This window comes from Schistocerca americana, chromosome 1 (assembly GCF_021461395.2).
Source record: "Schistocerca americana isolate TAMUIC-IGC-003095 chromosome 1, iqSchAmer2.1, whole genome shotgun sequence".
NCBI lineage: Eukaryota > Metazoa > Arthropoda > Insecta > Orthoptera > Acrididae > Schistocerca > Schistocerca americana.
The window spans coordinates 619,385,614-620,539,046 of NC_060119.1; the positions used below are offsets into that span (position 1 = coordinate 619,385,614).

At 42.7% G+C, this 1,153,433-nt stretch overlaps 1 protein-coding gene across 1 annotated transcript; it reads left to right on the forward strand.

Annotated features, from left to right (window-relative positions):
- Positions 1–23,912: 23,912 nt before the first annotated feature.
- LOC124625460 (nephrin-like) lies at positions 23,913–572,272 on the forward strand. The gene is made up of 13 exons (XM_047149172.1): positions 23,913–25,165; positions 284,851–284,980; positions 313,098–313,306; positions 326,217–326,327; positions 385,363–385,566; positions 421,291–421,436; positions 435,324–435,468; positions 480,038–480,168; positions 494,954–495,113; positions 498,997–499,290; positions 501,293–501,583; positions 517,146–517,255; positions 571,614–572,272. The coding sequence occupies exons 1-13, from the start codon at positions 24,949–24,951 to the stop codon at positions 571,680–571,682; spliced, it is 2,217 nt and encodes a 738-aa protein (XP_047005128.1). The 5' UTR covers positions 23,913–24,948; the 3' UTR covers positions 571,683–572,272.
- Positions 572,273–1,153,433: the final 581,161 nt, after the last annotated feature.

Below are 1,153,433 nucleotides of genomic sequence, written 5' to 3' on the forward strand. Positions count from 1 at the left end.
ACTCTCATTTTGCCGGCTTTAAAGTTTGATCCAAACGACAGAGGTACTACCACTCCGGACGACAGACAGACACTAACTGCCGCACAAATGCGAACGAAAGACAGACCAGCAACTGGTGACGAGTGACTGACCCAGGATCACTCTGACTGTCCAACTGCCACTGGCGAGCGTATAGCTCCCTTAAATGCACGTGAACAGGCAACCTTTCCCCTTTTCCACCAGAGGGAGACACCAAAGCTGCGAGTGCCACAGTGGCACCACCGCCAGAAACGGAGGGCGACTGCTTCACACAACGCGCTGCGGCGCGCTCTTCAAAACAGCAATTTTCCACGGCTCAGACATAATTACGCGTCACAAGATAATGAGGGAGAGCGCGGGGAGAAAATTTTAAATTCTTAGATTCTTGTGCTCTACTTCTATCAAAATTATGAAGGAAATAGTACTTTCTTCTTTTCATAGAGTGATACACCCGCAAGTTAAATCTCGGTCATCTTGTGACGAAAGAGCATCGGTATGGAATATTAAACATGCCACAAATGACCACATTCAAGTAACAAAAGTTTTGTAGCCCATCTAAATAGGTCTACCCTTATGTTAAGTGGAAGATAGCTGAAACGAATAACATCTAACGTATCCCAGTATTAATCAAATATTACGCTCACACAGATTATAATGATTGCTGGTCTTGTCCATACACTTAAACGAGGACATAGTCTTGCTCAGAAAACCAGAGTATGAAGAGTACTGATACTTGAATGAAACCAAAACTTCACACACATTCCAAAATCAAGACTTACGACTAACGAAGTACTTCACCAGTGTGAACACAATGGGTATATGCGATTGGGTTCTTCTAGTATCATATCGCTGTCTTATTTACTTTGATCAGTATTCATATTAAGGCAAAGCAAATGATTTGAAACTGACGGATGAAAACTGTGTGATGAACAGGAAGTCGAAAATTTGACCTTTGCCTCTCGAAAGCATCAGCACTACCGACTCAAGTGTTCGGGCATAACTCAAGAACCACCCTCACAATTCTTCTTCCGCAAGTACCTCATTTCCTATCCCTGGATAAAAATGTTCTGGTTGCTTTTATGACGCGTTTCGCCTTTTTAGGGCATCATCACATCACGTACTAAAAAATGAAAGGAGACAAATAGTTAAATATGGTCCTATCATGCCCACCAATAATAAAATATCTAACGAAATATTTACGAACCATAGACTGAGAGGCATTCATAGAAACATTACGTTATGCTATAAGCATATGTCCTGTTCGAGTTAACTGATAACCGCTGCATTTGCCTGGGCAGTGGACAATATTTGATAAACAAAACCTTAAAAAGAAAAAAATAGAGGGAGGTAGCATGTCTACCTTTACGAGGTCTTTCATTATGAATATAACTGTGTTGATTTTATCATCAAGCAGTTGAAGATTAACCGCGGAAGCACGCTTGACAATTTCCAGTTCTTCCAGAAGGTCACGTTTCTTGCTTTTTTGGGCACTATTCAAAATCCAGAAATCATCCAGAAAAGCCGCTTATCTGGCCGTTTTCGGCCAACAGGTGTTCGTTGATTCTGGTCTTAAGCCTGTTACGGTATGGCCTGTGTAAAACTTTGGTAAACATTACACTCTACATTATAGACTCCAGAGGTAGTACATCTATCCTTATGAGGTCGTTCATTGTGAATGTAACTGTGCTGAGTTCTATTTCGGCCTATAAAATTTTTTTAGTAATTTAACCAAAACGTTTGCTAATTTTTCGAAGAACGTAATTTTAACATATTTCTAATATTCGTGCATGATAAGACCATACCTACCTTATTATTTTCCGCTTATACTTTTTGCAGATAATCTGATATTGCCCACAGAAAGCGAAACGCGTCATTGCAGCAATATTTTCGCAATGAAGAATGTTTTATTCAAGATTAGTCTTTACACGGTTGTTGTTGTTGCAGTCGGCCAGGGGAAGGGGAGATGTTCCTTCATTTCCTACCTTCCAAACTTCAATCCTGGAGGAAAGTGCATTGTGGAGACACTGCTTAGCTACAGGTAGGTAGATTGGTCCCAAAATGATTCTCACCCCGCTGCGGAGTGTGTGATATCCGCCACACAGTTTTAATGGGTCAGGTAGTTACAAATCAGCGCACAATCCACTGCAGAATGACTGTGGTAAGCCGTATCTCCACAATATCGCTTCTGCCTGGAGTACTAGCCCAGCCAGTTACGTGGAAGAACTATGAAAGATAGGAAATCAGGTAGTGGCGGAAGCAAAGCTGTGCGCAGCGGTCGGCAGCAGTGGTTCGATATCTCGGCCAACAGATCACGAGCCACAGGAAGGTACAGCTCCCAGATTCGAGTCCACGTCCAACACGTAATTTCAATCTGGCAGTTGGTTACAAACCAGCGCATACTCCGCTACAGGCTGAGGTTTCGATCTGAAACCTAATTGGTTTTAGACTGTGTAGGCAACAAGATTTTAATGACAATGTGTAACTACATGGTCATATATCTCATCTACCCCGGTCAATTCGAGTGAAACACATTACGGCTGTGTGTAGCAACATTACGAACCATCGCAGTGAGCTGACATCCGTACATTTGTTTTGGAGCACTTCGCTGTTTTTATTACTTACTTTATTCGCAATAGCTTTCGAAGCTATTCTTCACCACTGCTTTATCCGCATTTATATAAGTGAAATATATCCGTAAGCACATATTATTCCCATACCACTCGATATCCTAATTTTGTAAAATCAAGATTTTCAAAAAGACCCAGAATTAAATGAAAATAAAGTAACATCAAAGCAGGTGAGTGTAGATTGGTACTGAAACCACCTGTGTGCTGCAAAACCAGATAATTTGCAGCTGAATTTCTCTTATCGAGCGACATGCTAACAATACGATATTTCCAATTAGAACAACGGTTTCGGCAACGATTACAGTTCTAAATATTTCATAGCATAGAAGCGACTCTTTCTGTACATCATTTACAAACCGGAAACACGTAACACGGCATCAAGGGTTTAGTTTTAGTTAGGTCTGTAAGAAACATGTTGTCATATCCTTTGCTAAACAAATGTTAGTAGTTACTAAGTGTTGTTAAAGGCAGCAGAACACACTCTTTATTCTATGTCAGTACCATTCACTCGAACGAAACATTTCATTCTACATAAAGAGAAAATAGTATATTTCGTGATTAGGGCAGCAGTCATGTAAACTTTCCCTTACGCGTCCTGAGTATGCAGCTTGGAAGTTCAAAGAGAGAAGATATCTCCCGGAAATTAACGCATGACAACGTAACAGTGAAGTCAGTTGTGTACCAGGCACACACTATCCTACTAACGTTGATACGAACGCAAGCACTTGGATCAACAAAATTTCTAATAGATGAGTAAGACATATATAATGATGGCAGATGTCTAATAAAGGGATATCAATAATATAAAAACCATCTTCGGGCTTTTTATCTTAATATCATGAGAAATGTCTCTATGGAGCAGTTAAAACCTTAGGTGAGGACCGTAGCCCATTTTAAACAATTGTTTGGTATTTCTTTTCTGTTAAAATGCCTTAGAAAGGATCACAACATACACACATCAAAAACAGTTTTTCATCACCTCTGTTCCGAGATTTCCGGAACCAGTACAGAAAATTTGATTAGAGGTCAACATAAACATCATTTCCCTCATTTTTATTGCTCATAAAAACCACCCATTGCATGTTGTAAAACATACAGCGAGATATTCAGAGGTGATCCAGATTGCTGTACACACTAGTGCCTCTAATACCCAGTAGCACGTCCTCTTGCACTGATACATGCCTCTTTTCGTCTTGGCATATTATCCACAAGTTCATCCAGGCACTGTTGGTCCAGATTGTCACACTCGTCAACGGCCAATCGAGTTAGATTCCTCAGAGTGGTTGTTGGGTCACGTCGATCATAAACATCCCTCTTCAGTCCATCCCAGGCATGTTCAATAGGGTACATGTCTGGAGAACATGCTGGCCACTCTAGTCGAGCGATGTCGTTGTCCTGAAGGAAGTAATTCACAAGATGTGCACGACTCGGGTGCGAATTGTCGGCCATGAAGACGAATGCCTCGCCAGTATACTGCCGATATGCTTGCACTATCGGTCAGAAGGCGGCTTTCATGTATCGTACACCTGCTACGGCGCCATCCATGACAACCAGCGGCGTACGTCAGCCCCACATAATGCCACGCCAAAACAGCAGCGAAACTCCACCCTGCTGCAATCACTGGACAATTCGTCTAAGGCTTTCAGCCTGACCGCCGGCCGGGGTGGCCAAGCGGTTCTAGGCGTTACAGTCTGGAACCGCGCGATCGCTACGGTCGCAGGTTCGAATCCTGCCTCGGGCATGGATTTGTGTGATGTCCTTAGGTTAGTTAGGTTTAAGTAGTTCTAAGTTCTAGGGGACTGATGACCTTAGAAGTTAAGTCCCATAGTGCTTAGAGCAATTTGAACCATTTTTCAGCCTGACCGAGTTGGCTCCAAACACGTCTCCGACGGTTGTCTGGTTGAAGGCATATGCGACACTCATCGGTGAAGAGACCGTGATGCCAGTCCTGAGCGGTCCATTCGGCACGGTTTTGGGCCCATCTGTAGTGTGCTGCACGGTGTCGTGGTTGCAAAGATGGACCTCGCGATGGACGTCGGGAGTTAAGTTTCCCTGAGACATTTCTGTTTTTATTATTTACGATAGTGATCGAAGCAGACGAAATGAATTGAAATCTGTGCTGCGGCCGGGACTCGAACCAGGGTCTTCTTGCTTGCTAGGCAGAAATTCTAACCAATAAAGCACAACAGTACGATGGTCAACGTTTAATTATAAGATCATCAACGGTACAAAGACGTCACATTACGTCCAATGCTGGGGTGCTTGCCAATATCGGAGAGCCCTGGCGGTAGTGTCAATATGAAAGGGAAAAATTAATTGAAGTTTTTGTTGGGGAGGGCACTTAGCTTAGGTATTTCATGCAGCAATATCGAACATCGTACTACGGTGGTGTAATGGTTAACATGTCTGCCTAGCAACGAAGAAGACGCGGCAACGAGTCCGGGCCGCAGCACAAATTTCAATTCATTTCGTCTGTTTCGATCATAATTGTAGATAATAAAAACAGACTTAATTATAACAAAGCAATGTTGTTTGGTTCATTCAGAGACGCCTGGACACTTCCCTTGTTGAGAACTCTTCCTGGCACAAAGTGACAATGCAGAAGCGATCGAGCCGCGGTACTGACCGTTTAAGCATGGTTGAACTACAGACAACACGAGCTGTCTACCTCCTTCCCGGTGGAATGACTGGAACTGATTGCCTGTCGGACCCCCGCCGTCTAATAGGCTCTGCTCATGCATGGTTGTTTCCATATTTGGGCGGGTTTACTGACATCTATGCACAGTCAAAGGAGCTGTGTCTGTGATACAATATCCACAGTCAACGTCTATCTTCAGGATTTCTGGGAATCGGGGTTAGGCAGAGCTTTTTTTGATGTCTGTATTACACACCCACTCCTGCCTGATAATTGTCAAAAATGTCATTACGAATTTATAAAATAAGATATCGCGATCTAACAGAGGTTTTCTATAATCCTGGCTTCTTATTTTTGACAAGTTTATCGGCGATTCTCTTCTGCTCCGCATGTCACACCATTTCACCGTCAGCGATTTTTGTCAGTTCCAGCGAGCCACATATCCTCTCACACTTTAAAGACCTGATTTCAGTAACAGAAGCTCTAAAAAGACGATGTACCCAGCGAACTTTGACTGCATCTAGACTGACGTGGAAGTTGACAGTATTGAGGAAGGACGTAAGTTGAAAGTGAGTTAATGGCTGCGTTGTGGAGGACACATACAAAGATGTCTTCTTGCGCAGAAAGCAGGTGTAAGAGTATGAGAGTCTAGCGCATGTCTGCGACTGCATAGTGGTCAAGAAACTTGTGGGACCCGTCAGATATCGAGAAGGAGCGTTTTCTGACGACAGTTTTAGCGCTGTCTGGATAAACGATTTAAAGGGAGAGAGGTTTTAGATGTCACTAAACCCGCCCAAAGATGCAAACAACCATGCATGAGCAGCGCCTATTAGACGGCGGGGGTTGGACATCAGATCAGTTCTAGTCATTCCACCTGGAGGGCGATCCACTGCTCTTCTTGTCTGTAGTTCAATCATGCCTAGACGTTCAATACCACGGTTCGATCGTGTCCGCATTGTTACTTTGTGCCGGGAAGGGCTCTCAACAAGGGCAGTGTACAGGCGTATCAGAGTGAACCAAAGCGATGTTGTTCGGACGTGGAGAAGATACAGAGAGACAGGAACTGTCGATGACATGCCTCGCTCGGACCGGCCAAGGGCTACTACCGCAGTCTACCGCAGTGGATGACCGCTACATACGGATTATGACTCGGAGGAACGCTGACAGGAACCCCCTTCATGTTGAATAATGCCTTTCGTGCTGCCACGCCTCAAACTGTGCGCAATAGGCTTCATGATGCGCAACTTCACTCACGACGTCCATCGCGAGGTCCATCTTTGCAACCACGACGCCTTACAGTGCGGTAAAAATGGGCCCAACAACATGCTGAATGGACCGCTGAGGACTGGCATCACGTTCTCTTCACCGATGAGAGTCGCATATGCCTTCAACCAGACCATCGTCGGAGATGTGTCTGGAGGCAACTCTGTCAGGCTGAACGCCTTAGACACACTGTCCAGCGAGTGGAGCAAGATGGAAATTCCTTGTTGTTTTGGAGTGGCATTATGTGGGGTCGACGTTCGCTGCTGGTGGTCATGGAAAACGCCTTGACGGCTGTACGATGCATGAAAGGTATCCTCCGACCGACAGTGCAACCATATCGGCAGCATATTGATGTGGAATTCGTCTTTGTGGACGACAATTTGCGCCCCAGTCGTGCTCATAATGTGAATGACTTCCTTCAGAATAACGATATCGTTCGACTAGAGTGGCCAGCATGTTCTCCAGACATGAACCTTATCGAACATGCCTGGGGTGGATTGAAAAGGGAAGTTTATGGAGTACATCGCCCAATAACCTCTCTGAGGGGTCTACGCCGAATGGCCGTTGACGAGTGGGACAATCTGGACCAACAGTGCCTTGATGAACTTGTGGATAATATGCCACGACGAATACAGGCATTCATCAACGCAAGAGGACGCACAACTGGGTATTACAGGCACCGGTGTGTACAGTAATGTGGACCACCACCTCTGAAGGTATCGCTGTATCGTGGTACAACATGCTATGTATGGTTTCCATGAACAATAAAATGGGCGCATATGATGTTTATGTTGATCTCTATTCCAATTTTCTGTACAGGTTCCGGAACTCTAGGAACCGAGGTGATGAAAAACATTTTTCATGTGTATTTCAATTTTTCGTATGCTGCATGTGTTATTCCGACGATAATTTCTTTTTCTATTTCTTCACATTTTTATTGCAGCCATTTCGCTTAAACTTCTTTGGAATTAAATTATTGTATTAATTTTTTACTGAGTATTATTGGATTTACATCGGTCGTTCATCACGTGGAATATCTCTTTCGTTATGTGTTATTCCTTCGTAGTTACCTTTCTTTTTTTATTTTTGTGTGCAGAATTTTATGATTACTTTTTTGGAAATCATTCCTTCTCAGGTCAACTGCCTGCTGTGATAATCACAGTATCAATACCGTACTCCCGAGGTCATGTTCTTTTTCTTTGGTCCATTTCCTTATTCATTACAACTGAGCTTATGTTGTCTTGTTGGTCTTGTGGTCTTCGACCCATAGTCTAGTTTGATGCAGCCCTACAAGCTAGTTTGACTCATGCAGTCCTTTTCATCTCTGCATGACTGCTGTAAACTAATCCCTCCCTTAATTCCTTTTCTGAACATTTCCGTTTTATCAAATTCGATTCAGTACCTCCTCATTAGTTATACCTCGTACACGTTTAATTTTCAACATTCTTCTGTAACATGTCATCGATTCAGTACCTCCTCATTAGTTATACCTCGTACACGTTTAATTTTCAACATTCTTCTGTAACATGTCATGTTATGAGCTTCTATCATGTTTTTGTATGAATTGTTAATCATCTATGTTTCAGTTTCGTACACGGCTACTCTCCAGATACTTTCAGAAAGGACCTCGTAACACTTAAATTCGATGTTTAAAAATTCTTTTTTTTCTGAAATGCTTTTTTTACTGTTGTCAGTTTTCTTTTAGTTTCTGCTCAAGTTCAGCACTCATCAGTTTCTTTCGCACCCAAAATTCGACTACTACTTTTAGATTCTGTTTTCCTAATGTAATTGCTTCGGTATCGCTTGATTTAATTAGGTTGAACTTATTTCCACTACTTTTACTTTTGTTCTTCATCGGGTAATCTGTTTTCAACACGCTATCCTTTCTGTTCAACAGCTCGTCGAAGTCCTTTGCACTCTACGAAGGAAATGCCATACTATTGACAAACCTTAAAGATTCTGTTTCCAAACGTCTCCTCTGTTTCCTTTACAGCTTGGTTAGAGTACAGACAGAATATTGCCGGAGACTGGCTGCAAACCTGTCTCTTTCCCTTTTCATACGCTGCTTTCCTTTGGACTCTTATAACGAATTCCTGGTTTCTTCTGTGCCATTTGAGGATATCGATTTAACCTATCGCACCCTGTACTTTTAGAACAACAAACACCGTGTTCCTGTCGACACTGTCTAGAAATGCTATAAACATAAGTTTACCCTTATTCACTGTCATATTATTTCTGTGACCAGTTTTGCTTCGCGTCGTCCTTACTTCTGCAGCACCCAAACTTATCTTCTACGAGTTAGAATCCTCCCAATTTTCCTCCCTTCTGTAACTAATTCGTCAGTATTTTGCAACAGTGGAATATTACATATCAGAATAAAATGAATGTTGACACCTGTTAGCACTTGTCATCTAAGGAATTGCGGTTATCACACTTACCTTGAAGGTACGAGTTATTTCATCTATCTCAAATAGCTGGTACATTAGATGCAATCGTGTTCTTTGGCTGGCTCTCCCGAGGACCCTAATAATTTGGAAGTAATGTGTCTACTCCGGAGAACTTGATCCGAGTATCAGTAACCCGTCAAATATCTATTTCCTTTGTTTTGCCCTTCTATATGTTCCTTCTACACTTCAGTTTTCCCTGTCTTTGCGTACCACTGGGTTGACATTCTAAAAGCTGGTTTTATGTACTCCAGGTGTCTTTAATTTTATGATAGACGATATCTCTGTTTCCCCTCATCACACACACTCTTACAACTCTGCGCGTGCTCTCTACCCACAACTGCATAGCCATTTTGTATTTTCTGTGAGTCTTATTTTTAGACGTCTGTACTCTACTTTGCTTCTACCATCAACTGCATTTTTATTTTCTCCCCTTTCGTTAACTCAGTTCAACATTTAGTGTTGTGTTCTCCAGCGATTTCTGTTGCAGGTTTTTGTTTCGGCTGTTGGATCCTCTTGCGACTTCACTATTTCTTCACTCAGACCTAGGCGTTGTTCTTATTTTGTATCCTTCTCCCTATTTCAGTCAATTGTTGTCTAACTTTCTCTTTGAAATTCCCAATAATCTTCTGGTTTTTCAGTTAACGCAACTCCCTTTTCTTCCATTTCCACTCATTGTGCAGTTTCTTCAGTGTTACTCTCTGATTCATAATCAGTAAGTTGTGCTCATTTCACATCTACTTTTAGAACTGTTTTGCACTTTAAAGCCTGATTAAGAAATGAGTGAATGTGAAACCTTCCGGTGTCTCCAGGTCACTTCTACGTAGACAAACTTCTGTTATGATTCTTTAACGAAGTGTTAGTAATTATTAAATTCTGCTCTGTTCAGAATTTAACCGGGCGGCTTCCCCTGTAGCTCCCCCCCCCCCCCCCCCCCACCTATCAAGCCCATATTATTCTACTATGTTTCCGTCTCTTCCTTTACTTGCAGTCGAAATTCAGTGCCCCATTACCAGTAAATTTCCGTCTCTCTTATCTATTTGAACAATTTACTTTATCTCACCACAATATATTTAATACCCTCAATATGTGCGAAATTTGATTTCATATAAACTTGCGCTATTTTTCTATTGTGTTGTCTTCTAGTTTTGTGTCTATTATTGGTTACAATAATGTGTTCACTATGCATTTATCATCAGCATATTCGTATTCTTATTTTCTCATCAGTTATTACACCTGCTCCTCATTGCCGCTAAATGATTTCGTACTTATAATCCTAAACTCACAATACGAGAGAGATCCAGTCCATCCTGCCACCGAACTTCACTAATTACTTTTGTTCCAAGATCGGATGCTCAGATTTTCTCTGAGGTGTATAAGTATCATATCAGTGCACGTGTGTTAAATGCTTTTCGAGATAGTTCTTACGTATCTCCAAGCAACAAGTTTCCATTCAGGGGCAAGGATCAGGGAGTCGATGTGCATCACATCGGTAAGAACATCATCTGAACATGAAGAAACTGCTCAACCATTCCCCTGTAGGTACGAAAACAACTAAACTGAAATATAGTTTGGCGTACCAGTTGAGATGTTTTCGATCCTTGAGATGGAAGGGAGAAAAGGGAGAAACTCAGTAGAGTACTTGTGTCAAATTACCTTCCTAAAAATTTATTTCAGATTTGCCACTCTTAATCACTTTTTTTAAGTTACGTAATGTGTAGTTAAATTTCACAGAAATAACAGAATTCATTGATGTCGCTTATCGGTAACTGCTTCGTCACTCTTCTCCAAAAGTACGCTGTACAGGGAACGAAGAGATTTGAAAAATTAAGTTACACATTTCTATTGCAGGATAACTTTAAGTGTCTTTCTTTGAGTTCTGCGCTACACATGAAAGTGACATAGATGGTTGTTGTGGTCTTCAGTCCGAAGACTGCTTTGATGCTGCTCTCCATCCTACTCCACCCTTTGTAAGCATCTTCATCTCAGAGTAACTACTGTAACCCTCTTTTTTCTGAATTTGCTTACTGTATCATCTCATGGTCTCCCTCCACGACCTTTAACCTCTCCCCCACACTTCCGTAACTGAACTGGTGATCCGTCGATGTCTCAAAATGTACCCTATCAGAAAATCCGTTCTTCTAGTGAGGCTGTACCACATATTTCTTTTCTCTCCGATTCTATTCAGCATCTTCTCACTATTTACATGACCTACTTACCTAATCTTCAGCATTCTTCAGCAGCATCAAACTTCAAAATCTTGTGTTCTGTCACTGTCCCAGCTTATTACCGTGCATGTTTCACTTGCTTACATGGCTACACACCAGACAAATGCTTTCATAAAACACATCCTAACACTTAAACCTATATTCGATATTGGCAAATGTCTTATCTTCAGAGACACTTTTTTTGCCAGTGTACATTAAAATCCTCCCTACTTCGACCATCGTCTGTCATTTTGTTGCCCAAATAACAAAACGTATCTACTAATTTAACTCGACTACATTTATTATCCTTGTTTTGCTTTTGTTGATGTTCATGGTACACCATCCTTTCAAGACACTGATCTTCGAAGACCTTTGCTCTCTGACAGAATTAGAATGTCATCGGCTAACCTCCTAGTTTTTCCTTTTGTTCCTTTTACTGCTTGCTCAGTATACAGAATGAATAACTTCAGCGATAGCCTGCAACCTTGTCTCGCTCCCTTCTCAACCACCCTTTCATGCCCCTCCACGCTTATAACAGCCCTCTGGTTGCTGTGCAAGCTGTGTAAAGGCCTTTGCACCCTGAGTTTTACCCCTGCTAAGTTCACAATTTCCAACAGAGTATAGAATGTACATTACGCCATTTATCAACATAATCACCAACAACAGTCTGAACGTTCTACCAATCGCTCGGTTTCTCGACGACAGAAATCCTCCCCTTGATCGTGGAGCCATTGGAGAACTGGTGTATAATTTTTCTCATTGTTGGAAATCTTGTTCCGCCCCCAGATGTTGTTTCAGCTCATCTAAAAGATGGTAACGGCATAGTTAAGAATTCTCAATCACCATCAGTTACGTTGCTGAAACCCCTTAACTGCCGGCTAGTCTGGATGTTGCACTTGGTCCAGATACCACCAAGTTGCTATGCTAAATACTGACACAGTTATTTGTGGACTGTTATACAGTTATTAAACTTAATAGTTTTCAGCGGTGTTTTGTGCTGTTTGTGACGAAATAACGATTTAATGAAATTTAGGAAACGTTCGCTCGCTGTGTTCTTTGGAGTTTTCTGTGTATTGAAGTCGTTTAGTAAATTTCGTGCTTTAGGTTTCAGCTGACGTTTCGTATTCTTTCTAGTGAAATATTTCAGTAAAACTTCATTCAGTGTTTTACCTCCGTTGAATATTCCAGTGGCCGCTTGGATTTTTGGTTTTAGCTAACAATTTTGTGAAGTTTTGTTGGTATTGGTATTAGCTGTGGTATAGTAGTATTAATACAAGTAGCTGCTGTTTTAGTTGAGAGAGAATTTCGAGACCCGCTATTGCTAGTTTTATAAATAGCTTTACTGGTGTCACTGAACATAGGTAACGTAGGCATATAATTTTTTTTTCAGTAACTGTAAAATTTTACCATGAGTGATAAGTGTGGGCTCTGTCGTAACTTTGTGAGTAGTGGGGTACGGTGTGGGATTTGTTCAAAGCATTTTCATTGGGGGGAATGCAGTGGGCTTTCTAACGAGATCCTCTCTTTGGAATGCAGAATTAGTAGTAGATATAGGTAGATAGAGGAGCGGGAGCGTAAGATCTGTGCCCTTCAGGTGCAGTTACAATGCGCTAAGGAGGAACTAGATAGGTTGAGGAGGGTGAAGGGTGGTGGGGAATGGGAACTGGCAGTTGGCAAGAAGGCAGCTAGGAGAAGGAGGTATTCAGACAGTTATTCTTTGCGTGTATGCAATAGATTTGACCACCTGTCAGACTTGAGTGAGGAGGAGCCGCTTGTAACTGTAGATATGGGGAACATGCAGCAGCCCTCACCAGTTAGGAGGCCTGGGTCAGTTGTAAAGAAGGTTCCGCTGCTACGTACTTCGCACAGTAGAGGTGTAGGCCAGCAGTTGCAGGATGTGTTGGGGAGTGAGTACCAGGTCACCAGCATTGTGAAGCCTACAGCAAGGTTGGCGCAGGTGACTGACAGCATAGGGGAGTTATATAGGATTTTTGCGAAGGAGGATCAGGTATTGACAGTGGGTGGAGCAGGAAACAGTCGTGATAGGGACGGAGAACATGATGTAGGTGATAACCTGGTGGCACTAATGTGCATTTCATGCAACTGTTTCAGCGTCATGATCGGCCTCATGTTAATGCAGCTGTTACGCGCGTTAACATCGGGCTGCAGAGGGCGATGGTGGCAGACGGCATGGGTCAGTGGTACCAGTTGGATCTATCAGTAGATCGGGTTTCACTAGGCATGGCCTGCACCTCAATAGGTATGGGAAGGGCAAGCAGGCAAAGCTTATACGTAACAGTGGTGATGCGATCACTCATGAAAAGTTTCTGTAGTACTTAATGTCAGAGTTGCAACTTTTTTTAGATTGAAGTCAGCTGATAGGTATACCTGCTTAAAGAAAGTCTCTCTAACTAAGGGCTCAGCTTCAGAGGACGTCATGTTTCCAAGTAGAGAAGGAATTAGCATATTTCAACAAAATAAAAGAGGTATTAGAGATAAAGTTAATTAAATGCTTATAGATGTTGACTCTGAAATTAATGGTATATCGGAGGACTACTTAAATAATTTGACAATTCAGCGGCTTCCTTTACCAGGATACAGTTTGGCTGGCTGTTTCTCAAGGAGTTCCTTCCAGGCTGGGGGAGTGGCTATGTACATAAAAAACAGTATTCCATTTGAGTCCATAGACGTATCAAAGCACTGCACTGTCCAGATGTTTGAATGTTGTGCAGAGGAAGTTGAATTTAGTGAAAGTAAACTTCTAAATGTTGTTGTTTATAGGCCCCTAACTCTGACTTCAGAGCATTCCTACTAAACCTAGAGAGGTTTCTTGATTCATTTGGTAGGAAGTACCAGAAATTAGTTATATATTTTGACTTCAACATAAATTTATTGTATGATGGTGCAAGAAAAATCAAGCTACAGTAGCCCATTACAAACAGTATTGTGATCTGCTCAAAAATGTTATTAGGAAGACAAAGAGTATATGGTATGCAAATAGAAGAGCTAATTCACAGGATAAAATTAAAACCATGTGGTCAATTCTGAAGGAAGTGTCTGGTGAGCAGCACAAGGTCGACAGTATGAAGTCAGCGTAGTAAAAATATTTCTGATACTGATAAATCAGATATTTAACAATCATTTTGTGAGCATTGCTCGTGAATTAAATAAAAATTTAGTTTCTACAGGGAATCATATAACTTTCTTGGCAAATGCTTTGCGAGATTTATGTGTGAAATACTCATATATGATACAGAGATGGGGGAAATTCAGCTAATAATTTAATCACTGAAGACTAAGAACTCTCATGGATATGATGGAGTGCCTAGGAGAATATTATAGTACTGTGCTGTGCTTGTTAGCCCTGTATTTAGCCATAGGTCTATATATAATTTTTCCTTTAGGAATGGTCGGTTTCCTGAACTATTTAAGTACTCAGTAGTAAAGCCGCTTTATAAAAGCGGAGAAAAGGACAATGCAGACGATTTTAGACCTATTTCTATGCCATCAGTGTTTGCTAAAGTTATTGAAATGTTGTGTATGTAAGGATAATTGATCATTTTATATCACACGATTTGCTATCAATTGTACAGTTCGTCTTTAGAAGTAATTTAACAACTGCTAAATTTTCTTTGCTCTGAGAGGTACTGAATGGGTTGAACAAAAGGTTTCGAAAGCTAGGCATATTTTTTATTAACTAAGGCGTTTGATTGTGTTGATCACAAAATATTGCTCCAGGAGTTGGACCATTACGGAACATGGGGAGTAGCTCACAATTGTTTCACCTCTTACTTTAGCAACAGACAGCAAAATGTCATTATTCACAATGCTGAGAATGGGTGTGATGTTTGTTCTGAGAGAGGTACAGTACAGTGGCGGGTGGCCCAGGGATGATTGTTGGGGCCACTCTTGTTCCTTATTTATATAAATGATATGCCCTCTAGTATTACGGGTAACTCTAAAATATTTCTGTTTGCTGACGACACTAACTTGATAGTAAAGGATGTTGTGTGCAACACTGACCCGGTTTCAAGAAGTTCAGTTCTTCACCTAAGTTCATCGCTTGTAGAAAATAAACTAACTCTAAATCACTGGAAGACTCAGTTTTTACAGTTTCTGATCCATAATTCCACAAAACCTGACGTTTTAATTCCACAGAATGGGCATATGATTAGTGAAACTGAAGAGTTCAAATTTCTAGGTGTTCATATGGAAAGTATACGGCCGTTGAAAGCCTACGTTCAGGATCTTGTTCAAAGACTTAATGTTGCTATTTTTATCATTCGAACGGTATCTGACGTGAGTGATCGTTCGAAACGAAAATTATTTTTCTTTGGTCATTTTCATTCGCTTATCTCATATGGAATTATATTCTGGGGCATCTCTTCCCATTCTAAAAGAATATTTTTGGCACAGAAACGGGCGGTTCGGGCGATGAGTGGTGTAAGTTCCCGAACGTCTTGTCGACCCCTGTTCACGAGTCTGGTTATTTTGACATTGGCCTCTCAATATATTGCATACGAGAATTTTACTGTCCCCCGTATTTTAACTTTAGAGTATGATTCCAGTTATCACACCAATTCACTCGCACACTGTGATTCATCTGTTATCCGTACAGCGGCAGAACTGTCTCTTCAAGAATCCATGAACATTTACTCTCTTCTGACAATGTTCTACTCTTGTGCAATGATCTTAGCGTGGTGAAATGTGCAGCTTACTTTGTAAGGTACCAAGATAACAGCCAAGGAATTGAACATGCAGCACTTCTTGAAACGTTTGATTGTGGAATCTGGTGAAATTGTGCAGCATGAAGAGAGCATCCATAAACACATAAGGCTGATTGATAAATTTTAATTTTACAGGGTGCCGTTCTAAATGATAGTCGAAATAATGTGTGCTGCGATAGTCTTGAACTGCTTACCAATACTTCAACTACTTGTAGTTCTCGAGTCGTACATCCACGTATAAAGGGTAGGAATGCCTTCAGTACAGAAAATTTATTCTTTACTTCAGGTGAGAGTGATCATTAAAGCCATTCATCTCTAGCATAGCTCTTTTACCGAGCAACATACTAGGTCTCCGATTGCAAACGCTAATTAGCCAGTCCAACATGAATTCTTTCGTCACTGATATTTTTTATTGGCAGCATACCCAGTACAAGATGATGGACAGTTAACAATTGAGAATCGTTGCACTGCAAGTTGTGATCTTCCTAACATTTAAATTCCGTAAAGCTATGGAATTACACTCATGTGAAGAGGAAATGACGAGATCGTTTTATACGAGACGGTAAATAGTACTCTCTCTCTCACGCACATAAGTTGCAGAAACAACTCCGAATCATACTTCTCTGCTATTTAAAGCACTGGGTACAGAGTGAACCAGGGGCAGGAATGAACATCCAGTAATGCTATTGTTGACCCTACCATTATCTAAGAGGTAAGATTACCGCAATCGTATCCTAGGTCTGAATGAGACGTGTGAGCGACAGAACGAGACATAACATTTCACAAATTACTAAATACTGAGTTTCAGAGAACCGCGGACGACTTCATCAACTCGCAGCGTAAAGCACACTTCCCATAGGCATCAGCCGCTGTATTCCATCCGCCAGCTCGGCGCTCAGTAGCTGTTGCATCCTCCACATACTAGATAACTCTTGGTCCACCAGAGAAGCATCCTTGCAAGTCAAGTCTTTCGGTAGTCCTTAGGCGTGGGGGAATGCAAAATTCGTTAAATTTGAAAGTGAAAAGTTATAATGTTTCTCGCATGAAGTAAAATATTCTTTCCTCGTCTCAATATGTACCTAGCTCTCTCGTTCGACATCCCCATGCTTCCGCGAGTGTTTCTTTCGCTTCAAAAGGAAAAGGGCCAAACACTTTATGTTCTGAAACGTCCAATCAGTACAAGGCTTACCACTCGGCGTCTCTCTGTCTCTCTCACACATCGCATTTCCGTCTTTACGACGGGCAGGAGAAGACCGTTGGATTTGAGTACACTATTCGAAGGCAGCACAGGAGTTGAGTTTTTCTGTCTCTTTCCAGTCCATCAGCCGGGCGGAGTGGCCGAGTGGTTCTAGGCGCTACAGTTTGAAACCGCGCTACTGCTGCGGTCGCAGGTTCGAATCCTGCCTCGGGCATGGATGTGTGTGATCTCCATAGGTTATTGAGGTTTAAGTAGTTCTAAGTTCTGGGGGACTGATGACCTCAGAAGTTAAGTCCCACAGTGCTCAGAGCCATTTCAACCATTTGAACCAGTCCAGCATTTATTTCTCAAGTAAATAACTGGCCCAATCAACAAGAGATGGGCAGGAATTTTCAAAAGGATTCGAATACGGCAATAGTTCTCTCCTTGGGAGTTCCGCATCCAAAGGCGTTTCTCACTCCCAAAGTAACTCAGATGGAAAGGAGAGGTTTTAGTTAACGTCTGTCATCACTTTCACGCAAGGGTGGTCTGACTCTGCCACGATGGAAGTAACATAAGATTTGTGATGGGAAACGTTTCAGTTTTCTTTTGAGAATGAAACCACCGCTCCTTCTCTTACCGCATTTCTCCTTCTTCTGCCACCACGATCCATCTAACTACTTGAAATTTCGCGTTTCGCGACACAGATAAACAATATTTAGGGTATAAAATTTAATTGAACTAAGAACGCATGATTTGGAAAAGAGTGCAGTAATAAGAGTAACAAAATAGAAAATAACTGTGAATCACAATGAGGTCAGAATGGCGATAAGTGTCGTGGGCACTGGTCGGAGACAAAGTTCACTGAGAAAACACCGGCGCAGAGCTCCGTACGTAACTAATACTCTCGAGCGAAGTCGGGAATGAGCGCTTGCTGGACGCTAACTCTGGAAATGATCACTAGCTAGGTGCTAAGTACGTGGCCTGAAAGTCTGAGACCCTGGATGGCGACTGTCCTGATCTACATGTATTCGCAGTTGCGATTATGGACAAGTATTCAAATGAAACCCGGTCACTAGAGTAAAGTAACGGTAACGATTTTACTAACTCAAAAATAGTCGCCAAAACTGTTGGCACATTTATCCCACTGCGACATTAGCAGGTCTGCTCCATCCTTGAAGAAGTTAGTGTGCTGCTGTCGGATTCAGGCCTGGACCCAGTCACACACTTCGTCGTCCATTGTGAATCGATATCGGCAAATGGCTTAGAGGTCCAAACACATGAAAGTACACGGTGAAAGGTCGCAACTGTACGGTGGATGCTCCAGCGTTTCGCACCGAAACTGCTGCAATGTCGTCTTCACCGCACTGGACGTGTGTGGGCGGGCATTATCATCCAGGAGGTGGTGAAGTCGAATGTTTCCTCTGCTTGCTCTGACGCTTGCTTTCCTTCATCCACCGATAATTTTCACGGCCTCCAACTCTCTCCGCCGCCAAAAATCGAATCACTCCTCGTTGTGCCGGCTTACTCGCCTACATGTTCGGTAGCGGACGATAACTTGTCTGACCATCTTCTCTCCAGCATGAAACCACACTGGCGCTAAAGCTAAAAGACTCCGTCCGAACAGGCTTTGGAAGGCCAACGGTACCGACTGGCCGCCGTGTCATCCTCAGCCCACAGGCGTCACTGGATCCAGATATGGAGGGGCATGTGGTCAGTACACCGCTCTCGCGGCCATATATCAGTTTTCGAGACCGGTGCGGCTGCTTGTCAATCAAGTAGCTCCTCAGTTTGCCTTATAAAGGCTGAGTGCACCCCGCTTGCCAACAACGGTCGTCAGACCGGGTGGTTACCCATCCTAGCGTTAGCCCATTCCGACAGCGCTTAAGTTCGGTTATCTGACGGAAGTACACTGGCGCAATGCTATATCAAACGGTGCTTACGCGTCAGTCTCGGTGCCATAGATGGCGCCAACATACCCGCAGTTACGTAGTGCCACGTTACGTGTACGGCAAAGGTAGACGCACTTACAAGGTTTCATTTGAATGAACCTCATGTAATGGAATGACGGGACTGGAATCCATATTTCTCGCTTCTTGCAAGCATTTTCAATGTCGTCATTCCGTCATACATCTGAACGTTGTCCATATTCGCAACTGTGATCGTATTTCATGTGTGTCATAACAGCTGTAGTCGCCGCAGTGCTTGTTCCCTCGGACATGCATGCACTATAGAATCGTGTTCTGGTTCATTTTCACTAAGAAAGCATTAAGAGTTTGGGGCCGAAGGATGGAATATCCATTTCGGAATAACGTCACTAACGATGAACACACTGTGCTACTACAGAAGTAAACGCCCCTAGACATCAGCAAGTGTGAAAATCCGGAAGAAGAATTGACGATGACTTCTGACATCGATGTTTATCCCAACAATGGACTTCGAGAGCAATCTTGTTTGATGGGGTGACTAGCCTGTTCCAGAAGAGGCTCTCTAAGCCTGACTGAATCGTGCTCTCCTGTCGCTGGCTAATATAGTTGCCTGCGGCGGAGTGCTACTGGAATTATCCCCTGTCACGTGCCACCCGGACGCTAGTAGGTTCCGTGTTGTCGGCGCCCTCTGCAGGCGCCGGCTTCGCTTCCTGGTGGTCGGCCGGCCGGAGGTGGCCGAGCGATTCTAGGCGCTACAGTCTGGAACCGCGCGACCGCTACGGTCGCAGGTTCGACTTCTGCCACGGGCATGGATGTTTGTGATGTCCTTAGGTTAGTTAGGTTTAAGTAGTTCTAAGTTCTAGGGGAGTGATGACCTCAGATGTTAAGTCCCTTAGTGCTCAGAGCCATTTGAACCAACCTGGTGGCCGATCTAGACGGCGTCGTGTCATAGCTTGCAATGCAGGGGTGTGCAGGGGCAGTGTTGGCTGCCCATCTGATGGAGCTGTTCAGAGGGTTGCCGATGTAGTAGGCGAGAGCCTACTTGGCACTACCCACACAATAATCCAACTACAGCCTTGTGGAGCGAGGAATGAAGGACCTTTTTTTTCAGTTCTTTCAATTGTTTGATGAAGCCCGCTACGAATTCCTCTCCCTACCAAACTTTTCATCTTAGTCGCCAATTTCTTGTTGGATTTATCCCAATCTCTGTCTTCCTCTACAGTTTTTATTGGTGTCTGCGGCTTCCTGTGGTATCATGGAAGATATTCCCTGATGTCATCCTATCCCTCCTTCTTGTCAGTGTTTTCCATATATACCTTTCTTCGCCAACTCTGCGGAGAATATCCTCATTCCTTACCTTATCAGTCCCTAATTTTTAACATTCTTTTGTAGTACCACATCTAAAATCCTTCTGTTCTCCTCTGTTCAAGTAGTCTTCTCTTGGTTTTAAGTCCTCCTTTCACCGTCGGTTACCGGATATTTTGCCACCTAGGTAGCAGAATCCCTAACTTCCGCTACTTTGTGCTCACCAGTTCTGATGTTAAGTTTCTCACTGTTCTCGTTTCTGTTACTTCTCATTACTTTCGTCTTTCTCCGATTTACTGTCAACCCATATTTTGTATTCAGTAGACCACTCATTCTGTTCACGGATAATGTAGTTTATTTTCAATTTCACTGTCATCAGCGATTCTTAACAGCGATATCTTTCGCATTGAATTTTAATTCCACTGTTGAACCTTTTTTATGTCAGTGACTGCTTCTTTAACGTACAGATTGAACAGTAGGAGCGAAGAACTACACTTCTGTCTTACACCCTTTTCAATCTGTGCACTTCATTATCTGAAATGAAAAACGTCCACGCTCCGTCTTCCTCCCAGAAACCTTCCAGTACATCTCTTCAGCGTAAAAGTAGCGTGGAATAGTCTACACAGCGACACCAGTGTGGCGAACAGGTTATACACTTAGTTTATAAATGTGAAGTGACTAACCCTTACTGATGTGTCTTGCATTGCAACGAATGACTATAATGGTCGCCGTGGCCCGCCCTACTGGCAATGTGAAGGGATTTTTGTACAGACGTTGACAATCTCAGGTGTAGCAAGAACAGGGAGCATTATCTGTCTGCATCCAATATGGATCTCTGTCAGCAATGACATTTTAACTTTTACCACGCAGGCATAATGTTACTGAAACTGTAACGAAACTGAAGTTCAGTACTTACATGCATATCTAAAAGAACTGTTGACAATCCATAGGTGTATGAATGACTTACGAAATTAGTTCTGAATGCGAATTCCTCTGCATCAGCTTTATCAGGTATCGATCTACTACCCAACCGTGACATGCCAAAATTTTCGTATGTCACCATTTAGTAATAGATCTATAGCCAATACAGCCGATGTCAATGAATTTGCTATCAGCGAATTAAGTTCGAAAATCAAGTCCAATACGAAACGTACTATGACGTGACTAAAATATTGTTTGTGATCACCAGTGATTGGCGCATCATTGGGTAGAGATTTAATTATCCTGAGCTTTAGCGAACGTTTCAAGGTTAGTAGTTCGCACTGCGTGAAACTTTGCATTCAGTAAGTAAAGCAGCACATTTTATTCTCTGCCAGTACTGGATGAAAAGTACGGGATTTGTTGTGCGACATCTACACTACTGGCCATTAAAACTGCTACACCAAGTAGAAATGCAGGTTATAAATGGGTATTCATTGGACAAATATATTATACTAGAACTGACATGTGATTACATTTTCACGCAATTTGGACGCATAGACCCTGAGAAATCAGCACCCAGCACAACCACCTCTCCCCGTAATAACGGCCTTGATAAGCCTCGGCATTGGGTCAAACAGAGCTTGGATGGCGTGTACAGGTACAGCTGCCCATGCAGCTTCAACAAGATACCACAGTTCATCAAGAGTAGTGACTGGCGTATTGTGACGAGCCAGTTGCTCGGCCACCATTGACCAGACGTTTTCAGTTGGTGAGAGATCTGGGGAATGTACTGGACAGGGCAGCAGTCGTTCTGCTTCCAGAAAGGCCCGTACAGGACATGCAACATGCGGTCGTGCATTATCCTGCTGAAATGTATGGTTTCGCAGGGATCGAATGAAGGGTAGAGCCACGGGTCGTAACACATCTGAAATGTAACGTCCACTGGTTAAAGTGCCGTCAATGCGAACAAGAGGTGACCGAGACGTGTAAACAGTGGCCCCCCATACCATCACGCTAGGTGATACGCATCCAGTGTGCGTTCACCGCGATGTCACCAAACACGGATGCGACCATAATGATGCTGTAAACAGAACCTGGATTTATCCGAAAAAATTACGTTTTGCCATTCGTGCACCCAGGTTCGTCGTTGAGTACACCATCGCAGGTGCTCCTGTCTGTGATGCAGCGTCAAGGGTAACCACAGCCAAGGTCTCCGAGCTGATAGTCCATGCTGCTGCAAACGTCGTCGAACTGTTCGTGCAGATGGTTGTTGTCTTGCAAATGTCCCCGTCTGCTGACTCAGGGATCGAGATGTGGCAGCACGATCCGTTACAGCCATGCGGATAAGATGCCTGTCATGTCGACTGCTAGTGATACGAGGCCGTTGGGATCGAGCACGGCGTCCCGTATTACCCTCCTGAACCCACCGATTCCATATTCTGCTAACAGTCATTGGATCTCGACCAACGCGAGCAACAATGTCACCATACAATAAACCCCAATCGCGATAGGCTACAATTCGACCTTTATCAATCTCGTAAACGTGATGGAACGCATTTCTCCTCCTTACACGAGGCATCACAACAACGTTTCACCAGGCAACGCCGGTCAACTGCTGTTTGTGTATGAGAAATTGGTTGGTAACTTTCGTCATGGCAGCCCGTAGTAGGTGTCGCCACCGGCGCCAGCCTTGTGTGAATGCTCTGAAAAGCTAATGATTTGCATATCACAGCATCTTCTTACTGTCGGTTAAATTTCGCTTGTGTAGCACGTCATCTTCTTGATGCAGCAAGTTTAACTGGCAGTATTGTAGAATATTCCCGTTTCAGCTCGTATAGTTCATGAAGGTCCGATGGATGGCCGCGTCATACCTGGCTACAAAATGGCGTCTGTGAAGGAGGTTCGTTCCTAGCAGCAAGGTATTATTGTTTCTTTTGTGGTAAACTAGAGTGTCGTACGGGCGCTAGCAGAATGTCTACCGAGACTTGTCAGTGAACAGTGAGATGATGCTCGAGGCGTCTGTCATCAGTCCCTGAAGTTGCTGTGGAACGTGCGGACACTCTCTATCAAGATGATCGACGGATCACAATCCAACAACTCGCTGCACAACTGGATGTCTCTGCCGTTAGTACGTTACACTAGTTGGGGTACGCAAAGGTGTAAAGTGCATCCATCTGTTAGGCCTAATGAAGGATGCATTCCACAGTGGACATGGGTGTGGGGGTGGGGGAGGGTGTTATCGATGCAGCAAGACGTTGGCTCCAAGGTCGACCAGTAGAGTGGAACCATGCAGGCATGAAGACCCTCGTAGTGGCATGGCGTAAGAGCGTCACACTGATCGGAGATTATGTTGAAAAATAGGGATTTGTAGCCGATAAAGTAAGGAATAGTATGGTGTATTGGAATTCTGAATGAAACCTAGCTGCTTTCAGAATAGCGTTATTTATTGAACGTCCTCGTAGGACGTGAGGCACCCTTGTGCTGTGAGTCAGTATGCTGACACTGGTGGCGGTCGCCTTACAGAGGTTAGGTAGCCACCGCCACTGCTGCCGCCGCCGCATCCACTTTGCGCCACCTTGGCGCGGCGCCAGCGCGGGCGGCGGCGGCCCAGCGGAAGCTCGCTGCCCCGCTGCCTCGCGCTCAGTTGCGGCGCGACCGCCAATCGGGTAAGACCGCCGCTGCCGCTGCCGCCTCAGCACTCGACGGCCCGCGACCGCCGACGGCTCCGAGCCACAGCGCGCACTTTCGTCACGGAGTGCTCCGAGTTGCACAGCTACCGCTCCTCTGTGACAAAAGGATTCAGTTTACTTTTCCGGACACTGCTGCTTTTGTGGACAGTGGTAGCTCACTTAGCGGACTTGAATTCCTTACGTGATCTGCGATGTGACGAGTTCTGATCACCCCATATCTCTACGACAGTAACATCTCTACATCCGAAACAGTTCATTTCGGTAATTCTTACACTTCGTCTAGGAACAGAGGGGTTGACATACTGTGCTTTCGTTAATTATTACTACTTTGGAGACGTCTGGTGAACTGTATGATGTTGGATAACATATGACGAAAGTAGGCACCAAAATTTTCCATTACTATTATCGGTCTTAATAGGCGATTCTAATGATGTACCTCCGATCGTATTAAGATGCTATTTGAAATTTCCTCGCTGTCTTCTTCAAGCATGGCAAATTGCTGCCTACACGGAAATATGGAATGCATTTGAAATACTCCACATGAAATTTGATCACGTTTCTTCGTTCGTTGAAAGCCGATAAATATTATTTCTTTTATTGTAAGTAAGTGCACTGCACCCAGTTAAACTTCAGTAGTTAATACTTACTGATTCTCCTTAGCTATTAATTTCTTAGATAGTAGTACGGCTCACTTTCTTCAAAGGAGTGAATATCTAACTACAATGGTCAGGACACTCAACGGTTTCACTGAGTCTCATACGAACAGCTCTGTGTAAAAACATTTTTTTTATATATTGCAACTTGCGTTAAGTTCTTCCAAAAATTTTCGTAATTTTTTTTTTATTTTAAAAGGGGAATGCAGTAACTGTCTTAACACGGGTGCGTTTTAACACGCGTTCATGTATTATTGAGTAAGCAGAAGTCTGACACGAGATGAATCATTCACCGTGTCCTTTCTGAGTGTCTACGCGGTTGCAAACGCAGTAGTTAGCCATCCCTTAGTAAAATGCCGCCGCAAGCTCACGCCGGAACGTTTCGAACGCTCGCGGCGCCTCATCGTCGGGTGCCCGGAGGCTGCTTGTCGTGCGTGGTGGAGGCGGCGAGCAGAGCGCTGCCGCTCACCTTCGCCCTGGCCTTCCTTCTCGCCGCCGTGTGCGCCGCCGGCCACAGCCAGCCACACCCCCTCAGGCACGTCCGCCACAGGAATATCAAAAACATCACAAGTAAGTCACAGTGTTTAGTGCAACGCTGATTTCATTAATCTAATGAAGCAATTTTTTGTGGTACTACACCACAGATTCAGTAATTTCAGACACAAACCTTAACCCATTCTCTGCGAAACTGTATGTAACCTCAATAGAAGATGAAAACCCAAAAGTAAAATGTGCTGACGCTTTTTCTGGAGGCACGGCTCTGGCTATGGTTAACACTAATTTTTTTTTTCTGTTACTGAACGTAACCGATTCAAAATGTAAATTTTGGACTTAATTTCGTTCCCGTGCTTCTTTCCCTTCTAGAACTCATGAAATGAATACATTAATTTTACGTTTCGATGCAGATCATTGACATTATTTGATAATGATAGAAGCTCCTTGAACCGGAACTGGTAATACATGTTGCGTGTTGTAGCATTCGAGGGTGGCTGTGATGAAATGTACTGCTATTCCGATTGAGACAGAAAAAATTGTAGAACTCTCTTTTTTAAGTTTATTACACGTGTGACCCGAAGTCTTATGCCCCAAACTACTTCTAGCACATTTTGTATTGAATGAAATTCAAGTGAGACACGAATCGTCGGATATTTTCACTTTTATCATATTTTACAGGTCTGATGGAAGCTTATTAAGAACAAAACCTATAGAAATGGGCACATCTTTCTTCTTAACTGTTGAGGAAGTTTTATTGAATTGAAAATCGTTTTCCTTTCTAACGCACACTGGGTGGATGCAGCAGTTTATCTTATCAGCAGGAGCACATCGTTTGCGTCAGGGGATGCATGAATGACGGTCTACCAGTAGTCCATAGACTGACTCTGAAAATAGTTCCGAATGCTTTTTTTGAGGCACACATTTCTTTTTGAACAGATTGAATAGCCCCAAAACATTATATATTATAAGATAGCTCTTAAAGAATCCTTGGTGGTAATATCTTCATACACTCACTCCCACTGTTTCATTCGTTATTCTGATGTACGACACCATCAGCTCTAGTGGATGTAAATTAATTAAAGCTAAACGAGTGTTTGCAGTTATATTTTCTGCTGATTTACTACTTCCGCGTTGATCACTCAGTCGTCTTAAGGTGGGCGCTGCTCTTCGCATGACCAACATGCGAAATTGGGGCATTCTTCCAGATGATGGAGATACATCCTGCGACTGCCCACCTGCTGATTTGTCCTCAACTTGAACGGCCCTGCACAACACAGGACCTGATCGAGGGAAACAACATCGGAGTTGCTACCTTCTGGAAATGCTGACCGGACACGGCAATGAATGAATGATAGAGTGCTGCTGAATTACCTATTATACCTGACACAAAACATTGCTTCCTTTTCACTTAATGTCAGTGGTCCGACTGTACTGTTTATTTCATGGATTTACGATTCCTCACGACTTAGTGGATGGACATTCAGTACTGTCAAATAAGTGAAATTTTTTAGCAGCCGTAATTAGCATAGAACTTTTCTTTACTTTGTATCTTTCACTCAGACGCTTTCATCTTCATAAATTTGCGGGCCATCGGTCGCACGTCAAATATATCTGGCTGTCTAAGGCGCTGACGTCAGACATAAGGTAGTTTACTTACTTGGTCATCTTTAGCGTCTGATCACCATGTTTGCCTTTCATTTGGTTTTCTCACCTACGGCTCAACATTACACGCTATTATCAGAATATTTAATAATGTGGCCTCCTATCAACCCCTTACAAAATTTCAAAACATCGAAAGCGCTGAACTTTAAAATTGTTTCCCAGAGTGTGGCATTACTAAAGTAACTTTTCAGCACTGAAAAAGCTCAGAATTTCACGTCCATAATTTCCAATCGCGTGGGTAGATCACATAACGAATGAGGAATTACTGAATAGAGTTGAGGAGAAGAGGAATTTGTGGCACAATTTGACTAGAAGAAGGGATCGGTTGGTAGGACATGTTCTGAGGCATCAAGAGATCACCAATTTAGTATTGGAGGTCAGCGTGGAGGGTAAAAATCATAGAGTAAGTCCAAGAGATGAATACACTAAGAAGATGCAGAAGGATGTAGGTTGCAGTAGTTATTTGGAGATGAAGAAGCTTGCACAGGATAGAGCAGCATGAAGAGCTGCATCAATCCAGTTTCGGGACTGAAGACCACAACAGCAACAACAATTTCAAATCTGATTCACTTTGGCGTTTAATCTTTTTTATTATATCACCAGTTCACTGCTAAATTCAGTCTCAAGTATTTTACCCGCCGAGAAAATTGTGCAACTCCCAGAATAAGTATGTAAATATTACTTAAATTTAGTTTACCAAAATTCAGTAATGTATCTAAAATATTTCACTATTCTGTAACAGCAGAAGGGAGTGTATTATTGAGAACTCAGTATATAGTGTGAAACACATGGATGAATCACATATAATGGAGACCTGTAGACCTATTACTGTTGAATCGCTAGGCACATTTGAATAGTTAACTTTTACCATATAGTAACATATTCTTTATCGTTTTCATCTTGAAATAAAATAAAAAGCCGTGCTCTTAAATTAGTCCTAAATTCTACATTAAAACATAACGGACGCTTTCAGACCTATCGTACTTGACCGTACTTGTACGTAAATAGTCAAACAAAGCGTCAAATCTGATCATGCTTCACTTTTAGACGATGTTGCGTGAAGGTGTTATGAGTAACGGACTTTGCATAAACCGTAATTCCTACTGAATCAGTTGTTTGGAGATAGACCTAAAGTATTTGCTGTCCTACTTCGAATTAGACATTTCGGCGGGCAGTACGACGTAATCCGGTCCAACTACACTTGATGAAGCGTGGGGGACTGACAGAGAAACTTGCTATCAGATAGACTGAATTTTTCAGTGCAAAACTACCTTTGTGAGCTGTCATGTTAAATGCTGGGGGTGCTAAGATACTGGAAAGATGGACATTTGAAATGGGAGCTTCGGTAGGATCAATCGTTTAGCTCAATTTTTGTTCATTTTCCATGAAATAAGTATCAATTGTTCTCATTCATGACCACGTTGTAACTGACTTACTTAGATGTTTCACACCTACAGCTACCCCGTCGGAGGCTACCAAAGATAAATTGATGATTTGTAAATTATGCCATAAGAGTTTCCATATGCTATAAAGGTCCTAACTATGTTCAAAACCCCTGGTTGCCAATAATTCCGATCTTGTGATCATTTGCTTCTAATGTTCGTACTTTGATTGATATAACTGAGAGTAGATTCAGTTTTTTAAAAAATATATATTCTGCATCTTATCACCTATTCCGATTATTTCCTCCTTTCGTATTCCCTTTCCAGTGTTACCACAACTATGAAATCATCATTAAAAATTAGAAATGTGATTTACTACCTTATGTATAAGGTTATTATATGCTGGTGTCACTACTTAACCGAAGATAATTTCTCAAATACGTTTTTTAAGTTAAATAAAATTTCAAGCTGACAACAGTAGGCTTAAAACGACAAATTTGTATAGGTAAGTTTTGCTTCACAATTCTTCTTTTTGAAGTGATTGTTTTTATACTCGATGATACGCGCAAATGACTTTGAATATTCGGAATTATTATACAATTATCTCCAGCAATAGTTGAAGCAGTTCATCCGTTTCAAAAATTAGGTTCCTTTCTTTAATGACATCCATTGCAGAGATCTGATTACTATTTACATTTTCGACAGTCATAAGTTGCAAATGAAAAGTCTTTCATAACTGATAATAAGAACTAGAGGACTGAGGGTAAGAAGTACAACGTAGCATATGAATACTCTTCCTGCACAAAAGTTTGAGATTAAGGAAGTAATTCTGACAACGAATTAATGTGTTAGATATTTAACAAATAATATACATAGCCCCGTCTTTCGAAAAGGTTACGAGGCTCGAGTGACAGAAAACACGGAAACACTAAGATGGTGGTTTTAATGCTTCAGATTTTGTGCAAATTCTCACCCTACTTGCGAGCAATGGACAGAAAGTTCATACAACCATGCGAAACTGTTATAAAAATTCCTTGTTTGGGATATTGTTCAACTCGCGCGTTACATTTGCATGTTATCCGACTTTGTCAAATGTATAGGACGGATTTTGTTTGTACACATTTTTCTCTTCTAAACGTTCTGGAGAATGAACTGAACACTGAACAGTTGATCCAGTGTAGACACACTATAGTCACTTGTCAGTTTCCTAACACTGCCTTCATGTCTCTTGTTTACAGTTGTTAGTTCAAGTTGCCACCATAGCTACTTCGCTGACGTCGTTTTAAAGGCAGGAATAAAATCATTCTCAGGACAACTTTGACGGACGGTGCGCATATGAATTCTCTAGAAAGTGTCCCAAGCAAACACTGTAGTTGTATGTGCTTAACATGTCATGGCAGTGTCTTATAACAATAGCAGATCATTTTCTGAGATAATTAACTGATGTGTATGTCTATAATGACCCAGTGTGTTGTTTTTGCGATCTCAGTCAGAATACGGGGGTATGTATATAGTCCATGCCATTGAAGCATTTTCGTCTCTGCATAACTACAGGAACATACATTCATCTGAGCCTGTTTCCTGTATTTAAACCTTGTTCTCACAGTACAATTTTTATCACTGCCACCACTCCTTCCCATAACAAATTCAGGACTCGCTGATGCCTCAGGACGTGTCCTATCAACCGATCCCTTCTTTTAGTCAATTTACGACACAAGTTTATTTTTCCCCACTTCAGTTCAGTACCTCCTCGTCAGTTATTCGATCTACCCATATAATTTACACCGTTCTGCTGCAGCACCACATTTCAAGAAATTTTATTTTTGTATAAATTGCGTTTCAGTTCCGCACAAGGCTACGCTCTGATCAACTGCCTTCACAAAATGCTTCTTAATACCCAACTTTCTATTCACTGTTAACAATTTTCGGTGTTTCGGAAATTTTTTTCTTAGTACTGTCAGTCTGCACTTTAATCGATTATATTTTGACCATTGTCAATTATTTTTATGTCCGCACAGCCAATCACCAACATTGCTTATAGCGTCTTATTCCATAATCTAATTCTATTAGTTTGCCTGATTTAATTCGTTTACCTTCCATTACCCTTTTTATACTTTCTTTCTTGTTCATCTATAAGCCGGCCGCTGTGGTCGATCGTCTCTAGGCGCTTCAGTCCGGATCCACGCGGCTACTACGGTCGCAGGTTGGAATCCTGCCTCGGGCATTGATGTGTGTGTTGTCCTGAGGTTAGTTAGATTTAAATAGTTCTAAGTCTAGGGGACTGATGACCTCAGATGTTAAGTCCCATAGTGCTTAGAGCCATTTTAATCATTTTTTAATTCATCTATAACCTCTAGCCACGACACTATCAATTTTTTTCAATTTCTCAGTTTCTCTTTCTAAACATGTTATTTTCACGTGGTGCTATTTTCTTCAGATCTGTTCTACACCAGGACATGCTGTAAAACTGAACTGAAGATGGTCTGTACTGACTGAAACCGGTCATCGTCGAAGGACTTTATACTGTGATCAAAGACTGGAACAAAAAACATTTGACAGTACTTGGATCACTGTGTGTATTCGCGACTATATCGCAGCTTGTGCGAAAGGAAACTGGCTTGCCTCTTACCCACTAAAAACATACAAATGTTCTAATAATGCTTATTTCTGAAGGTAATAATATAATACGTTATACAAATATATGGAAATTCTTTCGACACCGGATAGTCTTTATAAAAGGAGGCACAGAAGAATGTTTCTGGACTTTTGTGGATCTAATTTCTGATATACCGTGGACAGTAGAATCAGTGATTTACGCAAAAAGTATTGATGCCGTACGCTGTTCAAACTTCACAACAGCTGTCGCGGAAACTTTTTTTTTTTTTTTTTTTTTTTTTTTTTGCACGGGTGACTAGTGTAGAAGTGCACGTTTAGTTTTTTGTTAACGGAAAAATAAATGAGACACATTAAGAAATTCTGCAAAGTACCGTCTTCGATAATCTATCGAAACTTAGCAGTCGTCGATAAAATTTTAACAGGGTGCGCCAGCTGTTTTGGATGTTCTTGCGTTTTATACTACGTTCTGTGACGGGTTCGAGAGACGTTTATTTATGGAAGGTCGTTTTGAGAAGTGTACTTGGTATTGAAGCATACCGTAGCACAGTGAGGTATTTAGTTTCTTGATGAGGTAAGACGCCTTCTTTTAAATGTTTACTTGCTATTACATCATTATAAAGTTTTTACTTATAGCATCTATACAACATAGCTAATAAGCGAATTTATATGTCATAGCAGCTCATCATTCAAATTCACATTTCCACTCTTTATTTCACTCAACAGTTCCTTCTATGTATACCCCAGGGGCAATTCTTCTACCGTTTATTTATTTACCATGTGTAGGTCACGTGCAGAATATGGTTCTTTGAATACTTTCGCTGCGTCATTTTTGTTTTCCTTTTACCTTTTAATCATAATTTTAAATTGTTGTAAAGATCGCTAACCAGTTATCGAAAGTTTGCAATAAGTGAATTTAGACTTCTCGGGTTATAACCCGAGAAGGCGTCGCATTGACTCGGCTGTTAACCGAAGAAGAATTCAATCACCAAGTTAGCAATAAGTTCTTCACAAGAGATAATATGACCATTGAACCGCTTATTCATTCTTTAGACTAGGAATACGTATTACAAAGGTATTCAGTTCATAAGAGAGAAATGCTCTCCATAAGTGCAGTGATTTAGTTTTCTCATTGAACAGTACTGAGAAAAGTAGCTTATCATCAAAGGCAAGATTCTGTCGGTGCAATTCTCATATTCTTGTCAGACAGCTTACATTTAAATTGTTATTTTTTATCCCTCAACTGTCCATGTGAATATTTGACCGATTATTTGAACAATATAACAGTCACGTACTTCCACCATGATACAGGTACTCTGTATTCCTTGACGTTGTTCCTAATGAAACTTTATTCGGTAGTATTCCTTTCTACCTTCCACCATCGCTGCCGATATCCTAAACTAAGTTCGTCATACGGCCATTCATCTTTCTATTGCTTATAAGCAATTCTATCTTTCACTGCTCATATATCCCACTTACCTGAGAATAGTGGATCAAACTATAACTTCTTTTAGGAATAAATTAGTAATTATTTTGGTCTAAGTTTTGGTGTAAGCTTTCCGTTGATTGGCAATAATATTTGTCAGTGTACACAGAAATACTCTTAAAATGTTCAACAATCAGTAACCAATTTTTCTCTCTTTTAGTAGTAATATGGCAATTATTTATTGTGAAGAGATATACTGCAAGTGTTCTTCCATCATCAGCTACTGGTATCTGTTGCCTTTTTAACTCGAATCACGAGTCCAACTAGCATATTGTACCACTGCCACATGTATGAGGCTAAATTTGCGCCTGTGAATTTGAAGTAAAGTAACGTATTTCAAGAAACGTTTTAAGCAAATTTACACAATTACATACACTTACAGGACCCATCTACATTTCTTTACAATTTCTCTGAAGTGCCGTAGTTGTAGGACTCAATTAATAGGTAACAGTGAAAGCGTAGAAATGCCACGATCATCAGATGTGTATCATGATGAAAACTTTTCTGGGAGTTGTTTGCTGGTAGTGTCAGTTTCTTTTATGTCTTAGTCAATTTATTTTATTCGAAAAGATCATTGTTTTCAGTTTGAAGTATATTTAGGTATCATTAGTAAAGTTTACGTACGTTTTGGGATACGATTTTAGTGAATAACTTCTCGACATTCAATCATAACACTTCTGTAGCTGATCTGTAGAGAATATGACCGCTTCTCCTTTTGGAAAGTTGCGATTTGAAGAAGACACTAATTTATAATTTCACGGTAGGTTTACTCTCTATGTTCATAGAGAATAAAAATTTGACGTCGTGACATTATTTGAACAGGAAGTTTTCTGTTTACGCCAATGGCAATGAGTATTCGCACCAACAGCATTTTTTATTTTTTTAAATTTTTTTGTGGCTTCAAAGTTGTGCATTTTTTTAAGGGCGTCATGCGTCTGCATAGGCTGTTTTATTTGAAATAATCACTTTATTTCATGATTTAGCGATAAACTAACTACAGCCCCTTGGGTATTATCAAACTTGACAATGCTAAGGGGACCATATTAGCCAGTTGCTAAATCATAAAAGGAGCCTTTATTTCAAAATAACACGGTATATGTAGCAAAACGACTTCCCTCCAAAATAGTTGCATGTTTCAGCCAGCTAGTACATACTTCCAAGGCCTGTGCAATTGCCGAAGAATTTAGGGTAGCAGGACATCTGGATATTGTCAGAATCCTTACAGAATGTTTTCGCATCTCGGCGGTATTGTTCACAACGACAGCGTTGTTCGTTATTCTCGCTGTGAGCCGAACTCGTTTTTGCAACTTTTCCTTTTTTTTCTTTTGTCTGTCAAGTTAGGCATTAGCTTGTTTTAGGTGATAGGTGCACACCAGGCTGTAAGGTTTCTGTTTTCCAACACAAATAACAGCTATAGTTGTACCGCACTGCATTTCGATTCACAAACACCCATCTTTAGATGTAACCTACGCTGATTATGCTTTAACGTCACGCCAACGACGTTCACAACATATCTTTGGTAGTTAACAAAGACTTAAGTCATCGGGAGGTCTTTGTGATATTTTTCAGAGCTTTAAGGATAAACCTGGATGCTTTTACGAAAATTTGAACCACCGGTCTCTCGAATGCTTATACAGTATCTCTAACACTTCGCCACATCGCTCTTTGTCCGTATTTGTTCGATTAGCCTACCACCAGGTCATACGTTAAAATATATACATTTTGTACACTGTAGGAACAGAGTAACCTGTACACCCGTGCTACACTCCATTACAAAGCTAATGCAATGGACAGGAACATCTATTATATTTTTCAGAGGGAGGATGATGGATGATGTACGTATTTCCTTACTGAACTGCATCGCACCGCAACGGCACGGTTAAACTCTCGCTAAACGAGAAATTCTCGTAGCTCCAGAAGAGAGGGAAAAAGAAAGACAAACAGAAACACAGAGAGTGAAACCACTCATAACACATTTTGTAACACCTCGATCGCGGTAGCAGTGCGCGGTGTGTTTAAAATATTGCTACGCTGACTGTAGACTCATGACTTATTTCTTTACCAGATATTGGATTCACTTTCATGAGGACTCCGTGGCAGAAATCTAGTCAATTTCATAATATTTAACAATAATAAAAGTTTTCTTGAGGAAATTGACAACTAAGAGACGATATAATTTTTCGCTGTAACAAAGATGCTATATAAACTTCTCGATGGTGACCGTTAGACACAGAAACTAAGTGTAGAAGGAAACTAAGTTCCAGCTGATGCGCTTCGTTCCCATGATTGTTACTCTTCTTAGATTTATTTGAATGAGAAGTATAGGATCGAATTTCGTGAAGCTGACCAACAACACAAAGAAGACCGCGGTGTTGATCACGTGCGTCTACACACCACATCCAAATGATACTGTTATCACACGGTGGTGAGGCAGTAGGTTAGCATCATGTAGTGGTAAACGTCTGCTCGCGAAGGTAGTTTTCAGAATATTTGTTAGTGGTGATGTCGTGTTTGAGGAATAAAAATGAACAGAAGTTTTGTTTTAACTTTTAAACAAATTTGTGCTAATAAACCTCAAAATATCATGTTTTCCTTCGAGCTATATGTACAACATTGTGCACTCAGTCTTTTGTTAATGCTAGAGGTAAAAATATGTATTTGGGCATGAGAAATTTGTGAATGTCCCATTTCAGTAGAAAATGAAACTACACTGCTGGCCACCGTAAATGCAACACCCTGAAGGAAGCATCCGAATCAAGTGAAATTTACACCATGGGTTTGCAGCGATGAGATATGCAACTGATTAGAATTTCAGCGCAGACGCACATCACGCGCGCCTGTGGCGCCACCTCATAGCGCCATTTAAGGCTTGGCGATTTCGACAAGTGTACGTTCGGCACGTGTGTTTACCTCGTGGTTGTTTCACAAGACGATCAGTTATGCCTCGTAGACAACAGCGAACATCTTTTGATCAAGTATCCGAGTTCGACAGACGAAGAATAGTGGCTTACCGAGATGTGGATTATCATACAGAGAAATCGCTAGTCGTGTTGGACGAAACCAAACAACTGTAATGCGGATATGTGACCGTTGGATGCAGGAGGGTACGACGGACCGACGTGGTCGATCGCATTCACCTCGGTGCACCACTGCACGTGCTGATAGGCAAATTGTGCGCATGGCAGTGACGGATCGCTCAGTGACATCCCGAACCACAGCACAGCACATTGCGTCTGTAACGCATCATCCAGTGTCTGCGCGTACCATTCTACGCCGTTTACAGCAGAGTGGTCTGTACGCAAGACGTCCATTGCTTCGTCTACCATTGACGCAGAACCACAGACGTCTCCGTCGCCAATGGTGTGATGACAGACGGATGTAGACGGCAGAATGGAATGACGTTGTCTTTACTGACGAGGCACGCTTCTGTCTGCAGCACCACGATGGTCGGATTCGAGTGTGGAGACACCGTGGAGAGAGGATGCTGGAGAGCTGCATTATGCACCGCCACACTGGTCTTGCACCGGGTATTATGGTATGGGGCGGTATTGGATATTACTCTCGCACGCCTCTAGTACGCATTGCCGGTACTTTAAATAGCCGGCGCTACATATCCGAGGTGCTGGAGCCAGTTGTCCTTCCTTACCTTCAGGGCTCGGCCACAGCTATATTTCAACAGGATAATGCGCGACCACACGTGGCACGCATTGTCCAAAGGTTCTTCGTCAATAACCAGATTGAATTGCTTCCCTGGCCGGCTCGCTCTCCGGATCTTTCGCCGATATAAAACATGTGGTCCGTGGTTGCTCAACGAGTGACCCAGATTACATCCCCAGCTGCCACACCAGATGATCTTTAGCAACGTGTGGAAGCTGCTTGGGCTGCTGTACCCCAGGAACACATCCAACGTCTCTTTGACTCAATGCCGAGACGTGTGGCAGCGGTGATCTCCAACAATGGCGGCTACTCTGGCTACTGATTCTGGCAGGAACCACATGTCCCAGACGTCTGTAAACGTAATCATTTGATACTTGGTCAACATGTTATCTACAAAATTAATCTTGTTGTGCTACCTCTTGTCTTTCTTGGTGTTGCATTTACGGTGGCCAGCAGTGTAAATAGGTGTAAGTTGTAGAAATGTACAAGAAATAAATCATTTTGTACGATGCACTTTTTTCAACTAGAGAAACAAGATTCAGATTGGCACATAAAAAAATACAAATACAAACTCACAAATAATATAACAAATACTTTCAAGTAATAAGGCATAAATACCTAGTTGAACAGACAGTTCACTCGAAACGCACATTCCAAAAATAACAAAAGACGCAGGCATGTACCAGACGACAAAAATATCTCAAGTACTATGCGAGACATGTGGTGGAGAAGTTCGTACGACAAATCATCAGAACATTCGACATCCAGTACAAAGAACGTATTACAGCCTAGAAAAATGGGGCAAGCCACTCAACAGTCGTAGAATGTTTAAGAGAAATGAATCACAAGCCAACTACAAGAGAGAAAGACATGAAAACAGAATGTACAACGGAAGACTGACTTTGCAAGAAAATTATCACATACAGAATACAAAGGCAGAAAAAAACAGCTATTTAAATGACGAACTGAATGTAACTATTTATTGTTTACACAGATTGAGTATATAATTAACAAATATCGTAATAGATGAGCCACAAATCTCATTTCCCACCTAAGCAGGGCCTAAAAATATGTTGGATAGCCACACACGTACTGCAGCTACAACGCGCCACTCACTCCCCGACTTAAGCACGCGCGCCCGTGCACGCTCGCGCTCACGCACACACACACGCACACACACACGCACACACACACACACACACACACGCACACACACATGCACAGAGAGAGAGAGAGAAGTTTACAACGAACATACAGTTCGACGGAAATCAAGTGAAAGGAAAAGTTGAGAATCTCCCAACAATCACAAAAGCTAATAAGAGTAGACAGCGAAAATGGGAATTAGAGTGTTGTTTTATAAAATTACAGTGACTAAACGGAAAGTCGAGGTTGTCAGCCGGTATTCTACATGAGGGAAAGCTGAATAGTTCTGAAAGAAGGAATTTCATTGCAGAAAGAGTCAATGACTGTTTTAAGCTTGTAACCTACATATGTCAACATAATAAAATACCGTAATTTTCCAGAGCACCCTTTGAAGATGCGTTGTTAAAAAGGCGAAAGGTGTCTGCGTTCATATATAAAATTAAAAAAATGTCTTTGGTGCAAAAGACGTCTTTCTTGTAATCTATTGCAATTCGTATACAGCTTCTCCGAAAAACGCCACAGCAAACTTGTTGCATATATTTATTTTACTGAGAACTTCTCAAATGTTTGCATTTCAGCATATAAATGTATGCTCATGAAGAAAGAGATCATAAAAATGGCTAATAGCACACCCAAAGAATAGAAGAAATGAGAATGAAGAGCATGATGTGTTGTAAACAGATTTAAATAGTAACAGTATTCAGGGAGTTCCTGCAAAATAGTGTGTCTGCAAAGTTTTGTTAACTGGATACTTTATTTCTTATGGAATTGCACTGGATCGAAAGAAACATTTCGTTACTTGAAGAAATTATTATTGAAATCTGTTAGATGTATATGAACTACGACATAACTCACTCCCTTAGCATAGCATCTACGCTTTTGAACTTCGACGCTGGAATGTTTGTATATGAGTTTCATTATTACAGCTACATTCAGAAACGGAGGATGAAAGTGAATTGTCATACATAAGCTAAGCACTGTAGTTAATTATGATGCACAGCAGGGATGAGAAATATGTAATATAAATTTGAATCACATGCGGTCATGATGGGACTGCAAACTCTTAAATTCTTTGCATTCTGCAATCAAAGTACGCTGCCCGACGAAAAAGTGAAATGTCAAAGGGGAGGAGGAAACGAAACGAGACTTCTCAATTTTGGAAGGTATTTGACGTTATTTCAACGATTGCAGATCGAATCAAATTTAGAAAGAACTTGGCAGCATGAACCTACTTGTCATATCGTTTCAGCCTCCCTGGCCTGAATGTATGCGCTCATTCGGGTGGGAAGGGAGTCATGAAGCCGTTCTCTCCTCTCCTGAGGCATGGTGGATCTCAAATATTGTAACTGGTCCTTTACATTCTGAACTTCGTCTTGGGAAGGAGTTGATTTCCGAGCTCGTCTGAGACATGTTCCATCGCCGACAGACCTGGGGATCTTGCTGGCCACGGATGTTCCTGAGGTCACACCGCCAGCTCAGACAAACACGTACCGTGAGAGGACAGATATTGTAATCTTGATAAATGTCACCACAATACTGTCGCACGAGAGATAGCACATGACGACGTAGGATATTCGTGACGTATTGAAGTGCTGTCGTATTTCCCTCAAACACTATCAGTCATAGCTGCTGGTAAATCTTTTTGGATGTGAGGTCGTAGTCCCAAAAACTCTTCTGTTCGTCACGTTTCGTCCAGGCCTACGCTGGATATCCTCAGAAGCGCTCATCCACTGTCTTCCCGACTGACTAGTCAGATGACCGAGAGCGACATAAATACTGTAGGGAAGGGGGAGTGGTCAAAGTAACACGTGATGAGCAGAGATAACCCTTGTCAGAGATAAAATTTAAGTATTGATTGTCGTCTTGTCAAAGATGAAACTGTCTAGCGATTCTGCAGAGCTACTGTCCATATGCCGCTAAGTGTCATTGTCTCCTCATCCTCCTTATAAATTTTAGTACCTTCTCGTCGTGGACAATAATTTGACGTTGTAGATAAAATTTCTGTTCCAGAAAATGTCACCTCGTGGCTTCCTGACTGAAGAGCATGCTCTGCTACGGCTGATATCTTTATTTTTTTCAGACTTTTGTGCTCTTTTAGCCGTATATTTACGCTCCTCTTGGTAGTCCCAATATAAACTTTACCACACGTACACGGAATTTTGGATACATCACAGCTCGACAGTGAATTTTCTGAAACAGAAATTTTATCTAAACCGTCAAATTACTATCCACGATTATGTAGAGAAGCCATTGAAATTTTGAAGCATCAGGAAAATTTTAATAGGAAAGAAAAGGCAATGAAATTTAGCCACATATGGACAGTAGCACTGCAGAATCGCTAGAAAGTTTCATCTTTGGCAAGACGACAATCGATAGTTAAGTTTTGACCACGCTCCGTGTCGTATAGTATTTATGTCGCTCTCGTACATCCGACCAGTCAGTCGGCAAGACTCAGCGGAGGAGCGCCTCTGAGGATGTCCAGTCCAGTCTTGGACGAAACGTCACGAGCAGAAAAGTTTCTGGGACTACGACCTCACATCCCAAAAGGTTTACCATCAGCTGTGTCATCCGGTCGCGAAAGCCTTCATTCTATTGCCAGCCATACCCGATGGCTTCCCACATCAGGAGGCCACAAGTAACATGTCGCACCTCTCCAAAACAATGGAAGAACTGGAACCTAGGCCAGATAGTCGCAAAACTAAACGACGGGATAGTGCGAAACCGCGATACGTGTCTAAACACGAAGCGACGCCATTCAACGACAGTCCTTGTTTCCCGGCTACTGCCCCACACCAGATACAGCCATCTGCGTCGTCGTGTTAACGGCAACATACCTATTGGACGATAATTCCCTAGGTCGGCTACTGCTAGTCTTCGACCAATGGTGCGGGGTTGTTACAGAATGCTGCAGGGAGTCCGTCATTTGTTCTCTCAGGGCAAGTGCTGATGAAAAGGAGCTGAGAAGCGTTTATTGTGCTGGTCAGACGTGGTAAACTGGAACCTTGACAACGAGGACCCCTGCCCCCACGTTCCCACGCTGTCCAACATCGGGCCGCTGTCGCATCCGAATGCCTCACAAATATGTGTATGGGACTATTGGCCCAGCATTCCAAATGCACACCCACGACGATGCCCTTTTCAAACTCTGTCGAATTCTGATACGGCAGTCTTATACGAGTACGCGACATTTCCACGTTTTCCGCTGTGAGCTCAGAAGAGAATTTATATTTTTACACCTCTGTAGATAACCGCTATTTGCCTCTGAAATGGTTCAAGTGGCTCTGAGCACTATGGGACTTAACTTCTGTGGTCATCAGTCCCCTAGAACTGAGAACTACTTAAACCTAACTAACCTAAGGACATCACACACATCCATGCCCGTGGCAGGATTCGAACCTGCGACCGCAGCGGTTGCGCGGTTCCAGACTGTATCGCCTCTCAGATGGTAAAGCATCACGAATTAGCTGAACCGAGATACGCACCTAAGCTAAAAAAATTTGTTGTTCAAAAGTAATTATGATGTCCTTTAACATCGTTGTTAGCTACTTGACAGTAATTTCTTTCGTAAAACTCTAGTGACTGTGTTTACAATAGCTACTATTTTATCAGACCAAACAGGAAATCAACTAATGCTCAGTCTGTACCTATACTTTTCATCACGCTTTCACCTATAAATAAAGCGAATAAATGTTCTCTCACAGTCACTCATCCATACACACAACCGAATGCAAAGACAGAACTATAAAATATGATAATTTGAGTACTCTGATTAGTGAGACGGGTTGCATTTTAATTCAAGTAAAAATTTCCACGTACTGGTGTTGCTAATGAAAGTCCTATAAATACTTGCTGTGTTACGAATCTGCTGAATCTTCACCATATAACCTGAGCGCCATCAATCGTATTTTGAACTGAGACTATATGCGAAAAAACCTGTGAGTCACAGCATGGGTTTTTCTATTACACAATTACATATGTGTCAGGTGCAGTCTTCCATTACTATATCAATATAGTGACACTATCGAGCAAACCTTAAACAAAGTTGTGTTATTAAGGTAACAAATTTAGAATGAGTTAGTGTTTCTGTTTCAATGACTACAGCTTACATACCTCAGTTTATATAGGAATACAGTGAAACCGGCTGTGAGTAAAAATTTGACTTTCGCTTTATTGTAGCTGCTCACTGTTTTTAAAGCTTTTTTTTTCGTCCACACATGTTTCATTAATTTCACCCACATATGCTCACCTGATTTTATATGAAAATGTGTTCTCCAGAGATGTAAACTCTTTCACCTGAGACGGTAAGAATAGAGGCAGCAAAAGGTTATCAATGATGTCTGGCGTGGAACATGTTTTTACTTGGACGAGGCAGCTGATTATATGGCTGTCTGTATCAGTTCAAGCTCTGAAAGATGTAAATAAATAAATAATTAGATGACGTAAAAGTATGAAATCACTTCATACAAGATGTCTAAATGATGATTCTCTAGGTTGTAGCATTGTATTGCACGTCCTGTTGTTAGTGGTAGAAGGCTATTCCTAAATTTGGCACTGTATATGTACTGAAATCTATCCATAGCAAATGAACTGATAAAGCTAAGAGACTGTTGAATTTTCTTGATTTTAACGGTTTTGATATGACAGTTACTGCAGCTTTTGAATATTTGGGATTGTTTTAATGAAATGGCTCATTACTAAAACGCAGACGTTTACTGTTATTTACGGCCATTTCCCCTCCAATATTCAAAACAACTTATTAATCTAGTACTCAAGGTTTCTGATGAAAGAACAATAACGTCTTTAAAGGTCTTTGCTTCTAGGAACACGGACATCTCAGAGTAAAAACATATAGCATCTTCCATTTAACTCACTTCTGAGGGTTGGACACTATGAATGTAAAAGTTACACATGAAGCCAAAATATTCAACAATCACTACAGGCAGCCTATTAGGCTAAATAGTTCCTTACCAAGCGAATTTTTAAGGGAAGTGTTATTATTGGCTGAAAGAATTGGAAGCAGTGTGGTCGTAGCACCCCCCCCCCCCCCCCCCCCCGTCCCCTGTCCGCATTTATTGTCTTGATTATCTGAACATTACAAAGCAGATTACATATTAATTGAAGTAATTTAAAAGAAAATCACCTCTAGCTATTGCTGGGTAAGTTTTATAACAACAATCTTGAAGGTAGATTAAGTTGTTACTGCAATTCATTGGGCCCAAATTACAATGTAAGTTATGCCCAAACATTTGAGAATGAAAAAATTTTTAAATCAAAAGGTATGATGCTGCTTAATTCTTTTGAATAAAAAAGTAATCCTATGAACTTAGCTACATCGTTCTGGAACATATAATGAATGTACTGACGTTGACAAAAATTCTGTGGTGTTATGAGAAAATTTTAAAATATCAAAGATATTGGATATCCTACCTGTACTGGTGTATGTTTCTCTCTATGATGTAAAAATGAATTTTCTCTTAAAATGTTTGAGATTTGCACTTCTTGGGTATAATCTGATACAGAAGTAGAACTGTTCATCCCAAATGACTTTATACCAGAAATATCCATGAAAAGTCTGACAGTTCGCACTAATAATGATGTAATAACATCTCCTGCTCGTTTCATGTTGAAATGTATGTTGGACGTGTGTTCAGGCAGTTAAATTGATAGAAATTCTTGGGTATAATCTGATACGAAAGTTGAACTGTTCATCGCAAATGACTTTATACCAGAAATGTCCATGAAAAGTTTGACAGTTCGCACTAATAATGATGTGGTAACATCTCCTGCTCGTTTCATGTTGAAATGTATGTTGGACGTGTGTTCAGGCAGTTAAATTGATAGCTTTAATTCAATTTCCGTTTTCCACAAAATGTGTAGTCTATATCTGAATAATTCTGATCTTGTTGAGGGTCATTTAAGTGATGTTTGCAAATGCCAGAGAATTATGAGGATCATATCGCATATCAGAAATTTTGAATCATACTGGGTAATGATAAATATATGACCAAGAATGTCAATGACACAGTCACGAGCAAACGAAGTGGCAGGCAGTTGAAACAACTGAGTACTACATGGAACATGTTTATGGAATTTTCAGTAAATAAATAAGTAAATGCCATAATAGTTCTTGAATATTGGAATGTAATTTTCAGTAACTTAATGTATCTGTGCCATATTTTCTTGAGTAATTTTCTCCCAATTTTCCCTTATGGACTCTGAAGTTTGAATAACCTTGCAAAGAAAAGAGAAAATTTTAGTGTTAATTTGTGTGAAGATATTCATTTTAGATGTTGCCATGGACTCTTCAGTCTCTCTTCTCTATCTCTCTCTCTCTCTCTCTCTCTCTCTCTCTCTCTCTGTGTGTGTGTGTGTGTGTGTGTGTGTGTGTGTGTGTGAGTGTCACGGCTAATATAGATACTTCAAAGCTGAAGCAAATAATCAATGTGCCGTTTGCTTCAGGAGTGAACCCACAAACTGCTGTTTCATTTATACTTCACTTCGCTCAGTATGAAAGACAAATAAGTAATATAGTTAACAGCCTAGCCCACGAACCGCTAGTCATAGCACAGCTCTGCTGACTGCAACAGAGTCCGCCCTGGCCAGTTCCCCAGCAGGCCGTGAGTCCATAACATCGCTGAACTCCATAAAATTCTCTTGTCTCGTCATTGTGTGTGACGTCGCTTCCTTTTGTGCATCCAATGCTCTCTTTAAAGCCTGTTCCACAAACCTTTCTATTGCACGTGACATCTGGCCTTCGTCACAGCCGCTTCCCTTACTGGCTGCTCCACTCCTGCTTCGATACTGCACCTCTCACGACTTGTGCTGCCCTCCACCTCATTGCGCGTGACTTCACTTATGTTTGTGTATTTATTACTCCCTTCGTCGATTGCTTCGTGTCTTGATATAGATGGTCTAATAGAATTTTCCGAATAATCTTCAGAATAATTTCTGTAATTTTTATTCTGATATTGACTTCCCACTGACTCATAACAGTTGTACGTCCTTCTCCTCCTTCTCTAAGTTTCCGTCCCTGATTGTTATCGTCCATGTGGCCGGACCTCCATACATGCTCGCCCTCACTTTCTGTATTATTCTACTAATAATTTATTCTCCAATATATTGTTCTGAAATTCTTTCTAGAACTTAGAACTACTTAAACCTAACTAACCTAAGGACATCACACACATCCATGTCCGAGGCAGGATTCGAACCTGCGACCGTAGCAGTAGCGCGGTTCCGGACTGAGCGCCTAGAACCGCTATATATGCTCGACTGGAGACAGATCTGTTAATCTAAGAGGCCAAAGCAATAAGTCGACATATTGAACAGCATGCTGGGTTACCAAAGTCGTATGTTGGCGAGCATTATCCTGTTGGAGAAACCCACCTGGAACGTTGTTCTTGAATGGCAACACAGCAGGTATAATCACCAGATTGACGTGCAAATTAGCATACAGTGCGTGGAATAACCGCGATAGTACTTCTGCTGTCATACAACATTGCACCCCATTCCATAAGTTCAGGTGTAGGTCCAGTGTGTCTAGCACGAAGGCAGGTTTGTTGTAGGCCCGCAAATGGCTTCATTCTATCGAAAATACTGCCATCAATGGCACCGAAGTAGAACCAACTTTCACTAGAAAACGAAAGAGACCTCTATCCTGCTCTCCACTGAGCTGTCGCTGGACACCACAGAAGGCAGGAGTAGAAGTATTTTGGAGTCAGTGAAATGCCTATAACAGGGAGTCTGTTCGTAGTTTTCCTTGAGGTAACCGATTTGTAAGACATCATTGTGTCCCTGTGGTGCCAACTGCTGCTCATATTGCTGCTGTAGATCCAATACGCTACACCACATCCACACGCCGAACTCGATGGTATTGCCTCACGAAAGTGCCACATGGCCACCTAGAGTCTGATGTTGTTGCGTCTGTACTTTCTCGTGACCACCGTTGCTAGCAATATATACAGCAGCTACATTCCTACCAAGTACTTCTGCAGTATCATAGAAGGTACAGTCTTAGACATAAAAACTACAAGCAGGCAGATACAAACTCAATAAGGGAATCGTAAGACAACGCTCGAGCAAAATTCGTCTTGCTACTTTCAGTAGCCCTTAATGTCAGAGCGAAAACCTTACGGTACTGCCAAATTCACAACGCCACTTTAGTTTTCTGCCGACATAATTTTGTTGTTGTGAATACATAATTTTATCTATGAAATGCCACATTTTCATAATACTTGCGAATGATACAGGAAATGATGTAAATACAGATCTTTTCGAAGTCGGTAATATCCTACTAATTCGCGTTAAAATAGACTCAATCGTCTTACAGACACTTAATGCTTTATTAAGATAGACTGTCGTCGTGATGTTTCTGTAGTAAGCTGAATGTAATGTGTATTGGTACAGTGAATATTTTAATTGCATTTTCCATTAGTTTACTAAACGCAGTTTAAATCTCATTTTGTTCCCTCTCGTTCGTTGCATCTGCTCGGGGTGGACGCCGTAAGACACCGTTTTAGTTCGTTGTTGATCGGTGAACTCAGTTTTCTTCATTACAGAGGGCAGGTAACCCTCTGACCGAACACGCTGAGCTACCGTGCCGGCATCTTATCTATCAATCTCCTGGATAGTCTTGTTTCTCAAATCAACAGAGTGCGTTATCATGCAGTAGCATAGGTGATGTAGTTTAGTTGTTCGATTTTCTTACACTGCGACCGAAAGGTGTCTCTGTTGTTGGCAACAGATTCCAGCTGTGTTGCACACAACCCATGGGGCAGAATTCGTAGCCCTAAACACACTATTGGATCCATCAGATGTAAAATATTACGTTCACACTACTCTTTGCTCGAGTTTACGTCTTTTGGTGGAGCTCAGCCTTTCTTTTCTTCTTAGGAAGTTAACGATAAAGGTATCGTAGCACGTCACCAGTAACAGTACTGCATAGGAATGCTCAATGAGCGACCTGATGGAGTTCAATAATAGCCACTCCGTTGATTTTTGTTGTTTCGAATTAGAGCATGCAATACTCCTACACCAGACCTCTGAACTTTGCCTGTTGGATGCAAATGTCGCATGATGGTAAAATGGTAATCTATCACATATATCAGTAGTCGAGACTTCCTAAATGTGGAAAATCATTGATGCCAGAACGATCTTTGTTGAAACAAGAATATCTTTTTCTGTCGTATTTTTCCCAAAAGCACTCGCTCCACACACAGTTTAAATCTTTCTGGCTGCCTCCTCTGCATTCACCCCTCTGTTATACCAAAAGTAAACGTTGTGTTGCAAATGTTACACCTTTTTCTACTTGCGACTCAATTTTACAATAATTAACTGTAGTTCATGATTTTCAAGTATGCAAAATCCAATGCTTAACTGCAAGATGATAACTAGAACTTCAAATTCGAAAATGACGGTTGATACATACACTGACAGCGTTGCGACGCGTTCACCTGTGCGGCGCCGCATTTCAGGCAGCGAGTGGCGTCTGGCCGGTGGCCGGTAGCCGCTGCAGTGCGAGGAAACGCTCGAGCGTTAAGCTGTTACGATCGCGACGCAGCTACGAGCTGTCGTGCGGAATTGTTTCTGGAATACTTGTTACTGCTGGTGGGTAGAATGTTAAGCGAATTATCTTCGATGTTCAATCAGACTCGTAACTTTAGACCGTAATGTGGTTAAAAAAAATAGAGTTGGACGCGAACAGGCGACTGTAAGTTTAGAATGCACGACGATTACCACTAGACCACGGGCTCACACAATCTGAGAACATCTCGGAAGTAGACAACACTTCCTCCTAACACTTCCGCATCTTACTGTGTTGCCAGATTGTGCAGATTGCCGGACTTAGAGTTGTCAGGGGCGGTCAGTTTTATTGGCCACCTTAAGTGAACGACTCAGACTTGGTCTCTGTGGCGGCCGGCTGGCAGTCAGTTTTTATGTCTAAGACTGTACATCCGCATACTCGTAGCCCTATTACACGACCTCGTTTCGTTGCCTTAAAGGTGTTCCCGACTATTATCGGCTAACGGCGTCCAATATCAGAGGTAACCAAGTTCACGTCAGTTGCAGTGTATATTTAAAGCAGAACAGATGTGTATCCTCATAGTGGTTGGACTCTTATGCGACTGGCACGAAATTCCAAAAGACATTGTCTTTCAGATGCAGAAATACGCCAACCAATTTTCGATTATTTTGCACTACTCTTTCTTGGTGTTGCAATTTTTGCTGTTAGTTTATTTTCTTCGTTTCACTCTGATATGGTGATATATTCTTTCGTAAGCACTGCGCAAATTTCTTTGTGTGAACAACCTCTCGTCTTCTCCGTAATAAATTCACAAATTTAGCTTTTCCATAGTACCATTCAACATTTTTATGTTGTACTCCACAAATGATAACGTTCGATGAAATCTTTTGTAATTGCTGTTAAATTCTGTCTGTATATTGTTCTGCTGCTGTGTGTTTTTTATTAATGACTTCTTCAACTTAATCAGGGCATCCTGGCCAAAGATTGTTGGGCTGATCTAAACTGTTACGTTTTTATGACGATAAAAGCGTCCTGTAACAGTTGCTAAATAAAATTGTTATTACGACTGCGAGTAACACTGTTCTTAAATGCCTTACTTTAATTTCTCAACTGAAACTGAAATGACAGTCTCCACGCTTGGTACTGTTCTGTCACAAAAAATGCCCAATCTGTGTTCATTTGTTGCACTGTGTCAAGCATCCGCTTTCGTGTTCTCATACACTCATTAATTCATAGAATGATAAAATTATAGAATACAAAAATGGTAAGTACTGAAGTCATTGAGTTGAGCTACAGTTGAATTAAAGTTGACTTTACATATAGGTGCTATTAATGCAAACATTTTTTGAAAAACTTTTGCTGTATTAATGAATCTGTTGAGTCTTTACAAAATAACGGAAGTGTAATTATTCGTATTTCGAATTCAAACTGTATGTGAAGTAACTGCAACTGTTTGTGTTTTGATGTACACGCGATTATGTATATGCAAATGCATTCTTTCATTAGAATATCAATGTAGTATCACTCTCGAGCAAAACCTTAGTGAAGTTATGGTACTGAGTTTTAAAGCGCCTCTTTCACGAACAGGAAGTTTACCTACTTGAGTTTATACAGGAATGCAATTTCACTGGCTGTGACCAATAACGTATCTAGCGCTGTAATGCTCAACAATGTACCTTTTCCTACATTACTGACTTTCCTCTGTATTTTGACTTAATTAGTACAGTTCTGGTGTTCTTTATCATTAACTGCATCGAAATATCCGGAATATCGTATTACTAAGTTCACAAATACACACTTGGCTGTTTTGTTGCGAAAGTGACTGTTCCAGAGGTTTTAAGTCATTCTACTCACCTGTGTCGTGGCAGATATTTTCACAGGACCAGATGTCAGAAAATATGACGATATATCGTAAACTCAACCACTGATAGCTAAAAGAAATATTGTCCTGATAACTGCTTCAAAACATAAGATGGTGATCGTGTGTGTGCGCGTGTTTGGATCTTCTGTGAGCTTAAAGGCGAGGTAATCAGCGGCCTTACATTTATTAAAACAAACGAATATGGAGATGAACGAAAATTGTGCTACACTCTTGCACCCGAAATGACCACGTAGTCACTCTATCTCACGTGCATTTCACATGCGCTAAAACTAGTTAGGAGGGAAGATGGCTAATCAAGAAACTAAACCACAAAGGAAACAAAACAGAAGAGCCAAAAGAAAAGAACACGGAAATTTGACGGGCTGACTACTTAACAAAAAACTTGGTTCAGCCATTCAACCAGTTGACACTTTAAAAAGCCTCTCCTTAAACTCTTGATAATAATGTTGAACAATTCACAAAACATTAAAACTTGAACCACATTCCTTTGAATATTGCTTAAAATAGAGGGCAGACCCGCCGGCAAATCTGCCACAGTACGCTGATCGGAAAGTAAAATTCGGTCCAATAAAATGTGGCGGACCGTGATCTGGACGCCACAAGCACCACACATTGGAGGATGCTCTCACCGGAGTAAGCATCCATGCGTCATAGGACTGTGACTTGCGCGAAGACGAGTAAGAATGACATCGTCCCGTCGACGTGTCTGGAAGGAAGTACTCGACGGCCGAGTCGTGGGCTTTACGACACGGAGCATCGAGCCATTCGTCTTCCTATCGACACATGATTTTGTACCTCAAAAGTGAGTTGATAGCATGCAAGGAGATAGCACACCGCAATACTTGAGGGTCACGACACGCCTCCTTGGTCTTGATGACTGGCTGTTGTGTGATGTCCTTAGGTTAGTTAGGTTTAAGTAGTTTTAAGTTATAGGGGACTGATGACCATAGATGTTAAGTCCTATAGTGCTCAGAGCCATTTGAACCACGCCTCCTTGGCTGCTCGATCAGCCCTTTCGTTCCTCGCAATTCCAATGTGCCCAGGTACCCATCAGAAAGAAACCTCCTTCCCCAGTCGCTGTAGTTGCAGGAGGGTGTTCTGGATATTCTGGATGACTTTGTCGGTTGGGCACAAACGTTTCAAAGAGAGAAGGGCACTCAGACAATAGGAACAGACAAAAAAATTTTACATTTGAATATGGTTTCATCAGCTCCACTGACCCGCAAGGTTGCATACAATTCTGCATCAAAGACAGTAAAGGCTTGAGGCAGTCGGAACTTGAGTTCACGATCCGGGAAAGCAAATGAGCAACAAATATGAGCCCCCACATTGCACCCATGCGAAAAAATAGCGACAGAGTCGTGGTGCTCAGATAAAATATCAAAAAATGTCTGATTAAAAATGGTAGCAGGAGTGCTATCTCTCGTGTACCACACCAAATCGAAAATCACTCTAAGCCTCTCCAATAACCATGGCGGCAGATGATTAAAACAATGGATCTGGGGTCGTACTGGCTCCACACTGAGTGACTCCAGCGCACCATGCATGTGGATCCCAAATGGCATCGTGGCTCATTGACGGTGGAAAAAAGGTGCTCCAGAGGTGGACGAGCAACAGTGTGGTGCGTGTGTGAAGTCAGAGCTGCGAGGAACTTACACGCCTGGCGCACCATGGTTAGCTGGCGCTGGGTGGTAAGTGGTGGCTCCCCCACCACAGCACAGAGGCTGGGTATGGGACTGGTCTGATAAGTACCCTTGGTCAGCCGAATCCCCCGATGGTGGACAGCATCAATGGTCCGCAAATAAAAGGGCTCTGCTGACCAATAAACCATGCACCTCAGCCGTGAAAGCATGAAAGCCCTATAAGACTGGAGCAGACGCACCCTGTCTGCTCCCCAAGACTGTGGCTAAGAAACTTGATGAAGTTTAGGGCCTTCAGGTTTCTGGCTTTCCGATCTCTCAAGTATGGCAACCACGGCAATCTGGAGACTTAAATGAAGCCCAGAAACATCATTGGAGTCTCTGAAATGAAGGACAGTGTCCCCCATATACAAGGCAGGTAAATTGAAAATATGACAAGAACGATTAAAATGAACACACACACAGACAGACACACACATGTGCACACACACACACACACACGCACACAAATACATACATACACACACACACATACACACACAAACACACACACTTACCTCACTTACCTGCAGAGAACTGGAAACCCGTCTTTGCAGCACTCTCCTCTATCTGCCGCATCTGGCGGCTCGCTGTCGAAACTCTGAAGGAGAAACAGAAACCGGCAATATCATCCACAAATAAGGATCATTGTACAGGACCCCTTACCGTAGACGTGATACTGTTAGTGGATATGGCAAAAGAAAATAACACTTAAAACACTGCCTTGAGGGACACAATTCTCGTGTTTAAATCGATCTGACAGAGAGGCACCAATGTGGATCCCAAAAAACCGGTGAGACAGATAAGACTGTATGAAGATGGGAAGCTGTCCACAAATTCCCCATTGAGGCGGCTGTGCGAGAATGCAGTGTCTCAAAGTGGTATCATATGCCTTACTGATATGAAAAAGTATATCCATACAGTGATGTTCATTCGTTCTCGGATGTTCGGGAAGAATGTGTGTACTTTGCGTCCTTTTTCTGTTGTGTCCATTTCAGTTTGCCAAGTATCATTTCGCCATTCATTAAGTTGCTTTTTGTCAGTTATTTGTTTTCCTGTAATTTCCTGTACTTTAACCTTTCTTCCCTTTTCCATCCAGTACGCTGCAGCTCTGAAACGTACTGTAATGTCTATTGGATAGAAACCCAAAACGACGCATAATATCTCTGTAGATGTTGTCCCAAACGCTCTTGACATTCTGAACAGGTTGCTTCTCTGTCCGCGTCATACAGTGGTTTTGCGTGATGTGAGGCAGACATGATGGGCCAATGTGCTGGCTGCAAAGCTCAGAATGGACCCAAACAAGGCTATTTGGTAGGTTCGTATAATCTGTTGTGGTAGCCTAAACTGTGAAGTGTTAAGTGTGGCTAGTTTATGTATCACTTTCGTCGCTTTGCCAGTCGCAAGTTTTGCTTGGTCCTTGAATGAAAGTTTTCCGTCAACATATACTACGAGGTATCTTGTCGTAAGGTTTCGTTGTATGGTGGTATTGTCAAGTCTGATTGCTGGGTTTCTTTATAATGTTCCTCACATATTTATTTTATCTACAGTTCGATTCAACAACTGTTCATTAGTTACATGATCTACCCATCTAATCTTCAGCATAATTCTGTAGAACCACATTTCCAAATCTTCTATTCTCTTCTTGTCTGAACTATCTATCTTCCACGTTCCACATGTCATACAAATATCATCATCATCATCGTGAACGCCATCATCTCCTTCCACGCATCAGAGGTTGCAGTCACGTATTCCGGTCTCTATCTTCCATCCACCCATCTCATACGAGGTGATTGCAGGTATAAGTGGGAGCTGTTCAGATTGCTGAGTAGCCGCCTCTAGCAGGATCAGGTTGTTGACTGTGGAAGTCACACTGAGGGTGACTAAGGAGCTGTCTGGTCTCTAACAGACCATACGACTCTTAACCGTTCGCTCCAGGGTCTTCCCTTTATAGCGCCACTCCTGTAACTATTGGGAGACGTACAGTCCTTTCCTGGTTTCAGGAGAGATATCAGAACCACCTCCCTCCAAGAGTTCGGGAAGTTGCCTGTCTGCCATACAAGATGAAAACATTTGAGGAGGATTTCTTGTGACGCCGCTGGCAAATGGCGAAGCATGCAGTACCGGATTTTGTTGTGACCGGGTGCAGTATCATGAGTCTCAGACATTTCCTATTCGAGCTCCCACAATGAGAAAGGTGACTTGCAGGCCTCAGAACAGTTTGATCTGACGTCTTACTTGCCCCCTCGCCGGTAGCGACTAAATGCCGAGTCCTGGTTTTGCATCGGCTGTAGTATTTGCAAAATGTTCGGCCAGCATCTGAGCGATGTCTCCCGGCGTTGTTTGGAGACACTCTTGTTTCAGCATTGCTGCTATCGGTAAACGATTGTGTTTACAAGATAACGTCTATCAAATGGTTCAAATGGCTCTGAGCTCTATGGGACTTAACATCTGAGGTCATCAGTCCCCTATAACTTAGAACTACTTAAACCTAACTAACCTAAGGACATCACACACATACAAGCCCGAGGCAAGATTCGAACCTGCGAGCGTAACGGTCGCGCGGTTCCACACTGAAGCGCCTAGAACCGCTCGGCCACACCGCCCGGCTATCCTCTATTCTCCGGATGGCCTCCCATATTTTTGTAAAACAAGTGGAACTGTTGGTGGATTCCAGGAACTCTTACCATGACCGTTTCTTGCTCTCTTTAATGACGCGGAAAGCCTTGGCTCTTGCGATGAGAAGGGTTGTGAGGTTGTCCACTGTCGAGCGACATTTAAACGGTCGAGGAGTCGCATGCCTGTACCAGGTGGCCGAATGGCACTCTTCTGTCCCCCAAGGTACAGTTCGCCTCCTACAGGGACCGAAAGGCTTTAGTATGGATAGGTCAGTGGCGTGATGGAAACATGCTTGATGTGGCCCACCCATTCCTGGACGCTGTCACGGTGTTCAACGACAGTCAACCACCTGAACTGCTCCCAGTTAGCTCTGTCAATCGTCCATGTTGGGGCTTCTGTTCCAGAATCCACCCTAGTGCAGTAGGTGAATGCAGACTGGCAAATGGTCATTGGAATGAAGGTCATCAGTGACGTTACAGTGAACAGTGTCAGCGAGGGCTGGAGAGTAAAGAGATAGGTCGATGGCCGAGAATGACCCAGTGGCAGCATAGAAATGATTTGGAGTAGCAGTGTTGGTCACACAGCTCGTATTAGGCTCTCCAAAACTCGACCCCAAGGGTAAGCAAGGGTCGAGTCCCACAGGAGATGATGGACATTGAAGTCTCCCAGGAGGAGAAATATTTGTATTTGTATTTGTATTTCTTTATTGGTCCTGTAAATCGTGTTTAGGTACATATTTTGCACAAACGATGTAGGACAAGTCAGGTTGGTACAGTATATACATCATACACATTGTTATTTTGAAAGGATAAATAATTAAAAATTATTCAATACATGATGAATATTGATGACAATTCAGTATAATAAAATGTTAGACTTATTAAGAATATTTGAGCAATTACACTACACTTTTCTGGTACTCTAAAAACTCGGAAACAGAACAGAAGCAGTGGTCAAGCAAGTGCTCTTTCAGTTTCACTTTAAACTTTTCTAAATTTTGTATCTGTTTCAAATAGGGTGGCAATTGATTGTTCAGCATTATGCCAGTATGATACACTCCTCTCTTAGAAATGTTTGTACTTACTGTATTGACATGCAAATAATGCTTCTACCTAGTATCATGAGGGTGGTAATCACAGTTATGCTTTAAGATATTTCCATCTTTTAAAACACTTCCTTTTGTAACATTTAATATTTCATACATATATAAGCAAGTAAGAGGCAGTATACTGAGATTTTTAAATACTGGACTACAGGAGACTATGTACTTAGCATGGTTTATTATTCTAACAATATTTTTCTGAAGACTAAATGTTTTGTTTGTACCTACACAGTTCCCCCAAAACGTAATGCCATACATCAGCAGTGACTGAATACTGTCATGGTACATTGTGATCACAGATGCACGGCTTGTATTTTGTGCAAGGATTCTTACTGCATACGTAAGTGTGTTTAGCTTTTTATTTACATGGTTAAGATATGTCTCCCATTTTAGGCTTTGTTGAATATGTATACCTAAAAATTTTGTGTCGCTCACAGATGAGACAGTTTTTTCATCAATTTTAAAAATTGGTCTTGCAGGATGTAGTTTCTGCGAATTGTGGAAATTGACTGTCACTGTTTTTTCATTATTTATTATTAGCTTGTTGGTTCTGAACCATTGTGTAACATTTTGTATTATACCTATAACTGTTTTTTGTAGGCTTTCCTCATCACGTGATTTGATTAGGATATTTGTGTCATCTGTAAAATGTACTGTTGTCCCTTTAGTTATTTATTCTGACAAATCATTAACATAAAGAATGAAAAGAATTGGCCCAAGGACTGACCCTTGAGGAACTCCATAACCAATGTTTTGTGCATTACTGTAAAAATTACAAATTTTTAGTGTTTTTTTGAGTGACCTGTGACGGTCATGAAGGTGGGAATGTATTCACTTGTTTGGCAGGCCTCGTATTCCATTATTATCTAGCTTCTGTAACAGAGTATTATGATCAATTACATCGAAGGCTTTACTAAGGTCAATAAATATGCCAGACACATGTTGCATATTATCTACTGCAGTTAGAATTTCATTTAAGAAGGTATAAATAGCTGACTGTGTTTATCTTCCAGTTCGGAATCCATGTTTCGCATCACTTATTATGTTTTCTTTATTTAGAATGGCTGTCAGCCTTCTAAGAAATAGTTTTTCAAGAATTTTACCAAAGCCTGACAATACAGGTCTATAGTTTGCAGCTTCATGTTTGTCCTCTTTCTTGTACAGTGGTGGCACTTTTGCCATTTTCAGATTTTTTGGGAATATATCACTCATTAATGATGAATTGAAAATATCCATTAATGGTTCTACAATAGATGTACACTTGCTTTGATGATCATATCTGGTATTTCATCAGTACCTGCTGAATACTAATTGGGTAACCTTTTTATAATGACAGATAATTTCTCAGGTGTTGTTGGAAACATGAATAGGGTTCTTGTAAGAATTTTTGTATCTGACTGGAGTGTATTGCTGTCTGGTTGTGAGTTGTAATGTTTGGTAATCAGGTGGTGTGCTACATTAGGAAAGTAGTTGTTAAATTTATTAGCCACCACTGTGGGGTTGATTATTTTATTTTTGTTTTCGTGAAGTTCTGTATTTTTGTGGGATAATGATGTAGTACCTGTTTCTCTTTTTAAGATACTCCACGTTGCTTTAGTCTTATTCCTGGAAATTTTTATTTGTTTGTCGTTTTCCATTTTCTTTGCTTTTGTTTATATTGTTTAAAGTACTTGATAAATACAGGATTTGTGGTTTGCTTTGAGTATACATATAAGTTCCTTTTATTATGGCATGATATTTTTATTCCTGTTGTGATCCCTTTATTTGGTTTGTGCACAGAATTTATAAGTGACGTTTGTTTAGGAAAGGCTATTTCAAATAAATGTTTGTATGTGGCCATAAATTTATCAAACTTGTCATCTGTGCTGTTTGAACTATAAACATCAGTCCAGATTTCTCTTCTCAAGAGAGAACAAAAGTAATCTATGTTTTAATTATTAAACTTCCTCACAATTGTTCTAGTTTTCTGAGCTTTCGTGTTTCCTGGAATCGCTATTGTTAGTATTTGGGCATTGTGATCACTAAAGCCAGTGTTTGCAGTCTGTGTGTTGCAGATATATTTATCTGTATTTACAAAAACCTGATCTGTGGTTGTTGCAGAACTAGTGGTTATACGAGTTGGGTTAGTTATAGTCGGTTTTAGGTTAAAGGACTTTAGTAAGTCTTTGATTTCATCTTTAAATTTACAGGCTTTGGAGAAATCAACATTGAAATCTCCACATATGATAATATATTTTTAAGGGTGTTGAAGTCCTCTAACGTCTCTTGCATCTGATTATAAAAAACTTTTTTGTGGCCTCTGGTGACCTATATACACAGGTGATTACAGAATTTCTAATTGCCAGTTCTACTATTGAGTGTTCTATACCTCTTTCTTTAGATAAGCTGTCAAGTTTGGTTGTGTTAATGAAGTCTATATCTTCTCGAACATATATGTAGCTACCACCATGCCTGAGTACTTCTCTACAAAATGTGGCAGCTTATGTAAAAAGAGGTAGGTATGCTAGTTCTATCATGTCTTTATAGGTGAAGAGGTTGTTCCATCAGATCTTTGAGAGTCCACTGTATTCAGTGGAGGTAAATAGAGAGAGCAAACTGTAATCCTCTGACATACATGAATTTCAACTGCAACTGCTTGCAGGTCAGTATCCAGGGGGAGAGAAGAGTAGTGGTGCCCATTATTGACAAACACGGAATAGCCTCCTTTGGCCCTTTCCCATGTCAGGTCATTCTTGCGATATAGCTTATAGCCCCATAGTAGAAGGGCATCAGATGCTTTTAAATGTGTTTCCTGTAAACACAATCACAGGCAGCGTTGCTGTGGTAGGAGTTTCAGTTCCTCCGCATGTGTCCTGAATCCTTTCATGTTCCACTGTGTAATGGGAGCCATCTGTCATGGAGGTAGTACCTTCATCCTGACTTTCTGCCAGGGAGGGAAGTCCACAATGAGTGCAGGCTCAGTGTTCGGCTAGACGATTGCTCCATCGCCTCTGAAGAACATTCGGCAGAGACATCAGAGACATCAGATAGGATTATCATCGCACTGTGTACCTCCTGCCCCTTCAGTGGACGATTCTACTCCTTCCATTTTTTGGTCAAAGGCGGCTTGGGAGCCAACACCTCAGAAGTGGTAGTGGCTGTAGCAGCGCTGGGTGGTACACAATACTTGACATGTGGAGAGGCAGGAAGCTCCACGGTATCAGCAACCACGGCCTTTTCAGTAGTTGAGGGGGGATGGGGTAGACTTCATAGGAACTGCTGCAGCGCAAGTGCAGTGACAAACGCAGGTGCTAGTGCTGACAGTAGCAACCTCCGTTTGTGCAGCGGCATCAGTTTTCAGGACCAGCTCTTTCAGAATGGAAGAAAAAGAGGAAGCTAATGTGGGTAGTTGCATGGACTTGTATAACTTCTGGGTTTTACCATATAGGATGCACATTGTCATTCCGATCTCCTGGATCTTCCGTTCCTCAAGGAAACCACCCAAAAATAGTGTGCCCAAAGTGCTGGCAATTAAATTACCTCATCGGATTTGGGTAATAATGTAATACATTTAGATGTAGGAAACCTGCCTTGACATGCTCTGGTAGTTTGATGCTGTTAGAAGTAATGATAAAAGAGTCTGATTTGATAATATAGCCATCCATTCATTTCACAATGTTGCGCACGTCGACAATGCCTTCCTGGGACCATTCGGCTTTCATTTTTTCTCAGGGAATGTCAACTAGATCGCTGCAAGTCACAACACCTTTTCTGTAGTTAAAGATGTTGCGCAATTCAGATTCTATCGCATACTCCCCGAGGCACTGAGCTTTCTGAAGGTTCTTGAGGGATCCCACTCGTCTAGCGCTTAACAGATTCTATGGTAACATCAATGCCTTCTAAGTATTTCTGTACGTAAAATGTCGAAACTTTTTCAAAACTGATACACCTGTCTAATATCGTGTACGGCCCCTGCGAGCACACAGAAGTGCCGCAACACGAGGTGACATGGACTCGACTACTGTCTGAAATAATGCTGGAGGCTACTGATACCCTGAATCCTGCAGCGCTCTCCATAAATCCGGGGAAGGGGGGGGGGGGTGGAGATCTTTTAACTGTAAGAAACACAGTCTGCGAAACAGTATGCATTCTTTTATTATTGACAGAATCAGTAGGATGGGCTACATGAGCCCTCCATTTATGTTGGGTTTTGATCCCTCCACGGGCCCACCCTATATGCTGGGAGGGGCTAAGAAAATTGCGTAGGATCCATTTTGGTCCCACGAGCAGCTAGGGAATTGGCCATTCAGACAAAGCCGCACACACCTGAGTAAGCCTTATACAACTGAGGTGGGTCAAGTTCTCCAGAGGTTACTCGCTAACGACTGTCCCACCTCAACAGCCATGCATCCCACCAGCACGCAGCTCACCTTAAGATTGGGGGGTTATTTTTATCGCGATCCAGGTGGTCAAGCCAAGATCAAAATTCCCTGAGACACACAACGATCCAGCGCCACACCGCATGATTGTCGCCTAAGCTTACGGTGACAGGGGACTGGTGGGGCTTACCAGTCTCCAGCTCATGAACCCCGGGGTCGCCAAGCCCGTGTCCAGCAAATGAACGCCGAGCCCCACACGGCAGCACGGTCACTGAAGAGTATGGAATCACTTCTGTTGAGGATGTTCAGGTTATTTCAAAATCACACACTTTGAATCTCAACAGTGGATGCTGGTGTTAATTTATTTCAGTATTTTCGGTTCCAAGGTAATCAGTGCTAGCCCCTCAGAAAAAATGAATCTCACATCTGCACCATTCCTAGTTCGTCTTCTCAAGCACAGAAGTTCACGTAATTGTTACTTTTTGTTTATACCGTCCACTTCTACATTGTAGTTCACGAACTCTTCACTGCTCTCACTCAAAGTACATGACTGTCCATTGTCTGCTATTGTTCCGCAGGCTCACACTTCCTAGACGAAAATAAGCACAATTGTTGTTCTTCCACTGACTTGACCTATTCATTCTTCTTCATCTTGCGCTTTGAGTTTCTTCATGAATCTTCTCCGTCCATAAATATTAGTTCAATCTTCTGTTCTCCTCATCTCTCTCGTCGAACCCTTTTCGCTGTTAAAACGTTCAGTAGATCGAATTTACGTCGTAATATTCAATGACTTGATATCATGACGAAGCTGTGGCGACATCTTCATTACAAGACCTGCTTCTCGCTCTCTCAATACTTCAGCTCTTCACACGATACCATCAGACTATTATCGCAGAAGAAACAATTTCTCTTCTACAAAACACAACTCACTTCTCCACTTTCAAGCTGTCATATTCTCTCTGTCCGTCTCTCTTTGATTCCCGCTGTCAGCTGGCTCCCTCTTCGATAAAATTTACAGAGATAAACTTCAACCTCAATTATGCCGTAATACATTCTATTCATAGCTGTTGCGTAGAAATCATATTTGAATTTACACGAATCACAACACAATTACTTACAGATTGCCTTAGATTCATTTATAAATAGGCTGAATCTTGGAATTAGTCTCTATACATGAAAAATAATTGAGATACAAATTACATTAAATCTGAGTTGAATTAAGTTTCCGTGAAGTAAAACACACTATATTACACTGAAGAGCCAAAGAAACTGACACACCAGTCTGATGTCGTGTAGGGTCCCCGCGACCACGCAGAAGTGCCGCAACACGACGTGGCATGGATTCGACTAACGTCTGAAGTAATGCTGGAGGGAAATGACACCATGAATCCTTCAGGGCTCTCCATAAATCTGTAAGAGTACAGGGGGTTGGGAGATCTCTTCTGAACTGTAAGTTGCAAGGCATCCCAGATACGCTCAATAAATTAATAATGTTCTTCTCTGGGGAGTCTTGTGGCCAGAGTTTAAACTCAGAAGAGTGCTTCTGGAGGGAGCTACTCTGTAGCAATTCTGCACTTGTGGGGTGTCACATTGTACCGCTGGAATTGCCCAAGTCTGTTGGAACGCACAATGAATGTGAATGGATGCAGGTGATGAGATAGGATGCTTACGTACGTGTCACCTGTCAGAGTCGTATGTAGACGTATCAGGTGTTCCATATCACTCCAGCTGCACACGCACTACGCCATTACAGAGTCTCCACCAGCTCCAACAAGGCCCTCGGATTTATGACATTATTTCCATACTCGTACGCCTTCATTCCCTCCATACAATTTGAAACGAGACTCGTCCGACCAGTCATCATTTTTCTATTCATCAGCAGTCTAATGTCGATGTTGAAAGGTCCAGGTGAGGAATAAAGCTTTGTGTTGTGCAGTCATCAAGGGTACACGAGTGGGCCTTTGGCTCCGAAAGCCCATATCGACGATGTTTCGTTGAATGGTTCGCACGCTGACACTTGTTGATGGCCCAGTATTGAAATCTGCAGCAATTTGAGGAATGGGTTGCACTTCCGTCGCGTTGAACGGTTCTCTTCAGTCGTCCAGTTCTTTCAGGATTTTTTTCCAGCAGCAGCGATGTCAAAGAGTTGATGTTTTACTAGATCCTTGATACTCACGGTGCGCTCGTGAAATGCTCGTACTGGAAAATCCCCACTTCATTGCTACTCGGAGAGGCTGTGTCTCATCGTTCGGGCACCGACTATAACACCACGTTCAGGCTCACTTAAATCTACATACCCTGCCATTGTAGGAGCAGTAACTGATCGAACAACTGTTGCCGACCGCAGCGCCGCATTACGCCTGTTTACTTATCTCTATATTTGAATATGCTTGCCTATAACTGTTTCTTTGGCGCTCTTCAGTCAGGTCACACGAAACGCACTCCAACCGTTATATATATAGAAGAGCATGGAATGCATGCTCCTTGAGATTTCCCGCCAGTCGAACGATTGACAAGTATTTCAATGAGCCGAGAGGTGTTGGTGAGAAGATGTTTCGCCAAGGAGAGAGCAGCCAATGGCGCTGGTATCAGTAAATGTAAACAGTACCTAATTCGATGCAAAAATTTTCACGAGATTTACTAACAGATGAGAAGTTCAGGGAGATTTTTACTGGGGGATGTCATCTATATACAGAAAGATGTCTGACCAGAGTATATGTTGCGGAACTAATTGATAAAAAATTTATGTAAGAGAAGAAAAGGAAATATATGAATCTTATTTACATGAACTTCACCCAGGCACACAAAATTAACTGAAGTGCAGCTGGTGATCTTGAGGTTGGTCCTGATGTAGAGGAGAGTGCGTGTTGAAATTTCACCGTAAGAATAACTATACTGACTCTGTGTTATATTTCGTTTGGGTAGGGTAAGTTTTCTGGCAGAGTAAATGTTGTACTGAAAAGGAAGGAGAGTTATAGTTAACGTCACTTAGAAGGAAATGTCGTTAGCGATTTTGTTGTACTGAAATCAAGGTGATCCAGAATGCCAGACTGAGATTCACTGAAAGAATCTCCAGCGTACTCGTAGTCCTTCAACATAGGAAGTAGCTTACATAAACTCGTTCGTCCAACACTTGAATACTGCTCGTCAGTATGATATCAATACTGGATAGGACTGATAGAAGACACGCTGCAAGAGGGGCGTTCTGTATCAGGTTGTGGTCTACCGTTAAAGTTTCGAGAGCGTATATTCCTAGAACAGTCAACCACGTATATTTCGCGCAAAGACCATGAAAATGAAATTGCAGAGATTCGAGACCACACGGAGGCTTACCAGCAATCATGCATCCCGCGAACCATACGCAACCGGGACATGAAAAGAATGAAGCGACACTGGTACACAAATTATCCTCCGCCACACGCTCTAAAGTGGCTTGCGGAGTATAGATGTAGATGTAAAAAGAATTATGACCTTTATATAGAGATATAATAGGGGAATCAGTCATTGTGAAAAAAAATTATACACTACTAGAACTATTGAATTACTGGTAGTCGTATATCTTTCTTCTTTGTCCTGGCTTCATACCGGGAAGTCATTTGGTCTGAATGATAATCTGGATTTAGCGCTGTTAGTGGTTGAAGGTGGCTAGATGCGCTTCCTGTCTCCACCCCATCTCCATGGCAACGAATTTTAAGTAACCCATCTGTCTGCGTCCAGGGTTTTCCCATGTGAAAATGTGAACACGTGTTGAAACTGTTTGCAAATCTTGTAACTGAGATGGGAGGTGGGTACTAGCCCAGCAGTCACCTTGTCGGAAGTGGAAAACTGTCTAAAACGCACATCCAACTGTCTTCGTTAATCTGCATGGTGGATTCGACTGGGGCCTGCGCATCTACCTGATATCCGGAAATGGCTATCCAGTTTCGTCTCGGAAATACCAAATTCAGTAATCGTGTATAATGGCAATCAGGTAACTTAGCGCAGCCAAAATTCAGCAATTACTTTTATTTATCTATAAGTTGAATAGTGTATAAAAATCTAGATATTCTTAAATTAAGCAAAATTTACACTCATTTTGGAGTGAAATACTTTGTACTCTACAATGGGTGTCTAGTAAGGCCTTTGTCAGCTTAATTTTCTTCCAGAAGGTGAAGAACTTCACACACTCTTCATGTACTAGTACAAATGTACGAGTGCACATTTCTAATAGGTACTTGCTGACAGCGACCTACCACATCGACGCGAAACAGCACAGTCATAGTGATCCAACAAATACAGCTAAGGTATTTGAACTAACAACTACATTGCTTGAAGATGTTTCCGTATCAAGGATGCAGTGATTAGTGAAACTGAAGGGAAAAGCAGGAAGAGGATATAATAAAATAAAGAAAGACGTGAATATATTTAAACATACATTATTTCAGACTTGTAGTTATAAAAAGATGTATATCTGTCATCACGTGACACCAGATGTAGGAAGCGAAATAGACGTCATAAGAAGCTACACGGCCTAACAAGTGGCTCTAGAAGACTGTTCTTAATACATTTCATATCCATCATCGTATATCATATTATCATAAACGGACATACGAGTATAGAACTTAGTGACAGTTTTTATGAACTTATTCTTGTAAAATTAACAGCAGAAGTGGTTGTGTGATCACATTAAATGTAAAGTTGATTCCTAGGTAAATACACATTTAAACACTGCAAAATCTCTGGTTGTTTGTCATTACTACACATAGCTGCGCCAAGCAAGATTAAACCTCAGAAATATTCAGCACGAGTTTCCATTGTATATTAGGGAAGATATTACTGTTTATTATGATCTTTGAACGTCAACACCGAAGCTGAGTTTTCTTTTCCCATCTAAAGTGAAAATATCAGCTTTGATTTGCAATCTGTTATCTATTTTTAAAAGGCAGGCACGAAAATTCAGACAACGTACCCAATCTCTAACTCACACTTACCTACGGGCCACACACACACACACACACACACACACACACACACACACACACTCACATGCAAAATCTATGCTTCATTCATTGGAAAAGCTCATATTCGTAACTCCGTAGTAGTAGATAGCGCGACTGGAGTCTATAACGTGGTGGCTCGTGAAATGAAACCAAGAATAATTTAAAGGACTGCATTCCCGTGGGCTTTTATTACGTGTCTCACCGGTATCTCTAAAGCTTTTAAACACACGAAGTTTAATTATTCAGGTTCTCTTTGAGTGTGTTCAGCTGTGTTTCGACTTTTTGTCGTTACAATTTTACGCGTCCGATAATTACTGACCATTCACTGCCGAAGTCATTGCCTTTTTTTCCCCTTCCTTTCGTTTCTTTTATTCTCGCTCCACTGCTGTCGCTAATATTGGAAATCTGTGCGCGCAGTGTGAATGCTAGATATGACCCTGTTGAACCCTTGTGTCACCTGCAGATGAACAAGTACTGTAAAACTGTAATGTAAATTGCATGGTGCTATTTTGCATCAAGTGAATCGCGAATTTCGTCTAATTTTCCAGATCTCCATTGTGCTGGTAACATAGGGTTTTATGATCATTTTTCACCTGTTACAGCTAGCGTTGGAAGTCCGGTTACAGCTCTATTTTTTGTGAAGAAGTATGTACTTTACTTTCACAGAGTTCAAACACAAGCAAAATTTCTTCATTTGAGCTTACTGTCAACCTGTATTCACCAGCGTAACCTCTGGTTACATTTGAATTTTTTTGATTATCTGAGAGCTTTTACGTCTATATAAACATAAAGCGAATGTCTTATTCACATTTAAGAGTAAAGGCACCCTTATTACTAGGATGTTCATCTAATTCGCTTTCAGTCTTCAGGAACTGCCAGCTGAATTATCGACAGAGAATCTTTTCAACAAATGGAGAACTATTTCGAGTGAGTTCCTCAACGAAAACTAAGGAAAATAAAATTCAAAAATAGCACAAAGCGCTTCGTTATTTACTTTGAACCAACGCATGTGAAAAACTGAGACATACTAAGTGCACCGCAGTTAAAAAGAAAAATCACGCGGAATGTGCCTGATGGTCCTACAGAATCTTCTATTCTCATTTTTCGACAAGCAATTTCTGATGTCCTTCATGGCAGATAAGTGGATGTGTTGCTGATGAGGTATTGTACCTTTAATTGTGTAGAATTAATCTTGTACCTGTGGCAACTGGAGCACAGTAACAGATTACATTAATCACAGCTAATTATGAAAAGCAATTTTGATTAGTGCGGAATTTACTGTATATACTGTGTATTTCAAAACTCTCTTAGTGATACGCTGCTTGTTATGAAAGTGTCGCCGACTTTTGCTGCACCAGTAGCTTCCTTTTTACTCACCCTTCACATTTTGAATTTCGACAAGACAAGAAAATCGCCCTTGAACTTACAGCACATCCGTCTTACAAGCGGTTTACCGTCGGCCGTAATGGCGATATAAATTCTGAGATCAGTCTGGGCCAAGCAGCTAGCGTGCGCATGCTACCAACTCGTTGCTTAGGTTCGCGTAGTGCATGATATATGAAAGCACGTTGTTCACAGGAGCCAGTGGCGCATATTAAAAGCAATAAATTTTCCCAACTTCTCCATTTGTCTCACGATGTTACGAGGTAACCAGCAAAATGATCGCCGACGTGTATTGCGCCTGCTTCTCGGCATCCGAGACGGGCAAAAACACTTGCCTTGGGGGAAGTGCCCAGAAATGACGTTTCTTGACAAATAGGAATTGGCCGGAAGAGCACAAAAGGGTGCAGGCTGACACTGCAGGCGTTTGCTCTGGAAAATAAATATGAGCTTAACTGTGCAGAGCAGACCGCTTGCCGTGGCAATTATTATTCTCTCTTTCGTTTCCACTGTTTCATTTTCTGTAACAAATTTTTCGATGTGAGTTTTCACGCAGTGAACGTCAGAGCTTAATGTATCGACACTGAAGGTTTAACACCATTTTATAATTGTCAGTACACCTTAATTCCACGTGGAGTGAGGTGGTGGAGTGCTTAAGATACCGGGTTTGTATTCGGGAGGACGTTGGTTCAAATTCCTCTCTGATCATGCAGATTCCCTCATGCGCCTAAGGGGGCACGTACAAGGAATTACACTAATATAATTATTACTGTGTTACAGATAATGTAACCAAATTTTACACATGTTGTCATTATGTTATTGACTATAATCTGTATCCTTTCTTAAATTATTTTTATCAAGTAATTTCATCATGACGTTCCCGGATACTTTCGGAACACTTATTATCACGCGAGGAACATTTTCTGAAGGGTTTCTACACTTATCACCTTCAAAATGTGGTTGCTTTTTCTTAGTTAATTAGATAAGCAAATCTGCATGCCGGCTTTTTAATATCAGTCTTAGAATACTCGCAAAACTTTTTCAATTGATGTGTATAAAAAATAGTAAATCTTATATCAGAAAAACCGAAATAAATCGACAATAACGAATATCGAAAAACTTTTTACTACAGGAATTTTTGTTATAGTATTACAATGTCTGTAGCGGATTTCACCTTTTTATATGCAATCGCTCAGATGAAAATGTTCCTTATACTTCGAAAAATGAAAGTGGGAGGAAATGCAGAAAAAGGTTTTATTAGCTTCTAAGCCAGAAACAAGTATCTTAACTTTGGCCATATTCATACATTTGGGTTTTTGGTCTTCTTGTAGCTCTTTTCTTCTAGTCTGACCCTTCTGATGTGCACTTTTGACAATATCCTTCACAGAAATCTCAGAACATGGAATACGAACATCAGTCTTCTTCAATAGGTTTTCAGTGAAGTAATGTACATCAATTAATAGTCATGTAAGGGTCCTGATTATTCGAGTGCTGCCATCATTGAACTCCAAACGGGCGTCATAACTGCAAATTTTAACAGTAGTAGGTGCACAGAAATGTGGTGTTTGGGCGTCTGTTCTATATGAGATGTTAAGTCTTCAGTTCAGGTCTTGTGTTACACCATATGTGCATTTCCGTAATCGTAATTTCTTTAATTGTAATTAATCGCATCTTAAGTGCTGTCACAGCCTTCTGTACTCCACAGATGTCTTCTCTGAAGGCAGAAAATAATAAAAATAGGCAAACAAAGACAGAATTGTTTACAAAAGGGGCTTGTCAGTGCACGTTGTTTGAAGCAGCACGGCTCTTATATCACTATAGCACGAACTGAACTCTGAAAATTGAAGAAATATTTCAACTACCTGATGGGAACATTTTCAACATTTTGGGCCAATTTTACATACATCATCCCTTAAACAAAAAAGGACACTACCCATTCCGACCTTGTGCTCCGTCTCCAATGACAGAGACACCGATGGAATGTTATACGACAAACATCTTCTACTCATTTGTAAGTAATACAGTAGAATGTTTATTATATTCTTTTATCTCTCCCCGCATTTGAATTTTGAATAAAAGCCAACAGCATGTTTGATTTTAGGTACGAGTCCTTTATCTCTTATTTCTACTAACATCACAATCTGTTAGAATTTTAATTTGAGGTGCGATACTTTTTTTTCCGAAGGATTAATGATTTGGTACAGACGTCTGTATTTCGATCGTTGAGAAATCGCTCCACCTCTTCGTCAATTTAGAAGTGCCTATGCAAGAGGAAGAACTTCCATGTCAGGAGAATACTGGGACGAGCAAATTTTAAAAGCAACATGTGTGTTTGTGTCCTGCGCAGAATGATTTGATTCTTTGTTGTGTTGCAGAAAACACCCCCGTAAGATAGTTTTCAGCGATGCTTCGATTCATCAGTCTCCCTCAACCTCGTCAGCAGTTCTCAAGAGTATGCCTATGTGAAGGTTTGAGTGATATGAGCAGATTCCGTTAGCAAAAAAATGGTTCAAATGGCTCTGAGCACTATGGGATTTTACATCTATGGTCATCAGTCCCCTAGAACTTGGAACTACTTAAACCTAACTAACCTAAGGACAGCACACAACACCCAGTCATCACGAGGCAGAGAAAATCCCTGACCCCGCCGGGAATCGAACCCGGCAACCCGGGCGCGGGAAGCGAGAATGCTACCGCACGACCACGAGCTGCGTACTTCCGTTAGCACCACACCGCTGTAACACCTTATAAATGCTGATGGTCACCTTGGTCGACGACAGTTGGGTGTTGGCCTTTTTCGGCAGTAGTTAATACGCCTCTTTTCACTGGTACGAGTGCTTTGCCCCTCTGTCTCGGCTCCACACTGGTAAGTTCAGCACTCGTCCACATTGATTAGGTGGCTAATGAAGTCATCTGGACTTATCTGACTCAGCTACATTTCCTCTGCAACCTGCATTCAGCTATACTTTTTTCCACTATCGCCTCGATCGTTATAGGTGTAGCCCTTCGCCTTTTTTTTAATGTCCTTTTGTCTGCATTTTGCATCTTCATTAGCGGTCAGCCATAAAATTATACCCAAAAAGAGGCTACGATTACTTGAACAAGCAAATCCCGTAGTACGTATCCTTAACCGACATTCAATAAACACTTTCTGAAACTACGTTGGGAGAGAGCGTTCTATCCAAGGGAGAATCAGAAAGAGGAATACTATAGAAGAAGCAACTAACATCATTTCAAATGTCGTCTAGGGTCAAGTGAACAGCGATGTGGGAATGTAATCCGAAAAGTTTGTTGGGCCTGTCAGAGTGGGTCCTGGCTAAGATAGATCGGGGTGTGCACATCTAAAGGGGTTTTTGGTTATACGAAAGAGTTTTTTAAGTTCTATTTAGTATGTCTTGTACATGGAATACATTTATGCACTCTAGAGTCGGAAAAAGAGGCTATAAGCCGCCGAAGGACATCGTGGAAAGATATAGTCTTGGTATAGAAGGAAGTCCGAAAAATAAGGAGATTGAGGAGATGGCTCAAGACATAGCTACCTCTAATCCGGGCCAGGGAAAGTGTCTCATAGGGATCGAAGGCTCCAGGGCAAGGCCAGCAGCCAACACGTGATTTCTATCCACACTCCTTATTTTTCTGTTCGTAAGCGGTGTATAGTGACTCGTTTGACAGTGCGCTTTAGTCGAACAAACAGCTTCAGCTGAAGCGACGGTCCAACATGGCGCTTAGGCCAAATCAAATTACATTCGAACGTTGCAGACGAAAGTTTAATTCAATCAAAATTTTAACGTAACAATAAAAGGGGCTAGGTGACTGGCACGTTGACAATAAGGAAAGTCTAATGCAAATTATTCGGAATACGAAGATAATTTGGTGACACATATATTAAAAAATTCAGGAGCAGGTACGAAATGATGAACACTGGCGTAGAGGACAATTAATATAGCACGAATGAAGTCAGACAGAAATTGTAACTGGCCTTGAAACATAACTTGTTTTGATAGCATCGTGTTGACGATATACTTTCTTTGACTGTATTTATTTCATAATGTTACGCCTACTTAGTGCAGGCTTACCTGCAATACGTGTGTCATCACTGTTACACCTGAATATGTCGGTACTTTTGACGTACGCTGTATTGGAACATCCAGCAAACAAAGATGAACATGACACGTAATTGAATGGTTTTCCCACTGACCTCATCATTTTGATACTTCACTGGACTCTTACGACAATAATTAATGCACCAAGAAATCATTAACACGTTTAGGCAACGAAATTATACTGCAGTCATTACAACTGGGATATAATTAATGATAGAAAATAACGAAATGTTACTTATTATTTGTTTGCGCTATAGTAGGAAGGATAAAGGTTTATGTTTGTGGATGATTTTGGTGTACAACGGCGATAAATTTAATATGTATATAGGTGATAAATTTAGTACGTGCAGCTCCCACGTTTCGCAGCATCAATGGTGTATCGTTGCTCGGCTCCCAATCGAAATGAGTTTTGATGAGAGAGACAGCCACAGCTTTCACGTTGCCCTTGATAACGAAAGCAAGAGTGAAAAAAATAAACACACCTTCATCGGACATGTCGAATTACAAAAATCGTTCGACATTGTGAAAAGGTGAAAGATGTTCAAAATTTTGAGAAACATTGAAGTAAACAATAGAGAAAGATGCTACAAAAACTTATATAAAACAATAATATAGCAAGACCAAGACCGGTTTAAAATAACTAAGACATGGATGCAGCCTTTAACACCGATTGTTCAGTTTATACGAAGGCGTGCTGAAAAATAATCCCTCCAATTATTTTATTCTGTTCACAATATCGGTTGAAGAAGTACAAGTCATGCATTCGGTCGACTTTCCTACTTCGCTTACGCAAGTTGTAACACTCTGCCGTTAGAGGTCTCCGAATTGTAGCGTATGACACGGCAAAGCGTAGCGTACTTATGTCGCTGCATGAGAAACACCTTGCTGTAATCGAGTTTCTAACCGCAGAAAGGGATCGTCGACACATGGAACATCCTCTCCTTCACCGTGACAATGCCGTACTGCACAAGAGACCTCCGACTTCTGCAGCAATCCGGCGTTTCGGGTTCACTGTCATCGATCACCCTCCACACAGTTCCGATGCTGTCTCATTCGCTTTTCATCTGTTTCCAAACCAAAGGACACCATCGATTACTTCACTTAGATAGTGATGAAGCGATACAAGCAGAGGTGAGGATGTGACTGCGTCAACAAATCCATACATTCAGACAGTGATGGGATCAACTGACTGATCTCTCGTTAGAATAAATGTGTTCGTCACCGGCGTCGCTATGTTGAGAAATATTCATGAATGAGAAAGATGCAGAATATTAATAGTTTTGGTTTTATTTAAAAATCTGTAAGAAATTTCGCGTAAGAAATTCGGAGGCACGCCCTGGTACATCGAAGAAGCAATGATGGAAGTAAAATGAAGGTTAAAAATGGGAATAAAATTGATGGTGAAAAGATATCAATGATAAAATTCGCTGGTGACATTGCTATGCTCAGTAAACATGAAGATGAATTACAAGATATGTTGAACGTAGTAGTAAAGTATATGGACTGAAAATAACTTGTAAACAGACAATAGTAATGAATGAGCATAGCAACAAGCATATCAAAACTGATGATCACGAATGAGCCGTAGTTAGGAAATTCTGCTACCGTGGAAGCAAAGTAGCCCATGAAGGGCGAAGCAAGGAGGACGTAAAAAAGCAGACCCGCACAGGCAAAGAGGGCGTTGCCAATCAAGAGAATTTCACTGGCATGAGAAATTTCGAAATATATACGTTTGGAGTACAGTATTTTAAGGTCGTTATTTATGGACTACGGTAATACTGGAACAAATGAGATTCGAAGTATCACATCTCAAGTTGAACGTTGAAAATCAGGTGGACTGATAAGCTAAGGAATGAAGTGGAAAGAAACATATGCTAAACACTGACTAGGAGAAGGAACAACATGAGAAGACATGTGTTAAGGCACGATGGAATAAGGTCCTTGGAACTAGAAGAGCAGTAAAGGGTAAAAACTGGAGACAGAATCTGAAATATATCCAATTAGTAACAGAGGTCGTAGGGTGTAAGGGCTACCATGAGGTGAAGACTTGAGCACAGGAGGGTAATATGTGGCGGGCAGCGTTAAACGGGTAAGAAGGTTAGTGACTAAAAAAATTAATAAATAGAATAAAAAAACTGTTCATTCCAAGTAGTTTCAGCTCCTTGCTACAGTTTAGTACACTTGAGCACAGGAGGGTAATATGTGGCGGGCAGCGTTAAACGGGTAAGAAGGTTAGTAACTAAAAAAATTAATAAATAGAATAAAAAAACTGTTCATTCCAAGCAGTTTCAACTCTGTGCTACAGTTTATTAGCAACAGTGGCTGACAGCGTGAATGTCGGCAACCAATGATCAGATGTTTTCTTTGGGTGTCAGGGCACTGACCAGGAACACAGTCGAACTTTTTCTGCACACAGATAGATGGGGACACCACGAGGAATAAATGGTCTTGAAATATTTTGTTGAAAGATTCGCTCATGAAGACTTTGAACAGGTCCTCTGCCCTCAAGACACACAGAGCGTAGGTAGCGTTACTTTAAAAATTAGATCTTCTTTGTGTCTTTGCGCTAAGGTATTATTCAGTTACTTATCGAAATGCCAACTTTACGTTTGTTGAATGCTTCCCTTATGGACTGATTTTTTATGGCCAGCAGTATATTAGGCAACGTTAAAGGGCAAGGTAAGTAATGATACATTAGGATGCAGGAATACAACAAAAACGTAGATAAACATTGATAAGTTTCATTGTTTAAACCTGCGTTCACACTGCTTTTACAGAGTGTTGTGGGTTACATGTTTAACTACGGTGGGTACTTCTGAGGAGTATAGACAATAATAATTGTGCTGAAATAAATGAAATTTTTAAACAGAAGGAGGGATCTTGGAGAAATTAAAAAGAAAGAAAGAAAGAAATATTATTAGGAAAATACTAGACCCCAAAATTACTGATAAAGGAGTCTACAGGCTGAGATGTAATAGGGAAATAGAAGAATACGCAGACATACATGGTGATATGAGAAAAAGAAGACTTAAATTTTTTGGGGATATTAAATGAATTGGAACCACTAGGTTGACAAGACAAATAGTAGAATTCTACGAAAACAAAAGGAAGGCCAAAACTGAGACAATTCATCTACATATACATCTACATCTATATTTAAACGCCACAAGCCACCCAACAGTGTGTGGCCACTTTACGTGCCACTGTCATTACATCCATTTCCTGTTCCAGGCGCGTGTGGTTCGCGGGAAGAACGACTGCCGGAAAGCCTCCGTGCGAGCTCGAATCTCTCTAATTTTACATTCGTGATCTCCTCGGGAAGTATAAGTAGGGTGAAGCAATATATTCGATTCCTCATCCAGAATCGCCCCCCCCGATGAACCATGGACCTTGTCGTTGGTGGGGAGGCTTGCGTGCCTCAGCGATACAGATGGCCGTACCGTAGGTGCAACCACAACGGAGGGGTATCTGTTGAGAGGCCAGACAAACATGTGGTTCCTGAAGAGGGGCAGCAGCCTTTTCAGTTGTTGCAGGGGCAACAGTCTGGATGATTGACTGATCTGGCCTTGTAACATTAACCAAAACGGCCTTGCTGTGCTGGTACTGCGAACGGCTGAAAGCAAGGGGAAACTACAGCCGTAATTTCTCCCGAGGACATGCAGCTTTACTGTATGATAAAATGATGATGGCGTCCTCTTGGGTAAAATATTCTGGAGGTAAAATAGTCCCCCATTCGGATCTCCGGGCGGGGACTTCTCAAGAGGACATCGTTATCAGGAGAAAGAAAACTGACATTCTACGGATTGGAGCGTGGAATGTCAGATCCCTTAATCGGGCAGGTAGGTTAGAAAATTTAAAAAGGGAAATGGATAGGTTAAAGTTACATATAGTGGGAATTAGTGAAGTTCGGTGGCAGGAGGAACCAGACTTTTGGTCAGGTGATTACAGGGTTATAAATACAAAATCAAATAAGGGTAATGCAAGAGTAGGTTTAATAATGAATAAAAAACATAGGAGTGTGGGTTAGCTACTACAAACAGCATAGTGAACGCATTATTGTGGCCAAGATAGACACAAAGCCCATGCCTACTACGGTAGTACAAGTTTAAATGCCAACTAGCTCTGCAGATGATGAAGAAAATGATGAAATGTATGACGAGATAAAAGAAATTATTCAGGTAGTGAAGGGAGAAGAAAGTTTAATAGTCATGGGTGACTGGAATTCGTCAGTAGGAAAAGGGAGAGAAGGAAACATAGTAGGTGAATATGGATTGGGGGGAAGAAATGCAAGAGGAAGCCACTTTGTAGAATAATGCACAGAGCATAACTTAATCATAGCCACCACCTGGTTCAAGAATCATGAAAGAAGGTTATATACCTGGAAGAATCCTGGAGATACTAAAAGGTATCAGATAGATAACATAATGGTAAGACACAGATTTAGGAACCAGGTTTTAAATTGTAAGACATTTCCAGGGGCAAATGTGGATTCTGACCACAATCTATTGGTTATGAACTACAGATTGAAACTGAAGAAACTGCAAAAAGGCGGGAATTTAAGGAGATGGGACCTGGATAAACTGAAAGAACCAGAGGTTGTAGAGAGTTTCAGGGAGAGCATAAGGGAACAATTGACAGGAATGGGGGAAAGAAATACAGTAGAAGAAGAATGGGTAGCTCTGAGGGATGAAGTAGTGAAGGCAGCAGAGGATCAAGTAGGAAAAAAGACAAGGGCTAATAGAAATCCTTGGGTAACATAAGAAATATTGAATTTAATTCATGAAAGGAGAAAATATAAAAATGCAGTAAATGAAGCAGGCAAAACGGAATACAAACGTCTCAAAAATGAGATCGACAGGAAGTGCAAAATGGCTAAGCAGGGATAGCTAGAGGACAAATGTAAGGATGTAGAGGATTGTCTCACTAGGGGTAAGATAGATACTGCCTACAGGAAAATTAAAGAGACCTTTGGAGAGAAGAGAACCACTTGTATGAATAACAAGAGCTCAGATGGCAACCCAGTTCTAAGCAAAGAAGGGAAGGCAGAAAGGTGGAAGGAGTATATAGAGGGTTTATACAAGGGCGATGTACTTGAGGACAATATTATGGAAGTGGAAGAGGATGTAGATGAAGATGAAATGGGAGATAAGATACTGCATGAAGAGTTTGACAGATACCTGAGTCGAAACAAGGCCCCGGGAGTAGGCAACATTCCATTAGAACTACTGATGGCCTTGGGAGAGCCAATCATGATAAAACTCTACCATCTGGTGAGCAAGATGTATGAGACAGGCGAAATACCCACAGACTTCAAGAAGAATATAATAATTCCAATCGCAAAGAAAGCAGGTGTTGACAGATGTGAAAATTACCGAACTATCAGTTTAATAATACTAACGCGAATTCTTTACAGACGAATGGAAAAACTGGTAGAAGCGGACCTCGGGGAAGATCAGTTTGAATTCCGTAGAAATGTTGGAACACGTGAGGCAATACTAACCTTACGACTTATCTTAGAAGAAAGATTAAGAAAAGGCAAACCTACGTTTCTAGCATTTGTAGACTTAGAGAAAGCTTTTGACAACGTTAACTGGAATACTCTCTTTCAAATTCTGAAGGTGGCAGGGGTAAAATACAGGGAGCGAAAGGCTGTTTACAATTTGTACAAAAACCAGATGGCAGTTATAAGAGTCGAGGGGCATGAAAGGGAAGCAGTGGTTGGGAAAGGAGTGAGACAGGGTTGTAGCCTCTCCCCGATGTTATTCAATATGTATATTGAGCAAGCAGTAAAGGAAACAAAAGAAAAATTCGGAGTAGGTATTAAAATTCATGGAGAAGAAGTAAAAACTTTGAGGTTCGCCGATGACATTGTAATTCTGTCAGAGACAGCAAAGGACTTGGAAGAGCAGTTGAATGGAATGGACAGTGTCTTGAAAGGAGGATATAAGATGAACATCAACAAAAGCAAAACGACGATAATGGAATGTAGTCAAATTAAATCGGGTGATGCTGAGGGGATTACATTAGGAAATGAGACACTTAAAGTAGTAAAGGAGTTTTGCTATTTAGGGAGTAAAATAACTGATGATTGTCGAAGTATAGAGGATATAAAATGTAGACTGGCTATGGCAAAGAAATCGTATCTGAAGAAGAGAAATTTGTTAACATCGACTATAGATTTAAGTGTCAGGAAGTCGTTTCTGAAAGTATTTGTATGGAGTGTAGCCATGTATGGAAGTGAAACATGGACGATAACCAATTTGGACAAGAAGAGAATAGAACCTTTTGAAATGTGGTGCTACAGAAGAATGCTGAAGATAAGGTGGGTAGATCACGTAACTAATGAGGAGGTATTGAATAGGATTGGGGAGAAGAGAAGTTTGTGGCACAACTTGACTAGAAGTAGGGATCGGTTGGTAGGACATCTTTTGAGGCATCAAGGGATCACAAATTTAGCATTGGAGGGCAGCGTGGAGGGTAAAAATCGTAGAGGGAGACCAAGAGATGAATACAGTAAGCAGATTCAGAAGGATGTAGGTTGCAGTAGGTACTGGGAGCTGAAGAAGCTTGCACAGGATAGAGTAGCGTGGAGAGCTGCATCAAACCAGTCTCAGGACTGAAGACCACAACAACAACAACAATCCAGAATCGCACCCTCTTGAAACCTGGGCAGCAAGCTACACCGCGATGCAGAGCGCCTCTCTTGCAGAGTCTGCCACTTGAGCTTGCTAAACATCTCCGTAGCGTTATCACGCTTACCAAATAACCCTGTGACGAAACGCGCCGCTCTTCTTTGGATCTTCTCTATCTCCTCTGCCAACCCAACCTGGTACCGATCCCACACTGAAGAGCAACACTCAAGTACAGGTCGAACGACCGTTTTGTAAGCCACCTCCTTTGTTGATGGACTACATTTTCTAAGGACTCTCCCTAGAACCCGCCTTACCAACAATTAATTTTATATGATCATTCCACTTCAAATCGTTCCGTGCGTATACTCCCAGATATTTTACAGAAGTAACTGCTACCAGTGTTTGTTCCGCTATCATATAATAATACAATAAAGGATCCTTCTTTCTATGTATTCGCAATACATTACATTTGTCTATGTTAATGGCCAGTTGCCACTCCCTGCACCAAGTGCCTATCCGCTGCAGATTTTCCTGCATTTCGGTGCAATTTTCTAATGCTGCAACTTCTCTGTATACTACAGCATCATCCGTGAAAAGCCGCATGGAACTTCCGACACTATCTACTAGGTCATTTATATAATTTAAATGGATCGTTGGAATTAAGGAGCCGGTATAACAGAGACAGACGTTACAGTTAGAAAAACATTCAGAAAAAAAAATGTGATGGGAAAGGTGGTCAGAGAAAAATGAGAAAACAAACTGGAACACCGTGGTCGGATGAGAGAAAGAGATTTCATTCTGAAAGGATGAAACAAATTTGGAGATTGGAATATATCCAACAAATAACAGAGTTTGGAAGGCGAACCATCAAAAGCGACATTGAGTGATTGTACCTCATGTGGTGCAATTTGGCCCATACATGAACAATAATAAATGAAAATGTTTGTGTTCCTGATCACTGAACTTTCATATTACTTCACGGAGAACTTACATTTTCCTGATTTTGATATGGTTAGGTAAATAGCAAAGCCCATGTCGAATAACTTAGAGTTTCGAGGTTTACAAATTTCTTAGATGTATCAGGCCTGTATCTGAGTGCAGCAATAATAGCGGCAGTAATAACACTACAGACAAAGTCATCAGAAACTGTATAGGTATATCTATATCACTACCTCCATCCGGTGCCCATTACCTCTGTTTAGAGGGCTATGTAAGGAGCACGAAGTAAGCCGCCTTAGCGCGTTCAGGGAGCCGTCAAGGGCTTCAGTGACCCCGGAGTTGACGTGCGACTCGCACCTCGCACCCACGCGACCGCTGTCGGGCTGCGTAATTAAACAGTGCCTCTTGGCCGGTGGCGGCCGCGAAGCCCCTGACATGTAGGCGGCGCCGCGCTACATGTCTCTGCCGGTAAACACGTGTGCGTGGGTGCCGCGCGTCGTCGGCAGGCAGGCCAAAGTGCTCGCTCGAGAGTAAAATACCCTTAAAGGCAACACCCTCAAAGTCACAATAAACTGTGTTCTCTCAAACAACAACCACAAACAGTCGTCAATCGTTGGCAAACTTTCGACATTTTGTTTAGATCGTCAAAATTCCCTCAAACCTTTTTGTAGTTGAAAATATGCAAACAACTTATTATGTACCTTTTTGTGTAATACTGGGCTGCAGCTTTAGCTATCACCTCGAAAAAATAAAGCAATATAGTAATTTTTCCTTATCTTCAAGTGTCTCTCCGCAGTCTTGCTGTCTATAGAAATCTCGCCCCTGTGCACCGCCAAAGAGCCAAAACAAAACGGAGATCCCCATCTCCGTTATAACTGCGCCATGCGCCATTTTGTGTTGATTCCTCTAACAGAATAACTCTACTTTAAAACTCTATGACTAACCCCTGCAGTTATTGCTTTTAGTCAGAGTTGTTCACATAGTATAACAATCTAGCTTGCTCAACATTGTTATATAAAACAATTGCATCCACACGCCGTGTTATCAGTCATGGGTCTAAAACACCACGCAGTCTGAGCGTGATTGTTAGTAGGTTTGTCGTACGTATCTGTGTCAACTTCGGCCATGTTTCCTCTTCGCCACCTACGAAACATCAAACAGATAAAATAACCACAGATGTCGAAGAAAGTTCACTCGTTGTACGTTAACATAGCAGCACGTTAGTTTTCATTTATAACTACAAGATGGGATCCAGTCACATGATGGAAAATTAAACTAATAGCTATTACCTCACTCACTAATGCTAGCTTTCAGTTTTCTGGCCACAGTTTGTGTACTGTCTTATCGAAAGTAGCCGTGCGCCCCTACGTTATACGGAGCTGACCACTAGATGTCACAACCTGCGAACGAGAGTACTGTGTTGTCAACAGAGACGGCAGTAACAGCAGAACGGTTCGATAGAAAGAGTTTAGTGTTTCGAACTTGTCATTGTATTTCACCTGAGGAATAAAAAACCATCAGGGTCATTTCAACTTTTCCAGACTGCCCAAGTCGACTATCGGTGAAACCATTGTGGTCTATAAACGCTCAGGAACCATCACAATTAAATCAAGACTGCATCCCTCATGTACTCCCGCACTCTCGAACATTGCGAAAGGTATTATAATAAAATCGGATGCAATCAGCGGAAGGAATCACTCGTGAGTCTTGAAATACTGCCAGTGCGTATGGAGAATGGAATACAATGGCCGAGCCGATTCGGATCATATTTGGCACATTACTTGTGTACAAACTAAAACTGAAAGCCTCCAAGACAATTTAGCTCAACAGCCCGGTCTTCCTCTAGTGCAACCTAAACCTGAAAGACACAAAGATATTTTAGCTCAACTCATCCCTCCCCCTAGTTCTTGAAAAACACTCCTAAAATTTCATGATGCACAAACAACTCAAAACTGTGGGGATGGATAAAAGCTAAGCATTTTTCTTCATTATATATGGCATCAGAAACGCATATTTTCCGAGAAATCGAGGAAACAAACGCTTTTAATTGACTCTTATACAGTCATAAGGTAAATTCTGAGCAACGAAAGCGCTACTATCGCAGCACCCAAGGTATTTGCCTGGGAACCAGTGGAACAGTGTTCAGTTCCCATTTGCAATATTTTTCATTTATATTTTTCTCCGTTTCGAAATTGACAGAAATAGTAGGTTTAATAAGGTAAGTAAATCAATAAGTAGTATAACAAGGTACGCAAATAAATTTCTCTAACGAAGTGGGTTAGTACAAAATTAAAAATATAATCCGATCACAGTCTGTTATATGTCCTCCATTTCTTTCGAACAGCTAGATAAATGGAGTCATATGAAATCCTTCGAAGCAAATACACTCTTGGCACAAGAACATCCATTGAACGCAATCATCTCGCAGTCACGTCGTTCCTTTCGAAGATTAGTAGGGGAAACATACTTGATTTACATTTAAATATTTTCTTGAGTTAATTTTGATGCCTACTACGCATACGATAATATGGCGTGAAAAATCGGTGATGAAGGCTGATCATGAATTATGCTGTGAATCGCTACTGTATTTTCGATTTTGAAGCCTCTAAACAAGGATTTTAACCTGGCGATAAAAATAAGCATCACACGGCTGGCACTCAGATGTGTATTTTAGTGGTATTACTTGTACCACGCAAGTCGGTTTACCATCTATAAACATGCCATCTTACGTGACGGTATTAGTTTATCCACCCCAGGAATCCAATGACAGGCTAAACTTCTCACCAGTAAAGTATAATTTTTAAATGTTGAAAACACATTTCTTAAATTTAATTTCACAATTTACCAGATTTGGAGTAAATTAAATAAACTTTTTTTAACGGAATGGTTTAACGATTGACTTCCTGTACACCCCAGGGGCAAGTTAATCATTGGTTCCTTATAAGCACAGGAAAACTTCATGCAACAGTTTTTCTGGGGCTGTGTTGGAATCTATTGTGCAGTGTACAAATGCGTTATTTTATTTATACTAGCAACTGCGACAAGGGTTCCTTTTTTCTCTATTATGCGACATCATGCGCCAAATGTTCGTCTTCGCAGGACTCTCGTTCGGAAATTTTTTCATAAAATGAGGCTTAAAATTTTAATTCTTAAGTAATCCAAGTCGTTTCAGCAATTTACATGTCTTCTATGTTATTATGCCTTGTTATAACTCACCTTATTAACCCTCCCATTTCTGTCAATTTAGAAATGTTAAAAATACAATAAAAATAAAGATTACATTTAGAAACCGAACACAGGTTCTCAGCTCCCCAGCCAGACGCCGTGGCCGATACGACAGGGCCGGTTCGTTGCAAAGCGTTTAGCTTATGGGAACATAAGCAACAATAAAAAAAGTTTATTTTCTCGATATCTTGGCAAATGTGCGTTTGCATATTACATACATGATAGTGAAAAATTCTCTGTTTTCAATTATCTAGAACCTCTCAAATACAGACTTTCATAGGCTTGCGCGGCCGGGGTCATGATAATTAATTTTCTTCTCGGTGTTGTACCGCCTCATTGAATAAAATACCTTAGTTGTAGACTATAAAACCATATAGTTTACGATTAAAGTATTTTGGGCAAGACGCGGTACAACACATAGAAGAATGTTAATCATCACTACTAATACGTTTGATAGATTGCTAATTACGATCCTGAAACTATGATTAGTTTTGATGTGATTCAAATTTCGTATAAATAAACCTTAATATGGGAAAGTGATGTGCGTTAAATCGTGCAGGTTTACAGAAAATGACATTTAACGTGCATGAATGGGCTAAGACGAAGTTTCTCCTGTCATTCTGTTACCTTCGCTCCAAAATTTCCGGGAAGCACTTTTACTCATTCATAATTTTCGCTAACGAACTGTTGCGAACCAACGTATTTTTTATTCCACGATCTTCAGTTCGGTGTTCGGGCGCTTCTGCCACACTCTGTGATGCTGGGAGTTATGTTCTGAGGATTTGCGTGTTTTTGATGTTAATTTTAGTGAAAGGAAAAGAAGAGGGATGAATCTGTCCCATCAAGTATCTTAAAACTTTCGAACAGCCTCAAGGGTGTCAAGGGTGTCGTAACCATATACTGGTGATGAAAAACTTCCCCACCTCCTGAGAGAAGATCGCCACCGTACAAGCATATCCTGTTTACGTAGATTAAAGAATCCGCACTAAAACGGGAAACAAAAATGAAGTGATAACGTCACGTCCAGAATAAAACGCAGGATATGACGTACAAATTCCGCGGGATGACGAAATTGGCTATTGTTTGTTCATGCCCTGAAAACTCGTTTTATGAGAGAATGGATTAATTTTGATAGTTCTGGCAGAAGTAAAGCTGTGAGTACCGGACGTGAGTCGTGCTTCGGTAGCTCAGTTGGTAAGTCTGCGTTCGGCAGGGCAGCAGTGCGCACCGCGCTCGGCCGTCCACGCCGCTGCGCGCGCGGAGTGTTTTGTTTACTTCCTCGTCACAGCGCTTCTCAGTCGAACAAGCTGTAATGGCCAACTCTTACAGGAAGAACACTCTTAAGTTCACCTTCTCAAACGAATACGCACGACCCAAAGCACTGGCCGTCGAACGCTTCCAACGCGAAGACGTGAAGATCCCGCGTGACGAACTCATCGGCATACACCTATCGATCATTAGCAGCGTCGTTTATGTTAAGATGACTTCCGACGCTGCCTGCAACGATATCATTCAAAGGACGCGACATGGACTAAAATTTCGGCACTCCGACGGAAACGTCGGGCCTGTGGATGTCGACCATGCAGGACTTGGCCTACGGACGATCCGTGTATTCGAACTGCCTTTCGAGGTGGCTGAAGATGAAGTCATCGCGGCGCTAAGTCCGTTCGGAAAAGTCCAGAGCCACGTAGCCGAGACATGGGCACAGTTTACGACGTATCCGGTGCTTAATGGTGTGAGACAAGTCCGAATCGATCTCAAACGGCACGTTCCATCGTACATTTCTATCGGCGGCTGCCGTGATGTGGTCATTTACGACGGACAACCTCGAACATGTTCCGGTTGTGGCCAAGAAGGCCACGTCCGTAATGAATGCCTGCAACGCCGCATCACACAACTAAGGCCCGACGATACGAACACCGACAGAACCGTGACCACCCTTCCAGTCACCTATGCGGCGACACTGCACGTCCAGCCCTCACAAGGCGCCGTTCACGAGCGTCTCTCTGGTCCGATACACCCGGGGGCGTCCCAGCACCTTGACACCGGCGATGCCGCCCGTGAACATGTCCAACAGCCGGACACACCCACGCTAGAAGATCACAAGGATACCAATGAGAGTGTTCTGGAGAATGAAGACCGCATCATAGCACCCGCGGCTTTTGTACCGGAACGACGTGAATCTCTTCCTTCCTCAGACACCGAAACTCATTGCCGAAAGCAGAAGTCGCCCAAACGACGAAAAAAACGCCGCAAGACATCAGAATCGACCGTTGAGCCCCCTCCGCAGGACGAAGAAATGCCACATCACTCCGACGGAGAACACGATAACACTTTCTCCTCTGCCACGGAGACCCGTCATCAACAAGACGGTGAACCGTCCGACAGAGATCGTGCGCGAGCCCCGCGCCCAGAAGCCATGGAACATAGCACGCCTGTTGTCACCGACGCCATTGAGCCGACTCAGCCAGCGCTGCCACCTCTCGCCGATGTCAAACCTGTCGGACACCTGTCATGGGCGGATGACACAGATTTCCCACCTCCATCTGATGCGGAAATGAGATCTGTTTCTCCGTTAGACCAAAACTAAAATGGGGGAAGTTTCTACGGCGAATCCTGCGACTTCTATGGACTTCCAGCATCCACAACAACAATCTTCACCAGCTACGACCCTATGAACAGCACGGATCTCCCATCAGGCGTACCGAATAGCTACTATCAATACTAATAATATCGGCTCCCATGCTAAACTTCAACTGCTCCGTGACACGCTAAGAGCAGCGGACATCGACATCGCCCTGTAACAAGAACTGAGGACAGCGACTTGGACTGGGTGTTATGGATATGAGACGTACGCCGCCCCTGCAGCTATGGAACACACAGGCGCAGCCATCCTCCTCCGAGAAGGAATTGCAGTTTCCGATGTCGCATATCTCCCAACAGCGCGAGGGGTGGCCATAACAGTTGAAGGACTCAAAATCATAAATCTCTACGCCCCATCGGGCACTGATAAACGGAGGGATCGCTCCCAGTTCTACGCAGAAGATATCACGCCTTTATTCCTCGGTCGATGCGATCATCTCATCGTAGGTGGAGATTTCAACTGTGTTCTCGAGCGCACAGACCAATACCCCCATTTCACCACATGTCCCGAACTTCGCTTCCTCGTCCGCCGCCTTCGTCTCCTCGACACTTGGCGAGTGATACACGGCGACCGCCCGGGGTATACACACATCACGAGCCACTCCGCCAGCCGACTTGATAGAATATACATCTCTAACGCTCTAAAATCAGTACTCCTCGACGCGGAACGTTGGCCGTCTGCCTTTTCGGATCATGACATTTATATCTGTACCATGAACCTACGTCGACAATCTATATGGCGCAGTGCAGGACCCTGGAAACTCAATGTCGCGCTACTGCGGGACCCTGAATGTCGACAACAGGTCACCGACACGTGGCACACCTGTGTTCAACGCATTATGCGCTACGAGACCACACTGCAGTGGTGGTTGCTGTGCGCCAAACCGGCCATCCGATGCACATTGACACACTATGGCAGAGCAAAAGCCAGGTGGAATCACCATACAACTGATTTCTACTATAGCGCTCTACGTGAACTCATGGATCATCCTCCATCCCCGGATCGCCTCAAAGAAGCTCAACGCATCAAGGCAAAGATTCTATCCTTGACCAGATGCCGTCTAGAGGGAGCCATTGTACGAGCCCGCAGCCAAGACAGGATTAATGGTGAAGAACCCTCTATGCATCATATTGTTCAAAATGTTCGTCGACGCCGACAGGCTTTAATGACAACTTTAGACTTACCTGATGGACGACGGCTGACTTCGCAAGCTACCATTGCGGATGCATTCACAACGCACTATAGACTTTTCTATCAAGAAGTACCTGCCGGTGCAGAGGCCATTGCTGAGGTTGCCCATGAGACACTTCGTACTCTAAACGCAGCAGCTGCAACCCTCCTGACTGCTGAAGTGACCACCGACGACGTCCAAGGCGCTGTGGCCAAGGGGTCTCTGAATCGATCTCCCGGCCCGGACGGTTTACCTCTCGAATTTTACAGAACCTTCCGAGATTTGATGATGCCACGATGGAGGGACATGTACTGGGAACTTTTGTCCGGCGCGGCGAACCCGCCACCAATGTTCATGGAAGGCTTACTTGTACCAGTCCCGAAACCCGCAGGAGGAACACGACTCGACAGTTATCGGCCGATCACGTTACTCAATTCGGACTTCAAGATTTTCACACGCCTTCTGGCAGTACGACTCAAACATGTATTACGGGACATTGTCTCCCACGAACAAACATCCTTAGGCGGCGATCGTAATATACAGACGGCCCTCAGTGACTATCGAGATGTGATCGCTGTGGCAACACACTCGCGACTGCCAGGCGCTTTCATCTCCATCGACTTCAAACAAGCGTTTGACCGCGTCAATCATGCATTCCTCAACGCAGTGATGGACCGAATGGCAATTCCCCCGACGTTCACGCACGTGATTATGCGGCTCCTTCGTGGATCAACGTCCAGACTTCTCGTCAACGGCAGACTTACAGAACCTATACGGATTGAACGCTCAGTACGGCAGGGTTGCCCTTTGTCGACGGTACTTTATGCCATTGCGATGGAACCACTCATTTGCGGATTACGGCGACGTTTGACAGGTATTCCACTCCGGGATCATATGTTCCGCTGCCGAGCTTACGCGGACGACTTGGCCCTCGTCGTACGTTCAGCGGCTGAACTACAAGCTGCGATGCAGTGGATTACCCGTTACAGTGCAGGGGCAGGGAGCGCTATGAACGTGGCAAAATCATGCGCCATGAAGATCGGCCGCGGCCTTCCCGCAGACAGCGTAGTTCCATTTCAACTGGTAGACACCATTCGTTGTCTCGGATTGGTGTACACGCGAGACATTCGCCGCACCTCGGCGATCAATTTTCGTGCGCTGCTGCAACGCATCCGGGCCAACATACAAAATCACATACTACGCCCGCTGAATATGTGCCAGAGAGTCACCTTCGTCAATACCCATCTGGCAGCTCGGACACCCCATATAGCGCAGATTCTGCCCATCACTGCGACAATGGCGGCCAGGTTACAGGCGGCATTCGGCTATTTCATTTGTTCTGGACACATCTTCAAAGTCCAGTATGAAGCTCTCACCTTACCGAAGCGGGACGGTGGCCTCGATCTGGTTAATGTGAGAGCCAGGACAACGGCACTTTACACCAGTACTATGCTCCGGTTATGGAAAAGCCAAAATGCTAGTTTTACTGGAATGTTGGACACCGAGCTCGCGCCTGTTTCGAGACGCCCACCGACGTCTTTGGCACACATCCCACCTCCGATGTCACATATCGGCCGTTTCCTTTTGGAGTACAGCTACATATGCACCGAGCTCCCCAGGACCAGGAAGACGACCACCCGCGACATCTACCGCCTTCTCCGAAAGTCTCCACCCCGCAACCCCGTCGAAACACTTCACCCCCAGGTTTCATGGCCTACAGTTTGGAAAACGATCCACCAACCATATCACACCACTGACACCACCTCTATGTCGTACCTTCTCGTCAACGGCAAGTATACTACAAGACAGAAACTACATCGCATCGCACTGGTGGACTCACCCCTGTGCCTCAAGTGCAATGTCGAAGATACAGATTTACATCGTTTTGAGTGTGGGCCAGCAGCAGCTGTCTGGACCCTCGTACAGAAGATTGTGGCTTTCTACCTCCGAGTACCACCACATCACGTTTCTCCCACTAGGATGATATATCCCGACACGACCTACTTTCCATCGGCTAAGTGGCACGCCATCACATGGATCAGTGGCATGGCTGTCGACTACCTCTTCCGAGACGACATCGTCGATCCGGCGGACTTTTGGACACGCCTCCAAGTGTATCACCACACCCTTCGCCGGCATCGACACTATCGGGCCACTTTCGCGAACTATTTACAGAGCATTTTCACCAACCCGCCTCAAAGCTGGAATCTCAACGATCCGTGCCAGCCAAGGCTGGACGATCCCACGTTCCCCTTCAATGGTCAATGATAGAATGCATTTTGTTCTGCTGGCGCGCCAAAGTGGAGCATGGCACGGAAAGTATTCCTATTTTATTTCAGTTCTCTTTTCTCCTCCTCTTCTAAGTTTTTTTTTCTCCTTACACATGTTTATCCCTTTCATACATAGCTCTCTATCTGCAGCCTATTTGTTTTCTTTCTCTTGTGCTCCAAAAAAAAAAAAAAAAAAAATGCTGCTGATGGTGAGACTGTACGCTCATTTATGTTACCAAAAAAACATACAAATACAAAAGAAGGCCGTTGCGGAAATATAGCTACCTTTTATGTTTTACATTTTAAAAGGATATTGTGTTATTTATGAAGAACGTCGTCTTTTATTTTCATACCCAAGAGGTTTTTATTTGTTTTCTTTAAAAAAAAAAAAAAAAAGTTGGTAGAGCACTTGCCCGCGAAAGGCAAAGGTCCCGAGTTCGAGTCTCGGTTGGGCACACAGTTTTAATCTGCCAGGAAGTTTCATATCAGCGCACACTCCGCTGCAGAGTGAAAATCTCATTCTTGATAGTTCTTTTTGCCGATTAAATTTGATGTTTAGTAATAAATCAAACATGCTGACACGTTTGGCGTCTCCATCACAGTTTGAAACAGTTAATTTTAGCTACCACAGCCATACGTTTTGTAAAATACATAGAGCGCTATTCGGTTATCATCGCTAGTACAGGCATGACGCCTTGCGACCTACTTCGATCTCCAAATCTTATGCGTTACTTAAATCGGTTCTGTTCTAGTCCACTGCGCTGAAGTCATTTCGCATGAAATCCCCGTTTCTGAGAGTAGTATATAATTATAAACCGTATGGTTTGATCGATTCCTGAACGGGGCACTGGCCATGACAATTTTCGAATGCTAAATTGTATGTGATTGTAGAGAAACACTTATTTGTGTGTGAATGACGGTAAAACACCCTAACAGGTGAACACCCGTAACTCTCTGCATATGTGGTAGGCTGCAGGAAATGTCAGCCGTGCTATATTGTCGAGGCTGCATCGCTTGTCTGGCACCTAAATGGTCGATCATTAGTAACTTCATTATCTATGGCTGAAACAGGTTCGTAATGAGTATTCCGACGACAGGTATTACAAGTGGAAAAGTATAGCTACTCGCTATCAGAATGTAATCCAATATGCTCTATTGATCTCTGTGCTCCATAAAGCGTCTTGCAAAGTGCTTACAAAAACGAGTATTCGTGTTTCTAATGGTGATATTATAGCAAGAGGGCCTTGGTATTGACTCCATACGTATTTGCTACAACCGTCTAGAGCGCTTAGCTACCTTCATACGTAACAAACATTTCCTTCCTATAAATTCTAAGACCAAATGACAGAGTAAATAACTGATGAGTTTCTGTCTGTCAGAGCACACCTTAACAGACAGGAACAGTTGATGGCTCATTGAACAATATTAGAAATTTTGAATCTAAATGCCGGCCGCGGTGGTCTAGCGGTTCTAGGCGCTCAGTCCGGAACCGCGCGAATGCTACAGTCGCAGGTTCAAATCCTGCCTCTGGCATGGATGTGTGTGATGTCCGTACGTTAGTTAGGTTTAAGTAGTTCTAATTTCTAGGGAACTGACGACCACAGATGTTAAGTCCCATAGTGCTCAGAGCCATTTGAACCATTAGATTTTTTTAAAATTTAAATGCCATCATCTTACTCATGTATGATACCTTCAAACATGTTCTATAATTCTTTTAATTAATGTTTCTTTATTATCAGTTCATTCAGTTTTCTGTATCCCTCTGGAACACCATATCTCTATAGCTTCAATAACTTATAGCTGCAAAAACAAATATTCTGAGGAACAAGGATTGCGTTGTCGTTTATGCTGCTATAGTTTAGGTGGTGTTTAAATTTGGATGCTATGGAACCGACGTGAAACGACTTGGTTCTACAGCGTCTACAGGAGACATTCAGAATCACCAGTCTACATCTACATAAATACTTTGCAAGTCACTGTACGAGCAAAGTGTATGACAGACAGTACAGCGTGTCGACATTATCGACTTCCGGTCCTGCACCATACACGTACTGAGTGAGGGAAAACAGTCTATATACCTATGTATTTCCTCTAACCTCTTATGAACGCTGTTAGAAATATTCGACCTTCGTGCCATAATGGTCTTATTCAAATACACGATCTCTAAACTTACACAGCGATAATATTTGCATTTTCTTTTTGAGTGGATTTTACATTGAATTTCGCCGAGCATTTCTGTTGCGCTTTCGTGTGGGCTGTTATGCCTGGTTGATGAGGACTCTAACCAGTGGAACAATGCAGTTGATCCCATTGGTGTCATGTAAGCAGTTTCCTTTACAGATTTATTGCATTTTCCGAGAAAGCAATCAACAAGCAAACATATGTCTCTCAGTCACCTTCGCTAATAATGAATTTACGAGATCGTCCTATGTCATAACGATTTCTAGTATCACCCCTAAATTTCGCCATTTGACGTGGTCAAGATGTGCGTCACAAATCTGTTAATCAGATACTATTATATCAAGTTTCTTTGTTAAAATCATTACGTTCCATTTGTTCCATTTTAAGAGAACTGCCATCAGTGGCGTAGATACGGGGTGATAGGTTGCGGGGGCGGAGTGAGGGGGGGGGGGGAGGGGAAGGCGAAGACGTACAAACCCGTTCCTGAAGAGTTTTCTTTATTTATTTTTCTAAACGGTTTAAAATAATACACGTTTTACTTGTGTCAGTTATTTGATAAACAAGCAATTAAATTTTGTCTGCTGGAAACTTACGACTGTTGCATTGAAAAGTTTGGCAGCACCAGAAGTGGCACGATGTCCATATTGGCACAACTCGTGTCACCTGTCTTATGTTTACGACAGCTGCCAACAGCTGTAGCATTATAGTAGCTCGGCGAATTGTTTCGTGGGTCGATTGCAAAATAAATAGCGTAACGAGTGTATACGAACATGAGCAATCTTATGACGTCCTTTCACATAGCCTGGTTACTTCCACGTTTAATTTATAACACAGCTGTTGGTCATATGCGTGCTTGCACATCGGAAGCATCATAATTGTGCGGCGGATAGATAGATAGATCACTTTCCTCCTCTTACGTCCCACCTCAACGAGGTTACAATGTTTCCCTTCTTGTTTCCTCTGTACCTCACACTCCACTGAGACAGAAGCTTAACTTAGCACCGGCAGTTTTGTCGACTGATATCGGCATCTACTATCTACATACTGAAAAACTACGATGATGTCCTTCTCTGAATGTGTCCCTGTTTTGGAGTATTACTAAGGTCAATGTGCCAAATTTTTAGTCATTCCACTCCATTTAATTTCCGAGTTTTCGGATTACTTAGTAGAAAACATATATTATAGAAAACCACATTACTTATACTACTTTCATTCGTTTACTTTAACACTTAGTACCTCTGATTATTTTAAACACGCAAGGTCACAACATTTCAGTACGGTACATTTCACATTTTTATTGCTCTTTCTGGGAACTATCATGGAGCTATTCGCTAAAGAAAGACCTTTGCAAGCTTCCTTCAAATCATTTTCTCGTAGTAACATGGCTAAACTGGAATCACCCAATGACAACCTTAAAAAAGTGGTGAAGATATGTTAGAAAGACAGCAAGCTGTAGTTCACTTCATGTTCTTGGACTGATGTAGTCAGATCAGCAGACAGGCGCAACTGTGTTAACGTTTCTCCATTTCCAATTCCATCTGTAAAAATGGCATTTCTTCGTTTGTTGATTTGCGTAGCTTAAGTGATGCTGGCAGATTTGAAACATTTTGCAATATGTGGGTCCCAGTAGAAACTATATCTTTCTAGTTTCAAAACATTATGAAGAAAAGGTGCAAAATGTCAGATTTCATCGGGTATGTCTAAATGGAAGTGGATAGCAGGAGACCCGTAATCGTGTGTGTGTGTGTGTGTGTGTGTGTGTGTGTGTGTGTGTGTTTACCTGAGGCTGCAGTAGTTATTCATTGCCTGTCGTGTCAGTAATTAAATAGCTACATATATTCCTGACTTCTTTGTGCGCACATATTTTGTCATAAGTACACTCGGAGTGCTGAAAGGATTTCACTTATGTAATGGAGAAAAATGCACTGAGCCTCAGAAAGAAGACGACCAAGTATTCATTTTAGATTACTTCGGTAGTTTCCACTGCGGGACGCTTGTGGTTATATGTTATACGGCCACTATACTTTACTGACAATGATATTTCCAACAGAAAAGAACTGATGGTGTATCCATGTTGTGTGAACATTAATTTGAATATAATGGGTTCAAATATATACTACTAAGTGTTTGCGACAAAAAGAAGTCCTAATTGTAAGCGACAATAAGTTCTTAGGACATGACGTACTCAAAAATATTTTATTACGAAAAGCCACATATACTGATAATTATACAATCTTTTTAAATGTGACGTAGAGAAATTGGAGATCGATATTGCTGAGACATTTCAAAATATTTACGCTGAGGTGACAAAAGTCATGGGATACCGAAATGCACATATACAGATGGCCGCAGTATCGCGTATTCAAGGCAGTGTTCTGTCGAGCTGTCATTTGTACTTAGGCGATTCAAGTGAAAAAGTTTCTGACTTTATTATGGCTGCACGACGGAAATTAACCGTCTTTGAACGCAGAGTGGCAGCTGGAGCTAGAAACATGGAACATTCCAGCCCGAAAATCGTTAGGAAATTGAATATTACGAGACCCACAGCGTAAGAAGTGTGTTGAGAATGCCATATTTCAGTCATTACCTCTCACCAAGGACAAAGCTGTGGGCAACGGCCTTCACTTAAAAGTTGACAGCAGCGGTGCCTGTGTAGAGTGTCAGTGTTAACAGAGAAGCAACGCTGCATGAAGTAACAGCAGAAACCAATGTGGGACGTACGACGAACGAATCCGATGGCACATTGCGGCTAAATCAGGCGTTATTGGGGTATGGAAGCAGACTACCTCCTTGAGTGCTACGTCACCATCAGTGTCTCTCCTGGGCTCGTGTCCGTATCGGTTGGATCCTAGACGACTGGAAAACCGTCGCCAGCTCAGATGAGTCCCAATTTCAATTGGTAATAGCTGATGGTAGGGTTCGAGTGTGGCGCAGACCCCACGATGGTATTGATTCAAGTTTTCAAGAAGGCACTGTGCAAGCTGGTGGTGGCCCCATAATGGTGTAGGCTGTGTTTACATGGAATGGACTGGGTCCTCTGGTCCAAATGAATCGATCACTGACTGGAAGTGGCCATGCTCGTGTTTTTGAGACTATTTGCAGCCTTTTGTGAACTTCATTTTTATGGAGGACAATGTGCCACGTCACTGCGCCAAAATTTTGGCAATTCGTTTGGAGAACATTCTGGACTCTTCGAGCATATGATTTGACCACCCACATCGTCTGACAAGTATCCCATCGAACAATTATGGGATATAATCGAGAGGTCAGCTTGTGCACAAAATCCTTCACATGTAACACTTTCCCGATTTTGAACGACTATAGAGGCAGTATTGCTCATCCTTCTGCAGATTACATGGTGAGTCGACGCCACGTCGAGTTGCTGCACCACGGCAGGCTAAAGGAGGTCCGACACGGTATTAGCAGGTATCCTATGACATTTGTCACCGCAGTCTATGTTGTCTTAACGGGATACTGCAGATGAAATGGAAGCAATCACTAGAAGAAATGCTCTCTTTACACATTTAGTAGTTACTAGACACGACCTACTAGATACTTCCACAGAATAAAATAACGCAGTAGGCCATGGGTTGCCTCTCCGTACATCTCTCTCAAATTCGGAACTAAGCGATGACACTCGTAAGTTACGTCCTCACTCATCTAAAAACACGCATCGTTTCCATTTTAGAGTGGGGCTGAGGAAAATATCGCAATGGTTAAAAAGGTAGATATCTGTTGTTACGTTGTCTGCAGGCTTAATATGGCGCCGAAAGTGACTGTATGTGACTGCTTAGACAGGCCTATCGAAACTCATCAATTTTCCGAGTGACATGGAATCTGGCGCGATGTTCACTTATGAGCTTGATGCCTCCAAAGATCTTCCATCTCACAAGCTAAATCACGTTATGGAGAATGTACTACATACATGTGAGATGCGTGACAAACATTTGCAAAGTTTTGAGCAGTTATAAACACTACTAATCAATTTGTTGTTTATACTTTGAAGAACATGTGCGTTTCATACCAGTTCTAAACAACGCACTAGTTGTGCTATTTCTGAAGCTCCTGAAGGAAGGTTCCAAGAATTTTGCGGTTTTGTCGTTTAGAAAGTGAACTAAAGGTTTTCTTGCTACTCTCTTGGAAGTCCTCAGTGGAGAAATGACCTATGAAATTGAATATTTAAAGTTCATTGCTATATTTTGTTTAAAACTTTTTTGCCATTAACCTGCAGACGAACTCCGGGAGTAAACAGTTACCGGTATACTAAAATGCCGAGGAATATCGGGAAATCACTGCAGTATTGGTTATACACTTTCACCCATACGCTCGGAGGAGGCATGATTTATGCTGTTTACGTCGCGATTACGGATTGATTATTGCAGACAAACGTTTAGGTGGTGAAACCACACCACCCTCACTCCCAGTCTTGGTGCTGACCGTAAGACACACTGCTTATCTCCTCAAGTAGTGCGGATGTGACGGGAAGTTTTGGAAGAGTTCTTGATTGATTTTGAAATTACTTGTTCCCTGATTCCCTGTGTATGACCTAGCAACTGATAAGCTTTTTTTTTAAAACAGATATCATCAACAATTGCTTGAGATTTTAGTGATTTCCAATTATATGTTGATTCGAATTCTTTCGTTGACCTCAGTATTTGGCCTGCAGGACGGATAAGATCAGTACATTTGCACCAGTTTCAAACAATGTCACGACAAACTTGTTTTTACTGAAATAAATTAAAAATCATCTGTCAGTGGTAATTGGTTTCGATCATTCACTATGTCATTTTAAAGAATACGAACCCCCCACCCCCACCCCCACCCAAAGAAAAGTCCGCTTTTCATATTAGGTGCATTATACTGCCACCTACTGCCAGATACACCATATCAGCGACCTCAATGGTCATTAGACTTCGTGAGAGAGCATAACGGGGCGCTTCGCGGAACTCATGGACATCGCACCTGGTCAGGTGATTGGGTGTCACTTCTGCCATACGTCTGTATACGAGATTTACACACTCCTAAACCACCCTAGGTCCACTGTATCCGATGTGATAGTGAAGTGGAAACGTGAAGGGACATGTACATCACATAAGCGTATCGCCCAACCTCGTCTGTTGACAGGCAGGGACAGCTGACAGTTGAAGAGGGTCGTAATGTGTAATAGGCAGACATCCATCCAGACCAACACACAGGAATTCGAAACTGAACGGGATCCACTGTAAGTACTATGACAGTTAGGCGGAAGTTGAGAAAACTTGGATTTCATGGTCGAGTGGCTGCTAGTAAGCCACACATCACGCCGGTAATTGCCAAACGACCCTTCCCTTGGTGTAAAGAGCGTAAGCATTGGTCGACCGAACAGTGTGGAATGACGAATCACGGTACGTAATGTGGCGATCTGATGGCAGGGTGTGGGTATGGCTAATTCCCGGTGAACGTCATCTGTCAGCGCGTGTAGTAAACTTCGGAAGCAGTGGTGTTATATGTGGTTGGGTTTTTCATGGAGGGGGCTTGCAACCCTTGCTGATTTGCTTGGCACTATCACAGCACAGGTGTACATTGATGTTTTAAGCACCTTCTTGCTTCCCACTGTTGAAGAGCAGTTCGGGGATCTTTGCATCTTTCAACACGTTCGAACACCTGTTCATAATGCACCGTCAGTGGTGTAGTGGTTACACGCTAATGATATTCCTGTAATGGACAGACTTGCACAGAGTTCTGACTTAAATGCTATAGAACACTTCTAGAATGTTTTGGAACGCCGACTTCGTGCCAGGCCCCACCGACCGCCATCGATACCTCTCTTCAGTGCAGCACTCCGTGAAGAATGGTCTGCCATTCCGCAAGAAACCTTCCAGCACCTAAGTAAACGTATTCATGCGAGAGTGGAAGCTGTCATCAAGGCTAAGGATGAGCAAACACCATACTGAAATCCAGCATTACCGATGGACGGTGCCACGAACTTGTAAGTCATTTTCAGCTAGGTGTCCGGATACTTTTGATCACAAGGTGTATGTAGATAATCATCACACCATACCTCATTAGAGCATACACTTATGTGTCAAATTTAAAGGTGATTATTCAAAGTCCGAAAACTACTGTTCAGCCAATGGAATCGTTTTACGTAGTAGGAAGTTTCATTAAAATTGCTACACCTAACAGAAGTGCAGACGATATACGGGTATTCATTGGACAGATAAATTATACTAGAACTGACATGTGATTACATTTTCACGCAATTTGGGTGCATAGATTCTGAGAAATCAGCACCCAGACCAACAACCTCTGGCAGTAATAACGACGTTCATACGCATAGGCATTGAGTTAAACAGAGCTTGGATGGTGTCTACAGGTAAAGCTGCCCATGCAGCTTCAACACGATACCACAGTTCATCATTGACCATACGTTTTCAATAGGTGAGAGATCTGGAGAATGTGCTGGCCAGGGCAGCAGTCGAACTTTTACTATATCCAGAAAGGCCAGTACAGTACCTGCAGCATGCACTCGTGCATTATCCTGCTGAAATGTAGGGTTTCGCAGGATCGAATGAAGGGTAGAACCACGGGTTGTAACGCATCTGAAATGTAACGTCCACTGCTCAAAGTGCCGTCATGCGAACAAGTGGTGACAGAGACGAGTAACCATTGGCACCGCATACCATCATGCCAGGTGATCCGCCAGTATGGCGGGGACGAATACACGCTTCCAATGTGCGTTCACCGCGATGTCGCCAAACACGGATGCGACCATCATCATGCTGTACACAGAACCTGGATTCATCCGAAAAAATGATGTTTTGCCATTCGTGCACCCAGGTTCGTCGTTGAGTACACCATCGCGGACGCTCCTGTCTGTGATGCAGCGTCTAGGGTAACCGCAGCCATGGTATCCGAGCTTATAGTCTATGCTGCCGCATACGTCGTCGAACTGCTCGTGCAGATGGTTGTTGTCGTGCAAACGTCCCCATCTGTTGATGGCTGCACGATCTATCATAGCCATGCGGATAAGATACCTGTCATCTCGACTGCTAGTGATACGAGGCCGTTGGGATCCAGCACGGCGTTCCGTATTACCCTCCTGAACCCACCGATTCCATATTCTGCTAACAGTCATTGGATCTCGACCAACGTGAGTAGCAATGTCGCGATACGAAAAACCGCAATCGCGATAGGCTACAATCCGACCTTTATCAATGTCGGAAAGGTGATGGTACGCATTTCTTCTCCTTACACAAGGTATCACAACAACGTTTCACCAGGCAACTGCTGTTTGTTTATGAGACGTCGGTTGGAAACTTCCCTCATGTCAGCACGTAGTAGGTGTCGCCACCGGCGCCAACCTTGTGCGAATGCTATGAAAAACTAATCATTTGCATATCACAGCATATTCTTCCTGACGGTTAAATTTCGCGTCTGTAGCACGTCATCTTCGTGGCGTAGCAATTTTAATGTCGAGTAGAGTGTATTTTCATGGTTTCCTAAGAATATTCCAGGTAAATCCCAGAACAGTACACCCAAAAAATTAACAGCCGATTGCTTCACTCCCACTCCATCGCTATGGTGCCTCTTCGTTCATCATATAATCCCAGAAATAGAGGCGATAGTTTATAACCCTACGTCATTCTTCCCTATCATCCTGACACAGAAAGTTTGATGTCACTCTATCGTGTGCAAATAAGATAGCACTGCCGACAATAATGCGGTCGTAGAATGCAGGCATATCGGCACAAAGGCGTGGAAGTGCCAGATACCTCGCGTGGCTTAGCGAGGCGCGTCGCCTGAATTTAATTGTCTGCCTGCTAGCTCACACGTCCCGGCAGACGTTTGGACTGGGCGACTGCTAACTGCCTGGTGTCACAACCGTAATTAAACGACAGCGCTCGCCATTAACAGCGTATTATTTCGACAGTGTGGTATCAAAGCAGAAAGGTATGGCAACTCTCTGAGGTACATTATTATTCACGATCTGTAAATGTTATGTACATACTGTTCCCTGCAAAGCAAAGCTATCTTAGTCTGAAATGACGCGTTTCCTGGTGCGTATTACACTGTAAAATCATAGCACGTATTCCGCTGTCGTTGTTAATGCAGTATTAAGCATTATTTAGTGTCTCGAAATATTTAGCGATAAATCACACAGATGACAGAGAAACCTGAGTTAGGTACTATGTGATAATAAACTGATGGTCGATAGTGAATATTTAATAATTAACTGGGAACAGTCTCAATCTCTGTAGATTAGTGAGTGGTTGCTACGAGGAGGACTCGAGTTCTATTCTTGGTTCTGCAAGGGATTATCCCTTCATGGAAGGACAGGCACGGTCCACACAGCCTTATGGTGTCAACTGAGAAGCTTTTCCACTGAGATATAGTGGCTCAGAGGTCAATAAATTCAGCTACTAGTGAGAGAGTAGAGTACTGACCACATGACCCTTTAAACGGTTTCTAAATGTCACCACTGGTAGACGATGACACTGCTGTCGGTCAGTCCAGATTGGTCTGCCTGGGTCAGAACGCGGAGCTTTGCAAATTTTCAACTCAGATTAATAAACTGCAACTAATAGCAAAAACGTAATATAGGCTCTTAGCGACAGATAATTTCAGTGACAAAGTATGCAACATAACTAAGAACAAAATTGCATCATTCCGTTTTGAATGACGGTGTTGTCTGCTGCATAATGAGGTAGTTTAGTTTTTAATGGGATTTCATAAGCTGTTGTTGTGGTCTTCAGTTCGAAAAGTGATCTGATGCAGCTCTACATGTTACTCCAACCTATGGAAGCCTCCTCAGCTTCGAGTAACTACTACAACTTACATCCTTCTGAATCTGCTTACTGTATTCGGCTCTTGGTTTCCCTCTACGATATTTGCTCCCCACGGTTCCGTCCAGCACTAGACTCACTCTTGATGTCTCAGAATGTGTCCTATCAACCTATCCTTTCTTCTAGGCACATTGTACAACAAACTTTTTTTCTCTCCTTTTTCAATACCTCCCCACTATAGTTCAATTCTTTTATCTTGGCGGCTCGCGCGTGCCCGCCCAGACGCGGGAGATTGCTGCGTTGCCAGTTGCACACGACGCACGCGCCAATAGAAGCAGCGCCACAGTATAGCATAGTTCGCAAGCTTACGTGTAGCGGGGAGCGCGCACTTCATGAAGTAAAGCCACCACGGACGCATTAACTCTTTCGCTGCTACTAACAAGGGGAGGCCGCCAATTGTGAAATTCAGATTCGATTCATACTGCGCATAATAAAAGCTCATGGCCAGAGGTGTAATGTGGCAAAGCACCAAGATGCACTTCTCAGCCGTTGTCGAGAAAATCGACAGTTAAAAGAAACCGTTGCGGTGAAATACTCTCTACGATTAATAATTTTCTACAGCGTCGTGGCGCAGCGGTTAACGCTCGGGTTCGTAATTCGAAGGTCGCCAGTTCGAATCTCGCGCCATGCAATTTTTTTATTAGTTTTTGTAATTCAAATATATGTATATATAAACTATTAATGAATTGCTTATGCATGTTGGTGAAGGCGGATCGCTCTCCAATTGCACCGCCTCCATTTTTCCGTTTGTTTAACAGGGTGTACCAAACCTCTCCCGTCCGCACAGATTTTCGACGATGTTATAAGTTGCGCTAGGGACCGCATCTACCTACCTTCGAAGTTATCAGGCAACTACGCTGTTATGCGGCGGCTCGTTTCGGCCCATTCGACATCTGTCCTGCAAGTGTAACGAGCGAGTAACGGAGTTTATATTTCACACCTGCCACAGCAAGTTAGTGTTCGTGGGGTCTGAATTACAAAAAACAAATACTAAAAAAAAAAATGTTGCAATTCGCGAGACTCGATCCGGCGACTTTCGGATTACGAATCCGACCGCTTACCGCTGCACCACGACGGTGTAGAAAATTAGTAATTTCACCGCAACGGTTTATTTTAACTGTCAATTTTCTCGACAACGGCTGAGAAGTGCATCTTGGTGCTTTGCCACATTATACCTCTGGCCATGAGCTTTTATTATGCGCAGTATGAATCGAATCTGAATTTCACAATTGGCGGCCTTCCCTTGTAAGACGTGCTCCCTGCATTCCGCGCTGTGCACGATTTTGTCACTGCACTGCTCGCCTGTGCAGACACATCGTGTCCCGACTGCTTTGACACTCTTATCAATCGATTCCACAAAAACTATTTGGCCCAAAAATTAGATTTTTACACATCTTGTTGACTGATACCTTCCCGCCATAAATGACTTAATTTTGTTTCGATGTTCAACGCAGTTATTATGCAGCATTAAATATAGTAAACCATTGCACGAAATTTTGAAGAGTTTGCAGAGGTAAAAGTCCATAGAGTATACTTTCCGTATGGTCGATTTTAGTTGCCACAATGTTGGGAATGAAATGTGGACAAGATACCAAAATGTCATATAAAATTTACTGTATAACAATAGCTCATTTAAGTACCACATAGGTGTCGTATGTAATTTCGCGACTGTAACAAAAGTTTTATTTACACTGAGCACGTTTGGCTTTATTTTAAAGCACTTCAATCAATCAAAAGGAATTAGACAAAATACATTAAACAAAACTGTGGACTTACAAGAACATTAGGACTTGAATATACCGTCAATCAGGGAAGTGCTCTGAGCTATGTTAAATATAATTTTTGTGTGTGGCACACACAAACATCATTTATTTGCTAAAACACTGATCAGCCAACACAAACGTTGAATATTGTGTTACCGCAGCACAAAACTACGAAAGGTGACTTGGCAATGGAGGAGACAAAATACTGTCCACTGAAGATGCTTCAAAAGAGAGAAACACGTCTGGTCTAAATAAGCCCCGTATTGCAGTTGCAGAAGAGGAATATATTTCAGTACCATTGGTAAAACTGCGACTGTGGAACAAAAACAAGAAAGAGAAAATGAGTACCATTGTGTATGTGCCATACCTTTCATTGATTGGAGTGCTTTAAAATAAAGACAAACGCGTCCGGTGTAACTAATACTTTTATTACAGTCGCGAAAGACGGAATATTTCTCAATATTACATACGACACCTATGTCGTACTTAAATTAAAAGAGATATTGTTATACAGTAAATTTTATATGAAATTTAGGTATCTTGTCCACATTTCATTCTCAAAAATGTGGCAACTAAAATCGACCATACGGAAAGTATACGCTATGGACTTCTACCTCTGCAAACTCTTCAAGATTTCGTGCAATGGTTTACTACATTTAATGCTGCATAATAACTGCGTTGAACATCGAAACAAAGTTGAGTCATTTATGGGGGGAAGGTATCAGTCAAGAAGACGTGTAAAAATCAAATTTTTGGGCCAAATAGTTTTTGTGAAATCGAATGATAAGTGTGTCAAAGCAGTGGGAACACCATGTGTCTGCACAGGCGAGCAGTGCAGTGATGACAAAATCGCGCACAGTGCGGAATGCGGCGAGCATGTGTCTGCAGCAGCGAAAGGGTTAATGAAGAGAGAAAGCAATAGAAATTTCAAAATATTGCATTCAAACGAATATAATTCGTGAAGTAAGGCACTTCGATATTGTTTTTAAATAATGAAAATATTAAGCACCTCACGAAGTTTGAACTCATAACCTTTTGCACAGCAGTCCAACACCTTAACCATTACGCTAACGCACCTCCCCTTACTACGTAACGCCATGAGGAGCATAAGAGCAAAATACTGACAAACACTGTTGGTATGAATATGAATTACTCACACTTCATCGAAGTACAATAGGAAATAAACAATTACCGCTGTTCTTTATTGCGAAAAAGCAGTTCGTGAGAGTGATACAAACACCTTTCCTTGCTATTGCCTGAATTAGGAGTCTTATTGCTTGTTTGGTTTAATTAATTAATAGAATATGAAGCAACTGGTATAAAGAATGCTTTTTCCAAACTTTCTATAAACGAATGTCTGCTATCAAGACATTGCTTTTGTTCTATTACTTTATTTATGACTGAACGTTCCTAAAACTGAAGACACTCGTCCATGCTCTGCACTGCAGTCGAGATGTGGCAACGTCGTTCTCTGTTCATTGGCTGACTGTGTTTTGTGACGTCAGATGCGCAGAACGAACCTAAACTCGGCAGCCAACATAAATGACGCGCACTTTAGTCATGTGTACTACCCAACTAATCTTCAGCATTCTTATGTAGCATAACATTTCAAAAGCTTCTATTCTCTTCTTGTCTAAACGGTTCATCGTCCGCGTTTCATCCCCATACATGGTTAGAAGCCATAGAAATATTATCAGAAAAGACTTCCTGACACTTAAATGTGTACTCAATGTTAACAAATTTTCTCTTGTTCAGAAACGTTGTTCTTGCCATTGCCAGTCTAAATTTTGTACCCTCTCTGTTTCGACTATCATCAGTTATTTTGCTACCCAAATAGTAAAAATCATTTACTGCTTTAAATATCTGAGATTCTAGTCTAAATCCTTCAGCATCACCTGATTTTATGCTGATGATTTTATGCTGATGTTCATTCAAGACACTGTGTATCCCATTCAACAGCTCTTCAAGTCCTTTGCCGTCTCTGGCAGAATTACAATGTCATCGGCAAACCTGAAGGTTTTTATTTCTTCTCCCTGGACTTTAATTTCTACTCCAAATTTTTGTTTTGTTGGTTTTACTGCCTGCTCAGTATACAGATTGAATAACATGGGGGATAGGCTACAAACCTCTCTCATTCCCTTCTCAACAAGCTCTTCCCTTTAACTCTCCTCGACTCTTGTAACTGCTATTTAGCTTCAATACAAATTGTAAATACGCTTCCGCTACCTGTACTTCACCCCTACTACCTTTAGAATTTAAAAGAGAGTATTCCAATCAACACTGTCAAAAGCTTTCTCTAAGTCTAAAAAAGCTATAAAAATAGGTTTGCCTATCCTTACCGTTTATTCCACGAGAAGTCGTAGACTCAGTATTGCCTCGCGTGTTGCTACATTTCTCCGAAATCCAAACTGACCTTCCACCAGTTTTCCATTGTTCTCTGAAGAATTCGTGTTAGTCTTTTGCAGCCTTTACTTATTAAATTAATAGTAACTATCACCCCCCCCCCCCCCTGAACCATGGACATTGCCGTTGGTGGGGAGGCTTGCGTGCCTCAGCGATACAGATGGCCGTACCGTACGTGCAACCACAACGGAGGGGTATCTGTTGAAAGGCCAGACAAACATGTGGTTCCTGAAGAGAGGCAGCAGCCTTTTCAGTAGTTGCAGGGGCAACAGTCTGGATGATTGACTGATCTGGCCTTGTAACATTAACCAAAACGGCCTTGCTGTGCTGGTACTGCGAACGGCTGAAAGCAAGGGGAAACTGCAGCCGCAATTTTTCCCAAGGACATGCAGCTTTACTGTATGATTAAATGATGATGGCGTCCTCTTGGGTAAAATATTCCGGAGGTAAAATAGTCCCCCATTCGGATCTCCGGGCGGGGACTACTAAAGAGGACGTCGTTATCAGGAGAAAGAAAACTGGCATTCTACGGATTGGAGTGTGGAATGTCAGATCCCTTAATCAGGCAGGTAGGTTAGAAAATTTAAAAAGGGAAATGGATAGGTTAAAGTTAGATATAGTGGGAATTAGTGAAGTTCGGTGGCAGGAGGAACAAGACCTTTGGTTAGGTGATTACAGGGTTATAAATACAAAATCAAATAAGGGTAATGCAGGAGTAGGTTTAATGATGAATAAAAAAATATGAGTGAGGGTTAGCTACTACAAACAGCATAGTGAACGCATTATTGTGGCCAAGATAGACACAAAGCCCATGCCTACTACAGTAGTACAAGTATATATGCCAACTAGCTCTGCAGATGATGAAAAAATTGATGAAATGTATGACGAGATAAAAGAAATTATTCAGGTAGTGAAGGGAGACGAAAATTTAATAGTCATGGGTGACTGGAACTCGCCAGTAGGAAAAGGGAGAGAAGGAAACATAGTAGGTGAATATGGATTGGGGGGGAAGAAATGAAAGAGGAAGCCGCCTTGTAGAATTTTGCACAGAGCGTAACTTAATCATAGCTAACACTTGGTTCAAGAATCTTGAAAGAAGCTTGTATACCTGGAAGAATCCGGGAAATACTAAAAGGTATCAGATAGATTACATAATGGTAAGACAGAGATTTAGGAACCAGGTTTTAAAATGTAAGACATTTCCAGGGGCAGATGTGGATTCTGACCACAATCTATTGGTTATGAACTGCAGATTGAAACTGAAGAAACTGCAAAAAGGCGGGAATTTAAGGAGATGGGACTTGAATAAACTGAAAGAACCAGAGGTTGTAGAGAGTTTCAGGGAGAGCATAAGGGAACAATTGAAAGGAATGGGGGAAAGAAATACAGTAGAAGAAGAATGGGTAGCTCTGAGGGATGAAGTAGTGAAGGCAGCAGAGGATCAAGTAGGTAAAAAGACGAGGGCTAATAGAAATCCTTGGGTAACAGAAGAAATATTGAATTTTATTGATGAAAGGAGAAAATATAAAAATGCAGTAAATGAAGCAGGCAAAAAGGAATACACACGTCTCAAAAATGAGATTGACAGGAAGTGCAAAATGGCTAAGCAGGGATGGCTAGAGTACAAATGTAAGGATGTAGAGGCTTGTCTCACTAGGGGTAAGATAGATACTGCCTACAGGAAAATTAAAGAGACCTTTGGAGAGAAGAGAACCACTTGTATGAATATCAAGAGCTCAGATGGCAACCCAGTTCTAAGCAAAGAAAGGAAGGCAGAAAGGTGGAAGGAGTATATAGAGGGTTTATACAAGGGCGATGAACTTGAGGACAATATTATGGAAATGGAAGAGGATGTAGATGAAGATGAAATGGGAGATAAGATACTGCGTGAAGAGTTTGACAGAGCACTGAAAGACCTGAGTCGAAACAAGGCACCGGGAGTAGACAACATTCCATTAGAACTACTGATGGCCTTGGGAGAGCCAGTCATGACAAAACTCTACCATCTGGTGAGCAAGATGTATGAGACAGGCGAAATACCCGCAGACTTCAAGAAGAATATAATAATTTCAGTCCCAAAGAAAGCAGGTGTTGACAGATGTGAAAATTACAGAACTATCAGTTTAATAAGTCGCAGCTGCAAAATACTAACGCGAATTCTTTACAGACGAATGGAAAAACTGGTAGAAGCGGACCTCGGGGAAGATCAGTTTGGATTCCGTAGAAATGTTGGAACACGTGAGGCAATACTAACCTTACGACTTATCTTAGAAGAAAGATTAAGAAAAGGCAAACCTACATTTCCAGCATTTGTAGACTTAGAGAAAGCTTTTGACAACGTTAACTGGAATACTCTCTTTCAAATTCTGAAGGTGGCAGGGGTAAAATACAGGGAGCGAAAGGCTATTTACAATTTGTACAGAAACCAGATGGCAGTTATAAGAGTCGAGGGGCATGAAAGGGAAGCAGTGGTTGGGAAAGGAGTAAGACAGGTGTGTAGCCTCTCCCCGATGTTATTCAATCTGTATATTGAGCAAGCAGTAAAGGAAACAAAAGAAAAATTCGGAGTAGGTATTAAAATTCATGGAGAAGAAGTAAAAACTTTGAGGTTCGCCGATGACATTGTAATTCTGTCAGAGACAGCAAAGGACTTGGAAGAGCAGTTGAACGCAATGGACAGTGTCTTGAAAGGAGGCTATAAGATGAACATCAACAAAAGCAAAACGAGGATAATGGAATGTAGTCAAATTAAATCGGGTGATGCTGAGGGGATTAGATTAGGAAATGAGACACTTAAAGTAGTAAAGGAGTTTTGCTATTTAGGGAGTAAAATAACTGATGATGGTCGAAGTAGAGAGGAAATAAAATGTAGACTGGCAATGGCAAGGAAATCGTTTCTGAAGAAGAGAAATTTGTTAACATCGAGTATAGATTTAAGTGTCAGGAAGCCGTTTCTAAAAGTAGTTGTATGGAGTGTAGCCATGTATGGAAGTGAAACATGGACGATAACCAGTTTGGACAAGAAGAGAATAGAAGCTTTCGAAATGTGGTGCTACAGAAGAATGCTGAAGATAAGTTGGGTAGATCACGTAACTAATGAAGAGGTATTGAATAGGATTGGGGAGAAGGGACGTTTGTGGCACAACTTGACTAGAAGAAGGGATCGGTTGGTAGGACATTTTTTGAGGCGTCAAGGGATCACAAATTTAGCATTGGAGGGCAGCGTGGAGGGTAAAAATCGTAGAGGGAGACCAAGAGATCAATACACTAAGCAGATTCAGAAGGATGCAGGTTGGAGTAGGTCCTGGGAGATGAAGAAGCTTGCACAGGATAGAGTAGCATGGAGAGCTGCATCAAACCAGTCTCAGGACTGAAGACCACAACAACAACAACTATCACACCTGTCAGCACCGACTTTCTTTGGAATTCGAATTATTACATTCATTTTGAAGTCTGAGGGTATTTCTCAAGTTCATACATCTTGCACACTAGATGGAAGAATGTTGTCATGCTTGACTCTCCCGAAGCTATAAATATTTCTAACAGAATATTGTCTACTCCTTGTTTCGACTTAGGTCTTTGAGTGTTCTGTCAAATTCTTTACGTAGTATCACATCTGCCATCTCATCTCCATCTATGTACTCTCCCATTCCCATTATATTGCTTTCAAGTACTCTATAGTCTCCTTCCACCCTTCTGCTTTCTCTTCTTTGCGTTGGTTTCATTTTCCACCTGACCTCTTGATATTCGTACAGGTGGTTCTTTTTTCTCCAATACTCTCTTTAATATTCCCGCAGTCAGCATCCTTCTTTCCCCTAGTGTGATATGCTTCTATATTTGTCATATAGCCATTCTAGCTTAATCTCTCGCCCGCTTCATTTACTGGATTTTTATATTTTCTCCCTTCGTCATTTAAAGTCAATATCTATTGTGTTAGCCAAGGATTTCTAGTAACCCTCGTTTTCTAATCTACTTGATTTTCTGTTGCCTTCACTATTTCATATCTATAGATACCATTTCTTCTTCTTGTGTATTCCTTTCCCCTGTTCTTGTCAATCTTTCCTAATTCTTCCTCTGAAATTGTGTACAACCTCTGGTTTCTTCAGTTGATCCAGATCCCATCTCCTTGAGTTCCTAACTTTTAGCAGTTTCTTCACTTTTAATCTACAATTCATTACCAATAAATTATTGTCAGAGTCCACCTCGAAACGTCTTACAATTTAAAAACTACTTCCGAAATCTCTGTCTAACCATTATTTAATCAGTCTGAAATGTTCTGGTGTCTCCAGGTCTCCTCTAAATATACAACTGTCTTTCATTGTTCTTAAACCGAGAGTTAGCTAAGATTTTCAAAATTTTACCAAGCGCCTTCCCCTTTCATTCATTGCCCCCAGTCCATACACACCTTTCTATTTTTCCTTCTTCTCATTTTCCTCCAATCGAATTCCAGTCCCCAATGACTATTACAGTTTCGTCTCCCTTAGCTGTCTGAATAATTTCTTTTATCTCGTCGTACATTTCTCCAATTTCTTCAGCATCTGCAGAGCTAGTTGGCTTATGAACTTGTACTAATGAGGTGGATGTGAGCTTTGTGTCTATCTTGGCTACAATAATGCGTTCGCTATGTTGTTCGTACTAGCTTATCCACTTCCTTATTATTTTATTCATTATTAAATCTAATCCTGCATTACCCCTATTCATTTTGCATTCATAGTCCTGTATTCACCTGACGAGAAGTCCTTTCTCCTTATGCCTCCAAACTTCACTGTCTCCCACTACATTTAACTTTAACCTATCCATTTCGCTTTTTACATTTTCTAACTTACTTACCTGGCATTCCACGCTCCGATACCTAGAACGCCAGTTTTGTATTTTTGTTTCTCCTGAGAACGACATCCTCCTGAGTAGTGCCCGACCGCAGATACGAATGGGGGACTGTTTTTCGTCCGGAATATTTTACCCAAGAGGATGCCATCAGTATTTAACCATACCGTAGAGCTGCATGCCCTCGGTAAAAGTTATATCTGTAGTTTCCCCTCGCTTTCAGCAGTTCGCAGTACCAGCACAGCAAGGCAGTCTTGATTGATATTATAAGGATAGATCAGTCGATCATTCTGACTTCTGCCCCTGCAACTTCTGAAAAAGCTGCTACTTCTCTTCAGGAACCACCCTTTTGTCTGTCCTCTCAACAGATAACCTCTGTTTCAGTTGCACCTAAGGTACGGCTGTCTGTATCGGTGAGATACGCAGGCCTCCCCACCATCAACTAGGTACAGTCGTGGACAAAACGAGCGAGACCCCTCGCCTTTTCATTATGCTGATCTGCACAGCTTTAAAGTCTGCTACACAGCATAACAGGCAAGGCGACCAAGTGCTACCAACATACTATGCACGCGCGTGAAATTGAAAAACTATCCCAACTTTGTCAGATTGTTCTCAATCATGTGTAAGACTATATTAACGCTGAATAGTGTGTTAACCACAACACGTAAATATAAAATATAAATGAAAGAAGAAACGCTAATTAGTATGAACTGTACTAATAAAAATTAATTTCAGCTTATCGAGATAAGATAACTGTTTTAGTAAGACAAAGTACCCCAGATCGTTACGAATTTAGCAAAATATTATGCGCATTCGGCCGCGAAACGGTTTGTGTCAACGTTCAGACCAATCATACTGGATTACCGTTGCTGACCTACCATGAAAGTGTGCAAATTTAGCAGTGCGTGAAGATTTATAACGAAATTCAGTTAAAAATCGTTCAGTGCCACACTTAAGTCAATTCAGTTATTGACAGAAGCGGAAAAAGTTGGCAGTAACAAGTTTGAAATTCGACAAGAGTTTCATATTGACATCCACAGGGCGCTAGTACAGAATAAAGGTAGCAATAGAGCGTATTGGGGGCGCGAGAATTTCTTAAAATAGCTTTACTGATAGTCTATCAACCTCCATCGAGATTAGAACCGAAAACAGACCAGACCTCCCTTGCAGCAGCAGACACCTTTCACTACGCTAGCAGACAACCCAGGCAAACAGCCCTCAATTATTACCCCAGACATGTATACGCCAGCAATATCGCAATGAAAATGGCAAAATGATCTGTAGTTTCTGTTGTATACCGCTTTCTAGACTGAAAAACATGTATTTTCTACCTTTATGTCAGTACTTACGTGACAATCATTCTAAATAAGAAATTACTATTTTTAGCGAGTAAATTTAGTACGATAAATCTGCACCACTCCAGGAAATAAAAGGCGACATAGCTGCCAAACGTATTCTATAATGTTTCGAATTCTCCATTAGACTCGCCACAGCCAGAAAACGTTCATTAGCCGAAGTGTTTTTGAGCTAGCTAGCAATGGGAATGCTCGCACTTCTAAAACGAGGTGGCATGGATACTGGGATCCGAATTACCACGTGTATAGGCAAATGGATTTTGTTTGCATTCCTGTAAACGTGATTTGGATCGAAGGCGTAGCTACGATTAATATGCTGATGTATCGACTGCAACTACAACATTTCGAATAAAGAGTAGGGGGAATTATTTATTCGGCCCTCATCTTCAGTAACTGTCGTAGTAGCTATTTTCGTTGTTAGTATTTCGTCACCTAAATCGGTAAAAATGAAACCCTACTAGTCTCACTTTCTTGACCGTCTAGGTGTCTATCCAAACCTTAAAACCTGTTTACCTCGAGTATGGGTAGACATAATAAGCGGAAATGTATCGCACTTCCTGCGGTATACGGTCCCTTGGTGGTGTAAAAATTGAGCTTCTATGTCAACGCAATCTAAAGATAAGGCAGTTTATGTAAAGAAAATTTACACGATAGGTTAAAAAATGGCTCTAAGAACTATGCAACCAAACTGCTTAGGTCATCAGTCGCCTAGACTTAGAACTACTTAAACCTACATCACACACATTCGTGCCCGAGGTAGGATTCCAACCTGCGACTGAAGCAGCCGCGTGGTTCGTGACTGAGGCGCCTAGAACCGCTCGGCCACCGCATCCGCCGAATCCCTTTCCACCGCACGTATAATGACAATATATACTGTCTAGTGAGGATACACTGTATTCGCCAGCAACTCAGATCGGTTTGATCACGGAAGAATTTCATACTTGTTACTGCCTGCTTTTTCCGCTTCTGTCAATAACTGAATTGACTTAAGTGTGGTACTGAACGATTTTTAACTGAATTTCGTTATGAATCTTCACGCATTGCTAAAATTGCACACTGTCATGGTAGGTCAGCAACGGTAATCGAGTATGACTGGTCTGAACGTTGACACAAAAAGTTTCGCGGCCGAATGCGCCTAATATTTAGCTAATTCGTAACGATCTGGGGTACTTTGTCTTACTAAAACAGTTATGTTATCTCGATATGCTGAAATTAATTTTTATTAATACAGTTCATACTAATTAGCGTTTCTTCTTTAATTTACATCTTATATTTACGTGTTGTGATTAACACACTAATCAGCATTAATATAGTCTTACACATGATTCAAAATAGTCTGACAAAGTTGGGATAGTTTTTCAATTTCACGCGTGTGCATAGTATATTGGTAGCACTTGGTAGCCTTGCCTCTTATGCTGTGTAGCAGACTTTAAAGCTGTGCAGATCAGCATGACGAAAAGGCGAGGGGTCTCGCTCGTTTTGTCCACGACTGTACATAGTTCATTGGGCGGGGAGGAGGGGTTCACATAAGTCTACGTAAATCCATAGAAGTGGAGTCGAACTAGAGCGCATGCTATGGAAGCGGATCGCTACTGTTATGCAATATTGGGCTTCGACTCCTTCCTATATTATTACAGTAGTCCTATCTTATACATTCTACAACCTTTATAGATTATTGTGTTTTGATCAATAAAGTAATTTTCCACTAAAAACTTTAGAATCTGTCTCAACACATTGCTATCCTGCCAACCAGTCCAATAAGAGGATGCTTGGTGCTCAGGTGCTCACTGGCATTAATATCAAAATCAGTTGCGACACTGTCATACCGCATTCACATCGTTTCACAGATGGTAAAGAGGTACACTTTCCCACAACTCTGACAGTGCCACTCGAATGAACACCATGCAGGCCGGGCAAATCGAGAGAAGTATACAACTGGATCGGTATAGCAACACACGAAGTGGTGTTTTTTGGTCTTGTAAAATCTTAACCATATGTTGACAGAGGATTTTTGCTGTTCATATGAACCGAGTATAGCGAGTGGACGTTCGTTACTCCATACATGTTTACTGCGGCAATTAAAAACACTATCACGGGCTAAGGAGCCCTCGTGCATAAAGAACGGAAACTGTTGTTCTGCCCTGTAAAAGGCGACTAAATTCTGCAATAAAAATCATTTAACACCACAGCTACTACATGTTGTTTATGACAAGGTTGTAATTGAATCTCTAACAATATTTTCCACACTGTTACATTGGGTATGCATTTTTCGGGCCAGTTGACAGGTGTCTGTTGATCAGTCTACTCCTCTACAATCCAACACAATCTCGTAAAACTCTACTGGGCGAACAATGAATTTGCAAAGAACTTGGGCCGGCCGTTGTGGCCGAGCGGCTCAAGGCGCTTCAGTCAGTAACCGCACCACTGCTGCGGTCGCAGGTTCGAATCCTGCCTCGGGCATGGATGTGTGTGATGTCCTTAGGTTACTTAGGTTTAAGTAGTTATAAGTTCTATGGGACTGAGGACCTCAGATGTTATGTCCCACAGCGCTCAGAGCCATTTGAACCATCAAAGAAATTGGCCGAATTTCTCCATCTTGAAAGATCTAACTTGTCATAATTTTCTGTGGAAAGCGACACATTTTTCCCAATTAGGATGATAGCTGTTGACAATACGAAATCTACACAGTCTCTCATGTATGTATGCGAAGGTTACATGACAACCGTGAAAAATATTAAAAGCCATCTGTTAGTATCCAGCAGTGAAATCTTTGCTGTTCTCAAACTCCTGTATACGATACAGTGTTCGCTAGTTTTTGTTTCCTACTTTAAACACCACTAGAAAAAAAGCACTGTGCGATCGAGAATGGTGCAGCATAACTGTTTTACAAGAGAGGTCAATCCAATATATTTATCTCATATATTCACTTATTTTACAACTCGTTCAGCAAGGGATCTGACACTTCGGATCAGATGACTATATTCTAACAACAACATAATCAAAGGGTCGACTTAAGGGTCTTGGTATTGTTATGAATAGAAAGATATCTAACAAAGAGAGGTATTGCGACATATTGTGTGACCTTACATTGTAAGCTGGTTACGAGAATCTTGAAACAGTACATGAGTAACATGATGAAGCGATAAATTGTGAGCTTTAAAACAAAACATGGTTAACCGTGAGCCACAGGAAGCAATCATTCATTAGAAAATTGGAAAAACAATGGGAAATATGAAATGAAATATCCAAACATAGGTGTGAAATAACAGTGTGTTGAGATAGAATCTGAGCTTTTAGTGAAATATTACTTTATTGGTCACAACGAAAGAATGTAAAGAGGCAATAGAATGTATAACATTTGACTGCTGCAATCAGTAGAAAGACATAGAAGCCAGATATTGTATAACAGTAGGGTTGATGTAAAATGATTTCGTAACCTAGAAAGTATCTTGGTCAATATTCAAAAGAATAAGATACATCAACTGAAGTGTATTATACGGAGCTCACAAAACAAAGAGCTGAAATAACAGGACGCCGCTGCCACATGGTGCAGACAATGGATTCTGGTCGATTTAGCTGAAGATCCATTGTTATCAAGAAGGCAATAATTACGTCTTAAAAGGCTACCTTGAGTACGAAAACAGAATTAAACTGTAGCAGAACACATGGACTAACGCGTAACGGGAAAGAATGAAAACACAGTTGTAGGAGTGAAGCGTGTAATGACATTATAAATGCGATAGAAACTGGGAAAGCAAAGGACGCGTAAACGAAAATTAAAAATAATTACAAAAGTTAGGTTGTTAATTTACAAGATGTAAATGAAGTCCTTGGGAAATAATAAAGAAGAAGCAGATAGCTTATAAGTATACATGAAGAAGCTCTGTACAACGATCAGTTCAACTTCAAAACATACATCAGTTTCAGTACTAAGACTGATCATGGAAATCAGAATTACCTCAAACACACTTACACTCAAAATTCTCCACAAAATATTTTCCAAACTGGGTAGGGATATTCAGGATTCAGAACAAATGGGCTGTTACTTAGGGAGGCGACCAATTTGTGACATGTAAAGTAACACAGTGCATACAGTAAAAAGAGAAAGGTATGAACAGCCGTTCTTAGAAAGAATGTATCCCATTGTAGAAGACGTCTACTGTCTCACAAGTTAGGTAAGACGGATTGACAGAATTGAATGAAGACTTCAAAGCAGCAACAGAAGTTCATTGAAGTCATTGACAGGTATCCCTGACGAATTCCTTGTGATTGATGATAAGGAATGTCTAATTGTGCAACGAAATACTCAGGCGATTTTCCCTGGACTGTTCCAACCATCTATGTATGACTGGTTACGGCTCGTCAGTTAAACGGGTGACGATCTGCTCGAGTTCGGCCCCACATCGACTCCGTTCGATCAGGTAGTCGCTCCATGTCTCTTGTCCGGACCCTGGACATGCAAATAACCATGCATGGTATGTCCCTGCTGCTTCTCACCATGCATGGCGCTAATGGCAAATCCAACGTCCCTCTCCTTCTTCCCCTCTCCATCCCTATCCCTCACTCCCTCTCTCTCTCTTTCCCTCTCTCTCCCCCCCTCCCTCTCTCTCTCTCTCTCTCTCTCTTTCTCTCTCTCTCTCTCTCTCTCTCTCTCTCTCTCTCTCTCTCTCTCTCTCTCTCACACACACACACACACACACACATACACACGCACTGACGCAAACACACACATACACTCACAAATATGCAACGCTTCCAAAAGCACTTAAATGACACACTTCACAGAGCACGCGGAAAATAATTTGATATGTCAGCGCAATAACAGAGAAAAGATAAAATTTGCTTCTAAACAGAAGCTATATTCTGCCTGCCAGTAATGGGAAACTACAGTTACATTAAATGAATATTACCCATGAAATTCAGCACATGAGTGTCCTTTTTCAAGAATATTGTATATTTGCAACTGTAACTTTTCACATTTTCATTTGTTTGGAAAAGAAGAGTATTTACAGTTGCTGTGGATCGGCAATAGACCACGCATGCGTTCTGGATTAAATTGGCTGCGGTATGTAGTTGACAACTCTCCAGCTTTACTAAAGCACTGTTTAGTAGGCAAGAGTGTGGCTAGGATACACAAGATACACAACGTGATCAAAAGTATCCGGACACCACCAAAAACATACGTTTTTCATATTAGGTGCATTGTCCTGCCACCTACAGCCAGGTACTCCGTATCATCGATCTCAGTAGTCATCAGACATCGTGAGAGAGCAGAATGGGGCGATCTGCCTAACTCAAGGACTTCGTACGGGGTCAGGTGATTGGGTCCCACTTGTGTCATACGACTCTACGTGATGTTTACACACTCCTAAACATCTCTTGGTGCACTGTTTCCGATGTGAAAGTGAAGTGGAAACTTGAAGGGACGCGTACAGCACAGAAGTGTACAGGCCGACCTCGTCTGTTGATTGACAGAGACCGCCGACAGTTGCAGAGAGTTGTAATGTGTAATAAGGAGACAACTATCCAGAGCATCACACAAGAATTCTAATCTGCATCAGGATCCACTGCAAGTACTATGACACTTAGACGGGAGGTGAGAAAGCTTGGGTTCCACGGTCGAGCGGCTGCTCATAAACCACGCATCACGGCGGTAATGCCAAACGATGCTTCGCTTGGTGTAAGGAGCCGAAACACTGGACGATTGAACAGTGCAAAAAAGTAGTGTGGAGTGACGAATCAAGGTACATATTGTGGCGATCCGACGGCAGGATGTGGGGATGGCGAATGCCCGGTGAACGTCACCTGCCAGCGTGTGCAGTGCCAAGCCAACAGTAAAATTCGGAGGCGGTGGTGTAATAGTGAGGTTGTGTTTTTCAAGAATGGGGCTTGTGACCTCTGTGTTTTGTTTGGCACTTTCACAGCACAGCCTACATTGATGTTTTAAGCACATTCTTGCTTCCCACTGTTGAAGAGCGGTTCGGGGATGGCCATTGCATCTTTCAACACCATCGAACTCCTGTTCATAATGCACGGTCTGTGGCGCAGTGGTTACACGACAATAGTATCCCTGTAATGGACTGGCCTGCACAGAGTCCTGACCTGAATCCTATAGAACACTTTTGGGATGTTTTGGAACGCCGACTCGTACCACGCCTCACCGATCGGCATCGATACCTCTCCTCAATGCAGCACTCTGTGAGAAATGGGCTGCCATTCCCCAAGAAACCTTCTAGCACCTGATTGAACACGTTACCGATGGAGGGCGCAACGAACTTGTAAGTTATTTTCAGCCAGGTATCCAGATACTTCTGATCGCATAGTGTACGTATTAAAACTGCAAACCACTCATAGTAGGTCCATTCCAGCTTTTCTCTGCCACTTTAAAGATGTCATCACAATTGTTGGGTAACATTAAATATAGAGATCTAGTTAATCTGCGACATAAGATTTGTTATTCTTTGACTCTTTGAAACTCTGTTTCTTTCTGGATGAACTTGAAGCCACTATGTTAATTAACGAAAGTGGGAAGTAACACAGAACTGATACGGAAAGCGTGAAGATATCCCCGCAAAAAATATTTTTATGTAATGGAATATTAAACAAATTGTGTACTTCCTCATGATAATCACGCACTATTCACTACCTATTACCTTGAAGATTGTATTTTATACCCGAATAACTTACACACATCTGTCGCACACAGCTAAGAATTTCCTGCTATTCAGATATGTCAGGCATATAAGGAGACGGATAGGCGGCCAAAGGAACGTAGCAATTTTATGTTTTGAAGTGATTACAACCCTCCCACACAGAAAAGTCAGAGCTCGATATTTAATCCCTTGTATCTCCAGTTAAAACGTTAAACCCCCCCCCCCCCCATGAACCATGGACCCTGCCGTTGATCGGGGGGCTTGCGTGCCCCAGCGATACAGATAGCCGTACCGTAGGTGCAACCACAACGGAGGGGTATCTGTTGAAAGGCCAGACAAACGTGTGGTTCCTGAAGAGGAGCAGCAGCCTTTTCAGTAGTTGCAGGGGCTACATTCTGCATGATTGACTGATCTGGTCTTGTAACACTAACCAAAACGGCCTTGCTGTGCTGGTACTGCGAACGGCTGAAAGCAAGGGGAAACTACAGCCGTAATTTTTCCCGAGGGCATGCGGCTTTAGTATATGGTTAAATGATGATGGCGTCCTCTTGGGTAAAATATTCTGGAGGTAAAGTAGTCCCCCATTTCGATCTCCGGGCGGGGACTACTCAAGGGGACGTCGTTATCAGGAGAAAGAAAACTGGCATTCTACGGATCGGAGTGTGGAATGTCAGATCCCTTAATCGTGCAGGTGGGTTACAAAATTTAAAAAGGTAAATGCATAGGTTTATGTTAGATATAGTGGGAATTAGCGAAGTTCGGTGGCAGGAGGAACAAGACTTTTGGTCAGATTTAAAATAAAAAGTCAAATAGAGGTAGTGCAAGAGTAGGTTTAACAATGAATAAAAAAATAGGAGTGCAGGTAAGCTACTACAAACATCATAGTGAACGCCTTATTGTGGCCAAGATAGACACGAAGTCCACGCCTACTACAGTAGTACAAGTTTATATGCCAACTAGCTCTGCAGATGACGAAGAAATTGAAGATCTGTATGATGAGATGAAAGAAATTGTTCATATGCTGAAGGGAGACGAAAATTTAATAGTCATGGGTGACTGGAATTCGATAGTAGGAAAAGGATGAGGAGGAGACGTAGTAGGTGAATATGGATTGGGAGTAAGAAATGAAAGAGGAAGCCGCCTGGTAGAATTTTGCACAGAGCATAACTTAATATAGCTAACACTTGGTTCAAGAATCATAAAGGAAGGATGTATACATGGAAGAGGCCTGGAGATACTGACTGGTTTCAGATAGATTATATAATGGTAAGACAGAGATTTAGGAACCAGGTTAAAAATTGTAAGATGTTTCCAGGGGCAGATGTGGCCTCTGACCACAATCGATTGGTTATGAACTGTAGATTAAAACTGAAGAAACTCCAAAAAGGTGGGAATTTGAGGAGAGGGGACCTGGATAAACTGAAATAACCAGAGGTTGTAGAGAGCTTCAGGGAGAGCATTAGGAAACGATTGACAAGAATGGGGAAAGAAATACATTAGAAGAAGAATGCGTAGCTCTGAGAGACGAAATAGTGAAGGTAGCAGAGGTTCAAATAGGTAAATAGACGAGGGCTAATAGAAATCCTTGGGTAACAGAAGGGATATTGAATTTAATTGATGAAAGGAGAATATATAAAAATGCAGTAAATGAAGCAGGCAAAAAGGAATACAAACGTCTGAAAAATGAGGTCGACAGGAAGTGCTAAATGGATAAGCAGGGATGGCTAGAGCACAAACGTAAGGATGTAGAGACTTATCTCACTAGGTGTAAGATAGATACTGCCTACAGGAAAATTAAAGACACCTTTGGATAAAAGAGAACCACTTGCATAAATATCAAGAGCTCGGATGGAAACCCAGTTCTAAGCAAAGAAGGGAAAGCAGAACGGTGGAAGGAGTATATAGAGGGTCTATATAAGAGCGATGTTCTTGAGGACAAAAAGAGAATGTAGATGAAGATGAAATAGGAGATAGGATACTGCGTGAAGAGTATGACAGGGTACTGAAAGACCTAAGTCGAAACAAGGCCCCGGGAGTAGACAACATTCCATTAGAACTTCTGACAGCCTCGGGAGAGCCAGGCGTAACAAAACTCTACCATCTGGTGAGCAAGATGTATGAGATAGGTGAAATACCCTCAGACTTCAAGAAGAATATAATAATTCCAATTCCAAAGAAAGCTGGTGTTGACAGATGTGAAAATTACCTAACTATCAGTTTAATAGGCCACGGCTGCTAAATACTAAAACGAATTCTTTACAGACGAATGGAAAAGCTGGTAAAAGCCGATCTCGGGGAATATCAGTTTGGATTGCGTAGATATGTTGGAACACGTGAGGCGATACTGGCCCTACGACTTATCTTAGAAAATAGACTAAGGAAAGGCAAACCTACGTTTCTAGCATTTGTAGACTTAGAGAAAGCTTATGACAATGTTGACTGGAAAACTCTCTTTCAAATTTGAAGGTGACAGGGGTAAAATACTGGGAGCGAAAGGCTATTTACAATTTGTACAGCAACCAGATGGCAGTTATAAGAGTCGAGGGGCATGAAAGGGAAGCAGTGGTTGGGAAGGGAAGGAGACTGGGTTGTAGCCTCTCCCCGATATTATTCAATCTGTATATTGAGCAAGCAGTAAAGGAAACAAAAGAAAAATTCGGAGTAGGAATTAAAATCAATGGAGAGTAAATAAAAACTTTGAGGTTCGCCGACGACATTGTAATTCTGTCAGAGACAGCAAAGGACCTGGAAGAGCAGCTGAATGGAATGGACAGTGTCTTGAAAGGAGGATATAAGATTATCATCAACAAAAACAAAACGAGGATAATGGAATGCAGTCGAATTAAATCGGGATATGCTGCGGGAGTTAGATTAGGAAATGAGAGGCTTAAAGTAGTTAATGAGCTTTGCTATTTGGGAAGCAAAATAACTGATGATGGTCGAAGTAGGGAGGATATAAAATGTTGACTGGCAAAGGCAAGGAAAGTGTTTCTGAAGAAGAGAAATTTGTTAACTTCGAGTATAGATTTGAGTGTCAGGAAGTGGTCTCTCAGAGTATTTGTATGGATGTGAAACGTGGACGATAAATAGTTTACGCAAGTAGAGAATAGATGCTTTCGAAATGTGGTGCTACAGAAGAATTCCAAAGATTAGATGGGTAGATCACATAACTAATGCTGAGGTATTGAATAGAATTGGAGAGAAGAGAAATTTGTGGCACAACTTGACTAGAAGAAGGGATCGGTTGGTAGGGCATATTCTTAGGCATCAAGGGATCACCAATTTAGCATTGGAGGACAGCGTGGAAAATAAAAATCTTAGAGGGAGACCAAGAGATAAATACACTAAGCAGATTCAGAAGGATGTAGGTTGCAGTAGGTACTGGAAGATGAAGAAGCTAGCACAGGATAGAGTAGCACGGAGAGCTGCATCAAACCAGTCTCTGGACTGAAGTCCACAACAACAATAACTCCTTCCATTGAATGTTCTGGAATTGTGTTTCTCATTCTCCCGCTCATTTATTCGCATTACGATATATTTGTTTTATGTTGATGGTCAACCGCCAGCCAGTGCAACAAGCGACGATGCTCTAAAGGTGCTCTTGCATTTAGGGACGATTTCCTAACGTTGTGTTTCTTGTTGCGAGGTAGTGATTTCATATACACTGTGACATGTCGATTCATAACTTCTTTGTTCGTCTGTCTGTGACAGAATCTATGGGTCGCGTCAGCTCCATGTCGTTTTCCACAAGGCCACTTCCGCGCTCTGATTAACCTAGCTTTAAGCAAGGCGCCGATCATACGGGGTTATCGGAGGGCACCGTCTTACCACTGCTGTCAACCCCGGACAAAATTAATGAGCTGTTGTTTTTTTTTTTCTGTCTTGCAGGAGTCGAAAGCTCGAGGCTGTACGTACTGACGCAAGATAATCAATGCCAATCCAGTCCTGACTTCTCACTTGCCCTTCCTAGGTAGTCATTACTCTGTTCGCCTAAAACCTCACAGTCACTGCAGACAAAGTAGTCATTACTCTTCGCCCAGCACCTCTCAGTCACTACAAGCAATACAAATGACTGTCTCGGGCGTAAGAGGTGTCAAATCATTTATTGCATCAAATCAATTTCAGTCGTTATGTGATCATCTTCAGTATTAAAAAAACATAAAACATATCTGACGCGAAAATCATATTAAGACACGAAGGAATTAAAGACATTGTCAGCCAATCACCATTGATTTATAACAATGTGGATAGCTGCAAATTTATGTCAGACTGGGATTCGAACCTTGGTGTCCTGCTTACTAGGCAGCTACGCCATATGGATACAGAAGTCACCACTCCCACACACAGCATCCTATCACGTATCCCGTCAGACTCAATTTGTCAAATTATACCACACACTGCTGATGCAGTGCCCTGCTCATTAACCTCATTACTCGCAACTTCTCGCCTATTGCAGTAACAGTTCGAGCTTGGCATGCATCTGCAATGGACGGATCATTGCCCATCACTGCCATAATGATATATCTGCTGTCTGTTCTTTCGTACATGTCAGAAAGAATAAACACCATTTTTATGGTGCAGCTACTGCGAATCAAGAAATAAAGTGACTGAAGGCATTAACTGCTTCTTCGTTGTAACCCATATACACATGATTCTAGAAAAAAAGTAATTTTACGTATATTATTTATTAGTAGATGACTCATTCTCTCTTCAATCGGAAATGAGACAACTAATCTAAACTATCCTGGCACTCATAGTAGCATAGTTTTCTTGAGTCATCAGTTTTTGGTTGGTTTAGTGCGGCCCACCACGAATTACCCTCCTGTGCCATCCGTTTCACCTCAGAGTAGCAACTGGCAACTGCACCTTAAGTCCTCAATTATTTGTTGAATGTATTTCATTCTCTGTTTCCCTTACAGTTTTTACCCTCTACAGCTCCTTCAAGTACCGAGAAAGTTATGCTCTGATGCTGTAGCGGATCTCCTATCATCCTGTCCCTTCCTCTTGTCATTATATTGATTCTGCTGAGAATTTCCTCGTTCCTTACCTTATCAGTCCACCGAATTTTCAACATTCTTCTGTAGCACCACATCTCAAAGGCTTTGGTTCTCTTCAGTTCTGCTTTCGCTACACTACATGTCTCACTACCACACAACACTGTACGCTAAACTTACATTCCTAGACATTTCTTCCTCTCAGTAAGACCTATGTTCTATACTAGCAGTCTGCTCTGGGCAGGAATGTCCTTTTTTCAATGCTAGTCTGCATTTTATGTCCTCCTTGCACTATCCGTCATATGTTATTTTGCTTCCTAGGTAGCAGAATTCCTTACTTCGTAATCCCCGATTGTGATCTTAAGTTTCTCGCTGTTCTCATTTCTACTACTTATTATTACCTTGCTCTTTTCTCGATTAGTTCTCAATCCATATTGTGTACTTGCTCGTATTAGACTGTTCACTCCATTCTACACATTCTGCAGTTTTTATTAACATTCACTCAGTATCTCAATGTCATCAGTGAATCTTACCACCGATATCGTTCCGTCCTGAATTCTAATCCTACTCTTGAAACTTTCTTTTATTTTCCTCGATGATTTTTCGATGTACAGATTGAGCAGCAGTGGCGAAAGACTGCATCACTATCTTACTCCTTTATTAATCCGAGCTCTTCGTTCTTGGTTTTCCAATCATTTCGTTTCCTTTTTTCTTGTACGAATTGTATATTATTCGCTTTCTCAATAGCTGGCCTCCACTTTTCTCAGAATTTCGAACATATTTCACCATTTAAAATTGCCAAATGCTTTTTTCAGTTCGACGATTCCAATGAACTTGTCTTGATTTTTCTTCAATTGCAACGCTAGGGCTACCTCCGTTGCCTTTGCCTTCCCTAAAGCCAAAATCATCGTCATATAAGAGATCCTCAATGTTCTTTTCCATTCTTCTGTATATTATTCTTGTCAGCAACTTGGATGCTTGAGCTGTTAAGCTGATAGTACGGTAATTCTCAGACTTCCCGTTTCTCTCTATCTTCGCAACCTTTCGCAGTTTTCCGAGAGCCTGATGGTATTCCGCCAGTCTCATACACTGAACAAATCAACGTCAACAGTCGTTCTGTTGCCACTTCCCCAACGATTTTAGAAGTACTGATCGAATGTTATCCATCCCTTCTGCCTTATTTAATCTTTAGTCTCCCGAAGTTCTTTTCAATTCTGATTCTAATACTGGATCCCCTAGCTCTTCATGTCGACTCCTTTTCTTCTTCTGTCTAGTCATTAGGTAAGTCCTCCTCCTCCTCTAGGAGGCAGTTAATTTACTCTTTCCATATATCCACTCTCTTCTCTACATTTGTGAAATTATCACTGAACTCGTAATGTTGCCACACTTGCTTTTATTTTAACCAAAGGTTGTTTTGACTTTCCTATGTGCAGAATCCGTCCTTCCGACAATCATTTATTTTTCGGTGTCCCCACACTTTACAGGCAACCATCTTATCATACCTTCCCTGCACTTACTGTTTACTTCGTTACTAAGTTACTTGTATTTCAGTATTCCGGAATTTCCCTGAACATTTTTGTACGTACTTTCTTCTTTCGTCGATGAGCTGAAGTATCTCATCTGTTACTCATGGTTTATTTGAGTTGCCTTCCTTGCACCTACGATTCTGTGACTGCCCTCTTTAGAGATGTCCATTCTTATTCAACTCTACGGCGTTCTACGCTACTCATTATCGCAATATCTATAGCCTCAGAGAATCTCAAGCGTATCGCTTCAAACCTTAGTGCTTCCGCATTCCACTTCTTTGCGCACTTATTCTTCTGACTTGTCTCTTAAACTTCAGCCTATTCTTCATCACTAATGTATTGTGATTTGTTTATATATCTCTCCTGAATACGCCTTACAATCCAATACCTGATTTCGGAATCTCTGCCTGCCCATGATGTAATCTAAGTCAAATCTTCCCATACGCCCGGCAGTTTCCAAGGATACCTGGTCTTCTTGTGATTCTTGAACAGAGTATTCACTATTACTAACTCATATTTAGTGCAGAACTCAATTAGTCTTTCTCCTTTCGTTTATCCTGCTAACCACACATTTTCCTGTAATCGCTTCTTCTACTCCATCACCTACAACCGCAATCCAATCCCCCATGACTATTAGAGTTTCATTTCCCTTTCAGTACTGAATTACTCGTTCAGTGTCAGCATGTATAGCTGAAGTATTGTTGTCAGTGTTGGTCTGCTATCACTAACCAGACACAGTAACTCTCTCTCTGTGCTACCTGCCTATTCATAACGAATCCTACTCCATTTTCTTATACTGTTGATGTTACCCAACACTCGTGTGACCGGAAATTCTTGTCTTCCTTCCATTTCACTTCATTAACCCTCACTAAACCTAGACTGATCGTTAGCATTTCCCTTCTCAGATTTTCTAGTTCCCTACCACGTTCAAGCTTCTGACAATCCACGGCACGACTCGCAGAACGTTATCATTTGTTGGTTACTCAGTCTTTCAGTCTTTTTCTCATGATCACCTCTTCCTAGGTAATTCCCTCCCTGGGATCCGAACGGGGGACTACAGCGGAATTCTTTTGTCAATGGAGAGATCATCAGGACACTCTTTCAATTACAGGCAATATGTAATTTGGACAGAGATTATGTCTTTAATGCAGAGATTTCTATTGCCTTCTGAATCCTCATGATCATTTCTGATTCCTCCGCCTTTAGGGGTAGTTTCACACCCCGCTCCTCTGACCTCTTTGACAGGGCTGTTAGCTGAATGAGGGTGACTTCTTATGCCGGAAGTCTTCATTCGACATGAGCGATGATTTCACAGGGCAAAGAAAATTTTTTTTGAAAAACTTTTTTTACTTTGCTAGCTGATCTTTATAGATTTCTATGAGCTGAACCCAAATCTAGCCTTAGTTTTTTTGTATCACCCATAGTATTCGAACGATATGCTTTTTGCCATATTGTATAAAAATCCTGTACTATACGGTAAACGGGGAAATTAATGAAACGCTTTGTTACAACATAAGTATGGTTTGTATTTACAGTAAGCTACCTAAAACAATGATATGTGTTAATAGAGGTTTCACTTGTCAGCTGGAATTGGTTTGTATTTTCTTCCTCTTTTTTCTTTTAAACATCTTGAGTAGCTTTTTCTACGATGACTCGCTTCTGAAATTCTCAGTGAAGTGACCAACCGTAGTCCTCCATCATGTTGGTGTTCCAGCGACCTTGGTAGCGTTTTTACATCACTAGTTCTGGATGAATCAATAAACATCCACCAGTCAATACGAAACTCATTCACCAGACCGGGAATGTCTGAGCGGTACACTAAATCACCTCTTTATTGAAAAAACTTGGGAAATTCTTGCTCTCTCTTTCTATACATGTATATGCTGGTTCTAACTTTTAATCTAGAGCCAAGAAATTCAGTTATTTCTTTCGGTAAGCCCAGATCCCTAACCAAATCGTTAAGCTCGGTCTGAATAAACAATTTGGGCTCTAGACTCTCTGTATTTCATTGGAAATCATCACCATCTGGTTCATCTAAATGAGATTGTACATCAGAAAATACTTCTGTTGGAACAGATTTTAAATCATGTGGTGGGTCAGGAACCAGCAAATCTACACCATGCCCTACTGTTCGGATGGCGGACGGAAGGTTATGATAGCTTATTACCTTCTTGTTTTTCGAATTATGACCAGTAATATTAACGCTGCAAAAGTAGTTATCATCGGAATCATTTCTTGGCTCCCCCCATATCATAGGAACAGGTAATCTAAAGGCTTTTTTCTCCTTTTTGTACCATTTTTTCAGATCTTGAACACACACATAACATACCTTATCTGGCGCTCAAGGTTTATCTTGATTACCAAGTTTAGATCCAAAGTATGATAGATAAACCTTTTCCACAATGTCTGTGATGTTTCTTTGGTGTTTTTTAATCACAATTTCACCAAAAATATAACAAAAACTTTCAGAAGAGTTTTTACAACGACGAGTAGACATTGTACTGAGGACATGTACAGGAAACGGGAAAGTGAGGTTAGGTTTACAGTAACAAAACACCATCTGTTAACAGAAAAATATAATCGACCGTTTTTGCCAGAAAATGTTTTTCAGCAGTGCTACCAACGCCATCTACATTCATTACACCTTCTTTTAAAATTATTTTAACTATATAAAAGCTGTTAAATTCTTTAAAAAATCGCTTAATTTTATAAATTTAGCTGTAAAATGTGAAGAAATGGTGGGTGAAACAGTTTTTTAAGTATTATATTTGGATTTCCCACCCTAGACAACATAAGAGTAAGGTATTTTCAGCGAAAGAGTTTTTCCATCGTTGGCCTGCGCTTTTATTCAAAATTTAATCACTGGAAGGTATAAAACTGAGGACGTAGTATCTTTTGACTATGAAGCAAAGAGGCTACCCCTAAACAACGGGGGGTAACCAGTAATTTATTATTGCAGTCTAACAAATTCGTTACACTGTCCTTCATAAATCTTAAGATTCTTAGCTAACCTATTTTACTGTAAATATTCATCACATATCCATCGAAATAATCGCACATCTAATAAGTGTAGCCACTAGGAAACACTTTTGAGTCGAAGCAGTCTACATTTGGCAACTAATGACTGAGAAACAACCATTAAGAATACCTCGCTGAACACGTCGGCTGTCGTCAGATCACTGAAGTTCAGTAAAGTCGGCCGTGGCCAATGGGTGGGCTACCACCTCGGTACACCACATGCTGTGGGCCATTTTTTCTTAACGGCAGAGGAGAGGAAGAATGATGGCGTAAGGTTCTGGATCACTACACTTTGTGCTAATCTCCTGGCTTAAATTTCAGATCTCTCTGCAGTGTATCACTAAGTGAAGGCATGTGACACTATTGGTGATCATGAGGACGTCGATATCGGAGGTTCCGTTGGAGCTACTGCAGACGGGTTGGCTAAATGGCGCTACTGGGTTTTGCCCTCTCCTTTTTCCCATCATCAGACCACGCTAACACATCAGCACACTACATTACAGTGACATCTTTTACCGACTGGGAAAACGATGGACAATGTTCGTAGATCTAGCAGGGAACATTCGGAAAATTAATTTACCTTCAGCCTTAAAAAATAGACTTTCTACACCAAGCCACGAAAATTGAGCTTTTTCCCTCAGCGAGGAGACGCAGCGGTAAGTGGACACGTGTGCTACACGTAGAGGGACATGGCTGTTGAGCGCATCGCGTGCCTGGCGGCCGTTACCGCTGGCCAACGTGTTTATTAACGACGGCGCGGCCCGCCTATCTGCGCGCCGCTGAGTTATGTCTCCCTCCCCACCCCCCTGTCCAGGGCTCACAGCGGCTCCTCTCTCCTCCTCATCTCTCCTTCCCCCGCCCCCTCCTTGAGCAAACTCCCCTCCTGACGCTGATAAGGGCCGCGGCGCCGGCAGTGTATCACTGCGCCGCGCCGCCGCGCGCTCCTCAGGACTGTAACAAGCTAACGAGCTGCTGCCCGGGGCTATTTGTTACCCGCCACCGCGCTGCCGCCGCCGGGGCCCGGCCGAAAGCGACGGCACACCCACCTGCCGCCGACAGCGCAGATACACTACGTCATTCCCGTCCAACACTTGTTCCGGCATTTCCTTTCATTCCTTCTGTTCTTCCTCTCTCCTGTAAACGTCTCTGTTGCTTGGTCTCCAGCTAATTTCACTCTCTCTGCTCCATCTCTTTCCCTCTCTCTCACACTTTGTCCCCTTCTCTATGTCTTCCTCTCTTTCTTCCTCCTTCTCTCTCACTTTCTCTCGCTCCCACTCTCTCACGTACTTAAACACGCACCCACACTAACACACAAAATAACAGGATAATTTGATGAGTTAGATTTGCCAGCCAAGACTTTCTTCCTCAGATAATCTAAATTCGTTTCTTCGTTAAGGTTCAAGTACGACAGATGCTGATTATATGTGACAAGGCAGAACAGGTATTCTTAAGCTAAAATCGTAATGTGGTATCTACTCATACTAACTTCATATTTAATACAACTCGCATCACAGAACCAGAATATTAAACTCAATTTTTGCCGATAACGGAGTGCTAGAAGTTTGCTCCACCTCTGTAGCAGATGGCCCCATTACCGAAGCACTGCCGGGAAAGGCATTGCAACAAAAATTTCTAACAGTGCTTGAATACAGACAAATAATTTCATATTCAGCGGGGCACAGGTATGTACCTATTGTAAGAGAGCATACTGCCGACAGAACTGCTCTTCGACACTGTGTCTAAACCCACAGATCAGTGCAAAAAAGCATCGAGGGCAGAATGCTCGGTTATCTCAACATAGAGTTTTACTGTAAAATACACTACAACAGAGAGTTCCATATTTAAAAGAGAACCCTTGATAATCTCTGACTGATTAGGAAAGTATGCCTAATCGAGACTCGAACCCGCAATCCTGTGACTGCATGCCTTAGTCGGTAAGAGCATTGCCTACAATTCTATAAAATTGTGAGTGAATTCATTCAACCTGTCATGATACATACTTTATATTACATGCACAATATAATGATAATCATATCATACCTAATTTAGAAATCAAAATTCGCACTGGTACAGGTTAAGGATTATTTATATAAAATTTTTGATGTAATGTTTTTATATACTATTATAAAGTACAAAATAATTTCTTCTAGTCCCATTCAGATTCCCTGTCCCACACAAAAATTTCTGGAAACTTGAGATTGTGAATTTTTGATAGAAGTGAAAATAATTCTGAGATTTATAATGAAAAACGTTCCGCGCATGAAACAGATAATACACTCCTGGAAATTGAAATAAGAACACCGTGAATTCATTGTCCCAGGAAGGGGAAACTTTATTGACACATTCCTGGGGTCAGATACATCACATGATCACACTGACAGAACCACAGGCATATAGACACAGGCAACAGAGCATGCACAATGTCGGCACTAGTACAGTGTATATCCACCTTTCGCAGCAATGCAGGCTGCTATTCTCCCATGGAGACGATCGTAGAGATGCTGGATGTAGTCCTGTGGAACGGCGTGCCATGCCATTTCCACCTGGCGCCTCAGTTGGACCAGCGTTCGTGCTGGACGTGCAGACCGCGTGAGACGACGCTTCATCCAGTCCCAAACATGCTCAATGGGGGACAGATCCGGAGATCTTGCTGGCCAGGGTAGTTGACTTACACCTTCTAGAGCACGTTGGGTGGCACGGGATACATGCGGACGTGCATTGTCCTGTTGGAACAGCAAGTTCCCTTGCCGGTCTAGGAATGGTAGAACGATGGGTTCGATGACGGTTTGGATGTACCGTGCACTATTCAGTGTCCCCTCGACGATCACCAGTGGTGTATGGCCAGTGTACGAGATCGCTCCCCACACCATGATGCCGGGTGTTGGCCCTGTGTGCCTCGGTCGTATGCAGTCCTGATTGTGGCGCTCACCTGCACGGCGCCAAACACTCATACGACCATCATTGGCACCAAGGCAGAAGCGACTCTCATCGCTGAAGACGACGCGTCTCCATTCGTCCCTCCATTCACGCCTGTCGCGACACCACTGGAGGCGGGCTGCACGATGTTGGGGCGTGAGCGGAAGACGGCCTAACGGTGTATGGGACCGTAGCCCAGCTTCATGGAGACGGTTGCGAATGGTCCTCGCCGATACCCCAGGAGCAACAGTGTCCCTAATTTGCTGGGAAGTGGCGGTGCGGTCCCCTACGGCACTGCATAGGATCCTACGGTCTTGGCGTGCATCCGTGCGTCGCTGCGGTCCGGTCCCAGGTCGACGGGCACGTGCACCTTCCGCCGACCACTGGCGACAACATCGATGTACTGTGGAGACCTCACGCCCCACGTGTTGAGCAATTCGGCGGTTCGTCCACCCGGCCTCCCGCATGCCCACTATACGCCCTCGCTCAAAGTCCGTCAACTGCACATACGGTTTACGTCCACGCTGTCGCGGCATGCTACCAGTGTTAAAGACTGCGATGGAGCTCCGTATGCCACGGCAAACTGGCTGACACTGACGGCGGCGGTGCACAAATGCTGCGCAGCTAGCGCCATTCGACGGCCAACACCGCGGTTCCTGGTGTGTCCGCTGTGGCGTGCGTGTGATCATTGCTTGTACAGCCCTCTCGCAGTGTCCGGAGCAAGTATGGTGGGTCTGACACACCGGTGTCAATGTGTTCCTTTTTCCATTTCCAGGAGTGTAGAAAGTGAATTATTGTTGCATCAGTTATGTATTGCATGCACCCCAAGTTTTTCTTTATAAGTCTTACATGTATTTTTACAGCCATTACACATTCACAATAACAAATTTTTAGAACCATCTGTACAGGGTTAGGAACCTGTATGAGGCGAAGAGAACTTATTTTAAGCCTCTTAATCTGATTTAAAAATATGATGTAGTAAAACTTTATTTTGATTTAAATAATTGCTTTCTCCGTTTTGGCCGTGAGTGTGTGAAATTTTTCAATCGATTTCACAAATTATGATGAAATTAAAAAAGAATCATTTGGTGAACTTCCGATGTATTTCAGTCCCTCTTTATCTGAATATGTCAATATTTTTCCTCGTTATACGTATATCTCGCAGAAAGATCGTGGAGACAAAAATTAGATAGAAGTTTCTAATGACCTCTAGTTGTTCCAGCAGCATTGCATTACTGTCAACCAGAACATTATGACCACCTACCTAATAGCCGATATGTTCCCTTTGGTTCGAATAACAGAGGCGGCACGTATGGCATGGAAGCAATGAGGTCTTGGTAGGATCACTGGAGGGAGTTGGTATCACATCTGCACATACAAGTCCCCTAATTTCCCCTAATTTCTGTATATTCCGGGGAGGAAGATGATGAGCTCTGACGTCACGATCAATCAAATCTGAGATGTATTCGATCGGGTTCATATCTGGCAAGTTCGGAAACTGGAACATTAATTGGAACTCATCACTGTGTTTCTCGAACCACTCTAGCGCACTCCTGGCCTTGTAACATGGTGCATTGTCTAGTTGAAAAAGGCTCCCGCTGTAGGAAATATGGTCGTCATGAAGGGGTGTACGTGTTCTGCAACCAGCGTAAGCTACTCATTGGTAGTCATGTTGCCTTACACGAGCTCCACTGGACCTATGGATGCATACATGAGTGTTCCCCAGAGCATAATGGAGCCGCCGCCTGGTTGTCGCCGTCCAGCATTAAATGTGTTAAAGAGACCCTGGAATACGACGGATTCGCGCTCTCGAATCGGCACGATGAAGAAGGTATTGAGATTCATCAGACCAAGTAACGCTCTGCCACTGCACCAACGTCCAGTGCTGATGGTCACTCGCCCATTTCAATCATAGTTGCCAACGTCGTGGCGTTAGTTTTGCCACATGCATGGGTCGTCAGCTCCGGAGGCCCTTCGTTAGGAGAGTTCGGTGCACTGTTAATTCAGACACATTTGTACTTTGCCCAGCATTAAAGTCTAATTTTAGTTCAGCCATAGTTTGTCGTCAGTCTGCACAGTCCACGATGTCCGACATCTGAAATGAGTTGTGCCCGCCCCAACCCCACGACGCCTGGACGTGGTTTCACCTTGGTTTTGCCATGTGTTAAGACATTCACCACAACACTCCTCGAACACCCGGCAAGTCGTGCAGTTTCCGAAATGCTCGTGCCGAGCCTCCGGGCCATCAGACTCCGCCATCGGCCAAACTCAGATAGATTCAGCTCCTTCCCCATTCTACACACGGGCAGCCCGCACACAGATACTACATGCACGATGCTTGTGTCTGACAAGCAGTCGTTCCTCGCCAGGTGGTGCTCCTATGCCTGGACGAGATTATATCGATGGTAGGGCAATGGTTATAAAGTTCTGGCTGATCAGTGTAAATTCAGCCGAAATTTTTTCGAAGGACTAGGTGAAATACAGTTGGCGGTGGCGTTTGTCTTGCTATTAGAGGTAGTTTATCTTGTGCGAAATTGAAGTAGATAGTTCCCATGAGTTAGTTGGTGCAGAAGTAATTCATAGCAACCAGAATAAAATAATAATTTAATCCTTTTGGCAGGGTCCCAACTCAAATGATACAGTTACTGAAAGGTTGAAAGACAACTTGAATCTAATTTCAAACACTTATCCGACTCGCAGAACTATAGTCAGTGGTGAATTCAATGTAACGTCGGCATGTTTGCGAAAATACGTGTTAAAACCCAGAGGTAAGCATAAAATATCATCTGAAATGGTGCTAAACCATGAAAGTTTTTTCGAGCAATAAGTTCGTGAACCTACTCGAATAGTAAACGATTGCGAAAACACGTTTTACCTCTTAATAGCTAATAATTCAGAGCTAATAAGGAGCGTAAAAACGGCTACAGCAATTAGTGAACACAGGATTGTCGTAGCGGGACTGAATACCGTAACTCCCAATGCGCCAAAATTAACGAAAAATATATCTATTGAAAAAGGTTCAGGAAAATTCGCTTGGCGTCTTGCGGGGAGACATTCTCCCACCTAAATTAATATAAGTGTAGACGACATGTGGCATGAATTCACAGAAAGAGTATCGACATCAATTCAGAGATTTATACCAAATACGTTGACAAAAGACGCAGCTGATCCCCCTTGGTGCACAAAACAGGTCATTGCAATGTTGCAGAACCATCGAAAAAAGTATGCAAAATTGAAACGAACGCAAAATTCTGTCTTTTGCAGAAGCTCGAAATTTAGCGCGGACTTCAATGACAGATGATTATAAGTTTCCACAACGAATCATTGTCTCGAAACCTGGCAGGAAATATAAAAAGATTCTGTTCGTGTGTAAAGTATGATAGCGGCAAGACACATTCACTGTCAGATAGCAATGGAAATACTGTAGGTGACGGTTCTGCTAGATCATAGGTGCTAAATACAATTTTCAGAAAATCCTTCACCAAAGAAGACGAAGTAAATTTTCCAGAATTAGAACCAAGAACGGTTGCCAACATGATTAACTTAGATGTAGATATCCTTGGATCAGTGAAGGAACGTAAATAACTTAATAAAACCAAGTCTTCCGGACCAGATTTTATACCAGCTAGGTTCCTTTAAGAATATGCTGATATAATAGTTTCATTCTTGACAGTCACACACAGTCGCTCGCTCGACGAAAGATCCGTATCCAAACACTGGAAAGCTATATGGGTCACATTAGTATTGAAGTAAGGCAATAGACGCAATGCACAAAATTACCGGTACTTATAATTAACATCGATATGCAGTAGGATTTTGGAACATATATTACGTTCGAACTGTGTAAATTACCTCTAAGGGAACAGTCTAGTAACACATAGTCAGAACTGATTTAGAAAAAAAAAATAACGATCACGTAAGACAGAACTAGCTCTTTACTCACACCAAGTGTTGAGTGCTATCGACGATAGATTTCAAATTGATTCTGCATTTCTTGATTTCCAGAAGATTTTTGGCACCTTGCCTTAAAAGCGGCTTCTAATCAAATAGCACGCTTATGGAATATCGTCTGAGATATGTGACTTGATTCGTGAGGTCACAGTAATTGACGGAAAGTCATCGAGCAAAACAGGAATGATTTCTTGCGTTCCCGAAGGTGGTGTTATAGGCCCTCTGCTGGTCCTCATCTGTATAAACGGTTTAGGAGACAATCTGAGCAGTCGTATTAGGTTGTTTGCAGATGATTCTGTCGTTTATCGTCTGGTAAAGTCATGAGAAGATCAAAATAAATTGCAAAACTATTTAGAAAAGGTATATGCATGGTGCGAAAATGGGCAATTGACCTTAATGAAAAGTGTGAGGTCATCCCAATGGTTGCTGAAATGAGTCCGTTAAACTTCGGTTACACGATAGGTCAATCAACTCTTAAGACCATAACTTCAGCTAAGTACCGAAAACATAAACTGAAAAGAACACACAGTGAATGTTGTGGGGAAGATGAACCAAAGACAGCGTTTTATTGGCAGAAAATTTAAAACATGAAACAGATCTACTAAGGAGACTGCCTGTACCAAGTTTGTCCGTCCTCTTTTGGAGTACTGCTGTGCGATCTGAAATCTTTACCGGATAGGATTAGCGGAGTACATCGACAATCTTTTCACGAAATTTGAGTCACTAACGTTCTACTTCGAAAGTGAAAACTTTCTTGACGTCGACCCCCTCTCAGGGAGAAACGATCATCGTAATAAAGTAAGGGCTATCTCTGACCACGTTCGTGGACTTAAGGTGGGCTCTGTTCGTGTCACGCTTTCGTATGTATCAGTTGCACAACTATGGGGACTCACGGTATCCAGTTTCATCGCGCTATACGATAAGCTCGTTGATTCTAAAAAAGCGTGTGGTGCCTGAAGATGGCAAAATGAATTGCCGAAACTGGTTGAGTTCAAAATAAAATAAAAGGACCTGAAATATACAGCTGTTTGTAAAGTTTAGTGAACTGAGATGTTCCCTGCCCATAATGGACCGACAGAGACAGGAAATAGGAATCCTCAAACTACAATCTCCTAAATATTGGAATGGCAATCGTATGTTCAAAGAAAGAACGGTCCACTGATACAAACGAAGAACTTCTTCAAATCATCCTGACAACTGTACAGTATTGGAATTTAATTTTGCAACAATTAGTATTCAATAATGCACAATATTCTTACTGTAAGCTACTGAAATGAGCGCAGTGGACAAAGATAAATTTATTTTTCAATGTAATTAAGTTCAAAATTTGTATGCGCATAATAAAGCTATGTACAAATTTCAGATGTGTGCAGCGGAAAGTCTTGAAATGAAGAAATGGTGTCAATGACAATTTCTTGTCTGGTGTGAGGAAGAGGGTGATCCGTATATCACTGCCATTTCCCCATTTTCCTGTTCCAGTAGTGGGTGGTTTGTGAAAAGAACGACATCCAGTAAGACTCCGTCTGAGCTCTAATTTCTCTATACCTGCAAGGTCTTTACGCGAATATAGTTAGGAACTAAGCAAATCTTGATTGGCGCAAGAGAGGGGAAAGTGAAATAAAATTGAAAGTTATCGTATGGCTCAAATGGCTCTCAGCACTATGGGACATAACATCTTTGGTCATCAGTCCCCTAGAACTTAGAACTACTTAAACCTAACTAACCTAAGGACATCACACACATCCATGCCCGAGGCAGGATTCGAACCTGCGACCGTAGCGGTTGCGCGGCTCCGGACTGAGCGCCTTGAACAGCGAGACCACCGCGGCCGGCATTTATCATATGCCTCTGTTTCTAACTCATTGAAATGTTTGAAGTCGTTTAAAAAATTTTACGCAAATCAGCCTAAAACGAAAAAAATTATTTAAATAAAATGAATTTTTAATATAACATGTTTTTAAATCGGATTGAGAAGTACAAAATACTATCTCCTAACCCCATACAGTTTCCTAGCCCCTACTGGAAGTACTGAAAATGTGTGATTGTAGATTTTTGAAAGATCGTATGATTTAAAACGAGAAAAATTTGGTGCATGCAATACATAACTGACACAGGAATAGTTCACCTCCTTTCGATTACACTACTTACTAAGTGAGAGTAATAGTTCACCTCCTTATTATTTTCTATTTCTTTGCTTTAAATCTTACGAGTATTTTCATAGCTATAAAAAATCACAATCATAAGTTTTCAGATTTATCTGTATGGAGTAGGAGAAATTATTTTATACCTTTATGTCCGAGACAAAGGGTGGTATAACGAAAATTTATTTTTTTTATTTTCAAATCAGCAACCTGTTATTTCTCCCCTCCACGTCTTGAATAATGTCTGTTTGAATAGTGGTCAAGGAGGTTTTATTGCCTCAGTGTATAGCGGTACGAACGTCTCTGGGTTCTTTCCATAGATAGCCAGCAACATATTGCGCTGCAGACTCAGTGCTAACCCATTTTTGGTTCCTTCTGTTGCCTAGTTCCATGTAGCGAACCTCTCTCCCACCATACAAAAACGACAGGTCCCGGCTCCAGCGGATTTGGGTGGGCTGGTTTTCTGGGACACTCTCGTTGCAGCCATCAACTCGTGTGTATCTCTGTTCTCCAGCATTTTTTTCGATGTAGATCCAGAATGCTTTTTGTAGTTTAGAGTAGGGATTCCGATGAGGAAACCGACACACTTCTATCGGTTTCAGATTGTGATGAAGATCACATTTCTTGATTCCAGTAAAATTTGCGTATAACGGAAGTACATTATATGATCAAAAGGTGTCCGGACACCCTCAAAAACATACGTTTTTGATATTAGGTGCATTGTGATGCAACTGCTGCCAGATATTCTGTATCAGCGACCCCAGTAGTCATTAGGCATCGTGAAAGACCCGAAAAGGGCGCTCCGCGGAATTCACGGACTTTGCAAGTGGTCAGGTGATTAGGTATAACTTGTGTCATACGTGTGTACGCGAAATTTCCACACTCCTAAACATGCATAGTCCATTGTTTCCGATGTGATAGCGAAGTGGAAACGTGAAAGACACTTACAGCACAAAAGCCGACCTCGTCTGTTAACTGACAGAGACCACCGACAATTGAAGAGGGTCGTAATGTGTAATCTGGAGACATATATACAGGCCGTCACACAGGAATTCCAAACTGCATCAGGATCCACTGTAAGTACTATGACAGTTACGTGGGAGGTGAGAAAACTTGAATATCATGGTCGAGTTGCTGCTCGTAAGCCACACACCACGCAGGTAAATGCCAAACGACGCTTCGCTTGGTGCAAGGAGCGTAACCATTGAATGACTGAACAGCGGAAAAACGTTGTGTGGAATGACGCAACACGGTACATAATGTGGCGATCCGATGGGAAGGTGCGGGTATGGCGAATGCCCGGTGAACGTCATCTGGCAGCGTGTATAGTGCCAACAGTAAAATTCGGAGGTGGTGGTGTTATAGTGTGGTCGTGATATTCTGAAGGGGCTTGCAACCCTTATTGTTTTGCTTGGCACTATCACAGCACAGGGTTACACTGATGTTTTAAGCACCTTCCTGCTTCCCACTGTTGAAGAGCAGTTCGGGGGTTTTTACATCTTTCAACACGATCAAACACCTGTTCATAATGCTCGGTCTGTGGTGGAGAGGTTACACGACAATAACATCCCTGCAATGGACTGGCCTGCACAGAGTCCTGACCTGAATCCTACAGAACACCTTTGGGATGTTTTGGAAAGTCGGCTTCGTGCCAGGCCTCACTGACCGATGGAAGGCGCCACAAACTTGAAAGTTATTTTCAGCCAGGTGTCCGGATATTTTTGATCACATGGTGTAATGTGTGCAGTGGAAGATTAGAAGTGAAGTAACAGTGCCAATTGAAATTCCTTGTCTGGTGTGAGGAGGAGGGTGATGTGTGTACCACTGTCATTTCCTTATTTTCCTGTTCCCGTTGCAAATGGTTTATGAAAAGGACGTCTCCTAGTAAGACTCCGTTTGAGTTCGAATCTCTCTAATTTTTACCTTCAACGTCGTATGCCGGATCAGGCAAGAATCTCAGTAAGTCCATTTACATTAAGTTCAACGTACTCAGCCGTCCCTAGTAATTAATGCATACTAGTGCACAGAGTGCATCCTTCGCCGTAATGAGTAATGTGAATGACATTTCTCTTATGTTCCATGTTGCACTGGTTCTTTGCGGTACCGACCAAAAGATGTAACCGAATACAATCTTTGCTCTTAGGGATGATTCCTATTGGATTCTGCTACATTAAATGAATGAAATGGACTCCTATATGTATGCTAACATTCACATGAAACGAGTTTTATTGAAATTATTGGGTTTTTACTGGTTGGATCTGATCTCGAGTCCTGACTTCAATCTTCACCGCTTGCGTGGTACTAACTTTGTTTCCAAATATAATATAGTGCTTTCATATATTGACGTTCATCAAAATTTGTCCTTCATTTGTTGGATATAATAGATTTCGATTTCTTTCATTTGTAATTTAATGCGGTTAGTAATCTTACCCGCATCTGTACAGTGTGTAGTAATCCCCATAGCTCCCTGCTGTGTGAGTGATCACTGAAAGTGCGGTACATAATTATTCATTCCTCAACAAATCCTAGGACTAGTACCGCAATCCCATGGTGAGGTGCCTATGCTGACGATTATATTAAGGAATGTTGTTAATATTTTCCCATCTGCGTATGTAAGGGACCGTGTAGAATATATATTTTAAACCACAATGTACCCATTCTGTTTTGTGCAGTTGTAGAGCAGGTTTACAACAAACGTTTATTTATCATCTGATCCAGCGTTGGACGTAGTCTCTCTCACACTCCACATTCCCTTGTAATTTACTGCAAATCCAGTAACCACAGCCACCAAGATCCGAAATGATTTTCTTGTTTCATAAAGGTCAGAGAGGTCCGGTTTGCTCTGCTATGTATCATACACCCAAATGAATCTATCTTCATTCAGTAGTTGCGTCGAAGCTACAGCGTTTCCTAATCCGCACCTTAAATGTTAGACTGTCAGTTCTTCACGACCTAACAAGTAATTTTACTGCGGCTTCGTGCGATACATAACGCACAAATATCCGAGGAGCCGGCAACGCCGTGTTTTGAGGGGAAAGAGGTAAAGGATAACAGTCGATATACAGAAAGAATGGGATTCACGCCTTACTTTACCGATCGCCCCATCAAAATACAACCACTAAACGAATGTTAAGGACCTCGCTTACCTTCTCCGAAACAGCTTTTCTAAACTCAACTTTTTTGTCAAGCTACATCGTGGTCCTTGAAGCCGAAAATTTGCTGGTAATTTAATTTGAGTGACGGTACTTCCACAACAACATGACGTAATACTTCACTTACGTTGATTAAATCCCAATAAACTAGAACCAACCAGTCGCTGCAAGTATTGTCGGCATTTGTAGGCAGTGCAGAGTTTGCCTGTTATGTTTACGTAACATTATTGAACATCTGACAAAATATGTTGTATTATCGCTGAAACAGTAGAGTTCCCTGGGGAATGTGAAGTTCTAATTAATTAATGTTGAAGTTAGTGTCTTTCGACATCGAAGCTCATCTGTGTCTGCTGTACGCGCATTTGAGTTTTTGCATGTGTGTGCGTATCTGTATGTGGACGGGCCTGTGTCACCCGTGACAATTACTACTCTGAGAGGAACGCAGGGGATACTGTCAACCAGTTTGGCAGCTTGAAATTGCAACTTTTACTTATATGTCAGCCATATATAGGAAAGGAAAAATATCCGAATAGTCTTTTGCTTTCACACTGATTAAGGCAAAGAAGCTTCACGAAACAAATTTTAGTTATTAAATGTGTTCCGAAGTCTGAATGAGGAGCCTTGCAGGGATGGGAAACTAAATATAGGAACACCTACAGTTGAAGGGATGGGTTTGTATGTGACGTATTCTCACCGGTGACGTCATTGATCATGGAACGGGAGTTTGGGTCAGAGAAAAATGAGTAAGACCAGAGACCTATCGATCGTACTCTTCTCAGAGCGACCATTCCAGCCAGGATATCGAATGAAGTGATTTTATGGAAATCACAAAATACGTTAATGTAGATGGCCGATATGGGGTTTGTACTCTTTCGGAATTCGAGGAAAGTGCGTCGATCGGTAACACAAAAAAGAAATAAGAGGTTACTACCAAAATGAAAGAGTAAGAGAAAGAAATATCAGTAAGAAATGACGTTCTGTATGGTTTTCCTTCATTGGTTACAGTACGGTACCTTCCTACATTTTATTTGCATATGGTGCACATACTATTAATTTATCACTTAATAATCAAAGGTTTATTACATTGCAGCAGTCCTTTTAGAGCCTTGGACTTCTGTAGAAAATTACTGAATTAGTGACTAGCTTCTCCAATTATGAATTCCAATTATCTTTCTGTTTCCTCTGGCAACTTAACACTGATCTTCAAACCCTTATGGTTACTTGAGGCACTTAAACATTTTATCATTAGCTCTTAGTACGTATCCTGCCCATTACAGCACTTTAATGTTAATACCATCGCCTTCACTTAAGTATAGCACTATAACCTGACCTCCCACGTGATGGTACCGAACGTGTAGGTGGGAATACCCTCCACTCTATGTGTAGATTACAATGTCTTAAAAAGCTTATCTTTCTTCTGTAAATTGTGTTTTCTGATGAGAGAATGGTTTTGATACCAGTGGGATGTTCGTGGTGAACGAAAATAAAAAAGAATTAAGACGCAAGAAATAAGGATATCTGCAAATAGTGCAGAAACAAACTAAAAAAAGAATTGCTGAAGGAGTAGAAAAATTACTCAGGAATGTCGTAAAAAGTCGTATGAGACAAGTGATAAAAATTATTTAATTTATTAAATAAACACAATGGTGACCGAATTTAGGTTGTTAATTTTTATTTTTTAGACGACAGGTTTCTATCTTATATGAGATCATCATCAGATCTACATTGATTGATGATAGTAGGAATCACTGACGAGGAGCGGGTCCCTCCATGCAGGCGTTGACAACACTGCTTTGCCTTGGGCAGTCTATAGAAATACCAAAGTATCCACATCAAACTAGAACGAAGGAAACTGATAATCAGATACGAACTCCTGCAAAAAGAGTGCCGGAAAGAGACGGCGGTGTGAAAAGAGAGCAAAGCGACACCACAAACCTCGATTGCTGTGAACATGTTCAGATAGGACGTGTCATCAGACAACACTACCGAGTGCGTGTTGCGAAGGTCACGTGCAAAGACAAACAAGCAATCTTCGTTTCTCTCTTATTAAGTCGCCTCTATAACTTCTCTACTACGACTTTTTACGTAACGATCATAATTTTTATATTCTCCAGAATTTCGCTTTATTTTCCTCGACCATGATTAATCACCGCTTAGAACCATCAAAGTAGCAATATCACCTTCGTTATAGATTATTATTTCCACAAATTCTTTTCACTCGCCCGTATTTAACAGTGAACGTTATGATTTGTCCTTCAAGAACTGTGTTTGTTAATTTGTTCAACAACTAAATCCTCCAATGAGCATATCGTTTGCACAGCGCAATAACGAAAGCTTTCAGCAGTTACTAAATTCTGCTAAGCCGAAGACAGCTCAAAAAGAAACTATTCCTGCGAACCACGTATGAAAATATCACTAGGTATAATGACACAAATTATGTAACGGTATTTTTCTACTTAAAGTTCATTTCAAGCCTACGGTTCCGTACAGTAGGTTTCTTCTTTATGTACAAGGCAGTCCCGCTACTGAAGTTTCCTTCAGTAACGAGATGAGCTTTGACGGCGAAAGACAGCGGCACGTTACTTGAAATTTGTATGATGTCTGTGTGCTCCCACTCTGGCACTTTTTACGTAACTCCGAAAAACAACATTGTAGTTGTATACAAAACACTTGCTGATTGCTCATAGAATAATAAACCAAATAAAACAAAAGTTGTTCCAGTCATTACCTTGTTTTGTCTTCCTTTATTTTTCTTCTAATAAATTATCCCTAACGCAAAAAGTTTAGAGTTGGGGTCATATATCATTTTATATGCGTTCATTGTTCTTTGTTGCAGTGATTTGGTTTTAGTGATATGTGTGTTAGTGTAATGATAAACATACTGTTCTTCAGTCCAAACGACTCTATATTTAATGTTCCTCTCGTTTAGCTTCTCGTCCATGGCTGTATGTTTCACCTCTCGATCCACTCTAAAGCAGTACCAAAGTGCTATTCTAATTATCAGTTAACAGATTCGGCTCCAGTACACCACGAGCAATAGAGGGTGAAACTTTGACAATGCCAGTGACTTGTGCTGGCGAAACATCAGAAAAATCATCAGACGAACGTCGGCCGAAGAATCCGAGACAGAAGCCAACAAAACACTATGTTAACAAGTGGCCACGAAAGACTTAACAATTTTGTAGAATCCATATACTTTTCAAGGTCTCTACATAGCTGTTGTAGTTTATGTATAGTCTGAATTACACAGTTACGCATTCTGAGATAAAAGAAAAACGATACAAAACATTTTAAAAAATAATGTTTCGTAAACGAATTTTGCATTGTAAATCTGTACGGCGAGAAGAGGAAGAAAATGTGCAAAGGATTTTAGCTGTTTTTTTCTGTGCCGAATAATAGATGCCTAAAAGACTGTAGAGGATCTTAGGACCTCTTAAATCGCCATATACGTGCCATCGAGCCGAAAGTCAAATTTAGCTACTGGGCAGACTGCAGAAGTTACAAGAATCCAGGTAATAACCTGTTTTGAATTTCATCTTTCAACGAGGCACAACGTTACTACAACAATAAACAGCGAGTACTTAAGTGATAGGTACCGCTATGTGAAGTGATAAAAACACATTATGTACGGGCACGGTAGACTCAGTAGCCTGAACTTAAGTGTTGGCACAGAGTTTTGTTACCTCCATGGACAAGTGTCGTTCTGTTCCCGTAGTTCACGAACATCTGCCTTGCTTGGAATCCATAGCATACCTACCCGCTGCGTTTACCTCAAACCAATCTTTGCATTGGACCCATAAGTGCAGACTGTGGCGTTTTCATACAAAAACGTAGTATGACAATTCATAGCGCCGCATGTGGAGATTGCTTGGTTCTACAATTTTCGCGTGTGTCGTATAGTTTTTGAAGGCGGTCAGTGTACAACCTGGACTAATAATGATTGCTATCATAAGGCGTGACTTTGTCTAAAATAAGACCGAACTCAACCACTTTCATCCACAAACAGAATGTCATTTACTCAAACTTTGTTTTTATGTGTAGGTATGAAGTGTCTATCAGTTGCAGCTGTCCTTATTGACTGATAAATCTCACAACTATGTTTCAGTTGAAATCATCACATGCGATAATATATTGGACTCGTTCACAAACGTTTTCCTGTCATTCATGAATGTCCTTAGTATAGGGTTTTTTGCTGCCAACCAGGACTTATTCTTGAAATTACTTAAAAGTCTTAAAATTTTATTGAAATATTAAACTTCATTAATTCAAATTGTAATTTTCATCAGGTATGATTTTTTTTCAGGAATGATTTGTGTACAACGTGGGCTGAATGTCCAACTTCTAAAACAAATCTACTAAAGTCATTTTGAACTTTTATGAACACATTTTCATTCCCCATTCTTTTCACACTACCAAAGTTACTGTTAGTGTTACCAACAGCATAATAAACAAACCAACCTTTCTTCATGTTTGTATTTTTTCATACACTGCAAAAGATATTAAATCAAAATTTGAGCAGTTTCTCCTGACAGTTGGTAGAAATTTAAAAGTTTAACTCGAATTCCATTCCTATGTACCGAATGACCTTATATAAGTAGGAACAAGTTTTACTTCAATTCTGTTTCAGCTATCCATTTTTATTGTTAAATAATTAATGTTTTCCAAAGAACTCAACACGTTATCAATTTTAAATGGTGAAATAAGAGTAACAGTTGCTGCATCTGGTTTGATTCTAGCAGATGAAAATTTAGGGTCATATAAATTTTTAACCGTTTTGCGAGAGCTGTCCAGAAAGTAACAGACTTTGGAAACAATAAATTAAAAATATTAAAAAACCAAATTTTCATAGCCGAAATTGAAATTGAGACATTTATTACGTGGCACAAATTTTTCAGTACCGTCTCCGTAGAAATCTACCGTCTGCCAGTACCAGTACTGGTTTACACCCGCCTGCAGTTCGGCAGCGATATCAAAGTGCTGTGTAGCGAGCCATGTCTTCATTGCTTGGAAGAGGTGGTAGTCGTTCAGCATCAGATCCTGGCTATATGGTGAATGATCACACTTCTCCCACCCAAAACCCAGAAGGATCCCTAAGACACGATTGGCAGCATGTGGACGTGCTTTGTCGTGATAAAACAAACTTTTGCCCTGTGTTTCCCACGACGCTTATTTGTACCGCCTGTCTTAACTTTGGCAGTGTCTGACAATACCTCTACGAGTTAATTGTTGTGCCACGTTCAAGGATATCAACGACAATCAGTCCCTCAGCGTTCCAATATACATCCCTCAAGATCTATCGTGCTGACAGCTTTTGAAAACACTTCCTTTGTCTCTTGGGAGAATTTGTGTGCCCCCATTCCATCGGCTGCCTTTTTGTTTCATAATTGGCATGCTTCATGCTAGTCTCTTCCGCTACTGCGGTACGAGCAATAACTTCGCTATCCTTTTTTCCTTTTTCTCGAAATCTTCGAGGAAGATCAGTGCTCCAGCCATTCCGTTTTCAGTGGTCTCCCATTAGAATTTTGGGAACCCCACTAGCACAATATATGTGGTAACCATCCTTCTCCGCCACTATTAAATGCGCCAAACTCGGTGAAATTTGGTGAAAATGTCGCGAAAGTTCCGCAATCGTGAAACGACGATTTTCACAAATTTTGGTTTTCATCACTAGTTCGTCTGACACAAGGATAGACCTACCCCTGCTGTCCTCATCATGAACATTGGTACACCCATTTTTAAAATCAATACACCACTGTCTCACTCAGCTTTACCTTTTCCGTGCACATCGAAAAGGTCGCGATAAATTTAAATTAGTTTTTAATTCTTTGCAGCCAAAACCCAATCACAGAACGCACCTCACAAGTGGCAGGATTTTCAGCTGCACCGCACACTTTAACTCTCCGCAGAAAGTGGATTAGCAGAGATACAGACCGAACGCTACCACTAATGGATGCGTACTGAGTGCACGAATGTTCTGGCATCAAGATGGCGGTTGTAGCCTCGCCCACGGCTGCGGTAGACCAAAACATCTATTACTAACTGGAGAGCCCTCGTAGACTTACATTCTGACGTTTTGAAACTGAGTTTGTGTCTAGCTAGTAGCACACTCCACGTCACAATTCCCAGCTTTTGCTTCACCGAAATCTCTTATATTTGGTAAAACAGTTACCTAACAGCACTGCTATGTTTACACGTTTTTAGACGTTCTGCAGTATCACACTTTACTATGTGTGCAAGAGAATACTTTTAAGATTACTCTCATTGTACAGTTTCAAAAATTTGCATTCCTCTTGTAGGTTGACATCAAACACAGTCTTTCTTCGCCCATTTGTAAACAATGAGACAAAAAACTAATAGAGACTAAATGATCAAAAATATGTTGACGAGTTACTTGACTTACAAGAACAACATAAAAAAACGGTTGTGTTGGCAAATGATTGACGTAAGTGAACCGGTAGCGATGCCTACCCGTCAACGTCAGCGTTTGCTCGAAGACTGAGACAGGGACATGAAAGAATGTTTAAAAACGCGATGTTGAACATATACGTCTCAAATTATTTTAAAAAATCCTCGCCAATCATAAAATTCTCAAACCCCGGACATTTTTCGAACCCAGATATTATCCCGGACCGCACTAAAAAACCAGGGCTGTCCGGGCTATTCCACACAGAATAAAAGTAGAACTCCTGAATGTAATCCTGCCTTCAGCGGGTAATGTTTACATTATTTAAAGTATTAAATGTGGCTCTTCACCCATCTAGATACAGTTCATTCTTCCATGCTAATCTGATAATGACATTAGCACTGATTTCGTAGAGAGCGACAGTGAACAGGAAAGCATTTGACGACTTAAGGTAGTGATACTCAAATACGCCTGAAATAATTCAAAGAGCATCTATGTCAAGGTGGCTGCATCCGCAACGGAACCGGGCTCTCAAGAAACACTGCTGCGATATTATACAATGCCTCAGTGGGAGAGACGTGGCCTCAGCCACTGGCGCCAGTGGGTCAGGCGCTCACTTGGCACTCACCACGCCCTCGGCCTCGGCCCTGCCTTTGCGCCGGCTTGAGCCGGCGGTGTAAGTGGCGCGTGGCGAGCCCCGCTTCCTGCTGACTGGCGATGGATTTCTCTGTCGCTGCCCCCTTTGTGCAGCACAAGTGTGTTTGCTACTGCGAACCGTATCGATCGCTCTGAGGTAATGGCGGCCACTGGGCTGTCGCTCGCTAACAACAGCTGCGCCGCTGGGTTCGTCTGAAACGCTGCCGACATACGGCAGTATTACGAGTCACTACTGAGGCTCTTGTTCTTCGCAGCTGCACTGAGCTGTTTTATCCGGTTTAGTAGCCTCTTCTGATCGAACGTTCTCCGTTCATACTCGGCGAGCCACTGTAGGTTCATTCTGGCGCGATGAAATGGAGAGGGAGTACGATATTTTCCCTATATATCAGCGATTTTCCGTCCCATAAAGTAAATTCAGATTTCAAAAAATGACTCTCTATCTACCTCATTACGCACTGGATTGTCTGTTATTGATCCCTACACGACATTCAATGGATGCAACGAAAGTGTCGCACGTTTATTCTCACATACAGACACTCTACATTTCTGCATTATTATTTTCTTGAGGAAGACTTCACTTTTCTTTCAAGGATTTGTATTCAAGTTCCCTTAGGTCCCATCGTGTGGGCAACAACCACCAGCTAAAATGCTAAAACTCCACTTTGACTTCTTTCGACATCTTCTGTTATACCTTGCTAAAGCCTGCACGTGCCTGACAGTTCTCTAGAACTAAGCGCACCACTGTACTTACACAGTACGCTTCAACTAATCTAAGGATTCAAGTCGTTTTCTTACTAATAAATTTACGTCACTTCTTCTTTTACCGTAAAATTTTCATCGGTTCGATGATTTCCAGAGTTTCATCAAGAGATTCGTTTCCCTTTTGCTGTTCACGTATTCCTGTTTTTATTCATATTCACATATTTTATTCGTATTTAAACATTATCGGTCCCGTTACGCTTCGTAGAGGCAGAGCCAGTGTTACTTTTGTGTATGTGGCAACCACATTCTCTTGTAACTGTTGTTCAAAATTTGTGAGGGTCAACAGATATCCACCAGAACACTCCAAATGACTGTTTTACGATTGTTTGTCGACAACGTGGTAATTTTAACGTCTTTTGGAACGCACCCTCTTCTGTCAAGATGTCATGCATCTAATATGATTAGTTTCATGATCTCATGCTGATTATCTCTGAGAAGCAGGGTAAATGGACAGAGTCCATCTTACTGGAATACTACCGACCACTGGTGCCCTCTGGGCTAGACCCATAGGGAGTCTCTTACCGAAGCTGGGATCTTCCCTGATCAGTTCCAACGATATCAACTCTCGCCTCATTAAGGTAATCACCATCTAACAATTTTCTGATCGTGAAACTTATTGAATTCTTTCTCGCCCTGTGACATCACTCTCGAGTGGGACTACGAACAGGAATGTACTAGATCTTAGAATTTACTCACCATATTTTCCCGCAACCCCTCCCCCACCCCGCACCCCGCCATTGGTTTATAGCAACATCATGAACTACGACCGATCTACTTCAAGGACCTGAAGTTTTCTGTCGCCCTGTGACTTTCCTCTTCTAATCCTCTCAGTCCTTTAGTAACATCAGGGTGTTGCCGCCATTCATACTGACAGCACTGACAGCTTTAAAGCAAAGGATACCATGGAATATGATTTTACACTTCCCACCGGCTAGCATTTGATAGAGCCATAGGTTTTATTTAACAGAATCACCTCGACGGTGTTTTAATTTGTAGTGACTCAAAACTCAGTCCCCATCCTACAGATCGATGATACTTTTATCACCCTGTGAAAGGATACTGTTTATGACCTTCTGTGTGACCAATGCCAGACCTTTGTCGTACTTCGTACTCAGTTGTCGTTTTCTCTATCCCAAGTCTTATGGTATCCCTGGGAATGAGCTGGCAGACTGTTTGACTAGAGAAGCGAGTCGTCGCCCAGCTTTCACTATTACGATTTTAGATGCGTATTTGTGGGTGCAAATAAAACCTGTCCTCACACGAGGATCGACATCTAGTGTGCTAATGCCCTCTGTAATAAACTCCACAGTATCACGTTCACGGCTGCAGCATTGCATTCCTCATTCCATTACTCTCGGAAGCAATTCAGGGTCCTGCATCGCTTCCGCATCCCTCATAGAAGATAATCTCATAAATTTACCTTATGAAATGAGCCACGTCCATGTTATAATGCTGAGCCTTGCAGACAGTAGCTCACATCCTATTGAACACCACCTCCTTCTGGCTCCTCATGCTAAAGATGGTTTTACGAATTCTTTGCTAATATTGGCGGACGACTCACGGACTGAGATTTCTCCGTGAAACTAGTTTCTGTTCTCAGAGATGTTTTAATCTACTTAGGGTTAGGGGCAATGTGGTTAGAACAAGGATGTCTCTTGCCACATTCTGAATGTGGGAACTGTTATCCCAATCTTCTCTGGTAGCTTCTTTGTTCATCCCGCGTTAACTCTGTTTAAATTGCTTTTTGATAACGTTACCTCCATTTTCTTCCACACCATATATTCTGTTTTCTCTTCTCGGATGAATAGTGTGTGCTGTTTCCTATTTCAAACTTTGGCCTTAACGGGTGGGGCGGCTATGGGTGGGATGGTGCCTGTCGTAGCAGAGCGCTGGGAGAAAATTACCTGGCTCCAACCACTTACTGATCTGTTTATTTCTGTCACTCTGTTTTATTATTGTAGACCCAACTGATGTCTGTTTCCGTCAAAGCCTTCACACTTTCACTGTTACGAATCTCCCAGCTAGAACGCATTCTTTTCTATCTATCTTCACCCTTGATTCAGTCGGTGTAGACTTGGACGCGAGTGACGTTTCTCTCGCCACATATGATTCCCCGTATGTTCAGACATAGGAACCGGCCCGATCGATGTACTTCTCTTTCAGTTATTTCCTTACACTTTCACCACTATTGCTTTCAAGACCTTGATTTCACTACTCCTACATACTTTCGTAATACAATGAATTTCTTGGCTGACATCACTAACTCCAAATGAAACATCTCTTAATCGAGGGATTGACGATCTGGTTGTTTAGCCCCTTCGTTCTCAACCAACCAAGCAATCATTGAGATCCTTTATTTCCTCCAGGTGCATAATTGTAACTTTGATTTCCTCCAGGAGCATAATTGGAACTTAGATTGCTACAATGGTCGAACTTCAGAGATACTGGTCTCTAATTCTGAGCATCTTCCTCTTACTCTGTGAATAGGTGTGATCTATGCTGTTCTATAATCGCGTGGTTCTGCTCATTGGGCTGGATTGTCTTCATACTTTAGTCATATTCTACGAAAGAGGCCAATTCAGTAGCGCATGCAACGTACATCTTAATACGGACTCCCCAGCCTGTTGTGTCTTGTTCGTCTCGGGTAGTCCCAATTTTCGATTCTGGGGCCGCTTGATTAAATATCCCTTGCAGGAGTTAATTGCGCAATTTATATTTCGGTTCAGTGTTTACTGTCTTCAGATTCAGCACTGTACTGATCAACGAGGGAGTTGCTGTTTCGTTTGGGTCTCTTCATTCTTACGTACTGCCATAAATTACTAGGATATTCTGATTGAACTTTCTCCAAGATATAACTTGTGGAAATGAGGTGTAAAAGTTGTCATTACGTTTTCTCCTATATGGTTAGAGTGTAGCAGTCTTGGTTTCCGCTAATTTCTTCGAATAGTATGTTTAATCTACGATGCATATTTTACGATGTGCCACTCTGAGTGGTAGATATTTAACAGATCGCGGCTTAGGGATTGTGTGCGCTTTAACAGTGAATCTTCTTTGTTTGCTAGATTTGAACTAATTCTTCTTTCTTCGCCTTTTAATTAGGTTGTCAAAGATCGTTCTTCAGGTCTTGACGTAATGAACTTTGCTTAATTTTATCAGTAGTGGAGCCTTGATTGTGTTACACTCGTGAACCATAAAGTAAAATTATCCACCTTTAACAAAACTCGTGGTCTTTATTAGGAAACACAATGCATTTCGAACCCGAAATACAGCGTACATTTAAATAAAAGCTCCAATTTGTTATTCCTTGAGAATGATTTTTCTTTACATTTAATAGTTTTACATGTTTATGTATTTCTTTTAATTGCAAATATTTCGGCTGGATTTATGTCGCCCTCCGTCTATTTTTTCATTATATTCACATATGTCAAAATAGACAGTCTGCCCAGTATTCTCTCTAAATATATTTCTTCTAATTTTTGTCTTTCTCTTCTTTTTGTCACACCGTATCTACTCGTAGATCAAAGTTAGTAATCTTATAATTCTGAAAAAGATTTTCGTGAACATTCTTTCAGTACTATTCTTCCAGGTACTTCTTCTTTTCGTTTTTTATCTGTCCATTTCCATCACGTCTCCATCATTACATTTCACGTGCCTTCTATTTCATCTTCCCGTATTATGTCATGAGCCTCAGTTCAGTACATACTGTGTTCCTGTCCCACAAGCATATTCCCCAAATCGATAATGGTGGAGAAATTCGCCAGCACCAGTCTGCTTGAGATTCTGTCATGTTGTTCATTCTTCTTTCCTATTTACCAGAATGCTTTCACATTCTACATCTTATTCAGTTACGAAGTGAAACATATGGATGCTGTCGATTTGTTTCATTGTATCGTTCTCCTCATAGTTTTGTTTGTACTTAATCAAAATTGCGCATTAAGAGTTCCGTTAAATTCGCTTCGCTACCTTGGTTCAGCAAGCTTTCAACGAGGAAGATTGTGTTCATTGTGTCATATATCGTTGTTTATTGTTCCTCTAACAGTCTCATCTCGTATTATACTCCGAAGATACAGCCTTCCACATTTAATTATTATTACTCCTACTCAGTTTACTCGTCTTGTTTGCAAAATACCGAAAACAGCCTTCTCTAGGTGTAGATCACTACAGAAGGTCGCTATGCAAAAATCTGGTATGCCATTGACGTAAAATGCAGTGGCTTGAGCTCTTCCTGTGAAGGAAAACCGATGGAAAAAGTTTTTTGTTAAAATTCAGTCCTTCAGGAAACAAATTAAAGTTATCCCCCAAACCAGTCAGTCGTCACCCATTGATAAATTATTAGTCCCCCCAGTGGTAAACAGCATCTTTAAGTGTGGAACCAACGGAGTACAGTGGTGATGAAGAACTATACCGAAATAAGATACTTACCGATTTCTTTATCCCGAATTTTCGGGTTGTACATTGACCGCAAAGAGGTAACAAAGGCTAAATCCCATGAATGATAATTCCTGATCTCCTTTAGATTACTTTTCTGGGTTTCCCACTTTTTTTTTAAAAAAAATTGTGCATTTATCATTCTTATGACTCGCGTTTTTGTAATGTGTCGCAACCTAACGTAGGCAAGTCCCTCAGTTAAGGCCATCTGAATTACAGCTGCTTGAATAACAGAAAACATCATCTTGTTTGACTAATGCAGAAATTATATTGGAAATTATAGTATTTTATCACGTTACCTGCAAGTGGGCGGATTAAAATATTCTATTATTTGGTTTCCATTACCGCAGAATTAGGACTGTGAAACGATTCTCAGGTGCCTGCATCGTTTAGGGGTCCTGAAATTTCATCAAACCATATGACATTGTAAGTGCGTGAGATTCACCAAGTATCGTACTATACACATGAAGTCATAACACGATCCTGAACAGCAATAATCTAGGGTATAAAGTACGATTCTGGACCATATATATAGAGACAACCAACTGCACACCTGTCTGACAAACTTAATTTCCGGTTGCAACATTTTCAAAATTAGTTCAGGTCATTGCCAGAAAGGCCTTTGCTCCATTGTTGTAAACCAAGCGAGGCGGAGCAGTGGTTAGCGCACATAACGCAATGCGTAGTTAAGCAAATGCGTGCATTACTTCTTATTTAAGACACAGACTGGAGAAAGTTACTCCAGGCTGTTAGGGCAATTCAACGAAGGACACATCATCATCTGCAAGGGCAGAAACTGCAATGCGAATCCTACAGGGTTCGATCGTTGACTCACTACTGTTGTTGATTCATGTTAATGATCTGCCACCTAATTTCAGTCAGGAGGCAGACTTATTGCAGTTTCCAGACGACACAATTGTTGTGAAGCCGAGCATAGGAATACCAACAGAGAAAATGGAAAGGACGTTTTATGTGAAAGCTCTTGAATGGATTTGCACAAATGGACTAACTTTAAACACCTTCTACTATCCCAATATCAACAACAAGAAATAATAAACAAGTTAGAAAATTGCAAGCTCTTACGTGGGCATATTGATGAAATGATAAACTGTAAAAACATGTAGTAGATCCACTAAAACGTTGAAATTCGGCTAGGGATAAATCAGTTAATACACTTTGCATATTTTCTTTCGTTTTTGTCTTACGGAAAGATATGCTGGGGTAACTCCTTACTGACACAAAAAGTCTTCATTGCACAAAAGAAAGTAATTGTAATTAAGTGTTAAGTTAACAAACGCGAATCTTGCAAGTATCTTTTTAAACCTCAGGGTGCATTTAGTTACTCATGAAATCTGCTATCAAGTATCCATCTATGTTTGAGAGTTACGGAGACTTTCACAAGTAAAGACTAAAAGGAAAAATGATCTGCATTACTATTTAATGAATCTTTGACATAGAAGGGCGTGAAATATGCTGCCATAAAACTGTTTGCCAATCTGTTCGTAGAAGTTAAACCCTTTGACAGATAACAGAAGTGTTTTCAGATGTAGATTAATGCTTTTTCTTCTTAACAAATCTCCCCACGCCAAGAAAAATTTATGAGCAAAGACAATTTTTAATGTAAGGAACCCTGTAAATAGACAGGGCGTGACTCTATACTGTTTTCCTTTATTTTGTTAGTTGAATACGAGAGTTCAGTGTTTTCTCTGTTTACACTTTCCATATCATAAGGGTAACCGTGAATTTGATACATGGAAGAAGCAACTAAAACTGGACTTCCATTCGGGAGAATAACGGATCGAGCTCCAGGTGGCCATCCAAATTTAGATTCTCCATGAATTTCCTAATTCGCTTGAGGCAAATTCCGGGATCGTTCCTTTGAAGGGGCCCGGACGAATTTCCTTCCTCATTCTCCCGTAATCCGAGCTCGTGTTCCGTCTGTAATGACCCGTTTGACGACGGGACGTTACACTGTAATCATCCCCCCCTTATTCTTTATAAAGCTTAATTAGTACACTCATATTAATATCGATTTCATAGAAACATTGACACATTGGGTGGAACGATGTTACGATTAAGCAAAAGAAACGACTGCTAAGTAATTTCAACAATTACAAATTAATATCTGTATAGAAAACTTTCATCTGCAAGTAATATTGTAAGTTTGTCACGAACGAAGCTATTGTGATTCAGTATATATAACGAATCCTTGTTTCATTTTCACTTTTGAAATACTGTCTATTTGCGAGTAGGACTCGCGCACTGAACTTCTGTACAAACTTAATTACACTCCTGGAAATGGAAAAAAGAACACATTGACACCAGTGTGTCAGACCCACCATACTTGCTCCGGACACTGCGAGAGGGCTGTACAAGCAATGATCACACGCACGGCACAGCGGACACACCAGGAACCGCGGTGTTGGCCGTCGAATGGCGCTAGCTGCGCAGCATTTGTGCACCGCCGCCGTCAGTGTCAGCCAGTTTGCCGTGGCATACGGAGCTCCATCGCAGTCTTTAACACTGGTAGCATGCCGCGACAGCGTGGACGTGAACCGTATGTGCAGTTGACGGACTTTGAGCGAGGGCGTATAGTGGGCATGCGGGAGGCCGGGTGGACGTACCGCCGAATTGCTCAACACGTGGGGCGTGAGGTCTCCACAGTACATCGATGTTGTCGCCAGTGGTCGGCGGAAGGTGCACGTGCCCGTCGACCTGGGACCGGACCGCAGCGACGCACGGATGCACACCAAGACCGTAGGATCCTACGCAGTGCCGTAGGGGACCGCACCGCCACTTCCCAGCAACTAAGGGACACTGTTGCTCCTGGGGTATCGGCGAGGACCATTCGCAACCGTCTCCATGAAGCTGGGCTACGGTCCCGCACACCGTTAGGCCGTCTTCCGCTCACGCCCCAACATCGTGCAGCCCGCCTCCAGTGGTGTCGCGACAGGCGTGAATGGAGGGACGAATGGAGACGTGTCGTCTTCAGCGATGAGAGTCGCTTCTGCCTTGGTGCCAGTGATGGTCGTATGCGTGTTTGGCGCCGTGCAGGTGAGAGCCACAATCAGGACTGCATACGACCGAGGCACACAGGGCCAACACCCGGCATCATGGTGTGGGGAGCGATCTCCTACACTGGCCGTACACCACTGGTGATCGTCGAGGGGACACTGAATAGTGCACGGTACATCCAAACCGTCATCGAACCCATCGTTCTACCATTCCTAGACCGGCAAGGGAACTTGCTGTTCCAACAGGACAATGCACGTCCGCATGTATCCCGTGCCACCCAACGTGCTCTAGAAGGTGTAAGTCAACTACCCTGGCCAGCAAGATCTCCGGATATGTCCCCCATTGAGCATGTTTGGGACTGGATGAAGCGTCGTCTCACGCGGTCTGCACGTCCAGCACGAACGCTGGTCCAACTGAGGCGCCAGGTGGAAATGGCATGGCAAGCCGTTCCACAGGACTACATCCAGCATCTCTACGATCGTCTCCATGGGAGAATAGCAGCCTGCATTGCTGCGAAAGGTGGACATACACTGTACTAGTGCCGACCTTGTGCATGCTCTGTTGCCTGTGTCTATGTGCCTGTGGTTCTGTCAGTGTGATCATGTGATGTATCTGACCCCAGGAATGTGTCAATAAAGTTTCCCCTTCCTGGGACAACGAATTCACGGTGTTCTTATTTCAATTTCCAGGAGTGTATGTATATAGCCATTCCATCAATTCCATAAATCAAGAATGTGGAACATTTTTGTCTTATATCGACGTTGATACTGGATAAATATCGGTCCTAGAAATTCCAAGGTTTTGAAACTTCCCCTTTGAACAATTATACATGACTGTGCTTAAACTGACACACAATATTTTGTTAGCGCAACGCAATCTGACTTTCAAAATTCCCTACAAAAGAATGGCCCTGACTAACATTAAACTATACCTTTCACAAATCACTTACCTCACAAAAATCTTCGCTGCTCAAGCTACTGCAATACAGCGAGCGCCACTACTGCCAGCTAAATAAAAGATTCAAATTATGGAAGGCACTAACTACTGATAGGGATAGTTAGCAAATGAAAGATATTAATAGAGAACAAACAATGTATTTACCTTGATATCATCATATATAAATATAGCAGTTCATGACAAATTTCAAAACTCCGCCATCTCTCTCCCCACATCCACCACTGCTGGCGGCTCACCTCCAACTGCGCAACGCTACGCGCTGTTCACATCCAGCTGCCGCTGCCCAACACAATGGCGAGTATTACAACAATGCAAAGCAGACACAGACTGCCCACAGTACAGCCAGTCATTTTCATACAGAGGTGGCGTTACCAATAAAAAAACCTAAACAGCCTACTTACAGTTTTTCCAGAGTTTTTTGGAGAATGTGTTACAATAATATAAATGTAACATACTGGAATAATATTGGTCCCAGAAATTCCAAGGTGTCTCCAGAGTGTTTTCTAGAATGTGTTTCAATGACATAAATGTAATATAGACTCATGCAGGGGACAGGCGCCAATTATTATAATAATCAATAATTCTCCACTCAGGTTGACTGGGATGCACTTTCAAAAATTAAGCATCAGGTAAATGGTTCAAATGGCTCTGAGCACTATGGGACTTAACATCGTAGGTCATCAGTCCCCTAGAACTTAGAACTACTTAAACCTAACTAACCTAAGGGCATCACACACATCCATGCCCGAGGCAGGATTCGAACATGCGACCGTAGCAGTCCCGAACTGTAGCGCCTAGAACCGCACGGCCACCGCGGTCGACAAGCATCAGGTAAGAAATGGCTTTATTGCTCAAATCATACGTTTCGGAATTTATCCATCATCAGGTATCTAGGAGCGATTATTGCACGTAGTTACGGCGTTTCAGGTTGTAACAAACTTCCGCGGACTAGTTTCATATGACGATGGATACATTCCAAAACGCATCATATGAGTATTTCTCTTGATGTTTGACTTTTGCCGTTGCGACCCAGCCAGCCTGAATGCAAACTACTAATTTTTTTAACATCACTTTTGACGTCGGGCAACAAATGACAAAAGAAATATTTTTTTCGTGTGAGCTCATCAGAAATTAAAGGTTTCTGTATTTTTTGCTTTACTTTTTTTGTGAAACCATGCTTGTTTCCATATCTCCTGATTCTGTATCTTCGAGAAGTATCCTACAGGTTTTGATGAGTGAGTTGGCGAATATTACGATATGTTACCTAAGTGGCCGTATTTCTTGATTGAATTGGCTTGGAAGTTTCAGTGTCTTTCACCGTTAAGGGATCGCGGACCTCAGTGTGTAACATAAATTACAACTACATACGTCTACACTTTTCTGAAAGAAAGGGTTTTTAACAGTTAGACGGACAACAAATTTATCTTATAAGGATTCCATTTTTACCTACTGAGGTGCGGAGCACCGTAAACGCCACGGAATCTATTGATTGTATAACTGACGCAATGTCGTATGAAACCATGACCTATGTTGTTGTAATAAATAAACAAACACCATCTGGATCACTTCTTTTTCTACCGACTATCGGATTCAGTTTGCGCTGCAGGTCTAGTGCCACAGGTTATCAACTGCATTTCGCGGCGTCAGACCTGCAGCGAAGACTGAATCCGGTAGTCGGTAGTAAAAGATCTGATCCAGACGGTGTTTCCTTATTTATTATAAATGGATTGAATGGATTAAAAACGACAAGACTAGACACAAATTGTATGGGTACCAAGGCAAGAAATAACTACCTCTGGCCAATAATGCAAGGATACACGTTTAATTCGAGGCAGCAAATTTAAAGCGAATAACTAAGTAAATATAGGATTTGGAGAAATCAATGTGAATACCCTGGCCTTCATACATCATTTCCCTCCAAGATTTCATTTCAGGTTGATCAGTAGGCATTTTTACGTAGGTCTGTTGTCGCTGCGGGCGACGATACATTGAGCTACGGCGGTGATGGGGTTGCCTACTACTGTGCAGGTGTGCTTCAGCATGTAAATTGCTCTAATAAAATTCTCCCTTCCATAACCGAAATCAATAGAGCATTACACGAACATTCAACGTTGCAGTAAGCTGGTTATGCGTCCATTCGAGGCTTATTGCCAGATAATTTAACCTCGCTTCCTCTCCAAGGTGTCGACAGCCTAAGGGCCAGCGATCATCAGATAGGCTGCTCCTCTCTTGGTGCGCCAACTACGTGCCCTTACGCCTTTTCTTTGACACGATAGTCACCTACTACACACAGTTCTTCCTGCTCTAACTATGGATCCCTATGCATGGTTCAAATGGCTCAAATGGCTCTGAGCACTGTACGACTTAACTTCTTAGGTCATAAGTGGCCTAAAACTTAGAACTAATTAAACCTAACTAACCTAAGGACATCACACACATCCATGCCCGAGGCAGGATTCGAACCTGCAACCGTAGCGGTTGCGCGGTTCCAGACTGAAGCGCCTAGAACCGCTCGGCCACTCGGGCCGGCCCCTATGCATGAATCTGAATCAGGGTCAACGGTTTTTCATTCATAAACTGCTGAAGGAAGTATTCACTTCTACAATTAGGTCTAAAATACATACATTTATGAACAGACAATAACAATAATAAAGCGATAGTCATAATAATGGCACAAAGTGTTGCTGTAACGACCTACGTGATATTGTTGTGTCAAGGATTAGTAACACTTCGCCACCGAATGCATACAATTAAAAATAATTTATGGGTTACCACAGCACTCACAGTTATCACCAAATACGAGTTGATATCGAAAGATCCGAGTGGAACAGTTTAAAGACAAATAAATTTGTAAATAATAGTGTGCCGGCAATTGGGATTACCTGCGATTAATACTAACGGAGAATATCAAGGAGTTTCTGGAACGTCGATTTCGCATCACATGACAACGAGCCGCACAGCTACGAATGCAGCATCTGTAGATGAAGAGTGTACAGTCATGAAGTCCACCCTGCGTCATTCCAAATGAAGATCACTAAATAAAGAATTTTTATTTCGTTTGTAGGATGCCGCTTACCTAACAGATGAGAATACCGAATACCGACATGGAAATAGCAAATAACGAACAAAAACAATCAAGAAGTAACCTGCATTTGTATGAGAATCACTGTTTTTCTGGTACTGTTTCATCCGATTAATATTTATTTAAGATCGCAATCAGCACTGAGACCGTAATACTTTTTCAAGTGGTCATCAGCTAAATACTAGATCCTGATCGCCACAGAACAGTTATTTTTATTTGTGTAAATGATGCCTTATGGTGTATCACCATTTCAAAATGAGTTTAGATGTCTAAATCGGTTCTTCAGTTAAAAACCAATTTGTGTTTGAGTTCAGGTAATTTTAATACAAGATGGTTATGCAGAATAATATGCTATTTTCGTCATAGCAAATACCTTTCCTTACTCCTCTGTTCTTTCCATCTTCTGGCACCTTAATACCAAGTACGTAGTGACTGCGTCAAGGCATAGATTAATATTTCGCTCCGACTCCAAAACAAAAAAAAAAAAAAAATAAATAAATAAATAAATAAATTCCGCTAATAAGTATCTTTCAACTATGCCCTATTTTAATCCATGCGCATTTCGTCCTGTTAACCTTTGTTCGATGTTCCAATAAATGCTTTTACTTTACATACATTACAGGCTAAAAAATGTGCTTATTGGCTATTACCTCTAAAAATTGTGAAAATGACATCCTCTAACATCTTTAGGTGCTATCCAATTTATTCTTTGTTGTGGGGTCGGTTTAGGTCAAAGACTACGTTCTCAAGGATGATCTGGTTGTCGTTTTATTACCGCCCTTCTAGGTGGCACGAAATGTCAACTGCTGAAGGTAGCAAATGATATGGAGGATGTTCCATAATCAGACACGTGTAATTGAAGGTATAGGCTGCGAGCTAATCGTGCTATGAAAGGCACATGTGACAATGGTAGTTGAAATGGAATGGTCGTATGTCGTTTGTGGCCGGAATGCCCCATCTGAGGCATTCTGCCGCCTGCTGCAATCCTTTCATCTGACTTCACTTCGGTGACCTGCGCGTTCGATGATGATAATGAAATGATGATGAGGACAACACAGCACGCAGTCCCCGAGCGAATTAAATCTCCGACCCGGCCGGGGATAGAATCTAGGCCCAGTCCATGGCAGTCCGCCGCGCTGACCACTCAGCTACGGAGGCAGCCAAAACACTGCTCCCATCTTACACCATTACCTCAGAAACACTTGAGAAGGCAGCTAGCATCTGAAAAAGCTTCAGAATCTAAACTTTATACTCAAAAGGAAAGAACTCTTCTTTGTGAAGTGGCCAACGGTAAATAATATTGACCTTCAAACAAGCAAAAGTTAAATTTTGTGTAGAGATTTTACTGAAACAAGAAATCATGGCTCATGTTGTTACTGGGTATTTCCATCACTCTCATTTATATTTCGCTTGGTTTCGGCCAGTGAACATCAGTGGAAAATTTACGTTTGAATCTGTAGAGTGTGATGAATGGACCCAGTGATCTAATTTTCTTTACTATAGTAGTGGATACTCCGACCTCCAACATTTCGCCAAAATGGCAGCTCTCCTTTTATTCAAACTTTCCAGTGCATTATCTTCGCAGAGTTCAAGATTGTGTACCAAGACTGAGATTTCACTGTCAGGAAATATTATTTCACTCACTGAAACTGGTCTTATGCTCCGATCCATGAAGGACAGATCGAGAAACGCATGAAGACTGCGTTGTTGCCGATTGCAAGAAACAATTGCGGTACGTGCTTTACGGTTGATACAAGCGTGTATTCTGCAAATTATGTCTCTCATTTGCTTGTTGAGAAACTGTCGCTTACTACCACCATCACCCGCGACCGCCGGCCGGAGAAGCCGTGCGGTTCTAGGCGCTACAGTAAGGAGCCGAGCAACCACTACGGTCGCAGATTCAAATCCTGCCTAGGGCATGGATGTGCGTGGTGTCCTTAGGTTAGTTAGGTTTAAGTAGTTCTAAGTTCTAGGCGACTGATGACCTCAGAAGTTAAGTCGCATATTGCTCAGAGCCATTCACCCGTGACAGCTCGCAACATATCGAATAAAAATTCATTAAATAGCTCGATACGATCACGTTTAATACCTGCATTGGGTACGACGTTACAGCAGTCTGCTCAGAACATTACTGAAGTCTCATTGGCTGTCGGAGATTGCGTGACGTAGGTGCGCATAACTAGCCTAAATTCGACCGCCATCGTTCATGCCTCCAACTATACGACAAAAGCATTTACTTATCAATTTTCCAAGACACGAAAATTGTTTCCTGAATGAGATTTTCACTCTGCAGCGGAGTGTGCTGATGTGAAAGATCCTGACAGACTAAAACTGTATGCCAGACCGAGACTCAAACTCGGCGGCTTTGCCTTTCGCGGGCAAGTGTTCTACCAACCGAAGCACGGCTCACGACCCGTCCACTCAGATTCAGTTATGTCAGTACCCCGTCACCTACCTTCCAAACATGACAGAAGCTCTTTGCCAACCTTTCAGAAGTAACACTCCTGGAAGAAAGGATATTGTGGAGACATGGCTTAGCTACAGCCTAGAGCGATGTTTCCAGAATGAGATTTTCACTTTGCAGCGGAGTGTGCACTGATATGAAACGTTCTGGAAGACTAAACATGTGCGGAAGGTATAAGACGAGGTACTGGGAGAACTGAAGCCGTGAGGACGATTTGTGAGCCGTGCTTGGATAGCTCAGTTGGTGGAGCACTTGCCCGCGAATGGTAGAGGTCCCGTCTTCGAGTCTCGGTCCGGCAAACGCTTGCAGTCTGCCAGGAACATTTAATCAGCGAATGAGTGTTTTTCATTTCTTGTGTGGAGCGTCTTAGCCGTTTATCTGAACATTGGAGTGACCTCAATTCAGTCGGTGCTCTCGCAGACCTTCAGTGAGGTCGGAAAGCAGGCAAAGTTAACGTGTTGTATAAATAATTCCATGTGAGATTATTAATTCTTCCATGCAGACAAACGCTATTTTGGATCGATCGCAGGGCGAACAACAGCGAAACATTGAACAACAACAAGCTGGGAGTTAACTCGATATAAAACCATGAAGAACGAATGGAACAAGCTTTCTGTATCGATAAGTTCTCTGATTGAGATGAATTCAAATAACGGAGTTCATTCATTCGTTTCATGAGATGTGGCTTCTCTTATCCCCCATTACAACCGGATTCTCGTGTTTTAAACTTTTAAGTAAAAAATTCGAGGGGCAGTCACGTAGATTTAAGTACCACAAAGAACATTGTTACATAAATAAATTTTTGTTTATTTGCAGGTGTATGTACGCCGTCATGGCATGCAAAGAGAATGACACCCCACCTCAGTGTAGCACGTTGAATATAGAGCCAAAAAAGTACACAAATAAATAAATAACACAAAAAATGAAAAAATTACAAATAACTAAATAAGTAAACAACCTGCACTAAGTGCTAATAACTTCAAAAAGTCTTTTCATCCTATTGCCAGTCTTCATTTTATATCCTCTCTACTTCGTTCATCGCCAGGAACCTTTCATTGTCATATCGAATATATGAAATTACATTATTAACTTAATAATTGTTTGCAGGTCGTATCTGCAGTCTTGAAATCACCGAGTAGCATGACGCAGGTGGTGCTAGAACCAAGTAGCGCAGCTCAGTGTGACGGTGAAGGCCGGCTGAGCCTTTTTACATAAAAAATGGGATGAAAAGACTTTTTGAAGTTATTAGCACTTAATGTAGGTTTTAATGCTGGGAAGCGAAACATTTCAGAAAAGACGAAAACGGAAACTTTAAAAGGATGATGGTATAGAAGAATGAGTAGATCGCGTAACTAATGAGGAGGTACTGAATATAACGGGAGAAAAACATTATGGCACATCTTGACTAAACGAGAACGCATCTTGAAGCGTCAACGGATAGTTTGCTGATATGGAGAGAAGTGTGGTGGTAAAGACCTTGACTAAGGAGCTAAGTTTCGGTACTTCGTGACGTTACCCTTATTTGCAAGGGGTGTTGCAGGACACTTGGATATAACTGCTGTCTGTTCCAGACTCCAGTTTTTTAACACTTCCGTAATGTTAAAATTCTGGCTCAAGTGCAAAGCCCATCAATATGTGTCTAATACTCAAATTCTCAACAATATGCAGGAGGTATTTTATCAACTTTGTGTTTATGGCCTCGTCCTCCTTAGTAGCTGTGCTTAGCACGGCTGACTGCCATGAGGATGAACCGGGTTCGTTTCCCAATAATGTCAGGGGTTTTTCCTTGGTGGTATGCGACCCGAGGAGCCGGTGAAAGGATTGACAGCGGCTTCAGGCCACGAAAACTGACAACGGCACGGAGAGCGCTGCCGCCACTCCCCTCCACACTGCATACAATGACGCCAATGGGAGATAGTGGCCGGTCGGTTTCGATAGGACAGCCAGGTCCTGCGGAGGAAGAAGAGTATTTGTGGCCCCGATGTGAAGCTTATTATCACGTAAAGATTTTACAGTCAAAGAAATTTTGTGTTTCAATGGGCTACTTTCATGTAGTACTCTCGAATACAATAAAAATTTTGTATTGCGTGCAATAAATTGATAATCAGTATAGTTACAATTTGTCGTGATACGGATGAAGAACGACTTGATGATGTAGTAAATATTACAAGCAGAGTGTCAGGTAATTCCACAGCTGGAAATTGGAAATTTGTGGTAAGGTCTTATGGGACCAAACTGCTGAGGTCATCGGTCCCTAAGCTTACGCACTACATAATCTAACTTAAACTAACTTACGCTAAGGACAACAAACACACCAATGCCCGAGGGAGGACTCGAACCTCCAACGGGGGAGCCGCGCTATTCCCCAGCTAACTCTTACATATTTCAGTCAACATTAACAGTAATTCAGTGAAATTGTCTGTCCTGGAACAACAAAGTTTTTACGTTAGTTGCATACATGCATAAATTAATGACAGTCGTTTTGCAGTTTTTATACATTTACTTTCAAATCTTCAATGAACACAGATTGTCTCCGGACGCTCCATTCTCAGAGAGACGTGGATAAGCTGCCGACAACGCACACGCTACAAAGGCCGGGTACTTTCGCCTTCAGAGACTCAGAGATTCGAATTATTGCGTTGCCTACGGTCGCAGGTTCGAATCCTCTCTCGGGCATGGATGTGTGTGATGTCCTTAGGTTAGTTAGGTTTAAGTAGTTCTAAGTTCTAGGGGACTGATGACCTCAGATGTTTAAGTCCCATAGTGCTCAGAGCCATTTTTATTGCGTGGGGGCGTGTTATTTTACTAGAATGTTTGTTAAAAATATTAGTAAATGCTTTATTTGCACTTTTAGCTTAACTCTGTCACGAACATATTTCACGTAACCCTAGCCTTGATACTGTGAGATAAACGTGGATGGATGCAGGTATGTGCGGATAGTCACAAGTTATGTAGAGAATAAGAAGCTTGCGCAGGATAGACTAGCGTGAAGAACTGAATATCTTGACAACACAACAACAATTAAAATGATGTAGGAACAATTCTGTTTGCTAATTCAACAATTATCAATGGCTTTGTAACACATTTGTATTAGGTTGCTTTCTTTTCTATCTGTTTAGTATAATTTTTCCGACTGATTTTAAACCAACTATCCGATGTGGAAGATACCCGAAGTTTTAAACATACCTCACAGCGCATTATTAACTCGCTATCTTGTCGGTCTGTTAGATGTGGCTGAGGATGGAGGTGAAACTGGCTGGTAATACCTGACATCTCGGCTGTCCTGTAGGAACAGAGTGTTGTATAGGTAGTTTCAGAATACATTGCAGGTGGTGTGAATGCTGATGGGCGTTGCCTGGCAGAGGAAAACAGAGAGCGAATAGGAGATGGACAGAGAGAAGGCGAAAACATTGAAATTTGTGGTAAGTTCCTGTGGGACCAAACTGCTGAGTTCATCAGTCCCTAGTCTCACACACTACCCATTGTAACTGAAACTAACTTACACAAAGGAACAAACGCAGATGCCCGAGGGAGGACTCGTAGCCCCAACGGGGGGAGGCGCGCGAACTTTGTCAAAGAGCCTAAGACCGCGCAGCTACCGCGCGTGGCTGAGAGAAGGTGAAGAGGAGATGTGTGCAATATATGTGACACTAGCATACCTGGATGAAACCACAGCATATGTAAAAAGGTAGTGTGCGCATACTATAGCAAAAAGCAGGAAATAAATAATTATCTGTGATTCTTCAATTTCTCCAGGCGTATTTTATGACGAAATAAATCACGGTTGAACAGCGTGGTATGAGTGTGCATAGGACACAATATTTCGGTAATCGACCACGTTGACATCATCAGGGGAACTGATGTACTGACCGGCGGTGGGACAGCGCCATGTATATATGGGACAATCCCCCTCCCGCTCCTCCCTCAGGCGCTTCCTATGAGTCGGTGCGGTCCGATTAAAAACAAATTTTTGATTATCATGCTTCTGAATCAGACTAAAAAGTATGAAGTAAATAGCGGCAGCCCCATAAGTATTCTTAAGCATATACAGATAGACCTGAAAATTTGTGCTTCTGTATTTTTAACAGCTATGACAATAATGAAAAATGTGTGGTGCATGGGGTAGACAACAGCTAGGAAATGAAGTATTTATGCATTAAAATTCTTACAAGTACAGTTGTAGCTATTGAAAATTAACTCACACATATTTTCAGGTTAGTGTGTGTGTGGTTAGGAATCTGTAAGAATGGTGGAGAAATTATTTGAAACTTTTTAGTACGATTTAAAAACGTGTGATATTGAGATTTATTTTCTTTAACTAATTATTTTAGTTTATCTCTCACAATGTATCATCTTGAAACCTGGAGTTTATTATTTCCATGTTAGGAACCACAGTGGTCAAGATCACAGAGAAGGAGGAGTTACGCCTGTTTCTCGGGCAGACGATGAAAGGCGCCAGACAGTGCCCGGGCGGCGGCGGCGGGCTATTCCCTCCACCGCACTACCGTGGGAGGGGCCACCCCCGTCTCGGCCTGCGCGGTGCGGCCCGGGCCGAGCTGGAAATACCGCCGCGGCCCGGATAAATCTCCCGCCAAATAACACAGCCCGCCCCCCGGCTGCCCCGCCCGCTCCTTACGCTGTAATTCGCTGACGTCAGAGGCCGCCGCGGCGTTTTATTTCCCATAATCTGCGGCGGCGCCGGCGGCGATAGCATCTCATCCCGTGCTGTCCCGCACCCCGCGCAGCGGCCAGATCCGCCGCTAATGGTTTCTCGCATACCCCGCTGGCAGCCGCGGGCGGAAAAGAAAAGCGTCAAGAAGGGGCGCTTTCCCTCCGTACGCGGCGTCGGCGTCGGCGTCGTTCTATTAGGAGACGCGATATTCGGCGCTGCGGGACCTCGATCGGGAGGCGGGGCGCAGGGAGACCGCTGCCTCGGCCGTCACGCGAACTGACCGGCCGGCCCGACACGAAAGTCTGCCCGCGGCGCGCACGCAACCCGTGCCGGCGATTCGCGACGCGGTCAGTAAAATTTAACGGCGCCTGGCTCGCCGGCTCTTGTGCGGCCGTGTCACTCTAACTGGGGGAGCACACGAAGGCCGCGGGGAGATTGAAACACTATTATCCATAAAGTGTGCATTGAAATCGTGCATAAAACACAGCTGCAGTGTAACAGATACGAGACGCACGTCTTGCGGGTAGTTCACGGCGTGGTTGGGTAAAACTTAATAGCCTTTTCGCCTTTCCCCTTTGCGCTGTTACAACCGTGTAACTGGAGCTACGCACGCAACAGACGACGGTAAGAAAATGCTTCCGTAATGAAATAACCATTGAAGAAATTGCCACAGCGGATGAAATATTTTCAGGAGTCTTAAGTGATTTACTGCGCAGATTATATTTTCGCCCCGAGTCATGCAATCCTAACATATTGATTCCCGTACAGATGTCGCTTTACCAGTCGAGGACAGAATTAAAAATCTGAATATAATAGTTACGAAACTGACACGCTTTGATAGGGAGATAGCAAGTAATTTACACTTCTGCTGGAGACGATGAGATAAATTGTTATCCAGGCATCTATTTTTGCTATTCTGCCCTGTGATTTAACACCTACTATATTTCGGTTTATGGAAAACAGAGCATGTATTCAAAGTAGAGAACGACGGGAAGAGAAACCAACCGCGACCCTTTAAAACAAAGCATTGTAGCATCATTCTCGATTGATGTACCTAAACGATGGAAGACGAAAGTCAGAGTGCATGAGCAGCAATATTAAACCTGTTAATAGGAGATATAACTTCTCTGTCTTCACTCTCCCGTTGACCTCTATGAAATATCAGTAGCCAGTGTTACATGACGTTCCTCTGTTGTTTGTAAATGTATGACTATCTTACGTGTGTACGTAATGATGTCTTAACTACAATGCATTTGTCTGTACTACCTACATACCTACAGTTCTAAAATATCAACTCGACCATTGTGCACGGTGGGGCAAATAAAACTGGCTCGGAGAACGGAGCTCCAGGGTACAAAGAAATACAGCAGAGGAAAGGAAATACAGTACTAACCTGACAATAAGCCCGCCCGGTTAGCCGTGCGCACGGCTTTCCGGACTGGGAAGGAGCGCCTGGTCCCCGGCACGAATCAACCCGGTGGACTTATTTCGAGTTCCGGTGAGTTGGCCAGTCTGTGGATGGGTTTTAGGCGGTTTTCCATCTGTTTCGGCGAATGCAGGCTGGTTCCTCTTATTCCGCCTCAGCTATACTATGTCGGCGATTGCTTCGCAACCAACTTTTCCACGTATGTGTACACCACCACATAGGGGTTACACTCGTCTGAAGTGAGACGTTCCATGGGGGCGTCCACCAGGGGCAGAACCGCACAATAGCCCTGAAAGAGTGGTAGGGTGTGGGGTGGCGGAGGGGTGAAGTGGACTGCGGTAGTCGTTGTGGAACACTGCGGCTGCGGCGGGGACGGATGCTCTCCATCGTTTCTAGGCCCCCGGTTAACATACAATACAATACAATACAACCTGACAATAACAGACGCTGGAGGCGACTACCAGTCATCTATTGGCACTTTTGGGCCCTGTTCAGCAATTTGCTGAATGCGGATCGAAGCTGGACTGCGGGAATCGCTGCAGTATCGTCCAAAACGTTCTGCTGTAATTCTTAAAGACTTTGAGGGTTAGACTTAAGGGCTCCCCACACAAAGTAACCGCACACGGACAGATCAGGTGACCTGGATGACCAGGTATGTCCACGACCAGACTGTTCTCTGCTAGCAAATCTGTCAGGCGTGAAGATTTTGTAAATGTGCTCCCAGGTTCGGCCGGTTCTATGGGCAGTTGCTCCGTCCTGTTGGAATTAACCATGCGTTTTTTCCTCTTCTGTTAGAAATGCCACTCCTCAGGGCCATTTTTATTTGCTCCACCCTGTATCTTTTTGTTATTTCAAGAGATTTAAATCTGCCTAGAATAAAAGGGGATTCGAACAATTGATCCATTTACTCACAACATGTTGTGTAACGACTGTTACGCAAGGTGTCATGGAAAACGGCGTGTATGCGTACTGTAATACTGGTGATGTATCATTCCATGCACTGGTCGATTAAATATCGTCACGACTATTACTGCCGATATCTGTCTTCAAAACATTACATCATCTTGCTCTCTTCCATGTAATAAGAACTAGAAGCAAAAAGAATATCCACCACTGACACGCGTTCTATATAAAGTATTTCTGTATGGTATCACATCGTAATGAACTATTCGCGTAGTCAGTGACCTTTTTAATTCTATAGGTCATTAGAAATCCATAATAATGTCTCTTGCGGATTACTAAGTGTATTTAACGTCAGTCTCAATTATCCGGTGACATCACGTATGACTTACCTATATTTCATTATGAAAAGGCTCCCAACAAAATTTTATTACTCCATTACATTTTATCAGATTTACTGACAATCCATATGAAACTCAGTAGAAGACAGGGAAGATGATGTGAACGACAACTGGAGAACTCCGTCTACAGATTCTTGACTCGCGTTCCCGTGTGTCAACTTGACGTGACTGTCCTGCAGTTTCCGTAAATCATTTATGGTCAGTAGCATTGTACCATCATCAGATTAGATTACACTCAGTTTTCGTCCCACTGACCGCCTCTCCCACCCCCCCGCCAAAAAAAAGTTTGATGATTCTCGTGGGTGTCGAAAAGTCAGAAAGAATAACATAAAAACAGAAAACATTTGAATATAATATTCACTAACCTGTTCATTTGACAGGAGATTGTCAAAATAGGTGCATACATTATAGTAAATAGGAACTGCTAGTATTTTCGGAAATAATGCACTGTCAGAATGAAACATAGTTATGCACTTTTAGTAAATTTGTCATCCACAAAGTACTAACTTGACTGTTGTGACTATGTGCTGTCAAAACTGATATCTAACACACGTTTTCACTTATGCTGGTCTAACAGTCCTTGTTAATATACCCATCTATAGAGTAGAAGGAGCTGCCTAAGAAAAGTCTTTCAAACTCTGTTTAAACTGTGCTTTATCGAAAATCAAGTTTTTAACGGCTGCTGGCAATGTATTGAAAATGTGTGTCCCTGAATATTGGACTCCTTTTTGGACCAAGGTAAGTGGCTTTCTTTATGTAGATTGCTCTTAATCTTAGTGTTGATGCTACGTATTGAGCTATTGGTTGGAAACAGAGATATATTGCTTAAAATAAAATTCATTAAGGAATAAATATGCTGAGAGGCAGTGGTTAGAACACAAAGTTCCTTGAACAAGTTTCTAAATGATATTCTTCAGTTTGCTCCACAGGTGAGCCTTATTACACGCTTTTGCACGCTAAAAACTTTTGCTCGCTTTGACGAGATACCCTAGAATATCACCCCATATGGCATAGTAGAATGAAAGTATTCAAAATGCGCAACGTTTTTTTGTGTTTGTATCTCCTACAAATGACATAATTCTCACTGCAAATGTAGATTGGTTTAGGAGCTTCCGAAATTCAACGATGTGCCCTCCCCAACTGAATTTACTGTCGAGTTCTAATCCCAGAAATTTGGCACTGTCAGCGTCTTCGATCTGCGTAAGTTATACGCTTGTTGGAAGGAAATCGCTTACAGGTTCTGAACTGAATGGCAGTGAGTTAGCTTTAAACCATTAATTAATGTCCGTGAAAATTTGATCAGCAGTGATTTCTAAATCTGTATTTGACTTACTACTTATTGCAACGTTTAATCATCTGCAAAAAAAAAAAAAAACCATACTTAGGGTCTGGCAACATAAGAGGCAAGGGGTAATTAATGCACACCAGAAAAAGCAAGAGACCGCACATAGAACGTTGAGGAACACGAAATGTAATTAATTCGCAATCAGATGAAGACTGATTGCTTATTGCACAGGTTTGTCGCAGCTACACCTTTTGTGTCCTCTCAGTTAGGTAAGACTGTAATCATTTCGCAGCACTGCCGATGACACAATAATATTATAACTTACTTAAAGGAATTTTGTGATTCACACAGTCAAAGGCTTTTGATAGATGACAGAGAATACCAGTAGCCTCTAATTTGTTATGCAATGAATTTAGTACATTCTCACTGTACGTGCAAATAGCTTTGTCTGTATTGGAATTCTTAAGGAACTCGAACTGTGACTTGGACAATAATTTATTTGCAGTTAGATGCCTAAGAAGACGCTTGAACACAACCTTTTCGAATACTTTTGAAAAAGCCAGCAAGAGTGAAATTGGTTGGTAGTTTGTCCGTACCTCTTTATGCCCCTTCTTGTACAGAGGCTTAACTTCAGCATATTTTAACCAGCCTGTAAACGTTCCCTGATAAGAGATTAATTACACAAATGACTTAAGACAGTCGCCTGAATAAGTTCACAATAGACTCATTCAACCTACCCTAGTGGATATAAATCAGTATACACTATGTAGGTGCTTCAGTGAAAACAAGAACTTCAATTCCAGCCATATGGTGAACACTGATCTAATCCAAGAATTACTGAACATATCTGATAATCCTACGTTCTCCTCTCCAAGATGTTATTTGATGCCTTTTTGCACTAATTTCCAACGTTATTCCTGCTCAAAGGACGAAACGCATTGAAAATTTCACGGTAATTCTTTGCAGTTGATAACTTCCACGAAGTTATCGAACTGTTTGAATGTCCATAGTTTCTGTCTCTGCTACTGGACAGCCTGTGCATATATTGTGGCTATGTTACTTTCACTTGGCACTTGAGATTCATGTAATTTGTTCTCTTAATATTTTACTGCTACTCATTACTGATTACTGCTCTCGCACTCCTTAATCCTACAAGCGATCACATCCAATACCAACATTCAGATTTTTAATACATATATCGTCAGCCGTGATATCCCTCGTGTTTACACGGCTCTCAAAAGCTTTCCGCTGTCTAATATTTGTAGATATCGCGCCATGACGAGGTCTCTGTGGTCATCAAGGGGAAGGTATCTCTTATGCAATTACTCTTATCACTTGTATTTCTGCGGTAGAGTCTTCTATACAATCCCCTATATTCTTAATGGAGTGATAAGTATCTCATCTCAGTTATCTAAAGTCACAAGTCTCTTTTCAGACATTATGAAGACATTAGTTACAACTCGCTCTCTTTGTGTTTACCGGTAATGGTGAGCAGGAACTGCTCCCAAAAACACACTTCACTGTTACAATCATTGTCAGTGACTGCATCCCATCGAAATTTTCTTATTGCAAAATAGGTTCATGTGTGAGGTTGTGATCTGCTATCGTTTGATATACGTGACATCTTACGCATCACTTATGGTCATACGTTGAATTGTATAGAGACATAGGCAAGTAGTTTTCTCCCTTGTACAAATCAGGTGCCGGCCGCGGTGCCGTGCGGTTCTAGGCGCTTCAGTCCGGAACCGCGTGGCTGCTACGGTCGCAGGTTCGAATCCTGCCTCGGGCATGGATGTGTGTGATGTGTTTACGTTAGTTAGGTTTAAGTAGTTCTAAGTTCTAGGGGACTGATGACCTACGATGTTAAGTTCCATAGTGCTCAGAGCCATTTGAACCATTTGAACAAATCAGGTACATAAGATATGCCATTATTTTACTTGAGTTACATTTTGTTTATTAATGCTAGACTGTGGACGAAACGAAACACATGACTCTACCAAGTCGTTCTTCAGAATACAGCTTAATCTTGTAGAACTGCCTCGTGATGACTGGGTGTTGTGTGATGTCCTTAGGTTAGTTAGGTTTAAGTAGTTCTAAGTTCTAGGGGACTGATGACCATAGATGTTAAGTCCCATTTGAACCATTTTTTTTTTTTGTAGAACTCTTGAGAAGCATCCAAACAACGTTATTGTTTGAATGATAAGATCTTACATTTACAGGTTTGTCAGTTATAGAATCGGTATTTTAGTCTTGATTTCAGCATCATGCTTCTAATTCTTACCAATGTTAGCCTTAAAATCTGTACACGTAATGAATCGTGAAATCTCATCGGCAACAGATTAGTGTCTCTTTTAAATGGCAGTTATAACAGAGGATTGCTACTGTGAGTGGCGTACTGGAACACTTTCTGATTCATTATTTTCCCGATATAGCCCTTTCATTGTTTATGGGCAACTTAAGTCCCACTCAGTTAATACGAAGTTTTGAACGCTGGTTATTAATATCCTATTTTCTGTCAAATACTATCACATAGTGAGAAGCTTGCCGAACTCGAAGAAAGCTGCTACAGCACATAGAATTCTGTGAGTTATCAGATGAGACGATGTGTGTTTATACCTGGAACAAGCTTCGGGTCCACAAACATCAGATTAAATCGTCATCATATCCGTTCTAAGACTGTCTGCCGTAACTAACTGTGATTTCTCATACGTCTTTGGAAATTTTTTCAAAGATTACTACGCCCGTGTGTACTTCTGATAGTTTGCACACAATTTCTATTTTGTGAGACATTATAAAACCATCTACAAAAGACTTTGAAAATCCTACGTTGACATGAAAACATGGACCTATTTCGTTCTTGTGAGACATCTGTACCACCTCACCTGTTTTCCTAGTTAAAGTGTCTACTGATGTCAGAGGAAGACCGTTTCTGACTTAGTTTTCAAACATATGTACAATAAATTTAGGTGCCAAACGATATGTAACAGGGTTAACAGAGACTGACTAGTCACAGTTCGCACACAGTTTCGTTACGGTTATTTCAAAAGTATATTTCAAAAGTGGTAGAGGACCACATCCGTCTAAATCGATTAATGTAGAAGTTTATGGTAGGTATGAAGGAATGTTTCATAATTTGGGTGGTAGGAAAAACACTCGACGTCAATGACAGTTTGCAATACACACTTCTGAAAATTCAAAATGTAAAGCAATTACAGTGTAATAAATAATTTTTCCTACCAAAACCAAAGTTATGCATTGATTTTTTTAACGTTGTATCTATGTGAACAGATATACAGGTACGAAACGGTAGGTTGTGAACAACTAATTTAACAAGATCAGTTATTTTAGTATCAGGTCGATGAGTAATGTAAAATATTTCAAAACGTTTGTTGCTTGGGACCCACAGTGCTAAATATATCGCTTACAAATTTAAACACTGTCCTTATTATGTATGAAACTGTACTCTATCAGTTTTTTTCTTGGTATTAACGTGCTAGGACCTAATGTACTTTTTCTGTCGTTTAACTTAGTTTACCTTGGTTAACACTGCCTGAAGCATAAACATTAATGTTGTCATAACAGTATCCTAATTATAACACAATATTGGCTGATGCAGCATTCTGATAATTTGATTGCAACAATAGGAAATTATTTACTTTTCTGAAACTCTTTGCTGTGGCAGATGCAAAACTGGCAGTTAACACAACGTGGCCCTACGTTCGCGTTTATACAGGAGGCCGGTATCAGAAAGGAAGGCAGTCTTTGATTGAGTTTGATTCTCCGAGAGACAGAACTTACACTGGGCTCGGTGACTGCTCTAACATATCCGATTGGCTTTGTGGAAGCCTATGTGATAAACAAATGAAAAGCTTGAAGCCGCAGTAAATGCTAAATCCTGTGATAATTGTAGTATTCAAAGCCACACTGACAGTGCAGCATAAAAAACAAGTAGAAATTGGAGGGTTTTGTATATAAGAAAACTATGTCGAAAATGTCAGAAAACGATGTGTTTAAACAAGTATTGACACTGTAGGTCGCAACTAATCTTACGGTGTTTTTATTAAACAGACCGTCTATTATGGAACTGTCTATTATGAAACCGAAACAAGCAATTTCCTTCTTGTTTTTCGAGCAGAACTAAATAAAAATTTTGATATTCAACTTATTCCGTTGTGATAATTAGCAGCCTGACTTTTTACAACTTTTTGTAATTAGTCCACATTCTCTCCTCAATACTTATTCACGTAAACATGGCTTCATTAAAACAGTAACTTCGGCGGCTTTCTCCAAACAAATTCTACAACGATTGCGATTCCTGTTTCCCGAGGCGTCACAACTAGGTGAGAAAACATCCGTTGGTATTTTGAGTTCTTGACAAGATATCGCTCTCTGTAGGGTTTATGTGGGCAGCGTTATTCCCAACTTCAACCACAAGAAAATTAAGTAATGGAGTGTTTACGAGTAATCAACGACTTTCTCTACTGTACACAACATATCGCTGAATGAATTGCAGTACTGTACAGCAAACACTATCTGCTCAAACTTATCCTCACACCTGTTATTGCAAATTGATATGGAATGTGTCTATTCTTCGCCCTTATGGCGGCTTGAAATGTGAATGGATACTTTCACTGACATGTCTGAATGTCTCCTGAGGAATGGCAGCCACTCTTCCTCAACAGCCGAAATCAGAGAAGGTAGAGATATTAGTCGCTAGATTCTGGAATGACGTCGAAATTCCGACTCATCCCCACGGTATTCCATTCGGTTCAGGTCGGAAGTCTGGGCATTCCGGACTGTTTAAGGTACGTTACTGACCACAAGCCATTGCTTCACATATTCTGCTTTGTGACAAGGTGCATCGTCATGCAATACAAGCTTTCATCGCTTCTTAACTGTTCCTCTAGTGCACGCAATACACAAATGGTTCAAATGGCTCTGAGAACTATGCGACTTAACTTCTGAGGTCATCAGTCGCCTAGAACTCAGAACTAATTTAACCTAACTAACCTAAGGACATCACACTCATCCATCCTCGAGCCAGGATTCGAACCTGCGACCGTAGCGGTCGCTCGGTTCCAGACTGCAGCGCCTAGAACCGCACGGCCACTTCGGCCGGCCGCAATACACACTGAAGTAAAGTGTGTTCATAGCCTTCCACATTTAGCATTTTCCTATTATCAGTAAGGTTACCGCACCATAACCAAGAAGTACACGCACATACTGTAAAATGACCTCTTCCGAACGTGACTGTTGGTACTACACATGTTAGTAGGCAGCGTTCTCCAGGGATTTGTTAAAGCCAAACACATCCAGTGGATTGCCCAACGTTATAACATGAAGCATCACACCAAATCACTTGCTTCCAGTCATCCACTGCCTAATGTCGTCTTCTTTACACCACCTCGAACGTCTCTTAGCACTTGCTACAGATATGTGTGCATTAAGAAGAGCTCCTCGACCATTGTACCATTAATTGCCTACGAATGTTCACTGTGCTGTTGGTAGCAATATGGATCTCACAAGTGTTTCCTTCCACTGATTTCATGCGACAGTCCCTGCCCGTTAGTGCCTAAGGTATGCCTTGTCTCGGTTTAGCTCTTGTTGTTCCTTCGCGTTCAGGCTTCACAGTCCCATCAACAACAATAGACTTGGGGTAGCTTTTGAAGGACTGAAATGGATTTGTAGCTCACGTGGTATCCAATGGCTAGTCCACTTTCGAGCTAATTGAGCTCTCTTGACTGACCTATTCCGCCATTATTGCTTCCCTACCGTCAATACAATATTCACCGCCTCATTTTATACAGATGGTTCTCCCTGTCCTGCCATTTATTGGCCAGTTCCCCGTTACATACGAATGTCCGTATACCGGATACTTTTTATCTGTGTGCACGACATATTTTAAGAAAGAATACATAATCGTCATTACGGTTTTTACAACTTTACATACTCTGTAGATGAGTAGCGTTCGTGTCACCTTCTCTTTGGTAGTTTCACACAATCATTCAACCGTAAACGTAAAACTGAATGACTGACGTGATTTTCCTTGTGTTTCCATTTGTTTATTGTTAACTCCGGCACATGGACGAGCTACATTACCCCTAGAACCTGCACTACGTGGCAGTACAGGTGAGGCAAAGTCAGTTATGTATTGTGTTTACCAGAAATTATTGTCTACCTGAATGATACACTGTGATAGGATTTAGAACGGATCTAGGAGAGAAAGTGGGTTACCGAATAGAAAATAAAGGTTATTCTTTAAGAAAGACATACTGCTGTCCGCATCTTCGTAACTAATAAAGTTACAAGAGGGTCAATCATGCAGCTTAATGTCCATGTGGCCGCTAAACAACATTTGTTTGAAAAACTTTTTATTTTGGTTTGAACAAAAAGTTAATAAGGGATGTCAAGATAATGGGACACTCTGTAAGACATAGAATCTAGAAAACTACTTACACAACATATTAGAGTCTCTAGAGGACATAAAATGAAATATCTCTTATTAAAAAAATGTCATAGGTACACCGTATCCCCAGTAGGGATCCCAGAATGGTTTAGCGTGGATATTCCCTAAGGCCAATGTTAATAGGTGTTTTGACTGCTTCGTGTGCCACATGTTGACACTTGAATCCGGTTTGGAACACAATTACACCTTACAGCTAAGAACACTAAGATTTCAATGCTGCTAGGAATGTCAACGCCTGTGGATAAACAATTATCTTATTACTGTCTTAGTAATGTTGTGTATGCATGAAAACTTCTGCTAATGTTTCTGATGGGTGATTATACTCTATCCGAATTGTTTGACATGCATTTCAGCGTCTGCCTATTGTCCCAGAAAATGACACTACCTTCTTGACTTATATTACGTGGTAAAGAATACCCTTACAGATTATGGGATTTGCAATTTCTTTATTATTTTTACTTCTCTCTTGTAAGTGCTTACAAATTCTGCTGTACGGCAGTCATGAGACAGCATTACAAAGTGACTTTGCAACAAGTCTTTGATTATAGCTTTATAAAAAAATATACATTATATACACTCCTGGAAATTGAAATAAGAACACCGTGAATTCATTGTCCCAGGAAGGGGAAACTTTATTGACACATTCCTGGGGTCAGATACATCACATGATCACACTGACAGAACCACGGGCACATAGACACAGGCAACAGAGCATGCACAATGTCGGCACTATTACAGTGTATATCCACCTTTCGCAGCAATGCAGGCTGCTATTCTCCCATGGAGACGATCGTAGAGATGCTGGATGTAGTCCTGTGGAACGGCTTGCCATGCCATTTCCACCTGGCGCCTCAGTTGGACCAGCGTTCGTGCTGGACGTGCAGACCGCGTGAGACGACGCTTCATCCAGTCCCAAACATGCTCAATGGGGGACAGACACGGAGATCTTGCTGGCCAGGGTAGTTGACTTACACCTTCTAGACGTTGGGTGGCACGGGATACATGCGGACGTGCATTGTCCTGTTGGAACAGCAAGTTCCCTTTCCGGTCTAGGAATGGTAGAACGATGGGTTCGATGACGGTTTGGATGTACCGTGCACTATTCAGTGTCCCCTCGACGATCACCAGTGGTGTACGGCCAGTGTAGGAGATCGCTCCCCACACCATGATGCCGGATGTTGGCCATTTGTGCCTCGGTCGTATGCAGTCCTGATTGTGGCGCTCACCTGCACGGCTCCAAACACGCATACGACCATCATTGGCACCAAGGCAGAAGCGACTCTCATCGCTGAAGACGACACGTCTCCATTCGTCCCTCCATTCACGCCTGTCGCGACACCACTGGAGGCGGGCTGCACGATGTTGGGGCGTGAGCGGAAGACGGCCTAACGGTGTGCGGGACCGTAGCCCAGCTTCATGGAGACGGTTGCGAATGGTCCTCGCCAATACCCCAGGAGCAACAGTGTCCCTAATTTGCTGGGAAGTGGCGGTGCGGTCCCCTACGGCACTGCGTAGGATCCTACGGTCTTGGCGTGCATCCGTGCGTCGCGGCGGTCCGATCCCAGGTCGACGGGCACGTGCACTTTCCGCCGACCACTGGCAACAACATCGATGTACTGTGGAGACCTCACGCCCCACGTGTTGAGCAATTCGGCGGTACGTCCACCCGGCCTCCCGCATGCCCACTATACGCCCTCGCTCAAAGTCCGTCAACTGCACATACGGTTCCCGTCCACGCTGTCGCGGCATGCTACCAGTGTTAAAGACTGCGATGGAGCTCCGTATGCCACGGCAAACTGGCTGACACTGACGGCGGCGGTGCACAAATGCTGCGCAGCAAGCGCCATTCGACGGCCAACACTGCGGTTCCTGGTGTGTCCGCTGTGCCGTGCGTGTGATCATTGCTTGTACAGCCCTCTGGCAGTGCCCGGAGCAAGTAATGGTGGGTCTGACACACCGGTGTCAATGTGTTCTTTTTTCCATTTCCAGGAGTGTATATAAGTACATTACACAGTTCAATTGTGTAGCATTTATTTCGTCAGAACTAAGGCAAACAGTTATTTTTAACGAAACTGATAACATTAACACCTAATTTTGACTTTGTAAGGTATAGTAAAGTTTCATAAAACTGGTTCATAACAGGTTTTCTTACAAAATGTTGGTTACACACTAAGTAATGTCTAAACCTGTCCGCTACTAAAAGAAAAAGAGTAATTAAATGTGTGTGTAGCACCAGGGTCTTTTCTTGTTCTACTGATTAACTACTCCCAAAGAAATTTCTCAACATTCGATTCGTCTTTCCTGTGTCCTTTTTACTGAGCTCTAATTAGTTTATATCTTGCTGCTGGAGGAGCTTACTTGTTCTTGAAAATCCATACACTTCGATACCTCGATGACGTTTCTTACAATTTCGTAATAAACTCTGATCCCACTAACGTACCGTGTCCTCTTAGCTTTAACTGATATTCTTATGCTGTTTGGAGCCAAGTGTTTAGCTACGTTTAATCTACTTTCACAAGTTAATTTTATATACAGTTCAAAGTAGACCATCATTACGCAACAGTATACACTCCTGGAAATGGAAAAAAGAACACATTGACACCTGTGTGTCAGACCCACCATACTTGCTACGGACACTGCGAGAGGGCTGTACAAGCAATGATCACACGCACGGCACAGCGGACACACCAGGAACCGCGGTGTTGGCCGTCGAATGGCGCTAGCTGCGCAGCATTTGTGCACCGCCGCCGTCAGTGTCAGCCAGTTTGCCGTGGCATACGGAGCTCCATCGCAGTCTTTAACACTGGTAGCATGCCGCGACAGCGTGGACGTGAACCGTATGTGCAGTTGACGGACTTTGAGCGAGGGCGTATAGTGGGCATGCGGGAGGCCGGGTGGACGTACCGCCGAATTGCTCAACGCGTGGGGCGTGAGGTCTCCACAGTACATCGATGTTGTCGCCAGTGGTCGGCGGAAGGTGCACGTGCCCGTCGACCTGGGACCGGACCGCAGCGACGCACGGATGCACGCCAAGACCGTAGGATCCTACGCAGTGCCGTAGGGGACCGCACCGCCACTTCCCAGCAAATTAGGGACACTGTTGCTCCTGGGGTATCGGCGAGGACCATTCGCAACCGTCTCCATGAAGCTGGGCTACGGTCCCGCACACCGTTAGGCCGCCTTCCGCTCACGCCCCAACATCGTGCAGCCCGCCTCCAGTGGTGTCGCGACAGGCGTGAATGGAGGGACGAATGGAGACGTGTCGTCTTCAGCGATGAGAGTCGCTTCTGCCTTGGTGCAAATGATGGTCGTATGCGTGTTTGGCGCCGTGCAGGTGAGCGCCACAATCAGGACTGCATACGACCGAGGCACACAGGGCCAACACCCGGCATCATGGCGTGGGGAGCGATCTCCTACACTGGCCGTACACCACTGGTGATCGTCGAGGGGACACTGAATAGTGCACGGTACATCCAAACCGTCATCGAACCCATCGTTCTACCATTCCTAGACCGGCAAGGGAACTTGCTGTTCCTACAGGACAATGCACGTCCGCGTGTATCCCGTGCCACCCAACGTGCTCTAGAAGGTGTAAGTCAACTACCCTGGCCAGCAAGTTCTCCTGATCTGTCCCCCATTGAGCATGTTTGGGACTGGATGAAGCGTCGTCTCACGCGGTCTGCACGTCCAGCACGAACGCTGGTCCAACTGAGGCGCCAGGTGGAAATTGCATGGCAAGCCGTTCCACAGGACTACATCCGGCATCTCTACGATCGTCTCCACGGGAGAATAGCAGCCTGCATTGCTGCGAAAGGTGGATATACACTGTACTAGTGCCGGCATTGTGCATGCTCTGTTGCCTGTGTCTATGTGCCTGTGGTTCTGTCAGTGTGATCATGTGATGTATCTGACCCCAGGAATGTGTCAATAAAGTTTCCCCTTCCTGGGACAATGAATTCACGGTGTTCTTATTTCAATTTCCAGGAGTGTACGTTAAATATTTTAATTGTAGCAGGTGTACATATTTCCTGTCCATCTCCCAAGGATACTTCTTGAATTTCTCAATTCTCCATTCTTTAATCATTCTTGTGGTTTCCGACGTTTTATATCTTCTTAGTGAAAAAATATCATCTGTCCACACGTTTTGTTCCTGTCAGAGGATCAGACTTGGTTTTCTTTGATTGATGAGATATTAAATAAAAACGTAATTTGGTGACAATAGTACAAACGCAGGTCAAATATTAAATACAGCTATAATCCATTGTTCTCGCATTCAGCTTTCTCCTGGTAAGTTTGTTTCGGTAAACAGTTTATTCCACAATGCGATACAAATAGTTTTCTGCAGTCAGTGTCAGAAGGTGAATTGCAAGTCAATCAAAGCATACTTGCCTTCCAGTATTTGATTTTATGGTAATATTGACATTTTTAGTAAAGGTTTTCACTTCGTTATTTGTGATGTCGGCACAGACAGTTAGAAAAGATTTCCCACACAAGCGACATGTCATTTGTCGCCCTTCGCACTCCTTCCGTCCCTCATACATTAACTGTGCTCTTGGTAAGATATTTAAAAATAAAATTAAATAGAGTGAGCGTGGAAATCGATTTTCGCCCTTAATTCTGATACATCTTGTGTACAAATTTTTCACTTGAGAGCCTCTAACGACTTTCCTAAATTGGCTACCCAAGCTTCCGTCGCTTGGACCTTAAACCGGCCCTGCATATAGTGCAGGCGTGACATTGGTGTCAACTAGAAAAATATTAGCATCGACAGTGCTTTTATTATTTCTCCCTGAGGGGAAGTGAAGGGGAGAGGGGGAGGGAGAGACCCATCTCACCGTATCACGATCAACCAACATTATAGACATATATCCTATCAATCTGTTCTTCCTTCTAACTACTATTTCTCGCAATGCAGAGAACCATCTCATTTCCCCTACCTATTCACTCAATTCCTAGCATGTATTTTTATATTTTTGTCATCAAAACGTTCCAAGTCTTATTTTGATTGTACACTGTGCCTTAATATCTACGCCCGCATACGAGCACTGTAGGTTTGGTCACAAATATGAAACAAGTACGAGCGTAGTTTATGGTTAGCATGTTTGACCATTAATTTAAGGCTTCAGAGACAGGTTTGATCGCAGCCACTTCACTAGATGACCGATGACTTCCAGAGTGAGGAATTGCTATCATTCTTCCAACGCCTTTGTCAGAGTAGAATGGAAAAGTTGCTGCAAGTCCAAGACACACCTAAATATGAAAATAACGATTACTGATGGTCACCTATTGACTCAAATAGGTCCGAAATGCTTATTTGACGATTATTAGTTCCCATTTTATACTGGAATTTAGAAAAAGGTTTGGTAGTAGGCGGTTCACTACTTAAAGCATCATGTCAACATCCGATGTACAGTGAAAACATGTGCCTTGTAGCTGTCGGTTATTTATTCATCCAGGGCAAGAGACCATGAACGCGAACAGTAACTACATTAGATGACCAGAATTTTCCGACGTGGACCGTGGAATTATAACATTTTTGTGAAAAATACTATAGTTTTAGTAACTACATGTTTCAAATAAGTAGCAAGAAGGAAATAAAGAGAACAACCCATTACACTGATTTAGATTTAATATGATTCTGCAGTAAAATTTATTATGAAGTAACACTCAACTCCAGAAATAAATTCTTCAGAAATAAGGGATTATGAACCTGGGAGTGTAAGACACATGATATGGTAGCGTGAATGGGAATACTTGCACAAACGTCCAGTAAACACACATTTAATCATAAAATTACTTTCCAGCATCACGTAAAAGAAGAAATACTTATCTTGAAGAAAATTCAAAAACACTTTTCTGTACGAAATCGTATGTCGTTCTCACATGTTGGCGGCTGTTAAACAGCGCTGGCTAACGTCATCAGCGTTTGTGCTTACAGCTGTATTCGCCATCCTAAAGCGGCCACTTTTACATCGATTGCAGCGATGTGCACTATAATTAGCCGCCTTCACTGTTGATATAGAAAGGTAACTGTGACAAATAACTATAATTCGCACTGCATGCTCGATTTTTACAGGCTCCACTGCTCTCAATTCGATTGGCAATTCCCTTACAAATAGTACTAGGTATCTCACACGATATATTGCTACATGCTATTGGATACTTTCACTCTCAATTTCGACAGAACGTGTTTCAACACTACACACTTGGGTGTTCTGCTGTCTACTTCTGTAAACAGACCCTAACTACCACTTATGGGTACATGTACCTTTTATCCCCTTCCTCATGCAGAGTTTAAATGTTTTCACCTTTCACATTTTTCAACGCGATGTTGTATGTCACCTGGCGACACTGCGGGCACGTGACGCGGTAGCTAAAGTATATAAGCGGAGCAGACAAGAGCAGGGAATCTCCATTGCGAAAATATGGGCTACAAATAGGGAAATCTAATGAGATAACGACTTTGTCGAAAGACAGATTACTATTATTCAGGACCTGTGAACGACAGTCTCGAAAACAGCGAAGCTAGTCGAATGTTCACGATCTACGGTCGAGAGCATCTACGGTAAGAGACAGAAGGACAGGGAAACTACTATTAGGCGTTAAATCGTCGGACCTCCGCGACTCTTCAGATACCTTGTGGTTCGGAGGCTAGTCTGCTCTGTAAAGTAGGATAGATGATGATCTGTGACGTCTCTGCCCGAAAGAGCACAAAGCTAGTATACGCACATGTATTTTGAGCACAGCGTTCATCGTAGATTGTTGAAAATGAAGCTTCGCACCACACCACACCTAAGCGTTCACATGTTGACCCAGGCAAATTAAAACAAAGGCATTTTTAGTTGCGGTGGAATCTTCTCAAGAAATTTCATTCACCAACTTTCTCCTCCTAATGCGAAAATAGCTTGTTGACGCAGACTTACATAGGGAGACGTGATCGTCATGATAAAATAAGGGAAATCAGAGCTCTCACGATAAGCTATAGGTGTTCGTTTTTTCCGCGCGCTGCTCGAGAGTGAATAACAGAGAATTATTGTGAAGGTGGTTCGATGAACCCTCTGCCAGGCATTCGATCGTCAATCAATGGCATGATGTCGGCTCTTCACGAGAATCACATTTGAGCTACACTAGGTCGATGGTCGTCTCCACAAACGCCGTCATGGAGGTGAAAGACGGCTTGAAACCTGCAGCGCTCCATGGACGGAGGTTAGTGGGAACAGTATTTTGCTGTCAGAGACATTCTCCTGCGCTTGCTTGGGACCTGTGGTAGTAATCGAAGACACGTTTACAGCTGCGAACCACATGCATCACTTAATGCTTGATGTCTTCCCCGTAGGCGATGTCATCTTTCAGCAGTATGACAGTTAGAGCCAGATCATTTCTACAGTTGTTTGAGGAGCATTATAGCGAACTCACTTTGATGTCTCGGCATCAAAATTCACTTGATGTAAATCCTACTGAACCCATATAGGTCGCTATCGGGCGCCCACCGCGTACACAAATAAGAGGCCCAGTATTTAAGCGAGTTACATGATCCTACCAACATACTGTCGGATCCCTGACGCGCAGAATAAGTGATGTTTTTCATTCCAAAGAAGGCCAAACAAGCTATTACGCAGATAGTCATAATGTTTTGGCTCATCAGTGCGCATATTAAATAATTATTTATGAGGACATTTCTCGTGGTGATCAACGGTTCTTCCTAGTACTTTAAAATCAATACAAACAGTCTCGACCGAAGGAAATCTTCATTTTCTTGTTTACCAGTTTCGCTGACCATATTCAGACCTCATACCATGATGGTAGGCGACGGCGTGAACGGACGGGGCGTTACGAGCTTGACGAACGTCAACAGCAGTTGATAATTCGTGACAGTATTTTGAAACCGAGACGTATTACGTTTATGGTTAGCGAATATCCTAATTTGTGATTTTGGTATCGGAATTATTGCATTCTTCATGAAACCGTAGAGCATTTAACACCTCTCATGGATCCTACATACGATATGGGCCAGTTTGACTTTGCTGTTTACACCAAATGTTTTAATGAATCTGTGGGGGTTTTGTCCATTTTAGATGCACTGTTTCGACTTACTTCCTTGCACTGACAGTCGTTTAGCTGACAGCAATCGCGTGTCTCAGTGCATTAAGAGCTGCCGCGTACGTCAGGGCCGCAGTAGTAACGGTTGCAGCCCGTGAGGCCTCGCCTGAAGACAACTGGGCCACGCGCATCTGTAAACACCTTTCTATCAAGTGGCCTATTGAGGCGGATCGTCATTTGAAACTAAGGATCGGTACCGGCACATGTTTATGTAGGGTGGGATGTGCGTCTGTAGATCGATTTTAAGTTGTTGAACGCCGTTCAAAACTTGGAACGTGTGGGAACTGGGCCATAGCTCCGTAATATTACTTACGACTTCCCCATACGTGAATACTACTGCATTAATTCTATCGGCTGACACTTGAAAGAGTAATTCGAAAGTTCTGACTACCCTAATACCGAAACCGGCATGGATGACTATGAAGTAACAAATTATTTCCTTCACTATGCTCGAACTTCAGGGTTCCCCACAGGATTCATCCACCTTATTGCACAAATCAGCCGTTTCGAGCTTAAAAAATACGACACTGAACACAACTGACATGAGGATTCCAACAATATCTTCAGAACTCATTTGGGCTACTTCTTCTAGAAACATTTCCACGCCAAAAGATGTCTGTTTTGCGGAATTCTGTCAAACGTAATCATCAACGTATCGACTCTTTCAGGTCCCGACGTTACTTTCTCATCTCCCTCTTGACCTCAGTAGAAACCTGAAGGTACAGCTACAACCTACAATAGTGCGCAGACTCGCCAAGTGCGAGCAGAATCAGCCGCAGTAGGCATATGCGTAGAGCTGCAGCCCCTGGTGGAAGCGATGCCAGCCGCTGCCTCCAGTTGTTCCAAGGACGTTTGAGACGCCAATTTGCACAAATTAAACTTAAAACTAATAATCATTTATCTGAATTTCTAATACTTTTGCACCTATCCGTATTAACAACGTTGTTTGTGTTTCTTGGCAAAGATCAACATGACTATGGGTGCTTACTTTCTTTGATACGTTAGGTTTTATCCGTTAACCAAGGTATTTGATACATTAGGCTGTATCCATTCACCTAGGCATTTAAACTAGCTGACTGTTTAATTTTTCCTAGTCCGACCTCGAGTTCTCTTTGTACTTTTTTATGTTTGCCATACCGTACGTCTTTTCAGAGGAGATTTCATGCGCTGCCTTCGCTGCCTGTTTCTCACTTGGTGAAGCTGTTTTCCTGCCATATATGTGGGGTCAGTAGATATTCGGCCAAGGCTTCACTGTGGATTGTAAGACTCATTTATTTGTAGCCTAGCCTTACCCCAGAATTGTTCATTTGTTCCCGCCATTCTCGGATAATATTTCCTAAAACACAGCTCAAGAGCAGAGACCACTCCCGGTGTATTTAAAAGGCACCAAACATCTCTCACCTGGGCTTCACTTTGGTCACTGATTTCTGGATAATAACAATTGCAATTATTTGTGACATTTTACTTGTAACTATTGACGATGTTGTGGTCCCACTGTAAGGATGATGTTGTGCTGATCACATTTCACAGCTGTGATATTGCTATTTTTCTTACGTTTGTATATCAGTTGACGTGGGAATACTTTCTCTAATGTTTTTACCTTCGTGATATCGATATCCTGATAACGGTTTAGTGAAAAAAGAGGTCGTCTGCTGAATGATAAATGGAAACCAAGTACAGCTCTTGCATTTAGCTTAAATTACAAGTTTAATTTGATCATTTCAGCTACTGAATATTGATCCCCAGGCCTGAAATACGATAAAGGACGAGTGCCACATGTGTAACAAAACCGTATCCACGCACCTGCTCGTCTCAGATAGAGTAATATTGGAAAAGCGACGCTGAACTAGATACATGGCAGTTATCCGGCCATGCCTTACGTGCATGCGCAAGTGTGCCATTTTTTTGTATAATGTTAGTAATGTACACCAACTATCTCCAACTATGAATCTCATCTCGTAGACATTTGCCTTGTTTTCATTCACAGTGTGTTCGCAAGAGGTCGATTTCATTCGACAGCTTTTCCGAAACCTTATGGAGAAAATAGTTCTCATCCTAAAGGTTGATGCTATTACCACATGGCTTTACTAGGAATGCTCCAATATGGAATGATACGCCCTTGACATCCATTAGTGTAACGTAGCCATGGAGTTACTGGAATTTTAGCGTTCACTCTCAACTCCAGTTCAAGTTCTCATTTTTCACATATACACATAATATCACATAATACACATAATACACATTAGCAGAATATTGCTTCCTTGTAAGTAAGCAAGATGTAAACAGTCAGTGAACCATAATATTATGGGTGACTAAAATCCACACATTTGCACTTGTAAGGACTAACTGGAGTAATCTGTCCTATCTTGTAGAAAACTATGTTTCCCATTGCATTTTGTATTGTCCCTGCTAAATGTACGTATGACGACTAGTTACTATGTATGCCGATTTTTGAAGGGTATGGACATGAAACTAGAGATAAGCTCGCAGACATTGGTGGAAAGTCGTATACGCGCAGCAGCAGAATTACAGAAGGTAGATATAAAGGCTGAACAAAAAAAATCCCAATTCAAGACAAAAATGTGTTTCGCAAAACCTGGTCCAACGAATAGTATTAATAGAAATGCGATTTAAAACAACGAGACTCTGGCTACGCTATAACTGCTAGCCGCGTGGCCAAGAACAGTCAGCATTAACTCTGCGCTGTGCCGGACCCGTTCCACTAGCTCTGTCAGCCTGCCTTCGGCGATGCTCGGACACGGGCATCTGTTTACGTCCTAGCCGCGGAAGTTTGCATACGCGCGCACTGTTGTTTACCTATCCAGCGAAATGGTAAGTTTTTATGCAGTTCATACAGAATGGTACATACACTACTGGCCATTAAAACTGCTACACCAAGAAGAAATGCAGATGATAAACGGGTATTCATTGGACAAATATATTATACTAGAACTGACATGTGATTACATTTCCACGCAATTCGGGTGCATACAGCCTGAGAAATCAGTACCCAGAACAACCACCTGTGACCGTAAAAACGGCCATGATACGCCTTGAGTCAAACAGAACTTGGGTAGCGTGTACAGGTACAGCTGCCCATGCAGCTTCAACACGATGCCACAGTTCATCAAGAGTAGTGACTGCCGTATTGTGACGAGCCAGTTGCTCGGCCACCATTGACCAGACGTTTTCAATTGGTGAGAGATCTGGAGAATGTGCTGGCCAGGTTATCAGACGAACATTTTCTGTGTCCAGAAAGGCCCGTACTGGACCTACAACATGCGATCGTGCATTATCCAGCTGAGACGTAGGGTTTCGCAGGGATCGAGTGAAGGGTAGAGCCACGGGTCGTAACACATCTGAAACGTATCGTCCACTGTTCAAAGTGTCGTCAATGCGAACAAGAGGTGACCGAGACGTGTAACCAATGGCACCCCATATCCATCACGCCGGGTGATACGCCAGTATGGCGATAACGAATACACGCTTCCAATGTGCGTTCACCGCAATGTCACCAAACGCGGACGCGACCATCATGATGCTGTAAACAGAACCTGGATTCGTCCGATAAAAATGACGTTTTGCCATTCGTACACCCAGGTTCGTCGTTGAGTACACCATCGCAGTCGCTCCTGTCTTTGATGCAGCGTCAAGGGTAACGACAGCCATGGTCTCCGAACTGATAGTCCATCCTGCTGCAAACGTCGTCGAACTGTTCGTTCAGATGGTTGTTGTCATGCAAACGTCCCCATCTGTTGACTCAGGGATCGAGACGCGGTACGCATTTCTCCTCCTTACATGAGGCATCACAACAACGTTTCACCAGGCAACGCCGGTCAACTGCTGTTTGTGTATCAAAAATCGGCTGGAAACTTTCCACATGTCAGCACGTTGTAGGTGTCGCCACCGGCGCCAACCTCGTGTGAATGCACTGAAAAGCATACAAGAGTATCTTCTTCCTGTCGGTTAAATTTCGCGTCTGTAGCACGTCATCGTCATTGTGTAGCAATTTTAAAGGCCAGTAGTGTATATACTGAAAGTCGACTGAGAAGATTTGGTTTTCAAATGAATATGTGCGATTTAACGCCTTTGAAATTGAGTGGTTCCTTCGATATGAAAATTGATTACATTGAACTTTCTGTAATACGTCTTTCCATATAGTGACCAGTGTCGTCAAGGTAAAACTAATTAGTGGTTCAGCGTGTAAAAAATTATTCAGGATACAAAATATGGTCTCAAACTTAGTCACTCTGACGGACATGTCGGGGTTACGAAGCACAAGCACCTTCTAACTTCTCTTAAAGGTTCCGTCTGACTTGGACAGTGGAAGAGTGGAAGAGTGCTTAGCGATACGAAGGAAAAATGGTCGAATTTCACGATCTACCCCGTTCTCAATAGGGTGAGACAGGTCTGAATAGAACTGCCACAAAATGTAACCTCCTACCCGTTTATCAGAGGAGGCAGAGCAATAGTCATCTACGATGGTCAACCGAAAACACGCTCTGAATGTATAAGAGGAGGCGCCGTCTATTCAGAATGCATGCAGTGGAGGATTGTGCAAATTCCAACTGGCCAACTTGTGACTACGTGCACGCCGACGGGACGCCATTCCGAAGAATGACCAGTTCCACCTTCCTGCCACGCGGGACTAGCCGAGCGGTCTGGGGCGCTGCAGCTGTGAAGCTGGTCCAGGAGGGTGTTCGAGTCCTCCCTCCGCCATGGGTGTGTGTGTGTTTGTCCTTAGGATAATTTAGGTTAAGTAGTGTGCAAGCTTAGGGACTGATGACCTTAGCAGTTAAGTCCCACAAGATTTGACACACATTTTCCACCTTCTTAACAGCACGTGGCAACCTCCCGCAGCAGAGATCGCCACCCCAGAAGAACGATTTACACTGCGGCGGGCGCGAAGTCGTTGAATAATGGGGAGGGATCGGCAGGAGGAATGGAAATTGATCTCATGGTAGCGCCGACAGCCGATTTAGTCCCTGACCTCCGGGTGTCACTTCTGCACTCAGACACCGACACCGAGGCGCACACGCTCAACAACGATCTCCGAGGCGCCGTAATTAACGAATTCCGCTGCAGACGGATTTGGTAGAATGACGACACAGTGAATCCTATTGCGCAACGGGAGGTTCTTCCTCTCTCACAGCAGTATGAAGCGAATCACACAAGACAAGGGCTGAGTGCGAAACTACCAGACGGAGATGCGCCGGCCTGTCCATCTCAGCAGCGCCATTGCCTTTGATCTGCCAGGTGGGAGAAATAAACCGATAGATGGACATTCAGCAAGGGATCTTGGCCGATGAACGTGATACTGATCCTCAGATCACCCACGCGATGTTACGCATGCAGAAGATGCAGACTGTCCAGCGGACACCAAGTCGCCAGGCAACGCCACACAAGTTAACATTAGCCTTCATATGCGCTTAGCATACTGAGTTGGCAGCGGTGGGCATATCCGACAGGTTCCGTTGATTTTAATACATTAAGAACGCCGGTCAAGTTGTAATTACTACGCGACATGGTACATCCTTTTGCAGGAGGTACGTTGTCGAGAGCTTTCCCTATCGATATGGGTACGATACACATATTACATCCCCTTCAGACGGTGGCAGCGGAACAGCGGTACTTCTACGCGAAGACGGAGTAGCCGACGGAATGACGGGAGCCGACTTCAGCTACGTGCTCGCAACAGAAGTTCGATATCTACGTCATAATTTATGCAGGAGCTGCAGCAACTGGTATAGGGCATGAACCTAACTGATACGTGGGAGACGATACTTTGCGACAGACTCGGCTATACCTATGTTACAAGTCATTCTGCAAATCGCATCGATCGGACTTACGTCTCATGTAGTTTCTAATTTGCCATCCTCAATACGGGTTAATTGCTAGTCGCCTTCTCAAATCACAAAGCGCAAATACGCATGTTCTTCCTACGTCATCAGCGGGTGTGGAGGAGTCACTTCGCTTGGAAATTGAATACAGCACACCTCAGGGAATGTGAGTGCCGACGCTTAATCGAAGACACTTGGCACGCCCCCTGACATATCCGTCGGTGCTACGATGGTGGCTGGAATGGTTTATGCCTGTATTGCGCCCATCCTTGACTGCATACGAAAGGGAGCAAATGATGTGGGGGGCACCACACGATGGAATTTTATTTCACGAAGCTCCAATAATTTTCTGTAGGAGCCCCTTCACAAGATCGGAGTGCTGGCACACAACGGGCGCAGACCCAAATAATTTTCATAACGCGACGTCATTTGGAGGGAGTCCCAGTCCGCGCAAGGGCTTTGAACAAGTTCGTGGAGAAAAGCTGTGTACGTATCACTTTATCAGAGAGAAACAACATATCCACAGAGCCTTAATACGGCCGTATAGTCGCCGTAGGATATCGCAAAAGCAAACTGCCTACGCCTTTGCGAAACATTACAGCCACCTCTATGACGAAGTGGATCACGTCGAGGCAGCCTTCCTTGATGTCCCACGGATGCTATCCCCGTGCCTCGACCCCGAAAGCTGAGCGAGTGTTAAAGTAATGGAGGAACTTCAGCGAGTATAGAACATCCGTTAGAATTTTATCGGACATTTAAAGATCTCATGACTCTGCAATGGACTTCCATGTATCGGGATTTGATGTCCCGCAACGTGCCACTCACCCGCCTTTCTGGAAAGAATGATCATCCCTAAACACAAGCCATGCAGCGGCACAGAGATAAAGGTCTTTCGGCCAATGACCCTTCTTACCTGCAACTACAAGATCTACATCAGGGTGCTAGCAGCACGTTTCAAATGCGTACTGCGCAAAGTGATTTCACTCGACGAAACCCATGTAGGAGGGGATAACAATACACAAACTGCATTCACCGACTAACGCAAAGTGATCGCACTGGCTACAACTCGTCGACTCCGGGATGTACTTGTGTCAATAGATCTTGACAGCGCCGTTGACAGTGTGAAGAAACTCTACCTTGTGGAAGTGATGACAGACTTCAGGTTTCCACAGAGCTCTGTCACCGCCGAGATGCGAATACTCCGGGTCAGGGATTTTCTCTGCCTCGTGATGGCTGGGTGTTGTGTGCTGTCCTTCGGTTAGTTAGGTTTAAGTAGTTCTAAGTTCTAGCGGACTGATGAACATCGATGTTAAGTCCCATAGTGCTCAGAGCCATTTGATTTTTTTTTTTTTTTGCGAATACTCCGCTTCCTCCAAAGTGCTCATCATGCGTGGTGGAGGCGCTTCCCCTTCTCATGATCGGTTAGACAAGGGTGTCCGCTGTCGACGATATGTCATGCCACTGCTCTCGAGAAATTGCTCTGCGGATGCGGAGCCGACTCCCAGGTATGGCGATAAGGCAGAACGTAAGTTAATGACATAGTGTTTTTCGAACTGCCAGTCGACGAGGCTAGATTGACTTTCCATTGGATTAATTTGTGTAACGCCTACCGGTAGTCGCATCAACTTGGCAAAGTCGGGAGTGATGAAGAGAGACGACTCCCAACAGTGAGTGTGGCACCATAACGAACGATAGATAAGACGATAGGCTTGGGAATCATCTCCACCAAAGAAATTTGCCGATCGGAGACACAATCGGTTTCTCCAGTCGATTTCTTCAAATGGTTCTTAACATCTGAGATCATCAGTCCCCTAGACTTAGAAGAACTTAACCTAAGTGACCCAAGGATATCACACACATCCATGCCCGAGGCATGATTCGAACCTGCGACCGTAGCAGCAGTGCGGTTCCAGCCTGAAGCGTCTAGAACCGCTCGGCCACAGCGGCCGGATAATCAATTTGTCCAAGCGTTCTAAGTCACGCGTTAAGGGCACTATACATAATCCGACAGAGCCAGCTGGTGTGGCCGAGCGGTTCTAGGCACTTCATTCTGGAACCGCGTAACCGCTATGGTCGTAGGTTCGAAACCTGCCTCGGGATGGATGTGTGTGATGTCCTTAGGTTAGTTAGGTTTAAATAGCTCTAAGTTCTAGTGGACTGATGACCTCAGATGTTGTCCCATAGTGCTCAGTGCCATTTGACCCACCAGAACACCATTGCGGACCCTTGTCTAGCTTCTCGCATCGCCCACCTGGTCCAAGTCCTTCCAATGCAGGTAGCCTTGGTTGCCGAATCTTGGCGGCGTTAAGATACTTCGTAAGCTGCTTTTTAAATTCAGATATGAAACCCCCACCCTTCCCAGTAGGCGGCGGCCTTGGGCTGTTCTACTTCTGCGAACGAGCAGTGGCGATCTATTTAAGCACGATAATGAAAATGTGGTCACGATACCAGACACGTGTGAGTAGCATCTTGGTAGAGGAACTGGCACCATCCTCTCACCTGGTGGCGGTGGCTCACATCTCTTCGTCGCTTGCCGGGATACAAATATTTTTTGTACAAACGGAACTGCCAAGTACCAGGCGACAATGGCACCCGACTGACTCGAGGACGGCCAAGTGATGCGGCTAGAGGCGACAACCAACACTGACATGGCCAGTGGAATGGCGTACAGTGCGTCACCTCTACACTGTTACGGAGACGCGCGCACTGTGGTATCAGGCTGTAAGTGGGAAATATGTAACACGTTCCAGGTTACATACAGTTCATATGGCGGATACGCGACTCTACCCGCAGTGCAATGTCACAGACACGCATAAACATCGTCTTAAATGCTGGCCTTAGGCGGCGATGTGATGTTTGGTCCACAAAATGATCGCTTTCCTCCTTCGGGTGGTGTCCCAAACAGTTGAAAAATAGGCACTACTTCTTCAGAATATGAAATACCTTTCCCGCACAAAGACCTATGCAGAGACTAGGGTTCTGGTCTGCCTGCACTTTACGTTTTCCGAGAGGGCCGCAAGAATGTGCTAGACTTTTGGGCCTTACTACAAGAGCGCCACATTGATTTGGCAAATCGAAAATATGGAACATATTACACATACTTTTTTGGCAGTGTCTTGCTTGACCCTGCACCCAGTTGCAATGTACCGGGTAGGAGACTGAAAGTAGTACGTATGATATCTCTGAACGTGAGAAGACCGGGACAGTGAAGAGGATCCACTATCACATCCGTACATGAATCCATCTTCAACACGAGATACAACGGGATGCGTGAAGTCGTCCGTTATTTGTTGATTGGTTGGTTTGGAGAAGGGGACCGGATGGCGTGGTCATCGGTCCCATCAGATTAGGGAAGAATGGGATATGAAATGGGCCGTGCACATTCAAAGGAACCATCCCAGCATTTGCCCGAAGCGATTTAGCGAAATCACGGGAAACCCAAATGAGGACCCATGGACGCGGGTTTGAACCGTCGTCCTCCTGAATTTGAGTCCAGTGTGATAACCACTGCGCCACCTCGCTGTGTGTCCGTAATTGTTTTGTACTGAAAGAAGCAGGTTATGACTACCATCTGTCACACAATTTATGTAAAAAATGTGGACTTATTTTCGTTTTCAAGGCGTATTTTATAAAGAACATCGTCTTTTATTTTCAAACAATAGAGATTTTTGTTTGAGCGAAATGGATATGCTGACTCGCCAATGTTTGAGTCGCTTTCACGCGTTCACACTAAACATATATTTTTCCTTTTCCTTTTCTCTACTAGGGACCGTCAGTCTACAAAATAAAATAGTGACCTGACGGGGATTCAAGCCACAGCTCCATAGTGGCTGTAGCCTTGATGTCCCAGCCCTCAGGGGCTCAGCATTAGTTTTCCGGGTAAGGGCTTGGCGACCCCGAGGTTCCTGAGCTGGAAACTCGAAAGCACCACCAGTCTCCGCCACCATAAGCTCTGGGCATGCTTCAACGAACACCGCGCGGCGTGGCGTGGAACGTTGTGTGTCTCAGTGAATGGGCATCGCTTGGCCGCCCAGATCACGAGGAAGGTACAAAAATCTATAAAAAATACCTCAATCTCAAGGTGTGCTGCGTATTCTGTCTTCCAGAGATGCCGGACTATATTGCAGCAGGATTTCTTCGCCTTATGGTAAGACCGTACGTTCCAAATCCAGTGCGCTGCTTCAAGTGCCAACGCTTCGTCACGCCGCTATAGGTTGTAATGATCGGGCTACATGCGTGTGGCACACGGACAGGGTTTCCAGTGCACTGCTCCCAGGACCATTCAGTTCCGTGCAGGAATTGCCGTATGTACGCTAAAGAAAAGAATATTCACGAAATTAAAGTCACCCAACGTATCTCGTACTCTGATGCAAAGAAGGAATTTAAGCCCACTCAACACCCAATTTTCGTCAAGCGTTGTCGTAGTCTGTCCGGAACGTCAGTGTTAGCACCCAGACTATGTTGAGCACATCTACCTGCAACTGTAAATGCAGTTTTCAGCTTGCGCTGAAGGTTGCTATTGCTGAAGCATTCAGTGTTGCCGAACATAACGTCAGTGTAGCCAGCAAACTCTCGCAGCAGACATTCCATGAGTCATACCAACGTCCCCAGAACCCAAGGTGGAGACGAAAGCCAAACGGCCGAAGCGATCCGCTCTGAATCCACTGGACCATGTGACCTTGTTGTTATCTGATGGCGCTGACGAAGATAGTACCATCACTGGTATGGACGTCAAAGTTTGCTAGGGGGTACCAGTGAGTCCCTCGAGTGAATCCCCTTCCCCCATCCCCACACCCCCTCCCCCTGGTCTGTTGCCATATCACCACCACAGCGGATCGAGAAGGGGAAAGAAAGAGTAAACCGTCATCATTAAAATAGCTAGCGTACTGCAGTGGAACATCGTTGGGTTCAGGATTCAGGTGGAGGAACTAAAACTCCTAGCACAGTCGCGCCCCTTGTGCCTATGTTTACAAGAAACTCATTTTAAAAATACAGACGTACGTCTGTGTGCTACAGAGTATACACTATACCGCAGGTCTGAGCTGTCGGGGGAAGAGCCAAGGAAGGGGTTGCCGTGTTCATCCATAATGTGCACCTTTCCTCTGCTCTCCCATGGCTACTGATCTGCAAGCAGCTGCAGCTGAAATTCATATCTAACAGAATGTTACAGTTTGCTTGCTGTATTTACCTCCACTAGATGCGGTAGCCTCTGAGGCTCTCACATTCCTTGTGGAACAACTGCCCGCCCATTTCCCCTCCTGGGAAACTTCAATGCCCATAATGTCTCGTGGGGCTCGACTTCTACTCGCCCTCGAGGTCGGAGAGCCTCATGACGTCTCACGAGGTGACCACGATGACTGAACTGCACTCATCTGTCACCAAGGTGCAAGTCGCCTCCTAAGATGACCCGAGCACTTCGTAATGGATGGGCAGTGGCATAATGGACCACTCATCTGATGTGGTCCATCCTTTCTTGGACGTTTTCGCGGTGTTTGAAAACAGTCAGCTGGCTAAAGAGCATCCAGTTATCCCTGCTGACCATCCATTTAGGTGACTTCAGTGCAGCTGGTGCTCCATGCAGTAGGGGAACGTGGCTTGGGAAGTGGTCATTCGAATGAAGGTCATCAGTAACCCCCCACTGAACAGAGTCTGCGAGGCTGGGAGAGCAGAAAGAGAGGTCGATGGCTGAGAATGACCCAATAGCAGTACAGAAATGAGTGGAAGTGCAACCATCCGGGGGCCACAATGCCATTTGGAATCCGCACGCAGAGCGTGCTAGGGTTAGTCGGTGTGGAGACAGTACGACCCCAAATGCAGGGTTTTAACCATTTGCCGCCCTGGTTACTGGATAGGCCCACAGTGATTTTGGATTTGGTGCGGTACAGGAGAGATAGCACTTCCGCTTCTGTTTTTAATGCAACCAAGCATGCCGATCGCCAAGTGTGGCATTATTTCTTCTTCCTGCGCGTGAAAAGGAGACTACACCGTCGCCGGCCGTTGTGACCAGAGGTTCTAGGCGCTTCAGTCTGGAACCGCACGACCGCTACGGTCGCAGGTTCGAGTCCTGCCTCGGGCATGGATGTGTGTGATGTCCTTAGGTTAGTTAGGTTTAAGTTGTTTTAAGTTCTAGGGGACTGATGATCTCAGATGTTAAGTCCCATAGTCCTCAGAGCCATTTGAACTTTTTTTTTACTACGCCGTCAAATATCTACCTTGAAACTTCCTGGCAGATTAAAACTGTGTGCCAGACCGAGACTCGAACTCGGGATCTTTGCCTTTCGCGGACAAGTGCTCTACCGACTGAGCTACCCAAGCACGACTCACTCCCCGTCCTCACAGCTTTACTTCTGCTAATACCTCGTCTTCTACCTTCCAAACTTCACAGAAGCTCTCCTGCGAACCTTACAGAACTAGCACTCTTGGAAAAAAGGAAATTGCGCAGACATGGCTTAGCCACAGCCTGCGGGATGTTTGAAATTTTCACTCTACAGCGGAGTGTGCGCTGATATGAAACTTCCTGCCAGAGTAGAGCACTTGCTTGCGAAAAGCAAAGGTCCCGAGTTCGAGTCTCGGTCCGGCACGCATATCTACCTTGATTGCGTGTGACACAGTTAAAAACATGTGTAGCATTTGAATTTTAATATTTATCCCTGCTTTTTTTCGAGCGAAATGCTATAAATTTCGGGCCGCCATAACGCAATTTTAACTCGTCAAGCGCAAAGCTGGATATACGCTGTGCAGAGAAAGAGAACTCCTTACGAAAGGACCAAATTGTTTGGTTTAGCCGATGAGACGAAATAAACATTAATCATAGCATCATAACCTAAAATAATACGCCCATCTTACATTCAGATTACAGACAGAAAACGGGGATAAATGACAGAATTTTCTGTGACCATGACTGTGAGAATCACTTCACGTAATTCCGGAAATAAAACGGACCTTTAAGCGGAATAATAGGACGAACATGAATACAGGAATCTACCTGTACATATAATGGTTACTCTTCAAATCACATTTGAGTGCCTGGCTGAGGGTTCATCGAACCGCCGTCACAATAATTCTCTATTATTCCAAACAATCCTGTTGGAAGAACGCCGGCAACTGAGCTAAGGTTGAAAATACCGCTGCAGTTGTAAATTATTTTCACACGACCGGTTTTGGACTGTTATAAGCCCTTCCTCAGGTGTTTTAGCTGTGCTCTGGTCGCCGAGCGCCGCGTGAACGAGGCGGCATGTGCTATCTTGTACAGCACGCGGAAAAAGCGAAAACCTATATCTTTTTGTGCGCGCTGTAATTTCCCTTATTTTATTTTGATTATTGTTTCTCCCTTTATAGGTAGGCGTCAACAAACTATTTTCGGAGTCGGTGATTTAAATTTCGTGGGACGATTCCACCGCAACGAAACGGAAAACCGCTTTGTTTTAATGATATCGACCCAAAAGTCTGTATTATTTCAGTGACACTGTCTCCCCCATTTCTCGATAATGTTTCTTTGAAGTTTCTCGATGTCTCCCGTCAATTCTGTCTGGTAAGGATCTCAAACCACGCACCAGTATTCTAATAGAGACAAACAAGTGTAGCGTAAGCACTCTTTTTAGTAGCTCTGTTACATTTTCTAAGTGTCCTGTCAATAAAAAGCAGTCTTTGGTTAGCCTTCCCCACAACATTTTCTGAGTGTTCCTTACGATTTAAATTGTTCGTAATTGTAATTACTGATTTTGCGGTCCTTAGATTTGACTGATTTATTGTATGACCGAAGTATAACGGACTCCTTTTAGCACTCATTTGGATGACCTTACACGTTTCGTTATTTAAGGTCAATTTCCTATTTTTGCACCTTACAGATATGTTTTATAAATCGTTTTGGTATCTGTTTTGATCTTCTGATGACTTTCCTACTCGATAAACGACAGAATCATCTGCAAACAACCTGAGACTGCTGCCCGATTGTCTCCTATATCATTTACATAGGTGAGAAACATCAAGGGGCCTATAACACTTCTTTGGGGAACGCCAGATGATGATGTTTGGTATGTGGGAAGCTCAACTGCATGTAATTATCGCCCATAAAAAGTCCTAATTTTTACACAGTCCAATTTTTACAGAGTCCAATCTAGCCACTGCCACGAATGATGACAGAGAAAGTCTCCAAGCCGGCCGGGAATCTAACCCGGGATCCCGCGATCCAGAGGCAGCAACGCTAGCCACTAGACCACGAGCTGCGAATTGGGGACGCCAGAAATCACTTAAGTTTCAAACGATGAATTTCCGTCAATTACTACGAACTGTGGCCTTCCTGCCATGAAATCACGAATCCGTTTACGTAACTGAAGCGATATTCCATAAGCACGCAATTTCACTACAAGTCACTTGTGTGGTACAGAGTCAAAATCCTTCTGAAAAACTAGAAATACGGAACCTGAAGACTTGCTTTTCTTAAGTGATTTAAGTTGCTTCACTACTTCGAGGATGTCTACTTCTACATTACTCATGCTGGTAGATGTTTTTGATTCGAATTCTGGAATATTTACTCAGTCTTCTTTAGTGAAGGAACTTCTGAAGACTGTGTTTAGTAACTTTGCTTTGGCAGCTCTGTCGTCGACAGTATTTCCATTACTATTACGCGGAGAAGACAATGATTGTGCCTTGCCGCTATCATACTTCACCTACGACCAGAATCTCTTTGGAATTTCTGCCACGTTTCGAGACAAAGTTTTATTGTATAAACTATCACAAGCATCTTGCATTGAAGTCAGCACTAAATTTTGAACTTCTCTTAAAGATTTCCGTTCTTGGAGATATTCCATCAGTTAAAATTTGGCATATTTTTTTCGTTGTTCCTGCAACACCGTTCTGACCCGATTTGTTTTCCAGGGAGTATCAGCTTCGTCGTTCCTAATTTATGTAGTATAAATCTCTCAATTGCTGACGACACTTTTTCTTTAAACTCAAGCCACATATGCTTTACACGCACATTGTTAATTTGGAAGCAGTGGAGATTGTCTCTCAGGAAGGCGTCAAGTGAATTTTTATCCGATTTTTTTGTGTGGCTGTTTTTAGTTAGTTCTGGACGTTTTGGTGATTACAATATCCAATCTTGCTACGACAATCCTGTGTTCACTTATCCCTGTATCCGTTTTGATGCTCGTTATTAGCTCAGAAAATTATTCCATTGATGAGAAAATTCGCACAGTTTAGCACAGCTTTAAATAAAAACATTTCTTCTATAGGTATTTCATCTAGGGCCTGGTTCGCTGCGCATTAAGTTGTCAGATTCCGTTTGCAGCTGTAGCTTTTTTGTTTATGGCATTTTGAACGACGGAGATCATTCCTGAACTATAATGGCAACCCGAATTCAATAAAAGTCACAGCTGCAATTATTCTATGGAGTTCCTGCTGTGATCATGAATTCCAGTACTCGATGTATCACAAAAAAATTAATTTAGCTACTGATCTTGCATTTAATAAAAACAAGTTTATGTGTTAGAGAACCTGAAGGTCGATAGCTCAAATCCATGTATTTTACGCATATAGACGAGGAATTTCTCCTGAGAAATGTCGACGGTGAGTTGGGCTTGCAGGATTAATCTATTCTACAGACAACCGAAAATTTACAGTTGCCATGCATGTTTGACAAATTTTTACACGAATTGCATAATTCGCTGACATATCAGTTGAAAATGTGAATGTAATGTTTAATTGGAATACCAATGTCCCGCAGTATTGGTGGAAGAAAAAATTTACACTCTGAAACACCTAACTATCCGCTTCAATGTAAGGCCTAATGTTACGCTAAGCGAAATATATTGTACATACTTTTCATTGATGACATGCGTATACTTAATAAATTGTGACATAAGTTGATTATTTGCATTCGTTGCATTTCAAATTATGGAATTAATGCGTTCTAATTTAGTTTCTAAGCAGTCTCTAGCGAGGCGTAAATGCTGCCACCAAGAGATAAGAAGGGAAATTTTCGGTAATTACGGGCACCGTTTATTACAGTCCTTATCGCGTCTCAGCCTTCCTAGAACAAGTTAATATTGTTTCCTCCGCAAGCGAAACTTTTCAACTTAGGGCGAGAATATTTCTGCGCCTACCCAAGAATTCCTTATCTTTTCATGTTATCTGGACGCTGGTAGAAAGAAAATCACAGAATTGCTGGTGAGAATAAGTTTGTTTCGCTTTGCACGGAGTCGTAATGTAGAAATGGTTTGCCTCACGCAGAAGGTTTCTTTATAGTAGTTAAACGTCAAGAACCTACATCCCTTTCATTGCGCTGATACGCAAACATAGTGTCTTGTAACTTTAATAGCAGTGAACTGCAATTGAAATCAGGTGATTTATACAAAAAGGTGGATGTAACAGTCTGCAGGGATATGAAATGGATTGACGACTTAGGTGGAGTCATAGGTAAAGCAAGAGGTTGATTTCGGTTCGGCAGGATACTGTGAAAATGAGAGTGTACATAGGGCATTGCTCGAAAATACTTGTCTGTACCATCCTGAAAAACTGCCGAAGTGATTTTAGTCAGTACCCGAACCTATAGCAGTAAAGGAATCACGAATGGTCACCGCTTTGCAGCACGACAGAGTGTCACTCTGGGGTTGAAAAAACTGGAAGGCGCATGAAAGTAGGGGAAAGTGTATTTGCAAAGTAGCGTAAATCATTATTAAAAGATGGAAGATTATATTGGTTTTACGTATCGCTCGTTTGGGGCCCGTGAACATAAGATCAGACTAATTACAGAGCACACACAGACTTGTGAGCAATCATTCTAGAGCGTTATACACCAGTAGAACAAGAAAATATTTCAACGTATGGTACAATGGAACGATATGTTCTGTGTGTGTGCTGGTTGTTATCAGTTAATTGTTTTATTTCGAGGTATTTCGTAATGTTTAAACACATTTTATGTACCGGTCTTTAAAAATAGTGCTACATATAGGTGTCAATGGCATGGGTCTATAATTCTGCGGATTATTTCTGCTTTTTTCCTTGTGTATAGGTGTGTCCTGTGCAAACTTCTTGTGTATCTATCTGTATTTAGCCTACCTAGTGGTCGTAAAAGATCGATAAAATAGAGTTGTTTAATCTGAACATTCCGAAAGGGATCTAGTTGGTGTATAATTTGGACCGGCTCATTATCCATTACTAAGCGACTTACGTTGCTTCGCTACACCATGGGTAGCTAATATAAGCAGCTGTTTGTGATTCGAATACTGAATCCTACGTAGTGAAATAATTACGGAAACTCCACTTCAGTAGAGCTGTTGTCGGTAACATTAGCGCTGCAATAACTCAGTGAAGATATTGGTTGTGTTTTACCATTAGAGTACTTAACATTGCACCGGAACATCTTTGGATATTCTGCCAGATTTAGTAGAGACAGAGATTAATTGTGCACCTCGGCTTCAAATCCGCACTTAGTTTCCAGTATAAACAAACCTCAGTCTGAGATTTTACGTTCTTTTTAATCTGGCATACTTTTTTTGTTACTTCTGCAACTGTGTCCCGACATGTTCTGGTACCATGGAGGATCTGTTCCGTGAGTTATTGACTTACTTCGTAACAAAAAAAAAACTCTTATTTGCAAATCAACATTACTTCTTAGTATCTGACCCACGTTTTTCCGACGTTTACAAAGTACAGAAACAATGGAGACAATCCCTAAGGAGCAAATCAACTAAATTTTTATCAGAATTTGTAAACAGGTACGTTTTGTATTTATGTTTCGGAGATTTGCTTTTTACAGTTTTCTCTCTCGCTACGGCGAACATGTGGCCACTAATTCTTGTTTCCTTACTGACACTATTTGCACGTGATTTTTTGTTGTTAAATGAGGATTGACACATTGTTGGATGAACCATTCGCAGAAGTGTACCCGTGGAGGCCAATCAGCTACTGATAGTGCCTGCACACGCTGTACATGGTGCGGAAACAACTGGTTCTCCCGTAGCACTCTCCATACAGTGACGTGGTTAATGTTACCTTGTACATCAGCAACTTCTCTGACACTGACAATAGGGTTATCGTCATCTGCACGAAGAATTTCCTCGTCCATTGCAGGTGTCCTCGTCGTTCTAGGTCTTCCCCAGTCGCGAGGCATAGGCTGGAATGTTCCGTGCTCCCTAAGACGCCGATCAATTGCTTCGAACGTCTTCCTTTCAGGACACCTTCGTTCTGGAAATCTGTCTCGATACAAACGTACCGCGCCACGGCTATTGCCCCGTGCTAATCCATACATCAAATGGGCATCTGCAAACTCCGCATTTGTAAACATTGCACTGACTGGAAAACCACGTTCGTTATGAACACTAACCTGTTGATGCTACGTACTGATGTGCTTGATGCTAGTACTGTAGAGCAATGAGTCGCATGTCAACACAAGCACCGAAGTCACCATTACCTCCCTTCAATTGGGTCAACTGGCGGTGAATCGAAGAAGTACATTACATACTGACGAAACTAAGATGAGCTCTAACATGGAAATGAAGCGTTTCCGGACACATGTCCACATAACATCTTTTCTTTATTTGTGTGTGAGGAATGTGTCCTGAAAGTTTGGCCGTACCTTTTTGTAACACCCTGTATATGTGCTGTCTGTTCTTTCTGACATGCCCGAAAGAAGCAGAAGAAACATGTTTGTGTAATAAAGGCTAAACGGCCAATGATCTCTTCAGCGCTGATACACACCATGCTCTAACTTTTATGGGAATCGGTGAACTGCTGCCAGTAATGACGACTACCGGCAAGGGGTACTTCGTTAGTTGCGAGTGGATGAATATTTGTGTCTGACGGCGTTCTAGGATAGTCCGCGCATTTGCAGTGACCACAGTGTCCAGATGATTCAGTGGTCAGAGCATCTGCCCAATAAGCAGAGGACGTGGGCTCGACTCGCGGTCCTGCACAAATTATCGACATTGTCCATTGATTTCAATCAATGACCGCTTACAGCCAATGTCTGTAATTTCTTTTTGTCTTAATTCTTATAGGCTGCTGAATCAACAACAGTGTCTGTTCTTTTGGAAATGTGCGAAGGAACAGAAACCAAATATACATAAATTTTTCTTCTTCAGAAACGCTATTCTTGCCATTACCAGTCTACATTTTATACCCTCTGTATTTCGGCCATCATCAGTTATTCTGCTGCCCAAATAACAGAACTCACGTACTTAATTAGTTTTGTTTCCTAATCTCTTGTCCCCTATATAACCTGATTTAATTCGACCAGTTTTCGTTATTTTTGTCGTGCTTTTGTTAATGTTTGTCTTATATGCTCTTCTGAAGACATTTTCCCTTCCATTCATCTGCACTTCCAAGTCCTTTGTGCCTCTGACAGAATTGCAGTGTCATCGAACCCCGAAGTTTTTATTTTTTCTCCCTTCAATTTAATTCCTACTCCCAATTTTCGTCGGCTACCTTTACTGCTTACTCAGTGCTCAATGTACAGCGTAGGGGACAAGCTAGAACCATGTCTCTCTCCCTCCTCAACCACTGATTCCTTTTCATGCCCCTCGACCATAGTAACTGCTGTTTGGCTTCTGTACAAGTTGTAAATATCCTTTCGATTCTTGTATTTTTCCCCTCTCACATTCACAATCCCAAATAGAATATTCCAGTCAGCATTGTCAAAAGCATTGTCTACGTCTACAAAAGCTAGAAACGTGGCTTTACATTTCCTTAACATAACTTCTAAGATATATCGTCTGCTCAGTATTGCTTCGTGTGTTCCTGCATGTCTGTGTAATACAAACTGATTTTCGCCGAGGTCGACTTCTATTAATTCGTGTTAATATGTTGCAGTCATGACATATTAAACTGATGGTACGGTGATATTCACACCGGTCAGGATCTGCTTTCTTGGAAATTGAAATTATTACATTCTTTCTTGAATTCTGAGAGTGTTTCGCATGACTGTTACATCTTGCACTGTATTTGGAATATATTTTTCGTGGCTGGCTCATCCAAGGCTATCAGAAGTTCTGACAGCATGTCGTCTACCGCTGGGCTTCTTTCGACCTACATCTTTCAGTGCTCTGTCAAATTCTTCTTGCAGTAACGTATCTCCCCTCTCATCTTCATCTACGTCCTCTTCAATTTTTATAATATTGTCCTCCAATTCCTCGCTTTTATATTTACCCTCTATATACTGCTTCCACCTTTCAGCTTTTGCTTCTTTACTTAGGACTTGTTTTCCATCTGACCTCTTGATATGCATACAACTGCTTCACTTTTCTCCAAGGCGTTATCTGTCTTTTCGCTTGCAAAGTCTGCTTCTAAATCTTTACATTTGTCCTCTAGGCTTTGCTGCTTAGCAAGTTTGCACTTCCTGATGATCTACTTTTAGATTTTTGTATTCCCTTTCGCCTGCTTAATTTGTTGCATTTTTTGTTTTTTCCTTTCATCAGCTAAATTCATTATCTCATGTGTTATCCAAAGATTTCTACTAGGCCTTGTTCTTTGACCTATTTGGTCCTCTGCTGCCATCACCATTTCATCTGTCAACCTATCAATTCGTCTTCTACTGTATTCCTTTGTTCCGCTCTAGTCGATGGTCGCCTAAGGCTACATCTGAAAGTCTCAACACTTCTGGTTCTATCAACTTATTCAGATCACATCTCTTTGATTTCCCACATTCTTTGCTATTTCTTAAGTTTTAATGTACAGCTCTTAACCAATAAAGTGTGGTCCTAGTCTACAACTGTCCCTTTAAGTGTCTTACAATTGATTCCGAAACCCCTGTCTTACCATTTTATAATCCTTCTGAAACCTTCCAGTGTTTCCAGGTCTCTTCCACGTATACAGCCTTCTTTCACTGTTAAACCAAATGTCAGCCACGGTTAAATTGTGCTCTGTGCAAAATTCTACCAGGCGCTACCACTCTCATTCCTTTCGCCCAGTCCCTATTCATCTACAATTTTTCCTTTCCTACCTATCCCTGCTATCAATTTCTTGTTCCAATTACATTTTCGTTTTCCTTTATGAATAATTTCCTATTTCTTATGGAAAAATGCTTCAATCTCTTCATCATTTGCGGAGCTAATGGGCATATAACCATTTACTACTGCTGTGGGTGTTGGCTTTCTATCTATATTGGTTATGATAGTTCGTTCACTATGCTGTTCATAGCTGCTTACCATTCCTGTTTTCTTATTCATTACTAAACCTACTCCTGCAGTACCGATATTTAATTTTGTGTTTCAACGCTGCATTCACCGGACCAAAAGTCCTGTTTCTTCACTAATTCCCACTATATCTAACTTCCTTCAACCTATCCATTTCCATTTTTGAATTTTTTAGCCTACATGCGCGATTAAGGGATCTACCATTCCGGCATTCCGGGCTCCTGCCTGTAGAGCACCAGTTTATTTTTCTCTTGATGACACCCTCCTGAGTAGTCTCCACTAGGAGATCGAAATGGAGGACTATTTTGCTCCCGCAATATTTTACGGAAGAGGATGCCATCATCATTTAGCCATACGGTAGAGCTGAATGCCCTTGGCAAGAGTTACGGCCGTAGTTTCCCCTTGCTCTCAGCCGTTCTCAGTGTCACCAGGAAGGCCATTTTGGCTCATGTTACAATGCCAGATGTGACAATCATCCAGGCTTTTACCCCTGTTGGTACTGAAAAGGCTGCTGCTCCTTTTCAGGAACGATCCGTTTGTCTGGCCTTTCAACATACAACGCGAAAAAAACTGTATGAAATAAAATAGTTATAACATCTGAACGCTTTCCGTTAGGACGTTCAAACTACCCGGTTGGCCACGGAGCGTGACGGGAATTAGTGTGCGCCATATGGTTTGGTTTAGGGACGAAGCCAATTTTCCTTTTGAAGGGATCGCCAAAAGCAAAAGAGGCTCATTTTTGGGACTGAGAATCCGCGTTCCGCGATCGAAAAGTTTCTTCACCCTCAACGGGTGACTGTGTGATGTGCAATGTCCAGTCGTGCGATACTCCTTGATGGCATGGTGACTACTAAACGGTACGTGAAGGCTTTGGAAGATGCTTTCATCCCCATTATCGAACGTGACCCTGATTTTGACAAGAAGTGGTTCATGCAAGATTGAGCTCGATCCCATCAAAGCAGGACAGTGTTGGATATGCTGAAGGAGCACCTTGAGGACCGCATTCTCGCCCTGGGGTACCCAGAGGCCACTGGCATGGTCCTGGATTGGCCGCCATATTCTTCAGGTCTATAATTTGGGGCTATATTAAAGACACGGTATATAGCTATGACCCTAAAAGCATTACTGAGCTGTAAACAGCCATTAGAGAGGTCATCGGAAGCATCGATGTTCCGACACTTCAGCGGGTTACGCAGAATTTCATTATTCGTCCGTGCTATGTCATCGCCAATGATGGCATGCGTATTAAACATGTCACAACTTAAATCCAAATTTCTGTAGAGACGTTTACATGCTGAATAAAGTGTCTGCACGTCTTAGGCCGTTAGTAGTTTACGTTTTGTCCATAAGTCCTCCACCACTGTTGCACCTGCGGTACGGCTATCGATATCACTGAGACACGCAAGCCACCCCACCAACGGGAAGGTCCCCGAATCATAAGCCGGCCGCTGTGGCCGAGCGGTTCTAGGCGCTTCAGTCCGGAACCGCGCTGCTACTGCAGTCTTAGGTTCAATCCTGCCACGGGCATGGATGTGTGTGATGTCCTTAGGTTAGTTAGGTTTAAGTAGTTCTAAGTCTAGTGGACTGATGACTTCAGATGTTAAGCCCCATACTCGTAGTGCTTAGAGCCATTTGAACCATTTGAACCCGACTCATGAAAGGGTAATAGACTCTAAAATACCTACTAATTTCAAAAATAAATTTAAATAACTTTTAAAACATGTAAAATTTATAAAGTTTTACTGACGTAACCAAGTTAATGAAACAAAATCATCTTGTCGTAGAGATCCAAGTCCAATCATAATCAGCCGGACGTAGGGATCCAACAAATACAAAATGGTCGATGGAGCCTCTGGTAACATGAAGAAACATAAAAAACAAATGAAGATTTAATGAGCGGCTAATTTAAAGAACAGAGGTGGAGGCTGCTGCGAAGTAGCGCAATAGCCCGAAAAAATGGTCCATGAGCATAAAACAAGTAGCCTATTAGCGGAAAAGGAGATACAAATAAAATAAACACATAGTACAATACCAGTTCATACTTATCCCCGGAACACGCGGTGCTACCGCGGGCTGTGAAGTACTGAACCCGCCAAATTAAGAAGCTAGCCGTCAGAGGGCTCGATCTTGCACAGATGATGCACTGGAGCAACCGAAAATTCGGTTATCTGTTGCCGAAAGCATGAATAATGAAATGAGAACAAAGAATTTTGGGATGTTCAAATACAATGTTCTACAAATTTTATGGATATCTGTATTGAAGTGTATCTCCGAAGACGTCCATACAGGAGTGTTAGTCTAAGAGAAACAATATGAACTAAAGGGGTTTAATGACTTAAAAGAAGACCAGTAGGGACCTACGTTGCGGCAACGGGGATAGATCCATCTGAAAATAACATCAACTAAATAAACGCAATAAATATCAAATAAAATTGTTTTCAAAACTAGGAAGATCTAACAACCTTATAATACATAATTTCTAACACTTTTTTAAAATATACTTTAAGGCATGGCATGTAAAAAACGAGCTGTGCCCCTAATAGATATAGAGCACCGCATAAACTATCAAGAGAAAATAAGCATGGTGAAGTTGGGGGGAGGGGGGGGGGGGGAGTGAGGCGGGATGGAGATGGGTGAATGGGAAAGTCCAAGAGGTAGAAAAGGGGAAAGAAGTGGGGAAATAGAAAAACAGAGCATTACGTTAACTACCATTTACTGAGGCAATCAAAATTTGCCAAGGTGCTATGACGTCTTAATTATGTTTGTTCATTTATTGTATAATGGCGAAGGCACTTGATGGGTCACATAATTTCGACCTCTTCTGGGATATTTAATGTGTGGTCTTTATGTTCCCAATGTAAAATTTTTAAGTTATGGGAAGGTCGGTGATGGAACACCTCTGCTCTCGAAAATGGGTACTTAAGACAGATTTAGAGACGGAGGTCCTGAAGTGTTCCTTGAACATGGTACCACTCCAAAAAGCATTTGCTACCCGTGTAGCCGTTTGCTGTGTGTAATGGACTGCCGGCCGGTGTAGCCGAGCGGTGCTAGGCACTTCAGTCTGGAACCGCGCGACCACTACGGCCGCAGGTTCGAATCCTGCCTCGGGCATGGATGTGTGTGATGTCCTTAGGTTAGTTATGTTTAAGTAGCTCTAAGTTCTAGGGGACTGATGACCACAGATGTTAAGTCCCATAGTATTGAGAGCCATTATTAAGCGGATACCCCAGGGCGCAAGCAAAAGAAGTAGCCCATACAGTTGCAAAATCGTCTCACGTTCCATTCAGGTCCTTAACAAGGGATACACAATCGGTCCTGCCAACGATGCTGCAGATAGTTTTACCTTTATCCTGCAAATAAGTGAGGCTGCATTTTCACCGCTTCAAACTGGAACACCAAACAAGAGAGAATTTCTTCTGATCCGAAACGACACACAACTTTGGTAGCTGCATAAACCACCATCTGATGTAGGCTGCTTCCTATGCTCTTTATGGCATCCATGAGGACACGTACCTCATCCAAGGTGACTGCCCCTGGTAAGCACATAGAATGCAGATTGGATAACTTCCCTACCTTGGCAACCACAATGCTAAAGGCCACGTGGTTAAAACTGGAGCTCATTCACCGATAACCCCAAACTCTGTAACTGCCCAGACCTCGGAAGCCGAGAGGGACCATCCGCAACAGTTCCGGCGATTGCAGATGACTCAGGGTTCATTGCCACCCATAGCAAACGTCTGAAACCCGTTCGCTAGATAATCCAGGGAGGCCTTTCGTTAGGTTACACGGAAAATCTTTCGCTGCCTGTCACAAGTCGAAAGAGTGATCGATACGATCATAGGTGACAGGTAAACCTTAGTGCGGGCAGTAATCGGGCCGGGCAAAGTAGTGGATCGATCGGAGGACACTTGGGACGTGCTGGTCGTCCCTTGGATCGTCAAGTTCGGCGCGCCATAGTAATGGCCAATGTCGACAGCCTGAAGCATCACCTGGATCTGTGAGAGAGTGATTCCATCTCCGCTTGCAACCAAACTCAGCATCCGAATTCCCTAATTATCGTAAATATTTTGGCACTGTGGCGCTAAAGATAGCGAAAATTAAACTTCAGGGTTAAACTACGCAAGTCGACACTTCATAAATACATGTCATAGAAGAAATTGAAGGTTTACAGTACAGAAGCAAAGACATAAGGGTACATAAGTTTCTCTGCTTACAAAACTGCAACAAAAAAAGGTGATGGACTACACTTGTGATGCTACTCCCGCTGATCTGTACAAAGCAGTGGCGCTAGAGACAACTTACATCTACACCATCGCAGATAATACACTGGAATAAGGAAAGTCAAGGTATAGCGATATGCATTTTGGAGTAGTATAATGTACATATGGTATAAAGGAACACTACATTGGAAGAGTTGTCATTTGCACCCAGGTGATTCGTGTGAAAAAGCTGTGGTCGCACGGCGGGAATTAACATATTTTGAACAAGGAATGGTAGTTGGAGCTAGACACATGGAACATAACATATCGCAAAATCGCTAGGGGCTTCAGTACTCCGTAATCCAAGATGTGAAGAGAGGGCTGAGAATACCGCATCTCAGAATTTAGCTGTCACCACGGACAACGCAGTGTCCGATGGCCTTCACTTAACGTTCGACAGCAGCGGCGTTTGCGTAGAGTTTTTGGTGCTAACAACAAGCAACACTGCACTAAATAAATGCAGAAATCAAAGTGGGATGCACGTCGAACATATCCGTTAGGATAATGCTGTGAAATTCGACGTTAATGGGCTGTGGCAGCAGACGACCGACGCGAGTGCCTTTGCTAACAGCACGTCATCACCTGCTGCACCTCTCCTGGACTCTCGACCATGTCGGTTGGACCGTAAATGACTGTAAAACCGTGGCCTGGTTGGATGAGTTCCAGTTTCAGTCAGTTAGAACTGATGGTAGAGTTCGAGTGCGGCGCAGACCCCACGAACACATGGACACAAGTTGTCAACAAGACGTTATGCAAGCTGATGTTGGCTCCGTGATGGTGAGAACGGTTTGACACGGAATGGACTGTGTCCTGTGGCTGTTCAGGTACTTGGAGACCATTTTAAGCCATTAATGGACCTTATGTTCCCAACAACGATCGAATGTTTGTGGATAACGGATAACAGTGCACCATGCCACTGGGACACAGTTGTTCGTGACTGATCTGAAGAACATTCTGCACAAATCGAGCGGATGGTTTGACAACTAATATCGCCGGGAATGAATCCCATCGAACATTTATAGGAAATAATTGAGTGGTCAGTTTGTGCACAAAATTCTGCATGGGCAACACTTACTCAGTTATTTACGGCTATATAGATGGCATGGCTTTCTTTCGTCAGGGGATTTCCAATGACTTGTTGAGTACATGCCAAGTCGAATTGCGGCATTACGCCGGGCAGAAGGAGGTCCGCCACAGTTATCCATGACTGTCGTCAACTCACTGTATACGCATTTGTACGCCTTGTAAATGCAGACACACAGGAAATTTAAGATTAAAATACCGAATCACATTTAAAACGTTAAACAAATGACTCCCTTCTACTTAGAAACTAGTAATAAAGCAAGTGTGTACACCGTCGATGTGGCTCGGACGGAGGTTAACGCCTTAGCGTCATACATTTGTAGATGGTTCAAAATGGTTCAAATGGCTCTGAGCACTATGGGACTTAACTTCTGAGGTCATCAGTCCCCTAGAACTTAGAACTACTGAAACCTAACTAACCTAAGGACATCACACACACCCATGCCCGAGGCAGGATTCGAACCTGCGACCGTAGCGGTCACGCGGTTCCAAACTGAAGCGCTTAGAACCGCACGGCCACACCGGCCGGCATTTGTAGATGTTTACGTAGAACTTACAGCAGAAACCATCGACAAGAATTATCCTTAAACTTGCAAAGATTGACGACTGTTGCTTCACATTATGACTTGCTACGATAAACATTTCTTTTGAATATCTCCAGTGGAAAAACGCTATGTACTGAAAGGTATCAGGTAACCTGATGAGAAGATTGGTATTAACAAATGTACAAAGATTACGTGGGCTATAATAATATTACCTACAACTATTTGACGAAAAGCAACAGGGCGTTTATTTGTTGTCATTACGGTCTTCAGACCGAAGATGCTTGTGGCAGCTCTACATGCCTGTCTAGCTTGTGCAAGCCTCTTCACCTCAGAATAACTAGTACAACCAACATCCATTTGAACCCACTTCCGGAATTCAACCCATAATTTACCTTTACAAATTTTATTCTCCCCCCCTCCCCCCCCTCCCCCCCCCCCCCCCCACACACACACACTCCTATTACCAAACTGACGTTTCCCGAATGAATTTTCACTCTGAAGCGAATTGTGCATAGATTTGAACCTCCTTGGCAGATTAAGTGCATCATATTGTACATGCTATTTGACATGAATAACGGTCGTTGTTTTAATAATACGTATGAATACTTGCTGGAAAATATTACATAATACTCACACTTAAATTTGTATAAGTAAATAATTGCCTTTATGTATTTCAGGTGGCTTTTACTGTCTTTACAATGAGGGCGTTATTTATTCCAAGTATGGGAGTCCTGGGTTAATCCTTAAGATACGAAACTAGCGGGATAGTTACTACATAGTCTTATTCCGTATGTTTTCAGGTAGCCACATGCAATTTTCGTTCATAAAGGGGGTATTACTACTTGGAGTTATATATTGTACTGAACGTTAACGGTAAGAAATGGTTTCGTCCAGCTCTCTTCGACAGCGTTTGAAGTTGTTAGACCAATGACTTACCGAAAATGTCAACTGAGCGTCATTTATCCTGTCCGTATATTATAAGGCTTCGGTTACATGATAGAGAACGGTGATATTACAGTTCCATGTAATCTTTACTTAATGATAAAGTGGACTCATCTGATTGATAAAGTTCGTTTGTGTACGCTAACCACATGGGCCCTCAGCAGGGTTACGTTGTAGGGTGAAAACATTTAAAAAGAATTTTTAATTTAGTATAAATTGCTGGCAAAGAAAGAAAAAGGAAAGAAAATCTGAAATAAATAAAATAACAATTAAGAAAGGAGGAACTTTCCTACAAAACTCTATTGACTGTAAGCAAGCAGAACAACACGCAAAAGCTTTCGACTGGATGTCCGGGACTACAGTGACAATTCGATAAGGAAAATAAGTGGAAACTGTAACACTATGCAGACAACAACCTAGAAATCTAACTTGGGCAGAGAGTACATTTCATCATTTAAGATTCAAAATAGCACAATAACTAACAAGAAAAAAAAAACAGAAAATCACTTGAATATTTCACTGTATAGTTGTATAGTTTAACAGATCAATCAGATAATCAGTCAATAATGGCGCTAATAAACTAATGCAGGTGACCAGAGTTATTTCCTTCTCAGCTCGAAGAAAGGAGCATTGTGATGGCAGTATTACAGCGGAAATAATTGGAACTAAGTAATGCAAAAGGAATTTCGAAGTGTTTTTGTATGATATTTTTGAAGGAAGACAATTTTACAATATGAGGTAGATGCTGTAATTTTATTTCAAGTGAAAAGAGGCAGGAAGCAAACAATGTATAAACCCATCAGCCCCGTCCTCGTAGAAGACGTTAATCAAACGATCACGAATAATGTAGAAAATACAACGAATATCAGTCAGGCAAAGAAAGATGCAGATTTCAGAAGAGGATACAGCACGGCGCGTCCAATCTGTACACGAGAGCAAGAACTGCGGCCACGCAGCACTTCGAAGAGATGCGATCAGATTAAACAAGTATGCAGCCTCACAATTTCCGAGGTTGTCTGCAGTGTCAAAGGCTGCTCATCGCAATGCCAACTGCCGTTGTCGACGTCTAAATTTATGGGAATCAACGCCCAAGCAAGGGAATCGTTTCCTTGACGCCCTTTACGCTAACCCCTGAGGCCTTTTCTAGTCGATTCTGACAGGTGGTGTGATTATACGATTTCGTCTGCGATTCATGAAAATACCATGTGACTTCAGCGATACGCATCGTGGTTTTGATCTCCATCGCAGAGGCGTCCAAAGAAATGATGAAACTTCGATAAGAGGGGCTGTGACGACCTTCCCATCGCGTGGAACGTCACGGTGACGTTTTCATAATTGTAATGACGGCGCCTATGTGACGTTATTAGCACACTTAAAACGTCACAGAGTGACGTCGCGGATATGTATGCTCTTTTGAACCAAATTTCAAACATCTTCGTCGCTGTGGGAGAGAATTACGGGCTTTTGAAAATTTGACACTTTAATTCTGTTGCGCAGTATATTTTGTACCAATTAAATGTTTATTTCTTCAGGTAGATATTTATTATTTAATATATATCAGTGGTTGAGCTCTTTACACATTTTAGGGTCATTACACATTTTAGGTAAGTTTCACGACTTTTCGGGTAAGGGACGGAGGTGATATACTGTGCATTACACTAGGCATTGGTATACATTCTTAACTATTCAGTAACGTCATATACGGGGTATGTTTGCAGTATAAATTATTTACATTAATAGCCGAATGATCCCTTCACTGCGCAGTGAACACAGTACGTAACAAAACCAATTACTGCGCTACACTCGATAATGTATCTCATTGTTTACAAACAGTATATCCATTTGCTACAGTGTTAAGTCGGTAATGAGTATCCTTTTTTAGCGTCTGTAATCGACGCGATGGATATAGCCATCGCAAAGAAACGAAATGATAACGTTACGGACAAAATCAGTTATCTCACGAGAAATTTTTAAATCAGTCAGAGAAAGAATTAGACGAGTAGCTAGGGAACTATTCTTCTGTACTGGCAGAAAGAGGCATTTACTGTATCGGATTAAAGCATTTCAGCACTGTGAAATTTTGAGTATTGGCGCTACAAGGGTTGGTGTGTGCCCTGTTCCAAAACTCGAAAACTTCGTCAATACCACCCAAGTCTGTCAGTGCAGGACTGCTCTACTTAATGGTATTTTAAAAGATAATAATGTGAAGTAGGGAAACCAAGTACAGTGTAGCTCCTTGTATCACCGTCATAGAAAATGCCTGTATGATCATATCTTCATATCTCACATGAAGCATCACTAATGAGTTGTATCATACAGCGCTGACGTACATGTAGTGGCCACATCACAGAGATGCTCAATGTGTTCAGCATGAATTGCAGTCTAGCGTAGCATACCGTCAATATGACCCGTACAATAACGTCTGTGTGACACTGAGAAAATGTTACATGTAACTTAGTTACTGCTTCATTTTGTGTAGCCTTCGGAAGCATAGGAGTGCCACGAAGTTGTCTGTGCAATCGGCTTGAAACTCAGTAACGTGTAAAATAAGTGCGTACGTGATTTTGTTTTATTATCATTGACATTTTCTTCTTTAGTAGAATTTACAGGGATCGGGTTATTTGGGTGCATTTTTAACATAATTTAGAAAAGAGTTTTCCCGCATTTATGTTGAAGAAGAGTGTTAAAAGTGACAGTAGCGCACAAGTACAGTTGTTAGAGTAATATGATCAATGCAATAACTAGAGCGTGTCCCGTTTGGTATGTACTGCATACAGCTGTCCGAGTGGCGATTACCGCTAGAAATTAACGAGGCAGTTAGTATGGAGAACACGATTCTACTACCTGAGAACTCATCCAGCACTCGACGTGTTGCCATCGAAGAAGTTTAAACGTTTTCTGTACCACACACCTCTGCTGCCAGTGTGTGATTGTTACCCTCATACGACGTACTGGGTAATTCACAAATAACGCAAGGAGTAAACTACGTTCACTCTACTAGACGGAGGTCCGTTGCGGACCGCGATAGTTCTCGGCTTCTACAATGGCCCACAATATTTGAAGCTCAACACGTCTAACGACTGCAACCAGGCGAACAACATATATAAACAACGATTTGATTAATTTATGATATTTCATACGCGACAAGCTAGATTCTCTGTTCCAGTGTTTACAATCTGCTGGCATTCTTAATCCTGCTGCATACATGTTAGCGCTTGTGACTACCGATGCCATCTACGTGTCAGATGTTAAGATATACTATTTTCTTCTTGGACGGCGGAACAATCGTTTCCGAAACATATAACCATACTAAATTGCAATGCAGTTATATAGCAGCACAATTCAGTGCAACGTTTGTGCCTATCTGCAATTTCAAACTAGTATGTTTGTTAAAAGAATTCTTTTTAACGTGCAAATTCATAGATTATGTAGAGAAGGATTCTGTAAAAGATGTATGGTACTTTATGCTACGTATTTAACATATACTCCTTCACGGTAACGTTCCAACACATAGCTCACGAAAAGAAGAAAAAGAGGAAACGCCTACTCATACAAGACATATCTAAGTATTAACACACAGAATAATTGCTCACGCCTTAAACGCAAACCTGCCCCGCAACAAAATCTGACCATTAAAATCACAAAGCGCAACCAAAGAACAAAGCAGACTCCTTACAATGTTTCCAACGAGGATTATTGATCGTTGTAGTTTTCTTTGAAAGACGCATTATAAACGACCTCCCCTTTAAACAGCTTGCCTGCCACAGTAGTGTCGCGGTTATGTGAAATCCCGCCTGTAATTCGCTGCACTGGTTTGAAAAGCTTACACCTGTCTGACTAGAGGTTCATAGTGAAATGATGGCTGATGGTACACGATCACTGTTAATACACTGGTTATTTACTAAAACAGCATAATTAACATATAATCCGTACCTAATAGCTCATCCGGTAGACGAGAGGTCAAATCTATGTAAGCCGCAGAAACGAGGAAAGAAACAATGTCTTACGTCACTACCTGGCTTGGATGTACGACGCAGTTAGTGAAGTCTGTCCACCACTGCCGAAACTTATCAAATTTCTAAAACACTAATTCAGTAAAGTTCATGCTACGTGTAAGTTCAAGCACAGTGGAAAATAGTGAAGTCGTAGCATTATAGGCGTGATTATGCTAAAAATCAAAAAGCACTTGGGCTCTACAGACTGAAACAAACAACTTTCAGATACTGTCGAAATTATGGAAATCCTTGCAATACAACTCAGTCCGAAGAACTTCACGTACAAACGCCACACTCCAAAGCCATAAAATAGATCCTAAGTTGTTTGGTCTACAAAATCGCACTATCCCCAGTTGCTCGCTCGATGTGCTTCATGTAGGATGACTACGATTCAGTCAACCGAGGCACCACAATTTGATCTCAAGTGGAGAGCATACATATATTTAGAGGTACACTACTCATCCCTGTTTCAAAATAAGGATCGTTCGTATACACTTATTGTCAATCTTGAATATTCACTTTACTCATAACAGTATCTATAGGAGATAAGGTTTTGTAAGAGTATAAGGCTTTGCAAAGCACTGAGATGACAGAAGTCATGCCGCACCTCATATTATTGTGCCGGTAACATCAAGTAACGCTGACTCAACAAGTCGTTGGAAATCCTCCGCAAGAATACTGAGCCATGCTGCTTCTACAGTCCCTTATCGTATTGCGAAAGTGTTGCCGGGTTGCCGGTGCAGGGTTTTGTGCACGATCTCACATCTTGTTCCATAAATATTCGATGAGCTTCATGTTGGACGATCTCTGTGGTCAAATCATTCGCCCGCATTGTCCAGAATGCACTTCAAACGAAATAAGAATAATCATGGTCCGGTGACATGGTACACATGTACCACATAAAAATTCCATCGTTGTAAAGGATGATGAAGTGCATGATTGGCTGCAGATGGTCTCCAAGTAGCCGAACATAGCCATTTGCTAACAATGGTCCGTTCAGTTGGACCAGAGGACCAATCTCATTCTATGTAAACACAGATCAAACAATTATGGAGCCCCTACCAGATTGCACATTGTCTTGTTCACAAATTGGATCCAAGGTTTCGTGGGGTCTGCGCCTCATTCGAACTTTGCCATTAGCTCTTACCAACTTAAATCGTAACTCATCCTATCATTCCACAGTATTCCAGTCGTCTATGGTCCAACCGACATGGTCACAAGCCCAGGAGAGGTGCTGCAGGCACCCGCCTCGGTCTTCTGTTGTCATAGTGAATTAGCGTTAAATGTCACCGCACTATCCTAACAGATATGTTAGCCGTACGTCCCACGTCGATTTCCGCTGTTAATTAGTGCAGTGTTGCTTGTTGTTAGCACTGAAGACTCTACACAAACGCCGCTGCTCTCGGTCGTTTAGTAGGGACCGTCGGGCACTGCCCTATTACTTGGTGAGAGATGATGCCTCAAATTTGATACTAACGTCACACTCTTGGCATTGTGAATTCTCGAAAGATTTCCGAAACGGAATGTCCCATGCGTCTAGCTCCAACTACCATACCGCGTTCAAAATCTGTTAATTCTCGTCGTGCGGCAATAGGCACGTCGTAAACCTTTCCCCATGAGTCACTGCAGTACAATTGACAGCTCCGCCAATGCACTGCCCTGTTATAACATGTGTATACGATACTACCGCCGCCTGTATATGTGATTATCGCTATCCCTTGATTTTTTTCACCTTTGTCAGAGCTTTATAGCCGCCTGCTTAGTAGCGTGTTGGAACGCAGTATGGCAGCGACTCTACGGGGCATGGATTCGAAGGATCCTTAGTAGGTTTCCAGAGGTATCTGGCACCAGGTGCCTACGCATTGGTAAGCAGTTCACGTAAATCATAGGCCGGTGGCGTGTTGGCAGGAAGTTGACGCCCTGTAGCAGCCCACAAACGTTCAGTCGGGTCCAGATCAGGCGAAATTGTAGACCAAGACATCAAAATGAGTACGCTATGTTCCCCAAACCACCTTAGCAAGATTCCGACCTTGTGAACGGACAGTTACTCTGCTCCGGAAGAAATCATCGCCGTGGGTGAGAACATAAACCATGAAGGGATGTAGGTGGCCTGCAACCATGTTCACGTAGTCTGGGAATTCGATTACTATCAGAGGTCCCCCTGAAGCCCTCCTTAGCACAACCGTTCCCCCATCGGTCTGCGTACCTGGGGCAATGGACACATAGAGCAGCAGTTCGCATGGATGACTGGTAATCAAGACACGACTATCGACCTGGTGTAATTCATCCGATCAGATGACATATTTCCATCGGTCCACGATTCATTCTCGATGATCCCGTGCCCTCCGAAATAGTAACTGAAGATGCCATTCGTCCAACATGCCAACATACAGGAGTCATCTATTGCTCAGCTCCCTGATCTCACGTGCGCTGAACGGTGTACTTCGAAGCACTCCTTACAGCACAGGTTGTCAACACTGGGAGTACGTCAAGACATTGGTATACGAAATCCCTGCTAACACTGCTGAGCAACGTGTTGCACCAATCATGACAGCTGTTGGGAAAGTCCGGGACACCCCGGTGTTTTCCAGAACATGAGATATTCCATGTGTCGAAGACGCCAGACCTGCTTCACGATCCACGGTCGTAGTTTCGATCACTTTCTTTGATGACAATCATTGCTTGTTTCTGCTCTTATTTTTTAGTTTCTCCCGTATTAAACAAAATAATCGTGAATACTCACCCTGTCCGTGTCCTTCCTTTCTTGTGTTTTGTGCCCGCACTAGTGCGCCAGGGAGTCGTTTTTCAACGTGCACTGTTATGTCTCTCCTGTGCCGAAACACCATGTGTAATGCAGCCCAATAGTAAGAAAGTGAACAAAGAAATAGAATCAATTTCGATCATTTCTTTTCCAGCTGAAAAGCAATAACAGCTTTCCAGAATTATAGTTTGGGCATACGGATACATTAATTTGTACTTCAAATTATATCTACCGACGAGTCAGGAAAGGTGCAAATAGGGAAATAGGTCAGTGTTCAGCTAACACTCATTATCCACCTGATAACTTGGTGCACATGCTTACACACGAGATATACGTTTACCTCCATGTTTCTTCAGTACGTTAATGAATATGAAGAAGCAGAATCACCAGTGCCAGCGTTCACAGATAGTAGTAATTTATGGATAATTTTTTGGTCATAAGCTCGGACAAAACTCATTTTATTCTGTTCAGCAACTGCAATATGTTTTCACTCATCATGTGCTTAAAGCATAAGGCCGTGAGAACAGTTAAAGAGTAGTAATAACTTATTTTGGTCAACTGAAATATCTGTTATTCAGAAGCTGATACGACAAAAAACTAAAGAAAATCTTGAGAGATGAACTCTCCAAATACTTATGGGGGTATACGATATGTAAACTGAGCTGCATGTGATCTGCACTTCTGTAGTGTTGCAATATGATTTTTACACTCTACCTATGCACTGTAAACTGTATTTTTCGGTGATACAACGCTACAGTTGCACTGAAAACTGTTACATCCATTTCTGTATGTACGTATGTATGTGCTTGAGGTGAGTTCTAGAATAGCTTGTAAGCTTAAAACAGTTCACTTCTTCCACGTTCGTTCATATCATTTCAGTTAGTACCTGTCGAACGAAAAGAATCATCTCATTTCTTTTTTTCATGTGTGCTTTCGTTTCTGTTTTGTAACATGATTCACATTCTGGAATATGCTCTCATTTTTGGTCTCTAGGACAAGAAATAGCTAATCAAATGTGGTCTACTCGAAATTTATTAGAGGTATCGTCACGTTATATGACAGATAATTCATAGCGCAGAGAACTTAGGCATAATAAATTTCGAACGGCAGTAGACTCAAGGAACATCAACGGAGGTCATTGGACGAACGAAGTAACAAACAATGTAATGGAGGAGATAAAAATGTATTTGAAGAACTTTCGTATTAGATAAGAATAGGCAGGGAAATCGACTGTGTAATTTTCGGAGACACCAGCATCATACTCCAGACCTATATCTTTCTCTTCATGCGAATAAAACATCTTCCATGGCATGATATTTCGGATGTTTTCCCTTTTGAAAACGAAGTTACACATGTATGTACATACGTTCGGTAAGATGACATTAAATTGTACACATCGGCCTGACATTAATATATAAATTTATTTAGATGACTGATAACAAGTTTAATCCCAAGATTGGTTGCTTGTATACGTAAGTAAATATTTGAAAGGTATTCAATGACTCTGCCAAATTTCAGATGACAGTTACTTAGACTGAACTATCTGCTATTAATTACATTAAGTCAGCCAGGAAATGTAATAGTTAGATATAGAACGAATACTCCAAATACATCAGTAAAGAAGTAAAAATACAAACTATAAACCTTAGAACTAGAGGAGCTAATGAACATGTGACATGGCACAGAATGAAATACTTTGTTGATGATAAATTATCGTTATATGAAGCACCTCAGCACCTAGTCCACTTTAGAACTGCTATGAGAACTGATTCTTCCGTCCATTCTACGTACCATAACATAATAAGAAACTACAAGCACAGTATTGTGCGTTTTCTACATGAACACTGAACAGCATACACGATATCGTACTTCTGTTTTATTATAGAATTGTGGCTCTAAAATGTTCCAAAGTAAATTGTAAAAATATAGTATCGTGACTTTTCGTATTATAGATGAATTGCTTTAACCTAAGAGAAACTGTTGCAGACCAATCATAATGCAGTGACTGCTAATAACAGAAAGTCAGTCAACTTGAAAGAGTACTGATTATTTAGTTTCAATCAAAAATACATTGAGTCGACACTGGTTAACACAACAGAAACAATGACCGGAAACCTGCGCAAATACATAATTTTCTGTTTGGGAACAGTATTTTGGATCTTATGGCAGTTTATACAATTTATGCAATATATTTTTTGCAAACTTACTTACGTTAGGTAGTAGGCTAATTATGTTTCGTATTTAGTAATATGTAATTAATTGACCGTTTACAACGTCAATGGCAAATTTTATTATGCAAGTTTTATGTATACGCAATACTACTTTCACTATATTGTTTTAGGGAGGTAAATTGATTAGAAAACTATTGTATACAGAAAGCGTCGCTGTTCTAGGGAGAGACATTTATTAGAACACTGTTGCATAGAGAAAGAGTTTCATTCATCGAGGTGTGTGCTTCAGAGCCACTGGGGTGGCAGAGAGTTCGCAGAATGGTGAGTCAGTGTTGCCCTCAGCATCATTCACAGCGTTCACAAGGGGGGACTTGGCTGGTTTCAGCGCGCCCACGGAGACACGGAGTTATCAGCTGGCTAGTGTCCCACCCCTTCACACCGCAGCGGAGCTGGGACCATACAGCTAGGTACATGCATGGCGGAAGTGTGGGCACTTTCACCACGAGGGTGTGTGTCTGCAGCATTGTACAGGCCCTTGAGGGAAGCCGCGCGACGGACGCGGCAGAGCAAACACGGAGGAGGGCGCGAATAGCCGAGACCGCTGAAAGGCGCGCCGCCGGAGATTGCGCCATTCAGCGCCATAATTACCACTGCCGCCCCACCCCCCAACCCATGCTACTGCCAGCGACCTTGCCGCACACATTCACACACACACACACGTGACGCGTAGCGACTCTACCTTGGAGACCTCTCGTGGGACAACCTTCACTTGGCCATGCTGTTTTCCGTGTTTGGGGCTTCAGTGGCCTCGCAAATGGAGTTTAAAACGCGACGACGAGGAATTGCCTAACATCATAATGGCAATACGTGGTCGTGCGCCAACACATTTCGTAGAGTCTCTTTAACTGATTTCGTAAACCCATAAGAAAGTGACTTAGCGTGTTTCATATCTCTTTTTCCGCTTCACGACTATCTCTTGAATTGTGCTCCAGGGCAAAGCGGAAGACGGATTTCGCTGCAAAAGTAAATAACGTAACTGGATACGCATTTGCAAGAGGATGACATCAACCCCAATGTGCTAAGATCGGCGTAATTGATTATTCGCCCATCCTGGCTGTAAGGCTACAGATGTCGACGGAAAATTTAGCTCTTCATACATTAGCAGATTACTCATTGTTAACTGTCACATCACGAACATTTTTTCGATAGTTAAGTAATTTTAATAAACAGTGCTATTAACAAAGTACGTACACCTTGCTCTAATTTTAAGTACGAGGTACGTTTCGAGGTTCAAACTCGTTCCCAAACTATAACAGTTATATTTACGAGGCGTTTATGTTGTTTTTCTATTCTCTTCTCTTTCTTCTTGAGATATTGCTGTACCGAGAATCAGCATTTTAGGTTTTCTCTTCTCCTTAGTGAGTGCTTCAGGCATTATCTTCTTTCTAGGACGGAAATATTTAGTAATGTACCGACAATTTATTTCATTTTATGACAATATGTATATCCTGCACAGTTTTTAATACAAACGGTAAAGCAACTGTTAGATTACTCTGTGCTTGGTTTAGTCTTCCTCAGTTAGTTATTGAGAGAAATGCTGTTATTATGCAGTATATACTGGATGGGGGCAAATAAAAGTGGTCCGGATGATTCGATGAGATTGAACGGGATTTTGTGGCAGCACTAACGGAAGAGGAAAAGAGCTACAGTTACTTCCAAGAAGATGGAGCATCTGTCCCTACAGCCGGCCGAATCGTAGATCACATTTAGACAATCTTCACGTCTGACAGAATTGCTAGCAGAGGTCAGTCTGGTCACCAACCTAGCCGGAAGCTAATGATACTTGACCTGTCGGTGCTCGATTTCTTTGTGTGGGGAGCCCTCAAGTCTAACGAGTATTGCAACAACTCTCATAGTCTTCATGAACTGCAGAAGAACTCATTTCAGATGAGACTGCAGCAATTCCAGCCGTCCAGCTACGATCCGTCTTCAACAACTTCCTGACAGGACCAAAAAGTGCAAAGAGATGAATGGTGATCACTTTCAACATCTGCTATAGCTAGGTCAGTACTGTAATTACTTTCCTCTGCTGTGTTTCACTGTAGCTTGGAACTCTGCTCTCCTGGCCGCTTTCTTTTGCCCCTCCCTATGGTGATTGTATATTCTTATGTCTGTATTTTCTTTGTCTTCTTACAGAAGTTACACTTGTGCTCGATTTAGCTTACCATCACTGTTATTTAATATGCGTATACTGAACAGGAACGAGACTGTCAGAACTACAATAAAATCAACGAGCATTTGAAATCTCACTACGCTGCAGGATCATAATAAGGGAGGATAGCGTAACCAAAGGCACCGGAAAGTCTAAAGATGCCTTGCTAATGACAAAAATTGTGAGCCCCTCAGTAGAAGAAATGATAAAATTCTATTATGTTGAAGCATCTCGTGTAATGCATTGCGCCAAAGAACAATATTCATTGGAGAAGGACGATGCTTGGTATAAATAGTAAAATATAAATGTTCAAACATTAATCGACAGAAGAGAAACGTCAAATGAAAAATAAGTTTAATGTCACATCATAATACATTTTAAGCTAGGTCTGTCAAGGCTCCTAAACCTCTTAAAAATATAATTGGCGTCTGTTGTGAACATATTCTCCTTTTTAACTACGCTTAGCAATTGTTCACATCGGATTAGCATATAATAATTATGCACTCAGTATACTAAGTTCTAAGGACAGGAAAAATTTGTTTTAGTTCATGAACAAATTCGGAGTGATTGATTGCCAGATTCGGTGTTATAATTTGTGAAAATCGGTATTTTATATTGGCAAATTTAATATTATTTCTTGACAAATTTGGTGTTTTTTGCTAAATACTATGTTTCTTGTTGAAGTCCGTAATTGTCTTCAGAATCATTGTTGTTTTTGTCAAATTCGGCAGTGTTTTGACAAATTCGGTTTTGGTTTCGGTGCTAAATTCGGTGTGGTTCTTTTGGCAAATTTGGTGTGGTTCTTTTCTTCAAATTTGAGTTTTTCTGCCAAATGTAGTTACGTTTTCTTGTCAAATTCGATGGTGCTTTTTTGCTAGTTTCCGGTGTATTTTTTTTTTTTTTTGCCAAATTCGGCTGTGTGTTTACTTATTTCGGTCATATTTATGTTTTAAAATCAAAGTTCGCTACGCAGGAAGTGAACTTCATTATAAGATCATATAGGAAGCCCCATCCTTTAGAAGATTAGAAGACCAAATGCAGTTTCAACATCCAGTAACTATCAGTTAGGAATATTAGTAAATTGCTATCCCTATTTTTGTTACATTTTTGGATAACGCTGAATTACAAATTTTGCCCTATCTCGTAAAAGTCGCCGACTTCGAGTTATTTCTCTAAAAAAAAGATAATTTCGCGTTATCTTTCGCGTTATCGTTTTCGTGAAATTTTCCTGCCTTTAAAGAGTTACGCCACATCCACTATTTCTTTTAAACTGAAATGATAATGATTACTATTATACAGGGTCTACATAGAGTCCGGGAACACTTTCAATTATTTATTGCACAAGAACCATTGTATATGTGTCATACATATTGCATTTTGAACAGAAACTCTAGAAGTTTACTTTACAAACATTCGATATGCGGACCAAGAGTGACTCAGCAGACCTCAATACGGTAATCGAATTCTTGCCATACCCGTCCCAGCATTGCGCAGTCGACTGTGGCAGTCGCTTCCTGTATTCTCTCCCGGAGCTCTGCTACACCGCGTGGTAGCGGCGGTAAATACACCAGATCTTTAACGTGTCCCCACAGAAAATACAGAACAGCAGTAGCACACTTGTATTTGTCGAAGTCCAACACACAGAAAGCTTTCTCCACATCTGAACTCTCCATGTTTGCGACAAGAGTTGACTATCGGCAAACTACCAAACCACGCTGTGGCGGTATACATGAAAAAAAAAAAACTTCCAGTGTTTCTTTTCGAATTGATACATGTATGATATCAGTACAGTGCAATAAATAATTGAAAGTGTTCCTCGACTTTATGTACACCCTGTATATAGTAACGTACATCTGATAGAAATTCGGTATTGTTTCATATCCTTCAGTCTGCTGATTAAAATTTCTTCTTCGTCTGCCACTCCATGATTAGGTCTAGGGCCTGTTTCGTTCTGACCATCTCATCCTCGGTCTTTCCACGCTTTTCTTGCTGCACGGTTTATGGTCCATTACTAGTCTAGGAACACTTTGTGGCGCTATGAAAAGTTCGAGGATCATGTTCTCCCCATTTGTCATTGTATTAGGCTACTTTTTGGGTTATTGATTGCATCCTTGATTGTCTCCTTGTTACTTGGCTTCCAGTTTTGACTTGCCTAGTGCATCTTTTCACAACTCTGAGAAACGTCCATTCTGATGATTCTAGTTGCTGTAAATTTTTATTTCTCAGAGATCAACTATCCGCCGCTTATAACAGAGTGGGAACTTCCATGATTTCATAAAATTTCAGTTTTTTCTCTTTTTTCTTGTTTTGCCCTTACGTGTTGTCCTCTTTGTGTAACATATACTCTGATAAATATGATTTTCTTTTCTGCATATCCAAATACTGGTCATATGATGTGCCACATCCTAACCGAAGTGCGATACATGTTCTGTCGGTTTATTTTTGAGCGCCGGCCAGGTTGGCCGAGCGGTTCTAGGCGCTACAGTCTGGAACCGCGCGACCGCTACGGTGGCAGGTTCGAATTCTGCCTGGGGCATGGATGTGTTTGATGTCCTTAGGTTAGTTAGGTTTAAGTAGTTCTAAGTTCTAGGGGACTGATGACGTCAGAAGTTAAGTCCCATAGTGCTGAGAGCCATTTGAACCATTTATTTTTGAGGAGTATTTCTACCTGTACTGGGCCAATAGCTAAAACCTCAATGGTTTTAGCTTCATTTATAGTTATAGTCACATGACAGTTTGTTCTTATCTCATTTAGTTTATGTAAAGCCATTTGTAATTTGTCTTCGCTGTCGTGTATCGTAAGTTGATTATCCGCGAATAACAGCGAGTTAACGTTTTTTTTCCTCTCATTATTTATGCCTGACGGTGGACTAACTTCTTTCCCTTTCATTCTATGACATTGTCATGTATATAGATATTGAATAATACTAGCGACAAGCTACACCCTTGTTTCACTTCTTGGCTTTTTTATGTTTAAGAGGTTATTTCTTTACCCGTGTCAATTCTAACTCTGGTTTTCATACACATAGGTTTTCTGTGACTTGTACAGATATTCAGGTATCCGTCTTGTTTTGCATTATTGCTTTAGTCTGTTTCTTTGCTTTCTGTCAAATGCTTCTTGCCAATCCATGAATACTTGGTGTGTTACCAGACAGTTCTCGTCCCTTTTGTATTACCTGTTATGTGCGTTAACACCGTCCACGAATGATCTTCCCTTTCGGAAACCTGCTTGTTCCTCCGTTAAAATTATTTCCCAAATGTTTCGCAGCCTTTCATTAATTTTTTTGCTGTAGGTTTTATTAGACATGTTCAGAATACATGTACCCCTGTAATTAGATATATTACATCTTTCGAGTAGCACTATTACGTCTAAGAAAATTCCTCAGTTTTTAATCAGTCTGGTATTTATTCAGTCTAGACCTGGTGGTTTTCGACTTTTCGTTTTTTTAAAAACTTCAATTCCGTGAGATCTGTATAATCGACTCTTTTCAGTTGTTCCTTATTATAAGCTTCTTTGATTTCGAGATTCTTCCATAGTACTTTACAATCTATAGCCTAGTCAGATGTTTGTATTACATTTAGATTTACGGTACCTCTTTTTTCTTGTCGAGATATTTAATTAATTCATATGCTATTTCTTGTCACCCATGAGTGTTACGTGTGCTGATAAAAGCATCCTACGACAAAGTACATTCTGATCTTACTATTGCTTCTGCTCCATTTATTTTCCACTCTTAGCTTTCTTCTGTAAGTATTACTTACATGCTTTCTGTTTATACTTTACCGAGTTTTATATCTTTTAGTTCCAAATTTTAAACCTCTTTTCCGCTTAGTTATATATTATTCACCTAGCATATCACTTGCTGTCTGTTTTACAGCGTTTTTAGTATTAGACCATTCTACTTTAATATCGCCATTGAACAGTCACGTAAGTGTATCCTGGTACAGATTCGTTAAGCTCTATTCTTGCAACGGTTTTACGTTAAAACTTCAGTTTAAACTGTTTTCACCTTTATTTTTATTGACTGCTTTTTCTTTCTTGACCATAGTTGGAATTTTGATTTTACAAAGTAGTGGTTTCTATTCATATTTCTACCTCGTATACTTGAATGTCTTTTACTCTTGGGGCCTATCATTTGTTTGACTATTCGATAATCTACTAATTAAAGATATCCTCCTGTAGACCAGGTAAATTTGTGAATGTCTTTCTCCTCAATGAAGACGTCTGTTGCCTACAGTTCGTCAAATGCTATGGATTCGTTTAGTTTTCCTTCATTCTGATTCATAGAATCTACTCCATTAGTAATTATTAAATCAAGAATTAGCAGTTGTCCAACTGTAGCAATTGAATCTCACACTGAGTTTACGTGTCCCCCTTATTGTTTGTTTTATTTATATTTTTCTGAAGTTCTTCATAATGTAGGTCTCTTCTTCCTTCTTCCCTACCTATTCTGCAATAGTTCCTATTACTGTTAAAGCCATTAAACTTTATTTTACCCTAACATGTGGGTAATCTGTATACATGACATTAAATAATTTTGTAACTTTGCATAAGTTGTGGTACGTAGCCTGATTTTAAGCGTAGATGTCATAATTAAGCAATATTGACTCATTTAACACAAAAAGCTAGGCTTTATCATACTAAAAGTTGTTCATATATTTTTGCCTTTGTCTAATCAATAATGGACTTAATTCACGTGTTTCCAATTCTTACAGTTTATCGTATGCTGCCATGGCGCTCGGAATTCATTTGTGCATATGTTCGTAATCATTCACTTGGTTTCCTGAATACACTGTTTTATTTTTAATATTAATTTCAGCACCCATTAATTAACGAGATAGAGTTGCTGTGTATAACATCCTGTCATTCGATTACTTTTCAAAGAGGCGGTAGTAAGACTTTCTCTTTGTCATGGTCTTATCCTCTATTAAAGAGTTATCTCACTTTTACTGATCTTCATCTGTTCAGTGAGTAACGCACCTGTAGCTCCTTACACATTTACTCTGTTAGCTAGATCTTTGCGTCAGAGTGATTTTCTCTCAGAAACCTGGTTGAAGTCTTTATTTTGTAGTATGCCTGGGTAAAGAACTTTCTTCCTTAAATAGTCTAAAGCTGTGTAAATACTTGTCCGTTTACCACAGACCAGGAATCCATCAACGGGTGAGTACCTATACAAACTGTGTCCGCCTTTCCACGTCCCACTCAACGTCGGTATTCGCACTGCACACTACCTTGGTCTGGGACGGGCACCAGTTCCATCAGCAGTATCACGAACTAACTTTTTGAGAATAAGACTTCCACTCAGTCCTTTGTTGACCAGTCCGGTGTGGCAGGTGAAGATAGCAAAACTGAAGCCGAAGTTTTATGTTTTTTGTTCAAGAAATCGTTCGCACAGGAGAATCGTGCAAACATAACGTCATGTGACCATTGTACAGACTCCCGTATGGACGGAACAGTACTAAGTATCATTGGCATGGACACACAACTGAAAGCACTGAAAACAAATATATCAGCAGGTCCGCATGGAATCAAATTGGGTTTTACCCAAAGTACTCTATGGCACTGGCCCCTTAGCTAGCCTTCATTTACGGTGGATCTCTCGCCCAGCACAAAGTCCCAAGTGACTGTAAAAAGCGCAAGTGACACCAATATATAAGGAGGGCAAAAGAATTAACCGGCGAATTACAGCCCAATATCCCTAACTTCAGTTTGCAGTTTGAACATATTCTGAGTTCGAATACATTAAACTTTCTTCAGACTGAGAAACTTATGTGCACGAATAAGCACAATTTCAGAAAGCACCGCTCTTATGAAATTCAGTTTGCCCTTTTTCACAAGATATACTCCGAACTATGGATGAAGGACAACAGGTAGATTCCATATTTATAGATTTCCGGAAAGCATTTGACACGGTGGCCGACTGCAGGTTGTTAACGATGGTACGAGCATTTGGAATGAGTACACAGATGTGTGAGTGCCTCCAAGACTTCCGTAGTAATAGTACTCAGTACATTGTCCAAGACGGCGAGTGTTCATCAGTGACAAGGGTATCAGTCAGGAATGTCCCAGGGAAATGTGATAGGAGGGCTGTTGTTCTCTCTATATAGAAATGATTTGGCGGACGGTGTGGGCGGGAATCTGCAGTGGTATGGTGTCGAATTTGCTTGACTGCAGGAAGATGCAAGACAACTAGGACAAAATTTTTAATTGGTGTGTTGAATGGCAGCTAGCTCTGAATGTGAAAAATGTAAGGTTGTGCGGATGAGTAGGAGGAACAAACATTTCGGATACAGTATTACTAGTGTCCTTCTTGACACAGTCAAGTCGTTTCAATATAGGGGCGTCACTTTGCATAGCAGCATGAAATGGAACCAGCATGTGAGAATTCTGATAGGGAAGGCAAGTGGTGGACTTCGGTTTATTGGCAATCTTAGGAAAGAGTGATTCAACTGTAAAAGAGATCGCATATAGGACACTGGGGCAACTTATTCTCGAGTACTGCCCCAGTATTTGGGCTCCATACCAGGTCGGATGGAATAAAGACATCGAAGCTATTCAGAGGATGCCCCTAGATTTGTTTCCGGTAGCTTCGAACAACCCATTAGTGTTGCAGAGATGATTCGGGAACTGAAATGGGAATCCCTGGAGGGAACGCGACGTTGGTTTGGAGGAACACTGTTGACAAAGTGTAGAAAACCGGAATTTGAAGCTGGCTGCCAAACGAGTCTACCGCCTCAAAGATACATTGCTCGTAAGGACACAAAGATACAAGAAATTAGGGCTCATACTGAGTCATACAAAAGTCGTCAAAACCCGAGCCGCCGCCAAAGAGGGAAGTTCAAGACGATAATTCATCTGTGTTGTAGGTGATGAAAATATCTGATAACATAGTGACATAAAGTAATTTTTGTGAACACAACTCTTGCACGATTGATTCACATATTGCAGAACAGACATATCGAATCTTATGGGGTTAACGAGGGTAGTGTATGTAATTATCCGTCTCGCAACAAGCAGAGTAAGAATTACATTTACCATTGATCTCTGAAAATCAAGTCACAACACGAAGGAGAACGGGCAGTGAAAGTTTTTCTGTCGATTTTACTTTTTAACGTAATAACGCCATTGTTGAACCATAAAATTTTAGATCTTCGTGACAGCTTTCCAGACACAGTTTCCATGTCGTTTTTTGGTGTACAATGTACAAATAACGAGTGTGGAGACAGAAATTCCCCAGTACGATATGAGCTGCTACATGAGTTTTGAGTTTCATTTACGCGAGATGGGGATGAGGCCAAGCGCACAGCGACAGAGATTAATTAATATTACGAGAAAATTGCCTTTTGCTTTGGTGCAGTGTTTTATCGCGTCTGCAAACGAGAATTTATGCCAATGTGACCACCGTCACGCAGTAATGCGTATGAAATTTAAATTTCATGTTTTGCATTCCAATATCTGCATACGCATTTCAATTATTTTCAAACAGGTCTTCAATATTTTCATGGCAGAGTTTAATTTCTCAGTCCAGTATTTTTTTGCCTGCAATTGATATTCAACGACCGAGGAGAATTTCATATGCCAGAACAACAAATTATTTTCATAACTGTGAATCCAGTTTAATTGTGTACCTTTTCCAGCGATGACTAAAAAACTCACATTACTATTGTAAAAGAGAGAACAAAATGAAGGCGTTGAAATACAGTCCATAAGAGTATAAAAGGTGTTAAAAATTTTCATCTTGCCGCAAAATCAAATGATACGCAATATCATACATTTAATAGAAGATCGTGTCGCACGGCAAAAAGAGACTGGAACGACGTAAAACAAACATTTAATCTAAGAATATCATCAGTTTGTGAGGAAAGGGATCGAGAAAGGATTCAGGCTAACGACACAAAAATTCATCTCTGAAACATACAAACCAGAAATTTATGATGTTTTCAAATATTTAGTTTCCTCTGAATAATTCATTCTTCGGTTCTATGTAAACATATCGACGTTCACTTTCTTCTTGGAATTGCAGAGCTAGACAAGTGTGATTATTTCCTCTTAGCTAACAAGGATGCCTTACAGGTAAAAAGAATATTTTACAAAGTAATGAATGTGCATATTTCGAAATTGTCAAGCAATTCTTTCACAGCATAAAAATTTATATAGACACAGTGCCGTGAAACACTTTAAAATATTTGCTCCGTAGCGAGGGTTATGCTTAAATCAATATACACGGTTTGTATGTCACATAAAAACAATGGAGTTCTTCGTCTACAGATTATTAGATGTTCGATATGGCTGTAGCCATTACTACATTACTTAAATACATTAAACAATATGCAAAACATGTCACGCTCCACAAATCACAAACTGCAATGGTAAAAGTTGACTCAACGAACTAAACGTCTTTAGCTAAACGAAAGACTCATATCTTAACTAAAATACTCATAGAGAAGATGACTGCAATATTGATATATTCCTAGTGTATAATTTCCGTCTCTGTTACTAAACGAAACGCGGTTACTGGAAGAATAGCTGTTTGTGTGGACAGACGCACTTCACTTCTTTTATTTTCGAAGCAGTTTCGGTGGATACGTCATGTGGTCAATTTCAAAAATGCGATAAATCAGATCGCTAATGATTAGTTATTTTTAGACATATTAAGCATAAATGAGGACCATCATGCCGAGTATATATCTGTAGATTAAGTATCAGCAGTTAGAGAAAACATTCGAAATATAAATTACCACATTTACTGGAGATTGGTTTTACAAAGGTATTTCTAAATAAAAAACTTCCGTGAGGTATTAACAGACCGAGTGTCATTCAGAGGTCGATGTGGAGGCACTCGTTGAATAGCGTGACCAAGTTCTGCATGAAGTCCCAGAAGTGCTCAGTGGGATTCACATGTCGTGATCTGGTGGTGAGTTGGCCGGTTGGGAGGGGGAGGGGGGCGAGGGTGGAGGGAACGATTCGAGGTGGCGGGGCGGGAGGGGTGAGAGGCTGAAACAGAGTGTGTGTGAGGGAATGGGGAATGAGCTGCGCCAAATACCGTGCTGTGCTCTTCGAAGCGTCAATTGGCAGGGTACACACACTGAGAAAAGTCATCGCTGTTTCGAAAGAGGTCAATACTGAAGGCTACGGCTTTTGCTGTAGCAGACTGCGACAGAGGGAACTTACCCTTCATGGCAAATACAGACTCACTCACGCAACATTCGCTATCGTAACTAGCTCTAGGTCCCAAAGTGTACATTCTCATCAACCAACAGGATAAATGTTAGTGGTCTGTCAGAACAGAAAGCTATTTTCTGTTCCACAGCCGCCAGTATGTCACATTAACATTTCTGGGTGAATCATTTTCTGTGAAGTTTATACACTGTGTATCAGAAGCGTGTAATACATGCTCATACAAGAAATGTTGTCAGTTTGATGTCTTTTCAGCTGTGTTGTCAGACTGTCTAAAATTACGTATTTACTGTAACTTACTGTTTTTCGGTATAGGCTTCTCACCTGCAAAATCATCCTTTGAAATGTCTCACATATAAGTAGAATGATCCCGATATGGTAACTCGATTTGTCCGTTGCAGAAGCAGTAGTTGTAGGGCATCATTGGTAATAAACTGGGTGAATGATGCTACAACAATAATTTGATGGCTAATGATATGTTCATGAATTCCAATCACAGAATCTGACAAGTACTTTGATTGTTGCGCGATACACGACTTCGCATTGATGCGTCTAAACCAACACGTGTTGGCACAACCATGTTGACTGGATGGCGGTCTGTTCGTAAGTCATACTGTTGTTTTACTTAACTACGATGGGTGACACTCGCTACTCAGAAAGGAATACTTTTAGGACATTCGTTATGCTGCTGATCTGGAATTATTTATCATATCGCCAGCAACATTTTCAATGTAGATAAGAGTCATACCCCGTTTAATTAAATTATGTGACATATTCTGTCGTACCACTGTGTCACTGTTTCGACAACAACATACATGTTTTCGTTATGTGATGAGAGAAAGAATGAAATGAAAATAAATTTTAATCTGTGAGTGCTGTATTTTAATGATTTTTACTAAAGACGCTGGAGACCTGAGAGACATCATAACACATGAATGCTTTTTGAATCAAAGAACACGGTTTGTACACAAGCAAATTATAACGACATGTGGAGACAAGAATATGGAAGAATTGGGGATCTAGTGCTACTGGACGATATTAAAATTCTAATGGACGGAAGTAAATACGTGTAAAGTGGTAACAGGTAAGAAAAGTCTACGGAAGTCACTTACCAAAGGTTGGGTGAGAACACTGTTAATACAGTAACAGACCCATAAATAAATAATTTATCATCATAGTAGCGAACGAATTCCGTAAGCACTAAGAATCACTATAAAATTTAAACAGAACTCTGTCACATCTTCTAAATCTGTGTCGTGTAGCAGATATTGTAATATTACGCTATCTTCTGATTTATATTCTCTTAAATATGTATTTGTTTAAACTTTTTATAATACACTATTACAGTAATAAATAATAAGATAAAAACAATGGTACTCCTTAAGTTTATTTGCAGAATATAACATAAGTTAGCCAAAGAGAAGCCCATGTCATGCCACATCAATATAATACAATTCTATTAAGAAAAGAACTGTTTGGGCTTAGAGCTAGTAAGTATTATTTGTCTGTTATAGCATACATATAACAGCACGAAAAATGACTAGCCAAAACGAGAACAAAATACATACACCAACGTGTGATATTATTAAAGACGGTATCAGTGGGGTCCTTTATCACTTAATGTAATTACTACAAAAATTTTCTTTGCGTCTTGTATTATAGCCAGCAAATATTTATTGAATGATGTCATCTTCACAAATTCCAGACACATTGCTTGACGAAGTAAGTGAAGCAAGTAGAAGACATGATCGGATAGCCACCGAAGTGTATCAGTGTTGTTGGTGTTTAGAGCAGTTACCAGGCCTGGCAGGGAATATAAAGTTCGTGAAGAGCGATCAGCATGTGGAAGCCATGGACATGCCGCGTGCTTACGTGCTACCGCGTCATCATCGGTTTAAAATGGGCCTCGATGCAGGTCTCCATTTTGCAGCCTGGTCGAATCGTGCAATATTCAGGTTTCTGTGCATTAGTATGTAACAGTAGCCCGATGTTGGACTGCATGGGAAAGTGAGGACAGGCGTACTTTTTAGAATTTAGTTCCACTACTTTTGACCACCAAAAGAGACGATCGCCGTATTGTACACCAAACATATCGTCACTGCCTTATATCACCGCCTGCCATCCAGGAACAAGTAATTAACTCCCTGCAACATTCTGCAATATTCTGCGTCATCGCACACTATTGTTCATTGACTGGCAGTAGCAGGGCTAGGGATCTACCGTTGCGCGCCTAGGCTACTGTTAACATGGCACAAACGGCTGAGCTAGGAGCGATGCTGTTACTAAACTACGAATGTCGTTGCTTTGGGTTCTGATATACCTCTGATGATCATAGCTGGCGAGTATGGCGGCAATATGGGGAAAGGCTTCATTCTTCATGTGTTTCGGTGTTACTCATGAAGACGTGATTTGCCGAATACAGTCATCAGTAAAAGCATGACGGTGTATTCAAGTGTTGTAGTGTTTCAGTTATCACGCATGCGAGCATACATGAGAGTAAAGGGTATTACTGTCTTCCAAACACTGTTCTGTCATAGTTCCATGTTTAAGCACATCGAGGTCAGCGTATGTACATGAATTTCAACAGATACACACACTGTCTGGTCCAAAGGCACCAATTATCATGAATATTAGATAGTAGTGGCTTCAGAATATGCTCCGTATGCCGGCCGGTGTGGCCGTGCGGTTAAAGGCGCTTCAGTCTGGAACCGCCTGACCGCTGCGGTCGCAGGTTCGAATCCTGCCTCGGGCATAGCTGTGTGTGATGTCCTTAGGTTAGTTGGGTTTAATTAGTTCTAAGTTCTAGGTGACTGATGACCTCAGAAGTTAAGTCGCATATTGCTCAGAGCCATTTTTTTTGTTCCGTATGGAATTATGTTACTGGTTGCTTCGCATACGTGCGACATCATTGTGTTAGTCGTTAGATTGTATTGTTGGCTATAACCAACTCATATTGTAACTGAAAGGAGTTAATACTATATTTATTATACAACCGTAAATGTTGGATCGATGTGTTTTTAGTTCTTTTGGTCTTAGTCCGATATTTATTGAAGCTGACACTATAGATAATTATTATTACCGTAACCTACGATCGTGAAAATGAAGAACAATTTACGGTCTGGCTGCCTGTTTCCGAGCCTGACTCACTGTGGCATATCCTTACACATTGGAAACAAGATTGTATAATGGTACATCCGCCTAGGAAAAAGAGGCATACACTGGATGGCTATGTACTCAAATTGCTGTGTAAACTGTTTATCAAGCTCAGAGGGGAGACAGAAGATGACGGCACAGAGCGGTGGCAATACACCATAGGCCCACAAAAAATAGGGGCAAGGGAGAGCTTGGCTTATTCAATAAGGGGAAGCCCACTAAGCCCCAATAATAAGGACTAACTGACATTAGCAAGAGAGTGTATTGCCTAACTGACGTTATATGTCGACAGATTACACTTGCATCATAAAATTTCGTCACTGAAGTTCAGTATAATTGTATGTAGAGGAGTGCATAATGGAGGTAATGTTATCTCAAATTGAAAATAACAGCCTCAGTCCGGTGAGGAGTGTTCACAAGCTTCGTCAGATATGCGATAACCAACTGAAGGTAGTCGTCGATACTGACTGATACGTATCGCCCGATGTTTCAAACAGTCGCAGACATTTTCTGCGGGCTGAGACTGGCTGATGTATTGGGCAAGTGAAGGTGCTCAGGTGTACCTGAGTGTTTGTAAACTCAGGAACTTACGCATACAGCCGTGTTATCATAATTGTTACCACATTCAGAACATATAGAGGAAAGAGTTTCGACTGGTCGACAAGAATGTTAAAGTAATTGTCCTGGTTCACATTCACAGTAGCCTGGAAGAGTGTGTCGAAGTCACTGTACTCAAATACTCCAAAAACTTCACAGAGCAGATTATGCCCTGAATTACAGCGTCCACAAACAATACACTCAAAGCCCCATTGGGCCACCGGTGTACCTGATGTCTTTTATCATTTATAGAGAGTCATAACCGCAACTTGCTGAATGTCACTTCGCATCTCTAGTCACCTAATGTCTAGTTTCCGTGTCGTTTTCTCACTGAAGAACCAGCTTATGTGCATCTGTGAACATTGGTCTCTTACGATGTACCTGATTTAAAAAGCCAGTATAATGCAATTTCCTTCGCTACGATCGCTCTGAAGCTATTTGACATGGAACTGTATTCATTGTCAGCAGGAATCCTGCTAGGTTTGAAACTGACTGTCATTGGCAACCTATGATACTCGTCTCTGATCTCTATTAGGTAAGATCTTTGTACGATCATTGATCTTACAGCGTATTACATGGCTGCATGTGGTACATAATTCCTTGTAAACAGGCGTTGATACGGCAACAAGTAGAGACATGTAATTCCTGATGTAGTCTCGGGCAGGTCCAGACACGATAACTTCTTCCTACCGTTTTGTCTTTTCTCCATAGCAGCCTACTTTGCTGTACTGCCTGCATACAACGGACTGGCGTTTACTGCCCCGCCACGATACTACTGCACTTGTCCTCCCGTGGGAATTATCGGAAATACGCGGTGACTTTATACAAGTACAGTGGTGGCTGAGGGAAGCACTTCGCATTGTAAATGATTTCAAGACAGTTGTGAATATACAAGAGGTTCAGCGCATCCTCGTGAAATATCACGATAAAAATATGTGGTAAGTCGACCGAAGCGCTGTCACTCCCAGGTGCAGAAATATTGTGGTCGAGTAATATGACTACACGTCATTTCAAGACTACCCCTAGTGTCAGCGGTGGAATGTCACATGACAACCCGGTATCATTTGCACACCATCTATAGAGCTACAAAGCGACTAGTGTGATCATTTAAGAGCCACAGTAATTTTTCTGGCCAGGTTATGTACCTCTAAATATGAATTTACTTCTAAATTCTGTAAACTTTCGTGAATGACAGAGGGAATTAGCACGCATCAGGGTATCTTCCCAGGAAGAACGGCTGCCTAACTGCCTTCTTGTGCTTGGTCTAATTTTATTTTCGCTGTCTATGAGTGGTGTACTAGATACCATTATTCCTCTTAACTTGTTACTGAAACTTTATAATTAGGTGTTCCCTGGTTCTTGAAACTTTACAAGTGGGCGTTCACATGAGAGTTGGTTTCTGAGGCGTATCAATTTTTTTTTTTCAGTTTTTCCGTGACGCTCACTGGAGCTATTCGTGGTGTCGTTTTTTATGTGTTCAATATCTCTGTTAGTCTTAACTTGTAAGCGTACCATACACCTGGGAATTATTTTGTCATGAATCGTACATCAGCTTAGTAAGTAATCTCATTAATAGACTGTATTTTTCCATTCTCCTTTCAATTTACCGAAGTATGCCAATTATTTTATCAACGACTGTGCCCAAAAGACAGTTCCACTTCATATCCACACACACAACAATTTTTATAATTACATTTGCAACCTGGTGATCTATTCATAGGACGCCAGGTGTTTGTGTTTTGTGTGGAGCACAGATTTACATTAATAGCAAGTTGGCAACTTATTTAAAACTCTGAAACCGCATCACGTTCTGACTCAATATTTGTACACTGATTTTGCGATAGCACGTAGTTACTGATAACAATATCACTTCCATACTCTATGGTTCGCATTAATATTGTCTGTTTGATCATTACATATGAACAGCAAGAGTCCCAGTGCACTAACGAGGGGAACGCCTGAAGTCACTTCCATATCTTTTGCTGACTGTGCTTAGTAGATAACATTTAGCGTTCGTCCTTCAACCAAATATTCAATCAAATGGCATATTTTGTTTGGTATATCCCACTAGGGCCACATTTCATTATAAGCGATAATGTAATGCCAACACAAGTTTTCCAGATGCCAAGATATCTTCCTGGTCACCTTCACCCATGGCTTCCAGGATGTCATATGAGAAAAGTGACGAATTGGGTTTTGTGTCGAAATTCCTGTTTGTTGCCACATTACTGTTTTCAAGACATATTATGTTTGAGCTGGTAATGTGTTGTACGATGGATATCAATAATACTGGACAGTAGTTCCATTGATGATTTCTTCCATCCTGCTTATAGAAAAGGGTGACCTTTGCTTTACGGCAAGGCGACTAACCCAACTGTATATTCAGTAATGAATTTGGAATTGACCTCATCGGGGTCTAGAGCCGTGTTGAATTTCGTTTAATCGGTTACCGAACGCTGCTAACAGTAACATCTACATCATTCATTATTGCAGTGGTGTGAGAAACTGTAGCCTAACTATTTTCCTAGATCCTTCTTTGTCAAGGAACATTTCAAAACGGTGTTCTGTCTCTGTACTTCCAGTTTACTGTCCTACGGCGTATGATGCATACTGATTTCTGCTCCGAAGATCTGAATATGGTAATTTCATCCAGTGACCATTTGTATCTACGTCTGCAGTAACGTGTCGCATTATTATAATTTGTGAAAACTGGTACAGCTGATGTCAATCGATGTACTGCAGCGATTAAGATAATTCACACAGCTTGACAAGAAAGGAAAGCACCCAGAAGGGGAGGAAGAGACGAAATGGAACTTCACGGGTTAAAGGGTAAGTGATCTTATTTCACTGATTACAAAGGCGAGTAAAATTTTGAAAGAACTTCGCAGTAACAGCTGATCACAAGGACGCTGCACCAACTTCTGGCCTGGATGCATAAAGTCATTGCATACTCTCCTGGTTCATAACTGCTTTAACTGGTCCACTCTCAGTGATGGAGTTAACGTCCGAGCTGGTCCCACACATGTTCGGTTGTGGACGGGTAAAGGGATCTTCGTCGCCGCGCAAGTTCAATATCACCCGTCATGTGAATCGACAAGCATTGTCCTGTAAAACAAAGGCACCACGTTTTTGTCGCATAACGGGGATACATGGGGACGCTGAGTGTTGGTGACGTACCGTTGTGTCATCAGAACTTCATCACTACCAGCCGTGAGCTAAAACCATACCTGATACCTCCCTACCCGATGAGGCCAGGAGTAACACCTCTCAGCCTCCCCAGAACAACGGACGGAAGGGACCTCTCCCCAGATCATCACCAGCGGTGCTGAATAACCGTCATGAGGGGTACTGAATAATCGTGATTCGTCGAAGAAAATGCACGCCATGAAAAGCAGTCCGAGGTTCCACCTCTATAAAATCAGCCGTTTCTGTTGCACTGTTAACGTTAGGTCACGATTGGATGGTAATTCCCTAGTTCGGCTGCAGGCAGCCTCTGACTAATGGTGCGAGATGACACAGAATGTTGCAGGCAGATCGTCTCTTGTTCTCGGACGGCAGGCGCAGATCCAAGGTGGTTACGATGTGCAGTGTGACGATCGTCTCTTGTGGTGATCACACGTTGTCAACTGGAACCTTGACGACGGGCATGCCTGCCCTCAAGCTTCCATGCCGTCTAGCATCGGGCCATTGTCGCATCCGTGTGCCCCGCAAAGCACGATTTCACCAGTCTGCCAAATGATCCACTGTAAAAGCAGAAGTGGTAGACTGTCTGGGTGCGGGCTGGGTCCTCTGTCGAACATGTGCGATGTGGGTAGCAGCACAGGCGGGTAAAAACACAACAACTCTTCATTAGTTCTTTACTAATTCATACAGTTCAGACACTCTCCTGATCGTGCTCCATTCTCTGATGCGGTCCGGAGTTTCCTCGTAATCTTCCGGAGCCGTAGCTGCAGACGTAGTTGTATGGCGGGTGGCTACCACGTGCTGCTCGGGAGACAGAGTGCAGCGCTGGCAAAGTCTGTATCCAAGGCGAGCTGAGGTGGCAGGGGGGCAGCAGGTCTGCTCTACTGCTGGAGGTCGCGTCGTTCCAGTGGCAAGGCGATGGTGGTGCCCAGAGCCGAAGTCTGGACCGACGGTGAGGAACAGCGGTGCGAGGACGGCTCGCTGTTTCCTGCCCGGGCTGGGCAGACAGTCAGAGGCTCCTCCTTCACGGCCCGGTCCCGGCAGAATTCACAGCGAGGATTCCCAGCTGACACACAGCAGGTGCCAGCTGTGGCCACGCTGTGCCCAAATGTGACGTACTCGGCTGGGCCATCGTTTAAATACTGTTTCCCGGCGCTGAATTCGCGGCAGGGCTGCGTTTGTGGGGCACGGCGAACCATCTGAAACAGGGCAATGACCTCGACGACGAGGAAGTGAGTCGAGCCCGAGTGGCTTCTCGAAGGCCGTTCTAGGGCATTGACAACCGGGACGGTGTCACGGGAGCCTTGCTGTTGTTGAGGGGCGCTGAACAAGCAGGATCGAAGGCTGTCTGCGGCCGATGTACGTGGCTTGTGCCCCGATTTCAGCGTTCGTGGTCTGACGACACAGGAACCGATCGCGCAAGTCAGTGGCCGGGATCTGCTGGCTAGCTGCGACATCCGTGCAATTCTGGGCTCTGACTTCTGCACCTCATTTTCCTATAGTTTTCTTCCGTTACATCACAATGACGTCCCTTTGACACAGTGTTAGGTGCTGATAACACTGTCTCATACGAGTACGAGGAATCTGTGTGTCCTTCACAGTGATCACTCAACATCTGACAATGTTCACGCCCCTTGCACACCCTATCGGTCCGATAACACTAATGCACTCGGACGTTCCTCCCGTCACATAGCTGCAGCTCTAATAATTTACATACTCACAGACGCTGTACATACGCACGAAGTTAAATTGACATGCGATGAATCTTCTGCTTGCATCACAATTTTTGTCAGGCAATGTAATTTTAGGAACAGGAATGCGGATTAGATTCTGGCATGGCGAATAAAAAAAAAACTCGGCACTTGTTTGAACAATGACATAACGTCTTTATTCGTCAGATTTTGTCCATTTCATGTATGTTTTATAATTCTAGTAACGTCTTCGCTGATGGAAATCAGCCAAGCCTTTCGTTCTGTTACCTATCCGCGTTAAACACTGTCATGTGCTTTGTCTGTAAAGCGATCCACATTCCCACATTTTTACGGGTCGAGACTGCAATGCTGCTAAATTACCATGGCATGTCGAATAAAAGAACCTTTAACCAAAATACCCATTGTGAAAACTGTACATGAACATCGGCCGTGACATAAACAATACGGTTTCATTTTCTGTTGCTGCTTGTTTGCTGAGAGGTGCCGTCTTGCTGTGTAACGTCAGAGGGCTTAAATGATGTTTTAAGCTTTAACATTATATTTTCATTTAGACTAGCATAGTAAGGAATGGTACAGCTCGCAACCGATAATCTGTGTCGTCGACATGTTAGGTACGGGAAGCACACCCCTCCCCACCTTCTCAGAGAGACATTAGGGTGAACGTTCCTTCCAGTTTCATCAACAAAATAGAATATTAAAATGTAAGACTTCCTGTATACTAGGCTGCGTATATCTATTAAATTAGCATTGAACTGAATTCAAGTAAAATATAACCCAAGATCAATCATAAACACAAGAGAATGGACAAAATTACTTTCAAACTCTAGAGTTCTAGGAACGTAACCGAGATGCAACAGAACTTTAAATTGATAACAGTTATTTATATTACTTTACAGTAACTAAATAGTTGCAAGTAAAATCAGTATTAATTACATCACACCCCAAGGCCCCATATTATACCGATAGCGGCCACCTGTACTGTCATGAACAGTATGGTTACAGGTTGGTACAGATAATATCTAAAACAAGAAACGAGAACACATATAACAACATATACAATTATTTCAAAAACTAACGAACTACCCCCACGCTCAGAAACTGTCAAACACAAATACAGCAATTATTATTAAAGAATATTTTAGTGAATGAGATTTTCACTCTGCAGCGAAGTGTGCGCTGATATGAAACTTCCTGGGAGATTAAAACTGTGTTCCGGACCGAGACTCGAATTCACGACCTTTGCCTTTCACGGGCAAGTGCTCTACCATCTGAGCTACCCAAGCACGACTCACGCCCCGTCCACACAGCTTTACTTCTGCCAGTATCTCGTCTCCTACCTTCCAAACTTTACAGAAGCTCTACTGCGAAACTTGCAGAACTAGCACTCCTGAAAGAAAGGATATTGCGGAGACATGGTTTAGCCGCAGCCTGGGGGATGTTTCCAGAACGAGATTTTCACTCTGCAGCGATGTGCGCTGATATTAAACTTCCTGGCAGGTGTGAGACGAGATACTGGCAGAAGCAAATCTGTAAGGACTGGGCGTGAGTCGTGCTTGGGTAGCTCAGATAGTAGAGCACTTGCCCGCGAAAGGCAAAGGTCCTGTATTTGTGTCTGGGTCCGGCACACACTTTTAATCTTCCAGGAAGTTTCAATATTTTCTTGAATCAGAAGTTTTACAAATTCAACTTTCAGTAAAACATACACGGCTTCAGCTAACGGTGCCACAATAATTCTTAGGTGTTAATTTGTTTGTAAGAAATGAAACCCTAGCAGTAGCCGTTTAGTAGCAAAACAAGTTGCGAACTGTTACTGTCGTAAGCTTATGGACCAGTGATTGCAGTTTAGAGTAATGTAGTAAGTGTCTCTTTTAATATGCTCAGCACAACTAAAGAAAGTTCGATAAAACCTAAATCACAAAGAAACAGCTTTAAAACAACTTTAGCAAAACATATAATAAGAAAACCTCTAGTCTATGAAGCCGATCGACTGATAAGGATAACATACAAAATTCACATAAAACTAACAGACGTCGGTGCTGTTAGGTACAAGACGAAAACCATTCCAACAATTAAAGCACGGGCAATGACAAAAATTTTGTAGACATGCAGCTGCTCACGCTTATCGCACCGAAGTGCAGTTCACCTTTATGCAACCTCGTAGAATAACTTTTCACCATCCAAAACGCCTTGCAATGTGATACCAACTAAATGCACAAAACACCCACAGTATGTGACTTCTGCGAGCCACAGATTGTCGCCAGCCGCTGCGGTTGCAACGGCCGACTCACTCGCTGCAAAGTGAAGCTACCTTCGCTTCGAGCGCCTAATCTCTATGTAAGCCCATAAACGACAGATTAATAACCCTCCACGACGTTGCTGGATCTCAAGTACCGCCTACCACAACCGTTAAAGGACACTCTGCCACCACACCACACAGTGCCTGCCGTAAACTCAAAGTCGAACGAAATACAGCAAGCGTGTCTCTGTGCAAAGCGTCACGTTCATCCCTCGCTGCCCCCAGTGTGACTTTCCAGTCTGCGCTTTCTTCCTTCACGCTTCGGTGCTCCACATCCGCCACCTCGTGGCGCGCGATACATCTCAGATCACGTTCTGGAATCGGCTACTGACCTACTCAATGCTAAAACTGTGTTTCACTCTCTCTGGCCTTGATAATGTCTTGAGTTCAGGAAGGAAAAGAGTACGTAAGTTTCTTCTGGCAAGATTCCACTGAGGTACGTTTTGCTCGCTTATTCAAATAGTGCGACACATTCATTATGAGTTTATCATTGCATGATTTCGCAGGCTAACTCTGTCTACAACAGGTTTATAGGTTCCGTTGGGACTTCGGTGCACTCGACACCTTGCATCGTTTGAAGAGACGTAAAATCGCACCTCTTTTGACTACAGCCGGCCCGACTGGCCGAGCGGTTCTAGGCGCTTCAGTCTCGAACCGCGCGGCCGCTACCGTCGCTGGTTGGAATCCTGCCTCGGGCATGGATATGTGTGATGTCCTTAAGTTAGTTATTTTTAAGTAGTTCTAAGTTCTAGGGGACTGATGACCTCAGATGTTAAGTCCCATAGTGATCAGAGCCATTTGAACCATTTTTTTCTTTCGACCACACTAGATATCTCCAGTTAGCTACTGTCCGTTTTCTGTGTTGTTAAGCACACTAAAGACGTATAGCTTTGTTTGCAACTGTGAGAGACTCATACGAGAGGAGTTCAATCAGTAACGCAACATTTTTTTTCTGTCAGTTACGATTAAAAATCGCAGAGATTTTTATGGGATGTCTTGAAGTGGTCCCACTTCAATCAGCGTGGTTTAGTGAGGTTCCGATAGGTGGCGACGCTGTAAGTAGCCTTCAGAATGGCGTCTGTAATGAAGGTGTCTCCGAAGCAGAGCGCTTTAATCGAGTTTCTTTTGGCGGAAATGCGTATCATTCCAGATATTCGTAGAAGCTTGCAGAACGTCTACCGACACCTCTCAGCGAAGGAAAGTAAGGTGAGTCGTTGGATGAGGAGCCTGTCATCATCGTAACAAGGTCGCGAAAACCTCCCACATGCCGATCGGCCGCCCAGAGCTGTGCTACCCTCAGTAAATTGAAGAAAAGAATTCAGCATGTTAGTCGCCACAAAAATTCAAACAAACTTGTCCTTCTACACGACAATGCAAGGCCTCACACACGTCTACGCTCACTTGAGGGACTAACAAAACTTCAATGGTCATTCCCTCCTCATCCACCCTACAGACAAGATATCGGACCTTCCGACTTGCATCTGTGTGGCCCAATGAAGGACGCACTCCACGTGAATCAGTACGTGGGTGATGGGGAGGTTATTGATGCTGCAAGACTTGGGTTGCGACGTCGACTAGTGGAGCAGTACACACACACACACACACACACACACACACAAAACCTTTCACATCAAAAATTATTAATTTCAGGCATAGCCATAACAGTTTAGAAACCGTAATTTTAGCGTAAATATTTTGCCTACATAAAGTCTTAAATGGTTGCAGATGACAAACTGTAAAGAAAAACAGACAGTGTAAAAACGTAATACAGCAGGAAAACCACACCATTTGCTAAGAAGGTATGAATACAGAATTTTATGTGCCCTTCAAAAAGCTGTAATTACTGTTTAAAAACTAATATTTACATGTATATAAACAGAAAAGAACATTCCCTATGTTTAACAGCAACTGCAGTGGAACAAGTCTGGGACAAAAAACAAAATTGTGTTTTGCTAAAGGCGGACCCCACCCAAAAACATATGGGTTATTAAAGCAAACACAGACAAAAGAAGATGATTAACGTGACATAAGAATTGCTGCAGCATTTCTGAGACAGTAATGAACCTATTACCATGTGACGTGGTCCAGTGGATGGTATGTGTGTACAAGTAGTGTGTGAGACTTGCCCAGTCGTTCGACATTAGTTGTGTTACAGAATGTGACCATCTCTGGTCTAGAAGTATTTTACGAAGTGCGGCACCAGTGAAGCACAATGCTCCATTTCCTTTAAGATATTATGAACGGGAGAAGCCACAACAAACTTTCGACGTCGTATAAAGAGAAAAGTTACAGCTTAATATATTCACAGTTTACGATAAAAATCGGAAGCAGATGACCTGTAGCCTGTGTCTACGTAATATGCCTTATTTTGCTTGTAGCCCATGAAAACGGACAAATTAACTCAGAAAGAACAGGTCTTCAACTTCAAGTTTCATATCCCTTCGTCACTGACTATTCCTAATGCTCAAACGGTGTTATGGTCCTCGATCGCAACATGATTTTTGAGGAGAGTTTGAAAAGATTAGAATCGGTATGAGAACACTGGTTACCTTTTGCAGTATTCAACCACTTATTACTTTTTGTGAAAAGCAGAGAATTGTGGAACAGTGGACGGACTTACTTTCCTTTCTCTTGACCTGTTTCATTTACTATTTAGATTTTATGTCTCTTGAAACAAAGGGAATCAATACTTTTCAGCCTCAATTCAGTATCTGCATATAAGAGTATTAAAAGAAAAATGGGAATGAAAATCGAAAACTCCTTATTTCAAAAACCGGTTATTTTGAGTTAAACTGGCAATGAAAAACACCGATATAACGGAAAACTGTTTCAATGATACCCGTCATCTCTAATACTGCCCTTCCTAGTAACGAGATACAAGGCCCTCGCGTTTAACGGTGATTATGTTGAAAAACAGGATTTTGTAGCAAAAAGTGTGGGGAATAATATGGTGTCTTGGAGGCATCTAAATCTACATCTACATCTACGTGGATACTCTGCAAATTACATTTAAGTATACCGCGCGGAAAGAACGAACACCTATATCTTTCCGTACGAACTCTGATTTCCCTTTTTTTCTCGTGGTGATCATTTCTCCCTATGTAGGTCGGTGACAGCAAAATATTTTCACATTCGGAGCAGAAAGTTGGTGATTGGAATTTCGTGAGAAGATTCCGTCGCAACGAAACACGCCTTTCTTTTAATTATGTCCAGTCCAAATCCTATCATTTCAGTGACACTCTCTCCCATATTTCGCGATAATACAAAACGTGCTGCCATTCTTTGAACTTTTTCGATGCACTCCGTCAGTCCTATCTGGTAAGGATGCCACACAGCGCAGCAGTATTCTAAAAGAGGAGAGACAAGTGTAATTTAGGCTGTCACCTTAGTAGATATGTCACATTTTCTAAGTGTTCTGCCAATAAAACGCAGTCTTTTTAGCCTTCCCCAGAACATTTTCTGTGTGTTCCTTCAATTAAAGTTGTTCATAATTGTAATTCCTTGGTATTTAGCTGAATTTACGTCCTTTAGATTTGACTGGGTTTTCGTGTAACCGAAGTTTAGCGAATTCCTTTTAGCACTCATGTGGACGACCTCAAACTTTTCATTATTTAGGATCAACTGACAATTTTCGCACCATTCAGATATCTTTTCTAAATCGTTTTTCAATTTGTTTTGATCTTCTGATGACTTTATTAGTCGATAAACGACAGCGTCATCTGCAAACAACCTAAGACAGCTGCTCAGATTGTCTTCAAAATCGTTTATAACACTGCCTTGGGGAACGCCAGAAATCACTTCTGTTTTACTTGATGTCTTTCCGTCAGTTACTACGAACTGTGATCTCTCAGACATGAAGTCACAAATGCAGTTGAATAACATAGACGATACTCCATAATCCAGGAAAACGGAAACGATCTCTTCATGAATAAAACCAACCTGCTTTCAGAATAAAAAGGTGTAGCTTTACTTATTGAACACCTCTCATGTATTCCCCTTCACTGCAATGACCTTTGCTAGTGGTGGTGGGTCACAGCACCACTTGATCCTAGTTTTACACCATCCACAGCATTGGAAAGCCGCCAGTGTGCTCTCTTCTGTGGGTGGTTAGTACTTCATCCGATGAACTTACACAAGTGTACATTTCACGCGTCTTCTAGTCCGTTGATTGATTTCAGAGTGAATGGATATTATCGGTAAGGAACAAACTTGGTACCAAGGAAATGAGTGAGATAACTTAGGCTTTAACAGAAACAACGAGCGTGGGTCAACTTCTACACTACACGAGAGGGAGAGTAGACGGAGTGACCAGTCCGAGTTTACGATTCCAGGACGGTGCAGCATCAGATACAACCCCGCCAGCCTCTCTCCTGACTGCAGCAGCCTAGATCTGCCCCCTGACCAATTAGTGGAGGAAGCGCTCCGGAAGGCCATTACGCGAAATGAGAGACGGCGATACATCTCGGCTGCCGTCAAATTACCAGCGCCGGCCACGCCCCCTAATGAAGACGCGAGCAGCCGTGCGATTACGGCGCAGCTCTGTTATCCGGATACCAAATTAGATGCCCCAGCCGTTCCGGCAGACCCACGTCCTTGGTCCGCCTTGGACTAACGGCTTAACGTCACCGCTCCGCAGCTGAAGAGGATTAGCGGTCGATGAGGCCTTTAGATTAACATTGTTGGTTTGTTTGCAGCGTCTAAATCAGAAGCTTAGGAACTGTTTTTCTTAACAGCTGCCCCAGTTCAGTTGGTCCGTGTATTTTTTAGGGCTTTGTTAGTTATACGTGAAGATTCAATAATTCACAGTTTACAGGCTTTAAAAATATCCGATTTATAGTCATGGTTGTTAACTTGGGGCCTTTAATTTTTGTTTGGTTTAATGTTTCTAGTTTACCTTTTTGTGGAATACACTTTTTTGGCTTTTATTCAAATGACTTATTTCTTGCCACATTTCTCTTACGATGAAGTAACTGTTTCATATTTTTCCACTTGTGTAAAGGGTTCTTCTCCCTTCCGTTTATTTTCTTATGGTTCAAATGGCTCTGACAACTACGGGGCTTAACTTCTGAGGTCATCAGTCCCCTAGAACTTAAAACTACTTAAATCTAACTAACCTAAGGACATCACACACATCCATGCCCGAGGCTGGATTCGAACCTGCGACCGTATCGGTCGTGCGGTTCCAGACTGTAGTGCCTAGAACCGCTCGGCCACTTCGGCCGGCTTTATTTTCTTACTAACTGATAAACCGCCAGTGGCCCGGATATTCATTTTGACAATTTTCTATTGGAAACCAAAAAACAAGAATGAGCAGTGTTCGTAGTGAAGAACCGAAAAAATTTCATTACCATGTTTCCTGAAAAAACCTCTGAAATTATAAAACAGTCTTACAAAGAAATATGCATAATGCACAAACCTATAAGAACAGTATCTAAATTAAGAAACTTGATCTCAGACGGGTTCTGTACGCTAGGCGCAGCTACATCGTGTGTCTAAAACTCTATTTTCTAAATTTCTCCATGGCAACGCCTCTTCATAGCTCTATTAGACGGCTATCGTTTACACCTACGGTCGTTTGCGCTTCGTAATTGAAAGCTGTCAAAAGCGCTGTCAGGTGTCAGGCATTTTCCTAAGGTGACTCGACTGTAGCAGTGTCATAGCAGTAAAGAATAGATGTAGTAAAACTTCATGCATGATGCGACGTTTTACATATACGTATGTGTTTAAGATGTCATATCTCTTGGATTGTGTGTCTTACAATTGTATATGTGTATAGCTACATTCAGCAGCTTGTGTGGATGTTGCCAGCGAAGTATGTTGCAAACAGGGTTTGCAGTAGACAAGTAACAAATTTAAACGTCATGCATGACGCGGTAGTTTCTCAACCATCTCAGTGTTTGTGATGTCATATCTTCTGAACTACGATAGTTAGCCGTTTCTTAACCCACAACGACTGTTTCCTGACAGTAAGGAATATGTGTACCACGTACGATTGAATTCGGTCCAGTTGTTTAGGAGGAGATGTGGAACACACACACAGGAATACATACTCACATTTTTGAAATACAAGTATGTATGGATTAAGTATCTGGTGATGATAATTTTTATTCTGTCTTTTCTGTTATGGTTCACATGCTTGTAATGTTGTACAACAGAATGAAATAAGGAGAAAGCAGTTATCTATCCATCAAATGAAAAGTTAATCCTGATCAGTAAAACCGTACGTGTCAAAAGAAACAATCCCACATAGATTTGGGAACCGCAACAAACAATTTCTGTGGTTAATTTATTCAGCCACCCATTTTATGGATTTAGTGAATTTGATACGTAAGTTTGAGAAACCAAAAAGACTTTACATGTTTCTCAGTTAAACACGGTTTCTGAGAGAGAATATGTTTTCAGTGTAGTTTCCTAAAGTCACCTTTTTCTCTCTGTATTTGGAATGCAAGATGAGTATATTCCAGTTACTCCACAAGACACTATGCCAAACACGAGAATATATTATTACGGGGCACCTTATGAAGACATAAAAGTAAGCCTTCTTTGTCACGGATATATGACTGTTGTCACCAATTCCATGCACGTTTCCTTGTAGGATGTGATCCATAAAAATATCCTGTAATTTACTCCAGCAATGTCCACAGTTTCATACCATACTCATATTTGGCATTGCAAGGTTCTGCATCTTCTAATAATTTTCTTACTTTACTAAAGATTATAATAAGATGACTATCTTTTTCACTGTTTTGGCAATATGAGGTATTGATGTACCCAAACACTTTGTTGCATGAGATCTTTACACAGTTCCTTCTTGCACGTTGTCTGGAATCATAGAGACATGAATTTGAAGAGAAGTGTTGTTTACTAACTCTACTTAAGGAAATTTACGGACCTCTCTGGATACACTAGAACCCAAGTGTAGCTTCATACCTTCTAGATATCAAAATCACATGGAATTTTTTCCATTGCATAGCTTTTTCTTTACAGAAATGCTGTACTCTCTGTAAATTTGTAGCAGAATAGATATTTTGACAGTCATCTAATATTTGTCTTTTTGTTACGATTATGTTTTTGGACGGCACATCAAAGCCTAATCTACCTTGCTTTGCGTAGTAAATTCTTCAGTGTACTCCTCATCAACGTTAGCTGCTTCCTGTCCTATTCAATTCACATGTAGAACAACGAAAAAGTAGACTGTAAACCTGAATAAATGAAACATTCCCCTCATATCGTTGCCGCTAAACTTCAGTGAGCTTAAGAGAAAATAAGCAGTTGGCTTTCTGACAACATTTAAGTTCCATAGTAGCTTGTGTCACTCTTTCTCTTGGGTCACTGATACTTTCTATAACGCTTCCAGCACGTTTCTCAATTTCTTGAATGAATGATGCCCTAACACTGCATGACTTGTTTCCGATATACAGTTTCCTTAAAAGATGTACTGCTTTTTCACAGACTTTGTACTCTCTGGTACTGATCTACCGATTTCTCGTGTTCTGTCCGCTTATTAGCGAGTAGGTAGGATCATTTGCTCCTCGAAATCACAATGATATTCTATGGGCGAAAGTAGTCGTCGCGTTTTGAACTAAACTTGCACCTAATAAAGGGTATGTTCTAGCACAATATTAATATATCTCAATCATATACATTTGATGTTCCTGAGGCATACTGAATCTCGCCTTTATCTACAATAATGGTGTAGATTGAAGCAGGAAATTGAAATTTGTACCAGCGCCAGGATTCGAACCCAGGTCTCCTGCTTACTAGGCAGTTGCGCTAGCCATTACGTCACACTGGCACTGAAGCTGACAGAATTCCACCGATTACTCTAGAACGTCTCCGATCCCAACACAGATTTCATCTCATGCCTCAGCCCAATGCTCTTCCTCTAAGTCGAATCAGTAAGCAGGAGAAATAGATTCGAATCCCAGCTATGGCAGAAATTTTAATTCACGGCTTCAGCCTATATCATCAGAGATTAACTTAGGTCACCATGTCATACAAAGTTTGGTCATTTATTTTCCATAGTGAGTGATTTCCTGTCGTGAGTGATTGTGAATACAGTTGCTCTGTCTCTTGTACTTCCTCGTAGATCGACCGCTTTGTGTCGACATCTGCAATGCAACAAATGGAGCTAGAAGCAGGTTTTGGAATTGACAATAACAATCGACACGACAAAGAGCTTCCACCACATTTTGTCTGGACGTAATATCAACTGATATCAATTACGAACCCATTTCAGTCAGTAAAAAAAAACAAACAAAACATGTTTTTAACTGAGAAATTATTCTGAGGTCGTGATGGAATGACTACATAACTCCCATCATACAACGCACAAGACTAGATTTTTTTTTTTGGTCACTAGTCTTCTGACTGGTTTGATGCGCCCCCCCACGATTTCCTCTCCTGCGGTAACCTCTTCATCTCTGTCTTCCTCTACAGTTTTTGTCCTCTACTGATCCCTCTAGTACCATGGAAGTTATTCCACGATGTCTTAACAGATGTCCTATAATCCTGTCCCTTGTCCTTGTCAGTGATTTCCACATATTCGTTTCCTCTCCGATTGTGCGCACAACCTCCTCATTCCTTACCTTATCATTCCACCTAATTTTCTACATTCGTCTGTAGCTCCACATCTCAAATACCTCGATTCTCTTCTGTTCCGGTTTTCCCACAGTCCATGTTTCACTACCATACAATGCTGTACTCCAGACGTACATTCTCAGAAATTTCTTCCTCAAATTAAGGCGCAGAACCTCCTCATTCCTTACCTTATCTGTCCACCTAATTTTCAACATTCGTTTGCAGCACCACATCTCAAATGCCTCGATTCTCTCCTGTTTCGGTTTTCCCACAGTCCCTGTTTCACTACCATACAATGCTGTACTCCGGACGTACATTCTCAGAAATATCTTCCTCAAATTAAAGGCCGATATTTGATATTGGTAGACTTCTATTGGCCAGGAATGCCCTTTTTGCCGTTGCTAGTCTGCTTTTGATGTCCTCCTTGCTCCGTCCGTCATTGGTTATGTTACTGTCTACGTAGATGAGTTCCTTAACTTCATCAGTCCTGATGTTAAGTTTCTTGCTGTTTTCATTTCTATTACTTCTCATTACTTTCGTCTTCGTACGATTTACTCTTAGTTCTTACTCTGTACTCATTAGACCGTTCATTCTGTTCAGCAGATCATGTAATTGTTCTTCACTTTCACTCAGGATAGCAATGTCATCAGCGAATCGTATCATTAATACCCATTACCTTGAATTTGAATTCCACTCCTGAACGTTTCTTTTATTTCCATCATTGCTTTCTCGATTTGCTGATTGAACAGTAGAGGCGAAAGGCTACATCATTGTCTTACACCCTTTTTAATACGAGCACTTCGTTCTAGGTCGTCTACTCATATTATTCCCTCTTGGTTGTTGTACATATTGTGTATTACCCGTCTCTCCCTATAGCTTACCTCTACTGTTTTCAGAATTTCGAACATCTTGCACCACTTTACATTGTCGAACGCTTTTTCCAGGTCGACATATCCTATGACCGTATCTTGATTATTGTTTAGTCTTGCTTCTATTATTAACCGCAACGTTAGAATTGCCTCTCTCTCGTGCCTTTACCTTCCCTAAAGCCAAACTGATCCTCATCTAACACATCCTCAATTTTGTTTTCCATTCTTCTGTACATTATTCTTGTAAGCAACTTGGATACATCAACTGTTAAGCTGATTGTGCGATAATTCTCGTACTAGCAAGCCGTCTTCGGAATTGTGTGGATGATGCTTTTCCGAAAGTCACATGGTATGTCGCCAGGCTCATACATTCTACACGCTTACGTGGATAGTCGTTTTCTTGTTACACATATCCCAAAAGAAACTAACGTCCATTCTTTTTCGATTCCAGAGTCACCAAACTAAATACATGTGTATCGACATAGGCCGGCCGGTGTGGTCGAGCGGTTCTAGGCGCTACAATCTGGAATCGCGCGACCGCTACTGTTGCAGGTTCGAATCCTGTCTTGGGCATGGATGCGTGTGATGTCCTTTGGTTAGTTATATTTAAGTAGTTCTAAGTTCTAGGGGACTGATGACCTCAGCAGTTAAGTCCCATAGTGCTCAGAGCCATTTGAACCATTTTGTATCGACGTAGTTTATTTGTCACAAAGCAACCTGCAAGCTAAGGGTAGGCCTACTTTTTATAAGAAGAGGGGCAAAATTCTCTGATTTGTTCTAATGTCGAAGTGTGGTGTGAGACGCTTACCTTTGGAAGAGTACGTATTTTCGTAAAACTAGCTAGAAAATGTTTTGTCATCTAATTCGCGAAGTAAAGGCACAAGTGATCCCTCTGCGACAGTGTAGTTAATCACTTACACTCACGAAATACGCTACCAACACAAGTTTTACCAAACCACGACTGGACAGTGCGCGAAGTAAATCCACAATAGCACGACGGAGGCAAACCTCATCGCTACGCTAGTGCGACACCCGTGACTGCCTGCGCCTCTGCCGGCTGACGCGCGGAAGCGAGAGGCTATTTTCAGAAGCCTCCAGTGAACTGTTTAACTGGATAGCATGCATAACGCAGTGAACTCTCAACCCTCAGGTGGATCGAATGAAGCTGTAGTAGTAACACACAAAACGAAATTACATTGCTTTCAACACATTGTTATATTATAAATGTAACTGTACGTTTTCTTACAATTTTTGGGTCCTCTGAAGAGCTTCAGCACCGCAAAATAAATTTTCCGCTGTTCAAAATATACAAAAATAGTACTTTAAACATAGCTGCGCTACAGCAATGGTTCCACGTAAATCAAACTAAGAACAGCCGACCAGTTGCAAAGGATAAAGCAATCTTTACCTAGGTTTCAATAGATATAAATCTATCTTCTTCAGAAGATGCCTGGGGACAATGAACATCGTAATATATATTAAGGTATGAAACATGAGTCAGGTTTTTTTTTTTTTTTTTTTTTTTTTTTTTTTACTTTATTGTTATTTTAAAACCTGTACAATTCAGGTAGGCTGGCAGCGGCACACTACGCCGCTCTTCAGCCATAGCGTTTTACAAGAGTATAAAACATGGTGAATGACAATGAACAAAGTGACGGGCAAAAGAGAGAAGTAACAGAGACAAAAAAAACACGGAGTCGTTCACATGTGACGATAACAACACTGAAAACACGTTGGCACGGCGCACAAAACACTGGTGAGTCCGACGGCACAAGTGAACGTAGGAGTGGGACGGCGGACACCAAAAACACTATATGACGTCACACACACGAACCACAAAAGGCGACGATCTCCGGCGCGCGAATGTTCACTATACGTGTGCGAGTCCGGGGACCTGCCAAGAGAGGAGGAGGAGGAAGGGGAGTGGGAGAGCGAGAGGGGAGAGCAGAGATGCCACGGGCAGGTGAGATAGGGGGGAGGGAGGAAGGGGGAGAGGAAGCCCGGGGGAAGAGGGGGAAGGGAGGGGACAGGGAGATGGAAAAAGAAGGGAAGAGAAGAGAAGGGAGGGAGGGTGCCGAAAGGAAAGGACACGGGAAGTGGGGGGTGGGGCAGGGTCAAAGTTGATAGGAGGGGTAGATGGAGGGGACGAGGACATCATCAGGGAGAGGGAGCTGGCGGAAGCCACCTTGGGAGAGGGTATGGAGGGTGGAGAGATGGAGACCGGGTGGGACGTGCGAATACAGGCGCGGCAGCGGGCGGGGGTGGGAGAGGAGCGGGGAAACGAGCGGGTGAGGAGGATCAAGTTTACGTGAGGTGTACAGGATACGTATCCTTTCAAGGAAAAGGAGGAGGTGGGGGAAGGGGATGAGATCATACAGGATCCGCGTGGGGGAGGGGAGACGGATGCGATAGGCAAGGCAGAGAGCATGGCGTTCAAGGATTTGGAGGGATTTATAGAAGGTAGGGGGGGCGGAGATCCAGGCTGGATGGGCGTAACAAAGGATAGGGCGGATGAGGGATTTATAGGTGTGGAGGATTGTGGAGGGGTCCAGACCCCACGTGCGGCCGGAAAGGAGCTTGATGAGACAGAGTCGGGAACGTGCCTTGGCTTGGATTGTCTGGAGATGGGGAGTCCAGGAGAGGCGACGGTCGAGGGTGACGCCAAGGTACTTAAGGGTGGGAGTGAGGGCGATAGGACGGCCATAGACGGTGAGATAGAAATCAAGGAGGCGGAAGGAAGGGGTGGTTTTGCCTACAATGATCGCCTGGGTTTTGGAGGGATTGACCTTGAGCAACCACTGGTTGCACCAAGCGGTGAACCGGTCAAGATGGGATTGGAGAAGGCGTTGGGAGCGCTGCAGGGTGGGGGCAAGGGCGAGGAAGGCGGTGTCATCGGCAAACTGGAGGAGGTGGACGGGGGGCGATGGCGGCGGCATGTCCGCCGTGTACAAAAGGTACAGAAGGGGGGAGAGGAATGAGTCAGGAATAAAGTTTAACATATATTAGGAAAATATTGTATTACAAGATGTGAGAAAGATTCTTGGTACTTACAGTATTATAACAACATGAAGTGATATGTCCTTATCGTTTAGGCAAACATCTGCATAGTTACATTAATCATATAAAATATAGCCCTGACAACAGGGTTTGTCAAACAAATAAAATAGGTACATAGAAGTTGCAGAGCGCCTAAGCGACTGAGTAAAGTCGGCCAGCGTAGTAGCACAGCGGCCAGGGCAGGTGGCGCTCATGTCGCGAACTATGTGCCGATAGGCGTATTGAAGTAACATTTGAAACATCAATTTTAAATGCGTTCTTAAATAGAGTGATAATAACTAAATTGGCAAGCATTTGACACTCCCGTTATGACATTGTGGGAGGTATAGGAACAATAACGTAGATACATACATCAAAAAGACAGGTGGCGCTTCTGCCGTGAGTTACATGCAGTGGTCTATATAGCCAAAATATAAAGTCATATTACCGTTCCTACTAAAACCATCCACCCACACCGTCCCACTCTCCCTCCGCGGGCTGTCCTCCTCCTCCGTGAATCCCGCCAGCTCTATCGCTCCTTCCTCCGCACTCGTGACAGGGATACACTCCAACGCCACCGGCAAATACAGCGACACGTACGGAACCTTATTACAGCAACGAAACGCCGGGACTGGCGCCAGACCTGCACACGACTCAATGCCACCCTCCCTATCAACTCCTCCAAGTACTGGTCTGCCTTCCATCGTCTTACTGGTTCCCTTTCCGCTCCCCACTACCCCCTTCTCCATAACGATCGCCCCCTTCCAGACAACCTCAGTAAGGCCAACCACTTCGCTTCCCACCTTTCCGAGGTCTTCTCCATCCCCGATGATCCCCACTTTGATTATTCTCCTTTCCCCACCGTCATGGAACGTGCTGATACCTCAGTCGCTCCACTTGCTCCTAGTCTCCAGTACTTGGGGCAGTTGCCCCCCTCGGACGTCAACACTCCCATCACAGCACAAGACATTAAACTTCTCCTCCAGTCCAAACGCAACACGGCCCCTGGTCACGACTGTGTCACCTACCGTCACCTTCGAGAAAGCCCCTATTCCTTCCTAACTGTCCTCGCCCATCTCTATAATGTCATCCTCTCTACTGGCTTCTACCCTGACCTGTGGAAGACCTCCCGCGTCCTCCTCTTCCTCAAACCCAACAAACCCCCTTCTGCCGCCTCTTCCTATCGTCCCATCTGCCTCACCTCCGTCTTCAGTAAGGTCCTTGAATCCATCCTCTCCCACCGTATCCATCGGCACCTTGCTCAACACCACCTCCTCCCCCTTACCCAGTGTGGCTTCCGACCCTCCTTCTCTGCTGATGACCAACTCCTCAACCTTGTTCACCTTCTGTCCCTCCAGCTCAACTCCCGTCGCTCCGCCATTTTTGTTTCCCTTGACCTCCAAAATGCCTATGACCGTGTATGGCATCCCGGTCTCCTCTTTAAACTCCAAACCTACGCCCTGCCTATCAATTTTGTCCGTCTGGTCGCTTCCTCTCGCACCGTCCTTCCTATGTCGCCCTCCACAACACCAACTCCCGTATCTTTTATCCCACGGCTGGCGTCCCCCAGGGTTCTGTCCTCTCCCCTCTCCTTTATCTCTTGTATACAGCTGATATGCCCAAGCCACCCCCACCAGTTCACCTTCTCCAATATGCTGATGACACCGCCTTCCTGGCTCTCTATCCTACCCTTCAAAGGTCTCAACGTACCCTCCAAACCCACCTTAACCAGTTCACCCCTTGGTGTAACCAGTGGCTCCTCCGTCTCAACCCCTCTAAAACCCAGGCAATCATCATAGGCCGTACCACTCGCTCCTTTCGCCTCCAAGATTTCTACCTCACCCTTTATGGTCGTCCTATCCAACTCACCCCCACCCTGAAATACCTTGGCCTCACCCTTGACCGACACCTCACCTGGACCCCTCATCTCCTGACCATCCAGCAGAAAGCCCATTCCCGCCTCCGCCTGCTGAAACTCCTGTCCGGCCGGACATGGGGATTGCATCCTTCTACCATCCTCCACACCTACAAATCCCTCATCCGTCCTATCCTCTGTTATGCCAGCGTCGCCTGGATCTCCGCCCCCACCCGCTTTTACAAGGCTCTCCAAATCCTTGAACGCCATGCGCTCCGCCTTGCCTTCCGTATCCGCCTTCCTTCCCCCACACGGCTCCTGTATGAACTGATCCCCTTCCCCCACCTCCTCTTGTTCCTCCAACATCTCCGCATCCTTTACATTGTTCGCAGGGTTGATCCCCCCCACCCTCTGGTTTCCTCCTTCCTCTCCACCCCCCGCCCGTTGCCGCGCCTCTATCGCTGTATCCCTCCCTCTCTCCACCTCCACACCCTCCATCTCCTTCATCAGGGCAATTTCCAACCCCTCCCCCTCCCGGATGACGAACTTCGCCGTGACATATACCCTTCCTTCCAACTATAACCCGGCCTTGTTCCCCCCCCCCTCCCCAGGGCCCCCTTCTCCTCTTTCCTCCTTCTCCCAGAGCGGATTTTCCTCCATCCCCCCCTCCCCTGAGACCCTGCACCCCATACTTGCCTCTCTCCTTCCCACATCCCTCCCTACCTGGCCCTCTTCCGAGCGCCCCCCATTTCCCCTCCCCCATCTCTTCCCCTCCCTCCCTTCTTCAGGTCTCCCTCATCTCCTTGAACCTGGCAGATCCTCTGTATTGATCAACATCAGTGTGCCACGTCAGTGTTGTGTTTCGTGCTTTTCTCGTGTGCGTCAAGAGGTGTGATTTTAATTGTGTGCTGCCTTGAGGTTCGCCGTCAGTGCTACGCTGTGTGCTATGCCAGCCGTCAACACCTTTATGCTCCAGTCATACTGTGCCTTGTGTTTCTTTTAATCGTCGCAGTGTGTGGCTTTTTGTGTGTGCTACTTTTAAACAGTTTTTTATCTCCATTTTACAGTCACCCCGTTTTTTGTATATTGCCTTCCATGATGTTCTCCCTTTTTATATCTATGTTCGCCTTCTTCTCTCCTTTGCTGTTTTTAAATGTCTTCTATTGTTTTGTTCTATGTCTTTCGGCTGAAGAGCAGCGCATATGCTGCTGCCAGCCCGCCCCGATAGGGGAATTGAAATACAATAAAGAAAAAAAAAAAAAAAAAAAAAAAAAAAAAAATTATATTACCATATTAGTGAAGCCCATAGAACGTATATAAGTCAAACCATGAAGAACAATCAGTAATGGCTTTTAAGAAAATTACGAGACCTGGTCTACATTCCAGTTACTACGTAATATAGAATAAGAGAAAATTACATGGGGGCCGCTGTAGTGGCAGCCATATATCGTGAAAAGAACACATTATATAAACAATAGTAAACTGGAGGATTTGAAAGTGCATTATAGCTTCCTGAGGAAATAGACTACTAAGGTTACTAACATTAATGTTATACATTACACAGTACGGGTTTAAAGCCTTCAAAAAATTGTTTACAAGCAAGGTTCAACTGATCATTCAGAATATTGCCGTCTTTGAGCTCTAGATGTTTAAAAATAAATAGCTCTTCCCACAGATCTAGTCTCCGTCCTTTGACCTGTCTATGTAGGATAACCGCGTCTTCTAACTGTTTAGGCGTATGGCCGGTTATCAAGAGGTGTTCAGCAAAGGTAGAGTTGCGAATATTCGTTCCTTTTTTACCTAACAGATGTTCTTTATATCGTGTTTTCACAGCTCTGCCGGTTTGACCAATATAATAAGAGGGGCAGTTATTACAGGTTAGCTTGTAAATACCTGAATTAGAAAACCAATCGCTGGCAATCTCTACTGACTGTACAAGATTTCTTTTTAAACTGTTATCTGTAGAAAAGGAGACGTTACAGTTATATTTTTTATTCAGAAGACGTTTAATCCTATACGATAAGTTACCCAGGAAAGGGATGGAAATAAATTTTTTAGTTTCTGTGGTATCCGTGGGGAGAATATTTCTCAAAGTCGAACATTTTTGGGAGATTTTCTTATTGAGCAGGTAATCAATCATATTCTGGTTATACCCATTATTAACTGCAATCGCTTTGATGACATTCAATTCCTTTTTTTGATCCGCAGGTGATAAAGGAGTGGTTACCATTCGGTGAATGGCGGAATGAAAAAATGCCAATTTATGAGCTTTTGGATGGGTTGAGTCAGCAGGAATGACATTATCAGAATGTGTTTCTTTGCGGAAGATATTAAAATGGAAGGAATTATCTTCTATAGAAATTGTTAAATCGAGAAAATTAAGTTCACGTTTATCATTTTGAAGTTCTTTTGTGAAGGAAATTTTTTCATGTAAACCGTTGAAAGTGTTAAAGAGATGCTCTAACTCATGATCAGTGCCATCAAAAGCAATGAAAATGTCATCAACATACCGTGCATAATAGCGGATTTTGTGGCGTAATTCTGAACTTGAATTGAAGAACGTTGTTTCTAGGGCGTTAATGAAAACCTCTGCTAGAATACCGGCGAGGGGGCTACCCATTGCTAGACCATCTGGTTGTACATACATTTTCCCGTTAAATGTGAAGTAATTGTATTTTAAAATGACCTTGAGCAAACCAATGAGTTCGGCAATCTGAGTTTCACTTAATTTTTTGTGTTTAAGAAGATTCTCTTTTACAAGGTCTATGGTTTCATCAACCGGAACATTTGTGTAAAGGCTGACGATGTCAAAGGACACCAGTCTAGTGTCAGGTGTGCAACTTATAGATTGAATATTGTTAATTAATTCCTTACTGTTTTTTACAGAAAAATTATTTTCAAAGGTGAAAGCATCTTTAATTTTAAAATGGAGGCGCCTAGCAAGTGTGTGATGTGGACTGCCTATACCATTCACTATAGGGCGGATCGGGTGATTTTGTTTATGCAGTTTAAACTGACTTCTAAGCACTGGTGGTTTAGGGTTCATATTTATAAGCCCTTTCTTTTGGAACTTATTGAACAAGCTGACGGAATTCGTTAAAGTACGCCGGATTTCACTTTGCAGTTCAGTAGTAGGATCTACAGTAACCTCTGTGATGTCGTTTTCCTCAAAAAACTTTACAGTCTTCTCTATATATTCATTTTTATAAGCCACGACCACGGTGTTCCCTTTGTCACTCTTAGTGATTAATGCGTCGTGCTCTCTAAGTTTATGATTAATGCTTTTTATTATACTATATTCGCCCGATTGCTTATTAGGAGATAATTTAATTTCTTTTTCTATTATGTTGTTACATTCGTAGGCACATTTGACTTGCTCCGTTTTCTCTAATTTCAGAGATTCTAAACCGATTTTTAGATCTACAATGAGATTACAAATAACTGGATATTTATCGAGTTTAGCAGGTAAGTTATATTTAAGGCCTTTACACAACAAGTCATTTTCGGCCTGCGTAAAAGAAATATTGGTTTTATTTAGTACTCTATCGTAAAATAGGTGCTTAACACTATTGTCTGGTGTATTATCACTTTTACTTGTGGTCCTATTACTAAACTTTAAAAGCTTTCTTTCATGTCTGGCCTTGATTATTTCTTTACGATTAGAGAGCCATTCATTAATACTATTCCACAGGTGGTCAATTTGAAAATTACAAAGATCTTTAAAGGCTTTAGTTAAAAATAGGTGTATACAGTAGGCTTCACTATTAAGGACATCTTTTTTCTTGTACAAATTTACTGTGCTCTCGGAAATGACTAAATGCACTAGCTTCTTTTTAATAGAAGGCACCCTGTTACACTGTTTCAAATTTACGTACGCCTTCACATAATCAGGGATAATGTCTTTCTCTAGGCACTGGTGATTAAAGTCAATAGCCATACCTGCTTTCACAATTTTTAATTTGATGTCCATATACCTGGATGCAGCTTTTGATACCTCGGCAGGCAAGAATTTCAGTACTTTAAACATAGCTGCGCTACAGCAATGGTTCCACGTAAATCAAACTAAGAACAGCCGACCAGTTGCAAAGGATAAAGCAATCTTTACCTAGGTTTCAATAGATATAAATCTATCTTCTTCAGAAGATGCCTGGGGACAATGAACATCGTAATATATATTAAGGTATGAAACATGAGTCAGGAATAAAGTTTAACATATATTAGGAAAATATTGTATTACAAGATGTGAGAAAGATTCTTGGTACTTACAGTATTATAACAACATGAAGTGATATGTCCTTATCGTTTAGGCAAACATCTGCATAGTTACATTAATCATATAAAATATAGCCCTGACAACAGGGTTTGTCAAACAAATAAAATAGGTACATAGAAGTTGCAGAGCGCCTAAGCGACTGAGTAAAGTCGGCCAGCGTAGTAGCACAGCGGCCAGGGCAGGTGGCGCTCATGTCGCGAACTATGTGCCGATAGGCGTATTGAAGTAACATTTGAAACATCAATTTTAAATGCGTTCTTAAATAGAGTGATAATAAATAAATTGGCAAGCATTTGACACTCCCGTTATGACATTGTGGGAGGTATAGGAACAATAACGTAGATACATACATCAAAAAGACAGGTGGCGCTTCTGCCGTGAGTTACATGCAGTGGTCTATATAGCCAAAATATAAAGTTATATTACCATATTAGTGAAGCCCATAGAACGTATATAAGTCAAACCATCAAGAACAATCAGTAATGGCTTTTAAGAAAATTACGAGACCTGGTCTACATTCCAGTTACTACGTAATATAGAATAAGAGAAAATTACATGGGGGCCGCTGTAGTGGCAGCCATATATCGTGAAAAGAACACATTATATAAACAATAGTAAACTGGAGGATTTGAAAGTGCATTATAGCTTCCTGAGGAAATAGACTACTGAGGTTACTAACATTAATGTTATACATTACACAGTACGGGTTTAAAGCCTTCAAAAAATTGTTTACAAGCAAGGTTCAACTGATCATTCAGAATATTGCCGTCTTTGAGCTCTAGATGTTTAAAAATAAATAGCTCTTCCCACAGATCTAGTCTCCGTCCTTTGACCTGTCTATGTAGGACAACCGTGTCTTCTAACTGTTTAGGCGTATGGCCGGTTATCAAGAGGTGTTCAGCAAAGGTAGAGTTGCGAATATTCGTTCCTTTTTTACCTAACAGATGTTCTTTATATCGTGTTTTCACAGCTCTGCCGGTTTGACCAATATAATAAGAGGGGCAGTTATTACAGGTTAGCTTGTAAATACCTGAATTAGAAAACCAATCGCTGGCAATCTCTACTGACTGTACAAGATTTCTTTTTAAACTGTTATCTGTAGAAAAGGAGACGTTACAGTTATATTTTTTATTCAGAAGACGTTTAATCCTATACGATAAGTTACCCAGGAAAGGGATGGAAATAAATTTTTTAGTTTCTGTGGTATCCGTGGGGAGAATATTTCTCAAAGTCGAACATTTTTGGGAGATTATCTTATTGAGCAGGTAATCAATCATATTCTGGTTATACCCATTATTAACTGCAACTAGACTGGTGTCCTTTGACATCGTCAGCCTTTACACAAATGTTCCGGTTGATGAAACCATAGACCTTGTAAAAGAGAATCTTCTTAAACACAAAAAATTAAGTGAAACTCAGATTGCCGAACTCATTGGTTTGCTCAAGGTCATTTTAAAATACAATTACTTCACATTTAACGGGAAAAAGTATGTACAACCAGATGGTCTAGCAATGGGTAGCCCCCTCGCCGGTATTCTAGCAGAGGTTTTCATTAACGCCCTAGAAACAACGTTCTTCAATTCAAGTTCAGAATTACGCCACAAAATCCGCTATTATGCACGGTATGTTGATGACATTTTCATTGCTTTTGATGGCACTGATCATGAGTTAGAGCATCTCTTTAACACTTTCAACGGTTTACATGAAAAAATTTCCTTCTCAAAAGAACTTCAAAATGATAAACGTGAACTTAATTTTCTCGATTTAACAATTTCTATAGAAGATAATTCCTTCCATTTTAATATCTTCCGCAAAGAAACACATTCTGATAATGTCATTCCTGCTGACTCAACCCATCCAAAAGCTCATAAATTGGCATTTTTTCATTCCGCCATTCACCGAATGGTAACCACTCCTTTATCACCTGCGGATCAAAAAAAGGAATTGAATGTCATCAAAGCGATTGCAGTTAATAATGGGTATAACCAGAATATGATTGATTACCTGCTCAATAAGAAAATCTCCCAAAAATGTTCGACTTTGAGAAATATTCTCCCCACGGATACCACAGAAACTAAAAAATTTATTTCCATCCCTTTCCTGGGTAACTTATCGTATAGGATTAAACGTCTTCTGAATAAAAAATATAACTGTAACGTCTCCTTTTCTACAGATAACAGTTTAAAAAGAAATCTTGTACAGTCAGTAGAGATTGCCAGCGATTGGTTTTCTAATTCAGGTATTTACAAGCTAACCTGTAATAACTGCCCCTCTTATTATATTGGTCAAACCGGCAGAGCTGTGAAAACACGATATAAAGAACATCTGTTAGGTAAAAAAGGAACGAATATTCGCAACTCTACCTTTGCTGAACACCTCTTGATAACCGGCCATACGCCTAAACAGTTAGAAGACACGGTTATCCTACATAGACAGGTCAAAGGACGGAGACTAGATCTGTGGGAAGAGCTATTTATTTTTAAACATCTAGAGCTCAAAGACGGCAATATTCTGAATGATCAGTTGAACCTTGCTTGTAAACAATTTTTTGAAGGCTTTAAACCCGTACTGTGTAATGTATAACATTAATGTTAGCAACCTCAGTAGTCTATTTCCTCAGGAAGCTATAATGCACTTTCAAATCCTCCAGTTTACTATTGTTTATATAATGTGTTCTTTTCACGATATATGGCTGCCACTACAGCGGCCCCCATGTAATTTTCTCTTATTCTATATTACGTAGTAACTGGAATGTAGACCAGGTCTCGTAATTTTCTTAAAAGCCATTACTGATTGTTCTTTTTTTTTTTTTTTTTTTTTTTTTTTTTACTTTATTGTTATTTTAAAACCTGTACAATTCAGGTAGGCTGGCAGCGGCACACTACGCCGCTCTTCAGCCATAGCGGTTTACAAGAGTATAAAACATGGTGAATGACAATGAACAGAGTGACGGGCAAAAGAGAGAGGTCACAGAGACATAAAAAACACGGAGTCGTTCACATGTGACGATAACAACACTGAAAACACGTTGGCACGGCGCACAAAACACTGGTGAGTCCGACGGCACAAGTGAACGTAGGAGTGGGACGGCGGACACCAAAAACACTATATGACGTCACACACACGAAGCACAAAAGGCGACGATCTCCGGCGCGCGAATGTTCACTATACGTGTGCGAGTCCGGGGACCTGCCAAGAGAGGAGGAGGAGGAGGAAGGGGAGTGGGAGAGCGAGAGGGGAGAGCAGAGATGCCACGGGCAGGGGAGATAGGGGGGAGGGAGGAAGGGGGAGAGGAAGCCCAGGGGAAGAGGGGGAAGGGAGGGGACAGGGAGATGGAAAAAGAAGGGAAGAGAAGAGAAGGGAGGGAGGGTGCCGAAAGGAAAGGACACGGGAAGTGGGGGGTGGGGCAGGGTCAAAGTTGATAGGAGGGGTAGATGGAGGGGACGAGGACATCATCAGGGAGAGGGAGCTGGCGGAAGCCACCTTGGGAGAGGGTATGGAGGGTGGAGAGATGGAGACCGGGTGGGACGTGCGAATACAGGCGCGGCAGCGGGCGGGGGTAGGAGAGGAGCGGGGAAACGAGCGGGTGAGGGGGATCAAGTTTACGTGAGGTGTACAGGATGCGTATCCTTTCAAGGAAAAGGAGGAGGTGGGGGAAGGGGATGAGATCATACAGGATCCGCGTGGGGGAGGGGAGACGGATGCGATAGGCAAGGCGGAGAGCATGGCGTTCAAGGATTTGGAGGGATTTATAGAAGGTAGGGGGGGCGGAGATCCAGGCTGGATGGGCGTAACAAAGGATAGGGCGAATGAGGGATTTATAGGTGTGGAGGATTGTGGAGGGGTCCAGACCCCACGTGCGGCCGGAAAGGAGCTTGAGGAGACGGAGTCGGGAACGTGCCTTGGCTTGGATTGTCTGGAGATGGGGAGTCCAGGAGAGGCGACGGTCGAGGGTGACGCCAAGGTACTTTAGGGTGGGAGTGAGGGCGATAGGACGGCCATAGACGGTGAGATAGAAATCAAGGAGGCGGAAGGAAGGGGTGGTTTTGCCTACAATGATCGCCTGGGTTTTGGAGGGATTGACCTTGAGCAACCACTGGTTGCACCAAGCGGTGAACCGGTCAAGATGGGATTGGAGAAGGCGTTGGGAGCGTTGCAGGGTGGGGGCAAGGGCAAGGAAGGCGGTGTCATCGGCAAACTGGAGGAGGTGGACAGGGGGCGACGGCGGCGGCATGTCCGCTGTGTACAAAAGGTACAGAAGGGGGGAGAGGACGGAGCCTTGGGGCACACCGGCGGAGGGGAAAAAGGTGTAGGAATCGGTGTTATGGATGGTGACATAGGAAGGACGGCGGGAGAGAAAGGAACCGATCAGACGGACGTAGTTAATGGGAAGGGCGAAGGTTTGGAGCTTGAAGAGGAGACCGGAATGCCAGACGCGGTCATAAGCGCGTTCGAGGTCAAGTGAGAGGAAGATGGCGGAGCGACGGGAATTAAGCTGTTCGGAAAGGAGATGAGTGAGGTGAAGGAGAAGATCGTCGGAAGAGAAGGATGGCCGAAAGCCACACTGGGTGACGGGAAGGAGGCGGTGCTGGCGGAGATGCTGGTGGATGCGGCGGGTGAGGATAGATTCTAGGACCTTGCTGAAGACCGAGGTAAGGCTGATGGGACGGTAGGAGGAGACGGCGGACGGCGGTTTGCCAGGTTTAAGGAACATGAGGATACGGGAGGTTTTCCACAGGTCGGGGTAGTAACCGGTGGACAGGACTACATTGTAGAGCCTGGCCAGGGTGGAGAGGAAAGAGACAGGAGCTTCACGAAGGTGACGGTAGGTGGCACGATCGTGACCAGGAGCGGTGTTGCGTTTTGTGCGGAGTGTATCAATGAGATCCTGTGTAGTGATAGGGGCATTGAGTTCCGTGTGTGTAATGTTGTCCAAGTACTGGAAGCCAGGAGCGAGGGGAGGGGAAGAGGTGTCAGTTCGATCGCGGATATCTGGGAAGAGGGAGTAATCGAACTGGGGATCATCGGGGACGGAAAATACATCGGAGAGGTAGGAGGCAAAGTGATTGGCCTTACTAAGGGAGTCAGGGAAAGGGTGATCATCATGGAGAAGAGGATAATAGGGGGAGGGTTTAGTTCCGGTAAGGCGACGGAAGGCCGACCAGAACTTGGACGAGTTGATTGGTAGGGTTGCATTTAAACGGGTGCATGTCTGTCGCCAGTCCCGGCGTTTCTTAGCCGCGAGCAAATTACGAACGTGTCGCTGGAGTTGCCGGTGGCGGCGTAGTGTGTCCGGGTCACGCGTGCGGAGGAAGGCACGGTAGAGACGACGGGATTCACAGAGGAGGAGAACGGCCTGTGGGGGTAAGGTAGGACGGTGGGGGTGGATGGCGACAGTAGGAACGTGGGCCTCCACGGCCTCAGACAAGGTCCGCTGGAGAAAGGAGGCGGCATGTGTGACATCGTCAGGGTGGTGGTAGGTGAGAGGGTGGCTATCGACCTGGGTGGAAAGGGTATCCCGGTAGGCATTCCAGTCGGCTCGGGAATAGTTGTGGACATACTTAGGGGGAGGGTCAGTACGAGGGTCGGGGCGAGGGCGACGACCGTCTGAAACGGTGAGGAGGACAGGGAGATGGTCGCTACCAATAGGCTCCAGGACGTCCACCGTGATGCGGCCAAGGAGGTTGGGGGAGGAGAGGATAACATCAGGAGTGGAGTTGGATTCAGGACGGGTATGCCGGGGGATGGGGACGAGGTCACCTTGAAGGGTGGAGAGGAACCGATGCCATCGCCGTAACTGGGCAGCGGAACGACTATGGATGTTGAGGTCGGCGGCGATCACGTAGGAGGAAAAGGTACGATCGACGTGGGAGAGGAAGTCGAAGGGAATAGGAGCGTTGGGGCGGACATAGATGGTGGCGCAGGTAACGGTAAGGCCGGGGAAGAAGAGACTAAGGATCAGGTGTTCGGTGGGGTCGGGAAGGAGAGGTTGGAGCCGAACGGGGATCTGGCGGTGGTGACCAATGGCAACTCCGCCACGCGCAATCGGGAGGGGATTGTCGGAGCGGTGGAGGAGGTAGGGCGAAGTGTGGACTGTGTGTTGGGGTTGCAGGAAGGTTTCATTGAGGAGGAAGGCATCCACGCGGTGGGTGGCAAGGGTGTGCAGGAACAGGTTTTTGTTGGCAGGAAGGGAGCGTATGTTGTTGAAAAGGATACGTTGCTGTCGCGCCATGACTGGGATTTAAACGAGGGTGTCAAGACGGGAGAAGGTGAAATGGGCCTGGTTGTTGGAGTAGGTGGCGTACATCTTGAGTTGGAAGATGGAACGGGCAGCAAGGGAGATCTGCTGGAGGGTGTGAGGGCGCTGAAAGGGATGAACATTCTGGAGGACGATGGTGAGGAACCTGATGATGTCCTCAGCGGTGGGTGGGGGACGAAGGGAATTGCCAGGGGGGGTGGGGGCGTCCAGAGGACGGACAGGTACGGTGAGTTCAGGAGTGGTTGGAGGGGGTCGGGCTTTACACTTTTGGGAGTAGGTGGGATGAGGGAGATTGCAGGTATTACAGGAGGGAGGGGATTGGAGGTTAGGGCACTGCCGGAGGAAGTGCGCCTGCCGACAATGCGGGCAGGTGGGGGCCTCGCGGCACTCAGCTGTGGGGTGCGCATTATAGCGCAGACACCTCTGGCAGCGCAGGGATTGAGGAGGGGAACGGGAAGGGTCGACCTTGTACCGCTGGTGGAAGAGGAGGGCACCCTCCTTCAGGAGACGGTCAATGGAGGGGGCGTCCTCAGAGAAAACCCGCATAAGGCGGGTGGGGCCGGCCGAGTTGAAAATGCGGCGGACCGCCCGCACCTCCAGCGTGGGATGGGCCTGGAGCTCCGCCAACACCTCCTCCTCCGTGATCGACGGACTGAGCCGCGTGATCACGGCGGTGAGGGTCGGCGGGCGACGTGGGGGTTGGGGTTGGCGGGTAGGAGATGGAGAAGGAGCAGGGGTAAGGGAGGCGTTGGGACCAAAACGGGTGATGGGGAGACGGGAGAGGATGTCAGTATGGAGGGTTGGGCTGGGGGAGGAGATGAGAACAGAATCTCGGCGAGGAGTGAGGAGGGAGATGGGGGCACCAGGACAATGCTGGCGAAGGAAGAGGGTGAGGTTCCGGGCTTCAAGGAGAGAGGGATCAGGACGGGAGAGGAGGTAGCGGTAGGAGGAAGGGAGAGAGGAGGAGGATGAGGGGGCAGGGACAGGCGGGGAGACTTCCATGGCATCAAGGGTGGGGGAAGGAGGACGAGGTGCAGCCTTTTTGGAAGCAGAGGAAGCAGGGGTGCCACCGGGGCGCTTGACGGCGGTGGAGGAGGTGTGGGGGATGGGAACAACGGGAATGTGGCGGGGAGGGGCAGGTCCCGGGGCCGGAGTCGGCGCCGGAGATGGTGACGGTGACGGTGAAGGCGACGATGACGATGACGGCGGCAGAGGCGGCGGCGATGGCGAAGGTGACGGGGAGAGCTGGGCGTGGGCAGTGGCCCGACGGGCCACCACCCGAGCTGGAGCTGCAGTGACAGGCTGGGGGAGTGGGGGGAAGGGATCAGAACGAGAGGAGCGGGAGGAAGAAGCGGGAGAGGGGGCGACAAAGATAGAGCGTGAAGGGACAGTGAGGAGAGGTGGAATGGAAGGAGGGAGGTGGGACTGGGCACACCAAGTTATAGTGGTGGAGGCGGCGGAAGGGGAGGTATAGACAATGGCGGTGGTGGTAGTAGTGACAGTGGTGGTGGGGGCGGACATGACGGGAGAGAGAAACAAGAACGAACAGAACGAAGAGGAGAGGACAGAAACCGGGGACAGACAAAGACGAAGACGGATGAAGACGAAGACGGCCGTAGACCAGAGTCAGGACGGCGGCGATGGTGGCGACCAGGCGGCACCGGATGGCGGCGGCGGCGGCGGCGGCGGCGGCGGCGGCGGCGGCGGCGGCGGGCACCGGCGGCGGCGGCGGCGAGAACCGGCAGGCGGCGGGCACCGGCGGCGGCGGCGGCGAGCACCGGCAGGCGGCGGCGGCGGGCACCGGCAGGCGGCGACCAGGCGGGGGCGGCGAGCCCCGGCAGGCGGCGGCGGCGGCGGCGGCGGCGGCGGCGGCGGCGGCGGCGGCGGCAAGGACCGGAAGGCGGCGACCAAGCGGCGGCGGCGGCGGCAAACAGACGACACGGCAAGGATCTTCCACGTCGAAGGCGCACCCTGAGAGTAGCCCAGGCAGTGAAACTCTTCGATGAAGAAGAGAGGGAATCCAACCCTCGAATGGTACTGATTGTTCTTGATGGTTTGACTTATATACGTTCTATGGGCTTCACTAATATGGTAATATAACTTTATATTTTGGCTATATAGACCACTCCATGTAACTCACGGCAGAAGCGCCACCTGTCTTTTTGATGTATGTATCTACGTTATTGTTCCTATACCTCCCACAATGTCATAACGGGAGTGTCAAATGCTTGCCAATTTATTTATTATCACTCTATTTAAGAACGCATTTAAAATTGATGTTTCAAATGTTACTTCAATACGCCTATCGGCACATAGTTCGCGACATGAGCGCCACCTGCCCTGGCCGCTGTGCTACTACGCTGGCCGACTTTACTCAGTCGCTTAGGCGCTCTGCAACTTCTATGTACCTATTTTATTTGTTTGACAAACCCTGTTGTCAGGGCTATATTTTATATGATTAATGTAACTATGCAGATGTTTGCCTAAACGATAAGGACACATCACTTCATGTTGTTATAATACTGTAAGTACCAAGAATCTTTCTCACATCTTGTAATACAATATTTTCCTAATATATGTTAAACTTTATTCCTGACTCATGTTTCATACCTTAATATATATTACGATGTTCATTGTCCCCAGGCATCTTCTGAAGAAGATAGATTTATATCTATTGAAACCTAGGTAAAGATTGCTTTATCCTTTGCAACTGGTCGGCTGTTCTTAGTTTGATTTATACAAAAATACATAGTATAACATGGTATGCGCACGAGTTTTGATACAATCGACGTGAAAAAAGCGTTCAAAATCTGCGCGAGAGTTTTGACCTAAGTTTTCGAGACGAATATGTCTGCCGCACGTGATATTACTTGGACACAAGGGAATTATTGGAAGTTGGCTTAAATATGTTACAGGTAGAAAATAAGTTTGAAAATTGCGTGGATATTACACTTAAGTGGTTTCATGGTAGCTTTCGCGAGATGAGCAGTGCACCATTAGTGTATCTCACAAAAACGTTGCAAAATCTCTAGCAGAATAAGGTACGTCTATTGTGTGGGCGGCCATAAGTGACCAACTGCACCCACCACCATCTTTTTATGTGTAGCTGTGTATTCTTCACCGTAGTTTTGAACCCAGGAAAAGAAGGAACTGATAAGACTAACAATCGGTCCGCATGGATTTGGAGAAAAACGTGACAACACCACGAGAAATGAAAGCTGAACGCATATGCAGTTTCTAGCGAAGCGTGAACGTTGCGCTGTAGTATTTGGCAACGAAGGGCACTTGTACATTGTCCTCAATAGGTTGCAGGTATCAGTAATGGTAAAAACAGTGCTCTGTGTAGTTGTGAGTGCATTATGTTGCAGCTCAGTGAGTTCGAATATGGGCAAATTGTTGGCACTTGTATGGTGGATGTTTCCGTAACCAATGGAGCGAAGTGTTTGTTGCTCCAAGAAGCACCGTATCGAAGATTTATACGGCATACAGGGAAAGTAGCAAAAACTTATCATCCTCTGAGTCGCAAAGCGAACTGAAATGTATGCTGAGTGGTCGTGACAGACTGTGATTCAAGAGCGTTGTGACGAAAAATAATCGTACGAAAGCTCCAAAAGTTACTGCAGAACTGTATGCCGCACTCGCGAACCCGGCAGCACCACACCTCGAATGAGTTTTGCTTCTTCCTGATTCCAGCTTCTAGCGAGTTTGTGTCCGAAAAGCGAAACATCGCGTGATTTCGGCGATGATTTGGGCAGGCATATGGTGGTATTCTGATTATCCTAATGTTACTCCGCAAAGCCTCATTACTGCGAAGGTTTATGCGCCAATTTTGGCTGATTTGGCCCCTCCCATGGTACAATATTTGTTCTCCAGTGGTGGTGCTGTGTTCCAAGACAACAGGACTCCTGTTCGTAGAGCTCTCATCGTCCAGGACTGGTTTTCTGAGCTTGAAAATGAACTGTAACATCTCCACCGGCCACCAACGTTGTCCGATGTCAGTATCCCTGAGATTTTGCGGTCTATTGTAGAGAGAGTGGCACGTAATCACTATCTACCTTCATAATAACTGCTTGAACTTGCCACTCTCCAAGAACAATGGTATAGGATTTCCTTGAATATCATAAGGCCCTGTCTTTACCAATTCTGAGGCCATTGGAAAGTGTTTTGAACGTCGACAAGTTTTAAACCGTATTGTCATGGTACTGTATTGTGTCTTTTGGTTTTCCATATTTTTGTCCAACCCCTACACCTAAATCTACATTTAAACTCCACAAACCACCCAAAGGTGTGTGGCGGAGGGCACTTTACGTGCCACTGTCATTACCTCGCTTTCCTGTTAGAGTGGCTTATGGTTCGTGGGAAGAACGACTGCCGGAAAGCCTCCGTGCGCTCGAATCTCTCTAATTTTACATTCGTGATCTCCTCGGGAGGTATAAGTGGGGTGAAGCAATATATTCGATACCTCATCCAGAAACGCACCCTCTCGAAACCTGGACAGCAAGCTACACCGCGATGCAGAGCGCCTCTCTTGCAGAGTCTGCCATCTGAGTTTGCTAAACATCTCCATAATGCTATCACGATTACCAAATAACCCTGTGAGGAAACGCGCCGCTCTTCTTTGGATCTTCTCTATCTCCTCTGTCAACCCGACCTGGTACGGGACGCACACTGATGAGCAAGACTCAAGTATAGGTAGAACGAGTGTTTTGTAGCCACCTCCTTGTTGACGGAATGCATTTTCTAAGGACTCTCCCAATGAATCTCAACTTGGCACTCGCCTTACCAACAATTAATTTTATATGATCATTCCACTTCAAAACGTTCCGTACGCATACTCCCAGATGTTTTGGAGAAGTAACTGCTACCAGTGTTTGTTCCGCTATCATATAATCATACAATGAACGATCCTTCTTTCTATGTATTCGCAATACATTACATTTGTCTACATTAAGGGTCAGTTGCCACTCCCTGCACCAAGTGCTTATCCGCTGCAGATCTTCCTGCATTCCGCTGCAATTTTCTTATGCTGCAACTTCTCTGTATACTACAGCATGGCCACCAACGTTGTCAGATATCAGTACCCCTGAGATTTTGCGGTCTATTGTAGAGAGAGTGCTACGTAATCGCTATCTACCTCCATAATTACTGCTTGAACTTGCCACTCTGCAGGAAGAATGGTATAGGATTCCCTTGAATACCATAAGGAATATAAATTATTGGAGAAGAGAACTCTTATTCGCATACTAGATATCATTAATAAAATAATTGTTGTTGAACAGGGTGACTTTAGAGGAAAATCATAGTCATGATCAAGTGCTAACGCTAAGGCAGGCCCGAAATTGGCTGCAGGTAAAGTGTATCTGACGGCAGACTACGGTGCACGGAAGGCATGTTGCTCAAACTTGTTGATGTAATTCCATATTATCAGTTGGCTGGTTCACTCAACGATTTATTCTGTTATTGACGGTTTTCAGTTTTTTCAGTGTAAAATTAATGGACGAAGAGCCCTGAACAAGAGCCTCCCAGGTGAACTTTCCATCTAATCTCAGTCCTAAGAATTTAAAACTGCCGTGTACAGTGTTTAGCCACCTTGGTACGAGAAAAATACGCTGTTATAAGAACACAGCGTCAAAAACTGTACGCACTGCGCTTTGTTTCAATTAAGTGTCAATCTCCTCTGTGGAAGTCATCTGCCGAACTTACTGACAACCGTAATAGCTAGATAATACACTTCAAGTTGCCTGTATTTCATAACACTTATCATCTGCAAAGAGGAAAAGAAATTGAGTCAGCTGTCATGTTTAGCAGATCGTTGACATTATCAAGAAAAGCAATGGAAGCAGAACATCTGCTTTATTTTTTCCAAATATTAATCATTGTTGAAATTCTTCCTTAATCCCATAATTTTCCACTTTACGCAGATATACTGCATGGCCTACACCATAAAGAAACCCTACCCTCCTCAACCTAGCGCGTAACACTTCTAGTGGCTCATACACGAAAGAAAACTCCTTTCGTCAAGTCAAACTGCTAGTCTGACTATAAATAATGAATACTGAGATGTGCTACTGCCCTCTTGTACACTAATTTCTCAATAACTTTAGGAAAAATTGGATGCAAAGAAACGGGCTGTTAACTGCGTACGTGATCCCCGTCCCCGTTTTTATGAAGTTGTTTCACTAACGAGTATTTCAGTCTTTGAGGGAACAGACGACACCTGAAAAAAACGTTGTGTAGGAGAATGAATACAAAGCTAATATATTATAAACCGGACGTGATCATCCTGTTTGATATCTCATCATATCAAAAGTAACTTCACTCTTTAATGATTCAGTAGTTGATTCATTTTCTTCTTTACTTGTTTCCTGAAGCTCCATGTGACAATTGTCTTGGGACATGTTTTCAACAGTTTTTACCTGTTCTAATAAAATTTCAGTTTAATACGCCGACTATTGACAGGACGTGATTATTAAATATTTTGCGCACCTCTGACTGACCACGAACATTTTCGCAACTGACCATTTAGTTCAATATTTTTATGAGAGAGTTCTGTTCTTGGTTTAATGCCTTATTTTAGGCTGCTGATATTCTTCAACACCTCGACTACTATAATGAACTTCTGTAGTGGGGCTCAGACTGTCTTTCATATTATGATATAGCTATCATTTTTTCCTACATGGTGCTCCACTATTTATTCACAATGGTTGCTTATCCGTGCTGCATATCTACCCGCAAAATTTTAATGGGAAGAAGTACCAAAAAGGGGTAACGGTTTGAAGAAATGTATTACGTAGTTAAAGTTTTCTGTATTGTAAAAGTTTTGTGATATTAGCCTTTTTAGCCTTTCAAAAGTGGCTTGAAACGTCTGCTCTACCAGTGAACTCATATCGGTATATCTTTTTCTTACTATTTTCGCACGTGACTCTATCCTGATTTAATTCAGTGCTACTGTCTGTGCAACAGTATGTGACACTTCATAACTATTGATCTCACGTGCTGACCATCAATTAGGAAACGGCCTATGAAGATACTGTGTATCATCATGCTGCTATTTCCTTGAATTCTGGTCGGAAAATATGGTAAGGTTGTAAGATTCAAGTACATCCAGCAACATTTTATGCCTGGAGAATATGTCAGTAAGTTTTTAGCATCTAATTGAATGCCCTATCGCTATAGGTTAAAACTCGCTTGTGCAATATTCAAATACATGGTGTTTACAGTATTTTGAACGTTGGGACTGAAACATTTTATTTGGCTATTGCCTATCATTGCATCTTAAACGACTCCTTGTACAAATTGTATAAATTATCCCTGTCGAAAGTAGCCGTAGCATTTCATCGGTACGTACATGATGCTATTTGATGGAAAAAAATTTCGGTGACGAGATCGTTTAGCAGTTCATCTCCTTTACCTTTTACCTTCTTAATAACTTGATGAACGAAGCACGTGCACAAACACTAACATGTAGGTTTCCACTACTATTTATTTTTAGGAAATACTGTTCGCCATAGGTCGTGTGAGGCCTTTTAGACCAACAACGAAGCCGTTAAGATCGGCATATCGTACAACAACTTTAATGAAGACAGAAGAGGAGGAGGAGGAGGAGGAGGAGGAGATTAGTGTTTAATGTCCCGTCGACAACGAGGTCATTAGAGACAGAGCAGAAACGGATTAGGGAAGGAAATCGGCCGTCCCTTTTCACAGGAACCATCCCCGCATTTACCTAAAGAAGTTTAGGGAAATCACGGGAAACACAAAATCTGGATGGCCGGACAAGGGTTTGAACCATCGTCCTCCCGAATACGAGTGCAGTAGGCTAACAACTGCACCACCTAGTTGGGTTATGGATGCAGTTACACCTATTGTGTTGCTTGGGATTGGGCACTGTCAGGCTACAGAAAAATAATCTGAATTGTGCATCAGCTAACGAAATCAACACCCCTACCAATGTTGTTCCATCAAGGGCATCGACGTAATTTCTGGTAGCATATGGGAGTCCCATGAAATCTTGACGTCTCGACGACATAATTCGGCCAACCCAATAAAGAGCTACAAAGCTTGCAGGTAACTCATGACACTGACGACAGAGTAAGTCGTGGAGAGCTTGAGATTGCATACAAAGCTAACAGGCAAAAAAATGTGAGTAGCTTTTACCGAAGAATGTCAGATAGAAAAATACGTTCTAATTGTGGTTTTTTTCCTTGAACAGAAGGTTATACTGAAGAAAAGTGGTATGTTTGTACACTTTCGTCAATCTGTCATTTACACGTAGAATATGTCGCACTGATGTACCTGATAGCGGCAAATGCGCTCCTCGTCTGGTTACGTGGCTTCAGCAAGTTTTAAAGCATCAAATGAGTCACGGAAACGGCCTCCGTTACACGCAGTCATCACTGAAAGCACAAATTACAGGGAAATCCTGACAAATATGCGTACCGCATAGAATATTATATCTGTACTCAACATGGTGCACTCGACTGCGGCAGAGTACCGCTGGTCTAACAACTAAATCCATAATTTCAAGTTGTTCGAATTAAATTATTACAATCATTTATCATAGAACACAGTTTGTGCTCCACTAATTATACTAGCTCGCTATTCACGAACGTAATTTACAGTCTAAATGATTGGCCATGAGAGTAAATTAAATTTTTAAATCGAATAACTTTGCATTAGGCACAAATTTTCCTAAGTGATTTTCATTCACAAGCTTGAAATGTTAATACTGTACGTACATAAACATTCAAAAATGACAGTGGCTCAAGAGGATAAATTCACTTTATGTGACAAAGCATGATTAACTGAAAACCGCGTAAAAAAAGTAGGTTGCACGACTTCACAATCCAGCAATCTGTGCCAAGTTTAAGATTCTACACACACGAGATGCTATCATTCTTCCTCTCCTTTTTTTTTCTTTTTTTTTTTTTTTTTTTTGAGGAATACACTTAGGTTACTGGCAACGGTGTCCTGTAAAGAACACAGCGGTTATAAGTTTGCAAGAAATTTAAATGACGATTTCCACCTTTGATATCAAATTACGGATTTTGTCTCAGAATTCAGTACACATATCATCTCGGAAAATACATTTTCTGTGAATGGAGGCGACTCGATTTCTCTGGAGACAAAACAGGATTTGTTGCTCATTATATAGGTGAAAGAAGAAGATTTAATGTTCTAACATTGCGTTCATTCTTTGATAACAAGTATATGCCTTTTGCAAATTGCGTTCGCAAAATATTCCCTGTAATTTTAGGAAGCGTTTACTTGTACATGTATAAAACCTCCCGTTTTGTTCGTCTCCTAAACTGACTGAAAAGTTTCATTCTCCACATATCGTTTAGTGACGGTAGTATAAAGGATCAAGAAGCTTATTAAGTTCATAACTTACGTCATTTTTGACACCACGTTTATTTATTACGGAGGTTATAAATATGCACTCTTGAATCATAAAATTCTTATTAATGACGGACTGTGCACATTAGGGAGCAAGATGTTCTAAATTTCTTGGACGTAGTACAACAAAGTTTCAAATGTATTTTTTTGATTATAAGTACAGAAATATATTATTTCTGAGCTTCCTTACAATATTTATGTAGCCGAAACTAGACATCGATACCAGAAATGTTGTTACAAATGTTATCAAATTTGTATTAGACTGAAGGATGGAGACTAATAAAATATAACATGTAAAATTACCTGCACGTAGATTCATCATAGAGACTGTATGAATTTTGCTCTCTACAATTAAAAGGTATACAGTTTGCACACCTCGAGTAATAATATCTCATGCTTCAAGACCGGACGACACACTGACGAAAGAAACCAGGTAGTCAACCAGGTAGGAAGAGCCACAGAAATTCTAGCCAAAATGAATAGAATTCCGATAAAATAGAAACTTAAAAACAGTTCACACTCGTTGACTATTACGTACATAAGTAGTGCTTCTCAAACTATTTGACCTGAAGCGTTGTGTCGACTACAATAATGACAGCAAAATACTTCTTGTGATGAATTAATCACATCAAACTCGCTATCTCACAAATTCTCTACTGAAATAATTCATAGGAGAATATCTACCTTATGTCACGTTCCTGAATAATAGTTTCGTGCAATATGTGTGCTCCTTCCGTTTTCTTTTCACCTCATGTAAAAGATGAGCAAAGGGAGCTGCGTTGTGAGAAAGGTAATGTAACAACTTACATTCTGAATGCCAATAATTGAATGCGTCTGGATCTAACAAAATTTTTAATTTGGACAATGTATATTGTTTTGCAAGTTCTAAATGTCTGATACGTGATGGTATCTGATAAAGCAGAAACATCGAAATAAAGAAATTTAATAAGCTATCTATAACGTTTTATTCACAAAATTATTCACAGTGATCGCAGACTCACATAGAAAATCAATTTCCTTTATCAATCCTGTAATTCAATAGAAAGTATGATTGGTAAATTTCTGATGTCAGCAGATAAAAACTAACAGGAAAAGTACAAGGGGATCAATAAAAGTCTTAGGATAAGACGTATCTTCGATTAAATTGAAGATACAGAGTGGCAAGGAAATATTGCCTAGAGGAGATAGCGAAATCAGACATTATTCAGAGATAAGACACTCGAACTGGCAATCTTTTAGCAGTAAACTGTCGAAGTATTCCTGTTTTGCAAGTGTTGGGACGTATGTAGGAAAGACAGATTAGGTGCCATAGGATAGGACATGTTCATTGCACGTGGCAAAAATATTGTCTCTGCTGAGGTCGAATTTGAGTGTGACAGTGAAGTTATACGGCCGCATAGAACGGGTCTAGATGAAATCAAGTTAATTATTGAATATTTTTACGGGTCATCCAACTCCGCTTTGACAATTTTAGCGTGATTCGAACCAGTTATATGGTCAGAAACGCGAAAATGACCAGATCAATCGTTATTAGTTGGACGAGACTTTAATCTACCTAGTATACACAGGGACGGCAATGCATTCACTACAGATGGTACAGACAGTTTTGACAGGTACTTTTGAATACATTTTCCAAAAACTGTCTTGAGGAGCTAGTTCGCCAGCCTACAAGCACCAGAAATATTTTAGACCTTGTAGCTACAAGCTGGTCAGACCATGTGGACGGCGTCAGTATAAAGACACAGATTAATGATCTAGATCTCATACCGACTATGATTACTAAAGTTAATAAATCAATGAAGAACGCCAGTAGAGTATTTTTCTAGAAATAGAAAATAAGAAGTTATTAGCATCCCACTTTCACTACGAACTGACATTATATAGTTTCAGTATGATGGACGTAGAGGAATTATGGGTAAAGTTTAAATGGATTGTAAATCGTGCTGTGGAGAAGTATGTGTCTAGTAACTTGATTGTGCATGGAAGAGACCCACTGTGGTTTAACAGCGAAATTAGGGAAATACTGAGGAAGCAGAGGCTATTGCACCCACGTTTCAAAAGAGCGCAGAAACGACGACAAGCTTGAAATTAGTATATTTGCGTGCGTCTGTAATAAGATCGATGCACGAAGTATGTAACTACTACCACCGTCATACCTTAGCAATAGATCTTGCCCAGAACCGAAGAAAACTTTGGTTCTACTTAAGATCGCTAAGTGGTCTAACGCTTCCATCCAGTCATTCATTGACCAGTCTGATGTATTGGTAGCAGACAGCAACACGAAAGCTGAAATTTTAGGTTTCTCGTTAAAAAGAAGGTTCACGCAGGAGAATCATACAAACATATCGTCCTTTGATCATCTCACAGACATCCTAATAGAGAACACAATAGTAGGAATCACTGGAGTAAGGAAACAACTAAAAGAGTTGAAAAGAAATATATTACCAGGATCGTATGGAATCCAAATTCGGTTTGGCAAAAATTCTCTACGGCACTGGTCGTTTATTTAGCTTGCAGTTTTCTCGAATCTCTCGCCAAGCTCCAAGTCTCAGGCGCCTGGAGAAAAGCACAGGTGACACCTGTTGTAAGAAGCGTAAAGGAACGGACTCGTAAAATATCCTTAGCATCGATTTGCTGCCGAATTCTTGACCTTACTGCCAGTTTGAATGTAATAGATTTCCTTGAATCTGAATGGATTCCGTCCACAAATCGGAACGGTTTTAGAAAGCTTCGTCCACTAGAAACTCAGCGTGCTCTTTTCTCAAGCGATATCCTGCAGCAGGCAGATTCCACATCATTTGACACAGTGTCCCACTGCAGGCTATTAAAGGAGGTACGAGCATACGGAATAGGTTTCCCGGTTTGTGTACGGCTCGAAGACATCTTAAGTAACGGAACCCAGTATGTTGTCCCCGACGGCGAATGTTCAAAGACAACGGTACCGTGAGGAGTGCCCCAGGGAACTCTGGTGAGACAGCTGTTATTTCCTATATACATAAATCGTCTAGCGGACAGGGTAAGCAGCAACCGGTGACTGTTTGCCGATGATGCTGTAGTGTACGAGAATGTGTCGTCGACGAGTGACTTTAGGAGGATACAAAAAGACTTAGACAAAAATTGTAGTTGGTGTGATGAATAGTAGCTAGTGCTAAATGTAGAAAAATGTAAGTTAATGCTGATGAGTAGGAAATCCAAACTCGTAAATTTTTGAGGGTATTTTTGTTCTGTCGTTACAACTACAAAAATGCTTGATTGTTTTCATCAGACACGTTTCGCAAGCGTCTGGTGAAAAAGTCACGCATTTTTATAATTTCTACGACAGAACAAAAATACCCTCAAGAATTGTAAAGCAACTACGGGCACTATGGCCACACGAATGAAGAAATCAAACTCTTACAGTTAGAATACAACACTAAAAGTGTGCTGCTTCACACGGTCACAAGTATTAAATCTCTCGGCGTAGGGAAGACCGGGGAATATTTACGCGAATATCATTTCAGTATAGCTAATTTTCATTTGTTGTATTTATCACATATAAATTTGTTTTTTCTTAAGGAGTGGTTATTTAAGCGTAACTTGGTATTAGTACTGCTACCTCAACCTTACATTTGAGACAGCAAAATATATTTATGTGGGTTCACGTCGAGTGTGTAAACATGCCTCGTGTATGGGTAAAGTTACGCCCCTATGGAAAGACGTTTATGCGTATCATAGAACAGTATAATGAGTAAACAGAACACTATACTTTTCAAGGTATCCATAATGAGATTTTCACTCTGCAGAGGAGTGTGCGCTGATATGAAACTTCCTGGCATAGTAATACTGTCTGCCGGACCGAGACTCGAAGTTAAGATCTTAGCCTTTCGGGGGCAAGTGCTCTACCAACTTTTTTAAAAAATCTCATTTTGTTCGATATTGTCGTTTTATTTGTTCAGGGCGAACATACCATGATGCTTGCTTAAATTCGTCGGTGATCAATTAACCCAGTTTTTTTTATTGCAGAGGGCAGCTAACCCTCTGACCGAAAACCTACTGCGCTACCCAAGTACGACGCACGACCAGTCCTCACAGCACTTGGACGCGAAAGTCAAAGGTCCCGAGTTCGAGTTTCGGTCCGGCACACAGTTTTAATCTGCCAGGAAGTTTCTTTTCAAGATATGTTTTTCTGGCAGTAAGCAAAACTACAGTCTTACCTACGCCAATTAATATAGTAAAGCAGCAATTTTCGTGACAGTAAACAAACCTTTCGGCGAACTTCGATACATTAGCACAATATGGGTTCATATGGCTCTGAGCACTGTGGGACTTAACTTCTGGGCCATCAGTCCCCTAGAACTTAGAACTACTTAAACCTGACTAATCTAAGGACAGCACACACATCCATGCCCGAAGCACTATTCGAACCTGCGACCGTAGCGGTCGCGCGGTTCCAGACTGTAGCGCCTAGAACCGCTCGGCCATCCCGGCCGGCAGCACATTATGGCCTACGTAGAAGACTGAATGTTAGTTACAGGCCTACTCTTCAGTACTGTGCTAGTTGCATTTTGTACACATGCAAAATAATGTTTTCTCTCTGGCACAGTCTTCGTGAGCCGACCTTGTACATTTAAGGCACCGGACCCACTCTTGATTTCGTTTTGAATGGCTATATCGCTTCAAGGAGTAAATACGGAAGCAGTTTTCATACTATTCAACAGAATTGCGTGGGATATTCATTGAGACGGGAGTACTTGCCAAAAGGCCCCCTGAAGGACTAGTTTCTCAGAGGAGAACGAGAGAAAGGAGGTGGTACAGGATTATTGATTCTCAAGTGAAGTCCTCTTTGTTTATGTAGAAGTTTTCTAACACGGCTATTATACCATGGTAGGTCTTTCCCATCCCTTAAGACCCTACTCGGAACATACTTGTCTAGGGCATATTGCACGATTCCTTTGCATTTTTTTTCCATTTGGTTTCCACGCCATCTTCCTCATCACAGAATATTTGATGATGACTGCTCAGACACTCTGAAATTTGCAGCCGGTCACTCTCTTTCTACATTTCTTAACATTCTTCGTCAGACCCGTTGTCATAGCTGCTATCACACCCTTTAGCCGCGCGGGGTGGCAGCGCGGTCTGAGGCGCCTTGTCACGGTCCGAGCTGCTGGCCCCGTCGGGGGTTCGAGTACTCCCTCTGGCATAAGTGTGTGTGTCGTCCTTTACGTGCGTTAGTTTAAATAGTGTGTAGGCTTAGGGACCGATGACCTCAGCAGTTTGGTCCCATAAGACCTTACCATCTTAACACTGATACCTTCCTCTACGTTAACTGGTTCGATAAGTCCAGGGCTGTTGGTTGCCAGAAAGTCTAAGTGTTACCCACACGAGTTGTTTCTCTTACTATGTGCTCAAAGTAATTTTCGGATAAGACATCTAGAACAATCTCACACGAATCCCCGTCTCTGGAACCAGTTTTGATAAAATAACACTCTCAGTCTACACCTGGCAAGTTGAGTCAACCCCTATTACAACGGCATGATCAGGAAAATTACTAGCGATTTTCTGCAAGTTCTGTCCGAAGCGCTCTACATGTATAGCTCCTGACCCAGGCGTCTATAAAAGCACCCGAACACCCTTTTTGACTTATCTCTGATAGTTAACATCACCAGTTTAATCCATTATCAGAATCCGTGATAACCTCGCTAGATTTTATCGGATTCTTAACTGCAATAAACACGACGCCACCATTGGCCACGAAGCTATCCTTAGGATAAATTTTCTGATCTGTACTTAGGATTCGCTGTCACTAACGTCCAGTTTAATCCAATCCAAATTTCTGTTCCTAATACAATCTGTGCTTTAAAACCTTCAGTAAGCGATACTATTTTAGGGACCTTTTCTTGGATCCTCATGCAGTTCACTAAAATCTCTGATCTGCGGCAACGAACGTTGTCTAAGGATAAAGTGGCTAATTTATTAGGCAAGAGTCTTTGATCGCAAGGGAGGGATTCTCTAAACTAAGAAAGCCCCACGTGCACGCCACACGCACTCCGTCACTGTAGTAGCCGCTTCCAACGTGTAGTGCACGCCTGACCTGTAAAGGGGTACATTGCAGTTCTGTAACCTATAGCGGAGATCGAGAAATTCGCATCCGATAACGTGGCAGAGTCGTCTGAGCCTCTAGTTTAGAGTTTTCACTCTTCCCGAAACCGGAGAACAGCGATCAGACCTGGGTACGATGCTATAAATAGATAGCTTAGCCTGCAGTCCCAGTGCCACGCTAGTTATCTTCATGAACTCAGCCATCCGCCGAAAGAAGCCGAAGATGCTCTCAGACTCCACGTGGGTGGCGTCATTCATGCCAACACGTACCACTATGTGCAGCGGATTGGGTCCAGTGTACTCGATAACTGCCGACAGGTCCTCTTCCACATCATGAACGAGATCCTACCGACATACATACTGAGTCCACTCTGGCGTTCGCCGGCAGTTCTAGGCGCTTCAGTCTGGAACCGCGCGACCGCTTCGGTCGCAGGTTCGAATCCTGCCTCGGGCATGGATGTGTGTGATGTCCTTAGGTTAGTTAGGTTTAAATAGTTCTAAGTTCTAGGGGACTGGTGACCTCTGCTGTTAAGTCCCATAGTGTTCAGAGCCATTTTTGCCACTCTGGCGTTCTTTCCTGCATTGCCTGCTATTTCCCTGAGTGGCTCCATCATCCACCTAATATTGGAGCTCCCAATGACAAACATACCAACCCTCTGCAACAGTTGAGACTGGGCAGAAAAGTCGGCCGCTGGCCTTACAGGAGAGGCATCTCGTGTTGGCTGAGTTATTATCAAAGCCGGTTATCCTCTCGTACCTGCTGCTAAGGCCAAGAGGGCCAGCATAGCCACCTGCTCCCTCTTTCGCCTTCCGTCCACTGTCTGAACGGTTCAGATGTTGCGAATCAGAAGATGCAGTGACATCCGGGTCACTGGTGGATTTCAAAGGTACCAAAGGTATCACAAGTCTTGTACCCAGAGATCTGATTCCGCCGGAACTTTGAACATTAGCAAGCAGCATGTCGACGATAGCCAACGCTGCTTACAGCTGTTTACAGACAGCAGCCAATTCCTCTTGTGTCAGCTAACAATAATCACAGTTCCTAGCCACATCGTATTGAGTGAAAATAGATACAAGATCTCAAATGGCGCTACTGAGTGTGAAATGTTAACAAAATATAACGATGAGAATAACGGAAAAATGAAAACGGTTTTGCTGATTTCCCACGACGTACTAAGACGGCATACTTCGAAACGATTCAGAGGCGAGTCGTTAGATTTATTACCGGTAGGTCTTATTACCTATTACGGATAGCTTAAGAAACTCAAGTGAGAATACCTGAATGGAAAGCGATGTTATCCTCGAGAAACACTGTTGACAGCATTTAGAGAACCAGCATTTGAAGCCGACTGACGAAAGATTTTGCTGCCGCCTAGGTACATTTCGAGTAAGGTTCAAGGAGATAAAGAGAAATTAGGGCTCTTGCTAAGGCATACAGAGTTACAGACAGTTGTGTTTCCCTCATTGAATCTGCGAGTGGAACACGAAATGAAATGTCTCATGCTGGTACATCGTAACGCCCTCCAACCGCTGTATGGCAGTTAGCTGAGAATGTTTGTAGATGTTTATGTGTAGAGTAACGCACACCCTTACAAATATGCATGATTACTAGAAACATAGGTGCAACTTATAGGGAAACTATTTGTAGAAGGTATAAGCAAGTGTAAAAATGAAACTCCCTGGCAGATTAAACTGTGTCCCGGACCGAGACTCGAACTCAGCAAACTGCCTTTCGTGGGCAAGTGCTCTACCAACGGTTTTTTTTCCTTTTTTTTCATTTGTTTCGTCATTGTTCGTTGTATTTGACCATAGAGTACGTCACATGACGTCCGTTGAAGTTCGTTTTTGACCCCTTCACTCAGCTTTTTTTTATTACAGAGACCCGCCACAGATCTCTGACCGAACACGACGAGCTACCGCGTCGGTAAGTGCTCTACCAACTGAGCTACCCAAGAGCGACTCACGACCCGTCCTCACAGCTTCAGTTCTGCCGGTACCTCGTCTCCTACCTTCCAAACTACGCAGAAGAGCTTGTGTGAAGTTCGGAAGGTAGGAGACGAGGTACTGGCAGAACTGAAGCTGTGAGGGCGGGTCGTGAGTCGTGCTTGGGTATCTCAGCTGGTAGAGCACTTGCCCGCGAAAGGCAAAGGTCCCGAGTTCGCTTCTCGGTCCAGCACACGGTTTTAATCTGCTAGGACGTTTCATATCAGTGCACACTCCGCTGCAGAGTGAAAATCTCATTCTGGCAGCTGTAAAAATGTTAAGAGTTCATTTTGAAAGCCAGTAATAAGCAAGGAAGCGGAAATTATGGAAAATATATTAGGAAGAGCTGTATAGAGGAAGTAAACTTGAAAACATGATGGAAGGGGAAGGGAAAATGGACGAAAATGTGACGAGGGTCCCATACTACGAAAAGAATTTGACAAAATACTGAAGGTATAAAGGGGAGTAGTCGTTTCCTCAGAGTCATTAAAATCCTCCAGAGAACCAAGCAACTGGTCCATGTACTATGCGCGACGCATGAGAAGTCGAAATACTCTCGGACTTCAATAAAAAAGCAGTAATCCTGATTCCAAAAAAAGCAGGTGCTGACAATGAATCACATACCTGTGTTGCTGAAAATTTTTAACACGCTGGCAGGAACTGACCAGAGAGATCAATGTGGGTTCTGAAGAAATGTAGGAATATGCGAAGGTTTTTTTTTGGCCTATGTTAGAAAATGCTCTGAACCTACTTTTGCAACACTTTCAGGGATACATAACACTACTGAGAAATAGAAGACAACAAGAGGAAATTTATCCGCATCTTGTACAGAAACAAGATTGCAGTATGACAGCCGACGGACGTGAAAAGATGGCAGTGGTCGAGAAGGAACTGAGGGAGGATTATGGTCTGACCCCATGTTACTGAACCTGTATCTATGCCTAGGGAATATAAGGCCAAGGTGAAACTGGGGAAAGAATTTGATGCTGTGGGGAAGAAACGTAAGGTCTAAAGTTTCGGGTGATATTTCAGTTGTGTCAGAGACGGTTGGAGACATAGAAAGTTAAAAGATTGGATTGTATAGTGTAAATATCAATTAAATTAAAAGAAATAATCGAATACATCCAGTACAATTAACACTTGCTGAGGGATCTTAGTAAGGATATGAAATACAAAAAACAGGAGACGAGATTTACTGTTTGAGCAGCAAAATAACTGAAAGAACAGAAGTAAGTAAAATGTAAACTAGTAATAGCACGAAATGGTTCTCTAAATAAATAAAAAATATTTTATTGTAGTGGCATTTATAAAATACTTTACAAACTTGAGGAGGAAGTTTCTTACATTAACACAAGTAGAAAAGATCAGGTAAACGTATGTCCTAGTTGTTAATGATAGTTAAGAATTTAGGTGAGTGGAGCTCATCAACAGACAAACTTATAATAAATGCTCGAAATGTCCTTTTCTTGTCTCTAAACACGCATGCACTCGGATCATGGGCTGTCTCATACCTCTAAACGCCCCCTTACAGTTTCGAATGGTTTTCCAGGCTTCTGTGACGCTTCTTTGAGGAGTTTTGGCATCCAGTTAGTAAGCTACACAGAAATTGTTTAATTTGCCCCCGAAGGTAATAATCCCTTTCGATGAAGTTGGGGGAGAGCGAAGGGCATAGAACTGACACTCCTCTACATATCCATCTGTCGTGGTAGATACGAGTCAGCGCACTAAAACACTGTCTGAAATGTTCTAAGGCACTATGATGCACAAATCACAGGTTTCATTTTATCTGCAGGAAAATATCTCCTAGTAAGTCTTGGAGGGAGTTCTGTATAACGTCCTTGTAAACAGCACCTGTAAGACGTGCTGTGTGAACGTATAGCCCCACCACACTGTCACCTGCAATTACAGCCCACACATTACTCATAAGCTGATGCTGATGTCTAGATTGTACTGTAGCATGACGATTGTGGTTCACCCATAGGTCCTGGTTATGAAAATTTGTTGTACCATCTTTTCCAAAGTTTGCCTTGTCCCTAAAAAAAGCTGGAGTGACAAACAACGGATTGGCAGTTTGTGCAACAAACCATCGGCCAGGGATATTCCTTAAAGAGTGATTTGCAGGTGTAAGGCCCTGCAAACTTTGAAGACGATACGGATGTATGAGCTGCTCGTGGAGGATCTTCATGCTGAATTTGGCGATGTACCACAAGCCAGGGCCATTTGTATTGCGTATTGCGATGATACCTGTCTCCTCTTCGATAGCCCGTAGAACATACTCTTTCTGGTCAGACGTACGTACTACACGTAGTCTTCCTTGATCAAAAGTCTGTAGCACTGCCAATTCTGTCTTGGCAACGCGACAAAACATAGCACCAAAGGTTGGATGACTCGTCTATATTTGGTCTGGAAACTCGTTTGTTGTGGCGTGCAGCTTCGTGTTCTTTACCATTCACGCGGCTGTTCATAAAAATCGCGTCTGCGTGCTCGCAAATGAATACCCGTCATGTTTAAACGGTGTATTTTCAGTAGAGGCACTACCTGTGGCACATGTGCATGATGGACACGTTGAATACTTACGAATGATTAATATAATCAAGTCTCGCTGGTAGTCCAACGCCATGTAGGATACAATGAGTCAAACTAGTGCATAGACAAGTAAAGTTGCTGGGTTGTACACGGAAAATCATTGAATGTCAACTTTCATTAATAAGTCTAAAGAGAAAGATTTTACAGCATATGTTTAAATGAACTTTATTTCTTGTTTTGGTGTAAGGAGTACGTCTCCAGGGTAGCTCACTGTATGATTAAAGTATGAAGAAGTACATTCCTGAAAGAAGGTGTTTCGAGTGTGCGCACACACGATATGTGATTCTGCAACACTTTGGTTCAGATGTTAGCGCTGGAGTTCATGTAGATGAGGCACATATCATGGATAGCTGCTACGTGGCGCTGTCGACTCATGGTAAAATGTAGGCCTAGCCTCAAATAACGAAGAGACTTGTAATGATAGATGTATGGTGTGGATATAGACGAGTGACGACGTGCTAACGGCTTGGTTTGTACATGTTTCAGTCCTGGAACTAGTGGAGTGAACTTTGGAAGGCCGAAGAGTGGAGTTGCCGCGGGCATGACACAGGCGCGAGACTTTGCGGTTTTCTGTGTCACCAGACGTGACGTAACAGCTTGGTTTGTGCGTGTGTGTTGCAGTCCCTGCGGTGGAGGTGCAGGCCGTGGAGGGCCGCAGCGTGGCGTTGCCATGCAACGTGACGCCTCCCGGCCACGACAGGGTCTACATGGTCTTCTGGTTCCGTGACGACGAGGGTATCCCGCTCTACAGGTGAGCACGCAGGCGCCTCTAAGTTCTGCCTCTACTGGAGGTTCAGGGAACACAGTATACAGTTAGCGGAAAATGCAGTCTAGAATCGAGTTTTCAGAAATGAATGTAATGTAAATGATGAAACCATTTTAACTAGCGTAGTTGCGTCAATTCTAATGACCAATTCCACTCATTGGCTTTGAGCAGTGATGTCACACTATGCAAACACGCTAGATAGAGGCAATCTTTGAAAGCAGCTGATCGTATCCGTAAACTAATGAATTTAGCGTACCATAAAATTACAACCACAGTTCATGTGATTAATTACTTAGCAACAAATTATGTCGAATAGAACTGAAGGTAAGGAAAATAAATAAGAACAGAAATAAATTATTATTGTGATTTATACGGGTAAGAAAAGCACAGAGAACCTTTAAATCCATTAAGTATAGCGCATGATGAAGTCATAACATTGTGAAATAAAGTTAATTTTTAATAATAATTATGAAATCTACTGGTACTAGTACATAAGTAACGAGAATTCACAAAAACTATGGCCTAACAAATATTGCAATCGGTAACTAGAACTAAGCTATATAGGTACGTTACAGCTACCGATTCCAACCTTTCCATGGTACATAATTTAGCCCGTTTTTCCGGCAGGCGTTTGCACTGGAATTTAATAGGATTTCTGCATTTGTAATTGATCTCTGAACTTTAGCGAAAAAAATGACTATTCTTGGAACCTACATATGTTAATACTAGATACCAATTCCAATCATTCCACTGCTCGTTATTTAGACCGTTTTAAGAGCAAGTGTGTGGACTAAAGTGTTACAGGATTTCTAGGTTTGGCGTTGCTCTCTTCACTACTATGACACAGAGAAAATTTGGATACTGTACCTGCAGTATTTGTTAAATTTTCGTAGTAGTTCTGAGATCAATAAGAAATCTAGAAATCCTAAAAAAACTTAGTCCACAGATTTACTGAAACAATGTCCAAAATTATGAAGCACCGAACAGTTGGATTCTGGATCTAGAACTGACTTATAGAGGTGAATTATTCTTAACGATTCCAACCATTCGATGGTTCGTTAATTAGATCGTATTTTCAGCTGATGTGTTAACCAAAATACTGGTTAACAGGATTTCTGAGCTTGCAAAATAGCTGATAACAATGGACACTTTTTCTAGAATAGAAAGTCCATTCTAGCTACCGATTCCAATTTTTGTTATTTCACCGCAGTTGTTTTAGAGAGGATTTACGAACGTAGAAATGCCATTACGTTTCAGTGCATACAACTCTTGCAAAATTTATTTACATATTAATCATGGAATGGTTGGAATCGGTCATTGGAATTTACCTGCATAGGTTAATTCTGGTTGTTGATGTCAATATTCGTTATTTTTTGTGTGTTTTCGTTAGTTGCGTACTGGCTTTTATTTTAGAATTGTATTGTTCGTCAGGATAGAAGTCAGGAGCGGAGGGCGTTGTAAAATGAAAATTAATTGAGTGGAATGGACCCAGTTTATTCTTGTAATGATGGTACAGTGGTGCCTACATAGGGCCGAGCAGCCCCAAGAGGGGTTGCCGTCTGCTCATCAGAGAGGCAGAGGCTAGAGGAGCGACTACTCGGGGCCGAGGTCAGGAGCCAAGAGCGCGCGGAGCTGTTTCCAAGCCGCCCTCGCCGCTCCCGGCCGCGTCCCCACGTGATCACACGATTAGTCTCTGATTGGAGGATTGATTCCGCCAACGCGCCTTGCTAGTAGCGTACCCCCGTCAGTGCAACCAACCCGTGGGACTTGAGTCTGACCGAGGAGCACGTGGCAGGAATGTGCCGACCATGGTCTTCCTGCCAGCACCTTCCACCACAGTATGCCCAAGCCGGCTACGGCCGAACATTATGCATGGAAAATTTTATTTAATAAAACTTTGTCGGCAATGATCCCTCTTGGGGGGTCTCCTCCCTGCACAGTCATTCATTTTATTTTCTGGTTTTGCTGTTACTTCCCTCCCTAAACTCTAACTTTCCTACTCTTGTCCTGTTAGATTCAATTATTAATAATAAAATTAACCGTACTTAACAATAGTAAGACTTCAAAAATGGTTCAAATGGCTCTGAGCACTATGCGACTTAACTTCTGTCATCAGTCGCCTAGAACTTAGAACTAATTTAACCTAACGAACCTAAGGACATCGCACGCATCCATGCCCGAGGCAGGATTCGAACCTGCGACCGTAGCGGTCTCGCAGTTCCAAACTGTAGCGCCTAGAACCGCACGGCCACTCCGGCGGCAGTAAGACTTCACCATGCGCTTTCCTATAATGCAACTTAAAGGTTCTCTGTGCTTTTCTGCTCCCATAAATTACGAAACTAATTCTTGTGAGACGTTAATTTTTTAAATTCTTGTTCTTAATCATTTTCGTTATTTTCAGTTAGTTTCCATATAATTCATGACTAAGTAAATGACTACGTGAAATGTGATTGTAATTTTATCGCATGCTATATACGTATGTTTATGAGTATGATACGTTGGTTTCGTAGATTGCCTATACGTGGCGTCTTTGCCTTTGGTATGACGTCATTTCTCAAAGCCGATAAGTGGAATCGAACACTAGAATTTATCCGCGTAACCAGTCAGTTTTATTCCGTTAATACACCCGGTATACAGTTTCGACCTTATGTCATTTGAAAATGTGTGCTACTGATGGTATGTGTGTGTGTGTGTGTGTGTGTGTGTGTGTGTGTCACTTAAAAAGTTTTTGTTACTTTTTAGGTGAGGACATGCATGTTGCCAAACATACGCAAGTCGAATGTTTCAATGTTAAAACGGTTTCATCATTTAGACGATACACTGTGGCTGTGAGCCTCGCATGAGAAGAAATTGTTGAATATAATTTATTCCATATTTGGGCAATAGACATATGAATGAATCGAATAAAACTGTAGAGGAATAAAAATGCACAATCATCATCAATACTGGATTAAATTAGCACGCTTTGCAATAATACTGTCTAAACATCTGGTCCTCAAATCAACAATGGAAAATCTAGGATGGACTGTTACAATATAATGAAAAGGATAGTAGCTACTCACTATTCTGCAGAGATGCTGAGTAGCAGGTAGGCACAACACAAAGGCAAAGAAAATAAACCTTCGGCCCGCGAGCTGTGTAGTCTCGGCAGCCAGAGACTGCCCCAAAGTGTGTGTGAGTCTTGTTTCCGTGTGTGTGTGTGTGTGTGTGTGTGTGTGTGTGTGTGTGTGTGCGTGTGCGTGCGTGCGTGTGCGTGCGTGTGAATGTTCTATCTCCGATGAAGGCTTTGTTGGCCGAAAGCTTATTTTCTGTGTCTTTTGTTGTGCATGTCTGCGATTCAGCATCTCCGCTGTATGGTGAGTACCAACTGTCCTTCTCATAACTTTATCGTCAAATCAAATACATTATCCATCAGATATCTGCCAGTTATGGTACTTATCGCCCTCGACCTATTCTCTGAGGGCACAGATTTATAATTCCCAGTCTAGCTACTCTGATTGAGGTGATGCACGCTTTCCTCAAATCCGTTAAGACGATCCTGTTGATATTCTTTTCAGCAAGCCACAGTCGGCCCCTTCGTCTATTCAACTCAGTTAGTACGCTCTAATTACCTCCACTTGGACGAGATGACAAAATTTGTCATTTCTTGATGTTCTCGTTTTATGACTGTCCGTGAACATTTAAATTTCAGATATCTAATGAGTACTGGATTAGAATCACAGGTTATTCAATGCCTGATTGGGTAAAATGCATCATACCACTAGACACCTCCGTGGAAGACGCAGGAAACTCACTGTCATTCCTTGCGACATTTAGACCAGTATTTCTCTGCTGTCAGGCTGGAGAGTTCGAGTAGCCCGTATGAGGCATTGTAGATGCAGGATCTCCAGACCGAGACCGTGAAGCGGGACTATCTCATGCGGCGCTGCGTAATGCACACTGGAAGTGGTGCCACAGCCCATGCACTAACGTCCTAATCACCACCGCTGTCAGAATAAAAACCCTAGTAAATGCAAGTGGTGTATTGTCCTTTTCGTCATTATGCATGTTTTTTCATTGTTTACACCGGATTTTAGTAAAACGAAGGAAGGAAACAAGGAAGGTTGCTGTTTAACTTCTCGTCGACATCGAGGTTAGTGGAGACAGAGCAAATCTCGATTTATTTCAAGGACGGTGAAGGAAACTGGCAGTGCCCTTTTGAAACAAACATCCCGGCATATTCCGGGAGCGATTTAGGGAAATCACGGAGCCCTAAATCTGGATTGCTGGACGCGAATTTGAACCGTCGTTCTCCCGAAAGCAACTATAGTGTGCTAACAATTAGCTCACACCCACTCAGTGGGATGTAGTAGAGCTGGATTCAATTAATACATTAGCAAATAAAACGGAGGAAGGTAGAATTAAATAAGAACAAAAGAAGGAACAAACTATAACAAAAACATACTTTACACAAAATGAAATACACTCCTGGAAATGGAAAAAAGAACACATTGACACCGGTGTGTCAGACCCACCATACTTGCTCCGGACACTGCGAGAGGGCTGTACAAGCAATGATCACACGCACGCCACAGCGGACACACCAGGAACCGCGGTGTTGGCCGTCGAATGGCGCTAGCTGCGCAGCATTTGTGCACCGCCGCCGTCAGTGTCAGCCAGTTTGCCGTGGCATACGGAGCTCCATCGCAGTCTTCAACACTGGTAGCATGCCGCGACAGCGTGGACGTGAACCGTATGTGCAGTTGACGGACTTTGAGCGAGGGCGTATAGTGGGCATGCGGGAGGCCGGGTGAACGTACCGCCGAATTGCTCAACACGTGGGGCGTGAGGTCTCCACAGTACATCGATGTTGTCGCCAGTGGTCGGCGGAAGGTGCACGTGCCCGTCGAGATGGGACCGGACCGCAGCGACGCACGGATGCACGCCAAGACCGTAGGATCCTACGCAGTGTCGTAGGGGACCGCACCGCCACTTCCCAGCAAATTAGGGACACTGTTGCTCCTGGGGTATCGGCGAAGACCATTCGCAACCGTCTCCATGAAGCTGGGCTACGGTCCCGCACACCGTTAGGCCGTCTTCCGCTCACGCCCCAACATCGTGCAGCCCGCCTCCAGTGGTGTCGCGACAGGCGTGAATGGAGGGACTAATGGAGACGTGTCGTCTTCAGCGATGAGAGTCCCTTCTGACTTGGTGCCAATGATGGTCGTATGCGTGTTTGGCGCCGTGCAGGTGAGCGCCACAATCAGGACTGCATACGACCGAGGCACACAGGGCCAACACCCGGCATCATGGTATGGGGAGCGATCTCCTACACTGGCCGTACACCACTGGTGATCGTCGCGGGGACACTGAATAGTGCACGGTACATCCAAACCGTCATCGAACCCATCGTTCTACCATTCCTAGACCGGCAAGGGAACTTGCTGTTCCAACAGGACAATGCACGTCCGCATGTATCCCGTGCCACCCAACGTGCTCTAGCAGGTGTAAGTCAACTACCCTGGCCAGCAAGATCTCCGGATCTGTCCCCCATTGAGCATGTTTGGGACTGGATGAAGCGTCGTCTCACGCGGTCTGCACGTCCAGCACGAACGCTGGTCCAACTGAGGAGCCAGGTGGAAATGGCATGGCAAGCCGTTCCACAGGACTACATCCAGCATCTCTACGATCGTCTCCATGGGAGAATAGCAGCCTGCATTGCTGCGAAAGGTGGATATACACTGTACTAGTGCCGACATTGTGCATGCTCCGTTGCCTGTGTCTATGTGCCTGTGGTTCTGTCAGTGTGATCATGTGATGTATCTGACCCCAGGAATGTGACAATAAAGTTTCCCCTTCCTGGGACAATGAATTCACGGTGTTCTTATTTCAATTTCCAGGAGTGTATTATTTTAGGACATTCACTCACGAGCCGTAACATTATGGCAAGTGCCCACCGAGAAACGGAAAGCCGCATGCTGCGGTTGTGGGCATCTGATGCGCTAAGTAAGCGGAGCAGATAAAAATGGGGAACCATTCTAGCAACGATACGGACTGCAACTAGAGAAATTCACTGATGTAATCGACTTAGAGAAAGCACAGATTGAAATGGCCCGGCGACTGCGAACGAGCATCTCGGAAATGGCGAAACTCGCCGTGTGTTCTTGTACTGCTGTCGAGATTATCCGCAGAAAGAGGTTCAACGACGGGGAAACTACCAGCAGGCGATGGGGTGCTTGTCAGAACGTGGAGGTCGGAGCTTGCCCGCTCTGTAAGGCAGGACAGTTGGCGAACTGTGGCTGGTCTGACGATGGAGTACTATGCTGATGCAGGCACAAGTGTTTCAGAACACACGGTGAAACGCATATGCTTCAAATTTGGGTACCGCAACAGATAACACCTACGTATCTCCGTTTTGGTCAAACGGCATCGTCAATTACTAGTCTAGTCCGCTCAGGATCATCGACATTGCGCAGTGGATGAATTGCGTTTCTTACGACAGAACGATAATGGTCGTGTCCGGATACACCACGATCCCGGGAAACGGGTTCTCGAAGCATGGACGCAGGTCGGCGGGGACTGTGTTATCGAGTGGGGGATATGCTCGTGGGGTCTCATGGGCTTGTGGTTATTGAAGGCCCCATGACAATTGTGGATTGCCTGTACATTACTGTAGACTACCTGCAGCCCTTCATGCTTGATATCTTCCCCCACGACAGTGACATTTTCTATCAGTATAACTGTCCGTGTCACGAGGGTAGTGTCGTGCTACAGTGGTTTAAGGAGCATGAGAGTGACCCACGTTGGTGTCTTAGCCATCAAATTTGTCTGAAACCGATGGAAATAATCTGGGACGCAATCGGGCTCCAGTACTGTACCCAACAACCATCGGTCCATAATTTACAAAAGGAAGGGAAGAAGATTACAGTTTAACGTCCCTTCGACAGCGTGGTCATTACTGACGGAGCACAAGTTCAGATTAGGAAAGGATGGGGAGGGAAAACGGCTATCATTGCGACATTTGCCTACAGCGTTTAAGGAAATCACTGAAAACTTAAATCTGGATGGGGGGCTGATTTGATCTCTGATCTCCTCCATCCCCTTGCATTCGCCACCCCCCCCCCCCCCCCCCGGCCATCTCCCGAATGAGAGTTCAGTGTACTATTAACTATGCCATTGCGCTCGGAGTAATTTAGATGAGTTGACTAACTTATGAGAAGACATTTACTGCCGCTTACTTCCGAAAACCCAGCGAGGACTTGTGGAACGATGCAACGCAAACCCGTTACTGTATTGCCTTCCAAATGTGGACCAACTCGCTGTTAAGCAAGTGGTCATTATGTTTTGGCCAGTCATTGTGCATTAGGACCGCTTTCACCATTTCTCCCTCTGCTCGATTAATTCGTTCCATATTAATATAGTGGTTTTCTGCTATGATTTTTCTTCTACATCTATGAAGACAACCTCATATAATGTAGCAGCTGTCTGCAACAGAAGAAGCAAAATTTTGCTACAATTGACGTGCAAACCGTGAAAAACCCTGACGGGAGTGGAAAACTCTGAGCGAACGCTACCAAACTAACGGATCGGTGTTTTAATGTCTTTGGAAGACGTTGACTGATATTTAATCTTAAAGAGAGTATTTTCCGTACAGGAAAACATACAGAAAGCATGTTGAGAGTACATGATGGCTACTGACTGTTTCTAACGCTGCCAGAGATAACATCACACATTGCCTGCACGTGATCGCGCAGATTGCCATATTTTGGAATTCTAAGGAGGCAGAATGATTGGGATAAGGGACATGGGTGCATAAAATCGAAATATCGCACAAATGGCTGAAAAATGGTGATAACACGTACCCAGCTCTCTGCCTTGGGAACCAGCACCCATTACCCCACTTCTTGCCCTGGCAGTGGCTGTAAGGAACGAATTTGACTAGTACTACTGGTGTTATTTGACCTTATTTTTACAATTACTGTGGATAGATTAGGTAAGATTCGGAGAAAAACCTAAGTAAATATGTACATTCATATTGACAATGAAGCTCACAGATCGACATGAGTAAAAAAGGGCTGAAATGGGTAGCAAAAACTGTCACTGGACCGGTAGACAACGCCCAGCAGAGATATATATTTCTTTTCAATTACCAGTTTCATTTCTTCATATGAAATGAAACACATAACTGAAGCCGAGTGACAGAGGTGCTAATGATGCCTCACGCAATACAACATTGCAAAATATCTTAGCAGTAGCATGGATGCGTCGATGGGTAGGATCCGAACATAATTATGATTTTGGGTGATCTGTTTGTTGCATATTCTGAGCACAAAAATGATTAAACTGTGTCCCCAACAACTAACAATCTTTTATCGACCCTTCTGGTGCCTGTAGAACTCAGCTGAATTGCCTCATGATGGCACCTGCTACATAGCACAATGTGCGCTGGAGAATGACTTGTACGAGCCTCAGGCCCGCTCTTTAACCGCATTTGTGCTCTGACCTGCGTGGGGACAACCACTTGCTGATAAGGTTACGGAACACCACAGGTTTAGAAGAAAATGGCAGACTGCTCATTTATACAGTTTAGGGCAGACTAGTTAGAACGCCAAATTACTAACCGCTTGTCTGGGACCTCTCTGGACTGTTAATGCGCGAAGAACGGTTCAAACAGAGCACAAAACGTCTCCATTACAACGGAAAACCCCAAATCGAAGAAAATGAAAATCTTATAAATTAATGAAAATTACTACTAGTAAAAAGTATGAACAATGCCGCTATATCACGCCATTATTACTATCCATATCGCTCCTCTCGTGACCCACGTAACACACAAAACGCCAAGAATAAAACTGTAGACATAATAGATGACTAACATCGTTAGGCTCAAAATGTTGTTCTCAGTAATAAACATAATTCTGATTTGATGCTAACAGTTTATCACGCATGAGAGTACGGCATTACAGAAACTTCTACAATGACTGCGAAAGGACTGGTCACCAAATGGTCTACGGCCATCAGTATGGAAAGCAGAGTAAGTGCGGGTCCTCTAGACGGATTACATCATGAGAAGACCTTAGAATTATTCAACTAACTTTGACATACAGACGATCTACAATAGTTGAAGTCGGGTCTGAACTCACAAACAACGAATCATAGACATCGAGTCACAACGAACCGTCTGGATCTGATTACTACAAGTTGGGTTGAAATTTATAGTAGCAACCCGCCGTTATCTCCTGATAAGGCACCACACATGCTTTGTGAAGCTCAAGAGACAAGTGAGCATTGACTGGTTCTCCCTTGGTTTCCGGCCGCGCGGGGTAGCCGAGGGTCTGGGCGACTTGTCACGGCAAGCGAGGCTCCCGCCGTCGGAGGTTCGAGTCCTCCCTCGGGCATGGGTGTGTGTGTTGCCCTTAGCGTAAGCTAGTTTAATTTCTATTAATTAGTGCGTAAGCTTAGGGACCAATGACCTCCGCAGTTTGGTCCCTTAGAACTTAACACGAATTTCCAATTTTCCATTGGTTTTCCGCACTGAGTCATCTGTTTCATTGTTTTGACTGGAGCTTTATGCGACAAATTAAGTACCTTTAATAGAATTACGGTGGTACTGGAAATAAGATACTATTGTTTGAGGTATATCAGCTCAAGTGTGGTACGTCCCCATAAATACAGTACGATGGATAGCCATTTCAAAAACTTTTACACGACGCACCTCAATGCTGGTGCACTCAGTTTTACGCAATGAAGTTCATATCTAATGCAAAACAAGAAGGGAGGGAGAAGGAGGCAACAAAATCGCCGATATATTGGCAGTAAATCATTGTATATTGACTACTAAAGCTAGAATCCAACGTCTGAGCTGCAGTTGACTTTCTTAATACTTTTAAATTACTGTTTTACTCTTACACTTCTCATCTAAATTCAGACAAAAGTTAGAGAATAGGTAGCGGCTACGTGAAAGGAACTGTGGAAACGCCTCAAAAGGGCGAAACGTAAGCTACGCAAGCTTATAGTTCTTTAATTCTACCATTTCTTTTATAATCCCGATTCATTATATTTTTGACTGACTTGTTGTCCTAAATATCTATTTTTAGAATGTTGCGATAGGACTATTGTCGAATGAAATGTAGTTAAGTTTGTCTCACACATTCACGATCGACAGTGGGTTGCTAAGCACTATGAAGGTTTATTTGAAACTGCCAACAAGCTTCTTGCATTAGCTGCAAAGTAGTTTAACTGTACCTTTAACTTTTCTGCATCACTGTATAACTCTTATTTAGCAACCTTTTATCATTAAAGGATAGATGTAAATTGCAAATATTAGGATCGTACAGTAACGGTGACGAATTGTGAAACCTGTTTCCACGTATTACACCGATCACTTTCGCAAACAGTAATAAAACATCTCGGCAACCCAGTTTTTGCAACAGTTAATCACACAGTTCCATATTAACTAGGACAAAATGAGACGGAAATGAGCTGCTTCAGATTCATAATTCATTGCAGCAAGTTGTATTTCTCCCAAAAATGAGCGACAATTTGTGCTAGAATGAAAATTAATGCTAGCCTGATATCAAACTCAGACCTCCGCTGAAGCTGAAACCAGATAGAAGGTGTACTGTACACAGATATACTGTTACACGTATTTAAATTTCGCCTTTGCGTTTACGTGTCATTAATACACGTAGAAGAAATATGCGTAAAACAGTGCGCCATGAATAAATCACGAAGGTGAACCGGTATTGTGTAAATGTAGACCCATCAACTATATTTCTCGGGCAAGCAAAAAGTTTGATTATTACTATTAGTCAACAGGAATCAAATGACCGATAATCATGAAACCAGCGCGAAACTGATTCATGTGCGTTGAACGCGGGAATGTAAGCATTTGAGTCAGTTTAAGTGGAGCACCATTCGGTGTACTAAACTGGAACTGTCATACCGTGACGTTTCAGTTAGTAAGTGGAGCACCATTCGGTGTACTAAATTGGAACCGTCATACCGTGACGTTTCAGTTAGTAATGGACAAAGTGTTGAGCAGAACACAATGTAGGGCATCGACGAGTGAGAACGTAGCCATTACCGTACATCTTCATATACAATATTCTCTCAAATATGAGGCAATGCTAGAAGATGGTCTTTGTCAGCATCTGCTGAAATGATCTGATCATACATTATTCAGTTCATCGACGTGTTTCGAAGCGCCTCTAACTGCAATGCTGGCGTGAAGCACGTCACTGACATGAGGAAAGATAAAATGCGGACTACTGGTAAGGGTCCCTTTAGACGTTTGTGTAAGACGCTACGGTGATGATTTCAGTCTGATAGTATTGTTCAGTAGCATGGTGGACCAACGCCAAGTCTAACGATGTGGGGAGCCTTTGACTGCTGTCTGTAATGCGGACGGCTACCTGGTACAACAGGGGGATTTAAAATCCTAAGTTACTGCGCCTCCTTCACTACATTTCAGCAGGGCAGTGGCGAATGGCACGAATGAACAATGAGAAAGTCTTATATCGGCGGTCCGATGTAAGGACCCGAAATATTCATCGCATATCGTATATCGGACGTACTTGGCATCTGGGAGATCGGCAACCTTCACACCGTGTTTCTTCGTGTGTATTGTTAATGGCTTGTGGATTGTAATTGTATATCTGTTGCGTGATGTACAATCCTATTAAAATTTTCACAGGAACATATTGGTTCAACATCATGTGGTTATCCCTGTTAGCTTGTACGAACAGTGACTACTTTCATGTAAACCTTTAGCGCCTTAGATACGGAAGCTGCGATTTCGAGTGCAGTAGACATGATGTTGAATAGCGACTGTTGTAGGAAATCTTGCTGCATGACAAAACATTTCTGTACATCCGTGATTTACTACAATACCCTCTTGTTATAGAAAGAAAAATCTGGTTCGTAGGATAAACCATCATATTAGTGTCACAAAAAGGTACAATCTTTCACTGGAGTACATTTAAATTACCTGACGGTGGCCTAGGAAGCAGCCGAAAACCGATTCGTAACGAACTACACTCCTGGAAATTGAAATAAGAACACCGTGAATTCATTGTCCCAGGAAGGGGAAACTTTATTGACACATTCCTCGGGTCAGATACATCACATGATCACACTGACAGAACCACAGGCACATAGACACAGGCAACGGAGCATGCACAATGTCGGCACTAGTACAGTGTATATCCACCTTTCGCAGCAATGCAGGCTGCTATTCTCCCATGGAGACGATCGTAGAGATGCTGGATGCAGTCCTATGGAACGGCTTGCCATGCCATTTCCACCTGGCGCCTCAGTTGGACCAGCGTTCGTGCTGGACGTGCAGACCGCGTGAGACGACGCTTCATCCAGTCCCAAACATGCTCAATGGGGGACAGATCCGGAGATCTTGCTGGCCAGGGTAGTTGACTTACACCTTCTAGAGCACGTTGGGTGGCACGGGATACATGCGGACGTGCATTGTCCTGTTGGAACAGCAAGTTCCCTTGCCGGTCTAGGAATGGTAGAACGATGGGTTCGATGACGGTTTGGATGTACCGTGCACTGTTCAGTGTCCCCTCGACGATCACCAGTGGTGTACGGCCAGTGTAGGAGATCGCTCCCCACACCATGATGCCGGGTGTTGGCCCTGTGTGCCTCGGTCGTATGCAGTCCTGATTGTGGCGCTCACCTGCACGGCGCCAAACACGCATACGACCATCATTGGCACCAAGGCAGAAGCGACTCTCATCGCTGAAGACGACACGTCTCCATTCGTCCCTCCATTCACGCCTGTCGCGACACCACTGGAGGCGGGCTGCACGATGTTGGGGCGTGAGCGGAAGACGGCCTAACGGTGTGCGGGACCGTAGCCCAGCTTCATGGAGACGGTTGCGAATGGTCCTCGCCGATACCCCAGGAGCAACAGTGTCCCTAATTTGCTGGGAAGTGGCGGTGCGGTCCCCTACGGCACTGCGTAGGATCCTACGGTCTTGGCGTGCATCCGTGCGTCGCTGCGGTCCGGTCCCAGGTCGACGGGCACGTGCACCTTCCGCCGACCACTGGCGACAACATCGATGTACTGTGGAGACCTCACGCCCCACGTGTTGAGCAATTCGGCGGTACGTCCACCCGGCCTCCCGCATGCCCACTATACGCCCTCGCTCAAAGTCCGTCAACTGCACATACGGTTCACGTCCACGCTGTCGCGGCATGCCACCAGTGTTAAAGACTGCGATGGAGCTCCGTATGCCACGGCAAACTGGCTGACACTGACTGCGGCGGTGCACAAATGCTGCGCAGCTAGCGCCATTCGACGGCCAACACCGCGGTTCCTGGTGTGTCCGCTGTGGCGTGCGTGTGATCATTGCTTGTACAGCCTCTCGCAGTGTCCGGAGCAAGTATGGTGGGTCTGACACACCGGTGTCAATGTGTTCTTTTTTCCATTTCCAGGAGTGTATTACGCGGCACAATCACATTAATGTGGAAACTGTTAAAAGCATGAATTACCATATTTTTCAGCGCGAAACTCAGCGAGAGGTGCATGAAGAGAGATTGTGGGGTTCTGGAGGGTTCCGACAGGGAGTCGCGGCATACCGACTGTACTCTCATGGTCAGCTGAGTTATGTTTTAGGTTTGAGGACCCATGGCGTGAACTGCCCATTCGAGGTGGTGTGATAATTGTCGACTGAGTTTATGTCCGGGGAGTTTGGTGGCCAGGAGATTAGGTAACCTCGTCCTGACGCTTTTCGAGCCACGCACGTACACCGCGAGAGGTGTGGCAAGTTGCATTGTCCTGCTGGTACATATCATCGTACCAAGAAAAGCAAATTGAATTCAGGATTTTCATACTTGTGTTGGTTCATTGTGCCCTCCAGAATGGCGGGTTCACTGAGCAATGCCCTCCGGCCTTGACACTTCCGAAGACTGTTTCAGGGTGTTTGCTTTCAAACGTTTCACACCGTACACGCCAACGAGCATCTGCCAACGGCCAACGTGAATCAGCAGAAAAGGCATCCTGTCGCCAGTCAGTGGACGTCCAGTTGCAGTACTGACTTGAGAACTCCGGCTTTCGTCATTGATGAGAAGCAATCAGCATGGGTGCATGAACCAGGCGTCTGCTGTGGAGGCCGAAACGCAGCAACGTTCACTGAACGGTCGCTGAGGAGACACTGTCTGTAGCCCGCTGGCATTTCAGCAGACCAAGTTTCGCCCGTACGTATCTCCGCAGTCGTCAGTGACTCGTGTCATATATGACTAGTGGTGCACAACAGCAGCCTTGGCGCAAGTTCTGGATAGAGCCATTTTGCCGTGCAAAGTATAATTTAACCACGACAGAATACAAACTGTTTACAAACTTAGCCGTTTCGTAAATGATTCTACCATTGGCAAGAAAATCAAAGACGATTTTCCTCTGTCAATCTTGCAAAAATTGATCTGACTTATTGCACACATTTATGATCGCACCGCGCCAGCGATACAGCCAGAGTGAAATATCCACGAGATTCTTCGTATTTCATAAACTGTTTCACATGTAAAAATGAGATTTTGGCAAATAATAGCACTTAACGAGGAGAGTATTTTGGAATATGGTTATTATTCAAAACTTAATTGTCTATCGTGTTATACCACTAACTACAGACTTTTCCGATGATAGATTGTAATTTATAAGGGAAGTGGATAGCTGGTAAAACGAGAAATGCTATGGGTTTTGGAACAACCTAAGTGAAGTCATTACATGTTTATTTTGTAGCGAGGACGTGTTTTTCATGAGATGCTGACCTCACTTTTCCTCATATCCTCACGAAATAGACTTAATGAACCACTGTTTCAGAAATCTCTCTCAATTGCGTGTGCACATCATGTTAGTGAGGTGAGCCTCGCGGGATTAGCCGAGCGGTTTCAGGCGCTGCAGTCATGGACTGTGCGGCTGGTCCCGTTGAAGGTTCGAGTCCTCCCTCAGGCATGGGTGTGTGTTTTTGTCCTTAGGATAATTTAGGTTAAGTAGTGTGTAAGCTTAGGGACTGATGACCTTAGCAGTCAAGTCCCATAAGATTTCACACACATTTTTTGTTAGTGAGGTAAGACTGCGTAAACTTCGCCGCGTTTTGGCAAAAGAAGGCCATTCTAACATAGCAACAAGAGAAATGTGTAGAGTTTACTCAAAATTCCCCACTTATCACATTCGTCTGAAAGTTACAAATGGTTCACAAACAAGGCGAAAAAAATCGCTGCTTTTTCGGCGGAATCCTATTTAGATACTAACAAAAGAAGAGGTGACTTATCTTTTTGAATGGTCACACTGCAAGTGTGGGCTTGAAGGAGACCGGCATAATATTTACAAAAAATTTGAGTGTACCCTTCAGTTTAGAACGGCACTTCCCCTTCAACGCTCGGCATTTTCCCTGCACCGCCTTCCCTGCAGACACCACCTCCACGTGCTCCCCACGCGTGCCCTGCTGTCTGCGCATCTACCGGCCACGGTTCTCTGCGTCCATTATAATTACAGCAGAACCAAAGATGTGTGTTCTCTAAGCAAGCGACATTGTGAAAATAGCGATGTATGCACATGGTTTTGCAACAGAATTGTCACAATACCCATTTTCTCTATAATTTTGAACCACATGTATTTGGCCTTTCCGTTCCACATGTAACAATTGTTGACACTTACTATTGGATCAGAAATATATTATTCAGAATAACATTTCACCTACTTTCTTGAACCGTAAAAACGGGAAGACTTTACTTACTACTTGACAGATGCAATGATTACATTCAGTAAAACATTACTGAATAGTTTTTAGATTCCTTAGATCCCATGTTGAAATTGATTACCAATCACATAAATCTTTTTGTGGATTAATAATTGTGAATACAGAAACACCAAGTAGAATAAGGTGATATGTCGCTAGTGTGGTTGGCTCATAAAACGTCTTGCTACAACGTTTGACGCCCATGATAACTTTACTCCTATCCATATTTCAGTCTGAAAATGGCTTAATTCGGCCAAAACAGTCTTATTAATAAAAATTACGTTTTCTTCTACGAACCTTAATGGGAGACCTGTTTGACCATAGTAAAGCTGACGTACATTGCAGGAAGGATTAGGGACTATCTCCTGTGGACGACGGGGTCGTTAGAGGCCAAGTTTAACATTTAAATGAATAGAGAAAGGAAATTCATCGTTATGCTTAGAAACAACTCGTCACGGCACTTGTGTAAGTCTTATACGGAAACAAAGCAGAACTTAGATCTTATATTTGAACACTGATCCTTAGAAATATGAATCCAATGTCTTAAGTCTAGCACTACTCGCTCAGTAGGCAGAAAGCACACACTTAAACATTATTGTCCATAGGCCTGCGCCAATTCACGCGAATCACGGGACAAGACATTGGAGAAACCCAATGTCACGTTCAGAAGGACTTGCTATTGCGAAGAGGATCACATGACGTGAGAGATTTTCCACCAATTAAAACGATTGGTAGGATTGAAAACAGAAGCCAATCGATAATCTCCTGCGTTTTGATAAAACAGAATGTAGTACCGAATCAGAAATATTTTGCTTGGGAAAAAAAAAACTGAAAAAAGCATTAGAGGAGGAGGGAGCGAAATGAAACTTCACGGATTGGAAGGGTATGTGATGTTATTGCAGTGATTACAAAATCCAGTTAGATTAACAAAGAACTAGGCAGTACGAGCCAACTTGTCATTTTGATGTTGCACCAATGGCGATGCATACACTGATTCGGTTTGGAATTGAGGCATTGTATTCTTTCTTGAGGCAAGCAGCCTCTCATATGCTGTAACTGATCCCTGATATCCCTTATAATGGCAACAGGAGAGAGTTGTCGTCCGAGCTGGTCCCATTCTAACTCTATTTGAGACAAATCAGGGGACCTTGCTCACGGGAGTGTGTCAACATCACGCAGAGTACTCATGGTGACACGTGCCATGAGTGTACGAGCATTAATCAGTATAAACATAGCAAAGCGACAATATAATGTCACATGAGAGGTAACACATTAGGACGCAGGATGCCGGTGACATGCCGTTGGACAGCCAGGGGTCCCTCCGTCACTATCAAGTGTTACCTGAAGTGATAACCGATGGCTCCCCACACCGAGATACGGGGGTAACACCTCTGTATTTCTCAAAACAACTGAGCGCATATGACGTCTGCCCAAGTCGCAACTTACTCGCCAAACAATACTTATCTGTTATAGAGCAGAAACGCGATACGTCGTGAACATAATGCGACGTCATTGACCAGCAGTCCATGCTTCCTGGTCCCGGCACGGCAGCATATGCAGCCGTTTGTGTTGTGACGTTAACGATAGCCTACGCAAGGGATGGTATTTTCCTAATCTTGCTTCTGCTTGTGTCTGACCAATTTTGGGTGATGCCACAGAATGTTGAAGGGAATCGATTACTTGTCCTGGGAGGGCAGGCACGGATGATAATGGGTACGATGTACTTTATGGGCACTACGGCGATCCTCCTTTGTATTGGTCGGACTTGGTCTACCAGAACCCTGACTATGATTATGCCTGGCCTCACATACCATGGACTTCAACATCAGGCCACTGTCACATCCTAATACCCCGGAAATATGGATATTGCTCGATTCGACCAGCTAGCAAAATGGATACACACAATGACGTGCTTATAGCTAGGTCTCAGACGAGTACGCACCATCTCTGTATCCTTTAAAGTGATCACTCGATATCTGACGCTTTTCAAGCCTCTTGTATGCACCAAGAGTTCTGTTAAGATCATTAAACATGAAGAACGCTAATGCACTCTGGTGATCGCTCTGTCACAAAGCACTGCAGCTGTACTTATTTACGCACTCGCCGCTAATATGTACGGGTCCGGAGTTACATTCACATCCAGCCATGGCTTTTTGCAGCTATACTTTTTGTGAGATACTTTTTTTTTTAAAAAAACGATAAAATTTTCTACCGTATGTGGTGAAACGGGTGACTTTGTGATGTATTAAGAGCCGAGAACAAATTGTATGTATCGACCGTGTGCTGTCCTAACTCCACATCTTCTCATATTTAATTAACTAATTAATTAATGAGATGAATAGTTGCAGATTCGCCTAATTTGAGGTAGAATATGGTAAGAAAGGAAGATTCTTTTCTATTATCACTACCAGACTAAATCATAATACTTTGTATTTTATTTTATATCTATTTTTTATACATATCATGTATCATATGACCTAACTGAGGACCAAGCCTCCTTGGTCATGGAACGAGTCAGTACATAAATTATAACATGACAGTAATAACAGATAAAATGAAACGTATATTCATCCTATGTGCAAACGACAAGCCATAACTCTGAATAAACTTGATAAGTAAGCAACGTAACACAGGAATTAGCTTAATTATTTTATTTTTCCTGGATTTCCTCGACAGTCTAGAAGGAGTGAGTCATAGGGAAACCCTTCAGCTTAGACCGGAAAGAAATGCTGCTAAGACTTTGGAAGACTCTGAAGTAGAATACTAAACGCTTTGCTACACGAGACTGGAAGAGGTGCGTTCTAAATGCAGATTGGTTTTCGGCCTAGTATCAACTGAGTGAAAGCTGCTAACTGTTGGGTATAAGCTGACATTGTTGACAACAACCGACATTGAAGAATGTATGTATTCAGAGGCCAATGTCAGAATTTCCAGACTACTGAACAGAGGTCGACAAGAGCTTCGCCAACTTACGCCAAATGTTGCTCGAAACGCCCGTTTCTCAGCGTAAAATACGCTTTTTGAATCAGTAGACGTATCCCAGAAGAAGAAAGCCGTACGTCATAAGCGACTGAAAATAGCAAAGTAGAATATACTGAATTCACACTTACGTACTGTCCTAGTGGTACATAAAGGATCATAAATTTTTGAAAAAAGATCCTGACCATGACCTCTCCACGATAGCTTCCTGTCTACGTGAACACCTAGTAATTTTAACTGTTCATTTTCACTAATGATATATTCATTCTCTCCAATCAAAATTTCAGTTTTTGTTGATTTGTATGTTATAAACTGTGAAAACATAGTCTTGCTGTGATTTAGCACCAATTTATTTTCTACAAGCCCTGAACATATGTGTTGAACTGCGTTATTTGATACTGTGTCAATATTGAACACAGCCTCCTTCATTACCAAGCTGGTGTCATCAGCAAACAGAAAAATTTGAGAATGAGCTGTGATACAAGAAGGCAAATCATTTATATAAATGAGAAACAGCTGCGGCCCAAGCACCGGCCCCTAGGGCACCTCCCGCCCCCCTCCGCCACTTCATTGTGCCCGATTGGGACTGCACATCGGAGCGATTATGAGTATCGCGGAGAATAATCTTCTGCTGTCAGTTCTGAAAGTAAGAAGTGAGACAATTACGAGCTACTCCACTTATTCCATAATGGTCCAACCTCTGGAGTAATATTTGGCTATCAACACAGTCAAATAACTTAGTTAAATCTAAGAAGACACTTAGCACTCACAGCATTCTATGTAATTCATCCAGAGACTCAAAAGGAAAATATAATATAGCATTTTAAGGTTCTTATCCACTTCTGAAACCAAACTGTACATATTACTGTAAGCTATGTGAGCTGAAACGACCCGTTACCATTTTATGATGATGACTGATGATGAGTTTGGTTTGTGGGATGGTCAACGGCGTGGTTGCCAGCGCCCATACAAATTCCCAACCTTTACAATTCCTACTCTCGCCAATGCCCGAATGATAATGAAATGATGAGAACGCCCAATTCCCATGTCAATAAACCCTTTTATGAACAGGGTTTCCAGTATCTTTAACAAAAACCGGTGGCATATAAATAGGTATAGCATTGTCTATATTACCCTTTTCTTTTTTTTTTACAAAGTGTCTTCACGTCTGTGTCCTCTAATCGACCAGGAAACTGACCATTCCGGAATGAAACGTTACAGAGAGGGCTAAGTGCGGGACTAACATATTGACACAAGATCTCCCTTGTCTGTATCATGGAGAGGTCTTACAGTAAACAGCCTTGGATAGCTATTTTCTAAGACATCAATGATGCCTTGTAGGGACTAGGATTCTATTTAGTTCAACTGCTATATTCAGAAAGTGATTATTAAATACTGGACACGTATCCGACATCCGGGTAGCTGAAACACTGCTACTACAAATTGACTTTATATCCTCAACCCGGTGACGCTGGCCAGACACTTTCTCCACGACTAACCATTGTTGTTGTTGTTGTTGTCTTCAGTCCTGAGACTGGTTTGATGCAACTCTCCATGCTACCCTATCCTGTGCAAGCTGCTTCATCCCCCAGTACTTACTGCAACCTACATCCTTCTGAATCTGCTTAGTGTATTCATCTCTTGGTCTCCCTCTACGATTTTTACCCTCCACGCTGCCCTCCAATGCTAAATTTGTGATCCCTTGATGCCTCAGAACATGTCCTACCAACCGGTCCCTTCTTGACATGTTGTGCCACAAACTCCTCATCTCCCCAATTCTATTCAATACCTCCTCATTAGTTATGTGATGTACCCATCTAATCTTCAGCATTTTCTGTAGCACCACATTTCAAAAGCTTCTATTCCCTTCTTGTCCAAATTATTTATCGTCCATGTTTCACCTCCATACATGGCTACACTCCATACAAATACTTTCAGAAACGACTTCCTGACACTTAAATCTATACTCGATATTAACAAATTTCTGTTTTTCAGAAACGCTTTCCTTGCCATTGCCGGTCTACATTTTATATCCTCTCTACTTCGACCATCATCAGTTATTTTGCTCCCCAAATAGTAAAACTCCTTTACTACTTTAAGTGCCTCATTTCCTCATCTAATTCCCTCAACATTACCCGAATTAATTCGACTACATTCCATTATTCTCGTTTGTTTTTGTTGATGTTCATCTTACACCCTCCTTTCAAGACACTGTCCATTCCGTTCAACAGCTCTTCCAAGTTCTTAGCTGTCTCTGACAGAATTACAATGTGACGGCGAACCTCAACGTTTTTATTTCTTCTCCATGGATTTTAATACCTACTCCAAATTTTTCTTTTCTTTCCTTTACTGCTTGCTCAATATACAGATTGAATAACATTGGGGGACAGGCTCAACCCTGTCTCACTCCCTTCCCAACTACTGCTTCCATTTCATGCCCCTCGACTCTTGTAACTGCCATCTGGTTTCTGTACAAATTGTAAATAGCCTTTCGCTCCCTGTATCTTACCCCTGCCATCTTTAGAATTTGAAAGAGTGTCTTCCAGTCAACATTGTCAAAGGCTTTCTCTAAGTCTACAAATGCTAGAAATGTAAGTTTGCCTTTCCTTAATCTATTTTCTAGAATAAGTTGCAGGGGCAATATTGCCTCATGTTTTCCAACGTTTCTGCGGAATCCAAACTGAACTTCGCCGAGGTCGGCTTCTACCAGTTTTTCCTTTCGTCTGTAAAGAATTCGCGTTAGTATTTTGCAGCTGTGACTTATTAAACTGATAGTTCGGTAATTTTCACATCTGTCAACACCTGCTTTCTTTGGGATTGGAATTATTATCTTGCTCACCAGATGGTAGAGTTTTGTCAGGACTGGCTCTCCCAAGGCCGTCAGCAGTTTTAATGGAATGTTGTCTAATGCCGGGGCCCTCTTTCGACTCAGGTCTTTCAGTGCTCTGTCAAACTCTTCACGCAGTATCGTACGTCCCATTTCATCTTCATCTACATCCTCTTCCAAGTCCATAATATTGTCCTCAAGTATATCGCACTTGTGTAGACCCTCTATATACCCCTTCCACCTTTCTGCGTTCCCTTCTTTGTTTAGAACTGGGTTTCCATCTGAGCTCTTAATATTCATACAAGTGGCTCTCTTCTCTCCAAAGGTCTCTTTAATTTTCCTGTAGGCAGTATCTATCTTACCCCTAGTGAGATAAGCCTCTAGATCCTTACATTTGTCCTCTAGCCATTCCTGCTTAGCCATTTTGCACTTCCTGTCGATCTCATTTTTGAGACGTTTGTATTCCTTTTTGCCTGCTTCATTTACTGCGTTTTTATACTTTCTCATTTCATCAATTAAATTCAATATTTCTTCTGTTCCCAAGGATTTCTACTAGCCCTCGTCTTTTTACCTACTTGATCCACTGCTGCCTTCACTACTTCATCCCTCAGAGCTACGCATTCCTCCTCTACTGTATTTCTATCCGCCAATCCTGTCAATTGTCCCCTTATGCTCTCCCTGAAACTGTGTACAACTTCTGGTACTTTCAGTTTATCCAGGTCCCATCTCCTTAAATTCCCAACTTTTTGCAGTTTCTTCAGTTTTAATCTACAGTTCATAACCAATAGATTGTGGTCAGAGTCCACATCTACCCCTGGAAATATCTTACAATTTAAAACCTGGTTCCTAAATCTGTGTCTTACCATTATATAATCTATCTGATACCTTCTAGTATCTCTATGCTTCTTCCATGTATACAACCTTCTTATATGATTCTTGAACCAAGAACCAAGAACCAAATTCTGCCAGACGGCTTCCTCTTCATTTCTCTCCCCCAATCCATATTCACCTTTTCCTACTCTCGAATTCCAGTCACCCATGACTATTAAATTTTCGTCTCCCTTCACTACCTGAATAATTTCTTTTATCTCATCATACATTTCATCAATTTCTTCATCATCTGCAGAGCTAGTTGGCATATAAACTTGTACTACTGTAGTAGGCATGGGCTTGGTGTCTATCTTGGCCTCAATAATGCGTTCACTATGCTGTTGGTAGTAGCTTACCCGCGCTCCTATTTTTTTATTCATTATTAAACCTACTCCTGCATTACCCCTATTTGATTTTGTGTTTATAACTCTGTATTCACCTGACCAAAAGCCTTTTCCTCCTGCCACCGAATCTCACTAATTCCCACTATATCTAACTTCAACCTATCCATTTCCCTTTTTAAATTTTCTAACCTATCTGCCCGATTAAGGGATCTGACATTCCACGCTCCGATCCGTAGAACACCAGTTTTCTTTCTCCTGATAACGACGTCCTCTTCAGTAGTCCCCGCCTGGAGATCCGAATGGAGGACTATTTTACCTCCGGAATATTTTACCGGAGAGGACGCCATAATCATTTAACCATACAGTAAAGCTTCATGCCCTCGGGAAAAATTATGGCTGTAGTTTCCTCTTGCTTTCAGCTGTTCGCAGTACAAGCACAGCAAGGCTTTTTTGGTTAGTGTTGCAAGGCCGGATCAGTCAATCATCCAGACTGTAGCCCCTGCAACTACTGAAAAGGCTGCTGCCCCTCTTCAGGAACCACACGTTTGTCTGGCCTCTCAACAGATACCCCTCCGTTGTGGTTGCACCTACGGTACGGCCATCTGTATCGCTGAGGCACGCAAGCCTCTCCACCAACGGCAAGGTCTACGGTTCATGGGGGTAGAAGGACTATCCATACGATTTTAATTTTATCCTGAGAAGAAAAAACGACTAACCATATGATTTTAATTTTATCCTGAGACTCAACTATTCTATTCGAGTAACAATTTTTGTCTTCCTAATAACAGTGTTAAACACCTTGCAACACTGTTTATAATAGGCTGCGGCAGCTCGATTGTGACTGCTTCTAACATTCTGATATAATACCCTCTTCATTCTACATGATATTCTTTCCTTTTTTAGCTACCCAGACTGTCTTTTGGTGTTAGTACCCCGTTTTGAAAGTTCTAATAGAAACCAATTTTCAAACGCTGTAAATCTTCATCCAGACATGGGAAACGATCGAACAAAATGGAGAGAGCGAATCACTCACGGACACTGACGCCAGGTGGGACAATCACTAAAGAAAAAGCAGAAGACTGAGGACACAAATCTTTTAGTCATGAAATTTGTTCATTATGGTCTGAAAGGACTTTCACCGTTTTGCTAACAAAATGCCCCTCTAATAATAGAGAATGAAAGGGTTGTGTACGGTCGTACTGCAGTTCTCCCATACTCTCGTTGGAATGAATACAGTTTGCATCGGATGGTATGAATTAAAGATATCTGCCAGCATCCTCTTTGTCACACACTCATTTACACAATATTAATACTCAAGTCACCACATACAGCTAATTTTTTGTACTTCCTATAAAGAGAACACTCTCTCGCTTTAGCAGAGTCAGGGGACCTGTAAATAACAACAATTAGAAGTTTGCTTTCACTAAATTCATCCATGTTCTCACAACATTCAAATACCTGTGCAGGCCATGTCTATGAAACCTACCCTGCAGACAGAATCATCCGGTACGACTGTAATCTGAACCATCCCTTCCAACCATAGTACCTTCTCAAGTCTTATGTTAACACGCCTGACAGCTGTATTACCATGCAACGGAACATGACGCTGATATACTTACACGAAATGCGGATTTTAGCCACCATTCTGAGTAGTTCTCATTTTCAGGTCAACCATAAGAAAACTTTTCCCAGCTCCACCCACAATGACTACCTGATTCTCTTAAGTAAAATTCCTACAGAACTATCCTGTGTTAATGGACACCTGAGCCAACCCTGTGCTAGCCTTTACAATAGTGATGACCTGGTTCTCACTCCCCAACACTTCCTGCGACTACCATAAGAACTACATTACAGAAAATTCCTTTTTCAGTTATAATTTGCATCTAAACTAGGCTCCATAACTATAGAGGTCCGATGCATGCTTCCTACACCTGTAGCTACAAGAGCTTCCTCTCCACTGAATTCTGACAGTTGGTCAACTCTACTGGTAACACGCAAAGTGCAACTATCTGAATATCTCCTTCTCCTAGCATCCTTCTTGCCAACCGCCAGTTCCTGGAGAGGATCTCAGTAGGATGCCCAATGGCTTCCCGACTGCATCCCCCCCCCCCCCCCCCCCCACATAAAAATACTTCGCACAAAATTCAGACCGTAATCCATTACTCACAAACCTAGGACATAGCCCACACTTCTCACTAGTGGTAAAATATTTTTCATTACTGAAAAAAGTAAACCTCTACGTTTTCTAAGTTCTGTTACTACAATTTTAAGAACTGATTACAGTGATCTCAAATTTCACTATCTACAAAGAAAGTAACTTATTATTAACGGTATTAATCCACAACAAGTAATAATGACTCAAAAACTTCACACAATAACTTGACTAAAAAATTCAAGCGTCCACTGATACACCAACGAAACTGAACACAGTGAGCAAAAGTTTTCACTATATCTATTTCACTGAAAACGGCAAGCAACTCCGGCTGGAAAATACTAAATATAATTACTAAGAATGTGCTCAGAAACCTATCAAATACAGAAAGTGAAAGATTCCAAGAGTTTCCTTACCAGTATTGTAACAAAAACAGAAACAAACACCGACTGAAAACTACAAAATTTAATAAGTGACCACAGAGCACGAACAACTATATCGTACAAAGTGAGAGGAAGCTTTTTCAACAGAAAACAGCAAGAAAAATGGGTTGAATACTGAATTCAGTATCTGACGGCAATACACAAACAACTTTATCAATACAGCGGAAGTTTCTAAAAGTTTCTTCAGCAGTTATTCCACAGAAACACCAGTTAAAGCTACTAAATTTAATAACTGACTAAAATGCACAAACAACTCACCAGTAATTAGCTTTCGCAAAAGTCTGCAGCTGCAACTGGTCGCCGCGGAATGTGGTTTTCTCCGTTGTTCAGACAAGTAACTTTGAAATTTGATGAGTTACTCAAGCAAAGTGAATGAACTGTTAGTTTCTGCTGTAGCAGTTATAGGTGAAATTAAAGTTTATCAACATTCACACATGTAAAGATTTACTTTAAGGTCATCTAAATATTACATATATTTCGTCTACATTCACTTTATACTTCATTCCCATCAATTAATCACCAAGATACTGTTTTGTAAATGGATCTCAATGAGATATTTTCTGTAAAATAAATGATGGCTTTTCCGGTTTTCACGATTATCGTAATTCAAAGAATGTCTTCAAATATATGTACGGGATGATTATAATTCTCACGATAGGCACATCGACAAAATCAATGATTATTATTTATTTTGACAAGCTCTTCAGCTGTATCAGTTTCACTATAAATTCAACGTCTTACAACGAAATAAAAAAAAAATTAACCGATTTCTTAAAAACTGAGCTCGATTCAAGCACGACGAAATATAAACTGAATATAATGTTAAATATGTTCCTTAAATCCATTACTCTATACACGTGATCCCCACGGGAGATTTGTCTTTGCTTCAAGCTTACTGATGTGGACAGTCGTTGTCCACGTGGTTATTTAACACAGCGATGTGATAAACTCGTGCCATGCGAAATACAGCGTGCCACCCTCGCCCGTTCTCCACAACGATTAGGATTCATTGACACATATGTTACTATAGTACAATTGTGAAGGCGGAGGGGTTCTCATTGTCACTGGGCTACTTCTGTATAACGCATAGCCCAACTACTAGTATCAAAAATGTCCCATGCATTCACTGTGAACTATAGATATTTAAGTTGAAATAACTCTGTGCTTTGCAAAACTAATAGTTGTTAATTTCAGAACGAATCATTTTCAGTAGTTTCACCTGTCTTCACTTATGTACAAGTGACTTTTCCAATTTTCACAGTACATAATAATTAATAACTAACATACAAAGAGCTGTCTTATGTTCCAGTTCTGTGGTCAGATCGTACAGTTTATAATTACTTGTTTTCGTATGCTGGGTTAAACAGCACATCAATAGAACATTACATTACTACAATTCCGTATACCATTTGATAAATGTGTTGCGTGTTACATTTCCCAAATGAAGTGAAATCCGGTTTGTAATAGCCACACTTCTATGTGGAGGTTTCTTTCACCCAGTTGATTACTTTCCTCCTTTCAGTGATGTTATGTGGTACTATCGACAGTAATTTCTGTTTCACTAATATCTGAGATCAAACTGCTTACACTTGAGTACCATTGTCTCAGCAGTGTATCAAATATGAGCCAAAAACCGATGATTCTACCCGTTAGTCCTCACTAAAAGGCTACCACTGCAGTATTTGACCTCGAAAAGTTATACAGTGTCATGCTTTCAGTGTTACACGTTTGTTTCACATGTCTTCTTTGATCCTAGTGTAATACTGACGTTAATTTAATCCATAGTGGCTATTCCTGGAACATTTCACATTCGTAAGATATAAAGTAAAGATCATAAGTCTTCAGTCAGTGATTTTTGTACATATCACAATGCATTTCAAAGGCGAATATGATTTCGTTATTCGTTTCACGTAGCAGTTCCGACTGGTACTATTAAATAAAATTCTTCAAGTTTTGTGACGAAACGAATCTGACCAAAATCCATGTCACACGACTTTGTGTTGATAGAGGAGTTAGCTATACCTTAAACCTGTAATTTTTTGCCATTAAAGAAATGCACAGATGAGGATGGTCGCATCTCGCTATTAAAACCACTTAAATAAAATGACGCTCTCCGCACAATGATTTATCCCTACATTAACTAAAGTGGTTGCTCTATCTGCTGAAGGCTAAAACTAAAGAAATAGTTCTCAAAAATGAATTTTAATTTTTTTAATTGTTATGTATCTGAAGTACAGATAACGTACACTCTAAGAATTCTTATCTTGTACACTGCGGGATTTAAGACTTCGAGTACATGTGTACTGTTACCGAAGTTTAAACCTTCAAAGAATAACAGCATATAAAAAAACTTTTCTTCTTCGATCTAAGACGTGACTAGTGTCTAGATGATTGCATCCTGCCGATATTTGAGGTGAATTATATTCTGCGTGTGTTTGTAGCTTTGGTCTTTCTTTGCAATAAAATCATTAAAATTAATGAGGAAACTGTAAGTGCTGAAATGGGTTTGCTTTTTACAATGTTCTGAAGAAATTTGTTTCTAATGAACAATTGTAAACGCTATTAGATCTACTCGTTTATTACCTAAATAAAATTTTAATCACCGATTTATGGTACAATCAGGCTGTATTGGGGCCATTCTTGCTAAGAGTTACAGTTTTTCACAGTGTTGTAGTGTTAGCGAGTGTACCAGCGCCTGCAGATCGGCGCCCGCTGAGCCATGGAAAGTCAGAGATATGGTGTGTTGCGGGTTGCAGCTTCGACGTTCGCGGGAAGCCGCTGAGCCAGGCGGCGCACTGGTCGGCGCCCGAAGTGTTTGGTTCCCGCGCCTACTTCCGCACCGTGTCCGACCCGGCGCAGTTGGTGCTCGAGCCGGTGACTCTGCGCGACGAGGGCGTCTACCGCTGCCGCGTCGACTTCCGCAACGCGCCCACCAGGTCCGCCAGATACAACCTCACCGTCATCGGTGAGCACTCACACACAGCCGGCCTCGCCTTTAGTGCCTGCTGGTTTACGGTCTTCTTTATCCATTTGGTTGTATTTGTGATCCGCATTCGAAGGACGTGAAAGGCAAGCGGTAGTTGAGTAGGCAATGAGACAGTGCTGTAGCCTGTACCCAGTGTTCCTCAGTCCGTACAGTCAGCTAGTTCGAACGGACAACAAGGAGAACTTTCTAAAATGAATTAAATTTCGTTGAGGAGGAATAGAAACTTTAGGTTTGCCGGGCATTGGAGTTCCGTCAGAGACAGAAAAGAATTTGGAAGAGCGGTTTAAGGGAATAGGTAGTGTCTTTAAAAGACCAGAGAAGATGAACATCAACAAGAAGGGTAATGGAATCTTTAGTAGAATTAAATCACGTGATGCTGAGGGTATTAGGTTAGCGAATGAGACACTTAAAGTAGTTGTTGAGATTTCTTTATTTTGGCAATAAAACAACGCATAATGGTTGAAGCAGAGATTATATAAAATGCAGGCTGTCAATAGCAAGAAAGCCATTTCTGCAAAACAGGGATATGTAAAAATTTAATTTCAGTTTAAGAGTAGCCATGTACGGAAGTGAAACTTGCACGGTAACCAGTTCAAACAAAAAGAAAATAGATGCTTATAGCGCTATAGAAAAAACGCTGAACGTTATGTGGGTAGATCTAATTACAAATTAGAAGATACTGAATGAAATTGGAAAAATATAAATGTGTAGCATAACTTGACTACTCTGCTGACTGTTTTTAATGTAGGAACGGTGCAATTTAGGTTAGATATTTGAAATTCCAATTACTGAAGAATCCATAAAGCAAACAATATTCAGCAATGAATCTAGTCAGAAGACGAAGTAGTGTGCCAGTGAGGTATCAGACACAGCAAATAATAGTAAGGCCAAAGCGATTGAAGTGGTCAGTGTTAGGAACTTCTGATGGTGAGAACCAAACTCTGAAGCACTAAGTTTCTATAAATCTGGAGGGATATCTTCTGTATTTTACACGTGAAATTTGGCACAAATATACAAAATACTTTCACCCAAATTAATCAAAGTGTTTATCATATATAAAGAAATGTTCGTAGTTAATAAGGATTTCTGAATTATTCAGTACTGTAAGGAATAAGCGAACATTTGAGCTGAGCCGTTGCTGAGGTACAAGAAACGTAAATACTGTAAGATACTGGTGAAGTCTACTAATAAACAATTTCTGAAATATGATGTAGTTCGTCAGCTAAGCTAATAGTTACTGTGAATCTCCGTTGAAGGTAAGTCATACAATACACGGAAAGTATTGGTGATCCTTAGACACATCACTTAGTGTTAACACATGTGTCTTTGTGTTACCTCTATTACTAACTCGTTACCATCTGTAATGATTTTCAAATGGGATGTAATTATATGTATGAGTCAATAGTTGGTTATAATCATTTGAAAACGTCAGTAGCCTTTTATGCCACTTTTCGAACTCAAATAAGATCGAACATCCAGATTGAGTGATAGAAGGACGTGATCTTGGTTAATTTGATGAGTGACGAATTAAATTAGTCAGTGGTCACTGCACACTCTTCATTAGGGAAATTTCATACTTATTACCATTAATAACTGTTTTTCTTTTCTTTTGTATAAATATACTCCGAGTTTGTTACTTTTGTCGTTTTTCTTGGGATATTAGTTGTGATCATTATGGAAAACAGTGAGCCGAATTAAAATATCTTTCCAGATATTTTCGATCAGGTACAGTCTTTGCGTAATTACGATTTTAACTTCAATACATTTTGTTTTCTGTATTACAAAAACAGTAAATTCTAGTTTTTCTAAACGTTGTTGAAGAGAAATTTCAACGAACAAACGAACTACTCAACACATCCACCATTGTACATTGTTGTTGTTGTTGTGGTCTTCAGTCCTGAGACTGGTTTGATGCAGCTCTCCATGCTACTCTATCCTGTGCAAGCTTTTTCATCTCCCAGTACCTACTGCAACCTACATCCTTCTGAATCTGCTTAGTGTAGTCATCTCTTGGTCTCCCCCTACGATTTTTACCCTCCACGCTGCCCTCCAATACTAAATTGGTGATCCCTTGATGCCTCAGAACATGTCCTACCAACCGATCCCTTCTTCTGGTCAAGTTGTGCCACAAACTTCTCTTCTCCCCAATCCTATTCAATACTTCCTCATTAGTTATGTGATCTACCCATCTAATCTTCAGCATTCTTCTGTAGCACCACATTTCGAAAGCTTCTATTCTCTTCTTGTCCAAACTATTTATCGTCCATGTTTCACTTCCATACATGGCTACACTCCATACAAATACTTTCAGAAATGACTTCCTGACACTTAAATCAATACTGGATGTTAACAAATTTCTCTTCTTCAGAAACGCTTTCCTTGCCATTGCCAGTCTACATTTTATATCCTCTCTACTTCGACCATCATCAGTTATTTTGCTCCCCAAATAGCAAAACTCCTTTACTACTTTAAGTGCCTCATTTCCTAATCTAATTCCCTCTGCATCACCCGACTTAATTAGACTACATTCCATTATCCTTGTTTTGCTTTTGTTGATGTTCATCTTATATCCTCCTTTCAAGACACTGTCCATTCCATTCAACTGCTCTTCCAAGTCCTTTGCTGTCTCTGACAGAATTACAATGTCATCGGCGAACCTCAAAGTTTTTGTTTCTTCTCCATGAATTTTAATACCTACTCCGAATTTTTCTTTTGTTTCCTTTACTGCTTGCTCAATATACAGATTGAACAACATCGGGGACAGGCTACAACCCTGTCTTACTCCCTTCCCAACCACTGCTTCCCTTTCATGTCCCTCGACTCTTATAACTGCCATCTGGTTTCTGTACAAATTGTAAATAGCCTTTCGCTCCCTGTATTTTACCCCTGCCACCTTTAGAATTTGAAAGAGAGTATTCCAGTCCATGGTTCATGGGGGGGACCATTGTACATAGAGCTTAAAAAATTATATATATAATCAAAAAATATATATTTTCCCATCATTATACTACAGATATGATATCATTTATACTTTTATTTCTTCCTTTTATTGTTAATATCCTTGTGGTCTCGAAATATATTCCAGAAATAATCAGCCAGCATGGTATGTATCAATTTCCTTCATACCATTCTAGGGTCATGATGACCATATGAACCATTTCTCCATGTGCATCAGAAACGTCACTGCATCTTTCCGGCCATATGGAATCTTCCTCCATGTTCATCAGACACGTCGATGCAGATTTCTGACAAGTGATCCAAATGAGAATGCATAGAATGCACATTGAGGGACGTTTTGCATACCAATTTCTGGTGCACAACAAGGATCTAATTTACTTATTCTTTGTAGATACAGGCTCTTCCTCCTTGAAATATCAATGTTTGTTTTTCTTCTGTCGTCAGCGTTTCTTCAGAATTTTGGTCTCACTGAATTTGTCTAATCTAGGAGCCAACAAATATATCTTTTGTTATCTTCGCTGGTGTAAGACAAGGCTTTATTTGGGAGGTACACAATCCTCTTCCACTTTTACCCATTGCCTTAAATTCCTTCATTAAGCCTAGCTTGATGGGAAGTGAAGGGACAAGCACATATTCACTAGCTATAGTTCCTTACTCATAAAAGTTTTTTCTCTTAGTTAAAACTTTCGTAAAGGCCATATTTTTTATATAATAGCAATCTCTGTCTCTATTACCTAACTTACATACGAAACACCTGTTTTTGGTGTAGCCTTGCTGGGTACCTAATATCGTGGCCATAATTTGAGGTCGACATACTTTCCGTTTCCGTTCATTGCATTACAAGCAGGTGAGCATGTAATTCAAAATTCCATTTGTCTCTTTAGCCAAGGTAGCATAGGCAACTGGTATGGAAGAAGTTACTTTCCCATTGTGGAGTCGAGCTGCTTTAAATTAGTTTTGGTGATAAGTATGACGAGTATGCGGCCCTCTGTATTGTATTTAAAGTCCACAGCTTTCGTTACGTCACGTGCATCACTATAGAACCTCAGTTTCCCATCGTTTAAAAAATAGGGAGGAGAGTGCTTTCTCTATTGCTATATGAAGTTACATTTGTATCCCGTCATAGAAGATTGCATTCTTTTAACATAGAGCCTAGCAGTTCTGTCTACTTTTTTCTTATGCTCAAGCCACAAACTGGAGAATTAAGGTAAGCCTGAGTTAAGAAACACGGATCTCTGTCACTAATTTCCTGATATGTTGGATCCCTTTTTTCAGGAGAAGATGGCAAATCTTGATCAACTCTTTCCTCTTCACTATCTGCGTCCAAACTTTGTGTGGTCTTGCAGGTCTTGAAGGCACTGGATCGCTGTCAGAATTTGGCGCTGGTCCGATTGCAGAAAGCAAATTTGAGTAAACTATGTGTATCTTTCAGTTTCTGCTTGCAAAGCCTGTCGCATTTGAGAGACAAAAGTAATAGTCAGTTACATGTCTTTTTGCTCCCTCCAAGGTATAGGTCCTGCAACCAATTATGAATCATTATCCTTTCACCAACCTGTCAGTTTTATGTAGCAACTCGCACAGAAAATACGAAATGCCCAGTCCTTGTTCTGGTCTCCAATTTCAGTTCTAAATTATTGCTTGTAAGCCTTCTTGATGACGGTTGAAATATTCTTCCCATACCTTTCAAATAAATACTCTTTGCAAACATAATAAAGAGTCTGGATTATTCCGACACACTCGGCGACGACACATTTTCTAGAAAGAAAAATACGGTATGAATAAAATATGGTAAAATTAACACTAATGTGTTTCTTAAGTACAAAAGGTGATGGGACATTTCATTTATGTCAAGAAGGAAGAAAACTTACTTGACAATAGAGGAAAGTCCACTGGACCTGACGGGATACTAATTCGAATCTACACAGAGTACGCGAAAAATCTTGCCCCCCTTCTAACAGCCGTGTACCGCAAGTCTCTAGAGGAACGGAGGGTTCCAAATGATTGGAAAAGAGCACAGATAGTCCCAGTCTTCAAGAAGGGTCGTCTAGCAGATGCGCAAAACTATAGACCTATATCTCTGACGTCGATCTGTTGTAGAATTTTAGAGCATGTTTTTTGCTCGAGTATCATGTCGTTTTTGGAAACCCAGAATCTACTATGTAGGAATCAACATGGATTCCGGAAACAGCGATCGTGTGAGACCCAACTCGCTTTATTTGTTCATGAGACCCAGAAAATATTAGATACAGGCTCCCAGGTAGATGCTATTTTTCTTGACTTCCGGAAGGCGTTCGATACAGTTCCGCACTGTCGCCTGATAAACAAAGTAAGAGCCTACGGAATATCAGACCAGCTGTGTGGCTGGATTGAAGAGTTTTTAGCAAAAAGAACACAGCATGTTGTTATCAATGGAGAGACGTCTACAGACGTTAAAGTAACCTCTGGCGTGCCACAGGGGAGTGTTATGGGACCATTGCTTTTCACAATATATATAAATGACCTAGTAGATAGTGTCGGAAGTTCCATACGGCTTTTCGCGGATGATGCTGTAGTATACAGAGAAGTTGCAGCATTAGAAAACTGTAGCGAAATGCAGGAAGATCTGCAGCGGATAGGCACTTGGTGCAGGGAGTGGCAACTGTCCCTTAACATAGACAAATGTAATGTATTGCGAATACATAGAAAGGAGGATCCTTTATTGTATGATTATATGATAGCGGAACAAACACTGGTAGCAGTTACTTCTGTAAAATATCTGGGAGTATGCGTGCGGAACGATTTGAAGTGGAATGATAATATAAAATTAATTGTTGGTAAGGCGTGTACCAGGTTGAGATTCATTGGGAGAGTGCTTAGAAAATGTAGTCCATCAACAAAAGAGGTGGCTTACAAAACACTCGTTCGACCTATACTTGAGTATTGCTCATCAGTATGGGATCCGTACCAGATCGGTTTGACGGAGGAGATAGAGAAGATCCAAAGAAGAGCGGCGCGTTTCGTCACAGGGTTATTTGGTAACCGTGATAGCGTTACGGAGATGTTTAATAAACTCGAGTGGCAGACTCTGCAAGAGAGGCGCTCTGCATCGCGGTGTAGATTGCTCGCCAGGTTTCGAGAGGGTGAGTTTCTGGATGAGGTATCGAATATATTGCTTCCCCCTACTTATACCTCCCGAGGAGATCACGAATGTAAAATTAGAGAGATTAGAGCGCGCACGGAGGCTTTCAGACAGTCGTTCTTCCCGCGAACCATACGCGACTGGAACAGGAAAGGGAGGTAATGACAGTGGCACGTAAAGTGCCCTCCGCCACACACCGTTGGGTGGCTTGCGGAGTATAAATGTAGATGTAGATGTAGACAACACAGAAGACTCTGTAACCTTACAAACTGAATTCTGCAAAGTTTTAAGCTGTCTAGTATTACTTCAGTAGTGGAACGATTTTCTCTAGGAAAGAGGAAAAAATTCCTTTCAGCCAGTTTTATCAACACCAACCAGATTAATAGATTCATTGCTGTGGACAGAGAAATTTACACTCACATGGCAGATAAAATATTTTAATTGGTATAATACTAACTCAGTTCTTAGTCTCTTAACAACAACTTATACGTTACAAAATGTTGCAGAGGTTTAGGAACAGTGATACCAATTGTGTACTCATGATAATCACAAAGATATAACCCTTTGAAGTATACCCGGTTGCTGTTGTACCTGCTGGCACTCATTGATGATGGGACGCTACAGTGTCCGCACATCGTTAATTGGCATAGCATAGAACAATTCCTTCAAATGTCCCCATAACCAAAAGCCTAGAGCACTGAGGTCTGGGGAATAATCAGGGCAAGATGTAGGCCCCTCACTAGTCCAGCAGTCCTGAAACGGCTGATATTCGAACACATTGTGACGAATGTATGCTGGTGCGCCATCATGCATGAACCATATTTGTATTCGTTGCTGGAATGATACAGCCTCCAGCAAGGTAAGAAATACATTAATGAGAAAATCCAGATAATTCGCCTCAGTTAACCTTTGTGGAAGCATGTGTCGCCCTATTAACTATCACCAAGTACGCCCATTTACAGAAGCTCTTTCTGCCGTGATTATCCAATGGCCTCAGGGCCTGAACGCCCTGTCGATGATATGGGTACACCAGTTGTTCATGATGTATCCTCCAAATAAGGAAGTGAGACAGGCCTTTTGTTGCTGCTAATCGCTGCACACTGGTCCAAGGGGTTCTTCCATCAGACATAGGACAGCCTCCTCTGTGTCAGGTGTGCGGACAGTCTGAGGCATTCCAGTGTCAGGCCTCCGAGTTCCAAAGGTACCTTCCATTCCTAAGAAGTGGTGAACGAGAGAAAATTTAAATGTATTACACCTTTTGTACGTATAAACGGCGCAATAACAGTAAAAGAATAAGTGTATCCGCGTATGGAAGAAGGTAAAACACAGTGGTACGTACCCAGGGTTGACAATACTGTACATCACGGCATACAAACACGACCACGATAAACCTAGCCTACAGCACGACTAGAACCACACAACGGACTGCAGAGCAACTAATGATAGGTAGAGTACTGTGAGTAAGACATCATAATAGCCTGCCAACACATTTGACGGAGCGCCATTGCAAGGACTGTGCTATATTCATATAACTAATAAACTTTGCCTGATGAGGAATTTCTGTTTTATGTTTAGAATTTCCCATGCAAAAATGCTTTAGAAACACTTATATCAGTATTAGAAAATTTTTATTTGTAGAACAGTGTAAGCAATTCCTCAAAATAAAAAGTTGATAGTTACTGTGATACTCTATTGAAGATAGGTCTTTCAGAACAGGGAGGAAATGGTGATCGTAAGAGAAATCACTTAGTGCTACCAGATGTATCATTCTATTGCATTTATTACTAACTTTTCGCCCTCTATAATGATTTCCAAATGAGATGTAATTAAATGTATGAGCCAATAGTTTGTTATGCTCCTTTTCGAACCCAAACTCGACCAACCAGACTAAATGGTAGGAGGAAGCTATCTTAGTCAATTAGATGAATGATGAATTTGCTTACTCAGAAGTCACTGCACACATTTCTTTAGGGAGATCTCGTGTTTAATGCCTTTATTCCCGAGTTTTTGTACTAATATGCCCTGAGGTTCGTACAATGTAAGAGATCCATGGGCTGCTAGAGAGCTACACGTTTTTTACCAGCCACTCGGCGAGCAGGCTGGATTGGATTTGTGTATCTGACGGATAAGAGATCACATGTTGCCTGCTGAACGTTTCCCCACAGCTTTTACGGATCACCTTGCATACTTATGCACGTTAACCGTCCCATGGCCGCCGTAGTTCGTGGAAACTTAATTTATCCTTACTGGTGGATACCGAATGTCGACAGCGGATCGAAGAAACATGGCAGGCATGCGCTCACCGTCTGCCGGTGCACCGTACGGTTCTTTCATGGTGGCTGCAATATCCAAAACCGGCGATACGAAGAGCTCTCATAACATGTAGCAAGGAAAAAGTGAAGTGCCTCCGAGATACACTTGATTATTACACCATGGTGTTCCGTGACCTGTCCTCCACGGCCGCATCACCCGAGCGTAGAGTGGAAGTCCATTGTATTCAGGAGTGCATTTTATCGAACACGAGCCGTCTATTGGAGGGACTTTCGATACGTACTTGGTGCTTGGACCGTGTAGATGGAAAACGTATTAGCATGCATCATGTGTCCAAGGGACATGTGCGTAATCGCCTATCCTTGATCGCAGTGCTCCATGATGGTGTTGGTCGGCCCTTGACGTCACAGCAGGACATTGATGCTGGGTTTCTGGATCATTACTGCCTCCTTTTCACTGGAACGCCGACGGACAATCGGATAGGAGAAGAAATTTTGCGACATATGGAAATGGGGGTAGATGATCCGAATGCAGATGCTTTATTGGAACCCCTAACGGAAGATGACATACGTCTCTGTTCACTGTAATAAGTTTAGTGTCTGCGTTTTGCGACCGCACCGCAAAACAGTGCGATTAGTAGACGAAAGGACTTGCCTCTCTAATGGGAACCGAAAACATTTGATCGCAAGGCCACAGGTCAACCGATTCCTCCACAGGAGAACAGGTCTGATATAGTCTATACGACACTGGTGACGGCATGTGCGTCACATGACAGGAATAAGTTGTCGACCCATCTAACTTGTACACTTGGCGAATGGGTAAAAAGATTCTTCTACCTTGCCCGATTTAGGTTTTCTTGTGGATGTGATAATCACTCCCAAAAAGTGATGAAAATATAAAGAGTTTGTCACGTAAACTGCAACAAATGAATGCAACAGTTTCACAGTCGCACAGTTTTCCCTGTGCTCCGTCAAAACATTTGTTTTTAACGTTTTCAAAATTTTCGGTAAAGGTGTAGCGTCCCCATACTACGGCGCAGTTACCTCACATAGGACGGACGGATGGACAGATAATAATTGTCTGAAAATAAAAAATTAAACTTTTCACTCGAAGGTAGTCTTGAACCAAGGACCTATCGTTCCGCAGCTACTCACGCTAATCACGGGACGACTGGGCTCCTGACATTGCAAGTCCTTGATATGGCCTACCATGCACATGGACTACTCGGTTTGTATATTTTGCTTATTTTTTTCATAGTTCCACGCAACTTCTTCCTGTTTTCTCGATTGATCTGTGTTCAGTTTTTCAAGGCCTATCCACTGTGCCAACTTATAGCTAAATCTGAGGGGGGTGCGATGGGGAGGTTCCCTTGTAAGTACGGAGTAACGGCGGGTAGTTGGATCAGCATGAATAAACACCAGATTATGCGCATCGGCCGGGGGCTGGACGCTCTTCGCAGTCAGTTTACGACGGTTGACATATTGCAGTCAGCGGCGGCGAGCTTGTAAACAGACACCCAGGGTTAGACAAAGATGTGGATGCGACGATTTACTTATGATCTTTAAGGGAGTGTAAGCAGCTATGAACATTCAATATCTTGCGCCGGATGGGTACTCTAAGATGAATGTCCACATGTAGACGGCCTTGCGCTCACAACAGCGCTGTCTTCCCGTGCCTGGGCAACTGATTGAAACCTTCAAGCTCTAACATTTCCCTATATCGTTTGCCTCTTTGGCACAAGTATAGCAGCATTTCAGCATTTCAGGAGCAACAATATGGTAGTTGTAAGGTATAGACACGATCTAGTATCAAGCAGAGTCCTTAAGGCGATTTTTGAGATGGGCTCTGATAATTTAAGTGCCTATTGCACTCCAAACTCCCAGTCCGTAAACAGTTCAGCTCGTCACAAACGTTAAAGGAGATACTTACTCTCTGGGTAATTTCACGTGTTGTATTGGTTCGATTCGTGCGATCTTATTGTTTTGTTGGTATCCATGACTGAGAAGCATCTCAACAGCCTTAGCCATATCAAATACTTATTCTGTTTCCATATGCCAAAAGAGTTACATGGCTTTGGTAATAACGGTGATCACCGGCTTTATAAAACAGTAGGTTTGAATTAAATTATCGAGCAAAGTATTAGAACTGTTAAATATTGTTTTGGTGAGTCTGCTATGAGAAAAATTTTGCGAATGAAATAAGCGTTTCAGAGAAGCCCAGGATAACGTCGAGGCTCACGAGTTCCCTGGACGCTCCATCACATCATCAACAGTTCATACCTTGCGAAAAGTGGAAGAAGTAATTACAGACGATAACTGAATCATAGTCAGAGACGTTTCCGATAATTCTGTTGCATCAGTTAGCTCGCCCCCTGATTTTATCGAATTTAGTTTGTATGAAATATGGGACAACAAAATATATTACAAAACTGTTGGCTTTAGAACAAAATCAACCACAAAGTAAGTTTCTCAGAAGTCAATAAATGATGACAACAAAGTAGGACTAATGAAACGTCTTTACAGACAGAATGTTGAATTTCCGGCTTAATTGTCCCTTTCGAAGCATTATGAATTGTGAAGATCGGATAAAGCTCGAGCAAGTGCAATTAAATGTGTAGTTTATGCTCACCATTCCCTTGTATTTTATCAGCATATTATTCCATCAGTTCCAGTGACCAATAAGGATTGTTATTTACAACACCTCTTGTGTTGAGTAAAAAAAAGCGTTACAATGAATCCATAAGAACTCTATATGTTCCAGAATTAAAGAGAAACCTAAAAGGACCCTTATTTAAAAAACACAGATGAGATTAAAAACTCGCCGCTAATGGAGTTGAAAGCTGTCACAAGGAACGAGTACCAGTAGTGTTGCGAAAACTGGAATAAGCACTGGCATAATTGTATGGTTTCTAATGGGGGACTATTTTGAACAGAATAAAATTGACAAGAATAATATACAGTAGGGTGGAAAACAAAACTGAGAATCTGTTAGATGACTAACAGTTTGGCGCTAGGAAAGGTAAAGGGGCCAATGAAAGCAAGACTGAAGAAAAGTCGGATAGTTAATGGGATTTATCGATCTGGAAAAAGTGTTCGTCAGTGTAAAATGGTGCATCATGTTCGAAAATGTGAGAAGAATGCGGTACTCTATAGGAAAAGACGAGCAATATGTACATGAACGAAGATGAATCAATAAGTCTGTAAGACCAGAAACAAAATGCGAAGTGCTCGGATTAGAAAGATGCAAGTCAGTGATCCAGTCTTTCGCTCATACTGTTCAGCCTACACAACGGAGAAGCAATGAGAGAAATAAAGGTTCAAAAGTGAAATTAAAATTCAAAGTGATAGGATATCAGTGATAAGATTGGTCGACGACACTGCTATCCAAAGTGAAAGTAAAGGACTCCAAGATTTGTTGAACGCAATGAAGAATCTATCGAGCACAGAGAGTACAGAGCCTGGATGGGGAGCAAATCGAAGTAAGACGAAAGTAGTAGCAACGAGAACAGCGAGAAATTTAACATTATAATCACTATCACGAAGTAGATGAAGGCAGAAAAATAATCCATGATGGACAGAGCAAGCAGTCGAAGAAAATTTTGAAAACTTGGACTGTGGGAGAACCGGAGTTGAAGGGAATCGGAGCATTGGAAATGTGGTACTACAAACGAATGTTGAAAAATTGGGTTGAGTAATAGAGTAAGGAATGTGAAGTGTTTCCACAGAATCGACGAGCAAAGGAATATACGGAAGACACTTACACGAAGAAGAGACTGGATAACCGGACAAATATTACATCAGGGAATAACGTCCATGAACCTAGAGGAAGCTGCAGAGGTTGCAAACTGTGGAGATAAACAGAGATTGGAATACATGCAACAAGTAACTGAGAACGCAGGTTGCAGTTAGTACTATGAGATGGAAAGGTTGGTACAGGAGATAAATTCTTGCAAAATTACTTCAAGGAAACTAAAGACCGCATATTTCTTTAGTGTTTTGTTGATTTATTATTGAAACATGAATTATAACATTCGTGATGGTGGATGCGAGCTAGTAATCATTATCGTCTTCCTAGTGCTCCTCAAAAAAGCCACCCTCACCCGGGACAATATACATTTTCCTGTCTCACTCTGCTAGTATTTTAGTATCATATGTAATGTGTAAGACATATGGACGAAGTGTGACATCAGTGGCCTGTTCACTATCCCCCAAAAAGAACAGTGCTCATTTAGCTTTCCACTGATTAATACTCGCCCTCTGGAAGTCGTAGTTGTTAGTACAAAATGCAGCCCATAACTCGGCAGCCGGCAGGTGTGGATTTGCTGTTCTAGGTGCTTCAGTCTGGAACCGCCTGACCGCTACGGTCGCAGGGTCGAATCCTACCTCGGGCATGGATGTGTGTGATGTGCTTAGGTTAGTTAGGTTTAATTAGTTCTAAGTTCTAGGCGACTGATCACCTCAGCAGTTAAATCGCATAATGCTCAGAGCCATTTGAACCATTTGAACTCGGCACACGTGTGTACTGAGACGGCTGGTGTTGCAGTGCTGCCAGAGACGCCGGTGATCCTGGATCGATGGGGGCGGCGGCTCAACAAGACGCTGGGCCCGCTGCTGGAGGGCGACGACATCACCCTCAACTGCCGCGTCGTCGGGGGTGAGTAACGCCTGCCCACATGAGGCGTTTCCCTTTTCAGTATCATCGAATATTGTGCATGGCCTTTAACAATGTGGAACAACTACTAGCAGATTTGTTCTTTGCTTAGTCTTATACTACAGAGAAACACCTGCTGCAATTTGTATTTTTTTCTGGTAGGTTCGTTTTTTGCTTCATTTTTGGCTCACTGGAAAACTCTCACTATCAGACGTTTTACTTTTCCCTACGAAAATGGCATTAATCTTAATCTTCTGCTGTTTTCCATTTCTCTATGAACAATTCATTCGTCAACAAATTCAAACCTTTTCCTCCATCTAGTTCGTAAATTGGTGAATTTACTTACATTTGGGATTTTGAATTCATTAGTAAAATCAGTTTCTCTCTATCGCATTACATTTCCTAAGATTCACAGCAGAATCAAAAACAGTTATGGGGTACATTAACACAGTTAAAACAAAGAAGAAAGGCATATTCAGAACTCTAGAACTCAATATTATTTAATATGTATATATGCACATGATGCCAATAGAAGGTGTAAATTAGCTCACAACATATTTTCAATTGTTTTCGTCTTTGGCATTCGGAAAATGTCACAACGATGCTCTTCTTTTGTTTTCGTTTCATCACTAGTCGCCCGTCATTGAGAGCTTCACTGTCCTTGGTAACGGTGATCCATCGTATTTGGTGAAATCTTTCGAACTGCTCATTTCTTACAATTCGCAAATTTTATAGAAAGAAATGACGACTGGGATGTAAAAGGTGTATCTGAAGCGACATTCTATATTCCACGTTCTTGTAGGTGTCTAACAGTTCATTCACAATGGAAACAGTTATCGTCTTTATATTACACAAAAAGCTCTTCATAATTGCTCTGAAAGAGGATCAAGTAGCTAATTTTGTATTGGTGAGTTTCGTATCGAAGATTGCAAAAGCTATGAAGATAAATTTGAAAATTTTGTACTTATATGACTTTACCTAGATGCCCTGCTATATTTGCGAGGCAAAAGGGGGGGACTAAACGCTTTCCTAACAACACTTCGGTGTAAGAGATAGTACTGGATATGGAAACAATTTCAAATGTCAAATTTTTATCTTTATCACCAGCAGGACAGTCAAAATGTAGAACAAATGCCTTCTTAACTCAATCAGTTATTGGTTTCCTTTGAGATTTTCGGGTGAATTTCCCACCCACAAAAGCTTTTGGTGTGGTTTGGACAACAACGACGTTTGCCAGTTCCCATTTTTACTGTGTTTTAATCATCGTGGCTTCATACTACCTCTCACGGATACCCACACTGAGATAACAAAAACTCTCAAGACACTGTTGGGCCTAAGTAAATAATTTGAGAATAACGCCATGCTTGTTTCAGTACACATTAAATGGTAAAGACAATGTCGCACAACGGACTAGCCTGACGTCACATAAGTAAATTTGATAATCTTTATCACAACCGGCCGAAGTGGCCGTGCGGTTAAAGGCGCTGCAGTCTGGAACCGCAAGACCGCTACGGTCGCAGGTTCGAATCCTGCCTCGAGCATGGATGTTTGTGATGTCCTTAGGTTAGTTAGGTTTAACTAGTTCTAAGTTCTAGGGGCTAATGACCTCAGCAGTTGAGTCCCATAGTGCTCAGAGCCATTTGAACCATTTTATCACACCTTCCACCTTGTCAGGTATGAAGACCTTCTTGCACCAAAACTACAAAAATTAAAACATTAAGCATCCAAACAAAAGAATAGTAAACGGTGGAATACGGAAAATAAATAACAAAAAACCATTAAAACACTTTGAAAACTAGGTTCTGATGCATACCAACTGACATATGACATCCCAGATGGAAAATGGCTGTTGAGTAGTGATCTAACGGAACGTCGAGTAAGCTGACGAACAGTGTAGTATGATATATCGCGAAGATGATTCTAGACGAAGGTCTTGCACTAACCTCATCAGGGACCTCTAGCGGCAAGACTAAACATTTGATGCTACCATTTGTAGGATTCGCAAAAAGCGTAGAGGTGCATATCAAGTAGCGACTAATACGCTCGCGAGCAGCTAGTGAGCCAGTCGCGGGAAAGACTGACGGGGCAATCTCACCTGACCAGTCTCTGAGTCACATTGCTCTCAACCGCATAAACAATAACAAGAACCCAACAGTAATGTCTTCACTGCGTCCTTTTATGTCCGCTAGGGTAACCGACACCAGATGGCTCTCGGCTAGCAGCTCGTGAATCGCTGCACTTGCTGCCAAAGTGGCAACAATTGTGTACACAACTGCATGATTTCCGGAGCCAAATTCATTTACGTTTTAAATGCTACTTGGTTAACGACAGCGTGTATGGTGTATGTGTCTTTAATTTCATCGTGTAATATTTGTGAAGTGCTGCTTGAAGCTCATCGACTGAAGATTAAATTTGATTTTAGGATAAGATGATTTAATGGTGCGATGTTTGAATTCGGAAAGGTAATATCTGCTAAGAAGAATAACTTATCTCTCAAATTTTTCCCCCTATTCATAATCTAAGTTGATCATTAATATGCAGCGTGGCATGTTTTCTAAGCATTGGATGAAATTCGACTCTCCAGGAAGTTTTCAATCGTTTTTTCCTCTTTTTTAGTGTTCAGCCGTGGAGTTGGTCTGCAGCACTACGCCATTTCGTCTTGTGTATGCCTCTCTCTTCATTCTGTCATACATAACGCAACCCGTCATTTATAATCTGCTGCACGTATATCTGCGATTGTCTCCCGCGATTACTTCCCCCATCTCTTTCTGCAGTTGCTGCGTGGCCTAAGAGTTTCTGCTTGGATATCTCACCAGAGAGATATGGAAACCTGTACTCCTCACAGCACCTCTTAATTGTTAAAAATTGGAAATTTGTGGTAAGTACTATGGGACCAAACTACTGATGTCATCGGTCCCTAGGCTTATACACTACTTAATCTAACTTAATCTAACTTGCGCAAGGAAGGACTCGAACCTTCGACAGGGGGAGCCGCGCGAACCGTGGGAAGGCCCCTTAGACCGCAGGGCTACCCTGCGCGGCTCTTAATTGTTAACTCTGTTTGTCCGGCTGACCATCATGTTTCTGTAGCACCAAATCTCCAGGCCTTCTAGCCTTCTAGCCTTCTTCTCTCCTGTTCCATTAATAATCCGTAACTTCATCCAGATGGCGCTACTGACATGGAAAATTTGTATGAAGCAGAAAAAAATGCATTATTTGTGAACAAGGGAAAATCGAATTATTGATCGAGTGTCTTATGTGCACGAATCCACCAGATTTAAAATCAACGCCCAATACCGTCCATAGAAACGCTGTCATCAATATCGACTTCGCAATTCAATGTGTATTTTTTGGAGTTTCTGGGATTTTTAATAGTGTTCTTTGAGTTAAGAATTGGTTTATAGTGGTGCTGTGTTAATAATGAATTACCATTATTGTGTTCCATCTAACTTACTATATTTTTGGATATTTTTCTCAGTCGCCGAGACTTTACATCACTGAATAAATAAAATTTATTGTCAAAGTACTTCCTCTTCGTTCGTCATGCTACCCAATTCTGTCCCTGATTTTGCAAAACACATATTGAGGTAGGCTAAGTAATAATAATTGTCCTAGCAATTATAATTTTTAGCCATCAAGCTTGAGTAATGATTTAATGATCTCCTAAAACGTAAGAGTAGACATTTTCAAACAAAATTCTGGTCCCCCCCCCAGTCACAATATTAAGATCAGGAAAAATATACAAAGCGTCATCATTTTCCTACAGCACCGCCAGATGGTGGTATGTACTGTCATATTTTAGCACGAGCAAGATCTTAAACAAAAACAAAAAATGTCTACTTATTTTATGTGCGAGCTTGTATTTACCGCCTGCAAATAAATATTTTTAGTAATAAATGTGTCTAGGAAACGGAAGCATATGTACAGAATAAACGCTGCATGTGATGCAGAAATATATTTCACTCTTTTGCTGTACGGTGGGAAGCCATAACACCCATGCAACAAAAAACATCCCCGACTGCATGTAAAGTGTTATGACTGACATGAAGTCAGAGTAACTTGAATGTCACGTGGGAACAGTAAATATCGGAAGAAAAACTTCAGGCCGCATCCACCATTTGGTGTCCTGTCTACAACGTCACCGAAGGTGGTGTTGAACAGCCAGGCGGTAAGCAAATGCGGCCAGCCAGTTTTCACAGGATGCAACAGTTTTGACTATATATGTAATTAATCTGGTAAGAAGGCGTCGGTCTTCGTGCAGCCGCGCGAGCAACAGCATTGGACCGCTCAAACAGAATATACCAAGATATTATTGAAGAAGAAGGCGTACTCGCCTTACAGTTTATAAAGCAATAGACAATATTGCTATTAATACGGAGAACTACGTGGGTGCACAAGTCGTCCTGCATTGTCCATCAGTTTTCTGTGACGGAGTTCTTAATTTTACCCTAAGCAAAAGTGATGCCTTGTAGCATGGTAACGGCTGGGCATTACGCCAGTTTCCACAGCAGAAACCGTCACATCTCTTCCACGTTTTTCTTTTTGGTCCTCAGTCTTCTGACTGGTCTGATGGGCCTCGCCACGACTTCCTCTCCTGTGGGAACTTCTTCATCTCAGAGTAGCACTAGGAACCTACGTCCTCAATTATTTGCAGGATGTATTCCAATCTCTGTCTTCTTCTACAGTTTTTGCCCTCTACAGCCTCTTGGCTCCTGTACGTATTATATATTACCCGTCTCTCCCTATGGCTTACTACTATTTTTCTCAGAGTTTCGACCATCTTGCACCATTTTACATTGTGGAACGCTTTTTCCAGGTTGGCAAATCTTATGAACGTGTCTGTATTTTTCTTTAGTCTTGGACTGATTACCAACCGCAACGCCAGAATTGCCTCTCTCGTGCCTTTACCTTTTCTAAAGCCAAACTGATCTTCATGTAGCGCATCCTCTATTTTCTTTTCCATGCTTGTGCATACTGTTCTTGTCAGGAGATTGGATGAATGAGGTGTTAAGCTGATTGTAGGATAATTTTCGCACTTGTCAGCTCTAGCAGTCTTCGGAATTGTGTGGATGATATTTTTTCAAAAGTCGGATGGTATGTCGCCAAAATCATACATTCTACGCAATAATGTGAATTTATAAATTATGATGGAATGTTATCGATCCCTTCTGCCTTATTTGATCTCAAATCCTTCAAAGCTCTTTTAAATTCTGATTCTTTACTGGATTCCCTTTCTCTTCTAAATCAATTCATGTTCCTTCTTCTATCGCATCAGACAAATCATCCCCTCATAGAGGATTACAATGTATTCTTTCCACCTATCCGCTCTGTTCTCTGCACTTAGGAGTGGAATTCCCCTTGCTTTTAATGCCACTGAAGGTTGTTTCCACTTTCCTGTATGCAGAGTCAGTCCTTCCGACAGTCATTTCTTTCTGGATTTCTTCACATTATTTTTTCTTTTTTTGCGGCCATTTCGTCATAGCTTCTCCGCAGTTTCTACTTATATAATTCCTCAATGACTTTTACATCTATATTCCTGAGGTTTATTGAACATTTTTGTATCTTCTCCTTTCATCGATGAACTGAGGTATTTCTTCTGTTACCCATGGTTTCTTCGCAGGTACCTTATTCGTACATATGTTTTGTTTCCAACTTTTGTAACGGCATTTTTAGTGATGTCCATTCCTCTTCAACTATACTCCCTACTCAGCTATTGTTTATTGTTGTATCTTTAGCCTTACAGAGCTTCAAGCGTATCTCGTCATTCCTTAGTACTTCCGTATTCTACTTATTTGCGTATTGATTCTTCATGACTAATCTGTTAAGCTTCAGCCTACTCTTCATCACTACTATATTGTGATCTAAGTCTACACCTGCTCCTGGGTTTGCCTTTCAATCCAGTATCTGATTTCGGAATCTCTGTCTCACCATGACGTAATCTAACTTAAATCTTCCCGTATCATCCTGTCTTTTTCCAGGAGTAGCTCCTCCTCTTGCGGTTCTTGAACAGAGCATGCGATGTTAGTACGTGAAATATATTAAAGAACTCAATTAGTCTTTCTCCTCTCTCATTCCTTGTCCCAAGCCCAAAATCCCCTCTAACCACTTCTTCTACTCCTTCCCAACTACTGCATTCCAACTCGCTATGGCTATTAGATTTTCATCTCCGTTTATGCACTGTATTACCCTTTCAATATCCTCGTAAGCTTTCTCTGTCTCTTCCTGTTCAGCTTGCGACGTCGGCATATATACCTGAACTATCGTTGTCGGTTATGGTTTTCTGTCGATTCTGATAAGAAGAACTATCACTTAACTATTAACAGTAATACATTCTCTGTCCTTCCTTCCTACTCATGTCGAATCCTACTCCCGTTACAACATTTTCTGCTGCTGCTGTATTACTCTATACTCATCTGACCAGAAATTGTTGTCTTATTTCCATTTGACTTCACTAAGCTCTACTACATCTAGATATAGCCTTGTCATTTCCCTCTTCAGATTTTATACTTTTCCCTATCACTGCAAGCTACTGACATTCTACGCTCCAACTCGTAGAACATTATTCTTTTTTAATTATTCAATCTTTTCCTGATGGTCACCTCTCCTAAAGCAGTCCCCTCACGAAGATGCGAATGGGGTACTATTCCGGAATCTTTTGCTAATGCAGAGATCATGATGCCTCATTTTCAATTACTGGCCACATGTCTTGTGGGTACACGTTACGTGTCCTTAAGGCAGTGGTTTCCATCGCCTTCTGCATCTTAATGCCCTTAATCATTGCCGATTCGTAGTCTTTAGGGGCAGTTTCCGACCCCTTGGACTATAGAGTGCCCTGAACCTCTATCCGCTCCTCCACTCTCTTTGATAAGTCCGTTGGCAAAATGAGGGTGACTTCTTACGCCGCAAGTCTTCGGCCACCAATGCTATCTCCTCCACACAGCCAGTTATTTGTTCCCCAGTGTTCAGTGGGATTCTCAATAAGCCTCTCGCCCATTATGGTAGAACTAGTGGTCTGTCATTCATTCATAGGGTCTATACCCACAGAATCTGAAGCAGAGTGTAGACGTATGTGTTCATCGTTTACATGCAAATAATTAATGGAAATCCAGAAAAGCGAATTTCCTTTAACATTGACGGCCTTGCATTTACACTACTGGTCCTTAAAATTGCTATACCAAGAAGAAATGCAGATGATAAACGCGTATTCATTGAACATATATATTATACTAGACCTACATGTGATTATATTTTCACGCAATTTGGGTGCATAGATCCTGAGAAATCAGTACCCAGAACAACCACCTCTGGCCGTAATAACGGCCTTGATACGCCTGCGCATTGAGTCAAACAGAGCTTGGATGGCGTGTACAGATACAGCTGCCCATGCAGCTTCAACACGATACCACAGTTCATCAAGAGTAGTGACTGGCGTATTGTGACGAGCCAGTTGCTCAGCCACCATTGACCTGATGTTTTCAGTTTGTGAGAGATCTGGAGAATGTGCTCGCCAGGGCAGCAGTCGAACATTTTCTGTATCTAGAAAGGCCCGTACAGAACCTTCAACATATGGTCGTGCATTATCCTGCTAAAATGTAGCGTTTCTCAGCGATCGAATTAAGGGTAGAGACACGGGTCTTAACACATCTGAAATGTAACGTCCACTATTCATCGTGCCGTCAGTGCGAACAAGAGGTGACCGAGACGTGTAACCAGTGGCACCCCATACCATTACGCCGGATGATACGCCAGTATTGCGATGACGAATACACGCTTCCAATGTGCGTTCACTGCGATGTCGCCAAACACGTGTGCGACCATCATGATGCTGTAAACAGAACCTGGATTCATCTGAAATAAATGACCTTTTGCCATTCGTACACCCAGTTTCGTCGTTGAGTACACCATTGCAGGCACTCCTGTCTGTGATGCAGCGTCAAGGGTAACTTCAGCCATGGTCTCCGGGCTGATAGTCAATGCTGCTGCAAACGTCATCGAACTGTTCGTGCAGATGGTTGTCTTGCAAACGTCCCCATCTGTTGACTCAGTGATCGAGATGTGGCTGCACGATCCGTTACAGCCATGCGGATAAAATGCCAGTCATGTCGGCTGCTAGTGATACGAGGCCGCTGGGATCCAGCATGGCGTTCCGTATCACTCTCCTGAACCCACCTATTCCATATTCTGCTAAAAGTAATTGCATCTCGACCAACGCGAGGAGCAATGTCGCGATACGATAAACCGATCTCGCGATAGGCTACAATCAGACCTTTATCAAAGTCGGAAACGTGATAGTACGCATTTCTCCTCCTTACACGAGGCATCACAACAACGTTTCACCAGGCAACGCCGGTCAACTGCTGTTTGTGTATGAGAAATCGGTTGGAAACTTTCCTCATGTCAGCACGATGTAGGTGTCGCCACCGGCGCCATCTTGTGTGAATGCTCTGAAAAGCTAATCACTTGCATATCACAGCATCTTCTTCCTGTCGGTTACATTTCGCGCCTGTAGCACGTCATCTTCGTGGTGTAGCAATTTTAACGGCCAGTAGTGTAGCTTCATCCAAATTTATTTTGATTCATATATCTCTGTGTTATTCATTGCGATTAACATTTTCAGTGACATTGTTCTCAGTTTCCTGCCAACTGCGCAAGATGTCTGAAATCGTGAGAAAAATAGGAGTAGGCTATACGGAATGACGGGTGATATACAATATGACGAAGAATCAAGGGGGAACAATAAGAATGACCAAGAGTACAGATTATTAAGGCTGTGCGAAAGTAACCTACTGTTTATCCCCTATTTCTTAATTTCAACATCGAAGAACAAATGGCAACAGTAAGACAAAGCTTGGAGAGTGCGATTAAAGTTCTGGGAGAAAAGATGTCAATTATGAGATTCCCTGATAACATTTTCTATCCTCAATGAATGTAAGGAAGAGAAAGGAATCTGCTCAATGGAATGACCAGACTGCACTGAAAGTAAACTTAAGAAAAATGAAAATATTGGGGAATGGTATAAATGAAATTAGCTATAAACTTAACGTCAAAGTTGGTAACCATTATGTAGACGACAAGAAAGAATTCTGCTACCTTGCAAGCAAGATAATCTGATGAATTAGACAAAGACGACATAAAAACCGTAACAGCACCGACAAAGAAGGCCTTACTGACCAATCGAATTCTGTTAGTATGGAAAACAGACCTTAATTTGGAGATGAAATTTCCAAGAATGTACGGTTGAAGCACAGCCAGATGTGGTACGGAGCATAGTTTTTGTGATAGTGAGTCATGGACTGTTGGAAAACAAGAGAAGAATGGAATCGAAGCGTTTGAGATTATTATTGAAGTACGCTGAAAATTAGGTGGACTGATAAGATTAGGAATGAGGGTGTTCTCTGTAGAATCAAATGGTTCAAATGGCTCTGAACGCCATGGGACCTAACATCTGAGGTCATCAGTCCCCTAGAACATAGAACTAATTAAACCAAAGTAACCTAAGGACACCATACACATCCATGCCCGAGGCAAGATTCAAACCTGCGACCATAGCGGTCGCGCGTTTCCAGACTGAAGTGCCTAGAACCGCTCGGCCACAACTGATGGCTATGTAGAATCAACGAAGAGAAAAACATATGGAAAACACTGGCATGATGAAAGGATTGGATGACAGGACATAGGCTAAGACATCAGGGAATATCTTCCATGCTGCTACACGGGATACAGAGAATATAACTGAAGAAGAAGGCCTGATTACCGATTTAATGGCACTAAGTTCGCAAGTCTGCAGCACCATAAACATCTGAATAATTTTGTTGATTTCAATCTTGCCATGTCATATGTATAGTTGAGACCAGCAACTCATTTATTTGTCGTCGTTTTCGTATTTTAGCACAATTCACTTCATTTCTTTTACCACACTTTTGTCTCGAGTTGCCGTAACCTATTAATTGGACTCAAACATTTTCTGTTCATCAGTTTATTAGAAGTGTGCTCTTGAAATGCATCCAATACTAGAGAACAGGGTGATCAACTCTTTATACAAGAAAGGATCTCCGCCATTGCCCCTCTGAAATATACTATACAAACGCAAGGAGAAGTCACAACAGCTCATCGGCATGGAGTTGGCGCCGACAGTATGGGCCGAACTGCCAACATTGGCCGTCGTATCACACTTACAATGAGACTTGATGTTTGCCCTAGGACTTCACGGCTCGTTTTGTGCATTCGCCCAACGCACTTTACACTTAACGTGTCTGTTATTCCTCTGACAGCGTACATCCTGTAGAGCGTTGTTGTACTTTTTCTTTTGCCATTGGAGCTATTTCCACCTTAGTTCTACAGCTAGGTGGTCAGAAGACTTGGCTAAGTATTATCCTGTTTTACCATTTCCAAAGTACCTAATAAACCAAATTCTTTTGCTTCCCACTGAACGTCATATGTCTGCCTGATGTGGAAGATAAAAACGATTTCGAAATTTGGTGTTGAGTTTCTTCACTTCACGCAATGGTTAGATTATTGTGCCACCTCCTGAGCTACTGGCTGAGTCAACATCTAATCTTCACTTAAAAGTTCGAATCACTTACGATGAATTTATATGCTTGTCTATTTTTGATCAAGGTTAGGTTTCAATCTTTCTTCTAATCAATCAAGTCGATGTTCCGCACTACATTTCCATTAGCCCAACATTACTTCGGAGCAGAATTCGCTAACGCACGCCTCCACAGTGTGACGCTCGACCCTGATGTAGCCAATTCGATTCATGGTAACAGAAGAAATTTTCCCCATCAATATTTGGTCCACAAGGAAAGGAAAGGTAGCGGCGTGAGAACCTAGCGACAAGAAGTTTTTATTCTCTCGTGGATATAACTATAAAGCTCTTGTTAATGTGTCAGGATTGGCGAAGAAGGGGAAGCAGTAGGCACCTGTTGAGGTGATGTAGTTAAACATTTTGTGATAGACATGACGGTTTATTTGAGTAAAAAGTGGTTGAAGGCAGGCTAGAGAAGCCGCCGAAACTGAATGGGCTGCTACCCAAGAGAGCAGGAGGGGAGAGCGTCTAACCGGGTCGGAAGCTGCCAACAGAAGAGAACAGATGGCCTGTCCGTTCCCGGCGGCTGGTTGCAGCTCCACTCCCACGTGACCACCACCAAACCTCCCTATTGGACAGCCAAATTCTAGATGCGCGGTTCGGTAGCGTTACCTCATCAGTAACAAGTGAGGTTAGCTGCTGATGGGTCAACACTTGGGTTTAGAAATGGTTCTGTCCGGTATAATGCAACGTGACTTACGAACTGAAGGCAATGGCGAACATCAAGTGAAATATAAAAAAATTAAATTTGTATAATATTACATTCATTCAGTAACGGCCCCTCTGCAGGAGTGAAGAATGGATAGGCAAATTGACACTTACTATGGGGCTCCTGCGAAGGACAGCCTTACATAATTTTTGGAAACACATTCTTGATTTTTTTTTTTAATTTTGCATTTTTGCTTAGGAAAAATGTTGAAAGGATGACAATATTTTTCGTATTACTACATTGTGTGACAAAATTTCGATGACTGCGGATGGTGCAGCGGTGTTGTGAGGCGCTGCGAGTGGCAGCGCAAGGTTGGGCGATCAGCTGTTGGCGCTGGCAGCGGCGGAGGTCGATGGTCGCGGCGGGCAGTGGCGGGCTGCAACTTCCGCCAGAGTGTATAAGTGTGGGGGTTCCGGAAGGGGCGAAGAACAGATCACAAGGGGAGAAGGGGATTAGCAGTTTTGCATTACTTCAAACACATACGGTGATTCACTTTGTTGCTTATTCCTGAAGGAGGGCCATGCCTTTTCTTTTTGGAGGTCTTTTATTTATTTATTATTCGTTTTCTACTCACATGGTACTCAGACAATGATAATTTTGCACTAGACTGCAGGAACATTCCTGTTCCCATTACAATAACTTAAGAATAATATTCCCAGGAGGCTGCTGTTCAGGGACAGCAGGGAGGGGTGACCGAAGTCGCGCAGCAAGTCATTTCCTGAAAGCTAGCCATAGCAATAAACAAATAGGAAAGAGTATACGACTGAAATACTGGTGGTTGTGCCAATCCGTGATATGCGCCGTGGCATGGTCTAGCGTGATCTGCCCTGAATCTTTGTTTACCGGGTTGCTTAAAGATTTGATCGGCTGGGAATGTGATTGGAGAGAAATGGCCAGTTGTCAGGCGACAGCAGTACCATCGGTTTCTCTGGCAGATACCCCATGAGAGGGACGAGTCACACGTTATGGGCGTAAGTGTGCAAACACTTCCTCGTTGGTAGTAGTCATATCGCAGTGGGGGCTATTAAATAATAAACCGCTACCACTGAGTGGCACACGATAGGGCTGGGTTGCTCAGAGGTACACTTAACACACGATAGTGGCTGTTACTGGTTAGGGTACGGTGAATGAAATGCTGTTGCCTATCGCAACGAACTGGGATTCAGTTATTGGTACAAACAGATGGCTACAGAGGGGGGTCGCTTGCTCATTGACAAACAACGCGACTTTGCACGCTTTTTTATGAGTGCGAACGGTAAGTGTTGAACACATGTAGCACTTCCCATGCTGGCGGCTTTGCAAGGCGCGCTCGGATAGGACAGAATGAGTCCAGCGGTTCTTACTGATACCAAGGATTTTGCGGGTTTTTCACATAACGTGAACTAGCTAGTTTGGAGGTGGGGCATCTTGTTGCCCGGTACTATGAAAGTCACATAGCCTCGACAGTAGGAATTGTTAGTGTGGGAGGACAGTTTTTTTTTTGTTTTGGTTTTAGGGCGCAAAACTGCTACGGTCACCAGCGCCCGGTCTGCGACTTAGGAAACGGCAAAAAATGAAAATGGAAGGCAGCAGCAATGGGAACGAAACTCAAAAAATTGGAGAAACTAAAATCAGAAGGAAAGCTTAAAAATTCACTACAGAAAGGGGTTGGTTGTCCCCAAAAAGAGCCTCAAATGACCGACGTCATCTCACCGGCACTAATAAACTCGAGAACGCGAGCGGCCGAGCGCGCGTCATCCGCCAAAACGGACGATATATCAGGCGACAGTTGTAGACGGGCGCGTAACGGAGTAAAATAGAGGCATTCAATTAAAGGGTGTCTTACCGTCCACAGCTGAGAGCAGTGGTGACAGAGTGGGGGAGGATCGCCGCTTAAAAGATGTCGATGGCTAAAAAGACAGTGCCCTATCCGGAGTCTAGTTAATATTACCTCCTCCCGACGACGCGTTCGGGAGGAAGAGGTCCAAGAACGGGGAAGAGCTTTCACGTCCCGCAATTTATTATGGGGATGTGTCGACCAATGTGCGTGCCATAAAAGAACAACACGACGACATAAAACTCTCCGTAGACCGGCGAAGGGAATCGATCGAATAGCTGGCCGAAGAAGAGAGACTGCAGCCTTGGCCGCTATATCGGCCGCCTCCTTGCCACAGATACCAACGTGTCCTGGGAGCCAGAGGAAAGCCACAGAGACGCCCCCAAATGGAGCAAGCGGAGGCAGTCCTGAATCCGGTGGACCAGAGGGTGGACAGGGTACAGAGCTTGGAGACTGAGGAGAGAGCTGAGAGAATCTGAACAGATAACATACTGTATCCACTGATGGCGGCGGATGTAGTGGACAGCCTGGAGAACAGTATAACAGTATAAACCGAACACTGGTTGGGAAGCCGAAATCGATATGGGGCGTCGCCACCACTATAGGCACTCCCTACACCTAACGATGTTTAGGAGCCATCCGTGTAAATAAATGTGGCTTCCTTCATTTGTGCACAGAGAGCAGCAAATGCCCGACGATAAACAAGTGAAGGGCTACCATCCTTTGGAAATCGACAAGGGTCACGGAGCAGGCAGATCCGGGGACGGAGCCAAGGCGTTGCTGTACACCAAGTTGTCAAGAAAGTTTTAGGAAAGCGGAAGGTAAGAGAATGGAGCAGTTGACGGAAGCGGACTCCCGGTGGTAGTAGGGAGGAAGGGCGGCCTCCATACCCTACATCCAAGGAGGCGTCGAAAAAATTGTCATGGCCTGGATTAGCAGGCATGGAAGACAGATGGCTAGCATAACGACTCAGAAGGACAGCTCGCCGATTGGACAGCGGAGGTTCAGCAGTCTCAGCATAAAGGCTTTCCACAGAGTTGGTGTAAAAAGCTCCAGACACTAAACGTAATCCACGGTGGTGGATACAGTCGAGACGCCGAAGAATAGACGGCCGAGCAGAGGAGTAAACTATGCTTCCATAGTCCAATTTCGAGCACACTAAGGCGCGATAGAGGCGGAGAAGGACCACTCGGACCGCTCCCCAGGAGGTACCATTCAGGACACGGAGGGTGTTGAGGGATCGCAGACAGCGAGCCGGAAGATTGGAAACGTGGGAGGACCAGCACAGTTTTCCGTCAAACATAAGACCCAAGAATTTAGCGACGTCCGAAAACGGAAGGTTGACAGGTCCTAGATGTAAGGAGGGTGGAAGAAACTCCTTACGTCGCCAAAAATTAACACAAACGGTCTTACTGGGTGAAAAACGGAAGCCGGTTTCGATGCTCCAAGAGTGGAGGCGATCGAGACATCCTTGAAGACGTCGTTCAAGAAGGCTGGTCCGTTGAAAGCTGTAGTAGATCCCAAAATCGTCCACAAAGAGGGAGCCCGAGACAACAGGAAGGAGACAATCCATAATCGGATTTATGGCAATGGCAAACAGTACAACACTCAGCACGGAGCTCTGGGGTACCCCGTTTTCTTGGGAGAAAGTACGGGAGAGAGTGGTGTTCACCCGCACTCTAAATGTGCGCTCTGCCATAAATTCGTGAAGAAAAAGGGGGAGCCGACCTCGAAAGCCCCAAGAAAACAGTGTGCGGAGGATGCCTGTCCTCCAACAGGTATCGTATGCTCTCTCCAGATCAAAAAATATTGCTACTGTTTGGCGTTTCCGGAGAAAATTGTTCATGATATACGTGGAGAGAGCAACAAGATGGTCAACTGCAGAACGATGCTTTCGGAAACCGCATTGGGCAGGTGTTAAAAGACTGCGGGATTCCAGCCACCAAGCTAAACGGCAATTCACCATACACTCCAAAACCTTACATACACTACTCGTGAGAGGAATGGGGCGATAGCTAGAGGGGAGATGTTTGTCCTTTCCAGGTTTCGGAACAGGAACGACAATAGCTTCCATCGTCTGGGAAAAGTACTGTCGATCCAAATTCGATTATAAAGGCGAAGGAGGTAACGCAGACTATGCTATGTTAAATGCAGCAACATTTGGATGTGGATACCATCCGGTCCTGGGGCGGAGGAGCGAGAAGAAGAGAGTGCATGTTGGAGTTCCCTCATGGAGAAAACAGTATTGTAGCTTTCGTGATTTTGAGAGGAGAAAGCAAGAGGTCGCACTTCCGCTGCACGTTTCTTCGGGAGAAACGCTGGCGGGTAATTTTAAGAGCTCGAAATCTCAGCAAAGTGTTGACAAAATGAGTGAGAAATTGCGACGGGGTCCACTAATGTATTATGCGACCGTGAGCCCAGAGACCGGGGAGAAACTAGGCACGACTGAGAACCGTCGAATCCGACTCCAAACTTCCGAGAAAGGAGTGAAGGAGTTAAATGAGCTAGTAAAGAACTTCCAGCTTTCCTTCTTGCTATCGCGGATGACGCGACGGCATCGCGCTCTGAACTGCTTATAGCGGATACAGTTGCCCAAAGCGGGATGGTGGCGGAAAACGCGAAGAGCACATCGCCGCTCACGTATTGCGTCACGGCATGCCGCGTTCCACCAAGGAACTGGGGGGCGCCGGGGCATTGCGGAGGTGCGTGGTAGTGAACGTTCCGCAGCTGTAAGAATAACGTCCGTAATATGTGTGACCTCATCGTCGACGCTAGGAAAGTGATGGTCATCGAATGTCGCTAAGGACGAAAAAAGTGTCCAATCGGCTTCGCCAAACTTCCAGTGTCGCGGGCGCATATATCGCTGTTGAGGCTGCAGTCTAAGGACACATGGAAAGTGGTCACTCGAGTGTGTATCATCAAGGGCGAACCATTCGAAGCGCCGAGCTAGCGGAACAGTACCGACCGAAAGGTCCAAATGAGAGAAATTTGTCGTGGAGGCAGACAAAAATGTAGGGTCCCCAGTGTTGAGGCAAACTAGATCCGCTTGGTGGAAGACGTCTAGCAATAGTGAGCCACGCGGACAAGAATGTGGAGATCCCCAAAGCGGGTGGTGGGCATTGAAGTCCCCAACCAGCAAATAGAGGGGTGGAAGCTGACCAAAAAGGTGAAGGAGATCAGCTCGTGCCATTGGTGTGGACGATGGAATGTATACAGTACAAAGAGAAAAGTTATATCCAGAAAGGGAAAGACGGACAGCGACAGCTTGGAAGGAAGTGTTTAAGGGGATTGGGTGATAATGGAGAGTATCATGGAGAAGAATCATGAGTCCTCCATGTGCTTGAGTGCCTTCAACAGAGGCGAGATCAAATCGGACAGACTGAAAATGGGGGAGAACAAAGCAGTCATGGGGACGCAGCTTTGTTTCTTGAAGACAGAAGATGACCGGCGAGTAGGATCGTAAGAGGATCGACAATTCATCCAGATTGGCTCGAATGCCGCGGATATTCCAGTGGATAATCGACATAGGGTGAACAGAAAATGGAGGAATGTGACCAACGTTGCCGTTAACTCAACGACTGTTCAGGGCTTGCGACCGACAGCATGGAATGGCATTCAGTCGAAGGCAGAAGATCCTGATCCATAGGTTGTTCAGGAGCAGCTCCTGCCACCAGCGATCGGCCGGTTGATCGGCCGCCAGCAGTGCGCCTCGGCGACACAGAAGGCGGCCGAGGGCGATTACCGCCAGGTGGTGCTGTAGATGAGACACGCCTTGGCGGAGAAGGAGATGAACTGGGTTTCTTACTAGCCTTCTTGGAAACATGATGTTTAGATGAAGGAGGAACCGATGGTTGTGAAGTTGGGGTATGTAAAAAATCTTCACGAGTATGCTCTTTTTTCGAAGTCTTGGTGTCTGACTTTTGGGCTCGCGATTTAGCAGAACCCGATGAAGGGTGAGCCATAGAGTGGGCAGGCGAAAGTGGGGAGGTTGAACGGGCGATCTTTGCGCTGGCCGATTTGACGACCGTGGCACTAAAGGTAAGGTCACAAGTCTGCGTGGCCGCCTCCTTTGTTGGCCGAGGAGAGGCAAGGACAGTGCTGTATTTTCCTGTCTGAGGCACGGTGGGCTGTCGACTGGCGAATAATTTTCGAGCAGCAAAGGTCGACACCATATCCTTCACTCTGATTTCCTGAATGAGCTTTTCGTCTTTAAAAGTGAGGCAATCTCGAGAGGAAGCAGCGTGGTCACCCATACAGTTGATGCAACGTGGGGATGGAGGAGGACAAGCACCCTCATGGGCATCCTTGCCAAACAATACATTTGGCCGGATTGGAACAGGACTGGCTGGTATGATTGAACCGCTGACACCGATAGCAACGCGTAGGGTTTGGGATGTAAGGGCGAACGGAAATTATCTCATAGCCTGCTTTTATTTTCGATGGGAGTTGAACTTTGTCAAATGTCAAGAAGACAGTACGGATGGAATGATGTTCGTGTCAACCCTTTTCATGACTATGAACAGCCGTTACGCCCTGGTCAGACAGGTAGTGTTGAATTTCCTCGTCGGACAATCCGTCGAGGGAGCGTCTATAAACGACCCCACGTGATGAACTTAAAGTACGGTGCGTTTCCACCCGGACAGGGAAGGTGTGTAACAGTGAAGTACGCAGCAATTTTTGTGCCTGGAGGGCACTGACAATTTCTAACAACAAGGTGCCATTTCATAATCTGCAACAAGACTTTACAGGACCTGCAATTGCGTCGACACCTTTCTGAATAATGAAAGGGTTGACCGTGGAGAAGTCGCGACCTTCGTCAGACCGAGAAAGAACAAGGAACTGTGGCAACGATGGAAGGACTGTCTGTGGCTGAGACTCATTGAACTTACGCTTGTGAGCTGACATAGTAGAAGATGAGGAAACCAATGCGAAAGTATCCCCCATGATTACCGGCGTCTCCGATGGCGCGCTCCTTCCTTGTGGGGGCCCTCTCTGAGGGCACTCCCACCTTAGGTGATTGTTCACACCTCAGGTCACACCTCCCGACAAACGGATGGAGGGACCAATGGGCACTTTTGGAAGGTATCAACTCGGGTTATCACCCCTCCCTGGTCCTGGCCGTTACCAGGGGGTACATACGTGTCCTACCTGTCTACCCAGGGCGGGGAATTATGTTTTACCCAGTCACCGGATACGCATGGAAATGCGTGGGTCGGCCTTCAGACACGCACAGGGAGGAAAAAAGAGGAAGGGAAAGGAAAGAAGAGAGGTCTCAAACGCCGCAGCAGAGAAAAGGGCAAAGAGAAGCGGTAAGGAAAAGAGAAGGACAAGGGAAGGACGAAGACTTGCAAGCAGAGAAAGCTAAGAATTTGTTACAGTTTCGAGCGTCCGTCTCCAGACATAGGCACAAAACATACTCCCAGAGGGGGAGAAAGGGAAGGAAAGAGGCGGTGGTGAGGGGGGGGGGTGAAGATGGGGGATGAGGAAGGATGCGTAAAGGAAAGGTATGCAGCCCGGAAAGGAAGGAAGGCCATATTAGCTCGGGGTCCCGTGCTCGCTATGCACGTATCCACAAAAGAGTTGTTGACCCCCTGGGGGGGGTGGGAGGACGGTGTCAAACATTCGGGGCTAATAGTGTGTGAATGTGCATTTGTGTTGTTGGGTGTGAAAACAGCTCTGCTTAACCTCCACGCCAGGAAAAAGGAAGAGGGAAGCAGGCAGTTTCTCCACTAGACAGAACGTCAGACCTGAGGAGGCAAGAGTGGCTGTTTTCATTTCATCACTAAATAAATCGATCACAAGGGGGTATGAACGAGGAAAACAATACAAAAGGTATCCGTACGTGAGGTTTCCCCTTCGCCTTCCCTCTGGGAGAGGGGGGGAGTACTATTGGCTACCGACCAGGGTACAGACGAAGGCGGCCTCGTCGTGATGTGTCAGTGAGGCATAGATGGAAGGGATAGGTAGGCGATCAATTTATAAAAGGGAAAACTGGAAGAGTAACCCAATCACCTCGGCATTCTGTGGGCGCTAACTGCACCGTGTAAGGCACATGGCTCTGGACGATGGAGGTACAAAGTAACGGTTGAAGTTGGAACGAATGGACGAGCGACTCAGAGTAATGGTAGTAATCCAGTGCAATGCATGGGCGACGGAGGAACTGTGCTCTGTCTCCATAGGGGCGATTTCGTCTCGTGGGGGTTAACTACTACAAAATTCGCAAAATCCATGAAGTAACAGCGTGAGTTACGAAAAAAGGGGGGCGCGAACTACTGCGACATTGTGCAATAAAAACTTTTATTCGGAAGTCTCTCGCTAACTTTATTTCTAACAAGATAACGCATTCCTGCGCTAGGGTGACGTCACGTCATGGGTGCTAATCATCAACAATCTAGTGCTTATTTCAGTGGGTGCTTCTATCTTATTACGCCATGGGTGTATTTGAATAAACAAATGGGTGTCTCCCACTTGCTAAACACGCGGTGGAACTCTGTATCCAAACGGTAGCAGTGCCGATTTCCGTGCTTGCTTGTAACATCTCCATCACCAAATTACTTCATACAAAGTAGGGTGAACAACAATGAAACTTGTGTTCGTCTGGGTGAACTCTTGAATGTTCAAAACGCACATGGGGTTCGAACTACAAATCTTCACTTACTTGGGTGAAACTTATTTAGTTTTATCTTATCACAAAATCAATTTCGCCTACCGCTTTACAGCGAGAGGGTAGCGCACTTCTCAACTTGAGGAGCGCATTCGACTCTTCTCCACTGAGTATTTCAGATAACTCGGATTCTTCCTTTCTTTTAAACATACCAGCCTGGCTCTGGGCACGAACATGGTGCATAATGGGATTCCGGAATCTCTAACTCACAAAATCGTGTATCACGACTGAAGGGGGATCCTACATAATGGGAGTACTGCTGTAGTGCAACATCTCTAGAATCCAGGCCTGTGGTGGGCCTTTACATACTGGGGTCATAAATATAAAATACAAGTGCATATTGTACAAAACACGTGGCATAAATTATAAAAATACGTACATGGTGTAACATATAGCGTATGGCAAGGGCTTTGCTGCTCAGCAAAATGGCTGTGAAATGCTTAAACGCAGCATAAAATCATAAAGGGAGAAAAAAATACAAGTTATTGGGTATCAAATATTAATAACCTAGCAACTGGCATCACATAGTGGGTCGGACATTGCTCAACACCTTTTATCATATAAAATGCGCATAATACTCAGCCTTCTGGTTTACGATGTTCTGGGTGGGGAAGAAGGTTAAGCACCGTTTACTGGTGAGGTGTACTTCTTTTAGTGTTCTGGTGGTGTATCATGTTGTAGTGACGGGACGGACTTACCTGTAATTAATTTTTCTTGTTGGCTATGGTCAAGGATCGAAGCCTGTTTCTCTTGGGTCGAGTCCTCTCTCCTAATACCTGTAAAGCTATCGGGAGTATAAAGGGGATAACGCGATAATCGATTTTCATAAGCCTTATGTTCGAAGTGCAGGGTATAGTGAATAGGTATAATATATTTAATTCTCGGTATTAATTCTTAAATTTTTCTATTTGGGGGCTCTCTTATGGATGATAAGAATTTGTAGGGTACCGCCAAAACTGAGTGGTAAAACAATTTATCAAGCTCGGTACGTGGTGAAGCAGGTAGCGTTATAAAACTGGCAAGAGGCACAAGAAGGCGGAGGCAGGTTCCAGCTGAGATAGCAGAGCAGCTGCACAGTGCATGTAGCACGCCATGGCCACAGCTCCGGCATGTTCTAAGTGAAAGTTTTTCACGACTCTTGGGACATTTGAACTAACCATTTATAAAATACAGTTCACATGAATTAATAGTATTAGAGTAGGATTAGTGTCTGTTGTGAATAGTACTCTAACTCATTTCTCGAACAAATCGATTTATATGGGTTTTGTTGGATAAAATTACTCTAGGTCATTTATAAAGAATATTTGAACTTCCGTGATGGCAGAAGTGAATAGGTTGTGGTGGGCACATAATGGTAAAACCATTTAAGGATTAGGAATGGTAGGAGGTAGTTGGTTCTTAAGATGCGTCTGACTAGATGGAAGGTGGTATGGTGGTACTATACTTCAGAGGAGGCTTGGAAATGCATAGCGCCGTCAAGTTAAATGGCGGTGCATCGGAAGACACCCATAACAGCGCGCTTCGTTATTGCAATGCTGTTCTGCTTCTCGTTCCTTCAGCTGGAGGTTGCTTGCTTCCAAACTCCACTCGGAGTTATAGCCTCATCAGCGAGCATGTTACGAGTTTAGGTGTGCAAGTAAATTTACGGGTGGGTTTTCAGGTTGTTGAAGTCACCCGAGTATGAGAGGGAAGGATGGAAGAAATCATGTTTGAAATAGATATTACATAAGACGGAACCTAGAAAGGTTATATATTGCTATACATTGGTTGATACCAAAGATAGTACGTTCTAATAAGTTTAAGGTCTCTTTAATAGTGGCAGTCAGGCACATGGACAGTACAAGGATTGAGGGGGCAAGGTGGGGGAGCGACAGCCTGCGCAGGCTAATGGGAAGGTGCGGGTTGGGGAGTGGTGGGGAGATAACAGCAGTGTCAGGTGTATGAAATGACTCCGCCCTTCACAATATGGCCGCTGCACGTGCGACTCCTCATTGATGGGTTCACCTGATTCTGGCAGTCGGAGAATTCGTGTTTACAACTTCGCAGTACCGCCGAGTGGCTGTACTTATATTCTGAGTTAACCTGAAAAATAACGGGCGTCCGTGAGGGACGGTAGGGGAAATTTAGAGTCACTGTTGTGTGTAGGCCACGTGGAAGTAGTACAAGAATATTCATTAAGTTATCTACCATTTCTTTTAGTGTCAGAGCGACAAGTTATGTATCTTCGTTGGGAGAAAATTTCTCAGTTAGAACTGCGTGTTATTAAATATCACTCTCAGTGTGCAAACGAGAAAATTACTTATGGAAACATGGTGCTATTTCAGGGAGAAAGTCTTGGGAATGAAAAGGTAGAGACTTAATGTATTTATTACTTCATAAAATATACTGATACTGATCCATAACATCTCCATATGATACTTTTATTTAGAATTAAATATATTGGTATTGAAAATAGAGCTGTTGTCCGACCACTAGGCATATCATGAAAACATAATAAAAATACTGGTTAAAACTAGAGATTAACTAAGCTAGGCCAGCATTACAGAACAGGCTAGAAGGGTAAAGCTCTAATAACCCCTTTCAGAGAGGGGGGCTAGGGTGATATCTTAGTTATCATAGCGTAAAATATATATTGTATAGACAGAACATTCATTTGCAAAGGAAAGTAGCAAAGTGATTACTTAAGCCTTCTTCTCCCTTTTTTTTTGGTTGATATAACTGGGAATCCCCTAAGAAGCAGTACCTTGGTGTTTAGTTCCTGGATCTAAGGGTATATGGGTGTTCATATCACAGAGTGTACCTAGGGTGAGCTGGGGGTGGTGGAACTTCCCTTTTCCTCTGCTTCACAGGGAGGTAGGGGGGTGGGGGGGGGGGCAGAACCTGCTGAAGGGGTCTGGCGCTTGTCTCAGAAGGCAGTAGGAGAGGCATAGTTCCTGAATAGGGTTTTAGTCTATCAAAATGAACGACCACCTTGCAGTCAGGCAGTCGTAACTCTGCACTGACAGAGGAAGAGAGCCGAATGATTGAATATGGTCTGTCATACAGTGGGGTAAGTTTCTTCACTCTTCCTTTCTTCATACTAGGGATTTTTAGCAAAACCAAATCACCAGTTTAATAGGTGGCGGGGGGGCGGGGTGGGGGGAGGGGAGGATGCCATTTTTTTTATTCTTTCCATCTGTTTCCTGGTTGCTTTGCGGTTGTTCCCTTGCTGTTTCTTCCAAATTGCCTTAAGGTGGCGGGCTAGCCCCTTAATGGCTGTGTCGTCGATTCCCAGAGGTAATTTATCGATCTCAAAGGGAGATTCCATAGAGCGGCCAAACGAAATCTCATAAGGTTCAAATGGCTTTGAGCACTATGGGACTCAACATATATCTCATAAGGGGTATGATCAGTGGCTTCATGGAAATGGCTATTGTACACACTTGCCATAAACGGAATGTATCTTTTCCAGTCACTGTGGGTTGAGTTGATGTAATAGGAAAGCATTTGTTTCACAGTGCCATGGACATGCTCAGTGTGGCCATTTGTTTGTGGGGTGAAAAGTGGTGGCTCTCCATTTTCTAATTCTCAGCAATTTGCCAACTTGGACAAATAAGGTGGACATAAAATTGGTTCCTTGATCTGTTATAATGGCTTCAGGGCTTCCGAAGGAAGGACAAGATGATCCATAAAAGCTCGTGCTACTGTTTCAGCTGACACATCAGTGATGGATATCAAAATAAGGTATTGGGAAAAGTGATCAATATTGGATAAAATATATTTACTTCCTTGTGGACTTGCGGTAAGTGGCCCGATTTCGTCCAAAGCCAGAAACTGAAAGGTTTTTGATGCCTCAGGAAGAGATTGCAAGGGAATTTTGATTTGTGGGTTTGGCGCTCTTTGGGCAGATGGTAGGCAGTTTTTTGCATACTTAGCAATATCTTGCCATCTTTTGTTCCACGAACACTTCGTGGCAATAAGGGCGTTTTTGGATCTTCGTCCACTATGGCAAGCTTGAATGCTGTCATCGCACTGGGCAATAATTCTCGATTGTAGGTTCAAAAATGTTTCAAATTGCTCTGAGCACTATGAGACTTAACATTTGAGGTCATCAGTCCCCTATAACTTAGAACTACTTAAACCTAACTAACCTAAGGACAACGCACACATCCATGACAGAGGCAGGATTCGAACGTGCGACCATAGCGGCCTCGCGGTTCCAGACAAACGCCTAGAACCGCTCGGCCACCCCGTCCGGCAAGATTGTAGGTCTTTAGGTATTACTATACGTTTGCCCAGGGGGGTCTTGGGGTATAGAATTCCATATTCTGTTACAAAATCCGGATGGGAGCGATACTGGCAACATTTTGCACAATTCTCCTGTGAGTCTTCTAATTTGGCAACAGTTCCCATGGGTTTCGCTCTGAAATTTAAAGTTGCTGTGCTCTTGACTGACTAGGGGTCCGTCATAGATTTTCGACTGAAGAAGGGGTCCGCCAGCTCAAAAAGGTTCGGATGCCCTGGTGTACAGTATCAAAGTTTCGTCCATATACAACAGTTATTACAATTTTCAGAGATTGTCATACAAAGAAATCTTTCGGCATTATATTATATCTCGCAACATTGTCATACTACGTTACTGTATAGCCACGAAAGAATTGGGTGACTGCAAGAGTGTCGAAATAACAAGTACGAAAATAAACAGTCTGACAGAGGGTCACTAACATAATTCCAGGACGCATAGTGGATCACGGCGGCCGTCGCCTCGGCGCGCCCCACAGACTGGCTGGCGGCGTCATCTTGCATCCTGCATCCTGCGCGGCGCGGGGTGTTTGGCGCGTCACGTAAGGCCGGCAGATATATAGCCCGACGCGCGCTTCGCGCAGATAAATCCTGCGCCGCCGGGCGGCCAGCGGGCGCCTATAAAAACCGGTGCCGGGTGGCTGAAGGGGAGGGGTAGTGGGGGAGGGGCAGGGGAGGAGAGGCTTTGGGGTGGGGGTGGGCGGGGCGAGCCGGCGCAGCCTTTGAGGCGGCCTGAGCTCGGGGCTGATAAGGCGCGCCGCAGATACCGGCCTCTGGCACGCACGCTCGGCGCCGCTGCCCGCTGGCTGCTATACGACGTCCGGGTGCCGCTTTGTTTTAGTTTGGAATAGCCTCGCCGCATGAGCTCCGCTCACCTCCAACGGCGTAGAAGAGGTCCATCGTGGCACTAGGAGTGCCGCAGCTTTACACTGTCTCGGTTCTGGACTTTTAATGCGATTCCAGAGAAGTAAATGTGTGTCCGAAGCAACAGGAACTGCAGCAACTACAACCGTACAGACATACAGGATATGTATTCGGTTATGTTGGAATGACGACAATGGAAATTTGTACCGGACTGGGACTCTAACTAATTTCGAGCTTTAATCGACCAGTCGCCTTAACCGCTTCGCTATCCATGCTCGAATCACGACTAGACCTACAACGTGTTCGGAAATTCCCGTTACAAAGTTCTAGTACTTGTAGAGGCGAGTGAGCGCGTAATATTTTGAACAGGAACTCATGTCCGGAAGTGTACCTTTTTCCTGCTATAGCCACTTGAAAATATGTTTGCTAGATAGGTATGTAACAGGGTAGTCTTGGTGGGGGTGCTTTTGTTGGATCGGCTGATGTCATTTGATGTCTGTTCTACCTCCATGACGTGATTCGATCCTCATTCACGAGTCTGAGTATTAGAGCAACATGGTTGAGTATACGTTCGCAGAAAATACCGACATGTTCCTTGTGTATGGCGAAGCTCACGTATTGGAAGAACTGCTTGTCGCTTTTATCAAGATCATTATCCACAACGCCCGCTTGCATCTCATACCATTTCGCCACAATTACGCAAGGACTTCGAGGAAGCGATACCTTCACCGTAAGCAGAAATGACTGGTGCTCCAAGGACACGTGGCGTACCCGAATTGGAAGGAGCCGTACTGCATCACGTTGAAATTGTTTGTGAAAACTGATTAAGATTCCCTTTTTTTCTTTGTTTATTAATGAGTGAAATTGCAAAGCAAGTGATGTACTGGGGCACACCTAATAAATTATTTGCGAAAGTGATGACGTTACTAACATGTTTTCAAGTAGTAGTAGCACGGAAACGATACGTTTCCGCACATGGGCTCCTATTCAAAATATTATGTACTCACTCCCCTACAAGTGCTAGAAGTTTGTAACAAATTTGCGGACACCCTTTATACTTCCACGTATCGCCACTCATGTGTTAACAGCCTGCACCCGTAAATTACGTATATCCCCACCCAGGAAGGACAATTATTGATACGCTGGGCCTGGTACTGCGTGCATTAATTTCCAAAGGAACATGTCACAGTACTTATTAGGAACACAGGCAACGCTATTTTATATTTACTGGACAATACCAGGCCCCCGACTCCACAAACATGCCCTTCCTAGACGGGAATATACGTAATGTACGAGCACAGGTTGCGAAAGATGGGTGGTGAAGTAAGGATGTATGGGTCTGGTATTGATTAGTGCACAGATAGCAGGGAGAGTTAATGCAAGTGCTCGAAAGCCGGAAACCCGATTTAGAGATCCGCTCCGGCACAAACTTCCATTCTCTTTCCAATATACATTCGTTGGTGGTTCATATTCGCAATTAAGTATACATTTTCTTTAACTTCTTCTTTACAGGCAAACGTCTGCAGTACCGACACTTACTGAAATCGCACCGCCACCGTTCAATAGTACGGCACTAGAAGGCCTAAAACACAATTCCGTAGTCTGTTAATAATATCACTTCGTTTCCACACTCAAGACTAAACTACGGCGGACTTCGTCCCACAGGTCGACAATAATAGTTTGCAGATGACTGAATAAAGCTGTTGTGATGGATGAGGTCTGGCTGCGTAGTATTCGCCGAAAACTCGTATCTTCAGTAGCTACATTGCTTCAAGTATAGAGTTGCCCTGTACCAAAATGACGCTTCAATGGTTTAGGAACAGTATATAAATGACAGTGTTCCCGGTAGTATTGGTAGGGAATGAAACAAAAATGAATGTGTAAGGGAGGATGTGGGGGCCGACGACTTTCTTTGCTTTTTGTTTCGTTGTTAGTTTTCCACACGATTAGGGCCGCACATCATTCATCGTTAGCTCACTGTGTACTTTATATCCTCTTAGAGTATACGTTGCATTTTACAATTAATAAAAATTGTTCTCTTAAGTTCAGCACTTTTATGTAACCAAAGGTATTACTTTTGAAGCGAGTACGGTTTACATGCACAAACATATAAAATATGTATAATTATTGTTATTGTGTGTTCCCGCGCCCGGGTTCCCGGGTTCGATTCCCGGCGGGGTCAGGGATTTTCTCTGCCTCGTGATGACTGGGTTTGTGTGATGTCCTTAGGTTAGTTAGGTTTAAGTAGTTCTCAGCTCTAGGGGACTGATGACCATAGATGTCAAGTCCCATAGTGCTCAGAGCCATTTGAACCATTTTTTTGTTATTGTGTACTCAATAGAACGGTCTTTATCATGATCAATGGCTTGAGTTCCCTGCTATTATTGATAATTGTAAAAGTTGTTCGTGAATTATAGAACCGTTTTTTATTTTACTCCTTGTGGGGTAATTGTGTTTTCTGGCATTGTATGAGAAATCTGTATTTTTTTATCTCTACTACAACGTCCCTATGTTTGCGTTACAAAACAACAAATCTCAAATAAAATTTGAATTGAAATCGACAATTTCAATTTTGCTGTAAATACTGTATATTTTTATATAAGAAACAGGAGGATAACTATGTAGAACAAATATGTTCCGTAGGATTGCGGATTTTTATACATCTTCACTCTCTAGGTGTTTCGTAGCTTCCGGTTGCTAGGGAAACATAACAAGACACTGAGCACACAAATAAACAAAGCGATTTGCTATGATGTAACGCCAGTCGGGTATTCTATGCACGTAACTTACACGTAACGCAGGTACGCCTTCAACTGACCAGTGCCACTCGGAAAACCGCCGTAGTATACACTTATTATAATCCACGGTAGCTTATGGTAATTCTACATTTCTAGTTCTCAGTAGAAACACATCAGCGTGTTGCAATGTCTCCTCCAAATGTCCGTTCTTCTACGGTGCGAAGGGTTGTTTGATGGCTGCGGTACGAGCCCCACTTGGTCGAGTCCATTCTTCCTGGCACTTTCGGCTGGTGGCTGACACTGGTCCTAACGACCAACACACCTCTTTTTCGGCGTTCTCTATTACTTCCTGACGTATCGGGTCGACTTTACCATAGAGTGCTGTATATCGTCTCTCACTATCTGGCAGATGAGAGAGAAGATATGGTCCGCCACAAGTGCCGAAGGGACCACTTTTGGCAGGCGGTCATATTTCGTTCGTCACATTATTTCTCTGTTACACTTGTTCGATGCAGTGGCACCACTTGAATTTCTCCGCTGTTGTGACATCCATTACCAGCAGAACTAGATTCATGTCTTCGGCATCTTCAAGTGACCACTGCTGGGCAGTGGACCTTTTGTATTTCGTGATGAGGCCAAATCGCTTTAGCAATTTCGTCGGGACCTGCCAATATCTACAGAGAATGCTCATGATTGCCTGATGTGCAGGTGACTTACTGCCGGCTTGCAATCCAATGGTGTCCTGAATGTACGGCCACTGTGTTCTCAGAAAGTTCAACGGAGCCGCCAGTTCCGCAAAACGGGGAATGAATTTCCTAAAAGAATTTCCCATACCACGAACCTAGCCACCCTATTTTTACTCTTAGGTGGTCGAAAATCACGGATGGCGTGGGTCCTCGAGTGATCAACCTTGATGCCACTGCAGGACACCACATGGCCCAGAAAGGAGATTTCCTGGTGGACAAACTCGACCTGAGAAGGTTAAACAGTTAATCCTGCCTGTTCCCAACGAGCTAGCATTTTATCAGTATTTCCTAAATGCTCTTCGAAGATCTTACTGTAGATGACCAAGTCATCCAAGTAATTAAAAACAAACAAACTTTATGTCCCCAAAACAGAGCCGAGAAGCCTAGAGAACCGCGGCTCCGGTCGCTAAACCAAAGGGCACGCGGTGAAATTCGTATTGATTCCAATCTGTCGTGAATGCAGCAAGGGGCTTAGACTCCTCTGCCCAATACCACCCCAGTAAGCTCTATAAAGTTACACCCCAGTAGGATATCCATTCCCAAATTCCTCACTACACGTACCTTAACAGGCCAAGAAAAATCGACAATTCTGCACCCCACCTTCATTTCGCCAACCACATCTAAACTCTGGCCATTCACACCCCGACAGATTACCGGAACACTCCGCAGCACCGGGAACTTACAAATGGACTTATATCTTTGATACCACCGATAGTCGAGAAGAGACATATTACTGCTGGTATCAATCGCAGCACACACCGTCTCATTGTTCAAACTTACGCAAGCGAACGGTAATCTAGCGTTCGACACCGCCCGGACTCTATTGCAGGCCCTAGGCATGGGACCGCGGCGACCTCGCCTGCGTCCCAGCTGGCGTCAGATGTTCGACATTGCTCCCCCTTAACCTTGCACTCACGTGCAAAATCTCCCAGTTGGTTACAACGGTAGCACACGACCTTAGCGGGAACGCTATTTGCAGGCTGGTAATTCCTTCCCTTTTCCTTATACCCACTGCCACCGGAAATTCCTTCGCACTCTCCCATGTCATCTGCTCGCGAAACCCCCTCAATTTCATGAAGTCTGCGTAAGAAGTCGGCCTTTCACCGAACAATACACGACTCCGATCTTCCGGTTTCAACCCCCGTACTATACTTGAAACGACTTCATGCTCCGGGAGGCGAGTGTGAAAGGCCAGCACCGCTGTTCGTACATCGGTTATGTAGTCACTCAGGGACTCCTGCTTCCTCTGTACTCTGAATACATATTGATTCACTAGGTGGCTTTTGTCCCAAGAGGTTAACCTTTCCTGCACGATCTTTATTCGCAACCCACTCAAGCTACCGTCACTCTTAAGAACGGATGCTACTAATTGAGTCAAGGAACCACTGGACAAAGGGTAGAGCAACTGACACCACCCCTGACGGCGCATCATCAGCAATCCTCTCCAACTTAACTAAAAACTACAAAAACTGAACTAAATGCTCCATGAATTAAATCGACAAGGACTCAACTCCCTGAAATGTGGACACCAAGGGGTTTTGGAAGTTTAGCAGAATATTTATTCTCGCTAGTCAGATCTCGGGATCCGGTGCCAGAGGTCTCCATTGGCAAATTCAACGAAGCGTCACCACCCTGTTCACCCTCCACCGCAGCGCATTCCCATTCCAAAGCACTCAACTGAACTTGCAGTTTCAAAACCCGCTCCCGCAACTCGTTTGCCTTGTCCTTCAAAGCCGGGCCGACAGCCACCTCAACAGGATCACTAAGTCGGTTAATGAAGTGAGTGATTTGTAGCTGCAGATGCGGGAGGGAGAACTACCCGTTAAGAAATCAAAGATTGACTGAAACTGATCCAGGGAGGCGGCACAAGACAACAAGGCGTCACCCACCTGACCGACGCGCTCCGCGGATACCTGGACCGGGAGCGCCACCGCGTCTCGCAGCCGCGCAGACAGCTCACTCACGCCACTGTCGTCAGGCTGCCCTCGAATCCGCAACTCTTATTGCAATAGGTCCTTCAGGCACCCAACCCCATGACCGCACTTGCCGACATGACAATTCTGTAAAATACGCACACGAACAGTACACATCAGAACAAATTTACAATTCAAAGGCAACATCCATTATTTAAAACATGAACCATGTGCAACAGCAGTAACCACAGAGCAATTACGCTTTGCTACCAGAACTGGTTCGAGAACGGGATCTCACAACCTGAACTACACGGCACTGTTAAGCACTAATGAAGGACAGGGTCCCTTACTTCAATTCCACATAATTCATTAAGGTCAATCCAACAAGTTTATTTCAAATAACAAATGAAGTTACATTTGAATCTGTCTGACATGAAACAGGAATAAAAAAAAATATTTCAATATCAGCTGATTTAGTGCGTGAAGCGCGAGTTAAGCCAGTAACCAGATAAACTAAACGATTCTCCGTAATTCAAAAGAAAGAAAACCAAAATTGAATCAACACACCCCACTGACAAATATCCAAAATAACCTTACAATACTACTCAAAAGAAACATTGAAGTGGGGAGCAGTCATTCATCCAACAGAACAGTTCAAAATGAGTTCAATAACACAGCTGCGTGCCCCAGAAAACTGCAAGATATTAAATACACTTCATTTGACGAATAACAAGTACTCATTAACATTACACCACTCCTGTTTGAACTGCAGTGTCCCAAAGAAACAGGCGCTTAGTCTGAAAGAATATTTTTATGTGTTTAAATTACAGCATTGAGGAAGTCCGAAAGATCCAATCGAACCACCGCCCTTTTCAGTTGAGGCACAAATCTTTCCCCTTTCGAGGTGGAGGCTGAGCCAGAAACACAGAATGCCACAAAAACACAGTTTTGCTGTGAAATCTTACAGGACACCCGGAAGCAGTAACAGACAAGGGGTCGACACCGACAAATAACACAGGCTAAGAGTCAGGCTGGGAGCACATCCTACGAGAACTTGTTCACGCTATGCTCATCACTAACTGTAGACATTCCGGCCGAACATCCGCTTGCGGTGGCTGCCAGAAGGACGAAGCAACCAACAGGCCCACGCCGTGCTTCTCACACAGGCACCTCAATTTGTACAAACATCTAGGCCAACACCAACTCCGGACTCCCCTCTCACTGCGAGGCTTGGCACAGTTTATATGAAACGCCTTCCATGCAACCAGTAACCGCCGCAGGAGTTTCACGAGTAGCAAACAGCCCCAGCGTATCAGACATCACACATGTGCTTACGCCCGAGCCACAACTCCGCCAGTCCCACCGACCGTCCCGCGCGCCCCAGCCCAAAACGCAAAGATGCTCGTGCCCGAGGACGCGCCAAAGATAACAAGCCGATCGCTGATGATCGACCAGCGATCTGGCTCGCTCATGATTGCCTGATGTGCGGATGACTTACTGCTGGCTTGCAATCCATTGGTGTCCTGAATGTACGGACCGTGGGAATGATGTACTCACGCCAGCCAGTGACACTATCTATTACGCCACACTACATTCACCATAGCTCGCAGCAAATTAAAGTGGGGCATCATTTTGAATTTGTTTTCTATGTTTGAAGAAGTCCAACCCATTAACAATGGACAGTTGTTGATACGGTGGTCGTTACCATGGACTTTCTAACCGCGGACTTTGCGACGCGTGACGTCAACGTGGTGTTACCGACCACAAATTCTTTAGCTGTGGCTTTTTGACCATCAAAGAAAGTGGGGACAGGCTCTGGAAGGAACTATTTACGGTCGACACCTTCTTATAGACATGCCTAACAGCGTAACTATGACGTCATCGACACTAGGCTATCGCTGTAAGCCAACATCTGCTCAAGAGGCGATCATCTTGTACTTCTTTCGTCGAGGTTAGCAAAATGTTAGGACTTAAATTGTTACTATCTATCAAATTGTCATTTATAAATTGCGCCGCCCCGTATGCTGTTGTACACAAAGCATCACATACTGGTTTTCTTTCTATTATGTTAAAGTCATACGCAAAATCTGACTGCTTGTTAAGAAAAACGTACTACAGAAGCGTAAATTCATCACAACCATTAAATTATACTGCCCGATAAACTGTGAAACAGATACTTACAGTAACACCTAGTAGAGAGTATGACAAAATGTTTTGATGATGGTAAGTTTAATTCTTTCGAAAAAATATGTGATTCACTGGGCATAAATGGTTCACTGTAGATGGCATGAATACTGGAGACACTTTCTCCGTGACCATGAAACCAATTTCTAACGTAGAAACCAAAATGAGGGATTTTATAAGCTTGACAGCTTTATCTGTCTGCCTAAAATATGTACCAGCACATTACTGTTAATTAAATGGAATCATCGTAAATGGAATATAGGCTTATTAGTATTAAAATTCAGCGTAAACAATGCCATTACATACTTCAAGTAGAGAAAAGTAGTAATGAGGAGAGAATGACACATGTAAGTGTTTGTTAACTCGACACCTGTCTTTTGATATTACTGCCGTTACGGCTATAGTTATTATTTTAAGATAATTCTTGGGAAACATACTACATAATGCTTTTATTACACACTGAATAATTTTGTAATCTTTGTAATCTCCTTCACTATGAAAATGCTTTCTGAGGAATAGTCTTCGCTTTTAATTACAATGGCTAACCTTTCGCTGGGACGAGAATCTCATAAAGGAATCTTCATGTATCTAGACACCAAGTTTTCGACGAGTGGATAAGTAAAAATAGCGGCATTAGTGACTTCATTATTAGGATAATACAATCCACTCCTGTCCACTTTTCTTATAAGTTCATAGCCGTCATCATTTTTGTTACTGATTATGTTTTATCTAGCACAAAATTTTTTTGCATGTTCCATACCACAGTTTTTCACCAACAGCTCTGCCACAGTATTACGACAAGTCACTGAAAACAGACAAGTATTCCTGAACAAAAGTTGTACCTCGCTGAAATCCATATGCTGTGAAAGTTTGGTGGTGGTAGTAACGTGACATATACAAAATCACTTTCAGCAAAATTGTAAATCCGTACCAACTTTAGTAATACCAGATGATGAAATTTTCATGGATACCAGAATCTGAATTCTTGGCTTGGGTTCAATTTGAAATACCTGTCTCAAAGATATCAAATATTGAGATCCTGCCACTGTTTGATATTTTCCTAATATTTCTCATACATCATATGTCTGAACCTGAACTTGCAATAGATATTTGTAATTCAACTCCGTGCAGTACTTGGTCACTTCTAAAAGAGCGTGAGTAGTATGCGATATGGCCAACTGTGTGGCACTGGATAATTCAAACGTACCATCACAAAAGTGTTCAGATATATGGAACCATGATAAAAACATTTTTAAATTTCCAGTATTGTCATCATGTGCTGGGGAGTAGTTTCTGCTATACACCGTTGAAATGGATACCTCTTCCAGGTGAGCTGTATTTACAGTGTTTCACCATGTAAAAATTAATTTAAAGACACTTATCAGTGGTCTCAAAACTTTCAATATGATGATGTTCCCCGGAGGATTGAAAACCTTGGACAGTCATTTCACTGAAAACATTAAGCACACATTTGACTTTTGTTGCTCCAGGTTGCCAGGAAAAACGGGTTTTAAATTAACGTTACTAGCAAATTTTATTATCTATATACATTCTATGTCACGTAGCTCTCTAACGGAAGAGAACCTGATCATTACCAGTTGTGTATTTTCTGAAATTGTCCCAAACCGGGGTACATTGTTATCTTATCAGGATCTCTTTTATCAATCCAACCGTATCTGGAAAATTTGAAATGTGAAGAGACTCTAAAACATAAAAGAAGAGAAGATGAGCGTTATCAGAAGGGTGTTTGTAAACAGTTGCCAAGTGAGCAGGAGAAGCAAAGAATGATATTGTCCATCTGTTAATTCAAGTGCTGTCACTAACTTCACAGACTACCTTAATTTTTGTTTTGTTTTTACATTAGAGTCCTTCACCATTTATGCTTGCGAAATTCGCGCACTTGGGTTTCGCAGCGCGACTCCCCACATGCCAGCGATAAAAATATATGTCTCACAAAATTTCGTCCAGCGAGTATATCCGGCAGAAAAAGGTCGTTAAAGAGTGGTAATCTGGCAACACTGTAACCACATGCAAGGTAACTACTTCTGTCAGGAGCTCGAAGGCATGCTGAACATTGGTGTAGTGGATAGAGATTTGGTCTATCATGCAGGAGGTCGTTGGTTCAATCCTGTGTTGAAGTACATGATTTTTATTTGGTAAATGTAGCGCAGGTGGTACGGTATCTGGCATCTTAATCGTCAACAGCGATTGCAACGGGTCTACTAGAAAACATATTCACTTACATACTACAGTCGTGGAAATGGAGGATTGGTCAGCTTTGAAAGAAGCCCTTTCCACTTCGTGGAAGTGAATTTATTTGCACCACTTCATCTACCAGATGCAATATCTGTTTTCTTTGTACCTTCCTCCAATGGTTCCAAGGATTCTTGCCTTGTTCGGATCCGTTACATTTCGTTAGGGCCTTATGATACCAGTAGGACTAGCAACGTGCTTTCCTAATAATGTCCAAACTCGGTTATTATGTGTATGTATTATCACCATGGTCCCACTAATTATGCCTTTCAACATTGAGTCTGGTTACCGAATGCTGTTTAGTACGTATATCGATGCGTTATTATTATTATTATTATTATTATTATGTTATTCTATCGATGGGATTGTGGAAAGATCACGTCTATTACCGTTAGGGAAACAGTGTAATTCGAAAACGAACGCTTTACTATTAGCGGTGTTCGGGTGAATCATGCAGAGCAATATCTGTCAGAGGGGTAATGCGCTTTAGGTGGAACAGTGCGCAGGATTGAGGGCGTTTTTATACTGTTTGCGCTGTCCACCAGACAGGTAATAGTTGCGAGTGGAGTAATGCGCCCGTGACAGGCTCCGATGTACAGGTAATAGTTGCGAGTGGAGTAATGCGCCCGTGACAGGCTCCGATGTACATGCGTACACGTATCGAATTTTCTCATTGTAAACCTCTAAACCAGTGTGGCAAACGCATGGCATACACAAACGATGAATGTATGGATATGCTTCTGGTCCTTGGTGTATCTGGTAACTGGGCTGGTGTTGCCGCTCGTAAATATGCTGCTAGATATCCTCGTCGACACCATCCGGATAAAAATATGTTTTGTCGTCTGGAGCTGCGCCTGCGTTAGGTTCTCTCCTTCCACCATCGTGTGACAGTGGTCGTCCACGGACACGCCGTACTCCAGCTACTGAGGAAGCTATTCTGGAGATCATACACCAAGAACCTCAGTGAGGTACACGTAGCGTAGCAAGGCAGCTGCGTGTCTTGCAAATCACGGTTCAAATGGCTCTGAGCACTATGGTACTTAAATTCTGATGTCATCAGTCCCCTAAAACTTAGAACTACTTAAATCTAACTAACCTAAGGACTTCACACACATCCATGCCCGAGGCAGGATTTGAACCTGCGACCGTAGTGGTCGCGGAATTCCAGACTGTAGCACTAGGCGTGGTCATTAATTGTTGCATGAGCATGGGTTACACCCCTATTATTATGCTTTCACGCAACACCTCCATCTTGCAGTCGCCATCAGCGGACGCAATTGTATGAATGGTTACAACAACAACAGGTAGCCAACGATGACTTCGAGAACACCGTAATATGGTCAGATGAAGCAGCATTCACTCGTGAGGGTGTCTTCAATATGCACAATGCCCAACATGACTGTGGATACCAAGTTCGCTTTGATAACAACATCTAGGCGGGAATATTGGGCGACAGGTGTTTGGGCCCCTACATGTTGCCTGACCGGTTGACTGCACTAAGGTGACATGCAGTCCCCTCAAACTATCTGCCCCATGTGCTGGAAGATGTTCCACTACATGTTACGAAGAGAATACGGTTCCAACATGATGTTGCATCTCCACACTCTGGAATTAATGTGCGACAGTATTTGGACAAAACATTTCCAGGCAAATGGCTTGGATGCGGAGGTCCAGTTGTATGGCCACTGCGTTCACTTGACCTAAATCCCTGGATTTATTCCTGTGGGGACACCTGAAAGAGCAGTGTACTCTACTCCGCCGACGAATGTGAAAGAACTGGTAGCACGTGTTATTGCTACTCTTGTTACTATGGACGCAGCTTTGCTGAGAAAAGTACAGTGCTGTATGATCCGGCTGGTTGCGCAATTTTTGGACGTGCAGGGAGGTCGCTTTGAGCATCTGTTGCTCTGATTACAACGTATTCTGTTGTGAAGGCCATGCAGTCAATAATATGGACATTTTTACTGTCACTGATTGCTTATGTATGACATTTTAGTGCTCATATTACATGCAGTATAAAGGAAAAGTACCGTTCTATCATCTTTAGCATCTAGAAATTGATATTGTTTCTGTAGTTATTCTGACGTGTGACAGGTCATTTTGTTTCAACTGTCTATTTCTTCAGTGTCTAAGCACGTATTTGTTATGTTCAGCGTTACAAAATGTTGTAAATTTAGGATACATGTGACCTAAGAAGCTGTGTATATTACAGTACGATAGGTCAGAATGAAATTAGCAAATAAAAAAAAAATAATGCGCAACAACCCAGGATCGAGCCCTCAACCACCTGCACCCTAACCCAAAACTGTATCCACCGCACCAACAATTCAGCGCAATAACCGTGTGCTAATAGAGGCAGTTACCGTACATGTCGTTACAATGTTGCCAGATTGCCACTCTTTAACGTCCTTTTTCTGCTGGATGTACTCGCCGGACGAAATTTTGCGACAGACATATTTTTATCGCTAGCATGTGGGGATTCGCACTGCGAAGCCCGAGAGCGTGAATTTCGCTTCACCCTATATATATATGAGGATACGTCCGAAAGCACAGACACCATCGGTGATCCTGAAGCCTTGTATGACAATTAATCAAAGGAATAACATTAGCTGTTAGCGTGCACGGAAATATGTCAATGGGGAAAGTTGTAAATTTGTTCCGGACTTCGTTTCTAACCAGCATTTCTCCGTTTCTCGCGAACTGTCACCTCGACCGCCTCGGCCATCTGGAAATGGTTCCTGACTCACCCACATTCCTAACTTCTCGACGCGCTACTGATGTAGTTCCCTTACCAATTACTCTATCTAGTAGCGACAACTGATACCCATATGAGTTTGGGCGTTTTTGTGCATCGGCACTCAAAGGATCATTAGCTGTGTCACCCTATATGTATGTGTGTGTGTGTGTGTGTGTGTGTGTGTGTGTGGTGTGTGTGTGGTTTCTGTTCTTTCGGCAATGGTACCTGGTTAATGGCGTGGTTTCCGAAATGGCACAGAATACTTATTTTCCGTGGAACTGTCGAAACGATCAGTATGTCTGAAAATGAAGTCCTTAGTCAAGTTAAGCTCGCAGAACTTGAAATAATGAGACAGCTTTTTGTCAGCTACATATAACGATTCCCAAGGGAAATGACGCTGCTATGTACTTAAGCCAACTGCGTTTTGTGTCTGTTATCTTAAGAACAATGTTCAGTATTTTAAGTGAGAGAACCAAAAATATTCCTTCGTACGTAAATCACAGTCTGCCAGTAAATGAAAGAATTATATAATGTACTTGCGCTGTTAGTGAATGCCTTAGATTAACCGAAATCACGTTGTTAATGAACAAGTAATAAGCATGTTAACTTAAACACTTGAAAAGTCCGTCATGTTCTCTAAATTAATGCACACGTTCCGTGAGACAATTTGACTGAACTATAAGACACTGAGTTCGACCTGTGTATCCTGGAAATTTCCACAGTGTATTGTAGGTGTCCATTTCAATCCTTCTAAGAAAAAAAAATTGCTCTGAGCACTATGGGACTTAACTTCTGAGGTCATCAGTCCCCTAGAACTTAAAACTACTTAAACCTAACTAACTTAAGGACATCACACACATCCATGCCTGAGGCAGGATTCAAACCTGCGACCGTAGCGGTCGCGCGGTTCCAGACTGTAGCGCCTAGAACCGCTGGGTCACTCCGCCCGGCTTTTAAGAAAAGAAAACACCGCTAGTCGTAATGTTCGTAATTTGATTTGCAACGCGCCACACAACGCTTTTATAACACTTTGAACAATTAAATCAAGACTTCTGAATTAAACACATATGTAATTTCGACGGATTAAGTTTCAAGATCAAATAGTACAATTTGAATCTATGCAGTTCACAACGTTTGTTTACTAGGTGGGTTAGCCATAATGAACACTTTCTTCCGAATTGTTTATAAAGATAAATCCATGGAGACTGAACACATTTCATACAGTGTAGATATTTTACGGCTTATTTCTTTGTAACTGGCGCTAATTTCTCTTGCAGTATTTCATATATTAAATGAATCGAACTGCGCTTTCCATATGTAGCTTTAGTTCCAATGTTGGTGCGGCCATTAAACCTAGCTCTGGCCACCAGTGATGCTAGTTGTAGCAAAATCTGTTCACCCACATACAGGTGAGGCCACACAGACTACTCGTATTGTTACGGAGGCCTGTATGTTAGAAGGTATTGCCAAGGTGCAAACCTGAAGAATGTTACTCGTGGCTTTTCCGACCATTTTGTAATAATAACAGCAGAACTGACGGTACACCTCTGTATCGTGAATCAAAGGAAGCTGCAACAGTGGACGAGGCTTGGATCATGAATGACACCGGGTCATAAACGACACGGTGCCATACCTGTTGGTCGGAAGTGCGACGGTATTATAGACACCTTCAAAGGTGTAGGGAAACTCCACTGTCGGTAAGTCTCCGGGCCGTTAGGTGGCACAGACCTTTCCAATATGATCAAAAATACCTGAATGACGCAGAAAGATATGGCAGTCCGTATTGTTATGAAACACTGGGAAACTCGTGAAAGCTGAAGGGTCTGGTTCTTTAATATCTACACACCAGCATTGTGGAGTAGTGAAATAAAATCAGTGACGAATCAATTTTCAACATCTTGCATATTTTTAATGGTTCATATCCATTCAAATTGAGCAAAAACCAAAGTAGTCAGGCAAATGGGAGTAAATTTTTCTCACCATGGATGAAGTTAGTGTGTATCACTACGACCGCGAGACGAGCAAAGAAAACAATGAAATTGAAGCTACCAGCACCGAAAAAGGCGAAGACTAATCCTCTATCGTAGAAAGTGGTACTGAGTATATTTTGATATCTTCTTCTCTTATTTACTCTCTCACGGTGCTACACACACACACACACACACACACACACACACACACACACACGTAAGCCGAAAAAATTGAACTGGTCTTTAATCGTAATCTTATTTGAGTTTGCACACTCTTCGGTGCCTTCGAACTATGAACTGATTTGTGCTGCTAGCAGTTTGGTGATCTATTTGGTGTATGTATTTGGAACAATGATGTAAGTTGACATTTTTCACGTTACCAAACCATTGCCAGAGCTGAAGAAAACAATAATAAACCAAAAAAATCCAGCATGTTACTATGATTGACTGTCCCACCTTCGGATTCGCAGTCACTTACTCACTTAACCATTGAGTCTACAAATTCTAAGTTTCGCCACCAAATCTGTAACAGACTATTCCGCTGGTTGTGGTTTAACTATCGCTGCGCAAGTTCTTTATGTATACATTTTACACTGCACCAAGTCTAATACTGTGTTTCAGTATGTGGACGTCACTGTCGACTCTATTAGCTTTAATGAATCGAAGGAGTTGTCAATAGTAGCTAGACACTAGGGAACTGTTTGACTGAAAGATCAGAAAATGTATGAATGCATGGTGTCTGTTCTTTCGGACACGTCGTGAATTCCTTCCCTTCCCTTTCCTTTGTTCTCCTCTCCAACTTCAATTTACATAATAAAGATCAGGAAGCTGTGTGGCCTTGCGATATTTTTAACTACACAATCGAAACGATACAAGGCAAGGCAAAGAAATCAACATTTGATGATAGCCGAGTTGTGTTTACGTATCTCAGTCGACTGCTGATACTTCATTGTCAGATGAATAGCATATATACACAAAGTACGAATATTTCAGAGCAAACATCTCCCTTAATGCAGGTAGGCATTGTTCCTAACTTGGCTCTGAGCACTATGGGACTTAACATCTATGGCCATCAGTCCCCTAGAACTTAGAACTACTTAAACCAAACTAACCTAAGGACATCACACAACACCCAGCCATCACGAGGCAGAGAAAATCCCTGACCCCGCCGGGAATCGAATCCGGGAACCCGGGCGTGGGAAGCGAGAACGCTACCGCACGACCACGAGATGCGGGCATGTTCCTAACTTGATTAGTAGGTAATAACCCTTGTCTACATCTCCCTAACTAAAACTGCTTGTGAGATTACAGCGTATAAAATGAAACCATGATAGCTTCAACATAAAGCATATCCATTTTCGAAAGACCAAGGCAGCAGAAACCTTAATACCCACGTGGCGGAAGCGAGCTAAATTTGGAGCGGGAAGGTGCTGGTACCGAAATAAACACAGCGTAAGGCTAAAAATAAATTTACTAACAATTTTAAAAAAGAAAATATTCCAAACGTCCACTAACTTCAGATCACATACTTTTACCCAATGCAAAAAGCAACCAAAATAAATGTCAGTTTAACTTTATCGGGTGTTCACACTTCATCAATCTTTTTTAAAATATAAACATTTAAATTGTGAAGCCGCACTACAGTAATAACGACGACATTTAGACACGACGATCAAGTAACAACCAAGTAATAATTACCCTACAAAATCCAATAACAAAGTGCAGCGCCTTATGTGGGCTCAAGGGCGGCAACACGAGACCAAAATATTCCTTTCAGAAACATAAAGCAACAATTCTTAGTATAACTAACACGGAGTGCAGTAATAGTTACGTCGATTTGGTGACAGCTTAAGAAGTAATCTGTAAGAACAAATAACAACTTGTCATATTTGATGCTGGCGCCGGGACGCGTAACACGAATTTCAGTAAGACAATCTTTAAAGTAATTATATGACCAACAGGGGGCTCGAGCTTACAAAATTCATGGCTGAGTTTTCATGCGCCAAGGTGTTTATAAGGAATTCCTATTAATTCTACGCAGAAAGCGTCTTTCGAACGGCCACATGAGCTGGGATATCAGAGACAAGAAAATTCTCAGACAATTAATACTGGCGCCAAGATAAATAGCTAGCAGTAAGACGGCGCATAAAACAACATCCCAAAGATGCAAACTAAAAGGTATACGTGAGTCTATAAACACGCAAAAATCCAAGGTACACTAAACAGCCTTCTAATAACGGAACTGTACCGCGTTCCAAAGCAAGAAACAAGCATCCGTACGGGCAACATGGTGTCGTTAAAGCACCGAAAAGGGCTAGTTTAAGATCGAGTCGTTTATGGTAAAAGCTGCAAATCAATATCCATGCACAGTGACATACTAATCCCTATACAGCAAGCCCTGTTCCGAAACAGTAACCACAAGAGTAACAAAAAGCAAACTCTCTAACCGACTTGAACAGAGAACAAAGTATACGTTCTTTTGGTGCGGGTGTGTTCTTCCTATTGTGAACGATTGCTGTTTACAAAGTCATTCAGGGCTAAATGCCTCAGCTTCACTAACAAGCGTTCAAGCCCCAAGAAGCCTCCAACTTTGTAGCATCATTACACATACAACTGAAGAAACTGAAACCTAAAGAAAATCAAGTTAAATGACGGCAAATCACAACCTACAATATAAATTTACCAAAGCCAAATACTAAGTAAAAGAACCCCAAGTCTCGAACGGCCAGCTAATACACAAAAAGCTCAACAATATTATTTCAAACAGAAAAAACCAAGTCCTCTGCAGCCGTCCTTACTAAAGAGATTTCCACAAAATTCTATTGGCAGTAAAATGAGTGAGTCGCGTCGTTTGATAAGGAGACTGAGACTTCACAAAGACGTGAGCTTTCTGCCAGTCTTACAATAAACCATCCGCAACACAGATGCAAAGCTATTTAATAAACTAGGAAAACACAGGTACACAGCCGCTCGCTTTTCAACTCCGGGCACTCAGCAGAACAACGGAGTTTCCACTGCCGTGTGACTTGCAAAACCATTCACTCAAAACAAACGGCCATAAACAACTTTAAGCAAGATACTGACACAAGCTACATTAGAATCATGTGCAAAATCAGTACATAACTCGGAGAAAAATACTTAGTCGCTCGCTGTTTCATTCAGAGATACAAATGAGGTACCCAAAACTACCTTATGACTAGGCACGCAGTTCACTCAAGACACACGACCGCGAGCAAATACGAATAAGGTATAGCAGAATTACCAACTGAATAGAAATTTAGCACTGGTAAGTTAGTTCAAAAAGTACTTTTAGGCCCCATTGAATCAACAAAAATTCCAGAAATGACCAAAAGTCTGCACTTTCAGACTACTGGCCATAATAGAAAATGTTTCACCGAAAATGAAGTGGTTAATCCGTTAGCAAAATAATGATCCTACCCTTCCTGATATCTCAGGTACATGTAGCACGGGACATAGCTGCTTCGACGCCCAAGAGCTCCTCCTCCCAAAGGTTGCCACCAATTGCAGTATTCAACCTTCTGCAGTAGAGTGACACCTTGCCCACCGATTCCGGGTGCAAACAGGCGTCCTCGTTACGTTAACGCTCCTCTCACTCTGTAACAACGGCAATTCCCCTACTAAAGCGAACTCAAGTGTTAAACGCACTTTCCGAACGGCTTTCGTGCCTCAGCAGGCGCCACAGCTCCGCCAAAGATAAGCTCACGACCAAAGCGGGGTCGATAAAGCGCCGAGGGCCAGTTGCACTGGCGCGCACGGTCACTCACCTGTATTCACTCTTCCTCCGACTGACGGGTGAGCTTCCGACTGATCAGCGACTTTTCAGTGATTACGAAAACCACCCATAGGCGCGTACAGTCGAATCGGCCCTCAGGCTTTCTAGGCAGCGACCTGAGATGTCTTCCCGTCGACTGCGTCGCACAGGTGAACACCATCTCCTTTCCATTCTTTTACAACAAGAAAATCCTGTTCGCTACATTCATTATAATTTCTTCTACCTTGTTGAAAGGACTGTGGAGCACTTAGGAAATCGGAGCAGATGAGAAAAATTTTCTCTTGTCCGCCTGTCAGCCATATCAGCACTTTTATAATCGTGTGGAACAGTGTGGAACGCAGGATAGTACATTATAAATACTGTATATCCGGTAGGCTGATCCTGACTGTGCGATGAGGAAAATTACTGAATAGCCGCGGTAGCCTCCTCCTAGTGTACAAACAACCATCATCTGTACAAGAGAATGATTTCAATCAAAATTTTTGCTGGACTGGGGCACGAACCTGGATTTCCCGTCTTACGCGAGCTGTTGCCTTAACCGCTCTTGGCTATCTGTACACAGCTAACGACCAGGCCCAACCTTCCCTATGTCGTCGTTTCTGCTTCACAATTTGTACACCTACATCCATTATGTAAATGCTGTACATATGACGACATTTTAATTGAAAATCACTGCCCGGTATCTGTGGATAAATAAGATTTTGTAGTGGCACAGTTGTTAAGAAGTACGAAGCAACATTCCTTCGGACAGGCACGGATTTCAAAGAAACAGGCACTGCACGGACTTCAACTGTATGAAATATATGAAATGTATTCGCAGTTGCGAATACGGACAAACATCAGGTGTATAAAGGAAACAAGAAATACGGAAGTTTGGATTTGCTGGTGAGTCTTGCGAAGATAGCCATTAACGGTTAACGCGACCGCTCGCATAAAGCATGAAATTCGGACTTGAATCCTGACCGGCACAAATTTTCCTTGTCGTCATTCCCTTGTGTAGTTGATGTTTATTCGTATTCGCAACTGCGAATAAATGTGCAACGGCTGTAGTCACTACAGTGCCTGTTCTTTCGGGCATGCATGCATCCTCGAAGTAACATTCCATCGTTTTTCGTAGCACACAGGTGCTGCTATATCGTAGCCGAATTTAGTTCAAATTTAGACATGTTAAGAATCCAAGATAGCAGTTTCCCTGAGAATTTGGGAGAAAAAGTAATCTTTGCTACACCTGGTTTTAAAATACAACTCTTTGCGCGGATGCCAAATGGCGTCGTCGTTGACTCTCAATGAGTTATTGATCAGTTGCTAAGCGAGACATCGTATGGTATGAAAACTGTTTGTACGGGTCCCAGTTGGTGCTTACTGAAAATTATTCCATGGATAGGCGAGCGTCTTGCTTACGAAGTACATTTTGTATCCTTGTCACACAATGAGTTGTTGAGGTCTGATGCGAAGCGGGAGCTCTCCAGCTCCGTTACAGAGGCTGGGAATGCAGTTTTTCCCTCTGTCCAACGCAATTTCCTCTTGGTGGCCTCACTTCACTTTAATACCTTAAATTGCTATGGCCTGGTTGATCAGAAACCCGTACATTCCAGAATGAAATTTTCACTGTGCAACTGATTATGCAATGATCTGAAACTTGCGGGCAGATTAAAATTGTGTGCCGGATGGAGACTCTAACTCGGGACTTCTGCCTATCGCGGGAAAGTGGACTTGTGATAATTTCATTCTGTAAATATCCCCAAGGCTATGGCAAAGCCATGTATTCTCAGTATCCTTTCTTCCAGGGGTGCTAGTTCTGCAAGGTTTGCATGAGAGCTTCCGTGATGTTTGGAAAGTAGGAGACGATGTACTGGAAGAATTAAAGCTGTGAGGACGGGTCGTGAGTCGTGCTTGGGTAGCTCTGTTGGTAGAGGACTTGCCCGCGAAAGGGAAAGGTCCCGAGTTTGAGTCTCGGTCCGGCACACAGTTTTAATTTTCGAGGAAGTTTGAACCCGTACATTGATAACCAGCCTGAGACCGTTCTATAAAATGGGGGTAGCCCAACTCGTCTGCCGTCCAGTCTTGGTACAGAATGCATTTTGAAACATAACGAGAATTCAGGGCTAGACTTCTCAAGTTCTCCAGGGGAAGCCGCTAAATACGGATTTGATCTTAAATTTTGTGTCCACATACGTCACAGATTCTTTAAATTTACAATGGAGTCCGTCAAATTACGTTACGAAAAAGAGAGAAGGAAACAAGAACTAGGGAAAACGACGTATTCAGATATTTATGGCGATCACTAAAAACTATTTTTAGTGCCCTATTGATAATCGGTAGATGGCTTACAAGAGTACTTCTGGCAGAGCTGGAAGTCTGAACTGGAGCATCTAGACTGAAAAATCATCCATAAGTAAACACAACTCGACAGGATAATGGTATCACGAGTTGATGACAGAAGGGGACACCCTTAGAACACTATTTTGAGGGGCGCCAGTCCCTGCCGTAAAACAATCTGATTTCACGTCGCTTACTGGAAATCCAAAAACAATGTAAGAAGAGAAAGGACAAGCCGTGAGCCCCATTTGTTTGTGTGTCTACATCTCTGAAACTGTAACGCTTCCACCTAGTGCTAAGGGCTTTCTTAAGGGCGAGTAAAATAGCTGTTACGTAGTGATTGTGTAGGAAAGTATTTTGCATCGCTGTTACCTGCAGAGTCAGAACGCATAGAGTTTCCGGTTACCGGAAACTGACGGCGTTCGCCTTTCCGTAGACGAAGAAGTTCGCGGTCGTCAGGCTAACTGAAATGCTGTTGACTGCGCTCCCTAAGCGGCCGGCAGGGGATGTCGCTCACTTGATGGGGTTTTAGTTTTATTGTTGATGCGTTTGAGACGGTGGAGAGAGGGGTGAAATAGCCACAGAGAAACCACAGATCGTCCCGAATTCAACTTTTATCGTAGTCTCATGTAGCAAAGAGGAAATATGAGATGAATCAAAGTGTGACACTGATAGTGAAACAAATAAATGGAGTCCGTATAACCAGTTATGTATCTTTGGAAAGTGTAAGCCTTTTATACATTGTATCTATACCTAAAACAGAAATTCAGTAATAGCTGCGGCGGAACAGACATGTACAGGCGGTCGGCTGTTCCCTTCGTCGCCTAACATGGGGTCCACGAGTCGGGCTTGAGGGAGCAATCAGCCGTGTTCAGTGCCAGAGGCACAGTTCACGCATCCGGCGATCACTCAGCTGTAGCGTGAATAGGAGCGCTATGTCCGATAGTTTGGGCAAGCGGGAGGCGACGCTGCAGATTCCGGCACTGGCACGGTGTGCGATACCATCGCCGAGTTCTACAGAGGGCCTGCTGTGTATCTTAGATGTAACAAACTCAATGACACACTTGGCTGTGTTTGTCGGCACGCTACGGCGTGAGTCATACCTCTATCCCAAACCGTACCTCTCAGTCTTTCTCACATCTTACCACGTACTCATGGGGTTGTAACATAGCTATATGTTCTTGTTGCTTCCAAATATTCTGATATTTACTTTCACTGCACTCAAACTGCTGAGACATCAGGGACTTCGACAGTACTGTTAATATCTATCTCTCACTCGACATTTTCCTTTTGTAGCTTTTACTGTCCTGAATGTTTTAGGAACCTTCGTGGTAAAGGTAATTTTCAGCTTAAGGGCATTGGCACAACGTGGCGTACCAAACTGACAGTAGCCTTGCAGATATCTCTAACATTATGCGATCGTAAGATCACAGCTATTACTGAATTTCTACTATAGAGCTCGAAATGAGGTACTTGTGTAAGATTATAGATGTTTGTCTAAAACTGCTGCTCAATAAAGCAAAATAATAGCACTTAGTAAAGCATATACAGTTTTAAGTACTTAATGGTGATCGAAAATTAATAATTTTAGAGTGACAAATGAATCTGTGTACAATCGTTCAAGTGAGTGGTAATATCTACAAAGATAGAGATAAACAATAGCTTCAGTAAACGAGAGTTCATGGAGTGGTTTTAGCTGCCAGAACTATACACTTATGTTAGATTCATCCGTGTTTTTTGAACGGCTAGGTACCATTCAGCTTACTGAGGTTGATATTGGTATGTGATGTATTGTCTACTGTTGAGTCGTCGCTGAGTAAGCAATGATCCTATTTTTCGCGGTATTTCTGCTCTGTTGCAGTAAGTAAGCAGCTTCAGACAACATATCCATATCATGGTTTGTTTGCATGTTGTGACGCAACCTTACATACAAAGATTTTGAGTGGTGAAGATGAAGGTTGGCCACCATTCCACGGATGATGGTGTGACAATGTACAGATATGTGTGGGTATCAAAAAGTTTCCAAGCTAACACTATTTACAAGAGAGTACTTTCTTACGTATCTACGTTCAAATATTTACCGTCTTCAAAATACTCATCTTTTACAGATACTTAGGGCTCGCAGTGTTTATGTCACTGCTGAAATGTCTCCTAGAGCCTTCTTTTAGAAATGTGTCAAGCAATTTCTGCCATTCGCTCTAGAACTCCGCAGTGGTGACAAAACGGCAAAATTTTGAACTGGATCTTCAGCTGCGGGAACATGGCGAAGTTAGAGAGCCAGTCTCGTACCTTGTCGATAGACATTCGTACGTCTGCTTATTTAATACTGTTGCAGCGACCACAACCTGTCTCCATTACTGACAAGCCATGTTGGTGAGTGCAGGCGCTTTGTATAAGATTCACGTGTGACGTGAGGCTCAGCTATATTCGATACAGAAATGTAGTCATATGGTTAATGTCTGCCAACGTTCATAAATTCTGAGCGTTTCACAGTGTTCCTGAAGTAATGACAAGAGACAATCGGCGGTCATCAGCCAACTGGATGGATATATCAATGGACATTTCTGCTTTGAAGGAATGTTCTTCAGTATTAATTACGAAGTACGTTCCATACTGTTACACTCTGTTTCAACAGATATATCAGTGGTCTAAACAGACCTTCCTTTCCTTGTCTTCATCGATGGCCTTTCACGAGAATCGTGTTTTACGTTTGCGTCCGCCATCAGATAATGTGTTTCTAATCCAGAGATTCACGAACGTACACGCAGCACCAAGATGTTGTGTATGTCTAAAGAGTTGCAGTTTTTTAATGCAATACACATAATCATAGCACTGCCTGTATACGACAGTGGATTGTTTCGTTTTAAATTATTCGTTACACCCATTCAGCCCGTGTTGTACAGCGCTGGAGAGCATTTTCCATGTTGTTTTCAATAAAATATACATGTCATTAACACTAAAGTACTAAACTATATTAAAAGTTCGTAGAAAGAAAATGTAACAAGTAATAAACTATTCCATTACTTAATGAATTGTGTCATATAGAGAAACAGATGGATAAACTCGAAATGGTGAATCTTTGAATTACCTGGTAGGCACTAGAAGTGCAACTGATTACGTCACAACATCGATAACATCGTCTACTGGTATTCCTGACCGAAGTCTCTTTTAACGTGAACGACGTACAAATTTTCGCAGTTTCCAGGATGCTCTTTTCTCCTACTCGTATCATTGCGGAATTACGATTTGCCTTTTAACGAGGCCATAGCTTGTTCTTCCGAGACTCAATGCCTTACGACTGCTTTGCACGATAAATCTCAACGGCTAGCAACCGTAACAAACTTGGCGATGAGAACAAATGTATGCAATTATCAGTTCTCTGTTTGATAATTACATCTTTATAGCGACTTAACTGCCATATTGATGAACTGAAGCACCGAGATAATAGCTAAATTGCACGTACAGCCGTGAGTGAGAGTCACGAAACCTGTAGATAAGACTTTATGACTGAAATTAGAACCTCTTTCGTAGCTTAGGGCCCGTGATAGAGGTTTCATGTAGGTATTTTTCAACTACGAAGTTAACCAGGTACTGATCTGAACACGTATTTCAGCTGATACTGTAACATTTGTCTCGTAATCTTCTTTGATGATGTGGTTGCGTTCCATTCATTCCATACAGAAAAAAAGGGGAGATAAAGTACGGTGGGATCGAAATGTAGCTCGCAGGATGTCATAGGAAATTCGAACTGTTCACATTACAGGTGGATGTATAAATGTGACATGTGAGGATACAGGTATTCCTCGAACGGACATCATCTCATACAGTGCAGAAGAATGTTAGTTTCCAGTATCTATTAACTGACCCACACCATCGTTTCCTGTAAAATTTCATTTTCTTGAAGGAAATATACTTTTTTCAACAGCTATATTTGTAAAATAACAGCTGTGTTTATTGTTTATGAAACGAAATAATGAATGTTACAAAGTGCAAGGGACGGAGTGAATATACCAATGTGTCTATGCTAATCTGTTGACAACATTTTGAGACGTCCTCTGCGCCAATGTTGTTATGGACTCCCCTTACGTCGAGAAGCGAAGCGCAGCGTATTTCCGCACAGCATCCTCCTGTTGCTGGTAACATAATATAACAAACCAACGAGCAAACCGTACCAAATACACTGCTTCACAAGAAATGTGGAGCACCCAGAAGAGAAAAAAAAAAAAACACTAAACGCTTTGAGGTTGTTTGATGTTGCCTTAGTGAGTCATATTTATAACGAACTTGGCGCTATAATCCCACTCATCCATATGACGTTACACCCACTCTGACTTGTGGACATATACTGATTCGGTTTTGAAGTGTGTCGTAAAGCCACAGTATCCTCTCCTGAGATAACCTGGCACACAAATGTTGTAAATGGTGCTTGAAATCCTGGATACTGGCACAGCGACGAAGTTGACGTCCAAGCTGGTCTCACACATATTCTATCGGAACAGACCTGGAGTCATTTGTTAGCCACAGGTCTATAACAGTACCACGCAGAGAGTTCGTAGAGACACGTGCCATGAGTGGATGAGTAATGTCCTGTTCAAAAATGGCACTACTTAACTGTCACACGAGATGTAACACATGTGGCAGAAGATGTCAGTGAGTTAGCGTTCTGTCGTTAGATTTACCTCATTCACAACCACCCATGACCTGAAGTCATACTCGATGGCTCCCCACACCTTTACACTGGGAGTAACACCCCTGTGCCTCTTCAAAACATTGGAGGAAAGAGACATCTTCTGAGGTAGCCACCACACTCGTCAACAATGGTGATTCATTGAAGTGCAGAACTGCGATTCATCTACGAACAATCATCGCAGTCTCGTTCACGGCGCCACTCCAAACACACAGATGCTTCTGTTGCGGTGTTAAAGCCAGCCTGCGGATGTGAAGATAGTTGCCTAGTCCAGTTCCTGACAGCCTCCGACCAATGGTGCGACGTGACAGGGAAGGTTTCAGAGAATCCGTTACTTGCTCTCGGATAACAGGCGTAGATAATGGGGGGGGAGTGCGAACGTTTTGGTTCAGGATGAGACGATCCTCCATTGTAGCAGTCAGATATGGTGACCAGAACCTTGGCAACAACTAAACAACTACGTCCGCCCTCACGCTCCTATGCAGTCCAAATGGAGACCCACAATGGCGCTCCTTTCAAACTGTGTCAAGTGCTGATAATGCTGTCTGACATCAGTACGCAGCCTTTCAGTGCCCTTCACAGTAATGAAGCAACATGACGCTGTTCACTCCTCTTGTATTCCTTACCAGATGCGGTAACAACACTGAACACCAAAACCACTAATGCACTCTGGTGGCCATCCTACAAGCCACAGATGATGGAAACACTGAATTGTTTACATGGCCACTAGTGGTTTGTGTATGTACGAAGTTACACTGACAATTAACATGCCTTAATTAATTTTCAGTTAGTGTAAAGAGATCTTAATTCTAGGAAGGAATTTTAAATATTTACGTCTGTACGGAGAGGAATTACGGGTTGTGGGAAAAATCAGAAAAGATAAGAATCATAGCGTTTGAGAAACAGTGTTACAGACGTATGCTGAAAATTAAATGGACTGATAAGATAAAAGTTGGGATTTGCATAGAATTCGCAAGAAAAGAAGTTGGCGGAAGAGCAGACAGACTTCCACTGAACTAGAGGGAGCCAAAGAAAGGTAAAGAACTGTAATTGGGAGACAGAATACATTAAGCTTATAATCAAGGACATTTCCTATCAGTGCTACTCTGAAGCAAAGAGATTTGCTCAAATGGAGCTAGCGACATTTCCCCTAAGCATGAAACCAACCAGTGATCAAACAGACCGTTGGCTCATTTATATGACTCAGATAAGCCAACCTAACAAGGATCAAATTCTCAACCTGTTATTGAAAGATAATGTTTATTACAAAGTACTTTATTAAGAAGTTCATACGCAAATGTGGCTTTGTACCTGTTCATTGAATTGAAAGCGGTTTGCAGTCATCAGTAGCTTTACAGCAGGTATTCCATGGATGTCATCAGTGTTATACAACCGTTTTCCCGAAAACAGTCCAGTAGAGTGTTTACAATTTTATCAAAACTGTAATATTTAAGCTGCACTGAGGAAAGTGGTACCGGTACAAGTTTTTATCGGTAACCGATTAATGTAACATTATTCATTTACTCTTTCATTCGGACTTGCATGACTTATATAAATGAAGGGACGTTGAAAGAAGATTTGAGACGATGTAGAAACAGTCGGACTGCCAGGAGAGTAAAGTAAGCTACCGCCCAAGGGATTAACAGGCCGGGAGTGGCCCAGGTCAGTGGCCAATACGACACCAGCCAGCCTTCTGCAATGTCGCGCTGTGGCACCTAGGGTATCGTGGCCTGACACACACTGGATTTCACATGACCGCTTAACAACCCAAGGAGAGGAAGAAGGAAGAATGTATTTCAGCAGAAACTACTATTTTGCGCAAAAATAGAAAGCTGAGTTTTTCTCTGGAAAGTATAAAAAACACCACATATAAATATCTCGAAAAGGAAATGGAAACACTCAGTTTGCGGCCTTTGAAAGTGAGAGACGCCACTGGGTGTTTGGCTACATGAAAAACAAATATTTACACAACATAATAATCGTACGGAATGGCAAAAATAAATAGACTAGAAGGCAGAGATGCCTGATTGTGCCGATGAGGACCCATCTAGTTGGTCACAGAGGAACATGGAAAGAATGTGTCTTAAATGGTAGAATGCACGTTACTGGTAAACCGGCTAGAGGATGCCCCAGGAAAGGAGACTGGCTTATTCTAAGCAGCATTTTTACCAGTCGCTGCTTGAAAATTGGAGCCCAGCCAATCTGAATACAGCAAGGGACGCAAAACTTGGCAATGCAAGGTTACCTTTTAGTAAACATTCGATCAGTAATGACTTGATCTTCGGGAGTTATGATCTTGGGAGTCCTTATCACCAGACATCACTTCCACCAGCATGCTACACCACCTGAGCCGATGTGTCTTTAGACTTCGAGAAATTTCTGACGGATTTCGTCTTTCTCACTGGCGAGGCTGATTGCTGCTACCAATGACCGATTCTGCGAACACTTCAGCTGGATTTAAGACATCTAACAGTATTTCAATTACATCAACCTTCACTTTGAACACTTGCATTTAGTTTCATTGATCGGTCTGCTTTCGGTTCCAGCCGCAGGTGTAACCTATTTGTTTCTGTAATACTATCCGTCTTCTCAGTGAACATCATAACAATGGCCGTGCATCTTTATAATTGCAGTTATTTCACTTCAACAATTATTAAAACCTCTCTCTGACCACTTGTGTCAGATGAGCTAAGTTTTTATTATTTTAATATTTCCATTTTTCACCGACTCTTTCGCGAATAACTTAAGCAGAATAAAAGGAAGTGACTGTTTTGTTTCATTTTGTAGTCATTGGATCCCTAATTCGAAATTTTAAGTGTGATTAATTAACGTATGTCGGATACATGGTATATATAAATAGATAACTTCGTCCAGTCACACATCAACTTGCATCATCTTCTTGCATTCGATATCAAACGATGTGCCATATACAATATTTATTCTTTACAATATGTCAGGAAAAAGAATAATTTGGCTGTACAGACGACATTAAGTATAACTATTTCATACGACGAAAGAAATCTAATAATTTTTTTGTAGGGCTACCTGTATCCTCCCGCTGCTTCTACAGCTGTTTTTTCACACATAACATTATGGGCAAATGTCGTGCAAAAACTACGACACACAAAATAAACTGGATTCTTTCTTCAAAGGTCAGTTCAAACTCTAAAAAGCAGTTTTTGAACTGCGTTCGATCTCTATTCAAGAAACACGACAGTCCATCACTGGAGTTTTTATTATAGTGAAGATTTCCTTTGACAGTGCTTTGAACTGGCCTTACAACAATCTTGCGGACTTCTGTGAAGGGAGAGCTGTTGAGTGGAAAATACACAAGTCAACACACAAGGTTCTTTCTTCGCTCCAATGTCGTGAATAGAGCCATCGTGCATTTTCTAACCTTAGCTGATAGCGAGATAATCCTAGGCGCAGTCGTCCCATATGTTGACGACTTACTGTTTCAAGGAACTTGCTAGCAAAACTAGAGGCCACATACACAATTTTTCTGTCTATAGTGCACCAATAATGTGTGAAGAACAAACTAAGTATCTGTCCATACGACAACCTGTTTCTGCCGCTGAAAGGTACGCTACATCCCATCCTTAAATTAAGAGTAACCTCGTTCGCAGAAGCTATATATATGTAGATACGTATTCTCACCTCAATACAATAGTCTTAATAGTGATTAATAAGAGAACTCTTATAAATATGCCCTCTAAACTACCATTGCCCGCTGTGAGGTTGTAACATAGTACACAGAGCTTACTGCCATTATTGGATTATCAGAAACCATGTGGAAGATGCAGTTTGAACATACGAAAGCATAACTCAGTAGGAAGGTATGCATCTAAGGTTGATTGAAGCAACTGAAATTATATTACCAGAATCTTCGTTCATTCAGTTCAGTAGACAACAAGGCGAAACCTGATACATATTTGTGTTTAATCGTGATCTCGTCCCCAAAATCCTGGATAATCAGTACGTGCCTACCAGCCAACATTTATGAAATAATTAAACCATAAAAGAAATGCAAATAAGGCCTACGCCATTTCAACCTCCTTCACCACCATAGCATCGAAAAAAAAAAAAAATCAGATTGACACAGATGCAGATGTTGGTACACCAGAACATGTTGCATTACATTTTCCTCTTGATAGCAACATTTGGGGCCACGATCCTCTAAATGTGGACCTTAACTCTGCATCAGGAACCCATATACCTAGACAACTAAGTGTATTCGAAAATGAATTACTTATGCTCCAAGCCTCTCTTATGGCTGTCCAGTTACCGACAAACTAGATGGTATTCTCAGGGTGTCCTGAAGAGAGTGGTACAGTGGACTCGGCAGCAGTCTGAATGTTAAAAACTGCCAAACGTATCCTCGCTCATCGCAAAAGTACTTGCGATCAGGTGGACGATGTTTCCAGTCTCGGCTTTCCACCTTCAGTTTGTGTCTGGGTACACTTTCGACGTCTATTGACATAATTCTGTTGCGTCCTATACCTTTGATGATGTCGGTTGCTTCGGCTCCTTCGCTTTAAATAAAATAACCGCAGCCTAAATATGTTGAGTACAGGGTGTCAATTACTGAACAAAATGAAATAAAATCATCATAACTTCTGGACGATTTGCGTTAGGACGTTAAAACTGCGCTGTTGGCTGCGAGGCATATTGGAAATTAGTATGATTTGGTTTAGTGACGAAGCCCACTGTCATTGGGATAGGTTCGTCCACAAACAAAATTGGCGCATTTGGAGGACTGAGAATCCGAATTTCGCGATCGAGATGTCTCTTCACCCTCAACGGGCGACTGTGTGGTTGTAACACGCCCGGAAGTACAAATGGGTGGGGTACTTTAAACTGACTTCTCGTTTCGTGACCGTTGCTTTTCTTGACCGTGAGCCCTGTCTACACCACGTACCTGATAATACCGCGGAGGTCGTATTGCCCTGCTCCGCACTGCTGTTGGCTTGCCTGAAATTATCTATCGAAATATGCAAGCGGGTTTAGGGGAGCCACTCAACGTTAAAACACAACACTGTCCTATGTCTGGTATGTTCATCTACATTATGAGACGATGTGGAAATCACAGGTTGCACTGTTTACACTCTAAATCGTAAATGTTTATCCCAATTAACAATCTTGATGATTAACAGTCCAAAAAGATCATGCGGACGAGCGTACGCGTAACCGACAGGACACGGGTGATTGTTGATGATGCGGAAGCCGAATGATCGAACGAAAGTTCTTATGCTCGTCGCACATACAGATATCTGGTAATAATAGTCCTCCTTGTCACTAGTAATGATATAACACTGTTCGAAAAGCTAAGTTTTCGGTTATCAGTTCTCACTTGTACGAGCGTGCGTGTAACCGTCGCGACGCGGCTGATTGTTGATAATGCGGAAACGCGATGGACGAACGCACGTCCTCACGCTCGCTACAAGACGCTGGCATATGACTACACTCTTTTATGGTAACTAATTTCTACTGATTCACATCAGTTCATTCTGGGAGTCCGTACACGGCGCGGATGATTGATACTGTACGACACGCAACGAGAGGATACACAAATACGTTATCGGCGTCACTACTCATTTTTAATTACATCTTGATGCACTTTCCCCTGAAATACTTCCATATTTAATCACTTTCTTGTAGTAGCACTTGTAACAACACTTCAACCTGAATACTAACAATGCTTCTTGCATGCAGAGCTACACACTACACAACATAACAGTTTCATGTCCCGTGCTCGGCTCACTACAGACGCGGCTGGCCGCAAAGGTACTCCACAACTAAGCCAGCGATATGACAATACGCTTACATGGTGTCCAGTCTCGGAGTAATCAGTACGAAATTCCTTGATGGCACGGTGACTACCAAACGGTACGTGACGGTTTTGGAAGATGATTTCACCTCCATTATCCAAAGTGACCCAGATTTCGACAAGGAGCGACCGCATTCTGGCTCCGGGGTACCCAGAGGCCACTGTCATGGGCCTCGATTGGATGCCATATTCTCCGGATCTGAACATATACGACTCCTCTTTGTGGGGCTATATTAAAGACAAGGTGTACAGTAATAACCTCAAAACCATTGCTGTTCTGAAAACAGCCATTCAGACGTTCAATAGCAGCATCGATCTTCCGACACTGCAGCGGGTCATGCAGAATTTCGATATTGGTCTTCGCCACATCATCGCCAATGATGGCATGTATATCTAATATGTCGTAACCTAAATCCTAGTATATCTAGCGACTTATACATCTTGAATAAAGTATGTGCACGCCGTAGTTTTTAACTAAATTTTTTTTTCATATTATTCAATAATTGTCTCCTGTATATTTAAGAGATGTTTCATGTCACCTTCTATCTCATGTATACGTGTTTCTATTTTATTTCTGTATTGTATCGTTTGTTGGTATAGGTGGTCTTAGTTGAAGAACTTTTTTTCTGTAAATTGCGTATCTTGATAATACTGCTCACTCGTAACTGTAGAGGCAAGCATTTACTTTTTCTGATTTCATGTCATTGATGTCAGCTGTAAGAAGTAAGTAAGGCACGTTGCTTATCTGGTTTGCTTATCCGGAAACTGAATAAATGTCTTCCTACATGGTGCCACAGTATAAATTCTTAGAAATCTCACAAAACCATAGGGATACTTTCAGGAATTAGCATACCTTAGAAATAAGCATAAATTGAAAGAAATTAATGTGTTTTTATTCGAGTTAAACTCTCAACAGAAAACACGCATATTGAAGTCGAGTTTCAATTTAGAGTTAATTTGGAAAATGTTCAAGGAGTTTACAGGAATTCAGAAGGGTGAAGGGTGAGTTAGAGGGGTCACTTGCCACCTGATGGAATCTGGGGGCATTATATAACATTCATTTCTTGAAACGACTGAGAATCTGTTACCACAGCATCAACGTTCCTGACCTAGAGGGAAAGTACTAGTTCTTATGCTTACACAATATTGTGTCAAACGCGGTGACAGGGGTCAATTGTAGCCTGTTAAAAATAGATACTAAGGTCCAGTCTGGGAGTAGCTTCAAGAAGTCTCTGATATTCCGCTAATTGACTGCTTGTCCAGGGCTACACTTGACCAAACTCGCTCACAAAATGCAGTTTTCAAGACACACCTTGTCCAACTTTAGTTATGAAAGTTAACTTGAAATAATAGAAGTCATGAAAACAATGCTCTGTGTCCATTATCATGACCAGCTGTGAATGTTTTATGACAAACTAGTTTTGCATAGTGCATCAAAGATGAGTAAGCGTTTTTTAAAGTTGGCAGCCAATTTCTACATTCTGAGAAGTATTACTGCGTCATTTTTTGTTGGTTCTTTTTGTTGCAATCGAGCATGGTTTTTTCAGTCATTATGAATATTTTATTTTTTCAGTTTCAGAATTTTAACTGTGAGTCTCAACTTAACGTTCTACATATAGCAGTGAAAATATTTTTCTGAAATATTCATTCAGTACCCTGCATTTAATCAGATGTAATTTCAGACGGATGTAACAAGAAGCTGGCATTCATATTGGTATTAATAACATAAAAATATGTATTTTTCTTTTATTAATGAGCTACCGTATACTTACTGTTGAAATACCGAGGCCCTCTTCAATAAAACCTTTAGTGGATGCTTGTCAGACTATTGAGATACAATAAGTCCTTCCTGTCAAGTTTGATACTTGAGGCATATTACAGTCTCAAAATCACAGAACATATTTTACCGATAACGATAATTTTAGCATCTTCCGACGTATTGCTCAAAGTTCTGCGATGCTCACGAAAGCATAATTGCGAGCGTAGTTTTATTGTATGATTTGAGTTTTTTTCTTACTTCCGTGATTTTATTTTAAATTTGTGAGGAAATATACTGTAAATGCAATCTTTTCAGTCTGTCGATCGCTGTTTTTATTACTTCAAAATGGCCGGATATGGACACTGTCATCCAGTTTCAGTACTGCGAGTAAATATGAAAATAAGGGAGCGAAAACTGTTTCTGTCGAATTACAGTATATACGTTCTATAAGGTACCATTTCTCGTAAGCACAGAGTAATCAGTCCGAACGGAACTATCAGCTTCACTGTCAAATATTTAAGCAATGATTGTATGCCTTCGATCGGTATTAAAATTAAAAAAGAAATTTCATTGACGTATAAATCCTGTAGGGTTTTACAATTTTCCGCGTATTAACGAATTTAAAAACGTAATCTCTATATAATTTACACATAAAAATCACGGAATATTAAACATAAATAATTACAGAGCGTTTCTTATGTTGACAAACATATTTTATGAAGGGACAGTACAGTTAAAAATGATTTAAGAACATGTCTTCTGTCCTCAATTAATCAATCATGGAAAGAGGTACGCAAACATCAGGGCACAAGTGGCATCACGCTGAGGCTTTCCGTGTCAGATAAAAACGACGCTCTTAAAAAAATTAATATTGTTTAAAGTGTCTGAAGATGAGTGACACTGGCCGAAACCCTTAAGTTTGAAATTATAAAAACTAGTAACGGACATACAGAAAATGAGTCCGTTTTGTATAAATAACAATTTCAGGGAACTCCCTTTGACAAGTATGTCCAGTTCAGATCAAACGCATTTTAATGTCAGAGTAATAAAATTGCCATACGACAGAAATTTACTGACGTTGCATGCGACTGTCTTGTGCAGCGACGGTTGAGGTCACGGAAAATGACGCTCTGTGTAAGCTGCAGTACTGTTGCACCTCAGAGCGACGCTGAGGGCTGTGTGTGACGCAGGCAAGCCGGAGCCGCGCGTGCGCTGGCTGCTGGACGGAGAGGTGCTGGACGCGGACGTCGAGCAGAACGTGGGTGACGTCATCGAGAACCGCGTGTCGTTCCGAGGCGTGGCGCGCCGCCACCTGGGCGCCGTGTTCGCCTGCCGCGCCAACAACACGCCGCTCACCGAGCCGCGCGAGGCGGCGCTGCAGCTCGACCTGCTGCGTGAGTACTGCACCACCTACTGCTCATATTCCAGAGGCACGAGCAGTTCAAATAAAAGTGTGCTAGCTGCATGACCGCGCTATCAGGAATATGATGCAAAGTGTCCCTCTTGCAACGTATTTGTAACAGTGATCGCTTTGTCGAAAGGTATTGCCGCTTCTGTACCTATCTCCATAGCCTGTTCAAATTACTGAAGGAGAGTACTTTCCATTCTACCAACTATTAGGTTTCTTCCCTTCCATCAGCACATGCAGTGAGGCTCTTAAAGGAATCCGTGTATAATCTTATCTTCACAATCTGTACGAGAATGTCGCTTATGGGTTGCGATTATATCTCTAATTCCTTTATTGTTTGTTGTTTTTAAAACTTCAAATAGCTTCTTTAGGCGAGATAGCCTGCGAGATCAAGTTCTGCAGAATTTGCATGGCAATCTCTCAAGCGTCAAACGTGACCGCGTTCATTCATGGTGTCGTTCTTTCTGTACATTTAGTATCTCTTGTCATCCCGTTGGTTCGCACATACTTGAATAACATTCTAGGGTGGATCGTACCATAGTTTTAAAAGCTATCTCTTTCGTGAACTGTATTTTTCCAGTAACCAACCAATAAGACCAAGAATGCCACTTGATTTACTTGCCACCGAGTGTGATCATTCTATCTCACATCCTCATAAACTTTAAAACTAAGTATTTGTGTGAGTTAATTGGTTACATTTAAGACTCACTGGTATTTTAGTCATGAGATAATACATTTCTGAGTTTTGTAGAACTAGCAGTTTTACATTTCATTTAAGGCAAATTGCCAATATTCGTAGCACTCACAAATCTTATTCATATCATGATGGAATGTAAGCTACTACGATTATTATATTCAGTACTGCCCGAAATGTTAAGATATGGTACAATCCACCTCTCAGAAGGAAAAAGGCGTTCTTTTGTAATGGTTTCCAAAACTACTTAAGTCGTCGTGAATTGCAATTGTGGAGGTCACAGTAAATTAATGGAATATTGCAAATTATGTTTAGAAACGTAAACGCAAAATTTTAATTTATTTAACAGATGTTGTACACAATACTCACCCCTTCCTCGGAGTGATTGACTGTTTTTATATTTAACGGAAGAGCAGTTTCCATTTTTGTCTGCAGACATCAGTGTCTAATCAATCTCAATTATTTAACACTCCTTCGGACTTCATTCTCATACTGTTGAAGAAGTATGAAAAATGCCACCTCGTGTACTATGACAGGTTCCTCTGGAAGCTCTGTATAATATCAGTGCGTGTTGCTTATAAAACGAGAAGAAGAAAAGCGCTCGTACAATTATAATAAACGCATAGGTCAGCATGTCACTGAATGAACGCTCAGGCATTAAACAGGGAAAGAAAGCAGATGTTGTTCATATTTTATAAGTATCACCGAATGCTTTCTCTGTACTTACTAAATTATGGGCTAGGTACGTCACTTGATGCATCCTCATTCTCTACTGTGCAGAATGTACAATACTGCTATGTCAAATGTTCCATTTATATTGTAATACAATACCTAAGATGCGAGTTCTGCCAGTGAACACTTGAAACCTTCCTACCAACATAATCAAAGAGACCTTGATGATTTGTAAATGTGTCTGTCGATAGTATCATCACGTACTATGCAGCTCCTGTAAGAATACCAGACTCTGCTACATAACTACCTGATATGATTGTTCCCATCAATAGCACGAGCGGTGCGCTGTACTCAAGAAGATTTAATTTATTCTCACAGCCATTGACATTTCGCTTCATGTACGTTATATAGCATTCCTAGTGGACGTTGGAATAAAATTCAGATTCTGCAAGCCTGTAGTTCAATGTGGCACAATGCCAAAATATGTGAAGATTAAATGTGGAGCTAATGAAGACTTGTGACTCCTTGTGAACAAATATTAGTAGAGGGAGATGTTAACTGGTAATTTCCTCAGAGTCGGATAAAAATACTACCAACTTCTACAACCGATATGTAAATTATTCAGAAAAACATCTTTAATTGTAATATTTTTGTTACTATTCGATATGTTTGGAATAATTACGAACATATTCTAAATAATCCTTTCTTTCTGGTATAGGTTCGAGCCCGTACTTCCCTCAAAACAGAGATTATCATCTGCGGCTGACAACGCCAGTTATATAGAAGGAAGCTCGCGCTGCTACTATGTCGTGCACTCACAGGGGTGTTAGGAATAACTGTGGCTCAGAGAACCCAGCATACGAATACTTCACAAGTGACAATCACACAGAATAACAAAACCAATTGTTAATTTCGACACTATACACTAAATACGTTTAATCAAACATATTATCCTACGTTAGCTATTAGCATCGTTAGTGAATGTGAGTGGGATTGAAGTAGACGTTTAGGTACTTCCGCGCTTTTAATAAACTAAAAAATGTTATTTCCAATTTTATTACAAATTAACAATCCCATTTAACATTGATTTTTTTTGCTTTTGTAGAGCTAAAACATTAAGTCACGGTAAACGAAATCGTTATTTAAACAACTTTTCAGACTATGTAGGCTGAAGACATGATTTTTTAAAGCAAGTCTAAAATTATAATACTTAGTCAACGTGACAATGGTATTTATTACTATGGACTGATGAGGACAGTTTCCCAATTTTAATTCTTACTCATATGAGGATGAGTAAGAGCCACGAACTGTTCAACTAAACAATGACTGGCTCTGTAACTCCATACGTTACTCCGAAGATTCGATCTTGCCTGAAAAACGTTGTAATATAATTATTGCTGGCTTAGTAGTTAATTATCATCTGTGCTTCTTCAAGTTAAATGGTAGTGCAGAGGGGTCGCAGGGGACAAAGCATGAAAATTCTCGTAAGGATCCACTTATCACTTTGCGTGCAGCTACGTCGTTCTCAATTCGAGGAGCAATCACATGAGTAAAATTTTCAAACTAGCTTAATTTCTGCCCTGTGTTACCGAAACTTGTAATAGAATAATATTTCACTCATTAACATATAATCGATATTTGAAATATCTCTTAAATCCGCCGGCCGGCGTGGCCGTGCGGTTCTAGGCGCTTCAGTCTGGAACCGCGTGACCGCTACGGTCGCAGGTTCGAATCCTGCCTCGGGCATGGATGTGTGTGATGCCCTTAGGTTAGTTAGGTTTAAGTAGTTCTAAGTTCTAGGGGACTGATGACCTCAGATGTTAAGTCCCATAGTGCTCAGAGCCATTTGAACCATCTTAAATCCTTAGAAGCGTGGAAATAATGTCTGCAAGTACGTAGCGTGGAAGTATAGAAATATGAAAAGGAAAGTTATAGCTTAACATCAGGATTACAAGGTCGGATTATGGAAGAAAGTAAAGGAAACGAGTCGTGTGTTTCAGAAACGAACTATCTCGGCTTTTAGTTTAAGCTAATTAGAAAATCGAAATTTGGATGGGACACAGATATTGGATCCATCGTCTTATTGACTATGAGTCCAGTTTGCAACCACAGCACCGCCTCTCTCCGTCTCATAAATGTATGGGAAAAAATTCTCAGCAAAATGGAAACGATGTATACTTCTTTTCTTATCATGCAGGCTTTACAAATTGATGATACGTGCTAAAGTACTGTCACAAACTCGAGATCAGCTACCAGATATGTATACCGCAATGGAAACACCAAGTGTGTCTTATACTAGAAACATGTTCGTCCCCGAGGAAGAAAAGAGCTTTAAAAGGTTCATTCACATGATGCCAGTTCTCTACAGTTATACGAAGCCTTTATCACTTTTACCCGCGTGATGACACATATTATTGTGCTGATGTGAATTCTGCAGTTGAGTTCATTACCGTATACGTAGAAAGTGCCTATTATCGGGGTAAATGGTAATAAAGAGAACAAAGAGTGCACTGCCATAGGGCTGTCAACTCAGCTTCGTGTATTTCCAGTTCTAGCATCTCAGACTCAAATCTTCGACCTTCTTTCACAAAGTGCAGGGGATGCCGTCAGTCCTACAAAGCAGAAAACCTGTCTTCAGGGACGGGTACAACCACCAAGTGGCAGTACTCAGATGTAGAAACGTTAGACTTCACGCAAGTGTTTTTCATCAATAGTCTACAGCGTTAACATCGCTATCCATTTGCTTCCGAACAGTACGATTTGTGGAATGTGAACTGTTACATGACAGAAGATCATGTCAGAGATCAATGACATTGGAAAATTTACAGCTTCTATAACGGAAATTGACAATATCTATTATCAGATATTCTCTCCGCACCGACTCAACCAAAGCTTCACAAACTTGTTCCTATGTTTATGTTTCGATACCGATCGTCACTTTTTATTGATATTTATGTATGGATGCATAAGACAGTTCATTAGCATTCATTAATATAGTGTTATTGGATAATGCATTCCACTGTTTTAATTATGGTATTTCATTCATTGTTATTCATTTTAATGTTCGGTTGCGCTTTTGGTAGCCCAATTGAACAGAAAGATATTAGTACATTAAATGAGGCAACTGTAAAACGGTAAGAATTTGTCTCTGTACGTTTAGTAGTCTGTAAACTCTTTTCCATTTATGTTAGATCACTCTTTACAATGTAATATCAGATTATTAATCACTGGCTAGTATTGGTTAACACCACGTACTAACAGTTACTGTAGTACTGTCTGTCTGGGAGTTTATTGGAATTGTGGCTGGCAGAAAGGGTGACTTATTACCCTGAGAGAGAGGAGACGGCGGTTTACGACGCTACAGGCTGCAGACACCGGTACTGTGAGCAGGAGGTTGCACTCTGTTGGACCAAAAGGAAAAGTTCAGACTAGCGTCCTGGGTGGAACCACGCGAAAAGATGTCCTTTTCGTGTGAACAAACGCACGGAGCCACAAACGGTCAAACGACGGTCGCCATATGATCTCTGAGGAATCTTCCCACAGGATGGGCAGGGACACTCTACCCACCGAAAACCAGAGACGTGTGTTTGATTGACGGAGAATCTGACGATTAGATTTTGAGATTTCGCCACACGGAGTGCCTGGAGTCGTTTATCTGTAAACAAAGTCATTATTCCTTTTATTTGAGTGACGATTATTTACTTCTCTGTGGAGTCTGACGCACATTGAAGTGCTTCCTTGCGGAAGAATACTTGAGTTAAATTCGTTTCTGGTTAAATTTTAACTCGTGTTCTGTCTTGTAATGAGGTAATTTCAGCCTTGGGAGTTTTCGAACAGCATATTGTGTCCACTGTGTAGACAGGGAATTACAGGTGCGCCACCTAAATCGTCTACCCAGCGGCCGACGCCCCAATGAGCAGATCATCGATGCAGTGTAACTACAGCTTGTATCTCAATGGAAACATCCAGAATATCGTCTGACAGAAGTATGAGCTTCATTCGACTGACTGGCAGATTCATGATTCATATAGAGGGAGGTAGTGTTTCTGTGACGGCGGCTGGGTTCTGTCACCTGAGCGCAGACATAGACGTCCCGTGTCCAGGTGGCAGCTGGGTACGGCATGGGGACACAGTTCCCTGCGAGGACAGAACGAAGGAACTTGCTTCCGGGGATCGACCTACAGACTCCGCTGGCGAGTCGCACAGCGGAGAATCTGACGATTAGATTTTGAGATTTCGCCACACGGAGTGCCTGGAGTCGTTTATCTGTAAACGAAGTCATTATTCCTTTTATTTGAGTGACGATTATTTACTTCTCTGTGGAGTCTGACGCACATTGAAGTGCTTCCTTGCGGAAGAATACTTGAGTTAAATTCGATTCTGGTTAAGTTTTAACTCGTGTTCTGTCTTGTAATGAGGTAATTTCAGCCTTGGGAGTTTTCGAACAGCATATTGTGTCCACTGTGTAGACAGGGAATTACAGGTGCGCCACCTAAATCGTCTACCCAGCGGCCGACGCCCCAATGAGCAGATCATCGATGCAGTGTAACTACAGCTTGTATCTCAATAGATGATAGGAACACTTCGGTTCGACAGATACAGATACACTCATATCCAGTAAACGTTTTTAGCCCCATTTGCTTGTCCACTGAACTATTCCTGAAAGGGCCAGTCAGGCTGTCAGTCTTCTGTTGCCCACCGCTAACCAGTGCCAACCAACTTGGCGTCCGTATAATAAAAGGGAGAGTCGTCTAAAGAACGTCAAACATATGGCATGTCAATTTTGAAATTACATTTAGGGTGGAATGTGACATTATGTACTTCATACAAATAAATTTTTTGCAATCTTTATATTTTCTGAGTATAACTCTTTTACGGATCCAAGATGTGATACGTTCTAGTAGCATCCCGACAGGAATAATTTGTTTTATTTGCTAAGCTGATGTGAAATAAAACTACAGCACGATACTTCGTTTTATGGAAATCCCTAAGTGTAGATGTTGTAAGTAGGCTGTTTAGGTTTTCTTATTGGTAACGCCACGTAGCGCTCTGTATGAAAATCACTGGCTGTGCTGTGTGCAGTCTGTGGCTAGTTTGCATTGTTGTCTGCCATTGTAGTGTTGGGCAGCTGGATGTTAACAGCGCGTAGTGTTGCGCAGTTGGAGGTGAGCCGCCAGCAGTGGTGGATGTGGGGAGAGAGATGGCGGAGTTTTGAAATTAGTAAGACTTGATGTCATGAACTGCTATGTATATTATGACTATTAAGGTAAATACATTGTTTATTCTCTATTAAAATCTTTCATTTGCTAACTATGCCTATCAGTAGTTAGTGCCTTCCGTAGTTTGAATCTTTTATTTAGCTGGCAGTAGTGGCGCTCGCTGCATTGCAGTAGTTCGAGTAACGATGATTTTTGGTGAGGTAAGTGATTTGTGAAAGGTATAGGTTAATGTTAGTCAGGGCCATTCTTTTGTAGAGATTTTTGAAAGTCAGATTGCGTTGCGCTAAAAAAAACGTATTGTGTGTCAGTTTAAGCACAGTCATGTATAATTTTTCAATGGGGACGTTTCATAGTGTGTCAATGGCAGGGTATTTCTAATCATTAGTAGGCACGAGAATTCCATTGCGGAGCCAACATTAATCTACCAAATATACGTTACGAACGCCGAGGGTCCTTACACCACAAATTTTGGGAGTGGTTATATTTTGGATGCCTTTATGTAAACGGAAAAATTTTGATCCTCACCCCTTATAATAGATACTCCACTGCATGCGGCGACGTCACAATAAAATTATCCGAGGCTTCCGTAGCTCTTTGTCAGTGTGGAGCGGTGCGACCACAGCTTGTGGATTGCATCCATGTGCAAAACTCTAACGCGTGTCGTTGTATTGACGCCACACGGAGCACCATTTTGGATTAGAAAACGATTCCCTAGTAAATCAGTATCGCCTTGTTTCAGAAATCACCCCTCTTCAGTTGTTTTGGGTAAACTACTGAAAACCTCAATCAGTTTGAGACTTTAACCGAGCTCCTCACGAAAATATCTTGACTACTGTACGATATCTGGAAAGGTGTTCCACCGAATTTCAGAGGGTCGAAGAAGATCACGATGCAGCCTAACGGGCCAGCAGACTTCATTTTCAACATTCCATTTTTTGTCCAACAAAAAGCTAGATACATATTGGAAACGGATTACTGCCTTCAAATGAAACGGCATAAAGGCGTAACAGTAAATGCTAACAACTAGTTCACCTCGTGATTACGACTAGGGAAAACGATATTAACAGAACTTTGCGATACTCCGTACTAGACTTATTGATCAAGTCCAAACTGCCCACTTTAGAGCAAGCGATGTGTAAATTTGTTGCTGTATTAATGATAAGGATGAAAACAAAGTTTATCTACGAGAGATCCCATGAAATGAACGTTGGTCGTGATTCAGTAGCCGAGACTGTAGTACGTACCGTGTATACCATATTTCTAGCACTGCAAAGTCATCAGTGGTGAAAACATAGTTTTACACAATCTTAATAGAATAGATCTTTGTAAGAAGGTTGTTATAGACACTGCACGTTAGATCGCGAAGGTCAATCTGATCGAACTCGTGAAATATTCCTCATTGTCAAATCTCTAGCATATTAAATTGACCTGAAAAAAATGACTTTATCTTCCTTGGTGATGGAAGACGTATTATATTTTGGATGCCTTTCTGTACTTAAGTGTTTCGTATGATCTCGACTGCTAAAAGCAGGTCCGAAGATGAGATTTAGAAATCGTGCCTTTTACCAATTAGGATTAACTGCATGCTTTTTCTACGACATTAGTGAGCACAGACCTTGTCAGAGCTGATAAATTAACATATTATCTTTACACATCACTGGAGATGTGATTCTGACTGTAATTTTGCTAGTTTCCTTTATGTCTCTGAGCTGTTAAGCGAGGACATTGACGCTTTTCGCTGAGAACGTGGACATTACGAGGTAAACCGGCTCCATCTTGCAAGGGGCTCAGTAATGCTTGTACCTTATCTGATAAAACTCTACAGAATACATGGGAGCCCTTTTGCAAATGTTTCCCTTTACAGCGGTGGCGTGCTGCCATGCAGTATTTTACAGTTCGCCAGATTTATTCTTCTAAATCAATAGCCTTGAGGCCGCTGCCGCGGCACGTCAGAGGGCCGGCCGCCATTAAGGAGGTATACGAGTGACGGCGTGGCGTGGCGTGCCACGGCGAGGCGCGGAATGAGTCGTAATATGAAAATGCGGCCGGCGCGGTGGCCTGTAATCGTGAGCCGAGCTGCGATCGCTGCTAACGCGTGCGCCCAGGCGGACGCTAACGGCGGGGAGTCACGGCGCCGCGTCTCCCCAGCAGGGCCACACGGGACGCGTGTCGAGTCTCGCTCCCTCACACGTTATCTGAGGCACCTGCAATAAAGCGCAATGATTTTCGATAAACCATCTACAAGTTTTTCATAAAATGAGTTTCATGCAGTCTTCTTTCATTGATACTGAAAACCATAATGCGAATACAAAAGCCCTATTCGATTCAATTCAATTCACTTCATTGTGATACACTACTGGCCTTTAAAATTGCTACACCACGAAGATGACGTGCTACAGACGCGAAATTTAACCGACAGGAAGAAGATGATGTGGTATGCAAATGATTATCTTTTCAGAGCATTCACACAAGGTTGGCGCCTACAACGTGCTGACATGAGGAAAGTTTCCAAACGATTTCTCATACACAAACAACAGTTGACCGGCGTTGCCTGGTGAAACGTTGTTGTGATGCCTCATGTAAGGAGGAGAAATGCTCACCATCACGTTTCCGACTTACATAGAGGTCGGATTGTAGCCTATCGCGACTGCGGTTTATCGTATTGCGACATTGCCGCTCGCGTTGTTCGAGATCCAATGACTGTTATCAGAATATGGAATCGGTGGGTTCAGGAGGGTAATACGGTACGCCATGCTGGATCCCAACGGCCTCGTATCAGTAGCAGTCGAGATGACAGGCATGTTATCCGCATGGCTGTAAAGGATCGCGCAGCCACGTCTCGATCCCTGAGTCAACAGATGGGGAAGTTTGCAAGACAACAACCATCTGCACGAACAGTTCGACGACGTTTTCAGCACCATGGACTATCAGCTCGGAGACCATGCCTGCGGTTACCCTTCACGCTGCATCACAGACAGGAGCGCCTGCGATGGTGTACTCAGTAACGAATTTGGTGCATGAATGGCACAATGTCATTTTTTCGGATGAATCCAGGTTCTATTTACAGTATCATGATGGTCGCATCCGTGTTTGGTGACATCGCGGTGAATGCACATTAAAAGCGTGTATTCGTCAACGCCATACTGGTGTATCACCCAGCATTATGGTATGGGGTGCTATTGGTTACACGTCTCGGTCACCGCTTGATCGCACTGACGACACTTTGAACAGTGGACGTTACATTTCAGATGTGTTACGACCCGTGGCTCTACCCTTCATTCGATCCCTGCGAAACCATACATTTCAGCAGGAAAATGCACGGCCGCATGTGGCAGGTCCTGTACGGGCCTTTCTAGATGTTCGACTGCTGCGCTGGCCAGCACATTCTCCAGATCTCTCACCAACTGAAAACGTCTGTTCAATGGTGGCCGAGCAACTGGCTCGTCGCAATACGCCAGTCACTACTCTTAATGAACTGTGGTATCGTGTTTAAGCTGCATGGGCAGCTCTACCTGTACACGCCATCTAAGCTCTGTTTAACTTAATGCCCAGGCGTATCAAGGCCGTTATTACGGCCAGAGGTGGTTGTTCTGGGTATTAGTTTTTCAGGATCTATGCACCCAAATTGCGTGACAATGTAATCACATGTCAGTTGTAGTATAATATATTTGTCCAATGAATACCCGTTTATCATCTGCATTTCTTCTTGGTACATCAATTTTAATGGCCAGTAGTGTACATTTATGACTTTTTCTCAAGACATTCTGAACAGAAAGGATAAGGACCAAGAAGATCAAATCCACATATTCAGGTATTTATTTCATTTATTTATTTAAATGATTTGAGTGTCTTTAGTGACAATTTTCACAAATAATACCATGAACTAATAAACATAATACAAAACTTCCTGGCAGATTAAAACTGTGTGCCCGACCGAGACTCGAACTCGGGACCTTTGCCTTTCGCGGGCAAGTGTTCTACCAACTGAGTTACCGAAGCACGACTCACGGCCGGTACTCACAGCTTTACTTCTGCCAGTACCTCGTCTCCTACCTTCCAAACTTTACAGAAGCTCTCCTGCGAACCTTGCAGAACAGGGAGGAGGAGCAGACAGAGTTTCAGGGTTCGCAGGAGATCTTCTGTAAAGTTTGGAAGGTAGGAGACGAGGTACTGGCAGAAGTAAAGCTGTGAGTACCGGCCGTGAGTCGTGCTTCGGTAGCTCAGTTGGTAGAGCACTTGCCCGCGAAAGGCAAAGGTCCCGAGTTCGAGTCTCGGTTGGGCACACAGTTTTAATCTGCCAGGAAGTTTCATATCAGCGCACACTCCGCTGCAGAGTGAAAATCTCATTCTGGAAACATCCCCCAGGGTGTGGCTAAGCCATGTCTCCGCAATATCCTTTCTTTCAGGAGTGCTAGTTCTGCAAGGTTCGCAGGAGAGCTTCTGTAAAGTTTGGAAGGTAGGAGACGAGGTGCTGGCAGAAGTAAAGCTGTGAGTACCGGCCGTGAGTCGTGCTTCGGTAGCTCAGTTGGTAGAGCACTTGCCCGCGAAAGGCAAAGGTCCCGAGTTCGAGTCTCGGTCGGGCACACAGTTTTAATCTGCCAGGAAGTTTCATATCAGCGCACACTCCGCTGCAGAGTGAAAATCTCATTCTGGGAACATAATACAGTCAGTATTTATACATCTGTTGCTGCAACCACATATAGTGATAATAATAATAATAATAATAATGACAATAATAACATTAATGATAGAGACAAATATTAAAAGACTTTATAGCTGTACGAACTAGATGCTTTCTGATATAACACGTTCTGGGGAAACGATATCTGAGGAGACTGCACCAGCCAAGAGTACAAGAAAATGAGAAAGATCTAGTAGGAATGTGAGGGTGACGAGTGCATAGAGGGGCAATGGAAATCATTATTGCTGCTTTAGTAGATATGTCATTGACTGTCTTCTGCAGGTGGAGATCTTACCCAGTTATCTAATATAATGCTGGAGGCTATTCTAGAACCCGGTTCCTGCTACTGAGAAGAACGTTGAGAAAGTGGACGAGCTATGCAATGGGACAGAAAGGATTTTGCTCTGAAGAGCATGAGTGTTGTTCAGAGAAGGGCGTTATGGTCGTGGAGAAATGTGAGGAACAGTGTAAGATAATAAGACACCAGAGAAGATAGAGGGTATGGAAATATCGGCGCTTGTCGGCATGCAGCTAGGACATCTGTGAGTACGGTGGTGAAACATGATCAAAGATTCTAACACCACACAGATAACAAACACAGGCATTCGTAACCTGTTCCAGCCCCTATCAGCTATCCTGAGCTAGGCCTTTCAGGATAACATCGCCGTAATCAATAACAACAAGTATAAGTGTTTGTACAAGGTTCTTTTGGGGAAGAGTATTCTTTAATTTCGTAGGGCATTGAAACATGCTGATGTGTTCATGCACATTGCAGTTAAGTACTTAGTCCAATTTAGATTTTCATTCATTATTAGTCCTAGATTCTTTGCTAAAGGAGAGAGGTTGTTATTTCTCCCATTTAGGTTCAAAGATGGTATGGTTTCCCTTTTTAGGCTTATGAGCATAGAATGACCAAATAGTTCTCTTTGCGTTTTGGATGGGTTCAGTTGTACCCTATATCTTGCGCACATTTTGATAGTGCACACAGATCAGTGTTGATACTGTCGATATCTTTCTTCTGGGTTATTTGTTTTACACTTACATACAGCTAGAGGTCATCAGCTTTCATGTGGTATTTCCAGTAGTACGAAATTAATAACACGTCTTTGATACAGAGGGAGAAGAGTATAGGCACTAATACCAAACCCTGAGGGACACCTTATACTAACTGCCTCCACTGTGACTTTATGGTGCCAGATATGACGCTTTGCTGGTGCGAAGTCAGGTATGAATGAAACCATTCCGCCACACTGGACGAGAAATGTAGGTTGCTAATATTGGCAAGTAAAAATGGCGAAGTCGACAATGTCAGAGGATTTGCTGAAGTCTAAGAAGCACATGATAGTCACCTCTTACGCATCCAGGTCAAGCTTCACGTCGTCTGTTATCTTTATTAAGGGAGAAACTGTGCTGCGATGTTTACGGAATCTTAATTAATATTCGTCTAGTAGATTGTTTGTAGCCGGCCGCGGTGGTCTAGCGGTTCTAGGCGCGCAGTCCGGAACCGCGTGACTGCTACGGTCGCAGGTTCGAATCCTGCCTCGGGCATGGATGTGTGTGATGTCCTTAGGTTAGTTATGTTTAAGTAGTTCTAAGTTCTAGGGGACTGATTACCACAGATGTTAAGTCCCATAGTGCTCAGAGCCATTTGAACCATTTTGATTGTTTGTAGTTAGAGAGTTTGCTAGCTCGTTGTGGACTACATGTTCCAGGGCCTTGTACAGTGCAGGAAAAACACAAATAGGTCGGTAATCAGTGGGTATTGTGGAAATGTGTTTTTTTTTCTTTGTAGTAGCTTCACTGGTTCATATTTCTGTGCTCAGAAACTACCAAGACATCTGTTATAGCGGGAAGTAGTGGGACATACATCCAGAAATAATTTCCAAACAAGGTATACCAACATCAGGATGGAAATAAAGTATCTGTGAGAGTATAGATTCCAGTTATTAAAAGTAAACATCAGAACATACCAGACAAGTGGGAAAGTTCTGTCTGTACTAGAGTTTTGGTTCAACACTCAAGAGAGCAGTGAGATGAAGCACCGTCGTGTAGAAGCTACATTACCCTTTGTACCATCTGAAGTCCAACAGGAATGAGACTGTCACTTTCAGGAAGGGCAGACATGTCTTGACTATGAGGGTTTGTGGAACAATGAGTGGTCTCACGAGGTAGTTGTCAATAATGCTTGCCTACATACTGAAGATGAAGTAGTGATGATGGTTCGCTGCCGCTATACCATCTGTGAAACTGATGGATGACAGAAATACTAGTACCATAGTGGCCTGTGCGACGAATCAGTGACAGAACCCTCGACATGGAGGTAAGTCTGTAAGTAGTAAGGCCTGCAGGTCTCACAAGTGATACCGATAGTGGCAGTTCTGGAGAATGTTCCATGCTGCCGTCTTGTTGCTGGACCACATGCGAAGTATTGTTACTGCGATACGAGTCTAAATTCTTTAATCTACACCTAAAGTGAGTGTACCTCACTTGGAACGCGTTTCAGGTTACATATATATCAATATGATCTTTTGTCCTCCTTCTTCTCTGAAGAATCATATCCTGCCCACATGAATAAACAATGTTCATAGCAACTATTGATAATACACAATGAGGAAATAAAACAGAATGTTACAAATGCAACTAAACAATGTAAAATAAAAAGAATGTAATTAAATAACTCTCAGAATACATTACTGAATCTCTTCCTGGCTGCTGTGGGAAAGCGAGCTCTTGTTACCAATTAATCAGACCTATTGTTGCTTACTACTCTACATTACCACTACTTGTATGATCTTGCGCCGGCTGCGGTGGCCGTGCGGTTCTAGGCGCTCCAGTCCGGAGCCGCGCTGCTGCTACGGTCGCAGGTTCGAATCCTGCCTCGGGCATAGATGTGTGTGATGTCCTTAGGTTAGTTAGGTTTATGTAATTCTAAGCTCTAGGAGACTGATGACCACAGCAGTTGAGTCCCATAATGCTCAGAGCCATTTGAACCATTTGTATGTTCTTGCCTCAGGAGTGTTCGAGTTACTGTAAACATAATCATGTGGGTGTTTGTTACATTTTGTACTTATTTTTTCATTTTTTTAGAAATTTTTTTAATTTCATATTTCTATAAATTATAATTCAGTCGTCTTCATCATTCTTCATTAGAGAGATAATGCTTCTTCTTAGCGTTTTACTTTACTCTTCTGACTATGTGCACGGAACGATGTACAGTTCGCGTCTTCATAACTAACTGACAGATGTAGATAACGCATTATTATAGCCTAGCTTGAAATGTATGCCGCGAAACACTAACAGCAATGCAGATTTAAAAAAATTGCGTTGGTCACATAGGATGCATAATTTGCGAAACCAAGAAGACCTGGCTCAATGCCTGTCTACAGTGTTTACTTATAATTACCATTAGCATGGAGTCACCTGGCACAATTTTTAGAGTGAAATTCACATTCTGTGCTATATGGACGGCTGGATGAAATTTATTATCATTTTTATGTTTTATGTTATTGTCATTAGTATAAGGCGTGCAAGAGTGGACATCGCAGGCGATTCATAGCCGCTCAGAAGCCATTAATCTGCATGAGCGGAATGCTTTTGATGTACGATACTTCTTTCATTTCTACAGAGATATGTGGTCTGAATGTGTCTCTGTCAGAATACTCTCCTACAACTGAAAATGTTAATTGACACTACCACTACACAAATAGATGTGGCTGCTCGCATTAATATAGAGCTACTATTCTTGAAGAATTGCTCTGCGAGTGTTCTCGCCCTCACTGTCTGCCCATACGCTGTGACAATCGATTAACTTGTGGCGCTTCATTACAAATGTGTTGTTTTACACGCAAGACCCATTTTGCTGTCTCAGGAAAACATTGTTACCGAAACATCAAAAAGATTATTACCCATTTATTTGAAATTTTATATGAGCTACTCTAGAAAAATTGGGACCCACATAAGAAAGTAGCAAAGCGCAGGTTTTCCGTTAAAACCGACGGCGGGAAAGAAAATTTACTGTGCTCTGAAGATATGTGGCTTTGTATTTTCTCTCGAAGTTGTAAGTATGAGAATGGGGAATTTAAAGCACTACACAAATTATTTCGCCATTCCTTCACTGCGCCTCCCATTGGACGATTTATCTACCTTGTCACGGCAACTGAAGTTGTACAAGAATCGCTACCGCTGATGGTGGAAGCAGTTTCGCGACCTTTGTTGTAAACGTCAGGTGAAACGTCTCCAGCGCGAATTCTGCCACCGGCTCGCCGACTGGAGGTCCGAGCAATGGGAGGACAGGATGTATGCTTTCTTCATTCACCATAAGGCGGCGCTCTATGAAGGCGACTGCCCATTCTATTCGCACTGCAGCGGGCTTCTCGTATGATACCCTCCAAATTGTGGAAACGCTGGCAGATGCGTTCGAGGCCAAAAACCTCCCCCTTGTCCAGAACCTTTCTCCGAACGAACTATAGGACGAACACGAAGTCCTGAGACCTGTTGCTGTTTTCCGAAACCACCCACCCAAGTCTGCCCCCCCCCTTCTTACGTCCATGGCAGAAATTCAACGTATCCTTCGACGGAAACATGGCCGGTCGGCCCCTGGATTGGACGGAATTTTAAATGAACATCTTTGCCACCTTTCCCGCACGCCTCTCATCTTGTTCAGCAAGATTTTAAGCTGGTGTCTCAGGTCTGGCCTTTTCCCCCCTCACTGGAAACAAGCCAAGCTGATTGAGATCCACAAGCGGTTCAAGGACTGTACGGTCCCCATCAACAACAGGCCGATCAGCCTCCTAAATGCTATGGCGAAGGTCCTTGGATCGGTGATCCTCCACCGACTTTCCCAATCTCTGGTGGCGGCTAGGACGATCCAACCTGAACAGTTTTTATTCACTTTGCACTTCAGGTCCCACGGATCACTGAACACTTTAGCAAAGGCTTCACTGACAGCTGCCGTCGGTGCAGACTTGCAGAACGCCTAGGACAAGATCTGACAAGACAACCTAGTACACACGATGCTGACACAGACCCCTATACCGGATATTTATGTCAAGATCGTGGATGACTTCCTGCGCGGTTAGGACATTCCTAGTGGCTCAACGGGGAATGCGTTCCGGCATTCGCCAATTGTCGGCAGGCACTCCACAAGGTTCGGTGTTATCTTCAATACTCTTTAATATCTATGTGAATGATGTACCAGTCATCCCGGAGTGCCACTTAGCACAATATGTTGACGATACAGCACTATATACCGCTGTCCGCATTACTGACGACGTCGTCGCCCGCCTCCAGCGACAGGTGGACGCCATCATCACCTGGTGTCAGACAAACAAAACAGCTCTCAATGCCGCCAAAACTATGACAGTCGATTTCACCAAACGGCGCCCAGTCCTCCGCCACAATATTTCGACTGCAAGCATGCAGGTGCCTTGGTCCCCGACTACCACCTATCTCGGGGTCCGGGTGGGCCACAAGTTGCTTTTCCACTGTCATGCGGAGTATGTCGCCAGCAAGGGGCAAAAGCTGACCAGGTCTTTGTACCCACTCTTCCGCATTAGGTAACGTAACCTGCATACCAAGCTCCGCATCTACCGAACAGTTGTCCTGCCTGCCCTCACGTATGGCTCTGCTGCATGGACCACGATTAGTGTCACCAGGATGCGGACGTTGTAGCGCCTGCAGAACAAAGTTCTCAGGTAGAACCTGCACGCCCAACCACTCAAGAGAATTGTGACTCTCCACAAGGAAGCGGATATCGTCCCCTTCAAGCCAACCATACGTGACATCGTGTGGGGGCTCTGTGAGAAAGTGGATAACCTGTGGGACACTGTCCCTGGGTTACGCCACGTTGGACCACACTTCCACGCCTCTGTAATCGACATCCGGTTCCACTAACCATCCTAGAGGAATCGGATTTCGACGGTGGCTAACGATAGGCCTGGCACGCTCACCCCGGATGCATCCTCTGGTGAGACTAGCCTCCCATTCTACATCCAATACTTTCCCACCCTATCTGACCATGTTGCGCTAAATTTTTCTGCCTGACTGATGTAGTACCGTTGGAGAGTGGTACGGGACTCCAAGTCCCACCGCACACCTAACCGTACTGCAGTGACGCAGCGTCACTGCCCTGTCGATAAATTTAGTCTCACCAACACAGACCGCAAAGGACCGGTGATGCTGTGTTGTGGCATATCACAAAAGAAAAAAAAAATGTTTCGCCATACATGTAATGTTAAGCAATGGTGGTTACTATGCAATCTGAATCGTCCGGAACTTTGTAACGCTGGCCTATAACTAATGAAATCTATGTGAAGTGTAGTCAGTGCAACTACTATTCTCACAGGTCCAGTAGCGAGGGAGATCCTATATACCAATGACCCCGTCTGATGCCCCGACTAAATTCAAATGAACGAAGGGTTTGTACACATAACAGTGAATAAAGCTTAAGGTCGATCTTTCAGATACCTTAAAATTGATTTATGATTTTTCTTTTTTTACAATCGCCAATTGTATACGAACTTTCACTGGTAGTTCAGGAAATCCGTCCATACCGTTAGCATATAGTAGGAAAAACAAGAAACAATAAACGTATGTTATAAGTTTATGTAATTGTATTCTGCACAAAAAAATGCAAACCGAAAACGAAACCAGAAAGGTCCGTTTATTATAATTTCGAGTTTTGTGCCTTGAAAGTGATCGAAGTGGCAACGGGGAGCAGAAATTTGCTTCCTGGCGCAGTTCCTACAAATATCCTGGATTACGCCGTGTATTCAATTCTTATATAGACATAAACGTCCGGTAGAGGGGGAAGGGTGGTTGAAGTTCCCTCCCCCTCTCCCCCCCCCCCCCCCCCCCCGAAAACACTGGATTCCAGGAGGCCAACGGTTCAAACCAGCGTCCAGCCATTTCCATTTAGGTTTTCCGAGATTTCCCTAAATCGCTCCAGGTAAAGGCTGGATGGTTCCTCTGAAGGGAATAGTCGATTATCTTTCCCATTGTTGACACAATCTGAACTTGTGTTCCGTCTGTGATGACGTCGGTGTCGACGGGACGTTAAACTCACTCTTTCCTCTTTCTACATCTACATGATTACTCTGCAATTCACATTTAAGTGCTTGGCAGAGAGTTCATCGAACCATAATCATACTATCTCCCTACCATTCCACTCCCGAACAGCGCGCGGGAAAAACGAACACCTAAATCTTTCTGTTCGAGCTCTGATTTCTCTTATGTTATTTTGATGATCATTCCTACCTATGTAGGTTGGGCTCAACAAAATATTTTCGCATTCGGAAGAGAAAGTTGGTGACTGAAATTTCGTAAACAGATCTCGCCGCGACGAAAAACGTCTTTGCGTTAATGACTTCCATCCCAACTCGCGTATCATATCTGCTACACTCTCTCCCCAATTACGTGATAATACAAAACGAGCTGCTATTTTTTACACCCTTTCGATGTCCTCCGTCAATCCCACCTCGTAAGGATCCCACATCGCGCGGCAATATTCTAACAGAGGACGAACGAGTGTAGTGTAAGCTGTCTCTTTAGTGGACTTGTTGCATCTTCTAAGTGTCCTGCCAATGAAACGCAACCTTTGGCTTGCCTTCCTCACAATATTATCTATGTGGTCTTTCCAACTGAAGTTGTTCGTAATTTTAACACCCAGGTACTTAGTTGAATTGACAGCCTTGAGAACTGTACTATTTACCGAGTAATCGAATTCCAACGGATTTCTTTTGGAACTCATGTGGATCACCTCACACTTTTCGTTATTTAGCGTCAACTGCCACCTGCCACACCATACAGCAATCTTTTCTAAATCGCTTTGCAACTGATACTGGTCTTCGGATGACCTTACTAGACGGTAAATTACAGCATCATCTGCGAACGACCTAAGAGAACTGCTCAGATTGTCACCCAGGTCAATTATATAGATCAAGAACAGCAGAGGTCCCAGGATGCTTCCCTGGGAAACACGTGATATCACTTTAGTTTTACTCGATGATTTGCCGTCTATTACTACGAATTGCGACCTTCCTGACAGGAAATCACGAATCCAGTCGCACAACTGAGACGATACCCCATAGGCTCGCAGCTTGATTAGAAGTCGCTTGTGAGGAACGGTGTCAAAAGCTTTCCGGAAATCTAGAAATACGGAATCAACTTGAGATCCCCTGTCGATAGTGGCCATTACTTCGTGCGAATAAAGAGCTAGCTGCGTTGCACAAGAACGATGTTTTCTGAAACCATGTTGATTACGTATCAATAGATCGTTCCCTTCGAGGTGATTCATAATGTTTGAATACAGAATATGCTCCAAAACCCTACTGCAAACCGACGTCAATCATATAGGTCTGTAGTTCGATGGATTACTCCTACTACCCTTCTTAAACACTGGTGCGACCTGCGCAGTTTTACAATCTGCAGGTACAGATCTATCGGTGAGCGGGCGATTGTATGTGATTGCTAAGTAGGGAGCTATTGTATCAGCGTAATCTGAAAGGAACCTAATCGGTATACAATCTATCAAGCGATTTGAGTTGCTTCGCAACCCCTAAGGTATCTACTTCTAAGAAACTCATGCTAGCTGCTGTTCGTGTTTCAAATTCTGGAATATTCCATTCGTCTTCCCTGGTGAAGGAATTTCGGGAAACTGCGTTCAATAACTCCGCTTTAGCGCACAGTCGTCGGTAACAGTACCATCGGCACTGCGCAGCAAAGGTATTGACTGCGTCTTGCCGCTTGTGTACTTTACATACGACCAGAATTTCTTCGGATTTTCTACCAAATTTCGAGACAATGTTTCGTTGTGGAACCTACTAAAGGCATCTCGCATTGAAGTCCGTGCCAAATTTCGCGCTTCTCTAAATTTTAGCCAACCTTCGGGATTTCGCATTCCTCTCAACTTCGCATGCTTTTTCTGTTGCCTCTTCAACAGCGTTCAGACCTGTTTTGTGTACCATGGGGGATCAGTTCCATCTCTTACCAATTTATGAGGTATGAATCTCTCAATTGCTGATGCTACTATATCTTTGAATTTGAGCCACATCTCGTCTACATTTGCATAGTCAGTTCGGAAGGAATGGAGATTGTCTCTTAGGAAGGCTTCTAGTGACACTTTATCCGCTTTTTTAAATAACATTATTTTGCGTTTGTTTCTGGTGGATTTGGAAGAAACGGTATTGAGCCTTGCTATAACGACCTTGTGATCACTCATCCTTGTATCAGTCACGATGCTCTCTATTAGCTCTGGATTGTTTGTGGCTAAATGGTAAAGTGTGTTTCCGCAACCATTTACAGTTCGCGTGGGTTCGTGGACTAACTGCTCGAAATAATTTTCGGAGAAAGCATTTAGGACAATCTCGGAAGATGTTTTCTGCCTACCACCGGTTTTGAACAAGTATTTTTGCCAAAAAATCGAGGGAAGGTTGAAGTCCCCACCAACTATAACCGTATGAGTGGGGTATTTATTTGTTACGAGACTCAAATTTTCTCTGAACTGTTCAGCAACTATATCATCGGAGTCTGTGCTTCGGTAGAAGGAGCCAATTATTAACTTACTTCGGCTGATAAGTATAACCTCCACCCATACCAATTCGCACGGAGTATCTACTTCGACTTCACTACAAGATAAACCACTACTGACAGACACAAACACTCCACTACCAATTCCGCCTAATATATCTCTCCTGAACACCGTCTGAGGCTTTGTAAAAATTACCGCAGAACTTATTTCAGGCTTTAGCCACCTTTCTGTACCTATAACGATTTCAGCTTCTGTGCTTTCTATTAGCGCTTGAAGCTCAGGGACTTTCCCAGCACAACTACAACAATTTACAACTACAATTCCGACCGTTCCTTGATCCAAGCACGTCCTGTAGTTGCCATGCACCCTTTGAGATTGCAGCCCACCCCTTACTTTCCCGAGGCCTTCTAACCCAAAAAACCGCCCAGTCCACGCCACACAGCCTCCGCTACCCGTGTAGCCGCCAGTTAAGTGTAGTGAACTCCTGACCTATTCAGCGGAACCCGGAACCCCACCACGCTATGGCGCAAGTCAAGGTATCAGCAGCCAACACGGTAGCAAAACCGTCTGAGCCTCTGAATCAGACCCTCCACATGACTCTGCACCAAAGGTCCGCAGTCGGTTCTGTCAACGATGCTGCAGGTGGTGAGCTCTGCCTTCATCTCGTAAGCAAGACCGGGAGCCTTCACCAAATCAGATAGCCGCTGGAATCCAGAGAGAATTTCCTCAGATCCAAAGCGACACACGTCATTAGAGCCGACATGTGCCACCACCTGCAGCTGGCTGCACCCTGTGCTGTTAATGGCATCCGGAAGGACCCTTTCCACATCAGGGATGACTCCACCCGGAATGCACACGGAGTGCACACTGATTTTCTTCCCCTCCTAAGCCGCCATATCCACAAGGGGCCCCTTTACGCGCCTGACATTGGAGCTCCCAACTACCAATAAGCCCACTCTCTGTGATTGCACAGACCTTGAAGGCTGAGAATCATCCTCTGAAACAGGGCCGGCTGCTGCATCTGGCTCAGCCAGAGACAGCACCTGAAACCTGTTTGTCAGACGCACCAGGGAGGCTTTCTGATCAGCCTCCGGGGACGTATTTCGCTGCCTGCCACGCCTCAGAACGACCTCCCAATCAACCACAGGCGAGGGCTCAGCCCTACTGCGGACAGCAACCGGGGCAACCACAGCGGCAGACCGATCTGGGGACAGACGGGACGAGGTTGACATTCCCATGATACCCAGTCTGGCTTCCCACAGTGGTGCCCATTGGCAACAGCCTCAAGCTGCACAACCGAAGTCAGAGCCGCCTGCAGCTGTGAGCGAAGGGATGCCAACTCAGCCCTCATCTGAACACAGCAGTCAGAGTCCGTCCATTCTAATCGCTGTTGAACAACAGTTACTGAAACATGAGTCCGTGCGTAGATAATGCAAGGCAAACACGCAAAGAATGTTTGAACTAACGTGTACAAATGCCTAACGACTGCGCTACAATCTGCCTGAATTTACGGTTACAGTAACTAAAACTCGAAATTACACCTCCTATACGAAACTATGTAACAAATAAGTGAGATAGGAGTATACGACTTGCTGCTGGCAGCTGCTTACCGAACGGCGGCAAGGAGCACACTGACTGTGACCAACCGACACTGGCCGTTCAACACAAAAACAGAAGACAAACGACTACGCGAATTTACACTATTCAGATACTAAAGCGCGATGCTACAACTCTCAAATACTATAATACGCCCGAAATTTATGAATTAAACAATGCAAGTACCCAAAAACACGCAAAGAAGTTAAGAATTGAACTATGCAACAAATAAGTGAGCTAGGAGTACACGACTTGCTGCTGGCAGCTGCTTATCCAACGGCGGCAGGAAACACACTTCCTTCCTTAAATCTACGGCAGCCGTTTTATTTATTTCAGATTTCTCACGTAATTCTAAAAGTGTTTGTTTCTGATTATACCGACCCAAATTTTTAACATTGGTGAATATAGGGGAAATATTCTGCTTTAGTAAATGCTACAGGGCTTAGTTGTGAGGCTGTTCTCGGGAAGCTATATTGTTTTACGTGTCGTGACGGCGATTCCTACATTATTTTTAACATTTTATAGAATATTGCCTGAGTGGGATACTCGATTTGTGTCTCGCTTTCTGGTGCAGAAAGGGAGCCCGGTGCAAAAACTGCTGAAGTACTCTCGTATACATGTCTGATATCCGTTTCCAGGTCCCACAACAACAGCTCCTTCGGCCACTGCACATATTCATCTCAACAATAGGTTTCCTTTTGACCTGTTCAGTCTTGAGAATCACTCATCTGTACACGGTAGAGGGATTGTGAGTCCAAATGCCGAAGAAATACCAATTTTTGCATTGGAAGAAAGGAAAAGTTGTTGAAATACCAAGGTTGACAGGAGTTTGCATCTTTTGAAATTACATACATGATTCTTAAGCGATATGAGGCCAATAAATTGCGATATACAGTCACAGAGCTATTAGTTCTGCAGCCGAGTTCCTATTGCTACGCAACAACTTGCCAAACCAGGGAGACGAGGTTCATTTTGTGTTAACCCTAGACTGTTAAGAGCTGATTCCATCGACCAGTTCGGTAGATACTTTCGAACCTTACACGCACCCATCATCGATTTAACAACATAAGAAGATGATCTTCGGATATACCAATGAAATATGCATGCCTTTAAGGTATGGTATAACCTTCTAAAATAGTTACTGTATGAGTATCAAACGTTGAAGATAGAGTAATCTTTGTGTACCTCTTACTTTGGCACGATACGTTGTCAAACTTAAATAATCAGTTACATCATAATGACGCTTTTAGGAACTTACACCCTGCATCATAAATTTTTACGGGCGCCCATGCACACACATTTGTCGGTTGCGAAGTGTTCCCGGGTTCGCTAGTGTGAAAACGTTCGCAACAGTGGTTTCAAGACGATGCTAATGTACAGGAAACAGCTCATCCACGGGCACTACGATGGCGATTTAGTGCAAACTTGCCACATCTAATGCACACAGAGAAAAACAAATATCTAGTCGGGCTCTAGCACACAGCACACAATGGTTCTTTAGTAATGAAAGTGGACCCATTTCCTTTGGAGGAATAATTGTGATGTTGATATCTTACAATTTACTGAGAAAAGAGAATCGCATAATTTGAGTAACTGGAACTGTCTTTGATTCACAAACCTTCAGTGAAGGGTTCATAGCACTATGAAAAAAAAAAAAAAGAAACTGGTAAATTGTGAACCTCCCTCATGTTTGACAACAACATCGTAAGAAAGACTTTATTCCAACTAGTATTGAAACTGAAATTTCATTGGATCAGTTGTGACTGTAGGCTGAGTATTTCTACGAATGTGCATTTTATCCTTTGTCCACCTCCGTATCTCAGTGTTCAGCGTGTCTGATAGCTGTGTGGGGGGCTCAGGCTCAACTTTAAGTACAGCTAGGGATTTTTTGTTGGTGATAGGACGGACACGGAGCACACTCAGTACAGTAGCGCCAAATGAGGCGCTACTTGATTGAGAAATAGTGCTTCCAAGGTCTGGAAAGACATCAACAACCGGGAGAGCTGTATGGTGACGCTGTGACACTTCGTACCGCATCCAAAAGACGCCATGTGGTAGAGGACTATACGATCACCCGTCGGCATCGCGTAGTCTTGAGGACCTGTTGCCGGAGTTCACATTTCTTTTCTTTTTTTTGTATTTCCATCCATCAAAAAGACGGCGGCATTTGTTTCATTTTATTACTGGAGAAACGTTTATTCTACCCTTTGCCTTTAAAATGCGTTACATAATTTCAACATACAAACACCCGGAAATAGTTCCTGGATAGGAAAAAAATGCCAATGAACAACATATCATATACTGTGGTTTACTGTTTTTTAGAGAACCTGCTGGGTGCGTCGGAAATTCCGATGAAGTAAGAGACTAGGGAAGCGTGGATGCTATGAAGTTCAGCAGACGTACTGTATGTAATTCATCCGTGGTCGTTGTGTTCCGCGCAGTATATGTATCATAATTTGGGCCGTACTGCGTTAGGATTATTAGAATTTGTCACAAAGAAAACAATTATAGTAAGGACATGTAAGCGGATAATTTATCTTCTACGATGACAACTGACGGACCGTGTTCAAGAGCAGTGCACAGAGCCCCGCCTCAAAGGTCTCAGGGCCCACGGACTTTCCCGACCCGTCCCGGCTTAGTGCACGCGGCCCGTTATTCTGGACTTTCTCAGCCCACTGCAGTCTACCGAACAGGTCGGCCTGTGTCGCGGACCCCGGAAAGTAGGCACCGCGCGCTACGCGCGTCGCGGAAACATTGCTGTGTGGCATGCGCGTCCTACCGTCATTTCCTCTGACTGACACGGAGAGGTCCACGAATTTGCAATCGATTTTTTGAAATCGTCCGGTGGTTACGTTAGTGTCCCAGGTTCTGCATCCTGAAGCCATTCCTCAAAGAGTGCCCTTGTTTGAGATAGTCAACGAACGAGAATTTCGCGTCATCTTCTAGTCGATAGATACAAATAAGGGGGTTTTGTAGGTTGCCGGCGTGGTATTGTGATTAAGATGCATTCTATACGCGCGAAAGTTTGTGGATTCGAATCCTGTCAGGTTCTTTAAAGCTGCTTTTTACTAAATGGTTCTCGAAATGGCTATGATCATTATTTTCATTCACCTAAGTTTAAATTATTTTTTTGAATTTCTAAGCCCTTCCAACGTCATTCTCACCATCATATTGCCTTGTTTATTTGCTCTCATTTATTCTTCCCCACATTTTTCTTTACATGGAAACTCCATCCATGTGATTTTCTTTGTATTAACTTAAGTTACATTTCATTCGTTTTATCATTTAATTTTTCCCTTGTTATTGGAGTCATTACTTCTACATGGTGCTCTTCGTTTGGCTCGAATCTCGCTTGATTTACAATCCTTGTTATCGTTTAAATCTTACATCTGTATCATTCTGTTCATAAGGCAAATACAATTTTGTTTCAAGTGTTATATACCGATTAGCATCCAACAAAATGTACATCTCACAATGAAAAATACATTTTTGCCAACATTTCACAGTAAATGTAAATAGTTAATTTCGTCTCTTGTTTTTTAACCGTTATCTCTGCACTTTCAAGCGTAAAATTCTTTAAAAATGAATAAAAAAGTTAAAATACTATGTAACGACATTGCAAACGAAAAATGAGTGATAGGAACAAAAATTAGGCCAAGAAATCAGTGTACTGACGAAAATTACACCGCAAAGGATTAGGAACAAAAACGCTTTCCAGCCAATTAACTGAATAAAAAATGGTGATCTAAGTCATTTAAAAAAATATTTAATAATAAAACCACTCAAGGCACATGAGGAGAAACGAACTCACAACCTTCTGCATAGCGGACGGTATGTCAACCACCGTAATACGCCACCAATATCCCCAACTCTCTTACTTGTGAGACTTTAGAGCATCACATGAACTTCTCTTTCATCGATTACTCGCCAGCGAGGGTCTACTTTGAAGGCTTGCGGATCTGATACCTGGGACTGTTATCTACACAATTGTCTAAATGATTTCAAAAAGTCGTTCGCACTCTTCCGATCTCTCCTTGTGAGGCATTGTAAAAGAAATTGGACTTTGCCAAACTGGCGCTCATGATCTATTTAAGTACTCTTTAATTCACACATATCTTGACAGCATTTGTTAGATACATAGTAAATGACCACAATAACTGTTCGATGAAAACTTTTACGTGTTGCATTCATAAGAAGACTCATTACAGTCAAAATCGGTTAATGGGAATATATATAACAAAATCTAACGAGACCAGTGTGAATAAACTGAGGTACATTTCTAAGTATTAAATTTTTTTTGAATGGTCAATCTCCCTTCTTGTTTGATAAACCCGCGACGAATTTCTCTCCTGTGTTAACCTCTTCATCTCTTCATCACTTGCAAACTATGTCCTCAATTATTTTCTGGATGTGTTCAAATATCTGTATTCCTCTACAGTTTATACCTTCTACAGCTCCCTCCTGTACCATGAAAGTTATTCCCTGATGTCTTAACATCCTGTCCATTCTTCTTGTGTTGTTGTTGTGGTCTTCAGTCCTGAGACTGGTTTGATGCAGCTCTCCATGCTACCCTATCCTGTTTCTTCATCTCCCAGTACCTACTGTAACCTACATCCTTCTGAATATGCTTAGTGTATTCATCTCTTGGTCTCCCTCTACGATTTTTACCCTCCACGCTGCCCTCCAATGCTAAATTTGTGATCCCTTGATGCCTCAGTACATGTCCTACCAACCGGTCACTTCTTCTCGTCAAGTTGTGCCACAAACTCCCCTTCTCCCCAATTCTATTCAATACTTCCTCATTAGTTATGTGATCTACCCATTTAATCTTCAGCATTCTTTTGTAGCACCACATTTCGAAAGCTTCCATTCTCTTCCCGTCCAAACTATTTATCGTCCATGTTTCACTTCCATACATGGCTACACTCCATACAAATACTTTCAGAAACGACTTTCTGACACTTAAATCTATACTCGATCTTAACAAATTTCTCTTCTTCAGAAACGCTATCCTTGCAATTGCCAGTCTACATTTGATATCCTCTCTACTTCGACCATCATCAGTTATTTTGCTCTCCAAATAGCAAAACTCCTTTACTACTTTAAGTGTCTCATTTCCTAATCTAATTCCCTCAGCATCACCCAATTTAATTCGACTGCATTCCATTATCCTCGTTTTTCTTTTGTTGATGTTCATCTTATATCCTCCTTTCAAGACAATGCCCATTCCGTTCAACCGCTCTTCCAAGTCCTTTGCTGTCTCTGACAGAATTACAATGTCATCGGCGAACCTCAAAGTTTTTATTTCTTCTCCATGGATTTTAATACCTACTCTGAATTTTTCTTTTGTTTCCTTTACTGCTTGCTCAATATACAGATTGAATAACATTGGGGAGAGGCTACAACTCTGTCTCACTCCCTTCCCAACAACTGCTTCACTTTCATGCCCCTCGACTCTAGTAACTGCCATCTGGTTTCTGTACAAATTGTAAATAGCCTTTCGCTCCCTGTATTTTACCCCTGCCACCTTTAGAATTTGGAATAGAGTATTCCAGTCAACATTATCAAAAGCTTTCTCTTAGTCTACAAGGCAAACCTAGAAACGTAGGTTTGCCTTTCCTTAATCTTTCTTCTAAGATAAGTCGTAAGGTCAGTATTGCCTTACGTGTTCCAATATATCTACGGAATCCAAACTGATCTTCCCCGAGGTCCGCTTCTACCAGTTTTACCATTCCTCTGTACAGAATTCGCGTTAGTATTTTGCAGCCGTGACTTATTAAACTGATAGTTCGGTAATTTTCACATCTGTCAACACCTGCTTTCTTTGGGATTGGAATTATTATATTCTTCTTGAAGTCTGAGGGTACTTCGCATGTCTCATACATCTTCCTCACCAGATGATAGAGTTTTGTCAGGACTGGCTCTCCCAAGGCCGTCAGTACTTCTAATGGAATGTTGTCTACTCCTGGGGCCTTGTTTCGGCTCAGGTCTTTCAATGCTCTGTCAAACTCTTCACGCAATATCGCATCTCCCATTTCATCTTCATCTACATTCTCTTCCATTTCTATAATATTGTCCTCAAGTACATCGCCCTTGTATGGACCCTCTATATACTCCGTCCATCTTTCTGCTTTCCCTTCTTTGGTTAGAACTGGGTTTCCATCTGAGCTCTTGATATTCATACAAGTGGTTCTCTTTTCTCCATAGGTCTCTTTAATTTTCCTTTAGGCAGTATCTATCTTACCCCTCGTGAGATAAGCCTCTACATCCTTACATTTGTCCTCTAGCCATCCCTGCTTATCCATTTTGCACTGACTGTCGATCTCATTTTTGAGACGTTTGTATTCCTTTTTGCCTGCTTCATTTACTGCATTTTTATGTTTTGTCCTTTCATCAATTAAATTCAATATTTCTTCTGTTACCCAAGGATTTCTACTAGCCCTCGTCTTTTTGCCTACTTGATCCTCTGCTGCCTTCACTACCTCATCCCTCAGAGCTACCCATTCTTCATCTACTGTACTTCTTTCCCCCACTGCTGTCAATTGTTCCCTTATGCTCTCCCTGAAACTCTGTACAACCTCCGGTTTGGTCAGTTTATCCGGGTCCCATCTCCTTAAATTCCCATCTTCTTGCAGTTTCTTCAATTTTAATCTGCAGTTCATAACCAATAGATTGTGGTCAGAGTCCACATCTGCCCCTGGAAATGTCTTACAATTTAAAACCTGGTTCCTAAATCTCTGTCTTACCATTATATAATCTATCTGCTACCTTTTAGTATCCCCAGGATTCTTCCATGTATGCAACATTCTTCTTGTAAGCATTTCCAAACATTCCCTTCCTCCTCATTCTTCAGACAACCTCCTCATTTGCTTCAGTCAGTCTTTGACAAACTGACAATTGCAACTAAAAATTTTAAAATTCAGAAGGCACGTAATTTGTCTGTAATTGTTAAAGGGCAACTGACAATTTAACTATGATACTGGTTGGGGCCGCGCTGGCCCACGGAATATGTCCGTCGTCTCAGCCGGCCCTCGCACATCAGCCGCGAGAGGACGTCGTCCAGTCGGCGGCAATGGGTGTGTCCTCCCACTCCGGGCTTGCGCACAGCTTAAGTAGCGCCTCTATATTGTCGAGAACGCCCTCTCGCGACGTCAGGCTGTCCAAAGAGTCTCTAAGAAGTCGAAGATCGATAGATCGAAAAGAGACAAATCAAGAAGTTATTTCACCGCTGTCAGAAGAGCATGAACTCGAGGACAACTTACGGATATATACAACGCATTAGACCTATTTCGAAGCCCTGTATTGAGCACATGGGAGCAAAAATTCAATCATAAATAAGCACACAATACAGCGATAACGTTGATAATTGATTAGATTGCAAAACGCATGTCTTTCAAAACAGTCTCGTGCATATGGGGGCACATATCGTCTTAAAAATTCTCTTCGTATGTTATCACCCGTTTTAGACTCATCTGGAAACTAGGTCGAAAATGAAACACGGATGTGAGTGTCCACTCAACAAAATAGGGACAATACATGTTAGATAATGGGTCTTTTTTGCATTAAACGTCCACATGTCTGGAGCTGCTAAGCATTTATCACCTCTTATACACGGTCTAAGCACATTAACGTGATCGCAGACTATGTTCGACGTCAACGTGCAGCAGCCGTCACAGATGGCGGGTTGCAGGACTACCGGTGGAGGGTATACAATGTGTGTCGGGTAGTGGTGATGGGGGGAAGGGGGAGGAGGAGGGAGAAACAGTGCAGTCGTAGCCGTAATACAGAAACGAAGCGATTTATTTGAAGACCAAAAGGGCATGATTATTGACTTTTCCGGCCAGAACTCATTTCCGAAACGGCTAAGTTTGTTAATTGTTTGCGTGCTGACGTCGTTAAAGTATGCCTTGCATGGCAAAACAGCGCTATCCAAAACCAGCCCCGAGGCAACTGTGTTTCACCACCCGGCCATATATGACAAGGTTGAACATCTTTTGGAGAGACTTGTGTGGGTGAATAATCATATAACTGTTAAGCAACTTACCGCCCAGATGAACGAAGGGGCTACCAACAGCGTCTTTTCTCAATGACAGTCCAGCGATCGTTGCTGCATATGGGCTTCTACAGTAGGCGCCTGTTTCATGCTCCTTTGAAGACTACTGTTCAGACTAGAATTTACACGCCAGTGCCACAGCTGGACGCCCACTGAGTGGTGATAGGTGGCATTTTCAGACGAATTATGTTTATTTCTGATCGGACAGACGGCCGTTGGCATGTATGAACTTGCAGCAATAGCCGTAAGGGTACAGGCTGGAGGTGGGAGAGTTATGATCTCGAGAATGTTTTTGTGACATTCCCTTTGTGATCTCGTCATTCTGATACGCACAGTGGATCAAACGTGTATGCATCTACCCTTGAGGACCATGTCCACCCCTACATACAGTACGTTTTTTTTTTTTTTCTCGCACGATGATATGTACGAGCAGTACGATGCTACATGCCGGACGGCTCCCGGTGACGTGAGTGGTTCGAAGAGCACCAGGTTGCTTTTACCGTACCCCTCTGGAATCCAGACTCCCTGGATTTAAACCTAATCAAGAAACTGTGGGACCAGATCGGTCGGGCTGTTCGTGCCATGGATCGTCAACAAAGAAACCTAGAGCTGCTGGCCACAGAACTTAAGTCGGTACGGTCCCACATCCCTGTTTTCCTTCTCTTATATGCTCCAAAAGATGGTTATTCAGGTTTTTGACAGGTGGTCATATTAATGTGTCTGGACTGTGTATGAGCTATTCCTCAGGCACAATTACATACCTTAGCCATTTAGCACTTTCTGCTTTATCCCGTGACACACTTGTGGATTGAGGTATGATAGCCTTTTCGGCACTTTTCCCTAAGTCGCCCCAGCTTCGACTAACGTCTGAAAAAGTTCCAGTAAACCTTCATCGCCTATATTTCCGTACGACGTCATGTCACGTGCACATGTAGCCACGTGTTTATCAATAACCATCGCTTGAACAGGTTTAGGAGGTGTATCTCGTCTACAGAAGACTTCCGTTTATTAAACACACATGAATGACGAGACATCTGCAAACTATTTAGGCTTGAATGTAGTCCAAAATGAACCTTTAAGATTCCTTCCAATTAAATTGTGGCCGTGGCATGTGAGGGATGGCGAGTTCGACAGGTAAGCGCTGATGATGCTCATATCATCTTACGGCACATACCACAGCATCTTCCTAATACGCTGACAGTTAACATGGAGTTACCACTTCTGAGCAGCGCTTTGGCATTAGTTATCCGCTGTCGAGATCCATTAGGAGTTAACCTCTGTCTGTGAGGATGGCTGTACTACCATTAAAATGGTTCGACGTTGGTGTGTACAGTTTGTGGAGGAGGCCAAGATGTGCATGACGAACAGCGCGCACAGAGGCCGACTACAGAGACAGGTGATGATGCCGTCATTGATGTTCACAATATTGTCGAGAAAGAGCGTCGCGTTACTACTGACAACTCCGTAATGCTGCTACCTCCTAGGCCTGCTATTAGACGCTCATCGACTGCAAAGGTCCTGAGAGACTCTCTTCATTACAGAAAAGCCGGTGCAAGATAGCGTGTCATGTTGGCTGCGTGATGTCCACAAGCAGCAACTGATGGATTTGGCCAGAATCTTTCTGCTAAAACATCAGAGAGATTGAGATCTGCAGTCCAAATAGCTTATCACTGAGGACGAAGCTGGGTCCATCGTTCGACTCCTGAGACAAAACGTCAGGTCATGCTGTAGAAAACACGTGGCAAATGGGTCTAAAAAGACCCGAAGATCACACATTAGATATGGAAAGTTACAGCAATCATCTTTTGGGAGTATGAGTGATTTTTTCTCGTTCACTACTTCCCTCCCAGACGGGCACTGTAATCTCTTGAGGAATTTGCAAGCTGCCATCAAAAGGAAACGTCTTCGACTTTTGTTTCGTAAACAACCAAATTAATTACAATGAGTCACGAAGATAACTAAATTAGTTAAAGGAAACGCAGGGTGTTAAAAACGTTTTAAGTGTAAAGTAATAGAAGAAAGGAGAAGATGGCTCTTCAGATTTTTCTTTCACTGTTGAAACAAACTATATATTACAACTGGTGCTGTAGCTTTTCCCGTTATTTCTCGTCATCCAACCGCCGGGTAGAGCACTACTTACTGATACACTTTCTGCTCACTCGACTGTGGTGTGCGACAGAGACGACGAATAATCTTCGTACAGCTTGGCAAAAGCTGCCGGCCATGACCGACACCTAAAGACACAGCCACTACCGCGACACACATAGACATGCGCAACTCACATACAGTCAGTTCCACGACAAAGTGTGCGCTGTTATCCGTATGAAATAAAAGACACTATTGTAACTATACGTTCCAAGAAAATAAAAGTTATTACTAATGGCACAGTTATCTAGTAGTTAATCCAATTGCCGCCATTATCGATTATAGCCAGGCATCGTTTTGGCATGCTTTTCACAAGATTTTCTGCTCGTTCTGTTGGTAACGATCACCATATCGTCCTCATTTTATATGACAGCTGCTTCAAAGTATATATTGGTTTTCCTTTAAGCTTCATCTTAATATGCGACCAAACATTTCCGATCGGATTTGCAACCGGAAATATTGCAGGCCAATCCATCGTGGACACCCCATAGTCATGTTTCCACACTGTAGAGAGACGACTGCGATTTTTCGGATCATTATCCTCTTAAAGCACCCAGTTTGCCCCGTTCGCATTAAATAGCTTCATAAAGATCGCCAGAAGACATTTTTGATAAATATTGCACGTTTTCTCAGCCTTTAAGTTGGCTGTAAAGGAGTGCTCAAAGCGAAAACAGCAACCGACAAAACAAAATATTCAACTCCCACACAGTTTATCTGTTCACTGTGCAAAAGCGCATTGAGTACAGATTCGAGACCACAGCCAGAGATGTCGCTGCGGACGTTATATTTAATATTATGGCGTACACTACATGTGGAACTGATTGTAGATGCGCATGGGCCACGACGTTGCGGTGTGTGCAGGCTCGTGGTGCTACCTCTGCGCCTTGCAGTGCATTATGACCTAGGTGCCTTCCATGTTTCCTTAGCCCCATGGAAAGGGCCTTGCGCCTTTTGAGTAACAATCAGTGAGAGCTCACCGGCATGGGAGCGAGTAAGACTGAACTACCTGGACACTGGAGACAGGATGCGACTGCCGTTCATATGTAGTGCTCGAGACAGCAGTGTCTGTGTCTGTAACATCTCTGTTACGAAAAATATGTGATGGACAGACGTGTTTAATTGAGCGACAGGTTCTGTACGTCATTGCGTAGTTCTGCGTGGCGTTTCAGTCGTGAATTCGCGAGTGTCTAATCTGTCTGCTGATTCAATGTCCAGTACTACGTAGCCAGTTCAGTCTTGAACACACTGCCAACAGTAAGTGTCTGCTACCGACAGTCTTAACCAGATCGAAATAATCACGTTACACACTTGGCACGGGGGCCTTGGTGACGTCGGACACACTGTGTCTCACGTGTCGGACACCCTGAGAATCGCTGATGTCAAGAGTCTTGCCCACCATACATTCGACTGCAATGTCTGACAGTCGCAAATACGTGGTGCGCCCAATTAATCATCATGGCGACTCAGTGGTAATTCTTTTGGTTTATACAACTTCTCATTAGTCAATCAAATAGGGAGTGAGGAAAGAGGAATAAAATTGTAGCGCAATTTGCAAGAGAAACGCTCTTTTCTTAAAGAACTGTTACGTAAGTAGTTTCCGTTCTTTCAGTTCAGTACTACCTCTCAGCATATTTACAAATTCAGAAAAGTTGTAAATGTATAAATTCGATGTGAAGAATGGTAAGCGTGAGTTACTTCTGTTACACAGAATCTTTCTTGATGGTCAGTTTTACTTACGAATTTTCAGTTTTGACGTCAAAATACTTATTGTTATCTATTATACCTAATGTGAAAGCTCCTCCTTGTCTGCGTGAAGTAAATCTGCTGTCGACGTGTTTCAGCTTCAAGTTTATTCGTAATTTTCTTACGTGTGGAAGTGTCTGCTCTATTGTTTTACTGTTAAGGAACTCGTACGGGTTTCATACGTCTCAAGAATTCTGGCTATTTGGCAAGAAATATCTCTAGAAAAGCGAACGCTATGTAAGATGTTATAATGTTACTTAAATTTTATTTGATGTGTTCCATACCTCACGACCTTGATAGTTATGATTTTGTTACTGCCAGTGGGTTTTTACTTATTTGACGTATGAGTGCATCTCCAGACGGAGGCAACTTCAGTTTTCTGCTGATCGTGCTCCTGCAAGCGCAAATGCCTGTTTTGTCACAAGGTACTAACTGCTAAGGGCATCGTTTCTACTGTAGTTTTATTATATAAACATAATGAAACAATATTTTCCTAAAAACAGGTTAAGAAAGTAATTTCATTGGCAAATATAGGAAATTAATTGCGCTGGAGGCTGTTTATATTAAAGTGCAATCTACTGAACAGGTCTCAAAGGTTATCCAAAACCTCCATACGATAGTCAAGAAAATATGGTTTCCCTGCGAGAGATGGGAAGCACCTTTATGAATATTGTTGTGATTTTATTCCACCTATTTCATTCACTATATCTTTGTACCAAGTTTAGGTTGTATACAACTAAATACTTAATAGGTAGTAACTTATATTTTTACGTTCTGCTAGAAAATTCTATCATTTTGACTAACAACGTCGCGTAAGTGAGAGTTATTGTTATGATCTAAAGTTCAAGGTAGTCTTGTGAATGTAGAGATAACCTTCCGAGACAACGTAATTACTGACATGTTAGGAAATACTTGTGCTCTTTCAGTTGTGCTCTTTTAAGAGTTAAATAATGTTTCACTGTACATAAGTATTCCGTAAATTTTACATTCGTTACAAAAAACTGATCTTCCTCTTCTTTATTATAATTGATGGCGCAAAGTTCTTAGATGTAAGAAAATTTAAATTTGGTGTAATTTGAACTAGTTATAAAGTACAGAAACGTAAAGAAGTTCATGGAAAAGGATACCTGATTGGTTAGTAACAAATGCAGAGATGTCTCAAAGTATTATGATCCCAGAATACTTCTGTGTTAAATGTTACGATTGTCACTCAGTATTTTTTTCTGTTATTCCTCGTGCAGTGCTGTATTAATAGCTGGCAGCGGCTGCCGCAGCTCTCTCGTTACCTAAGGTCTTTTCTTAATTATATATAGCATAGAATGCATTGTAAACTGCAGTGTTGTGGAGGACGGTACGTGCAATGGTGTGTTGGGTTGCGTAGTGCCGCCGCTGGAAGTGTGGCTGAGCCAGCCGCAGGGCGCGCTGGAGGCGGGCCGCCGCTACCACGTGAGCTGCGAGGCCGCCGGTTCGCGGCCGCCCGCCGTCATCACCTGGTACAAGGGCCGGCGCCAGCTGCGCAAGATCAAGGTACAGTGTCTGTGTGTATCTTCCAGTCCAAGCCCAATTATTTGTTTCGTATCTACACTTGTGAGCTGCTGAACAACAAATAGGACAGACGGGCTGAGGACAGTTGCAGGTGGGAGGGCAGGGTGCTTCAGGACGCTTTGAAACTATGAGTAGAAGACAATAATAAACTTGTCTGTTGTTCGGAACTGATTTACTCAAAGACATTTATATCTCTGATTTTATAATACTGATATCTGATATACACTGAAGAGCCAAATAAATTGGTACATTTGTCTAATGTCGTGTAGGGTGGTCAGCAGAAGTGTTTAAACTCACGAGATTGTTCCTGGAGCCACTCTGGAGCAATTATGGACGTGTGGGGTGTCGCATTGTCCTGCTGGAACTGCCCAAGTCCGTCATAAGGCACAATGGACATGAATGGATACAGGTGATCAGACAGGATGGTTACGTATGTCTTACCTGTCAGAGTCGTATCTAGACGCACCAGGGGTCTCATATCACTCCAACTGCATACGCCCCACAGCATTACAGAGCCTCTACCAACTTGAACAGTCCACTGCTGACAAGCAGGATCCATTGATTCATGATGTTGCCTCCATACTCGTACATGTCCATCCGCTCGATACAATTTGAAACGAGACTCGTCCAACCAGGCAACATATTGACAGTCATCAACAGTCCAGTGCCGGTGTTGACGGGCCCAGAGGACGCGTAAAGCTATTCGTCGTGCAGTCATCAAGGGTACACGAGTTGGCCTTCGGTTCCGAAAGCCCAGATCAATGATGTTTCGTTGAATGGTTCCCACGCTGAAATTTGTTGATGGCCCAGCATTGAAACCTGCAGAAATTTTTGGAAGGGTAGCACTTTTGTCACGTTGAACGATTCTCTTAGTCATCATAGACCTCGTTCTTGCACGATCTCTTTCCGGCCGCAGCTATTTCATGTTTTACCGATTTACTGGACATGAAAGGGAAGCAGTGGTTGGGAATGGAGTGAGGCAGAGTTGTAGTCTCTCCCCAATGTTATTCAATCTGTATATTGAGCAAGCAGTAAAGGAAACAAAAGAAAAATTCGGAGTAGGTATTGAAATCAATGGAGAAGAAATAAAAACTTTGAGCTTCGCCGATGACATTGTAATTCTGTCAGAGACAGCAAAGGACTTGGAAGAGCAGTTGAACGGAATGGACAGTGTCTTGAAAGGAGGATATAAGATGAACATCAACAAAAGCAAAACGAGGATCATGGAATGTAGTCGAATTAAATTGGCTGATGCTGAGCGAATTAGATTAGGAAATGAGACACTTAAAGTAGTGAAGGAGTTTTGCTATTTTGGGAGAAAAATAACTGATGATGGTCGAAGTAGAGAGGATATAAAATGTAGACTAGCAATGGCAAGGAAAGCGTTTCTGAAGAAGCGAAATTTGTTAACATCGAGTATAAATATGGTTCAAATGGCTCTGAGCACTATGCGACTTAACTGCTGAGGTCATCAGTTCCCTAGAACTTAGAACTACTTAAACCTAACTAACCTAAGGACATCACACACATCCATGCCCGAGGCAGGATTCGAACCTGCGACCGTAGCGGTCGTGCGGTTCCAGACTGTAGCGCCTTTGACCACTCGGCCACTTCAACCGGCTAACATCGAGTATAGATTTAAGTGTCAGGAAGTCGTTTCTGAAAGTATTTGTATGGAGTGTAGCCATGTATGGAAGTGAAACATGGACGATAAATATTTAGGACAACAAGTGAATAGAAGCTTTCGAAATGTGGTCCTACAGAACAATGCTGAAGATTAGATGGGTAGATCACATAACTAATGAGGAGGTATTGAATAGAATTTGGGAGAAGAGGAGCTTATGGCACAACTTGACAAGAAGAAGGGACTGGTTGGTAAGACATGTTCTGAGGCATCAGGGGATAACCAGTTTAGCATTGGAGGGTAGCGTGAAGGGTAAAAATCGTAGAGGGAGATCAAGAGATGAATACACAAAGCAGATTCGGAAGGATGTAGGTTGCAGTAAGTACTGGGAGATGAAGAAACTTCCACAGGATAGAGTAGCACGGAGAGCTGCGTCAAACCAGTCTCAGGACTGAAGACCATAACAACGACAACACTGATGTTGACAAGTGGTGCTGCTAATTTATAACGCAAACCACCCAACTACTGTTATTTTCGAAATTTGTTTAGGATATTTTTGTGTTAATGCAGGAATCAAGCATTTGAAGGTATTGAGCAACAACCCGTACATAGTCACGCCTAGATTAGCTTACTAATATAAGGAGTGATCGAATCAAAATGAACTACACGTTATAATAACCCAAACGCTTTAAAACTGCATTTGCCTCTTTGAGATAAGGTACGGGACATCTAGGGACACAAAAGTAGTGTCGTCTTCTTAGCTTGAAAAATTTAAAGCAGTGCCCTCAGCAGGCAGGTGATTCCCGCCGTCTTTTTCGACGTTCGAGATCTGATACTCATTAAAGCCCGCGAGCACAGAAAAATCATTAACAGCACGTGCTATGAGACATTCAGCCTACGAAAGCCCATCAGGAGCAAACGGCCTGGGTTGCTCACGGAAGGAGTGATTGTGGTCCACTGTAACGCGCGCCGACACGTCTTGAAGACCACACAAAGTGTAATAGCCAACTTCAAGTGGGAGCAGCTTTAGCATTCGGTCTACAGCCCAGACAGGTTGCGCTCTGTCTAACCCGCTAAAATCTCTAAATGAAGCGCTCCAATTCGGGCGACGAACTGAAGGCCACTGTGGAGGACCTGATCCTGCCACAGCGACAGGGGTTTTGGGAATACGGAATCATTCGTTTCGGAAACAGTGAGACAGTTGTGCTCTGGTCTTTGCTGATTAAAAAAATGGTTGAAATGGCTCTGAGCACTATGGGACCTAACATCTGTGGTCATCAGTCCCCTAGAACTTAGAACTACTTAAACCTAACTAACCTAAGGACATCACATACATCCATGCCTAAGGCAGAATTCGAACCTGCGACCGTAGCAGTCGCGCGGTTCCGAACTGAGCGCCTAGAACCGCTAGACCACCGCGGCCGGCTGCTTTGCTGATAACTTTTGAGTTAAGACTTCAGTTATATTCACAATGTTGTTTCGCACGTTTTCTTTTGAATGCCACTCATAGTACATAGTAACTATCCTGAAAATAATAAATGAAGATCATTTATTCTGCTCTCGCCAAGGCTATATCTAACGAAAACCAAGAAAATAATGAAAAGAAGATATTAGTATATAAAAATGACATTAGTCAATATTATTGCAGAATTCGTAATATATTTTAAATATCTCGGATGTGATGTTACTCGCTGTTACCATAATATTGTTAAAATACAGAAAAAGGCAAACGTTTTAAAAGCGAGCGAACAGTGACTATTATAATCGGTCATCTAATTTAAAACATACTGAAGAAAACATAAATAAAACATTTGCCGTTTTAACGCAAATTTTTCGTTGAAGACATTTCGTGACAAAAGCCAAGAATGAAAGGACTTCCCAGACGACAGAAACGAAGTTTTTTCAAAAGAGTTTACGAATCAAGACCTGAGCGGATATTAAATAATAACGCAGAAGAAGAACTGAATATGTTTACCGTCAGTGACTGGTTTGAATACTATGGGTAAATTTTCAATCGACACGTTCACAAATAGAAGACTATCGCTTCCCAAACGAAACGTGTAACACACTACTGAAAGACAGTAAATTTGAAGCAATGACCAGAAAGTTTGATCAGTGGATCGTAGTAAGAGGTAAAGCTTAACTTTTGATTAGGACGATGATTGCAATGATTAAGAGTAAACAACAGAAATTATGTTCCTTCTGATATATTTTCGGCGGGGTTGATATGTTTCGCTTATAAATGTAATTCTTATTAGTGCAAAATGCAAATAAAACTGAAGCTGTTTTACTGTACATTCAACTGTGGAACCCGCCCCCCTGCATCAACTACGGAACTTTCCATTGGTGGAGGGTGCGTTGTGTGCCTCCGCAATACAGGGAGTGATACCGTAGCGGCAAACACAAAGGAGGGAAATCCCTCGAGACGCCAAACAACCGAGAGGTTCATGAAGAAGGGCAGCATGCTTTTCAGCAGTTTCTGGGGAAACAGTCTGGATGATTGACTGATCTCGCCTTGTAACATCAATCAAAACTGCCTTGCTTTGCTGGTACTGCGAAAAGCATGGGGAAATTACAACCTTAATTTTTCCCGAGGGAATGCTACTCTACTGTATGATTAAATAATGATAGCATCCTCTTGGGTAAAATATTCCGCAGGAAAAAAAGGTCCCGCATTTCGATCTGTGGACAGGGAGCATGTTGTCATGAGGAGAAACAAAACTGGCGTTCTACGGATTATAGCGCTGAATATAGCATCCCTTAGTCGGGTAGGCACGTTAGAAAATTCAAAAAGGGAAATGGATAGGATGAAGCTAGATATCGTTGGACTTACTGAAGTTCGGCACAGAAAGAACAGGATGTCTGGTCAGGTGATTACAGGTTTATTAATACAATATCAAATCGGGGTATTGCAAGAGTAGGTTTAATAATGTGTAAGGAAATAAGAATGTGAGTTAGCTGCTATCAACAAAATAGTGAAGGCATTATCGTAGCCAAAATATACATTAAACCCATTCTCAGCTCAGTGGAAACAGTTTATATGCCAACTGGCAACGAAGACGATGAAGAGTTTGAAGAAATGTCAGAAGCGATATAAGAAATGATTCGAATAGTTACGCCAGACGAAAATTTAATTATGGTGGAAGATTGGAATTCTATAGTAGGGAAAGGAAAAGTAGTAAAAATAGTAGGTGAATGTGGACTTGCGGAAAAGAATGAAAGGAGAAGCCATCACGTAGAATTTCCACAGGGCATGGTTCATTCATCGTTAACACTTGTTTCAACAATCGTGGAAGGAGGTTGTATCCGTGTAAGAGACATGGATAAACTAGAAGGTTTCACATTTATTATATAATGGCAAGACAAAGATTTCGGAACCTAATTTTAAATTGCAAGACATTTCTAGTGGCAGATGTGGAATCTGACCACAGATTATTGGCTATGAACTGCTGATTAAAAGTCAAAAAATAGCCAAAACGATGGAAATTATGGAGATGGGAGCTGGATAAGTTGAAAGAAGTTGAGGTTCTAAGCATTTCATCACGAGAGCAGTTGGAGGGCTTATTTCAGTAGTGGTGTAACTCCATTTTTGTTCATTTTGAGATACAGAGTCCTAAAGTTAAATGAACGCTGAAAAATTTTCTGTTGAGATACCAGAAATATTCAAGCATATCGCTTCTCGCTCGAGATGAACCTTTCTTTCTGTTTGTTTGGATCATTAATTTCAGAAGCATTATAGGTAACAAAGTGAAGGTAATGGAATTGTACCACTATTGAAATAAGCCCTTCAGTTGATGAGAACAGTAGAAAACAACACATTAGAAGACGAACTGGTAGCTTTAAGATATGAAATAAAAAAGGAAGCACAGGGTCAAATAAATGAAGAGACAAAGCTTAGTAGATGTCCTTGTATAACACGGAAGATACTGAATTTAACTGATGAAAGGGGCAAATATAAATATGCAGCAAATGAAGCAGGCGGAAGGAAGCAGAAATGGCCAAAAAGTGAAACTGACAGGATGCACAAAATGACCAAGCAGGAATCGCTAGAGGACTAATGTAAGGATTTAGATACATATACCACTAGGGGAGTGATAGATGCCACCTACAGGAAAATTAAAGAGGCCTTTGGAGTAGAGAGAAGCAGCTTTTTGAATAACAAGAGCTCAATCCTAAGAAAAGGAGGGAAAGCTGAAAGGTGGACGTAGTATGTAGAAGGTCTGTAGAAGGGAGATGAACTTGAAGGCAATGTTATAGAAATGGCGGAGGACGTAGATGCACTTGAGATGGCAGATATAGCACTGTAAGAAGAATTTGGCAGAGTACTGAAAGACCTAAGTCGAAACAAGTCCCCGGGAGTAGACGATATTCCATCAAAACTATTGACATCCTTACGAGACCCGTCCGTAACTAAACTCTTCCACCTCACCACAAGACGTGTGAGATTGGTGAAATACACGTGCACATCAAGAAGAATATAATAATTCCAATTCCAAGGAAATCAGGTGCTGACAGCTATGAATATAGTCAAACTCACAGTTTAGTAAGACATCGTTACAAAATACTAACACAAATTCTTTACGGGAGAGTGCAAAAACTGGCAGAAACTGACCTTGGGTAAGATCAGTTTGGATTCCGGAGAAGTCTAGGAACAGGCGAAGTAATCACTACTGACCTTACGACTCATCTTAGAAGATAGGTTAAGGAAAGCTAAACCTATGTTTATATTATTCGTAGACGTAGAGAAAGATTTTTTTCATTGTTGACTAGAACTGTCTCTTTCAAATTTTTAAGGTGGTAGGGGAAAATAGGGGAACGCAAGGCTGTTTAGAATGATTTACAACATGCAAACGCCAGTTGTAAGAATCATGCACGGGATGGAGGGGAGGGGGGCCATGAAAGGATAGAGAGTGAGATGAGGTTTTAGTCTGTCTTAATCGATGTGAACATTGAGCAAGCAATAAAGGAAACAAAAGAAAAATTAGGAGTAGGAATTGAAATTGAGGGAGAAGAAATAAAATCTTTGAGGTTTACCAATGACATGTTTCTGTCAGAGACAGCAAAGGACTTTGAAGAGGAGCTGAATGGAATGGAAAGGCCTGGAAAGGAGGCTATAAGATGAATATCAACAAAAGGAAAACACAGAAATGGAATGTAATCTAAATAAAGTGATGCTGAGGGACTTAAGTTAGGAAATTAAACACTCAAGGTAGTAGATAGGTTTTGCTGTTTGGGTAACAAAACAAATGATGACGGCCGAAGTAGAGAAGACATAAAATGTAGACTGGGATTTGCAAGGAAAGCATTTCTTAAGAAGAGAAATTTGTTAACATGGAATATACACTCCTGGAAATGGAAAAAAACACATTGACACCGGTGTGTCTGACCCACCATACTTGCTCCGGACACTGCGAGAGGGCTGTACAAGCAATGATCACACGCACGGCACAGCGGACACACCAGGAACCGCGGTGTTGGCCGTCGAATGGCGCTAGCTGCGCAGCATTTGTGCACCGCCGCCGTCAGTGTCAGCCAGTTTGCCGTGGCAGACGGAGCTCCATCGCAGTCTTTAACACTGGTAGCATGCCGCGACAGCGTGGACGTGAACCGTACGTGCAGTTGACGGACTTTGAGCGAGGGCGTATAGTGGGCATGCGGGAAGCCGGGTGGACGTACCGCCGAATTGCTCAACACGTGGGGCGTGAGGTCTCCACAGTACATCGATGTTGTCGCCAGTGGTCGGCGGAAGGTGCACGTGCCCGTCGACCTGGGACCGGACCGCAGCGACGCACGGATGCACGCCAAGACCGTAGGATCCTACGCAGTGCCGTAGGGGACCACACCGCCACTTCCCAGCAAATTAGGGACACTGTTGCTCCTGGGGTATCGGCGAGGACCATTCGCAACCGTCTCCATGAAGCTGGGCTACGGTCCCGCACACCGTTAGGCCGTCTTCCGCTCACGCCCCAACATCGTGCAGCCCGCCTCCAGTGGTGTCGCGACAGGCGTGAATGGAGGGACGAATGGAGACGTGTCGTCTTCAGCGATGAGAGTCGCTTCTGCCTTGGTGCCAATGATGGTCGTATGCGTGTTTGGCGCCGTGCAGGTGAGCGCCACAATCAGGACTGCATACGACCAAGGCACACAGGGCCAACACCCGGCATCATGGTGTGGGGAGCGATCTCCTACACTGGCCGTACACCACTGGTGATCGTCGAGGGGACACTGAATAGTGCACGGTACATCCAAACCGTCATCGAACCCATCGTTCTACCATTCCTAGACCGGCAAGGGAACTTGCTGTTCCAACAGGACAATGCACGTCCGCATGTATCCCGTGCCACCCAACGTGCTCTAGAAGGTGTAAGTCTACTACCCTGGCCAGCAAGATCTCCGGATCTGTCCCCCATTGAGCATGTTTGGGATTGGATGAAGCGTCGTCTCACGCGGTCTGCACCTCCAGCACGAACGCTGGTCCAACTGAGGCGCCAGGTGGAAATGGCATGGCAAGCCGTTCCACAGGACTACATCCAGCATCTCTACGATCGTCTCCATGGGAGAATAGCAGCCTGCATTGCTGCGAAAGGTGGCTATACACTGTACTAGTGCCGACATTGTGCATGCTCTGTTGCCTGTGTCTATGTGCCTGTGGTTCTGTCAGTGTGATCATGTGATGTATCTGACCCCAGGAATGTGTCAATAAAGTTTCCCCTTCCTGGGACAATGAATTCACGGTGTTCTTATTTCAATTTCCAGGAGTGTAGATTTAACTGTTAGGAAGTCATTTCTGTGAGTTCTTCTATGTAGCGTAGTTATGTATGGAAGTAAATGTGAAAAATAAGCAGTTCAGACAAAAGAGAATAGCACCTTTTGTAATGTGATGCTACAGAGGATGTAGAAGATTATTAGGTAAATAACGTAAATAATTAGAAGGTGCTGAAGAATTGGGGAGAAAAGAAAGGGTAGATACAATCTGACTAGAAAAATGGATCGGTTGACAGGACACATTCTGAGACATCAAGAGATCGTCAGTGTAGTATTGAAGAGAAATGTAGACGGTAAAAATTGTAGAGGGAAACCAAGAGATGAATACAATAACCAGATTCAGAAGGATGCCAGTTGCATTAGTTTTTCGGAGATGATGAGACATGCACAGGATAGAATAGCATGGAGAGCTGCATCAAACCAGTCTTCTGATTGAAGACTACAACAATAAAAAACAACAGTTGAAGTATCACATAAACATAATTCAGATTGCCATCGCTTTCGTTATACCAGCTGCCAATGTGTCCAGTGTTTGTATTGCAGACAGATACGCCAGTACATCTATGACAACGCATGTTATCTTCTCTGTTTCACTTGTTTCACCTTGTTGCCTGAAGATAGTATTGTGTGATGAAGCTAGTGGAAAATTAAGCAATTACCATGTGTGATTTGTGGTTTACGGTTCACAACAGAAACATAATTAGCAATTGGTTATTTGTCTAATTAACTTTAAAAACATTGAAAAGCAACTCTGCCGTTTTTGTCTGCAGGAAGTAAAAGAGATCAAACCATGGATGTATTTATCTGGTAACAGGTACGAGTAGCTGAGAGACCTTCTCCAGTCGAGCACGTAGTACTCAGAAGGTCCCTGGGAATACAGCAACTGTAAGACCTCTTGATGATTGAAGAAGATGTAGATCTTCAGGGACAAAACCAATTGGAGGAGGATGGTGTAAAATCATATCCTGTTATCTGAAGGGGCAGACTGATGCAGAGAAAACCACTTCCTAGTGATCCAGAGAAAAAGGGCAATCTCCAATCTCTCTGTCGAGCGTAATAGTATGACATATCCCCGATATGAGATACCAAAATTAAACGGGTAGTACAATAAAGTTTCATATAGTAGAAGGAGGACGGGGATCTGTCTCGTTCCTGTTCAATTAAGTTCTAGACCCATTATCTCAAAGGCTCTAAAAAACAGTGATTTGGTATATCCACCATATTTGTTAACTGTGCTGTCGTTTTTTCACTGAACTATAACAGAAAGTTTTGGATTAATGCGAAAGGTTTCATAGCACTTTACCCAATGATTCTATCTTCCTAAAAATTTTGAAAATGTTAATTTATATAAAATAACCAAGGCTGGATAGATATCAATGAGAGACTGTGTAAATGGTTGTAAAGGAACCTGTGAGAGCTTCTGAATAATACTGGCCGTACTTTATGAGAAAACAGGGCGTTTCCAGTGGGAAAGTACAAACAAACAAAAGCAATTAATATTTTCATATGAAATTTCATATTTTTGTAGTTACGTGATTAGAAGTCTTGTTCCTTACTATTGGTCATCTCTATCACAAGTGTTACCAAGTAAAATCATTCTTCTCCATCTAGCCGGTATGATTTTATTGCTAGCTGCAGTTTCAGTGAGCTTTTACTCCTGTCGTTTCTTCTCCGCCCTTTCGCTGTATACTACCCGGAATTTCCTGCTAGCCTCTCATTAACTTATAGGTAACTGTTGCTTCACATTATAAATATAATTAATCACTGGACCTTAATTTTAGTGTTTTCATCCCACAAGATACACAGATAGGCAGTACGTAGATGGGGCGTATATTTCTTTGCAGATACATTACAGTGGTAATACGCCACAGCGAAAGAAGAATTCATTATTTCACCTAGAACATTTTACAATTATAGCGGCTTCTGTGTCATTTTCTACAGTGTGCTCTTCTCAATCACTGATTTCATCATTCTGTTTTGAAGCACTGGGATGCATTCGCACGGAATTTGTGTTAGTTACTCGTACATGGCTAAGTAACTTGTACTGAAACACACGGACCATATATTTGCAGTACGATCTGCAACCTTTGGAAGGCATCTTAAAGGTTCATCTTCATTTTGTCATTATTTATGTGAATAACACTCATATACCCTGTTTGCTGCGATAGGCAAAAATCCTAGAACGAGGGTTCTTCGAGAATAAATCACAATGCACAGTCAACTTACCATTATAAAACGATGATAACAACACACTGCTAAGGACAACAGCTCCGGTAGTAAGACCCGCCAAATAGGTTAATGCAATTTTTGATGAGGTAAACTGAAAATGCAACTGCACAAGGAAAAGAAGATCCAACCAACAGCAAAATTTTTCATCCAAATATATAATGCATCGTATGATTCATGAAATGAAGTAAAATCGGAATTTTTGTCTGTTTCTACCCCGGGTCTCCCTTAAGTTTTCTTCCCGTGCAATATAATCGAATAGTTTGTCGTCTGTTAGTGAATGTAACTTTTCTACGTTTCTTTCAGTACCGTTTTTGTAGCAACAAACAGAATCTTCCGGAAACTGAAATGATTTAAGTAGAAACTTTTTATCCATTCGCTTTACCAAAAGATGTGTGCGCCGTCTACAATCTCCGAGTAGGGTCGGTGTGTTACACAATCCCCATCAGCAAGTCGACTACTACTTCTGGGTGGGTACCAGCTCTAAATGGGCCGTTGCAGTGTATTTCCTCTGTACACTTCAGAATGATCTTAGAACACGTTAGACTGACCTGTATGTACTGTGAGTCATTAAAATGCATTGTGTGTTTACGGAATGTAATTAATATATTCTTTTTAAATAAATTTTGTAATAGCATTAGGGAGAAAGATTTTGTCTCATTGTCAAAGATATAATGGAATACATATCTTCGTTTAGTGATCAAAATTTCATAGCTCTGAGTAGTCACATTAATTCGTACAATGTCAGTTATTTAAGGTTATAATTAGTTCAGACATTACAGCCCTTCTGCGTGGCGAAATAGGAGAATCTCCAAGAAACTGAAGTTTCTTTGTCAATTTACAAGGCTATGTGAGTGGCACAATAAAAGGAAATCTGTCTTTTAGTGATGTACGCCCGTGTGAGAGTTCGCATCAGCTACACAGATTCTATCTGGAGTGAGCGTTCAGTGAGCTTTGAACGTGTAGTTTTCATCCAAAAACAATTAATGGGGTCTTAGTTTTCTCTCCTATAGTGTTTCCATAAACGGTAGCCCCCTTTTGGCACAGTTCAAATAAATACACTATCTTGTGCCGCACTGCCTTATTCCGCAAGGTAGTGTCATAGGCGCTCTGCTGCCCCTGATCTATATAAATGATCTAGGTGATAATCTCAGCAGTCCTCTTAGATTGTTTGCAGATGACACTGTAATTTACCGTCTAGTAAAAATCATCAGATAATCAATTACAATAACAAAATGATCTAGAGAGAATTTCTGTATGGTGCGAAAAGTGGCAATTAGCACTAAAGAAAGGAAAGTAGGAGGTCATCCACATGGGTACTAAAAGGAATCCGATAAATTCTGGGTATACGATAAATCGCACAAATCTAAGGGCTGTCAATTCGACTAAATACCTAGGAATTACAATTACGACCAACTTAAAATGGAAACACCAGATAGATAATATTGTGGGGAAGGCGAAACAAAGACTGCGCTATTTTAGAAGAACGCTTAGAAGATGCGACAAGCCCACTAAAGAGACAGCCTACATTACAATTGTCCGTCATCTGCTGGAATATTGCTGCTTGGTGTGGGATCCTTACCAGGTAGGATTGACGGAGGACATCGAAAAAGTGCAAAGAAGGGCAGCTCGTTTTGTGTTATCGCGCAATAGGGGTGAGAGTGTCACTGATATGATACGTGAGTAGGGGTGGCAGTCACTGAAACAAGGGCGGTCTTCTTTGCGGCGAGATCTATTTACTAAATTTCAATCACCAACTTTCTCTTCCGAATGCGAAAATATTTCGTTGACACTCACGTACGTAAGCAGAAATGATCATCATAATGAAATAAGAGAAATCAGAGCTCTAACGGAAAGATTTAAGTGTTCCTTTTTCCCACACGGCATTCGAGTGGAATGGTAGAGAAGTATTATGAATAAGGTTCGATGAACCATCTGTCAGGCACTTAAGTGTGAATTTCAGAGTAACCATGTAGATGTAGATGTAGATGAGGAAAAGTATCGGGACACGCTAACGCAGTACAGTACTTACCGCGATAGCGTTGAAGGAGGCGGGGATTATTATACCGCCGGTAGAAACGCAGAGACAGCACAATGGATCGATCAGGCGAGCCCAGTACCATCGCACGAGGTCTAGTCGTAGGACGGGACCTGAGTGACAAATACATCAGGGCCACCTCGAGCCTTCTAAGCAGTTCAAGTCGACTGTCTGTGATGCGACTGCCAAGTGGAAAGGCATACTACAGCTAAATCAAGGCCAGGCACACCTCGTATGCTGGCAGACAGCTACCGTCGACAACTGCCCGGGGTGCTTCCACTCGCAAAATCATATGAAATCAGTGGAAGAAATGGCTTGTGAGCTCCAAAATGTTACCAACATAGCATCTAGCATAGTGATTGTGCATAGCGAGTTAAAGAAAAGAGGGAACAATGGTCGAGGGGTTCCTTATAGGCCACACAGCTCTGTTGTCAGTGCTAGGCGATGCTTGAGGTGATGTAAAGAGCAAAGGCGCTGGACAGCGTATGGTTCGAAAAGTTTCGGTTTAGCGAGTGTGTGGACAACGTTACCTGCCATCTTATGTAATGCCAGCTGCGAAATACAGAGAAGTAGGAGTTGCAATATGGTGATATATTTCAGGGTTGTGGTATGGTCCTCTTACTGCTCGTGACGGAAATGCTAAATGCTCAACGATATGAACGCGGTTTACTGCCTTTCGTACTGTCTGTAGTAGAGGGAGCAGTTCGGAGACGCTGACTGTATCAACACGACAACACTCGCTGACATAAAGCAACATCTTTGAGGAAATGGTCTGTGGCCAGTAATATTTCTGGACTGGCATCCACAGTGTCCTGAATCCCTTGGAACGCCTTTTAGATTAGTTATAACGTCGAGTTTACTCTAGCCCACAGCGCAGACATCAGTGCCTTATCTATTTCCGGCTCTTGAGGTAAAATTGGATTCCATTCCTTCACAGACGTCGCGACACCTAACTGAAAGTTTCCTCAGCAGAGTTGAAGCCGTCATATAGGCCAAAGGTTGGTGAACTCCACATTAATGTCCACCAGTAGGTGTCCAGATACTTTCTATCAGATTGTGTATAAATATCGCATAGAGTAAGGTTGACGTGCAGATATTAATATCACCTTAATCCAGTAGATGATAATGTCCATGTGTGAGCTTATAAACAGTGATGTCCCGAGCGACACAAGCAGGAAGCCCACTTGTGGACGTTAATTAGCTGCCCCTGCCACAGGAGGAGACGCGCGAGAACGCGACGCTGAGCGAGCTGAGCTTCGTGCCCGGCACCGACGATGACGGCCGCAGCGTGACGTGCCGCGCCGAGAACCCTTCCATCCCGGGCAGCCACCTCGACGCCACCTGGACGCTCGCCGTCGTCTGTGAGTACTTGCTGACGCCACCTCGTCTCAGATTAGCCTCTCAAAGTAGGCCTACTTACAGATAGTCTTAATATCCGATTGTCAGCGCTGACAGAGCAGTTTGGAAAGTAAATACTTCAAGTTTACTTCTAAGTGGTGAAAAACAGAAGCTTCCTTCAAATTTTAAATAATGTAAACTTTTGCACTTCACAAAACGAAAAATACTAATTTCCTATGTCTACAATGAAAATAAGTCACTTTTGAAGTCAGTCAATTCATACAAATACCTGGGTATAGCAATTTGTGTGAATATAAAATTGAACGATAACATAGTCCCAGTCATAGGTAAGGCTGGTGGCAGAATACTAGGGAAATATAATCAATTTACAAAGGAAACAACTTACAAAACACTCGTGCGACTCATCTAAGAATATTGCTCATGTGGCTGTGACCTGCACCGAATAGGACTAACGGGGAACACTGAATGTGTAGAAAGAGGAGACGCACAAATGGTCACACTTTTGGTTGACCAATGGGAGAGCATCATGGATATGCTGAACAAACCGAATACGCAAACACATGCAGATGGACGTACACTATTCCGTCAAAGTCTACTTATTAACTGTCAAGAACAATTCCAAATCATAAATCTATAAGGAACAGTTTAATGAAAACGAGGCAGATGAAGAGAACTAAGTAGGCCTATATTGTTTAATTTTTCAAAAGTAGTCGTCATAAATGTTACTAAATTCATTCCACTGTGATACGAGGCGGCCAGTGTCTTCATGGATATACGTTTGCTGTTGGATACGGAACCCTTGTTCAACCCAGGGGTGCACCTCTACGTCCGAAACAAATCGACAGTCACGAAATTCTTTCTTCAGGGTTACAAAGATATGGACACCGCATCTAAAGAGATTGGGACTTCAAGGAGGATTTTTAAGGGTTTCCCAGAGACACTTTTGCAGTGTTGTCGAGACAACTTTGGCATAATGTGAGTGTCCACTAGCATGTAACAGAATGGTGCCACCTGTCAACGTTCCTAGACGATTGAACTTGATGGGGCTCTTCTGGTTTTGCACAGTGTCCACGTACCACTGTGCGTTAATTGTGTCACCGTGTTCTAGAAAGTCAACCAGTAGCCGATGTTTGCAATAAGAGAAAAATCTCATCAAGACTTTCCAAAACCTGGCGTGCCTGTTGTTTCGACTACGCTGCACATCCTCCATGCTATGTCCACATTTTTGGTGCCCTAAAGAAAGACATTTGTGGTTGTCTATTTGCTTCGAAAGAATAGGTGCATGCTGGTTCAATCATGGTCCCTTAGAGAACCGCAAACGTTTTTCCATGAAGGCACTGACCATCTTTTCTCATCGTGAGTTAAATGTATTAATTGTTCCGGGTTCCTGGGTTCGATTCCCGGCGGGGTCAGGGATTTTCTCTGCCTCGTGATGGCTTGGTGTTGTGTGATGTCCTTAGGATAGTTAGGTTTAAGTAGTTCTAAGTTCTAGGGGACTGATGACCATAGATGTTAAGTCCCATAGTGCTCAGAGCCGTATTAATTGTTACGCCGATTGTTTTTTAAAAAGTAATAAACTCACTATTTTGTTCTGCTTCGTTTCATTTGACTGCCCATTATAGGAATGTACTACTGTACAAAACCCGTTACGTATCGCTCCTGAAGGGAACGCGAAGATAAGATTAGACTAATTACAACTCGTACAGAACTACTTAAACACCCAATGGAACGTGAAAGCCCTAATAACTAATACAGTGTTAAATACCCCTAGCATGCACTTCGCAGTCGTTTACAGAGTACTGATGTGAATATGGATGTAGCTGTAGATGTGGAAGAGGTTACTAGAAGGATTAAAATACTTGCACAAAGTATTATCAAACAACTCTTCTTCTTCTGATAGTGTTTACCCATACCAGATGCTGGTGAACGTCATAACTAAATCACGTTTGCCTCTTCGAGAAAGTTTCTGGCTTATGTGCGAAGCCTATGTCCTTAGGTTTCCCAGGTATTTTTCCTCGAAGAATGTTCTGCAGCAGTTTGTACCTGTTTCCAGTCCTCATTATCCAGGCGAAATATTGCAGCTTTCTACATTTTCCTGTATTTAGGAATTCTTTTTCTTTTTCCAATTTAAGGGAAAGTGTCGTTGTTAGTAACTTGGTCTGCCTGTCTTTGCGTCATACCGTAAAGCCACACCTCTGATGCCCCAAGTCGTTCACCCGTCGTCTCGCTCAAAGTCCAGGTCTCGGTCCCATGGACTTAATTTCTCTCCATTCGAGAAGTGATGGCGGTTGAGGACATTATCCTTTTACAAAACGCGTGCTTGGCTTCCCCAATACGGACGTTAATTTCTTTCGACTCATCATACCTATTGTTAATGTTAGTTCCCATACAGGTGTACTTGTATATTTATTCAATAAGTTTACCTTATTGTTTAAATGGCAGTGTGATGTATCTTTCTTGCTTATGACCACTAGTTTTGTTTTGATTATGTTAATTTCACGCTTTAACGCTCACTATTTTCTTTGACTGTGATACGAAGTGGTCAAGACTATTTCAACTGTCTGCACTTATTGAAGTATCGTTCTCAGACATTCGTAAGAAGTCCTTTGAAAATATATCAAACGATCTATTTGACATTTAGAAAGAGTTATCTAGTTCTCGTGACAGCATGTAGAACAGAACTGTGTTACATCATAGCTTTGAATTTAGCGTTTTTTCTTTTCTTTTTTTCTTTTTATTTTGTTTTTGAAATTTCCGATGTAGACTAGTCAACCAACATCTCATTTTGTCATATTAAATGAGCTACTACGTTAATACCTTTGTAGGTAACAAAATTTTGCTAGGGACAGTGTGCAACCAATGACACAAATATATCCGTCGCAGTAATTATACACGTCTAGGTGGACTAGGTGGATAAGAAAGCCACATGGGAGTTGAATTGGTCAGCGTCCGTTTTATGTTAAAAATATGTTTCACTAAAATGATAGCTTCAAAGCTAAGATACGAGGCAATACAATGAAATTAAATAACAACGAGATAATTAAATTAGTTGGTTTTGGAACTTTTCAGAATTACCGAATCAGGTTCAATATACATAAATATACGTAAATGAACGTAGCAGGAACTAGTATAGCATGTGAAAAGATCTAAAGTGTCCTATGTGACATTAAAAATACAGACGTTAACATTTACATTACATGAAGAATTCTCATGTTAATCAGAAAGTAGAGAGCGGATTGGTGGAAAGAATACAGTGAAGTTCTAACGAGGAGAAGGAACTGTTGGATCAAGTGACAGAAGAAAAATCGGGAGTCAATAGAGAAGATATAGGGGATCGTTTAGTAGAACTAGAATTCAACAGAGACTTGCAAAACCAATAAAGCAGAAAACACTGATCAAATTCCCTCGGAATTTCTAAAGTCATTGAGGCAGTGGCAACCAGATGACTCTTCGGTATGATTTGCCGAGTCTATGAGTCTGGCGACACACCATCAGAAATTGTACACTGTCCCGGAGGTAGCGAGGGGAGATAAGCGCGAGAAATATCACACAATCAGCCTATAAGTTTATGCATGCAAGTTGCTGACCAGCCATATGTGCAGCGGAATGGAAAAGGAATTGGACAACGTCTCTGAATTATGGCCTTTTGATGATTCTGGAGTTGTTAAATCGCCTATGTCAGTGTCCTCAGGGGAACATGTATGACCTGTCACCCTTCCAATCCCATCATCAGTGATTTATGGCCCCCATTCCCAGTGTCTGATAGCTGAAATATTTACCAAAATTTATTTCCCTGCCATTGTCCCCCATCAGACAGCTGAAGTAGTTTGGATAATTTAGTATCCCCATTACCTTGCCCTCCACCATTCCCCTACCCCTTTCCCATTTCCCTTAACACTGTTCAGGGACAGTTATCATACTGCTTCTCTCAATATCATAGTGGTCACCTAAATGACGTCAAAGACCAAGTTGGCTGCAACTATAAATTGTCGTATACATCTGTATAGTGAAGATAGTGACCGCAGATAGCGATCCAAGTTGGTTACCTCTATCACGACGGCTGGACATGGCATGGTATACCTACTTAAACGTTTTCATACAATTCAATACGTCGCAGGACATGTGTGTAGCAGTATATTAATACTATTGTAACAGTAAAGAAGGTGCTACAGGATACACAGTGCATCTTTAAATACGTTCATTTGTAGCAATCTTAGGCGGCCAAGTGCCAAGAACTAGCAGTGGGCTGCCGCCTTATCTACCTCTCGCTGCCATATCTACGCCTTGTGGGTGCCTGTGACCTCGCCATGCACGAACTTCCAGAATATTCCCAACAGCTTTGCTACCTGGATCATAGACAATGACTATTACATAAGTTTTCTAGCCCCTGTATACCACCATGTCACTCTGTGGCTCACCTTGTCGAGTTGTAATTCACTTGCGCATCAGCCTGTCGTATCAGTTTTCATTCAAAAAATTTATAACGACTCGTAGCCATTATTACTCATTAAATAAGTTAATTGACTCTTAAACCGAGGTTTATATGCAACAAGTGGCCCCATTACTATCCTTTCCCAACGTGGGTGACCTACCATGACTGTCAATTTTTTGCAAGGAGCAGAGATGATATAGCACTAAATCCTTTGTGTTTATGGTTATTTACATAGCTTTTAATGATATTTATTAACAATAGCGGAGAAAAACGTTTCCCATTCACATAAAAATATTACAGTGTGGATGCTGGATAATATCTCGTGTAATATCTGGCATTTGCTTGGAGTAATCCCATCGGGGTGGTTAGCAATTATCTTATAACCTTTGCTTGCCGCAAAATACATAGTTGGGATGGAATGTTATATTCTACTTCTTCTTCTTCTTCCTATGGTTTCGAATAATACTGCAGGACCATTGTGTTGTTGGCAAGAAGTCCTAATGATGGTGTTTGATCCACAGAGTTATGTGGTGACTATGTGTTAACATTAAGTTAAACGATTTTATAGAGAAGAAAATGACGTACATGTGTTCTTACATTTTTTTTTTACAACCTTTTAAATATTATTTAAAATGTAAACATGCTTAAAACACTGGACACAATCAATACCTTCACTGCGCGATAACAACGGTAAAGTCAATTATGACAGTGCTACTAAAGCAGAGTTACTAAACACGGTTTTCCGAAACTCCTTCACCAAAGAAGCCGAGGTAAATGTTCCTGAATTCCAATCAAGAACAACTGTCAAGATGAGAAACATAGAAGTAGATATTATCAGTGTCGCAAAGCAGCTTAAACCACATAATAAAGCCAAGGCCTTCGGTCCAGATTGAATACCAGTCAGTTTCCTCTCAGAGGATGCTGATACAATAGCTCCATATTTAGCAGTTATATACAACCGCTCGCTCACAGAAAAATCCGTACCTAAAGATTGGAAAATTTCTCAAGTCACACCAATACCTAAAAAGGGAAGTAGGAGTAATCCATTGAATTACTGGTCCATATCACTAACGTCGATTTGCAGTAGGGTTTGTAACAAATAGTGTATTCCGACTTCATGAAGTACCTCGAAGAAAACGATTTATTGACACATAGTCAGCAAGGATTCGGAAAATATCGTTCTTGCGAAACACAACTAGCTCTTTATACTCATGAAGTAATGATTGTTATCAACAGCTGACGTCAAATTGATTCCATATTTTTAGATTTCCAGAAGGCTTTCGACACCGTTCCCCACAAGCGTCTTCTAACCAAATTGTGTGCATATGGATTATTGCCTCAGTTGTGAAACTGGATTTGTGATTTCCTGTCAGAAAGGTCACAGTTCGTAGTAATAGACGGAAAGTCATCGGGTAAACCAAAAGTAATATCTGGCGTTCCCCAAGGAAGTTTTATAGGCCCTCTATTGTTCTTGATCTATATTGAAGATATAGGACACAATCTTAGTAGCCATCCTAGAATGTTTCCAGATGATGTTGTTATCAGATGACCAAAACGAATTGCAAAATGATTTAGATAAGACATCTGAATGGTGCGAAAAGTGGCAGTTGACTCTCAATAAAGAAAAGTATGAGGTTATTGATATGAGTACTAAAAGAAATCATATAAATTTCGATGACGCGGTAAGTCACACAAATCTGAAGGCTGTAAATTCACCTAAACACTTAGGGATTATAATTATAAATAACCTAAATTGGAACGATCACATAGATAAAAGACTGCGATTCATTGGCAGATCACTTGGATGGGGCAACAGCTCTACTAAAGAGACTGCTTACATCACGCCTGTCCGCCATATTCTTGAGTATTGGTGCGCCGTGTGGGGTCCGCATCAGGTGGGACTGGCGGATAACATCGAAAAAGTGCAAAGAAAGACCGCTCGTTTTTACTATCGTGAAATAGGGCAGATAGTGCCGCAGGTATGATACGTGATTTGGAGTGGCAATGATTAAGACGAAGGCGTTTTTCGTTGGGACGGTATCTTCTCATGAAATTTCAATCACCAGTTTTCTCCTCCGATTGCGAAAAAAAATCAGGGCTCACACAGAAAAATTTAAGTGCTCGTTTTTCCCGCGCGCCGTTCGAGAGTGGAACGGTAAAGAGACAGCTTGAAGGTGGTTCATTGAACCTTATGCCAGGGACTTTATTGTGAATAGCAGAGTAATCATGTAGATGTAGATGTCCTACAGTTGTTTGGATTATTTCTCGTGAACACTAGAATCTTCTACGTGAAATTCAAAATTATTTGCAGCTGTTAAGTTACTGAATTTAAAGAATTTAAAAGGAAACAAAACTCAGAATATTATAAACTTTTGCTAGCTGCATCATTAAATGAAAAGTTTAACTAAAGAAGAAACAACTGAGTCAAGTGGCTTGGTAAAATTATCCATACTTAAATTTAACGACATTGAATAATATACAATAGTCTAAGCCCATCGCTTAGTTAAACAAGGCTCCGTTTGAAACTACAGTGACTTTGCCATTAGGTAGGGTGCCGACCCAACTGCCCGGAAACCCACGGACTCGTTCTCGTGGCAAAGCTAGTGAACAACCGGCCCGACCAGACACAGGACCGACATTATAAAAAAATTAAAAAACACAAATATAAATATATCGTTAGATGGAGTCCCAGGCAGGGACGTGATAGTAAAATGGCCAGGCTCATAGGTCGAGCTTGGGCGAATTTCCATGGAACAGTTAGCACTAACAGGCAATTAGAGTAATTCGGCCTACAGCTAATGACCGTTAGATAAGGTTAAACAGTACCCCCCTAGACCCATAGACGCAACACGACTTCATCAATTAACAGCACAGCGCTGTGGCCACTCCCTTCACGCCGCGGTGCTTCCGCCGACCCCTTACAGTTTGAAGCCCACCTTTCAACTACCAAGGCTCCTCTGTCGAACCATAAACGCTCGCTCAGGCAGATATGGCCACACAATGGCACAACCGACGATCGAGAGATAGAAGCGAACCCCACGGCTCACGTACCTTCGTTAATGGTTGATAGTGCGGCAGCGTGTCAAACGCATTTTGGAAATCTAGAAATATTGAATCTGCATGTTGCTCACATCCATGGTTGACATGGTATCTTGCGACAAAAGGTAAAGCTGAGTTTTGTAAGATCGATGCTTTCTGAAACTGTGGTTATTTGTTTACAGAAGCTTTCACGTATCAAGGAAATTTATTATATTCGAACTGTGACTTCTGTGTCAAACGAATGTTAACAATATTTGTCTATTATTATGCAGGTCGTCTGTTTTATTCTTCTTATGATGTCTTGTGAGGATTAGTTTAGCTTTAGGAAAAATAAAGGTCTCAGAGAAGCAGTTCTTCTAAAATGTTCAAATGTGTGTGAAATCTTATGGGACTTACTGCTAAGGTCATAAGTCCCTAAGATTACACACTAATTAACCTAAATTATCCTAAGGACAAACACACACACCCGTGCCCGAGGGAAGACTCGAACCAATGCCGGGAAGAGAAGCAGTTCTGACATGTGGCTGGGTTGACAATGTAAGATCAATACTTGTACGAAGGAGTTGTCGACATAGAATGAACGTTCGACAATGTAAAAATGACTTGAATTTCTCAGGAAAATGTGTATTGACTATAGTGAAAGGCAGATACTATACATTATGTACAAGAACCGTCAGGGAAAAGTGAGAATGCAAGACCAGGAACGAAGGCCTGTATGACAGGCTTGTAGTCTTTCGCACTTGATGCTGAATATATACATCAAACAAGCAATGATAAAATGGAAGAAAAGTTCCGGAGAGGGATTAAAATTCAGCCTGTAAGGACGCCATTGATGAGACCGCTAATGAACTACTTTTCTCATTGAAAGTAAGGAAGAACTGCCGGACACTTAACGACTTGCAGGAATAAGAGAAGCGATAAACTTGACATCAAAATTGGGACCATGATGTAGACGAGGTGAAGGAATCTTGACACCTAGGAAGAAAGTAACATGTGGCTAACGAAGTAAAGAGGACATTAAATAACACTAGCAAGGGAAAACAGGTCACTACTGGCCGAAAGAGGTCTATCATCAAACAGTGGCCTTGATTAGAGGAAAATTTTTGAAAATGTAGGTTAGGAGCACAGCACTGAATGGAAACAAATATTGGACCATCGGCAAACTGGGAAAGAAGAGAAATGTAGCGTTTGAGGTGTTGTGTTAGAGAAGGATATTAAAAATTAGGTGGACTGATAAGAAATGTGGAGGTTCTTGGCAGAATCGGTGAGAGGAGGAACACGTGGAAAGTATTTAAAAGAAGAACGGACATGGTGATTGAGAGAGCTGCAGCGCGCAAAAACTATAGAGGAAACCGAAAATTGGTATGTATCCAACAATGAGGTTGTTGTTTGAAAAAAAAAAGAAAACTGAATTATATCGACAATATTTATTCAATCATGGGTTACATAAAAACGGATTGTCCATTAAAATTGCAACATTATGGAGTCAGTGTGTAACGCACGTGGAACAGCAAGAAGTATACAACACGGTTAAATACAGGGTGTTAGGAAATTCTAATTTCGGACTTCTAGGAATCCTAGGGGGGAGGGGGGAAGTGAGTAAATACAACTGTGGACAGAAACCTATGTCCGTAAACGTACCATTTCTGTTCTACGACGCTTTCAGTTCAAATGTGTAGCGCGTCCACGTCTCCTGAGCCAAAGAGGAAAGTATCAGAGTTGCTTGTCCTGTTGTGCAGTACGGTAAACAGGATGATACGTACTACGCTAGACGGTCACCTGATGTCGTTTGACGTCGTATACAAAGACTATTCCACGAGACTCCTATAGAGACAGAGGAAGATCTGCCGGCACGAGTTCCGGCCGCTGCCCTAGAGATTGAAGTGACACCGCGTGGGATGCAGAATGTATACCAGAATACTTTGTAGGTACAATGTCTGTAACCGCTGTTGTTATGAACCGGTCTTTACATTTACCTTGTTGGGTTTCTTTCTGTTTTGAAATAATGTAAACACATAATGTGTAAGTGTTAATACAATGTTCTTAGGTGATCAATGAATATTTACTTTCGGATTGTTATCTAGTAACTGTACTGCGTCACGCCTAATTCAGTTCCTCAAGCAGGTGCATATCAGTTAAACTTCTGGACTGAAACCCTCACAGAACGGAAACAGCACGTTTCCGGATATGGATTCCTACTCAAAATATCATGTACTGACTCCCTTCTACACGTGCTAGAACTCTGTAACAGGAATTCCCAAACAAGCTGTTTACACATAATTTTCATTTCAGTGTAAGCGCAAAACTAAGTGGGTATGGATCTTTTACATTCTGTAAATGAGGAGAGATTACACAGCGATATTTCTTATTCAAGAATCAGCGCTGAAGACCATGGGTTCATTTGTGAGAAGGAGATGTGTCTAGCAGCACGAGTCATAACACGACAGAGTTATGATCCTGACGTGCCAGAACGCAGTTTATGATACCACAATACTGCTGGTCGTGCAGGCTAGTATCACACGACTACCATATGAAAATGAAATCGACAGCTTTATGACGCTCATAAGATCTTAGTGGACAGCGCTATTTGTCCAAGAGAGGAGAGACAAAATGTTCGCTATGCTGAGCAGAATCGTACAGCCACTCTTACGAAATGTGTTCGCAGCAAGAGGTGTTTAATACATGGAAAATGCAACGACACCTGGAGCACACGAGCAGGCAGCACGGTGGTCAGTGTTGCATTCCGTCTTGAGGAGGCGGCAGAGTGAGGCGCTCGATGGCAGTGCGTCAACGAAGAGGACTGAACGCCGCAGTTTCCAGCCGAGTGCCATTCCTGCATACTGCACCACGATTGAGGTATTCGAGCATGGAAGTTCCGCAGACAATTACTCATCGTCACATGAGCCCATTACCTGGGGTGATGATGTGGCTTGTCATCGAGTACACAAGGTCGCTTCAGGTTAACATGGCTGGTGAGCTATACATCAGTTTACATTCTGACGTGATATGACCTGTGTCGGTGCCCTGTCTTGCAGGTTTCCGTGACGTTATCTATCAACAAGAAAACGAGAGGCCTCTTGCTGCCTGTGCTGTCTTGTAATACCTTGATTCAGAGTGGCCTCTTGTCTTGCTGTGGCCATTATGTTCTCTAAACCTTTCACTCGCTGAAAAAATGTCATGTGCTTACGAGGAATTGTAGCTCTGCCACATGACAGCCAACACGAGCCATGAAGTCTGACTAGAGTTAAAGAAGCTTGCAATGACGTATCTGTAAGATAACTCCAGTTCGACGTGATACCTACCCAAGTTTGAGCAGTTGTTGCTGTCAGAGGTGGTAGGTCTGAGTATTGTATCTCTTAAGTATTCTTTTTATTGTACTGTATATGCATTATAAGTGAAATATCATTATTGACTATACTTTTTCGTGTTGCAATTTTAGTGGACGATAATTGCGCTTATTATATATTTCTGCCAACAAACCAGTGTCATGCCGACGGACCTGGGTTTTTCAGGCTCAAGATAGTTCGAAAAAAATCTATGTCTGTAGAGAATCCGAAGTGATATTAGAAGACAGAAGAATAGCACTTGAGACAGAAATGTGGTTTTGAGAAAAGAAGAAATTGATATATTGAAAGGGTATTTTACGGAGAAAGATGTTGTATGCATGATGTGCTAAATTACTTTTGTACCAGCTAAGACAATGCAATTTTATGCAAAGAATGAGTCAATGCCGACACAACTAATGCCCTGTGAGCCACTTACTGGGTAACACAAGCGTCTTTAATCCATCTAAAACCACCGAAAGTCTGCTCTCATTTAAGGAGGAACCTCGTACTTTGCTCATCCTATATTTGCAAGTCGCACAGATAAATAAGCTACACACATCTAGAGTGATCGAAATTTTAATACGCAAACATGTTGCGTCTCGCAGTACAAGTACTGTCAGTACTTCTCTTAAATTTCCAATATACAGTGTTTCAACCTCTGTGGGATAAGGTTTCACATATGATAGAGGATTCTAAACTTCTTTTGAATACAGAAGAAAATGTCCAAGAATGAATTACAACGTTTTCATTGACGTAAACGGATATATCAGCTTTTCAGTTTGTCGGACCGACATGTACATTGGCACACGAAGTTCTGATATTCTCTTAAATATTCCCATCACCTGTTATGCAATGAGACTGGAAGCTAGGACTCTCACAATCGCTTTCTCGCCAGTTTGTACTGGAATTTATACGTGAATGTCTTCATGTAACTACACACGAGAAACACCAACGATAAAACAACGCTCATCATTCTATATGATTTCTTAAGATGGTACCACCACCGCCAACTCTGGTGCAGGACATAGACAATTTATAGACACGCATTTCTCAATGAAGACCGTGAACACCCTTAAATATTACATTTTGACCACTATTTACTAATCTTGAGAGTCTTACCGTCTGTTATTTTGACGCTGATTCCGGACCCACGGTATGTGAAATACTGTAGTTAGCGAGAAGCTGGAAGTGGTAAATTTTCAGGTTCCTAAAAATAATATTTGAACCAGAAAAGACTACTTATTCACAAAATAAACGGTACCGCAAAAGTAATGTATTCCTTAAGCACATCTTTCGTAAGTCTGAGAAACTTCAATAAATGCCAGGAAAAAGAAAATACAATTTTAGAATTATAATTTGCCCATCCTGACATGGGACAGCCAACTTTTAAATTTAGCCTGTTTAGCAGCTCTGTTGCAAAATAGCTTAAACAAGCATATATAGACTAAAATAGAGAGAAAAACTTTTCAGTTAGCATTATTAAATACCAGTAAGACTAACATGAATGGACGTTCAGTTATCAGCTCAGTACAGACAATGTGCCAGTACATATTTTTAAGAAGTATTAGAAAAGGGAAACCATAAAAGGTGTTTCCATAAAGATTAAAACAAAACGCCCAGTTCGCTTCAGCGACAAGTAATATATTTAACTCTTGAATGCCCAATCCATAGTAAATATTACTCCTAAATTACAAACTATCCTCGCGCCCAATGAACTGGAATACTTGCAACGTGAACAGATGGAAACGACCATGAGCAATGCACACGGTTTCATTTCAAATTCCAAGAAAATTTAAAAAAATACAATTCGAACCAGACCAGACAGAAAATGGAACTTGCCTTTATGGTGAGTACACATTACAGGAATATTAATAAATTATCAACAGAACAACAAGGCAACAGAAAGAAATAAGCATGAAGTAAAGGCAAGTTTATCACTATAACTACCGGTGAACACCTCATAATACCACTTGGGTTAACTGAAGCCTGAAACACACAGTGTAAGAATCCCCTCACAGCAGACGATTGCAAATTGTTTCACGTACAATATAAAGGGGAAGATGCTCACGGAACATGTCCATACGGCCCAACCAGCCGACCATGGTGGTAGGACACACAGAGACGTCCCCAGTGCCATCTTCCGATAGATCCAAGCGTCATATATCTCTTGCATGAAATTGACAGACTGGCAATGCCGACTTTTGCTCAAAGTGCTACTCAGTGCCAGCATTGTCCATGTCCCACATAACAGCGTGGACCAGCTGCTGGCCGGCCATCCACCCGCTATCAGTGAGCGCCAACTGAGACCGAGCTGATGCGGGGTCGGGTAAGGAGAGAAGATCTTGTGCTGGACGTGGAATTGTAACTCACTGGAACCGGCACTACTAGCTGAAGGAAGGAGGGCATGATTACGTAACTGATAATCCCCACTCGGATTAAACTTTAAAGGTAATTTATTTCTGGAATAGTTTACAACACAAACTATTTTGTATATGAAACAACAACACAGTACTAAGTCAAAAAACAGATATTTGGCAACAAAGATGTTAATAGGGATCGAGAATTGCTGAGTTGTTAAATTAAATCGTATCTCGCACAATAACGGTAAAGTGGGAACTTTACAACTGTTCCTATTCTTGAGATACCAAACATATGTTGTCAAGGAAATATTTCTGCCAGAATCCAGCAATCCACATACCGGTCCATGGTTTATGGCGGCACAGAGAAAGGGCAGGAAGGGCTTACTAACTCCATTTGAGAGGTTGTATTCCACAGATGGCAGTCCTATTCACCCGACCCCAACTCCATGTCCGAAAATGTCGTTCGCCTTTACTGTTCTCGCGCCGTCCCGGATATTGCTAGTTTATTACATCTAAAACAATTTCCACTGTCTGGTCCACGTTGGCTCCTGCCGTGGGGCTGAGGAGAAGAGGTTGTGGGCAAGTTACTCTTTGGTTCAGTGACCCTCCTTTTCTGATTAGCGAGACTGATTCTCTCTGTATCGCACGTAATTCTATCCAAATCAAGGAATTACTGGATTTATTAGCAAAATTCTCTCGCGAAAGGTCTTATGGCCTCATTTCTTCAATTATATTACTAACCACTTACGTTTCGCTGACTTCAGCACGTGATGCTAACTGAGTGCATCTAATGTATTCAACGTAGTTCACAAAGGCTTCTTGTTGAGCTTGTACCCGGAAATAATGCTTATTAAGTAATTCATTTCTCAGTTTGTCTGACAAACCTTGTACTGGAAACCGTGCTTACTAATTAAGTCATTTCGCAGTCTATCTGACAAACGTTTAACTATACTGTCACGCTACGACTAAAGGTGCCTCATTTTTGAATAACGTGATCAGTAGGACTAGCCAACGTACTGCTGGTTACTGGGTAAAAATCTGGAGGACTACAAGACCGGGAATTTCAAGGTCAGATGCCTGCTATGACAACTTAACGGACAAATACAAAGCGGCACAGTTTGGGCACTAGTCTCCATTTGCAGTTCAGTAATCCCTTGTATAGTAACTATTACCAGATAAAATAAACGATTAACCAGTTCCCGTATCTCCATATCAACACTAATTCGTGAAATATCCTTAGAATCCTGATTGTCCTCTACTCCCACCTGATTGTCAAAATTTCCTTTCAACTGGAATAGATTAGCGCGATGTAGAAGTTCCCTGTACGTTTTTGCAACTATTCAGTTTCAGATTCCAGCTCATCTTCGGCATTTATTTTCCATAAAACCTGAGTCCCTTTGCTTAAGTGATCCAGAAGAGGTAGCACTTGAAGTAACTGAGACTGCGGGTGACAGCTATCCTGAAGTAGGTCGGTGTTGTTTTACGCACCGGTGTACGACTCAAAACAAACGGGGGCGGCTTGACCACCTCAGTTAGACTAACGGGGCTCAGACGCAGCGGGCAGTCCACAACGCCTAGGAGGTGCCGCGCTCGCTAATTAAAATTACCTTCGTCCCGCTGGCTGCGAATTTTGATCTCCTACAGTAGTTTTTCATTCTTAAGATGCCCCAGCCCAAATACAATCGTCGTATTAATGATTGAAAACAGAATCACCTGGTAACAGAAAAAACTTGAACAGTATACATCAGAAAATAAAGCAGTTTTACCACAATAAATTCAATTTTTTATGCTTATGATGGTATGACATTTCAGACACCTGTGACCTACTACAGCTTTCCATAGGTTCCAAAAAATAACATTTGAAGCATAAAGGACCATCTGTTGATAAGAACAGGTACTCTAATATTTATGTTAAAGATGTTTAAATAAAATTTAGAACAAAACGCCCGGCAACAACATGTTTAGCGTCCCTCGAGGGGCACGCACGCCGTCTTCTGCATCTATTTAACGCCGCTCCGCATCAGTTGGGTCTCAGTTGTTGCACACCGACAACGGGTTGATAACCATCCAACAGTAGCTGTTGGCAGTTTGTGGGATATGGACGCTGGAAGCAACTGCCGGACCTGAGCAACACTTTAAGCTAACCATTATGAAAAAGGCCACTTCAGTACTAAGCTAAATCTTTATTTATGGCCCAATAGATTTCGCCGAGCTAGAGCCAAATCTTCAGGGATACATAATTATTTCATAATATATTTCGAAGAATAATCAGCAGTCGATCCAAAATTCTTCGTGCGATTGTGATCAAACTATTCATCCATCAAGAAGTCGCTAGTCCAATTTAAAACAGGATAGAATACAGAGTCATATTCTGATTGCCGTCTGAAATAAATTACGAAATAAATATGTATCTTTAAAAATGTGGCTATAACTTCGCGAAACTAGTAGGATCATATCTAAAGATTTACCATACGGCTGAAGCGGTCTTTTTCATCATGGTGCAATTATACAGTTGTGGATGCCCACAATACTAGACTTTAATCGAAAGGCTACATTGTCATTCTATCAACTACGTGCTTGAGAAATACGTCGCTCGAACATGGTGGAAGACGGCATTCGAACTGTGTCTGTTGTGTAGTGTCTACAGAAATTATAGGCATAGGGACTTCTTTCGCGAGCACGTTAATGTATACAATGAATTTGAAGTTTTTTGGAGTTATCTGCTGTGCTGTGCGGCTATTACACTGCGCGTTTTAGGCTTCAGTTAAACCTAGTGTTGTTAAGAGACGCTTGCTGGTGGTGGTTATATTGTTAAACTTGCCATTATTTCACGCTCATTTCTTTCTGTTCCCTCAGCGTTCTCTTCATACTTTATGATTTTTACGAGTAGTTCCTGTAATGTGTACTCAGCGTAAAAGAAGTTCTCTTTTTCTGTATTAAGTGAAGCCGCGGGGATGTTTTCGTTAAAATATTGTTTATAGACCTTTTTGGTGAAATCTGAAATCAAGTCATACACATTGCTAATGGTCTCTGTCTGTTCATGTTAGAAACATTGCTGTTTATTGGGTGTGAGCCCGGTTTGTAATTCAGGAATATTATTTGTGGTGGCTTGGGCACGCAGGGATAAATATATTAGTTGTCGTTTTATCACAACTGGACGAAGAATTTTGGATTATCTGATAGTTGTTGTTTGAAATAAATTATGAAATAAATATGTATCCCCCGAAACCACATCGATCATAAATAAAAATTTGGTATACAGCTGAATTGGCCTTTTTCATCGTGGTTAGCTCAAAGTGCTGTTCAGGTTCGGCACTTACTTCCTGCAACTGCAACAACGCCGGCCACTGTGGCCGAGGGGCTCTAGGCGCTTCAGTCCGGAATCGCGCTGCTGCTACGGTCGCAGATTCGAATCCTGCCTCCGGTGTGGATGTGTGTGCTATCCTTAGGTTAGTTAGGTTTACGTAGTTCCAAGTCTAGGGGACTGATAACCTCAGATGTTAAGTCCCATGGTGATTAGAGCCATTTGAACCATTTTTTGAAGTGCAAGAACGTCCCACATAGCCACCAACAGCTGCTATTGAGTGATCATCCACCTGTTATCGGTGTGCAACAACTGAGACCGGACTGACCCGGAGCGACGTTAAGTCGACGCAGAAGATGGCGTGAGTGCCTTCTCGTGGGACGCTAAACTTGCTATCGCTTAGCTACAACCAAAGATGCTTAATGGCAAATTTGATTACATACCGATAGAAAGCTGTATTTCATTCTAGATGAGAACAACGTGTTTGAGTACTGCGTCACTAGGATGATATCCACAGCCTTCACTCGGTGAACTACATGTCGGTGGAGCTTATAGACATATTCTTATAGACGTAGTCTGGTCTCTAGGTGGCGCTGTTAGGTGAATCGCTAGGAACTATGCCTATCCTGAGTTTATATTAACCACAACTGTTTCAATTTGATGTCTTCTGCGTTGGAATCAGTGTTGTTATCTGGTAATGTACAAGAAACTCCCCTCCAAGTGTCAATCGGCACTGTCAAAACTATTCAGCTTCGTGAGGAAGACGACGAGGAGAAGCGTAGGCAGGTGTCTCTCCTGGTGCTTCCGTCGCTGAAGCGTCGCCGAAGCTGCATGCCCATGTCTGGTGGTGGCAGGGTGATAGATGATGTCTTGTCCACATTCAGTTCCAAAGAAAGCGGTTTGTCGATGGCGTCGAACACCTATGTCGGCGGTTGTAGTGGACAATCCTGAGGAAGCCGTGTCGTCTTGTGTTCTAACAGCGTCGTTTTTATATATGACCTCTGGGGACGGCACGAGGGGATACCAATGGAAGTGTTACCGAAGTGGGGTAGGGGAGGCTGAGCTGTCACCAGCTCAGTGGCTACCAGGTGAACATAGACTTTATATGCATGTTGCACGCACCACACACCCCTGGGTCTACTTCTGCGTCGAACGTTTGGCCACAAATATCTGTGACGATGCCCGGGCCCATGCTGTAATCTGGCCATTAGTGCGGATCCAGACAGAGGTGCTCATTGCATATCATCGCCAGCTGCTGGACATGGATGCTTCGGCGCCGGCTGCAAGAGCTCCAGCAGCGTGCACTGCCGATGACCAAGCGTCATTTCAGTAGGGGTTCGGTCCTGCACTGGACTGTTCGTAAAGGCAGATAAAAAAATTCCGCTCATCTTCGTTATTGGCAATAGTGATGGCTTTAGGCATTGGCGTTTCGAATGTGAGCATGAAGCACTCAGCTTGGCCGTTAGAAGCATACTAAAAAGGGGAAATAAAAGGTTTTGGACACCGTTGTTTCTTAAAAAGTACGTATATTGAGCGGACCACGATTATTGTACAATGTGCGAGACTAAGGTGTGAGGAGAACCCTAACGACAAATGTCATATTTAGGATATGAGTAGTTACGTCTCAGAATGTGGTGCTGGAGCAGCCTACATAGCTAAATGTGTAGAGCGCAGCAACAACTGCATAGGGAAACTTGGAGTCTGTAAAAGACCACTACCCACATGCTACTGCAGAAGGTGCCAGCGTGGCTGCCGTAGCGTCATCGAGAACAGGAATATATGCAGCGGTGACGTCTGCGTAGCGTCACAGGTACTGCAGTCACTGATAGCATGCTGTACGTCCTACGCCTGACCAGAAGACATGCCGCCTGATGAGCACCACAGAACGTATCATTCCTCAGTGGTCTGCAAACATGATGTACGGATGGTGTCACATAGGAATGAGCAAGGGGGAAAGACCAATTGAATTATGCAATAAGTTACACACGCTAATAGCGAAAACTGTTCAAGAATCACAAGTTGAGGTGGTATACTTGGACAAGTACTATAGACAAGAGACGATCCTAGCTTGATTAAAGCAGACAGAGATTCCAAAATCAGATATTGTCTTGTATGCCATATCCAGCAGAAGATATAGACTTAGATAGTAATTTAGTTATGATGAAAAGTACACTGAAGTTTAAGAGAAACTTGGAGAAAAACTAGTGTGCAAGGACGTTGGATACTGAAGAACTGAGGAATGATGACGCATGTCTGAAGTTCGCTAAGGAAGTAGAATCTGCGATAAGGAATTTACCAGTAGGGATTTCACTTGAAGAATAGGGCAATAACTGATGTTACACAGACAAACTTGGGTACAAGAAGGCAACTCCCAAGGAACCTCTCTCAACTGTTCGGGGCAAGGAGGAAGAACAAAAATTTTAGGGAAAAACACGAATAAAGCATTATAAACAACTTAAAGATTAAATAAATAGGAAATTAGGGTCAGAGAAGACGATGTTTTCAGGAAAAATGTGAACAAATCGAAAAACAAATGAACGTCGGGAACAATGACTTAGCATACAGAAAAATCACAATAACAATCTGTGAATATAAAAGCAATGGCGGAAGGATGAAGTGTACAATGAAACTCGCAATGTTAAACGTAGAGGAAACAGCGGGTAGGAGGGAAGAGTACACTGAAGGCCTCCAGGAGCGAGCAAGGGAATTATCTGTGGACGTGAGACAAAAAGAAACAGATGTCGATAAGGAGGATACAGGGGGTCGAAGATTATAATCAGAATTTAAAAGAGCTTTTGAAGGCTTGAGACGAAGCAAAGCAAAAGTGACAGGTAAAAATTGCATCGGAATTTGTAATATCATTGGGAGAAATGGGAACCAAATGAATATTGAAGCTTGCGTGTACACTCTATGAGACTGGCAACATAGTATCAGACTTTCGGAAAACATCTTCCTCACAATTCCGAAGATAGGAAGGGCAGATAGGTGCAAAACTTGGAGCACAATCAACTCAACATCTCGTGCATCCAAGTTGTTGTCAAGAATTATCACTTTGGCTTTAAGAAAAGTAAGGGCACCAGAGATGCAGATCTGACTTTGCGCTTGATAATCGAAGTACAACTCAAGAGAAGTCAAAGTAGAGTCATAGGATCTGTCGATCTAGAAAATTGTTCGACGGTGTAGAATGGCACAAGACGTTCGAAATTCCGAGAAAAATAGGAGTATGCTACGGGGAAAGACGGGTAATATACAATATGTAGAATACATTATCTACAAGCACCAAAGTAATGCTCGAGTTGTAAAGTGTGTACGACAGGGATGCAGACTGTCGCCCCTAATGTTCCGTCTATACATCGAAAACGTAATGACAGAAATAAAAGAAGGGTTCAAGAGTGAGATTAAAATTCAGGGTGAAAGGGTAGCAATTATAAGATTCGCTGATGACATTGCTATCCCCTGTAAAAAGGAAGTAGAATTACAGGATCTGTTAAATGAAAAGAACAATCTACAGAGGTAATGAGGAGAAGCAGAAATGCGAAAAGTGGGAAACGTAAGGTCAAAATTAGTAGTCACGATGTAGAAAAAGTTAAGGGAATTTGCAACCTTGGAAGCAAAATAACCCATGATGGAAGAAGCAAAGAGAACGTAAGAAGCAGACTAGCACCGGAAAATATGACATTCAGTTTAAAACCTACAATCGAGCTCGCAATAATATTTTCTTATTTATCGGTTTCAACTTATGTTAAAGCTGTGCTCACAATTTTTGGCCCTCTATAGCTGGTGCGGGCGGCTCATTGGTCTTCTCGTGACACCACGATCGTACGCTGTGGTATCGCGAGAAAACCGAGGAGTTGCCAGCACCAGTCATAAGGGGCAAAAAATCCTGAGGATGGCCTTAACATAAGCCGAAACCGGTAAATAAGCAAATGTTATTGGGACATCGACTGCAGATTTTAACTAAACATAGCCCCAGATCACTGCACTCCATAGACAATATTGTCTAAAATTATGGAAGATATCATTCCTGGCGAAGACATATCTACTAGTATCAGATAACACCCTTATTTTGTGGAAGAAATTTCTGAGAAAGTACGATCAGAAAACAGCAGTATATGGTAGTGAGTGATGGACAGAAGAGAATCGAAGTGTTTGACACGTGGTACTACAGAAGAATATTGCAAATCGGGTGGACTGATAACATAAGCAATAAGCAGAGCTCTCCGCAGAATCGTCAAAGAAAGATACATATGGACGACACTGACAAGAATAAGCGACACGATGTTAGTGCTTGTTTTAAACATCGGATAATAATCTTCACGGTAATGTAGAGAGTCTAAACTATAGGGAAGGGAGAGATTGGAATACAACCAGAAAATATATTGACGACATAGGTTTCAAGTGCAAGTCTGAAATGAGGAGGTTAGCTGTGACTTAAAAGAAATTAATAGCAGAATGGGACGACACCGAGATTTAGCTCTATGTAACGTTGAAAGAATGCAGAGTCCCTTGCCACGATGAAATGGAGGCGATCGTAGCGATGGAAGTCGGAGGTAGGATTCGTGAACTGCTGCGTAGCCTCGTCCAATGGCAACTCTAGATACGACTGTGCTAGGGAACCTTGAACACATATTTCTAGCCTACTAGTTTTGAAATGGGTTGCTCGGAATGAAGAATCTGTTGAGGATTGACAAATGGTTGAACAGGTGTTTTAAAATGTAGCTTTAAAATCTCCACAGGTTTTCGGTGAAACACGAACTGACTAGCCCACACACCTGTGTCAGTGGGCGTCAACATGCTTAAAGCTTCGAGATGTTCCAGTGTGGCTTTTGAAGTGCGACAGGAATTGGCTGGACACAAAATGGTTCAAATGGCTCTGAGCACTGGGAATTGACATCTGAGGTCATCAGTCCCCTAGAACTTAGAGCTACTTAAACCCAACTAACCTAAGGACATCACACACATCCATGTCCGAGGCAGGATCCGAACATACAACTGTAGCGGTCACGCGGTTCCAGACGGAAGCGCCTAGAACCGTTCGGCCACATCGGCCGGCTGGACACAAAAGAACCGGTGAAGCCAAGTCTGGGATCGACATTATAGAATGTCATCCATTGGGAAATCATATTTAAAGAACAGTCAAGCTGGAAGCCATAATCGTGAAAAGCTTCGACACCGAAAATACTTTGAGCAAAGCCTGATGCAACGATATAAAATGTTGTTCAACTTTCTGTCGATGGTCTTGTAATAAGGCTACACTCCACAGGGGATACACTGTCAGCTATTGCTCAGTGGATGCTGATGGTGGCGGACAAACTGTGGAGATGGAGTTTAAACTTAGGTGTCTTCATTCATGAGAGATATGGAAGCAAATGTAACCTCTAGAAATGTACCTGGCAGTCGGAAATGGCGAATGTGATCCATATTTTCTGTCTTTGGCTGTAAAATGAACTGAGGCACAATAACGTAAGTTATTATTGCCCGCACTTTGGCGTGCTGGGATGGTTGCCGCAGATCTTACAAAAGTGGGAGACTTTATAACATTCTGATTAGTATGCGTGCTTACTAGGGCATTGCTGTTGGAGGTGTGTGCGATAACACTGTGGGCAAAAAGGCAAGCGACAACCACATGGGTAGTCTGAATATGATTTGGATGCTTAATACTAGTTGTCCGAATACTCCATTTTTGCAGTCTATACTAACGGATAAGAGATTCAAACCCTGGATCAATGATTAGGTGTGGAAATGGGATGAACTTTGATGAGAAGAATCGCTATGACTACTAGCAGTTGAACAGTCTTGAGTCCACGTTCTGCAGTTTTCTGTTGGAGCGGAATTAATTGTTTGCAGATGACACACCTTGTCCTCGAACGAGTGTGGAGCCTGAATTGGAACCTCATGAGTTATATAGGCTACCAGGTTCTGTGACAGTCTGCAGTAGTGCCAGATTTATGATGACGTTAGCAGTTACATCATCATGATCTCTCGAGCAATAAAATGTCGGGAAATTCGAATCGATTGTTACAAATATATAATCATATAAGTCTGTCCTTAGGACAGTCTCAAGCAAAATACAGGTCCACGAATCCACGATGATAATCTCGGCTTAATAGGACAGTCTGTAAGACACACGAATCCACGATGGCGGTCGAAGACTGCTGACCTGAGGATACTGGGATGGCCGGCAAGGTGGACATATTTTCCCCAGCCCTCTCATGTCAGCCGGCCGAAGTGGCCGTGCGGTTAAAGGCGCTGCAGTCTGGAACCGCAAGACCGCTACGGTCGCAGGTTCGAATCCTGCCTCGGGCATGGATGTTTGTGATGTCCTTAGGTTAGTTAGGTTTAACTAGTTGTAAGTTCTAGGGGACTAATGACCTCAGCAGTTGAGTCCCATAGTGCTCAGAGCCATTTGAACCAACCCTCTCATGTCAGAATTAAGATGGCAGACTTGTTGAACACTTATATACCCTGCCTGTTTGCCACGTAACTTTTCTTTGTGTTTGAAATCCGTAACAGCTACTGAGTTTCTTGCTGATGTCACAGACCATTTGAGCTTGTTTTAAAATGGCAGGAAATTCATAAAATACGACATAATTCCTTCTGTGAAGTACAGAATCAGATCCTAAGCCTAAACTGGTAAAAATTCAAAAATAACTGGTTTTCCAGCTTTTATAATGTGATATTTCTCTGACACCACCCTAAGTTCGAACCCAATAGTTACCTGGCCTCTAGTTCAAGTCCATTTGTGTTATGCTTAAACAGTTCCCCCACAAAGTTGGTGATCCACTTGTGCTGTTACCACTCTCTCTGAAATAGAATAGGAATGTTTGTATACTCTGTTACGAGGGTCATTTGCATATCACCTCCACTACCCCACCACTGCAGTCCTTGCGAACAGCCAATATGTGCCTGGGGCGTACCACTGGCTACTAGTGCACTTCGTCGATCCTGTGTCTTCAGATTAGTATGTAGCATATATGGACTCGTCTCGGTCAATGACAGCACCTTGCCCAAATGCGTCAACTGGCTGCAATCTCCAGCATACCTAGTGTGAGAGGTCCAGTGTACACTGAATACTGATTGCACCTCATGTGTTATATGCTAAAACCAGCCAGTCCCACGAAGCGCAGTTTATAAAACAGAGATACCTACACCTTCAATACGCTATGGGCACTGTATCCAACGACTGTCACACGTAACCCTACTCTAATTATAGAACTAGAAGATCTCTGGCCCCTTAGTCATCTGGAATGCATCGCTTTCAGACGCAGTTCTAAAACCTTAATCATGTCCCAAGTTTATAACTGTACTGCGGTTTGGGCTTCCAGACTGAGTACTAAGTCAGGAGCGGACATGGTCACGCTCATGCGCCAGCCCACACTGCTACCAGATGCTATAACATTCTCTAAAGGTAATCACAAAACTAGTTTTAAGTCTGAATTCGTTAGGAACAATTAAATTGCAAATTTGATTAATATCAGTTTCTCACGATAACAGTGTGGAAAAGTATGGATCATGGTAACAAACTAGACGTTGGTATGTACTGTCTTCCACGTCTCATGGGCAAACAGAATGAGCTGAGTTCTACTAACCATTGTTTATGGACTACGTTAAATATTCTGTCTCGAGAGAAGTCATAAGACGTCTTTCAAAATTTAACAGCTAACTGGCAGAAGTCATATAAGCCTATCGTTGCGTGCATCAACTCAAAAACAATTCTTGAAAGCAGGAATGATTTTTAATAGCATGTTGCTACGCCTTAAAACGTCGATTCTGTGTTACACAAAACGCAGAATCCATCGCGTAATGCGTAGTACTTTCCAAATTGAGTGTACTTTGTTAAGTCAAATACATTTTCTTGGCTGCTAACAAAAAGCAAGATCTCGAGAATAGTACTGTTTTCTACGGCTAACCATCAGGAGCAGCTCAATTTCTGCATAAGGAAGATGAACATAGGTACATTGTGGCAAGACCTCGTGACAGTAGATTTCCGTTTTCTTGATTAGGACAGTGGAAGCATCGAGATGTAGAAGTGCTGTTCATATCTTTGGACACTCAACTGGGGACAAACGCTTACCAGCGGTTAAGATCCAACCTAAAGTCTTCGCCAAATCACTCCACATAATCGTGTTGATAATACCGCGGATTATAGCCTGTCGCAAGAAGCGTGAAAATCTTGTACTCGCAATTACTGCAAACAGATCTAGACGTGATCTAGATAAACGATGACAAGGGTCACAGGTCTTACACTGAAGATAAATGGTATCGCATTACATTCACTCGCATCATGCCACGGAAGATGGGCCATGACTTACTTGTCAGACATACCCTTTCGCGAAGAAGACAGGTGATAGCTGCATTGGTCATCCGAGTACACTGTTATGAACGTGGTATAGCGATTAAATTTCCTACAGGATTTATAAATAATTTTTGATGTATGCAGTTATGGATACTTCAACAGGAGTATTTGTGCAGGAATTATTTTGCTAGCCAGGGCTGAAGACAGTCATAGAAGCGCAAATTTGCTGCTATGACATACACTGCCTTCCATACGACAGCGTACGATTGATGTCAAATCGAGCAAGCAGGAAATGTAGTGCTGAACTGGATGCTTCCACGTATCTAGCATCAACTGTTTACACAAGGCTTCTAAATAGCTGGTACAGAGCTGAAATCCAATTGCATCCCAAATGCGTTCAAATCAGACAATGGCACGAGCTTTTTGAACAACTGTGGCATTGTTTGAGCCTTACACCGCAGACAGTTCTAATGACATTTGTTTGGGAATTCTCTTGCTACTGCAGGTTGTGAATGTTAGAACATGAGGAGTGAAACAGTCACGCTTGCAGAATTAGGGAAGGTCTGCCAGTTAGTGGGAGATGTAGTATGTTCTTCTGTAGTTAGACCTCGAAATATTTTCACCAATCGCCGAACTTAGAGTTATTCAAGTTCATTGTGACCTCCACTTTATGAAGCCCAGTCTGAAGTACTTTGGCTGAATATCAGACTTTGAATTTATTGAGTGAAGTAGTATGATGTGAACTTGACAAATTCATGTATTTATCATTAGCACTCACACTGCATATCGCTTAAGTTGGGTGACTGTGCTGAGGAATGTGCTGTAGAACTAATAAACGCAGTGCATTGATAATAATAAACTATGCCACTGAACCATCATAATTGCATGACACTTCATTCCAAAGATCTAAATATCACAACAGAATTGTAACGTTGTTAGAGTGAAAATGTACAAAATGCTCCATGTCACAGTTCTATCTCATGTTACAGCAAAAAATTATAACGAATGGTCTCTGTTACTCTGAAGTTGTAGTCTAACAAAATGCCCTATTTTGCAACAAAAATACTATCATTATAAGCAATACCTCACTATCTACATCTACATAGCTACATATATACTCTGCTAGCCACCAATCGGTGTGTGGTGGAGGGCACTATTCGCGCGAAATTCGATTTCCCCCCATCTGTTCCACTCGCGGATCGCGCGAGGGAGACAGTTGATAGCGGCATTGGTGATCCGAGTACATTGTTATGAACGTGGTATAGCGATTAAATTTCCCACAGGATTTGTAAATAATTTTTGATGTATGCAGGTATGGATACTTCAACAAGAGTGCTTGTGCAGGAATTATTTTACTAGCCAGGACTGAAGACAGTCATGGAAGCGCAAGTTTGCTGCTATGACATACACTGAACGTCTCAGTACTAGCTCTAATTTCCCTTATCTTTGAATGGTGATCACTGTGCGATTTGAAAGTTGGTGGTAATAATATATGCTCTACATCCTCGGCGAAGATCGTATTTTGGAATTTAGTGAGCAGCCCCTTCCATTTAGCGCTTCGTCTATCTGCAAGTGTGTCCCACTTCAAACTTTTTATGAGATTTGTGACGCTCTCGCGCTGGCTAAATGTACCAGTCACGAATCTTGCCGCTCTTCTTTGGACCTTCTCAATCTCTTGAATCAGACCCAACTTGTAAGGTCCCATACAGACGAACAGCACTCTAAGACTGGACGAACTAAAGTAGTGTAAGCAATTTCCTTTGTTGAAAGACTGCATCACTTAAGGATTCTACCAATAAACCGAAATCTAGGGTTGGGCTTACCCGTTACTTGTGTAATCTGATCGTTCCATACGATATCATTTCGAATCATCACACCCAGATTCTTGACGGATGTTAGCGCTTCGAAAGACTGGGCATTTATTTTGTACTCGTATATCAATGGGGATTTTCGCTTTGTTATACGCAGTAGGTTACACTTGCTAATATTGATAGATAACTGCCAGTCATTACACCACACATTTATTTTCTGCAAAAACTCATTGATTTGTTTACAACTTTCGTGTGATACTACTTTCCTGTAGACTACATCATCATCGACTACAGGCTAATGCCGCTGTCAATACCATCAACCAGATCGTTTACGTAAATGGTAAAAAGCAGCGGACCTGTTACGCTGCCCTGGGGCACACCTGATGTTATGCTTGTTTCTGTTGAAGTCTCCCGATTCAGGATGACATACTGCTCTCTATGTGTTAGAAAACTGCGCATGTGTCATAGTATAGAACGGAAGCGTGCACTTTATGGAGCAAGCGACAGTGCGGAACTGAGGCGAATGCCTTTCGAAAGTCGAGGAATATGGCGTCAACCTGAGAGACGGTATATAGAGCCTGTTGTATATCCTGCACAAAGAGGGCCAGCTGTGTCTCGCATGACCGCTATTTCCTAAAACCGTGCTGGTTTGTGCAGATGAGCTTCTCAGGGTCTAGAAAGGTCATTATGTGTGAACACAAAATATGTTCCATGTTTCTACAACAAATCGATGTCAGTGAAATTGGCCGATAATTATATGCGTCCGATTTTCAACCCTTTTTATAATTTGCTATGACCTGGGCCTTCTTCCAGTCCCGTGGAACTTTCCGTTGTTCCAATGATCTCTGACAGATGATGGGTAAGAATCATACAGCAAATTTCGCTGAACTGAAGGAAGCTGTAGATTCCCGTGAGAGCCCAAGGTTAGACTACATATTCAGCACATCAGATCATTTAAGCTGAATATGATTCATATAAATTATGCTGATATGGCTCTGTTAATAGATACAATGTGACAACTTTCACAAGTGTTTGGTGCTGTTATCAAAGACTAGTTAGCTCCAACTCATTGACATCGTTGCGCAGCAGAATAATTCTGTTGAGCAAGCTTACTATTTCGTTAGTGTTCTACCAGTCAAGCTTTGGACTGAGTAGGTTAACACTGAGTTGGTGTGCCAGTCGTTACGCCATAAAGGCATACCACTAATGCATCACTACTGCAGATATTGGCAGTGGTATGTGGAGTAGCGTACTTTTCTTGTTATTTATACTGATGGAAGATTAAGACTGCCACAGTCCACACTTCATTAAAGTGGTTCTAGCAGCTGAAAGACCCATTGGCAGAGAACAAATGTGGCTGACAGACTGTTGGCACTCAGGCGAAAACCACAGTTAATGACAACTGAGGTCATGCTCTGCTGAATAATTAAATGTCAACTGCACAAAGCGGCTCCGGAGCCATTCAAGGGTGAAGTGCTGCAGCAAATGTATGACCATTTATTGTAAGGTCTAGGAGAACACCGAGAGATGAGTAGCAGAGAAATTCTGGTGGTGAACAAGAAAACATTACGTTGAGCAATATGTAAAGGACTATGTGCCTTGTTGACAAAGAGCTGATCTTGATCATCAGAAAATCACTTTTCATAGACTACCTTAGCTATGTAGCAACAATGATAGACCATTTATCAAGGTTTCTAACAATGGTAGCAATTCCTGATCAGCAGGTTACTACAGTAGTGCTGGATTTAATTAATAGGTGCATGCTCAAGTATGGAGCACCTGATACCTTACTTTTGAATCAGGGCACATATTTTGTGTAAGAATTAATGTAACATCTACACCATGTAATTAGCATCCAGAGATTGCGTAAAATCCATTCCATCCACAGACTAATGGCAGAATGGAACAAATGTTTAAGACACTCTCTGTCATGTTATTATGTTAATAACAGTCATACAAACTGGGATGCATTTTTATAGTTTGCGTGTACAACTCTGAAGTGCAAGCTGGTACAGATCTCTCACCTTTCAAGAGAGTGTACGGTAGAAAAATGCCACTCCACTCTGTCATGATTTTGAAAGTTAGGGCCAGACTGTGACTCAGTTAGATAAATTGCTAAATGAATACGGGAAAAATGGCAGAAAGTAAGGTGAGCCAATATTAAAGCTCTAGAGTGACAGTGACAATCAACACACTATGAACAATTACAACAATATCACGTGTATCAACGGGTAATGATCCCCAATGGCTACAAGCATAAGAGAAAGTTGAAACAATTTTTGATTAAGTATCAGCAACTTCATTAGGTTGTGATAACATCTCTAGTAAAAGTTAAAGTGCAGCTTCTGACTAAAACATCTATAGTCCATGGGAGTCGAGTTTATCCCATTAGAGGGAATCGAGTTTGGATGATTGACTCAGGCTGCTCGAATACAACTAGAAAAGTCCAGAAGGAACTACCTGTAGACAAGCAGGATGCACATAGCGTATCCTATGCATTAATGTCATGGACCAATAATATTATTTACGTATGGTCATCTTATGTCGAGCTATTCATGTCAAATGTAGTTGGAGTTGTAGTGTGACTCGCTATGTCTCTATAACTGTCATATTCTTTCTTAATTGCTATAATGTTTATACAAATTTGTGCATGGCATCGTCAGAGGAGTTACGCATACAGCTCGCATTCAAGAGGCAGGTGTGTCATTTTTCTCGACAATCGGATGCATTGCTGATGAGCCACAAGTGGACATTGAGGTTCATCATTGAGTTCAAGAGGTAAGCAACGATGTTCACGGTTGCAGCAAGTATCCACAGATACAGGAACTACAGGGTCAGGTTGAAAAGCAGGCTCTGCGGCTGTCATATGCCAAATTGAGGGTTCATATGACAAAGATCACTGTAATTCTACCATGGACATTAGATGGATGGAAAAGAGGGTGGTTGGACGCAGGAGGAAAAATCTTAAAACCCATATTTGGAACAGCAGATAACTACGACATTCAGGAGCCGAAAAACACGGAAGGCTAGTGCAAACGTTGGTAGACACTACCAAAGATACAGAAGATGCAGTTGTCGAACTTACGGCAAAGCGCTCGGAACAACACACAGATGATATTCGTGTTAAGCAGGGGTTTATCCCAACACACCCTGGATACAATGAAAAAGTGGTCAGTGATTTAGGAGAAATACAAAAACAACAGCTCTTACTGGACAGCAAACTAGCACTAGCCAGACTTGTACGATCATTAGCAGGTCGGCTCAGTGACGGAAGAACTGAAGTGGGGTCACTACAGGAAGGAATCTACAATGTGGTAAATGCTCAGCTAAGTTCGGTATTACTGCAGCCACAACAGTTCTTGACAGGGCCTCAACTAGCTGAATAAGAATTCCCTGCACAGCTACGACACGTAGCACAAATGTAGGATAAAAACGTGTAACTAAATAGGGACATAGCAGGGTTATACGTGTTAGTGTGAATGTCAATAGCAGAGATTAATGTGCAGCATCGATATTACATGGTTCACACTTATCCAGTAAGATAAGCAGACAGCGACGAGGAAAGGGGTTCAAGTAAAGAGGCGAGAGGAGTTAATCATTTCTGAGCTTGGAGAAACTCACGCTTTATGTCACTAAGGAACCTACAAGAGTTTATGAAAGAGAATATCGCCATTTATCCAACCAGATAAATACAGACTGATGTATGGACATGTGAGATGCAACTGTTTTTGGGAGAAACAAAGACAATAGATTGTCAGAAGAAATATTGACACCAAGGCCTCATTTTCCAAAGATAGAGGGACTTTGGATACATTCAATCTTTGCACTGGAAACTGCATTTATGAACTGCTGTGGGAGAAGAAAACCTCAAAGCATGGTAATATTTTAGTTAAGTGAGAACTGCATTTTAGTGAATGGGACGACTTATGAGACAGCTGGGACGAATTTCTGCCTCCCAGCTACACACATTGGTACAGCTGCTCTCTAGGCCACTCCTTCTGCATTGTAATAGCCAGAGATTTCGTTTAAGGTACCGCCAACACAAAATCTAACTTACCTAGTAACAGCCTGAGTCCTGATCAGGCGCGTAGGTAACATCTCAGTAGGGCAAAATTTCCATGAGAAGAATGTTGTATCATATTCAACAGTAGCAAGAGAACCAACACTGAAACATGGCAACAGGTTTTGCTGGATACTGATGACAATATGCAGTCTTTACTTTTGTGTCAGTGATAGAAGTATCCATTTCCCAGACTTACTGACGCATCAGACACCTGTCCAGCGATTAAGTAGCATAAACCGAGAAACTATGAATATGTGAATAGTAAATTAGTATAACTTGTAAGAAAAGGAAATAAGGATAAGTAAACATGTTAAAAGAGGTTAAAATTTTAGAATTATAACATACAATTAGTAAACGATGCATGTGAGCCAACTCCCAAGACAATAATGTTTTGCACCATATGCGATAATGTAAGTAGACCTAAGAAATTGTGTAGAGAAAGACGTAGTAAAATTTGGGACTTGACTGCAACTCAAAGTCCTCGAAGGAAGCACTTGAGAATCCAGAAGAGATGGTCGCAGCACGCCAACATCGATATATTTTGAGAGGTGCATATGGGGCCTGAAGATGGCGTATTGAATTGCCGAAACTGGTAGCGATACTAAAATAAAATAAATTCTTAATTTCCACAGCTATATGGCAAATTTCTTGTTAAATACACTCCTGGAAATGGAAAAAAGAACACATTGACACCGGTGTGTCAGACCCACCATACTTGCTCCGGACACTGCGAGAGGGCTGTACAAGCAATGATCACACGCACGGCACAGCGGACACACCAGGAACAGCGGTGTTGGCCGTCGAATGGCGCTAGCTGCGCAGCATTTGTGCACCGCCGCCGTCAGTGTCAGCCAGTTTGCCGTGGCATACGGAGCTCCATCGCAGTCTTTAACACTGGTAGCATGCCGCGACAGCGTGGACGTGAACCGTATGTGCAGTTGACGGACTTTGAGCGTGGGCGTATAGTGGGCATGCGGGAGGCCGGGTGGACGTACCGCCGAATTGCTCAACACGTGGGGCGTGAGGTCTCCACAGTACATCGATGTTGTCGCCAGTGGTCGGCGGAAGGTGCACGTGCCCGTCGACCTGGGACCGGACCGCAGCGACGCACGGATGTACGCCAAGACCGTAGGATCCTACGCAGTGCCGTAGGGGACCGCACCGCCACTTCCCAGCAAATTAGGGACACTGTTGCTCCTGGGGTATCGGCGAGGACCATTCGCAACCGTCTCCATGAAGCTGGGCTACGGTCCCGCACACCGTTAGGACGTCTTCCGCTCACGCCCCAACATCGTGCAGCCCGCCTCCAGTGGTGTCGCGACAGGCGTGAATGGAGGGACGAATGGAGACGTGTCGTCTTCAGCGATGAGAGTCGCTTCTACCTTGGTGCCAATGATGGTCGTATGCGTGTTTGGCGCGGTGCAGGTGAGCGCCACAATCAGGACTGCATACGACCGAGGCACACAGGGCCAACACCCGGCATCATGGTGTGGGGAGCGATCTCCTACACTGGCCGTACACCACTGGTGATCGTCGAGGGGACACTGAATAGTGCACGGTACATCCAAACCGTCATCGAACCCATCGTTCTACCATTCCTAGACCGGCAAGGGAACGTGCTGTTCCAACAGGACAATGCACGTCCGCATGTATCCCGTGCCACCCAACGTGCTCTAGAAGGTGTAAGTCAACTACCCTGGCCAGCAAGATCTCCGGATCTGTCCCCCATTGAGCATGTTTGGGACTGGATGAAGCGTCGTCTCACGCGGTCTGCACGTCCAGCACGAACGCTGGTCCAACTGAGGCGCCAGGTGGAAATGGCATGGCAAGCCGTTCCACAGGACTACATCCAGCATCTCTACGATCGTCTCCATGGGAGAATAGCAGCCTGCATTGCTTCGAAAGGTGGATATACACTGTACTAGTGCCGACATTGTGCATGCTCTGTTGCCTGTGTCTATGTGCCTGTGGTTCTGTCAGTGTGATCATGTGATGTATCTGACCCCAGGAATGTGTTAATAAAGTTTCCCCTTCCTGGGATAATGAATTCACGGTGTTCTTATTTCAATTTCCAGGAGTGTATTTCACCAGCTGCTGTCCCACGTCCGCAGTGGATCCAGAGAGACTACAAAAATACCCAGTTTTGTTACAGCTCTGGCTGTCTCTTTTTACATCGCAGTTCGGGTTGTGTATGAATGCATTCACCTTGTGACATGTTATAGCAAATACATATGATGTATGTACAATAGGATCAACCATATGCCACGGGAAGCGTTACCATCTGGGATTTTTGAGTACATAAGAAGCCTTAAATAGTGCCTACATATTTTCCTTATATATTTCTTCATTCCAAAATGCATACATGTCATTGTCTGGTACAGACATGTATCACATGGGTTGAAAGCTGTGTGTGGTGAACAGTGGGTGTCTGGGGCTGTGTGACTTGTATGGAGTAGGCTGTGGGAATCTAATCAGGACAGTCATGAAAAAACATTAACATTGGCAGTGTTAGCAAATGTGGAGTGAAATATTACCTGCTGGAATACACAGTCGAGGTGCTGTCTCTAAAACAGCTTACTCCATGCATGTTACCTCCCTACAAGGAGACACAGTATCCATGAACAGTCCTAGCTGCTGAGGGCATTCCCACAGCACTCTGGAGGTGGCTTCCACAAGACGACTGCTTATGGGAGTGATGGTGTGCGCTTTGGAGGAGATGTGGAAGAGACCTTCCTGACACACTATTCATTTAGATAAAGGCATAAACGTTTTTGTCCTACCCCACTGTGTGTGGTAACAGCACAAGCGGACCAGACGCTTGATGGTTGAAGTGTGTAAATGTAGTACAACTCGCCCTAAACTTAGGGTAAGTCAGCACTTAGGTTCAAACCTAGGGTTTCAACCAAGCAAGCTGTGTCAGTGTACTGTAACATTGTACGAATGGGGAAAATGTTGTAGGATAGCGGGAAAATCAATGTATTTTTAATTTGCTGCAATTCTAAAAGTAGAATAAGTGGTCTGTGGCAGTAGGAACAAACCCTCGTCCATGTTCGGTTCTAATCTTAGTACAAGTGACTTGACATACCCTACAGGGTATCTCAGTACCCACCAAGTCTGCTATCACCGGTTCTGATGTCATAGGGCTGGGTAAAATCTGACAGTGGTGCAAGTTGTCCTTGTATCCTCTAGTCAGCCGTGTTGGGCCGCTATTTTGTATTTTGCAATTATAGAGGCTGTCCTCTATTCACCAACTCGCCACCTTGAGTTTGTAGACCTATATGAAACTTCAGACTGTCCTAGAGACAGTCATCTTTGATTTTATACTTATGAATATTGTGTTAGTCCGCCATCTTGGATTGATCGACATTTTAATCATAGAGCAATTGGCCTATCGTAGTAGAAGAGTGGTGGAAGAGAGGAGCAATTTGGCAGCAGCACATTGTGACATTATCGATGACTTCATCGAAAATCTGGCGACTATGCTCATTGGCCCTGAACTTTTACAGCTATGTTAATCTTTCCAAACTGAAATTTTCACACTGCAGTGGAGTATACGCTGTTATGAAACTTCCTGACAGATTAAAACTGTATGCCAGAATTCGAGTCTCGGTCCAGTACACACTTTTTATCTGTATTAATCTTGCCAAATTTAGCAAGTTGGCATCCTTTTCAAGGGTTACGTTAACAAACTATAGTGACTCCAAACAAGCGGCCTTGTTTGGATCGAACCGAATAATTTAATCTCGTACAAGGCAATCTACGTAAGGCAGATTACGACTCGAGTTACCTGTAAAACGGCATTTGCGAGAAAGACCTTGAACTACAGCTGCCCATATTGCGTATGACTGATTAGAGCATTTTTGCTCCTGAAAAATGTCTAATCTCGCAGTACTGTATGACATTTTTGTTCATAATGCTAGGAAAGTAAAGGAAGAAATTCTGTAAATTTTACGGTCCTGGGGGGGGGGGGGGGGGGGTATAGGGAGGAGCACCAGTGATTTTTGTCCCACTTCTCATCGTATGGCTGAAAAGGTGGAATTGGCCGCGTTGGTGTACTGACTCCACTGCTCATAGCAGGGTTTTTAAGTCGGCGTGGCTTGCAGCTCCCACCACTGTTCCAGCTAGGTCTATTTCTGTCGAACTTGTTGGTGTTGACGTTGTTGCTCTTGCAGCGCTAATTACTATTGCCAAAATTTAACAAACTCCGTTACCATGTTTTCCTTCCCTAAATGACTTTTGTTATTGAACTGTGCCCTGAGTCTCGTCTTCGTCACCATACTTATATTTGACTATTTGTTTCATGTATATCATCAAGCATAAAATTTATTTATACACAGTTATATAATAATAGAGGAACGTCAAAAGCTAATTGCGTAAGTGAATTAAATTTGCCACACAATCTGCTATAGTTCAGCGAAATTTGCATCTTCGTATATTTAGTAGTTTAGGATACTTTTCGCATGACCTGTTTTTGATGATTCATGCTTTATATACGGTCATAGGTAGCGGAAAAACTGCAGGTAATGTCGTAAATGGTAAGAAATGCTGTTGTGAGGAGCGAGTATTCACGGCCCTATACCATGCTTTACGAGAGGGGCTCAGTAAATAATGCAACACACTTTTATTCTGAAAGCAGGTTCGTTTTATTCATGACTCCGTACACCATATTATTCCTCAATCTTTTGGCTACAAATCCCTATTCTTAAACGTAATCTCCGTTCAGTGCGACGGACTTACACCGCCTTACTTGGAGGGCCCGTGTGCCAGCATGATACCACTCTACTGGTCGACGTAGGAGCCAACGTCTTGTTGCACCACATACAGCTTCCCGAGAAGTGCGTCCTTTATTGGGCCAAACAGATGGAAGTCGGAAGGTGCGAGATTCTGGCTGTAGAATGGATGAGGAAATATAGTCCAATGAAGTTTTGTGAGCTCCACCCGGGTAAGCAACTTGTGTAAGCTCGTTTCTTCAATTCGACGAGAGCAGCGCAGCAATCTTGACAGTAGATCGTTGCTCCTTGAGGGAGAAAATCAAATAGAATAACCCCTTAAGAGTGCCAGAAGACCGTTGCCATGACTTTACCGGCGTAGGGTGCGCCTTCGAACTTTATCTTCGGAGGAGAATCGGCGTGGCGCCACTCCATGGATTGCTTTTCGTTTACAGTTCGAAGTCGTGAACTAAAGTTTCATCGCCTATGATGATGTTCGACAAAAATAGTCACTATCAGCCTCGTAAGACGTAAACAGTTCCTTATAGAAGATTCTTCGTTGCTCTTTGTGGGCTTCTTATGGGCGTCGAGGAACCTAGTGGGCCCACGGCTTCGGTACCCCAACAAGTCGACTAGTGCGTCAGCGCTACCATCAGAGCCGTTCAGTTGAGCACCTCGAATGAAAGTGTCTGCACGGTCCCACATTGCAGAAGTCACAGCCGCGTGCGCACGGCCGGCACCGCTGAAGATTGAACACGTTTGCGCGACCCTGTTGCGATGACCACACACGCCTCGTGCAACAACTCAGCATGCTTTTGTTCACTTGGATGTCTCCTCAGACATTCTGTGAGCGCCTATGAATATCAGCGATGCTCTGATTTTCTACCAGGAACTCAGTGACAACTCTCTGCTTGGAACGCACGTCCATTATAGACACCATTTTGAACTAACGTATAGTGCCGCCACCTGTCGGATCTTCATGAAACAGTAGCGGCTAAAGCGAGAATTTTCCACGATGTCTCACAAAAAATTCCTCATTTTTTCAACCTAAAAAGTCTGAGGAAAAACTTTGTTGCATTACTTAATGAACGCCCCTCCTATCTTTGCCATCTTTCACATTGAAACGAAGAAAAGATGATTTCCTATTCACATTTTACTAATACGCTTCTTAATAGAATGGAGTCCATCGAATGTGGTCAATATGTCTTTCATTCTCCGCTTGCCTTGAGGGATGTGTTAACTCAATCAGTATATTTGCTTTACTTATCTGATGTTCTGAGTTTACTCTATGTGTTCACTTTTAATGCTTTCCAACTAATGGTACCTGTTACAAGATGTTAATGTATCAAAAGAAATAATTCCTACGCCGTGAACCATTGAATTAATATGTAACGATACATGCGGGATGTATCACAATTCTTCCAGAAAACACAAACTGCTTAAAGTACATTATGATACAAACAAAAAGCTTTCATCAAACATGGGCTCACAAAGGAGCTATGCCCTAAATAAATGAGAATGTACGGTTATAAGCCGACACTGACTTTGAAACAGATTGTCCCAAAATTGTCTTGAGCAGGTAGTTCGACAGCCCGTATGCAGTGCAAATATTTTAGACCCTGTAGCTACGAAGAAGCCAGAACTAATCGGTGGCGTCACAGTAGAGACAGGGGTTAGTGACCATTATGTCATCATAGTGACTTTGGTTACTAAAATTGATAAATCAATCAAGAAAACTAGAAGAGGGTTTATCCTAGAAAGAGCAGATGGGCAGTTGTTAGCATCCCACGGCCGGCCGAAGTGGCCGTGCGGTTAAAGGCGCTGCAGTCTAGAACCGCAAGACCGCTACGGTCGCAGGTTCGAATCCTGCCTCGGGCATGGATGTTTGTGATGTCCTTAGGTTAGTTAGGTTTAATTAGTTCTAAGTTCTAGGGGACTAATGACCTCAGCAGTTGAGTCCCATAGTGCTCAGAGCCATTTGAACCATTTTGAATAGCATCCCACGTAAACAATGAATTGATATCCAGTGCGATGGAGGTAGAGGAATCATGAACACAGTTTAAACGGATTGTAAAACATACTATGGAAATGTGCCGAGCAAGTGGATTAAGGGTGGAAAAGAAACACTATGGTTTGGCAACGAAATTTCGAAAATGCTAATAAACCACAAATGACAACAGGCAAAAGTTAAAAGAAATTCGAGCATAGCTGTAAGAATGAAGATCGATATGCGAGGATTACAACAACTTCTACCGACATATCTCAGCAACATATCTTGTCGATAATCTTAGAAAGTTCTGGTCCTACGTGAAATCGCTAAGTGTGTCTAAGGCTTCCAAACAGTCACTCGTTGGCCAGTCTAGTGTGGCAGTAGAAGACAGCAAAACGAAGGCCGTAATTTTCAATTTAGCATTTAAGAAATCGTTCACGCAAACATACCAGAGGACACACCAGTAACCATCTTTGGTGTACAGAAAACTGGAAGATCTGAAAGGAAATAAGTAGCCAGGTCCAATAGAATCTAAATTCGTTTTTACAAAGAGTACTGTAAAACACTGCCTCTTAATTAGCTTGCAGTTATCGCGAGCCTCTAGCTGAGTGGAAAGTTCCCAGTGACGGAAAACGAGTGGTGGTGGTGGTTAGTGTTTAACGTCCCGTCGACAACGAGGTCATTAGAGACGGAGCGCAAGCTCGGATTAGGGAAGGATTGGGAAGGAAATCGGCCGTGCCCTTTCAAAGGAACCATCCCGGCATTTGCCTGAAACGATATAGGGAAATCACGGAAAACCTAAATCTGGATGGCCGGAGATGGGATTGAACCGTCGTCCTCCCGAATGCGAGTCCAGTGTGCTAACCACTGCGCCACCTCGCTCGGTGGAAAACAAGTGGAGGTGACTCTTATACATAAGAAGGGTAAAAGAATGGTATCGCAGAATTACAGATCAATATCTTTAAAATCGGTTTCCTGCAGAATCCTTGTACATATTACCCGATCGAATGAAATAAGTTCCCTTCAGAGAGGAAAACTTCGGTCCACAGTTCAGCACGATTTTAGAAAGCATCACCCGTGCGAAACTCAGCTTGCCCTTTTCTCACATGATATCCTGCAAACCATGGATGTAGGGCAGCAGACAGATTCCATATTCCTAGATTTACATAGAGCATTAGACTTGGTGCCACACTGCTGACTGTTAATGGATGTACAAGCGTATTGAATGAATTCTCAGTTATGTGAATAACTCGAAGAACCCAACAAGGGCCCCTTGACAGCGAATGTTAATCAGAGAGAAGGATATCGTCAGGAGTGCGCCAGGCAAGTGTGATAGGTCCGATGTTATTTTCTGTATGTATAAATGATGTGGCGGACAGGGAAATCAGCAGTCTGCAACTCTCTGCTGATGATGTTCTGGTGTACGGGAAGGTGCCGTCGCTGAATTACATAGGAGGATGAAGGAAGGATTTTAGTTGGTGTGATGAATTGCAGCAAGCTCTAAATATAGAAAAATGTAAGTTAATGCGGATGAATACGGAGAAAAAACCTGTAATGTCCGAGTAGAGAATTAATAGTGTGCTGCTTGACACGGTCGCGTCCATTAAATAGCTATGTGCATCGTTGCAAAGCAGTATGAAGTAGAATGAGCATGTACAGATTATAGTAGGTAAGGTGCATGGTCGACTTTAACGGAGACCACATATAGGTTGTTCATTGTTGCGATCCACATCAGCCCGCAGCTCGTGGTCGTGCGGTAGCGTTCTCGCTTCCTACGCCCGGGTTTCCGGGTTCGATTCCCGGCGGGGTTAGGGATTTTCTCTGCCTCGTGATGGCTGGGTGTTGTGTGATGTCCTTAGGATAGTTAGGTTTAAGTAGTTCTAATTTCTAGGGGACTGATGACCATCGATGTTAAGTCCCATAGTGCTCAGAGCCATTTGAACCATTTTTTTGATCCATATCAAGTCGGATTATAGGAAGACATAGAAGCAGTTCAGAGACGGACTCCTAGATCTTTTACAGTTAGCTTCGGACAACTCGCTAGTATTACAGAGAAGCTTTGGGAACTCAAATGGGAATCACTGGAGGGAGGGCCGCATTCTTTTAGAGGAGTGCTATAGAGGAAATGCAAAGAATCGGCATCTGAGGATGACTCTACTGCCGCCACCATACATTCCGCGTAATGGCCACAAATATAAAATTAGAGAGATTAGGGTTCGTTCGGAGGCATATAGCAGTCGTTTCTCCCACGCTCTCGTTGTGAATGGAACAGGAAGCGAGCTGACCATTAATGGTACAAGGTACGGTCCGCCAGGCACCGTGCGCTAGCTTTCGGAGTTCATATGTAGACGTAGATGCTGAAATATTGTCCTAGTTCAGAGCCGGCCAACATTTCGGCTCGTGGACCATGCCCTCGCACGAGTGTATAACGCTCAGCTTCGCCTCAAATTTCTCCCACTACAACAGAACACTGCTTGATTGGTGATGATGTTTGTCACGAGTGATGATGATTATGATTCAATGATGAGGGCAAGTCCCCGGGCAGAACCACACTGACTGACTAATTGGAGGGGGGAGAGGGCGAAACTGCGAACGCGTCGTATTCATATTTTACGTTTCCCAACAACAAATGTCAGAAACAAAATAAATTTTCAGTATTTTTTCATTATTTTTAGCGCACTGATAATATAATACAATTTTTTCTACAAACTGTCGACATAAAGACAGATGCAGGTTTATTTTGCCACGTAATTGTAACTCATTTAGTTTCATAATCGAGAAAAGGTTTTTCGCGTAAATATGGCGATCGAAATATTGTAACAGTTTTGCTACTCGTTATAGAATGAAGGAAAGTGTACTTTGGGAAAGCAATATAGATGTCCAAGACAGTTTTAAAGTTAAAATATTTGTTATTAAAACAGGAATTACCTTGAAGGTCAGTTTCAGCTGCACATACTTTCTACTGAAATGGCAAACAGTCTCGGAAACAGTTCCAAAACAGACGTAAGACCGGCAGTGTCCACCAAACCTCCGATTTTCATTAACGACAGTGAGTTAGGGAACTGGACAGTGTTTGTCAGAATGTGTCCCTTCTATAAGGCAGATCAGATAAGAAAGAAGTTGTTCCTCACCTTGTAAGGTCTTACTATAGGCAGTCTGCAGTCACGTCCACTCAAAGTACTAGGCCAGCAATCAATTTCGTATGTTCTAATTTTAGATCCTGCCTTCAGTTTTCCTTTATAAAATCAACAATAACGACTTTTAAATCGAAAAATCTTTCCATACAAGCCCCTTGATGTAACCAACGTACTTTGCAGTAATATACAATGATTCCGTACTGCGTTTTATTCAGTCGAAAACTGTTGCAACTAAAAATGGAGAAATTAGGTGACTTCAGAGATTTTTATGTTCATACCAACACATCTTCACGTGCTGCATGCCTGAAAATTCAGCACAGAGTGTTTCTTGATGTGCTTAACAATGAATCCCATACGTATCGTCGTAAGTTTTGGCTTTTTCGTGATCAAACGTTTTAATTTTCTGTGCGTGATTTTGTAATACCGTTTCACAGGATATCTCCAGTACCCGTCGCTTATGCGACTGCATAATAGACGTCGAGAGTTTTCATCAGGCTCTTCTGTCATTCCCATTCATTGTCAAAGGCTTGCGATTATAGATAGTTAGACTATCTCTTTTTGTGCCAAGAGCCACTGGATCTGTGAACGCCCTTCATAATACGACCAAATAGCGATTGGTAAATAGCGCTGACACATCAAAATGCAACATCGAAATGTTCAATGAAATGTTGCGCTGTTCCTGGAACTACCGAGAAGGATCGAGCAAATCCGAGAGAGGCCGTAGGTTGGCCCGCATGTGGTCCGCACACCGTGGGCGCGTGGGGTTCAGTAGGCCATCGCCGGCCCTCTCATAGAACTAATGTATCTGAACTTTTCGATCAAGTTTGCACATAATTCCACTAAAATATCTCCTATGGACTGCCTTAACAATACACATGATGCAGATTACTTGTTACTGTGCATTCTCACCTGTTAAAGGAGGTGTTCTACGTGGTGTCCTCGAGGTTTGCATGCTACACTCTACACGGTCTGCAGTGAGTTACAAATTATTTCAAGCACCTGTAGATTGTCTGGAAAATCTTGGCAAGTCTTTACAAATCACTGCTCCAGCACTTTACCCTTATCCACGAGAGTGCTGTACGCTTCACTTCATAGTGAACAGGGGAACATGTCCGTTTTCCTGATGTATTTATCGCTGTCCCTAGCCATAGACTATGGGCCAAATTGGAGCCCAGTTTTTGTAAGGGACTTAGTCGAAAAATTTATATTTTTGGGACTTTGCACACTAAACTACTGCTTACTTGTTAGCCGGAGGACGTTTAACTTAATGTACCACTGGTTTTTATGAGATCTTGGCCCATACCTGTGTTATTCTATATATGATAATAAACTTATGCAAAGAAGTACCAAAAGAGCTTATAGTGTATAAAGATCCTTGCAGAAAATGAACAGCTTAAAATTATTGAATTACAGTTGCAGTGATTTGGAATGGCCATGGCACGTCGTCCAAGAGCTAAATTTGAACTCTAATTGTTTATTAATCAAACATAAGTTTTGCCGCGAATAAATAACTAGGTTCGGCGGCCGATAGTTGCTGCCGGTAGGCGGCAATGGCATGAATACCATGCTATTACACTTTCTGTTTATAGTTCTTTGCTAAGTTGCTTTGCACTTTGCCACCGACATCACTTAATTTTTCTGTCCATAACTAAGTTTCATTTCTGGTGTTTCTGTGTAACTGTGCACACATGTACGCCCCGTCTTCACTCTCGCATGTCCCCTCACCGTGACTAAAAACGAGACTTGCCTTCACCGAATCCAAAATATAGCTCCCACTATCAATCCTAATCCATAACGTCTTAGCGAGCTCGCTTCTCATTCGTTGCTACTTCCACTGGCCCCCTCCTAGCCGACACAGTTATCAGCGACGGCAGTCACTAAAAATTACGGGTATTTCACAGCTGTGGAACCAACAGAGCGATTTAATATATATATATATATATATATATATATATATATATATATATATATATATATATATGAGCCCTAATGCATTGAGTATTTTGATATAAAGCATAACATAGCCAATTCTCATTCAAGACGTCTTAAATTCATTATTTCTCATTCTGTTCAAATAATGTTCCAATAACTTTTACACCGAGCGAGGTGGCGCAGTGGTAAGACACTGGACTCGCATTCGGGAGGACGACGGTTCAATCCCGCGTCCGGCCATCCTGATTTAGGTTTTCCGTGATTTCCCTAAATCACTCCAGGCAAATGCCGGGATGGTTCCTCTGAAAGGGCACGGCCGACTTCCTTCCCCGTCCTTCCCTAATCCGATGAGACCGATGACCACGCTGTCTGGTCTCCTTCCCCAAAACCAACCAACCAACCAATAACTTTTACAAAAATTATTCTACAGATACAAAGCATTATGTTCCATTTGTTCTTCACTGTATTCTGTCTGGTACTAGCAAGGAATTATTAAATTGCAGTATTTGCTACTTATATGTTAAAAATAACAAATAACAAGTACATATATGAAAATAAAAAGCTAGACAAAAAAGTTAAAAAGGATGTAATGACTGCTTTTTCTGTTATGTTATTGTTTATTTGTTAATCTTAATCAGGGATAGCAGTTTATTGTCCTCATTCAGTGATTCCTGCACCAAGAACAGCCATTGTTCAATAGTATGGGTGTATCTACGTTTTGTAATTTTACAGCTAATTTTAAGTTCCTTTTCTGTATCCATCGAACTTATATCCTGCATTATATTACAGCTGAAGGTCTGAAAGTGGTCATGTGATAATCTAAACCAGTCACCTTTAAATAAACATGTCTTTGCGATCTGAATTGTTTTATAATTTATTTGAAATATTACAGTGTGATCTCTGACTTTCTCCAACTATGTTTCTAAAAATACGGGATAGTTATTATAGTACTAATAGTGTTTGTAAATGCTTCAGTGATTATGATTTTACGATGTACCTCACAACTCAATTGAGATTAACAGTCGCAACTATTAAAACGATTAAGACAGAGAATGACTCTATTGTTTGAATTACTCTCGCTCAAATGTCTGTAAGATACTGCTTCTAGTTTCTTCATATATCCACTAAAAACCAAGTTACTATTGGTTTCATGCGAACAGCATGTGTCACTGTTCAGACAGCAAGTGTGCCATTAAATTAACTTTACAGAAGTTTTCTGGTCTCTAGGGAAACAGTCACCCTAACAAGGAACTTAATTGAGTGCAATGCCTTTTCCGTTTGGTAGCCCTCATTTATCCACTGTCGCCCTGCTCCCAGTCTCTTTGAAAGCACGTAACGTCTTAAAGGCCACCCCTAAGCTAGTTTGGTGCTTCTCTGCTAACATTCCCGCGTGGCGTATTTCCAATACGATAGCATTAATCGGGTCAGTGTTTCATACTGAAGTCATTAGTGATTTTTAACCACGTATTCACAATTATATTGCAGTTGTTTCATTTGAGGACCGAAGGCTCCTTGAACTTCTTTGTTACTGTTACCATATACATTCACTCATGTCAGTTTTCGCTAGTAATTATGATGCAGCCCACATAATGGAACTGCTTTCTAATAACTTTAGCCGGCCGAAGTGGCCGTGCGGTTAAAGGCGCTGCAGTCTGGAACCGCAGGACCGCTACGGTCGCAGGTTCGAATCCTGCCTCGGGCATGGATGTTTGTGATGTCCTTAGGTTAGTTAGGTTTAACTAGTTCTAAGTTCTAGGGGACTAATGACCTCAGCAGTTGAGTCCCATAGTGCTCAGAGCCATTTGAACCATTTTGAACTAATAACTTTATTCTGCATTAAATACCAATGCAACACCTATTGATTCGTGTAGTTTAAATTTTCTGCAGGAAGTACATATCACTATTTGTTTACACATATAACGTGAATTAATAATGGAATACATGTGTTATGCAGTCGCGGCCGCACGGTGTAGCCGCGCGTTGTAGTGCACCTTGTTACGGTCCGCGCGTCTTCCCTTGTCGGAGGTTCGAGTCCTCCCTCTGTCATGGGTGTGTGTGTTGTCCTTAGCGTAAGTTAGTTTAAGTTAGCTTAAGTAGTGTGTAAGCTTAGGCACCGATGACCTCAGCAGTTTGGTCCCATTAGATATTACCACAAATTTCCAATTTTTCCAGTCGCGCCCATAGTGACGCTGCGGCTGGGACCTACGCTACGAGCTGACAACATCAAGGAGGGCGACGATGTTTACTTCGAGTGCCACGTCAAGGCCAACCCTCCGTGGAAGAAGCTCACGTGGCTGCACAACGTAAGTTTACGCAATAGCACAACGCAAAATATGACAACGGCACTTCAGTTCACCGTAGTACCTACATAATGCGTCACCATTGTACCCACAACAGATAGCGCAGATATTTAAGTAGTTCTCCCAACACATGTCTAGTCCAGAAACCGACAGCACTATAAATTGTCCATCCCCAGGGGGCTCAGAACTTGTTTGTGAGTACGTGCGTGAAGGGCATGCGTCCGAAGCCTTCGCGATACTTCGTCCTTTCTAGTGCTGCGATCTTATTTTGTGACTACACCAATTCTCTGACCTAGTCACTTGGACAGATTCCCTTCTGACATTCCAGTTGCCGGCCGTTGTGGTCGAGCGGTTCTAGGCGCTTCAGTCTGGAACCGCACGAACGAAACGGTCGCAGGTTCGAATCCTGCCTCGGGCATGGATGTGTGTGATGTATTTAGGTTCGTCAGGTTTACGTAGTTCTAAGTTCTAGGGGACTGATGACCTCAGATGTTAAGTCCCATAGTGCTCAGAGCCATTTGAATCATTTGAACATCCGAGTTTCCTCGCAGGACAATGACCATGGCTTTCCCAACATTGTTCCATTATTTTCACCTACTACTTTGATTAACAGATGTTCGGTCCCCTCAAGTGTGTTGTACCTTAAGCTTCCAAGACTTTTTTTTGTAGAAGGGCGGACTGTGTAGGGAATTTCGCCTGCTACCTACTATGGAATCTGTCCATGTAGCGAGTCATCAGGTATTCAAAGTGTAAGTAAGCAGGGACCACGCCATTGATGCCCGAGACGTTAAATCCCCGCGTATGCACAGTAGGTTTTAGGGGCACTGAGACTGCAGGAAGTGACCATGAATGTAGGAGGCCGTTTCTCTGGCTGGATGGCGCCTGTGGGGCGAGCACGTATTCGAAATTGGCGGCGTCATGAAGGATATATGGTACTGTTAAAAGGCTAAAGCTGTAAGCAAGTGGCAATAGAGCTCTGTCGTTCACTTCAGACAGACCAGAATACTTAACAGCAGATCATTGCGACCCTAATAACTTTCACTCCTTGGCTACACCGTGGAATGAAAACAAACAATGCGGCTTTCAATAAACTTAGCTTCGGTTCATGATTTGTAACTAGATAAAATGCGTTCATTTATCTTTAGAAATCCAGTGTTTTTTTGTGGAGAAAATTGAAAACATGTTTGAAGAAATCTCGTCCTTAGTAAATTACGAAATGACTACATCTTAACTGTAACGAAGAAGCCTGCCCGCTCCCGAGTGTTATACTCCTGTAAAAAGCCTGTTGTTTTACCTTTTACCATGATTCCTCATAAGAGACTAGGTATGAAACAGTGTTTAATTTTTTAACAGAATGCACCTAATGGACAACCAATCTCCTGTGGCAGTAGTAGGGTACCAGGGGTCTTGGTGCAATTTGATATCAAGCTGATATCAAAATAATATGCAAATTAATTATATTGGTCAATTAATTACAACCTAAACACGCCACCCCACCTTGGATGACGTCATGTACTTTTATCAGACTGTACATAGGTCCCTGAAACCCTCCCTCCTCCTCACCATCCCCCACTCTTCTCCCCACCTACCTTATCGGTGAGAATTTCAAATTTTGGCGGGAACTTCTTTGTCCCAGGTCTGTGCAGAAGTCCCAGCCCAGCTCCCCCCCGAGAATTGGCGAGAAATTAAAAACTGCGGTGGCCTATACGGGACTCAAACCCTGGTCCTTCGGATGGGAAGCCCAATTGCGTCCCACAAGACATGGAAACTGCCCTGATTCCGGAAAGGAAGGTTAAGTTAGTGTACTTTATTTATTTTGGTTGGGAAACTGAAGTAAATATCGGTCCTAGCTATGTTATTAATCATATAGGCCAGTCCTAATTACACAATTATATGCCCCCTTGGAGACACACTCAAACTCTAGTTCTTGGTGGGAAATATATTCAACTGACGAGATGCTGGTGTCAGACAGATAGGACTTCAATAAGTGTACTATCTGTAAGCTTACAGCTGAGGACAGTGTCTATAGCAGTTTGACATCAGCGTTTGCTACTGATGCCTGCTAGACAAACATCCTGCAGTCCAGCTAATTGCTACCACAGCTGATGGAAAAAATGATCAGTGTTCTAATTAAACTTCAAAATTATCGTGAAAATACCAGCACTCCCAACAAAAGGGTCGTAATGCAATGAAGAAAATCATCGTACCAAAAGACTGCAGAGGCAGCGGTAGTTGAACGTACACTCTTCTCGATTGGCGTTCATGAACTAATCAACTTGGAGGCAGTCTTACACCCCTTCTATCCCACATCCCTCCCTTCCTCCCTCTCATCACTGTAGACAGGGATAGAGGCCGGTTCTATCTTCCCAGTGATGGTCCAAAGACAGATCCTTCTGGTGACATTGACATACTGTCTCCAGTCTGCAGAATTCAGACACAAATAGACAAAAGGTAAGAAGAGAACTCTGCTAGGAATCAGGTAAACATATCTCTCGGAAAGACTGGACCCCTCTAGAATGACAACGGAATTCTGGAAAATGCTCCAGTTCGCTTTTTTAATTGACTAGATGCTGCCACCGCGCCCTGCTTTGTGGTCTACAGCCCTTCCACCGCTGCGTGAGCTTGCTGCGGTTGCTGACCGCCTTCAGCCCATTGTCCGTCATCACCACAAAAGCAGGTATAGTTAACTAAAGCTTAGGAGAAAAATGGAAGGCCGCCACAAGTGCTACTTGTTCGTCTAAAATATAGCGACACAGCCCTGCCCACACGTGACGCCACATGGTCAGGGCGCAGCTGGCTGCATCATCTATCTCACACAACGTATAAACATGCCTACAATGCCTCCAATAGGCATGATATTCTGTGATGGAGAACGATTTTATTTAACGTCAATGCATCTCTTACAATCAAGCATCTATTTAAAACGAAAACACAATCGCGACGATAGCAGATGTTCTCTTTCCACAAAAAGGAAATATCGATAATATATCTTGCATCGAGATGTTATTTCTGTAGCTGGATGAAATTAAATATGCTTACATCTCCTACAGAATCGTTTTGCGACGAGCTTTTCGCTCTTTGCGGGTCTGTTGCATTGTCGTATAAGCTGTAGAAATCGAGACTTCACGCTTCGTAATAGGCATGCATAGTTGTATGTGTGTAGAGATATCAGTGGCGGACGGTTGCGGTTATAATGCATAAATTTTTAATTCTTCATTTATCAATTAGGTTGCATGGGATGCACACTATGTAGGTACAGGGAAGAAAACTCTCACGTCCAGATTGCTAAGTGCTGCTGACACACTATCAACTAACGAATAGGCAGTCATCTATCCAGACGATCACACAGGAAATCCAAATTCCACCAGGATCCACTGCAAGTACTATGACAGTTAGGCGGGCGTAAGAAAACTTGGGTTTCATAGTCGAGCGGCTGCTCATAAGCCACACATCATGCCGGTAAATTTCAAACGACGCCTCGCTTGGTATAAGGGTCGTAGACGTTGGACGATTGAACAGTGGAAAAACGTTGTGTGGAGTGATGAATCACGGTACACATCCGATGGCAGGATGTGGGTATGGCGAGTGACCGGTGAACGTCATCTGCCAGTGTGTGTAGTGCCAACAGTAAAATTCGGAGGCAGTGGTGTTATGATGAGGTCGTGTTTTTCATAGAGGGGACTTCCACCCCTTGTTGTTTTGCGTGGCACTATCACAGTACAGTCCTACATTAATGTTTTAAGCACCTTTTAGCTTCCCACTGTTGAAAAGCAATTCGGGGATGGCGATTGCATCTTTGAAATCGATCGAACACCCGTTCATAATGCACGGCCTGTGGCGGAGTGGGTGCACCACCGTAACATCCCCTTAATGGACTTGCCTGCACAGAGTCCTGACATGAACCCCACAGAACACCTTTGGGATGTTTTGGAACACCGACTTCGTGCCAGGCCTGAACGACCGACATTCATACCTCTCCTCAGTGCAGCACTTCGTGAAGAACGGGCTGCCATTCCCAAGAAACCGTGCAGCACCTGATTGAACGTGTGCCTGCGAGAGTGGAAGCTGTCATCAAGGCTAAGTATGGACCAACACCATACTGAATTCCAGCATTACAGATGGAGGGCGCCATGAACCTTTAAGTCATTTTCAGCCTGGTGCCCTGATTCTTTTGATCACATAGAGTAGGATTTTTAGGTGCTGAACCACGTAACCGAAGGAGTATGTACTTACTCTCTACGATCATTTCTTTCATGCTGGTACCTTCCTGTTTCTTTCCTAGACAGGAGTAATGCTTCATGTTTGATAGCGAGGTTGATTTGTGTGGAATATTTCAAATTCCATCCGTCTGGATCTCTGTCATGTATAAGCCATATATTTCTTCTGAACCGTCTGTTATATCACTGCATCACTCTCATGTCTATTATACATCGACTAGAGGCTCTACGCTCCTCGACATGCACGCATCTCGTGAGCTCTTGTACTTTTGGATGACTGCTGTGGCTAAGATTGGTGCTGCAGGGAGGATTGGTAAAGGACAATGTAAGAGGGATCTATCAGTCTCCGACTTTATCCTACAAATGAGAGAATACCCTGTGCCGCCCATCCACACAGGGAGAGATGGCCAGTCGTAATCATCATTCCTGCACTAAGATCGATGCACTGTAATTATATAGATAACTTAATTGCGTCGGTATAGGACCATGAATTCGCAGTCTAGTATGTAGTCGTTGCAAAATAGCGAGGTTGGTGATTTAGCGTTGATATACGTATTGGGAAGCATTGTTCTGTATCACTGGCTGGCGTTGAAACTAATGGAACAACTGGTACGTATATGGTCAAATTGATGTGCTGCACAGTCATCTAGCTGCACTTGCAATTTAGTATATGGTACTTGCTAATTAGAGGAGGGGTGATTTAGCGATAATGCAGAAACTGGGAAGCACGCTGTTGTGTCATTGGCTGGCGTTGAAATCACGGAACAATTGGTAAGCGTACTAAAGTTGATCGCGCTATATACTGCAGTGCGTATTACAGTACACCGTCCCATATACAAAATGACTTTCACAACCCGTCCATCCGTTAGTACACAGTTTATTACCGCAAAATGACTGACTCACACAGCTTGGTTGAGATCGAAGGAGGAGGAGATTACTGTTTAACGTCCCGTCGAAAACGGGATCATTAGAGACGGAGCACAAGCTCAAATTAGGGAAGGATTGGGAAGGAAATCGGCTCTACCATATCAAAGGAATCATACCGGCATTTGCCTGAAACGATTTAGGAAAATCACGGAAATCCTAAATCAGGATGGCCGGAAACGGGTTCGAACCTTCGTTCTCCCGAATGAGAGTCCAGTATGCTAACCAATGCGCCACCCTGCTCGGTTGGTTGGTTGAGATGGAGGGAGCCTTGGCGGAACATTAGATATCTGCTACTTGTCACTATGGAGCATGGGATGAAACGTAGATTTCATCATCTTCAGACAGTTAATTGGAAGAGTTCCTCAATGCTACAGACTCGCCCTATTTACATATGCTGCGATGCCCTGCACATCCTTTAATTTTTTTTTTCACCAATAACATAAAACTATTCCTTATTATGTCTACTATCTCGCGCGGGTTGTGAACGGCATCTTCCGGCGGTGGTCGATAACGGAACCGTAAACTTGTATACGACCGAAAAATGAGCAAACAATGCTTGTCGAGCCAGCCGCTGTGACCGAGCGGCTCTAGGCGCTTCAGTCTGGAACCACGCGGCTGCTACGGTCGCAGGTTCGAGTCCTACCTCGGGCATAGATGTGTGTGATGTCCCTAGGTAGTTAGGTTTAAGTAGTTGTAAGTCTAGGGGACTGATGACCTCAGATGTTACGTCCCATAGTGCTTAGAGCCATTTGAGTGCTTGTCGAACCGAAACACCGATACATTGGCTACCCCGTCGCTGTGGAAGATGAGCTTACCTGTATAAGGCTTCCCCTTCTATAACTGCAAACGCTCTAAAACGCCACAAACTCTTACATGTTCCATATGTTGCGATGTCTTCCACATTTTTGTCAATTAGAAATATCGATACTGTTTTTTATTCATACCGACCAGTGTGTTGCGGTTGCTGCATTGTTTACACCATGCGATACTCAGCTTTCTGTGAGAGCCAAAGGATTGAAACGTGTTAATACCATTTTAACACGTGACACAGACCTCGAAGCCATGGTGAAGAAACAAAGTGAGTGGCAGTGTACAAAGCTCTAGGCGTATCCTGACTGAATATGTTACAGCCGAAAAAACATTATACTAAATTGCTGAAAAAGGACCAATACAGAAACTCACTTTCTCGATTCAGGTCTGCTGGATATGGTCGTCTTCCAATACAGTCGACAAACGTTATGCAGATCTGTGCGAGCGACTTCTAGCACTGGCAATGTGCTCCACGGGGTGATACGTGTATATGTAATAATTGATTTTTCGATACATCAGAAGAGAGGGACAAGGTGAAATCTTATAGAAGGTTCTATAATAAGGAGTGGTATAACTGGTCAAAGTTTAGATGCAGATAGTTCTCTCAAAACTACGGCGATTTTGCTCGTAAAAGCAATGGAAATCGGATGTATCCATTCTCGTAAAATCACGACAGTTCTTGTTATTATCGTCACGATTTCATGTTTGAAACATACATGCTTCCGCAAGTCCATTGTTATTTTATATTTCATAATCTCCAATTATAAATTAGACACCACTTGAATTATGGCTCGTTGTGGAACATAGAAGTGATAGTGTTTTATTCCGCCTGACATGTGAGTAGATTGCGTGAAACGGGCTGTGATGATAAAAAAGCTTACAAAACTGGAACACAGTGGTCTAGTGTGCGATAGAAAGTTTACAGGCATGTCGGTAGAGGGGAGTTATGGAACAAAAATGTCAAATGTAAGCATGCAATCGGTAATCGGTTTCTATGTCATGGGAGAAAGTTAGAGACGTGGAAAAACCTTATAGGAGGGTCCATCACAAGGGAGAATCGCACGATTTCTTTCGTAAACGCAGTTGTGGTAAGGCTTCACACTGGTATCGGGACTTGCCAACGTGTATAAAACAGCAACGTCTACTTGAATTATAGCATGTTGTTGTCGCACTTAAAATGATTGTGATTTCTTCTGACGTGTGAGCCAGAGATTGAAAGATTCTTTTCTCGAATGTTATTTCACGTATCTGAACACACAAGTGCATTACAGTTTATTTACAGACACTGTTTTGCACTCAAGAGACAATCTCAGGTCGTGCAATTTGTTCAAGAAGCTGAAAGAAATCGGTTAATGTAGATGTATTTTTCTTCGGAGTGTAAATTATCGCTTTATCTTTACTCCGATGGCAGTTTGGAAATAATGAGGACATTCTCCGTGATTGGTAATTTTCACAGCAATAGACCGGAAGCTTTTTTTCTCAATTTTACGCCGGGTGGACTTGTGTAGGGGATGTATAGCCTGACTTATCGAAGTAATCTGCGGTGATGCACTTCGTTGGATGTTGCAAAATAATGAGGTTCGAAATATACCCTGCAGTCGAACGTAAAATCTATGCGGACCTTGCTCATAGAAGTAAAAGAAAATCGACTGGTCCTATTTTCGTGGAAAGAGGACATCTATTATCGTGGCGACTGTGTTTTCCTTTTAACAGATGCTAGAGTGTAAGAGGTGCATTGACATTAAATGAAAGCATTCCCCATCACAGAACGACAGTCCTATTGTGGGGATTGCAGGCATACCCAGGTTGTGTGTGAGGTCACCGACGAAGCCGCTGCACCCTAACCAGGGGGGCAGCGTCCTGCGGTGTGACTATGTCGCTATATTTTAGACGAAAAAGTTCCACTTCAAGTGGGCTTAAATTTGTCTCTTATGGTTTAGGTGACTATACGTGCTTTTGTGTTGGTGAAGGACCGTCGCCTCAAGGTGGTCAGTCACTGCGGCAAACTCATGCCACGCCGGAAGGGTGCAGTCCGCAAGGCAAGGGCACGGAGGTAGCTGCTGACATTTTGATAAAGCGAACTGGAGCGTTCTCCAGAATTTCATTATTGTTAAAGACAGGTCCAGGCTTTTGGGGAATATATTGCAAGCGGCGTTCTCCTTGTACCTTCTGTATATCTGTGACTGATCTCCCCGGACTGGAGACAGTATGTCAATACCACCAGAGTGATCTCTTTGTGGACCACCAGTGGCTAGAGAGAACAGGCGCTATGTACAGTGAGGAGAGGGAGGTAGGGATGAGGGAAGGAAGGGTGGTTAAGTCTGTCTTGAAGTTGGCTAGTTCATGAGTGCCCATTGAGGAGAATGCACATTCAACCACCACCCTCTCTGTAGGCTCTCGGGATGACGATTTTGTTCAGAACATTATGACCTCAGCTGTATGCTTACAGGTAAAGCACTTATTAAACTCCTCTCTGTCTAACACCAGCATCTCTTTAGTTGAACACATTTCCCACCAGAGCAAAAAAATAAAGATCATACGTGATACCAGGGCCTTTTCCTGCCAGTTCATAGGTAAAGGGTTGAGTTTCAGTGCACCTGCAATGGAGGCATACAGTTGTGTAATTAGTATTGATCTGTATGATTAATTACGTAATTAGGATCGATCATTGCATCGGTTTCCCAAAATAAATAAAATAGGGCGCCCTAACCTAATCTTCCTTTCCTGCATCTAGGCAGTTTCCAAGCGTTGGGTACGCACTTGGCCTTTCTGTTCAAAGGACCAGGTTTCAAGTCCTGGGAAGAGTTTCGCCATTTTTAATTTCCCATCAGTTCCAAGCGCGTCTGGTGGTATAATCCTGTTGGATAGGTGCACTTGGGCCTTCCGTAGAGGAGGACCTGAGGTCAAGTCCCAGAAAGGGTACTGCCATTTTTAATTTCTCGCCAATATCCGCTTGGGGCGTGGGGCAGGACGTCAGCACAGCCCTGGTACAAAGAAATTCCCGCCAAAGTTCGAAATTCCAGCTCAAATTTGAAATTCCCCCTAGTAGAGTATGTGGTGTAAAGGGAGGGCAAGTGCTGGGGAAGGGGAGGTTGCAGGTACACAGGTGCCGGCTGAGAAAAGCACATGACATAATCGGTGGGTGGAGTGGGCGTTGTTGGCAGCGATAATTAATTAATCAATTTAATTAATTTGTTAATCAACTTGATATCGAAATTGCACCAGCACCACCAGTATCCTACTACATTTGTCAGTTGCAGAAACGACCACCCTTCATGATCCCCAAAATGTACTTCCTCCATTAATGACAGCTAAATCAAGGTACTGAGGGTTGCCAATTGCCTGTCACGTTTTGAAGCTAGAAAAAAGCACGATCGTATACATATTGCCTCCGTGATGCGACCGTTGCCGCGACTGTGGGCAGTTCGCTGGTAATACCTCGCGTATTTACTCCCATGAAGGGTACCTCCGGTTGTTGTGCAAGAAAATTTGACTGTTGGGAGGAAACAGATCTTTCCTTCTTTTGGTTCCCGCAGCGTCATCTTTGGAGATGTAAACACCCAGTAGCTGACCAAAGAGGTGGCATTCCCCTCCTATGTGTACCCTTTCGGATTCCCTCTCCACAGAAATCTACAGAGGAGTGACTCGACACTGGCCAGTGGCCGAAAGACCTATGAACTATGATTGGTCCCAGATGTAACTACTCCTATTTCGTTCCTACGTAAATAGCGGATAAGCGTTTTCATGAGTCCCGATCGCCTAAAGTAGTGAAACAGAAAGAGAAGAAATTTCGATAGAAGGCTACTCTAGTACCCTGCAGGCGTTCGATCACTCGACACCGTCGGTTCTCAACCTGTTTATCTTGATGTTGTTCGACACCGGAAAGTGACAGGCAGTAATTCAATAGCACGACAAATTCTCTTGTCTCCTCCACGTGTAACCCCGACGCCCTTACATGACGACTTTTGTGACAATGACAACTTTCCAGTGATCCTGTCATTTTCTTAGGACTGCCGAACAGACTGGTTATCATCATGGGCTCTTCGAAGAACCAACTTGCAGCTGTATACCTGTGCCATCTTCTTCGTACGCTCTGTATCGGATCGCATCGAGGAGATTGTAGGAAATGTTTCCGATGCGATCACCCGTGCTCCCTTACTACCACCGGTGACATGCCGTACAAAAAAGTTGCAATAGCTGCTCAGGAGCGCTGAAGGCTCCTGTAACATCTCAACCAACTTCCTGCAGAGACTACACTCATCAATTTTAAGTGTATCATGCAAAGGCTCGTAATCTAATCGAACAGAGTAAGAAGAAATGCTGAGAATACGACTGTTTCCTCCTTCATAGTAGTACTTCTGGCGATGTATCAGTTTTTCTCAAAACCTCACGACCCATTTCGAGAGAACGCTGGCGTTCCCTTCTTACGTGGCTACCTTTGGAATGCATAAAAGGTGAGCACGCTATAGCCTTTGCTTCCAGTTGCGCAGACCTGTGTAATGACTGCTTCAGTATGTGGTAATTGGTTCAGGCTTTTGACTCGTCAGACGTTGTACCCCCAACATCAGTTTGATTCATAATAAGATGATGCAGCATCTGAATCTTATTCAAAGATTTCATCTACTCAGGTACTTCGACCGTATTTGGCTAGAAGATGTTTACCCTCTGCCTTATTAAGACATCATCATCACCTCAATCCTTCAACCACGCCATAACGCAACGTCCAGCGACTTCTCAGCTTCTGCAACGTGCTCTGCAAACTAACTGAAAGGATGGTAGCTGACGGCTGTGATGTCTTCTGAAACCACGGAGCCTTATGTCCCCATAACGGTATCGTTTCAGACGGGCTAGGGGTTGGGGAATGGGTGGAGGGGTGGCGGTGGGGGGGGGGGGGGTGGACGACGACGACGACGACGACGATGATGGTCCACAACCAAGCATCTGATTACGTTGGAAATGACAATCTGATAGGATTTTACTCTGTGTCAGTTTTACATATGAGGCATGCCCCACTGCTTGACACCGCCATATTTGACTATCGTTTTCAAGTCTCCATACCGAATTTTGTTTGTCAGTTCTCATCCCATCTGTTGTTTCGGGATGGAGTTGGTGAATTCTTCAGGTCCCCATGGGTCAACAGAATCGTATCTCACACGGATCTACACACTTCCTCTCGTCATAAATGAACTAGTATCCTCCATCTGACTACTGGTCACACCCGTTTTGTGTATTGAGTATTATTGAATTTGGTATAGTTTGCAATCTGCAGCTTTGTCTCAACGCCAGCTCCAGGGAGCAATCCGAAGGCCGCCGCTTGGACCCTTTCTCATGGCTTCCAATTGCTTCCCAAGGAAACGAGAGTCATGCATTTTTGTCGCCGTACCACAGTCCATCCCGACAGAGATCTCTACTTGGTACCAAGCACACGGACCTTGATGAAGTGTCCCGATATTTGGGACAGCCTCTGATAAAAAGCTGACATGGTTTCGCTATTTTCGTCATCAAATGACTAGCTACATATGAAAGCTCAGCTACCTTTACTTTCCAGCCAACACAACTTGAGGTGCGGATCATATGATGCTACTCGGTATTTCCTTGATCCTCATTCACCCGACTGTTGTATCAGAGTCACGTTTATGGGTCATCGGCACATCTGCTTTGAACCTACTTGACCTGGTGTATCACTGTGGAGTAAGACTGACAACTGGCTTTACCCAGTCTAGATGTATAGACAGTCCCTACGCTGACATGGGGATGCAACCTCATCCGTTCCAACGATAACAGCCCATGCTGACTTATCCAATCACCATACGACAGTTTCCTCATCATCCCACTTAACAAATTAGTTTTTTATAAAACAGGCATTGAGACTTGATACCCACTCTCGGTTGGTATTACGAGTTGTCAGAACTTCTGCTTAACCAATTTAGAATGTGTTCCCCCGCAACCTTTCTCCCTCTCCTTAGTTACTGCCCATACCATAAATTAGAACCAATCTGTTGCAAGAACCTAAGGTTTCCAGGACATAAAGTATCAGTGACGCTCATGACTTTTCGACATCATGTATCTCAGCTCTTCAGGACTATCAGAATACTACCGTCATTTATACTGACAGCTCTAAACCGTGGATAAGACGGGATATACTTTTACGTCTCCCGTAGATCAGAAACAATATTTGTAGCTGGGATCGTGTAGTGATTTTACAGCTGTGTTGACACCATTATCAGAGCTCTAGGTTTTACTAACAAATTTCCTTCGTCCATCTTTTAATTTTTAGTGACTATGTGAACTATCTCTAGGTTATCGATCAATGTTACTCTCGTCACCCTGTGAAATATGCTATTCATGACGTTCCTCCTGACCTTACTCGTTGTGCCTGCTCAGTTGTCATCCCCTGGGTCCCAAGTCAAGTGGGTATCCCAGGGAACGACCGTTCTGCTAAAGAAGCGATTACTTGCTCAACATCCGCTTTGACGGTGCAAGGTGCGGATGTATCGTTGCAATTAAGATATCTTATCACTCAAAATATTATCTAGTGTACTGTTGTTTCCCCTAATAATCTCCAAATTATCCAGGAGCTTACTGTTGCAAGGCACTTCTTCCGCTCTCCCAGAAGAAATATACTGCCCTCTGCCACCTCTTCATCGGTCATATCAGATTATGGCGTAGTTTTGTCTTATTCAATGAGCCATCCGCACCTTCTGGCTGCGTAGTGCTACTGTCAGCAGGTCACATCCTTATGGGATGCCCCCATCTTCTGACTCCCTGCTAAGCATGGTCTTCCGTACACTCTGCTTCTAATATCAGTGTACGATGAACGAAAAGTGAAACTAGCTCTTCCTTTTCTCCGAGGAACTGGGTTTTATTTTCCGGTATGATATTTTAAACTACTTTCAGGACGGGGTAGGGTGGATTTCCTCTTATTACTTTACTTATTTCTCTCTTATTCTGGGGCATACAATGCTTATACTGTGGCACAGATCCAATAGCTTGTAGAGATCTTAGATCTGATACTCAATATCCGTTTGTTTATCAACTTATAGTTTAGCACTCCGTTCCTATATCTTTTAATTAATAATTTTATCAACTCCAGTTTGCGCTCACCTGCATTGTTCCACTGTAGTGTATATTTACACGATCACTGGCACCTTTCGTTTTATTTTGGGTTTCTGTAATCAATACTGCATCCCATGTCCTTTCATCTATTACATTTCAATTCCCCTTCCTTTGTGGATATCACTCCAACGTTCCATGTTATTAGGTTTAGATATTCTCCTACACCGGAGTCCTTGTCCTCTTTCTTTTTCCATTTCGTCAATTGGGTTTCCGTCCGGTAATTTCTGATTTCGCCTGGTCGCATTAAGAGAGCAGCAAATGTATTGCTGGATAGTGGGATTGTCCACCAGCCTCCATCAGGGAAGGTGGCTCCGCTGTGCCTCAGAGGTCTCCCCGCCGCCTCCTCCTTCTCCTCCTCCTCCTCCTCGTTCTATGTTTTTGTGACACACATTCTCAGGCTCCTCTGCCAAGGCCCCTCCGTCCTAGGTGACCCGGCTGTTAGTTACGCTACTGACGGCATAGCCCTCGAATTCACCGAATCTCACAAACACACCCATCAAGTACTAAAGATGCCTTTTTCAAGGTGGTGTCCCCTGTCAAGGTTAGCGCCAGTTCTTTTTTATTTCTTCATCAGACATACAATTAGTACGCTAATAAGGACAACGTTATTCCATACGCATCGGGAAACATTCGTGCAGTAATGTTCTACCGACATGGGTAGATAAACGAAAAATAAAAATAAAGTAATATTCGGCTTACGGACATGAGCTGCAGAAGAGTTAAGCCATGACGCTAGCCACAGAACCATTGCTTCGGCTACACTCGTTACTCTCTAAGAGGCACCTCGAAAATTTTGCCCTTTGTTTTCGCAAAAATTGTCGAATATCTACGGATAAGCCCAGACGAGTCTTCACTTATCTTGTCCCCTCCTCCGCTGAGCGAAATTTCTGGGAAATCGAGTTTTGGCACTTGCAGTGTTCTCCTTGTAAGATCATGCATGTCAGTGACTTCCATGAACCCAAGTTTAGAATGTACTACTTTTCCTGGGCAATTTATTAATGTGCAAGGGCATCAGAGTAACTGATACTTATTCTCTTGAGGCTAAATACATCATGGGATATCGAAGCCTGCCAAACCACCAAGACATTGAGGCTGCAAACACTAATAGGCTTCGACCTAGGAACCCGTCAACAAGAACAGCAAGGACCTATGTACAAGAAGTTTTCAGTATCACAAACACATGGTCTGAAAACTGGATCGCATGGCAAAATCATAACATGCCTTGCATCACACAAAAGCCACCTGAATTTGACCTACGACACAAAACGTGGTCCACTCTAAATAGAATTCGAACTCGTCATGGCAGATGTGCTTACTCCCTGTATAAACGGGGTAAAATACCATCCCCTCAGTCTGACTGCGAAGAAATTAAGACCATCAGCCACATTGTTGAAGAGTGTTCCAGAAAAGCCTATAATGGGAGCCCCGACGATATCCTGCTCGCAACTCCAGAATCGATAAGATTATATTAATAGACTTGATGTTTGTTTGCAATCTTTAAACTTTGCTATATTAGTGATGTTTGTTTGCAGTTATTAACGTTTGTTGTATTAGTGATTTGTCTGTTTCTTTCTTATGTGTCTGTATTGCCATACGATAATAAATAAATAATTGAGGCTAGCGGTACTGAAGAGAGACTCACAGCATATTACCTCACATATCATATACCAGTTCTAGAGTACTGTTTAGTAGCTGAGCAGTGCTTTATGCTGCCGCAGGACGAGGTGCTGCCACAGAACGCGTCTCCGCGCGTCATCCACAGCAACCAGAGCCTGGCACTTCAGCAGGTCACCAGGCACAGCGCCGGACGCTACGTGTGCGTTGCGGCCAACGCCCAGGGGGAGACCGCCTCCAATAGCCTACTGCTGCGCGTAAAGTGTGAGTATTCATTGTACACACCTCACTACATGTCTCGCTTATGAAACTCCCTGGAGGGACAGCCTCCAAGAGCTTCCAGCTGCATATCAAGTTTCAGTCTCGGCTCCACAAATGCCTTCTGACGTTTCCAGAGGGAAACCATCTCGAACAGCCTCCACCTGTCCATAAAGTTTGAGTCTCCACTGTACACACCTCACCACATGACTCACATATGTAACAGCCATGGAGAGACTGTCTTCTACAGCCTTCAGCTGTCCATTAAGTGTGTCTCTACGTTACACTACACACCCCATTATATCGATGATTTGTTACCTTCATAGGGCGGCCTGCTTCTCAAAATGAAACCATATGCATGTCTCGTAATAGTACACATTGCTCACAATTTGCTGTGGATACAACGTCAGGCATTGTCAGGGTCATGCCATATGCAACCGATGCCTGTGCGCGTCAAGTAAGACACTACGCACAATTCGCTTAGTACTCTCCCAACCAACTATCCTAATGCTTACTAGGTCACTATTTCACCAGCGTTCTGTTTTCCATTTTAGAATATGGCTTCAAGTCGATGACGTTCCTTTGTGGTATTAAAAACTCAAGTATATATCAATATTAAGGTCGAACAAATTCTGAACGCTTATTTGTGTCTTCTGTATAAGAAATCATCCAAATAAAAACTACAGTGTTTTATGATGATATCAAACACGAACAGCTGATTCCTTCATAGTTACATACCGAGAACCAACAGACTTTTTTATTGTGTTATATGAACAAACAAGAACCTCACCTTATGCTTCAGTGGTTTCCTCTTTTCAGTCAGCAGGTTTGGAATCACTATATAAAATCGATGTGACTCAATTAATAACCTTGTACTTTGTAAAATTAGTTGACGATTGGCCTCCGAGCACCGATTGTTAGATGTCTGTACCCCTCGGGGCTTGTGTCGACTTGTACTTTTTGAATTGCTGTTGCCAAAGTCAACACTTCTGTGCTTTTATATTTCCAGTTGTTGTGCTGTGTGGCTTTGGTTGCATGCAAGTGATTTGTTAATGTAATGCATGTGTATTTCTAAGGTCAAAACTGATGAGGTCATCGATCCCTAGATTTATACACAACTTAAAGTAACTTACGCTAAGAAGAACAACACATACCCGTGCCCGAAGGGCGACTCGAACCTCCGGCGGGAGGGGCCGCGCATCCGTGACATGGCCACTACACGTGGGCAAGAGAACGGGGGGGGGTTGTTGCACAAACTAAATGTCGCTAAGAAGCTATTGCTGGCCATCGAGGTTAGCTCCGACACACAGACTACCCTGTACGTCATCGTGACGCAAGGAACATCATTAAACAGTTGGCAGAATGTTCCAAACTTAGCTAAATTGTAAGATAATTCACCTTTTTCACTTGTCTACTTGCAACAAATAAATGCCATACTTGAAATGACTGAAAAAAAACTAACCTGACAAAAGTTTTCGCACCCAAACGCAGCCGGCCCCCCCCCCCCTCCCGCCCCCCCCCCCCCCCACACCCACGCCCGCCGGCAAGGCGTGGGGCCCGTAGCATTTGCTAACTCCTACTACCTAACTAATGCGCCCCTGACAAAGGTTAAATGTGATGCTACAGTTAAGTCAGTACTTTGAAGGTAGTAATTATTAAAGTGACTGACAGAATTGACGATGGGTCTGTGCACAGACCTTGTAATATTGCATTTATTGTTTGAATGTTGGACAAAAGCTTGCCTGACACATGTCCGAAAGAGCAGACAGCACGCATTGATGTAATTGATTCACCTCATAGGGCAATGAAACCAACACTCAGCAGTGCGGTTGAACACATATGTTCGACCTCTGACGTGGATCTAAAATTAACGAGCATGGAGGAGATGTAGGAGTACTGTGGATAGGTAACGCTAATTGGGAGTGTGGATCGGCCAGGGAGCGTCCCGAGGTAGTCTGAGCATTCCCGATAACCGCTGTGTCCGGGTGGTGTAGTGGTTAACAGAACTGCCCACTAATCAGAAGATTCCGAGTTCGAGTCACTGTCCAGCTTACATCTTCACTCGTCGCCTCTGATACCGCATGAAGTTTCAATGCAGCAGATATCACTAGTTCCTTCTCTTTCCTTTCCCTCCTTTCCACTCCCCCTTCAACTTGCAATACACCTAATGCTGACACAAAATATTACTAGCTCGAAAGAAATACACTACTGGCCATTAATATTGCTACACCACCAAGATGACGTGCTACAGACGCGAAATTTAATCGACAGGAAGAAAATGTTATGATATGCAAATGATTAGCTTTTAAGAGCATTCACACAAGGTTGGCGCCGGTGGCGATACCTATAACGTGCTGACATGGAGAACGTTTCCAACCGATTTCGCATACACAAACAGCAGTTGACCGGCGTTGCCTGGTGAAACGTTGTTGTGATGCCTGGTGTAAGGAGCGGAAATGCGTACCATCACATTTCCGACTTTGATAAAAGTCGGAATGTGGCCTATCGCGATTGCGGTTTATCGTATCGCCACATTGCTGCCCGCGTTGGTCGAGATCCAATGACTGTTAGCAGAATATGGAATCGTTGGGTTCAGGAAGGTAATACGGTACGCCCTGCTGGATCCCAACGGCCTCGTATCACTAGCAGTCGAGAAGACAGGCATCTTATCCGCATGGCTGTAACGGATCGTGCAGCCACGCCTCGATCGCTGAGTCAACAGATGGGGACGTTTGCAAGACAACAACCATCTGAAAGAACAGTTCGACGACGCTTGCATCTGCATGGACTATCAGCTCGGAGACCACGGCAGTGGTTACCCTTGACGCTGCATCGCAGACAGGACCGCCTGGGATGGTGTACTCAACGATGAACCTGGGTGCACGAATGGCAAAACGTCATTTTCTCGGATGAATCCCTGTTCTGTTTACAGCATCATGATGGTCGCATCCGTGTTTGGCTACATCGCGGTGAACACACTTTGGAAGCGTGTATTCGTCATCGCCACACTGGCGTATCACCCGGCGTGAGGGTATAGGGTGCCATTGGTTACACGTTTCGGTTGCCTCTTCTTCGCATTGACGGCACTTTGAACAGTGGACGTTACATTTCAGATGTGTTACGGCCCATGGCTCTACCCTTCATTCGATCCCTTCGAAACCCTACATTTCAGCTGGATAATGCACGACCTCATCTTACAGGTCCTGTACGAGCCTTTCAGGATACAGAAAATGTTCGACTGCTGCCCTGGTCAGCATATTCTCCAGATCACTCACCAATTGAAAACGCTGGTCAATGGTGGTCGAGCAACTGGCTCGTGACAATACGAGATTCACTACTCTTGATGAACTGTGGTATCGTGTTGAAGATGCATGGGCAGCTGTACCTGTACACGCCATCCAAGCTCTGTTTGAGTCAATGCCCAGGCCTATCAAGGCCGTTATTACGGTCAGAGGTGGTTTTTCTGGGTACTCGTATTTTTCCACCTTTTTAAATTAAAGGTCTCCTGAAAACTCACATATCTAATGTTTCATAATATTAGTATATGCTGATTTCACTTCACTCACAGTAATTTTGCACCTACCAACTGGAGCCGGTCTGGCATCTAGCTTTTTTGAGTATCTAAGCAAATGTTTTTGGTTCATTTCAATGGACGAAGAGCTCTCTATCTTCGAAGATAGGGAGATATAAGACTAATTAATAATATAAAGACGCAAGCTGTTGTATTGTAATCTAATCCAAATGCATGCACCCGACTAAGACTCACGTAATTTTCTTCATTGTCATCGTTTTCTTCTGTTGAAGTGGGATTAGAGGGATTGTGTACCCAGTTTGGGCAGACGATCGGCCCTATCACGGAGCTTTACACTGTTAATGCGGTGTGCCTCAGACGCCCCGCGATGCCGTCACGAGCGGATCGTGGTGGTGGGCGCGTCGCGATCGGAGACGCTGGACATCTCGTGCCACGTGGACGCCGACCCACCGGCGCGCGCCTTCCGCTGGAAGTTTAACAACTCAGGGGAGACGATGGAGGTGTCTCCAGAGCGGTTCTCCAGCGCGGGCGAGGTGTCGGTGCTGCGCTACACGGTGCAGTCCGACCTCGACTACGGCTCGCTCTCCTGCTGGGCCGACAACGAGGTCGGCACGCAAGCGGCGCCCTGCGTCTTCCAGGTCGTCACCGCAGGTGAGGCTCCACGCTGTGACGCTCCCGCGCCCTTCTCTTCCTTTCACACCAGTGTCGCGTGCCAGAAACTCTCAACGAGAGTGCTTTCTCAGGTCCACTACACTGTACGTTTCTTATGTTTACCATTTATGCATAAGATATATTACGCACAAATGGGAAAAAAGACGAAGGAGGTATTCACCTTCAACTTTATTAAGGATTCTGATGAATCCGAGTGCAATAGTTCTTGGCATAAAAGTAGAAGAAGAATATCTAAGGCGGTGCTGCCTGTTACTTGTTAACAAATGTATGGGACTTTATACTCGTTGATGATAGCTGAGATATTTTGACATCTTCCTCTGTATATCTCTTGGTTGCACATATCTTACTATATAACCACTGAATGTTCCTTAAATCACGTTTTAAGTTCAAATCACTGTCTCCCACTTAACATTTTGGCATATACTGATTATTATTTATGCGTTCCTGGATTCCTTTCCCTGTATTCCACTAGACTTATCAAAAATTCTAGAATACATTATTGGAGTGGCAGTGATCAATGTGTTATAAATATTTACTATTAAAAACAGTCTTGATCACAATTTATTGATCAAGGTGACCGGTTTCGATCACTACTGTGGCCGTCTTCAGACCATTGAGTAGGAACCTCTTTCTGTTGGAGAATCACTACCGAGTGATTTTTTTTACTATTAAAAACAGTCTTGATCACGATTTATTTATCAATGTGACCGGTTTCGACCACTACTGTGGTCATCTTCAGACCATTGAGTAGGAACCTCTTTCCGTTGGAGAATCACTACTGAGTTATTCTCCAACAGAAAGAGGTTCCTACTCAATGGTCTGAAGATGGCCACAGTAGTGGTCGAAACAGTCACCTTGATAAATAAATCGTGATCAAGACTGTTCTTAGTAGTAAAAATAAAGAAAAAATTCTAGAGCTCTTTTTTTTTCAGGAACTTTGCCTTTAATACTTCATATGCCCACTTAATTTCACTGTATGCGCACAGCCTTTGGTATCCGGCACAGACGACAGTATCTATGAGGTGAAGAACCATTTGCAGCTGAAAGGAGCATCTCGTCAGAAATCAGACGTGTTACAGGTACCTGTACCGCTGTGGAAGGTATTTCACAAGGGTCGAGACTCTAAGCTCTTAGTAGCAAGTAAGTTGGGGCCTTTAGCGGTCATAGCATTCGTTTGATATATATATATTTTTGTTTGGGACTTTTAAGTATCACGACAATCATCTTTCGAAACATAAATCACCTTATCGTCAGAATCATTTCTTGCTTCTTCAATGTTTCCACAATTTCTAACGAAATGTCTATATAATTTGAATGGATGTTCAAGAAATTAATTAATAAATAACACATATGTAGGTCTCAAGGAGAAGTAGGTGATTTCGCTTGGATACCATGTTGTTCATATTTCATCTTTACAAGGTTGGAAACGTTTCACATTACTGTAAAAGTCTGGAATCTGCATAAATATAGTTACTATTAGGAAGCATATGTACGAAACTAATACGAAGAAAATTAATTCACTTTTATTTCTGTTGCCAACACTTCGCAATATCACAAAGGTAAATGCTAATTAATATGGATATTAAACGAGTTCCAAATTTGAGCGAATAGCAACTGTGAATAAATGTGCCAGGCAACGTATCAATAGATATTGGAATATGCTTTACAAACTACATTCTCGTCGCGCTGTGTTATCTGGTTATCGATATTCCGTCAGCCAAGGACAAGTGCCTGCCGTGTTTTGCATGCGCTGCCTGCAGCTACGGTAGTAATGTACCGTCTTCCAGCCCTCTGGAGACGTAAGAATATGACAATATTCAACATTAAACAATACTTATAGTGTGTCTGCACAGATAGAATTTTGACATTGAATTTACTACTTTGTACTCTTCCTGCATAAAAACTTTCAGAGCAGTTTTAGAGGTGTAGCGTTTTGAGTTGTCATACCGGAGGCAGCTGCTCATCTGCGCGCCCTCTGCAGGGAAGCCTTTCCCGGCGCGCAACTGCTCGCTGTGGAACCAGACGTCGTCCTCGGTCGAGGTGGTGTGCCAGCCGGGCTTCGACGGGGGCCTCCCGCAGCACTTCGCGTTGGTGCTGCACTCTGGCGGAGGGATTCGCTACAACTTGACGGCCGAGACTCCCGCCTTCACACTCACCGAGCTGCAGCCAGACATCAGCTACTGGGTCGCCATCTTTGCCGTCAACGCCAAAGGCCGCAGTCCTCCGGTGTTAATCGAAGAAATCACGCTCCGCGATGCCGAGAGGCACGTGGGTGAGTTACTTCCGCAGATTTTTAAACCCATATTTGGTGGACAAACAAAAACGTACACGACTGACACTCAAATAAATTTTAAGCTTTCATTACGTCTCCAGTTTACCGCTTGCAGAGCAGATTTTGCGATGGACACCTTAACTACTGCAACACATACGACGAAACATTCTTCCTTGTCCCTCAGGAGCATCACAGAAAACCGTAATCCTGGCGGAATTTCTAATATATATGTATTCCATTCAGCGTAATCTAGCAAACTACTATCGGTTGATAGCTACGTCAAGCAGCTTTTCCCATGCCATTAATATTTTAACACTCCAAAGACCTTCAATTTGCGTCCTCCACTAAACCCATTCGTTCATATACGTTTGTGATAGCAGTGTGTACTAATATTACGAAGTAATGTTAAGAACTACTCTATGGAGACCGGTTAAACAATTACTAAAAATAAACACTGCTCAACAGGGAGTAACTGGATAAGCAGCTACAGCTTTGGTCTTAGTAGTTACACTGAAACTACTAATGCACATGAACGATCAGGGTGGCAATAAGATAGACTACACCCAACTAGTGTGCTGTATTACTTGCTACTGGCCTTCAGCGTGGTAGTTAAGACCATTTCCAACTACAGCTAGAGAGTCATTCAGTGCTACAGTACAACGTTATCACACAACCAGAAAGTTTTGCTTGGAAAGAAATAAAATATTTGTGTCTGCGTAGTATCCGTTAACACCAGTTGTTCATAAAATCCATAAAATCGTTTTGTACATGAGATAAAATTTCGCTACATTAACGACTACCACAGCACGGGAATACCAGAGGCAGATAGCCTCTCCTTTCTGCAGATTAGGCGGTCCAGCAGGGTTTACTGAAACATCTCCCACTGTGCAATCAGAAGGATCTTGGCTCTGGTGTTAGAGCCGCACCCCTTATACCTAAGGCTAATCACGAATGTTTAATCAATCATAGGTCTGAAGGACAACGCTCTAGGTACGTTCAATGAATTTGCCATCTGGAAAAAGCATTGTACAGTGTAAAATGATGCAAGATGTTCGAAATCCTAAAAAAATTGGGCTAAGCTGTAGGGAAAGACGGTTAATATACACAATGCATGAGAACCAAGAGGGAACAATAAGACTAGAGGACCAAGAATGAACTGCTTTGATTAAAAAGAATGTAAGACAGTAATGTAGTCTTTCGCTCCTAGAGTTCAATCTACACGTTGAAGAAGCAATGACGGAGTAAAAGAAAGGTTCAAAATTGGGATTAAAATTCAGGGCGAAACGATGTCAATGATAAGATTCATTGATGACATTGCTATCCTCAGAGAAAGTGAAGAAGATTTGCAGGATGTGTTGGCTGGAATGAGCAGCCTAATGAGACAAAACATGCACTGCGAGTAAGTCGAACAAAGGTGAAAGTAATATGAAGTAGCAGAGATGAGAATAACGAGAAACTTAACATCTAGATTGGGAACAGAAGTTAGACAGAGTCAAACAATTGTGCTACCGAGACAGCAAAATAACCCATGATGGACGGAGGGAGGAGAATATAAAAAGCAAACTAGCACTAGAAAAAAGGCATGCCTCGTAGTCTACCAGTATCAAAGATAGGCCTAATTTGAGGAACTAATTTGAGAGAATATACGTTTAGAGAATAGCACTGAATGATAGTGAAACATTGACTGTAGAAAAATAGGTATAATCGAAGCATTTGAGATGTACTGCTACAGCCGGCCGAAGTGGCCGTGCGGTTAAAGGCGCTGCAGTCTGGAACCGCGAGACCGCTACGGTCGCAGGTTCGAATCCTGCCTCGGGCATGGATGTTTGTGATGTCCTTAGGTTAGTTAGGTTTAACTAGTTCTAAGTTCTAGGGGACTAATGACCTCAGCAGTTGAGTCCCATAGTGCTCAGAGCCATTTGAACCATTTTTTTTGTACTGCTACAGACTCGCAGAGGAAAGGAGTGTATGGAAAACACTGACGAGGAGAAGGGGCAGGGAGGTAGAACGTCTGTTAATACATAAGGCAATAACTTCCATGGTACTAGAGAGAGGTGTGCAGGGAAAAAGCTGCAGAGGAAGACAGAGACTGGATTACACTCAGCAACTAATTGAGGACGTAGGTTGCAAGTGATACTCTTGAGATGAAAAGGTTGTGACAGGAGAGGAATTCTGCTGGGCTGCATAAAAACAGTCAGTAGACTGATGAGTCGAAGAAACCACGAAACCACATTCACGTGCAAAAATGCACACACAGCAACATATTGGCCGTATGGATTACAGCCATCAGATATTACGCGGAGGAAATACTAGCAATTGCTTATGCGCCCTCGAGACGGGAATACGCGTACCCTCTGCGGATAGCTTTGCATTTTATCGCAGGTTTTATACGGCTGAAAAGAGGCAAAAATCACCCTGCAGGCGTAATTACGACATGTTCATTAAAGCGAACGAATAATCTCTGGGTAACACCATATAAGAAGAGCGAGACGAATTTGTGGTTAGAGAATACATTCAGCCACACACGGACAGGGTACGCGAGAGTAACGGTTGTTGTAAAATCTCTAATATGGGCAGCAGCTCTGCTGGACGCCTTAAGCATGGTAAAGGTCCTGAAACTAATTTACAACACGTATATGAATTTCATCAGATAAATTTGAATATTTCTGTGATTTCTGTGACCTTGCATAGCGATTATATTCTTAATATAAAGCAAATTTCTCGTGTAAGGAAGCAAACAGGTGACAGAGTTTCCATCTGGTGTGACTTCCGCCTTTTTCAAGGCACAACCTACACTGCCTCTAATCAAGTACGTAGCAAAGCGACATCATGATTACTGTGATATGGAACAGCGTTGTAACTTTATACAATTCAACTTGCGTTACCACAGATGAAAAAAATGATTGTCAGGTGTTTGGGTCGAACCCAGACATTATACATATGTAGCTGGAACCATTCCAGTCGACCGCCATTCCGCACATAGTGTTCAGCCTGACTGTGTATTAAAGAAGCACATACCACGCTGAAAGAGAATTCTTTTTCCCTGGAAGCTGCTTACAATGTGTTCGGTGCCTGTATTTTATTGTTCTCCACATCGATATTCACTGGCTGCCTTAGCTGTCCAATTCGTGCTTTTGACTTGACTTTGCGATCACTGAAATAAAATCACACAACAGCCAGCTTCACTGGACTTGCGTTTGGGAGGACGACGGTTCAATCCCACGTCCGTCCATTCTGATTTAGGTTTTCCGTGATTTCCCTAAATCGCTCCAGGTAAATGACGGGATGCTTCTTTTGAAAGGGCACGGCCGACTTCCTTCCCTAATCCGATGAGACCGATGACCTCGCTGTTTGGTCACTCCCTCAAACAACCGAACCGAACCAGCTTCACGAAATGGTGACACTGTAGGATGCAGAAATTTCTGCTGAAAGAGTTGTTTTCTACCTTTGATTCTGTGCTGACGTATGCATTTATTGTCTACTCATACATAAGAAGCAGAAGATTCACAGAGCATAGACATCGACCACACTCACAAGTGTTTGATCATCGTTAGTCTGCTGCTTCAGGTAGTGAGTGGAGGGGAGGACGCGGACATATTGTTTATGATCAATGTTTACCTTATGTTTTTGTGACATAATCAATAAACCAGCGAGAAATTCGATAAAAAGTATGTTATATCCTAATACAAATGAATTGCAATTTATCGTGATACCCTTAGGATAAAACTGTAATTTGATAACACACGAGCCTGCCCGAAATATCAAACATAGCAGGATTTCATGCACTTTTGAGCGCGATGTGATCCTAGTGTACGTTAAGCCCATTGTCGTACCCAATAAGCTCTCCGTGGTTACCACGAAAATACTGATCTCGCAGTGAGAGTAGATAAAAGAGAGCCGGCCGCTGTGGGCGAGCGATTCTAGGTGCTTCAGTCCGGAACTGCGCTGCTGCTCCGGTAGCAGGTTCGAGTCCTGCCTCGGGCATGGAAGTGTGTGATGTCCTTAGGTTAGTTAGGTTTAAGTAGTTCTAAGTCTAGGTGACTAATGACCTCAGATATTAAGTCCCATAGTGATGAGAGCCATTGGAATCAATTTTAGATAAAAGATAAATCCAATTAACAACCTATTCACTGACACACGTAATCAATTGAATTGTGCATTCACATAAAACTAAGATGCATGTCAATATAAGGAAAATATGTGAGATTTAACAAGGAGCCGGCCGGGGTGGGCGAGCGGTTCTACGCGCTACAGTCTGGAACCGCGCGACCGCTACGGTCGCAGGTTCGAATCATGCCTCGGGCATGGATATGTGTGATGTCTTTAGGTTAGTTAGGTCTAAGTAGTTCTAAGTTCTAGGGGACTGAAACCTCAGCAGTTAAGTCACATAGAGCTCAGAGCCATTTGAACCATTTTAACAAGGATGCAAGTCTACAATTTTTAAATTTTTCATGTTTAGATCTGATGGGTACTAAATGGAAATTGCGATGAGACTGAAGATCCTGAAGTTAAGATTTTCTTAATGTTAACCTGGATGCCTACAGCTGGGTAAGTGAAGACGTGAAAAGCTGACAAAATGTTTATGCCTCTAGTCAGACTAGAACCTAGAGCTAAGGCAGTGTTACTTGCTCAAAGTGGCCACGCTACCGTCTTCCTAGCGAGCCGCCGCTGTTAGAAGTAAGTTGTCACTGTGATATGGCAGATTAACAGAGAAAATGAGTAATGTTAAATATGAGATAACTTTTAGATTCTGTGTGAAACGACCTTTCCGGAGTCAGATAATAAATTTGTGACTCCAATGTCACATCTTAAGAGATAATCATTCAGATTGTTTGTCGGGAATGACAACGTAATATCAGGTGAATGTAGCAGGAGAATTCTGTATCACACCAGGGAGTAAATCGATGGCCATGTAGTTGCCAAACGTATTCTGCGATGTTGCTAATTCTCCATAAAATTAATGACAGGGAGCACACGTTCGCTCTGCCGATGTGCTAAACTGGGTAGGAGTGGGGTAGCTCGCCTGTCGAAGACGCGGCAACGCCTGCTGCTAGCAGTATACTGGCAGCCAGAGTATGTGAAGTACAGCCCAATGAATCTGATCTGAAGCATAGCCAGGAGTAATGCCCAGACTGACCGGCTGTAACTCAAACATCATAGTTAAGGAGCAGGGGCAGTTATTTAGACAGACGGCCCTAAACATCAGTAGCTCTCGTAATTATTTTTCTCCCTCAAACTAAGGTACTTTTTCGCCAGGCTCGATTCATTTCTTTGTATTTTCCAGTGCCATCAGAGTGTAACCTGTAAACATTATGATGAAATCGCAGTTTTTTCTTCTGTACACATAAACAACCTTTTCTTATTAATACTTTCATTGGCCTGACGTAAGGATTCAAATCAATAAAGCCAAGTGCGTTCAAAAGCTTGCAAAGATTGGAGCCGGCGACTGTTTACAGAGAAAATCCGATTCGTGCTTGTGCTAACACGAAGACAGCAGCAGCAGTAATCAGTATATTTTAAAAAGAGCATAAAACACTGACAGTAAGGTCTGTCTCTTGTGGCATACGACTTTATAAATCCAAACAGCCATTCGCTCTGTATTGATAAAGATAACGAAAAGTATCATATACTCGTGGTGATAACAATACAATCGCTGATACTGGTTTGTCAGTGAAAGCGAAATGAATCTGACGATATGGATGGAAATCAAACTATCGGGAAGAGATCCATCAAGCGGAGTGTACTGTGATGTTTCTATGTAGCACTTCGCATCGGTGACGTTTACTTCATGTTAGTACCTGATTTATCATACTAGAGCAGCCTATAGGCTATTGGCAACTTCATTTAAGAATTAACATAGCGAAACCTTTAAAACAGGCTACTAGAAGTACTGTACGTCTGGCAGAAAATGACACACTTGGGGATCTTAATTTTAATTTCATTTAATCTTCTGACATGATGCAGGATGAGTCTGAACTGCTCTGAAAGTAGTGTTCCCTGCCTTGTGAAAGTTCAAAGGCAGTGTTGTATCAACTGATAATTCAGAATTGATTGCAGATTTGCGACAAACTCTTCACTGTTGCAGACGCATAAACATTTTGTCTGCTTTTCACGTCTTCTCTTGCCCAGCTATAAACTTACTGTTCGAAAATTATTAAGAAAATCTTAACTTCACCATCTTAAGCCTCACCGTAATTTCGATTTAGTACCTAATAGTCCTAAATTAGAAAAATTTAAGAACTGTAACCTTGCGTCCTTGTCAAAAATTATGTTTCTTGTTTATATCGATTCAGTATTTTTGTGAACAAGCGGTTCAACTGATTGTATGTGCAATTGAATAGTTTATTAAATGAGTTTCTCTTTTATCTACTCTCACTGCGAGATAAATGCATTTTTCTGGTAATCTCGAAATGTTTGTTAGGTGGGACACAGGTTTTCCCTAGATACATGCCACATGAGGCGCAAAAATGTAAAATATCTTGCCAATGCGTGATCTATCAGGCAGGTTCGTGTTACAGATAGTTTTTGTTTTATTAAATTGGACTTTTGTCACGAGAGTAACCAGCTAAACTGTAATTCAGATTTAGCAGACCCAGAGCAGATATTGAAGTCCACGCCTATAAAATTGTAGTGGTTTGCAAATAAAGATATCGTCAGTCCTTGCTTAAATTACATTTTCGACTACTATAAGTACATTTTCGTCGTTGATAGTTGCTCCGTAAGGAGCGAGGAAGAAAAATGCTTGATGGCGCTAGAGCTGAAGAAGTTCGATTGGAATTACTTTTCAGCCAAGCTCGTGGATAGATTTACTTGTGTAATCAGCGTTTTGTAGAGGGTCGTTTGCATACATTAGCAAAACTGTCTTTAGTCTCCTTGCCCACTTTTGGTATGTTGGCACCACATATCCCATCTTTTGTTAAAACAGATACCATCTGGGATGAACACACCCCTGGGACGCGGTTCGGAACACAGACCATCTTCTTTGAGCCACTTTTTTTATAAATCCAACTACACACTGCAAAAAGAGTTTTGCATCATCGCGGTTCCCAGGACTCCTGAAGAAAGACGTTGAGTGTGGATGTTGTATCACATACACAGTCCCTTTGACTGTTCAGAGATGTCACTAAACCCGGCCAAAGATGGAAACAACCATGCATGACCAGCGCCTATTAGACAGAAGGGGTCCAACAGTTCCAGTCATTCCGCCAGGAAGGAGGTACATGGCTCGTGTTGTCTGTAGTTCTACCATGTCAGGACGGTCAATACCGCGGTTCGATCGCGTCCGCATTGTTACTTTGTGCCAGGAAGGGCTCTCAACCAGGGAAGTGTCCAGGCGTCTCGGAGTGAACCAAAGATATGTTGTTCGGACATGGAGGAGATACAGAGAGACAGGAATTGTCAATGACGTGTCTCGCTCAGGCCGCCCAAGGGCTACTACAGTAATGGACGACCGTTACCTACAGATTATGGCTCGGAGGAACTCCGAGAGCAGCGCCACCATGTTGAATGATGGTTTTCGTGCAGCCACAGGACGTCGTGTTACGACTCTTACTGTGCGCAATAGTCTGCATGATGTTCCACTTCACTCCCGACGTCCATGGCGATGTCCATCTTTGCAACCACGACACCATGTAGCGAGGTACAGATGGGCTTAACAACATGCCGAATGGACAGCTCAGGACTTTCATCCCATTCTTTTCACCGATAAGTGTCGCATATGCCTTTAACCAGACAATCACCGGAGACGTGTTTGGAGGCAACCCGGTCAGTTTGAACACCTTAGACACACTGTCCAGCAAGTGCAGCAAGATGGAAGTTCCCTGCTGTTTTCAAGCGACCTTATGTGGGGCCGACGTATTCCGCTGGTGGTCATGGAAGGCGCCATAATGGCTGTACGAAACGTGAATGCCATCTTCAGACCGATAGGGCAACCATATCGGCAGCATATTGGCGAGGCATTCGTTTTCATGTGCCACAATTCGCGCCCCCATCGTGCACATCTTGTGAATGACTTCGTGCAGGATAACGACATCGCTCAACTAGAGTGGCCAGCATGTTCTACACACATGAGCCCTGTCACACATGGCTGGGATGGATTGAAATACGCTGTTTATGGACAACGTTACCAACCAACTACTCTGGGGGATCTACGCTGAATCACCCTTGAGGAGTGGGACAATCTGGACCAACAGTGCCTTGATGAACTTATGGATAGCATGTGTCACGACGAATACTGGCATGCATCACTGCAAAAATACATGCTACTGGGTTTTAGAGGGGCCGGTGTGTACAGTTATCTGGACCACCACCTCTGAAGGTCTCGCTGTATGACGGTACAACTTGCAATGTGTGGTTTTCATGAGCAATAAAAAGAACGGAAACGATGTTTATGTTGATCTCTATTTCAATTTTATGTATAGGTTCCGGAACACTCGGAGCCGAGGTGATGCTAACTTTTCTTTACTGTGTGTAGTAGCAATTTGGATGGTCAGATGAATGTACTAAAAATAAATCGGAGAACCTGAAAAAAAGAGTTACGTTATGTGGGTTACATAAACTTCAGGGGGAAAACAATTCAGGCCATTCGAGTACTTTTGTGCATGATAGTACAATCTCTTTAGTACGGACATGATATAATAACGGTTATTGACAGCTGTGGGTAGGAACTGGGATGTGGGAAGCATTGAGGGGAGTGTAAAATGGAAAAGGAAGTATGATTGTTGTTGGTGTTGTTGGGGAAGGTGCGATGGAAGTGTTAGGAGATGAATGAGTTACAAGATGTGCAAGGATGGTGTACTTTCATTTGGTATGAGATGGGTAGAATATGATTGAATGGAAGAGTTTGTTACAGACGTGAGTTCGTGATCTTGGTGAAGAAGGCGATTTAAATTACTTGGCAAAAGCAGGCGCCACCTCCAGTTGACGTACCGATCATTGTAGTCAGTGTACAGATAAATAGCGTTTTTTTATTTAATTCTGACTAGTTTCGCTCTTGAGATACGAGTATCCTCAGAAATATATTGCCCTGGTGACGATACATTAGAAGTTTAAAGCACCACTTGACATCATCGTTAACACAAAGTGCTGTTTTGATGATTTCCTGAGTGGTGGTTTAAACTTCCAACGATCTGGCACCAGGACAATGAATATCTGAGAATACTCGCATCTGACGAGGGAAAGTAGTAAAAGACAAGTCAAGCTACAACATAGCAGGTCAGCAACTGGAAGCAGTTAATTACTTATATTATCTGGGAGTACGCATTAGGAGTGATTTAAAATGGAATGATCATATAAAGTTGATCGTCGGTAAAGCAGATGCCAGACTGAGATTCATTGGAAGAATCCTAAGGAAATGCAATCCGAAAACAAAGGAAGTAGGTTACAGTACGCTTGCTCGCCCACTGCTTGAATACTGCTCAGCAGTGTGGGATCCGTACCAGATAGGGTTGATAGAAGAGACAGAGAAGATCCAACGGAGAGCAGTGCGCTTCGTTACAGGATCATTTAGTAATCGCGAAAGCGTTACGGAGATGACAGATAAACTCCAGTGGAAGACTCTGCAGGAGAGACGCTCAGTAGCTCGGTACGGGCTTTTGTTGAAGTTTCGAGAACATACTTTCATCGCAGAGTCAAGCAGTATATCCCTCCCTCCTACGTATATCTCGCAAAGTGACCGTGAGGATAAAATCAGAGATATTAGAGCCCACACAGAAGCATACCGACAATCCTTCTTTCCACGAACAATACGAGACTGGAATAGAAGGGAGAACCGATGGAGGTACTCAAGGTACCCTCCGCCACACACCGCCAGGTGGCTTGCGGAATATGGATGTAGACGTAAATGTAGAAATAGTACGCGTGGCATCGACTGAAATTACTTTGGAAAATAACGTTGAGCGTTTAGAGATAAAGAAGTGGAATGTGGTTCAAATGGCTCTGAGCACAATGGGGCTTAACATCTATGGTCATCAGTCCCCTAGAACTTAGAACTACTTAAACCTAACTAACCTAAGCACATCACACACATCCATGCCCGAGGCAGGATTCGAACCTGCGACCGTAGCAGTCGCGCGGCTCCGGACTGAACGCCTAGAACCGCTAGACCACCGCGGCCGGCGAAATGGAATGTGGATTTAAGGTTTGGGGCAACATGCGACTTTTCTCAGACTTAAGGATTTTTGGTTTCATCGTCTTGGAGAGGAGCATGTGTTATAACTGTAAGAGGAAGTGTGAGAATTGTATAAGTTATATATAGGTTACGAGGAGGAGAAAATAAGCGGTTACGGAAAGAGGCGGAATACATTACGTTCGAGGATACGGAGAGATGATGTAACCCTAGAGGAACGAATGTTATTTTCAAATAGTTTATGTACTCATAGGTGCTGATGGTAATATTTAAGCCGAAAGTTTGGAAGGTTAATATTTCTAAAAGATTTTGTCCATTCTGGGCTCATACATGAGGAATGTCCAACACAGCGACCACTTAACATTTCTCAACACAAACTGTGGAACAAAGTGCATCACGTTTGTTTTAAATCATCACATGTCTCCCTTACAGACAAATCAGTGAATCAAGATCTGTCAGTCCACATTTCACAGTTCTGACGGCAGGTTATGAAGACAAGTGTCTGCTCTACATAAAGAGCTTAAATGCGTCCTACCAAGCAGCGAGGTTGAGTGAGCGTTCGCGCCGTGTGGTGGCAGCGGCCGCAGACGCGCTCTCGCTGGCGCCGCTGCTGGGGCTGTCGGGGGCGGTGCTGGTGCTGCTGGCGGCGGTGCTGCTGTTGGTGGTGCGGCGCGGGCTGGCCAGGCGCGTCTCCAGCGACAAGCCGGCGCTGGCGGGGGCGGCGTCGGCGGCGGCGGGGGCGCTGGGGGCGCACGCGCGCGCCGGGGGTGGCGACGCGGCCGCGGGCCCCGACAAGGCGCCGGGCCAGGCCGACGACGTCGACCCTGACCTCATCCCGGACAAGTTCGGTCAGTCTCCAGCACACTCCACACTAAACCTATACGCCGAAAGCCACTTTATGTGTGTGTACACTCTTCTCCGCTTTGCTGACAAGTTCTTATTTACTGTGTTACACACTGAAGCTCCAAAGAAACTGGTACACGCATGCGTATTCAGTTACAGAGATATGTAGATAGACAGAATACGTCGCAGACGTCGTCAACACCCATGTGAAAAAAGTGTCTGGGGGAGTTATCAGATCGGTTTCTGCTGCTACAGTGGCAGGTTATCAAGATTTAACTGAGTCTGAACGTGGGCTATAGTCGGCGCAGGAGCGATAGGACACAGCACCTCAGAGGTAGGGATTTTTCCGTACTACCATTTCACGAGCGTACGGTGAATATCAGAAATCCGGTAAAATATCAAATCTCCGACATGGCTCCAGCCGTATAAAATCCTACAAGAACAGGACCAACGATAACTGAAGAGAATCGTTCAACGCGACAGAAGTGCAACCCTTCCGCAAATTGCTGCAAATTTCAGCGCTTGGCTATCAACAAGTGTCAGAATGCGAACCATTCAACGAAACAGTATCGATATGCACTTTCGGAGACGAAGGCGCAATCGTGTACCCTTTATGACAGCTCGACACAGAGCTACAAAGCAGTACGCCGCACCTGGGCCAGTAAACAGCTACATTCGTCTGTTGACGACTCGAAATATGTTGCCTGGTCGGAAGAGAGTCACTTCAAACTGTAACAAGTGGATGGATGTGTACGGGTAGGGAGACAACCTCATGAATCCATGGACCTTGCATGTCAGCAGGGGACTGTGCGAGCTAGTGGAGGCTCTTTAATGGCGCGGGGAGTGTGCAGTTGGAGTGACGTGGGACCCCTGATACGTCTAGATACGCGTCTGGCAGGTTACACATACGTAATCATCCTGTCTTATCACCTGCGTCCTTTCGTGTCCATTTTGCATGCTGACGGACTTGGACAATTGCAGCAGGACAATGCGTCACCCCATACGCTCAGAATTTCTACAGAGTGGCTCCAGGAACACTCTTGTGAGTTTAAACACTTCCGTTGGCCACCGAACTCCTCAGCCATGAACATTATTGAACAAATCTGGGCTGCCTTGCACCGAGCTGTACGGAAGAGGTCTCCATCACTTCGTACTCTTAGGGATTTATGGACAGCTGCGCAGGATTCATGGCACCAGTTCCCTCCAGCACTACTTCAGACAGTAGTCGAGTCCATGCTATGTCGTGTTGCGGCACTTCTGCATGGTTGCTTGGACCCTATACGATATTATGCAGGTGTACCAGTTTCTTTGACTTTTCATTTTATATGAGGAACGTTCACAAAGAAACTGCACCAAATTTCCTTAAGCAAAAAATGTTCTCGGGCTTCCTTGCCACGAAATGTGCGATCTTAATCACATGACTAGTTGCCATATTAATTTTCCACATTGACGGCTAGTTTCGTGTCGAAAGCTCATTTTCAAATCATCCACTAAGCTATGCAATACCGTCCATTACGACAGTCATATGGTTGCTCATTTTAGCTAAATACTTGTAAAGTAGTGCGGGACAGAACCTGATACACTCAGGTGTATTCATGCGACGGCCGCTAGTTTTCGAGAAAATCGATACTGAAGTTTTATGCATACCTCCTATATCCAGGGGATTCTGGGGAGAGTGTGATTAGTGGATCGGCCCCGACGGCGCAGGGTACTTCTCTCGACTCCTACGCCGTGGAGGTGGGCACCGGTGTATCGTCCATTAGGTCTTCAGAAGATGATGTAGGGGTTCCTGGTGTAGTTTCGACTGTGCTACGTCGAGTTCAGCGTCAGCATGGGGCGTTGGGGAGACGGGTGCAGGAACACCGTTGGATGTCTCCGCGCTCATAACGGCTTCGCGGCAGTAGCTGATGCGGGGACGTCGTGCTGGGCGACGGCGGCGTCGTCCTCGACCTGCAACGTATCCTCTTTATTGGAAACGGTGCGGCGCCTTCTCCTACGACTTTTAGCAGAACATTGTTTCCTTATGCGAACTTCCGTGTCCGGCGACGGAAGGGAGTCGCATCGCTCTCGCAGGAATGCCGTCGTACGGACGATGAGCAAGTCGATCTTCATAGTGTTGCCGATGGTTGGGTCAGCGGCCGGTCGCGCCGGCACCATCGGAGCGGGGTCTATGGCCGGCCGAGGCGGCGGGCCGGCCGAGGCGCTCTCCGTCGGGGTATGTTCGGGATCGTTTGTGGCGTCCGGGCGGCGCTGCGAAGCGGTAGGAGAAGAGCAGCGCCATAGGTCAACGATAGCACCGTAGGTTGCGGCGAGGGAGGTCCTTCGACAGCTATAAGTTGCGTAATACGACATTGTAGGTATTCGGATCTATAGTGGCCTTCCTTGCCGCACCCAGAACAGGTCCCAGGTTGGCCGTCATACATAATTATTGCACAGCATCCGCCGACCTGTAAGTAGGATGGGACGGGGCTTAGGAGATCAGTGGTGACCTGTCGGACAGTGTTTAGGACAGGATACGTCTGAAACTGTGTCTTCTTCTCTGCATTGTTCGCTGTCGATGAAAACCAAGAGGAGAGAATAAAGCGAAGGGAGAAACACTCTCTGTATAAGACCGGCAGGCAGAAATCGTGAACTCAGCCAATCGGGACTATGCTATCAGAAACTCTGATCTTATCTGTGGAATGGAAGTGGGGATCGAAGTTTTTATATGAAGATGGGAAATTAGGTAGTGAGACGTTGTACGATTAGTCGCGGAGTGCGGGAGTCTTTAATCTGAGGCCTCAGAACACAGCCACGTGCATCAGGTAAATCCATCGGCACACTGGCCGTTTGTATCCGTACGTCAAGCGTGTTGAGCTTCTGACGTCATAGCTTGGAATAAGCACCTTGGGGAGTCTCGCCGAACGTCGACGGCAAAATCTAGCATTTCAGCTACTCTGAACGCGCATTTGAACGTAGACCAATGAGATGGAAGAAAGCCACGCAAGTCAGTTGACGCCATCTCTCTGCAGTACAGTGCCGAGAGACGACATTTTGTCTTTCAGTTGAAACCTGAATAAATACATGCCGTTCCTAAACACCAGATAATTAAGGATCTCGGAAAATCCCGTAGTGAATTTACGATTTATTGGAATAAATTGATGGGAACGTCTTATTGCTGGTTAAGAAATTATTACAACTAGCATGTTATTGAAGTATGCCGGTTCAAAGTAACGAAATACCGAGGTTTCATCGAAAGCGCGTTCTCGGTAAGATGCAAAGTATGATCGAAAATCATTTATGGTCGGTATATCTTAATGAGCAGTCTGCCTTTGGCAGGGCAACAGACGGACGCGTCCGTGTTTTCCGTGTGCGGAGCGCGAGCTCGCCTTGTTTACATTCTGACGGACGTTACTTAAGTGCCGGCTTACCGTGTACGATACATGGCGAACCGTTACCGGAAATCTACACTCCGATTTACTTTCTGAAACGACCCAAAGCGCTCGAGGTAGAGAATTTTCTGCGAGAGGAAGTGAAGATCCCAGCGACCGATGTTATCGGAATACATTTGTCGATCGTGAGCAGCACGGACTACGTTAACATCATTAACGACGCGGCGTGCGAATGCATCCTACGGCGGTAACCGTCGACTACGCGGGTTCAGATATGCGTACGATGCGCATTTTCGAATTGCCATTTCAGCTTCCTGCAAGGAAGTCGTCGTGGCACTCCGACCGACGTTTCACATTCCACGTGCTCCAAAGATAGTATTTACTGCGGCAGCCACCAGTCCCAGCGTAATGAGTTCCGTATGTACCAGTTCACCGCTCTCTGTAAGTAGCACAATGTTTTCTTCTTGTCACTCATGGCAAACGTATCAGAGCGTAAGAGAGGGGAACTCAGCACCGTTCCAAAGTGTGTCACACTGGGTGTGTCGCTGGCTGTGTGACGAACTTATTCTGGTCACCATCCTGGAATACCGCCCTCCCTGCTGGCAGCCCATTCCAAGCCCATATGGGCAAGGGGGATAAAACAATAATGAAGAAAAAATATACTAACAGAAACCTTAGAAGATTATCTTTCATGTTGTGCTACAGATTCTAACACTAATGCACATACGGCGCGTATAGGCAGATGTTTAAAAACTTTCTTGGATTTCAAATAAGACAAACGTAGTAATTCAGATTAATACGGACAAGCAATTAATATACTCACTATATCCCAACAGGCATTTTACGTCCGTTTTGGAAATGAGGAGCTCTCACAGGTCATCGTTATTTACGAGATAGTTCACAAATTCTCCGTGTTTTCAATTCCAACGACTGTGCAGAAAACTACTTCCAGCGTCACTCAAATGAAAACTATGTGTTACTTGATAATTCAAGTCGCATTAATTTATTTATTTGCCAATGTTTCGTTGGGAACATATCTGACAATGATGAAGTTAGTGGTCGATTGCTGTGTAATCTGGGTTTCGCTAAGAGTATGGATTTAAGTTTCTTGATTTTTACATGAAGGATCTGCGATAAATATTCTTATAATCTATCGCATTCATTCCTTTGAAAGGAAGCGTACGTGCTTCGTCTCTAAATCACGATGTGCATTTCATTGCAGAACCTCAAGAAGACAGTGAGTGTGTTCCGCTGAGGGACATGTCTCCCGCTCTTACGTCTTACCAGAACCACTGTTTGACCAACACCTGGAGGATATCACACGATCAGCAGGTATGGGTCTCCGTCAGAACTTGTTACATATCTCCATTGATAATGATTTAAACGGTCGTTGTTACACCATCAATAGCCGAAGATTAAAATAAAAAGTATTCATGTTCTGAGTTATCCAAAATGTCTTCCATGCATCTAGGAATTATTTAATAATCGAGTGAAAAGAATCATTTCGGAATTTGGGCAACTGTTTTGCCGTGCAGTATGCATTTTCGTCGTGTCTGCGTGGTGCTGAGAAATCTAGAATGCCTGAGATCATTTACTTAAGATACTAAATATATAAGTTTAAGACGATTACGTGTTACACACAGTTCCTTAAATATTACAAAACATGACAGTAAACACATATAATTGCAAGGAGTGTTAGGAGTAAACAAAAGCAGGTGAAATAGCCAACTTACAACAAACTATACGTATCATTTAATGCCTAGTAAGAATTGGATGTTCAACTTTCAGTGTGGGACTTGGAGAGAATACAAAGCGTAGACTTTTTCATGAAACGGGTATATGTTTTATGACTTGTAACAGAACAGTTTTGCATTACACGCTTCTTTTTTCTTTTACGAGGCGCAATATGGTCGCGAATAGAACAGGAAGTGTAGAAGGAATTTCTTTTACTTCCGTCTACTATCATAAAATTGTTAGGCCCTTAGACTAGCGGTTCGGGTCAGCGATGATGTATCTTCAAACATCTTTTAAAACATATCCTATCTAATGAAGCCATAGTGAAGAGATACAGAAAAAATTAGCATAACATCGTGGTACATATTTTAAATTTGGTATGTACTAGGACACAGTGTCACAGATACTATGGCATAATATCTGCCATTTTTCAAACATGTGCGACGATACTATGAAAATTTTGTGTGTATCTTTTGACTATGGCTTCGTTATATTAGGACAGGTTTTAAAACAGATCAGAGGATGGTCACCGCTGACGGAAACCGATAGTCTAAGAGCCTAGGAACTTCATGATCATAGACGTAAATAAAAGAAATTTATTCTGTATGCCATTTTTGCTTGGAATGATATTAGTGCTACAACGAACATGAAATTTGTGATCTAGTGACCATGATAAACTTGTAATGGGGCTGTTGGTTTTTCTTTAAAAATCACAGATGACCATATTCGTGATTTTATGTATCTTTGGTACGATCTGTGTAAGCAGCCCGACTGGATTAATGCTGGTCGGAGTGTTTACGTTTTATGACCGTGGCCTGTAACGCCCACCTCGAGCTCCTGTCCTAGCTACTCCATCCTCCGTGGCATCGTCAGTATAAATATGCTGCCATATTTCAATATAGCATGTAGTACAGCACGGAGGAAAAGAATGCGAGCTATTGGACCACTTAACGTAGCTCTGTTCTGGTAATTCAAATCTGTTCTGAAATATGTTCTTAATCAGGACTGCACTGTTCATATACTGCTTTTAAACGTGAGTCCACTCACTTTCACCGTCGAAGCACTGTAGTCTTCGGATCGCATATTCGCGAGCATAACTGCAATCTTCCTGGTGCAGTGCATACGATATAGCAGATGTATGCAGATATAAGTTCACAGTACGCAAGATTCCGCATAGTTTGTACATTAACATTAAATGTATCATCCACGTTACTACGTGGCGAACACACGCATACGCAGTGTCAATGACTGTATTTTACCGTTTGATTGAAATTCTGTAGCTTCACATTCCATTCCATGCTACGACGATCTTGCCAACTCTGTTTCGGAAGATTGCAACAGATGTTACCCATGGAAAACATTTTGCAATAATCATCTCTCAGATCTATGTCCAGGATGTAGGAATTAAACCCTCCATTCGCGGTTGGGCAACAATTGTGGATACGGCATCCAGCCTCCACAAGTTCCTCTGCTACGAAGGCAGCTCTAAGATAATCTCGCATGTTTTCGACAGATATTTAACGCGAGAGCGTTCCAATGTAGTGTGTCATTTACGCCTTGAGTAAAGTAACAATGAATTTTGTTACTGTAATAATTGAGGGTAACTGTCAATATCGTGACCAGATTAACAGGCAGTTTAGGAACGAATACTCGCATTTCGGCATGCGATTAAGAGAAATAAGAAAATAATGAGCTTCTGTTTAAAATAGCAGCAACTGTGAATTCCCGTGGAAATGTAGGTATCTCAGTGACGCCGTTAATTCATATCCTAAGTTCACGACAACACGACCACAAAAGTGCACTCTACAGGGGCGCTACATTTCAACGTATGTCAGTCAATATTAATGGATTTGATTACGTGGCAACTGAGTATCAACATGATTATTACAACAATTACCACTCAAATACACTACAATATACTAGAGAGGCTACATGGTCCCGCGTACGTCTTAATTTTTACTGAAACCGCAATATTTTTCGCGTGGGAATGCAGCCACTGTGCTGAAAGTTAAGAATTTATACAGCGTTTCTTTTCCGTCTCAACTGAAATTTATTTTACAATATGAGTAGTTTCAGCTGCATGTGATCGCCTTCAGATCTACGTCGTTGGGCAAGAATACTACATTCTGATGCCTACTTCCTACATGTGGCAACGGATTGGTAACTCAATTACAGAGAGGAAGGCAATCACATGTAGTCAAAATCAGTCATATTGAAAAAAAGTGTGGTCGACTCCAAATGTACGTGGTTGGATACGAAAACTGCATTCTGATGTGTACTTTCTACTATATAGAGTTGTGGTCGAAATAAGTCTTGTTGAAGAAGAATGTGCAACTCAGGCGCAAAAGAAACAGCATATGCATTACTAAGTAAGTCTAAATTTATGAAAAAGAAGCATAGCTGATCGTTTTACGATGGAAACATCTATTTTTAAGTACTAGTTCGCAGCCTGTTTCTGACACTCAACAGCGTCTTTATGCTGTGTCAAGATTCGCGAAAACTAATCCACTAAGTAGAAATTGACGAGCAGGACACTACAGACGTGTTGCTGCCTTCCGCCAGAATACGTCGTTACAGTTGTTGAACGTGGTGGTGGCCTTTACACCAAGACACAGTTGCTTCCACACTCTTCAACATTCGTTCGCTCGGTGCATTGCTCACAACATTAAACATGCCTTGTCGGCGAGGACTCATGGGTGTTTTTACGCCTTGCGGCCAAGCGTAAGGAGGCGTCTGCAGAAAACTGCTCCTCCAGTCACAAAGAGTTGTAGGAGATTCAGTCGCTTTATGCCGTAAATAGAATGTTGTAACATTCGACAAAGATAACAAATTACAGAGACAGTGTGGAACGAACGGAAAAATATTTTTAACATGCAACATTATCGAGATGTTAACGTATAGACGCTGAGGTTAGAACAGTTTGGTACTAGAAACGTGTTACTGTGACGAAAAGAGTGAATGGAGGCCGAAGCATATCAAGGGAGGAGCGGCTTCGATATTCCTTTAAATTGTCACGTCCGGTGTGAAGGCAGTCACTGTATCCTTTTGAGACAACTTGAACCACGATGGGCATATACGAGTTATAACTGAGAAATACCGGTCACAAGATTTGACTAATGTTAGAGATCAACGAGAGAGGTTCAGCAACATACTCATACCGTAAGACAGCAATAACGTAAGCTTGTTGTAGCTAGAAAATTGTTAAAGAGTTGACATTCGAAGTCTAACAACACTGCTAGGTGAAATAAGTATTAATTTACCAAATATAGGTACATTCACCATAACGAACGCAGAGTATGATATGAAGTGCGATATGCCATCAATGGTGTTCGGATAATCTTACCCAGTAGCTGTAGAATAAATGCCAAAAGCCAAGAGTGAAGACTTTTGAATATAAAAGGCAGATTCTGATGTTCGAGTATCAGTCCTGAAGAAATTTATAGTTTGTCGTCGTTGTTAAGACTGAAGTGTAAGGTCTGCCAAATTTAACAAAATATTTTACACACGTTAGTTTCGGCACTGATGCATTTTGTGTTGTGCTGTTAATTAACTACTTGACTCACAGTTAAATTCACACAAAAACTGCTAATTACATTGTGAAGAATTTTTTGGGACTGGAAATCCGCTCTACGTCAGGGTCTTCAGTGCAAGCAGCGAACAGTCATTTTCTATGGTCAAACGAGAGATCGCCGTTACGGAGAATGTCGGATATATTCAGTTTCAAGTCTGTGTTCACTTTAGGTATGTCCAAAAAAAACTGTAGAGTCACCAGTTCAAATCATGAAGTATAAATATAAACATGCGATCTGATTTTTAAATATTCTTCGACTGCAAACATCTAGTCAATGGCGGTAATTCTCTGTTAATCTCTATTATAAAGTTTTCATGCTTTGCCATAAGAGTTTTGAATCATCTCTACGAGAAACAAATTCATACCTTAACTATTCATCACGCAGGCACGTAGATCCTCTTTCCGAAACGTTTAATTGAAACGAGACTAATATAAGGGCTGTTAGGGGGCAGTTCTACAAGAAAGTGTACGCCATAATTTTAAGTGTAACCTCTGGTTGTGGTCTCGAATCTGTAATCAGTGCGCTTTTACACAGTGTGTAGATAAACAGTGTAAGAGTTGAATGTTTTGTCGGTTGCAGTTTAAAATGAGTGCAAAATTTCTTAGTCGTCACGAGGTAGTGTTCCTTGTAAATCATCCAAAGGGACCGAAACTTTCATATGGTGCTGCTGCTAAAATTGTTAGAAAGTTAAATACATTCGTTGCCAAGTGGGTCAAACGGTATTTAGAAGTTGGAAACGTGGATGATTTACTGGAGACAGGGCTATAATCCATAATGAGGACGATAGGATTTGCTTGTAGGTAATTGCGCAATTAGAAATAACGTGTATTCTCATGTACATATACATTTATGATAATTTCTTGTATTTCATATAGATAACGGTCCACACTTTACTGTGGAACAGACTGTATGAGCACAGATATTTCTGTTTATGACACTACACTGAACAATTTTAAATTAGAATTTACTTAATTTGCAGAATAATAACTATGTCTGTTGCTAGTACTATGTTTTTGGGTTCGTTTGTACGTCAAAGCACGAGTGGCACAAGTATGCCATTAATGTTTACTTCCCCGTGCTGCTGGTCAGGTATTGAAATGTGGACGAGTGGACTCAAGGCGGATCGTCTGCACTAACATGCATAGTCCATTTCACAGCACAGTTACAACAATGCAGGAAACATCAGGTTGTAAAATATGTGAGTGTTTGTGGGAAGAGCGTTTCACGCAGAGGAAAAACACACAACACACTAAAGGAGGTACAGTCGTGGACAAAACGAGCGAGACCCCTCGCCTTTTCGTTATGCTGATCCGCACAGCTTTAAAGTTTGCTACACAGCATTACAAGCAAGACGACGAAGTGTTACCAACATATTATGCGCAGGTGTGAAATTGACAAACTATCCGAACTTTGTCAGACTGTTTTCAATCATGTGTAAGACTATATCAATCCTGATTACTGTGTTAAACACAACAAGTAAATATAAGATATAAATGAAAGAAGAAACGCTAATTAGTATGAACTGTACTAATAAAAATGAATTTCAGCTTATCGAGTTAAGACAGCTGTTCTAGTAAGACAAAGTACCCCGGATCGTTACGAATTAGCAAAATATTATGCGCATTCGGCTGCGAAACAGTTTATGTCAACGTTCAGACCGGCCATGGGGGATTGTCGGTGCTGACCTACCATGTAAATGTGCAAATTTAGCATTCGTGAAGATTCATAACGAAAGTCTGTTAAAAATCATTCAGTGCCACACGTAAGTCAATTCAATTACTGACGGAAGTGGAAAAAGGAAGGCAGTAACAAGTATGAAATTCTACATGAGTTTCATATTGACATTCACAGGGCGCCAGTACAGAATAATGGTAGCAATAAAACGTATTGGGGGGCGCGAGAATTTCTTAAAATTATTCGCTATTATAGCAAACTTTTGAATCCACTGGACACTTGAATTGTCTATATTGATTCTGAGAGTTCTGTAATCCCTCTTGTTATTTACTGTCTCAATGTCATCCCTGAAAATAAAATTTAAGGCAGTGGGATTAGGTTCTTGATCTATATACTGTGTATTAATATTCGGCGCTGCTAAGTAAATTTTTAAGGTTATATTCTTTACGTAAAACAGTGTATCGGTTTCAGTCCTAGGGTCGTTGATAAACTTCAGAAGTACACTTACAGAATAGTGGCATATCGATTATAGCACCTCACCATCAACAGTAGTTGTTACCCATATTTTCGTATTTGCTATTTGACCGTCGTCAGTCTTTAGAGCCCAACCTGACTTTCCACAACGACATTTTTTTTTGCTTCTTAATATGTCCTATAATTACAGATTTGTTGAAAATATTAATTGTTAAATACGCTATTCCACAAATTAAAAACTTCCAGTTATTTTTTATATCTTGAAACTTACTACCGATCACTTTCATTGAAGAGAAGATGCATAATAATAAAATGAAATCATAGATTAGAATCTCAAAGCACACTGTGAATGGTTAAGATGAAATGAACTAAAAATCATTTTCTTCTCTGAAACACGTTGCTGTTCCAGAGAACGTCGGCGCGTCTCAAAATTTTTTACACCTCTGACATTTATCCACATGTGGACATGTCTCATGAAGTAGCACTGTTTATCCATCACAAAATAAACCCTAAAAAAAGCCGTTTATTTCCTGGTGTCGTGCAGAATTGTCCTACTAAATTTACTCGCTAATAATAGTATTTTGTTATTTCGATAAACATTCCGAATGATTGTCACATAAGCGGTGACATAAAGGTAGAAAATTCATGTTTTAGAGTCCAGAAAGCTCTATGCAACAGAAACTGTAGATCATTTTGCCATTTTCATTGCGAAATTGCGGCTTACTCATGTCTGGAGTAACAATAGAGAGCTGTTTGCCTGGTTTGTCTGCTAGCGTAGTGAATGGTATTTGCTACTGCAAGGGAGGTCTGGTTTGTTTTCGGTTCTAATCTCGATGGTGGCAGATAGATTATCACTAAAGCAATTTTAAGAAATTCTCGCATCCCCCAATACGTTTTATTGCTACCTTTATTCTGTTCTGCGCCCTGTAGATGTCAATATGAAACTCTTGTAGAATTTCATACTTGTTACTGCCTTCCTTTTACCGCTGCTGCCAATAATTGTGGCACTGAATAATTTTTGACTGAATTTCGTTATGAATCTTCACGCATTGCTAAATTTGCACGCATTCATTGTAGGTCAGCAACGGTAACTCACTATGACTGGTCTGAACGTTGACACAAACCGTTTCGCAGCTGAATGCGCATAATATATTGCTAATTCGTTCTTTGACTTACTGGAACGGTTGTGTTATCTCGATAAGCTGAAATTCATTTTTATTAGTACAGGTCATATTAATTAGCGTTTCTTCTTTCACTTATATCGTATATTTACGTGTTGTGTTTAACACACAAATCAGCACTAATACGAAGATTGGAACTTAAATAGTGGCAGCTATTTATTTACAACCGATACAAAAGAGTGACATGTTTGCACCTGTTACTGTCCTTCAAAGGAGTCACCGCGTCGTGTAGAACCCGTTGCCATCGATGTGGAAGGCGTAACATACCGTTAGCAAAGCTTGTTCTGCTGTTGGTGCGAATGGAGCGGTCTAAATTTATGGTGATTCTCGTGTACGACTGTGATGATGTTATTCTAACGCATTACTTTTCTCCGCCCCAGACGGTCAACGCACAGTATTGCTGTTCGTTTTTGCAGCATCACCTGAGACCGGCTTTGCGAAAGAAACGGCGACACTTTCTGCACAACCCACCCATCATTTTGCACGACAATGCGCGGGCGTATACAGCACAACCTGTGGCTGCTCTGTTTGATCGATGGGTCTGGGAAGCACTGTACCATCCAAAGTCCTTGTAACTTTGATTTGACTGCTTCGTGGCTTTCGCTTCGGAACTGTTCCAGAGATTCGATAGGCAGTAGACCGCTCCATTCGCACGATCAACAGGGCAGGCTCTGCTAACGGTATACTACGCATTCCACATCGATGGCAACGGGGTTCTACACAACGCTGGTGACTTCTTTGAAGGACAGTAACAGGTGCAAACATGCCACTCTTTTGTATCGGTTGTGTATAGATAGTTGCCACTATTTAGGTTCCAACCCTCGTATAGTCTTACACATGATTGAAAACAGTCTGACAAAGTTCAGATAGTTTGTCAATTTGACGCCTGGGCATAGTATGTTGGTACCACTTTGTCTCCTGGCCTGTTATACTGTGTAGCAGACTTTAAAGCTGTGCGGATCAGCATAACGAAAAGGCGAGGGGTCTCGCTCGTTTTGTCCACGACTGTACATATTAAAGAACTAATTATCACAGTTATCTATATCTATACCCTTAACAATCTGCATAGTGACTAATCACTGGAGAACTGACATTCCCACTCTTCCACAGTATATTTATCGCTTTATTGGTCTTGGCCCGTACACATTTCCTGTTCAGGCACAGTAAGTTGCTGGGTATCCACTTCGACGGTAGTTTCGCGTGGACGCAACATGTTACATACCTGATCGACAAGGTGGATAACGCTGTGAATATCTCGTGTCTGCTTGCCTGAGTACGGTGGGTAGCGGAACCGATTATAGCCTTGACTCTGTATAAGGTTTTGATCCTTTACGGCTTCGATTGTGGTAGGACTGTCTACGGTACTGTAAAGCGATCAACTTTGAGCAAGCTCGGCGTCATCCAATATAGAGTGATACGTCTTGTCCGCGGAATCATGAAATCAACGCCCATCAACGCCCTGCTAATGGAAGCATCCGTCATGCCGCTGTCTACAAGATGGCAGAAAATGAAAATGAAGTCCCATTTTTCATGACAGAGCTTAGGGGAACGATGCGGAAGACCCGCACCGCCGTACTAGGCAAGGTCCTAATGGAGGTGGTTTGCAGTTGCCTTCCTCTAACCGTCATGGGATGAATGATAATGATGAAGACGACCCAACAACACCCTGTCATCTCGGGGCAGGTGAAAATCCCTGACCTTGCCGGGAATCTAACGCAGGACCCCGTGCTCGGGAAGCGATATCGCAACCGCAACACCTTGAGCTGCGGACTACAAGATGGCAGAAGTTGTCTGATATTTTTCTGCACAGCCGATCGTCGATATCTGTTTGTATTGCAGAAGGCCAGTTGCGCCCAACACCCATCCCTTATGCGGATCTCACATCGACGATGTGTAAGTCTGCTTATCACACTTTGAACTGTGAATGGCACGGCTCTCAGAAATTTAAGGGAAGCCACCATGCGGCCATACTACCGAACATCTCTTCTTATTTATTTATTTATTTACACGTCAAGTTCCTTAGGACCAAATTGAGGAGCAGATCTCCAAGGTCATTGAACGTGCCAGCACATGAAATTTCAACATAAAAGTAATAACAGATAAAACAAAATGCTTATGAACCCGAAAAAAGACATGCCATAAGTTTAAGTAAACGCAATCAACCATTCAACAAGAAACAGCATAATTTTTCGGGGAACTCCTCGACAGAGTAGAAGTAGTGACTCATGAGGAAAATTTTCAGTTTCGATTTGAAAGCGCGTGGATTACTGCTAAGATTTTTTAATTCTAGTGGTAGCTTATTGAAAATGGATGCAGATGCATACTGCGCATCTTTCTGAACAAGACTTAGGGAAGTCCGATCCAAATGCAGGTTTGGTTTCTGCCGAGTATTAATTGAGTGAAAGCTTCTTATTCTTGGGAAGAAGCTGATTCTGTTAACAAGAAATGACGGTAATGAATATGTATATTGAGAGACTAATGTCAAAATTCCCAGTCTCGTGAACCGGGGTCGATAAGAGATTAGTGAACTTACTCCACTTATTGCCCGAACCGCCCGTTTCTGAGCCAAAAGTATACTTTTAGAATGGGAATAGGTACCCCAAAATATAATACCATACGACATAAGCGAATGGAAATTGCAACGTAGACTATTTTCGTGTCGAACGATCACTCACTTCAGATACCGTTCGAATGGTAAAAATGGCACATTAAATCTTTGAACAAAATCCTGAAAATGGGCTTTCCACGACAGTTTACTATCTATCTGAACAGTTAGAAATTAGAACTGTTCAGTTGCATTAATCATATGCCCATTCTGTGAAATTAAAACGTCAGGTTTTGTTGAATTGTGTGTTAGAAACTGTAAAAACTGAGTCTTACTGTCATATAGCGTTAGTTTATTTCCTGCAAGCTATGGACTTAGGTCATGAACTGCACGATTTGAAACCGTGTCAGTGTTGCACACAACTTCTTTTGCTACCAAGCTAGTGCCATAAGAAACAGAAATATTTTAGAGTTACCCGTAATACTAGAGGGCATATCATTTATATAAATATGGAACAGGAGTGACCCCAACACTGATCCCCGTGGCATGCCCCATTTGTCTGTACCCCACTCAGACCCCGTATCACAGCCATTTTCCACAAGCGATTAATGTCCTTTTGCTGTCTGTTGCTAAAGTAAGAAGTGGACGGATTGTGTGCTACTCCCCACATTCCGTAATGGTCCAACTTCTGGAGCAATATTTTGTGATCAACACAATGAAATGCCTTAGTTAAATCAAAAAATATGCCTAGCGTTCGAAACCTTTTGTTTAACCCATTCAGTACCTCACAGAGAAAAGAGAATACAGCATTTTCAGTTGTTAAACGACTTCTAAAGCCGAGCTCTACATCTGATTGCAAATTATGTGATATAAAATTATCCTTACATACACAGCCGTTTTAATAATTTCAGCAAACACTGATGGCATAGAAACAGGTCTAAAATTGTGTACATTATCCCTTTCTCACTTTTTATAAATCGGCTTTACTACTGAGGGCTTTAATCGTCCAGGAAACTGACCATTCCTAAAGGAAAAATTACAAACATGGCTAAATACAGGGCTAACATGTGCAGCACACTGATTTAATATTTTGCTAGGCCCTCCGTCATGTCCATGAGAGTCCTTAGTTTTCAGTGATTTAATTATTGACTCAATCTCCCCCTTGTCTTATCGCAGAGGAATATTTAAGACTCAATCTCTGAAAGTCATTTGCCAAGAGATTATATGATTCCCTTGCAGAAATTAAAGTTTTATTTAATTCACCAGCAATACTCAGAAAATGATTGTTACATACTGAATAATTATCTGGTTTAACAGCAACAGAAATATTTTTACTATAAACTGACTGTACATCGACGGCCTTACGCTCCTGACCAGACACTTCCTTCACAACGGAATGGTTTTAATTTTAACCTGTGAGTTAGCTATTCTATTTGCGTACCACATACTCTTTGCGTTCCTAATAACATTTTAAGCACCTTAGAGTACTGTTTGTAATGAGCTACTGTAACTTGATTGTGACTACTTCTAACGTTGTAATTTCTGCTTTGTTGTACATGATATCTTTATCTCACTGCTCAGCCATCTGGACTGCCTTTTAGTGCTAGTACCCCGTTTAGAACGTTCTAATGGAAAGAAACTCTCAAAGGGCATGAGAAATGTGGTAAGGAAATCTTTCATTTATCATCTATGTTATGAGGATTATAAACATCTGCTACTCTTGTTCCTTGACGAGGTTTAAAAAACTCTCTGTTGCTGCTGGATTAACTTCTCTATATACTTTGTAATTATATGTGACATATGTTTGAGTACAAAAGACTATCAGTGTTAAAATTTGTGCAATATTGTCTGAAAGGCCATTCACCCTTTTACTAACAGAATGCCCATCCAGTAATGAAGAATGATAAAAATATTGTCAATGGCTGTGATACTGTTACTGTGCACTGTAGTTCGAAGAAATAGTCAGTATCAGATCATACGAATTTAGGAGATTTATCAACATCCTTTTTCTTGCACCATGTCATACAAAATTAATTTTGAAGTCGCCACATAAAACAAATTTTTGGTGTCTCCTATAAAGTGAATCAAAGACCCTCTGTAGCCTGAGCAGAAATGCTCTGTAATCAGAGTTATGGGACCTGTAAACAACAATTAGAAGTTTAGTTTCACTACATTCAACTGCCCCCGCGCAACATTCAAATGTGTGTTTAGTGCAGTGCCGTATACGTCTATGGACTCAAATCAAATACAGTTTTTCACGTGCATGGCCACTCCCACACTCCGCTAGTACTAATTGAAAAAAAGGCAGCTAATCTGTATTCTGGTAAAGGAAGTCTATGATTTGTAAAATTATTTAAATGATGTTCCGATATACCAATAATTTCAGAGTCAACGTCTACACTACGTGATCTTAAGTATCCGGACACCCCCAAAAACAAACGTTTTCCATATTTCGTGCATTGTGCTGCCCCCCTCTGCCAGGTACTCCATATTAGCGACCTCAGTAGTCATTAGACATTGTAAAAGAGCAGAATGGGGCGCTCTGCGGAATTCACGGACTTCGAACGTGGTCAGGTGATAGAGTGTCACTTGTGTCATACGTCTGTACGCAAGATTTCCGCACTACTAAACATCCCTAGGTCCACTTTTTCCGATGTGTCAGTGAAGTGGAAACTTTAAGGGACACATACAGCACTATAACGTACAGGTCGACCTTATCTTTTGACTGACAGAGACCGCCGACAATTAAAGACAATCGTTAAGTGTAATAGGCAGACATCTATCCAGATCATCACACACGAATTCCAAACTGTTTCAGGATCCACTGCAAGTACTATGACAGACGAAAAGTGAGAAAGCTTGGATTCCATGGTCGAGTGGCTGCTCATAAGCCACACATCACGCTGCTAAATGACAAACGACACCTCGCTTGGTGTAAGGAGCGGAAACATTGGACGATTCAACAGTGGGAAAACGCTGTATGGAGTGACGAATCATGGTACACATGTTGCGATCCGATGGCAGGGTGTGGATATGGCGAATGCCCGGTGAACGTCATCGGCCAGCATGTGTAGTACCAACAGTAAAATTCAGAGGCGGTGGTGTTATGGTGTGGTCGTGTTTTTCATGGAGGGGGCTTTCACCCCTTGTTTTGCGTGGCAATATCACAGCACAGGCCCTCCATTGATGTTTCAAGCACCTTCTTTCTTCCCACTGTTGAAGAACAATTCGGGGATGGTGATTGCATCTTTCAACACGATAGATCATCTGGTCATAATTCTCGGCCATTGGCGGAGTGGTTACATGACAATAACATCCCTGAAATGGACTGGCCTGCACAGGGTCCTGACCTGAATCCTATAGAACACCTTTGCGATGTTTCGGAACGCCAACCTTGTGCCAGGCCTCACCGACGTATATGGATACCTCTCCTCAGTGCAGCACTCCGCGAAGAATGGGTTGGCATTCCCCAGGATCCTTCCCGCACCTGATTGAACGTATGCCTGCGAGAGTGGAAGTTGTGATCAAGACTAAGGGTGGGCCAACACCATACTGAATTCCAGCATTATCAATGGACGGTGCCACGAACTTGGAAGTCGTCTCCAGCCAGGTTTCCGGATAATTTTTATCACATAAGCAGTTCACAAACTTTATCTCTAATACCTCTTATATTTTGATTAAATATCCTAATTCCTTTTCTGCTTAGGAACATGGCGTCCTCAGAAGGTGAGCCCTTAGCTAGAGAGTCATCCTTTAAGAAGCTATACGAATCAGCTGACTTCAATCTAGAATAGATGCAGCTCTAACACGAAGTACTACAGGAATTTTTCCATAAGTGATCCCACCACAACCCACAACACTGTCACCTATAAGTTTTGCCATCCTCCCCTTCCCATACCTATTGAGGTGCAGGCCATGCCCAGTGAAACTCGATCTACAGATAGACTCAGCTGGCGCCACTGAAATGTAATCCATGCCCTCTGCCATCAGTGCCTTCACCAGCTCCATGTTAACGCGCCTAACAGCCGCATTAAGATGTGGCCGGCAATGACGCTTAAACAGCTGCACGAAATGCACATTAGTGCCACCAGTTTGTGTAGCTATCTTTACCAGATCGCCACCTACGTCATTTTCCCCGTCCTTATCGTCCCTATCATGACTGTTCCCTGCTCCATCCACTATCAGTGCCTGATCCTCCTTCGTAAAATTCCATAACTCCACTATGCTGTCAGTCACCTGAGCCAACCCTGCACTAGACTTGACAATGTTGGTGACCTGGTACTCACTCCCCAACACTTCCTATATCTACTTGCCCACACGTCTACCGTGCGAACTACCTAGCAGCAGAACCTTTTTTCTGTTAGACTTTGCAAATGACTTAGACCTCCTAACTTCTGAGGACTGATGCATGTTCCCTACACCTACAGCTAAAAAAGGCTCCTTTCCACTCAGCTCTGACAGTTGGTCAGATCTATTGCATATACGCAAAGTGTAACTGTCTGAAAACCTCCTCCTCCGAGCTGCCTTCTTGCCAACTGTCAGTTCCCATTCCCAAGCACCCTTCACCCTTCTCAATCATTCTAGTTCCTCCTTTGCTTGTTGTAACTGCACCTGAAGGTCACAGATGTTACGCTCCTGCTCATCTATCAACTTATTTCTACTACAGATTCTGCATTCCCAGGAGAAGATCTCGTTAGAATACCTACTGGCTTCCCCACTGCATTCCCCCCAATGAAAATATTTTGAACAAATCCCACGCTTTAACCCACTATTCACAAACCTACGAGACAGCCCACACTTCTCACACATGGTAAAATTTGTTACTGAAAATGATTATATGTCTACGGTGTATGAGTTCAATTACACTAGGAGAACTATACATAGAACTATTAAGAGCGGTCTCGAAACTCTCTCCATACTAAGAAGGTAACTACTTCTATGAATACTACTAAACCACAACTAATACTAATATCAACAAAACTCCACGAAATTACTAGCTGAAACCAAAAATTCAAGCTGCCACTGGGGCACTCAACGAAGTTAAAACACTGAATGAAAATTTCCTGAAATATTTCACTAGAAACAATAAGAAACGTCAGCTGAAAAATAAAGCATGAAATTTACTAAACGACTTGAACTCACAGAAAACTCTAAAAAAAGCACTGCTGGCGAACGTTTCGAAATGTTTCTTAAATCGCTATATCGCCACAAACGGGACGAAACACCACAGAAAGCTATTAAATTTAATAACTGTATAACAGTGCACAGATAACTTTGTCAGTACTTAGTTTCACAGCCGCTACAGTTGCATTGGCACGCTGCAAAATGTAAAGACGCAATTGAGGCGTGAGGCTTGGACGAACGACGTAAGCACACTCACGAATAACAGACCACTCGAGCCAAAAACACAGGAAAAAAGACCATGGTTAATGAAAATCCACTAATAATTTACTTTTACAGCAAATATTAAGTCAAATAAACTTTAAAATAAGTAACTGAAGACTAAATCGTTATAAAATATTTACGAGCAATTTCAACAGCACTCCAGCACACGTGATGTCACACCTAAGATGACCATGGTTCGCCTCGGTGCAGCTTCGTAGACGGCACGTGACTACTATCTCATGCATGAACCTGGAACACGGGTGTTACCCCGCGCACCTATATCGATTGAGGATTATCACGTCTCGAAACTGCTATGAGGATACAACGGCAGTAGCGGATCTTAACCGCATCATATTGACATTTTCAAGTACACCGCTACACAATCTGACTTGTATAAGAAATGGGTTGCGAGAGGTTACCCCCTCCATACCAGTGTTCCTGTTTTACTCCACCGTTCTGATAAATGTAACTTGCTCACAGAGCATTTGAAAGTCACCGACGTCCAAATTTAATCTATTAGTTGCCGAGATCTTCATTTTCAAATGGTATCAGCCGATTCGTAATCGGGTACGTAATTTTGTGTTTTATCTTGCTTACGGACCTCTACTTGCACATTACATTTTCATTATTGCTCTCTTGTGCATTTTATGTCACTGTTCTACTGGCGCTTTTGTACCTGCCGTTGGTTGTATTGTGTTTGTCATTTTGGGTTTTTCTGTCTATTATAAGTACGTCTGTCTGTACATTATAACACTCACATTGTTATACGATGCTATTTGCAATTCTGTTCTTCAGCTATTATTGTACTTATTGTGTGGTGTATGGTGTTTGCCATTCAGTGTTTCGTCTCATCTGTAAGAGCATATATGTTTCTCATAATGTTGCTGTATAGTGCTCTTTAATTCCGCTCCAGTGTCATAGCATCACTGTCGTCGGCAGTCTAATATTAGTCTAATTGCGCTTTTATTTTTCTTTAGGAGTGTGTTTATATTCTAGCTTCGTAATTTTGTGCTATTCTGATTTGTTGCGGTTATGTTTCTTTGGCACTTTATAATTGTTGACTATATGGTCTTTGTAACGCAAAGCGTAAACAAAGAAATTTAAAAAGAAATTTACCAAGTTACAAAGTGCGTGACAGTTTCCAAGAAAGTGGTGATGTAGATCTAATTAGATAGAGAAGATCCAAAGAAGAGCGGAGCTTTTCGTCACAGGGTTATTTGGTAACCGTGATAGCGTTACGGAGATGTTTAACAAACTCAAGTGGCAGACTCTGCAAGAGAGGCGCTCTGCATCGCGGTGTAGCTTGCTCGCCAGGTTTCGAGAGGGTGCGTTTCTGGATGAGGTATCGAATATATTGCTTCCCCCTACTTATACCTCCTGAGGAGATCACGAATGTAAAATTAGAGCGTTTAGGGCGCGCACGGAGGCTTTCAGACAGTCGTTCTTCCCGCGAACCATACGCGACTGGAACAGGAAAGGGAGGTAATGACAGTGGCACGTAAAGTGCCCTCCGCCACACACCGTTTGGTGGCTTGCGGAGTATAAATGTAGATGTAGATGTAGAATGGTATACAGCAAGAATCAGAGTGAAGAAAGTAGATACGTCAATAGTTAACTGCATCTAGAGAGAAAAATTATTGATTTTTACAGCTACTTTAGGGTTGCAAATCAACCGTCATTGTAAAACGAAAACAACTTAACTGTCGAATCAGTATAGATTCTACAGTTGCTTTTAGAGGGATTAAACAATTCCGCATCGATTTGTTACTCCTAATTAAACATTAATTAAGAATGTTGAGTGGCCGTGACCTCTACACAATAGTCAGTTCTGAGGTCTCCCTCAGCGAGCTCAGTTTATCTTGGACTTTGTAATATTTTTTTCTGATGGTGTCGGGCCTACTACGTACGAGGGTTGCTCAGAAAGTAATGCACTGGATTTTTTTCTTCAACACTTCTTTAGTGAACATAATGAGAATTGTACACATTACAAGAATGGTGTTTTATCTACGCACCGTATTTTTTTCACATAATCTCTGTCCCGTTCTATGGCCTTCCTCCAGCGTGAAACAAGGCCGTATATGTCTTGTCGGTACCAATCCTTGTCCTGGTGGCGGGGCCAGTGCTTCATTGTGTGAATCACCTCATCATCCTCAAAATGTCTTCTACAAATGACATCCTTTAGTAACCCAAGCAAGTGGAAGTCCGAGGGCTTTGGTCAGGGCTGTAGGGTGGATAGGGTAATAGTGTCCAGCCCTGTTTTGCGATGTGTTCACCAGTCATCAGACTTGTGTGGGGCCGAGCATTATCGTGTTGCAGCAAAACATGTCCTGGGTTATTGGGACGCCGAAGGCGCCGAAAGTGCGTCTTGAGTTCTGTTAATGTGTTGACATATGCTTCTGAATTATTGGGACCGCCTCTTGACATCACATCAATGAGAATCACACCTTCATAGTCCCAGAACACGATGACCATGGCCTTACCTTCGGAAGCAGTCGCTTCGAATATTTTCTTCTTTCATCGACTGTACTTTTGTTTCTGGCTCAAAACGGTGAACCCAGGTTTCGTCACCTGTCACAATCTGGGAGAAGAAGGCCTCCCCTCAGCTTCAAAACGTTGCCACAAATTAAGATAAATGTTTTTTTGTGTACGATTTGCGATCCACCGTTAAACACCAGGGGACCCATTTTGCACACACTTTTTAATAGCTAAGAGTGCGGATAGTTGCATGCACTCTCCCTGTGCTGAATGACAGATGCAGCGCCAACTGCAGAGTTGTAATGCGTCTGTCCTCGCGAATGACAACAGTAATCCGCTGCAAAGGTCGTGGATGGTCTCCCTGACCACTGCAAATTGTGGAGCTCCGCCGAACCGCCTTCTAATGACCTCATCCTCCGTGGCCAGTGACTAACTGTACTTCTGTCGACAGCTGATGCTCCATAGACTTTACACAAGCGTTTGTGAAAATCCTCAGTTTCTTTCTCTGCAGAAATTCAATGACCCCACGTTACTTCTAACGTACGTCACCTATAGATACCATTTTGAAACTGTCCTGCAGCTACGCTATCTGCCGGAAGTGACGGAAACTTGGCTCGCTCACTCGGGAGACTTCGAATAATACATACGTAATATTTTCGACTGGGAAAGAAAATGCGGTGCATTACTTTCTGGGCAGCACTCGTATAACTGGTACGCCAAATTGATTATTTCCATTCTGAAATACTGAAAATTTGTCGTAACAAGACGATTCTGAGAACTGAAAAACTACGAGCGCGAACCCAAGAAATATCAGAGAATGGATCATGAGTGGAATATACTATTTTTAAGTCAACCAATGTGGCATGCATATTTGGATGTGGAAGCAACTGGAAGGCAAAATGTGCCTCAAAGCTCACTGTTTGTCTCTGTTATATAAAGTTATTTATAAGGACAAATGGTACCATCGCTATATATATTTCAAAAACATTATAGTAAAAAGTACTTGGAATATAAATCTCGTTTGCTGGGATAACATACTGTGGAAACCTACTGACAATCGAATAACTTACATTTTAATCGTGTTTCATTGAACTATCCGACACACGCAACAAGATATTTCGGAAGCAGTAACTGAGCGCTGCCTCCTGAAGTTGAATTTTAACCACACGCTTCAAAATTAGTGAATCAGATTTTTCATTTGAAGAGTTTGCGGTGAACAAATTACACAGGTTACAGAAAAAAATACGTTTTCATTATTTGTTAGGAAACAGCTTAATCGAGTAGTTCTCTTTCGGAAATGAATCAATATCGGACCATAGCTTCTTGTATAGCTCACAGTTTTATCGCAATGAAGCATCGCTAAAAGGGAGACAATTATCAAACTATAACTGAGAAATAATTTTATTTCTTATACTGAACCAAGGTTTTATTGAAGTATACGTGGTGTCACTTCTAACAGTCGTCAGGTACACTTTCTCTGGTATTTTGGCAAGCATTTTCAATGTTGTTTCTGCAGTGTGGAGTCAGCCCAAACAAATACTGCTCTGCACGTCTTTCATCCGGTGATCAGCGTCGACGGAAAGAGTCTGTTTATTTCCCGCTAAAAACAAAATAATTTTTAAAGCGGAAATTTAAGAGCCCATTCGATAGAACCGTCCCAAATTAGTCTAGTGAGATTTTGCTTTGTTGTTGTTGTTGTGGTCTTCAGTCTTGAGACTGGTTTGATGCAGCTCTCCATGCTACTCTATCCTGTGCAAGCCTCTTCATCTCCCAGTACCTACTGCAACCTACATCCTTCTGAATCTGCTTAGTGTATTCATCTCTTGGTCTCCCTCTACGATTTTTACCCTCCACGCTGCCGTCCAATACCAAATTGGTGATCCCTTGATGCCTTAGAACATGTCCTACCAACCGATCCCTTCTTCTGGTCAAGTTGTGCCACAAACTTCTCATCTCCCCAATCCTATTCAGTACTTCCTCATTAGTTATGTGGTCTACCCATCTAATCTTCAGCATTCTTCTGTAGCACCACATTTCGAAAGCTTCTATTCTCTTCTTGTCCAAACTATTTATCGTCCATGTTCACTTCCATACATGGCTACACTCTATACAAATACTTTCAGAAATGACTTCCTGACACTTAAATCTATACTCGATGTTAACAAATTTCTCTTCTTCAGAAACGCTTTCCTTGCCATTGCCAGTCTACATTTTATATCCTCTCTACTTCGACCATCATCAGTTATTTTGCTCCCCAAATAGCAAAACTCCTTTACTACTTTAAGTGTCTCATTTCCTAATCTAATTCCCTCAGCATCACCCGACTTAATTCGACTACATTCCATTATCCTCGTTTTGCTTTTGTTGATGTTCATCTTATATTCTCCTTTCAAGACACTGTCCATTCCATTCAACTGCTCTTCTAAGTCCTTTGCTGTCTCTGACAGAATCACAATGTCATCGGCGAACCTCAAAGTTTTTATTTCTTCTCCATGGATTTTAATACCTACTCCGAATTTTTCTTTTGTTTCCTTTACTGCTTGCTCAATATACAGATAGAATAACATCGGGGAGAGGCTACAACCCTGTCTTACTCCCTTCCCAACCACAGCTTCCCTTTCATGTCCCTCGACTCTTATAACTGCCATCTGGTTTCTGTACAAATTGTTAATAGCCTTTCGCTCCCTGTATTTTACCCCTGCCACCTTCAGAATTTGAAAGAGAGTATTCCAGTCAACATTGTCAAAAGCTTTCTCTAAGTCTACAAATGCTAGAAACGTAGGTTTGCCTTTCCTTAATCTTTCTTCTAAGATAAGGTGTAAGGTCAGTATTGCCTCACGTGTTCCAGTGTTTCTACGGAATCCAAACTGATCTTCCCCGAGGTAGGCTTCTACTAGTTTTTCCATTCGTCTGTAAAGAATTCGTGTTAGTATTTTGCAGCTGTGGCTTATTAAACTGACTGATTGGTAATTTTCACATCTGTCAACACCTGCTTTCTTTGGGATTCGAATTATTATATTCTTCTTGAAGTCTGAGGGTATTTCGCTTGTTTCATACATCTTGCTCACCAGATGGTAGAGTTTTGTCAGGACTGGCTCCCCCAAGGCCGTCAGTAGTTCCAATGGAATGTTGTCTACTCCTGGGGCCTTGTTTCGACTCATGTCTTTCAGAGCTCTGTCAAACTCTTCATGCAGTATCGTATCTCCCATTTCATCTTCATCTACATCCTTTTCCATTTCCATAATATTGTCCTCAAGTACATCGCCCTTGTATAGACCCTCTATATACTATTTCCACCTTTCTGCTTTCCCTTCTTTGCTTAGAACTGGGTTTCCATCTGAGCTCTTGATATTCATACAAGTCGTTCTCTTATCTCTTACCCCTAGTGAGATAAGCCTCTACATCCTTACATTTGTCCGCTAGCCATCCTTGCTTAGCCATTTTACACTTCCTGTCGATCTCATTTTTGAGACGTTTGTATTCCTTTTTGCCTGCTTCATTTACTGCATTTTTATATTTTCTCCTTTCATCAATTAAATTCAATATTTCTTCTGTTACCCAAGGATTTCTACTAGTCCTCGTCTTTTTACCTACTTGATCCTCTGCTGCATTCACTACTTCATCCCTCAAAGCTACCCATTCTTCTTCTACTGTATTTCTTTCCCCCATTCCTGTCAATTGTTCCCTTACGCTCTCCCTGAAACTCTGTACAACCCCTGGTTTTATCCAGGTCCCATCTCCTTAAATTCCCACCCTTTTGCAGTTTCTTCAGTTTTAATCTACAGGTCATACACAATAGATTGTGGTCAGAGTCCACATCTGCCCCTGGAAATGTCTTACAATTTAGAACCTGGTTCCTAAATCTCTGTCTTACCATTATATATTCTATCTGTTACCCTTTAGTATCTCCAGGGTTCTTCCATGTATACAACCTTCTTTCATGGTTCTTAAACCAAGTGTTAGCTATGATTATGTTGTGCTCTGTGCAAAATTCTACCAGGCGGCTTCCTCTTTCATTTCTTAGCCCCAATCCATATTCACCTACTACGTTTCCTTCTCTCCCTTTCCAACACTCGAATTCCAGTCACCCATGACTATTAAATTTTCATCTCCCTTCACTATCTGAATAATATCTTTTATTTCATCATACATTTCTTCAATTTCTTCGTCATCTGCAGAGCTAGTTGGCATATAAACTTGTACTACTGTAGTAGATGTGGACTTCGTATCTACACTCCTGGAAATGGAAAACAGAACACATTGACACCGGTGTGTCAGACCCACCATACTTGCTCCGGACACTGCGAGAGGGCTGTACAAGCAATGATCACACGCACGGTACAGCGGACACACCAGGAACCGCGGTGTTGGCCGTCGAATGGCGCTAGCTGCGCAGCATTTGTGCACCGCCGCCGTCAGTGTCAGCCAGTTTGCCGTGGCATACGGAGCTCCATCGCAGTCTTTAACACTGGTAGCATGCCGCGACAGCGTGGACGTGAACCGTATGTGCTGTTGACGGACTTTGAGCGAGGGCGTATAGTGGGCATGCGGGAGGCCGGGTGGACGTACCGCCGAATTGCTCAACACGTGGGGCGTGAGGTCTCCACAGTACATCGATGTTGTTGCCAGTGGTCGGCGGAAGGTGCACCTGCCCGTCGACCTGGGACCGGACCGCAGCGACGCACGGATGCACGCCAAGACCGTAGGATCCTACGCAGTGCCGTAGGGGACCGCACCGCCACTTCCCAGCAAATTAGGGACACTGTTGCTCCTGGGGTATCGGCGAGGGCCATTCGCAACCGTCTCCATGAAGCTGGGCTACGGTCCCGCACACCGTTAGGCCGTCTTCCGCTCACGCCCCAACATCGTGCAGCCCGCCTCCAGTGGTGTCGCGACAGGTGTGAATGGAGGGACGAATGGAGACGTGTCGCCTTCAGCGATGAGAGTCGCTTCTGCCTTGGTGCCAACGATGGTCGTATGCGTGTTTGGCGCCGTGCAGGTGAGCGCCACAATCAGGACTGCATACGACCGAGGCACACAGGGCCAACACCCGGCATCATGGTATGGGGAGCGATCTCCTACACTGGCCGTACACCACTGGTGATCGTCGAGAGGACACTGAATAGTGCACGGTACATCCAAACCGTCATCGAACCCATCGTTCTACCATTCCTAGACCGGCAAGGGAACTTGCTGTTCCAACAGGGCAATGCACGTCCGCATTTATCCCGTGCCACCCAACGTGCTCTAGAAGGTGTAAGTCAACTACCCTGGCCAGCAAGATCTCCGGATCTGTCCCCCATTGAGCATGTTTGGGACTGGATGAAGCGTCGTCTCACGCGGTCTGCACGTCCAGCACGAACGCTGGTCCAACTGAGGCGCCAGGTGGAAATGGCATGGCAAGCCGTTCCACAGGACTACATCCAGCATCTCTACGATCGTCTCCATGGGAGAATAGCAGCCTGCATTGCTGCGAAAGGTGGATATACACTGTACTAGTGCCGACATTGTGCATGCTCTGTTGCCTGTGTCTATGTGCCTGTGGTTCTGTCAGTGTGATCATGTTATGTATCTGACCCCAGGAATGTGTCAATAAAGTTTCCCCTTCCTGGGACAACGAATTCACGGTGTTCTTATTTCAATTTCCAGGAGTGTATCTTGGCCACAATAATGCGTTCACTATGCTGTTTGTAGTAGCTCAGCCGCATTCCTATTTTCCTATTCATTATTAAACCTACTCCTGCATTACCCCTATTTGATTTTGTGTTTATAACCCTATAGTCACCTGACCAAAAGTCTTGTTCCTCCTGCCACCGAACTTCACTAATTCCCACTATATCTAACTTTAACCTATCCATTTCCCTTTTAAAATTTTCTAACCTACCTGCCCGATTAAGGGATCTGACATTCCACGCTCCGATCCGTAGAACGCCAGTTTTCTTTCTCCTGATAACGACATCCTCTTGAGTAGTCCCTGTCCGGAGATCCAAATGGGGGACTATTTTACCTCCGGAATATTTTACCCAAGAGGATTTTGATTTATCACTGTATATTAACAGAGTCTACAAAACAGGAGTAGCAGCCAGTATCCTGGCAGCGATTGCACTCCCTGGCGACTCTTAGGAGAAACACCTAGTAGATGAAAACATTTATTACGCTACACGGGATTGATGTCGGTTGATCCTTAAAGCATCTAATATACGTTCTACGTTGATGAACTGCCCGATGTATTTTTCGGTGGAGTGACCACCAGTAATCTCCCATCACATTCGTGGCTATTTGTGGAGTCCAGAAATGTCTTTCCGTCAAATCGATATTTTCACGAAATCACTCACCGTGTTAGTCACTGACTCCCAAATATTTCACTGAAAAGTTAACATGTCTTTTGAAACAGTGTCGGTTACGGCTTATAAAACTCTCTTACTTCTTAAGCTTTTTCGCATGTTGACTAAAACAGAAGCGTACCGGAGCCATTCCTTGTTGTCTTACGTCCTAACAATAAAATCAACGAAATACACACACTTGTCTGACTCTCTCACAGTCACTTTTGATTCGAAGTTGTAATCGAACAATTTATAGAATGTCGGGTGTGTTACATAACCTTGTCTCCCAATTTCGCTTCTGGCAGATAAGGAAGCTTCCCGCAAAGATCGTTAAGTCAGCTCCCATTTCATCGGAGTAATAAACAGAAATATTGATAACCTGAGCTACAGTCACTGACAACACCTTGAAACATGTACGTTTGTAGTAACGTAATTGACAGTAGTGAAACGTGTACATTTGTAGAGGGAATCTGAGAGTGAACGTGTATTTTACCTCTTCGCTTATACGCTTTGCCCCGTACTGAACTTCTGTGACTACGAGAATACGAGAATGTAAACTGTCAATAATTTAAATCCAAATCAAAACTGCGTGAATATACACATCACAAAAGCTGAATCTGATGCAACGCTCTTGATTTGAAATTGGCTCTGGTAATTAAAAAAACTTGATCAATTTGAAAATGATGGTCCCTGTGCTTAATGAATACTTTCCCTGAAATAACAAAATCTATTACCTTTATCTTTGCAATGGTAACAGTCTTCGCACTACTCTCTGTTAGCTCTTTAAATTGTGTAGTTCACATACAGCTAATATGCGAGCCTGCTTGCTAAGCATATATTTTAATTAAATGCGAAGACGACTGAGACAATAACATCTTGAGCAAAATAGTTAATTGGAAACGACAGGGATCTGGGAACTGGTATTGATGTGTGGTAAGTAACAATATGGCACCAACTTTAAAACTCGTATTTTGACTTTTTGAAAATGAATAATGCTCGCAATTAACACACAATAAACTGATTATACATTAACAATTAGCTTTACAAAATCATTAGATGTGAGTGGTATACATTGACTCAATCTTCACTTATGAATATGAGCGCTGCATTTGATATCAAAACAACTCTCTTTACCTTAATTATTTCCAGTATGGTATCTTGCAAATAAAAAACCATTATTGCCCGCAGCGAGTAAGTAGCTTAAGAAGTAAGAGAGTTTTATAAGCCGTAACCGACACTGTTTCAACAGACATGTTAACTTTTCCGTGAAATATTTGGGAGTCAGTGACGAACAGGGTGAGTGATTTCGTCAAAATACAACGCGTCATTACACTTGAGTTCTCAAGACGTTTCTCTATATAAAGTTACTCTAACACAATATCCATAACACCTTGAACCAGCGATCGCTATTGAGCAGCGACGATAATACACAGTGATACAACATTTGACCACCTCTGGTTCAATATAAGCTTTTCTTACAAACTTTTATTCTCTTTATGTATCTTTCAACCTGACAAAATGTATGTTAATACCGGAAATGTAAAGGCTCTATTTTTCTCCTTCTTATGCCGATTGCATGAGATATTCTTCACGTATATTGCATGAAATGTATTTTCATCTTAAATCTGTAAAGTAATGCACCAAAAGGTAATGAAGAAAATAAAAAGACATTTTAACTTACAAAGTAATGCTTATTTAATATACTGGGTTAATTGTTGAAAAAGTGTTACGTTACATGACTTTCTTATTATGACATTATGATTCAGAATGCCAAAACCCCGGGAATAAGTCAAGTTCAATAAAAGAAAGTCATTTCATCGTTAGCGTGTGTTATTTAAGGCCGTCTGGTGTGGCCGAGCGGCTCTAGGCGCTACAGTCAGGAACCGCGCGACCACTAAGGTCGCAGGTTCGAATCCTGCCTCGGGCATGGATGCGTGTGATGTCCTTAGGTTAGTTAGGTTTAAGTAGTTCTAAGTTCTAGTGGACTGATGACCTCAGAAGTTAAGTCCCATAGTGCTCAGAGCCATTTGAACCACTTTTTTTTGTTATTTATGATATACACAGAGCTAATACCGGATGATGACCATGTTGATACGGACACTGTAGATATTAAAGTACTTCTGTTGCTCTGGTGATGTGTAAGTAAGAAGGCGGGTGCATGACGTGTTCTGACAGAGCATACTTTGCAGTGTCACAACAGTGCTCGCAAAACAGTGGAATAATCCTATGGTATCATCGGCGGAAAGACCAGACCACGTCTAGAGTAATTCCGATTCTGATACGTTAATGCGGAAGCGATTTATGTTGGACAAAAGTAATACATCCAATTTTGGCCATCAGGTGAAAATCTGGTGTTGTGAAGGCAAAAAAAGGCGCATAGAAATGTTTCCGAATGTAATACATTAGGAAAGAGACGTGGGGAGAATAAAATCAAACAAGTGAGAAAGGCATAACTTTGATTTTAATACTAACTACCGCTTACACAATGTGTCCAGTGTGAGCACCGGAGACGATGACGAGATGTTGCATCCTAAAACCACATGGATTCAGATCAGATAACAATCCAGACCACGCATCTGGAAAACCTGTGGAGGAAACACATTCTTGGAAGGTTCCACTAAGCCGGTCTTTGACTGGGAAAATAATGTGATGTGTTGCTCTACCTTACAAGAAAACAGTGGTTTCCACATAGGTGGGCTCTTTCAAAGCAGGAATCTCATGCTGCATATGGGGGTCTCGATAACGTGCAGATGTTGGTGTACCTGGCAACCTGGCAGTCCCTCTGGGTGTATTATCTTCATAGAAGAACGGATCGAGAATAGAAGTGCTTGTGAAACCACAGCACATAGCCAAATATTGCGAGTACAGTGGCTCTTCGTACACCACAGGTGGTTTATCTGTATCTCGAATTCGGCGGCTCTGTGTATTGACTGCAGCTTTTAGTATAAAAATGTGCCTCGTCACTCCACAGATTATTGCCTGGCCACATGTCATCAACTTCGAACCGTGCCGACAACCAAAGAACAAATTCGGAACATGGCTGCGAGTCGTGAGGTTTCTGTTACTGCACCATCTGGATATTGTATGGGTACCGGTGTGAAATATACCGCAAAACTTTCCATGGTATGGAGATTTCTAGTGACACTGCAAGAGCACTAGCACTACCCAAGCATGTGGGCATGCACAGTTGTAGCATCAGTAACCACGTCGATAACTTCCACCAGGGTAGAACGCCGCCCCTTCCGAATGCCACACGAAGCGCACACTTTTCTTCTAATTTCATTATCACCTTCTTTAAAATGGTTCAAATGGCTCTGAAAACTATAGGACTTAACTGCTGAGGTCATCAGTCCCCTAGAACTTAGAACTACTTAAACCTAACTAACCCAAGGACATCACACACATCCATGCCCGAGGCAGGATTCGAAACTGCGACCGTAGCGGCAGTGCGGTTCCAGACTGTAGCGCCGAGGACCGCTCGGCCACCTCGGCCGGCCCTTCTTTCAACTATTAATGACATTGGGCGTCTCCTGAGATCTTTCAGTCGGCGATACTCTCTCAGTGTAGCACTCCAATTGCTGCTTTTCACGTAAAACAATTTCACTAAAAGCGCACGATCTCTCTTTTCAATAGCCACACTGTTGACTCACCTTATGGTTTGTCAAATGACAGCTTGGATCTCATACCGTCATACAAACAATTTGTAGCGCCAGATTTGCACCTGGTACACAAAACTGGAACTACTTTATTCTGTCTTAAATCGGTTCTGCATTAACACATTAGCATATCTACCAAGTTCGCTGCCTCACGATAATTACAGCCCACACTGGACCTCCGTGAGTACCTCCACTTTAATTACAACCACACAGGATCTTCACCACACCTAAACTAACAAGAAAATCAACTTTAATTTATTTTGAGTACGCCGAAGTGCACCGAACCGTTACAAGCGATAGAATGACGCTATTGGCTGCAGTGTTGCGTCGTGCACTGGCTTATGTCACACTGCGTCACCCACCATCATCCGTCTTAAGTGCACACCGAGAAAGGAGGGGCGGAGAGCGTGAGTTAAGCAGTAATTGAAATGTGTGGCAGGTAGCGTGTGTTGGTAATGTGAATTCGTTTGCGTGCAGGCGAGCCAGGCGCGGCTGTCGGCGGCCCGCTGATTGCGCGGGCGCACCGCAAGGATGCGCCGGTGCCCACCGCCCGCCCCCGCGCCTCGGTCTGTGTCTGGGTGCGCAGCCTGACCGCGGTGGTACAAGGCGCGCCGTGCCGGCGTCGTAGCCAGCCTGAGGACTCCTCTCACCGGACACGACCTCCTAAACCGCAACGGCGTTCAAATACTGCGACTGAACTAGAGCTTACGGTGAGTACCTTATTTGCGCCGCTAGGAACTCGAGACGACATTCATCACATTCGCAATCGGGACACGCTTAGGTAAATTGTTACTCCTACTGGATGCAGTGCACAGTGTCAAAATAATAATCGCCTTACGAACTCCTCCACTTCCGAAACTCTGACTATGATGAAACTTCCTGGCAGATGAAAACTGTGTGCCGGACCGACACTCGAACTCGGGACCTTTGCCTTTCGCGGGCAAGTGCTCTACCAACTGAGCTACCCAAGCACGACTCACGCCCCGTCCTCACAGCTTTCCTTCTGCCAGTACCTCATCTCCTACCTTCCAAACTTAACAGAAGATCTCCTGACTAAGCCATGTCTCCGCAATATCCTTTCTTTCAAGAGTGCTAGTTCTGCAAGGTTTGCAGGAGAACTTCTGTTAAGTTTGGAAGGTAGGAGACGAGGTACTGGCAGAAGTAAAGCTGTGAGGACGGGGCGTAAGTTGTGCTTGGGTAGCTCAGTTGGTAGAGCAATTGCCCGCGAAAGGCAAAGGTCCTGAGTTCGAGTCTCGGTCCGGCACACAGTTTTAATCTCCCAGGAAGTTTCATATCAGCGCACACTCCGCTGCAGAGTGAAAATCTCATTCTGACTATGATTGTAGTAAATAAGCTCACCAGGCACAATACAGGCTCGAAATTTCGTTGACTGTGTCGTTAAGCACGGTGCAATGCATGCATTTCCGATGGAATATTGCATCGTTCCTCTTAACACCCCAGGGAATGCAACATCGCATTTATCCGCTGATACCGGGCAGCGACTGCGATTAAAATGTCCTCCCATGCACAGGAATTACATCATGTTGCTACGAGTACAGGTTACCACGATAGAACGACGACATAAAGAAGTTTGGGTCGGGCAGCGGGTCGTGCACGGACAGCCAAATTGCAGGTAGTTTAGCAGCAGAGGGGTGAGGACGTTTGCTGCGTCCCGCCATTAGGGACAAGCGTGAGTATTTTGTGTTTCCTTCCTTGTCATTCATGGTTTAGTTTTGTTCTTATGTTCACCGTGATATTGCCCGCTCCTGCAGGCACGACAAGATGAAGTTCAATTTTAGTAGGACCACGCCCAAACACTTGCTTACGAAGTTAAGCAGTAACTAGCAGATTAGCTCAGAGTGTATCTTTCGCTCATTGTGGGCATTCAGCTTTATTCCACAGCCAGCATTGTTTCTGTTAAGACGACATCTGTGGCATTGTGCACTGACATGGTCACTAAGTATGCCGATGCTCTTACGTCCAAACACTTCGACCATACAGAACATGGTCCACAGATGCTACGACTCTACGAGCTTCCTTTTGAGGTGTCTGAAGATGTTTCGACTGTATTGCATTGTGATCACTCATATGGTGGAAAAATGGCAAGCTTTTGAAACATACAGAGTCTACAACAGAGCATGTGAAGTGAAAATCGACCTCTCAAAACATGTCCCATTATAGCCGAACATAGGTGAATCTTGTGCCATCGTCGTGCATGACGACCAATCTCTAACGTTTTCTGACTGTAGACAGGAATGCCATGTTCAGATGGCATGGCTTCAACGTCGTCTTACGAGGGCTCCAGTACGGGATGTTGTTGTATCCACAGAGGCCAGTATTCTTCCGACGCACAGTTTCAGGCCTCCCACACCACCTTTGGTGGATGGCGAAAGTGGAGATGTGCCGAAGGAAACAATAGCCTCAGGATGGCTGGACTCCACAACGCCAGAAATTTTCGACGACCTTGATGACATTTACATCACAAAGCACCAGGCACCCGTGGCTGTACCTCAGGAGAAGACGGACGTGGATGGTAGAGTTGTGCCTACATTGGCCTTCCTTAAAGATAACAGGGGGTCAACAGTACACCCATGACACATCAGTATACCAAAGACGTCACATCTGTAAACTACAATCACCTCGACACCAAAAGAAATAGAGACATGCTCCTTGTGATCAACGCCTTCTCCATATGTCTTGCGTGGAAGAAGACGGCAAAACTGATGGTGATTTGGAATATACGCCAGGTGACAACAGTAGACGACCAGTTCTCCATCTCGGTCATGACTATGGTATCATATGATTTCGCAGCCAGACACCAGCGTCAGACGGACAAGATGACTATCCTGCTGTGTAGACCAATGACACAGCAGTCTGTGATGAAGAGCATAGAGAGCTATCGCTCGGACCAACACAAGCTCTTGTCCGCTGGACTGATGAAGTTGAGGCCGCTGATGATATGGCGATTAGGAAGGTGGAGGATCATGGCATTTTGTGTACCACCTACGACGATCAACACCGTTAAGTGGGGTTGTGGGCTGCAATGTTCTGGGCTCTCGCTATCACTTGTCTGCCATTACGACGCCTTCGGTAGGTGGATTTAAACAACAGGCTTTCCGTCTAGCCACTTTTAACATCAATACAATCAGGACATGACGTAAGCTGTCCTTGCTGTGGCAAATGTTCACTGCAGCAGATGTCGACGTCGTCTTCTTACGAGAAGTCCATTTAGCAAAATTCCCTCATTACTTTGGATATATGTCTAGTACCTCTGACACGTCCCCCACAGACAGTGGCGTTACCATCCTTCTCTGTAAGAGCTTGATGCCTACCTACCTGTGACACCTTCCGAATTCCAGGACCATGGCCATTATCGTTAATGTTGTCCAGCTTGTGAATAACTACACTCCTTCTGACTCCTGACGACAGAGTCAATGATCGCGGTGTAGTGCAGCTTTGCCAGAATCGACTGGATGACATGGTGATGGTGGCGACTTCAATTGTATGCAGGTGCCTACCGACTAACTGCCGCCATCATTCACCTTGTCTGGAACTTGAGACCCTTATACCAAACCTTCATCTGGTCGACATGTGGTGATCTACACATTGTAAATCACCTTGCCAGTAGCTCGTCAAGAATGATGCAAGTGTTTTGCGTCACACGTACCCAAAAGACGGTGATAAATGGGGCGGAAGAATGGCCTACGGCTTTCACCAACTACTGTGCTACTGCCCTCCATTCCCTTTGCACTAGAAGATTACACTCCCCTGGCGGATGAACGCTCACCACCTCGTCTCACAGGTAAGTAGGAACGCAGTTGTGACCACCTGGCACCAAGCTCTCGCTCGTCATCCTCTCTTCGGGTTAGCATTAACATGACGGATCAAATGTGCCAAGCCTGCTCTCTGACAGACACTGATGGCATTCGATAAGGATGCAGCAACGTGGAGACGAAAAACTGTTAACTTTTATGGCTCTATACTACAAGGGTTTTCCACTATGTAGCCCTCACCAGATCGCCAGATGCTGATCATCGAGTTAAAGTGAAAATCATCGCCCTGATGAACCCTCAGCAGGTTCTATTACAAGGGTGCTAGCTCGTGATGGGCTACCTCAGAAATAACCTTAGATTAACCACGTTAACTTGGTGTGCAAAGAGTCCACAAGACTGGTGGTGGATACCTTGGTTAGTGGTGATAGCCAACTCATCAAGGTGCAACGAGGCATTGTCAGAGTCTTCCAAGGGCATTAATCGCTACTCAACGTGCCAGAGGATCCTATGACAGTAGATCCTGTGACAGTAGCCACCATTTCCAGATTACTTCTTGGTACAGTTACATCAGATGTGGCAATTAACTTATTGCTGGACGTGACAGAATATATTTGTGACACTATCTGTAAGGGGGCAGCTAGGACGTGAAGGGCCCCAATTGGAGATTTATGGACTTCAAAACTGCTCTTGATACCGCGTAAGACTGAGATTTGTAGGGAATCACTGTCCCCAACATGCGCCAACCTCAGGCTTTCCTAGAAGGTCTAATACTGCCAATACACATACCTAAAGGTGGTATCTGACACGAGCTTACTACCTTTGATGATGCTTAATAGTGACTTGAAAATTTTCACACCGCTACCAGGAAACCGAAATTCAATTTGGCATGTTTCCAAAGACGAAACCTCCCTAGGAGGTCAATGCATTATCAGGTCTACTTTGTGTCAATACAGGGACTTAATCTCCGTAGGACGGATCCAGCGCCTCCCATGAACACTGGAATCACTGGATTATGCAATATGCGATATCCTGATGCCTTCATAGATCTGGTCATGCCCTCCTACATGGGACGCCGGCTCCGGTACTCGTCGACGGCTGCCCGACGGGTATAATCCAAGTCAATAGTTCAATGCCCCAGGGCTGTCATTTACACAAGTGCTTTACGCTTTGGCCTTGAAACCTCTGCTGTGTGATCTGCGTAAACGATTAGCAGGACTCCGATTTGGCAGTGGAGTTTACCAACGCATCGTGTACGCTTATGATGTGATGCTCGTCGTCCGTGAAGCCGGTGACGTGACATAGGCCTTATTCTGGATTGCAGCATATGGAGCGTCGTCGGAAAGTAAATTCAGTATAGAAAAATCGATCGCACTGTCTATGGGCTCAACTAGGTCACGAGAATGCGTTGATCCCTTTCGGCTTACCGTCACACCACGATGCGCCCGCAGCTCGTCGTCTAATGGCCTGAGTTGCGACCTCTGGACCACAGGGACCCAGGATCGATTACAGGCCGGGTTGGAGATTTTCTCTGCTAGGGGATTGGGTGTTTGCTTTATCCTCATCATTTCATCATCATCATTATCATTCGTGACAGTGGCTAGATTGGACTGCGTAAGAAAATTAGACTCTGTAAAACTGGGACTTAGCATGGGTTCTGATGACAGCGCATTTGAGTGTCCCGCAAGCCGAACGTCATCATCACACCACGCTGTCTAGGACTGGACCTCACAGTCGATATCCGTGGCATGATAACATTGAACAAAGACGCTTGTCGAACAGATATGAACCATCATTGTGGATCAAAGCTTCCTGTCCCTCAATATTCTACGTCAGGCATATTATATCAACGTGAACTTAGCATCGCGGCTCCCACACGTCGCACAGTTTCTATCCATTATGGACTCGTTGGTCCATAGCTTTAAGGGCGCTTACGGTTCCTTTCTCAGCTGGAAGAAATAAGCTACGATTCGCTCACCCTACCCAAGGACAAAGGAGTCTCGGGCTCGTCAACGTCTACGACAGGGAGGTTGCCCTCTACATCAGTACCTACAGAGAGCTGCGGCGTAGATGTCCTTTGAACATTACAAGATCATTACTGATAACGATGAAAAAACCATCTCTCGACCCAATACTTATGTTAGGAGACCTCCCGGCTCCTCTGACTCACCTGGGTGGATTCTATTTGGAACACAGTGACCCCGACCCCGGTTCGAGTACTGGTGTGCCACAAATTTTCACTCTCGTCATTCCCTTACTCAGTTGATGGTTGTTCGTATTCAAAACTGCGAATGCATCTAATGTATTTCATTTCATAAAGGCTGTATTCGCCGCACCGTCTGTTCCTTTCATGTGCTTGCATGTCCGAAGGAACACTGCATCGTTTTCTCAACAACATGGGTATTGCAATATCGTATATATCCACCGATACTGGCAGCGACTTTCAGTTAAAATGTCCTGGACTAACGGGAATTACATAGTGTATGTATGAGTACAGGTTGTGAGCCGCACGGAGTGGCCCCGCGGTCTGAGGCACCATGTCACGGATTGCGCGGCCCCTCCCACCGGAGGTTCGAGTCCTCCCTCGGGAATGGGTGTATGTGTTGTTGTTAGCATAAGTTAGTTTAAGTAGCGTGTAAGTCTAGGGACTGACGACCTCATCAGTTTGGTCCCATAGGAATTCACGCACATTTGAACAGATGACTACAGGTAGTGACCCAGGAACGATGGCGCCTGGACGTTTGGGCCTGACCATGGATCGTGGACTGTTGCGGAAGCGGTTAAGGCGACCGTTCACGTAAAACGGCAGAACCACGTCCGGGTCCCGTTGCGCCACAAGTTTTCACTGTCATCATTCCCTTATATACCCGATTATGGTTCATTTTCACAACTGCGAATACTTTAATTATACATTACAGGATGCTCCATTTAAGTCTTCCAGCTCATATATTTCCGAGAAGAAACAAAATGAGAAAGCTGCCGTTGGCCAGAGATGCACCCACGTCACGGACTCACACAATTGGCAGCAATGTGTGATTCATAAAAATCAAGTAACACCACTTTCATTTCAAAGTTAAGTGTTTTTCCAATGGCAGGCGTATGTTTTTTCTATAGAAATAAAAACTGGAATTGCAATTAGCAATGACAGACTTTGTCTCCTGTTCCAAACGTCATACATTCTGAGGTACTAGACTTTAAAGGACGGCAACGGATCTGGGCTTCCTGCCATAAAACGCAGGGCAAGGGTTGCCTGCACTGTACTGCAGCCTGCTGTCACAAGGCCACACAATGTGCAGGAGTGCAGGTCCATAAGTATAAACGAACACCACTCACATCTACATCTACATCTACATCTACATCTACATCTACATCCATACTCCGCAAGCCACCTGACGGTGTTTGGCGGAGGGTACGTTGAGTACCCCTATCGGTTCTCGCTTCTATTCCACTCTCGTTCTGTTCGTAAAAAGAAGGACTGTCGGTATGCCTCTGTGTGGGCTCTAATCTCTCTGACTTTACCCTCATGGTCTCTTCGCGAGATATACGTTGGAGGGAGCAATACACTGCTTGACTCCTCGGTGAAGGTATCTTCTCGAAATTTCAACAAAAGCCCGTACCGAGCTACTGAGTGTCTCTCTTGCAGAGTCTTACACTGGAGTTTATCTATCATCTCCGTAACGCTTTCGCGATTACTAAATGATCCTGTAGCGAAGCGCGCTGCTCTCCGTTGGATCTTCTCTATCTCTTCTATCAACCCTATCTGGTACGGATCCCACACTGCTGAGCAGTATTCAAGCAATGGGCGAACATACGATGTCATGAAACATTTAATGAAATAATTACGTAGAACTGCATGATTTTTTCTGCTGTAGCCGCAAGGACTTCCGTTTCACAGCACAGGTCTGCGCTTCTAGAAATGTAAATGTGGACGTGAATGATGACAAAGTAAGAACTAAACTGTAAGGCTGTCAAAGAAGGAGAATCTCCAGTGCACCGTGGTTTCATGACAATTTTGTCTTGTTTTTGTCTATAGCACATCCTCCAAGTATGAGAAGCAAAGAGCTCGCAGTCAAAGAGACGCGTTTCATACAACCGAGGAAGCAGAATTGGTAGTAACAGAGAGCAGGCAGTACAATTGATTTCTAAGCATTGGCAAAGCAGAAGTGGTCATAGCTCTTAGGGTGTACATTGTAGAGTCCATGTTTACTGCACACATTCGTTTTAAATTATCGTTCCTTTCATGTCCCTAATATTGACCACTCCTCGGACGACACCATGATTAAGAACTAGATATTCCTATTAGTTGAATTAGCACTCCATTCCAGTTTGAAAGTCGAGTCCTGCTATCAATAGCAGCAGTCAAAGCATTTGAAGTGAGTTCTCCGGAGTTAGCGATGAATTTTGAAGATTCCCTTCCTTGAAAATACTTCTCGTCAGTATAAATGCGAACTGATATAACGGTCTAGGTTTCTACAGCGATATTTCGAATAAAATTCCTTCGTGCGAAATGGCACATCATTATTAAATTCTATAGCATAAAACGGACGTTGCAGCCTTCCTTTAGTAGTACGGGAGGATACCGCTACAAATACTGAAAATATTAGTTATGTTGTTTAAATTTTCATGACAACATGACTTAACACCAAAAGGGATTTTATTCAAATTAAATGCTAAATGTTAGAAATATATGGATTTTATTAAATATGTGTTTATTTCAACTGTTTTCAAAACAACTGGTTCAATAGAATAGATGTCTACACTATCATCAATAACAATCCCCGCGTTCTAGAGGTAGTGTCTCTCATTAGTAATTTAAACGTTCTCGGTCCTGGGTTTGAACATCGCCATTACTTAAATTTTGAAAGTCATCAGAATGCTGGCCGAAAGCTTCTGGCATAAGAACTCACTCTCATTCTGCCATCGGCCTTGTCAAAGAGGGCGGAGAGGTGGATAGAGGTTCAACGCCTCTCTTGTCATTGGGGTCGGGAACTGCGCCTAATAGGTGGAAGAATTAGCCGTGATCGATAGGATGAGGATGCAGAAGGCAATGGAAACTACTATATTAAAGGCACATACACAGTACATGTGACCTGTAACTCAAAAAATGTCATGATCATCTCTCCATGGCAAAAGATTCCGGAATAGTCCCGAATTCGGATCTCCGGAAGAGGCCTATCAAGAGGGACGTGACCATTAGTAAAAGACTGAATAACCAACGAAAGGATAACGTTTTACGAGACGGGACGTAGAGTGTCAGAAGTTTGAACGTGGTAGTGAAGCTACAGAAACTCAAAAGCAAAATTCTAATGCTTAATCTAAATGTGGTGGGGGATGTGAAATGGAAAGACGACAAGGACTTCTGGTTAGACGACGAGCATAGGGTAATATCAACGGCTACAGAAAATGCCTTAAAGAGTTAAGATTTTATTATGTGTGGGAAGAAAGGGCAGGTAGTGAGTTACCGTGAACAGTTCAGTAACAGAGTTCTTCTCATCAGCATCGATAGCAAAACCAACAACGGTTCGCGTATACATGCCGACGTCGGGAGCAGAAGATAAACAGATAGAGACAATATATAATGAAACTGAATTGTTCATTCAGTAAGTGAAGGGCGATGAAAATGAGATAGTGATGGGGAAATGGAAGGCGGTTGTAGAGGAAGGAGTAGAGCAAAGGCTTACCGGAGGGCATGAGCTTGGGCGAAATGGGAGAAAGACTAACGACGTTCTGCAATAACCTTCAGCTAGAACAAACGAATAACCTGTTCAAGAATCACAAAAGGAGGAGATATAATAGCAAAAGGTCTGTAGATACCGCAAGATTGCAGTTACATTACATCATGGTCAGGCAGAGATTACGAAATCAGGTACAGGATTGAAAAGCGTACCCAGCATCAGAAACAGATTCAGATCGCAACTTAGTAATGATGAAGAGTAGGTTAAAGTTTAAGAGCCTTGTCAGAAAGAATGTATACGCAAGGAAGTGCGATACGGAAGGAAATTTTTGTGGTACCGTTCTATGGGACCAAACTGCTGAGGTTATCGCTCCCTAGGCTTACGCACTAATTGGACTAACTTAATCTAACTTACGCTAAGGGCAACACACACACCCATAAATGAGGGAGGACTCGAACCTCCTTCGTGGGGAGCCGCAAAAACCGTGACCAGACGCCTGAGACCGCGCGACTACAACGCGGCGATACGGGAGGAGTAAAGACTGAAGAGATAAGTTTCAAGTCCTCTGAGGCTATATAGATACTGCTATATCGGGTATCTCAATAGACATTTCACTTGAGGATAATGGACATCTCTGAAAAGGACAATTACACAAGGTGGAAATAAAAACGTAAGTACAAGTAAGGTAATTACGAAGTAATCATGCCTAACAAAATACACACTTCATCAGAGTAACGAAAGAAGGAAATACAAAAATGCTCTGTGAAATTCAGGACCGCAGAAATACAAGTCACTCAGGTATGAAATAAATAGGAAGTGCGAGGAAGCTACGACGAAATGGCTGCATGAAAAAGGTCAAAGAACCGAAAAAAACTCTTGTCGGAAAGACTGACTTGGCATATAGGAAAGTCAAAATAACCCCCCGTGAAATTAAAATCATGGGTGGTAACATTAACTGTACAATATAAATTTCACTCTTAAATGCAGAGGACAGGGCGGACAGGTAGAAAGAGTACAATGAAGGTCTTTATGTGCGTTAGGAGGGAGGAGGGGGGAGCTGACGTATCTGAAGACGTGATAGAATAACAAACCGGAGCCTCCTGTAGAGGAGATGGAGGTGATCCAGTACTAGAATCAGAATTTAGAAAATATTTGGAAGACTTAAGATCAAAGAAGGCTGGAGGGATAGATAACGTTCCAACAGCATTTTTAAAACCATTGGAGGAAGTGACAAGAAAACTACTATTGATATTCAAGTGTACAGTGTATGAGACTGGTGAAACACCATCAGACATACCGAAAAATGTCATCCAGTGTATTCTGAAGATAGCAAGAGCCGATAAGTGTGAGAATTACGGCACCGTCATCTTAATAGCTCACGCATCCAAGTTGCTGACAGGAATAATGTACAGAAAAATCGAAAAAAAAATTCAGAATCTGTTAAACGACCATCAGCTTGGTTTTAGGAGGCGGTTCTGACATTGCGGTTGATAATGGAAGAAAGACTGAGGAAATTCAAAACACTTTCCTAGGATTTGTAGACCTGGAAAAACCCTTCGGCACTGTCAAATGGTGTAAGATGTTTGAAATTATGTGGAAAATAGTGGTAATCTATTGCTAGAGATACAATATGCACAAGGACCAAGAGAGAACAATGAGACTGGAAAGCCGAAAGCGAAGGACTCGAATTAAGAAATGTGTAAGACAGGGATGTAATCTTTCGCCCCAACTTTCATCGTATATGTCGAACAAGCAATGACGGAAATAAGAGGAAGCGTCAAGAGTGGGGTTAAAATTCGAGGTGAAATGATATCAATGATAAGATTCGCGGATGACATTGCTATACTGATCGAAAGTGAAGAATAATTACAGGACCTGTTGAATGGGGTGAACAGTCTAATGAGTACAGAACGTAGACTGAGATTAAATCGAAGGGAGACGAAAGAAATGAGAAGTAGCAGCAACGATAACAGCGAGAGAATTAATATCAGAATTCCAGATTATGTAGTAGACGAAATTAAAGATTCCCCTATCTATGCACCAAAATAGCCGACGGTGGACGGAGCAACGAGGATACAAGAAGCAGGATAGCTCTGGTAAAGAAGGCATTCTTGGCGAAGTGAGGGTTACGAGTATCAAACAGAAGCCTTAATTTGAGGAAGAAATTTTTGAGACTGAACGTTTGGAGAATAGCATTGTATAGCAGTGAAACATGGACTGGGGAAAAACAGGAACAGAGGAGACTCGAAATGTCTGGAGTGTGACAATACAGAAGAATATTGAAAATTTGGTGACTGATAAGGCAAAGAGCGAAGAGGTTCTCCGCACAATCAACAATGAAAAGAATATATGGAATGACTGACAAGGAGAAGGGACAAGATACTGGGAGCCGTGTTTAGGCAGCAGCAGGGAATAACCTCCATGGTACTAGATGGAAATTTAGGAGATAAAAACATTCGAGGTAGGCAGTGATTGAAATACAGGGCGAGTCACTAACTATTGCCACCAAGAAAAACTCCGATAGAATGATAGGAGCGGAAACGTTTGTGGGACAAAAGTGGCATGGGACAACTGAGGGCATAATATGACGTTGGTTTATTGTTGCTAGGTGGGGTCGCGAGAGAGATATTAAGGTCTACTTTCCTTTTTTAAATGTGATGCTATAGTTTGGTCCTTATTTTCTGGTAGCCGCTATCTAGACGAATCTAATGATGTGTAACAGTAAGGTCTTTGAAGGTCACAAAGGTGGCATGAATGTCATTTACGGAAGGTGTTAGAAGGGATGACCATTAGTATCAGTGCAGTGCTGCAATCTTCGTATCATTGATTGAGTGGTGTTCCTTATCACATTGCCACTTATCGAAGCACCTGCTCTGACAATTCTCTCTCGCTTATCTTCAGGTGTAGTTGGAACGTCTTTGTAAACAATGTCTTTTACGAATCCCCAAAAGAAAAAGTGCAAAGGCGTCAAGTCTGGCGAACGAGCCGGCCACGACACATCTTCTCCGCGTCCTATTCAACGATTTGGGAATTGTCTCTGCCACTCATTTAAGCCATCAGCGAAAAATGTGCTGGACACTCATCGCGTTGATAACACGTTCTGTTCTTTGTTCCTAGCAGGAATGTGTGTATTTCCTTCCATTAAGATTTCCTTTGATGAAATAGGAGCCTACAATTCCTCCAGAATTCCACACCACACATTCACCGAACACAGTATTTGGTGTGAAAGTTGCCGCAGCCAACATGGATTTTCAGTTGCCCAATAATGCATGTTATGCAAATTAACATTTCATGGTTCGTGACTGTAGCCTCGTCAGTAAATAGAATCAAATTAATAAATTTGTCATTCCTGTTATGTTGAGCCCATCGGCAGAATTCTATGCGATGCATATAATCCGTACCAGTTAATTCTTGGTAGAGACTGATATGGTAAGGATGATATTTATGACGATGCATAACACGAACAACACTACTCTGGTTCATGCCAGATTCCCTTGCGATTTGACGCGAACAAACACAAAGATCTCGAACTACACTGCCAAGAGTACCAATTTCCGTTTCCTCGTTAGTAACTTTCCTTTGTCTGATATGTTTCCGATGCTTTAAAGTTGAGGATATCTTTCAGCATATAAGTCTCTAGCTCTCACTGAATTTCGTTGGCATTCTCCGTAAATGGGAAGCATGTCGACTTATTCTTCGAAGGAATACGTCTTTCACATTCGCTTGATTCGACGATACTAGTCTTACGTCCCCATTAGTGTTGTATTCCGAAACCGTCGATTGGTGTTTACATGTCAATGGCACATTAGATGGACACGCCGTATTCGGCGAATATTTACGATTAGCACGATATACGAGAGGGAATTGTCAGAGCATGTGCTTCGAAAGTGCCGATGTGATAATGAACACCACTTCAGCCATGATAAGATTGCAGTACTGCATTGATACCAATGCTCATCACCTCGAATACCTTCTGTAAATGGACGTTCATGCCATCTTTGTGACCTTCAAAGACCTTACTGTTACACTGCATGGGATTCGTCTCGATAACCGCTATCATAAAATAAGTACCCAACTACAACATCCCATTTAAAAAGAAGTTGACCTTCATATCTCTGACGCGATCCCATCTAGCAACAAAAAGCCAACGTCATATTATGGCCCCTGTAGTGCCATGCAACTTTTGGCACACAACCCTTTAGCTCCTATCACACTTTCGGAGTAATTGTTGGTGGCAATAGTTAGGGACTCACCCTGTATATCCAGCAAATAATCGAGTACGTAGGATGTAAGAGCCAGACTGAGATGAAGAGGTTAGCGCAGAAGACGAAATCGTGCCGGGGCGCATCAGACTAGTCGGAAGATTGATGAATCAAAATAATAACCAGAGATCCAGGTGTGCTGTTTAAAGGTGATAATAAATAATATTAAAGTAGAAAGAAAGTCAAGATAACTTGTTAAAGTACTTCTTCGCGGCTACATTTTTAAATAAATGCTTTACAGATTACTAACTGCGTGAGATTTGTCTTCTATATCAGGCCGCTGAGACCTAAATATTGCAACGTCTTTAAGAGTGTTGGCGACCTCCCAACTCGTGGTGTGAGGAAACGTGAACGTGATGATGAATGGCAAGAGAGGAACAAAGCGAGTTACCTGTCATCTAACGAAATCAATATCGCTACCAAAGTCCTTACATGACATGTACCGATGTAACTTCTGGTAGCATGTGGAAATTCTGTCACATCCTGACGTTTCCATGATATGAGTCGGCCAACTAAAGAATGTACCACACTGCCTTTGGATAACTCCCGACGATGATGACGGAGGAAGGCGTCGAAAGCTTATAATTACGTACAAACTTTCCGTGGCATGCAACACGTGAAGCAGATATGCGATCAGGATGACTGTTGAAAAGGTTGAGATACACCTTTGGCGACTTCGTAAACACATTCCTTTCTCTACTTTCAATAACTCACCTCTTACCTCTGGTATAGAAAGGAATAATAACGGATCATATTCAATCAACAAGTGTACATGACTTTCGCACCTCTAATATGCAAACGACGAGGCACCAAGAAATGTGGATATGATTTACTTCGCTATACATATTGTGTTTTGCTATTATTCGGCACATATCCAGTACATTATGTATGTATAAATTGGCTATATGATGATGTTTTGTTGTGAACAGTCGAGTCGTAGAAATCTTAAACCTCTTCGCAGGTGGACGACGAGAGTGCAAGACTGGTTTTGGATTATCCTAAGCGACTACTGACAATCCTTTAACTTGTGACGCATCAGTAACCAAGTACATATCCTGCATAGGTTGGTATTTGTCGATGAACTTTGACAGGTGTGCATAGCGTAAAATACCTAACAAAATTAAAATGAAGGTAGCAGTTGCAGTATGCACGCAAATATTTATAAGGGTCAACTGCAATGCCAAAGTTATTAGGTCGTACTGCAGAAAATATATGCTTCCATTTGCCACATGACGATGTTACGACATTGAATATGAGGCACTTGTCGAAACTCTCTGAGCTGCACAAATTCAGAGCCATTACTGAAGGCGGGTAAAGTTAATGTATTTTTGAAAAACTGTGCAAACAAACTGACAAAGGCTGTAGGCACATTTTACTCAGAGCTGGAACCGAGTACCCTGTGTAAAGCTAACGTTGGCATCCATGATGCACTAGTGCCGGGAGTGTCTGCAAGAGTCGCCTGAGAGGACTGCTAAATTATGCAACTGAAGCGCGCTGACACAGTACTGCACTAAACGGTGGACAGGGTGGCGGAGGGTGCGGCAGCTTTACTTAAGCGTTCGATACCCTGCCACTTAACAGTTGGGGGTGGGACGCAAATACGCAGCCGCCGTATCACTTTCCATTACTGAATCATTTATTCCTAAAGTAATTATTCGTTTGATTTTAATGAAACAGGAACACAAGAAAGAAAACATTTTTCTCAGAGCAATCATTTTCACATGTAAGATGATATAAATGGAAACTGTGGTTTTCAACACGAAAAATTACTAATTCACTGTGACATAAATACATTCGGTATTGAAACTGGCAATATTTCTATATCTAGCGTAAAAATTAGGGGACTTTTTTACAAACATGAAAGATAGGAAGTTTACTTTTAAAAATTATGATACCGTCACACACAGGGTCTTAATGTCTAAATATAACCTAGAAATATGTAGTTACGAAATAATATCTGTATACACATTTTGCTTAAATGTATACGTTTAAAAAGCGATTGCGGTTATGAAATATAGATTAAGTAGTGTGATTAATATTCAGGGTGGATTTATGCCAATGATACGATTAGCTGATTCTGTTGGTATCCTTAGAGGCAGCAAAGTAAAATTGCGGTACATGTCGTATGGAATAAACAGTTTACTGAGCACGGAATATGGATTGAGAGTAAACCTAAAAAAAAGTAATTAATGAGGAGTAGCAGAAATGAGATTAGTGATAAACTTTACTTCAAAACTGGAGACCACGAAGTAAATGAAATAAAGGTGATCTACTGTCTGGGAAGAAATATAACGGATGGCAGACCAAGCAAAGAGGACATAGATAGCCGATTAGTATAGACAAAGAAGGAATTCCTCGCCAAAATAGGTCTGCTAGTTTATAACAATGACGAAAATTTCAGGAACAAAACTCTTAAGAATGCCCGTCTGAAGCATGACATTGTATGGAAGTGAATAATGGTCTGTAGACATAGCGGAAAAGAAGAAAATCGAAGCGTTTCAGATGTGGTGCCGTAGAATGATGCAGAAAATTGGGTGGAATAATGAAATAAGAAACGATGAGCTTCTCCGCAGAATTAGCGAGGAAAGAAATATGTGAAGCATACTGATAAGAAAAAGGGAGAGAATGATGGAAATGTGTTAAGGCGTCTAGGGATAACTTGCGTAGTGCTTGAGAGACTAGTAGACGGTATAAACTGTGGGGGAAGGCAGAGACTGGCCATACTGATAAACCGAGTGAGGTGGCACACTGGTTAGCTCACTGGACTCGCATTCGGGAGGACGAAGGTTCAAAACTGCGTCCGGCCATCCAGATTTAGGTTTTCCATGATTTCTCTAAATCGCTTCAGGCAAATGCCGGGATGGTTCCTTCGAAAGGGTACTCCCTACGTCCTGTCCCAACCTTCCGTAATCCTATGGGACCAATGACCTCGCTGTTTGGTCCCCTCCCGCAAATCAAGCAACCAACCAACCAAACATATAATTAAGGGCGGGTGCTACTCTGAGATAAGGAGTTAGGTACATGAGAGTAATTCGTGTCGGGCTGCATTAAACCAGTCACAAGACTGATGGTCGGAACAAAATGTTGAAACTTTATGACTATCCCTCGTAGTGTAAGTAGCTGTTCATAACACTTACCATTTCCTGCATTGTGTGTGTAGTATACGACATTTTACACGAGGCGGTCAATATGCATGTGGAAGCTTCAGCAATCTTCAGCAAGGCGCTGAAATGAGCTTCGAACACATTTGGACATTCCCGGCATACTTCGCACTGTGCTACAAGACGTTAAACTACGATTAACCATCATTTCTTCAAGTGAGGGTGTGCAACTGTATTCGTCTTTGTATTTTAAATTAAACGTGAGATATGATAAAATTAGGTGGAAGATTCCCATATGACGGAATGTAAGTATGTTCTGTTTATTTTTCCGAAAACATTATGATGGTACGTCGTGGCTGCCGACGCGAAACACAACCTGGTGCGGTTTCCGTGTGTCTGCTACAGAATACCTTGCCTCACGCACAGGATAACTATGCCGGGATTGTTTCCTGCGATGTACACTACTTGTGTCCATCGATGCCATACTTTATGCATACTGCACGACGATGGGAACAATGTAGCCTACCATGGCCTTCAAGCTTTCTTCATGGAAAGGGGAGCATGTGTGTTGCGTATGCAGCGGAGTACACAAAGCAGCAGCACGGGGCACAATGACGTCGTGCTAAGGCAGTTTGCGTCACGATTTTTTGATACTGCAGGCAGTGAGCAAGAGTTAACACCTGGCAGTGTTAGTTTCATCCATGAATTGGAGTATCGATTTTCACGTCTGTATTCTTGCCTCCAACATTCCCTTAGTCTGAGTAATAAACTAGGATTAATGCTGTGTAGCTGCCCTTCCACGTAGGTTCTTCTGTCAGTGAGCATCTTCGAGACGGTGTCAGTGTAAGTTGTCTTCATCTGTGTCCTCCACTAACAAGATCTCAAAGGGTTCCACTGTTTCCTCTGACGCCTTCGCCACTCCCCGCGTTTCTGCTTCGCACATGCATACGCTCCAGATATAGCTCTTTAACTGTTTCCTTATAACCAAGGTGACACTGTTTGATGTCAGCGGGGTACATCGAGCTAGTTGGCATTGGTTTCCGAATTATTTACCTTTTTATGTAAAACTTGCAGAGATTCGGGTGAATATGGTGGAAACTAAACTTTTTGACTACAAAATCATGTAGGGCCCATTAATTAAATACATGTCTAGGTCAACCCAAAATCACTTTTCCTAAAATCCTGCCGCTGTGCATCACCCCTAGTGATGTGATGATGTAACCTGATGTGAATAGGGATACTCTGGCGGAATATAGATATTTTCTAAGAATAACATTTGATTTTATCAAAACTTCGGGTAACTTCCGTTTGAAAGAACAAAATTACTAAAAAATAAATTCCTCATGAAGAAATGACACTTCATCAAAAAAATTCTACTTAAATGTATAAACAACAGCATGAGCTTACATGTACAGACAAACAATAGATTCTTCAAGAAAAATATGTTCTGTTATACCTGCCTGTAGCTATTCAAATACAATTACCTCTATGGTTTTAACAGATCAGGAATGTAGCAATTATATATTTGTTTATTCACAGGATTCAATTTGCATACAGTTTTACTGTGGTCCTATCGAACTCAATCATTATCGTCTGGCCACCTCAAAAATTTCCCCTTTTTGACCTATATGGACATGCGAATCTCGTTGCCATCGATAGTGGCAATTTTCCAACAGAATTGGGAGGGGGGGGGGAGGGAGGCACTTCATCAAAACCAAGCCACCATTAGTATTCTGGGTGATTATGAGGCCCTTGAGAATGTAACAAATTCATTGTTGGTCTTATTCGATACATCCTGTTGTCATTTCTCAGATGTTTCCCAGGAATCTAGGGAACTGCCGAATGAGAAACCTCACCATCTTCTTTTTGGAGATTGAAAGTGAAAGCTCCTTACAACAAAGAGGTTCTTCAGCCTCTGAACTACCATTAAGGAGGCCAAAATGTTGTTACTTTCGACGTACCTAATGTCTAATAACCCGTCATCAGAATCCGTAGAAGAAAATTCATGTCCATGTTTTCTGGGAGGTTTCATGCATCTTAGCCATGTCGCCCTTCTTGCCTGCATATGCCCTTTTCTTTTCATTGGGCCTTTCATCCGCGATTCTATCTTTGACGTGACTGTCTGTTAGAATGGCAGTAAATGTTCTTTCTTTGACATAACTTGATTTCTATGCCGGCCCAGCTTTGGTCAAAGGGTGAATTTTTTCTGGGGTGATGTGTACGCATTCATTTTTACAGGGACTGTTTGTTTTTAATAAACAGTACTGGAGGGTTTTGTTGGAACAGCTGTGACTCGAGTTGTCATAGCTACGACAACTGACGTCATTACTATATACGCCGGTTAGACACACGGGGATACAAAATTCAGGACTGATGCCACGCAATCCCAAACAACAGACACCAGGGATTATGATAAATGCACGCAACTACAGTTAAACACTCTTTAGAAAACCGCCATCAGTAGCGCCCCAATTACATCTACAGGTTCACCATAAAAGAAAAAATTAAAATACACTCCTGGAAATTGAAATAAGAACACCGTGGATTCATTGTCCCAGGAAGGGGAAACTTTATTGACACATTCCTGGGGTCAGATACATCACATGATCACACTGACAGAACCACAGGCACATAGACACAGGCAACAGAGCATGCACAATGTCGGCACTAGTACAGTGTATATCCACCTTTCGCAGCAATGCAGGCTGCTATTCTCCCATGGAGACGATCGTAGAGATGCTGGATGTAGTCCTGTGGAACGGCTTGCCATGCCATTTCCACCTGGCGCCTCAGTTGGACCAGCGTTCGTGCTGGACGTGCAGACCGCGTGAGACGACGCTTCATCCAGTCCCAAACATGCTCAATGGGGGACAGATCCGGAGATCTTGCTGGCCAGGGTAGTTGACTTACACCTTCTAGAGCACGTTGGGTGGCACGGGATACATGCGGACGTCCATTGTCCTGTTGGAACAGCAAGTTCCCTTGCCGGTCTAGGAATGGTAGAACGATGGGTTCGATGACGGTTTGGATGTACCGTGCACTATTCAGTGTCCCCTCGACGATCACCAGTGGTGTACGGCCAGTGTAGGAGATCGCTCCCCACACCATGATGCCGGGTGTTGGCCCTGTGTGCCTCGGTCGTATGCAGTCCTGATTGTGGCGCTCACCTGCACGGCGCCAAACACGCATACGACCATCATTGGCACCAAGGCAGAAGCGACTCTCATCGCTGTAGACATCACGTCTCCATTCGTCCCTCCATTCACGCCTGTCGCGACACCACTGGAGGCGGGCTGCACGATGTTCGGGCGTGAGCGGAAGACGGCCTAATGGTGTGCGGGACCGTAGCCCAGCTTCATGGAGACGGTTGCGAATGGTCCTCGCCGATACCCCAGGAGCAACAGTGTCCCTAATTTGCTGGGAAGTGGCGGTGCGGTCCCCTACGGCACTGCGTAGGATCCTACGGTCTTGGCGTGCATCCGTGCGTCGCTGCGGTCCGGTCCCTGGTCGACGGGCACGTGCACCTTCCGCCGACCACTGGCGACAACATCGATGTACTGTGGAGACCTCACGCCCCACGTGTTGAGCAATTCGGCGGTACGTCCACCCGGCTTCCCGCATGCCCACTATACGCCCTCGCTCAAAGTCCGTCAGCTGCAGATACGGTTCACGTCCACGCTGTCGCGGCATGCTACCAGTGTTAAAGACTGCGATGGAGCTCCGTATGCCACGGCAAACTGGCTGACACTGACGGCGGCGGTGCACAAATGCTGCGCAGCTAGCGCCATTCGACGGCCAACACCGCGGTTCCTGGTGTGTCCGCTGTGCCGTGCGTGTGATCATTGCTTGTACAGCCCTCTCGCAGCGTCCGGAGCAAGTATGGTGGGTCTGACACACCGGTGTCAATGTGTTCTTTTTTCCATTTCCAGGAGTGTATTTATTCCCAGTCAGAAACACCATGAAACAGGGGTACTTCCTTCCTGACGCTTCCAAGCAGACTGAAGTCACGGTGGATGGTGCACATTTACATATCGGTACATTCCCCATTGGAACGATGACAAAACACTAGGCCCACGATGGCATGAAATGGAAACTGTGGGTTAAGTAGCCTCATATGCCAACTAATCCAGGTCTTCCCTACAGTTCATTTCTCTAAAACAGATTTTTTTTTTTCTGTCTGAGTCATTTTAACTTTCGCATCAGTTGTATTTATGTCATCCATGTTGAAGTCACTTGCACCAGATTTTCACCTTGAGCGTGGCTACTGAGTATTCTTTTTTATCTTTGGTGTTTTTCATTACTTTTTCCCTCCTTTCTGTTCACGCTCATCTTGCATTTGTCTATTACTTCATAGATCAGACGAAACGGTTTGTGTTCCTTTTGTTTATTCCTGCCCAACTTGACATCATTTACAAAATAATTCGTTCTGAAGCACTATGCCATTGCTGCTGGTTTCTCACGTTTCTTCATTGCATTTTCTACGTACAAATTAAATAATTGTGGAGTCAAGCTCCATCCCTGCTTCACTCCATTTGATACTGGTATCTTAGACTATATTCCTTTCTTCCCAGTGATAGCATTTGATTCGTGTTAAGCTGCAGGATAATATTCTTTTCTTCTGCAGACAGTTCCCATAGTCTCCAAGTCTCTGAACAATTCTGACAGCTTATGTTATCGATTTCTAGATCGTTTGTCTCTACCCTGATTAAGCGTGGACATAAAACTATTCCAAGGCGAGTGTAATAAATAGGAAAGAGGCAAAATACCCTCAGATTGCAATAATAATGTTAAAATTTGAATTGCTAAGAAGGCAGGTGCTCGCAGGTGTGAATAGTACTGAAGTATCAGTTCCATTAGTCATACTTGCAAAATATTGACACGAATTACTTACAGATCATTGGGAAGCCGACATTGGGGAAGATCTCTGTTAGTTCGGGAGAGTTTATAAGACTTGTATGTTTAGGGAACGATTATGATAATGTCTACTGGAATAAACGTTTTGAAATTCTGCTTTTTATCGACAGTTTGTCCAGAAACCAGACTGGTTATAAGAGTCGAAGGATATGAAAAGGGAGCAGTGGTGGAGACTGTGAGACAGTGTTTTAGCCTTCTCCAATGTTACTCAGTCTGTACAGCGAGCAAGTGATAAAGTGTACCAAGGAGAAATTTTTGACCGGATTGATCTTCAACGTGAAGAAATAAAACTTTGTGGTTTAATGATGACTTTGTAATTTGTCAGAGCCCGCATAGCAGTGGAATCAGTAGTAGATCGGAATGGATAGTGTCTTAAAAGTAGGTTGTAAGATAAACATCAACAAAAGTAAAACAAAGAAATGGAATTTTAGCATAGTTCAATCAGGTGATTCTGAAGGCTACAGTAAAAGCTGTAGGTGATATTTCGGCAAAAGTAGAGAAGTTATAAAATGCAGACTTTCTGTAGAAAGAAAAGTGTCACGGAAAAAGAAAATTTGCTGATATCTAATATAAATGAAAGTATTAGAAAGTCTTTCTGAACGTATTTATTTGGAGTGTTGCCTTGTACTGGAGTGAAACGTGGACGATTAGCAATTAACAAAAGAAGCGAAGAGAGTCTTTTGATTTATGTTACCTCAGAAAAATGCTGAAGGATATTTTTGGTCTAGTAACCTATCAGGAGATATTGAATCACGTCAAGAAAAAATAAAAATGTGGAATAACTTGACTAAAGGAAGAGATCGACTGACAGGGTTTATCCAGAATCATGAAGAAATGGTCAATTTGGTTCAAAAATGGCTCTGAGCACTATGGGACTCAACTGCTGTGGTTATCAGTCCCCTAGAACTTAGAACTACTTAAACCTAACTAACCTAAGGACATCACACACATCCACGCCCGAGGCAGGATTCGAACCTGCGACCGTAGCAGTCCCACGGTTCCGGACTGCGCGCCTAGAACCGCGAGACCACCGCGGCCGGCGGCCAATTTGGTGCTGGAGGCAAGTTCATGGGCTAAAACTTGTAGAGGGAGGCCAAGGGATGAATGCAGTAAGTACGTTCAAATGTATTTAAGTTGCAGTAGTTGTTTTGAGATGAAGAGTCCTGGACAGTATAGACTAGCGTGAAGGGCTGTGTCAAACCTCTCTTTGGACTGAAGACGACAACAGTAGCTTTCCTCCAAGTGATTTTAGTTAATATCCTGGAGCTTTATGGCCTTCCAGTCAAATTGATGCAATATCACATTAGTCCCTCTATATTGTTCAACCAATCTCATCTTCGTCATCCTTATTCTAATTTACCAGAATATCTTCATTCGAATCTGTTCCACGATTTTCTCCACACGCACATTGCAATTGACAGTGAACAATGACATGGGCAAAAATGGTAATGGAAACAAAAACATTGCAATAACGCGAGTCTGTAAAAGAGTCGTTTTCGAGGTAACAGTCAATGTGTGCTCACAAGCCGCCGTTCACTTAAGTGTGAAATATTTTCAGAGTCGTTGCAAATGTATTCGACTTTATAATTAACTTCACGTCCAATTCATCACAATACTTCTCAATGAAGTAGCTCCTCAGTCTGTCTCACAAGGGCTGAGTGCACCTCGCTTGCCAACAGCGCTCGGCAGACCAAATGGTCACCCATGCAAGTGCTAGCCCAGCCCGACAGCCCTTAACTTCGGTGATCAGACGTGAACCGGTGTCACAACTCCGCCAAGGCCGTTGGCGAATCATAATCTAACCAAACCTATTATAACCGTGGTTTTCAGTGTAGGGAATAAACCAGTTTTGTAGGTTTATGGAAAACATTGTGTAGATGTTGACAAAAGGTTACATGATTCCAGTCCCCATACTCATAATTTATATCTGACCGATGTGTCTAAGACCCGAGGCAGTGCGTATGCCCGTAATACTGCTCTGTCCAGACTTGCGATACGCTGTATATGTTTTACTAACTGACAAATCCAACATTTCCAGGGTATTCGCTCCCCCATTTTCTGTGATAAACAAAAACAAAAAAGAACTGTATTTGTTGTCAAGTATTGAAAACTTTTATTTCCATGTATTCCTGAAAATGCTTTTGAAAATATGAAACAGTCGTACAAAGGAATATGCGTAGGGTGTAGAAACGTATCAGTATAGTATCCAGATAACGAGTTTGGTCCTGAACAGCTGGGAGCAGCTGCTACCTTGTAAACATATCTACGGCCATGCCTCTTCCTAGCTCTATAGAAGGCTATCGTTTCTGCCTACAGTCGTTTGCACTCTGCAGTTGAAAGCTGTCAAAAGCGCTGCCAGATGTCAGATATTTCCATAATCTGACTTGACCGCAAGAGTGTCTTAGTGGTAAAGAATTAATATATTTGTATTAAAACTTCATACACGATTCGACATTTTTTCATGTATCTCAATGTTTACGACGTCTTATCTCCGTGATATACCTTTGTGTGTGAATTTAGTGGCATATGTGTATACTGGTTGCGAAATTTGTAGTGAGTACAGTTAGCACTGCAAGAGTAATATGCCATGCATAATGCGGCAGTTCTTCACTCATGTTTATGACGTCGTGTCTCCTGATATATGACAGGTACATGGTTATTACCCCGATAGTGATTGTTGTCTGACAGTAAGGGATATGTGTACCAATTTTGATTAAAATTGGTCAAGTGGTTTAGGAGAAAATGAAAGCTATTACCATCCAACTATAGACCTCATAGGGAAAAAAAGTGTACAGCCCCCAGGAAACCTAAGTAAGAACTAAAGGAAATATACCGCCTTTTTAGCCAATCGTTAGGCCTGCTACACAGACATGACAAACTGTATCTTTCTCAGTTTGAATATTTTAAAATACCGCCTAAGCTGGCTGATATCCTTAATTCCTGTAAGGTAATATAGGAAAACAGGCATCGGCATTCAAATCTACCTACCTCACCTTTCAATCAACGGGCTTACGGAGACATGAGTCAAAGATACAATATCAAAAGCCACCATCTCATACCTAGACATTTCACATCAGCAGAAAAGCAGTAACAGTAGTACAAAATGGTCAAGAGAGGTCAGTGACCTACAGTGTGGCCTAGCCACTGCGTGTCACCTGCGTATAAAATCGATCAGGATCCTTTCATCACCTCTAAAGCTGCCCAAGTCGACTATTAGTAATGTCGTTGCGAAACGTAAGCGTGAAGGAAAAGCCCACAGCTAAGACAAGATGAGGCAGACCATAGTACTGACGGACTGAGACAGTCTAGCGCAGGTCGGTGGTAAAAAGTCACACTAGATCTAGCGGAAGGAATCACTTATCAGTTCCATAGTATTACCAGCAATTCAGAAAGCTTAGTGACTCTAAGTGAGGAGCTAAAAATGGTTCAGCAGCTCCTCAAAAGCCCTACATTTCTGCAGTCAGTGCTACGCAAAACACGATATAATATAAAGAGAGGTGCCCTTGGACAGTGGACGGCTGGGAGCGAGTGACAAGCTGGAATGAACCATGCTACACCCTGCGGCAATTAGGTGGAAGGATTTGGATCTGATGAATGCCTGGAGAACATTACCTGCCATTATGTGTAGGGCCAACAGAGTAGTACGGAAGGTGGTGTTACGGTATGGGGGTGTTTTTCCATACTGGGACGTGGCCTCTTCATTGTGCTTCGATAACAATAAATACAGAAGGATATGAACACAGTTCATGGAATTGTGCACTGTGCACAGTAGAGGAAAATATCGGAGGCAGTGATTGTAGTAGCATGACAGTACACAAAGCTGCGTTTATGACTCAAAGATCTATGAACAATAACGTTCCAGAAATGGACTGTCAGGCCTGGCCTGAATACAATGGAACGCCTTTTGGGACGAGTTAGTGCGTCCACCGTGCTCCAGGCCCCAACGTCCTCCTTAGGTTTCCGCTCTTAAGGAAGAATGTACTGCCATTACTCCGCAGACTTTCAGAAACCTCACTCAAAATGTCCCTAGGGATCAAACCATCATAAAATCGATGATTGGATACAGTCATCCATTGACAGGTGTCCAGATACTTTCGTGCTTGTACTGTAGCTACACACTACCAACAGATGGCTAATATTTTGGTGGTATAATTTGTGAAAGTAATTTAAAGCTCGCAGATAGTAAATGTCAAGATTAAAATTTGAGCCTCACATTGCTCTTCTGTCTGTGTGAGCTGGTAGCACAGGGCTTTCGCCATAGCAGTGGACACAGGGTACGAAACACGAACGTCGTGAATCGCAGATTCAAACGACTGACAAAAGTAACACCTGGTGGTACTACAGGGTCGTATTCAAAGACTCCGCCTCAAAACTGAAACTGTTCACTGTCCCGGAAATTTTGTGTTTTCACAGTTAACAGACGTTTCGTAAACACATAGGTGTCTCTTAAATGCGAGTGTAGATTGAACACTATAGACCTGTTATTTTACTATTACCTAGCGTAACCATCCATACAAAAAGTCCTATCTAACGCAACTTAATAACTACGAGTTGAGAGGAGCCAAATCAAAAAAATCATTCAAAAAACCTCCCGTGTCTACAGATAAAAACTAATTTCTGTCTCTCTCTTCACTTTGAAATTAACAGAAATTGCTTAGCATTTAGTAAGTAATACTTTATTCTTCAAAGATAAAAGCATATTCCAATTTAAATAATATTCTTTGTATTCGGCAGCGGAATTATACCAAACCGTAACTCCAAAACCTACTGAATGCAAAAACGAATGCATTTCATATCTTGAAAGTATAATGTTATACTGATCAAAATCTAAAATATCTATCTGGTGCTAATGTGTGTCAAAACGATTATTTTTTCGTTGTAACTAAAAGTTTTTGAATTTAAGTGTAATTTTCTGTAGCTTTATCGAATTTTTTTGTGTCTTTCCGCAGGTTTCGTTTGAAAAGCAGCTACACGGCGAGTGGTCGAGTAGTGGGTCTTCGTCAATCGACATGTGGTGACGTAGAAGAATACTGGCCGGGACCCAATCACGAAGAGCTCGATATCGTATTATTTATGGACGTACAGTTCCCCAAGTTACAGAGTAACACGTAAAACCCCGGAATACGTCTTCCAGTAAAGGAAAAAATTTAAACACTCCAATGACTGTAAAAAATACGGCTGCATTGTTTATTTGAACTGAAAACGGTGTTTAATACTGTTATATTGAAATCGATGTTTTCGTCATATTCGGAGAAAAAGGCGTACTATATCTGCTCATCAAATCATTTTCAGATTTGAAAGTGGAATATTTTTCGGTGCTCTAAGAACAGATAACTAGGGGTTTTCAAAAGGTTGTGAGTTTCTTTACAGTGGACCCTAGATGAATACAGCAAGAAGTTCTGCGAAGGTAAGCAACCATTATTCTTGTGCTCCCATTAACTGAAACACTGCGAAAAAGAAACTAGTTTTTGAAGGACGAACTTCTGACCGAGGTATTTGAAAACAAGTTAATCTCAGGTGAACGATTAATACTGTGAAGCCATGACCCACAATGTCAAGAATATCACAGAAGAAAGCATTATTATTGTTGCTCTTACAACCAAAGAGATAAGAGATTTTGTAATTTTATATGTTGACAATAAAGTATATTTTTGTTGTTGATTTTCAATCATAGTTTCATTCATACATAACACATACCTTGATTTCTATTTTAGCGCACATTCATGTGGACTAAGGATTCTTCACAGTGGACATCAACGGACCTTCAATGGACTGGATCGTCACAGTCTCAAGCTGTGCTCACACGAGGCGCATCGTCAACACGTTTCTTTGCTCAAACCGATAATGAACGATGACAATGAGATTTTGTGCAACCCCGCCCGCCTTACAAAACTGTCTGAATATATTGCCAGCGTTAAGAAACAAACACTGATAGCTGAGTTTATTAAAGACCTAAGCTAAATTCATAAGGCATGTTTCCCGTAAAGGTAGTACCAAAAATTTTCCACGCTGCGGGGAACTGAATAAACACGAAAAATATTGAGTACCTTTTGTCAAATTATCAATATTGAACTGTAACAATATCTAAACCATTTCGATCTCCGCTCCTTCATCTCTTTTGTGGGAGAGCACATTTGCGAAAATGAAAAGTCCGTTATTATAAAATGAGTGACAGTGGGACAATATTTTAACTTCTGATGTTAGCACATGACGTCACTTTTCCAATGGGACGTCATCGTCACAGATTTAGTCTCCAGAAACATTGACGGTGAAGCTGTATTTCGCCCGTTCTGCTTCGTTCCCTCGTCGGTTTACATGAAAGGTATCATTTGAAGTGCATTAAGGGATGTTTTGGGTTCTATTCCGTTTCAGGAAGTTTAGTGTGAGTGTACATCAAGTTAGTTGTTTAGGTACATATTATACTGATCATTTTCAAAGTGAGGCGTACGCTTTTTAATTGTGTTGCCTATAACAAAAGGAAATCCTGAGTACTGACACGAAATAAAGAGGGGGATGTTTTAATTCCTTGTGAACCACGCTTGAATTTTACAACGATTAACATACTTGAGAGCAGTCCATCAAGCAAATCAAATCAATGACGATTTCGCGCAACGGGTGGTTATGATTTATACGGACATGTAGCAGAAGGTGACAGAGAGGTTTCATTAGTCTTTGTGTAATTACACCTCTCCAAATCCGCTTATTACTTTATTTTTCAAGGCACCCTGGTATTCCATATGGATTCTCTTTCGTAGGCAGGGGCATTGTTGTTGGATACGAAGCCGAATTTGTGGTAGCAAAATCATTTAACAAGATAGTAAGATTCTTTTATGATGAATGATGGTGGTTAATTCAAACCAAATATAGAATTCCCACCGAAATAACATTAAAATACATTTCAAGCAGCAAACGAGGGCACGTAATCTAGCTTATGATTCCAATTCGTAAGTCTTAGATAAGAAGGCAGATTTCTTATCATAGATCAAGGCGCCACAATGTGAATTCATCGATCATTATAACTGGTATCAGTCTCGTATTCCAGCCATCAAACTTACAGACCATGGGAGAAGGAACATTTACACTCACGCACATTCAAACAAGATGGGAGCGGGCATCGCTTAATGCTACGACTTGATCTCTTTGAGGCAATCAAAAAATTAACAGAGGTCAAAGATGAAGAACTACCAACGATTATTAATTCTCCACTGCTCTAGAGATTCATTAAGGACACAATCTCACACACTACAATACACATGGCAAAGTTTACTGAAAACAATGAAATCGCAAACGCATGGGGGTCTAACAAAGATGGCCGAAGAAATTGGACAATAAGTTTACCAGTCAAATAACACTGAATTTGACACAATAGCCCTTCACGATAGTTCATATGATAAAACCAGAAAGTGGGGTAGTCATGGAGATCGGAATTCGGGAAACACGTGGTAGTTGCTCAGAACTGAGCAAAGCATACCCCTGTCAAAGGACACTAAACTCTCGAAATTAAGTAACAAAAAACGGGAAAAAGCATGACGAAAGGTTTCTGTACCATGACGAAGCTGAAACAGAATTGATGAAGCATTTCTGCAAACCACCCCATCACACTCAATGGCCTGCAGCCGAAAAAGACAGCTCTAGAAAGCACGTCTGTAGACTTACCATTTCACCTAATGAGTGTCGAACACTGCACATGACCGATACGGTTCCGCTTTCGAAAAGGTGGAGGTGAGAGAGTCCGTTACGCCTTAGCATCCACCCACCAATAACATGCGGACACAGTATTTATCTTTTGCAGTATCCACTGCTTTCGTTCTCTGCTATATCTTTCCATGAGGCTAAGTTAAAATGGGCTACTAGCGATGTTTGCTAACTCTGGTTGTTTGAGGATACTTCATCCACTTCTGCATACTCTTATTCATTCATAGTCATTTAAAGGATACACGTGTAATGAAAAGCACTCATATAAGCCAAATAAATGAACAGACGGACTCATTCCCCCTCCAGAGACTGATTATTAAATGTCAAGTGCGTCTTGAAGTCGACACTACAAGGTTGGTTGCGGTACAGAGTAGTGAAGAGGTAGCGATCAGAAAATACTATTAAAACTCATTCACATTCCCAGAAGAAAATATAAGTCAACCCAGAGACAGAGGTGGAAGCAGGAAGCAAGACAGGATGTCGCAAGTGGGTCAAATCCACGGCATGTTAAGAGACTGTCTGCAGAGTGAGGATAAGCATTCAGCAGCAAAGACACTCCGAAAGAAAATCAAAGAAAGCAAGGCAAGCATAATCTTCAACTCTTATAAATGTTGCAAGGAACTCTATCTCTTTCTCAAGAGCATACAGCGAGGAACTGACAAAACTGTTAACAGCTTGTTAAGAGAATACAGCAGGATATTGTACAGGCACATGTGGTCATTGCTGGCCGAGCTTGCGTCGTAGCCTCACGCCAACTCCATTCGCCTGTCCAGCTCTCGTCATGAGTTGATCATTGATCCCGATGGCGTTTTCAGTAATAGCACACAATTCCATGATTACTATACTGTAATGATTATACACAGATCAAAAAAGTTTTGCATAACCTCGGTTCCCAGAGTTCCGGAACCTGAACAGAAAATTGGAATTTAGATCAACATAAACATCATTTCCACTCTTTTTGGTTCAAATGGTTCAAATGGCTCTGAGCACAATGGGACTTGACATCTGAGGTCATCAGTCTCCCAGAACTTAGAACTACTTAAACCTAACTAACCTAAAGACATCACACATATCCATGCCCGAGGCAGCATTCGAACCTGCGACGTAGTGGTCACGCGGTTCCAGACTGATCCGCCAATTTTATTGTTCATGAGAACCACACATTGCACCTTCAAAGGTGGTGGTCCTGATTGCTACACACCTGTACCCCTAATACCCAATAGCACGTTCTCTTGCATTGATGCATGCCTGTGTTCGCCGTGGCATACTACCCGTAAGTTCATCAACGCACTGTTGGGCCAGACTCTCCTACTCCTCAACGGCGATTCGGCGTACATCCCTCAGAGTGGTTGGTGGGTCAAGTCGTCCATAAACAGCTCTTTTCAATATATCCCAGACATGTCGATAGGGTTCATGTCTGGAGAACATTCTGGCCACTCTAGTCGAGCGATGTCATTATCTTGAAGGAAGTCATTCACAAGACCTGAACGGTGGGGACGCGAATTCTCGTCCATGAAGACGAATGCCTCGCCAAAATGCTGGCGATATGATTGCACTATCCGTCGGAGGATGCCATTCATTTATCGTACAGCCGTTACTGCGCCTTTCATGACCACTGGCGGCGTACGTTGGCCCCGCCTAACGCCACCCCGTAACAGCAGGGAATCTCCACCTTGCTGCACTCCATGAACAGTGTGTCTAAGGCGTTCAGCCTGACCGGTTTGCCTCCGAACACATCTCTTACAATTTTCTGGTTGAAGGCATATGCGACACACTTCGGTGAAGAGAACGTGATGCCAATCTTGAGCGGTCCATTCGGCATGTTGGACCCATCTGTATCGCGCTGCATGGTTTCGTGTTTGCAAAGATGGACCTCGGCAAGGACATAGGGAGTGATGTTGCCGATAATGCAGCCTAAAAAATGTTCAAATGCTTGTGAAATCTCATGGAACTTAGCTGCTGAGGTCATCAGTCCCCAAGCTTACGCACTACTTAACCTAAGTTATCCTAAGGACAAACACACACACCCATGCCAGAGGGAGGACTCGAACCTCCGCCGGGATAAGCCGCTCAGTCCATGACTCCAGCGCCTCAGACCACTCGGCTAATCCCGCGCGGCAATGCAGCCTATTGCGACACAGTTTGCGTCGTAACAAGACATCCTGTGGTGGCACGGAAAGCGTTATTCAACATTGTGTCGCTGCTGTCAGGGCTCCTCCGAGCCATAATCCGTAGGTAGCGATCATCCACTGCAGTAGTAGTCCTTGGGTTACCTGTATCTCTACCATGTCTGAACAACATCGTTTTGGTTCACTGCTAGACGCCTGGACACTTCCCTTGTTGAGAGGCCTTCTTGACACAAAGAAATAATGCGAAAGCGATCGAACCCCGGTACTGATCGTATAGGCATGCTTGAATTACAGACAACACGAGGCGTGTACCACCTTCTTGGTGCAATGACGAACTGATCGGATGTTGGACCCCCTCCGTTTAATAGACGCTGTTCATGTATTGCAGTTTACCTGTTTAGGCGGATTTAGTGACATCTCTGAACAGTCAAAGGGACTGTGTCTGTGATGCAATATCCAGAGTCAAGGTCTGTCTTCAGGATTTCGGGGACTAGGGTGATGCAAAATTTTTCTTGATGTTTGTATGTCCTAGATGCATCAGAACAGCCTGTCAACTAGCTGAAGACGTACTCAATACGATGGCCTTCATATACTGAATTTAATGGTGCTCGCGGCCTACCATCCACCGAAGGAGGAACTGTCTTCCGACAGCACATAACGCAGTGTGCTGCCAGTATTGGATTTCGGCGCGGAAGTCAGCAAGAAGGCCTCTTGAGGTCCACGTTCCTATTCAATACTCAGGCGCATTCGGATGCTAACACCTACTAGGGGTTAGGAGAAGATCAACCGAACACACGACTACCGACACCACATACGTAGTGGATTATCGGAAAGGGTCATCGGAGATTTCTGAGTGGGACCAAGTGCACTACAGCAGCCACCTCGAAATCACTTTACACTGGGAAACGGCTGCACCTGCGCCGTGGCGCCTTGGTCGCTGACATCTTCTTTTGAGCGTGCTGCGGCGGAGTTAACTCAACGGTTCGCAGCTAAAAACCAACATGCAGCTGCGTCGAGGCTGATGAGGAAGATCGACGACTTGCGGACATTGTGGATAAATAACCTAAATCTCATAACGTTTCACCCCCTCCGTTTAATACACGCTGTTCATGTATTGTAGTTTACGTGTTTAGGCGGATTTAGTGACATCTCTGAACAGTCAAGCGGAGGTGTCTCCTCTAAGCCTTCTCTAGCACACAAGATGTGCCATTAATGTACGGTTCATGAAACGGTTGTTATTGGTCCGTATTTAAACGCATGTAATGTGTCAGTTTACTTGATGATTAGTTTCATTGCTTGGCTACTTATGGGGCTTATTCAACACTAATGATCATAGTATTTTTCAGTCCTGTTTAAGAAACTACTCTTAAGACTAGTTGTATTTGCACACATTATGTGCTTTAATTTAAAAATTCTTGTATAGAGCAGAAGGACTTGTGAGAAACAAATGTCTTCAGAAAAGATGCAAAAATTGCAGTAGCAGCCTACCTGTAACACATTCATGTATTTATCGAAATGATGAAGATTTTTTATTGGTGCTTGTTGGACTCCATTCTGAGTCGAAGAAGGCTTTAGTAATGAATAGTAAACTTCACGTTTGTTCTAATTTTGTAGGTATGAAGATCTCTATCCTTCTTACCTTGTGACGGATTATTTATGAAGGCCGGCCGCTGTGGCCAAGCGGTTCTTGGCGCTTCAGTCCGGAACCACGCGACTGCTACTGTCGCAGGTTCGAATCCTGCCTCTGTCCTTAGGTTAGTTAGCTTTAAGTAGTTCTAAGTTCTAGGGGACTGATGACCTCAAATGTCAAGTCCCATAGTGCTCAGAGAGATTTATTTACGGCGAAAATGCGCAGCCATCAACTCTAGTTATTTGGTTTTTCCGTATCGTTATTTTGATTGCTCTGAAATAACGCTGTCGCAGGAGCTTGCGTTTGCGTCACGACATTGGTCTCCTCATGATTATATTCCAGGCATTGTTCGGCGGCTGTTGATCTACTTGATTGTTTTAGATGGTTGTGTCACTGATGTTACCTGCATCTCGCCTCGACTGCTCTGATAGTTTGGCCCACACAAGACATACCACGTTCGCATAGAATGCGGAACACACGATGTTTTTTGAGGTGTAAATTATATTTAACATTACAATTAAGATATTTTTATTAGTTGGCGGGAGATACCACGTTTTTGTAGCTGTCTACAGATCTTTCCAGATACTGTACGCTTCTCTCTCTGTTTCAGTCCCAAGCTCTTTCTCAGGCGTTCCTAACTTTGACTAAACCGCCTTCTCAATTTAACGAGCTGGGTATCCATTCATTTAGATCATTAATCGTGCGTGCGATTCTTCGGAGCTGCTCTTCGTGTCTGAACGTTTCTGAGCTATGCGTACAAGAGTCCTCAGCAGCGACATTGTTTGCGAAAGGTGGTGAAAGCTCGAGTCGAATAGACAGAGTATGGATGTTTTTTTCATACACACTGTAACCCAGGAACACGTCGGATTTTATCCAATCCAACACGACAAAGATAGGTAGCGTTCTTTCCTTTTCGAGTTACTTCCTGAATTTTATATTGTGATGCATAGTATTTAAATGTCACAGGAACTTTTCAACATATTTCATTCCACACGCCCATACCACAAACTTGTGTCCACCTACAACAGAAAAACTTTCGTTAAAACCTGGCGGCCTCTAGTGTCTTTGGTTCATAGTGTATGACCTACAGGTTCGACACAACAGGCAATAACGGACAAGCCACCGCCACGCTATGGCTTTGCTCATAATGTTATCTGACAACGTAAGTTACTACAAAACTCAGTGGATTTATGGATGCCGGTGTATATACAAATCCCATGTATAACAACCTATGTCTTCATGCCTCGAATCGTCGCCATCCATCATAAAGAAATTCGGTGTTAAAGACTCTGGTCCAAACAGCGCGAGCAATTTCCATAGTGGTCGCCAGAGCGTGACAACAGCCAGACTTTCGATGGAGCTTTTTGCAGAATGTCAGGTGCTCCTAAAAGCATTAGGAAAAGTACTGATCAGAGGTGCCAGGATGACGACCATCGCGTGTAGCAAAACACTAAAAGCTGTAAAAACAAGGGTGATATAACTGTAGGCAAGGAGCAAGTGTAAGGTAGGGATAGAGTCTTTGGGAGGGGCACCTAAATGTTATGAAAAACCTATATTTGGCCCAAGACATGATTTAACAACTGATGTCTCCCTCTCTCCACTCAGCCTTCAAAGAAAAATGCACAATTGTAGCCAATGAAATGGCGGAAGCCCATCGACGACACACCATGCCAGGATCCGTGGGGCCCGAAGGTGAACACGGTATAAAATACGGAAGCATGACGCTGAGAGATCTTTTGCAGTTGGGGTAGGAAGTTGGTAGTAGTATCAGCAGGTGCAGCAGAAGAGAGTAACCAGGAAGAGCTAAGCAGAGTTAACTGCAGTAGTCGCTGCGCACTTGATAGAATCCTAGTGGTTTAGGTAGGGACTTCTGCGTGTTTCATCTTAAGTAGACCGAGCGGTGTCCGTTAATGTCTCTGTGAAACACTTGACCTTTTCGTGGGTACAATTCGGTTAGAGCAAGTACGTCACGAGCTGATACTGTTATCTGATTAAAGTCAAAGGTTGTAAAACAGTAATTAGTGTTTGTAATTTCAGTGCTTGTTCCAAAGCATACCTTTTGTAATAACGGAATATTATCAATATAGTCAGGTCAAGACTCCATCTCACTATTTCCCTTCTTCCTGATACCTGTCGCCCCGTCCCAAACAATATTCACCTTTGAGATGCGACAGAAAAAGCTCAAATGTTTCCAGATGTGTGTGTAAATGAAAGTTTAAAAAGAAGGTTTACTGAGACTTTTATAGTGATTGTGGTAAACAGCAGCAAGTTGTGGTGATTTGAAACTTTCAGTCAAGTAAAAATTCGTCCCACAACATTTAGAGTTCCAAACGGAGTCCTAGCAGGGTGCAGGGCAACGTATGGCAACGGCAGCGTGACACAAAACCACGAGGAATAAGGGTACATTACCTGCCAAGAGTCCGTGAGCCTGACACAGAGCGTCTGATAGTGGCCACAAGAGATGCCACTCTAGGCAAGCAGTGGACGGCAGGCGTAAGGCCATGTCCTCATCCAGATGGCAGGTGTAAGGCCATGTCCTCATTCGGATGGCAGTCATAAGGCCATGTCCTCATCCACATGGCAGGTGTCAGGCCATGTCCTCATCCAGATGGCAGGTGTAAGGCCATGTCCTCATCTGGATGGCAGGGATAAGGCCGTTTCCTCATCCAGATGGCAGGTGTAAGGCCATGTCCTCATCCAGATGGCAGAAATAAGGTCGTGTCCTCATCCAGATGGCAGGTGTAAGGCCATGTCCTCATCTGGATGGCAACGATAAGGCCGTGTCCTCATCCAGATGGCCGGTGTAAGGCCATGTCCTCATCCAGATGGCAGGCATAAGGTTGTGTCCTCATCCAGATGGCAGGTGTAGGGCCATGTCCTCATCCAGATGGCAGCAATAAGACCGTGACCTCATCCAGATGGCAGGTGTAAGGCCATGTCCTCATCCAGATGGCAGGCATAAGGTCGTGTCCTCATCCAGATGGCAGGTGTAAGGCCATGTCCTAATCGAGATGGCAAGTTAAGGCCGTGTCCTCATCCGGATGGCAGGCATAAGGCCATGTCCTCATCCAGATGGCAGGTGTAAGACCATGTCCTAATCGAGATGGCAGGTTAAGGCCGTGTCCTCATCTGGATGGCAGGCATAAGGCCATGTCCTCATCCAGATGGCAGGTGTAAGGCCATGTCCTCATTCCCAAGTACGAGGCGAAAGTACAGCCCCTCTGAGTAGCAGCCATATGGCCGACAAATCGCCGCCACCGCGCCACAGAGCGCCAGAAGAGATCGTCGGCACATGTTCTAGCAAACTTTAACCATCGCAACCGTAATTCGAAAACTTTTAGTCGTAACTCGTTTAAAATTAAAAAATATTCTGCCCCCTCCCCTCCGCCCCCCGCCCCTTCCTAGCGAAGCAAGTTCATCATTGGAAAACAGCAGAGTAACTGACGAAGCATCGTGTGTTACAGCGAAACCTTTTGATGCCAACACCAGGGACCTAAACGAATTTCTTGATCATTTAGATTCCGTGTTTGAACTAGGGAGTCCAGAGTAGCATTGGATCTTGTTTAAATTTGTTGAAGCAAAAAGCACGGGTGGGAAGAAACAAAACGTGTTTAAATAGAGAATTACAGGAGTAAGAGGACGATAGACGATTAAGCTTGCAATATATTTCGGGAAATACATGACCGCAGGGAACCAATATCATCATGGCAAGTAAGACAGACGAAATGCAGCGACGCTTTAGGGAACCGTAAACGGGATCGCAAGTAGAAAGAACAGGAAAGGTGCCATGGAGCTGGTAGACTCTTTAGGAAGAGCATGTTTTGTATAAGACTGAGGAACGATCGAATAAAGACGATACTCATGAACTGCGGAGAGATATTGGATTATCTGCAGCTGCAGCGTTGGAATTACCATTTCAGAAAGAAAATTATCTATTATCAGTGAAATAAAGATTGAGCCTGCCTATGAAGCGATGGACTCGCCCAGAGAAAGTGAAGAATTAAGATATTTTACGTGTGGGTGACTAGAGAGTACAGGAAGTAAGTGTAGGAGAAACGCTGGCCGGAGTGGCCGTGCGGTTCTAGGCGCTACAGTCTGGAGCCGAGCGACCGCTACGGTCGCAGGTTCGAATCTTGCCTCGGGCGTGGATGTGTGTGATGTCCTTAGTTTGGTTAGGTTTAATTAGTTCTAAGTTCTAGGCGACTGTGCCTCAGACGTTACGTCGTATAGTGCTCAGAGCCATTTGAACCATTTTTTTGTAGGAGAAACAAGGCGGATGGAAAATTTCGTACTACGACGACAAGAAAGTTTACTAATTTCTGCTGTTGTTGTCATAAACGAGATTGCGGCATGATCAGGAAAAGTTATGTAAATAGACCACAGCGTGTTGAGAAGAATATTATAAAGAGCTCAAAGGACTGCATTCACTGTGTGAATGGAGATGCCCTGAGTGTAACCTGCACCATGCACCAGGATGAGTTTCAACTGTAAACTAACGAGGCACTAAGCTGAGAACTGTGCTGAAGGGCCTTGGCCAGCATCGAGAAAGGGTAGAGTGTCAATGCCTGAAAGGGAAGGAGAGGCATAGGAAACTAAAGGGTAACACAGCTGCACAGTCAGACATTCTCATGTAAAACTAGCCGATACTTAAGGTAGCAGACTATGCCACAGAAAGTGCTTGGGTTATCCCGTGTGGAGTTAAATAGGAAATTAAAGCTATAAACAGATACGGGAGCACAGCTATGGTTGCTAAAGAAAAGGAGTATTCATATAAATTATACGGTTAGAATCGATGTAGCGCAATGGCTTCGGCTGAGGGGTGTCACCAGAAAACTGCAGGGAAAAAGGAAATCCTGGTAGCAATCTGTGAAAACAGCTTAGAATGGATCACATAAATTCAGAAGAAATAAACGCATTAGAGGAAGTCTACACAGAATATTTGCGTGTATTCGATCTATCACGTGACAAACTGTCACGTACAGCCTCCGCGATGCATCGATTGACAAAGGATCCCGATAGCTCCATCATATGCAGGCAAAGTGTGAAACGCTAAACCATACGGAACACCTAAAGCACAGAAAGAGGTTTTGGAACAGCACATAGAACAAAAAATGTGTGTGAATTCCTAAGGGATCAAACTGCTCAGGACATCGGTCCCTAGGTTACACACTATTTAAACTAATTGATGCTAAGTACAGCACACAGACCATTGCCCGAGGGAAGACTCGAACCTGCGGTGGGAGGGACCGCGCAATCCGTGACATGACGCCTCATACCCTGCTGCTACTTCGCGTGGCACACATACAACACATGCTGAAAGATGACATGATAGTCGAAGACAAGAGGGCTTGAAATGCACCTTTAGTGTTAGTCGCTACAAAACGAGACGCCAAAGAAATGTGGGGAATCTTAGTGTACTAAAAGTAATAAAATGACAAATCTGTAGACGATGCATTTCCGCTACCAAATACCTCAGAAATCTTCTACTAACTATGGCAAGAAAAGTACTTCTCAATGCTTGACCTTGCGGTCGAATACTACCAAATACGGACTAGGAAGATAGAGAGCGTTCAGCTCAAACTAATACAAGACTAATGCCGTTGAGACTGAAAGGAGCCGCAGGTTGTTTCCTCCTGTTAATGAACACAGTTTTGGCAGGTCTGAAAGGAATTAAATGTTATGTGTACCTAGACGGTATATTATGTTGCGGATGGACCCTGCTGGAGCATAATGGGAACTACGTTCAATTTCTGATAGGTTGCGACGCCACATGTTAATATTGCAACCAAATAGGTACGGGTTCTTAAGAAAAGAAGGGGTCTACTTGGGTTCTTCTATTATGGATAATAGAATCGCACCGGACATGGCAAAGGTGGATAAGGTGAAATCCATTCCAAAGCAAAGAACAACAAAGGAATTGGAAACGTTTCTAAGCCTAATTGGGTACTACCGAAAATTCTAGATAAACTGCAAAGTCACTCAATGAATTGCTGAAGAAAGTGCAAAATACAAATTTAGTGAAAGCCAAAACAATGTTTTAAATAAGAAGCAGAAATTGGTTAACCCAAAGCCTTTCATCGTGATGACACATATGAGAAATGCAGCTTTAGGCCCGGTTGTGTCCCAGGGCAAGACAGTTAGCGAAGACTTGTCGCTGAATGCACCTCCAAATAATTAAATAACGTGGAATTAAATGGTAGCACCACAGAGAAAGAATTATTGGTTACAGTATTTGCAGTAAATCAGTTCCTACGGACGATTGTTTACAATAGTAACAGACCATAAGCCATTAACATGGATGTTCAGTGTAAAAGTCCTAGGTCGAGACTCCTGAATTGAACACTTGAACTCGAAAACTCTGACTATATAGTAACCTAAAATCCAGGCAGGCTCAATAGCACTGCAGACGCTGTTAGTAAAAAATATTTCAGTGCATGTATCCATGCTGACAGGGAACAAATGGATGAAAAGGAAAAGGGTAAACAGGTGACTGTGTGGCAAGTACAAGCAAGATCTGAAATAAATAGTGATGAGGACACATTAGTAGACGCAATGGCAGATGTAACAGTAAGCGAGATTACTCCTGAGTAAAAGCAACGAATACTAAATTATATGCAAAATAATCCATTAGGAGGGTATAGGGCATGGCAGAACGTTCGTAAGGCTAAAGCAGTACAAGCAACAGAAATGATTGAAACGCAGTGTAGAAGAACCCGTACGTCGCACCAAAAGAATACCTTTATATAGGCAAAGACAAAAATGTAGTCGGAAGTAACAGGCATGGTGGAAAGTACATCCATAAAGTGTTCAATGGACGTTGTAGGTCCAAATGTATCAATCACAGATGAAAGATACATGCTGACTTTCCAAGACAATTTAAGTAATTTTAAGTAAGCTATGCCGGTAGAACGACAAGAGGCCGACACAGTAGCGTTCGTAGAATAAATCGTATTAAGGTATGAAATTCTGTCATTGCTTCCAACAGCGCAAAGGTAAAATCATTTAAGTGGTCTTTTTAAGAGACTGTAAATTTTTGGGTATTAACAATATACACACAATGGCCTACCATCCAGATTCAAGCGGTGCACTAGACAGAAATCACCGCCCATTGATAGAGTATTTGAGACGTTTTCACAGGACATCGAAGTACATGGGACAAGTGGGTCCACAGGGTGCACGTTTTTTGAACTGCTGCATGGCAGAAAGGCTTACATCCCAGGAACATTGCAACGAGAATCAGCACAGGTAAGTTATGAATATGAATCATATACGAACAGATTCAAAGCTCGCTTACAGAAAGTACACAATGTAGCAAGACAATCAGTAATACAACACAAAAAAGCTAACAAGGACCAGTGCGATAAACGACAAAATCCGAAAGAGTAGGACGTGGCAGAGCTAGAAAATCGGTGTCACAGTGGTGAGGACCGTACAGTCAGAATAGACACGCCAAATGTAGTCATAAAATTAAAGAGGAAACACAGAAGTGAAGGTACACGCAAACAGACTGAAATAGTACCTCTTATTTCAGGAATGACACAGGAGGGAAGACTACTACTACTACTACTACTGCTACTAGCCGGAGTGGCCCAGCGGTTCTAGGCGCTACAGTCTGGAACCGCGCGACCACTACCGTTGCAGGTTCGAATCCTGCCTCGGCCATGGATTTGTGTGATGTCCTTAGGTTAGTTAGGTTTAAGTAGTTCTAAGTTCTAGGGGCTGATGACCTCAGAAGTTAAGTCCCATAGTGCTCAGAGCCATCTGAACCATTTTTGCACTACTACTAATATTACTACTACTATACTCCATACGCCGAGAGAAGAGCTCTGACAGCTGGCAGCGCATTTGCCAGTGTTCGATACCGACGAGGAGCAAGCCAGCAGCGGTCGCCCAGCACTATGGCAACACTGGGACGTTGCCACGGTAACGTAAACTAAAGCTCACCATCTGATTGGCTGTTGTGGGTGCGCGAAGCACGTGCGCCAAGGCCACATCAACCGTCGGAGCTCTTCTCTCGCAGTACACACCGTTGTACCAGTAACTGTCACAACAAGGGATAACGCAAAAACTTTGGCAAGTGATTACGAAGTTTCAAAAATAGATGAGTCTAATATAGGAAATGTAGAAATATACAGTACCACACGGAAGACTCTGACATTTGTCAATGCAGATGCCAAAACAGAACTTTTTCAGAAGGTACAGCAAACTAGTAATACAGAGACACCCTCTAAAAGAACTGAATGGAGGCTTAATAGAGTGTTACTTGCTAGACCAACAGGTAACAGAACTACACGTTAGTACAACGATTGACAAGGCATGAGACACGAAAGAAGAGAGGCCTGTTTATCATCACCAGTAAGGTAAGTAACATAATATGTGGTACGCTAGATGAAGTTGATACTACGTATTACAGGGAACGGAGAAGAATTCCAAAGACCTTTTGGGTTCAACTAAGGAATAAGTGGCAGTGGTAAGAGCCACATTATCAGGAGAAAACAGAACAGTAAGTGCTATAAAATAAAACGAAGACACGTTAAAATTTGGGCTGGAAAAGCTACAAATATTCGTTAACTCGTGTATTAAGGATGCAGACATAGGATTTGAAAGAGTCACAACGTTTGTAACCATATGTGAACAAGTACTGAAACTGGCAGATGTACTTGGAGATACAGAATCAGAGTATGAACAAATGATAAATGCAGTAGTTAATGCACAGAAAGGCACATAGCAGCCCGCATGATGAACGCCAGTCTGAAAAAAAGTTGAACAGAAAGCTGTAAGGTTCCCTGTTCCTCTAGCCGAGTCATCGGTATACCTCTCATTAAAGTTAATCGATGTAGATATATTTATAGAGGAGAAGCATACAAGGATCCGTGATAAATGGCCCGTTAATAGATAAAAAGATTTTTGCGTTGTCCCCTTTACCGCAAGAAATCCGTCTGTCGAAAGAGAAATGTATTTTGATTCAGTATTTTCTATTAACGAAAGAAGGAGTTTTTCTTATAGACGATGCTAAACGACAGAACACAAGACTGTCAACAGAACAACTAGATTTTAAGGAATTAAATAAGAACAGAAAAATGTGCTGGCAAACATTAGCACGCTTGTCAACCTTCCACCAGGAAGAGTGCGAAGCAAAACTTCAGCCAACGAGTGTAATGCCAAATGATTGTTAAAAGAGAAATGTAGTTTACAGCAACGTATATGGATACAGTTAAATACAATGAGTAGTAATGAGTAGTTTTAGGGAGGGAGGTCTGACAGTATTACGTGGGAGACAAGCCCCTAAGAGTGTAGTACTAAGAGGCGTTCAGACAAAATGAGGTTCTACTGTAAACGTAGGAGATACGGAACAAGAGCTTTTATACAGAAAAAACGAGTAATGTGCACCAACACAACTAAAAATGATGAAATCACACAAATAAATTTAGAAATTGATTGTTGCATAGTAAATAAGGAAAATACGAACATTTGTTTGCTAACCTTAGAGTTATCATTAGATCATGTGGCCACACAACGAGATGAACCAAAGATTGCAGGAAAGCACTCAAATGATTTACATAAGGTGATCACAGAACAGCAAAAAAAAAAAAGATAGGTTGTAAATATCTGTCATATTATTCCATCACTACGTATACGAGCACAACATTAATCATGCTATTTATATTTGACCTTTTGTTGAAGACTAGAATGTTTTGGAATTATATGGAATTATTTAAACAATAATAACTGCTGAAGTAGGATACGTGTACAAACTACCACCATAAATCAAAGTGCACAGACATAATAGTACGAAGACCCCTGAATAGTATTCCTGAGGAGGTAATAATATAGATAATAAGTTCACATAAACAAGAAGACTCGACGTACTCTGGAAATAGAAAGTAGACATAATTGTTTCATTCCAAATTATCAAAAGGAAAGTGCAAAGTATATGTGCAATTAAATCGGTTTATAACAGTGTAAATGAAATTGTTTCATTGTAGAGGAAACTATTACTTGCGAATATAGCTATCACAGTTTACAAAATTTAAATGTAATTGTTTTATTCCAGAGGAAAATGTAAAGTGTGAATGTAGTTCTTTCATTTTATTTTTAAGGACATAAAAATATAAACCTTGTTTATTTTCAGTATAACATCTGATGATGGGCATGCAAAAGACCGTAACCTGACGTGTTTTAACTACTGAAAAATAAAGAGAACCTTACAACTGAAGCGGTAGTTTCAACGTCTGCGATATGTAAATGTAAACAACATATGATAAAAGTGAATGAAGGTTTAAAATTGATACCACTCTGAAGAGTCACGCCGAGTACACGGGCGGTGTGATTCAGTACCCGCAAGAAACGGCCAGGTCTTGTGAGTTCGAAACATTCAAAGAGAAAGTTACGAGGCAACAGATACTGGTCGCTTAAGTGCGACAACAGTCAGACGTTGTAGGTTGGTTACGTAAAATGTCATAGGCCCCTAAAAACTTTGGGGAATATGGCGACCAGAAGTGAATGGGTGCCGACGGTCGGGTATAGCGTATAGCGTATAGCGAAAACAAGAGTGATGTAACTGCAGACAAGGAGCGAGGATAAGAGAGGGATAAAGAGTGAGAGTTTTTCGAAGGGCACCTGTACTTCATGAAGAGCCTATAGCAGGCCTAAAACGAGATTTAATGACAAATGCCTCCCTCCCACGACTCGGTCTCCGAAGAACAGTGTACAACTAAAGCAATTGAGATGGTAACGTCCATTCGACAAGACGCTACGTCAGCAGCTGGCGGGAGCGAAGGAAAAACTGAATGAAACTCGGAAGCAGAGGGCTCCGAAAGTTCTGCTGGTCTCTTACCAAAAAAATGGTTCCAATGGCTCTGAGCACTATGGGACTTAACTTCTAATGTCACAAGTCCCCTAGAACTTAGAACTACTTACACCTAACTAACCTAAGGACATCACACACATCCATGCCCGAGAAAGGATTCGAACCTGCGACCGTAGCGACTGTAGCGCCTAGAACCGTGTGGCCCCCCGTCCAGCGGTCTGTTACAGTTAGAGTAGGAAGCTGGTAGAAGTATGAGCAGAGGCAGCCTAAGAGAGTAACCAGCCAGGGGCTGAGCAGAGTTGCACAACACCTGTTGGAATCCTAAATGTTTAGCTAGGAATATCCGCGTGTTGTGTCGTTGACGTGGGCTCTCTTACTACTGACAGTTTCGTTTTATGTAGATGGAACGGTGCTAGTTAGTCAACGTCTTTGGGTAAGGACTTGGTCTTTGGGTACAGTTTCTTTGGAGCAGGGGTGCGCAATAGGTTAGGATCGAGGGCCACTCTGTGGAACCAGAGCTTAACGGAGGGCCGCACCTTTTACAATGGCTGCAAGGGTTATATAACTTTGTATGTCAGAAAATGTCTAGGGGTTACATGACATTTCTGACTATCTTGGCTGGCCGCAAAAGAACCCGCGGCCCATACCTGCTTTAGAGCAAGCGTATAAAGAGATTGGTTGGTTGGTTGGTTTTTGGGAAGGAGACCAGACAGCGAGGTTATCGGTCTCATCGGATTAGGGAAGGACGGGGAACGAAGTCGGCCGTGCCCTTTGAAAAGTACCATCCCGGCATTTGCCTGGAGCGATTTTAGGGAAATCACAGAAAACCTAAATCAGGATGGCAGGACGCGGGATTGAACCGTCGTCCTCCCGAATGCGAGTCCAGTGTCTAACCACTGCGCCACCTCGCTCGGTATAAAGAGATGATAATGTTTTCTGAACAGAGGCAGAAGTTGTGAGATATTCATAGTCTTTGTAATTTCAGTGTTTATTCCAAGCATTACTTCTTGTTGCAAGGGAATTTTAACAATTATTCTCATGTCAAGACCCTCTCTTACTCAGGTCAACCGACTATTTCCCATTTTTCCGAACATGTCGCCTATTTCCTACCAACACTCACGATAGTAACGAAAGTGGGTCGCCGAAATATTATGCACACAAGGAAGCTTCAACTCTGGGGTGTACTATTAAGCAAACCATTACGCATAGTGCACTCCAGTCATGTAGGTAACGGAACTCAATCACACATTTTTTAGAAATCTCTTAGAGCGGTTAATTCCCTCTAGGTTTCTGGACAATTGGTGGCGACGCAATGGCCTGGATTCCATTAGTACTGCCGAAGCAAGTGCGATGAAATCCTCTTCGCAGACAAGTATACACCTGTACCAATGTTCCAACGTCGAGCCAAACTTGTGGATGTAGCAGTCGGTTCCAGCATAAATATTTGCCATTTCTGTGCGTACCTATTGCTGGCACTGTATCCCGCACGTCCTGAGAAGTTATATCCCTTCCAGTGATTGTTTCATAGGTTTTAATAGCTTATAACTTATGTACTAAATTACCAATAACTCCCCACCCCCCCAACCCAGATATGAAATAGCTTCAACCGTGTGACTACTATACAAATAAGTTAACGTGTGAAATATTTCACGCTAAGCGGCAAGAAGAAGTTTATAAAAAATTGGAAATTAAGGTTTGTTGGTAGTCACTCGGGGTCCTTACTATAAAATACTGGATGACGATAGGGTTGGTAATTTTATCTCCGTTTTAAGGAAGTTCTAATGTTTCAGGCATCTTACTGTTAATTACGTCATATTTCTCAAACTGTTTAACGTACATTAATACAATTTTACACATGTATTTGGATATTGCCTACAGAATATGTTACAAATAAACTGGGTAGTAAAAGAAAAATCACGTATTAATATGTTACGCCTCATGGTGAAATTCTGCTGGGTAATCATCGAAAATGTAGCGAGGGCTAAAGTTTTTAGTACCATCGTTTTGTGGAGAGTATCAGCGAGAAAAAGATTCTTAAAGGTTTGAAACTATGCCTTAAGTTTTCTGGAAGCGCTAAATACTCTCATTTTCAAATAATAGATGAATATAATCTAAATAATCTGGGCGCAGTGTTTTACACTACCTCAAGACAAACAAACAGTTTCTAACTGCAATACTTACTTATTGTATTGACTCTATAACGTAACATTATACCTCTTAATGACTAGATGATGTATGCATTTTAATTTTTAAAGTAGGGCAATAGTTATGTGAAATGCTTAAAATCAAACCTCTGTTGTCTTTGGAAACATTCGAATAGACACCTCGTAACTGAGACTGTGCACCATGAGTTGTGCACCGGGCTAGCCGTTCATCTGCATAGACTCTTACCTGTCTCTTAGTGGAAGTCAGAATAGCGAACATCATTTTAACAGGCAAGTGAGTCACAAATATATTTCATATGGCTATGTGCAAGGAACCAAAAAATTTCTTTTACGCACTTGTCGTCCTCAAAAATCAAAAATACGAGTTCCATTTTAACGTCAAACTACGTTTCTCATTCGAAAGAGCTCAGTAAGTAATCGTTATTTTCATTTGCATTTGTACTGCCACGGGTAACTGAACTACGTATTATTACCATCTGATGAGAAAGCTGTCTTAATCGCCAGAGTTAATGGAATACTTTGTCAACAGAAGTGATGTCGCCAGATTTTGCTCTTACCGTCTTCGCTACAATTGAGAGCAGGATTTTCATGATCGTACTCAGGTTGGAAGCGCTCGACGCATGAAACGCTCTATCTTTGATGTTGTGCCAGCAGTAAGGTTTCCAGGAGGCAACGTGGTCTATGGGTATCTCAATTCGAAGGATTTCACTAGGCCAGCTAACTGCAGTAGACGAAACCCTGTAGACGACAGCTGTTACTGCCGTCCACGGATTGTAAAACAAATTAGCGTTAATCATTTTGACAAAGGAAAGTAATGCCCAGAGAGCGGACATATTAGTCGGAACTCACTAATGTTCACGTCACCCACAACATCGCAAGCGCGTCTGTCCTACAAGCCAAGTGTCACTGACAATTATTGGGTGCTGGAAAGAATGGAAACTGTTGCCTAGAGAAATGCGTAGGGATTATCAGTACTTATTAAAGTATATGAAAAAAAGGAAATAATCACATTCATCCTGCTTCACAACATGGCAGCTTTCAGCCAAGAGATGAAGCTATTTCACATACAAATTCAGAATGCACAGTGTATAAATATGAAGAAATATGGTCCCGACGTGTCTGCCATTGACCTCCGATGGCTGAGGAATCAAGAAGCCACTGTCCGAAATGTACATCTTTTCTCCCTACGTTCCATATTTGATCGCAGTCGGGCCTCCAGACCGTAAATTGTGTAATAAGATGGCTGATACAAAGAGTGCCCCAATAATAATGCATCATCTAATACTCGAATAAAACACATCGTTTATCGGTATTTGAAAAATTAAATACTTTCCTTTATATTAATCTGGTCAATATATACTGCGATACGTATATAAAATAATATGTAACCATGTAGAGAATTGTCATAATGGTGTCATATAGGAAGATATTGGTAGCCTTTTCAGCGGTGCACGTCATGGGATGATACGAAACGGGAACTTCTTATGCGTCAATGAGCAAGATTTCCACATATTGTGACAGCGGACGTCATCTTGATAAAACTATTTTACAGCCTACACCCTTCAGTTGATGTCAGAAAAACTCACTACGTTGCAATAATCTCAGGAATAATTTACGCCATTCATTAAGAATTCTCTTCCTGCGGCATTCTAGAAAACCAAGGGTCAGCCGCTCCGCTCTCCCATACAGCTGCTCGTTGTCCACACATTGCCTCCTGGAATATTATGCTGGGACTGTCAACCCCCAGAGCTGACAGAACTATTTGCATGCCACTCCTCGAAATGTTTCTTCTTTATAATCAGCAGCGAGCTCTCTCATTTACTAAATATATTTTCAGCAGTTTCGGTATCTTAACAACAGCAGCTTCCCCTAAACTTTGCAAATACTTTTCGAATTTTTGATCAATCTGTCACGTTTTGCAGACCGTAAATTGGGCGCAATTTGCGAAATGGATCCATGGATCATTCCCATTATTTGTAAATCCATTTCGACTCTGACAACACATTATTAGACTGTAAGAGCGATTTATTTTCACTAACCGTATTACCACTAGATGAAAACTGAACTGCTGCAAGCAGTTCCAGCAGATGGGAACGAAAAGATTCACAACTTAAGTTTTGCGGTTTCACTGGGACATACCTCATTTGTTACCGAACGATGTTGGACGCTGTTTCCGGGTTGGGTTGGTTGGGTTTGGTTGTTTTGGGGGAGGACACCAGAGAGCGAGGTCATCGGTCTCATCGGATTAGGGAAGGACAGGGAAGGAAGTCGGCCGTCCCCCTTCAAAGGAACCATCATGGCATTTGCCTGGAGCGATTTAGGGAAATCACGGAAAACCTAAATCAGGATGGCTGGACACGGGATTGAACCGTAGTCCTCCCGAATGCGTTGCCGGGTTGGAGTCAGGCAATCTAACACCTGTAATTTGAGTTGCTAATTGCGGTGGCGACTTCATAGCTGAAGTACATCATTATAGGGAGAAAGCGATGGGCGTTGTACTTTAGACGTGCCTGTGTCGCTCTCACTGAATCGGCAGGAGCTGTTCTCTAGGACGTCGTTGGGTTTGCACAACACCGCACCTACTCGGTTAGCGTTTCAGCGGTGCTACTGTGGGTTGCCTCTAGTGAAATTACCGCAGGTGCCATGGATACCGGGTCATCCTGCACTCAAGAGGCACCAGAATTCCATAGCACCTTGCAAACCTGCAGGTGACCTGTAATCACAGCAAGTCAGTGCACCATACTATTGCTCCCGATAATTTGACAAACAATCCAAGGTCATTTGAATGCCTTTATCACTTCTCAGTACATCATGTTTCAGTCCTGAGCACATTGTGGGCGACCTCCAATAGTCCAGTAATGGCGTCAAGAAAAGTCCTTTGCCTGCAGAAAATGAGATAGAAGATTTCATTTTTTTTCCTTGTATGCATAGTTGAGTGTGTGTAGAATCCAAGTTCTCGACCTCAAAAACTCTCGGGACAATTTCTATGGCAAAAAAAAAAAAAAAAAAAAAAAAAAAAAAAAAAAAAAAAAAAAAAAAAACCAGATGTATTTTTGACCAGTTTTTCAGATTTTTGCCTATTACTCGAAAACTATCAATCCTTCTGAAAATACTACCATTACCAAAAAGAAAGAGCATCAAATTTTACTTCGATCCGATTTACCGCAGTAAGTTGTCAAGTCTCGGTAATTTTTTTCCGAACTTGGTTATAACGTCGGCTCCAAAACCTGTAACTCAAAAACAGCTATTCTGAATGTAAGGTGTCGAGTTATCAAAGTTGTAGAGCATGAAATTTCATGTTACAAGGGCATCTAATTTTTCAGTTTTAGGTGTTGAGCGTTCATACACTTGAAAGCCAAAATAATTCCATTTTGTTGCTTTTTGTACATCAAAGCTATACAGTGAAATGAAATTTCCAATAGAAAGACGTAAATCTGTTGCACCTACGGATGTAAAGGTATTGATCTTCTTCTCGACATAACATAAACAGCCAAAGCCGTCATCCCCTCCGCCGGCCGGGATGGCCGAGCGGTTCTAGGCGCTACAGTATGGAACCGCGTTACCGCTACAGTCGCAGGTTCGAATCCTGCTTTGGACATGGATGTGTGTGATGTCCTTAGGTTAGTTAGGTTTAAGTAGTTCTAAGTTCTACGGAACTGATGACCTCAGCAGTTAAGTCCCATAGTATTCAGAGCCATTTGAACCATCTATCATCTCATCCGTTATTGTTTTCATTGTTAGCCGTGCCCAGTATTCCTGTGTTGTGCGAGGCATGTGCTCAAAAGTCCTTCTGTCTTTCAAAATTCTGGTTTCCTCGTTTGAGTTTACTTTCGTTGTGCGCTCAGTGCATTTAAAATGAGTGCTTCTGACCGTACAGAGGAGTGTTATATATGCGACGGCCATTTGGTAGATGGTGATGTGGTTAAAGCAAAACAGAAAGGACTGCAAATTCTACTACAATCCAGTAAGGATAGGAAAATTTGCTAGTTATTAACTGTTCTGGCTGAAGCTTGTCAGAATAATTGTAATAACTCAAAACTGATTAAATCGTCTTTGACAAGAGGCCCTGTACCGTAAACGTCGAATCTTCGATGATACAAGAAAGTATTTGATTTTAATAAACACTGCATTTATAGTGGTGGGGAAATTTATGCTAATTGGCAGAAACTTTGCAGACACCCCTATTCAAAGAGAAATATTGTTCATGAAGGGATGAAATGGGAATTAAGAGACACTGTTATTAGACAGCTGAAAGGCTCGTGAAGTATTGGAACGTACTCGTGATGGTAGGTTTTATCAGGGGGATTTTCAACGGACAGTCAGGAGTGGAGGAACACAAGTAAGCCCTGCATCCATGCAGATAGATTAAGTAATGAAAGTGATTCCAACCCATATCGAACATCAGAAGGATGTGAGTTTACTTTGCAGTAGTTACAGGACAAAATCTGGGATGGCAGGGAGCAGACATATGGACCATAAAAACTCGACTCTTCCGGAAGTATAGTGAAGAAATGATGATTGTTGACAGACATAAAAAGAGCCCAGTAGTGTATTTAAAAAGTGCTGGCTATGAGATACTGTCTGATGGGTTCTACCACAGCAAGCTACCACATCCACGAGAATTGTACGCACTGCTACAGGTGTACTTCGTGAGGACATCCATACACAGGTACATGATACATGAAAATCCGTCCCAACTGATGATTTCTTGTCAGATGTGCTATCAGTGATCCGTGTATCATAGCTCCATTTCTTTATGTCTTTGATTTTGGAAAACAGCCGAAGAACTCTAGACAAATGGCAAAAAGTGTGTTGCTTTGTCACATGCAGTGATTTCTGCCGCGAGGCTGCTGTCAGCTCTAATTTCACTCTTCATTGGACTTAGTACGCTCATGTACAAAAGAGTCCGGTCATGACTTATTGCCGACGCTCTTAGTACAATAGGATCTGCAGTTTTATATATGGAAGCTTCCGAATTTGAGACGTCCTCGGTTGCACGGTCTGAGCATTCTAACCCGACCAGTGAAGCATTCATCCACTTCATCTTCGATAACGCCCGTTTTAACATCTGCACGACTGACGGATTGGGTACTTCCCAATCTGTGGGACGAATCGTAGCAGTCACTTGCTATGTAGCTACGGACTTTCACAAGAACGTTGATTGGGAAAGAAGACGTTCAGCTTCAGAATTTTTATCTACAGTTGGTGTATCTCAGCTGATCACCTATCAAAGAGCAAATGATGTAGTCTTAAACAGTATTGTTATAAAGGATTTCAGTTTCGACGACCGTGAGTTCTTGAAGGTATCGCGCTCTGGATACGATATTCCGTGGATTTATGGAAAGTGGAAGAAATTCACGAACGTGCCGTGGAAGAATCCACAAATTACCGACAGTCGGTTTGTTCAAATATAATGTGCCTCCCATTCTTATTGAAGATGAAGATTCCTACCATGAACCCATTAACATTGTTTCACGGGATGTGTATTCTCAAGCAATCTGACAGAGGCTGGAAATTCTGTTTCTCATTTGAACTTACCCATACCCCATGTCGTTCAAAACAGACGGTTTCAATAAGAGCTATGTGATGCAACCACACCTCTCCAACAGAATGAAGTATCGAAAATAAAAATAGCTTTGTGGTGGATGGTGGTCACCTGCTATATAAGGTTGCTTTGCACACCAAAGAAAAGTTTAGACTCATCTCTACGGAATATGAAACCGTTTGAGAAAGCGGTATAGATCGGAAATAGCAGCTCCGCAAAGGAGAAAAAATTGTTCTGAAAGGTCTCGTAGTTCAAAGACACCAGATACAAATGTTGCGGTTGCATAGGAGAAGTTTGTCTCAAATGAGAGTAACTAGAAGCGCTTTATTTTGATGCTCATGCGTAAATTTGAGGATGGAGGTATTCAAGTGCTACAGACAGAAAAAATATGCTGATTCGTTAATCGTGGAAACAGCTATTTCTCAACCTGCTCAGTCTGACATTGTGGAAACCGTCAGCGAGGGCGGTGACGTGCATCTTCTGCTAAAGGGCCGAAGAAACAGCTACAGCAACTTGTACTTCCACAAACCGGGAAGAGGGAAATCAGCAGGAGTGTGGTACTCCGGTAATTCTTTCAACTACAGTCCTGCATTTACCCTTTTCAACCACTCTTTCACAGGATATGATACCACATCCTCTTTAATTTGCCAAGGTATAGAGAAACTACTGAACCGCACGGAAAAACAGCCACAGCTCAAAATGCAAGGAGCTGAATTTGCTAAACCCTCAGGGTCACGAGAGGAAATAGCATGGGCAGTTGATCAGGTGATGCGGGAATTACCACTGCGCGACATTGGACGAGCTCAGGTATGAGCTTTTTCTAAAGACCGCCACGAGAATGTCTTTCAAATATGAAACGCTATCACCAACATCGGACGCAACAAGGTGGCACTCATTGCGAACTTATCATCAAGTATAATCTTGGCTGGGGATGAGACCTGATCCATGGAGGTGAGGCTCGAAGAAAAACTTACCAGGCTTGTTTCCCGTGACGACGGCGAAAGATACGGCACTATGCACGTTACTGAAGATGGTCTCCTGCGCATGCAAAACGGACTGCACTGCACTGAGATACAGGCATTGGATCTGACGTTTCAGCCGAGTTGTTGAAAATGACCAAACTTCGATAACTGACTGCGGCCAAACAGCTCCACCAGTTTTGACATTTAAGCAAGCCATTTGTCGCACAATTTAATGCTATTTGTTTTTGGTAAGGATAACAATTTCAGTAGGGTGCATAGTTTCCGAGTAATGCGGAACTGGATTAAAGCTAGTTGTTCTAATCTTGATCACAACTCCAATTTCCTCACGTCGTGGGGAGCGGTTGAGCAATGGCGGATCAGGCTATCAGATAAGTACTCTCAGTGTCTCGTGATGTTCGTGCTGCCTTTGGTTAACGCTGCTAGGTACGTGATTATAGTAGATGTATATGTTCCTTGAAGTAAGTCTAGGTGGATGTGCGTAACAGCTCAGGTGGGACACGAGACCTTAAGGCAGCAGCCCAACCACCTCTCTAGCCTAGCAAGAGGTGGGGTCCATTATGGGTTAAATAGCAACTCGTTCAGAAAACCAAAAGGAAGGCAGACGGATGATTATTAGAGTGGTTACTAAACTCGTGAAACATGTCTCGATAACTAGTAAGAGTGTAAATGTAGGGTTCATCATCTTGAAGTTTTGGCATATGCAGAAAATGCATGTGTCACTAATCCAACCATGTTGTGTAAATTGTTATCATACAGCATTGTACAGGTGATGTCCGTGTGTCGTCGGAAGGAGACCATTTGAGGGCCTGCAACCAACCCACCTGCAATTATGGCCTGTGATGCGATTGTGATTGACAGCAGGACCACTCTCGTGGTCATTCCACTCATCCCGACTGCAAATTTCTACGTCAGTCAGTTGATTCGACCTGCTGTACTACCATTCATGAACAGCATTCCAGGGCGTGTTTTCCAGAAGTATGACGCTCGTCCATATGCCGCTCTTGTAACCCGACATGCTGTACAATGTGTCGACATGCTACCTTAGCCTGGTCGTTCACCAGGTCTGTCTCCATTCGAGCACATATGGGATATCATAGGACGACAACTCCTGCACCATCTATAAACAGCATTAACTCTCATTTTATTGGTTAATCAAATGCAACTGACGTGGAACTCCATGCTACAAACTAAAATCTGCCACCTACATTTATTATCTTGTGATGTGGCGCCTTATTTCCGTCAGACTAAATAAAAGAAAGTTGTACGCGACTTGTAGCTGTTCCACAACTTCATAAAGTCAAACTGGATAAATGGCTTCCATTGACATAGTTACATCATAAACGCTGTAAAGTAGACACTGGTCTGAAATATCGGCTGATCGTAAGCTTAGAACGTGCGTTGTTTGCGTGTTTGAAACCACTTTCTACATGTATGTTTTGATAATGAAGTAGCTGTGAGACCACTTTCGTTGACAGAGTCTTCTAGAGACATATCATCAACACTGTTCTTTTTGTTAGACGTATATTTGGCTTGAATGTCTTCCTCTCTTTATCAGTAAGTTTAATATTTCTACTTTTCTTGTGTTTAAAAATGTTGTCAAAGATAAGTGCATTTGTGGTACTGTGTCTTCCGACGCTGTCAACAGATTTACGATTTATGTCCGCTTGCATCAGCTATGCAGCAGTTAGAAATCTTACGTATCAGGAAGTCTGAAACATACAACATGATGGAAGACCAGCAGACCATCTCACCGAGCACAGACTGGAGGACCATAGCTCCAGAGAGTTGAAGGTAAGGTGGAAAATAAGTTTGTGAACGAAAGTGCGCAGCGAGGGTATTTACATTACGTTTACATCAGAAATTCGTGCGATATTTAGAGGGAATTTACTTCAAAATGAAAGGGTACGGTCTTTCTTATCTTGATGGTTCTTAGGAGGATTTTAACTGAAATGTGAATGAAGCTGAGAATTTGATGCATGTAGTCAATCTGTTTAATATCTATATAACCATACTCTTCGTAAGATTACGTTTGAGAGCAGAAATTATGGTTAGAGAATAAGTCAGACAGTAGCAGCATCAATGTGTGTTGGGCGATCTGAAAATTTACTTGGTTCGAAAAGCATGGAAGTTGACCTGCCGTGTAGCGGAGGCAGCGTTATTTTAAAAGGTATTTTGTAGTAATGTGCTTTGAGGAAAGATACGACGAGACTATACTAGTGGAAGAATGATAAAATCAACTTTTAAGTATATAATGTACGATAACTACCACAGTCTAGTGTCTGGCAGCAGTGCTGTGCAGTTGGTGCAATGGATAGCGTTTTGGGTTGGCATGCAGGAGGACCAGGCTTTGATTCTAGGTCGAGCAGCGTTTGTTTTTATTTGCTAAATATAGTCGGCGTAGTACGATATCTGGTGTCTTAATCGTCATACTGCGATTACAGTGCGTCTTCTACAAAACATTTGCACTTACACACTACGAACTCAGAAATGGAAGTGCAATCGTTTACATGGTCAGCATTAAAAGAAGCCTTTTGCGAGTCATGAACGCGAATTGTTTCACACCACTGCACCTAATAATTACAAACTTGTCTCCTGTGAACCTTCCCCCAAAGGTTCCATCGATTGGTACCAATTATTATTCTTGCTACGTTCAGGTCCATTACATTTCGTTATGGTCGCTAGTAGGGTTAGCAACGTGCTTCGCAAATAATTTTCAAAGTTGTACTATGTAAATGTCGGATACATGCGGCTTAAGAAACGGTTTATATTGCAGTATTATGTGCCAGAATGAAATCGGCAAATAATTTGAACTTTATGAAAAGATTTTTTGTTGTCATGGCTTAATAAGCATAGTTCAACTTGGAGTCATTGTCCTCTTTTATCAGTCGATTAGATTAGTTCTCTATTTTCATTTACTTTCACGACTATTTGCACACTCGCATTGCACATTGCGAGTTGTGTACTGAGAAGTATTAATGAAAATTGGTAAGATGCCATATTATATTGCAAATTGCAAGTACGACAAATGAAATTTGAATTTTGAGAGCCACTTCATTATTCTTAACAGCAACGGGTTGCAGAACAGACGAGCGTTGCGTGCGCACACGTACGCAGATAAATTTAATTACCATCAAAGTTCATGTCCTTTATAAGGCACAGGAATTGTCAAAGTGTTTTTATGACAATATCAGTATCAGTTGTAGGGCTTAATACCAACGAAGTATGAAAGTAAAGTGTTACCTTGTGAACTTACAAGCAGTTTTATCAGAAAACCAGATGGAATAATTTCTATGTTGATTTGCTTCGCAATTGTAGTAACAGTTCTGGTACAGTGATTGTTTGCAATGCTAAAGATAAAGATTATCAACATTCAGGGCCAACATTTTAATCCGAGTCATTCGTTCTGCAGTCGTATGGCATATCTATATTTTTATTCTGGCTTACAGGGCGATGCGTTGTCATGCTGAACAATCGGATTTATGCCGGCTATATGCGTTTTTCTTGCACCATATTTCATCTCTGTGACTCGCAGTCTTCTTCAGGTATTGTCTGATGTATTGCTTTCAATAACCACCTCACTTACGAAAATCTCTAGATCTCGTTCCTTCCGTACTTCTTGCACTCGTAATGCCTTGCTTACTTAACTGTTATTTTCGTACACTTTTAATGTCTGCTCTCGTAGCGTGCTTTATTCACGCCTGTTATCGGGCGCCAGCGCATCTGGTTGCCCAGATTAGCTATTAGCGGATTTTCAGACTTCTGCTCCTCTTCGTAGAATTGGCGAGTAGTCTGTTAGATGTGGTACTTTGATAAAGGAGCGGCAGTCTGCATATGAAGCTCCCTAGTGGGAAGCGTGTGGGTGAGTGCAGAGTAGGACGGGGAGCTTTGCTCGGCACTTTTTGAAGTTTTTCAATGTAGACGTGAGCAGCAATGCCATACAACACAGTGGCGTATTCTGTAACTGGCCTAACATCGGGTGGACATCGTCTTGTTGCATAAAGCGTGCGTAGGCGATCCAACGCTTTTCCCCTCACTTCGCGGACGTAAGGTCATGTGCCTACCTAGGGGTCACGCCGAGGTAATTTACCGGTTCATGACCAAGGGATGAGGTGTCCCATGATACGAAGCGGTATTAGATCCGCAGGAAGCTTTATCCTGGGGATGACCAGGGCTTGGCTTTTGGCTGCATTTACCTTGGTTCGTCATTTGGTAGCCCAAGATGCAAGGTTACCGCAACATTCTTGCTGACTACGTCTCGTAATGTGCGCACTGAGACTGCACTCAAAGAGCAAAAAGCACTAGCTCGACTCTGGAAGTTTTCGGCTTGTCGGACGTATATAGCGTATACAACAGGGGGCCGAGAAAGGATCCCAGCAGCACTCTCGCCCGGATTCGTCTTGCTGTGGATTTGAATCCGTCAGCTCGAATGTAAAAGTGCATTCACTTAGGTAGAATTTGAGCAGACGGACGTGTGATACTGGGAATCCCAGTACAAGAAGCATGTACAGGAGGCCGTTGTGCCACACGCTGTCAAATACCTTGGACACTTCGAGACGTATCGCCCCAAGCTACTCTCTATGGTCGAGTGCTCCCTTTGCCTGTTCAACCAACCAACTGGTTTCAAAATAAAATAAAGTGTCTTAAGGTGTACGGCTGTTGGTAATGCTTATTGAATTGAAAAAAAAAGTAAATAAGCTGTTGTTGGTCCGAGTGCCTCTCCGAAATTTGAACTGCTTATCCGGAAGGTGGCGCTCATCCTTCACGTGTCTGCAAAGCCGTCTGGCTTAAGGTCTTTCGTAAACCTTAGAAAGGGTTGGCAATAGGCATATCGGCTTATAATTGCGCGCGGAACTTGTTTTTTTACCGGGCTTAGGAATGGTAACAACTACCGCCTGTTGTAAGGAGGCTGTTTAGGTTTTTATGTTGGTAACGCCATGTAGAGCTCTATATGAAAATCACTGACTGTGCTGTGTGAAGGCTGTGGTTCGTTTGCATTGTTGGAGTAATATTCACCATTGTAGTGTTGGGCAGTTGGCTGCTAACAGCGCGTAGCGTTGCGCAGTTGGAGGTGAGCCGCCAGCAGTGGTGGATGTGGGGAGAGAGATGGCGGAATTTTGAGAGCGGCCGATCTGGCCGTGTGTCCATCAGAAAGAGTAAATTTGTAATATTGGATATCATGGACTGATATATATATATAAAATGACTTTTGAACACTATTCAGGTAAATAAATTGTTTGTTCTGTATCAAAATCTTTTATTTGCTAACTATGCCTATCAGTAGTTAGTGCCTTCAGTAGTTTGAATCTTTTATTTACCTGGCAGTAGTGGCGCTCGCTGTATTGCAGTAGTTCGAGTAGCGAAGATTTTTGTGAGGTAAGTGATTTGTGAAAGGTATAGGTTAATGTTAGTCAGGGCCATTCTTTTGTAGGGATTATTGAAAGTCAGATTGCGTTGCGCTAAAAATATTGTGTATCAGTTTAAGCACAGTCATTTATAATTTTTCTAAGGGGACGTTTCACTGTTTCCACGCAGAGGGGAATCTGCGAGTTAGTAATATGTTAAAGGTACCGGTGAGAGTACGGACTGCGTCTTGTGGCATTTGCTGGAGGATGGTGTTTTCGATATGATCAACACAAACTGCTTTGCGGGGATTGAGTTTTTGGGTCAATGACGTCGTCCTGACCCCTGTTCCCCAAGAAAATCGATAAACGCTCTTCCACTAATCTTATGTGGTTGTCAGCAACTACGTCATCGACAGGCCCGAAATTCTCCACGGACGCGTCCGCCAAGGCATTTGCCTCACAAATAATCTCACCCCGACTTATAGCGCCGAAATAAGCAGACTTTTCTGTTTTACTATTTGGTGATGCGCCATGTGCTGTTAACATCAATTCGGAGGGTGGCTATTTTGCCCTCCCAGTCCCGATGTAATTGCTGGTCGACAAAGACTTTTATTTCACTGCGAAGGCGATATAACCACCGCTTCGTCGCGGGTTGTTATGTCAACTGCTTTTCGCGAAATATACGGTTTTTCTCCGTCATCAGTTCCAAGATGTTTCGTGGAAGCTGTCAGGAGAAATCTCTCTAACGTTGAGGTTTGCGGGGAAGTGGCAGCGTCAACGGTTAGCAGCGTGAATACTGTGAGCGCCTCCTCCACGACGGATTCGTCAGAGTTAGGGATAACAGGAAGGGTATCTATGGATGTGTATGTCTGGTAGGCAACCTTTTAAGATGGCAGTGTCAAGGATATCAGAGCTACCACGGTGTGGAAAATATTTTCGGTCAAAGCGCCTGACCATTATAGCATGGCAGCCTCAGTCAGCTACGCGCATGAGGCGACGTCCGCTGAGATTGGTGATGCGCGAATTGCATTCAGCGTGTTTCGCGACAAGTCACCGCCTATGAATACGAATCTAGAGAGGATCGCATCTACAACTGGTGGTATTAAGCTCCCTCTAGGTGGGCGATAAGACGCTGTAAACGTTACTTGGCTCGTCGACGTGCTGACTGAGACATGTGTTGCTTCAATACCTTCGATCTCAGAAACCTGAACCAGATGGTGTCTTCGTTTTGTTTTAACCAGTACGGTAGCAGGGCATGTGTATTCCCGCCTTGAGGTGTTTTTCACTCATCAAGCAGATATCTATTGCTTCTTCTCGTAGATACTGGCGAAATTCAGCGTCGTGTGTTCGAATGGCATTGGCATTCCAAACACACACGGTTAAACCTCGTATCCATATGTAACGATTCCACTATTTATGCGTTTGTTGAGCTAGGCTCTGCGTCCGCGTCCCGCGCCGCATCAGGAGCTCTGTCTGTGGTATGCACCTAAAACAGCACCGACTGTAGTGCTGGCTTCTATCCTCGACTGTTCCGAACGCTGTGCAAGTACTTTGTGGTTATTCCCCGTTGTTATTCTTACTGTATGAAGTTCTGAGTAACGTACAGGTGGTCCTAGACATTTTTTCTTCCGATGTCGTCAATTAAGCTTCCTGTGGTGTAGGGAATTCTGCTACGGTGGCGTGCCATGTCAGACGTTTTGTCCGAGGTCCTTGCTTGTAGGAGCGACTGCAGTATTATTTTCAGGCCACAGGTGTTCAGATTACAGATCGAGACTCTGCAGAACGTCCTCACGTATTGGGTCTGCTGTCTGAGGTACCATTTCACGTGAGTCCTCTGTCACATGTACTGAGCAGTTTTCTCTAAGTACATCTTCATAATTCTGTCCCTGGGGTTCTGATGTTGCCTCCGTTGTGTCTTCAGGAAGTCGAGTCCGTGTTCCAGGAAGAGTTCATCTGGAAGCCTGTGTCACAGCTAATCAGATTCCCCGTGACCAGAATCTCAATAACCTCTTTGATAACGCTGTCCCAGTATATCGATTTTTGTGTTGGAATCTTGGCATCATTATAGTTCAAAAATTTCTCAAATGGCTCTGAGCACTATGGGACTTAACATCTATGGTCATCAGTCGCCTAGAACTTAGAACTACTTAAACCTAACTAACCTAAGGTCATCACACAACACCCAGCCATCATCTTTATAGTTCATACGCGTGCTGTGGCCGAGTGGTTCAAGGCGCTTCAGTCTGAAACCGCGTGACCACTACGGCCGCAGGTTCGAATTCTGCCTTGGGCATGGATGTGTGTGATGTCCTTAGGTTAGGTAGGTTTTAGTCCTAAGTTCCTGGGGACTGATGGCCTCAGATGTTAAGTCCCATAGGCCTCAGAGCCAGTTCATAGAATGACTGAGTTCTAAGCAATGCTCGGTATTGGCTGACTAGCTTGCCTGTCTCAATCCGGTGTGCCTTTGGTGTCCTTTTGCATCTGATGTCATCGGTCCTACCATTCCGGCGGGTGTATGCCATGCCATGCCACAGTTACATGGTATGTGGTAAACGCCCGCTTTCCGCAGACCCAGGTCATCACACACTCTCTAGCAGAGCCTTAATCTTGATGGGTGAATGGAACACGCTCTTGATGTTATGTTTGACGAGACTGCTGCTGATTTTAGTAGATATCGTCCCGTCGTATGACAAATATGCAATCTTCTTCATTTCTTCTTGACCTCTTTAGGAACCTCTGGCACTAGCATCGATATACTGGGATAGCGTTATCAAAGAATTTATTGAAATTCTCTTCCTGGAGAATCTCATTAACTATGACACCGGTTTCCAGAAGAGCTCTGCCTGGAACGTGGCACTCGACTCTCTGAAGAGGCAACGGAGGCAATATCAAGACCCCGGGAGACACAAATAGGACTATGGAGTTAGAGAAAATTGCCCGGTGCATGTAAAGAAGAACGCACGTGAAATGATACCTCCGATAACAGACCCAATACCTGAGGACGTTCTACGGAGTCTCGAGCGAGAATACGAACACTTGCGGCCTGAAAATAACACTGCAGCCGCTCCTAGGGGGCACGGACCTCGGACAGAACGCCTGATACGTCACGGCGCCCTAACGGAATGTCCTAGATCATAGGAGGACTTAAATGACGATGGGATGGAAGAAAGTGAGTAACACGACTTGGTCATCATTCAGAACTTCATACAGCAAGATCAACAACGGATAATAACCACAAAGTACTCGCACATCGTGGCTTGAAGGAAACACTACAGCCGCTGCTATTGGTTGGCGCATACCACGGACAGAGCCTGTCTCGGAGCGGACCACAGACGCAGCTCCTGGCGAAACATATGCATAAATAACGGACTCGTTACACACTGGAATCAGTAGCAGGCAGTAACTGAAGAATACTCGAGTCACCTAGTTGAAACGTGCTAGAAAGACGCGAATAACAGGCAGATACCGGTCTGTTGAAAATGACAGCATTTGTAAATTTCGTTAAAAAATCTGATTGCTCTCTCGCAGGCGAATTGTTTGACGTAAAGACAAGTCTTGATTTTGAATCCTGTAGCTTGAGCTCCACATATATCCGTTAAAAAATAAATTTTCATGTAGCTCTGTAGCCCTGCACCTAAATTTACAAATATCGATTACAAAATAAGTTTTAAAAATTTCTCAGATGGCAACTTGATACTTACGAATACGTTGAAGTTTTACACATTACTTTCAACTTAACTGAAACATTGCGTTCGTAAACAGAGACCTGCGAGGGGTCGAGGTTTTCGGAAATACTTTGTACCTTCTTTATTTTTAATTCATAGATAGCGTCACATTATGGAGCCAGTGCATATTAACGGTGAATGAAAACTGTGGTGGAATCCATTTAGGGACCTAACTTCGCTTTTCTGCACGGATACGGTTTATTTCACTGCTTCTCAGAATTCAATTAACAGATGAGGTTGTCTCCGGAAGAGCATCATCCACCCGCATATAATCCCAAGCACCATGCATTAGAAATGAATTATTTTTCCAGGCAAAAGTAGTTAGTGACAGTACAACTGACTCCACTGACGAACCTTCATTTAAGCGGGCGTTATACTTTCAGTGTAATTCCTAAACTGGAGCTTCAAGTTTTGACTCTGAAAGATTTTCAGAGGCTCCCTGCGACGTGAAAATTAAGAGGCAGGCAGACTCCATCGACCACCGGCCCTTAACAGGCCACACAAGTGGGTCGAGGTCGAGGGCACTTCGTCGCCCTCGGACCGAGAGTCATGTCCTCAAGGAGTATAAATCAACATCCGTGAACCGTGCTGGGACGTCGAAATCAAAGAAAATCTTTGTCTGCCTTTGCTTGAAGCCACTGCAGATGTTTGATTTACTCACTCGTAAAATTTCACAGAGACAAATAATTCATAAACGCTTCCAGAGTCATCTAGAGTGCGGAAGCTGAAACACCATAAACGATACTCCATTAAGGCCCTTTGCCAGGTGGGAAATAGATAACTGGAATTAAAGAAACAACGTGTGGAAGATTAGGTTTCAGTTCTAGTTTGCTGAAAATATAGAAGTCAATAATCTTACTTATTTCATCAGAAGCAAGGAAAGGGACGAGCCACTAGTTTTCGGTCGTTGACAAATGCCTGTCTCAAACGGCGTAGGCCGTAGAAGCAGGCTCTAATCAATAGTGCCACGCCTCATCGTTAAAAAGTCTTTACCAGAACAATTCACTTTGAAATCTTCTAGTAGATTAGCAATGTACTTACATTTCAGTATACCGAAGTGTGTGTTTTATTTGAGGTATATTGTGTGGATATGCTTAAACTCCTTCGGTATTGACTGGTAACATATTTGTTGAACATGTATACTAATCACAATATCTCTACAGTACAGCACATAATGCAAGAAAAAATAAATCGGACGAATAGTATTTTGTTTCCTCTGTGCCACATTTTACTTTACGTAAATGATCTACTAGTGCATATATAGACTTCTATTGTTGTTGCACACGTATGTGAAAATTCATTATGTTCTTCAGGGTGCCCAGGCACTGTTGCCGAGCGGTTCTAGGCGCTTCAATCCGGAACCGCGGTGCTGCTACGGTCGCAGATTCGAATTCTGCCTCGCGCTTGGATGTGTGTCATGTCCTCAGGTTAGTTAGGTTTAAGCAGTTCTAAGCGTAGGGGACTGATGACTCAAATGTTAAGTCCCATAGTGCTTAGAGCCATTTGAACCATTCTTGAGGGTGATGGCATGGAAGTAATTCGAGGTCGTGAATAGCATAGATAACTCTTTCCTTCCTTTATTTTTAAGACCCGACAAAACAGTGCTGACATCTCCGTATATTCATTTTTTGAATATTCATCAATCCTCCCTCTGATTACGATAATGGATACCCAAATCAACAATTACCATCTCTGTTGATGTCCTTTCCAGACATGGAGATCCACAGCTTCTTTCGGAATCTCTCACATAGAGAAAAAGAAAGAAGAACCATATATAATGAATGTTAGTTGTCTTAACGTCCAGCATAAACAAAACTGTGTCGATGAATTTATGGCTTAAGACATGTTCGACTTCCATTCAGTTTTGCAATCATACAATCATTTAAAGCGAAAATACAGTTGTATTTCATGTGACACACATTTGCTGCCGGTCTTCGTTGTTGCTGTCAGACCAAACAGTCCCTCTCTGTAACCGAAGAAGCTTCTTTTGCAAAGTGGGCTTGTAACATCACTATTACGGCACAGCTCAAGCTGTACGTCATTTTTACGGTATATGTTTTATACACATTTAAATCGAGCTAGCGGCAAATTTATTCAAGATCCAGTACAATGGTTTCGGTTACGAAATAATTGCTCTGACGAAGAAAAAAAAATCACAACACCAAGAAGGAGTTGTGCGACATAAATGAGAATTGGTATGCATATTTCTACACATACCTATTTCTACATCTTAAAGATGACATCTATTAAAATTTCGCAGTAGTCGCATAAGAGTGGTGCTAGTAGAATCACTATGAAGCAGCAAATCAAGTTTGCTTTACATACGCGCTGTAACGGTCGTGAGCGTTGAGATTGAACGTTGTGAGATGATCTTTGTCAAGAATGCCTTAATGACGATAAAGACACCATTATCAACACCTCACTGCGTCTGAACGACGTCGTGTAATAGGGCTACGAGAGGAAGGATTTTCCTTCTGCGGTATTGCAGAAAGACTTGGCAGAAATGTAATAAACGTAAATGATTGCTGGCATTGGTGGTGAAGAGAACGAATGGGCACAAGAAGTTCGGGCTGCGGATGGCCGCGTGGGACTACTAAGAGGGAAGACCAGTATGTTTGGCATAAGGCTGTGGCGCGTCGTACTGCAACTGCAGCAAGAATTTGAGCAGCAGATGGCACATCAGTGACAAAACGAACTATTACAGATCGGTTACTTCAATGACAGCTCCGAAACAGACGCGCTGTAGCATTCATTTCATTTACCCCAAACTACGGCCACCTGCAACATAGTGGTGTGAAGGAGAGCTCACTATAGGGCAGATTAGAAGTCTGTTGTGTATCCTGACGATAGCTGGTTCTGTGTCGGTGCCACTGATAGTGATCGTCGTGTGTTAGAAGAGGACCAGTTGAGGGCCTGCAACCAACTTGTCTGTGAGCTAGACACTCTGGACCTACACCTGAAGTTATGGTACATGTGGGTTCTGTGACGGTGCCACTGATAGTGATCGTCGTGTGTTAGAAGAGGACCAGTTGAGGGCCTGCAACCAACTTGTCTGTGAGCTAGACACTCTGGACCTACACCTGTAGTTATGGTACATGTGGGTTCTGTGACGGTGCCACTGATAGTGATCGTCGTGTGTTAGAAGAGGACCAGTTGAGGGCCTGCAACCAACTTTTTCTGTGAGCTAGACACTCTGGACCTACACCTGTAGTTATGGTAAATGTGGGTTCTGTGACGGTGCCATTGATAGTGATCGTCGTGTGTTAGAAGAGGACCAGTTGAGGGCCTGCAACCAGTTTGTCTGTGAGCTAGACACTCTGGACCTACATCAGGAGTTATGGTAAATGTAAATGTCGCGTGACTAGGGCCTCCCCTCGGGCAGACCGTTATGGTGTAGGGTGCGATTTCGTATCAGGGCAGGAGAACTCTCGTGATTATCCCGGACACCCTGACTGCAAATTTGTACGTTGTTCTGATGATTCGACCTGGTGTGCTGCCATTCACGAACAGCATTCGAGGGGATGTTCTCCAACAGTATAACTCTCGTCCCCATATCGCTCTTGTAACCCAACATGCACTACAGAGTTTGGACATGCTACCTTATCCTTCTCGTTATCCAGATCTCTCTCCAATCAAGCACGTATGGTACATCATCAGATGACAACTCCAACGTTATTCAAAATCAGAATTAATACATCCCGTATTGACCACGTGGAGCAGGCAAGAAACTTTATTCTAAGAACCGACATTCGCCAACTGTACAATACAGTGCGTCCAAATTTTCCGTTCAACATTCTGGCGGCTATACCGGTTATTAATGTACCATAATTTTACATTTGCAATGGCTTAAGCTACTGATCTATGATCTTGCAATTTTAAAACCTTACATATGTGACCTAGACGAATGTATTCCCGAAATTTCATTACTAACCGTTAGTTATATGTTAGTGCTGAGCTTTGTTTTTGCCACCGTATGTCAGTCACGATTTTCGCCGATCTGTTTCTTGCTTGACGCGTTTCGGAAAGTGACGCCCACACATCAGGTAAGACATAAGAAAGGTGTAAGAGAAGCATCATGTTATTCCTGTTTCAGTGAGAACGTGATAATAATCGTTTAAGACTGTCTGTTCAGTTATTACTTGAGACTGCAATTTCGGTGGATTCTCATTCCCAAGCTTCCAAACGTGTCGAATACTGTGTCAGGATTATTACAAGCATGTATGAGGTATTTATTAGGTTGAAAATTGTTGCAGAGCTGTGTGTCCTTGCATCATCAAACTATTTATTTCTTTTTAAAGGATACGGTAATACACACTTCTTATGTAGAAAAGTCTAAATGCGCACCCTGCTGACATGCCCTACCCACTCAGAAAGTAGAGAAACGAGGTTACTATTAAGAACGATCCTTAATAAGGCATTTTGTAAGCCGTTCTGAAAGATAACTGACGTTTGACGCTGTACTTAATATTGAAATGAATACCAAATTATTATAATAACTAATCTAATCGTTTTATACGGATACAGATTGTACCAGGAGCTCCACCACTTCAATATGGTTGTTGATTTAAATGAGTTCTGTTAAGTGGTTCCAAGACTTAATTGTTTTATAGAGCGAAAATGGCTGTCGATGGCCAGGAGCGCTTAATGAAGCACTAATTTTATATAATATCCTGGCGTAATTGATGAGTTACTTGCAATTTTTCGATGTTGTTTGTCCATTTGGAAGAAGTCAGCTTAAATTAGTGGAAAACGAGAAATAAATACTTCGGAAACAACGTAAACATAAGACGTGTTTCAGATAAAGTGTTTTCTCTGTAACGTATAAATTAATAAGTGAATGGAATATTTATTTAACTAGTTAAAAAGAAACCTTACTCTTTGTGCTGATTTTGAGAATCGTTTGCTTTCCAGAGAGTTATAGAAATAATTAATAGCTTTTTCAACAGAACATTATTTTTTTCTATCACGTAGCTGGTGTATTTAAACAAACTACTAACAAATAAATTCGAATCAAATGTCTGTCAGTTATCGTTAAGGAGCTAGAAACGTTCAAAATTTCAGGGGCGGATCCAACATGTTGCACATACTCGTAACCGATTGTGCTCACGTGGATATTCTGGTGGCTGTTAGTTCATTTAAGTGCCCATTAGCCAGAAAGCACAACTCACTTCGCCAACTAGCCACCTGGACACAAGATGTAAAGTCGCTGGTGTCACAAAGAGACAGGCTTCCTCGATGTGCAATTGGAAACATTTTGAGTTGAGGATTCGTCGACATAAACACAGCTCCAGAACGACTTATGGACACGATTCTTTAGATGTACGAAGAAAAAGAAAATTACTAGTGTTAAATTTGGCGACCTTGCGGGCCGTTTCGGAGGCAGCGCATATAAACAGTGGATAAAAGGTTTGTGAGGATATCATTTAAGCACTTATTGCCTAACAGTACGCACAGAATAGATGGGTGACCATCCTGTTGCATCTACATACGGGCTCAAAAGTCTAGACTGCCAATTTCAGAGAGACCACCTAAACCATCGGCGATGTAAGCTGGTTATAAAAAAATGGTTCAAATGGCTCTGAGCACTATGGGACTTAACTGCTGAGGTCATCAGTCCCCTACTTAAACCTAACTAACCTAGGGACATCAAACACATCCATGCCCGAGGCAGGATTTGAACCTGCGACCGTAGCGGTCGCGCAGTTCCAGACTGTAACGCCTAGAACCACTCGGCCACCCCGGTCGGCAATGCTGGTTACATCTTACGATTCAAAGTACCTGTGAAGTAATGAGGACTGATGATGTAATATACAAGGATTCCACGCCACACGTTAATGGACCAGCTTCTTTGACGATCGACGTACGTACCTAGATTTTCTGTGGTCCAGTAATGGATATAAGTAGTATTATGGTTATTCATTGCATTATAATTTCTCAACGTGGATTTGTAAGAGAACATACTACTTTGTAAGGCGTCCTACTCACAGAAATTCTCTCCTCGATTGAAATCTTTCGCATGCATCTCCAGTGTCAGTAAAAGGTGGTACGCGTGAAACTTGTGCCATGTACTACTAATCACACAGATATAAATCTGATACCAGTGACTGCAGCAGCCTCTCGTCAGCTGACCAACTTACTGCAGTTAAGACAAACACGTCCATAACCCCACCTCTTGCTGGTCTTCTCTGTTACGTCCGTGCCTTTGCAAAATCGTACTTGTCGCTAGAAGTCCTTGCTCAGCACGTGAAACGTCTTCCACCAGGACATCTCACGGTGTACATCATGACAATTTTATTTGGATTATCACGAACGCGATTACGTCAAAAGATTTTAACTTCAGTACCCTTGGTGAGATTCCACAGTTTCTTTGTCTCAACATGAATAGCTTGACAGAATATCGAAAGTAATGTTAATTTTCTCTGCAGTCTATGTTAATTAAGGTTATTTTGCATCTATAACTTATGTTCATTATTCGGGGCAGCGGTGACAAAACACATCTACAGTCAACTTGATTAATGTTTGCTGTTAAATTAATCGAAATTGAACATACCTATCAATTAAAGTCAGTCTTATTGTGTTCTAATGTCAGAGCAGCGAAAATGATACGTACATTGCTAACGTCAAGCATATTCCTCCTCCTGCTTCTTCCGATGACGCTGGTGCCGCAATGGGAGATCCTTTCCTTGCTGCACTAAGCTGGCAGAACTGAACTGACAATTTTTGGGTCTTTCTTACTTCAATAAAGTTATGCCACTTACACAGAATATTTTGATGAAATTTTTAAATACTAACGTTAGAGACTGATTAATGTTTTTAAAGGCTTCCTGGTGTATATACAAAACATAACTATAAGTTCCAGACTTACAACACGGCAGTTTCATAACACTTCATACTGCATGTTGTACAGTCACTGAAGCAAGCATAAGTTTTAGAACTTATGCCATCACATAAAACGTTTTCACAGTCCACAACCATCGTCATCTTCATGAATATTGTTGGCTAGTTCTCTGTTTACATAATTCAACAATGCGCTTACAATATTAGGTTGCTTTCATTCAATCATTTTTAACAGGGCCACTTTGGTTTGTAACACTCTCTAGTACCACCTTTCCCAGAACTGCCAACAAGCTCACAGGTTATATTCGTAATAATAGATTTCGATAATTACAATCTTCTTCCAAACGTTGTACACCTGATATTCATCACTACCTTAAAACCTGCAAAACTCCTAAAAAATTACCTTACGCAATGGCATATATTCGTGCGTGCAGAATAGCTCTTGTGCTGTCCTAGTATGACATAGGGATTTTCACTTTAAGAAACGTAGATAATGACCTCAAATTTCTTACTATATTGTTACTGAAGCAACAATACTAGGTGGTCAGAAACTGATATTAGATGTAATACAATGTCAGCGATCAATATATTACGTATGGAGATGTTGACCATGCGAACAGATAGTGGAAGATCACGACGAAGTGACAAAACGACAACTAAAAATCATGGGGTTTTTGAGATTACTATTTCCGTCGACTGCAAAAAATTACAATCTTCCTCTGTAAATGATAGGTATGCGATTGTGATAAAATCGTACTGGTTGAATTCCACTTGCGATTGTGCACTACGCGGAGTCGGTTTGACTTTCATTCCTCGTTTATGTTTTCTCATAACATCTTGCAAGTTGGCTTTTAATGATTTTGAATATACGTACTGTTTTACATCAGGAGAAAATTTCCTCTCTAGTAATACAAGTCGATCAGTTTTTTACTTGATGTTTGTTGGTAAGTTACCGGCCGAAGTGGCCGTGCGGTTCTAGGCGCTACAGTCTGGAGCCAAGCGTCCTCTACGGTCGCAGGTTCGAATCCTGCCTCGGGCATGGATGTGTGTGATGTCCTTAGGTTAGTTAGGTTTAATTAGTTCTAAGTTCTAGGTGGCTGATGACCTCAGAAGTTAAGTCGCATAGTGCTCAGAGCCATTTGAACCATTTGTTGCTATGTTCTCTGCATCACAGTCGTACATGGGTTACCGAATCTACTGTTTTGCAGGCAAGTTTACTATTAATGAAGGAAGACTGATGTGTTCCTGAACATATTGAGAGAGCTGCACTTATTGTGTAGCCACTCTCAAACAAGCGTTTTCCTACACTGCATGAACAGCACTCTACTGTTGTCCAAACGAATATCCGTTCCCATCTAGCATCACTGATAAGCAACTGCAAAATGCATTTATAGTTAGCCGATGTGATTCTACAGAAAAATAGACACGAGGAGGTACATACATCACTGAGAATTGCCATCATATAAAAATTGGATTCTTGCTACAAGCTTTTCCAAGGGAGAGTAATTACACGAGCTGTTGGATCATAAGATATTTCTACATCTATACTCCGAAAAAATAATTCTAGTGTGTGGTGGAGGGTAATTCTAATGTCACGTTCTACATCTGGTTCCCGCATCTGTTACTCCCATTACCTGTCCATTGATCAATGATGAGTAGGAAGAACGATTGTTGGTAAATCTCTGCGATTACTGTTGATTGGTGGGTTGATCTGGGGGAGGAGACCAAACAGCGAGGTCATCTGTCCCATCGCATTAGAGAATAATGGGGAAGGAAATCGGCCGTGCCCTTTTAAAACAACCATACCGGCATTTGTCTGAATCGATTTAGGAAAATCACGGAAACCTAAATCAGGATGGTAGGATGCGGGTCTGAACCGTCGTCCTCCGGAATGCGAGTCCAGTGTGTTAACCGCTGCGCCCCCTTGCTCGGTCCGTTAACTGTAATTACTCTAATTTTGTCCAGTGGTTATTTTGAGAGACGTAGGTGGGAGGAACTAATATGTTTCCCGAGACTTCCCGGGACCTTCACTCTCGAAATTTCGATAGTAAATTTCTCCTTGATGAACACCGCGTCTCATTTAGCATGTGAAGTTTGCTAAGAAAATGCATAATGCTATGGCGCCGACTAAATGATCGCTTGACGAAAAGAACCGCGTCTCTTTCGACCTCGTCTATACTGTTAACCCAACCTGATAATGATCCCAGACTGGTGAGCGATACTCAAGAAATGAACATGTATTTTGTAAGGCATTTTCTTAAGATTCTCCCTGTGCATATCAGACTAACACCTGCTTTTCCTACAATTTGTTTCATGTGGTCACTTTAGGCCTCCCCGAACGGCTACTCTTTCATATTTTATGGTATTAATTCTTTCCGGTTCTAAAACAAACACTGCTGTCGAGCTGTTATTGGTAATGAATGATGTGGAAGAATTATTAGCACAGCGTATCATCTGTAAACCACATTTAATTTATTGCAATGACGTGAAAATAATAACAGTACCAGTGGTAGGAGATCGTTTCAGCGCATCTCATTGCAATGTCAGTGTCCAGGGGCACCTGAATTCCATTCAGATACTCCAGAAATGCGGTCTGGGTCGCTATGAAATTACCAAAGTACTTTTCTTGAAATTCTAACCTATTTACTATGAAATTCACTGTCATATACAAAAAGCTCAAAAATCAGTGTATATACTTTTGGGAATATCTTAAAAAGAACGTTAATAGCATAAAGTACTCGTTACTAGCGCGTTACAATTTGACACAGTCCATCACTTAATCAGTACTCCCTGTGCCACTCAGCACCAGTTTACTACCAAAGACAATCGTGGTGTAAACATGGCATTAGATAATATGGTTTGGAGAACTGACAGCGATGTATTATAAATTATTGTTAATGAAACGGCCAAGCTCGCACCAGCCATTTATTTAAAAATACTGATCCGTTTCATCTACGTGATTTACTCTGTTATTCAAAATAAAGTGCCTGGCAGTGGGTTCAATGAACCACCTTCAAGCTGTCTCTCTTCCACTCCACTCTCGATCGGCACGCGGGAAAAACGGACACTTAAATTTTTCTCTGCGAGCCCTCATTTCTGTTATTTTATCGCGATAATCATGTCTCCCTATGTAAGTGGGTGCCAACAGAATGTTTTCGCAAGCAGAGGAGAAAACTGCTAATTGCAATTTCATGAGAAGATACCGTCGCAACGAAATACTCCTTGTTTTAATGATTGCCACTCCAATTCACATACCATGTCAGTGGCACTATCTCCTCTATTTTGTGATAGTACAAAACGAGCCGGCCTTCTTTGAACTTTTTCGATGACATCCTTCAGTCCTAACTGATGCGGATCCCACACCGCACAGCAATACTCCAGAATAGGACGGACAAGCGTAGTGTAAGCAGTCTCTTAAGTAGACTTGTTGCACCTTCTTAGTGTTCTGCCAATGAATCACAGGCTTTGGTTTGCTCTACCCACAACATTATCTATGTGATCGTTCCAATTTAGGTTATTTGTAGTTGTAATCCCTAAATATTTAGTTGAATTTGCGGCCTTAATATTTGTGAGAGTTGCCGCGTAATCGAAATTTAGCGGACTTCTTTTAGTACTCATGTGAATAACTTCACACTTTTCTTTATTCAGGGTCAACTGCCATTTTTCGCACCATACAGATATCTTACGTAAATCATTTTGCAATTCGTTTTGGTCATCTGATGACTTTACAAGACGTTAAATGACAGCATCATATGCAAACAATTTAAGAGGGCTGCTCGGATTATCTCCTACGTCGTTAATATACAGGGTGTAAATTTTAAGTTAACAAACCAGAATAACTCGAAAAACAAGCTTCACATGAAAAAATGTGCAGAATCCAAAGTTGATTAGTTTCGATGGGGACATCTGCTGGTGCTACCATTAGCTCGCCACTCCAGCATCCTGGCGGTGGGGCGGGAGGCTACTTTAAAATTTCAAATGGGAATCCCCATTTTTTATTGCGTGATCATATTCTACATAATAAAACTATGTACATTTTGTTTTAAACATTTGTTTTGATTCTTGGTAGTTGGCGCTGTAGTTCAAAGAGTTCCATGTTCTAATTTTTGCGTGGAAAAGTGGACACAAACAAACAAAACTTATCCAAATCTGCGGAAAAAATTAATATTTGGGTCAACGTTTGTAAAACTCTAATCCCTCTCTCTGAAACCTCACCCTGTGGTGAGAGAGGGAGAGTTTTAGTTTTAGCGAATCAAAATTTACGAAGTAAACAAGTATGTTTATCCGTAACCATTTTGCGCGCAAAAATGAGAACATGGATTTTCTTGAATTACAGGGCCAGCTACCAAGAATCAAAACAAAGTTTAGACAAAATGTACGTAGTTTTGTATGTTGAATCTGATTACGCAATAAAAAAAATGGGAGTTCCCATTTGAAATTTTAAAGTAGCCTTCCGTCCCACCTCCAGGGAGCTGGGGTGGTGGGTTAATTTTAGCAACAGCAAATGCCCCCCGCCCCAAATAATCAACTTTGGATTCTACACATTTTTTCGTGTGAAGCTTATTTTTCGAGTTATTCTGGTTTGTCAACTTATAATTTACACCCTGTATATCGGGAACCGTAGAGGGCGCGTAACTCGTCTTTGGGGAACGCCGGATATTACTTCTGTTTTACTCGATGACTTTCCGTCCTTTACTACGAACTGTGACCTTTCTGACAGGAAATCACAAATCCTGTCGCACAACTGTGGCGATATTCCATAGGCACGTAGTTTGGTTGGAAGAAGTTTGTGTACTCCTCTTCCTTTGGGTACTTGAGAAAATATTTTTACGCCGGTCGACTTTGTTCCTGTAAGAGCGACATTCGACTCCTACCTGCAGTTGTGTCCCGATTCCACTAAACAGCAGCGCGAAACTGTATAGAATGTCTTCCAGAAGCCAGAGAATAGTGCATTAGTTTGGGTGCCGATTGTGGCTCTGCAAATCTCAAGTATGAACAGGTAGAGCTAGATTACACCTGATCGCTGATGGTTATAAATATCATCGATCCAGTAGTATTGGATCTTAAGGTTGAAATCTTGCGTTAAAATGCTTAAAATTTGTTTATCAATTGAATACATAAAGTCTGAAAATGAATCCTTGATCATATTTTATTTAATTGTTTATCAGGTCACACAATGTTACGGTATATCTTTAAATTTTCTTCTTTACGTGATAACTTCTGTAGTCACATACGAAATGAGAGAGAGATCTTTCGGAACGATTTACGAGTTCTTTATACGAAAGTGAAATGGGAACCGTTAATTGCATAAGGATGGCAGTCTATAACCGGCCGCGGTGGCCGAGCGGTTCTAGGCGCTTCAGTCCAAAACCGCGCGGCTACTACGGTCGCAGGTTGGAATCCTGGCTCGGGCATGGATGTGTGTGATGTCCTTAGGTTGGATAGGTTTAAGTAGTTCTAAGTTCTATGGGCTGATGACCTCAGCTGTTAAGTCCCATACTGCTCAGAGCCATTTGAACCATTTTTGGCAATCTATCTTCATCCAACAGACTATCGTAGAAGCCTATCGTGCGGGAAACACACAGAATTGGTGCGAAGATATATGTTGGTAAGTTTTCATATTTCTTAAGAAGATGGAGACTGACAGTAAAATCGTTAAGCCTGAGCTATATTAGTGTGGGTTGGCCGGATAATTTGCGATTTATTGTATACTGCCTAGACTGTACCTCAAGAGTACAATAGTAAAAAGTAATCTATTTGATTCGAAAGTCGCCTAGTATGTGTGTAACATCGCCGGAAGTTGGAGACTTGTCAGCTATGGAATACCTACGAACAACGAAATGTAATACATGGCCGGACGAAGTGGTCGAGCGGTTCTAGGCGCTACAGTCTGGAACCGCACGACCGCTGCGGTTGCTGGTTCGAGTCCTGCCTCGGGCATGGATGTGTGTGATGTCCTTAGGTTAGTTAGGTTTAAGTAGTTCTAAGTTCTAGGGGACTGATGACCTCAGAAGTAAAGTCCCATAGTGCTCAGAGCCATTTGAACCATTTGATGTTATACATGATAGAGAAAGTCCCTTATTCTTAACGTGTCACGAATGCAAAACTTTCTCAGTGTAGCAACAAAAATTTCATTTCACTGTTTCTTTGACACTGGGGCAGAAATTGTTTGGTGTACTTCCGAAAACTAATGCATTTTATTGCGGTATTGTAGTAGGAGGGACGACGAACTATGAATCAAAGAGAAAGCGCAGGAAAGAAATTGGTACCGAAGCTGCTTTACTAATATATCTTTATCTCGCTAAAAGCAAAAATAAATTTAGATCCAGTTAACATTCACAGAACTGATCTAAAAAGGAAGAGCCACTTATTGTTCATTTCTAACTGTGTAATTTAAAATATACTTGTTTGTTCATTGTTCAACATAGAGGTGATTAATACATGAGACATAACGTATACTTGTTTTACACTTTCTTATATAGCTTATTGTTTATGTTCTGGGCTAGAACATGAGCAATTTGCGCAACTGTGGCTCTGTATTCAGTTAAAAGTTTAAAATGACCGACGTTTCCATATCATATGCTGCTACTTATTCTTTTGTTGTGTACCACTGAATCAGAATTTGTTTAATATTTAGTGTGTCAATTGCTTGGAAATAACAGCCAACCAGTCTTAAAATACAAGTCCATTAAACTTTGGCCATGGTTAGAACAGTTTTTAAAACTGTCTTCTGCAGAGGGTACTACACGTATTAACACATACTTCGACATTCTGTGAAACAGCGGTGGTATCATTACAATAATCAAAATTAACAGGAAAATTTTACACACACAATGTCGAAATATTCGTTAACAGGTTAAAAATCTTCTGAAGAAAAAAGTTTTAAAAATTTCGAGATCATGATCAAGGATTAATCAACCTGATTGGTTGTTATTTCGAGTCCACTGAAACGCTTGCATGCGTGGTTGTTGAAAAGCAGCCACGTTTAATGTCTTGCTAATAAGTGTTTCTTGTTATGTGCGAGACTTCAGACTACTTATTTCATCTTTAAGGACACATATTGCTGTGATGATACTTTGGAAGACAGCTTTCAGTTAAGCGTGCTTCCACACTAATTACTGTTGTTATGTGGGTGCTTAAGAGGAGGTGTGAATGATGCACTATTGTTAGCTGTTTATTCTCATGACTATTCTTAACACAAATCCTCCAAATCATTAATTCTGAGTAATACTGACTCCAGTCAGAGCAGATGCCTTCAACTTTACACAGGTCATTATTATAACACATCAAAAAAAGTTTTGCATCACCCCGGTTCCCAGAACTGCTGAAGATAGACATAGACAGTGGATATTGTATCACAAACACAGTCGATTTGACTGTTCAAATATGTCATTAAATCTGTCCAAGGTTGTAACCAACCTTGCATGAACAGCCCCCATTAGACAGAGGGGGCCCGACAGCTAATCAGTTCCAGTCTTTTCCACCAGGAAGGTGGTACACGGCTCGTTTGTCTGTAGTTCTATCATGCGTTGACGGTCAATACCGCGGTTGGATCACGTCCGCATTGTTACTTTGTGCCAGGAAGGGCTCTCAACAAGGTGTCTCGGAGTGAACCAAAGCGATTTGTTCGGACATGGAGAAGATACAGAGAGACAGTAACTGTCGATGGCATGCCTCGCTGAGGCCGCCCTAGGGCTACTACTGCAGTGGATGACCGCTACCTACGGATTATGGCTCGGAGGAACCCTGTCAACAACGCCACCATGTTGAATAAAGCTTTTCGTGCAGCCGCAGGACGTCGTGTTACGACGCAAACTCTGCGGAATAGGCTGCACGATGCGCAACCTCACTCCCGACGTCCATGGCGAGGCCCATCGTTGCAACCACGACACCATGCAGCGCGGTGCAGATGGGCACAAATCGAAATGTTCAAATGTGTGTGAATTCCTAAGGGACCTAACTGCTAAGGTCATCGGTCCCTAGACTTATACACTACTTAAACTAACTTATGCTAAGAACGACACACACTACCATTCCCGAAGGAGGACTCGAAACCCAGGCGAGAGGAGCCGCGCAGTCCGTGACATGGAGCCTTCAACTGCGCGGCCACTCCGAGCAGCCAGATGGGCCCGAAACATGCCGAATGGACAATTCAGGATTGGCATGACGTTCTCTTCGCCGACGCTTGTCGAATCGCATATGCCTTCAACCAGACAATTGTCGGAGACGTGTTTGGAGGCAACCCGGTCAGGCTGAACGCCTCAGACACACTGTTCCAATGGCTCTGAGCACTATGGGACTTAACATTCGAGGTCATCAGTCCCCTAGAGCTTATAACTACTTAAACCTAACTAACGTAAGGACATCACAGACATCCATGCCTGAGGCAGGATTGGAACATGCGACTGAAGCGCCTAGAACCGCTCGGTCACTGCGGACGGCAGACACACTGTCCAGCGAGTGCACCAAGGAGGAGGTTTCCTGCTGATTTCGGGTGGCATTATGTGGGGCCGACATACGTCGCTGGTGGTCATGGAAGGTGTCGTAACGGCTGGACGACACATAAATGCCATCCTCCGACTGACAGTGCAACCATATCGACAGCATATTGGCGAGGCATTCGTCTTCATGGACGACAATTCACGCCGCCATCGTGCAGATTTTGTGAATGACTTCTTTCAGGATAACGACATCAAAAATGGTTCAAATGGCTCTGAGCACTATGGGACTCAACTGCTGAGGTCATTGGTCGATGACGACATCACTCGACTAGAGTGGCCAGCATGTTCTCCAGACAGGAACCCTATCGACACGCCTGGGATGGATTTTAAAGGGCTGTTTATGGACGGATGTGACTCACCAACCACTCTGAGGGATCTACGTAGAATGACCGTTGAGGAGTGCGACAATCTGGACCAAGAGTGCGTTGATGAACTAAAGGATAGTATGCCATGACGAATACAGGCATGCATCAATGCAAGAGGGCGTGCTACTGGGTATTAGAGGTAGTGGTGTGTACAGCGGTCAGGACCACCACCTCTGAAGGCCTCGCTGTGTGGTGGTACAACATGCGGTCTGTGGTTTCCATGAGCAATAAAAAAGGCGGAAATGATGTTTATGTTGATCTCTATTCCAATTTCCAGTACAGGTTCCGGAACGCGTGGAACCGAGGTGATGCAGGAGTTTTTTTTTATGTGTGTAATTTGAATTATCTTAGATATGAAAAATTAATTTCTAATCAATTCAGATTTTTACAATTTTTCTTAGTACTGCAACAAAATTAAAGACTGGGTAGTATTACGAAAACAGCACTCCGTTGCTTGTGAGAGATACGTTCATGAGTAGGCTCAGATTCAGTGTTTGACAGCTGCATGCCAGTGACACGAAGGTAAGAATAGAATGATGATGTGGAATACAAATATGATTATTTGTACCAGCATTTGTATGTAACGTATCATTTTAGCATGTATTTTATAAAAGCAAGATGATACAAGAAGGGTATCGCGGAACATATGTGTAGAATTTAAATTTATCCATGTTATATGGACGTTGTTTGAGGCCTGCGACTGTATTATAAGATTATGTGGAATAATACTGCAGCAATATAAATAATTTCATGTAATATGTGTAGAATACCGAAATGCTACCACATTGTTCTTTCAGTCTTATCGTTTATTGACAGCAGAACGGTCTGAGCACTGAGTGACAGCACGCACGCGAGCACACCCGACAGTGGAAGAGGACGGGGCGTGACCGGCCGGTATGTGTTTGACGGGCCGGTGCTCAGGCGGCAGAAGCGGGCAGGCGGCTTTGCCTGGCGGACTGGCGTCACTTGCCTGCCCATACCGACCTGCCGACAGAGCCGCCCACTAAGGGCAGCAGGACAGGGGGAGGCCGATTTGCGTCGGAAACACGCAGCCGCTTCCTCTGCGTCCGCGCCTACTGAACACGGCTGCCTAATGGGCGGTACGGAACCGCACACATAGTGCGAGATAAGCCATATGAATGTCAAATGAAGGCTCATTTCAAGACAAATGAATGTACGTTGAACCGTGTAGCATAGACAGCTAGTCAGATATAGAATGACAAAGATGTACCTCTGGTCGCTAAATTTAGAAAAAAAAATAACCATGTTACTACTACGCTTTTTTCCATTGAGCAATAGCTGAAAAGAAAGACAATTTACTGTTGAATAGAAACACAGTATAAAAATTGCCAATTATTGTTTATTTAGATGTTGTGAGAATTTTTCTGTATTTTATATATAAATTTACTAAAAAATATAGTAAATGCAGATTACAAGAAGGAAACCTACTGCAGCGTTGAATAGTATCAAAAATCGCCATCGGAACAAGAATAAAAATTAGCACCTGCTCCCAGTAACATCATCTACAGAAAAGTTGATGAACTACACAACTTTCTTAGCGTGTGCGAATGTAATAAATTAGTACTAATTTTAGGCAAGCTCTGTTTCTGTGAAGAACTGTGGTACCAACAGTAATTTTAGTATCTTAAAGGTTGTTAGACAATAAGTGCACAAAGTAGTTAAACGCGTTATGAGACGCACGCTGGGAAGACGCTCCTCTGCCATGTACACCATGTGATCAAAAGTATCCGGACACCTGGCTGAAAATGACTTACAAGTTCGTGGCGCCCTCCATCGGTAATGCTGGAATTCAATATGGTGTTGGCCCACACTTAGCCTTGATGACAGCTTCCACTCTCGAAGGCATGCGTTCAGTCACGTGCTGAAAGGTTTCTTGGGAAATGGCAGCCCATTCTTCACGGAGTGCTCCACTGAGGAGAGGTATCTACGTCGGTCGGTGATACCTGGCAGGAAGTCGGCGTTCCAAACATCCCAAAGGTCTTCTATAGGATTTACGTCAGGACCCTGTGCAGGCCAGTCTATTGCAGGGATGTTATTGTCGTGTAACCACTCCGCCATGGGCCGTGCATTATAAACACGTGCTCGATCATGTTGAAAGGTGCAATCTCCACCCCCGAATTGCTCTTCAACAGTGGGAAGCAAGAAGGTACTTGAAATATCTATGTTGACCTGTGCTGTGATTGTGCCATTTAAAACAACAAGGGGTGAACAAGGGGTGCAAGCCCCCTCCATGAAAAACACGACCACACCATAACACCACCACCTCCGAATTTTACTGTTGGCACTATACACACTAGCAGATGACGTTCACCAGGCATTCGCCATATCCACACCCTGCCATCGGATCGCCACATTGTGTACCGTGATTCGTCACTTCACACAACGTCTTTCGATTGTTCAGTTGTCGAGGCTCCTTACACCGAGCGAGGCGTCGTTTGGCATTTACCCGTGTGATATGTGGTTTATGGGCAGCCGCTCGCCCACGAAATCCACGTTTTCTCACCTCCCGCCTAACTTTCATAGTACTTGCAGTGTATCCTGAAGCAATTTGGAATTCCTGTGTGATGGTCTGGATATATGTCTGCCTATTACACATTACGAACCCCTTGAACTTTCAGTGGTGTCTATCAGTCAACAGCCGAGGTCGGCGTGTACGCTTTTGTGCTGTACGTGTCCCTTCACGTTTCCACTTTACAATCTCATCGAAAACAGTGGACCTAGGAATGCTTAGAAATGTGACAATCTCGCGTACAGACGTATGACATAAGTGACACCCAGTCATCCGACCACGATCGAAGTCCGTGAGTTCCGCGGAGCGCCCCATTCTGTTCTCTCACGATGTTTAATGAATATCGAGGTCGTTCATACGGAGTACCTGGTAGTAGGTAGCAGCACAATGCACCTAATATGAAAAACGTACGTTTTTGAGGGTGTCCGGATACTCCTGATCACATAGTGTGTAACTCGTATGTAAAGTCACAAATTTTCAAGTATCGACGCCGAATGTGTTTTCGATGTCATGGAGAAACGATCGCCGTAACTACAAATACGTAACGGAAGAGCGCTCTGCGACAGCCGTTTGCTAGACGAGGTCGATCCTCTGCTAGCGAGTGGCGTGAGGTACGGTTTGAGTGATTTACGTGTGTTGGGAGATGAGTGTTGGTAGTACTGTGCTGTTGGAAACATTGTGTTGGGGTGTCGAAACTGGACTAATTCCGCCATTCGCTGGACTTACAATAATTCAAGGTCGCGAGGACTTTGGTTTTATGCGGACCGTGTTGGACTTTAAAGTTATTTTACGACGTGAAGCGGGAATGTGATAACAGAACTGAAAATTCTTGCATTGATTAATAGCATCCCAGAGAAAACTTACGACTCAAAATGTTCTCTTATGTTTCGGGACTACAACAAGTTCAGTGGACTTCGATTACCGGTTTGATTTAGAATCATGCCCTATCACTTTATCTCTTTTTATATACACCACTGCTTCGAGATATGCAGAGAGTATGAGCTAAGACCTTCTTTGCCGGCTTCCTAGAAACCCATAAACGTTAGACGTATATGCAGTGTGATATTAAGCCCACATAGAAGGAGGTCAGATCGGAATCTACAATGTTATTCAGAATCGACTGTCCCCATATTGTACTCATTATTCACTGAACTTAACATTCGCAACGGACTTCAACACAAGGACATTTTTCCGATGATACAGAAGGTGATTACTCTATTCGGATGCGACATCAGCTTCGTTTCATTGCCTACATGAAAAGCATCAAAGAAATTTAAAAATCCGAGTACGAGGTTATGAGTGACAGCTAAGAATATGAACAGTCGATACAGTGATAGATAGCTGACTGTTTAATCTCATTTTTTGCTGAATTATGGCTAAATATCATGTAGGATGGAAATACGTTTATTATTTCGGCCTATGCGTACGATAGTTAAGGAACAGACTGTCGCATTCCGTCTTTATAACGGTGGATAAACTGTTAGTGGAAGCTACGTACACTAACGTATGAACTTTTGATGTAGAAGCTTCTAAAATATGCTTGTCAACGTTTACGTTCTCCCTTAAAAATTCATAACTGAATAGCATCCATGCAATTTAATTAGTTCCAGGATAGAAAAAAAAAACCTGTATCAACGTTGCTGTAGGTGAACATTTAATTTGAAAATTATTTATCTTTCTCAGTGTTTAAAAAGATGAGCTAAACATAAAATCTTTGTTTTATATCAATACATTGACAATCGTTCTTAATGAACGAAATCAATTAGAAGGAACCAAGATTCTTACGATCCAGTGCTGTCTCGGTAGTTGCCTTTTGCTGACTTAGGTTTTAACTGCGTTTTCCGTTTTAAATATTTCTCACTTGCCACTTTTGCATGGTCTGAGAGAAGTAGCAAACAGACGCTTTTTGGTTTTGACATAGCTGATAGTGTAAGATGCGATATTCATTGTCGTTACGCATTGTTTGAAATCATATTATGCCTCACCGATAGAGGTACCAGAAAGACGAATATAAGCTCCCAATACCACAGGTTGATGTTATTATTTCTCAACCAAATTCTGACAGTAGATTGAGCTATAAATGTTTCATTTAAAGTTTATAAATTTTCCTACACACAGATATTACGTATTTTCATGCTCAGTCACATGCAAGTAGGTAGCCGTGGCAATACAGCCACTGTCTTTCCACAACAGATAGTATCTTAAGAAAAACCGTTTCGGTATCTGGTACGTGTGTGTGTGTGTGTGTGTGTGTGTGTGTGTGTGTGTGTGTGTGTATTGTGGTGTAGAAGGTTGGTACTTATGCGAGATTTTGAGTAACTTAAACCGTGTGTAATAGTGTAGTACTCACGCAGACTTGCAAAAAATCATTTGCAAAGTTTCGTAACCACGTAAATGCCCCATGTTCTACACGGTGAAAGATTCAACGACTGGCACGAGCAACACGCAGCAGTACCGCACTTGCAAAAACCTCTATCTTATATTAGCACAGAATTACTGGGATAGCGATTTTACGGTGTATCTCTGATCGCAAAATCAGGTATTCAGCACCATTATTTGTAAACAGCGATCATGTTCCCGTACTGAAAACACGGTAGCTTCCAGTTATTTGGCCAGATATGAAAATGTCCTCGATGCGAGAACGATCAGTAGTAAATCCGCTTGCTCCTGCGTTAATTCGCATTATCGTCCTACTCCCATCGTATTGTTCATGATTTCAACGTGCATTTTACAGCTCTTTGTTTCGGATGATAAAAATTGGAGATTTAAGGCAACAGCAGCATTAAAGCCCGTTACTGCTAATTATGTGTAGTGTTACTCTCTTAATATTATTACCCGTAACATTTTATCACATTTTTTAGAAGTGATGGATATTCTAACAAGAGCTCCTCTGTGGCATATTTTGCAATTCCATGAAATTGTGAAAGCGTTTGCAGCTATTTTACGTATTTCATGTTTAGTGACTTTTTACAGTGCTATCATACTTTAGTGTAGCCATGTTGTCCTATTTACCTTTTAACTTTATTCTAATAGGATTATCTTTCTTTACAAACATTGATTAATATCAGATTTTTTCAGGACCATCAACGATTGGTGTAGCTTTGTTGCTCCACAATTATTTCTGTTTTATTATAATTCGAATAGTCTTATCTGCGACTCTCATCCAATAACAGATATAACTTATTTATTATATTCCACAAAGTGTTTCCTGTTTTTCTGACCTTTCGCTTCTTTCCCTGCCACTAAGTGATTACTATCTTATCGTTTCCCCTTTTCTCAAATGTTTTTATTTCAATTTTCACGTAATAAAATAACAACATTTTATAATGTATTTTAATGTTTCAACACGCCGCTGAGTTTTCATACACTATTATGTAAAATAAAATTAAATGTGACGTTAAAAAAAAGAAAGAATTTAAGCAGTACCATCTGTCTGATCAGACACACCAAAGCACGTTTTTAATTCGTAATTGCCGATTTAGTATCGAAAAACTTAGCATTTCAAGTAGTTAGCCTTTATTTGAAAGCTTAGAAATATTTAAAGCGCGCTGAGTAACCGTAAACTAAGTCATTTATTACCAGTTATTTAGCTCAATCTAGAACTATTTACAGTACTGGCCATTAAAATTGCTTCACCACGAAGATGACGTGCTACGGACGCGAAATTTAACCAACAGGAGAAGATGCGCTGATATGCAAATGATTAGCTTTTCAGAGCATTCACACAAGGTTGGCGCCGGTGGCGACACCTACAACGTGCTGACATGAGGAAAGTTTCCAACCGATTTCTCATACACAAACAGCAGTTGACCGGCGTTTGCTGCTGAAACGCTAATGTGATGTCTCGTGTATGGAGAAGAAATGCGTACCATCACGTTTCCGACTTTATAAAAGGTCGGATTATAGCCTATCGCGATTGCGGTTTATCGTATCGCGACATTGCTGCTCGCGTTGGTCAGGAACCAATGACTGTTAGCAGAATATGGAATCGGTGGGTTCAGGAGGGTAACACGGAACGCCGTGCTGGATTCCATCGGCCTCGTATCACTAGCAGTCGAGATGACAGGCATCTTATCCGCATGGCTGTAACGGATCGTGCAGTCACGTCTCGATCCCTGAGTCAACAGATGGAGACATTTGCAAGATAACAACCAACTGCACGAACAGTTTGACGACGTTTGCAGCAGTATGGACTATCAGGTCGGATACCATGGCTGCGGTTACCCTTGACGCTGAATCACAGACAGGAGCGTTTGTGATGGTGTACTCAACGACGAACCTGGGTGCACGAATGGCAAAACGTCATTTTTTTGGATGAATCCCTGTTCTGTTTACAGCATCATGATGATCGCATCCGTGTTTGACGACATCGGGGTAAACTCACATTGGAAGCGTGTATTCGTCATCGCCATACTGGCGTCTCACCCGGCGTGATGGTATGGGGTGCTATTGGATACACGTCTCGGACATCTCTTCTTCCCACTGACGGCCCTTTGAACAGTGGACGTTACATTCCAGATGTGTTACGACCCGTGGCTCTACCCTTCATTCGATCCTTGCGAAACCATACATTTCAGCAGGATAATGCACGACCGCATATTGCAGGTCCTGTACGGGCCTTTCTGGATACAGAAAATGTTGGACTGCTGACCTCGCCAGCACATTCTCCAGATCACTCAGCAATTGAAAACGTTTGGTCAATGGTGGCCGAGCAACTGGCTTGTCACAATATGCCAGTCACTATTCTTGATGAACTGTGGTATCGTGTTGAAGCTGCATGGGCAGCTGTACCTGTACTTGCCATCCAAGCTCTGTTTGACTCAATGCCCAGGCGTGTCAAGGCCGTCATTACGGCCAGAGGTGGTTGTTCTGGGTACTGATTTCTCAGGATCTGTGCACCCAAATTGCGTGAAAATGTAATCACATGTCAGTTCTAGTATAATATATTTGTCCAAGGAATACCCGTTTATGATCTGCATTTCTTCTTGGTGTAGCAATTTTAATGGCCAGTAGTGTACTACATTCTCTGAGCCAAGATATCTTCGCCAGATCCATTGTACGTTGAGTCCTGGTCAGCAGTTTTATTAGCTTCATCGAAGTATCTACGTTAGGAAACTCGAACAGAAAGCGTGGTATCAACAGTTCCCTACCACACTTAAATTAACAAGTGCCGGGGTGAGCTACTTCTTTCTGCCGTACGTCCAAAAAATAGTGGCGGCACTACAATACTTGTCTCCCTTAGAAGACGCGCTCCCGAGCCTCTGGCCGGCAAGAGAACTCTGCACGCGACAACGTTATCCAATGTTTACAATTTTCCTACCGTTAGTCCAGAGCCTGGAAATAACTCTGAAGGACTCACCCGTCGGTTTCTATGTTTATGTTTACCCCCTAATTACTACAAGTTTTCCTCTACAAGTAGAAGGCTACATTTCTCGTACTCATTTTCAACAGGCAGATATTCCCTCATAAAATCTTACAACAAAACATACAGCTGCTATTGCGACCTTATGCTAGACATATCTGCATAGTATTTCTCAAAGCATCGCTTAATATCTCAGACATCTCTCAATGACCCTATGCAATTCTCTTCAGTGTTTTAAAACATCTTACATACTATAAATATTTCGTATCACTTCTCGTATTACTATGTACGTCCCTACAACAGTTTCTCACTTTCATCCTTATTCTCAATATCTCATGCTCGATCGGTAATTCATTCCATTCGAGTCCTCACTATCGCCGCGGTAGTCAAGGGCGAGCGGCTATGCGCCTAAGGCAGATGAAGGTTACACAGAAGGGCGTTGGCTAATATGGTGAGACTCAAGTCCGTGTGCGTCCACCGTTGTTTTTCCCGATACTGCTGCACATGCCACTGCATCTGTTCTGTTGAAACAGGATCTTTTTGTGTGGGTATGAGCTGGCTTAGGAGGAGCATTAGGTGCGATTTCAACGTATTGCTAAGGTTGATCAAATTTTGTATTGGCAGCATTTATAGTGGTTTGTCCGGCCAGTACAACAGTAGTTGCGTTATGTTTAATCTGCTGATTTCAGTAACAGTGGCTGAGAAGTGAAATGTTGGTGCTGTTATTTCGCATACCATCACTTTAATTAATAACCACAGCCGTGCAATTACAAACGCGTCGCCCCTGTGTGTCTCCCCTGCTGGTAGCAATTTTCTACCGCCACTGCGGCGTTGTACACAGAGTAGATCTACCGATTGCAGCACAAACGATATGAGGAGTAATGGGTTCTCGACCGAACTGCCCGGACCCTTTATTTATCAAATGTAGAGCATGTTTACGATACCATGAAAAGACGTATACATTAATACAAAACTCCAACCAGAAATGTTTATAAACACAAGAAGCATATGTTTCAGACGTGGCTAGAAACTCCTCAAGACAGCATTCGGAACTTTGATTCCACACTAAAACAAATACGACCATGTATTCGCGTTGCTGATGGTCACTCATCACACTCACGTCGATGATATACATGAGTCCCAAATGAAAGATACATCACTTAATGCCAGGTACGTGATGAATCTCTCCATAAATTTTGATAAATATCGGACGTGCGTTTCATGGTGTAGCACCTTCCATCTCCGCAAAGTTTCTAAAGACAACTGTACGTAATTGTATCGCATATCGCATATTTTCCTGTAACTGAGGATTTAAAACGCTAAAAATTCTCTTCACAGTGGGCACGAGAACTGTGGGAGGGTCTGAACGCGATAGGACAAGGTGTCAGGATTGCCAGCGCCCGGCTCTTTCCACCCAAGCCCGCGTGGCGAGCCGGCACGCTGAGTGGCGGCCGTCCATTTGTCTTGGGCCGTGACGTGCGCCGCGGCTCTGCCGGCTATCGGAGACAGTTCTCGTTGTTGCGATGGAACGAAGCACCTGCGATAAATCCATCAGAGGCATCGGCCTCGACTGCGGTGTGGCGAGAAGCGAGTTAATCTGGGATACGGTCCAATTAGTACCTCTCGAGGATTGGAATTACTTAGAGAATATGAAACGGATGGTGAGACTACTTCAGCATAGCAAAAGTACATTCCTTCAACGTATTAAATGTGCAGATTGTTCCATGGCATTAATAAGCTTCTTACGACAAGTGGGTACATACTGAAACGTGCCACTAAAAGAGCGCAGATGTTAATATTTCACATCCAAACCAAAAACTAAAGGAAAATTATATTTCACGCTTCCGCCATTGGTCAAACACGATTACTTCTTGTTCATTATTTCTCTTTATTGAACCATAAAAGCGAAAAAAAAACATAAACCGTTACGTCAATAATAATGTATCTCTTTATTACCGTAGTCGGCAAAGTATAGCCATCTCTAGATCTGTAATCTTCTTAGTTACTTTGAACAAGACCCACTAACGTAGATCTGTCTTGGATCGTAAAAGATGGCGTTCATTGTCAAAGAACAACAGACGTGACCATCGAATGTATGGAGCCACGTTAATCATTTTAAACGTCTAATGAAGTATAAATGACGCCAGGAAAGTAAATGCAGGTCCGTTAATAACAACCTCGTCATGGTTGAGGCATCCAAAGTAAAGGAACTTAGATTGATGGAGTGGATGCATAGAACCCAATCAAAAGTGCCCTGACACCTCCATGTGATGTGGAATTGAACACTATTTGTCAGGAGAGGCCAATCCGCAAGAGGAGTGGAGTGTTACTCGTATGATCTCAGCAGAGAAGCATCAACAGCGGTATTGGTAGACCAGGAGAGGTCGGTGACTTCTCCGGATCTCATCAGGGACGACCCTTCTAGGACTATCTAACTAGACTGTTACAGATGTGATTGTGAAGTGAGAACGTGGAGAAGCAACAGCAGCTAAACCGAGCCCACGTAGAACCCATGTAATGGCAGACTGAAGACGATACGAACATTTCGGGGGGGAGGGGGGGGCGGTAGTAAAAAGTCCAAAATAATGCCACTATTCCAGCTGGTATAATGACTGCGTGTAGCGAGATACAAAGAATGGGGTAGCAGCGCCTCACATTTGTGTAGTCAATGCTAAGCGACGACTGAGGCTGTGAAAGGAGTGACGCCACTGCGCGATGGATGGCGGGAAAGGAGTGATTTGAATCGCAACATTTCCTGTGGAAATCCGAAGGGAGGTTTTGGGTTTGACGAATGCCTAGAGTACGTTACCTGCCGTCATGTGCAGTGCCGGCAGGCTAGAACGGAGGAAGTGGTGTTACGCTACGGGTGTTGTTTTCGTTGTTTGGATATGGTCCCGTTATTGAACTTCAACCCTAAATGCTGAAGCATATGAACATGGTTTACAGTATACTACACTGTGTACAGTAGATAAATTCTTCAGAGACTATGATAGGTAGTATCATCATGATAATGGAGCATTCATACAGCAACAAAAGTGGGACAGATTTGTTTATCGTGCGGGGAAAGAAGACGCGGAAAACCTGAGTGAGCGTATTGTCGTTTTGCGGTAAATTTTGCCGATGTCGCAGAAACGGAAAACATTGGAGTGGTAGGTGCGCTGAAAATATTTTATAATCCTTATTGTTTCATTAGAGAACTGATCTCTGTGACATTCTGATATACTTCTACATAAATGTATCGCACTTAATGCAGGCATATGCTCCAACACGTAATAGAATTTCAGGACGGTCTTGTCTCTCACTGCTAATCTGCAACCACACCGGAGGATAGCCACGTGATGGTATTGCAACGCAACCATCCTACCTGATGGTACTGACAAAATTCGACCGGATAGGCTGTTTACAATCGCTTATCGAGTCCTACTGCTTCTGGAAGTTACTCTCTGTAGTGCTGGTTTAACAAAATCGTGTGCTCCGCAAACTTACAGGCCCTTGCGAGTTAATGCTGTGGTAGTAATAATTTCCAGCGGGTGGTTTCAACCTAAAGGTAAAATTTTGAAGGCAATGTGTAACGCAGTCTGTATAACCACTACAGAAGGCACCAGTGCAGGGTTTAGTAGGGAGCATAGAGCTTTTATTTATTTTTATTTGTCGTCCCAACATGCTAATGAGGTAGGGAATAATTTTTCGGGGTTTGCCTGTCATCTCAAAGGGATATTTTATCAGTCCTATTTTCAATTTTGTTCGGGAGTTTTGGGCACTTTAACTTTCACCTATTCTTTATGTTTGTAATGATAAAGGGAACAAATATTCAGTAAAGGATCTAGAGTGGTAGATATTTATTGAGTTCTTATAGCATTTGAACAATTAGCTGTGTATCTATTGGAATAGTTACTGCACCTTTATGCCACAGCAGGGGCTCTCATACTATACATTATGAGAAATGGTCTCTCTAGTCAACAGGATTTAATTTCACCATGTAATTATGGATAGGGAGAGACCTGGCTTCAGTGGAATTTTCTGCAGGCACACAGTTATACCTAAACCCATGCCATCTATTGATATTACATTTAATTACTATAGATCACGCAGAACAAGTTCAGTAAAAGACACTACAAACGAACTTAGTCAGGGTGGAAGAGTATCTACCTACATATTTCAAATAACTGGTAATTTTGGTTTAATCCTGCGTTCCGAAACAACACCACGTTACCGGACTGGGGGCGCAAGAACATTCACTATCATACGGCGGGAAACTTTTCACAATCTTCACACCCTTCAATAGGCATTAAAATCTGAACTTTTAATAGATACACGAGTTTAACCCATACATTTTATGTAACGCACTTCATTATGAGAAAATCAAATAGTTATCGTAGGCGGCCTAGGAAACATTTACTAATTATCAACTTGATGCTTGTTCACAAACGTGGCCAAGCTGGGGTAGCCAACAGAAATGCAAACATTCTGACAGACGAGATAGTTTCTTCACTCTCTTATACTCACGCACTCATAATTCAGTGTTCCTATTCTCCGCACAAATTTACTGTTTCCGAACTGAACTACATGAAACTGTAGTTAACTACTGTACATTTTTGGAACGGAACTGCACTCTACTAATATGTCGTTTGCTCCAACCGACCATGTGGCGGGAAACGAAGCACATAAAGAAACCATAACAGAAATAAAAAAAATCGCCTAAAATATCACTATGAAAGAAACACCACATTAAAATACATTAAATGAGTTAACTTCTGTTACGATCAGAGCAATAATACGGCCGTCAGCTTAAGGCCCATGGTGCGTCCTGACCAATGAACCAACGCAAAGTTCTTACTGAAATTTGACCAAATTACGAAAGTAAACTCCCTTGTGGGGGGTTTCATGGCCATCCCACACTTGATCTCAACATCTGGCCCTTCGTAACGAACACATTTGAAACATTCTAATACCATTGATAATATTACCATAAAATCGAGAGCTAAGTCTTCAACGTCGACGCAGCGCCACTACCGAGGAACCAGTCACCTGCGGGCCACCTCGCCTAACCGTTGCACTTTCAAAAGCGGCGGTGGAGGGGGTGGTTCGCCAACCTGACAGAGCCAATACTCGTGCCTTCGCGAGCTCTTTGACCTGACTTGCACACTTTTTCTTTGGCATACTTGTACGCGTTTAGGGATTGGTACTACACTAGCACAGAACCGTCCTACTCAAGCACTCCTACGACCTCTGACTAAAGCTTTCTGCTACTTCACATAATTCCTCATTCGTACAGCCCAGGTCACACAAGGGAAAGGATGCAGGGAAACATGGCACACAGGACATAAAATAAATAAATAAACACCGTTCGCTCCATTCTCCCCTGCTTGTTACCCACTGATTTATTTCTGCCGAGTGAAAAGACTCTCGCTATTAATTATCTTGTACCGGAAATTTAATGAGAACCATATGGAATGGTACACAAGTTTGTTTCAGTATGTACCGCGGCTGCCAGGAAACATTTTGTGATATTCGCAGCGACTGACGCTGCGGCCCAAGTGTCGGCCTTTATGACGCTGTCTGTGGAGGAGAAACGGAACTCTACCTAACCCGGATGTCTAATTGCAGTTGTCAGAGCGTGCTGGCTGAAGAAACTCATGTTTGTGCTTAGTTTCTTTGCCCAACGCAGCGTGGCGGTCACTAAGTGGCACGTAAATACTTTCCGGTTCTCCACGCTAATGAATCCTTCAAAAGTAGTGCAGACAACTATAGCAGTTTAGTAGTTTTCTAAAACTTAAGTGTCACTCTGACACTGTTTAAAAATGGTTCAAATGGCTCTGAGCACTATGGGACTTGACATCTAAGGTCATCAGTGCCCTAGAACTAAGAACTAATTAAACGTAGCTAACCTGACATCACACACACCATGCCCGAGGCAGGATTCGAACCTGCGACCGTAGCTGTCGCGCGGATCCAGACTGAAGCGCCTAGAACCGCTCGGCCACACCGGCCGGCAGTCTGACACTGGGACGCTAATCACAGAACTTGTAATAATTTACAGGTATTTCAGCCTTGCTGTATTTGTACATTCTGTGGTTGTACAAAGCAACACAGTAGGTAGTACATTTGTTCAATTAGTTGCTATCTTAACCAAACATTTAAGTACATAATTTAATGAATTGTTGTACACAATGCAGATATCTGCTGGACGTATCTGACATTGTTGCACGGACACAACTGATGACAAATACTATAATGAATAACGCGAGTTCTCCTTTAGCAGAAACTAATATTAGCTCGAACAAGAACACTTTCAAGTCTAAAGCGAAGTATATCAATTGATGCATTGCGTACCAGCTTTTGTGTTGACAGTCACACTCATGGAAACTCAAGCTTCTAACGCAACAATGTACTCGCCTCAACAAGACATTAAATGTTGAGTATATCTCCACTTGTGCGTACTGTATTTCGTCGCTTTTCACAATGGAGAAAAGTATACAAAATGGCAGATAATAAAGTGTTCCAAATGCTTGTCAAATTTCCGCAAAATATTCACAGTAAAGGTACAAAACTAATAGAATATTTATGGAGCAACGAATTTCCACTTTCTGTTTACACAAACAATGCTACGAAAGAGACTGCATCTTATGGGAAGAAGGGAATTATTATCTGTGGATGTCTTGATGAATTATTAGAACAGCTGTTAATCTTATAGATCCGTTTGAGATGGTACTACAATCAGTGACGCAAAGATACTTTGAGTCCAATGTTTCATACCAAATACGTGGTTTTACTTATTCCGAAGAATGGCGTTATGCGTCATTGACCTTATTTACTGCTCTGTATGATGTTCTACATGGTGTCTTTCATAATAATTAATTTCGACTAGTACATATGGTTTATAGAGAATGATAATAATTCAAAAATTTGTTGCTGTAGTCTGATTAAAATTACATGTTAGATGACGCATCACTCATGCATCGAAACTTATATTCGCAACCAGTGTGTGTGCACACGAGGTCAGCGAAGCTATATGTAGTAATATGTTCAGGAGGAGGCAGTAGAGTGTGCTAATAAGGCTTTCCGAAACATTTGGAATCAGCAGAGCCGCTGCTCGTGATTTTAGGCCTATTACCAATAGTTATTACCTCTAGCTATATTGCTAGAACCGGACATGTCCAGGTGTTAAACACCAATTGAATGTGCAAAAAATGTCTAAATGAGGTGCAAGTGAACCGATACCTGGCAAAGCGACTGGGCCTCATAACGTTCCCAATCATTTGCCAAAGCCTAAAGCTACACCTTGCTGCACCCATTCGAATATGATTCATTTTGTGATTGGCAACGCCCCTTATGCACAGCACTTACTCAGAATGCAACGTCGACTGGGAGAAGTATGTGAAAACGGAATAGTTGATTCGGGGGACGTCAAGAGACGGTACAAGAACACAGATTTAATCTAATTGTTGCAGACTCACAGTTGTGGGAGGTAGTTAACAAAGAGGGAGATACCATTTCCACTAAACTGTAAAATGAATAAATCTATAGGTTCCAGGGACATGCGTAAAATAAGCATGTAACAAATGTTGTGTGAGCGTCAATGAAACTTAAAGTATGAGTGATGATAATGACGAAGGGGTCAGTGAAGCTATACTTGCAACAGACTGAAAGCATCGTCTTGACCATCTCATATGGCGACTGTTGATGTGGATACCCACGGGAAGTACAATGGATGTTGCTTGAGCGTTAACTTAAGTGTTAAGCAGCAGTGCTTTTAAAGTAGTAGTACTTTCGACTGTTTCATCGGTTTCCTTTACTTAGATAGTACAAGAAGCTTAATGTGTCTTTAGAATTGTAGCGTACCATAGAAATTAGCCGGGAATTCCATCACGTGGGTAGAATTATCTCTACAATACATGCTATCACTGTCACTAACAGAACCGGCCGGTGTGGCCGAGCGGTTCTAGGCGCTTCAGTCCGGAACCGCGCTGCTGCTACGGTCGGAGGTTCGAATCCTGCCTCGGGCATGGATGTGTGTGATGTCCTTAGGTTAGTTAGGTTTGATTAGTTCTAAGTCTAGATGTTAAGTCGCATAGTGCTTAGAGCCAATTGAACCATTTGTCACTGACATTAGGTGCAAGCATCTGCTGGATCTGCTGGTGTGTGAGCAACCTTGAAGTTTTACTCAGGGCCACTCAAGAAATTAGGGGGGATCAGGTTCAATTTTCCAGTTTAGCTTCTTATTTTCATTTCCATTAAACGGATATGTCTTTATGTATTAGATTTTTTATTTAAGGTTATGTTATGTCATTTTCCACGGTTGTAACACGTATAAGTAATGTAGGCTACAAATTGGGTGAAACAATGAAATTAGATGAGAAAAAAATTCGACTGATGTTTCATTACACTATCGGCAAAAACCGATCCATAGCAACTACCGCGAAGTACGGGGTGTGCATAATTAAAGTTTCACTTTCAAAATTCTGTAGAAAGAGAATTACTGCTCAATATAAAGTCAAGTTCTACACGGTTACTCCGCAATTCACATTTAATTTCTGCCAGGGGGTTCATCGAATCGTTTTCATACTACTTCTCTATCATTCCACTCTCGAATGACGCGTGGGAAAAAGGAACACCTAAATCTTTCCGTTCGAGCTCTGATTTCTCTTATTTTATTAGGATGATCATTTCTCCCTAAGTAGGTGGATGTCAACAAAATATTTTCGCATTCGGAAGAGAAAGTTGGTAATTGAAACTTCGTAAATAGATCTCGCCGCAAAGAAAACCGCCTTTGTTTCAGTGACTGCCACCCCAACCCGGGGTATTATATCAGTGACACTCTCACCCCTATTGCGCGATAACACGAAACGAGCGGCCCTTCTTTGCAATTTTCCGATTTCCTCCGTCATTCCTACCTGGTAAGGATCCCACACAGTGTTGTAATATTCCAGCAGAAAACGGACAAGTGTAATGTAGGCTGTCTCTTTAGTGGGTTTGTCGCATCATCTTAGTGTTCTGCCAACGAAGCGCAGTCTTTGTTTCACCTTCCCCAAAATAATTTCTATGTGGTCTTTCCAATTTAAACTGCTCGTAATTGTAATTCCTAGGTATTTAGTCGAATTGACAGCCCTTAGATTTGTGCGATTTATCGTTTACCCAAAATTTATCGGATTCTTTTAGTACCAATGTGGATGATCTCACAGTTTTCTTTGTTTAGTACCAATTGCCACTTTTCGCACCATACAGAAATTCTCTCTAGATCATTTTGTAATTGGAATTGATCGACAGATGATTTTACTAGACGGTATATTACAGCATCATCTGAAAACAATCTAAGGGGGTGCTCAAATTATCACCTAGGTCGTTTATGTAAATCAAGAACAGCAGAGGGCCTATGACACTACCTTGCGGAACGCCAGATATCACATCTGATCTACTCGATGATTTACCGTCTATCACTACGAACTTCTCAGAGGAAATCTCGAATCCAGCCACACAACTGAGACGATACCCCATATTCACGCAATTTGATTAATAGTTGCTTGTGAGGAACGGTATCAAAAGCCTTCTGTAGATCTATGAATATGGAATCGATCAGAGATCCCTTGTCGACAGCACTCATTTCCTCATGGGAATAAAGAGCTAGCTGTGTTGCACAAGAACGATATGTTCTGAATCCGTGTTGGTTATGTATCAATAAGTCATTTTCCGCAAGGTGATTCATAATGTTCCCGGGCAGTATATGCTCCAAAATCCTACTGCAAATTGAGGTGAGTGATATGAGTCTGTAATTCAGTACTCCTGGTTCCATTCTTGAATATTGATGTGACCTGTGCTATTTTCCAGTCTTTAGGAACACCCCTTTCGTCAAGTGAGCGGTTGTATACGATTGCTAAGAATGCGCTATTGTGTCTGCATACTCTGAAAGGACCCTGATTGGTATACCATCTGGACCGGAAGACTTGCCTTTCTTAAGTGATTTGAGTTGTTTTGCAATACCTAACATATCCACTTTTATGTTACTCCTGCTTTATGTCACTCATGCTTAATTTGTGCAGTATGTTATCGATGCATGGGGTAACGCCATGGAGTCAAAATAAAAGATAGAAAATTAACTACAATTTGGTCAATAGATGGCGCTGTAAGCGTCGGAATATGCACACCAACAGACGCGCCGCTCATGGCTGTTCCTCAGTTTGCGTTTGAAACGCCCAACATGACGTATCCACAAAGGATAGCGCTCTGCTGCTAAAGCCCTTTTACAAGAACCGTAACTGTCTGCTAGTAGCCTTGCTGAGGTTCCGGACACACAAGCCACTGGACCGATGTCGGAAAGGGGTCTGGAGAAAACAACAACAAAATTCGATAAGACTGATTCGGAATCTTGCAGAGGGAGGAAAGCTCTTGATCCGATGTTTGTCGAAGATGTGGTCACAGCACTGCAGGACGGATGGTGCGATGGTGTACATACAAGCCGCGCAACGGGAATTGCACGATCGTTGGAAGTGCCTGTAGCACGGCGCATAAAATCCTACGCAACATCTTGCTATGCTATCCATAAAAATCGCCCATATGCAGGAGCTGCTGCCTGCTGACCAGCTAGCAAGAAAACAGTCCGTTCTGGAATTCCTTTCTCACATGGAAGAGGACAATGAATGGCTACGGAACATTCTACTGACAGACGAAGCCCATTTCACCAGTACCACGTCACCCTACAAAGGTGACAGAGTGGTGCGGGTACGGCATCATTTATCGTAGGGATGTACTTTTTCGAGAAGACGAGTCCTATGGGGCCCGTTACGAGCGCCGTCACTGATTAAAGTTATGACTTATGAGAGTCCTTTGCGAAACCAACGTCATTCCAGCCCTTCAACAGCGAGGATGTGCGGGTAGGATCATTCGTATGCAAGATGCTCCTCGCACATGGCGCAGACAGTGAAGTGTCTGCCACAGAGGAATTTCAGAAGTGCTAAGATTATCAGCCGTCATTTCCCCACAGCCTGACCGTCCTCATCACTTGATGTTAATCAGTGCAACTTCTGGCTATGTGGTTACCCAAAAGATGTGTTCAATGCTTCAATTACAAAAGTTGCTGAATCGAGGGCAAGCACTGCGAAGCGCATCCAATCTGTTGCGGAACATGCTGTTCCTCGAATTCAATCTGTGGCAGAAAACGGTGGACATAATACTGAACATGGTCTGCATAAGTCTCACGACATAAACCGAAGTCACTTTGTTCTCTGTTTTTTATTCAGTTTTTTGCCCCAGGGCAATAAAAAGAGGCGTCATTTTGCTTCTTGTGCGGTTTTGGCCTTGAGGAACAATTACAAATCAGTGTCACTTTGCCTTTTGTACTGTGTTTGGCCTCTGGGACGGTAAAAACCGATATTTCCATCGGTTGCGGTGAGGCATTGACCTGGTGGATGGGCCTACCTAACTAAGAGTACCACAGCTGTTGAATGTCTAACTTGAATGGTCATGTACTTTCAACAGTACAGTTGGTGCAATGTGCAACTCAAAACATAGCCGTAGTACTGCTATTCACCTGTCATTTGCAGCCGACTCCTTTGACGCGGCTTACAGCGCCAACTATCAGTGATATGTTCATCAAATTTTTTTGTTGTGGAACATTTCTCCCTGCGTAAATAATAAGCGGTACAACTTTGGCATCAATCTTAGCAGTGGTTCTCTTTCTACAGCGTTTTGAAACCGAAAATTTAATTATGGGCACCCTATATATAGAAGTATCCATCCGGAGCAGCCAAAACAGAAATTACCAAGTAAACCAAATCGTACTGAAATGGTACTGTAAGCTCTATTTCATATGATCTCACGACTGGTATCTCAAAGCAAGTTATAAGTCACGAGTTACACTGAATCTCACCCTTTTTCTGTTTTGAACAACCTCTGCAAGAACGATGAGCCTGGTAATTCATTTACTTATCATCCGTAGATACCTTTTAACAAACTTTCCAAGCAGCAGACCTATCTGTCGATGTATCATTTTGTTAGAAAAGCTCCGCAGGAACCAGAGACTCTACTCCACCCCGAGTAAGCTACGCCACTCTTGTTGTAGTTTAGTAATCGCAGAGTTGACAGAGAACTCAGGACGTGTCAGAGATGTTCCGTTGTTCGGAATCACACCGCCCTGCAGTTGGCATCATACTTTACGGCTACAGCTATCTTCTCCCAACACCGAAAAGTGCCCCACCGAAATTTGCAGATCTATCGGAGCTTCACTGGTGGCCGTTTCTGTCAGTGTGACATGGCTTTTTCGTTAAGCTTACTGTAATAGTTTGGTACTAGGCTTCAAGACTTTATTTAGTCATATCTTTCAAATTAATCAATTTTCGTGTGTAGAAGGCATATTCGTAAAGTTTTTTTTTTGTCTGTGAGGTAGTGCCCCTGCGCGCACTTAAAGGTGAGGGAACTTAGAAAGTTATGCTCTATCTTCTATTTAATTTTAAATAAGTGTCTGATCGGAAACTTTTAAAATCTTTTCTACAAAAATTCGTGTGATATTAATGTCTACGTTCATGCCTTAATCTCGATAGTTTTTTTAACAGGCCGCGTAGCACATTAATCGATCAAAACTCATCCTGAAGTGTTTAAATGAATGTATCATTTCCTTAAGCCATTGCATTTAGTCATTTCTCGGCCGAATTTCTGGTAATATTATTACCGAAGCTAAGAGATTCAGTGTTGTACATAAGACTCCATGGTAGAACCTGCCACGTGTCCTTTAATTGTCACCAAAACCGCAATAATGTGTTTCAGATTGTCGTGCATGAAATTATGAGCTAAGTGAGTGCTGACATGCACAACGAATTTGTAGAATTTAACGTGCTGTTTCTTCGGTTCGGTTTCGTACCAGCGGCATGCCCGTATTCGCCTAGTTTCCCCCATAGTCAGTTTCATTATAGTAATTTCGCTCCTCACATTGTTCTTAGTAATTTTATCTGAGAAACCTAGCATACTAATTCTCAACAGACTGAATGAATTGTCTGTTAACTCTGCCCCATACCATTCTTCCTCTCCATCGTGTATATAAAAACATTGAATGTGAATTATCAGAATTTTAGAGTATCACGTAATTAATACATTTCTGTTGCTGTCGACATTTAATTAGTTGAAGCCACTATTTTGGCCTTTTATCGTAAGACCCCATGGCTACAGTGTTTAAAAATTATAAATGTTAATTGTCGTGATGTTAATGATGTGTAATAAAAAAACTGATTTAGGTTCTAATTGTTTCTTATCTACTTGACTCACACGAGCTCATTGATAAGCAGAATATGGGTTAATACATATTAGCTATTCCCATTAGTATCTGTGTAACAAGAAGAAAATGTGTGTGTTTGTCACCAAAAACTTTTCATTTTACAGTACGAAAGATCCTCACTAAATTAATGAATTTATTGTGCGATCTAGATTCAAAAAAAGATCGTCGCTATTGATTTTACTCACGAATTTTACTTCCAATTCTTCCTCACATTCTGACTGATTCGGGGAAGCACAGTACAAGTCAACCCCTCTAACGGGGTAAATACAGTTACTAGGATTGAAAAAAGTAGTTTTCAAAGTTTGTCCCAAAAATTCTTCGTTTCTTCAGCTTACAGAGTTGTAGAAAACCTTCGAATATTCCACGATCACTTCGTCAATTACTTCGAACTTGTAGCTTTCTGAATGGTACAGTTAATTTGACATATATTTTTCATTCTTCTATGTCACTGAACTAGACTGAAAGTTTCTCGTACTTGTTAAGCAATGTTAGCACTTTAGTTGCTCGCCTTCGATCTATTCGTTCTTTGAATTTCGTTGTGTCAATATGTGTACAGACGACTTTCTGTAGCTCTTTGAGTGCGATTTCTGAGGCGACTGTCTTTCATTTGGAAATGGCGAAGCACATTGCTTCTTGCAGAACGTTGAGCAGATGGAAACAAACACAGGACTCGTAATTTGCTGGGGAACGATGATAACCGTAACCACACACAACGCTTCCTGGTGAGTAAGTGAGAAGCGATTTCGGTCCTACAGAATCTGTAGCAAGTAGTGGAATTGTGATCTGTCACGTCTTAATGTTTAAGGAAATAAAAAGTTACTTTCAGTGTGTGTGTAGCAGAGAAGTGCACTCACAAGCTGTTCTCTTAATCCTAGTGTAACAAGGCGCAAATCTCGAGACATAAATAACAAGATGGGGTAAAAATTCCCCCCACGTCTTTCTAAATTATCTCTGTTAAGAAAAAGGTTCTGGAATAAAATAAAGTAATAACCAAACAATATGCAACGTTTATTGTAACGTATTGTTAGTATATTACAATATGAAAAAGCAAATAATAATAATATTAATTTATTTTATTGTATAGTAGTTGTCGTGTATGGAAATATGAGACTGCACTTATCTATAGCATGCCACTAAAATTTTTATAACGTTGCGAAACACAATAGAACATATAAGGCATAAGAAAAATTGAAGGAAGTGTTTAGCATAATATCACAAATAAAATGTAAAATCGTAAAAAATGTAAAGCTAACAATTACAAAAAATAGTTCCTGAAGTAAAAGGAAGTACAATTTTCTTAATTAATTTCAGTATTTGATGAAATTTCGAACATATCAATCATTTTCAAACCAAACTTTAATGGTAACTTTGACAAATATTTATCCGATGTTCTTTGCACACTGGATTCGAGTAGACACAGCATTCAAAGGCACTTTTCCGGTCTTCTTTTCGATTGCAAGGAAAGCATCGTCCAGTTTCTTTTTGTTTTTTTTTGGTGGTGGTGGTGGGGGGGGGGGGGAAATCGTTTCTTGTTATGCTGTTGATCTTGGAATATCACTGCGAAAATTTGTTCCATAGTTATGCGAAGCCCTTTGGACTTCGAGTAAATTTTTCTCGTGAGTATGCCTTTCATTTCTATTTCAGTCAACACAAAGGCCAATGACTTCAGAAAATCACTTCATCTGGTTGAGCCGCCATTCGTCCTATACAAGAATAAGGCGATTATTCCTGACGCATGTATTGCATTGGCCAGCGCCTGGTGTTTCATGCCACGGTCTTCTTGTGGCACAGTAAATCAATTTCATCGACTCCCCCTTTGTTATCATTGTAAAAAGTATTATGTTCTATTTCTTTGCATTCTCTTCTGTTTCACCAATCGTATCTATCTTGGCCACAATAATGCGTTCACTATGCTGTTTACAGTAGCTTACTCGCATTCCTAATTTTTGATTCATTATTAAACCTACTCCTGCATTACCCCTATTTGATTTTGTATTTATAACCCTGTATTCACCTGACCAAAAGTCTTGTTCCTCCTGCATCCGAACTTCACTAATTCCCACTATATATAAACTGCAACGTATCCATTTCCGTTTTTAAATTTTCTAACCTACCAGCCCGATTAAGGGATCTGACATTCCACGCTCCGACCCGTAGAACGCCAGTTGTCTTTCTCCTGATAACGACGTCCTCCTGAGTAGTCCCCGCCCGGAGATCCAAATGGAGGACTATTTTACCACCGGAATATTTTACCCAAGAGGATGCCATCTCCATTTAACCATACAGTCAATCTGCATGCCCTCGGGAAATATTACGGCTGTAGTTTCTCCTTGCTTTCAGCCGTTCGCAGTACCAACACAGCAAGGACGTTTTGGTAAGGGTTAAAGAGCCAGATCAGCCAATCATCCAGACTGTTGCCCCTGCAACTACTGAAAAGCCTGCCGCCCCTCTTCAGGAACCACACGTTTGTCTGACCTCTCAACAGATACCCCTCCGTTGTTGCACCTACGGTACGGATATCTGTATCGTTGAGGCACGCAAGCCTCCCCACTAACGACAAGGTCCAAGGTTCATTGGGGGGGGGGGGGGGAATCCAAATGGACTAAATGTAACATTTAATAACATTTTGAATTATCAAGGAAACCCTAAATATCAATAGTTTTGCAAAATTACATTTTAATCATTAATCAGAAACTTTCCAAACTAGCTATGTATCTTTTTCTGTCTTTGCCTCTAAGTACAATTTTTCACACAATAAGTTGTATATAATTATCTTTCATACATGTCGAGGAAAAAAAGAATGTTCCCTTACTTTATTGTTCGATGTCTGTGGTTACTCTAAGTACAACAGAAAAATATATGAGCAGTATAAAAGTCAGTGAAAACAGACATCTCACTTTTCGAGAAAACAGCCGCATATACGAAGCACTACCATACAATAAAGGGCAACTTAATACTCATATAAATGTTGGAAACACACATTTTACAAAATCACTGAGGAAAAAAAGCCTTTCCCCTCTCCCGTCCTTCCCACTCCCCCGCCTCTCTCTCTCTCTCTCTCTCTCTCTCTCCCTCCCTCCTATCCTCACTTCAATTGCACCTCTACCTGCTCACCCTTTTTATCTGACTCATTACTGACTCAGTCTCTCTCCCGATACTATTTATTCACTGTTCAGTACGTTTAGTCAGGTCCCCTTAAACCCCCACGACGTACCCGCCCACCACTTAGGTCTTCTACTGTAAACTATCCTTCATATCGCTTACATGTTAAATGAATACAAATGGTAATAATATAAATGACAATGCATTCATGTGTCGCAAGTATATTACGTCATTTAATTATGTTACTATGTACATAATTATTTAATATGTTATTGAAATGAAGGGGAAGTTCTGAATTACAGAAATCAATAGATTGAGCGAATTAGACAAGCGGCTAAGCTAGAACACAACACGCAAAAAAGGGCACACGTTTAGCCAGAAGTCTTCAAACACACATATGTGTTTCTCAGCAAGAATTGTGTGATAATGCAAAGCTGTGCGGAGTTAAGTCAATGCCAGTAGTGCCAAAGGAGGAAATAACTCAAACATTTGGAAGCAGATGAAATTTACTGATGTGAGCGAAAATTGGGTGTAACATGCCTTTAAACAGTCAACATCTTTAGTGACGTACTGATTTTAGATCTAAGAAGTAAGCCAAATTCTATTTTTTCTCATTACAGACCACTGATGATATGTTATAAAAAGCGAAACACGTTTGTGACAAGAGTTCTCATTTTCTTGTAGTTTCATTGATGGATTTAAAAAACCTTCAATTCCGAACGGTCCGCCAAAGGCAGTATGCTACAACAAAGGTTAAGTTTATTTTAACATTCAAAGTAGTGTGGTGTATACACGTAACCCGCCACTTGACACCGTCGGTAGCCCATTTAGCTGTCACTGGTCGCAGAGATTAAAAATTCTGTTCGTCCTGTGTTGGCAGCCTATTACTTGAAGTCTTAAACGAAGGAAATCTGACAGCTTGTGAAGCACCTTTAGAGCGCCACATGGAGACATCAAACAACAAGTAGATTTGATTAGGGTGTAGCTATTTATAGCAGCCCCCCCCCCCCCCCCCCCCCATGAACCATGGACCTTGCGGTTGGTAACGAGCCTTGCGTGCCTCAACGATACAGGTAGCCGTACCGTAGGTGCAACCACAACGGATGGGTATCTGTTGAGAGGCCAGACAGACGTGTGGTTTCTGAAGAGGGGCAGCAGTCTTTTCAGTACTTGCAGGGGCAACAGTATGGATGATTGACTGATCTGGCTCTGTAATACCAAAACGGTCTTGCTGTGTGGTACTGCAAACGGCTGAAAACAAGGGGAAACTACAGCCGTAATTTTTCCCGAGTGCATGCAGCTTGACTGTATGATTAAATGATGATGGCGTCCTCTTGGGTAAAATATTCTGTAGGTAAAATAGTCCCCCATTCGGATCTCCGGGCGGGGACTACTCAAGAGGACGTCGTTATCAGGAGAAAGAAAACTGGCGTTCTACGGATCGGAGCGTGGAATGTCAGATCCCTTCTGGAAATCTAGGAATAAAGAATCGATCTGAGATCCCTTGTCGACAGCACTCGTTACTTCATGGGAGTAAAGAACTAGCTGTGTTGCACAAGATCGATATTCTCTGAATCCGTGTTGATTATGTGTCAATAAGTCATTTTTGTCAAGATGATTCATAATGTTCCAGTACAGTATATGCTCCAAACTCCTATTGCAAATTGAGGTCAATGATATGGATCTGTATTTTCAATGGGTTCCTCCTATTTCCTTTCTTGAATAATGGTGTGACCTGTGCTACTTTTCAGTCTTTATGGACAGACCTTTTGTCAAGTGAGCGCTTGTATATGATTGCTAAGAAAGGCGCTACTGTGTCTTCATACTCTGAAAGGAACCTGACTGGTATACCATCTGGACCAGAAGACTTGCCTTTCTTAAGTGATTTGAGTTGTTTCGCAACACCTAAGATATGTACTTTTATATCACTCATGCTAACAGCTGTTCTGGTTTCGAATTCTGGAATATTTACTACGTCTTCTTTCGTGAAGGAATTACGGAAAACTGTATTTAGTAACACTGCTTTAGTAACACCATAATCGGTAATATTTCCATCAGTATCGCGCAGTGACGGTATTGACTGTTTTTTGCCACCGGTGTACTTCATATACGACCAGAATCTCTTTGGTTCTCTACCATATTTCGAGCAATAAATTTTGAGCTTCTGTGAAACTTAGCCAGTCTTGGGAATTATGCGTTCTCCTGAATTTGGGATGCCTTTTTCGTTGCTTCTGCAACAGTGTTCTGACGTGTTTTGTGTACCATGGTAGATCAGTCCCGTCTCTTATTATCTTATGCGGTATGAATCTATCTATTTCTGTCGATACTGAATCTTTGAATTTGAGCCATATCTGATCTACACCTACATAGCTTGGAAGGAATTCTCTCTTAGGAAGGCATCAAGCGAATTTTTATCTGCTTTTTTAAATACATATTCTTTGCGTTCATTTTTAGTGGTTTTGGTTGATATGGTTTTGAGCATCGCTACAATGACATTGTTTTCACTAATCCCTGTATCCGTCGTGACGCTCTTTATTAGATCAGGATTATTTGTGGCTAATCTGTCAAGGGTGTTTTCGCAATCATTTACAATTCGTGTGGGCTCATGAACTAATTGTTCAAAGTAATTGTCAGAGAAAGCATTTAGTACAATTTCGGAAGATGTTTTCTGTCTGTCTGTTGTGATTTCCTGACAGAGCGGTCACAGTTCCTTCTGATTGACGGAAAGTCATCGAGTAAAACAGAAGTGATTTCTGGCGTTCGCCAAGGTACTGCTAGAGGCCCTTTGCTGTAACTTATCTATATAAACGATTAGGGAGACAATCTGAGAAGCCGTCTTCGGATGTATGCAGATGACGCTGTCGTTTATCGACTAATAAAGTCATCAGAAGATCAAAACAAACTGCAAAACGATTTACAAAGAATTATCAGATTTGGTGCGAAAAGTGTTAGTTGACCTTAAATAACGAAAAGGAACGCGTTAAACTTCGGTTACATGATAAATCAGTGTAATCTAAAAGCCATAAATTCAACTAAATATCTAGGTATTACAATTACGAATAATTTAAATTGGAAGGAACACACAGAAAATGTTGTGGGGAAGCCTAACCAAAGACTGCGTTTTATTGGCAGGACACTTAGAAAATGTAACAGGCCTACTAAGGAGAATGCCTACACTACACTTGTCTGTCCACTTTTAGAATAGTGTTGCGCGGTGTGGAATCGTTACCAGATAGGACTGACTTAGTACATCGAAAAAGTTCAAAGAAAGGCAGCACGTTTTGTGTTATCGCAAAATATTGGAGATAGTGTCACAGAAATGATACAGGATTTGGGATGGACATCATTAAAAGAAAGACGTTTTTCGTTGCGTCGGAATCTTCTCACGAAATTCCAATCACCAAATTGCTCCTGAGAATACGAAAATATTTTGTTGACACCGACTGACACAGGGAGGAACGATCACCAAGATAAAATAAGGGAGATCAGAGGTCGTACGGAAATATGTATGCGTTCATTCCTTCCACACGCTATACGAGACTGGAATAATAGAGAATTGTGAAGACGGTTCGATGAACCCTCTGCCAGAGTATCCATGTAGATGTAGATGGAGATGTAGATGTAGATTTTGTGGTGAGAGTCGCGTTCTAATTCCTTTATGCACCGGGATTAGTCCTTCCACTCATTTCGAAATAAGAAAAAAAAAGAAACAAGCGAATTGGAGTACACAAAGCATTTTGTATTAGTTAAGGCGCTATTCTTTGCTGCCGTTGCCAGTGGCTAGAGAGCCTGTATAGGGAGAGAGTGGCCAACCGGACGATACGGCGGCCAGTTTTCTGCCAAACTGCGGGCGGGGCCTTTGAATGGCCAGTAGTGGAGTAGTGGAGTACACACTCACCGAATCAAAAGCACAAGACAATATGGCGAAATCATTCGTTAAATGCCTTTGTTTATAATAATAATGTGTTATAATAATTTTCACACGGCCAATTTACAGGTCTGTTTTCAAATTTAACTATGTATATTGCAAGTTGTTTTATATGTAGTAAAAAGCCAAAACGACTTAACTTCGCATAGATAAAAGTACTTGGTTGGCTTCCACAAGACTCCTGTTTGATTTATGTCAGCCCTGTTGACTGCAACTGCCCACTGCTTTCGGCTTTCTTCATTGCGTGGAAATGCTAACATGCGAAATCCACTTTCGCCTCTATTGGAACAACCAAATGCAGCACAATCTGGCATCGTTTACGAACGTCTGCAGAACGAATTACAGATGTCAAAAACAATACTGTACAATTACTAACGTGTTTACTTCAAACATGTAGGCCTACCGACTTCATCACAAAACGCTTCATTATTTCAACTCGTATTTAAGATTGCAAACGCTAATTACGCACTAAAAACGATATACAACTAAATCTAACATGCATGCACAACGCATAACAAGTCTCTCAATAATTCAAATACCTTTTAATCGTTTCCAAAAGTCCTCTGAACTTCAATTCAACTCAAAAGCAAGGCGAACGTAGGAAGCGCGAGAGACGTTTGGCGCCATTTTTGTGCCAAAGCTAATCAACCAATCACGGGCAACTTCACCTATGGCCACTCTCTCTGTATACAGGCTCTTTACCAGTGGCAGTTCAAGCCCGACCTCTACCGGTATCTTGCGCAACCACAGTTCAGAACACTCCCCACCTAAAACAGCCACGATATAGTGTCCACATAATACTATTTTCCTGTGTTTGCTTGTTTACTCACTACCTCATCTCGCCTGTCTATCGAGTTTGCTTGCTTTACATATGTTGATTTTGAAGTTAATTAAAACTTGCTCATTTTACCATTACCGGAGGCAGAACATGGAACTAAACTTTGTTTACGCATGGACGGGCCCGGAGGCGTCCCACAGAACACGACTGACGCACACACTGTAGCTCGGCATCCTGTAGTCACGTTATGGTGCGTTACTATTTCTGCGTATTCCTAGCGTCTGCTAAAATGGATAGTCCTCGCACAAATACACATTCTCGAAGAGTTCACATAGATGGAAAAGAATTTATAAATGTCGAAGTTCAATTCCGTTTAGAAGAAAAACGGAAACGTTTGCTTCGTTTAAAAAAAATGTAAAAATAGAACATTCTATTTGATAGAGAGGACACTGTAGGATGGCGTGCACTATTTCTTTGACCACTGTGGGATGGTACCCAGCTCCAGTTATTAGATCGTAAGGCAGCAATTTTACTTTAATTTTATGCGCTTATCTGTAGAAAAATATATATTAATGTTCGCTTCAGTTATCAGGTGCAAACATGACATTTTTACCCATTTTTTCATTTCCTACCATTTCAAGTACGTTAAAAGGGAATATACCGTTGTCTCGTAATCGCACAGCTTCATTGCTCGACCATAAAGAATATTGTTTTTGTGCCGCTGATTTCGATCGTTTTCCCGTAGAAGAATGTATTAACAGAAAATATGTTTGCTTTATTTGCTACACGTATACGAAGTACAGTTCAGCAACCGTGTTCCATTTTGATTGAGCGCATATATACCCTTTCGAAACTTCCAACACCGTAACATGTCAGCATTTCGCAGCGTGCCCACCTTAACGGCATTTGTAAAGTGTACAGGTTATACGTAATTGAGCGACTACATGGAATAACATATGCAATATTAATAAATATAGGTAACGCTGTTTCCTGAAGCCAGAGAGCATAGACTGAGAAACTCTCATGATCAAAAACTTTCGTGAGCTGATAACTCCCGGTGTCTTTTCATTTCCTTAAGTTGTTCTTCCGTTTCCAGCTCGGTTCGTATCATCAGCATACGGAGAAGGGAAACGAGACGCAGCTCCACACCCTGCATACCAGGCGGCAATAGCTGCGCGTGTGGTTTGTAGGTGCTAACCTTGCCACGCACAGTCTCCAAAATTTCTCTTTCTTGAGAATAAAGACAAAGACACATAACTCTCCTTTCACCATTAAAAACAATTTCAATATATTAGCTGTGTTTCGTACGCAGTAGTTTTTGGCGCGAAACTAACTGGCAAGCTACTATATGTTTCACTGCAAACTTTTAAAAATACTCGCGGTGTTGTACCTCACTTTTAAGTATCACAGTAACTATGGGCCATAACGAGAGGAAAAGGAGGTCCTTATCAACATGGAACAAGTAGATATAAGATGATGAAAAATAATTTCTTATTGAACAGTTTCCCAAAATCGATTGAGAAAACTTCGTAGAAAGTGCACAAGTGCCAAAACAGTGCTTTTTTTTACGCTAAAGATAAAGGTTTTTCTGGGAAACAGAGGAAGATGTAGCTTTGCTTCATATACATAAAACAATTTTTTGAGCAAATCGCATGACTTTTAAATTTCACGACCCCTGTATCGTGAGATACGAGTTGAGTGGCAGCACCTTGTCATTGTTAGTGCCCTGCGAGAGGGGGAAGCTTGGTGCATCGAGCGCATTGAGGGCCATTCTACTTACTTCTGTGATTTGTGCACCCTACCCACTCTATCCGCATTCAGACCAATAAATAACCCGGTCCTAGGTTTGCTCCACGGACCTTACCTTTTTTGTATTTATGGTATTGGAGATGCAGTGATTCATGTCTTTCGACTGGCTCTCTAATGTAACTGTGTTATATTGGCAAATCTATCGACGCATCAAGCTTGGCTGGCAAGCGTTTGGGAAGAATTCAAAAGTATTCAGATCAAAAGTGCCAGTAAATCTGAAGAAAGCAGCATTTGATCAATGCATTCTTCCTGTGATGACGTATGGCTGCGTGATATGGGCACTGAACTCATTTACAAAAGGGAAACTTAGGACAGCACAGAGAGCCATGGAGATATCAACGCTGGGCTATACAAGAAAGGACAGGAAAAGGTCAGATGACATCCGGTCTGTGACGAAGGTTAATGACATCTTAGAGAGCACGTCGCAAGAAGAAAAGACAACAGAAGGACGAAGCTAGTACTGGAGTGGAGTCCGAGAGAGCAGCGGAGACCTAGAGGAAGACCACCAGTTAGATGGGACAAAGACATCAAGAAGATCGCAGGTAACACCTGGCAGAGAACTGCCCAAGACCGTCCCACTTGGAGAAGATTTCTGAAAGCCTACCTGAATCCACGACTCGAAGAGGCCACATCATCTAATGATTGAACTGGCTGATGATGATGATGATGATGATGATACTGGCAGATGTAAGTATTTCAGTATATCACTTGGATCCACAAATCGAGTTTTTTCTTCAAGTAAGGAGTTGGGACATTATATGATGACTGCAGCAGCAATCCCAAAAGCCACTCTGAAGCTCACCGTTAAAAATAACAATGTAGAAGCCACATCTTCTACAACGACAACTTCAGATGATACGAGACAAGCAGGCCTCTTCCCAGATATCAGCGGACCACCGAATCCAGACTGCTAAGATTCAGAGCAACAACACACTGACCTGCCGCCCGCCCGCAGCGGTGGCCCGCCAACCACCACAGCGGGCGGCGCGCGGTCCTGGGATACCGGCAGCTGCAGCACTCTGGACCGCCGAAAGCTGCGGCGTGTGACTCAGGTCTGTCCGTCTGTCCACTGGGTACCGCTGCAGTTCTTGCCTCAGTCGGTTCGATCGGATTGTTTGAAATAGTAAACCAAAGTAAGAAAATCTGAGGAAGGTGCTGTGGCCATTTGTCTCTCGGTAAATCGTTTGAAGAAGGAAAGACGTCACAGAAGCAGAATACACAGACACTGGTGCAGCGTTTCCTGCAGAGAAAAAATACCAATTGCGATTTTGTCGCCTTTTACAGGCAGTTAAGAAATTCCAGAATGAGATTTTTACTCTGCAGCGGAGTGTGCGCTGATATGAAACTTCCTGCGCAGGAGAGCTTCTGTAAAGTTTGGAAGGTTGGAGACGAGGTACTGGCAGAAGTAAAACTGTGAGTACCGGGCGTGAGTCGTGCTTCGGTAGCTCAGTTAGTAGAGCACTTTCCCGCGAAAGGCAAAGGTCCCGAGTTCCAGTCTCGGTCGGGCACACAGTTTTAATCTGCCAGGAAGTTTCAGTTAAGAAATTGTATGGATAATATTTTTAATTACGCCTGAATGTCAACATCTTACTTCGACAAACTACTTTCCAAAGTTTGAGGAACGATAAATGGAATGACAACAAACTTGCGCTCATGTACAGACCATGAAGAAAACCTGCTGGTGAGAATCAGATAACCATTATCACTATTCTGTTCAAATAGTTTAATATCATAAGTTTTTTTAAGTTTTTATATGATGAACTACATTGATCAATGACATAAACATTTTCATAGAAACTTAATAGTGATTGTTTATGTTATTACGCATCTTAAACTGAGCATAATGGTGACTTGCATGGGAGTGATCTATGAGATGAAGTTGCTAGAAATCTTACATCTGTTACATTTTCATATATATTTGTGTGGCTAGTTGATGGTTGTCCAGTACTTGTGAAACTGGCATTACGTGGATAGTTCTGCGTGCTGGGTTCTGTTGACAAGAAGCATCCATGATCACTATCAAATACTGACTTTGATTAAAATCATTCAACAATGACAACAGGAAGCGGCGGTCACTGTCCTCGTCGTTGCTCGCTAGATATTCCTTCAGTACCCCAACAAGCTATACTTCTATGTTCAAATTTTCTGTGCTATTAACTTTTCTCTTTTTCGGTCTTGATGACTTCCCGACTGATGTCTGATGTTATTCTTCAGTAAGTTCTACTTCTGTCTCCACATGTCCTATTTCGGTTGAACTGAAACTGTCGTCCCAATGATTTGTTGCTACAATGTCTCCATAAACATAGGCTGGTTGCAGTATGTGTTCGTGGATTTCCGTGTAGCGCGTGTTCTGCTTCAGCTACCTTTTCATGTCAATTTTACAAAATAGTCGTAAAAATTTTGTAATCTGCTTCCACAATACTGCAGTATCTATTGGGAGCTATTATAGCCGTTTAATAACTTGTCTTTTCTTCTGTGTTGCAGTATATGTAGAGCCACATCATACTTTGCTCGCATATAATCTGAAGTATATCAGAAGCTTGTGTAAAAAATTTCTTACAATAAATTGAAATTAATGCTTTCGGAGTCATACCTAATGTTGTAAGATTCACTAAAGCCCATTTGCGTTAAAACACGCAAGATTTTCTTAAGTCTATCTTTTTTTTTTTTTTTTTTTTTTTTTTTTTTAGTTGAAACCTTTTCTTCCAAGTTAATGTGAAGGCGGTAATAACTGAACTGAGAACAGTACGTTGGTCTGGATATATAATTCTTCTTAACGGAGAGTTGAGTTCATATAAGGATACTACTGTATCTTGTCACTTCCACGTCCATGCTTTTACTATACAGGACCATTTCATCTAAGGTTCGTTTTGTCAAGTAATAACCCCGCTTTTATGCTACACTGATGTGATGGTAAAATGATAGAAACGCTGCTTTGTTCGCGAAGAACGCTGTCCTCAGACTGTCAGGTAGAGCGGGCGAAGGACACCGAGAACCGACTCGAGACGAAGCGAATAGAATTTCCTAGCGCGGCTCCTTTGAAGAAAACCCTCCGTTTGTCGGGTAGGGAATTCGGCGACGTGATGAGAGTTTATTGTGCGCCGCCTTGAATTTCTCCGGCATTAGCACACCTCTGGCTGCGCCCGCCATCTCGCGTCGCCGAGCAGGTTCCTGCCCCCCCCCCCCCCCCCCCAACCAAGTCCTGCCAGGCAGGGTCAGCTTAATTAATTCTGCGGTAGCTCTGCCTCGCCTCACCTCGCGTCGCCACCGGCGCCTTAATTTCCCCTCGGCCTGGAGACACGCCCGTCTGGGGGATCCCAACCCCAACTCTATACCCAACCCAAAAACCTCCAGCCAGTCTGCGTGTGTCGCTCTTTTTTTTTCGTTCCTTCTCCCTCCCGCTGTGCGACGTAGCTGAAGAATTAATCCACGCGAAAGTTTCTGCTGCCATAACTACAGTTTTTACCGTCGCAGCGGAATATGCTGCGGGAGGATCTGACGACACCCTGCGACCTGTGGTGGCAGACCGCGAAGTTCCGCAGCGAAGAGCGTCCTCCACTGCGCCCGCATTCTTCAGGGGATTACGTCGAGGAACTCGTGTGTAAAATGAAGTACCGTCCCGCAATTGTTCCACCGCATTTCACCAACGTCAAGCTATTACCAGTCATAAAGTGTGCACTGGAGATTTTCCTTCTTTGACAGCCTTACAGTTTAGTTCTTACTTTGTCATCATTCACGTCCACATTTACATTTCTAGAAGCGCAGACCTGTGCTGTGAAACGGAAGTCCTTGCGGCTACAGCAGAAAAAATCATGCAGTTCTACGTAATTATTTCATTAAGTGTTTCATGACATCGTATGTTCGCCCATTGCTTGAATACTGCTCAGCAGTGTGGGATCCGTACCAGATAGGGTTGATAGAAGAGATAGAGAAGATCCAACGGAGAGCAGCGCGCTTCGTTACAGGATCCTTTAGTATTCGCGAAAGCGTTACGGAGATGATAGATAAACTCCAGTGGAAGACTCTGCAGGAGAGACGCTCAGTAGCTCGGTACGGGCTTTTGTTAAAGTTACGAGAACATACCTTCACCGAAGAGTCAAGCAGTATATTGCTCCCTCCTACGTATATCTCGCGAAGAGACCATGAGGATAAAATCTGAGTGATTAGAGCCCACACAGAAGCATACCGAAATCATTCTTTCCACGAACAATACGAGACTGGAATGGAAGGGAGAACCGATAGAGGTACTCAAGGTACCCTCCGCCACACACCGTCAGGTGGCTTGAGGAGTGTGGATGTAGATGTAGACGTAGATATGCTAAACGTTTTTAGTTAAGTTTAATTACATGTAACAGTATGACACCTATTCCAACATAAATGCAAGTCCTCTAAATTTACAAGTAAGAATGCACATCTTATGCTGTATGCATACTTTAAGGCAAGAAGACGACGCACTACGAAATAATTATCTGTATCGAACGAAAACAGGTAGATATGATGTGATTAAAATTAAAAAAATGGATGATTTCTTCAACAGAAAGAGCTTCAGAAATTCAGCAAGTCAAGAACGTGCTGCTATATCTCTGACTCTAATGGAAGCAACTATTCGTCTTGTCTTCCATTCAGTTGCAGGATGTCCTCCTGAGGCATATCGCGCCAAATTCTGTCCAGTTGGCGAGTTATAATGTCAGAATCCCGAGATGGATAGAGGGCCCTGCACTTAATGATCCATACGCTCTTAGTTGGAAAGAGATCCCGCGACCTTGCTGGCCAGGTAGGTTTCGGCTAGCACGCAGAAGAGCAGTTGAGTCTCTCGCCTGTGTGGATGAGCATTATCTTGCTGCAGTTTTGGCCCAAGATGCCTTGCGATGAAGGGCAACAAATGAGGGCTTACGATATTGTTGCCCGCCGGTGTGGCCGATCGGCTCTAGGCGCTTCAGTCTGGAACCACTCGACCGCTACAGTCGCAGGTTCGAATCCTGCCTCGGGCATGGATGTGTGTGATGTCCTTAGGTTAGTTAGGTTTAAGTAGTTCTAAGTTCTAGGGGACTGATGACCTCAGAAGTTAAGTCCCATAGTGCTCAGAGCCATTTGAACCATTTTTTGAGGTGGTCCAACACAGGTTCTAAGCGGCCGAACATATATTCTACGGGGAGCAGATATTATTGCTCATCACCAATCAGACGACTCGTAGAGGCACATGGCATATGTGGGCAAGTATTGCCCCGTCGAAAACTGACGCCGCGCTTCTGCCGCACGAGAGGAAACACAAAAGGGTGTAGGATCTCCCTCATACTCTACCAGCATTGACGTGAAGCCTAACCCGATGGTTCCCAAGCCCATGACGCTGGGCAGTGGTTAGCACACAGGACTCGCACGTTCAAGAACGACGATTCAAACCCACGTCCGAGTCTCCTGAATTAGGCTTACCGTGACTTCCCTAAATCATTTCTGGTAAATTCTGGGATGGTTCCTGGGAAAGGGCACGGCCGACTACCCCAACGTTCCCTAATCCGATGTAACCGATGACCTTGCTGTTTGGAACCCCCCCCCCCCCCCCCCCACGAATTAGCCAACCAACCAACCAATCCTGACGCTAAGAGTACAATAGCTGCTCCTCTCCACAACATTGATAGAATCAAAGCTTTCTCTAGGCCGCCATCAATGGTACAGTATTATCACGATTCGTCGCTAAACACAGGGCAACACCATCATCAGTAGTTCATGCCTCCTCTTGCCACTTCACCTTTCTAAACTCAGCAGTTTCTGTTTTGCTATTAACAGCAAGGTACGCTTGGCACGTTATCTCACTAATCCAAAATCTATTAGCGTCCATCAAATAGTGCAAGATGACGCAGAATGTTGCAGGGGGCCCATTACTTGTCGGATGACAGAATCAGACGTGACATGGTTACGATGTGTTTGGTCCATGAAATGACGACCTTCCCTTGTGATGGTCAGACTTAGTGGACAGAAATTTGAACACGAGTATGCTTTTTCCCACAACGGTATGCAGTCCACCACCGGGCCACAATCACATCTTTGAATGTCCCATAAATCTGGATACTGCTCGATTTCATCAGACAGCCAAATGGAGTTTCACAATGAGGCCCCTTCAGACTCTGTCAATCCTGATAACGCTGTGCCACACTAGTACGTGACATCTCCATGCACTTCACAGTGATCACTCAACATCTAAAACTGTTCCCGGCCCATTACATCCTAACAGGCTTGTCACAGGAAGTTACAACTCGAATCATGTGCATACCCGCCGATGGTGCGTAAATACACGAAGTTTAACTAACGTCCGAAAATGCCTCCTGGATGCTTCAATTTCTTTGCCTGGAAGCCATCTCTGTGTGAAGATCTATTTCAATTACTAGCAGTGATGTTCAACTTTTTTCGGTCATAATTAGTCGTTCTTGAGTGTAATGTATTGAAATGCCAAAGAAAGTGGCATAGGCATGCGTATTCAAATGCAGACATACGTAAACAGGTAGAGTATGACGCTGCGGTCGGAAAGGCCTATAGTAAACAACAAGTGTCTGGCGTAGTTGGCTGGTTCAAATGGCTCTGATTACTATGGGACTTAACATCTGAGGTCATCAGTCCCCTAGAACTTAGGACTACTTAAACCTAACTAACCTAAGGACACCACACACATCCATGCCCGAGGCAGGATTCGAACCTGCGACCGTAGCGGTCGTGCGGTTCCTGACTGAAGCGCCTTTAACCGCGTGGCCACACTGGTCGGCGTCTGGCGTAGTTTTTAGATCGGTTACTGTGCTACAGTAGCAGGTTATCAATATTTACGTGCAGTTGAACGTGATGTTACAGTCGGCACAGCGGCAATGGGACACAGAATCTCCGAGGCAGCGATTAAGTGGGGATTTTCCCGTACGACTGTTTCACAAGTGTACTGTGAAATGTGAATATCAGGAATTTGGTAAAACATCAAATCTCTGACATCGCGGCAGCCGGAAAAAGATCCTGCAGGAATGGATCTAACGACGATTCAAAAGAATCGTTCAGCTGGAAAGAGAGCAACCTTTTGGAAAATTGCTGCAGATTTCGATGATGGACCATCAACAAACGAAACATTATGGTCATTGGCTTTCGGAGCCAAAGGCTCAGTCGTGTACCCTTGTTGACTGCACGGCGCAAAGCATTACGCCTCGCCTGGGCCCGTCAACGCTGACATTACATTGTTGATCACTGGAAACGTGTAGCCTGGTCTCGTTTAAAATTGTCTCCATACCCGTACACATCCATCCACTCGATACAACATCCTATATCCGTGGATCCTGCATGTCGGCATGGGACTGTTCAAGATTATGGAGGCTCTGTAACGGTGTGGGCGTGTGCGGTAGGAGTGATAGAGGACCCCAGATACGTCTATATTCGAGTCTGATAGGTGATACGCAAGCATCCTGTGTGACTACCAGCATCCATTCATGTCCATTGTGCATTCCAACGGACTTGGGCAATTCCTGTAAGACAAGGCAACACCCCACAAGTCCAGAATTGCTCCTGGAACACTCTTCATGAGGGTTAGGTTAGGTTAGTGTTGTTTTAACGTCCCGTCGACAACGAGGTCATTAGAGACGGAGCTCAAGCTCGGGTTAGTGAAGGATGGGGAAGGAAATCGGCCGTGCCCTTTCAAAGGAACCATCCCGACATTTGCCTGAAACGATTTAGGGAAATCACGGAAAACCTAAATCAGGATGGCTGGAGACGGGATTGAACCGTCGTCCTCCCGAATGCGAGTCCAGTGTGCTAACCACTGCGCCACCTCGCTCGGTCTTCATGAGGGAATATATGTATTGTGAAGCAGTAAAAGTTCCTAATCCTTAAAGAAATGTCTACGCGAGGGTCATGGGTAATTACCACATATTACTCTTAAAGCACATTTTTTAACACTGGAGACTTTCTTTCGTAAAGATGAGTTATCCAAAAACATAACTCCATATGGCATTAATGAATAAAAACACGCAATATACGTCAAGTTACTGGTCATCTCTCCCAAAATTTGCTTCTCTTATAAGTGAAAATGAGCCTGAACAAAGTTGTTTTGTGGGTTTCAGAAGTTTTCTTTCTTTTTTTAAAATAAAAACGGAAATGTTTTGTCTCTATGTATTGGTTCTTTATCGTGTGCTACACTTAACGTTTGTATGGTACACCTACATGTTCAGAACCGAATATTGGTGTCATTTAAAATTGACAGCAAGACCTTTCAGAGAAGACCCGACAAACTTACTTTCATCAATATTTTCTGTCATTTCTTTTATTGTTACATTTATGCTTAGCTTGATTACATTACTAGTGTCATCCAAGAAAAGATTTAACTCCGCTTCTGTATATTGGACCGAAGACGGCTACAACAGTGACCCCAAGAATGAGCCTTGGGAAACCTCATAGGTGATTTCTCCCCCACTCAGAGCATTGTCCCCTTATTACACTCGTTAAATTACTCAGTATACCTTCGATACCTATTGGTTACACATGACATCCATAGACCGACAATATCATCAGTAACATAAAAGCCCAGTATATCCATGTGAATATTGTTATCCGCGTAGTGAAATACCGTACATAGGTCGCAGAAAATACCAACCGGTGCTATTTTATTATTTAATTCCTGTAAAATTTGGTGAGTCAACATGTACGTGGGATTCTCAGTAGGATAACTCTTCTGAAAACCAAACTGTGATTTGTTGAGCATATTATTGACGCTCACGTACGATACTAGTGTAAAACACGTCACCTTCAAAAAGTTTTGGAACATGATGTCAGCAGTGAAACAGGTCGATATGACATGTTACAATTTTTCTAATGGATGGATTAAAAATAGCACATTTAAGTGTCTCTAGAAAAATGCGTTGAGTTAGTGATGCATTACATACGATGGGCGGACAAAAAGCAAAGGGATTAATTCTAATGGTAGAAAACTGAAACATATATCATTTTTCTACATGATCTCCCTGCACTTCAACGCACTTTGTCCAGCAATTCACAAGTTCTTTGATTCCGTCGAAAAAAAAAAAAAGATTTTTGGTTACATCAGTAACGAATTTTGCACCCCATTAATGATATCTGAGTCGGTTGTAAAATTTCTTCACAAGAGCACTTCCTTCAAACACAAGGAAATCAGTAGGAGCCAGGTGTGGACTTTACAGCGGCAGTTCCAGCAATTATAATCCCAAATCATTTATTGTTTTGGCTGTGCGTTTGACAGAATGTGGCCAAGCACCATCCTTTGTATGTATTCTTTCCACCTGTCCGCTCTCTCCTCTGGATTTTGCAGTGGAATTCCCGTTGCAGTCTTAATGTTACCACCCTTGCTTTTAATGTCACCGAAGTTTGTTTTGACTTTTCTGTATGCTGAGTCTGTCTTTCCGACAGTTATTTCTTATTTATCATGACGCCATTTCGTCTTAGCTTCCCTGCACTTCGTGTTTGTTTCATTCCTCAGCGACTTGTATTACTGTATTCCCGAGTTTTCCAGAACATTTTTGTACTTCCTTCTTTCATCGATCAAATCAATATAACATCCTGAATTAAATTCCGATTGTCCTATCCAGTGATGTTTGAAAGTAATAGCTGAGACCTTAGCCGTGGTGGTTCGTTTCAAGTCGGCTTGCGTATCTTTGGTTCGTTGCCACGGCATGCGACTAGGTGGCGGTCCAAGGACCCAAAGTAATCTAAGCGAGGGGGTGTTGGCTTGGCGGCTGTGAGCAGAGCCCTTCATCGCACCTCGTTTACACGCCCGATGCCGGCTGCGGCCGACCGTTCCGACCTATTGTCTGCACCGCGGGTAGCCGAGCTCAGGTGTACCACCAGCAACGGAGTGCACGGGCCGCGATGCGCCGTCGAGGCCCGCAGGACGTTCGGGTACCCCTTCGGGCCACGGTGTCAACAAGGCTCGGTACAACCGGGAAACAGGCAGCACTGGGAAGGCGGATTGACTGGCCACACACAGGCTGACTTAATTTCTGAATCGTCTGAACACCAAAACGAATCGTGAAGGTCTGATGTACTAGGAACAGGGTGATCGTGATCCTTTACAAATAAAAATAATGCATTATGTAAAATGTTGGATGCAGCACAAAAAATGTACATACTGTTGCCACGAGGAGTGGCCGCACGGTTTGAGGCGCATTGTCATAGGTTGCGCGGCTTCTCGTTCCGGGGCTTCGAGTCCACCCTCGGGCATGTGTGTGTGTGTGTGTGTGTGTGTGTGTGTGTGTGTGTGTGTGTGTGTGAGTGTGAGTGTGAGTGTGTGTGTGTTGCTCTTAGCATAAGTTAGTTTAAGTAGTGCTTAAGTCTATGGACCGATGACCTTAGCAGTTTGGTCCCTTAGGAATTGACATCCATCAGAGCATTTTGTAATTACTGTAACATGAAAGTAATTGAATTCAGAGCAAATTATTTAATAACCGTAATGATCATATACTACTTTAGATTTCATCTGTACCACATCAAAACGGCTTACGAAGCTTTTGTATAAAACACAGATCTGGTATGCAATATTAAAGTATTTTACACTTTTCTGTCAATCTATAAGTTTTCATTACGGAATTGATTGGCTCAACCCATCCTCGGAATTCACAGAGGAGCAAACGCCTGCTTTGCATGCGACATAACTTTGAAATCGAGAAACACAGAAGGTAAAGAAAGTTTCAAATTACTTTTGCTGTGAAGTTTCTTTCTGGATCTACTTTTTATATAGGTGTAAGAAGAAAAAGCCTTTTCTCTCACGTATATGGACAAGTCAGATAATAAATTTGTTAGATAGCATTCGAAATGCCGTCGCTGAGCATAACCAGAAACTTATCAGTGACAAGGATTTATTTTTTGTTATTTAGTCACTGGAAGTTTCGAGTAGCTGCTCGTTTTGGTTTACACTTCATGGGGATTCCAAAGTTGTTGTCTTTTCCAACCGATTGCGAATTCAGTTGTTATTACTAGATACAGCAGGCAAACAGAGTTGTAAATTTTCCCCAAATCACTTCAAATGTTCCTTAATTTTATTCTCGATATTTTCGCCACAGGTAAGATGAATTTCTGCTATGAAATGGTGAAAAGTAGTTAAGAATTCAATTTTATTGGAATTTAGACAGATTTCCCAAACTGTAAGGCTTTTTCTGAACAATTCATACGGTCTTACACATTACACAGGTTTGTGTTTGGTCCGTGAAGTAATACATTTCAACTGCTATTTTTTTAACAAAATTTCTGTCAAATAAGGTACAGTCGGAAGCCAGTATTTTCCTAGTGAAAGGTGTACATGGACAGAAAGACAATCGTTAAACGATATGACAACAGTCCTGTTGTGATATAACCATCTTACATCCGTGTTATTCTACAAAGACTTTTAAACTCTTAGGTTAGTGTTACAAAACTTCGCTAATTAGTAGGGTGACCATTGTGTTACAGCTATAAGTTGTCTTAATACGCTACTGGTCATTAAAATTGCTATACCAAGAAGAAATTCTGATGATAAACGGGTATTCATTGGATAAATATGTTATACTAGAACTGGCATGCGATTATATTTTCATGCAGTTTGGGTTCATAGATCCTGAGAAATCAGTACCCAGAACAACAAACTCTGGCCGTAATAACGGCCTTGATAAGTCTGGGCATTGAGTTAAACAGAGCTTGGATGGAGTGTACATGTACAGCAGCCCATGCAGCTTCAACACGATACCACAGTTCATCACGAGTAGTGACTGGCGGATTGTGACGAGCCAGTTGCTAGGCCACGATTGACCAGGCGTTTTTAATTGGTGAGAGAGCTGGAGATTGTGCTGGCCAGGGCAGCAGCCGAACATTTTCTGTATCCAGAAAGGCCCGTACAGGACCTGCAACATGCGGTCGTGCATTATCCTGCTGAAATGTAGGGTTTCGCAGGGATCGAATGAAGGTTAGAGCCACGGGTCGTAACACATCTGAAATGTAACGTCCACTGTTGAAAGTGCCGTCAATGCGAACAAGGGGTGACCGAGACGTGTAAACAATGGCACCCCATACCATCACGCCGGCTGATACGCCAGTATGGCGATGACGAATACACGCTTCCAAAGTGCGTTCACCGCGATGTCGCCAAACACGGATGTGACCATCATGATGCTGTAAACATAACCTGGATTCATCCGAAAAAGTGACGTTTTGCCATTCGTACACCCAGGTTAGTCGTTGAATACATCATCCCAGGCGCTCCTGTCTATGATGCAGCGTAAAGGGTATCCGCAGCATGGTCTCCGAGCTGATCGTCCATCCTGCTGCAAACGTCGTCGAACCGTTCGTGAAAATGGTTGTTGTCGTACAAACGTCCCCATCTGTTGACTCAGGCATCGAGACATGGCTACACGATCCGTTACAGCCATGCGGATAAAGTGCCTGTCATCTCGACTGCTAGTGATACGAGGCCGTTGGGATCCAGCACGGCGTTCCGTATTACCCTCCTGAACCCACCGATTCCATATTCTGCTAACAGTCATTGGATCTCGACCAACGCGAGCAGCAATGTCGCGATACGATAAAACGCAATCGCGATAGGCTGTAATCCGATCTCTAGTAAAGTCGGAAACGTGATGATACGCATTTCTCCTCCTTACACGAGGGATCACAACAACGTTTCACCAGGTAACGCCGGTCAACTGCTGTTTGTGTATGAGAAATCGGTTGGAAACTTTCACCATGTCAGCACGTTGTAGGTGTCGCCACTGGCGCCAACCTTGTGTGGATGATCATTTGCATATCACAGCAGCTTCTATCTGTCGGTTACATTTCGCGTCGATAGCACGTCATCAGCGTGGTGTAGCAATTTTAATGGCCTCCGAGTTGAAGAGCAGCTAAGCCGCACCGGCTCCCGGCGGTCCTTGTGGCTGGGCGACGCAAGCTCGGCGGGCCCTGCCACGGCTCCACCAGCTGACCGCCTAGGCTAGCGCGGCAGTGAAGTCCAAGGTCGCGGGCGGACCGCGCAGTCTCGGTGCGCGACTCTGGCCGCGACGTGGCGACTGCTCCGAGCTAGGCAAGACCGTTTCATCGAGGAAGTGTGAGCAACTGGGCGTGCTGCTCGCCGAAGATAGCTCTGCTGGCTGAGGGCGCTGGCAGCGTCTTGCAGTGGTCACTATCGCCGTGGTTGTGCCATATTTTGGTGTCACGTTGACCGACAGGCAAAACTGATTTTTGGGTCATTCCGACTGCCCATTAAAACCTTATTTGCGGGGAACGAAGCCGATCTTCTGGGAGTACAGGTATTACCGTTCCGAACTCTGGATTCATTCATTGTAAATTCCTTCTGCATTTGTATTCCCAGCGTGGTTGTGAGCTGGTTTGTGATTGTATTTTAAATGACCGCCTTCATCTGCTTGGTCTCAGGGTAAGTGTAGTGTGATATTGTTTAAGTTTGCATGAGAGTGATTTGTTTTAAATTCAGGAATTTATTTCTATTGAAAATCAATGGAAATCCTGGTCTGTTCTAGTATTGCCTATGTGGACTTCTAAGCTTGGAATATAGTTACGTCACTGGACTGTCGTTCCGCTGGATGTATATGGCCTGTTACTCGTGGGCTCTACTCGAACTGTGGTAAACTGTGAGCTACTGAAACGTAATTTGCCTCGTTTTAAGTTCGGGAATATTTACATCTAATATGATGCGCTACAATCCAGGACTTGGCCATGTAAATTTGGGACATAACTAATATTTTATTCTGATTCATAAATTTTAGATTTATTGTGCTGCGTAGTCATCATATTAATTGCATTCCATCGTGTTTGTAAGCTTGCTCGTGTAGCTAATGTATCAAAAAAATGGTTCAAATGGCTCTGAGCACTATGGGACTTAACAGCTATGGTCATCAGTCCCCTAGAACTTAGAACTACTTAAACCTAACTAACCTAAGGACAGCACACAACACCCAGCCATCACGAGGCAGAGAAAATCCCTGACCCCGCCGGGAAAATGTATCAAATTTGTTACATTCGGGTATTTCGGTCGACTGCTCAAAACTGTGTCAGACTCAAGAATAGTGCTCTGATACAGCGTCTTGATAAGGAAATTTAATAATCATGCTGTAGTTAAAATTTTAGTTACCCTTCTTTGCAGATAATGCATTTTTTCCTTCGTGTATCTCTACTGATAAGTTTTGTATCATAGGTCTGCCTTTCATCCTAGTTGTTACTGCACTTGCTTGCGTGGATCTACCTTCCTTGCGTTAATCCGATACGTTTGGGTGGCTGAAAGGATCGCAGTCAGTATAAGATCGAATTGCAGGATCCTAACAGGTTTTCTTTACCGTTTTTATATCAGCATCTTATAGCAAATCTACACTCATGTCACAGCAGATTACCAACTTCTTTTCTCTTTCTGACACACAGCACAGCGTGGAATCATTATTCCTCGTAAACAGTTCAAAATTTCTCCAAGAGGCTGCAAGTATAATTACAAATCAAGTTTTTTGGAATTAATTTACAAACTCACACAACTGCACTCTGATCACCATTTTTCTTTTCTTTTGAGTGAGCACTCTTCTGACTGGTTTGATGCGGGCCGCCACGAACTCCTTTCCTCTGCCAGAATACCACTTACAACCTACCTCCTAAGTTAATTCTTGGATGTATTTCAGTCTCTGATTTCGACTGTAGCATTTAGCCACTACAGTTCGCTCTATCCTCGCAGATCCTGCACAGAACCTCCTCATTCCATACCTCATCTGTCTGCTTACATTCTCTTCTCTTTCGGTTTTCCCACAATCCGTGTTCCACTACCATACAGTGCTGTGTTCCAAACGTACATTCTCAGACATTTCTTCCTCAAATTACGACCTGCGTTTGATACTCGTAGACTTTCCTTGGTCAGGAATGTTATTTTTTCCAGTGCTAGGCTGCTCATTATCTCCTCCTTTCTTCATCCGTCACGGTTTATTTTGCTGCCTATGTAACAGAATTCATTAACGTCATCTACTTCGTGATCACCAATCGTGATGTTAAGTTTACTGCTGTTTTCATTTCTGCTACTTCTCGTTACTTTTGTAGTTCTTTGACTTACTCTCAGGCCATGTTTTCTACTCATTTGACTGTCATTTCATTAGCAGAACCTGTAATTCTTCTTCACTTTCACTGAGGGCGGCAATGTCATCAGCGAATCCTGCCATAGGTATCCTGGCATCTTGAATTTTGGTTCCATTCTTGAACTTTGTATACATTTCCGTCATTGTTTTTTCGATGTATAGACAGAAAAATAGGGGCGGCAGACTACACCCCCGTCGTAGATCATATTACATCCGACCAAATGGTTCTTGGTCTTTCACACTCACTGTTACCGCTTGACTTTTGTATATATTGTAGGCCTATATCATCCGTCTTTCTCTATAGCTCACTCTTACTTTGTTCAGACTTTCGTACATCTTCCCCCATTGTTCATCGTCGAACGACACTTTCAGTTCGACTAACTCTATGAATGTGTCTTGATTTTGCTTTAGTCTTGCTTTCATTATCACCCGCAACGTCAGAATTACATCTCTGCTGTCGTTAGCTTTCCTAAAGCTATAGTGATAGTCATCTAACAGATTCTCAATACTCTTTTCCATTCTTTTGTATATTTTTTTGTCAGCAACTTGGATGCCTGAGCTGTTATGTTGATTGCGCAATAATTCTCACACTTGTCGGCTAACAAAAATGGTTCAAATGGCTCTGAGCACTATGCGACTTAACTTCTGAGGTCATCAGTCGCCTAGAACTTAGAACTAATTAAACCTAACTAACCTAAGGACATCACACACATCCATGCCCGAGGCAGGATTCGAACCTGCGACCGTGGCGGTCACGCAGTTCCAGACTGAAGCGCCTTTAACCGCACGGCCACACCGGCCGGCTGTCGGCTAACAGTCTTCGGAACTGTGTGCATGATGTTTTTCCGAAAGCCAAATAGTATACCGCCAGACTCATTCATTCTACACACCAACGTGAGTAGTCACGTCGTTGCTACCTTCCCCAATGATTCTAGAAATTCTGATGGAATGTTACCTATCCCTTCCACCATATTCAATCTTTAGTCTTTAGGTCCCATGTCTATAAACTGAAACGACGAGTGAAAATTTAGACCAAGGCCGGGAATCAAATCCAGGTCTCCTGCTTACTGGGCAGGTTCACTAACCACCAAGCCACCTTGTCTCAGCAGTCCGCACAGTTACCCTGGCATTTCTCCCTCCTCGATTCCAATTCTTACTGACGCCGCAGTCTGCTTTAAATTACCCATTAGACACAAACAGAATAGCTGAGGCTCTGCATGTTCTGGAACAGCACATCAGGATCGTGTGTAAGGGGGAATGTAAATTAGACTGCGGTGACTGTGAGAATTTGGATTGAGGTGGGAGGCGTGCCAGGGTAATCCGTGCAGTTGTGTGAACTGTTGTGACAAGATGGCGTAGTGGCTCGCGCACCTGCTTAGTATGCAGGTCACCTGGGTTCGATTTCCGACCCTAGTACAAAATATCCACGCGCCGTTTCATCTGTATGCACAAAATCTGTATGAGACCAGTAAAATCTATAAAATTGCGTCAATTTACACTATCTTATTTTAATTTCTGGGGGTAATACTGGATCCCCTATCTCTTCGGTATCGACTTCTGTTTCTTTTTCCATCACGTTATCGAACAAGTCTTCACCCTTACAAATGCCTTCAATGTACTCTTTCCATGTATTCGCTCTCACATTCTGCATATAACAATAGAATTTTCATTGCAAAAATTAACGTAGTATCTTTTTATTTCACCAAAGGTTGTTTTGACTGCTCTGTATGAGGAGTTCACTGCTCTATATGATGAGATTGTTCTTCCGGTAACCACATCTTTTTCGATTTCTTCAGAATTTTCATGGTCCCATTTCGTCTTAGATTCTCGTGGTTTGTTGGGAGCGTTTCTAGTCTCAGCAGTAAAGATAGCACATTTATAGAACCCCTGATCATCTGCACTTCTGTATTCTTCAGTTGCTCTGAAAATTTTTGTACTTACCTCTCATATGGATCAACTGATGTATTTCTTCTCTTATTCATGATTTCTTCGCCGTTACATTCTTTTCTTTGCTTTACAACTTCCGTGATTGACATTTTTAGAGATATCCATTGAAACACGTATGTAACGCAGCAGCGATGGCGAGGCATTGTAGCATCTGTGACCAGAGAGTATGCGCTTGACCGCGCGAGTGTTGCGAGCGGTTCTCAGTCAGTAGTAGTCTTTGCGAGTTAGTTGTCGCTATGCAGAGTAGCAGTCAGTCAGTCGTTGCGAGTCTGTAGCTCTGTCTAGTTGAGAGCAGTACTCAGTCTGTAGTCGTCATGCAGAGCGGTCGGTCAGTAGTAGCAGCCCAGTGCGGTTATGTGATGTAGGCGGTCGGCAACACTGGTCAAGATCAGGAATAAGGTATACTGTTAATTAATATAATCATTAGATAATGAAAAATTTTATTTATTGTAATTATTCTCCAACAAGTTCCCCAATAATAATTTTTTATTTCAAAAGCATTTTTTCAAAAATTTAATTTTTTATTGAACTAAAGATCTCGTTGCACTTCCCATTTCATTCCACTTCTTTTGAAGAAAAAATTTCACTAGAATCACAAAAAAAAAGAGAATATTATTATTTGCAATGCAGTTCCTCCGAGCGGTGCGCAACAACAAGAGCAGATATGTGACATCTATTTATTCTGAGGTAAGACTTTAATTCTGATTGTTTTACACAGGGCCAAAGACCAATATTTCGGTTTAATTGAAATTTCTTGTCACTGAATGGACTTTAATTTTGAAGGATTTATATTTGAGTCAGATTGCGAATTTCACGTTTTTGTTGCCATTGTCAGTACATTTCATTGTGGGCAGGTTACGCATAGAGCCATGTCCATCAGCATTTCTAATTAGTATCGTTATATTCTTTTAAAATTTTTGTGGGGAGGTTACACTTGGCTCCCATTTCTATCAAGTAGTGCTATATTTTCTTTTAAAAAAATTGCGGTGGGGAGGTTACACTTGGCGACACCCAGTCCAGGATCGAATTTCGTTGAGAGTCTTTTGAGCGACAGTCAGATATCTGCTCTTGTTTGCTTAGATATAATTAGGATTTAGCGCAACGCTTTTAATAATATTGTGACTTTCTCTCTACAGGTCAACGGCAATTTGTTGCTTTGTTGTATTTGTGTGTTGCTTTTGCATTGTGTTGATTTGTTTTGTGAAAAATTTTGACTATTGTAAAAATGCCGCGAAAGACTGTGAATAGTGTATCGCGAAGTATTGTGAATGAAATTACCGACTTAAACAACGTGACCGATAGTAATTGTGATACGCAACGTAATGATGACAATCCTGCGTTCACTAACAATCAGTGCATTCCAACCACTAATGATGACTTTCACCTTAATGATGAACAAACGAACTCAATTGTCTCGTCTGTTAACTTGACGACAATTGATGACGCAGAACGCTCTATTGTAATGAGCGCTGCAGAGCTTAACACACCCGATTTGGAAAACCCAAGTAACGAACAGACAAATTTGTCTAATGAATATGAACAGATCACACAGAGTACGATGGATCTATTTAATTCCGAAATAGTGACCGACAGTATACATACGGCTGATAAACCTTTTTGTAAATTACAGAATGACCAAATGGTCATACAAAACGCGACAATTGTAGAAATACCATCAAACAATACTGAGAATAGAGTAGGTAATGTCACCTTGGAGCAATTTATGGCAATATTGATAGATATCAAACAACAGAATGAGAAAACAGACAACAATTTCAAACAACTTAGGGAAGATAACAAACACTTAAATGAGAAACTTGACAATAATGACGAAAATCTCAAACAACTTAGGGAAGATAACAAACAACAAAATGAAAACCTCAAGCAACTTAGTGAACAGGTCAGACAACAAAATGAAAAATTTGACGACAATTCGAGGCAGCTTAGTGAACAAATTAAAGCTGTTGCCGCGCAGTGTCATGACACTAAGGAACAGTTGCGCGCGGAAATTGAGGCGTGTTCACAAAAAAATAGCGAAGAAATTAAATCTGTTGCGCAAGAATTAAGAGAAATGCAAACAGTCGCAACAGAAACACTCAGAGACGAAATTAGCGGAGTCGCTAAACAATGCTCTGAAAAAGCTGCACAATTACGGGACGAGTTTAAAGCAATGACGGTAGAACTTTCGCGCACTATGGACGCAAAGATAGACGCGAAATTCGAACAGCAGAACACTCAGATTAACGAGCGCTTTAGTCAGCACATACAGAACAGTAATACGCGTTTCCGCAGATTTATTCAAGATCAAAACAAAGTAAAACGACAAGTCATGGAAACAATCACTGCACAGAGACAAGAGGACAAACGTAAAATATTCGCGAAAGCGAAGACGTATGTAGACAATAATATTACTACAGTGTCCGACAAAATTAATACCATAGAACAATTGAACGCGGAATTACGGGATGAAATTTCTGATCTTAAAGCAAAAACAGATACACACACAGTAAATATTCAAACAGTGACAGATAGATTCGAACAACTAGATCTAACACAGGATTGCGATGTCATCAAAGCTGATGTTAAAAAACTGAGCGAAACTACGCGCAAGTTGCAAAAACAGATTAATGCGTCTGATTCTAAAACCGATGATCAGGTTAAAATACTGACTGAAAAATATGATGAATTGGCCAGTCGTATTGATGTTATCGAAAATACTAATGACAATAAATCAGACGATACTGCACCGGTTTCTTTTATCCAAACACCTGAATTTCAAAATTTACAGCAGACAATTAATGAAATCGATTCATCTAACAACACGTTACGTCGGAAGTTATCAAATTTACAACAAGAAGTAACAGAAATGAAAAACATTTCAGTTAATAACATATCACAACAGACGCCACTTTATGAACATGTGTCAGACTCACGCAGCGCGTATAATTTGGGTAATCTGCAGAGAGTACGGGACTTAGATTCCGAACAACCACAGTTCAATAGATACTCTTACGATCCTGAACCTGTTCCATTACACAGAGATGATAATTTCGACTATAAACATTTTCTGTCAGTAAGAAAGTTCAAAATATTTAAAAACGATAGAACGCAGATTCACCCACTGGATTGGATTCAACAGTTTAGCTTTGCTCTTCCACCGACTTGGCCTGTAACACATAAACTTGAATTTATTTGCAGTTTTTTGGAAGGCGAACCGGCAACTCGTATGAGACCGATCGCGAGACAGTGTTACTCGGTAGAGGAATTTCAGAATGCTTTTCTGTCAGCGTACTGGTCGAAGACGACACAGCGCGGAATTAAAGATCAACTAATTGGTTTGCCAAACTATGAAAACTCAAATTTTCCCAGTGTAACGCAATTTTTTGAGCATATGGTCCAACAAAATCAGTACCTAAGTGAACCGTACAGTGAATCTGCACTTATACAATTATGCATTTCCAAATTACCACGGTCATTAAGAGTGTCGCTTCTAACAGGCCAGCAAAAAGAAAACATTTCAGCATTCAGGGATCTTTTACAGCTCTTGGAAGTACAGCAATCCGATTATTCTTTTGTAAACAAAAACTTTTCGAGTAACAACCAAGGTCAACAACAGTACTGCAATTATGATCAGGGACGTAATTCCAATCGGAAAAATAACAGACGTTTTAGGAACGACAACTACCAAAACTTTAATAACCGGCAAAATTGTAATTATCAATACCGTCAAAATTTTCAGCAACAGGAACAACACTTTAGTAACAATAGAGATGTTTCACAACAACAACATCAAAACCAGCCGGATAACATACCTAACCAACAATGGAATACGCAAGGTCAACCAGGCTTTAATGTTTCGCCGCGTGGACGTATAGCCCCTGGTCCAATAAATAGTAACGTACGTCAGCAAGGAAACAACTACGTACAAAGAAGACAGTATTTCAATTCCTATCGTAATGCACCGTATAGGAATGACTATTACGACAGACGTAAAAATAATGAGGACAATTTTCAGCGAACATCTAACAACAGTCGGTCATACCAACAGCAAAATCATACGCAAGAACATATTCTCATGAACGAACCCGACAGTAGGTACCATCCAGAGCGTAACACGCCTGGAAGAAGTAATAGGACAGTTCAAATAGTCGAAATGCCACAGAATCCTCCTAATAATAATAACACGTCAGATAGAATCTGACTAAATACTGCACAGGACGCATCTTCTAATAACACAAGCACTACCTTTGACACGCAAAATGTTGTTCACGAAAATGTAATTACTTTTGACGACATCAGAGACACTCTTTTACAGGAAAGACCAGTTATTCAGAAAACCATTTCACATCCTGTTATCGAAATTAAAATTGGTTCATCGAAATTTTCAGCAGTAATTGATTCCGGATCACCAATATCAGTAATTAATGAGGAGACTTTCAACGAGTGCAACAAAGAGAATACTTATCCGATGTTACCTTTAGGCAAAACAAAAGTGAAAGGAGCAGTATCGAGTAAAGGTGTAGACGTTAAATTACAGACGCATTTATCATTTTGTATTGGAGGTCATACTTTTCACTCTAATTTTTGGATTGTGCCTTTATTGACAACAGACATTATTTTAGGTACGAATTTTCTGGTACAACACGACGCAGTTATTGATTTTCAGAATTCTTATTTAATGTTAAAGGATGAAAATGTACAACTTGCTTTAGAATTTCAGCACTCACTATCTGCGGAAGAGCAAACAATTAACCGCACAGAGGTCATTTCCGCAACACGTGACATAGACTGTAATCCCACATTGTTCACGGATACGTACGTACACAACTATAATACTCCAGACGAAGCTGACTTCGACGTAATGCAATTGATTTCTGATAAGGTTAAAGAGAGCAGTGCAACTACAGACGACGAACGAACGCAATTACACAAAATTCTTTTACAGCAAGCTCCAGTTTTCGACAACATTCCTGGTACTATGTCCGGCTTTATGTATGAATTTCAAGTCAAACCGCACGACACATTTAAAGCAAAGCATTATCCTATTCCATACATTCACAGAGAACAGGTTAAACAAGAATTGCAGGATATGCTTGATCAGGGAATTATTGAACCAGCAGTTAGTCCGTACATAAACCCGCTACATATTGTTAAGAAAAAAGATGGCTCACTTCGCCTTGTACTTGATTCACGTCATATTAATGACATTATTATTAATGAAACAGATCGACCACAGACACTAGAGGAACTTTTACAGAAATTTCACGGTACAGCTATTTATTCCACATTAGATTTGAAATCGGGATTTTGGCAAATTCAACTTCATCCGAATTGTAGAAAATATACAGCTTTTCTCTGTTTTGGCGACTGTTATCAATTTTGCAAATTACCATTCGGCTTAACTATTTCTTCTGCAGCTTTTATTCGCGGTTTGAACACAATACTTCCGACAGAACTTAAAGACAGAATTACGACGTATGTAGACGACATTCTTATCGCAGAAGCTAACTGGTCTGAACACAATCTGATTCTTGAACAACTGTTACAAACTTTCCATGCACAAGGACTTACAGTTAACCTCAGTAAATCGCATTTTGGCAAAACTTCTATAAAATTTCTTGGACACGTAATTTCAGCAGAAGGCATTACGCCCGATCCGGAAAAACTTCAAGCTCTACGTGACATTAGTGTTCCTACGACGAAGAAACAACTACGCAGTTTTTTGGGCTTAATTAACTTTTTTCGCAAATTTATTCATCACTCCGCTTTAGACACGCCTAGATTATGTCAATTAACAGGTAAAAACAGTATTTGGTCTTGGGATAAGCAAGCACACTCTGAATTCATGAACCTGAAACATGCTTTGTTGAATGCACCACTTTTATCGCACCCAGATCTTACTAGAAATTTTTCCATTGCCACCGACAGTTCCAATACCGCTTTAGGCATACACATTTTTCAGGAAATTGAAGAAGATGGCTCTACAGTAATTAAAAACATCGCATTTGCAAGTCGCATTTTGTCACCCGCTGAACGAAATTATTCTGTTACAGAACTTGAAACATTATGTGTTGTATGGGCTTTTACGAGATTTCGGCACTTTCTTTATGGCAGACATACCACCGTCTACACAGACCACAGAGCAATACAATTTTTGCTTTCAGCTAAATTTACTCACGATAGATTAAGCAGATGGAAACTATATTTACAGGAATTTAATTTTACGATTGTTCACATTCCCGGCACACAAAATGTTATAGCAGACGCACTATCGCGTTCTCTCAGCAACAATCAGCAAGACGTAGCAACCCACTTCTGCAAAGCAAATTTCAGTGTCATGTACATTCAGCAAGTTGCCTTTGAAAACTTTATTTCATCGTCATTACAGGACATAGCGCAAGAACAAAATAAAGACAATGTGTGGAAAGAAATTAAACACCTTTGGCAAGATAGGAAAAATGTTACGATTAGGTACCACTACACTGTACGCAATGACATTCTGTTTCGCCGCTCTCATCCTGACAGCAACATTTGGTTATTATGCATTCCTGACGAACTGGTTAACAAACTAATTTGGTACACTCATTTAAGTTACGCACATTACGGAGCACGAAAATGTTTTCTTATACTGAGACAGAACTGTTATTTTACCAACATGGAAAAACGTATACGACGAGTTTTAGCGTCTTGTAAAATTTGCCAGAAAGCTAAATCAGACACCACTTCACATATTCCTCCGTTATATCCCATTATACCTGTGAAATTAAGACACATGGCCGCAGTAGATATTTTTGGTCCGATTCCGAGAACTAACAGAGGTTTTTGCTACATTTTTGTCGCTGTTGAGCTCACTTCAAAATTTGTTACTTTCACTCCGTTACGCAAAGCTACTGCTAAAACTGTTTCGAAAGCATTTGTAAAACATTTTCTATTTCATGTAGGGCATGTAATGAAAGCAATTTCTGATAATGGATCTCAATTTCGTAGTAGTGTATGGACACGCATGTTACGAGCTAGAAACATTTCTCCGATCTATATATCCAAGTACCACGCTTCTTCGAACCCTTGTGAAAGATTAATGAAGGAAATTGGTAAGCTGTGCAGAATATACTGCCACAAAAGACATATTGATTGGGATACACACATACTCTCATTCCAAGATGTAATTAATTCCATTCCAAATGAATCCACTATGCTATCTCCGACTGTTATACTGAAAAACGTTGAACCACCGAACAAAATTAAAGAATTAATAGAATTCCCCAAAAATCGTCGCCTACGACACCACGAAATAATTGACATTGCGCTGAACAACATCAAACGTGCCGCAGAGCGCCGGAGAAGACAGCAAAAACAGGTTTGTACACGCCGCGACTTTCACGTTGGACAGAAGATATTAGTACGTACACACTATTTATCCAGCAAATTAAAAGGTAAGTGCAGTAAATTTGAACTTCTATACGCAGGTCCGTATCGGATTCGCAGCATCCCTCACCCCAATGTTGTACACGTCGAAACTTTGAGAACCAGAAAATCGAAAGGCAATCACCATATCTCAAACATTAAACCGTTTATTGAGTGAAACCACTGTATGATTCAACACACTATGATGCCATTTACTAATGCAATTAATTCACCTGACTAATTATTGATGATTATCGTATTTTTTTCTTGGCAAGTGCCCGGCAAGGTAAGGTTAGCAGGTCGCTTTTCTTGTCGTTACACATCAGACCGTGCATATTTTTCCAGATGAATTTACACATTTACGACTATTTCTGCAATTATATTTATGTGACTACTTATTGATGATTATCGTATTTTTTTTCTTGGCAAGTGCCCGGCAAGGTAAGGTTAGCAGGTCGCTTTTCTTGTCGTTACACATCAGACCGTGCACATTTTTCATTTTTTTGTGTATATGACTGTACTCCAGTTTTGTTTGTATGCACTATGAAATAGTTAAGATATAACACACACCAGTCGACTTTGACATTTTTTTTTTTTTGCCTTATGACATCTCAACATCGTGACTGTTTCACATTTTTTTTGCTACTGCATTGTATTATTCTGTGTACATTTTTTCGCATCCGAACACTGTCAATGTCTTGGACATATTACGTTTTCTGTCATGTTATGCTGTATGGTTAATTGTGTCACCATAAACCAGTCATTATTTAGTGGGTATAGGATTTAAATGCAAGACATTAATCTTTGTTCATCAATTTCAGAAAGGAATGATGATTCTAAGAAATAAATTTAACATAAATGGGAATTTCACCTACGGAATAAACGAAAGGAGATGCAATAACTTTATGAGGAAGAGTAAATGGATCAGGATTAACAAGCATTAACAAGACTATACTATACTCATCACAGAATAGCAGTCTTAACTAATTTTTTCTTTCAGAATACAAGGTGATTGATGCAGGCTGTCAGAGAGAACTACACATCTTAGTTTTAGTGATGAAATATGCTAGAGATAAGGAATAGTTATGTAATGAGTAATGAAGTGATTTTTTGCAGATGATAGTGAATACTGATGAATAATGATGAAGGAAATGGTATTATGAATAATGAAGTTTTTCTTTACAGGTGATGATAATGGTGAAGTTATGATGATATGGATAATGAAGTTTTTTTCTTTATGCCACGTAGTTATTTAAGTATTTGTTGCGGTTTGCTTTGACAGCAGGTGTTACATTGCATAGTAGGATGACGGAAAGTTTTGGAAAGGACAGCTATGGAACACATTTTATACACATTTCACTACTTGTTAATTTGAAGTTCACTACTTTTCAGCATAGTGTGAGTTTCTTCTTTCAGGTCAATAATCCGTTTTTGTATTTTTTCCAGGAGAAGTTTTTCATGACACTTACTAAACCTGTTACTTATTATACCTGTTCTAGTACTTGCATTTTTATATTTTTTACCCATTTTTGTTTATCATTTATAAATGTGATCACATGTACTGCCTTGTTACATAATCTTGCTACAGCTGACTCATGACGAATGACGTTACCTATCCTCATTTGCAGCAATAGGTCAAAAGCAAAAAGTATTATGCCTCAGCAATTAATTATCGATCCCAACGCAATGCATTGCTACCAAAAAAATGTATTACCAGTCCCACATAATGTCACTAGTTTATGATAATTCTGAATAATACTAATCAACTCTGAATAGCATGTCACTCGAGTAATGACCTCTTAATGAGACTATATTCAAAATAATGCTTTGTCACTAGCTAATAACTGCCACTGTTTATTGTAATGCCTGTGATTACTAATGATTTGACTGTAATTAACTGATTTTTAATAATGACTTTGTAATGATCTGAATAATACTGAATGATGAACTATGTTTTATTCTATTCAATACTTGATGGCCACTGAGTGCCAATAATTAATGTCAATCAACGAAATTGTTATTAATTATGCCATTAATTAACTCTTGTTTTCAATGTTCATACTTTGTAATTGGAAATAAATGTGATTGTTTAATAATGCTTTGTAATTAGAAGAAGGCTAATGATTCTTAATAGATTGGAATGACAAATGATTAATTAACTGTAATTAGGAGAAGGTTAATGATTCTTAATTATACTCTGTAACTGAAAAGAATGCGATTATTTCATAATATTTTGTAACCAGGAAAAGAAGGCTACTGATTCTATGTAAAACAATTAATGAACATTTTTCTGTAATACTACATACTTGGTACAGAAATGTTCAATAACTGGGCTATGAATGCCACGAACTATCAATGAAGACTGTAATTGTCAATATTATGTGACTTGATGTCCTTCACCTCATAAGCTGACTACCCTGAATTACTGCAATGTCCATTTGTCCTGTTTATCCCAGTGATCATGGAGCACTATATTTGGTTTTGCACTAATTCTACGTTGGTGTGCCTTGTAAGAGTGTGGTGTTGACACGACATGCTGTCCACCACCATGAGCGATGAAGACATTATTATGGTCCCACTGTTTGGTGTACCTAATGTACTGCCAAAATGAAAACATGGAACATTACTACGACTGTTCAGTGTCTTGGCTACACTGATAAATTCTGATGGGAAAAGAACTTCAAGTTGTGTCACTTGGTGTTGTACTACTGTGGAAAGATATGGACTTTCAGAGCAGCTGTGTGCAATCTAAAGTGCTACAACCATGATGCAATCCTTCCCTTTCCTATCCTGATTCTTGTCACATAAAGAAAAAATTTTTTTTTTGGTAACATCATTTATGTTCATAGGTTATACATTTTTCGATTCGCTAAACTCCAGTGTGAGTACACTTATGTCACTGGTCGACATGATGTTTGCCATTATGTTTATTTGTTGTGAAAATACTAAAGACATTTTTCAGTGCATGTGCACTTTGGACATGAATTTTTTTTGCCATTATGTTTATTTGTTGTGAAAATACTAAAGACATTTTTCAGTGCATGTGCACTTTGGACATGATTTTTTTTTTTGCCATTATGTTTATTTGTTGTGAAAATGCTAAAGACATTTTTCAGTGCATGTACACTTGTCAACATAATATTTTTTGCCAGTCTGTTTATTTGTTCTGAATATGCTAAAGAATTTTTTCAGTGCCTGTGCACTTTGTTATCTGTCAAAAAATTTGTATATACTTTTCTGATTTGCTACTATGTTTTGTACTCACATTTTGTCTTTGTCTGATATATTTTGTACTTAGTGCGTGTGCACAACATTTACTTTATGTACTACATCTAATTATTCTTGCCAGTCTGTTTATTTGTTCTGCATATGCTAAAGAATTTTTTCAGTGCCTGTGCACTTTATCTGTCAAAAAGTTTGTATATACTTTTTTCTGATTTGCTACTATGTTTAGTATTCACATTTTGTCCTTGTCTGATATATTTTGTACTTAGTGCGTGTGCACAACATTTAAATATTCTGTAAGTTGTAGGATTTTGTTAATTAAAGAAAAATTTTGCCGCGCTTGGCAAGTCCAAATGACTCACCATCGCTGCCAAATTTTTGCCCCCCGAGTGGAGGGTTATGAAACACGTATGTAACGCAGCAGCGATGGCGAGGCATTGTAGCATCTGTGACCAGAGAGTATGCGCTTGACCGCGCGAGTGTTGCGAGCGGTTCTCAGTCAGTAGTAGTCTTTGCGAGTTAGTTGTCGCTATGCAGAGTAGCAGTGAGTCAGTCGTTGCGAGTCTGTAGCTCTGTCTAGTTGAGAGCAGTACTCAGTCTGTAGTCGTCATGCAGAGCGGTCGGTCAGTAGTAGCAGCCCAGTGCGGTTATGTGATGTAGGCGGTCGGCAACACTGGTCAAGATCAGGAATAAGGTATACTGTTAATTAATATAATCATTAGAAAATGAAAAATTTTATTTATTGTAATTATTCTCCAACAAGTTCCCCAATAATAATTTTTTATTTCAAAAGCATTTTTTCAAAAATTTAATTTTTTATTGAACTAAAGATCTCGTTGCACTTCCCATTTCATTCCACTTCTTTTGAAGAAAAAATTTCACTAGAATCACAAAAAAAAAGAGAATATTATTATTTGCAATGCAGTTCCTCCGAGCGGTGCGCAACAACAAGAGCAGATATGTGACATCTATTTATTCTGAGGTAAGACTTTAATTCTGATTGTTTTACACAGGGCCAAAGACCAATATTTCGGTTTAATTGAAATTTCTTGTCACTGAATGGACTTTAATTTTGAAGGATTTATATTTGAGTCAGATTGCGAATTTCACGTTTTTGTTGCCATTGTCAGTACATTTCATTGTGGGCAGGTTACGCATAGAGCCATGTCCATCAGCATTTCTAATTAGTATCGTTATATTCTTTTAAAATTTTTGTGGGGAGGTTACACTTGGCTCCCATTTCTATCAAGTAGTGCTATATTTTCTTTTAAAAAAATTGCGGTGGGGAGGTTACACCATTCCTCTCCAACTGAACCGCTTACTGAGCTATTCCTCATCGCCGTATCTATAGCTCCTGAGATCTTGAAGATTAGATTAGATTAGATTAGATTAGATTAATACTTGTTCCATAGATCATGAATACGACACTTCGTAATGATGTGGAACGTGTCAGGTTAATAAAAGATGTCTGTACAAGATATTACATTACACAAAATATTGCATGACACTAATGTTTAAGTTTGTTTGCTATTTTTCCTTAATTTATATCTAAAAATTCAGCCAATGAGCAGAAGGAGTTGTCATCTAGAAATTTTTTAAATTTATTTTTAAATGTTAGTTGGCTATCTGTCAGGCTTTTGATGCTGTTTGGTAGGTGACCAAAGACTTTTGTGGCAGCATAATTTACCCCTTTCTGTGCCAAAGTCAGATTTAACCCTGCATAGTGAAGATCATCCTTTCTCCTGGTGTTATAGCTATGCACACTGCTATTACTTTTGAACTGGGTTGGATCATTGACAACAAATTTCATAAGTGAATATGTATACTGTGAGGTTACTGTGAGGATCCCTACATTCTTAAATAGATGTCTGCAGGATGACCGTGGGTGGGCTCCAGCAATTATTCTGATTACACGTTTTTGAACAATGAATACTTTTCTACTCAACGATGAATTACCCCAGAATACGATCCCATACGAAAGCAATGAATGAAAGTAGGCACAGTAAGCTAATTTACTGAGATTCTTATCACCAAAAATTGTAGCCGGCCGAACTGGCCGTGCGGTTAAAGGCGCTGCAGTCTGGAACCGCAAGACCCCTACGGTCGCAGGTTCGAATCCTGCCTCGGGCATGGATGTTTGTGATGTCCTTAGGTTAGTTAGGTTTAACTAGTTCTAAGTTCTAGGGGACTAATGACCTCAGCAGTTGAGTCCCATAGTGCTCAGAGCCATTTGAACCATTTTTGAACCAAAAATTGCAATAACCCTAATAGCATACGAAGCTGAACTCAGACGTTTCAGCAGACCATCAATGTGCTGCTTTCAGTTTAACCTCTTATCAGTGGACACAACAAAAAATTTTGAAAATTCTACATTAGCTACAGACTTCTGTTCAAAGTCTGTATTTATTACTGGAGTTGTGCCATTTACTCTACGGAACTGTATATACTGTATTTTATCAAATTTTAAAGAGAGTCCGTTAGCTGAGAACCACTTAATAATTTTGTGAAAAACATCATTTACAATTACATCACTTAGTTCTTGGTTTTTGGATGTTATTACTATACTTGTATCATCAGCAAAAAGAACTAACTTTGCATCTTCATCAATGTGGAATGGTAAGTCATTAATGTATATCAAGAACAGTAAAGGACCTAAGACCGAACCCTGTGGGACCCCATACTTGATAGCCATGATTTGTAATTCTGTACCACTGAGATTCCCTGAACACTTTTGTACTCCCTTCTTTCCTCGGCCAACTGAAGTATTTCTGGTGTTAGCCAAGGTTTCTTTTCAGTTATCACTTTTCTAACTACGTTTCTCTTTCCAGGGTCAATGATTGTCCTTTTCAGAGAAGTCCATCCCCCTTTATCTCAATTGCCTACTGAGCTATACCTTAACGCTGTATCTATAGCCATAGAGAACTTCAAGCTTATCTCCTCATTCCTTAGTACTTCCATATCACACTTCTTTGTGCATTGACTCTTTGTGTGTAGTCTCTTAAATTTCAGTCTACTCTTCATCGCTACCAAATTATGACCTGATTCTATGTCTGATCCTGGGTACACCTTACAATTCAGTGTCTTATTTACAAATCTCTGTAGGACCAAGATGTGAAAAACTGAAATCCCCCCGTACCTCCCGGCCTTTTCGAATTGTAACTGCTGCTCTTGTGATTGTTGAACAGAGTATTCGGTAATACTAGCTTAAATTTGTTGCAGAGCTCAATTAATCTTTCTCCTCTCTCATTTCTAGTAGACAGTCAATATTTTCTCCTAACCCTTTATCCTATTCCTTCCTTTAGAACCGCATTCCAACCTCTCATAACTTTTAGATGCTAATCTCCCTCTCTGTAATGAAATATCTGTTTAATATTCTCATCTACTCTCCTTGTCTCTTCATTTGAGGCTTGCGACGTCAGCGTGTATACCTGAATTATTTTTTCGGTGTTGATTTGCTGTGTCTTCTTTCCATTTCACTTCGATGGCCCCAGTGTATCTAGATTGAGCCGTACCATTTGTCTATTCAGTTTTTCTACCTTCCCTAATACGTTCAAACTTTTGACATTATACTCCCCGACTCATAGAACATTAACTATACATTGGACAATCAGTCTTTCTCTCGTGATCATCTCCCCCTTGGCATTTCCCTTTCAGAGAACCGAATGAGGGTTTAGGTCAATGGAGAGTTCATCATGGTGGTGGGACTAAGTTTGTGCCAGCGCACTCTCCATTGTTGCCAAATTTATTCAAGATGGCGGCGATGACGTCATCCAAGATGGCGACATGTAGACTTGGCAACAGCGCATGACGTCATCCAAGATGACATTTTTTTTAGGTTGATAGAGAAAGCAGAAGTGACCTTTCTTTACTGCCAGAGTTCAAACTTGGCACTGGTTCCTAGGAAGAGATGGCGGTCTGGTCTTCGAAAAGTAGTTGAAATTAGGCAGTTGAACACCTTTGCACATGTATATGAGATTGTAAATTGAATTATTTAACATGATTAAAATTGAAATGGAATTAAGTACTTAGATAATTGATAGGTTGGATGAGCGATGTGGGAGTTAGCATATTTACAGAAGACCTTGTCTGTCGAGTGTATGGAAGGGGTGATCGAGGGTGTGTGACGTTAGTGGTCGGACGTCAGCCAGGCGGCGGCGCAGAGAGTGTCCAGTAACAACGCGCACGCGCGAGAGAGAGTCAATTAGCGAGCGTTCTAGTGCCGACCAAACGTGCTGTTATACAGTCATGGCGGATTCCACTGTCGAGAAAAATTTGGCGGCAAAAGTGTAGCATGGCGTTCTCGGTCGCACAGAGACACGTGGTGGACGGTGAACGGTCGGCATCGACAGGTTTGAACGTGCCGAGTAAGACAACTATCGCGCCAAAAGTGTGGCAGGGCGTTCTTTGTGGAACGGCCGACCGTTGTGTGATACAGCTCCGAGGCAAACAGTTTTGGCGGGAAACATGGGGTGGCGACGGATACACGTGGTGAACGGACAAGGGACCACTGTGACATCACACTCGGCAAGTTCCAGCGTGTCCTGCAAAGACATGTTTACGACGTGGGAGCGATCGCTGGGCCCGCGGCTAGCGCTAGCTGCCGCCAGCGCACTGGTCGCTGGAGCGCGCCGCCAGTCAAGCACGAGAGGCCGCCTCACGTGACAGGCGTCGGCAGTGGTTCCGCGTGCTGGCCGGCAGGGCCAGGGGGTGGCGACGATTTGAACTAATTCAGTTGGAGCGCGGACGTCGTGGCGACTGCACTGCGATATCAAATATGTGTACTGATTGTGTTGGAGGACAAGTGATGACCGTACTGCTTGAAATAAAGATTTCAGTCTCTTTCCCCTACAAAATCAAAGGACGTGACTTAGGTTACTATAAATGCACTTTATTATTTGACGGGACTTTGATAGGTTACCAGTGTAAAAGGATAAGTGACGGCGAAAATTCGTACATGTGAAAGATTATGGTGTTGGAATTTGAACTTGTGGCAGATTTTTTGCTACGGATGTAACGCAAATGGCTTTCTTCCCACCGAAATCAGACATCTTAAATAAATAATAAATGGTAATAATAAACAGAAGTTCATGTTTCGAGATATTATCGTGTTGGAATTTGAATTTGGCACAAATTTCTAGTGGAGGTAGACCAATTATAATAATAAATAATAATACATGATGAATGATAATGATTAATAATCAATAATAATAAAGATAAGTACGGTTTTGCAGCCATTATAGTGCTGGAATTTGAATTTGGAGTGAATTTTCTAGTGGAGGTAGGCCAGTAATAATAAATAAATATAACAATAATGATAATAAATGATAGTAAATGATAATAAATAATATTGAATGATAATGAATGTTAATAAATGATAATGGATAATAATGAATACTAATAAAGAGAAGTACGGTTTTGCATGTGTTATCCTGCTGGAATTTGTATGTCATGCCGATTTTATGGAGGGGCAGGGGTTAGGTTAGGTTAGTGGACATAGCCCGATTGGTCTACTTTCCTGGCAAAATTCAAAATTCCCAGCATTTTTTCTGGATGTTAGGTTAGTGGACGTAGCACAATTGGCCTATTTTCCCACAAAAAGCCGCCATCTTGTATGATGTCATGCGCTGTTGCCAAGTCAACATGCCGCCATCTTGGATGACGTCATCGCCGCCCTCTTGAATAAATTTTTCAACAATGCAGAGTGCGCCGGCACGAACTTAGTCCCACTGCTCATCATGACCCTTTTTCAATTACAGGGCGCATGTCTTGTCTATATAGGTTTGTGTTCGATGCAATCGTTACTATTGCTTTTTGCACTTTCATACTGTTGATCACTGCTGACTCTTCCAAAGGACCAGAGAGTACCCTGAAACTCTGTCTGCTCCTCCTCCCTGTTCTGCAAGGTTCGTAGGAGAGCTTCTGTAAAGTTTGGATGGTAGGAGACGAGTTACTGGCAGAAGTAAAGATGTGAGGACGGGGCGTGAGTCGTGCTTGGGTAGCTCAGTTGGTAGAGCACTTGCCCGCGAAAGGCAAAGGTCCCAAGTTCGAGCCTCCGTCCGGCACACAGTTTTAACCTACCAGGAAGTTTCATATCTGCGCACACTCCGCTGCGGAGTGAAAATCTCATTCTGGTCCCAAAATATCCTTTGACAACTTACTGTCCCGTCCTTGTTAAACTAAGAAAGTTCTTCGTCCTCGAGTAACATTGTGTTGGCGGACCATTTAACAATGGGCGTTAGAAACTAGCTGCTCCCAAATGTGAACCCAGCGACAGCGCCGTCTCTCGCGATGTGTGCACAGTGATGTAACTACAATATAATTATCATTATGATAACTTTAGTAATCCAACGCAAATGAGATGTTATTCCTTAAATCATTTTCCTTTCAACGTACGGCACTTACGGTGGTTCTCAAGACGATTCCATTGGAAAGAACGTATCATTTTAGCGAAAGAAAGATATCATGATAATCATTTCCCATCAGATCAGAAGATTTTATTTTTTGTGTGTAGGCCATGGGACTGGGGTGAAGACGAGAACCTGAAAAGAGTTACAAATAAACATTAAAAGGCTTAAACACCTCTCATCGCCCTCATACTTCTATAACCAGACCATTTTAATACGTGGGGCAAATGCGAACTCCACAAAAACGTTTCAGAGGTTGTTAATGGAATGATAGTAAATGGACTGTAGTCTCCAGTTACCCATTAAAGACTAATAACATGACTTGGTTACTTGGCTTGTCATACAATTACCCCTTTTTCTAGGAAAATCATTAACCCTTGAGATAGGTATTCTAATCGGTGGCTTTGTACAGACTGTAAGAAGTCTGTTTATGTTTGAACGTTACTTTTGTTCTAAACTTCAATAAGTAGTGGTCATTAAGTACCACATAAATATTACCCTTCCCACAAGAATGAATAAGGCCCAACTAAACTTAAGTAATGCCACCTGACACTCTCGATAATTGTTCTTCTGACGCCCACATTTTATTAGCGCAAAGTCACGTCTTGATTTACACGTGAAATAGTATTCACTGCCTGGAAGTCTCCTCGGGTTTGCTGCCAGATCCTGAAACCAACTTCATTGATTACATGATCCAGCAGCAAACCCGAGGGGACTTTTAAGATTTATTACGCCGGGAAAGCCTAAGAAGTCACATACTGTATTACCTATTTGTTAACCTCCCTTTGCTGGTTCCAAATTGCATCCCCCAACAACATTTAGTTTTGCCTGATTAGCCAGAGAAAAACCCAAAATTTTGCACTCATATATGGCGTTATTATATCTCGTAATTAGACAATATCACAAAAAAGCGTAAGCAGAATAAACTAACGCAAAGAGTGTTTCGTTTTAAGAACATCTACCAAGAGAAGAGGTGGCTTCATTGAAACAGCCAGCAGAATTAGGCGTGGGAATATTTAATTCAATTACCTCTGCGTAAATCATTTGTGTTAGGACTCTGGGGCCACAGACGTTACCACATCTAAACTAAGTGCCACAGTTCTGATATCCCAGGCGGCCTGAACGAAAAGAGCTTGGCCAGTTAGTGAGCGAGGTAAGTAATGATACACCAACGCATTCTTATTTTATTATTCTACCTAGTATCAGACCGTGGAATGGTAAGGACTTCGACCCTACTTGCAGTGATCCACCGACTAGAATGTACACTGGGGGAAGGTGGTGGGAATCGAAACATATATAAAAGATTTTGAAAATAGCACAAACAAATATTTCTGAACTAACTAAATGCAGCCTCTACTAATATATAGAAACAACTACAGAATGATATACAGAAATAATATTCATTTATAGATGCACTTCGGAATGAGAATACTGAACCATGAGAACTAAATTTCGTCAAGAAAAGGGAGGCGGTGGCTGAATTCTGTGAATCTTACCGCACCGTTGGCGCTGTTGCTCTCTTGTAGTATCGCGAAAACTTGCAGCTGTAATACGACATAAAGGGCGATGGAATCCGGGCGTCATTATAAAGCAGTGGCCAAAGTCACGTACCGTTAAATTTTACCGTCGCATGTTGCAGCGTACCTGTGGCCAAAGGGCGGTCGCAAGCGAGACAGCAGCTGGTAGACCTTACAAGAAGTGGACTGGAGCGGCGATACTCAGGGGTTTTGTTGGTTGGTAGGCATCTCACACTAGTGTACCTACGGCCGAAAAAGGTAGCTTCGGTGACAACCGGCTGGGTTTTCAAGTAACTAAGTTCAACGGCTGGGTCACAGTACAGGCCGTTTTCCTTTCGCACGAGAACTTTCCTGACTTGGCGCAGCCTTGGCGTTCGGATGGCGGGCCTTTCTGTGTTCGTGTGCACCCCAAGACGAAGATGATGCTCGGTTTGAGCCTTGGCGTTCGGATGGCGGGCCTTTCTGTGTTCGTGTGCACCCCAAGACGAAGATGATGCTCGGTTTGAACTAGAATAACTTTAATGGCCGCCGTCGCGTTGACCAATTTAGTAATTTCTCTCAAAATGATGGCTCTGAAATCTATTTACAGATTTCCGTTTGTCTATTACTACGAGATCGAAATTACAAGGTTTCTTTCGTTTTTGTAATTATTCAGATGCTTTAAGTCACGGATGGATCTTTAGATACGTGGAAATAAGACTAATATGCAAATTATGTGGGTAGCAGTAGTTTGTCCGGCATCGAACGCTTCCGAATGTGGCACCCGATTTCTTATTCTTTAATTACTGTGAAACTCGGCCTTTGTTTCTGGCACTGCGCGCCTTCTCGCGCATCCGTTGCTACACGTGACGTTTTAGGGACTGTTCGTAACACGATGCGTTAGAAAAAACACCTGCAATCTTACGAAATTGGTACTTCATTTAATTAAGTTCGTGAAAGATGCAAGTTTCAACAAAGTATTTGAGATGTGCATTGACTTTATAACTATTATTGTACACCAAGAATACGAAAATTTTACAATGACCAATTCAGTTATAGTTACTTAATATACATGGAGACCTCGATACGGTAACACCAAGACTAGTTCCTTAACATATGTTTAAAAGACGTGGAAGATGAGAAGCCTATTTGATGTATGATACACCAAATGCAACGGAATCTGCATCACTGAAAGATGATCAGAGAAGCCATTGGGCCACAGCATTGAGTATCAGACCAGAGAAAGCTCGACAAGCCAACTTGGCTCACCATAAACCAAGTAGCGCAAAATTGTTACCTTCTGATGCAGAATAGGCATATGTGAGGATATTTGTTTTTTATGAAGCACCTCACACATACGCAAATCCATACCTCTTGTCATATTACTGTCTGCCTTTGCCTCTCTCTCTCGCTCTCTCTCTGTGTCTCTCTCTCTCTCATTATGGAACATTAGCATCCACTCTCAATAGCACACCATTTCAAAACGTAAAGAAGTACAGCTTTACTCCGTCACAGCCTCAAACAGAGTAGGAAGAAGATACCGGCTCTGAAACTTGGAAAAGCATGCCTGACGTTTGCGCATACTCGATCCTCATTGGCGTAGATTGCTGACGCCTCAAAGAACTTCAGCTGAGGGACTACAGTAGCAAACGCTGCAGAGAAAGTCTATCAGTGCGTGCAGAGATAGCTCATAAATAATCGCAGTACAATAAACTGAATCTATAGAAGTTGGCAAATATGCAAACATAACAGACAGCTTTCATCAGACTCTTCTGACAGGACACATTGCGACCTAATGGCTTAAAGCATCCTAACTGGCGGAAAATTGTCCCCATTCAGCAAACCCATTGAGAATAAACATAGTTCATGATCCATTTGATAGTACAACAAGCTATTGAACACACAGTCCTGATAAGCCAAACTATTTTCATTTACAAGTTACCATGAATTTTTGTAGGAGCATTGAGATGTTCGAATACAGACATCTATATCAAATTTATACGTGAAACATCAAATAGAACCGAATGTAATAAGAGCCGTTAAGAACATATATGAACCGAAGTTATTCACACAGAAAACAGGATTGTAAGGTGATCTCAATTATTTGTAGTTGAAATAGAGGTTGTGAAAAGTGATAAAATTGAACGATGTCCCATGTAAATGGCGTATATGAATGCCTACACAAAAATGAGATGCGTAGATCATCCTAAGTTAGGGCCACTCTAAATCTGTGATGGTGAAAGTTAAACAGAAATGAATAGTAATAGATGTATGTACTCTAACAATCTCAGGGTTAAACATAGCCGGCCGGATTGGGCGAGCGGTTCTAGGCGCTACAGTCTGGAACCGCGCGACCGCTACGGTCGCAGGTTTGAATCCTGCCACGGGCATGGATGGTGTGTGATGTCCTTAGGTTTGTTAGGTTTAAGTAGTTCTAAGTTCAAGGAGACTGATGACCTTAGAAGTTAAGTCCCATAATGCTCAGAGCCATTTGAACCATTTGCTTAAACATACTGCTAATACGTAACGTATAGGCAGGTGACCTTAAATGGTCACTGTGGTCCCTTTGGATCTTGTAATATAGACGGTAGAGGTGGGTATATAAACAATTAGCAAATAATTATTTCCAACACTTCGTTGGAGTTAAATCGAAACACTTGCCGTACGTAGTCACAAAGTTGATGGAAGTTATCTAAGATCTAAAAGAATCAACAAATGATATTACTTGTGGTTTCATGAAACCATAACAAACAAAATGTTAGCATTATAGCTTAGCAAAGCTCAGGCTGTTCTAGCCTCATAGAGACTGAATAAAAGTATCATTGCATCGACTAACGTAATTATAACGTCAGTAATATTAATAGAAAATACCATGAAATGGTGTGTACCGTGTCCTAAGGATAATAGGAATTCCCTCAGTTGGCATGTTCAAATATTTATCTAACTGCAAAATATACAGTAATTACTGGATAACATATACAAAATTTGTGTTATAAAGTACATCAGTCGTGTGGGAGATTATTAATTGATCATGATTGTCCGTAATGACAAAAGTTATCAAATCTTTATTCACTGAGGAGAGGTGAAGTGTCTGATTACATGACAATATTTAAAAACTCTGAGCAGAATGCACAATAGTATCACTCAGTGTATCATGACTCATGTGGGTAGAATTATCTGCTGTCAGACGTCTTATGTGGAACACGTTTATGAGATACTTTTCAATGGTCTGGTCCAAGTAACAGATTTTTTCGCCTTGGCTCTCGTGTTTTTCAAGTTAACTTGTTCACTTTCTCCCTCACAATTTCATATCGTTTACATGTAAGACATCAAAACAAACATTTGTACAATGATTGGAGCAATAATGAATACTGATTCTCAGTTGAAGTGGTGTGAACACACGAAGGTACTTACAAACAGAATGTTGTCAGCATGTTATGCCCTTAAAATCCTATCATCAGTGTCTAACATGCAGTGTCTTTTAGTTACATAATATTCATATGTATACTCGGCTCTTACCTATGGCATTCTTTTGTGGGAAACAAATGCACAAAATATGAACACAGTTTTCAAACTCCAGAAAAGAGCCATAAGAATAATAACAAAAAATTGTAGTCGACCTCATTGTAAAGTTCTGTTCAAAACACTGGGGATTTTAGCTGCTCTATGTGAACTCATTTACCAATAAGTTGCACACAACAAAAATAACATTGGTAATTACTGCACATACAGCTCTGTCCATGACCGTGGAACACGAGCTAAACTCAACTTACATTCACCAATAAAACTAAATGTAAAACTCAAAACAGGATTTTCTGCCAAGGACTAAAACTGTACAATAAATTACCAGAAGAGATTAAAGAAACGGCTATTGACACTTGGTTTAAATCTTCATGGAGTCCATCCCTCCAACGCAGCTTGGGTCTCCCTGGCTGTCTCTTTTCCTGTAGGTGTGAAATCCAGGAGCTTCCGAGGCCATCTGTGATCCTTTTTGGGCTAAACATAAACGAAGCCAAGACAGAGTACCTCGTTATGACGCGTGGTCATTGTCAGACTGCTGATCATCTATAATCACTGCAGGTTGAGGACCATTCCTACAAGAGAGTGCAAGAATTCAAATACCTAGGGGCACTTTTCACTGAGAACTTGTCATGTGAAACAGAGATCAAGAAGCCAGAATACAAGCAGGAAACCGATCTTACCACAGCCTAGCACAACTGCTTCGGTCCAAATCTCTCTCCAGACAGTTCAAGATGCGACTGTACAAAACCCTGATCCAGCCTATTGTTCTATATGGCTGTGAGACATGGAGTATCCGGAAACAGGACTTCCATGAGCTCCTTGTTTTTGAGAGAAAAGTGCTTCGGATGATCTTCGATGCAGATACAGGGGAATGGAGGATCAGATACAACCAAGAGCTTGAGGAATTATACCAGCAGCCCAACAGAGCAGGAACTGTCAAAGCCAAACGAATGCAGTGGGCCCGCCATGTGACCCGGATGGAGGATCACAGATGGCCTCGGAAGCTCCTGGATTTCACACCTACAGGAAAGAGACCGCCAGGGAGACCCAAGAAGCGTTGGAGGAATGGACTCCATGAAGATTTAAACCAAGTGTCAATAGATGTGAACGAATGACGGATAGCAGCAATGGACAGAATACAGTGGAGGAGGAAACTTGTAGATGCGTGCGGTCCACTGGGCCTGATCACGTAGTAGTAGTAGTAGTGGTAATAGATTAAAGAAACTGCAAAAATACACTTATTAAAAAAAGTAGCTAAAAAGTACCTGTTATGCGATACATTTTATACATTGAAAGATTACTTAGATAAAGCAGAGTGAAGTTTTGGTAAAAAAAATTATGCAAGTAAATGATAATAATAATGATTATAAATCATCCAACATTCCACATACCACATTCACACTATGTTTTCTTGCCTTCTTTTTTTCCTTTTTTAGAAAAACTTAACCCAAAGCTACGCATAGTACAATACTAACACCTCTTCCTCTTTCCGAACTCAACATATGACTCATTATAGAGGATGCTGATTCAGTTTTTCAGGACAGCAAATGGGAAGTTGGGGTACAGAAAGTGGCCCAGACATCACCAGTGCGTGTGTGTTAATGTGTGTAGTGAGTGAAGTGTTATGAAACAATGTGTGTATAGTGTGTTTCGTGACTAATAGTGAGATATGAGTGAACAGTGTGGCATTACATTATTTAGCAAGTTATTTTCTGCCTAGGTAGTGGAAGTGCTTAACATCATCTACTTCCTGACCTTAGATCCTGATGCTACGTTTCTCGCTGTTCTCATTTCAGCAACTTCTTGTTACTTTCCTATTTCTTCGATTTACTATCAATCCATACTCTGCAGTCTTTAGACTGCAGATCATCTAATTCTTCTTCACTTTCACTCAGAATAGCAACGTCCTCAGCGAATCGTATCATTAATATCGCTTCACGTTGAATTTTAATTCCACTCCTGAACCTTTCTTTTTTTAACCATTGTTTCTTCGATGTACAGCTAGAGCAGAGCACATTTTTCTTGGTCGTCTACTCTTATTATGCCCTTTTGGCTCTAGTACATACTGTAAATTACTCGTCTCTACCTATAGCTTACCTCTGTTCTTCACAGAATTTAGAATATTTTGTTCCATTTTACATTGTCGAACGCTTTTTCCAGGTCGACAGATCCCATGAACGTGTCTTTATTTTTCTTCAGTTTTGCACCCTTTGTCAACCGCAAAGTAAGACTTGCTTCTCTGGTGCCTTTATCTTTCCTGAAGACAAACTGATTGTCACCATACACATCCTCAATATTCTCTTTCATTCCTCTGTGTATTATCCATGTGAGCAACTTGGATACCTGAGATGTTGATTGTGCGATAATTTTCGCACTTGTCAATTCTTGCAGACTTCGAAATTCTGTGGGTAATATTTTTCCGAGTGTCAGATGGTATATCACCAGACTCATACATTCTGCACACCAGCTTGAATAGCCGTTTTGTTGCCATTTCCTCCCAATGATTTTAGAAATTCTGATGGAACGTTACCTATCTCTTTCACCTTATTCCATATTTAGTCTTTAGGACCTGTGTCAGTAATCAATCAATTGAAGTATTTCTTCTGTTACCAATTTCTTTCCAACTTCTAGGATTTTTCTTCTCAGAGATGTCCACTCCTTTTTAACTTTACTGGCTAATTTCTGTATCTATAGCTTTCTGTATCTATAGCTTTAAAGAACTTCAAGGGCCTCTCGTCATTCCTTAGTACTTCCGTATCCCACTTCTTTGCGTATTGATTCTTTCTGTCTAATCTCATAAGACTAGAAATGTAGTTATGAAATCTTGTATGTAACTGTTCCCTCTTTCGCATACCCAAGTCAGTAAACTTTCCTGTCCCATCTAAGTAATGGAGTTGCATTTTTGTTCTAGGCTATTTATCTGAAACTGCATTGCACTGACACTTGGTATCTGTTCTCATGCAATGCTTTCAATCTACTCCCTCGATTAATCTGCATTCTCTTTCTGTTCCTGAGCATTAGTTTCTGCTTTATCATTCAGTCCTTAGCCTCAGTTTCACGCTACTTTGTTCTGTCGTCTAATCTCTGATTAATTCACAGCCTCCAGCTGTGCTAAGCGTCACAATAAGCCATTAAACAAATGTTCGTCAACAATGAATGGAGCAGCTGATGTACTACGCAGATGTTTGGTTTGATATAGCTGCCTGTGAAAGCGGTAAAAATATCAGCTGACACACAATAGTCAGCTGCAACAGAAACTGAGAAAATTAGCATTGAAAGATCACGAGCACCACCACCACCACCAGAAACGTTTGCTTCATTCTCATTCACAACCACATTACTTATTTCCTGCGCTCTTAAATTTACTACACCTTTGGGATACACTCTCTCGTAGTCATACTGACCGAATCATTACATTCTGTATTATCACTACTCTGAGTGGTAGCTATTGATAAGATATCAGAATCAGCAAGTTCCGTAGTTCTGAACCCATTTCCCGACTCTTCCCCATTATCCTGCTGCCTCTCTGCATAGCTGTAATTTTCGACCTTGTCTGCTAAACAATAGTACTACCAAGAACAAATCAATATTTAAAAAAAGGGATTACCTTTTTAGACAGCAAGAGACAAGTTCTACAAGCCCATAATAGTGTATAATAAAAAACTGACCTCAGAGTCCTTAACACATCATTCACTGACCACTTAAGTATAAAAACAATAAATAAGAACCACAAAAATCCAGCTAATCTTACCAAGAATAACGAAACTGAGATTTCAGTAGAAATCATGTCACATATAAAAATCTTATATATGGCTAAAGCATCATCATAAAAGGAAGTAGGGAAGAATTCCCTGCGAAATTTTCATCAGAAGCGTAGTCCACTCGAGCTTGATAACCTCAGTTGCCTCACAAATTCCTTACACTATGCAAAGAAAACAAAACCTAAGTTCCAGAAAATGTATTTCAAACAGAACCAAATAAATGAGATAAAATTTAGTATCACGTTGATGTTCATCTGTCCACAGGCACTCTCAGCCTGACTGTAGAACAAATTCACTGAATTCCATGTGTGAGGCTCTCAAAGCTGTTTCACAAGTCAACTAAACTGAATCAATCAATTTACTGTACAGCGGTCTATTCTGTCACGCAAACTGCAGGAAAATTTCACATACGCTTTGTTATTCAGCAAGAGAATTTTTAATCTGGACGAAATATATCATAAACCACAGAAAACGTCCACACACTAGTTTGATAGCCAGTTACCTGACACAGTAGTTTAGAAAACAACGTCTTTCACATTCACATAGATGAATAAAATCACAAACAAATGCGGCATAGATCACTTACCAAAAACACACAACAGTATTCAAATTACTTCAAGAAAGTTTTGTTGGACTGACACAATATTTTTTCACTAAACAGGGCGCTATTCTATGAACAATAGAAACTTCTGCACCAATCCCTTTTCATCCTTGCTGCGCCACAAATTTTAAAATATCGTCACGTTCCAGACCTTCCTAAATTAACTCTACAATACCTGTAGTTAATAATTACCTAAGCAATCAATCACTTTTAGAATGTTAAAGGCAAATTAAAATTTTATAAAAGTGTTACCCCACTTAACAGAATAAACAGTACATTCGCACAAAAAGAGTTATTTATTCTTCGGTACATCCTTCTTTATCACAACTATCTCTCCTTAATTTTCACAACAAATATCTCACTGTTCGGCAGTAAGTTTATTATTCAAATTACACTACTAGCCATTAAAATTGCTACACCACAAAGATTACGTGTTACAGACGCGAAATTTAACCGACAGGAAAAAGATGCTGTGTTACGCAAATGATTAGCTTTTCAGAGCATTCACACAAGGTTGGCGCCGGTGGCGACACCTACAACGTGCTAATATGAGGAAAGTATCCAATCGATTTCACATATACGAACAGCAGTTGACCGGCGTTGCCTGGTGAAACGTTATTGTGATGCTTCGTGTAAGGAGGAGAAATGCGTACCACCACGTTTCCGACTTTGATAAAGGTCGGATTGAAGCCTCTCGCGTTGGTCGAGATCCAATGACTGTTAGCCGAATATGGAATCGGTGAGTTCAGGAGGGTGATACGGAACACCTTGCTGGATCCCATCGGCCTCGTATCACTAGTAGTCGAGATGACAGGCGTCTTATCCGCATGGCTGTAACGGATCGTGCAGCCACGTCTTGAACCCTGAGTCAACAGTTGGGGACGTTTGCAAGACCACAACCATCTGTACGAACAGTTCGACGACGTTTGCAGCAGCATGGTCTATCAGCTTGCAGACCATGGCTGCGGTTACCCTTGACGCTGCATCACAGACAGGAGCGCCTGCGATGGTGTACTCAACAACGAACCTGGGTATACGAATGGGTAAACCAGGTTCAGTTTACAGCATCGTGATGGTCGCATTCGTGAATGCACATTCGACGCGTGTATTCGTCATCGCTGTACTGGCGTATCACCCGGCGTGATGGTATAGGGTGCCATTGGTTACACATCTCGGTCACCTCTTGTTCGCATTGATGGCACTTTGAACAATGGACGTTACATTTCAAATGTGTTACGACCCGTACCTCTACCCTTCATTCGATCCCTGCGAAACCCTACATTTCAGCAGCATAATGCACGACCGCATGTTGCAGGTCCTGTACGGGCCTTTCTGAATACAGAAAATGCTCTACTGCTGCCCTGGCCAGCACATTCTCCAGATCTCTCACCAACTGAAAACGTCTGGTCAAAGTTGGCCTAGCAACTCGCTCGTCACAATACGCCAGTCACTACTCTTGATGAACTGTGGTATCGCGTTGAAGCTGCATCGGCAGCTGTACCTGTACACGCCATCCAAGCTCTGTTTGACTCAATGCCCAGACGTATCAAGGTCGTTATTACGGCCTGAGGTGGTTGTTCTGGGTACTGATTTCTCAGGATCTATGCACCCAAATTGTGTGAAAATGTAATCACATATCAATTCTAGTATAATATATTTGTCCATTGAATACCCGTTTATCACCTACATTTCTTCTTGGTGTAGCAATTTTAATGGCCAGTAGCGTAATTATCATTGTTCGCAGCATACCTGATTACTTGAAGTTACATTCCCCAGAATACATTCCTTACAGAGTAATGTATCAACATACCACAAATTGTAACATATTTTACACAATCATTAAGCGTGGCACTTCCTTACAAGAGAACAAAAGGAAATTAGCTGTAAGTTTACGTCCTTAGCATCCCATAGTACGAGTATTTTGGAGTAGTGAATGATTTACTCATTTCTTGTTTTCACTTTTAGTGATACAAATCAAAGTTAAAAAAAATAGAAAGTAAGTAGACCAGGTAGGCAACATCCCCACCATTTTAATTTATCTGGGCGCAGCTGGCCGGATTTTTCGTGTCTGTAAATGAACTGATGATACTTGTCTTCTCAACCGCTACAGTTAGTAATAAGTCAGTCCTACAAAAAGGTTGCCCTTCCTTCAGAAATATGTAAGGTCCAACTAAGATAGTATAGTTCAACGTGTCTATTCACAGGTATTGTTCTTTAGATACTTATACTTAAATAGCGCAATGGAAAATTTTGTTTAACACCTGAAATGCTCTAGTATTGCATTGCGGTTAATTTATCCCTTTCTGATTCCTAATTGAATCCTCCTTAACAACGTTTAGTTTTAGCAATATAAAGACTCTAAAGTTAGCGTTCATATATGAAGTTACTACACTTCTTATGGTGATCTTTAATACCCCAGAATTACTACACGTGTGAGCAGAATTACGACCCGCTACATTCCCGAAGGTCTCGAAGCGACTTACGTTCTATGACCTGAAATTAATTTACTAATAAAAGGAGTGCTTTTTACGAAAACGTACACAAAAACCAGTGTTTGTGATTGAGGGGGCTGAGTGAATTAGTTACTAGACTACTTAGTTTAATTGTTTCTGCATAAAGCATCTGTGTTACGCTTCACGGTTGCACACTGCTTCCGTCTCACAAAATCCGCACATCATTTAATTAAATTTTGTGAAAGGTGCGGATTCAAATAAAGATGTGAGATCCGCATTTATATTATGATTATTACTGTACCTCAAGAACACTAAAGTTTCAAAACAGGCAAATTCGATTAATGTTAGGTACTTAATACATATGATGCCCTTGACATAATCATATAATGATCAGTTCTTTAATGTTTGAAAAGCACCGAAAATTAGAAGCCTATTGGGTTAATGAAATACCAATCTGCTATATTCAATCACAAATTGAATGCTGTTCATTAGCAGAACGGAATCTCCCCCACTGAATCACAATCGCAGGAGTCTGAAACTTGACTTATTTGCTTTTTATATTACTAAATGTAATTGAAAAAATTGCGCCTTCATGAGGCATATTTTTGGTGTTAATACTAAAGCTCACACCCAAACCTCCAGATGTCAAACACTCAGATCGGTGCCAACCGTTGTATGTAGATAGAGTATCAACCAAAACTCCGTTTTAGTTCGTGCTTTGTGCTGTCGTCCAAATGAACGAGGGTAAACGTTAATTAAAAGTAACACCAAAACTATGGAGCACAGAAAAACCGTAACTGTGAATAGTCAGTACGTGTAGCTTCCGAGGGAAACTGATAGATTGTTGGATCGTCGTAGCAATGATCCTGGGTTCAAACCCCAACGATGATTTTTTTTTTCCTGTATTGCGCGTGAAAGTATTGGTTTGGACTATTTTTGCTTATTCTGTGAAAGTACAAATGAATGGACTAGTTGCTTCATTATGAGTTGTGTCTATTCTGACGCACATATGCGACAGAACACTACATCCATCTATACGAATTACTCCATGGGTTTGCTACTTTAAGCTAATGAAGCTAAAGCAGACTGTCAAAAGAACATTCATAAAAACTGCCAAAAATCCTTTTACATGTCATGAAAATGTACTCCCATTTGTCAGTTCCACGCGAAAATGGGGTTGAAAAAGACAGTCATCAGTGAGGTTTCACGCGGCATCTTTCGAAAGAAGACCTTACGCACTACCACATCATCCACGTAAGATCTACAAAACTATCGCTCACCGACAGGCCTTTTGTGTGACCCTTAGCTCTGATGTTAGTTTCAATTGGCGTTTACGCGTGTTGTACTGGACGGCGACACACAGCACGAAAAAATCGGTGTTTTAGTTGGTACTCTATGTATATACAATGTTTGATATTGGTCTGAATGAAATCTGGAAGTTGGGGTGTCAGTGTTGTGAAATTCAGTGCGAATCTTGAACGAAACATTCAATTCAGGTAAGTAATTGTATGTGCTAGACCTTTAGTGTGGTAAAGTTGTTTCTTACAGGATTAACTCGTGAACTGCACATGTTCGTGCCTCCTAAACGAATGGAAATAAATTCGAATAATCAAAATAGTGTAGTGTTAATCAATATGTAAGGCTTAGTTTCTACTATACCTCATATAATATGTAATGAGAATTGACACGAACCAACTGAGATTGACTATACTCGCCAACGTTTGCCGGCTTTACCTACAAAATGTAACAATTACCCTGTAAGAAAATCTGAGTATTGATACAGTATATTTCCACTGTCGCATTGGACCTCAACGTCAGCTAAATGAATTACGGTTATAGCAGGTGCATGCGGTTTAATAATGCTTTGCGTGGCTGGTTACAATACACGAACATACCCACCTTTCGTGGCTGAAAGACTACTCATGTATAGTAATATGTAAAGAAAAAACGCAGCTGCATGTTCGCTGTTTGGAGAGATATTAACGACCAAATGAATGAACAGTCGTGCTCAAAAGTATCCGAACAATCTGAATTGCATTTCGCCTGATTCGCATACACCCCTCACACTGCAGCTGTCTAGCAGGTCCTCTAATCGCTCCTCGGTACAGTCGTTTGACTATTGAAAATGGTTCCAACAAATCACCACTAGAAAAAACTGCTCTGTATCGCAATAACTCAAGATGTAAAGTAATACCACGATACTACAAATATCAGGGAACACCTTATCACAGATAAGACTGTCCTTGAGGCTTGTAAGCTCACATTTATTACAATAAATGACATACCTGATACGTTACCACTCTCATTATTACGTCAGATGGTAATGCACGTAGTAAGTTCGTCGTATTCATGATTTCCTCTTCAAAGTAACATACCGTACTTATTATTTAACACAAAATGACACTAAAAATTTAAGTTTTTTACGAGCTGCTAGTTGAGAATATGTATGAACTTCAAATGACACGACGAACCGTCTCGTTCTGCATACGGATTCAAACCCAGATCATGCAGACTAAGCAAAGATTTCGTGACTGACAGAAACTAACAGTCATTCCTGACTACACATACAGAGAGTGATATACCTCGATTTTAGACAGTATCAGTTAAGAAATATCAACATTAAATTACATAAGGTAAACATTTTTGTCGAACGCGAATTCCTACCCAGCATCTACTGTCACTGTTAACGACCTTCGAGACATGTTAAATATTGCTTCACAAGTAACTTACTTGAAATGTCGTGAGGCAAATCTTTGTGCTGGATAGGGATTCGAACCCAGAACCTAATCGGAGTGTTATCGAAGAACAATCAACTGTGACATATCGGATTTTCTCGGCAGTTGCTAGACGTTTTAACTGAAATGACGAGACGAAACATTAATTTTTCCCTTCGCAGGACTCCAACCCGCACCTATCGCTGTTATATTCTAGAGAAAACGGACGTTAAATAGGGGTTTGTTACACTAGCAGCAACACGTGAGCATGTTTGAACTAGAAATAACATGCCGATGAGTTCAGTAGTGACTGGCAATCGAACCCCACTTATATCGTTGTTGACTATACTTTGCCGCCATGTAGCCACCACTGTGGCTTCTGCTTGGCATTAAAATTAAGGATCTCTTGTTTGTGCTTGCGTTGGCAGTTAGGAGTCGCTGCACCAAAGTAAAGAGAACTGAATTGAATGTAGTGCCTTCAAGTTGGACAAACAGAAAGGGAGAAAATTCTTCAATCTTCATTGCCATTATGCGTCTTATAAGAAAAAACGTACACTGGAAGGTCATGTCGTTTTATTTAAATGATTACAAAATCAGGTAAAATGAACAGTGAGGTTGTCAGCAAATGTACATTACTGTTGTCAGTATGATGTTGCACTGCCCAGGGCCTGTAATGATAAAGGGCCCCTTTAAATCAGGAATATTGTATACAGAAGTGGAAGAGAGAGCACCATTAAATTGTACAAAATGGTTGAAATGGCTCTGAGCACTATGGGACTCAACTTCTGAGGTCATCAGTCCCCTAGAACTTAGAACTACTTAAACCTAACTAACCTAGGGACATCACAGACATCCATGTCCGAGGCAGGATTCCAACCTGCGACCGTAGCGGTCTCGCGGCTCCAGACTGTAGCGCCTAGAACCGCACGGACACTCTGGCCGGCTAAATTCTACAATCCGTATGCATTGCATACACACAGAAGTTACTGTTACAGTGTATTAAGGTGCCCAAAGGGTTAATTGCGTATTTTCCGGCGAGAAAGAGCACTCGCAAACAGTCTTCGCTACATTAGGTTACTTAAACTGGTGTCACTCTGAGCTACAATTTATGGTCAGCGACCAACTGTTAGATCAATGGGTCGGATGCGGGTTTCTGTCATACACAATTTGAAACAGGTCACGTTGACCAAATCATATGGAAGCACTGACAGCGACGTATTTCGGAAGGCAGTAAGATCCTTTGGCTTTTGGTTTGGCAGTATTCGACAGCCATTTCTAGGCGCAAGTAAATGAAGAAAGACAGCGCGTTTTTGTTATCAAGTGACGTCTTCATTAATTACTTCAGTTGTAATGTAATCTACGCGTAATTTCTGATGTTTGATATTAACATAAAAAGAATTCCGTAGACAGAGAAACAACCTGTTCTTGGGCAACTACTTCTATAATGACCAAAAGGCGTTAAATGATATTCAAGCACATGTGTTTCAGTAGCGTTATGAAGAAAATAATAGTAATAATGCCGGTAATAATTGAATTATCCGGTAACTTCACACTTCACAGTGGATTTTCTCGAACTAAGAAATTTGCGGAATAAGTGAAAAATTCAAAATGTCTTGAAATCGAGGCTATGATGCCTAGAAGAGTCTTTACATCCTGCTGACATGAGAATAGTATAATCTCCGCGTCAGTAGCTTGCTGCTACGTAACCATTTAATAGACTCGCATTTTTTCCATCGTGACTAATTTTGTAAGCTAAACATATCATCCGTTACAGCACACTCCTGGGGCTGCGAAATGTGGCCACAATGGTCTGGTGGAACGAACTATCACAGGTGCAATGCATGGGTTCAGAGGCACAGAGGCACAAACAGATTTTCTTTACCTCTGGTAACCTCAAGACAAAGACGTTATAATTGAGATTCCGCATAAAACATCACGTTCCTTCATTACCAACTGGACAGAGCCGGTTTACGTTGGGAAATGAGAGAGGTGGAAGTCATGGTAAACAGAAATACTGTCACCAGTAAACTTACTTACATTAGAAAATTTCATTTTATTTGATGAACCGATAGCCATTTAAAGGAACAGGGCTCGTATTTCATTTCTGCTTGATTGAACTACAGACGTTGAAATATTTGATACTGGACTGTGATTTGAATTCGTATCTCCTCTCTCGAGGATCTGAATCTCTAGGAATAGTACAGTTCAGTCATTTCGTTCCTTTTCCCAAGACTGCAATCTTCTCTAAGTCTCTTCCAAAGGTAAGTGTGTGGGTCCGAATACTGATCCAGTACAAAAATATTCATAATTTCATTTCAAGCCCTATCACATGCACACCGGCCTGCTAGTGAAAATTAGCATGCAATCTTAATGTCTGTTCATGTGTTGCCAACATTCACAATAGGTGTCGTTATTTCTGGTCAAACACGCACACACCTTACTGTTGTTGAGTAACCAATTGATACTTAAGCTATATTTGTGGATGATGAAGAAGGGCGGTAGGTGTGCGGTGCGATCCTCGCTCAGGCACAAAAATTTGTATCCTTATTTTAGATTAAAGCACCTAGCAGCTGTTAAGAAAAACCTACATATAACATTTGCTTTTACTTAGTTAACAATACGATTACGTGTTGGGTTCGTATATCCCTCACAGGACTCCACATCATGCACTTCATCTTTAAATGCATGCACACTTTGTTACTTCTGAATGTAGGTATATCAGACATCTTTCGTGGTTAGTTAGCAGAGACGAAAGGGTCTTGATTGGAGTCCCGATTTACTACGAAAACTGTGGTCTTTTATTTTCAAGTTTATATCTGGTCACTGATATTGGCGAAAATTTCGTAATTCATGACTCTTCATGGCTAGTCAGCAATATGATCCCATCAGATTTGATTCGATTAACATTTTGTTCCATAGATAATGAATATAACATTTCGTAATGATGTGGAACGTGTCATTTTAATGAAAGATTTCTTTACATACCATGAAGGAGTTTCTTTACAACAGTTATTTACTCCCTCTCTCATTCCCTCTGTATCTCTTTCTCTCTCTTCTCTCTTTCTCTGTCTCTCTCTCTCTCTCTCTCTCGCTCTCTCTCTCTCTCTCTCTCTCTCTCTCTCTCTCTCTCTCTCTCTCACACACACACACACACACACACACACACACAAATAAACATTGATTTTTATTTTTATTTGTTTGTGTGGCTCGACTATCAGCCAGGCACAAAAACGTCCATGAATGAGTTTCTTAGTTTTCAGTACACTAACGATAGAAATATAAAAACAAGTATGAGAGTTACTGATTTATGAAGCTTTGTATATAGTCAGTTTTGAGTATTATTAGTAACTACGCTCCAGTCCCTAAACCTATTTACAGAAATGCGAATAAGACGTCTTATGTATGCCAGGCCGTGCCAGCCACGTCTTTGAGATACCATTTATGGTCACTTCCCCGCCCTCTGTTGGAACACATCGGTTCGTCTTCTTCCTGATGGTACTGTGAGATCTGGCAACAAAGCAAGGTACGTTGGACAACTCTGTGATCGACAAGTTGCTTCCAGGTGTGAACTGAATTAAGCCTCAAAGTTCACTTGATTTTTCCTGGAGTTTGCATTGAATAATCTCAGTTATTATGGCTTGAGGTGTAACAAAGATTGTACATTTACGGTTTTCAGCCCAGGAAAGTCGTTGAACGTGGAAATCGCAACTAATCTTGTCCTTTAAATAGCGATTTTACGAGTTCTAGTCTATATTGGCCTCGTAATAGGATTCCCACACACATACCTCCTCCCTAGATTTGTTATAACATGCTCACCTGTAAAAAAGCGTGTGTTCTGGTTCGCGGTTCCTGTCTCGCTGACCGTGTCACTTTTATCCCTTCTGTGAAAGAGCTACAAGAAGTCAGATCAAACATTGATAAGGAAAACGCAAGAAAATTCTTTCAGCTCATAGCGCAACGGTAAAATACTTACAATGCTGCACAACACGTAATGCCTCTTTCCATTGCTGACAAGCAAATTTTGGGTTTCTAGGAATACATTATTTATCAAATGCTACATTTGCATACCCCTTGAGTATGACACAGCATAAAAATTAAACGCAGACCCAATCGAAATCTAAGTGAGTAGTATTTACTAATTCGGTTCGGTAGAGGCACGCTTGTGTACAGATACTCAGCTTTATTAAAACAGACTTTCGTCGTAAGTCTGTGGTGGGTAGTTTTATTTCATTTCTTATAATACAGTACACAATTTTTGTAGGGTTTTGTTTTAGTGTTGTTTAAACAATAGTAAACATGAGGGAGAAATTAATCATCAACGATATATGCGAACTCTCTGATGTTATCTATAACAGTCTCACAATGCACATGTAGTTTATTGATTACATGCATGTAGAAACTTGTTGTGAGTTAAAGCTGTCAAACAAGGTTTGAAGAAGAATAAAATGCCATTACCACACGACAGCTAATGTAGAAAATACTTTTCTGACGTATTTTGGCACGATGCGCTCTCCCCATACATAATACAGAAGTTTCGAGATGCATCTGCTGCCTGGCCGTCCATTAAACCTGAAAAGAACAAAATGTCGCAGAAGTTAGCCCTTTTTCCACATGCGGCTATTTTAGGTGAAGGGAATTATGTACAGAGTTCGATTAAATTGATAACTTCAGCAGACAGCAGAATTGCGTTTTAAAAAATTGTGGCAGCATATGTAATAGAACTAGCGATGTCTTACGTACTGTGCGCGACAGTTACCGTTACGCTATTAGCTGTCAAGTAGCTACAGCAAATCCAGAAGTCAATAGCAGTTCGTCCAAAACTTCCGCATTCCACAGGGCCATGAGATAATGCATATGGCCGGATCTAGACTTCTGAGAGACAGACAATTACAGCTTTTCTTTTGCACTGCACGACGTGTTCAACAAACAGATAACGCAACAGAGTAGCTCAAGTGTAAAGGAACACTTCCTATTTAACTTTCTGCATCCTACACTGTTGGCAGTTCTGTGTAGGTGGCAGTTACCTGATTTTATTTCAGTGATTACAGAATAGAGTCGAATGTATGCACTGGGTAGCCGAGGCAGCTAGTTCGTGGCGATTCGGTCAACTAAGTAAATGAATGTACTGAACATGCTGCAAACCGCTGCTGGGAGCCTGTGTGTCAGAATTCTCGTCCAGTGCGGCGCAACGGCGTTACGATAGAAAAATGAGCCACAGGGAATTTGGTGGTCCGTTGGATTGCTGATAGCTTCATATACTCATGGTCTGGGTTCGATTCCAACTTCTGCCGATGATTTTTCATAGGGGCAGACGGATTCTATTCACTTCTGGGTACGCCAAGTGAAGAAGGTATAATGGCATTGTGGTGTGCAATTCACATTAAACATGATTTTCCTTCTCTACCAAGTAGACATTAGGTTGAACCACAATAAAGTCAGGAGTGGCGACATGTAGAAACTCCATCACCAGTAACCTTTCTTATACTAGATATTTATTCCTAGTGACGAAACAAACGCTATGTAGGGTAACAGGACACTTACTCCACCTTTTGTTTGAGCTTCTGTATGTCGATAAAATTGGTTCTGAACACGGAATGCAAAACAGACCGCCCTTAATGCGAAATTTGATCCCATCGTGACAATACAGCTCGACTACAATTTGTTGTTTATTCAGAACTGCAGATTCCTCAACATCTCCACATGTTGCGCGTGAATGGGTTCGAAGCCGGGCCCAGCACTTAAGTTTTCATTCTGTATTATCAAGCTCTAGCATGGGAACACCTATCTGCTGGTGAATAATAATTTTAATTTTTAATTTTCGTTCTCAACACTAACGATATCTGACGATTTTTACTCCCAGTGAGACACATAACTATTTGCGAGAACACTGTAAGTTCGAGGATGTTATTCCCAGCTGCTGGTGGAGAAAAATTCGGTAGCTGACTCTCTTTGTGTGTAGTCAACAACGACATGTGTGGGGTTCTATTACCAGCCAGCACTGAACTCATCGTCATATTATTAACATCTTTTTACTGCCGAGAAAATCCGATATGTCAGAGATGATTGTGCTTAGATAACAATCCAATTAGGTTCTGAGTTCGAATCCCTTTCCAACACAAAGCTTTACCTCACGGGATTTCAAGTAAGTTACTTGTGAAGCAACATTTAACTTCTCTCGTAGTTCGTTAACAGGGACAATAGAAGCTTTGTAGGAATTCGCGTTCGACAAAAATGTTTACCTTATGTAATTTAATGTTGATATTTCCTAATTGATACTGCCTAAAGTCGAGGTATATCATTCTCTGTATGCCTAGTCAGGAATGACTGCTAGTTTCCGTCAGTCACGAAATCTTTGCTTAGTCTACATGACCTGGGTTTGAATCCATATGCAGAACGAGACGGTTCGTCGTGTCATCTGAAGTTCATACATATTCTCAACTAGCAGCTCGTGAAAAATGTCATTTTGTGTTAGATAATAAGTACGGTATTTTACTTTGAAGAGGAAATCATGAATACGACGAACTTACTACGTGCATTACGTATCTGACTTAATAATGAGAGTGGTAACATTTCAGGTATGTCATTTATTGTTATAAATGTGAGCTTACAAGCCTCAAGGACAGTCTTATCTGTGATAAGGTATTCCCTGATATTGGTAGTATCGTGGTATTACTTTACATCGTGAGTTATTGCTATAAAGAGCAGTGTTTTCTAGTGGTGATTTGTCGGAACAATTTTCAATAGTCAAATGACTGTACCGAGGAGCGATTAGAGGACCTGCTAGACAGCGGCGTTATGAGGGTTGTATGCGAATCAGGCGAAATGGCATTCAGGTCGTTTGGATACTTTTGAGAACGACTGTGCATATATCAATCAGTAACACGTTCGGGCAGGACACGGTTCTCATTATCAAAAGGGAAAGAAATTGAAATGTACGATCTTAGACACTTACCCCGTATAATCGCAACCCCCATGAACCATGGACCTTGCTGTTGGTGGGGAGGCTTGCGTGCTTCAGCGATACAGATGGCATTACCGTAGGTGCAACCACAACGGAGGGGTACCTGTTGAGAGGCCAGACAAACGTGTGGTTCCTGAAGAGGGGCAGCAGCCTTTTGAGTAGTTGCAGGGGCAACAGTCTGGATGATTGGCTGAGCTGGCCTTGCAACACTAACCAAAACGGCCTTGCTGTGCTGCTACTGCGAACGGCTGAAAGCAGGGGGAAACTAAAGCCGTTATTATTTCCGAGGGCATGCAGCTTTACTGTATGGTTAAATGAAGATAGCGTCCTCTTCGGTAAAATATTCCGAAGGTAAAGTAGTCCCCCATTCGGATCTCCAGGCGGGGACTACTCAGGAGGACGTCGTTATCAGGAGAAAAAAAAACTGGCGTTCTACGGATCTGAGCGTGGAATGTCAGATCCCTTAATCGCGCAGGTACGTATGAAAATTTAAAAATGGAAATGGATAGGTTGAAGTTAGATATAGTGGGAATTAGTGAAGTTCGGTGGCAGGAGGAACAAGACTATTGTTCAGGTTAATATAGGGTTATAAATACAAAATCAAGTAGTGGTAATGCAGGTGTAGGTTTAATAACGAATATAAAAATTTTAGTGCCGGTAAGCTACTACCAACAGTATAGTGATCGCATTATTGTGGCCAAGATAGACACGGAGCCCATGCCTACTACAGTAGTACAAGTTTATATGCCAACTAGCTCTGCAGATGATGAAGAAATTGATGAAATGTATAATGAGATACAAGAAATTATTCGGGTAGGAGAGGGGGACGAAAATTTAGTAGTCTTGGGTGACTGGAATTCGAAAGTAGGAAAAGGGAGAGAAGGAAAAATAGTGGGTGAATATGGACTGGAGGAGAGAAATGAAAGAGGAAGCCGTCTGGTAGAATTTTGCACAAAACATAACTTAATCATAGCTAACACTTGATTCAAGAATCATAAAAGAAGGTTGTATACATGGAAGAATCCTTGAGATACTAGAAGGTATCAGATAGATTATATAATGGTAAGACAGAGATTTCGGAACCAGGTTTTAAATTGTAAGACATTTCCAGGGGCAGATTTGAACTCTGACCACAATCTATTGGTTATGAACTGTAGATTAAAACTGAAGAAACTGAAAAAGGTGGGAATTTAAGGACATGGGTCCTTGATAAACCGACTAAACCAGAGGTTGTTCAGAGCTTCAGGGAGAGCATAAGGAAACAATTGACAGGAATGGGGGAAAGAAATACAGTAGAAGAAGAATGGGTAGCTGTGAGGGATGAAGTAGTAAAGGCAGCAGAGGATCAAGTAGGTTAAAAGACCAGGGGTAGTAGAAATCCTTGGGTAACTGAAGAAATATTGAATTTAATTGATGAAAGGAGAAAATATAAAAACCCAGTAAATGTAGCAGGCAGAAAGGAATACAAACGCCTCAAAAATGAGATCGACAGGAAGTGCTAAATGGCCAAGCAGGGATGGCTAGAGTACAAATGTAAGGACGTAGAGGTTTATCTCACGAGGGGTAAGATAGATAGTGCCTACAGGAAAATTAGAGGGACCTTTGGAGAAAAGAGAGCCACTTGTATGAATATCAAGAGCTCAGATGGAAAACTAGTTCCCAGTTCCCAAAGGAGGGAATGCAGAAAGATGGAAGGAGTATATAGAGGATCTATACAAGGGCGATGTACTTGAGGACAATATTATGGAAATGGAAGAGGGTGTATATGAAGATAAAATGGGAGATACGATACTGCGTGAAGAGTTTGACAGAGCACTGAAAGACCTGAGTCGAAACAAGGCCCCAGGAGTAGACAACATTCCATTGGAACTACTGACGGCCTTGGGGGAGCCAGTCCTGAAAAAACTCTACCATCTGGTGAGCAAGATGTAAGGCGAAATACCCTCAGACTTCAAGAAGAATGTAATAATTCCAATACCAAAGAAAGCCGGTGTTGACAGATTGAAAATTACCGAAAAATCAGTTTAATAAGACACGGCTGCAAAATGCTAACGGGAATTCTTTACAGACGAATGGAAAAACTGGTACAAACCTACCTCGGCGAAGGTCAGTTTGGATTCCGCAGAAATGTTGGAACACGTGAGGCAATACTGACCCTACGACTTATCTTAGAAAATAGATTCAGGAAAGGCAAACCTACATTTGTAGCATTTGTAGACTTAGAGAAAGCTTTTGACAATGTTGACTGGAATACTCTCTTTCAAATTCTAACGGTGCAGGGGTAAAATACCGGGAGCGAAAGGCTATTTACAATTTATACAGAAATTGTATGGCAGTTATAAGAGACGAGGGGCATGAAAGGGAAGCATCGGTTGGGAAGGGAGTGAGACAGGGTTATAGCCTGTCCCCGATGTTATTTAACCCGTATATTGAGCAAGCAGTAAAGAAAACAAAAGAAAAATTCGTTGTAGGTATTAAAGTCCATGGAAAAGAAATAAAAACGTTGAGGTTCGCCAATGAGATTGTAATTCTCTCAGAGACAGCAAAGGACTAGGAAGAGCAGCTGTACGGAATGGACAGTGTCTTGAAAGGAGGATATAAGATGAACTTCAACAAATGCAAAACGAGGATAATGGAATGTAGTCGAATTAAATAGGGTGATGCTGAGGGAATTAGATTAGGAAATGAGACGCTTAAAGTAGTCAAGGAGTTTTGCTATTGGGGGAGTAAAATAACTGATGATGGTCGAAGTAGAGAGGATATAAAATGTAGACTGGCAATGGCAAGGAAAGCGTTTCTGAAGAAGAGGAATTTGTTAACATCGAGTATAGATTTAAGTGTCAGTAAGTCGTTCCTGAACGTATTTGTATGGAGTGTAGCCATGTATTGTAGTGAAACATGGAAGATAAATAGTTTTTACAAGAAGAGAATAGAAGCTTTCGAAAAGTGGTGCTACAGAAGAATGCTGAAGATTAGATGGATAGATCACATAACTAGTGAGGAGGTATTGAATAGAATTGAGGAGAAGAGGAGTTTGTGGGACAACGTGACAAGAAGAAGGGACCGGTTGGTAGGACATTTTCTGAGGCGTCAAGGGATCACAAATTTAGCATTGGAGGGCAGCGTGGAGGGTAAAAATCGTAGAGGGAGTCCAAGAGATGAATACACTAAGCAGATTCAGAAGGATGTAGGTTGCAGTAAGTACTGGGATATGAAGAAGCTTGCACAGGATACAGTAGCATGGAGAGCTGCATCAAACCAGTCTCAGGACTGAAGACAACAGCGGCAACAACAATCGCAATTATATCACTGACGATGCTGAAGGTTGAGAACTCAGTTATTGTAATACTACGAATATGTGGACGTTTGCAAAGAAAGACTATGAGAAAAATTCAAAGAATTTTACAAAAACAGGTCTAAATGGTCATGGAGCGAAACATAAGGAATGGATAATGGTTTACGACAGGAATTTGGTTAACCTGACATTGGAATAGAAGAGGAAAATAAGGGAACGTGAAAAGTTAGATTGCATATTGAGCATATGGTTTATATAGATTCATTTTACCTTAACCTTATATTAAGAAAAGAAACTATAAAAAGTACTATTGCAATCCGTAGTAGACCAGTCGGATGTAGTCATTCCTGTGTATAACCTATTCAGCCACAAACTATAACTTTGGTTATGTTCGGCGTCGATCTGTGTACTTTCATATAGTAAATCAAGAAACAGAGCTACCGAGTTCGCTCTCGGACCACTTCCTCTGCCCGGCTGTCAGGCTTCCGATGTCGTGAGGCTGTCGACAGTTCCCGGCATGCATTGTGACACGCCGCTCCCCCCTGTAGGTCAGACAATGGGCTTCCGACATGCGCGTAGGCGGCTCCCGCTCCGCGAGCATCTTCAGCATCGCCGTAAGCCAAAGGCGCGTCCTGCTGCGCCTGATGGACCAAGTGCTCGAATTTAATAAGCCCCTCACGCACTAACATTCGGGAAACTTGGCTCGCGTAATTGGATTCCGTAACAGGCAAGTTTTACATTTTCACAGGGATAACAGCCTAATTGGCTTTATATACACATCGCGCTTGCTGCAAGAGCCTGGAATAACGGCCTCGTTACGGACCGCCTCTATATTACCGACGGAGAAGCACAGCTGCACGCAAGAGCTGCAGCATCCTCAACTTGGCCCCGAAACGCGCGTCAAAGTAGTTCTCGTATACACGTCTAAGCCATGTGCTTATAAAAGGAAAAAGAACATCGCGACACAGCTATGTCAGATCCTCCAGACTAAATAACTGTACAAAGCAGCTATTACTAACGCAGCATTGTAAGTCGCTCTCCTTAGTACGATAAACTAGCTTTGAACTGTGGCTTCTGAATGCTCACTTTTCAATAACCAGAGTAAACAATGAAATGCTGCGCAATCTGAAAACCTACCGCTAGGCGGTGAATTTCATTATAGTTGCTCGCATATCGACTATTGACGAAGAATTCCGCTAACAGCTTGTATTCAACGGTAATGTAGACTTTGCTGCGCATAACGGGCAATCGGACTGCGAGAGACGTATAAAGTGCAGATGCAGCTCGAAAAATAATTGAATCGTTTGTGCTTTACATCAGATCTTCCGCTGGGGTGCTCATAATATTTGCAACGGAAAAACGATACGATGGTAAAACAGAGTTTTAAAAAATTCTTTTAGATACACGTCTGTTGTGCGCAGTGAGAAATATAATGAATTTCATGTTCATCTTTGACGAAGATGTTAGGCATGAAGGATTGGAAGAGAATACGTACAAATGTAAGAGGCAGGTAAAGTACCTTTCACATAACGGTAAGATTTATAAATAACTTTATTTATGTGAAAGGAACAGCACAACATTGACGTTTATCCAAGTAATCACATTGTACATGTCGTGATAATATTTCCTGCAGGTTTAGAAAACTAATCTTGAGAAAGGTTGCCGTTCAGTAATATGAAACAGCCTGTGACAGAAATTTTCAGTCATAAAACAGGATTCAAAAGTGTTCTTCTCATTCTGTTGACGAGTGTTATTAACATTTTAAGAAGCTTTATTCTTCTCAAAGTTTTCCTTGAAAGTATAAAATTCGATGTTTAAGACCAACGTTAAGCTGATGCTCTTGTCTCGTCCACGTGGCCAACGGAACGTGCCCAAGAGGAAATAAGAGATGTTGGTCAATGTTTTCTCACACTCCATTCAGAAAAAGGACAGTGAGTGACAACGCGTGAACTAACCTCCACCACGAAGACAATGGTTTACTATGTTCATCAGAAAGTCCTTTAGATACTTCGGAACTGGTTCTACTTACCAGTTTGAAAGGACATTACTTCCAACGCCCATCTAACAATCAAAGTTGAGGTCCTGAGAGGGGGCACGCCTTTCCGATGGACACAGTGGCCTGCCAGCTGTCATGTTTACAGCAGTCATCTTACTCTTAGTAATTCGATTTTTGGAGGTATAGCCGAGAATGGTCAAAAATTGGCTCTGAGCCCTATGGGACTTAACTTCTGAGGTCATCAGTCCCCTAGAACTTAGAACTACTTAAACCTAACCAACCTAAGGACATCACACACATCCGTGCCCCAGGCAGGATTCGAACCTGCGACCATAGCGGTCATGCGGTTCCAGATTGTAGCGCCTAGAACCGCACGGCCACTCCGGCCGGCCCGGAAAGACAGGAGGGTTCTGCTGGTCAAGAAAGGGCTATGCCAGTTGGTGTGAGAGACTGGCTCAATGGGGCGGATGCTGCCCTGACGCCGACACTGTCCAAAAAGTGGGACGACACGCCCACGGTGGGATCTGAGGGACCACCTGGGGTGGGATATTCCGTTTCTTCTGGCGAGCTATGAGCGAGGTGTGATAACGACATGAGTTCCCAGGCAGCTTTCCCGAGCAAATTCCCGCGTTTTCTGTAAATGATTATCTATGATTGACCTGCTCAGGCAAAAGCTCTGTGACATAGCAAAATAGGCGAAGTAATTGGTTCAAATGGCTCTGAGCACTGTAGGACTTAATTTCTGAGGTCATCAGTCCCCTAGAACTTAGAACTACTTAAACCTAACCAACCTAAGGACGTCACACACATTCATGCCCCAGGCAGGATTCGAACCTGCGATCGTAGCGGTCATGCGGTTCCAGACTGTAGCGCCTAGAACCGCTCGGCCACCTGGCTGGCTGCGCAGCAATTGGCGCCAACTGTCTTCATTGGTGTAGGAGAAGTGCTTCGGCAGTAGAGTGGAATTTTCCACACGTAATCAAGTTGCTGATTGTCACGTTTAACCATGGCCGCTGTGGTAGGGGTGGTAATGGACTGGGTTCATCTTGTACGGGTCCTCTGTGAGGAAGTCTAGTCTCGCCTTTCGGTCTGAGTAGGTTACAAGACTGAGCACTCGCTGCTCTTGACACTCTGCCCTCCATTGGCTGTCTAATATACTTTTGTTAAATAGTATCTGTTTCACAAAGATGTTGAATTTTCGGCTACAACGTAACTTTCCAAGTACAGTTGGCAACAGTGCGTTCTGCGTACAAACAACCTATGTCGTCCGTCTTGAGCAGTTTTGGCTAAAGTACACTGTGTCGGAGTTACTGTGTGACTTCCCTGTACCATCAGTGATTGTTTGGCGAACTCCCTTTGTTTCCCAAAGAGGCGCATTTGAACTGCTAGGAAGTCTTTAGTCTGGAACTACCAGGCCAGGATAATTAGTATCGGGCTATACTCACGACATTGTCACCAACACGATGGGACGTCAAAGCAACCAGCCATCACCGCCAGTACCCCAGATCGTGTTCTTGCCGTAAAGGAGACAGCCTGGTAATGTATGTGCGCAGCCACCGGCACATTACGGAATTTTGCTACGTGATAATCAGAGTTCAGCAGAGTGCACCTGTATCCCTTCTTTCTATCTTGGTTCTGTCTTGGGTTTTCATTGTCTGAGTTCTCACCACGGTTGCAGCGCAATCAATGTCAGGTTTGCAGGGTGTTTTTCTTAAGATCTGAGTTGCAAGTAATTGTCTCCACATGCCACTTGGTCATAATTGTCACAAGCTAGTTTATGGACAACTTTACCTACACAGAAATTATCTGTGAATCAAACTGAAGTTTTGTCAATGTTTCATGTGTTTTTAATTTTGAATTTAGTCAGAATAAATCCAATTGTTATCTTGAACAGAACTTTCATTCTGTAATTAGGTCTTCCATGACATTAATTAAACTTTATATTGTCAAACCAATTTTTATCAAATTAAATTATTGCAGGTGCCAAACTCTTCTCTACTCTACTCGCAGGGTCGATTACAATCTGTTCGCGCTTCTTTTTTTAATCCACGTGCAACAGGAAAAAGTTGGAGTTGGGAAAGGGGGGCTTATGGCATCATTTCCATGTGCAAATTCTAGCTGAATTTAGTGCTAAACACACTGATAGCCCCGGCACTTCGCAGTCTTGCATTATGTCCCTAAATCACTTAAAGCGAAATCCTAGATGTTTCTTTGGAAGGAAACCGGCGATTTTTTGTACTACCTTTCCCCAACGCAAGGCGCTTCGTCTGTAATGAACTCGCCGTCGAAGAATGGCTCAAATGGCTCTGAACACTATGGGACTTAACATCTGAGGTCATCAGTCCCCTGGAACTTAGAACTACTTAAACCTAACTAACCTAAGGACATCACATATATCCATGCCCGAGGCAGGATTAGAACCTGAGACCGGAGCGGTCGCGCGGCTTCAGACTGAAGCGCCTAGAACCGCTCTGCCACACCGCCGTCGATGAAACTTTAACCTCAAGTTTTCTTTCCTTTGTTTCTTTTTCCTTCGCATCAAACCTAGAAAAAAGTGTAGACTAATATGTCTCTAGATAGCCTTCACCTTATTATTGGAAGACATTTCACAAAGTTCAGAATTTGAAAACTGATAAAAATGTTGAAAAATGCTCCAGTGACATCTGCATACGCGAGTAATCACCAGAAAATGGACACAGTTTACCATAATGAGTACAAATACCTTCAAATGATGCTAAATGCTTTCTTCGCTTGATGAAGTGTCTCTTCATGGGGACTGTATCCTGAATAAATCAGATCTGTTCGGTGGCTCCAATGCAAACAGGTCATAGAAAACACCTGTCAGCTATACTGAGCGAAAATACCAGACTGCCAGTCGGTGACCGTCAAATCAAACACTAACATCAATCATAATTTTTCGTTCTTGTGCACACTTAAATGCGCCGAGTGCACCCTTAAATGTTGTTTTCGAACATCCAGCCCAATATGTTACCACTCATACAACAACAAGGAAATTGTTTTCCCAAAAAGACGATACACCTGAACAGCTTCTCGCAGTACCTAGTGTTACATCCAAAATATCTGACAGTTCCCATATTCATTGTAACTGCTAAATGGGCACTTATTGTAGCTTCTGTACGTAATACAATACGAAGAGAATGGGCTCGTAATACTTATTCGCAAATCGCCATTCGTCTAGGACAATAATTTTTTGTAAGTATATGGAATTTAAATGTAACACGGGCATCTACGTAATTTTAGTATGAGTATTTAACCGTAACATAACATTTAGAAACTGAACTAGGCGGGTTCGAATAAATAAACATTCTTGAGACAGAAAAGCCTCTGCCCGCTAAACAGCACTAATTTGGAAAGCGTAGCTTTAAAGAAAATGAGTCTGCCATTGTCTCACGTGATATTTTGCGAATCATAAAGGGCAATTGGCGAATCCCATATTCATAGGTATCTGAAAAGCGTTTGACACGGCGCTCATTACTGACTTAACGTACGTCCGATCATACGAATAGATTCCCAGATATGAGAGTGATTCGAAGATTCGCTAAGTAATATAACCAAGGCGAATGTTCAGCAGAGATAAAGATATCACCATGAGTGCTCCAGGGACGTGATGCGGCCGCTCTTGCTCTCTATATACGTAAATGATCTGACAGGGGAGTTGCAGTCTGTGACTGCTTTCCAACAGCACTATAGTGTACGCCACGGGATACTATTTTTACTGAGTGGTTGTAGAAGGGTACAGGATGGCAGAACCAGTATTTGGGATGGTGAGGGGGACCTTCCATAAAAATAGAAAATTAAGTTAATGCAGAACGTAGGGATATGGCATTGTATTGTGCTACTTGATTCAGTCACGCAAGGCATAACAGTGCAATGACCTAGAATGAGCACGTAAGAGTGGTTGTAGGAATGGTCGAGTTTTGTTTTTTGGGAGACTTTTAGGGAATTGTGGTTCATCTATAAAACTCGCTGCATGTAGAACAGTAGTATGACCCATTCTTGAGTACCAGTTGAGTGTTAGGCACGTCGTATTAAAGAAAGATATGGTTGCAATTCAGAGGTGTGCTGCTAGATTTGTTACCCGTCGGTTCCGTCAACACTTGAATGTTACGGAGATGGTTCGTAAAATCAAATGGCAATCTCTGGAGAGAAGACGACGTTCTTTTCTCGAAATACTACTGGGAAAATTTAGAGGACCAACATTTGCAGGTGATTGCAGAACGATTGTACTGTCGCCAACGAAGATAACACGTAAGTACTGCGAAGACGTGATAAGAGGAATTAGCTCTCGTATGGACGCATATAAGTACTTGTTTCTCCCTCGTTCCATTTTCGGGAGGAACATGAAAGGTAATAACTTTTAACGGTTCGTCTTTTATTCCTCCATGCAACTTATGGTGGCTTGCAGAAATTTTTTTTAGATGGAGCAAAATCATACAGAAATAAAACAGCGATTGGCTGCATTTTATCGAAGGTTATGTACATTACACTGGAGGTGACGGTGTTAATCTACTTCGAGTCTCGCTCCTCTACCACCACCATAAGTTTTACAGAGAAAATAGATACAAAGCTAGTGATCAATAAGCTTTGAAGTTGGATATTATAGAGGTGAATAATTATAATTTGTTTGATAACAGATTGGGTTCATCAGACAAAAATCAGCAAAGATCTCAGAATCTCAGGAAATAAGAAAGACAACGACCTACACGGATAAGGCTAATACTTAAAGGTAAGGAAACAAGCAGGAAAATCTATTACTGTTATGATAAAGTCAAAATAATGGATTTCTATGTGAGGCAACACAGTTATTAAAGAGAAGGCGTGAGTAAACGATACTAGAAATATAGTAGAATTATACTGAAATAAGCAAAATATTCTCAAAATTCTCGAGATCATGTGAAACGGAGGACCGCAGATTTTGCGAGAGAAACTGATTTAATCAATAATAATGTAAAAAAAGGAATCACACCTCGTCGGGTAGCATTCGTGTTTAATTAGATAATATGGTATGTGGTACAGTAACTTAAAAGAGGAAATAGTACAAATATTAGAAGGCACATGTTAGCTAGTAAACATTCGTGGCCGAATCAGTATCCACAAGAATGGTATGGATTATAACCTCAGCGGTATGAGCCAGAATCATCGTTCATAATTTGAGAAGATTACGTGGATAACTGTCCTAAATAAACTCACTAAAACATAATTTAGATGTTTTTATAGTTGATGTGATGACTCAAACGCAGATACTTAATGATGAAAACAATTCCACACCTGAGATAATGCCAGATGAACTGAACAGAAACATTGAAGGTATGAGGAAACGAATGCTATCACAAGACAACGGCGTCCAAACAGCATTTTTTAAAGTTGGACGAAAATTAATGTAGGAGAGACTTGAAAAATTATTTATAAATTATGAGAAGAGGGAGACAATCCTTTTTAACTGTAAAGATACTTTGTTCTAGTCCACAAGAAAGGAGGCACACAATTCATAAAGAACTAGGCTCTGCAGCCTTATCCTTAATTCCATAATCTGCAATACATTCGCCAAATCCATTTCTAAACGCATTTGAGAAAATGGAATTGCAATAACTGTACCGAATGGTACCGGCATTTGCAAACTCATGAACAAAATACGCAGGGGGGTCAGAAGCAATCTGTAAAGCCTGTAAGGATATTTCAGGAGATAAATAACTGTTTACAAAATTTTCGATATGTTGCCCTATTTACGAGTTACTTAGCAAGGCAGTTAGCCATTCACTTCACCGAGCTCGAAAATTCCAGCAGTCTTCCAGAGACTTTTTCTTCGTTTAGTTTCCTCAAACCGAAGAAACGTAGCCTTTCCTCACCTATTAAATTCATCACTTCCGAAAATTCCGTATTTTAACTGGCGATGGGAATCTGAACGAGTGGCAACTCATACCCACAGATGTCTATGCATTACAGCATTTTAGCGCTTGGAGGTGTTTGAATTTGCACCAATTTCACTTTTAAATAGCTCTGAAATAGTCCAACTTATTGAATCTTTTCCTGCATAACCTCCCCTGGAACAACTTAACAAGCTTTTCAGACTATTTGTTTGTCAAGAGTGTGGAATTTTTTAACGTAACCATGCGTGCATACATAAAGCGGGATATTTAACCAATGCATTTTGGAAAGATTTCAACCAATTAAAACAAATATTAAAATCTTCTAAAAAACTTCTGGTAGCCGCATTAGCTGTTAATAGTGCCTTCATTGAAGGATCATACACGATCGGTTTCGTAATGATTTAATCGCATTCTACAAACTTTCTTTGACATCTGTGAAAGTTACGAGAATTAAAAATTATAATAGTTTTGTAAAATAAACCAGCTAAACCAGAAAGATAAGGAAACAAAATTTGGCATAGCTAATTTAACATTGAGTCATTAAAGATATACGCTCTCCCAATGGCCGGACAGCGTTTTGGAGCCGTTACAAAGTAAATTAAACAGGAGAAAGACAGACAGTAACACAGCAAATAGGTAGAGCGGGATTATGAGGTCCATACTAAGAACCGCTAAGATTAAATTAAATTAGCGCACAAAAACTTTCTATGACAAAACGTTAGTAATATAAAAAGATTACAGAGTGATATATAAAAATTGTTAAAACGGATGTTGTGTATCTAAGTTGGGGCTGCCCAAAACGTAAAATCGTATGTTCTATGTGTTCTGTGTGTAGTGGTGCAGATGCATTTCCTCCACATCAGACTGAACTGGTACTGAAGAAGCAGATTACTTGGATTACAGCAGTTTCAATGAAGTTGGTTAGCAAGAAAACTATATAAATGGTTCAAATGGCTCTGAGCACTATGGGACTCAACTGCTGTGGTCATCAGTCCCCTAGAACTTAGAACTACTTAAACCTAACTAACCTAAGGACATCACACACATCCATGCCCGAGGCAGGATTCGAACCTGCGACCGTAGCAGGCGCACGGTTCCTGACTGCGCGCCTAGAACCCCGAGACCACCGCGGCCGGCACAAACTATATAAATGTTAATAATTATTACCGTTTATTTGACGTTTTATCTGATGACAGTTGACTGGGAATTGTCTGATAGTGTTACAGCAGAGTGTTACGATATCAGGTATGAGCTATCAGTACACAGAAGAGGAAATACAAACTTCTAGTCAGACAACATTATTAATGCAGCATAAATATGCATCGTTACACTATAGAATGCATTGAAAATGAATTTATACTTCGAGAAGGACTGGTTATGTGGGTACACACTAATGGATGTGGGTACACACTAATGAATACGTACGTACATCGTCACTGAAACTTGAAGAGCCCAGGTACTCTTATTGCCTTATTTACCACTATAAAGATACAACAGTACTAAAAAAATACACTATTAAAATAAATATGTTCGATAAAGGCTGCTACAGCTCTTCAGTGTTTACTTTGAAGAACAGTATGATGTCCTTGGTAAAGTCTACATTACGGATTGGCAAACAGGAAAACGAGAGAGAAAATATCACGGGTAGTAGTCATCGGATTAATGGCTCATGTCTATCCAAAAGTTTAAAAACTTGAACTGTATTCATAATGAAATATTTCAAAACGGCAGTTACACAAAAAGAATGAAAATATGTTGAAAGGCACTTGTTTGCTTTTACCTCCCGCAATGCAAACGTGGAAGGTAAACGGCCAGGCAGCTCGAATGACGGATAGTGCTGACATGAAGCGCCAGTGAAAAATGAGCCGTAATTACAACTTCTCTCAGCGAAATTTGAAGGAACTCACTTTAATGATAAGCCAAACATCCACATTACATTTAAGTAACCACGAAGAGGTTAATGAAGTGAATCAGTTAGATTAAACTAACGAATACTTAACACGTGATTTTAAAACTTCCAGCAGTGGTACTTGCATTCAAAGTAGACGAATAACTATTCCTCTGTTTCTGTACAAAATTAGAAATCATTGAGCATCAGATCACCTAAACGCGGACCTGATTGCATTTTTGTTGATCCCTTACTAAACTTTAGTTTGCGCAAATGATCCCTCCTTCAATTATTACGAATCACTCTCAATTCGACGTAAAATAACCTAACGATTCATTCCTCCTTTCGAAACATTGTTTGTATCGACGCCCTTTCGAATAACGTTATTTAAGTGTAGTAGATCAGCTACTTACAGGATTTAGCAGTGCCTTTCACACGTTACCTTTCGAAATACAACAGGGTTATAACGGATCGCTTATGGCGTCCGTCAACGTTTGGATTTTAGTTCCTAGGTACGAGGCCAGATTATGAGAACATAAATAAACCTTCCTGCTAAGTAGTCAAAAGGTTTAGAAGTAGGGGAATTTTATGTGTACTGATATTGACAGAAATGTTGCAGAAGCAGGTCCTTGTAATATCCCGTCATAAGCTAAGAAAGCAGAGGAGAGGACAGGAAATCGAAGGAGAGGAAAATAACCAGACAAGATTGCGCGCAATGAGGGTTGTCTCACTATACATCCGTCGTCATGGAGAGGGGGGGGGGGGGGGACCTGATTACTATAAGGTTTACAGATTCCATTGATTGTACCAACTGTACAAGATAATTGTATTGTCTGCGAATTAATACAAATCTGCAAATAGTCTGATTTCAGGAATTTTCAATACACTATGTGATCAAAAGTATCAGGACACCTCGCTGTAAATGACTTACAAGTTCGTGGCGTCCTCCATCGGTAATGCTGGAAATCAATATGGTGTTGGCCCACACTTAACCTTTGATGACAGCTAGCTTCCACTCTCGCAGGCACACGTTCAATCAGGTGCTGGAAGGACTCTCGGGGAATACCAGCCCTTTCCATACGGAGTGCTACACTGAGGAGAGGTACCGATGTCGGTCGGTGAGGGCTGGCACTAAGTCGGCGTTCCAAAACATTCCAAAGTTCTTCTATAGGATTCAGGTTAGGAATCTGTGCAGGACACTCTATTACAGGGATCTTATTGTCGTGTAACCGCTCCGCCTCAGGCTGTGCGTTATGAACAGGTGCTCGATCGTGTTGAAAGATGCAATCGCGATCCCCGAATTGCTCTTCAACAGTGGGAAGCAAGAAGATGCTTAAAACATCAATGTAGGCATGTGTGGTGATACTGCCACGGAAAACAACAAAGAATGAGAGACCTCTTCATGAACAACACTACCACACCATACCACCACCGCCTCCGAATTTTACTGTTGGCGTCACACGCGCTGGCAGATGACGTTTACCGGGAATTAGCCATACCCACACCCTACCATCGGACCACCACATGGTGTACCGTGATTCATCACTTCACACAGCGTTTTTACACTGTTCAATCGTCTAATGTTTACGCTCCTTACACCAAGCGAGGCGTCGTTTGGCTTTTATCGGCGTGATGTGTGACTTATGACTTGCCGCTCGACCATGAGATCCAAGTTTTCTCATCTCCCGCCTATCTGACATAGTACCTTCAGTGGATCCTGATGCATTTGGGAATTCCTATGTGATGGTCTGGATAAATGTCTGCCTATTACACATTACGTCCCTCTTCAACTGTAGGCGTTCTCTGACAGTCAACAGACGAAGTCGGTGTGTACGCTTTTGTGCTGTATGTGTCCCTTCACGTTTCCACTTCACTATTAAATCGGAAACAGTGGACCTAGGTATGTTTATTAGTGTGAGAATCTCGCATACAGACGTATGAGACAAGTGACACCCAGTCACCTGACCACGTTCGAGGTCCGTGAGTTCCGCGGAACGCCCCGTTCTGCTCTCTCTCGATGTCTAATGACTACTGAGATCGCTAATATGCAGTATCTTTCAGTAGGTGGCCACAATGCACCTAATACGAAAAACGTATGTTTTTGGGATGTCTGGATACTTTTGATAACATAGTGTACGCTTGTATATGCTAAATTTTTAAACCTTATGTTTCTGCATGTAGGTACTTAGATAACTGGCTTTAAAGTGATTGATTGATAGTCCGCGCTGAAAATGGCTCGCTGTAGCTAGCCAGTACGACTGAATTCTGCAATTTCTTTTAATAAAACATATATGACACATGTCTTTGGAGATCTTCAGTTACTCAGCGTTGTAGAGTCTGTAAATCTAGAGGATTTTCTTCTAGGCTGACCAGATGATAATAAGGCTATCTAAGGTAGTCTTTGCATAAAGTCGTACTGTAGCCTATCGGCTATTATGTTGCCATTTATCAAAATTTATTGATGCCTGTCGCCACAGCAGATTCATCACGCTGTTGCTTTCTTTGGCATTGAACGTTTTTATACTCATAATTAGTAGAAATATTCCTTTACTGCTAGAAAAAGGGCGGAAGCACCACAGTGTTCTTCCTCCTGTAATTGGATAACGGACAGGTACGCGGAAGAGGCCGAATATTACAGCGCCAATGCTCGCTGAGCACCTACTCACAACATTTTCGCGTCGATTTTAGCTTCCTGATATTTCAAAAGACTTCCACTGCATTTTATACCGACACATGCATGTGAAACACAATTATTTTAATAATGAAATGCCTTTTTAACGCTTCTATAAAGTCACAAAATAGCTGCCTATATGTAATTAAGGCCTGGCCGAAATTAGCAGCGCCAGCGTCGGGTTAGTGCTTAGCGCTCTTCATGAAAGAATTACGCTAATTTGGTTCCCGGAGAGTGGATTACGAAGGCTTCACAGGGACTGACGCCGTGAGCCAATACTGTGTGACGCCCTGCTGTGATTAACCGTTTCGTATTACGCAACAGCAGTTACCGGAGCGACGGCCCGTAGCTCTCTGATGTAATTGCGCATAACGGACTCTATACCGAAGGAAATATGGTGCGAAAATTTTTTCGAGAGCAACATGACTCGAAATAGGGCTCTGATGTACATGTTGCAATGTGACACGTCATCCGTTCACTACGTCTACTGCATCGCAGACATCGTTTCAGTATTAACGTGCCCGTATTTTATTCCGACTGCTGGGCGTACCATAGTTACATAGTACCTTTAATATCAAAATATCCACGTATCATCGACAACACCGATCGCATGTCCCCATAGTTTCAAACGGGCGCCAGAAAATGCTGTAGGATGCGCTACCAGGATCTAGTCATTAGTAAATATCTAAAACTACTCCAGAAACATCTCAACATGGCGAAATAGACTGTAACCTGGAAGATATTTCAATCTGGTTCCAATTTATTGGAGTAAAGGATCTACAATGTGTAAAGAACAGTATTAGAATTTCTAGGAAAGAAAACGAGAGGATATGTTACGTCTCACTTCAACCAGATGTACGAAAATCAATTAAAAAGCACATTTTCCCCATCGTTCAAATACTAGTCGTGTTGTTCCCTCTGCATAAGACGCAAGACATATTCAGTATCGTTTTCGGCATGCATTTAGTTTCCCTAGCCACGATAGGGAGTACCTGTGGTCTGGGGGTAGCGTCTTTGATTCATAATGTAAACGCCTTCGGCCCCGGGTTCGATCCCCGCCACTGCCTAAATTTTGATAAATAATCAGCATTGGCGGCCGAAGACTTCCGGCATAAGTAGTCAGCCTCATTCTGCCAACGGCCATGTCAAAGAGGGCGGAGGAGCGGATAGAGGTTCAGGGCACTCTCTTGTCCTAGGGGTGGGAAATTGCCCCTAAAGACGGAAGAATCAGCAATGATCAACGACATGAGGATGCAGAAGGCAATGGAAACCACTGCATTAAAGACACGTAACGTGTATCCACAGGACATGTGGCCTGTATTTGAAGAAGTGTCATGATGATCTCTCCATTGGCAAAAGATTCGGGAATAGTCCCCCATTCGGATCTCCGGGAGGGGACTGCCAAGGGGGAGGTTACCATGAGAAAAAGATTGAATTATCAAAGAAAGGATAACGTTCTACTAGTCGGGGCGTGGAATGTCAGAAGCTTGAACGTGGTAGGTAAGCTAGAAAATCTGAAAAGGGAAATGCAAAGGCTCAATCTAGATATAGTAAGGGTCAGTGAAGTGAAGTGGCAGGAAGACAAGGATTTCTCGTCAGATGAGTATCGGGTAATATCAACAGCAGCAGAAAATGGTATAACGTAGGATTCGTTATGAATAAGAAGGTAGGGCAGAGGGTGTGTTACTGTGAACAGTTCTGTGACCGGGTTGTTCTAATCAGAATCGACAGCAGACCAACACCGACAACAGTAGTTCAGGTATACATGCTGTCGTCGCAAGCTGAAGATGAAGAGAGAGAGAAAGTGTATGCGGATATTGAAAGGGTAATGCAGTATGTAAAGGGGGACGAAAATCTAACCATGGGCGACTGGAATGCAGTTGTAGGGGAAGGAGTAGAAGAAAAGGTTACAGGAGAATATGGGCTTGGGACAAGGAATGAAAGAGGAGAAAGACTAATTGAGTTCTGTAACAAGTTTCAGTAACAAGTATTGGAAACGGCCGGGAGATACGGGAAGATTTCAATTAGATTACATCATGGTCAGACAGAGATTCCGAAATGAGATACTGGATTGTAAGGCGTACCCAGGAGCTGATATAGACTCAGATCACAATATAGTAGTGATGAAGAGTAGGCTGAAGTTCAAGACATTAGTCAGGAAGAATCAATACGCAAAGAAGTGGGATAGAGAAGTACTAAGGAATGACGAGATACGTTTGAAGTTCTCTAACGCTATAGATACAGCAGTAAGGAATAGCGCAGTAGGCAGTACAGTTGAAGAGGAATGGACATCTCTAAAAAGGGCCATCACAGAAGTTGGGAAGGAAAATATAGGTACAAAGAAGGTAGCTGCGAAGAAACCATGGGTAACAGAAGAAATACCTCAGTTGATTGATGAAAGGAGGAAGTACAAACATGTTCCGGGAAAATCAGGAATACAGAAATACAAGTCGCTGAGGAATGAAATAAATAGGAAGTGCAGGGAATCTAAGACGAAATGGCTGCAGGAAAAATGTGAAGACATCGAAAAAGATATGATTGTCGGAAGGACAGACTCAGCATACAGGAAAGTCAAAACAACCTTTGGTGACATTAAAAGCAACGGTGGTAACATTAAGAGTGCAACGGGAATTCCACTGTTAAATGCAGAGGAGAGAGCAGATAGGTGGAAAGAATACATTGAAAGCCTCTATGAGGGTGAAGATTTGTCTGATGTGATAGAAGAAGAAACAGGAGTCGATTTAGAAGAGATATGGGATCCAGTATTAGAATCGGAATTTAAAAGAGCTTCGGAGGACTTACGGTCAAATAAGGCAGAAGGGATAGATAACATTCCATCAGAATTTCTAAAATCATTGGGGGAAGTGGCAACAAAACGACTATTCACGTTGGTGTGTAGAATATATGAGTTTGGCGATATACCATATGACTTTCGGAAAAGCATCATCTACACAATTCCGGAGACGGAAAGAGCTGACAAGTGCGAGAATTATCGCACAATCAGCTTAGCAGCTCATGCACCGAAGCTGCTTACAAGAATAATATACAGAAGAATGGAAAAGAAAATCGAGAATGCGCTAGGTGACGATCAGTTTGGCTTTAGGAAAAGCAAAGGGACGAGAGACGCAATTCTGACGTTACGGTTAATAATGGAAGCAAGGCTAAAGAAAAATCAAGACACTTTCATAGGATTTGTCGACATGGAAAAAGCGTTCGACAATATAAAATAGTGCAAGCTGTTCGAGATTCTGAAAAGAAGTAGGGGTAAGCTATAGGGAGATATGGGTCATATACAATATGTACAACAACCAAGAGGGAATAATAAGAGTGGACGATCAAGAACGAAGTGCTCGTATTAATAAGGGTGTAAGACAAGGCTGTAGCCTTTCGCCCCTACTCTTCCATCTGTACATCGAGGAAGCAATGATGGAAATAAAAGAAAGGTTCAGGAATGGAATTAAAATACAAGGTGAAAGGATATCAATGATACGATTCGCTGATGACATTGCTATCCTGAGTGAAAGTGAAGAAGAATTAAATGATCTGCTGAACGGAATGAACAGTCTAACGAGTACATAGTATGCTTTGAGAGTAAATCGGAGAAAGACGAAGGTAATGAGAAGTAGTAGAAATGAGAACAGCGAGAAACTTAACATCAGGATTGATGGTCAAGAAGTCAATGATGTTAAGGAATTGTGCTACCTTCTCAGTAAAATAACCAATGACGGACGGAGCAAGGAGGACATCAAAAGCAGACTCGCTATGGCAAAAAAGGCATTTCTGGGTAAGTAAAGTCTACTAATATCAAATACCGGCCTTAATTTGAGGCAGAAATTTCTGAGGATGTACGTCTGGAGTACAGCATTGTATGGTAGTGAAACATGGACTGTGGGAAAACCGGAACAGAAGAGAATCGAAGCATTTGAGATGTGGTGCTATAGACGAATGTTGAAAATTAGGTGGACTGATAAGGTAAGGAATGAGGAGGTTCTACGCAGAATCGGAGAGGAAGGGAATATGTGGAAAACACTGATAAGGAGAAGGGACAGGATGATAGGACATCTGCTAAGACATGACGGAATGACTTCCATGGTACTAGAGGGAGCTGTAGAGGGCAAGAACTGTAGAGGAAGACAGAGATTGGAATACGTCAATCAAATAATTGAGGACGTAGGTTGCAAGTGCTACTCTGAGATGAAGAGGTTAGCACAGGAAAGGAATTCGTGGCGGGCCGCATCAAACCAGTCAGTAGACTGATGACCAAAAAAAAAAAAAGCCACGATAGTGACGCTCCAACTAGGAGAGCAGATTTTCAGTAGGAATATCCTAGCGCTCTGGTTACGCAGAAGACTAGTAAAACAGATTTGCGTGAAAAAGAAAAATACTGATCAACACAGCGGGAACATAAGAATCCATACATCTGCTGCAGAAATGACGCATCCTTCTTACCAAACTATTTCAAAAACACTGCTGGAAAATAATACAACAACTGGAAAGACGACGGTTTTGATCCAATATGGTCATCTGCCACCTAGCGGATAGTAGGTGTACTGATAAGGCTTCCGACGTTGTCCGCCAGCAGCGTAGTCGCATAGCTACCACAGTGCGATCTACATCTGTCCTTTAATAGAGAATGTTCACAGCCAGAAAGCTCAGTGTAGTGCAAACACGTGAAACAAGCAGGAAATCATGTCGAGGAGACGCGCTCGTGCTTCCCACAGCCAAATGAGCGAAAATGCAAGTGGTCAAATTATAGCTGGGTTATCCTTTCGGAGAATCGCCGCTCCAGTTGGACGTGCTGCGTCAGTTGTACAACGATGCTGGTAGCAGAGTCAAGAGAACATTCCCACATCTGTAGACGACGTTCTGGACTTCCACGCAGCACAGATACCCGCCAGGATCGTAGTATTGTAAGGGCAGCACTGGCAGATCGTACAGCTGCCACAGCACAGATAAGAGGGCTTGTGAGCCCAGACGTGTCTACACGAACTGTTGCAATTACCAATGGGATTACAGGCACGCACACCTCTTGCCCGTCTGCTACTCATGCCACAACACTGACGCCTACTTTGGAGATGGAACAACGTGCCGTGGCATTCAAATATAAAAGCAGATTCTGCATGCGTACAACTGATGATTATTTGCATGTACGACGTAGACACGGTGAGCGCTGTCTATAGAGTATATTCGTCCAAGACATAATGCCTCCCCGCCCCCCAGCCCTTATGATGTGGGACACGATAAGTTACCACTGTGGTATTCCTGTGGTGTTTATGAAGGGGATGCTTACCAGCGCTTGGTTGGTACAGAATGTTATTAGGCCCATTCTTTTTTACGGTTCATGCGACAGGATAAAGCTCCTGCGCACACCGCCTGTAAAACTCAACGCGCTTCGCAAGACGTGCAGCTACTATACTGGCCAGCATGATTTTCAGACTTGTCTCGAATCGAGAACGAGTGGAATGTGATGGGACAAGAAGTGGCTCATGGGATTTGTCATCCAACAACTCTTACCAAATTAAGTTGAGAGGTGCAGCAGGCGTGGCGTAACGTATCCCAGGACAGTATTCGCTACCTGCACGACCAACTGGATGCCTGAGTTGGCAGCTGCATGGCCACCCGTGGAGGTATGTACTAATATGGATACTGCGGCATTCGTGTAATCATTTCATGAACTCAATATGTGCTATTGCAACAACAAATTTGCCGGCCGAAATGGCCGTGCGGTTGAAGGCGCTGCAGTCTGGAACCGCAAGACCGCTACGGTCGCAGGTTAGAATCCTGCCTCGGGCATGGATGTTTGTGATGTCCTTAGGTTACTTAGGTTTAACTAGTTCTAAGTTCTAGGGGACTAATGACCTAAGCAGTTGAGTCCCATAGTGCTCAGAGCCATTTGAACCATTTGAACAATAAATTTCGAGTAAATTAGAATTTTCTAAGAGGGTGTACTTAATTTTTTTCTTGCGTTGTATTTTAAAAATGAAACTTCCTGGCAGATTAAAACTGTGTGCCCGACCGAGACTCGAACTCGGGACCTTTGCCTTTCGCGGGCAAGGTCCCGAGTTTGAGTCTCGGTCGGGCACACAGTTTTAATCTGCCAGGAAGTTTCATATCAGCGCACACTCCGCTGCAGAGTGAAAATCTCATTCTGTATTTTAAACATAATAATGTTATATGCGATGCGTTCAAATTGATCGACAGAAGTTGTGGTGCGGTTTATTGGATCCAATATTTTCCCAACCGCAGTAAATGCCTTAAATTTGAGTGTTAAGGAATAATTATCAGGATTCAACTATGACGTTACTTTTGGTCGTGCGGCAGCGTTCTCGCTTCCCACGCCCGGGTTGCCGGGTTCGATTCCCGGTGGGGTCAGGGATTTTCTCTGCCTCGTGATGACTGGGTGTTGTGTGATGGCCTTAGGTTAGTTAGGTTTAAGTAGTTCTAAGTTCTAGGGGACTGATGACCATAGATGTTAAGTCCCATAGTGCTCAGAGCCATTTGAACCATGACGTTACTTTTCTGGAAGATGTTTTATGGGAACGATGTTTCGAAACTACAAGTGGGAACATAGAGGAGGTACATAGCTGCGATAAAATAAGTGTCATGCAATTTTTATAGAAAAATTGACGTTATTTCAAAATAAAGAATAATGAAATTATTATATTATTTGTCTTTCATTTCATAATTTGTTTAATATCCTAATCGCTTGAAATATCATGCAGGACAACGTCTGTCGGGTCCGCTAGGATATATATATGCAGTCTGTTCCTTTTTTTTCTCCTCTGACTGATATTTGGGTCCAGAGTGGAGATTCACAATTTAATCGTGTTTTATTTAATCACATGACGTATTTCGGATCCACCTTATCAGGTGCAAATAGTTTTAATACATTGATTACTTCTGACGATGGACCCATATGGGCCGAAATGCATTTTGTGCTTCATAAACACGATAAAATTGTGACTGATGGTATTATTACTCATACGTACTTCCTGTATATTGAATAATCTCAACCACAACTAAAAAACTGGTTATAATTAGTCACTTGGTTTTGAAGAGGTCGAAAAAATCAGCCAACTAGTTGCAAAACAGAGGTTTATTTAGCCCTTGAGCTAGGTTTCGATATTTCTAAAAATATCTTCTTTAGGAAAATGGGCCTTGTTACATCCTTCTGAAGAAGATATTTTTAGAAATATCGATACCTTAGTCATGGGCTAAATAAATATTTGGTTTGCAACGGATTGGCTGATTTATTCAGTCTCTTTAAATTTATACAGTTACTGAATTGCAATCATATTTAAGATATTCACGTGGTTTTACAACTCAAGCAGTAGCAGAGTCTGCAGGCTACACTGCGTTCTATAAACAGCTAGGCATGTTCCAACACCTTCTCAGTCAGTTATGTAAAATCAAATACATGTAGTAAGTAAAAACTATTTCAATGAAATTAGACCTATTGACATATGTCTGTTGTCGTTGTTATCCCTTTTTTCTAAATTGATGGGTTCCATAGGACTCTCTTTACGTTTACGTATATGGGTCACAGGGTGACATTCTACTAGAACTTAATTCTATATAAGTACCCACTAATGATGCTACGAAGATGCTGAAAGAAGTTTGTGCATTTGTGAAAAATACGGTTGTTTGGAAAATAGGGGGAACTGATTTCCCACAATCTTGTTTCAATCCTTAACAGACAGAAAACTATTACGGGTTATATTGCGAAACTATGGTGTTCGTTACGATGCAACTTATTTAGGTCATTAGTATAACAGTCGAGCATTGACGACATATACTTAAATGAGTTTTGCATATTGTTGACTAATGGGTTTAATATTTTGTGTTGGCCTGTATGAAATCATTGTTTATAGAATTAACTGCACTGGTCAGCAACAATTTCCGTTTGGTATATTGTGTATCAGTTCCCATGTATTTCTGAATGCAGGTTCAAAAGAACCCTTAGAAATGTGTTATCGCTTAAGATTCTCAAGATATTTAATAAATTCTTAGTTTTTTTTCTTTTTCTGGCAATATTGTTAGATTATTTATTTATACATTTTGTTGTAGCTTCTTCAGTGGGTAAGACGGAGACATGTGAAAGCATTTCCCTTATGCTGGAGGACACAAAATATCAAAGTCATTAGTGGATGATCCGCTTTTGCATTAGTCGTATTGGAGAATATTGAGAGTATTGATGAACGGGATCTTCATCACTGAAAGGAAGATATACGAAGATCACTGAAACCAAGCTGTTTATCGGCGTTGACATACCTGTTAAACATGGACTTCTTTCGTATCCATTCTACATGGTCTTTCTGACTGCAGGAAAGGAAAGAATTATGCTTCAATAGCAACAGAAATGCAGGATAACTATAAAAAAATGAGATGTGGAAGGCCACTAAAAATACACTTATTATATATAGCAACTTTTTATTGGCTAACTACAAAAGAATGAGATGTGGAATGTCATTAAAAATACACTTTTTTCAATCGTATCTTGATTTATCTCCCCCAAAACTTGGGTCTGTTAACGATGAACAGGATGAACGCTAGCACCAAGACATTCATACCGTGGAAAATCGTTGTCGAAGATTCTGGAGTCCTCCCAAGTTATCATAACTGTTGGAGTCTCTCTAGAGCACTGAGACATCTTACAAAAAAAAAAAAAAAAAAAAAAAAAAAAAAAAAAAAAAAAAAAAAAAAAAAAAAAAAAAAAAAAAAAAAAATTGCATTCAATTTCTTCAAATAAATTAATATTGATATTGCTAATACATTATTATTTCTAATTTTGAATACTGTTTGGGGGTGTAAGTAATTTTTTTGAGTAGTATGGTAACTGGTTTGAATTTATAAGTGTGAATAATTTTTATGCTATGTGTAACAGACTACGGTTTTACTAACTTTCATCGACAGATTCTGTCTCTCTATATCTCCTCCGTGTCCCTTTGGTTCACTCCGAGACGCCTGGACACTACCCTTGCTGAGAGCACCTCCTGGCACAAAGAAACAATGTGGACGCAATCGAATCGTGGTATTGACCGTCTAGGCATAGTTGACAGACAGACAACATGAGCCTTGTACCTCCTTCCTGGTGGAATGATTGGAACTGATCGGCTCTCCCTCCGTCTAATAGACGCTGCTCATGCGTGGTTCTTTACATTTTTGCGCAGGTTTAGTGACATCTCTGAACTATCAAAGGTACTTCGTTCCAATGGCTCTGAGCACTATGAGCACTATGGGACTTAACTGCTGAGGCCATCAGTCCCCTGTAACTTAAAACTACTTAAACCTAACAAACCTAAGGACATCACACACATCCATGCCCGAGGCAGGATTCGAACCTGCGACCGTAGCGTTCACGCGGTTCCAGTCTGTAGCGCCTGGAACCACTTGGCCACTCCGGCCGGCAAAGGAACTGTGTCTGTGATAAAGTATCCACAGCAACGTCTAGCTTCAGGAGTTCTGGGACCCGGGGTGATGGAAAGCATTTTTTTGATGCGTGTACAATGGAGTGAAGAAAGTCATTGGATAATGATAAGCACATATGCAGATGGTAGTATCGTGTACACAAAATATAAAATGGCAGTGCATTGACGAAACTGTCATTTGTAATCAAGTGATTTGTGTGAAAAGCTTTCCAATGTGATAATGGCTGCACGGTGGGAATTTAGGTTCTTTGAAAGCAAAGCGGTAGTTGGAACTAGGCACATGGTACATTACATTTCGGAAATCGTTAGGGAGATCAATCGTCTGAAATCCATAACATCAAGAGTGTCCCGAGAATATCAAATTTCAGTTATTACCTCTCACCACGGACAACGCTGTGCCTAATGACCTTCATTTAACGACCGAGAATAGCGGCGTTTGCGTAGAGCTAACAGACAAGCAACACTGTGTCAAATAACTGCAGAAATGAACGTGGGACTAACGATGAACGTATCCGTTGGGGAAATGTGGCGAAATTATGCGTTAATTGGTTACGGCTGCCCACGACATCACCTGCGGTGCCTCTCCTGCGCTCGTGACCATATCGGATGTAACCTAATGAGTGCTATCGACAGGAGCTCTCAAATTCATTCCATATTTCTATATTTCCAGAAAACTTTTAAAATCGTTCCTCACAACAGACTTGAAATCATATTGCGTATCCACTGAGTATGTAACCCTTCAGTTGTGTGACAGGATTCGTTATTTCTTGTCAGTACATCGCAATCGACGAAAAACCACCGCCAGAAAAAAAACGGAATTGGTATTTGTCGTTCTCAAAGGAAGTGTTATAGGCCCTCTACTGCCGCAATCCATATAAACAATTTAGAAGAGAGTCTCAGCAGTATTCTTGTATTGCTTACAGATGGTACTGTCATTTACCATCTAATCAAGGCAGCAAAAGATCAACAGCAATTGCAAAATAATTTAGACGCGACGTGTGTGTGCTGTAAAAACTGGCAATGGTCCTTAAATAAGGAAAAGTGTGAGGTCATCCATGTTGTTGTTGTGGTCTTCAGTCCTGAGACTGGTTTGATGCAGCTCTCCATGCTACTCTATCCTGTGCAAGCTTCTTCATCTCCCAGTACTTACTGCAACCTACATCCTTGAGAATCTGCTTAGTGTATTCATCTCTTGGTCTCCCTCTACGATTTTTACCCTCCACGCTACCCTCCAATACTAAATTTGTGGTCCCTTGATGTCTCAGAACAAGTGCTACCAACCGGTCCCTTCTTCTTGTCAAGTTGTGCCACAAACTCCTCTTCTCTCCAATTCCATTCAATACCGCCTCATTAGTTATCTACCCTTCTAACTTTCAGCATTCTTCTGTACCACCACATTTCAAAAGCTTCTATTCTCTTCTTGTCAAAACTATCTATCGCCCATGTTTGACTTCCATAAATGGCTACACTCCATACAAATACTTTCAGAGACGACTTCATGCCATTTAAATCTATACTCATATTAACAAATTTCTTTTCTTCAGAAACGCTTTCCTTGCCATTGCCAGTCTACATTTTATATCCTCTCTACTTCGACCATCATCAGCTATTTTGCTCCCCAAATAGCAAAACTCCTTCACTACTTTAAGTGTCTCATTTCCTAATGTAATTCCCTCAGCATCACCCTACTTAATTCGACTACATTCCATTATCCTCGTTTTGCTTCTGTTGATGTTCATCTTATAGCCTCCTTTCAAGACGCTGTCCATTCCCTTCAACTGCTCTTCCAAGTCCTTTGCTGTCTCTGACAGAATTACAATGTCAACCTCATAGTTTTTATTTCTTCTCCATGGATTTTAATACCTACAACGAATTTTTCTTTTGTTTTCTTTACTGCTTGCTCAATATACATATTGAATAACATCGGGGAGATGCTACAACCCGTCTCGCTCCCTTCCCAACCACTGCTTTCCTTTCATGTGCCTCGACTCTTATAACTGCCTACTGGTTTCTGTACAAACTGTACATAGCCTTTCGCTCCCTGTATTTTACCCCAGCCATCTTTAGAATTTTAAAGAGAGTATTCCAGTCAACATTGTCAAAAGCTTTCTCTAAGTCTACAAATGCCAGAAACGTAGGTTTGCCTTTCCTTAATCTTTCTTCTAAGATAAGTCGTAACGTCACTATTGCCTCACGTGTTCCAATATGTCTACGGAATCCAAATTGATCTTCCCCGAGGTCGGCTTCTACTAGTTTTTCCATTAGTCTGTAAAGAATTCGTGTTAGTACTTTGCAGCTGTGACTTATTAAACCGATAGTTCGGTTTTTTTCACATCTGTCAGTACTTGCATTCTTTGGGATTGGAATTATTATATTCTTCTTGAAGTCTGAGAGTATTTCGCCTGTCTCATTTATCTCGCTCACCAGATGGTAGAGGTTTGTCAGGACTGGCTCTTCCAGGGCTGTCAGTAGTTCTAATGGAATGTTGTCTACTTCCGGGGCCTTGTTTCGACTCAGGTCTTTCAGAGCTCTGTCAAACTCTTCACGCAGTATCGTGTCTCTCATTTCATTTTCATCTACACCCTCTTCCATTTCCATAATATTGTCCTCAAGAACATCGCCCTTGTATAGACCCTCTATATACACCTTCCACCTTTCTGCTTTCGCTTCTTTGCTTAGAACTGGGTTTCCATCTGAGCTATTGATATTCATACAACTGCTTCTCTTTTCTCCAAAGGTCTCTTTAATTTTCCTGTAGGCAGTATCTATCTTAACCCTCGTGAGATAAGCCTCTACATCCTTACATTTGTCCTCTAGCCATCCCTGCTTAGTCATTTTACATTTCCTGTCGTCTCATTTTAGAGACGTTTGTATTCCTTTTTGCCTGCTTAATTTGCTGCATTTTTATAATTTCTACCTTCATCAACTAAATTCAATATCTCTTCTGTTACCCAAGGATTACTACTAGCCCTGGTCTTTTTACCTACTTGATCCTCTGCTGCCTTCACTACTTCATCCCTCAGAGCTACCCATTGCTCTTCTACTGTATTTCTTTCCCCCATCCCTGTCAATTGTTCCCTTATGCTCTCCCTGAAATTCTGTACAACCTCTGGTTCTTTCAGTTTATCCAGGTCATATCTCCTTAAATTCCCAACTTTTTGCAGTTTCTTCAGTTTTTATCTACAGTTCATAACCAATAGATTGTGGTCAGAGTCCACATCTGCCCCTGGAAATGTCTTACAATTTAAAACCTGGTTCCTAAATCTCTGTCTCTGTGTCTCCAGGATTCTTCCATGTATACAACCTCCTTTCATGATTCTTGAACCAAGTGTTAGCTATGATTAAGTTATGCTCTGTGCAAAATTCTACCAGACGGCTTCCTCTTTCATTTCTTACCCCCAATCCATATCCACGTACTACGTTTCCTTCTCTCCCTTTTCCTACTCTCGAATTCCAGTCACCCATGACTATTAAATTTTCGTCTCCCTTCATTACCTGAATAATTTCTTTTATCTCATCATACATTTCATCAATTTCTTCATCATACGCAGAGCTAGTTGGCATATAAACTTGTACTACTGTAGTAGGCGTAGGATTCGTGTCTATCATGGCCACAATAATGCGTTCACTATGCTGTTTTTAGTTGTTTACCCGCACTCTTACTTTTTTTTATTCATTATTAAACCTACTGCTGCATTACCCCTATTTGATTTTGTATTTATAACCCTGTATTCACCTGAACAAAAGTCTTGTCCCTCCTGCTAACGAACTTCACTAATTCCCACCATATCTAACTTTAACCTATCCATTTCCCTTTTTTAAATTTCCTAACCTACCTGCCCGATTAAGAGATCTGACATTCCCCGCTCCGATCCGTAAAACACCAGTTTTCTTTTTCCTGATAACGACTTCCTTTTGAGTAGTCCCCGCCCGGAGATCCGAATGGGGGACTATTTTACCTCCGGAATATTTTACCCAAGAGAACGCCATCATCATTTACCAAACAGTAAAGCTGCATGCCCTCGGGAATAATTACTGCTGTAGTTTCCCCTTGCTTCCAGCCGTTCGCAGTACCAGCACATCAAGGCCGTTTTGGTTAGTGTTACAAGGGCAGATCAGTCAATCATCCATACTGTTGCCCCTGCAACTGCTGAAAAGGCTGCTGCCCCTCTTCAGGAACCACACGTTTGTCTGGCCTCCCAACAGATACCCCTCCGTTGTGGTTGCTCCTACGGTACGGCCATCTGTATCGCTGAGGCACGCAAGCCTCCCCACCAACGGCATGGTCCATGGTTCATGGGGAAGGAGGTCATCCATATGAGTACTAAAAGAAATCCTTTAAATTTCGGTTACACGATAAACCACACAAATCTAAATGCTGTCAGTTCAACTAAATATCCCGAGTTACAGTTACCAACATCCTCAATTACAACGATCAAACAGATGATGTTGTGGGGAAGGCAAACCAACGTCTCCGTTTTATTGACAGAACACTTCAAATAATCAAAAGCACTACCGGATCCTTACGAGGTAGAATTGAAGGAAGTTATCGAGAAAGCCCAAAGCAGCTCGTTTTATATTATAGCAAAATACGGTAGTGAGGACCTTAGATATGATAAGTGATTTAGGGTTCCTGCGAGATCTTTTCATGAAATTTCAGTCAACAACTTTCACCTTTGAATGCGAAAACGCTTCATTGCCGGGAACCTGCATGGGGAGAAATGATCATTGTAATAAAATCTGAGCCCGTACAGAAAGATTCAAGTGTTCGTTTTTCTCAGACTGTATTGGAGAATGGAACTGTAGAGAAATAGTCTGCAGGTGGTCCGAAGGAACCTCTGCCGGATACTTTGTGGGCACCCAGAGACTTAGGCAAGAGAGCACCACAGTCTCCCATAGCTTTCAGGTAAAGTAAAAAACTATAATGTACTGAGGTGTTTTTATTTCAGAAAAGCGATTTAACAGTCGCTGTTAGTCAAGTGTTCAGCAGGATCGGAATTGCGACTTTTTTATCGCGACCAAGCAGTCGCCATTCGTCTTCCAAAATATTAGAAGTACTCCGTACCCCCATGTCTAGCCCTCGCCCCCCCCGCCCCACCCCTTACAATCTACCGGGCGGGCGCTATTGAGACACTTAAGTGTACACTGCAGGTTAGTCACGCAGATATGTAGACAGACGTTAATTGTAAATAACTAATTGAGGAGAACAGTTCGTGGTAAACATTCAAAATGACATTAAAATGCTTCTGGTGTTTGAAATGATTCAACAACTTCGCAATGTAACTGAGTATTATCTATTAAGTTTGCACTGTAATGTAAGTTCTCGCAGTTGATTTAAGAATGAACACTTCCTACACAAGACAAAGATGTATGTGAGCAGTGTACGTTATGAGTGCAACATGATGATGACTTTAGCTTCCGTCGGTGTTTGGCGGGTTTGACACCAATGGTTGTTGTAGGTTCCGCTGGTGTTGGGCGATATTTAACAACAGTTGTTGAGATATAAATAACTTGGTGATCACTGAATATAATGAGCACGGAAGGATGTTGTGTCTAGATTCCGTTAGTGTTTTGCGGTATTTGACAACGATGGTTGCCGTAGGTTCCGTCGGTGTTTGGCCGTATTTCACCATAATGGTTGAGAGATAAATAATAGTCATCAAATTAAATTTGGTCTGAAACCGGCTTCCGTCACCTCACGATGGCCTTTGAAAATGGAAGCTATTTCGTTACCAAATATTATTTTAAGAAATTATTAGGAAAATGATTCCTTTTTGATACTGTCAGTAAATCTTCCCCTTGAGAAGGTGCAGTGTGCGACAAATCAAAGTGGCCCAGAGTACAGAGTTTCAGGTATAAGGAAACAGAGCAGAGGAAAGACATACAGTGCCCATGTAACTAGAGAAAATGTTGAAAATGACCACCATTCATCTACTAGCACTTTCGTCCAGGTCAGCACTTAGCTGCTGGCTGGACTGCTGGCATTCTTGCAGTCTCCTCTGAAATGTTCTTCTGAGTTCGTGAAGAGTATGAGGGTTGCTGCGATATGCCTTAGACGTGAGTGGTCCCCACACCAAGTAACGGCACATTGACAGAACACGTGACCTGGTCGGCCAACTAGGGCGGCAACCAGGCTCATCTCTGCTGTCGGAAAGTGAAGATTGTGTAAATGTACTCCAAGGTTCGGCAGGCTGTACGGGCAGTTTCTGCACGCTGTTGGAAGTAACCGTAGTTCTTTTGCTCTTCCGTAAATGCTGCCACAAATGGTTTCAAAATGAAGGCAACATAACGTGCCGGAGTCAGCGTCTGGTAATAGAAGATGGAAACAGGAGGGTTGCCCAGAAAGTAATCCACCGCATTTTATAGGAGGGTTGCCCAGAAAGTAATCCACCGCATTTTTTTTTTCAGCCGGAAACATGCTACAAATGTGAAACGTTTAGTATGTATTATTTGAAGTCTCCTGAGCGAAAGCGCCAAGTTTCCTTCACTTCAGTCAGGTAGCGTATGAGCGTGTGGGTGCTGTTCTGTCATTCTGCGCTACGGATTAATCTGAGATGTACCCTTTACCCTGTGGCTCCTGCAAGATGCAATTTCCACCCCCACACTACTACAGAAGTAAGACAGACGCTCCGAACGTTCTAAAGAGAAATGCCTGAAAAACTTTCAGCAATAAATAACTTCTGGAGTCGTTCGCTGTAAGGAAATGACACAAAAATTCACAAAATTTCTTACGTAACTTGTGGGATACTTGGGTACTGGAGTAGTGCTAGTTAGTGTAAGAAAAACATGGAACTAACGAAAATTATTATTTATTTTGCTAAAATTTTGAGAAATCACAATGATGCTTTTAGTTATGAACTTAACACGTTATTTCTTGGTTCTTTTCTGAATGTGAAGTTAACCTCTCAGGGATAAGGTTCACTAACGAAATTTCTGTACAAAGTTTAAGATTGTTATTGACTTGGCAGAATGGCTGAGAGCTGCTGCGCCTACTCAGCTTGAATAATTATCCGTTAGAACGTTGCTAGGTACGGTCGATGCTGTCGCATGTAAAATGCACTAAAGTGTACTGTTTTGGACGAAATATGGGGCTCGCAAGAGCTGTAGCGCACAATACCGTAAGCTGTGATGACTGCTGTCTGCGCCGATCACTGCTGACAAATAAGATAACTCTCCTTCTATCTGGATTGACCTTCGCCAATCAAACTCTCCCTACGCCTTAATGAAGTCAAGGACTCCTATTCGCCCCTAGTCTAACAATTGGCTTGGTACACCTGTCAGATAACCAGTCCACCACGATGCCACTCAGGCTTTTAACTATAACACTGTCCGTTCACACCGCACAATAAGTGTGGCGGCCAACACAGTGAACAACGCTTAATCGCAATGACTCAATATAGAGTCGCACTTCGATTCGCTCTTGACAGAGATGCTCTCCCAGTGAAGTACTGAGGAGAGACTTCTTCCTCGTTCTTTGAGTACACGTACGAGCGCGCACGCTCTCGTTACGTGTTCTCGCTCCAAGAGCGACAATGGAACATCCCCTCTCCGCGCCAGACGTGAAGGAGTATATCTTTCGGTCTGTTCCATTACTCCTTCAGCTCAAGGCGTCGGAAATATCGTCTGTCAATCAGCATTGCTCTTCTAAAGCGGGAGAATGACGTTTCGTTTAAGGCGACCAATCTGGGAATCTGTGGTATCGGCGTTCGGCGTTTGCTGTCTCCCTGTGAAAATCTCTGAAACTGCGTGCTATGTGTAAAGAATGCGTAGGCTGGCCGCTCCCACACAATGTAGCAGAATTTGCTTTTAAGCTGAACACGGGGTCATTCCTCCTTTCACTCGGGCAAACGCTGTCCGCTCTACGGGCGGTCACCAGCCAACGTAGATGGGTTGGGACCGGCCTCCTGGCGTGCGGTTCCTCTCTCAGGAATGTATGTGTGTACACCAGCCTCGAGTATTTCAACGACGGTGCGCAGTTGCGATTTATTAGTTATTTGCATATCGTTTATATGAATTCATACAACATTGACCTTATCTTATCGAGTTACGGTTCGAATGAAGCAGCTTGATCTTCAGAATATGATTGTGAAGGAGGAATATGTAAGCAATGAAGATCAGGACACCGCGACATCTTACAAGCGTAGCGGCAGGAAAGTATATGACGTACGTTACATGAAACGTGCCGAAGCGTCTTGATGTGCGGAATATGATTGTGAAGGCGGAATATGTAAGCATTGAAGATCAGGAGACCACGACATCTTACAAGCGTAGCGGCAGTACAGTTTCAAAATGGCGTCTGTAGATGACGTACGTTACACAAAACGTGCCGTCATTGAATTTCTCAGTACAGAGAAAGGAACTGTGGGGGATATTCACAAACGCTTGTGCAAAGTCTACGGATCATCCGCTGTCGACAGAAGTAGCTAACTGCTGCGTATGGAGGATGACGTCATCAGAAGGTGGTTCGGCGTAGCTCCAGAATTGCAGCTGCCGGGGGGACCATCCACGGAGGTCACAGCTGACACACGGGACCTAGCCCCCTCGGACTTCCACATGTTTGGGCCATGAAAGGATGCCATTCGTGGAAGACATTTAGTGTGCGAGGAGGAGGTAATTCACACAATGGAGCACTGTCTCCGCGTAAGGACAAGGATTGGTATCGACAGGGCATACACACCACTTTCGCCACTGGAGGATTGCCATAGAATGGGATGGAGATTACGTAAAAATATACGGTTTGTAAATAAAACCCCATTCCTTCGTCTGTGTCATTCTTATTACATTCAATTACGAACTGTTGTAGATAAAAACGGGGTGCACTACTTTCTGCGCAGCCCTCGTAGTAATGCGGCATGCAGACACTGCAGACCAAACCCCAACCTTCTCATCATGCAGTGGTGTTTCATGGAAGTTATGCGGATTCTCCTCTGCCCAGAACTTGTGGTTCCATGAGTTGACATAACCATTCAGGTGAAACAAGGCTTCGTAAGACATAAAGAATAAACCCATTTGCAAGCCATTCATTGTTATCTCACACCTGAGAAGCATCTGCTGGTTTTAATGCATGAGCAGCAGACACTCGGTAGGGAAACACGTGCATGATCGACGTGATATTCTGGTCTCCTGCGACAGGCATTGAGTTGATTTCGTAGGACTCCGAAGTATTTACTAGTGAACTGCAGCCACATTTTCTGGTTTGCGGGCATGTTTAGCAATGGTTTTCGACTTGTTCTAAACAGAAGAGATCCTGAAACTTCCTGACAGATTAAAACTGTGTGCCGGACCGCGACTCGAACTCAGGAACTTTGCCTTCCAACTGAGCTACCCAAGCACGACTCACGTTTGCCTTCCAACTGAGCTACGCAAGCACGACTCACGCCCCGTTCTCATAGCCTTAATACCGCCAGTACCTCGTCTCCTACCTTCCAAACTTCACAGAAGCTCTTCTGGGAACCTTGCAGAACTACCACTCTTGGAAGAAAGGATGTCTCCGCAATATCCTTTCTTCCAGGAGTCCTAGTTATGCAAAGTTCGCAGAAGAGCTTCTGTGAAGCTTGAAAGGTTTGAGACGAGGTACTGGCGGTATTATGGCTGTGAGAACGGGCCGTGAGTCGTGCTTCGGTAGCTCAGTTGGTGGAGACTTGCCCGCGAAAGGAAAAGGTCCCGGGTTCGAGTCTCGGACACCCACAAATTTTTAATCTGCCACGAAGTTTCGTATCAGCGCACACTCCGCTGCAGAGTGAAAATTTCATTCTAGAACAGATCCTATCTGATGCCACGTCCGGGATACTCCTTGCAGGGCACTCTTTCCTGGCTCTTGACACCATTAAACTTCTCAGAAAACAACTGCACCTACCTTTTTCAGAAGTTTGTTGTCACGTAACTTCTACATCTACATACATACTCCGCAATCCACCATGCGGTGCGTGGCGGAGGGTACGTCGTACCACAACTAGCATCTTCTATACCTGTACCACTCCCAAACAGAACGAGGGAAAAATGACTGCCTAGATGCCTCAGTACGAGCCCTAATCTCTCTTATCTTATCTTTGGGGTCTCTCCGCGAAATATAAGTTGGCGGCAGTAAAATTATACTGCAGTCAGCCTCAAATGCTGGTTCTCTAAATTTCCTCAGTAGCGATTCACGAAAATAACGTCTCCTTTCCTCTAGAGACTCCCACCCGAGTTCCTGAAGCATTTCCGTAACACTCGCATGATGATCAAACCTACCAATAACGAATCTAGCAGCCCGCCTCTGAATTGCTTCTATGTCCTCCCTCAATCCGACCTGATAGGGATCCCAAACTCTCGGGCAGTACCCAAGAATAGGTCGTAATAGAGTTTTATAAGCGGTCTCCTTTACAGATGAAGCACATCTTCCCAAAATTCTACCAATGAACCGAAGACGACTATCCTCCTTCCCTACAACTGCCATTACATGCTTGTCCCACTTCATATCCCTCTGCAATGTTACGCCCAAATATTTAATCGACGTGACTATGGTTCAAATGGCTCTGAGCACTATGGGACATAACTTCTGAGGTCATCAGTCCCCTGGAACTTAGAACTACTGAAACCTAACTAACCTAAGGACATCACACACATCCATGCCCGAGGCAGGATTCGAACCTGCGACCGTAGCGGTCACGCGGTTCCAAACTGAAGCGCTTAGAACCGCACGGCCACACCGGCCGGCGACGTGACTATGTCAAGCGCTACATTACTAATGGAGTATTCAAACATTACGTGATTCTTTTTCCTATTCATCTGCATTAATTTACATTTATCTATATTTAGAGTTAGCTGCCATTCTTTACAACAATCACAAATCCTGTCCAAGTCATCTTGTATCCTTCTACAGTCACTCAACGACGACACCTTCACGTACGCCACAGCATCATCAGCAAACAGCCGCACATTGCAACCCACCCTATCCGAAAGATCATTTATGTAGATAGAAAACAACAGTGGACCTACCATGCTTCCCTGGGGCACTCCAGATGAGACCCTCACCTCCGATGAACACTCAGCATCGAGGACAACGTACTGGGTTCTATTACTTAAGAAGTCTTCGAGCCACTCACATATTTGGGAACCAATCCCATATTCTCGTACCTTAGTTAGGAGTCTGCAGTGGGAACCTAGTCAAATGCTTTCCGGAAGTCAAGGAATATGGCATCCGTCTGATAACCTTCATCCATGGTTTGCAAGATATCATGTGAAAAAAGAGCGAGTTGCGTTTCGCAGGAGCGATGCTTTCTAAATCCGTGCTAATGCATGGACAGCAACTGCTCTGTCTCAAAGAAATTCATTATATTCGAACTGAGAATATGTTCGAGAGTCCTGCAGCAAACCGATGTTAAGGATATTGGTCTGTAATGTTGAGGGTCCGTCCTTCTACCCTTCTTATATACAGGCTTCACCTGAGCTTTTTTCCAGTCGCTCGGGACTTTACGTTGGGCAAGAGATTCGCGATAAATACAAGCTAAGTACGGAGCCAATGCAGTAGAGTACTCTCTGCAAAACCGAACTGGAATCCCATCATGACCTGGCGATTTATTTATTTTCAACCCATTCAGCTGCTTCACAACCCCAGGGATGTCTATCACCATGTCTTCCATACGGGAATCTGTACGAGACTGAAACGGCGGTATGTTTGTACGACCCTCCTGCGTGAAAGATTTCTCAAATGCTACACATAAAATTTCAGCTTTCGTTTTGCTGTCTTCCGTTACCAGGCCAGACTGATCAGTGAGTGACTGGATGGAAGCCTTCGACCCGCTTATCGATTTTACGTAAGACCAGAATTTCCTTGGGTTTTCATCAAGATCTTTTGCTAAGGTAAGACGGTGGTAGTGGTTGTATGCTTCGCACATCGCTCTTTTTACAGCAGCACGAATCTCTACTAAATTTTGCCTGTCCTCATTCTCCCGATTTTTCTTGTACCGCGAGTGCAACTGTCTTTGCTTCCTGATCATTCTCCGAATTGCGCTGTTAAACCACGGTGGGTCTTTTACGTCCGTGACCCACTTTTTCGGTACATACATTTTCAATGCGTGATTTACAATGTATTTAAAATTTGCCCATAATTCTTCCACGTCCATCGTACCGGAAGTTAATGAAGTCGATTCAATTACTAAGTGGGATGGTAACAACTGCTTATCTGCTCTTTATAGTAAAAATACTCTCCTAGCGTTCTTGACCGACTTTTTAACTTTCGTAATCATAGTCGTAATGACAACATCATGATCACTAATCCCTGTCTCAACACTGACACCGTCGATGAGGTCTGGTCAGTTCGTGGCTACCAGATCTAAATATTTCAATTACGCGTTGGCTGTCGATGTAACTGCTCAGGACAGTTTCAACAACGAACACCAGCTGTTGCACTGTGAGTACCATCGTCCCCTTTCCACTGCCCCACCCATACTGACACAACCCGGACTGTGCTCTGACCGGTGGAGGACGTATACATGGTGTGTGCATCACGGGGTGTGGTTGTGTGTATACATTCTCGTCCAATCGTATCCACCCGTCCGGGCCACTTTTGTTTGCCCCACCCTGAAGAAGATAACAGTATACTACATGTGTCCTGTATTTGGTTATTGTGTATAATGGTGATATTTTGAGGGCTGTACATGATGTATTTCTTAGATTCTGAGCAGTTTCTGGGTTTAATATCATCCATTGCATTCTTTGTCTATGCTAAGTTATTGGCTGCGATGGGCACTACTTGTATAAAAATAACTGAATGTTTATAGCCACACACTTCGAGCCTCGAGTTTCCCGGTTTACTCTCACTGCTGCCAAAGGCATTCAGTTGTGCGACCAATAGTAGCTCATTTTACTGCGACAGGAGGGAGGTTTTGGCATATATTCATTAAGCTAATTTTCATACCCAGAGACGGACTGTGGGAGAGGCTTTCTGTCAAACAGGATATTAGAGCAGTACGTTACCGAACAGCGCCAGCTATTCAGTTCATACGACACAAGCACAAACGTAAAATAACTGTATACGCAATACCATTATATAAGTATCCGTTGTACCTAGACCTATAGGCCTCACCCGTCATTATGCATACTACAAATTTAATTATACGCAGGTAGAAAACATGATCACAATTTGTTTTCACCATACGCCTTCCTCTCTGTACGCATGCAGGTGGTCATCGTCGGAAGTATTTATTGCAGTTGCTCTTATTGGAAACCATTTACCGTTTGATATCACTTACCGCTCACGTAACAGGTAAATGAAGACTTGATATTGGAGTTCTGAGCAGAATAGTAAAATCCGCAAACTGCGAATAGAGGAATTCAATACAGCAGGCAGCTTTCGTTAAACAGGACGATACGCCGCCGCAGCAGAGGACCAAAATATTCTCCGCTCATCCCCGTTTCCCTCTCGACCTTCAGCTTATCGCCTGCAGGCGATGAGGGAACGGAGGGGGTCGCGGATATAACTTCTACGAATAAACGGAATATAAATGAAGGTATTAAAGAAAAATGACTTGCGTACGGTAGCGCGGAATAATGCCGGCCGGTTCGGCGCAGTCGGAGCTCAGGAGGGATCGCGTCTGGACTTATATCAGCAAATCCCGGCCGAGTCTCTCCGGCGATGACCGCCGCCGCTGAGGTATTGGCTGGGAGATTACCTCCCTTCCCCGAACCCCTCAACCTCGCCAGCCGCCAAGCTTCCTTGTGGCCTATGATAGCTACGTTACAGAACTGCGCCCGGAGAAGGACCTAATAGCTTCCGTGACCAGTATTCTATTCTTGCACCTTCGTGCGAGAACTATACTGGCTGACGGAGGTCGCACAGAGTCCCGATTGAATGGGTTTTAAGGTCACCGTCGTCTATCGAACCTCTCGTTCGTCTGCCGAACTGATTGCAAAGTAAAGTGTTGCTAGCTCGACTGGGGAAGGTCACTTGGCGTACGATCGCGAAATCTCGCCTGAGTTTACTCTGCAGACCTCCTACTCTCAAGTTAAGGAGTGGTTTCCATATTATGTATTTTGAGAAAAAGATTGCACGCTCTGGTTACTTAAAGGTGTTGTCCGATCTGTGGCACAATGTTTATCGGTTCCCTCTCCATTCTCTGAAGCGCTGTCGCCACACTGCCGAAAGGAAGCAGATGTACAGCTCATTCTTAGTTAAATAACAACATAGGCTTAGCAGGCCAAGATTTGGCAGAGATTCGACACTTGTGTTTCATTGTACATGCGTACCACCCAGATAACTATTGAAAACTGATAGCTTTGTTCCTCTGAGGCTATAAATTTTTGTCATAATTAATCTATTATTATTATACAGAATGAGATGAGATTTCAAACTTCAGATGCCTATAGAGTTGCAGAATCTGAAATAAAAATACGTACAAACGTCGATAACATTGTTGGTGTGTGTAAAAACAAGTATGTCAGTGCTGTTCAAAATGTTCAACTGTGTGTGAGGTATTATGGGACTTAACTGCTAAGGTCATCAGTCCCTAAGCTTACACACTACTTAACCTAACTGACCCTAGGGACAAACACACACCCCCATGCCCGAGGGAGTACTCGAACCTCCGCCGGGACCAGCCGCACAGTCCATGGCTGCAGCGCCCCAGACCGCTCGGCTAATCCCGCGCATCTGTCAGTGCTGTTGCTTTCATTGTCTTCATTAGGATCGATATAAATTTGCAACTGATACAAAAATTTTAGAAGCATTTTCTATACCATCAACACATTTCTTGACAAACCTGGAACGTTTTCAGATGCCTTAGTTGGAAAATAACATAAGGTATACTCTTTAATTGAACATAACTGTATCGTCTGCGTTTTGAGGATCGCATTCAGTCATTTGTCCGTAGCACGCATAAAATTCATCAATAAAAAGAGAACTTAATAGAGTGGTTGAAAGAAGAGTGGAAAATCAGTTACAATAAGGCTACAGTATTGTGTGGTAAACACACCAAAAATAAAAGACTATTAATTAACAATGAAGTCTGAGAACCAGCCGAGTCTGAGAACCAGTTGATAGTCTTAGCATTTGTTAGAGGTGAACGCAGTGACTGTAGAGATGAGAATAGAAATTTGAAAAAAAAAAAAAAATATAAGGGTAAGGATCTTTCCACCAAACGGTATTTTGCAAGTGAAGCTGTGAAATCATCAGAAACTGAACTTTTAAATTGTGTAGTGCCAGTTTTGACCTACGACTATCTGAAAACGATAAAAAAATTTAGTATTTATGAACGAAATATGGAGAGACTATTGTCGCGTCCCGGCACAGTTTCCATAGACGAAGTTTGTTTCCCTTTAGGCTTCAGTGTTATCTGTGGTGTCCAATCAGGACGTTAACGACAATATGTGTTATCATTTTCATTCAATTCGTTTATTGTTCTAACCAGCACATTTGTTTATTGAAGTGTCAGACCAAAACCCTTTAACACAATGTGAGATGCTTTCAGTAATCACTAGTAAGGACTTTATCAGAGACGAGTGCTTTCACTGCTACTGGGTCTGCTAACTATTGGCCTCTTGGCCTTAATCATAAATCATCAACAATTTGAAATAATTCATTATCAGTCAAGGGCCACTTGCCATATAGCACAAGAGATAAGTACCAATCAGTAATCCGTTCCTGCTATACATTGAAATACCTCTGAACTTAATTCTTTGAGATAGGGACAGGCAGTCTCTGTTCAATGCTATTACAATGAATACTGAAAATTGCTATTTAGGTTGCAGCTGTCGAGTGTTCACCAGAGTCTGTCACTGCCTTCTTGTGGTTGAAGTGGCTGCTGCTCTGTGTGTGCTCCGCACACCGTCACGGCACTCAAGCGGCTTGGATTACTCAATGAAACTATTTTAAACTGCCCGTCTCTGAGTATAAATTCCCTTCTACATTCATTCTCTGTGCACTTGACCCTCTACAATATCTGTCAGGAAATTTGCCTTGGTAGCTGTCCTTGACGTGCGATAGTCTTAATGTCTGGCTATTATTCTAGCTTCCACTATAAATTCCTCCACTACATGCATCGGAAGGTTACTATTGGCGCTTGTCAACACGACTCTCGGTGCCTTGGCGAACCGTTAAGAATAATCCTCTGTGCAGAGAAGCAAACAGCTTTCAGTTGGTTCAAAAATGGTTCAAATGGCTATGAGCACTACGGGACTTAACATCTGAGGTCATCAGTCCCCTAGAACTTAGTACTAATTAAACCTAACTAACCTAAGAACATGACACACATCCATGCTCGAGGCAGAATTCGAACCTGCGACCGTAGCAGTTGTGCGGTTACGGACTAAATCGCCTAGAACCGCTCGTCCAAAACGGCCGGCCAGCTTTCAGTTGTTTCGGGACTCATTATCTCGTCGTATATCTGTTCTATGTGCCTGAAAACTTGTGTGCACTTTTACTTATGATGTATGTAATGAATATTATTAACATTTTTTTAATCGGACAGGTAAATGAAATTATTAATATTTTCTACGGTCATGACATTCTGGTTGGGAAGTCCTAGGAGTGTTAAGAGATAAATAAATGAGCTAGGGAATAGACAGTTGTGAAATACACAATTATGAGTGCAATGGAAACGAAATGAAATGATAAGAGCGACATATATAGGCTGGTGAGTACTTGGTATACATTAACTCTAAGTAAATCTCTCTAGTACAAGAGATACGACAAAACCAAGATAACACAATAGGGGTTGGTTCGTTGAATCGGGGGAGGGGACCAAACAGCGAGGTCAACGGTCCCATAGGATTAGGGAAGTCAGCCTTGTCCTTTCAAAGGAAACATCAACGCATTTGTTAAAAAAAAAGTTCAGATGTGTGGGAAATCTTATGGGACTTCACTGCTAAGGTCATCAGTACGTAAGCTTGAACACTACTTAACCTAAATTATCCTAAGGACAAAGACACATACAAATACCCGAGGGAGGACTCAAACCTCCACCGGGGCCAGCCGAACAGTCCATGACTGCAGTGCCTCAGACCGCTCGGTTAATCCCGCGCGGCAACACATTTGTGTGAAGCGATTTACGGGAGTCACGGAAAACCTAAATCAGTATGGCTGGATGCGGTTTTGAAATATATATACTCCCGAAAGCGAGTCCAGTGTGATAACTATTGCGTCACCTCGCTGGGCACGATAAGGGTCGGACTGAGAGTGTTGGGAACATACAGGAGCTACATATTTGACTGTAACGTTGCTTGAAGGACGGTATGACCAGCAGTGGATGTTAAATTACTAACTGTACAGTATATATATAGGGTATGGTGGGGTAAATCCGACCTAGTAATTTCTTTTGACTATGAAACGCATTTCCGAGGTCGGATCTTAACGTTATATACGTTAAATTATAGATAATATAAAGGAGCAATGGTTGGCAGAACAGTTTTGCTATACCATCAATAGTTTTTGAGATGTCCATATTTTAAGAAACGTCCATTTTTATTCATTTGCAAAAATGGTGGGTTTTAGATCCGACCCCCTATTTGCTTGGCTGATTTTGCACAGAACTAGTTCTAAATGAACGGTGTTTTTGGAAAATAATTATAAGCAGTGATGTTTTTTACGTAAATGAACAAAATGTATTCAAAAACATAACAATGTTTAGAGTAGTAAATGCACTGAAAGTTAAATGAATGTAAATTTTAATTGAAAAAGGATGATTTCATTGGACGGCGGTGCAACAGCAATGTCGATCTCGGAATGTTAAAATCACGAATGACAGCTCGTAAAGACATAATATAGTCTTCATTGCGTTTTGTCGTTTTTAGTTTGTAATTTCTTACCATTTTCCTAAAAAATAAACAAAAATTCACTTTGTTTCCATAAATAAATAATTCCATAGAAGTAAACGATAAAAAATATGCGGTCGGATTTACCCCACCATGCCATTTTTCATTTAACATACATAGAAACAATTTACTCGAAATTTCCAACAAAATCGATACATTCACTGAATAGATTACTAAATGCACTACAAAATCACTAAGCGTATTTTTGCGATCGTTTTATTTAATAAGCTAAATCTAGTGATGCTATTTGCTCAAAAATTAAATTGAAACAATCGAAAACACACTTTGTTTTTTGAGTGTCTAAATGTGAAATGCGGCAAAGCTGTCAAGGTGACATTCTCGTTATTTCGAAAGCTCTATATTGTACCACTAATGTGAAATCGCTTCGCTTTGCTGAAGGCGGTCGACCTTACCCTAAACAAAAACTTAAGTCTTTGAATAGTATATTAAGAACAAATATGAAATGTAACTGGAATCTGGAGGCGAGAAGGATCCAGAGGATTATCGCAAAAGTTCACTATTCTATATGGTAAAGTTGTTTCTACAAATACGTGCACCAGTTGGGGTATATAAAGGTTCTTACAGCGTGCGAGTAATGGAGCACGCGGTTCTCACAACCATGTGCTGCATTAACTCTTACTACATGTGTTCCGCTTCCTTTGCAGGCGGCATTTTCGCCTCCGCCCGGCGCGGGATTAGCGAAATTAAAACTGATTCAGTGCGGCGTGAGGTGACGGGCTGACGCTTTACGACTCGGCGCCGCTGGTGTTTCTGCCCAGGCGCAGCGGCGCGCCGTGAATCAGCGGCGCCGCAACCCGCCACCAGGAGGCAGCACCAGCGCCCACAGTGAGCGGCGGCAGCAGAGCGGCCAGGGGCGGCGCACCCGTAAATTAGTTCGCCTCGCGCCTCACTTAAACGCGCACGCGCTTTGCATTCGCAGCGCCGGATTTATTCGCGCAGCTCAAACCAACAAATATTATCACTGCGACGCGACATGACTGCAGAGTTTTTTCACTCTACGACACACAAAACTTTTACACTAGCAGTAAACAACGGGAGCTGCTACTGTTCATCTGTAAGGTCGTAATGCACTGAAAAATTACGAGGGGTGTTCGAGAAATAATGATTTTCTGAACGAATGCTGATTATATTCTGAATTCCCCCATACATCATATTACCTCCCACTCATTTGGCTAAAAGAATCTTAGTTCTGAAAATAATCTCAGTTCATTGCGACAATCTTACGCTACCTTGCCAGGAGGGCCTTATGCTCTTATGGTATCACTCTATCGGTCAATGTCGGAGTATCAACGTCTTGCTGCATTAATAATCACCCCGTCACCCAAGTGCTGCTTCCCACGCAGTACTTCCTTCTCTGGGCCAAACAGATGGGGAGATCTGGTCTGCAGGGCAGATGAGGACGATTTTCGAAGAAAGATTTGTGAGGTCATCTAGGGGCTCAGATTTGTGTGAGGTCTTGCGATGTCATGAAGAAGGAGAAGTTTGTCTGTGTTGTTTTTGCAATGAACACATTGAATTCGTTTCTTCAGTATCCTGACAGTAACACAATGCACTTCATAGTTGATCCTAGCATCTTGAGGGAGAAAAACAGGAGAACCCCTTTAGAGTCCTAGACGATCGTCACCCATGACTTTACTGGCTGTGATCCGTCTATCACCTCGATCGACAGTGTGCGCACGTTCCAGCATTGCAGGAGTCAAAGCTGTGAGCAGGCGGCCGGCACGCGCGAGATCCGACAGGTTTTAGGGATGTTGTTGCGACGGTGACAAACGCCTCGCCTAACGAATCACCGTGCTTTTGTTCGCTGACAGGTCTCCGCAAACATCCTTTAAAAGGCTAGGAATATGTGCGACGCTCTCGTTTCCACCAAAAGAAACTGAATCACAGCTCTCTGCTTGGAACGCACCTCCTTCACAGACGCGTATCTGAAGACTATGTTAAAACTCGGCCTTTTTTTTTTTAAACTAAATTGGCCGATAGAAAATGTATTGTATTACTTATAGAATGACCCTCTTACGTTCCGGAGCACGTACTCTGTCTAAATAAATGTCATCTAGCACTGTTACTGTCGTAGTGTGGAATGTAAAGGTGGTAAGGACACTGTACAATCCTTCGGAAGACTCCTTGATTATAACTGCCCCCACCAGCCGCCCTCCAGTTCACTACCCAAACTTATCCTTTCGTCGCTGTTAATGTACACTAGTCATTATGAGTGGGTTCACTTGAGACAAATAAATAAACCTGGTGTGTGGAGCTGGCTCAGAATCTTGTTGTAAAAATACTTAAATCTTGTCAATGGATGTGAGACTGAAAGCACAATGTGTTGACGTGGTCTACTGCTTGCTGACGAACACAATTTCATGCGGTACGTATACCACGATGTACCAAAAAGCAGCCACAGCGCTCTGTAATTAGTACTTCAAGGCGATGCTCACGGACTTGTAATTAAGTAAACAACCATAAACTAGTTGCGAATTCTGTCAAAGATACGAGATACAAGCACTGCGCTACAGCGTTTATTGCGTTACTCTGTAAGCGACTATCCCAGAATTCGGAACTAGCTGCGGCTCACTTCGTTATCGTCGCTCACCTACGCCACTAGCCCACCGCAATGGCCAGACGTAGGAAAAGAGGAAGAGGCAAGATTGCAGCCGCCGTCGAGTTCCTGCTAAAGGCAGCAAGAAGAAGAAGAAGAAGCGGAAGCCCGTGGCAGAATTTCAGTGCTATAAGTGTCAGAAGATGGGACACATAGCCAGGACCTGTCACGGCGCGGTAGCGTGTGTGAAGTGCGGGTAACCGAACGATACACGCAACGGTGACAACCCAAGGGGCACCGCGGCCGCGTACATATATTGCGGCAGCACGCATGCAGCAAATTCGGGCAGCTGCGGCTAACTGAAGTCTTGGAAGCAACAGAAAGGGGTCACCACACATGAAGAGGTGACCTAATAAGACAAGGTGGACACCCCGCCCTCCTACTCAAGCAGTGGAAGCGGGCAGCATCACAGCAAAGACGACGATGGCGTGTAGCGTTGCGGAAAGCCAGCGATGACGCCATCGCCGCTCTAAAATCCGCCATGGTGGAAGAGAGGGCGGCCCTGAGGGCGGAACTCGAAGAGATGCGTTGCGAGGTGACACAACTGAGGGTAGCCCTGTACCTCGTACTTCTAACGACACCTAAAGAGGCGACGACCGCCACCAATATGGGGGTGGACGCGGAAACGCAAACGAGCGTCTCCCTGGCCGATGCTGCAACGCAGTTGCTACGTAGGTGGTCATGAAGTCGGGGACACCCGCCGACAGCAAGAAGACGACCCTCTAGGAGACAGCCGCCCCTTCTGCGTCTGCAGATACGCACACGGTGGAAGACACGCCCATGGACACCGAGAGAGAAGAAGACGAGCCGTTCGAGTGCCTGCCGCTCCCCAACAAGAATTGTGTGAAGGAGGTACTCACCAAGATTGTAGACTCCCTACGCGACGGCAGCTATCCCCACCATAGAAATCCGTACCACTTCACGGAAACCGATATCCCTCCCTTCCCACACAAACCCTATTCATTCCACTGGGGATGTGAACCACTAAACCAGAAAATCAAAGGAAGGGAACTCGTCCAGCGTGCGGATCTGGAGCTAATAAACTGTTACCCGATCTTCACCGAGGCGGACTGGATGTACCTGACGGAACAAGCCAACCTGTGCATTAAACAGAACTCGCCGCCAGTGGACTGCTCCCGTCCGACCAAAAAAGAGTTCGGTCAGCCAGGAAACAAGAAGAAGAAGAAGAAGAAGAAGAAGAAGAAGAAGCCGCCAGAGACATCTGGCAGTTAATTTTTTTTTCCAGATAACCCAGAAGCCCAACCAGAGCCAGAGGAACAGCCTCTGTCAGCTTAATCTCCTACGAGTCCGGCCAAGGGTAAGGCCTGTCGCTTTAGCGTCCGCGTCAGCGTCAGCTTCGGAACCCGGGACCCAGAACCAGTCACAGTGTCACTCTCTAACTGGTACCCAGAGGCAAAAAAATCTGATTTCAGTATTTCGTGTACTTGTTGACCCAATTTAGAAATTTAAAGTGTTACCATAATTCTGTCCCATACAGCAATTCATTCCAGACAGTAAGTGATATACGTACAACGTTTGGCTGAAATCCGTCGAGTGGTTTAGTAGGAGATGTGGAATATACATGTACACTAACGGGAAAAAACACTGCACCAAAAACTAATTAATGGAGAGTAATGAAATTTCGGGAATACATTTGTCTAGGTATCATATGTAAGTGATCCACCTTGCAAGGTCATACGTTAATGTAAGCCATTGCAAATGTCAAATGCAGATACATTAATAACCGGTGTAACCTCCAAAATGCTGAATGCAAACGTGCATGCATTATGTTGTATAGGAGCCGGATGTCAGTTTGTGGGATGGAGTTCCATGCCTATACCATTTGGCTCCTCCGTTCAGGGACGGTTAATGCTCTTTGTGGATGACACTGGAGTGGTCGTCCGATGATATGTTCTCTATTGGTGAAAGATATGGTGATCGAGCAGACCAAGGACACATGTTGTCGTCTGTAGAGCACGTTGGGTTACAATAGCGTTGTGTGAGCGACCATTATCCTGTTGGGAAACATCCCCTACAATGCTGTTCATGAATATCAGCACAACAATTCAGATCACCAGATTGACGTACAAATTTGCAGCCAGAGTGCATGGGATAACCCGCAAGAGTGCTCCTGCTGTCACACGAAATCGCACCCTAGAGCTTAACCCCAACTGGCTTCCTCTTAACCAACATATGGTCATCACTGGCACATAGGCAGAATCTGCTTTCATCCAAAAATGCAACACGAATCCACCCTGCCCACCAATGAGCTCTCGCTTGACACCACTAAAGTCACAAATGGCGGTGGTTAATGCTCAGTGATATACACGCTACAGGACGTCTAGTTAGGAGCTCTTCTTGTATTAACCGATTTGTAACAGTTTGTTGTATCACTGTGGTTCCAAGTGCCGCTCAAGCTGCTGCTGCTGCCAAAGCCATACACCGAACACGATGGTTTTCTCCCTCGGTAGTGCCACATGCCTGTCCAGCCCGATCTTCTTGCTAACGTACAATCTCGTGACAATCCCTGCCGGCAGTGTACACTGGGTACACTGGGTACAGTATTTCTGCAGTCTCGTAGAAGGAACCTCCAGCTTCTCGTAGTCCTGTTACACGAGCTAGTAACAGCTCAGAGAGGTGATGACAATGATGTCTTTGTCGTCTTAAAAGACATACTTGACTGAAATTAACTCACAGCGTCCAACCTCAAAGGTAACTATCGCTCACGCCCGTTACAACGTGTATTTAACGCAAACCTGTCGCTACTAGCGCCATTCTTATGCGACTGGAGTGAAACTTTAATAGACATCATCTTTCAGATGTAGAAACGCACTTATAAGCTTTCGTTTAAGTCGCAAAATTCGTTCTTGCGTTGATGACATTTTTCCATTCCCAAGTTCAGATTGTCTGATGTGCTTGACATAGCCGCGCACGTTCCGAAAGACTACCACCAACGTGTTTCAGATTCCGATATCAGAAACTCGTCACATAGCACATTCAGGGGGCCATTGACCGTCCGTATGACCGCTGTAGATGAGGCGCAGGTTTCTAAGCTACAGCGCGAGTTTAGGCAGAGGGTAGAACAGTAAAGAGGAGTGCCCCTCAGTGCTCGAGACACGAAATGCTGGATGTGACTCAGATAGTTTCTCTGACTGACGCATCCATGATAGCCTTTTAGACTATTGAAGCCATACAATACGGAATTAGTCACTCTTACGAAGTTATATTGCCCAATCACATCAATGTTGCCACCATTCAAAAAACTGAATAACCACCTTGGCATCGCTGATCGCTGCGACACACGCAGATAGTCAGTGAGGTTCTGAGGTACGACAGGGATGTGGAGACACGCTGACACCACTGTCCTGGCCAGCTGCGTCAGGTTTCTCAGTTGAAGGTCCACGGCGCAATCAGGAGGTCCCACAGATTCTCGATTGGGTTTACATACGGGGTGTTTGGTGGACAGAGGATCTGAAAGGGCCACCTGTCTCCATTCAGTAGAAGTCTAGTTGTAGTATCATCGTGAAAATTTCAGCCTTCGTGCCGATGAGCAGTCAACAGCTTGCTGTGGAAGTCAGTAAGACGCAAAGTTCGCTGAGGAGGTCCTGTTCGCAGCCTCATTGGTTCATAAGGGCGGTCAGCAGTTGCAGGTCTGTTCGCTCGTACACATCTCCGCAGCCGTGGTTCGTCTTTAATATTTGTGGCCAGTGGTGCATCACATTTGCCTCGGCGCCGGTTTTGGATAGCTCCATTTTGCCGTGCGCGGTATACTTTAACCACGACGACACGCGAACACTTTACAAGCTTAACCGTTTCGAAAATGCTTCTACACTTGGCCCAAAACCAAATGACCATGCCCTTTTAAATGCCAGACAAATCGCTGTGTCCGCATTACGCCGACTATACTGTATTCCGTGTCCCCCTCGACACTCTTTATACAGGGTGTTTCAAAAATGACGGGTATATTTGAAACGGCAATAAAAACTAAACGAGCAGCGATAGAAATACACCGTTTGTTGCAATATGCTCGGGACAACAGTACATTTTCAGGCAGACAAACTTTCGAAATTACAGTAGTTACAATTTTCAACAACAGATGGCGCTGCAAGTGATGTGAAAGATATAGAAGACAACGCAGTCTGTGGGTGCGCCATTCTGTACGTCGTCTTTCTGCTGTAAGCGTGTGCTGTTCACAACGTGCAAGTGTGCTGTAGACAACATGGTTTATTCCTTAGAACAGAGGATTTTTTTGGTGTTGGAATTCCACCGCCTAGAACACAGTGTTGTTGCAACAAGACGAAGTTTTCAACGTAGGTTTAATGTAACCAAAGGACCGAAAAGCGATACAATAAAGGATCTGTTTGAAAAATTTCAACTGACTGGGAACGTGACGGATGAACGTGCTGGAAAGGTAGGGCGACCACAGAGGGCAACCACAGAGGGCAACGCGCAGCTAGTGCAGCAGGTGATCCAACAGCGGCCTCGGGTTTCCGTTCGCCGTGTTGCAGCTACGGTCCAAATGACGCCAACGTCCACGTATCGTCTCATGCGCCAGAGTTTACACCTCTATCCATGCAAAATTGAAACGCGGCAACCCCTCAGCGCCGCTGCCATTGCTGCACGAGAGACATTCGCTAACGATATAGTGCACAGGATTGATGACGGCGATATGCATGTGGGCAGCATTTGGTTTACTGACGAAGCTTAATTTTACCTTGACGGCTTCGTCAATAAACAGAATTGGCGCATATGGGGAATCGAAAAGCCCCATGTTGCAGTCCCATCGTCCCTGCATCCTCAAAAAGTACTGGTCTGGGCCGCCATTTCTTCCAAAGGAATCATTGGCCCATTTTTCAGATCCGAAACGATTACTGCATCACGCTATCTGGACATTCTTCGTGAATTTGTGGCGGTACAAACTGCCTTAGACGACACTGCGAACACCTCGTGGTTTATGCAAGATGGTGCCCGGCCACACACGGCCGACGTCTTTAATTTCCTGAATGAATATTTCGATGATCGTGTGATTGCTTTGGGCTATCCGAAACATACGTGGATTGGCCTCCCTATACGCCAGACATGAACCCCTGTGACTTCTTTCTGTGGGGACACTTGAAAGACCAGGTGTACCGCCAGAATCCAGAGACAATTGAACAGCTGAAGCAGTACATCTCATCTGTATGTGAAGCCATTCCGCCAGACACGTTGTCAAAGGTTTCGGGTAATTTCATTCAGAGACTACGCCATATTATTGCTACGCATCGTGGATATGTGGAAAATATCGTACTATAGAGTGTCCCAGACCGCAGCGCCATCTGTTGTTGAAAATTGTAACTACTGTAATTTCGAAAGTTTGTCTGCCTGAAAATGTACTGTTGTCCCAAGCATATTGCAACAAACGGTGTATTTCTATCGCTGCTCGTTTAGTTTTTATTGCCGTTTCAAATGTACCGGTCATTTTTGAAACACCCTGTATGAACTCAACTGCTGGTACTGTCACGTGTCGTTTGTGAGTGGATATTGCACTTTGATGTCGAACATAGACGGTGGTCAGGTAAATACGACTAGACCGTGTAAAATTCCTTGTTACTCTTCAGAAGACAGCGGTTCGTCTCAATACTTCCATTGACCCAACTACAAAAACCGGGCCTCACGCTCAACTCAAGAACACCGTCAACAATTTCCACAATCAATTTTCCAGAGTTACTAACGTAATTGTTTGTTTCTTTTTTCTAGCTGCCGAGGAATTTTGATAGACGTACGTTATTTTTGTAAGCGTTTGAAACAAGATTTACGTCACGAACCCAACTAGTTTTTCTCCACTTCCTATTGGTATTTTGGCAATTACGTCCTTCAGACAGATTCCCGCACAAGTTCGTCGATCTTGTGGTGTTGACTGCAATCTAATGGGAAACAGTTAGCGAAAGGTCTCTTCACGCCCCATGCCCAGGCGATTTCATCGGAAGTTTTTCTCATGTTCATTTATCATATTTCCTTTTCTGGTTTCGTCCACCCCTGGTAGTGAAGTGGTCAGCGCGACGGAATGTCATACCTAACGGCCCGGCTTCGATTCAATGCTGGGTCAGGGATTTTCTCTGCTCAGGGACGGGGTGTTGTGTTGTCCTTACCATCATCATTTCATCCCCATCGACACACTAGTTGCCGAAGTGGAGTCAACTCGAACGACTTGCATCAATCGAATGGTCTACCCGACGGGAGGCCCTAGCCACATGGTATTTCCATTTATTTTCTGGTTTCTTCCGCTTTGAAGTGTGATATAAGAACAGCGACACTGAACGTGTTCAGAAGGATTCTGGTCAGGATTATCATCCTCTAGGAGCTGATAAATTAGGTGGCATACATTTTATTGAGCAAGAACACAGTTTATTCCTTGTTCACAATACAAATGAACTCGGACACGTTGGTTTGTAAAGCCTCTACCAGTCATAGCGGCCACGAAAACGAATAGAAGTTAGCTGAAAGTGGCCACACATGTGTCTCTCACACTTCCAATTGGCTACTGAGAACTGGTGCGTAAAGGACATGTGTGCAGATCACATTGCACAGAAACAAACAACGTTTGCTGGAGCGACAATCCAACTCGGCACGCAGACCACTCAATTGTACTTGACCATTAAAAGAAGGAAAATTTATAAAGAAAGTAAAATATTTCAAATAGCGATCAGACTGGCTAGACGACTAATCAAGACGTCCCTTTTCTCATTAGAATTAGAATCTGAACTACTATCCATAAATTTGGCCGTTGCTGCACCAATGCATATCGCAATATTTGATTTAAATTTTAAGTTTATTTAAATTCAGTTACTAAATAGTAAAATCGATTTCACTAAGAGCACATTAGAAGACGTTACAGGATAATCATGCAGGTAATACAGCCCAAGTTTAATAATACATTTAGTGTTATAATAAAAGTTATATAACAATAACAGCTTGATTTCATTGGGACGAGAACAGTTTCCCGGTAATGTATAAAATCCCAGAGAATCATGAAAAGGTGAGAGTCTTCCATTATCATGCATTCATTTGGGACTATTGTGAATCAAATAACGTCTTGGACTTAAGGGCTTGATAATGTTGAACGCTATGATGACTTCACCTTGGTCATCACGACAAACAACAAAGCTTCCTTGTCAACCGCGTTGTACAGACAGACAGTCTCATTCATCACGAGTGACATACGCAGGCAAAGGTTTCATGCAAATCATACGAAAATGGAATCTTCCACGATCGTTATGAATGTATACATTGTAACGATATTTACTTCGTTAGTGAAAAGACCAAATAAAACAGCAATGTACTCCATAAAATTTCTTATTTTTGTTCCGCTCATTCGGCTACACCAATTAATATTTTAAATTTTGTAACTACAAATGCCTAAATTCACCGAATGACACAAAATTTAAACCATTAAGTTTGTTTAGGTCAGTGTTTGTTTAATATGTTTGTTACTGGCAATCGAGTTTTCAAAACGAGCTGCTGATGCATCAATAATATTCTTCTCAAGAATCTTTATGGCTAACAAGATCTTTTCTTGGAAAAGTGCCCGTCGACACTATATACTGTACAATACATTTCAGTATAATGTACTTTAGACATTACTTCGTATGTCCTTTCCCTATAACTGCAGTCTGCTGCATAGCAAACTGAAGGCATAGGAGCCGTACTCTGTGACGTAAGAAATATATGTTATCTCGCGAAGAAAGTATACCACTTCATCACCGTCTTAGACTTCTGCATACGGCCATAAATTGCTTGTCATCGATTCGTTGGGTCAGGAGAACTTCAGTAGAAAACTCCTCGCGCTGTTCTACGTTGCTTCCATATGTGTCCCTATCTCCCCAAGTGCCAGAAAGTCGCCTCTTCCTATACCCTATCCACTTCGCTCAGAAGTTTAAGTGAGTACGTATCTGATACGAAGGAAAATACATCTTTGCCAACGCTTTGTGGCTAACATACCAGTACCATACCTGCGACTCTAAAAATATGTTGCACGAGATCTTATTCGTCAGATAATTTTTAAAGCCTGTGTGTGTGTGTGTGTGTGTGTGTGTGTTTGTGTGTGTGTGTGTGTGTGCTATGGCTGGCCATGAACTGAAGCCTACTCGTCTCTAAAGGCAACGACAGTGTTGCCTAGATTAACATCACCACCCAACGAGCGAATCCCTACCAATAGCGTCTCATGGGCTTGGAGAGATTTAAGATATTAATCGGAACATAATTTAGGTGAATAGGTTTTAAAAACGTTTGGTGGTTCTTGGCAGATAAAAACTGTGTGCCATACAGGGAGTCGAACCTTCCCATTACTGTCACACATTTCCACCTATAATGGCTTAATGACAACGAGGAGATGGAACGTGCCTCAGTTCTAGAATGAAGAAGCCTGTGCTGCGACTCAGTCCGACTTGAGCCTTACTTAAGAAACGTTGGGAAACCAGAGCCTGGACCACCGAATAAGGGTTGTTAATCCTTGCGAATGGAAGTGAAACAGCATCAGCACTGCTGTACTTGTAGTTTGGCATGATCCGATACCACTTATTCTGCGTTTAAAATTTCGTTAAATCCATTGTACTTAATTGGAGACCACCTTTCACAAGTAGTTCCTTCTAGGATCTTAAGGGTCGATTCTTTCCAAATCAGTTGGACCAGTGATATTTCTGGACTGTTAATACTAACTCATCCTCGTGTACACAACCATCACTATAGGTAGTATATTATTTATTTGTTCCTACAAATATGGTTCTGTCTAATGTTTTAGTAATCGACGGTATTTTCACCTCACCTTTATACTGTGGTGACAAAAGTAATGGCATAGCGATATGTACACACAGAACGCAGTAGTACGTATAGTATAACAGGGCGCTGCATTGGCGGAGTTGTCACTTATACTTAGGTGATTCATGCGAAAAGATTCCGACGTGATTACGGCTGCACGAGGGAATTAACATACTTTATGCACGGAGTGTTAGTTGGAGCTAGATTGCGGAAATCGTAACGGAATTCAGTATTTCGAGATGTACAGTGCCAGCAATGTGCATAGAATACCAAATTTTACGTATTACCTCTCACGAGAGAGAACGCAGCAGCCAGGGGTCTTCACTTAACGAGCGAGAGCAGCAGCATTTGCGAAGAGTTGTCAGTGCTTGCAGACAAGCAACACTGCTTCAGATAATTACAGGAATCACTGTGGAACCTACGACTGATTTATCCATTGGGACAGAATTACGAAATTTGGCAGTAATGGGCTACAGCAAGCAGACGACCGACGCAAGTGCCTTTGCTAACAACATGATAACACTTGCTGTGCCTCTCCTGGGCTAGTGACCATTTAGGTTGGACCCTAGGTGACTAGAAAACCGTGACCTGGTGAGATGAATCAAAATTGCAATTGGTAAGAACTAATGTTAGGTTTCGAGTGTGGAGCAGACCTCACGAAGCCATAGACCTAGATTGTCAACAAGACATTATGTAAGCTGGTGGTGGATCCATAATGGTGGGACTGGCTAACGAGACCATTTGCAGCCATTCATCGACTGTATGTTCCAGAACAATGATGTCATGTCAGCGGGCCACCATTGTTCACCACTTGTCTGACGAACATTCTGGAAAATTCGAGGGAATGACTTGTTCACCCAGATCGCCCGACATGAATCCCATCGAATAGCTATGAGACATAATCGAGAGTTCAGTGCCTGCACAGAATCCTCCGATGGCAAAGCTTTCGAAATTGTGGACGGCTACAGAGGCAGCAGCGGACTTCCAGCGACTTGTTGAATCCATGCCAGGTTGTGTTGCAGCACTACACTAGGAATAAGGTGGTCCGGAACCGTAGTCGGAGGTGGCCCATAACTTTGGTGACCGCAGTGTAAATGTTCGTTTGCCACTAAGGGTCCCCTTTTCTGAACGTTTATTTGCCATTCAACACCTGCAATTTGGCACAGGAATCTCGTTACCAAAGTATGCACTACATTGTGCTCATTGCATCCATTACTTTGTATTATTTCATTTGCGTATCCTTTTGTTCCTCCGGTTCAGTATTATTATAAAGGCCTCACGTATCTCGGCTGTCTCTCCAGAAGTATTTTCTATCGCTTTCTGTCTTATATTTACAATTTAGGTTTTGCATTTTGTAAGCTGTTCTGAGTACATAGTTTATGTGGCGTTCACCGTCAGAAAGCGTCGAGCTGTTTTTCATCACCAACAAAATGCACTACTCAGAGCGTTCACTAATATATGTACTACTAGATTCGGTTTAATGATATGTCTCGTTTGGGGCAGCAAAGCGCATGCTATAATCGGTACACGAGCAGCTACCCTGCTTAGTGCTAGGAGTAGCCACCGACATTTCGACAAAAACGCACCCTACCATTTTCAAGGTACAGTATAACTGCAGCAAATAACTATTGTACACTAAATCTTAAATTTTGGTTTGAAGGTTTGAAGAGAAACCCGGATCGATCACACACACACACACACACACACACACACACACACACACGCACACACGCACACACACACACACACACACACACACACACTAAAAATAACAGCGTCATCAGAAACCCAACATAACCAATGTCAGAACTTTTCGATGGTGATTGCTTTTTTGACAAGTGAGAAAACAGGATTCCATGCAGAATTTAAGTGAAAAACACCATCTCTGTTTACAAAGCCATTTGCTAATTTAATTTCAGCTGCTTCCTTAAACACTAACTCAACAGCTGGAAGTGCTTCCCAGAATCTGCGCATTGTATCATTCCGTAGCATGAACGGTGTGAAGACAAGAAGCTGCAGTGACGGATTTGCTCGGTTGTTGGATATGGGTGTGACTCTTATATACTCAGTACACCGATCCGCCAGAGTCCTGCTGGTTTGGCTAATATATGACATGTCGCAACTGTAGGGAATACGGTAGACATGGACTTAAGCGGACTAAGATCAAGCCTAACGGAATGGAAGACGATCCTTATCTTATATCTTAGATCTTAGTCGAAAAACACATCTAAAAATTCCGAAAAATTCTACCGAGCCTGTTCGAAATGCTCCCTTCGTAAGGCAAAAAGGCCGTACACTTTGTTGCCATGTGGTGCACAGTTGGTCGATAGCCCAACGCACGTCTCTTCAGTATTTCACTATAACCATTCTCACGCAAGGTGATACCGAGATAGATTAACTCAGCTGATAGTCTGAGCTTCCGTAAGGAATGATAATGGTCTGGGGGTTGTCTGCCGTATTCCTTCAGTTGTGGCATGTCATATATTGGTCACACTATCAGCACTGTGGAGGAATGATGAGCTGAGTAGAAGCATTAGACTGCCGAGCAAGCCCGCCATTGATGAACGTTGTTTCGGCACCGGTCGTCCTATGGAATATAACAACACAGAAATTCTGGCAAGCACTTCCAGCTGTTGGGATAGTGTTACTAAGGAAGCAATTGAAATTAACTTAGGAACTAATCTAATGAATACAGATGGAGGTTTGTTTGTTTGTGTGTCTATGTGTATGAGAGAAAGAGAGAGAGAGAGATAGAAAGCCGTGCTGTGGATCGTGTTGGTGCTGTTTGTAGGTTTCCGCCCTCTGTTAGAGACCAGACGGTATGGTTTAGTTGGCATGGTTGCGGTTGTGTGTCTTCTTCTCGTGCTGACTGGAGCCACTCGGTTTCGCAAGCGTTGACTGTCCGCTAGTGGCAGCAGCGGTGGTTATCGATAGGTAGTAACTGTTGCCTTAACTTGGGGCGACGTCGTTGTTTTTCCGGGCCGTGTGAGTGGGCCAGTTTGATTGGGTACTCAGGAGGAGCCAGGTCCACGCAATGCCACAACACGCCAGGACCCCTGGCGGCACACATGGACTGCCGGACGGATGGGTTGTGGTCAAGAGGGTGCACGACCTCGTCGTAAACCGGATCGAGCAAGCTTTAAGATGAGTGCATTTCAATCCAACTAGAGAAACCTCCACCATTGTGATTTCTCGCGATTCTCCAGTGACTTGGGTTCGTGTTGCTCCTTGTAGTGTCACCGAGGCTAAGAGCAGCGAGTGGATGCTTGGGGAAGGCGGATCTGATTAGCTTTCCTCGACTTCTGATTACTACTTACTGCGTTCAACCTGTTACAATTTTTTAAGTTCAACCAGCGGTAATTTTTCTTGCCTCGTAGCCGCTAATGCCCCAGTTACCTTCCCTGGGGGTTAGTGTATGTAACAGCAGTGTACGTTTCCTCGCTTGCCACTGCTGTTCTGTGAGGCGTGTAGTTTTGACAGCTTTCCTGACTGTAGGCCGGTTGGTGATTTTTCTATTCTGGTGGTAATGATACGTTTCTCGTTCTAGGCCCTCTAAAGCACTGTATTCTGGGGATTTAGTGCAGACCGCCGGTTCCGGCTTTGGCGTATTTTTCCATCGTCGCATTTGATTTATTGGACGTCAGGTACCTTCAGCAAGATTATCATTAGTCATTCGTTAGACTGCTACTACACTGAGTTACCACCTTGTGAAGTGAATGCAACTCTTGGCTGCCTATGTCATCGCTCTGCGAAAGTGTTTGTTGCCGGACCTTCTCAGAGGTCGATTCCTGGAGCACCGTATTTGGCCCCTTGATTCTTGTAAGATGTGTGTGTTCTAAAAGGAGGTCTGATGGTAAGTAGTTCAGTGTAACGCTCCTCCAGTCCACGCCTTCTTTGGGGATAATTTGTCTCAGTGCCTTTTAAGGAACTTACGTACTGGCCCTTGGGTTTTATTATTGTATTATTTATTACAAGATCTTGTAATGCCAACATTAAAGGTTATATATGTGTAGTTAATAGATCTTGTCGCCTTCTGGAATAAATATAACAGTGTAGCGTTCAGTGGATGTTAAGGGTTGTGTTACAAAGTTTACTATCAGCTTATTTCACCGATTTGGTTATCAGTTGCTTGTTTTTTTTTTTTTTTTTTTTTTTTTTAGTTAACCTTTGCTATTGTATTTTCTGTTCTACAGCCGGTTCCTGGCGTGTAAGGCCTTCAGCCGTGATTGTGGTCATTTGCCTTAAAATTCTAATTTGGTATTAGTATTTTAGCAGTAAGCCTTAAAACCTCATTTACTGCCATTCCTGGCGTCTGGTGCCTTTGCTGTATTTGTGGCCACTTTAATATTTCAATACCGGTAAGTTGTAAATCGCAGCGTGTTCTTAAAAAATTCTTGATGTTTTGCCATTCCTGGCGTGTAAGGCCTTCTGGACAGATCACAGTGGCTTGATTTAATGGTGGTTGGCTAAATTGGCTAAATTGTAATTCACAGAAAACGCTATTATTTACACAGTTGTTTATTCCTTCATTAATAACGTGCGATATTATTATTTATACTTGAGTTTGGAATTACTGGTATGGCTCTGGCTCTGAGCACTATGGGACTTAACTTCTAAGGTCATCAGTCTCCAAGATTTTAGAACTACTTAAATCTAACTAACCTAAGGGCATCACACACATCCATGCCCGAGGCAGGATTCTAACCTGCGACCGTAGCGGTCGCGCGGTTCCAGACTGTAGCGCCTTTAACCGCTTGGCCACCCCGGCCAATTACTGGTTTAAAATAAATTGTGTGTAACTGTAAAAGGCAACCAACAGTAACTGATTACGGCCCCGTCCACAATAGTAACCGAATTCTGACCTCTCTTGACCACCAGGTTTCGTGTGTGCGTGTGTGTGTGTGTGTGTGTGTGTGTGTGTGTGTGTGTGTGTGTTATTTTTCCCCATTTTCTGCACAAACCGAGGTTTTAAATTCCCTTGCACAGTGCTTGCTGCAGTTACACATCGAAAATGGTAGAATTTGCTCCTGCGGAAATATCGGCAGTCGTCGACGACTTCACCCGACTGAGTACTCGTAAGTTATTGGAACACCGTACACGCTGTGAGGAACTGAGGTCTCACATTGTGTTAGTCATCTTCTTAGATTTTCTCGAGATCACTCTATAACAACAAATTTGCTACAGCCATGTGGAAACTTCACTGAGTCACTGCTGGTGTACGTGTTGTTCTTCGTGTTTTGTTGTCCTCGTTAATATATGAATTAAGCGGAACATCGTATAAGTAAAAACAAGAACCGTTGTATTGAAATGACTCGTAAAATTGCTCTTTAAAAAGATTTTTGTTTGCAACGAGGTGTAAACCGGCGTTTTTCGTCGAAGTTTGGTGTTGCTTGAAACACGTAGTGAGCAGTATCTGTTTAGAGTAAATCTGTTTCCGGATTGCAGAAAAAAATTTCTAATATCTACCAAAACATCAGAAGAAATGCGGCCATCGACACTTAGGTGATCTCTGCTACGTAATGAAGCTATCCAGGACACACTTCTATTTATTGGATGCCACTTGACCCGGTTGTCGTATCGCTATTACGTTTCCCAGGAGCTTATATCGTCTTATTACGAGAGGTAGACAAAAAGGCAGAGCTCACGACACTTGATGTTAGTTCTACTCTACTTGTTCACTTTATAAAACGACACATTTCTCCAAACGATAGATAACTAGGCGGAGAATATGGTAGTAGCAACTGTGTTTTGGGTCTCCCTGAAATGTTACATGTGCAGTATCCCCTCCTCGTCACTCTTAAAATGCCTGTCTCGTAACGGTTTCATCACCCTGGAAAAGAGGGAGTGCCGTATCAGCGTAATACGGAGTGACACAAAATATCATTATCCGAAGAACGAATGTGTGACAGTTCCGTGCAAAACGAGCTGGCGCGTTCTATCAGCTTGTTAGAGTTTCAGTATTTCGTTTACCACTTGACTCAGTTACATAACAACAATTATTACTGTTACTAAATTTATTGATGTGGTGTCACCGCCAGACACCACACTTGCTAGGTGGTAGCTTTAAATCGGCCGCGGTCCGCTAGTATACGACGGACCCGCGTGTCGCCACTGTCAGTAACTGCAGACCGAGCGCCGCCACACGGCAGGTCTAGAGAGACTTATTAGCACTCGCCCCATTTTGTACAGCCGACTTCGCTAGGAAAGGTTCACTGAGAATTACGGTCTCATTTGCCGAGACGATAGTTAGCATAGCCTTCAGCTAAGTCAATTGCTACGACCTATCAAGGCGCCATTTATCCTTTGCTATGTATCTAATGAAGCATGTACAGTAACAAGACCAATGTTCACCAATTGTGGATTAAGGTTAAGTATTCCAGCGGCTACGTACTTTTCTTTATAGCATTCATTAAGTATCCTGTTTCAGACCTCACACCAACCTGCGTGTGTTTAAGCGCGTGCCTTTCGGTTACCCGTCACTGTGGATTGGCGGTCTTGCCAGTCCACAACAATTGAAATATTTATCGTTCGTCTAAACATGTCACTGATCCTCAGTTCATTTAAGGATCATGTGTAAAAATTCGTATTGGAACACGATTTAGGTTAGGAAATGATTAACAAAAGTTAAGTAGAATGTTAACATAGATTAACATTAAATGGTCCTGTTCTCTTACAAACTAAAGAATTCACACATGAGACAGTTGGCTGCGATGATGATTAACAATTAGTCATGACATTTTTCCGACGCTGAGGTGTATTAGTAACGTTTGCCTCTCGCTGACACACCGCTGTATAAGTAGTTGGCGACATCAACGAGACTTTTAGCGACAACGTTATTCCAACCATCGCGCTTCTTTCGGGCCAAAATATAGAGCCATTCCATCAAGTTTCGTCATAAAAACTTTGGCGTGCTTGGAAGCGCCAAACTTGCCCGCTCAGTTCCGGTGTTGCCGTCGTTTTCCGTACCCTGTCCTCCAACGACCCGAGAGGTATGTGATTCCTATACCGCTCTAACCAGTCTCTCACAGACTGACCTCACTGCTTGATAAATGCGAAGATAGAACTAACATTTGCTAAGAAACACTTCTCATTGCTACGGAACCATCGACAACTACTGCGGAACATCCGACCAATGATAGTCAGAGGAAATGTAGATGACAGGATTGCAGTTAAGCCTGTGCATGAACACTGTGTATGCGTTCCCGACAGTTCATCCAAAGCCGTGTACGACGAAGGTAGTTGTGGAACCGATTAGTGCGACATTCCGTGTGGTACGGAAACATGTCTGAGAGACCTCATTTGAGCACTTACATTCGTGGACGAGCAGTTGGTAAGCCCAAAGCGTCACTACAGTCGCTGCAGTTTCGGATATGTCCAAAAGTGTCATCTCGTTATTGAAAAGGACCGCTCAAGGAGAAAATGCTATGTCGGTTATCATAGACGGACCACCAAACGTCAAGAGGACCCACACGCGGACTCTGTGGCGAAAAGTAACAGACATTTCATTCCTAACCAGACGGCTACAGAACCATTTCTCAGGGAATAAACCAGGCTGTTTTGTATGCTCGGAAGCCTGTGAAATGCACCCGCTTCCGCCAAGCCATCGACGAGGACGTATTCTTTGGCATAGGGAACACGTTGGTTGGAATTAGCAACAGTTCCTCAGAGTGATGTTCTCCGACGAACCTGCTTCACTGTGCCGGCCGATGTGGCCGAGAGGTTGTAGGCGCTTCAGTCTGGAACCGCGCGACCGCTACGGTCGCAGGTTCAAATCCTGCCTCGGGCATGGATGTGTGTGATGTCGTTAGGTTAGTTACGTTTAAGTAGTTCTAAGTTCTAGAGGCCTGATGACCACAGTAGTTAAGTCCCATAGTGCTCAGAGCCATTTGAACCATTTTTTTATTGTTCTTAACATATGTTAGTTTAAGTAGTGTGTAAGTCTAGGCACCGATAACCTCAGCCGTTTTGTCCCTTGGAATTCACACACATTTCAACATTTTCTGAGGACATGACTTCCTGTTTATGCACAACGACTCCCGCTCACAAAGGACCGCTGTTGTGTCGAACTTAGTGGAAGATGAAGATATTGAACATATGGTATGGCCTACATATTCCGGAACCTAAACCATTTAGAGCCTGCCTCGAATGCTCTTCACAGACGTGCGTCTCAACGAACACCCCATACCTAAAACGTGCAAGATTTGAAAAATGCCTTGAATGGAGAATGGGGCAATATCCTCCAAGGAATCATCAACAGTTTCGTCACCAGCATGAATAATAGGTGCAAAACCTTGATTAGTGTCCGAGGATGGCATATGCCTTACTGAGAGTCCAGTTCGACATTTATGTTGGGAGTTTGACCTGTATCATACATGAATGTTATTAATGACATCTATCCTTCTTTCCCACGTCGTGAAATCTCTGCCATTTTTGTTATAAATACCAGAAAACCAGAAAAAATGAAACAACTTTTTACGCTTAGTGACTTACACTCTTAAGCATATTTGTGTTAGATCTACACCTATGAGTCCTTGACTCCTAAACATTTCCGACTTACATGCCTGACAGAGGATTCATCAAACTAGATTCAGATTATTCCTCTACCGTTCCACTCTAGAACTGCACATGAGTAGCAGAACAGATCTCGTGCCGCCTCACTCCGCACTATTTCCAAATTTATTTAAGATAGCGGATCCAATATGTAGGCATAGACGTGGCAACATCGCACTGACATCATGACAGATAGTTCTAATTTTGGCGGGAAAATAGGTTAATTGAACTAAATACTCTAACCTAGCTCCAACCTCCTCCCCTCCCCTCCCGCCTCCCTCACTCCCTCCCCACCCCCTCCCCTTTTCTCGCCACTCCCACCCTCCCCTCCACTTCCCTTCCATATCTGGAAATCAGTGGGAAAAGGACTCAGTCTCTGCTGGGCTGCTGGACAGGACAGATATAAGTATTTTGTATGCATTGTGGTATGTTGTTCTCCTGAACAATTTGAGTTGTCATTGATCGAGCACTAGACAGTAGCTGTGTGTGGGTTCTATTCCGGCGCCAGCGGCCGCCACTTTGAGTTCCTGCCGATGGTGCCTCCGGCGACTGCAATGACTGAGAGGGCACTCTGGGATCGGTCGTGTCCGCACTGCAGGCAGTGTAAGGGCAGAACCTTCCAGAGTGGGACGACAGAAATTTCACGCTGCGACAGAGACGGCTGAGGAAAAGTGGCTGCAGTCTTTGCCTTGGTGATCCGCTGGACTGGTCAGGACACATGGTTGGTCAACGGTAGGCTCCAAGCTGTTGTTGGTTCTAGTGGACATGAATAATTTTATGAAGTCCGCTGGAAACGCTGCATACCGCCGTTCTCCGAAAAGTGGACTCTGAGTGACGTTAAACAACCACACAAAAAAAGGTGATGTTGGTCAAGACTGATGTTTCCAACTGTTAGGCTATGTGGATTCGTGTGGCCATTCACTTCGTAAAAGAGTATTTGCTGCTCACACGATTGGGTGACTGGGTTGTAGTGAAGTTCATTACTTGTGCACATCGCGATAGTTTTATCGGGGCAAAGTAGTTTTCGATGCGCGTGTTTACCTTGACAAGAACCATATTTATTACATTATGTTGAGTGCTGTGTATTGTTGTTGGAAAGGTGGTGTTCACATTTTGGAAAGAGGGCTGTATATGGGTAATGTTAACGTGTGAGGTATCAATTCAAAGCCGGCCGCGGTGGTCTAGCCGTTCAGGCGCTCAGTCCGGAACCGCGGGACTGCTACGGTCGCAGGTTCGAATCCTGCCTCGGGCATGGATGTGTGTGGTGTCCTTAGGTTAGTTAGGTTTAAGTAGTTCTAAGTTCTAGGGGACTGATGACCACAGATGTTAAGTCCCATAGTGCTCAGAGCCATTTGAACCATTCATTTCAAAGTAGTAATGGACTCGTCTGTTGTGTAAGGATTACTTGTGCTCACTTTAATATTATTTATTCTGGAATGCAGGACACTGAACTCAGTGCGTAAATTTAAATCATTCTTATTGATTTCTAATGAAACCTCTGCAAATTCTATCTGCCATGTTGGGTAATGGGATTTGTTCCTTACGTAAAAATTATTTGTGTGTGCTTTGAAATTGTTTATATTAAATGTTGGAAGGTGAACCTAGTACATAATTTGAAAGTTGTTTTGGTTGATTTCAAGTACGCTTATGTCATACTGATTTCCTGTAAACTGACAGTGAGATTTGTGCGATTTCCGTCTGCCATGTTAGTTAATAGTATTTCTTCATTACGTAAAGATCATCCGTTTGCCCTGTTAAAACAGTTTATTCTCAATGCAGGAAGGTGAACATGTATAACTGGGAAGTCGTTTAGGCTATTTGTAACTATGTTTACGTCATGCTGGCTCATTATCTGCTGTTTTAATATGAGTTGTTTCTTAAGAGTGAAAGGGGAATGAAAGTTTAAATTTAAATTTTCCCGGCTCATTGATCGTAAAAGCTGTGTTAAAAAAATAAACTGAAGAAACATAGTTTGATAGATTAGTTTTATTGATTCTCTTGTAAAGTTACCTGGGGGGGGGGGGGGGGGGGGGAGGGGAGGTTCACCTATTGAGTTTTCTGCTTAAATATCTGTATGTAATAAATACTTTCATCATCGGAATGTTATTACGTGTGCCTGTAAATCCCAGCACCAGAACTCCATTACTACGTCACAAGCTCCATTCAGTGTGTTCACCTTGAAGTCCTGAGTCCAACTGACCTAGTTCACACCACCACCAGAGGGATCTGTTACCTCTCCCCTCTCACTCCCTTCCTGTAACGTAATCCAAGAAGGCCGTCCAGGAAAAAAGGGCTGGAAATTCACTGAGTCTGTGCTGAGCTTGCCAAGACGATAGATGTAATTGTTTACCGTATGCTATGAGTTCAATGGATGAGACGCCTGTGCCGGAGAAGGAGGAGTTTAACAGGTATCTTAACCTTAATCATGCAACTGAGGACACTGTCCACAGCCATCTGCAAGGTGCTTGGAAAGAAATGATGCTTGGTGACTCTATAAAGAAGACGAATACACTTTATCAAGCAATGATGATGCACTGGGATGTCATTATGTAAGGCTGCAAACCCTAGTAGCACCACTCTATTGAGATGTAGCATCATTGGTAACAGAACGTGGTTGTGATGGATTGTGGGTGGCGACCGTAATTGCATTCAGTACGGTTAAAAATCGTACTTCCCAGTTTTGGACAGATATTTTGCCGCTCTAAATCTCTTTCGGACATTACTGTTGCCATTGTGTTTCAGCATGGCTGCAAGGGAGGTGCTCAGTGTCAATGAATTGCGGAAAGAGGAAATTGCCTATGAGTTGTCTACTAGGGGTGGTGACGCTGCTGGGACTGTGGCCTAGTTAGCGCAGTGGCTGAAAGAGACAGTCGATTGGCCTCTCACCCCACTAGACCTAATAGCTGGCCCAGGTGAATGGCGCCATTGCCAGCATTCAGCGTGCGTTGGTGTCCTTCTTTAAAACTGGAGAGCCTACAGATTAGTAGAATCAGAGAACATGTGGTGCACTATGCTAACATAGTTCAGTATGTACACAGTATCGTGCCCACTGATGTGTGCTGCGAACAGTTGCAGGACTCAGTTAAGAGAGTAGTTGCGAGAATGCAGGGGCTAAGTGGTTGTGATAACGATACTGAGACAGCCACGGTAGCTTTGCCAACAGAGAGGGGAGGGGTAGTGACCATATTAGCAAGGAATCCTGTGTTCCCTTTTGTCAATTGTTTGCTGAACTAATCAACCCACTAGAGGGAATAATGCGACAAGGTGGAGTATCATCAGCAGCGTTTCGTGAGGATTGGAGCGGTGCCTGTACTTTTTGTTAGAATCCCTGGATCATGGGGAGATGTTTGGCTGAAGTGATGTGCAGCTACACACACGAAAAAACTTTTGCATCACCTCGGTTCCGAGAGTTCTGGAACCTGTACAGAAAACTGGAATACAGATCAACATAAACATCATTTCCGCCGATTTATTGCTGTTGTCCCACCATACAGTAAGACCTTCAGAGGTCCTCTTACATTGGTGCATGCCTGTATTCGTCAGGGCATACTACCCACGAGTTCATTAAGGCACTGTTGGTCCAGATTGTCCCACTCCTCAATGGTGGTTCGGTGTAGAACCTTCACAGTGGTTGGTGGGCCACGTCGTCCATCAACAGCGCTTTTCAATTTATCCCAGGCATGTCTGGAGAACATGCTGCCACTCTATTCGGGAGACGTCGTTATCTTTAAGGCAGTCATTCACAAGATGTGTACGATGGGGCCGCGGATTGTCGTCCATGAAGACGAATACATCGACAATATTCTGCCAATATGGTTGCACTATCGGTCGGAGGATGGCATCCAGGTATCATACAGCCATTACAGCGCCTTCCACGACCACCAGCGGCGTACATCTGCCCCACATAATGCCACCCCAAAACAGCAGGGAACCTCCACCTTGCTGCGTTCTCTCGACAGTGTGTCTAAGGTGTTCAGCCTGACTGGGTTGCCTCGAAACACGTCTCCGACGATTGTCTGGTTGAAGGCAAATGTGACTCCCATCGGTGAAGAGAACATGATGCCAATCCTGTGCGGTCCATTCAGCATGTTTTTGGGCCCAACTGTATTGTGCTGCATGGTGTCGTGGTTGCAAAGGTGCACCTCGCCATGGACGTCCGACGTAAAGCTGCGCATCATGTAGCCCACTGTGCACAGTTCGAGTCGCAACGCGACATCTTGTGGCTGCACGAAAAGCATTATTCAACACGGTGGCGTTGCTGTCAGCATTTCCCCGAGCCATAATCCTGTAGGTAGCAGTCATCCACTGCATTAGTAGACCTTGGCCGGCCTAAGCGAGGCATGTTTTCAACAGTTCCTGTCTCTCTGTATCTCCTCCATGTCCGAACAACATCACTTGCCCGCGAAAGGCAAAGGTCCCGAGTTCGAGTCTCGGTCGGGCACACAGTTTTAATCTGCCAGGAAGTTTCAACATCACTTTGTTTCACTCAGAAATGCCTGGACACTTCCCTTGTTGAGAGCCTTTCCTGGCACAAAGTAACAATGTGGACACGATCGAACCGCGGTATTGACCTTCTAGGCACGGTTGAACTACAGACACGAACTGTGTACTTCCTTCCTGGTAGAATGACTATAACTGATCGGCTGTCGGACCTCCTGCGTGTAATAGGCGCTTTTCTTGCATGGTTGTTTCCATCTATGGGCGGGTTTAGTAACATCTCTAAACACTCAAAGGGATTAGGTCTGTGATACAATACCCACAGTCAATGTCTATATTCAGGAGTTCTGGGAACTGAGGTGATGCAAAACTTTTTTTACTTTATGCATCTCAGATACTGTGTCCTATGGTTAAGGGCCGCTTGTAGTAAACCTTGAAGGACGAGACGAATGGTGCCATTCCCGTCATCAGTTGATAGAGAAAAATTACCTTGGGGTGCAGGACTACACGTCTTATTGGAAAGGTATGTGAAAAGGGGCGGGAATGTCGTCTTGTGTTCAGATTTTGAGGAACACGAAATAGTCGGTGACATCTTGGAAGGGATGTGGCCTGGTGATTCGTCTAGAGTCCCTTTTAGCGAAATATCGAGGAACTTCTGGCACCTGAATTGGTTAATCTCGGAAGTGGAGGCCGTGCGGCATGCTGATGCCACTCGAGTTATGAGCGAGAAAAAAATTTGGAGTCAACCCGCGTGCGTGGCGGCATTGAGAAAACCATGTTCTGATCTGCAGTGTTACAGGTGCCAGGCTAAACGGCACTTGGCGAGGAGCTCCTCGCTGTCCGCTGCTGAAGGCTATCTCCGGTAATGACAAAATGGGAAGGAAGCCTAACCTGGACTTTCGAGGTTTGTTGAAAGATCGTTGCCACCCCAAGTGTTCCGTTTATGTGTACGAGTTTTAATGGTGAACCAGTTCGAGCACTTTTTGATTCGGGCAGTTCTTTGAGTTTTATTAACAAGCATTTATATTTGGTAAACGCTGTTTTATGAAAGTTTCATCAGCTTGCCCGGGAGAGGTGTAGAGTAGCTAAATCTGAGGGAGATGCTGTTGTTGGGGTAAGTTACGATTCAGGTCAGGATTGAAAATTTCAGATGGAAAATTTAGGTGAAGGTGGTTCGGAATTTAACAGTTTATGCTATTTTGGGCCCGCACTTTGTCCGATATGGTACTCTGATTCCCGATTGGAGGAGAAGCAAGTTCTCTTTCGGCTTTGAAAGGTTGCATCATTGTAAGTTTTGTGAGCAGTGGTTATGAAGGGGTTCCGAGAATCAGTCTAGAGCGCTAACGATGGAGAGAGTGAAGGATGGTTATCATTTTAGTCACCTATCACATGAACAGGCACAGGAGTTACGCCAGTTGTGTAATGAGGTTGGCGGTGTATTGACCGATCGTTTGGATGCAGTGAAAGGGGAGGACTGCTAGATTGATCTCACTGACAACATATCCGTACGACACTCATCGTATCATCTCTTTCCATCTGGTATTAACCAGCTCAAGCTGTGCATAGACTAAATGCTGAGCGAGGGAGTTGTTGGGACGTCTAGATCAGCTTATGCCTCCCCATATTTGTAGTACCCAAGGGACATGACGGCGTAAGCCCAGTAGTTCTGCAATCAATACCATTCCCTGATCTGCATACGTGTTTTGGCAGGTTTAAGTATGCCAAGAGTTTTAAAACTCTCGACCTACATCAGTCTTACTATTAGGCTCCATTAGAAGAAGAATCAAAACCCCAGATAGCTTTTATTACCAACGGGGATCTTAAGAGTACAACTGTGTGCCGTTTAGTCTTTACAAAGGCGTTGTAGTCTTGTCTAGAGTTTTAGATAATGTTTGATCCTGTTTAAAATTTAGATGTGTTTATCAGTAGCTGGCACCTGAAGACTTTAGCATAAGAAGTCACCCTTATTCTGCCAATGCCCCTTTCGAAGAGGGCGGAGGAGAGGCATTCGTCCTTGGGGCGGGAAACTGCCCCTAAAGGCGGAAGAATCAACAGTGATCAACAGTACTAGGATGCAAATGGCACTAGAAACCACTGCATTAAGAAGACAAAACGCGTATCACCAAGAAATTTGGCCTGTATCTGAAAAAGTCTGAACGTGGTAAGGAAGCAATGAGATCTGAAAAGGGAAATGCTAAGCCTCAATTGAGATACAATAGGTGTACGTAAAGTGAACTGGAAAGTGACAAAGATTTCTGGTCAGACGAATATATGGCAATATCAATAGTAGCATAAAATAGTACAGCGTTAGTATGATCTGTTATGAATTGAAAGGTAGAGCACAGTATGTGTTACTGTGAACCGTTTAGTGATAGCGTTGTTATTATCAGAATCAACAGCAAACCAAGACCAACTACGACAGTGCAGGTATACATGCCGATGTTGTAAGCTGAAGACAAAGCTATATAGAAAGTATACGATGATATTGTAAGGATAATAGAGCAAGTAAAGGTAGATGAATATCTATCAGACTTGGTGACTGGAATGTAGTTCTAGGGGACGGAGTAGAAGGAAAAGTTAAAGGAGAATATGGGCGTGGGACAAGGAATGAGAGAGGAGGAAGACTAATTGAGTTTTGTAAAATATTTCAGCTCATAATAGTGAATTCTCTGTTCAAGAATCAAAACAGGGAAAGGTATACTTGGAAAATGCCAGATTATACGGGAAGGTTTCAGTTGGATTTCATCATGATCTGACAGAGATTCCGAAATCAGATATTGGATTCTAAGGTGTACCAAGGATCAGATGTAGACTCAGATCACAATGTAGTAGTGATTAAGAGTAGACTGAAGTTTAAGAGATTGTTCAGGAAGAATCAATACGCAAAGGAGTGTGATACGGAAGTATTAAGGAATGAAGAGATACGATTGAAGTTGTCTAAGGCTATAGATAAAGCAATACGGAATAGCTTAGTAGGCAGTACAGTTGAAGAGGAATGGACATCTCTATAAAGGCCAGTCACAGAAGTTAGAAAGAATGACACCGTTTCAAAGATGGTAACTTCGAAGAAATCATGGCTAACAGAAGTACTTGAGTTGATCGATGAAAGAAGGAATTACAAAAACGTTTAGGGAAATTCAGGAACATAAAAATACTAAGTTGCTGAGGAATTAAAAAATTATCAAGTTCAAGGAAGCTAAGACGTTGGCGGCACAAAAATTTTGAGGAAATCTAATGGGAAATGATTGTCAGAAGGACTGAATAAGCACATGGGAGTCAGATTAACAATCGGTGAAATTAAGAACAAGGCTGATAACATTAAGAATGCTACGGGAATTCCACTGATGAATGCAGAAGAGAGAGCGAATCGGTGGGAAGAGTACACTGAAGGCATCTATGAGGGGAAGATTTGTCTGACGTGATAGAAGGAGAAAAAAGAATCGATTTAGAAGAGATAGGGGATCCAGTATTACAATCATAATTTAAGAGAGCTGTTGAGGATTGAAGATCTAATAAGGTAGAAGGGACAGATGACATTCCATGGGAATATATATAATCGTTGTGGAAAGTGGCAACAATAAGACTCTTCGTGTTAGTGCGTAGAATGTGTAAGTCTGGCGACATACTATCTGACTTTCGGAATAATATCATCCACACAATTCCGAAGGCTGCAAACGCTAGTCCGCAGCTCGTGGTCGTGCGGTAGCGTTCTCGCTTCCCACGCCCGGGTTCCCGGGTTCGATTCCCGGCGGGGTCAGGGATTTTCTCTGCCTCGTGATGACTGGGTGTTGTGTGACGTCCTTAGGTTAGTTAGGTTTAAGTAGTTCTAAGTTCTAGGGGACTGATGACCATAGATGTTAAGTCCCATAGTGCTCAGAGCCAGTTGAACCAGTTGCAAACGCTAACAAGTGCCACAATTATCACACAATCAACTTACCATCTCATGCATCCAAGTTACTAACAACAATAAAATACGGAAGAATGGAAAAGAAAGATGAGGGAGTGTTAGAAAACGATCAGTTTGGCTTTAGGAAAGATCAAGGTGCGAGAGAGGCAATTCTGACGTCGCGGTTGATAATAGAAGCAAGAGTGAAGGAAAGCCAAGACACGTTCATAGGATTTGTCGCCCTGGAAAAATCGTTTCACTCCTGAATCTATTTCCATAATTGCTTCTTCGATGTACAGTGGTGGCGGAAGAGTACATCCGAGCTCTTGGTTCTTGGTCGCCCACTCTTATTGTTTCCTGCTGGCTCTTGCAGACGTATGTTACCCGTCTCTCCCAATGGCAAGCCCCTATTTTTCTCAGTATTTCGAACATCATGCACCATTTTAGTGCAAGATGGTTATAGTCTTAGTTTTAAGTGTTACTGCTAGACGTCAGTTTTCCAGTGACTCTCATATTCAATATTTTCAGGTTCAACATACTTTTAAATGTATGTTGTGAGCAAAACTTAATAACAAAGGAATAGTTTTGCAGTTTTAATTTCTTATACTACAGTGAATATGAAGTATCCCCACCATCGCCACCCGAGCCCACCCCATCGCCCCGCACGCCATGGACAGTACAGGTTACTGAAAGTTTATTGATACTGGTGAGAGACATTTTCAGGTACTGGACCCTACTTACGCATCTGTATCTCTTTAACAGGTTCCGTTGAACATCATCCATCGCCGCGCAAGTGTTATCCAGAGAAACAATAGTGGTCACAGAAATGCAAAGCTGAGTGGCCAGCGCCGTGCGTAACCTGGCCGCCAGCTTTAGAACACTACCCTCAGGTTTAACTCCCGAATTCTGAGTTCATACTGGAAGTGCTCCTTTGTCAGGTGCCCGATTCCGGGACAGCCACCTGGATCCGTAGCAAGCTAGCTCACTGTGAACAGCGGAATAAATTAGTACAGAGGACGACTGACAGTAAGGGATGCTTCCCACTAAGAAAATGATCACAGGAAATGACAAATAACCAGAGAAACGGCAGACAATTCTAACACCCCGCCCTCCGCATCCCCCCCCCCCACCCATCTGAGACCTACAATTATGGATAAACGCTTGTAAGGCGAAACGTTAGGTCCCATGTACGATCATATGTCACCTCCTGATACTACATTATTTACATACATACCTCCGAAACAGGTAGGCCTTTGGCAATTCAGTTAATTACAACACAGGCTCAGTAAGATATCAGATTTTAATAATAGGGCAATAAAAACAGGTAGACCTTGATTGATAAGAGTTTCAGTAACCGAAATTATGAAATTGCTCTTAATTTAATTAAAACGAAACAGGCAGGACTTCAATGATAACTGCTTCAGTTAGGTAGTATTGCCAAATATAAAACAGGCAGAACTCAGACAATAACAGCTTCAGTGAAGCAAAATTACCTAGCAGAAACAAAATTTTTTCTTTCAACTTTTTATGCTGATCATAAAGTACCTCCTCCCACTTGGTAATGCGAATAATGAAAAATGCGTTGTTACTGCTAGGGCTAAGGTACCGTGTATATAAGTATCTACTCTCATGCCCATTACGCATTGTATAATACAACTAATTATATTAAGGATGTAAGTACCTATTGCATTTCTTGAGTTCAGCCCTGTACCTCGATACAGTTTCATTGCTCAAGATTAACTTGTTCACTATTGTTGGTCCCCAAGATTAGCTTGCATCGAATTACTAAACCTGTCAGCAACTTTTGCTGTCAAGCTTCAAAAACGTAGATTGCCTGCTCTATTTCTTCATCGTCTTCACTGCCAACACAAGACATAATAGGGCGCTCATTCTGTGTCCTCCAGCAGCCTGTGTTTTGTTCCGTATGTGAAATTCAAATCGTAATAACAAGACGGCAGAGCGCTGAAAGCAATTACAAACAGCAGCTTACACTGACGGCGGAGATTGCAGATGCCTCGCGGGAACTATAGAGCGTCTGGGTCGGCCAGAACAGCGGCTGGCTGGGGCAATTACAGGCCGTACGTCGCGCCGACGGAAATCCGGGGGCAGACCGAGGAGGGGCGTCGGGGGCGGAAGGCCGCCCCGCCTCCGTCAGGGGCGTAAAGTGCGGCCCGCACAGAGCGTGGTGCGCCGCGCCGCGCCGCGCCGCGGGGATTCAATTAACGTGTTAATGGGCGGCGGCGGCGGCGGCGGCGGCGGCAGTCGGCGCATTCAGACACGCCGCGCCGCGTCCGCGGCCGCGTAGCGCACGCCGTTCTTTACAAGGAGCGCCAAGTGCCGCGCGCACCAGCCTGCTGGTAGCTACTGTGCTGTTTGCTCCAGTTACGTGGCCGAGTTGCCTAAAGCCTCCTCGCTCTATAACCCACTGCGTTCTCCTTGCTGAGCATTCGGAAATTGCGCGATCGCTTTGCCTTCTGGACCGATCCAGAGCTCTGAATTTCCCTGCTTTGTAACGGGCTACGAGAGCACTGCCACCTTCGTAGAGTGGGAGAGGATTAACTAAGGATAAATACAAGAGATATTACGTTTGTATGAGGGGAAAATCCTGTTGAATTACCAAGTACATATGCCGAGCAATTCATTATTTACACAAATAGATAAAATATAAGAATAACGTTCGCGAAAAGTATTAATCTAATAATACTGTCCAATCTACTAATAATAGAACCCAACATCTTTACACTCACTCATCCATGAACCCCTCCACAGAATACTGAAACGAAAAGTCAAAACAGCTGTCATCAAAGTCTTCAGCCACTCGCTAACATCTAGTACACGCCCCCCCCCCCCCCCCAAAAAAAGAAAGAGGTCGGCTCTATACCACCCCCCCCTCTCTCTCTCTCTCTCTCACACACACACACACACTCATACACACACACACACACACACACACACACACACACGCACACACACGGTGTAAACATCATAAATAGAGGTTTGTAACGAACATATACTTCGTTAGGTTGGCAACAAATAGATAAACATACCAAAGAAGATGAAACACGTAATGGCGATGCAATATTTACGCTGTGAAAAGAAGTGTACGACGAAATAGTTGCATCTAGTGACAAAAGAACAATAGTCCACCACAAAATGAGTGATAAACATGGTGAACAGTGTGTGGAAGGCGAGAACACAAAGATGTGGTTATATGGCAGTGATCAGAGTGGTAGTGCGACATCCAGATCAGATGTGAGGAAATGCTGATCAGCAAATCGTAAGTAATTATACTTTTACAAAAAATCGCGAAGTGAACTGTTTGATATTCTATACCTAACAAAACTGTATCGTTATAGATCCCACTGGAGATGCCTCCGAACAGGAGAAGGCGAAACGCGTATGGGATAAATAAAGTGACTAGCAGCAGGAAAAGGCAGTTTTATTTACAAAACAAGTATTTTCAAGGGATAATAGTTACACTACCATCAATAAGACAGTAACAGCAAACGTCTTTTTTCATATCCAATGTCAAAGCAACAGTTCTTCTTGTTGCCTCCGTGCTTGCTAAGAAAATGGGATAAGAAGACAAAACACAAAAGACAAAAGGTGTCTTGCATAAGGCGGAACTTCACATCCCATTGCTAGCTTAGTACTCATTGTTAGCTAGGTATGTTGTCATGGGAAATTCCTGTTAGTCCATGTCCTCGATCCCCTCTCGTTATCCATCTCTTCCTGCTCCCGTCTGTCTGTCGCCTTCTCCGACCTCTATCTTCGCCTCCCCATCCCTCTGCCCATTTCTTCCTCCTACTCCCAGTTTGTGTCCTTCTCCTCTTCCTTCCTTTCTCTCGTTCCGCCCTCTATCCATTTCCCCATCCCTCCTCTCTGTCCACCAGCCCTTCTTGGTGTTCATCTTCTCGTTTCACCCTTCTGTCTGTCCTCTTCGTTTCAACCTCCACATTAGCATACCCACCACATCATGATATAGGTGGTTCTTACCGCCACAGCAACTAATATGAGTACCAAACATGGCCGAAACCACCAAACATGAGGCCAGTGGTTCTTGCATTCACAGTAACTAGTATGTGTACCAAGTTTGGATGAAGTTGTTCCAGGGGCTTAGGACGAGTTTTTTACATGTGAATTAACCCATGTATGCTCGTGTGAAATATATTTAACATGTTCACACATATCTACATACATATTTCACCTGTATCTCCAGCGAATTCTGACCAGCAGTTTCGTTTTCATGCAGTTCAATATTTGCGACGTATCTCCTGAACTGTTTGTCATACAATGATAGAAATTTTATAGTACAGTGGTATATGTGAATACCATCTGCGAAATTTGTCACGAATACAGTTGATGGTAAAGATGTAATAAATTAAAACTTCATTCTTCATGCAGGAGTGTTATTGAACATTAAAAACTTCATAAGCGATAAACATTTTTTTTACCGTTTTGTGATGGTTGTAAACGAGAAGAAGCTTCGCAAAAGTTTGGAATTATATGTAAAGCTTATTACAAGTCGCTAAATCCTCTCATTGTCAATTATTGGATGAATTAATTAAGAGTATTCACGCGTCGTCTGGTACGCTGGTTTTTCACTCCCACCTCCTCGCTTTTATAGGTATGTGGTTCATACTCCCACAGCGATTCTTTCTTGACAGTAGGTAACATGAGTATAATGTTTGGATGAAATCGGTCCAGTGGTATATGAGGAGATGTTGAACGTACATACGTTTGTCCATAATAATAATAATAATAATAATAATAATAATGGCATCCGTCCATTCTTGAGGGATGATGGTATAGCATGCTTGGTTCAGAGGCTGCAGCGTCTGCTGTGGCTAAAAAGTCCCACTCGAGAGTGGCAGTCCCTACTGCAGTTTGGACATGTAAAATTTGAGGGACTTCGAACAGAAGCCGCTCTGTCTCTTCGCTTGATCTTCTTCCTGATTTCTTCCTGTGTGCGTTCGTCCTTTGAGAGCTTGACGCCGTTGCGCACAGTTGCTCGCCACTTGACACAGTCATCTGCAATGCTTTCCCAGCGACTTGGATTGATCCTGGTCTTGGTCAGGTCTCTCTTGCAGACATCCTTGAAACGAAGATGCGGTCGTCCCACTGGCCTCTCACCCTCCTGAAGTTCTCCGTACTGCAGTTGTTTCGGTATCCGTTCAGGATCCATGCCCATGACTTGTCTCAACCATCTTAGACGTCGATGACTCAGGAGTGCAAAGATGCTGGTTGTGCTTGCACGATGAAAGACTTCGGTGTTGCGTACTCTATCTCTCCAAGAGATCTGAAGGATCTTCCGGAGACAGCGGAGATGGAAGCTGTTGAGTCGAGATTCACGCCTAGAAAGAGTTGCCCATGTCTCACAGCTATAGAGAAGGGTGCTTATAACACAAACGTTGTAGACTTTTAATTTAGTTTTTGTGGTTAGCAGTCCCTTGTTCCATACTCTGTTTTTCAATCTAGCCATGACAGATGATGCCTTTGCGATTCTGTTAGTAATTTCAGTGTCCATGGACAAGTTGCTACATATTGTGGATCCCAAGTAGGTAAAGTCATCAACTTCCTGGAGAGGATAACCGTCAATGCTGATGGATGGAAGGTTGGTAGTGCTCTGCGCCATGATCTTAGTCTTTTGAATGCTGATGAGTAGACCAAATTTTTCACAGGCATTTGACAATTTGTTGATTATATACTGCAGCTCATCTTCAGTGTTCGCTACTAGAGCTGCACCGTTCGGATATAACAACTCACGGATAACAACTGTATTTACTTTGGTCTTGGCCTTGAGGTGAGCAATGTTGAAAAGATTTCCATCAGACCTCGTATGTAGATACACTCCCTCCCCACAGTCTTCAAAGGAAAATCTGAGCAGAAGGGAAACGAAAATCCCAAATAATGTAGGAGCTAACACACACCCCTGTTTCACACCGCTATTAACAGGGAATGCTTCTGATGTTTTACCGTTGAAGCACATTGTTGCTTGTGTTTTCTCATGGAAAGAGACAATTATCTGTAGTAGTTTCGGTGGACATCCAATCTTCTGCAACAGTTTGAAAAGCACATTTCTCCTCACTAAATCAAACGCTTTAACAAGGTCAATGAAAGCAATGTAACGTGGCCTCTGCTGCTCACGACATTTGTCTTGTAGCTGTCTTAAGGAGAAGATCAGATCTACGGTTGATCAGCCGGGCCTAGGGCCACACTGAGATTCTGGGTATACTCTGGAAGCTAAGATTTGTAATCGCATTAGGATGACTCTTGCATAAGCTTTCCCGATTACACTTAGTAATGAAATGCCTCGATAATTGTTACAGTCACTTCTGTTACCTTTCTGTTTATATAGAGTAACTATTCTCGAATTCCGCATACTCATCGAGACATAACCTTCTTCCCAACTGGTTGTGATAAATGAATATAAATGTTTGAGAAGAACAGATTTGTTATACTTAATAACTTCTGCGGGGATACCATCTTCGCCTGGGGCCTTTCCATTAACAAGAGAATCTATTTCTCTACTAAGTTCTTCCATAGTAGACATTGCATCTAGTTCTTCCATAACTGGCATTTGTTTGATGGCGTCACATGCCTTTTTGCTAACTTCATTCTCGGCTGCATACAACTCGAGGTAGTGTTCAACCCAGCGTTCCATTTGTTTGCCTTCATCAGTAATGACTTCACCCGTCTTGGACTTCAGAGGAGCTGTTTTTCTGACAGTTGGTCCAACTGCTTTCTTAATACCATCGTACATTGCCTTAGCATTCCCAGAGTCGGCCGCTTTCTGTATACCTGCACATAAATTCAGCCAGTAGTTATTTGCGCATCTCCTGGATGTTTGCTGTGCCCTGTTCTTTGCTTTTCGTAGGTCATCTCGAGTTCTTTCATTAGGGTTTGTTTTGTAAGCAAGCAGGGCTTTCCGTTTAGCCTCAGTGACTGGTTCCATTTCTTCCAAATTTTGCTCGTACCAGTCCTAATTTCTTTTTCCTTTTATTCCATAGGCCAATACTGCTGAGTTGTAGATTGCACCCGAGAGTTTTGCCCATTTCTTATCAACATTCCTTTCTGTTTGCACGTTTCCTGGGAAAGCACTTTCAAAATTACTGGCAAAATCCTGCTTTCTTTGTGTGTCATGAACATGATCTGTGTTGATACGAGTATGACATCTCGGTTTAGCGTGGTGACATTTCTTAGGAGTGAGCCTCAATGTGCACGCCACCAGGGTTTGGTCAGTGTTGCAATCAGCACTGTGATAACTTCGTGCCAGTAGCACATTTCTGAGACCAGTACCCCTAGCTATGACTAAGTCAAGTTGATGCCAGTGATGAGAGCGCGGGTGTCTCCAAGACACCTTGTGCTGATCCTTAAGCTGGAAATATGTGTTTGTAATACAGCAAACTTCAAGCAGTTTCTGGCCATTTTCATTCATTTTTCCCACCCCATGATGTCCCAGGCAATTTGGCCGTATGTTATTATCTGATCCGACTCTAGCATTAAAGTTCCCTAGAAAAAAATGGTTCAAATGGCTCTGAGCACTATGGGACTCAACTTCTGAAGTCATTAGTCCCCTAGAACTGAGAACTAGTTAAACCTAACTAACCTAAGGACAGCACATACATCCATGCCCGAGGCAGGATTCGAACCTGCGACCATAGCGGTCTCGCGGTTCCAGACTGCAGCGCCTAGAACCGAGTCCCCTAGAATATATAGTGTCTCGGTGCTAGGTACCTTGGCTATTCTGTCTCTGAGTAAATCATAAAACCGATCCTTCTCTTCCATGCTGGTTGATAAGGTGGGAGCGTACCATTTAGGATTTTGACAGTGCCACTTGAGGAACATATTTTCAAAGCAATAATTCGCTCTGTTCCGCCGGATGGAACAGTACAGTACAGGAGGGTGTTTTTAACAGCAAATCCTACGCCATGAAGTCTTGGCTCGTCTTGAGACTTCCCCTGCCAGAAGAATGTGTTATTATCCTCTCTGATAGAGCCCGCGTCTGGAAGCCACGTCTCCTGCAGTACCACGATGCCAACATTCAAACGATGGAGCTCTCTGTCAATTACGGCAGTCTTACGGATGAAATGAACCTCTTGGGCATCGTCAATGTACCTTGGACATATGGTCCTAACATTCCAGGTGGCAGTACGAAGTAGTGAGTTCTTTATTATTTCATTTTTGTTGTTGGTAGGTGTACTATATCAACCCGCTTGTCAAAGATTACTTCTAAGCTCCACACACCCCGTGAAGCAGCAGGCGGATAGTTGCGGGACATCACCTTATTGGCTGAGGGCTGCCCAGCTTGAGGCGGGAGGTAGCTGTCCAATGAGATGCAATGATCTCTCCCACCGTCTGAAGTGGCCCCTGGCACTCGAGTCTTACGCCAATCAGACAGAGCTTATAACCGGTAACTGCCTCTTCCCGTGTTGTGCCGAAGTCCTTGGAAGTCGCTGAAGTGTCCTCTCCAGGATGCTACAAGCCTGAGCTATAAATATGAAGACTCGTGAGTTGCCCAATCATCACGATCTCCCTCTCGACCTAAATGATAATATCCAGAGGAAAGGCAAGCCAATACGTCTGGCATCACTTCGGTTGCAGGAGCTGCCGGAAGGGGACGTAGTGCGCCTTCCAACCGCCTTTGGGGCCGCACTCCAGATTTTCTTTCAGGGTTTTCTCCCTTAGCCTTCATCTCTCCCGAGACCAACCACAAGGCAGTGGTGTGTTAAGGTAATTAGAGAAAGAAAAGGAATGGTAACTGAGGAGAGGGTAGGGATAGGATATATATAGGATATAGGATATAAGACGGGTCGTTGTGAGGCACACTTTGTCTGGCTCCTCTGCTGAGACCTGCCCAGCTAGGTTGGACCTGCCAGTAGCTACGCTACCGCCGATATAGCTCTCAGCTTCCTTGGAGCACACAAACTCTCCCGCCCACACGGACAGTGCTACGATAAGGCGGTGCCTCATGGAAGAGGTTAGTCCATACATGTAGCTTTTTTACGACATGTAAGATTATTATTTTAAAGCAGGAAAAGCCTAAAGCACATATTAACAATTTATTAACGTTATCATCATCATTAGTCGTTTTACTCATTACTGAGTGTCGTGACCTCATTTACTCATTCATTCTTACGTAGTTGAAACTTAAGACAGAAGTCTCCATCTACAGCGATCTTCGACCTTTCCTAACATGATGTGAAGAGGCGGCCAGGTAATCTTCTTCGCTTCATCCAACCATCTGTTTGCTGTTCTCCCACCTGGTCTTCTACCCTCAGTTTTTCCCTGCACGATAGTCTTCTCTAAATTATCCCCTTATCAAGATGTACCCAAGGAACTGAAGGTATCTTTGGCTGACACGAGAAGATAACCTTCTTGTGATTTAAAGTTCTTCTATTACTGAAACATTTGTTTTTTTTGTGTCCACGGTACACGTAGCATCCTCCGCCAATACTACATATCGAAGGTATCAATGCGGCTCTTATCACCACCTTTCACGGTCTAGGTCTCGCATCCGTATAAGAGCACAGGAAACACCAACGCTTCTACGAAGGGCATCTTCGTTGTCTTAGATATTGCCCGATTCTGCCATACCTTGGTGAGTTTGACCATTGCGGCTCGGCCAAGAATGATTCATCATACTTTCCTGTGCAACTGATCAGAGAGACTAGATATACATAATCACTCACTATCTCCAGATAACTTAAGCATCCTGTAAGTTGGTTTTCGTCAATTCCTTGGCGGTTTATAACCATTAGTTTGCTATGCTTCAAGTTTTCTCTACTCCAAGGTTTGGACTAATATCTTTCACTCTTGAGAACAAATGGTTCAAATGGCTCTGAGCACTATGGGACTCAACATCTGAGGTCATCAGTCCCCTAGAACTTAGAACTACTATCCTAAGGACATCACATACATCCATGCCCGAGGCAGGATTCGAGCCTGCGACCGTAGCTGTCGCACGGTTCCAAACTGTAGCACCCACAACCGCTTGGCCACACCGGCCGGCTCTTGAAAACAGATTACCAAGTTCCTCCTCACTTCCTGCTATGAGTGTAGTATCACCTGCGAAGCGCAAATTGTTGATTTTCCTGCCGCGAATTGAAATCCCACCGTCCCAGCCATCCACCTCTTTACTGATTACAGACTCTGCACAGAAATTGTAGAGCTGAGGTGACAGTATACAACCTTCTCTGACGCCATTTGTCACATAGCAAAATTCACCATCTGCTTTTATGGTTACTGTATGGCTATTATGAAGACGTTTTAGTAAGGTACCAGGTGTTTTGGAACCCCAGAATCGTTGGGAACATGCCGCAATTTGTCCCAAATGAAACAATCAAATGCCATTTTATAATCTAGGAAGCAGATGTAGGCAGGGGTACAGAAGTCATAACATTTTTCAATTTCCTGTCTTAAATTCAAGACTGCCTCTCGAGTACCTTTACCTGACACGAAACCCGCTTGGTCTGCGGAAATCTGAGACTGCAGGAAATTTTTTAGGCATTGATTAATTATATGTCGGAGGACTTTACTATAATGTGATATTAATGGTATGGTTCTGGAGCTGTCCCTAACTGATCCTCTTTTGTGCAGAGGCAGATGTAGTCCAGTCTTTAGGCCATTCACCCGTTTTCCACACCTTATTACATCCTCTCCCATCGCAGTCAGCATTTCTCTGGAAATATCATCTATCCCTGGGGGTTTGTTGTTTTTCAGACGTTTGATGGCATTTTCGATTTCACTGTACAGAATATCAGGTTCTTTATTTGATTCCATACAAATGTTCTCTTCTTTCATGCTGTTTCCTTTGCAATACAGTGTTTCAGAGTGTTGTTCCCACCTAGCAACTGCTAATTGCCTGTCACTAATAATAATGCCATCTATATCTTCTACCATCCAGGTGCTCGGTTCGAACTCTCGGGCGACACTGTTTATTATCTTCAGTTGATCATGCGTTTCATTTTGTTTTTGTTGTTATTCTGTGTCATCACAAATACTGGACGGGTACTGTGTCTTGTTAACTCAGCAGATGCGCTGTATTTTGCGGCAAAGCTATTTGTATGGTACTTCTTCTTGAAGGGTTTGTGAGCCATCTTTCTTTAGTGTGCTCCGTTCTTCGATGAGTAGTAGAGTATTGTTCGAGATCCAGGGATTCTTCACTTCAGGGATCATAGTAACCTCTTCAGGGAGAGATGAACTAATCATTTCTTTCATTTTGTTCCACATTTTTCGAGCTACTCCTTCCTCTGTAGATTTTTGGTTCTTGGGTCTTATTCTTTCTCCAAATTCAGTGAGAATAGTTTTCTGTGTCAAACTAATCTGCCTTACTATTTTCTGTTTGGTCGCTTTCAGTTTTATCTTCATTTTCGTATACAGCATGATATGGTCACTGCCACACTCTGCTTCTGGATAGGTCTTGCAATCTATGGCCGAAGTTCGCCAGCGTTGTCTCACCATAATGAAATCAGTCTGATTTCAATCCCTATCCCCTGGAGAAATCCACGTGTATTGACGCCATGGATGATGTTGAAAGAGGGTATAACAGACAGATAAGTTGATAGTCACTCAAAATTCCTGCAGCCGCTTCCGACGTTCATTTCTCACTCCCAAGCCTTGAAGTCCAACCACAGATCTCATGTGTCCATCATCTACAGTCCCTCCTATCTTTGCATTAAAGGCACCTTCGATGACTAATATTTCCTTTTTTGATGTCATTCTGATAGTATTTTCTAGCAGCTCTTGAATTTATCTATTTGTGTGTCTGATTAAGCTGCTGTCGGGGCACAGACCTGAATAATGTTGGTATTGCAGGGAGTAGCTTTCATATAATTGGAAAGTATTCTGTCGCAAACGGACTGATACCCCATGACAGCATTACTGAGGTTCTTAGGAATCACTATTGCAATGCCTTTTTTACTCATATTCTCAAATCCGGAAAAATATAGTGTATTCTTTGCTGGGGTCATGTAGTGGCCACAACTTCTCCAGTGTGTCTCGATGAGTCTACGTGAAGCTCATCAAGACGCATTTCTCTCTCTCCACTATAGTAAGCTTTCCTGTCTGCAAGGAACCTCGCACATTCCAGGTTGCTATCCTTTTAACGCTCCGCAAGGAGCTCCGAGGCTGCTCTTAACCCTGTGTCCCCGAAGATCCGACGGGGGGACTTACTCGGAATGTAATTTAAGATTGTGTAAAGCCGTGAGATTGTCTTGGGAAAATAGCGATGGTTGCTTCCCGTTGCCTTCCACTGTTTAAATGAGGCCGCCCCTAGCATGGAGTCAGGTGCCTTTTGTAGCTGCTCCTCTGGAGTACAGGTACTACAGGTTTGCCTCTTCCGCCATCGACGCCGTTCCGAAGTCCATCTTCTCCGCTGCACATGCCGCTGAGGTCTTCGCCGTTGACCTGGCAAGGAGCCCTATGACAGGGTGCTACATTCCGGAGCCAGAAGGACCCTGGTTTCTTACGAGGCTGATACTCCTCCGGCTCCTCCTTTCTCAACACTTGTGAAATGGGGCCACAGGCTTGCGACTGGCCGATATATAGAATAGACATTTATAATACAAGTTTGAACGTAAATACACTCCTGGAAATGGAAAAAAGAACACATTGACACCGGTGTGTCAGACCCACCATACTTGCTCCGGACACTGCGAGAGGGCTGTACAAGCAATGATCACACGCACGGCACAGCGGACACACCAGGAACCGCGGTGTTGGCCGTCGAATGGCGCTAGCTGCGCAGCATTTGTGCACCGCCGCCGTCAGTGTCAGCCAGTTTGCCGTGTCATACGGAGCTTCATCGCAGTCTTTAACACTGGTAGCATGCCGCGACAGCGTGGACGTGAACCGTATGTGCAGTTGACGTACTTTGAGCGAGGGCGTATAGTGGCCATGCAGGAGGCCGGGTGGACGTATCGCCGGATTGCTCAACACGTGGGGCGTGAGGTCTCCACAGTACATCGATTGTCGCCAGTGGTCGGCGGAAGGTGCACGTGCCCGTCGACCTGGGATCGGACCGCAGCGACGCACGGATGCACGCCAAGACCGTAGGATCCTACGCAGTGCCGTAGGGGACCGCACCGCCACTTCCCAGCAAATTAGGGACACTGTTGCTCCTGGGGTATCGGCGAGGACCATTCGCAACCGTCTCCATGAAGCTGGGCTACGGTCCCACACACCGTTAGGCCGTCTTCCGCTCACGCCCCAACATCGTGCAGCCCGCCTCCAGTGGTGTCGCGACAGGCGTGAATGGAGGGACGAATGGAGACGTGTCGTCTTCAGCGATGAGAGTCGCTTCCGCCTTGGTGCCAATGATGGTCGTATGCGTGTTTGGCGCCATGCAGGTGAGCGCCACAATCAGGACTGCATACGACCGAGGCACACAGGGCCAACACCCGGCATCTTGGTGTGGGGAGCGATCTCCTACACTGGCCGTACACCACTGGTGATCGTCGAGGGGACACTGAATAGTGCACGGTACATCCAAACCGTCATCGAACCCATCGTTCTACCATTCCTAGACCGGCAAGGGAACTTGCTGTTCCAACAGGACAATGCACGTCCGCATGTATCCCGTGCCACCCAACGTGCTCTAGAAGGTGTAAGTCAACTACCCTGGCCAGCAAGATCTCCGGATCTGTCCCCCATTGAGCATGTTTGGGACTAGATGAAGCGTCGTCTCACGCGGTCTGCACGTCCAGCACGAACGCTGGTCCAACTGAGGCGCCAGGTGGAAATGGCATGGCAAGCCGTTCCACAGGACTACATCCAGCATCTCTACGATCGTCTCCATGGGAGAATAGCAGCCTGCATTGCTGCGAAAGGTGGATATACACTGTACTAGTGCCGACATTGTGCATGCTCTGTTGCCTGTGTCTATATGCCTGTGGTTCTGTCAGTGTGATCATGTGATGTATCTGACCCCAGGAATGTGACAATAAAGTTTCCCCTTCCTGGGACAATGAATTCACGGTGTTCTTATTTCAATTTCCAGGAGTGTATTTCCACTCATACCTTCAATACGATACTTCAGCCGTTTTAGTTGTGTATGGACGACCGATACATGGTGGAGTTGTTGACAATGAAGCCTCTTAGATTCCAATCTCTCATCCATCAACGGTACATGGCATCCAAATTATAGACCCTGACGCTTGCCACTAGGCAGTCCATTCGGCAGCGAAGATGACTTTGTATGCTGACAGACAGTAGGCAGAACATCTCACAATGTTGTTTGTCATTCAGTGATCATAAGCGATGCAACGATCGTCATTTGGAAGATGTTCGTACACCCATAGTTGAAATGGAGGAAGTGGGACGTCAGCTGGTATAAATTTATATTAAACACCTGTTGACGTGAACTGCGGGCGGCTGATACTAGAAGTCAGTGGTGAGATATGGACGTGCTCCGTCAACAAGTGTTGGGCCAGAAGATGACGTTGTTACAACGTTGAAACTAGTTGCCGAAATAAAATCGACATCTTAAATTCAGTTGGAGGAATTTCTTCATTTTTAATATAGATTTATACCAGCTGACGTCCCACTTCCTCCATTTCAACTATAAAGACCAGGATGTAATCTTTCGCACCTACTGTTCAATCTGTTCATCGAAGAAACAACGATGGAAATAAAAGAAATGTTCAGGAGCGGAATTAAAATTCAAGGTTTCTGAGAGAAACCGAAGAAGGATTGTATGGTGTGCTGAACATAACATGAATTGAGAGTAAATCGTAGAAAGACGAATGTAAAGAAAAGTAACAGAAATGAAAACTTCGAGAAGCTTAACAACATGATTGACGGTCACGAAGCAGATGAAATAAACGAACTCTATTACTTATCCGGCAAAATAGCTAGTGACGAACAGAGCAAGCAGGGTATCAAAAGCAGACTAGCACTGGAAAAAATTACATTTCCGGCCAAGAAAAGTCTATTAGTATCAAATATGGACGTCAGTTTGAGGAAGAAATTTTTGAGAATGTACGTTTTGAGCACAGCATTCTATGATACTGAGAAATGGACTGTGGAAAAACTGGAAAAAGAAGAGATTAGAAGCATTTGAGATGTGGTGCTAGAGACGAGTGTTGAAAATTAGGTGGACTGATAAGGTAAGGAACGAGGAGGCTCTGCGCAGAATTGGAAATGAAAGGAATATGTGAAAAACGCTGACAAGAAGAAGGGCCAGGATGATGGGACATCCATGGTACTAGAGGGAGCGGTAGAGTGCAAAAACTGTAGAGGAAGACAAAAATTGGAGTATATCCAGCAAATAATTGAGGACACACGTTGCAAGTGCTAATCTGCAGTGAAGAGGTGGGCACAGGAGAGGAATTCTAGGTGGGCCGCATCGAACCAGTCAGAAGGCTGATGACTGAAGAAAGTAAATAAAATAATGTCTGTTTCATATACACAGCTTGAAAAGTTTTCATATAAGAAAATTAGAGGCTTTACTTTTCAATATTCACTCGTACATAACAATACGCTCAGCATACTTCCGGCCTGAGACCAGTTCCAGACAACGACATGATAGCCGTATTAGACAGTCTATGTTACAATGGAATCAATAACGAAATACCATTTGCGCCCAGTAAAACGAAATGAAATGATCGTCTGTCGTTGACGGCCGGGAGGCTTTACTCTTATGACGACACGTTGACACATTGAATTCTATTTCACATATTTATTTACTTCCTTTTTTTAAATTTTATTTTACTTTTGTTACCTAACTTCATATGGCCCGATTTCGTCTCTTGTGCCTACCTCTTGCTCTCGGAGTAGCACCTGCACCCCTCGTATTCACCCGTAAATGTTGGATACATTCCAATGTCAGTCTTTCTCTACTGTTTCTTGTATCCTCTACAGTGCTCTCCAGTACCATGGATATTTTTCCCATTTGCCTTAACACAACCTCTCGGTCTCGAATTTTGATTTTTAAGTTTATCGGTAACCTCATTTCTGCTACTCTCCATTGTTTCCTTCGAGTTACTCTCGATCCGAATTTTGTTCTTATTATGTTGGTAATTCAACTGAACAGCCCAGCAATTCTCTTTCACTTCCGTTGAGGGTATCAATGTCATCACCGTGACTCTTAAACCCATTATCGAACTTTTCGTTTTTTCCTTTATTGCTGCTTTGATGTATGGATTCAATAGTAGGGGCGAAATAGTGCACATCTGACTTACACCCTACACACGGCTATAGCTATTTTACAAATCACCATCACTAAAGAAATAAAATAATAGTATTCCAATTATTAATAAAATAAAACTCTCAGCGAAGTCACCGAGGGCTTGTGGTTGCTCAGACACAGACGTAACTTACAGTGTTGCAGCGCAGTTCATTCTCCGTCGGTGGTCCAGGCGCTGACGGCGTCGCTGTGCGGAAAGCCTGACGGAGTCCGCTAACAGTATCCCCAGATGGGTTCGTTGAGGAGTTGGTGCGTGTCTTTTCTCAGCTGCCAGGGCTGGATTTCCGGTGAGAGCAGCTACGATACTCAGAAACCAAGTTCCATCAATTGCATCATCGATGTCCCTATACTGGCAACTTCAAGTGAAGTACCTACTATCGAGTGTCACGATCCAGTGACTCCTTGGCTGGTTCTAAGTCAATTTTCCCGCAGGTACCACTCTATCACAGCGTTCTGCAAAGGTCGATCTCTCTGTGTGGGTGTTTATGTGGGCGTGATTATGAACCACTGGCCACTTCATGATGTTTATCTGTCCAATAAAATAAGTTTTTAACAACGTTCTGAACTTTGACGTACCAGGCGCAGTTTCCATGGCAGAATGGCCATACACAACCGCCAAAAAAGCTATTCCTAGGATGCATTCCCTCACTTTGTAAGTTGTGTCCATTTCGTTAAGTACCGATGTCCTATCACCTTCAGTCTTCGAAAAGCATCTTTATACATGGAGACGTCTGACTTTACTCTAATATGACAGTATGGAAGTAGGTCGACAACCAGTCCGTTGCCTGTTCTGGCACATAATACAGGCTGGGGTGAGACCTTCGGATGCTATGGGCCTTGATATAGCAAATTTTTTTACACGTTTATCGACGGTCGACTGTTGTATTCATCAAATTGAGTGTCTCATATAGCCGATAAAAACTGAAGTTTCAAAGACACTGGTATATGCATGAGTATGCTGCGGTCGGCAACGCCTATATAAGGCAACAAGTGTCTGGCGCAGTTGTTAAATCGGTTTCTGCTGCTACAATGGCACGTTATCAAGACTTATGTGAGTTTGAACGTGGTGTTATAATCGGCGTAAGAGCGATGGGCAGAGCATCTTCGAGATAGCGGTGAAGTGAGGATTTTCCAGTACGACCATTTCAATAGTGTACCGTGAATATCATGAATCCGGCAAAACGTCAAATCTCCTTCATCGCTGCGGCCGGAAAAAGATCCTGCAAGAACAGGACTAACAACAATTGAAGAGAATCCTTCAAAGTGACAGAAATGCAACTCTGCAGCAAATTGCTGCAGATCTCAGTACTGGATCATCAACAAGTGTCAGAGTGCGAGACATTCGACGAAACATCACCGATATGGGCTTTCGGAGCCGAAAATCTACTCGTGTACCCTTGACGACTGCACGATAGAAAGCTTTACGCCCCGTCTGAGCCCGCCAACATCGACAATGGACTGCTGATGACTGGAAACCTGTTACCTGCTCGGATGAATCTCGTTTCAAATTTAATCGAGCGGATGGTCGTGTGCACGTGTGGAGACAACCTCACGAATCCATGGACCCTGCATGTTAACAGATGCTGTTCAAGCTGTTGGAGGCACTGTAGCAGTGTGGGGCGCGTGCAGTTGGAGTGATATGGTACCCCCGATACGTCTAGGTACGACTCTGATAGGTAACGCGTACGTACGTATCGTGTGATCTCCTGAATCCATTCATGTCCACTGTGAAGACCGACTGACTTGGGCAACTCCAACAAGACAATGAAACACTTCAAACGTCGAGAATTGCAACAGAGCGACTCCAGGAACACTCATCTGACTTTAAACGTTCCGCTGGCCACCAAACTCTCCAGCCATTAACATTACTGAGCACATCGGGGATGCCTTCCAACGTATTCTTGAGAAGAGGTCTCCACACCCTCGTACTCTTACGGACTTATGGAGAGCCCTGCAGAATTCATGGTGGCAGATCCCTCCAGCAATACTTCAGACATTACTTGAGTCCATGCCAAGTCGTGTTGTGGAACTTCAGCATGCTCGTGGGGGCCCTACGCGATATTAGGCAAGTGTATCAGTTTCTTTGGCTTTCCAGAGTATTACAAGCGCTAGGAAACACTGTCCCACCATTACAATAGGCCTTACGAATATCTTCTCTTCTTTGACAATCGTAAGTAAACAAGGAAGTCACGTACAATAGGCGTGTTGACCTGTGAGCGTGAAGCCCATCGGTCTGTACTTCGCTGTTGTAGGGATCAAACAAAACTGAAATACAGCTATTAAGCCTTTCACATGCTGTACGGCATACGAAAATAGAACTGTCACCAAGCTGTTGAGATATGTGATGAAATATGTCCCGATCGTGCCAACTCCGCAATATTACAAAGTACTGCAAATACTGCAGCACAGTTAAGCAACTGGAGACGCTAAGAAATTTTCCAATGGACAAGAACGGCACTCATCATAAAAATGTAACTAAACTTTTTCGTTGATAGACACAATGTCCACTTGCCACTGTGAGACAACCTGATTGTGGGAGTGGAACCAGCCATAGGAGTCATTTAGGAATACTAGACTGTAAAGCGCTTCATGTTTTTCATACTCTGTTCCATGTACCGCTTCGTGGCATTGACTCTTTATATCGGCGGTCCTTTTCAAGATTTTGGTTACTGATGAACTATGCAGTCTATGAGCAAATCAATATGTGCTTCTTGGCTACTGGTCAGTCGAAACTCCCCAGTAGCTGAGAGAGGGAGATACTCAACAACCTCGGTCTGTCCACGTGTGGTGCTGGCTTTTGCCGCGCGGGATTAGCCGCGCGCTCTAAGGCGCTGCAGTATGGACTGTGCGGCTGGTCCCGGCGGAGGTTCGAGTCCTCCCTCGGGCATGGGTGTGTGTGTTTGTCCTTAGGATAATTTGGATTAAGTAGTGTGTAAGCTTAGGGACTGATGACCTTAGCAGTTAAGTCCCATAAGATTTCACACACATTTGAACATTTTTTTGCTGGCTTTTAAAGAGTCACATCACTGCTCTATATTTTACAGATGAGTCTCTAGAGAGCTACAAGTCTCGACAGTTCCTAACTGATGCCCTGCCGACGTAATTAGAAGACGCTACACTTGACGTAAAGTAACCCACGTCGTATCATCATAACGTCTATATCGCCAGTTCCCCACAGATATTTACAGATCTTAACAGATCGATTGCAGATAATCGGATCGGTAGTTCGGGATAAACAAAACGGCCTGCGTGCTCATTAGATTTGACACCTCTGGGATGCGACCTGGCCGGGAAATTAATAAGAGTGACCTACCAGAAAACACCAACGATTTCTGATAGTATAAAACGTGTTTTCTTTTAATCTATTTTGTACAGTAGGGCAGGCCATATATTCCTGACATCAGCGTAGAGATTTGCAGCTTTGACCATGTTACTGTTCGATCCAGATCCACAAATGTTGTGCCGCTAAGATCATCTTGGGAAGCAAGTTAAAGTATCATAAGAAGTAAATATACGCATTAAAAAGACCACTCAACAAGTATGATTTTAAAAATGATTTTTGTACGTCTGAATATTTCTGACGTCTTCCCCTATAACGTGACGAAAACCGCGCCTTGATAGCACACACATCAATAAAAGGTTTGTATCACCGCGGTTCGCAGAACTCCTGAAGATAGATGTTAACTGTGGATATTGTATCACAGACACAGTCCCTAAGACGTAAACAACTATGCAGGAGCAGCGCCTATTAGACGGAGGGGGCCCGACAGCCGATCAGTTCCAGTCATTCCACCAGAAAGGAGGTACAGGGCTCGAGTTGTCTGAAGTTCAACCATACCTAGACGGTCAATGACGCGATTCGATCACGTCCGCATTGTTACTTTGTGCTAGGAAGGGCTCTCAGCAAGTGAAGTGTCCAGACGTCTCGGAGTGAACCAAAGCGATGTTGGTCGTCCATGGAGGAGATACAGACTGGCAGGAACTGCCTCGCTCAGGTCGCCCAAGAGCTACTACTGCAATGGATGACCGCTACCTAAAGGATTGTGGCTCGAAGGAACCCTGACTGCAACGCCACCATGTTGATTAATGCTTTCCGTGCAGCCACAGTACGTCATGTTACGACTCAAACTGTGCGGAGTAGGCTGCATAATGCGCAACTTAACTCCTGACGTGCATAGCGAGGTCCATCTTTGCAACCACACCATGCAGCGCGATACAGATGAGACCAACAACATGCCGAAAGTACCGCTCAGGATTGGCATCACGTTCTGCTCACGGATGAGTGTCGCATAAGCCTTCAACGGGACAATCGTCGAAGATGTATTTGCAGGTAACCCGGTCAGGCTGAGTAAATCATAAAACCGATCCTTCTCTTCCATGCTGGTTGATAAGGTGGGAGCGTACCATTTAGGATTTTGACAGTGCCACTTGAGGAACATATTTTCAAAGCAATAATTCGCTCTGTTCCGCCGGATGGAACAGTACAGTACAGGAGGGTGTTTTTAACAGCAAATCCTACGCCATGAAGTCTTGGCTCGTCTTGAGACTTCCCCTGCCAGAAGAATGTGTTATTATCCTCTCTGATAGAGCCCGCGTCTGGAAGCCACGTCTCCTGCAGTACCACGATGCCAACATTCAAACGATGGAGCTCTCTGTCAATTACGGCAGTCTTACGGATGAAATGAACCTCTTGGGCATCGTCAATGTACCTTGGACATATGGTCCTAACATTCCAGGTGGCAGTACGAAGTAGTGAGTTCTTTATTATTTCATTTTTGTTGTTGGTAGGTGTACTATATCAACCCGCTTGTCAAAGATTACTTCTAAGCTCCACACACCCCGTGAAGCAGCAGGCGGATAGTTGCGGGACATCACCTTATTGGCTGAGGGCTGCCCAGCTTGAGGCGGGAGGTAGCTGTCCAATGAGATGCAATGATCTCTCCCACCGTCTGAAGTGGCCCCTGGCACTCGAGTCTTACGCCAATCAGACAGAGCTTATAACCGGTAACTGCCTCTTCCCGTGTTGTGCCGAAGTCCTTGGAAGTCGCTGAAGTGTCCTCTCCAGGATGCTACAAGCCTGAGCTATAAATATGAAGACTCGTGAGTTGCCCAATCATCACGATCTCCCTCTCGACCTAAATGATAATATCCAGAGGAAAGGCAAGCCAATACGTCTGGCATCACTTCGGTTGCAGGAGCTGCCGGAAGGGGACGTAGTGCGCCTTCCAACCGCCTTTGGGGCCGCACTCCAGATTTTCTTTCAGGGTTTTCTCCCTTAGCCTTCATCTCTCCCGAGACCAACCACAAGGCAGTGGTGTGTTAAGGTAATTAGAGAAAGAAAAGGAATGGTAACTGAGGAGAGGGTAGGGATAGGATATATATAGGATATAGGATATAAGACGGGTCGTTGTGAGGCACACTTTGTCTGGCTCCTCTGCTGAGACCTGCCCAGCTAGGTTGGACCTGCCAGTAGCTACGCTACCGCCGATATAGCTCTCAGCTTCCTTGGAGCACACAAACTCTCCCGCCCACACGGACAGTGCTACGATAAGGCGGTGCCTCATGGAAGAGGTTAGTCCATACATGTAGCTTTTTTACGACATGTAAGATTATTATTTTAAAGCAGGAAAAGCCTAAAGCACATATTAACAATTTATTAACGTTATCATCATCATTAGTCGTTTTACTCATTACTGAGTGTCGTGACCTCATTTACTCATTCATTCTTACGTAGTTGAAACTTAAGACAGAAGTCTCCATCTACAGCGATCTTCGACCTTTCCTAACATGATGTGAAGAGGCGGCCAGGTAATCTTCTTCGCTTCATCCAACCATCTGTTTGCTGTTCTCCCACCTGGTCTTCTACCCTCAGTTTTTCCCTGCACGATAGTCTTCTCTAAATTATCCCCTTATCAAGATGTACCCAAGGAACTGAAGGTATCTTTGGCTGACACGAGAAGATAACCTTCTTGTGATTTAAAGTTCTTCTATTACTGAAACATTTGTTTTTTTTGTGTCCACGGTACACGTAGCATCCTCCGCCAATACTACATATCGAAGGTATCAATGCGGCTCTTATCACCACCTTTCACGGTCTAGGTCTCGCATCCGTATAAGAGCACAGGAAACACCAACGCTTCTACGAAGGGCATCTTCGTTGTCTTAGATATTGCCCGATTCTGCCATACCTTGGTGAGTTTGACCATTGCGGCTCGGCCAAGAATGATTCATCATACTTTCCTGTGCAACTGATCAGAGAGACTAGATATACATAATCACTCACTATCTCCAGATAACTTAAGCATCCTGTAAGTTGGTTTTCGTCAATTCCTTGGCGGTTTATAACCATTAGTTTGCTATGCTTCAAGTTTTCTCTACTCCAAGGTTTGGACTAATATCTTTCACTCTTGAGAACAAATGGTTCAAATGGCTCTGAGCACTATGGGACTCAACATCTGAGGTCATCAGTCCCCTAGAACTTAGAACTACTATCCTAAGGACATCACATACATCCATGCCCGAGGCAGGATTCGAGCCTGCGACCGTAGCTGTCGCACGGTTCCAAACTGTAGCACCCACAACCGCTTGGCCACACCGGCCGGCTCTTGAAAACAGATTACCAAGTTCCTCCTCACTTCCTGCTATGAGTGTAGTATCACCTGCGAAGCGCAAATTGTTGATTTTCCTGCCGCGAATTGAAATCCCACCGTCCCAGCCATCCACCTCTTTACTGATTACAGACTCTGCACAGAAATTGTAGAGCTGAGGTGACAGTATACAACCTTCTCTGACGCCATTTGTCACATAGCAAAATTCACCATCTGCTTTTATGGTTACTGTATGGCTATTATGAAGACGTTTTAGTAAGGTACCAGGCGTTTTGGAACCCCAGAATCGTTGGGAACATGCCGCAATTTGTCCCAAATGAAACAATCAAATGCCATTTTATAATCTAGGAAGCAGATGTAGGCAGGGGTACAGAAGTCATAACATTTTTCAATTTCCTGTCTTAAATTCAAGACTGCCTCTCGAGTACCTTTACCTGACACGAAACCCGCTTGGTCTGCGGAAATCTGAGACTGCAGGAAATTTTTTAGGCATTGATTAATTATATGTCGGAGGACTTTACTATAATGTGATATTAATGGTATGGTTCTGGAGCTGTCCCTAACTGATCCTCTTTTGTGCAGAGGCAGATGTAGTCCAGTCTTTAGGCCATTCACCCGTTTTCCACACCTTATTACATCCTCTCCCATCGCAGTCAGCATTTCTCTGGAAATATCATCTATCCCTGGGGGTTTGTTGTTTTTCAGACGTTTGATGGCATTTTCGATTTCACTGTACAGAATATCAGGTTCTTTATTTGATTCCATACAAATGTTCTCTTCTTTCATGCTGTTTCCTTTGCAATACAGTGTTTCAGAGTGTTGTTCCCACCTAGCAACTGCTAATTGCCTGTCACTAATAATAATGCCATCTATATCTTCTACCATCCAGGTGCTCGGTTTGAACTCTCGGGCGACACTGTTTATTATCTTCAGTTGATCATGCGTTTCATTTTGTTTTTGTTGTTATTCTGTGTCATCACAAATACTGGACGGGTACTGTGTCTTGTTAACTCAGCAGATGCGCTGTATTTTGCGGCAAAGCTATTTGTATGGTACTTCTTCTTGAAGGGTTTGTGAGCCATCTTTCTTTAGTGTGCTCCGTTCTTCGATGAGTAGTAGAGTATTGTTCGAGATCCAGGGATTCTTCACTTCAGGGATCATAGTAACCTCTTCAGGGAGAGATGAACTAATCATTTCTTTCATTTTGTTCCACATTTTTCGAGCTACTCCTTCCTCTGTAGATTTTTGGTTCTTGGGTCTTATTCTTTCTCCAAATTCAGTGAGAATAGTTTTCTGTGTCAAACTAATCTGCCTTACTATTTTCTGTTTGGTCGCTTTCAGTTTTATCTTCATTTTCGTATACAGCATGATATGGTCACTGCCACACTCTGCTTCTGGATAGGTCTTGCAATCTATGGCCGAAGTTCGCCAGCGTTGTCTCACCATAATGAAATCAGTCTGATTTCAATCCCTATCCCCTGGAGAAATCCACGTGTATTGACGCCATGGATGATGTTGAAAGAGGGTATAACAGACAGATAAGTTGATAGTCACTCAAAATTCCTGCAGCCGCTTCCGACGTTCATTTCTCACTCCCAAGCCTTGAAGTCCAACCACAGATCTCATGTGTCCATCATCTACAGTCCCTCCTATCTTTGCATTAAAGGCACCTTCGATGACTAATATTTCCTTTTTTGATGTCATTCTGATAGTATTTTCTAGCAGCTCTTGAATTTATCTATTTGTGTGTCTGATTAAGCTGCTGTCGGGGCACAGACCTGAATAATGTTGGTATTGCAGGGAGTAGCTTTCATATAATTGGAAAGTATTCTGTCGCAAACGGACTGATACCCCATGACAGCATTACTGAGGTTCTTAGGAATCACTATTGCAATGCCTTTTTTACTCATATTCTCAAATCCGGAAAAATATAGTGTATTCTTTGCTGGGGTCATGTAGTGGCCACAACTTCTCCAGTGTGTCTCGATGAGTCTACGTGAAGCTCATCAAGACGCATTTCTCTCTCTCCACTATAGTAAGCTTTCCTGTCTGCAAGGAACCTCGCACATTCCAGGTTGCTATCCTTTTAACGCTCCGCAAGGAGCTCCGAGGCTGCTCTTAACCCTGTGTCCCCGAAGATCCGACGGGGGGACTTACTCGGAATGTAATTTAAGATTGTGTAAAGCCGTGAGATTGTCTTGGGAAAATAGCGATGGTTGCTTCCCGTTGCCTTCCACTGTTTAAATGAGGCCGCCCCTAGCATGGAGTCAGGTGCCTTTTGTAGCTGCTCCTCTGGAGTACAGGTACTACAGGTTTGCCTCTTCCGCCATCGACGCCGTTCCGAAGTCCATCTTCTCCGCTGCACATGCCGCTGAGGTCTTCGCCGTTGACCTGGCAAGGAGCCCTATGACAGGGTGCTACATTCCGGAGCCAGAAGGACCCTGGTTTCTTACGAGGCTGATACTCCTCCGGCTCCTCCTTTCTCAACACTTGTGAAATGGGGCCACAGGCTTGCGACTGGCCGATATATAGAATAGACATTTATAATACAAGTTTGAACGTAAATACACTCCTGGAAATGGAAAAAAGAACACATTGACACCGGTGTGTCAGACCCACCATACTTGCTCCGGACACTGCGAGAGGGCTGTACAAGCAATGATCACACGCACGGCACAGCGGACACACCAGGAACCGCGGTGTTGGCCGTCGAATGGCGCTAGCTGCGCAGCATTTGTGCACCGCCGCCGTCAGTGTCAGCCAGTTTGCCGTGTCATACGGAGCTTCATCGCAGTCTTTAACACTGGTAGCATGCCGCGACAGCGTGGACGTGAACCGTATGTGCAGTTGACGTACTTTGAGCGAGGGCGTATAGTGGCCATGCAGGAGGCCGGGTGGACGTATCGCCGGATTGCTCAACACGTGGGGCGTGAGGTCTCCACAGTACATCGATTGTCGCCAGTGGTCGGCGGAAGGTGCACGTGCCCGTCGACCTGGGATCGGACCGCAGCGACGCACGGATGCACGCCAAGACCGTAGGATCCTACGCAGTGCCGTAGGGGACCGCACCGCCACTTCCCAGCAAATTAGGGACACTGTTGCTCCTGGGGTATCGGCGAGGACCATTCGCAACCGTCTCCATGAAGCTGGGCTACGGTCCCACACACCGTTAGGCCGTCTTCCGCTCACGCCCCAACATCGTGCAGCCCGCCTCCAGTGGTGTCGCGACAGGCGTGAATGGAGGGACGAATGGAGACGTGTCGTCTTCAGCGATGAGAGTCGCTTCCGCCTTGGTGCCAATGATGGTCGTATGCGTGTTTGGCGCCATGCAGGTGAGCGCCACAATCAGGACTGCATACGACCGAGGCACACAGGGCCAACACCCGGCATCTTGGTGTGGGGAGCGATCTCCTACACTGGCCGTACACCACTGGTGATCGTCGAGGGGACACTGAATAGTGCACGGTACATCCAAACCGTCATCGAACCCATCGTTCTACCATTCCTAGACCGGCAAGGGAACTTGCTGTTCCAACAGGACAATGCACGTCCGCATGTATCCCGTGCCACCCAACGTGCTCTAGAAGGTGTAAGTCAACTACCCTGGCCAGCAAGATCTCCGGATCTGTCCCCCATTGAGCATGTTTGGGACTAGATGAAGCGTCGTCTCACGCGGTCTGCACGTCCAGCACGAACGCTGGTCCAACTGAGGCGCCAGGTGGAAATGGCATGGCAAGCCGTTCCACAGGACTACATCCAGCATCTCTACGATCGTCTCCATGGGAGAATAGCAGCCTGCATTGCTGCGAAAGGTGGATATACACTGTACTAGTGCCGACATTGTGCATGCTCTGTTGCCTGTGTCTATATGCCTGTGGTTCTGTCAGTGTGATCATGTGATGTATCTGACCCCAGGAATGTGACAATAAAGTTTCCCCTTCCTGGGACAATGAATTCACGGTGTTCTTATTTCAATTTCCAGGAGTGTATTTCCACTCATACCTTCAATACGATACTTCAGCCGTTTTAGTTGTGTATGGACGACCGATACATGGTGGAGTTGTTGACAATGAAGCCTCTTAGATTCCAATCTCTCATCCATCAACGGTACATGGCATCCAAATTATAGACCCTGACGCTTGCCACTAGGCAGTCCATTCGGCAGCGAAGATGACTTTGTATGCTGACAGACAGTAGGCAGAACATCTCACAATGTTGTTTGTCATTCAGTGATCATAAGCGATGCAACGATCGTCATTTGGAAGATGTTCGTACACCCATAGTTGAAATGGAGGAAGTGGGACGTCAGCTGGTATAAATTTATATTAAACACCTGTTGACGTGAACTGCGGGCGGCTGATACTAGAAGTCAGTGGTGAGATATGGACGTGCTCCGTCAACAAGTGTTGGGCCAGAAGATGACGTTGTTACAACGTTGAAACTAGTTGCCGAAATAAAATCGACATCTTAAATTCAGTTGGAGGAATTTCTTCATTTTTAATATAGATTTATACCAGCTGACGTCCCACTTCCTCCATTTCAACTATAAAGACCAGGATGTAATCTTTCGCACCTACTGTTCAATCTGTTCATCGAAGAAACAACGATGGAAATAAAAGAAATGTTCAGGAGCGGAATTAAAATTCAAGGTTTCTGAGAGAAACCGAAGAAGGATTGTATGGTGTGCTGAACATAACATGAATTGAGAGTAAATCGTAGAAAGACGAATGTAAAGAAAAGTAACAGAAATGAAAACTTCGAGAAGCTTAACAACATGATTGACGGTCACGAAGCAGATGAAATAAACGAACTCTATTACTTATCCGGCAAAATAGCTAGTGACGAACAGAGCAAGCAGGGTATCAAAAGCAGACTAGCACTGGAAAAAATTACATTTCCGGCCAAGAAAAGTCTATTAGTATCAAATATGGACGTCAGTTTGAGGAAGAAATTTTTGAGAATGTACGTTTTGAGCACAGCATTCTATGATACTGAGAAATGGACTGTGGAAAAACTGGAAAAAGAAGAGATTAGAAGCATTTGAGATGTGGTGCTAGAGACGAGTGTTGAAAATTAGGTGGACTGATAAGGTAAGGAACGAGGAGGCTCTGCGCAGAATTGGAAATGAAAGGAATATGTGAAAAACGCTGACAAGAAGAAGGGCCAGGATGATGGGACATCCATGGTACTAGAGGGAGCGGTAGAGTGCAAAAACTGTAGAGGAAGACAAAAATTGGAGTATATCCAGCAAATAATTGAGGACACACGTTGCAAGTGCTAATCTGCAGTGAAGAGGTGGGCACAGGAGAGGAATTCTAGGTGGGCCGCATCGAACCAGTCAGAAGGCTGATGACTGAAGAAAGTAAATAAAATAATGTCTGTTTCATATACACAGCTTGAAAAGTTTTCATATAAGAAAATTAGAGGCTTTACTTTTCAATATTCACTCGTACATAACAATACGCTCAGCATACTTCCGGCCTGAGACCAGTTCCAGACAACGACATGATAGCCGTATTAGACAGTCTATGTTACAATGGAATCAATAACGAAATACCATTTGCGCCCAGTAAAACGAAATGAAATGATCGTCTGTCGTTGACGGCCGGGAGGCTTTACTCTTATGACGACACGTTGACACATTGAATTCTATTTCACATATTTATTTACTTCCTTTTTTTAAATTTTATTTTACTTTTGTTACCTAACTTCATATGGCCCGATTTCGTCTCTTGTGCCTACCTCTTGCTCTCGGAGTAGCACCTGCACCCCTCGTATTCACCCGTAAATGTTGGATACATTCCAATGTCAGTCTTTCTCTACTGTTTCTTGTATCCTCTACAGTGCTCTCCAGTACCATGGATATTTTTCCCATTTGCCTTAACACAACCTCTCGGTCTCGAATTTTGATTTTTAAGTTTATCGGTAACCTCATTTCTGCTACTCTCCATTGTTTCCTTCGAGTTACTCTCGATCCGAATTTTGTTCTTATTATGTTGGTAATTCAACTGAACAGCCCAGCAATTCTCTTTCACTTCCGTTGAGGGTATCAATGTCATCACCGTGACTCTTAAACCCATTATCGAACTTTTCGTTTTTTCCTTTATTGCTGCTTTGATGTATGGATTCAATAGTAGGGGCGAAATAGTGCACATCTGACTTACACCCTACACACGGCTATAGCTATTTTACAAATCACCATCACTAAAGAAATAAAATAATAGTATTCCAATTATTAATAAAATAAAACTCTCAGCGAAGTCACCGAGGGCTTGTGGTTGCTCAGACACAGACGTAACTTACAGTGTTGCAGCGCAGTTCATTCTCCGTCGGTGGTCCAGGCGCTGACGGCGTCGCTGTGCGGAAAGCCTGACGGAGTCCGCTAACAGTATCCCCAGATGGGTTCGTTGAGGAGTTGGTGCGTGTCTTTTCTCAGCTGCCAGGGCTGGATTTCCGGTGAGAGCAGCTACGATACTCAGAAACCAAGTTCCATCAATTGCATCATCGATGTCCCTATACTGGCAACTTCAAGTGAAGTACCTACTATCGAGTGTCACGATCCAGTGACTCCTTGGCTGGTTCTAAGTCAATTTTCCCGCAGGTACCACTCTATCACAGCGTTCTGCAAAGGTCGATCTCTCTGTGTGGGTGTTTATGTGGGCGTGATTATGAACCACTGGCCACTTCATGATGTTTATCTGTCCAATAAAATAAGTTTTTAACAACGTTCTGAACTTTGACGTACCAGGCGCAGTTTCCATGGCAGAATGGCCATACACAACCGCCAAAAAAGCTATTCCTAGGATGCATTCCCTCACTTTGTAAGTTGTGTCCATTTCGTTAAGTACCGATGTCCTATCACCTTCAGTCTTCGAAAAGCATCTTTATACATGGAGACGTCTGACTTTACTCTAATATGACAGTATGGAAGTAGGTCGACAACCAGTCCGTTGCCTGTTCTGGCACATAATACAGGCTGGGGTGAGACCTTCGGATGCTATGGGCCTTGATATAGCAAATTTTTTTACACGTTTATCGACGGTCGACTGTTGTATTCATCAAATTGAGTGTCTCATATAGCCGATAAAAACTGAAGTTTCAAAGACACTGGTATATGCATGAGTATGCTGCGGTCGGCAACGCCTATATAAGGCAACAAGTGTCTGGCGCAGTTGTTAAATCGGTTTCTGCTGCTACAATGGCACGTTATCAAGACTTATGTGAGTTTGAACGTGGTGTTATAATCGGCGTAAGAGCGATGGGCAGAGCATCTTCGAGATAGCGGTGAAGTGAGGATTTTCCAGTACGACCATTTCAATAGTGTACCGTGAATATCATGAATCCGGCAAAACGTCAAATCTCCTTCATCGCTGCGGCCGGAAAAAGATCCTGCAAGAACAGGACTAACAACAATTGAAGAGAATCCTTCAAAGTGACAGAAATGCAACTCTGCAGCAAATTGCTGCAGATCTCAGTACTGGATCATCAACAAGTGTCAGAGTGCGAGACATTCGACGAAACATCACCGATATGGGCTTTCGGAGCCGAAAATCTACTCGTGTACCCTTGACGACTGCACGATAGAAAGCTTTACGCCCCGTCTGAGCCCGCCAACATCGACAATGGACTGCTGATGACTGGAAACCTGTTACCTGCTCGGATGAATCTCGTTTCAAATTTAATCGAGCGGATGGTCGTGTGCACGTGTGGAGACAACCTCACGAATCCATGGACCCTGCATGTTAACAGATGCTGTTCAAGCTGTTGGAGGCACTGTAGCAGTGTGGGGCGCGTGCAGTTGGAGTGATATGGTACCCCCGATACGTCTAGGTACGACTCTGATAGGTAACGCGTACGTACGTATCGTGTGATCTCCTGAATCCATTCATGTCCACTGTGAAGACCGACTGACTTGGGCAACTCCAACAAGACAATGAAACACTTCAAACGTCGAGAATTGCAACAGAGCGACTCCAGGAACACTCATCTGACTTTAAACGTTCCGCTGGCCACCAAACTCTCCAGCCATTAACATTACTGAGCACATCGGGGATGCCTTCCAACGTATTCTTGAGAAGAGGTCTCCACACCCTCGTACTCTTACGGACTTATGGAGAGCCCTGCAGAATTCATGGTGGCAGATCCCTCCAGCAATACTTCAGACATTACTTGAGTCCATGCCAAGTCGTGTTGTGGAACTTCAGCATGCTCGTGGGGGCCCTACGCGATATTAGGCAAGTGTATCAGTTTCTTTGGCTTTCCAGAGTATTACAAGCGCTAGGAAACACTGTCCCACCATTACAATAGGCCTTACGAATATCTTCTCTTCTTTGACAATCGTAAGTAAACAAGGAAGTCACGTACAATAGGCGTGTTGACCTGTGAGCGTGAAGCCCATCGGTCTGTACTTCGCTGTTGTAGGGATCAAACAAAACTGAAATACAGCTATTAAGCCTTTCACATGCTGTACGGCATACGAAAATAGAACTGTCACCAAGCTGTTGAGATATGTGATGAAATATGTCCCGATCGTGCCAACTCCGCAATATTACAAAGTACTGCAAATACTGCAGCACAGTTAAGCAACTGGAGACGCTAAGAAATTTTCCAATGGACAAGAACGGCACTCATCATAAAAATGTAACTAAACTTTTTCGTTGATAGACACAATGTCCACTTGCCACTGTGAGACAACCTGATTGTGGGAGTGGAACCAGCCATAGGAGTCATTTAGGAATACTAGACTGTAAAGCGCTTCATGTTTTTCATACTCTGTTCCATGTACCGCTTCGTGGCATTGACTCTTTATATCGGCGGTCCTTTTCAAGATTTTGGTTACTGATGAACTATGCAGTCTATGAGCAAATCAATATGTGCTTCTTGGCTACTGGTCAGTCGAAACTCCCCAGTAGCTGAGAGAGGGAGATACTCAACAACCTCGGTCTGTCCACGTGTGGTGCTGGCTTTTGCCGCGCGGGATTAGCCGCGCGCTCTAAGGCGCTGCAGTATGGACTGTGCGGCTGGTCCCGGCGGAGGTTCGAGTCCTCCCTCGGGCATGGGTGTGTGTGTTTGTCCTTAGGATAATTTGGATTAAGTAGTGTGTAAGCTTAGGGACTGATGACCTTAGCAGTTAAGTCCCATAAGATTTCACACACATTTGAACATTTTTTTGCTGGCTTTTAAAGAGTCACATCACTGCTCTATATTTTACAGATGAGTCTCTAGAGAGCTACAAGTCTCGACAGTTCCTAACTGATGCCCTGCCGACGTAATTAGAAGACGCTACACTTGACGTAAAGTAACCCACGTCGTATCATCATAACGTCTATATCGCCAGTTCCCCACAGATATTTACAGATCTTAACAGATCGATTGCAGATAATCGGATCGGTAGTTCGGGATAAACAAAACGGCCTGCGTGCTCATTAGATTTGACACCTCTGGGATGCGACCTGGCCGGGAAATTAATAAGAGTGACCTACCAGAAAACACCAACGATTTCTGATAGTATAAAACGTGTTTTCTTTTAATCTATTTTGTACAGTAGGGCAGGCCATATATTCCTGACATCAGCGTAGAGATTTGCAGCTTTGACCATGTTACTGTTCGATCCAGATCCACAAATGTTGTGCCGCTAAGATCATCTTGGGAAGCAAGTTAAAGTATCATAAGAAGTAAATATACGCATTAAAAAGACCACTCAACAAGTATGATTTTAAAAATGATTTTTGTACGTCTGAATATTTCTGACGTCTTCCCCTATAACGTGACGAAAACCGCGCCTTGATAGCACACACATCAATAAAAGGTTTGTATCACCGCGGTTCGCAGAACTCCTGAAGATAGATGTTAACTGTGGATATTGTATCACAGACACAGTCCCTAAGACGTAAACAACTATGCAGGAGCAGCGCCTATTAGACGGAGGGGGCCCGACAGCCGATCAGTTCCAGTCATTCCACCAGAAAGGAGGTACAGGGCTCGAGTTGTCTGAAGTTCAACCATACCTAGACGGTCAATGACGCGATTCGATCACGTCCGCATTGTTACTTTGTGCTAGGAAGGGCTCTCAACAAGTGAAGTGTCCAGACGTCTCGGAGTGAACCAAAGCGATGTTGGTCGTCCATGGAGGAGATACAGACTGGCAGGAACTGCCTCGCTCAGGTCGCCCAAGAGCTACTACTGCAATGGATGACCGCTACCTAAAGGATTGTGGCTCGAAGGAACCCTGACTGCAACGCCACCATGTTGATTAATGCTTTCCGTGCAGCCACAGTACGTCATGTTACGACTCAAACTGTGCGGAGTAGGCTGCATAATGCGCAACTTAACTCCTGACGTGCATAGCGAGGTCCATCTTTGCAACCACACCATGCAGCGCGATACAGATGAGACCAACAACATGCCGAAAGTACCGCTCAGGATTGGCATCACGTTCTGCTCACGGATGAGTGTCGCATAAGCCTTCAACGGGACAATCGTCGAAGATGTATTTGCAGGTAACCCGGTCAGGCTGAGTAAATCATAAAACCGATCCTTCTCTTCCATGCTGGTTGATAAGGTGGGAGCGTACCATTTAGGATTTTGACAGTGCCACTTGAGGAACATATTTTCAAAGCAATAATTCGCTCTGTTCCGCCGGATGGAACAGTACAGTACAGGAGGGTGTTTTTAACAGCAAATCCTACGCCATGAAGTCTTGGCTCGTCTTGAGACTTCCCCTGCCAGAAGAATGTGTTATTATCCTCTCTGATAGAGCCCGCGTCTGGAAGCCACGTCTCCTGCAGTACCACGATGCCAACATTCAAACGATGGAGCTCTCTGTCAATTACGGCAGTCTTACGGATGAAATGAACCTCTTGGGCATCGTCAATGTACCTTGGACATATGGTCCTAACATTCCAGGTGGCAGTACGAAGTAGTGAGTTCTTTATTATTTCATTTTTGTTGTTGGTAGGTGTACTATATCAACCCGCTTGTCAAAGATTACTTCTAAGCTCCACACACCCCGTGAAGCAGCAGGCGGATAGTTGCGGGACATCACCTTATTGGCTGAGGGCTGCCCAGCTTGAGGCGGGAGGTAGCTGTCCAATGAGATGCAATGATCTCTCCCACCGTCTGAAGTGGCCCCTGGCACTCGAGTCTTACGCCAATCAGACAGAGCTTATAACCGGTAACTGCCTCTTCCCGTGTTGTGCCGAAGTCCTTGGAAGTCGCTGAAGTGTCCTCTCCAGGATGCTACAAGCCTGAGCTATAAATATGAAGACTCGTGAGTTGCCCAATCATCACGATCTCCCTCTCGACCTAAATGATAATATCCAGAGGAAAGGCAAGCCAATACGTCTGGCATCACTTCGGTTGCAGGAGCTGCCGGAAGGGGACGTAGTGCGCCTTCCAACCGCCTTTGGGGCCGCACTCCAGATTTTCTTTCAGGGTTTTCTCCCTTAGCCTTCATCTCTCCCGAGACCAACCACAAGGCAGTGGTGTGTTAAGGTAATTAGAGAAAGAAAAGGAATGGTAACTGAGGAGAGGGTAGGGATAGGATATATATAGGATATAGGATATAAGACGGGTCGTTGTGAGGCACACTTTGTCTGGCTCCTCTGCTGAGACCTGCCCAGCTAGGTTGGACCTGCCAGTAGCTACGCTACCGCCGATATAGCTCTCAGCTTCCTTGGAGCACACAAACTCTCCCGCCCACACGGACAGTGCTACGATAAGGCGGTGCCTCATGGAAGAGGTTAGTCCATACATGTAGCTTTTTTACGACATGTAAGATTATTATTTTAAAGCAGGAAAAGCCTAAAGCACATATTAACAATTTATTAACGTTATCATCATCATTAGTCGTTTTACTCATTACTGAGTGTCGTGACCTCATTTACTCATTCATTCTTACGTAGTTGAAACTTAAGACAGAAGTCTCCATCTACAGCGATCTTCGACCTTTCCTAACATGATGTGAAGAGGCGGCCAGGTAATCTTCTTCGCTTCATCCAACCATCTGTTTGCTGTTCTCCCACCTGGTCTTCTACCCTCAGTTTTTCCCTGCACGATAGTCTTCTCTAAATTATCCCCTTATCAAGATGTACCCAAGGAACTGAAGGTATCTTTGGCTGACACGAGAAGATAACCTTCTTGTGATTTAAAGTTCTTCTATTACTGAAACATTTGTTTTTTTTGTGTCCACGGTACACGTAGCATCCTCCGCCAATACTACATATCGAAGGTATCAATGCGGCTCTTATCACCACCTTTCACGGTCTAGGTCTCGCATCCGTATAAGAGCACAGGAAACACCAACGCTTCTACGAAGGGCATCTTCGTTGTCTTAGATATTGCCCGATTCTGCCATACCTTGGTGAGTTTGACCATTGCGGCTCGGCCAAGAATGATTCATCATACTTTCCTGTGCAACTGATCAGAGAGACTAGATATACATAATCACTCACTATCTCCAGATAACTTAAGCATCCTGTAAGTTGGTTTTCGTCAATTCCTTGGCGGTTTATAACCATTAGTTTGCTATGCTTCAAGTTTTCTCTACTCCAAGGTTTGGACTAATATCTTTCACTCTTGAGAACAAATGGTTCAAATGGCTCTGAGCACTATGGGACTCAACATCTGAGGTCATCAGTCCCCTAGAACTTAGAACTACTATCCTAAGGACATCACATACATCCATGCCCGAGGCAGGATTCGAGCCTGCGACCGTAGCTGTCGCACGGTTCCAAACTGTAGCACCCACAACCGCTTGGCCACACCGGCCGGCTCTTGAAAACAGATTACCAAGTTCCTCCTCACTTCCTGCTATGAGTGTAGTATCACCTGCGAAGCGCAAATTGTTGATTTTCCTGCCGCGAATTGAAATCCCACCGTCCCAGCCATCCACCTCTTTACTGATTACAGACTCTGCACAGAAATTGTAGAGCTGAGGTGACAGTATACAACCTTCTCTGACGCCATTTGTCACATAGCAAAATTCACCATCTGCTTTTATGGTTACTGTATGGCTATTATGAAGACGTTTTAGTAAGGTACCAGGCGTTTTGGAACCCCAGAATCGTTGGGAACATGCCGCAATTTGTCCCAAATGAAACAATCAAATGCCATTTTATAATCTAGGAAGCAGATGTAGGCAGGGGTACAGAAGTCATAACATTTTTCAATTTCCTGTCTTAAATTCAAGACTGCCTCTCGAGTACCTTTACCTGACACGAAACCCGCTTGGTCTGCGGAAATCTGAGACTGCAGGAAATTTTTTAGGCATTGATTAATTATATGTCGGAGGACTTTACTATAATGTGATATTAATGGTATGGTTCTGGAGCTGTCCCTAACTGATCCTCTTTTGTGCAGAGGCAGATGTAGTCCAGTCTTTAGGCCATTCACCCGTTTTCCACACCTTATTACATCCTCTCCCATCGCAGTCAGCATTTCTCTGGAAATATCATCTATCCCTGGGGGTTTGTTGTTTTTCAGACGTTTGATGGCATTTTCGATTTCACTGTACAGAATATCAGGTTCTTTATTTGATTCCATACAAATGTTCTCTTCTTTCATGCTGTTTCCTTTGCAATACAGTGTTTCAGAGTGTTGTTCCCACCTAGCAACTGCTAATTGCCTGTCACTAATAATAATGCCATCTATATCTTCTACCATCCAGGTGCTCGGTTTGAACTCTCGGGCGACACTGTTTATTATCTTCAGTTGATCATGCGTTTCATTTTGTTTTTGTTGTTATTCTGTGTCATCACAAATACTGGACGGGTACTGTGTCTTGTTAACTCAGCAGATGCGCTGTATTTTGCGGCAAAGCTATTTGTATGGTACTTCTTCTTGAAGGGTTTGTGAGCCATCTTTCTTTAGTGTGCTCCGTTCTTCGATGAGTAGTAGAGTATTGTTCGAGATCCAGGGATTCTTCACTTCAGGGATCATAGTAACCTCTTCAGGGAGAGATGAACTAATCATTTCTTTCATTTTGTTCCACATTTTTCGAGCTACTCCTTCCTCTGTAGATTTTTGGTTCTTGGGTCTTATTCTTTCTCCAAATTCAGTGAGAATAGTTTTCTGTGTCAAACTAATCTGCCTTACTATTTTCTGTTTGGTCGCTTTCAGTTTTATCTTCATTTTCGTATACAGCATGATATGGTCACTGCCACACTCTGCTTCTGGATAGGTCTTGCAATCTATGGCCGAAGTTCGCCAGCGTTGTCTCACCATAATGAAATCAGTCTGATTTCAATCCCTATCCCCTGGAGAAATCCACGTGTATTGACGCCATGGATGATGTTGAAAGAGGGTATAACAGACAGATAAGTTGATAGTCACTCAAAATTCCTGCAGCCGCTTCCGACGTTCATTTCTCACTCCCAAGCCTTGAAGTCCAACCACAGATCTCATGTGTCCATCATCTACAGTCCCTCCTATCTTTGCATTAAAGGCACCTTCGATGACTAATATTTCCTTTTTTGATGTCATTCTGATAGTATTTTCTAGCAGCTCTTGAATTTATCTATTTGTGTGTCTGATTAAGCTGCTGTCGGGGCACAGACCTGAATAATGTTGGTATTGCAGGGAGTAGCTTTCATATAATTGGAAAGTATTCTGTCGCAAACGGACTGATACCCCATGACAGCATTACTGAGGTTCTTAGGAATCACTATTGCAATGCCTTTTTTACTCATATTCTCAAATCCGGAAAAATATAGTGTATTCTTTGCTGGGGTCATGTAGTGGCCACAACTTCTCCAGTGTGTCTCGATGAGTCTACGTGAAGCTCATCAAGACGCATTTCTCTCTCTCCACTATAGTAAGCTTTCCTGTCTGCAAGGAACCTCGCACATTCCAGGTTGCTATCCTTTTAACGCTCCGCAAGGAGCTCCGAGGCTGCTCTTAACCCTGTGTCCCCGAAGATCCGACGGGGGGACTTACTCGGAATGTAATTTAAGATTGTGTAAAGCCGTGAGATTGTCTTGGGAAAATAGCGATGGTTGCTTCCCGTTGCCTTCCACTGTTTAAATGAGGCCGCCCCTAGCATGGAGTCAGGTGCCTTTTGTAGCTGCTCCTCTGGAGTACAGGTACTACAGGTTTGCCTCTTCCGCCATCGACGCCGTTCCGAAGTCCATCTTCTCCGCTGCACATGCCGCTGAGGTCTTCGCCGTTGACCTGGCAAGGAGCCCTATGACAGGGTGCTACATTCCGGAGCCAGAAGGACCCTGGTTTCTTACGAGGCTGATACTCCTCCGGCTCCTCCTTTCTCAACACTTGTGAAATGGGGCCACAGGCTTGCGACTGGCCGATATATAGAATAGACATTTATAATACAAGTTTGAACGTAAATACACTCCTGGAAATGGAAAAAAGAACACATTGACACCGGTGTGTCAGACCCACCATACTTGCTCCGGACACTGCGAGAGGGCTGTACAAGCAATGATCACACGCACGGCACAGCGGACACACCAGGAACCGCGGTGTTGGCCGTCGAATGGCGCTAGCTGCGCAGCATTTGTGCACCGCCGCCGTCAGTGTCAGCCAGTTTGCCGTGTCATACGGAGCTTCATCGCAGTCTTTAACACTGGTAGCATGCCGCGACAGCGTGGACGTGAACCGTATGTGCAGTTGACGTACTTTGAGCGAGGGCGTATAGTGGCCATGCAGGAGGCCGGGTGGACGTATCGCCGGATTGCTCAACACGTGGGGCGTGAGGTCTCCACAGTACATCGATTGTCGCCAGTGGTCGGCGGAAGGTGCACGTGCCCGTCGACCTGGGATCGGACCGCAGCGACGCACGGATGCACGCCAAGACCGTAGGATCCTACGCAGTGCCGTAGGGGACCGCACCGCCACTTCCCAGCAAATTAGGGACACTGTTGCTCCTGGGGTATCGGCGAGGACCATTCGCAACCGTCTCCATGAAGCTGGGCTACGGTCCCACACACCGTTAGGCCGTCTTCCGCTCACGCCCCAACATCGTGCAGCCCGCCTCCAGTGGTGTCGCGACAGGCGTGAATGGAGGGACGAATGGAGACGTGTCGTCTTCAGCGATGAGAGTCGCTTCCGCCTTGGTGCCAATGATGGTCGTATGCGTGTTTGGCGCCATGCAGGTGAGCGCCACAATCAGGACTGCATACGACCGAGGCACACAGGGCCAACACCCGGCATCTTGGTGTGGGGAGCGATCTCCTACACTGGCCGTACACCACTGGTGATCGTCGAGGGGACACTGAATAGTGCACGGTACATCCAAACCGTCATCGAACCCATCGTTCTACCATTCCTAGACCGGCAAGGGAACTTGCTGTTCCAACAGGACAATGCACGTCCGCATGTATCCCGTGCCACCCAACGTGCTCTAGAAGGTGTAAGTCAACTACCCTGGCCAGCAAGATCTCCGGATCTGTCCCCCATTGAGCATGTTTGGGACTAGATGAAGCGTCGTCTCACGCGGTCTGCACGTCCAGCACGAACGCTGGTCCAACTGAGGCGCCAGGTGGAAATGGCATGGCAAGCCGTTCCACAGGACTACATCCAGCATCTCTACGATCGTCTCCATGGGAGAATAGCAGCCTGCATTGCTGCGAAAGGTGGATATACACTGTACTAGTGCCGACATTGTGCATGCTCTGTTGCCTGTGTCTATATGCCTGTGGTTCTGTCAGTGTGATCATGTGATGTATCTGACCCCAGGAATGTGACAATAAAGTTTCCCCTTCCTGGGACAATGAATTCACGGTGTTCTTATTTCAATTTCCAGGAGTGTATTTCCACTCATACCTTCAATACGATACTTCAGCCGTTTTAGTTGTGTATGGACGACCGATACATGGTGGAGTTGTTGACAATGAAGCCTCTTAGATTCCAATCTCTCATCCATCAACGGTACATGGCATCCAAATTATAGACCCTGACGCTTGCCACTAGGCAGTCCATTCGGCAGCGAAGATGACTTTGTATGCTGACAGACAGTAGGCAGAACATCTCACAATGTTGTTTGTCATTCAGTGATCATAAGCGATGCAACGATCGTCATTTGGAAGATGTTCGTACACCCATAGTTGAAATGGAGGAAGTGGGACGTCAGCTGGTATAAATTTATATTAAACACCTGTTGACGTGAACTGCGGGCGGCTGATACTAGAAGTCAGTGGTGAGATATGGACGTGCTCCGTCAACAAGTGTTGGGCCAGAAGATGACGTTGTTACAACGTTGAAACTAGTTGCCGAAATAAAATCGACATCTTAAATTCAGTTGGAGGAATTTCTTCATTTTTAATATAGATTTATACCAGCTGACGTCCCACTTCCTCCATTTCAACTATAAAGACCAGGATGTAATCTTTCGCACCTACTGTTCAATCTGTTCATCGAAGAAACAACGATGGAAATAAAAGAAATGTTCAGGAGCGGAATTAAAATTCAAGGTTTCTGAGAGAAACCGAAGAAGGATTGTATGGTGTGCTGAACATAACATGAATTGAGAGTAAATCGTAGAAAGACGAATGTAAAGAAAAGTAACAGAAATGAAAACTTCGAGAAGCTTAACAACATGATTGACGGTCACGAAGCAGATGAAATAAACGAACTCTATTACTTATCCGGCAAAATAGCTAGTGACGAACAGAGCAAGCAGGGTATCAAAAGCAGACTAGCACTGGAAAAAATTACATTTCCGGCCAAGAAAAGTCTATTAGTATCAAATATGGACGTCAGTTTGAGGAAGAAATTTTTGAGAATGTACGTTTTGAGCACAGCATTCTATGATACTGAGAAATGGACTGTGGAAAAACTGGAAAAAGAAGAGATTAGAAGCATTTGAGATGTGGTGCTAGAGACGAGTGTTGAAAATTAGGTGGACTGATAAGGTAAGGAACGAGGAGGCTCTGCGCAGAATTGGAAATGAAAGGAATATGTGAAAAACGCTGACAAGAAGAAGGGCCAGGATGATGGGACATCCATGGTACTAGAGGGAGCGGTAGAGTGCAAAAACTGTAGAGGAAGACAAAAATTGGAGTATATCCAGCAAATAATTGAGGACACACGTTGCAAGTGCTAATCTGCAGTGAAGAGGTGGGCACAGGAGAGGAATTCTAGGTGGGCCGCATCGAACCAGTCAGAAGGCTGATGACTGAAGAAAGTAAATAAAATAATGTCTGTTTCATATACACAGCTTGAAAAGTTTTCATATAAGAAAATTAGAGGCTTTACTTTTCAATATTCACTCGTACATAACAATACGCTCAGCATACTTCCGGCCTGAGACCAGTTCCAGACAACGACATGATAGCCGTATTAGACAGTCTATGTTACAATGGAATCAATAACGAAATACCATTTGCGCCCAGTAAAACGAAATGAAATGATCGTCTGTCGTTGACGGCCGGGAGGCTTTACTCTTATGACGACACGTTGACACATTGAATTCTATTTCACATATTTATTTACTTCCTTTTTTTAAATTTTATTTTACTTTTGTTACCTAACTTCATATGGCCCGATTTCGTCTCTTGTGCCTACCTCTTGCTCTCGGAGTAGCACCTGCACCCCTCGTATTCACCCGTAAATGTTGGATACATTCCAATGTCAGTCTTTCTCTACTGTTTCTTGTATCCTCTACAGTGCTCTCCAGTACCATGGATATTTTTCCCATTTGCCTTAACACAACCTCTCGGTCTCGAATTTTGATTTTTAAGTTTATCGGTAACCTCATTTCTGCTACTCTCCATTGTTTCCTTCGAGTTACTCTCGATCCGAATTTTGTTCTTATTATGTTGGTAATTCAACTGAACAGCCCAGCAATTCTCTTTCACTTCCGTTGAGGGTATCAATGTCATCACCGTGACTCTTAAACCCATTATCGAACTTTTCGTTTTTTCCTTTATTGCTGCTTTGATGTATGGATTCAATAGTAGGGGCGAAATAGTGCACATCTGACTTACACCCTACACACGGCTATAGCTATTTTACAAATCACCATCACTAAAGAAATAAAATAATAGTATTCCAATTATTAATAAAATAAAACTCTCAGCGAAGTCACCGAGGGCTTGTGGTTGCTCAGACACAGACGTAACTTACAGTGTTGCAGCGCAGTTCATTCTCCGTCGGTGGTCCAGGCGCTGACGGCGTCGCTGTGCGGAAAGCCTGACGGAGTCCGCTAACAGTATCCCCAGATGGGTTCGTTGAGGAGTTGGTGCGTGTCTTTTCTCAGCTGCCAGGGCTGGATTTCCGGTGAGAGCAGCTACGATACTCAGAAACCAAGTTCCATCAATTGCATCATCGATGTCCCTATACTGGCAACTTCAAGTGAAGTACCTACTATCGAGTGTCACGATCCAGTGACTCCTTGGCTGGTTCTAAGTCAATTTTCCCGCAGGTACCACTCTATCACAGCGTTCTGCAAAGGTCGATCTCTCTGTGTGGGTGTTTATGTGGGCGTGATTATGAACCACTGGCCACTTCATGATGTTTATCTGTCCAATAAAATAAGTTTTTAACAACGTTCTGAACTTTGACGTACCAGGCGCAGTTTCCATGGCAGAATGGCCATACACAACCGCCAAAAAAGCTATTCCTAGGATGCATTCCCTCACTTTGTAAGTTGTGTCCATTTCGTTAAGTACCGATGTCCTATCACCTTCAGTCTTCGAAAAGCATCTTTATACATGGAGACGTCTGACTTTACTCTAATATGACAGTATGGAAGTAGGTCGACAACCAGTCCGTTGCCTGTTCTGGCACATAATACAGGCTGGGGTGAGACCTTCGGATGCTATGGGCCTTGATATAGCAAATTTTTTTACACGTTTATCGACGGTCGACTGTTGTATTCATCAAATTGAGTGTCTCATATAGCCGATAAAAACTGAAGTTTCAAAGACACTGGTATATGCATGAGTATGCTGCGGTCGGCAACGCCTATATAAGGCAACAAGTGTCTGGCGCAGTTGTTAAATCGGTTTCTGCTGCTACAATGGCACGTTATCAAGACTTATGTGAGTTTGAACGTGGTGTTATAATCGGCGTAAGAGCGATGGGCAGAGCATCTTCGAGATAGCGGTGAAGTGAGGATTTTCCAGTACGACCATTTCAATAGTGTACCGTGAATATCATGAATCCGGCAAAACGTCAAATCTCCTTCATCGCTGCGGCCGGAAAAAGATCCTGCAAGAACAGGACTAACAACAATTGAAGAGAATCCTTCAAAGTGACAGAAATGCAACTCTGCAGCAAATTGCTGCAGATCTCAGTACTGGATCATCAACAAGTGTCAGAGTGCGAGACATTCGACGAAACATCACCGATATGGGCTTTCGGAGCCGAAAATCTACTCGTGTACCCTTGACGACTGCACGATAGAAAGCTTTACGCCCCGTCTGAGCCCGCCAACATCGACAATGGACTGCTGATGACTGGAAACCTGTTACCTGCTCGGATGAATCTCGTTTCAAATTTAATCGAGCGGATGGTCGTGTGCACGTGTGGAGACAACCTCACGAATCCATGGACCCTGCATGTTAACAGATGCTGTTCAAGCTGTTGGAGGCACTGTAGCAGTGTGGGGCGCGTGCAGTTGGAGTGATATGGTACCCCCGATACGTCTAGGTACGACTCTGATAGGTAACGCGTACGTACGTATCGTGTGATCTCCTGAATCCATTCATGTCCACTGTGAAGACCGACTGACTTGGGCAACTCCAACAAGACAATGAAACACTTCAAACGTCGAGAATTGCAACAGAGCGACTCCAGGAACACTCATCTGACTTTAAACGTTCCGCTGGCCACCAAACTCTCCAGCCATTAACATTACTGAGCACATCGGGGATGCCTTCCAACGTATTCTTGAGAAGAGGTCTCCACACCCTCGTACTCTTACGGACTTATGGAGAGCCCTGCAGAATTCATGGTGGCAGATCCCTCCAGCAATACTTCAGACATTACTTGAGTCCATGCCAAGTCGTGTTGTGGAACTTCAGCATGCTCGTGGGGGCCCTACGCGATATTAGGCAAGTGTATCAGTTTCTTTGGCTTTCCAGAGTATTACAAGCGCTAGGAAACACTGTCCCACCATTACAATAGGCCTTACGAATATCTTCTCTTCTTTGACAATCGTAAGTAAACAAGGAAGTCACGTACAATAGGCGTGTTGACCTGTGAGCGTGAAGCCCATCGGTCTGTACTTCGCTGTTGTAGGGATCAAACAAAACTGAAATACAGCTATTAAGCCTTTCACATGCTGTACGGCATACGAAAATAGAACTGTCACCAAGCTGTTGAGATATGTGATGAAATATGTCCCGATCGTGCCAACTCCGCAATATTACAAAGTACTGCAAATACTGCAGCACAGTTAAGCAACTGGAGACGCTAAGAAATTTTCCAATGGACAAGAACGGCACTCATCATAAAAATGTAACTAAACTTTTTCGTTGATAGACACAATGTCCACTTGCCACTGTGAGACAACCTGATTGTGGGAGTGGAACCAGCCATAGGAGTCATTTAGGAATACTAGACTGTAAAGCGCTTCATGTTTTTCATACTCTGTTCCATGTACCGCTTCGTGGCATTGACTCTTTATATCGGCGGTCCTTTTCAAGATTTTGGTTACTGATGAACTATGCAGTCTATGAGCAAATCAATATGTGCTTCTTGGCTACTGGTCAGTCGAAACTCCCCAGTAGCTGAGAGAGGGAGATACTCAACAACCTCGGTCTGTCCACGTGTGGTGCTGGCTTTTGCCGCGCGGGATTAGCCGCGCGCTCTAAGGCGCTGCAGTATGGACTGTGCGGCTGGTCCCGGCGGAGGTTCGAGTCCTCCCTCGGGCATGGGTGTGTGTGTTTGTCCTTAGGATAATTTGGATTAAGTAGTGTGTAAGCTTAGGGACTGATGACCTTAGCAGTTAAGTCCCATAAGATTTCACACACATTTGAACATTTTTTTGCTGGCTTTTAAAGAGTCACATCACTGCTCTATATTTTACAGATGAGTCTCTAGAGAGCTACAAGTCTCGACAGTTCCTAACTGATGCCCTGCCGACGTAATTAGAAGACGCTACACTTGACGTAAAGTAACCCACGTCGTATCATCATAACGTCTATATCGCCAGTTCCCCACAGATATTTACAGATCTTAACAGATCGATTGCAGATAATCGGATCGGTAGTTCGGGATAAACAAAACGGCCTGCGTGCTCATTAGATTTGACACCTCTGGGATGCGACCTGGCCGGGAAATTAATAAGAGTGACCTACCAGAAAACACCAACGATTTCTGATAGTATAAAACGTGTTTTCTTTTAATCTATTTTGTACAGTAGGGCAGGCCATATATTCCTGACATCAGCGTAGAGATTTGCAGCTTTGACCATGTTACTGTTCGATCCAGATCCACAAATGTTGTGCCGCTAAGATCATCTTGGGAAGCAAGTTAAAGTATCATAAGAAGTAAATATACGCATTAAAAAGACCACTCAACAAGTATGATTTTAAAAATGATTTTTGTACGTCTGAATATTTCTGACGTCTTCCCCTATAACGTGACGAAAACCGCGCCTTGATAGCACACACATCAATAAAAGGTTTGTATCACCGCGGTTCGCAGAACTCCTGAAGATAGATGTTAACTGTGGATATTGTATCACAGACACAGTCCCTAAGACGTAAACAACTATGCAGGAGCAGCGCCTATTAGACGGAGGGGGCCCGACAGCCGATCAGTTCCAGTCATTCCACCAGAAAGGAGGTACAGGGCTCGAGTTGTCTGAAGTTCAACCATACCTAGACGGTCAATGACGCGATTCGATCACGTCCGCATTGTTACTTTGTGCTAGGAAGGGCTCTCAACAAGTGAAGTGTCCAGACGTCTCGGAGTGAACCAAAGCGATGTTGGTCGTCCATGGAGGAGATACAGACTGGCAGGAACTGCCTCGCTCAGGTCGCCCAAGAGCTACTACTGCAATGGATGACCGCTACCTAAAGGATTGTGGCTCGAAGGAACCCTGACTGCAACGCCACCATGTTGATTAATGCTTTCCGTGCAGCCACAGTACGTCATGTTACGACTCAAACTGTGCGGAGTAGGCTGCATAATGCGCAACTTAACTCCTGACGTGCATAGCGAGGTCCATCTTTGCAACCACACCATGCAGCGCGATACAGATGAGACCAACAACATGCCGAAAGTACCGCTCAGGATTGGCATCACGTTCTGCTCACGGATGAGTGTCGCATAAGCCTTCAACGGGACAATCGTCGAAGATGTATTTGCAGGTAACCCGGTCAGGCTGAACGCCTTAGAAACACTGTTCAGCGAGTGCGGCAAGATGGAGGTTCCCCACTGTTTTCGGGTGGCCTTATGTGTGGCCGATGTACGCCGCTGGAGGCCATGGAAGGAGCCGTAACGGTCGCAGGTTCGAATCCTGCCTCGGGCATGGATGTTTGTGGTGTCCTTAGGTTAGTTAGGTTTAACTAGTTCTAAGTTCTAGGGGACTAATGACCTCAGCAGTTGAGTCCCATAGTGCTCAGAGTCATTTCATTTTGAGCCGTAACGGCTGCACGATACGTGAACACCATCCTCCGACCGATAGTGCAACCATATTGGCACCATATTGGCGAGGCATTCGTCTTCATGAACGACAATTTCCACCCCTATTGTGCACATCTTGTGAATTACTTCCTTCAGGATTGCTCGATTAGAGTGGCCAGCATGTTCTCCAGACATGAATCCTATTGAACATGCCTGGCATGGGTAGAAAGGGGCTGTTTATGGACGACGTGGCCATCAACCACTCTGAGGGATCCACGCCGTATCGGCGTTGAGGAGTGGGACAATCTGGACCAACAGTGCCGTGATGAACTTGTTTATAGTATGCAACAACGAATACAGGCATGCATCTATCCAAGAGGACGTGCTACTGGGTATTAGAGGTACCGGTGTGCACAGAAATCTGGACTACCACCTGTGAAGGTCTCACTGTGTGGTGGTACAACATGCAATGTGTGATTTTCATGAGCAATAAAAAGGGCAGAAATGATGTTTATGTTGATCTCTGTTCCAGTTTTTTTGTAGAGGTTCCGGATCTCTCCGAACCAAGGTGATGCAAGACTTTTTTGATGTGTGTACTTACCAGTTCTGTTCACGTTTGGTAGACTTTTTTAGTTGGCTCATACCTTATAGGTTCAAATGCTCTGCTATTAACAGTATATAATGTTGACAGATGATGAAGAAATTTAGGATGTCAGCAAAAATAACATAAGTCTCGTCAACTGAGATAACTGCACAACATATTTATTTTCTCTGCGACTCTCTTCGAATTCACTTCTAATTTGGATATATCATTTGTGAACAGTGCGAGCAATTAACTAATGAGTGTCTAATTTTGTATACAAAATCTATACTAGAAGACTTTCTTTATGAGAGATTTGAAATATTTTGAAATTATGCTACCACGCTATAAGGCAATGTAATTGAATTTTCGTAGCTATATTTTGGATTATAGATAGCACTGCTGTATTAGAAAATAGGTGATATGCTTTTATATGGTGAACATGACTTTGCACTCAATTACACCGAGCTACATTAAAACAGCAGTCCGATCAGAATGAAGCTGTTTCTGACAATACATTCACCAAGAAGCGATACAACCTCCATTTTCCTTGTAAGCACTTCGTTCTCACTTCTTGAAAGATGTTCAACTCAGCAAGTCAGGCTGTTCGTTCTATGAAGAGAAATTAACAGAGGCAGTTTGAAGTTTGAAATTTATATCGAACAGGGTATTCTTGCAAGTGTCTACCTACCAACTACTCTGTTTCTATGTATGGTGGTGGGACAGGATATTCTAATGCATGTAAGTTAAGTGAACTAATGTGTCTACAAATGCAAAAGCTGTACGAATATCAAATGCTGCCACTAACGGAGCGCAAATAATAATTGAAAATAATAGTTCTAAATTTCAGAGTTAAAGTCCCATAGGCTATAAAATGTATTCCAACTTTAACTTTGTTGCCTTAATCTCTGAACGATGACGTCAGAAACCTGTAGACGTACATCGATAACTAGGGGCTCAAGGATGCAACAATTTGATAAAATTTCACGACACAGATCATTATGATGACCAAGTACCCCAAGTATACCACGTCCTTTCATCCATGCATGTATTTTTTCATCATTACTAACTTTACGACAGGAGCGCGTATATAATGTAAAAGGCATATTACTATATACAAAACTAGGTCTAGACTGGGTCTTAGTATCTATTCCACAATGTCAGGTCTTGTAAGCGATGACATTTCGGTTGGCGAATGATTCCAATCCAGGTAGAGACGCATTCTCACATCGAAAAATAGAGGCTAACTTGCTGTCGAATTAATTTCAGTCTTGACGTTGCCACTGGGAATACTGGAAGTGGATGGTTTACTCTCGCTATCGTTCGATGTGAGAATGCGTCTCTACCTGGATTGGAATCATTCACCGAACGAGATATCATCGCTTACAAGATCTGACATTGTGGAATAGATGCTAAGACCCAATCTAGACCTAGTTATGTATATAGTAATATGCCTTTTACATTATATAGGCGCTCCTGTCGTAAAGTTAGTAATGATGAAAAAATACATGTATGGATGAAAGGATTTGGTGTACTAGCTGAGATGTGATGAAGGACTTGCTAGTTGTGATGAAAGACAAATAGAATGACAAGAGTTCCATTGTATTCAAGCAAACTGATATACGCATAATTGCAGTTGTACTCCCAAAAACCACTCTGAAAATTGTAATGTAATGTAATTTAGCAAAAACACTGCTGCAGTAACAATAATTTTACGCTACAGCGGCGTTAGAAATAGGGCTCCCTCTGCACTTTACATTACCTCAGACAGCGAGCCATAATCACCATTAACCACTGAGGAAGAAATGAAAAAGTGTGAGCAGGCAGATAGGTGGGAACAGTGAGTGTGTTCTAGTACTGGGTTGGTGGGGAGGGGCAGGGCGGGGGGTGGCGTTAGTGGGTAGCGGGGGAGGGAGGTGGCCGGATCAGACTGCCCCAGGTGTGCCGCAGGCTGCCATTAGGCGCACAGTGGCAGAGTGGAGGGGGCGCCGCTCTGTTTACGAGCCGCCGGCCCGCCAGTTATTAGGAGTCTCCCCTCCTCTGCTCTTCTCACACTCCTCACAACGCTATAGCCCGCTCTGCTCTTGTGTGGCAACAGCCCAGGGGTCCAGTAGCTACGACACACCGGATGTTCACAGGTGTAACTACCAGCTGTATATCTCATACAGCCATAGAAACAACACGTCGCCCATCCCATTTACTACGCACTAAAACTGTGAAATACACGTAACTCACTAATGCGTGCTCCGTATCAACGTTCTATGAACACGCAATATGCCTGAGACGTAGACGTGAGTATTAGAGAAGGTGCTGCTGATATCATGATTGCTGTCATGATACAAAAGCAAAATGGGCGTGATCTTCGGAAAATTTCAATTTTGCGACAATGCTGATGCTGAAGTCCGCAAAAGATTAAAGCTGATGGTCAGTAAATAACTACGTAGTGAATTTACACAGAAAATGTAATAAATATGATGGAAGAAGTTAATTTAATGGCTTTTCATCATAATTTTCAATTAAAATTTTTAAGTGTTTCAAACGTAAATGTGAATTTTTTGGCAAGTGGTAGTGGTATGTTTATGAGTATACTTTGGGTCTACTACTATTCCTTACATGTGAGAATGGCCTTAAACTTAACATTCAACGAACAAAGTTGGTACTATTTACAGACGATACTTGTGTTATTAAAAATTCCATCACAGGAAGAGCACCACAAGATTTACTTTAAATGCGAAAATTTTTAGGTTAGTCTTTACCGTGACTGTTACTGAACTTAAATGAAACAAGAAGTTTACTGTTACCAGTCATCGTTTTATTTTCCCACGACGAAATTCGAAGTTTTAAACCTCCATCATCAAGCGGATTTACATTAGTTAGTATTACATGTACGTTTGTGTTATGTTACGATTTTGGAGGAACTTGTGGCACCGCCTAGTGGAGAAACAAGACACTATTTCAGAATATGGTTTTGGATTACTTTTGACAAATAATTAAACTTTTTTTTTTTTTTGTCATCAGTCTACTGACTGGTTTGATGCGGCCCGCCATGAATTCCTTTCCTGTGCTAACCTCTTCATCTCAGAGTAGCACTTGCAACGTACGTCCTCAATTATTTGCTTGCTGGACGTATTCCAATCTTTGTCTTCCTCTACAGCTTTTGCCCTCTACAGCTCCCTGTAGTACCATGGAAGTCATTCCCTCATGTCTTAGCGGATGTCCTATCATCCTGTCCCTTCTCCTTATCAGTGTTTTCCACATATTCCTTTCCTCTCGAATTCTGCGTAGAACCTCCTCATTCCTTACCTTATCAGTCCACCTAATTTTCAACATTCGTCTATAGCACCACATCTCAAATGCTTCGATTCTCTTCTGTTCCGGTTTTCCCACAGTCCATGTTTCACTACCATACGATGCTGTACTCCAGACGTACATCCTCAGAAATTTCTTCCTCAAGTTAAGGCCGGTATTTGATATTACTAGACTTCTCTTGTCCAGAAATGCCTTTTCTGCCATAGCGAGTCTGCTTTTGATGTCCTCCTTGCTCCGTCCGTCATTGGTTATTTTACTTCCTAGGTAGCAGAATTCTTTAACTTCATTGACTTCGTGACCATCAATCCTGATGTTAAGTTTCTCGCTGTTCTCATTTCTACTACTTCTCATTACCTTCGTCTTTCTCCGATTTACTCTCAAACCATACTATGTACTCGTTAGACTGTTCATTCCGTTCAGCAGATCATTTAATTCTTCTTCACTTTCACTCAGGATAGCAATGTCATCAGCGAATCGTATCATTGATATCCTTTCACCTTGTACTCGTATTTTAATTCCATTCCTGAACCTTTCGTTTATTTCCATCATTGCTTCCTCGATGTGCAGATTGAAGAGTAGGGGCGAAAGGCTACAGCCTTGTCTTACACCCTTCTTAATACGAGCACTTCGTTCTTGATCGTCCACTCTTATTATTCCCTCTTGGTTGTTGTACATATTGTATATGACCCGTCTCTCCCTATAGATTACCCCTACTTTTTTCAGAATCTCGAACAGCTTGCACCATTTTATATTGTCGAACGCTTCTTCCAGGTCGATAAATCCTATGAAAGTGTCTTGATTTTTCTTTAGCCTTGCTTCCATTATTAGCCGTAACGTAAGACTTGCCTCTCTCGACCCTTTACTTCTCCTAAGGCCAAACTGATCGTCACCTAGCGCATTCTCAATTTTATTTTCCATTCTTCTGCCTATTATTCTTGTAAGCAGCTTCGATACATGAGCTCTTACGCTGATTGTGCAATAATTCTCGCACTTGTCAGCTCTTGCCGTCTTCGGAATTGTGTGGATGATGCTTTTCCGAAAGTCAGATGGTATATCGCCAAACTCATATATTCTACACACCAACGTGAATAGTCGTTTTGTTGCCACTTCCCCAATGATTTTAGAAATTCTGATGGAATGTTATTCATCCCTTCTGTCTTATTTGACCGTAAGTCCTCCAAAGCTCTTTTAAATTCAGATTCTAATACTGGATTCCTTAATCTAATTGAAATCTTCCCGTATCTCCACGCCTTTTCCAAGTATACCTCCTCCTCCTGTGATTGTTGAACAGGGTATTCGCTATTACTAGCTGGAAATTGTTACAAAACTCAGTCTTTCTCCTCTTTCATTCCTTGCCCCAAGCCCATATTCTCCTGTAACCTTTTCTGTTACTCCTTCCCCTACAACTGCATTCCAGTCGCTCATGACTATTAGATTTTCGTCCCCCTTTACGTACTGCATTACCCTTTCAATATCCTCATACGCTTTCTCTATCTGTTCATCTTCAGTTTGCGACGTCGGCATGTATACCTGAACTATCGTTGTCGGTGTTGATCTGCTGTCGATTCTGATTAGAACAACCAGGTCACTGAACTGTTCACAGTAACACACCCTCTGCCCTACCTTCCTATTCATAACGAATCCTACACCTGTTATACCATTTTCTGCTGCTGTTGATATTACCCGATACTCATCTGACCAGCAATCCTTGTTTTCCTTCCACTTCACTTCACTGACCCCTACTATATCTAGATTGAGCCTTTGCATTTCCCTTTTCATATTTTCTAGTTTCCCTACCACGTTCAAGCTTCTGACAATCCACGCCCCGACTCGTAGAACATTATCCTTTCGTAGATTATTCAATCCTTTTCTCATGGTAACCTCCCCCTTGGCAGTCCCCTCCCGGAGATCCGAATGGGGGACTATTCCGGAATCTTTTGCCAATGGAGAGATCATCATGACACTTCTTCAGTTACAGGCCACATGTCCTGTGGATACACGTTACGTGTCTTTAATGCAGTGGTTTCCATTGCCTTCTGCATCCTCATGTCGTTGACCATTGCTGATTCTTCCGCCTTTAGGGGCAATTTCCCTCCCCTAGGACGAGAGAGTGCCCTGAACCTCTATCCGCCCCTCCGCCCTCTTTGACAAGGCCGTTGGCAGAATGAGGCTGACTTCTTATGCCGGAAGTCTTCGGCCGCCAATGCTGATTATTAATCAAAATTTAGGCACTGGCGGGGATCGAACCCGGGATCAAAGACATTTTGATTATGAATCAAAGACGCTGCCCCTAGACCATGGGTACGGGTATCGGATGGTAAACTTTAATAAGTAAACTAGAGCACCTCCAGTGGTCACAGGTTCCTTTTGCTGTCGTAACACATCACGTGTATACTGCCACATTTGTAAACAAATATGGCGTCTGTAATCAGCTATGTACAAGGTTCGTGTAGCAGAAGAGAAGCGATAATCGCAAAGTGTAAACAACATTATTACAGAATAATTGTTTAAAGTATTTGGAGGTGTTTGTTTTCAGGTGTCGAATACATGTGTGTGTAGTTCAGGTGTTATATAAATCCAATTTTGAAGAGTTAAAACAGCTAAACATTCATACTCGTTTATACAATCAGGTGAAATGTTAAAATGGCTTAAACTTCATACTTGATAATAACAACTAGGTGAAATTTTACAGACTTGAATTACAATGATCATATTGGCTACAGCAGTAAAATCATACACAGATGACACTTTTTGAAGAATGAGTCGGAGAGAGAGAGTGAGAGAGAGAGGGAGAGGAATGAGTGATTATATGGGAGCAAACATTTAAATGGCAAGGAGTCTTAAGATTACATGTTGCATATATTAGTTGCCTAAAGGTTGGGGTAATACATTGGTTAATGCTATAAGATATGCAGATAGACAAGGGGTACAACCTGTTGGTGTGATGAATTATATGTGAATGAGGCCAATCTCTTGTACTCTTGGCGGCTGTCAATATTTATGGTAAATATTAGGATGTGTGCACATGTGTGTGTGTGTGTGTGTGTGTGTGTGTGTGTGTGTGTGTGTGTGTGTGTGTATTTTTAAGAGCGTAGGCATTATCTCAAAACAGAGAAGATACTATTGTAAGTATTGTCATTTTTGTCACTTAAGATGGATTCCGGTTGTTTCATTTGGTGTTTGTATATTTGGAGTGTTTCAAGGATGTCTAGGTTTCTGCCTTTTGGTTGGATGTGTAGGATGCTAATACTTGTGTTGTTAACATGGTGTTTTGTTTCATGCAGGTAGGTAGCTATTGATGATAAATTCATTAAAGATAACCTAACTTATTTGGAGCGAACAGTAGGGCTGAACAAAATGACTGACAAGGCACAATGCATCTTGTAGAGGGTATAGTATGGACGTATTGGAATAATTAATGTTGGGTGATGGTTTTAAAGTAATATACACGAGATGAAAACTTTGTGGAAACGACTCGATTTACTGGACGCTAGTTTACCCCAGGGAAGTATTTAGAGTTGACCGTGGCCAGCTGGGGAACGGCGAAGGCAAGCGACAATAGGTTGCTTAGGGCGGCTCAAGATCTGAGAAAACGTTAATGCGGCGCGGCCTCCAGCCACCTTAAGATGAGTGGCAGTGAGTGGGTGGTTGACCCCGACTCCATGCTGGTGTACCGGGAAACAGACGGAGAACTTAAACGCATGTTGATAAATGTCCATCGTCCTGTTTTCAGGGAAACATGCGAGAAAGCCGCGCAAAGCTATGGTTGAGCGGTCAACAGAGGTCAAAATGTGCGTGTGCGTGATTATAGCAACTTCACGCTGAATTCATGGTCCGCAGAGTCTGAAGTAAATCAGGTGAAGAGCGATAGAATGAAATACGCCACCTCTGATGGGAACGTAGGACCGAGTAATTTGAAGTACTCTCCTGCGAGTCAGAATTCCGGAAAAATTGGTGTTTGTGCAGACGCTAACCTTGATGGGTGGCCTGGGTAGGAGCTAAATAACAGAAGTTGAGAGGAAGGGAAATTTTGTGGGAATTTGTTCACTTCCCAGAACAGGCGTTGGTCGGCGCTGGGAATCGACGCATAATTAATGCAACTTGCACTGCAATTGGCGTAAGTGATTCTGCTGGAGGGAAAACCGAGGCGAGGAGCGGACTGTGAGAAGAGGTCTTCCGTTCCCAGCTTGCCTAGAGTGCGGACGTGGCGTTCTTTACTCAGTTTGCCCGAGAAAGAGTGAGCATCTCTCCAGTTCAGGACTTAGCAAATGGAACGATTGAGCTTGGAGATGGAAAGCTTTGGTTCAGCTATGTACTGAGCAAGATAACTAGGAGTGAATAGACGAGCGCAGCCTTGCAGCACCACGAGGTCGGCCGACGTCCACACGACGACGACGCTCCGCCACGCTGTATTCGGTGATATTGCGCCCGCTCTGTTGACTGATTAATTTGATGGATCACGTCAGCAAAGTTTCCACGAGGGTATCATGGGCCGTGTATTGTAGAATTCTTCTCGCACTTTGCATTACGCCTTGGTCAGTCGATAGGAATAACTTTTGATTTATCGCGCTTTACTCACCGCAAACGCAATTTATTGCCACTGCCTGTTAGGAGAGTCATGTAATGTGATGATTGAAGGTCGTGAGTTAAAATAAATCTGTGCTAATTGTCCGCATCTGTTTTCAATCGAGTAGTTGAAATCCCAAGTCACTTTCTTAATTACTTTTATGTTCAACATTTGCGTCTGGTGTTCAATAGCTGAATATAACATCAATGTGCACCCCTTTTTAATTAAAAGGGATCAATTCTGAATCAATTAATGTCAAAACTGCCACCGCAGTTCAATCAGGAGTCACAGGGCCCTATTACTCTCTTTGCGTTATCCAATATTGCGGCACTTTTGCACTCTCTGTTGACCTGTTAGTCAATTAGTTGGGGTGAACACACGCCAAAAACAGCTAAGTGACGGGTGGGGTGTTACAATGCTTAAGCCTTTCCGTTTGAAGACGTTGGCAATCTGGTATGAATTCAGAATTCTCAAACAAGCATACACATTCAATAATGAGAGAACACTTAAAAACACAATAGAATTCACACAATATGTCAAAAACATACAAGTACCTGATGGAGCCACACTAGCCTCATTTGACATACAAAACCTTTATTCCTCTGTGCCAATAGATCCCACACTACAAATAATCAATGCCAACCTACATAAACACAAAAAAATCCCTTCAACTCACTTTAAAGAACTAATGGACCTGCTTGAATTCACACTTTCACACAACTTTTTAAATAAAATCTACAAACAAAAAGATAGTCTGGTAATGGGCTCATATCTTCCCAGATTGCTAGCAGAAATACTTATAAGTATGCTAGAAAACAAAATCCTGAATTACAATTACCACCCCCTCAAAAATATCATCTACTGCCACAGATATGTTGATGATACCATAATTTTAATCAAAGGCACTAAAGATGACATCAGTGAGTTCAATCGGTTTTCCAACAACTCGCGTGAAAGCATAAAATTCACAGTTGAACACCAAAAAGATGACAGTATAAATTTCCTAGACGTTACCATTACAATAAAGAATAACAGACATCAGTTTGAAATTTATCCGAAGCCTACCACAACACATACCACACTCCACAACTCATCTTGCCACCCCACAAAACACAAAATGGCAGCTTTCCGGTAGATGATTAATAGAGCTATCCTACTACCACTCTCAGAAGATAAATGTGATCAAGAAGTTCAAATAATAAAACAAACAGCTATTGAAAATGGCAATAACAGCTCCATAGTAGACACCCAAAAACACTCAATAATGGCAAAGCAATCACAACACAAAAAACAAAAATAAAATAGCATCTTCCATACAATCCCCTTTCTGGGTAACATTTCATACCAGGTTGCCAATGTCTTCAAATTGGAAGGCATAAGCATATCCTTTACAACAGACAACAAGATTGGACGGAAGCTACCCCACAACATCGGCACACGAAACCCACTTCATCACACAGGTGTGTACTAAATTGAATGTTTGGACTGTGACTGCTTCTACATAGGCCAGAGAGGCAGATCATTTGAGATTAGGTTCAAGGAACACATGGCAGCACTAAAAAAAAAAAAATTACCACACATCAGTAATAGCTACCCACCTGCATGAAACAAAACACCATGTTAACAAGCACAAGTATTAGCATCCTACACATTCAACCAAAAGGCAGAAAACTAAACATCCTTGAAACACAGCAGGCCGGAGTGGCCGTGCGGTTCTAGGCCTACAGTCTGGAACCGCGAGACCGCTACAGTCGCAGGTTCGAATCCTGCCTCGTGCATGGATGTGTGTGATGTCCTTAGGTGAGTTAGGTTTAAGTAGTTCTAAGTTCTAGGGGACTGATGACCTCAGCAGTTGCGTCCCATAGTGCTCAGAGCCATTTGAACCATTTTTGAAACACTCCAAATATACAAACACCAAATGAAACAACCAGAATCCATCTTAAATGACAAAAATGACAATATTTACAACAGTATCATCTCTGTTTTCAGCCACTGCCTACACTCTTAAAGATACACACACACACACACACACACACACACACACACACACACACACACACACTTATGTGCACACATCCTAATATTTACCATAAATATTGGCAGCCGCCAAGAGTACAATGCTTTACCTCGGTCACAGATAATTCATCACACCAACAGCTTGTACCCCTTGTCAGCTTGAAACTGTATGTACATCAACTACTGGCACAAATGTATATCTATCTGCATATCTTATAGCATTAACTAATGTTTTACCCCAACCTTTCTGCAGCTAATATATGCAACATGTAATCTTAAGACTCCTTGCCATTTAAATGTTTGCTCCCATATAATCACTCATTCCTCTCCCTCTCTCTCTCACTCTCTCTCTCCGACTCATTCTTCAAAGAGTGTCATCTATGTATGATTTTACTGCTGTAGCCAATATGATCATTGTAATTCAAGTTGTAACATTTCACCTAATTGTTATTATCAAGTATGAAGTTTAAGCCATTTTAACATTTCACCTGATTGTATAAACGAGTACGAATGTTTAGCTGTTTTAACTTTTCAATATTGGATTTATATACCACCTGAAGTACACACACATATATTCGACACCTCAAAACAAACAGCTGCAAATGCTTTAAACAATTATTCTGTAATAATGTTGTTACGATGTATATTCTTTTCACTGTGCATTTATGTCTTCTCTTCTGCTATATGAACCTTGTACATAGCTGATTACAGACGCCATATTTGTTTACAAATGTGGCAGTATACATGTGTTGTGTTACGACAGCAAAAGGAACCTGTGACCACTGGAGGTACTCTAGTTAACTTATTAACGTTTACCATCACATAACAGTTTAATTTTTTGTCAAAAATAATCCAAAACCATATTCTGAAATAGTGTCTTGTTCCTCCACTAGGCAGTGCCACAAGTTCCTCCAAAATCGTAACACAACACACACACGCATGTAATACTAACTTATGTAAATCCACCCGATGATGGAGGTTTAAACCTTCGAAATTTGTCGTGGAAAGATAAAACGGTGACTGGTAACAATAACACAAGAGTTACTAAATGATATTTTCCAAAGGATTATTAAGTGAGTCTCTGAAAACGGATTATCCCTAAATTTGGAAAAAAAAACACACATTTAGTTCTGTACAACAGAGGCATACCACCAACTGATGTAGCACATGAGCAGGAGTCAGAAAGTAGACCCTAATTCTCCAAATTTTTTGATGGACAAACTTGAGCTGAAAGAACCACATTACTCTCCTTCTTAAACAGGTTACGTTCAGCTACTTTTTCTCTTTGTATAATGTCTGATACTGGAAAGAAACGTATCTACCTGCTGACATATTTTGCATATTTACACTCAGTAATGCCGTATGGAATAATTTTCTGGGATAACTCAATACTTACAAAGGAAAGCAGTATGAATACGTTACAGTGTTCACCCACGGACGTCATGTAGGCACCTCTTCTAGGAGTTAGGCATTTTAACTGTACCATCACAGTAAATATTTAGACTAATGAAATTCTTCATCAATAATCAATCACAATTTAAGGAGAGTATATTTGAACTATTAGAGGGAAAGGTAACCCTTGTTATCCAACATTAAAGCTGTAAGCGTCTCAGGGAGGAGTTCAATATGCAACAACAAGAATTTTTGACCATTTGCCCAATAACATAAAATGTGTGACTGGTAGAGAAGCAAGGTTTAAATCTAATTTAAAATTATTTCTCCTGGGCAACTCCTCCCATTCCACTGATGAATTTCTACTTGCAAACTGGCAGCTACAAGGAAAGAGGGTGCGATCTTGAGGCCTGGTGACGGTGTTCCCTGCACTATCAACTACCGCAACTCACTTTGGATATGAAGCAAGGGTAAATAGACGTAAATGAGACGCTTTATTTTAAATTTTTAATTATGTATATATTTATTCATTCATTGTTTGTTTGTTTATATTTTCCTGTTACAAAGTACAACCACTAACAAAGGAATAAATGAGAAATAAACAAAGAAAGCCTTTCCAGGTGGATGAGAAAGGGTTGATCACTTAGCGACCCCTGCCATGTTGCACATCTGGGACAGGACGTATTGGGTGCATTTCCATGGAAAGATTTATTAGTTCCCCACAAAGTGGTTCTGCAGGTTCAAAGTCTTCAGTTTGTGGACAGGTGACATCTCGTACTCAGGAGTAGTAGTGCAACAAGGGTATCACTCCACTCTGCATTGTTGCCAACTTTATTCAAGATGGCGGCTATAGACGTGGCAATGTTGTAGTGACATCATGGTGGCAGGTTCAAATTTTGGTGGGAAAATACATCAACTGGGCTATTGCCACTAACCTAATCCCCCCCCCCCCTCCCCACCCTCTCTCCCCAACCCTCCACTCCCCCATCTGCAAATCGGCGAGAAAAGTGCGGTCTCTGCTGGGATGTTGGGTGGAATGGATGTCAGTATTTATTTTGTATACATTGCCCCTGTCCTTCACTCCCACATCAGGAAATTGGTGGGAAAAGGAATCAGTCTCTGCTGGGCTGCCATGTAGGATCGATAGAAGTATGCATTGTTTGTTTAAGCAATTTGAGTTGTCATAGAGAGTACCTCCATCCACTGTGTTCACCATGATGTCCAGAGTCCAACTGATGTAGTTGACAACACCACCACCACCAGAGGCCACTGTTGTCCCTTTCCTCTCCACTCCACTAATGTAATCCAATATGACAGTCTGGGAAGAAATGGCGGGAAAAGGATTTAGTCTGTGTCTAGCTACTGGACTAGGAGGACAAACATATCTGTGTTGTGTTCAATGGACGAGATGTCTGTGATGGAGAAGGAGTAGTATATTAGCATCTGAGGACTGTGTCGATAACAATGATATGTATATTAGCATCTGAGGGCTGTGTCGATAGCAATGATATTTGGCGAAGACAAATGTGCTTCATGAAATAATGATGAGGCTAAGCTATGCTTCACAACTCATGCTGATAAACGTGTGGGCTGCAACTGTAGATCATTCGATGAAAGTTCAGTCAGTCTGTCTTCCAAGTGCAAGAGCCAAGACATTCACCCCAGAGTCTCTATGCCCCGCTGGAAGAGAAGCAATGCACTGTCTTATGGCACAGCTAGGGATAGCGCCAGCATTTGGCACAGTCACACGGTAGCTGCTAAGCACTTTCTGTTGCATTGGAAATTCCTGCGGCCTTCCTTCTCCCCATCCCCGGCACCTAGATACCCTTTGTTGTTGAACTGCTTCAGTAGTTACTACATCTGGTGTTGGGGAATATTTTCACATATATAACTTGAAGGTATCACAGGAACTAAATCCACCACTGTCCCCAAAGAGAGAGAGAAAGAGAGAGAGAGAGAGAGAGAGAGAGAAACAGCCTTGAAAATGATATGAGAATATTAACGATTACTCATTTTATTCTGAGGAATATTACCGCCCCCACAGTGGATTGCAGGCTCCAAAAACAACACGGCACACTTGTGAAACCTTCGTTGAGACACTTCGCGCACTTTTGTGGGAAATACACTTGTCTTTCACTACTAGCTGCTTCAGGAGCTTCAAGAGTTACTAAATCCACCCGACTATATCTGTAAATATAATTCCAAAAAAAGATAGCTGTACGGTAGTTTGTATCAGTTTTGCGATGTATACCGTCACACTCGAGCATAGACTCTAAAAAAGATCGCTAGCACTTGTGAAAACTCCCTGAGACACTTCACATGATTTTGTGGGAAACAGATCCCAAACCCAATATCAGCGGAAATATATGATGTTACACATCAAAATGATGACATTTGGAAGTCGAAATAAATATCTCTGCAACTTTGAACAGGACGCTCATCACTTTTCGAGTATGTTGCTTGCTTGAGGGTTCAAAAATGGCTCTGAGCACTATGGGACTCAACTGCTGAGGTCATTAGTCCCCTAGAACTTAGAACTAGTTAAACCTAACTAACCTAAGGACATCACAAACATCCATGCCCGAGGCAGGATTCGAACCTGCGACCGTAGCGGTCTTGCGGTTCCACACTGCAGCGCCTTTAACCGCACGGCCACTTCAGCCGGCCTTGCTTGAGGGTGCTACCAGATAGAGAGAAAAATTTTTCGAAGTCCTGCAGCACCTGTGGTGTTTGCGGCTGTTGAAGTTATATCGGTATAACTGTGTATGGATGTGTGCACTTGTTATGGGATAATTATATATTTTTATTTTTATAATTATATTATATGATTTTGGTTGGGGTGGCTTCAAAAATTGTGGGATAGCATGAGACTTTTAATTAACTTTGAGAGAGGACAAGTTTCTCTCTCGCCGATTTTTCATAAATATTTCGAGGACAAGTTACTGTCTTACCTCTTTTTCATAAATATTTTGTTTGAAATGAATATTATCGTTCCAACGTTTCGCAACTGGTGCGAGACCCCAGAGGTTAACAGCCTGAATGGACGTTGATGGAGGTAGAAACATGAGGAATGTTTATGGTTATTGTTTCTTAGAAATGGTATGTTTGAATTTGAATGCAAGTGGCGGCGAGCCATCTCTTAGTTGGCCTTCCCGGACTAACCCACAAAGATGCTGACAGAGCACCCCCTAGTCGAAACAGGTTCCCAGCAGGGCAATATCCGCTTTACTTGCGTCGGCACCAGCCGAAAGCTGGGCTGGAGGCGACAGACTGAAGGGACGCGTCTACACAATGGGCCGCGCGGTATTAGCCGAGCGGTCTGAGGCGCTGCAGTTTTGGGCTGTGCGGCTGGTCCCGGCGGAGGTTCGAGTCCTCCCACTGGCATGGGTTTGTGTGATTGTCCTCGGGATAATTTAGGTTAAGTAGTGTGTAAGCTTAGGGACTGATGACCTTAGCAGTTAAGTCTCATAAGATTTCACGCACATTTGAACATCTACACACTGGGGTTGTAAACAGGGAATTGTGGACTGCACTATGCCTAACAAAAGTTTACAAGTTTTCGTGTTCGCCGAAAACTTCAAATGGGCCGGTGACCCATCGCCCGCCTTGGTCGTAAAGGAAACGCTGGCGTCTGGGAAACGTTTAGTGATAGAATCTTTATTACAGCACACAGATAGGACTAGCTTGCTCCAAGGCACAGGCAATGAAGATAAAGATCTCTAAGATTGTATCTGTTCGCTTGCTGCCGTTGTAAGCGACGCGACTTCGGGGAAAAACATCTGCTCCCATCGCGAACCTTAAAAATGGCAGTAATTGACGGTTTCCTTTTCTTTTTTTCTTTTTTTTTTCAGAGACGCAGGTCTCTTTACTCTTACGCCAGTTCGTCGTGAGTTCGTGCTGGCGTGTAAGAGGGAAAATTTAGCGCCTCTAAAGCTCTGTGGTAGGCTCAAGTCGAAATGGTAGGCGTTGTCGTTTGTATACTGTGCCGAAAAACTGGAATTGTTTCTGGAGAGTTGCGAGGTACTCTGGCTCGGGACTACAGTCTGCGAGGCTCTCTGGCCCTGGAGTTCGGTCTGCGAAGGTCTCTGGCCTTGGACTTCGGTCTGGAAACAATTTCTGGTCGAAGCTCTGGCAGGTGTGGTTGATACTTGGGACCTGTCCTACGACTGAGTCAACTTGCGAAAAGTTAGACTGGAGAGCCTGTGGTGAAGTTTTCACTGTACCGACAGTGTGACTTCAAACGTCACGGACTACTCGTTTGCCGAGGACACACTTATTCGGTTTGGTTTACCAGTCTCGAAATTTGATATCCTCGTGCGCTCTGCCATATTAAGTGAGCCGAGTTGGTCCTTAATACGATCAGTGAACAGGTATGTCACACACTTGAATCTTCCACGATTTCAGGGCTCTTGTAGGGAGTAAACTGCCATCCGTCTGCCTGATCGCTAGGTCGTGAGATTTTTCATTCCTTGCGTGGGCGCAATCGACTCACAGGTGTCGACTTACGTCTCGCCACTGCCACACACGACTCGTCAGCTGCTAATTACATCGCTGCACGAAGTAAACAGGGTAAAGTACTGCTGCTCCGGCCTTGCCTAGGCGTACAAACCCCAATCGCCACTTGCTCTCAGCTGCACCCACGTAGCCTAAGGTAGACTGAACAAGTCAAAGTATGCTCAGCATCAGATTAACACCGAGAGCGTTATCCACATTTTTAGGGCCAGTGTGTTTGACTCACCTTTGCCATTGTGGTCTTAAACCACCTGTTAGTTGTTTACGAAACACCAAAATAATCTGGTTAGGTTTAATTAGATGTGTCTTTGTTTCTTCTGTTTCTTGTGTGTTTGGAAATACAAATGTTGTCAGTAAACTAAATCAGGTTTGTCTTCTTAATTAAATCATGACTTTAATATAATAACCCCAAGTGTTAATTTTCATTGCATACAACCTTAACAGGTAGCCTTTCATTGTGTATGACATTGCCAGAATCTCTTACTTTTTAACGTTAAGTTTCAACTTATACCGCGAAAATACTCGTACGGACATTGGTTGCCCAGAAGTACGTACTTTTTAAACACAACGCGCGATTCCCGCCTTCTAACAAATAGTTTGCGTGAGCGCTGCTATTTCGAAAAGAAAATATGCGTATTCTTACGCAAACTGAAATTATTAATATGAGTCTCAGGGGCTACTTGTTATTTATGTACCAAATGTCACAAACAGTAACGGAGATGAAACTTCCTGGCAGATTAAAACTGTGTGCCCGACCGAGACTCGAACTCGGAGATATTGCGAAGCTTATTGAATGGAATGATTTTCAATATTTCTTGTTCATTATTTGCAAGGCAAAACTGGAGAGAATCTCATCGGCCGCTAAGCGGCCAACATCAAACATACTGAACTCATTCAGTGCTGTGAATTTTAGGAAATTAAATCGAACACTACTCTTTTTAACTTTGAAATTAATGGAAGATCAAAACTGAGAGGTCGCTCGCATTTACATTTAATATTATGACATGAAATTTCAATTAAATAATACTGTCAGCATAGTGGCCGACTAAGTCCTACTAGGGGAGATGAGCTTCCTGCGCTAAGAAGTTCTGTACAAACTTTGTTAATTATAATTAATGGTTGCGATCATGAGAGGTGACAACTAAGTCAATAATACACATTTTCTTCTAACAATTATATTTTCCTAAATTACAACCAAACTTGCATTAAATATTATCCAGCGCTAAAATGGCGGCCTACCTCTAGACAAACCCAAACTGGAGAGCTTCCAATATAGCAATAGTCTCTGGTCATGTTGATTTTCGTTACACAGATAAAACGAATGTTCTATATATATATATATATATATATATATATATATATATATATATATATATATATCACAACGCTGTTTGTGATTTTTGGTGGTAGTATTTACCTTTTCTAATCTTTCTTATACATGGCGCACACGTACACAGTCTTGAAATAATTTATAGTTCACACGTGACAGAAGCAAAAACTTTTTTTTTTTTTTTTACTTTTCTTCAAATGTCCATTTATGTGGCGTACCGTCACAGAGTCAGGGACGTTATACGATTACTTTCCCCACTTCTCCAAGTACACACTTGAGTCGAAGTATAGACGGGTAATCAGTGTCATACAGCTGCTGGTCTGCATATGCTGTAAAGCCGTAATGGCAGATGAGGGACAGCATCACTCCCGAGGAGGATGGTCTGCTTGGATGTGTCTCTGAGCACTTGAACAAAGAAATCACGTTACTCTCAGACGTCATGGAAATTTCAGCAGACACCTTACCCCCGTTTTGTTCGAACCTGTCTGCAGAGGCTCCTATATCCCACATAAAGGATGTCTTGATAATGGAGTATTCTGACAGGTTCTTACTGAATTTACCTGATAAACGGCTGCTGTTGGCACTATGAGAGCACCGTCATTTATTTCTGCAGGCAGACAAATTAAGACTCTTGCAGCCGCTAAACTATTTTGCACAGATCGAAAAACCCACAGCAGTCATATTGCACCGATAGTTGAACCCTGCACAAGTGGTCTACAGATCATGAAGTACGGAAAGACACTTCCTAAATTACACTGCATTGCTGCTGTCGAGGAGAGCTTGAATTGTTCAGTATGAAGCCGATCTCCACTCAGGCTGTATTACCACATACCATATCGATGTAGTAAAACTTAATTCCTATCCTGCACCACAAAAAATCATCACTTCTGCATCCTCGATGTAGCTATCGACCGCCGGACCACAAAGACAGACAGCGTAAACTTATGCACGACTTATAGTCCACGCAGCACTAGATATTTCCCACGAGATCGCTCGGTCATCCTGCAGGGCCAGTGGTCATGACTCAACTACCCCGCACACATGCTGGCTGGATGCACGACTAGAGCACCCTCAGCGGACAGTGATCACTCTCTGAACTGTTGTTCAAAGGCTGGGCTGGTTCCCATCAGCACAAAGGCGTTACTGCTTCCCACCCTGACCTGTTTGCTTGCTTGCTTTCTACAACTATCTCCATGTTATTGGATAACAAAAACATGTATTTTACGTGGTTTGTCAGAAGATCGTACCATTTACGAGATATTTCACGATACCAAGCACATAGCAGTATTCTACCGATGGCTTGCACACTATACTTCTGAAGATAAAGAGTGGAAACTATTTCTCTAGAAACCCGGAACTCTATCTAGGTGCAGCATGGTGTAATTTGTTGCGAACCACCTAGTAACTAAACACTTATCTCGTCTACAAAGATCTTTGCTAGAAAACGGTAAAACATTGAGGAAACACTTGCGAAAACTGATGTCAGTGATACAATAGACTCAAACTCATCCTTCTAAATTACAAAGTCAACTAATGTGTTTCTCATTTCTAGAGAATCAGCAAACGTCTCTGCCAGCTGTCTTTCACCATATAGATGCACACAACACACAATATTTGTTTTGTCAACCAAATAATGAGGCAAAATATGTAGAAGCAGTCGAATGGACAATTTACATGGAAGGCAATAACTTTCCAGCGCAAAATACTCCCATATTGAATCTTCTCTAATTTCCACAGCAATCACACGCAGGGCAAACGCTGCCCAACACATACTGAATATTAGTTCGCTACTAACACACCTAAGGGCGACAAGGTGTATATAAACTGTTCACAAATACCGTCTATGACCTGGCATCGAGCATATGCGCCAACAACCATTAAGTATACTCAGTCGCCTGCACTGCACAGACCAGTGTAAAGTGTCATCTCCTGTACAGTAGTGCACAAGATTTCTCCAGATACGCACATGTCGAGGAGATTAGCAACCCTTATCGGTGTATGATATGAAAGTGTTGTGATTTAGTAGCAGGCAGTTAAGAACAAGATATGGGAGGTTTTTATGTATGATGAAGCTGCAGATGAAATGAGTTTGAAGCACTTTATGTAAATTTGCTGCGCTATCAATTCTAAAGTATTGTTTTACTGTCTGGGATCAGTACCAACAAGGTACTGGTAAGAGAGAACATAAACAATGCACTCCTACACGGTTCTGTACTTAAAACACGTTATAATGTAAGAGCGACACAGTTTACGACCTATTAGTCGTGGGGAATGCAACGCTGTTAATATTCTAATGAAAGGAGTATATTTCCAGCACATGACATACATTCTCCTTGCAGGTTTCTCTACGGTAAACTACAGTGACAAACTGTAAAACGAAAATACCACTTCCTTAAATCATCGGTTCCTTGTAATACATGCACAATGCAGTTTTGCAAGGGTATATAGCACGTACTGTTCACATCCGATCACGGTTCCGAAATTATACTATGCTCGCATCATTCCTATAAAATGATCGTTAGTAACAGTGAACGCCTCTTACAGGGAAAGAGGTGTTTGACTTGTGAAAGTACACATCGTGCCATCACTAGCTCCGCAAATAGGACATCTGTCAATCGGGTATACATGTCGATTGCAGTACCTCACAAACACCTGTCGCTATGTAGAATCACCAGTTATGAAACTGAATACTCAATTTTATGCTCAAGATGCAGAAGGAGAATGGAGTATGTCGCATAAAGCTTCGTTTGCCTAGAGAAAAGTGCCGAAACAGGATGGACATATTTGATCATCATCATTATCATCATCATCATGATCATCATCATTATCATCATCACCACTCATTAGATAGAAGTCCTCTGATGACAGGGGTTTGCTGCTAATGATCGAGAGCCCCTCGTTTGGCACATAAAAAATGTCACTGGAGCTGGTCCTTTGGCGCTAGGATGTTATTAAAACCACTGCCAATGACGATCACGTCATGTCTGCCCTGAAAAGGAGGAGCAACTTATTCTGTAAAAAATCACACAGGATCACAGCAGTATGTTGAGCCAGATAGAGTTTAGACATTAATAAGTCACAGCCCCTAGAACCGTAAGTGCCATCTGTCCGACATGGGGAGGTGGAACACATCATCATCCTGTAGTTTCGCAACTCTGCTACCGGTAGGTGAAGTGTGGGACGTAAACGCATTGTAACACTACATGTCAGGTAGGCTGTTGTGTTGACCTCTTGGAAGCAGGCTACATCCACATCAGCTGCATTAACATATTCTGCAACAACCGTAACTTTCGACGGGTGCATGTTGTCGACGTTGATGGTCGCCATTCTACAGGGTGATTTTTTTCCACAGTGTAAAAACTCTATGAATTGATGAATAGGAGTATACAGAACAAAAAACATATAATGAACTTATGTACAGAGATGAATCGTTTTCGTGCTACAGACCATTTATTCAGTCATACTTTGTTACAGAGACTGCAGTCTTAATACATGCTGTACCATGCTGCTGCAACTATAGTATGCATGATTTCCTCGTAGAGTGTGATATTGTTTCTCCACACCTCACGCCCTAGCGCCCCCTCCCGCCGTTGTAGTTGGTAATGTTATGTCCAATTTACCTCTCTTGCTGACTCTTCTTGTAGTCGATGTGATACAGCATTGTACGCAATGGTTCCATATTCGAATCGAGAGCTCTTAGACATGGTGTTTACTTACGGAAAGGCAAATGACCATGAGTGATGGGTGCAAAGGTTGTATCAGAATACATATCCCCACTAACAACAACCGCAGCATTCAATGTATGCAACAGTTTTTCACCAGTTGTCTAACACAGGGTCATTTCACGAAGCAGGAAATCATGAAGAACGTATCTAAAATGTTGGGACACCATACTTCGAGGAAAGTGTGATTAACAGAGTGGAAGACGAGCGCTGTGTCAGTACAAGGAAGTTGGCCTGGAGGTACAGGGTGAGCCAGATAACCATGTTCAACAGAGTCCATGACATTGTTACTACCCCTATCACTTACAGCGAATGCAGGACTCATCAGTAACAAACTTTCCATATTGGGAGCAGTTTTTTCGCTGGTTTCATCACCAGGTAAACACAATTAAGGGATCTGTATCATCCATCCTATTCATAGATGAGGCCATCTTTACACGGAGTGGTATCTTCATCATTCATAACAGTAATCTGTGGGATAATATGCAGATACCCATGCTATGGTAACTTCAAACTATCGTCATCGGAAAGCTGGAATGTGTGGAGTGGGATAATTGGCGACCATATTTTAGGACCAGTCTTCTGGCCGTGTTGCCCAAGAAACGTGAGCTATTGACATTTCTTCGAAGTGACTTTGCTTCCCCTGTTGGAAGAAGTGCCACCGAAGATTCGAAGGGTTGTGTGGCTGCTACACAATGGTGCTGCAGACCACTTCGCCATTAACGTCCAGACACATCTCATTCATGTCTTTCCTGGACAATGGATCGGATGATGGGGTCCAGTTGCAGGAAACACTCATTCACCTGCTCTCAAACCATGCAATTTCTGTTTGTGGGCCCATCTCAATGTGTATGCAGAGCCCATTCCAGATGTGGAGACACTGGAGCAGCGTATTTATGTTGCCTTTGACACTGTTCGAATGCACCAGACCAATGTGAACATGTGAGACAGACCATACTGCAGTGCATACATGCATGTGTTGACACACATGGAAACCATTTTCAAGACATACTGTAATTCTGGCTGCATGGTACAGCCCATATTATATTCCTGTCCCTGTAACAATGTATGACTGAATAAATGGTCTCTAGGATAGAGAACACATATTTCTGGACATAACTTTATTACACCTCTTTTGTTTTGTGTGTTCTCATCCATCAATCCCTAGAGTTACACACAGTGGAAAAAATCACCCTGTATGTACCTGAATTCAATCTCCTCCGTGAAAGGTCGCCAGCAGATAGTAGGGTGTGAATGTGACCCATTGGTTGTGGCGCAACCACCTCTTCCTACGATGCAGTTGTCCCATGTAGCATGGGGTCTGCCCTCATGTTGGTCATCATTAGCCATCGACAATTCAGCCTATTTGGTATCATCAGCCTATGATGTATTTGAGGGCATAAGTTGTGGGGAAGTATCATCAGTGATGGCATATTGCCGAGTCGAAGGTAACTCTTTCATGGGGTCGGCTGCATGTGTCAGCTCGTGGGATGGAAACGTCGGTAGGAGTAGGGGCAGTGGGGTCTAGGCCCACAGAGTGTTGCATAGCCTTGTCTCGCACACTGCTCTCAGCGGCCGCAAGAGGTCCATCTTCCATGGATGATGTTCATAAGAGACAGGCATAAGGTGTCCGACATTGCATTTTATGCTTCTGCAGCGTTTGTTGTTCACAGACATGTGATTCAGAACTGGAATCCTGATGGTAATTTGTCTTTGCACCTCCCTCCAATAAGAAAGCAGAGGTCGGTACAATCTTGGATTCCACGTCCGTAGCATGCAAAGCTGGGGCCAGCAATGACTGCTGTTGAACGGTGTATGGATTTCGCTCCGCCTCCCTCACGTCATTGATCAAATTTGTGCTTGGTGTAGCATCTCGGGAGAGAGTATATATCCTTCGTCGGGCGAAGGGGAGGGTCGTTGTCGCCAAGATTCTGCGAGTGATCACTCAGTGGGAGATGCATAAGGCATTGTTGATGACACGCCAACTTCATATGACCGTCCTGAACACATCTGGTGTGCCTGACTGTCAGTCACACGTCATTATTGCTAGTCGATAAAACATGGCATATATTTAGTTAACTCCGTCTCAAATTTCCTCACTCAGTTAAGGAGTGGAAAAGTTTGTGAAGGTACTTCATTTTTAGTCTATACAGTCGAGCACTTTTCCACATGGTTGTAAGGCAGCAACAACGTCAGGTGGCACCTCATAGGAAAGTTCGAAAACAGGCTGAGGGCATAATCCAAACCCCACGTGATCGACGCTGACCGTTCCAATGCATCTGTCGGGGTGTTTGAACTTGAGGTCGCTGACATATCTCGACACTACATCGTGATAAGCTACATTACATGTCGTTTTCTTATATACGACGTAACTGGTGATGGAAAGGTTTACGCCTACTGTGTCCTTTGGATCAAGGTGTACTTCATCAGGAGGAAAGCACTCAGTTTCAAAGGCCCTGGGTTATGCATGGTCTGAAAAACCTGTACCTAATTGTGGATCTTCGACACACGTGACCCATGATGTGTCATAAAGCACCAACTGGTGTACTCCGCGGATGGGACGCGAAAAAGACGTCCTTGCTGCTACCTGGTGGAAGGTAAACATGTGGCCCATCTCAATATACATATATACACACCAAAAAAGTTTTGCATCACCCTGATTCCCAGAACTCCTTAACATAGGCGTTGACTGTGGATATCGTATCACAGACACAATCACTTTGATGTTCAGGGATTCCACTATACCTGTCCAGAGATGTAAACAACCATGCACGAACAGCGCCTATTAGACAGAGGGGGTCAGACACCCAGTCAGTTCCAGTCATTCCACCAAGAACGAGATACACAGCTCGTGTTGTCTGCAGTTCAACCGTGCTTAGATGGTCAATAACGTGGTTCAATCGTGTCCACATTGTTACTTTGTGCCAGAAAGGGCTCTAAACAAGGGAAGTCTCCAGGAGCCTCTGATTGATCCAAAGCGATGCTGTTCGGACATAGAGGAGATACAGAGGGACAAGAACTGTTGATGAGATGCCTCGCTCAGGCCGCCCAAGGGCTACTACTGTAGTGGATGACCGCCTTCATGTTGAATAATGCTTTTTGGGTTGCAAACAGGACGTCGTGTTACTGCTCAACCGTGTACAGTAGGGTGCATGATGCTCAGCTTCACGCCTGATGTCCATTGCGAGGTCCATCTTTGCAGTCACGACACCATGCAGTATAGACGGGCCCAACAACATGCCGAATCGATTGCTCTGGATTGGCATCACGTTTTCTTCACCGATGAGTGTCGCATATGACTTCAACAAGGCAGTCGTTGGAGACGTGTTTGAGGCAACTTAACTAGAGTGACCAGTCAGACTGAAGGCCTTAGAAACACTGTCCAGAGAGTGCAGCAAGGTGGAGGTTCCATGGCGTTTTGGGGTGCCATTACGCGAGACCAACGTACGACACTGGTGTGCATGAAAGGCGCTGTAACGGGAGTACAGTACGTGAATGTCGTCCAATAACCGATAGTGCAACTATATTGGCAGCATACTGGCGAGGCATTCGTCTTCATGGACGACGATTTACTCCCCCAGCGTGCATATCTTGTGAATGACTCCCTTCAGGATAAGGACATTGCTTAACTAGAGTGACCAGCATGTTCTCCAGACATGAACCCTGTCTAACATGCCTGGGATGATTGAAAAGGGCTGTTTATGGACGACATGACCCACCAACCACTCTGAAGGATCTGCGCCGAATCGCCATTGAGGAGTGGGACAATGTGGACCCACAGTGTCTTGATGAACTTGTGGATAGTATGCCACGATGATTAGAGGCATGCATCAATGCAAGAGGACGTGGCGCTTGGTATTAGAGGTACTGGTGTGTACAGCAATCTGGACCACCACCTCTGAAGGTCTTGCTGTATGGTGGTACAACATGAAATGTGGGGTTTTCATGAGCAATTAAATGGGCAGAGGTGATGAAATTAAGTTTATGTTGATCTCTACTATAAATTTCTGTATAGGTTCCAGAAGTCTAAGAACCAAGACGATGTAAATTGTAAATCTTGTTTTGATATATATATATATATATATATATATATATATATATATATATATATATATATATATAGGGTAGTCGGAAATTCCCATTACAAACCTTTGAATATGAACCCATGTCCGGAAATGTATCATTTCCGTTCTACAACAATTTCAATGCAGATGATTATCTCATCCACACCCACGTGAGGAATGTACTTAAGCATGACCCAATACAAATGTTGAAACGAATACTGACTCATTCCGTTATTACTTACGCACTTTCATTACAACTTACACCTTACACTTTACATTAGTCGACAACAACAAGATCCCAGCATCTACAGCATAAGCCACAACGCACTGATGCATTACAACAGCTGCTCGATGTGGAGACCACCAACGTTGTTACACACATTGTACATCCGCATCATGTTCTGGTACTCTCTCTCTATCCCACCTGGTGTCTCTTCAATGTTTTGTGCAGCTGCCAGAACTCATGCCGGCTGATCTTCCACTGTGTCTACGGGTGTTTCATAAAGTGGGCTCTTCATGCGACCCAACAAGAAGTAGTGTACATGGGTTAAATCCGGCGATCGTGGAGGCCATGCGGTGGGACCACCACGGCCTACCCATCTTTCACCATACCCTCTGTTATGTCTCCGGACAGCCAGTGAAAAGTGAGGTAGTGCTGCTGCATCATGCTGAAACCATATTTCCTGACGGACATTCAATGACACAGCTTCCAAGAATGGGTCCAGTACGTGCTGTAGGAATACTAAGTACCTGGGAACCGTGAGATTGGATGGAAGGAGGTATGGTCCAATCACATGACCGTCCAGAATACCTGCCCACAAGTTAATTCCAAACCCGTCTTGAAATCCCTGAACATGCGTGGCATGAGAGTTTTCGTTCGCTCAGACATGGCTATTTCGAGCTTTCAGAACACAATCTATTGTGAACTACATCCATCTGTGAAGAGAACTCGACATGGAAACAGGAGCGCGTCGATGCAATGGTGCAGGAACCATGTGCAGAAGGCAACGCTTTGTGGAAAGTCTGCTGGACCCATGGCGTGTAGCCTTTATAAGTGTTATGGATGTGATTGTTGCTCGTGCACGACGTCCAAGATCTTACTGTCACTAACAGCCTCTGCACGCGCAATTATTCTTGAACTCATTAATGAACTATCTTCAATGTAACGCAGTACACCTTTTTCAAATTCGGGAGTGCGGCGTCACCGTGGAGCACCACAGTCCTTCCTCCTCACGGTAAAGGTAACCGTTTCTCATAGCCATTGTGTAACTTGGGCAAACAGATTGTGCGATGATGTGTGATGGTGTGGAAAACGTTCGTGATACAGCCGACTAGCATCTCTTCCGTTACCTCCAACTTCGCCATTCACAAGAAGCATGTCTGTGTATTTCCGCACACGCGTACCGCACCATGTTTCCTCTATCGCTGATGCACAGGTATTGACTCGGTCTCACAGCAAAGCGGACAATAAGTAAACTCTGGGGATGGTTTGACGTAGTACACATCATCATGTCTACCCCGTAGCATACCAGGACAGGGAACTCTGAGACGTTTCTCTTGCTCTAACCAGACGTTGGCGAGGTACAGATCTGAACTGAAACTGTCGTAGAATGGAAACGATACGAATCCGGACATGGGTACCTATTCAAAATCTTCTGTATTCCTGTATACACTGCCCTCTACATGTCCTAGGAATCTGTATTTGTAACGGGAATATCCGACCACCATATATATATATATATATATATATATATATATATATATATATATGTGTGTGTGTGTGATGTTCGGAAGAACAGATGCCACATATGTTTAGGCGACACCCTCAGTGATTTCTTCAGTGCCGATGCACACCAGGCTCTAGCTCTTATGGAAATTAGCAAAATGAGACTAATGAGGACAATGGGCAAGGGTCGGTACATTCGTATTATGTAGACAGGCAGCGACTTTGGTTCTGATGGGAGGCCTGCTAGGGTATTTCATGCAGTTTCACTGACCACCGAGTCCGTATGGCTGAGTTGTGAGAGCACCTCCGTGGTAAGCAGGAGACCGGTGTTGGAATCCTGCTCTGGGACATATTTTCAACTTTCTCCATTGATTACAATCAATGCCCACTCGCAGCCAATATCTGTGAACCCTTTGTATCTTGAAACCGATGTTGTTTGTTGGGACATTCCTTTCATTTTGCTATCATGCATCCCATGTGTGTTACAGAGTCTGTCTGAGGAGTATCACGTCGGGTGTCACCATTCATCCCATTAGGGAGGGAAACTGAGAGCGTGTTTACGATCCTCTGACTAACATTCAAGGAGAGAACTTGCGTCCTCATTCTATGAACTTAGAGTTGAATGAGCCGCATGCTGTAGCTAAACTGTGCTTCCCGTATGAGTAAGTGATTTCCGATTCCCACCGTTCACGACGTTAGAGTATTCATGAGAGAGGCGTTTTAAATCTCACAGGGGCCGCGCGCCGCAAGTGCGTGTACCCGCAGAGTGGCGACGGCCACAATCGCCTCCCAAGGGGGAGGCGTGCGTTAATAATTGAGGCCACAATTAGCGCCGGCCGCAGGGGGTGGGGTGTGGTGGGGTGGCTCACCGGAAGACGCGCGCCACCTGCGGCTGCCAGCACTTCACTTAACCAGCCAGAGCCAGCCCCCAGGCCCCAGCATGCGCCTCAAGGCAGCTGCAATTGTCAGGCGCCTCGCCCCTTACTGTGGTCCTATCACAAGGGCATACCCGAGAGAATAGTGGTTTGCGGAAATGTGGACAAGTACATGTAAGTACGGCAGACAGAAAATTAATCACAGCCACGAGACATTACGCTAAGAGAGAACCGCTACCATTGCTGTTTGCCTCCTTGTAACAGTTCAGGCTCTGAACTATCTGGAGCTGCGTGTTGTGGACCAGGATAATCAACCTGTAAATTTTTGCAGAGAGGAAGTCATTATACAGCTACATCTAAAGTGGAGCCATCAGTGAAACTGTCCGTGCAGAGACCCAGAAGCGGTGGTGGCCTTCAACCAGCTGGGACCTGTTGGAAGTAGAATCAATAACACATAACTTGCCGAACCAGAAGTGTGGGCTGCAAGCTTCAAACAGTCAGGGTTCGAAATGTATTGTCAGTGAAGACAGGATGGGCATAAGGTAGGGTACCAAAGAGCACAATGCACAGCGTGGCAGTTCAGGACAGAGCAGGAAGGTGATACATGCGAACTATGAGTTTCTTAAATCACTAGTCTGATATGAAGGTGGTAGGCCGGCCAGAGTGGCCGTGCTGTTCTAGGCGCTGCAGTCTGGAACCGAGGGACTGCTACGGTCGCAGGTTCGAATCCTGCCACGGGCATGGATGTGTGTGATGTCCTTAGGTTAGTTAGGTTTAATTAGTTCCAGGTTCTATGCGACTGATGACCTCAGAAGTTAAGTCGCATAGTGCTCAGAGCCATTTGAACCATTTTTGAAGATGGTATCTGTTCTTTCGTACATGTCCGAAAGAACAGATACCATCCGTGACCATGAAGCTCTCTTAGAATGAAATGATAATTAAATCAAGACCCTAAGCTGTCGTCAGGCGTTGATATACGTCAACGGGGGCAGTTGAAAACGTGTGCCCCGACCGGCACTCGAACCCGCGACCTCCTGCTTATATGGCATACACTCTATCCATCTGAGCCACCAAGGGCACAGAGGATAGTGCGATTTCTGGGATTTATCCCTTACAGGCTCCCTATGAGACCCACATTCCCAACTTAATGTCCACACACTACATTCATAGTGCCCCTGCCCATTATAATCATTACTCGCGGCAGACAATCTTACAGAGTCCCCTCAGAGTTCGGGCAATGTGTGTGCATCCAGCACAGAAGAAGAAGGTCAATGGCCAGTTAGCCTTAGCTATATGAAGAAGGTATCTGTTCTTTCGGACATCTAATGGGTATAATGGGCCAGGGCACTACGAATGTAGTGTGTGGACATTAAGTTGGGAATGTGCATCTCACGGGCAGCGTGCAAGGGATAAATTCCTGCAGTCACACTATCCTCTGTGCCCTCAGTGGCTCAGATGGATAGAGCGTCTGCCATGTAAGCAGGAGATCCCAGGTTCTCGTCCCGGTCAGGGCACACATTTTCAACTGTCCCATGGATGTATATCAACGCTTGTCAACAGCTTATGGTCTTGATTTAATTATAATTTTAGTAGGTCTGAAGACATGCAGTGGTGCCATGTGAAATAACTATCCCAGTGGAATATGATGAGTGCATTATTTGCCAGGAATACTTCTCGCATAAACATTATACATTAACCACATCTAACAAGAACGATGAAATTAGGGCTGTCATCCAGCAACAAGATGCTTTAACTCTCCCGTGTAAGAGTTTCATAAATCTTGATGGAGCATTTACGAAAGTTGATAGTACTGATACATAGGGATGGAGCCTTACACATAATGCTTTGGTGTTCCTGGAGCATGAGAGACGATATGAACTTAATAGGGTCGAAATTAACTATACACACAATATAGGCATTACATGAATTCTTAAAATTCTCTGCTTCTCTCTCGGATCCGAGCAATTTAGAAAATACCAGATGATTCTTTGACGAGCCAGTTGAAAGAACAGTCGAAGAGTACGAGATATTTACTGCATTTATACCTTTAAAATTGGTTTGGGATACCTTGAGGCATGCAGTGAATTGTTATGAGTGCTAAACTGGAATTTATCTGGGTATGGAGTGCAACAGATAACAACAGAAATTGAATTATTCAAGGGGCTCAAAAAGGAGAGCGAGATCACCATCAATAAAATAATTTGGTAAATGTCTCACATCACAGTAGTTAGTGAGTAGCGTTTGAAGCTCCTTGAAGTTCCGAATGCCGATGTATTTATACTGTTATATTTCCATTCATGACAGGTGTTCCAGTATTTCGTACTGTCGACTGCTAACAGACAAACATCATCCATTAAAACCTCCGCAGGAGTGGAGATGCCCAGGGTCATCATAGTAGCGTTTCAGACCAGTAGAAGAGTGAATATAGCAAATACGTCCAACTAATGCCAGAGCCTAAAATTCAAGGAGCTTTCACTAATCATCATAATAGACTGCTTAAAAAAAGAATGAGATGATTTAATCTGTGCCTATAGATGTATGGATTGAAATTGAACCTACAGTGTGTGCTCTTGTTCTGACATGACCATTCCATTAACTATTACCCACTCACCAGTGTTCTGCAATATGCTGTTTAAATGAACAGCTGCTGTGCTATACCCAGACCATTCTACATCTCAATGGTATCTGAGGGTGTAGACACCATTGGAAACGCTCAGGGTTACTATGGTGAGGAGCGTAGACAATTCATACTTCACGATGTTGTATACATAGCATACACAGACAATGCCAGAATAATAGTGACATTCTCAGCAAAAATTGCATCACTAAGGTCTTTCCAAGATGTGAAGTGTGCTAAACAAAGAAGAGTGCAAAGTAGTTGACACGTTTCTACCATGAAAATAACTAGAATGATTCTGACCTACCCAATAAAAATATGATTACGTATCTTCGATTATTCGACCACACAAACTACATCATCTTCGTGAAGGAGAAGAAGAAGGCATGGATGTATTGAGTTCTCAAGTTTTCTACTTTTCAAGTCCTGGAATTCTATGAGCGTCCTGTTCTCCATAGACTCAAGAAGATAAGTGGAAATAATGTTGCAGTGTCTCCTTATGAAAATGTAGAGTTACTTTTATATTGGATGAAAAAATAAATGAATTTTTACTTCACAATGCGTGTATGATTTCTCTTTATGGTGTTCGCATTTTGACAGTAAACAGTTTCGTCCAGATTCTATGCCTGTAATAACCTTAAAGCACATGAGATATAATTTTAGACACTTTGCAGTATGTTTTAGGAAGCAGACATGGCCATTGCCTCCTGCTCCCAGAAAACAATTCATGTTTTGTGTGATGTCCTTAGGTTAGTTAGGTTTAAGTAGTTCTAAGTTCTAGTTGGCTGATGACCTCAGAAGTTAAGTCCCATAGTGCTCAGAGCCATTTGAACCTAATCTTGTTGCATGCCATGAACCTACGTATTTTGTTGTCATCTGTCTTAAACTTTATGTCCTTAATGACATTCATCTTCAGAAAAACTAATGTCATTTGTGTCATGTACATCTTTCATGCAGGACATGCAGATTGCTCCACTGAACAATCTGAGGTAGGAAACCTGGGATTGAAGAAACTAGCTTAAGGAGACTGGAACAAAGTTTTCCGCCACTTTGTCTGGCATATTACTGTTTCCCAACTCATTTACAACCAACATGCATACAAGTTTGAACATGATGTAATGTTTATTTACACTTAAAATATTTCCCGCAGGGAAACAAGGAGGACGAGCCCGATTACCAGCAAGTCAAGACACAGTTTATGTTTATTTTACTTGTTCATAAGATGGCTCTGTTGTATAGTATTTACATTGTCCCATGACAGAACGTGCTTTTAATCAATAACAGACCTGTTCATAACTCAGTGCTATTTGGAGATGTAAAGTACAATACAATGGAAGAGTACCAGTATGGTTTCGCAGAAATGTGACATCAACCCTGCTTAGGGGGAAGTACACTGCAACGCTCTCGTAGCTAAAAGGCTGAACAGGGAACGATTTACTGACAGACAGCATCTGTCACAACGAATGTCAATCTCCCTCGATCGACAAATGTGGGAGACTGGTACACTGGAAAGAAAAAACGAGGATTCTGGCAACATGAGGACTACATCAGAGATATTTGTCAGGATGTATGAAAATCCGTGTAAAGCAAATGGATTTAACAGACCTTACATTAACTTTATCCATAACAACAGTGTGATCAACAAAAGGCAATTGCAGTTCATCTCATGTACCCAAAAAGTGACAAAACACTCTATCAATATATGGACGGTGGCATGAAACAAACAAGTTAGAGCGAAACGCATACTGGAGACGAACCGAGCAGATGGCTAATGATATCGTAAAACTCCCATTAGCAAGAAAATGGCGAGCTTCAGCGCAGAAAGGGATAAGGCTAGAAGAATATATTAGTCCTTTTAGGGTAAATAAGGCCAGGAGCAAGGGTAAATGGCTGCAAGTCATTACCAGGGCTACGCCTTGACGCAGAAAAGAAAAAGAAAAATGTTTATTCACATTAGCTAGACGGTTATTGACTGAAACCATACTTGGCGACACAAATGCGACAGGGTAGGAGATTCTCATTATATAAAAGCATTCTGAAACCTAAAATTAAGGCTCTCTCTCTCTCTCTCTCTCTCTCTCTCTCTCTCCCATCATCTCGTGGCGGAACGCACAAGCGAAGGCATTCAGAGTTTGCTTTCTGCAAAGTGAAGACAGTACGCTTCATGTATCGTGGTGGCAGATAGCAAAGTGGTAGTTAAATATTCCTGTGTGAATTTTTGTGGGCAAAGAAACTGGGCACGTCACTGCAACCCATAGCGAGTGTGCAACAGCTTTTATTTCAACTAGGGAAAGATTAACGTTCTACAGAGCGCAGGAAAGCTGCGTCTGAGTGAATTCATACTAAAATGTAGACTTTCACGGCCGGAAATATCATGTCCATTATAATTATCCGGGCTGTTAAGCAGTGGTCGGTTGATGAATTCTGTGTCGGACAACGAATTTAGCGGCTGTCAGTAGCGAGCCAGTGGGTGTGTTGGACATTTCATTGAGCTACGGACCCCCTTGAAGATGTCTCCCGCAGTCGGAGACGAAACGTTGGGAATCGACACAGAATTCATCAACCGACCACGGCATAACAGCCCGGATAATTATAATGGACATGACTGAATTCAGTCAATTAGCGTTTCAGATCCAGCATGGATACAACGACGTTGCAAATGCCACCTCGTAAAGTACCATCGCATATTAGGCAACAATAAATGTTGAGTCTAGATTTTGCTCATCCCAACATGAGTACGCTTTGACCATTGAATATCAAAAGCTAGGATACTCACCTACTCTTGCATTGAGTACATCAGAGATTTTTCATTGGTTCCAAAAGTAAATTTATTCCCCACCAACTCAGTGCATTGACTAGCTACGACAATGTAGATTTAAATGAGCTGAAGAGGATTTTCAATATTCATTCTTTCCCATGATAAAAAATTTTCATGTGTACAGATAACGATTTTAATAACCGTCAATTCAATATGTCTAAGAATTAAACATTTTGTTATTGATTATCAAAAGTAATTGAACATGATTGTTGTTTATCACTTGACCCCTTAAAGCAACAGTTGATAAATTATATGTAGAATAAAAAAAGGGTATATCTTTTTAGTCTTTCTAGAATAGACCCCAAACATTCACTTTTATTAATTTATTAATTCTAGGTACTTGACAGCAACATTTCTAATGATTTTTGTTATGATCTGCACCTGATATTAGCTGCCTTACAGGGACAGGGTCATATTTATTTAGAAGGTCCCTTTGACATGCTGGGCTTTAGAAGACAGTTCAGAGGTTTGTCTATTTGCGCGCTAAGTGGTAAGGTAAGTTTGCACACACTAGTACACTAACTGTGCAGATACAAAGATGAGATGGATGACAAAATGGTGACATTGCCAGTGTGCGAAATTACAGCATTCTGATAGATTGAGCATTTGCTTTTGATAGGCACAAAATACATAATCCCCCTAAACAATAATCTGACGCAAATTTGAGCAAGCAATGTAAATGTAAACGTTACTCAACTGTGTACTAAGTGTAGATAAAATTGAATTCACTTATTTCTCATTTGCTGGCGCATAGGAAGAACGCCATATCATTGAGTTGGGTTCTGTTGAGTTCTGAGTCAACTCCAGCAACCAAAAGAGTATATAAAAGACGAGGAACGGGTTCAAATAATGATAATAGGGCCGTGGATGCTATTTTTGGGCAGAATCAAGTCTTATGATCAGATGTTAACGCATAATCAGGTTCGGAAAATTCGCCAGCAGTAGTGCTTAGTGGAACGTCCAGAAATGATAGAAGATAATCGATTAAGAGAAAGACTAGTCATGGAAGATCTTGATAGCATCGAGTTTGACATACAGTAGGTAGATCGGCGTGAACAACACGAGACAGAACACGTAGAAACACCGAATGCGACGAAAATTCAACACATGGTGTTCGACGTGGTCCAAAGAATGAACATGAGAACGGCGTTGCTATTAAATCAAACACTGAGTCTGTAAATAGTGCTTTACAGTATATTGAACCGAAAGTAATCACATTGAAGCAGTCAGGCTTGTAATTGCATGAAAGTACTAGTGTTAGTGCTCCTACGCTATGTTCGGAAGTGAATGAAACAGTTCACGAAAACCGAGATAGGCAACGGTTGCATCAGTTGTCAACTGGCGAAAATGGTGCAGATGACATTGTGAACATATTTGCAATGTTGAATCGTTTATTGCAACGATCTCGGGAATCAGAAAAGCGTATAGAAGGGAACATAACACATCAAACAACACAGTTTCAAGAAGCAGAAAAGCGTATAGAAGGGCGCATAACACAGGGGTAAAAAGAATTAGAAGGGTGCATAACATGGGGGCTGGAAGAAACTAGCAAAGAAATACAGAAACGCCTGATAATATTCAAAGCCAATTATATCAAATGCGAACTCAAGCTAAGATAGGGCAAATCATGCTTTAAACGCTCGTTACAGGGTACAAACATTTCAGAACAGACATTGACACTGTCCAAAAAGACATGGTTACGTTACGTGAAGATACGCAACAAAGTGTCAAAAAGATTAAACAACAGGTCGAAGCTTTTTCCATCAAAGCGACGACGAAGGCGAAACATTTTACTGCTGAGAGGACATCTCACAAAAGAACGACAAAAGCATCATTAAGGAAACTCGATAGTCGTATTTTAAAATTACAAGAAAAAAACGAACATCAATTTCAATCGCTGAGATCGGAAGTTTTACGTTCGATTGAAAGTCGTGGTGACGTAGAAAGCATTAGTGGGGAGTCGCAGACGACGGCAGAATCCACTTTAGTGTCGGTAGATACTGCTGTGAATACTGTAAAACCAACAGATGACGATAATACGACAGAAATAAAACGCGAAATTACGTGTGACGTTAGACGGAAAGGCACATGTGGATGTCAGTCCGAAACCGCAAACCGTGAACGGGAAATTTGTTCAAACCAGCGTATGTCAGAACATCACGGTAACCGTAGGGAACAGTTTGGATTGCGACCACTTGTTGAAGAAAGAATATTTCTGTGCCTCGTGATGACTGGGTGTTGTGTGATGTCCTTAGGTTAGTTAGGTTTAAGTAGTTCTAAGTTCTAGGGGACTGATGACCATAGATGTTAAGTCCCATAGTGCTCAGAGCCATTTGAACCATTTGAAGAAAGAATAACAGGTAAATCTGGAATACAAGAGCGTGGTTTGCATCAAGGTTCACTACATTAAGAACAAAGCGTGACATACGCTGATCGAACCATAGTTACGCTTTACGTAACGCCACAACCTGTAGGCGAATTACACGGCGTCAAGCGAGTCAAAATTGTTTACACGTCAAGATACAGAGCCAGCAGCGGGCATTATGCACGCATATTGCACAATGCAAGTGATTCTACGGCACAAATGTCACAGAATGAACCAAGTTACACACATTTGCGTAGATTTGACGCAAACCAAGGAGGGAATTCCAGTCTTCAAAACCCAGCAGGTACTCCACAGAGGGAAGCGAGAGGGTTTGATGATAACCATTTTCTTACAGTGCGGAAAGACCAGCACTATAAGAAAGATGCAAATATTCTCAACCCCTCAAACATTTATTGACCAATTTAAAGTAGGAATACTGTCACATTGGCCATTGAAATATAAGTTAGATTTTATTTGCGCACATATGGAGGGAAGTGTTGCTGAACCTATGCAGAAGATAGCAAAAACTTGGAATTCGTATGATGCGTTTAGAGCTGCCTTTACACCAAGGTATTGGTCTCCTGAGGAGCAAATGAGAATAAAAAATGAATCATAAAAAAATTTCTCATTCGAAAATTCGCGTGAGGAAACAGCAGTCAAATTCTTTGAGAATATGGCTAAAAGAAACCAATACTTAAATAACTCATATAGCGACGGAGATTTGATTCAAATATGCAAGACGAAACTACCAATGAAGCATCAACAAGCCTTGACAAGACGAGGGGGCGACAATGTAGGAAGTTTCAAAGGTATTTTTAGAGAAGTAGAATTCATGCATGGAAACGACGCTCAAAGACATCACGATTTAGGACGGAGTAATTCTGAAGGAACACGTAGTAGTAAAGAAAATAACAATAATGGTAGTGATGGTACGCCAGTATTGGGGTTGAATTTTGGACGAAATGGGAATAATTACGGAAATTGAAGTAGTGTGGAAACACTAGAACACAGTGTAATGGATATGGCTTTAATAGTGGTTGGAACAGGCTGAATATAGACGAAAACAGGAATGGAAACTGGAGAACTCGGGACAACCGACAGACTGACTGTAACCACCGATCTCCAGTTCCACGGAGAGAAAGCAGATGGGGAGGTAGTACGAGAACGCAGCCACAGGCAAATACTTCAGGTAATTACTGAAGAAGCGAACCACAGATGGTGGCTGAATTACGACCACCAAATCCTGGGAAGCCTGAAAATTGACTGGCGTTAGGTACTGCAGGAGTTCAAGCAGATAACACACTTGCTGCTGAAAGGGATGACATGGCGTCCGCAGAAATAAAGAGCTTAAGGTGTGTCGCACAAGAGTCGGAATTGGGAACAGGAAAGATGGAAAGATCTTCAAAGGTATACGCACATGTACTACAAATAAGGAGGAAGTCACAACAGAAGTGTTTCGTCGTGATAGATTGGATTAACACTGACGTCGAAAGTCACAAGGCAGACAAGACTTGCATTTGACTACCAGGGTCAAGTAATGGAAACGAATTTCGTCGTAGTATCAAAGATGTCAGTCGATATGATTATCGGAGCTGACTTCCTCAATCAGCATAAAGCTGTGTTGGATATGGGCAGAGGAAGTGTCACATTAGAAGAAATCACCTTAAAATTCGAGGAAAACCTGAGACATGAAGAAATGTGTGGAAATGATACACAGTTACAAATGCAATTAAATGGAAATATTGCTTGTCAGAATAGTCCGAGTTATATACAGATGAAAGAATCAGTTCCTATGGATTTGGGAATACTTGAACACATTTACGGAGAGATAAAAAAAATGAAGTCTAGAGGGGTTAACAGATCAGGAAAGGTGGGAATAAGGTGAAATATTACGCAAGCATGAGATTGTATTTTAACAGAAACCTGGAGCAATTAAAGGTGTACAATACAGATTCGAGGTTAAGGTCCTAAAGCCTTCTAGAGTAGCTCCGTATAACACCCCATTGAGTTACCAACATGCCGTGTTGTTGGAGTTAAATAAGGTGGACAAGATGGTGTCATTGAACAGGTGCTATCAACCTATAACAGCCCGTAATTTGTTGTGAAAATAAGGATGGAATGATACGTTTTGTGCTAGATTCCAGACAAAGTAACACAATTATAGTTCCAGAAAGAGATCATCCTGAGAGACTAGAAGACTTGCTCAAAAAATTTCATAGTGTAAAAGTATTCTCGTCACTACATTTGTGACATATCTATTGGCAAATTGAGTTAGCTCCTGAAAGCCGGAGATATACTGCATTTACTGCTTTTGGAAGGTGTTACAGGTTTAAAAGACTCTCCTCCAATTGAACATTTCATCCACAGCTAATATTAGAGGTCTAGGAAGTAATCTACCAAAGGAGTTACAGGAGCGATCGACATATTATGTGGATAACATCCTCATAGCAGAGTCATCGTGGGGAAAACAATGAAATTCTGGATACCTTACTGAAAACACTTAAACGACATGGGGTAACAATAAACTTGGGAAAATCAAAATTTGGAACAGAGCACATAGACTTCCTAGGACATGCCCTATGTGCACAGGGAATAAAACCAAACCCACGAAAACTAGAGGCAATAAGAAATTTTGTAACACTATATAATAGGGAGACGTTCAGGTGCTTTCTGGTTCAAATGGCTCTGACCACTATGGGACTTAACATCTGACGTCATCAGTCTCCTAGAACTTAGAACTACTTAAACCTAACTAACCTAAGGACATCACACACATCCATGCCCGAGGTAGGATTCGAACCTGCGACTGTAGCAGTCCCGCGGTTACGGACTGAAGCGCCTAGAACCGCTCGCGCACTGCGGCCGGCATGCTTTCTGGGCCTAGTAACGTTTTTTAAAAGGTTCATCTGTATATACACTCTAGCTACACCCCGATTATGAAGTTTAACTGGTAAAAACACTCTATGCATATAGGATGATTCTGCAGAACAAGTATTTCAGAAGTTGAAAGAGGCGTTAGCGGAAGCACCGATACTGTCACACCCAGACGTTATGCAAGATTTTTGTATGGCAACAGACAGCACAAAAGATGTGTTAGGTGTAGTATTATTTCAACAATTCGAACGAGATGGACAGATAACGCGTAAGACCATTGCGTGTGCGAGTCGTGTTTCATCAAAAAGTGAGAGTAATTATTCCATTACAGTGCTGAAAGCTTTAGCGGTAGTCTGGGGTTTGCGAAAGTTTAGATATTTTCTGTTAGAAGGAAAGCTATTGTAAACACGGATCATAAAGCTCTTGAGTTTTTACTCACAGCGAAATTGACATATGGTAAGCTAGCAAGGACGATTTTAATCCTGCAGCAGTACGATTTCAGTGTAAAACATATCCTAGGACCGGCAAACACCTTTGCAGATTTTCTTTCCTGGTGTCCACAAGGCACAACCCCAAGTAACATGAAGTTCGGTGCAGATGAAGACCAACTTGACATATATTATATAAGAGGAATTCTTTTTGAATACTACATAACAACAGCTTTCTAAAACATTTCAAACAAACAGTACAGAGACCCAGAGGTACTAAGGGTCAAACATAAGTGGAAAGACAGGAACTCGGTTGATATTCATCAGCATTATTTGCCGAAGACTGACATGCTGTTCTACAGATGAGACCCAAGTACAAGTTGAACTGAAGAACAAGAAAAGATATGGAGCTACATCATGTAAGCCACCTAAAGGCTTAAAATAAATGATAATTCTTGCAGTAGTCATATGGCAATTAGCCACGGAAACTAAAGTACGAATGGCTCGCAGATAATACAGCAAATGAATGTAGATATGTTTAAGGTAGCAGCAGATCTCAAGAGGCATACAGTACATGCTACACACATGTAAATATTCAAATATACGTAGATACAATAATACTAATCATTTAAATCATGAAAGTAGGTTAGGAAATTAAATAAATATAAAGGAAAATTAATTGCATGATGTACTAATTAACTAACAAACACTTCATCAATCCATGCTCATTCAAGAAGTAAAAGAGCCGTTATAAAATGAAGTAGTAACTTAATGTGTCAGGGATATACTTTAATTTCTTCTGTAATCTACTGAAAAAAACTATTAAAATGTTCATTTTGTATTATTCATGTAAATGTTCAAACGTAAAGGTAATAGTAATCTTAGATAAAGAAACTTGTAAGTAGCAGTTTTAAAAAAAGTTATTGTAAAACAATTTAAACAAAGAAGGCACACAAAACAACATCACTACAGTAGTATGGAGAAGGGAGCCAAGCTGATGACAGAAGCAGAATGTCTACGGTTAGCTGTGGGCTGAAAGTGAGAGTTTATACTATTGCACAATATGGAATTGGTGACAGACTGAAGACAGAAGTAAGGAATTTACTGTCTTACGCCTCACTTTATTGCGGAGAACAAGCCAGGTGTATTTTGAAGAATATTGTCCCACACCTCACCCCTTTAGCGAGAGGATGGGAAAACCCATTAGAAGCGATGGGTATGTAAGCTACACAGCTGCGAGGAAGACACAAGCTAACCCACTAGCAGCGACGATCAATAGCAAACCGTCTCCTACAGCTGATTAGTACCACTGCCAGGAAAAATAGACTCGAAATATTTCCCTCATTATTGGAGAAGCTGATAACTGAGAACAGATATATCACTTCAGAAATTATCTATTCAGACTTGACAATATTTCATAACAACATTGTTGGTCGTCATTCCGAATACTTTCGCTGAATAACATATCTTATCCCTATGCCCGAGAAGTTGCAAATTCCAAGAAAGAAGACATGAAGACACAGCAAGTAACGAAGAGAAGAAAGGGTCCCAAGATGAGGGCAGAAGACCGCAAGATTCCTTTCTAGGAGGCGTGTTTTATAAGTAAGGTCAGTTTGAACATAAATACACAACGAAATGTTATTTCAAAAAAATAAATTTATTTTCAGGAAGTACATACTTCACTCTATTTTCCGACATAGTTGCCAAATTTGTTCAAACACTTATCATATCTCTCAACCAATTTTAAAATACCCTCTTCATAAAAACTTGCCGCCTGCTCCTATAATCAAGGGTTCACTGCCGTTTTCACGTGGTCGTCATCATTGTAATGGCTGCTCTGAGGTGTTGTTTGAGGTGGAGGAACAGATGGTAATTGCTCGACGCAAAACCGGGACTGTAGGGTTGTTGGTCTTAAACTTCCCAGCCAAAACTGTCCCATAAATCGCGGGTCTGACCTGCAGTGTGAGGTCTTGCAGTGTCATTGAGAAGGACAATTCCCTTTGTCAGCATGCCATGTCTTTTGTTTTGAATCGCTCTGCATAGCTTTCTCAGGGTTTGGCAGTATGCTTCTGCATTGATAGTGGTTCCTCGTTGCATGAAGTCGACCCCATGCCTATCCCAAAACACCGACGCCATGATTTTGCGCTAGGACAGAGGTTGTTTGGTCTTCACCTTTACAGGCGAGTGTGTGTGTCTCCACTGCATGCTCTGGTGCTTCGATTCGGGCGAGAGATGCGAAACCCATGTTTCGTCTCCATTTACGATCTGACTCATGAAGCCGTCACCTTCTTCGTGATAACAAGTCAAGAACTTTACCACACACCCAAATCTCTGGTTTTTGTGGTCCTCTGTTAGGAGTTTCGGGACCCAAAGGGACCACAGTTTCCTAAACTTTAGGTGTTCAGAAACAATGTTGAAAAGCACTGATCTCGACATGTCAGGAAATTCGTCTGAGGTACCCATTATTGTGAAGCGCCTGTTCTCACGAATCTGCGCTTGAACTGAAGCCACCAAATCGTCTGTAATCAAAGAAGGGAGACCGGATCGGTCTCCATCATGGACGTTATCGCAGCCATCTTTGAATTCTCGTACCCGCTGAAGCACTTTGCTTTCACTCGTAACACAATCACCATACACTTTCGCACATATGTCGATGAATTTCTGCAGCAGACAGGTTCCTTACTGACAAACAGCGTATCACTGAGTGAACCTCACACTCGGCGGACGAGTTGATAGTCTTAAACATTTTGAAAGCACGGAACGGAACCGCACAGGTTAGCTAAAGAGCTGAAACTCAACAAAGCTGTTCCTGAGACATACCGGTACACGACGCACAAGCTCGTTGCGGTAAAAGTCATTTCTGGAAACCCAAAATCTACTCTGTAGGAATCAACATGGATTCCGGAAACGGCGATCGTGTTAGATCCAACTCGTTTCATTTGTTCACGAGGCCCAGAAAATATTAGATACAGGCTCCCAGGTAGACGCCATTTTCCTTCATTTCCGGAAGGCGTGTCTGGAACCTCGCGACCGCTACTGTCGCAGGTTCGAATCCTTCCTCGGGCATGGATGTGTGTGATGTTCTTAGTTTAGTTACATTTAAGTAGATCTATGTTCTATGGGACTGATGACCTCAGATGATAAGTCCCATTGTGCTCAGAGGCATTTGAACCCAGCCGGAAGGCGTTCAATACAGTTCCGCACTGTCGCCTGATAAACAAAGTAAGAGCCTACGGAATATCAGACCAGCTGTGTGGCTGGATTAAAGAGTTTTTAGCAAACAGAACACAGTATGTTGTTTTCAATGGAGAGACGAATACAGACGTTAAAGTAACCTCTGACGTGCCACAGGGGAGTGTTATGGGACCATTTCTTTTCACTATATATATAAATGACCAAGTAGATAGTATCGGAAGTTCCATGTGGCTTTTCACGGATGATGCTGTAGTATACAGAGAAGTTGCAGCATTAGAAAATTGCAGCGAATTGCAGGAAGATCTGCAGCGGAGAGGCACTTGGTCCAGGGAGTGGCAACTGACCCTTAACATAGACAAATGTAATGTATTGCGAATATATAGAAAGAAGGATCCTTTATTGTATGATTATATGATAGCGGAACAAACACTGGTAGCAGTTACTTCTGTAAAATATCTGGGACTTTGCGTGCGGAACGATTTGAAGTGGAATGATCATATAAAATTAATTGTTGGTAAGGCGGGTTTGAGACTGAGTTTCATTGGGAGAGTCCTTAGAAAAATGTAGACCATTAGCAAAGGAGGTGGCTTACAAAACAATCGTTCGACCTATACTTCAGTATTGCTCATCAGTGTGGGATCCGTACCAGGTCGGGTTGACAGAGGAGATAGAGAAGATCCAAAGAGAGCGGCGTGTTTCGTCACAGGGTTATTTGGTAAGTATGATAGCGTTGCGGAGATGTTTAGCAAACTCAAGTAGCAGACGCTTTGCATCACAGTGTAGCTGGCTGTCCAGGTTTCGAGAGGGTGCGTTATTAGATAAGGTATCGAATATTTCCAGCAGCCGTTCTTCCCGTGAACCATACGTGACTGCAACAGGAAAGGGAGGTAATGACAGTGGCACGTAAAGTGCCCTCCGCCACACACCGTTGGGTGGCTTCCGGAGTATAAATGTAGATGTAGATGCATGTGAACTACCATTGTCTACAAGAAAACGGACCTTCCTTAAAAGACACGCCTTATAAATTCTGTACCTTAAACCAGTATGAGATTTCGTAGAATCAACAGAAGACCATATTCAACAAAACCATGGCAGTTATTTCATTTTAACTATCAAACAAAAGGAGGTCAAATCATCAAACAGAGTACACATAATGGGACATCAAGATGCAGCAACTACTGAGAAGCTACACTCATCAACCTCGATGGCAACTACGCCAATAAAGGACTATGCCACCTACGGTGCCACATCATGGCATTGCCTTTGGACTAGCAGTTTTTCATCAAAGCAATGCAATGTTGAATCGACCATGCAATGGCATTTGTGCTCGAAAACTCAGAACTGTAAAAGTCGATAACCTTCATCAACATCGTGCAGTCTATAACTGACTAGAAGCCTCAACCACCAGCGATCGACAGCATCATCGGGAAGCAAACCAAGACCTAATTTCAAAATGTAAAGTTCGTTAAGATAGAAACTGATGTGTGTGACAAATTGATTGGAATATTTGAAAGAGAGGAAAAGAAAATCACTTCAGCCATGAGTTGAGATGCCTGTAAATATTCAGTCACACCTGTACCACTGAGAAAAGGTAATTTGTGTGTTTCATTTCTATTTTATAATTTGATTTGTAAATTGTTTAAGTCTGTTCATAAATGTACCATATTTTATATTTTGTATTTCATGTGTAATTTGTAAAAGTCAATACAATATAAACAGATTTAAATAAGAATTTCTGTATTGTAGATATTTTATAAACATGTGTTTCTAATAATAAGTAACATCAATGAATATTCCAGAAATATACAAAAGTATTAACTATTTTACATATTTAATGTTCACTTCAGTACACACATGTCTGTTTGTGATGATAATTTTCAATATTAATGTAGCATTTAAGTCCTGAGGGTAGATGTATGAGAAATGAATGTTTCATTTACTCATCTTTCATAATCATCAGTATCATGAATGTTTGAGAACTGTGGATGTGTGAAGTTATTGTAAAGAGAGAATCTAAAGGGTTGATGAACCATTTAAATAGAATTTAACCAGAAGTACTAGAGAAAAATTATGTGAGATTAGTCAACTAACTACCTATAAAAGACTGTAAAGCCACATATAAATCATTTAATTAGAAAATGCCTTGTAAAGCAACACTTTCCAAACCAATTAGTTTAAAAAAATATAGTTTTAAAATGGCTTTGTATAGCATAAGGGTGGCAAGTAGCTGGACAATGATTAAATTATTTCAAATTATAAGGGACAATATGCATAAGGCATCTGGATTTAACGAACCTTGCATGGTCTTTAAGCATAACAACAGCATGATACAGTATGAGATCCTCAGAAAATAATAAATACATTACATCAACAAAAGGAAATTGCATTTAATCCCATGTACCCGAAAACTAACAAAACAATCTCTACCAATATATTGACAGTTGCATGACACATTGCATTTTGGAGATGAAACTAGCAGGTGGCTAATGATATCATAAAACTTCCATTAGGAAGAGAATGGCGAGCTTCAGTGCAGAAAGGGATAAAGCCCAAATAATACAATATTCCCTTTAGCGTAAATAAGGCTGCAACCGAGGGTAAGCGGCTGCATGTCATTAACAGGGCTAGGCCGTGACGCAGAAAGGAAAATAAAATTGTTTATTCGCCCGAGCGAGAAAGTGATTGGCTGAAGCCATACGTGGCGACGCGGACGTGACACGGTGGGGAGATCCTCATTATATAAAGGCATTTGAGACCTAAAATTAAGAAGCCCTCTCTCTCTCTCTCTCTTTCTCTCTCTCTCTCTCTCTCTCTCTCTCCTCACTGCAGACTGCACAAAGTCATTGAGAGTTTGCCTTATGCAAAGCGAATTCTGTGTGAATTTTTGTGGGGTCAAAAGAAATTGTGCCTGTCGCTCCTACCTATAGCGAATGTGCAATAGACATTATTTCGACTAGGGAAGATTTAAAGTTCTAAGGAACACAGGAAAGTTGTGACTGAGTGAATTCTGTCAAGGCCAGAGTACGGTATTACTGTTTCAAATCCAGCATGGAGACAACATTGTTGCATATGCTGCTTGGTAAAGTACCATCCCACATTATGCCACAGTAAATGTTGAGTCTATATGTTGCTCACTCCTACTTGTGTATGTGCTGACCACTGAATATCAAAAGCTATGATACTAAGCTTCCCTTGCATTGAGTACATGAGTTTTTTCATTGGTTGAAAAATTAAATTTATTTCCCACCAACCTGGTGCATCGACCAGCTATGACAATATATATTTAAATGCGCTCATGAGGATTTTTAGTATTCATTCCTTCCTGTGATAAAAAAAAATTTCATCTGTAGAGATAACGATTTTAATAATTTCAATATGTCTAAGAATTAAATATTTGGTTGTTGATTATCAAAAGTAATTGAACATGAGAGTTGTTTATCACTTGACCCCTGAAAGCATCCGTTTATAAATTATATGTAGAATGAAAAAGGGAATAGGTGTTTCGTCTTTCTAGATCAAACCCCAAACTTTTTCTTTTATTAATTCACCCATTCTAGGTACTTGACAGCAGCATTTCTAATGATTTTTGATCCGACCCGCTGCCTTATGGGGCCAGTGCGATATTTATTTAGAATGTCTGTCTGAAACCCTGGGCTTGAGAAGACATTCCAGAATTTGGTCCATTTGCGTACTAAGTGGTAAGCTAAGTTTCACACATTAGTACACTCACTGCGGAGATGCAATGGTCGAACAGACGACATCCTGTTCACCTATGTCATGCTTGCACTGAGGGGTATGTCCATCAGTTTCAGCATATTTTGTACAAATGGTACATTCATTGTGTCAGTGATGGCATTTTCAGTTAAACATAACTAATGTTAATAAAAGGTACACAGTAATGTGATTTTATTCACATTTTCTATTAACGCTGGCTTCTCTGACCTGAGGTTCCCTACCTCACTCAGTGGAGCATCCTCTACATCCTGTTAAATTTTTGCATGCTCTTGCAGAAACACCATGTATATGCAGTGCAATAGCAGATAGTACTTCTCTGGAAATAACAAAAGAGATACCTATGGCAACTATTTTATTTCATTTATTCAGTTCACACAGATACTACTTTTTGAGACGCCATCCACTCCTAGCAATACAATTCAGTTCTTGAGATACGGATCAGCTCTAGGGGTACAGTCCACTTCTTGAGATGAAATTTGATCCTGATATTTCAATGCAGAGATACTTTTGACTTACAAACTGTTACTAATAACTAGAGAAAATTGAGCTCCTAGAGTAACAATGGCTGACAATCTTTTTACTTTTTTGCCAGTAGCACTGGATTAGAATATTTACAGTTTTTATAAACCTACACTAAGAGAGATGTAGGTTGCAGTAGGTACTGGGAGATGAAGAAGCTTGCACAGGATAGAGTAGCATGGAGAGCTGCATCAAACCGGTCTCAGGACTGAAGACCACAACAACAACACACTAAGAGAATTGTTACAGCTAGATTTCACAATCAGAGTAGCATAGATTTTGCAATATTTCTGGTGGGCTGTGAGCTAAGTACACTTAAAAACTAATCAGTCTTGGATGGAGAGTGGCAAATGAAACTTAGAGAACTATTCTATCTACGTGATGCACATGGTGTGTAGATATATCCACATGTGTGTTTACAGTACATATGCGCTGTGTATGAATAACTAAATATTTACGTGACATTAGGTTAGTCATTTTTTTAAGTTTTTTAAGTTTCTTCCACAGCAAAAAACCGCACAAACACACACAGACACACACACACACTTTATCTTCTTTTCAGTGGCCCACACCCCTTCTCTCAGGACAGTATACAGTTAGTGTCCTGTCAGCCATAGTTTGCTGTACTACAATGCAGCAGCTTCAGTGGAGCTCTGTAGACACCGCCATACAGGCACTGCAAAAGCTCTTTGATAAAGAGGGCTCTCAAATGCAATACAATGCACACCTTCATCTCTCCTCTGGGTGGCACGTTCCATTGAGCAATGCACATATATTTTTGATCACAGACCTACAGACTCCACAGTCTACAATTCATTCACCTCACCTTTCATAACGCCATAACAATACCACAACGATTATCGACTGTGTATGATGACTTGTTGAATTCATTACTATGGTACCTCATTACTTCATTTAGATTGCAGTTCATCACCCAACAGCTATCTGTATACAATTTAAGGAACTTAGGATCTGTGAATTGAGTGTTCTCAAACTCATAATGAAAACAGTACATGCGGAGTTGGGATTGGTGTAGTATGCACATCCCCACATAAGTAGCCATCAAAATTCTAGTGCAGTCTTCGCCATCTCCACAGCAAAAAAGTTCTCACTGAAAATGGTGACCTATTTAAAATGCGGTCTAGCTATTCATTTTCTTACAACCCAACGCATATCCCATTCGTATCTAATCAAAATTACCGGTCTTTCTCTCAAATTCTCCATTTTTTGAAAAAATTCTAATTATTCATTGATTTATAAAAATATTTCTCAAGGTTACACATCATGGAGCTCTGTCTCATATTTTAATCAATACACTCCTACACCCAATGGGGACTGCTTGAAAGATGGCCCTGGTGATCCTAACCCATTCCATCCCCAAACTGAGATACTGCTGGCGATTACAGTAATCCCCAGTCTTGTCATCAGTGCAGGGGTGGAGCCTTCTTGCATAACTAGATGCTCCATACACAGATAACAAATCAGGGTGTGCATCATGCAAAGTAATAGTGAATATGCGTTCTGTCTCCTCCACATACCATACATGAGAATTTGTTGGCATACCTCCATGAATTACAAGGTGAAAACTCTTTTGTCTTCAAGCTTCGATCGAAAGTCAGCAATTGGCAGTGATTGTAACATGACGTGTCTGTATAAATAATTTACATTCTGGTACATGATGTAACTCGAAACAAGGGCTGTGCTGAACCTGTCACCCATGCATGGGTAATTTTCCTTGGAGTGCTTATTTACAAATTGCTTAAGTCCCCCTCGTATTCCTAGCTCAAAGAAAAGAAACATTTCTCGATAGGTCAATAATTCGATGCTGCGCTTCGATTTTTTTTAGCATAGCGTCCCAAGACAATCGAATTACTGTGTAATAAATCGTGAGATCCAGAGAATATGTGATCACACATAGACTTCGGAATATTTCGAAAAAGGCCACAAGCAAACCCACATATGTATCTATGAAAAATCATGCATAGTCTACTGAAGTGGTGATGATGAATTATGACCAGATATTTGCCGCATGCTCATACTCTGCATCCGTTATGGCACCGCCTGCAGTTTGTTTTCTCACTGAGCTTGAAAAACTTTCGTGGAAGGTGTATAAGCCTTACAGCGACAATGTTCCCTATGACTAAATTAAAGGAGAAAAAGGTCTGTATAGTACCGTGATTTTACCTGCTGCCAAGGGAATCGCTACTGTTCTTGTGCCTTCATCATATTATTTCGGCAAGTTGACGGATTTACTGCAGGACTCAACGTATCGTCGTCTCCAGAAGAATCCAACTGATGCAGTACAACGTAAAACATCCGCGCCCCTTTCATCAAGACAGGTTCCTGAACATCTTAAAAAGAGCTTAAGGGTACAAGCGCCAGTTCCACCATGATTTTATGGGCTGCCTAAGATCCATGAGCAAGGGGTTCCTCTTCGCCCCATTGTGAGCAACGTAGGAGCCCGAACGTATTATCTGGCAAAACATCAGGTTTCTAAGCCCACCGGGTAATAAAATGTTAACATCACATTCGAAACACAGAATTGTAGAAAAATGAAGACCTTCCATTTCTTGATGTCGTGGTCGGCAGAAAAGGGAACAGTTCCTTCGCAAACCGACATATTTCCGCGATGTGCGAGCTGCTATAACCTCTCTCAACGCAGTGGCGTGTTGCGGACTCTCGTTCATAGGGCTATAGTTACCTGAAACGCAGGGAGCTCCTGAGCCGAGCTTAGCCACCTTCGTTCTGTGTTTGTATGGAACGGGTACTCTTACAAACAGATCCATAATGCATTTAAACCTGCACGCACAAAAGTCAAGAACAGCTAGAAGAAACAGATGACAAGGTAGGTTTTATGGTTTTTCTACCATATTTTGGTATCTTGTAAGATTGGTAGGCAGTTCAAGAAACATAAATGAAAATGGGTCTTCCGTCCTCCAGAGTGAGTGCAAACTATACTGGATTCTATTAAACCTAGGTCTAAGGAGGCAGGGATATGTAAAATACCGTGCCAGTGTGGGAAATCATACATTGGCCCAGAGTCTCACACTGTTAAGGATAGATGTGCTGATCATAGACTCACTCCTGGCTGGGTCAGCCAGAAAGGTCTGCTGAGCCGTCTTGACAAGGGACACAGAAAGAACTACGGAGGTGCAAAGATCCTTTCGTCCGCTCCCAAGTGCTGACACTCCATCATTAAAGAAGCAGTCGAAATTCATATAAATAACGACCTGATCAATGGAGGCACGGAATTTCCACTCAGAAAGGCATGGGAATCAGCATTGGCATCGTCAGCCGCAGACGAACGAATCTGAGTCAATGCAGACGAAGAATCAAAGCCCGCACACTTAAACTGGGCGCCAACACTGCCCGCGCATGCGCTGTGCTGCTACTCGCGGACGCACTTTTCCTGCGTCGCGAATGAGAAGCCCGTGGCCCGCTTGTACAGCAGAGGGCACTGGATATCGCCGTGCTCTATGATTCGTCTACGATGACGTTATACCCTCAACCCTCGGCGCCTGCGCTTTTCTAGGGAGTCAGCTTATATATTGGCGAGCCAGTGGAGCAACATGTCAGTAAGCATCTGAAGACGCAATGGCAACTCGTCGGTAACCACGTGAAGGTGGCGAGCAGTTGTCTCGTCGAAATACTGTGCAGCTTCCAAAAAATTCTTTTCGTACGCGGCGCCCGTGAAACAATTATGAACATATATTGCGTAGGCTTCCGCGGCCAGTCAGTCGACATAAAAGTTTTCTGGATATGGTACCGAGTCATAATGTAAAAAACTACTGCTGGAAAGAAACCAACGTTTCGGGCACGATTCTGGGTCTACGTCATAACGTAAAAAACTACTGCTGCTGGAGAAAAACCAATGTTTCGGCCCAGAAGAAGGCCGCTGCAACCGTGGCCGAAACGTTGGTTTATCTCCAGCAGCAGTAGTTTAAATTATGACGCGGTACCATACCCAGAAAATTTTTATGTCGAATTATGAATACTACCTACATTCCAGATTGTCAATTACCCCGCATGGTACGTAAGAATTTATTTTTCATAAGACAGAAAAGTTTTTTTAACATCGGAATACACAGTTGCACACCATACTCAAAAAAATGCGTAGAAAATAAAGATTTTTGTGCAATGGTGCTATGCTACATACAAGAGGTAATAATCGCAGTGTCTTCAAGGCATTAGTTCCGCATGTTATTGCCGGCCGCTGGTGGCCGAGTGGTTATAGGCGCTTCAGTCCGGAACCGCGTGACTGCTACGGTCGCAGGTTCGAATCCTTCCTCGGGCATGGATGTGGGTGATGTCCTTAGGTTAGTTAGGTTTAAGTAGTTCTAAGTTCTAGGGGACTGATGACCTCAGATGTTAAGTCCCACAGTGCTTAGAGCCGTTTGAACCATTTGAACCGCATGTTATTCACAGCAGAGGTAAAAATTCAGTGCAACGAAAGTGTGCCACAATATACATAGAATAGGTTGATTAACTAAGGTACTAATGTTGTGTCCTGATTACATCGCTGGCTTTAATACGGTTTGCCCGTTGGTAACATGGCAATTCAGAACGAAGCATCAATATTTCCAAATAAATACCACTAAATCATTCACAATAACATTCGCGACGTCAGTGTAAAATAACATCATTACGCGAAAAGATTAAACTTCAGATGTTTGTATATGGTATGCACCTCTCCAGAACCAAGTAGCTGCTAACATGAAAGGCCAAATCTATGAAAGGACGGAGAGTGGGTATACCTAGGACCAGTGCGGGCATACGGTGAAAGACATAACACTAACAGAAACTAGTGTTACCTTCTGGGAGGATTTTTATATTCTGACCATGCGTGTGTCTAACGGATAAAAGTATCCGACAGTGATTTCGATATTTAAAGCAGTTAATACAAAAACTAAACCATGTTTTACTTTGGGGATGATGAAAGTAGAAAAGTTAAAACGAATGAACAAAAATGGTCGCCAGCATAATTAGGCATATTAATTTGAAACATTGTTAGTAGGCTGTTTAGGTTTTTATATTGGTAACGCCATTTAGCGCTCTGTATGAAAATCACTGGCTGTGCTGTGTGCAGTCTGTGGCTAGTTTGCATTGTTGACTGCCATTGTAGTGTTGGGCAGCTGGATGTTAACAGCGCGTAGCGTTGCGCAGTTGGAGGTGAGCCGCCAGCAGTGGTGGACATGGGGAGAGAGATGGCGGAGTTTTGAAATTTGTAAGACTGGATGTCATGAACTGCTATATATATTATGACTATTAAAGTAAATACATTGTTTGATCTCTATCAAACTCTTTCATTTGCTAACTATGCCTATCAGTAGTTACTGCCTTCAGTAGTTTGAATCTTTTATTTAGCTGGCAGTAGTGGCGCTCGCTGTATTGCAGTTGTTCGAATAACGAAGATTTTTGGTGAGGTAAGTGATTTGTGAAAGGTATAGGATAATGTTAGTCAGGGCCATTCTTTTGTAGAGATTTTTGAAAGTCAGAATGCGTTGCGCTAAAAAATATTGTGTGTCAGTTTAAGCACAGCCTTGTATAATTGTTCAAAGGGGACGTTTCATATGTCGACCCTTAGCCGAGGATACCTCACTGGAATCTTCTGATTTTTTTTTGTAGTTTGTGTCATTAGTGTAGCTATTGTTTATTGCTAGCACGTAATTATAGAGAGAATTTCCTTTGTAGTTGCAGTCTTTCATTGTTGTACAGTAAAACAGTTGTGGCAAGCATGTAAATTTGCACCAAGTATTTCGCAGCTGCGCTTGCAATTAACTAAATATTTTTTTCAGTGCTAAGTTAATGTGTTCTCTTATTTTTGATCTTCAAATTGTGCTTTTCCGTGATATCGTGTGAAATATTGTGACAATAATGGTGTGTGAAGAACGTGACACTAGGCTCCAAAGTAAACTGAGAAATAATAGTGACGACGAGCGTAGCTTATCAGCAAAACTGTGTAATGAGTTAACAGACATTCAAAGTAGTAATTTGGTAACTGTGCGTAGGGAAATCGCGCGGGCGTCAAATATTGGTGTAGACAGTGAAACAGTTAGTGAACAGAGAAGCATTATCGATCGATCGGTCGGCAACAGCTCGCCTCAGGATTTCCAAATGACAGGACACAATCTTGCAAATACTGTAGATTCAGGTTTTGCGTCCTCACCGTTTTTTCAAATAAATGAAGACACATTTTCTGCTTTTCAAAATTCGAATATTGCCGGTTCAAATGCACTGCCGAATAGCTCTGAGGAGCTTGTTTCAGACACCAGTGCATTGTTATTACAGTTAATGCAACAAATGGGATAAAGGCTGCAAAAGTTAGACACAATGGAACAAAATCTTCAAAAGTTTGACACAACGCTTGAACAAAGTCAGAAACAAATGGGACAAAATATTCAAAAGTTAGACACAATGGAACAACACCAGGGACAAACACAGCAACAGTTAGACGCAATGGAACAAAATCTTCACACCACGCTTGAACAAACACGTGAAGATTTAACTACTGAGTTACATAAAATGAAATCGAAATGTCAAAAAATCTGTAATGAGGTAAAAACACAAATTTGTGAGCATTTTCAACCTATTTTTTCGCGGCACGAAAATGCATTACAGAATCACGAAGCAGCCATAAAAGAACTGCAAACTATTGTTCATGAAAATCATGAGACCTTGGAAGCTAAAATTGACTCAGTTGCATCTACCGGTTCGCTTACGCAACTTGCAAAAACTCAGGAAAACTTAAAAGACACAGTAGATACGATTTCAACACAAATGGACACTCTGAAATTTGGTTCAGAAAAACACACAGAGGAAATAATTTCACTATCGGATAAAGTAGCAGAACTTTCAGATCAGTTAACTAACTTATCTTCAAAGGTAGATGATGATCTGAATGACACAAGACCTGTAGCCTTCACGGACACTAAAGAGTATAAACAAATTAGAAAATTCAAACAAATTAAAATCAAATTAATACACTGTACAAAAGAGAAATCCGGGAAGTACAAGATCAGTTGGCACAAGTAATACAAGAATTACACACTTCAGAGGACACTCGCACCCCAATACGGGAAGATGGACGTAGAAATTCGGAACAGCCACAAAATAATAACACAGCGCATTTCGGAAATTATGAAAGAAATTGGCAAGGTGCACCGAATTTTGAAATGGAACCGCCGAAACTACATAACAATGGCCGATATGCGACTCGCCGACATAATGATTTTGACTATAAGCTGTTCATTAATTACTTCAGGTAAATTTAAAACATTTAAGAATTCTGGCAACGACATTCATCCACAAGCGTGGCTCCATCAATTCTCTCATTGTTTTCCTCCAAACTGGTCATCAGAGCACAGATTAGAATTTATGTGTGACTATTTAGAAAATGAACAAACTGTAAGAATGCGATCGATCATTCACGATTGTCACAGTGAAGGAGAATTTCACCATGCCTTCCTCTCAGCATATTGGTCTCAAGCTACACAAGACCGAGTAAAACATAGCATCATGATGATGAAACACGTTGAACAATCTGAATTTTCCAATCTTGCCAAATATTTTGAAGACATGTTGCATAAGAATCAATATCTTTCAAACCCATACAGCCCCTCAGAACTCATCCGCATTTGCTTAATCAAATTGCCTGAACATTTACGACATATTATTTTGGCAGGACGTTGCAAAGACGACATTGAAGCTTTTCAGGGACTGTTACAAGAATTAGAAATTGACATTGACAACCGCGGAACGCGAAAACAGGAACACAACAATTACAGGTCACATCCGTCGCAATTCCATGATGAAACAAATATTAGCTGGACACGACAAGGCTATTCTCACAACACAAATCGTGACCAAAACATACTCCACCCGTATGACAACCATTGGCAGAGTAGTAATAATTACAGGGAAAGATCACCTCTCCACGGTAGTAACTATCACAGAGACAATCAGAGAAACAGACAATTTGGGAACCAAAATAATTATTATCAAGGGAGACAGAATAATTTCAGATGCAACAGTTCAGCGCGCAGTTACGATTCAAGGAGAAATTCTCCTCTACGTGACCGACAAGAAAGAAACTATGGAGTCTACCGACATGACGACAGACGATATAATCATAAAGACAGACCTGAATTTTATAAGAACTGGCGGGATTCAAACAGAGCAGGGCACTCTCGACGAGGTGAATTTGTAGAAGTTTGGTCTCCTAATCCTAATAACGACGCGCGTCAACAAAGAGACAGACAATGACTCGCACAGCAGGCAGCCGCGTGCGCCAGCTGGCTCAGAGAAAAAGAACATAGATGCTAACCTTGAGAAAAATTCCAGTATTCTTTACCGACATATACCACATGATGATTCCGTTGAAGCTGTGGCTCTGCATAATAGTAAGAATAAAGGATTGCACCACATTTCACATGTAATGCTTTTTCAGACTTAGAATCTGTTAATACACAACAATGTTTGAAGTTAAATATCCAGTCAAGAACCAAGAGAACATATTTAAACAGAAATTACGAATGCATTGTTATTGTGAACAGGCGACACTGTTATTGTGTGTGCAGATTCTTGCTTGTTAGTTGCACGATTACGTAACGACTATAAGGCTCACATACTTAGAACATTTACCAGTACTGCTAATGAGATTTTAATGCAACACTTTGGTTTACTTGAAAATACATTCTGGATTTAAAGTACTTTCTGTGAGATACCAGATGACACAGTGGTTAGTTTATGTGACATCTACACGATTTTATCACGACGCTACTAATGAGTGACAATTTACAATGTTGTTTTTGCGGTGTATCTGTTTTATATCTGCACAGGCTTTCTGAATTCTTCTGGAAAGTAAAACATGTTTTATTAGTAACTTTTGTGGCATAGCTACAAGGAGACAGACTTTTCCGTAGCACAAGAATAAGTTACAGCACAGTACTTTCTTCATCACGGCAATAAGCGTTATAACATAGATATCTATACGCAAAGCATTTCACATTTGTTTATCATGAGGTTAGTACATTGAATTCGGCAGAACTTAGCTTTCGGAGGACGATAACTACGAGACTTCCACAGAGATTATCTTACAACATGACGCACAGTTTAGCGCTACAGTACACGTATTTGAGTGATTAATTTTGTACTTAAAACATTTATTTTTAAAGATATTTGAAGTACAATGATACAAAGGTTTTCCGTGATACATTTCATTCCATTGCTGTAATCTGTAACACCTGAGGGTACAATTACATTAATCCTAAGGGGGTTACACGCTTACTTTGTGTACCATGTGTTTGGCAAGCACAAGGAGCCCTAGCTATTATGGTATTTGCTTATTCAACTTTACACATCGGTACCATATTTCTCTAACACACAAATTACACAGCTATCTGATCATTTAACTGAGAGATAAACATTTTTTTACTACATCAGTGACACATGTTTACGCAATTACACAGTTGGGTAACTTCACACTTACGAAGTGGTATTTCGTCTGTACTTTGTGAACTGTTCACATTTTTTCAGAACCATTGTGATATTATGAGAGCTTTGAATGATATATTTGGTATGGGATCACGATTTTTAAAGTACGATTGAGGTAGATGACGCTATTGAAATGAGCAGAGAATTGCAGTAGTTCGAGTAACGAAGATTTTTGTGAGGTAAGTGATTTGTAAAAAGGTATAGGTTAATGTTAGTCAGGGCCATTGTTTTGTAGGGATTATTGAAAGTCAGATTGCGTTGCGCTAAAAATATTGTGTGTCAGTTTAAGCACAGTCTTGTATAATTGTTCAAAGGCGACGTTTCAACATTATGTTTAAGGAAATCGAATAATAGTCGTCGTAGTGACTTTCTTTAAAACTCCCTTTGAATAGCACACTGGCTACACACGAATACAGAGCGACCTAATTTGTGGGTTGCAGTACTTAGAATTAATGCACAAACCAGTAATTATAAGAAGCCAAATAATATTCCACTCCCAATATTAACAGTCACGATTATTGTCATCACTTGATTCAGTAATGAGATGTTACTTCAGGTAACACTGAACTGAAGTTGGACATGAAAAGATCTCTAACTTAACTGACAAACAAATACCAAAAATAAGATTAAATAATACTAAAATTACACTGTTCGTATTCTCATTTATGGAAATTCATCAGATTACTTTAGTAGTGATAATATTTCAAATATCTTTCTAATATGACAGGAAGCTGGTGGGAACCCATAAACTGACACTGTCTCGCTAGTCAAACTCTATGATCCTCTCAGAAGTAGTGCTCAATTCAGCCAAAATTAATGCTTGGAATAATTTATGTTTTCTTCCTTTAAAGCAAATGACTCAACACTGACCTGACGTTGGTAGAGCAGCGGCGAAGTAGTGATTGCAAGCGTCGTGGCGGCTAACTGTACTCACGGTTCTTGATGTTAAATGCTCTTCAAATTTTCTTCCTGTCGACGGATTTTTATCGAGTTACAGCGTATTGACGAGAGTAGTATCCTACAGCCAAATCCACATCCGAGGCTACTTTCCATGCAGAACGGCTTCCAGATGCCTCGCTTGACACCGTGTTTACCGTGCAACAGGTAACCACTGACTGCGTACCGTTCCCACCAAGGAATCGCCGTGTTCGACCGCCAAAACCACCGTTTATATTGCGCCAAGCCACTTCCGTCGAAGAAGGACTTCCCTATAGCTTTTATATTTCATAATACAAGTTCCCTAAGCATGACCCAGCTTCCAGTATACAAATTTATCTCTATGAACATACATATATTATAAAATTTCATTATTTTTAAATCTCACAAATCAATTACCTTAACTAGCAAAGAACAAACAGTTCATAATCACAGGCACATAGAAAGATAGTATAAACCTATTTCTAATCGATATTTGTGTTACAACGTGATACGACAATTGGTTGTCCTTTCTGGATACTATGTGACTACGATACAAAGCAAACTCAACACGACAGCACTGCACCGCTGCCTTTTAAAAAATAACTGGCTGTTTTGAGTTTCAACAATTTCGTGCTTGTGCTAATTCAGTCACATGATTATAGCTACACAAAACTGTTGTTTACTCACAAGAAAATCTTTCATACACTAAGTGCGCTTTCGCCTTAGTTATCTCAATCAACAACGTTTAAATATCTGTCGGCGGAATGGCAACGGCAGATTTTTGTTAAACTATGGTAACTGTTATCATTCCCTCAGTAATAGAATGAAACACACACAATTTCTACGACACTTTCAGTTTATAATGTGTTCCCTCACCGTAGCGTTATTCAATAACCAGTACACAGACGTAAATTGATGGAAATTATTACGCTGTGCTCTTCGCAGGTAGTTCGTCCCAGAGATATTATCTGCCAGTTAACTGCTCTAATTTCGACACTTCAATTAAAGATGTAATCGGCACTGAATAAATATAATAGCGCCAACATTAGTACGTAATAACTTTAAATAATTTAGTGTTTAATTTATCTTTGTGTCAGTGATATATTTTCGCGTGTGCAAATAGAAATGAGACATCCTTTTAGTTCGCTAATTCACAATGAAGCAGTTATCCGCATTTTACGCAAATTTCACCAGTGATTAATCGCAGGTCGGTGGCATTTTTGCAGTGGGCCATATCTTTCTGGTAGACAAGCGCATTCCCACTAGCCCGCGTCCTATAAATCAGGACGCAAACCCCTAAACAAGGCCGAACAAGAATTCCGCCTCGCTTGCACGTTTATCTCCAGAAAATCCCTGAAGTTATATACACAGTCCATTACATTACTGGATTACTCCTGTCGTGTTCTCCAGAAGAGTGAAACTAGGTAGCGAAGTTATGTGTTGAAACTGAGGACTGCAAGATTAACGTTGCGTTGCAGTTCACTCGAGTGAATTGCACCCACGTGTTGTACAGCATATATGTGATGGAAGTGTTTCCATTTATTTGTTTCAGAATAAACTGCTAAACGAGGCAACAGCGTCGTAGGGAATTTATCAGCTCTATATATCTTTTAAAGTACATATAATAACGGCAATTCTTTGAAGCATGACCGATACTACCTAGAATCAAACAATACAAGATAAAAACTCCGCTGTCCGTATTTAATCTCTGAGTCTTCCACCCTTACTTGCCTGCGATTACAGTCTTATGAATTTAATGTTTTTACTTGCGGGCTTCGGTGACGACAAACAGGTCATTAGATGTGCAGTTTTGTTACATTGGCCCTGTAACATGTCTAGTCATTTAGAGCAGTGTTCTTCAACCTTTTTCAATACGCGACCCCATTCCAAGTAAAAATATTCTGGCGACCCCCAGAATCATAATAAATATACGTCAGCGATTTCAAAGGCAACGTATTTAATTTTCTTTCTATTGGTACTACACTGATCGAGAAATCAAGTGCAATATGAAATGACGTCACAGTGGTCCGGGGGCAGGACTATAATTTTATTCTTTGCTGCGATAATGGCGTGGTTGTGAGAAGGGGGTCATCGGAGGCACAGTCGCGCGTTTTCGGTCACTACAATCATTTATCCGAGTACGCCAGCAAGTGATTATTGTCTTCATGCTTCGCTCTGAGCAAGCATAAAATGGAAAAGTCTTTTTAAGAAACTCTCAGAGGCAAATATTATCTGTACAAGACTTAGTGACACTCGTCGCCCCAGTTCCATTCCTCAGAAGTGACAAGAGGTCGATAGACATCGCGTTGCTTCTCACTGCTGCAAGCGTTTGCGTATTTGAACTCTTCAACAGATTTAAATTAAACTCGTATTCGTTATTATAAATAAGTAGCAGATCTGAACGTGAGCGAATTTGCAAGGTGCTTTCACAAAACCTTGTCACTTCCGTGTGACATATACACCATAGTAGATGAAACATACGTTACCAGCCATGCTGCAACTGCTTTCTCCTGCAGCCACGAGCTCCTGAGCAAGACTTTGCGGTCCCCCCCCCCCCCTCCCCCCTGGTCTCAATCAACAGATTGAAAAACACAAATTTTTGAATGTTGAAATACTTCGTTTCACAATACGGAAATCAAATCACAGACGTACTTTTTCGTTATATTCTAAATACATGTGTTGTTGTGGGAGATCCATCCGAAACTAAAAGTGTAATGAGGTTGTAGACTGCTTGTCCCAGATGCTAGTACCATGATGTAACGAGTGCACCAGATCACTATTTAGCAGTGTTATCGTTACCTACCGCGCTCGAATACTGATGTTCTACTTATCAAGCATTGATTTAAGGTTTGTAGCCAACTATAAAGGCTGCAAAGACTGTCGCATCGAAATCCATGTATTTTTGAACAAAATTAAAATTATCATATTAACGAATAGAATTTGAGCATTTTGAGCATTAAGCATAATAATTATGTGGTGCTGAAGTATAGAGCGTTTTGTTCTGTGTATGAGGCAGCGGCAATATTTTCAGAGTCATTACAATTTTTCCCTCTATTCCCACATTCAGGGCCAAGAAATTGTGTTTCTATCCTGTCCTTTGTTCTGGTAGAGGCTACAAACACACACACACACACACACACACACACACACACACACACACACACACCAACACACACACACACACACACACACACACACACACACACAGCTATCTCTCCTGTGTCAACTATTTTCTATTCCGTGCCCTCTACATCGATCCTCTTCCGAACTCCCGCGACCCATATTTCTTCTTAATACAATGTTGACCAAGCACCTATCTACTTATACATTCATGACTTATTTGTTGTAATACTAATAGTCATTCTATTTACACTAAAATCACTGCTACAGCCAAGAATTCGTTCTTACCTAATTTCCATTAATAGTTCAAATCATTTTGACTGAGTGGCTGCTGGGTAGCGCTGTACACGGTTTTGAACGCTCAACACAGGTCAACCGAATTCGATTATTTTTTCCTCCCTCTATATTTCATTTTCTTCGATTGACTGAACGTTCGTAATATCTCTACATATGAGACATTTCTGACTAGAAATGTATTCAGTCTGTATGATTCTAAAGACTTGTGATTATAAGTGAACAGAACGTATGAGACTTCTATGTTCAGGCATTTCCATCGTTTCCAAATGGTTAGTTTGATAGTATTAGTGGTGGGAAGTAATGTTTGAGCTACAATTTCTCTCTCCATAGTGGCATAGAAAAACGTCTTTTATTGGTGACGTATTTTTGTTGTTGTGGTTTTCAGTCTGAAGACTTCTTGGCTGCAGCTCACAACACAAGTCTATCGTGACTAACTCTCTTCATCTTTGAAAACATACTGCTACCCAGAGCCAATTAAACTTGCTTATTTTATTCATCCCTTGGCCTTCTCTAAAACTGACCGTTCCTATCAAAAGATTCCTCCTTTTAGTCAAATTGTGCCTTCAATTTATTTCGTCTGCATTTCGATTCAGTTACTGCCCATTAGCTACGCGATCTACCTGTCCGATATCCAGCACCATCTCTTTTCTTTTTTGCCATCAGTCTTCGGATTTAATGCGGCCCGTCACTAACATCCCTCCTGCACTAACCTCTTAATCTCAGAGCAGCACTTGCACCCTGCAACCTTAATTATTATTTGGATGTATTCAAATATCTGCCTTCCCGTAGGGTTTTAACACTCTGAGGTTCCCTGACGTAAGTCATGTCCTATCACCCTGTCCTTTCTTGCCATTGTTTCCCACACGTTCCTTTTCTTGCCGTTTCATTCTTCTGCCAGTAATTCCTCATAATTATAAACAGTGTTCTGTAGCACGACATCTCAAATTCTCGATTTTTTCTGTTCCGGTTTTCCAACTGATCATGCTTCTGTCCAGTGCTGTGCTCCATGTACATCCTCAGAAACTACTTTCTCAACAAAATGTCTACGTCTGTCATCAGCAGACTTCTCTTGGCCAGTATAGCCTTCTTTACCTGCGCTAATCTGATTTTTAGGTCGTCCTTGCTCCGTCCTTCATGGGTTGTTTTGCGTCCAACGGAACAGGATTCCTTGACAGTGTGTACATCGTGATCACCAATTTTGCTGTAACGTTTGACGCTGTTCTCATGTCTGCTACAAGTCATTAGCTTTGTCTTTCTTCGGTTCACTCTCAATCCGCGTTCTGTACTCATTAGGCTGTTCATTTCCTCCACCAAGGCTTGTAATCCTTCACATTCACTTTGAAAAGCAATGTCAGCAGCGAATCCTCGATAACTTTCCTCCCTGGATACTTATTCCACTCTTAAACCTTTCTATTATTTTCGTCATTGCTGCTTCGATGTATAGATTGTACAGTAGAAGTGAAGGACTATTGGTAAGGTATAGGATTGGTAAGCAGGGCACATGGGCTGCTGGAGTAGAGTGTAGACCCCATTTAAAGATACAAACATTTATTTTCACCATGTTAATTAAAATACCGTGGTAACATCACAATGAGTAATTAGCATTTGCAAATTGCGCTGATCTACACCGGTTATTCAATTGTATAAAAGCATTGAGAATAATTGAAAAATGTTTTAAAAATCAACCCTATGGCCCCAACTTTAAATTAATAAAAAAATTAGATAAATACAACTTTAACGTAACTGCAGATCTCAGCTCACTAATTGAGCCACTAAATCAATCATCAGGCTTTGTGAATATAAAAAATAACTACTTGTAAAACTATTGGGTATCAGAAATTACTCAAATAGCAATATCTCATAAATACATGAATTAAGTATTGTGGAAAACACTCGACAGTATGATGTTATGGTAGCCTGAAAGAGCTACACAGTAATCAGCACAGACTCGACGTTTAGCATTTACAACGGTCCGGCGTCTGAATTCCGTGCTCTAGAGCTCCAGTGACAACAACAGGCAGGATGGCCTGCACACGCTAGTAACGACTTCCAGAACACACAAACCCTGTACTAATACACAGTTCACTAAAATGCTAAACCAAAAGCCAAGCACTGGGTAGCGCCAAATGAAGCAAGAGATGTTAAACGTTACAGTTACTATTAAAGCAATAGTTCATTAAACAATTTTCATTTACGTGAAATTAAACTTCATAAATTTATAAACGACAACTAGCTCATGGTGATAATGACCAGACAATCCGCACACAACCTTCAATACCAAAGCACCGTTTGACGGCGCAAAATTATTACTATTATAGTTGCCAACAAGAAAGAAGTATGCAATTCCAATTTAAATCAGCGGCTGAAATTCCGTCCGTCCTAAATGGAGGGCGATAGCCAACCAGGACGCTCCTAAGCGCGTAACTTCGGCATAGAAACTATTCTGCCAAGAGCATCACAGGAAGTCACGGCTCAACCTCCTGCCTTAATGAGAAACTGGAGGGGAGCAATTTCCATTCTCGTGACTGTAACCCTTGTGTAACAGCATCCCGGCTGCCTTAATCCGGAAGAGATGTGCCTTGGTTTATTTACCTGTCGTTACATTCCTTAATAGGAAGTTAACAGGTGGTCGCTTCTTCAAAACCAGATATGATCCCACAAATCTTGGCAACAACTTCTCTGCAATCCCCTGGCTGTCTTAAGCTTGCCCTTGGAAGTTTTTCAAAAATATTCTGTCCCCCAATTCCATTCATTCCACCCGCTTTCCTTTATTACATCTTTCTCTTTCTCGGCGATGCGCTATTCTAATATTCCTTTTGGGTGTTTCACACGATCACTTAATGTCCTCAGGACTACTATTCTGGCAACAACTCATTGAGAGTCCACAAATTGCCCAATGGTGAGTTCAGGCTGAAATAAAACATTTATTTGGTGGGAGTCGTCCTATGCGCCTCGTGATTAGCGATGTTGAACGTGAAGGACACTCATTTAAGGGATAAATACCATCTGCTCTGCGACCTTAAATGATAGGCAATCAGGGCCACCTTAAGATCCTCTCGGCGTAACAGGGTTGTGGGTAATAGGGCGTTGTGGTGACATGTTTTATGCCCTGATCAAAATAAAAGTCTTGAAACTCTTTGGAAGCATTATCACTTAACAATGCCTTGGGCGGTTCAAAACTGAGGAATGTCTTCTCCAAATGGTGGATACTTGTGGCTGCTGTGCTACTATTACTAGCGATGAGCCAGACCAACCTGGTGAAAGCGTCTACAATTACTAACACGAATCGGTTCCCCCTTTGAGGGCAAGGTAAGGGTCCCACGTGATCGATGTATAATTTGACCATAGGTTGAAACTCTATATTAGATGGAAGGAACCCTCGCCTAGGTCACACACCTCGCACTGGGCAACCATCCAGCGATGCCTCTCCAGATCAGTTATTGTCCGACCTTGTGCCGGGTATTATTAAATCCCAGGCGACCACCTCACAAGAACTGGTGAAAATAACTAAACATCCCTGATATTAAACGCTTAGGTATGCACAATTTAGGCCGCTTATCTCTACGCACCTGATGACACAAGAAGTCTTTGTGCAAGGAATATCCGGGCACGTGTTCACCAGCCTCTAATTTGACCCGAACACACTTTAATTCAGGGTCCAGCAGTTGTTCTGCCTTGAGATTGGTAAATAATGAAGGAACGTCATGGCCCACGTCCACCTGGCACTCCATGCTGCGTTCCTCCTCAGGCTCATGGAACATCCGACTGAAAGCATTAGCAATTTGATTCTGTCCCCCTCTTGTATGGCAAACGTCAAAATGAAAGGCTGATATCGTAACCGAGCTTCGGGCTATCCGTCCAGTTTTGCGGGGTCGAGCCAAAACCCAGCTTAGTGCTTGGTTATCAGTCTCAAGCCTGAATTTGCGATGCTCAAGATAAAATTTCAATCTTTCTGAGGCAAAATAAGGCGGCTAACGCCTCTAGCTCATACACTGAATACTTAGCTTCAGTTGCTGACAATGCACGAGACGCGTAGCCTAACGGACGTCTCTCCCCGTTCTGTTCTGGCAACAGAACTGCTGCCACCCCCGACGTTAGATGTGTCCGTGTGTGATAAAAAGGGCAAATTAAAGTCAGGTGTACCTACAGTAACACCGGTGCCGTTCTTAGCGGCTATTTAACTCTTCAAGGGCGGCTTGCTGCGATTCTCCCCAGAAAAATTTTTTGCCCTTCCTACGGAATTAAGTGGTCCCGCCAACTAAGCAAAATTGGGAATAAATTTACGACGAAATTTACTATGCCGATGAATCGGCAATGCCCTTTTTATCTCGTAGTACAGGGAACTGATTGACGGCTTTAATGCGGCTCTGGTCCACCTCGACTCCCCTTTGAGAGACAATCTGCCCCAAAAAGAAATCCTGCTCAAGGGCTAGTGTCACCTTAGTAGATTTTCTGGCGAAACCTGCTCCCTTGAGACGGCGGAAAACTTCCCTTAGATGTTCGCAGTGTTCCTGAAAATTCGCGCTATAGTTCACCACATCATCTAAACAGTTATACACAAACTTGAATTTCAGGTCGCCGAAGACCGAATCCAACAGACCCGACAAAACCGCCGCACCAGCAGCCAAGCCTAAAGGCACACTTTTGAATTCCAATAAGTTGTACAAAATGCGGTAACATGTTTAGAATCCTCAGCCAGGGGACTCTGATCTCCTTGGTTCAAGTCAAGGACAGTGAAAACCTTAACACGAGCAAACCTAGTAAAGTAATTATGAAGTTCTGGAAGGCCAACTACTCAACCACCCGCTGAAAACCTTCACCACCAGGCTTGGGAACTATGGCGCTGTATACGGTGACACGGAAGGCCTAATTACACCATCTGCTAAGAGCTGATCTACAATTTCCCGTAGATTGATCACTTTAGGAGGAGCAAATCGGTATTGTGTCTGTGATTCGGGATTCTGACCCGTGAGTTCAATATTACACCCAGTCTTACTAGTCACGTCCAACCGATCCATGAATATTACAGGAAATTAGTGCAACAACTTAATGATCTCAGCTGCTTGACTTTCTGGCAGATGGCTCACATCTGCCCTGTTCACCTTATAGTGTGACAACCGCAGTTACTATTAAAGGAATAGTTCAGTAAACAATCTTCAATCTCATGAAATTAAACTTTATAAATTAATAAACGACAACTAGCTCAAGTTGATAATGACCAGAAAATCCGCACACAACCTTTAATACCAAAGCACTGTTTGACGATACAAAATCATTAACTATTATAATTGCCAGCAAGGAATAATTTTGCAAATCCAATTTCAATCAGCGGATGAAGTTTTATACAGACAATAAACTTCAATTCATAAAATTGATATTAATAATAAAAACAGGGAATCGCCGAATATCGGAAACACTTGAAACTTCCTGGCAGATTAAAACTGTGTGCCCGACCGAGATTCGAACTCGGGACCTTTGCCTTTCGCGGGCAAGTGCTTTACCATCTGAGGTACCGAAGCACGACTCACGGCCGGTCGTCACAGCTTCACTCCTGCCACTTGTAATTCGAGATCATTGCAACGGAACCAGGGCACAGCGCAGTTACATGGACTTGCAGTACCAAGTATGCTGGACCCACGTCCAAGTGGTTTAAGGAATTACTAGCAACAACCAAAGTGGCTGCACGGAGCTGTTATATCCAGAAGTTCCACCACAAAAGGGCTCACTATACAAGTTTGTCCACGAGCTCGTTGTTAACATGCACGCCAGGGTAAAATCCCGCGCTCTCCTCAGGATTCGAGATAGACACGACTCTTAAAATAGAGCCTATATTGACCGGAGATTGCTTCCGCACTCCAGTTTCGCTCGCCGCCAGACCCAGGCACCGGATTGTCAACACCGTGCGTCCTCGCGGTACACCAAGCGCCGACTGACTACTCGTGGTGCTCCGTGCGCTGTGTTGCCTCTGTTGCTGCCGCCGATCGAGTACCTCCTCGCGAGCCGCTTCCGTCCTAAGTAGAGGGCGCTAGCCAACCAGGACACCGCTAAGCGCGTAACTCTAACAGAGAAATTATTCTGCCCAGAACATCACAGGAAGTCATGGGAGGCATATTTTACACCGTTTTTAATCCAAGCACTTCGTTCTTGGTCTTCCAGTCTGTCACCTGTCATTTTTCGTAGCTTATTCCTGTTTTTCACAGAGTTTCAACATCTTGCACCACTTCAAAATGTCGAACGTTATTTCTAGATCGACAAAGCCTATGACCGTATTTACCATTACATATCGCTTGTAAATCTCAAAAAACACAAATTATACAATACGGCAGCTAACAATGACTGTTTCATTCCACAAACTTCCTACCCGTCCTCCTGTTATCCTGTCTCGTAACAGAGTCCTTTCACTTTCCGATTTTCTTACTTTTCTTCGCTAGCCATGGAGCAAGGTTAATCAAGAAAGAACTATTTGGCTCGCGCAGGCGAAACGCACCACCTCGCGATACATATTAACTTTAGACCAATAACAGTTGATTAGTTGTTAAGTAATTCAGCCCATTTGTACCAGTCAATGCGGCCCCATATACCCCGTACTCTCGCCTCTAATAACACTCACAGTGGAGGACAACATACTTTACTCTGTCACTTAAAAAGGCTTCGACCCACTCGCCTATCCGGGAACCGAACCTTGCGTTCGGATCCCCGCCAACTGCCTGCAGTAGGACACCATGACAAATGTTTTGCGGAAATCCACACACGCATTTGTGGCTCATAACTAGCAGTCCCTGTCGCTTTGTAATTTACTGCCGAAGTTGTTATGTAATTATTGCTTCATTGTTTATGTATGAGCTTTCATGGAGTAAGTGTAATAAAATGGGCCAAGATTTTTAATTCAGTAGTTAGGTAAACCTCCTTATCACTTGAATAAAATCTTAACGCCCTTTGTAAGAACCATCACCAGAAATTCATATCCGCACCGCTCTACTCAAATCGTTCAATCCGTTACTGCCGTATCAGAGTCATACCTGGTTTTACGGGAAGCAACCCGTCTCGCGGTCGTCCCTACCGGAGAAGATCACTATAGCAGCCAAATGACTTCTCAGCTCGGTTGTCACCTTGCATCATTATTTCATTAAAATGAATGCTTTTCCTGTAGATGGTGGTAAAGTGATCCCAATTTTGGGGAAGTCAGTTCAAGTACATTTAACCAACAGATCTATAGTTAAACTGTGAAAATATATCTGTTATACGTCGTAAGCAGATTTCATGAGATTTTCAAAAGCACAAATAGGAATTTCGCGTTGGAACTTTTGTAACTGTTACCAAATTACAAATTTCTCCACTACAACTTATTTTAAAGGTCGTTGTTTCTGCCGTACTCTATAAATATGTTATTAATTCGAATTTCTTACTACTTTACTGAATACAAAACATCATTATCATTTTGTTCGTGGATTTTGCATTTATTGTAATTTTTTAAATACTTAGTGATAATGTCATGTACACGTGTGTGTGGCTTTCCACAGCGCTGCACACGCTATTTGTTACGGTAGGTATTAAGAAAAGTAATCTTTGACTGTTTTCTGATGACGCCGTACTGTACAGGAAAATCGTAATTTTTGCGTGACTGCCGGAGGATACAGGATTTTAAAAGATTTTATATTTCTTGTGATTAATGGTTGTTGTTGTTGTTGTTGTGGTCTTCAGTCCTGAGACTGGTTTGATGCAGCTCTCCATGCTACTCTATCCTGTGCAAGCTTCTTCATCTCCCAGTACCTACTGCAACCTACATCCTTCTGAATCTGCTTGGTGTATTCATCTCTTGGTCTCCCTCTATGATTATTACCCTCTACGTTGCCCTCCAATACTAAATTGGTGATCCCTTGATGCCTCAGAACATGTCCTACCAACCAATCCCTTCTTCTAGTCAAGTTATGCCACAAACTTCTCTTCTCCCCAATCCTGTTCAACACCTCCTCATTAGTTATGTGATCTACCCATCTAATCTTCAGCATTCTTCTGTAGCACCACATTTCGAAACCTTCTATTCTCTTCTTGTCTAAACTATTTATAGTCCATGTTTCACTTCCATACATGGCTACACTCCCCTTCCAATTGCCAGTCTACATTTTATGTCCTCTCTACTTCGACCATCATCAGTTATTTTGCTCCCCAAATAGCAAAACTCCTTTACTACTTTAAGTGTCTCATTTCCTAATCTAATTCCCTCAGCATCACCCGACTTAATTCGACTACATTCCATTATCCTCGTTTTGATTAATGGCACCCTCCCTTAAATGTGGTAAAATGTGAACTAATCCTAGGAAATATGGTGTATTATTGGTGTGTGTGTGGTCCGTCACACTTGTGTCGGTTAAATATCTTGGCGTCACGTTGCAAAGTGGCATGAAATGGAACGACGACGATAGGCGAATGGTCGGCTTCGGTTTGTAGGGATGATTCTAGGGATGTGTAGCTCATCCCATGTCGAGGAATTGTGTGACTCATTATTGGATATTCCTCAATTGTTTGGGATTCCCACCAGGTCGCATTAAAGGAAGAGATCGAAGCAATTTGGAGGCGTACTGCTACATCTGTTACCAGCAGGTTCGATCAACGCACGGGAGTGCTGTGTGAAAATTGAGAATCCCTGGAAGGAGAAAGTTTCTTTTTGTGAAACTACATTGTAAAAGTTTAGAGAATTGGCATTTGTGACGGATTTCAGAACGATTGTACAACCGCCAACGTACATTTCGCGTGAGAACCACGAATGCAATGTAACAGAAATGAGGGAGCTTACGGAAAAATATACAGATGGTTTATCCCTCGCTCCATTTGTGAATGGTACAAGGTACAGTCCGCCATGTACCTTGTGGTGGCTTGCGGTACACATATGTAGATGTAGATGCAAGAGAATAGCGTTATCATGCCTCTTTGTCACCGGGTGTTTGTGCTGCCATAATCATTTCATCATCATCATCATTCGTGACAGTGGCTAAATTAGACTGTGTAAAAAAATTCGGCTGTGTAAAAATTGGGACTTTTGTCCAGCGCCCACAAACCAAACATCATTATTATCATCATTTGTCACCAGGTACAAGGTGAAAGTTATCTTTTCGTACGGTACATTAATTTCTTCCCTTTACACTTTACTTCTAGTGGATTGGGATGTTTATGTATACTGTAATTTGCGCATATATGCTATTCTCATTTCGACTAATCGATGTAAGCACTGTAAGCAACTTCTTTGCATGATGGCTGCATGTGTCCTCTCATCTTTTGGGAGCCAGCCTATTTGGACCGATGGGAAGCCACCGCGAGTTAGAAGCCAAGAGTCTGGGCTAGCGTGTTGGCCATTCTTCTAGTTTATGGTGCCGAATTTGGAGGGGTCAGGTTCTGTGTTCCACCTTCGGAAGAAGACTACCTTTTTTCTGGTATCGATCTGTGTTGGTGCGGAGAATTTACAGTAATGAAAGAACTGGGTGAAGCCATTCCAGTTATTTTTATGGTGAAGCGTAATTGAAGTGGCTAGGTCATTTCGGCATTGCTCCGAACGATTACTCGAGGAGTAGGGAGCAGCAGTGTGCTGGCCCGTGGTAAAATGGGAACACGTAGGTCGTTCACAGTTGACTGAATGGAAGCTGTTCGCAGTGCCTCATATTATTTTTCCAACTCGCCGTGCTTTAAATTCACAGTTGTCATCGTTCCCCGGATTATGAAATATTTACTTCATTGTTCAGAGTCGTGCACGGAGAACGCGACGTTCCGAAACTTGTTAATTTGAATTTTGTTGCTTTGAGGAATCTTGTGGGCTTGTAAATTGTTTACGTGTGTGTATTAGCAATACATATGATTATAGTCCTCTTCTTCCGAAATGATTTCTATCCAAACCACATATCTCCTTGCTACTGATGAATAAAATAACTCATTGCTAAACGTTAGCCGCCGACCGGAGTGGCCGAGCGGTTCTAGGCGCTTCAGTCTGGAACCGCGCGACCACTACGGTCACAGGTTCGAATTCTGCCTCGGGCATGGATGTGTATGATGTCCTTAGGTTAGTTAGGTTTAAATAGTTTTAAGGGACTTATGACCTCAGAAGTTGAGTCCCATAGTGCTCAGAGCCATTTTTTTAAACGTTAGCCATCTTATTCTGTATCATAGTTTCGTCCCACTGTAAATAAATGTTCTGGTGTAATGGAAACCACATACTGAATTGTAGTCACGAAATATTAGTAGTAACTAGTTCTTCTTTAGGTACTATCGGGTTTCAGGTGACAACAACGAACGCCGTTGTTTGCTGTTGGAGGTGGACAAAACTGTGAAACCATTAATAACACAACACGCCTAATGCAATGTAGGAAAACCGTTAACGTTGGAAACAGAAGCCAATCGTCTCGGAATGGATAAAAACAGATCCTCAGTGGTTTTCAAGAAAATCTTGTATCACTGTTCGTGCAAAATAGCGGCAAGTTCAGGTGACGATGGTGGAGGTGATTAGCGACCACGTACGCTTCTCTCCAACGAAGACCACTAAGGCTCAGTAATGCTGACATCTGGTGACTGTTGGCAAGGAGAGATGTGACAATTTGTCCTCCTGCTCACAAAACCTGTCCTGGAAGATGCGAGCCTTATGGATAGGGGTAACTGATCAACCAAAATGTGAGAGAGGTGGAAGTCCAGCTCCTGCAATTTTCTTCGTGTTCTTTCGGCGCTGACGGTCAGCGAGTGCGACGTTTACGTCTGTAGACACTTCCTTATCAACGACTGTCCTCACGATCACTGGTGGAAGATGTGTTTCAACTTTCGTTGTTGTTGTATACATCTCCGATATGGTGTCTTGAAATAACAAGCGCTCCGGCCACATTGGTTACGGAAATACCCACCACACGAGAACTAACAAGTCGCTCACATTTAATTCTCTTAGCTCCGATATAAAGCACTCATAACTACATGCAGCACTGTTCTTACCATTACTGACACTTTGAATCATATTGAGAACGTTGCAGAGTTGCCGTCCGTGTTGAAATACAACAGCTCGAAATGCAGGCTTTACTGTCGGTTGCATTTGTACTCAAGCATGCATTTCTCCAAGTTTTTCCATGTTTTTATCCAACCACTATTAATAGTGTGCGTATTGATGTCGCACAGTTGTATAACGTTACACGAAAAACATTCAAGGGTTATGTACTGGTGCTGAGACTTTAGTCACTATCTACATCTACATCTACATTTATACTCCGGAAGCCACCCAACGGTGTGTGGCGGAGGGTACTTTGCGTGCCACTGTCATTACCTTCCTTTCCTGTTCCAGTCACGTATAGTTCGCGGGAAGAACGACTGCCGGAAAGCCTCCGTGCGGGCTCGAATCTCTCTAATTTTACATTCGTGATCTCCTCGGAAGGTATAAGTAGGGGGAAGCAATATATTCGATACCTTATCCAGAAACGCACCCTCTCTAAAAATGGACAGCAAGCTACACCGCGATGCTATATGTATTTAATGTCAATGATTGCAAAACTGGGGAGACATCCTTAACGCAAGCTCGATGCTATGCGCAGAATGTTAATACTTGTTCAGTTTTGGATTACTGTCACGATAGATCATTACTCACTCCTTAGTATTGTGAGAGCGGCTGTGCAAGCCCGATTTTTTTCAGTTGCGCTGACTTCTAAAACTACGTGTGTGTGTGTGTGTGTGTGTGTGTGTGTGTGTGTGTGTGTGTGTATAAAACGTTACGATCCAATAGCGTTTCAAGATTGTTTATTGGGGGATAACAATGGTACTTCTGCATGGCTCCCGAAGCTCTCTGGACTTTTACTATCATCACATATGGGAGTAACCATTCCCTTTAACAAGATTATCAGCGTGAGATAGGAGAAAACATATAATATGTTTAGTTCAATCATATACTGTGTGATGAAAAGTATCCAGTGGTCTTCAATGTGGGTGTGCTCGTCCCTCGCCCTTACGACGGTTTGAAATCTGCTGGGGACATTTTCAGTGAAGTGTCGGAATGGCGGCCCGTTCTTCGTTAAGAGTCACAACAATAAAAGTTTGTGATGCTGGTCGCTGCAATCTGAAGCGAAGTCCACGTTCTAGCTCATCCCATTGGGACCAGGTCGGGACTCCGGACAGACCATTCCGTTTCACGAATGTTATTATCAACAGACCACTGCCTCACATATGCTACTTTATGAGAGGGTGAATTATCTTGTGATACAGTCGTAACCGAACTATTTCTCTGTCGTGCACGGAAGAGAATGCTATGAAACGTATTCGTATCCTCCCGTGTTTAGCTTTTGCTTGACGGCAATAAGGGGACCGCGCCTGAACCATGGGAAACATCTACCGTAACATCACCTCCTCCGTATGTCACAGCTGTCGTTACACGTGTTGGCTGATAACGTTTCCGAGTCATCCACTCTCCAGTGACGTCGCTCTTCTTTCAGCTAAACCGTCTCCGAGATCGCTTAGCAGTGACTACAGAAATGTTCGACTCAAGAGGATCTCCTCTACCACTTTACCCTACTTTCTTCACTCGCTATGCACATTCATTGTTGTAGGTGGACTGCTGGTAGGACTTTCGAACTCAGGAGAGATTATTTCAGCTGATTTCATGCGATACTTTACAAGCACCTTCTACAACGTTCGACAGCGCCCTTCTACTAGTACTAGGACTGTTGATATTTCCAAAATTATCGAGCGACCGATATATCGATATTTAAAAGCCTATCACTATCGGCACTCGATACATGGATGTTATGTCCGCACTATAACACAACAAATGTTCCCTGATAACCAAATTTATTTGACCTTCTGAGACTCAACACAAAACTTAAGTTCGACTACACAACACTTCGCTGGCTGTAGCGCCAAGGAGAAATCAGAGTCACTAGTAGAGATTGCAAGTCCAAACCACTGCCAACCAGTCGATACCGACGCGTCGCAAGTTTCCAGCCAGGGAGGCCACAGTACGGCCCGGTCGTCGTGAATCCAGCAGCCGGGTAGTAACACAGTCATCGGCGAAGATTGAACTGGTTAAACGGGCTCAGGGAGATTGCTTAAATCCGCAGGTCCAGCCAATCAGAGCGTTGGTAGATGGCGCCCTTATACGGTTGCTCACTCTGGTGGCAAGGGCTGCGCCGCCAGGGTAATCCGTATCGATAGTGGTGTGTACGCTGCCGCTAATCCGGCGACGACGCGTTCACTTGCGCGAGTTGTTGACATCGCGTGCGGAGCCGGCGGTACCCGCTGTGTGCCGCGCGTGTTGTAGCACGCCGCGCCGAGTTGACGGCTGCTGTGCGGTGGCCGATACGACAATGGACGAAATGTATTACATATCGATATATCGAGGAAAAAATTATCAATGTACCTGCCTAGAAAAATATCGGCTGCACATTGTAAATATACGCCCAGTTTTAGTGCTCTAAATTTAAGTATTGTTTTATTCTTAGGTATTCTGTACATCAACAAGCTAACAGCCTGCCTATCCCTCTTAGAGCAAGAATTGAAAAGAAAATGATGCACGTTCAAGCTTGACAATAACCACGTTGTTAACAACGGTAGGTCGATGTAAGCGGCATAACTAAAGGTGTCCGATGGGTCCGTCGTTCGGCTTCGTCACATTTAATATTTGTGCGAAAAACTTTATGTCTACTTACCTATTTTTTCATTTCTCCGCCCACCGCCAAACTAAATCTGTCATTTACATTTTTGTTCATTTTCAGCAGCTGTTTTTGAAGAATGCTGATGTCAAGAAATAGTACAGTAGTTGCGTTAAAAAATTTTTTATAACGCCACAGGTGGGCTATTTCTTCACATCGGAAATCTTCTTATTTCATTCACACAGCCCACAGCCACCTCAACCCACCTGACACCCCTCCCCCAGTGCAATCGGACTTTTTCTTTTGCACCACATATACGTGCTTCACACAGTCAAAAAGGTAGTAAGTGATGAAAGCTCAAAAATAGTAAGTCTCCTTAACACAGTGTAACTGAAGTTATGTTCTACTACAATTTCAAAACAACCACTTCAAATATTTATCGAAAATTGAGAAAAAATACAATATAAAATTAAAATATCGCCAGTCGATATTGCCATTTTGATATCGATGTATTCGGGGAAAATGTTATTTTATGGAGAAAAGCCGGTCGCGATGGCCGAGCGGTTGTAGGCCCTTCAGTCCGGAACCGCGCGACTGCTACGGTCGCAGGTTCGAAGCCTGTCTCGGGCATGGATGTGTGTGATGTCCGTAGGTTAGTTAGGTTTAGGTAGTTCTAAGTTCTAGGGGACTGATGACCTCCGATGTTAAGTCCCATAGTGCTCAGAGCCATTTTAACCATTTATTTATGGGGAAATAGCGATATATTGACATTTTATCAACAACAGTAGTCAGTACCTGAATCGATCTGGTTTTCGATCAGCTTTAGTTGCTCCCACATCGCAGTCATATTACCAACAGTCGACTAAGCATCTCTAGAAGGGCCGACATGTCCCTGTGAGGCATGGTACACACGTGTCATCTAGTGCCTAACCGACATTTTGATTCACTGATCTCTCGTGACCCACCGATTCTGTCGTGGCTGCTTCTCTACTTATAACACAGCACCACCGTCTTGTGCTTACACTTCCAGGTATACCACTAGTGACATTTAATGGTTCATTCGGCATTACTTTGATCAAGTACTGTATTTTCTAATTTCAACGATTTATTTTCAAGTCATGAACCGTTATGTACAGTAGTCGTACAACGTGTGGTTTGGGTTTTCTTGATTTTAACACTATTTTGGGTGTCCGATTCGTATGCTTTCGACATCCTTACAGGAAAAAGTGTTTAAAATATACAAATTTTTTGAGAAATGGGTCTTATCGCAGCTTAACCGACGAAGGAGTGTCCTGGGTGAAAAGAGTAGGTCGTGCTGAGCTGCGGCAGGGACAGGCGCTGCTGCAGACGGTGGTGACCAGTGCTGCCCTGCACAGCACGCTACGCGGCCACATCCGTGTCCAACGCACTGCAAGGACAGCAGGCAGCAACGGCGCGTCCCGTTGCCCCGCTCACGCCGCTACCCATGACTGATGGCGATACTGAGGCGCGACGTGCTGCAGTGCTGCCGTGCCACAGGCGGCTGCGGCGTAATATCTCATTTCCAGCCGCTACCAAATTAAGTTATTTCTTCTATTATTCAGATGTCCGTTAATTACAACCTCGCGGAATCGTTATTGCGGCGGCTGATATTTTATACCAGCTGGAGCCGTTAATTAAGATTCCGTAATTGGTGCTGCGTTAAAAAGTTCCCTGCGCGGAAATAACTTTATATTCCGGATTATAAGGGTAGCAGATTCCCCCTCTGTTCAACTTTAGCGTGTATTACTTCGTTTCTCTTAGTCTGGCGTGCCTCAGAACCAGGAGCTAATTTCGAATTCGGGGAATTTAGAAAACCATGGTATGAAATATTGTGACTTAGTCTTCCACTGTTCATCGAATAAGTTGACACTTCGTACACCGTAATCTTAAAACTGACAGACCACAACGATGTTACGTAATGCTGCAAAGTAGCTCTGCCGTCTGATATCAGAATTTCATAGAAAGAGGCTTCTAGGAGAAGCAGAAGGTAAAACTTTCTCGGTTATTAGGGCCACATGAAATTTCTTTCATACGATCGACCTCTTTGCTGGGATCTTCTTCATTATCTTGTGGTGTCCACGAATGACTGCACACTGTCAAGACCAAGGTCGCGTCCTCATAAAGGGAGATATTTCCTGCGTTTGTGTTGTAGAAGTGGAATTATTGGGTAAAACGTCTGTAGCTGCCACTGGTGGGCCATCACAGTTGATCCATAAAAAGGGATTTTTTTGTGTTGGAGAAGAGCTATTGGTTAAAACTCTTCCTGCTGCCACTGGTTGGTCACCTGCACTAGACAGAAGCGAAACGGCCACCGCAAGAGAGGGGCACTGTTTATGCAAAATATTGTTGTCCAAACATTTGGGGCTTCATAGTCGTCTTTTATTTTGTTTCGACTGAAGTAGTTTGTATACCATTTCTCCTTGGAATTGTGCTTATGCGATCGGTGACCACAGAAACAAGCGTTAGCTGGATAGAGTGAGAAGGCGGTTCGTCGTGATCCGTATTAGCATGATCGATATTCCGTTCAGAAGCCCTTTCTATGGAGAAACTATCATAGCCATTGGCCTTTGAGATCCTCTTTAAGAAATGTCGCTCTGTTTCCATGCTGTTGCAGTCGTTGATACGGAAGGCACATGAAGAGACAGCGTCGAGCACTTCTTACTTACGAGCTGGGCGATGGTGCTACGTCTGAGTGCGCGCTTTCTACGTACTCCCTATGTCCTAGAGTGCTGTATTTTCTATACATTAACTCATGTAGGAGCGGGAGACAGACATCACTCTCATCATCCACGGGAAAGATCTGTTATGTTGTTTCATGTTGAATTTCATTCAAGAAACTGTGTATCAAAAAAATGTTCAGAAGCTGGAGCTTCGAATTTACTCTGGGTTGCAGGATCCTTATAGGGCTTCATTCGAAGGACGTGGACCGTATCTTTGATCTTTCGTCGTCTTGTGTCGGGATCGAAATCTTCAACTTTACAAGTAACATCACTGGATCTTCACTCCTGTTTGGAAGGTTGGTCTCTCTCAGAAGCTCCTCAGGTGCTACTTTGGACCTTATAAGGTTGTAAGACAGTTGTCTGATGTTGCTTGTGTGTTTGTCCTTAGGATAATTTAGGTTAAGTAGTGTGTAAGCTTAGGGACTAGTGACCTTAGCAGTTGAGTCCTATAAGATTTCACACACATTTGAACATACCTTTGGTGATCGTTGTCTTGAGCCTGCAGCGTGCGGAGCCGAGTTAACTGCCGAGCTTCCTCAGCTCTGGTTAACACCTGGCCGATTTGGTCGTCGTCCATGTCATCAGGATGTAGCAGAAACACAGTTACCATTGTCGTAGTCGCCTCACGCACATGCACCAGGAAAAATGGCGTAAATCCTGTGGTGTCTTGTTTGGCGGTGTTGTAGGCAAACGTCACGAAAGGTAGCACCTCATCCTAGTTGCTCTGCTCAACATTGGCGAACACTGATAGCACGTCGGCCAAGGTCTTATTAAGGCGATCAGTAAGTCCGTTAGTTTGCGGATGGTAGGCAGTTATCGTGTGATGAGTAATGTTGCAACGACGGTTTATCTCTGTCACAAGTTTCCCGATTGATAAACTTTCCCCTGATCCGTAATTAACGACCCTGGGGCACCCTGTTGTCATACAATGTTTCCTACGATGAAATTGGCTACCTAGAATGCTTCGGCTGTTTTCACGCCTTTAGTAATGGAATAACGCGTCAGATAATAAGTGCAAACAATAATCTATCTATTGCCACTCACAGACGTTGGAAATCGTCCGAGGAGGTCATTCCCAACACGCTGGAAAGGCGTTTCGGCTGGTGGAACTGATATGAGTCGGCAAGGTGGTTTCTGAGGAACTATCTTTCTCCTCTGGTTTCTCCTCTGGCACCTTCGACAGTGTGACACATAGTGATGGATACTTCCAAATAAACCTGCCCTGAAAAAGCTCTTGCGGATCCTATCGTACGTCTTAATAAATGCTAAATGTCCGGCCTCAAGTGTGTCATGGAATTTCTGTAGAACATCTAAGCGCATGTGTTTAGAAATCACTGGTAGCCACCTCTTTCCAAACGGATCAAAGATTTTCTTGCAAAGTAATCCATTAACTACATTAAATTGTGCTTTCACATCCTCTGACCGATTTAAGGCAAACATAATTTGAGATATCTTGGCGTCCTTCTTCTGCTCAGCAGAGAGTTCCTGGAGTGCAGCGAGAGAGTCACTATCTTCATCAAAGCCTTGATGTATTTGCACAGGGTTTCTTGAGAGACAGTCGCCCACCTGGCGAGTCGTCCTGTTGGATCCTTAAGACCTGTCAACCAACAAAGTGAATGATGGTCTGTAACAACTGTAAATTGCCTTCCATAGAGATACAGACGTAATTTACATGGTCCAGATCACAGCAAGACATTCTCTTTCTGTAGTTTCTCTCGGGTTTTGCAAGTTTCCATTCGAAATCTGCACCAGAATAGCAGCGATCCCTTAACCACTGGCATCTGTGTGTAGTTCTGTAGCTGTTCTCTTATCATACACACCAAGTGCAGGGTCAGTCGTCAGAGTTTTCGCAGCACATTGAAGGAATCTTGTTGAGCAAAACCCCAGATGAATTTAGCATCGGCTTTTAACAACTCTTGGATTGGTCTGGTTTTGATACAAAAGTCTTTAATAAAGCGAAGGTAATAGGAACACAATCCGAGAGAGCTTCTCATATCTCTAATACTTTTAGAAATAGGAAATTCCGATATAGCTCTCACCTTTTCTGGGTCTGAACGCACACCTTCGTTTGACACAAGGTACCCAAGTATTTTGATTTCTTTTGCTCCAAAGAGACACTTTCTTGGATTAAGTTTCAGTCTGGATTGTTGCGGGCTCATAAGAACGGCCCTACGTCTTTTTAAGTATTCATCAAATGCCTCTGGGAACACTATAATGTCATCTAAATAACAAAGACACATCGTCCACTTCAGGTGCCTTAGAAGATTACCCATCATTCGTTCAAAAGTTGCTGGTGCATTACACAAACCAAACGGCGTTATCTAAAACCCATACAGGCCCTCAGGGGTGATGAATGAAGTTTTCTCACGATCAGCCTCATCTACTTCGATTTTTCAGTATCCCGAGTACATGTCCATGGTCGAGAAGAACTTAGCCCCCTTCAGACAACCTAGTGTTTCGTCAATTCGTGGAAGAGGGCTTCTTCAGGTTTACAATGTTGTTGCCCAGATTATTTACTGATTTAGCCCTTGTTCATTTTTTGTTTTGTCATTTATTCATGGTGTATAGGAGATAAGTCCCAGTACAACCAGCTACCAGTCCCTATCCGAACGGTCGCGGTCGCGAAACATTATTTCAAATTCTTACAAGTTCCCAAGATGGCATTCTGTGTAATCTTGGAATAGTATCACGTAATCCAGATTAGTAACAAGTTCCCCCCTGTGGTGCATGCCATATTTACTCACCCAAGGTGCACTTATTCACACTTACATTCAAGATATATTTACAAATAACATAAAGTAGTAATTGCCGAAAAAATCCCTTTAACCGAAATTTCAAAATTTAAAGAAATAAATTTGACTTTCAAATGTTCTTAGGTCTTTTTTTCATTAACTACCTTAACTATATTTACCAAAGAAAGCTTCCAGTCCTGATGACTTTCTTCTTTTCATTAACAGTTAACTCTTACACCATGAAATTATTTCTTCCAGAAACAATGCTTTGTCTCTGTAGTCAGTGATATATACTAGTATGTACATCTTATGCTATCGCTTGCATACATTTTCATATACACACAGTAATTGTAAAAACACAAATGAGATACACAGTAACTGTAAAAAACACAAATGAGATACACAGTAACTGTAGAAAACACAAATGAAATACATCATAATCGTGTAAACACCAATGAAAGTTTCATCTTTAATTACTCTGGCCACGTAACCCCCCCCCCCCCCCCCCCGCATGTCAAGCTGGTTCTCTACATTTATTATAAATGGTTTTAACTTATTGTGAGGACAGACTTTTTCTTTTGTCTGTTGTTCCCAACAGATAACTTTCATGGTGTGGTATGTCAACAATCTTAAAGGGCCCTGTGTACAACTCTGCCTGTCTTTGCAGTGTGGTATGAGATGCTATCTCTACTGAAAGGAAAACACAACTTTAGACATTTATAGAATTAATTATTATTATCATAAGAATGCTTTTTCTTACAGTATTAGTAACAAACACATACAATTCTCATCACGTATCGTCAACGACATCCTTCTACAATCAAGAACAAAATGAAGAGTAGTTAGTTTTTTCTCTTTCTTCCTCGTTAGAGGGCTGTATATTTATTTTTATCTTTGTGCACATATTATCCCTGAAATACATAGTTTTCGTGTTGATAGTAATTTTCATTGTTCTTTTTCTATATCGTTTTATAATATTTCACTGCAATAATCACAATACATCGTCTTTATGGCTTTTGTCAATATTTTCGTTATTAGGATTGTTTTTATATCGTCGCACTAGTTTCATAAATTTTCACAATAACGTCGCAGGGATGGCACACGTCGTCCATAATCACTACTTTTGAATCCGCTACAGGCACGTGCGATAGGTTTCATGTCTGAAGAACATGCTGGCCACTCTAGTCGGGCGATATCTTTATCCTGAAAGAAGTCATTCACAATATGTGCTTAACGGGGCGCGAATTATCGTCCATGAAGCCGAATGCCTCGCCAATATGTCGATCGGAGGATGGCACTGACGAATCGTACAGTCGTTCCAGTGCCTTCCATAACCTCCAGCAGCGTACTTCGGCTCCACATAATGCCACCACAAAACAGCAGGAAACCTCCCCCTTGGACAGTGTGTCTAAGGCGTCCATCATGACCGGGTTGTCTCCAAACAAGTCTCTTAACTATTGTCTGGTTGAAGGCATATCTGACACTCGTAGGAGAAGAGAACGTGATGCCAGTCCTGAGCGGTCCATTCGACATGTTGTTGGGTCAATCTGTACCGCGCTGCATGGTGTCTTGGCTGCAAAGACGGATCTTGTCATGGAAGCCGGGAATGGAATTGCGCATCACGCAGCCTTCTGCGCAGCGTTTGAGTCGTAACAAGACATCCTGTGGCTGCACGGAAAACATTATTCAACATGGTGGCGTGGATGTCGGAGTTCCTCCGAGCCTTAATCCCTAGGCAGCGGTCATCCACTGCAGTAGTACCACTAGGGCGGCATGAGCGATGCATGTCATAAACAGTTCCTGTCTCTCTGTATCTCCTCCATGTACGAGCTACATCGCTTTGGTTCAGTCCAAGGCGCCTGGACACTTCCCTTATTGAGAGCCCTTCCTAGCAGAAAGTAACAATGCGGATGCGATCGAACCGCGGTATTGACCGTCTAGGCATGGGTGAACTACAGAGAACACGAGCCGTGTATCTCCTTCCTGGTGGAATGACTGGAACTGATCGGCTGTCGGATCCCCTCCGCCTAATATGCCCTGCTCATGCATGGTTGTTAACATCTGTGGATGGGCTTAGTGTCATCTCTGAACAGTCAAAGGGACTGTGTCTGTGATACAATATCCGCTGTTATCGTCTATCTTCAGGATTTCAGGGAACTGGAGTGATGGTAAACTTTTTTCGATGTGTGTATTTGGCACTTTCTATAGCTGATAAATAGGAAGTGGACAAAAATATGGGAACTCCATAAACCCAACGCATTACGGTGCCCAATACAGTCTAGGAAAAACCGCTGGAATTCAAAACAGCTTCCAGCCATATCGAAAAGAATAAATAGAGGTCCTATGTAGTTTTCAAAGGAATCATATACCTTTCTTCCTGCAAAATAGTGGCAAATTCGAGTAGCCATGATGGGTGAAGGTAGCAATCACGCACCCTTCTCCAAAAAATAGAGCACAAAGTCTCAATAACATAGGGAAATTTGGTGACTTTGGTGGTCATGAGAGATGCAACAGTTCCTATTGGAGCTCCCGAAATAAATCTTTGGCTTCATCAGCTGTGTGAACAGGGAGTCTGTCGTGTGGGAACACAGCACGACCAATGTGGAACGAACATTGTACCAATCCGATTGACACGATGAATCAGTATGGTCACGAAAACCTTGGCAGGAAAGCGATCTTACAGAATAACCAAGGACGCCATGGAATACCACGACATGGCTCCCCAGGTTGTCACAGAACCACAACCATTTCTCATTCTCGGGACGTAAACACGGCCAGATGTTGGAAGCAGTGTGGAACAAGGTTCATCCGACGAAAAGCCTTTCGTCCACTGCTATATAGTTCAGGTTTTATTATGACGCCATCACGCTTTCCTGTTACCGGCATTTTCATCACTGATGAGTAATTTTGGAATCCGAGATCTCACTGAAATTCCCTGCTTATGACTCTTCATTTGTGCTGCTTTGGTACTGACATTGTTCGTGGTGCGACATTCAACTCTGTAGTGGCTCTTGCAGTTGTTGTCCCCTTACTCCTCTTTACAGTCCTCCTCAATGCCCGTCTGTCACGATCACTCAAATGACATTTTCGTCTGCGTTGCGACTTTTTCCGCTTTCCGTGTATTGGGTACCATTTTCGCTTCGGTTCCCCTTGAAACATCAATCACTTCGGCTGCCTAGGTTACGATGCACCCATGATTAGAGTACCAACAATTTGATGATATTCTAGTTCAATTAGCTTCCACATAATGCTCTCACAACTACACAGAACACTATTCTGACCACGACTTACACCGGCAACTTATTAAGGACATTGTGGAGTTGTCATTCGTGATCAAACACAACTAAGTAACCTGCAGGCTTTGCTTGCATCTGCGTATATGTTCAAGCTCGCATATCTCCATGAGTTTGCGTATATCTGTGCGACCCCTGCGCGAACTGCTAGCTGTAAGTCCACTTTCTTGCATTACTACTGTATCGTTGGAAAATGGGTCTCATTTTTTAATTACTCCGTCAAAATAAACGTTAGTAAGAATGGGTGAAGGAGAGTGCCTTTGCCTCATTTTTTAATTCTTTATTATCTCTTCGCCTGTATGTTCGTACAAATTAATGTGGATTTTAAGTTAAATTATTTTTTCTCTGAAATCTATATATTAATCGCTGAGCTTTACAAAACTGTATATGGAATCATATGAACCAGATAAGAGAACCTGAGAAAGGCCAGGGAGTCATCTACCTTGGTACGTATAAAAAGTTAAATTGTGTTTGGAAAGAACAATGTATGATAGAACCTGTCGATACAGAATTAGATTATTGTTCAGGGTGAAGATATAAACTCTGTCACACAGACTGAAGTCATCGACGCCTCATGCTCGTATTTGTTTCCAACACATTATGTTCAGACACAAAGAATAGTGTACGTACTCGTTATGTTTTATGCCACTGGTCATTGAGTTTCGCTAGGAAATGTAGGAAAGCTCCAGTGCAGGGTTTCAGCTGACATTTACGGAGGTCAAATTCTATAGAAGAAAGAGAGAAACAAATATTTTCTTTAAACACCAACAATAAACTATGTTTCATAATGTGTATAGTTTTGTACCACAAGTCTTAACGATGCCGGAGGATTACATTTACGATTGTGATTCTTGGAACTTCTGTGTAACAATATCGAAAACCTATGTGTAATGCTGCAACGGTTCCGTTTCGATTAGATTGCAAAGCATAATGGTAGGTAAATACAATAACTTATTAACAGCTCCTGTCGTTAAAGAAATATGTACACTGACACAATAATTGTGCTTCAGCGTATTCGAGTGCAAAAAATTCGAGTATCGGTTAGAAAGAACGTTCTTTAGATATCAGAAAGTATCACTGCTTTAAAATAAATTTAGATTATTTTCAAGAAGAAACAGTATTTTTCTATGCTTACACTCAAGTTACCTTGTAACCAAGGTTGGAGGCTGTAAACAACGCTACTCAGTCGCAGAACTGCCTGCTTGTAAGGGTACGGGTTTAATTACGTTTCTTTCACTTTTACTTTGGCCGACGCTGGTGCTCTCAGAGGGCTACTTCGCTACTTTCAGTGTTTTTCATTTCCTTTCCGATACCCTCCTTACTCTTCATCGTCAAAAATAACAGAAAATTTTTAGCGAAGTTTTAATTATCTTCAGAGGGCGGTGTGTAGGCAGGCGGCGATGGGAGATTTTTAACAGAGAAGTCGTCGTTATGCCTCAACTTCTTCAAGTTCACTCGAGGGTGAAACGCAATTGCGTGAGAAATCTCGGGAATAATGGACTCCGGAAGGCTACCGGCTGAAAAATTTGGCTGTCTTACCACCAGAGCTCAGTACCCAGCGTCAGACGAGAGCCCCTAACTGAAAAACGGCCGCACTAACCTTTCATGAGGCAGAAGAGGTGCAGGGAAAGCTGTAACGACTCACAAACACGAGTCTTGGGTGCTATAGGATATGGGTGCCGTCTTTTCGCTGCTATGAATTAAAGTTTTCGTCAAAATACCGCACAGTGGAAATATTTTGTCGTAACTACTACTGGACAATTAAAATCGAACACCGTGCAGAACTCTTCGGGAATCAAATTATGACAAGTGTAACTGATGACGGATTAAGTAGTCATATATCCAATGCTTTGTAAAGGCAGCAAGATATCAACCAGGGTTTTCTACTTTGCATGGATGCACTAACCTACTGTTAGAAACGTTAGGTTCTTGAAGAATACTGTGTATTTAGTTCGTTGATAAGAAACAGTCGTAAATACTTTTATGCACTTTATTTCACCAGCATGTGTTTCAGCCTTACACTTACATTCTGACGACTGTGCTATTGTTGTACGATTTTGGCTGCAGTTTCATTGATACAGTCATCTCCAAGGCTTCATCTAGTGATTTTCTCATCCTCTTTCGAGGGTATTTTATTGAAGCATAAACCGAGAATTACATACATCCGTGGAACAGATATTCCTATGTGCGTAACTAGCGTATTTAGAACACGTAAAAGTAAAACAGTAGCTGAACCACTAATAGTGTAAAGATTCGATCCATGAATGACCAGTCCAGTGTTAAATTTCTGAATGTTTTTGGAAACAAGTGTAGCATAAATTACTTTAAGATGTGGGGATAATGATTACTAGTTTAAAATAAAATACAAGAAGTTACTTGTTTCCTGTACCTCATAATCAACGATTGACATTTGATGTATTACCATGTGTTACACAAGATTGCTAACATGAAAACAAGTGAAGGAAGAAACAATATAATGCTATGCTCCTAACAGTGTGATGAATTTCTGAACTTCATCTGAGTAAGCGTTGTCTTGCTGGGGATGCATCTTAATAATGCTCACGTAAACCACCCAGTAACTGAGAAAGTGAGCAAACATAGTAAACGATAACATACGTAGCCAAACATAAAACAGAGATCTCATTCAGTTGTGTTTGCTGTCGAATGGAACCAAACAAAAAGTGTTACGAGCCTGTAGAACTTCTGTTACGTAATTAAATGTAAATTAATCCACGGAACCTGTACGTCCGTAACAAACTTGAAGCTATAGAAAGCTGGTTGTGTGTGGTTTACTGTTACAAACTCAACAAAGATAAAATACACTACCTAATAGAGGAACACTTACAACTAATGAATAAGGCAGGGAAGCCAAGTCTCGTCACAACCACAAATACAGTCCTTGAAATGAATTGATGCAAGATGAAAATTTTAAAAAAGGAAAAAGAACTTTAGGTTAAATCATGTTGGCGGGTCAAAAAAAAAAATTATCAGAATAGTTTAGGTTACAAGGCAGTTACAGTATATTTATTAATTTTCGTATTGGCGTTGCTCGTAAACTTCAAATGCAGGATAAGAACCCAATTGGTCAAGCAAATCATTACACTTAGGAACTGCACAAGCCACTTAATGTCCAATGATAAATGCCTACCACGGGAAGCGAGAATAACATAAGTACTAAGCAGTGGCTGTAATAGTATTAACAGACAATTACTGGTCAAGAACGTCAATTTATGAAACCGATAACTATACTTCATAGCTGCACGAAAGGCATAAAGCCCAATGACTAAAGCTTACCATGGTGAAGCCAAAATAATTTAAACTGCGTGTCCAGAGCATGGGCTGGACACATACTGGTAGAAAAATACCGAATGAACATTACTTTACATTACATTAATACTTGTTCAAATAGAAATGAATACGACATTTCGTAATGATTAGGAAAATGTCAGTTAAAGCTTCCTTTACATGGTATAATTTCTTTTTTTTTTTTTTTTTTAACAGTTACTACTTCGTATCTAAAAATTCATCTATTGAGTAGAAGAAGACGTCATTCTCAAATTCTTTTAATTTGTTTCAAGTGCTAGTTGGCTGGCTGTCAGACTTTTATAGCTATTTTGCAAATGAAAGCATAGTTCACCCCTTCCTGTGCCAAAGGCAGATTTAACCCAATATAGTGGCTGACAAATACCAGCTACACTCAAAAGCAACCTGGATGCCTTGGCTCTCAAATAAATTACGAGAAAAGTTGCTGCCCATTAACAAAAGCCCCATTGAGTAATCCACTACATAGCACAGAACGGTTCCCCAAGCAGGCTCACTTCTACTAACGGTAGAGCTGCTGACAAAATCCAGCTGCGATGATGGAGCCAATGCCACCACTCTCCAGCCACGTTCAGGCATACAGAGCGCTTCCACGTCCTACTTAAAACCGATCGTTTAACTGTCCACAGCGCTGCCAGTAAGTCACCCCTTCCTGTTTGTCGATCACGACCATATATAGCAGTTCGTTGCTTCTTACGTGCGTTCTCACAGTCCATCGTTGAGCGGCATACCAGCAGTGGAATACAAACATGGAACTGGTATAATCGATTACTGAGAGCCAAGAATGTCCCACATGCACCACATAAATCTGTTATCCGTTCTCTTTTGGTCTGGGTCATTAGTCTTCTATCGAGCAACAAGGCTTCCTCCTTGGTTCCGCCCTCTTAAATTCAGAGTAGCAATTACACCCAATGTCTTCATTTAGAAGAGTTAAATTGCATTCAGTGGGTTGATTGCTGGTGGTGACAGGCCGGAGTGCCCAGTGATAGTAAATAATGCTTCATTCAACTTAGAAACGTGCTTTGTAGCGGCTCAGTGAGGCATAACACGCCTCATTCTGTTGACGGTGGTCAGTGAAAGGTCCGTGAAAGGCTAGTGCCCCTGAAGGACATGGCCGTGCCGTCAGTGATGGCGCCTGGGCTAGCCCCTCCTCCCCGCACGTGTTCACCATGGCGGTGCATGTAGATCGCTTTCGTGGGATTCTGCCCACTGCCTTCTGGCAGGAGCCAGACAGTAGCTGGTGCTGAGGCATTAATCCTTTGGGGAACTCAGTGCTGGCAGCAGCAGGTGCAGACGGCAAGTTAACAGTGCTCTGGCACCCTGCACCGCGAGAAGGACTGTGCTGGCGGCGACACGTGCAGTCCTGTCTCGATGTCATGGCAGCTACTGGCAACGTCCAGTCGTCTCACTGTCCAGCTTGGCCATGGAATATTGGTCTGCTTGTGGACTCCGCCAAAATGAAGCGCCTCTGCCTCAAAATTCAGACATATTTATACCGCTCTAAGACACAAATGTTTCACTAAAACCAGACATCTAGCCACAACAAACGCGCCCCGGCGCGGTGACTTCAATCCTCCTGCTACGGTTATGACCAATGCGCGGTGCAGTTTTCCACTGATTGCGGCTGGCCTCATCCCGCAATTCACTAATATTCACATTCTTATGAGCCTTAAGTTGCCACCATGCAGCCACCAGCCTGTGGCTTCTTTTGCAATGTTTTACGGCAGCTTTCTCACTACTTCTTACTACTTTCCTAAAAGACTGGGTAGCGACACTACAGTTTTTGTTGGATGTATTATAGTGTGTCTCTTCCTACAGTTCTCATCCTGCCTCAAGTATCAAGGATGTTAGTTCCTGAGGTCTTAACACATGTTGTCACATCCTATCCCTTCTTCTTGTCAGTTTCTCCATATATTTCTCTCTTCGCCTACGGGGAACCTTCTCAGTTCTTATTAGTCCACTTACTTTTCAGCATCCATCTGTAGTACCACGTCTCAAACGCTACAATTCTGCTCTCCTCAGCTTTCTCACAGTATATGCCTCACTTCTAGACAAAGCTTTGCACTGATGTACATTCACAGAAATTTCTTCTCTTCTTTTAATTAGTAGGTTGCCTTCGGCCAACAGTTCTCCCTCTTTGCTTCGTCCGTCATATCATTTTGTGTCAAACGTAGGATATTTGCTTGACTACATATTCTTCTTGGTCATCTATTTTGAGAATGATATCGACAATCTCTTTCCAGCTACGCCTCATTATTTCTGTCTTTCTTATTCTCACTCAGTATTCTCTAATGATACACTGATCAGCCAGAACTTTATGACCGCCTACATAGTAGCCGATATGTCCACATTGTGGCACGGATAATAACGACGACACATCATGGCATGGAAGAAGTGAGGTTTCGGTAGGTCGCTGGATGGAAATGGCACCACATCCACACACACAAGTCACCTCTAATTCCCGTAAATTCCTGTGAGAGGGGAGGGATGAGCTCTGACGCCACATGCAATCACATGCCAGATGTGTTCGATCGGGTTCAGATCTGACGAGTTGGACGGTCAACACATCAATTGGAACCCGCCACTGTGTTCTTGGAACAACGACATCCCACTCATGCCCATGTGACCAGAGAGGAGGTGCATTATCTTTTTGAAAAATGTCACTGCTGTCGGGAAACATGATCTTCATGAAGGGGTATATATGGTCTGCAACTATACGATACATCTTGGCCGTCATAGTGCCCTGCACGAGCTGCACTGAACCCATCGACGCCCAGGTGAGTGTTCCCCAATGCATAATGCAGCAGTCTCCAGCTTGTCTTCCTCCCACAGTACGGGTGTCAAGTGTGTTTCCCCCTGGAAGACGCAGATTAGCGCCCTTACATCGCCTTGATGAAAAAGGTATCGGGAATCGTCATACTGTGCAACGCTCTGACATTGCGCTAGCGGCCAGTGCTGATGGTCACGTGCCAACTCGAGTGGTAGTTGCCGATGTTGTGGTTTTAATATTGGCACGTGCATGGGTCGTAGACTGTGGAGGCCCGTCGCTAGGCGTATTCGGTGCACTGTGTGTTAACACACACTTGTAATCTCGCCAGCGTTAAAGGATGATGTTAGTTTCGCCACAGAACGTCGCGTCTCTCGTTTTATCAGTCTGCCCAGCCTATGACATCCGACATCTGTAATAAGGGATGGCCGCCCAATGCCAAGAGGTCTGGACGTGGTTTCACCTTGAATTCGCCTCGTGTTGAAGCCTCTCACCAGTGCACTCCTCGAACACCCGACAAGTAGCGCATTTTCCGAAATGCTCGTGCCGAGCCATCACAATCTGCCCTCGGTCTAACTCAGATAGATAGCGCGCCTTCCAGACACCACACGCGGACAGCACGCTCACTGATACTTCATGCACCGTGCGTGTGTCTCACTAGTAGCCATTCGTCACCAGGTGACGCTGCTACCACCCGGACCGGACGGGTTTTTATCGATAGTGGGTCAGTGGTTATAATTCTCTGGCTGATCAATGTAAGACTGGCCATTGGATGAAACAGGTCCAGGTAACTGTTCTTCACTTTCAGTGTGGACAGTAACACTATCAGCATATCTTGTCGTTGACAATCATAAGCATTCAATTTTAATTCTACCGTGGAGCCTTGAATTTATTTCGATCATTATTTCTTCGATGTATAGATTCTATTGGTGAAAGACTATATCCCTTTCTTATACCTTTTCAGTACGAGTACTTAGTAGTTGGTCTTCCATTCTCTGAGTTTCCTCTTGTCTTTTGTACATAAGATCTATTAGCTCACTTTCCCTGTATTTAACTGCTATTGTTCTCGGAAGTTAGAACGTTTGAACCATTCACGTCGACAAATAATATGTTTTCTTATGCCTTGCTCCCATTATTAAGCACACAGACGGAACTGCCTCTATGGTGCCTTTAATTTCCCTTCAGCCAAACTCTTCGTCTGTAGCAAATCCTCAGCTTCCTTTCCCATTCTTCTGTGTATTGCTCCTGTCAGAACCACTGATTTATGATCTGTAAAACTGATTCTAGCATAGTATTCGCATTTACCTACTCTTGATATTTTCCGGTATATATAGTGTGTATTTTTCTCAAAGTCTGAAGATATGTCTCCAGTCTAATGGATTTGCACACCAACTTGAATTGTCAATTGGTTGCCACTTCCCCAAATAATATTCCAAATTCAGCCAGATCTGATTTCAAGTCTTACAAAGCTTTGTTAAACTTTAGTACTGGATCCCATATATCTGCCCATTGACTTCCATTTCCTCGTGTATCATTCTATTAGACAGTTCGTCCCTCTAGAGGAGGCCGAAATGTATCCACTCGGTCTTCTGTGTTTAATAGTGGAATTCCTCTTGCACCCATTTCACAAGCTACAAGCGCAGTGACAGGTCTCACAGAACTACGAAATCCATATTTACGATATTGCATCTCGCGATACCTACACTTAAATTCCAGTGGATACATCGTTCCTGGAAAAGGTGGTAAACATTACTAGATGGGTTGTTTGGGGAAGTAGACCAGACAGAGAGTTCATCGGTCTCATCGTATTAGGTAAGAGCGGGGAAGGAAGTCGGCCGTGCCATTTCAAAGGTACCAACCCGACATTTGCCTGGAGCGACTTAGGGAAATCACGGAAAACGTAAATGAGGATGGCCGGAAGCGCGATTGAACCGTCGCCCTCCAAACATTAATAGAATTCGCATTCTTAAGTAAGGTGTGGTTCCTAATATTACCACAAGTGCTATTGTATCTACAGTCGTCATTTAGAAGTTATGTGAATAAGAAGAAATTTGTGTCCTTAGGCAGAATATGTCGGCACTTAAGATGTAAATGATAACGAACGTTAGTGGGAGCCGCATATGACCATTCTTGTAATCCTTAAGAAGTATAGCGCGGGTAAATAAAAATGTTTCAAATGTGTGTGAAATCTTATGGGACTTAGCTGCTTAGGTCATCAGTCCGTAAGCTTACACACTGCTTAACCCAAATTATCCTAAGGACAAACACACACACCGATGCCCGACGGAGGACTCGAACTTCCGCGGGTAAATACAAACAGCCTTTTCGATGAACTAGTAATGACAGAAATTGGAATATCAGATTGTAAACAAAGCGAAATTTTAAAACTGCATGTTCCGTCGAGTGGGTTTCATAACCCGAAATCTAACGAGCCATCCATGTAAGGTATGGCTGGGTGTTGTGTGCTGTTCTTAGGTTAGTTAGGTTTAAGTAGTTCTAAGTTCTAGGGGACTTATGACCACAGCAGTTGAGTCCCATAGTGCTCAGAGCCATTTGAACCATCCATGTAAGGAATTATCCCCCGTTCACTCCATATCTGAATTTGAATATCAAAAGACATATATGACAAGGCATGTTAAGGAAGACGTCTGGCTTGGTGGCAAAAGAGCAATGATAATTTCACCTGTGAAGGATTTCCTTTCCTTCTTCTTAAATCATGGCCTTCGCTCACATAGCTAACGATACGTGACATGTTTAAAATTGTAGGCAGTAAAACATTTTAGGAAATAAAAGTCATACTCAACCCAGTGACATACATCAAAACCGTAAATATATTGATTAAAACATACGTTCAGTCACAAAAGCGTTATATGTATGTTTTCACAGTGACTTTTCATTTGTTGTAAGTGGTGTCTTTATGCTGGTGGGAAGTCGTCCACGAATCACAGTACGATTATGACGTCGTGTTACAATGATGGCCGAAAATGTTGTTGTCAATATCACCCAGCGCGCCATAATAATGTAGGCGTGAGTGAAACTGTTGTAGACGCATGAGGTGCAGTTTCGGCCGTCCGTAGTTAAAGCGGAAGCGGCACTTGGTGACCCGATGCTGTCCATCGTACAGACCAATGGTGTACCGCGGCCATGCAGGGGTCACCGTCACTGCTATGCGCAGAACAACAGAGAACCAATAGAGAGATTCAGTGCCCCATTTTCCCCTCATTTGACAAAGCTATTTCAGTGAATGGTTTTCATCCTCGTCTTTGCATACATGTGTAGTTGTAAAAGCTTTCATATCTGTGTTACATACGTTCCTCAGTAAATGATTCAGTTACTACTTCATGATACTTAACTGTACGGCTTTCTTATTCAATGTGAAGTTTTCGCTGGAACGTTCGTATTACTCACGTATGCTCCGAAATAAATGATTCAGGCATTACTTGATGATAATTAACAATACGTCTCATTCTTTTTTTGATCTGTCAGTATTAATTTTTGCTACATTACTTGAGAAATATAAAACGACAGCTGTTCCAAAGTGAGATCTATACTACGCCAATATATTTCCTCTTTCCACTGCCAGAGGAAAATTACTCAGACACATCGGGGTCATTTGTGTGAATGGTCTTTTGATACCCACTTGATGTAGAAAATAACGTTCGTTAGCTCGTTAAGAGTTGACGGAAATGGAAGACATTGTTTTGTGAGATACAAATTTCTTTCATTGTAAATTTTGTGAGAGAAAAGCTCAAGAAATACAGCATGATATCTTCCCGATATCCACATTATTACCGACATCATGTAGCGTGTTTGTCCCTGACGAAAGCGTTCTCATTCTCCACTTTATTACGACTTGTTCACTCTAGTTGTTCTTCCATTCTTCACTCGGGTCATCTGCTGACGAAACACCCTCATATTCTCGTCGTTTCACACATACCAGTCACTCCGCAATTGGAACAAAACGAACTTCAAGATAGAAAAAGGACTTTCAGTTGTTTTAGTCGACTATTTCCGTAGAAGTAACAGCAAGCAATGATATTCCACAGTGAGAAAAGAATCTGGAGAAAGAAAAGAGATAGTTTTAATAGCACAATTTTAGAACTGCTAGAGATCGTTGTGAATGTAAAATGTGATTTATTTAAACACAACGGTGATCCGACTGAAATGAAGTTGATGTCCCTCTCACGCTGACAATGACAAGAGGTAACCACGATGAGCACAAGGCAATTAGAGCATTCAGTACCCTAGACTTAATCACATTTTATTAAGTTTGTAATTATTTAACTTAAAGTATTTGTGACCAAAATATCTTATTTTCCATTTTACTTGATTTTCCAAACTGTGTATTTGTTACTTCTAGACGCAGATCAATCCAGTCCGAAAAATTAATGTGCAAATATGGAATCAGTAGGCTTACATTCTACTTTCCAGTCGGCAGCGGTGGCCGAGCAGTTCTAGGCGCTATTGTCTGGAACTGCGCGACCGTTAAGGTCGCAGGTTCAAATCCTGCCTCGGGCAAGGATGTGTGTGATGTCCTTAGGTTAGTTAGGTTCGTGTAGTTGTAAGCTCTAGGGGACTGTTGACCTCAGAAGTTAAGTCCCATAGTACTCAGAGCCATTTGAATCATTTTTTTTCCTACTTTCTAGGAAAGAACATATAGGTTTTCTTAAAACTTTTGTAAAGTGTAGTGTGGAAAATGTCACGATGTCGGTAACAATATTTTCCCACTTACAAATCCAGTGGATTTTAGAAACGTTTATGGATGGATGAATTGATGAATCAATAAATCTTCATTTTCGTGGCCATCTATGATACGCCTGCTTGCTGCGGGGTTAAAGCACTTAAACGTTTTATTCCTTATATTTATACTTCGGCTTGCAACCTCACCATTTTGCGCGGTCTCTAGCCGTCCACCCCCACCCAGGTGTTTATTGTTGTTTCAAGCTTAGAAGATTCTAGTTTATGATTTGTGACAGTAGCTCCACATAACTGTGCGGTTTCAGTCGTTCCATTCTGAGTTATAGCTTTAGAGGGAAGTCTCTGTTGTAATTAGCACTCAGAGATCCTTTTCCATTTTCAGTCATTTCTCCAACAATTTCATATTATTTGGATCAATGATGAGGTATTCAAGGAGAAAATTAATGAATTAACATCCACACTGAAAATTGTCATTAGTCACGATGTCATCACATTTTCAAGTGAATTAGTGACTTATTTCGTTCATTTTGTTTTGGAAGAGGAGATCTCTGGTAACGGTTGGCTCGTGGGAGCACATTCTTCGCCTCTCGTTTCTTTTCAACAAATGGATCACATATAAAACTATTGCCTTCAATATTATTATTTTCGTATTGCAAGAAAAAGATCGAACTTGCCCCTTAGAGTTTTTGTCGCTAAGAACGTTGCACGCTACAGGTTTGTTTTCGGGTTAGTGACTGGCCGGTAATCAGCAGTAATGTTTAAAAAAATTTCAGAACGGAGCATACCTGAGATCCCCTGCTATACCCGCAGGACAAGACAGATAGTTTAATTTGTGGAAAGGGACCAAAATGAGTGGCTGTAAGTTGCACTCGAACATACTACTTTATACATTTCAAAAACATTACAAGAGTAAAGAAAACAAGACTCAAAAATAGGAATTTGAATTTTGAAAGGCAGAAGGCCTCATCTTAAAACATTTCTCTAAATTTGGCTGAAGGCCCAAAGAATCTCACGCCTTAAGGGCAAAACAACTTTAATTTAAAATCGGCTAGAAGCCATATATAAACAAACAACAAGGACAAATAAGAAGAGACAGAACATCAAACGGCGCTCAGACGTTTACAAGGGTCGGCCTGGAATTCAAGCACTAATACTCGGTTAGGTGAGACAGGCAATCGGTCCAACAATTTTCAATCCGACGGCAACCCAACCGACAGACAGTCAACGGACCAAGCCACAGGATAACTTCCGCTCCACCCGACCAGCAAACAGTAAGGAGTTCAATGTAACAACGCAGAAGCTATCGGCGCCCATAATGAATTACACATTGAGCCGTCAAACTACACGGACAGGTACAACACGAGGAGGAAAATATAGTGTCCGAATTTACGTCAACGGCCAGGGCAGGTGACCGGAACGTTAAGGGCCACAAGGCGGACGATTCCGGTGGAGCACTTCAATTAAAAAAGAACCAAGTTAAGTTAAACTCCACTTGAAAACCCACGGTGTTGCTTGCGGGAATGTTCCAACTACTCACAACGAAATTCAAATAACACAATGTGGACAGTTGGGGCTGGCTGGTAGATTAAGTGAAGACTCAGGATCGGTGCGCCACGGACCTCGTTGAAATGGCAAGAGCCGCTCACACTCCGACCCCGCGTGGACGCCGTGAGCGGCCCCGGCCAGACACACGCCACGGAGACTTCCTCGCTGCTTCACGCCAACCGACCAACTGTTTGCACACGGCACCGCCGGAAACTATAAGCGCGAGGCCAAAGATAGTAAAAGGATGCGAATATCGATACACGCTTCTGCTGTCACTCGCGGGGAGAGAGGATAACAGCACAATTGCGATAGCTGTGGGAGACTAATCACAGAATAGCAACCAAGGTTTAATGCAAAACATAACACGAGTCAGCCATGGCTCGATACCCACCGAAAGATTCAAATCCGATTAAAGATTTGTTCTTGATATGAAGCGTAGTTTGTAGAAATTGTCAACAACAGTTTGTGCATAGGAACCATCAAAAACTGATGTCAGAACCCAACATCGTCAATTGTCGTTTTCTTTATAAAATGAAATGTGAATAAGCACAGCTGTAATGAGAGCATACTCACGTGAGATATACTTTTCAAATATCTGTTTACTTATTATCCTTTCAGGTCATGAGTTGTCGGTATCGAACATCAAGATTATGGAAGAATATGTCGCCCCACTGACACAGGTTTATAGATACGTTGTTGGCTACGTCTAAGCTGCGTACAGTTTATCATTCAGTCGGTATGAGAAGGATGTCGTTAGCAGACGTTGTCAGAGCGCGGTTGTACGATGTACGCCGTAGTGTTCGTGAACAGTGTTGGCAAACGGTTTCCTGAAACCTGTGTTGGAACCATAAGGGTGGAAATCTTAACGACATGGATACAATGGAAAGGAATACATATTTATCGTAATTAAATTTAAAATTTCAATGAGAAAATTCCGACAATAGTCTTGCACACAGTGGTCTATCGTTACCAGACAGGATAAAAGTGCAGTATAAGCAACAGTAACAGATGTCTTAGTGCTCCTGGGAGTGTACATAATTCATACGAGCACTGTTCTAAATAATTTAAAAATGGTTTCAGATGGGTATTATCCCTGCAATAAGTTTGTGTAATTTACACACGGTCCCGACTTTTTCACCTCAGAAATTCCTACTTTTGAGAGAGCAGCAGCAGAGCCACCGTACATGACGGATGTGAAATTGTCCCAAATTAATACAATTTCCAATCAGATTATGTTTGTTTTTAATCATAGAGACTAAGTGCAGAACTATTCATGCTAACTTCCTAATTTTATAACGTTTGCGTTCTTGGGTGCGGACGACACCCGCAATCGATATTACATGGATGGTTTATAGCAACGAATAAATCTACAACAGAAAAATCAGCGAATTCCGTTGTGAATTTCACCATAGTTTCTAGTGCTACAAGCAGTGGAATCGAATTATCACTATTCTTGGCCATGGTATGACTAACTTTCTCCTTCTAAAGGATGTGTGCTGCTTTAATGTTTCTAAATAATCTTGTTGCTCTGGAAATTGTGACTCTTGTTGTGTATTGCATCAGTTCAATCCTACCAGTCCGCCACTCACTGCTGTAGATAATCTGATGATGAACATTTCATAGACTAGTGTCACATCTAATTGATTACCTAAGAAAATTTCAGTATCTAGTTCATACTATGTATTGGTGTCTGACGAATTGTTACAACTTTCTGGTGCTTTTATCTGTAGCCATAATTTCTTAAGAGCATCTGGTCCTTGTAGCTCTCGTGTAACTGCTCATAAGACAAAAAGTTGCTAACATCTAACAAGCTCCAGTAAAACACAGTTGCCTACATGCGATTAGTAAAAATTCTAATAATTTTTTGTCTTTCCATTGTCTTTTTTTATACATTGCAAAACGCACTTAATAATTGGAGGGTGTTTTTGTACCTTGAGATCATAGTTCATAACGTTACGAGCTATTCTTTTGCCCATTTCAAATCGGAAATCTTGACCCCAGTATTTGCTACCTTTAGCTCTTTCACAGTCAGCACCCTTGGATTAACATAAATTATCTTCTTTGTATACCTTGCCTTTGTGGTTTAGTCTTATCTCCCGGTATTTCATTGGATGAAACTTCAGTTTCCCTCTCAGTGACTTTAGAATTTGGATACCTCGAGTTTCTGTTGACTGAATAAATATCTTGTTTACCTTTATCTACAGTTTTTAGGTAAACTTGTTAACTACTCACACTTTAACAGAAATATAAATGTCTGATGCACTTTGAGATAAGTTGTAGAAACCTGAGAGGATTACTTTACTTGACGCATATCGTAAATTTTCATCCTGAGCCTTGTTAGTAACGCCTGAGGGAAAATGAAAATTCTCTTAACAGAGAAAGCCGTGACCCCTTCTCACAAGCTGCAGCCGTTCCAGGTACATGTGCCGACAGCCGTCCCCAAAGGACTGCCATTGTACATGTGCTTCGAAGCATGTGTCCCTGGACGTCGACAATGGTCAAGAATACGGCTGTGATTCGCCGTACTCTGCGGGACAAAGGCTCGTTTCGCACAAAGAGCGGACGGCCGCCGCCTGTGCGCGAAAATCCGCTATAATCACGGCAGGGCTCCGGTGCAGCCGCCGTAACGAGGTACCCCTCCGCCTCCCTGAATGTACCGCCCCTCCCCCTCCCTCTCTCCCCCGCAAACCTTCTTCACATGACGCGTCCAGGGGTTTAAAGGAGGCCCTCTCCCTTGGTACCGGATTACGGAATTCCGTAATTACTGGAATAATGCTCCTTGTAAGAAGTGCGTTCATTTGCGCTCCAGAAAGGGATTCGCTGACTGAAACAAGAAGCCATTAATTGCAGCCTCTCAGTCGGCGGTGGAGACAGCCCCCAGCCCCCAACCCGTTGTCCCACCTCTAACGTTTTTGGAGGCTAAACTCTCTCCAGTTCCTGCCCGATGGCCGTACGGTACAGGTCGACATTTTAGCCAGAAAAGCAGCTAGTCCTCTTTTTGTGCGTATATCGGCAGTCTGAATGCGACAGGACACGGAAAGGTTAGTTTGGGAGTCGTAGCGTCAACCTTTTCGCTCAAGCGCACTTCCGTCATCACTGACTTTGGTAAAACAAAACTGGCCAGCCGTTTCTCATCGAAAAGCTAGCCAAAGGGCTAGTTCCAAGCTGAAGAATGACTGTATCTTGTATGTAATCATCTGTCTATGATTCGGTTTGTACAGTGTCTAAAGTCAAATATGAGTATTAATTTTATATCTACTGCTGTTTAACAAGAAGATGGGATACAGGTAAGTTATACACAGTGAAAGTAACTCTGGTTTAGCCACTAAGGTGCTTTTACACTATCCATACTTGCTTTAGATACTTCCCTTATCTGTATATTTGAAAGTTCCCACAAGGAGTATATCAGAGGGAAGATTTTCTCTATGCAGGTAACTGTTCCCTACAACGAACAATAGTGATTTCAGAGAAATATTACATTACCCATCGATGGCCCTCAAGTGCGAAGATAGTTGTGGCTCATCTACTGTATGCCAGCAAGGCACATGCACTGCATGCAGTTTTGTGACAGGTGACAAGAAGGAATAAGAGCAAACAGACAGTGGAAGAGGAGTGCGAATGAAGAGGGCTGAGAAGAATCAGAGAAAGATGGTGAAGAGAGCACACTAAAATGGGAAGGGGCCAAAGAACTATTCCAGGACATTTTATGTACTGCATTGGCAGGCACACAAGCAAATGTCAATGATTTCCAGGTAGTCTTTAAAAAATACCTTATTAGCACAACACAAAAGGAGCAAACGTAAGATTCATTCTAAAGAGAAGTTACTGATCTGGCCAGAATATAACGAAGTCATAGTAAACCGTGACATATGTCGTGACAGCAAGTGCCAGTCACATGCTCTTACTCTAAGAATACCTGCCCTGGGACAAAGAGTCTGGGGAAGGTCACCATCAGGTGAGGTTAAGGCTTGAAAGTTGATATCCAACAGCTCGGTGTGGCTTCTTTTGTGCATCTTACATAACGGCTACTGGATCAGCAGCATCTTGGCGCAGTGCAGATACAGAGGCTTAGCTGGGCTGGATGGAGTCGGCTCAGAGAGCGGTTAGATGTCGCTAATGTGAGCTGCTTGCTAGCAGTCCAGCAGTATCTTAAATATACAGCTGGCAACAGGATATCCATCCAATGCTGGAGGGCACATGACTCATGGCTGCAATATAATGCCTCCTATTGTAGCGCCGCTGTCATCAATGAGCGCACTGTTAGCAACAAGGCTGGCCTCGCTCTCTGCACATTCTAGAGATTGGTAATGCCACACTACATGTGTACTGTTGTGAGTGGAAGATACCAGTGGTACAGGTGGATGAATACTTGCTAATCATGGGTGTTGCTGTGATAATGCCACACTACATGTGTACTGTCGTGAGTGGAAGATACCAGTGGTACGGGTGGATGCATACTTGCTAATCAAGGGCGTTGCTGTGATACATGTAGTGGCAGGCAAATAGGGATATAATAGGAAATAATGTCGAGATTCCAATTTGACTGTGTTGATAAACAGATGCATGGGACATATCTCTCAATGGTATGATGATGTGCCTTGTTTTCAGTTATGAGATGGATCCCATATCATTACATTGTGCTAAGCAGCCAATGCAACAGAAGTGTAAAGACAACATTTCACATTATTGTTTTTCTTTTGTTACAGTGTTATTTGATCAGATAGTTTTGATTGACCTGTTAAGAAACGGTGAAGAAGAACTCAAGTTATTTGTGTAGGCCATGAGAAATGTCATTTCCCATGTTCTTCGTTATACAGGGTGGAGAAAGGAAGAATCCTCTTAGCAGAACCGTAGTTTAATGACCTGTCAGTCAAAGAAGAGCCATAGGTTTGCCCCTGAGTGCATACCAGCCCCTGATGTAGACAACCTGCTCTAACAAAACATGCTTGTGGCGGCTTTGTCCCACTACTTTCTCTCCACCCTGTATAACTAGGAATATGGAAAACGACATGTCACATGGCCATTGCATTGACTGCTTAGCACAACATAATGATAGGGGATCCACCTGGTAAGTAAACGAGGCATGTCATTATACCATTCAGAGATATGTCCCATGCACCTGCTCATCAACAAAGTCAATTCGGAATCTCCATATGATTTCCTACCATATCCTGCCTATTATCTTGCCACTACATATACCGCTGCCACACTCACAAATAACAGGTGTTCATCCACCTGTACCATCAGTATCTTCCACTCAAGACAGTGCACATGTCGGGCAGTTCCCCAAATAAAGACCACAGGTACTGTGGCATTACCAATCTCTAGCACACACGATGAATGAGGCCAGCATTGTTGCCAGCAGTGCACACATTGATGGCAGCGATGCCACAATAGGAGGCATTATATTGCCATGGCAGGTCATTGCACCCTCGAGCATCGAATTGATATCCCGTCTCTGGTTGTATATTTAAGATAATACCAGACTGCCAGCAAACAGCTCACGCTAGCCACCACTAGGTGCTCTGGAGACGGTTCCTGCATTAATATATTGTTCTGCTAAACCTATTGTTCTCCCCCCTCTGCTCCCCTGACACCACCCCCCCCTCTCCACAGAGAGAGCCTCCACCTCATTCTCCACCTTGCTGGCCGGCCGAAGTGGCCGTGCGGTTCTAGGCGCTGCAGTCTGGAACTGCGAGACTGCTACGGTCGCAGGCTCGAATCCTGCCTCGGGCATGGATGTTTGTGATGTCCTTAGGTTAGTTAGGTTTAACTAGTTCTAAGTTCTAGGGGACTAATGACCTGAGAAGTTGAGTCCCATAGTGCTCAGAGCCATTTGAACCATTTTCTCCCTTGTTGCTACAGGCACACGTTCAGGTCTGAGTTATTGGAATAGCCACTCTCACTCTTTTCAATTAGATTGACGACTTAATTAAACTGATCTATTAATTAACCTTTCCCTCTCTGATAAAGCCCCATGTTCCTGGAAACTGGCGGGCAAAAGAGTCAGTTGATTGGTCATTTTGAGAGAATTCCATTGCATTGTATGAAATATTATTTAAACAATTCAGACAATGTGTGGAATATTGTTTATTTAAACAATTTACGGGGCTCAAGGCAATGTATGGAATATATGGAAACTGGTGGCTCTGTGGTGGAAAGGAAGAATCTCTTAACAGGAAATTCAAGGGCATATTGTTTTTTTGTTTTTTTTATATAAAATAATTAAGTTTGCAGGGCTTGGAGATCTCTTGCTCATTATTCTCAGCTGTTAGGAGAGATGTAGGTCTTGTAAGAATTAAATGCATGGGGCAAATATGTTTTGTTTTGGCAATGCACTCTGGGTGTCTTAACCTAATGTTTGGCCGTTTGTTGGCACTTGTTCGGTTAATTGGCTTTCCATATCACCTCCAGAGTATTGTACCACATTTGATACCAAATTAAGTTACTAGTTATGTTCTCCCACCATTTTCTTTACACTTCTCGAATTTCACACGCTTTTGGACGTCACTTTGTCACCCACCCCCACCTCCTTAAAATATTGTAGTGTATTTTACACGAAAATTATGCAAATTAATATTGCACATTTACCTAATGTTCTACACTTAACCTGCTGCTTTGCTCAATGTCACCTACACACCCAAACCTCCCCTTATTGTACCACTAACACCATGTTGATATAAAAATTATGCAAATTAATTAAATTGATATCCTTCAAATTTATGGGGTAGTTTTATTTTTTTAATTTCCAGCATGTTTTTGGTAGGTGAAATCGATGGGATTTAGTTTAAATAAAAGGTTGCTACTAAAAAACACATTATGTCACCCATCACCCAACACCAGCGATGCTGACTCCACACATGCTGCCAGGAGGTGGGACGCACAGGCGGCCCCTGTGAATTGACAAATGCTGAGATGTGAGACACTGCACTCATGCCTCTGCTGCTGGCAGCCAGCAGGTGATACTCGCATCTGTTTTCAGGTATACAGTTCGAATTCTTCAAGTGTTATACTGACGTCACAGGTCTATGTAAATAAGAATCAAGTCTCAACGTGCTGTGGAAATCTTTTGAAATACTTCCCAGAACAGCACAGGACGCCTTTGTTCCAACGATACTAACGGGGCATGAGAGATGCATCTAGCTACACATGTGTTTATCCAGCCACCACTCGTACTTGCCAGTCCAGTGCAGTTCTAATAACTGAGCGATAGATGCCTGACTAGCTACTCACCATCAAAGGGGCAGCTAAAGGGTTCCCAATGTTATACTGACATTAAATGACTACGCAAATAAGAGCCAAGTCTGTTTCCTGGAAAGCGTAAAGTGTTGTAGAAATAGTTAAAGGTAGCTTTTATCGGAGCTTTCGTGATGTTTCAGCTTGTCTGCATGGAAATTCTTGTCCTAACAGAACCTACTTACGAAAATAGCCCAGAATAACACCGAATGAATTCCTCCTCGTCCATCACATGTTAATCATTAAGTCCTGCTTTCAACAAACATCTCTGAAATGTAAACGTTTCCTCCACTGTGCAGAGGCTCCTACGTCCCATCAAAAAGGATGCCTTGCGAATGAATGGAGGATTCTGATCAGCTCTTACTGATTTTTCCCCACGAAATTACTGATGCTGTCAGTGTGGAAGCACTGTCCACCTTTTTATTACTGCAGACGAGACTTTCAGAGGCAAAACTATTTTGTACATATCGCCTTATTGGACTGACACTTAAACCCTGGAAACGTGGCCTACAGATCGTCAGATATGAAAGAACCCTGCAAATTTACACTGCCCGGCCACTGAGTATAGAAGCTTGAATATTTCAGCATGAAACCGATCTCCACCTGCCATATCAAGGTAATAAACATGTAATTCATATCCTGCACCACACAAATTCACCCCTTTTGCATCATGCACATAGCTATCGATCACCAGACACTCATACATATACCGCAAAGACACCCTGCATAAGCACATGCACTGTAAATACTCCTCGCAGCAGTAGATATTTCCCACTAGGTCGGCCAGTCACAAGTCATCTGCTCCCGATGCATGACCAGAGCGCCTTCAATGGACCAAAGTCAGTCTCAGAACTTTTGTACAAAGTTGGGATCGTTTCCCCACGTCATAAAGGCTTTACTGTTTCTGGCCACGACCTGCTTGCTTTCTACACCCATCTCCAGACTCTGGGATTAGAAGAACATATGTAAATCCACACGGTTTGCCAGAATATTGCACCATTTTCGCTACAATTTTCGATATCAGGTACACAGTAATATCATTAGCTTAGTAGTATCGCTTGCACAGTATAATATAGAAGATATAGAGCAGAAATTATTTCTCAAGAAACTCGTAACCTTAGCGAGGTGGAGCTTGCTGAAAACCTCTGAGTAACTAGAAACGGTTCTCATCTACGAAGACCTTTACATGAAACCTCGAGAAAGCTGGTGGAAACTGATATTTCCACTCACGAATACCAATGTCACCGATATAACAGATCCCAAAACATTCTTATAATTCACAAAGTCAACTAAGGTGTTTCTCATGTTACAAAAAGGTAAGGCCAAACTTTCAGGAAACATTCCTCACACACAAATAAAGAAAAGATGTTATGTGGACATGTGCACGGAAACGCTTAATTTTCATGTTAGAGTTCATTTTAGTTTTGTCAGTATGTACTGTACTTCCTCGATTCACCGCCCGTTGGCCCAATTGAAGGAAGGTAATGTTGATTCGGTGCTTGTGTTGACATGCGACTCGTTGCTCTACAGTACTAGCATCAAGCACATCAGTACGTAGCATCAACAGGTTAGTATTCATCACGAACATGGTTTTGCAGTCACTGCAATGTTTACAAATGCGGAGTTGGCATAAGCCCATTTGATGTATGGACTAGCACGGGGCAATAGCAGTGGCGCGGTACGTTTGTATCAAGACAGATTTCCAGAACGAAGGTGTCCCGACAGGAAGACGTTCGAAGCAATTGATCGGCGTCTTAGGGAGCACGGAGTATTCCAGCCTATGACTCGCGACTGGGGAAGACCTAGAACGAAGAAGACACCTGCAATGGACGAGGCAATTCTTCGTGCAGTTGACAATAACGCTAATGTCAGCGTCAGAGAAGTTGCTGCTGTACAAGGTAACGTTGACCACGTCACTGTATGGAGGGTGCTACAGGAGAACCAGTTGTTTCCGTACCATGTACAGCGTGTGCAGGCACTATCAGCAGCTGATTGACCTCCACGGTTACACTTCTGCGAATGGTTCATCCAACAATGTGTCAATCCTCATTTCAGTGCAAATGTTCTCTTTACGGATGAGGCTTCATTCCAACGTGATCAAATTGTAAATTTTCACCATCAACATGTGTGGGCTGACGAGAATCCGCACGCAGTTGTGCAATCACGCCATCAACACAGATTTTCTGTGAACGTTTGGGCAGACATTGTTGGTGATGTCTTGATTGGGCCCCATGTTCTTCCACCTACTCTCAATGGAGCACGTTATCATGATTTCATACGGGATACATTACCTGTGCTGCTGGAACATGTGCCTTTACAAGTACGACACAACATGTGGTTAACGCACGATGGAGCTCCTGCTCATTTCAGTTGAAGTATTCGTACGCTTCTCAACAACAGATTCGGTGACCGATGGATTGGTAGAGGCTGACCAATTCCATGGCCTCCACGCTCTCCTGACCTCAACCCTCTTGACTTTCATTTATGTGGGCATTTGAAAGCTCTTGTCTACGCAACCCCGGTACCAAATGTAGAGACTCTTTGTGCTCGTATTGTGGGCGGCTGTGATACAACACGCCATTCTCCAGGGCTGCATCAGCGCATCAGGAATTCCATGCGACGGAGGGTGGATGCATGTATCCTCGCTAACGGAGGACATTTTGAACATTTCCTGTAACAAAGTGTTTGAAGTCACGCTGGTACGTTCTGTTGCTGTATGTTTCCATTCCATGATTAATGTGATTTGAAGAGAAGTAATAAAATGAGCTCTAACATGGAAAGTAAGCGTTTCCGGACACATATCCACATAACATACTTCATTTTTTGTGTGTGAGGAATGTTTCCTGAAAGTTTGGCCGTACCTTTATGTAACACCCTGTATAACCAGCAAACATGGATTCAACTCATCTTTCACCTGCTGGATGCGCACACCACAGTCGATGTTCTTTCGACCAAATAAATAAGGGAAATGTGCAGAAGCAGTAAACCAGACAATTTACATGCGAGGGAATAATGGCCCAGTGCAGACACATGTCCATATTGAATCTTCTCAAATTTCCAGTAACAGTTCGCTGTTCAGCTGTCTAGAGGACGAATCGGCACTCCAACAGGCCTCTCCACTTGGACTGCTCCTACATGAATCATTCACGCCACAGGCCATCGGGGCTGCGCTCCATGCACTCCCAGACAGATTCATTTCAGGAAAATGGCAACATATATGTTTTATCACTGTGCTTACAGTTAAATATACAATGAGCAAGTACCAGCTGACGGCTGTGGCTCTGGAAACAGAAATCACTGTACCATTATTATGACTCGACATACCCTTCCCTTCACTGTCACAGTACTCCATGTTAAATTCATACCTACCTTATCACTGGACAAAGTCATTTCCTTTGCAGATGTTGGAACACACACACATACTTTATAAGCCTAATGCTCCAGATGAACCTATCAGGCATCTGCTACTACTAAGTATAATACTCCACCAATGACTGACTGCTGGCGACACCAAATAATACTGACCGAAAATCAGTGATTGCTGGACACGTCTCATAAATTGTTCTTGTGAGTAGTACCATTGTGCCTTAGAAAAAAGAGTCGTAATTGTCTTACAAACTGCCAGATGTTAAAAAACACAATCGTAATATCTACTTTATGTTACTGTCACAAGTGGTCTTGCTTCTACACATGTACACAAGTATCCTTCTTAAAGGCTATGGCGGCTTTATAAATCGAGGTACAGCACTACCTTTAAATGAAGTGGTTTTTCCAGACAAATACCGCGACACTGAATATAGACGGAGACCGCCGTAGTGTATATTATTAGACCTATAGTGCGGTTACACGTCACTGATGATGCACTCTCATGATAAAATCACCTAATTTAGAAGGTGATTCGGCTGAGAACATGATATGAAACCGGTATTTGCAACTCGCTAATGCTGCCACTAGACATTTTTCCCGAATTTCTAACGCATTCTGTCTCAATGACATGTTAGAGTTTTGGTGATGTATCCACTGGGTTAAAGGCGATGACTGATGTAGAAGGATCATAAACAGTAGATGGGGTGCTGATTGAGATCGTAAGAAATGTACACAGGCTTTTCAGATCTCTGGTGTTACAGTATCAGGTAGAGATGCTGTCTGTGATTTGAAATCAGATCTTTCCATTCAACCACATACCTGCGTGGGATCCTATGGAGAAGTCCTTTAATGATTACAGCCGCTAGTGAGGCATATTTCTGTCACCCTCATATCTTGAAACGCGTCACCTTTCTCGAAACTACCTGCTACAGTAAAATTCCAACGTGGTTTTAGGTAGTCCTTATGCTTCTGGCAACTGCCCCTTATACACTGCACTATCATCCCTGCAGCATGCGATCATTCCAATTTAAGTCGGAAATGAGTAGAAGTCAGAGAAAGCAATATCTACCACCTTCTTCAACCTGTGTAGAAACAGGCTAAGTTGAGTTAGTGCGGCAGGACTGTGTTTTGACCATTCGATGAGATCTGGATTATGTAGTAATAGCTCCGACAGCAGTTAATGATCTGTAAGGTCAGCGAGAAACGAAGCCAGCTCCTACAACACGAGGTAGTATAAAAGACGGTATAGGAACTGGGAGAAGAACGAAGATTTTGCTACTATATGGTACAGCTTCTCCAAACTACATACGTGTGCTGCAGATTCGCGTCTCTCAGGGCCCATTCACGTCAATCACCCCAACATTCTATCATCGTTATTCTGTACCACCCAGCACACAAAATTACGAACTATGGAAGCTACACTAATGAGCCGTGTGCGGCTCGCGTTGATGGCGTTCAAAGCTTGGCATCTTGTAATAGCGATAGTGATGTCTCATTTTCTTAGTGTGTTCACTGGCGCCACTACGTTTGCTCGCCTTGTCTGTCCGTGAGTGGCAGCAGCAGCGCTTATCGATAGCGCGTGCTGCGGTACCATCTCTGCAGCGGCCTTTAGTATTTCCGGGGTAGTCGTGTGCCGAGCGAGTGATGTTGGGACGGTCTTGAATGTACCGTGACATTCGAGTAGTGCAACTTTCACTTGTGTGTGTATGTGTGTGTGTGTGTGTGTGTGTCCGCGTCTGGAAGTGACCTCATGGCAACAGTTGTCAGTCGACGATTTATACTGGGTTCTCGCCCGTGCCTAACTTGACTGGGGACGACCGTTGGTTGGTCGTTCGGTCGGTGGTAGCAGCGGACAACATGCATTTGGTGTTCCGACCGCTTCTGGCTTCTCTGTGTTTGTGCCGACTTATAATTCGTCTGTGTTGTTTCACAGTGACTGGTTTCAGGACTGTGAGTGTTTGGTGGAATTGTTTTCCCAGATCCGTGTGTATCTTGTGGTTTTGCAGTAGCAGTTATTTTAATGCTGTCTGCGTACTGGATTTGAGGGGAGTTGCGAACGGACTTACGATCGGTTGGGGGCGCAGGAGCGAGCAGGTCCGTGCAGCGCGAGACAAGCCAGGGCCACTGGCAGCGTGTTGCCACTGCCGGATTGTAGAGGGGTAGCTGCGAGAGCGACAACTTCGTTGCACACCGAACCCTGGACGTCCAAGTCGACTGAAGAGTTAACTGCTAATGCAACCTCGACTATTCTGAGATGGGCTGCTGCTCCCATGGCCGTTGAGCCTGGCGGCAACGAGTGGAGTGTTCCGAGGCGGCGAAATATTGCGGCCGTCTTTCTCCATTTGTTATTCATAATTGAATTTACTATTTTTCTTATAAGTGAAGTGCAATCAGCGGTATTTTCTGCCTTGTGGCACTAAGCCCCAGTTACCTGCTTTGGGGATTCGCGTACATTTCCCGCAGCGTACCTTTCCTCGCCGTGTTGATGCTGTGCGACACGGCGTGTAGTTCGACAGCCTCTTGTGTTGTACTGTGCATTTTCTTTTTTTTCTTATGGTCTGCCTTGGTTCTAGTGTTTCCTTCGGCCTCGAGTATTTTCTGAAGATGTAGTGCTGTCGGTTTCTTTGCCCCTACCTAAAAATATTCCATCGTTATACCGGTGATCTTACGTTAAGCGGATTGGTTAGTCGGTCGGTCGTAGCTTAAGCTGCACCTAGTAAGAGTTGCTATCCTGTTGGTGAATACAACTCTGGGGTGCCTGTCTCACCTTACCTTATGTTTGAGTTACCTTCCTAGGCCGACCCTTGGAACACTTGCTGAGAACCGCATGGCCTAATTTCTTAGATTGTGATGTTGTTTTAAGAGTATTTGTAATTTTCTAGTTATTGTTGGTGTGACCTTCAGCCGAGCAATAATTTCACTTCTTTCATGGTAAGACCTTCAGCCGTGTTACGGTAAGTTTCTTTTTAAGCAAAATTGTTTTAAAAGCAAGGAATTTATTTTAAAAGTGCTATTTGGAATTGTTTTCATGACTTATAATTCAGGCCTTCAGCTGTTCGTTATTTGAAATTGTTTGTGGCCTTCATCCGAGTAATAATTTCACTTCTTTTATAATAAGCCTTTCACCCATGTTACAATAAGTTTTGTTTTTAAAGCAAACTTGTTTTAAAAGCAAAGTATTTATTGAAATGCGTATTATTTGGAATTGTTCTTCTGACTTGCAATTCAGGCCTTCAGCCGTTCGTTATTTGAAATTGTTTGTGTCCTTCATCCGAGTAATAATTTCACTTTTCTTATAATAAGGCTTTCAACCATGTAACAATAAGTTTTTTTCAATGCAAACTTGTTTTAAAAGCAAAGTATTTGTTGAAATGTGTATTATTTGGAATGGCTCTTCTGACTTCTAATTCAGTCCTTCAGCTGTTTGTTATTTGAGTTCTGTGTGGCCTTCAGCCGAGCAATAATTTCACTTCTTGTATAATAAGGCCTTGTGTCAAGTTACAATAAGTGTTTTAAGGAAAGCAAACTTGTTTTAAAAGCAAGGTATTTGTTGAGATGTGTGCTATGTGGAATTGTTTTCATTACTTCTAATTCAGGCCTTCAGTCGATTGTTATTTGAAATTGTTTGTGATCTTCAGCCGGGTAATAATGTCACTTCTTTTATAATAAGGCCTTCATCTGTCATGCAGTCAATTGTGTTTTCTTTAAGAGATTGTTTTAAAATTTTCACTTCTTTAAATAAAGTTTACGTATTTTTTGTGGAACCGAGAGTAACTGATTATGGCCCCATTCACAATCCTAACCTTATCCTGCCCCATCCTGAGAAACCAGCTCTCATCTAACTTCATCCGATAGAGAACTCGATAAGAATTTTACTGCATCTCTCTCCTCCCGTATATCGAAAACACACACTGTACACATGCCAGCACCGAGCACACGTGGCGATCCTATTAAATACACAGGTATTGATCCACTGCGCAGATCAGTTTAAAGTTTCATCATCTGTATTGTAGGAGAATGACCATATTCCACATACTATACTGTAAGTCGCAAGAGACTCTCCCTCTGACACTGTGTCGTTGTCTGAAACATTGACTTTTTTTACTGTATCACACTTTGTACACTGCCATACATTTTGTTTTTCCACCACAACTTCGAGGTCTGTGTCAGGTTCTAAACTTACATTAACGTGTCCTGATCCATTGCCTCTCGCAGAAAACTAGAAGTTGCACAGTGTAAATCATGTTGTGACCGCTGCAACATAACACACCACACACAGTGTATGACTTTAAATAAAATATAGTTACAACATAAGGAAACTGGAAGAGTTTGGCGCCATTGTGGAGCATTTTCAAACTGCAGTCCGAAGGTGATTTGACAACCTCTATATTTAAACTCATCTGTCACGTGACAGAATATCTGATGGCCCTGCATTAAATATCGACTGACTTCGATGGATTGGACGGAATTGGTGTACCCCAACTGTTTGCGACTAGTTTAAGCCATGGAATAGTACAAAAGTGATCAAATGTCTGCGAACCGTGTAACTGAGGCGGGATGTGCAGACCAGCCCGGCATTCACTTGGGGGATGTGAAAAACCGCCTAAAAACCACATCCAGGCTGGCCGGCACACCGGCCATCGTCGTTAATCCGCCGGGCGGATTCGATCCGTGGCCGGCGCGCCTAACCGAGTCCAGGAAGCAGCGCATTAGCGCTCTTGGCTAACCTGGCGAATCCCATATTATGCAAATACTTAATATATATTATTATATTTAGAAAATAAATACAGTATCTCATATTACACTTTTGAGTGCCCTTGAAGAGATCAGCTGTTCTTACATGACCACACAATTTACAAAAGACAAGGAAAATCAGCTTATTTTCACATTAACTTCCATAATATTAGGTTGTAGCATAACTCCCATAACATTTGGTTGTTGCATAAGTTGGGAGCGTTTTTCCATAAATCTAATAAACACAGACTTTATTCATCAATAATATTATATTCGTCTTCACTATTTACAACAGTCTGCTAAGTCTGCGGTAACTTGTCGATCCCGCAACTATAGAAATCACGTGGTTTTCATGCGTAGAACTCATCGAGCCACGTTCGGAGCACATTTTCATCCAGGAAGAGAGTTCCTTGAAGGTTGCTTGACAGAGAGCGGTAAAGATGAATATATGAGGGCGCAAAATCAGAGGAATAATGTGGGTGAAGAATGACTTCCCAATCCAATTTCTGTATAGTGCTTTTGTTGTGGACTGCCAAGACAGCCAGTCCACAGCGACGGGTAACCGAAAGGCACGCGTTTAAACTCACGCAGGCTGGCGTAAGGTCTGAAACAGGATACGTAATGAATGCTATAAAGAAAAGTACGTAGCTTCTGGAATACTTAACTTTAATCCACATTTGTAGAACATCGCTCTTGATGATACATGTTATAACCACAATATATAAAGCAAAGGATTATGGCGCCTTGCTCGGTCGTAGCAATTGTAGCTGAAGGCTATGCCAACTATCGTCTCGGCAAATGAGAGCGTAGTTGTCAGTGAACCGTTCCTTGCAAAGTCGGCTGTAAAACTGGGGCGAGTGCTAGTAAGTCTCTCTAGACATGCCGTGTGGCGGCGCTCGGTCTGCAATTACTGATAGTGGCTACACGCGGGTCCGTCGTATAGTAGCGGACTGCGGCCGATTTAAAAAGGCTACCACCTAGCAAGTGTGGTGTCTGGCGGTGACACCACAGCTTTTGTCTGTCTAGCAGAATGGGGAGCGGGTCCTACCGTGTATGTCCTTGTACGGGAAACTGCTGGTTTGTCTGGGCTCAACCATACCCTTCTTCATCTCGTTAGCATAAAGACATCATTTCTCGTCACCAGAAACGATACAGGATTTGAATGGTCGGTGCTGTTCACAAGCCAGTTAATAACGAACAAGTAGAGATACACAAATAGCCACTCACTGATTTTTGTGATTTTGCCTTTGAGCATACATTACCGATATACCAGATTTTAACCTTCCCCGTAGCATGAAGATGTCACATATGGTAGAATGATCCCAGTTCGTTATATTTGTCAGTTTTCGAGTACAGTGACGTCGACCGTTGTGAGTTATTGCGTTTTAACGATCTTCATCAAACCCTGACAGTCTTTCTGAACGTGGAGAGCCACTAATGTCTTAAAACGAGAAAACCATTTTGTTGCCGTGCTCTGTCCAGTTGCACTATCCCCATAAATGCCGCAAATTTTTCTGGATGGCTCCGTTGCTGTCAGCCCTCTAGTGAACTCATACAGAAGTATATATCGAAAATGTTCTCACAGCTCCATTCACTATCTCTTAGTGACAAAATGACAGCATGCAAAGTCATACAGCAACCACGAACTACATATAAAAAATGGCAATAGATAAATGAAGCCATAGCAACCGGAATACTAACATGCAAACAAAAACGCAACGAATATATGCAACAACCTAATATTATTCAATAAAAAGAAAAGGAATGGCTTAAGCAACCTGCAACCCTGGATGACTGAACAGATATTACTTATTGTTTCCCACGTCTTATAACGAAAGCATAAATTCGAAAAAGCAACGAATATTGCCCGTAATGTATAAGACTGCAATGTATCTCGCGTAAAGAAATCTGATGTGCCTCGAAGCATAATAACGCAAAGGCAGCAACGATCTCACCACAATTCAGAAATATGTCATGTTAAATGTGCACATTTCTTATCACAAGACGAAGAGTCCATACTAAAGAAGTCAGCATAACCTGACAGCACCTAGCCTCCGAATTTGTGATCTTAAAAATTGAAGGACTAAACAGATCAAAATGTGAAACTTTGTCTCAAACTTTGCGTGAGAGGTACATAGACGTGTTTGGTACAAAAGAGACTTACTTAGACAGTAGGGCTGATTGTAATGCAGAGGCAGAATATCATGAGATACCAGGTAACGAATACCATCATGCACACGGCTGTGCTACTTATAATCGCAGTAGCATAGAATTTTCTCTAATTCTGTCCTCTGATGGTGATAGTGGAATTCAACGGTTCACTATAAAACTAGAAGATACTTCAATGGCTAATATTTAGAAGCCCCCATTCGCGCAGTGGCGTCACGAGGTACAATATTAGCATCCCCGCCCCGCTTTCTATATCGGAGATATCAACAGTAGTCATATAATGTGGAAATACAAGGTTAATGATCAGAATGCCTTTGCATTCACAGTCTGGGTGGTGGAAGAAAGCCTGTTTCAAACTTGATGAAACACGTAACGCACCTTCGGATCAGCTGTATTGGATATCTGAGTCTGACCCCAGAATCTAAATAGCAAACCAGTAAGCTATCCAGAAAAGTGCTGTCAGATCTCCCGCCATCAACAGCGCCCATTATGTATAAAATAAGTAAGCATGGGCCGAAATTTCGGTTTCGGCCGGTTTCGGCCAGAAATTGGCCGAATCTTCGGCTTGGCCGAAAGTAGCTTTCGTGGACTCATGGATGAAGTCGTTGGGCAGCCATGGACCAAATAGCCAAACACTGGATCGACTGAAGCACATTTATCAAAATTTCATGGCTCAGAATATAAACATGTTTTAAAACGTCAGTCCGAATTGGACGATTTGAAAAATGAAACCAAATCAAAGCGGATGTCTTTTCGAGTACCGACACCGTGAAAGATAAAAGAACCCAGTCCAATTCAGCCACCCATCCCGAGCTCGACCACTAAATCTGCACACTAGGTAGACGATCATGAAATAACGAAAAGAATAGACAAAGCTATTATGGATTTCCTATCTACTGATATGCTGCCGTAATCTTTGGCAGGTGGCCACGCACTCCGACGGCTCAATTTTACTTATCCGCAGGCTGTTCACAAAAATCGATTCAACTCTGAAAAATTCTTTACAACGTGGTTGATGGCGCTGACCTACGGCCAAGTGAATGCCAAAGTAAAGAACCTGATTGCAAAATTCGAGGTGTTAAGTGCCATCACCGACATACGGACCTGCTCAAGCAAAACAAGCTCACTCGTCAGCTATAGAAGGCATTTCTTCATTGAGCACCTGAATTTGAAAATTATACTGGATGCCACTGTTTCAGAACAAGAACATACTAGTCAAAATATCGAACAAAAGTTAACAGAGGTGATACATCAAGTGGCTGTCGCAGTACCATTTTCTTGTAGTGTCATCTTTGCCATCGATTTATCTTTGGCCGGGCGCCAATCAATTGTTCATCGCGGGTTGGGTTATTTAAGTTTGCAGCGTCGAGGCAGCTGCCCTAATGTGTGGTTTGTCGGTTGCGGTTACGACACGGTCGGGAGGTTGGCCTTTGCTTCGTATGCATGCTCATTGCGCGTGGTATTACTGGAGTGCTGTAAGTAAGGAAACCCGGAGAGCTCCTCCTTATGTAGTGATGGAAAATCTAAAATTGTTGTAACCTTAGTGACGAAGTACCAACATTTGCGCCTTAACTAACGAGTACCGAAATATTATGTTGTCACGTAGAATTACAACAGATTCCATGAGAGTGTAGTTATGCTGATCTCTTGCCCGTTTAAAGTAATACTCAGCTGTTACGATTACGTTTCAAGGAACAGTCTTATTTACGCGTGTATTGTAGTGTTGGAATGAATTGTTAAGTGCTGAGCCAAAAAAAGGGGAGGGAGCGATCCTTTCTGTTTTAATGTTATGTTTTATTCTTTTATGTAGTATGAATGTGCATGTGCAAGAATGCTGTTGTAGTTGAATTATGTTACAGTTGTGCGGAGGGCAGTGTATTTCGTCTGGTATGGAAGGGCGTGGCACCGGGGTTTGCCGACTTGACCATTGAAAGTGGAACTGTGTTTCGTTAGCCCGTGCTCCAAGTTCCTGGCTACGTCGTTGAACTTTGTAGCTCGTTCCTCCGCCGCTTTGGTGGATACACCTTCAGCTGGAAATATGAATTTAAACCTGTAAAACTGGGTCACTCTGTAATTATTGTCCGATCAGATTGCTGGAAGCTGCGCCTTATTTATTCTGTATTCCCTTATCAGCCATTGTATCACATTTGTACCTTTTATACTGATTGTGAAGTTTAATTTTTATAAGTCATGGTTTCATGTGAGTATATTCTCAGGGAATGTTTAGATGATGAGGCGCTGTCTTTTTAATGGATTGTTATTTAGTTAGTGCCTGCCAGCAGTGGTATCAACTGTATTATTTCTTAGAAGTTCGTATGCCCGGTGTCTTCTTTGTCGAGCGTTGAAATTTTAAAAAAATGGTTCAAATGGCTCTGAGCACTATGGGACTTAACTTCTAAGGTCATCAGTCCCCTAGAACTTAGAACTACTTAAACCTAACTAACCTAAGGACATCACAAACATCCATGCCTAGAACCGCTCGGCCACCCCGGCCGGCTTGAAATTTTAGAAGTTGCCTTATGGTTACCTGTGTTCCTTATGTTACACCTTAGTGTTATACCTTGGTATGAATTTATATTGCAAAAGTAAGGTCACCGTACAGGATAGTTCTGCCGGTGCGGAGTTTTACAAGTTTTGTTTGTATTAAAGTATTTACACCAACGGAAATTTTATATATGAAGACAGTAACTGTTCTCGAAAATTTTATATATGAAGACAGTAACTGTTCTCGAAAGAATAGACACTGTTGATGACCGTGAAGCTTTTCCCTGGAATAAATGATGATTAACTGAAACCCTCAGCTGCCGATAGATGTTGTTGATATACCTCGATGTGGACAGCTGAAAATGTGTGCCCCGACCGGGACTCGAACCCGGGATCTCCTGCTTACAAGGAAGACGCTCTATCCATCTTTTTTTTTTGCGGTCGCTCTATCCATCCTTTTTTTCAGTAATACAATTTTGTTACCAGTTTTATTTTTTTTATTTGTTACTTTTTTTTATTTTTATTTTTAGGATGGTCAGGGCGTGGTACACGCCGCACTAGCAGTGGGGTCTCTTCACGGCACTGCTAGTGCGTCGAGGCCCAAACCCCTCCCACCACCTTTCTCATGTTCCCTGGTGGGTCATAGCACTAAGTGTGCAGAAATCTTAGTACAAAATTCCCATTCTCCGATGTAAGAAAGACAAATAAACCTGTTCTCTGAGTAGAAACGGTACAATGATTTAAAAAAAAGAAAAAAAAACTTTTCGTGTAACATAGAAGTTTCGGAAGCAAGGTAATAGTAAATAATAATAAGAAACCAAGTAACTTTTAATTTTCTTCTGTTCGTTCTCGTTCAAGGTGTTGTAGTGGTTCCACATATTTCACCAACACACATTCTTTCAAAAATGATCTTCAGCATGTTGCCGTAGTGCTTCTTGTGGTTGCGATACGTGCTGATTTTTGCATATTCACACGTCATGTAAACGCGGAACTCTATCTCGTTGTCCGACCCAAGTTTGTGGATGACATAACTAACATATTTTCCCAGTAAGCAGCTAATGGCGTTGGTTTTTAATTTCGGAAAGTATGTCATGTTTGGTCTCAGGAGGAGCGATGGCGTTATATATTCCGTAGAGGATCTGGTGAGAAAGGCGATTTGTTGCCTGGTCCAATTCCAGTTTTGCACATTGCCACCACAGGTGAATCTGTAGATGAGTGTATCCACCAGATTGCATTTTCCACAAAGGTGTGTCTGGTTTAAACCGATCCCATATAGTCTTTCGTTGGTGCTGATGACATTGTTAACTCTTTTGTACCATGCGGAAATAGCGTCTGCAGATAGTCCGGCATAGTTGATATTCCGCCATACAGCTTTCCAGTCACAATTTGGGAATTTCGTTTCAATCTTGTTTCCGCCCTCATTTAGCTTTCTTTCAAGTATGATGTCGCGCGCTGTGGTACATGTGTTACTTCTGATTTCGTCACTAAGATAACCTGCTTCGAGGAAAAAGTTCCTCACATACTGCAGACGGGCATTAATCCTTCGCACATCAATTGGTGCTTGCAGGCAATGGGGTGTCACAGCCTCAAAGAGCTTTGCAGTTATACATTGCGGAAGTTCCCTGAGTATATGGAAAGTCCGTTTGAGGAACAGAGCAGACACTTTATTGCGAATATCCACCAAACCGAGGCCCCCGTTTCTGACATCCAGTATAACGGTAGTCGCACCAAACCTGAATATGTCTCCTAGCCCTAAATAGTTGGTAACAGTGGACATCACCCCTTTCGCTACTAGTTTAGAGATTGGAAATACCTCCGCAGTGAAATACGCTTTAGACAAAACGCAGGAGTTGATGAATCTGACTTTTTACACCAGGTCCATAGTTCGATGGATGTTCTCCATTACAGCACCATGAACTTTCCTCCTAGTTTCCGTCCAGTTAAAAGCAGCCATCCTCATTGGACATTCCATTAAGGTTATTCCCAAAGTTTATGTTTGTTGTCTTGTTTTGCCCATGCCAGTCGGAGGTGATCTAGGCCCCGTAGATTCAATATTTTACTTTTGTTTTCATTTGTTGTCGCTCCCGACGCTAGAAAATACCTTTGGATTTCTCTTTCCAGTGTAACTGTCTCCTCCTTATTCCTTATTACAACGCCCACGTCATCAGCATAAGCTCGTATGACAATTTTCTCACCACTCAATGTTATGCCTGTTAATCTTGCGTGGACAGTGCGGAGGAAGGGCTCTAAAGAAACGGAAAATAAAAACATAGATAAGGGACTGCCCTGTGGAACCCCTCGCCTTATCTGTTTGGGTTTAGATGTTTGGCCATTGATTGCTATTTTCGCATTTATACCTATTGCAATATTTCTTAGCATGTTGACAATCTGCGGGTGGAAAGCCATTCTTGACAGCGTCGCAAAGAGGTATCGATGACTAACGCGGTCAAAAGCTTTGTTGAAATCTATAAAGATTAAAGCACATTTTATACTTGTCACTGAGGTAATTGCAATGACGTCTCTGTACGCAGATAGACTTTCGAATATCGTTCTGGTCGGAGAACAAGATTGATGATGACTCAATATTTTGTTGGAAAAGGCAGAGAGTCTATTGTTGATAATACGCGAAATTATTTTGTAATTTGAATTTAGTAGCGAAAGAGGCCGAAAATTGTTTAAGTTGGTTTTGCCTTTACTTTCCTTAAACTCTGCAGGGACCGTTTTTCCGTTCAGGACCTTATTTGCCATGGAAGTGATCTTGTCCCCAATTATAGACCAATAGCGGGCATAAAACTCCACAGGGAGGCCATCAAGTCCCGGAGATTTTTTGAGAGGTGAGTTACGCACTGTCTCATGCACTTCATCTTTAGTAATAGGTGACAGGACGTCAGCGTTGTCTGTTCCCGACAATTGTGGACCTAAAATAGTGAGAAAGCCCTCGAGAGCTGCATATTCCACTGTGGCAGGGGCATATAAGGTTGCATAGTACCTGTGGACTTCGTCCAGTATTTCTTTGTGGCATGTGAGCCTCGTACCAGTATGCGTCTGGACTTCATCAATAAAAGTTTGACGTCTGTTTTTAGCATGCCGCACCAAGTGATACAGAGAAGCTGTCTCATCTGCTACGACTGATGTAGCTTTCGATTTAATTTTTAGTCCCTCCATCTGTTGCCGTTTAATGCTTAATAACTTGGCTTTTATTTTTTTGATATCATACAGACGAATTACGTCATGATGGGCCTGTTGATAAAAGTATCTTAAAACTTTATAATAAAACTCCATGGTATTCCTCAACTCCCTGTGCCTCGCTGCACTAAACTGCATGACAACTTTCCGCAGCCTTGGTTTAGCCCTCCTAGTCCACCAGTCAATGACTGTTAGGTGCTTGTCTATTGTGCGGAGTCCACGCTACTCTTATTTCCTGTTCCAGTTCTCGTCAGTTAAAACAGAGATATTTAAATTCCATTGGCCTCTGAATCGACGGGTTGGCTGTACACTTAAATTAAAGCAAATTAAAAGTGTACTGTGATCGCTAAAATACACGCGAATAGTTTCAACGTTTAATAAATAATTTTGCAAATTTGGTGACACGTAAATTCTATATAGTCTGCTGCGTGAGTGGCTGGTTATATGCGTGAACCCGACTGACGTCGGGTGCTGAAGTTCCCACACATCCTTAAGGTGTAGATCACTTACAAACTTTTTTAACTGTGGCGAGTAGTTGAATTTGGGTTGTTGATCTTTCTGCTTTAAAACACAGTTAAAATCTCCACCTAGTATAAGATAACACGGATTTTTCCTCAATAAATAAATCAGTTCATCTTGAAAAAACATCGCACGATCCAATTTGTGGGAATTTCCTGATGGGGCGTAAAGGTTAAATCACTGTCACATCGAAAATTTTTATGCCTATGGCTCTTCCTGATTCTAGTCGTTCGATTTCAGTCACCGGAATGCCTTCCCTTATAAGAATGGCTGTACCGATATTGGCTTCCGTAGAAACATTTACAATTTCAAAAAAAGCCTGGGATCCGAAATTCCGTTATCGCAACATCTTGTAGCAACGCGATATCTGTCCCAGAGTGGTACAAGAATTCTTTTAGTGCTGCCAATTTCAAGGGTGACTGTATTTTATTAATGTTAATTGTAGTAATGCTATAAGCTTGCATCATAACATACCAGAAGAAGCTAATTGGGATGAGGATCGGTATGATTATAGCAGCAACATGCTTCTCTACAAGTCACGATCTTTACAAGCTGTATGCCCATTACATGTACTAACTTCCTAGAAAAATTTTCACTGCTTTTAAACAAAGAGCTTGAGAAGAAAAGTATCCTGAAATCCTGACAATGCGTTGCTATAAGTCACTGTGGCCCTCTTCTTTCTCCTCTTCATTGTTGGCCCTGATGACTTCATATTTAATATTCTTTTTCTTGATGTCTTTCTCCTCTGGTGTGGCTTTCGCTTGATGACGCGTGAAAGCAAGACCCGGTCTCGGTCGCAGCCGCCGGCGGTGGCCGTTTGGCGCAACGGCGGTGGCTTGCGAGTCGTCAATATTTGGTTCCGGCGTGGTGTCTGTTGTGTTGTCTTGCTGGCAAGGCGGTGATGCTTGTTTATTTCCTCCTTCGGCGCGGTGTTGCGCTTAGGAGTCAGCAGGTTGTTTACTTGGTACTTCCTCGTACTTCCTCGCACTGTATGGGCTGTGCACTTGATACGGTTATTGCAGCTGTGACCTGAGGCTCAGGGTCACATTTCCGTGAAACGTCACTATCAGCTGCGTCACTATCTGTTCGTGGCGGCATAATTCATTGTGCGGAAGTGGGAGACACATCGAACTGCATTTCATCTCCTTTTTCCACTTCCAACAGATCTTCAGGACTGGGCTTCGGCTTCCTGGCAACGGGTGTTTCACAGGAAGAGTCCTCATCAACATTTTTATCAGTGTCCTCTAGAGGACGCTTCTTAGTGGGAATATCGCCGTCACGGGACGGAATTTCAGCAGTTAATGCAGGTTTTAAAGACGGAAAGTCATTAACATTAAGTGCAACATTTTCAGAGGTAGTAACAGGATCCACGACAGCCGCCGGCTCTGTTGTATTACTAGCTGGCAACAAATCGTTGAGTGTTAATTTCCGGCGTTGTGTAAGGTTATTTGTTAGCACAAAAACACGGCGAGGTCAGTCCTGACGGAGGTGACCAGACTCGTTACATACATGACATGTAGGGGCTTACCCTGAGTACATAACATGCGCCTTGTGCCCGTCAACAAAGATGTGAGAGGGAATATTTGTCTTCACTTCCATCTCCAGCGAGCGAATGCCGTTAAAGTACTGCAGCTTGAAATGCGAAGCCCACCTTTCGTTGACTGTTGGCCTGAGAACCCCATACTTTTAAAGGACATCTTTAATTTTCGAGTTGTCTACTTCTAATTCCTAATTACAGACTCTGAATTCCGGAGTTTTACAGTACTTTTAGTACCATCACGGTGCATAAATTCCGTTTCATAACCAAGTTTTGCCAGAAAGCGGTCTACACTCACGGAATCGTTAAACTTTACAAAAATGCAGTAATCATCAGAGTCTAGCTGCATGGTATGAACAGGTTCAGAATGAAGGCCCATTACCTCGGTAATCCAGTCGTGTATTTCAAGTGCAGAGGGCTGTACTCGACGGGTGTACTTGTCGAAGGTGAAATTCACGGTGTTTCTTCTCACGGATTTTGCCATGGTGTTCTGCAGCGAAGAAATCTCGGACAACGCCGAAATCCCAACGGCACTACGTAGAAAGAGGACACGAACGAAGACCAAATGCTCAATTGATAACGCTTAATTCACGTGCAAAACGCCAATAAACGATCACGAAACACGAAAAAACTGGCATAAACACTGAAACGTTCACGGAGCAAACTTGAGAAGCGTGCGACCGCTGCGACAGCTAAAGCCAGACTCCAACTGTCCACAATTCTACATAGGTAATGTACCTTATAGACATTTGCCCATCCACTCATTACTCGCGCACGCTTTGGCGATTCCCGTAAGAGTTTGGGCAACCTGTGCGCATTCCGCACAGACGAAGGTCAATGGCTGGGTAGCCTTTAACTATATATATGAAAGACAGTAAACTGTTCTCGAAAGAATAGACACTGTTGACGACCGTGCAGCTTTTCCCTGGAATAAATGATGATTAACTGAAACCCTCAGCTGCCGACAGGTGTTGTTGATATACCTCGATGTGACTAATCTTCCGGAAAACTAACAGACTGCTAGAATAAGCGTGGACTGCCAAAACATGCTGTGATACAAGATGCCAGTGTGAGATACGAGAACAGATACTTCATGCTGCAAAGAAGTTTGGAACAAAAAAGGGCACTAAACTTGCATAGTGTTGAACCTTTACGGAATTATGTCACTTTCCCGTTATGAGTGGAAATATTAGAAAACATCTCATACACTTCTTAAAATCCTTTTACGAAAGCCAAGCTGGACTTATCTCTTAGAGAAGCATGTGCACTGCTGAGCCAAAAACATTATGACCACTGCCAACCGCTAGACAGTATGCATCCTGGTGACGGTGAGGGGCACGTGACACGATAAAGAGAAGTATATGAACGAAACAGCGAGGAGCGGGGTAATCGTTCTAACGACTATAAGAGGCACTAATGCGTAAATCCGCCAACTTAAGGGACTTTATCAAATTCAGATTGTTTAGGGCCAGTACCTGGGAGCAAGCATCTGGGAAAACGGCGAATCTGGTCAGCTCTTTGCGTGCTACTGCCGTGGGCATTTATGGAAAGTGGTTGAAGAATGCTGAAACCGCGAATAGATGAAAAGAAGTTGGACGTCAATACCCCATCACAGAAATTAGGGATCGTAGGCTTTCCCGCTGTCACGAAAAAAGGATAGGCGGAAATCTGTGGAGGATTGACGAAAGAGTAAAGTGCTGACGTAGAGACCGCTGTTTTGGAGCACATTTGTCAGCGCACAGTGTTCAACATGGTGTTCCACAGCAGAAGACATTCACATGTTCTCATATCGATTCAATAACATCGTCAATCATGATTACAGTGGGCACGGGATCATTGAGATTGGACCGCAGATAAATGGAATCATATCGCCTGGTCGGATGAATCCCGTTTATTGTTAAACCAAGTCGATGATCACATGGAGATACGCCGTGAACCAGGGGAACAGCTGCTCGAAACATGCAGCGCGCCATGGACACAGGCCAGTGGGAGCAGTATAGTATTAGGGGGGGGGGGGACATTCACCTGGGCTTCCATGCGACCTGCGGTAGTAATCGAAGGCTGTAGACTAAGTGAAAGTTGTTAGAGACCATCTGTAACCCCTTATGCTTGATGTCTTCCTCAACAGCGGTGGGATCTTGTAGCAGGATAATTGTCCGTGTTACAATCGTGCTGCACTGGTTTGAGGAGCGTGATAATGAACTCGAGTTGATGTCTTGGCCATCAAATTCGGCTTATGTGTATCTGATAAAACCGATCTGCGCCCACAAAGAAACCGCCAGTAAATAACGGACAGTGTGTGTGTCCTACGCGTAAGCATTTGGTGCCACAAACCACAGGAGACCTATGAAGCACTTGTTGAATCAATTCGACGCAAAATCACTGCTGAAATGCGTTCCAGAATTGGACAAACATGCTTTTAAGTAGGTGGTCATAATGTTCTGGCTCATCAGTGTATTTCTGTAATAATACCTGTGATATGTTTGATGAACAGCAAATTGCAAGTTCGATGCGAAGATGAAGGTGAGACAGTGCCAAATATAAGAAATGCACTGCATGAATGTTTAAACAGGAAATTCTGCTATGTTGAAGGACGTCCTCCACAGATTGCTGGGACATTACTCGACCCAAGGTTTAAATCTAAATATCTTACTTCCGACGAAGTGGACATTGCGTTGTCCGAAATAATTGGATCCTTGAATGGGCATAGCGATAGTGTACTGGTAGACAGAGGCAATGAGCCTTCAACTTCTGCAGAACCGAGGGAGTCTGTAATTAGTATTTAGCAGGAAGAAGAAAGTCTGCGGGATTCAACTATCACGTTCCTGGTTAGATGCAGCCAGACTTGGACACAACAGTATAGCTGGATGAGACTTCGGTGATCAGGTAGAACATCCAGTGTTATCTTCAGGAACCACTGTTACAACGCGACGCTGACACATACTCGTAATGGAAGTCTAGTTCATGACCCACTCTAAGCAAAGCAGGCTTCAAGTACCTATCAGCTCCATCTACTAGTGTTTATAGCGAATAGCTGTTCAGAGCCGCTATATACGAGATATTTCTTCACATGGTCGAAATAATTTTCTTGGTGAAAATGAGGATAAACTTCTTTTCTTAGCTTACAGTATAAGACTAATTACGACTACTAGAACTGCTAAATTAGCTAAACATTTACGATGTTTCTCATGTTATTTCTGTCTATAAATAATTGTTACTTTTCAGGTTTTCTCGCTAATAATTTTGTTTTGCACGTTAATTCAATATTCTTTGTGTCGAAGATACGACCATATCGTTACTTTGAGACTGATAGTACAAAAACGTCACATGCAAGATCTCAGTGATTTAAGTATTGATTTTCTGTAGAATTGAGGAAAGAATATTGCTATGGGAGAGTACCAAACATAATAAGAATTATATAATATATTACAGAACAAGCATTTAGCTATCAACCTCTTAGTAACTAAAAGTTCTTGAGAACTTCATTGTCAAAGGTAAGAAGAGACATGAGAAATATTTACATGGTGGCAGCAACTCAAGGAGTATTTAGGGGAACTGGTTATAAAAATTTATACCAAAGGCTCCAGTCAAATCTTTACAAGTTTATTCTCAGAACAACTTTCACTGTGCTTACGTGACACAAGTTGCCCGCCGTTCTGAACCGAGGCAGTTCTGCCCAGTTAAAGCTACTGACAAGAGAAGCCTTGAGCCCTCTGCTGAAATCGCTTGCGAATTCAGGCCATCGGTTTTAGCCAATAGCGCGCCTTGGGCACAGGTGGACTCTTCAGGGTTCTGCAATTTAGAAGACAGTAGCTTCTCTCCCATGTGATCCAGACCTCGATTTGCACAGACGTATTTTCTTTCTTTTTTTTCGGAGGCAGAGCCTTCGCCGCTGCACCCCGGCTACCAACATAACATGAACCACCTCCGCTTCCATGGACCACTTGTTTAATTGTTCGTGCTCCTAAGCCTGGTGGCTTCCTCCCTAGGCGCGCCCTATTTATTCCGTATACTGAAATATGTTCTCTTTCTTTGATCAAATTTCTTTTCCTGTCATTTAATGGCAGCCGTTCACGCCCACCCAATAAATCCTGACCGCTCGACCTCCAGTGCATTGTCTTAATAAGCCGAGCACAACAGCCTTTTTCCCTCTCCCTGCACATGTACAACTGATATAAGCTGTAGTTCAATGGATTTCTTTCATTATTTATATTGTATTCAACACATAAAGTCATTGGGTATAATGTGAATTTATCCTAATTTTAACTTAATTACGTAAGTTTCGGTTTCGGTTACGGTTTCCGCCAAAACTAGAAGAGGAGCCGAAGATTCCGTTTCAGCTGCAAATTATGTTTCAGTCGTTCACTAGAAATAAGCATACAAATCCCGATGATCCGATGTGTCCCAAAGCCTTGACAGAATTTTCAAAATGCCAAATGGCAACAGTTTTCTCGGGAATTTCACAGGCTTGTAAGATGGATCTCAGCAACGTTTAAAAACTAGATTCGTTGGTGCAGTGATTTCAGCAGCAAGAAAAGGATATATCATGTGGACACATCATGGAAAACAGTGTGAGACGGAACAAAGACTGTGAAGAACATTTTGAAACCATTATAAGGAATGGCGAGGCAGACGTAGCCGACGAACTGCTACAAACTGAACACTCAAAGTAGGAACAGGAAGATGGATTATGACAATCACTGAAATGCATTTTAAGAAATCTGACAGACAATTCATGACCCAACTGAAGGATCTGAAGGGGTGGTAGGGAGTTGGGAGGGGGGGGGGGGGGCGGGAAGTGTAGCATCTGTCACATAAATCGTCCATTATGACCACAGCGGGTAACAACTGGAATTCTATCACTGTCTATTTCTGGAGCACCAGGAGACAAACGTCACACGAAAAGAAAATAGTGAGTACAGAAATACAGAACGCGCAACGCTACAGGAAATTGCATACTCTTGGAGCTATACCGGTAATGAACCAGAAGAGACTCTCACGGGTAGGGCACCTGGTTTTGATGGGATGCGCCCTGTATTCCTGAGTGGTGTGCGAGGGAAGCGAAGATATGGCTGAACAAATTTTACTCATACACACTAACATCGGTTTGTCTGCTAATGTCCATTAAAATTAACAAGTTACTTGCTGTGCTGAAGCAAAATAATGGGATAATAAGGAAAGCTACCGCCCCCCTCCTAAGCTTTTGCTGCAAAGTTCTTGAAAGGGTGCTTTTGACTAGGTTTGGTCCAACGAATCCTACAAGCATATCAATAGTGTACACAGATTTCAGACCCAATAGGAGTCGTACAGACTAGGTTTTGAGACTAACCAAACATACTGAAGCAGGTTTTCTCAAACTAAAGCGAAGGACAACGGTGGCTCCCATAGACCTAACAGCCGCATATGCCACTTTGTCAAAACGCCGAGACCTGTCAATAATATGCTTTCAGATAGACAATTCCAGGTGATTCAGGGTATTAAAATAAGGAAATAGAGTCTGTTAGATGACGATCAGTTTGATTTGGCTTTTGGGAAGGCAGAGGCAGTTCTGACGATGCGTTTGATAGTGAACGCTGGACTGAAGAAAAATCAAGACAGATTCATAGGATTTGTAGACCTGGAGAAAGCGTTCGACAATGTAAAATGGTGCAAGATGTTCGAAATCCTGAGAAAAACAAGAGTAAGCAGAACCAAGAGGGTTAAAAGAAGTGAAAGACCAAGAATGAAGTGCACGGATTAAAAAGCGTGTAAGGCAAGAATGTAGTCTTTCGCCTTGTTGTGCAGCCTTTACGTCGGAAATAAAATATAGTTTCAAGAGTCGAACTAAAACTCAAGGATATCAATCTTATGATTAGCTGAAGATATTGTTATCCTCAGCGAAAGTTAAGGAGAATTGCAGGATCTACCGAACGGATTGACCAGTGTAACGAGTACAGAATTCGGATTGAGAGCAAATAGAAGAAAGACGAAAGTAATGAGTACTAGCAGAAATGAGAACAGTAGTAAACTTAACACCATAATTGGTGATCACAAGGGAAATGGGGTTAAGGGAGTCTGCTACCTAGGTGGCAGAAAAGTAACCCATGGCGGACAGAGGAAGAAGGATACAAGAAGCAGAAAAAACTGGCAGATAGGTCATTCGTGGTCAAACGAAGTCTGCTAGTGTCAAAAGTAGTTCTTCATTTGAGGAAGGAATTTCTGAGAATGTACCGTTGTAGCACAGCATTGTATGGCGCTGAAACGTGGACTGTGGGAAAACCGGAACAGAAGAGAATCGAAGTACTTGACATGTGATGCTGCAGACGAATGTTGAAAATGATGTTTACTGATTAGTTAAAGAATAAGGCAGTTCTCCGCAGAATCTGCGAGGGAAGTAATTTATGGAAAACACTGACAAGAAGGAGCAGGATGATAGGACATATATGAAGACATTACAAAATATTTTCCGTGGTACTAGAGGGAGCTATAGAGGAAGACAGAGATTGGCATATATCCAGCAAATAATGTAGGCTGTAGGTTGCAACTGACACTCTGAGATGAGGCCAAGCAGATGGGTGAGACACTAGCAGCAACAGGGAAGTAACAGATTTTGTGACATTTTACGAGTTTCTAAACAGGAGCGAATTGTATCGTTTCATCTGTGTGCTTTGGCAACTTAGTTTCTTGTGTTTAATTTAATGTTTAATAGATACAGTTCTCCGGTTTTCGTTTGCGTCGGAAAGTAAACCCATTTTGTGCTATATTACACGTTCTCAATCAGGAGCGAGTTATCTACTCTCACCTGAGTGCTTTGGTAGTTCAGTTTTGGAATCTCTGTGTGTTATTCTAATTTTTTGGTCACAGTTATTGCGCTGTCTTCTTTGTCTGCCATATAATTCCGTACAGCGTGTCGGTTGTCCTTGTTTGTCTGTGTAGTATAGTTTCCCACGGTCTTTAGTACGGAAAGGAACTGTGATTGCTGTGTCCGGATGCGAAACGAATTGATGACACTTCACTCCTCAGGCTGTGCAGGCTTCGGTTACACAGCTTGAAGCTGCAATGTGTATTCATCACTGTTGTGGGCCGCCAGCTGTGGGAACCCCACAGGTGTCCAGCATGTCTATGTCCATGGATTGGGTATTGGTCCATACAGGTGGCCAGCCCTATTACTGCTCGGACTGAAGCTGACCCTTCACACATGGCAGAGTTTGTTTTGTTTTTTAGGGGCGCCAAAACAACTAGGGTCCTATGCGCCCGTATCAAAGCTATAGAACACGAAGACAGAGAAGAGTAAAAAAAAAAAAATGACTACACATCAATCCCAATCGACGTGAGAGAAGAAATCTAACACCGGGCACGTGAAGAAACGTCTATAAAATACACCATAAAGAAACGGAGGTCAAGAACTAAAATTTATATTTCCTTCACCGTATTGCTACCACGAATAAAAAGTAAAACGCGGTCGACAGCCCGCGCGACGTTTGCTAAAACGGCCGATAACTCAGATAGCAAACCCAAGCGGGAACGTAAACGATAAAGAATGGGCATTCGGTCAGGAAATGGCGGATAGTTAAAACTTGAGGGCAATGTGTACAAAGTGGTGAGGCGGCGCCACTTAACGTATGACGATGGCTTAAAAGGCAGTACCCAATACACAGCCTAGTTAAAATGACCTCTTCGCTGTGGGAGGGCCGAGAGGAGGTAGTCAGAGCCGCTGAGGGAGGCTCAGTAACCTGGAGTTCATTCTCATGAAGCGAGGACCAGTGGCAACGCCAAAGTGGCACCACCTCCTTAAGAAGGCAACACAGAGATCATCAGAGGGAATGTAAGAACTAGTGGGCTGCAGTACGAGGACTGCAGCCTTGGCAGTAACGCCAGCAGCCTCGTTCCCTGTTAGACTGACGTGACCAGGAACCAACATAAACAGTGCGGTGGCATCATAAAGAGTGAGCAAGTGACAGCTCTCCTGGACGTGTTGCACTAAGCAATGAGGAGTTTACAGCGCATAGAGGCTTTGCGGTGGCATCATAAAGAGTGAGCAAGTGACAGCTCTCCTGGACGTGTTGCACTAAGCAATGAGGAGTTTACAGCGCATAGAGGCTTTCAAGGATGCTGAGAGAGTCTGAGCAAGTGACACAGTTGAAAAGCCTGTATCGCTGGACGTACTCTGTGGCCTGATACAGGGTGAAGAGATCTGCTGTAAATACTTAGCACTGTACCGGAAGCCGATACGGAAAAACATCGGCGCCTTTGACGAAGGCACATCGGACAGTACAGTCAGTTCGAGAGCCATCAGTGTGCACAAAAGTTGAGTCGCAAAATTCTTTGCGAAGGTCGTGAAACTGAAGGCGCTATAGCGAGGCTGTAGTAGTGTCCTTAGGAAGCAAATGAAGGCCAAGGTGAACACGGGCCGCCGCACGAAGCCAAAGTGGTGAAGGTTTCGCACCTACCGGGTGAGTTGCAGGGAGCGAGAAGTTAAGCAGCCAAAGCAAGAGCCGAAAGCAAACTCCAGGAGGTAACAGAGAAGAGGGACATGCCCATACTGGCAATCAAAGGTGTCACTCAACAAGGAAGCATAGGACGGGTAGCCACGCATGGCAGACAAACGGCATGCATTCTAGCTGAGGACAAGGCCACGTCTGTAGGACATCAGTAGTTCAGCAGCTTCTGCATACAGACTCTCAACTGGGCTAGTGTAAAAGGCGCCAGCGGTCTAATGGATGCCACGATGGTGGACAGTATTGAGACGGCGTAAGAGGGACGGACGTGTAGATGCATAAACAAAGCACCCATAGTCTAGTTTCGAATGGACAAAGGACCGGTACAAGTGGAGAAGGGTAGTTCGATCTGCACCCCAGGAAGTACCATTGAGGGCACGTAGGATATTGAGAGACTGTGTACAGCAGGCTGTTAGGTAAGACACATGGGAGGACCAAGAGCGTTTCTTATCCAGCACGAGCACGAGCAATTTCTTAGTTTCAACTAACGCAAGAGTAACATGTCCATGATGGTAGTAGAAACCAACTGCGCCACCAGAAATTCATAAAAACGGCTTTGTCAGTGGGAAACGAAAGCCATTGTCGATGCTCCATGAGTAAAGACGATCGAGACATCGCTGAAGACGACGCCCAACGAGACAGGCCTGTGAAGAACTGCAATATATGACAAAATCGTCAACAAAAAGGGAGCCGTAGATGTCCGGTGGGAGATAGGCCATTATAGGGTTAATGGTGATAGCATAGAGAACGACGCTAAGGGCGGAACCCTGACGCACACCGTTTTGCTCGATAAAGATGTCCGACTAGGCAGAACCCGCACCAACTGTAACTGAAAGAACTTCAGCAAACTTATTCATCAAGTGATTATCTGAGATAATTTAAGGAGTTAGTTAAATATATAACATTGGAGGGGGTAGAAAATGTTAAAAGAACTAGCGAATGAAATCCAGCTAGCTTTTTTGCTATCACAAAGAATGCGACGACACTGTGCACGAATATGTTTATAATGACTGCAGTTTGCCATCGTAGGATGACGCGAATTTCGTCGCGGCATGCCTCAGTCCACCAAAGGACTGGGACACGGCTTCGTAAAGAGGAACTGCGAGGAATGAAACGTTCTGCAGCGGTAAAGATAACTTACAAGATATTCCACCTGGTCATCACAACTGGGGAAATGTTGTTCTTCGAAGGTCGCCAGGGAAGAGTAAAGCCGCCAGACAGGCATAGTAAGCTGCCATTTGGGTATGCACGCAGGTGGGGTAGGAGTCAGCGAACGGATAGTACATGGGAAGTTGTCGCTCAAGTAGGTGTCCGACACAATGGACCACTCTAGAGAATGGGCAAGCTAGGAAGTGTAGAAGGGTATGTCCAAATGGGAATGGGTGTATGAGGAGTCAGAAAGGAATGTGTTAAGGCAGAACAGTTTTATTTCATTAAGAATGTCAGCCAAGAGGGCACCTATCTGAGAGGTTGTGGGATAACCCCAAAGGGGATGGTGTACATTAAAGTACCGAAAAGCAGAAATGGATGAGGTAGCTGCCAATAATGTGGAGGAAGTCTGATCAGGTGATATCGAATGATGGAGGGATCTATACGGTACGTGAGGGAAACATCAGGTGAGGAAGGAAAATGCGAACTGAAAGAGGTTGAAAATGGATAGTGAAGGAGAAGTGCTGACTATAAGTGTCATACTGTATGAGCAGCATGACTCCTCCGTGAGATGAATGCCATCCTTATGGGGAAGATCAAAACAGACCGGGAGGAAATGCGAAAGCTCAGAGTGGTAGTGAGGGTGCTATTTAGTTTCCTGAAAGCAGAGTACAGGGGGACGCTGCGATTCTAGAAGCAGCCATAAATCCTCTTTAGTAGATAGAAGGCCGCAAACGTTCCATTGGAGAAGAGTCATGAAGAAGGAAAAATTAACAGGTGTCACCTCAGCTGCTGCCGAGTATCAGCCTGCGGATAGTCGCTGCTACAGGGCACACAGGCAGGAGTATCCTGCTCCATGAGGTCCACAGAAGCATCGACCTTCCTGTACTGTCAGTCCGAGGAGTTCAACACAGAAAAACGGTTGGGGTGCGCACTGGCGACACGAAGGCCGCTCAGGCGAAAGTATCACATGGCGACACCATCAAAGAGAATCTTCGAATCGTCGAAGGATAAGACCGTTTGCCTTTGTCGGACTTCTTCGAACCTTTCCGGTTAGCAGAGGAAGACGCAGGTGTCGGCTGACGTAGGAAGACTGCACAAGAGTGCTCCTTCTGTCATTTCCGGCCTGCCAGTTGTTTAGCTCGTGTCTTCGTCTCTTCAGGCGAGAGTTTGAGGGCTTGTTGCACAGCTGGACGAGGAGACACCAATGCTACCTTGACATTAGGTGATTTCAGGACCTCAGAGCATGTCTGCATGGCCAAGTACTTCATGGTGCAAGATGTAGCTAGAACAGTACTGTAAATGCCAGACGCAGGGTTTACAACTGGCCAATAACTTGCAAGTGACCAGGTAAGGAACTCCTGGACAGCCCATTCATCGAGATACATGGGACAATCTCAGAGGAGGCGGCATGGCCGCCATTGAAGTTGGTATAGGGAGAGAAGGAAGCGGACCATTGACCTCATGTATATCCCTACCACAGGTTACACATATGGTTAGATGTCAACAAGACATTCAAGTGTGGTTGAAATGATGACACTGGTTGCAGCGCATCAGGGTCAGAATGTACTGTTGGATTGTGATAATTTCATAGCCCACTTTGACCTTGGACAGAAGGACCACTTTATCAAAGGTGAGAAAAAGAGTGCGTGTGCGCACTAAGGAGTAATCTACATTGTTCATCACCCGATGGACGGCAATGACACGCTCATCTGAGAGGTATGTTTGGATTTCGGCCTTGGTCAGACAGTCGAGCAGCCTAGTGTAAATAAGACCACGGGAAGAGATAGCTATGAAGACGCAAAGCAGCAAGTAGTTGTTGCGCTTGAGGATCAGAAATAGACTCCAAAAGCAAAGTCCAATGCCATAGACGAGAGCTGGATTTCACAGGGCCGGCAAATGCATCAACACTTTTCTGAATAATAAACGGATCTGCCATTGCCAAGGGATGACCATCTTTAGTACGTGAAACCAAAAGGAACTATGGTGCAGCTTGAAGGGTCTTCGAATCATTAGCCTCATTCCATTTACGTTATATAGGTGTTGATTGTGAAGACGATACGCTCATTGCCAGAAAATCCGCTATGATTGCCAGAGTCTCCAGTGGCACAATTCCTCCAACTGGGGGCCCCATCACAATGGGGCGCACCCAAAGTGTTGAGCGCTATTGACAAGGGATTTTCAATCAATTCTGTATTTCTAGGTGTTCTGAATGCTTTTGACATTATACCATACAAGCGGCTTCTAGTGAGATTACTTATTGAGATTACTTATGGTTTTTCGTCTCAGGTATGTGGCTCTATTCGTGATTTCCTGTCAGACAGGCCACAGTTCGTAGTAAAAAGAAATGATTTCTGGCATTCCCCAATGTAGTGTTTCAGGCCGTCAGCAGTTACTTATCTATATATAAATGATTTTGGAGACAAACCGAGCAGCCGTCTTTGGCTATTTGGAGATGACGCTGTCGTTTATCGCCTAGTAAAGTCAACAGAAGCCCAAAACAAACTGCTAAACGATATAGAAAAGATATATGTGTAGTGCAAAAATTGGTAATCGACCCAAATTAATAAGTGTGAGGTCATCCTCATGAGCGTTAAAAGGAATCCGTTAAACCTCGGTTACAGGATAAGTCAATCAAACTTAAAGGCCGTAAATTCAACTAAATACCTAGGGATTACAATTACGAACAACTTAAATTGGTAAGAACACATAGAAAATGTTGTGGGGAAGGCAAACCAAAGCTGCGTTTTAATGGTAGAACGCTTAGAAAATGTAACAGAACTAGTAAAGAGACTAACTACACTACGCTTGTCCGTCCTATTTTGCAGCGCTGTTAAGCGTTCTGTGGCATCCTTACCATGTATGATTAACGGAATGTATCGAGAAAGTTCAAAGAAGAGCAGCAATTTATTGAGTTGAAATTCTGCAAACAGTGAACAGTATTGATAATGATGTGTACATAGTCTGAGAAACTTTCTATGATATTTTGGAAAAATTTAACATCGTATAACTAGAAGTTGACGAGAGCGCAAGATCGCGCAATTCGAAAAAGACAGAAGTTAGTTAGACGGTCGGAGATGACGGAAGAACGGAGATTATCGCAGACAGGGCAAACTGAAGATCTTGACAAGACAGAGACTGATGTACAACAAAGAGTGTCGAGTGCGAGTCACGGAACGGAACGTAGTGATAGTGGAGAGGGAATGGTGGTAGTTTCATGATTGGTATCAGACTGAGAATTTACAGAAACAAACAAATGACGGAGCTAGTGGGTCAGAAGCAGAATCAGGGGACGAAGAACCTCAGCACGTTGAACCAAATATTGTGATCCTCAATCATACGGGAAAGAATGCATGTAAGTGCGTCCGCACTATGTACGGAGGTCGGTGAGACGCCACGTGAAAGACTCGAACGGCAAAATTTACATCAAACGGTGCCAGGTGACGATGGCGAAGAGTCACATAGTATGTTTGCAATGTTGAAGCAACTCACTGTGGTCGTAAAGCAGACAAATGCAGGGTTAACAGTCTTAAAAACCGAAACGGCGAAGTTTAAAACAGAGACAAATGCTGCTTTAAATAGTCTCAAATTTGAAACCTATGCTGGATTCGAAAAGGTCCGCGAAGATCAGTAAAAACTACGAACAGAAGGCAGTGAACAGTTTACTGAAACCCGGAGAGAGGCGAGAGAATCGTGGGAGCTTATACATTCGTTAATGGCTGACCAGAAAAAGATGCCTTCTGACGTTGACCAGGTGATTAATGTTAATCAAAGATTGGATAAGATAGCACGTAATGTGTCTGGTAAGGCGCAACAAATCGTGGAAGAGCTCAAAGTCAGAAAACGTGTCACCTGAGCCGCATTGAAGAGATTCGATACACGCATTGAAAACATAGCCTTGAAAATTCAGAAAGAATGTGACAGCTTGGTACGGAACTGAAACAGTGTATCGAGAGCAGTACAGACAGTAGTTGTGAGGCAACGGAATCGATAGTATAATCCGACATAGTGATGGACAGAAATCGAGAAGTAAACAAGTCAGTTGTGCAGTCTTCCGTAGCGGAAACACGAAAAAGGCATGAAATTCCAGTCGTACATCCACAAGAGGTTGCGTCAGTGATTACTGAAACGAAACGGAAGCAAATAAGAAAAGACCAGCTAGCACAGGTGAGGGAAACAGGTAACGTGCGGTCACAATAGGCAATGGAGCGAGAAACGGTAAACGCCAGCATTCCAACAGAGCAGGATCCGACTGTCCAAACGTACGAGAGTGACGCGAGAACAGAGCAAGTTATGGCGACACATGTACCAGTTCCGCAATTTCTAGTTTACAGTACTGCAGGTTATAGACCGCAAGTCAATATTATTCAAATAGGAAGGCAAAACTCTGAACCAGTAACGGGAAATTGAACTGAATTTTTCAGTCCGATACACGAGGAACGGTACGGTTTAGATAACTGCACACCACTGCGTAGATACGATGCTAGATGGTAGAACGAACGCGAGAAAACTTTACACAGCTGAAGGGAACGGATAATGTAGTGAAAACACAAACGCCGTATGGTAAAAGAGAAAAATTTGACGATGATCACTTTTTGACAGAAATTTCCAACATTACAAGGAAAGTGGTAACAGCCTACACCCACGCGCGTTTATAAATCAATTCGAGATCGGTTTACAAGAGCATTGGACACTTAGACATAAACTTGACATCATTTGTGGGCCTATGGACGGTTCAATAGCGGAAACCATGCAAAGAATAGCTGCAAACTGTCAGTCATATGAGCAATTTAAATCCGCATTCTTGAAGCGATACTGGTCCACGAAAACCCAGAATAGAGTACAGTATGAGTTAGTACTGAAAGAGTTATTCGAAACAGGGGGAAAGAAACCGGTTACATTTTTCGAAGAAATGACAAAAAGGAATCAGAGTTTAGATAATCCATACAGTGATGGGGAGGTGATACGTATGTGCGCAATTAAGTTATCGTTACGTTATCACCAGTCATTGGCTCGTAAAGCTAGAGATAATACACAAGCATTTAGAGGGATGTTAAGAGAACTTGAATCCATCTTTAGTGAAGATGACGCGAGGAAACAACGCACAGTCAGAGAAAACAATGTTAGGGGGAATAACAGCAACCGATCAGGCTTCAATAAAAACTACAATGGCAATGATAACGCAGTAAAATGTAATTGTTTTGGGAGGAGTGGCAATAATAACTATGGACAGAAATAATAACTATGGTTTAGGAAAAGAACAGAGGACGAACAATAATTATGGATTTGGTGGGCCGTGAAACTACAATAGTGGATTTGGTCCTAGAAACTACGGTGGTAACTACGATCCGACATATAATCATCGCGCAAGGGAAGCAGGTAGGTTTAGAGGTCTTCAACAACAATATTCAAGTTATTCAGGTGGAAATGGCCAGAACGCAAAAACGTTGGGAAAATCAAGCTTCATCAGGACAAAACACGCGAAATAAACCGGAACAGCAAGTCGAGTTGAGGCCACCAAATCCAGGTAAAAGACAGAATTGAGGAGATGAACGATACGAAGACCAGTCACAACTGATTCAGTTGAATAATAAAGTTAATTATATAATTAAACATTTAAATAGACTTAGTTTTATTCAGCATGATTCAGAAGTAGGTTTAGTGGGACATCGGATACAAACACCAGTATGCTCGGATTCAATTGCCTGGGAATGGACCGATGATATGAAACGGAGAGAGAAATAGTATACCAAGAGGATAATGTACCATAGATTTGCACTATGTGAGTCATTTAAAATTATATAAAGACTAGACAGAAGAAAAGGGTAACTCCACACGCGAATTTAGTTGTATTAAATGTCCAGAAATAAAAGAAAGATAAAAAATGCACACAGATAATACTTTTGACTTGTACATATCTCAGTTAACAAAAAGAAAATAATAACAATAATTTGGTAGGAAGGTAAAAGGAGAATGATGAAGAAAAGACGAGAATGTAACAACTGAAGTAACTCTTCTGCAAATTAAATGTGTTCTAGTGAAAGAGTAGAAAACAAGGAGGAACACAGAGATCAGCATGTGGATCGTGTGACGTAATAAGAGTAGTTCTCTCTTAAAGACGTCATGTAAAGGAGAAGGAAGTTGATTTTTGTGGACGAAATGAAGGAGATATGCATTTCTGACTTGTTCCGTCAAGGACGGTGATCAAATAATTGAGGAGATATTTTGGGGAAATATGTGAAGCGTAGATGATTTGTTGACGGTACCACAAACTGATATTGAAATAAAGAGATGAGGCATAATAAATAGGAAAGAAAACTAAAGTATTAAGCTAAGGAAGGAACATGTTATTTCGTGGAAGGAGGTAAACAGTAGGAAGTGAGATTAACCCAGAAAAGACTTCAATAAGGAAGAGTATGATGAGGTAAGAAAGGAATATAACAGTTTCCTATCGAGAAAAGGGAGAAAGGGATAAGTACAACTGAGAAAAGAAATTTTTAAACTTTAAAACAACGCAATAAAGTAATAGAGAAAACTTTTAAAAAGCGAAAGAATAGAGAGAGGAGATAAACTGTGTTTTCGAAGTTCTGTTATAGCTAACGACAAAAAGAAGAGATTGCTGAGAAAAAGACGCTGGAGTCAGAGTCAAGGTGCGAAGTTTCCAAAATAATATAATATACTTGTAATTAGAAAAATAATAAGCGGAATGGGAAAAATTCGCTAACTTACTTACCGTCATCACAATCAACGTTACTCTTACTGTTCATCGTGATGAAGATGAGGAAACCATGACCTTTATCTTAAGGAAGAATTAAACAAAATAGGGAGGAAAAAATGAGAATTAAGTAAAAATAGTTATAAGAAAAACAACTTTTGGAGAGAATTAATGATACCTTTTGTAAAGCTATAAAAAATTTAATGTTGGTAAAGTTTGTAACGTAAGTTAAGGGAATAAAGGTTATAATAAAATAAATATTGATATCAGAGGAAAAAGAGAATATGCGCGGATGTAAAGAACGTAAGAAAATGTAATCGTAAACAAGCATTGTATTAGATATGAAGTTATCAGACAAGATGAAGCACCAGAGTGGCCAGATCGACGACAGGACTGAAGATAGCGGTTAGGGGTGAGAGGAATGGGGACTGAGCGTGAGTGCCTGGTACGTCACCTTACGAGATGACGATAGAAGCCGCCTTGGTGAAAGCATCAGTCCAAGAGGATAACAACTCTGGGGGAAAAGTTTGGGGAGTTACATCGGATCCCCAATACAATCAGCATGTACCATGAAGTGAGCTTTACTCATATGTAAGCCACATACAAGCTTCATAACAATGGCTTTGGGAAGGAGATACTTGACACTTCCATCGCGAACTGTTCAAAGCTACTTATGGAGAGATGAGCGATTTCCACCGAATCGGAACGGAGACGGACATGGTACAGCGAGGAAGAGTGGATGTTTAAGTTCACCACAGGAAGAAGAAGAGACGCGTTTCTGTAACGCAACTTGCAGAATCGCTGAAACGGTTATCAGAACATATGGGATGCAACAACTACGAAACAATTCCTGAATATTCATGGGACGGAGCGAGAAAACGATGGAAGGTTATCCAATCTATCTAAATGAAAAACGGAATACAGCAAGAGAATACACAACATTTTCAAATAGGACGCCATAAGAACAGATTAAACGATAACGAAGTTCAGCTGCCCTTCAAACCAAATTCTCGGTCCAGAGAAGAATGAAGACACAAGTGAGAGGACAGCAAGATGCACCAAGAACAGAAAATGCAACGCAGAAAATTTGGAAGAAAGAAGAGCCTGGACCAGAAGAGGTCAAGAAAAATTTTCAATTTCCTTCCCATACAAGATCATTATAGCATTTCATCAAAATATCCACGGGTGTGCTGCCGGTCTATAGTGTCCAACGGGCACAATATTTCGGCGATGTCGCCATCATCAGGTGAACTGACAGACTGAGCTCCTGTGAACGTGCCGACACGGAGATCCGTACGCTATGGCTGCTCAGAGGGAACTGGGTTTGGTCGCGGCGGCGGCCGATTAAAATACCCTCCGCCCGCGGCGCGCTCTCTCCGCCGTCCGCGCCCCACGCCAAAGTCGCGCGGTGGAACAGATTGCGACGGCGTCTGAGATGACGTCGGTGTGATGGCTCTGTCCGCCGTGGTCGTCACAACTTTACGTTTGCTCGATTTACTCTTGATTAACCCGATCGCTGGTTCCCAAGCCTTGCTAAGATTATAGCCACAGTCACGGTTTATGAGGTCGTCATTGGTGCGAATTTCGATGGCCTCTCTAACAACGCTGTACCAGTATCTCGACGTCTGTAGCAGAATCCTCGTGCGGTCATGCTCCATGGCGTGATCTTCCGACAAACAATGTTCAGCGACCGCCGACTTGCTCGGATACATCAGTCGAGTGTGCCTCTGGTGTTCACGGCATCGATCCTCGACGGTACGCATCGTCTGACCAATATACGACTTGCCACATTGACACGGAATCTGGTACACGCCGGCCTTCCTCAGACCGAGGTCATCTTTGACGCTCCCCACCAGTGCACGAGTTTTATTTGGAGGACAAAACACAGTTCCGACCCGGTGTTTTTTCAGAATGCAGGCGTTTTTCCGCGAGAGTGCGCCTGGGTATGGAATAAATGCAGTGCCTACCTCCTCCCTCGTGACTTCATCCATCTCAACAGGTTGTGCTGCAGTGGTTGGGCGGAGAGCACGTTGAATCTGCCGCTCTGAGTACCCATTTTTTCGAAATATAGTTCTCAGATGTTCCAATTCCTTGGGTGCAGCTCAACTTCCGCCAGAATCAGGCGACGAAATACGTCGTGAAACTTGTCGTGCGTTGACGAAATCCAAGCCGATGAAGTCAAATATCAGCAGTAAAGAGGGGGCGGCCATTCGTGATCGGAGAGAGCGCTCTGAAATTGCTGTCTTACCGGCTGACAAAGGCAATGCTACAGTTGTTGTCTCCCATAACGACTACACTGATAAGATGCAGAGCCTGCTAAATGACGATTCCTACCGGAAGATCAGTGTTGACCCTACAAAGAAGGTGGAGAACAAGACGAGGACGCTTCTCAACGACGCAGATTTACCGGAGGGTGACGCTAAGAAATTGTTACCCCAAGGTCCGTTACCGCCTAGAATATATGGACTCCCGAAGGTTCACAAAGAGGGGGTACCATTACGCCCCATTGTCAGCAACATCAGGCCAAATACCTGACGGGAATATTAAGTCCTTATGTGGGTAAATGCCCTCATCACATCCGTAATTCCGTGGATTTTTTTAAACGCCTTGATAGCTTCAGGTTGGATGAGTCAGATATCATGGGGAGTTTTGACGTCGTTTCCTTGTTTACGAGGGTACCCCTGCGAGAGTCACTAGAATTGATTAGTCAGAAGTTCGACGAGAAGACCACTGAACTTTTTAGGCATGTCTAGACTTCCACGTATTTTCTTTTTAATGGAGAATTCTACGAACTGACGGAGGGAGTCGCCATGGGTAGCCCACTCTCACCGGTGGTAGCGAATTTGTACATGGAGAACTTCGAGGGGGAAGCCCTGTCGTAATCCGTATGGAAACCTATTTGCTTTTTCTGTTATGTGGACGACACGTTCGTCATCTGACCACATGGTATGGATAAACTCCTTGACTTACTTACACATCTAAACACCATACCACCCAACATCAAATTCACTATGGAGACTCAAACGGAGGGTAAATTACCTTTCCTTGACGTCTTGGTCAAGAGAAGGGCTGACGGCACCCTAGGTCATGGGGTGTATCGGAAGACTACGCACACTGATCTGTATTTGCATGCAGACAGCTGCCACCACCCTTCACAGAGGAATGGGGTGATTAAAACTCTAGTACATAGGGCGTGCACCATCTCTGACGCAGAGAGTCTACCCCAGGAATTGGAACATCTGAGAACTGTATTTCGAAAAATTGGGTACTCAGAGTGGCAGATTCAACGTGCTCTCCGCCCAACCACTGCAGCACAATCTGTTGAGATGGATGAAGTCACGAGGGAGGAGGTAGGCACTGCATTTATTCCATACACAGGCGCACTCTCGGGGAAAATCTCCCGCATTCTGAAGAAACACCGGGTCGGAACTGTGTTTTGTCCTCGAAATAAAACTCGTGCACTGGTGGGGAGCGCCAAAGATGGCCTCGGTTTGAGGAAGGCCGGCGAGTACCATATTCCGTGTCAATGTGGCAAGTCGTATATTGGTCAGACGATGCGTACCGTCGAGGATCGATGCCGTGAACACCAGAGGCACACTCGACTGATGTATCCGAGCAAGTCGGCGGTCGCTGAACATTGTTTGTCGGAAGATCACGCCATGGAGCATGACCGCACGAGGATTCTGCTACAGACGTCGAGATACTGGTACAGCGTTGTTAGAGAGGCCATCGAAATTCGCACCAATGACGACCTCATAAACCGTGACTGTGGCTATAATCTTAGCAAGGCTTGGGAACCAGCGATCGGGTTAATCAAGAGTAAATCGAGCAAACGTAAAGTTGTGACGACCACGGCGGACAGAGCCATCACACCGACGTCATCTCAGACGCCGTCGCAATCTGTTCTGCCGCGCGACCGTGTCGCGGGGCGCGGACGGCGGAGGGAGCGCGCCGCGGGCGGAGGGTATTTAAATTTGCCGCCGCCACGACCGAACCCAGTTCCCTCTGAGCAGCCATAGCGTACGGATCTCCGTGCCGGCACGTTCGCAGGAGCTCAGTCCGCCAGTCCACCTGATGATGGCGACATGTATGATCGCCGAAATATTGTGCCCATTGGACACTATAGACCGGCAGCACACCTGTGGATATTTTGAGTATCAAATACGACGCTAGAAACTCAGAAATCACATCATTGTAGCATTTAATTGTTCTAGCAGCACAAATATCCGATATTCCTTATGGTAAGTTGCTACATCTTCAGATATCATACAGAGAGATATGAAATGATTACTCATATGAAAACCTGGGGACAAATAGGTCATTGTTGAGCCGACGTAAAGATTCGTCAAATGAAGAAGAAATAATTTATGCTGTCAAGAATAGATCCCCCATACAAAGTCCCCATCGATACATGCGTAATGGAACGAAGGCAACCATGCATTCACAACACGATCAGAACTTCAGTAACCTTTCTCTCTGCCAACCGTCATTCTATGCTCAACAGAGACGCGGCGAGGCCCACAGCCGATCGTCACCCCATGTTCGACGGAGGCACGTCAAAACACACAAAAAAGAAAGTGAAAATTTCAATGAGCCATGTTAAAGAGGTAGGAGAAAGAACTGTCTGTGACAGACTAGTATCCGAATAAAGGAAAATAAGAAAAATTTTTGGGATTGCGTTGAAAAAAATTTGCATTTGAAGACTTTTATATGTTAGTAACAGATCCTCATTGGCGATGTGTTAAATAATTTTTATCTTGACAACGATAATATTTCCGGTATTGCGTATTTTTCAACTTGTTTTAATTAAGGAAATCTAAACTTAAAATTTTAGGAAAAGTTAAGATTCTAGTGTGTGATAGGATTTTCAAAAAGAGAGGGTAGATAAATATAAATAGGCTTAGGTAATCCATGATGCCTGTTTAAGTTTTGTAAAATAATTAATAGGATTAGAAATTTAATATGTTGGTAAAAGTCGAATTTGTAAAATTTTTGTTAAGTTATAATGCCTAGATTTAAGATTTTGGAGGGATATAAACATGTTATGAATAGGAATATGCCTGATAAGTCATGGGAATCATTTGGTTTAGTTTAAAATAAATTGTAAACCTTTATTATGAGAAATGAAAATCTTTTAGATTATGATTGATATGGAAAGCTGAAGAAATGGAAAAAGGGAAGGATAATATTAAATGACGGTTTCATCAACTTCAGTGCATATCCATCAACATTTAACATAAATTAGGTAATCAAAAAAGAGATCAGTCTCAAAACTAAAATTTTTAGAGATAATACAAATTAAAAATAAGTTTCAATTGTCTTTATTTAAATTGAAATTAAAATGTAGACAGCTATTTGAAAGAAAAGGAGCTTAGATGACTTAAATAGAATTGTATAAAACATCAGAAAACTAGAAATAATTTTAAATTTTTAAAGAAAAAAATGAACATAACTTAGGAGCTCGAATCAGTAGATATTAAATCAAGTACAAGGTGAAATAAAACGAAAAGGAAACTAAATCGAACCATGGTCTAAGGCATAAAAAATACTAATATTAAAGTAGGAAGTCGGTCAGTAAACATGTCAATCGCTACGGTCAGCAGTTGCAAACAATTTTGCACTCACTTCAATCAATTTCTCAAATATTGATTGACCCAGCACAAAACTGAACACAGAAGGAGGAGGGTAATTAAGGTTGCAGAATAAATGAAGGTCAACTTCACACCTTGCATAAGGGTTTTGTACTTTGTAACGGGACGGTGAATATGACGCCTAATTTACTTCAGTGGTAGTAAGCAGATTTGCGCATAAGAATCTAGTGCAAAACGGATGACACTTAATCGACGGTATTAACCCACCACTCCTATATAATGCATGCCAACGAGCAGAAAGTGAAACAAACAGCGAGAGGAAACGTTTTGTGTTGAAGCCATTGCGGGCAGTCGCAGCGGCTGCACACTAGGAGACACAACAGAAAGCTCTTAAGAGGGTGCGCCCCACAGTGAGAGCCAGTGACTGGACAGGTGACGCATACTACAGTACAGTACAATACAGTGGTAACAGACCACCAGAAGGAGGACAGAGACTAGCTTTAGAAAACTGCGTTTCAGAATTCCAAATGGATACGAACAAAACCAGTGAAGCATTTGATCATGTGAACTGCAAGTGGTACACACGTGATAGACACATGTAAGCTTTTAGGTGTCTGGAGCAGGCAGTAAACGTCTGACTGGCGGAAACACACTGGGAAGGAGTAAAGTGCCGAGATTTCGACGCAGTTCAATGGTAGGATCCTTGCGATTGGTAGAGAGAGTTTCCACAAAATAAGAGGAACGCTCCTATTGGACGAAAGAAGCCATGACGTGGAGAACGAAAAAAACCAGGTGGGGAGAGTGTTCGACTACAAGAAAGATGAAAGCGAAATTTTTGGGGACTCTTCTCTGAACTGGAGTCAAGTGCAGAATGGAGCTTATAATGCTCTGTACGATGAAGAGGAGAAATATGAGTGAACAGTGCGTTCACAGCGGCTGACCTCCAGCTAGAAATTAGCTGTACCGTCGTGGAGCTCCAACTGTGGAGAAACAAACCAGCCAGTTAGTTAATTGTTCTTGCAAGAACTGAGAGGGCATTATAATATGCACGCTGCTCCAGCTATGCGCTTGTGTATCACTATTGTCTGTGACTAGGTATGAGTTCGCGTTTTCACACATATCGAGAAACAGAGTTTCTGCTAGAAAATTCAGCAAAGGCTTGATTAGAGTTTTTTTAGGAATATCAGTGGGCGAGAGCAGCCATGCAGATGACAACTCATTGCAGCTAAGGTAAATACCACCTGCAGAGGCATAAACGTGTAGGTTCACCAGCTTGCGTCCAATGAAAAATCGAGCGACCTCGGGTAATCTTTCGCTCAATTTGTCACAAAACTAACCATCGTCTGTAGACTTGATTGTCATCCTAAAAATAGTACCTAACGTTGAACGGGAATCGGATGTTTTATCATAGCACTGGCCAACATCATAATGTAATCATCAGAATAATTTTGTAAAGAAACTTCTAGCTAAAATTTAATGTATGAAACGTCCCCTTTGAACAATTCTACAAGACTGTGCTTAAACTGACACACAATATTTTTAGCGCAACGCAATCTGACTTTCAAAATTTCCTACTAAAGAATGGCCCTGACAAACATTAAACTATACCTTTCACAAATCACTTACCTCACAAAAATCTTCGCTGCTCAAGCTACTGCAATACAGCGAGCGCCACTACTGCCAGCTAAATAAAAGATTCAAACTACTGAAGGCACTAACTACTGATAGGGATAGTTAGCAAATGAAAGATATTAATAGAGAACAAACAATGTATTTACCTTGATATCATCATATATAAATATATCAGTTCATGAAAAATTACAAAACTCCGCCATCTCTCTCCCCACATCCACCACTGCTGGCGGCTCACCTCCAACTGCGCAACGCTACGCGCTGTTCACATCCAGCTGCCGCTGCCCAACACTACAATGGCAGACAACAATGCAAACTAGCGACAGACTGCACACAGCACAGCCAGTGATTTCATTTTGAGCGCTACGTAACGTTGCCAAAACGAAAACATAAACAGCCTACTTACATAGCCCCCATGCTCCCCACAAAAATTTTTTACAAATGGTGTTGGGCACTGGCCAATACAGATTTGACAAAAATTTTTCACAATTACAGTAACAAAGATATAAAATGCACACACTTACTAATATTATGTTGGTCAAAAGATCAAAATTTCTCACAGTCCATAAAGACAGTCCACATTGTTCATCACAGTAAAAATGCAGAATTTTTCTCAAAGTCCAAGCAGTAAAAGAAAATGCACATAGAAGTAGTGGATTTCCATGCAGTCTTGAAGAAGTAGTGTTGTCCTTCCAATGGAAAGACAGTGCTGACTCTCGACATGCAGACAGGTAATGGGCCACAACAGAGCAAACCCACAGCAGAGTCAGTCGAAATTTTGAAGAGTATTGATAGGTAGGTCATCACAGAACAGACCCACTGTAGTCCTTGTAGAGATAACGGTATTGGTGGGCCACCAGAGGTGCAGACCCACTGCAGTCCTTGTAGAAATGGCCAGCAGCCATCTGTTGCGACTGTGCAGGGTCTTGCGGATAATATAGCAAGTCCATAAACCACCACATGTGCACTCACAAAGTTTCTGGAATTGTCCTTAGAACCAGCAATGCTGTTATCCAGTCCCTTGCTGAATCATTAACACACGTGCAAACACTATCAGTCCCTACTTCTCACATATTGTCCATGTACTACGACCAACAGAAACGTGTGCAGTGAAATGTAACTTACAAGTTAATAATAAGATGAACTGGTGACAATTACAATTTTATAAATTTACAACATGAAAATACAATTACAAAGGTACAAAATACATCATTAAAAACATAATAATACAGAGAACATTTGTAGTACAGGCTTTACAAAAGAATAGAAATAAACATATACATCAGTGTTACAAAAATAGTGACATAAGTACATACATAAAATAATGAGAATAGTTTTCGAAACATTAATTTCACACATGAACATTGAAACAGAACAGAATTGTAAACAACTTTACAAAGAAAATAACATATTATTAATGCAACTTATATTTGAGGATAACAGTATTCCTCCTCATAGTGAATATAGCTTAGTATTAGAAGAGAAAAAAATTCTATGAAACAGTACACAGAGACAGGAAGAAAACAAATACTCAAGGGTACACAAACACATAGTGGGATAACACCAATAGGAAAGGACAGGGTTCGTTGTCAGTGTAACATGTGGTACTGCAGTCCAACCCAAAACTTCATATATCTTTCCTCTTATTTCATCCTTTGTTTCCACCAAAAAAATTCGATCTAAGCATGCTTTCTGTATTTATATGTTCACACATTTCTTACCTCATTTTTATTTTCCATTATCTTACCTCATCATTTATTTCCGAGAAAATCCTACCTATACCTGCTTTCTGTACGTTTTTCGTATAGATTCTCAATGCATTTCTTCCAATTCATCGCAACTCATTCTCTTCTATAGTCTACCCCCTCTTAAGCTAACTTAAATCTACTGAGCTCAGATATTAAACTAAGGGACGAGGCAATGCAGCAGCACAAAACAAGTTATCACAAACAGCAATGACAAAAAAAATGCCAATTTGCAAAGCAAGCAGCAGCAAATCTAAATTAACAGATAAAATGCAAAATTACAACTAATATGAGCCAATGTGCAGCAACATGAAAAATCAATGAGTAGTAAAATTGGCTTAGCAGAGTAACACAAATTAAAGTTCAGTAGCACTATGCCTGGCAAACAGCAGCAGCAAATATAAAAAAATATAAAAAATATAAAACTTATATCTATACATGACAAAGCTCAAGCAGAAAAGATATTGCAGTAAAAACAACAATGCAGATAAGGGAAATGTATATTCACATCTTAATGTCTATGTAATTAAAGTGGTGCACCACAAGAAGTTATTCTACCAAAAAGTTACCAATTACTTGAAAAGAAAATTATGAATGCAGTTACTAGTTCCTTCTTATTGTTCTTTCCTTTCCAAGTGCTCCTTTTTTAAAGAATGTGGATCATAAAATAATTATTTAATAGATCTGTTGACAGAAAGTGTTCACATTAGCAAATGCATTTCATTTTATAAAAGCAATGCTGCAACACAGCTGGAAAACAGATGTCAAATGAAATAAGCAACTACGAAAAGCAAAGTATAAAAATATCATTCAGTAGTCATGTGACATTTCAAGTTAGTAGAAATTCTCTCAACTCTCGTAGAAAGACGCTTGTCGTAATCAGGTGTGCAGATGTAAAAATATTTCCGAGGATAATGGCCTCCCCTTTTTTTTTGTTCTACCTGTGCCGCTGAAAAGGGCTCGCAATAATGGCTTTTTCTCCAGGCGTCTGACAGCTGGGTGCCCGCGACGCATTACGTGCAGGTGGTCACTTAACTTTCTTACGGAAATATTTACGACAGCAGTTTCCGCTACCGTGGCAGTCATATAAAAATATTTCACAGGTCAAGAATTAGCGTTGCAAATCTGTAGAAACAAAATGCTATTGATATAACAGTGTCCAAAAAATTTTCGTCTGCATTGTAATACATTCATGCATATACACACACATTTCATAACTCTTAAAGTACGATTCTTGGTTTCCAACAACCTTTTCCATAAGTCAGAGTCCCTAATCCCTACTCCTTATTCCTTACCTTATTACACATATACGTATCCATCGACACTCGTCAGTATTTCGTCATTATAAATATGAAGCATAATCAAATAACTCATATAGTAGCCTCAGCCTATTAATCGTAAACATACCTCAGCAGCATAATACACATCGTCGTCGTAAAAATAACATCATAACACCTCAGTCAAATCTCAAAATCGTCGTAGCTTCCTCCAATAATTCCAAACCTAAAGAAAATTCTCTGCTCATGTCAAAAGTGTCATCTGCCTCAAACGTACTTTAAAAATCATGAATCCATACCAAATACATCATTCAAAGCTCTCATAGTATCACAATGGTTCCGAAAAAATATGAACAGTTCACACAGTACAGACAAAATACAATTTCATAACTGTGAAGTAATCCAACTCTGTAAATGCGTAAACATCTGTCACTGATGTAGTAAAAAGAATGTTTGTTTCTCTGTCAAATACTCAGATAGCTGTGTAATTCTGTGTTAGAGAAATATGGTACCGAAGTGTAAAGTTGTATAAGCAAATACCATATTAGCTAGGGTTCCTTGTGCTTGCCAAACACATGGTACACAAAGTAGGCGTGTACCCCCCTGAGGATTAATGTAATTATACCCTCAGGTGTTACAGATTACAGCAATGGAATGAAATGTATCACGGAAAACTTTCTTTGTAATTCAAAAATCTTTAAAAACAAATGTTTTCAGTATAAAATTGATCACTCAAATACGTGTACTGTAGCGCTAAACTGTGCGTCTTGTAACATAATCTCTGTGGAAGTGTCGTAGTTATCGTCCTCCGAAAGCTAAGTTCTGCAGAAGTCAATGTACTTACCTCATGATAAACAAAAGTGAAATGCTTTGCGTATAGATATCATAGTTATTATGGTTATTGGCGTGATGAAGAAAGTACTGTACAGTAACGTATTGTTGTGCCACAAAAAAAGGCTGTCTCATTGTTGCTATACCACAAAAGTTACTACTAAAACCTGTTTTACTTTCCAGAAGAATTCAGAAAAACTGTGCAGATATAAAACAGATACACCGCAAAAGCAACATTGTAAATTGTCACTCATTAGTAGCGTCGTGATAAAATCGTGTAGCTGTCACATAAACTAACCACTGTGTCCTCTGGTATCTCACAGAAAGTACTTTAAACCCAGAATGTATTTTCAAGTAAACCGAAATGTTGCATTAAAATCTCATTAGCAGTACCAGTATGTGTCCTAAGTATGTAAGCCTTATAGTCGTTACGTAATCGTGCAACAAACAAGCAAGAATGTACACACACAATAACACTGTGACGTCTGTTCACTATAACAATGCATTCGTCATTTCTGTTTAAATAAGTTCTCTTGGTTCTGGATTGGATATTTAACTTCAAACATTGTTGAATGTTAACAGATTCTAAGTCTGACAAAGCATATTAGTAATGTGAAGCGAAAAATTTTATGACAAAGACTAAGTTAAAAAGCAGATTATCTTTCAATAAACGGTTTTACATGTGAAATGTGGTGTAAACCTTTACTCTTCCTAGTACGCAGAGTTTCAACTTCATCGCAATTATCATGTGGTATACGTCGGTAAAGAATACTGGAATTTTTTTCTCAAGGTTAGCGTCTATGTTATTTTTCTCTGAGCCGGCCGGCGCACGCGGCTGTCTGTGGTGCGAGTCATTGTCTGTTCCTTTGTTGGCGCGCGTCGTTATTGGAATTTGGAGACCTAACTTCTACAAATTCGCCTTGCCGATAGGGCTCTGCTCTGTTTAAATCCCGACAGTTCTGATGCAGTTCAGGTCTGTCGTTACGATCACATCGTCTGTCGTCATGTCGGTAGTTCCTGTAGCTTCTTTCTTGTTGGTTAAGTGGTGGAGAATTTCTCCCTGAATCGTAACTGCGCGCTGGACTGTTGCGTCTGAAGTTATTCTGTCTCCCGTGATAATAATTGTTCTGGTTGCCAAATTGTCTGTTTCTATGATTGTCTCTGTCATATTCATTACTACGGAAATGCGATCTTTCTCTGTAACTATTACTACTCTGCCAACGGTTGTCGTACGGGTGGTGTCTATTTTGGTCACGATTTGCGTTGTAAGAATAGACCTGTCGTGTCCAGTTATTGTTTCTGTCGTCACGGAATTGTGACGGATGTGACCTGTAGTGATTGTATTCCTGTTTTCGCATCCCGCGACTGTCAGTGTCAATTTCTAATTCTTGTAAGAGTCCCTGAAATGCTTCAATGTCGTCTTTGCAACGTCCTGCTAAAATAATATGTCGTAAATGTTCAGGCAATTTGAGTAAGCAAATGCGGATGAGTTCTGAGGGGCTGTATGGGTTTGAAAGATACTGATTCTTATGCAACATGTCTTCAAAATATTTCACAAGACTGGAGAATTCAGATTGTTCGAAATGTTTCATCATTATGATACCATGTTTTACCCGGTCTTGTGTGGCTTGAGACCAATATGCTGAGAGGAAGGCATGGTAAAATTCTCCTTCACTGTGGCAATCGTGAATGACCGACCGCATTCTTACAGCTGGTTCATTCTCTAAGTAGCCACACATAAATTCTAATCTGTGCTCTAATGACCAGTTGGGAGGAAAACAATGAGAGAATTGATGGAGCCATGCTTGTGGATGAATGTCGTTCCCAGAATTCTTAAATGTTTTGAATTTACGTGTAGTAATGAACAGCTTATAGTCAAAGTCATCATGTCGGCGAGTCGCATATCGGTCATTGTTATGTCGTTTCGGCGGTTCCATTTCAAAATTCGGTGCACCTTGCCAATTTCTTTCATAACTTCCGAAGTGTCCTGTGTTATTATTTTGTGGTTGTTCCGTATTTCTAAGTCCCTCTTCCCGTATTGGGGCCCGAGTATCCTCTGAAATACGTAATTCTTGTATTAACTGTGTCAGCTGATCTTGTACTTCCCGGATTTCTCTTTGGTGTTGCGTATTAATCTGATTCTGATTTTGTTTGAATTTCCTAATTTGTTCGCTCTGTTCTGTGTCATTAAAGGCTACCGGTTTTGCGTCATTCAGATTATCATCTACCTTCGTAGATAAATTATTTAGCTGATCCGAAAGTTCAACTACTTTCTCTGATAATGAACACATTTCCTCAGTGTGTTTTTCTGAACCAAGTTTCAGAGTGTCCATTTGTGTTGAAATCGAATCTACTGTGTCCTTTAAGTTATCCTGAGTTTTTGCAAGTTGCGTAACCGAATCGGTAGATGCAACTGAGTCAAATTTAGCTTGCAAGGTCTCATGATTTTCATGAACAATAATTTGCAGTTCTTTTATGGCTGCTTCGTGATTCTGTAATGCATTTTCATGCCGCGAAAAAATAGGTTGAAAATGCTCACAAATTTGTGTTTTTACGTCATTACAGACTTTTTGACATTTCGATTCAATGTTATGTAACTCAGTAGTTAAATCTTCACGCGTTTGTTCAAGAGTTTGTCCCAATGAGTCTAACTGTTGCTGTGTTTGTCTCTGATGTTGTTCCATTGTGTCTAACTTTTTAAGATTTTGTTCCACTGTGTCTAACTTTTTAAGATTTTGTCCCATTTGTTTCTGATTTTGTTCAAGTGTTGTGTCTAACTTTTGTAGCTTTTGTCCCATTTGTTGCATTAACTGTAATAACAATGCACTGGTGTCTGAAACATGTTCCTCAGTGCTTTTCGGCAGTGAAGTTGCACCGGCAACATTCACATTTTGACAAGCAGAAAATGTGTCTTGACTCATTTGAGAAAACGGTGAGAACCCAAAACCTGAGTCTACAGTATTCGCAAAATTGTGTCCTGTCATTCCCGATTCCTGAGGCAAGCTGTTGCCGACCGATCGATCGATAATGCGTCCCTCTTCACTAATTGTTTCACTGTCCACGCCATTGTTTGCCGCCTGCTCCATTTCCCTATGAACAGTTACCAAATTACTACTTTGAACATCAGTTAATTAATTACTCGGTGGCGCTAACACACTGCTTTCATTTTCACTGTCATTTCTCAGTTTACTTTGGAGCCTAGTATTACGTTTTTCACACGCCATTATTGTCACAGTATTTCACACGACAACACAGAAAAACATAATTTGAAGATAAAAAATAAGAGAACACATTAAAATAGCACTGAAAATAATATCTAGTTAATTACCAGCGCAGCTGCGAAATCCTTGGTGCAAATCTACATGCATGCCACAACTGTTTTACTGTACAACAATGAAAGACTGCAACTACAAAGGAGATTTTCTCTACAATTACGCGCTAGCAATAAACAAAATCTACACTAATTACACAAACTACAACAGAAAAATCAGAAGATTCCAGTGAGGTATCCTAGGCTAAGGGTCGACATATGAAACGTCCCCTTTGAACAATTCTACAAGACTGTGCTTAAACTGACACACAATATTTTTAGCGCAACGCAATCTGACTTTCAAAATTTCCTACTAAAGAATGGCCCTGACAAACATTAAACTATACCTTTCACAAATCACTTACCTCACAAAAATCTTCGCTGCTCAAGCTACTGCAATACAGCGAGCGCCACTACTGCCAGCTAAATAAAAGATTCAAACTACTGAAGGCACTAACTACTGATAGGGATAGTTAGCAAATGAAAGATATTAATAGAGAACAAACAATGTATTTACCTTGATATCATCATATATAAATATATCAGTTCATGAAAAATTACAAAACTCCGCCATCTCTCTCCCCACATCCACCACTGCTGGCGGCTCACCTCCAACTGCGCAACGCTACGCGCTGTTCACATCCAGCTGCCGCTGCCCAACACTACAATGGCAGACAACAATGCAAACTAGCGACAGACTGCACACAGCACAGCCAGTGATTTCATTTTGAGCGCTACGTAACGTTGCCAAAACGAAAACATAAACAGCCTACTTACAAATGTTGTGGTGATAGGATTATTTAACTTTCTGAGAGAATTTAATAGTGTCGTGTTTAGGATTATTTCACTTTCAGAGGCCGCGATACATCATTTTGACAACTGTCTTACCATTGCCACATAGTAAACTGCGTAAAAGTGTGTATTTCCATAACAAAATTGCAATATTAAACAATCTCATTACAGCTTACACAGTTGTGTTCAGTCATAGAATAAGAAACCACCTAACCATGAACTTACAATATGAGGAAACTGAACTCAGTACGTGCAGAGGGCCCACAATCTAACTGCCAAGGGGGGACAACCGTGGGGGAAGGAGTTGAAGCAAGGGTTATGGGAGATTATGGCCTTGATGGTAGCAATGAGAGAGGGAAAAGGATAATTGAGCTCTGCAATAAATTTCAGCTAGTAAAAGCGAATATTCTGTTCAAGTATAACAAGAGTAGAAGGTATCTTTCGACAAGGCCAGGAGATACTGGAAGATTGCAATCAGACTACGAACATGGACAGGTAGAGATTTCGAAATCAGATACTAGTCTGTAAGACGTATGCAGAATCAGAGATCACAATTTAATAATGGTGATACATAGATTAGGATCGGGAAGATCCAATGCATAAAGGAAGAGGATACAGAGGCACTTGGAATGAAGAACACGTTAGAAGTTCTCTAGGGCTATGAACACCGTTGTAATGAGTAGCTCAGTAAGCAGTTCAGTTGAAGAGGAACGGAAGTCTCTAAAAAGGACAAGCACTGGAGGCGGAAGCAAAAACATAGGTACAAGGAAGATGACTTCGAAGAAACCATGGGTACAGAAGAAATACTTCAGTTCATCGAAGAAAGAAGGAAGCACAAAAACAATCAGGGAAATCGAAAAATACAGAAATAAAAGTCGCTTAGGAATGAAATTAGTTGGTACTCTAAAAAAGCTAAGTCGAAACAGCTACATGAAAAATGTGAAGAAACTGAAAAAGAAATAATTGAAGGAAGTACTGACTCAGCAGATTGAAAAGTCAAGACAACCTTCGCTGAAATTAAAAGGAAGGGCGGCAACATTAAGAGTGCAATGTACTGTAATTCCACTGTTAAACGCAGAGGAACGAGTATGTTCAAGGATTCTTGAGGGTTAAGAATTGTCTGAGGAGAATGACTAGGAGTCGACAGGGGAGAGATATGAGATACAGTATTACAAACAGAATTTAAAGGAGCTTTGGATGACTTAAGATCAAATAAGGCAGGAGGGGTATACAATACTCCACCGGGATTTCTAATATCATTGAGGGAAGTAACAACAAATCGACTGGTCACGTAAGTGTGTAGCATATGAGACTGACGGTACACCATCAGACTTTCGGAAAAACATCATCCACGCAATTACCAAGCTTGCGAGAGCCGATAAGTGAGACAGTCGTCGCACCATCAGCTTAACAGAACGGTTTTAGGGTTTCTGCACACTTAACACCTTACTTTTAAGTATGAAAGTGGTCGAGTAAAATTGCAGACAGCTCACGTCAAATGTCTTTCCATTCTGAGGCTCGGCAGGACACGCCCGAAACGACCGTGGCATGGAGTGACATTCTGACAGATTTATGTTAAAAACAGTGGCTGGGAAACTACTAACGCATATATTTTCGCTTTCACTCTACATATCTTTTTATGCCTGTAAACATTAGAAAGGTGACTCACCGTCACTCACTCTATACAATGGAGCAAGGGTGTTATTCCCATTGTGTTGACATCGGAAAACGATCGAAGGAGGCCTATCTACTTCTCCCCTTCAGAAGAAAGATAGTAAGAGAGCTAATCAGATTTGAATGCCCCTAATTTTTTTCTGATTTGGAGAAATTATCGCAATTTTGTTACAGTTCGTGTTACTTCAGTCTCGGACCACGTAACTTCTGTGGACGTCATTTCATGTTAGGATAATCCTGGACACATAGTGGTGCTTTTCTGAAAAGACAGAAGATTGTAGGCGTGAAATCGGACCGGTTCCCGGTTCACAACGCTCTAGAGACAATGGGCCAGCTATAGCCACCATGGGCGATGAAATTTCATGAGGTAATATGACAACCGGTTGTCAATTCCCTATTCCTCGTATTTTTTTTACTTGTCTTCGCAAGCTTTAGGCAGAGATCCCTTATTCTTGTGAGTAGACGAGTTTTCTCTCCGGTAATTGATTCCATTTTCAGCATTCGCATTTATCACTATTCAGTACTGTTGTCTACTGTAATTCGGGCCTGTGTAGCATATGCTTTCTATTTCTTAAATAACATACTCTATATCGTTTACGTGAGAGATAGTAGTTGACCTATGCTCTTCCCAAACTTATTTTCTTTTTTCTCTTATTTGTAAATTAGTATGAAATTATACAGTAGCATCCAAAGCAACTAATTATTTGATTATAGTTCTCGTCCCCCCTTCGAGTCTATTGCATATGTGTGTAATGAAGGTTTTGCAGAAGCAATTATTAAGTGCTAACACCACGATCGCCGGCCGTTGTGGCCGAGCGGTTCTAGGCACTTCAGTCCCGAACCGCGCGCCTGTTACGCTCGCTGGTTCGAATCCTGCCTCGGGCATGGATGTATGTGATCTCCTAAGGGTAAGTTAGGTTTAAGTAGTTTATAAGTCTAGCTGACTGATGTCCCATAGTGCTTAGAGCCATTTGAACCATTTTGAACACCATGATCTTGTACTAAATGGGATTCAAAGTCCATAGTTGCCATAATAGCAACTTCTGCATTGAGTGAAACGATTAATTTGATAACATAATTTCTTTGGTATTAAAAATGGTCCAGAGAGGATCAAGGAAGTTCCCTTTCCGTCACAAGACTAAAAGTTGCAAAGCACGAACTGCTACACTACGAAATTACCATTTCAAGAGTTGTTTTGATATATTATGTGCAACAAGCTACACATTTATCTTGTTACATGGCAAGAAGTTAATCTTTATTTCTTTTGTAGTTGTCTCAAATGATATCTGTGAGTCCTGGGACGCGGATTCAGCAGTTCAGTATGGCAGAGGGTGGTGACAGTACGTTACTTCTGGCCCCGCCTTACTTTGAAAGGAAGAGAATTTCCTTTTGAGGATAAGATAAAATTTAGTGCTGATGGTAAAATGTTCTAACTTCTTCTTGAACAATCGAGATTTCGACTCATCTGCTAGGATCTGCTCTTGAAATTTCCCATGTTGCTTGATAGGTCAACACTGTTAAAGATCAGTTTAGTGAGCGTTTATAAAGAGTTGTTTTCCCAGGCTTTCTCTGAAGAACTGGGGTTATTGACTGAAATTTTTCGGGATATAACTGGCGATCGATTGGCGTTGCCTAAATAACGAAACAGACCGAGCAATGTATGGGAAACATTTGTCAAAATATTATTCTCGTGCCCCGGATGTGGTTTTCTGCTCGTTGTTTGTATTCCTCTCACGCCTTGTGTGTGTATTTACTTCTATGATGAGGGGAAATCACGAAGTTTAAGGCTGTAGCGGTCTCCTCTAATGAAATTACATTTATTCTTAGAAATCCCAAAAGCATCTCGTAGATTCCTTCTACAAACGTTGCTTTTTTGGTAACATTTGTGACCAACATATAGATTTCAACTACGTATAATTCTAATGTTCCACTACCAACTATAGTGCGTATAATTGTGTCGTTCGTGCTCTCATACTTTCTCTTACTCTCCTTCCAGTTTTATCTATGTACGCTTTGCCGCGTCCACACGTCACTTTCCTTATTTTTCAAGTTAGTTGTTGAATTACTCAGACAGGTTTGTTGAAACGATAAACACATCTGAATTTTATTTGTCCTTCTTCGCGGTAAATGTAACAACTTCATTTCATTTTCCATTCTTCTGACAGAAAGGTATTGACTCATTACCCCTAGCAGTAAGTTTTCTGTGGTGTAAAGTAAACATCCAGGAAGTGGATAGGGCCAGAGATGTGAACAGGTGACCACAGCATAGTGTCCATGTCGGGAGCCACGCGTGGCTCAGCGCTCGCGCCGTGTAATGGAAACTACAGAACGCAAACAGCCACCCAATTGGCGGTGCTTCTTCAGCCGGTCTGATGGCTGAACGGCACTCGAAGGCCTCGTTAGCAGGCCGGCGCGCCGTTAATTGCAGTGTGTTTGGCCCCCTGCCGCCGCCGTCCCCAGCGACCGCGCCATCAGCGTGTCCACCGCATTGTCGCTCCCTCGTGCTGTGCTCTATGGACTAACGGTCGCCGAGCAAACGGCATTAACCTGCACTGCAACCCACCCTGTACTACCAGCGCCGTTAACCTCGGCGCTGTTCCTGAATTTGCCGTTTTAGTTCATCAATTTATGTACCTGGCGATCTCCGTACTCCTCTGAGCTCTTCCCGTATTTCTTCCAGTCCAATATTTTCCAGAATACCTGTATTAATAATTGATTTGGGAAGTTTTAAAACTTTTATCTCAGCAGGTAGAGCATATCTACCTGCTATTCGCTCACTGACGTATGTGATTGTTGCAGGTAAATTTTTATCTGTTTAATCCTCTGGATTTATTGACAAAAGCTGAAGAAATGAATTAAAATCTTCGCTGTGGCCAGAATTTAAACGCAGGTTCAAATGGTTCAAATGGCTCTGAGCACTATGGGACTTAACTTCTGAGGTCATGAGTCCCCTAGAACTTAGAACTACTTAAACCTAACTAACCTAAGGACATCACACACATCCATGCCCGAGGCAGGATTCGAACCTGCGACCGTAGCGGTCGCGCGGTTCCAGACTGAAGCGCTTAGAACCGCTCGGCCACTTCGGCCGGCTTTTAAACGCAGGTGTCCTGCTTACTAGGCAGACATGCTAAACGTTACACTGTTGTAGCAGTATAGCCAACACAGCTGCACAGGGTACACTAGTCCAGTGCCCTTCCTATCACAAACGTGAATTTATAACTTCTGCCCATTTTTCCTTTGTTAAATCGTCACTATTTCCGAGGCTGTCTGGTACTGTAGCTTCTATCATTGTCGAACATAAAGTTGTCCCGCAAGTGTCTCACGGAAAATGTAATTCTATTCCTAGATTTAGTTCTCTCTATTTGTTACATATAAATTGCCAGAAAAAAATTAATACGTGATTTTAGAGTTTTCCCATTCAAACAAATTTATTGATGGAACAATGCACATGAAGTACATGAAATCATTATACTTAGAGGTCAGTAGCACCAGCGGTTCTGAGATACCAGGTATCGAGCCATGTTAGCTTCAATGGGCAGCAATGCCGATGCTGACTCTAGCATCCAGTCGACCGTACAGGTGGCAAATACTGCTGCGGGATACGTTATGACATGCCTACTCAAACTACTCACGTAGTTCTGTGAGAGCTGTTGGCTGACGGGTCGCAGGAATCACTTTTCGTAACATCATATACCACACGTGTCCTATTGGAGACACGTCGGAAAGTCGCGGTGGTCGAGCGGTTCTAGGCGATTCAGTCCCGAACCTCGATGCCCCTACAATCGCAGGTTCGAATCCTGCCTCGAGCATGGATGTGTGTGATGTCCTTAGGTTAGTTACAATTAAGTTGTTCTAAGTTCTAGGGGACTGATGACCTCAGATGTTGAGTCCCATAGTGCTCAGAGCCATTTGAACCATGCCGGAAATCATGCAAGCCAGAGAAGTTTCTGCACTTCTTGTAAATTGTGGGTGGGAATTATCGAGCTGGAACGATACACCATCTACCTGTTTCAAGCACGGCAAAAGAACGAGTTTGGCGACGTACTGGATGTACCGAGCGCTGCTTATCATCCGATCCAGAAGTACCAACGGTGAACGAGAGTTGTAGCTTATCACGCACCAGACTATAAGCTCTCGGATGTGACCCTTGTGTCTTGCAAGAGTGCAGTCATCGAGACATCACTTGCGTGCAGGCATAATCTACATTCATCGAGGAAGACCACAGCGCTCTATACCATCTTCCAAGAGATCCACCGACGCTACAGGCCGAGCCGTGCTCGTCGATGCTGTGGCGTGAGTGAAGGACGGGCTAGAGATTTGCGTGCTCGTAGTCCCACTACTAATAACCGTTTCGCAATGGTTGGAGTTGACACGTCTGGGCTCACAAGTCCTTATATCTGTGCTGTGGTACCTGTAAGATCTGCCATTGCTAACCTTACAATACGACGACCCTGCCGGGTTGGTCGTTCAGAACCTTGTCTGTGAGTGTCAGAATGTTCACGTTACCAATGATGATCATCGTTGCACAAATTGTGCAGGACGCCAAACCTGTGTGGCAGTTCTCCGAAAGGACTATTGCGCTACTTGAAGAACAGAATTTGACCCTTTTCAACTGGCTCAGTTGGCTCTAGGAAAGACGAGTGCTTCTCCATAGCATGTTTTCCTGCTTGCTTCACACGTTTGCACCAAATTGAGCCTTCTGGTTGTGAGCATTCCCTGTTAAAGGATAGACACAGATGGCGCTCTGGTAACTAAGCCAATACGCGGACGATATTGAAATCATTATCAATACATCCATTACTCCGTAGGTAGCATATGCCGTCAAATATGAAAATCGTCATCGTTTTTCCGAGTGTACTATTTCCTCTTTCTGGCAGTGTATACTGTAGCTACTTACTCGTTTGCCTTCGCGCAGCTCGTTAGTTGAGGAAAAACGAGGTGAGCCAGACACGGAACGAACCAACGTGGAGAATACCTAATCACTCACCAAGTACGCCGACGAGCCTCAGTAGAGTTCACACGCGTTTCCTCACGCTCATTTAGGCGCAAGTCCACAATTTCTTTCTCAAACAATACGATACACAAACAGATAAAATTAACAGTACGAGTAGCTACGATTCACGGACGGAGCACACAACATTCATCCTAAAAATTAGCTCGTTAATGTCGCGTGTCGCGAATTCGCGTCATACCAAAGCGACGCCAATAAGTAGAAAGGTAAGTAATTTTGAGTGCCCGTAATGATACGTACAGATACTACACCAAGCTACAAACGTCTCTGTCATTTGCTTCAGTCTCCTTTGTGTTTTGGATACCTCAAGAATGACTTGCTGTTGGCGGCCTTGTTCGCCACACACAAACGCACAATACACACACACACACACACAGGCGCGCGCGCGCGCGCACGCGCCGGACAGGGAGACAGCAAGAGAGAGAGATTATAGTCACTGTTGGAAAATTACAGGTAAATATAGAGTTCCATTCAAATTAAAGTTACTTGTTTGTTCTACAATATCTGTCACATGAAGTAATTCACATTTTCATTTAATAAACTAGTTGAAAGTTTAAGTGAATCAGAAAATACTATTTATGTGTAATACGGATCATTAGGCTTATGTCCGCAGCTCGTGGTCGTGCGGTAGCGTTCTCGCTTCCCGCGCCCTGGTTCTCGGGTTCGATTCCCAGCGGGGTCGGGGATTTTCTCTGCCTCGTGATGACTGGGTGTTGTGTGCTGTCCTTAGGTTAGTTAGGTTTAGGTAATTCTAAGTTCTAGGGGACTGATGACCATAGATGTTAAGTCCCATAGTGCTCAGAGCCATTTGAACCATTAGGCTTTTGTGTATCCAAGAAATGAAACCAAGTGATATGAAAGCTAATATTTCCATGGGTCTCTAGCACCACATTAGTGTCCAATAATTCATATGAATTTCTCAACACTCATAGCAGTTACCTTTTATTTCAGTGTGGAAATTCCAATGAACTGCTAATAGCCTGAAGATGTTGTTTTATTAGCGATCGATATCCAATGTTTTATGGTCAAAGAAATGCTGAAGAATCCCAAGCCCGTGTACCGACAGTTGAGAGGAGGGTCACAGTTTCAAAATTATCCGTAGGAGACAAAATTATCTACTAGAATTCGAATACGGAATAGCAGACGACCTCTGCAAGTTGGGGGAAAGACGTGGCAAACTAAAAGAGATAGGCCTTCAGGCAGCATAGCTAATATGAATAAACCGTCATGGTTCAACAAAACGTGTTCCTGGTAAGTCCACCCAAACTGATGGTGATGGTGCTGGTCACTGCTTTCGAGTTACAGACAAAAGGAAAAGATGTAGCAGACCAAATTGTAAGGGACACAAAGTATTCATATGTAGTAAATGTAACTGTTATCTGTCTCTAAACGAGAGATTAAACTTTCTTAGAATAAACCACCAGGGTAGCCGAGAGTGTAGTCTGCTTTAGGCGGTGGCGCAGCACGGACCTGCTGTCCCGGCCGCGGGCGCGCGTGGACGAGGTACTCGCGCGTGTTGTTGTCTGACTCGATCGCCATGGCACACAATTTTCGATAGACTACGCTCCAATTTACGTTCGACAACGAATTTACCAGACCAAAACCTTTCGAGCGTTTTTCGAGCGAAGAAGTTCGTTTACCTGCTGCAGACATAATTGGAATACACCTGTCCATTGTACGCACTACAATGTACGTAAAGATGACCGATGAAGCTGTGTGTGAAAGAACTCTCTCCGCTGTTCAAAGATGATTTAAATTTCGACATTCTGATAGCCATATCAGTGCTGTAACAGTAGCTCCTTCAGGATTGGGTGTGAGGGTCATTCGGATCTTTGACTTGCCGTTTGAGGTGCCAGAATCGATGGTTACTGAATCGCTGCAACCATATGGAACGGTACTTTGTCATACGCCTGAACGCTGGGCAAGTTTTAGTGCCTATCTTGTGCTAAACGGCGTGCGACAGGTGCGGATCGTCCTTATTAAACATATCCCGTCTTATTTATACATTGGCGGATGTCGAGCTATTGTGATCTACGATGGCCAGCCGCGCACCTGTTTTGGCTGTGGTGGAGAAGGACATATCCGCTCGGAGTGCAAACAACTCCGGGTCGTGCAACTGCCACATGGAGAAGCGTCAAAGCGAGAAGTTCCCACGCTACTGCCGATGACGTACGTGTCGGTTGCCCGCCGGGAGGTGTTGCCAAGTTCGGAGAGTGACAAGGACGTGTTTATGCAAGAGGAGACCGAGTTACGGGAGCATGGAGGTGACTCGGAGAATGTCCCTACACCCACGTCACGTCAGTTGAGGGTGGAACCTTCCGAAAACTCACATGTAGCACGCGGCGTGGAAGTAGAGGTCGAGACAGTGGCGCCGGCAACGGACCAACGAACGATCGACGAACACAGCGAGGCAGCAGAGGGCAGGGCACGCAAACAGCGATCGCCGAACCGTCGCAAAAAGCGCCGACATAGTTCGGGTGACACGTCCCCCCCCTAGCCTAGGGGACACGGAAGGTATCCTAGCCGAAGAACTGTTTGACACAGAACACGTGCCTTTAGAGGACGCTGACAGGATTCCGTCAGATGGTGTCCGGAAGTCCTGCCTTTCAGATGGTCCCTCTTCATTGACACCGACTGACCCAGCGCTGCCGACGAAGGAGTCAGGGACACCAATGTCCCGGCAGCCACGTCGAAATACATCAGAGGACGTTCCTCGGATGGATGACCACTGCGACTGGGCGGAACCAGTGGAAGACATACAGGAATTGCCACCCCCAAATGATGACCACTCACCTACAGGATGCACACCACAGAACGACAACAAAGGAGGGCAGCCCGTTGGCGGGTACTCCTCTGAGCACGAATAGTGGACTAAAGCCCTTGGAGTTATCAATGACATGACACGAGCATGACAACGACAACGAACCAAGCATATAAGGTGGGCACAGTGAACATTAACACCGCACGTTCGCTTGCATAGATGCAACTTCTCCGGGACATGATTTACGCCACAGACGTTGATATTCTGCTGATGCAGGAAACCTGCAATGCTGCTTTTCCCGACGTGCATGGATACAACACTTACCTAGCGCCGACTCCAGATGGAGGACGTGGCACAGCGATACTAGTCCGGGAAGGGATTCCGATATGTGACTTCGATTACCTTCCTTCGGCTCGGGGTTTGGCTATGACCGTGAACGGCATTCGTATCGTCAACATCTATGCACCCTCCGGATCTGACAATCGACAGGCGCGTGCATGATTCTACTCGGAGGAGATTGCCCCCCTATTCCGTGGGAGTTATGACCACATCTTGGTAGGGGGGGATTTTCACTGTGTACTCACACCGAAGGATCAAACTCCTAATTTCTGCTCCTGCCACGCATTGAACACGATCTGCCGGGACATGGCCCTTATGGACACGTGGGAGAAGATCCATGGGCAGCGAGAGGGCTACACGTATTTTACTAGCCACTCGGCGAGTAGGCTGGATCGGATTTATGCTTCTGACGGATTAAGAGATCACGTGTTGGCTGCTGAACGTTGGCCCACAGCTTTTACGGATCACCTTGCATATTTATGCACGTTAACCCTCCCACGGCAGCGGGTCTGGCGGAGTCGTAGTTCCTAGAAACTTAATTCATCCTTATTGGTGGATCTCGAATGTCGCCAGCGGATCGAAGAAACATGGCAGACTTGCACTCGGCGTCTGCCGCTGCACCGTACTGTTCTTTCGTGGTGGCTGCAGTGTGCAAAACCGGCGATGCGAAGAGCTCTCATAATGTATGGCAAGGAAAAAGCGAAATGGCTCCGAGATACACTTGATTATTACTACATTGTACTCCGCGACCTGTCCTCCAGGGCCCCATTACCCGAGCGTCAAGCGGAAGTCCATCGCATTCAGGCCTCAGTCACGAGACGTCGACTGAAGGGACTTTCGATCCGTGCTCGGTGCTTGGACAACGTCGATGGACAACGTATTGGCATGCATCATGTGTCAAGGGACATGCGCGTAATCCCCGATCCCTAATCACAGTCCTCCATGATGACGATGGTCGGTCCTTGACGTCACAACAGGACATTGCTGCTGAGTTTCTGGAGCATTACCGCCTCCTTTTCACTGGGGCGCCGACGGACAATCGGACAGGAGAAGAAATTTTGCGACAGATGCAAACGGAGGTGGATGGTCCGGATGCAGAGGCGCTATTGGAACCCCTAACGGAAGATGACATCCCGGGCGCACTCGCGAAGGGTGCGGTGCATAAATCCCCTGGGCCAGATGGGTTGACACTCGAATTTTACCGAGCATTTGCAGATTTAATGATGTCCCAGTTGGTATTGATGTATAATGAGTTATTGAGCCCTGACACGGACGTTCCGTCGCAGTTCATGGCGGGACTGCTTATACCAATACCGAAATCGACAGCGAGTGCCAGCGCCCAACAATTTAGACCGCTCACGATGCTCAATACTGACTATAAGATCTTTGCGCGAATGTTGGCGGCAAGGCTCAAGACTGTAATATCCAAGACAATACCACCAGACCAGGCTTGTCTAGGGGTTCGGAGCAACATGCAATATCCTCGGCGATTACTGTGACGTAATTTCCCTGACGGAAGCTTATCGCATGCGAGCGGCGTTCGTATTGGTGGATTTTGATCGTGCCTCTGACAGGATCAAACATGATTTCCTTGACTCGACCATGTGACGCATGGCGATACCACAGGATTTTATTACCGTCCTCATGCGCCTCCTTCGCGGCGCTTCTTCGACGGTGAGAGTCAATGGCAGGGAGGTAGGAACGATTCTTGTTTGCAGCTTAGTTAGGCAAGGATGTACCTTGTCGATGACACTGTTTACAATAGCGCTCGAACCATTGAGGCGTCCGACTCCGTGCGAGCTCCTTCACGTGTCGTGCATAGGCCGACGACTTGATGATACTCGTCCGGTCGGAGAACGAAGTAAGTCAGGTGGTAACCCTTCTTACTACGTACGGAGTAGCTGCGGGAAGCAGGGTCAACATGAATAAAACCAAGATCATGCACATCTGTCGAGGGCTGGACGCTCTGCACAGTCCGTTTACGACGGTGGACATCTTGCGATGTTTAGGTGTATTGTTCACCCGATCGCTACGACAATCAGCGGCGGCGAGCTATCGACGTCTCCTCCAGAACGTCCGACTGCACATACGCAACAATTCACTCCGAAAGGGTGGACTACACTAATGTTCACCTGGCCTCGCGACTGCCGCACCTATCACAGGTATTGCCAATGCCACATGGTATTGCTGACAGATTAATGGCGGCCTTTGGATACTATGTCACCCAAGGAATGTTGTTTAAGATCAAATGCGAGACTTTAACTCTCCCACACCATTCTAGAGGACTTAACCTCACGGATGTGCGGAACAAGGCTCTAGCTCTATACCTGCGAGCGACGCTAATCACTTGGAACCAACGGCAACACGCAATCCTGGATGTGCTTCTTCCCACGTCCTTTGAACCACGAGTGGCGGTAGGCACAATCTCGCCCCCTTTTTCTCACGTCGCGCGATTTTTTGTTGACTTTAGTATTGTTCAGTTACAAATACCTTCTACAAGAATCCCCACTACCCGTGAGATATGTCGAAACTTGCGGCGTCATCATGGCAGCAATGTTGTCGAACTTAAATACCCAACACGAAACTGGCGACAGATTTGGCGAGCTGTCCATACACCTCTCCTCACCACAACAGCGCGATCGTCATGGTATACACTAATCAACCGCAAGACAGTCAACCGCCAACGATTGTACGACATTCGCATGGTAGATTCCTCGCTCTGCATTATATGTGGCTCGCAGGACACCGACGAACATTCTCTGCAGTGCGGTGAGGCAAAGGATGTTTGGCGGCTTACGCAACGCATCATGGCCCTCCTCCGACGCACCGACGAATCAACGATCACGACGGACGCTTTATTTTTCCCTGACGCTGTATTTTTCCCCTCACAAAAAACTTCGGCAATCCGATGGATTGGAGGACACGCATCGTACTACGTGCTCTCGCGGGCCTTGATATCGGGCATGGACTATTGGCATTATCTACTAGAACAACACGAAATCATCCGACGCCACTATAAATATAAAACGCATTTTGCGAACTTTCTAGGCAGCATGTTTCATAACCCCCCAAAGCGGTGGGGAGTCCCAGGTTTACGTTGTTTCGGGGGATAGGATGCACTCCCAGTGAAGTGACGAGGATTTCACTTCAGCCCTATATTTCTTTCCCTTCTTTTTTATATACGATTTTTCTTTTGGGACATTAAAATTAAATGAATAAATAAAATCTTATTGTTACTAACAAAAAAAATTACAATGTACAATGTTTCCTTCCTGTTACCTCTCCCTTATTTATCCTGTCAGGAGACGGGGACAGAGTAAAAGAAAATTAAAAAAAAAAGGTTCAAATCTCGGAAATAAAAAAAAAACAAAAAAAGAAAACAAAGAAAGAGCGATAAATGCGCTGTTTCATGGACGCGAGTAGACGCTCCGGCCCCGAATCGAATCCGCCCGGCGAATTAACGAGGAGGGCCGGTATGCCGGCATACCGGCCAGCTCAGATGCGATTTTTAGGTGTATTCCATGCCGCTAGGTGAATACTGGGGTGGTCGTCACGTTCAGCCTCAGTTACACGACACGCAGACATTTGAAAACGTTCGCACTATTTCATGCCTAACACTAGACGCAGACACCATTTGTTGAGTCGGGGAGGGAACTATAACTGTGTGAAGTTGTCAGAATGTTAGATTAATTTGTTTTAAGGTAGCGTGATGTAGTTCAGTAATGCTGCAGTAATGAATGTAAAGCTCGTTAATATGTATTAACAATTATTGTATATTTAATAATAATAAATAAGCACAGACATGGGATGCATGCCCATAGGTGCCTTCAAAACTTTGATCCGTAAAATAATAAAAGCAGTAACATCAAGTGTCTGTTTACATGATGGTAGGTTTATTTTAATCTTTGTGTTTTTTATAAGTGTTTATTACTTGCCGTGTCAGTGAAAACAATATACAGCTAAAAAAATTCCATGTGGACTTCGGTCATTTCGTCAGCCAGGGTAGGGTGTTGAAGCCCCATTACGAGACGCTAACGTTGCCCATACTTGCAGGCGGTATTGGAATGACAAACGTGCACAACAGGGTGCGGACTCTCTTCCTGCGACGATGCATGAAATACGCACTTCGGACAAGGACACCCTCCCTGGTGCACTGATTCAGGAGGTGGTGCCTCAGTCCCTCCCTCCGCAGATTCCTGTTGGACATATCACTCCATCACTGTGTCACTTTCGCACCTATCTGGTTGAAATGAGTTATCTGTTGGATGTCTAGCGATCACGTGGGATTCTTGAACCAAGGACTTCTACTACTACTTTCAACGGACGCTGCCTGCTGATGTGGTTGTACGCCGAAATCCGGCAGTTGGCTGGAAGCGGGTGTGGAGTAACATACACTCGCCTTTCCTTCCCACCACGATCGTGGCGCAGTGGTATGTGATAACGACTGCAAAATTCCCCACCCGACAACGTTTACACATAAACATATTGCTGAGGATCCTCACTGCCCCTCATGCGCCGCTGTCGACACCGACATGCACTGTTTCGTTTGTGGTACGGCTGCCGACTGCTGGCTCCTCACCCAGCGTACGCTGGAATTGTTGCTGCGAAGGACGTCTCAGTCCGTAGAGCCCACCAAACTGATCCATCCTGACGTCACTTACCCCTCTGTTACTCGTCATAACGCCACGGTGTGGGCTAAGAGTATGTCACTGTCATACTTTTTTAATGAAAGCGTTGCAGGGTTGTTAGATTTCTCGCATTATTTAATGAGTAACTACACGATTTTACGGTGCAAGCGTCGTACGGTATGCTCTTTGCGAATTACTTGGGGTCATTGTCCAAGGGCCCTCCAGGCCATTGAGGTGCACCGAGTGTGAGAAGAGACTGAGATATTGCACATGATGGTCTGATGAGAGACATTAACGGTAATTATAGGGTATCTCACACTCACTGAACGAGAAGACGACCAGCACATCCCGCCGTTTGGCTGCTGTGGACACCCCCGAAAAAGAAAAAGACAGAACCCAAAAAAAGAATTACAAATAAAAACATAAGGACAAAATGAACGACAAAATATAATAAAGAATTCTACCCCTTCCTATATCTTTATCTTTTTTTTTTAATAAAATGTTCAGAAGCATATTTAATTTTTGTTCGTGGGTGAAGGCTGAAGTGGTGGAGCACGAGCGTCCTAGTTAGCTATAGGATGAAAGTGGTAGTGGCACTAGCTTTGTTTTTTGTTTTTAGGTTAGATAGGTTTTTGGGGGTATATGGGTGACAGGTGCCAATGCCTGAAGAGGTCTGAACACTACATAAGAAAATAAAATAAAGAAACGAGCGCTAAAAGCGCTGCTTTCTGGTCTCGGGTAGGCGCACCGGCCCCGCATGGAACCTGCCCGGCGGATTAACTATAAACTCGTATGCCAGCCAGCCTGGGTGTGGTCTAGAGGCGGTTTCCCTCTTCCCGCTTGGTGAATACTGGGCTGGTCCCCACGTTCCGCCTCAGTTACAAAACTCGCAGACGTTTGAAAACGTTCACACTATTTCGTGGCTTACACCACACGCAGACAGCTGGGGTGCACTAATTCCGTCCCGGGGGGTGTGGGGTGGAGACAGGAAGGGCATCCGGCTACCCTCCGCCACCAGCATTGCCACGTTTGAAAACGTTCACACTATTTCGTGGCTTACACCACATGCAGACAGCTGGGGTGCACTAATTCCGTCCCGGGGGGTGTGGGGTGGAGACAGGAAGGGCATCCGGCTACCCTCCGCCACCAGCATTGCCATATCCGCAGTAGCACGGCCGACCTCGCATTGAAGCGGGGTAAAGGCCCAATGGACATGATGGTGAAGAATCGTTTAAAGTATATGCGAGCGTGTCTATTTGTAATGTGTAAATACAGTCAACGTATTATTAAAATATTAAATGAATATCCTTTACTGAATTAAGTGTTCTAAGAGTTCAATTTCTCAAATACCTCTTGTTGCTAATGTGCGACCTAATCAGTTACACCTGATAGATATAGAACCTCTTAGATTGATCTGTTGTGCTCTATAACACTTCAGTACTGGTTAGTAAATTATTTTTGCTTTTGTCCATTAAAGGTAGAAATATTCAGGCGTCGAAAGGTTAACTGATGATGTGCAGACGGGAAGGGCAGCCAATCACAAAGCTAAAATAAAATATATTAGCTAACGCTGAGAGGAGATAGAGTAATGCTTGAACAAAGGAAGCGAGTTAATAATGCATGTTACAAAAGTTATAAGCAGAACTAGGTACATGCGCAGATTGGCCTACCACGAAGAGACGCCTCATCAGAGTGTCGAAACTAGAACCAAAATCCAATTTATTTCATAGAATAGCATTTTAGTCTCTCCGTATTATTAAATTCACTTCTTCCGTGAGAACTAATTAATATATTTACTTCCACGCACTTTTATTAGTATGTTTATTGAACAACATCATCTCACTTGCCATATTTTCCGTCAGTATCGTTTGAATCACACGAAAAATTTCTAACCTTCCATTTTCCTAACTTCTTTTTCTATTCTTTAAACCTTTCTTTTCTTACAGGAATTTTACAGCTGTAGAAATAACTTCACCAGCGTTCCAGCAACAGAGCTCAGGAAAGGTGGAACTCCTCTATCCACAAAGTTCATCATTATTTGAGTGTAAATTTACCGTTTCGCTTATTTAAGGAAGTGGCCGTAATTTTGTCAGTGACACACATAGACTGCAGCGTATGTTCATCAGCTTGACCGTTACAAAGGAACTGTGCACAAGCTTGTCGCCTCAACTTTTCCCGGACATAACCCTCTTTAGCAGTTGTTAGACACTTCACATGTGGAACACATAATGCACGATACCCGTCAACACATATATCTGTAGAAAGCCGCCCATAAGAAATTAGTGAGTACTGGGAACTTCTCCTAAGGTGTTCAGTTTCAAGTACCTGCGGCCATGTTGTGGAGGAAGGAGGAAAGACAGAGGTGGTGTGGAAGCTCCGATTTCATCTGGGTGAGGAAGGAAATAGCCTGTGATCATTCTATCTACAGCCCAACTGCTGAGATTTTTTTTTACTGTCTCATAATATACAATTTGGTGTAGAAATTTCTAAGCATGACTGAGCTAAAGTAAACTTCAGCAGAGTTGTTCTAAAAATGACGGGAAATTTCAATTGTTATCGTTAAGTAAATTTTCAACTATTCATTCTCTATTACATTAGAACCTTTTGAATAACTAATCGTAAAAACAACATTTACTTATTACAGACCAGTATGTGAAATAACGTTTAAGTATAAAAGTCACACATATATGGTGATATTTAAAACGAAAAGTTAAGTCTCCCAGTTGGATTTCGAAAGTTAGATAGTTGTTCAAATGCATGTGAAATGTTGTGGGACTTAACTGCTAAGGTCATCAGTCCCTAAGCTTACGCACTACTTAAATTAAGTTATCCTAAGGACAAACACACACACCCATGCCCGAGGGAGGACTTGAACCTCTGCCGGGACCAGCCGCACAGTCCATGACTGCAGCGCCCTAGACCGCTCGGCTAATCCCGTGGGGAGCTGGTTAATCGAATTCAAAATATCTGATAAGGGGACACAATGTTCTGCGTACTTAACTTTAATTTTGTTGGAACAGGGCTCAAATCACGATCCATAAATCGTGTTTTCATTCTTTCATTGATTCAGTGAGGCCATTTAGAGGACGGTTACGTTCTTCTCCATCATTGTTCTATCAGAGCTCGTTCTCCGCATCTAACAATCGACTTGTCGACAAGACGATAAACCTTAAGATGCCAGAGAGTCATCCAGACTTATGCCTCTGCTACTTCTGAAAACGTTGCTGCATCCATTCAGGAACCATAGAGCTATCCACAGATATCCCTGCAAAGTGATTCCACCTGTAGTACGGCTACATGTTGTCGAGACACGCTAATTTAGATGAGAGTAGTAGAGATGTCTGAAGTTTTGTTCCTCAGGGCCTTTTCTTATTGAGGCAACTCTGTTAACAAGGGACGAACTTTGTCTCCTGAAGCTTGCAACACCTAGAATTTATCTTCCTCAGTCACTTACTGTTTATTACAGTTAGATTGGTAGCGTTACTAACAACTATGCAAAATAATTTACGAGAGTAATTCGTGCTCAGCTAGACTTCTAATGTTAGTCCTCTTAAAACCACTCAGGTTGAAGCTAGCTCTTTTCGGATGAGCTACCTTCCATCTACCAACACAAACCATCACAAATATCATAAACGTCATCGAATGCGTGCTGCAGTTTAGTTCATAAATAACCTCCCATTCGACTATTGTTCTTTCGTAAAGCGTAAGGTATAATGGGATCAAGCTTCAAGGCGATCAAAACAAGTGTGATGGAGCCGAAATACACCCTTATATTATTAAATTGCAACCATGACGACGCATCAATCTAGCTACATCTAATATTAAAGTGTGTAACTTAAATGACGCCGCATCTGTTATATTAACTATTAGAATTTTTTGGGATGGATGAATTAACTTTCTTTACCACATTTGGCACCACCTGATTTCTCCATAATCCTAAAAAAGAAACAATTATCTCCTAGAGCACAATAGGAGTTGCAGATCGGAATATACCAAATATTCTACAGTTACAGATCGGGAGCAGAACTGTCTCCGTATGTAGATTACGGATCCAAAAATAGACTTCGTGTAAAACTACCTTGTATTTGAAAATCACATCCTTCCACTTTAAAGACGTGTGTTTTGGTACAAAACAATGACTACTGCCATAAGTAATGGTAATTAAGTCCTGAAACCTGCAAGCTAAGCAAAAGTACAATTCCTATGCCCCAGAAATCAATTTTGGAACGCTATCTGACTCATATGGTGTAACAGAAGTTCTCACAGACACAGGTATTATCATAATACGCCACTTTCATAACTACTATTTGAGTGTTATTTGAGAAATTACTCTCTAAACAGTAATCAAAAATTTAACAAGTGTTAGACTCATGCCTATAGCACTCAGCCGTGCGACAGGGATGTCTCCATAGTTTTGTAAATGTGGCCTTGGAGTACAAAAGACATAAAACTGCCATTGTCAAAACGTGATTAATGAATATCGTTTTTACGTATCATATTAGCGTGAGAGATTGCCCTGCACCGTCTCTGGTAAACAGCAGTCTGTGAAACTGCACCGTCGACCTCCATACTGACTGGTAACATTAAATGTCTGTAACTAGATATGCAGTTGCTGATGCATGTGAAAATAGGCGGGTCGTGAGGAAGAACCATAACAGATCACAAAATGATTGTTACGCATCATGGCACGATTTAGTGCCTTAAGAAAAAGACTGGTAAGGTATGTTATGATATAAATCCGAAAAGAACACAGCGATAAGCATTTATATTGTAAAATAACACAACGAAGTGATTTGAGAAGCTCCCACGTGTACCTAAACGTATTCACATTCACGACAAGTAATCGGTACATCGTCTCCTCATCTCTCGATTTTGAAAAAGCATAAAGTTTTTATACTTCAAAAGAGGGTAAAAACTATAAATTTACCGCACGACGAAATGAATAGATGATGTGTGACGTTATATCCAGCTCTAATTTAACTAATGTATGTGTGTGGAATCTTATGGGACTTATATGCTAAGGTCATCAGTCCCTAAGCTTAGACACTACTTAACCTAAATTATCCTAAGGACAAACACACACACCCATGCCCGAGGGAGGACTCGAACCTCCGCCTGGAGTCCATGTCATTTAACCAAGAGTGAGCAACTTATGGATTTCCAACTTTCTATGCACTAGTACACGGCACCATTCCTGCTCACGGAGTAATCGTGACCAAGCGATGCCGATCAAACCTCACCGCATTTGCTTTCATTCAAACTGTGAGTTTTCGTATTGCTACGCACCAGTACACGGTTCCAATTATGCCCGCGAATTAATCGTGACCAAGTGATGCCAATGTAACCTCACCACTTTTACTAAGCTTCACCACAGGAAAGTAAATTGAAATGGTCTCACCCAATGGATCTCCAGCAGACAAAGGCAGTCTTCTCTCTATACACCACTCCGGCACTTGCACCCAGTAGAATACGAAACAAAACTTCGACTAGACTGGTGAATACCTTTTCAAACCAGAAGGACCTCATGTCTTGCAATCCGCGAACGTTTCCCACTCGTCGAAAACAAACTGACTCTCAAAATTTATAAAATTTCTTCAGTTAGCAGTCAAAGAGATTATCACAGTGATTATGTCGATTAATCGAAACTGATTATAGCAGATTTGCGATGATATAACAAACATTAGATAAATATCGCGATACACTGAAGGCAAAACATAACAAAAGGAAATGGAAGTGATAAATCAAAAGGCAACATTTACGCTGTCATTACAGTTAGGCGCATCACTGTGGTCGATTGATTTATGGCGCCACTGTATTGTAGTTTCTTTTGTGAGTAAGTTGCGCGGATGACCCTAAGTCACTGTAATACTCGGCACGTATTCATTTCCTCCGGTTAAACGTATCGCTGTCGCAGAAAATGCGTGAAAGTTGGCGCGACGTGAGCGCTGGCGTTCGTGTTTGCGCGCCACTTTTCAGGTCGTGGCGGCTGGCGGCTTGTCTGCCGCGGCGCATGCCAGGCATAAGTTAATCTTCCTTAAAAGTGCGCCGCGGCGGCTGTTGGGTAACCCGCTTCTCAACTTCAGCCGTTTCCCACAGCATATCGTTTAAAAAGTTTGCTCGGGTGGCAAAACAAAACGGGGGGGAGGGATATATCTTGGCTGGGATGCGTTCCAGAAAACTCCGCACGTCGAGTTCCAAAGGAGACGGCGGCCTCTGCTCCTGGTAAACGGGGAACACGGGCGCCTCCACCGGGGAGTATCGTCGTGCTACTGCAAGCACACGGGCAAGTTTCACTCTAAAGCGCACGGAAATTTTGGGTCGTCCCTGCACATACCTCCACGTATATTTGTTGCTTTATAAACATCACTGCAGTGGTAACATAGATGCCTCCTTCAGGTGCTTCTGACACTTGATCCACGGTAATGGTACTAGGGGTACTAAGGAATTTAGGAAGTGAATGTTATTTTTGATGCGGAAAGACTGCCGGGTGAAATACACTCCTGGAAATTGAAATAAGAACACCGTGAATTCATGGTCCCAGGAAGGGGAAACTTTATTGACACATTCCTGGGGTCAGATACATCACATGATCACACTGACAGAACCACAGGCACATAGACACAGGCAACAGAGCATGCGCAATGTCGGCACTAGTACAGTGTATATCCACCTTTCGCAGCAATGCAGGCTGTTATTCTCCCATGGAGACGATCGTAGAGATGCTGGATGTAGTCCTGTGGAACGGCTTGCCATGCCATTTCCACCTGGCGCCTCAGTTGGACCAGCGTTCGTGCTGGACGTGCAGATCACGTGAGACGACGCTTCATCCAGTCCCAAACATGCTCAATGGGGGACAGACACGGAGATCTTGCTGGCCAGGGTAGTTGACTTACACCTTCTAGAGCACGTTGGGTGGCACGGGATACATGCGGACGTGCATTGTCCTGTTGGAACAGCAAGTTCCCTTGCCGGTCTAGGAATGGTAGAACGATGGGTTCGATGACGGTTTGGATGTACCGTGCACTATTCAGTGTCCCTTCGACGATCACCAGTGGTGTACGGCCAGTGTAGGAGATCGCTCCCCACACCATGATGCCGGGTGTTGGCCCTGTGTGCCTCGGTCGTATGCAGTCCTGATTGTGGCGCTCACCTGCACGGCGCCAAACACGCATACGACCATCATTGGCACCAAGGCAGAAGCGACTCTCATCGCTGAAGACGACACGTCTCCATTCGTCCCTCCATTCACGCCTGTCGCGACACCACTGGAGGCGGGCTGCACGATGTTGGGGCGTGAGCGGAAGACGGCCTAACGGTGTGCGGGACCGTAGCCCAGCTTCATGGAGACGGTTGCGAATGGTCCTCGCCGATACCCCAGGAGCAACAGTGTCCCTAATTTGCTGGGAAGTGGCGGTGCGGTCCCCTACGGCACTGCGTAGGATCCTACGGTCTTGGCGTGCATCCGTGCGTCGCTGCGGTCCGGTCCCAGGTCGACGGGCACGTGCACCTTCCGCCGACCACTGGCGACAACATCGATGTACTGTGGAGACCTCACGCCCCACGTGTTGAGCAATTCGGCGGTACGTCCACCCGGCCTCCCACATGCCCACTATACGCCCTCGCTCAAAGTCCGTCAACTGCACATACGGTTCACGTCCACGCTGTCGCGGCATGCTACCAGTGTTAAAGACTGCGATGGAGCTCCGTATGCCACGGCAAACTGGCTGACACTGACGGTGGCGGTGCACAAATGCTGCGCAGCTAGCGCCATTCGACGGCCAACACCGCGGTTCCTGGTGAGTCCGCTGTGCCGTGCGTGTAATCATTGCTTGTACAGCCCTCTCGCAGTGTCCGGAGCAAGTATGGTGGGTCTGACACACCGGTGTCAATGTGTTCTTTTTTCCATTTCCAGGAGTGTATAAGGTATATGTCGTGCACAAGAAGAACTAATTTGAAAGTAGTCTTTACGTTTAATTTACCTTGTTTTGGATACTTGAAGTAATGTCTATTCTAGTTAGACAGTTGCTTATTTAGACTTCCTATAGTGATTGTTCTTCAAAACAACTCGTGTTATTTGGAATCCCGATAGCCGCGAAGTAGGCCGAAATTCTGCGTGTTATAAACATCGAAAGATTTATTAGAAAAGACAGCTGCTACAGTAGTTCCAGGTGTATCTGCTCTCGCCATAAAAGTGCAATTAACCTTTTTTAAAATATTATTTCTGAACAAACTTCGCGTTAGATAATAATTGAATAGACGCGAATCGTTTAAAAACTTTATTAAAAATATAGTTCACGTGAATTCACACAAAACTAAGAAACTACTAATTAATGCTTCTGTCGTTATTTCTCTGAATCCGTACAAAAGCAACAGCAACAGTGCAAAGCACGTTAGTGACCTTCCTGTTTACTTGCAGCAGTTGCATAAAACCCTGAAGAAAAATGGCTCTGAGCACTATGGGACTTAACATCTGTGGTCATCAGTCCCCTAGAACTTAGAACTACTTAAACCTAACTAACCTAAGGGCATCACACACATCCATGCCCGAGGCAGGATTCGAACCTGCGACCGTAGCAGTCCCGCGGTTCCGGACTGCGCGCCTAGAACCACTAGACCACCGCGGCCGGCAAACCCTGATGAACTTAGTAGATTCTTTCCAATTAACTTAACTCTTGTTTTGGCTCAAATGGCTCTGAGCACTATGGGACTTAACACCTGAGGTCATCAGTCCCCTAGAACTTCGAACTACTTAAACCTAACTAACCTAGGGACATAACACACATCCATGCCCGAGGCAGGATTCGACCCTGCAACCGTAGCAGTCGCGCGATTCCGGACTGAAGCGCCTAGAACCGCTTGGCCACAACGGCCGACCACAATGTATTGAAATATTGTGCTGGAGACGAAATTTGAAGACCAATCGGTGACGATAGAAGAGCAGGAGAGGACAAAATTTTTCTGCTTACAATTCTTCAGGGGAAGGCTAACTGGATCGGATACATACGAGAAAATTAAAGTAGAATTGCATAGCAATTACCGTTTTGTTATGATCACTCTTTAAGTTTTGACTAATTTTCAGACATTTTTCCATTCCCCGTTGGTTTTCGTGGGTGCGTCCTCTCACGAGACCTGGATGGACGGTGACGACGTCTTTAAAGGCAGGGAACTCCTGATCCATTGGCATCCTTTGTCAGTAGCACCACGCAGTGTTTCCAATGGCATTTGTTTTCCCCATCGGCTCCTGAACATTGATGAAAACCGTGTAGGCGAATCCACCGGTGAAGATAACTTAGCCGACAATCAAGTGACGCCTGTCATCCGACCACCTATGAAACACCAATACAGTGAGCATCCACAGTTTCTCAATAAACTTCCACGTGTGACACATGGTCCTGAGGCAGTGCACCACAAGCAGCGAGCACAGAAATGGCTACATTTAACACTAAAATCAACAACATCCTCAGCAGGAGGTAGGAAGCACTACTGAAGATTTCTCTGTTAATTGAAAGTGTGCGTAATGAGAGAAGCATCGGGAGGTTACATCCGATGGCTATAGGTCTATATATGTGCTGGGTCCGCACATCTGTAACAGTGTTATGCAAATTAAGACATCAATCCATAACTGTGTTAAAATCGAATTAAAGCCAGCATAAGCTGATAATTATGTGACTCAAAAAGAGTTTTCTCATGAGGAAATTTGAAATTTGTGGTAAGGTGTTATGGGACTAAACTGCTAAGGTCATCGGTCCCTAAGCTTACACACTATTTAATCTAACAATAAACTAACTTAAGGTAAGGGCAACACACACCCATGCCAGAGGGAGGACTCGAACGTCCGACGGGTGGAGCCCCACGAACCGTGGCAAGACGCCTGAGAGCGCGCGGCTACTTCGCGAAGCTTCGCATGAGGGTCTTGCAGTAAGCTTCCCTTGCCAGACAACAAGGAATGATATGAGATACAATTTCTGAATTATCAGAAAAAGGAGAATGGCTGTCATCCAGTCTCAACATTCAGTACTCCAAGGTTAAGAAAGATTAGGAAAACGAGAGGAAAGCAAAGGTCAATGTGTCTTGTAACCTTCATAAGTTCTTTAAACATGCATGGTATGAACTGTTCCGCTGAACTGTACACGAGACCTATGCTGCATTGCTTTAAATGCCTACAGTATGGTCTCCCTGGTAACTATGAAAAGCTACGTTCACTGCTCTACTACTCTGGGCTGCGAGGCATTAACGTGTGTGACAAACCTCTTCCCTTTATGTCCAGTGCTCAAAACAGCATCCATTTACTTCTAGAGAATGTCCCTAGTATGTCCGAGAAAGAACAATTAATCAGTGGAAGGCAACAGAAATCATGCACACCGGCAAGCAGCCTGAAAAGTAACTTGCGTGACGTACTCAGACGCCATCACTGGGCAATAGGTGCCCTCATAGGCATCCTGTTCCCTGAGCCAAGTACAGCTAATCGCCTGATACATGCTGATGACTCGAAACCACTAAATGAAAGGCCTAATTCTTCCACAAGACATCCGCTCCAACAGATGCCATATGTTTTATTAATGTTGGCTACATACACCAATGAAAGGCATCAGAAATCTAAATAGGCAATGATGATGCAAGTAGGACTAAGAGTGAGAGGATAACGGTGCAACAGAGAACTGCATAGAAAATAGTACATTCGGTACCAGACAGTATGAAGAGAAGGTTTTGGGTGCCGAACAGGGTCCACAGAACTCCAACGGGAAGCTACTACGTTGGCATACCTGGAAGTGGTAACGTACACAGACTTGACAAAGCAACCGTCTGTGACGGAAAAATGGGACACGTGGAGAGAAGGAGAACACAGAATAGAAAGAGACCTCAAAAAACTTAACTGCTCTCAAGAGAAAAATCAGTGCTCAATAAGACTCACGAACATTGTAAGACGCCTCACATCAACCACGTCGCTTACGTAAGCATCTATATCGTAAACGCCTGGTCGCATCCCCAATGTGAAAATGTTGTAAAGAAGCGGATGTCAATCACATCTTTTTTGGCAGCACGAAAACCATCAGTTGCTGTTCGCCGACATCTATCGCTGTACTGCTATGCATGCAAAGCATGATAATGTACAGCCTTCTATACGCCTCTTTGATGAAAGAGCAGGTAAACTTGTGCTATGTTGCACGCTATTAAATCCAGTGTGTACATTGCTGTCAATTTGATAAATCTTTTACGTAAAATGATGACAGCGTGAGCACCGCTCAGATGTACAACAATGAAAAAAGTGGACAAAGAACAGAAGAGAGTAAAACACACTATGTGCCAATAACTTCGACATACTCTACGAAAAAGAACGTAAAGGAATTTATTTGGATATCGTAGCTGTAAGAAATGAAAGTTTGAACATCATCGACGCCATTTGCATTGATACACAACACACAGACCGGAAATATCCAGTTTTCTTTTCATTTTCTGTTTATTATTCAGCTTCAGTTACTTCTTCTTTTTCTTCTTTCTTATGACTGACATGTAGAGAAAAGTACCTGCTTGTAGCCGACACCACGCAGGTTTCGCTCCTTGCTCCTGCTGGTCTCAGTGTGCGCCGCGGGCAGGTCGCCCACGCCAGGCGCTTCGCCCCGCCTCTGCAGCAGGGAACTTGCTAGCGGCGCCCACAGCTGGGTTTGCACCGCCAACTTTTAATGCACAGCGCCGGCGCTCCCACTGAGAAATGTGTTTTCTGTTTCTGCAGGGTGTCGTTCTAACAAGTGTGGGCGCTATCTTCTCCCTCGAGAACAAGACCCCTAATGTTGTTTTCCAGCTAACGCTGAACTAAAATTACAGGCAATGCTCTCAAGCCACATGAACACCAGCAGCTAGATTACCACAACATCGTCTCTTAAACTAAGCGCTTTACTTTAGAGCGGTTGCCAAGATCATAGTACCTTCAGACAAAGGAATGTGACCGTTTTGTGGACAGTACATGTGTAATATTGCTGTTTGGGATGAAACATACGGGTTTTCTTGTTATGTGGTTTGCGTATTACTTAATCTCTTGGAAACTTCTCGTGATCGCGTCTGATATGGATGTGAAAAATCCCTTTAGTACCATTTCAATCCATTCCTTCACGTGAAAACTATTAGGAAAACGCAACATTAAATCCCTGACAAAACGAAGAAGGACTTTCCCATGATCCCATAGTAATACATTGACAGTTCAGTAACTCGGGAAATACTTCAGCTGACTACATCTACATGATTACTCTGAATTCACAATTAAGTGCTAGGCAGAGGGTTCATCGAACCATTTTTATACTTCTTCTCTACCATTCCACTCTCGATTGGCGCGTGGGAAAAAGAAACACCTAAATCTTTCCGTCCGAGCTCTGATTTATCTTATTTTATTATGATGATCATTTCTCCCTACGTAGGTGGGTGTCAACAAAATATTTTCGCATTCCGAAGAGAAAGTTGATGATTGAAATTTCTCCCTCTTTGTTTCAGTGACTGCCATCCCAAATCACACATCATATCAGTGACACGTTCACCCCTACTGCACGATACCACGAAACGAGCTGCCCTTCTTTGCACTTTTTCGATGTCCTCCGTCAATGCTGCCTGGTAAGGATCCCATACCGTGCAGCAATATTCCTTCAGTGGACGGACAAGTGTAATGTAGGCTGTCTCTTTAGTGGATTTGTCGCATCTTCTAAGTCTTTTGCCAACAAAGTGCAGTCTTTGTTTCGCCTTCCCCACAATATTATCTATGTGGTCTTTCCAATTTAAGTCGATCGTAATTGTAATTCCTAGGTATTTAGTCGAATTGAAAGCCCTTAGATTTGTGCGATTTATCGTATACTCAACATTAATTGGATTTCATTTAGCACCCATGTGGACGATCTAGCACTTTTCTTTGTTTAGGGCCAATTACCACTTTTTGCACCATACAGAAATTCTCTCTACATCATTTCGTAATTAGAATGGATCGTTTGATAATTTTACTAGACGGTAAATTACAGCGTCATCTGCAAACAATCTAAGGGGCTGCTCAGATTATCACCCAGATCATTTATGTAAATCAGGAACAGCAGAGGGCCTATGACACTGCCTTGCGGAACGCCAGATATCACTTGTGGTTTGCTCGATGATTTACCGTCTGTCACTAAGTACTGTGACCTCTCTGAAAGGAAATCGCGTATCCAGTCACACAACAGAGACGATACTCCATATGCACGCAATTTGATTAGTAGTTGCCTGTGAGGAACGGTGTCAAAAGTCTTCTGGAAATCTAAGTATATGGATTCGATCTGAGATCCCTTGCTGACAGCACTCATTGCTTCATGGCAATAAAGAGCTATCTGCGTTGCACAAGAACGATATTCTCTGAATCCGTGTTGGTTACGTATCAATAAGTCATTTTCTTCAAGGTGATTCATAATATTCCAGTACAGTGTATGCTCCAAATCCTACTGCAAATTGAGGTCAGTGATATGGGTCTGTAATTCAAAGGATTACTCCTATTTCCATTCTTGAATATTAGTGTGACCTATGCTACTTTCCAGTCTTTAGTAACAGACCTTCCGTTAAGTAAGCAGCTGAATATGATGTTTAAGAAAGGCGCTATTGTGTCTGCATACTCTGAAAGGAACTTGATTTGTATACCATCGGTACCGGAAGACTTGCCTTTCTTAAGTGATTTGTTTCGTAACTCCTAAGATATCTACTTTTATGTTACTCAAGCTAACAGCTGTCCGGGTTTCGAATTTTGGAATATTTACTTCGTCTTCTTGCGTAAAGGAATTACGGAAAACTGTATTAAGTAACACCGCTTTAGTGGTGCCGTCATCGGTAATATTTCCATCGGTATCGCGCAGTGACGCTATTGACTGTTTTTTGCCACTGGTGTACGTTAGATACGGCCATAATGTTTTGGGTTTCCTACCATATTCTGAGACAGAGTTTCGTTGTGGAAACTATTAAAAGCATCTCGTATTGCCATCTGCACTAAATTTTGAGCTTCCGTGTAACTTAGCCAGTCTTGGGAATTTTGCGTTCTTCTGAATTTGGCATGCTTTTTTCGTTGCTCCTGCAACAGTGTTCCGACCTGTTTTTTGTACCATGGTGGATCAGTCCCGTCTCTTATTAACTTATGCGGTGTGAATCTATCTATTGCTGTCGATGCTGTCTACACTTACATAATTAGCTAGGAAGGAATGGAGACTTAGGAAGGCATCAAGCGAATTTTCATCTGCTGTTTGGATATGGTTTGCGTTTATTTTAAGTGGTTTTGGTTAATATGGTTCTAAGCCTCGCTACAATGACCTTGGGTTCACTAATCCGTGTATCCGTATTAGATTCGGATTATCTGTGTCTACGAGGTAAAGAGTGTTTTAGCAACAATTTACAGATGGTGTGGGCACGTGAACTACACTCTTGCTCATAAATCAAGGATAATGCTGATACATGGTGAAACAACGCTCTGGTGGGCGGTTTGCGGGTTTAAATCACGCAGGGTATGACCATGCGGTGCATCTGACCTGCGGTCGTCGCATGGTGGCGCTGGCAGCAGTCCCCATACGCTGAGGCGTGTTGGTGCATGTCAGAATACCGTGCAGCGAGTAAGTGTGCAGAAGTTCTGACGTGCTAATGGTGACTGTGTGTTGAAAATGGCTCAAAGATCACATTTTGATGACGTTACGAGGCGTAGAATACTAGGGCTACTGGAGGCTGGTCAAACACAGCTGCTCGCAGCACGGGCCCTTCAAGTGTCAGAAAGTGTGATCTCAAGATTGTGGCAACGATTCCAGGCGCTACAGTACGCGACGTCCACAGTGTACAACACCACAAGAAGACCGATATCTCACCATCAGTGCCCACAGACGGCCACTGAGTACCGCAGTTAGCCTTGCTCGGAACAGTTGCCTCCAGATACACAGTCTGCAGACTACTGAACAGACATGGTTTATTCGCCCAGAGACCTGCTAGGTGCATTCCACCGGCCCCTGGTCACAGGAGGGACCCTACAGCCTGGTGTCAAGAACACAGTACATTGTCATTGGCGTGAACCAGGAACCGGATACCAACCCCGTAATGTCCTTGAAAGGGACCTGTATGGAGGTTGTGGTTTGATGGTGTGGTATGGGATTATGATTGGTGCACGTACACCCCTGCATGTCTTTGACAGAGGAGCTGTAACAGGTCAGGTGTATCGGGACGTCATTTTGCACCAGGATGTCCGCCTCCTCAGCGGTGCAGTGGGTCCCACCTTCCTCTTGATGGATGATAACGCACGGCCCCACCGAGCTGCCATCATGGAGGAGTACCTTGAAACAGAAGATATCAGGCGAATGGAATGGCCTGCCTGTCCTACAGACCTAAACCCCATCGAGCATGTCGGGGATGCTCTCGGTCGACGTATCGCTGCACGTCTTCAAACCCCTACGACACTTCAGGATATCCGACAGGCACTGGCACAAGAATGGGAGGCTATACCCCAGCAGCTGCTCGACCACCTGATCCAGAGAATGCCAACCCGTTGTACGTCCTGTGTACGTGTACACGGTGATCATATCCCATATTGATGTCGGGGTACATGCGCAGGAAACAGTGGCGTTTTGTAGCACATGTGTTTCGGGGCGGTTTTCTCAATTTATCACCAACTTATCACCAGATCTGTGTCATGTGTGTTTCCTGTGTGCCTATGCTATTAGCGCCGGTTTTGTATGGTGCCACATTGTGTGACCCCACATTCTGCAATTATCCTTGATTTATGAGCAGGAATGTAGTTGTTCAAAGTAATTCTCAGCGAAAGCATTTAGTACAACTTCGGAAGATGTTTTCTGTCTTCCAACGGCTTTGAATATGTATTTTCGCCAACAAATCGGGGGTTGATTGAATTCTCCACCATATATAACTGTGTGAGTGTGGTGCATATTTGTAATGAGATTAGAGTTTTCTTTGAACAGTTAAGCTCTTATATCATCAGAGTCGGAGGGTCGGTAGAAGGAGCCAATTATTATTTTGGTACGGCTGTAGAGTATAACGTCTACCCGTAGTAATTAACAGGAACTATCTATTTCAGCCTCACTACAAGATAAACTACTACCAACAGACACAAACACACCACCACCAACCGGCCGTTGTGACCGAGCGGTTCTAGGCGCTTCAGTCCGGAACCACGCTGCAGCTACGGTCGCAGGTTCGAATACAGCCTCGGGCGTGGATGTGTGTGATGTCCTTAAGTTAATTATGTTTAAGTAGTTCTAAGTCTAGGGGACTGATGGCCTCAGATGTTAAGTGCCATAGTGCTTAGAGCCATTTGAACACCAACACCTACTTTATTTAATCTATCCTTTCTGAACACGGTTTGTGCTTCTGTATAAATTTCGGCAGACGTTATCAGTATCATGAGAAATTCCAGTTGAATGTTTGTCTGGGCTCCAACGTCTTCGACATATAATTTTTGAAGTGAATATCTGAACTTGTTTGCTGAGTATTTGTGCATAAATGTTCAGGAGCCCTACTTGAATCACACTGCTTATTGTATGGGTCAGTTATTATTCCCTCTCTATGTAGACATTATTTACTGAGGCACGTGTCCATCAATGTGCTGAGACATACTGATGAGCGAGTATATGCAAGTAACTCTTGATAAACGCTTGAAAGCTGAAACAGTACAGTAATTGGCATTAATTACATTTCACTGACAAAGCGTCCAAAGTCTTAAATCTTTACAGGATATGTATGATTCAAGGACAACACCATTACAACAGATGGCTAAGGTTTGTTGCAGCAAGTCAAGCATCTCACAGTCTGTTTATATGTATTCGAGTTTGTTTCTGTTTTGTCTGGTACTAACGTATATCTGCACAGAAACGTGACTTGCCTGTTACATATCCCATCCCACCCGTTTAACTGAACATACTCATGCAGATGAAAATAAAATATTAATTTTTTAAATATTTTAAGGCCCGGTGGTGAACAATATCAAGACTATTACTTGCCTCCATTATCAATATTTCCATCCATCGCAGTTGATCAAATGCAGTAGCCTTCTGGAAGAACTGTGACTCGAATTCGCTTCTGTTCATCCTCAATTAGGATTTCCATAGCATCTACAGATTGATTATACCAAACGGCAGGATCGTTTATTTGAAAATTATGCGATAAATTAGTTTCTTCATCTAGTCCATTCCAATACTTTGTTCCATCATTAATGACCTGTTTCTTCAACGGGGAGGAAAACGCTAATTTTACTCCCCTTATTTCTCTCTTATTTCTTCGCTAGTACTTCTTTTTCTCAGTCCGACTTTTTTTAGCACTACCAACATATTCATTCGTTACACGCCAGTAGCATTATTTTGAAGACATGCTCTATTTACCGATCTGAGATATTCATAATCGAACTAAGTTTCCAAGGAATTTGGAATATTCTCTAACGCTTTCACGTTAATTGTTTCGACATCCTAGAGTTGAAGGCCTTAAATAACTTCAATATTTCATACTATACCTTGGACACCACGGAGAACTTCAGAGAATTTGTCCTCTGTAAGTTAGGTAACTGAGGCTTTTCATAATAAAGCCAGTGTAATCTTTAAAATCACTAAATAGTTCGAAGGTGGTCATTAGGAGTGTAGTACCAGAGTCACCGATGGGAAGGCTGCGAGCATTCAACCTATTATAAATTGCTTGTCATTGTAAATTAATGTAATTAATAACGTTTAAACGATGTATTACTAACAGACACAACAAGCACTTCATACAGCAGAATTTTGTCAAATTGTAGCAGCACAAATGATTTGATATCGACCGCATCCCACAACCAACCTAGTCCAAGTCCACAGCCTCATTCCTACTGAAGGATTCGCGGAGAAGATCTGATTGGAGCAGTTCTGGAGTTCTGAGATGCCAGCCGATTAATCCACTGAGGCTCTGCGTTGGTTCGTCCAGGCAATCCTCCCCTGGGGCCACTGCGCCGTGGATACTCGACACTATCCGATTCAATATCTGAAGCTACCGTGAGTAATCCTCGCTGATGTCCCTCTCCATCTCCCAGTAGACGGTATTTATAGCATTCTGTAAGACTTTACGATCACACAGACGAGACACCACATGGAACATTGTTCATATGGCAGCTGCTTTTGATAGATTCTAGACGAAATTGGAATAAATAATCAAAATAAATGAGGAAATTTAAAACTGTAGGAATCTCATTAATAACATACAGCACATCTCATCGGTAAAAATTGCTGATTACAGAACTGAGTGAAACTACTCATAGTGCATAAGAGACGTAAAAACGTTGCCATTTAAAATGAAAACTTCCCTCTTTTTTCCTAATTCTCTTATTCTATTGTTACCTCTCACCCTCAGTTCTGGAATATCGAATACTCCAGCGGTATAATTTGCTTTATTCATGTTCTTACCTTCTTTCTCCTGCAATAATGTATCTGAAATAACTTCCAGCTATACTCTGTTTCCCTGCACGTCACGTATTCTATCCATTCTTCGTTTCACACTTTACCAGTGCGCTTAATCTTAAAATTCACTACATTATCTCATATCCTCTGCCTAATGGTCTACGTTTCACTTTACGCGTAGATTCTCCAAAATGTTTCAATGGTTCCTCAGCATTTCTCTGGTCGTTGAGCCCACTATAAAAACCATAACTTCACCTTGGGAGCACACACAGTAAAACGTATCACGACGCATGTCGTGCTAAATGCTTTACTATGGTGGAAAAAAGACTATTTCCTTGTTTGAATAATCGTACGAAGAAATTCAAAAAACGCATAGAAAGCCGAGTTCCAGAAGAATAGGCTTGACATCGTAAACGGTAGGTCATTCACCATATCAGGTAGACACAGCATTCTCTTATAGAGACTGGGCAAAAATATGGAAACATCGACTGAAATGCGGGCTTGAATGTATATATATATATATATATATATATATATATATATATAACGAAGCCTGTAGGTTGCGATGTTATATGTAACTACGACCGGCACCTGACAATGTACTCAATACGCTGCAAGTGTCAGCCATGACAAAAAAAAATGATAATAATTCTAGTAGTTGTTACTGCACTATGTCGGAGCCACGCCAATTCGGATACGGGAAAATTATTGGTACTTCTGTGGAGTGCACTTCCGCAGTCAAAGTAGCCGAAGTGTTGGGTGTTTCAAGAGACACCGAATCGATTATTTATACCGTACACAGGGAAAGCAGGAGAAACAACATACGCTACGTCACATCGCTGAAGAAAGTGTGTATCGAGTGAGTTGAGAAAATTGTGACATAAAGCAAGAGGACCATAGCTGAAAAAGTAGCTGCAGAATTGAATATAGCACTCGTGAACCCTACCAGTACCAAAATAACACGAACTGAGCTCCATAAGCAGGGAAGTTCAAGGCGAATTGGAATTCCAAAACCACACATCAGTGATCCATATGCTCACAAATGGAAAACGTAGTCCAAAGCCCTAAAATCTAGACTGTGAAGCAATGGGAGAAGATGAGTCTTATTGCACACTGTATCGAACTTCTGAGTAAGTGTAAGTCGCAACAGTGAAACACGGCGGCACTTCGGTGAAGATTTCAATAGCCATGTCGTCGTACTATATGCGCACTACTGTTATTCTGCAACGTCGCGCTACCGCTAAGGAATATGTGAACCATTCTGGCTGATCAAATGTGACGCAAGGTACAATGTTTGTTCGTCAAGGGTGATTTTGTCTTCCAAGATGACAAAGCACTTCTTAACATAGCTTGCATCATCAAGAACTGATTCTGTTAGCACGAAAGCGAAGTTTCGCTTCTCCGCTAACCACCACCGTCACCACATCTCAATATTATTGAGCCTTTGTGATCTACTTTGGAGAAAAGTGGTACCTGACGGCTATCCATATCCATGAAGGAAGAATATATATGAATTAAATGTTTATTGTGGGTAGTGACAATCGTAATCGTATGACAGGTACAATTTTCACTACCAGCAGGTAGTGACAGTCGTATGACATGTATAATTTTCACTACCAGCAGTTCCACGCAGTGATGTATTAAAATGGAGTAATAAAGGTCCTGTCTGGTTTTCAAGGGAATCTTATAACATTCTTCCTTTAAAATTGTGGCAGGTTAAGGTAACGATCGTGGAGATTGATAGCGATCAGGTACCCTTTTCTGCGATGTAAACTACAAAGGCTAAATAACATTGAGATATGGTGACGGTGGTGGCCAACGGAGAGTTTGGGGTAATGACAGTTTTATCACACACACACACACACACACACACACACACACACACATCTCCCCCCCCCCCACACACACACACACACACATACAAAAGTGGCTCTGAGGACTATGCGACTTAACTTCTGAGGTCATCAGTCGCCTAGAACTTAGAACTAATTAAACCGAACTAACCTAAGGGATACACACATCCATTCCCGAGGCTGGATTCGAACCTGCGACCGTAGCGTTCGCTCGGCTCCACACTAGAACCGCACGGCCACTGCGGCCGGCCCACACACACACACACACACACACACACACACACATGTTCGCCTATTTAATATGAAGCAGGATGAGGCACAGCCAGTAAATAACGATATTAAAGTAGAAAAATAATGAAATCCGAAACGTGTTTATCATTGATGATGAGATACGATAAAGTTGATGTCGGGCACGAAACCATTGAAGATTGATAAACGCAAGCATTTCGGAAGATTTTAGTCTAATACTGGATCGAAACCCAGATTCATTCATTTTCATTATGGAGAATAATCTTTCACCCACGTAAGTAGATCCAAACATGGACATAATTCTGGCCGCTTCGTTATTCAGGTGTCGAAATTCTTGCTGTGGAAAGATTTAGTTGAATTCTTTTGTACTTCGTACTGCAAGGAACTTGTTTTTCAGCTGTGTACTGCACTGTAGGTCCATGACTTCCATCTGTAGCTGATTCCGAGCGTCGTCAACTGATGCTGAAAACGGTTGTGCAACGCAACGAGTGATAGGAGACACTCGTAACATCCACAGATCGTGCTCGAAATTGCTCCATAACTTCTACAATTATTGTCACACAGTCTTGAAATCTAGCATTTTCGTTGACCAAGCCAAGGGTAGGGAAATATGCAGTGTTTTCAGACAATATTTTGCTCTCACAAAGAGCAAGTTTCCTTTCAGAAGCATTTAATTTTTCCAACATGTCAGAAAATAAATACAAACTAACATTCAGGCTGTTTATGTGAGACGTAATATCCGTGCGAAATGCAGGGTCTGAGGTCCAGCAAGGGTCTTCTAATTTCCGTTCATTCTTTACCTTCTCGTGTACGAGATGTACTACAAGCAAACGTAAATAAAAAAATCTTCACAGCATTTTTACCTCCACTGATCCAGCATACATCGATATAGTAATGTAGGTCGCCGTTCTGCTCTACTAATTGCTCGAAGAACTGCCGAAACTGCCGATGCGTAAACCCATGAGTTTTCAGATACTTTTCAGTACGCAAAACAACTTGCATGACGCTTCCTAACGTTTTTGCCCAAAGCGGCTGTATATGTAGAATGCAGGGAATTCCGTGCGTCTCTTCCTTGCGTCCTAGCTTTTTGTGCATCAGTGCTAGGAGTCCTCTTTGATTGCCTTGCATTGCCGGAGCTCCATCCTTGGTCACTGAGATTAATAGATTCCAATGCATATCGACAACATCAATAGCTTGCTCGACAGTGTGGAGTAATTTTATGACATCCTTTTGACTGCAGGTCTTGGGGACCACAGCCATTCACTACCGTAAGAAACTGAAACGCCTACAGCCGTCTTTGTTAATTGTGTAGCTACCAGTTTCGGTGCTTCAGTGCGCCATCTTCAGACTTTAATTGATGCTGAAGGGGTTATCAGGCTCCATATATACGCAGTATCAGTGGCCAACGTAACTTGTTAACACAGACTATCTGTCACTGTGATGTAAGCACTCCAACTATCAACACAGTTGGCAGTTGCTGGTTGGAGTACTTACATCACAGTTACAGATAGTCTGCGTTATCCAGTTACGTTGGCCACTGATACTGCGTATAAATAGATCGTGACAACCCCTTCAGCATCAATTATGGCCTGAAGATGGTGCATTGAAACGCCGAAACTGGTAGCTACACAATAAAGAAGGTCGTAAGGACGGCTGTAGGCGTTTCCTTTTCTTACAAGCTCTTACACATGTCGTAGTCCCTTTCAAAGGCACTGACTCCGAAACGTCCTATGCCACTCGTAGAGCGTTATCGACACTTCGTGTGTATATCTTCAATACCTGAGCTGTATCTGGAAGATCTGTTGGTTCATTCATCGCAACAGAGAAAGCATCAAAGTCCTTAGCCTTATTTATTAACTGACTGTGCACATCGCCGGCCATACCACTTACATGTTGTGTTACGGAACTTGCTTGAAGAGCAGATGTATTGTGAAGCTCGTACTGGAAAACTGAAAACAGTGCTTTCTACAATAAAATTGATACAACAAAAGAAACGAACAGTTCAAGAGTAATCTACACTCCTGGAAATTGAAATAAGAACACCGCGAATTCATTGTCCCAGGAAGGGGAAACTCTATTGACACATTCCTGGGCTCAGATACATCACATGATCACACTGACAGAACCACAGGCACATAGACACAGGCAACAGAGCATGCACAATGTCGGCACTAGTACAGTGTATATCCACCTTTCGCAGCAATGCAGGCTGCTATTCTCCCATGGAGACGATCGTAGAGATGCTGGATGTAGTCCTGTGGAACAGCTTGCCATGCCATTTCCACCTGGCGCCTCAGTTGGACCAGCGTTCGTGCTGGACGTGCAGACCGCGTGAGACGACGCTTCATCCAGTCCCAAACATGCTCAATGGGGGACAGATCCGGAGATCTTGCTGGCCAGGGTAGTTGACTTACACCTTCTAGAGCACGTTGGGTGGCACGGGATACATGCAGATGTGCATTGTCCTGTTGGAACAGCAAGTTCCCTTTCCGGTCTAGGAATGGTAGAACGATGGGTTCGATGACGGTTTGGATGTACCGTGCACTATTCAGTGTCCCCTCGACGATCACCAGTGGTGTACGGCCAGTGTAGGAGATCGCTCCCCACACCATGATGCCGGGTGTTGGCCCTGTGTGCCTCGGTCGTATGCAGTCCTGATTGTGGCGCTCATCTGCACGGCGCCAAACACGCATACGACCATCATTGGCACCAAGGCAGAAGCGACTCTCATCGCTGAAGACGACACGTCTCCATTCGTCCCTCCATTCACGCCTGTCGCGACACCACTGGAGGCGGGTTGCACGACGTTGGGGCGTGAACGGAAGACGGCCTAACGGTGTGCGGGACCGTAGCCCAGCTTCATGGAGACGATTGCGAATGGTCCTCGCCGATACCCCAGGAGCAACAGTGTCCCTAATTTGCTGGGAAGTGGCGGTGCGGTCCCCTACGGCACTGCGTAGGATCCTACGGTCTTGGCGTGCATCCGTGCGTCGCTGCGGTCCGGTCCCAGGTCGACGGGCACGTGCACCTTCCGCCGACCACTGGCGACAACATCGATGTACTGTGGAGACCTCACGCCCCACGTGTTGAGCAATTCGGCGGTACGTCCACCCGGCCTCCCGCATGCCCACTATACGCCCTCGCTCAAAGTCCGTCAACTGCACATACGGTTCAGTCCACGCTGTCGCGGCATGCTACCAGTGTTAAAGACTGCGATGGAGCTCCGTATGCCACGGCAAACTGGCTGACACTGACGGCGGCGGTGCACAAATGCTGCGCAGCTAGCGCCATTCGACGGCCAACACCGCGGTTCCTGGTGTGTCCGCTGTGCCGTGCGTGTGATTATTGCTTGTACAGCCCTCTCGCAGTGTCCGGAGCAAGTATGGTGGGTCTGACACACCGGTGTCAATGTGTTCTGTTTTCCATTTCCAGGAGTGTATTATTATGACTTACATTAAAAACCTGCAAGCATGTCCCTCCGTTTTCTTAAGCGCTCTTAATTTGGCTCGCCGATCTTCTCTGTTCAGTACTCTATACTCGACTTTATGAAATGAGTTGGAGTGTCTTTGAGAGGTAAACTTCCGCTGGCCACCTATTATTCGCTGGCATAGAAAACACTTTGAGATTTAGTCTTCTGATGTTAAGGATAATTGCAGTTCTCAGTCGTGTTTAAATGAATGTGAGCAAAGATCTCCCGTTCTCTGCTTTTTTGCAATACTGGTCATTTCTCAGTACTTCTCACGCAAGGCTTCAGTCGTCAGAGGAAAGCACAACTGGGTATGCTTCGGTCCTGCTGGACCCGCATAAACAAGGAAACGGAACAGTTGGTGCCCATTTGATATACATGTCTAGTCAGAGACGTCGCAGTTGCGCTTTGCCCACTGCCTGATACATGCCCACCTGTGCCGCACTTCCGCACTTTTTCACAGTATGCAGCATTTGGACGGTCCTGACCAAGAGGGACCCCTTGCTGTTCCGTTCACGCGTGTGTCAGTGTCGCATCCCTTTGTGATCACACTACAGGACGTCGTGAAGCAGGAGGGCTGAAAAAGCTGAGCACCTTTTGCTGTTTCGGATCGCGTTCAAATTTCGTTTGGCTTTGATCGGTGCCCGGTAGTTTCGCCTCAGCAAAAACTATAGTCACACTGCGCTCCAAAGTGTTGCGATCACGCTGAATGGGGCTGCTGGCTCACGATGACCAGAGAAGAGTTGAGGCGTCCAGGTGTGTCAGCAGTGCAGCAGTGTCGAAGGTGGTCAAAATGCCCCCCCCCCCCCCCCGCGGCTCATCACACTGCAAACTTCCGTGTTCTAGAGCCAAATGTGCAGGAATCACTACTCCACCCCCCCCCCCCCCCCCCTCCCCCCGAGAAAACGGGGTTTCATCTACGCTCTGTATGTTACATCGTAAGGCCTTTTAATGTCAGATCATAGTGGCGTTGTATCTGAAATGTCTTTACCGGCCACCCACAAGAATATCGCCTGACGTCAAGAGAAGGGCTGAAATGTGGGTAAGAGAGGGTGTGACGACATTCCCATCGCGTACTACGTGCTAGGTGGGTTTGTACAGAATTTTGATGATGGCGTCATCAACTCACATTACATCTCACATCAACTTCTGAGCTCGTGTCATTTATTCTCATTCGTCGATACCTTGCTGTCTGGAGCGTCGCAGAGCCGAGGATGACTTTGCAGGTCATCACGGTTTTGCTCAATTACGTAGGAAGATTGTAGGTACTATTGAACCAAATTTCGAAGTTAACCGCCACAATGGCAGCCAACTACGGGTTTCCGTAAAAGTGGTCCTTTAACTATTCTGCGCCTTCTGCATTGTGATTACTAGCAAACGCCCGTAGGTTTATGAAATTTTTTACCAAAGATCCTTTCGTGTACAGAAAGTGACAACGTAATAAAAATTTTCATAGTCTCGTGAAAGCATTACACAATTATTGTTTATTGTTGTTATCGGTAATTTGTCCTGGATATAAATTTAACGATTTGCGTGCAAATAAGCAGCGGACTTAGTCCCATTCTTAAAAATACCTTACGTAAGCATCTAGACCAACTTACGATGCACTGACCATAAGTAACTAGCTCTAGGGAAGGCAGACGACAGACTGACATTTGGCAGAAGTTTCCTGTGGCAATCTTTTCTTTCCGAGCGAGGAAGCAAACAGATATTGAACTTTGTTCACGTATGGCTGGTAAAGAAGACTCAAAGAGTAGCAATACCTTTTATGATTGATTTGTTTATTTGGATCCAGAGTATTAAGAAGATGTTCTAGGAACTGCAGTGACCGAAGATGCGAAGAGGCTGTATACCGTAGAGATTCACGTTTTAGAATTCCAAGCAAGTGCTCACCAACAACAGCGAAAGGGTATTCCATTTCCTCCCATTCTCATGAACCTGTTTTGGCTGTAATATATCTTTCCATCGCACAATTCACAAATAATTAGGAATGGTTTTTGAGGTCTGAGGAGATGTAAGGACGGAGGGGTAAGGAGAGAATAATAGCATTTCACAATACAATTTTCGCCGAACACTGGCTATGTATAAACGGGAATGTATGTGTAAAGGGAATGGTGACTGGCATAAAAACTGACCAATGATGCTCCCTTAGATGAATCTTCCTATCAGCTGTGAGATGTGTGGAGTAACAAATTTTTTTTACAGTTTTAACGCTTTGTACCAGACAATGACTAAATGCAAGACATTTCCCTCTTGCTAATATCAAGCAGGCACAAGTAAGTAATCCATTTAAAAGCCCAATGCACCTTCATCCATCAATAAAGTTGGAAGAAGAACTAGAATAGTCTGTTTGTTAGTTAGTTACATGTTCCGCACGCCATTTCAACGATTATTTTATCCAAAATGTGTGGAACGAATCAGTTCACAGGATATGTGTATATTATCGGTGTTAACATTAATGAACACATTATTTTTATTCCTACTCGTATAGCTACACTTATTGTTTTACTACATTTATTTACTTTTTCTTTACTGGCTAGCAGTTTTTAAGTAGAAATTCCTCAGTGGAGTTGCCTAAGAGAAAGATATGAATTTAGATTTAAAACTTCCTTCGATACTTGCGAGACACTTTACGTTATTAGGAAATGTTCAAAAATTGTTGTTGCTGCGAACTGAACTCCTTTCTGATCCACTGGCAGTTTTAACAATGGGTACTACAGGTCTTTTTCTCTAGTGTGTTGTACGTATGCATATCACTGTTCTTCTCAAATTGCAATGGATTATTTACGACGAATTTCATTAGCGCATATACGTGAATATATGTGTTGTGAAAGAGCAGTAAAGTGTCTATCTCCCGGAAGATGCACCTACATGTGTGAATGCCAAATATTTGTCGTATTGTCGCTTTTATCAGGCAGTGTGAGTTGCCCCAGAAAATTATTGTGTGAGATATTACTGAGTGGAAATATGCAAAAAAGTAGCAAGGCTGATATGTTAGTTTCCAAGTCGGCCGCGGTGGCCGAGCGGTTATAGGCGCTTCAGTCCGGAACCGCGCGACTGCTATGGTCGCAGGTTCGAATCCTAAATATCATTTACTCTTCTAATACTTTCTCGGTAATAGGTTTATTATAACACTACTATCGTCTGAAAGCAGTATCAGTTTGCTTTTGAATGTTAGTTGGAGGATCGTTAACATATACAGCGTGAATCAACAGAAACATTCCAGTAAATATTGCAGAAATGGAAAGTGTTATTGATGTGCGGTTTTCACCGAATGGATTGGTAGTCAGGGATTCACATCGTTAGTCAATAAACAGATTGTAATAATATTTAGAAAGTGTATTTCTTGAACCAACATACACTTTCTTAAATGGAGCAATAGATTTTAACATCAACAAAGTAAAAGTAGGGTAAATTAGACTGTCAGTGGTGTCTGTTGCAGGAGTCTACTGCCAGTCGTTTATGAGACATCGTAATATGAAAAGTTTCCACACTGGTACTTATTTGTGCCATTGAGCCGGCGTAGTTTCTAGGTACGATGTTGTTATGTTTTTTTTACGTATGTTTGTGTGTTTCTTAAATATGTTATGACTTACTAATCTTTTGGTGTGTAACAGTCCAAGTATGCGTCGTGAGTATACGGTGAGATTTACCAGCGCAGCAAAACCGAAGTTCTCATGCTGTATGGAGAGAGTAGGAATAATAAAGTCGACCTTGTACGGTTAAGCGGCAAGACACGCGAATAGACTTCAACCTTCTCGGCAACCATTTACGTGAATGTGGTTATGTAACACCTAGAGAACGTAGCACATGGAAACAATCGATTACAGAAAAAGGGAAAAATTAATGTTCTTACTGCTGTCGCAAATGTTCCGCACGTTATTTCCCGTCCAATCGCAGGAGGAAGTGGCCTGAGTCAGGCAAATATCCCAAGTATTCTCAATCGTTTTAGGTTCCATCCCTATCACATCTCTCTCCATCAGGGGCTGAATGGAAACTATTATAAGAATCTTGTTAGCTTCTGTACATGACCATTAACGTAGGAAGCTCCAGATGTATCATGCATCTTTTTCAGTGGTAAAGCCTCATGTACTGAACATGGCCAGTTAAACAGCCGGAACACGCATATTGGTCTGTTGACAAACCTTTTGGCTTCGTTAGGCTGAACATTATGATCTGTGGAGTGTAAACGTGTGGTGTTGGGCAGTGAACCATCAGAACTTAGGCCTACATTTCACAAACGAAACACTGAGAACGCACAATTATCTCTGTTTCCTAACAGACCACCTTCGACGAATACTTAGAGACATTGCTTTGCAGATTAGGAGGAACCTGTGATACCAACAAGATGGTTGTCTAGCTCATAGTCCCATAAGTACTACAACATGTCTTCAAGATTGTTTCGAAGTCACTGGATTGGACGCAGAGGACCTCTGTCTTGGCCAGCCCTCTCGCCGGTTTGACACCTGTAGACATTTTCCTTTCGGGAAATTTGAAAGACACTGTCTCCAAGGACAGCCTGCTCGGGCATCTCCGCTGAAACGCTAGTACGTTTGTAGCAGTCATTCCATGCCAGACTGGAAGCTCATACTGCAGGTGCCGGAGGTCATTTTTAACAAAACCTGTCGTGGTTAGTTGTGTCGTTACCGGTCAGAATGCTCATAACTAGTGTATGAACATGTGTTGTCATTTAGTGAGTGCTACCACAGGTACTGGATAAGTGTCGGTGTGTGGACTTTCCAAAATACGATACCCCACAAGCGACTTACACTAGAATCTTTCAATAAAAACCACTGATACTCGAATTTACCGTAATATTCGTTTTATAATGTCAATCGACATCGTTCCGTTTAAAAAGCGTATGTTTACATCAAAATACTCTTTATAAGTATTACTATAATCTGTTGATTGGCTAACATTTCGAGTCCCTGTTACCAATCCATTCAGTAGAAACCGCACATCAATAGTACTTTCCATTTCCGCAATATTTCCGGCTGAATATTTCAGTGATTCACCCTTTATAAGGGATAGAAGTATACCCTGAATTTAATCCTGTGAGACACACTTTGTGATTTCTTTTCCCTGTCCTGATAATATTCTTCCTTTCACATTTATTCTGAATTATTAAACACAACCATTTGCATTTTGTTTGTTAAGAACGATCCAAATCAGCTGTGTGTAAAGACATCAGTTCCATAAAACTTGAGTTTTTCTTTGAGAGTAACGTGATCTACACAAACGAATGGTTTGTTCGGTTCACAAAAAATAGCAGCTGGCAATATATTACTATTTAAGGCTTGTACTATTTGATGAGTGGATGTATAAATAGTATTCTCAGTTAAGCAACCCTTCTCGAATCCAAACTGTGACATGCTAAATAAGTTTTCTACACTTAAGTGTGCGACTACTGTTGAGTATATTACATTCTCCATTATTTTGGCAAGCAAATGTTAATAAGAAAAGTAGACGGATTTCTACTTCATTTTTTCTGTCCATATCTGTTAAGAAAATTACATTAAAACCTCCACAAATTACGCACTGTTTCTTCTTATCTGACAAGTAGCTCAGTAACGAATCCATTTTGCTGACAAACAGCTGGAAGTTTTCTAGAGACAAGCTAATGAACATTACATATTGAATGGCTTCATTCGTCGCATATGAATACCTAAATAGAGTAGATTATTGGCATGCATGGGCTCTTCATCGTAAAGGTGTTATCTCGTCATATTCTCCATGCTTCAGAGATGCACCAATAGCACAGGGCGAAAATTTAAGCACTAAGCCTCTTCGACTTCATTGTTATTAAAGACTCTAGCTAACCCAGGGGATGAAAATCGACGGTGGTGTTGTTGACGAATTAACTTGCAAAATGACGCAGGAAATTGGCAGAAAATGCAAACTATGATTGCTTTTCGGGGATCTGAACCAGTGGCTCAACTAGAGTGTAGCTCCATTACGTCGTATTCTCCATCCTTCAGATATGCACCAATAGCACAGGTCGAAAATTTAAGTAGAAAGTGTCTTCGAATTCACTGTTACTAAAGACTCTAGCTAATCATGGGGATGAAAATCGAGGGTACTATTGTTGACGAAATAATTTGCAAAGTGACGCCGGAAATTTGCAGAAACTGCGAACTGTGATTGCTTTTCGAGGATCTGAATCAGTGGCTTAACTAGAGTGTAGCTCCATTAGGATTCAGTTTTCTGACTGGTGGAAGAAATGTGGAGAAGGAAAGAAAAATGGGGGGCGGGGGGGGGGGGGGGGGGGGGGAGGGAGGCAGTCGAGTCGATGAAGAAATAAAAGGAGTAGAAGAAGAAGAACAAGTAACATGATAGGAGAGCACGAAAACAGGAAGAGGACGATAATTTATGAAAGCAAATCATGGGGTCTGGGTTAAATTACTTCAGTGGTCCAAACCGAGAGGTATATATAATGTCTTTTTTTTCCCTGTTCTAACTGAAACAGCTGTACCTCTTAAAGTATAGCTTATTCACGACAAGATTTTTAAAAAAATGTCATGTTTGATAATTTGCTAATGGTTTGTTCCAGTTTGTCTCGAAAGCTTGATACGACATAATTGACGGCTGTGAATCTGTCCGTGCTCTCCGGTCACGCGAGTGTTGCGCAACTCGCGCCTCTGAGAGTCGCCGTGTGAGTGCGTCCTTCTATTAGCCGGCCCGGCAGCGCCGCGCCGCTCGGCTATGGGCGACAGACTCGCGGCGCGGCGTGCTGCCCTGTTGTATATTCAGCAGGCGCAAACTCGAGGCTAACAGTTTGCGCGGGGCCGCATTAACTGGCCCCAACTAACTGTGCGGCCCAAGTTGGTCCTTTGTGCGGGCGGTGCACCCGCCGGTCACCTGCGAATAGATTACTGCCAGCCTGCCGCAGCCGGGCATTATTTATGTATTCAGAACCCTTGTACCTATGCTAATGAAATATGGCATGTGGTGAAACTTCGGCATTTGTGTACGCCCAAAAGCAGCTCCAGCGCAGATCATTGACGAGCGACATGGCGGCGCCAGACGAGTAATTTACCTTATTCCACGGAGAGCACCACTCTCGTTCTCTAACAGCAGTACGACAACAAATTCTCTTAACTATGAATGCCACTACTGATAAAAGGTCCTTATGGTAACTAATTTTGCAATCCTGGCGACGTCCTATTCAGTTTGTGCATTAAATTCGTTGTCTAAATTTAGAATATTAAAATAAACTAGCTTGCTTCTGTAGCCTAGTGCTTATTCAGTCTGATTTCTATGCGGAGTGCCAACAGTTCGACTCACGGTACAGCACACGAATTTTCATTATGGTGAGGAGCAGAATGCAGACATTTGTGCTTGTTATCAAGCAACTATGTCTAAGACGAATAGAGCTCGCATAATGGTAGAACGAAAAGAGCTGTCAGACCGAGTCATACACCTCTTCCAACTTCTTCAGTACTCGACGTTTCGATCCCTCCGTTGGAGACCTTCTTCATTATTTCAGTGGCATCGTTCCATGGCAGAATATGGTATAAAAGGCGATATCTTGTTGTATATATGGGTCACTGTTTTATTCGCGACAATGTCGCAACTTGGGAAAGATACTCTTTCCGAAGAAATGGCGTTACTGAGTAAAACTTCAGGCTACAATTACCATGCCATAATCATTCCCTAAATAACGAAAGCAGAATTTTAGAGAGAGGGAGAGTCCAAAATTCTTGTTGTATTGTTATCTGTATTGTTTCGTAGTATGGTTTTTATAAACTTATGATATTGGCAGCATGGGGCGATCTGTAGTACTACGAACACTGAATAAATTTTCAATTGCCGGGATCGCCAAAAGTATTTATTAATAAAGATGAACGATTTGGCTGTTCTCTGTTGCTGTCTTTGGATCTGCAAGATATGGAACTGAAAATGCAAGAATACAGCTACTAACACAACAGCACACATAACTATATCCAAAAATTTCAATACATCGGAAGACAACACACCTATTTATGCATCATTACACAATCTTCTGCTTCATTACAGTAAGTTGTGCTGAAGTATCTATGCCTATGTTGGTATCGTGAGATATTCTAGAAGTCAGCACAGCAATTTCAAAATAACGGCTATTTACACACATGTAATTGCATCAATAACAGTTTCTCACATTCATCACCACTTTCATACTGACAAACACCAGCGCAAACATTCTTTGTACGCTAAATGGCTCAGCGGTAAAACGATTCGACATTATCACCTCACGTTAGTTTAAGGCATTAATCTACTATTCCATATAATTTTTTTTTTCGGTCATCAGTCTACTGACTGGTTTGATGCGGCCCGCCACGAATTCCTTTCCTGTGCTAACCTCTTCATCTCAGAGTAGCACTTGCAACCTACGTCCTCAATTATTTGCTTGACGTATTCCAATTTCTGTCATCCTCTACAGTTTTTGCCCTCTACAGCTCCCTCTAGTACCATGGAAGTCATTCCCTCATGTCTTAGCAGAGGTCCTATCATTCTGTCCCTTCTCCTTATCAGTGTTTTCCACATATCCCTTTCCGATTCTGCGTAGAACCTCCTCATTCCTTACCTTATCAGTCCACCTAATTTTCAACATTCGTCTATAGCACCACATATTAGTAGACTTCTCTTGGCCAGAAATTCCCTTTTTGCCATAGCGAGTCTGATTTTGATGTCCTCCTTGCTCTGTCCGTCATTGGTTATTTTACTGCCTAGGTAGCAGAATTCCTTAACTTCATTGACTTCGTGACCATCAATCTTGATGTTAAATTTCTCGCTGTTCTCATTTCTACTACTTCTCATTACCTTCGCCTTTCTCCGATTTACTCTCAAACCATACTGTGTACTCATTAGACTATTCATTCCGTTCAGCAGATCATTTAATTCTTCTTCACTTTCACTCAGGATAGCAATGTCATCAGCGAATCGTATCAATGATATCCTTTACCTTGTATTTTAATTCCACTCCTGAACCTTTCTTTTATTTCCATCATTGCTTCCTCGATGTACAGATTGAAGAGTAGGGGCGAAAGGCTACAGCCTTGTCTTACACCCTTCTTAATACGAGCACTTCGTTCTTGATCGTCCACTCTTATTATTTCCTCTTGGTTGTTATACATATTGTATATGACCCGTGTCTCCTATAGCTTACCCCTACTTCTTTCAGAATCTCGACAGCTTGCACCATTTTATATTGTCCAACGCTTTTTCCACGTCGACAAATCCTATGAAAGTGTATTGATTTTTCTTTAGCCTTGCTTCCATTATTAGCCGTAACGTCAGAATTGCCTCTCTCGTCCCTTTACTTTTCCTAAAGCCAAACTGATCGTAACCTAGCGCATTCTCAATTTTCTTTTCCATTCTCCTGTATATTATTCTTGTAAGCAGTTTCGATGCATGAGCTGTTAAGCTGATTGTGCGATAATTCTCGCACTTGTCAGCCCTTGCCGTCTTCGGAATTGTGTGGATGATGCTTTTCCGAAAGTCAGATGGTATATCGCCACTCATATATTCTACACACCAACGTCAATAGTCGTTTTGTTGCCATTTCCCCCGATGATTTTAGAAATTCTGATGGAATGTTATCCATCCCATCTGCCTTATTTGACCGTAAGTCCTCCAAAGCTCTTTTAAATTCAGATTCTAATACTGGATCCCCTATCTCTTCTAAATCGACTCCTGTTTCTTCTTCTATCACATCAGACAAATCTTCACGCTCATAGCGTCTTTCAATGTATTCTTTCTACCTGTCCATATAATTACATATCCCTAAATTGTTATCATAACTTGTAAGTCAAGTCAGTATTCTAAATTTAAAGAAAGTAAAATCACTTACAGTATTCGTAAAACGTACGTCATGTGTAAACATTTTATAACATTTTACAAATTTTAAAAACATTTTATTAAAACTGTTAATAATTCTTTACCAGATTTTCTTTACACAATATCACAACAAATATGACAACCCACAACCTCGTGAAAGCTCTCTATGTAAAGCTATGTTCTCATATTAGCTTGATACAGGCACTGATCTATTATTTCATCAACAATATATTCCACGTATGTCTACCAACGATGAAAGTATTTAACATTTGTGATTTGGTTGTCAATTACGAGGTTTAAATGAGCTTATCCAGACAACATGTCACTCGAGGCCTAGGTGGAACCTCGTCACGTGACACCTACGTGAAATCTGATCATCTGGTATCTAGGTGAACACTCTTCCAATGTTTAACATGACCTATGTGCAATTATACATAATGTGGGATTGCAATCGCTCTTAAACTGAGCCCATAAACTAGTATTACTATCTCTCTCTATTTACGCATTTGCTAGAACAAATACGTTCACGTGGTATTCATCCTAACTGACCAATGCCAAAAAAGTCATGGCGTAGTAGAAATTGTCAGTGTGCTTATCATCATAATAATTATTCCCCATTCGCTGTGACTGCGTGTTTAACTTCCTCGATAGCGGATGACCTATCAACGATAGCCTGAAGTTTTCCGAAGAAACATGTAAAATAGGTTTCTATATGTGAATACAACGCTCTTTTACGAAAGCTTTTAGCCATTCAAGGACACCAATAGAATCCTTTAGAAGTTCCGTGCAGGGCGATCGAAACTTCGGGTACTCATGTTTCAGATAATTTTACCACCAATGTGAATGGCCGTAAAACCCTACAGACTAACGTGAAGTGCCCCCGAGAAATCTGTGTTGACTGTCATGATAACTATGCTGTAAAAAGATGTATTATAGCTAAAAAAGGAAAAAGCAAAATTTAACTCTAATGTCTCAACTACGTTGATACAACCACAGAGTTCTGGTTCACAGAGTCCAGGATTGGAGAGGTCTTAAGTGCCATACTGGAATTTGCTTGAAATTATTTAGGAAATCACTGAACGCATGGTTTATGACGACTGGACCCTACTTCTACCTACACTACTCCTGCGAATACATTACCTGTTTGGCTGGAGTTCACCCTCATAATCACCTACTAGCACCAGAAGTTGAGAACAGGCAATGGAGGGACGAAATCATATTGTGGTGTCCACATACACGCAACTTTGCTCGACTTTGTTGAACACTGCAACGTCCATCCCGTCCCCTGCTGACCTATCCCCAATTTCTTTAAACCTACTCAACCACTATTGTCATTCGCCTTTGTTAGGTTTCTACCAATAAAGCGAAAGAGTGCGACATGCTAGAAAAAGTACAACTCAAACTCTTCGGTTACATGTTTCGAGAAAAGGTTACATGACCTCCAGTTCCAAACGTACCAAATGGCCCAACATTCTCCGTAGATTTGTAAATGCCATGAGCCAAAGCTAAAATAAGTGGCAAAGATTAATTACAGTTATGGGTTATCTGCTGCAAATTATTAATTAGTTGTTGAATTCTTAAAAATTAACTGTGTCTCAAATATTAACTCTTAAAAATTAAATTTTTAAGATTTCCCATTATCAAAGGGTACAATAACTAATTAACAATTTGTGGCATCTAACTCATAACAGTAATTAATCCTTGCAATTTATTTTAGCTTTGGCTCATTGCATTTCCAGATCGACGGCGGATGTTAGACCTTTTGCTTCGTTTGAGTTGTACAAAGAGAAACGAAATGAAATTCAACTTTTAAGATCAATCTGTACAACCTTTCAAAGAATACAACATACTGTGAAAGTCAAACTTATACGCAAAACCTCTTTTTTCTTTGGATGGTATTTGTCATTTTTAAAACAAAAACTTGAGATTTCGCTTCATCTGAAGGCAATGTGTTAACACAGACATTGTAACCATCGATGATGTAGCCATGCTTCAACGGGCTAAAATGACGATATAATATTTGTCTTCCTGTGCGGGGACCACGAAATGTGGGAGCGTAAGGACTGTGTCTATGCGACATCGGTTCTTGAGGCGAACTTGAATAGACGATGTGGTTAACAGATCACTCACGATTGGAGGGAAATCCGGTTTCGAGTCCTAGTGCGGCTAAAATGTTGATGTGTCACGAACAGCTCAAGGAGCAACCACAACGGAATATCTGTGGAGAGGCTAACGTAACCTTCCTGATGAGGTGAGGCAGCCTTATCAGTAACTGAATAGGTAACAGTCTTGATTATTGACTGATCTGGCCAACACAGTCTTGCTACACGGATACTCCAAACGGCTGAAACCAAGGGAATGGTAGAAATGTAAATTTTTCGAGGGTAGGCTGCTCCTTTACCAAGTTAAATGCTGATGGTATCGTCTTGGGTAAGTAGGCCCCCATTCGGATATCCGGAAATTTCTACTCAGTATCATCTCATCATCAAGGGAAACAAAACTCTCTTTCTACAGGCTGGAGCAATGAATGTTACATACCTTAATCGGGTAGGAATGTTAGAAAATTTAAAAAAGAAATGGACAGGTTCAATTTAGATTTAGTGGGAATGAGTGAAGGGTGGCCATAGGAAGAGCTGAAGCCGTAGTCAGATGAGTACAAGGTTATAATTACAAAATGAAATAGGACTAATGCAGGAGCAGGTCTCATAGTGAAAAAGAAAACAGGAATGCTGGGAAGCTGTTCCGAACAACGTAGTGAAAGCACTATCATAACCAACACTTACCGCACTACTACGAGTTCTTTAATAGATGGAGCAACAAAAAGGAAAAAATGATGAAATAAAAGAAATTATTCAGATAACGTAGAACATAACTTAATTTAGATGCTGTTACTGTGCTCTTCAGTCTGAAGACCTGTTTGATGCTGCTCTCCACACTAGTCTATACCTTGCAAAAGCATCTTCGTTACCGATAACTATTGTAGGCCGAGAGTGGTTTAGGCCGATGAGTAGCGAGGGCGCTGACAACAGGCGTGGCTTGCCGGTTTTGGAGGAAACCTAAGCGTTCTTCTTTACACCTATCCCACTTTGGCCTTCTCAGGAGTGAGAGAATATTTTGCTCGTATCTGACACGGTGTGTTTTTCAGAGGGGCTGTCTTAAATTGCGCTGAGAAAGGTACAGAGCGATAACTAAATGCAGCTTATGGTAGGTACTCATCCAGTGGTACTAAGACTTGTATATACTATTTTCTATATGCTGACTCCTGAATACAGAGTATTATACTTCCACGTTTTACGAACTGGCAAGCTATATTGGAACAGTATGGTTGCTTAGGCAATGTTATAGAATAAGTAGAAGACTGACATTTGTGGTTACGATCAATATGGGGCAGATCCCGCTCTGGTACCGGCCGCGGTGATCTAGCGGTTCTAGGCGCTCAGTCCGGAACCGCGAGACTGCTACGGTCGCAGGTTCGAATCCTGCCTCGGGCATGGATGTGTGTGATGTCCTTAGGTTAGTTAGGTTTAAGTAGTTCTAAGTTCTAGGGGACTGATGACCACAGATGTTAAGTCCCATAGTGCTCAGAGCCATTTGAACCATTTGAACCCGCTCTGGTTGAATGCTGTTGCTGATTCTTGAGGCCTATCAAGCCGGCAGTTCATTTACCAAAGGGTTTTGCATATTGCATCTTTTTCAAGTCTACACTATGGAGGTGTCTTTGTATAACTGTGCGGAGAGCACAACATCAATTCTGTAATATTTATTTGATTCTTCAACACACAACATTTGTATTCTTGGGCTCCAGTAACAAATGCTGAATTTACAGAATACGGCTGATCTTATTTCTATTTCGTTCCTTTCATCGCTTTAATTAACTGAAGTTTGATTTTTCAGAATGTTAGTACTGAGTTTGCATGACGATGTGCAATAGTGCCTTGCCTGAGAATAACTAGGGAAACAATTTTATGCCTTCATACTTAGTTCGATTATAATTCTTATTTATGTTTTACTAAGTGTAAGGCTCAACAAAGAATTCCTTTACCTTAATAATTATTTCAAACTGTCGTAGATTACCTCGAGATTTGTTTCGTCGTCTCTTTATTATGTATTGTGACAACATTCCATTACTACGTCCCAGTGATAAATTGTAAATCATATCAGAAGCCAAAAGAATTTCCTTGACTCTTTGTAATTTCAAATGGAAATGCAATGTCCACTGCTACTTGCAAACTAACATTCAGCTTCATAGACACAATGAAAAGTGTTCTATCAGCCGATCGCTTCCTTTGGTTATGTTGTGCCACAAATTTACTTTTTCTCGTTTCTTTTAGGTGCCTCCTCATCTAATTTTCCTCATTCTTCTGTAACATCCTATTTCAAATACTTCTATTGTGTTCTTATCATTTCACTTCTATAAAAGGCTACATTACAGACAGACCGTTTTTAAAAAACAACTGCTAGTACTGACATTAATATTAGAAACTAACACGGTCGCTTTTTCAGAAACGTTTTCCTTGCTATAACTCTTCTGCATTTTTATACACTCTGTACTTCGACAGCTATCTTTATTTCGCTGCCGAAAAAGGAAAACTCTTCTACTGCTTTTAGTATCAAGATGAGTTTGGGTTTCATGGAAATGAGATCATACGTGAAGCTATACTGAAACTAATTTTTAATATGAATATAGGTTGAAGAAAGGCAAATCCACATTTATAGCATATTGGATTAAGCTGAAGCTTTTGACAGTGTTGTGTGGAATACATTCTTTGAGAATGGGACAAAATACACGGAACGAAAGGTTATTTACAACTTATAGAGAAACCGGGCTGTAGCTATAGGAATAGCAGGACGCGAAAGGAAAGCCGCCTAGGGAAGGGAGTGAGAGTTGTAGCCTACGCGAGGGTACAACTGAGGTTTCGACAAACGTCTGTGAATATCAGAATGTTCTGCATCAACTGGACTTACGTTCTCCATGGGCTTATGGGCATTTGATATAAGGTTCCTCACAACAGACAACTGACAGATCAATGGTGGCCCTAGCTAACATGAGATATGGATGTTGCACCGCACAAAAGACAAAAAACAGGGTGATTAACTAACTATGAAATGAAACAATGGGCCACATTAATCCCCGTTTATTACGAAGTTCCCTGCTAAAGTACACGAATAACAAGCTATTACAGGATCTGTTCGATAACAAGAAATATAGAGAATAAGAAAACTAATAATTATTGACCTAATCTAACAGTTAAATATCCCTGCAAGACTCAACAGATTAAGTGGATGGCATAACATTTTTATCTACGCACAAATTATGGGATGATCTGGGTCTAACACAAGTATTAAAAAATCTACATTTTCGAATAATATATAGCCTTGAACGAGCCTTCAGTCGCTTAAAAAATGATTACTTTCGCTAAATGTATCTATCCCTAATAATGCGCCTACAAAAGTATGGTATTTATCATACTCTTCTCGCCAAAGCTGTAGCACCTTACCATATTCAGCACTCACTGGGAGAGCAGCAAGCGCTATGATCTGCTGGAGATTACAACGCGTTAAGTCTCTACTGTATCTCCAGAGAAAGTGTGCTCTGTCTCTTACCTTAAGTCGTAGTATTCTCCTCATGAAACCCCAGGAGAACTGTATTCTCCTCATGAAACTCCAGAAGAAATGTATTCTCCATTATTCCTCCAAACAAAGTGCACTCTCCACTAACAGAAAATTCTTTCTCCTGTCTAAAGGTGCGCACAATTCCAGTGAACCAATAAAAAGAGCTCTACAAAATACTGGTCAGTGAAATCTTTGTTAACAAGACACTTCCCCTCCTAGAAAATGCTTTACAACGTTAACCAGTCATTACTCCCTCGTCTCCATGAAACACTTGTGAATTAGTCTCCAACTTCTTAGGTAAGTTTTCTATTTCAGCCAACACGTTCATGTCCGTTCCGTATTTCTCAGAAACTTTATAATACTAGCGGTTACTGTACAATAAGTGATATTCCGATAATGTTATTCCTATGAAAGGATACTAATTTGACCATGATAGTGCATAATAGGATGATATCGGTGTAATTTTATCTCCCTAAAGATTCCTCCTTAAAGGAAGCCGTACCAAGATATACGGAAATCAAACCAAGGTTCCATTTGCAATCTAGTAAACTGTAGTTACGTGAAAGGGAACTCTTGCCAGCCTAATTAGGCCAAGTTATTCTCAATACTATATGGTTCATAGAGTGCAAAGTTAACTATTGGGATTGACTTTATTTGATACTGAACTTGTGGGTGCTGGTAAGTTACAATCCAGTAACACAATTTAGCAAGTAATGTACCAATGATTTGGCTTGAACTACACTGGAGGAGCATTAATTCGTTTAGGCAAAAATTGGCTCTCAACAACCTTTAATATCTGTACATTACAGTGGGAACATAATGACAATTATAGGTGAATGATTGGTAATGTTGGGGTACTACTAACTTGGATATGACGTTCTTTTGTCAGTCTAACTGTAGGAAATTGCTGCTATTGAAATAGTTATGAAGTAATGATTATTATTTGCATTCTCAAGGAATATCCACTTCTTTATATTATTTTAGCTCAAATGGAATGCGGGACATCTGGATCTAATATAGTTTGTATGTTTTTATGTTTGTAGCTAACAGCTTATTGCTGACGGTTATTGTTGTTATATGACTTTTAAAGCTGGCTCAACTAATACCCAGCGGACCCAGAAACTAATCTATCGGTAGGCTCAGGCCATGGCTGAACAGTTTAGTCTAACAAAATAAGAAAAATACAGCTAACTACATAACACATGAAACAGTAAACAGTATTATTACAACATATGAACTGAATAATTTAAATCTTTTCTTAGTAACTACATCTTCATGAAACTTCAACGGTCCACTTATGAAAATTACGTCGAGTATTTCACAACTTATACTCACTAAGTAATTATTTACTTTACAACTCCAAAAAGTTTATTAAAATTTCTCAAGGAAGATAGGTGCTTTTCAGTTCAGTAAAATAGGGTACTCGGATTCATCATAGCACTGGGGATAGAATTCTGTCCAGGTAAATGACTAAGGATAAAATGAGGTGATGCAACACAGAGTTCACAGAACACAAACTCGTTATTGAAAACGAAACCACAAAACCGTTTAATGCAGTCATACAGTACTCAACTGATAATCTGAGATGAAGGTGGTGGCAGTGTCAATCTAACGTGCTATTCAAAAAAGGCGGCAAAAGTATCCGTGGCTCTTCCCATGTAACAAGCTCTGAAAATTCTGTTCTTAGCGTCGGATTTTCGTAGTACAGAGCTAGCCAAAACATGCCATGAATAATAATCCGAACTGTTCCGCATTCGAGGCTATCTTATATAATCTCCCAGTTTGTCTCGCCTCCTTCAGTTCGCTAACTGCGCACTTGCTAGACATCGACTGACTGAAGCCATCCAGAAGCCTTGCAGTTCGACCACCAGATCCACCTTTTCTATTCCCGCCTATCTCGCTCCGTTGTGGAGGGACTTCCCTTTAAGTTTTACATGATTACAAACTTATTTATTACAAACCTATTTCCTTACGCATGAAATAATATTACTATTAAACTTGACTTTTACATTCTTTTACAGCCCATAACTCTTGAAATTACACCCACAGGCTAATTTTAATTACAGAAATTATCATATATAAAGAACAAAACATTTACATTGGTGTTAAGTCAGATAGAATAGTTACACAGTAATCACATTAGGTGAAAAGAGACAAAGAAGTTAGATAATCACAATGACGGTAATTTCGATAATTGTGTTACAACTTGCGTTCTGTTTCCTCCTTGTCTGATACATTCTTAAATTAACCAATGAGTTTATGCCTGAGGTCATCCACCGCTCTAAAGACGAAAGTCAAGTCATTGCTTCGCCGAGAACTAATTCCAGTCTGCATTGCGTGTCTGTTACTTCTCAGTGAACACCCAGAACTTTATATGTCAAAGGGTTCCCTTCTCCTGACCCAGCGTTCTAAGAAGACTATTCATTGGCTCACAAGAAGGTGCCTTTGCAATGTGATTTTGCTGAAGGACACTCCTTGTAAAAGCTGAGAATCTTCATAAGAGCGCCGGCCAGTGTGGCCGAGCGGTTCTTGGCGAGCATGGATGTGTGTGATGTCCTTAGGTTAGTTAGGTTTAAGTAGTCCTATGTTCTAGGGTATTGATGATCTCAGATGTTAAGTCCCATAGTGCTCAGAGCCATTTGAACCATTTTGCATAAGAGCAAGTATTCCTCATTCTACGATATACGACTTTTGTGGGTGTAGCCCTGAACCCGGTATCGTAGAAAGACCATTATGCAAAGAACTGCAGGAATACGAATCACAGATGACAATACCAAAAGTACCCACATTGCCTTCCGCTACTTGACCTGAGCGGCCAGCTTGAACCAACTCCCTTCCTCTGAAGGGAAAGCTGGAACTCCCATGGGGGTTGGTCCTAAAACAAGCTCACCCGCCTGGGCTAGTGCACCTAGTATGTCTGATCGCTTACCCAGCTAAACTACTGAAAATATTACGTAAGAAACAGCCACTAGGAAAGAGAAGGGATTAATATAAACGTAGATCACTTAATCTCTGGTGGTCACTTACTTTGCTAATTACATCTGTTAACTATTTTACTATTTTACAGGATTATAATTCACATTGTAATGATTTAAATCAGTTATGAATAACATACTAGACATGGCAGTCCAGCAGTGGAATGACGCATATCATCACATTCATGTCTCATTTTTGCTAGGACCACTCTTATCCCACTAATTATCCTTTACGTGACACTTTTTATTAAACTGTCATGAGGTCATGGTGGCGATCAACCAGACATTGTAACCGAGCAGATCATTCTGACATCCAGGGGTGTGTGTCGATAGTATAACTTCGTCAGACGTGCAGGAATGTCTTACAGACGATACGCGAACCATACCGTCAAGTCAATGAGTTTGAAAGAGAGCGAATTATTGTCATTACAGAAAGTGATGCATTCATGCGGGAAATTGCTGCTCGTGTGGGACGAAGCGTTTCAACAGTGGGACGGGTGTGTGTTGGATGTTTCACGGATGGCTGTAAAACAGGGGGAGATGGGTCAGGCCGCAACACTCTGACCCCCCCCCCCCCCCCCCCCCCCCACCGAGAAGAGCAACACATCATCCGAATGGCATTGCAGGACAGATATGCGTCCTCCTCGGCACTGGAGCAACAGTGAAACAGTTTACTCACCGTACACTATCAAGGGTGACAGTCCGTCGGCCGTTTATTACAGTATGGGTTACGTACGCGTCGCTTACTTCTCCACCTACCTTTGATGAATGTGCACAAACACGCTGGACGACAATGGTGTATGGAACGAGGTCACTGTAGACAGGAACGGCTTAAGATAGTGTTTTCGGACGAATCCAGGTTCTGTGTCTTTGAAAATGATGGCCGAATTTTGTTTCGCCGCAGACAGAGGGAGCGGCATCACAGTGACTGCATTCGCACAAGACATATAGCGCCAGCTCAAGGCCTTTATATTTCGTCTTCAAGGTCTTGCTTCTCTAAATGGTAGCAAAGCATTTTTTTATCCTGCCGAATCTCTATCTTTTCATAAGCTCATCACTCAATTCAGCATTGCCTTTCCGTTTCCTTTCTGCTCTTTCAAACATCCTCCACGAGCACATACAGAATGCTATGCCAACCAGTAGAAGCACAATTTAAATAAAACTGTAAGTGTGCTGAGAAACTAAATGGGATGCAAATCATACAATATACCACTATGAGTTGCACAATGTTTTGAGGATTATCATATAAAAAATAGTCATCGATAACTGCACAGAGATGACAAAATTACATTAATTCTTTTGTGAAGCAGTGTGACAAATTAAGCAAAAATATAAAAAATGGAAACGTAATAAAAAGAATACTTTTGGTTATGAGGGACATTTGTTTTATAGAAATTAGGTCGTTATCCAAGGAATATTTCCCTCCTGGCGTTTCTTTTCGAGTGCTGGAGCCATCATCTGAGGCTATAACAACCCAGGAAACCACTTATAATCTCAAACAAGCTCAGCAACAAGAACGGTTATTTGTTTCCAGGCCACGGTTGTTTCCCGACGTTAGCAGATTGCTGTCTAAGATCACTTAATCGCACCGGCTAGAGTTATCGAGATTTATTTACTACTAAAACCGACAACTTAACCAATTTCAGTAGTTCTCCTGTTCTTTTTAAAGTTGTTTTACTTTTTTTAAATTTAATTCTAATAGCTTCTGTGCAAGTACTAGCATAGTTATGATTCAATATTGATAAAACCATGGACTTATAGAATTAAATTTCGTGGTTCCCTTGTAGTGTTGTAGCCTGTGATGATGTCTCCAGCTTTGGAAGGCATAATATTAGGCAGAGTAATATGCCTTGTACCACAGATTAATGGCTATGAAACAAATATCAGCAAAATCACAAATATCATCCGTGAAGACCTGCACTGCATGTATTTAACTTGGTCAGACCCACTCCAAAGCCTGTATCTAAAAGGAGGGAAGACTGAGGAACAAAGCTGTCACAGTATGTGCTGCTCTTCATTATACAGGGTGAGTCACTAACTATTGCCACCAACAATAACTCCGAAAGTATGATAGGAGATGTAAAGAATGCGTGACTTAAGTTCCATGGGGCAACGGGGCCATAATATGAAGATGGATTTTGTTGCTAGGTGTGGTCGCGTCAGAGATATTAAGGTCAACTTTGCTTTCTTAAATGTAATGTTATAGTTTGGTACTTATTTTCTGATAGCCGTTATCGAGACGAATTCAGTGATGTGTAACTGTAAGGTCTTTGAAGGTCACAAATGTGGCATGAACGTCATTCACAGAATGATTTCGAAGTGATGGCCATTAGTATCGGTACAGTGATGCAATCGTCTTGTTATCAATTGAGTGGTATTCCTTATCACATCGGCACTTATGGAAGCACATGCTCTGACAATTCTCTCTCGCATATCTTCAGGTATAGTTGGAACGCCTTAATAAACAATGCCTTTACGAATCCCCAGAAGAAAAAATCCAGAGGCGTCGAGTCTGGCGAACGAGTCGGCCCCGACGCATCTCCTCCGCGTCCAAACCAACGAGCGGTGTATTGTCTCTGCAACTCATTTCTAGCCATCGGCGAAAAAATTTACCGGACACCCATCGTGTTGATACAACATTCTGCTCTTTGCTCCTAAAGGTATTTCTTCTAATAACAGACCTAGTGTTTCTTGCAGTAATGTGGTTTACATCCTACCATCCTACATCCTACCATAGATTTCCATCTATGAAATAGGGGCCTATAATACTGCCCTCCAGAATACCAAATCATACATCCACTGACCACGGTTTTTGGTGTGCAATTTGCCGCAGCCAACATTGATTTCCAGGTACACAATAATGCATGTTGCGCAAATTAACATTTCCATGGTTTGTGAATGTAACCTCGTCAGTAAATAAAATCAAATTAGTAAATGTTTCTTCCCTCTGAATTTGAAGTTGAGCCCATCAGCAGAATTCAATGCGACACATACAATCCGCACCAGTTAATTCTTGATGGAGACCGACTTGATAAGGATGATATTTATGGCGTTGCAGAACACGAACAACATTACTCTGGCTCACGCCAGATTCCCTTGCGATTTGACGCGAACTAACACCAGGATCTCAAACCACAGTGGCAAGAGTACCAATTTTCGTTTCCTCGTTAGTAGCTTTCCTTTGCCGGATATGTTTCCGATGCGTTAAAGATCCAGTTGTTCTCAATTTATCATACACATATTTAAATGTGCGACGTGTAGGTTGAGTACGTTGAGGATATCTTCCAGCGAATAAGTCTCTAGCTCACACTGAGTTCCGTTGGCATTCTCCGTAAATGAGAAGCATATCGATTTGTTCTTCGAAGGAATACATCATTCACATTCGCTTGATTCGACGATACTAGACTTACCGTTCCTATTAGTGTTGTACTGCGAAATCATCAAATGGTGTTTACATGACAATGGCACGTTAGCTGGATTCGCTTTATTCGGTGAATATTTACTATTTGCAAGATATACGAGAGAGAATTTGTCAGAGCATGTGCTTCGATAAGTGCCGATGTGATAAGGAATATCACTCAGTCCATGATAAGGTTGCAGCACAGTACTGATAACAATGGTCATCACAGCGAACGCCTTCAGTAAATGGACGTTCATGTCACCTTTGTGACCTTCGGTGACCTTCAAGGACCTTACTCTTACACATCATTGGACTCATCTCGATAGCCGCTATCGGGAAATAGATACTAAACTATAGCAACGCATTAAAAAAAAAAGCAAAGTTCACCTACATCTCTCTGATTCGACCCCACCTAGCAACAAAAAATCAACGTCATACTATGGCCCCCGTTGTCCTATGGAACATTTGTTCCACAAACTTTTCTGCTACTGCCATAGTTTCGAAGTTATTCTAGATGGCAATAGTTAGTGACTCACCCTGTATATGGCGCCATAATCGATGTAGACAGTAAGCCATAACCTATAATGTCTGTCGTTCTTTAGAAGCTACGCCTCTTGGCCAATCACTGCTTGTAAGACAACACACACATATATTTACAAATCCCAGTCACATAACAGTATTTCAACGCCAGTTACAGTCTGGAACCGCGCGACCGCTACGGTCGCAGGTTCGAATTCATCTCAGATGTTAAGTCCCAAAGTGCTCAGACAAATTTGAACCATTTTGCATAAGAGCAAGTATTCCTCATTGTACGATATACTACTTTTGTGGGTGTAGCCCTGAACCCGGTATCGTAGAAAGACCATTTTGCAAAAAACTGCAGGAATTCGAATCACAGATGACAATACCAACAATACCCAAATTGCCTTCCGCTACTTGACCTGAGTGGCCAGCTTGAACAAACTCTCTTCCTCTGAAGGGAAAGCTGAAACTCCCATGGGGGTTGGTCCTAAAACAAGCTCACTCCAACTTAAGCCACACCTACGACCAGAAAGATACTACGTCTCCCAGCTACAGCCATTATACCAGCCTTTGAAACGAAACAGCCAATTGGATCCGTGTGTTTTGCTGGCACATTGAAACGAAACAGCCGGTCACAATATAACCCTAGAACCACAGGCTTTGACGTATTTAAGTACCAGAAAACTATGAATTTTGTGTCATGTTCGAAAGTATCTAAAAGAAGGGTATTATTTATGAAAGGTACGTAAATCCATTGGCAATAGCGGTGTAACTTACAGTATTTCGACATATGTATTACTTATCAAAACATGAACATATAGAAAAAAGTTTATAGACCACGAATGTGAGCTGTAACATTGAACTGTACTGTTTACATTAGCAGTAACAGCAACTTACGAAACCAATTGTTTCTAGTGCAAGCATTATATGTTTCACAGAGACAGACAGACACACAGACACACACACACACACACACACACACACATATATATATATATATATATATATATATATATATATATATATATATATATATATATATATATATATTAACAATGTGACACCTGACACAAACATTACATATATATATTCATGATGCTTTGTTCAAAAAAGAATCTGAAGGAGCTTATAACTGTGCAAAACCTACGTTGATAAAATAATATGCTAAGCAGGCGAGTAGAGACAGTTGGCTCAAACAAATAGCCATTTTGCAATACTGTTCTACACTGAAGAGCCAAAGAAACTGGTACACTTGCCTAACATCTGTAGGGATCCAAGAGCACGCAGGTGTTCCACAACACGACGTAGCATGTTCTCGACTAACGTCGAAAGTAGTGCCGGAGGGAACTGACATCATGAATCCTGCAGGGCCGTCCATAAATCCGTAAGAGTGCGAGGGGACGTAGATCTCTTCTGAACAGCACGTTGCAACAGGCTGCAGATGTCTTCTGAACAGCACGTTGCAAAACATCCCACCTATGCTCAATAATGTTCCAGTCTGGGGAGTTTGGTGGCTAGCGGAAGTATTTAAACTCAGAAGAGTGTTCCTGAAGCCACTCTGAAGCAATTCTGGACGTTTGGGGTGTCGCATTGTCCTGCTCGAACTGCCCAAGTCCGTCGGAATGCACAATTAACTTGAATGGATGCAGGCGATCAGACAGTACGCTTATGTACGTGTCACCTGTCAGAGTCGTATCTAGACGTATCAGGGGTACCATTTCAATCCAACTGCGCACGCCCCACAGCATTACAGAACTTCCGCCAAGTTGAACGATAACTTGCTGACATGCAGGGTCCATGGATTCATGAGGCTCACGTACATGTCCATCCGCTCAATACAATTTGAAACGAAACCAGGCAACATGTTTCCAGCCATCAACAGTCCCATGTCGGAGTTGACTGGCCCAGGCGAGTTGTAAAGTTTTGTGGCGTGCAGTCATCAAGCGTACACGAGTGGGACTTCGGTTCCGAAAGCCCCTGTCGATGATTTCGTTGAATGGTTCGTATGGTGACTCTTTCTGATGACCCAGCACCGAAATCTGCAGTAATCTGTGGAAGGGTTGCACTTCTGTCACGTTGAATTTTTATCTTCAGACGTCGTTGGCCCCGTTCTTGAAGGATCTTTTTCTGGTAGCAGCGATGTCCGAGATTTGATGTTTTACCGGATTCCTGATATTCACGGTACAGGCATGAAAATGTCGTAGGGGAAAATCCCCATTTCATCCCCACTGAGGAGACGCTGTCCCATCGTTCATGCGCCGACTATAACATCACGTTCAAACTCACTTAAATCTTCATAAATTGTCAATGTAGCAGCAGTAACTGATCTAACAACTGCGCCAGACTCTTGTTGTCTTACAGAGGCGTTGCCGACCGCGGCGCCGTATTTTGCCTGTTTACATATCTCTGTATTTTAATACGCATGCCTATACCAATTTTTTCGGCGTATCAGTGTGTTACCATCAGTTACTGGAAGAGTGCAATTAATGTATAACTTACGCCTGATTCCTAAGGCGTGGCAGTCGTATCTCAAATGGGCACATAGTACTTCCACATTTAAATTGTTCTATAATAGTAAAATACAAAATGGTTCAAATGGCTCTGAGCACTATGGGACATAACGTCTGAGGTCATCAGTCCCCGAGGACTTGGAACTACTTAAACCTAACCAACCTAAGGACATCACACTCATCCGTGCCCGAGGCAGGATTCGAAAATGCGACCGTAGCGGTGGCGCAGTTCCTGAGTGAAGCGCCTAGAACCGCACGGCCACAACGACTGGCCAGTATAATACACATACGTTGCAGGCAATGCAGTAGCGCTGGACAGTTAGTCCTAAACCTAAATGATACTATGTTGCTGGTAGTACAAAAAAAAAAAAAAGCAAAGAAACCGACCCATCGCTGGTGTGACCTCCACTTACCACTGTCTGAGAATTGGCCGGCATGAGTATGTGGTGCTACAGGTTGGTTGCTCTCCTAATGAAGACGTAAAAGATATTCGAATTCTTAGGGTCCCTACATTCAGACGCGTCTATGGATGATTTATTGTATAGAGAAACGCAAAAACTTCATCGATGAAATGTACTGTAGTATCTAATCAGTACGGGATGTAGAATGCTGAAAACACAGCGCAAGTTGCACGAACAAAAATTATACATAACATTTTAATTCATGCGCTTGTTTTAAAGTTGTCTACGGACGTTTAAGTAGGTTTGTGCGTTCAGTGCGACACTGCATAGGGGACAACTTGGAGCACACGCAGTTTTATTGCTGACTTGGAGCTGATAGACGAGCTGTACATTCATTTCACCTATAAAAGATGTGAGAGAGCGTTCTGACATGTAGAAATAGCTTAAATAAACCTCATCACGTTTTATTCTTTCTTGAGTTAGATCTTTGAGTTATCCGTGGAGTAGAGAAACTATTAGGGGCTAGTAATTAAAGAGGTACACTTAGCCACTTAGGTGAATGAACAGACACACGTTGGTTTCATTATTTGCTGAGAATATCGTGTCTAAAACAATGGAAATATGTAGTTCATAGTCCCAAAGAATTTAATGACTCTTTGAGTCTGTTTCCGCATAGAGGGTCCAAAGTCAGAAACGTGTTGTGTCTAAATAGCTCACACATTCAATTCATTTATACTGTATCAGCGCTGAACGAGCTCGAAGAGATAGACACTGTGCTCTCCAGAAAATTTTCGGCACAGGTCCAGGTAGGCCGCACGTGTGTATCAGTCCCAGGTAGCTGCGTGAATGTAAGGCACTTAGCAAGTAGCATTACGGGCAATGGCGTAGGATCAACACGGCAAGTGGAAAACAAGTTTTCCTCAGTGTAAGACCTGTTTTACACGATTTTCTTGTGCCAGTCAACTACTCTTAACAAGTAAGTTTTAGCCGTGCGGTTAAAGGCGCTGCAGTCTGGAACCGCAAGACCGCTACGGTCGCAGGTTCGAATCCTGCCTCGGGCATGGATGTTTGTGATGTCCTTAGGTTAGTTAGGTTTACCTAGTTCTAAGTTCTAGGGGACTAATGACCTCAGCAGTTGAGTCCCATAGTGCTCAGAGCCATTTGAACCATTTGAACAAGTAAGTTTATTGCAACACGCCTAGCGTTTGATTCGTGTACTAATTCTCGCTTTTCTCGAGTGGTCAGCAACAAAGTTCATGCGTTCTGTGAGCACTCCACTGTGCTTTTTCGCAAGTGAACGGTGAAAGTGGGTTTATAACAGACACAGTTTTTTCCAAAAAGTCGAAATACCGTTACACGCTCTAGAAACAAGCAATGATAACACAGTTTATTAATAACCATAGCAAAACTCACTGTGGATGATTTTGGCAAGGTCGTATACTAAATTTTCTCCACTTCACACAGATGAGCGAATAGAAAACGTGTCGTCCGAACAGTTCACATTTTACATTCATCTGCTCGGGAAAATATACACTACTTTCAAATTAATAACAATTTATTACTTGATCCTTTGTATCTTATTATCATTCTAATTGCGAAATAACGTCGAAAACTACTTCTTTTTGTTGTTGATGTTGAAAAGTTCCGACACTTTCAGTGGGGATCAGCTTGCATTAAAATGTGTATTTATACAAGTTATTATTTGTTCTAAGTGTAGGCTTTTGCTTTGTTCACACGTTGTGAATCATAGATATCTTTTTGTTTTCACCTATTTCGTTTCTCATAGGAAAATACCATTGGGAAATATACAAGGACCTCGTGCCAAGATTACGATATGTCACGGAAACAAATAGCAAGATATTCGGAATACACAGAATCCGTTACCATAATATCAGTGTACTCGTTGAGAATTGGTTAGCTTCCCTTATCCGCAGGCGTCGCCGCAGTTCTCCTCTTGTGTATTGTGCAGTCTGGAGCACACCCAATATTTTAGTACACGCTCGGGATTGTCAACCGGTCGCTGACGTCATTGCTCCAATCGCTACATGTTTGGCGGATGATTTATACTTCACCACATGACACACACCCTTAACTATCAGTCGAATATGACCAGAAAGTAGCTTGTGTAAAATGGGCTTGCTGTAGAATGGTAAGGTCTAAATTACCAAAATACTGTATGAAATGCTCATTAGGTATCTCAAACGTACATACAAGTACGTCTAGAGAAGCAGTGCCGCCTCCTTTTCATCGAAGAAAGCGTGCACACCGAAAGCTGTACGCAGCTTTGACCTTTGCTGAAATATGACATGTTGATCGCTTGAAGGATATAAAAAGCGTATCTCGGATTCTATAATGCCACTGATGCAACGTTGCAAATCAGATTTCGTTCAGTGCTCTGAGTAAAGTGTTGTATCGAATGACTCCATAATCCATCAAATCGGCTATTTGTCAGGTAAACTTATCAATAAGGGGTAGCCATTACAACGTCTAAATCTCCGGGACAGTCACCCTAGAACCACTTGAGCGAAACAGGCTCGAAAACATGAATTCACGCGTCCGTAGCAGCCTATGATTTGTGGAAACTGGCCTTATGGTTTGGGTTCCATCAAGCTATTCCGCGGCAGCCAGCATGGAAATGTCCACGCCTACAAATAAACACGCGAGGCATTCTTACAGTCGTGTTTGACCTCTTTTATCCCCTAATTGCACACAAACTACATTGTAAGAGTCAAAATATTACATGATCCAGCTATTGGCAAGAGCGCATCTCTTTCACATGCTGGGAAGGCCGACTATGATATTGCAAAGGTATAATTGAATATTCCTTTCTGACTATCGTTGGAGGTAGCTTGTCTTCACACTGATAGTCCCAAACGCTAGATTTCTGCAACGCACAGTTTGTTACTTAACTGCATAGATTCACTGAATTTTGATTCACTCCAATCTTTATCACTGGATGCTGTAATATCGACAAATGTTCCAGTAACTTTGAATGCCTAGGGGCATGGCAGCAAATGTTTGGAGAAACGTCACTCCCGTGATCACTCATCTGGCAGGAATCTCAGTTTCCGTGGTGCAGTCTCAGCGCGGACCTTTCTTTTTCTAGCTTGTCTGGAGCTAAAGAGCTAAAAGGAGTCGCACTGGAATCTTTTACGACATAGACATTGCCTTGCTTTCCGTATCTGACTACCTAGTACACTGTAACAGCTCATGGCGCTACCGCGGCCCCTGAAACATCCGAGACTCCTTCGCCTCTCCTGCAACTTCCGTAAAGTCGAGTCCCAACATCTTGTACTGTCCTCCATAGTGGAGAACTCTGGCCATTTGTTGCAAATACCGAATTTACTCTACCTCCCAACTCTCCTTGTACTTTCCCAGCTCAATACCAATAACTTGTACACCATGAACTCACCCCTGAAATCTACATTTCCTTCCGAGTTTAACCTGCCCTACTAGCTCCATTCCATCTCGTAACCCACTCACCTCTTACCACGTACACACGTTCCATCAGTTCTTTACCACATAAACATCGTACATCGTTTCCACACAACGTCATGTCCAATTCGAAGCATATCCAAATTCCGACATAGATCTACCAGAAGCTCCCATAATGTCAGTATCATAATTAAAAGATGTACATCATGACGCCAGTACCATTTGAAAAGACCACTTATTTCACTACCTAGTGTAGGGTGAAAATAAGTACCATAATTGTGAAACTGAACTGAAAAAAAGCTGAATTTTCGAGAGCCCTCAACTCGCCATCCCATCCCATCCCACACACACACTGCCGCAAAAACACCTGGAAATGCGACGTCGATTTTGATCCGATGATGGCGTATGCGACCTGGGGGAAGATAGATTTACTGACAATGGTTTCGACGTCGTCCGCCAGCAGATAGTGTAATGGCATAGCTACCAGAGCACCATCTGTATCTACCCTTTAAGACGGAATGGCCACAGTCAGAAGACTGAATGTGGTACAAACGTCTGAAGAAAGCAAAAGAAGCACTCGTGCCTCATACAGCCAACTGAGGCAATTCCCTTGGGGACAAATCGTGGCCTTCCTAGTGGTGGAAAGGTCCTTTAGGAGACTTGCCACGCAAGTTGGAGGTCCTGCATCAGTTGTGCAACGATGCTAGTGTCAGTGGTCACCTGAAAATTCTCACACCCGAAGACGAGGTTCTGCACATCTGAGCAGCACAGACGCCCGCCAGGGTCGTCGTATTGTAAGGGCAGCAGTTGCAGATTGTACAGCTATCACAGCATAGGTAAGAGGGCTTGCGGGCCCAGGCGTATCAACACGGACTACAGCGATCTGGCTATTTGCATGGAACTAGAGGCACGTGCACCTCTAGCCCATCTTCCGTTCGCGCCAGAGCATCGACGTGCACGGCTCGAGTGGTGCTGCAAAGGATCGCTTGGCAGATGGGATAGCGCGCCGTGGTCTCCAGTGATGAAAGTATATACTGTTTGCACGCGAATGATGATTGTTGTGCGTATGACGTAGACCAAATGTGTCCTTTCTTATAGAGTGCATTCGTCCGAGATAGCCAGCCGGAGTGGCCGTGCGATTCTGGGCGCTACACTCTGGAGCCGAGCGCAGGTCGCAGGTTCGAATCCTGCCTCGGGCATGGATGTGTGTGATGTCCTTAGGTTATTTAGGTTTAAATAGTTCTAAGTTCTAGGGGACTGATGACCACAGATGTTAAGTCCCATAGTGCTCAGAGTCATTTGAACCATTTTTAAGACCTTTTGCCGTCCTTGCAACAGGAAGGTGAAGTGTTGTTCCAACAGGATGTTGCAGGTGAACAGGTGAAGCAGGCGTGACTTAACGTAACCCATAATGTATTCTTCATCTGTATATCGACTGGATGCCGGAGTCAGTCCTTTCATTGCCAACTGTGGAGGCTACACATCGTAAGAGTATCTGTGTTTCAGCATGGGTAATTCTGAACCATTCATGCTACTGATCTGCAAATGTATTAATTTCACTCCATACACAATGTTGCGACAGTAAATCTTGAGTAATTAGGAAACCTGTGGAAGGATGTACTAATTTTTTTCAGAGAACTTTTGATAGTTAAATTCCTTTCCGAGTTTCAACTATCAAATATCAGATGACAAATATCAGATGACACATGCAGCAACAAGCAGCGACTGAAAGTGTAATAGCTACTGTTTAACCAAGGTAGATATCCTTTAATTTTTCATGAGCTGTATGGCGTATTTGTATTTAATCACTTTAAATGATTTTCGCACCCACATACGAAAAGAGATACTCATTTTCGCTGCTGTATTACTTACATCGGGATCCTATATTTTACTTCAGCGCTAGGACCTCTGAAGGAGGGCCTGACAGAGGGGTGAGACTGGGCACGGGACGGCGGCCGTGTGGCGGGGTGATGGATGCGGCAGATCAGCACGCTGCCCGACGCTCATTTGTTGTCCGCCCGATGAGCGATGCCTGCCGCCGGCGCCGTGGGCCCGCGCGCGCGGCCAGTAAACACCGGACCGTGGGGGTGCGAGAGAGACAGAAGAGCACGGCGCACCAAGAGCAGGCAAGGGCGAGCCGTCTCATCTGACACCTCTTCACTTACCCGTGGCAGAAGGAAACGTCTGTGAGCGGAACATTGATCGTCACGAGTTTTGTAACATATCACAGTTCATTACAGCTTCTGCTCTATGAATATACAAGGTGTTACAAAAAGGTACGGCCAAACTTTCAGGAAACGTTCCTCACACACAAATAATGAAAAGATGTTATGTGGACACGTGTCCGGAAACGCTCAATTTCCATGTTAGAGCTCGTTTTAGTTTCGTCAGTATGTTCTTCCACCTACGCTCAATGGAGTACGTTATCATGATTCTACCTGTGCTGCTACAACATGTGCCTTTACAAGTACGACACAACATGTGGTTCATGCACGATGGAGCTCCTGCACATTTCAGTCGAAGTATTCGTACGCTTCTCAACAACAGATTCGGTGACCGATGGATTGGTAGAGGCGGACCAATTCCATGGCCTCCACGCTCTCCTGACCTCAACCATCTTGACTTTTATTTATGGGGGCATTTGAAAGCTCTTGTCTACGCAACCCCGGTACCAAATGTAGAGACTCTTCGTGCTCGTATTGTGGACGTCTGTGATACAATACGCCATTCTCCAGGGCTGCATCAGCCCATCAGGGATTCCATGCGACGGAGGGTGGATGCATGTATCCTCGCTAACGGAGGACATTTTGAACATTGCCTGTAACAAAGTGTTTGAAGTCACGCTGGTACGTTCTGTTACTGTGTGTTTCCATTCCATGAGTAATGTGATTTGAAGAGAAGTAATGGAAAGTAAGCGTTTCCGGACACATGTCCACATAACATATTTTCTTTCTTTGTGTGTGAGGAACGTTTCCTGATAGTTTGGCCGTACCCTTTTGAAACACCCTGTATTTTATTTTAGGTGTCATACAATCACTAAGCTTCCGCTTTCTGTTCTCCCAAATGTATCATAAATGTTTCTTGTTCGAAAACTGCCTACACCTAGCAAATGAACAGGAAGAATATAATTTTTTCTTTCTTTTTCATATATTGCAAATAGCATTTGGCAGTGTCAACAGGTAAGCATTAGGGCAAGAGCTGGAAATGGTACAGGTTCGTAGAAAAATGCCTCATTGTGGCATTGTGACGCTAGCTGGTAATCTGGGGCATTTTCTTACAAGCATCGTACATTTTTCTCAACTAGCTCGCCCTTTGTTTTACATTACTGCTGCTCAGTTGGACGTATGACAGCACACCTTGGCAGCGTGTTAGATGAAGCAATAATGGAGGTACAGGCTCACACTTGTAAAGCAACAATAGGACGGTACAAGACAATATTATTTGTGGGTGGCAGTCCTTATACATAGGCGCCCCCGCCGTACTGTTAATGGAAGAGGCAATGAGAGCAAGTCTGAAGACGGATGTCGTTAAGACCAAACACCTTGTTGTAAGCGGAGAGAACGAGAGATCTTTAGATATAAATGGTAAACTCTTTCACTGGCTGCAACAGTTCACTTCTATTGGTGCAGTACTCACTGAAAGGAAACAGGCACACCAAGAAATAAAGGTCAATCTGACTCCTTCCACCGGTGAGTGTCCAGGCAGGAAACAGGTCAAGGTACTATGAAACCAGAGTTAAAAATAAAAGTCCTGACATTTGACAGTCCTATTCTGAGACAGATTTTTGGGCCAATTAAGGATGGAGAAGACAGGTCAAAAACGGGAAAACCACGAATTGCAGGAGTTTTACAAGTTACTGGATATTCTGGCTGCGTTTAGAGAGAGAGGTTTGAAGCGACACGGACACGTATGCATCAAGATGGCCAGATCACAAGACAGGTGGTGGTAGAAGACATCGGAGGCAACAGAGCGAGGGGGAAGACCACGACTGAGAATGATTGACGGGATCAGCGATGAAGTGAGCGTAGTGGGGCTAGCTGGAGGAGGGACTGCATTGATAGAGGGAGATGGAGGAGGCTGATTGGCGAGGCCAAAAACCGGCTGCAGTTTGTGTGGCCAGCCTAGTAAGTAAGTTTTGAGGTATTCCTGCTTCTTAGTTTAGAGAAATTTTTATCAGTTAACATACTGCAGAGATGTATCTCTCATCAAAGCTTGATTGCTACAAGAACAGCATGAGCTATTGATTACGTTATATTGAACAAATGTATAGAAAAAGTAAAGTTTAACGAAAACTGTGGTTTCATAGACTGTCAAGCTAATGCTCCTAAATTGTTGTAATTTACAAATGACTCATCGTAATTACGTTTGACGGTAATGCCATGGAACTGAGCGCCCAACACCGTACGAGAGAATCTTCATGGCAGATTAAAAATGTGTGCCGGATCGAGATTCGAACTCCGGACCTTTGCCAGGAAGTTCCATACCAACGAACACTCCTCTGCAGAGTGAAAATTACATTCTGGAAACTTCCCTCAGGCTGTGGCAAAGCCATGTCACCGCAATATCCTTTCTTCCAGGAGTGCTAGCTTTGCAAGTTTCGCAGGAGAGCTTCTGTGAAGACTGGAAGGTAGGGTCGAGGTACTGGCGGAATGAAAGCTGCGAGGAGGGGTTGCTACTCGTAGTTGGGTTGCTCAGCAGGTAGAGCACTTGCCAGTGGAAGGCAAAGGTCCGGAGTTCGAGTGTCGATCCTTCATACAGCTTTAATGTGCCCGAAAGTTTCATGTCAGCGACACACCGCTGCAGAATGAAAATGTCGTTCGGGGACCTCCCAAGGGCATCGTCTGGGTTTTTTTTTTTTTCTTTTCACACACAGTTCATGTAATTAGTCTGCTAAGCATAATAATTTTCAGGTCTAGAAATAAAATAACAGGTGCTTCACACGATGATGTTGCAGTTCCTAGTTTGAAAGAAAATTTAACCCAGACAGCCTTAGCTCTACTGACCTCTGTTACACTGACTAAAATGAGTTTATCGATTCCTTATTGTGACTACTTTTTCTCTGTGGCAATTATATCGGAGATGTCAGCCAAATTTTTTAAAGGAGCAGCTATAAAGTCATCTTTCCTTCCTGTTTACCAACCGTTGATGCAGCGCGAGGATGAAATTGATTTTAATCCACTCAGCACCTGCTGATGAAACCATTGTGGCCCACCCAGCGAAACGGCATATTGTATGTCATGCTGCTCTTATTCGTTCAGTTTGATGTAGCCCGGTGCCAACAACAATGTGCACACATAACACCATAACACAGCTAATGCATTTCAACAATAGCTACAGACGGTTTTTTTCTGGAATAATGTGAAACGTTTTAATTTTTCAGCAGTGTCTTAATAACTATGGAGTTTAAAACATTTTGTTGCAATAAATGCTTTCATGACGCTAGACAGAAGTAGCAATGCACACAGTGTTTATTATCAACTTAGGTCACGTTAGCAGCCACGGTTAGCTGCTGTCGTCTACACAACAAGTAGTTCTCAAGACACTGCATCTTACCCTCAGATTTCGGAATTACACACAGTGTTCCAGATATTATGCGATAGACTACTAGGGAAATAAAATGATCGTATGGCATTGACGGCCGCGAGTTCCCAATTGGGTAAGTTCGGCTTCCGAGTTACAGACCTTTTCAGCTGACGCTACATTGGGATACTTGCCTGTCAATAATGATGAAATGGTGATGAGAACAACACTCTGTCACCGAACGGAGAAAATCTCCGATCCGGCTGGCAATGAAACCCAGGCACACTGTACTGCAGACAGACACGCTGAACATTCAGCTAAGAAGGGGGACAACTTCTAGGGGAGGTGTGGCACATCATAAGGATTCAGAATTCCATAACAACGCATAGTCGCAAACCTCGTCGTCCGCCGCTAGTTGGTGCTGTATACAAAAATACAGGAGGGGAAAGCCTCTAGGTGGTTCCTCTACACGAGAGTGTAGTATTGTAGGGAAAGGTGAAGATTTTGTCAGTCGAACGCAAACCGCTGCAGTCATGGACTGTGCGGCTGGTCCCAGCGGAGGTTCGAGTCCTCCCTCGGGCATGGGTGTGTGTGTTTGTCTTTAGGATGATTTAGGTTAAGTAGTGTGTAACCTTAGGGACTTATGACCTTAGATTTCACACACATTTGAACATTTTTTTAGCGCTAACCAGCATATGAGGAGCATGGAACGGTATACAAATGGTGAGCTTGAAGACATGAACTTAATGTATGGAATAGTGGAAGCAATGTACGACCCGCTGCATGCATTTATCGAGAACGCTTCCCAGATATGCGTCAACGACAAGACAGGTTTTTATGATCCTCGCACTCGATCGTTAGGAGAGAAGAAAATGGCTCTGAGCACTATGGGACTTAACCGCTGTGGTCATCAGTCCCCTAGAACTTAGAACTACTTAAACCTAACTAACCTAAGGACATCACACACATCCATGACCGAGGCAGGATTCGAACCTGCGACCGTATCAGTCGCGCGGTTCCAGACTGTAGCGCCTAGAACCGCTCGGCCACTCCGGCCGGATAGGAGAGAAGGCTGTAGTTATTGCACTCCAATGACCATTCGGCAAGTGTTCATTTCGCACAGTGGGTTATGCAAACAAAGTGGCTGCATTTGTGGGCACCAGAAACCACCGTGGTAGGAGGCACCACGCAGCACAACATTCCTTCAAAATTAATATGCCGTCGAGTTTGTTCGGCGACTACTTTGGCGCTACCTACCTTTTACTCGTATCATACCGCTTCAACATCCCAAATTACGAACTTGTCGTGAAACAAATGTTTCACGGCTTGCTTTTTTCCAGCAATGTGAGGCGCAGTCCGTGCTTCTAGCAGGACGGGATGCATGTTCAATTTGGAATGACTGTTCGTAAGCATTAGAAAGCGTTATTTCCATGTCGATGGATTGGGCGCTGTGACCGTTTCCCTGGCCCCCACACTCACCGGATTTGGGAAGCCCTGATTCCTTTCGGTCCGGAGCCATGAAATCTATTGTGTAGCACAATCCTGTGGACTCTGAAATGGATCTCGTGGCAAGAATCGTCTACGCAACTGCTGCAATCAGAGAAGCTCCCGGTGGGTACGAGTGTGTCCGGTAGTCAATTCTGCGGCAAAGTCAGGCATGCATGGCGTCTGATGGTGCAATCTTCGAGCATGTGTTGTCGTATACCATGTGTACCCATTATGTCAAATAGATAATTCAAATGAATCACTCTCTTGTTTCCTTTCCGATCTTCGGCCTTTTCCACCACTTACTCTGACTGTGGAATTCTCAATCCTTTAGATGTTTCAAATCTTCGCTAGTTCTTCTTCGCCAAAATTTCTGGTATGAAAATGATTTGTTTCACAATACACAATTACGATCTTATCTGCCGAAGATGATATCAGGTCACGAAGGAAGATTGGAACTGAACGTTCTATCGACTACGATGTAACTAGAAACAGACCATCAGTTAGGATTGAGGTAAAGAGAGGAAAGATATTGGTGCTGTACATTCAAAGGAATCATTCTGTTATTCGCCGTAAGCGACGTAGAGGGATCATAGCAACTTATATCTGTGTGGCTGGACGGGAATTTTAGCTATTGTCCTCCCGAACTTGAGTCTGGTGTCTTGCCATGTCCCAAACTCGTTCTGTTTAACATCGGAACTAGTGTGTCAAGAATATGTCTCGGATTTTCAAGACATCACTCACAAATTCCGTGATACGGATTGTTGCTTGTGATTAAGCGTTACAGCACGCGAATCAGCAGCCTACACCAGTGCACCGCCGTTGGCCTAATATCCACATGGCTCAAATGGCTTTGAGCACTATGCGACTTAACTTCTGAGGTCATCAGTCGCCTAGAATTTGGAACTAATTAAACCTACGTAACCTAAGGACATCACACACGTCCATGCCCGAGGCAGGATTCGAACCTGCGACCGTAGCGGTCGCTCGGCTCCAGACTGTAGCGCCTAGAACCGCACAGCCACTCCGGCTGGCTCTAATATCCGGAATTAACGGCGTTTTACATTCCGTAATGGACTTAAAACAAGCTCTCTGTCGGTTTTTCCCTGTTGACAGTTACGGCCGGTCTGTTGTGGTCGACTTTTGAATCAAGGTTTCACCACGTAAACTGAGGGGTTTTTGAAGTTGTCTATCATTTTCAAAATCACACCACTACCCAACTATCCTCAGCACCAATTTATGTTGCGAAACTATGCCTACTATTAGCTCTTGGTCAGAGCACCACCACACGCATATCATGCCTACAACACACTCATAACATCAATACGCAATGGACCTTTCTTCGCCTTTGTCCGTCCACTACTCACTCTGATTGGTCATTTTGAGCTTTATATTTTAACAATGGTTTGACTCTGCTAATCGCTTCCGTGCCTTACAAACACATCGTAAGTTAAGAATGGAGTCATGTTGTCGACAAAAATATAAACTACACCAAATTTCCATGTCTATACCTCCTCTGTTAGCAAACATTCAAAATCAAAGCGGTCTTTACATTCAGTTCATCAGTGGTCGCCGCTCCCTTCCTTCAAAGTTAGATAGTGGGAAATGAAACGGCTACCATGTTGCTCAAATCAGATGAAAATAGAACTGGTGGCGTCGTCACGCAAATATCACGTGCAGATAACAACATTACGCTACCGTACTGTTGGATTAATGTGATTCCCTGCACTGAAAATTATGACAGGCAAACTACACAAACACTTTACATTCAATAAAGACTTTTGCGCTGCTTGTTCACATACTTCGATGTGTGGAAACATCTTTCTGTATTCATTCATTTCTCTTTGCCTCTCCGTTCCAGCGTAATACAGAACCACACATGTACGGTGTAATGGGTAATGTAGAATGTAGATGTACAAGTAATAACATGTCATGTGTTGGTTCTGAGTGATGGTCACGCAATAGCAAAAAAACGTATTTATTTTTCTGGAACTCATTAGGTGAATAGTATCAAGAGACGTGACGGTGAGATGGAAATGATCATTGACATTACTGGCCGAAGGCATCATCTGGGCTGGTTCGTTCGACCGCCTGGTACAGGTCTTTCTATTTGACGCCATTTCGGCGACTTGCTGGTCTTAGTGATAAAGGTGAGATGAGACGTTTAGCCGGCCGAAGTGGCCGAGCGGTTCTAGGGGCTACAGTCAGGAACCGCGCGGCCGCTGCGGTCGCAGGTTCGAATCCTGCTTCGCGCATGGATGTCTGTGATGCTCAGAGCCATTTGAACCATTTTTTGAGACGTTTAGGACAACACAAATACCCACACCAGAATTTATGACGATTTGTTTGGTCCTAACGTGGTCCTAAACGACAAGCCGCGAATTTCTTTGGCGTCTTCTGCTTCCAATCCCAATGTGAGATCACCTGCTGTCAGCTAGGCTCCTCCTCGTAACGGTAGCGTTACAAATCTTAGTGCTAGAGCCGGCTACCCACTGTACCCTGGAAAACTGCTCTTGGTGGGAGACCAAATGGCTAATACTTTGAATGTACCTTATTTTCTTCTGATACTTCACTATCCAGAAATACTTTCATTCCCTTTATATAGTGGTGACGCCATGAATACTTTAAATGTGAAAACTGAGTTCCGATGGAAACTCGTCATAGCTGTCTGACGTTACAGCTGAGAATGCCAGACGGGAGAGGTATCTCAGCAACTTTTCTAATTACTTGTATAGGTGCTGGCAGAGACAGCAATGCAAGCTGTATCCCAGCACACGATGTCAACATTACTTCACTTATCCTAGCGGAATAGTAGAGGTTGAAAATATCACTTCAGTTGTGAATTTCTTTATTTTCACACGACCGGTTTCGGACTCTTATACGCCGATCTTCAGGTGTCGTAGCTGTGCTGTGGTCCCCTAGCGCCGCTTATACCAGGCGCGGAGTACTGCCGATGAGCACAGGACTCCCTGTTCTGTTAAAAAATCCCTCATCCTGAGAAACGCTTTCCTTGCCATTATCAGTCTACATTTTATATCCCCTCTACTTCGACCATCATCAGTTATTTTGCTCCCCAAGTAGCAAAACACATCTACTACTTCAAGTATCTCATTTCCTACTCAAATTCCCTCAGAATCATCCGACTTTATTCGACTACATTTCATTACCCTCGTTTTGCTTTTGTTGATGTTAATCTTATATCCTCATTTCAAGACACTGTCCATTCTGTTCAACTGTTCTTCCAAGTTCTTTGCCGTCTGTGACAGAATTACAAGTTCGCAGCTCGTGGTCGTGCGGTCGCGTTCTCGCTTCCCACGCCCGGGTTCCCGGGTTCGATTCCCGGCGGGGTCAGGGATTTTCTCAGCCCAGTGATGACTGGGTGTTGTGTGCTGTCCTTAGGTTAGTTTTAAGTGGTTGTAAGTTCTAGGGGACTGATGACCGTAGATGTTAAGTCCCACAGTGCTAAGAGCCATTTGAGCCATTGTTTGAACCAGAATTACAATGTCATCGGTGAACCGAAAAGTTTTCATTTCTTCTCCATGGATTTTAATACTTACTCCGAATTTTTCTTTTGTTTTCTTTACTGTTGGCTAAAGATAGAGATTGAATAACATTGGGGATAGGCTACAACCCTGTCCCACTCCCTTCCCAACCACTGCTTCCCTTTCATGTTCCTCGACTCCTATAACAGCCATCTGGTTTCTGTACAAATTGTAAATAGCCTTTCGGTCGCTGTATTTTACCCTGCCACCTTCAGAATTTGAAAGAGAGTATTCCAATCAACATTGTCAAACGCTTTCTCTAAGTCTACAAATGCTAGAAACGTAGGTTTGCCTTTCCTTAATCTATCTTCTAAGATAAGTCGTAGGGTCAGTATTGCCACACGTGTTCCAATATTTCTGCGGAATCCAAACTGATCTTCCCCGATGTCGGCTTCTACCAGTTTTTCCATTCGTCTGTAAAGAATTCGCATTAGTATTTTGCAGCCGTGACTTATTGAACGGATAGATCGGTAATTCTCAAATCTGTCAACACCTGCTTTCTTTGGGATTGGAATTATTATATTCTTCTTGAAGTTTGAGGGTATTTCGCCTGTCTCATACATCTTGCTCACAAGATTGTAGAGTTTTGTCAGGACTGGTTCTCTCAAGGCTGTCAGTAGTTCTTATGGAATGTTGTCTACTCCCAGGGCCTTGTTTCGACTAAGATCTTTCAGTGCTAAGGACGAGATAATCCATTGAAAATGTGAATTGCTGGTACATAATAACTGGTGTAACCGTCAGAATGTTGAATACAAGTATTCAAACGGGCAAGCATTTTTTGTACAGGTGTCGGACGTCAATTTGTGGCACTGAGTGTCATGCCTATTTCACTTGGCCAGTCAGAAGGGGACGACGAATGCTATTTCTAAATGACGTTGGAGTTGTCTGCCGATGGTGATGTCCTACATGTGTTCGAGTGGAAACGGATTTGTTCGTCGAGAAGGCTAAGGCAACATGTCGGCACTCTGTAGAGGATATTGGGCTACAAAATCAGCATGTGGGGGAAAGTTATCCTGTTGGAAAACACCAACTAGAATACTTCTCATATATATCATCTCAAGGGGTCGAATCACCTGAGTGACGTACATATTTGCAGTCAGAATGCGTGTAACCACGAGAGTGCTCCTTTTGTCATTTGAAACCGCAACCCACAACATAATTCTAAGTGTATGACCAGTGTATGTAGCATGCAAGCAGGTTGGTTGCAGGTCCTCAACTGGCCTCCTCCTAACCAACACACTGTCATCAATGGCACGAAAACAGGACCATCTTCCGTCAGAAAAGGCAACAAACCTCCACCCTGACCTCCAGTGAGCTCTCGCTTAACGTCACTCACGTCGCAAATGGTCGTGATTTGGGGTCAGTAGAATCCATGCTACAGGGTTTCTGGCTATGAGCTGTCACTGAAGTAACCGATTTGTAAGAGTTCGTTGTGTCCCTGTTGTGGCAACTGCTTTTCCAATTGCTGCTACAGATGCAGTACGATGTGCCAGAGCCATACGCCAATCATGATGCTTTTCCCTCTCACTAGCATCACGTGGCCGTTCGCAGCCACATCTTCTCTAGATTCCTCCCCACTTTTTCTGCAATATTACAGAAGGAGCATCCAGCTTCTCGTAGCCCTTAAAGGTATTCTTGACTAACATCAACTCACCACGTCCTCTCTCAAAGGTACCTAACGCTTACGACCATTACAACACGTATTTGAAGCAACACTGATTTTCATCCTCACAGAGGCTCTGCTGGCACCACTCTCACGCGACTGACCCGAAATCTGAATATACGTCACACAACTCCTTCTCAGAGTTGTCATTTTTGTTCTGGCAGCGCAGTGATTTAGCTGATGTACTCAAGTAGCTTGTAGAAACCGAGGTAGCTTTGTGGACGCAACACGGCAGCTCTAGAGCCTCACGGGGCGAGTCGCATCACGAGGAGTAGCCTGTAAACAGCGGACGGCAGCTGTCTGCGGGGCATGGCGTTGGCGGCGGTGTCGGCAAGTTGGCGCCCGCCGTGACAGCTGCAGGCGGCGGGCTGAGGCATTCCGCCCCAGGGAGGCGCCGATCGGCCCCCGGGCGCCGCGGGGGCCATTGATCTCCCGGCAGTCTCCGGGCTGCCGCTGTCCGCACCTCGGTGCCATCCCTCTCCCTCTTTGGGCGCCGCTGCCCACCCCTCGCGTGACAACCGGAGGAAACTTGCTTAACGCTGTAGAGAACTCCACACTCCCACCTAATAAAAACGTATATCCTGCCGTAAATACCGACACTACCCACGCAGTAAGGAAACTGTTCAGTGACTTTTGTCGGGTGTAATGAACACAATGTTGTATTTTTGCTGTCAAAATATTTGTTTCATATTCCAGCACAGCGAGCTTAAGCGAACGAAGCATTAAGGCTTAATCCACAGGCACAAATCGCGATGGATCAGTACTTTGAAAACGAACCCAGAGAGAGAGAGAGAGAGAGAGAGAGAGAGAGAGACGTATATACAGATCAGCTGTTTCAAAATCCTAACTCAGGTCACTAGATATCTTTTATTCCCCACATTAAATAGTTTAGGAGACGTCACCCTAGTTCTTCTATCACTGCCGAAGCAAAAACCGAGAGAAAAATCGAGATATCTTCTCGTTTGGGACTGCGAGAAAACCTACTACATTATAAGAACCACGAGATAAATTAATAGAGAACATATTATTTTAGAGATCAAGCAACCACACCCAGTACTCCACATGGTGAATAAAATCGTCATCAGTGGCTGTTAAAATACTTTTATTAAAAAGTCAAGACCTGTTTCACATCAGTGAAGATGCATCGTTAGATGATCTCTACAAGAAACTGAAATATTAAAAAATTCCAATGATTTTCAAAATAGATGTGTCCTACCATAAGACGCCATATGTAAATGAGAGCTATGTATTCACAGAATTCTTTATTTTTTAAGACAGCCATATGGTGGCAAAGTAAATGCTAACCGGCATGTCCCATCGTTCATCGTAAAGATTAAAGCAACAGTGCGCTAAAAGCGGTGGTCTGTGGTTAAACTGACTGGGATCACGCAGCACTTGTAAGTGATAGGAATCAGAATCAAATAGCTGAAATTTCTGACTCCAGCGTAGTTATGGGAAATGACTGAAAGCACCACATTAGCATGTCTTAACTTCGACGGAGAAATGTAATAGAGACGTGATTGGTTTACCATGTGTAGACATTATAGAAGTGTACATGTCACCAGCGTAAACAGTACTGATGGGTCGGTATAATGAGGTGCGAGGTGGCGTAAGCGAGAGTCTCGGAGAGAACCAGCGCTATCTGTGATACGAAAGGTGGGGGTTGGCTTATATGTTATTTCATTATTAGGAATTTCTTTTTTAAAAATATTCGTAGTTAAAAACGGTTAAAAACTTTGAAATACAAACACACCCCTTGAAAAGCGTAGCTAGACACATAATTTTTTTTTCAAAACTGCATTGTATTACACACATCAAAAAAATATTAGCATCACCTCGGTTCCGAGAGTTCCGAAACCTGTACAGGAAACTGGAATACAGATCAACATAAACATCATTTCCGACCTTTTTATTGACCATGAAATCTATACATTGCATGTTGTACCACCATACAGTGAAAACATCAGAGGTGGTGATCCAGATTGCTGTACAGACGGGTACCTCTAATACGCAGTAGGACGTCCTCTTGCATTGACGCATGCCTGTATTCGTCTTGGCATACTACCCACAAGATCATCAAGGCACTGTTGGTCCAGATTGACCCACTCCTCCACGGAAATTCGGCGTGGATACCTCAAAGTGGTTGGTTGGTCACGTCATCCATAAACAACCCTTTTCAATCTGTCCCAGGTATGTTAGATTGGGTTTATGTCTGGAGAACATGCTGGTCACTTTAGTCGAGCGATGTCGTTATCCTGAAGTACGTCAATCACAACATGTGCACGATGGGGACGCAAATTGTCATCCATGAAGACGAATGCCTCGCCAATATGGTTCCACGTATCGTACAGCCGTTACGGCGCCATCACCACTAGCGGCGTACATCGGCCCCAAATTAATGCCACCCCAAAACAGCAGGGAACCTCCACCTTGCTGCACTCGCTGGACAGCGTGTCTAGGGCGTTCAGTCGGACCAGGTTGCCTCCAAACAAGTCTCATCGGTGAAGAGAACGTGATGCCAATACTGAGCGATCGATTCGGCATTTTGTTGTGCCCATCTGTACCGCGCTGCACGGTGCCGTGGTTGCGAAGATGGATCTCGGTACGGACGCCGGGAGTGAAATTGCGAATCATGCAGCCTATTGCGCACAGTTTGAGTCGTAACACGACGTCCTGTGGCTGCGCGGAAAGCATTATTCAACATGGTCGCTTTGCTGTCGGGGTTATTCCGAGTCATAATCCTTTAGGTAGCGGTCATCCATTGTAATAGTAGCCCTTGGGCGGTCTGAGCAAGGCAGTTCCTGTGGCCCTGTATCTCTTGCATGTACGGACAACATCGCTTCGGTTCACTCCGAGACGTCTGGACATTTCATTTGTTGAGAGCCCGTCCTGGCACAGAGTAACAATGCGGACGCAGTCTAAACGTTGTATTGTCTAGGCAAGCTTGAACTACAGACAACAAGAGCCGTGTACCACCTTCCTTGTGGAATGAGTGGAACTGATCGGTTGTCGGACCCCCTCCCTCTTGTAGGTGCTGCCCATGCGTGGTTGTTTACATCCTCGGGCGGGTTTAGCGTTATCTCTGAACAATTAAAGAGACTGTGTCTGTGATACAATATCCACAGTCAACGTTTATCTTCAGGATGATGGAAAACTTTTTTTGATGTATGTATTTTTAGAGCCAGCAGCCATGTAGCGTATCCGTAGTTTTGCAGATAAGGTAAATAACATTTTTAAGTGCCAGTTACGTTAATTCAAAATAAAATTAGTTGAAACCAAGTCTTTCGAAGACCAAAGTCAAAATAGGAAATGACAGTTTCCTGTAGGGTTACAACAGTTATGTGGGCGAACTATTACCTACCTAGACAATCGAAACAGGGTAGCAGACTTTCGTGGCGCAACTTGGTCTGTGCGTTAAGACTAGTTTCAGGAAACTTTACAGCGACTGATACATTTCAACCTCCTCTAAAGTGTTGAGTATAACACCCTTATTTTCATAACCCAGCACTCGCATATTGTAATGGAAGCTAGTAATGGAATGTCCTATTCCATGTAAATGGGCGCTTACAGCTGACCTTGTGCCAGAGTTGTTACTATGTTCTCTAAAACGGACCACAAAGATTCTTTCTGTCTGTCCTACATACCTGGAATCACAGTCACTATTGGTTTAATCTTGACGACGAACGATGGGAATTGGCTCGCAATGTTTCCTTTGCCGCGCCATGACTATTTAAAGAAATAAAGAATGTTGTGAATACCCAGCTCTCATTGATATATAGGCCCAGTGAGATAACACATGTATTTTTGAAACCACTGCAGTTGTTTATAGCTTCAGTTTCTGTTACAGATCATCTGAGGAAGCAACCACATTGATGCGAAACCGGTTGTGACTTTCTATAAAAAAGTGCTTCAACAGCCAGCGCGGAGGATTATATTCATCAGATTAACAGAGATTAACGGCTGTTAAAAACAAGAAGATGCGATAAAGGAAATTTAAGTACGACAGTTTTATGCTAAGAACTTCGTATATCCTACTTAAACAGCTTATTGCCTTTTACTTTGAAGTACAGTGGAGGAATCGAAATAAAATTTAAGAAGTTTAATGTTAAGAATCTCTTGTGGCGCACGCTTTACTGTTTAAAACAAGACATCTCTCTGTTATGTACAGTGAACTCAGCACAGGATGTACCTTCAGGTCCAACAAGTAAGCCGGTAAGAAGGCGCGTAAAGTATAATAGCAGCATTTTTGACATCAAAACTCTTTTGAAAGCGTACATCTGGGCTTCGAACTGTGTAGAAGTAAAGAGAGGTTTACTAGTACGAAAAGAAAACTGGAAATAATACAGCCAAACTTATTGATCTTAAGCAATTTTCCGTGGTTGTGAAACACATATCCCAAACAAACAAATCACTACACCATAATTACGTAAGGCGTGACGTATTGCATGTACTTATTCCAAATTTCGAGAGGAGAAAGAGTTAGAAATGCAGACATTTGGTGTATGCGAATTTAAGACCTGAAACTGGAACAGTCTTAAATCTTCAAAAAAGTAAGTGTCCGGTATTGTAAGAATAAAGATGTCCAAGAAAGAGTTTTTATTGCAAAAAGGTATTGAAATCTCTTACCAAAAGCTGCAAAACCTGATACTTCTACATACGCGAATGCATCCAGTGTCAGATAATCTGGCGCTGAAGGTGGCTGTAGATGGTAAAAATTTGTAGGAACTGACACTTGAATCCGACAAACAATTGTATAAACGGTAGAATAAATGTGGATTACTTTCCTAATCTGTTACACCACAAATATGAAGGTTATTTGCTTTCCTTCATATTATTACGATATTATTTGTGACTCTTTACTGGACTCTTATCCTTGAGGTAAGATTAACACCTTACGGGCTACTCACAATGTTATACCTTTCCCCGATCCACGGCCAGCGATGTCAAAGGCTGACGATGTGCCGTTGCCGCTAGCTCTCTTGCGATGGCCAATAGTTGACTCCAGTGGTCACGTGCAGTTAACAGTGGACGAGCGCATGTGATGACAGCCCACACGCAGACAGCAATTCAAGCGTTGGAGGAAATCTGTGACACGCCATTGCACGGTTTCTCATTGCCATCGGGAACTGGCGTCTTCAACAAACATGGTAGCAGCGTACAAAGCAGTAAGATGCACGCTACCGTGCTGTTCAGTTACTTATTTCTTCTGGAATTTTTCTCTCTGAACACAGCATGTTACATTCGGGCAATCATATAACCGCACTAGGGCGAATGACTATAATGAAAACACTATTCACTTCTACTTCCAAGGACCTCAACTGGCAACATACTACTGCGACATTTAACACCACTACCTAGGCTGTCTAGTCTACGGACCACAGCAACGTAATTTCAGGAAACTCGTAGTTCTGTACAATAACTATACTTACCTTCAGAATTATTACAAACGGAACACAGAACTCTCTTTTGTACAACAATACAAGACATCCTGAGGATGGAGGTAAGACACAACAACAAAACCACACTCGCTCTGTATATAATGGAGCTCCTAAATTGTATTCAATATACACACACTAGCCATTGGCGGTCTTTATTGTAGACAGTACCAACCGTAAATAATCTCAATCTGACAACCTGTCAGCTACCTTGCAAACACTGTAGAACATGAAAGCACATTCCTAGTGTTCCATATTTTAGAGCAATTACGAAAGAACTCTGCTCCCTATCTGGTTGTGGATGTCATTTTACCTGGACCGTCATCCAGGTAGGCGATGCTCACGACAGCTTGGGCACGCTCCATATTTAAAGTGTTCATGGAGTTGTGAGTAAACGATGTTGGAGCTATGAGAATTCGAACGTGGGCAAATTGTTGGTGCTCATATGGTGACTGCTTCCATAACCCAGGGAAGCAAAGTGTTTGGAGTCGTTGAAGCCGATTGTGGCGAAAAATAAGAGGAGGGCAGTGCAGAATTAGAATTCACACTTGCGAACACCGTCAGCAGCAAAACAATACGAAGAGGTCACCGTAAACTGAAAATTACAGGGCACACTAGAATCCAAAATCACTCATCAGTGATACAATCCTCTTAAAAGCAAAGCATCGTGCTGAATCTATTGCACCCGGTCTATGGAGCCATGGAAGAGAGTCATTCAGTTGGACGAGTCCTCTTCCACACTGTTTCCAACTTGTGGCGAAGTTTACACCCTAAGAGTGAAATATCATGCGGGTTGATTGATGAATAGAGCAGTCATATTGTGGAATTTCATGGGACTAACGGTTACTCTGCAAGGTCACGTTTCTAACTAAGATCTTCTGACCATTTTGGCTGATTACGTCCATCCCATGGTATAATATTTGATCCCCAATGGTGATGTTCTGTCCCAAGACAACTACGTCCCGGTTCACACAGCCTGCTTCATTTAAGATTTGTTTTTTCAGAACATGAATGAGTTGTCCCCACTCGCCTTTGTGGTCCACTTTGCAGGGAAGGGTGAATGATTGCTGTTCACCTACATTTTCGTTACCTGAACTTGCCACTATTTTGTAGGAACAGTGGTGTCTCATAGCCCTGAAAACCATACAGGAATTGGATTTATCCCTTCTCAGACGAACGATAGCTTAATTGAATGCCAGTGGGTTTTCTGCAATGTGCTGATAGGCGTGGTAATGTGCTGTGGTTTTGGTGTTTCGATAGTTTTGTCCAATGTCTGTAGCTACACCAGAATCTGAAAGAATTCTCTATGTCGATCGCGTGTAAAATCCGGATACTCGAATGTTGGACTTAACTTGCTTGGTGAGTGAATTTTCGTGGATAAGTAGACTGTCCATAAATAACGGCGAAGTTTAGTTTAGTTACTGCCTTTTGGGGGGAAAATTACATCTCTAAGTGATGAATAACATGTCGTGTTCCTTAAGTGCGATCCTAAAACATCGGACGGAAAGACCTACATGTTCATATTCTCATGCAGGTGACTGGCTGTGGTGTAAAGCAAACCGGAAATAGCATGCTTGAATCTGTCTAATGACATCTTCGTGTTGGAATGTGCGATAGGTTACAACCTGTCTCGAAGAAAACATTGCCGGCCGGGGTGGCCGAGCGGTTCTAGGTGCTACAGTCTGAAGCCTCGCAACCGCTACGGTCGCAGGTTCGAATCCTGCCTCGGGCATGGATGTGTGTGATGTCCTTAGGTTAGTTAGGTTTAAGTAGTTCTAAGTTCTAGGGGACTGATGACCTCAGAAGTTAAGTCCCATAGTGCTCAGAGCCATTTGAACCATCTGAATTTGAAGAAAACATTTCTGTATAAGATAGAAATCGAATTGCGAAAACTGCTGGTATACTTCAGGCTTGGAAACGACAGATATTGTAGTGTTGTGGTTGAATGCCTAAATGATGCACCACGTGTGCTGGGCGAAAATGCTAGGACCCCAGCAGATTGTAGAGAGGCGATGTGAAATTATATAGCTGCCATGTCGTGGCCCAGAGGCAACAGTGTGGGGTGGGCAGATAGCACAGGTGGAGTAATGGGGCTCATGTTCTGTCTTGCTACTGGAGGTTGAGTAGCAGGGGTAGGTTGCTGTGTGCTGAGTTACACGTGCGATTCACTCGTTCCCAAACTTGCGTGCACAGTGGCCTAATGCGGGCTTTAGCAGCGTGCCTTATGGTGCCTCTGAAGCGGCGGTGCTGGCCGGCGGTGCTAAAGCAGCCCGGTATCCTGTGCACACGGAAAGTTAACAGCTTTTGCGTACACTGCCGATCCCTTTAGGAGCATGGTACCGGAACTTGAGGCTAGGTGTGATGCAGCTTGACGAGGGTGACATATTCTTTTCTCTCGTTTTCAGATGGTGAAGTAGAGGAGACGCTCCAGTATGATGATCAAATAAAGACCCTGTTATCCCAGTCACACCCTACGATAAATGTTGAAGAGCACCTGGTTTTAAAGCCAAGTGAGTGTTTCAAATTCCCACCGTTTTGCACGTAGAATAGTATTCTGATAATACATAGTCATGCAGCCTACTCCCATTTCTCAGATTCACCGCCTACGCTGAAGATACCCAGGAAATCTGACAATCACGCATGATGCTCCTGTATCCTCAGGTCTGCCATCCTGGGTTATACTTAACACGCACGACCTGGCAACCAAGCAAGCTGCAACAGTTTTTTCAGGATCTCTGTACTGAGGACTAATGACCTAACTCCATGAGTTTAGAAGTCACGCCGATAGGACAACTGGCCCTCTAGAAGTTTTTCAGTTTCTATTTGACACTTAAAAAGACTGAATTGTGAATTGTGATGTCATAGGAGTGGGGGAAATCCTGTAGAACAATTGGCTATTTCGAATTTCTCATCAGGCGTTTGACCTGTAACTTCAGCGGACTAGGGGACAGGATAAGGGGATATCTGGCAACGTTGCATGCTGACGACATCGATGATGACATATGTACTGTTAATGAAATAAATGAATATGGATATGGGAAGGGAGACATCTGGGAGCAGTGCAGTTTCCACCTGTACATTTAGAGTATATTTAGAGTGAAACGGATTCCTTGCAGATAAGGGACGAGGTGTTCTGAGAATTGGCAGCTGGCCGACACGGGTAAAAGTGGCTGGGTGTGTAGGCATTTTAGGTGTCATAGCGGTGAACCGGACGCAGGCTAAGTGGCGCCAGCCTGGGAGAGCCAGTTACCCTGGAACAACGTGAGCCAAGGGGGAAAATACTTTTTACAGCCCCTGCCCTGATAGGGTAAAGTGTCCTGAATGCTTTAGTTCAGCAGCGAAGAATTTGGCAGAGTAGAGGACTGCATTCGGGCCATGTCTAAGAAACATTCTGCGAGACGGACATCTGTAAACCGCCATAAGATACACGGAAACAGGACTAAAAATTGTAGCCCTGTAGGAGGTCGGCAACCTGTCGCTAGGAAACGAAGTTACTTTTTCTGCTTATTCCTTTCCCAGACTTTTGGCAACTGCTCCAGTAGCTAAAAAGGTCCGTAATGTCTGTAGAGTGACGTCAGTAAAGCGTAGCATTTGAGGTGATATTTTTTTGTTAAGGACGAAAGAATTACGCCATTGACGGAGAAAATGTAATTTTTTAAATGGCTGGGTGAAATTTTGTATGTGCAAAACAGAGAGAGGCTTCGTTCTAACTTCCAGAAAGACAGTGGACTGGGGCTTCTAAGGCATTACGAGACGGTAGATACTGGACTTCACTTTCAGATGGGACGGAAGACTTCTAAAGCAGGTATTCCCTGGATCAGAGAGTAATGGAGTCCAATGACGAAGCATTTGTTGCGGTCGCCTCACGATACATCAACGAGCATGCCGAGATTAGCTCGTAGCACTGGCACATTGTAATAGAGGGAGCATAAGGGTTTAACTTTTTTTTCGGTTTAACCTTCCCTTTGTTCAACGGCGCAGTCGCAGCCGCATGGTCAGTTCCAGTTTTAACTGTACATCAAGTGAGTGCAGGCTATGCCTTTCTGATTTTCTGTGCATTGAAATTTTGTAAGAAAATGAAGTAGTTAGCAAATCCTGTGTCATGTTCCACATTTTTGAAGGATAAATTGTGAAGTCCCCAACCTGTGATCCACAGGTAGGGCCGCAATCTCGTAAAGAGTTAATATAATATGCACATTTAATCCAGCACGGACTCTTGAGGCTGAGCCGGCCGAAGTGGCCGTGCGGTTAAAGGCGCTGCAGTCTGGAATCGCAAGACCGCTACGGTCGCAGGTTCGAATCCTGCCTCGGGCATGGATGTTTGTGATGTCCTTAGGTTAGTTAGGTTTAACTAGTTCTAAGTTCTACGGGACTAATGACCTCAGCAGTTGAGTCCCATAGTGCTCATAGCCATTTGAACCACGCCATCTTGAGGCTGGATCTGTCTGTCACTTAATTCAGACTCAGATTTATTTTGTTGTTGTTGTATTTACTGGGGTTTCACGTGAGTGCTCGACGACAGTACTCCCATTGATGGCGTTTCTACGGTACCAATTACTACTTTCAGTGGCGAACTGTCTGATCAAAATTCAAATTTCTCTTAAATTACACTATTGATCAGCAGCGAAGATATGTGGCATGATAAACGAGCTTTTGTGTAAAATGAAGGGGAAGAGGGGAAGGGGAAGGAACTAACGATATCTGCTGCACATGGACTTTATACCGAATCAGCGGAGACGAGTGAAAATTTGTGCTGAACATGGGCTCGAAACCAAGATCACCTGCATGCTAGTCACCTATGTTAATCACCGTGCACAACGGACACAGTCTTCATTGCAAATGTGCAGACTACCTTGGCTCATACAGACTGTACAACCCACATTCCCACCTAGCATAACCCATCCACAGTTTCTGGCCATATCCTCCATGCTCGCTAATTTTGAATTACCACTGGAAGTAGATAGTAAGTGGACATTCGCGCTGCAGGCTGTGTATTATTGCCTATCGAGGCGAATCATGTGTATATAGTCTACGGTGTATGTTCTTCCGGAGATATCCACGCATTCGTATATAATTTATTCGCCTCGATGGGCAATGAATCCACAACATTCAGTGTGAATGCACATTTACGTTCGACTTCCAGCGAAGTCCACAACCTTCAATGCAGATGCACATTATCAAGCACATTATTCCACTCAGAATATGGAAGACAAGGACCTTATGAAACTGAGGACTTTATATGGGATTCTCTTCACCTGGATTCGCAGGATGTCATTTTCATTCACTTTTTCATCACTGGAAACGTATGAAAGAATAGGAGGTGTGATGAGTGATGAAACTGAACTAGGAAGAGGTGTAAGACAAGGTTGTTGTGTATCACCAACACTGTTCAATATCTATCTGGAGGAAATTATTAATGAAAATTTTGACGGAAGGAGAGGAGTTTGTATAGGGGCAGAGAGTGGAGCGTATAAGATTTGCAGACGACTTGGTTGTGATGGTAGATAGTGAAAGAGAGACGGCACAATTGTTAGATGATCTAATGACAAAATAAAAAAAAATATCAAATTAAGATTAACAAGAAGAAAACGAAAAGCATGGCAACTGGAGGAAATGGGAGAAAATGCCATATGAAAATAGAGGGAGAGGAAATAGAACAAGTGAATAACTTCAATTACTTGGGAAGTGTAATAATTGATGACATGTATTGCTCAACAAAAATTAGGAACAGAATTGCAATGGCAATAGAAGGATTCAAGAGGAAACAGAAACTACTTTGTGCACCACTAAACAGAAATCTGAGGAAAAGACTTGCCAAATGTTACATTTGGAAATTTGCACTGTATGGTGCGGCGACCTGGACATTGAGGAAGGAAGATGAAAGAAGATTGGAGGCACTAGAGATGTGAATATGGAGAAGAATGGAAAAAATGAAATGGGAAGACCGAGAAAGGAATGAAGAAGTATTAAGAAGAGTTGGAGAAGAAAGAAACATGCTGTAAGTCATCAGAAAGAGAAAACCAAACTGGATTGGACATTGTTTGAGGAGGGACTGTTTACTGAAGGAAGGAATAGGAGGAATGCTGGAGGGAAAAAGGGCAGAAGGAAAAAAGAAGATATCAAATGCTTGACAGTATCAAAGGAGACAAATAATCAGAAATGAAAAGACTGGCTATGGACAGACAAAAGTGGATGAGGATTAACTCTTGAAAAGACCTACTGTAAGGTAAATACCATACTACTACTACTAAGCCGTATGGTAATATGCGCAGTCACCTGGCCGAAAAATTGAAAAACTTCGAGATCTACCCTGTGTTCAACGGTGTCCTTTAAGTGAAAATTCAATTGGTGTAGCTTGTGCCGTCTTACCTGGTTGTAGGAGGACGCAGAACCATCTTTATCTATGACGGACAGCCCCGCACCTGTGCTGGGTGCAACCAGGAAGGGCACGTCCTCCAAAATTCTCTCCAATGGCGGATTACACAGACGCCGCTCAACGAGGCGGCCACCACTGCGCCGTCCGCAGTTCTTCGTGTCACCCATGCCGCGGACAGCGCACCAACTGCCGATCTTCCGCACGATCCATGCGACTCATCGTAAGTGATGACTACCCTCATGGAGACTAATCCGACACCTTTTACGTCACTGCAACCAGAATTACTGTCGGAAGGAGACATTCGCCTGCCTAGTACCGCTGACCACGACACGAGGATGGATCTGACGCCTGCCGTTGAACCGACTTCTACCCTCCTTCCATCGGGCAAGGAGGCGATGGACAACAGCTCCTATTGCGACACAGGGCAGTATGTACCCAAATAAAAGGCTCGACGGAAGCGCCGGAAGCGACACTGGGCTTATCTTCAAAAAACGGGGCCACAAGTTGACGACAACATGTACAAAGACGCAGAACCCTCTGAGACGAAGACGTCGGACGGTGATGTTCCGTCACCTCACCCTACGGCAGGTTCACGTCGTTGTGACGCAACGCCGCCAAACCCTCCTGCAATCGTCCTGGATGACGTTCCTCCTTCTATGCCAAATCCACCTGCGTGCACAGCGGACGACCCCTCGAGGGACACCATATCTGTACTGAAGAGCTCCTGGACTGATGACGTCGAGGATGATGCTGTGCTACTTCCTGGTGTCGCGCAAGGGCATGTCGTGAAGGAGGTGTCGAAACAGCTACGACAAAGTGACGGAATGGATCCAGCGGCTTGTCCACCCCGATAGACGCCCCCGGAGCGGACGCCCCCTTCCCGGTGGATCTGTGGACCCAAAAAAACGGAGTGGTGACTCAACAGCAATACCATTCACGTGCGCCATAAACTGAAGTGTTAAAAGATATGGTGAGTGCGGCAGATATAGACGTTGTCCTCCTCCAGGACGGCTATGTCAAGGATTTCGTTGGCCCTTCCGAATACACTGCTCACGTCTCACATGCGTTCTGCCACTGGCTGTGGTGTGGCAATCCTTCTCCGTGATGACCTGACAGCCGAAGATCTCGCTTTCTTTCCTGACTCGAGAGGCAAAGCACTCACTCTGCATGATGTCAACGTCCTTACTATCAATGCGCCCTCCCCATCGGGACGACGCTGTGAACGGTCCGCTTCCTTTACAGATACGGTCGTGCCCCTGTTGATGGAACGCCGGGATGCCCTAACCTTCGATTGGGATTTTAACTCCTCCCAGGCGCCCGAGGACCAACTACTTCTCTACGTTCCACGTCCGGCACTCTGTACCGTCGACCAAACATCCACTGGTGGACGCATGGAGAATGGGCACAGCGATAAAGCGTGTCATGAAAGTGAATCCCTGATGTCTCAACAGATGTCCTGCAATCTTGTCCCTTTTCCTTGCCAGTGTTTTCCACATATTTATTTCCTCTTTGATCCTGTGCAGAGCCTCCTCATTCGTTACGTTACCAATCCACCAAATTTTCTACATTCGTCTGTAGCACCACATACCAAATGTTTCGATTTTCATCTTTTCCAGTTTTCTCACACTCAATATTTCACTACCATACAATGCGGTGCGCCAGATGTGCATTCTCAGAAACTTCCTCTCCAAATTAAGCCATACGTTTGATACTAGTAGATTTCTCTTGCCCAGGAAAGCCCTTCTTGCCAGTGATAGTGTGCTATTGTTGTCCTTCTTGCTCCGTCCGTCGTTGGTTACCTTGCTGCCTAAGTAGTAGAATTCCGTACCTTCATCTACTTCGTGACCATCGATCATAATATAAAGTATCTTGCTGTTCTCATTTCTGCTGCATCTAATTAGTTCGCCTTTCTTCGATTTACTCTCAATTCATATTCCGTACTCATTAGACTGATCATTCCATTCAGCGGATCATGTAAGTCTTCTTCACATTCACTCAGTATAGCAATGTTATCAGCGACCGTATCACTGATATTCTTTCACCTTGAATTTTAATTCCACTCTGAAACCTTTCTTTTTTATTTGCATAATTGTTTCTTCGATGTACAGACTGAGCGGTAGGGGCAAAAGACTACAATCCTGTCTTGCCCCTTATTTAATTCGAGCACTTCGTTCTTGGTCGTCAAAACTCATTATGCCCTCTTGGCTCTTCATCATACCGTATATTACATATCTCTCCCTCTAGCTCATCCCCATTTCCCTCATAATTTCCTACATCTTGCACCACTGGACGCTTTCGAATGCTTTATCCTGTCGACAAATCCTGTGAACGTGTCTTGATAAGTCATCAGTCTTTCTTTCATTACCAACCTCAACGTCGGAATTCCCTCACTGGTGCCTTTACCTTTCCTAAACCCAAACTGATAGTCATGTAACACATCTTCAGTTTCCTTTTCCATTCTTCTCTTTATTATTCTTCACCAACTTGGATGCGTGAGGTGTTCAGCTGATTGTGCGATAATTCTCGCATTTTTCCTTTCTTGCAGTCTTCGGAATTTTGTGAACGGTTTTTCCGAGGGTAATATGGTAACTCGCCAGACTCATACATTCTACACACCAACGTAAATGATGGAATTTTATCCATCTCTTCTGTCTTGTTTTATCTTAAGTCTTCTAAATCTCTTTGAAATTCTGATTCTAATTCTGGCTCCCCTATCTCTTCTAAATCGTCTCCTCTTGCTTCTTCTATCACATCATACAAGTCTTTTCCCTCATAGAGGCCTTCAATGTACTCCTTCCACCTGTCGCTCTCTCCTCTGCATTTAGCAGTGGAATTCTCGATCCACCCTTAATGTTTCCACCCTTGTTCTTAATTTCACCAATGGTTGTTTTCACTTTCCTACTTGCAGAGTCAGTCTTTCCGACAACCATTTCTTTTTCCTTTTCTTCACATTTTTCATGCACTTCCTATTTACTTCATTCCTAACACCCTTGTATTTCTGTTTTCCTGAATTTCCCACAACATTTTTGTACTTTCTTCTTTCATCGATCACCTCAACTATTTCTTCCGTTACCCATGATTTTTTTTCACTTACCTTCTTTGCACCGGCGTTTTTCTTTCCAACTTCTGAGATTTTCCTATTAGAGGTGCCCATTTTTCTTCAATTGTACTGCCTACTGAGAAATTCCTTATTGCGTATCTATCGCCTTAGTTAACTTCAAGCGTATCTTGTCATTCTTTAGTGCTTCCACTCCCACTTCTTTGTGTATTGATTCTTCCTGACTAACTTCTTAAACTTCAGGCTACTCCTCATCAATAATACATTGCGATCTGAGTCTGTATCTGCTCTTGTGTACCCCTTACAGTCCAGTATCTTTCAGAATCTCTGTGTGACAATAATGTAATCTAACTAAAATCTTCTCGTATCATCCGGCCTTTTCCAATTATTCCTCCTCTTCTTGTGAGCCTTGAACAGATCATTCACTATTACTAGCTGAAATTTGTTATACAACTCAATTAGTCTTTCTGCGCGCGCAACTTCTTTCTCTCAAGCTCAAATTCTCCTCTAACCTGTTCTTCTGCTCCTTCCCCTATAAATGCATTCTAGTCTCCCATGACTATTAGGTTTTCATATTCCATTACGCGCTGTATTACCAGTTCAGTACCCTCATATGCTTTCTCTATGTCTTCATCTTCCGATGGTGTAGTCTGCATGTTCTTGTTGTCGACTTCAGTCCAGAGACTGGTTTGATGCAGCTGTCCATGCTACTCTATCCTGTGCAAGCTTCTTCATCTCCCAGTACCTACTGCAACGTACATCCTTCTGAATCTGTTTAGTGTATTCCTATCTTGGTCCCCCTCTACGATTTTTATCCTCCACGCTGCCATCCAATACTGAATTGGTGATCCCTTGATGCCTCAGAATATGCCCTACCAACCGATCCCTTTTTCTAGTCAAGTTGTGCCACAAACTCCTCTTTTCCACAATTATGTTCAATACCTCCTCATTAGGTATATGATATACCCATCTAATCTTCAACTCTCTTCCGTAGCACCACATTTCTAAAGCTTCTATTCTCTTCTTGATTAAACTATTTATCGTCCACGTTTCACTTCCATACATGGCTACACTCCATGTAAATACTTTCAGAAAATACTTCCCGACACTTAAATCTATACTCGATGTGAACAAATTTCTCTTCTTCAGAAACACTTTCCTTGCCATTGCCAGTCTACATTTTATAACGTCTCTACTTCGACCATCATCAATTATTTTCCTCCCCAAACAACAAAACTCATTTACTACTTTAAGCGTCTCATTTCCTAATCTAATTCCCGCAGCATCACCCGAATTAATATTGTTGATGTGCATCCTATATCCTCCTTTCAAGACACGGTCGATTCTGTTCAGCAGCTCTTCTATGTCCTTTGCTGTCTCTGACACAACTACAATGTCATCGGCGAACCTTAAAATTTTTATTTCTTCTCCATGGATTTTAATTCCAGCTCCAAATTTTTCTTTTGTTTCCTTTACTGCTTGCCCAGTATACAGATTGAATATCATCAGGGATAGGCTGCAACCCTGTCTCACTCCTTCCCAACCACTGTTTCCCTTCGTGCCGCTCGACCCTTATAACTGCCATCTGGTTTCCGTACAAATTGGACATAGCCTTTCGGTCCCTGTATTTTATCCCTGCCACCTTCCCACCTTCAGAATTTGAAAGAGACTATTCCAGTAAACATTGTTAAAAGCTTTCTCAAAGTCTACAATTGCTGGAAATGTAGGTTTGTCTTTCCTTAATCTATTTTCTAAGATTCGTCCCCCCCCCCCCCATGAACCATAGACCTTTCCGTTGGTGGGGAGGCTTGCGTGCCTCAGGATACAGGTGGACGTACCGTAGGTGCAACCACAACGGAGGGATATCTTTAGAGAGGCCAGACAAACGTGTGGTTCCTGAAAAGGGGCAGCAGCCTTTTCAGTAGTTGCAGGGGCTACAGTCTGGATGATTGACTGATTTGGCCTTATAACACTAACCAAAACGGCCTTGCTGTGCTGGTACTGCGAACGGCTGAAAGCAAGGAGAAACTAAAGTCATAATTTGTCACGAGGACATGCAGCTTTACTGTATGGTTAAATGATGATGGCGTCCTCTTGGGTAAAATATTCCGGAGATAAAATAGTCCCCCACTCGGATCTCCAGGCGGGAAGTACTCAAGAGGACGACGTTAGCAGGAGAAGGAAAACAGGCGTTCTGCGGATCGGAGCGTGGAATGTGAGATCCCTTAATCGAGCAGGTAGGTTTGAAAATTTTAAAAGGGAAATGGATAGGTTAAAGTTAGACATAGTGGTAATTATTGAAGTTCAGTGGCAGAAGGAACAAGGCCTTTGGTCAAATGAATACAGGTTTATAAATACAAAATCAAATAGGGGTAATGCAGGAGTAGGTTTAATAATGAATAAAAAAAATAGGATTGCGTGTAAGCTACTACAAACAGCGTAGTAATGCATTATTGAGGCCAAGATAGACACGAAGCCGATGCCTAATACAGTAGTACAAGTTTATATGCCAATTATCTCAGCAGATGATGAAGAAATTGATGAAATGTATGATGAGTTAAAAGAAATTATTCAGGCTGTGAAGGGAGACGAAAATTTAATAGTCATGTGTGACTGGAATTCGAGAGTAGGGATAGGGGGAGAAGGAAACATAGTATGTGAATATGAATTGGGCATAAGAAATGAAAGAGGAAGCCGTCTGGTAGAATTTTGCACAGAGCATAACTTAATCATAGCTAACACTTGGTTCAAGAATCATAAAAGAAGGTTGTATACGTGGAAGAATCCTGGAAGATACTAGAAGGTAAGACAGAGATTTAGGTACTAGGTTTAATATTGTAAAATATTTCAGGGGCAGATGCGGACTCTGACCACAATCTATTGGCTATGAACTGTAGATTAAAACTGAAGAAACTGCAAAAACATGGGAATTTAAGGAGATGGACCCTTGATAAACTGACTAAATCAGAGGTTGTACAGAGTTTCAGGCAGAGCATAAAGCAAGAATTGACAGGAATGGGGAAAGAAATACAGTAGAAGAAGAGTGGGTAGCTCTGAGGGATGAAGTAGTGAAGGCAGCAGAGGATCGAGTAGGTAAAAAGACGAGGGCTAGTAGAAATCCTTTGGTAACAGAAGAAATATTGAGTTTAATTGATGAAAGGAGAAAATATAAAATCGCAGTGAATGAAGCAGGCAAAAAGGAATACAAACGTTTCAGAAATGAGATCGACAGAAAGTGCAAAATAGCTAAGCAGGGATGGCTAGAGGACAAATGTAAGGATGTAGAGGCTTACCTCACGAGGGGTAAGAAGGACTGATTTGGCCTTATAACACTAACCAAAACGGCCTTGCTGTGCTGGTACTGCGAACGGCTGAAAGCAAGGAGAAACTAAAGTCATAATTTGTCACGAGGACATGCAGCTTTACTTTGGACAAAAGAGAGCCACTTGTATGAATATCAAGAGCTCAGATGGAAACCCAGTTCTAAGCAAAGAAGGGAAAGCAGAAAGGTGGAAAGAGTATGTAGAATGTCTGTACAACGGTGATGTTCTTGAGGACAATATTATGGAAATGGAACAGTATTTAGATGAAGTTGAAATGACAGACACGATATTGCGTGAAGAGTTTGACAGAGCTCTGAAAGACCTGAATCGAAACAAGGCCCCGGGAGTAGACAACATTCCATCAGAACTACTGACAGCCTTGGGAGAGCCAGTCCTGACAAACCTCTACCATCTGGTGAGCAAGATGTATGAGACAGGCGAAATACCCTTAGACTTCAAGAAAAATATAATAATTCCAATCCCAAAGAAAGCAGGTGTTGACAGGTGTGAAAGTTACCAAACTATCAGTTTAATAAGTCACAGCTCCAAAATACTAAAGCGATTTCTTTACAGACGAATGAAAAAACTGGTAGAAACCGACCTCGGGGAAGATCAGTTTGGATTCCGTAGAAATGTTGGAACACGTGAGGCAATACTGACCTGACGACTTATCTTAGAAGAAAGATTATGGAAAGTCAAACCTACGTTTCTAGCACTTGTAGACTTAGAGAAAGCTTTTGACACTGTTGACTGGAATACTCTCTTTCAAATTCTAAAGGTGGCAGGGGTAAAACACAGGGACCGAAAGGCTGTTTACAATTTGTATAGAAACCAGATGGCAGTTATAAAAGTCGAGGGGCATGAAAGGGAAGCAGTGGTTGGGAAGGGAGTGAGACACGGTTGTAGCCTATCCCCGATGTTACTCAATCTGTATAGTGAGCAAGCAGTAAAGGAAAGAAAAGAAAAATTCGGAGTAGGTATTAAAATCCATGGAGAAGAAATAAAAACTTTGAAGTTCGCCGATGACTTTGTAATTCTGTCAGAGACATCAAAGGACTTGGAGGAGCAGTTGAACGGAATGGACAGTATCTTGAAAGGAGGATATAAGATGAACACCAAAAAAACAAAACAAGGATAATGGAATGTAGTCGAATTAAGCCGGGTGATGCTGAAGGAATTAGATTAGGAAATGAGACACTTAAAGTAGTAAAGCAGTTTTGCTGTTTGGGGAGCAAAGTAACTGATGATGGTCGAAGTAGAGAGGATATAAAATGTACTCTGGCAATGGCAAGGAAAGTGTTTCTGAAGAAGAGAAATTTGTTAACATCGAGTACCGATTTAAGTGTAAGGAAGTCGTTTCTGAAATTATTTGTGTGGAGTGTAGCCATGTATGGAAGTTAAACATGGACGATAAATAGGTTGGACAAGAAGAGAATAGAAGCTCTCGAAATGTGGTGCTACAGAAGAATGCTGAAGATCAGATGGGTAGATCATATTGAAACGTCCCCTTTTGATCATTTATACATGACTGTGCTTAACCTGACACACAATATTTTTTAGCGGAACGCAATCTGACTTTCAAAATTCCCTACAAAAGAATGGCCCTGACTAACATTAAACTATACCTTTCACAAATCACTTACCTCACAAAAATCTTCGCTGCTTAAGCTACTGCAATACAGCGAGTGCCACTACTGCCAGCTAAATAAAAGATTCAAACTACGGAAGGCACTAACTACTGATAGGGATAGTTAGCAAATGAAAGATATTAATAGAGAACAAACAATGTATTTACCTTGATATCATCATATATAAATATAGCAGTTCATGACAAATTTCAAAACTCCGCCATCTCTCTCCCCACATCCACCACTGCTGGCGGCTCACCTCCAACTGCGCAACGCTATGCGCTGTTCACATCCAGCTGCCGCTGCCCAACACTACAATGGCGAGTATTACAACAATGCAAAGCAGCCACAGACTGCGCACAGCACAGCCAGTGATTTTCATACAGAGGTGGCGTTACCAATAAAAAAACCTAAACAGCCTACTTACATAGCCCCCATGCTCCCCACAAAAAATTTTACAAATTGTATTGGGCACTGGCCAATACATATTTGTTAAAATTTTTTTCACAATTACAATACCAAAGAAATCAAAGGCACACACTTATTGATACAATGTTGGTCAAAAGCTAAAATTTTCTCACAGTCCATAAAGACAGTCCTGATTCATCACAGTAAAATTACAGTGTTTTTCTTTTTTTTCAAAGTCTGAACATTAAAAGAGAATGCACACAGAAGTAGAGGATTTCCATGCAGTCTTGAAGAAGTAGTGTCCTTCCATCAGAAAGACAGTGCTGACTCTTGACATGCTGACAGGTAATGGGCCATAACATAACAAACCCACAGCAGAGTCATTCGACGTTTTGAAGAGTATTGGTAGGTCATCACAGAGCAGACCCACTGTAGTCCTGGTAGAGATTACGGTATTGGTGGGCCACCAGAGGTGCAGACCCACTGCAGTCCTTGTAGAGATGATGGTATTGATGGTTGATGTAGACCCACTGTAGTCCTTGTAGAGATAGCCAACAGCCATCTGTTGTGACTGTGCAGGTACACAATCACCATTGAAGAGTCTTGTGGATAATATAGCAAGTCCATAAACCACCACTTGTGCACTCACAAAGTTTTTGAAATTGTCCTTAGAACCAGCAATGCTGTTATCCAGTCCCTTGCTGAGTTAGTAACACACGTGCAAACACTAACAGTCCCAACTTCTCACATATTGTTCATATACTATGACCAACAGAAATGTGTGCAGTGAAATGTAACTCACAAGTTACTTAATTTGATGAACTGGTGTCAAGTACAATTTTGTAACATGAGAATACAATTACAAAGATACAGAAAACATCATTGAAACATAATAATACAGATAACATTTGTAGATAATAGGGGCTTTACAAAAGAATAGAAATAAACATATACATCAATGTTACAGGAATTATGACATGAGTACATACATAAAAGATCGGAATAACTTTCGAAACATCAACTTCACACATGAGCATTAACACAAAACGGAATTAATAACGTCTAACATCTTTACAAAGTAAATAACATATTATTAATGCCAATTATATTCGAGGATAACAGTATTCCTCACCATAGTTCATGTAGCAGAGTATGAGAAAAATTCTACAACATAACTCTGATGAGGTAAACATATAAAGACAGGAAGAACATATATACACAAGGGTACCCAAACACATAGTGGGATAACACAAAAGGAAAGGACAGAGTTTGTTTCATTGCAGTATTTTGCAAACAAAACTTTCTTTGCTTCTTGGAGATCTCCCTTCATTCATCATTATTCCCAAAAGTCCTATCTAAGCCTGCCTTCTGTATTTTGTTCACATCCTCTGTCAAAAATAGTTTTTCTTTCTGCTTTCTGTATTCTGTTCACATCCTCTATCAATAATAGTTTTTCTCCACTGTACAGTATCCTTTTTATTTTGCCAGACCATTTTCTGATAGCTTCTCAATGCATTTCTTATAAATTTATAATAGTTAGTTTCTTATATAGTCTCCTCTTAAGCTAACTTAAATCTACTGAGCTCAGATGCTAAACTAAGGGACGAGGCAATGCAGCAGCACATAACAAATTAACACAAACAGCAATGCAAAAAAAATGGAAAATTGCAAAGCAAGCTACAGTAAATATAAATTACCAAGCAATTCAACATTACAACTAATATGAGCCAATGTACAGTAACAAGAAAAATAAGTCAGTAGTAAAACTAGCTTAACAGAGTAACACAATTTAAAATTCAGTAGCACTATGCCTGGCAAACAGCAGCAGCAAATATAAAAAATATAAAAAATTTAAAACTTATATCTATATATGACAAAGCTCAAGCAGAAAAGATATTACAGTAAAAACAACAATTCAGATAAAGGAAGTGTATATTCACATCTTAATGTCTATGTAAATTAAAGTGGTGCACCACAACAACTTATTGTAAAAGAAATATTACCATGTACTTGAAAAGAAAATTATGTGTCCAGTTACTGTTACTAGTGCCTTCTTATTGTTCTTTCCTTTCCAAGTGCTCCTTTTTTTAAAGAATGTGGTTTACAAAATTATCATTTAATAGATCTGTTGACAGAAAGTGTTCACATTAGCAAATGCATCTATGTTTATTTTATAAAACTAATGCTGTAACACAGCTGGAAAACAGGTATCAAATGAAATAAGCAATTACGCAAACCAAAGCATAAAAATATCATTCAATAGTCATGTGGCATTTCGTAAGTCAGTAGCTCTCAACTCTCGTAGAAAGACACTTGTCATAATCAGGTGTGCAGATGTACGAATATTTCCCATCAATTCATAAGCATTTCAGTAATTAGCACAAAGTACGAGTAACCATATGTTTTCAGGTAATGAGCGTGTAATATTTGCGATGCTTTCTACAAAGGAACGTCAATAGCCAGGATAATGGCCTCCCTTTTTTTTCTACCTGTGCCGCTGAAATGCTAATGGCTTTTTTTTCGGGCGGCTATCGCTCAGGTGGGTGCCCGCGACGCTTTACATGCAGGTGGTCACTTAACTTTCTTACGGAAATATTTACGACAGCAGTTTCCGCTACAGTGACAGTCTCACATAAAATTATTTCATAGGTCAAGAATTAGCGTTGCAAATCTGTAGAAAGAAAATCCTATAAATATAAGTGTCCAAATAAAATATTCGTCAGCATTGTGATACAGTCACGCATTTACGCACATTTCATAACTCTTAAAGTACGATTCTTGGTTTCCAACATACTTCTTATTCCTCATATATGGTAGCATCATCTTATTGATCATAAACATATCTCAACAGCATAGTACACATCGTCGTCGTAATAATATCATAACATCTCAGTCAATTCTCACAATCGTCGTAGCTTCCTCCAATAATTTCAAAACCTAAAAAAAATTCTCTGCTCATTTCAATAGTGTCATCTACCTCAAACGTATTTTAAAATCATGCTCCCTTACCAAATACATCATTCAAAGCTCTCATAGTATCACAATGATTCTGAAAAAATATGAACAGTTTACAAAGTACAGACAAAATACAGTTTCATAAGTGTGGAGTTACCCAACTGTGTATTGCGTAAACATGTGTCACTGATGTAGTAAAAAAATGTTTATCTCTCAGTTAAATGATCAGATAGCTGTGTAATTTGTGTGTTAGAGAAATATGGTACTGATGTGTAAATTTGTATAAGCAAATACCATATTAGCTAGGGTTCCTTGTGGTTGCCACACGCATGGTACACAAAGTAAGCGTGTACCCCCCTGAGGATTAATGTAATTATACCCTCAGGTGTTACAGATTACAGCAATGGAATGAAATGTATCACGGAAAACTTTCTTTGTAATTCAAAAATCTTTAAAAATAAATGTTTTAAGTACAAAATTAATCACTCAAATACGTGTACTGTAGCGCTAAATGTGCGTCTTGTTGCAACATAATCTGTGTGGAAGTGTCGTAGTTATCGTCCTCCGAAAGCTAAGTTCTGCAGAAGTCAATGTACTTACCTCATAATACACAAAAGTGAAATGCTTTGCGTATAAATGTCTTAGTTATTACGCTTATTGCCGTGATGAAGAAAGTACTGTACTGTAACGTATTGTTGTGCTACGGAAAAGGCAGTCTCATTGTAGCTATACTACAAAAGTTACTACTAAAACCTGTTTTACTTTCCAGAATAAAACAGAAAACTGTGCAGGTATAAAACAGAAACACTGCAAAAGCAACATTGTAAATTTTCACTCATTAGTAGTGTCGTGATAAAACCGTGTAGTTGTCACATTAACTAACCACTGTGTCGTCTGGTATCTCACAGAAAGTACTTTAAACCCAGAATGTATTTTCAAGTAAACCAAAATGTTGCATTAAAATCTCATTAGCAGTACCGGTACATGTTCGAAGTATGTAAGCCAGATAGTCGTTACGTAATCGTGCAGCTAACAAGCAAGAATGTAGAAATAACAACACTGTGTCGTCTGTTCACTATAACAATCTATTCGTAATTTCTGTTTAAATAAGTTATCTTGGTTCTTGACTGGATATTTAACTTCAAACATTGTTGCATGGTAACAGATTCTAAAGCATACTAGTAACGTAAAGTGAAAAGTTATATGGCAAAGACAAAGTTAAAAAGCAGATTATCTTTCAATAATCGGTTTTACATGTGAAATGTGGTACAATCTTTTACTCTTCAAAGTTCTCAGAATTTCAGCTTGAACGCAATTATCATGCAGTGTACGTCGGTAAAGAATACTGGAATTTTTCACAAGGTTAGCGTCTATGTTATTTTTCTCTGAGCCAGCCGGCGCACGTGGGTGCCTGCGGCGCGAGTCATTGTCTGTCTCTTTGTTGCCGCGCATCGTTACTGGGATTAGGAGGCCTAACTTCCACAAATTCGCCTTGCCGAGAGGGCCCAGCTCTGTTTAAAGCTCGCCAGTTCTGATGGAATTCAGGTCTGTCGTTTTGTCGGTAGTTTCTGTAGAGTCTTTCTTGTTGGTTAAGTGGTGGAGAATTTCTCCCTGAATTGTAACTGCGCGCTGAACTGTTGCGTCTGAAATTATTCTGTCTCCCTTGATAATAATAGTTCTGATTACCATATTGTCTGTTTCTATGGTTATCTCTGTCATATTCATTACTACGGAAATGCGATCTTTCTCTGTAACTATTACTCTGCCAATGGTTGTCATATGGGTGGTGTCTGTTTTGGTCACGATTTCCGTTGTAAGAATAGACCTGTCGTGTCCAGTTATTGTTTCTGTCGTCACGGAATTGTGACGGATGTGACCTGTAGTGATTGTTTTCCTGTTTTCGCATCCCGCGACTGTCTGTGTCAATTTCTAATTCTTGTAGGAGTCCCTGAAAAGCCTCAATGTCTTCTTTGCAACGTCCTGCTAAAATAATATGTCGTAAATGTTCAGGCAATTTGAGTAAGCAAATGCGGATGAGTTCTGAGGGGCTGTATGGGTTTGAAAGATACTGATTCTTATGCAACATGTCTTCAAAATATTTCACAAGACTGGAAAATTCAGATTGTTCGAAATGTTTCATCATTATGATGCCATGTTTTACTCGGTCTTGTGTGGCTTGAGACCAATATGCTGAGAGGCAATCGTGAATTACCGATCGCATTCTTACAGCTGGTTCATTCTCCAAGTAGCCACACATAAATTCTAATCTGTGTTCTAACGACCAGTTGGGAGGAAAACAATGAGAGAATTGATGGAGCCATGCTTGTGAATGAATGTCGTTGCCAGAATTCTTAAATGTTTTGAATTTACGTGTAGTAATGAACAGCTTATAGTCAAAATCGTCATGTCGGCGAGTCGCATGTCGGTCATTGTTACTTCGTTTCGGCGGTTCCATCTCAAAATCCAATGCGCCTTGCCAATTTCTTTCATAATTTCCGAAGTGTCCTGTGTTATTATTTTGTGGTTGTTCCGTATTTCTATGTCCCTCTTCCCGTATTGGAGCGCGAGTGTCCTCTGAAATACGTAATTCTTGTATTACCTGCGTCAACTGATCTTGTACTTCCCGGATTTCTCTTTTGTACTGTGTATTGATTTGATTTTGATTTTGTTTGAATTTTCTTATTTGTTCATACTCTTCTGTGTCAGTGAAGGCTGCGGGTCTTGTGTCATTCAGATCATCATCTACCTTTGTAGATAAGTTAGTGACCTGATCCGAAAGTTCGGCTACTTTCTCCGATAGTGTACTTATTTCCTCCATGTGTCTTTCTGAACCAATTTTCAGGGTATCTACTGTGTCCTTTAAGTTTTCCTGAGTTCTTGCAAGTTGCGTAACCGAATCGGTAGATGCAACTGAGTCAATTTTAGCTTGCAAGGTCTCATGATTTTCATGAAAAATAGTTTGCAGTTCTTTTATGGCTGCTTCGTGATTCTGTAATACATTTTCATGACGCGAAAAAATAGGTTGGAAATGCTCACAAATTTGTGTTTTTACGTCATTACAGACCTTTTGACATTTCGATTCGATGTTATGTAACTCAGTGGTTAAATCTTCACGTGTTTGTTCAAGTGTAGTGTCTAACTTTTGAAGATTTTGTTCCATTGTGTCTAACTTTTTGAGATTTTGTTCCACTGTGTCTAACTTTTTGAGATTTTGTTCCACTGTGTCTAACTTTTTAAGATTTTGTCCCATTTGTCTCTGATTTTGTTCCATTTGTTGCATTAATTGCAATAATAATGTATTAGTGTCTGGAATCTGTTTCTCTACGCTTTTCGGCAGTGCATTTGCACCGGCAACATTCACATTTTGACAAGCAGAAAATGCGTCTTGACTTATTTGAGAAAACGGTGATAACCCAAAACCTGAATCTACAGTATTTGCGAGATTGTGTCCTGTCATTTCGGATTCCTGAGGCGAGCTGTTGCCGACCGATCGATAGATAATGCTTCCCTGTTCACTACCTGTTTCACTGTCTACACCATTGTTTGCAGCCCGCTCCATTTCCCTATGCACAATTACCAAATTACTACTTTGAACATCAGTTAATTCATTACTCGGTGGCGCTAACACACTGCTTTCATTTTCACTGTCATTTCTCAGTTTACTTTGGAGCCTAGTATTACGTTTTTCACACGCCATTATTGTCACAATATTTCACACGACAACACAGAAAAGCACAATTTGAAGAGCAAAAATAAGAGAACACATTAACATAACACTGAAAATAATATCTAGTTAATTGCAGCTGCGAAATACTTGGTGCAAATCTACATGCATGCCACAACTGTTTTACTGTACAACAATGAAAGACTGCAACTACAAAGGAGATTTTCTCTACAATTACGAGCTAGCAATAAACAAAATCTACACTAATTACACAAACTACAACAAAAAATCAGAAGATTCCAGTGAGGTATCCTCGGCTAAGGGTCGACATATGAAACTTCCCCTTTTGACCATTTATACATGACTGTGCTTAACCTGACACACAATATTTTTTAGCGCAACGCAATCTTGACTTTCAAAATTCCCTACAAAAGAATGGCCCTGACTAACATTAAACTATACCTTTCACAAATCACTTACCTCACAAAAATCTTCGCTGCTGAAGCTACTGCAATACAGCGAGTGCCACTACTGCGAGCTAAATAAAAGATTCAAACTACGGAAGGCACTAACTACTGATAGGGATAGTTAGCAAATGAAAGATATTAATAGAGAACAAACAATGTATTTACCTTGATATCATCATATATAAATATAGCAGTTCATGACAAATTTCAAACCTCCGCCATCTCTCTCCCCACATCCACCACTGCTGGCGGCTCACCTCCAACTGCGCAACGCTACGCGCTGTTCACATCCAGCTGCCGCTGCCCAACACTACAATGGCGAGTATTACAACAATGCAAAGCATCCACAGACTGCACACAGCACAGCCAGTGATTTTCATACAGAGGTGGCGTTACCAATAAAAAAACCTAAACAGCCTACTTACAATATAACTAATGAGGAGGTATTGAATAGAATTGGGGAGAAGAGGAATTTTTGACAAAACTTGACAAGAAGACGGGACTGGTTGTTAGGACATTTTCTGAAGCATCAAGAGATCACAAATTTAGCATTGGAGGGCAGTGTGTGGGTTAAAAATCGTAGTGGGAGACCAAGAGATGAATACACGAGGCAGTTTCAGTAGGATGCCGGCAGCAGTAGGTACTGGAAGATGAAGATGCTTGCACTGGATAGAGTATCACGGAGAGCTGCATCAAACGTGTCTCAGGACTGAAGACCACAACAACAACAACAAGATAAGTCGTACAGTCAGTATTGCCTCACATGTTTCAACATTTCTACGGAATTCAAACTGATCTTCACCGACGTCGGCTTCTACACGTTTTTCCATTCGTCTGTAAAGAATTCGCGTAAGTATTTTGCAGCTCTGAATTATTAAACTGATAGTTCGGTAATTTTCACACCTGTCAACACCTGCTTTCTTTGGGATTTTAATTATTATATTCTTCTGGGAGTGTGAGGGTATTTTGCCTGTCTCATACATCTTGCTCACTAGATGGTAGAGTTTTGTTAGGCCTGGCTCTCCCAAGGCTGTCAGTAGTTCTCATGGAATGTTGTCTACTCCTGGGGCGTTGTTTCGACTGCATGTATAGCTGAAATATCGTCGTCGATATTAGTTTGCTGTAGATTCTTATAAGAACAACACTATAGCTCAACTGTTCACAGTAACACACTATGTGCCCTACAGTGATATTCATAACGACTCCCGTTATATTTTTTTCTGCTGCTGCTGATATTACCCTACTGTCATGAGACCAGAAATCTTAGTCTTCTTTTTATTTCACTTCACCGACCCCTACTGTATCCAGATTGAGCCTTTGCATTTCACTTTCCTGATTTTCTAGCTTCCCTACTGCGTTCAAGTTTCGAACGTTCCACGGTCTGTCTCGTAGAACGTTATCCTTCCGTTGGTTGCTGAATCTTTTTGTCGTGGTCACCTCCGTCTTGGCAGCCCCCTCCTGGAGATCCAAATGGGCTACTATTCTGGAATCTTTCTCTAAAGAATAGGACATCGTGACACCCTTTTTCAACTACAGGTCATACGTCCTATGCGTACACGTTATTTGGATACACGTTATCTGACTTTAATGGAGTGGTTTGCATAGGTTTCTCCACCCTCATGCCGTTGACGATTCACCAATTGAAGACATAAAGTCTGAAAATGAGTCCGTGATCATATTTTTAGCACTTTATTTTAAAATGGTTCAAGTGGCTCTGAGCACTATGGGACTCAACTGCTGTGGTCATAAGTCCCCTAGAACTTAGAACTACTTAAACCTAACTAACCTAAGGACAGCACACAACACCCAGCCATCACGAGGCAGAGAAAATCCCTGACCCCGCCGGGAATCGAACCCGGGAAACCGGGCGTGGGAAGCGAGAACGCTACCGCACGACCACGAGATGCGGGCGCACTTTATTTTACAGGTCCGTCTTAATCACATATATTTTTATATTTCACTATGACCGGTTTCGGCTGCTGCCATCTTCACATCATAAAATATTCAGATGTAGTATCAATGTCAAACTAAACATGTAGGTACATAGTAAGTGCTTGCTGTGTACCTACATGTTTAGTTTGACGTTGATACTACATCAGAATATTTTATGATCTGAAGATGACTGTGGCCGAAACAGGTCATAGCGAAATATAAAAATTTGTGTCATCAACACGGACCTGTAAAATAATGTGCCGTTGACGAGTGCTGATTCTTCCGTCATTCGGGGCAGTTTCCCTTTTTTTTTTTGTCGTCAGTCTACTGACTGGTTTGATGCGGCCCGCCACGAGTTCCTTTCCTGTGCTAACCTCTTCATCTCAGAGTAGCACTTGCAACCTACGTCCTCAATTATTTGCTTGACGTATTCCAATCTCTGTCTTCCTCTACAGTTTTTGCCCTCTACAGCTCCCTCTAGTACCATGGAAGCCCAGAATGAGATTTTCACTCTGTAGCGGAGTGTGCGCTGATATGAAACTTCCTGGCAGATTAAAACTGTGTGCCCGACCGAGACTCGAACTCGGGACCTTTGCCTTTCACGGGCAAGTGCTCTACCATCTGAGCTACCGAAGCACGACTCACGCCCGGTACTCACAGCTTTGGAAGGTAGGAGACGAGGTACTGGCAGAAGTACAGCTGTGAGTACCGGGCGTGAGTCGTGCTTCGGTAGCTCAGTTGGTAGAGCACTTGCCCGCGAAAGGCAAAGGTCCCGAGTTCGAGTCTCGGTCGGACACACAGTTTTAATCTGCCAGGAAGTACCATGAAAGCCATTCGTTCATGTCTTAGCAGATGTCCTATCATCCTGTCCCTTCTCCTTATCAGTGTTTTCCACATATTCCTTTCCTCTCCGACTCTGCGTAGAACCTCCTCATTCCTTACCTTATCAGTCCACCTAATTTTCAACATTCGTCTATAGCACCACATCTCAAATGCTTCGATTCTCTTCTGTTCCGGTTTTCCCACAGTCCATGTTTCACTACCATACAATGCTGCACTCCAGACGTAGATCCTCAGAAATTTCTTCCTCAAATTAAGGCCGGTATTTGATATTAGTAGACTTCTTATGGCCAGAAATGCCTTTTTTGCCATAGCGAGTCTGCTTTTGATGTCCTCCTTGCTCCGTCCGTCATTGGTTATTTTACTGCCTAGGTAGCAGAATTCCTTAACTTCATTGACTTCGTGACCATCAATCCTGATATTAGGTTTCTCGCTGTTCTCATTTCTACTACTACTCATTACCTCCTCCGATTTACTCTCAAACCATACTGTGTACTCATTAGACTGTTCATTCCATTCAGCAGATCATTTAATGCTTCTTCACTTTCACTCAGGATAGCAATGTCATCAGCGAATCGTATCATTGATATCCTTTCACCTTGTATTTTTATTCCACTCCTGAACCTTTCTTTTATTTCCATCATTGCTTCCTCGATGTACAGATTGAAGAGTAGGGGCGAAAGGCTACAGCCTTGTCTTACACCCTTCTTAATACGAGCACTTCGTTCTTGATCGTGCACTCTTATTATTCCTTCTTGGTTGTTGTACTTAATTTATATATCCCGCGTCTCCCTATAGCTTAGCTCTAATTTTTTTCAGAATCTCAAGAGCTTGCACCATTTTATATTGTCGAACGCTTTTTCCATGTCGACAAAACCTATGAAAGTGTCTTGATTTTTCTTTAGCCTTGCTTCCATTGTCAGCCGTAACGTCAGAATTGCCTCTCTCATCCCTTTACTTTTCCTAAAGTCAAACTGATCGTCACCTAGCGCACCCTCAATTTTCTTTTCCATTCCTCTGTATATTATTCTTGTAAGCAGCTTCGATGCAAGGGCTGTTAAGTTCATTGTGCGATAATTCTCGCACTTATCAGCTCTTGCCGTCTTCGGAATTGTGTGGGTGATGCTTTTCCGAAACTCAGATGGTACATCGTCAGACTCATATATTCTACACACCAACGTGAATAGTCGTTTTGTTGCCACTTCCCCCAATGATTTTAGAAATTCTGATGGAATGTTATCTATCCATTCTGCCTTATTTGACCGTAAGTGCACCAAAGCTCTTTTAAATTCCGATTCTAAAACTGGATCCCCTATCTCTTCTAAATCGACTCCTGTTTCTTCTTCTATCCCATCAGACAAATCTTCACCCTCATAGAGGCTTTCAATGTATTCTTTCCACCTATCTGCTCCCTCCTCTGCATTTAACAGTGCAATTCCCGTTGCACTCTTAATGTTACCACCGTTGCTTTTAATGTCAGCAAAGGTTGTTTTGACTTTCCTGTATGTTGAGTCTGTCCTTCCGACGATCATATCTTTTTCGATGCCTTGACATTTTTCCTGCAGCCATTTCGTCTTAGCTTCCCCGCACTTCCTATTTATTTCATTCCTCAGCGACTTGTATTTCTGTATTCCTGATTTTCCCGGAACATGTTTGTACTTCCTCCTTTCTTTAGTTAACTGAAGTATTTCTTTTGTTACCCATGGTTTCTTCGCAGCTACCTTCTTTGTGCCTATGTTTTCCTTCCCAACTTCTGTGATGGCCCTTTTTAGAGATGTCCATTCCTCTTCAACTGTACTGCCTACTGCGCTATTCCTTATTGCTGTATCTATAGCGTTAGAGAACTTCAAACATACCTCGTCATTCCTTAGTACTTCCGTATCCCACTTCTTTGCGTATTGATTCTTCCTGACTAATGTCTTGAACTTCAGCCTACTCTTCATCACTACTATATTGTGATCTGAGTCTGTATCTGCTCCTGGGTACGCCTTACAATCCAGCATCTGATTTCGGAATCTCTGTCTGACCATGATGTCATCTAACTGAAATCTTCCCGTATCTCCCGGCCTTTTTCAAGTATACCGCCTCCTCTTGTGATTCTTGAACAGGGTATTCGCTATTACTAGCTGAAACTTGTTACAGAACTCAATTAGTCTTTCTCCTCTTTCATTCCTTGTCCCAAGCCCATATTCTCCTGTAACCTTTTGTTCTACTCCTTCCCCTACAACTGCATTCCAGTCGCCCATGACTATTACATTTTCGTCACCCTTTACATACCGCATTACCCTTTCAATATCTTCATACACTTTCTCTATCTGTTCATCTTCAGCTTCCGACGTCGGCATGTGTACCTGAACTATCGTTGTCAGTGTTGGTCTGCTGTCGATTCTGATTAGAACAACCCGGTCACTGAACTGTTCACAGTAACACGTCCTCTGCCCTACCTTCCTATTCATAACGAACCCTACACCTGTTATGCCATTTTCTGCTGCTGTTGATATTACCCGATACTCATCTGACCAGAAATCCTTGTCTTCCTTCCACTTCACTTCACTGACCCCTATTATATCTAGATTGAGCCTTTGCATTTCCCTTTTCAGATTTTCTAGTTCCCCTACCACGTTCAAGCTTCTGACATTCCACGCCCGTCTCGTAGAACGTTATCCTTTCGTAGATTATTCAATCTTTTTCTCATGGTAACCTCCCCCTTGGCAGTCCCCTCCCGGAGATCCGAATGGGGGACTATTCCGGAATCTTTTGCCAATGGAGAGATCATCATGACACTTCTTCAAATACAGGCCACATGTCCTGTGGATACACGTTACGTGCCTTTAATGCAGTGGTTTCCATTGCCTTCTGCATCCTCATGTCGTTGATCATTGCTGATTCTTCCGCCTTTAGGGGAAATTTCCCACCCCTAGGACAAGAGAGTGCCCTGAACCTCTATCCGCTCCTCCGCCCACTTTGACAAGGCCGTTGGCAGAATGAGGCTGACTTCCTATGCCGGAAGTCTTCGGCCACCAATGCTGATTATTTAACAAATTTTAGGCAGTGGCGGGGATCGAACCCGGGACTGAAGACGTTTTGATTTTGAATTAAAGACGCTACCCCGAGACTACGGGTCCTAGACGACGGGCAAAAGAGTGCCCTGAACCACTTTGACAATGGGCACACCTGCATTCATCTGAATGCCTACAGTTCGTGGAGGCAACGAGGAAGTCACGTGCCACTCGGCGAGGGGCTTATCCGATAGCGATCTCTTGGTGGCTGCTACGGATCAGGTCGGCACTTAGAAAGGCATACCTCGCCTGGAGGCGGCACTCAGTAGATATTTACTACCACATTCTGCCTGACTCTTCCGCAGTGCCGCAACCACTTGCCTGTCAACAAGCAATGAAACACGGAAATGCTCGGATTACAGCTCTCACGAGGCAGCATGTCGGAGGGACGATTGTTCGTGGTTGCACCACGGATAGAATGTACCGCTAATGGCCGTCTATGTATCACATCATCACGGTTCGCCGGTGTCAGCGACGGGCGCTGATCCATGCTGTAACTTTAGCCGACGATCACTGTGTCACAGCACAATGTGTGGTCGGAAATGCTCTCCACTCTCACCATAGTCAACTGTTTGCCGACCACCATCATACTCCAGACGCGACTGAGGAAATCTCTCGCCTTACTTACGGCAGACTACCGCAGGACGCGCAGATAGCATTACTTGAGCATGTGACTGAGGAGAAGGTCATTTCAGGTTTTCTGGCCGGTGCACCTCACAAGTCACTAGGACCCGACGGCCTCCCTTTGGAGTTTTACAGGACCTACTGCCAGTTACTGACACCTACATGGTCAGACATATGCCGAGACTTGATGTCCCCTGAAGTTTAGTTTCCTCGTGTCTTCCTCGAAGGAATGCTCTTTCCTGTCCATAAACCAAATGGCAGACCCTCCTTCGGTGACTATTACCCCCTATCGCTCCTGAATTGTGGTTTGAAGGACTTTACCCGGCTTTTGGCAACACGTCTGAGGAGGGTCGCCCTAATACATTGCATCCCTTTAGGAAACGATCACAAAATCCGGACAGCCTTATGTCGATTCCGTGACGTGATCGCAATTGTACGGACGCCACGGATCACAGGGGTTCTGGCTTCCCCTGATTTAGGTCTAATCTTCGACAGTGTTGACCACTCCTATCTGACAGTACTGATGCGATAGCTTTGTGGGAGTCATAATGCGTCTACTCCGAGGTGCGACATCTAGGTTCCTGTAAAATGGTCGCCTTACGCTACCCATCCTGGTACAACAATATTTCCTCCATCCCGTACACTCTAGCCGTGGAACCGATACTTTGGAGCCTCCGTCAACGTCTCATTGGGATGACTCTCGGCGGACACACATTTAGCTGCACGGCTCTTGCGGAAGATTTGGTCTTTCTTCTGCGACATGGATGTTCAGGCAGCGCAGGCGTGGGTGATGTACTGTGGCGCTGCTTCGGCCGTCATCCTTAATGTTCGCAGATCTCGCGTGTTGTCTAGAGGCCGAGGGCTGCCCAATGACTCCGTTGCTCCCTTAAGATCTGCGACGTGGTACGACGTCTCGGTATTGATGGTACAACCGACTTGCGGCAATCAGTGATGCATTTTACGCCGTATTCGAGCAGAGATCGACTACGAACCTTGGAAATGCTCCAATGGACCCATTTTGCTAATGTTTATGTCGCGTCGCGAATCCCACATTTGATCCAGACTTTCCACATCCCGTTGTCTATGGCCAGAAGCATGTTGGCCGTATTGAATTCCTTTGTGAGTCACGGTCTGTTACTTGACGTCAGCTATAACGTTAAATAACACCCTCTCGAAGGATAACGAAAGCCTCAATCTCCGTCAGGTCCACCACTGAGCAACAGCCTTCATTGTAAGCCCTCTTTGTATGCACACATGTCAGTATATGGCGACACACTCCGACAAGCCTCACTAACCTACTTAACCCGAGCTCAGTCAATGCCACAGCGCTGCTGAAAGACGTCCCAGTGCCATTTTTCTAATTGAGTTATTTCTTTCTTGAATATACCTACATCAGGACCGTGCTTCTCCATCACACCTCTACCGACGACCAAAATAGTGAATGATTCGCCGTCCGGCTTCTGCCTTATATGATTGAATAAAACATCCCCTCGTCCTGTGGGATGCCGTGTGGTACAGCACGAACCTATTTTTGCGTCAGATGTCCAAATCAGCTGGTCTGTGACGGTGAATGGGAAACGCGTTGCCAGTCGCCTCCCTATCCAACCACCCGCCGCCATCACCATTATGTACCGCAATTGGCATGCAACACGATGATGGCCATCGACTAGTGTGCTGTGATTCGAATTATGTTTGGCTTTTGGACAGCCAGATGCTGGCGTTCATCACATGCACGACTACTGGAAGCATGATTCTCTTCCCGGACATGTATCGTTTTCCACGTAAAATGACTAATCAGTGACTTGATTGAGATGGCGAGCAGTCCACTACCTGTTAGGTCGTGGTGACAAATCAGCACCCTATTTCTGGCATTACCTTGAGCAGTTTTCACGAACCAAAGGTTTTCACGAACCTATAATATTTATCGAACTTTCTCCGGAATGCTTCGCACAATCCCCCTTGTAGTTGGATCATCCATGCAAGGAGCAGTTGACATATGACCCTTCTGCCACTTACGGGTTCAATCCACTCAATGGTTATTTGTGCACAATTCCGAGAAGACTTGCATCGATGATCTACTGATGTGTCGCCACCACGCAAGATTTTCTTTCCCGTTGTCGAAGGCAATCGCCAGTCTTTACGAGGATTTGCTGATACGACGGAGATGAATTCATTCGTGATAAAGAAAACAATAAAAAAGTGTGCATCTTTTCCGTGTTCTTTTTTTTTTTTCGAGAAGTTTCTGGGGCTTTGTTTGATGGAGGACAACACTTAAAGTGGAGGAGCTTTCCTTTTGCAGCTTCTTCTTCAAAATTTAGGGTGAAAATGGCGGTGGTATTAGCTTCCCTTTTTTTATAATTTTACGTAATTTCAGGAATGCGAGGATACAAAAGAAGGCGAAAAATAAATTACAATAAAAATAAAAACAAGGTGATGGTTCTAATCGAATTAAATTTCATTATCTGTAGTGCAGTGGTCAAAGACCAGCAAATCACCTTCATTTTTGTCGTACGAGTGTAAAAAACAAAAAGAAAAAATCCCAGTATGGCATTAAGTTTCACTCGTCACCACTGATTCCGCATAAAGTCCCGATGTAGCTGAAGTCGTTAGTTCCTTTCATTACCTTTCTTTTCGCTCTCTTGCCCCTTCAGTTTATGTAATACGTATCACAGCAGTGGATTCTGCTTGATTTCTGTTCTTCCGGACAAGTAGTGGTAAATTTTTCTCCCCGGTAGACGTGAGCAGATATAACGTTGACCATACCATACCCTGCGGTTCAGCGCAGCTAAAGAGCAATAGTTGTTTTCCATGTTAGGCTTTAGCTGTTTCCACGATCTGAATGCGAGGAAACCTGTCTAGTTAACTAGGAAACGTGAACATTAACTGCAGATTTTGCGCGGTGTCTGATTTTTCGGACACGTGTATTTAAAATAGTTCTCTGTGTATCATAGAAGCACAGGGTCGAGATGCTACCCTCCAATCAAACTCTGCTGTCGACTGTACTGAAGTAAACTGATTAATTGCAAGAAAGGTAGAATATAAATCACATATTATGAATATGATCTCAGGTTAATTTTTAAACCAACCTCTTCGGTTTTAGAGAAATTACCGTAGATGTTGCTGTAGCCTTTCTCGTTTTCCTTCGGATACGCAGTCTACATCACTAAAGGACTAAAGCAGCCACCCATTCATCCAAGTTGCAAGACGCCTGTCTATTCTATGGGGAACAAACATGTATTTGAAAATGGATTAAAAACAGCCTTAAGGCAATAATATTTGATGTGCATTTTCAACTTCTCGCGGCGTGATGAATAATCCATTAAATTTACGGCACGCAGCCGTGCAAGTAAAATTTCTTTCACTGATATTTTGTGCCGCGTATCGTCCTCCCATCCTCAGAGAGAGTCGCTAGACTGACGACAAGGTGCCAAGCGCGGCCTTACCATAGGCCGCGCTTGTCACCTTGTCGTCGGTCTTGCGACTTTGAAACAATGATCATACAATTTTATTTCCTTGTTGGTATTGTATACTGAAAAACACAGGCTTTAAACGAATGAACATTGTATTTGCTTTAATTGAAAATGCTTAGAATTTGCCAGGGACGTAGTTGTCATAGTACATGCAAAAAATTGTGAACAACATAGTTCCTTCAGTTACAGCACTCGTGCGCTTTGATTTGTATGCTAGTTTTGATTGGCTTGGTTTTAGATAGTTGTGACTACTTATTTCAGTTTACCTTTGAAAAGTTTATTCAATTCTGGTGAGAATATTTGCGAATTATTACTAGGAATTTATACAAACTTAGTGTGGATTGAACTTACATTAGTTGTGAACAGTTACGAATTTAGTTTGAAGACCAATCAGTTAGACGAACACTTTTGTGGGGACTGGACTCAATAGCAATCCTTGGGAATTCGCTGAGAATATATTTTAAGTATTCTTAATTGGCGCTGCGCTATGTATCGAGTTTCCGAATCTTTATGAGCAGAGATTCGGGAAGGTGAGATGTTAACTGTCCACAAGCTCCGATTATAGTTTTCACCTCCAGATAGTCACCATGCCACAAATCTTAGCATAAATTGGAACTTACTTTCTTTGGACCTACAAACTGTTAATGATACTAGAATACTGATGTTTTTCATGTATAAAAAACTAAAATAAACAAAATTTTGACGAAAGAATGGTAAAATGTTTTGTCTAAAAGCTAGAAATAAAATGGAGTAAGGCCGGCCGAAGTGGCCGTGCGGTTAAAGGCGCTGCAGTCTGGCACCGCAAGACCGCTACGGTCGCAGGTTCGAATCCTGCCTCGGGCATGGATGTTTGTGATGTCCTTAGGTTAGTTAGGTTTAACTAGTTCTAAGTTCTAGGGGACTAATGACCTCAGCAGTTGAGTCCCATAGTGCTCAGAGCCATTTGAACCATTTTTTGAAAATGGAGTATAAAAATAATTGATCAGATAGCAGCTAAAATCTGTTGCCCAATTCCACTTCCTGGTCTCCTTGACTCACTAACGTATGAGCATCTAAGTTGTTATTGTTATTCGCTTGCATAGCACCTATAACTTCACCAGCAAGAAATTTAACCATAAGGCTTTCCGTACCAACAGCATTTCACTAGGTAAAATATTTTGTCTCTTCACATAGTAGTAGCATCTCAAGGACACACAACAGCGTAATACACGGTCTTCATACTCCTCCAGATAAATATCCTGCAGTACTCCTTAAAATTCTAAGTTAAATACTGAACTCTAAATTCTCAATCCGCATCATATTTCCTGTTCATAATTTAGAGTATAATTCAAAGGTGCGTCAAATATTTCTGTAATCGACTATACCTACATTTCTTACTTTTAGACAATAATTTAGAAGATAGCTATATCTGACCGTGTCTTTAAATTTTTTTTCTTTAGTAGTGGGTAGATAACGTCTAGAACACAGTATTGGTTTGAATGCCAATATTTTTCTTGAATTATATAGAAAAGGGAAGTTCTCTTATGTTCATTTGATCCAACCAGCCATTTTAGTCATCCACTGTGAAATGTGTATCCATTGTCATGGACAGATTTTCCGTTCACAACGCTCTACCAGAAGTTGAAGAATCAATAACTGTCAAAAAGAAATAATCTTACCATTAGTAATTTTACATTTCAATGCAAGAATTACTACAACTGAACATGAGATATTTACCTGGAAGCACAATGTAGGACGCATTATCAGAACAAATTCAAGGACGCTGTCAGTAATGGTCACAAAGGTGCGACATAAATTAGGATTAGTATCATCTTAAATTGTCTGGAGCTATACTGTTGTTCCCGGAAACGTTCAGTATCATTGACTGATAGAGACAGCAAAACATTGATCCGGATTTTATTTGAACATGTTTCGTATCACCTTGTCACTTTGTGATTTATCATACTGGGCTATTCCTGTGACTTACGGAATCGTAATAGTTCCTGCCTAAATACAAGTAGCTATCCTACTGCTCGCAGCGTGCAGAAACTTGTTTCGTTATCTGCCTTGCGTGACTCAACGTTGATGCTAAGTAGAAATGGTCTTAATCAAGCCGACAGTAGTCGTAAATCTTACTCCCCGGTAGCTGTGATCTGATATAACGTGACCCATATCATACTCTGCGGTTCACCACGGCTCAAGAAAAATAGCCGTTCTCCTTGTTACGCTGTTGCCACCATCTGAAATCGAGAAAACCTGCATAGTTAATTAGGAAATATGAATGCTGATTGTGTCAGCACCAAAACCACAAACGACCCTAAGGCGAACATCTTGAAATAAATAGGCATGTAGGCATTGCCAATCAAAAATTTGTGATGTTAGAAATGACTTGACGTACTTTAATGGTACGATTTTCAGTTAGAAGCAACAGCATAGAAACACCATGAAAGACATTTCTGGAAGAGTATTTTATGATTATGTACCGGAGATAAATTGTGTATAGCCACTACTATTATACATAAGAGTCGATCAAGAAACATCCCTTCGAAGGCCGCAAAGTCGAAAGTCGGTACGCCAATCACGGAAAATCTCCGTGAACGTTGAGGCAATCATCCAGCCGACTCACCAGGTGGAAAAGACACGTAAGGTAAACCACCGTGTCCTGCTGTGTGAATAAGTCCGTGACTGCCTGTTGCACATCCTCGTCAGACAGGAATCGTTGACCCTCCAAGAACTTTTTGGAGGGATCGAAGCAGTGATAATCGCATGGGGAGAGATCAACTTGAGTTGGCGTAACTTCTGATGGTCTCCCAGACCGATCGCTGTCGAATCGCGACCAGCACAGAACTTGACGCAGTATTCCACAACTGCCACGGTCGTAGGTTCGAATCCTGCCTCGGGCATGGATGTGTGTGATGTCCTTAGGTTAGTTAGGTTTAAGTAGTTCTACGTTCTATGGGACTGATGATCTCAGATGTTAAGTCTCATAGTACTGAGAGCCATTTGAACCATTTGTGTTAACAGATGGTGTTCCCACATATAGCGCATGCACGTCAGAATAACATGAATTCCACACTAATCCTTGCCCACATATCGATACTTACATATCGTGTACACGGCAGCAATGACCTCAAACTGTGCCTTTTTGATTTCCCCTTATATATCTGACTGTATATAATAGCCATACTGCAAACTAAACTTGCAGTCACTCATCTGGCATAGTGTTGAAAGCCACTGTCGCTGTTGGAACTTACTGTCCACGAGGTATCCTGGTCTATCAGGAGGGCAACAAGTAGACTGAAGGGGTACTGCGTGCGGTTTGTTCCGACCAAGTTGCCGGGAGGATATATTGAGATCCATGAAAGCAAGAACTGAGGGCTAACCTCGACTAATTTAACAGCAAAATGCTTTTCGATGGTGTTAAGTCACAGTTATGAAATATTTTTTGGAAAAGTAAATCGCCATCTGACAATGTATCACTAAACTTATGAAATATCTATATTTCCGCTTTTATGCCACTATCAAGTACAAAGTTAAAAGTTGTGAGACCATTACTATGTCATATACGTACAGAAGGTAAATATAGTAAATACAGTCAAAAAGTAATTTTACAGAGACTCTATAAGTGATATCGAACTAATATGCAAAACAGTGAGTAGCAACTATTGAAATAACAAAACACTTGACTTCCGTGGAGTCACGACACCTGCTACATTCACCGCCGCCACCTACCATCACTGTATAAACGATATGAAGATGAAGCTCTTACTGAAATTGCTTATCGATTACAAGTAAATATTGTTGCATAGTCCATTAAATTTCGGGCATACAGCCACCCTAACAAAATTTCTTCTACTGATACTACGGCCGCGTACTGTCGCAAGATTGGTAACAAGGTGCCAAGCGCGGCCTTATATTCTCCACCGCGGCGCTACAGCGCTACAAACGCTGGTTGGCGGCAAGGAGATACGCTTATCGATATATGTTCGTCGGTGGTGACACCGTGACGACTTCTGTGCAGGTTAATTAGACCAAGAGCCGGATTCCATGCTTTGTCCAAATTAAAACCATTATCTCTATTTAATAAATTATTATGTAATATAATCCCTATAGCTTCTTTGAAGACCGAATCCCAAAAGGGAGAGGTGGATGTTTAAGACTTCACATCACTGTAGTTCATGGAATGCCATGTATCAATACAAGGTTCGGCCACAGCTACCTTGTCTCGCTGTGATAACTTTGTGTATCTTGGATGTTCCACAAATCTTTCATAAACGGTGCGTGTTGTTTGACCTATATATAGTACTGCTTCTCACAATCTCCGCAAGGAATCTGATACACACCCACCTTACGAAGTAATAAATCGTCCTTTACAGAGCCGAGCATAGCTGCAATCTTCATGGTAAGCCGGGAGATCGCCTTCACACCGTGTCTCTCAAGAGTACGGCCTATCTTCGAGGAAAGAGCACCCCCATAGACCAAAAAACACTTGGTCAGGAGGAATTACTATATTTTCCCCATCACATAACTACATTCTAGGTTTTGCATTGAATGCTCTACGAATTTGCTGCAGAGAAAATCCAATCGCTTTAAAACTGCTCTTGAGGTATATGAGCTCTTCTTACAAATTGTCTTAATCGGATATACAGTGCGTCCTGTGCATTAAGGTCTTAAAGACACCTATAGTCTGTGAAGGGTGATGGCAGGTCTTTTTCTATTTCCATAGTAAATTTTATACTAGCATGGATAGAATCCAAATGGTCAAGAAATCGATCTATTTCATCCATCCCGCGTGGACTTACTACAAATGTGTCTTCTACGTACCTCCAGAAGACAGTAGGTTTCAAACTTGCTGAGTCCAGTGCCTTGTCGACGAAGTCTTTCTTGAATAAATTAACTACCCAGAGGGAAGAGGGGGCTTCCCATAGCAACTTCACCAATCTGCTCATAAAATTGACCATTACATAGAAAATATGATGACAGAAGCACGAGGTCAAATAAGGGCGCAATGTTCTTTTCAAAATATTGGCCGATAAGAGATAGAGTGTCCTTTAGAGGTACCTTGGTATTTAATTATACCATGTCAAAACTAACGAGCGCATCCGTACTATTTAGCCTGAATTTGCTAAATCTCTGAATAAAATCCTTAGTACTACGAGTGTGGTGACTACATTTTCCTACCAATGATTTTAGTGAGGAAATTAAAAATATGGCAGACAACTAAGTTGGTGAACCATAGTGCTCGTTATAGGCCTCAGAGACAAATCCTCTAGAAGTTCATCCTTATCCATCTTATGAACTTTTGGAAGCCCATTAAATCTCGGTGGTACTGCACCTCGAACTTTTAAACTACTTATGACTTACCTTGGCAGTGATGAAGCGTTCAGCAAGACAGTAACTCTTGTTGTCACCGTTTTGGTAGGAACTTCTGGTATGCACCAGAAGTAAGTAGACCACACATCTTTTCCTTGTAGACTTCCTGAGGCAAAGGGACGGTAGCATTACCTTTATCACCACGCAGGATGACTGTGTCAGCATCCTCACACATCTTTCGTGTCGCAAATCTCTCTTCCTTGGAAACCTTACTTCTTTGTGGACAATGTTTCGTAACTGCTCGCCAGCTTTCGCAGCTCTCGCAACATTGACTTGATACTTTTCTCTCCTCTAGCTCCTAAAGATAATAATAAAAGCTATTCTGCAACGTATTTTCCAAAAAACATAAATACAACTACATTTCCTTCATTCGTAATAAGTTTACCCGCTCAGCAGGGACCACGTAACAAATAAAATCTCCTACATTTTCAACACATTGGAGAAATAACATGTATATTGACGGGCACACAAGGCCGTCCGCAACAGATGTGATATTTGTTTCATTTTTTTCAAAATGAAAGAAAGGATGTTACAACTTCCTTTATTACCCCGATTGCTTTCAAGCATTTTTTTTTTTTAAGCGGGCCATACGCAGGCTAGTCTGATAACACATCTGTCCATTTCCACATCGTTTGGCTATGACAATTCGGAAGAAAAGACATGAAAACTTGGACAAATATCCGATGAGTTTTTTCTAGGAAGCCTTGTCTTCACTCCCGTCAAATATATCAGCGAATATGCAACACATCTTAACAAACTTCAATTTGAAATAAAACTGTGAAGACAGGCAGGCGTACCAGCAGAAAGAAACCAGTTCCACAAAGAAATGGCCATTTTTGGTCCTGACAAAAGCTGAGGCATTGAAAACCTATTGTACAAGTGAAATTATTAAGGGGATACGGAATCACCTATCCCCGCAATGTTAATATATGCCTACTATAGGGAACATTTTCTCACAAACTACTGGAGACAGAGAGATAAAAATTTTACTGTATGTGCATTCATATGTTACAACAATACGGAAACGACAGTTTATTGTCAAAGTATTTTCTTACAGAGATATTGTACATTTATTTTTAAGTAAATTTTTTCCATCGCTTTTTACTAGACTATCACCCCTAAGTCTTTTGTAAATCAAGTAATAAAAAAATCGTTGTTTCAGTATGTAATAGGGACCTATGTCACTACGTCATAAAAATTTCAGACTTCTAGGTTGACCAGTACCTGAGATAATGTTCCTAGATGAAGTAAAAAGTAAACTTACGGGAAACGGAGAAAGAAGATTAAAACATTCCTGATCCGTAGCTAATACCCCCTTCACAGTCTTCATAATCATCTTCAAGTCTTCTTTTGGCACCCCTCTGCACCTGTCTTGCTTTTTTCACTAATGTCTTGATTATATTATCAGCATGCCTTAGTCTGTGCTGATCTAAAAAGAACATAGCACGTACCGTACGGGAACCAACACACATACCCAACTTTTGAAGGACCTGGCATTTAGTTATATTTCCAAGATTGAAGGTTGCCACAGCATCATACACACCAAAAAGTAGTGTATTAATTCCGACAAACACTGTTTTTGGGAGACGATGCCATATCACACTATTCAAGCACTCGTTGGGGTTCTGCGTTTTTCCGTGAAGACATTTCATCAGAAGACTTCTGTCAGCCAGATCTCTGAAAATGGGCTTTATTTCTGCCATGATGGCTGATGGTAGACTGTGGTGGTGAATGTATATCTCTCCTGTTGTTAGTCCCCTATTGTATTTACACCAGCTGTTTTCACCTTTGGGGCACAAACCATGTTGTGGATGCTCATCCGTGGATGCGGTGTGGAAATATAAAGCCCATATAGCTCTCCTCATTTCTTCCAGATTGCCTGTATTTTGCCTCATTGCAAGGCCATAGCAGTTCTGAATGTGGTCTATTATGGAATCAGTCAATCTTCCTCTGCCATCCAAGGTTTTCCCATCATCTAGTTTTTTCCCTTTCATAACTGATTTTAACCTTCCCAGCCTGGCACCCATTCTCTTCTGCACATGTCCTATACATTCAAGTTTGCTTATATTTACACTGTTCCCATATGGTTTGCTTTCCAAAACTTCTTTGAATGCTTTAGAGTCACCATCTCCCAGATATTTGACATAGCGAACATTATACCACTGTGAAGAGCGATGAAAAATTTTCTTCACCCCAGCAACCTCCATGCCACCACTACTAACATAATAATTAGCAATACAGTCATCACTGTGTTCATTTTTCAGCCTGCCTGTGCACCTACAGTATTTAGACATTATTGCAACATCAATAACCTTGCCAGTATCAACACTAGTTGCTGTTACAACACCATTGTTGGAGGTGTGGCCCCTTTTCTGCCACGTGCCATCAAACGCCACTGTGAGGTCACGACTGCCGTCATTTTCTTCCACTGCTTCTTCCACAGCAACCTGCATTGACTTCTGTGCTACATCTTCAACTGCAGATCCTAGTACATAATTGTAAGCTTCAAACTTTGAAGGTGCACTTGGAAGATTTAGAACACCACATAGCATATCACCAGCTGCTTTGCCCTTACCAATTGCTCGCAATCCATAAACTAACCTAATATTTACACTATAAAGTTCAGTTTTCTTGTATCCATTATTTACAGTTACTGAAACCGAACTTGGAAACTTACAGCTGTATTTACAAACACTGCATATTAAATTAAACTGGGCAGCCAGGCCAACATGGGATTCTACTTTCAGAGAAACGTTTCCATGACATTTTTTGCAGCACAAACTGTTTTCAAGAGCTTCACACAATATATTCGTATCAATGAGTTCAAAAACTTCATTCCCTCTATCAAGTAAATTATATTTCTCTTCCAAATCTCTTAGTTTTTTATGAGAAGCACTGTTTTCATTTGGTGTAAGTTCGTTCGGCAAATCAGTAATAAGTGGATTCACATTTTCCAACAGTGATGATGATGAACTGCTTTGCTTTGCTAATGAATCATTATTTCTTTTCTTTTGCCAGTTCACACGCTTTTTAAATACTTTTGCTTTAGCTCTAGGCATTTTCACTGCGAAAAATGAAGCACTAAATACGAAATAACTCAACAACAACTACTTTCTTATATCACACTGTTTACAAAACAGTCCCGCCACAAAGTCAAAGAGTAACTTGAGGAAACCAGAGAGAAACATTTTCGGGCAACTAGTGTATAAATAGTCGCTGGAAACCGGGATATTTGAATTCATGTCACTTTAAAGGTACTGCCAAAAAGTTCATGGTCAGCCACGAGAGACGTGTATAACTAAAGCGCAATACCCGATCTCACAAATATATAAAAATAAAATAGTTATAATTGTAGTAGAGCTATGTATGATACGTCATTTTAAAGAGGAAACATGGCAGAATATAATACGCCAATAAAAAAAATTCGATTTTTTAACCCAAAATCCGATTCCGTATCCCCTTAAAGCAACTGCCATTATGCTTCATTGTCATCAAATGGTCATCAGCATAAAGAGTCAGCTGGCGGAAGGATCAGTATGGTTGCTACTAAATTGACATACCCATGATGCCGCGGATAGATACGCTTGTGGAATCAGTGGGAGGAAGGGAATTCAACGTAGCGACGAACAGGTATTGGAGTATTGTGTACTCCTAGTAAAGGAGGACTCACTTTGTATCTTCAAGAACACTGTTATGTAGAAATGTCTGTATCAATTTGACGCTGGTGAAGAAAGCTGAAAGAGAAAACAGCTCTCCGAAATGTCACGGACATCCTGTGAGTTTACGCGGCAACGATCCCGAGAAGTTGTTACAGCACTGTCACTGTGAGAATTTTAATTTGTACAAGATGACCAATACTGCATCACGTTTCCTATTGTGATGGCAGCATCTCTGCTAGGCACTACGCGCTGATCGCAGTTACACAGCCTGCAAGGGCCGTGGCAGGCAAAGGTTCAGTACGATGGTTTGTTGCAGAATTGAATAAAGTATATGTGCTCGACTCCTATGCTTTCAAGGCAATCCAAAAACGCAGCAACTTGATAGGGGACACAAAAGTGCTACAAATAATTGAGACAACTCCACATGCTGACGTAAAAAAGGCCCAGAATTCATACCGTGATTTACGGTTAATGTCTTTCACTGCATTTCAACCCATGCACTGCTGAAATGTTGAACAAAATTCATCAGTATTGTCGGCCGAAGACTTCACGTATGATTGTCCACTGGGTTGCCATAGAAGGTGGATGAGCAAACAGAGATTCGGACAACCTCTTGACCTTGATCTAGGAAACTGACTCTAATGGCAGAAGAAACAGCAGTGAACAACAGCCAGAGGATCAAGAAGACAACAGAAACTACTGCGTTAAAGACAGAATGGGTGTATCCACTGAACTAGATGTCTTTGATTCAAAAATTACAGACAGTATTACCTAACACAGTATTAGTAACATTAATGTACGTGGAATACAACATGTTTTAATAGCTATTGAATGAGTTCTTTACGGAGTAGTTAGCAGAGGTCTAGGTTATCAAGTTGCATTTTTGTGTTCATTATGTTCGATGAATAACTCCTCTTTCATTACTTCACTTTTATGTTTGATGAATAACCCAAATTGCATCTCTACAGTTGACATATATCGTATGAGTTTTACACATTAGCGCCTCAACCTGAGGGACTGAGCATTTCGTACCTGCAGTCATGTATTGTACTTGGAATACATTGGAAGTCATGTGCATCGTTTTACGTGCTAGTTATGGGCTCTCCATGTGATATGAATGTGTAACATTATTCGGTTTTACTGTTCTGATGTATAATTATCTGCTTTGTGCATGGAATATTTTGGAAAGAATGTGCATCTTTTATATGCTAGTTATAGGCTTTCCACGTGATATGACATTATTGCTGTTTACTGTTCTGATGTGTAATTATCTGCTTTCTCTGTGTTTCTGCTATAGAGGTTGAGTGATGCTGATTTGCTTGTGGGCCAAATTTCCAAGTTTAATGTGTCCCTGAAACCACATTAAGTTTGTCAACTGATGTGCAGGTATACTGAACCTAATTGGTTCATGACCCTTTACTACTTTTACCTTTTACTAATTTTTCTCCCAGTTATATTCTACGGTTATATTGACAAAGCCTAATATTTACGTACCATTTTATGAATCGACACACTGTGATTTTATAATGGCCCTGTGAAAATATATGTCTTCATATTTTAATAATTTAGCAATGCCAGCATTTTAATTGATCCTGATATGTCTTAATTGGTTAGGTTTTACGGCCATGTGATAGGTTAGTACCTGCTTAATACACATTATTCACATAACGCACGTCTAAACGCTTCCAGTACTCTTGATTTCATGTGATATTTATGATTAGATCTAAGTCACTACTGGCTTCTAAAAATACGACGATGCTTTCGGCGCCATCTTTGTTGAAAAAGGTGTTAATTTCAGCCAACCTTTACTAGAACATACGACCTAAACTCTTATAACGGTAGATTATTGTTGCGTTACATAATCCCTTACAATACTGCCTTTGACATTCAAGTTGTAAAATACAGCTCTGTACGTTTGAAATAATTATTTGTAACAGCTGACGATTACGTTTCATACAATACTGTATTTTTATTTATTGATAATTTTACTTCCTCGCAATTTATGGAGCAGTTGTATGAACAGATGATTGGAGCTGACTTGAAGGAAATGTATTCGTGACTTATCGGTATACAGCTTTGTAAGTAATTATTGTTGATTCTTCTTCACATATGTGCTTCTTTGCCATTGTATACTACAAATGCTTTTCGGTTTCTATATTGTATACCGCTCCTGCAAAGATGGTTATTTAACCGAAACCGATAGAGAATGAAAGCATATTTGTACAGCAGATAGCTCAGGGAAGCATTTCTGCAAATAGTTCAGACGAGTTTAATAATTTTTGAGTGTCATTTAAAAGAATGAAAGCTCGCTATAGCACATGACGAAGTTAAGACCAGATCAAATACTTATGCTCTAATCATTTCAGTTCAGTGATCATCCAGAGTGTCCACGCTGAGCAACTGAATGTCCCTCTTCCGATTGTCTGTCTATCCTCGTACATTCCGACTTTAGATATTACGCACTGCTATTCGTAGCATGTTTTTCTTTCGTTGCTATTCTGTCTTTTCCTCATGGTTGCCTTTCACTTGGTAGACCACTCATGGAGATCCGAATGTTATATAATCCAGAATCATTTGTCTACAGAGAGACGTCAGAGAATTAAAACCATGCGGGGGAGCCGATTATACACACTAAGGAGCTAATCTATTTTCCTTCTTTGATTGACAGGTATTTAACCTATTGTTCTCCTTTGATTGACAGGTCCTTCACCTACTGTTCTGTTACGTGGTTTTCCATGCGAATACCATTTCCTTTTGATTGAGAGGCATTTAACCTATTTTCCCCTCTGCCCCCTCCACCTAACCCGTTTCCCTCCCACCTCACTGCTACAGGCACACATTCAGTTCTGAGTTATTGGAATAGACCCCCCCCCCCTCATTCTTACCAATTTGATTGACTACTTAATTAAATTGATCAATTAATTAACCTCTCTGGTGGGAAAGTGCCATGACCTGTGGCAGGAAGTTCCCTTCCATGATAATACAAGATGGCGGTCTGGTGGTGGAGAGGAAGGATCTCATAATAGGAATTTCAAGGGTATATTGTTTATTTATGAAAAAATCAGTTTGCGGGATTTGGATTTCTCTTGTTCATCATTCTCTGCTGTTTGGAAACATGTCGGTCTTGTAAGAAGTAATTACATGGAGGAAACATGTTTCATAACCTAATGTTTGGCACTGTACTCTGGGTGTCTTAACCTAATATTTGGGCCTTTGTCGGCATTAACCTATCATTCTGTTAAGTGGTTTACCAAGTGACCCCCATTTCCTTAAACTATTCTACCACCATTGATACCATATTAAGTAATTAGTTATGTCCTCCTACCATTTTCTAGTACACTTTTCGAATTTCACATGCTTTTCAATGCCATTTCTGGCTCATTCTTCTTTGTCACCCACCCCCTTAAACTACTGTACTGCATTTTACATATGAATTGTTCAAATTAACCTAGTGTTCTGCACATAACCTGCTGTTCTGCTCCATGTTACCCACTCACACGCACCCTCCCATTAACTACTCAACTGCTAACACCACAATGATATAAAAATTTAAAATTAATTAAATCGGTAATCTTCACATGTCTGGGGTAGCTTTTCTTATTTTGCAGCATCCTATTGGTCGGTGAAATCGATGGAATACAGTTTAAACAAAAGATCGGTAATAAAAACCCAACCTGCAACTCAACACACAACGCCGCTGCCCCAGCCACAGCTACCACTGCCGCTGACCCTGGCCCCAAATCCACCCCAGCCACAGCCGCCACAGCATCGCTCTGAAGTCCATGAACTGCCCTCTCAGGCTAGCAGGTTAGGGTGGCAGCAACTAGGCTGATCACAGCGACCCGAATCTGCAGTGTCTCCTCCTACACCATCACATTCTCGGCAATCACGTGAGGCACAGCACATACCCCTGTCCACCTCGTCACAGAGCTCCAATGCACACTCACACCGATCCCATACACGAAACGCCTCCGGGCAGCACGTGCGTTTACCTTTGCTGATGCTATACCTAAGGATACTGACGTCAAAGACTGAATTATTGAAATCTGCTCCAGAATGGCACAGGCTGCTGTCTCCGTAGTGATACTAATGGGCCATGCGTGATGTGTGACTGACACATTGCTGCACATAGCTACATACTATCGCCAGTGCATCTAGCGATGTTCTCAATGTCATACTGAGGACACTTGGGTATCTAAAATAAGAACCAGCTCGAACTGTCGGAAATTGTGAAGTGTCCCAAAAGCAGGTAATGCTCGCTTTCGTGCTGTCTCAGCTTGTATGCATGGAAATTCTTGCCCTGACAGAACCAGTTTACGAAAATAGCGCAGGAGAACGTCGAATTCAGTCTTCCTTGTGGTCCTGAAGTGGTAACCCGTCCTTCACGTGTTACCCTTCCTGCTTTCAACCCAAAAACTGTTGAAATGTGTGTGAAATCTTATTGACCTTAACTGCTAAGCTCATCAGGCCCTACGCTTACACACAACTTAACCTACATTATCCTAAGAACAAACACACACACCCAAGCCCAAGGGAGGACTCGAACCTCCGCCGGGACCAGCCGCACAGCTTTCAACACACACAAACTTTCCAACTGCTATGTAGAGACTTCTATATCCCAGCACAACAGAATGCCTTGTTAATGAATCGAACATTATGATGGCTCTTACAGAAGTTACCCACCGAATTACTGATGCCACCGAAATTATAGCACTGTCTTCCTTTTCTTTTTCTTTCTGCAGATGGGACTTCCAGCAGCAAAAAGACTCTTTTATGCAGATCGCCATATTGCACCAACAATTAAACCTTGCAAAGTGCCCATACATATCGTCAAATATGGTAAGACTCTTACTCAATTACACTGATCTCCCACTGAGAACACAAGCTTGAATATTAGAGCGTGAAACTGATCTCCAACCCAGCAATATATCACTGCATCCCATATCGATCTAGTAAACATACATTTCCTATCCTGCACCACACAAATCATCGCTTTTACATCATTCATACATATAACTCAAAGACAGACTGCACTGTATACACTCCTCGCAGCCCCAGATATTTCCCTGTGAGATCGACAGTCATCCACACCTGACAGAAGTCACTCTCTGAACTCTTTCACAAATTCAGGCTTGCTCCCCCTCGCCACAAATGCGTTACTTTTTTGGTCCAGACTTGCTTGCTTGCTTGCTTTTCTACACCCATCTCCAGAAATTGGGATTACAGAACACATGTATTTTCGCATGGTTTTCCATAATATTATACCATTTTCGCAGTACTTCTTGACATCAAGCACACAGCAGTAACCTACAGATCGCTTGTGCAACATAAATCCGAAGATACTGACTGGAAGTGAATTCTCTACAATCACGAAACTTTTGTGCTTATCCGACCTGCAAAGACCTTTACGTGAGAACTCGAAACAAGTAGAGGAAACTAATATTTCCACTCACAAATACCAATGTCCATGACGTAACAGATTCCAAATCATGCCTATAATTTACAAAGTCATGTCTAGAGAATCAGCAACATGTCTCTCATCTGCTAGATGCTCACACCACAATCCATGTATCATCAACCAAATAAAGGCAAAAGATTTGCAGAAGCAGCAAACCGAACAATTTACATGGGAGGGAATAACGGTTGAGTACAAAACACACCTTCCTTTTCAATCTTCGCAATTTTCCACGCCATCACGTAAGCTATCCAACACATATGAAGTATTAGTTCGTCATTCATCGTCGGCGAGAATGTGACGGCGGAGGAACAGACGCTGTGGAATCAAATGGCAGAGATCAGCCTAGTTGCTGACCCCCTAACCCGCTAGCCTGAGGGAGTGCAGTTCATGGATGCCAGTGTTATGCTGTGGCAGCCGCGGCCTGGGAGGTGTCGAAGCCAGGGGCAGCGGCCCAAATATTAGTTTAAGACACCCAGAGTACAGTGCCAAACGTTAGGTTCTGCAACACGTTTGCTCCATGTAATTACTTCTTACAAGACCTACATGTTTCCAAACAGCAGAGAATGATGAGCAAGAGAAATCCAAACCCAACAAACTGATTTTTTTATAAATAAACAATATACCCTTTAATTTGCTGATATGAGACCCTTTCTCTCCACCACCAGACCGCCATCTTGGTTTACCTCATGGAAGGGATGACAGTGCCCTCTGGTGGTGATACTGTGTACTAGGTCAGTTGGACTCCGGAGACCATGGCAACAACACTGTTTCCAGCCATTTCCCCGCCATCTTCGATTACGTCACAGAATGGACGACAGCACCCTCTGTTGGCAGTACCGTGTACTAGGTTAGTTGGAGTCTGTACCTTTTGGTGAAAACACTGGGTGGTGGTACTGCCCCTAATTTTTTAAATAAAGACTGGTGCATGCAAAATAAAAACTAATGTCCTGCACAAGTCGAGTCCTTCAATACCAATCCCTAGGAAGAGGTGGCAGTCGGATGACTTAGGTTAGTGGAGGTAGCCCAAGTGCGCTTTCTTTCCCACCATTTTCTTAGGTTAGTATAGATAGTCGAATTGACATATCTTCCCTCCAAAATTCAAACTTCACACCAATCCTTAGGAAGAGGTGGCATTCAGATGAGTTAGGTTAGTAGAAGTAGCCTAAGTGACCTATCTTCCCACCATTCTCTTACGTTAGTAGAGGCTGCATTGTCCTTATGGAATTTGAACTTTCCGTCAGTGGGCATGGCACTTTTCCACCAGAGAGATTAGTCAATTGATCAATTTAATTAAGTAGTCAATCAGATTGATAAGAGTGAGAGGGGGCCTATTCCAATAACTCAGAGCTGAAAGTGTACCTGTAGCAGTGAGGGGGATGGGGTTGGGTGAGGGGGCAGGGGGACAATAGGTTAAATGTGGTGACATGGAGAACCCCTTACTAGAACAACTGCCAGTCAAAGCTGAGCAATTAGTTATGTGCCTGTCAATCAAAGGACAATAATAGGTTCGCCCCTGAGTGCATACTTGCCCCTGATGTAGGCAACCCGCACTAACAAAATGCACCAGCTTTTGCTTTGTTCCTCTAATAATGTATCATGACTCATCATTGTACAGCTTTGTAAGTAATTTTCTATTGACTGTCCTTCAGACGTAGACGCCTTTTGTCTGTGTATACTACATGCGTTTTGTTTCTGTTTCTGTATTTTGTACTTCTCCTGTGAATATGGTTATTTAACTAAAACCATTAGAGTATAAAGGTGAATTTGTACAGTTGGTGGCTCAATGGTGCTTTTCTTCAAACATTTGACAGCTCTAAACAGTTACCTTATAAAATCTCCCGTCTGATCTAGTTACTTGCTCCCTTCTGGAGACAGCTGCTGGCACTCTTAAAAAAATAGTTATGGTTTATCACATCTTTGTAATTTTACTGGTGTTGTTTGTTTAATGTTATCCGGAATTGTAAGGTAATAACAAAGATAATGTGGTGAACATTCAGTTAATGTTTGTGGAATTATCAGTGCACTCATTAAGAGGCACTACATTATAGTATTTGCTCTCAGAAACTGCCCGACGTTCCATTGCTATGTTCGCCACAGTCTATAACTCCAAAAGAAACAGAACATTCGGAAGTTGTCTACGCAATGACACCACTCAGTCTTCGAAAGTTGTTCTACCAGTCATCCAAGTAGAACCTCAAAAAGAGGGTAAAACGATTTAGCGGTGAGTAAAACTTTTTCCGGCAAAGTTCTGATCAAGCACTGGCTCATGGATTTCCTACTGAAGTCCGTCAATCCGAACGTCTATTCCGATGTGCAACATGTTAGACAGAGTTATTTGGTTTACTTCATAGCTTATTTGCGAACTCCAGAGAGAAGCACTGCCCGCCACAGAGCACAAAACATTTGTCTCCCAGTCACAAATCAGAGGTTCCCATTACGTAACAATCTCTGCTAATAACCCACCCATTACGATGAAATATAATGCTACTGACCTTACGACTCATCTTACGAGGGAACCTCCACATCGCACCCCCCTCAGATTTAGTTATAAGTTGGCACAGTGGATAGGCCTTGAAAAACTGAACACAGATCAATCGAGAAAACAGGAAGAAGTAGTGTGGAACTATGAAAAAAATTAGTAAAACATACAAACTGTGTAGTCCATGCGCAAGATAAGCAATATCAAGGGAATGTGAGCTCAGTGGCGCCGTGGTCCCGTGGTTAGCGTGAGTAAATGCGGAACGAGAGGTCCTAGGTTCAAGTCTTCCCTCGACTGCAAATTTTACTTTGTTTATTTTCGCAAAGTTATGATCTGTCCGTTCGTTCATTGACGTCTCTGTTCACTGCAATAAGTTTAGTGTCTGTGTTTTGCGACCACACCGCAAAACCGTGCGATTAGTAGACGAAAGGTCGTGACTCTCCAATGGGAACCTAAAACATTTGATCGCAAGGTCATAGGTCAACCGACTCCTCCACAGGAAAACACGTCTGATATATTCTATACGACACTGGTGACGGCATGTGCGTCACATGACAGGAATATGTTGTCGACCCACCTAACTTGTACATGGGTAAAAAGATTATTCTACCTTGCCCCATTTAGGTTTTCTTGTGGATGTGACAATCACTCGCAAAAAAGTGATGAAAACATAAGAGTTTGTCACATAAACTGAAAATAAAAAATTAAACTTTTCACTCGATGGAAGACTTGAACCTAGGACTTCTTGTTCCGTAGCTGCTCTCGGTAACCACAGGACCACGGCGCTCCTAGACTCCCATTCTCCTTGATGTTGCGTATCTTCGCATGGACTACTAAGTTTGTATATTTTACTAATTTTTTTCATAGTTCCACACAACTTCTTCCTCTTTTCTCGATTGATCTGTGTTCAGTTTTTCAAGGCCTATCCACTGTGCCAACTTATAACTAAATCTGAGGGGGGTTGCGATGGGGAGGTTCCCTTGTTAGATGAATGATTAAGGAAAGGCAAACGTACGTTTCTAGCCTTTGTAGACTTAGAGAAAGCTTTTAACAATGTTGACTGGAATACTCACTTTCAAATTCTTAGGGTGGCAGGGGTAAAATACAGGGAGCGAAAGCTATTTACAACTTGTACAGAAACTAAATGGCAGTTACAAGAGTCGATGGACATTAAAGGGAAACAGTGGTTGGGAAGGGAGTGAGACAGGGTTGTGGCCTCTCCCCGATGTTATTCAATCTGTATATTGAGCAAGCAGTAAAGAAACAAAATAAAAATTCGGAGTAGGTATTAAAATCCATGGAGAAGAAATAAAAACTTTGAGGTTCGCCAATGACATTGCAATTCTGACAGAGACAGCAAAGGACTTGGAAGAGCAGTTGAACGGAATGGACAGTGTCTTGAAAGGAGGATATAAGATGAACATCAACAAAAGCAAAACGAGGATAATGGATTGTAGTCGAATTAAGTCGGGTGTTGCTGAGGGAATTAGATTAGGAAATGAGACACTGAAAGTAGTAAAGGAGTTTTGCTATTTGGGGAGCAAAATAACTGATGGTGTTCGAAGTAGAGAAGACATAAAATGTTGACTGGCAATGGCACGGAAAGCGTTTCTGAAGAAGAGAAATTTGTTTACATTGAGTATCGATTTAAGTGTCAGGAAGTCGTTTCTGAAAGTATTTGTATGGAGTGTAGCCATGTATGGAAGTGAAACATGGACGATAAATAGTTTGGACAAGAAGAGAATAGAAAGTTTCGAAATGTGATGCTACAGAAGAATGCTGAAGATTAGATGGGTAGATCACGTAACTAATGAGGAGGTCTTGAATAGCAGTGGGGAGAAGAGGAGTTTGTGGCACAACTTGACAAGAAGAAGGGACCGGTTGGTAGGACATGTTCTGAGGCATCAAGGGATCACAAATTTAGCATTGGAGGGCAGCTTGGAGGGTAAAAATCGTAGAGGGAGACCAAGAGATGAATACACTAAGCTGATTCAGAAGGATGTAGATTGCAGTAAGTACTGGGAGATGAAGAAGCTTGCACAGGACAGGGTAGCATGGAGAGCTGCATCAAACTAGTCTCAGGACTGAAGACCACAACAACAACAACAAGAACAACATAATGTTACACGGTTAAGTTTCATGTGCTATCGCGCATGCAACGTGGTATGCACCTCCCGTGGATTACGTGCTAGGCTAATTTCGTTTTTTCCACCGCAGGCAGCACTCCCGTGTAGTAAAAGGCGCACTTTTATATCCAATTGCATATAACAATTTAATCACATATGCCTCGCGTTACACACCAAGCATACAATATTTGAATTTTCTTTATTTGCTATCCATCTTGGTACTGTTCAGAGAGCAGGTTACCAGTTTCTTATCGTACACATGTGAGTTGCTATGTCCGGTCGTGGCGGCCGAGCGGTTCTAAGCCCTTCAGTCTGGAACCGCGCAACCACTACGGTCGCAACTTCGAATCCTGCCTCGGCCATGGATGTGTGTGGTGTCCTTAGGTTTGTTCAGTTTAAGTAGTTTTGAGTTCTAGGGGACTGATAGTCTCAGATGTTAAGTCTCGTAGTGCTCAGAGCCATTTGTACCATTTATTGAGTTGCTATGAACAACAGGTAAATATCTCACTGCAAGCTTTAAAATTTACAATTTCGCGTGTGTGTATGGTTAAGTATGGTGTTGTCTACCTGAGCCAATGTATTACGGTCTCAGAAAATGAACATAAGGAAAAAAACATAGGAAATGTGTATCGACACACTATTAGGTGGAGGTGAAAGGTCTTTTTTTTTCTTTGACTATTATGCGTTTCTTATAATTAGGTGTTATTAGGTAATAACAGTAGTGTGCTCCCTGCCGCCGTTGGATAAGCAGCTGCAGCAGCAAGTCGTATACTCCTAGCTCACTCATTTGTTACATAGTTTAATTCTTAATTTCTTTGCGTGTTTTTGGTACTTGCATTGTTTAATTCATAAATTTCGGGCGTATTATAGTATTTGAGTGTTGTAGCATCGAGTTTTATTACGTGAATAGTGTAAATTCGCGTAGTCGTCTGTCTTCTGTTTTTGTTTTGAACGGCCAGTGTCGGTTGGTCACAGTCAGTGTGCTCCCTGTCGCCGTTGGATAAGCAGCTGCAGCAGCAAGTCGTATACTCCTAGCCCACTCATTTGTTACATAGTTTAATTCTTAATTTCTTTGCGTGTTTTTGGTACTTGCATTGTTTAATTCATAAATTTCGGGCGTATTATAATATTTGAGAGTTGTAGCATCGCGTTTTAGTACCTGAATAGTGTAAAATCGCGTAGTCTCCTTCCGCCGCCGAGCAGTGTGTCAGCAGTGCGCAAGTAGCAGCATTACTGCATTTACTAGGCAACCTTGTATTTTAATAACCGTTTAAATTTTGTGTCGATTTGTTTGCGCTCTCTGTAGATTAGTACAGACGTTCTTTGCACAACAGTTTTTAGCATGGATAGGGACTGCAACTGCTGTGTTCGGATGCAGGCTGAGTTGGCATCCCTTCGCTCCCAGCTTCAGGCAGTGTTGGCTTCGGTCATACAGCTTGAGGCTGTTGCCAATGGGCATCACTGTGGGGGTCCGTATGGGGGTTTGTCGGGGACGGCCAGCTCGTCCCATGCATCCCCCGATCGGACTACGACTGTGGTTGCCCGGCATGCTGTCCGCATTGAGGCTGATCTCTCAGCTGTGGTAGAGTGGGAGGTCGTCTCATGGTGTGGCAGGGGGCGAGAGACATTCCGGAGGGCTGAAAGGAAGGCCTCTCCAGTTTGTCTGACAAACTGGTTTCAGGCTCTGTCTCAGGCTGATACTGATCTTCTGCCTGACATGGCTGCTTGTCCTGTTCCAGAGGTTGCCCCTCAGTCTGCAAGATCCGGGCGGTCGCAGAGGGTGGGCTTACTGGTAGTTGGGAGCTCCAACGTCAGGCGCGTAATGGGTCCCCTTAGGGATATGGCAGCAAGAGAGGGAGGACAACCAATGTGCACTCCGTGTGCATACCGGGGGGAGTCATTCCAGATGTGGAAAGGGTCCTTCCGGATGCCATGAAGGGTACAGGGTGAACCCATCTGCAGGTGGTCGCTCATGTCGGCACCAATGATGTGTGTCGCTATAGATCCGAGGAAATCCTCTCTGGCTTCCGGCGGCTATCTGATTTGGTGAAGACTGCCAGTCTCGCTAGCGGGATGAAAGCAGAGCTCACCATCTGCAGCATCGTCGACAGGACTGACTGCGGGCCTTTGGTGCAGAGCCAAGTGGAGGGTCTGAATCAGAGGCTGAGGCGTTCTGCGACCGTGTGGGCTGCAGATTCCTCGACTTGCGCCATAGGGTGTTGGGGTTTCGGGTTCCGCTGGATAGGTCAGGAGTCCACTAGACGCAGCAAGCGGCTACACAGGTAGCAGGGGTTGTGTGGCATGGACTGGGCGGTTTTTTAGGTTAGATGGCCTCGGGCAAGTACAGAAAGGGCAACAGCCTTAACGGGTGCGGGGAAAAGTCAGGTCATGCAGGGCCAAGCAGCAATCGGTATTGTAATTGTAAACTGTCGAAGCTGCGTTGGTAAAGTACCGGAACTTCAAGCGCTGATAGAAAGCACCGAAGCTGAAATCGTTATAGGTACAGAAAGCTGGCTGAAGCCAGAGATAAATTCTGCCGAAATTTTTACAAAGGTGCAGACGGTGTTTAGAAAGGATAGATTGCACGCAACCGGTGGTGGAGTGTTCGTCGCTGTTAGTAGTAGTTTATCCTGTAGTGTAGTAGAAGTGGATAGTTCCTGTGAATTATTATGGGTGGATGTTACACTCAACAACCGAGCTAGGATAATAATTGGCTCCTTTTACTGACTCCCGACTCAGCAGCATTAGTGGCAGAACAACTGAGAGAAAATTTGGAATACATTTCTCATAAATTTTCTCAGCATGTTATAGTCTTAGGTGGAGATTTCAATTTACCAGATACAGACAGGGACACGCAGATTTTTAGGACGGTTGGTAGGGACAGAGCATCGAGTAACATTATACTGAGTGCACTATCCGAAAATTACCTTGAGCAATTACTCAGAGAACCGACTCGTGAAGATAACATCTTGGACATTCTGATAACAAACAGACCCGAACTTATCCATTCTGTACGTGCAGAACAGGGAATCAGTGATCATAAGGCCGTTGCAGCATCCCTGAATATGGAAGTTAACAGGAATATAAAAAAAGGGAGGAAGGTTTATCTGTTTAGCAAAAGTAATTGAAGGCAGATTTCAGACTACCTAACAGATCAAAACGAAAATTTCTGTTCCGACACTGACAATGTTGAGTGTTTATGGAAAAAGTTTAAGGCAATCGTAAAATGCGTTTTAGACAGGTACGTGCCGAATAAAACTGTGAGGGACGGGAAAAACCCACCGTGGTACAACAACAAAGTTTGGAAACTACTGCGAAAGCAAAGAGAGCTTCACTCCAAGTTTAAACGCAGCCAAAACCCATCAGACAAACAGAAGCTAAACGATGTCAAAGTTAGCGTAAGGAGGGCTATGCGTGAAGCGTTCAGTGAATTCGAAGGTAAAATTCTATGTACCGACTTGACAGAAAATCCTAGGAAGTGCTGGTCTTACGTTAAATCAGTAAGTGGCTCGAAACAGCATATCCAGACACTCCGGGATGATGAAGGCATTGAAACAGAGGATGACACGCGTAGAGCTGAAATACTAAACACCTTTTTCCAAAGCTGTTTCACAGAGTAAGACCGCACTGCAGTTCCTTCTCTAAATCCTCGCACAAACGAAAAAAAATGGCTGACATCGAAATAAGTGTCAAAGGAATAGAAAAGCAACTGGAATCACTCAACAGAGGAAAGTCCACTAGACCTGACGGGATACCAATTCGATTTTACACAGAGTACGCGAAAGAACTTGCCCCCGTTCTAACAGCCGTGTACCGCAAGTCTCTAGAGGAACGGAAGGTTCCAAATGATTGGAAAAGAGCACAGGTAGTCCCAGTCTTCAAGAAGGGTCGTCGAGCAGATGCGCAAAACTATAGACCTATATCTCTGACGTCGATCTGTTGTAGAATTTTAGAACATGTTTTTGCTCGAGTATCATGCCGTTTTTGGAAACCCAGATTCTACTATGTAGGAATCAACATGGATTCCAGAAACAGCGATCGTGTGAGACCCAACTCGCTTTATTTGTTCATGAGACCCAGAAAACATTAGATACAGGCTCCCAGGTAGATGCTATTTTTCTTGACATCCGGAAGGCGTTCGATACAGTTCCGCACTGTCGCCTGATAAACAAAGTAAGAGCCTACGGAATGTCAGATCAGCTCTGTGGGTGGATTGAAGAGTTTTTAGCAAACAGAACACAGCATGTTGTTATTAATGGAGAGACGTCTACAGACGTTAAAGTAACCTCTGACGTGCCACAGGGGAGTGTTATGGGACCATTGCTTTTCACAATATATATAAATGACGTAGTAGATAGTGTCGGAAGTTCCATGCGGCTTTTCGCGGATGATGCTGTAGTATACAGAGAAGTTGCAGCATTAGAAAATTGTAGCGAAATGCAGGAAGATCTGTAGCGGATAGGCACTTGGTGCAGGGAGTGGCAACTGACCCTTAACATAGACAAATGTAATGTATTGCGAATACATAGAAAGAAGGATCCTTTATTGTATGATTATATGATAGCGGAACAAACACTGGCAGCAATTACTTCTGTAAAATATCTGGGAGTATGCGTGCGGAACGATTTGAAGTGGAAGGCGGGTACCTGGTTGAGATTAATTGGGAGAGTCCTTAGAAAATGAAAAATTAGAGAGATTAGAGACGCACGGAGGCTTTCAGACAGTCGTTCTTCCCGCGAACCATACGCGACTGGAACAGGAAAGGGAGGTAATGACAGTGGCACGTAAAGTGCCCTCCGCCACACACCGTTGGGTGGCTTGCGGAGTATAAATGTAGATGTAGATGTAGAACGTATGTATCACAGAATTGTGGTATCGATTTCGTTTTGACTTACTCCATGGATTGTTATTTGCAACTAGTATAGAGAACTATAGTAGGTTTCTGCGTTAACAGTTGTAAATATTGTTGTGATTAAACTAAGAAGTCTTTTACTTAGAAGTTACTTTAGTGGAAAAATGATAATTTATTATGCTTCTGCACACTCCGAACATCGCAGTGTCCATATAAATGATGTGCGAACTGTAGCAACTGTTACATGCTTGACGAGATTGTTCTCCGACAAATTTCTTTCTTATAACAGAAGCTGGCAAGACGCTAATGAAATTTGCTTAGCTTGCATGTACCAAGAGAAAGTGAATAATCTCGGAAATAATTAATGACGATGTAGTGCTGCCGATGTGATACAATTGTTATATTCTCCGCACAGGTTATGGGCCTCCGTTCTTCCTGGAGCAAATCATAAACTTAGGGAATTCAATGCAATAATGGTTTAGTGGTATCACATGGAGCCGTGCCCGGATGTCGTGAGGCCCAGTGATGAAAGAGTATTAAATGCTGACCGAAATATCTTGAGGACAGGTTTTACATAGTATGAGATAAGATATCCGCGGAAAAAGTGAAAATCAAAGACGAATCTCGTTGAACAGAAAGGCGGCAGATATGTCTGTACACTTCGATGCGAATTTGTAAAAATGGGAAACTCCAGGGGGAATCATTGCTTGTAATTCCCCAGAAATGACTGGTAAATTAAGTCGGGAATAACACACGGAAGATGGAGGGTGACGATAAAAGTCTTGAAAAACTTCAATAAAGCAGGCAGTTGAGGTAAATTACAATGTCGATTCATGCAGAGGGAAACAAAAAATCAAATATTTGTCGAATACTTAGCTAACTGAAATTTATCGGTAGTCAGTTAAGGCTGTACTCAATCTGATTAGTCACCAAACACAATGCACATAGCAAATAGTTAACTACGTAATGAGGCATGTGATTGTCGTTTAGAAATACATAGGGCATCCTGTATTAGAATCATAATTTGCGATCAAACGAGGCAGATAGGATAAACTACTCGTTCGAAATTTATAATATCATTTGGAAAAGTGTGAACCAAGTCTAACCGTGGAGAATCAGTGGGGAATACTTCTGAACGTTTGGAAGAGAATCATTTACACAATCCTGTAGATAGTAAGGGCAGACAAATGTTATAACTGCAGAATAATCATCTTTACCTGTAAAAGGTTCAAATTGCTGACCAGAATAACATATAAAATAAAGAAAAATAAAACTGAGCATCTGTTATGTGGCGATCAGTTTGCCTTTGGGATGGAAAAGGCACCACGGAGACCTTACCGTCGTTTCTGTTAATAAGTATTAATGGATGAAAATAGATGAAAGGCAGTTCATGACCACACCCAAGGCTCAGTTGAACCTAGGTATACATCAGACATTGTAAAGTGGTGTAAGACAGTTGGAAATTGAGGTAGGCTACTTGAAAAGACGAGTGACATGTATTGAATACAAGAAAAAAGATGGAAAATAAGTGGGACGATAGAGAGGTACTCGCCTTAAAAAACGTTTAAGGCAATATTGACGAAAAAACATGGAAGAAAATCAACGAAAGGTTCTCAAGCTGGTTTAAATTCTGGGTGAAAAATTTTACTGATAATACTGGTTAATAACGTTGCTGTCTTCTGTCAGAGTGGTGAATTACGGTACGAACTGTATGTAATGAACAGTGAACAGAGCACAGAATGTGGGAGAAACGAGAAATAAGAGGAAACTCTTGCGGTAATTAGTTTTGCTAGCAACTTAATATGGAAATTCGGGTACATGTTGATGAAATTTTGGGGACCAAAAAGTGAAACATTTTGACAAGGTGGAAGCAAATCAGGCTAGAACAGGCAAAGAGAAAATGCCCCGCCAAAAAGAATTCTGCTACTACCAAAAATAAGACTCAGGTTGTGAAAGAAATTTATAAGAGCCTAATCTGGAGTGAATTACATACAGTACAAAACTGGAGAGAAAGTCAGTCGAAGAGGTTATTAAAGTCTGGCGTTACATGAAGTTGCATAAACGTAAGTAGACTAATAATATAAGAAAGGAAGTTCTTCCTATAAATAATCGACGTGGAACGCAACATACCAGTAACAATTACAAGAAGAACGAATAGCATGATAGGCCATTAGAGAAAACTTGACAGAATATTGAATAGAGAGATGCATATTCATATCCTGGCATCTGCCTTAAACTGCTAGCGTCAGATATGGTGCCGGCCGTTGTGGCCGAGCGGTTCTAGGCGCTTTATTCCGGAATCGCACTGCTTCTACAGTCGCAGGTTCGAATCCTGACTCGGGCATGGATGTGAGTGCTGTCCTTAGGTTAGTTAATTTAAGTAATTCTAAGTATAGGTGACTGATGACCTCAGATGTTGAGTCCCATAGTGCTCAGAGCCATTTGAACAATTTTTCAGATATGGTAAATATAAAATAGAATGATCGCCACGCAGTTTAAATCGTAACATTTTGCAATAAAACTTGTTACAGGAGTTTTCCATGGTTTTCTAAGAACTCCGCTTCAAGGCTTGTGAGGTTACATCCTCAAGGGTCGACAATTTCAAATTTCATAAGAACATGGAATTAACGATGGAAAGCTAGTTATATTGGCCACAAGAGGTAGTACCACATTCATCGGTTCACTTTGGTCGGTCAGGCATTTTTCTTCAAGCGAAAGGTCTTAAATTGGACCCGAACAGATCAGTTATTCTCACTGATAGGTGGTCTTCGGGAGAGCAACAGACGCCTACCCTGTTGTTCTAGTAATAAAAGGAGCCAAATACACTTGTAATTTGAGTACTATGTCTGTACATATTTATCGAAATGCTGGAGCCTGAGAGACTTAAGAAAGTTTATGGCTTTTCAACAATCAGTCATTGTAATCGTCGTATTTTGGTTGTAAACACATTGATATCTTAGATAGTGATAAATCTTCTTCTGCCGTTGTATCATCATTTGATATGTGTCTCGATCATCTCTTAATTCAGTATGTTCACTCGTTTCTTGTGTTTTGTATTCCCTTAGTAACCGAGCAATAACTGATTTATTCTGTGTTCAAAGTGAATTACATTAGCACTCATCGCTACGTATAACAGTGGGATTACATTCATGAGTGGTCAGTGTGCCTGTAATAACAGCCTCCAGTAAATCTATTTACTTGGATCTGAATACGACGCTTAATTGAATAGTGTAGTAAGCTTTCCACTTGACCTTCATTTAAAACATTAGTAGTTTAATTATGATTAATCAAAATAAAATCTGATTTTAATTACGTCTATCGGCACGGAACATTTGCTAAGCCTAGGTCATGATCAGGATAGGAAAGTAATCAGGCGGGTTTCTAGTTAGGCAGTATCTTACAGGACCAGTGAGAGAATAGTGATGTTTAGCGATAATACCTACCCCAGTTCTCCTGAATCTCATAATATGTGACCATCAGTCACAATAAAGCCCGCCCGGTTAGCCTCACGGTCTAATGCGCTGCTTCCCGAATCCGCCGGGTTGATAAGAAGCGAGGTCTGATGTGGCAGCCAGACTTTGGATGGTTCTTAGGCGGTTTTCCGCCTGCCTCGGTGAATGCGAGCTGGTTCCCCGTATTCCGCCTGTTACACATGTTGACGACTGCTGCGCAAACACGCTCTCCACGTACGCCTGCACCATAATTACTTTACCACGCAAACATTGGGGTTACACTCCTCTAGTATGAGACGTTCACGAGGGCGGGGGGAGGGGGAGGGTTGTCTACTGGGGACTGAACTGCCCAATGAACCTAGGTTCAGTATGGGGCGGCGGTGAGGTGGGTTGACTGCTGTGGCCTGTTGTGGGGTTGTGAACCACTGAGGGCTACAGCGGGACGAAGCCCCTCCGTCGTTTCTAGGTCCCCGGTTCAATAGTTCCGTACTCAACACACACCCACACCATTAGTCACAATAAAGAGCTTTGATATCTGTAAGAAGAACATAGTCTGCTTAGGCAGAAACGCACTCAGTTCGAATGTACTTGCAAAACAGTGGAAAAATCTAATTTAAAGTAGGCGAACCATAATTTGAAGTACACTCGTCTCAGGTATGAACCCAGTCTGCTAACGCCATCTCGCTCTATTGAAATCGGAATACAGTCTATACCCGAGGAACGTAAGTAACAGTACAATATCCACTTTATTGAACAGCGTATGTTTTTGTAATTTGCCGTTAGAGTGTATCTTAAACATCGAACAGAAACGAGTAGCGACAGCAAAAACCTGGTTTATTAGGCAGTCATAGTGACACAACATAGAAGACATTAACAGCAACATCATCTTCACTCTTGTAGTTCTCAGGTCCTCAGCTGGGTTTCACATTACTGTATGTCACCAAATTTTATTCTAAGACCGTGTAATGACAACTGAATGAAACAAAGTTTTCCTGCCATACGTATTTCAACTTTATTCTTTGCAAGGCGTCTTCAGTGGCCGGGAAATTTTACTTATTTTTATTTACAATATTTGGTTTACTTTTAGGACGTTGTATATATATATACTATGGCATTGTAATAATTTAATGTTCTGCTCACAGATTACCTGGATGCTGGTCTACATGTTGTGTTCTTATTTATTTGCTGCAGACTTTTTTCTTCTGATAACTGGCATTTGATATTTCCTTCACAGCATTATGGATTGAACACTTGTTTTGATGTGCTTTTGGAATGTTGTTGTCAGCTGTTGAATGTTATTGCTACTGAATGTGTTTTGGTGGAATTGTGTATTCTGTACGTGTGTGTGTGTGTGTGTGTGTGTGTGTGTGTGTGTGTGTGTGTGTGTGTGTGCGAAATTGTGTTTCTTTTGATGTTATTAAGTATATATACAGAGCGTAGCGGGTATAAGTGCAGACATTTTCAAATGTGGTACTTTAAAATGTTCGTACATCATTGTGTTGTTTGTTTCTTCTCTGCATCGTACAGTCTTCATACAAACATTTCACAAACTTTACGTGCCACACATACTTGGAGATACTAACCAACCTAAAAACAAACGGCTTGTAATAGCTATAAGTATTAATACGCTAGTGACGTAAATTCTGATGTGATGTTCAGTACACCGTCCTCAGACACGATTAGAAATACCCGTACATATACCCCATATATATGGAAAAACTAATATGATTTTAGGACACGCATGCACATGCACAGACATATCACAAACACTACCAAAACACATTCAATAGTTGGCAGTAACATTCAACAGCTTGCAACAACATTCAAAACAAACATCAAAATGTGAGTTCAGCTCCTACCGCTGTGAAGTATAATAAAACGAATTACGAGTGACAATTATCGGATGTTCAACAGTTGTAACAAAGAAACAAGAACACAGGATGTAGATCAAACTCCATGAAGTCTGTGAGTAGAATTTTAAATTTGTGCTGCATCATAGCAAAACAAAAAGTGACAGCACTGTTTACAATATATATGCCCCATGACACCCGTTCAGTTTCATCTTTGATCCATTCACTCAGATATTTTATTACATAGGGGAGCTAATCCTCTGACCAAACACGCTAAGCTACTGTGCTAGCAAAACCGTTGGCTGTCCGTGCGCGAATAACCACCTGAACCAAGCTTCCATGTCATCAACCATGCGTTGACAGCCTTTACTCGTACAGCCAGTATATACAGGGCGGAGAAAAACTGTGTCACGAAATTTTAACCCTGGATAGCTGATGCCAATAGGAACCAAAATTACTAGCGTTGTGTAGGTCGACAACGCACAATTTTTCAACTGCGGAAACTAGGCGCAACGTGCTCCGATTAGCCGCAGGATTGCCTTGTTGCCGGATGCTCTGGCCAACGAATGACCGCGAATGCTCTCCTGTCGGAGGGGCCCGCTCTCGGTGATAGCGCGGCAGCCTTTCACTCTGCAGGCTTTGGGGCGTATCAGCTGGGGTCCCGACACATCCACTGTAGTTTTGTGATAAGACATACCGGGAAAAAATCCGTCAACAGCTGTCAGCTCGCATATCGAAACTCTTTTACGAATTGTATCGGCCCTAAAAAATGCCTTTTTTTGTAGCTAGGATATTGTTTACTTGAAGAAGGTGCTCGAACTGGCGACTATCTGACTCGACGCAAGCTTGGTAATGTCGAACGGTGTTTGGAGAACTCTTTTCAAGGATTCCTGGCATTGCTCTGATATGATTGGCGGCATGTTGAATGCTATCCATTAATTCGCCTTTGTTTCTAGGCGGTACGCGTCCGGTAGGGTGAACTAGAATCTTGAAGAATCCCCACAAGAAAAAGTCTGGTGGCGTGAGGTCTTGCAATCGCGTGGGCCATGTCCAACGAGCACGGCGGCCAGTTACCCGGCCGTCGAAGAATTCATGTAAATATGAGCGCACGCACGATTCTTATGTGCTGGCGTCCCATCATGCTGCAACCACATGCGTAGCCGTATGTCCAGAGGAACACCTTCCAGATAGGCGGGTAGAACTTTTTTGCAAAAATGGAAGGTAATTTGCCCCGGTAAGTCGAGGAGATAGACGGACCGGGCCAATCAGATGGTCACCTACAAAACCTGTCCAAATGTTGAGCGAAAATCGTTCATGGTGTCCGTGGACGTACAGGGTGTTTCAAAAATGACCGGTATATTTGAAACGGCAATAAAAACTAAACGAGCAGCGATAGAAATACACCGTTTGTTGCAATATGCTTGGGACAACAGTACATTTTCAGTACCTGTTTCAGTATTATAATTATATAGAATAATTAATACAAAAGGTGTTCTGTAAAGCTTCTGAGGTTCAAGTTACAGAGACGAGGTACGACGAATGCCGAAATTTTCCGAGGCCGAGTGTCGCAGCAGAGCAGGCACTCCGCTCCACAAACTTCCCGCTCGTCGGTATAGTTCCAGCCGCACCTCTCCGTGCGTCTCTACCTCGGACGTGGACGCTACAGTTTGTAACTGTAACGCACGCCGACTTTCAGGCTTTTGAGGGCGGTGCTAGCAAAACTTCCTAATAATGGAGCGCAGATTCTGTTTGAAGTATAAATTCGTCGCATACCGATACGCCGGCCGCGGAGAAACACGGTCTTGGCATTTTCCCCGGCGGCGGCGGCGGCTGCAGCGGGTCCATTTAAATGGGTGCACCTGCCGCGCGCCGCCTTCCGGTCCGGTCGGCCGCTTTTAATTAACGCCCTCGCGCTGAATGGACCAACTTCCATATTCGAGGGTGCGCGCCGCCCTGCCGGGTTAATTTCCACTGAAATATTTGCCGCGCAGCTTACGTTATTAACTAGTTAGGAACACGTACGTGGAACACTCAAGTGAATTCCCCTCACGTTAGCTCATCCCACCGTAAATTCATCTCGGACGTTGCGTGGGAGGTATGAAACTAGGAATGAAACCTGACGTGGAAAGATAGCAGTCGGGAGAGATCTGGTGGCTTAACACTAACATCGTGGCAGGAAATCACCCGGTCCATTCTCCAAAACACCGATAGTGAAACAGCGTTTAACGCAGATTTCCTCCAAAATATTAGAACGTCATATGTTCCTATTACTTCTGTTTCTTTCTTTCTTTTGGTGTAAAGACCCTTTTGTATGTGGGTCTAACTTGCTACGAGTTACTAAATTTACCACACTGTCGAGGAAAAGCATATTGTGTAAATGCGTAAACTCTGATAAGACGCCGGCCTCTGTTGCCGAGTGGTTCTAGGCACTTCAGTCCGGAAACACGCTGCTGCTACGGTCGCAGGTTCGAATCCCGCCTCCGTCATGAATGTTTGTGATGTCCTTAGGTTAGTTAGGTTTAAGCAGTTCTATGTCTAGGGGACTGATGACCTCAGATGTCAAGTCCCATAGTGCTTGGAGCCATTTGAACCATCTGAAAAGACAATACATTATGACCACTGCCCACCGCGATTATGATACCACCTGTTGGGAATGCGGCCATTTGATGCGGCAACAAAAATATGTAATCGGAACAGACACGAACGGGGGTTCACCCTAGAGAAGATATGGACTACAGTTGGGAAAAATCAACTGAGGTAAGCGATTTTGACAAAGGAAAGATTATTATTACGCAGTGACTGTGAAAGAGCATCTCTATGCTGTTCGTGAACTGTGCTACTGCCATGAGCGTCTACGGAAAGAAATAGAGGGACAGTGAAACTACCAGTAGGCGCCAAATCCTTGGATGTCCTCGACTCTTCATAGAACGTGAGGTCCGGAGGCTTGTGCACTCTGTAAAGTAGGATTCACAGGATCTGTAGCGTCTCTGCTAAAAGAACACACTGCTGGTGCAACCACAAGTGTTTCGGAGCATACCGTTCATGGTACATTGTTAAACATGGAGCTCCGCAGCATACCACAGCTATGAGCTCACATGCTGACCAAGGTACATCAAAGTTACGATTGCATTGGCCACGGGATCATCGGCAATCGACCGTCGATCAATAGAAACGTGTGGCTCTTCGGGTGGCTCACATTTTTTGCTACGTTGAGTAGGTCGATGGCCGTCTCCACAAATGCCGTCGTCGAGGTGAACGGTGGTTCGAAACCTGCTGCGTGCCAAGGACGCAGGTTGGTGGGCGCAGTATATGGTATGGGAGACTCTCTCCTGCACTTGTCTGGGACCTGTGGTAGTAATCGAAGACAGGCTGACAGCATCCCATTACGCCTGATATCTCCCCCAACGGCGATGTCACCTTTCAGCTGTATAACTGTCCGGCTGCCAGAACCATGTTACAGCGGTTTGAGGAGCGTTACAGTAACTCATATGGAATCCATCTCGGTCGCAATCGGACGCCATCACCATGTACTCAAATCAGCAGCCCGTTCTTTACACGAATTACAAGACCTGTGCGTAGACATCGAGTGCGGCAAACTTACCAACAAACTATAAGACTGATACTCAGGATCAGTGAGGTATTTCGCTCCAAAGATGCAAAAACAAGTTATTAAGCAGTTGACGAGATACGCTTGAAGTTCTCTAAGGCTGCAGATACAGCAATGAACAACAGTCCAGTAGGCAGTTCAGTTGAGGAGGAATGGACATCTATACAAGGGGTAACCACAGAAGCTGGAAAGAAAAACATAGGTGCAAAGAAGGTGATTGCAAAGGAACCATGCCGGCCGGGGTGGTCGTGCGGTTCTAAGGCTACAGTCTGGAACCGCGCGACCGCTACGGTCGCAGGTTCGAATCCTGCCTCGATGATGTCCTTATATTAGTTAGGTTTAAGTAGTTCTAAGTTCTAGGGGACTGATGACCTCAGAAGTTAAGTCACATAGTGCTCAGAGCCATTTGAACCATTTTTGAAAGAAACCATGGGTAACAAAAGAAATACTTCAGTTGATCGATGAAAGAAAGAAGTAGAAATATGTTCAGGGAAAATCAGGAATACAGAAATAAGGAAGTGTAGGGAAGCTAGGACGAAATGGCTGCATGATACATGAGAAGAAATCGAAAAAGGGCATAGTCGGAAGGACTGACGCAGCATATATTAAAGTAAGATCAACTGAAAGGCCTGGGCTAGCAGCCCAGAGCGGGCTAGGTTAGGTTGTGGAAAGGGGCCAAAATGACTTCCTGTCAGTTGTACTAAACATATATACTTTATTTATCCACACACAATACTACAACAAGGATGCAAAACACTCAAAACTTTAATCGACATCCTTTGATTAACTTTAGATCGGCTGAAGGACACGTTCAAAATCCAAGACACAAGGCCTAAGCAAAATTGAAATACAAGGTTCTTCTGGAGGTTTCACCAAAGATTATTTTTTTTGAATCTTCAATCAAATCGGCTGAAGCCTTAGCAATTTCATTTTAATTGAACTAGTCTGGAGGTCGCATGTTAAGCAATACGAAGTGTCTCAGTCAAACGGCAGAAGGCCTTATCTTAAAACATTTCAAGCAAATTCGGATGAAGGCCCCATAGCAAAGCATCACAATCTTAGTAACATTAGTTTAAGTGATACTAAACTCGGCTGAAAGCCACACATCAACACAATAATTTAACGGCTTAAAGCCTTAAAAGATTTCATGTAAAATTCGGGAGAAAGCCCCATATAAAAAAATAACCATTTTATGCCTTAAGAGCAAGACAAGAACATTAATTCAGGATATATTAAAACTCGGATGAAGGCCACACATTAACCAAAATACCAAAACTCAAACAGGGAAGTTACTATGTAACAGACACGGAACGGCGCTCAGAAGTTTGCAAGGGTCGGCCTGAAATACTAACACGAATGTCCGTTTAGGCGAGACAGGCAGCCTGACCAACAGTCTCTTAATCGGAAAGCAACCCAACTGACAGGCAGCCGACGAACCAAACAACTACATGATTTCGGTCACCAGACCAACGGCACTACAACCAAAATGCCAGTGAGGCGAAGAGATCAGTAACACTCGCCTTCAAATATTGGTGTGTTAATAAGACAAGGCACCATAACTACTGACATACATGAACATCGCAACGCCTGTGGAACTACACGCCGTGGCGGACAGCACCAACACGGAGAGATAATACTCACTCGCTGCTCTGTCGCAACCGACCAACTGGCTACTGCAGCACTCAGACAGCTTTACAGCATTTAAAGCATTGTTCAGTCGAATTGACACAGGGTACACAGTGACGAATGGAACACTGCCACAAGAACCTCGAACACTCGTAAAACGAATCACTGATGAACAACTAGAACGAATCACCGGCGGACAGACACAAACCCGGAGGACGGTCGGTGATGAAACATACGTCGTCTGACCAGACGATCGACCAACAACCAAGCAAGGTCGTTGGCTCTCAAGGTCGTTAACTGGGAGATACGGCGATGCGGGTACACTGGCTCGAACCCGACCATGAAGAGGTAACTCTTGCCCACTGGCCAAGACGTCTCTGCACAAGAAGGAACCGAGCCATGTCCAGCAAGATGACCCAGTGACGAGGCCCAGAAACGGTTAAAAGACAAACACACGTCACCCAAGGAGGCGACCAACTGAATGACCGACCAGTAGTCGATCCCGCTGCCATCTCCGTCCGTCGGACAGTTCATCCTGTGTCGCGAGCGGTCGGCGAGTACTGGCTGTCCGTGCCTACGTAGCGCTGCGTCCCCGACTGCTGCTACGTCCCGACTGCACTTCTGCCGCGTTCCAACTCCAACCGCTCCAGGTCCGATCTAACTTCACGATACAAGGCTACCGGGATGTAATAGCCGTTCAGCAAAGATAATACGGCAGGGCGAATATAGATACGCGCTGGTGCTGCCACTCACGGGCAGGCAAGTCAGCAATTCAGTGACACCAGTAATTGAAATTAAAATCGACGAGGCGGCCTTACGCTAAAACAAGATGTTACGTAATAGATGGCACGAATATGAGTCACGCACTATTGAACAACCTTCGGTGAAATTAAAAGCAAGGAGGCTAACATTAAGACTACAATTGCATTGTTAAATGCAGAGGAGAAAGCGGGTAGATGGACAGAGTAAATTGAAGGCATGACGGGGATGATTTATCTAATGTTATAAAAGAAGAAACAGGAGTCGATTTAGAAGAGCTAGGGGATCCAGTATTTGAATCAGAATCTGAAAGGGCTTTGGACGACTTAAGATCAAATGAGGCAGAAGGGATCGATAACATTCCATTAGAATTTCTAAAATCATTAGGGGCAGTGGCAACAAAACAACTATCCACGCTTGTAGAATGTATAGTCTGGCCATATACCGCCTTCCGAAGGAAATATCATCCATACAATTCCGAAGACTGCAAAAGCTGACAAGTGCGGGAATTATCGCACAATCAGTTTAATAGCTCATGGATCCAAGTTGCTGACAAGAATAACATGCAGAAGAATGGAAACGAAAATTGAGGATGTGTTAGCTAACGATCATTTTGGCTTTAGGAAACATAAAGGCACCAGAGAGGCAATTGTGACATTGCAGCTGATTGTGGGTACCAGACTAAAGAAAGTATGACACGTTCATAGGATTTTTCGACCCAGAAAAAGCGTTCGATAACGTAAAATGCTGCAAGATGTTTGAAATTCTGAGAAAAATGGGGTAAGCTATAGGAAGAGACGGGTAACATACAGTATATTTAAGAACCAAGGGGGAATGATAAGAGTGGACGATGAACAAGGAAATACTCGGATTAAAAAAGGTGTAAGTTATAGACGTAGTCTTTCGCCCCTACTGTTCAATCTGTACATCGAAGAACCAATGATTGAAATAAAAGAAAGGTTCAGGAGTGGAATTAATATTCAAGGAGAAAAGGTATCAGTCGTACGATTCGCTGATGACATTGCTATCCAAAGTGAAAGTAAAGAAGATTACATGGTTACTTAAATGAAATGGACAGTCTAATGAGTACACAATATGGATTGAGAGTAAAGCGAAGAAAGACGAAAGTAATGAGAAGTAGCAGAGATGAGAACAGCGAGAAACTTTACATCAGGATTCATGGTCACGAAGAAGATGAAGTTGAGGAAATCTGCTACGTAGGCAGCAAAATAACGATTGACGGACGGAGCAAAGGGGACATCAAAAGCAGACCAGCACTTGCAAAAAGTACAATACTGACGACGGGTAGTCAGCTACTATCAAACATAAGGCTTAGTTTGAGGAGGAAATTTATGAGAATATACGTTTGGAGAACAGCATTGTTTGGTAGTGGAAGATGGACTGTGAGGAAACCGAAACAGAAGAAAATCGATGCACTTGAGATGTGGTGCTGCAGACGAGTATTGACAATTAGATGGACTGATAAGGCAAGGAATGAGGAGCGTCTGCGCATAACTGGAGAGGAAAGGAATATGTGGAAAACACTGACAGGGAGAAGGGACATGATGATAGGACATCTGTTAAATCATCAGGGCAAATTTCCATGGTACTAGAGGGAGCTGTAGAGGGAAAAAAACTGTAGAGGAAGACAGAGATTGGAATACATTGAGTAAGTAATTGAGGACGTAGGTTGCAAGTGCTACTCTGAAATGATGAGGATGGCACAGGAGAGGAATTCGTGGTGGACCGCATGAAAACCAGTAACTAAAAGAGTCCTACTCCGGTACTGATAAGAAACCGTGGGCATGTACAACTACTGTGTGTGGAATGCTTTTCATAGCTATTCGGTGTTATATCACGGAAAATTCTAATTGAACCCTGTTTCGAGGTTGGACGAGACAATGAGCAGTGGTCGAGTAGTTGGTAAATAACCAATAACTACAAAGTGATGAAAATTACTTGTTAGTTGACACTTCAAGCGTTGTAACTAGTTTTCTCCAATGAAACCGCTCAAGGTCACACCTGAACCTTACGCCGTTTCTAAACTGCTACATAACTGGATCGTTTCACTACCAGTTGCTTGACAGCCATTGTTTCGTGGTGTGTAAGCAGACACGCACCACGATGATACGAAATACACGCGTTTCACACATGGTACTAACCAAATACTAACTAATACTTTGGAATAACACGCGATTCATCGTCACTTATACAGTTATCATATAAGCAGTAATCGTCTGACATTGAGTAAGTTTCTCACGACATTGCGTGAAGCCCAATTTTTTAAGGTTGCAATTCATCGTTGCGAATGATTCACCATATTTGTAAATACACATATCAAAAAAAGTATTGTATTACCACAGTTGCGAGAGTTCGGGAACCTGAACAGAAAATTCGAATAGAGATCAACATAAACATCATTTCCTTCATTTTTACTGCTCCTGAAAACCACACATTGCATGTTGTACCACCATACAGCGAGACCGTCAGAAGTGGTCGTCTTGATTGCTGTACCGGTACCTCTAAGACCCAGTAGCACGTATTCTTGCATTGATGCATGCCTGTATTCGTCGTGGCATACTATCCACAAGTTCATCAAGGCACTGTTGGTCCCGATTGACCCACTCCACAACGGCGATTCGGCGTAGATCCATCTGAGTGTTTGGTGGGTCACGCCGTCCATAAACAGGCCTTTTCAATCTATCCTAGGCATGTCTACAGGGTTCATGCCTGGAGAACATGCTGGCCACTATAGTCGAGCGATGTCGTTATCCTGAAGGAAGTCATTCACAAGATGTGTACGAAGGCGGCGCAAATTATCGTCCATGAAGAACAATGCCTCGCCAATATGCTGCCGATATGGTTGCACTATCGGACGGAAGATGGCATTCATGAATCGTACAGCCGTTACAGCGCCTTCCATGACCACCAGCGGCGTACGTCGGTCCCACATAATGCCATCCAAAAACAGCAGGGAACCTCCACCTCGCTGCACTCGCTGACAGATTGTCTAAGGTGTTCAGCCTGACCGAGTTGCCTCCAAACACGTCTCCGATTATTATCTGGTTGAAGGCATATGTGACATCGGTGAAGAGAACGTGGTGCCAATCCTGAGCGGCCGATTCGGCACGTTCTTGGGCCTATGTATACCGCGCTGCATGGTGTCGTGGTTGCAAGGCTGGACGTCACCATGGTCTTCGGAAGTAAAGCTGCGCATCATGCAGCCTATTGCGCACAGTTGTAACAAGACGTGCTGTGGCTGCACGAAAAGCTTTATTCAACATGGTGGCGTTGCTGTCAGGGTTCCTCCGAGCCATAATCCGTAGGTAGCGGTCATCCACTGCAGTAGTATTTCTTGGGCGGCCTGATGGAGGCATGTCATCGACAGTTCCTATCTCTCTGTATCTCCTCCACGTCGGAACAACATCGCTTTGGTTCACTCCGAGACTCTTGGTAACTTCCCTGGTTGAGAGCCCTTCCTAGCACAAAGCACCAATGCGGACGTGATCGAACAGCGGTATTGACCGTTCAGGCATGTTTGAACTACAGAAAACACAATCCGTGTGCCTCCTTCCTGGTGGAATGACTTGAACTGATCGGCTGTCGGAGCCCCTCCGTCTAATAGGCGCTGCACATGCATGGTTGTATACGTCTTTGGGCGGGTTTAGTGACATCTGTGAACAGTCAAAGGGGCTCTACCTGTGAGACAATATCCACAGTGAACGTCTTTCTTCAGGAATTCTGGGAACCGGGGTGGTGCAAAACATTTTTAGATGTGTGTATAACGTCTGAAGCAGACCTCTCCCTAAAATTTACGTGGGTTTTCACCCCATATTCGTGTACCTTTGTCACCGTAAATCCCAACGCAGGGGTTAATATGAATGTATGAGAAATGAGCCAAAATCACAGTCCTGCTTGCTATTATGTGTTTGTAATTTAATTGTAGACCACAACTGACTTTTGTGATTTAAAATTGGCCCGTAGATTATATCCCACGAAAATTCATCTTCATCTACATCCACATGATTACTCTGTAATTCTCAACTGAGCGTCTGGTAGATGGTTCAACGTATCATTTTCAAGCTATTTTTCTACTGTTACACTCTCGAAGAGCCCACGGGAAAAAGCTTAATTTCTCTTATTTTGTTATGATGATCATTTCTCCCTACGTTGGTGGGTGCCAATAAAGTATTTTCACACTCTGAGGAGGAAGTTGGTGATTGAAATTTCATGTGAATGTCCTTCCGCAATGAAAAACATCTTTGTTGTAATGATTTCCACCCCAATTCACGTATTATATCCGCGGCACTCTCTTGCCTATTTCGCGATAACACAAAAAATCTCATATTCCCCTCCTCCCTTCCCCTACGCCATCTTAGCAGGAACCAAGAAGAATGTAGGAAAGAAAGTGAATTTTAAAATGTGGCAGAAAAAGTAAAAGGTTTCTTTGATGATGACGCTGTGATTCTCTCAGGTATGTGTAAGGACTTGGAAGATCAGTTCAGCGGAGTGGTTAGTGTCTTTTAAAAGGTGTTATAAATTGAACATCAAGTTAAGTAATTAGGAGGTAATGGATTGTAATAAAAGTAAATCAGGCGACTTTGAGGCACTTAGATTAGAAAATTTCAAATCAAATTAAGAATATGAATTTTGCTATTTTGGCAGCAAAATAACAGGTGATTTTAGGACAGAGAGAATATAAAATGCCGCACGGCAGAAGCGGAAACATTGCATCTAAGTCAGGCCAATCCAAAAATTTCTTTAACCATCTGGACCGACTGGAAGCGAATTACCGCGTAGCACTCCCTTTTACCTCCGAGCTGCGACATTTTATTGTCGCTCAATGTGTATCAGGACTACAGACATGTGCTCGTAAACAGAAGAAAATGTTTATTTAACTGTATTTCTCATGCAACAATTGAAACTTTATGATTACCCTTATGGAAGATAATCGGATGTTGTTCATACACCTATTGTTATACTACGGCACCGGTTTACAGACAATAGAACCTTTTCGTGTATGGAAATGCAACATACAAAACCAATAATATGTATGGAAGTTTAAACTGGATGCTATTGTAATATCTAACAAGCAGAAGTAGTGAAAGTATGAAATATATTATGACTGCGAAGTATGTTAAGAGTGTGTTTGACGTTATGAGACATTAGCACTAGAGAAAGAGTGTAGCACATTGCAGTTTAGTGCTGTATTATAAAAGACAAGTCTAGTTGGTTAAAAGCAATATATCACAATATTCTTTCTGTCTTTTGACTTAATACGCAACTTAAGTAGTTCGTGCAACTTACATGAATAGACCTTTGTTAGTCACGTTCTTTTAAACTGTTCTCTTAGTTTTAACGGTTCAGATTTTTAACTGGCACATTATGGAAGACTGGAACTATTGATAAGTTTACTAAACGCAGATAAATTAAATTCTACCTAATTTTCCATTCACGTTCCTGTCCATTGTGGGTAATGAGAAGTAGATCTTCACTAAATACGTACCCGAGAGCAGTACCTTGGTTTGTATCCAGCAGATACAGTATAACATGTGAAAATTAGTATGATCCTATGCTTAGTTAATGCAGCAAATTAATCAGTGAACAGTAATGTATGACAAACAGTCAACTATTATTACGACATTACAGTAAGATCATTTTCCGTGCACTTATCTGATCTACGCTTGATTATAAAGAATTGATAACGGTATGGAATCGCAAATCCGGTCAAATCCCAAAGCAGGTAGCATCTGTACCATTTATAAAAGACTGGTAATAACAAAAAATTGTATATATTGCAGCTATAATAGAGATTTATATTTCGCTCGATGGGGACAGACAGTGAAGAGACCAGAAAAATGTTCCGATATAGTTGAATGTTTACCATCAGTAGGGATTGTGTGTGGAACTGAAAGAAAAGTATATCATCAAAAGTGGTAAACTGAGATGCAATTCACCTGACGAAGTATTTGCTCTCTCCGGAGTGTTCACATAGAAAGGGCGTGCACATATATGAAAATAATTGGTTTCCCAATAGTGAAATTATAATCTGATCCAGCTTCATCCCTGCTACTCAGACCGTTGTTCACCTAAAAGGATATCTATGCCGGCCGCTGTGGCCTAGCGGTTCTACGCGCTTCAGTCCGGAACCCCGCTGCTGCTATGGTCGCAGGTTCGAATCCTGCTTCAGACATGGAAGTGTGTGATATCCTTAGGTTAGTCAGGTTTAATTAGTCCTACGTCTAGATGACTGATGACCTCAGATGTTACGTCCCATAGTGCTTAGAGCCATTTGAACCATTTTTTGAATTTCTATGACATATTATGCAAATTTCTACATTCGATGAAAAATGTACTGCTTTCAACGCTTTGCTGTGGAGCGAGTGACCAAGGTAGACCGTCCGTTCAGTTTTGCGCTTCCAAATAATGATAATTCGTGAGACATGAAAATCATCTCAGTTATAAACAAAATTTCACTAGAACTATAAATCGTCTTAGAAAATTTTACTTTTCTGCTGAAAAAGTTAATGGCTACATTTGAAAACAATGGACCGCTACTAAAACAAAATTGGTTACTACACTGAGAACTAAGAAGTATATCGAAATAGATTTGTCTTGAGTCCTACTGGATAAAACAGTCAAATATGATAACTTCGATAATGATTTACTGAGTGCAGTGATAAATTTTAATGATTAATGCTTGGTATTTGTGTACTCCATTATACGCTGCAAACTTCTAGTGCTGAACCAAAGCAAACAAAATACGCGTTAAAGCTCTGAAGTAAACATCCCAAATTGTTGATGTAGGATTTAGGAAAGTTTAATCCCACAAACACACGTATATGTATTATCCATATTGTGGTTCCCACTGTAAATGGGTTCCATCCATCATGAGGGAGTGCGGTAGAATTTTCTTTTTTGTATAATTTAAGGGAATACTACATCATAAATTACAGTGTACAGAGGAATGCCAGAAAATTTAACGTAACGTTCAGGATACGAGCGGCAGAGTATGTGGAACCATACAGTGTGATTCAGTGTTGCCAAATCTAATCACTTTATGGGCGGTCCAGAGTCCGTGATGGTAGCAACCGTGCACCATGAGAACAGTGTCATCACTCTTGAAACTCTAACAAAATATTTCAGGTGGAGGCAACTAATTTCCTTACTCAGTTACATGAGTACTGACCATGTGAAAGAAGTTATAAATACCTCTTGGAGCACAACCTTGGTGCCTACCATTCTCAGATGGCATACCACTGAAGTGAGCCTTAGAGAATGGGTCGGACGTTAAATATATTTCACGTTTTCTGTTCATTACTTCCAAAATCATTGCAAGTCTTGCCTCAAAACTGTAAGACTAGCATGTCTCCAAGAGGGAATTTAGCACTTTTACTGGCCCTCAGTTTTAATTTGTTATATGAAACCATCCATTGCTTATATGTCACTTTTTGCACACTAGCAGATAAAATTTAACAATTTATAGGTATTTATTTACGTTAAATATCTATTTAAACAGTGGTCTAACATATACTGATGGGTCTGAAACCACTATGTTCACTGCAAAGCAGATAAATGTTAAGCTGGCAATCAAACGTGGATGGTGACAGATACGTCCCGAATATTCGATGGAAAATTCTGTTTCAAATGTTAAATATAATTTGTCACAATGGAAGGAGAACCGTAGGAAGTAGTAAGCATCTGCAGCCCACAAGATTGTTGTGACTGATTCTAGTTGCTTTCATTTCAATTACATTATCTACAGTGTGTGTGTAATTAAAATACATTAGAGTAAGTCAGGTTTTATCTCTTACGCTAACGTTAGCTGCACTTATCACAATATAAATTAAATGATTAAAAAGTGTAAGCAGCACTAAGCACACTCGACAGAGACATCATGCTGATGCCAAGTAACACCGCTCCCAACCAAAACAATACCCTCCCTTCTGCAATGAAGATCGTCAGTTTTTATCGTCGGTTTTTCATGTTTGTCGTATAACGTAGAAGCCACTTATTGATGATGTGACCCTGCAGAGCTAACAAACGCAGTATATACCGATCGCTAAGTTTGACATGCTTTTCCACATAGACATCGACGTTTTCGTGGGATTAACATCTGGTGATTTCAAGTTGCAATAGTGTATCCGAGCATTCGTTAAACCGCAGTCTAGCACGTACAATCACGGCACTGCTGCACATTTGTGCTATACACTGCAACCCCAACGCTTCAAGCGGACAGTAAGCTAAACTTTTGGATCAGGTATCGGATGGGTGTGAATAGCATCGGTTGCATCGATTTGTAACACATTTTTGAAAAGAATGAGTTGCAGTGCAATAAATATCACCAATAACTGAAAAATTGCGCCACATTTATCTCGCTTAATCCGACCTACATACGCAAGAATCTTCAAGGGAGTCGAATTTTGAAGAAAAAAGTACTTATATTTACAAAAAGATTCGTGCATTGGGAAAGTCGAGTGAAGTGCAAGGCTGTGTTAATCATTAGACCCCATACAAAATCATTACTTTCCAAGGAATTTGACTATCATAATATGAACAGACAGCAATAGAAATAAGTATTTACCATGCATGAAACATTGTGTTACATATGCTGTTGCTTTCAGCGGAGTAAGCTTGAATCAAACATATATTCGAAAGGATTTCTTCATGAATAACTTATAGCTTGAAACTTCCTGGCAGATTAAAACTGTGTGCCGGACCGAGACTCGAAATCGGGAGCCTTGCCTTTCGCGGGCGAGTGCTCTACCAACTGAGCTACCCAAGCACGGCTCACGCCCCGTCCTCACAGCTTTAATTCCGCCAGTACCTCGTCTCCTACCTTCAAGACTTCAGAGAAGCTCTCCTGCGAAACTTGCAGAACTAACACTCCTGGAAGAAAGGATATTGTGGAGACATGGTTTAGCCACAGACTGGGGGTTGTTTCTAGAATGAAATTTTCACTCCACAGCGGAGTGTGCGCTGATATGAAACTTCTTGGCAGATTAAAACTATGTGCCTGACTGAGACTCGAACTCGGGACCTTTGCCTTTCACGGGCAAGTGCTCAGTTGGTAGAGCACTTGTGTTTGTGGTAAGGTCTTACGGGACCAAACTGCTGAGGTCATCGGTCCCTACGCCTAAACATTTCTTAATGCAACTTAAAGAAACTTACGCTATGAACAACACACACACACACACACACCCACACACGCATGCCTGGGGGAGGACTCGAAACTCCGACGGGGGTCATCTATCCGCTCTCTGCTCTGTATTTAACAGTGGAATTCCCGTTGCATTCTTAACGTTACCAGACTTGCATTTAATTTCACTGGAAGATTTTTGCCTTTCCTGTATGCAGAGTTAGTCCTTTCGGCAATCATTTCAGTTTCGATGTCTTCACATTTTTAATCCAGCTTTCTATTATTCTATTTCTTAAAAACTTGGATTGCTTTATACCTGAATTATCCTGAACATTATGTACTTCCTTCTTTCATCGTTCAACTAAAATATTTCTTCTGTACCCATGATTTCTTTGCTGTTGCCTTCTTTGTACCTATGTTTTTTCTTACTAACTCTTGTGATCGGCCTTTCTAGAGACCCCATTCCTCTTAAAATTACCTACCTACTGAGCTACCACGTACTGCTGCATCTATAGCCTTGGAGAACTTCAAACGTATATCGTCATTGCTTAGTACTTCCGTATCCCACTTGTTTGCGTATCGATTCTTCCCGACTAATCTCTCCAAATTCAGCCTACTCTTCGTTTCTACTGCATTATTATCTGAGTTTATATCAGCTCCTGGATAAAGTTCAAATGGCTCTGAGCACTTTGTAACTTGACATCTGAGGTCATCAGTTCCCTAGATTTGCAACTACTTAAACCTAACTAACCTAATGACATCACACACATCCATGCCCGAGGCAGGATTCGAACCTGCGACCGTAGCAGCATTGCGGTTCCGGACTGAAGCGCCTAGAAACGGTCGGTCACAGCGGCCGGCTCTCCTGGATAAGCCTTACAATCCAGTATCTGATTTCGGAATCTCTGTCTGCCATGATGTAATCTAAATGAAGTCTTTCCGTATCATCCGGCCTTCTTTAACTATACCTCGTCCACCTCCGGTGACTCTCGAACAGAGTATTCGCTGTTACAAGCTGAAATTTATCACAAAACTCAATTAGTCTATCTCCTCTTTCACTCCATGTCCGAAGCCCACATTCTCCTCTAGCCATTTCTACTACTCCTTCCTCTACAACTGCGTTCCAGTCCCACATGACTGTTAGACTCCCCTATACGTACTTGTATTAGCATTTAAATATCCTCATATACTTTCTGCATCTCTTCATCTTCTGATTACGATGTCGGCATGAGCCGGCCTATGTGGCCGTGCGGTTCTAGGCGCGTCAGTCTGGAACCGCGTGACCGCTACGGTCGCAGGTTCGAATCCTGCCTCGGGCATGGATGTGTGTGATGTCCTTAGGTTAGTTAGGTTTAAGTAGTTCTAAGTTCTAGGGAACTGATGACCACAGATGTTGAGTCCCATAGTGCTCAGGGCCATTTGAACCATTTGATGTCGGCATGTATTGTTGTCGGTGTTGGTTTGCCGTCGATTCTGATCTCTTCTCAGTAACACATGCTCTGCCCTGCCTTCCTATTCATAACGAATCCCACTACAGTTATACCATTTTCTGCTGCTGTTGATATTAGCCTCTACTCATCTGACCAAAAACCTTCTTTCCATTTCCCTTCATCGACCCCTACTATATCTAGATTGAGCCTTTGCATTCCGTTTTTGAGATTATCTAGCTTCCCTATTACGTCAAACGTTCTGAACTTCCACACGCCGAATTGTATAACGTTATCCTTTCGTTGATTAATCAATCTTTTTCTCATGGTCACCTCACCTATGGTAGTCCACTTTCGGGGAGGCGATTGGGGGCCTGTTTCTGAATCTTTCGCCAATGGAGACATGATCATGAGGCTTCTTCAATTACTGGCCACATATCCTTTGTATACACGTTATGTGTCTTTAATGCAATGGTTTACAATGGCGTCTGCATCGTCATGCCTTTGATCACTGCTGATTCTTCCACCTTTAGGGGCAGTTTCCCGCCAACAAGTACAAGAGAATGCCCCGAACCTCTGTCCGTTCCTCCGCCCTCTATACACGTTATGTGTCTTTAATGCAATGGTTTACAATGGCGTCTGCATCGTCATGCCTTTGATCACTGCTGATTCTTCCACCTTTAGGGGCAGTTTCCCGCCAACAAGTACAAGAGAATGCCCCGAACCTCTGTCCTTTCCTCCGCCCTCTATGACAAGAGCGTTGGCGGAATTATGGTGACTTCTTACGCCGGAAGTGTGTGGTTGCCAAAGCTGATTATTAATGGAAGTTTCATCGTTGGCAGGTTTCGAACCAGGGACCGAGTGCGTCTTGATTACTAATTAAAGGTGCTATCTCCTTTCTTCGTTTTTTTTCTTTTTTTTTTCAGCGAGTGGCCGCCTTAACCACTTTTCTTACTTTATTTCCTTTCTTTGTTCCAAGAGCCTTTGGCAGGGGTCGAAACTTGAGGCCTGGCCACGATGCTTCTCCCTTCTCGCCCATGAACCGCTCCCTTCTTTTTTTTTAAACAGGTGACGGGTGGACAAATCTTTATTAACAAGCTGAGGAGAAAAAATAATAACAATAGCTCCGAAAGTTAGCTAAGAGGTGTGAAACCGTAGACAATGAGGAAAGAAGGCGCGAGGGTATAGCACGATTTTCAGGCATCCCCCTGTTCTGCAGATGGGATGTGGAGGCACAGTGGGCACTGATCAACATGTGACGCCTGGAAACGTTGTCTCCGGCACCACTACAAGGAAGAAAGTCCCGAAACGAGGGTAGAAGCAAGACGGACGTGACAGTACAGTTGGAGGAAATGACAAAGGTGCTCTGCTGTAGTGCATAAACAAAGGGGCAGGTGTCCATGCTCCTGACCCGGTGTGAGGTACGATACATAAATAAAGCGCAGGAAGTCTCAGTCTCAGATTTCAGGGCGAAGGGGGGGGGGGGGGGCGGGAGATTGATGGGGATATGGGGAGAGGGTAGTAAAGATTGCACATAGTTAATAGCGAACAAGGCACGGTAGGGCATTTGGTGCTCGATTTCATTGTCGACGGTTTCTAAGTACGGCCATAAGTCAAGTGATTTATCGCCATCGGTATACAGGTAAGTGATCGTCCACCCCTTGACGCATACAGTGACATGACTTTCGGTCGCGGGGAAATAAGTATGCTCAGGATGGATAGAAGTTCGACGGCTAATCGTGAACGGCGGAACGCGGAGGCATCAGGAAACCAGACACCACTAGTGGCACCACAAGTCAGGTGGTGAGCGTCGTCATCCGCGAGGTGGAGAATTGAGCAAAGAGGAGCGTCTGACAACTCGATTGCGTAAAGACGTTGATTTGTGTTGAATTTTTCTCATGCCACGTGGTACCACGTTGTCCAGACGCTGGAGAGAAACAAACGCTGGTAGACATGACGCCAGACCGTGGACCACGCACCGGCCACCGCGTCGACGGATGTTTGAGTTAGACGTTGTTGCTGGATATATAACGAGGCAGTGGGGTGCAAAAATCTTTGTTTCGAGGAAGGCGCTTGCTCGGTAAGTGAATGTGAGCGTAACTGAAGTCAGCGATGAAATCAGAATTGTGCGTCAGATGGTGCGTGATATTGCCTACTGCTACTGGCGGTGATATGTTCGCGGGCATCAGGGTTTCCAGGAAGCAGCACGTAAGGATTCGAATCTGCGACCGTAGCGGTCGCTCGGTGCCAGACTGAAGCGCATAGAACCGTTCGGCCACAGCAGCCGGCTGCACGTAAGGGAGGCGCCCTCTGCCACTGCTTGTGCATGGTAGATGTGGTGTCACCGCCAGACACCACACTTGCTAGGTCGTAGCTTTTAAATCGGCCGCGGTCCATTAGTATACGTCGGACCCGCGTGTCGCCACTATCAGTGATTGCAGACCGAGCGCCACCACACGGCAGGTCTAGAGAGACTTACTAGCACTCGCCCCAGTTGTACGGACGACTTAGCTAGCGATGCAACACTGACGCAGCCTCGTTTATTTGCAGAGAAGATAGAATAGCCTTCAGCTAAGTCAATGGCTACGACCTAGCAAGGCGCCATTAGCATTACATTGCATGTATCTACAGAGTCTCACTTGTATCGTCAAGAGCGATGTACAACAATGATGGATTAAAGTTAAGTATTCCAATAGCTACGTACTTTTCTTTATAGCATTCATTACGTATCCTGTTTCAGACCTCACGCCAGCCTGCGTGAGTTTAAGGCGTGCATTCGGCCTCCTCTCTCAAGTAGTGTGCGTAGTGTTGGCTAACTGCCAACACTACAGTGGACAAGTACAAAGGTGCCGCTAGGAGTCGCACATTAACAAGGCCGAGGCCCCCAACTCTCGGTGGTAACGGGGGGGGGGGCGTAGTAGAGGGGGTTGGGGAGGGTTTCGTAAGGGACCTTAAAAAGCGTACTGGCCGTAAGAAAGTATCCGAACACAGCCAGGAGCCTGGGTTCAGGAGCTGACGGCAGCGAGAAGACCTGTGTGACGTGGACTATTCCGGACGTCAAATTTTGATTGAGGTATTCGACACGTGGTAAAACACCGCATTGGCCGAGCGTAAAATTTAGAGAGTGCGAGAAAAATTCATGGTAGCGGAGCGGCGCATGTTGGAGATAAAAATGATACCAAGGTATCGTAGTTTCTGTATCGCGTGAGAGGCCGCGTCCAGTGGGCATCGCCAAAGATTTAGCCTCATTCATGTTACAGCCCGCTGCTGCAGTTCCGTACGTTGACATTAAATCAAGAACCATTTGTGTTTCATTCCGCGAACTAACTATGAGGAGGAGGTCGTCCGCATACGCACGACACCGAAGAGCGCGCTGTCGCAAGGTGAGACCAAAAAATTTGGTCGTCAGACACCCAAAGAGTGGCTCCGTGGTTATGGCGTAGAGTAGCGCCGTAAATGGGCAGTCCTGCCTCATGTAGCGCTGGATGGTCACCTGTACCGCTACACAGCCAATGATCCAAATCAGCGCCGGATGATATCGACAGAGGCCGGTGGAAAACCTATTTCACTCATTACCGAGAACAGATAACGATGCCACACCTTGTCGAATGCGCTGTGAAAATCAGTGGCAACCACAGGGGCGCGGAGTCTGCACGCCGACGCCAGTGCAATTAAATCATAACATCCTCCTATGGCCTTTTTCATATTAACTTAGCCACCCGGAGTTGTCTGTTCTGAGGATAGAATGCTAGGCAGTATCATGCGGCAAAGTTTCGCCAGGAATCATGTAAAAATTTTATATTCTTCGTTAAGCAGAGTTAGGGGGTGGAAGTGTGTTGTAGTCACTATCAGTATCGGATTGTGGATGGGTATAACGATTCCTCCATGAACCATGGATCTTGCCATTGGTGAGGAGGCTCAGTGATACAGCTAGCCGTACCGTACGCGCAACCACAACGGAGGGGTATTTGTTGAGAGGCCAGACAAACCGGAGGTTCCTAGAAAGGGGCAGCAGCCTTTTCAGTAGTTGCAGGGGCAAGAGTCTGGATGATTGACTGATCTGGCCTTGTAACATTAACCAAAGCGGCCTTGCTGAGCAGTACTGCGAACGGCTGAAAGTAAGGGGAAGCTACAGCCGTAATTTTTCCCAAGGGCATGCTGGTTTACTGTTTTGTTAAATGATGACAGCGTCCTCTTAGGGAAAATATTCCGGAGGTAAAATAGTCCCCATTCGGTTCTCCGGGAGGGGACTACTCAGGAGGAAGTGGTTATCAGGAGAAAGAAAACTAACGTTCTACGGATCGTAGCGTAAAATGTCAGATCCCTTAATCAGACAGGTAGGTTACAAAATTTAAAAAGGGAAATTAATACGTTAATGTTAGATATAGTGGGAAATAGTGAAGATCCGTGGCTGGAGGAGGTAACGGCCTCGCCGCAGTGGATACACCGGTTCCCGAAGCTAAGCGCTGTCGGGCGTGGTCGGCACTTGGATGGGTGACCATCCAGGCCACCATGCACTGTTGCCATTTTTCGGGGTGCACTCAGCCTCGTGATGCCATTTGAGGAGCTACTCGACCTAATAGTAGCGGCTTCGGTCAAGAATACCATAATCACGACCGGGAGAGCGGTGTGCTGACCCCATGCCCCTCCTATCCGCATCCTCCGCTGAGGATACTCCCGATGGTCCACTTGTGGCCAGTAGACGGAGTGGTTAGTGGTGGCTGGAGGGACAAGACTTCTGGTCAGGTGAATACTGGGTTATAAATACAAAATCAAATAGTGGTAATCCAGGAGTAGGTTTAATAATGAATAAACAATTTGGAACGCTGGTAAGCTACTACGAACAGCATAGTGAAGGCATTACTGTAGCCAAGATAGACACGAAGCCTACGCCTACCACAGTAGTACAAGATAATATGCCAACTAGCCCCACAGATAAAGAAGAGATTGAAGAAATGTATTATGAGATAACAGAAATTATTCAGTTAGTGAAGGGAGACGAAAATTTAATATACATGGGGGACTAGAATTCGATAGTAGGAAAAGAAGAGAAGGAAAAGTAGTATGTGAATATAAGATAGGGGCAGGGAATGGAAGAGGAAGTCGCTGGTAGAATTTTGAACACAGAACAACTTAATTGTAGCTAACACTTGGTTTGAGAACCACGAAAGAACGTTGTGTACGTGGAAGAGGTCAGGAGACACTGGAAGGTTTCAGACAGATTATATAATGTTAAGACAGAGATTTAGGAACCAGCTTTTAAATTCTAAGATATTTCCAGAGGCAGCTATGGAATCTGACAACAATCTATCGATTATTAATTGTTGATTAAAACTGAAGAAACTGTAAACGGGTGGGAATGTAAGGAGATGGGACCTGGATAAACTGAAAGAACCAGAGGTTGTAGAGACTTTCAGAGAGAGTATGAGTGAACGATTGACAAGAATGCAGGAAATAAATACAGTAGAAGAAGAATGGGTAGCTTAGAGAGATGAAATCGTAAAGGCAGCAGAGGATCAAGTAGGTAAACAGACGAGGTCTACTAGAAATCCTTGGGTAACAGAGGAGATACTGAATTTAAATGATAAAATAAGATAATATAAAAATGCAGTAAATGAAACAGGCAAACAGGAGTACAAACGTCTAAAAAATGAAATCGAAAGGAAGTGCAAAATCATTAAGCAAGCATGGCTAGATGACAAATGTAAGGATGTAGAGGCATGTATCACTAGGTGTAAGATAGATACTGCCTACAGGAAAATTAAAGAGACCTTTGGAGAAGAGAGAACCACCTGTATGAATATCAAGAGCTCAGATGGAAAACCACTTCTAAGCAAAGAAAGAAAAGCAGAAAGGTGGAAGGAATATATTGAGGACCTATTCAAGTGCAATGTACTTGAGGGCAATTTTATGGAAATGAAAGACGACGTAAATGAAGATGAAATGGGACTTATGATACACCGCGAAGAATTTGACGGATCACTGAAAGACCTAAATCTAAACAAGTCCTGTGAGTAGACAAAATTCCATTAGAACTACTGATAGCCTTGGGAGAGCCAGTGCAGACAAAATTTTACCATCTGTTTAGCAAGATGTATGAGACCGATGAAATACCCTCAGACTTCAAGAAGAATGTAATCATTGGAGTCACAAAGAAAGCAGGTGCTGAGAGATGTGAAAATTACAGAACTATCAGTTTAATAAGTCACACCTGTAAAATACTAAAACGAATTCTTTACGGGCGAATCGAAAAAGTAGTAGAAGCCTACCTCGAGGAAGATCAGTTTGGATTCCGTAGAAACGTTGAAACAAGTGAGACAATACGTACCCTATCAGTTATCTTAGAAGATAGATTAAGGAAAGGCAAACCAACATTTCTAGCATTTGTAGACTTAGAGAAAGCTTTTGACAATGTTGACTGAAATACTCTCTTTGAAATTCTGAAGGTGGCAAGGGTAAAATACAGGCAGGAAAGGCTATTCACAATTTGTACACAAACCAGATGGCAGTTATAAGAGTCGAGGGGCATGAAAGGGAAGCAGTGGTTGGGAAGGGAGTGAGACAGGTTTGTAGCCTATCCCCCATGTTAGTGAATCTGTATACCGAGCAAGCAGTAAGGGAAACAAAAGAGAAATTTCCAGTAGGAATTCAAATCGATGGAGAAGTAATTAAAAACTTTGAGGTTTACCTGTGACACTGTAATTCTGTTGGGTGGCTGGAAGGTCAGTTGAACGGAATGGACAATGTCTTGAAAGAAGGATATTAGATGAACACGAACAAAAGCAAATCGAGGATTATGGAATGTATTCTAATTAAATTAGGTGATGCTGTTATAACCTACACTGTACATATATATATTAATTACGTAAATTAATATCCAACACTTGTATCTTTTAGACAATACGCTCTGTATTTTAATATATACTTATTGCTCTGTCATAGCCTTCGCTGTATAGGCCTGAAGATAACGTAGTGTATCGTCGAAACTGGTAACCTAAAAATAAAACGGAGACGAAAACGGAAGTATTCCTCAGGTGTTGTGTGAGAAGTATTAGAACGCCGTAATTGTCTCCCAGCCAGATGTGGCAATTGGATGTCGACACCAAGCTCTTCACGGAGCTCTGCAACTTGTAGAAATAGCTTGTGGAATTAATCGACAGGATATTGCCTTGTTCCATCCGGTATACTGAAAACATCCTCAATCTAGAAAGAGAGAAATTACACATTTTTATTTCTATGAATAATTTTTCTGGTTAAAAAGTTAATATAGCTATTTGTATGAAAGTTAGAAGCAATTAAATTATGATATGCAAATTAGGCGGTATTATGCGATTTAAATAAAAGCAAACTGCCACAAATAAATGTGCTTACCTGCTTTGATGCCTCAGTAATGTCAAGTTGTGGAGACTGCAACTCAGCATAAAAATGGTTCAAATGGCTCTGAGCACTATGGGACTTAACTACTGTGGTCATCAGTCCCCTAGAACTTAGAACTACTTAAACGTAACTAACCTAAGGACATGACACACATCCATCCCCGAGGCAGGATTCGAACCTGCGACCGTAGCAGTCGCGCGGTTCCGGACTGCGCGCCTAGAACCGCTAGAGCAACTCAGCATAGATTGGAAGAAGTACTGATGCAAATGATTCGATGACACACAAGGGAGCAATGAACTTGCATTTGCAGATTGCTGTTTGTAGCTCACTTGTATGTGATGAACTAATCGAGCGTTATTTAATTGTATTTTGTGGTGTGGCAACAATTGGTGTAAGAAGGTGTTTAAATGTTGTTAAGCCTGAGTGGTTTTCATTGAATCTGTTTGCCCAATATGGCTTGACACGCTTCGTGGTAACTTCGGGGAGCATTTTTTAAACATTACTCGTCAGATCGAAAACTCGAGCTAAGCTGCTTGAGATAAAATTACATATTGTTCTCATTGTGCCAAGCGCATTTCAGATGAGATGAATTTCACAGCTGCGAATCACTGCAAGGTTGAACACGTGGTTTGAGCAGGGAAGATACAGTGCTGGTAGGCATCTCTTCTTTACTTCTGCTTGAACACCTTTAAGTTGGCCACTCACTGCATTGCAGCTGTCGTACGCTGTCAGCGCAGATAAGTTATGTCAATGTCACAGCGTATATGTGTGACTAGCAGAGTGTCTGCCAAGCCTTTGCCTGTTTGGTTAGCTACTTCAACAAATGTGAGAAATCGTTCACAAGGAACATTACCCTTTATGAAGCACAAAACAGTGGAGACTTGATCATCTTTTGGAATCTCTTGAGTTTCGCCTGTTTCGCCTGCTAAGTCAAACAGGAACTTAGCTGCTCTAACTTCAGGAGCTATTTGTTCCATTACGTATATGCCACAGGTGACAATGACTTCTTTCTGTGTTCGCCAACTCAAATAACTGGCACTTTTGGAAGCTGTAGCCAGATGAGACTGCAGATTTGTATCACCAACGTCAATTCTGAACCTTCAAAGCAGCAGTTACAATATCAAGTACACGAAATGGGTGGCTGAGTTGCAGATACGTAGTTTAGTGTGGTTTTAGCTGTATTGGGGAAAATAATTTCTCTAAAAATTCTGTGTATTTCCTAAAAAAAATTGTGATAGATTTCTGATTTTGTCAGAATACCTTCACTGGGGTGCTTTTCGAAATATCTTATCTTCCAACATACACTGTCATGTACAGTCACAAGAGGGTCTTTGAATAACAATGGCGTGTGCCCGTGGAGGTATAAACTAAGGGGAGATAACGCTATAGACTTTACGCTGTACATTGTTTTGATAAGTTTTTTAGCATGAAAATATGAAAATTAACGGTAGCGACTGAGTAAATATACAATACGTGAGCCAATAAATCAGTATCGTTACCTGATGACGGATCGAAAGTTACATCATTTTCGAATGCTTCATCCGGCAATTTTCCGAAGTCGTTTGTACCACCTAAGGCAATGTTCTGCCTTCTGCAGAAAATGACAGTTTTAATAATACGAATAAATCTACAATAAATTAATTATATAATTAATGGTTATTATCTGTTTATTTAACATTTTCGTTACTTACATTGTATCTTTCAAATGTAGTGAATAAAATAAATTGTAATACATGATTCATCTACCTGAATACTATTTATTGGCAGAAATATACAATTTATTAATCCATATTTGAAAAGTTAATCAAAATAGAAAAAGAACTATGATAAAAATGGTTTTCAACACACATCTAGCGATTGTCGTTGAAGAGTTGTTTATACGAAATATTGATTTGTGACCTTGGTTCTTATAGGAGGCATAAAATTTTGGGCATAAGCTTCAACCTTGAAAATTAAAATCAATCCGCAACTAATTTAAATAACACTTCAAATCGAAATGAGAAGTATGGGGCTGTTGATGTGTTCAATTTGGAGCTTCATGTTAGTGTAGAAAATGCAGACGGCGTTATTGAAATTATATAAAAAGTTTCGTTTGGGTTTAATCGTTAAATTAAATACGGTACAATTCTATTAAGTGAGAAATAGATCTACTGGGAATCGTTATAAAAAATGTCCTTAAGCGGTTTTTGCAGAAACTTGTCAGAACTTTTTAATCAGTACCTGCTTCCTACGGTTGCCGTTCCCTGGTTGATGAGCTCTTAAGATTTCCATGGCGTTCTTATGTTTGTGCAATGGTGCTCTGAAAAAAATCTGTAACTTTTGATGTGCATCTTTACAAGCAGTTTCATTTGCAAAGAGAACACACTCCACACAAAAAGTACAATCTTTAATGGCGCTGTACGCTAGCCACGGAAACAAATCCAACCATAAAAGTTGTAAATACCTGCGGGCAGACGATACTTACGTTAAACATTCGTGGCATGTCTTATGGTTTAGAAATGGGTGATCTTTAATAAAAATACAATTGATACAAAATTTGTTGACTTCTGCCTTTTCTTTCCTGAGTTGGTTGCAGCTGGAAAATTGTATGTCTCGTAAAGTTTCCAACACTTTATCAGGAGCCTGAAACTTTATACTGTCGGGGAAATTTCGTTTCTCAGTCTAGTGGCCTCTGTCAAGACGATGAAATTCGGATGCCTGCTCTTCTTGCATTTGTACTTCTTCACCTGTATCACTGATGTCCTGGTATTTCTTTTATAACTCTGTACTGGTGCTTGAAGGTGGTAATGCTATATTAATCCCTGCATGTGGACCTTCAGACACATGTATCACAGCAGAGTCTGTCCCTTTATGATTTTTAGCAAAGTCAAAGAGGTCTTTTCTTTCCTTTCTGCTTTCCACTCACGTTGAAAATACCCTTTACTTTAATAGTTGATAGAGAAAGTCTGGGTTATTTGAATTACAGCGCACAGTCAAACGACATGCCTGTAACGTACTTTTTGCACTGGTAGTACTGCAGTACTATTATGATTTTGAAGCGGGCAACAAGGTGCGTTACTGTTGCTAAGTGGCTCGATCACTGATCCTGGAGGGTGTAGACTCCTCAGTGACTGAGCTTCCAGTACGGTCTCGTGTCCAGATGCGTGTCCGATAGAACGCCCCAAATTTGCTTTCGTCTCGCGGGGTGCCGTCTAATTCGCGGACGTGACAGAACATAGCGTACTAGCGGCGCCAGTTCAATTCACATACGCGACTGTGGTGAGTGTACGTGGTGCTCGACCCACGTGGTCCGCTGCTCGCAGAATCAAGAGACCAGCGTAAACGTCCTAAGGATACCGACGGCTACTTCGCGCTCAGGCCGCAGTTTATCTCTTTAGATCCTGTTGGGTGCCGCACCATTGCCAAAATCTGACCTAACGGTAAAAACTGAGGGACTGCACACTGAATGCAGCTGAGGCACGGGTAAGGACATTCCTGGGACAGCCCTCTGCCCTAGCCACTGTTATCCTCTACCTGTGCCCACTCGTGTCGCCCCTTGGGACCCGTTAGCCATTACCTCTAATCCGATCCCTGTCTGCAGTACGCACCACGCTGCGATCGGCCAGTCAAGAGCTCTGGTATCTGTCTGCTGGGGTCAGTATACACTGGCATGTGGAAACTCCATTCCTCTGCCAAGCCTCGGCAACTCCTTATGCCGGCAGCGGCTGCTGGCCATTTACTGGTCCAAATGGCTCTGAGCACTATGGGACTTAACATCTGTGGTCATCAGTCCCCTAGAACTTAGAACTACTTAAATCTAACTAACCTAAGGACATCACACACATCTATGCCGGAGGCAGGATTCGAACCTGCGACCGTCGCGGTCACGCAGTTCCAGACTGAAGCGCCAGGGAACCGCATGGCCACACCGGCCGGCGGCCATTTATTCTCCATGACAATAGTTGAAGCCTCATATAGTTTCATCTACTACTTTGCACCTGAATCTACTTTCGCCTCACTGTCAGGCATAATCAAGACTAAATAATATGAAGAAAGCATTTTTTTACCACAAATTTTCCATTGTAGTACGTAGGATAAGCCGAAACTTTTCTGCCGGCCGATGTGGCCGAGCGGTTCTAGGCGCTTCAGTGTGAAACCGCGCGACTGTTATGGTCGCAGGTTCGAATCCTGCCTCGGGCATTGATATGTGTGATGGCCTTAGGTTAGTTAGGTTTAAGTAGTTCTGAGTTCTAGGGGACTGATGACCTCAGATGTTAAGTCCCATAGTGCTCAGAGCCATTTGAACCAAACATTTCAGGGGGGTCCGAGCCCTGTCCCTGGTGAACAAAACTACGATGCACGTTAAAATACGACAGTAACAGATTGCGGTTTGAGAAAAATAACATCTCGTGACAGCGCGGAAAATCCAATACAGCTGCTACGTCAATTTCCTAACAGGCCGAAAGCCATCGAAAAAGTTTCAGTTTTTAAGCTGTAATTGATCGTTAATAGTAAAATCCCTGTAATTCAACTGTGTTTAAAAATTTTAAATCCTTCCTTAAGTCCAATCAAGTATGTCTGTTCTCTTCCCTACGCAAAATGATCGTGTCCTCCAGTCTAATAGGAGAGTGTGCACATTGAATGAGACGCTCCGCGCAAATGGAGTCATGTACGTTACTGCCTCATTTTAGCCTTTTGGTATGATATGTTACAGGTCCTGTAATGTTATTTTAATGTTTTTACTAACTTTTAATTTGTCTTTTCGCTGATTCTTACGTGAACGCCACATGAGCGAAAAGTTTCTTGCTGGCTTGTCGCTTGTGTTATTTTAGTTTTCTGTTTATGATATACGTTTGTCTTAGATTTTACGTGGATCAATTTTACTGTTGATTAAGCCTTGTGACTATGCCATATAATTTATGTGGATCATTTGACTATTCACTAAGCCTTTTGATTTCGTCTCTCTTTTCACACAATCTGTAACACGTAAGTTTATTTTATATTTCCATCGTACGTGATCTTTTATGTTTCTTTTGATGGACAGGGTGTAATTCATACTATTTTAATGTCTTTATTACTTCTTCTGAGGAAGTCAGGTTTATATCTGTCGAAACATAAAGGTCTGAATAAACTTTCTACGTGCAACTGGATGGCTGCATGATTCCCCCTTGTATCCACAACTCTACTGTTGGTGACTGCCGTGACGTTCAAGATTTTATTGTTAAGATTTGTCCTGGCTGACTCTCTCCCCAACATGTCGAACACAAGGCTCGCATATTTCATTCACGAATGAAGATTTCAAAGTTCACCCTGGTGGTACTTTATTGGAAAAAGCAAGATTCAAATTAGTCCGTGCTGTTCGCCTTGTGTTTGATTATTCAGAACTAGAATACAACAGGTATGCACAATAAATTCTCCGAAAGGTGTTAATAAATCTAACGACACAGTTTTCACGTAACTATCTGTGACGCTGAAGACAGGAAAGTAGTTGTTAGCCTGTGCATACCGGTAGTCGTTCTTCCCACGCACTCACAAGATTGGAATCAAAAGAGAGCGAAACACTGCTGTTAATCTTAATAGCTTT

Bases quoted from the DNA above. Each gene is read 5' to 3' on its own strand.
- LOC124625460 (XM_047149172.1), top strand. From the start codon at position 24,949: ATGCCGCCGCAAGCTCACGCCGGAACGTTTCGAACGCTCGCGGCGCCT. The intron at 313,307-326,216 runs GTGAGCACTCAC...CTGGTGTTGCAG, and splicing joins ATACAACCTCACCGTCATCG to TGCTGCCAGAGACGCCGGTG. The intron at 495,114-498,996 runs GTGAGTATTCAT...GGTGTGCCTCAG, and splicing joins CCTACTGCTGCGCGTAAAGT to ACGCCCCGCGATGCCGTCAC.